Source organism: Camelina sativa, chromosome 7 (assembly GCF_030686135.1).
Source record: "Camelina sativa cultivar CO46 ecotype springtype chromosome 7, ASM3068613v1".
In the NCBI taxonomy this organism is placed as follows: domain Eukaryota; kingdom Viridiplantae; phylum Streptophyta; class Magnoliopsida; order Brassicales; family Brassicaceae; genus Camelina; species Camelina sativa.
In genome coordinates this window covers 29,812,438-30,758,038 of record NC_141886.1, presented here as the reverse complement: position 1 = coordinate 30,758,038, position 945,601 = coordinate 29,812,438, and the positions used below count along the sequence as shown (strand labels likewise).

General features: G+C 35.7%; 174 protein-coding genes, 4 long non-coding RNA genes, 2 other non-coding genes and 36 pseudogenes across 392 annotated transcripts; 121 read left to right on the top strand and 95 right to left on the bottom strand.

Moving 5' to 3' along the window:
• Positions 1–4,273: 4,273 nt before the first annotated feature.
• LOC147941885 (uncharacterized) lies at positions 4,274–6,113 on the top strand. Its single transcript, XM_087457431.1, has one exon. The coding sequence runs from the start codon at positions 4,816–4,818 to the stop codon at positions 5,833–5,835; it is 1,020 nt and encodes a 339-aa protein (XP_087313557.1). The 5' UTR covers positions 4,274–4,815; the 3' UTR covers positions 5,836–6,113.
• LOC147941884 (uncharacterized) lies at positions 5,901–9,056 on the top strand. The gene is made up of 2 exons (XM_087458674.1): positions 5,901–8,601; positions 8,662–9,056. Exons 1-2 carry the CDS (start codon positions 5,901–5,903, stop codon positions 9,054–9,056), a joined length of 3,096 nt encoding a protein of 1,031 aa, XP_087314800.1.
• Positions 9,057–9,362: 306 nt separating this feature from the next.
• Positions 9,363–9,809, top strand: LOC147941883 (uncharacterized). Its single transcript, XM_087458673.1, has one exon. The coding sequence runs from the start codon at positions 9,363–9,365 to the stop codon at positions 9,807–9,809; it is 447 nt and encodes a 148-aa protein (XP_087314799.1).
• A 259-nt stretch (positions 9,810–10,068) lies between these two features.
• Positions 10,069–15,019, bottom strand: LOC104703238 (beta-amyrin synthase 1). Of its 3 annotated transcripts, none has more exons than XM_010419209.2 (18): positions 14,899–15,019; positions 14,458–14,674; positions 13,586–13,771; positions 13,341–13,430; positions 13,038–13,235; positions 12,874–12,958; positions 12,576–12,742; positions 12,309–12,500; positions 12,109–12,222; positions 11,913–12,032; positions 11,703–11,825; positions 11,518–11,616; positions 11,378–11,434; positions 11,084–11,274; positions 10,825–11,002; positions 10,655–10,735; positions 10,493–10,576; positions 10,069–10,404 (listed from the first exon to the last, which is right to left on the bottom strand). In XM_010419209.2, exons 2-18 carry the CDS (start codon positions 14,659–14,661, stop codon positions 10,279–10,281), a joined length of 2,295 nt encoding a protein of 764 aa, XP_010417511.1. In that variant the 5' UTR covers positions 14,662–14,674; positions 14,899–15,019; the 3' UTR covers positions 10,069–10,278. The 3 variants fall into 3 exon arrangements, with proteins under 3 accessions (XP_010417511.1, XP_087313556.1, XP_087313555.1); XM_087457430.1 differs by having other exon boundaries at positions 13,038–13,255; positions 14,899–14,939; XM_087457429.1 differs by having other exon boundaries at positions 12,309–12,742; positions 14,899–14,996.
• Positions 15,020–20,369: 5,350 nt separating this feature from the next.
• LOC104703239 (beta-amyrin synthase 1-like) lies at positions 20,370–25,724 on the bottom strand (annotated as a pseudogene). The gene is made up of 17 exons (XR_015561365.1): positions 25,422–25,724; positions 24,058–24,243; positions 23,796–23,885; positions 23,511–23,685; positions 23,313–23,420; positions 23,017–23,183; positions 22,750–22,941; positions 22,545–22,658; positions 22,349–22,468; positions 22,135–22,257; positions 21,952–22,049; positions 21,816–21,872; positions 21,523–21,713; positions 21,266–21,443; positions 21,089–21,169; positions 20,923–21,006; positions 20,370–20,831 (listed from the first exon to the last, which is right to left on the bottom strand). The product of XR_015561365.1 is annotated as a beta-amyrin synthase 1-like (transcript).
• A 7,444-nt stretch (positions 25,725–33,168) lies between these two features.
• LOC104703236 (camelliol C synthase) lies at positions 33,169–38,333 on the top strand. Of its 6 annotated transcripts, none has more exons than XM_087457425.1 (17): positions 33,169–33,517; positions 34,340–34,525; positions 34,740–34,829; positions 34,920–35,117; positions 35,205–35,289; positions 35,441–35,607; positions 35,689–35,880; positions 35,970–36,083; positions 36,174–36,293; positions 36,379–36,501; positions 36,583–36,681; positions 36,764–36,820; positions 36,921–37,111; positions 37,192–37,369; positions 37,457–37,537; positions 37,633–37,716; positions 37,988–38,333. In XM_087457425.1, the coding sequence occupies exons 1-17, from the start codon at positions 33,314–33,316 to the stop codon at positions 38,126–38,128; spliced, it is 2,310 nt and encodes a 769-aa protein (XP_087313551.1). In that variant the 5' UTR covers positions 33,169–33,313; the 3' UTR covers positions 38,129–38,333. The 6 variants fall into 6 exon arrangements, 5 of the variants coding, with proteins under 5 accessions (XP_087313551.1, XP_087313552.1, XP_087313550.1 ...); XM_087457426.1 differs by having other exon boundaries at positions 33,189–33,517; positions 35,230–35,289; XM_087457424.1 differs by having other exon boundaries at positions 33,246–33,517; positions 34,734–34,829.
• A 230-nt stretch (positions 38,334–38,563) lies between these two features.
• On the top strand, positions 38,564–42,567 carry LOC104703235 (beta-amyrin synthase). The gene is made up of 17 exons (XM_019227979.2): positions 38,564–38,774; positions 38,902–39,087; positions 39,287–39,376; positions 39,453–39,650; positions 39,749–39,833; positions 39,927–40,093; positions 40,183–40,374; positions 40,443–40,556; positions 40,654–40,773; positions 40,869–40,991; positions 41,084–41,182; positions 41,263–41,319; positions 41,410–41,600; positions 41,688–41,865; positions 41,935–42,015; positions 42,096–42,179; positions 42,330–42,567. The coding sequence occupies exons 1-17, from the start codon at positions 38,571–38,573 to the stop codon at positions 42,438–42,440; spliced, it is 2,280 nt and encodes a 759-aa protein (XP_019083524.2). The 5' UTR covers positions 38,564–38,570; the 3' UTR covers positions 42,441–42,567.
• A 307-nt stretch (positions 42,568–42,874) lies between these two features.
• On the top strand, positions 42,875–46,419 carry LOC104714176 (U-box domain-containing protein 52-like; annotated as a pseudogene). Its single transcript, XR_015561363.1, has 10 exons — positions 42,875–43,276; positions 43,358–43,452; positions 43,551–43,672; positions 43,775–43,986; positions 44,088–44,136; positions 44,226–44,538; positions 44,621–44,722; positions 44,806–45,213; positions 45,314–46,078; positions 46,168–46,419. The product of XR_015561363.1 is annotated as a U-box domain-containing protein 52-like (transcript).
• A 75-nt stretch (positions 46,420–46,494) lies between these two features.
• Positions 46,495–49,235, top strand: LOC104703233 (uncharacterized). The gene is made up of 7 exons (XM_087457423.1): positions 46,495–47,154; positions 47,325–47,462; positions 47,552–47,797; positions 47,894–48,013; positions 48,150–48,332; positions 48,442–48,659; positions 48,742–49,235. The coding sequence occupies exons 1-7, from the start codon at positions 46,600–46,602 to the stop codon at positions 49,073–49,075; spliced, it is 1,794 nt and encodes a 597-aa protein (XP_087313549.1). The 5' UTR covers positions 46,495–46,599; the 3' UTR covers positions 49,076–49,235.
• A 231-nt stretch (positions 49,236–49,466) lies between these two features.
• Positions 49,467–50,701, top strand: LOC104703230 (uncharacterized). Its single transcript, XM_010419203.3, has 3 exons — positions 49,467–49,750; positions 49,876–49,976; positions 50,135–50,701. Exons 1-3 carry the CDS (start codon positions 49,653–49,655, stop codon positions 50,605–50,607), a joined length of 672 nt encoding a protein of 223 aa, XP_010417505.2. The 5' UTR covers positions 49,467–49,652; the 3' UTR covers positions 50,608–50,701.
• On the bottom strand, positions 50,580–56,130 carry LOC104703231 (pyrophosphate-energized membrane proton pump 2). The gene is made up of 15 exons (XM_010419204.3): positions 55,786–56,130; positions 55,043–55,373; positions 54,710–54,913; positions 54,448–54,599; positions 54,208–54,355; positions 53,998–54,130; positions 53,502–53,674; positions 53,208–53,328; positions 52,507–52,694; positions 51,984–52,421; positions 51,735–51,899; positions 51,503–51,658; positions 51,300–51,411; positions 50,982–51,201; positions 50,580–50,894 (listed from the first exon to the last, which is right to left on the bottom strand). Exons 2-15 carry the CDS (start codon positions 55,139–55,141, stop codon positions 50,795–50,797), a joined length of 2,409 nt encoding a protein of 802 aa, XP_010417506.1. The 5' UTR covers positions 55,142–55,373; positions 55,786–56,130; the 3' UTR covers positions 50,580–50,794.
• A 35-nt stretch (positions 56,131–56,165) lies between these two features.
• LOC104714172 (uncharacterized) lies at positions 56,166–59,994 on the top strand. The gene is made up of 16 exons (XM_010419199.3): positions 56,166–56,273; positions 56,371–56,497; positions 56,600–56,628; positions 56,723–56,760; positions 56,876–56,963; positions 57,219–57,324; positions 57,439–57,509; positions 57,753–57,822; positions 57,938–58,000; positions 58,408–58,479; positions 58,594–58,695; positions 58,933–59,007; positions 59,130–59,225; positions 59,456–59,572; positions 59,655–59,711; positions 59,811–59,994. Exons 2-16 carry the CDS (start codon positions 56,384–56,386, stop codon positions 59,868–59,870), a joined length of 1,158 nt encoding a protein of 385 aa, XP_010417501.1. The 5' UTR covers positions 56,166–56,273; positions 56,371–56,383; the 3' UTR covers positions 59,871–59,994.
• Positions 59,951–62,653, bottom strand: LOC104703229 (RNA pseudouridine synthase 3, mitochondrial). 2 transcript variants are annotated; one of them, XM_010419200.3, is made up of 9 exons: positions 62,142–62,653; positions 61,885–61,956; positions 61,627–61,785; positions 61,473–61,520; positions 61,280–61,360; positions 61,077–61,193; positions 60,870–60,971; positions 60,636–60,794; positions 59,951–60,543 (listed from the first exon to the last, which is right to left on the bottom strand). In XM_010419200.3, the coding sequence occupies exons 1-9, from the start codon at positions 62,460–62,462 to the stop codon at positions 60,166–60,168; spliced, it is 1,437 nt and encodes a 478-aa protein (XP_010417502.1). In that variant the 5' UTR covers positions 62,463–62,653; the 3' UTR covers positions 59,951–60,165. The 2 variants fall into 2 exon arrangements, with proteins under 2 accessions (XP_010417502.1, XP_010417504.1); XM_010419202.3 differs by having other exon boundaries at positions 62,129–62,617.
• A 172-nt stretch (positions 62,654–62,825) lies between these two features.
• LOC104703226 (V-type proton ATPase catalytic subunit A) lies at positions 62,826–67,848 on the bottom strand. Of its 2 annotated transcripts, none has more exons than XM_010419197.3 (21): positions 67,528–67,848; positions 67,220–67,300; positions 66,838–66,964; positions 66,677–66,732; positions 66,520–66,576; positions 66,292–66,403; positions 66,175–66,212; positions 65,944–66,045; positions 65,696–65,752; positions 65,531–65,602; positions 65,345–65,446; positions 65,200–65,262; positions 64,988–65,120; positions 64,765–64,871; positions 64,464–64,658; positions 64,210–64,296; positions 64,016–64,120; positions 63,735–63,832; positions 63,560–63,638; positions 63,362–63,450; positions 62,826–63,268 (listed from the first exon to the last, which is right to left on the bottom strand). In XM_010419197.3, exons 1-21 carry the CDS (start codon positions 67,663–67,665, stop codon positions 63,154–63,156), a joined length of 2,013 nt encoding a protein of 670 aa, XP_010417499.2. In that variant the 5' UTR covers positions 67,666–67,848; the 3' UTR covers positions 62,826–63,153. The 2 variants fall into 2 exon arrangements, with proteins under 2 accessions (XP_010417499.2, XP_010417500.1); XM_010419198.3 differs by having other exon boundaries at positions 67,220–67,361; positions 67,528–67,692.
• Positions 67,832–69,483, top strand: LOC104703225 (reticulon-like protein B22). The gene is made up of 4 exons (XM_010419196.2): positions 67,832–68,077; positions 68,575–68,716; positions 68,888–68,957; positions 69,164–69,483. The coding sequence occupies exons 1-4, from the start codon at positions 67,911–67,913 to the stop codon at positions 69,277–69,279; spliced, it is 495 nt and encodes a 164-aa protein (XP_010417498.1). The 5' UTR covers positions 67,832–67,910; the 3' UTR covers positions 69,280–69,483.
• A 51-nt stretch (positions 69,484–69,534) lies between these two features.
• On the bottom strand, positions 69,535–70,985 carry LOC104703224 (uncharacterized). Its single transcript, XM_010419195.3, has 2 exons — positions 70,458–70,985; positions 69,535–69,954 (listed from the first exon to the last, which is right to left on the bottom strand). The coding sequence occupies exons 1-2, from the start codon at positions 70,858–70,860 to the stop codon at positions 69,881–69,883; spliced, it is 477 nt and encodes a 158-aa protein (XP_010417497.2). The 5' UTR covers positions 70,861–70,985; the 3' UTR covers positions 69,535–69,880.
• A 157-nt stretch (positions 70,986–71,142) lies between these two features.
• LOC104703223 (protein SHOU4) lies at positions 71,143–74,496 on the top strand. The gene is made up of 5 exons (XM_010419194.3): positions 71,143–71,525; positions 72,226–73,156; positions 73,316–73,471; positions 73,582–73,793; positions 73,887–74,496. Exons 2-5 carry the CDS (start codon positions 72,311–72,313, stop codon positions 74,077–74,079), a joined length of 1,407 nt encoding a protein of 468 aa, XP_010417496.1. The 5' UTR covers positions 71,143–71,525; positions 72,226–72,310; the 3' UTR covers positions 74,080–74,496.
• A 259-nt stretch (positions 74,497–74,755) lies between these two features.
• On the bottom strand, positions 74,756–76,779 carry LOC104703222 (ubiquitin-conjugating enzyme E2 35). The gene is made up of 8 exons (XM_010419193.2): positions 76,461–76,779; positions 76,268–76,295; positions 76,047–76,133; positions 75,895–75,953; positions 75,521–75,562; positions 75,352–75,425; positions 75,149–75,246; positions 74,756–75,028 (listed from the first exon to the last, which is right to left on the bottom strand). The coding sequence occupies exons 1-8, from the start codon at positions 76,494–76,496 to the stop codon at positions 74,991–74,993; spliced, it is 462 nt and encodes a 153-aa protein (XP_010417495.1). The 5' UTR covers positions 76,497–76,779; the 3' UTR covers positions 74,756–74,990.
• Positions 76,780–78,377: 1,598 nt separating this feature from the next.
• Positions 78,378–79,891, top strand: LOC104703221 (EP1-like glycoprotein 4 pseudogene; annotated as a pseudogene). The gene has a single exon (XR_015561362.1). The product of XR_015561362.1 is annotated as an EP1-like glycoprotein 4 pseudogene (transcript).
• Positions 79,892–83,117: 3,226 nt separating this feature from the next.
• Positions 83,118–84,818, top strand: LOC104703220 (EP1-like glycoprotein 3). Its single transcript, XM_010419191.3, has one exon. It carries the CDS (start codon positions 83,363–83,365, stop codon positions 84,686–84,688), a length of 1,326 nt encoding a protein of 441 aa, XP_010417493.1. The 5' UTR covers positions 83,118–83,362; the 3' UTR covers positions 84,689–84,818.
• Positions 84,819–85,497: 679 nt separating this feature from the next.
• Positions 85,498–91,666, top strand: LOC104703219 (putative F-box/FBD/LRR-repeat protein At1g78840; annotated as a pseudogene). The gene is made up of 13 exons (XR_015561361.1): positions 85,498–85,567; positions 85,874–85,945; positions 86,029–86,134; positions 86,250–86,309; positions 86,390–86,470; positions 86,570–86,639; positions 86,923–86,993; positions 87,074–87,167; positions 87,293–87,358; positions 87,461–87,926; positions 88,143–90,804; positions 90,900–91,046; positions 91,152–91,666. The product of XR_015561361.1 is annotated as a putative F-box/FBD/LRR-repeat protein At1g78840 (transcript).
• Positions 91,667–92,146: 480 nt separating this feature from the next.
• On the top strand, positions 92,147–93,896 carry LOC104703218 (EP1-like glycoprotein 2). Its single transcript, XM_010419189.2, has one exon. The coding sequence runs from the start codon at positions 92,387–92,389 to the stop codon at positions 93,752–93,754; it is 1,368 nt and encodes a 455-aa protein (XP_010417491.1). The 5' UTR covers positions 92,147–92,386; the 3' UTR covers positions 93,755–93,896.
• An 856-nt stretch (positions 93,897–94,752) lies between these two features.
• On the top strand, positions 94,753–96,468 carry LOC104703217 (EP1-like glycoprotein 1). The gene has a single exon (XM_010419188.2). The coding sequence runs from the start codon at positions 94,909–94,911 to the stop codon at positions 96,274–96,276; it is 1,368 nt and encodes a 455-aa protein (XP_010417490.1). The 5' UTR covers positions 94,753–94,908; the 3' UTR covers positions 96,277–96,468.
• A 550-nt stretch (positions 96,469–97,018) lies between these two features.
• On the top strand, positions 97,019–98,378 carry LOC147941882 (EP1-like glycoprotein 1 pseudogene; annotated as a pseudogene).
• A 1,573-nt stretch (positions 98,379–99,951) lies between these two features.
• On the top strand, positions 99,952–101,008 carry LOC104703215 (protein LIGHT-DEPENDENT SHORT HYPOCOTYLS 7 pseudogene; annotated as a pseudogene). The gene has a single exon (XR_015560825.1). The product of XR_015560825.1 is annotated as a protein LIGHT-DEPENDENT SHORT HYPOCOTYLS 7 pseudogene (transcript).
• Positions 101,009–102,562: 1,554 nt separating this feature from the next.
• LOC104703212 (putative wall-associated receptor kinase-like 16) lies at positions 102,563–103,909 on the top strand (annotated as a pseudogene).
• Positions 103,872–105,875, top strand: LOC104703213 (uncharacterized; annotated as a pseudogene). Its single transcript, XR_015561358.1, has 3 exons — positions 103,872–104,893; positions 105,176–105,727; positions 105,806–105,875. The product of XR_015561358.1 is annotated as an uncharacterized LOC104703213 (transcript).
• A 126-nt stretch (positions 105,876–106,001) lies between these two features.
• LOC104703214 (uncharacterized) lies at positions 106,002–108,889 on the top strand. 5 transcript variants are annotated; one of them, XR_015561360.1, is made up of 9 exons: positions 106,002–106,099; positions 106,571–106,722; positions 106,973–107,089; positions 107,213–107,406; positions 107,490–107,595; positions 107,678–107,830; positions 107,933–108,054; positions 108,137–108,303; positions 108,391–108,889. XR_015561360.1 is itself a non-coding variant. In XM_010419186.3 (9 exons), exons 2-9 carry the CDS (start codon positions 106,662–106,664, stop codon positions 108,685–108,687), a joined length of 1,212 nt encoding a protein of 403 aa, XP_010417488.2. In that variant the 5' UTR covers positions 106,002–106,099; positions 106,571–106,661; the 3' UTR covers positions 108,688–108,889. The 5 variants fall into 5 exon arrangements, 3 of the variants coding, with proteins under 3 accessions (XP_010417488.2, XP_010417487.2, XP_087313547.1); XR_015561359.1 differs by having other exon boundaries at positions 107,930–108,054; XM_010419186.3 differs by having other exon boundaries at positions 107,678–107,825.
• A 2,195-nt stretch (positions 108,890–111,084) lies between these two features.
• LOC147941881 (uncharacterized) lies at positions 111,085–112,245 on the top strand. The gene has a single exon (XM_087457422.1). It carries the CDS (start codon positions 111,094–111,096, stop codon positions 112,147–112,149), a length of 1,056 nt encoding a protein of 351 aa, XP_087313548.1. The 5' UTR covers positions 111,085–111,093; the 3' UTR covers positions 112,150–112,245.
• Positions 112,246–112,781: 536 nt separating this feature from the next.
• LOC147941880 (uncharacterized) lies at positions 112,782–114,097 on the top strand. Its single transcript, XM_087458672.1, has 3 exons — positions 112,782–112,841; positions 112,946–113,695; positions 113,813–114,097. The coding sequence occupies exons 1-3, from the start codon at positions 112,782–112,784 to the stop codon at positions 114,095–114,097; spliced, it is 1,095 nt and encodes a 364-aa protein (XP_087314798.1).
• A 940-nt stretch (positions 114,098–115,037) lies between these two features.
• On the top strand, positions 115,038–116,406 carry LOC104703210 (protein MHF2 homolog). The gene is made up of 7 exons (XM_010419181.3): positions 115,038–115,173; positions 115,308–115,371; positions 115,465–115,513; positions 115,598–115,638; positions 115,780–115,819; positions 115,899–115,952; positions 116,041–116,406. The coding sequence occupies exons 2-7, from the start codon at positions 115,330–115,332 to the stop codon at positions 116,142–116,144; spliced, it is 330 nt and encodes a 109-aa protein (XP_010417483.1). The 5' UTR covers positions 115,038–115,173; positions 115,308–115,329; the 3' UTR covers positions 116,145–116,406.
• LOC104703211 (ubiquitin carboxyl-terminal hydrolase 21-like) lies at positions 116,288–119,524 on the bottom strand (annotated as a pseudogene). Its single transcript, XR_015561356.1, has 9 exons — positions 119,388–119,524; positions 118,839–118,987; positions 118,623–118,743; positions 118,399–118,512; positions 118,131–118,303; positions 117,715–118,044; positions 117,500–117,622; positions 116,819–117,395; positions 116,288–116,687 (listed from the first exon to the last, which is right to left on the bottom strand). The product of XR_015561356.1 is annotated as a ubiquitin carboxyl-terminal hydrolase 21-like (transcript).
• LOC104703205 (pathogen-related protein) lies at positions 119,346–121,279 on the top strand. Of its 2 annotated transcripts, none has more exons than XM_087457419.1 (4): positions 119,346–119,562; positions 120,359–120,491; positions 120,578–120,876; positions 120,974–121,279. In XM_087457419.1, the coding sequence occupies exons 1-4, from the start codon at positions 119,392–119,394 to the stop codon at positions 121,127–121,129; spliced, it is 759 nt and encodes a 252-aa protein (XP_087313545.1). In that variant the 5' UTR covers positions 119,346–119,391; the 3' UTR covers positions 121,130–121,279. The 2 variants fall into 2 exon arrangements, with proteins under 2 accessions (XP_087313545.1, XP_087313546.1); XM_087457420.1 differs by lacking the exon at positions 119,346–119,562 and adding an exon at positions 120,034–120,270.
• LOC104703207 (anaphase-promoting complex subunit 6-like) lies at positions 120,967–125,323 on the bottom strand. Of its 3 annotated transcripts, XM_087457418.1 has the most exons (18): positions 124,909–125,268; positions 124,640–124,774; positions 124,364–124,437; positions 124,072–124,111; positions 123,845–123,890; positions 123,649–123,728; positions 123,322–123,494; positions 123,103–123,228; positions 122,739–122,813; positions 122,526–122,651; positions 122,298–122,367; positions 122,122–122,204; positions 121,873–121,986; positions 121,690–121,789; positions 121,560–121,595; positions 121,367–121,456; position 121,213; positions 120,967–121,110 (listed from the first exon to the last, which is right to left on the bottom strand). In XM_087457418.1, the coding sequence occupies exons 1-18, from the start codon at positions 125,152–125,154 to the stop codon at positions 121,061–121,063; spliced, it is 1,665 nt and encodes a 554-aa protein (XP_087313544.1). In that variant the 5' UTR covers positions 125,155–125,268; the 3' UTR covers positions 120,967–121,060. The 3 variants fall into 3 exon arrangements, 2 of the variants coding, with proteins under 2 accessions (XP_087313544.1, XP_087313543.1); XR_015561357.1 differs by lacking the exon at positions 120,967–121,110 and having other exon boundaries at positions 121,189–121,456; positions 122,298–122,395; positions 124,909–125,284; XM_087457417.1 differs by lacking the exon at positions 120,967–121,110 and having other exon boundaries at positions 121,189–121,456; positions 124,909–125,323.
• Positions 125,324–125,511: 188 nt separating this feature from the next.
• Positions 125,512–128,802, top strand: LOC104703208 (F-box/FBD/LRR-repeat protein At1g78750-like). Its single transcript, XM_010419178.3, has 4 exons — positions 125,512–126,135; positions 127,694–128,062; positions 128,147–128,287; positions 128,390–128,802. The coding sequence occupies exons 1-4, from the start codon at positions 125,512–125,514 to the stop codon at positions 128,663–128,665; spliced, it is 1,410 nt and encodes a 469-aa protein (XP_010417480.2). The 3' UTR covers positions 128,666–128,802.
• A 364-nt stretch (positions 128,803–129,166) lies between these two features.
• On the top strand, positions 129,167–131,794 carry LOC147941879 (putative FBD-associated F-box protein At1g78730; annotated as a pseudogene). Its single transcript, XR_015561355.1, has 5 exons — positions 129,167–129,306; positions 129,429–130,188; positions 130,382–130,936; positions 131,039–131,179; positions 131,276–131,794. The product of XR_015561355.1 is annotated as a putative FBD-associated F-box protein At1g78730 (transcript).
• Positions 131,795–131,811: 17 nt separating this feature from the next.
• On the bottom strand, positions 131,812–134,102 carry LOC104714139 (uncharacterized; annotated as a pseudogene). The gene is made up of 6 exons (XR_015561354.1): positions 133,579–134,102; positions 133,264–133,490; positions 132,822–133,176; positions 132,605–132,729; positions 132,372–132,507; positions 131,812–132,263 (listed from the first exon to the last, which is right to left on the bottom strand). The product of XR_015561354.1 is annotated as an uncharacterized LOC104714139 (transcript).
• Positions 134,103–135,057: 955 nt separating this feature from the next.
• LOC104703203 (protein trichome birefringence-like 42) lies at positions 135,058–137,175 on the bottom strand. Its single transcript, XM_010419173.2, has 5 exons — positions 136,808–137,175; positions 136,148–136,322; positions 135,873–136,051; positions 135,617–135,775; positions 135,058–135,523 (listed from the first exon to the last, which is right to left on the bottom strand). Exons 1-5 carry the CDS (start codon positions 137,077–137,079, stop codon positions 135,226–135,228), a joined length of 1,083 nt encoding a protein of 360 aa, XP_010417475.2. The 5' UTR covers positions 137,080–137,175; the 3' UTR covers positions 135,058–135,225.
• Positions 137,176–137,653: 478 nt separating this feature from the next.
• LOC147941878 (uncharacterized) lies at positions 137,654–139,779 on the bottom strand. Its single transcript, XM_087457415.1, has 6 exons — positions 139,651–139,779; positions 139,319–139,570; positions 139,200–139,238; positions 138,812–139,111; positions 138,197–138,715; positions 137,654–138,119 (listed from the first exon to the last, which is right to left on the bottom strand). Exons 2-6 carry the CDS (start codon positions 139,457–139,459, stop codon positions 137,844–137,846), a joined length of 1,275 nt encoding a protein of 424 aa, XP_087313541.1. The 5' UTR covers positions 139,460–139,570; positions 139,651–139,779; the 3' UTR covers positions 137,654–137,843.
• Positions 139,759–142,033, bottom strand: LOC147941877 (uncharacterized). The gene is made up of 4 exons (XM_087457414.1): positions 141,974–142,033; positions 140,676–141,587; positions 140,482–140,587; positions 139,759–140,394 (listed from the first exon to the last, which is right to left on the bottom strand). Exons 2-4 carry the CDS (start codon positions 141,512–141,514, stop codon positions 139,789–139,791), a joined length of 1,551 nt encoding a protein of 516 aa, XP_087313540.1. The 5' UTR covers positions 141,515–141,587; positions 141,974–142,033; the 3' UTR covers positions 139,759–139,788.
• A 2,080-nt stretch (positions 142,034–144,113) lies between these two features.
• On the bottom strand, positions 144,114–147,001 carry LOC104703204 (BES1/BZR1 homolog protein 4). The gene is made up of 2 exons (XM_010419174.3): positions 145,750–147,001; positions 144,114–145,024 (listed from the first exon to the last, which is right to left on the bottom strand). The coding sequence occupies exons 1-2, from the start codon at positions 145,963–145,965 to the stop codon at positions 144,263–144,265; spliced, it is 978 nt and encodes a 325-aa protein (XP_010417476.1). The 5' UTR covers positions 145,966–147,001; the 3' UTR covers positions 144,114–144,262.
• Positions 147,002–147,216: 215 nt separating this feature from the next.
• On the bottom strand, positions 147,217–149,343 carry LOC104703202 (N-acylphosphatidylethanolamine synthase). 4 transcript variants are annotated; one of them, XR_015561353.1, is made up of 6 exons: positions 149,118–149,260; positions 148,593–148,900; positions 148,346–148,476; positions 148,114–148,199; positions 147,891–148,031; positions 147,217–147,703 (listed from the first exon to the last, which is right to left on the bottom strand). XR_015561353.1 is itself a non-coding variant. In XM_019227975.2 (6 exons), the coding sequence occupies exons 3-6, from the start codon at positions 148,458–148,460 to the stop codon at positions 147,413–147,415; spliced, it is 630 nt and encodes a 209-aa protein (XP_019083520.2). In that variant the 5' UTR covers positions 148,461–148,476; positions 148,613–148,900; positions 149,118–149,343; the 3' UTR covers positions 147,217–147,412. The 4 variants fall into 4 exon arrangements, 3 of the variants coding, with proteins under 3 accessions (XP_019083520.2, XP_010417474.2, XP_087313542.1); XM_019227975.2 differs by having other exon boundaries at positions 147,891–148,028; positions 148,613–148,900; positions 149,118–149,343; XM_010419172.3 differs by having other exon boundaries at positions 147,891–148,028; positions 149,118–149,300.
• Positions 149,344–149,479: 136 nt separating this feature from the next.
• On the bottom strand, positions 149,480–152,419 carry LOC104703201 (gamma-glutamyl hydrolase 2). 2 transcript variants are annotated; one of them, XM_010419171.3, is made up of 10 exons: positions 151,692–152,419; positions 151,429–151,515; positions 151,235–151,324; positions 150,921–151,015; positions 150,780–150,840; positions 150,439–150,528; positions 150,287–150,349; positions 150,070–150,158; positions 149,821–149,913; positions 149,480–149,726 (listed from the first exon to the last, which is right to left on the bottom strand). In XM_010419171.3, the coding sequence occupies exons 1-10, from the start codon at positions 152,076–152,078 to the stop codon at positions 149,675–149,677; spliced, it is 1,107 nt and encodes a 368-aa protein (XP_010417473.1). In that variant the 5' UTR covers positions 152,079–152,419; the 3' UTR covers positions 149,480–149,674. The 2 variants fall into 2 exon arrangements, 1 of the variants encoding a protein (XP_010417473.1); XR_015561352.1 differs by lacking the exon at positions 150,921–151,015 and having other exon boundaries at positions 151,692–152,186.
• LOC104703200 (gamma-glutamyl hydrolase 1-like) lies at positions 152,400–154,757 on the bottom strand. Its single transcript, XM_010419170.3, has 10 exons — positions 154,187–154,757; positions 154,015–154,101; positions 153,843–153,932; positions 153,656–153,750; positions 153,478–153,538; positions 153,251–153,340; positions 153,094–153,156; positions 152,896–152,984; positions 152,710–152,802; positions 152,400–152,621 (listed from the first exon to the last, which is right to left on the bottom strand). Exons 1-10 carry the CDS (start codon positions 154,508–154,510, stop codon positions 152,570–152,572), a joined length of 1,044 nt encoding a protein of 347 aa, XP_010417472.1. The 5' UTR covers positions 154,511–154,757; the 3' UTR covers positions 152,400–152,569.
• A 128-nt stretch (positions 154,758–154,885) lies between these two features.
• On the bottom strand, positions 154,886–157,693 carry LOC104703199 (uncharacterized). Of its 4 annotated transcripts, none has more exons than XM_010419167.2 (8): positions 157,473–157,693; positions 157,131–157,186; positions 156,899–157,023; positions 156,626–156,785; positions 156,128–156,543; positions 155,512–155,973; positions 155,251–155,347; positions 154,886–155,153 (listed from the first exon to the last, which is right to left on the bottom strand). In XM_010419167.2, exons 1-8 carry the CDS (start codon positions 157,626–157,628, stop codon positions 155,021–155,023), a joined length of 1,605 nt encoding a protein of 534 aa, XP_010417469.1. In that variant the 5' UTR covers positions 157,629–157,693; the 3' UTR covers positions 154,886–155,020. The 4 variants fall into 4 exon arrangements, with proteins under 4 accessions (XP_010417469.1, XP_010417471.1, XP_087312528.1 ...); XM_010419169.3 differs by having other exon boundaries at positions 155,512–155,970; XM_087456402.1 differs by having other exon boundaries at positions 156,899–157,041; positions 157,473–157,651.
• Positions 157,694–158,308: 615 nt separating this feature from the next.
• On the top strand, positions 158,309–159,177 carry LOC109124931 (putative B3 domain-containing protein At1g78640 pseudogene; annotated as a pseudogene).
• A 619-nt stretch (positions 159,178–159,796) lies between these two features.
• Positions 159,797–160,669, top strand: LOC147941876 (putative B3 domain-containing protein At1g78640; annotated as a pseudogene).
• A 285-nt stretch (positions 160,670–160,954) lies between these two features.
• LOC147941875 (large ribosomal subunit protein uL13c-like) lies at positions 160,955–162,753 on the bottom strand. Its single transcript, XM_087457413.1, has 4 exons — positions 162,260–162,753; positions 161,787–161,972; positions 161,437–161,607; positions 160,955–161,292 (listed from the first exon to the last, which is right to left on the bottom strand). The coding sequence occupies exons 1-4, from the start codon at positions 162,506–162,508 to the stop codon at positions 161,176–161,178; spliced, it is 723 nt and encodes a 240-aa protein (XP_087313539.1). The 5' UTR covers positions 162,509–162,753; the 3' UTR covers positions 160,955–161,175.
• On the top strand, positions 162,680–165,607 carry LOC104703196 (protein VTE6, chloroplastic). Of its 3 annotated transcripts, none has more exons than XM_010419165.3 (6): positions 162,680–163,214; positions 163,709–163,962; positions 164,117–164,240; positions 164,384–164,488; positions 164,774–164,903; positions 165,219–165,607. In XM_010419165.3, the coding sequence occupies exons 1-5, from the start codon at positions 162,795–162,797 to the stop codon at positions 164,864–164,866; spliced, it is 996 nt and encodes a 331-aa protein (XP_010417467.1). In that variant the 5' UTR covers positions 162,680–162,794; the 3' UTR covers positions 164,867–164,903; positions 165,219–165,607. The 3 variants fall into 3 exon arrangements, with proteins under 3 accessions (XP_010417467.1, XP_010417466.1, XP_010417465.1); XM_010419164.3 differs by lacking the exon at positions 165,219–165,607 and adding an exon at positions 164,983–165,058; XM_010419163.3 differs by lacking the exon at positions 165,219–165,607 and having other exon boundaries at positions 164,774–165,058.
• A 223-nt stretch (positions 165,608–165,830) lies between these two features.
• On the top strand, positions 165,831–169,429 carry LOC104703195 (mechanosensitive ion channel protein 6). Its single transcript, XM_010419162.3, has 5 exons — positions 165,831–167,969; positions 168,071–168,194; positions 168,269–168,562; positions 168,655–168,857; positions 168,948–169,429. Exons 1-5 carry the CDS (start codon positions 166,324–166,326, stop codon positions 169,255–169,257), a joined length of 2,577 nt encoding a protein of 858 aa, XP_010417464.2. The 5' UTR covers positions 165,831–166,323; the 3' UTR covers positions 169,258–169,429.
• A 139-nt stretch (positions 169,430–169,568) lies between these two features.
• On the bottom strand, positions 169,569–171,733 carry LOC104703194 (B-box zinc finger protein 22). The gene is made up of 3 exons (XM_010419161.3): positions 170,938–171,733; positions 170,295–170,729; positions 169,569–170,077 (listed from the first exon to the last, which is right to left on the bottom strand). Exons 1-3 carry the CDS (start codon positions 171,118–171,120, stop codon positions 169,814–169,816), a joined length of 882 nt encoding a protein of 293 aa, XP_010417463.2. The 5' UTR covers positions 171,121–171,733; the 3' UTR covers positions 169,569–169,813.
• A 612-nt stretch (positions 171,734–172,345) lies between these two features.
• LOC104703193 (NADH kinase-like) lies at positions 172,346–174,594 on the bottom strand. The gene is made up of 5 exons (XM_087456346.1): positions 174,359–174,594; positions 173,773–174,018; positions 173,593–173,673; positions 173,307–173,458; positions 172,346–172,978 (listed from the first exon to the last, which is right to left on the bottom strand). The coding sequence occupies exons 1-5, from the start codon at positions 174,449–174,451 to the stop codon at positions 172,594–172,596; spliced, it is 957 nt and encodes a 318-aa protein (XP_087312472.1). The 5' UTR covers positions 174,452–174,594; the 3' UTR covers positions 172,346–172,593.
• A 3,717-nt stretch (positions 174,595–178,311) lies between these two features.
• LOC104703192 (alpha,alpha-trehalose-phosphate synthase [UDP-forming] 1) lies at positions 178,312–187,656 on the top strand. 9 transcript variants are annotated; one of them, XM_087457392.1, is made up of 20 exons: positions 178,331–178,809; positions 182,131–182,170; positions 182,316–182,371; positions 182,520–182,972; positions 183,132–183,229; positions 183,338–183,726; positions 183,857–183,971; positions 184,098–184,199; positions 184,349–184,499; positions 184,692–184,780; positions 185,082–185,130; positions 185,246–185,346; positions 185,455–185,642; positions 185,738–185,855; positions 186,000–186,176; positions 186,270–186,392; positions 186,487–186,574; positions 186,657–186,787; positions 186,876–186,974; positions 187,081–187,656. In XM_087457392.1, exons 4-20 carry the CDS (start codon positions 182,588–182,590, stop codon positions 187,513–187,515), a joined length of 2,838 nt encoding a protein of 945 aa, XP_087313518.1. In that variant the 5' UTR covers positions 178,331–178,809; positions 182,131–182,170; positions 182,316–182,371; positions 182,520–182,587; the 3' UTR covers positions 187,516–187,656. The 9 variants fall into 9 exon arrangements, with proteins under 9 accessions (XP_087313516.1, XP_087313519.1, XP_087313518.1 ...); XM_087457393.1 differs by lacking the exon at positions 182,131–182,170 and having other exon boundaries at positions 178,328–178,809; XM_087457391.1 differs by lacking the exon at positions 178,331–178,809 and having other exon boundaries at positions 181,602–182,170.
• Positions 187,645–189,254, bottom strand: LOC147941874 (trifunctional UDP-glucose 4,6-dehydratase/UDP-4-keto-6-deoxy-D-glucose 3,5-epimerase/UDP-4-keto-L-rhamnose-reductase RHM1-like). The gene is made up of 2 exons (XM_087457407.1): positions 188,373–189,254; positions 187,645–188,292 (listed from the first exon to the last, which is right to left on the bottom strand). The coding sequence occupies exons 1-2, from the start codon at positions 189,132–189,134 to the stop codon at positions 187,849–187,851; spliced, it is 1,206 nt and encodes a 401-aa protein (XP_087313533.1). The 5' UTR covers positions 189,135–189,254; the 3' UTR covers positions 187,645–187,848.
• A 374-nt stretch (positions 189,255–189,628) lies between these two features.
• On the bottom strand, positions 189,629–192,784 carry LOC104704108 (E3 ubiquitin-protein ligase RSL1-like). Its single transcript, XM_087457408.1, has 6 exons — positions 192,568–192,784; positions 191,689–191,845; positions 191,169–191,548; positions 190,286–191,043; positions 190,098–190,197; positions 189,629–189,820 (listed from the first exon to the last, which is right to left on the bottom strand). Exons 3-5 carry the CDS (start codon positions 191,487–191,489, stop codon positions 190,107–190,109), a joined length of 1,170 nt encoding a protein of 389 aa, XP_087313534.1. The 5' UTR covers positions 191,490–191,548; positions 191,689–191,845; positions 192,568–192,784; the 3' UTR covers positions 189,629–189,820; positions 190,098–190,106.
• On the top strand, positions 191,492–193,473 carry LOC147941873 (alpha,alpha-trehalose-phosphate synthase [UDP-forming] 1 pseudogene; annotated as a pseudogene). Its single transcript, XR_015562025.1, has 3 exons — positions 191,492–191,550; positions 192,734–192,791; positions 192,898–193,473. The product of XR_015562025.1 is annotated as an alpha,alpha-trehalose-phosphate synthase [UDP-forming] 1 pseudogene (transcript).
• Positions 193,462–196,490, bottom strand: LOC104703191 (trifunctional UDP-glucose 4,6-dehydratase/UDP-4-keto-6-deoxy-D-glucose 3,5-epimerase/UDP-4-keto-L-rhamnose-reductase RHM1). The gene is made up of 3 exons (XM_087457406.1): positions 196,121–196,490; positions 194,190–195,785; positions 193,462–194,109 (listed from the first exon to the last, which is right to left on the bottom strand). The coding sequence occupies exons 2-3, from the start codon at positions 195,759–195,761 to the stop codon at positions 193,666–193,668; spliced, it is 2,016 nt and encodes a 671-aa protein (XP_087313532.1). The 5' UTR covers positions 195,762–195,785; positions 196,121–196,490; the 3' UTR covers positions 193,462–193,665.
• Positions 196,491–197,045: 555 nt separating this feature from the next.
• Positions 197,046–199,476, top strand: LOC104703188 (Sodium Bile acid symporter family). Its single transcript, XM_010419153.3, has 7 exons — positions 197,046–197,766; positions 198,076–198,169; positions 198,255–198,288; positions 198,392–198,446; positions 198,525–198,608; positions 198,702–198,989; positions 199,101–199,476. Exons 1-7 carry the CDS (start codon positions 197,266–197,268, stop codon positions 199,251–199,253), a joined length of 1,209 nt encoding a protein of 402 aa, XP_010417455.1. The 5' UTR covers positions 197,046–197,265; the 3' UTR covers positions 199,254–199,476.
• Position 199,477: 1 nt separating this feature from the next.
• On the top strand, positions 199,478–201,255 carry LOC104703187 (protein SRG1). 5 transcript variants are annotated; one of them, XM_010419151.2, is made up of 6 exons: positions 199,478–199,622; positions 199,761–199,863; positions 199,932–200,023; positions 200,122–200,372; positions 200,468–200,792; positions 200,889–201,255. In XM_010419151.2, exons 3-6 carry the CDS (start codon positions 199,940–199,942, stop codon positions 201,129–201,131), a joined length of 903 nt encoding a protein of 300 aa, XP_010417453.1. In that variant the 5' UTR covers positions 199,478–199,622; positions 199,761–199,863; positions 199,932–199,939; the 3' UTR covers positions 201,132–201,255. The 5 variants fall into 5 exon arrangements, with proteins under 5 accessions (XP_010417453.1, XP_010417451.1, XP_087313537.1 ...); XM_087457411.1 differs by having other exon boundaries at positions 199,487–199,622; positions 199,758–199,863; XM_010419149.2 differs by having other exon boundaries at positions 199,482–199,622; positions 199,758–200,023.
• Positions 201,256–201,285: 30 nt separating this feature from the next.
• LOC104703186 (SH2 domain-containing protein B-like) lies at positions 201,286–204,948 on the top strand. 9 transcript variants are annotated; one of them, XR_015561350.1, is made up of 10 exons: positions 201,323–201,746; positions 202,191–202,382; positions 202,461–202,658; positions 202,764–202,838; positions 202,930–203,007; positions 203,128–203,289; positions 203,419–203,721; positions 203,819–204,007; positions 204,142–204,642; positions 204,738–204,948. XR_015561350.1 is itself a non-coding variant. In XM_010419148.3 (10 exons), the coding sequence occupies exons 1-10, from the start codon at positions 201,588–201,590 to the stop codon at positions 204,817–204,819; spliced, it is 1,971 nt and encodes a 656-aa protein (XP_010417450.1). In that variant the 5' UTR covers positions 201,348–201,587; the 3' UTR covers positions 204,820–204,948. The 9 variants fall into 9 exon arrangements, 7 of the variants coding, with proteins under 7 accessions (XP_087313526.1, XP_010417450.1, XP_087313527.1 ...); XM_010419148.3 differs by having other exon boundaries at positions 201,348–201,746; positions 203,819–204,039; XM_087457400.1 differs by having other exon boundaries at positions 201,286–201,746; positions 202,930–203,289; positions 203,819–204,039.
• A 188-nt stretch (positions 204,949–205,136) lies between these two features.
• On the top strand, positions 205,137–208,856 carry LOC104703185 (uroporphyrinogen-III synthase, chloroplastic). 5 transcript variants are annotated; one of them, XR_015561346.1, is made up of 9 exons: positions 205,137–205,506; positions 205,731–205,818; positions 206,087–206,153; positions 206,556–206,674; positions 207,294–207,389; positions 207,814–207,869; positions 208,001–208,086; positions 208,160–208,366; positions 208,492–208,856. XR_015561346.1 is itself a non-coding variant. In XM_087457387.1 (9 exons), the coding sequence occupies exons 1-9, from the start codon at positions 205,285–205,287 to the stop codon at positions 208,547–208,549; spliced, it is 927 nt and encodes a 308-aa protein (XP_087313513.1). In that variant the 5' UTR covers positions 205,140–205,284; the 3' UTR covers positions 208,550–208,856. The 5 variants fall into 5 exon arrangements, 3 of the variants coding, with proteins under 3 accessions (XP_087313513.1, XP_087313514.1, XP_087313515.1); XM_087457387.1 differs by having other exon boundaries at positions 205,140–205,506; positions 208,232–208,366; XM_087457388.1 differs by lacking the exon at positions 208,492–208,856 and having other exon boundaries at positions 205,192–205,506; positions 208,232–208,458.
• A 995-nt stretch (positions 208,857–209,851) lies between these two features.
• Positions 209,852–211,196, top strand: LOC104703183 (uncharacterized). The gene has a single exon (XM_010419144.3). The coding sequence runs from the start codon at positions 210,045–210,047 to the stop codon at positions 211,014–211,016; it is 972 nt and encodes a 323-aa protein (XP_010417446.2). The 5' UTR covers positions 209,852–210,044; the 3' UTR covers positions 211,017–211,196.
• Positions 211,197–213,104: 1,908 nt separating this feature from the next.
• LOC104703182 (uncharacterized) lies at positions 213,105–214,012 on the bottom strand. The gene has a single exon (XM_010419143.2). The coding sequence runs from the start codon at positions 213,639–213,641 to the stop codon at positions 213,207–213,209; it is 435 nt and encodes a 144-aa protein (XP_010417445.1). The 5' UTR covers positions 213,642–214,012; the 3' UTR covers positions 213,105–213,206.
• A 1,304-nt stretch (positions 214,013–215,316) lies between these two features.
• On the bottom strand, positions 215,317–219,271 carry LOC104703181 (nucleobase-ascorbate transporter 3). Its single transcript, XM_087457386.1, has 14 exons — positions 218,831–219,271; positions 218,158–218,255; positions 217,895–218,071; positions 217,704–217,804; positions 217,537–217,612; positions 217,383–217,442; positions 217,106–217,290; positions 216,923–217,019; positions 216,759–216,845; positions 216,612–216,670; positions 216,447–216,538; positions 216,268–216,345; positions 216,015–216,175; positions 215,317–215,714 (listed from the first exon to the last, which is right to left on the bottom strand). The coding sequence occupies exons 1-14, from the start codon at positions 218,982–218,984 to the stop codon at positions 215,496–215,498; spliced, it is 1,644 nt and encodes a 547-aa protein (XP_087313512.1). The 5' UTR covers positions 218,985–219,271; the 3' UTR covers positions 215,317–215,495.
• Positions 219,272–222,564: 3,293 nt separating this feature from the next.
• Positions 222,565–223,201, bottom strand: LOC104703179 (uncharacterized). Its single transcript, XM_010419141.2, has 2 exons — positions 223,158–223,201; positions 222,565–223,078 (listed from the first exon to the last, which is right to left on the bottom strand). The coding sequence occupies exon 2, from the start codon at positions 223,068–223,070 to the stop codon at positions 222,684–222,686; it is 387 nt and encodes a 128-aa protein (XP_010417443.2). The 5' UTR covers positions 223,071–223,078; positions 223,158–223,201; the 3' UTR covers positions 222,565–222,683.
• Positions 223,202–224,723: 1,522 nt separating this feature from the next.
• On the bottom strand, positions 224,724–226,487 carry LOC104703178 (protein JINGUBANG). The gene has a single exon (XM_010419140.2). The coding sequence runs from the start codon at positions 226,361–226,363 to the stop codon at positions 224,975–224,977; it is 1,389 nt and encodes a 462-aa protein (XP_010417442.2). The 5' UTR covers positions 226,364–226,487; the 3' UTR covers positions 224,724–224,974.
• Positions 226,488–227,430: 943 nt separating this feature from the next.
• LOC104703177 (UDP-glycosyltransferase 76D1-like) lies at positions 227,431–229,789 on the bottom strand. The gene is made up of 2 exons (XM_010419139.2): positions 229,257–229,789; positions 227,431–228,490 (listed from the first exon to the last, which is right to left on the bottom strand). Exons 1-2 carry the CDS (start codon positions 229,711–229,713, stop codon positions 227,568–227,570), a joined length of 1,380 nt encoding a protein of 459 aa, XP_010417441.1. The 5' UTR covers positions 229,714–229,789; the 3' UTR covers positions 227,431–227,567.
• Positions 229,790–232,659: 2,870 nt separating this feature from the next.
• Positions 232,660–236,025, top strand: LOC147941872 (uncharacterized; annotated as a pseudogene).
• A 1,468-nt stretch (positions 236,026–237,493) lies between these two features.
• On the bottom strand, positions 237,494–238,932 carry LOC104705068 (uncharacterized; annotated as a pseudogene).
• A 1,515-nt stretch (positions 238,933–240,447) lies between these two features.
• LOC104703176 (uncharacterized) lies at positions 240,448–243,891 on the top strand. Of its 2 annotated transcripts, none has more exons than XM_087457385.1 (8): positions 240,448–240,811; positions 240,923–241,079; positions 241,251–241,336; positions 241,752–241,864; positions 242,118–242,183; positions 242,610–242,715; positions 242,791–242,856; positions 243,019–243,891. In XM_087457385.1, exons 6-8 carry the CDS (start codon positions 242,611–242,613, stop codon positions 243,739–243,741), a joined length of 894 nt encoding a protein of 297 aa, XP_087313511.1. In that variant the 5' UTR covers positions 240,448–240,811; positions 240,923–241,079; positions 241,251–241,336; positions 241,752–241,864; positions 242,118–242,183; position 242,610; the 3' UTR covers positions 243,742–243,891. The 2 variants fall into 2 exon arrangements, with proteins under 2 accessions (XP_087313511.1, XP_010417440.2); XM_010419138.3 differs by having other exon boundaries at positions 240,479–240,811; positions 242,606–242,715.
• Positions 243,892–246,349: 2,458 nt separating this feature from the next.
• On the top strand, positions 246,350–250,532 carry LOC104703175 (suppressor of mec-8 and unc-52 protein homolog 2). Its single transcript, XM_087457384.1, has 11 exons — positions 246,350–246,579; positions 246,670–246,810; positions 246,896–246,945; positions 247,040–247,151; positions 247,241–247,289; positions 247,389–247,478; positions 248,028–248,096; positions 248,496–248,619; positions 249,092–249,450; positions 249,610–249,993; positions 250,096–250,532. Exons 1-11 carry the CDS (start codon positions 246,533–246,535, stop codon positions 250,375–250,377), a joined length of 1,707 nt encoding a protein of 568 aa, XP_087313510.1. The 5' UTR covers positions 246,350–246,532; the 3' UTR covers positions 250,378–250,532.
• Positions 250,533–251,426: 894 nt separating this feature from the next.
• LOC104703174 (E3 ubiquitin-protein ligase RSL1) lies at positions 251,427–252,694 on the top strand. The gene is made up of 3 exons (XM_019227972.2): positions 251,427–251,843; positions 252,042–252,285; positions 252,364–252,694. The coding sequence occupies exons 1-3, from the start codon at positions 251,525–251,527 to the stop codon at positions 252,437–252,439; spliced, it is 639 nt and encodes a 212-aa protein (XP_019083517.1). The 5' UTR covers positions 251,427–251,524; the 3' UTR covers positions 252,440–252,694.
• A 3-nt stretch (positions 252,695–252,697) lies between these two features.
• Positions 252,698–255,244, bottom strand: LOC104703173 (putative pectinesterase/pectinesterase inhibitor 13). The gene is made up of 3 exons (XM_010419136.2): positions 254,032–255,244; positions 253,746–253,906; positions 252,698–253,602 (listed from the first exon to the last, which is right to left on the bottom strand). The coding sequence occupies exons 1-3, from the start codon at positions 254,997–254,999 to the stop codon at positions 252,905–252,907; spliced, it is 1,827 nt and encodes a 608-aa protein (XP_010417438.2). The 5' UTR covers positions 255,000–255,244; the 3' UTR covers positions 252,698–252,904.
• A 1,457-nt stretch (positions 255,245–256,701) lies between these two features.
• LOC104703172 (putative pectinesterase/pectinesterase inhibitor 12) lies at positions 256,702–259,893 on the bottom strand. Its single transcript, XM_087457383.1, has 2 exons — positions 258,715–259,893; positions 256,702–257,470 (listed from the first exon to the last, which is right to left on the bottom strand). The coding sequence occupies exons 1-2, from the start codon at positions 259,652–259,654 to the stop codon at positions 256,782–256,784; spliced, it is 1,629 nt and encodes a 542-aa protein (XP_087313509.1). The 5' UTR covers positions 259,655–259,893; the 3' UTR covers positions 256,702–256,781.
• Positions 259,894–263,940: 4,047 nt separating this feature from the next.
• LOC104752270 (cyclin-L1-1) lies at positions 263,941–266,811 on the top strand. The gene is made up of 7 exons (XM_010419133.3): positions 263,941–264,054; positions 264,543–264,720; positions 264,815–264,896; positions 265,023–265,163; positions 265,301–265,470; positions 265,723–265,996; positions 266,115–266,811. Exons 2-7 carry the CDS (start codon positions 264,569–264,571, stop codon positions 266,571–266,573), a joined length of 1,278 nt encoding a protein of 425 aa, XP_010417435.1. The 5' UTR covers positions 263,941–264,054; positions 264,543–264,568; the 3' UTR covers positions 266,574–266,811.
• A 344-nt stretch (positions 266,812–267,155) lies between these two features.
• On the top strand, positions 267,156–271,146 carry LOC104703169 (phosphatidylinositol 4-phosphate 5-kinase 3). Its single transcript, XM_087457382.1, has 7 exons — positions 267,156–267,370; positions 267,696–269,000; positions 269,085–269,250; positions 269,327–269,437; positions 269,526–269,835; positions 269,924–269,999; positions 270,307–271,146. The coding sequence occupies exons 2-7, from the start codon at positions 267,817–267,819 to the stop codon at positions 270,617–270,619; spliced, it is 2,160 nt and encodes a 719-aa protein (XP_087313508.1). The 5' UTR covers positions 267,156–267,370; positions 267,696–267,816; the 3' UTR covers positions 270,620–271,146.
• Positions 271,147–275,253: 4,107 nt separating this feature from the next.
• Positions 275,254–277,832, top strand: LOC104705066 (protein IQ-DOMAIN 4-like). Its single transcript, XM_010421059.2, has 6 exons — positions 275,254–275,466; positions 275,583–275,657; positions 275,769–276,182; positions 276,252–276,482; positions 276,560–276,682; positions 276,760–277,832. The coding sequence occupies exons 2-6, from the start codon at positions 275,589–275,591 to the stop codon at positions 277,516–277,518; spliced, it is 1,596 nt and encodes a 531-aa protein (XP_010419361.2). The 5' UTR covers positions 275,254–275,466; positions 275,583–275,588; the 3' UTR covers positions 277,519–277,832.
• An 871-nt stretch (positions 277,833–278,703) lies between these two features.
• LOC147941871 (uncharacterized) lies at positions 278,704–280,239 on the bottom strand (annotated as a pseudogene).
• Positions 280,240–283,759: 3,520 nt separating this feature from the next.
• LOC104703168 (serpin-Z3-like) lies at positions 283,760–285,588 on the top strand. Its single transcript, XM_010419129.3, has 2 exons — positions 283,760–284,188; positions 284,486–285,588. The coding sequence occupies exons 1-2, from the start codon at positions 283,994–283,996 to the stop codon at positions 285,272–285,274; spliced, it is 984 nt and encodes a 327-aa protein (XP_010417431.2). The 5' UTR covers positions 283,760–283,993; the 3' UTR covers positions 285,275–285,588.
• Positions 285,589–286,414: 826 nt separating this feature from the next.
• Positions 286,415–289,138, top strand: LOC147941870 (protein IQ-DOMAIN 4 pseudogene; annotated as a pseudogene). The gene has a single exon (XR_015562024.1). The product of XR_015562024.1 is annotated as a protein IQ-DOMAIN 4 pseudogene (transcript).
• An 844-nt stretch (positions 289,139–289,982) lies between these two features.
• Positions 289,983–295,510, bottom strand: LOC104703167 (uncharacterized). Of its 9 annotated transcripts, none has more exons than XM_010419127.3 (4): positions 294,964–295,510; positions 294,608–294,649; positions 292,472–292,512; positions 289,983–292,187 (listed from the first exon to the last, which is right to left on the bottom strand). In XM_010419127.3, exon 4 carries the CDS (start codon positions 291,463–291,465, stop codon positions 290,542–290,544), a length of 924 nt encoding a protein of 307 aa, XP_010417429.2. In that variant the 5' UTR covers positions 291,466–292,187; positions 292,472–292,512; positions 294,608–294,649; positions 294,964–295,510; the 3' UTR covers positions 289,983–290,541. The 9 variants fall into 9 exon arrangements, with proteins under 9 accessions (XP_010417429.2, XP_087313505.1, XP_087313504.1 ...); XM_087457379.1 differs by lacking the exon at positions 294,608–294,649 and having other exon boundaries at positions 289,983–291,807; positions 292,111–292,187; positions 294,964–295,393; XM_087457378.1 differs by lacking the exons at positions 294,608–294,649; positions 294,964–295,510 and adding an exon at positions 292,776–293,168 and having other exon boundaries at positions 289,983–291,807; positions 292,111–292,187.
• Positions 295,511–296,292: 782 nt separating this feature from the next.
• LOC104703166 (beta-glucosidase 30) lies at positions 296,293–302,505 on the top strand. Its single transcript, XM_010419124.3, has 12 exons — positions 296,293–296,564; positions 298,500–298,569; positions 298,705–298,760; positions 298,944–299,019; positions 299,493–299,570; positions 299,710–299,797; positions 299,897–300,271; positions 301,066–301,283; positions 301,389–301,423; positions 301,519–301,621; positions 301,895–302,003; positions 302,131–302,505. Exons 1-12 carry the CDS (start codon positions 296,397–296,399, stop codon positions 302,309–302,311), a joined length of 1,557 nt encoding a protein of 518 aa, XP_010417426.2. The 5' UTR covers positions 296,293–296,396; the 3' UTR covers positions 302,312–302,505.
• A 727-nt stretch (positions 302,506–303,232) lies between these two features.
• LOC104703165 (uncharacterized) lies at positions 303,233–305,305 on the top strand. Of its 2 annotated transcripts, XM_087459751.1 has the most exons (7): positions 303,327–303,579; positions 303,677–303,809; positions 303,907–304,039; positions 304,141–304,259; positions 304,338–304,416; positions 304,525–304,758; positions 304,838–305,305. In XM_087459751.1, exons 3-7 carry the CDS (start codon positions 304,016–304,018, stop codon positions 305,159–305,161), a joined length of 780 nt encoding a protein of 259 aa, XP_087315877.1. In that variant the 5' UTR covers positions 303,327–303,579; positions 303,677–303,809; positions 303,907–304,015; the 3' UTR covers positions 305,162–305,305. The 2 variants fall into 2 exon arrangements, with proteins under 2 accessions (XP_010417425.1, XP_087315877.1); XM_010419123.3 differs by having other exon boundaries at positions 303,233–303,809.
• Positions 305,306–306,498: 1,193 nt separating this feature from the next.
• Positions 306,499–309,777, top strand: LOC104703164 (peroxisome biogenesis factor 10-like). Of its 4 annotated transcripts, none has more exons than XM_010419121.3 (11): positions 306,499–306,909; positions 306,994–307,025; positions 307,102–307,191; positions 307,331–307,425; positions 307,528–307,735; positions 307,825–307,894; positions 307,988–308,066; positions 308,154–308,287; positions 308,536–308,633; positions 309,045–309,121; positions 309,294–309,777. In XM_010419121.3, exons 1-11 carry the CDS (start codon positions 306,738–306,740, stop codon positions 309,394–309,396), a joined length of 1,158 nt encoding a protein of 385 aa, XP_010417423.1. In that variant the 5' UTR covers positions 306,499–306,737; the 3' UTR covers positions 309,397–309,777. The 4 variants fall into 4 exon arrangements, 1 of the variants encoding a protein (XP_010417423.1); XR_015561341.1 differs by having other exon boundaries at positions 306,675–306,909; positions 308,141–308,287; XR_015561342.1 differs by having other exon boundaries at positions 306,675–306,909; positions 307,528–307,740.
• Positions 309,778–310,157: 380 nt separating this feature from the next.
• LOC104703163 (uncharacterized) lies at positions 310,158–311,610 on the bottom strand. Its single transcript, XM_010419120.3, has 7 exons — positions 311,388–311,610; positions 311,249–311,288; positions 311,096–311,166; positions 310,914–311,008; positions 310,758–310,825; positions 310,552–310,662; positions 310,158–310,475 (listed from the first exon to the last, which is right to left on the bottom strand). The coding sequence occupies exons 1-7, from the start codon at positions 311,557–311,559 to the stop codon at positions 310,343–310,345; spliced, it is 690 nt and encodes a 229-aa protein (XP_010417422.1). The 5' UTR covers positions 311,560–311,610; the 3' UTR covers positions 310,158–310,342.
• Positions 311,611–312,258: 648 nt separating this feature from the next.
• LOC104703162 (LRR receptor-like serine/threonine-protein kinase ERECTA) lies at positions 312,259–318,960 on the top strand. Its single transcript, XM_087457369.1, has 27 exons — positions 312,259–313,032; positions 313,445–313,583; positions 313,692–313,763; positions 313,871–313,942; positions 314,031–314,102; positions 314,191–314,262; positions 314,361–314,432; positions 314,511–314,582; positions 314,678–314,749; positions 314,886–314,954; positions 315,054–315,125; positions 315,211–315,282; positions 315,436–315,507; positions 315,600–315,671; positions 315,741–315,812; positions 315,901–315,972; positions 316,092–316,163; positions 316,245–316,316; positions 316,408–316,479; positions 316,562–316,633; positions 316,824–316,886; positions 316,980–317,051; positions 317,149–317,222; positions 317,310–317,438; positions 317,528–317,875; positions 317,953–318,323; positions 318,440–318,960. The coding sequence occupies exons 1-27, from the start codon at positions 312,951–312,953 to the stop codon at positions 318,794–318,796; spliced, it is 2,928 nt and encodes a 975-aa protein (XP_087313495.1). The 5' UTR covers positions 312,259–312,950; the 3' UTR covers positions 318,797–318,960.
• A 1,104-nt stretch (positions 318,961–320,064) lies between these two features.
• Positions 320,065–320,580, top strand: LOC147941869 (putative FBD-associated F-box protein At3g50710 pseudogene; annotated as a pseudogene).
• An 821-nt stretch (positions 320,581–321,401) lies between these two features.
• LOC104703160 (agamous-like MADS-box protein AGL65) lies at positions 321,402–323,547 on the top strand. Its single transcript, XM_010419118.3, has 8 exons — positions 321,402–321,668; positions 322,149–322,208; positions 322,339–322,357; positions 322,640–322,713; positions 322,803–322,818; positions 322,903–322,970; positions 323,078–323,177; positions 323,267–323,547. Exons 1-8 carry the CDS (start codon positions 321,484–321,486, stop codon positions 323,300–323,302), a joined length of 558 nt encoding a protein of 185 aa, XP_010417420.1. The 5' UTR covers positions 321,402–321,483; the 3' UTR covers positions 323,303–323,547.
• Positions 323,548–323,667: 120 nt separating this feature from the next.
• Positions 323,668–327,985, top strand: LOC104703159 (guanine nucleotide-binding protein alpha-1 subunit). 4 transcript variants are annotated; one of them, XM_087457370.1, is made up of 14 exons: positions 323,668–324,072; positions 324,583–324,774; positions 324,880–324,952; positions 325,188–325,225; positions 325,309–325,398; positions 325,568–325,645; positions 325,750–325,857; positions 325,979–326,080; positions 326,393–326,448; positions 326,946–327,080; positions 327,170–327,263; positions 327,341–327,400; positions 327,489–327,568; positions 327,677–327,985. In XM_087457370.1, the coding sequence occupies exons 2-14, from the start codon at positions 324,715–324,717 to the stop codon at positions 327,852–327,854; spliced, it is 1,152 nt and encodes a 383-aa protein (XP_087313496.1). In that variant the 5' UTR covers positions 323,668–324,072; positions 324,583–324,714; the 3' UTR covers positions 327,855–327,985. The 4 variants fall into 4 exon arrangements, with proteins under 4 accessions (XP_087313496.1, XP_087313498.1, XP_087313497.1 ...); XM_087457372.1 differs by having other exon boundaries at positions 323,837–324,072; positions 325,539–325,645; XM_087457371.1 differs by having other exon boundaries at positions 324,071–324,424.
• A 341-nt stretch (positions 327,986–328,326) lies between these two features.
• Positions 328,327–331,106, top strand: LOC104703158 (fatty-acid-binding protein 2-like). Of its 2 annotated transcripts, XM_010419116.3 has the most exons (11): positions 328,327–328,548; positions 328,726–329,123; positions 329,189–329,405; positions 329,551–329,626; positions 329,717–329,819; positions 329,943–330,011; positions 330,147–330,183; positions 330,282–330,356; positions 330,435–330,486; positions 330,607–330,651; positions 330,734–331,106. In XM_010419116.3, exons 2-11 carry the CDS (start codon positions 328,750–328,752, stop codon positions 330,829–330,831), a joined length of 1,146 nt encoding a protein of 381 aa, XP_010417418.2. In that variant the 5' UTR covers positions 328,327–328,548; positions 328,726–328,749; the 3' UTR covers positions 330,832–331,106. The 2 variants fall into 2 exon arrangements, with proteins under 2 accessions (XP_010417418.2, XP_087313500.1); XM_087457374.1 differs by lacking the exons at positions 329,551–329,626; positions 329,943–330,011; positions 330,147–330,183; ... (2 more) ...; positions 330,607–330,651; positions 330,734–331,106 and having other exon boundaries at positions 328,330–328,548; positions 329,717–329,820.
• A 3,136-nt stretch (positions 331,107–334,242) lies between these two features.
• On the top strand, positions 334,243–336,767 carry LOC104703157 (putative serine/threonine-protein kinase PBL12). The gene is made up of 5 exons (XM_010419115.2): positions 334,243–334,773; positions 335,092–335,227; positions 335,682–335,818; positions 335,906–336,029; positions 336,147–336,767. Exons 1-5 carry the CDS (start codon positions 334,363–334,365, stop codon positions 336,611–336,613), a joined length of 1,275 nt encoding a protein of 424 aa, XP_010417417.1. The 5' UTR covers positions 334,243–334,362; the 3' UTR covers positions 336,614–336,767.
• Positions 336,768–340,805: 4,038 nt separating this feature from the next.
• On the top strand, positions 340,806–345,157 carry LOC104703156 (polyadenylate-binding protein-interacting protein 7). 4 transcript variants are annotated; one of them, XM_010419113.3, is made up of 7 exons: positions 340,806–341,092; positions 341,654–341,716; positions 341,833–342,712; positions 343,150–343,600; positions 343,718–343,788; positions 344,185–344,309; positions 344,455–345,157. In XM_010419113.3, the coding sequence occupies exons 3-7, from the start codon at positions 341,927–341,929 to the stop codon at positions 344,747–344,749; spliced, it is 1,728 nt and encodes a 575-aa protein (XP_010417415.2). In that variant the 5' UTR covers positions 340,806–341,092; positions 341,654–341,716; positions 341,833–341,926; the 3' UTR covers positions 344,750–345,157. The 4 variants fall into 4 exon arrangements, with proteins under 4 accessions (XP_010417415.2, XP_010417414.2, XP_010417416.2 ...); XM_010419112.3 differs by having other exon boundaries at positions 340,840–341,269; XM_010419114.3 differs by having other exon boundaries at positions 340,976–341,289.
• A 3-nt stretch (positions 345,158–345,160) lies between these two features.
• Positions 345,161–349,001, bottom strand: LOC104703155 (uncharacterized). The gene is made up of 10 exons (XM_010419110.3): positions 348,451–349,001; positions 348,177–348,268; positions 347,927–348,029; positions 347,227–347,483; positions 347,007–347,138; positions 346,632–346,751; positions 346,398–346,523; positions 346,069–346,289; positions 345,753–345,906; positions 345,161–345,448 (listed from the first exon to the last, which is right to left on the bottom strand). The coding sequence occupies exons 1-10, from the start codon at positions 348,605–348,607 to the stop codon at positions 345,230–345,232; spliced, it is 1,581 nt and encodes a 526-aa protein (XP_010417412.1). The 5' UTR covers positions 348,608–349,001; the 3' UTR covers positions 345,161–345,229.
• A 2,145-nt stretch (positions 349,002–351,146) lies between these two features.
• Positions 351,147–356,331, bottom strand: LOC104703154 (3beta-hydroxysteroid-dehydrogenase/decarboxylase). 4 transcript variants are annotated; one of them, XR_015562573.1, is made up of 12 exons: positions 355,865–356,285; positions 355,682–355,771; positions 355,448–355,581; positions 355,116–355,286; positions 354,194–354,319; positions 353,612–353,702; positions 352,899–353,097; positions 352,652–352,757; positions 352,190–352,364; positions 351,733–351,889; positions 351,522–351,588; positions 351,147–351,403 (listed from the first exon to the last, which is right to left on the bottom strand). XR_015562573.1 is itself a non-coding variant. In XM_010419108.3 (12 exons), exons 1-12 carry the CDS (start codon positions 356,106–356,108, stop codon positions 351,258–351,260), a joined length of 1,695 nt encoding a protein of 564 aa, XP_010417410.2. In that variant the 5' UTR covers positions 356,109–356,331; the 3' UTR covers positions 351,147–351,257. The 4 variants fall into 4 exon arrangements, 3 of the variants coding, with proteins under 3 accessions (XP_010417410.2, XP_010417411.2, XP_087315876.1); XM_010419108.3 differs by having other exon boundaries at positions 353,612–353,691; positions 355,865–356,331; XM_010419109.2 differs by having other exon boundaries at positions 353,612–353,691; positions 355,682–355,763; positions 355,865–356,300.
• Positions 356,332–362,660: 6,329 nt separating this feature from the next.
• On the top strand, positions 362,661–365,283 carry LOC104752256 (3-ketoacyl-CoA synthase 10). Its single transcript, XM_010419107.3, has 3 exons — positions 362,661–363,348; positions 363,704–364,329; positions 364,418–365,283. Exons 1-3 carry the CDS (start codon positions 362,941–362,943, stop codon positions 365,034–365,036), a joined length of 1,653 nt encoding a protein of 550 aa, XP_010417409.1. The 5' UTR covers positions 362,661–362,940; the 3' UTR covers positions 365,037–365,283.
• A 529-nt stretch (positions 365,284–365,812) lies between these two features.
• On the top strand, positions 365,813–367,676 carry LOC104703151 (protein FATTY ACID EXPORT 7-like). Its single transcript, XM_010419104.2, has 3 exons — positions 365,813–365,986; positions 367,050–367,184; positions 367,328–367,676. The coding sequence occupies exons 1-3, from the start codon at positions 365,929–365,931 to the stop codon at positions 367,462–367,464; spliced, it is 330 nt and encodes a 109-aa protein (XP_010417406.1). The 5' UTR covers positions 365,813–365,928; the 3' UTR covers positions 367,465–367,676.
• Positions 367,677–367,824: 148 nt separating this feature from the next.
• LOC104703150 (uncharacterized) lies at positions 367,825–369,196 on the bottom strand. Of its 2 annotated transcripts, none has more exons than XR_754140.3 (2): positions 368,904–369,196; positions 367,825–368,453 (listed from the first exon to the last, which is right to left on the bottom strand). It is a non-coding gene; the product is annotated as an uncharacterized LOC104703150 (long non-coding RNA). The 2 variants fall into 2 exon arrangements; XR_015561336.1 differs by having other exon boundaries at positions 367,825–368,440; positions 368,904–369,168.
• Positions 369,197–369,567: 371 nt separating this feature from the next.
• LOC104703149 (uncharacterized) lies at positions 369,568–371,707 on the bottom strand. Its single transcript, XM_087457367.1, has 8 exons — positions 371,613–371,707; positions 371,006–371,139; positions 370,826–370,911; positions 370,488–370,545; positions 370,328–370,387; positions 370,204–370,254; positions 370,038–370,116; positions 369,568–369,869 (listed from the first exon to the last, which is right to left on the bottom strand). Exons 2-8 carry the CDS (start codon positions 371,078–371,080, stop codon positions 369,799–369,801), a joined length of 480 nt encoding a protein of 159 aa, XP_087313493.1. The 5' UTR covers positions 371,081–371,139; positions 371,613–371,707; the 3' UTR covers positions 369,568–369,798.
• A 522-nt stretch (positions 371,708–372,229) lies between these two features.
• LOC104703148 (tRNA N(3)-methylcytidine methyltransferase trm141-like) lies at positions 372,230–376,217 on the bottom strand. 4 transcript variants are annotated; one of them, XR_015561334.1, is made up of 12 exons: positions 375,843–376,134; positions 375,628–375,747; positions 375,486–375,547; positions 375,069–375,119; positions 374,954–374,980; positions 374,747–374,851; positions 374,301–374,408; positions 374,099–374,170; positions 373,947–373,997; positions 373,613–373,689; positions 373,203–373,526; positions 372,230–373,119 (listed from the first exon to the last, which is right to left on the bottom strand). XR_015561334.1 is itself a non-coding variant. In XM_010419100.3 (12 exons), exons 2-12 carry the CDS (start codon positions 375,719–375,721, stop codon positions 372,400–372,402), a joined length of 1,677 nt encoding a protein of 558 aa, XP_010417402.2. In that variant the 5' UTR covers positions 375,722–375,747; positions 375,843–376,217; the 3' UTR covers positions 372,230–372,399. The 4 variants fall into 4 exon arrangements, 2 of the variants coding, with proteins under 2 accessions (XP_010417402.2, XP_019083515.2); XR_015561335.1 differs by having other exon boundaries at positions 372,230–372,988; XM_010419100.3 differs by having other exon boundaries at positions 373,613–373,675; positions 375,843–376,217.
• A 7,515-nt stretch (positions 376,218–383,732) lies between these two features.
• Positions 383,733–387,113, top strand: LOC104703147 (IQ domain-containing protein IQM4). Its single transcript, XM_010419099.3, has 9 exons — positions 383,733–384,217; positions 384,491–385,064; positions 385,166–385,280; positions 385,388–385,453; positions 385,542–385,630; positions 385,711–385,798; positions 385,893–386,123; positions 386,206–386,307; positions 386,391–387,113. The coding sequence occupies exons 2-9, from the start codon at positions 384,562–384,564 to the stop codon at positions 386,796–386,798; spliced, it is 1,602 nt and encodes a 533-aa protein (XP_010417401.1). The 5' UTR covers positions 383,733–384,217; positions 384,491–384,561; the 3' UTR covers positions 386,799–387,113.
• A 4,413-nt stretch (positions 387,114–391,526) lies between these two features.
• LOC104703145 (protein IQ-DOMAIN 6-like) lies at positions 391,527–393,505 on the top strand. The gene is made up of 5 exons (XM_010419096.3): positions 391,527–391,816; positions 391,906–392,133; positions 392,229–392,456; positions 392,542–392,655; positions 392,729–393,505. The coding sequence occupies exons 1-5, from the start codon at positions 391,751–391,753 to the stop codon at positions 393,338–393,340; spliced, it is 1,248 nt and encodes a 415-aa protein (XP_010417398.1). The 5' UTR covers positions 391,527–391,750; the 3' UTR covers positions 393,341–393,505.
• LOC104703146 (cytochrome P450 711A1) lies at positions 393,471–395,932 on the bottom strand. The gene is made up of 5 exons (XM_010419097.3): positions 395,625–395,932; positions 394,968–395,120; positions 394,138–394,885; positions 393,950–394,045; positions 393,471–393,882 (listed from the first exon to the last, which is right to left on the bottom strand). Exons 1-5 carry the CDS (start codon positions 395,864–395,866, stop codon positions 393,553–393,555), a joined length of 1,569 nt encoding a protein of 522 aa, XP_010417399.1. The 5' UTR covers positions 395,867–395,932; the 3' UTR covers positions 393,471–393,552.
• Positions 395,933–400,758: 4,826 nt separating this feature from the next.
• LOC104703143 (heat stress transcription factor A-2) lies at positions 400,759–402,602 on the bottom strand. 2 transcript variants are annotated; one of them, XM_010419095.3, is made up of 3 exons: positions 402,037–402,599; positions 401,915–401,945; positions 400,759–401,668 (listed from the first exon to the last, which is right to left on the bottom strand). In XM_010419095.3, exons 1-3 carry the CDS (start codon positions 402,147–402,149, stop codon positions 400,928–400,930), a joined length of 885 nt encoding a protein of 294 aa, XP_010417397.1. In that variant the 5' UTR covers positions 402,150–402,599; the 3' UTR covers positions 400,759–400,927. The 2 variants fall into 2 exon arrangements, with proteins under 2 accessions (XP_010417397.1, XP_010417396.1); XM_010419094.3 differs by lacking the exon at positions 401,915–401,945 and having other exon boundaries at positions 402,037–402,602.
• Positions 402,603–402,766: 164 nt separating this feature from the next.
• Positions 402,767–406,961, top strand: LOC104703142 (ATP-dependent zinc metalloprotease FTSH 4, mitochondrial). Its single transcript, XM_087459747.1, has 7 exons — positions 402,767–403,129; positions 403,632–403,719; positions 403,817–404,077; positions 404,235–404,471; positions 404,556–404,680; positions 404,899–405,375; positions 405,676–406,961. Exons 1-7 carry the CDS (start codon positions 403,103–403,105, stop codon positions 406,603–406,605), a joined length of 2,145 nt encoding a protein of 714 aa, XP_087315873.1. The 5' UTR covers positions 402,767–403,102; the 3' UTR covers positions 406,606–406,961.
• Positions 406,962–407,159: 198 nt separating this feature from the next.
• Positions 407,160–408,102, bottom strand: LOC147941868 (E3 ubiquitin-protein ligase RSL1 pseudogene; annotated as a pseudogene).
• Positions 408,103–408,599: 497 nt separating this feature from the next.
• Positions 408,600–410,150, bottom strand: LOC104703141 (E3 ubiquitin-protein ligase RSL1-like). Its single transcript, XM_087459749.1, has 3 exons — positions 409,732–410,150; positions 408,907–409,649; positions 408,600–408,815 (listed from the first exon to the last, which is right to left on the bottom strand). The coding sequence occupies exons 1-3, from the start codon at positions 410,032–410,034 to the stop codon at positions 408,698–408,700; spliced, it is 1,164 nt and encodes a 387-aa protein (XP_087315875.1). The 5' UTR covers positions 410,035–410,150; the 3' UTR covers positions 408,600–408,697.
• A 635-nt stretch (positions 410,151–410,785) lies between these two features.
• LOC104703140 (E3 ubiquitin-protein ligase RSL1 pseudogene) lies at positions 410,786–412,214 on the bottom strand (annotated as a pseudogene). Its single transcript, XR_015562023.1, has 3 exons — positions 411,938–412,214; positions 411,120–411,860; positions 410,786–411,045 (listed from the first exon to the last, which is right to left on the bottom strand). The product of XR_015562023.1 is annotated as an E3 ubiquitin-protein ligase RSL1 pseudogene (transcript).
• Positions 412,215–414,662: 2,448 nt separating this feature from the next.
• LOC104703138 (thermospermine synthase ACL5-like) lies at positions 414,663–417,222 on the top strand. Its single transcript, XM_010419089.3, has 9 exons — positions 414,663–415,033; positions 415,146–415,212; positions 415,356–415,450; positions 415,795–415,897; positions 415,979–416,067; positions 416,176–416,332; positions 416,447–416,522; positions 416,601–416,796; positions 416,889–417,222. Exons 1-9 carry the CDS (start codon positions 414,906–414,908, stop codon positions 416,968–416,970), a joined length of 993 nt encoding a protein of 330 aa, XP_010417391.1. The 5' UTR covers positions 414,663–414,905; the 3' UTR covers positions 416,971–417,222.
• Positions 417,223–422,716: 5,494 nt separating this feature from the next.
• On the bottom strand, positions 422,717–423,547 carry LOC147941867 (uncharacterized). The gene has a single exon (XM_087458669.1). It carries the CDS (start codon positions 423,545–423,547, stop codon positions 422,717–422,719), a length of 831 nt encoding a protein of 276 aa, XP_087314795.1.
• A 4,408-nt stretch (positions 423,548–427,955) lies between these two features.
• On the bottom strand, positions 427,956–429,010 carry LOC104703137 (pathogen-associated molecular patterns-induced protein A70). Its single transcript, XM_010419088.3, has one exon. The coding sequence runs from the start codon at positions 428,990–428,992 to the stop codon at positions 428,165–428,167; it is 828 nt and encodes a 275-aa protein (XP_010417390.2). The 5' UTR covers positions 428,993–429,010; the 3' UTR covers positions 427,956–428,164.
• Positions 429,011–431,188: 2,178 nt separating this feature from the next.
• On the top strand, positions 431,189–433,458 carry LOC147941866 (agamous-like MADS-box protein AGL30). The gene is made up of 7 exons (XM_087458668.1): positions 431,189–431,442; positions 431,836–431,901; positions 432,017–432,035; positions 432,687–432,779; positions 432,924–432,991; positions 433,085–433,187; positions 433,274–433,458. Exons 1-7 carry the CDS (start codon positions 431,264–431,266, stop codon positions 433,307–433,309), a joined length of 564 nt encoding a protein of 187 aa, XP_087314794.1. The 5' UTR covers positions 431,189–431,263; the 3' UTR covers positions 433,310–433,458.
• A 3,822-nt stretch (positions 433,459–437,280) lies between these two features.
• On the top strand, positions 437,281–439,855 carry LOC104703136 (putative beta-1,3-galactosyltransferase 12). Its single transcript, XM_010419086.3, has 7 exons — positions 437,281–437,965; positions 438,448–438,600; positions 438,700–438,782; positions 438,868–438,967; positions 439,054–439,167; positions 439,247–439,389; positions 439,467–439,855. The coding sequence occupies exons 1-7, from the start codon at positions 437,523–437,525 to the stop codon at positions 439,559–439,561; spliced, it is 1,131 nt and encodes a 376-aa protein (XP_010417388.1). The 5' UTR covers positions 437,281–437,522; the 3' UTR covers positions 439,562–439,855.
• Positions 439,856–440,028: 173 nt separating this feature from the next.
• On the top strand, positions 440,029–440,109 carry TRNAL-AAG (transfer RNA leucine (anticodon AAG)). The gene has a single exon. It is a non-coding gene; the product is annotated as a tRNA-Leu (tRNA).
• Positions 440,110–440,616: 507 nt separating this feature from the next.
• On the top strand, positions 440,617–445,863 carry LOC104703135 (glycine dehydrogenase (decarboxylating) 2, mitochondrial). The gene is made up of 15 exons (XM_010419085.3): positions 440,617–442,264; positions 442,428–442,673; positions 442,749–442,826; positions 442,935–443,035; positions 443,129–443,324; positions 443,398–443,523; positions 443,607–443,792; positions 443,888–444,001; positions 444,087–444,239; positions 444,337–444,525; positions 444,628–444,705; positions 444,793–444,918; positions 445,012–445,110; positions 445,198–445,315; positions 445,513–445,863. Exons 1-15 carry the CDS (start codon positions 441,041–441,043, stop codon positions 445,602–445,604), a joined length of 3,126 nt encoding a protein of 1,041 aa, XP_010417387.2. The 5' UTR covers positions 440,617–441,040; the 3' UTR covers positions 445,605–445,863.
• Positions 445,864–448,347: 2,484 nt separating this feature from the next.
• Positions 448,348–449,925, top strand: LOC104703133 (protein REVERSION-TO-ETHYLENE SENSITIVITY1). 3 transcript variants are annotated; one of them, XM_087459746.1, is made up of 4 exons: positions 448,406–448,620; positions 448,725–448,824; positions 448,952–449,283; positions 449,424–449,925. In XM_087459746.1, exons 2-4 carry the CDS (start codon positions 448,809–448,811, stop codon positions 449,841–449,843), a joined length of 768 nt encoding a protein of 255 aa, XP_087315872.1. In that variant the 5' UTR covers positions 448,406–448,620; positions 448,725–448,808; the 3' UTR covers positions 449,844–449,925. The 3 variants fall into 3 exon arrangements, with proteins under 3 accessions (XP_010417386.2, XP_087315872.1, XP_010417385.2); XM_010419083.3 differs by having other exon boundaries at positions 448,432–448,620; positions 448,784–448,824; XM_010419084.3 differs by lacking the exon at positions 448,725–448,824 and having other exon boundaries at positions 448,348–448,620.
• An 859-nt stretch (positions 449,926–450,784) lies between these two features.
• On the bottom strand, positions 450,785–454,450 carry LOC104703131 (protein CIA1). Its single transcript, XM_087459745.1, has 10 exons — positions 453,811–454,450; positions 453,393–453,539; positions 452,766–452,984; positions 452,592–452,656; positions 452,426–452,491; positions 452,245–452,316; positions 452,040–452,102; positions 451,669–451,735; positions 451,357–451,440; positions 450,785–451,084 (listed from the first exon to the last, which is right to left on the bottom strand). The coding sequence occupies exons 1-10, from the start codon at positions 454,006–454,008 to the stop codon at positions 451,010–451,012; spliced, it is 1,056 nt and encodes a 351-aa protein (XP_087315871.1). The 5' UTR covers positions 454,009–454,450; the 3' UTR covers positions 450,785–451,009.
• Positions 454,451–455,001: 551 nt separating this feature from the next.
• LOC104703130 (uncharacterized) lies at positions 455,002–456,670 on the top strand. The gene is made up of 2 exons (XM_019227508.2): positions 455,002–455,132; positions 455,767–456,670. The coding sequence occupies exon 2, from the start codon at positions 455,783–455,785 to the stop codon at positions 456,533–456,535; it is 753 nt and encodes a 250-aa protein (XP_019083053.2). The 5' UTR covers positions 455,002–455,132; positions 455,767–455,782; the 3' UTR covers positions 456,536–456,670.
• A 3,563-nt stretch (positions 456,671–460,233) lies between these two features.
• On the top strand, positions 460,234–461,247 carry LOC104703129 (abscisic acid receptor PYL2). Its single transcript, XM_010419078.3, is given in 2 exon segments — positions 460,234–461,023; positions 461,025–461,247. Coding segments are annotated over 2 exon segments (570 nt in total). The 5' UTR covers positions 460,234–460,468; the 3' UTR covers positions 461,040–461,247.
• Positions 461,248–463,625: 2,378 nt separating this feature from the next.
• LOC104703128 (F-box/FBD/LRR-repeat protein At2g26030-like) lies at positions 463,626–465,969 on the top strand. 3 transcript variants are annotated; one of them, XM_087456629.1, is made up of 4 exons: positions 463,626–463,745; positions 464,408–464,733; positions 464,824–464,964; positions 465,046–465,525. In XM_087456629.1, the coding sequence occupies exons 2-4, from the start codon at positions 464,554–464,556 to the stop codon at positions 465,319–465,321; spliced, it is 597 nt and encodes a 198-aa protein (XP_087312755.1). In that variant the 5' UTR covers positions 463,626–463,745; positions 464,408–464,553; the 3' UTR covers positions 465,322–465,525. The 3 variants fall into 3 exon arrangements, with proteins under 3 accessions (XP_087312755.1, XP_087312754.1, XP_019083511.1); XM_087456628.1 differs by adding an exon at positions 465,563–465,969 and having other exon boundaries at positions 463,684–464,733; positions 465,046–465,370; XM_019227966.2 differs by having other exon boundaries at positions 463,684–464,733.
• An 83-nt stretch (positions 465,970–466,052) lies between these two features.
• Positions 466,053–467,759, bottom strand: LOC104705057 (putative F-box/FBD/LRR-repeat protein At5g56810; annotated as a pseudogene). The gene is made up of 3 exons (XR_015560852.1): positions 466,766–467,759; positions 466,536–466,673; positions 466,053–466,451 (listed from the first exon to the last, which is right to left on the bottom strand). The product of XR_015560852.1 is annotated as a putative F-box/FBD/LRR-repeat protein At5g56810 (transcript).
• Positions 467,760–472,964: 5,205 nt separating this feature from the next.
• On the top strand, positions 472,965–475,699 carry LOC104705056 (jacalin-related lectin 20-like). Its single transcript, XM_087458667.1, has 6 exons — positions 472,965–473,108; positions 473,403–473,606; positions 473,951–473,960; positions 474,253–474,575; positions 474,662–475,117; positions 475,199–475,699. The coding sequence occupies exons 2-6, from the start codon at positions 473,409–473,411 to the stop codon at positions 475,448–475,450; spliced, it is 1,239 nt and encodes a 412-aa protein (XP_087314793.1). The 5' UTR covers positions 472,965–473,108; positions 473,403–473,408; the 3' UTR covers positions 475,451–475,699.
• A 1,258-nt stretch (positions 475,700–476,957) lies between these two features.
• LOC104705055 (uncharacterized) lies at positions 476,958–481,015 on the top strand. Of its 2 annotated transcripts, XM_019227174.2 has the most exons (6): positions 476,958–477,394; positions 477,486–477,769; positions 477,876–477,974; positions 478,046–478,117; positions 478,231–478,350; positions 479,877–481,015. In XM_019227174.2, exons 1-6 carry the CDS (start codon positions 477,061–477,063, stop codon positions 480,870–480,872), a joined length of 1,905 nt encoding a protein of 634 aa, XP_019082719.2. In that variant the 5' UTR covers positions 476,958–477,060; the 3' UTR covers positions 480,873–481,015. The 2 variants fall into 2 exon arrangements, with proteins under 2 accessions (XP_019082719.2, XP_087315870.1); XM_087459744.1 differs by lacking the exon at positions 476,958–477,394 and having other exon boundaries at positions 477,501–477,769; positions 478,231–479,652.
• A 4,688-nt stretch (positions 481,016–485,703) lies between these two features.
• LOC104703126 (uncharacterized) lies at positions 485,704–488,040 on the bottom strand. The gene is made up of 9 exons (XM_010419072.3): positions 487,829–488,040; positions 487,471–487,551; positions 487,025–487,074; positions 486,727–486,804; positions 486,576–486,633; positions 486,443–486,492; positions 486,154–486,262; positions 486,017–486,078; positions 485,704–485,934 (listed from the first exon to the last, which is right to left on the bottom strand). The coding sequence occupies exons 1-9, from the start codon at positions 487,910–487,912 to the stop codon at positions 485,892–485,894; spliced, it is 615 nt and encodes a 204-aa protein (XP_010417374.1). The 5' UTR covers positions 487,913–488,040; the 3' UTR covers positions 485,704–485,891.
• A 2,222-nt stretch (positions 488,041–490,262) lies between these two features.
• LOC104703124 (vacuolar-processing enzyme alpha-isozyme) lies at positions 490,263–493,208 on the top strand. The gene is made up of 9 exons (XM_010419070.2): positions 490,263–490,608; positions 490,971–491,135; positions 491,236–491,392; positions 491,473–491,558; positions 491,640–491,839; positions 491,924–491,972; positions 492,080–492,292; positions 492,392–492,595; positions 492,808–493,208. Exons 1-9 carry the CDS (start codon positions 490,411–490,413, stop codon positions 492,988–492,990), a joined length of 1,455 nt encoding a protein of 484 aa, XP_010417372.2. The 5' UTR covers positions 490,263–490,410; the 3' UTR covers positions 492,991–493,208.
• A 26-nt stretch (positions 493,209–493,234) lies between these two features.
• LOC104703125 (protein EARLY FLOWERING 3-like) lies at positions 493,235–497,841 on the bottom strand. 12 transcript variants are annotated; one of them, XR_015562567.1, is made up of 6 exons: positions 497,533–497,797; positions 497,053–497,353; positions 495,744–496,540; positions 495,107–495,292; positions 494,544–494,595; positions 493,235–494,442 (listed from the first exon to the last, which is right to left on the bottom strand). XR_015562567.1 is itself a non-coding variant. In XM_087459740.1 (6 exons), the coding sequence occupies exons 2-5, from the start codon at positions 497,269–497,271 to the stop codon at positions 494,563–494,565; spliced, it is 1,167 nt and encodes a 388-aa protein (XP_087315866.1). In that variant the 5' UTR covers positions 497,272–497,353; positions 497,533–497,797; the 3' UTR covers positions 493,235–494,442; positions 494,544–494,562. The 12 variants fall into 12 exon arrangements, 6 of the variants coding, with proteins under 6 accessions (XP_087315866.1, XP_087315867.1, XP_087315868.1 ...); XR_015562570.1 differs by having other exon boundaries at positions 495,107–495,289; XR_015562569.1 differs by having other exon boundaries at positions 497,053–497,311; positions 497,414–497,688.
• A 2,073-nt stretch (positions 497,842–499,914) lies between these two features.
• On the top strand, positions 499,915–502,025 carry LOC104703123 (uncharacterized). Its single transcript, XM_010419069.3, has 4 exons — positions 499,915–500,179; positions 500,560–500,702; positions 500,927–501,024; positions 501,335–502,025. Exons 1-4 carry the CDS (start codon positions 500,116–500,118, stop codon positions 501,897–501,899), a joined length of 870 nt encoding a protein of 289 aa, XP_010417371.2. The 5' UTR covers positions 499,915–500,115; the 3' UTR covers positions 501,900–502,025.
• Positions 502,026–502,682: 657 nt separating this feature from the next.
• Positions 502,683–505,681, top strand: LOC104703122 (uncharacterized). 8 transcript variants are annotated; one of them, XR_015562565.1, is made up of 11 exons: positions 502,725–502,873; positions 503,555–503,730; positions 503,821–503,952; positions 504,044–504,094; positions 504,195–504,291; positions 504,390–504,455; positions 504,548–504,594; positions 504,697–504,916; positions 505,074–505,203; positions 505,300–505,342; positions 505,467–505,681. XR_015562565.1 is itself a non-coding variant. In XM_010419067.3 (10 exons), exons 1-10 carry the CDS (start codon positions 502,819–502,821, stop codon positions 505,539–505,541), a joined length of 1,029 nt encoding a protein of 342 aa, XP_010417369.2. In that variant the 5' UTR covers positions 502,683–502,818; the 3' UTR covers positions 505,542–505,681. The 8 variants fall into 8 exon arrangements, 4 of the variants coding, with proteins under 4 accessions (XP_010417369.2, XP_010417370.2, XP_087315861.1 ...); XR_015562566.1 differs by having other exon boundaries at positions 505,297–505,342; XR_015562563.1 differs by having other exon boundaries at positions 504,195–504,310; positions 504,411–504,455.
• Positions 505,682–506,894: 1,213 nt separating this feature from the next.
• LOC104703121 (zinc finger CCCH domain-containing protein 23) lies at positions 506,895–508,080 on the bottom strand. Its single transcript, XM_010419066.2, is given in 2 exon segments — positions 506,895–507,636; positions 507,638–508,080. Coding segments are annotated over 2 exon segments (903 nt in total). The 5' UTR covers positions 508,018–508,080; the 3' UTR covers positions 506,895–507,113.
• Positions 508,081–512,139: 4,059 nt separating this feature from the next.
• On the bottom strand, positions 512,140–512,804 carry LOC104703119 (oleosin Ara h 11.0101-like). Its single transcript, XM_010419065.3, has one exon. It carries the CDS (start codon positions 512,740–512,742, stop codon positions 512,296–512,298), a length of 447 nt encoding a protein of 148 aa, XP_010417367.1. The 5' UTR covers positions 512,743–512,804; the 3' UTR covers positions 512,140–512,295.
• Positions 512,805–514,022: 1,218 nt separating this feature from the next.
• On the top strand, positions 514,023–516,453 carry LOC104703117 (serine/threonine-protein kinase Aurora-2). The gene is made up of 9 exons (XM_010419063.3): positions 514,023–514,234; positions 514,724–514,831; positions 514,938–515,084; positions 515,187–515,282; positions 515,398–515,493; positions 515,588–515,684; positions 515,769–515,886; positions 515,983–516,055; positions 516,146–516,453. The coding sequence occupies exons 1-9, from the start codon at positions 514,205–514,207 to the stop codon at positions 516,245–516,247; spliced, it is 867 nt and encodes a 288-aa protein (XP_010417365.1). The 5' UTR covers positions 514,023–514,204; the 3' UTR covers positions 516,248–516,453.
• A 361-nt stretch (positions 516,454–516,814) lies between these two features.
• On the bottom strand, positions 516,815–520,334 carry LOC104752224 (endoribonuclease YBEY, chloroplastic). 3 transcript variants are annotated; one of them, XR_015562562.1, is made up of 12 exons: positions 519,883–520,312; positions 519,541–519,792; positions 519,365–519,460; positions 518,860–519,037; positions 518,679–518,743; positions 518,494–518,594; positions 518,248–518,340; positions 518,094–518,165; positions 517,723–517,842; positions 517,586–517,636; positions 517,309–517,497; positions 516,815–517,127 (listed from the first exon to the last, which is right to left on the bottom strand). XR_015562562.1 is itself a non-coding variant. In XM_087459732.1 (12 exons), the coding sequence occupies exons 1-12, from the start codon at positions 520,249–520,251 to the stop codon at positions 516,960–516,962; spliced, it is 1,758 nt and encodes a 585-aa protein (XP_087315858.1). In that variant the 5' UTR covers positions 520,252–520,334; the 3' UTR covers positions 516,815–516,959. The 3 variants fall into 3 exon arrangements, 2 of the variants coding, with proteins under 2 accessions (XP_087315858.1, XP_087315859.1); XM_087459732.1 differs by having other exon boundaries at positions 518,679–518,747; positions 519,883–520,334; XM_087459733.1 differs by lacking the exons at positions 519,365–519,460; positions 519,541–519,792; positions 519,883–520,312 and having other exon boundaries at positions 518,860–518,931.
• Positions 520,335–526,460: 6,126 nt separating this feature from the next.
• LOC104705051 (uncharacterized) lies at positions 526,461–527,254 on the top strand. Its single transcript, XM_087459731.1, has 2 exons — positions 526,461–526,553; positions 526,640–527,254. The coding sequence occupies exons 1-2, from the start codon at positions 526,476–526,478 to the stop codon at positions 527,252–527,254; spliced, it is 693 nt and encodes a 230-aa protein (XP_087315857.1). The 5' UTR covers positions 526,461–526,475.
• An 866-nt stretch (positions 527,255–528,120) lies between these two features.
• On the top strand, positions 528,121–532,926 carry LOC104703115 (nuclear poly(A) polymerase 2-like). Of its 5 annotated transcripts, none has more exons than XR_015562560.1 (12): positions 528,121–528,660; positions 528,773–528,850; positions 529,135–529,242; positions 529,336–529,398; positions 529,473–529,634; positions 529,962–530,075; positions 530,162–530,224; positions 530,308–530,637; positions 530,713–530,877; positions 531,009–531,967; positions 532,217–532,263; positions 532,371–532,926. XR_015562560.1 is itself a non-coding variant. In XM_019227960.2 (12 exons), exons 1-12 carry the CDS (start codon positions 528,511–528,513, stop codon positions 532,402–532,404), a joined length of 2,274 nt encoding a protein of 757 aa, XP_019083505.1. In that variant the 5' UTR covers positions 528,121–528,510; the 3' UTR covers positions 532,405–532,926. The 5 variants fall into 5 exon arrangements, 2 of the variants coding, with proteins under 2 accessions (XP_019083505.1, XP_010417364.1); XR_015562558.1 differs by having other exon boundaries at positions 530,713–530,915; positions 531,005–531,967; XR_015562559.1 differs by having other exon boundaries at positions 530,713–530,915; positions 531,005–531,967; positions 532,374–532,631.
• A 363-nt stretch (positions 532,927–533,289) lies between these two features.
• LOC104703114 (tryptophan--tRNA ligase, chloroplastic/mitochondrial-like) lies at positions 533,290–537,095 on the bottom strand. 2 transcript variants are annotated; one of them, XR_015562561.1, is made up of 13 exons: positions 536,736–537,075; positions 536,529–536,616; positions 536,264–536,305; positions 535,968–536,180; positions 535,611–535,682; positions 535,240–535,378; positions 535,119–535,140; positions 534,957–535,022; positions 534,488–534,544; positions 534,114–534,160; positions 533,949–534,030; positions 533,755–533,844; positions 533,290–533,601 (listed from the first exon to the last, which is right to left on the bottom strand). XR_015562561.1 is itself a non-coding variant. In XM_010419060.3 (13 exons), exons 1-13 carry the CDS (start codon positions 536,927–536,929, stop codon positions 533,461–533,463), a joined length of 1,227 nt encoding a protein of 408 aa, XP_010417362.2. In that variant the 5' UTR covers positions 536,930–537,095; the 3' UTR covers positions 533,290–533,460. The 2 variants fall into 2 exon arrangements, 1 of the variants encoding a protein (XP_010417362.2); XM_010419060.3 differs by having other exon boundaries at positions 535,266–535,378; positions 536,736–537,095.
• A 1,029-nt stretch (positions 537,096–538,124) lies between these two features.
• On the top strand, positions 538,125–541,026 carry LOC104752221 (putative transcriptional regulatory protein At2g25830). Its single transcript, XM_010419059.2, has 6 exons — positions 538,125–538,512; positions 539,015–539,076; positions 539,256–539,412; positions 539,702–539,979; positions 540,360–540,480; positions 540,727–541,026. Exons 1-6 carry the CDS (start codon positions 538,237–538,239, stop codon positions 540,817–540,819), a joined length of 987 nt encoding a protein of 328 aa, XP_010417361.1. The 5' UTR covers positions 538,125–538,236; the 3' UTR covers positions 540,820–541,026.
• A 10,874-nt stretch (positions 541,027–551,900) lies between these two features.
• On the top strand, positions 551,901–552,704 carry LOC104703112 (ethylene-responsive transcription factor ERF042 pseudogene; annotated as a pseudogene). The gene has a single exon (XR_015562576.1). The product of XR_015562576.1 is annotated as an ethylene-responsive transcription factor ERF042 pseudogene (transcript).
• A 5,183-nt stretch (positions 552,705–557,887) lies between these two features.
• LOC104703111 (aquaporin TIP4-1-like) lies at positions 557,888–559,571 on the bottom strand. Its single transcript, XM_019227959.2, has 3 exons — positions 559,263–559,571; positions 558,820–559,058; positions 557,888–558,429 (listed from the first exon to the last, which is right to left on the bottom strand). The coding sequence occupies exons 1-3, from the start codon at positions 559,387–559,389 to the stop codon at positions 558,043–558,045; spliced, it is 753 nt and encodes a 250-aa protein (XP_019083504.1). The 5' UTR covers positions 559,390–559,571; the 3' UTR covers positions 557,888–558,042.
• Positions 559,572–565,619: 6,048 nt separating this feature from the next.
• On the top strand, positions 565,620–567,641 carry LOC104703110 (patatin-like protein 2). The gene is made up of 6 exons (XM_010419055.2): positions 565,620–565,861; positions 565,948–566,316; positions 566,415–566,576; positions 566,751–567,053; positions 567,151–567,323; positions 567,422–567,641. Exons 1-6 carry the CDS (start codon positions 565,724–565,726, stop codon positions 567,498–567,500), a joined length of 1,224 nt encoding a protein of 407 aa, XP_010417357.1. The 5' UTR covers positions 565,620–565,723; the 3' UTR covers positions 567,501–567,641.
• A 568-nt stretch (positions 567,642–568,209) lies between these two features.
• Positions 568,210–570,992, top strand: LOC104703109 (biotin--protein ligase 1, chloroplastic). 3 transcript variants are annotated; one of them, XM_087459727.1, is made up of 11 exons: positions 568,210–568,303; positions 568,428–568,516; positions 568,646–568,928; positions 569,010–569,071; positions 569,170–569,318; positions 569,397–569,517; positions 569,654–569,809; positions 569,993–570,038; positions 570,250–570,316; positions 570,476–570,552; positions 570,662–570,992. In XM_087459727.1, the coding sequence occupies exons 1-11, from the start codon at positions 568,233–568,235 to the stop codon at positions 570,699–570,701; spliced, it is 1,161 nt and encodes a 386-aa protein (XP_087315853.1). In that variant the 5' UTR covers positions 568,210–568,232; the 3' UTR covers positions 570,702–570,992. The 3 variants fall into 3 exon arrangements, with proteins under 3 accessions (XP_087315853.1, XP_087315855.1, XP_087315854.1); XM_087459729.1 differs by having other exon boundaries at positions 568,223–568,303; positions 569,000–569,071; XM_087459728.1 differs by having other exon boundaries at positions 568,223–568,322.
• Positions 570,993–571,286: 294 nt separating this feature from the next.
• On the bottom strand, positions 571,287–589,339 carry LOC104705050 (uncharacterized). Of its 3 annotated transcripts, none has more exons than XM_087459725.1 (36): positions 588,218–589,339; positions 587,289–587,433; positions 586,630–586,908; positions 586,331–586,498; positions 586,028–586,237; positions 584,962–585,056; positions 584,513–584,687; positions 583,904–584,325; positions 583,290–583,413; positions 582,867–582,962; positions 582,664–582,735; positions 582,137–582,274; positions 581,660–581,813; positions 581,167–581,513; positions 580,379–580,839; positions 579,957–580,280; positions 579,622–579,837; positions 578,594–578,684; positions 578,403–578,480; positions 578,028–578,318; positions 577,739–577,936; positions 577,072–577,560; positions 576,838–576,999; positions 576,354–576,686; positions 576,179–576,261; positions 575,964–576,068; positions 575,418–575,646; positions 574,831–575,196; positions 574,175–574,276; positions 573,432–573,575; positions 573,252–573,340; positions 572,718–572,800; positions 572,525–572,640; positions 572,184–572,269; positions 571,769–571,979; positions 571,287–571,631 (listed from the first exon to the last, which is right to left on the bottom strand). In XM_087459725.1, the coding sequence occupies exons 1-35, from the start codon at positions 588,250–588,252 to the stop codon at positions 571,814–571,816; spliced, it is 6,672 nt and encodes a 2,223-aa protein (XP_087315851.1). In that variant the 5' UTR covers positions 588,253–589,339; the 3' UTR covers positions 571,287–571,631; positions 571,769–571,813. The 3 variants fall into 3 exon arrangements, with proteins under 3 accessions (XP_087315851.1, XP_087315850.1, XP_087315852.1); XM_087459724.1 differs by having other exon boundaries at positions 588,255–589,315; XM_087459726.1 differs by lacking the exons at positions 583,904–584,325; positions 584,513–584,687; positions 584,962–585,056; ... (3 more) ...; positions 587,289–587,433; positions 588,218–589,339 and adding an exon at positions 583,519–583,607.
• A 2,493-nt stretch (positions 589,340–591,832) lies between these two features.
• On the bottom strand, positions 591,833–592,385 carry LOC104703107 (uncharacterized). Its single transcript, XM_010419050.3, has one exon. It carries the CDS (start codon positions 592,317–592,319, stop codon positions 591,966–591,968), a length of 354 nt encoding a protein of 117 aa, XP_010417352.1. The 5' UTR covers positions 592,320–592,385; the 3' UTR covers positions 591,833–591,965.
• A 5,284-nt stretch (positions 592,386–597,669) lies between these two features.
• LOC104703106 (sulfite exporter TauE/SafE family protein 3) lies at positions 597,670–600,918 on the top strand. The gene is made up of 12 exons (XM_010419049.2): positions 597,670–598,282; positions 598,392–598,551; positions 598,659–598,859; positions 598,933–598,997; positions 599,111–599,138; positions 599,250–599,329; positions 599,411–599,497; positions 599,611–599,661; positions 599,749–599,970; positions 600,046–600,139; positions 600,225–600,365; positions 600,576–600,918. The coding sequence occupies exons 1-12, from the start codon at positions 598,052–598,054 to the stop codon at positions 600,659–600,661; spliced, it is 1,446 nt and encodes a 481-aa protein (XP_010417351.2). The 5' UTR covers positions 597,670–598,051; the 3' UTR covers positions 600,662–600,918.
• Positions 600,919–601,148: 230 nt separating this feature from the next.
• LOC104703105 (uncharacterized) lies at positions 601,149–605,425 on the top strand. Its single transcript, XM_010419048.3, has 10 exons — positions 601,149–601,564; positions 601,856–601,923; positions 602,005–602,082; positions 602,350–602,462; positions 602,566–602,625; positions 603,050–603,151; positions 603,270–603,816; positions 603,897–604,102; positions 604,189–604,352; positions 604,711–605,425. The coding sequence occupies exons 1-10, from the start codon at positions 601,398–601,400 to the stop codon at positions 604,844–604,846; spliced, it is 1,641 nt and encodes a 546-aa protein (XP_010417350.2). The 5' UTR covers positions 601,149–601,397; the 3' UTR covers positions 604,847–605,425.
• A 771-nt stretch (positions 605,426–606,196) lies between these two features.
• LOC104703104 (casein kinase 1-like protein HD16) lies at positions 606,197–610,492 on the bottom strand. Its single transcript, XM_087459723.1, has 16 exons — positions 609,805–610,492; positions 609,475–609,606; positions 609,316–609,389; positions 609,132–609,201; positions 608,984–609,039; positions 608,764–608,835; positions 608,575–608,669; positions 608,430–608,496; positions 608,213–608,342; positions 607,919–608,137; positions 607,681–607,820; positions 607,424–607,598; positions 607,215–607,305; positions 606,970–607,127; positions 606,678–606,866; positions 606,197–606,598 (listed from the first exon to the last, which is right to left on the bottom strand). Exons 1-16 carry the CDS (start codon positions 610,123–610,125, stop codon positions 606,539–606,541), a joined length of 2,049 nt encoding a protein of 682 aa, XP_087315849.1. The 5' UTR covers positions 610,126–610,492; the 3' UTR covers positions 606,197–606,538.
• A 2,353-nt stretch (positions 610,493–612,845) lies between these two features.
• LOC147941865 (lachrymatory-factor synthase-like) lies at positions 612,846–613,991 on the top strand (annotated as a pseudogene).
• A 5,242-nt stretch (positions 613,992–619,233) lies between these two features.
• Positions 619,234–623,034, top strand: LOC104703103 (leucine-rich repeat receptor-like serine/threonine-protein kinase SKM1). The gene is made up of 2 exons (XM_010419044.2): positions 619,234–621,896; positions 622,479–623,034. Exons 1-2 carry the CDS (start codon positions 619,388–619,390, stop codon positions 622,847–622,849), a joined length of 2,880 nt encoding a protein of 959 aa, XP_010417346.2. The 5' UTR covers positions 619,234–619,387; the 3' UTR covers positions 622,850–623,034.
• A 3,801-nt stretch (positions 623,035–626,835) lies between these two features.
• On the bottom strand, positions 626,836–630,950 carry LOC104714046 (protein unc-13 homolog). Its single transcript, XM_010419043.3, has 5 exons — positions 630,241–630,950; positions 629,038–629,901; positions 628,464–628,919; positions 628,148–628,340; positions 626,836–628,048 (listed from the first exon to the last, which is right to left on the bottom strand). Exons 1-5 carry the CDS (start codon positions 630,766–630,768, stop codon positions 627,120–627,122), a joined length of 2,970 nt encoding a protein of 989 aa, XP_010417345.2. The 5' UTR covers positions 630,769–630,950; the 3' UTR covers positions 626,836–627,119.
• Positions 630,951–634,100: 3,150 nt separating this feature from the next.
• Positions 634,101–635,953, bottom strand: LOC147941864 (biotin--protein ligase 1, chloroplastic-like). Its single transcript, XM_087456527.1, has 8 exons — positions 635,884–635,953; positions 635,691–635,779; positions 635,280–635,562; positions 635,137–635,198; positions 634,890–635,038; positions 634,691–634,811; positions 634,399–634,554; positions 634,101–634,215 (listed from the first exon to the last, which is right to left on the bottom strand). Exons 3-8 carry the CDS (start codon positions 635,558–635,560, stop codon positions 634,166–634,168), a joined length of 819 nt encoding a protein of 272 aa, XP_087312653.1. The 5' UTR covers positions 635,561–635,562; positions 635,691–635,779; positions 635,884–635,953; the 3' UTR covers positions 634,101–634,165.
• A 13,430-nt stretch (positions 635,954–649,383) lies between these two features.
• On the top strand, positions 649,384–651,931 carry LOC104703099 (FCS-Like Zinc finger 11). 4 transcript variants are annotated; one of them, XM_087459720.1, is made up of 3 exons: positions 649,384–649,569; positions 650,334–651,202; positions 651,351–651,931. In XM_087459720.1, the coding sequence occupies exons 2-3, from the start codon at positions 650,370–650,372 to the stop codon at positions 651,460–651,462; spliced, it is 945 nt and encodes a 314-aa protein (XP_087315846.1). In that variant the 5' UTR covers positions 649,384–649,569; positions 650,334–650,369; the 3' UTR covers positions 651,463–651,931. The 4 variants fall into 4 exon arrangements, with proteins under 4 accessions (XP_087315846.1, XP_010417343.1, XP_010417342.1 ...); XM_010419041.3 differs by having other exon boundaries at positions 649,390–649,569; positions 650,334–651,208; XM_010419040.3 differs by having other exon boundaries at positions 649,440–649,682; positions 650,334–651,208.
• Positions 651,932–656,316: 4,385 nt separating this feature from the next.
• LOC104703098 (molybdate transporter 1 pseudogene) lies at positions 656,317–657,935 on the top strand (annotated as a pseudogene). Its single transcript, XR_015560908.1, has one exon. The product of XR_015560908.1 is annotated as a molybdate transporter 1 pseudogene (transcript).
• A 1,834-nt stretch (positions 657,936–659,769) lies between these two features.
• On the top strand, positions 659,770–662,162 carry LOC104703097 (uncharacterized). 3 transcript variants are annotated; one of them, XM_010419037.3, is made up of 4 exons: positions 659,795–660,088; positions 660,203–660,627; positions 661,062–661,323; positions 661,537–662,162. In XM_010419037.3, the coding sequence occupies exons 2-4, from the start codon at positions 660,307–660,309 to the stop codon at positions 661,914–661,916; spliced, it is 963 nt and encodes a 320-aa protein (XP_010417339.1). In that variant the 5' UTR covers positions 659,795–660,088; positions 660,203–660,306; the 3' UTR covers positions 661,917–662,162. The 3 variants fall into 3 exon arrangements, with proteins under 3 accessions (XP_010417338.1, XP_010417339.1, XP_010417340.1); XM_010419038.3 differs by having other exon boundaries at positions 659,817–660,088; positions 660,247–660,627; XM_010419036.3 differs by having other exon boundaries at positions 659,770–660,627.
• A 1,722-nt stretch (positions 662,163–663,884) lies between these two features.
• On the top strand, positions 663,885–675,262 carry LOC104703096 (protein TIC236, chloroplastic). 3 transcript variants are annotated; one of them, XR_015562549.1, is made up of 23 exons: positions 663,885–666,120; positions 666,385–666,583; positions 666,664–666,723; positions 666,953–667,057; positions 667,301–667,441; positions 667,635–667,697; positions 667,847–668,077; positions 668,165–668,248; positions 668,908–669,065; positions 669,157–669,661; positions 669,943–670,113; positions 670,217–670,276; positions 670,553–670,675; positions 670,982–671,257; positions 671,451–671,516; positions 671,662–671,819; positions 672,041–672,847; positions 672,980–673,260; positions 673,525–673,781; positions 673,890–674,128; positions 674,243–674,434; positions 674,527–674,799; positions 674,886–675,262. XR_015562549.1 is itself a non-coding variant. In XM_087459718.1 (23 exons), the coding sequence occupies exons 1-23, from the start codon at positions 664,226–664,228 to the stop codon at positions 675,030–675,032; spliced, it is 6,465 nt and encodes a 2,154-aa protein (XP_087315844.1). In that variant the 5' UTR covers positions 663,885–664,225; the 3' UTR covers positions 675,033–675,262. The 3 variants fall into 3 exon arrangements, 2 of the variants coding, with proteins under 2 accessions (XP_087315844.1, XP_087315845.1); XM_087459718.1 differs by having other exon boundaries at positions 671,688–671,819; XM_087459719.1 differs by having other exon boundaries at positions 663,887–666,120; positions 666,664–666,718; positions 671,688–671,819.
• On the bottom strand, positions 675,224–676,792 carry LOC104703095 (GLABROUS1 enhancer-binding protein-like 1). The gene is made up of 2 exons (XM_019227954.2): positions 676,247–676,792; positions 675,224–676,161 (listed from the first exon to the last, which is right to left on the bottom strand). Exons 1-2 carry the CDS (start codon positions 676,496–676,498, stop codon positions 675,622–675,624), a joined length of 792 nt encoding a protein of 263 aa, XP_019083499.2. The 5' UTR covers positions 676,499–676,792; the 3' UTR covers positions 675,224–675,621.
• A 518-nt stretch (positions 676,793–677,310) lies between these two features.
• Positions 677,311–681,087, bottom strand: LOC104703094 (uncharacterized; annotated as a pseudogene). The gene is made up of 5 exons (XR_015562545.1): positions 680,883–681,087; positions 678,834–680,683; positions 678,503–678,623; positions 678,303–678,362; positions 677,311–678,098 (listed from the first exon to the last, which is right to left on the bottom strand). The product of XR_015562545.1 is annotated as an uncharacterized LOC104703094 (transcript).
• A 387-nt stretch (positions 681,088–681,474) lies between these two features.
• On the bottom strand, positions 681,475–682,279 carry LOC104703093 (protein CHLOROPLAST VESICULATION). The gene is made up of 2 exons (XM_010419032.3): positions 682,086–682,279; positions 681,475–681,987 (listed from the first exon to the last, which is right to left on the bottom strand). The coding sequence occupies exons 1-2, from the start codon at positions 682,184–682,186 to the stop codon at positions 681,621–681,623; spliced, it is 468 nt and encodes a 155-aa protein (XP_010417334.2). The 5' UTR covers positions 682,187–682,279; the 3' UTR covers positions 681,475–681,620.
• Positions 682,280–683,637: 1,358 nt separating this feature from the next.
• On the top strand, positions 683,638–686,218 carry LOC104703092 (putative protein phosphatase 2C 22). Its single transcript, XM_010419031.3, has 4 exons — positions 683,638–684,194; positions 684,444–684,650; positions 684,748–684,959; positions 685,428–686,218. The coding sequence occupies exons 1-4, from the start codon at positions 684,006–684,008 to the stop codon at positions 686,002–686,004; spliced, it is 1,185 nt and encodes a 394-aa protein (XP_010417333.2). The 5' UTR covers positions 683,638–684,005; the 3' UTR covers positions 686,005–686,218.
• A 1,170-nt stretch (positions 686,219–687,388) lies between these two features.
• LOC104703090 (V-type proton ATPase subunit c''2) lies at positions 687,389–688,730 on the top strand. The gene is made up of 4 exons (XM_010419030.3): positions 687,389–687,598; positions 687,726–687,803; positions 688,023–688,193; positions 688,285–688,730. Exons 1-4 carry the CDS (start codon positions 687,477–687,479, stop codon positions 688,448–688,450), a joined length of 537 nt encoding a protein of 178 aa, XP_010417332.1. The 5' UTR covers positions 687,389–687,476; the 3' UTR covers positions 688,451–688,730.
• Positions 688,731–688,931: 201 nt separating this feature from the next.
• Positions 688,932–690,643, bottom strand: LOC104703089 (uncharacterized). 4 transcript variants are annotated; one of them, XM_087459701.1, is made up of 7 exons: positions 690,232–690,643; positions 690,024–690,066; positions 689,825–689,917; positions 689,672–689,734; positions 689,482–689,577; positions 689,319–689,396; positions 688,932–689,209 (listed from the first exon to the last, which is right to left on the bottom strand). In XM_087459701.1, exons 1-7 carry the CDS (start codon positions 690,624–690,626, stop codon positions 689,123–689,125), a joined length of 855 nt encoding a protein of 284 aa, XP_087315827.1. In that variant the 5' UTR covers positions 690,627–690,643; the 3' UTR covers positions 688,932–689,122. The 4 variants fall into 4 exon arrangements, with proteins under 4 accessions (XP_087315827.1, XP_087315829.1, XP_087315830.1 ...); XM_087459703.1 differs by having other exon boundaries at positions 689,482–689,512; positions 690,232–690,611; XM_087459704.1 differs by having other exon boundaries at positions 689,482–689,512; positions 689,837–689,917; positions 690,232–690,503.
• A 102-nt stretch (positions 690,644–690,745) lies between these two features.
• LOC104708830 (potassium channel AKT6) lies at positions 690,746–695,160 on the bottom strand. Of its 2 annotated transcripts, none has more exons than XM_010425457.3 (12): positions 694,658–695,160; positions 694,147–694,512; positions 693,897–693,954; positions 693,487–693,804; positions 693,100–693,345; positions 692,924–693,022; positions 692,767–692,799; positions 692,498–692,683; positions 692,196–692,390; positions 692,014–692,089; positions 691,330–691,908; positions 690,746–691,148 (listed from the first exon to the last, which is right to left on the bottom strand). In XM_010425457.3, the coding sequence occupies exons 1-12, from the start codon at positions 694,885–694,887 to the stop codon at positions 690,871–690,873; spliced, it is 2,664 nt and encodes an 887-aa protein (XP_010423759.2). In that variant the 5' UTR covers positions 694,888–695,160; the 3' UTR covers positions 690,746–690,870. The 2 variants fall into 2 exon arrangements, with proteins under 2 accessions (XP_010423759.2, XP_087315826.1); XM_087459700.1 differs by having other exon boundaries at positions 692,498–692,679; positions 692,763–692,799; positions 694,658–695,094.
• Positions 695,161–697,021: 1,861 nt separating this feature from the next.
• Positions 697,022–697,904, bottom strand: LOC147941863 (uncharacterized). Its single transcript, XR_015562544.1, has 2 exons — positions 697,633–697,904; positions 697,022–697,415 (listed from the first exon to the last, which is right to left on the bottom strand). It is a non-coding gene; the product is annotated as an uncharacterized LOC147941863 (long non-coding RNA).
• Positions 697,905–698,149: 245 nt separating this feature from the next.
• LOC104703086 (uncharacterized) lies at positions 698,150–700,856 on the bottom strand. Of its 23 annotated transcripts, none has more exons than XR_015562536.1 (8): positions 700,701–700,856; positions 700,131–700,543; positions 699,716–700,039; positions 699,307–699,588; positions 699,139–699,240; positions 698,751–698,829; positions 698,565–698,662; positions 698,150–698,447 (listed from the first exon to the last, which is right to left on the bottom strand). XR_015562536.1 is itself a non-coding variant. In XM_010419024.3 (4 exons), the coding sequence occupies exons 2-4, from the start codon at positions 700,530–700,532 to the stop codon at positions 699,158–699,160; spliced, it is 1,218 nt and encodes a 405-aa protein (XP_010417326.2). In that variant the 5' UTR covers positions 700,533–700,543; positions 700,701–700,856; the 3' UTR covers positions 699,004–699,157. The 23 variants fall into 23 exon arrangements, 1 of the variants encoding a protein (XP_010417326.2); XR_015562534.1 differs by having other exon boundaries at positions 699,143–699,240; XR_015562535.1 differs by having other exon boundaries at positions 698,569–698,662; positions 699,143–699,240.
• Positions 700,857–701,491: 635 nt separating this feature from the next.
• On the bottom strand, positions 701,492–703,985 carry LOC104703085 (pentatricopeptide repeat-containing protein At2g25580 pseudogene; annotated as a pseudogene). Its single transcript, XR_015562522.1, has 2 exons — positions 702,003–703,985; positions 701,492–701,821 (listed from the first exon to the last, which is right to left on the bottom strand). The product of XR_015562522.1 is annotated as a pentatricopeptide repeat-containing protein At2g25580 pseudogene (transcript).
• A 118-nt stretch (positions 703,986–704,103) lies between these two features.
• On the top strand, positions 704,104–706,552 carry LOC104703083 (uncharacterized). Of its 2 annotated transcripts, none has more exons than XR_015562523.1 (8): positions 704,104–704,238; positions 704,326–704,454; positions 704,590–704,705; positions 705,020–705,172; positions 705,369–705,428; positions 705,520–705,627; positions 705,883–705,928; positions 706,113–706,552. XR_015562523.1 is itself a non-coding variant. In XM_087459699.1 (8 exons), exons 1-8 carry the CDS (start codon positions 704,149–704,151, stop codon positions 706,343–706,345), a joined length of 864 nt encoding a protein of 287 aa, XP_087315825.1. In that variant the 5' UTR covers positions 704,104–704,148; the 3' UTR covers positions 706,346–706,552. The 2 variants fall into 2 exon arrangements, 1 of the variants encoding a protein (XP_087315825.1); XM_087459699.1 differs by having other exon boundaries at positions 705,020–705,101.
• Positions 706,553–707,014: 462 nt separating this feature from the next.
• On the top strand, positions 707,015–707,641 carry LOC147941862 (uncharacterized). Its single transcript, XM_087458665.1, has one exon. The coding sequence runs from the start codon at positions 707,015–707,017 to the stop codon at positions 707,639–707,641; it is 627 nt and encodes a 208-aa protein (XP_087314791.1).
• A 327-nt stretch (positions 707,642–707,968) lies between these two features.
• On the bottom strand, positions 707,969–711,241 carry LOC104703082 (uncharacterized). Its single transcript, XM_087460233.1, has 2 exons — positions 710,887–711,241; positions 707,969–710,263 (listed from the first exon to the last, which is right to left on the bottom strand). The coding sequence occupies exon 2, from the start codon at positions 710,098–710,100 to the stop codon at positions 708,097–708,099; it is 2,004 nt and encodes a 667-aa protein (XP_087316359.1). The 5' UTR covers positions 710,101–710,263; positions 710,887–711,241; the 3' UTR covers positions 707,969–708,096.
• Positions 711,242–714,614: 3,373 nt separating this feature from the next.
• On the top strand, positions 714,615–719,870 carry LOC104703080 (putative cellulose synthase A catalytic subunit 10 [UDP-forming]; annotated as a pseudogene). The gene is made up of 14 exons (XR_015562546.1): positions 714,615–714,988; positions 715,443–715,641; positions 715,743–715,915; positions 715,995–716,046; positions 716,140–716,329; positions 716,427–716,693; positions 716,837–717,182; positions 717,289–717,426; positions 717,520–717,645; positions 717,756–717,966; positions 718,072–718,336; positions 718,421–718,620; positions 718,702–719,052; positions 719,141–719,870. The product of XR_015562546.1 is annotated as a putative cellulose synthase A catalytic subunit 10 [UDP-forming] (transcript).
• Positions 719,871–719,915: 45 nt separating this feature from the next.
• LOC104703081 (adenine nucleotide transporter BT1, chloroplastic/mitochondrial) lies at positions 719,916–722,234 on the bottom strand. Its single transcript, XM_087459717.1, has 3 exons — positions 721,296–722,234; positions 720,898–721,059; positions 719,916–720,685 (listed from the first exon to the last, which is right to left on the bottom strand). The coding sequence occupies exons 1-3, from the start codon at positions 721,893–721,895 to the stop codon at positions 720,209–720,211; spliced, it is 1,239 nt and encodes a 412-aa protein (XP_087315843.1). The 5' UTR covers positions 721,896–722,234; the 3' UTR covers positions 719,916–720,208.
• A 429-nt stretch (positions 722,235–722,663) lies between these two features.
• Positions 722,664–726,196, bottom strand: LOC104703079 (uncharacterized protein C115.02c). 3 transcript variants are annotated; one of them, XR_015562547.1, is made up of 13 exons: positions 725,727–726,196; positions 725,516–725,652; positions 725,270–725,412; positions 725,037–725,182; positions 724,856–724,935; positions 724,518–724,775; positions 724,142–724,252; positions 723,912–724,034; positions 723,709–723,830; positions 723,446–723,608; positions 723,252–723,379; positions 722,903–723,088; positions 722,664–722,816 (listed from the first exon to the last, which is right to left on the bottom strand). XR_015562547.1 is itself a non-coding variant. In XM_010419018.3 (13 exons), the coding sequence occupies exons 1-13, from the start codon at positions 725,848–725,850 to the stop codon at positions 722,733–722,735; spliced, it is 1,761 nt and encodes a 586-aa protein (XP_010417320.1). In that variant the 5' UTR covers positions 725,851–726,196; the 3' UTR covers positions 722,664–722,732. The 3 variants fall into 3 exon arrangements, 1 of the variants encoding a protein (XP_010417320.1); XR_015562548.1 differs by having other exon boundaries at positions 722,903–723,044; positions 724,142–724,205; XM_010419018.3 differs by having other exon boundaries at positions 722,903–723,044.
• Positions 726,197–726,817: 621 nt separating this feature from the next.
• On the bottom strand, positions 726,818–728,462 carry LOC104703078 (putative sugar phosphate/phosphate translocator At2g25520). Its single transcript, XM_010419017.3, has one exon. The coding sequence runs from the start codon at positions 728,196–728,198 to the stop codon at positions 727,155–727,157; it is 1,044 nt and encodes a 347-aa protein (XP_010417319.1). The 5' UTR covers positions 728,199–728,462; the 3' UTR covers positions 726,818–727,154.
• Positions 728,463–731,413: 2,951 nt separating this feature from the next.
• LOC104703077 (uncharacterized) lies at positions 731,414–733,803 on the top strand. Of its 3 annotated transcripts, XR_754129.2 has the most exons (8): positions 731,420–731,580; positions 731,648–731,778; positions 732,007–732,110; positions 732,208–732,286; positions 732,508–732,712; positions 732,991–733,104; positions 733,212–733,256; positions 733,395–733,803. It is a non-coding gene; the product is annotated as an uncharacterized LOC104703077 (long non-coding RNA). The 3 variants fall into 3 exon arrangements; XR_015562806.1 differs by having other exon boundaries at positions 731,414–731,580; positions 732,508–733,104; positions 733,358–733,803; XR_754128.2 differs by having other exon boundaries at positions 731,415–731,580; positions 732,508–733,104.
• A 2,499-nt stretch (positions 733,804–736,302) lies between these two features.
• LOC104703076 (uncharacterized) lies at positions 736,303–738,141 on the top strand. Of its 2 annotated transcripts, XM_087459716.1 has the most exons (3): positions 736,303–736,634; positions 736,743–736,849; positions 737,427–738,141. In XM_087459716.1, the coding sequence occupies exon 3, from the start codon at positions 737,440–737,442 to the stop codon at positions 738,058–738,060; it is 621 nt and encodes a 206-aa protein (XP_087315842.1). In that variant the 5' UTR covers positions 736,303–736,634; positions 736,743–736,849; positions 737,427–737,439; the 3' UTR covers positions 738,061–738,141. The 2 variants fall into 2 exon arrangements, with proteins under 2 accessions (XP_087315842.1, XP_010417317.2); XM_010419015.3 differs by lacking the exon at positions 736,303–736,634 and having other exon boundaries at positions 736,710–736,849.
• Positions 738,142–740,766: 2,625 nt separating this feature from the next.
• LOC104703075 (EIN3-binding F-box protein 1) lies at positions 740,767–744,082 on the top strand. Its single transcript, XM_010419014.2, has 2 exons — positions 740,767–741,244; positions 741,586–744,082. Exons 1-2 carry the CDS (start codon positions 741,220–741,222, stop codon positions 743,457–743,459), a joined length of 1,899 nt encoding a protein of 632 aa, XP_010417316.1. The 5' UTR covers positions 740,767–741,219; the 3' UTR covers positions 743,460–744,082.
• Positions 744,083–745,827: 1,745 nt separating this feature from the next.
• LOC104705045 (protein DOWN-REGULATED IN DIF1 11-like) lies at positions 745,828–746,432 on the top strand. Its single transcript, XM_010421038.2, has one exon. The coding sequence runs from the start codon at positions 745,863–745,865 to the stop codon at positions 746,328–746,330; it is 468 nt and encodes a 155-aa protein (XP_010419340.1). The 5' UTR covers positions 745,828–745,862; the 3' UTR covers positions 746,331–746,432.
• Positions 746,433–746,811: 379 nt separating this feature from the next.
• LOC104703074 (receptor-like protein 8) lies at positions 746,812–750,132 on the bottom strand. 2 transcript variants are annotated; one of them, XM_087459698.1, is made up of 5 exons: positions 749,912–750,132; positions 749,570–749,810; positions 749,361–749,429; positions 749,095–749,166; positions 746,812–748,996 (listed from the first exon to the last, which is right to left on the bottom strand). In XM_087459698.1, the coding sequence occupies exons 4-5, from the start codon at positions 749,159–749,161 to the stop codon at positions 746,832–746,834; spliced, it is 2,232 nt and encodes a 743-aa protein (XP_087315824.1). In that variant the 5' UTR covers positions 749,162–749,166; positions 749,361–749,429; positions 749,570–749,810; positions 749,912–750,132; the 3' UTR covers positions 746,812–746,831. The 2 variants fall into 2 exon arrangements, with proteins under 2 accessions (XP_087315824.1, XP_010417315.2); XM_010419013.3 differs by having other exon boundaries at positions 749,570–750,011.
• A 1,408-nt stretch (positions 750,133–751,540) lies between these two features.
• On the bottom strand, positions 751,541–756,000 carry LOC104703072 (receptor like protein 21). The gene is made up of 6 exons (XM_087459697.1): positions 755,058–756,000; positions 754,577–754,732; positions 754,420–754,488; positions 754,211–754,285; positions 754,009–754,083; positions 751,541–753,876 (listed from the first exon to the last, which is right to left on the bottom strand). Exons 1-6 carry the CDS (start codon positions 755,443–755,445, stop codon positions 751,715–751,717), a joined length of 2,925 nt encoding a protein of 974 aa, XP_087315823.1. The 5' UTR covers positions 755,446–756,000; the 3' UTR covers positions 751,541–751,714.
• Positions 756,001–757,060: 1,060 nt separating this feature from the next.
• On the bottom strand, positions 757,061–760,795 carry LOC104703071 (receptor like protein 21-like; annotated as a pseudogene). Its single transcript, XR_015562521.1, has 6 exons — positions 760,369–760,795; positions 760,054–760,209; positions 759,899–759,967; positions 759,662–759,733; positions 759,454–759,527; positions 757,061–759,350 (listed from the first exon to the last, which is right to left on the bottom strand). The product of XR_015562521.1 is annotated as a receptor like protein 21-like (transcript).
• A 1,892-nt stretch (positions 760,796–762,687) lies between these two features.
• On the top strand, positions 762,688–765,323 carry LOC104705044 (uncharacterized). The gene is made up of 4 exons (XM_087456650.1): positions 762,688–763,458; positions 763,549–763,701; positions 763,906–764,202; positions 764,281–765,323. The coding sequence occupies exons 1-4, from the start codon at positions 763,153–763,155 to the stop codon at positions 765,166–765,168; spliced, it is 1,644 nt and encodes a 547-aa protein (XP_087312776.1). The 5' UTR covers positions 762,688–763,152; the 3' UTR covers positions 765,169–765,323.
• Positions 765,324–769,380: 4,057 nt separating this feature from the next.
• On the top strand, positions 769,381–770,414 carry LOC147941861 (uncharacterized protein At4g02000-like; annotated as a pseudogene).
• A 36-nt stretch (positions 770,415–770,450) lies between these two features.
• On the top strand, positions 770,451–773,395 carry LOC147941860 (uncharacterized; annotated as a pseudogene).
• A 694-nt stretch (positions 773,396–774,089) lies between these two features.
• On the bottom strand, positions 774,090–776,803 carry LOC104703070 (putative clathrin assembly protein At2g25430). The gene is made up of 2 exons (XM_010419010.3): positions 776,417–776,803; positions 774,090–776,290 (listed from the first exon to the last, which is right to left on the bottom strand). The coding sequence occupies exon 2, from the start codon at positions 776,263–776,265 to the stop codon at positions 774,310–774,312; it is 1,956 nt and encodes a 651-aa protein (XP_010417312.2). The 5' UTR covers positions 776,266–776,290; positions 776,417–776,803; the 3' UTR covers positions 774,090–774,309.
• A 581-nt stretch (positions 776,804–777,384) lies between these two features.
• LOC104703069 (topless-related protein 4) lies at positions 777,385–782,234 on the bottom strand. Of its 13 annotated transcripts, none has more exons than XM_010419007.3 (15): positions 781,847–782,234; positions 781,551–781,730; positions 781,146–781,259; positions 780,869–781,061; positions 780,672–780,736; positions 780,415–780,594; positions 779,911–780,069; positions 779,614–779,827; positions 779,036–779,143; positions 778,746–778,916; positions 778,537–778,659; positions 778,349–778,444; positions 778,079–778,276; positions 777,811–777,986; positions 777,385–777,732 (listed from the first exon to the last, which is right to left on the bottom strand). In XM_010419007.3, the coding sequence occupies exons 1-15, from the start codon at positions 781,933–781,935 to the stop codon at positions 777,555–777,557; spliced, it is 2,244 nt and encodes a 747-aa protein (XP_010417309.2). In that variant the 5' UTR covers positions 781,936–782,234; the 3' UTR covers positions 777,385–777,554. The 13 variants fall into 13 exon arrangements, with proteins under 13 accessions (XP_010417309.2, XP_087315839.1, XP_010417308.2 ...); XM_087459713.1 differs by having other exon boundaries at positions 780,672–780,732; positions 781,847–782,225; XM_010419006.3 differs by having other exon boundaries at positions 778,746–778,937; positions 781,847–782,218.
• Positions 782,235–789,129: 6,895 nt separating this feature from the next.
• TRNAR-UCU (transfer RNA arginine (anticodon UCU)) lies at positions 789,130–789,202 on the bottom strand. The gene has a single exon. It is a non-coding gene; the product is annotated as a tRNA-Arg (tRNA).
• Positions 789,203–790,122: 920 nt separating this feature from the next.
• LOC104703068 (receptor like protein 21-like) lies at positions 790,123–793,239 on the top strand (annotated as a pseudogene). The gene is made up of 4 exons (XR_015560820.1): positions 790,123–790,496; positions 790,640–790,708; positions 790,906–790,977; positions 791,070–793,239. The product of XR_015560820.1 is annotated as a receptor like protein 21-like (transcript).
• Positions 793,240–793,747: 508 nt separating this feature from the next.
• Positions 793,748–795,146, top strand: LOC104705041 (F-box protein DOR-like). Its single transcript, XM_010421034.2, has one exon. It carries the CDS (start codon positions 793,844–793,846, stop codon positions 795,056–795,058), a length of 1,215 nt encoding a protein of 404 aa, XP_010419336.2. The 5' UTR covers positions 793,748–793,843; the 3' UTR covers positions 795,059–795,146.
• A 1,905-nt stretch (positions 795,147–797,051) lies between these two features.
• On the bottom strand, positions 797,052–799,050 carry LOC104705040 (E3 ubiquitin-protein ligase RSL1-like; annotated as a pseudogene).
• A 1,319-nt stretch (positions 799,051–800,369) lies between these two features.
• LOC104703067 (RING/U-box superfamily protein) lies at positions 800,370–802,553 on the bottom strand. Of its 2 annotated transcripts, XM_019227169.2 has the most exons (5): positions 802,139–802,492; positions 801,119–801,858; positions 800,978–801,031; positions 800,830–800,946; positions 800,439–800,711 (listed from the first exon to the last, which is right to left on the bottom strand). In XM_019227169.2, exons 1-5 carry the CDS (start codon positions 802,298–802,300, stop codon positions 800,513–800,515), a joined length of 1,272 nt encoding a protein of 423 aa, XP_019082714.2. In that variant the 5' UTR covers positions 802,301–802,492; the 3' UTR covers positions 800,439–800,512. The 2 variants fall into 2 exon arrangements, with proteins under 2 accessions (XP_087313471.1, XP_019082714.2); XM_087457345.1 differs by having other exon boundaries at positions 800,370–800,711; positions 800,810–801,031; positions 802,139–802,553.
• Positions 802,554–803,469: 916 nt separating this feature from the next.
• LOC104703065 (uncharacterized) lies at positions 803,470–805,786 on the bottom strand. Of its 2 annotated transcripts, none has more exons than XM_087457347.1 (9): positions 805,577–805,786; positions 805,399–805,473; positions 805,142–805,228; positions 804,921–804,977; positions 804,540–804,632; positions 804,212–804,284; positions 804,024–804,099; positions 803,861–803,951; positions 803,470–803,774 (listed from the first exon to the last, which is right to left on the bottom strand). In XM_087457347.1, exons 1-9 carry the CDS (start codon positions 805,625–805,627, stop codon positions 803,652–803,654), a joined length of 726 nt encoding a protein of 241 aa, XP_087313473.1. In that variant the 5' UTR covers positions 805,628–805,786; the 3' UTR covers positions 803,470–803,651. The 2 variants fall into 2 exon arrangements, with proteins under 2 accessions (XP_087313473.1, XP_087313472.1); XM_087457346.1 differs by having other exon boundaries at positions 804,212–804,280; positions 804,536–804,632; positions 805,577–805,746.
• Positions 805,787–809,527: 3,741 nt separating this feature from the next.
• LOC104705038 (uncharacterized) lies at positions 809,528–813,373 on the top strand (annotated as a pseudogene).
• Positions 813,374–814,655: 1,282 nt separating this feature from the next.
• Positions 814,656–816,557, top strand: LOC104705037 (WAT1-related protein At2g37450-like). The gene is made up of 6 exons (XM_019227167.2): positions 814,656–814,849; positions 815,183–815,245; positions 815,362–815,713; positions 815,789–815,950; positions 816,045–816,196; positions 816,280–816,557. Exons 1-6 carry the CDS (start codon positions 814,668–814,670, stop codon positions 816,491–816,493), a joined length of 1,125 nt encoding a protein of 374 aa, XP_019082712.2. The 5' UTR covers positions 814,656–814,667; the 3' UTR covers positions 816,494–816,557.
• A 975-nt stretch (positions 816,558–817,532) lies between these two features.
• On the top strand, positions 817,533–824,118 carry LOC104703064 (uncharacterized). The gene is made up of 10 exons (XM_087457344.1): positions 817,533–819,066; positions 819,244–819,708; positions 819,799–820,100; positions 820,266–820,979; positions 821,075–821,353; positions 821,503–821,664; positions 821,750–822,688; positions 822,793–823,008; positions 823,137–823,397; positions 823,495–824,118. Exons 1-10 carry the CDS (start codon positions 817,719–817,721, stop codon positions 823,831–823,833), a joined length of 5,025 nt encoding a protein of 1,674 aa, XP_087313470.1. The 5' UTR covers positions 817,533–817,718; the 3' UTR covers positions 823,834–824,118.
• A 3,305-nt stretch (positions 824,119–827,423) lies between these two features.
• On the bottom strand, positions 827,424–828,292 carry LOC147941859 (uncharacterized). Its single transcript, XR_015561293.1, has 2 exons — positions 828,147–828,292; positions 827,424–827,790 (listed from the first exon to the last, which is right to left on the bottom strand). It is a non-coding gene; the product is annotated as an uncharacterized LOC147941859 (long non-coding RNA).
• Positions 828,293–829,455: 1,163 nt separating this feature from the next.
• LOC104703063 (3-isopropylmalate dehydrogenase 2, chloroplastic) lies at positions 829,456–834,159 on the bottom strand. 2 transcript variants are annotated; one of them, XM_010418999.3, is made up of 12 exons: positions 834,075–834,159; positions 831,480–831,738; positions 831,268–831,397; positions 831,067–831,178; positions 830,909–830,984; positions 830,742–830,830; positions 830,576–830,662; positions 830,368–830,484; positions 830,173–830,280; positions 830,032–830,085; positions 829,788–829,940; positions 829,456–829,677 (listed from the first exon to the last, which is right to left on the bottom strand). In XM_010418999.3, exons 3-12 carry the CDS (start codon positions 831,372–831,374, stop codon positions 829,603–829,605), a joined length of 978 nt encoding a protein of 325 aa, XP_010417301.2. In that variant the 5' UTR covers positions 831,375–831,397; positions 831,480–831,738; positions 834,075–834,159; the 3' UTR covers positions 829,456–829,602. The 2 variants fall into 2 exon arrangements, with proteins under 2 accessions (XP_010417301.2, XP_087313468.1); XM_087457342.1 differs by lacking the exons at positions 831,268–831,397; positions 831,480–831,738; positions 834,075–834,159 and having other exon boundaries at positions 831,067–831,197.
• A 170-nt stretch (positions 834,160–834,329) lies between these two features.
• On the top strand, positions 834,330–836,474 carry LOC104703062 (ER membrane protein complex subunit 7 homolog). Its single transcript, XM_010418998.2, has 7 exons — positions 834,330–834,499; positions 834,677–834,723; positions 835,204–835,303; positions 835,443–835,506; positions 835,600–835,716; positions 835,805–835,913; positions 836,120–836,474. Exons 1-7 carry the CDS (start codon positions 834,405–834,407, stop codon positions 836,212–836,214), a joined length of 627 nt encoding a protein of 208 aa, XP_010417300.2. The 5' UTR covers positions 834,330–834,404; the 3' UTR covers positions 836,215–836,474.
• Positions 836,475–836,570: 96 nt separating this feature from the next.
• LOC104703061 (hydroxyproline O-galactosyltransferase HPGT3-like) lies at positions 836,571–839,218 on the top strand. 4 transcript variants are annotated; one of them, XM_087457343.1, is made up of 12 exons: positions 836,603–836,938; positions 837,073–837,136; positions 837,226–837,275; positions 837,369–837,544; positions 837,631–837,691; positions 837,769–837,841; positions 837,965–838,088; positions 838,214–838,301; positions 838,392–838,442; positions 838,535–838,606; positions 838,714–838,826; positions 838,907–839,218. In XM_087457343.1, the coding sequence occupies exons 1-12, from the start codon at positions 836,802–836,804 to the stop codon at positions 838,927–838,929; spliced, it is 1,032 nt and encodes a 343-aa protein (XP_087313469.1). In that variant the 5' UTR covers positions 836,603–836,801; the 3' UTR covers positions 838,930–839,218. The 4 variants fall into 4 exon arrangements, 1 of the variants encoding a protein (XP_087313469.1); XR_015561291.1 differs by lacking the exon at positions 837,769–837,841 and having other exon boundaries at positions 836,571–836,938; XR_015561290.1 differs by lacking the exon at positions 838,214–838,301.
• Positions 839,219–840,310: 1,092 nt separating this feature from the next.
• On the top strand, positions 840,311–840,796 carry LOC109125602 (uncharacterized). Its single transcript, XM_019227544.2, has 2 exons — positions 840,311–840,468; positions 840,558–840,796. The coding sequence occupies exons 1-2, from the start codon at positions 840,369–840,371 to the stop codon at positions 840,692–840,694; spliced, it is 237 nt and encodes a 78-aa protein (XP_019083089.1). The 5' UTR covers positions 840,311–840,368; the 3' UTR covers positions 840,695–840,796.
• A 3,311-nt stretch (positions 840,797–844,107) lies between these two features.
• LOC104703060 (uncharacterized) lies at positions 844,108–845,664 on the top strand. 2 transcript variants are annotated; one of them, XM_010418994.2, is made up of 3 exons: positions 844,108–844,241; positions 844,318–844,417; positions 845,302–845,664. In XM_010418994.2, the coding sequence occupies exons 1-2, from the start codon at positions 844,142–844,144 to the stop codon at positions 844,368–844,370; spliced, it is 153 nt and encodes a 50-aa protein (XP_010417296.2). In that variant the 5' UTR covers positions 844,108–844,141; the 3' UTR covers positions 844,371–844,417; positions 845,302–845,664. The 2 variants fall into 2 exon arrangements, with proteins under 2 accessions (XP_010417296.2, XP_010417295.2); XM_010418993.2 differs by lacking the exon at positions 845,302–845,664 and having other exon boundaries at positions 844,318–844,599.
• A 1,845-nt stretch (positions 845,665–847,509) lies between these two features.
• On the top strand, positions 847,510–850,536 carry LOC104703059 (protein PHOX1). 2 transcript variants are annotated; one of them, XR_002032845.2, is made up of 3 exons: positions 847,510–849,937; positions 850,016–850,246; positions 850,326–850,536. XR_002032845.2 is itself a non-coding variant. In XM_019227952.2 (2 exons), exons 1-2 carry the CDS (start codon positions 847,822–847,824, stop codon positions 850,177–850,179), a joined length of 2,280 nt encoding a protein of 759 aa, XP_019083497.2. In that variant the 5' UTR covers positions 847,510–847,821; the 3' UTR covers positions 850,180–850,394. The 2 variants fall into 2 exon arrangements, 1 of the variants encoding a protein (XP_019083497.2); XM_019227952.2 differs by having other exon boundaries at positions 850,016–850,394.
• Positions 850,450–853,113, top strand: LOC104703057 (uncharacterized). The gene is made up of 8 exons (XM_010418989.2): positions 850,450–851,061; positions 851,300–851,384; positions 851,469–851,537; positions 851,635–851,747; positions 851,834–851,945; positions 852,038–852,181; positions 852,379–852,553; positions 852,759–853,113. Exons 1-8 carry the CDS (start codon positions 851,010–851,012, stop codon positions 852,882–852,884), a joined length of 876 nt encoding a protein of 291 aa, XP_010417291.1. The 5' UTR covers positions 850,450–851,009; the 3' UTR covers positions 852,885–853,113.
• LOC104703058 (uncharacterized) lies at positions 853,081–856,058 on the bottom strand. Its single transcript, XM_010418990.3, has 9 exons — positions 855,752–856,058; positions 855,201–855,397; positions 854,923–855,104; positions 854,544–854,828; positions 854,414–854,472; positions 854,212–854,248; positions 854,062–854,133; positions 853,654–853,978; positions 853,081–853,567 (listed from the first exon to the last, which is right to left on the bottom strand). The coding sequence occupies exons 1-9, from the start codon at positions 855,855–855,857 to the stop codon at positions 853,196–853,198; spliced, it is 1,635 nt and encodes a 544-aa protein (XP_010417292.2). The 5' UTR covers positions 855,858–856,058; the 3' UTR covers positions 853,081–853,195.
• A 1,960-nt stretch (positions 856,059–858,018) lies between these two features.
• LOC104703055 (hydroxyproline O-arabinosyltransferase 2-like) lies at positions 858,019–860,420 on the top strand. Its single transcript, XM_010418988.3, has 8 exons — positions 858,019–858,551; positions 858,816–858,883; positions 859,061–859,262; positions 859,352–859,449; positions 859,548–859,617; positions 859,707–859,778; positions 859,878–859,991; positions 860,083–860,420. The coding sequence occupies exons 1-8, from the start codon at positions 858,156–858,158 to the stop codon at positions 860,140–860,142; spliced, it is 1,080 nt and encodes a 359-aa protein (XP_010417290.1). The 5' UTR covers positions 858,019–858,155; the 3' UTR covers positions 860,143–860,420.
• A 373-nt stretch (positions 860,421–860,793) lies between these two features.
• Positions 860,794–863,814, bottom strand: LOC104703054 (uncharacterized). Of its 2 annotated transcripts, none has more exons than XM_087457340.1 (5): positions 863,171–863,814; positions 861,653–861,706; positions 861,502–861,564; positions 861,346–861,414; positions 860,794–861,239 (listed from the first exon to the last, which is right to left on the bottom strand). In XM_087457340.1, the coding sequence occupies exons 1-5, from the start codon at positions 863,537–863,539 to the stop codon at positions 861,063–861,065; spliced, it is 732 nt and encodes a 243-aa protein (XP_087313466.1). In that variant the 5' UTR covers positions 863,540–863,814; the 3' UTR covers positions 860,794–861,062. The 2 variants fall into 2 exon arrangements, with proteins under 2 accessions (XP_087313466.1, XP_087313467.1); XM_087457341.1 differs by having other exon boundaries at positions 861,346–861,411.
• A 405-nt stretch (positions 863,815–864,219) lies between these two features.
• LOC104703052 (uncharacterized) lies at positions 864,220–865,272 on the bottom strand. The gene has a single exon (XM_010418985.3). It carries the CDS (start codon positions 865,096–865,098, stop codon positions 864,622–864,624), a length of 477 nt encoding a protein of 158 aa, XP_010417287.2. The 5' UTR covers positions 865,099–865,272; the 3' UTR covers positions 864,220–864,621.
• Positions 865,273–868,053: 2,781 nt separating this feature from the next.
• On the bottom strand, positions 868,054–868,825 carry LOC104705035 (putative BTB/POZ domain-containing protein At2g40440 pseudogene; annotated as a pseudogene).
• A 1,256-nt stretch (positions 868,826–870,081) lies between these two features.
• LOC104705034 (putative receptor-like protein kinase At1g80640) lies at positions 870,082–873,008 on the top strand (annotated as a pseudogene). The gene is made up of 10 exons (XR_015561289.1): positions 870,082–870,351; positions 870,648–870,809; positions 870,945–871,207; positions 871,288–871,420; positions 871,545–871,608; positions 871,706–871,802; positions 871,897–871,997; positions 872,200–872,318; positions 872,396–872,485; positions 872,654–873,008. The product of XR_015561289.1 is annotated as a putative receptor-like protein kinase At1g80640 (transcript).
• A 181-nt stretch (positions 873,009–873,189) lies between these two features.
• On the bottom strand, positions 873,190–873,562 carry LOC147941858 (uncharacterized). The gene has a single exon (XM_087457339.1). The coding sequence runs from the start codon at positions 873,560–873,562 to the stop codon at positions 873,338–873,340; it is 225 nt and encodes a 74-aa protein (XP_087313465.1). The 3' UTR covers positions 873,190–873,337.
• A 1,315-nt stretch (positions 873,563–874,877) lies between these two features.
• LOC104703051 (large ribosomal subunit protein eL39z/eL39x-like) lies at positions 874,878–875,597 on the bottom strand. The gene is made up of 3 exons (XM_010418984.3): positions 875,459–875,597; positions 875,246–875,349; positions 874,878–875,144 (listed from the first exon to the last, which is right to left on the bottom strand). Exons 1-3 carry the CDS (start codon positions 875,459–875,461, stop codon positions 875,096–875,098), a joined length of 156 nt encoding a protein of 51 aa, XP_010417286.1. The 5' UTR covers positions 875,462–875,597; the 3' UTR covers positions 874,878–875,095.
• A 1,127-nt stretch (positions 875,598–876,724) lies between these two features.
• LOC104703050 (uncharacterized) lies at positions 876,725–878,104 on the top strand. The gene has a single exon (XM_010418983.3). It carries the CDS (start codon positions 876,802–876,804, stop codon positions 877,921–877,923), a length of 1,122 nt encoding a protein of 373 aa, XP_010417285.2. The 5' UTR covers positions 876,725–876,801; the 3' UTR covers positions 877,924–878,104.
• A 2,303-nt stretch (positions 878,105–880,407) lies between these two features.
• On the bottom strand, positions 880,408–882,065 carry LOC104703049 (deSI-like protein At4g17486). Its single transcript, XM_010418982.2, has 3 exons — positions 881,643–882,065; positions 881,035–881,322; positions 880,408–880,955 (listed from the first exon to the last, which is right to left on the bottom strand). Exons 1-3 carry the CDS (start codon positions 881,779–881,781, stop codon positions 880,672–880,674), a joined length of 711 nt encoding a protein of 236 aa, XP_010417284.2. The 5' UTR covers positions 881,782–882,065; the 3' UTR covers positions 880,408–880,671.
• A 2,323-nt stretch (positions 882,066–884,388) lies between these two features.
• LOC104703048 (putative defensin-like protein 298) lies at positions 884,389–884,937 on the bottom strand. Its single transcript, XM_010418980.3, has 2 exons — positions 884,811–884,937; positions 884,389–884,723 (listed from the first exon to the last, which is right to left on the bottom strand). Exons 1-2 carry the CDS (start codon positions 884,857–884,859, stop codon positions 884,458–884,460), a joined length of 315 nt encoding a protein of 104 aa, XP_010417282.2. The 5' UTR covers positions 884,860–884,937; the 3' UTR covers positions 884,389–884,457.
• Positions 884,938–889,758: 4,821 nt separating this feature from the next.
• On the top strand, positions 889,759–893,094 carry LOC104703047 (two-component response regulator ARR12). 2 transcript variants are annotated; one of them, XM_010418979.3, is made up of 6 exons: positions 889,759–890,297; positions 890,769–890,921; positions 891,099–891,482; positions 891,560–891,636; positions 891,732–892,757; positions 892,851–893,094. In XM_010418979.3, the coding sequence occupies exons 1-6, from the start codon at positions 890,171–890,173 to the stop codon at positions 892,923–892,925; spliced, it is 1,842 nt and encodes a 613-aa protein (XP_010417281.2). In that variant the 5' UTR covers positions 889,759–890,170; the 3' UTR covers positions 892,926–893,094. The 2 variants fall into 2 exon arrangements, with proteins under 2 accessions (XP_010417281.2, XP_087313464.1); XM_087457338.1 differs by having other exon boundaries at positions 889,853–890,297; positions 892,857–893,094.
• A 684-nt stretch (positions 893,095–893,778) lies between these two features.
• LOC104703045 (CHD3-type chromatin-remodeling factor PICKLE) lies at positions 893,779–904,251 on the bottom strand. 2 transcript variants are annotated; one of them, XM_087457335.1, is made up of 31 exons: positions 904,104–904,251; positions 903,385–903,528; positions 903,145–903,282; positions 902,902–903,056; positions 902,631–902,792; positions 902,150–902,364; positions 901,963–902,058; positions 901,716–901,852; positions 901,411–901,623; positions 901,212–901,319; positions 900,999–901,049; positions 900,807–900,906; positions 900,535–900,677; positions 900,323–900,426; positions 900,086–900,224; positions 899,083–899,252; positions 898,643–898,709; positions 898,437–898,559; positions 898,123–898,232; positions 897,902–897,983; positions 897,149–897,343; positions 896,619–896,766; positions 896,422–896,524; positions 896,204–896,278; positions 896,004–896,068; positions 895,820–895,896; positions 895,232–895,362; positions 894,788–895,127; positions 894,573–894,705; positions 894,426–894,499; positions 893,779–894,345 (listed from the first exon to the last, which is right to left on the bottom strand). In XM_087457335.1, the coding sequence occupies exons 2-31, from the start codon at positions 903,523–903,525 to the stop codon at positions 893,989–893,991; spliced, it is 4,152 nt and encodes a 1,383-aa protein (XP_087313461.1). In that variant the 5' UTR covers positions 903,526–903,528; positions 904,104–904,251; the 3' UTR covers positions 893,779–893,988. The 2 variants fall into 2 exon arrangements, with proteins under 2 accessions (XP_087313461.1, XP_087313462.1); XM_087457336.1 differs by having other exon boundaries at positions 904,036–904,195.
• A 2,591-nt stretch (positions 904,252–906,842) lies between these two features.
• On the top strand, positions 906,843–911,540 carry LOC104703044 (chaperone protein ClpB4, mitochondrial). 3 transcript variants are annotated; one of them, XM_010418975.3, is made up of 10 exons: positions 906,845–907,376; positions 907,473–907,929; positions 908,117–908,312; positions 908,420–908,474; positions 908,552–908,702; positions 908,975–909,283; positions 909,377–909,642; positions 909,874–910,803; positions 911,056–911,356; positions 911,446–911,540. In XM_010418975.3, exons 1-9 carry the CDS (start codon positions 907,104–907,106, stop codon positions 911,341–911,343), a joined length of 2,925 nt encoding a protein of 974 aa, XP_010417277.2. In that variant the 5' UTR covers positions 906,845–907,103; the 3' UTR covers positions 911,344–911,356; positions 911,446–911,540. The 3 variants fall into 3 exon arrangements, with proteins under 3 accessions (XP_010417276.2, XP_010417277.2, XP_087313460.1); XM_010418974.3 differs by having other exon boundaries at positions 906,843–907,376; positions 911,056–911,540; XM_087457334.1 differs by lacking the exon at positions 908,552–908,702 and having other exon boundaries at positions 906,917–907,376; positions 911,056–911,540.
• Positions 911,541–913,124: 1,584 nt separating this feature from the next.
• Positions 913,125–915,125, top strand: LOC104703043 (U-box domain-containing protein 45-like). Its single transcript, XM_010418973.3, has 2 exons — positions 913,125–913,894; positions 914,181–915,125. The coding sequence occupies exons 1-2, from the start codon at positions 913,353–913,355 to the stop codon at positions 915,040–915,042; spliced, it is 1,404 nt and encodes a 467-aa protein (XP_010417275.2). The 5' UTR covers positions 913,125–913,352; the 3' UTR covers positions 915,043–915,125.
• Positions 915,126–920,012: 4,887 nt separating this feature from the next.
• LOC104703042 (ASI1-immunoprecipitated protein 3-like) lies at positions 920,013–925,765 on the bottom strand. Of its 2 annotated transcripts, XM_087460209.1 has the most exons (7): positions 925,590–925,740; positions 923,375–923,420; positions 922,743–922,992; positions 921,962–922,024; positions 921,148–921,876; positions 920,599–920,682; positions 920,026–920,361 (listed from the first exon to the last, which is right to left on the bottom strand). In XM_087460209.1, exons 3-7 carry the CDS (start codon positions 922,938–922,940, stop codon positions 920,320–920,322), a joined length of 1,116 nt encoding a protein of 371 aa, XP_087316335.1. In that variant the 5' UTR covers positions 922,941–922,992; positions 923,375–923,420; positions 925,590–925,740; the 3' UTR covers positions 920,026–920,319. The 2 variants fall into 2 exon arrangements, with proteins under 2 accessions (XP_087316336.1, XP_087316335.1); XM_087460210.1 differs by lacking the exon at positions 923,375–923,420 and having other exon boundaries at positions 920,013–920,361; positions 922,743–922,972; positions 925,590–925,765.
• A 4,748-nt stretch (positions 925,766–930,513) lies between these two features.
• Positions 930,514–932,915, bottom strand: LOC104703041 (stromal cell-derived factor 2-like protein). Its single transcript, XM_010418970.2, has 6 exons — positions 932,291–932,915; positions 932,057–932,197; positions 931,597–931,737; positions 931,131–931,180; positions 930,915–931,044; positions 930,514–930,777 (listed from the first exon to the last, which is right to left on the bottom strand). Exons 1-6 carry the CDS (start codon positions 932,396–932,398, stop codon positions 930,691–930,693), a joined length of 657 nt encoding a protein of 218 aa, XP_010417272.1. The 5' UTR covers positions 932,399–932,915; the 3' UTR covers positions 930,514–930,690.
• A 1,126-nt stretch (positions 932,916–934,041) lies between these two features.
• On the top strand, positions 934,042–938,008 carry LOC104703039 (ribonuclease H2 subunit A). Of its 15 annotated transcripts, XM_087457324.1 has the most exons (12): positions 934,245–934,413; positions 934,508–934,653; positions 935,327–935,478; positions 935,695–935,793; positions 935,890–935,961; positions 936,533–936,656; positions 936,753–936,840; positions 936,945–937,082; positions 937,172–937,259; positions 937,335–937,455; positions 937,591–937,770; positions 937,882–938,008. In XM_087457324.1, exons 4-11 carry the CDS (start codon positions 935,709–935,711, stop codon positions 937,763–937,765), a joined length of 891 nt encoding a protein of 296 aa, XP_087313450.1. In that variant the 5' UTR covers positions 934,245–934,413; positions 934,508–934,653; positions 935,327–935,478; positions 935,695–935,708; the 3' UTR covers positions 937,766–937,770; positions 937,882–938,008. The 15 variants fall into 15 exon arrangements, with proteins under 15 accessions (XP_010417269.1, XP_010417267.1, XP_087313448.1 ...); XM_010418967.3 differs by having other exon boundaries at positions 934,042–934,653; XM_087457321.1 differs by having other exon boundaries at positions 934,161–934,546; positions 935,464–935,478.
• Positions 938,009–945,601: the final 7,593 nt, after the last annotated feature.

The following is a 945,601-nucleotide window of genomic DNA, read 5'->3' as shown; positions in this document are numbered from 1 at the left end:
ACATGCTATTGCAAATTAGTTCAGTTGTATAATTAGAAATTTACGAATATACATATATGTATAGATATATTCGGATTGTTTCGGGTGTCTTCGGATATCGGGTAATACCCAAACCTGATCGGATATCCGATCATTAGGAGAACTAAACCCGATCAAGTATTATACACCATCCGTATCTGAATCGAACTGTTTACTTCAAATGGAATTCAGGTTTCGGATCCGGTTAGTTTGCCCACGGCTATGCACTAACTTCGTATTATTTGGTTTTTGGAGTAATTAATTAAACATAAGTGAACTCACAAGACTTCGACAATTCAAAAAAATTCTTATTATCTAAAACCTAGCTCGTAGGTTCCATATGACCATATATTTTAATGATCAGTTCCCATTAAAATATATATCAGAACTCAAATAGTACTCCCAAAATCAAACTAAAGTAATTAATGATCTGGTGGATGGGCCACACCTGTTTAGTTCACCACGCATTTCATTAATGAAAATATATAGACACTTTTCAATCACTTATGTTTTGATTAAGCGGGGGAGTCCTAGAGACCACACAACACACATATAAATATCGGAGTGTAGAGACTAGACCACTCAAATAAATGAAATTGTCGTTTTTTTTTTACATCAAATCACGACTATTCAAATTCGTTTTATTCGTGAAAACCAGTTAGCAACAACCCTGTTGTCATGTCGTATATTACAAAAAATATTATTAAAATAATATTAAAGAAAAAACAAAATAAAATCATATTAAAGATAGAACTATTTTTATTTTCTCTATAAAAATTATCAAAAAAAATATTAAAATTAGATTCCGCTTAAAATCATAACTGTTTTTTTAAAAACTATATTTGCACTACGTCTTCAAAGTTTTTCTATAAACAAAATCGAATTTCAAAATTTGCTCCTCACTTTCAATAATTATTAAGTCAAGAAATTAATAATATATTCACCATTTTATGTTTCCAGTTTTTAAATGGAAATATTTACTGTTTACAAATGTAATCTCTTATTTATTTTATTATAAGAAAGCATTTACTAATGACATTTAGTATTGCAAAAAAAATAAACGCATTAACCTACAAATAAACTCACAAAATAAAAATAAAATTATAATATAAAAACCTATTTTTATCTACAATAAACCAGATTTCATGATCTAGAATTCGAATATAATTTATTAATCTTCTTTATTTTGGAAAAAGTTTTTACTGAAATAAAGAAAAAATCTATATACAAAATTCATGATTTACATGTAAAAAACTATAATAACAGTTTTCTAGATCACAAATATGTACTAAGAAGATAATGGAAGATATGAAACATATATAATCTAAATTTCTAGTAAAGAGGATGATGTCTAACCTGTTGGGGGAAATCTCCATTTTCCATTTGCGAATTGATGATAAGTTTCGGAGCAGGGTGAAAGGGGTATTAGATCTTATCTAGGATGTTGCCATATATGATTAAAAACAAAGTTTGGAAGATGGAGTCAATCCGATTTGATTGATTTTTTAAAAAAAATTCCTGTAATGGAGTATTAGATTTCCAATAAAAAAGTAATTTCTGGCAAATCTTCAATCGAATAACCTTAGCTTTATGATGATTTTTTTTTGTTTGTCACTGGTGTACTATTATTATTAATTAAAGCCAAAGAAAACCATACAATGTTTGGTTATGAGTAATCCAAGACAAACATGGGCCATTATTTTTAATGGGACCTGAAAGTGAAAACCAAGTCCAACAAAGAAAACTCTTAAGCTAAGATACCTAAAACGCACATATCTCTAACTCTAAACGTGGAAGCTTGCCGTCATCATCGAACTTCATCGACATGTGTCCAGCTCTTCATCACCGTCTTGGTTACGCCGGTTTTCATCATTCGCCGGTAAAGAAGAAACAAGACAGAATGATATAGTAATCATATGAAAAAATTAATGATTCTCAAAACAGCAACTGATGACCTCTAATTCCTATTGAGGATAACCATTCAGTTCTTTTTTTTTGTAGAATCTTCTCCACATACCATAAAATCAGATTTTTTATTGAATTCAGATCTTCTTGGGCTGTTCTGAACTTCCAGGTCTTGATTGATTCTCTAGATCTTGAGACTTCTTCTACTTAGAAGTTGAATTCAAAGCTTGATACACCCCGGCAGAGGCTTTATTCTTGGAAATTGAGAAACTGTAAATAAAAGATAATTTAATATATTTAAGAATCTAAAATTATTAATAAATTTAATTATTATGTTATTGGTTCATAATTTTATTTTGTGAAAAATATATAAAATCATGAAAATATCAATAAAATACAGAAATTGTTTGAAAGAATTTACAAAATTTTAAAAAACTAATCAACAAAACTACATAAAACTTTCTACCAATCTTTAAAACTCTTTCACTTATTTATTTTTGATGATTTTGTTAAAATTTTCAAAAAAAAATATAAATTAGAATCTAATAACACAAATTTGTAAAATAGATTAACTCTTCTTTATTGATACTCACCTCACAGATATAAATCTCTTTTTGTAAAACGGGTGCAGTAAAGATTAATACATACAAGTACGAAGGTGTAAAGGGGAAATACTATTACTCACGGCGGATCTACAGTGTCATTGGGTGGGGCACATGCCCCACACTATTTTAAATTTTATTTATGTTACTATTGGTTATTGTTATTCTATAGTTCATTTGGTTACAAGGTGCCCCATGCTGAGTTTGGAGAGATTGGTTGGATGCCCCACATTTTAACATCCTTCTTTGATTTTCTTTACCTTTTTGTTTTCTTTTCATTGGTTCTTTTTTAGTGTTTTTCTCTTTCTTACATGTTTTTAAAAAAAATTCTTTGTTAATTGATGCATTTTTCTTATTCCATTTGATTGTCTATCAAATTATGTTCATTCAATTTTTATTTTCTCTTTCTAATTCCATTTTAACTTTCAAAAAAAAAATCATCATTTTAAACTGTAAAGATTACGTTAAATTAAAAATATTAATAAAATAAGTAACTTAGTAAACATTTTATTATTTTCGTTGTTTTTAATTTTATATAGAATTTAAATTTTTGTGATATTTTAGAAATGTAAATTCAAATCATACTTTTACGGATAAATAACATGAGATAACTGACTAAATTAATAATTTTATATGATATATGTTTTTTTGGTAGTTTTCTATGATATATGTAGTAGAGTATATTTAGAAACCAAATAAAAATTGGTGTCGTGTGAAAAAGGAAGAAAAAAATGATGTTTTCTTGAATTTCATATTTTAAAATATATTTAAAATTATTTTTATTTAATATTAATTATTCTTTAAAATTTAAATTATTAATTGTATAGAATATGTACGCCAGGCAGAATAATTTTCTGGATCCGGCACTGCTCAGTTACCAACGAACAAATCTCCAACGTATTATAATGTTGATCGACTTACAAAACCATGCATGCAGATCACTAGCTACCGTAAGCGCACCGCTTAAGCGTTACATATTTTTTTTGTTTTTTTTTTTGCTCTGGTCAGCGAAACGTGACACCGAGAAGACCATTGAACCGAAGTCATTTATATTGTTGTTGGGGTTCACATTTTTCTCTATTTATGATTAAAAAAAAGTTTGGAAGATGAAGTCAATCCATATCGATTGATTTTTAAAACTTTTCCTTTGATGAAGTCTTAGATTCCAAAAATATCAGACTTCTAATAAAAAAATCCTTCATTAATACAAAATAATTTTCCAACCAACATTCTATAAATAGTATAAATTTTATTTAGTTTAAAGTATTGTTTATATTTTCAACAAAATTGTAAAACGATTAATGGAGAAAATATACTTGATCACAAATATCCAAGAATTGCCTTTCGAACCGCTGGGACCGTCGAGTAATCTTAAAACCGACAGACACAGACATACCAACACAAGTGGTTTTCTTAAGTAGATACCTTACACGACGCATGTCAACCGTTTCTGATGCATACGAACATAAAGCCTTCTAACAATTTCCTATCAGATTATGGCCTCTCAAAATTCTTATCTTCAGAGAGGTGGAAAACTTGTTAATCTCATTATCTTATCTTTTGTGGTATTCACACACCGCGATATATGTAAACAACATTTTTAGTCCTTCCAGAATTATGTATAAATTGTTTATTAAGGAAGAGCGAGACCTAATAGAAATCTTGGAGTATTCCAAAAAGTTAGCTCTTTTGGGCTTAAGACACTCTTCTTCTGTTAGAGTATTCCAATCTTTAGAAGATAGAGTAAAACACGATTTCATCACTTAGATCTTACCTATTCAAACGCTTTTTCTGTTTTATCTGCTCGAATCAGAGATAAAATTAGGATTTCTATCTCATAATAAGCATTACTGTAGCAAAGGTTTCGATCTCGATCTTATCTCAAAGTCTCAGTATGTCGGCGTCTATGGACCGTGCCTTGATGGCCATGTCTCTTGAAGAAGATGATACACCATTCATAATGCCTGATCTACCATAGTATAGCAGCTGCGAAAAGAATGACACTTTAAGTGTCATTGGTCATCTTCTAAACCCTGCTCAACAAAGTATGTCACAAATGGTAATGAACATGCCAATGAAATGGCAAAAACCAGACCCCATAAGAGGAGTTACGCTCTCTAAGGAGAAATTTCAGTTCATCTTCAGAACATAGCACGGCCTAATAGAAATCTTGGAGAAACGAGTCCATTCTTTCAACGATTGGGCAATAGCAATAGAAAGATGGTCAGAATTTCCTCCCCCGGATTTCCTGAAATTCATACAGATCTCGGTCCAAATCAGAAACATCCCAATGAATTATTACATTAAGGAAGCGATTACGTTGTTGGGTGAGCTAGTTGGACAAGTTCTAGAAGTGGTGTTCGATCCATACAAGCCTCAAAGTCAAGGTTTTGTTCGGGTCAAAATCAAATTTGATGTCTCAAGGCCTCTCCGTAAATCGAAGGTTATCACTCTGAAGAATGGTCATTCCACTAGGGTTCAGAAACGATGCTTCCACTGTCAACGTCTAACTCATGAGTTGGAGGCGTGCCCAATCCTCTTAAAACAAAAAGAAGATAAACTCTATGAGGAAAAATCCGGGAAAAAAGTGGAGAAGGAACCACGTTTGACAGTCCTGAAAGAAGGAGACCCCTTGTTTGGAGTTCTCAGAGAAGATCAGGTAGGCATCAACCCACTTCTTGGTCGACCACGAATTGACCCGATTCTCTTGGAAGGCATGCGACAATATATTTTGGTTGGTAATGAGGGTGAAGACAAGAAATTCCGAATAGAGAGAGTTAAAAAAACTGTTGCAGAGGCGGAAAGCGATCCCATTACACAAAAAACTATTCTAAGAATGGAGCCTGCCCTTATCATTTCTACGGATTTTACCAAAGGTAAAGGTTTGGTTTTCGACTATGACTTCACCAACTCGCCAGTCATCTCAACGCAGAATGTAGTCACCTCTGATCAAGCCTCAATGCAAGAAAGGAGTGATATAGGAGAATTTTCTCGACCAGCATTGGTCAACTATTCAGACTCTTCTTCTTCTGCTATGTGTTGTATAACGAAATATGCACCAGGGTTCTTTGAACCAGGTACATCCGGGACAACATCTACGAAAGAAAAACCTAGAAGGAGACCCCATATCAGTAAAAGAGGACTACAAAAGGATGGTGTGAGTGTGACAAAGGCCTCTCTAAAGGCTAATAAGATGAAGGAGGTTACTGCAGTAAAGAGGAAAGGCACAGATAGCAAAGTTGGTTCAACAAAAGTCACAAAGCGCAAAAAACACGAGGTGATCCCAATTGAGGGACCGTCCAATATCTAATGAGCATGATAAGCTGGAACTGTCAAGGTTTGGGGCGGCCTCAAGACTTGACAGTTCAATGACTCATGGAAATGCGTAAGAAACATTTCCCCGAGGTCTTGTTCTTAATGGAGACAATGAACATCAGGAATGTGCTTGTAGATATTCAAGTTTGGTTAGGGTATGATTATGTACATACGGTTAAACCAGTGGGAAGATGTGGTGGCTTGGCATTATTTTGGAAAAAGAGCACCAACATCGAGTTTCTTTTTGTAAATAAGAATATCTTGGATTTGGAAGTGGTTTTCCAGAATTTTAAGTTTTATGTCTTATGTATATACGGGAACCCAAGAAATGACCTTAGACACCTAGTTTGGGAAAAGATCACGAGAATAGGTCTACAGAGGAAGGCAAACTGGTGTCTTATAGGTAATTTTAATGAGATTCTGCATAATGGGGAAAAGCTTGGAGGGCCTAGAAGAAGTGAAAGTTCCTTTGTAGACTTTTATACCATGCTACAGACGAGTAATATGACAGAACTGCCTAGCTTGGGTAATAGTTTCACATGGGGTGGAAGGAGAGGAAACCTCTGGATACAATGCAAACTCGATAGATGTTTCAGCAATAAGGAATGGCTTCAGACCTTCCCGGAAGCTAATCAGAAATTTCTGGAGAAAAAAGGTTCAGACCAAAGGCTAGTCTTACTAAACCTTTTCAATTCTCAAGACTCATATAGAGGATCTTTCAGGTTCGACAAGAGGATGCTACATCAACCATTGGTTTTGGAGTCTGTACAACAAGCTTGGTTTGCTTCCTATTCAGTTTTTGGTCAATCGATGTCGGAACGTCTAAGACGATGCAGAAAAGCCTTGAGTAATTGGAAAAGAGCCAACAATACGAATGCCAAAGAAAAAATAAACCTGATCCAAGGAAATGTTGAGATAGAACATGCAACCAGGTACCCTTCCTTCACGCTTATGACCTCTTTACAGAGAGAAATGGTGCTAGCTCATAGGGAGGAAGAGAACTTTTGGAAGCAAAAGTGTAGAAGAAAGTGGAATAACTCTGGGGACAAGAACACTAAATACTTTCACGCATTAGTAAAAGCTGCCAGAAACACGAATGAGGTGGAGAAACTCATGGATTCTAATGGAATAGTTCATTCAGCGGAAGCTTCAAAAGGAGACATTGCGACCTCGTATTTTCAAAATCTTTTCACCTCTTCTTATCCGATCAACCCCACAGAGCTCTTTGAGGATTTCATTCCCAGAGTAACTTCGCAAATGAATGAGATCCTATCAGCAAAAGTGACAAAAGAAGAGATCAAACTAACGGTATTTGCGATCAAGGCACATATTGCCCCTTGGGCTGATGGCATGACCTGTATTTTTTTTCAACAATATTGGGAAATAGTTAGGCCTCAGCTAACACTTGAGGTACTCAGTTTTTTTGAAGAGGGCAAATTTCAGAAAGAGTGGAACTTCACACATATTTGTCTAATCCCAAAGAAACTGAATTCAGTGCTCATATCAGACCTGAGACCTATCAGCCTTTGCTCAGTAATGTACAAGACTATCTCCAAGATTCTTTTGTCCATACTGAAACCTCTTTTCTCAACATTAGTCTCACCAAATCAATCAGCCTTTGTGGAAGATCGACTGATATCAGACAATATTCTGATTGCACACGAAATGGTGCATGCACTGAGAACACATAATACAGTTTCCAAGGAGTACATGGCAATCAAAACGGACATGTCCAAAGCTTTCGACAGAGTAGAATGGAGCTACCTTAAGTTTCTATTGCATGCTCTCGGGTTTAACACGGAATGGGTCGGTTTGATAATGAAATGTGTCACCACGGTCACATACTCTGTTCTCATCAATGGTCAACCACACGGACTAGTCACACCTCAACGTGGTTTGAGACAAGGAGACCCCCTCTCACCTTCCCTATTTGTGCTTTGCTCCGAAGGACTCACTCATCTCTTAAACCAAGCTGAAATCAAAGGTCAGATAAATGGTATGAGTTTGTCAGATGAGGGACCCTCCATCTATCATTTGCTTTTTGTAGATGATACACTCTTTGTTTGCAAAGCAATGGCTGAGCAATGTGGTGTAATAAAAGACATTTTGAGAATTTATGGAGAAGCCACAGGACAAGTCATTAACCTGGACAAATCCTCTATTACCTTTGGGAACAAGGTGGAAGAAGGTGTCAAGGGCATAGTCAAGGTTACTCTAGGGATCACAAAAGAAGGAGGTGCGGGTACATATCTTGGTCTCCCAGAATGCTTCAGTGGATCAAAAAAGGATATGTTAGAATATATTCACGAGAAGCTCAAAAATCGTCTCTCGGGCTGGTATGCAAGAACATTATCTTTAGGAGGTAAAGAGATCCTTCTGAAGACAGTAGCAATGGCAATGCCAGTTTTTGCCATGTCGTGTTTCAAGCTACCCAAAGCCACTTGCGAATCTCTATCAAGTGCTATGTCTTCCTTTTGGTCGAGTTCTGTAGAGAATAAAAAGAAAATACACTGGATTTCTTGGGAGAGAATGTGTTTGTATAAGAATCAAGGAGGACTGGGTTTTAAAGACATAGAATTGTTTAACCAAGCCTTGCTAGCTAAACAAGCATGGAGACTAATTCAATTCCCGGACTCTCTTTTCTCTCGTCTTATGAAAAGCAGGTATTACCTGGATAATGAGTTTTTATCAGCAATTTGTGGTAGTAGGCCTTCTTTTGCCTGGAGAAGTATCCTTTTTGGAAGAGAACTGTTAGAACAAGGTCTCAAGCAAAGAGTTGGAAACTGAGCCTCATTAAATGTCTGGACTACTTTATGGCTAGAGGATGATAGAATGAGAGCTCCACTCATGAAGAACATTTTCGTCGACCTTGAGCTTAAAGTAATTGAGCTAATTGACCCGGTAACAAAGGATTGGGATCTGGAATCTTTACAAGAACATTTTTTCTCCAGAGATGTGCAGCTGATTCGGGCTTGTAAATCGATAACATCCTCTTCAGACTTCATGGTCTGGAAACACAACAAGTCGGGAGACTATAGTGTCAGATCCGGTTATTGGTTGGCGTGTCAAGTGTATAAAAAAGATCAGATTCTCTTAGCCACGATGCTTCCCTCTCTAAATGGAATTAAGGACCGGATTTGGAAACTACTTGCACCACCCAAAATTAAAATCTTTTTGTGGAAGGTAGTTAGTGGTGCAGTTCCGGTGGCTGAATGACTCAACTCTAGAGGAATGAAAATGGACACACGGTGTCAGATTTGTGGGATGGAAGGTGAATCCATCAACCACCTCCTCTTTGTGTGTTCATTGGCCAGACATGTTTGGGCGATCTCAGGATTCCCGCTTCCAGAAAGTGGGTTCGATCAGAATTCTATCTATCAAAACGTTTAATTGGTCCTCGATCTCACCAAAAATCCCGCCATTCACATCTCGACAAGAAGAACCTTCCCCTGGATCATTTGGCTACTCTGGAAAAATCGTAATAACCTAGTGTTTGAGGGTAAAACATTCTTTGTCCCTGACATGGTAAAGAAGATCATAGACGATGCAGGTGATTGGTTCCTGGCGCAGGAAGTGGAAGCTAAAGAGGAATCTAGGTTTCAACAAGCGGACCAAGCCAAAACAAAACATTGGTGCCCACCAGAGAAACCGTGGCTCAAGTGCAATATAGGATCCTCATGGGACAGAGCAAAGTCAACTCCTGGTGCAGTATGGGTACTGAGAAACTCGGAAGGTAACACACTGCTACACAGTAGAAGCTCTTTTAGCGATATTAATTCAAAGGAAAAAGCAGAGATTAGAATTATCCTTTGGACTTTGGAAAGTATAAAGAGTTTAGGAGTGTGGAGAGTAGTTTTTGCGATGGAATCAAAAGCTTTAGTTGGTGCGGTTTTACGTCCCGCAGCTCGGCCAAACTTTAAAGCACAATCGGTTCTCATACGACAAGCTTTAAGCCTTATTCCAGACTGAAAGGTATTAATGGAAGAAAGGAAAACTAATTTTGGAGTTTCACTTATGGCAAAAAGTGTGACAAAGGATAATCGATCACAATTGTACGTAGCTCAGAGCTACTTTTTTTGGGTACAGGCGGTTTTTGAAGATGATAAAATCTCACTTTAATTGCCTTGTATGATGATTGTTTTCGATCATTTTATTTTCTGGTTGTTGTAGTAAACGTTGGTCATCAAAGTTATATAAAATATCATTCAAACGAAAAAAAAAAAAAAGCGAGACCGAAATATACATATATTAAGGAAAGTGCGTGCTACGTTCAGAAACGAATTGTGCAATGCCGTGGAGATGTGGTGTGAGAGACACGTGTCTTCATGTTGTTGGTTTCCACACATAGCACTATCTTCTTATTATTATTATTATTATAATAATAAAATATGATACAACTTTTTCTTGTCTTTTTATAAAAGACTAAGTGAGACAAACGCTATAGATGTTGATGAGTAGTAACGAACGCAGCCTTTCGGTACTCAGCAAGTGCCCACAATGGGAATGTGTTTCTGTAGGTAGCATAGTGTATCATGCAATTTTTCATGAACACTCCTACTATTTCCTGCAAATGCGATAATAACATTCTTTAAAACAAAATATGTAGTATGACAACATATATAATCTAAATTTCTAGCACGAGAATGTCTAACCTGTTGGGGGAAATCTCCATTTTCCATTTGCGAATTGATGATAAGCTTCGCAGCACGGTGAAGAGGTTTTGGATCTCTCTCGGCCTGTTTTTATAGACTTAATCAAATAAATTTCTTTGTATTTATCGAATAAGAAGTGTATGCAAAATGATATATTTGAACCTGTCCGGCGCTGATCAACCCCATTATTGCCCAAGAGGTCTGCACCAGGTTGGATCTTTTCCCTTCTGAAGGTATGTATCTCTACACATACATCATGTTAACAAGACAGACTTATTCGATAATTTTGGTGAAATTTATGTACTAATTAAGGTCTTGATCCCCGTAAATACCTGTTCAGGGCACGACAGATAGCTTTCTCCCCAACCTCCATCATCTTTTTGTATCGTGAGCAAAAATTCAACACCTTTACGAATAGCCTGGCTGTTCTGATACGTTTTACCAGCGGCTGCTAGGCCGCCAAGAGCAAACCATGTGGCGTAAATGAAACAAACACCCCAATTTCCATACCTATCATGACTCGAGCACACATTGTATTTTGTTAGGCTTCTTCTGAACCATATGTACGAGTTTGTGTTAAAAGTAATATACCATGAACCATCTGGCCTCTGTTCGTTTTCTAGGAATTGCACTGCTTTCTCGATGGACCTGCTGATCTCTTTCGTCTTGTGATCCGGATAGAGTTGCTTGAACAGAACCAGAGCTTGCATAACAGAGGAGGTACATTCCACATACTCACGCTCAGCCACTAGATTAGCCAGAAATTCCGTGGGATTGAGCAACTGAAACACCATTTTCAAAAGGTTTAACATCAGAGAATCTTTCCCTACTAACTTCTAATTTAGCAAAAAATATGCGAGCATCCTTATGTCTTTCAGCTCTTACTTCGATCCACTCATATGCACGGGCAGGCTCCCATGCAGTCATACCTCCATTATCACTCTACATTAGATGAATTCATGGGTTGTAAATTCTATTAAGAGCCAATCCTTTTTGGGACATTAATCTTATAGATTCAACCTTACCTGAAAAGACAGCATGAGATTAACAGAATCGAATAGTTGTTCGGGATCCATTTTCTGGCCAACAACCTCAGCTGGCATCATGGATAGCAGCAGACAACACTACAACACAGAAGAAGTACTTTTGAGGCATAACTCTCGAGGAACCTACGCCTAACTTGTTTTGCATCAGTGACTGGCTGGATTACCTTGAAAGCTTCAGCTGTACAATCTGAAACTTGCCATCCATGATCTCGATCAGATAAAGTCCATGCTCCTTTGGAAATGTGGCGGTACATGCTCTCATAGTCACCCGAAGGGTTTTCTCTAACCTGCAATGTTCTTTGATTTAATAAAACATATCCACCTGTTCTTTAGAGCAATTCACGGTACACTACTATTAACAGAACATATCAAACCTGAGATTTCTTAATGTAATCATGTCCTTTCTTGAGTACATCACCGGTTTCATCAGAGAGATCACTAGCAAGTATAGCTTGAACCGCAAACCCTGTATCCCATAGTTGACTTCCAAAGCTCTGCATAAAATTAGAGTTCATAAGAAATTCTCATTGCTAGACTACACCTAATATCTGGTTTTCAATCCTTTGGTACCTGCATTTTCATCCCATCTTCGGCGACCCACATGTAATCTGGAATTCTAGCAAGATGCTTCTTGAAGTAGTCCCCATTCGGGTTTTCAATCCAGCAAGCAAGCATGCACAATACCTAAAAGCCAAAAGTTTTAGAATTCAAGCATACGATAGTTAGAAAGAATATGCATAGTTTTGATAAAGGGTCGCTCAACGTTTTACCTTCTCAACACATCCGATGGTGATATAATGACTGTTCTCGTCTTCGTAATGTATGTGTTTCATTGCCCGCCGAAGAGCTCTTTCTCTGACAAGCTTGTTTAACGGCCAACGGGTAAGGAATGGCTCCACAAAGAGGTAAAGAGCGTCCCATACCAAATCTTGAACCAAAGGATGTGGAAAATACATGTCTTCCTGCGAGAAGAACGATGTACTGTTTATGTTATCGTGACATATAAATATCAAGATTAAAAAAGATGCCAACCATACCTTTGCGTATAGACGCCGTGTTTTATTCCAGTTGATAGATTCGTAAGGCTGCAAATGGAGTTCTTCACGCAGTTGCAGAATAAGAGGTGTTATTGGACCAACAAACCTCTTGCCATAGAGATATGACATGGGCATGTAAACCATCCGGCAATAGCACAAAACTTTGCCTATACATGTGTTATTGCGCAAGAGGAACCATCAAAAACCAAAAATATCAACAGATAGGAAATAACTATTTCAAAATGAGCCAATTCGTAAGATCTCAAACAAACAAAGAAAAAGGAAACAGACAACAAACCTAAGTGTATTGGAAGGAAAGAAGGCAGCAACCAGATCTCGGGAGGCATAGGGTTGGTTCCAGACCAATCATAGATTCCAATTATCTACATACAAAACAAATCAAAAGCTGATTGTAACCTTTCTATCAGTTGATATTAGGAGGATATGGTTCCAAAAGCGTACCGAGAGCCAAATTTTTCCCCAGGAGGGAATATAAGTCACACCACCACGGTCAAGAATCCAGTCCCTGGCCCGTTTGCAAGCGTTATCTCGTCCTCCATTGGGACCTTCTCCGAGGAGACGCAAGCAAATGTAATTCAACGCGGTGCAGAACATCATGCTCTTGCTCTCAATGTGTAATCCCCAACCACCATCTTCGTTCTGCAGATTACACAGTTACTCTGATCTCACTTGTCAAGGCTCTTCTTTAACAAAAAAAAAAAAAAAAAAAAAAAGAAAAACAGAGTCATCATCAATTGAGAGTACCTGGTGACAATAGATATGTCGAAGCATCTCCTTGCGATGCTCAGCATCGAATATCTCCTCAAGGTGTCCTGTGATATACAAACAAAATACCTGCAGCCAAAAAGTTTCATTGATTCCTCCTTCCTCCATTAATTTCTCTCTCAATTAGAAACCCTAAATCTCTAAATCTAACCCTAATTGAGTATTCTCCGATAGCCATAGAGTAAGAATTGAAAGAAAAAACGAGGAAGAAGAAGAAACATTACCAAAGGAGGAAGGAAGAAGAGAGGTCCGGTGATTTCTCCAGGCCAGTGACCATCGGAGGCCTGCAAAGCCGAGAAAAAAGAAACTCCTCTCCGTAACGCATCCGTCGCGTTTCCGTGGGTTATGCCTACGCCGTCGTCGATCTTCACCGGCGGGATGACTTGCTCGAACTTTGCCTCTTTCAGAAACTGTACAGTAGTCGCCAGTCAAAATCAACTCATATCAAAAATAGAAACTTCTCGTTGACAAAAAGGAAAGAAACAAACAAGGTATGAGTAATTGCACATGGCCCATTAACTTAACTTTTAGGGGCCCAAAAGTATTATAACTATATTTTATGATTTCGTCAATGGTTGTTCCATTTTTTCCGTTTTTTTTTTTTTTTTTTGGTCAACTAAGATTTGTTGTTCACTTGTTCTCTCTCTCGGTCAATTTTATTGATTTTCCGAGAGCCATTATAATTAGGTCTGAATTATCTGATTGTTTTTTTGTCCTTTTTGTCCTTCTGTTTCGAATGATTTGCCTAAAATCGAAGATTCTTTTAGAAAATGTTATATATATATATTTTTCTATATGAATTCGTAGCGCATCATGCTGAAATTGTCCTTCAATATAATGTTTCCTAAACGGCACTAACATACAGTTTACGATAAGTCTGATTGGTTTTAATAACAATTCTACTTCTAGCCAAAATCCATATTTTTCTTAATGTGGTTGTAGTTAACTACATGTGTATAAATTATGAATTATATGTAATAATAATAATTTATATATGTAGCCAATATCACAAACATCTAGCTGATTAGATTTTAGGGAATTTTGTCATGATAATAAACAAATAAATCTCATTGGTGAATAAATTAAAAAAACTCACTTGCATTCGCCACAAGAGGTCACTGCAGCCTTTGACACGAGAACGGTTGTCTACAAATTTCCGACGAGCTCCTTCTACGGCGGCTCGTTCCTCCGGCGTGCCGGTTTTGGGATCAAACTCCCATGTTTGACGTCCGACGAAGTTGTTGCTGCTGAACAAGTAAGGATCTTCTCCATTTCCCTCTCCTATCTTCAGCCTCCACATAACGAATGATCCTCTATATACACGTATATGATCCATATACCATATATATAGTTAGTGAGTTTAGAATTTCATACAAACGATGGTATATAATCCAGTACCTAGACATGCATACAATATATATATACTCTATATATATATTTTACATGCTTATATATGTCTTTATATATTAAAACTAAAGATACCCTATGTAATGAACATGTTATAGAGAGAGAGAATAGTAGAGAGATAAGAGAGTACTTGGCGACGTCGATGTTTAATTGCCTTTGCGATTGTTATGCTCTGAGAGTTTCATGTACGTATGTTTATATAGAGGTCGAGGACGAGGAGGAACTGGATAATAATAATAATTTGGGCGCTTATTTTATTAACTAAATTATTATCTCTAACGTTTATTTAGTTTTGGGTTAGACAAATGTATTTTTTCTTCTAAATTGTAAAAGGTGTACATGATACATCTTAAACATATATGTATAGTTTACAGCAGAATTAAAGACAAAGCCTCAAATTTACACTCTTCAACTTAAAGTAGATTACAGTTAATTACAAGTTTATAGTACTTCTTCTATTTATTTATTTTTTTCTCAGCGTGTTATTACGGTAACATCTTTATTTGGTTTTTGGAGTAATTAATTAAATATAAGTGAACTCATCACAAGACTTAGATAATTCAAAAAAGTTCTTATTATCTAAAACCTAGCTCGTAGATTCCATATATTTTAGTGATCAGTTCCCATAGCAAAATATATATATCAGAACTCGATCCAAAATCAGACTCAAGTAATTAATGATCTGGTGGATGGACCACACCTGTTTAGACGTTCATCATGCATTTCATTAATGAAAATATATATACACTTTTCAATCACTTATGTTTTCAACACACATATAAATATCGGAGTGTAGAGACTAAAGACCAGTCAAATAAACGAAATTGTCGTTTTTTTACATCAAATCACGATTACTCAAACTCTTTTTATTCGGTAGAACCAGTTAGCAACATTAACAGTTATTTATACCCAAGAACAAAAGGACACATGTATTTTGATTTTTAGTCTAAGTATTTAAACCGTATTTTATGTAATTTAGTTCCAACTGTTACTACACAAATGACCAAAATGGAACTTAGTTCGAACTTATTCAAAAAGAAAAAAACGAATACAAGTACATAGAAATTGGACTATTGGAGTTATATGTATCAATATAATCAACAATTAATCATGACCGACCTAACCATAAACGCCACACGTACCGTCGTCTTAGATGCAGTGTGGACAGATGTCCGTATATAAATGGAGGGCGCACATGATCGTTATGAGATAATAGCAATCTGACAAAAACAGACGTAACAAGAGTGAAACATATATTACTCACTTTGTCAATCGCAATAAGTGCCACCGTACTGGTTCCAACTTTTTATACGGCGTTTTTGTTTTTGTCATTAAGTGTTAAGAAAAACCTCTGCAATTTGGTCATGTACAATCCCTGCTAGAAAAATATACAAATGTTATAAAATTATATTACATAAAAATGTAATCTATTTCATATCGTGTTGTTCTAAAAATATGTTACGGTTTAATCAAAACATTAATATAAACTTAATGAGCTTAATACAGTATGTCTATATTTTTTGATACATCATGATCCTAAATTTAAACTTCATAATTGATTACTAGTGTTGGCGATAAAGATACAAAATATACTTTTAAGTATATCCAACGCTCATATTCACAACCGAACATTTGAAACCCAAAGCGTTTACAACCATACTTAATCGTAGGGCTTTAAATGCATTCATTGTTTCTAAGACCCAGGTTTCTAGCTTGTACACAACTCTCTAGATAATTTTTGTAAAATAGATTATTCTTCATATACTCATCACGAGTCACGTCGCGTATAAATCGCTTTCCGAAAAGAGGTGGGTGAGGTCAAAATAATAAAGGTATGGAAGTTTACAAAAGTAATACAGGTATGGGGGTTCAGTAACAGATCAATTTTTCTTATCGTTCAATATGTTGAACGAGATGATAGATTTAACTATATATCGATCGTCTATGGTATCTAGAGACGGTACGTGCTGGCGCAAGGCTGGACACACAAATTATACAAACACTTGCGAAACGTCTTTATGGGCTTTGGCTGATAAGTGAAAATGCTTCGCTTCTGTTCTATGAATTAAAAAAAAAAATATCACATGGAGAGATTAAGTTGCTTGACAAATCACCAACCATCTCCTACTTATTATAAGGTAAAGGTTGATCGACTTACAAAACAACACCATGCATGCAAACTAGCTACCGCTGAAACTGAAACGTTACATATACTGTATATTCTTTTTGTTTATTTTTGTTCTCAATTTCTCATGGTCAGCAAAACGTGACATTATATTCAAGAAGACCATTGAATCGAAGTCATTTATTTGTTTATTGGGGCTCACATTTTGTTACAGTAGTAGTATCCCTATATATTAAAAGAAAAACATTTTGGTAAACAAGCTGATTTGTCAAAATTACAAAGCTCAAGACATTTTTTATCAAATAACTTTCAAAACATCAACTTATTTACAAAAGATTGCCATTATTTATACTATTAATTAGTGAGTACACTTACAGCTAAAAAAAAACATAATATATATCCATGTTGCCAAACATACCCACTTACTTACATAATAAAAAAAAATCCCTATAACAATGGTAACAACTATTAAAGAAATAAATGATTAACTTTTTTATAATTGGTTCTAGATTTCGTATATATTATTTGATATTGATATAAAACATAAATAATTAATTTTGAATATATTAAGTTTTCCAAATATTTTTCTAAATTAAATATTAAACTAATGATTTTCTCCTTAAATTTAATTAGAACATACCGTCACTATAAAAAAAACTAAAGCCAACAAGATTATAAAATGAAATTTAAAATATTATAATAAAGACGAAATTATTTCTATTAATAATTCCTTGAATTTATGTAGTTATTAAATTTTTATAAAATAATAAGAGATTTCCGCAATTAATAACATACCAAAAATGTAACTTATTATTTAACAAGATTTCCATAACAAATGAATCTAATTAATTTCGAATAGTAGTTATGAAAATAACTTAACTTAAATTTAAATAGATGATATATTTTAAGAAATCTTGAAATAAAATCAGTATTTATTTACCATATTTCTAAAATTTAGGGATTATTTCTAAAACTAACCTTATATATTTACTCTCATTGGTTTAATAGGAAAATCTAGAATTACACATACTAAATAAATAATTCTAATTCTTGACATGTTCTATTAAAGATTAAAATACATTTAATTTTTTCAAATAAATCTTACTATTTTCAATTGAACTAGCTTAAGTTAAAAAAAAAAATAAAAAAATACATAAAATATGTTCTATAACAGTTAAAATAATAAAAAATTACATAATCTAATATAGGTGAAACATATATAAAATAGTAAGAACAAAGAAGTCAATTAATTTTGTAATATTTTTATTAAAATATATGATATATAGATATACTATGAATTATATTTATGTTTATTTCATACGGGAGTTCGAGAATTTATGATTTCGTCTGGTCCCCTCCCGTTTTCAATTGGAAATTTGTTCCATATCCGGAATGTCCCATATTGGGAATGCTTTCTGTTATTACAAAACGAAAAGAGAGTTACGGCCATCCCTAAATATTTGTATATGTTTCAAACGGGTTTTCATCTCTGTTAGCGGTTATATATCCAATTTGATAGTTCACAAATTCAATACAATTTAACCAATCCTTTATTTGATTTAGTTTGTTACCACTCCAACCGTTATGTTGTTCCAAATTTTAAGATACCGGTGAAATCATTATTATTTTATTTTTTCAAACATTAATAAACCAAACAAAATATCAAACTAGAATCTCAATTAGTATAAGTTTGATTATATTTACAAAATTAATTTTGTTTATAAACATAACCCCGCACGTACGTGCGGATCCGAACCTAGTATGATTTTAAACAAAGTTTGGAAGATGAGTCAATCCATATTGATTGATTTTTAACTTTTTTCCTTTAATATAGTAGATTCCAAAATATCAGATTTCCAAAAATGAGTAATTTCGGTAAATGTTCAATCGAATAATCTTTGATTTAGGATGATTTTAAGAAACGGTGGATTCAAGAATGATTTTAATATATTTAAGACAATCATCAATCCAGCTAATTAGGGGAAGTTGTAATTGTAATCTTCTTAAAAAGATCATCCCAAAATCAATGATTGGAAAATATAGTTCGGGTTTAGCTAGCTATAGTGTTTTCTGAAAATTCCAATATCCTGTCGAAATCGAATTACCGCACCTCGAGCCGTCGATGGCGTTCATGAGTGACTCATGACGAGGACGCGATGACTTGGACTTTGAACGCTAGCGATGGAGATGTGAAGTCGTCGGAGGCGAGGAGGATTCTAGCTAGGCTGCTGCAACGGCCAGCGGAGAAAACATCCTTATTCAAAGCGGAGGGCTTCCATGCGTTCAAAGCCGTGGCCAGCCATATCACATGCTCAGATCATTTGTAAAGACGAGGAGGAGATGATTCTCGCCCACGAGCAACTTATTCGCTTCTTGGACGAAATGGCTCGTGATAAGTCGACTTTGAACGTCAGCCATATGAGATGCCAAGGCGGAGGCAAAAAGGCAATGATTTTACAACAGCCACTAACGGCTAATTAAAGGAGGAGTCCAAATCAAATGACCTTGAGTAACTCATGATTTTGAACCCCATAATACATCTATGTATTGACTTCTCTTGACCCTATCTAGCTAGGGTTTACGCTTAACGTTGGCACGGCTCTTTTTGAGTAAGAAAAGTATTCTCGTTTGTTAACCAAGAAGCAAACTTTATACTAGATCCCAGTAAATAGAGCACTAAACATTATTTTATTTCCAAATCTAGCACAGCATTTTCTAAAATTCCAAAATATAGCACTATGTTTCAAAATTAAACCCAAAATTCAAAATATAAAATCATATTTTCTCAAAATTATATCCGAAATTTAAAATTAAAAACTAAATCTAAAAAAAAATTAATTTAAAATATTTTAATTGTGTTAAATAGTGATATTTTTGAAAATTTGTGGAATGTATATTATTTTTGTCTATAAAATATGTTTTAGTGCTATTTTAGAGTGCATTGTACTATAATTAAACAAGAACAAGAGAAATGTCTGGTAAAAAGAAATATGTGGCGGGACTTGATATGAAAGCTGAAGTCAATCCAAACCGATTGAATTCACTTATCTACAGACACTTCAAGTAAAGTCATCAAGGCTTCACACTTAAACACTAATCCGCTGCGGCTGAGCTAAGGCTTAGGCAAAAGTGACACGAGGGGCAGTAAACTTTAGAAATCGTAAAAACAAAAATATGAAATATAAAACCTTTCTTTTTCTGCATGCCTAAATATACAATTTGCTAAAGATTAATGATAACAATTTGCCTATATCATGTACACTATATAGAAGAAAATAATCGAAACTTCAAATGACAGAAAATATCCAAAAACTCAGCTCTAAATAAGACATTACAAGTATATTACGATTTAACCTTCAATTCCCAAAAAATTTCAAGTTTACCCTCGTCGTCTAAAGGAAATTATCCAAAAGTTAAATTATACTTTGATTTAAGCAATAAATAAAACTTCAAAACGAATTATGTATGCGTGGACGTGCTTGTAAATCATATTCAATTTTCTCATATTTCTCTTCTTTTTCCCACATTATTTATGCATACAATATGCCAAATTTTTAGATTAATAATTAAGATCTCTTGAGAATGTGGAAGTTGAAGATAGCAAATAGAAACAAAGAGCCCTACTTGTTCATCAGCAACTTCCTCGGACGGCAGACATGGGAGTTTGATTCGGACGCCGGCACAGAGGAGAGCTGCCGTCGAAGAAGCTCGATGGAAATATTTTGATGATCGTTTCGTGGTTAGAGCAAGCAGTGATCTCATTATACATTTTTTTCTTCTTCTTGTGTTCATATATAAACTAAATGAAACAAACTCTATAGATGCTGATGAGTAACGAACGCAGCCTTTCGGTACTCAGCAAGTGCCCACAATGGGAATGTGTTTCTGTAAGTAGCATAGTGTGTCAAGCAATTTTTCATGAACACTCCTACTATTTCCTGCAAATGCGATAATAACATTCTTTCAATCAAATATGTACTATGATAACATATATAATCTAAATTTCTAGCAAAGAGGATGATGTCAAACCTGTTGTGGGAAATCTCCATTTTCCATTTGCGAATTGATGATAAGTTTCGCAGCACGGTGAAGAGGTATTGGATCTCTCTCAGCCTGTTTTCTTTTATAGATTAAAACAAAGAAATTTCATTGAATTTATCGAAAAAGAAGTGGATGCAAAATGAAATATTTGAACCTGTCCAGCGTTGATCAAGCCCATCATTGCCCAAGCGGTTTGCACCAGGTTCGAACTTTTCCCTTCTGAAGGTATGTATCTCTACACATACATCATGTTAACAAGACAAACACTTGTCCGATAATTTTGGTGAAATTTACAGTATGTACTAATTAAAGTCTTGATCCCCGTAAATACCTGTTCAGGGCATGACAAATAGCTTTCCCCCCAACCTCCGTCATCTTTCTGTGTTGTGAGCAAAAATTCAACACCTTTACGAATAGCTTGGCTATTTTGATACGTTTTACCAGCGGCTGCTAGGCCGCCAAGACCAAACCATGTCGCGTAAATGAAACAAACACCCCAAAATCCGTACCTATACTCGAAAACACATTATTTTGTTAGGCTTCTTCTGAACCATATGCCTGAGCTGTGTTAAAAGTAATATACTGTACCATGAACCATCTGGCCTTTGTTCGTTTTCTAGGAATTGCACTGCTTTCTCTATGGACCTGCTGATCTCTTTTGTCTTGTGATCCGGATAGAGTTGCTTAAACAGAACCAGAGCTTTCATAACAGATGAGGTACATTCCACATACTCACGCTCAACCACAAGATTAGCCAGAAATTCTGTGGGATTGAGCAACTGAAACACCATTTACAAAGGTTCAACATCAGATCATCTTTTCCTACGAACTTCTAAACTTGCACAAAATATGCGAGCATCCTTGTGTCTTTCAGCACTTACTTCAATCCATTCATATGCACGGACAGGCTCCCATGCAGTCATACCTCCCTTATCACTCTACATTTAGATGAAGTCATGGGTTGTAAATTTTATCAAGAGCCAATACTTTTTTGGGACATTAGATAATCACCCTAACCTGAAAAGACAGCAAGAGATTAACAGAATCGTATAGTTGTTCCGGATCTATTTTCTGGCCAACAACCTCAGCTGGCATATGGATAGCAGCAGACAACACTACAACACAAAAGAAGTACTTTGAGGCATAACTCTCGAGGAACCTACGGCTAACTTGTTTTGCATCAGTGACTGGTTGGATTACCTTGAAAGCTTCAGCTGTACAATCTGAAACTTGCCATCCATGATCTCGATCAGATAAAGTCCATGCTCCTTTGGAAATGTGGCGGTACATGCTCTCATAGTCACCCGAAGGGTTTTCTCTAATCTGCAATGTTCTTTGATTTAAGAAAACACATCCACCTGTTCTTTAGAGCAATTCGAGAAAACACTACTATAATAAGAAAAGGATATCAAACCTGAGATTTCTTAATGTAATCATGTCCTTTCTTGAGTACATCACCGGTTTCATCAGAGAGATCACTAGCAAGTATAGCTTGAACCGCAAACCCTGTATCCCATAGTTGACTTCCAAAGCTCTGCATAAAGTTAGAGTTCATAAGAAATTCTCATTGCTAGACTACACCTAATATCTGGTTTTCAATCCTTTGGTACCTGCATTTTCATCCCATCTTCGGCGACCCACATGTAATCTGGAATTCGAGCAAGATGCTTCTTGAAGTAGTCGCCATTCGGGTTTTCAATCCAGCAAGCAAGCATGCACAATACCTAAAAAACAAAAGTTTTAGAATTCTAGCATACGATAGTGAGAAAGTTATGCATAATTTTATACAGGGCCACTCAACGACCAACGTTTTACCTTCTCAACACATCCGATGGTGATATAATGACTGTTCTCGTCTTCGTAATGTATGTGTTTCATTGCTCGCCGAAGAGCTCTTTCTCTGACAAGCTTGTTTAACGGCCAACGGGTAAGGAATGGCTCCACAAAGAGGTAAAGAGCGTCCCATACCAAATCTTGAACTAAAGGATGTGGGAAATACATGTCTTCCTGCGAGAAGAACGATGTAATGTTTATGTTATCGTGACATATAAATATCAAGATAAAAGAAATAGCCAACCATACCTTTGCGTATAGACGCCGCGTCTTATTCCAGTTGATAGATTCGTAAGGTTGTAAATGGAGTTCTTCACGCAGTTGCAGAATAAGAGGTGTTATTGGACCAACAAACCTCTTGCCATAGAGATATGACATGGGCATGTAAACCATCCGGCAATAGCACAAAACTTTGCCTATAGATGTGTTTTAGTGCAAGAGGAAACATCAAAAACCAAAATATCAGCAGATAGGAAATAACTACTTCAAAATGAGCCAATTCGTAAGATCTCGACAAACAAAGAAAAAGGAAACAGACAACGAACCTAAGTGTATTGGAAGGAAATAAGGTAGCAACCAGATCTCGGGAGGCATAGGATTGGTTCCAGACCAATCATAGATTCCGAGTATCTGCAAACAAAACAAATCAAAAGCTGATTGTAGCAGGTAATCTATTAGTTAAAACAAGGAGGATATGGTCACAAAAGCTGATTGTAGCAGGTAATCTATTAGTTAAAACAAGGAGGGAATATAAGTCACACCGCCACGGTCAAGAATCCATTCCCTGGCTCGTTTGCACGCGTTATCTTGTCCTCTGTCGGGACCTTCTCCGAGGAGACGCAAGCAAATGTAATTGAGTGCCGTGCAGAACATCATGCTCTTGCTCTCAATGTGTAATCCCCATCCACCTTCTTCGTTCTGAAAATTACACAGTTACTCCTGTGAGAATCTCACTTGTCAAGGCTCTTCTTTACAAAAAAAAAAAAAAAAAAAAAAAGAAAAACAGAGTCATCATCAACTGAGAGTACCTGGTGACAATAGATATGTCGAAGCATCTCTTTGCGATGTTCTGCATCAAATATCTCCTCAAGGTGTCCTGTGATATACAAACAAAATACCTGCAGCCAAAAAAGTTACTCAGTTTCATTGATTCCTCCTTGGTCGTTATCCCTTTAATTTCTCACGGAATAGAAACCCTAAATCTCTGAATCTAACCCTAATTGAGTATCCTCCGATAGACATAGAGTAATAATTGAAAGGGAAAACGAAGAAGAAGAAGAAGAAACATACCAAAGGAGGGAGGAAGAAGAGAGGTCCGGTGATTTCTCCAGGCCAGTGACCATCGGAAGCCTGCAAAGCCGAGAAGAAAGAGACTCCTCTCCGTAACGCATCCGTCGCTTTCTGATGAGTTATGCCTTCGCCGTCGTCAATCTTCACCGGCGGTATCACTTGCTCGAATTTCGCCTTTTTAAAAAACTGTGCGGTACAACAAAGTACAGTACCAGTCAAAATCAGCGTTGGAAAAAAGGAATAAAAAAAGCACGGTATGAGTAATGGCATATGGCCCATTAACGTTTAGGGCCCATTAACTCTTTTCGGTCGATTTGAATTAATTTGGTTTTCCTAGAGCCATAATAATCAATTATGAATTGTTTCTGTGTTTCTTTTATAAAGAGAGATCTGATTAGTTCTGTTCCGAATGATTTGCCTAAGATCGAAGATTTTATTAATTTTTAGAACAAAAAGAATGAACAGTTACATATTTTCTATAAGAAAACAAAGTTTTCGTGTTTTGTTCAATTGATCTTATAGCTTAATGTGGATTGTTGGTCTAAATTCACGAAGTCATGAAGAGACTCCAAGTGGTATAGAGGGTTCAAAAGAAAAGGGAAAATAAGAAGAGATAATAGTTTCTAGATAGAGTAGAAGGTTCACTTTATGAACAAGATCAGAGGAACGATTGATATCTCTTTGGGTCGTCTCTCTCAGTGACATCACATTGTCGAGCCCGTACGAGCTGCAGAAACAGAGCACGCGATGGGTTCACCAGTCAAGCTGCCTACAAGATTGCTTCAAATCAGGACCGTGATTGAAGCTGCTTCACCTGACTTGTGTAAGAGCCAAGCACAATTTGTCGGGTGAGTCTAGATCCTTCTCTTTGAGCCTATAAAAGAGTTGGACTGTATCTTGTAGATGAGGTGAGGTGAGGTGAATAAGTTTGTAAGAGAGAGAGAAAAGTTGTAAAGAACCCTAAAGGCTCAAGCTTGAGCAAAGTCTTAGTGGATTTCCGAGAACCTCTCGGCCAGACGTAGCGACCTATTCAGGGTCGTGAACTGGATAAATTTGCTGTGTGTTCTTTACTGTCTTTTTTTTTTAAGCTTTTACTTACAAACAAGAGAATAGAACAAGAGAGTTGAGAGAGCTAATCCTAAGTTACAAGATTTAAGATCTCACTAAGTGTTCTTAAATCCTCACGCTTAATTTTTTCTTTCATGCATAGAGAGCATCATACTGAAATTATCAACACGAATCATTTAATGTTTCCTAAACGACACTGTTAAATAACACTAGCTCAGTTTTCCTTTACGATTTTAGGGCATTTTGTAATGATAAAACAAATAAACCTCACTGGTGAATAAATAAATAAAACTCACTTGCATTCGCCACAAGAGGTCACTGCAACCTTTAACACGAGAACGGTTGTCTACAAATTTCCGACGAGCTTCTTCTACTGCTGTTCGTTCCTCCGGCGTGCCCGCTTTGGGATCAAACTCCCATGTTTGACGTCCGACGAAGTTGTTGCTGCTGAACAAGTAAGGATCTTCTCCATTTCCCTCTCCTATCTTCAGTCTCCACATAACGAAATAGCAGATCTCAATATACTCGCAAAAAAAACAAAAACTCAGCAAACACGTCGTGTAATAAATAATATGGCGGACCACTTGTCCAGTTATTGCAACTAGCTCACTATACGTGTCTATACCTTTCAATCACTTATTTTGTGATTTCGCGAGGGAGTCTAGAGACCACTCAAATGATGGCAACAAAAAAAAAAAAAAAAAAAAAAAAAAAAAAAGCCTAAAAAGAGAGACCACTCAAATAGATGAATCTTCGTTGTTTTTACAACAAATCACGATCATCGAAACTTTTTTTCTGTTTTGCTAGAATCAGTTTACAGATATTAGCAGATCTTTTATACAGAGACAAAGATGACACTGTAGTTTTGATTTTTGGTCTATGACTTTAAACTGTGTTCGACGTAGTGATTAAATCGTCACTTGTTTTAAACCGTATTTTATGTGAAATCGATCCCAAGCTAGTGTTGCAACACAAATGACCATTATTAAAAGGAACCTAATTTCAACTTTTTAAAAATATTGAATACAAGTAATTGAAGTTAAATCATTAAAAGATAACCATAAATTTTTTATGGTTAGGTCGGTCGTAAAATGATTAAAAGATAGACATTTAGTATTTACAAACAATTATTAAAAAAAATCGTAATATATATCATAACATGTTATTTAAAAGCAGCTCGCCCTAATTTTCTCCCACCTCTTTCCTCTCCAAAAAAAAACCCATCGCCATTTTTGTTTTCCGGCCAACGTCCGGTAGCTTTATAGCTCCGGCGTTGTGCTTCCTTTATCTTTTATTTGTGTTTTTTTTCTTGTGTATCTCTCTCTCTTGGTATCGATTGGTTTCTTTTGCTGTTTCGGAGGAGTCTCGCCTTTCCATTGAAGATCCAGATCTGGTTGTGGTGAAGCTCGGTGGTGTATATCCGAGGATTTTCTTCTTATGGAGAGGGTCGTTTGATTCTCTGACTGGTAATCGATGTCAATTTCATCAAGTTAAGTGTGTCTGGTATATCCCATGTTTGCTTGATGGTGGCTTTAGTTTTTAGCGGGTTAGTGTGGTGTGACTATGGTTTCATTTAGGATTGTTTGTTTTATGTGAGGCGTAAACCGATGGATATGGCTCTGTTGTTGAGTTTGAAATTGGATATTTGCTCTACCTCTCCTTCAAGTCCTCTTGCTGGTTGTTGTTGTGTGTTTGCTCTAGATTCGTTCTTGGTGTGAGCCATTTGGAGGGATTTTGTTGCTCAGTCACCTACTAGCCTCTCTTTGAGTTTTCTTTGGAATCTTTGGAGTCAGGTTTTAGTCAAAACAGCGGAATCGGTCTCTAGTTCTTCTCTTGCAAGGACGTCACCAGTTTTATGTCTGTAGGTGGCTGAAATTGTGGTCGACGAGTGTCCGCGTGTAAGAACAGTTGATCTTGCGTGGTTTGTCTCCGGTCAATATCAAAGTTTTTTCTTTGTCCCTAGGGTTTTATGCTCTTTCCATCTGGCTAGTGAGGTGCTATGGGAGTTGTATTTGTGTCTTTGGTCGCGTTGGTATCTTGCTTTCCTCCCTGTCGGTTTGCTTCTGGTTTGGCTTCGGTGTGAGGCTATCCGGCTTTATTGGTGCTTCCGACGTTTAATGGTTCTATAAGGAAGCTTTGTGAGAGTCTCTCATGCCATTGTTCAATTATAGGACTTAGTTTTCAGTTTTCCAAGACTTTGCTTGTTAGATTTGTGTTTTGCTTTTGCTTTTAGTATGTATCCTCGTTTCTTGGGGCTTGTTTCCCTCTTTTGGGCTAAAGACCGCGGGACATTCAGTAGTCCGTCGCCTTATGACTGCGAGGACATCTAGTTGTCCGTCGCCTCTTGTAATGTTAACTTGGGATCTCTCTTTGGATTAAATAATAAAATTAATTTGACAAAAAAAAAATCATAACATGTTATTTTAAAATGATATCTTACATCTCAACTTGATCGTATCGTACATTTAAACTTCATAATCTTATTACATAAAATTGAATTTTGAAAGTTAGTCATTAATAAGATTTTGACATGTGTCAAGTTATCAATTTTAGATTTTGACATGTGTAAAAGTTAATATATAATAGGAGGTTTTTGATTACAACAAAAATAAAATATTTTGTTTTAAAAAATATATTTAGTGTAAAAAAATAATTATCAAAAATTACAGAATTTATAAAAAAAATACAAAGTTTTTCTAAATAATTATAATGAGATTATATATATATATATTTCATAAAATTCAAAATTATAATATAATTTACTTATTTTTAATTTTAAGTTATTAATTCTACAAAAAATAGAAAAATGAATTAAGAAAAATATATAGTTAATTATTAATTCTAAATTTTGTAAATACTTCTATATAAACATAGATCGTCTCATATTTAAATAATTTATTAAAGAACACTGCTTTCAACTTTGTTTAATTGGGAAATTTTTTAAAATGGAAAGGTAAATTTTTCTTTTTTTTTTAACCAAAATTTTCTCGTACTCTCTCCTTTTCAGTTAGGAATAGGTAAGATTAATATGTTGACCAAAAAAAAGATAATCCTATTTTTCGGTCAAAAGTCCTAAGAGAACTTTATGATTAGGTCTCTCATGAAGAAAAAAGAAAAAAAAACAACTTCATGATTAGTGACTTTCCTGGAATTGATTGTCGGAACTGTGCAATTGAGGACAAAACACAAGAAAAAATCATTTGTTGATTTGTAGGATCGGTAAACAAGTTTTTAAAGCCTTCCAGATGGAAAATCGGCCATCGAATATGGGTGGGTCCACGGACCGGGGATAGATGTAGGGCCACTTAGGAAGGTGGGCCTATGGACTGAGAGTGGACATGGGCTCATTGGCGGTTGAAGCGTTACAGAGACAGGGCTATATCATGGTGTGTCAAAGACAGTTCCACGAATATATTGAGAAATTTAACATTTGTTACTATCAAAAGATTTTGTGATGCTAGAAAAAGGTTTTTACTTTCATTGGTTGTTGAAGCAAGCCATTTTGAGATAGCAAAAAGACGTGAACATGTTTCTCCACACAGGAGGAGAGCAGAGCCGAGGTTATCTCTCTAAGAGAGGAAGGTGGAGGAGGTTGGACGCAAGGTTCGGTCCATAAGGGATGATGGTGGAGCCGAGGTTTTCTCCATGGTGGTCATACATTATTGTGATGATACATCATTGATTAGTATATTATGTAATATTATTCAAAATATTTTTTGAGCCAACAATTTTAGTAATTAACGAACTATGCAGAAGTGAAAGTAAAATGGTTGGCTTAATGTGTTTATATAGACATTTTCTAGGTGGTGATAAATGAATATATTTGTAACATTGAATATATATAGGTGTAAAAAAATACACTTTTAATAGTAACATACATAAAATATTTGTAAATAGATATAAATCAGTGTATTATAACAAAAATAAAATTTATAAATAACATACAACAAATTTTAATATATTTTTGTTAAATTTAGTTTAATTTATAAAACTTTAAACCCGCACATCGGGCAGACCCTCATCTAGTTACTATATAAGTGTTGGCGATGAAAAAAGAAAAGATAAGATACAAAATACTATACAAAAGTCTACATATCCAACGGTCATATCCACAACCGAACATTTGAAATCCAAAGCGTTTATCATAGCTAGGGCTTTAAATGCATTCATTGTTTCTGATGACAATCTTAAAACCCATGTTTCTAGCTATTACACCACACTCTAAACAAATTTTGTAAAATAGATTATTCTTCATTGATACTAAAGTCACGGATAAATCTCCTTTTGTCGAACGGGTGCAGTAAAGATTAATACAGGTATGAAAGTGTAAAGGGGAAAAAAGAATAAGAGAAGATTCAAGAATTGCTGAGGCCATAAGGAATGGAAATTAGGTAATGCCTGCTGCAACGTCTGACAATGCACAATCCTTTTTGGCTGCCCTCACAGCTATATTTGTTCCTGATGACAGCAAAGGTAGCGACTCTTACCTTTGGAGAAACATTTCAAGTGTTTATGTTCCCTCTTTTTCATCCAAGGAAACGTGGGATCAAATTCGTGCTCACTCGCCTACAGTGTCTTGGTCGACTGTGGTTTGGTTCAAGGAATATGTGCCACGGTTCTCTTTTTGTTTCTTGAAGTTCAGTGACAGACAAATTATCTTTTTGATAGATTGATGAGAGTTAGAACACATAATGTGTTAAAAGGAAAAATTATATTAGACTCTCATATCTCATAGTTGTAATTGTACAAGATACATTTTCTTATATAGAGTTGAGTTTCCTAAACTAAGATAAGGATAAATGTAAATAATATATTTAGATAAATGTAGATATTCCTAAACTATATCTTCTAGATTCTTCTCAATCTTCATAATTTACATATTCTTGGGTTTGTCATCTCGACCGTCGATCTCGGTCGATCTCCGGTTCTCCATATCTCAATACCCCCCCGACAAGCTCAGACGTGGTAACACGGGTGAGATTGGACAAATCTTCAAAGTAATGGCTTTATACTCGACCATCGGGCCATCATCGACGTTTATACCCGGTCGTAGGGTTCAATGCAGCTACAATACCCAACCGTTAGGTCATCGATATTTATACCCGATCGTAGGGTCATCAACGGCGTTTATACTTGACCGTAGAGTCATCAACAGCGTTTATACTCGGCGGTAGAGTCATCAATAGCGTTTATACTCAGCCATAAAGTCAATTCCTTAGATTGTGCTCGATTAAGCAATAAACCCATAATTAGGATAAACTTGGTGAAACAGCATCACCATCAATCTTCAACACCATGGATACACGTGATGAGGCGTTATCGGCTTAACCATCATCATCAAAGAACAAATCTTATCGATTTATGTTCAATATCCAATGTTTTGTTTAAAAAAAAACTAGCAATTATGCTAGCCAAACTCACATCAACTTGGCCAATCAATGACCGAACCGATAAAACAAGCATACAACATGCTTAAGAATTATCATCACCGAACGAACCGATCATGGTTCATGTTCATATCCACCATCCACCAAAAGGAGAAGAACACGTCTCCCTCTTCTTCTTTTTTTTCTTTTTTTTTTACCAAGAGGCCCAACACCGCCGTACGTATTGGTTCATATTCAAAGTCACCATCAGCCAAATCATGGCCACGCATCAAAAGACAACACACTCACGTATGTGTGAAGACCAAATTCCAGATTTTTTTTTTTTTACAAAAATTAGAAGAAGCTTGCATAAGAAACAAACAATAATAGGTAAAAAAAATATGATTTTTTAAAAAAATAGAAAATAGATAGAACATCATAGAAGCAGAAGCAAACAAAACCCTAACTCATAAGAATAGAGATCCACATGATCTATTGCTTTGATACTATGAGATATTGGGATATGGAGAACCGGAGATCGACTAAGATCGACGGTCGAAATGACAAACCCAAGAATATGTAAATTATGAAGATTGAGAAGAATCTAGAAGATATAGTTTAGGAATATCAACATTTATCTAAATATATTATTTAAATATATCCTTATTTTAGTTTAAGAAACTCATCTCTACATAAGAGAATGTATCTTGTACAATTACAACTATGAGATATAAGAGTCTAATATAATTCTTCTTTTTAACACATTATGTGTTCTAACTCTCATCAATCTATATGGTATCAGAGCAGATTGTTTCTTGTGCCACCCCGTGGATGTTGTTCCCACATATGCCCATGCTTCAGATGGTCATGCCTGAGCATGATGGGGGTGTTAATGTAAAATATCCCACATTATAAAGATTTGAAAAGATTAACTAATATATAAAGGGTCAGGGCCTCTCCACTCATTGCCAATTGGTTTTGAGTTGGAAGCCCACAGTAAAACCCGAATTTAATACTTTTTCATTCGATTTTTAATTTTTATTATTAAATTATAAATCATTGAACGAGATGATTCAATTTATATATCGATCGAGTATGGTATTTAGTATTTACTATTAAGACACCGTGCTGAGCCTGTTGGCGCAAGGCTAAACTCAAATCATAAAAAGTAAAAAACACTTATAAAGTATCATAATCGACTTACAAAACCATGCAGGCAGATCGACTAGCTATCGCTGAAACGTTACATATTCTTTTTGTTTGTTTTTTTGGCTCTGGTCAGCGAAACATGGCATTCAAGAAGACAAGAAGTCCATTGAACCGAAGTCATTTATTTGTGCATTGGGGCTCGCATTTTTCTCCATATATGTTTAAAAACAAAGTTTGGAAGATGATGAAGTCAATCCATATTGATTGATTTTTAACTTTTTATTCAATATATTAGATGCCAAAATATCAGATTTCCTATATATCTAACGTTGGCACGGTTCCGGCTATGAATCCTATGATCATATGAATATTTTATTGAATAATTAAACTACTCATTTGTTATCTAAGATAGAGCCGGCCGACAGGCCAGGCTGATGAAGCATCAGATTGTGGGCCTCTAAAATATAAAAAAATGCGGCCCTTTTTTGTCAAATGTATCTTTGTTCTGGTGGTATAATAGTGTCGAGGAGTCATATGTCATGAGTTCGACCCATTTGTCTGTTCATTTTTCTTTTTCCGTTTGTTTCACAAAACATAACCAAAAAAAAACATTAACGCACTCAATAAGAAAATTCAGCCCATTTTTTTTCTTTGATTGTGGCCTCCGACAAGTTAGCGACGGCTCTGACTAAGATTTATGCTACCTGTAGCGATCAAAGAGTGTAATAACATTCTAATGATTATTCCTAACGTTGGCACGTTTTGCAAATGTACAATTAATAAAGCTACGACTACTGATTTCAATTTTTTTGATAAATTATTTAGCACAAGAATTTGTTGCGAATTACTTGCGAGTTGCATGCGAGTCGCGACTGTAGGTTGGAATTTAATTATAGTTTAGGTTTCGATTCCACAAATTATAAGAACATACAACTAATATATATATGGCGTAAAGTTGTTATTATGAGATATATATGAAGCAATAAGCATATGATCAATCGAATACCCTTTTTATGTTTATATTACGTACTTATACGTTAACACCTTAATGTTTATGTTTCAGAACAATAAAGTATATTTTGCATTTTGCTAGAGAATAATGATAACATTAACCAGTTAACTGTTTTAATTATGCAATTTTATTTAAAAGTCACTCATGGACTGTCCATGATGGACACTATTTTTATACGTAATTAACACGTAAGTACATGCAAACGGAAAAGACGAAAATAATCGAAACTTTTAAAGACAACAAAAATATCAAAAAACTCAGCTCTATGGTATAGCAAATATATTACGATTTACGATACAACCTTAAACTCCCAAACGTTTTCAAGTTTAACCTCGTCGTCTAAATTGTTTATAAATGCAAATTTTAATTACCAACTAGCTAGCTCACTCAAAATGAATATATCGGAAATTAGCAACGAGAGGAAACCATTTTTGTTTTGTTTTGTTTTGTGGTTTGAAGTTTTTTCTTCTTTCCAAAGTTATACTTAAATTAATAAAACTACAAAACGAATTACGTATGCGTGTGCGTGTGCTTGTAAATCAAATTCAATATTCTCCTTATACTTCTCTTCTTTTCTCCACATATATTACGTGCACTCAGTAGACGATGCATACGATATGCCATATTTTGAGGTGAATAATTAATTAAGATCTCTAAAGGAATGTGGAAGTTGAAGATAGCAAGTGGAAACAAAGAAGAGCCCTTCTTGTCCAGCACCAACAACTTCCTCGGACGGCAGACATGGGAGTTTGATCCCGACGCCGGCACAGAGGATGAACGAGCTGCCGTGGAAGAAGCTCGCCGGAAATATTTTGATGATCGTTTCCGGGTTAGAGCAAGCAGCGATCTCATATGGCGTCTTCAGGTATCTTTTTTTTCTTTCTTTCTTTGATAACATATTTTATAAATTAAAAGTAAGGATTGACAATCCAAACCACGAAGAAAACTTACAAATGAATATATATTTTTATTTTTACTAAGTGAATTGAATATATTGCTAAAATTCTTCTTTTCCTATCATTATCAAGAAGACTTAAACCAGTGAAACTAAAGTGTTGTAATAAATATATATATATATATATATATTTAAACAAGATTAATTAAAAAATGGCATAAATCTGTGAGAAAATATAGAAGCATGTAACAAATCTTTTACACAATTATATATGTTCCCATAGTTGTTGTCGTAATAAACATGGAACTGGATAAAGAACGTGATTATATATGGGTTAGGTACATATTTTGAGTTTTTTGCTAACCCTAATGAAAAGGCAAAAACAAATATTATAAAAGATATGACCTCAAATCGTAAAATGATTATAAACAGAAGGGCTTTAATGTAAATAAATAAACTAAAAAGATATCGCCGGGAAGAAAAGTCGCGAGACAGGTCAAAGCCGAAGTCAAAGGTTCAATTACAGTCCTTAACCTGCGACCGACGGTAAACTTACCGGGAATGATCACCGGCCTCTCGATTCATCTTGGCCACATGAAGCCTAATCGTGGTTTGTTTCTTCGACTGGGTTCAACCGGAGTTGAATATCAAACGGCGGTGATATAAGGCAAATTAAGAGTGGTTTGCCAGTAATCGAGATTGGCCGTTTTGTGCTGATTATAATATGGATTCAAGCCATCTTTAGTTGAAATCATGGCGTTTGGTAAATTTTCTGTCCAATGAATATTGCAGTTTCTGAAGGAGAAGAGTTTCGAGCAAGCTATACCGCCGGTGAAGGTTGAAGATGCCAATAAGATCACAAGCGAAATAGCTACAAATGCGTTAAGGAGAGGTGTCAATTTCTTATCGGCCTTGCAGGCAAGTGATGGACACTGGCCTGCTGAAAATGCTGGTCCTTTGTTCTTCCTTCCTCCTTTGGTATCTCTCTCTCTCTCTCTCTCTCTCTCTCAATTTCTGTTCAGTGCATATAAGAATTAGTCTTTAGGGAATGGTGCTACTACTACGAGTAACAAATTAGTGTTTTAGATTTGAAAAGAGTCATTTTTTTTTTTTTTTGGCTAAAAAACGAGACTTTATCCAAGTTCGGCTATGGAGAGAGAGGGATGATGTTTCTTATGTTTGTAAGATACAGGTATTTTGCTTATTCGTCACTGGACATCTCCATGAGATACTCACTACAGAGCATCGTCGAGAGATCCTCCGATATATCTACTGTCACCAGGTTTCTTATAGACGTTATAAACTCTTATGTTAACTTTATAGACTCTTTCCAATCACCCTTGACATGTGTTTTTTTTTTTCATTTTTGCAGAACGAAGATGGTGGCTGGGGATTACACATAGAAGGCCACAGCACGATGTTCTGCACCACACTTAACTACTTATGTATGCGCATTCTTGGAGAAGGTCCTAATGGAGGACCAGAAAACGCGTGCACACGTGCCAGGAAATGGATTCTTGGCCACGGTGGTGCAACTTACATACCCTCTTGGGGTAAAACTTGGCTTTCGGTAATATAGCCAAAGCTTGTTTGTTTTAGTCTGTTGAGTGAAAAATAGATGCGGAAGTTTGTTTTAATTTTCGTTGAATGTTTGTAGATTCTTGGTGTCTTTGATTGGTCAGGAAGCAACCCCATGCCTCCAGAGTTTTGGATCCTACCTTCGTTTCTTCCTATACATCCATGTTTGTTTCTTAACATCTCAAACATCTTAGCTTTACTTACAGTAAAATATGTGGTGACTAGGGTGTCATAATCAATCAAAACTTGAGCTCTTGAAATTGCGTCATCACTTCTGTACTTATTAGTCTGACACCGTTTAACGAAAATATGCAGCAAAAATGTGGTGTTACTGCCGGTTGGTTTACATGCCAATGTCTTATCTTTACGGGAAGAGATTTGTTGGTCCAATAAGTCCTCTTATTCTGCAACTACGCGAAGAAATTTACTTGCAGCCTTATGCGAAAATAAACTGGAATACAGCACGCCATCTATGTGCAAAGGTAAGATCGGTCGCTGTTCCTTGTTTATATAGATTTTTCAGGAAGAAAATTTTACAGAAAACCTTCCACTTTGTACCTTAGGAAGATGCATACTGTCCTCATCCGCAAATTCAAGATGTTATATGGGACTGCCTTTATATCTTCACTGAGCCGTTTCTTACAAGTTGGCCGTTTAACAAGCTTTTAAGGGAAAAATCTCTTGGGGTGGCAATGAAACACATACATTATGAAGACGAAAATAGCCGTTATATTACCATTGGATGTGTTGAAAAGGTAAAACAAATACAGTCCCTGTGTAGCAATGCTGGAGTACTCAGAATGTATCTTCGAATTAACTAAGAACTTCAGATTTCTTTTTGAAGGCATTGTGCATGCTTGCGTGTTGGGTTGAAGACCCCAACGGAATTCATTTCAAGAAGCATCTTTTAAGGATTTCTGATTACTTGTGGATTGCAGAAGACGGGATGAAAATGCAGGTGTCAATGAAAATTCGGAATCTTGTTGTTATGTCACCTTATGGAAAATTCGTTTTGACATAGAAAAATTATGAGTCACGTATTTTGCAGAGCTTTGGAAGTCAATTATGGGATTCGGGGTTTGCCCTCCAAGCGTTAGTTGCAAGTAATCTCGCGAACGAAGTCCCAGATGTACTGAGGAGAGGATATGACTTTTTAAAAATTTCTCAGGTTCGATATCCTCTACAGTATGATTTTTGTGACTTTGAATTATCAGAACAAGTGAAGTTGTCTTACAGAGCTGAGAATTCTTAAGGTTAGAGAGAACCCTTCGGGTGAATATACGAACATGTATCGTCACATCTCCAAAGGGTCGTGGACTTTCTCTGATCGAGATCATGGATGGCAAGCTTCCGACTGCACAGCGGAAGGGCTTAAGGTGATTAGTCAGAATTCGATTATGCTAACAAGTTGGTCAGCTTTCCACCTAATCTGCACACTTATCTTGGTTTTGCTGTAGTGTTGCCTGTTGCTTTCGATGATGCCACCTGACGTAGTTGGCCCGAAAATGGATCCTGAACAGTTACATGAGTCTGTTACTATCTTACTGTCTTTACAGGTGAGCTTTATACCATATATAGAACACACTAACTCAAATTTTTATGATAAGAAACTTTTCTGTTTCTGTGCTCTGGCTGCAGAGTAAAAATGGAGGTGTAACTGCTTGGGAGCCTGCCCGTGGACAAGAATGGTTGGAAGTAAGTACGAAATCACATCGAGATTTTGTATCACAATGTTTATGAATCCCAGGAAAGTAATTCTCATAAACATCTTTTCACTTTTTTTCTCGTGTTTCAGTTGCTAAATCCTACTGAAGTATTTGCTGACATTGTGATTGAGCACGAGTACAATGAGTGTACTTCATCAGCAATCCAAGCTTTGATCCTGTTCAAGCAACTATATCCGTATCACAGGACAGAAGAGATCAACACTTTCATCAAGAAAGCCGTACAATACATAGAGAGCATACAAATGCTTGATGGTTCATGGTATTATATAAATTAGCTTTTAGACACAGTGAAATTGTTCACAAAGATTTTGGTTTTACCAACAAATCTTGGCTTGATAGGTATGGAAGCTGGGGAGTTTGCTTCACATACAGTACATGGTTTGGTCTGGGAGGTCTTGCAGCTGCTGGAAAGACGTACAACAACTGTTTGGCTATGCGTAAAGGCGTTCATTTCCTTCTCACAACTCAAAAAGATAATGGAGGTTGGGGTGAAAGCTACTTGTCATGTCCTAAAAAGGTATAGTCACTTAATAATCATTGCAATGTAAGCGTCTTTTTCCCAGTTCACTGATTCAAGAAAAAATATACTTGGTTTGGTGTGCAGAGATACATTCCAAGTGAAGGGGAGAGATCAAACTTGGTGCAAACCTCTTGGGCAATGATGGGTCTACTTCATGCTGGACAGGTTCAGATTATGATATGCTGAGAACTTTTACTTCCTCGCCATAGAAAAGATCCATATGAAAGTCATTAATTGTTTCTTCTAATCTCACACTACAGGCTGAGCGAGATCCGGCTCCTCTTCACCGTGCTGCGAAGCTCTTAATCAACTCCCAACTGGAGAATGGCGATTTTCCTCAGCAGGTACGTTTGGAAACATTAAACAAAGCTAACACAAAAAGCTGCTCATTTAAAAGCATTAGACATGTCCTCATAAGATTTATGAAGAAATTGATGAGCTATAACCCCGCAGACTCTAAATTTTTGGCTGGTCTTTTTGCTGCCTAAGATTTTCTTCTGTTCTAAGACAAACAAGGGCACACCTACATTGCTAATTTGAAAGACGCTTTCTTGAATTGATGCTAACTAAATGCATAAATTTTGAAAAAGTCCAAAAATTGTATTTTTTTTGCAGGAGATAACTGGAGCTTTCATGAAGAACTGCTTGTTACACTACGCAGCATACAGAAACATATTCCCAGTTTGGGCACTGGCAGAGTATAGGAGACGAGTCCCATTGGCATATGAAAAACCTTCATCAGAGAGAAGAAGTTAGATCCATCATAACTTCATTGACTATGGTTTTGGGATCATATAAGTCATGACCTCTATTTTGCAATAAGCTATTATTTATATGAAGGTGGTTGAGTAATCTACTGAATAAGCAAACTATTGATCCACACTTATATGTATTATATTTTTGTATTGTATCATGACTATGTATGTTCTCAAGTTATCTAAATGTATTATAATTATATGTATGTAGTTATGTACGTATCCAAGATTAACCAAAATCTTTTCCACCAACAAGTAATCTCTTTTTGTGTCTCTTAAATTCTCTATCATCCCAGAAGTAACATGTTCTTGTCGGTGTTTTATTATCATAGATTTACCAAAATTCCACATACTTTATCTTAAACTAAAGTTACTTCCACTTATAAAAATATATGTGAACGTTTTACGAAACCATGTATTAGCTAGCTCTCACAGTTTTTGTAATGTGGAGGTTGAAGATAGGAGAAGGAAACGGAGATGATCCTTACTTATTCACTACAAACAACTTCGTCGGACGGCAAACATGGGAGTTTGATCCTGACGGAGGCTCACCGGAAGAACGAGACGCCGTCGTTGAGGCTCGCCGGAGTTTCTACGAGAATCGTTTTCATGTTAAAGCAAGCAGTGACCTCTTGTGGCGCATGCAGGTTTTGTAAAAACTACTATACTTGGAACGTTCTGTTAATTTTGTGAAATTAGGAAAAGCCCCACAAGAAAAGCTTATTTACGAAATGTATCTGTTATTTATAAAAAGTAACAAATTTTGGTCAACAGTTTCTGAAAGAGAAAAAGTTCGAGCAAGTGATACCGCCGGTGAAAGTTGAAGGCTCCGATAAGATAACATTCGAAACGGCGACGAATGCATTACGGAGAGGTGTTCGTTTCTTCTCGGCGTTGCAGGCCAGAGACGGTCACTGGCCGGCCGAAAACGCCGGCCCTTTGTTTTTCCTTCCGCCGTTGGTAAGTTTTTGTTCTTCGCCGTTTCAATTTGTAGGATCAGAGATTAGAGATTTCATCTTGCAGTAGGGAAAATCGATAATTTCAATGGGTCGGTGACAGAATTTGGATTTGGGATCAGTGTGATTTGGTTCTTCTCGTGTAAGTGGAATGTTAGAAATTGAAAGTCTGAAGCTTTGTTGCTCCGGTACACACTGTGTAGGTGTTTTGTCTATATATCACGGGAAATCTTGATGAAGTATTAACTTCAGAACATAGAAGAGAGATTCTACGATACATCTACTGTCATCAGGTATACAGTGTTACCTATAGCTCCCCAACGAGATGTATCTTGTTCAATGTGCTCATGTTGGACTTTCTGTCCATAGAAGGAAGATGGTGGGTGGGGATTACACATTGAAGGTCATAGCACAATGTTCTGTACTGCGCTAAATTACATATGCATGCGTATACTTGGAGAAAGTCCTGATGGAGGTCATGAAAATGCGTGTAGACGAGCCCGAGAATGGATTCTTTTCCACGGTGGTGTCACCTACATACCTTCTTGGGGTAAAACTTGGCTTTCGGTAAGTATTTCAGATCATCTGGTAATCTAATTATTTATGACTAATAATGTTTGTATTATAATCAGTCTTTTTTTATGTTTTGTTGTTGTTGTTTGCAGATACTTGGTGTATTTGACTGGTCTGGAAGCATCCCAATGCCTCCTGAGTTTTGGATCTTACCTTCCTTCTTTCCCGTGAATCCAGGTTTGTTTCTTGATATCTTGAAATACGATTTGTGTCCAACAGAACCTTGTTGTGTTTGAGCCAAAACCTAAATTTGGAAACTGATTCTTGCAGGGAAAATGTGGTGCTACTGCCGGATGGTTTATTTGCCAATGTCGTATCTCTATGGGAAGCGGTTTGTTGGACCAATAACGCCTCTGATTCTACAACTCCGCAAAGAATTGTACTTACAGCCTTATGAAGAAATCAACTGGAAGAAAGTCTGCCATCTTAGTGCAAAGGTAAGAATGTTAGGATGTATCATCATTTTTCTTAAGGATTTTATTTTCCCTGAAAAGAACACCGAGACATTTCCCTTACTTGACCTTAGGAAGATACATACTATCCCCGTCCGCTGGTTCAAGAGTTGATATGGGACAGTCTTTCTATCTTCGTGGAGCCTTTCCTTGCACGTTGGCCATTTATCAAGCTTCTTAGGCAAAAATCCCTTCAGGTGGCAATGAAACACATACACTATGAAGATGAAAATAGCCGTTATATCACCATTGGGTGTGTTGAAAAGGTAAGAACATTATACACTTAGACAGAAAGCATAGAGAAGCTGGAGTTGACTACTGTCTCTTTCTACAGGTACTATGCATGTTAGCTTGTTGGGTTGAAGATCCGGACGGGGATTATTTCAAGAAGCATCTTGCTAGAATCTCCGACTACTTGTGGGTGGCCGAAGATGGGATGAAAATGCAGGTATGACCTTGGAGATAAGAAATCCAATTTTGTTATGCTGTCTAAGTTTGAGTTGGTAAGAAATCGAAAAATAGTTGATCGGCACAGATTTATGCAGAGCTTTGGAAGTCAACTTTGGGATACAGGGTTCGCGATGCAAGCTTTACTTGCAAGTAATCTCTCCAGTGAAATCTCTGATGTACTCAGGAGAGGACATGAGTTCATAAAGAATTCACAGGTTCGACATCCCCTGCAGCATATACTGTAACACTACTACTAAGTGTTTCTTTTGAAGAATAGAAAATTGGCTTACAAATTGAAAAACAATTGAAGGTTAGAGAGAACCCTTCAGGTGATTTCAAAAGCATGTATCGTCATATATCTAAAGGAGCCTGGACCTTTTCCGACCGAGATCACGGATGGCAAGTTTCAGACTGCACAGCTGATGGCTTAAAGGTAATTCAGTCGGTGTAAACCGAACACATTGACATGTTCTTTACTGAGCATCCCAAGTAGTATATGCATCCTTACTGTTTTTGGTCTAGTAGTGCTGCCTACTGTTTTCGATGTTGGCACCGGATATTGTTGGCCCAAAACAAGACCCAGAGAGACTTTATGATTCTGTTAATATCCTGCTCACTTTACAGGTGAGCATTATCAGTCATAAAATTAATATCGTCTATAATAAATACCCGTGTGCAGGTCGTGACAGTTTCACTTGTTTCAGAGCAAAAACGGAGGTGTATCTGCCTGGGAGCCTGCTGGTGCTCCCAAATGGTTGGAAGTAAGAACCAAAAACCATAAATTGATTTCAAACAACCAACACATACTTTTTGAACGCGGTCACATAATCTTCTCTATACTTTTGTCTCAGTTGTTCAATCCCACAGAATTGTTCTCGGACATTGTGGTTGAGCATGAATATTGCGAGTGCACGTCATCTGCAATCCAAGCATTGAGTCTATTCAAGCAACTCTTCCCAGATCACAGGACAACGGAGATCACCACTTTCATCAGCAAAGCTGTGCATTACCTAGAAAACATGCAAACGCCTGATGGTTCATGGTACAGTAACAATTGCAACGATTCAGAATTTTGTTCACAGATATCTAAACAAACCAAATTAATAACAGTTGTTCTTTTAATTGACAGGTACGGGAACTGGGGTATTTGCTTCACGTACGGTACATGGTTTGCTCTTGCAGGCTTAGCAGCTGCTGGTAAAACTTACAATGACTGTGTGGCTATGCGCAAAGGCGTTCATTTTCTTCTTGCAACTCAGAAAGACAACGGAGGCTGGGGAGAAAGCTACCTCTCATGCTCCACAAAGGTATGCGCTTCAATGAAATCAATTTAATGTAGGATCATTCAGTCACTCTAAATTTCATGATCTATGCAGAGATACATAGAACAAGAAGGGGAGATATCAAACGTGGTGCAAACTGCTTGGGCTTTGATGGGTCTCATTCACGCCGGACAGGTTTTAAACATTCAAAAGTTATCGGCGAAATTAGTTGTTAGTGACACAGCTCTATATATGACGATTGTTTTAAACAACAGGCGGAGAGAGATCCGGTTCCTCTTCACTGTGCTGCAAAACTTATCATCAATTCACAACTGGTGAGTGGAGATTTTCCTCAACAGGTACATTTCTCTAAGACCAAAATGGTTCAAAATCCGACTTTGTGGTCTCATTAGATCTTAGACTGCTGGGGACACTATATTCTGTGATTTGTTTGCTGATGGAATTTGAAGAAAAAATGCTAATTGAAGTCTTTTTGATAACTTTTCCAGCAAGCAACCGGAGTATTTTTGAAGAACTGCACGTTACACTACGCTGCATATAGAAACATTCATCCGTTGTGGGCACTCGCAGAATATCGCTCACGAGTTTCTTTGCCATGACGACACTTTTCATAAATTTATTTTATATCAGGGAACATGTGAATTTATTAGTCTATTACAAGAATTTTATTATCCAATATGCCAAAGGTTGAACATACATCAATCCAGTTTCTGTTTTAGTCACAAATATCATCATTTACATTTTGAAAGTTCTAGAAAGTTTTTGCCTTTGTCTACCGTCTATTGGAAGGCAAGTTTCCAATGGTGATTAAAAGGCAAAGTTTGAAATGGTGATTAAAAGGCAAAGTTTCAAATGGTGATCGTTTAAATTTAGACCATTGTTACACTTTTTCCAATATTCAACATGTTGAACAAAAGAGTCCAAACCACACAAATGTGTTATATTTTTTTTTGTGTGTGATATAGAATCTGAAATTAGACTATCAGCCAAAAATAAAAAAACCCTTAAATAATAACCATCAGAAAAAAGAGGAAATTCTCTAACCCATTAAGCTTACAATCTACTTCATTTGTTTTCACCAAAAAGAATCTTTTGATCAATCAAACTCTTTCCTTTTTTTTTTCTTTTGTGAAAATCAAATTGAAGTATCCTCTTCTTTGTATCATAAAGACTCAAGAGGGAATAGACCATTTTCCTTCCTTTTGGTTTGGAATTTTTTAACTCATAATATATAGAAGAAGAAGAAGAAGAAAAAGAATGTGGCTACCAAAAGCAAACGGGACAAAGAAAGAAACAGGAAGTGGTTCGGTGGCAGTTGCAATAGACAAAGACAAAGGAAGCCAACATGCTCTCAAATGGACAATCGACAATCTTGCTTCTCGTGGCCAAACCATATCCCTTATCCATGTCCTCTCCAAATCCCATTCCTCTTCAGGTTTTCATATAAATTTTCAGCTTCAAAAAGTTTCTTCTCCTCGGTAAAGTTGGTAACTTTTTTTTGTTGTTGTTGTTGCAGATCTTGAAGACGGAACGCCACAGCAGAGACAACTATTGGAGAAGATAGCTAAAGATCTATTTGTATCCTTCCACTGCTATTGCTCCCGTAAAGAGGTATATTTTATCTTCACAATCACAAAACCCTTTGTTAAACAAAGGTCCTCACTTTGAATCATTTGGAGAAACACCCTTAATCGATTCTGTTTGAGCAGATAAACTGTCAAGACATTTTGCTGGAAGACGCAGACAAAGTCAGAGCCATTACCGAATATGTTTCATCTTCAGCAATCGAGAACTTAGTCGTTGGAGCCGCATCACGTAATGGCTTCATGAGGTAATTACTTTTATCTTCTTCTTTTCAGATTCTGTTACAAAAGTCTCTGTTTTTTTTTCCACAACGGATTATGTAAATTTGTGATATATTGACTCTGAGCAGAAGATTCAAGACGGATTTGCCAACAACTGTGTCAAAATCAGCTCCAGATTTCTGCAGCGTTTATGTAATTTCAAAAGGCAAAATTGCATCAGTACGAAATGCATCTCGTCCTGCTCCTTACCATAATTCCATGCAGCAATGTGAGATTGACAACCATTACCCTCATACTCCTGACAAAGCACCAAACCACCATGACCATTCCAATTCTGCAGGTTTATAATATAAAAACTTAAAACTTCTCTCTTTCAAAAAAAAGCAAGACAGAAGTTCTGAGTGATCCAATTTTGTGTCTTTCCATTGGTTTTGCAAACAGGTAATACACCTTCTAGACCGCGCAGATCAGTTGAATCAGATGCAACAAGGTATAGGGAACTTGATTGGTGTCTTTAACTTTAAAATGTCTTACATGAAGACTTAAAGATTCAACATATTTCTGTTTTTTTTTTGGTAGATCGCCGTTAGTGAGAAGGAAGCCATATGGGGACTTATATGATTCAGATAGCGACCTTTCGTTCATCAGTCCCTCTTCTCATCGGGAATCTGACATTTCATTCATCAGCTCTGGGAGACCGAGCGTTGAGCGCTCTTCCTTCAGCCTTGATTTTCCTGAATCTGCAAGGACTTCGAGAATGTCAACGAGCTCAGAGCAAAGCATTGGCTCACATCGCTTGGGACTCAAGTTCAGTGATCCTGGTTTCCCTAACGAATCCTCTACATTCTCTGAAGAGAGCGGTAGAACATCCTCGTATTCATCTCAGAGCTTGGTTAGTACTAACTCAAGATCCTTGTCTACTTTTTCTTCTTATAAAGGTTGATTTCATCTTAGATGGGATTGTGTTGTTGCAGGATGATGTTGAAGCTGAAATGAAGAGGCTGCGTTTAGAGCTTAAACAAACCATGGATATGTATAGCACAGCTTGCAAAGAAGCTTTAAGCGCTAGACAACAGGTAGTAAGAAGCTAACGTCTAAGTCAATGTAAAGGAAATGAGATTAGCACATTTGAATCAAATATCGTTTTCTGAACTTTTAGGCAACGGAGCTGCAAAAGCTGAGAACCGAAGAGGAGAGACGGTTGGAAGAAGCAAAGAGTTCAGAGGAAGCAGCAATGTCAATAGTGGAAAAAGAGAGAGCTAAAGCCAAAGCAGCTTTGGAAGCTGCTGAAGCTGCAAAGAGATTAGCAGAAGTGGAAGCTAAAAGAAGGTTGACTGCAGAGATGAAGACACTGAAGGAATCAGATTCATTCTCTCGCGGATTTGTGCGGTATAGGAAATACACGGTTGAAGAAATCGAAGAAGCTACTTCAAATTTTGCAGAGTCTCAAAAGGTTGGAGAAGGAGGCTATGGCCCTGTCTTTAGAGGCTATCTTGATCACACAAGTGTTGCTGTTAAAGTTCTACGCCCTGATGCAGCTCAAGGAAGATCACAGTTTCAGAAAGAAGTAACAAAACAATCTTTCTACCTTTTTTTTTTTTGATTTTATACAAGAAAGTTTTCATCTTTGAGAGAAAGACGTACGTATGCCTTATGTTTTTTCTCAGGTTGAAGTGTTAAGCTGCATAAGGCATCCAAACATGGTGCTTCTTCTTGGAGCTTGTCCAGAATTTGGGATTCTTGTTTATGAATACATGGCCAAAGGAAGTCTAGAAGACCGGCTTTTCAGGAGAGGAAACACACCTCCAATAACCTGGCAGCTACGTTTCAGAATCGCTGCTGAGATAGCCACAGGACTGCTCTTTCTCCACCAGACCAAACCTGAACCAATTGTCCACAGAGACCTTAAACCAGGAAACGTTTCTCCTCGATTACAACTACGTGAGCAAGATCAGCGATGTCGGGCTAGCAAGATTAGTCCCTGCAGTAGCTGAAAACGTTACACAGTACAGAGTCACTTCAGCTGCAGGAACATTCTGTTACATTGATCCTGAGTACCAACAAACCGGAATGTTGGGTGTGAAGTCAGATGTTTATTCACTCGGGATCATGCTTTTGCAGATCTTGACTGCGAAACAGCCAATGGGTTTGGCTTACTACGTTGAGCAAGCCATCGAAGAAGGCACTCTTAAAGATATGCTTGATCCAGAAGTACCTGATTGGCCTGTGGAAGAAGCTCTGTCTTTAGCAAAGCTATCGCTTCAATGCGCGGAACTAAGAAGAAAAGATAGACCGGATCTCGGGAAAGAGATATTGCCTGAGCTCAACCGGTTGAGAGAGATTGGTGAAGAGAGATTGGTGAAGAGAGTTTAGAGAGTGTGTTTTATGCAGGAAAGTCTCCACACACTAGCCAAGTCTCGATTTCAGCATCTGTGAGTGCTTCTTCTCTAATAAATCTTGTAAAGGTTTGATCTTTTTCTTTCTTGTGTGTAACGGTTTTTTCGTTTTGTTTTTCTCGCAGAGTGATCCTTGTACACCGAATCCGGAATCTCCAGCTGCAGAATCTCAATCCTAGTTTTGAGATGGCTGAAGAAAATTTGGTAACTAAATAGAATCAGATGATGATGTTTCAAGTGAAGCTGAAGATAAAGGAACTAGTGTAACCCAGCCTTGGGAGGAATATGGTATTCTGTTAAATAATCAGTTATGTAAACGGTCTATTATATGTAGGCCCATCACGGTATTTATTAAAGCATCGATCATGTAAAAAAAAGGCCCAATGGCTCAGACCGGTTTGACTTAACCGGGTTTGTTTTAATTGAATTGTTTTTGAAAAACGAGAAATGGTTTAAATTCATAAGCTACAGATAAACCCTGCAACAGCTTCTTCTCTTCTTGCTCTTGATGTGGGTAGAAGCAAAGTAGCGAACTTTGTCAATCTTTGTTTGCTTTTATGGAGCTTTTACATAGCTCTTGCAATTTCGAAACCCTAACCTTGATTTCTCCTCCTTTACAATCTTGTAAATTTGGTTCAAACTCTCTCTTATTCTTCTCTCCTCGTCGCGTGACCTTGTTCTCGGGGTACAACCACAGTGGCCGCGTAGCTGTTTCGGCCTCTTCGCAGCACGGTGATTCGAATTCTAGCAGCTCTAGTTCGTCTCAGACAAACCACGCCTCTCTCGCGCAGGAATCTATTGCTGGGTTTCTCCGACTAGAGATTGGAATCTCCGAGGTCGATTCAGATTTCATCTCTTCGAATTGTCCAAAGTACACGCGAATGATCGTTGATGGAGTTAGGGATTTGGAGGAATGGAATTCGTGGAAAGGGAGTAAAGAATCTGAGGGAATCGAGGGTTTAGGGTTTAAGGAGAAAGTGATTTATATGGTGAAACAGAAGGGTGATGGTGGCAAAGTTGCCTTTTTGGAGAGTCTTGGTTTGAGTTTGTCTTCTGCTATGTATTTGGCTCATTACGTCTCCTCTGAATCGCTTCCCATTCTTCTCCATAAGGTAATTATTCACTGATTGTTGTTCGATATCAATTTCAGAATATACGTTAAGAGATAGAGATGTTGATTGTGCATCAAAATCAAGAGTTGCTAGTGTTGTATGTTTTTGTTAGGTTGGGTTTGGATTTCGATTTTGGCATGGTACTTTAATCTTGGATTTGGATTTTTTAGGTTAAGTACCTCAAGGAAATATTCTTTTCTGGAAGTGATGAGAATGGTCTTGTTGGAAAGTACGCACGACGAATGATGCTCTACTTATCCATTCCTATTGATGAAGATGTGCAGCAAACTCTTTCCTTTTTCGAAAAGGTTTTTGTGTGTGTGTTCTCTCTCTCCTGTTAGCTTTCGCTATAAGCACTATATTGTTTAGTAAGATGAATGTTAAAAATGTATTTTAGATTGAAGCAAGGCGTGGAGGTTTGGACATGCTCGGTTCTGTAGATGCATCATTCAGATTTTTAATCGAGTCATTCCCTCGGCTTCTTCTACTTTCAGAAGAAAATGATATGAAGCCTATGGTAGAGTTTCTTGAAAGCATTGGTATTCCTAAAGGTTGCTCGGGCAAAGTACTTCTCTTGTACCCTCCTATCATGCTCAGCAAAACTGACGAGATCAAAAGAAGGGTAGCCGCAGCTCTGGAGAAGGTATGCCTGTTTGGTTGATTGTACATAATTTAGCATGGAGCTGCACTTTCTTTGTTTTCTTTTGGTTGCTGATTCTTGCAAATTTGGGTTGTATAGGTTCAGATTAGTGTAGTGAACAAGGATTCTGGAAAATTATTGCAGAAGTATCCGTGGATCCTCTCACCAAGCATACAAGAGAACTATTCCCATATCGTCTCATTTTTTAACAGTGAATCGGTAAGCACATAGAACTATTCCCACATCATGTCGATCAGATAAATTGGTGGTTTTGTGTTTGTTAAGTTGTCATTATCATTGCTGTTCCATGATTGGTCTTACTAAGACATGGTTTGTTATGATTTTGCTTTCTTAGGTGCTCAAAATGGATATTGACCACGGAATTAGGAGATGGCCTTTGCTTCTCGGTTGCTCAGCGAGCAATATGGAGATGATGGTGAAGGAATTTGATAAATTAGGTGTTAGAGATAAAAGAATGGGGAAGGTTATACCCAAGATGCCTCAGCTTTTGTTATGTAAACCCCAAGACTTTCTTAAGGTAAAGAAACCACTTTCCAAGATGTGTATTCTCTCATTCTATTGTGCAAGACTATTTCTTAAGGTAAAGAGCCCACTTTCCAAGATGTGTATTCACTCATTTGTAACAGGTTGTTTGCTTTTTGGAAGATTTGGGATTTCAAAAGGAAATCGTGGGTCAAATACTCTGTCGATGTCCTGAAATATTTGGCTGCAGCATTGACAATACCCTTCAGAAAAAACTCAGATTTCTCACTCGTTTTGGTGTTTCATCTACGCATTTTCCCCGAATCATAAAGAAATACCCGGAATTTCTCACATACGACGCAGACAAAACACTACTTCCACGGTATCTATCATAGCACATCATACTCAGTGAATCATTTTCTAGCTTATATGTCCCCTAATATAGTTATCATATGCCCTTACAGGCTAAAGTACCTAATGGAGACTGGGATATCAGAGAGAGAGCTTGCCTTCATGATTCGCAAGTTCTCACCGCTATTAGGATACAGCATGGACAAAGTGTTGAGACCGAAGTTAGAGTTTCTGTTGAACAGTATGGAGAAGCCGGTCAGAGAGGTAATAGAATACCCAAGGTACTTTAGTTACTCGCTGGAGAAAAGGATAAAACCGCGGTTTTGGGTACTCAAAGGGAGGAACATAGAATGTACATTACAGGAAATGTTAGGTAAAAATGATGAAGAGTTTGCTGCTGATTTCTTGGGTTTAGGAGAGCTTCGAACTCACCACGAAACGTCTTAGTTATTTTGTAGGCCAAAGTTTCTTTCAGAAGATCACTATGTTATGAAATTGGTGATATCTCTGAGAAGCATCTGCAGTTTTGTCTGTGTGCATTGTTCATAAATTCATATAGCCGCTAGTGTATGTACTTACTGTTCTTGTATACAAGAAAAAAGAAAAATGAATTAAAAAATTCAGTTTATGTGTGTCTGTACCGGTTAATTTTCAGTTTTGTGAACCCGGATCGGTTTTGGTTTGATGTATGTGGACTGGGCCCTTTTAGGATAACTGTATGGGCCTAAATCTGGAAATAGCCCATTGGGCAAATATTTATAACATTGCACAGCTTTTTCAAAAAACAAAAAAAAACACTCGACAAAAATAATTTCCCCAATTTTTTGTATCTCGAAGCGGTTTCTCGCTTACTCTAATACTGTATGCTAAGATGTAAAGTTTGTAAACTCAATCATTCATAATATTTTGAAAATTCTCAGAAAAAATTGATTCATCTCTTTACGTTTGATAAACATGATTGCTGAGAAAAGGAATTGAGGGAGTCACTAATTTACTGATTACAATCCTCACCGATTAAGCAAAAATGGGAAACGCTCTAGGCAAAGCATCAACGGACATCGGAGGTTTTATCGGCAACATTTTCACAGCACCGCTCAAAGCCACACTTGGAAGATCCTGTTTGTAAGATTTTCTTCTGATCCATTATCTGAATTTAGAGGAACCAACAACTGTCCTAAATCGTTGATTTGGTTCTTTTTTTTTATCACCATTTTTTTGATGATTTCTCTTTCTTCTATTGATTATAGAGATGTATGTTCGGGACCATGGGATCTTGCATGTTTCATAGAACATTCCTGTCTTACTGATATCGCCAAACTGGTGCTTATGTCAGCCCTCTGTTTCATAAGTAACCTTCTCTCCTTCTCTTTTCATAAGTAACCTTCTCTCGTTCTCTTTTCATAAGTAACCTTCTCTCGTTCTCTTTTCATAAGTAACCTTCTCTCCTTCTCATTATTAGATTCTATAAACTACTCTCCTTACTTTTCTTTATAATTTTTTCTTCAGTTTTGATGTTCATCACCCTCTTGTTCAAACTTGGAATCTGCCAGTGTGTTGTTAAAAGCATCTGCAAAATGTCATGCGCCGCTTGTGCAGCGTACTGGTTCGCCATTGGAGAGATGATTAGTTGCTTGTGGCACAGTTTGACTAACGTAAAGCGGGTCCGTCGTAATAGAAAACGACTCGGTGATATAGAAGCTGCCACCTACGATTACTCTAGTGATGACGAATCGAGTTCATCAGTCAGTCCCAGTCGAAGAAAGAACATTAGACCAAAGCCGAGAAGAAGAAACAGACTAGGAGGAAGCAAACACAACCATCGCCATCTTGGCAGCAATGGCAACAACCGCCGCCTCATAAGGCTACCGAGTAGACAGATGTCTGTACGAGTTGGAGGCAAATCAAGAAGAATAAAAGTGCCAGAACGAGAAAATCTAGGAGAGATAAGATCCTCAAAGTATAAAGATGTGGTTGATTAAAATGTCTCTATAGTTCCTTAAAAGAGTCTCTAAACTCAAAAACAGAATTATCTCATTTATTCAGATGAAAATGAAACACAAAACCATTAATCCATGTGAATAATTTTATAACCAACCTCTCTCCCTCTCTATTTGTATATGTGCAAGAGAGTAAACAAGCCGGGGATGGATAAGTAATGGTTCACTTTCAGAGGAAAACCGGAGCCATGACGAGAGTTATAGTCGCGAGCATTTTTATGAGGACGTGAATGGATGGACCGGCTGTGTCCTTGAATGGATCTCCCACGCTGCAATTGTCCAGATGAATTATAATGAGAAATCGCATCTAGGAATACAACTTTGAATTGTGTTTTGAAATAGAACGAAATACTTACGTATCACCAGTCACAGCTGCTTTGTGGGCTTCGCTTCCTTTACCCCCAAGTGCCCCCGTCTCTATGTATTTCTTTGCATTGTCCCAAGCACCTCCCGCGGTGTTTAGGAAAAGTGCCATTAAGATACCACAAACTGTTGCAAACATGAGCATAGAAGCTACAACCTTTGCTCCCAGTAGAGGTTGTCCTGTGTAGTAACCCAAGATCCGAAACACCAAACCTGAAAGAGAGAACAAGAGGTTTGTTTTCGTCACAATCTTGTGGTTTCAATACAGGAAGCAAAAAAAAAAAAGGGACAAAAGAACATTACTGACTTACCAACTACAATGGGTGATGCAATAGCTAAAACTCCTGGCTTGATCATTTCCCTTAAAGCTGCAGATGCGACAATGGCGACACATCGACTATAATCTGGCTTCTCCTTGTACGTCTGTTACAGGATATTGGTTTTGCTAGTCAACAGCAGTACAAGCCAAATAAATAAGAAATAGGGAAGCACTAGAAAGGAAAAATATGCTTACCATTATGCCAGGCCTCTCGATAAATTGTCTTCTTACTTCGTTGACAACCTCTTGAGCAGTTCGACCAACTGCCGCACATGCCCAAGCACTAAATAGAAAGATAAGCATGGAGCCCAATAATCCACCTACGAAGACTTCTGGGATAGCAATATCAACCTAATTTGAACCGAGGATGAGCATGAGAAACTGTTTCAATTTCGGGAATACAGCAAATTTGCATAATGACATTTACCTCTTTGAAAGACACATTAGCAAACGCTGAAACCTCGTCCATATACGCACTAAAGAGAAGGAATGACGCAAGTGCAGCAGATCCAATGGCAAACCCTTTCGTTGTTGCTTTTGTTGTGTTCCCAACAGCATCAAGAAGATCAGTGATCTCACGGACACTTTCTGGCTGCAGGAGACATTTATATTACTTCTACATTAGAATAAAGATGGAACATAAGAGCTTTTCAAGCCAATCATGTGAGATTTTTACCTGCTGGCTCATCTCGACAATCCCACCAGCGTTGTCAGCTATGGGGCCAAACATGTCCATAGTAAGAACATAAGCTGCAGTGCTTAGCATTCCCATGGTAGCAACGGCTGTTCCAAATAGACCTCCAGTGGGAATGCCATTTTCGTCCACTAACCCCGAGGTATTTCCCAGCCAATACGCAGAAATAATAGCTACACTTATAGTCAAAACTGGAAGAGCAGTCGATTCCAGGCCCAAGCTGACCCCAGCAATGATATTAGTCCCATGACCAGTCGAGCTAGCAAGAGCTAACGTCCGAACAGGCTCGTGCTTATAATCTGTATAATATTTGGATATCCAGACAAAGATATAGGCAGTGATGATGCCAACCAACCCACATAGGGCGAAATTGAACCATGCAGATGGAGCTTGTTCAGTGTAAAGCAGCCAGCGAGTCGACTGCGAAACATGAATAATGCTGTCAGAAGAATAAAGCGTATAATTTGTTCGCAATTACACAAGGATTTGTGTTTGGCAACATTACCGCGCCAAAGGTCAAAACAGCTAATATAATAGTCAGAGAATATCCTTTCTGAAGTACAGCCATTGGATCCTCTACCGGAGATTTCACACTAGCATCACGTGTTCCCTTGATTGATAGAATACCAATTGATGATATAATCAAGTCAAAAGAATGAACAACTAGAGGAAACAGGATAAAGCCCGATGGATCTGCGTAACAGAAAACGATTTGAGGTTTAATAGGATGTTTATCACCACATACTTTTACTATTCTATGTATTTCCTATCTTCCTAACATCAAATTGCAAAAAATTATGCTAGTTTAACAACCACGGCTATAAATGGTCAGGAATGTTACAGAAAAATTTGACTGCAGTCAAATGTAACTTGCTAAAGGAGTCATGAAAAGTAGTCTTCCTTCAATCTTCATATAATGCATACGCAGATTAATACAACTTATACCGATATTTCAAACCCTAATGAGTAACAATGTACCCTCACATCCTCAAGGAGTGACCAAAACATGCCATAAAGTGTAGATTATTCTCTATACAGAATGTAATTTCTGAGCTTGAACTCTCCACACAACTCTTCCTAACTTTGCATTTCAGATTATATAATCCTAGCAGTGCATTTAATTTTCTCAACATAAGTCAGGAACTCAAACATAGGTTATATATTGCATGAGCCAGAAGTAACTTTAAAGAGAGATGGCTCACAAACCTTCAATTTTGCACTTCTTAGCCATTGTTCCACCTAGTATCATTGCACTGATGATTTCTGCAGCTATACTTTCAAATAAATCAGCACCTCTAGCAGCACAGTCCCCCACATTGTCTCCAACCTACAAGAAAATGAAAATAACTTTAAAAGCCTAAATGGCGAAAACATAAGTAAACCCTTATTCAACTTGCTGGGTATATACTCTAGATTGATACATGCCCCAAACAAGGATGTCATGTTTGGACATCACAGATAATCAAGAAAGTAAAAATAAAAAGGACAAAGATCAAATACCAAATCAGCAATAACAGCAGGATTACGAGGATCATCCTCGGGTATACCCTGCTCGACTTTCCCAACAAGATCTGCCCCAACATCAGCTCCCTTAGTGTATATTCCACCACCCAACTGAGCAAATAAGGCAACAAACGAAGCACCGAAACCATATCCCACAAGAAGAAGAGGCACTGTAAGAGAAACAGAAAATTCAATCAATAAGTCTAACAAGTAAATACCACCACTATCGTCCATGCAAATGCAAATTGTGGTCAATACATCAAGAGACATACATATAGATTATAGGGTTGACTGAAAATCTTAGAATTCTTTAGATACCTCATCTCAATAACGATCAACACAATTCATGACATATTTAAGAAAATACTGCTCATGTCTGAAAATCATCCTTTGAAAAGATAAAAATAACATTTTGACATTCAGGACAATGATTACAAAATATGCACACAAGATGAAAATGGATTCTTCATAGACAGCAGAACAGGGGACTTACGGTCAGTAACATTCATTGAGCCTGGTGTATCCACACCCAACCAAACATAAAATGTAGAATAGAGGATGGCAATACCAATCACAGCCATACCAACAACAACTAGGGCTGAAAACCCACCAGCACGAACAGCTATCTGCATTTATATCTTCCACTTAGTATTTGGAAACATGTACACGTCAGGTAATGAAAATAGCTTAACTACAGAAGAACCTGCAATGCTTCTCTCGCAGAACGTCTGGCGGCACTGGAGACACGCACATTAGCACGAACTGATACCCACATTCCAACATATCCAGCAACACCTGAGCACAGAGCCCCCAAAAGAAATGCAGCAACAGTAATATAGGCAGACATCGCCCTACAGAAAAAAAAGTAATATGGCCAAGCATCATTCACAACAATTCAAAAGATAAAATAAATCTTATGAATGTAGTAATCATGTATCCGCACCTTCCTAAACCAGCAGCCTCTTGCTGGGGAGTTAAGTTACGGAATAGATATATGCAAAGAATCACAAAAGCTAGCAAGATGGCCATCTTTGATATAGTGCTATACTGTGTTCTGAAAAAACCTTCAGCTCCATCACGAATAGCATCTGATATCTATAAGTAAGAGAATTACCTCACAAATTAGAATTAAAGAAGTTTGATGAGAACAACGGAGAAAAGATGTCAACATCATGACTAACACCACAGAATTTGAGTGAGCTTACCTCAACCATCTCTGGCGGGCCTTCATCTTTCGCAAGAACCCACTTGGTTAGATATATTGACAAAAGGAAGCTGATGATGCATACTGTGAAGACGAACACGATGATGGGAGAAGTACTTGCTCCCATGTAAAAGATCGCTCCAAAGCAGAAAAGCAGAATTATAGAAAGGACACGAACATTTAATTTCCTAATAATCCGGAATATCTGCCAACAAAAACAATTGAAGGAAACCAGTTATAACATCACACCAGTTTTGTTTTTTAATACACATCTTAATGATCTGACGCAACCAATAAGAAAAGAAGTCAAGAAAGAGAGGAATTAGAGTAATACCAGTGGACTATAGGTTTTACTACGCATGCTGGGAAAAGCCCTAGGCCTGTCATTGAAAGACATCAAACTGGCCTGCTCAATATCTTCATCCATCATCATGTTTTCAGACTATGGGTAGAGTGGTAATAAAATCAGTGCTATGGGGCAACAACTCCGCCCCAGAACTCAGACGCTGAATTTAGATACACTACAACTTTTTTCTCCAGATGCTAACAGCACATCATAAAACAAGCACAAGTTAGTCTGAAACCTCTAACTCTAGATATATCTATCTTGATTCCAGCTTCTTCAAACTTTCTCAGTAGAGTTGCCACCACCATAAACAAAATTTCTGAAAAAAAAAATGGAAAAGTATTAAGTAACCATATAGCAATTTCAAATTAAATAAAAACAGACTCATCCGAGTAAGGTTCTAGAGTAAGGTTTAGCTATATCTTTCACCATATACCAAGACTGTAAACGCTTATACAATCAATTCCCCAGAAAGAAAGAAAAAAAAAACGCATGAGACCCCTAAGATCTAATCGACTAAGATTTCAGTGTAAGATACTACATAAACAAAATTATAAAAATAAAAAAACGCAAGGGACTGTGCATTCCGACTCTGCATTACTTCAATCGCGTTTAGATCTGACTTCACTACAAAGAGAAATTCACTTGATCTAGACAGGAAAGTGGATAGGCGAATCAACGAAATAAAAAAACAAAGAAGAAGCATACGAAGAGGTTCTCCGGAAACAAACCCTAAATCGGTAGAAACAGAGAAATAAAAAAGAAATCGCGGCTCCGGTGAGTGATCAGAAGGAAACCGCCATTAGCGAAAGCTTGTCCTAGCCGAAGAAGCGCTCTCCTCTTCCACCTCCTCAGTGTCTTTTTTTCTCCGTAAAAAATCCCAAAGACTTTTCAGAGAACTTTTCCTAATTTTTTTTTTTGTTTTTTTTTTACCACTTCACACAGTGGTACAAGTCTAATTTTATGAGTAAGTGACACATCCTATCCAATGACACGCTGCCACTTAATAGCTCGAATTATTTATAATTTATCTAAGAGACCCATCAGTTTTGATATATTTTACATATTAGGTCATCCTAGTATAATGGGCCAAGCCCAACATATGTTTTGCAATTCGGGGCCCATATAATCTGCAGAGTAAGAAAGAACACCACCACTAACGTTATCAGTCCGATCACAGAGCTCGCCTTTTCATCGTCGTCAATCTCCGGCGGACGCTGTACGTGATTTTACTTTGGAAAGCTTACGAATTGCTTAGCCGTTACTTTAACATTATATCTTACTAAGTTTCTTAACATATTCTCTGTTTTGGTTAGGAACAAGCAGAGGATGTTGATGACACTAGCCGCGGCGACGACCGCCGTTTCATTTAACTCAAAGCTTATCTTGTTTCGAATACGTTGCTCGGATTCTAACCCTAAGCGTGGCTTTGGCTCTAGAAAGGTTCTTACTTTGCTTTTGATGTTTCCTTTTGAGTCCTTCCTTTAAAACAACTTATTTTATTGATTCAAAGTACTGAGATAGAATTGTGAAATCTCATCACAGGAAGAGAAAGACTCGGCATTACAGCAAAGGTGTAGTTTTTTTTTTGGTTTGTTTGTTTGTTTAAGCATTCAGAATTCTCCAGTGCTGTCTGTTATATTTTCATATGGACTTGTGTGTCTGCAGGAAATCATCTTCGAAACAGTCTGTTTCTGTACCCAGAAGTAAGTTTAATTTGATTTTTAAGGCATACTGTAAGTAAAAGATGTTGCAGCTCTTCATTATTCTTGTCTGGCTTTTATTTTCGCTGAAGGAACTCCTGCATTTTTTTTTTTGCAGAGGCACCTGGTCTGAGTACTCAATTTGAAGGAAAATCTGGTAGATCTTTCGATATAGACTTCGAGGAACGGCTGGAAAACATCAGAAGGTACACATGTTTTTTTTTATTCTATTGGCTTTAGAAGAATATAAGTAAAAGGAACCTGAAACCTCAGACAATCACACTTGAATTTTAAAATTTACCCACAACGACATGATCTTCCTATTAAAGTTTGGTTCTTTTTTCTTTTCTTGATTTTTTCATCATGTGTCTTGCGTTCCGCTTCCCTAGACATAGTCAAGATCATTGTCATCCAACTGGTATGGAATGATTCTCTGTGACTCTGCTCTTTTGTTGAACTAGGTCAGCTCTTGAGCAGAAAAAGACGGAAGTAGTTAAAGAATTTGGTCCAATTGACTATGATGCTCCGGTCAAGTCTGACCAGAAAACAATTGGTTTTGGTACTAAGGTACACATACATAACATCTTGCAAGTGTTTATTTTGCTTTTGTTCTACAACCACTTGAAGCCTATAAGTAACATACATAACATCGTGACAAAACTTGGTCCCATGCCATGACAGGTTGGAGTTGGCATAGCTGTTGTTGTATTTGGTTTGGTTTTTGCTCTTGGTGACTTTCTTCCCACGGGAAGGTGCGTTATGACTCGTAAGATATTCTAATGTGATCACAGTTTTAAGTAGCTTTACTATAATGAAGGCAGCTTCAAGTCCAATGTCATAACTTTGTCATTTACACCATGTTACTGCTTGTCATTTTTCTTCCTTTTAGGATCAGCTAAGTTGGTTTCCGTGATTCACATTTTTGCCATACCAAGTCACATTGTCAGGTAATTTAGCCGGTCTCAGTTTTAACAAGTTTGTTTTTCACTTTTCAGTGAGAGTCCAACTAAGAACACAACAGTAGTTAAAAAACAGATCTCAGAAGAAGAGAAAGCCACGCTTCAGGTAAGATAAGGGGCTGATGTCTTTTTCATGAAGGCTTTGTTGTTCAAGAACTCTGATAAATTGAATAAAGCGAGAGACGGTGTAAACATTTTTATTATTATTTTTTTTTTTTCAGCAAAGGCTCAAAGATTTTGAAACAACTCTCAATGGCACTCCTAAGGATCAAGCTGCTCTGGAGGTGAGTGAAGACATGCTCTGTTGTGCATACTATTAAATATCTCCTTCATCGGCAATTTAGCCATTCATCTCCCTGTAGGCTGCCAATAATAGAGAACAACTTAAACTAATAACCAGCAGCTAAGGATTTGGAAAATTTTGAAATGCTTTGGTTCCAAAAACTCGTTATCTGTTTTTTCTCATTTTCACCTATTTAGACAATCCTTACTTCTATTTTAAGTTTTGCTTTTGTTCTTCGGGAATGAGTCTAATCTCCACATATCTTGATTTACATGAAACTTTTTCTGTTTGCTTCAACTGATTCACTGAAGTTGTTAATGCACACATAGAAGCTGAAAAAAAGTTACGCTTCCTCTTCTGACTTATTTATAATGCTAGAAAAATTCTTAAAGTTGGGGCACTATGCAGGGCGCAGCTGTGACACTGACTGAATTAGGAGAGTATCCACGGGCTGCTGCATTTCTTGAGAAACTGGCTAAGGTTTGTTTCTCTCATTCTTTTATATTTTGTCTTATGTCAAGTCATTCGTTTCACAAGAACATGCTGATAAGAGACTTAGCTAATAGTGCACAAAGTGGGATTCTTGTTCTGTAGGAGAGACCAACTGACCCTGACGTATTTCGACTGCTTGGAGAAGTAAATTATGAACTTAAGAACTATGAAGGTAGTATTGCTGCATACCGAATTTCAGAAAAGGTAAATACTCTCAAACTTCGTGGATCAAACTCTTTTCATAGCTTTTCTCACTTGCATTGAACTAATAGTTGATACAGATTAAGATGGCTGGAAGAATTTTTTCTTGGGGACATAAGATTTGAACTTATGCCCATTATAGCTGTTTTTACTACCATCTATATGTTGTTAACAAAGTTAGGACAGTCAGTTTTGCTATCTATAATAGTGATGTTCAACTTTTTGTTCTAATTACCCTAGGTTTCTAAAGGGATTGATCTTGAAGTCACACGAGGCCTCATGAACGCGTATTTAGCTGCTAATAAACCAGACGAGGTAAATCTGTTTCCATCAGATATGAATAGAAATTTGTTACCTTTTTGTCTAAGAAGCTTAATCTTAAATACTCTCAACATCTCCTTGGATCCATTTCTTTTCACTTTTGTTGTAATTCTCAGGCTGTCAAATTTCTTCTTGACACTCGTGAACTCCTGAATACAAAGAAAACAAGCACAGCAGACAGTGTTACAGATGAAACAAATCTCCCAATTCAGGTAACTTGGTTTCCTGGAAATGGACTCTTTTAACATTTTATTCTGGTACTGTCTTAGCATAATCAGTTCCTTGTTGAAATAGACATCTCTTCGTGTTCCTGATGGCATATCTGTTTCATATTTTACATCCGAAGAAACCAGATACGATAATGTAACATAGTATGAAGATCTATACTTTTGTGGCTTTTATCTCTAACTGATTTTAAACGTTGGGGAAAATATTTGCTCAGGTTGAGTTGCTTCTCGGGAAAGCTTATTCAGACTGGGGACATATCAGCGACGCCGTAGCTGTTTATGACCAGCTTATCACTGCTCATCCTGAAGACTTCCGAGGCTACTTGGCGAAGGTAATTTTCTCGTCCCGACCTCAAAAGAGTTGAGCTACTCAGATATACTTGCCGGTAAACTCCATGTGAAATGGTGTTGTAGGGAATCATATTGAGAGAAAATGGAAGCAGGGGAGATGCAGAAAGAATGTTCATCCAGGTGAATCATATGAACTCATTAAACCTTCTTCATTCCAATACGGTTCCAACTGAGTGAAAAAGATTTATGACACATAGCACCTTACTTATTAATGTGTAGGCACGCTTTTTTGCACCAGACAAAGCTAAGGCCCTTGTGGATAGATACTCCAAACTGTGATCACTCTCTGATTCTGTGTATATAGTGTACTGTATATGTTTTGTTTTTATGATTTTGTTTATCACTCTGTTTTACATATATTTCTAGAATTATAAATAATATATTTTGATTGGTTGGTTTTACATATATTGTGGATAATTCCAAACTGTGATCACATCGGCATGTGACTTACTAATATGAGTCAGATTGATCTGTGAGACTACTGTACAATACAAATATTGAGACTATTAAGCCGCAGGTAGAACCAAGAAGTTTAGGAACTGCTACCTATACAATACAAAGGTAGCAAAAAGAGCTACACCAAATATGAAGACATTAAGTTCCAACTGATCTTCATATGGCTAGGCATTGAAGCTACGAACCGCAAGAGATCTGGTTTGTCAATGATTCCTGTGCGAAGCGGCTCTGTTTCCTGTTGGTTCAAGACATGGAGGAACTTGGCAATGTTCGGAAGTACCATTTCCCGGCAATGGAGATGTAACAAAGGAACTTTTGACAAAACGCTTCCTTTTTGGATATCAAGACCTTCTGGTCTGCGCAGTTTATATGGTTTCCCAGTTGTTGGTTCAATATCAACCTGAGGCATCTGTTTCCATCTCTTGTGAACAAACCAACCGTACTTATAATCCCCTACTATTGGAGTACCAAGAGCTTCAGCGCAGTGTACACGTAGCTGTTTTTTAGAAAGTAAACTTGGTCAAGAGAGAAACAAAAACAAAATCTATCGCCAAACAGGTAAAGAGGACAGCAAAGTTTAATAAGTACCTGATGCTTTCTGCTAGTAATAGGACGAAGTTCTAACCACGAACACCCATTGATCATAGGTCCTAATACTCTATACTCTGTTATTGCTTCTTGCGAAGCTTCAAAGCCCGAACCTTGCGCCAAAACCACCCTGTCTGTTTTACCATCGTCCAAAAGCACCTGAACACAGGATTTTGAATTATTTTCAGACACAAGCAGTGTGTAAACGAGCAGAGATTATAATGAGATAAATACCTTTGAAAGAGGAGCTGAAATTAGTCCTTCTTTTTCCTTAGGAGAACCAATCACCAATGCCCAATATTGCTGATACATTGCTTCACAAGATTTGTTCCAAGCCTAGGATTGTGCAATATTTACGTGTCACTTAACAATTTTATGCTCAACCTTTCCTTCCTAGACCGTAGTGTGTTTGGTTCAGAATTTCAGATAAGTCCTTCTTACCTTACAGCTTAAGTTTCTCCCCTTGTAATCACTGAACACTGAGTGAAGATGATCAATACTTTCTTTGGTTCGACCCATAACTAAGAGGCCACTAGTTTCCCTATCAAGACGATGTACCTAACCAATGAAAGTCAAATACAAGTCAGAAACCAAAACGATCTATCAAAGATAACTGATAAACCCCCAAAATAAATCGAGTTTACCAATCTAGGACCTTCATCGTTGCCAAAAGACAAAGCTGCAGCTGCAAGTGCATCCATGCTGTTATGTATAGGAACATTTCCCTGAAACAAACAAAGATAACTGAGTATGCAGCTGCTGCTTAATCAACAAGAGAAATGTAACAGCTTCCTCCCATGAAGTCATTCTGCAGGAGCAAATAGAAAACTCTATTACCTTGACTGGAAGCTTAGGTGGCTTATTAAGAACTATAATAGCAGAGTCCTGCAGTAGATAGAAAAATAAGGTCAAAACTTGTATATAAGATCAACAAAAAGAGACCAGTGTAAAACATTAGCAAATCCAGAAGGGTTTCTCAAACTGGAGTTACCTTGAACCTGACAAGTCTTTGAAGATAAGCGATTTCGTCTGCGTTTGGATATAAGGTTCCACTTGGTATAGTGTCATATCTCTTAGAAATCCTCATCTCAGCGATTGACACTGGCAACCAGATTTTATCTCCTACTTGCATTACCTCGTTATGCTTAATCTGCAGATTAAAGTGTACAACGCTACCACTATTCTTAAACCCAATCCACGAGAATTATCACACCAACAACAACAAAAAAAGAACAGAGATCAATTGTACATTTCTCATGGGTCTAGCTCCATCTTCTTTCTCTCTTGAAGTATCCCTACGACCTCGAAACTCCATTTGAACCTACCACAAAGGTAAAACTCAATTACTGTGAATATAATTTAATGGAATTCATTTTAAAGGTCTCTTCATAAAAAGAGAAAACTGCACAAATGTTAAAAATATATTCGCGGAGTCTATCTGAATCTCTTTAAACAGTTCCAAAAAAATAGTTCAATTCAATCAAAAGTTTTACCAGAGGCACTCACAAGGCCCTTTGTGAAATGAGTTTGAATAGCCTTATCATGGATTTCCTCGAAATAGTACTTGACCCAGCTTATGGCTGTGACGTAGTCTTTGCTATCTCCGTCGTCTCCGTTATCAACGGCGTTTTTACCAGGTAATGGATGACCGGGAAATGGCGGCAGGGATATCAACTGACGTGGCAATGGTCCTTGCTTCGGTTGTCCCAGGTGTGCTACGTTGTTTGTCACGCGGATCACCGACGATGGCGGCGGAGCGACTCTCGAGTACCGCCGTGTAAATACGGCCAGGTATAACTGACGGAAGCTTTTCTTAGACTTCAACATGGGAGGTTTATCAGAAGACCGAAGGACTCTATGTCTAGGTCAGAATGCCGGCTAAACGGCGGATCTTCTTCGCGCGCTACGGCCGAAGAAGACGAAGAGAGAACGGAACTGTGAAAGCTAAAATGGGCCTGTTGGGCTTTCAATTCGTATCCAACTTCGGTCGTACAATTTCAGTTAAATAAAAAATCATTGTCTTACTCTACCATGTTCATTCAGTTAAAGCTTCAAGAAATTGTACAGTAAATTATTTTGTGATTTTGCATTCTCTCTTCCAATACCGATTTATTATGTTTACACCAAACCATAAATTGATAAAACAATTCAAAATGATGGTACTATGAGAAAACAACTACATCCAATATAGGTTTTGAACATTAATAACTTATTGAATGAATTGAAAGGGTATATCAAATCAAATATATGACTCATATTGGCTGTACCTTATTACCATCGAAATAACATAAAACAACAAATCAAACATATTACACAGCGCAGCACAAGCACAGCCGGAGAATCATGACGCTCACAGAGCTATAACTCAATCGACCGAACAAACCGATAAATAAAATATCGACCACTATGATAGTTGTTGGTTCAAAAACACAAGAAAGAGAACATGAATGAAACCTCTTTCTCCAAAAACAACCCAACTGGGAGTATTTTTTATACTCGCTGTGGAGACGGACACAGCTTACCGAGTTTCATCCTCCAAAGCACGGAATCCAGCACTGAGGTCGTCGTACAATTTCTTGAATTTTGCCACCAGTGTATCCTCCCCTTCTGCTGGGTCTTCGAACTTCTGCGACCTGTAATTTCCATATTCGATTTCAGACCATTTCATTAGAGAGCTATGTACCAAATTTATAGATAACTGAGGGTAAAACAAATAGTTTGCTTACACTAAACGGTAGAAAAGATCTCCCAAGCGATGCTTAATGAGAGTGTAAGTAATCTTTTGACCGTCCATTCCAGCAGCTCTCTCAACCGCCTGTGTATGACAACATTTAATGGAATTTTGTTTGAATATAGACAAACCAATTGACCTAAATCCCCACTTAGCCTAGTAGATCATTTATGAATCATCTCATCTTATTTACCTGGTTGGCTAGGTTGTAGAAATGGATAATGTTACGCATCATCCACACAGACTTGTAGAAAGGGCAGAATTTGTCATATCTGTCAAAGATTCATCCAAAAGATTCAAATGTGAATAACCGTTGAGAGAGAAAGATAAAGAACTAAACCAAAACGAAGGGATCCAACAAATCTTACGGTGTAAACGCGTTTTGAGCAAGGTAGTCTTCCCTCAATAGCTTAGCTGTTTCCAAGGTGATTTTGTCACCTTCTGCTAACGCATCTTTTCCTACAAGCTGCACGCAAAGCACAATGCGCGGGTCAAACAAGTTCCTTTCAGAAAGAATTATGTGCTAAGACTGACTTTCTTCTATAACTCGAGTCAAGTTTAGAAGCCAAAAGAATATTGTTCAAAACAATAAAATGTAAATCGCTGAGACAAGAGTTCATTAGTCACGACATTAGTAAGTGACCCGTACCTGGACAATTTCATTCAGATCGTCTTCTCTCTGCAACACCTCTCTGGCCTTTGTCCTGATGTTGATGAAATCTGGATCGAACTTCTCATAGAAAGATTCCAACGCCTGAAGAAAAGAAAAAGTAACTTTTTATGTAAACACGGATTCGAGATAGTAAACCAAGATAGGTTTAAACTGAGAATACATAAGCATACCGTTGAATACTTTGAGTAGGAAATCAACCAATTAACAGAGGGAAAATGTTTTCTCTGGGCAAGCTTTTTGTCCAAACCCCAGAAAACCTGCAGAAGAAAAGAAAACCAACCAATATGGAAGAGTAAGCACTAAACTTAAAAGTAGAGAAAAACCATGCTAATACGAGTCTGCTGCAGATCTAAAACCAAACATCATCTGGTTCATCTCAATCAACAATGGAAGATAGAGAAGCAGCCATGAACGAAATAATCACCTGCACAATACTAAGGGTTGCAGAAGTAACAGGATCTGAAAAGTCTCCTCCAGGAGGTGAAACTGCACCAACAATTGTAACACTTCCATCACGTTCTGGTCCACCAAGACATTTTACTTTACCAGCACGTTCATAGAAAGATGCTAGACGAGCTGCTAGATAGGCAGGATATCCACTGTCGGCAGGCATTTCAGCCTAGAAAACAAAGCAAAAATAGGTGTAAATAAATTGAAAAAAAAAAGTGAGATGAGGACAACAAAAACATCCATATAGGCAGCAACAGTGAAATGCAAAAGATTACCAGTCGTCCTGAAATTTCTCTCAATGCTTCTGCCCAACGGGAAGTTGAGTCTGCCATCATACTAACATTGTAGCCCATATCTCTAAAGTATTCAGCGATTGTGATTCCTGGAGTTCACATTAGAAATAATAAAAAAATGAGCATCGTAATTAAAAAAATTGTCATTGGAAGTTGGGAAATGGGCTTCATCAAAAACCATTAACTCTGTATTCCTGAACATTACCTGTGTAGATTGAGGCTTCACGAGCAGCCACAGGCATGTTAGAGGTGTTGGCAACAAGTGTGGTACGTTTCATGACAGATTCCTCACGGCCATCAGGCAACGTCATTGTCAATTGTGGGAAGTCCATAAGAACCTAACTTATGAGAAACCAATCAGATCAAATGTCTGATTTGTATGAACAATTTGCAGATTCAGAATGAGAAGAAACATACCTCAGCCATTTCATTTCCTCTCTCTCCACAACCAACATACACAACAGCATCGGAGTTGGAGTACTATGTATATAAGAACAAATTAGCTTTGGAAATTCAATATATCCAGTAATTAAGTGGAACAAACCAGAGTGTAACAACCTACCTTGGAAAGAGCCTGACTGATAACAGTTTTCCCACAGCCAAAAGCACCAGGAATGGCACAGGTTCCACCAAGAACTGAAGGGAAAAGGGCATCAAGGACACGCTGACAACAGGAAAAGAAATCAATCAACAACACACATCTTCAATTGGCTATCACCGTTGTAAGAAAAACTAATTGACCAATCACCTGCCCAGTAAGTAGAGGAGTATCGGCAGCAAGCTTTGATGCAACTGGCCTAGGGGTACGTACAGGCCAGCTCTGACATAATATCAACCAGACTAATTTAATAGGTGAACCAAATAGCTTAAAAATTTACGCTTGCAAGTAGGAAGATTAAAGATTCATGCAAACCTGAAGCATGGTGTAAGATTTCTTGATACCCTGGAATTCAAGCTCAATCACTGTATCCTGGGAAATGAAAATCACCGACAAACAACCATGAGCAACAAGCAAAACATAATCTACAACAGGAAGTGATTACCAATTGATCAAGTTAGGCATAAATTAACTCAAACGTTGCAGGTAAAGATATCCAGGAAGGTACACATTACAAAATGTATAAATTTATCATTGTTTGAGAGAGTAACTTAAACTCAAACCTTAAGAGAATATTGACCAGCTGGAGCAATGTAAGTAATCTTCCCCATGGCATCCGGAGGAAGGGCAACATGGTGATTCATCAAAGTGTTCTCAAAGACAGTCTGCAATCCAGAGTTATATTTGACTATCAGAAAAAACTATCCCCAGTGTAAACAAAGGAAACACCACAGTAACTGTGTAAAATATGTTCCCTTGCCAAAAGCAGATTTAGGAGAGACCAATAAACTTACAGCATACAAGTCACCACCAGTTATTGTGTCTCCCTCGACTGCAAACACGTTGAATTTAGTTGACCATCAAGATTAAGACCACTTCAATAGACAGAAGTATGCAGTAAAACACATTACCAAATTTATTGGGCTGGAACTCCCAAGGACAATCTTTGTCAAGAGCTGGGACAGACACACCCCGAGGAATGTACACATCACCGGAGATTCTCGCAATAGTCTTCAAAGGCCTCTGTGAGATATGAAACCAAAGAATCGTGAGAAGCCACAGTCTGTCGTTTGTAATGGTAAAACAAATAATAAACGTCAAACACTTGATGTCTGGCAATAATCTAAATCCAACTGAACCTGAATTCCATCGAAGATATTTCCCAAAATTCCTGGTCCAAGCTCCACAGAAAGTGGCTGTAATTAAAGGCCAAATTATATGTTAGCTACAGATGAATAACCCTATGGGAAAAGAGAAAAGAAAAAAAAGAAAGCCAAGATAAAGAGAACCACGAACCTTGTGTGTTCGAAGAACTGGATCATTAACTGTTAATCCCGCTGTTTCCTCGTAAACTGATAAAAAGGAAGTTGTCAAGTATCAACTAAAATATCTTACTTCTACAGAAGCCCATGTGCAAGTAAATTACACTAAAAAGAAGCAAAGGAGAAGAAACAAACCTTGGATAGTGGCAGAATCTCCTTCAAGACGAATGATTTCCCCAATCAAATTATCATGCCCAACACGAACTAACTCATACATAGCAGCACCGGCCATACCATCGGCAACAACAACAGGCCCTGAAACCTGCATCCCAATACTTGTATATTACCAATCTGATTACGAAAAAATGATTATGACAAAAGAAACATGAAATCTCTTAGAACTTATCAGATCAGATCATAAATTCATAGACGAGCTACTAAACCGAGGCGGAATCAACCGATTCAATCACTGAGAACTATTAGATCAAATCTAGTGATCCCACCAATCCCAAAAGCTAACATCGCAGAACAGGAAAAAACCAAATTGAAACAAGATCGAACGGAAATGGGATAATACCTTACGAACGTAACCATACTCGCTCTCCTTCTCATCGTCCTCGAAGGTCGTAAGCTTTCCTCCGTAAAACGCCGGCATTTTCTAAGCAATCAGAGATTCAAAAACTCAAAATCCGATCGACGAAATAATCGAAATTCACCTCCTACAAAATGCCGAGATCCGATCAAAACAAACAACAAATAAGAAATCGCCAACGCCTCGAAATAGAGATCAGAGATCGATGAATAAGAAAACAAAACTCCAGGTTTCGATTCAATAAATCAGAAAGAAACAAAAAGGATCATAGAGAGAGAGATAGAGATCCTAACCAGTGAACAGACAGGAAGAGTGGTCACAAGAAGAAGAGAGAGGTGGAGGCACGTAGATATTGAAAGAGTTGGAGAGAAGTTGATCTGATTGACAAATCGTGGAGCGATCCTGTACAGAACTCCACACGATACGCTCATAGATCTGACTTTGTCGTTAATAGCCACGTGACAATATTAATTTATTGGGCTTTATAATATCTAATTACGGCCCAATAAGTGAGTCCGTTTAGTCAACAAAAGACATACACACGCTTGAGAATATCTCTCTCTCTGATCAAGCCGGAAAAAATCACAGAAAGTGATCAGTTTTATTTTTTTCTCGGGAAAAGTTTTCTGAAAGGGAAAGCAAGTTTTATTATCAAGTCAAGTGGGTTGAGAGAGAGATGGGAGAAATGGGGAAGGCGATGGGATTACTGATTAGCGGGACGCTTGTGTATTATCACTGTGCATATCGCAACGCAACCCTTCTCTCCTTATTCGCCGATGTTTTCATTGTTCTATTATGCTCCCTCGCCATTCTCGGTCTCCTTTTTCGCCAACTCAATGTCTCGTAAGTTCTTTTAGACTAAATTTATCGATTCTCTCTGTTTACTGTGTTGGATTTTGTTCTTCGGTCTCTGATTTTAGTAACCGGGGAATATTATTTGGCTCGTTTGATCTGTGACAGAAAGTGTGATTGCTCTCTCCATATGTTTGTCGAATTAGGGTTTTTTGCAATTAGTGATGTAAGTTTGATTGTGAAATTGATCTGCTTTTAGATTTCATGTCTTCTCCCTGTGGATTTTGGTTTCTTTTGTTACAATGGTTTTTGATGCACATTCACAAACTATAAAGGCATGAACTGAAACTAAAGTCTCTTTACTTATTTTGGGTGAGAATCAGTGGTGCGTCGATTTACTTTAACATGTTTCATTTTCCTATCACTTTACTTTAAATCATCCTAGAATTGGCAATGGTTTCATGATCGTCTGTTCCGTAGTGTATAACCCGTTTCAAGACCCTTGCTTTTTCAACCACATGGTTTACAACTTTATAACTCTTCTCTAGGGTACCAGTGGATCCACTAGAGTGGCAAATATCACAGGACACAGCAAGTAACATTGTTGCTCGTTTAGCTAATACCGTTGGAGCAGCAGAGGGTGTTCTCAGGGTTGCAGCAACAGGACATGACAAGAGACTTTTTGTCAAGGCAAGTGTTTCTTTAGTTACTAACTTACCATGTACAAGATTAGCATCAATCTATTACCCACAGAGTTTCTCTAGAGCCCTACTGTCTGTTACCATATAAATGCATTGCTGATTGTTAACTAAGTAATTGTGTTCTATACTGAAGAGGTTTCTCTTTCGCTTTTCCCTTTAGGTCGTAATCTGCCTTTACTTCTTATCAGCTCTTGGGCGACTCATATCAGGTGTAACCGTTGCTTATGCAGGTAAAGCATTCACATTTCATCTCAAACTTATACAAAGTTTCACTTAAATGTGGAAGAGTGTGTAGTTATCTGATGAGTAGCATTACATACCAATATGTCTGATTTCATAGCATTTAACAGAAATTGGCCATTTGGGAAACCTTCTTCATGCCTGTGTCAAATATTGCAAACCAATGATCTCTGACTAGTTCTTCTCCCTGAAACAGGACTATGCTTGTTCTGTCTCTCCATGCTCTGTCAGAATTCTCAATCTCTTGGAAACTGTGTGCTAAAACGAGGAAATGCTGAGATTTTAGAACAAGAAGCAAATTCTGATAAATAAAGCTGTCGAGCATTCGTCTTTATTTGTTTTTTTACTCATGATCACATGTTCATAGCCTCAGAGTAGCTTCACCTTATGTACACTCGATTTGTATAATGTCTGGTGGAAATTGTAATGATAATGTTTCCCTTCCACCCCATATGTAATTACAGATCCTAAATTAACTGTATTATTCTCTTCACAGTATTTACGGATCTTTAGGCATACACTGCATCAAACAAAACAGTCTGCAAAAAGTGCTATGAGAAGTGAATCTGCAAGCTAATGCGCATATATACACATGAAAACTGTTATAAACATGATTCAACAAACTGTTATAAGGAAGATTACATGAAAACACAGGGCTAAGCCACAACACCTTTTCTTATTTGAATTTACATTTTCAGAATTGGATAGGATCTGATCAGTCTGTAAAAGGTTTGCTTACTCTACCCTATCAAAGAGTCTAAACTCTAAACCATGTCACGTCTTTGCAGTTGCTCTTGATGATTCGAATCTTCATTGATTCCTTTTCTTAAAATCTACAAATCTTGAAGAGCCCGCAAAGTTTTTATATTTGTTTCATCTCTTACCCAAACATTGGTTCGACGAGTTATGGGGTCTACCCTTGCTCGTCCTCAGAGTGAGATGCAGTATTTGAAGTCACCTCCGTCTCCATTGATTGAGGCTGTACACCTGTAATAAAAAACAGAGGCAGATCAGGTTTTAAGAGATGCTCAAAAGACCAAACATTGTACCCCAAAAAAAAAACATCTTTAAGACCACAAGATCGCCACTGAAGTAATGCAAATATCTTAAAGATCATTCTTTTATATAACTGGGTGGGTTATTCGACAATAAGCATCAGCAACGAGTTAACTAACACTACAATTCAACTTCTCAACCATAAAAGAAGAAACTTGTCCCATGATCACCACAATACCTATCGGAAAGACTCTCTATGTTATTATTGATGGTGGTAACCCATTTCCATCAGTGATATCGAAACCAGTCATAACTTTCAACAATAACGATAAGCCTAAATGCACCTAAGTGTTACAATGCCAATGCAGATCATAGATACCGCAAAACTTGGATTCTTGGTATGTAAAAACCAAAGCTTTTATAAAACTACGAATCAGATTCATCAACAACAAAGCACATACGATCAGACAAGAAATATAAAAAAATAAAAAAACCTTTGATGAAGTAATCAGAGGAAGGCCATCCCCGAACAGATGAGAGAGAAATAGATTCTTCATCAGAGATAGGATTGGCCAGCTTCTCAACGAGCTTAGCGATCCCATGAGTCTGGGATCTAGGAGGTGGAACCCAATAAGAAGCACCGGGAACAAAAGGGAGCCAATCCGGAGCGGATCGGCGTACCATTATCCGGTGGACAGCATCTTCCAACTTATGGAGAAGAGGATCCGATTGCGATTGCGATGCGGCGGTATCGATCTCGTAGAGCTCACCTCTACGGTTTGACCGGCGATTCGAGGATTGAGATCGGAAGAAGACGGTTTGAGATGAAGGGAGAAGAGAAGATGCGACGAAACGGCACCGAGAGAGAGAAAGTGAAGGAGAGAACGATCGAGCCATTGCAGAGATTAGGAGACAGAACAAAAAGATGGGTTTGGTTGGAATTAGTTTGGTTTGTTCCTTTAATCTAGTCTTTTTTTAACTAACGGATAAGGAGAAAAGAACATTCTATTTCATTTCTTTTTTCACTCGTTTATTTAATTAGGGGTCCTAATAAATAACATAATATCATATTTGGTAGCTAAGATCTGATAATTGATAAGAAAAGGCTCCAACTTGATAATAATTACAGTATACACCCTTACTTTTAAACACATTCTGATAGAACTACCGAAACTCTTTACCAATAAAATTTTGACAGAGAAGGAAAACAAAAAAAAAAGTGTGTTCTTCTCTTTTTCTTTTTCCTCGGTTGGTTGTCCCAAAAAAAAAATAAAAAATCTCCACCGCTTTGAGAGAAAAAAGTGGGAAGAGGAGAGAGAGAGAGAGAGAGTGAGATTGAGACAACGCACCAACTGTTGCGCGGCTCAAAGAGATCTCGATCGGGATCCACACGACGGAGATAGAGAGAGAGAGTGAGAGAGTGAGCTACGGATATGGGATCTCAGCTGCTACTTGAGTGTTGCTTCCGTTTCGTCTTCTACTGTCACTCCCACAGCTCCAACTATTTTCCTTGATAGTTTTCTTTCTCGCCGGAAAGCTTATTACAGTACACTCTCTCTCAGGTGCGAATCGACGCCGCCTTCGTTTCGTTTTCCTCAGATTGGTTTTTATTGTCTTTCTGTGATCATCTACTTCATTTTTGGGGGTTTAGGTATTGTTTTGGTACTTGTTCAATCTCTTTTGTGATTTGAGGATTTTGTTAGACGATCTGAGTTCGATTTCTGCTCAATCGTATATGAGATGGAAATTGCTTCTAAATCCCAGAGATCTCGCTGTGTTTCAGGGAATCAGGCTAATAGAACTTGAGATTAGGGTTTTGATTTTTTCCTGGTTTCTGGGACACTTATTTGGTTCCTTTTTGAAAGTTATGGGAAATAGTTGAGCAATTACTTTGTAGATCTCAAGTGATATTAGTGTATTACAAATTCTCAGAATACATATTTAGTAAGTCGCAGTGGTGCTGGATCTGTTGGAGATATGGGGAGGTTTTTGGAAAGGGAAAGTGTCCAATCTGAAGTGATAACTAAACCCATATATATATTTAGTTTTTGGGTCCCATTTTCTCAGCATTTAGGAGTCCTAGTCATTCTTGCAGCATACAAGTCCTAGTCATTCTTGGTAGTATAGGATGTTGAAGCTTTTTGGTCGATTTTAATTTGTGGTGTTAGCTAGTGTTTTCGCCTGTCACAGCTCTCTAAATATGCAAACCAAATATGTAAGTATCTTACCCATTTCTCATGGGTTCCTGTTTTGTTCTCGCAGGGATTTGATATCCTCACGTTTTACATTGTTTGTGGTGCTAATCTAGTCTCTAGCCAGTTTGAGGTTTCCTGAAGAAATTTTTTTAATGGGTTCAAGATACGCATCTCACCAGCTTAGCAATGGGCTCTTTGTGTCTGGTCGCCCAGAGCAACCCAAAGAAAAGCCTCCAACAATGAGCTCAGTAGCCATGCCATACACCGGGGGTGATATAAAAAAATCAGGAGAATTGGGAAAGATGTTTGACATTCCGACAGATGGGACTAAGTCAAGGAAGTCTGGCCCCATAACTGGAACTTCTTCAAGAAGTGGTGCGCAATCAGGTCCAGTTCCTAATGCAACCGGTCGTATGTCTGGCTCTTTAGCTTCTGCTGGCTCAAATTCAATGAAGAAAACAAATTCTGGGCCTTTGTCTAAGCACGGGGAGCCATTAAAGAAATCCTCTGGTCCGCAATCAGGTGGTGTAACAAGGCAAAATTCCGGCCCTATTCCTATACTCCCAACTACAGGTCTCATAACGTCTGGGCCAATTACCTCGGGCCCTTTAAATTCATCTGGGGCTCCCAGGAAAATTTCTGGTCCTCTAGACTATTCTGGTTCGATGAAGACAAATATGACTTCCGTTGTCCACAACCAGGCAGTAACTACCCTTGGTCCAGAAGATGACTTTTCCTGCATGAAGAGCTTCCCCAAGCCTGTGCTGTGGCTGGTGATACTTATATTTGTAATGGGATTCCTTGCTGGAGGCTTCATTCTTGGAGCAGTTCACAATGCAGTTCTCCTCATTGTTGTGGCGGTCTTGTTCACAGTTATTGCTGCACTTTTCATTTGGAATATTTCTTGTGAAAGACGTGGTATCATAGATTTTATCGCTCGTTATCCTGATGCTGATCTTAGAACTGCCAAAAATGGTCAATACGTGAAGGTCACTGGGGTAAGTCTCTAACCCAAAAATTACTGGTTTTGTGCATTTAGTCTTTGCTACTGCATTGTCATGGGAAATGATGAAATATTATTTGTTCTTCCTTCCATGGTTTTGCTATCCCTACTATGTTTATAACACTGGTTCTTTTATTTATTTTTAATTGAAAAGGTTGTCACCTGTGGTAATGTGCCTCTTGAATCATCCTTCCATAGAGTTCCCAGATGTGTTTACACGTCTACTTGTCTATATGAGTACCGTGGATGGGGTTCAAAGCCAGCCGGTGCTTCACATCGTCGTTTCACATGGGGTCTGAGATCAGCAGAGGTTAGTAGTGGCCTGATGATATTTCAATTCACGGAAAAAAGTTCTCTTTCAGCGTAAAATCACTGAACTGTCTCTAAATGCATAAACCTTGCACCTACAATACATTGCAGAGGCATGTGGTAGACTTCTACATTTCTGATTTCCAATCTGGGCTCAGAGCATTGGTCAAAACCGGAAACGGTGCAAAGGTAACACCTCTCGTCGATGATTCTGTTGTCATCGATTTTAAGCCAGGAAGCGAGCAAGCCTCTCCAGACTTTGTAAGGTGGTTGGGTAAAAGGAATCTAGCTAATGATGATCAAATAATGCGGCTTAAAGAAGGGTATGAAACCACAACTTGATGAAAAGAATGATAAAAGCTTGACAGAGTTGCTAAAAATTATGTTTGTCTCTGTGATGCTTCTTCCGCTTGCAGGTATATCAAAGAAGGAAGCACAGTAAGTGTGATTGGAGTGGTTCAGAGAAACGATAACGTGTTGATGATAGTTCCAACGACAGAACCATTAGCAGCTGGTTGGCAATGGAGTAAATGCACATTCCCTGCAAGTCTTGAAGGAATTGTATTGAGATGCGAAGATTCGTCCAACGTAGATGCAATTCCTGTCTGATCCGGTAGTAGAAAGTCTTTCTTTACAAACTTCCACGATTGGTAGACGAAAATCTCACTGTTCCACTTCGGCTTCATCAATATTTTTCATGAAATCTGAAATGTGTTCTTGGTTGGTGGCTTTTCGCTCTCTACTAATGATGATTCCTTTGGTTGGTGATTTACGGTAGTGTTTTCTTTTTCTTTTCCCTTTTCCTTTAATATTTCTTATTTTTTATATCAAGTTATTATTACACTAGGATGATAATGATGGATGTGGATTTCTTTTCTATGACTTAATTTGTGTTGTGGGCACTTTTCTTTGCCTGATGGTTTGTAATTGTAAAGCTCTGCTAGTTATTCTTTTTTCGACCGTATTTGTGATCTAATATAATTGGATGATCTTCGTTTGGAATGTAATGAGCCTGTTGCATGTGAATTGTGTTTCTTAATTCCTCATTATTATCCATCCTAAGATCGAGTCTCTCCAAAAATACTACAGAAACACCTCGTCGCTCAAATGAATAGCAAGCATATAACACACATCAAAGTTCAAACCACCGGAATGGCTAGTTACGAACACTTTTTCTTCACTTATTGTATACATTACTTACCTTCACTGCCAATTTGTACCAACAAAATCAACAACCTTTGGATTTCGGTGAAACCTGGAATTTAGGGAGCTTGAGAAAGAGTACTTTGGACTCGAAGAACCTTTGACAAACTTCAAATATGAAAAACGTGTCTCGATCCTATAAGTAATGATACAGTTATTCAGAGAGATACAACTTAATGGAGACGAAAACACGGTTTTGTAAGTACGCGGGGGAAGAGCCAGCAAGATATAAGCTTTCTTATAACTTTGATGTTGAGATAGATTTCATCAAATGTAATGTTATTTGGATGAAAGAGATCTTTTCACCCTCCAACCCATTACGCGCCGCTTGCGTAAAGACGGGTCCATTCTTTGGCTGCACAGATATAGTTCGCAAAGATGTGAGAGACGCCAACATAAGGTTTAGAAAGAAAACAAGAGCAAATGGAGTATCGTAACGAATTAAACTCAAAGTTCAGAGTTTAGATCACATCACCTGTCTCCACAGCTTCTGCCTCATTACTCTTCCAATGCTTAGCAATGTTCTCAGACAGCGGATCATCTGGGTTTGGTGCACTCAGAAGAGCTTGAATACTTTTTTAAGGATTGCACCCATCAATAGAATCAGAAAAGCAGTCAATGCCTAAGAAACCATTGGTTTTTTGGCAGGATAGAACCTAACGTAATCAGATCATATACCTTAAGAGCACTGTTCGTATTTGTAGTGCAGGGCTCCATTTGTCCTTCAGGATATCAAGACATATTCTTCCCAGCTGTACATGCAAATAGACAAGTTCAGGAGCATGTTGGTTGGTTGTGTGAATAATAAAGGGAAAAAGAAAAAAAAGAGGAAGGATTTCCAACAGACCTTGTCAATGTTAGGATGGTATATCTTTGTGAGAAACCTAACCTGTTACAAAAAAATATATCATTGAAAGAGCTAGCAAGTGTTAGAATATAGAGAAATGCTCTCTACACAAACCATTTCCAAAAACTAAAACGTTCAAGAACTGAATCCACTAAACCCATATGACAAGAAATGAGACATTATATTTTAAGTCAGTCATAATCCACCCAGAGTCACCGTCCTCAAAGATCATTTGGTATGTATACAAATTCCCAACCAATACTAAATAACTAGATTCTTATAGCTGACACTACCTATATTATAAATCACCACCGGATGCAAGGACTTCATAAACTAGAATGAAAATAAAGGGCCACATATCCAATGGAACTTACCTTGGGAGCAGCCATAGGGTATTCTTCAGGCAAAAAGAGCTCCAACTTGAAAACTCCTCCTAGAAAAGAATTGCGCTATTAGCAATCTTTGTTTGACATAAACATGTTATATGAACATCATATAAAAATTAGAAAGGAAAAAAAACAATTACCTTCATAAGGTGATTGTGAAGGACCAAGAATCATAACATTGAAATAGCGCATATTATCCTCAGAAGGAGAGGCACTTATACCGGGAGCTGCAGCAATCAATCCAACAAAAAAAAATCAGATTATATCTTAAGTCTACCAACCAAATTCAAACCATAGAAATCAACGCTATTGAACTCAAAAAAAAAAAAAAAAAAGGCAGGAAGAATCAAAGAGGTTTTACCCGGTTCACTGAGTAGACGTTGAGTCTCCTACCAGAGATCACCCACGGAAAAAGCATGAATCAGATAACAAAGTGACCAGAGATATCAAAAATTCGGTAATTACTCACTCAGCTGAAGTTGCTTCTCGTCACATCGAAAAAAACTCAAAAAAAAAAAAAAAAGAGATGAAAAGGAGATAGGAGAAGACAAAACCTTGATGATTCTTCGCGGCAAATTACTGTTGGCCATTATCGCTTGCCGCCGACTCCTCCGATCGATCTAAGAGAGAGAGAGAGAGAGAGAGAGAGTTAGGGCTTTTTTTTTAGGGGGAGCTGATTGATTTGATAATGGAGAACAACGAGTTTCGTCGTCGTCGTGTCTCGAATCTGACGACGTGATCCTCGATGATGATTTTTAATTCGATTTCCTAAATCTATCTCTAAATTTCCACCCACACTCAGACAAATGAAAATAAATAAATAAATGCAATTTTTGTTTATTGCAATTTTGACTTTTGTCAAAACTGTCTGGTGGGCTTTTCTGTCCATTAAATTCCTTTATATGAGGCCCATATTTATTAAAGGGCCTGTTATTAGTAATTTATTTCTATTTAGGATTTTTTCTTCTCCCTAAAATATTGATGTGGTAGATTAAAATAAGAAAATTTGTTAAAAATGCAACAATCGATTTGGGGAAAAAAGAAGAGGGTAACAATGTTTTTAGTTCTCTTCTAATTAACTACGTGAGGTTATAGTTTAACCTTAGTTAACATTTCATCATTAGAGTTAACAGTTGTTATATCGTAAGTATTGATCTACCATTATTGATAAAACGAAGGCTTTTAAAGAGAACGAAAATTAAACCAGATATGTTTTGGAAATTTAATAATTAGATTAATTAAACCGCAAAAAAAATATTAGATGACGTATTTTTTAGGTTTTTTCCCAAAAAAAATTGGAATGATTTTTTTACTTTAAATTTTCTTTACATAGCAAGCTATCTAAAGTCTATATTTTCTCTTTCAACCTAAAAGTAATTATAAATTAATTTACAAATAAAACTTTAATTTTTTTTTAATATATGTAAAATTGGCAAAGCATCAATTTATTAGAGACAGAAAGTATAAGTTTATTTATTTGTCTAGTAAAAGTATGAACACTGCATAATGAATACAGAGATGATGAATAGTATTAAAGTACTGTACTAGACGTATACTTATTTTTTTATGAATTCGAGTTTCTAAGCGTGATATTCTTTAATCATTTTACTATAATTTTATTTGTATATTAACAACTCAATAACTATCATATACGTATTCAGATAAAGTTTTTACTTTTCACTAAGTCGTACTATTCTTTTATATACTAAACACGAGTTGGCTGGCACATGGACCCTGAAAATAATCATTAACAATTGGAAAAAAAAAACGTTGCCAAAACTCAAAAGGAAAAATTTAATAAAGTTGAGCCGCCGGGTAAACCTCTTTGAAAAAGAACTCTCAATCCATTCATTGTCCGTTTATATTTTGTTGTAAAGCATCTTCAAATTTCTTTAGATATTTTCTTCATTTTGTTTATAGCTAGGAAGATATATTCTTCATTAACAGCCGTCTAACAATGAACGATGAGAAAATTTTGTGTTTTGTCAACATATATAACTATATAAGGATAGTTATCTCAAATTGCATGTGCTTGAATTATTTCGAATTATATCTCTCAATGCTAACATGAGTAGATAAATAATTAAAACAAATCCAACGGGACGACCAAGAGCATATTCCCGGTGGCTCGTAATCTAAAATGTGTACGTCGGCCCTATCTGAATGCGCGATATATTTGGGTTCAATACCCTTTCGACATACTCTAATATATATATATAATGCAAGTATAGTTAAAACTAAAACCCGACAAAACAAGTATAATAAATAATGACTCACTTTGTGTGAGTCATATGTTATATAACTTATAAAGTGGCTTTTAAATGAATATTTTCACTCTATACCCAAAAGAATCAATGGATTATTGTACAAGTTGTTTCAATTTTGTATACAAGTTTGTTTCACTTCACTTTACACCGAATAGAATCAATAATTTATCACACACCCACTAAAGTGACGAGGTTTTCCTTTGGCTCCTCCTATAAAAAGAAGCTCACTCTGTATACCCAAAACACACCAATATCCATCAAACACATATTACAAAAAATGGAATTCTCAGTCACATTAGCTCTCTGCTTCACTCTCTCCATCACTTTGATCGGAGCACAAGCCAAAGTTCCCGTCGACGATCAATTCCGAGTGGTCAACGAAGGAGGCTACACCGATTACAGTCCGATCGAATACAACCCCGACGTACGTGGCTTCGTCCCCTTCAGCGACAACTTCCGTCTCTGTTTCTACAACACAACCTCAAACGCATACACTCTCGCTCTTAGGATCGGAAACAGAGCCCAAGAATCCACTCTGAGATGGGTCTGGGAAGCAAACAGAGGCTCACCTGTCAAAGAAAACGCGACGTTGACATTCGGCGAAGATGGAAACCTTGTACTCGCCGAAGCCGATGGTCGTGTGGTATGGCAAACGAACACGGCTAACAAAGGCGTCGTGGGGATCAAAATTTTAGAGAATGGCAATATGGTAATATACGATTCCAATGGAAAGTTCGTATGGCAGAGCTTTGACTCTCCGACCGACACGCTTCTCGTCGGACAGTCTTTGAAACTCAACGGTCGGACCAAGCTCGTAAGCAGACTGTCTCCATCGGCCAACACAAACGGACCGTACAGTCTTGTCATGGAAGCCAAGAAGCTAGTCTTGTACTACACGACAAACAAAACCCCAAAACCAATCGCTTATTATGAATACGAATTCTTCACCAAGATTACACAATTACAGTCTATGACGTTCGGAGCCGTGGAGGATTCCGACACTACGTGGGGTCTACACATGGAGGGTGTGGACTCTGGTTCTCAATTCAACGTTTCGACGTTCCTCTCGCGGCCGAAACACAACGCGACGTTGAGTTTTCTTCGGTTAGAGTCAGACGGAAACATCAGAGTTTGGAGTTACAGCACGTTGGCAAGTTCCACAGCTTGGGACGTGACATACACGGCGTTTACTAACGTCGACACTGATGGTAACGACGAGTGTAGGATCCCTGAGCATTGTTTAGGGTTTGGTCTGTGTAAGAAAGGTCAGTGTAACGCTTGTCCTAGCGACATAGGTCTTCTTGGTTGGGACGAGACTTGTAAGACTCCGAGTCTTGCTAGTTGCGATCCCAAGACATTTCATTATTTCAAGATCGAAGGAGCTGATAGTTTTATGATGAAGTATAACGGTGGATCATCGACGACGGAGAATGCTTGTGGGGACAAGTGTACGAAAGATTGCAAATGTTTAGGGTTTTTCTACAATAGGAAGAGTTCGAGGTGTTGGTTGGGTTATGAGCTCAAGACATTGACCAAAACCGGAGATTCTTCGCTGGTTGCCTATGTCAAGGCTCCTAATGCTAGCAAGAAGTCAGCTCTTGCCATTTGAAGTCTAAATTAACTAATGTTTTTGTGAGTTGTTTTGACGAATAATAAGGCTACGTTTGTCGTTTGTTTCTTCTCTTTTTCTAATAAATTATTGCTACTGGTTTATCTTACTTTTTTTAATAGCCTGTGTCGATGCTTAAGCTACATCGTAATAAAATTAAGTGAAACTCATTATTATCTACAATTCAAATGTTTTCAGATTTAGTATCATCATAAAATATTATGCTTAGTCAGTGATGCAGTAGAACTTACGTGCACATAACACTTTGTTTCTCAGAACTATGATTACTTAATAAGATGCGTGCTACGACGCCTTGACGCGGCGTCACCTTAACAGAGACGGTCTTCTGTCTCGCTTTGCTTACCAGTTTATTACATATATAAAGTAGAGATATCTTTAAGTACATTTTTGTGTCATTCTCTATTCTTTTTTATCTTTGTATGTATCCAAACCAATCTTAACTAAATTTTCAAAAGTACTCATAACCAAACACAATCATTTTCTTATTTGATAATATTAATTTCCTAAAATCTATCTATCTAATTTAATTAAATATGTTAGATTAAAATATAATTCTCCTTTCACTTTTATTTAATCTTATATTTAATTATTTAAATTAATATTTAATACATAAAATTAATAAAATTTTAGATTTTTTTCAGCATATAATGTGATTTGAATTTTTATAAACAGATATTTATTAAAAATTGTCTTAGGATATTTGTAATCAAACAAGTATATCCACATATAGAGCTCGGAATACATTTTTGGAGTACAATAGGGTGCTATCATTTTTTGCCAACTTCGGGTCGGGTTTTTAACTAAAATTATAACCGATTCAATTATCCGAATCCTCCTTAAGATTGCCGAATATTTTGGGCCGGTTTTTAATCTATAACATACTTATTTACATCCAATTAATGTCAATTAATGCCCATTGTATCTTAGGAAATATCTAATTTGCATGACGACTTTTTAGGACCGAGTTTGACAAAGGAATTGATAACCCAATTTATGTAATCACATCCTCTTAATCACATCTCTATAATATAGCAACTAATTCAAGATGAATACATCTTAGGAAATATCTAATTTGCGTTTAATAAACGATTACATATTTGGTAAGATCTTATTAGCTTTAAATGTACACTATTAATCCAATAATATCAATTGAGAATCATAATAAGAATATGTCAGATCATTCATTACTAAATCATAACTAACAAATCGTAAAATGTATATTCTCAACTTGCGAATCAAAAGTTTCTACAAAGCTCTACCTACAACCGTTAACAGTATATATATCAACAAAATAATAAACCGTGGTGTATTACCCGTACACCACGGGTAAAACCTATTTACATATACATAATTATATAGTCTTTTAAATATCATGCAGAGTTTTAAAACTTTACATCGTTTTCATTGTTAGCTCTTTATTTTTAAAGTCAACTTGAAAATTTGCCAGGTGTTATTTGTAGTTTATCCATATCAACCAAACGCTTTCGATTGCATTACTTTTGAAAACGTAATCAATTATTGAACTTTTGAATCAAACAAAAAAAAGTTAACTATGGAACAAAAGGTACAGTATACTTAGCAGTTAGCGCTATTCTTCATTTTTCTTTCTTTTTGTCAATTGATTTAGTCTAATTAAATCGATGGTACAAATTAAAGCCCAAACCAGAGAAATAGTGTCTATCAATACAAAATTTTAGTACAAAAATCTAGCGTTTGGAACAAAAGAATCGGTTTTAATTAGTATGACGTGGATTCCAACATCTGGTTGTTGATGGGTTGGTACTGTGACAAATTGTTGTTCTATATATCGAGCATGCCCATAAACATTTGTTACTATGAAACATTGGTACAATTGGAGCTGAAGTAGATACACATGCATAGCTATGAGTTAATAAGTTTCTAGATCTCATCTCCAGACAATGCCTTTTTGGGGTGGTTTGGTTCTCAAGTGATGCCTCTCTAAAGAGGCGGCTTATCTCGTCCTCACGCTATAGTATGTGAATAATTATAGGCTTTTGTAATTGTTTTGTCGGTGGAAATGGTAAATAATATGGGTTGGTAATTGATTGGCATGTTAGTCTGGCTGGGCAATGAATATATATTTTTATTTTCTCATAACAGTTGGTCGATATTATTGTATCTCTGTCGTAATACTCGCATGTAAGCAGTCAACAAAAATTAGTATTTTTAACGGCTTTTTTGTTCCTATGATAATTTGCGTTATGTCTATGTTGATATGTTTTGTAGATAATTTCCTTTCTACGCTATCTATTCAATGCGATAATCTTAAGAGCTTTACGTACGTTGTGAGCTGTGATTAACTTGTCTTAGCTAATTTACAGCATCGTATAAATATTTAAAACAAAATCACATGTTAAAATTCATTTTCATGAGTCAAACTTTTTTTGGAATCCCCACAAATTTTCAGAACAAAAAAAAGAGAAACTCTTTTGGGAATATTGTTTTTCATCTAATAGCAACTTAAGCTTAACAAATTATCATCTACTTAAAAACTTATTGTTTTATTTACGACATTAATTATACTTTTATGGGATATGCTAAATACAAGTTGGCACATGGACCCAGAATAAAATGTTGCTAAAAATAATTTAAAACAAAAATATATATAGCCGTCGAGTAAGACCCTGTTACCCCACACACCTGGCAAGCCGCCGGGTATTGGGACACACATGTACACTAAAGCTCCGATCTGGACCACATATACAGTATTTAATTCTTTATCCATTGTCCGTTTATTTTTGTTAAACACCTTCAGATTTATTAATTAACCAAGTAAGTGGTCAGAATAGTACAGATTTATATCAGAAAGACAATTAACTATTAACCTTAGTTATCTTTAGATAAACTATATCAAGTTGCATTTATTTGAATTATATCGAATTCTATCTATAATCTATGTGAATGCGACGTGAGTCAATAAATAATTAGGATAAACCCAACGAGACGATATAATCGAGTATGAGCATCTTCGCGGTGGGGCTCATCATAAAAAGTGGTTGGTCGGGCGGTCCTAATCTAAACGCGTGATTCATTTTGTTCGATTCAATCCGCAGCTCTAGTTAGTACCATTTTCGTATTTATTTCACTAATGTTGATGTGCTGTGCAAGAAAGTATAATAAAATATAACTAAAAAGTATTAACTAGCTTTGAAGAAAAACATGTCATACTTCTGATAATAATAAATTGTGTAGAAGATCAAATTTGTATTACTATAGGAATAAATAACAAACTGTAATCGTTGACTGGGTTTTGCTTATCTAATCGTGCACGGTTTAGCATTGAGATTAAGATAAGCTCTTTCAAAAATGTTCGAAAACATTCAAAAAGAAGAAAAAAAAAAACTTCGAAACAAAACCAGCAAAACCAGTAGATTATAGGAAAACAAAGACCAAAAAAGTCGTTTAAAGTACTCTTTAACAAAAAAATACTCTCAAAAATATTATTAAAGCAAAGACTTCCTTGGCTCTCCTATATATAGAAGCTCTCTCTGGTTACCCAAAACACATCAATATCCATCAAACACACACATATAACAAAATGAATTTCTCAATCACATTAGCTCTCTGTTTCACTCTCTCCATCATCTTGATCGGAGCTCAAGCCAAAGTTCCCGTCGACGATCAATTCCGAGTGGTCAACGAAGGAGGCTATACCGATTACAGTCCGATCGAATACAACCCCGACGTGCGTGGCTTCGTCCCCTTCAGCGACAACTTCCGTCTCTGTTTCTACAACACAACCTCAAACGCATACACTCTCGCTCTTAGGATCGGAAACAGAGCCCAAGAATCCACTCTGAGATGGGTCTGGGAAGCAAACAGAGGCTCACCGGTCAAAGAAAACGCGACGTTGACTTTCGGAGAAGACGGAAACCTTGTACTTGCCGAAGCCGATGGTCGCGTGGTATGGCAAACGAACACAGCTAACAAAGGCGTCGTGGGGATTAAAATCTTGGAGAATGGCAATATGGTAATATACGACTCCAATGGAAAATTCGTATGGCAGAGCTTTGACTCTCCGACCGACACGCTTCTCGTCGGACAGTCTTTGAAACGCAACGGTCGGACCAAGCTCGTAAGCAGACTGTCTCCATCGGTCAACACAAACGGACCGTACAGTCTCGTCATGGAAGCCAAGAAGCTAGTCTTGTACTACACGACAAACAAAACTCCGAAACCAATCGCTTATTATGAATACGAATTCTTCACCAAGATAACACAATTACAGTCGATGACGTTCGGAGCCGTGGAGGATTCCGACACAACGTGGGGTCTACACATGGAAGGCGTCGATTCTGGTTCTAAGTTCAACGTTTCAACGTTCCTCTCGCGGCCAAAACACAATGCGACGTTGAGTTTTCTTCGGTTAGAATCGGACGGAAACATCAGGGTTTGGAGTTACAGCACCGCAGCGACTGCGACTGCTTGGGACGTGACATACACGGCGTTTACTAACGACAACACTGACGGTAACGACGAGTGTAGGATCCCTGAGCATTGTTTGGGGTTCGGGTTGTGTAAGAAAGGTCAGTGCAACGCTTGTCCTAGCGACAAAGGGCTTCTTGGTTGGGATGAGACTTGTAAAACTCCGAGTCTCGCCAGTTGTGATCCCAAGACATTTCACTACTTCAAGATCGAAGGAGCTGATAGTTTTATGACAAAATATAACGGTGGATCATCGGCAACGGAGAGTGCTTGTGGGGACAAGTGTACGAGAGATTGCAAGTGTTTAGGGTTTTTCTACAATAGGAAGAGTTCGAGGTGTTGGTTGGGCTATGAGCTCAAGACATTGACTAGAACCGGAGATTCTTCGTTGGTTGCCTATGTCAAAGCTCCTAATACTAACAAAAAGTCAACTCTTTGAGGTGTGAAAGTCATATGAAATTGTTGTGGTTTAGTAACGTCAAATTTCGTTTGTTTATCTTTTTTTAAAAAAATGGTGTACTGATTCTCAAGCTAAATCGTAATAAAGTGAAGTGAATCAATCTCTGATATACGTACGTATCTAGTATATTCATAAAACACGATGCTTTGTCAGTACCCCCACATGCACCCAATGTATCATTATTATTATTTATTTTCTATTTTTCTACGAAAATTGAAATACTATAATATTAAATAGTGTTTTATCTTATTTCTTTTTTTATTTTTCGATTTTTTCACATATTATATGAAATAAACTAGTAAACAATTTGTGTTTCTTATTTTTCTCAAAGTCAGTAATCAAATCCATTCTTTCACAAGTATTTCGGGCGCCATGAACAAAGAAGAAAAGATATACAGTAGGCAGTACTGACAGTAGGTTACATGAATCTCTGACTGTTGTGCCTTAAAAAAAATTACCAAATAAAGGAAAAGGAAATAATAAAACGCCAGGTAGACACCAGCGTCAAAGTTGTTTGACTACCGACATTGTAAATTTAATCTGGACCGTCTAAAATACGAGTGTGAAAAGATTCGGATAGAAGGCCCAAACATTTTTGAAATTATCTTCTAGTTGGGCCGGCCACTATAACAAAAAAGGAAATAGCAAAAAATCTAATAGATTAATAGGAAAAGAAAAATAGTGAAATAGATAGATGAATCTAACGGTTAAAAAAATAGGAAATAGGTAATCAAATCCTGACCGTCGTATACCTTATCTATATATAAATCGCTCCACTCAAACCACATGTACATCTTCATCTTCTTTTTTTTGTTTGCTGTTGTTGTTTCTCTCTGTTACTGCTGCGTCTGTAAGCAGGTGTGATATTCTTCTAAACCCGATGACGCGTCTCTGATTTTGCTTTCAAATCGAACATCTCCTTCGTTCCTACTTGTGAATTTTTCTAGGGTTTCGCCTTTCTCAATTGCATTGCATCGGTAGCTTTTTATTACGTTCATGCCTCGATTTTTCACCTCTTCGCTCTTCGCTCTTCTTCTTCTTCTTCTTCTTGTAACTCGTATTCTCTATTTCGTTATCGCTTCTGAATTTTCACTTTGGGTTTCTAAATTGGATCGATGCTTTTTCTCTAATTATATGTTTATTTACTTTGTCCCTTTTGTTTAGTTGATTTAGATTTGTGGTGGAGGATCCTACGACTGATCGGTGGTGGTTTTGACAGATCGTTTCTCTTCTAGGGTTTGGTTTCTAATTAAATTGTATTGTTCAAGGCTTCTTTTTAATGTTCATCTGGTTTACTTGTTGTCGTTCTATTATTTCAGGTTTTGGATGATGTCTTTTTCGAATTGTGATGGCTTTGATGGACGCGCTTGCTTCGCTTCTTCTCTGTGCCAACGTCTATAGGGGTTTTGGAGGATCTTTTGATCGGTAATGGCTTTTACTGATTCATGTTATTCTTCTAGGGTTTTGGTTTCTAAATTGAATCATTCAAGGCTTATTATTATGTTCATGCGATTTTTACCTCTTTGCTCTGTTATTTTAGATTGTGGAAGAGGATGCTTTGATCGGTCGCTGATTTGTCTTCTCTGCGCTACATCTTCAGGTAGTCTTCTTCCTCTTAACCAACTTTGTTTTTTCTTTCTATATAAGTGAAGGAAACATATCTAACTCTCTTTGATGTAGATCGTGGAATTACTAAGTGGGAGATTCGAAGAGAATGAAAACATTGCGGCAGTGCGTATGATTTCTCAGTTAAACTTTCAGGTTACTTCGCATATATATCTATACACCTTTTGGTCTACCGATTGTTTTATTTAATATTGGCTAATGTTGGTCCTCTGTTTCTTGTGTACACACATTCAGATGAGAGATGATATGAATGTGTGCTCCCCCGCTTCTGGATTTTTACTCCTCCTATATGTGGTTTATTCAGGTTTGCGTTCCTCTACCTAATTGTTTTCATTAACTGGACTTTGAATTATGGCTTCCTGAGTTTTGGACTGTGCCATCAGGGAGTTTTCAACATGATTTGATGTGATCTTTTTTTTTTTTTTAAATTGGATTTTTCAGGTTTCAAAGTAATGTAGCTGATCTTCCTAGTGACGCTTACATCGACATCTTTAGCCTAAGACCTTTTCTTTTGTTATAGATAGTCGAGGTTCTATAAGAGAAAAAGCAACAGGTTACTAACTGGTCTCTTGGATCTGTTACTTTAGATTGTGGAGGATGCTTTGCACGGTCAGTGATGGTTCTGATGGAATTTGTCTTCTCTGCGCTACATCTTCAGGTAGTCTTCTTCCTCTCTACCGATTTTTTCTTTTCTTTTCTGTATAAGTGGTAAAATATCTCTGTCTCTCTTTGATGCAGATCGTTGAGGCACCGAGATTACTGTGTGGGAGGTTCGAAGAGATAAAAGAAAGCATTGTGGGATTTGCGTATCAGTTCTGAATTTAACTTTCAGGTTAGCTCGCATTTTTACATCTTTTTTGCTCTAGACGCATATCGTTTTGCTTCTGAATTTTTACTTTGGTTCGGTTGTTTTTTCTTCCATGTTATTTACTTGTTGTTTTCGTTTTGTTGGTTTAGACTTGTGGTGGATCCTACGATTGATCGGTGATGGCTTTGACTGATTGTCTTCAGGCATTCTCATGGGTTCCTTGCTCTAAACACATCTCTATTATTTGTTTCTGAATTTTCACTTTGGTTTCGTGGTTTTTTCTTCATGTTATTTACTTGTCGTTTTTGTTATTTCAGCTTTTGAATAATGCTTTTATCGACCGGTGATGGCTTTGATGGACACGCTTTTCTCTGTGCTACATCTTCAGGGGGTTTTGTTCTTCCTCTTAACACGTCTTTTAACTTTTTTTAGTTTTGCTCTTTATGTTTCTTTCTTCGTCTTGCAGTTGTTTTGGAAGAATATTATTGATCTGAGCATCGCGTATTAGTTCTTCTCCATGCACGTATTCAGGCGTTCTCACATGTTCCTTGCTCAAAATCTCTAAATGCATCTCTATTTGCTTATTCGGTGGTTTTTTTCTTCTAACTACATATTATTTACTTGTGTTTTTTTGTTATTGATTTAGATTTGTAGAGGATCCTACGATTGATAGGTGATGGCTTCGACAGATTGTTGTCACTCTAAATCATTCTTCTAGAGTTTGGATTCTTAATTGAATCTGGGCTCCTCTGATTTACAAGGTTGGACATGTGGTTTATTCAGGTATTTCCTCCTCTTTCTCTTTGGAGGTTCCATCTCTGGAGTTTGATTCGTGGGTTTCTTTTGCTTGTGGTTGTTACCCTTCTGTGAATTACTTTTTCTTCTCTTCTGATTGCTCTCTGCTAATTTATTTATTTTTTTTTTTTCTAGCTTATGGTTTCTAAATTGCATTGTGGCATCTTTTGTTCATACAATATACTTCTCGTTCTGTTATTTCAGATTGTGCAATATGCTTTTATCGACCGTTGATGGATCTTTGTGACGCGTTTTCTCTATCCTAGGGTTTATTCAGGTCTTCAGGGGGTGTTCTTCTCTGAAATTTGTTTTCTTCCCTACGTTTCTAAATTGTATTGGTGCTCTTTCTCTATTTTGCGTCTCGTTTTGATTTTTTAGATTGTGGATGATGCGATGATCGAATGTGATGGCTTTTATTGATCTTTCTCTTCTGGCGGTTTTCTGTCCCTTTTGCCAACTTTTAATTTCTGAGCCAATATTCTCTCTTTGATGCATTGAGTCTGTTCTGGTAAATATCTCTTCTTGTCTATCATATTTTTAGGTTTCTTATCTGCTACATCTTTTTATCATCTTTTCGAATATATGTTCGTAGTACAACCACAAATTCCTCTGTCCTGTACTCCTGTTCTGTCTCAGTTTATCTTGAAGGATGTCTTTCTGTTGTCGCTTCCTGTCACCTCTTTGGCTGTTATTTCTTTTCCCTTTGATTAATCTTTGGTGTTCTAAAATTAGCTCATGTTTCTCTTTTGTTATTTTTTGGAGAAATTCTTGAAGGGATGGATTGATTGCATATAGTTTTGTGTTTCTGGTTACTTCGCATACACCTCTTTTACTACATACAGATTGTTTTATTTAAGATTGGCTATAGCTGGTGAGGTATGATTTGTCCTGTGTCTGAGTTTCCCTGATTTTCTTCACCACTCTGTTTCTGTGATGTGTACTCACTCTTAGATGAAAGATGATATTTGTCAGCGATCTGTTTGCTTTTTACATACTTCGTGCATTTCGAAGTTTTGCTTCCTGAGTTTTGGACTGTGCCACCGGGAAGTGTTCAAAAACCTGGACTTTCTGGTACTGGAACAGTAATGTTTCGCATCTTCCTAGTGATTATGGCTTTTCTGCTTATGCCTTATAGTCTGTTACTAAGTCTTTATCGTAGATATTTCAGGTTACTAGGTGTATTTCAAAAGCTACATCTATTCTTAGCGTTTGATCCCAATTACAGTAATGTTCTACATCTATTCTTTGTATATAAACTACTTCCTTTCATTATAGCCTTATAGGTCTGTTGACGCTGTAAAGGAGGCATATATGCTCCTTTTAAAAAATTGTTGGCATCCTGGGATGGATTTTTTTATATTTCTCTGACGTCTGTGGTGATTATTTTGTTTGTCTTTTTCTGTTTTGGTTACCTCTATATTTCGTGGAGATGTGATCAGCTTTCTTTCCCCTTGTCTGTTTTTGCCTTTTTCTATGGATTAAATAGTAATCACTTCTGCTTGAGATGAAGTAAGTATCTTTGCAAAGGAGTTTGGATGGTGCAAAGTGGAATTTATGTATCTGTACATCATGATACTAATGAAGTTGATCTGACTTGATTTTGTTCGGGTGATGCGTGATGTTGTCACTTCACTTGCTTAAGTTGATTTTTTTTTTGGTTCAACGCTTTTTAGTTGACTAGCTTTTGATTAAGGTGGAGCCCATCAATATTTGTTTGAGCCCATTGAGGTGAAGTGCATCGATATAAAACAAACCCCTAAGTTAGAAGCGTCGCCACGGGCCACGGACCACGGTCATCATTACTTTACCCCCGACAATCTCTGATCGGTTTCGTCTCCTTCGTCGCTATCTGTCATCGTATCGCGCCGCTGGTACTGTTCACATCGTTTCTCGTCTTAATCGTATTCTATTGTGTTGTCAATATATTGCTGAGATCTCTCGAAACAAAAGCGTCACGATCACAAAGGACTGAAATCACATGGATTTGATAAGTCAATTGCCTGAGGATTTGCTGCATCAGATACTCTTAAAACTTGCTACGAGGGATTCTGTTAGAACCAGTGTCTTGTCGACGAGATGGAGATTTCTTTGGCAACGTGTTCCTGGATTGGACCTCTACTTTGGTGACTTAAGAGACATTGGGTTAGAGGATTTCGTCAACAGGTTTCTAGATTTGGATAAGAAGAAACCACTCATAAACCAATTCAAGTTGGTATTTGGCGTCACGCAATATGAAACTGAAGGATCCAATTTCATCGACAAGTGTGTCAACTCAGTGGTTGCCCGTGGAGTTCAACATCTTGTGCTTATTGCTTATGTAGTGGACTCTTATAACAGCAATAATCGTTGTCCCATAATAAAGCTTCCGGGAAGCATTTCTATGTGTGAGACATTGGTACACTTGAAGCTGATCATTGTAGGCATCCATAGTTTTGACTCCGTTTCTCTACCTCGTCTCGAGACAATGCATTTAAAATCGGTTTGGTTTTCGAGTGATGCGGCTCTTGAAAGGCTTATCTCATCCTCCCCACTTCTTCAAGATTTGAACATTGACGAAATTTGGAATGTGGAATTTTTACGAGTGCGGTCTCAGACACTAAGTAGCTTGAGTATACGCATTTTTTAAACAAATTTGAACGTGTCTGGTCAAATAACTGGGGTAGCGATTGATGCTCCCACACTTAAGCGTCTGAGTCTCGAAATCGACCAGTTTATAGACCTTGTATGTTCTCCGATCAGAGTGTGTTTTTATATCGTTTCTTTCATCGAAAGCGATTTTAACTCATCAACGATGAAAACATTACGTACATTTCTGGCTTGTATATCGAAGGTCAAAAATCTTAGCCTCAGTTGCTCTACCCTTAAGGTATGTATATTTTGTAAATATATATTCATCTTGAAATACTTTGTCTCGAGAACTTATTACTAATGTTCTTTTTTTTTTTTCTTGGTTTTTGCTAGGCCATGTGTGCTTACTCGAAACTCCAACCACTGCCTCAGTTCTCTAACTTGACCCATTTGAAAGTTTCATTTCTTTTCTCTGTTTCAGTTATAGAGTTGTTGGCAACTTTGCTCGCAAGTTGTCCAAACCTAAAATCTTTACAGTTGGTAATTTATCTTTACAAGTAACTCTTGAGTTCTTTTTGCCCAATCACTTAACTAAACTATGCATTCTCATTACGTTTTTCCTTTCTTGTCGTTCACTATATGTAGTCGATTTGCGGTTACCTATATAAAATGGACACCTCAAGATCACATGATGTGCCTAAGTGTCTGCTAACATCGCTCGAGATTGTTGAGATATACAGCTCGGGTGGAGATGAGGTCGAAACTGAGCTTGTCAAATACATCTTGGGGAATGCAGCAGTTCTCAAGGAGCTTAATCTTAAATTTCCTTTTTGGGGAGAAGCCAAATACAGGCTGCTTGCGCTTCCAAAGCGTTCTTCGGTTTGCCAAGTCACATGTGCCTAAGTGTCTGCCTACATCACTCGATTCTGTTGAAACGGAACTTGTCGAATACGTCTTATGGAATGCACCAGGTCTCATGAAGCTTGATTTTTGTTCCCATTGTCGGGCATCTGAAGACATATACGAAGTTGTCAAGCAAATTAATACGTTTCCAACCGGGCTTGTTGAGTTTTACTTCATTAGTATTGAAGCTGTTTTCTTGAGCAAACCCAAGTGTAAACCTAATTATGCTTCTTATTAGATGTTTCGAGGTTCCATTACTTGTTCCGATTAGACTTCGTAGCATTTAAAATTATTTGTTATGTGATTGGTAAATCCAAGATGCCGTGATATTATTGATAACGTAGAAAACGATACATAGTATATGTGATTGGTTCTCAGCAATTATTGTTTGGTTTTTCATTTGGTGCACACGTAAGAATACAATACAGTACATGAATACGTGTACATAAATTTTAAAATGAAACGCCAAATCTTGACTAAACCCCCAAGTAATATCGCAATGGCATCAAAGAAAAATCACAACTTTGATGTTTTTCTTCAAAAACTAAACCCACAGTTTTTGATGTCATAAACATAACCCACAGTTTTTAATATGTACTACGATGATGCCGTGATGTTTACTAAAACGATAGTACAAAGAAAATTTCATAAGGTAAAAAGAAATAAGTTAATCATTCTACATAAGACAATATATATATATATACTATATAGTACTGTATATGACGAACGAATATGCGAAAATCTGCACTAGACAAAGCTTATCCAAATAATAATAAATCGCAATCAGCCCCCATTGTACAGCACCACCAATTTGTTTAATATGTAGTCAAGTCGCTGTTAACAACTTTGACTTTTCAAACAAATACAGCCAATCAATAACGCAACAAAACGAAAAACTTATAAATACCACCCACAAGATATAAATCTTCTAACAAATATCATCTGATCTAACTCCTTCGTACTCAAAAAACAAAATCATGTCACGATTCCATATCTTATTAACTTTAGCACTTGCCATTGCCACTGTTTCAGTGGTTATAGCTCAAGTCCCTCCAGAGAAACAATTCAGATTCGTCAACGATGGCGAGTTCGGCGAATACATCACCGAGTACGACGCCAGTTACCGCTTCATCGAATCATCAAACCAGAGCTTCTTCACGTCACCATTCCAGCTCTTGTTTTACAATACTACCCCTAGCGCCTATGTCTTAGCTCTCCGAGTCGGACTCAGGCGCGACGAGTCTCTCATGCGCTGGATCTGGGACGCCAACCGGAACAGTCCCGTCGGAGAAAACGCAACGCTCTCACTCGGTCGCAACGGAAACCTCGTCCTCGCTGAAGCAGACGGACGAGTCAAGTGGCAGACTAACACAGCTAACAAAGGCGTCACAGGGTTCCGAATCCTGCCCAACGGAAACATGGTGCTACACGACAAAAACGGCAAATTCGTCTGGCAGAGCTTCGATCACCCAACCGACACACTCCTCAACGGCCAGTCCCTAAAAGTCAACGCAGTCAACAAACTCGTCAGCCGAACATCTGACGTGGACGGCTCAGATGGTCCGTACAGCATGGTGCTTGATACCAAAGGTTTAACCATGTACGTTAACAAAACCGGTACGCCGTTGGTTTACGGCGGATGGCCAGATCACGATTTCCGCGGCACCGTCACTTTCGCCGTTACACGAGAGTTCGATAACTTAACGGAGCCGTCAGCTTACGAGCTTCTCCTCGAACCCGCACCGCAACCCGCTACCAACCCGGGTAATAACCGCCGGTTACTCCAAGTCAGACCAATCGGAAGCGGCGGAGGAACTTTGAACTTAAACAAAATCAATTACAACGGAACGATCTCGTATCTAAGACTCGGATCTGACGGGAGTCTCAAGGCTTACTCGTATTTCCCAGCCGCTACGTATCTCAAATGGGAAGAGAGTTTCTCGTTCTTCTCCACTTACTTCGTCCGTCAATGTGGCTTACCGTCGTTTTGCGGCGATTACGGTTACTGCGATCGTGGAATGTGCGTCGCGTGCCCTACACCCAACGGCTTACTCGGATGGAGTGACGAATGCGCACCACCCAAAACGACGCAGTTTTGCGGCGGAGGCAAGGGTAAAACCGTCAATTATTACAAGATTGTCGGTGTTGAGCATTTTACTGGGCCGTATGTAAATGACGGACACGGCCCAACTTCGGTAAATGATTGCAAGGCAAAGTGCGATGGTGATTGCAAGTGTTTGGGTTACTTCTACAAGGAGAAAGACAAGAAGTGTTTGCTTGCTCCTCTTCTTGGTACACTCATCAAAGACACCAACGCTTCTTCTGTTGCTTACATCAAATACTAGTGTTTTACCGCTATATTTATTTACTGAATTCAGTGTGAAATCTTAGAGATTTAAAGAATAATGGGTGAGCTTGTAAAGATTCACCGTGTTTAATAATTGTATCACCTTTCTATATACTGCAAGCAATTGGCTTTATATACCATCTGCATAATACCTTTGATCATCAAAATACTATCTGAAGCTTTAAGAACGAGAGTTTTGTAGTTTAGTGGTCCTCTTAGATAGCTAAATATATACTATCACATTGCTTCTCCAACTCAATAAATGTCCTATTATTTATTTTGTTGTTGGACAAGCCATCTGGGAAACGTCCATTGGTACTTGGTAGTAATTTTTTTGACAAGTTTTGTGGTCTTTTTTTCTTATCGAAATTACACTATTCATTAGCATTATTACATTAGAAGAAAACAAAGCTTACCCTACTGCAATACATAATATACATTCATCACGATCAAGACTAGTTTTTTTATATATATATTTTTCTGTAAACAAAAAAACCTTTTAGATTTTTCTAACTGCTAAGAGCTGGGGAAATTTGTGTTCTTATATATCTGCTAGCATTATTATCTCGGATGAAAAAGGATTTTATATCATACAGCACTACAATGCATTGAGGGTATCGAATAAAGGTTGGGAATGTGTAGTTTAGAACGATACATAAATTACTACATGACGTATATTGACTATATTCAATCAAATACAGGACGGAAAATTTGAGAAACGGATTCGAGAAGTTTTGCATGTAAAGTTAATATTCAAATATTGGATCATTCTATTATTATTATTTTTTTTGATATGCATATGAGACAAAACAATTTAACAACATATAATCAGTGATTTGTTTTAAAAACAAAAAAAAAAAAAAACAGAACAAAAATTCAATGATTTGCTCGAAACTTTATTGTATTAACGAGAATATTCGAATAATCTCAGTAGAGTAATCTTATCCAAATCAATAAATCATAAATGAGCAATTGGTCCTCTTGCAGAGCACTGATTAGTCTGATTTGGTTGACAAGTCACAGTTTGCAGCTTGGGACTTTTCAAACGAGTACAGCCCAAGATGTTATATATACAACCAAAAAATACAATTTTTAGACAATCATCTCCCTCCATTACTCAATCCTGGAGAAAAAAAGACATAATCATAAATCATGCTTCGGATTAATATCTTACTAATCACGGCACTTGCCATTTCCTCTGTTTCCGTGGTCATGGCCCAAGTCCCTCCCGAGAAACAATTCAGAGTCCTCAACGAACCAGCCTACGCTCCATATATAACCGAGTACGACGCGAGCTACCGATTCCTCGACTCACCGAATCAGAGCTTCTTCACATTTCCTTTCCAGCTCATGTTTTACAATACTACTCCTAGCGCCTACGTGTTAGCTCTCCGAGTCGGAACCAGGCGTGACATGAGTTTCACTCGTTGGATCTGGGACGCCAATCGCAACAACCCCGTCGGAGACAACTCCACGCTCTCACTCGGTCGCGACGGCAACCTCGTACTCGCTGAGTTAAACGGCCAAGTCAAGTGGCAGACTAACACAGCTAACAAAGGCGTCACCGGGTTCCGAATCTTGCCCAACGGAAACATGGTGCTACACGACAAAAACGGCAAATTCGTTTGGCAGAGCTTCGATCACCCAACCGACACACTCCTCGTCGGCCAATCTCTCAAAGTCAACGGAGTTAACAAACTCGTCAGCCGTACATCTGCCGCTAACGGCTCAGATGGTCCGTATAGTATGGTTCTTGATAACAAAGGTTTAACCATGTACGTTAACAAAACCGGTACGCCGTTAGTTTACGGCGGATGGCCGGATCACGATTTCCGCGGCACCGTCACTTTCGCCGTTACACGAGAGTTCGATAACTTAACGGAGCCGTCAGCTTACGAGCTTCTCCTCGAACCCGCACCGCAACCCGCTACCAACCCGGGTAATAACCGCCGGTTACTCCAAGTCAGACCAATCGGAAGCGGCGGAGGAACTTTAAACCTAAACAAAATCAACTACAACGGAACGATTTCGTATCTAAGACTTGGATACGACGGTAGCCTCAAGGCCTTCTCGTATTTCCCAGCCGCGACGTATCTTGAATGGGAAGAGTCATTTGCTTTCTTCTCCACCTACTTCGTCCGTCAATGTGGCTTGCCGACGTTTTGTGGCGATTTCGGATATTGCAATCGTGGAATGTGCGTCGGATGCCCTACACCGAAAGGTCTGTTAGCTTGGAGTGATAAATGCGCGGCACCTAAAACGACGCAATTTTGCAGCGGTGGTAAGGGTAAAACTGTAAACTACTACAAGATTGTTGGCGTTGAACATTTTACTGGGCCGTATGTTAACGGTGGACAAGGCCCGATTTCTGTAGGCGACTGCAAGGCCAAGTGTGATCGTGATTGCAAGTGTTTGGGTTACTTCTACAAGGAGAAGGACAAGAAATGTTTGATCGCTCCTCTTCTTGGTACACTTATCAAAGATTCCAACACTTCTTCTGTTGCTTACATCAAATATTAGCCCGATTTGATAACCGAAACCAACTTGAATTCTCAGAGATTTAGTAACGAATAATCGGTGTGTTTGTAATGATTCACTGTTTTTGTTTTAGTATACACAAAGCGTGATATGCCCGGTCCTTATTAAGTATGATATAGTAAATATACTACGTGAAGCACTCATTTAGATTATATAAAAGTTTGATGTTCTTCAGATTGGTGAGCCTTTTTTACGCTTTTGTTAAAGCCAACGTCAAAATCCCTTGTTTGTGCTTACTTTTGAACTTTGATCAAAATATATTTTCTTTGACATAGGGAAAGTAATTTTTTTATTTAAATAACTTTTGTTAATGTTGTCGTGGTAATTGATCTCAAGGTTGCAAATCTTACAATCTCTACATCTATTCTACGGTAAATATGTTCTACATGAATGCAATGCGCATATGTTGGTCAATAAATGATTTGTACGTCTCATCGAGATCTTGTTATCCATGATATTTTTTTCACCTATGATATTCCATCTTACTCAAAACTGGAACCACTACTTCAATCTATGGTCCTATATTTAGTCTCTAACCACGGGTATTTATGGATTAGTACAGTTTAGAAAACTTTTGAATATAGGATTGATTTTTTATTTATTTTCTTAACAATTTCTAAAAGTGTAATTATATTAGTGCAGGATAAAAGAGAATCATAGCATATCCGTTTTCTACAATGATGTTAGATACTCGTTCCCATTATAGATCATATCTTTCAAATCGATGATATTTAATGGTGGTAACCCATTGAATATTTTTGGTAATGTTGATATTTTTTCAGCATTTATACATGAAAGCACATGTAAGCTTATCAATCATACACACCTAGAGGCCAGAGGAATAGTATACAAACGCGTGTACGTAAACTGAAAAGTTTTTCAGTGAAAACTTGAGCCCCTACCTAGGACCCAAGAACGTTGCCTTGTCCGGTTGTCTCAACATCTATGCATAACGAACCTATAATTTGTATACCCAAATTCTTTTATTTTTTAAATACGTTGCCAGTTGCCTCATGCCTGAATGCCTGAAATATATCTTATTCAAATTTTAGCTAATACTAAAAGACCGCAGATTTCCTGAATTCTTTTGTATAGATTTTTGCATGTAAATCATGTAATTCACTTAATAGCAAAACTAAAACTAAAGAAAAATATCCGAAAAATCCAAACGCAAGTCACTATCACTCCCTCCCTCTCTAGATCGAGCGCCAATTTCTTTGAATAGAAGCCACGTTGCAAATTTAAACTTTTTGACTTTTCAAACGGAGACAGCCAACGTTAGAAATATAAAACTAGCGGAAACATTGTGGTCCACGACTGAAAACGCCCAGCTAGTCTGGCAGAACTTTGACCATCCCACCGACACACTCCTCATTGGCCAGCACCTAACACTCAGCGGATCTGACGGTCCGTACCGTACAGTATGGTTCTTGACAACAAAGGTTTGGTCATGTAGTACGTTAACAAAACTGGTCAGCCGTTACCATACGGTTGATGGAGAACACAGCGACTTTCGTGGCTCCGTTACGTTTACTGTTACCCTTAGACGTGAGTTCGAAAATCTTACAGAGCCGTCGTCTTATGAGCTCCGTTTGGCGTTTGGTACCAGTCCAGGCGCAGTATCACTGTATCAGGGGCTTACAACGCAATGGTGACGTACTATAAGACTTGGATCTCGTACTACGATCCCGCCACGTATGAAGTATCAAGTATGGGAAGAGTCTTTCTCGTTCTTCTCGCGATATTTCGTTCGTCAGTGCGGGTTTGCCGAGATTTCGGTTACTGCGACGAGGGGATGTGCACCACGTGTCCCAAATCCGAAATGTTTGCTCGCCGCGTAGCACGACGGTGTTTTGTGGACGTAATGGTAAACTATAAATTACTATGAGATTGTGGGCGTGGAGCATTTTACTGGGCCTTATGTAATAATGGTAAAGGCCCAATAACGGTAAGCGCTTCCAAGGCGAAATGAGATCGTGATTGGCAAGGTTTTGGGCCTTTTTCTATGAAGTATCAAGTATGGGAAGAGTCTTGCTCCTCTTCTCGGCACAGTCATAAAAGAAGTCAACACTTCAATTGGTTAATATCAAATAGTATTAGTCTTCTTTTCACGTAATTTATTATGTTATTTTACACTGTATAAATCTTACTTTCTTACTATAAAAGAGTTAAACGTCTCTTTGGTTTTTTGATTTATGTGTCGTGTTTGTATTACGACCAAATAAATAGGCCTAAGTTATGCCATTTTGAAGTGGATCATTATAAATATCCTTTAATAAATATGCAATTAATGCCTTTGTTTTTGTATAAATAGCATTGAGAGACAACTGGGGGAAAGTAATATCGAGACAACTCGATCGATATTGATGTACATTTCATAATTCTTCTGTTAGTCAATGATTTGAATTGAATGGCGTGGGACCATTTTCTCTACATACGACTGGATTGGCTTTACTCAGATTTCATTTTCTTGGTCGAATGAGTAATCTATAAGAAAGTGAAAACATAATGAAAATTAAATTATGAAGAATCAAAACCTAGGAGAGTAGGTAGGTAATGGGATTTCTATTATAAATAAGGAATACTTCCTTTAACCACAAAAGTTATGCTATCATTTGAAAAATAAAAACTATTCAAACAACCCTTGAATAATGGATATTCCCCTTAGTTTATTAGATGGGTTATCATCTTCTTATAAGTTATAAGTTATAACGATTGGTCAGTGCCTCAGTGGCAGCCAAAAAAAAGACTATTCTTAATCTTATTTAAGTAGACAACAAATTACTAATAGAGAAATATTAGCATAACAATTCTGTAGATGACAAATCTTTAAATAAGCATATGCAAGCGTCCATCGCAGATCTTTCCGATTGGGACCTCCATAGATTTTATCTGTCTGGTGAGAGAATCACATTTGTTTTAATAGAATTTTATAATCAGACGAGGTCCATTGGGCTTTATTTATGGGCCTATTTATTTAGGGAGATCAATCGATGTCTGTTTTTTTTTTTTTTTTTTACAATTTACATGCACAGAGAAAACGCTTGCCTACGTAAATATAAAATATTGTTTGATATTTCTAATGGATCATACTTAATACTTTTAGATAAACTTTATGCCTAACAAAGAAAAAAAACAGTGTTGAGCTATATTTCTACACGAATTAGCATTTATTTAAGTATTGTTTTTTTCTTTTGTTACACATAATATTAGGGTGGCAATATTCGATTGACAATGATTGCTAAGCTGAATGGAAACATGATTTTAATTTTTAATGGCAACAAATATTTAAATAAAGTAAATAGTAAACCATTCTTAAATGCTAATCGTACAAGATTAAAGGAAGAGAAAATTATTTGATAGGTCTACCGATGGAAAAAGAAAGAACTAAAGCACTCTTACGGGTCCCATCTCCTGTCTCCCTCATCTATCACTTAACTTGATATTACCAAAACTAATCATCTAATCAATTTGCATTTTACTTAATTTGTTAAATTTGTAATATATCTACGTTTTAAGTTTGTTTGGTTTGAAATAACTCTCAAAACTAGTCACTTTACTTTCGACTAAAAACGAACTTAGTTATAAAAAATCATTTATTCGAGGTTGATTAAATTATAGAACACTAGATTTTGCTGACAAGAAAAAAATAAAACAATAATAGAACACTAGCTTTTAGTTTTTTTTTTTTTTTACCCCTTATTGATTATTTGATTTGATGCTCCGTGTGTGTCTAAATATGTATATTCCCATCAAATAATTTACGCGAGAATATAATAAGATTATTTCCAATTAGTGTAGAAATTTTTCTAAAGTTTTCCTCCACCATCATTGACATAGTTTCTCTATATTCCCCCTCTTCTTCTCTTTCCAAGACCCATAAAAAAAAAATCAATTTTTTTTTTTTTATGAATAATCTCTAGTAGCTATGAGGTGATTATACCAACATAACCATCATCGATCGATCTACCATGGCTAGTAGTAGCAACAAAGGCAAAGGCATAGCAGATGGATCGTCGCAATCTCAATCGCAACCACAACCGCACCAACCGCAGTCACCTCCTAACCCACCAGCGTTAAGCAGGTACGAGTCACAGAAACGACGAGACTGGAACACGTTTTGTCAATACCTGCGTAACCAGCAGCCACCAGTTCACATCTCGCAGTGTGGCTCAAACCACATCCTCGATTTCCTCCAATACCTCGACCAATTCGGGAAGACGAAGGTTCATGTCCATGGATGCGTTTTCTTCGGACAGGTTGAGCCGGCCGGACAGTGTAACTGTCCTTTAAAACAGGCGTGGGGGAGTTTAGATGCGTTGATCGGACGGCTAAGAGCGGCTTTCGAGGAAAACGGAGGGTTGCCGGAGAGAAACCCTTTTGCCGGCGGCGGGATTAGGGTTTTTCTGAAGGAAGTGAGAGATTCGCAGGCAAAGGCAAGAGGAGTTCCGTACAAGAAAAGAAAGAAGAGGAAGAAGAGGAATCCTATGAAGAGTCATGATGGTGAAGATGGTACTACGGGAACTAGTAGTAGCTCCAACTTGCCTTCTTAGCAAGCAAACAAAAAAATTCTACTATAATAAAACAAAAGTGGGATTAGTTAATGGTAAGCATTTTATTAATATAATCATTCTCTATTTAATTACCACGTACTGATCTGCAGCAATTCCACACATGTATTAAATCGATCTTGATAGTAAGCTTTTATTGCACCCTTGAGTTTTTTACATGCGAAACCATAAGACATCCTAACCTATGATCTTTTCATATATATTATATATATACCATGTGAATCATGAGATTCATAATCACTTGCGTGACTCTATGTATGTGAGCTTAGAATGACGTATATTCTTTTCATTTTACGACACTGTAAACCCTAGAGAGCGTATATACATACTAATACGCACACACACACACGAGAAAACCCTAGTTTCGGCTTATCTAAGTGTTATTAGTGTATATATGAATGTATGTACAATCTTTGTTGCAATTAGCTGGTTATTGTTTGCTCTTTGTAAAGTAGTTTCTTGTCTTGTTGGATCTTAAATGTTTTGAGTTTTCTCCTCGAGGATTTGTAGATGCTAAAAATGGTGAAACTGCTTTTGTTTTCTCTTATATACCGTATGACAGTAAAATATAACACTTTCTTAAATTCTTAAATGATTATAATATTGTTCGGATTTGCAGACCTTGGTTTCAGTTATACTACTTAATCGTGTATTTAATTTAGACAGGAGTCTAGGCTTTCCTAAAGCTTGTTTGAACGCTAATTTTATGTTGTAGCTAGTACTGATAAAGGAAAAAGCTAGTCAGATGTGTATTACGCCCACTGTGATGGCATTCAGTTTCTCCTTGATTAATCCGGATACATTATATTTTACATTTACGTTTGCGTTTGAAATTTGCAAAGAATTCTTAGATTATAACATATAAATAATGTAAACACTAATGCGAAGTTAATTTTTACGTTTGAAACAAACGTGGTCTAGCTAGCTAATCACGGATTTATTTATATACAAGTTCTCAGTTTGCCAGATTTGGGAAATTATAATAGTACTGAATTTGATTCATATAATTACACTAATATAATGTTATTATATATCACTCTCACTCATATGACATGTGTTGTTTTTCTAGAGTAATTATAGATGCAAGTACTAAACTATATCCAAAAACATTTCACCTTCTTGGGCAGATATTGTTTTTCTCGAGTTAGAAAGTGTAAATGTCAAAACTAAGTAGAAGTTCCCAATAATTTGTTTAATCATGTGGTTAAAATGGACTTGACGGTAATATTGGTTTGCGGAGCCAGTTTGTCTCTAAAGCAAATAATGGAAGCGCTGCTAGATTTTGAGTTATGTATACCGAATTTTAATCCCACTGAGAGTAAAACTAAGTTTTGAAGCTGGATCATTAGATCATTAGATCGAAATATAGCTACTTATTACTAAAAAGAAAAACCTCAGCGGTTGAGAATTATTAACAACGTTTGTATTGTCCATGACAATAGTACAATAACGGGATTTTTTGTATTTAGTGACTAAATTTTGAAACACGACTACGTACGTCCAAGCAAACGCTATTCATTCAATCCCAGTTAAGGAAGTTGATAAATAATAATATTAATGGTAAACAAGTCATGTGTACAAACTTACGTCTATGAATTTTGCATCAGCGAGGGTATTGAGTAAACAGAGGGTACTTTAAAATATCTGATCTCGGCGTTTAAAAAAGTCAAATATAGGCTGGGAAAATTGTCAACTTTTTTGGAGTTTGTGAGAGAAAAGTCAATAGATAATGAAATGTCCGCGACGCTTCTCTTTCCTTTGGGTCAACTCCAACGCAGTCCTGCTAAATATCCCGATCTCGTCTGTCTGCTCCTTCAAATCAAAACCATGTTCTTCGGGAAACTAATGAATTCTTGTTTAAGAGGAGACAGGACGACAACAACATCGTACAAATCATCTTGTGGTGACCGTGAGATATCATCACTGAAGAACGGAGGATTACTGGTTGAAGAACTAATCCGTATTTCAAACGGTGACTACAATCCTTTCCGTGTATTCTCTGAAAACGATCTGAAGCAAGCAACCAAAGACTACGACCAAGATCATGTCTTACTTCTTGACGACAACTATAGATTGTTTCAGGGAGTTCTTGAGAACAGAGGAATTGTTCTAATCAAGAAAACGAATGATCATGATGAGCTTGTAGAATATTGCATAAGGGAAATCGCTATAGCTGCATACGTTAGTACGAACATGAATCTGGTGAAGCTTCTAGGTTGTTGTTTGGAGAGCAAGGTACCGATTATTGTCTTTGAATATGTACCAAACGGGAACCTATCAGCTTACTTGCAAGGAGAGAAAATGATTCTACCATGGAGATGCAGGATTCGTATCGCTGCTCAGGTCGCAGCTGCGATTGTTTATCTCCATGTTGGCAAATCAAGACCTCTGATCCATAGACATGTGAAGACAGGTAATGTTTTACTGGACGATAACTTAAACGCCAAGCTATTTGATTTCGGACTTTCCCTAGAAATTCCATTAGGTGAGACCTATGTACAAGCATTGGTTGAAGGAACAATAGGGTTTATAGCTCCAGAGTCAGTAGATACCGGCAAATTTAACGAGAAGACTGATGTTTTCGCATTTGGTGCTACGTTTATTGAGATCCTGACTGGAAGAGAGCCTCATGATGTGTTCAATGAAGCCTCTCGTGATCTGTTTCCAAGCCTCACTCCAGCTGCAGAGTCTTCTCTAAGGCCTGTTCCTTTACCCACAAGAAGAGATCTTTTGGTGTTATTGAACTAATAAAAGATGCTAAGCAAAACGCGTTAGAAGCTAGCGCAGAGCTAGCTGCAAGATGTGTTGACGTATCGCCAGAGAAGAGGCCAACGATTGAAGAAGTGGCTAAGGAGTTAAGGTATATTCAAAACATGCAATGACTTATCTTTGACCTTTTTTTTTTCCAGGAAAGTTTGGATTGATCTCCATCTCAATTCATTATCTAAAATGTGCTTTATTGTTGAGCTACTTCAAAGTTTATTATGACGAACCCAAAGTCAAAAGCAGAGAACTAGGGCGATAATATTACAAGTGTAGTGAAAGTTCATGGTTTAGCTTTTAAAAACAGAGACTTGTGGAGGAAAAATATGAAAAAGTAAACATATAGGGTTTTATATGTTAAAAACAGAGAAATTAGGTGAAAAATATAATAAAGTGAAAGCTCAGGGGTTAAGTTGCAGTAAATGATAAATAGTTATATAATGAATTAAAAAAAAGCGAACGTGACACAAAACGGAGCCTGAAGTTGTTCATCGCCGGGAAATATGAAACTGTACGACGATGAATCACTGAAGCAAGAAGTAATCTACCTTCACTCGCTCTGGCACCAAGGTCCTCCGACCCGAAACCCAATCCCTAGCCCCAATTTCAACCCGTTTCAACGACCCAGCAGGCCCAATTACCTCCCGCCGGCGGATTTGCAACTTCTCTCTCGCTATGGAGCTGTTACTCCACAGAAGATCATATCCAGAAACCCTATCAATCCTCCAATTCTCTACAATAACAAGCGTCCGAGGCCTGATTCGGGCCCAGAATGGCCTGTGAAGGAACCGCTTCAGTCTCCTTCTACGGGATCTGGATGGCCTGAACAAAGGCCGTGTAAGAAGGCGCGGCCTATTACGGAGGAGGAGAAATCGAAATTGGCTGCGAATTTGCTTCAGAGAGATATCCATCGAACCTGTCGCGAGTTCTTCGGTAACAAATCAGGGGAAGATGATAGTGATGAAGGAGATGAGGATCATCAGTCGTTTGAGTTTTTGACGAGAGTGTTTGAAGAGAATGATGGGAAGCTTAAGGAATACTATGAGAAGAACGCTGGGAATGGAGAATTTTGGTGTTTGGTTTGTGGTGGCACTGGAGAGAAGAGCTGTAGGAAGTTCAAGAGCTGTTTGGCTTTAATTCAGCATTCGCTTTCCATTAGTAAGACTGATTTGAAAACTCAGCATAGAGCTCTTGCGCAAGTTGTTTGCAATGTTCTTGGTTGGGACGTTAACAACCCTGTTGTTTCGAGCCAGAAGGACGCTCAGGTTAGATTCTTCTATACCTTGGAAGAAGTTAAGTTTGCAACTAATGTAGTCTGTGGCTTCAAAAAAGATGACTAATTTACTTGTGTGAATTATAGCTTGATAGTTCAGGTTACTATTTGGTTTTAATGATCGAAGACAAGCTTATCAGTTTATCAATATTGTTGTAGAAAAGATTTTGATCTTATCAGTTCATTATGATCCTTGTAGGTTTCTTGAATAGTTCTTCTGGTGATTCAGAGATACTTCAAAACACTTTTTTGGTTTTTTTTTTTTTTTTGACAGACCGTGAGCGTAGAGGTGGTTGTGGAAGGTGCATCTGAGCTGCCTTCAGACTTGAAGATTCCTCAGGAGAAACAGCGGGTCATGTCTGTTGAAGAACACGCAAAGGCTGCTTTGTTACAAATGCAACAGAATGCATCAGAAGCTTTCAAAGACATTTTTGCCAAGGATGGTACTGGTTCAGTTGAGGAGAACGGTGATGAAATTTTTTCTGAGGAGTTGGAGTTAATATCTAGAGTTTTCTCAGAGAATGTTGAGCTCAAGAGTCACTATGAGAAAAACTATGAAGGTGGAGTATTTATCTGTCTGGTGTGTTGTGCTGCGACTGATAAGAAATTGATCAAAAGATTTAAACACTGTTATGGGGTTGTTCACCATTGTACTAAAATACCGAAAATGAAAATACGAGCTCACAAGGCTTTTGCTCGGTTTGTCTGTGAACTACTTGGCTGGGATTTTGAGCTTCTGCCACGTAGAGTAATGAAAGGCGTTACCTCTCTTGTTATATCTAATGCTAACCAGAACAATGAGAACCCATCATCATCTGTGATCGAGGTAAGACACCGTATACAAAGAGAACAAGCACTCTCTCTTATCCTTTTGTTTCTTTAATTGAATTGTGAATCATTTCAGGAACATATGTGCGAAGATAAAGCTGATAAAACCACAGGCCAACAATAAGGCTGAGGCATGCGTTGGTTAGTATAGACAGTACCTGAGCACTTCTAATCACAGTTGATAATATAGAACCTTAGTTATTGCTTTCATACAGTTTTTGTTTAAGTTTGATGATGCAATGAACCAGTCTTTTTTATGTTTTGGCTACGCAGAGGCTTAATCATATGGTTTCTCTTCTGGGTAAATCAATTTAAGAGTCAAGATGCAACAAGTTATGTGTTATATGGAAGGCACTTAATCTTCTTTCAGGTACGATTAATTAGTTTCCGGCATCTTATCAAACTTTTTATGACTTGATATGATGGAGTCATCAAAGACAGTGTGTATGCGTTACCCAACTTTTGATACGAAATTTTGATTAACGAAAAAACATTCTCTTATTTTCTCACTGAGAATTTTGGAGTACTCTAACTAAAATTTAGGATAACTAATTCATTTATCTACATAATAATCTCATAATAATTTTAATAATTTCAACATTTCTTTTCAGAGATGTCGTAATAAAATATTCAATCATTCTTTTTTGCATCAAATACTGTTGTTACTGTATAAGAGTACAGCATAAATTAAAAAAAAAATAGTAATCAATTTCGTGATAATTAAATTTAATTATGTGTTGGGCTATCTGGGCCGAGCAGATATGGGCCTTAAGCATCCCTCATCTTACCCAAATTTATTAAATTTTTTTGTTTTTCACTTTTTTAATCCAATCGATCCAAGACGGGCGGGTCAAATATCTCTTGACAAAACCTCTCAGGAAACCCGCAAACAGAAAAACGAAACCAGTGGAGTCTGCAAAAGTCAGATCAAAATGGGGAAAAAAGAAGCTTCAAAGATGAACATCGCCATCATACATCCAGATCTTGGGATAGGTATACACGATCTTCATCCAGTGTTCGATTTTAATTTCCCCTGATTAATCTTCTTCCTCTCGTATAATTGGTCCTTCTTCTGGGATCTATCTTGCTTCCGCTTCCGAGGGAGTTATTATTATTCCCAAATTCTTCTAAGATTAAAGTAATGTAATTGAGAGATCACGAACGAGTTTATCAGACTTATTAGATTTGTTCGGGTCTCACAAATTTACACTAGTGCGTTGTTTGTTTCTGGTATATGCTGCAGGTGGAGCAGAGAGATTGATCGTCGATGCGGCGGTTGAGCTTGCGTCCCACGGTCATAAAGTTCATGTCTTCACCTCTCACCACGACAAATCCAGATGCTTCGAGGAAACTCTCTCTGGTGAGTGACGTTTTGCTTAGTTTCTCATTTGGTTTTGTTTTAGGATATCCTTCAAATTTGTAGGCATTATATAATCACAGTTTGAGATTTATTATGATTCAATGTCCTTAAACAACTATCCAGGTATCTTTCAAGTTACGGTGTATGGGTCTTTCCTGCCACGGCATATTTTCTACCGACTACACGCAGTGTGTGCATATTTGCGGTGCTTGTTTGTTGCTCTCTGTGTTCTTTCGGGTTGGTCTTCGTTCGATGTTATACTTGTAGACCAGGTGTCAGTCGTAGTCCCATTGCTCAAACTTAAAAGGTCATCAAAGGTAATTCAAACTTTGCTGCTTTACTCATTATATCTTGTGCTCACTTTTTACAATAGCTTTATCTTGAACATATGTTGATATAGGTTGTTTTCTACTGCCATTTCCCGGATCTCTTGCTAGCTAAGCATACAACAGCACTTAGACGGATGTATCGGAGACCCATTGATTTCATCGAAGAACAAACCACAGGTTTGGTTTTCCATTTCTAACCCCTTACTTACATCCATCTCTGACAGCAATTGTTCTTAGATTATTACTTGTGGGATTGTAGGGATGGCTGATATGATCCTTGTTAACAGTAACTTCACGGCATTAACATTTGCCAATACATTTAAAAGGCTAAATGCACAAGGAAGTCGCCCAGCTGTACTTTACCCAGCAGTCAATATTGATCAGTTCAATGAACCCCATACTTATAAGTATTGTATATCCCTGAACTCCAAATTTACAGGATACTAAAGCAAGCTTCCATATGGAAAAATTACTTCTCTACCGGTTTCTATAAGTTCTTCTTTATCTCTAGCAGGTTGAATTTCCTCTCTGTAAACCGCTTTGAGAGGAAAAAGAACATCGATCTAGCCGTTTCAGCTTTTGCTATGCTATGCAAACATAAGCAAAATCTGACTGATGTTACCCTTACCGTTGCAGGCAAGTTTATATTATAATTGACTTCCCCATCATTATCATATGTAACTGTTTGTATTCTAACAAACAAAGCTCTGTTATTCAGGTGGATATGACGAGCGATTGAAGGAGAATGTTGAGTACTTGGAGGAGCTCAGAAGTTTAGCCGAGAAAGAAGGAGTTTCTGATCGAGTTAACTTCATTACATCTTGTTCAACCGCTGAAAGAAATGAACTTCTCTCTGGTTGCTTGTGCGCTCTCTACACGCCCACGGTAAAAGTCACCATCATTTTTTTTTTTTGTTTGTCTTCCTCCAAGTTTCAATCTCATCTCATTCTCATGGTCCATTTCAAATGTTAGGATGAGCATTTTGGTATTGTTCCATTAGAAGCAATGGCTGCATACAAACCCGTAATTGCCTGCAACAGCGGTGGCCCTGTAGAGACAGTAAAGAATGGAGTAACAGGCTATCTTTGTGAACCGACTCCAGAAGATTTCAGTTCGGCAATGGCTAGATTCATCGAAGATCCTGAATTGGCGAAGAGAATGGGAGGTGAGGCCAGGAATCATGTCGTCGAATCATTCTCTTTGAAGACGTTTGGACAGAAGTTGAATCAGTATCTCGTTGATGTCGTATCAAGCCCTAAAGAAGATTGAGATTCCTTTGTTTAGTAATCATAGATTGCTCGTTAAACATTAGGCTTAGGTCTAAAAATACTGGAGCTTTATTGTCGGGTCAATCATCTTTAACTTGAAGATTGGTTGTTGACAGTTTTGTTTTGTTTTCGATTTTGGTTTGTGGATATAAATTTGACGGAATAAAATCGAAACAGTACTCTGTTTCATATAGATAGGCCAAGTCAATTGAGTCTCGGTCTTCTCAGCAGCGAGCTTCATCAGAGCCGTCGATTTGGTAGCTGAACCCAGCATCTTGAGAAAAGCTCGCTTGGCACGGTTAAGAATCGTCATGATTTTTTGTTTTTTTTCTCTGATTTTGGTGTTAGATATCTAAAGATGTTTATGAGTATTGCTGCTTATATAGATGATCACTGGAGTGACTGTATTTTTCATAATGCCAGATATTTTATTCGGTTGCAGAGGTTTCGTTACAGAGGAGGTCGTTAGAGAAACGACGAACCAACGATTCGACGGTTATTTCCCTTTTTTTTTTTCTTTAAAAAAAAATAATAATAAATCATTAAAATGTACGCTTTATTGTTTGACTCATCTCCATTGACTAACAAATCTAATTGGAAAATGATTATTTTTGACGGCTCTCTCTAATTATTTTTAACGTTTTCAGGATTACTATAAAATACTTGTTCAAAATATGAACACGACAAGAAGTTGATTAATTTTTATTTAAATTGGATATTTTCCAAAATTTGAATGGGAAAACTCTCCCTAGCTAGCGTTTGGGTCATGTATAAGTTGTTAAAAGCATTTTCCCATTCCATTGTTTTTCACACGACCCATTGAATTGTTGGGTCGCATAACTGAATTCTCATTATTATAAATATGCACATCGGACCCTAACATATGCATCTTAATTCTTACATAACATTTATAATCTTACCCCCACACGTTTACTATAAATATGACTTTTACGTACCACCACAAGTTTATTATAATTTATAAAAGTGGTATATTTTTGTCGACAAAAATAAATAAATGTTCATAAAAAGTACTATTAGAGAGATTATTTGCATAATTGTTTCTTTTGACCATAAACTGTATGGATTTAGAAACAATATATAACGTTATTGATGTATGTGGACAAATTATAACTGGCCAAAGTTATTAGGAGCTCGGATATTTTGATCAGTGATTCTTCACTTGGATTTGAAAAATGTTGCGTTGAATGAATCTGTAGTGTCTTTTAAGTGACAGATTTGCCCTCAAACTGTCTCGTTCTCTTTCATTCGCGGAATTGGGTTGTCGAGCGTTCTCTACGATAATAAAGCTCACCAAAGTGATATGTACATCAGTACATGCAATAGATTTACTCCGCGTGGTTTGTTTACAAACTCTGGGTATTTTTTAACGGTGATACGGATGAAAATAAAATTTGCCTTAGCGAATAATTTATTGTTTTACACGCGCGGAGCCTAGGTATCATTAAGCTACATTTAATTCGTTTATCATTTAAGCTAATGCATCGACCAATTTTTTTTTTTTTTTTTTTTTTTTACACCAAGCTTTCTTTGTTGAGCTGAAATCTGTTAAAAAAAAAAATCCAATTTACGTAATAACATTGTAGTGGTTTTAAAAAGTTTAATCCAATAATTTAGTTTACGTTTCCTCATAGATTATAAAGTACTTTATTTAACCCAGTAACAAAACAAGATGAATACTATGATTAAGCTTGACAGCTTTGTTCTTAAACTTTGTTCTTTTTAATGTTTTTTTTTTTTTACTTTGCACTCAGAAGATGTGTTGAGGTAAGAAAGGGACACCTGCGATTCGTTGACAAAAGACAAGTATCGTTTGTTATTTGACGAAACTGTATTTATTTGACACCGAAATGTAACCTGCACATGAGAAGATAAGAGTAGTAGTTTCTCGGTGGGTTGTTCATCAATCTTTTCCTTCCCTTGGAAACCAAGTAGCCACTTGTGTACCAAGATCCATTAAAGCACTTGTGCATCTAGTGACATGTGATGTATACAGTGTAATCTGTGCGTCTGTGTGAACGCTTGGATATTTGAATGTTTACTTACAATCTCAAACACTGGTATGATCGACTCCAGCGTTACAAATTATTTTTTCAAAGCAAATAAAAATATTTAAATAAGAAAAACTTATCTAGCAATGAATTCATAAATTTTAAATTATTGAAGGCGTACTCATACCTGAAATTGCATGGGCCGGCTCCGTTATTGGACGGGTTATCCCACAAGGGTAAACTTATCTAGGGTAAATTTCCTTTTAACGCTGATGGGAGCCGATTAGGGTTAAAACGGCGTGTGTCGTCCGCTTATAAATAGATCCACCGTAGATCAAAATTCAGGATTTGTAAAGACTTTTCTCACAGAAAAAGGATAAAAGAAAATCGTTTTCACAATGTCTATGCTTCTCAGACATCTCAGGAGAGAGGCGCTCGTACGCTGCTACCAGAGCCGTCGGTTCTCGACTTCTCTATCCCAAAATCAGCCTTATCTCATCGTCGGCGGCGATTTTTGTGGAGTTAGTTTGAAGGGTGAATGTGTCGGGCATCTCAAGTATTATGATCCTTGTAAAGGTGATGTTAAGGTTTCGGAAAAATTAGTAGCTATGGAGTTGCTGGAGGTAATGGGAAGAATTGGATCATCCCGTGGTTGGGTAGCTTCTCTGAACACCCGTGATGCTACCATGTCTCTCCAAGATGATCTTAACCCCACAACTGCATTGGATTCGTGCCCAAAACATATTTCACTGCCTCCTCTTGTCACTCTACCTGATTGCCAAACCCAACTTGTCACTAACGTGGTCATGTCCTCTTCTCCTGAACAAGATGACTGTGTTGTGGCTGTCAAGTTCTTGGGACCTCAACTCAGCTTATGTAGGCCCTGTAACGGTTCGAAATGGGTCAACATCAGAACCCCAATTGGCTTTTTCACCTCTCGTGTCATGTATTCCAGAAGAGATCAAATGTTCTGCATGCCCGCTTCTGGAGGCCATTACACGGGATCATGGGATCTCCACAAGCACAGGCATAACCCAAAACTGAACCAGTTGCGGTTTTGCAACCTTCCCAAGTTGATGCAATCCGAGTGGGAACTTTTGGATTCATGTGTTAGAAGGGAAGACTTGGTGGAGTCGCCCACAGGTGAATCCTTTCTGATTAAATGGTACACCGGAAGCAATAGCAATTTAGCCAAAGTGCAAACCAAGCGTTTTATGGTGTTCAAGATAGACCAGGAAGGAAATGCTTGTTACACTGAAGACATTGGGGATCTGTGCATTTTTTTGTCCAAGTCCGAGCCGTTATGTCTCCCTGCAAGCTTGTACTCTGGCCTCACCCCTAACTCTCTTTATTTCGTTGGCTTCGAGGATATGGGAGTTTGCAATCTTGCCACTTCCACCATCCATCCCGAAAATTTCCTATCCACCACCACCCCTTTCTGGCTCCAAAATTAGGCTAGTATATATTCTTTGTTTAGTTTTTATTCTTTTTTTTTTTGATAAAGAACTCCAGCTTCTGTTTAGTATTCTCCTCTTCGTGTTTTTAGCCATCTTTTGATATCCACAAAGCACACATGTTACCTTTGTTTAACGAACTCACAAGTCACAATGTAGCTAAGATTTTGAAACGAACGCACTAGTGAAATTCAGAATCTAATACTCTTTATGATTTCCTTTGGTTGTGGTTATTTTATCTTGGTTATTTGGTGTTGTATATCTGAATCTGTTAGATATTTTAATGACATTAACAAATTTGTTCCTTAGTTTCTCTTCTCTTATGGTATCTTTAAAGTAATTTTATCCACTTCTAGGTTAGATTCGAAAATATATTTCCAGATTATCAACATATAGGTGTTAATTTTTTTTTTTTTTTTTTAAATCATTAGTAGGATTTATGTACTTACATATGTCGTTTTCGATGAAATTATATTGCCAAAGAAAATGAAAAACATGAAATATCTAAGATTCGGATATGTTAGAATTATTCAGAAATATTTGATACGATATGTGCATATATATATATATATATATATAAGCTATTTACAGGCTTTAAATTAGGGTTCTTGTGAAAAAAATATAGCGCGACAATGTCTACGCTTCTTAGACATCTCTCGAAGCTCTATCTCAGGAAACCTAAAGATGCCCTCGTAAGCTACGTACTCATTTTGTCCTACTGTCATTGTCTTTCTTTGTCTTTATTTATTTTTGGATTCTGATCGTCTTTGACTAGTTCTTTATGCATGGTTTGTAGAAAAACCAGAGTGCTAGGTTGTCGCAAACCCCGCCTTATCTGACCCTCGGCGTTTGGGATAAAGAAGACGGTCCCAGTACTCCCAACAAGAATGTAGTTCTCGACTTGTACAACCCACTCAAGGAAGAGTCGGTCAAAATTTTAGATAAATCACTCCCGGAGGAGCTCTGGACGTTGGACTTGGTGGGAATATCCAATGGTTGGGGACTTTTCATGGACAAACACGACAGCTCTGTTGTACGCATGTCCAACTTTTTCTGCTCTTCATCATCCAAATCATCTCCTAAGATCACGACTCTGCCTCCCTTGTGTCCGCTACCCGATCTCAAATTGGAATCCGTGAAAAACGTGGCAATGTCCTGTTCTCCCGACCAAGAGGCGGAGGACTGTGTAGTTGCTGTCAAGTTTATGGGATTTCAGTTGAGTCTCTGTGTACCCACTAGGGATTCAGAGTGGACTAACATCATAACACCTTTCAACTACTTCCACAACTCGAGTCTCACGTACTCGAAGAAAGATCAAAGGTTCTACATGCTTGCTCCAGGAAGCCGATTCTTGGCTTCCTGGTATATCCATTCCAAAAACTGGGACTACCCAAAGTTCCACGAGTTGCGGTTTTACAACATTCCCAAGTTTGGGCAGTCCGAGTGGCAGCTACTGGAGTCGTGTGCCAAGACTGAACACTTAGTGGAGGCCCCCTCGGGCGAATGTTTCTTCGTGAAGTGGTATATAGAAAAATCTCTTAGAGAAGTATAAAAATTATAACTGTTCAATGCTGATGAAAACCTCCTGATTCCTGCTTACAGGTTTGGGGAGAGCTTTCCGTGTGTGTTCAATGAGAAAGAAACGATCTACTACAATACAAAGCGGTTCATGGTGTTCAGAGAGGAGGAGACAAGCAAAGGGGGAGGAGAACGACGCATGTGTTACACAGAGGACATTGGAGATCTTTGCATTTTCCTTGCAGAAAATGAACCTTTTTGTGTTCAGGCCAGCTCATGCCCTGGTCTCAAGCCTAATTCTATCTATTTCATGGGTTACGGCTTTGGTGTTTATGATCTCGCTGCAAAAACGGCCCATACCTTCAATGTTGAAGGTTTACCAGGACCAGTATTTACTTGCCCGTTCTGGATTCCTCCTGTTTCTCTCTAGCATTTTAATTTTTTATGTTAGTTTAATTGTGCAAAATAACACTTTTCCTAATTAGTTTTAATTCTTGGTTGTTGGATGTAAGACTATAGGTTCTTAACTGTTAGATGCATTCTACTTAATCATGGCTATTGGCTATACCTTAATCCAGCTTTCTTCGTCATCACAAAGTTTGAAACTTCCTTGTTGTCTATCTACCAACAGATCATCAGCTTCATTGTTTTTTTTTTTAAACCATCAGCGTCATTGTTATTAGCAATATCTACGATATAGTACTATAGTAGTGCCTGGAAACATTGCAAAGCTCTATTGACTGACTGGAAGTCATTGGTTTCCTGTCAAATGCAGATTTTGCTAGTTTAAAACTTAATTTATATTTTTTCATATTTTATAAAATGGCTTTTCAAATAATAGTATATATTTATCTTGAAAAAAGAAATATTGAATAAAATACTAATTATCATGATAAAAAAATTCTTTGATACCGTAAATAAAATTTAGAAAAGAAGTGAAAATTATTGGAAGGAGGGGGAAAACCCGGAAAATACTCTGTCTATTCTTTTTTTGGTTTTTTCAGTTGGAATGAAAATACCTAATAAAGTTATAAAAAGTACATTATCTTTTTAAATAATGGTAGATTTGTGTTTTAACAGCCGTTAATTACGTTACATAATCAGGAATTCAGGATTATCGCAATATATATTACAACTGACTAAAACGCGTCACACAACAGGCAAATAATTGAAGTCAACGCCCATAAACTATACACTAGACTACAAAAATCGAAGGATTGATGATGAGTATGAGAGCTAACCGACGCGTGTCTGACAAATTTAACCAAACACGGACAACCCTGCAATATATGGGCTGGGCCGGGATGGGCTTATTACTCCACCACATTGCGATTTTACTAAAACGTTGTCGTTTGGATTTAGTTTCTTTTTCCTTCTCCGTGCTTTTCTTTTTCGACTTCCAAATGCCAGTTTTCTTCCCTCCTTTAATCCTCCTCCACCATCGGAGCTCGTCGTCGTCGCCGCCTCACTGTTAATCGCTGCCTTCAGTTGTATCAACATCTCAAGGTATCAATATCTCTTGTAAAATTTTCGATTGCAGAAAAATTGGTTTTTATGATTTTGTATCCCATGATTCTAATTCTCCTTTTTTTTCAAATTAATGCCCCTCTCCGGTCGACGTTTTGGTGTTTGTGCCCCAGGAGGAAGCTTCCTTTTAAATACATGCGCAAAAACGTCATGGACGCCAACAGTACCTTCGATTCTGTAATCTTTGCTCGCGTCTTCCCTTTCTCATCCTCCGTTTTTTTTTATTATCGTCTCCATCTTTACCTCCTTGTGTGTTTTCGTTTCAATTAGGATCTGATTCACGCCATTTTCAAGCACATTTGGGCCCGAAGATTTCGCGGTACACCTCTATGTTCCGCTCAGAGTAGCTTTAATTCCTCTTATGTTGATCTTCTTTGTTTGATTTCTCTGCTCGATTATACAGAAAGGGAGAGGAGCGATGCCATTGATGCTACTGAAGCTGAGGTATTCTCTATTTCATGTCATAAGATTAGAATAATTATCGTAATTTCACTAGATTCTGTAACAGCTATGACCTTTGATACGTTCATCAAGTGATGAAGATATCATTTGTTGATGCTAAATTATGCATTACATTTACTTTAGGTTGCTCTGGGAACAACTAAGAAGAACAGGCTTGCTTCTGGTACCCCTTGTTTACTTTCTCATGTAAACTTGGAAATGAGACATGGATAATATTTTATACTTGGTTATTGTTTATGTAGCTAACGCGAATGCTTTAAAGCTCAGCTGTGAACTTCTCAAGAGTTTTGTCTCAGGTCAAGTATCCATATCCATGTTTGCATTTTCTAACAAGTACTCAATTTTCTCCTTAACTCATGTCGTTTAGCTAATGGGCATTGGCAGAGGCTGTGCAGCGCGCTGCTATAATCGCTGAAGCTGAGGGAATGGACAAGATTGAAGCTACTCATTTAGAGAGGATTCTTCCCCAGCTTCTTTTGGACTTTTAAGGTATGATTGCTAAACAGCACATGCTTGTCCCCTGCATCTTTTCGTTTTTTGTTGATCTTGATCAACTAATGAAAGTGAAGTCTAGTTTCTTTTGCTCCTTCATCTAAAAGTACACAACGCTCTTAGACCATGTCATGTGTTCTCGTAGTGTATATGTTCGTTCATTGATATTTTCCTTCGTTAGAAATATGTGAAGATATGAACAGAGATTATTCCACACAAGTTATTCTAAAGATCATACTAGTACTACTAGTTTGTTTATAGGCTAGGCTAATGTGGTATTACATGATCCATGAAGAACGAGATATATGCATTTGACTTGATTCTGGATATATTCACTATGCGCTTCAGAGCTGATTCCAATGCTACCACCCATAACACACCAAGATACTTTGAAATGTAAGAAGAAATCTTGCCCTTCATCGATCTTCTGCTGTTAGAGATTTTCCTTTTCTTGATCGTATAAGGTTGACCTAAAGCGGAAGAGCGAGATGTAGGAATCTTCTTACGGTATGAAAGAGCAATTTCTTTAGCCTTAGGATCTGCAGAAACCAGCAAGCACTATATTAGAGCTAGTCTTAACTGAGGATACATTATCTTTCTTAGTATCCTCCACAGGTTTACTGTAATTAAGACTAAAGCTATCAATGAACCAATAGTAAAGAGATAGTACCTTTGCGTTCTGGAGACAAATTAGGCTCTTCCTGGTCAGGTGAGGTCTCAGCAAATGATTTGTCAGCCTTAGGTGACTCGAAATTATCACTCATGTAAGAATTACTATCACTGTCTGCTGAATGAAACACTTGTTCCTGAGACTCATAACAACGTAGATCTAAACTATTTACATCCAGGATCGATACTCCCCCCGGGTAGTTACATGCTTTGTTGGAAGTACTGACATTCTCATAACTGTGATCAGATACACACTCGTCTCTCCAGCTAGTCTCAAGCACTGGCTTTGTTGAAAACTTGAAATTATCGCTATTCTCATACTTCTCTGTCGAGCTAGTCCCAAGCACTGGCTTTGTTGAAAACTTGAAATTATCGCCATTCTCATAATCGTGATCAAATGCATACTCTTCTCTCCAGCTACTCTCAAGCACTGACTTTGGTGAAGAATATAATGGACTAGCTTCATACCAAGGTTTCGACACTTCGAAAGCACTAGAAAACGAAGGAGTTCCATCTCTTACAAAAAATAACATATACGCATTTGTTGATAGAGCATCATCTTCGCTGATTCTTGTGACCTGCCAAGAAAAACTTGCATTTATTTAACACCCTTTAGAGAGGTCTGTTTATATAACTAACTAATTAAACCACAAATCAAATGAAAATTGTTATATCACAGTACCTTGGCGTCATCAAACTTATGCCATGTCTCAGGAGCTGATCTCACATAAGAGGAGTAATGACCAAAAGATGCTCTATACCCAAGATGCTCCACAATAGCATAGAGATGTTATTTAGTAGAAACCTGAAAGAAACAAAAGTATAACCTGTTAGGATGTTAAGACTTAAGACATGGAAATCTCAAGATTGATTTTATAGAACCAAAAGTTCGCTTACTTGGGAATCTTGGTTACCACTCATGTAAGGAAGCAAGTCCAACTCCAAAGGGAACTCGACATGTTTGGATATCTTCTTCATCATTAGTCCATCATTCTTGAATCTCTTCAGGTGGAATGTTGCAACCAGTGGCAATTTATCGAGCTGAAATTGCTTCTCCTTTGAAACTTTCTCCTTGAAGTTATCACAGGTTAACTGATCCTCGAGTTGTTCAACACGTGTAAAAGACTCTAGCGCGTTCAAAAGGTTATCAACATCTTCAATTTCCAGACTCCATCCAAGAGAGGTTTCTAATGTGTCAGAAAATGAATTGCAATTGCGGCAATGAAGCTGAAAAGGAAAAGATGAAACATAATCAGTATGAAAATTGCTACAACAGTAAGATAAATATACAGTATGGTAATAAATTGTCATACCCTACTCATGAGACGGCCACCGAAGACGTGATCAACAATGTTGACATCTTGAGAAGAGACAGAGCCAGGGCTATTATATCTCGGAATCAAACATCTCTCTAACTTATCCAAAAACGACTGTAGAAACTCATAGGCATCTTCTTGGTTGTTTATCTGAAAGTCAGGTGAAAAATCTGTGGTGGCTTAAGGTTAAACCATTCATACGGAGAAATCTCACCAAAAGACAAAGTATGAGCAGGGAGAAAAAATAAAGAAGAAGATAACATACGATTTAGATTATCACGAAACTGATTCGTCGTTATATAAGATCCTGAAGACTTGAGAGCAAGCTTAATATGATCTTGGAGAGCCTGCATAACACAGAATGTCTCGCTGCCACCACCTGAAAACCCAAAAGGAGCCGAGCCATAAGATTAAGACCATGAAGAAACAGGGGACTAAAATCAGAGAAGACAAAAAATAGGAATATTGAAAAGTACTCTGGAGTCTTACAGTTGCAAGGGTTTTGACTTTTGTATGAGCGAAGGCTCTCAAGAAGAGGCACGGTGTGAGTTAAGCATTGCAACACTGAAGCTATGAAACAACTGTTGCCTGAATTATAAAGCCCAGCACCCTAAAGAACGTTTCAAACATCAATATAATCAAATATTGGATGAAAATAAAAAGATAAAAACAAAAAAAAAAGATTTAGGTTGACAGGGAACATACAACACCGGTTGGTTCAATGCATGGGAATGCCAAGGGTTTGGTTAAATACGAGTCTCTCGTGACGTCTCGATAGAATGACAAACTATCATCGCTTCGGAGAAATTCCTTCTTGTTTGCAGACGGTGGCATGGTTTGAGAATTGAAAAACCCTGTAATCGTTTTCTGTTATTATCAAAGTGTAAACGGAGAAGGAGAGTTATATATGTATTATCTATATACATACATTAGGGTATCCATATATAACTTAACAGTTATAATAGAAAAAGGAATTGTTAACATTCTATTTTTCCTTTTTTGTTTTTTTTTTAATTTATTATTTTTGTTTTCTTAACGGAGTTTAGAGTTATGAAGTCGATCATGCCAGTAAAAACTTCTCCAAACCGACCGTCAGCAATGATGACTCCTCTGATCTTTCCGACTAAATCGTGACATCTGTCTTTTATGCTAACATCATCGTCGTATGCAAAAAAGGTTACTTTGCTAGGTGCTATATAAAATAGTAGAGAGTCTTTCTTTTATCTTTATAATCTCTACTCTATGCAAACTCACGAAAATGTCTTCTTCTGCGGATGCTCTAGAGGGTGGTCGTTCGTCTCTGAAGTTGGCCGCGGACAAGTACCGATCGATCTTGAACGATGAAAAAACGGGAAACATACGGTGGAGATATGGTGGTCCTCCGATATTTAACACCGTGAACAAGCTTTTCGAAGAAGAAAGAACCCATGTAAACTCTTTTCTCTTGCCTATCTTTATTTATCTTTATCAACAATATGCTTAGATTGTGAGTTTGTGACCAACACAAATCACCACGCTGTTGGACTATATCTCCTAACTATGTTCAGTATAACTATTTTTAAAAATCAAATGTTTACTAGTTTTTGCAATAATTTATATATTTTTATAAAGTCTAGAAGCTTTGATGATCATATAATAACCGATGTTGACATATACCAAACTTTATACTTGAAAAAAGTTACACAAGAATTTCTCGTAAAATTCCTTGGTTTGCTTTTTTATTTCCTACTGGGAAATGTCATTATGTCATTGGATACAAAAGAAGAAGCCAATTGGGACAAGACGAAGGAATTGTGGGTTATTGGTAGCAACTTATTCATGATGATGATATTTAGTATTGTGATTGAGACAATTAACAACTTCAAAATGTCAACTTTAGGTGGTGTTACAAAAACGGGGTTGATCACTTATCCATTTAACCTATATTGTTGAATATCAACATGTATTCTGAGATGATTATAAAAGAGACAAGCAAGCATTACTATCTGTACATCATCCTTATATGACCACTAGGAAAGAGAGAGATAAGTATAGATCTGTGTCTGTCCTTGAAGATGCAGGAAAGGTTCAGTGGAGGTACGGTCACCCTCCAGACTTCAGTAGTGTGAATCAGCTCTTTGAAGAAGGCCAGACCAAGGTCCTCGGGATTTATTGACAAAGACCATGATGATATTTGCTAAAATATGTTAATCTGATTCGTTGATCGTGTTTGATTGTGAGCGCAGGTGTGGCCAAAAGGGTCGTTAGAAGAGACTGTGCAAAACGCAATCAAGTCATGGGAGATGGAGTTCTCACACAAGATCCGTTTACAGGACTTCAAGACCACAAATCCCGAGAAATTTAAGCTCTTTGTTAATGGTAATTACCACATGCACATAATCGATATGATCTTAAACTGTATAGTTACCAAAAAAGAAAAGGATTAAAGTGATTATACTTATTAGGGAGGGAAGGTTTATCAGCTGAAGAGACGCTTAGGCTTGGGAGTTACAATGCTTTGCTCAAGAACTCTTTGCCTCAAGAGTTTCAGTACTACAAGCCAGAGGAAGAGAGCTTCGAGTCATCACATGACGCCTTTAGATCTGCTTTACCACGCGGGTTTGCATGGGAAATACTCTCTGTGTACTCAGGACCGCCTGTTATAGCCTTCAAGTTTAGACACTGGGGATACTTTGAAGGAACTTTTAAAGGTCATGCTCCTACTGGGGAAATGGTTCAGTTCCTGGGTCTAGGAGTTCTAAAGGTATGTCTGAAGCATGAATTTGTGTCCCTCCCTCCTAATCTTTAAATTGTTAAAACTCTAGCATCAGGATTCACTTACTTCTAAAGGTTCTCTACAGGTTGATGAATCGCTTAGAGCAGAGGAGATTGAGATTTACTATGATCCAGGAGAACTGTTCGGGGGACTACTCAAGGGACCTCCTATATCAGAGACCAAAACCACAGACAGCGGAGACAACACTGCAGAGAAACAAAGCTGCCCATTCACACACTAAGAAAAGTTAATTATCTATGAATGTCTACTGTCCGTATAACGTTGGTTTATACTAGAAAATTAAAAAGCAGAAGTATATTTGACCCTTTAAAGAATATATTGTAACAGTCTCTTGGTTATTGATGCATGGAATAAATCATAAGTTGTGTTAGGGGTCACAATGATAGGACAGATAAATTACAACAAGAACTAGAATAAGGCGGTTAATTTAACTGACCAACTTCTAGCAGAGCTCAACCTTTGCATCAACCCCAGTCTGACATTCATCCATGAGAGCTACGTTCAACATTTCGGTACAAAATTGATCATCAGGTTTCAACCACAAGGCCTGAAAATAGACAAAATAGTTGAATAATGTATAGCTCACCGACTGTCAGAGAAGAAAATTATGGAAATAAGTATAGTTCTCTCGTATTCAGTAGTGTGTTTACCTTGTGATAATATGAGATGGCAGCGGAAAATTTCCCCTAGACAAGAATGAGATGGAAATGGAAAAAATGTGATAATCATCGTAAGTATTGTTTCAAAGAAATGACTGGTGTTTAAAAGTACATTAAATACCTGCAAATGGTAAGTGTACGCCAAGCCAGAGTAAGTGCTTAAGCTTTTAGTTGATAGTGTAAGTGCTTTCTCATAATATGAGATAGCTTCATGGTAGTTTCTGTTTATAATAAGAATTCAAGAGTCAATAACTTCATTACATTCACAACAGAAGATGCTAGTTGTGTGTGCACCAAAATATACCTTTGCTTTCTATATGCATGAGCGAGATTGACCACAGTTGGTTCCCAGGTTTCAGTTAATGCAGATGGTATATGGGACAATGTCTTCTTAAACCACCGCACAGCTTCATCGTACCTGAAATATAGTTGATATTGTTGACTCAATTTACTGGATCGTTACCTTCACCCCATTTTGTAGTATAGCTTTGTCATTAATAGCATTTGGAAAATTCAGAGATAAGCAGAGACTGTAAAGAGAAGAGGAACGCACTCTTTCATATGATATGCAACAACTCCGAGTTCATTGTAAACAAGTGGATCCGAAGGGCATATCGCCTTAGCTTGCATGAAAAACTGGACAAAGACAAGGGAACAAAGTAAATACAATATTTGCACAAAGATAAGTCATATAAACTGAAGATATCAGACAGCATTTTCTAACTTTACCTGGTCCGCAAGCTTGTAGCTGTGAGTTCGCATATACTCCATTCCAATGTACAGAGTTGGCAAATGACACCTGGAACAAGATAATATCAAGATTCAACCTGTAAAAAACAATTTGTGACGTAATAAGAACACTTCTACATTGCTTGAGGGCTAAGAATGACTCATTTTAGACACAAGTTATACATTTACAGTCACTAGTTTTAAAGAAAACAAGAGTAACTTGATTACCCTGGAAATAGCCTAGCGGCAGTACGATAGGCAGACATGGCTTGGTCACCCTCCTCTTGGGAAGCAAAGGAATTACCAAAACCTATCCAAGCTGGTGAGAATGAGCCATCTATACTCGTAGCTTTACTGTAAAACCATATTAGAATAAATGGGGTTCAGGTTAGACACATGCACCTACCACTAGAGTTTGTCAAGACTGCATCATGGCATTACCTAAAGTACCGCCGAGCTTCAGCATACTTTTTGATACAATAGTAGTAACAACCCACCGCAAACCATGACAACGCCCTACAAAACCACGTATGAGTATTTATACCACAGAGCATCAAGCAAAGGAATTATGAAACTTTGACTCATACACAAAAATGTGAAATCAATTTCACATGTTCAACGAGACCAAGTACATAAAACATATTCCACCAAAAAAAACATGCTCTTGAAGTTGATTCATGGTCTTGACAAGCTGAACCATAAACAGGTTAACTATCCTAGCTAGGATTGGGATAAAATCATAAGAACTATATTGACATGCTCACCCACTGGCCATATAGCTTGAGAAAATAAATTTCATACTCACTTTGAAGGGTAGTCTTTTACCAAATTGCACGCCATTAGATAGAGCTCATTTGAATTACCAAGTTCCATGGCAGCGGCCAAATGTACCAAGGTACACTTCAAATGAAAAGGATCTTTTTCAAGGAGTCTGTCAAATAAGACCAAAAGCGAATCACATTGCTAGAATCATTCAAGTTTCATATTGCTCAAAATTTAGCATCAGCAGTAATATACAACTTACGCAGAGGTTAGTTCGAAACACTTCTGATATTCACAGCATTGATGGTAGTACTCAGCTTTACAGGCCAACAGATCAGTGTTATTAGCCAATGTGATCATCGATGATCCAGAGACACTACCACTTTCGTTTTCAAGCTTCTTGAACTTAGCATCTATCGTGCTCTGTTTGTCATACTGGACATGAAGAACTAGTAAGTATCAAGAAGAAAAAAAGATGCTACCAAAAGAAATTAGCAGAATAGATAATCAGCAAGCAAATTCCAAATATAAGTGCTACATATCTATTGACACATATCGGATCAACACCTTACAACATCGAAATGTTTACCTTCTTTATCAAGCATGAATAGAAAGAAGAGAGCCATCCGTCTTCTGGACTAAATTGCAGTGAAGAAAGCAGACTCGATTCTGAATTTCAAGTAATTAAAGTCTCAGTTAACTTCTAGTCATGTAAACGACAACGCCATGAAACAAACAAGACGATAAAATAAAGAAGAATGAAAAAGCTTAGAACTATAACTCACCTTCTTCAGATGTAAGCATATGGCTTTCAATAAGGCATTCCAAAGCCTGAAAGGATAGATTACAGAAATCACAACCATGTAACAGTTTTCTGATAACTACAGGAGCTAAATCAGGTTTTTTACTACTATATAGTGATGAAGAGAATTTTATCTTCCCACAGTAGCTCTGCAACTTCCCACAGAAACTAAAAATAACATGCAGCAATTGACTAGGGTGCTAGAAGTACCTCATAGCACAGAGGATCAGCCTTTATAGCAGCTTTGTACCTGCAAACCCAACCGAAACTAATGAGTTAAATGGATATGGAGTTCAAGATTCTCACACACCACTCAATCATGATAGATGGATCAGCCAGATTACACACAAGATCCTAATATTTCCTACTAGCAGTTCAGTGAAACTTATATACATGCTCAGATCATGTCACACCACTAGCTCAATAAGATCAGTTTCTCGAAATCATCAAAATGCAAATGATCCCCTAAACAAGAAAGATAAGTGAAAGAAGGCTCACTGACCATTGTCGAGCCTGAGAACGGTTTTGTAACGCTCCATATGCTTTCCCTCTTAAGAAGCATATTGCCGATGAAATCTGCAAAAGACAACCCCCAATGTATCAGTGCAGGTACTTGCAAAACCTTCAACCTCAAAATAGTATAGTGGAAACACAGTATATAGTAGTCAGACCAATTAATTTAATTCCAACAATTTCACTAACTAAGCCTTCTAGACTCATATACATACTATCTACATGACATCTGGAGTGAAGTATTTGAATAGAGTAAAAAACTCACATTAATCTCTCGGTCCTCTGCATCTTTATCAAAATCTATGACGCTACCATCTTTGGCATCATAGACAATTCCATCTTCATCAACCTTAGCATCACCAAGCATCAAGAGACACTGATCCCATTCCTTCAATTCCTCCTGAAACACACACAGAATTTACCCGATAAACCCTAAAACCACTCGATTCAAGCGAAACAATCTGAATTTCAAAATCCCATCCCACAGAGAAATAGATAATTAGATAGAAGAAGAAGGGAGAAATCGGAAATTACGAGGCACTTTGCGGCGAGGTAACGGAATCGAAGATCTCGGAGGACAATCTTAGAGGCGTTGAGAAGGTGAAAGGCGCGTCGGTAATGTCGACCGAGAAACAGAGCTTGAGCTTGCATATAAATGTCAGCTGGGTCATTAGTGAGTGCCGCTACTTTGTCGGCGAAGAAGATGGCCGACGAGTACAAATGCTTACTTACGCAGTCACGAACCACGCCGCGGATCTTCTCAATTTCTTCTTCCCTCATAGTTTCCTCGCCTCTCTACTTCTTCTAGACGAAATCCACAATCAGCAAAGATCTAAGCAAAAATCTCAACAAAACAAAATAATTGGGAAAGCACGACAGAGGCGGGACAATCGCAAGACCCTCCGGCGGGAGTGTAAAATATTTTATCCCCCTCACCTTCCATGACTATAGGCCCATTATGCTGCAACCTAAAGCCCATTAACATAGTTGTGAAACGCAACAAGCCCTGTAATTTAAAATATGGGACCCACAGCGCCGCGAGTCAGTTGTTCTATTAATTTAGCAACCCTCAATTAATCGATTCTCTCTACTGCAAGGTTTTGAGGATTGCGTTTCTATTTGATAATTGCGGTGGTTATGGAGGATGAAGACGGTGGGAAACGTGTTCGTGCCAAAGGCTACGGTGAAGTTGATTGGATAAGCAATTTGCCAGATTGTTTGATATGTGAGGTACTCTTGTGTCTCCCAACGAAAGATGTAGTTAAGACTAGTGTGTTATCCAGTAGATGGAGAAATCTCTGGAAGTATGTACCTGGATTGAACTTCGGTTATCGTGATTTCCAAACCCGCAACGCATTCCCGATTGACTACAGCGCATTCTTGAGTTTTGTCGACCGTTTTCTAGGTTTTAATAGTCAGTCGCGCTTACAAAGTTTTAGGTTAGAGTGCGAATTTTATGGTTATGATGAGCCAGAGCCTGGAGATGCTTTTGTTAGGCGGTGGATCAACAGTGTTGTTAGACGGAAAGTGAAATATCTCTATGTTTCGGACGATTCTTGTGATGTCGTGATGCCTCCAACCATTTACACTTGTGAGAGCTTAATAAGCTTGACGCTCTCTGGACTAACCTTGCCTAGTCCCAAGTTTGTTTCTTTACCTTCTCTCAAAGTTCTCAGTCTAGGAATTATGATGTTCGCTGATGACGACGATTTGGCTTTAGAAACGCTCATCTCACGTTGCCGAGTTCTTGAAAGCTTATATGTGAGACCCGTTTAGGCCCATTAAAGGCCCAGCCCCTTTGTTAAGCAAAAATCCTAAGCGAGTGTGTATATATGTGTACGTATTGTCTTCTTCATCATAGCCGCTTACAAAGTTTTCGTTCCAACTTCGATCACTCTCTTGTTTCCGTAAATCTGAATCTCAAGTCACCATCACCATTCTCGTTGAGATCAAGTTCCACGTTACGTCGATCCATAGTCACCGCCGCTTGAGTCACCGTTGTCTCCGTCGTTCACTTCTCTCACTGGAGTCGAGATCCATCACCGGTGGTTCGTTTGGGTAAGGAAATCCAAACATTAATCTGTTTCCCATCTTCTACAAGTCACTGTGTTAGCTTCTATAATCTGTTCCTTCTGTTACAAGTTATCTGAAAGTTTTGGTTGTTGTTTCTGGTTGCTTCTGTCACAAGTCGGTTCGTTGGCATCTGCAAGTTGGGTCGTCTGCTGTTGTTCTGTTTCCTCCGTCTGCAAGTTAGGTTGTCTGGTTCCTTGGGCAGTAAGTCTCTTGTTCCTTTGTTCTGGTTTTCTAGTTCTGCAAGTTCCGGATTAAGGTGTTGAACATTATTCTCCTTGTACAAGTTTCAGGCTAGCCGCTTTCAACTTCTCCATTCCTAGTTTCGTCATCTTCAATCAGGTGGGGGAGGGATTTGCGAATTCATAACACCTCATTTACACTTTTGTGCATCTGATAAGCGTTAGTTTGAAGTTAGACACTATTGATTGTTGATTGCTAGGTGGTTAGATTAGTAATATTTAAATGTTTTAATGCTTGCCTCATGGTAATATGAGGACGTGAGATGCATGTTGCTTGTTAATGTGTTACGTCATACTTTAGTCTTTGTGTTGAGAAAATTATTAAGAAAATAATTAAAAACGGGAATTGAGAATGTTGGACTGTAATGAACCGATGGGTTCATTATGGGTCATAAACCGCTGACGAGCAGTACGGGAAGAATCGAGCTACGGGCCGTGGTCTTCTAGGAATGAGGTTTGGGAGCCATATAAAGTGTTAATGGCCAAATCTATAATCAAAGTAAAATACTTAATATATTACGAAAAATAATTGTGGTGGTATGTCGTAGTCTTTCACGCAAGTGAAAGCTATATGCTTGTTGTCTGATTTTATGCTAGTGTTTGGAAGTTGCGTGAAAGTCTATTTGTGAGGTTATGTTTCGGTGGGCAGTGTTGACCACCTCACTGAGTAATTAATTACTCACTCCCTAATCTTTTCTCTTCAGGTCACGGTGAGAATCTCGAGTAGTTGCACAAGTAGTCTTGCTTTGTGGTGTGTTTTTGGGAACGTTGGGTTTATTATTTTTACCGGTTATTCTCTATCTTTCTTTTACGTTCGGATTTCTTTTTATTTATGACATTCTTTTATTTTCTTTTAACAAGACTATTGAAATATTGCATTAAGGTTTTTACTTTAATCAAGGAATGATTTTCTGGAAATATGAGTAACTTAGTATTTTTATTATATGGATGTGTTTAAAAATAACCTTTTAATAAGAAAACTAGTGTAGTCCCAAAGGGTTTGGGAGCGGGTCGTGACATTATATATAGAGAGGAATTATCTTTGTGATAATATTGAAGTTTTACGAGTGTGTTCACAATCCCTATTGAGCTTCACTCATGTTGCAGACGGTTTGGAGGAACTTGTTGAAGATTTATTATTAGTTATAGTTGATGCTCCTAGGCTTAAGTTTCTGAATCTCAGAGATGGTCGAATTGAAAATTTCATATTAAAAAATCCGAGTTCCCTTGTAAAGGCCGATATCGATACTGAGTTTAACCTGTCTTGTGGAAAGAAGTTCGATCCAAATGATCTGCAAAAAAGAAATATGATTCGTAATTTTCTCGTCGGGATCTCTAGCATAAAAAATTTGATCATCGCTTCCTCTACTCTTGAGGTAACCTATGTTGAATTCGCTATTTGAACGTTTAGACTTTTTGTTAGTATCAGTTTATCCTGATACGTTTCTTTTTCGTCGTAGGTCATTTATGATTACTCAAGATGTGAACCACTACCCTTATTCCGTAACCTATCTTCCTTGCGTGTTAAGTTCTACGGCTACACGTGGGAAATGTTGCCAATCTTTCTTGAGAGCTGCCCAAATCTACAATCTCTTGTCATGGTAAGGATTCTCTCTGCTGAACCATGAACTTGCTATCTTAAGATGCAAATGGTGAAGGTAATCAATCATATATTGAACTCGGTTAAATGGTGGTACTTGCAGGGATCTACTAATTATCAGGAGAAGGAGGGAATTAATATCTTGTCTGAACCTCGGCGTGTCCTATCATCATCTCTCAAGTATGTCAAGATAGAAAGGCCACTGAAAGGAGAGGCGATGGAGATGAAACTAGTGAGTTACATACTTGAGAATTCAACAGCCCTCAAGAAACTGACCCTATGCTTGGATGATTCCATTAAAAAAGAAGAATCTGTCATCTTCAGAGAACTCCTTACCATTCCAAGACTCTCTACATCATGCCAAGTTGTCGTTCTTTGATAGTCATAACTCATAACCAATGAACGTTCTAGGTTGTTTTTAATGTTATTTCTTAGCTTCTGATGACATTGAAGTGTTGTAGTTCATAAAAAGAATCATATTTATGGATCAAATCAGTATCACTCCGTCGTGGCTGGGACATTCTGATTGGTCAAGACTCGAGAGTTGGTGGTTTGTCTTGCAGAAAGCTAAAAAACTTAGGGAAAAAAAAAAGGGCGAGAGGTGAAGAAAACTGTAAATTTGGGGGTTAAAATGAAAGAAAAAAATACCCGAAGAAACTTGCACGACCAAAAACATGTACAGCCCAACAGTTAATATAGCCTTTTCTTACAACTACAATCCTACGTCGTTTGATCATTGATAACCGTAGATAACCGTGTTGATTGGGTGATAATTTGAACCGATTTAACCAAAAGTAAACCGAACAGGTTGAAGGCGAGACATACCTTTTTAACTTTTCCACCGACAGAAACTCTAAACGGCAAATTAGCCACTGGAGTGGCACCGCCGGGTTGAGACAACAGAGATACTTAGGCCGGAAATATTTTGACGGCGGTTTGGTTGTCCGGCTGTTTTCATTCTTCAGGTGCCGTTAACGAAGTATTTTATATTCCATTCTCACCTACTCTTTCGTGATTTTTGTAAGTACTAGCTCTTTCTGTCGTTCGATTTCTTTTGACTTTTCTACAGATTGTTTTAATTAGTCTCGATTCTTCGTCCGAGAAAAATGCTTTTTTAAGGATTTTTGTTGGACTCAATCCAGATATTACATGGATGAAGATGCAGAGAAACGTGTGCGTGCAAAACGCTCGGGTGATAGTATGTGTGATGTAGATAGGCTAAGCAAATTGCCAGATTCGTTGCTATGTCAAGTGCTCTTGAACATTCCTACCAAATATGTGGTTCGGAGTAGTGCTTTATCCACAAGATGGAGAAATCTTTGGAGATCTGCCCCTGGTTTGGAATTGGGGTATGGTGATTTGATTTCCCCGAGTACAACGCTTTTGTGAGTTTTGTCGATAGATTTCTGGGTTTTAACAGTGAATCATGCCTGCAAAAGTTTAAGTTAGAAGACCGCGATTTAGAGATGAAGTACGAATGGGAGTGGGATGAGCCTGATGCTGCTCATGTCACTCGGTGGATCAGTGCTGTACTTAAGCGAAGAACAAGTGAGGTTGATTTGATAAGCGATTTGCCAGATTCATTGCTATGTCAGGTATTCTTGAAACTTACCACTAAGAATGTCGTTAAGACTAGTATTTTATCTAGAAGATGGAGAGATCTCTGGAAATGCGTACCTCGATTGGACTTGGTTGGTGAGGATTTATGTGAAGAAGGCTGTTATACAGAAAGCGGCATGGAAAATTGCGAGATTTCTGGGTCTTCACAGAGAGTCGTGCTTGGAAAGTTTTAGGTTTAGCTGCTTTGGTGGTGTGGATTGTGAGCCTGATAATGCTCTTATCTGGCGGTGGATGAACACTGTCCTCGACCTGAAAGTTAAACATATGGACTATATGGAAGATGCAAGGGATAGTGATGGGCCTCAGATACCTCCAACCATTTACACTTGTCAGACTTTGGTATTCTTTCGGGACTGGACATAGTTACGCAAAAGAGCCGTAAGGATACCAAAGTCTGACAAGTGTAAATGGCTGGAGGTATCTGAGGCTCATCACTGGTTTGGACTTGGGATATGTACCTGGTCTGGATGGCAAGTGGTGCGAATATGAAGTGCAAATACCTCCTGCTGTTTACACATGTGACAGCTTGGTATCCCTAAAGCTCTCTGACGTTAGCTTTACTACTCCCAAGTCCGTTTCTTTACCTTCCCTCAAAGTTATGTTTCTTGATATGGTTAAGTTTGCCAACGATTGGGCTTTCGAGATGCTGATCTCAGGCTGTCCAGTTCTCGAAAGCTTAACTATAGAGAGGAGTGCTCGTGACAATGTAGATTATCTATGTCTTTGCTCTCAGTCTCTTCTGAGCTTCACCCTTATTGGCCACTGTAACGAGGATAAAGTTGAAAAACAAGTAGTTGCTATTGATGCTCCCAGGCTTGAGTATCTCAAGCTTGATTGTCATGAAACTGCAAGTTTTGTTATTAATAACTCGGCATCCCTCGTTAAGATGACCATCGACGTTTTGTTTATCTTGTCTTTCGAAAAGGGGAGGTTTGATCCGAATGATCTACCAAAGAGGAATATGATCCGTAACTTTCTCCTCGGGATCTCTAGTGTCAAAGAAATGGACATCTCTTCAGATACCCTTGAGGTAACCTCTGTTATATTCTCTATATACATGAGTTTTTCGTATAAGAAACTGTATTACCTATTCTCAAGTGCGTTAACTTGTGATACTCTTTTTCTTTTGCAGGTCATCTATAATTACTCAAGATGTGAACGATTACCTTTATTTCGTAACCTATCTTCCTTACATGCCGACTTCGACGACTACAGGTGGGAAATGTTGCCAGTCTTTCTGGAGAGCTGCCCGAATCTAAAATCTCTCTCACTGGTTAGGATTAATTACTGACACCATAAACTTACTTTCTTATTAATGCAAATACTGAAAGTGTGTCACATACTCAACTTGTTTTCTACCTACTTGCAGGGATTTAGTAAAACTCCAGGGGAGGAGCCAATTAGTATTTTGCCTGGACCGCATTGTAACCTACCATCTCTGGAGTTTGTTGACATAGGAAAGCCAATGGTAGAGGAGGCAGCAGAAATGAAACTAATGAGTTACTTTCTAGAGAACTCACCAATCCTCAAGAAACTCACACTACGCTTGGGTAATTTCAGAGGAAAACAAGAATCTGCTTTCCTCAGAAACTCCTTACCATTCCAAGACTCTCTAGCTCATGCCAAGTTGTCATTTGCTGATCCTCAATAGTCTTTGGCAATTAGCAGAAAAATAGTTGTCTATGTTTCTTTCTTCTTTTGTGATGGTTTTGAATCTTTTGATGTTCTCAGTCTCTGTTGAGGTTCACTCAATTTGTGAACTCTATATCGTAAGATTCTCAGTCTCTGTTGAGGTTCACTCAATTTGTGAACTCTATATCGTAAGATCATAGTTTTTGCATATTTGTGTAATTTAACTTCTTCATGCTCAAATCAATAATATTTACGACGTTTGAGTAGAAAAAATAACAATAACCAAAAATGTAATAAGATTTTCGTGTAAGAAGACCCAAGGAGTAAAGTTTCTGAAACTCTTTACCAATAAAGCTGAAAGATAGTTAGATGAAACTAAACTATAAACTCATGGCCAATTAAGAGTCTATCTCTATTTGTTTAGTAACTTTTAAGCTATACATGCATGAAAAGTGAGTGAAAACTTCTAGGCTCTACAAAGAGCTTTACAAACCGAAGACACCTAGCTCGCTTGCTTTTTCTTTCTCGAAGGTTTCAAAATATTGATATATGATTGTCACTGCAAGAAGGATTCCAGTGCCTGACCCAATAGCTCCCATTAAGTCAGCCAAGACAGTGAGTGCACCAATGCATAAACCGCCAAAAGCTGCAGCCGTGGGAATGTATCGATTCAGTTGCTTTTGAAGATTTGAGTCTCGGTGACCAGGCATTACCATTTGCTGTTCCTGAAACAAATCAACACAAATTTATGAGTTTGTAGTCATGCAAAAGACCAAAGATAAGAATTGGATCAGCAACTTTGCTTAGGACAAGGTATCAACAAATAAACATACTCTTAGTTGTCTGGCGACATCTTTAGCTGATGAACCGGAGACCTCAATCCAGGTTTTAGAGAACAATGCACACGCGCCTAACATGAACACAAGGTAGAACAGAGCGTGGAAAGGATGAGTTGCCATTTCAGCTAAGCTGCAATACAGAAACACACACAAAAATGCAGATGAAGTTAACCAAAAGGTGGACAACATGAACAGATCAAGAAACGAACCAAAGAACTAAAATTTACCTTGACGGGGCGGTTATGTAGTACGCAATACCACCAACGGGGATAGATTGCCCGCTGTATTCTGACTCCTTCCACATACCGATAACGTTCACCAAAACGTTTCCACCAAACTTTCTGTATAATAGCTACAGACAGAAACACATTCACAATGCTTTAAGTTAAGAACCTCAATATATATTTAGCTCAGAGTAAGGATTTTGTATAAACTGATTGATACCTGAGAGATGAAGTAGATGTTGGAGACAAGAGCTGACTGCAAGATGATAGGCATGTTCGAGGTGTAGAACAACTTGATAGGATAAGAGCCTTGCTGTCCACGATTATTCTTTGATCTCACAGGTAAAACAACACGAAAGCCTTGAAAGTAAACCACAATCAGAAAGATCAAGACTGTGGCAAGCAGATTAGTCACATTCGGGAGGTTCTGTCTGAAAAACGCTTCACGGAGTCCGCTGACTTTATCTGTTCGAGTGATGAGAAGGTGGAACAGAGCAATAGCAGCTCCTTCAAATTGAGCTCCACGTCCACTGTTGATGGTTGTAGGACTGAACGCTTTCCAGATAATGCTCTCACTACAAAAGTGTTTTCATCAACATTGAAATATGGAGATTAAGGTTTTAACCGAGAAAGCTTGAGCTAGACGTTAGAGTTAAACTCACCAGATATTAGTAGCAATGAAAAGGGAAATTCCAGAACCGAGGCCATAACCTTTCTGAAGAAGCTCATCTAAACAAAGGACGATAATGGAAGCAAAACAGAGCTGAACAATGATAAGCATAGCATTCCCAGCTCCTAGCTCCCCAACACTACATACATTCCAGAGAGAACATATGCAACTGCTTGGCCAACCGCGATGAGGAGTCCTAACAGCTTCTGTGCACCGTTCCTATAACCAAAAAAACATAACCCTATTGGTCTCTGAATCTTTAAAGACTTGATATGGAAACACATATATAAGGGTACAGTAGACTTACAAGAGTGCACGGTCTTCACGGACATTGTTGTCGATTTCAATGATCTTAGAACCAGAAAGAAGCTGTATAACCATTCCGGATGTGACGATTGGCGTGATACCAAGCTCCATAACCGTATCTCGGCTTGAAGCAAGAATGACACGCATCCAATAGAATGGATCCGCGCCTGTAGTGGAATGGATTCCATAAAGTGGCAATTGACTACAGACCAGGAAGATGAAGAGAGAGATGACAGTGTATATGACTTTCTCTCTAAAGGGGATCTTTCTTTCAGGAGATTGGACTTCTAGTAAGAATGCAAGGAATGGTCTCACAAGATGAATCACTCTGAAACCTCCTCCTGCCATCTTCTTGTCAAGTGATTTATCTTTTAGAAAACTCTGAAACAAAACGCAATTAACTAACATCAATAATAGAATAAAGGATTCACTATAACCTAATAATTCCTAAGCTTCAATCAAAGGAATTCAAAAAAGAAAAAAATAAGGCAAGATTCAACTTCAAAGAAAATATCACAACATGCACCCATATACGAAGTTAGGTATCGAAGTCTACTAGTACATAGGACAAGAATTAGACACCCTTATCTATCCATGCCCATTAAGACCATTTCCAAATGGTCATGACCATGGACAACCCATTTTTTTTTCAATTGTCATTCACTTATAAAATCTGAATTTTATTTTTGTTATTTTTTTTTGCTATTCACTTATAAAATTTGAGTTTTATTTTTGTTATTTTCTTTTATAAAATCTGAATTTATTTTTGTTGTTATTCACTTATAAAATCTGAGTATTATTTTTGTTATTTTTTTATAAAATCTGAATTTTATTTTGTTCTTTCTTTTATAAAATCTATTTTTTTTTTGTTATTTCTCTTCTAAAATTATGAGTTTGGTGGAAAATTACGTAATTACAATTTCTCCTCAAAACCAAAATTAGAGAATCCACATTTTTTGCCAAAACCGTAAAACTGTGTTTTCCCGCCAAAACCGTAACATTACGTTTTCCCGCCAAAATCGTAAAATTGTGTTTTCCCGCCAAAACCGTAAAGTTGTGTTTTCCCGCCAAAACCGTAAAATTACGTTTTCCCGCCACAACCGTAAAATTATGTTTTCCCGCCACAACCGTAAAATTACGTTTTCCCGCCAAAACCGTAAAATTACGTTTTCCCGCCAAAACCTTAAAATTACGTTTTCCCGCCAAAACCGTAAAATTACGTTTTCCCGCCAAAAAGAATCTTGCTGAGAGCTATTTGTTAAACAAAAAGATAGGGCTAGATATGATTGGGCTATTTATATAACAAACAGAGTTCGAAACCTGAACTGATTTGACATTCCTTTTCCTACTTCGAATTTGCTTGGATTTTTTTTCTCTTAAAAACATTTTTTCTATTACAAAATGTTTAATTTAATTTTGATTTTGTTTAATTTAATTATTATGTAACTAATTTAATTAGTAGGAAAAAAGGAAATTAATGTTTAAGAGAATTTATTATTTGGGTATGTTATTTTATTAAAAGCATTAAGATTATATATTTTAAAAGTTGCTTAATTATCTTCAGATTAATATAAATCCAAGCTTTTTTGGTAACAGAAACTTATGGATCCGTAATGCTATAATTTTAATTTTTGACGCCCAAGCAAAACTAGTGGCTGAGAAGAGCCGTATAAAGGAGCTGGTTCCATGCGTGGGGGACTCCGGGGAGGCACCAATGACTGCAGTCATTTAAGTGACTGCCTCCACCGGCGTAGATGGAAGGGTGAGCGTCCTTCCTCAGCTCTGTCATAGCCGTCAAATCAAGGAGCTCCACCGGTTTAGCCATCCCTCCGATCACTCTTCTCACTATAGCTTCACCAATGTTATGTCTGGGGTAATTACTTGATCCTTTCAGTGGTTCCGTCTCGCCCAAGCAAGTCTTCCCCGGTTTACCCCATTCACTCCCGCTTCAAAAAATTAACCAGAAACAAATAAGAAGAAGGTTACGTCTTGTTAAGTAATTAATTAGTTAATTACTAGAGGAAGAGATCGAGATTAACTTTAAATGAACTGGAGAGACGCCTTGATAGAAAACCCTAGTTTTTGAAGGATCAATGTTGTGATCAATCCACTTAGCCCAAGTTGTCAATTCAATCTTGAAAGCCTCCATTCTATTCATCTCTTTCACTATTTGGTCTCCCGTTTGAAAATAGTCCCATCTACATCACCATCATCATCATTATTGGATTATATAATACATATGATATGATGTGATTAAATTAAATAAGCTCAGAAGATCGTTGGATTAATATTTACGTTTTGGCACGCCCGGTGTGAGACCACCAGTGGAATGTGTTAAAGATGGCAACATCTGCTCCCAACCATTGATTCCCCGAACTGATCGAATCTAGTTTCAGAATCAGTCCCCTTGTTTTGTCCGCTACCAAATCTACTAGGAACCCATTTTTCAGGAAATTTACAGATATTCCATATTCCTGTAATTAATTGTAACATATCAAAAATATTATTGATCATAGTCTATTAACCGAAGCCGATAACCAGAAATAAACCATTTGAGGCTACGTACGTACCGGAATGGTGAAAGTAGAGAGGCGGCGCTGGCTATAGTCGAAGGTATACTTAGCGTTAGGAACGGCCGCGTGAAGCATGCAACTCATAGAGACCCACATATTGTTGCTTAGTGAATCTCCCACAAATAGTATTTTCTTTCCTTTGAATCTCGTTAAGAAATCTCGTCCGTCGAATCTGCCAAATCATATCCCCCACGTAAATCTCAGCCGTTATACTTTTATTCTTACAAAGGTGTAATTTTGATATATGCATGCATCTTTTTTAGTCAAACTCATAGTAGTAAGATATGCTAGCTAATCAATGTATAATGTAAATTCATAATTTTCTTAGAATATTAATATGCAACGATTAAAAGCGTCATAAATTGCTAAATGTATAGTCATAATTACAAAAAAAAAAAACTAGTTATTACATTAAATAAATGTAAGATTTAGCATCACATTTCATTAGTACTTGAGATTTTCCACAAATTAATTCCTAGATATGAAATGAATGCGAATCTCGAAGATCACAATTCTCCATAACTACAGTTATATGCTTCTTGACATTGAACGAGACAATGTAATCATTTAATCGTGATCAAGCGAAAGAAAAAGAAAATCTTTTAAACATTTTGAAATGTATTGACAGAAGTGAAACTGTGAAAGTTAATATATCACCTTGGGATATCGCATCCGGAGGGTTGCCATCGGTAATGGAGGTAGTTTCTGTCCGGCCGACCAAGCTTCTGGCAACCCAATCCGATGAATGGACATGTCGATGTTCCATAAAGAGGATTAGAGGCATAGTCATATATCCAACGTCCTTCGTAAATGTTACACTTTGATGCGTTACTGTAACCAGCATTGGTATTATATGCTAGGACATCATAATCTGATAAATCAACAAGAAAAATAAGAAGAATGAGAAAGAGGACCTGATGGAGATTCATTGTTTTTTTTTTTTTTTTTTTTTTTTTTTTTTTTTTTTTTTTTTTTAACTACAGCTAGCTAGCTTGAAGAGACGATGTAACATGATTTATATGGTCATCAAATTCTTGCATTTATAGGTATTAATTTATAATACACGTATTCGAATGCGTCACTACAACAAATATGCACATTGTTAACCAGAGAAAAACGCTATCATAGGTCTTTGATAGCGTTTTCATGAGCGCTGTTTTAGGGCACTGTTATTATATGTACCCCATATACAATAGCACTTATTACGTATGCTATGTTATAAAAATATAACATAGCTTTAAGAAATTGCTATATTATCAAGATCATAATTTTGAAAAAATTTATACAACATTTGTTTTTTCGTGCTATGTTATAGTTTTATAGCATAGCTCTAATAAACTGCTGTATTATCAAGATTATAATTTTGCAAAAATTTATACAATATTTAATTTTTCGTGCTATGTTATACATATCTAATATAGCTGTTGCGAAATGCTGTTTTATCTTGTTTACTGTGCTATGGTATATTCTTTTATCATAACGTTTACCTGTACTTTTATAGCATTTTCTGATATGTGATTATAGCACACATAACCTGTTTTATAAAATCTCATAAAATCTGATTAATAAACGTCTCAGATCCAAAATACATAACAAAAGTCTCAAGAACATCAGTTTACCATCAAAGTCTCAAGAACATCCAAAATAAACAAGCAATCTCAAGTACTTAACATTACACAATAAAACCATCAGTTTAAGACATAATGACCTTGTTCTCTGGCCAAGCAATGCAGGAGCTAAGTGCATCTTCAATAATCTCTATTTCATCGGATGGCCTCCAAACTTTTACATTTTTCACCTTCACAACATCTATCCACACTTTAACTGCATTAGAACCCAAGCGAGTAAAGTGAACCTTATGTTCTGGATCATTTGTTCCCCATCGTCCTTCAGCCACAACCCTATTCTTTTCAGTTAAATCCATCAACTTGCACTTCTTATTCTCCTTGGAAATAACTTTATTAATGCGCTGCCATGTTTACAATATAAACCATCAGTCATCATATAATTAACAAAAACAACTTCATAACATATGAAAACACTTACTGGAGACTTCCTGAGAGGAGACTGTGATGGTAAAGTATTCTTTATTGGTGATATTGGACCCGTTGCATCATCAACAGGAGACTCAGAACCAGATGCAGACTTAGAAGACATAGATGCAGATTTGGCCTGCGATGCAGCCTTTGAAGCTGTTGCTGAAGTTTTGGACTCTGTAGCAGACTTAGAAGTTGTGGCTGCAGACTTGGCCTTTGATGCAGACAAAGAAGCATGTGATGTAGCATTCTGACCAGTTGGAGTTGAGGGATTTTCAAAATCAACCTTACTCAGGGGCCAAGATACGTAAGCCATCAAACAGTCCTCAAGAAATGACATTTCAGCTGTAGGTCTCCATAGTGATGTATCAGGCTGCTTTACTGAATCCACAAATACTTTAACTGCTTTTGGTCCAAGAGGAATTCCGTTAACCAACGCACTTGGTTCTTGTGTCTCCCAACGCCCCTCAGCAACAATGACGTCACCCTTAGACAAATCCAATAGTTTACATTTGTTTCCTTGTATACCCTGTTAAACACAATCAGTAAACAAATCCAATATAATTAATTAGCATTATAGACAGGGGTAATACATTGCTAACACATTGCTAGAAATTATAAATACCATAGGGGCAATGTCTTCCATTTGGATGTTGTTGTCTACCAGTCTACACTTATCAGTTGGCCATGCGATTATATGTCCAACAGCTTCTTTCATATGAAAGATCTTTTGTGCAGGTCTCCATAGAAATGCATCTGGTTTATATGCAGCTTCAACTAACACTTTGAGATCATAAGGGCCAAGACGACAGTCATTCACTATGTCATCCGGATCAGAAGAAAGAATCCGACCCTCACCAACATTTTCATCAATGTCAGACCAATCAACAAACACACACTTAGGATGTGCTCTTTTGTTTACACTCTGCAACAATTTCATGAGCAACTAAGAATCATAAACGACACTAAGAAGAATCACTTAGCTGATATGAAAAGAAGTAAGAATATGTTACTCTTGCAGCTGAGTTTTCATCCATTTCAGCTTCTGGTCTCTGTAACATAAACAAAAATAACATCAATTTATATTACTCTAACTGGCTGATGAATAGTAGAGAACTCTTAAGTATCTAACCTGATTCTTGATTCTGCCAAGTTCACTTTCCAAGGCATTGACCTGTTTTACTAATTTTACTTGCCGCTCTTCCATTTCAGCCATACACTTGCTCTGCATTTGTAAACAAGCTAATTTGGTCTTACTCATGCCTCTACCCATTGCCCTCAGCCTACCAGAATTGTCAGGTCCTAAAAGCTTGGCGAGGTGATCTTCATCTGGATTTGTTAAAAATGCTGGAGCATCACTTCCACCAATTTCAGCTGCTTTTTGCTGAAAAACATAAAGACAGTTTCAGGTTTTACTAGTCGATAACACACTATTTACTGGTGTACAACTCTATTCAGACTTACAATCAAATCAGCTGCATTCGTATCTACTGGTGTACCATCCTTTTTGGTGCGAGACTTGATCCAAACATCTAGTCTTGTCACGCTGGAAGGATCTTCACTTTCAGCTTTCTGTTCCAGAAAACAAAATGAATCAAGAATCTACTCTTGCACATATATGCCTTCACAATCAGATCTAGCATATTCAGCTTCATCCATTTCAGTATCCATGTCAACATCTACTGGCAATGGACCAATTATATCTGCATTTCCAGACTGAACATCTTCTTTACTATATCTTCTTGAAGCACCTCTCATAACAACAGACCAACTTGATCCATCTTCACTTGAATAAAATACTTGCTTTGCTTGAGATGCTAGAATATACGGATCCTTCTGAAAGCTTACTTGGCTCTGATTTAAGTTAACAAGTGTGAACCCATCTTCCACTTTAACTCCATTACCTTTTACTGCCCAGTTACATCTAAATATCGGCACATAGAACACATGGTAGTCCAACAATATGATGTCAGTAATTCTCCCATAATATGACACCAAATCAACTACTTGTGAAGTATCCTTAGCACTAGATCTACACATAGCCGTTGCCTCATAATAAACACCACTGTTCTGACTCTGCCTTTCAAGTGAGTATGTGTGAAAACGTTGTCCATTAACTATATAACCAGTATAGGACCTTGCAGTACACCGTGGACCATATGCTAGCCATTTAACTATGTCTTCATGTCCATCAGAAGTAATAGATATCTACAAAATTAAACAGACTAATCAAAATTATGAATGAGTCTACTATAGATTTATAAACAGACTCATCAAATTCATAACTTTACTCACCTGTCCTTTTAACCAAGCAGCAAAATTCTTAGAATGCATAGACCATAAATATGTTGCATCACGTCTACACCTTGGATTTGAGTCTTGTAGATATTGCAAATGCATACTACCAAATCATAAATACGAAAAGAAACTATCAGCAGCATAATTTTGACCTTATAATTTATAAGGAATGAAATACACAAGTAACTTACTCCACATAATGATCAAAGGCAGCTGTATTTTGAATGACAGCAAGATGGGCTATATTCTTCTCCATTTCAGTAAGAGTGAATGACGTTCCTGCTGATATTGGACGACCTTCTAATATAGAGCTGTTCACATACTCTACATTCCTCTCAGGTTTTTCTTCTACATTGGTTGTCTTTTTCAGAAACTCATTACAAAACAGCATGCTTTCTTCTGCAAGATATGACTCTGCTATACAACCCTCTGGTCTTGCAGGATTTCTTACAAAATCTTTTAGAACTTTCATATACCTCTCAAATGGGTACATCCACCTAAAATGCACAGGTCCTCCTAGTCTAGCTTCTCTTCCTAGATGAACAGTCAAGTGTACCATGATATCAAAGAAGGTTGGAGGGAAAAACCTTTCAAACATACAAAGCGTTTCTACAATTTCAGCTTCCAATACTGTAATAACCTCAATATCAATAACTCTCTGACACAAATGATTGAAGAATGCGCATAGTGGGGTTTCAGCATCCCGGATCTTTGCAAGGAACTCATCCTCTTGTTGGTCCTCACCCTCTGCAATCTCACTTAAGTCGCCCACAGGTTGGTCAGCTAAGTCACCTCTAAAAGCCAACTCTTGATCAAAAAATTCAGCAGCTTTATATAACTCAAAAACTTCCTCATTCCACTGAGTTGGTTTACTTTGAAATTCATCTACTGACTTCACATCTCCATGATGATACCAATCACTATGCACCTTGTATGCCTCATCCATCCCTCTTATTACAAGATGCTCAACCACAACACTGTTTAACTGTCGTACTACATTACGACAGTCTTTACAAGGACATATTATCATTTCTATGTCACCTAAAGCCGCAGACACATCCCTTACAAATTTCCAAGCTCCACTTTTATAACCAGGATCAGCTCTTCAATGGATAATTAAAGAAAAAAATCATAACTAAAAGAACATCTTAAAGTATCCAAACCCAAAATAAAACCTAATTATGAAATATAATTCCTTACCTGCATAGATGCACCCATGCCTTGTCCAACATTATATGTTATAATATAAATTTTAACCTTTATAGATAAAATAGAGATACATATTATACAAAGCTCACATTAAGCAACAATTCAGACAATACTGCACTACTTCAGACACATACAGATGCTCTTAAACCAATATCTAACTGTGTAAAATCTCACTAATCTAATCACTATTTATACGAATCAGACTCAAAGGACAAAACATAGCAATCACCAATATTCGTGTGTAATAATAATGTTTAACTATTGGTTGAGTGATACTAACCTGTTGTGTGAGTACAGAGAAATGAGAAGCTTCAGTTCCCCAACATTTCAATCACCAACACTTGGGAAAAAAAAAAAATCGTTCAGTTTATGAAGGCGCAAATACTCAAATCCAAAAGCTATTTTTGAGTCAAATCTGTAAATAATCGAACCCTAACAAAACAGATGGATTCGAAACTCCACATTCTCAAAATCTGTAAATAATCGAACCCTAAAAAACAGATAACGAAATAAATCTAGATAAATCGAACCCTAACAAAACAGATAACTAAATCTGACCCTTATCGAAATCAAAAGCTGTTTGAAATCACAAATAATCGAAACAAATAACGAAATTAGGAGGAAGAAGAAAGACATGCCTCAAAAATGGATTCGAGCTATCAATTGCGATGGATATGGAGATTTAGGGCGAAATTGGGGCTTTTCACAAACGGCGAAATTGGGGCTTTTCACAAACGGCGATAAAACTGAAGAATTGATAAGAAATTTAGAAGAATTTGAGCACACACAGAGAATTTAGAAGAAGAAATCTTCTTAGGTTGAGCTTAGGTTGTAACGAGAGAGAGAGAGAGAGTGTGTCGAGTTTTTGGGTTTTTTTTTTATTTGGCGATTAAGTGAATAATTTCACTAAGTATTGGCGGACAAAAGTCACTTTTGTTTCCCGCTACATAATTTTCCTATCATAGCGTTAATAAGATGCTATTAAAAAGTAAGCGAAAAAAAATCTCATCTTTCATAGCAGTGACGGAAAATGAGCTATATCCGTCTGCTATCAATGTACATATTTGTTGTAGTGCGTGTATGATCTACGTACATAGTCAAATATCTACGATTTAGGGGAAAGTAATAAAAAACCTTTTATAGGATAGAATCACAGAATCTATATAGTCAAGCAAGAAATCTCTTCTTTTTTGGTTAATTCTGCTATAATATAACTCTGATCTAGAGAATAATTTTCAAATATAAAATCGACATTTGAAAAATGGGATAAGATAAATTGAAAATTTCTATAACTAAGAGAAGAAAATCAGTGTTGTCAAAACATATTGGGCCTTTATTTTTGTTTAGAGTCCACAAGTAAGATTATACTCCCTCCGTTTCAAAATATATAATGTTTTAACTAAAGCACGCAGATTAAGAAATTTTTATTTTTAACAAGTTCAACCAATCAGAAACAATATTGCATAATATAAAATACTAAAGTAATCTAAAAGTTACATAGAAATTTGAAAACATCATATATTATGAAACAAAAAACTTCTCTAAAACATCTTATATTTTGAAACGGAGAGAGTATTTCGTACACTTAATTTTTCACACATTTTGGAGTTTTCCAATTGTTGGTGACATCTTGCAATCTTGCATAACAATTAGACATCTTGCAATCTTGCATAAAAAAATGGGAAATCTAAAATAAAAATCAACAAAAATAATATTAATATCATCCAAATAGTATTAATTCACGATTTTGATCATCCAAATGGTAATTTTTTATTTTGATAAAAATAAGTTTTAAAATACAATTAAAAAGTAGGATAAATACTCATAAATAGAAAGTTTTCTGCCAATAATAAAACGAAATGAATAGGATGAAAGTTAGTAATTTTGATAATCACACGTGGCAAAATACTAGTGGATAGCATGTGGCCATCTATCAGTTATACGTACGTGCATTGACCACGACCTAAGATTTGTTTGTCTTCCATGTGATAATTATTATTAGCTCATATATGGATCATGGATGGATACACTTTCGTCATCCACCTTCCTCTGTGAATTACAACTGAAGAAGGGCGTAGACGAACAAAATCAAACCCATGTCAGAATATGAAATCTGTGTAGCCGTTATAAACAGAGGCACCAGCTCTGTCACCTGCAATGAAGCGCTCAATGTTGACTGATATCGATGATAAATAGCTATAAAACAATAACATAATTTGCTTCGTTGACTATGAGTTTCTGACAGTGTTAACATAAACCGTCTGATTGATTATAAACCACTCAAACCGGGGTTTACGTTTGCTATTAAACCGGGAATTAGGTTGGGAAACAAGCAACGCCAGTTAAAAAAAAAAGGCAGTGTGATCATATGATTGATGATTCAATCTCAAGAATACAATACTAGGACGAGAAGATCACGGTTGGGGACAGATAAACGAATATTATATAAGCTGTGTTTCAACTTTGAGCATTACATGGGAAGAGTACGATTGAAATAAAAACTGGAGCAACATATCATCAAGAACGGTTTTGGTTTCACCGGTTTTGAAAATGTACAGGTGGGTTGGAGTTACCTGGTGCTTGAGTTTCCAAGAGTGAGTTCGAGATCATCCGAACCACTCTCCTCGTGTATCCTCTCTCCTTCCCATGCTTTCACTAACCCGTTTGTGTTACTCCCGAACGCAAACTCTGGAGGAGCCACGGCTTCAGACATTGGAACATCAGCTGTGTGGTCAGCACCAGGAGGAATAGCAGGGGAGCAAGTCCCGCTTTGACCTGGTGTCCACATCCTTGACCCGCCTCCGCCTCCAGCAGCAGAGGCTGCTTCTTCTTTGAATCCAAACGGGTTCTGTGAGACGAGGCTAAACGTTGGCGAAGCTGGAACGCTTTGTGCTAGTTGAATTCCTGAGAACCATTCAGAGTCCGGGATGATTTGTCGGGTGGGACTTGGCGGTGTTGAAGAGACAAAGAAGGAGTTGTTGAGTTGTTGCCAATCGGGGTTCATTCTTGGAGTACGAGCAGTAGGAGAGCTTAAAGGAGGTGTAACAGGAGCGCTTATAGATCCCCCAGGGACGTAAAGGTAATTAGGGAGTCTTGATGACGAAGAAGCTGATGAGGATGATGTTGTTGAGAGGTGTTTCAGCCATGGGATGAGTGATTGGCCATCTCCAGAGGTAAGATTAGCAAATGAGGATGATGCTGGACTCATGAAGTTGGAAGAGGCTGGACTAGGATTATAAGAAGCACACGGACTTGGCTGATAAGAAGAGCAAGGACTAGCTGTTGCTGAACCGCCACCTATCTCCATACGCTCTACAGGTCTACTACATCCCTGAAACAAATAAAAAAAGATCACACAAACATGATCAGTGGCTGATAATGTTATCTTGAATGTGAAACCTAGCTGAAACAGCCGGTGAGCTTAGGTCTAAGTTTCAAATAAACAAATAGTAGTAAACACTCTGTTTCTAAGAATCAATCAGGTCAATGATTCCTGAACCGACAGATTATCATTGGACTCGATAATCGAAAATTAGAGTAAAAAAGACTGGAGACATAAAAGCAAAAGTGCCCACTTGCTTTCCCAAAAAAATCTACAGATCAAAACGTACACTTTGAACTCTGTGCAAAATTTTACTAATCAGTTTTATTGAGATCTATGCTATGCTACTTTGCTTTTCCCTTTTTTATTTTTGTTTGGTGGGGGATGGTATCATCTGAGAATAGACTGAACACACAAGTGAATCAGTTACACACACATCATGAAACAGAGAAAGAGAGAGAAAGAAAAGCATCTTCTTTTTTTAGAGAAACGCATAATAATAATAAAAAAGGTCACAGAGAAAGAATCCAACATTTGACTAAAACAAACGCTCCTCTATGAGGTATCATCATGAAACACGTTAGCATTCGGACCACCGGGAAAGACTCCGGCGCATGTTAGATGCGATCAGTATCTGCTGATCTCTTTTCTTGTGTATCCAAGAATTCAAAATTTTCAAGCTTCTTCAAAAGCATAAAAAGAAGAAGAAAAGGAAGAATGAGATCCGAACAAACCTTGCGGTAAGTGGTGCCGTCAGGCTCGACGATCCAACCAGCTTCGTTGCAGAGTGCTTTAAGAACTTCGTTGTTATCGCAATGCTTAGGAAGCTCGTAGTTACCGTACATTCTCAATCCGGTGAAGATCTTAGCTGCGATTGCTCTCCGTCTTCTCTCTCTCCTCTTGTTGTTTTCTCTCTCCCTCCATGTCGGCATTCTCGTCCCCGACGTCATCTTCCTTCCTCCTCTGTTTCTTTTTAACGTTACAGATCAAAGAGACAATTCGCAGCGAAACTCAAACTTATTCAACCTCAGAATCTTCGATGAAGCAATATATATATATAGCAGATCTGCGTGCACCAACAACACTTCCCAATCTCCGATCAGCTTAAGATTAGATATGCAACTTGGCTTCTCCGTCGGAGATAAAATGCTCTCACCGACGGCGAGAATCTTGAGGGAAGCAAAACTCTTGGAAATAGTTGCAGTAACTTTGTTAGCTTCACCTTCTTCAAATTGAGAGTAGTTGAGAGAAAAAAAAACACAGGTGATTTCAGATGAAAGCGGCGGATCAAGATGCTCGGAGAATTTGATAAAGGTGAGTTTTCAGGTGATCGGAGGAGGAAGATAAAAAAAACCCGGGAATAGAAGAAGAAGATGAAGGGAGCTTTAAGCTAATCATGAACTCTCTCTCTCTCTCTCTCGTGCCAGAGTCGAGAGAAGAGAAGAGGAGAGTTATTTACTTTCATAGTGAAAATTAAAAAACAAATAATTTTTTGAAAGTACCATATTTACCCAAGATTTGACCCTATATTTACGAAAATTACCACTACATGAGGTCACGCATGTCCTCCGGTCCTAGCACGTGGGAGATTCTACCTTTACCCCTCGATTCGGCCTTTATTTACCAGTTTTGCCACACATCCGAGCTCCATTACCACGTGCAAGAGGTAGCGTTTACCCTTAAAACGTGATCGGATTAACGAGAATGCCACGATACCGTTTTAGCTGACCTTTTTTGGGAAGTTTCGTTTTCACGTGATGGTGCGTCCCCGGCGTGACCCTGTAGGACCCATTAACTGTATTTTTTTCGCGTAGGCACCACTCGCCGCACCGGTGGCTCGATTTGGCTCACGTGGCCGCCGCGTCTGTTTTGCCACCCACGTTGTCTCTCTTCTTAATCAGAACCTTCTCTCTCTCTGTTCAAACTGGTCGTTTTAATGCTTGCTGTTTCTTTCCAACATCATTACCATTTTAGCAGAAGTGTGACAGAACAGAACTGGCCAGGTCATCGGCGTTACAGACATCACACTAATAACGGTCTTTTACATTATTATAAACAACAAATTATATATTTTAAATTAGTTCCGACCAAAAAAAATACTACATTTAGATATTCGATTATTGTAGCTTTTTTGATTTTTACTTAATTTTGATTATACTGATAAGACACATTTCAGCATACATTATTGCGGGGTTGCTATATATCCGAAACGGTAAAATATTTTAAAAGGCAAGTTCTCTAGTTTTCGTACTTGAATAATTTGTAGAATATTTCTCAGCTTCAGAAAATTAAATTAAGCTAATAAGTAACTAACTGATTACCACTGCGGTCTGCGGATCTAAACCGGAACTTAGAAAATTGTGAACCGGATTCTGAGATGAATTTTCCCGGCGGAAGTCACAACCGCTTAGCTAAGAGCCTCAAGGTTTCCAAGGAGGATTGAATCTTCTCGGAAAGAGCTACGTAGAGGCATCTCTGAGCAGTTTCGTCTAGCTCCTGGCCAGCAGAAATGAGGATAGGCCATTTTGATTCTTGAAGAGGAGCAGTTACATGGCGGGAGTCCAAGACAGCAGTCTCAACCATCATGGGAACATTAAACTCAATTGGTTTGCCAACCACAACTTTAAGTTCTTTGTTGCACAGCGGTACCAGCGGTCTTCTACCATTCAAGTAGTTTTCCGGCATCATCTAAGTGGATACAATAATGTGGGTAAGTACCATGGAGTGAAAACGTATTACTATCAGAAAAGCAAATTCGAATTTTGGAAAATGGATGCATAGTTCATGGTTTATTCTTGTTTCTGCAGGCATTTAGCTATACAAGTTTGAACGATTATCAAGTTAAGCAGACTAAGATGGAACATGGACGAGTTACCTCCTCAAAACCACGGTGAATTATTGGCAAGACGATTGGGGTAACTGGAGAGCGGGCGATGAGGCTTGCAGTTCCCCATTTTAGTCGTCTTATAGGAACATCTTCTTGAAACACCTTTCCCTCTGGGAAGGTATGCAGCTACTAGTCATGGTGAGTAGTACCAACGGTTAGAGGTCAGAAAAGCCCAGAAAGAAAGAATGTTTAAATGTGCAAGATAAACTACCCAAGATCCATCTTTTAATCGCTGGAGAGATTCATTCATGTGTTCTTGGTAGATTCCACCACCTCTAGTTATAGGTATACATTTTCCTGCTCATTAACATTCATCATAAGAAAATACTATTTTGGTAACCACCAAATCTACTAACAAAACTCCAAATCGGGAAATCATACAAAACACTGATTACACAGTTTATCACCTAAGAAGAAGCCAAGAAAGAAAATATATGACATACCACTGCGGAAAATGTAGGAGAAGATAGGGTTCCTGAAACATATGTCCTCTGCAGCAAGAACCCATCGAGCCAATTCTGGATCAAGGGAAAGGAGACCCTTGAACGCACCCCACATTACTGGATCATCCAAACTGATTTACCAAAAAAGAAGATAATAAATCAACACCAAAATACAAGTGAGTGTAAGTAAAGAGATTATGACAACAAGAAAAGATTATGTTTTTTGGAGGTTCTAAAATTAACTAACGTCGACATGTGATTACTAACAGTGATGAGAGGAACACCAGGTGGTCTTGAACGGACAAGATTCATAAGAGTCTCAGCATTGTGAACTGAGCTTTTGTTGCAAAGATTAGCTACTGCTCTTGCAAACGCACTAACAGCCATTATCACAGTTTTCCTTGGAAGTCCTCCCAAATGATCAGATCTTGCAGCCCATTCCATTATCCTCCCCATTTATGCCTCTTCCCACGAAATCAAGAAAGCTTCAAAGTTGTCTCTCTTCAACAGATCATAATAGAAGCTAAATCTACTTGCAATATACAGGGCCGGTTTCTGAAGTGCAAACCGGAAATTAGCATTACAACCGACAAAATTCGATGCAACGATTACATAACTAGAGTTCGTTTACTAAGCATAAGTCTCTAAATAAGTAATCTCGACTAATCTAGTAAAGTTTTAACAATCAAACGGAACAATTAGGATATTATCAATCTCCAAAGACGATCTACATTGAGACCCAAACAAAACTTAGAGAAGTAACAACACTTACGATTGTAATCGAGACCAGAAGATTAGCGTCAGAGGGAAATCGAAGAAGCTTGCTTGAGAGGATTCATCCAGAGAGAGAGAGAGAGAGCAAAGCGAGGACGAACAATTGAATGTGGTTGGTTTAACTCGGTACGGTTAGATAGGGACACCGATTTAAGGGATGAACCAGGATTATTGGCAGGTCAGAGTTCCCACTTCTCATTGTCGTCGGTTGGCGAACTGTAAACAGTCAAATTGTTATCAGCCCATTATGCTTAATTGGGCTTTTTATTTAGCCCAACTCATACTATTATTGAGGTTCTTCTTTCGTATAAAAGACTAATTTCTGTGTCTTCTATCTTTATTAACACTAAGTTAAAAACATAAATCGAAGACTTACATGTTCTATATACAAAAGCGTACATTGTTAGATTTTCTTTTGACAATCGAAGGGCAAGCGTATTGTTTGATGATTATATAGACATCAGAGTTACAACAAATACACATATACACAATAAGAGAGTTTAAAACACAAATTTCACTGGTTTTCCCTGAACAAACACACGAGAAGGCGACTTCTCAGAGAAGAGATCGTTCTTGTGTGAAAATGTAAACCTCGTCGTAACCTCTCCTGCATAATCCACCATATTAGATGATCCCAAATATCGTTGAACATACAGTAGAAGAGAAAATTATGTAAAGATATTGTCCGAGTGGCTTTTTACCCTTCATATCCACAGTAAGTAGGGGTGTGGTTATAAATGAGATTGCTCAGCACTTTCTCAGAAGATGGTCTGTTCTGTGACTTCCTTGCTTCACTGCACCACATTCAGCAAAACTAAATCCATCAGAGTCCATTACATGAATACTTATTTATATTGATTCTAATGCCAACTACTTTCCTAATGTAGCAATCAGAGTTGCTGCTGCACTCTCTTATCAGTTCTTAACAAACCTTGAAATAAAGAACAAACCTGACTAAATAATTTGCAACGTGCTGAGTCACCTGGATCGCATCCTCAGAGTGTGGAATGCCGGATAACCCCCACTCGAATGCATTTTTCTGCAAGAGTATTGTAGGGAACTTTTCTTTTATATAAGCTATAGAATAACGCAATGAACCACAGTGATAACTAAGCCTAGCCGCTGAAGGACTAAATGAGAGACGTAAGTTAACTAGTGAGTATGTACCTCCGGATGCCACTGGAATCCCGTCACTGGATATTGTTTTGATTTAATTGTTGAAACATATGTCTGGAAATATATAAAAAGTAGATTGATTTTATGAGGTTTAGACTCTAGAATATATTAAATCTGTATGGTTCTTAAGATCATAACAATACCTTGTTGTGGTTATCACTGCATGTTGTGACGATGTTAAAGAAATTAGACAGAGCAACAGTGCCTTCAAAGCTATCTGGTGATATACCATACTGGAAAATCATGATAATTTGTATTAGTATCAGTAAGCAGATAGAAGGAAGATATTAACAATTGAAGAACAAGAAAGTAGAAAATGGCAAGACGGACCTAGCGGTAAACAAAACTAATAAGTTGCTAACAATGATCAACTCATTTATTAATGTCAAACTGCTCTCTATAGAGAATGTATAAGCAACAAAAATAGTGACAACTATATTCCATAGTATAACTGTGATATAAATTAGAGGTTGCAAATACTAACCTGATGGTTCTGCATAACCAAACAGTCGGTACTAAGCTGTTTAAACAACTCTGGAGGAAATCTGCAATATGTGAAACATTAAAAATTATAAATACAATATTTTGCAAAACATATATACACATATCATGAAGCTGAATGCACCTTTGGAATACGGTTCCTTCGATATTAACATTTTTAATGAACTGAAGACTTGATGCACAATTTCTTGCATCAACTTTTTCAAAGATGTCTCTGTTCTGTTACAAAGGCGAGGATTATAGACTTTGAATGGAGTTTGCTGATTCTCAAACTGTACTACATACATACTATAGTATATACTCAGCTCAAAACTCATGATGGGAATAGCTAATAAAAGCTCTCTGCTTGCCTTAGACTGATTCCACATTCTAATATTCAGCTACATTCATTCAGTGACCGGAAAAAATTGCCAAAAGAAGCAAAAACAAAGGATTTACCTGACTAATGATCATTGTCAAGAGCTCAAAGCCAAGGCAAATAGCATATAATGGAAAGTGCTCACCAGCATCATTTCTTTCCAAAACTTTCTGAGAGGATCGATCATAGGGAGATATCAATAAAGATCATTTTTATTGGAATTCTATATGTCCAACACCCAAAATAAATTGAAACCAATGTAGAGCTTTTTTACATAGAAGATTTTCTTGACGATTTCAAAATACAATCCTTGTTTAGCCCAACCACCAGTGAGTATCACACCGTTGACCAACTCTAGCTTCTGCAGTGATCCAAGATAATTTTAGAAAATAATATCAGGAAGAAGCAATCCAATTCTTAAGCGATAACAACAACACCTTCAAACCTAATTGATGAAGAAAAAAAAAACTAAACGCAGCCAAAAGGAAACTTATAAAGATTATACAGAATCGGCTGAGCTAATAATATAAGAGTAACCTGAAAGAGAAGTTCTTCGGGCTCGTTATAGATGAGGGGGATAACGCGTGCACCACCAGTTTCAGCCAATTTCACATACGACGCCGCAATGTTCGACGCGTTCGTAGCATTGTTCAAACGACCCGACGCGCCGTCGCCAGGATGGCTCAGAATCCCGATAACCGGTCTGTAATTGAGGTTCAGATCAGGCGCGGAGCATACCACAAGAGGACCCCGAGGTGAATCATCGAGTCCGGTTTGACTAGGGAGGAAAATCGTCGCAGGCGACTCGTTGGCTTTGGCCATTACGGTGATATCTTTGAACACGGATAGTACCACCACCGGTACTAACCAGACGTAGCTCCACATCTCAGAGAGGATGATGAAACGCGAGATGTGAAATTTCATACCACAGGACAAAGAAGTATATCTTAAAAGAAAGGATCGTCTCTGCTCCTTTCTCTAGCTAGTCTCTCCTCTGCACAAGGCACTTTTTTTCAAATCGAGAAAACCAATATCCACCGTCCACGTGTTATGGATTCAACGATAAGCCACTCTCCCGTATCGTATTCGTCGTCACTATGGGGCCGGCCCATTTGTCCTAATGCGTGTCGTGTCCCATTTAAATTGCCCAATACCAAAGGTCGATTCTACGACATATAGTAAGTTTTGCTAGAATAATTTCTTCAAAAAAATATGATAATAATTTGCTCCTAAAACCTACCATAGTTTTTTTTTTTTTTTTTTTTTTTTTTTGAATTTAATGTTGAAAAAGCTAGCATAGTTGTTTCATTGACACAAATCATACGAACAGGGGAATAATGCAGGTGAGCGAAACAATTTTGCTCCCTATATTGAAATCAGAGTTACAATACAGTATACAGACAACGAGTAAGTTCTTAAAAACGGGATCTTGGTTGTGTGAAAATGTAAACCTCGTCATAACCCCTCCTGCAAGATCCAAAGAATCGTTAAAAGAAATCGACAACAATAGAAACAAGAGAATTCTGTAAAGATGGTGGTCCCCGAGTGGCTTTACCCTGCGTATCCACAGTATGTAGGCTTATAGTTGTATATGAGATTGCTCAGCACTTTCTTAGGTGGTGCTCTGTTCAGTGACTTCCTAGCTTCACTGCACCCCATTCAATTCAACCCCCCAATACATGAGAAACGAGTGCACAGAATGTTTTTGGTAAACTTTGAATACGCTGATGAGAGACCTTACCTGACTAAATAATTTGCAGCATGCTGTGTCACCTGGATTGCATCCTCAGAGTGAGGAATTGCGGATGATCCCCATTCAAATGCATTTTTCTACAGAGAATTTATGTTGCATTAAAGAGCTTTGTTTTTCTTTTCTAAAATCAAAGCTGTCCAAAGAGAAGAAAATTAGAAACATAAGTAGTTTAACTGGTCAGTATACCTCAGGATGCCACTGGAAACCAGTTATTGGGTATCTCTTTGCTTTAACAGTTGAAACATAAGTCTGCAGACGAAATATAATTAGATCCGTAAATAAAGTAAGGTCAGATTCTGGAATTCATAGAGTTCTCATGGTTTATAGAGGAACATGTTGTTACCTTGCTGTTTTCATCAATGCAGGTTGTGAGGATTTCAAAAAAACTAGACAAAGCAGGATTGCCTTGAAAGTTTGCTGGTGTGATACCATACTATAAAATAACAACAATTCGTATCAGCAACCATATAGAATGAGAATATAGTAGTCACCACAGAGGAAGATAGCAATAACCAAAGCAGAATGAGTTAACTTTGACAACTATGTTCCATGTCCTGCAACATTACTAACCTTGTGTTTCTGCATAACCAAACAATCTGAGCTGACTTTTTTCAACAACGGTGGAGGGAATCTGCAAGTATGAAAGACTACAATTATACATGGGAAAAAGTTGAGGTCTTAATATATATATATATATATATATATATAAACTGTGGAAAACTAAAAGGATCATGACAAAGCTACGCACCTTTGGAATAAAGTTCCTTCAAGATTAACGTTGTCAACAAATTGGAGACTGGATGCATTATCTTCTGCATCAAATCTTTCAAGAATGTCTCTGTTCTGTTACCAAATGACAAGGATTTGAGAGAAAACTTTAAGAATGGAGTCTGAAAACAAGAGTTTTGTAAAGAAAGAAAGAAGAAAGTAGTCACCTGACTTATGATGATTGACATAAGCTCGAATCCTAGGCAAATCCCATAAACAGGAAAATGCTCTCCAGCATCGTTTCTCTCCAAAGCTTTCTATGAGAAACATAAACTTTTATTAGATCTTTAGGAGTTTAAATATTTGCAACACAAGAATGTCCCAATGTTTTCAACTTACATTGAAGATTTTTTTGACGGTCTCGAAATATTCATATTTTTTAGCCCAACCACCAGTGAATATCACACCATTGACTAGTTCTAGCTTCTGCAGTAACATTCAAAAACCCTAATTGAAGTCTAGCCAAAGACAAGTAAGTAGTAATTTAAGTTTTTTAAGAGATGAGAATGACCTGAAAGAGCAATTCTTCAGGCTCGTTGTAGATAAGTGGGATAACACGAGCTCCACCTGCCTCAGCGAATTTCACATACGAGGCGGCGATGTACGTCGAGCTCGTATCATTGGTCAACCGACCCGACGCGCCGTCGCCAGGATGGCTCAGGATCCCGATGACCGGCCTGTAGTTAAGGTTCGGATCCTGCGCGGAGCAAACGGAACTCCGAGAACCGGTTTGACTAGGGAGAAAAATCGAATCTGACGAATCGGCAGCTTTCGCCGCCACACTGATATCTTTCCAAGCGAAGAGTAGCATCGACAAATAGATGCAACTCCACATTCTCCGAGCTAAGAAGATCGCCCAACAATGGAGGAGGATTCGCACCGTTGACGAATGCGAGAGAGAGAGAGAGAGAGAGAGAGAGAGAGAGAGAGAGAGTGTGATCTGAAATCAGAAATTAGGATTTGTTTTTATGTATTTTATAAACCCATCTGATTGTGCCACCTGGCCTCACTGATTCAAAATCCACGTACACACTTTTCGAAAACCAATCCACTTCCTTTCTTAAATTATTTAATTTGTAACCACCCGAGAAACGTGTTATACTTTAAATATTTATATTTTAATGCCACGCGACGTACCGACTTCTCCGCGTGTGGAACATTGCTTCCTTTTTTTTTTTTTACTTGTTGGCTTCAAAGCTCTATAACTCGATGGCTCAAGAGTACTTCTACTATAAGACATAACGGATTCAAACATACAATCAGATGAAAACCAAGTTCCTGATTTTGATATACTTAATCAAACTCGGCTGTAACCAAAAAAAAAAAAAAAAAAACAGAATGCTTTTTAAACTTTCTTGAAGAATGACATTATGTTCCCTTGCTTTGGATCTTTAACGTTTCCTCCTTTCTTGCTTCCTGCTTTTCCTCCAATGTTTGTGGCTGCCGCATTTCCAATGGCCGAGCTCTTCTTCTGTGCTCTGAAACAATAAACTCAGATGGATGCTTTAGAATTGTATTCGGGTTTTCACTAAGTTTCGATGCTCTTTGTAGATTAATCATCTCAAAACAACATACCTATTAGCGTTATTGCCATCATTTAACTTCTTACTTGTATCAGTCTCCACTTCCTTCTTCACCTTGGTTTCTGTCTCCTCCCACACTACCTCAGTTACTATATGCAGTCAAAAGAGGATTGCACAAGTAAGAGAGATCTTGACATTACCAAACAAGAGTTCGCATTTAGCCAACTCGTGGCTAAACCTATGCATATGTGTGTTTATTCTAGTTTATATATAAAACAGTATTGGCTGCCTAAGTGTGTGAGAGAGGCCATACCTTCTCTTCCACGTTCGTCAATACGTGTCTTCAACGTCTTTTTCCTTTTCGGTAAGCTAGGAGCTTCAGTAATTCTTCCCTTCGAGGGATTAACTTCAGCTTCAGAACCCACGGCCTGGATCTTCTCCATTGACGAAGTCGTAGAAGCATCAATAGAAGCAGTTTTTTCCCTGTCTTCTTTGCTGACCTCTGGTTCATCAGATTTTACCTCTCGAGAAACACCTGCGTCAGGCTTCTCTGGACCTGAATCCTCGGAATTGAGTTCACCATCTGGACGTGAATTAACCTTTGGACTGCTAGGAGATGCTAAGCTGATAACATCTTCATACTCTTCATCTGAAAAATCAAATATCGCCTTCCTTTTTCTGTTCTCACTCTTAGGCGCTCTCTTGAAATTGACATCTTCATTCTCATCGTCGCTGCCTCCCTTATTGTCAGCATCATCAGAAGGTTTTTGGTCTTCTGCACCAATTACAGAACATTTTATTGAGGAAAAAAGTAACTAAAACAAACACCAAGCCATTGATCAGTACCTAAAAGCAGGAATAAATGCCAACTCCACATAAATATTCAATATTCAAAAGAGAACTGAGAGTGGATAGATTAGATGACATACCCGAATGATCAGTAATGTGATTTTTAACCTCTATTTTCGCAGACTCATCTTCCGTTTTCACAGGCACACGGCCCCACATATTTTTCAATGAACCACCAGTTCCAGTCACGCTCTTTTCGCTCTGCCCATTCTTCTTATTAGGGGGTACAGGAAAATATTTTTCTTTATCCGAAGAGGACTTCACAGAATGGTTTTGAGCTGGAGCAGCATTAGTTTCACTCTTAGCCTGATGGCTAACGTTAGCGCTTGAGTGCTGAAATCTCTTTCCCTGGTTTGATAGAACTGTACCCTTTTGAAAATCTAAGCTACTTTTAGATTGTACTGTAGTTCTCACACTTTCAGTTCGTGGGGCTGTAACATTGCCAGTTGTTCCCTCTACGTTACGCTTTACGAAAGAATTGGAGATGCCACAAAACCTGGTAATACCTCTCTAGTTAGAATGGATAAGGCTGGTCAACAGTACTGAACATCTTTCATGCAACAAGAGAAAAGGTGTACCTGTTGCCTCTCAAGCAATTATCAGTGGCAGAAGGCTGCCTGGAGAGTTCTTCTGCTTGTACAAATTCAGCATTCCATATGGCTGCTGGATCAATTGGAATACTAGCTTGAACACTGTAGATATGTACTGAATATTTTCCATTGAACTCTTTCTCCACTTCTGCATAGAAGTAATGACAGGGAAGTGTCAAATCACTAGCAAAAGTACCCTAATAGAGAAGACGGTCATGAAGAATAACAAAGAGATAACAGGTCGTTGAATGAGAATGAGACCTGGAAGTTGGGTACTGGAAGCAAGCTTAACGGAGTAATCGGAAGGTCTGTTCTTTAGGCAACCGGACACAATATATACAACTTCAAAACCCTTGCCATGTTTCTCTACAAAATCCTTAAGCAACCTAATAACATATGAGTCCCTAAGTTTTAAAACAAAAAAAAAATCTGCAACAGCCCAAAATATAGTGACTCGGACTCCCAATTGGTGAGGGGGAACAATGTAATGTACCTCTTGGCAGTATTTGATGAAAGGGAATAATTTCGACTGAGCCATTTGTAAGATACCTGAATAACCAAATTTGATTGAGCGAATCAGTATTTGTAAACCCAAATGACTCAATTTTTACAAAACCCTTCCGAATCTCAGGACTGAATTTAAAAAGCCCACGGCGACGCTGATTACAACAACAAACTACAAACTAACCCTATTCCGATTAGGTTGCAGAAAGGAGCGATAACCAATTTTGGACAGATTGATTATATTCAGTGAAGTGGAAATCCGAACCCTAACCAGAAAAAAATCAAAGGAATCGAGAAATTAAGTGAGAAAAAAATAGGGAGTAATTATTACCACTTGAAGCTGATCGGAGACGAGAGACTCAATTTCATCGAGAACATTAAGGGTATGGGTGAGAGTCATCTTTCCCGACTTCTGAGATTTGGTTGGGAGTTTTTTTTTTTTTCCTTTCTTCGTCGAGAGAGGCAATGGCTGACACTTTCCCGCCATGAAACAAAGTCACGCGCCGCGGCACTCTTATTGTGGATCTGCTGTCGCTATTTGTTTGGGCCGCCAAACCCATCTTCTCTAATCTAAGGGCTATTATTTCATCTCTGTTTTGCTCTTTTTACTTTTTTACCCCTTAATTTCCGCATTCAGATTAATTGGTCCGGTTCGCTTTGGAATTTTTGGAACTTTGGTGTTTCGGTTTGGTAAATCCACATCGTAGTAGACCGGAATTGAAATTCGGTTCGATAACAATTTGTGTCGAATTGTAACTAAAAACCAAAATCTGTTCAATTTGTTGTAAGAAAGTTCAGTAATTGATACTAAATTTGGTATGTTTCTTTCGGTTACGGCTTGATAGTTCCGAATCGGACCGGACCGGTCACTGTTTTCTAACTTTCCTTTTTTGCCTGTCACGAGGAAAGATACTAAAGTGTAATTTGCCAACAAAAATATGATTCGAGTAATTTATTACGGTTTTATACATCCTATTTCTAACAGAATTTACATTCATTCTCCCATTCTTGATCAAATTAGGTATTAATAATCCAAAACAAAACCTACATATCCTTGATCGTTCTCTCTCTCTCTCTCTATATATATATATATACAACTCTCTTTGATCACCTTTACTCACAAACCCATTCTTTCGACTCGCTCTCCATATATAGTTCATTCGAGATTCCTAAGCCTCCATCGAAGAAGAAGAATGTTCAAACGAGTTATGGCCGAAGAACAGTGGGACATCCCTCAAGCGAACTACCTTTCCTTGGGAATCGGACCTATTGATACGACGGCGGCTATCTCTCCGACCAAGAAGAAAGCAGGAAAACCTCTACGCCTGTTTGGAAACTCGATATTTCCAGCAGAGTCCTCTTCCGATGACACGGACATGGCTCTCGTTGACGTTACAACATCTTCGGAGAAGGCCCTTTCCTCGTTCGAAGTCGAGCTCGAGTCCTCGGAGGAAACACATAACGAGGACTCTGTCTCGTTAGAACTCTCTTTGGGGATTTCAGGAAGCTGTAGTACTATTAACTCTAATGTTACTTGCGCAGGAATCAAGAAAAATATAACCAAAGATGCTAGAAAGTCTAAGAAGAGGAGATCACTTTCTAAAGAGGAGAAGCGAGCTGCAAGAGTCTTAGCGGAAGTACCACATCCCCATCCATGGACCATGGCCAAGACTCTGTCCGTCAGCGATGTCAATGGTCTAAGCCGACTTATGCTGAACACAGTGGACGCCGAAACCCACATCGTTAGTTATCTCCCTACAGATGTCCAAGAGAACATCCAACAAGGAATTGGAATCGAGATCACAGCTTACGACCAAGAAAAGGGAACTGAGCACAAGTTGGTTTTCAAGAGACACGTCAATACATCAAAAAGCTATGTTTTAAACGGTGGCTGGTCTGCAGTGTTTTCCAAGAAGAAAAAATTGGTGGAAGGAGACACGATTGGACTCTTCTGGAATAATACTAACTCTAGGCTCCACGTTGGTGTGCTTCAGAGAAAGAAAGATGAGAAAGATCTAGTTTGCTGAAGAGATCGTATTTCGAAGACGTTGTTATAGATAGATCATCCTAGATGATTTGGTTTTACTTGGTTATTTTGGTGTTGATCGTATTGCATGAGAAGGTTTTTTTTTTTTTTTTTTTTAATTAAGTGTGGTCAATGACATTGAAAAATATTTCTTTCTAAAATTGTGAAGGTTTATGGTGAATTTCAATGCAAAGGATGTTTAATCCAAATAAACCGATCCGGTTTAATCCAAACCGAATAAAATAACTTGGCAAAGAGACGAAATCAAATCTAGACTGAAACTGTATATATCACACACTCCCATATATATCAAACCGTATTCTCTCAAGAATTGTTTCAACGATAACTCTCCGAAGTGACTGTGTATCTCCGATAAAGAAGATTCCAAGAAGCGCGAGAGATCTCTAAATGGTGTTTCTTTCTTCGCACCCAAGGAAGCAGTGAGGTCGTCTCTCTCCGGCGAAGAAGATTCGAACGAATATAAAACAAGAACCGCAGGAGTACTCAATCATTCTTGATATCCAAGGAAACAGAGATCTCTATCTCCGACGTTCGTTCCTATATCTCCGGGAAAGAAGAACCGCGAAAAGACTAGTCAAGATCCTTTGTTGCCTTCAAATAAAACGAAGATGCCTCTCTTTGTTCACTCTACATCTCAGGCGAAGAAGAATCAGACGAGTATGAGCCAAGAACCACCTCCGATGAACACAGATGAAGCCTTGAAGAGTCATTGCTTCTCGCAAAATCCAAATTACTTCGAGTGTAATAACATCAAAGCTAGTAAATATAAGATATGGCTCGTGAGTTTTCTGGTTTGTATTATCTCTGAAAACGTACCTTCACTTCTTCTTGTGTTTGCAGGTACTCTGCCTAGAAGATACCATAGTAACTTTTCGCTTGGCTCACAAAGACTCTCTGGCCAGTTTCTTATGATCCCTAACCCTGGATTTGTGCCTACAACTAGCTCTTCTTCTCTGGTAAGTAATTAGTGAACTTTCATTTTGTAAGCAAACCAGTTGAACATCAATCAATTTGTCAATCTGAGCATACGGATTTGTGATTTCTTTCTGCGGTCCCATCAACAGCAGCAGCCTCCAAAGACTATCTCCAAAGAGCAAAATGAAAATGAGGAGCCACAATGGACCATCAGGAAGGAACTGACCAAGAGTGATGTTAACTGTGTTAATAACCAAAAACTTATTCTGGCAAAAAGCTTTGTTGAGGAGCACATTCTGAAACATCTCCCTCTAGAAGATTCCCAAAAGATAGACAGAGGTAAACCCGGAATCACGGTTAAGGTGTATGACCACGATACAGACAGTGAGCACGAGCTGTGTCTAGCACTCCGGAGTAGCTATGTTCTCAAGAATGGTTGGTTGAAAACATTTATTCAAAGAAGAGACTTGAAGAAAGGAGACGAAGTTGGTCTCTTCTGGGAGTGTTCTACTTCTAAGCTTCATTTTAGTGTGCTTTCTCGTGCAATCGCAAAAGCTCCTGCATAAGAAATGAAGCTATATTGATCCAGTAATCTCCCGGAGAGAGGCAAGTGAAGAGAAATTTTTGTTGTTGTTGTCAAACGGTGGTTAGTGTTGCTTATGATAAAGATGTTTTAAATAGTGAGCTTGAGAACTTGATGTTTTGTAAACAAAAAACTTGTTGACTTCAATAATGTTTACGTGTGCAGCTTTTGGTTCTGCTTATTTTCAAATTAAAATTCAGAAAACTACTTGATTCTCTATCTATGTAAAAGTTGGATAGTGAGTGAAGAAGATATTCAGTAGCAAAAATTGAATGAGAAATATTTCACATTAGAAAGCTTTATAGAGTTGATAGAAGCAAAATACAAGAATCTGCAAATATTTCACAGAGTTGATAGAAGCAAAATACAAGAATCTGCAAAGTCTCCTCTGGCTTTGAGATGAAGAAACTACAGAAACCTGAAAAGAAAAAACTATATGCGCTTAGTGATAATGGGACAGAGGAGCTTATGCAATGTTCCGCAGTGATTTTATTTTTGCAGCTGTATTCTCTTGTCCCTGATAGGCAGATCAAGCGGCTTCTGGGCCTCGTGGGGATGGTCCGGACCTTTGTACACCTTCAGGTGATTAAACAGAGCTCTCCCAAGCTGCCACAAAATGGTCAGACCAAAGTTAGAGATCGTTCGAAAACTAGTACGAATATCCACAAGTGTTTCACAAGTTCAATTTATAAACTAAAGAAAAACGTTTTGCTCAGTTCCAAAGAAACTAATAAAGAGCTAGAATCTAACCCGTCCTTTTGGAAGCATTCCACGAACAGCATGCTCAATGATTCTTTCAGGAATTCTCTGCTGCAATTGATCGAAAGTTTCAACTGTCATACCACCAGGTCGTCCTGAGTGCCTCCTGTATAGCTTTTGGTTCCTCTTCTTTCCAGATACAGCAACTTTCTCAGCGTTTACCTTTAAACAAAACAACCGAAAAAGCATTAGTCATCATATGAAGGAGAGCTCGTTGAAAACATATGCAAAGTTACAAGCATTGCCCAAACATCTACATAAAAGGCCTTATATCTCCTTGTGGTTGGTTAAGTAAAGCATATCACATATCTTAATCCACAGATAGCTGAAGAAACACATACCACGATAACAAAGGCTCCCATGTCAACACTAGGAGTGTAGGAGGCAAGATTCTTCCCGCGGATGTGATTAGCAATTGTTGATGCCAATCTACCAAGAATTTTGTCAGTTGCATCAACCACAAACCAGGGCTTATCCGTGTTCACATGGTCCGAAGCTTTTGGATACCAAGTCGTGTTCCAGATGTCCTGTAAACCACAGTATACACTCAATAAAGGTTTCAACTTTCAAGCTACTTATAACTTCCTCCCTATCCAAACATGAAAAAGTAAAACTGCTCAGTATGAGTCAAAGGCAAAATCCACTACCTAGTAAATCGCAATTGGGAGGGGAAAACAAACAAACTTTATACTTCAAATTCCATGAAAATTTCAGGGCAAGAGCTAAAGTTCGAAACTTTATGAAGACATGGTTAAGCACACAAGTTAGAGAGATGTGAACAGATGAAAAACAAAGCGGGAGATAATGTGGTTACAGGGCCATTAGCTTCTTCTTCGTCGAACATCCATCGCTGATTCGCCGGAACAAGAGAAGTCGTCGTCTGCTCAGCTTCACACTTCACTAGCAATCCTCTCTTCGCGTTGGCGTTAATGCCGACTCGTACCGATGGCTTCGAGAGAGCCGTCAGAGAGAACCCTAAAAACGGAGACCTTCTGTCACTTCCGGAGGGTTTCACCGAAGAAGAAGGGAGAATCACCGTCGTAGACGAGCAAAGAACCGCCATTTTTGTTTTTCTCTTCTTCTCCAAAACAATTCTTCTGCTCTTTTTTCTGATTTCTCGGATAAGATTGGGTTTCTTCAGTAAATAGTATTTAGTGGCACAACCGTAAATAAACCTTAATTCAATGACCGAGAATATAACATAAAACGGGTTAAAGATCCGGTTTTGTTCTGAGCTCCGGATCCAACCCAGAAACGCTGATTTTTTTTTTCTTTTTTCTTAATTGACTTTTTTTTTTTTCTTTCAATGGAAGAGAGAGAGAGAGAGGTCTTCGTAAGCAAGCTAAGTCATGGCAACGATATCGTCAACTCTACTACTCTTAAATCCTTGTAGATTAGTTTGTTCACCTCCTCTGAGAATCCCAAAACTCTCGGTATTTTCATACGCTAGATCCTGCGGATTCGGACGGCGTAATCTCGAACCCTTTTCAAACGGAATGCTATCGTCGGGAAGCAGAGCCGACGGTGTTACGGTGGCGGCTGCATCGGTGGAAGGAGTGATGACGGAGGCGATGAAGCTGATTCAATCGGCTTCACCTACTTGGAAATCCGCCTTGGCTAACAATTTGTTGATTTTTGTTCTCGGTTCACCGCTTCTCGTTACCGGATTGTCCGCTTCTGGGATCGCCGCCGCGTTTTTGCTCGGTACTCTAACTTGGCGGGCTTATGGCTCTGCTGGTTTCCTCTTAGTCGCTGCTTACTTCGTCATAGTAAGTGCAATTGTTATGAATTTGGTCCCTGACTCTGTTAAACATAGAAATCAAATTCACATTCTTCGTTTATCTGCTTGAATGATCTTTAAACAAAATTTACTGATCCAATGTTGAATTTGACTTTGAGCAGATGAATGAATAAGAATGTCGTAAAGATTATAGATGAGTTTTGTTGTTGCATTATCTGTTTTGGTGTAGGAATTGTGTATCTGTTGGAGATCCTGAATTAATCACATTTAAAAGACATAATTCGTTTGATCAATGAGCATGATCAGAGCTTTGTAAATAAGATAGCTTATTGTCTCTATAGATTGAGTTTTGATATTACGGAGCTAGTTTGAGATCTGATCATGTTCAACTTTGAGATACTTTTGTCTTTTACTATACATAAATACAAGTTTGCTTAAAGTTTTAGATTTTATTATCAGAGCTGGAAATAGTAGCACTAAATTTGGGATTGATTCTGGTTTAGACGATTTACAATATCATAGGGAACAGCGGCAACAAAGGTTAAAATGTCGGAAAAGGAAGCACAAGGCGTGGCCGAGAAGAGAAAGGGTAGAAGAGGACCCCGTAGTGTGATTGGTTCAAGTGCTGCTGGATGTGTCTGTGCTTTTCTTTCAATATATCAAGTGGGAGGACCAGCTTTTTCTCAGCTTTTCCGGCTTGGTTTTGTTTCCAGTTTTTGTACCAAAGTGTCTGACACTGTCTCTAGCGAGTTAGGCAAAGCTTATGGAAAAACAACGTGAGTAATGCTACTGTTATCCGCCTATCATCTCTTCTGTTATGGTTTGTGGCTGTTTCCTGTTTAAAGTGTTGTCATAACCTGAAACCAATTGACAACTGAAATGATCTGCATTCATTTTTTTCCCTCTTACTAACTGCTGCAAAATTTGCAGGTATTTAGCCACAACATTCAAGATTGTACCAAGAGGAACCGAGGGAGCTATGAGTGTTGAAGGAACATTGGCTGGACTTTTAGCATCATTTTTTCTTGCCTCTGTTGGTTGTTTCTTGGGTCAGGTAATAGAGGTTATCAAATATGTTGTTGAGGAATGGAGGCATCTATGTTATTTGCTCCAAAAAAAAAAAAAATCCCGTTTCACATCTTCTTCATTGTTAGAACATGATTTGAACTTCTTTTCTTTTTGATCTCTTGAGCACAGATAACTCCTCCAGAAGCAGCTGTATGTGTACTAGCTTCCCAGATTGCCAATCTTGGAGAGAGCATTATAGGTGCTTCGTTTCAAGACAAAGAAGGATTCAAATGGGTATGCTCACTTCAATGAACTCTTGTTATTGTTTGATTGCTCTCTCGCTCTGTCTGCTTAGTCAATGCAATAAGATGATAAGCAGACGAAAATACCGCCACTTCTGGCAGCAAGACCGATATATATAACTGGCTTGAGTGGATAATAGATTTCTGTTCCATACAAAAAATTTCAATTTGGTGCAGTTAGTTACCGGCAAAACAAGAATGCAATAGTTCCGTTGTTGTTCTCCGTTTGCAGTATGTTGTTGTCTTACGTTTGTCACCCCATTTTTGCAATGTGTAGCTAAACAATGATGTAGTCAACGTGATCAACATAAGCTTGGGAAGCATTGTGGCGATTTTGATGCAACAGTTTATACTCCAGAATTGGGCCTAAGTAAAAACGATGAGGAGGGCCATGTCTTCTCAGTGAGGTTAGATTTTAATCTATTGTTAAACAACAGTATGTATTCTATTATGTGTATAATACAATCTGTTGTGTGCAATTAGTAGTAGTCCAACATCACAATGAGGGAAATAAAACTTCTGGAACCTGTCTTGAAAATGTAAGGAAAAAGCTTGAGAAAAAGGCAAGGCAACAACAAAGCACCAAGTATTAGTGATTAGTTCGAATACATTCCTCTTTTTGTCATTATTACTATTATGTCGTGGTCCTATCATCTTCTTTTGCAAATATTCTCGACGTTACATAAGATAAAGTGCCTGATGGTCAGTTTATAATAATATAGAAGCCTCAAGAAAAAGATTGAGCATCCATCCATTGAGACTTAACAGGCCTGTTAACTTGAGTGTTTTGGAAACATGAAGACAACCTACTATGCGTTGTTTCTACGAGCCTGTGGTCCGGGCTATGATACGACAGTGGCCCATTAGCCGCGTCATTCATCCAATACACAGCTGACAACAAGTGACATACGCGCTTCTCAAACGCGTGAATCTCGGCTGATATTATCGCCGCAAATGTCGCTTTTTTCTTTCCAAAGTCAAATCTCCGCCTCACACAACAGAGAGACTTGTGAAGACTCTTTTTCTATGATACTTGGTGTTATAAAATATGTATTCAATAATAGATCAATTTACAGGTTCTATGACATGAATGGGTTTATTGGCTCCACAATTGTGAGTTTGTAACTTTCTCATCTCTAGAACTCTCTAGTAGTTTGAATTTAATAAACTACTAGTACTAAACACCACTAGAAGCCTTTTAACACTTAAAAAAAAGTATTAAACACGATGCATGTGACGAATGTCCCTTCCCCCACAAACCTAACCTATTAAACAATACCAAAAATGGAATAATCAGATATGGCTAGAGAATCAAACAAAATATGTAAAACGATATCCACAAAAGGAAAACATAAACAAAGATTAGTTTGCCAAAAAGTTTGACGAAAAGAAACAAACAAAAAAACCCTATATGGTTCACCCGCCGTGAGCATGTTCCCATCTTCTTCTCGAACTTTGCCAAAGTTTGGTATATCAAAAAAAAAACTACTAATATTAAGACAGATAGAGAGAGAACAAGAGAAGAAGATGTTTTAGAGTTGTGTTTCAGCGATTGGCTTACACGCGTCATAACTTAATTAGATAATTTTATTTCCTTACTCTCTCTCTCTCTTTCTCCTCTCACATACATTAGTCATAGAGAGTCATCACCAGCTCCTCTTGATCAAAATAAAAGAAAAAGCGTTTTCTCTTCTCTATAGCTTTTCTCACAGTTACCCAAAAGTGTTATAATTTTTTTTTTCTTTCTTTCTTTCTAAAATCGGGCGGTGTGTACGCGAAACCTAAATTTCGCTGGATTTTGTTCTTTTTTGGAAACGATAAGCTATAATGGCCGTTGATTCGGCTGACCGGCGTGAAGTAATCGTCAAAATCGACGGTGACAAAGGAAGCACCGGAGAGACCGTTGGAAGGATTTGGAGAGACGGTAGTTACGATTTCTGGACTGATGGAGAAGGTAACCTCAACAAAGGCCATAATGCTGCCGCCGCGAGTGGTTCCGATAGATCCGCCTCCACGACGGGGGAGCTACATGACGAAGGGTTTGAGTTTCGCCGCGGCGAAGATCCTCCGACGAAGCTAATTGGTCAGTTTCTCCATAAACAGCAAGCCTCTGGTGAGATTTGTCTTGATATGGACCTTAGTATGGACGAGCTTCAGTCCAGAGGTTTGACTCCGGTATCGGAATCTCCGACGTCGGCGAAAGTGCCTCCTCCTACTACTACTAAACCTGACGCCGAGGGAAGACGAGACAGCCGTAGCAATAATAACAACGATGGTGGAGAAGTTGTCAAGTGTAGTGGAACCGCTCCGATGCCGACGAGAAGCTCTAGCAATTTGCTTAAGATGCGAACTAAGTCACGGCTTTCGGATCCACCGACGCCTCAGCTGCCTCCTCAACCGGCGGATATGAAATCGGGTCGGATTCCGAAATCCGGGCAGATGAAATCAGGTTTTTTCGGTAAAAGCCCTAAAACTCAGGGGGAGGAAGAAGAGGATGATCCGTTTGCAGAGGAGGATCTGCCGGAAGAGTACAGGAAAGATAAGCTTAGTCTATGGATTGTATTGGAATGGTTGAGTTTGGTTTTGATCATTGCTGGGTTTGTTTGCACTCTTTCAATACCTTTCTTGCATGAGAAGAAACTCGCGGATCTTGATCTGTGGAAATGGGAATGTATGGTTTTAGTGTTGATCTGTGGTAGGTTAGTCTCTAGTTGGGTCGTTAAGATTGCCGTCTTCTTCATTGAAAGGAACTTTCTTCTCAGGAAAAGGGTTTTGTACTTCGTCTACGGTGTCCGGAAAGCTGTGCAGAATTGCTTATGGTTAGGACTTGTTTTACTCGCTTGGCATTTCTTGTTTGATGAGAAAGTGGCTAAAGCAACAAAGACCATGTCCCTGCGTGTTGTGACTAAGATCTTTGTGTGTTTGTTGGTTGGGTTTTTGTTGTGGCTCGTGAAGACACTGTTGGTCAAAGTTCTTGCTTCCTCGTTCCATATGAGCACTTACTTTGACAGGATTCAAGAGTCTTTGTTTACTCAGTACGTGATTGAGACGCTCTCGGGTCCTCCTTTGATTGAGATACAAAAAAACGAGGAAGAAGAAGAGAGAATCAGTGTTGAGGTTAAGAAGTTTCAGAATCCTGGAGGTGTTGAGATTCAGTCAGGGGCTCAGAAAAGTCCGATGAAGACCGGGAAGAGCCCGTTGATCTCTCGTATTCTATCTAATGGAGGAGGAGGAGGAGGAGACAACAAAGGGATTACGATCGATAGCCTTCATAAGCTGAATCCTAAGAATGTTTCCGCGTGGAAAATGAAGAGGCTGATGAATATAATCCGGAATGGATCACTTACCACCTTGGATGAACAGCTTCAAGATCCAAACTTGGATGATGAGAAAGGGAACCAAATCAGAAGTGAGTTTGAGGCAAAGCTCGCGGCAAGAAAGATCTTTCATAATGTTGCTAAGCCAGGATCAAAGTAAGTAAAATCACTTTTACATTTTGCATACAAAGCTTTTACCAATATCACAATAATATCTACTAACCATTAGCAATTTCATTGCACATTTTCGTATTTAGGTTCATCTACGTGAACGACATTATGCGGTTTCTGCCAGATAACGAAGCTTTGAAGACTTTAAGTCTCTTTGAAGGAGCAACTGAGACGAACAGGATCAGCAAATCATCTCTTAAAAACTGGGTGGTAAGCAATCTGGAACGAATGAGCTTACACTCTTTTTAACATTTTCGGGTATTAATAGATATGTGAAAATGTAGGTGAATGCTTTTAGAGAGAGAAGAGCTCTTGCATTGACCTTGAACGACACGAAAACAGCAGTAAACAGGCTTCACAAGATGGTGAATATCGTGGTTGGGATCATCATAATAGTTATTTGGCTTATTATACTTGGAATCACTTCCACCAAATTCCTCGTAGTCATGAGCTCGCAAGTCGTGGTTGTTGCATTCATATTTGGGAACATGTGCAAGATAGTGTTCGAATCCATCATCTACTTGTTTGTTATACACCCGTTTGATGTAGGCGATCGATGTGAAATCGATGGAGTCCAGGTAAATTCATACAACCAATAATAACCTGTGTAGTAAATAAAACTTCTCATTTTTATTTGTATCGTTTTGAATAAAACTCTCTTTTTGTCCAGATGGTTGTGGAAGAGATGAACATATTGACAACAGTTTTCTTGAGGTTTGATAACCAGAAAGTCGTGTACCCGAACAGTCTTCTGTGGACTAAATCTATTGGAAACTATTACCGTAGTCCTGATATGGGAGATGGAATCGAATTCTCCATCCACATTACTACTCCAGCTGAGAAAATCATCCTCATCAAACAGAGAATCACAAGGTACATTGCAAATTTGGAATTACAGTTTCAAAAATTTTAATACCTGAATCCTTATGTGTACTCATTACCTGTAAATTATTGTTGTGGTAGTTACATTGATGGGAAGAAGGATCACTGGTATCCGGCGCCGATGATAGTATTCAAAGACATGGAGTCATTGAACAGTGTGAGGATTGCAGTTTGGCCAACACATCGAATGAATCATCAAGACATGGGAGAGAGATGGGTTCGAAGATCTCAGCTTGTTGAAGAGATTGCCAAGATTTGCAGAGAGCTTGACATTGAGTATCGATTGTATCCTCTTGACATCAATGTCAAAAACATGCCCACTTCTACTGTTTTGCCAGTCTCAGACAGACTTCCACCTACATGGACTGCTCCTGCTTCTAGCAGCAACTGAAACTATAGATGAAACGTTTTACATGGTTTGGATCAAGAGGATGTGTTTTTTTCTCATGTGTCTTTTTGAACTCTACGAATTTAGAACTTAGGAAATGATACTTGATGAGATTACTCGACATCAGTGTACTGTGTAAATTTGGTTCCTTTAATCTGCATAGTTGTCTGGATCATGGCGTTTTGGATTTTATGGTTTATGAACCCAAAAACTAAAAATACAAATGGATGGATTAGTGTGAGTGTACCCAGGGATAGTGAACAAAATGATTAAGCATCAAGCAAATTATAACAGACACCTAATGAAAGAACACGTTTTCTGATAACTTAATTAGTTAAGCCAAAACGATAAATTCAACAATTTAATCTCCTTATATAACCTTTCAACCAAATAAACATGTTTCTGAAAACGACCTCTTCTCTGTTTTTTCCAGCTAATAAAGAACAAAGAACATCGACTCTCACAGACCAACTACAGTACAAGTTTCCAAATCATCCATGTGATCTACTGAGAAAGCTGCCGATCTCTTTCCTCAAAACGGCCAGAAGATAGTTGCTTTTCACCACCGCCGCCGTTTCCCAACCCTTTGTTTCGGGGATGAACCGGTGTAAAGATCTGAAGAAAATATGTCTGGAACAAACACTGAGTGGTGGTGAAATTGCTTATTAGGCCAGTTAAGACCAGAAGCTGTAGGTGGAGACTGAATCTGTGGAACAGCCCATGATGTCTCACCTCCCAAGCAGTTATTGTTATCTTCTGCATCTTCTTCTGCAGATCTCATCATCGAAGAGCTGTCTGAATCTCCTCGTCTACTAGTATCAGCCTGCAACAACAAGTATCAAGCTTTTAGCAATTTTCATATATGAGAATCCAAAAATAGATAAATCACAAAGGCCACAACAAGATCATACATTCTTTTCACTTACTTCGCAAGACTCACTATCTAAAGCTCCAAAGAGGTCTCAAGAACCAACAAAAAGGCCTAAAATCAATCTTGATTATATATATACAGTACTAATGGGATGTAACTAAAGTGCTACCTTAGAGGATCCATTGTTCTCCATGTATTCATAGCTCTGATCAAAGTCGGTAAGCCCAAAAATCTCCTCTATTTGCCACTGAGGAATGCTTCCAGTAGCTGATCCGCTGCTTGCAAAAGGAAGCTTTGTCGAAACTTGATCACTGACTTTACATTCCGGGAAAACTCCTTGCTGATGATGATGATGATGATGATGATCAATCTTTTGAGGCTCAGGAGGTAAAGACTGAACAAGTGGTTTTGTGTCCATGGTATCATTGGTAGGTGAGGATTTAACAGACGGACCAGATTCTATAGATTCAAGACCAACTTTGATTCCAGTGAGAAGAAATCTCTGGTGAGCTGAGACATGAGGATTCACAGTGTGGATTGCAACATCACATTTCCTACATAGTAAAGCTCTATCTTGCAGACAGAAGAAGAATCCAGAAGCTTCCTGTAAGGGATTTGCAGACAAACACAACACAGGAACAATATTAAAAAATCTTTTTATGAGCCTCCCTACACCTAAAACTAAAAAGATTCAAACTTAAACACAAAAAATTGAGGATCTAAAAAAAAACATGGGGTGATTTGAAAATCAGATCAAAGACTCAGATTTAATATGAAAGGATGAGAGAGACTGAGAGAGAGAGAGGTCAGACCTGACAAATGTCACATTTGGGTATGGAAGAGGAAGAGACAGAGAGAGGGACTCTCTGATGTTTTCCGGCGAGTTTATTAGCAGCGTGAATCTTCTCATCGCAAGCCCAACACAGAGCAGCCTCGTCGGCGCAACATAGAACCACCGCTTCCGCCGTTTCACAAACGTTGCACTGAATCTTCATCCTCTCTGATCTGATCTTTCTCCTTCCTTTATCTCCAAAATCCAAATCATCCAAAAAAAAATCTGTCACCTTTTTTTCTTTCTTTTTGGATTGGAAAGATTCAAATTTCCAGAAAACGAAACTCAAATCATAAACATGAAAAATTTTCAAGGAAAAGAGAGGTGGAGCCAACTAAGTTCTTCTGACTCTTGTTATTGTTGTTGCTTGAGGTTTATGGTTTAAGCAAATCTTACGTTTTCTCTCTTCTTCCTTCTGGATCTTTTTTTTTTTTTTTAAGTCCCCTAGAAAACATGTGATTATTTATAAATTTTCTGACTAAAACAAATTAATTCTAGATAAGTCGTTGTAGGAAAATATCAATTATATTAATAAAATAATACATAGTGGGCAAATAACATTATTTCTTTTCAGAAAAAAAAAAAAAAGAGGGGGGGCTTCTGTGCGCCATTTTAAAGTGGTGGGGTAAGAATTGGAAATATGGAGGTGTTCAAGGAAGATATTTATTTAGGCCAATTTAGTGAACAGTGCATAGACACGTGGCTGAAACAAGTGTCTTAATTGCAGGAGACCGTCTCTGCTGTGTCAAGGCTGTAATGTTTTTTATCAAAAGATCACATTTTTTAAGGTCCCCAACAACAACCAAAAAAAAAACAGATTTTTCTTTTACTTGTGGCTGCGCTCGTTTCTCTATGGGTTTAACTTAGAAATTTCTCAAACTCGTGATGAAAATATCTTTTCTTTTTTTTTAGTTGTGTGTGTAGATAAGATAAATGAAAGTGATATTGATATGTATGTTCCAAGTAGAATATCTAGTTTCAAACGACTGTGACATTGTCTACTATTCATTTTGACCACTTTTTAGAAAGAACCTATTTAAAACTTATCTAAGGGATTATATGTTATATAAAACTTTTGTCCTGGTTCATGCATCGTAATCTTGTATATGATACGATATAACACGATAGCGAAATGTTTATTTCAGAGGAAAAATATCACCATAGTATAATTTATAATATCAAGGTTATACTAGTCCACGTATGGTTATGGGTGGAAGAAGTGAAGGATTCGGACCTACATAAGACTAGATTTTTGTTTCCAACAACACAAGCCATAAACAAAAGTTATTAACATTAATCAATCAAATCATTAATAAGGTCCCATTTTGAAAAAGATATTTTCCCAAAATCAACAATTTGCACGAGAGATAGGGAGAGAATTCTAGATGTTTTTGATATTACAAAGATCCTTAAAATATAATTTTATTCAAGAGGTTGAGATACATCCACGTTCTTGGTAGGAGAAAGATTAGCTACTTGAATTAAACTTCTTCGAGCACCAAAGATTCAAGGAATCAACAAATCTTTCGGACCAAAGAATCTTTTTTACCATATGTATAGACAAGTGGGCTAAAAAGGGCTCTTTTAATGTCTACCAACTCTTAACTTTATGAACAAATCTACCATCGTACCAATTCTAGTACCTTGATCTGATCTGAGAAATGCCGTAAGCCAAGAAAACATTTAAGACCGGTGCATCTGATGATATCTCGATTGTATCTCCGATCTGCACGTTGTGTCGAACCTGACAACCATCAATGTAGATTGTCCCATGGTCTGAATACCAGTTAACGTCCATTAGTTGGTCCGGTTTGAAGGCCGAATGCATTAGAGAAGCGGTTGAACCTGGAGAGATTGGCTCTCTGACCATAAACTGTACATCACGAGACAATATTGGCATCACGAACCCACCTGCTGACTGCATTGCTGCAGTTGAGCCAGCAGCTGTGCAGACTCTTTGACCGCTTGAGCGGCAGTTCACTGTCTTATTATGACGGGTCTCACCATCTTTGTTCTTAATCCTGCACACATTGTAGAGAACAGAACACTGACTAATAAGTGTTGGATATCTTTGGATATCATATAGGGATGTCCAACAGTTAAAACCGAACCGAAGAAAAGATCAACCAATTCGGTTTTGTTTTTCAAGGTGTAACCCTATCAATCTGAAGAAGATTAAATCCTTTTCTTTGAAAAATCATTCAATTATAGGTTTAGTTTCTAAAACACCATATACCAAACCGATGATAGTTGGTATTCTGCAAATGAACAAACAAGGATCATGTCTACCCAAGCAATCAGGTCTAAAAGAATGCCTTTATTTTATTTTTTTTAAGTGGGAGCTCTTACTTGAATGAGAACCTTGAAACCGCGGCAGGGCATGGGTGTGCAATCAAAACGTCATTAAGTGCGTGTGAAAGAAGAGGTTCTGAATTTAACTTGAGTGATATTCTCGAGACTTTTGAAGGAATCACTCTGCCAGACAAAATGTCATCCAGCACCTGTGAAGAAATAATAGCTGAATGTTCAAACCAAAATATTGCCTAGTCACTGATTTTTCTAAGGAACAAATGAGGACCAGTGACAAGAGCATGAATGGGCTGCCTCACTTTCTATATCTCTGATTTACTTTTACCTGTTCAAAATTCTCAACTGTTGCAGCACAAAGATGACCTGTACTTCTACTAGCGTCAAACTGATCACTCAGTTCTTCTACCTATAACAACAAAACTTAGCTACTTTTTCACATTCTTTATAAAGATAGAAACATCGTAACAGAAAATATCAGAGAAGTTGGGTTGGGCTACAAAAAAACCTCGTGAGCTTGAGTTGGATCAGAATTGACTCCTAGAACCGGAACAGAATCATCGATGAAATGACTGGCATGCAAGAGGGTACCATCTCCACCCACGGTGATAACCATATCCACATCACGAATGGGATGCGCTAAGTCATTACGCGAAATAGGTTTCCATTCGACTGGCTTCTTACTTAGTATTTCCTGACAAAAATTTATAGCATTCTTGTGTACTTTGCACCTGCTTTCTAGATATTTAAGAACCTGTTCAACAAAACAAATAAAAATTCCATTTTTATTAGAAGGAAGCCATGAGAAACTAACTAGAGCAATAAACAACAATAGTTTTCGAAGTCCAAAGGCTAAAATGTTCAAATCCCAACATATATATTTGTGAGCTTTGTGTAGATGATAAAGAAGAAACTAAAATGTTCGCAGTTAACACATAGGTAACACCCAAAATTGGTTCCTTTTTTCACGTAAATGTCAAAGATTGCGCCTTTAACTCTTTTGGGAATTTTGTCGAACACCTTCAATACGTAACGAAATAAACATGATCGGGCTTTCAAAATTTTGAGATGAGACGCATTGGGGAATAAATTACCTGAGGGTTTTTGATGAGCGATGCACCTTCAGTTTGGAGGAATGGGTACGGATCAATCGGTTTCAATAGTAGCAGAAGCTTCCTGATCGCCATTCTCGTTGAATCAATCTCCCTCTCTCTCTCTCTCTCTCTCTTCCTCGGCGCCGCGCTCACCGGACGGACTGGATCAAACCACGTTTGGAAATATTCGCCAAGTCTCTCCCACGAACCCTCTGTATCGTTTAGAGGGTCCTTCCCCTGTGAAAATATAGTCAAAATGTCTCGGCCCCAACTAAAATCCTACCAAACTGGGCTTAGTTACAAAATAAGCCCAACTAACAACTATCCTATATTAACTGGCCTAAACTACATGGTTCCAATTCCAAAATTGGACTTATTAGTTCTGGATCTGTTTGTTAGTCTTGTTTCTGAACTTTATGCTGCTTTTACATGTATTTTGAACTTTTAACATCAAGTTAATTTTTAAAAACTATCGTAGTCGAATAATCAAGGGTTTTTTTTTTCTTTTGCAAGAAATACATTTTCTTTTTGCCACGTCAGACCATCCCCAAATCACTTTCGGACATTATGGGGTGTATTGAAACAATGATTTTGGAAGATTTTATGAAATTTAGGAAATTTGGAATTTTGATAGATTTTAGGGAAGTTGATATGATATATGGTAAAATTCTTTCAAATCCCACCTAAAACCATGAGATTTGGATTTCTGTATTTTTAACTAAACAAATCCTCTCAAATCCTCCAGAATCCCTAAAACTTATTAAAATCCAAATTCACAAACTGTTTTGAATAACAATGGATTTTAAAGTAGATTTTTAAATTATCAGTTCAATAACAGTGGATTTCAGGAGACTTTTTAAAATCCATGATTGAATAACATAAAATTTGTAATTTTTACACAAATCACCTAAAATTTATAAAATTTGTAACTTTTTATGTATTATGTAAATATATATTTTGTGAGTTTACATTAAATTTTAAAAAACATAATTTATATGGATATTGTTCTTTAGATCTTTTTTTTGTCTTTATATACATAATAACGATCCTAATAGTCTTTATTGGAGATCATGTTCTACATGCAACACATATTTCACTTTATATGGTAGACGGTCCTAACCGGTCCCATGTCCAACCCTAAGTGGAACTATTCCGATCGTACCACGGTCCTCAACGTCTCGCCTAATGGGAACAACGCTTAGTAGGATCAGATCCTCCGTATCGAGCGCAATCCTTTAAAGATTGTCCGGTCTAGAATCTAATCAGAAGTGGGATTAGCTTTTTGAGATCATACCGACCGGACCGGTTATGCTCCACGTGTGGGTAATAATTGTGGTACTGCGTATAATGTAGTGGCCAACAACAGAAGCTATGAAATTTGACCTCGAAATATCGGCATTCACGTGATTTTTTTTGTCTTTCATTTGGCCAAATTTAGTAACCTATTATATATTGTACGAGCTCTCTAATTGAAACAACCTAAGACATATCTTACAATTTTCTCCACATATTATTTTTTTTTGAATGGTGACAAAATGGGACGAAATTAAATAATGTTATATAACATAAGAAAGCCACCAAACATAATACAGACAAATTATGGTGGATTGTACAAGAATGCATTCCCTTAAAATATAAAAGGTAATTGTATATATATATGCTTCACATATCTTATTTTATTTAGCGATTATGGAATTCATTTACGCAATAGAAAAATGTTGTATCTTTTTACTGAATATTAGGTCTAACACTATTAATGAATCTCCACTGTCCGACTAAAAAAAAAAATCTCCAGAAGCTGGCAAGCAATATCATCTTTTCGTTTTTATCAAATAAAAGAAAAAAGGAGGGGAAAAAAGTTGCAGTTCTTAGAGTAATAATTTAAAGCTAAACACTACGTGCATGGAAAGATCAAACTACAAATAGTGACCATTCTCTAATCTTTATCTTTTAGCGAGTGGGGTACAATCTCGACATCGATTGGCCCATCAGTATTAGAATTTAGATTTTATACTAATCAAAGCATTTGCAATCACATGTTTTTCCATCACGTTGTTAAATCCAACCACAAAGCTCAATTTTAAATTAGTTGACCAACACCAAAAATAATTATATAGGCTCAAGTAAAACTCAAAACGGAGTTGAATTAATTGACCAGACTCATAATTGCATCTATAAAAATTACGAAACATTAGCGTTGTCAAATAGCAAATCTGGACAAAAAGTGAATTTAAACAAACCAAATCATTAGGTTTTTACTCCTGTCATTATTTATTTAGACCACACATTCTGCATAAGTAATTAAGAAAAAGTTTATATTTTATATAGATTGTTCAGACTTGGTAAAGTTAGTGTCTTCTCCTCAAGACTGGCCAGCTTTCAAGACATATTTCGACGATATCAGGATGGATAGGGAAGAGTTTTCACCTTTTCTTTATCTCTAATCTCAAGAAATGCTAATGTCAGTCCGGATTCTTTGGCACGCTAAGCGTTTACCTCTTCCCATTATGTTTTGTTTGTAAACGATTTTCCTTCACATTCGCTTGATGAACTGATTTTTTTTTGTTGTCAAAAAAAAAAATATATATTATTATTTACATGGCTATATTAATCTGTAACCCCACGAAAAAGGAAAATTAAATCTTAGATCTGCAAAGTACTACTAATATATGGAACTATGGACTCGCTACTACTATTAGTTACGTAGACTAAAATAGTGCTTGAATTTGAATATAATTTGAAGAGCTTAATATAAAAAAGAAAACACAAATTAGTGCACTGACAACTGCGAAACCACTGGTAATATCTTAACTCTCAAGTTAGAGAAATGTAGATCTTAAAGCAATAAAAGAAAAGGCCGTCGACAACAAAAGCCATAAAAAAATGTTAATTAAGAAAGGCAAATAAAAAGTTCAGCAAAAAGTTACCCATGCGACCACGAGAAGCATCTCTAATTTAGTATAGTATTTCGTAACTTAGTAGAATCCCATGGAAAAGAAGAGAGATTTCTAAGCACTTTACAAGTTGCAGCCTTTGTAAAAGATTCGATATATTCTTGTAAATTATTTTAATTGACGACGATCTAAATCTCAGTCATCTGAAATTGGAATTTTCAGTATACTTTCAAACACGTTGACGCAAACAGATTTTTAAAAAAATATTAATTAAACGAATATACAAACCGTATAACAGTAACAGTACGAGTTAGTACTTAGTAGTATAGAAAGAAAAAAACGATGAGTTGGTATAAAATTATACGCGATGAGTCAGATGATACCCATGAAGTAAAAAAGTTATACGCTGACGTAAAGGTCCTCGTCGTGGTCTCTCATGCTGCCAATCAAATTTATTCCATATACACTGCATATAATAAGTTTCCATTAGATTAATTAAGCGCTTTTGGACCATAAGAAAAGGTATTATGCTAACACTTGCAATATTTTTTAAAATAGTTTCTAAAGGATGTTTACAGTTTTTATAGTTCTAAATTATAACTAGAGTTCGATTAACGAAAAGATTAGAACTTTCAAATTTCAGTTAGGATATATATGTTTTACAAGAATAAAAACACTACTAATTTGGAAATTTGAATTTGAGAGAGTCTATGTTGTTGTGAGTGGTTAAAACTAACTGCATGAGCAGAGAGAGAGAGAGAGAAAGAGTTGATTAGCATGATGATGGTTCAATGTCCAATGTCCACTACTCACCACGAAGTCAGTCTCTGGTGAGCTCGAAGTCCCATGTTAAAAAAGTACGTAGTGTGTGTGATGTTTAGACTGATAACTAACTGCAACTGGAAGGATTTTACCAAATACAGTAGTAGTTTTTCTTTATAGTAAAATTATCTAGTGGTAAGAACCAACCGTGGTTGATGATATATCACAGAGAGAAGGAAGGAAGACTCGATGGAACCTTAACATATATATTGGTCTCGCTCTATATAAGCTATAGCTGCATGATAAATCTTTCAACGAGTAAACCAATAGTAGTTTTATAGAGAAAAAAAAAAGTCTTTATTAGTGTAAGAGTATAATTAAGGAACTGGGAGTCAGCAATAATACCAGTATTATTTTGGATTTGATACATTTATTGGTAACTTTTGGTGGTGAGTGGGGGATGATGAGAGAGATATATATACTATTATTGACTCCTTTTTAATTATGGAATTTTAAAAGGGGGGCAAGGCGGGGGTGAAAAAAAAAAGGGGGAACAAATTCCCTCCAAATGATTGGGCCATAAACCACACACAGACAGAGAGGCTAAAGGCTCTCTCTCTCTATTTCTTCTGCTACTCCATAAACCCTACTACTTACTTACTACTTCTACACTCTTCTTTCTTTCTTTGTTCATCGATCTCTCTGATCGCTCTCAAACGGCTTTTGTGTCATAGTTCGTTCGTTCGTTCGTTCGTTCGTCGATCTTCTCTGATCCCGCCGCCTCGTATATTTTAGGTTAGTATTCGTTTTCTCTCATCTCATCGTTTTCTCGTTAGATTCCCCCCCCCCCCCCCTCCTGATTTTTTTTTGAGAGCTCTTCGTGTTCTTCATTTTCATTTCGCCGCGATTTGATTTAGGTTTTTTTTTTTTTTTTGAGCGTCGATTTGATTTTTTTTTTCCACCCTCTGATATCAATCGTTTGATCTTCTTTCTGATTAGCCTATGTTTGAAACGGTTCTAGATTCGGAATTGTTATCTTAGGAGGTTTCCTCGTAGCTTTTTTATTTGTTTGATCTCTGATTCGAATCAAAATTATATATCTAGTTGATTTTATTAATTATTATATGATTCGATTGCTCTGTTTCAATAAGTTTCCGGATTTTTTTTTACTCTTTCCTCATTCAAAAAAACTTTCAATGGTTTGAAGTTTTAGGTTAGGAAATCAAATCACATCACCAACTTAGAAATCTCCTCTTTCTTGTTTGTTTGTTTGTTTGTTGCGATCCTACGGTATAAAATAAAATTATAGATCATTAAGTCATGATCTAACTAAGAAATTAGTTCTAGTACACGTTAACAGATCAAAAATTAAATTAGATTTGGTTTGCCACCAAGGTGATCTTGTTTCCTTGTTTACAAAATCTTTCGATGATTAATTTTTTATTTTATTTTAAGGATGCTTTCTGTTTCAAGATCCTAAAAAGGGTGACAATGATGATGATAATCAGTGTTGGTTGAGTTAATTGGATAATATCTCGTTTTTATAGAATTGATCAGCACTAACACAATAACAACTACTCATTTTGATTGTTAACTTTTCTCATTGATCTCCCAATTAATACTTCCTAATTAAACAAAATCACTATTCGTACTAGTATCTTTTTTTTTTTTAAGTGATTTATGCGTAGGTTTCATCTTTTTCAAAAGGATATTATTTTCTTTCTTTCTTTTTTGCTTCTCAATTTAGAAGAGATCTTTGGTGGGGTCCTAGTGATTGTGGATTCTGTGCCTACTTGAATGAGAGTCACTGCAGTCTTCACGGGAAAAAGCAATTCCCTATCTTAATAAGTATTTTCTCATTTCTCTAAAATTTTGAATTTGGTTGAAACTGTGCCACTTGGTTACATTATATAGCCTTTAGATGTTTACAACAGATGATCATGCAAGGTGTAATTTATATATATTATTGTTGACTTGCCTTGTCATGGGAGGAGTTTTCTTGTGTGTGTGTGTGTGTTTGTTTTATTTATTTCAGCTAACATATTTTGTGGGGTTTATAAAACTTAAAACTTATACTAATTAGAAATAACAGGACATAGGCAAAGCAAAAGTGAGAGAGAGCAAATCGTACACCTCTTTCTTTTTTTTTTCTTTGGGCATAAAATATATATGATGCTTAGATTTGCTGTCTTAACTAGGTGGACCACAAAGTTTTCTTATACTTTCCTTTTCATCGCCTTTTCTTTACCGACACATACAATTGGACGCATCATATGTTGTCCATGCATACATGATCCACTTCCACACAGTGTATCAAAACACCTTAAAGTCTTCTTCTTCTACCATATACAACTAATTATTATACAAAGGAACATCGTGTCCTGCTCATGCTTGTTGTTGTCTTGTCTTGGGAAATCATGTGTCTGTTTTAATATGTAAAAAAAGTCAACGCTCTAAAACAGTAAAACTCTTTCTTAGTTACAAGAAAGACATTGAATTGAGATGGTTGTTGAAGCCCTTTTCTTAGTGTACATTTTTTCTAACGTTCGTAATCATTCAAAAGTTTGAATTATATCTGCAAGAGAGTGTGTTTTAGAAAATCAGTTGTCTGTTTTACCCCATTTTTACTTATGAAAAAGTCACATATTATAGTAGGGGTCGTCACTACTACTGCTTGGAAAGAAAAGAAACACTTTCTGTCTTTCTGACTTAAAGCATCTGATTCTCTTTTTTTTTTTTTTTTTTTTTTTTTGGACAAAGCATCTGATTCTCTTTTTGTTACTAAACAAGAATTTTTTGCTTCACAATTTCTTCCGTGGAGAAAAAAGAAAAAGGTTAGTTGAATTGTATATTTTATACAGTGTCTTTGTGGCAACAGTATACAGCACACTAACTTTAATCTCTTCTTTCTTGCATAATTTGATTAGACTCTTTACTGTTTTAGTGGTTCAAACTTCAAAGCTAGAATGAGTGTTATATTGAGGGGGGTTTAACTGATCTTATTTTACACGTGCATATGACATTGTCGCTAGCAATTCTTGTTTTCCACCCCTCTGTTCAGAGTTCAGAGTTCAGACTTCAGAGCGAGCAAGTACCTTTCTTTGTTTTTTTTGGGGGGGGGGGGGTGTTAAAACTTCATTTACATCTTATAGCTGTCTAATTAGGGGGTTGAAAAATGTCCTTAGCTATTTTCTTGGTCTATAGAATAATTTCCCTTTCTAGTAAAAAGAAAGAAACAGAATTGCATCAAAATCAAATCTAACGTCAGCTTCGGGGGAGTGAGAGATGGGTCAATTTCAGCTTAAAAACTCTTATTTTAATGTCATAAACTAAAATTAGGTCTCTCTCTCTTTGGTTACAAAAAGAAAAAAAAGAAAAAAAAAGTTTGGGCAGGAAGAGAGGAGCGGCTCCAGGATCCGGATAGACGAGTTGACCCATATATGATATATGTAACAAGTTGGTCTATCTATATATAAAAGTAGGAGAAGACAGAACCCTTCAAGGATTACGTCATCTCGACTTTTTAGTAATCTTTTTTTTTTTGATAACAAACAATTATAATAATATCCCCCGTGATTGCGAAGTGTGTGTGTGTGGTGGTGGTCTCTCTCCGCCCCCAAAATCTCCGGGCGATTTTTATCATTGCGCCTAAATAATTTACACAGGCGCACGGCGGTGTTTATATAAAACTAACTCGAAACGAAACTGTAGGTTTTCGAGGATTTTTCTTTTCGAGTTAAGTAAAAAAAAAGTAATTGTCTCTGTTTTTAATTTGGATGTGTGAAAACTTGCATGGCTGAGAAAGCTCTGTGTAGTCTGTAAAGCTTACACGAGGATTTTGTGCTCCCCTCCTCCTTCCCTAATATCTCATTCATTCTCTCTCTCTCTATTGATAATAATAATGTTACTCACACACCCGTTTCCCTTTCGCCTTCTCTCTGTCTGTTTTCCATCTTTTTTTTTTTTTTTTTTTTTTGGCTCTATTTACTTGCCCATCATCATCTCGATGATTACGACATGAAACCCACCACCTCAATATTACTCAATTCTTCACATTTTTATTATTATCTCATCTTAATTTCTTCTTCTTGAATTCTGTCCCAACCCTGTCTTCAGGTGCCCTTTCCTCTTTTCTTTTTCTCTCTAGCTGCTTAAGGTATTTCTGCTTTGTTTTCTTGTAAATCCGTTTCTTGTGATTCATTCTTATGCTAATTCTTGGCCTGTTAATTATGACCTTAGGATCCTTTTTGACACTATCTTGTGTTTTTCTTTTCTCTTCCCTCTTTTTCAATAACCTTTAGATGATAATTCCTTGGCCTGATGGGGTTCTTTAACATTCGACTCAAGTGATTCCAGTGTATGGGTGATAGACAACGACATTTCAGTGTCTTCTCTTTTTTCTTTCTTTCCTTCTTTGTCTATTATGTTATATGTATATATCTGCTTTACTTGACACTTGGTTTCTTTATGTTGTCTGATTTGCTTTTACAACTAAATAAATGCAGGTTCCAGTCGTTTCTTGGAGTGTACATAACTTCAAACTGGTGTTTTTGTTCTGTTTTCTTGTAAGCGTATGCCTGGAAATAAGTACAACTGCAGTTCTTCTCATATCCCACTCTCTCGAACCGAACGGCTCTTGAGAGACAGAGAGCTCCGAGAGAAGAGGAAGAGCAACCGAGCTCGTAATCCTAATGATGTTGTTGGCAGTTCCGACAACTCTGAGAACGACCTGCGTTTAGAAGGCGACAGTTCTACCAGGCAATATGTTGAACAGTACTTGGAAGGTGCTGCTGCTGCAAGGGCACACGATGATGCTTGTGAGAGGCAAGAAGCAAGGCCTTATAACAGGCAACGCCTACTTGTTGTGGCTAACAGGCTCCCAGTTTCCGCGGTCAGAAGAGGTGAAGATTCATGGTCTCTCGAGATCAGTGCTGGTGGTCTAGTTAGTGCTCTCTTAGGTATATCTCTCTCTCTCTTTTTCCTTGACTTCTTTTTCATTTCTCATATCACTCGCTTAGTATCCAGTTCAATAAACAAAACATTGAAGGTGGTTTTAGTTGTTGAAGTCTTTGCACGATTTATTAGTAGGCTGACATAAAATTATTGACCTTGTGAAGGTGTAAAGGAATTTGAGGCCAGATGGATTGGATGGGCTGGAGTTAATGTGCCTGATGAGGTTGGGCAGAAGGCACTTACCAAAGCTTTGGCTGAAAAGGTACAGAGCATCTCTTCCTCCATGTTGCTGCCAATGATAATATATTCATTCTCCTCTTGATTATTATAGACTATGTCATTTGATATATTTTTTTTTTCTAACTTGCAGAGGTGTATACCTGTGTTTCTTGATGAAGAGATTGTTCATCAGTACTACAATGGTTATTGCAACAATATTCTGTGGCCTCTGTTTCACTACCTTGGACTTCCACAAGAAGATCGTCTTGCCACAACAAGAAGTTTCCAGTCTCAATTTGCTGCATACAAAAAGGCGAATCAAATGTTCGCTGATGTTGTCAATGAGCACTACGAAGAGGGAGATGTTGTCTGGTGCCATGATTACCATCTTATGTTCCTTCCTAAATGCCTTAAGGAATACAACAGTAAGATGAAAGTTGGATGGTTTCTCCATACACCATTCCCTTCTTCTGAGATACACAGGACACTTCCATCACGATCAGAGCTCCTTCGCTCAGTTCTTGCTGCTGATTTAGTTGGGTAAAATCTCAGTTTTGCTTCTATTTATTTTCAAGCACAACTGTGACAGGTTCAAATTCTATGTGTTATCGTTTCAACCAACCTTAGGTAACACAGCAGACTTACAGAACTCATATGGTTTACTTTTCAGCTTCCATACATATGACTATGCAAGACACTTTGTAAGTGCGTGCACTCGTATTCTTGGACTTGAAGGAACACCTGAGGGAGTTGAGGATCAAGGAAGGCTCACTCGAGTTGCTGCTGTATGAACATCTCATCACTTCAACCCTCACATATTATTCACACACAGTGACAAAACAACTCATAATACCAGTGTTGTGTTTTGAAAGCCTTGTAACATTATATTCTGTGTTTGCTTTGGATTTCAGTTTCCAATTGGCATAGACTCTGAGCGGTTTATACGAGCACTTGAGGTCACTGAAGTCATACAACACATGAAGGAACTGAAAGAAAGATTTGCTGGCAGAAAGGTACAGATTTTTCTATCTTTGATATCTTAAAGGTCTACAAAAGAGCCAGTTACCATGGGAAACCTCGCTGATCTATTCTAAAGCAAGTCAATGAAAGTATCACTTCGAATTAGTTATCCTTACTCTTCATAATGTTTTGTTCTTGATAGGTGATGTTAGGTGTTGATCGCCTTGATATGATCAAAGGGATTCCACAAAAGATTCTGGCATTTGAAAAATTTCTCGAGGAAAATGCAAGCTGGCGTGATAAAGTGGTGTTATTGCAAATTGCGGTGCCAACAAGAACAGACGTCCCTGAATGTAGGGTTTCTTACTTTTTGAGTTTATTTATAGCTTCTCTGATGTATATAGTTGCATACAAGGAATCATGTCACCAAAACTTCGGTAGGCTGTGGTAGTTGAACTAGGAACCTAATCTCTTTAAACCACAGAAATTTGAAACCATTATTAGCTAATGGATTATCTTCCGAATGTATATTTCTTCTCTTACAGATCAAAAACTCACAAGCCAAGTTCATGAAATTGTGGGACGCATTAATGGTCGTTTTGGGACACTGACTGCTGTTCCAATACATCACCTGGTCTGTTTTCTCCTGGTCTATGCTTCTTCAGCTAGTTTTGGATATTATGATTTCTCACTAGCTGTAGTTCCTTTTTCGTTTCATAAAAGATGATCTTGCGTTTCTACAATTGAATTTTAGACCTCTGCAGCCCTCAGCATTTTTGTGACTTGCATCCTTCTTATGTTAGGAATCGAAAATTGAATTAGCAATACATTCTTGCTGGTACCATGGATAGAGAACATATTATATATACCTGGATCTTATAGTTTGAAATTGCAACTCTGACTCTGATAAAATCCTCATTCCCTGTCACTGTCAGGATCGTTCTCTGGACTTTCATGCCTTATGTGCACTTTATGCTGTCACAGGTAAATTGTCTGGATACCTATGACGTGGTTACTTACCAAGTCTCAGGAATGTCATTTCCAGTTCAAGAGTGTTCCTTTCTGCCATCTGATATGTTTCTTTGATTTCTTTCTTCAGATGTTGCACTTGTCACATCTTTGAGAGATGGAATGAACCTTGTCAGTTACGAATTTGTTGCTTGCCAAGAGGCCAAAAAGGGAGTCCTCATTCTTAGTGAAGTAATAACTCCTACTTTGCATCTTGATATAGTTCTAATTTTAAAGTAATAAAATTCAGTCAGAGGTATGTGTTTCCATGTGTGGTTTTAAGTTGCATTTGTTTTACAGTTTGCAGGTGCTGCACAGTCTCTGGGTGCTGGAGCTATTCTTGTGAATCCTTGGAACATAACAGAAGTTGCTGCCTCCATTGGACAGGCTCTAAATATGACAGCTGAAGAAAGAGAGAAAAGACATCGGCATAATTTTCATCATGTCAAAACCCACACTGCTCAAGAGTGGGCTGAAACTTTCGTGAGGTATATATGCAAATCAATGAAGACATTACTATTCCATTTTACCAGCTTTTAATGTGTTCAAGCTATTAAAAATGCAACTCTTAACAAATCTACAGTGAACTAAATGACACCGTAATTGAGGCACAACTACGAATTAGTAAAGTCCCACCTGAGCTTCCACAGCATGATGCAATTCAACGGTATTCAAAGTCCAACAACAGGCTACTGATCCTTGTAAGTGGTTGTTGTCAACTTGTTTAGACATAAAAAAAAAGAGTTGTGAAGTACTTCATAGTTCTGTTTCTCATAGTCATCCCTTGGGAGATGCCTTTAACCTTGCTTCTGCTCACTATGTCTTGTGGCTGTAAATACATTCAGGGTTTCAATGCAACATTGACCGAACCAGTGGATAATCAAGGAAGAAGAGGCGATCAAATAAAGGAGATGGATCTTAATCTACACCCTGAGCTAAAAGGACCTTTAAAGGCATTATGCAGTGATCCAAGTACAACCATAGTTGTCCTGAGTGGAAGCAGCAGAAGCGTTTTGGATAAAGTACTTAATCTTATTTCTTTCTGTCAGTTTCCTTCTAATCTTTTCTTGTTATAGTAATTTCCCTGACTGGTCACTTAATATACTTAAAATCAGAACTTCGGAGAGTATGATATGTGGTTGGCCGCAGAAAATGGGATGTTCCTAAGGCTTACTAATGGAGAGTGGATGACTACAATGCCAGAACATTTGAACATGGAATGGGTTGATAGCGTTAAGGTAAAGTAGATTGATGGTTCACAAAAAACAGCATCTCAAACTTGGTAACTCTCTTTATGTCCCCTTGCTGAATTCTTGTTTTGCCTATTTGTAGCATGTTTTTAAGTACTTCACTGAGAGAACTCCTAGGTCACACTTTGAAACACGCGATACTTCACTTATATGGAACTACAAATATGCAGGTACTTACTTCTCTATTTTTACCTGATCTGATTTGCCTTTCAGTCACCCCTGATTCACTTATTATCTCATTCTTCCCTGTAGATATCGAATTTGGGAGACTTCAAGCAAGAGATTTGTTACAACACTTATGGACAGGTCCAATCTCTAATGCATCAGTTGATGTTGTCCAAGGAAGCCGCTCTGTAGAAGTCCGTGCGGTTGGTGTGACAAAGGTAAAAGCAAAATATCCATCAATAGCCTTTTCCTGTCTATTCTGTATCGCCTTAGATTCTCACATTTCAGAAATCGATCATTTCTCAGGGAGCCGCAATAGACCGCATTCTAGGAGAGATAGTGCATAGCAAGTCGATGACCACACCCATTGATTACGTCTTGTGCATTGGTCATTTCTTGGGGAAGGTGATTAAAGCTTTTCTTGTAATATATACCATATCCAGGTTCTAGACTCTCTGAGGGATCTTCTTGATACAAATGTCTCTTTGACACTATGTTTAATAACAAACAGGACGAAGATGTTTACACCTTCTTCGAACCAGAACTTCCATCCGACATACCAGCCATTGCACGAGTCAGACCATCATCTGATAGTGGAAGTAAGTCATCATCAGGAGACCGAAGACCGCCGTCAAAGTCGACACATAACAACAAAAGTGGACCAAAATCTTCATCATCCTCTAACTCTAACAACAACAACAACAAGTCCTCACAGAGATCTCTTCAGACAACAGAAAGAAAAAGCGGATCCAACCATAGCTTAGGAAACTCAAGACGGCCTTCACCAGAGAAGATCTCATGGAATGTTCTTGACCTCAAAGGAGAGAATTACTTCTCTTGCGCTGTGGGTCGTACTCGCACCAATGCCAGATATCTCCTTGGTTCACCTGACGACGTTGTTTGCTTCCTTGAGAAGCTCGCCGACACGACGACATCCTCACCTTAATATCCCGAGACGGTGTCAAGTGAGTTCATCATGTAACCCAATAAAAATTATTGTTTTGTAACAAAAAGCAGCCATTACCAGACTCTTTTGAGTGGTTTGATTCTAATATAATAAGAGTAGAGCAACTTGTGACAAAATAAAGAGAAACTTATGACAAAAATGAGAACAAAGAACACAATAGAGAAATATTACAACAAGCTCTTATTACATAAGCAAATCTAGTGAAGGAAGTGGAAGGATAAGGTAATTAAACAATAACACAAAGAGAACAAATATAATAGAAACTGATATTAGAGGTGATTAATCTAATGACGAATCACAATCCTTGACTCTTCAGGTTTTCTTGTTTGGCTCGAATGCATACTTAATCAGAGACTCCTTAATAGAGAGTAGCTCAGGGAACTCTTTCTTGAGCTTAGAAGCGTCCATCTCGTTGTTGCTTCTTGGAGCCACGATAACTTTAGCTTGCTCCTCTAGTGTGAAGTTTGCCCATTTGAATTCAGGGTTGATGTAGTCTCTGTACATCTCTAGGATCTCGTTGTGACTCACCACACCTGGGTTTGTGAAGTTCCAGATTCCTCTCAAGTTTCTTTTAGCCATCTCAATGGAGATTGGTAAAAGCTCGTCCAACACAGTCATGCTGTTTGGGATGTTCACTACTTTGTTGTACCTGGAGATCTTGGTGATGAAGTTCCGCGGGTTGTTAAGATCTGAGGATATCGGCATCCTTACTCTCAAAGTGCAAACGTTGTCAAACTCCTTTAGCAGTTCCTCAACCTGTAGACACATTCATAACAAAATTAGCATACATAGGAAGGCAAGACGTCAGAGATAAGAGTGTTGAATCTTTGAGTTACCATGGCTTTGGTTTTTGAGTAGAAAGAACCAGTGAAGTTGGGTGTGTCTTCCTCTTTGAAGCCAATTCCTGAACCTTCCGGATGCTTGTCATCATATTCGAATATACAACCAGTAGCGAAGTTCATCATGAGGAGTCCGTGCTCTCTGCAGACATCAGCTAGAGTCAACGTGCCAGCGACATTGGCACGGATAGTCTCGGTCTTGTGAGACTCACACCAGTCAACATTGGGTCTCCCAGTCACACCAGCGGAATTGAAAACATGGGTTGGCTTAACGGTCAGAATATCCTGCAAAAGGGATGATCGATCCTCCAACCGTCCTTTCCCATACTCGTAAGCAATTCCTTGCTTCTCACATATCTTTCCAAGCAGACCACCAATCCACCCGGTCCTTCCATATATCAAGAACTTGAGGGAAGGCTTTTGCGGTGTGCCGCTGCTGCTCCTTGGGCTTGGAACCACCACCATATGGGTTTGACTTGGCTTTTCAGATAAAGTAGCTGCCAAAGAATTGTCCTCGGAGCCATCAAAGTGTCTCCCACCAGGCATCATCAGCATCCTTGGATGAGGAAGCAACGCTCCAGAAACATCTCCCCACCATTCCGGGTTCTGTGTGTACCAATCCATAGTTTTCTTTAACCCTTCCTCCCACGTGGTCCTCTCAGACCATCCCAGCTTTTTGAGCTTCTCATCGTCAAGGAAGTACCTCTGGTCGTTGAAAGGTCTGTTGTCGACATACTTGATGTTAGCCTCAGGGTCCATGTTGAAGAGTTTGCAGATATCAGTGGCAACATCATTCACTCTCCTCTCCTTCTTGGTCCCGATATTGTAAACATGGCCAACTTCTCCCTTGTGAAGAACAACTTCAAAAGACGAACTGGTGGAAGAAGTGGAGAATTTCAACATCAGAAAATCCAACTTATGTAGAGGAGGAGATGGAAACGACGCGACCAATGCGGTTTTCCTCTGGCTCTGAAGCTGCAAGCAGAACTGAACAACCTCCGTTTCAGTATCTCAGCCACGTTAGGACATACCCAATGTTCATATTTGGTGGGTCTGTAGGATCGCGTGTGGCAACTGTCGCTTTCCTGTAACTCATTTTCAATCTTATAGACTCAACTGTGTGATGATAATCTTCTATAATTCGTATTCGTAACTTTTCCTACGAAATGATATTGCTCTTAAATGATGGTCAAGTGCAATACTGCGGCTGAGTCTCTTTTAATTACTCAATATAAACTAATTCAATTCAATAATTAGTAAGCAAAGCATAAAGTAATTCACTTCAAACTTTTGAGCTTCATTACATAAACTTATTAATATATCCATTAAATAAAAACATTAAACACAATAACTTGAGAATCCAAACAAGAGTATTTTCCAGAGTACTTAGGGCTAGACTGATGAGCTTCCTCCGAGTGAGTCTGACATCCAGGAGATGCATTCTCCTGCAGTTGATTAGAAGATTCAGCACAAGGTTCGAGAGTTCATGAATATGCATCACATACTTGTTCGGTTTTTCATTTAGCGTCTAAAGACTACATAAGCTCAAACTGTTATGTTTTCATTTCCTCTAAACTCATAGAGTGTTCGTACAAAATTCATAGTGGGCTCTCAGACAAACGGTAGCATATCATCACTAATATCTTCAACATCATCAAAACAAGTCATCTTTGTCTTATAAGTTATATAAGAAACTATTTGGAATGATCTATATAGTCAAACCTTGGATGTTTATTTCCCTGAGCGCGAGCATCCACATGTCAGTTTCTTCTTCTTTTTACACGCAGCCCCACATGTGTAACAGAACTCGTGTGCGCAGTGTCTGCCATGAACAAAAGACAGATAGTTAGAGTCAGATTTGAACAGATAAAATATATATAAAACCAGGCTCAGTAAAAAATGTCCGATACCTGCAAGTCATTTGTTTGCACCCGCCACCATGTTCAATGATAATCCCACACTTGGGACACTTTTTCAATCCCTCTGTCTTCACAAAAGACTCAAAAAGCGCCGCGTCAGATTTCACGTAAGACTCCGACTTCTTGAACTCATCGCAGGTCATCTTGTTGTGCCATGGAACATGGCATTTTTTGCAGAAAGACAAGCCGCACTCCGTGCACTTGCGTGCTTCTGACTGCCGAGGATTTTTATTGCGTACATGCTTAATGAGGTCGAGGTCCGACATCAGAAAGGAACAAGAAGGGTTGGGACAGTAGACTCTGTCTTTAACGGGGATGGCCTTCGCCTTTTTGCGCTGGATCATAAGAGTAATAGCATCAGCATCAGCAAAACCTCTACAATCCTCTGGCACAAGATCATTCTCGCAATCTGGGTAAGGGCAGATTGCTGTGTTGTTCCCTCGTAGAAGTTGTTCGGATGAGAAAGGCTTCCTCATGCACGTAACGCAGATGCGGTGGAAGCAGCCGCGCACCTCAAACTTATCATTAGGTGAAACGTAAGAGTAGCAGACCGGACAAGTCTCATACTCGGTGTCGCCCTCACACCATCTAGTGTGGGAAGCTATAGCATCTTTTGCTAGCTTAAAGACAGAATTGATGTCTCTGCTTACAGCAAGTGCCTGACAAGACTTGAATCTTGTCTGAAGAAGAAGCACTTGCTCCAAAAGTTTTGATATAATGGACTCGTTCGGTGTAGCTTTACGAGTAACCTGTAAAAACAAAACGAAAGAAAAAAAACATGAGTGAGTGAGAGGCGTGAATAACAACAACACACGTACGTACGTACATGAGGATATAATTGGATTCAGGGTAAAAGAAGAAGAGAGAAACTTACGTAGCCCAAGATATTGGAGTCGTCACAGAAGAATTGGATACTTTCCACACTGAGTTGCAAGGCCCATTTCAAGCCGTGAATGAGGGCAGCCAGTTCCGCAGCTTCTGGGTGTGCCAGCTTTTGGGTTATCAGAGCTTTATTAATCTCCAGTTTCGTGTCATCGTTAGAGTTACAGAGGGACAAACCTAAACCAACGACCAGCATTGTATCATCCTTAATAAGCTCTTCACTCACCAAACCCTTGGAGTGTAACCGATAGGTATGAATTGCGGTTAAGGAGGAGGATTCTCCGAGGATTCTCGGAGGAGGAGGATTCACCATGAATGGATAATGACTCGGAATTAGCGATAAAGGATGCGGATGATCTTAAACGTGTGTATCTGTACGTAGGAAAATAAAACCAAAGTGGTACGTAGGATTTATAATAAATTTTATATTCAAAATCTGAAACTTGGATGATACAAAAAATCTGAAACTTTCAACCCCAGAATTGAAACTTGATGATTTGACGCTCACATACCTCCAAAACCCCACTTGAAGCCAAGCTTGAATCAAAGCTCAGACACGTTGATCGAATCAAGCAAGAGAATCTCGTAGTAAAAACCAAAGCAGATATCTTGAAGATCAAGATGAGGCGAGATTGGATGAAATTGTTTTGCTGGTAGGGTTGATGGAACCTATATATATATATAAAGAAATGTTAAATTACTGTATAATGGAAATCATTAAATCAATATCTAAAAAAGTTAAATTAACATATATAAAAGGAAATTAATCTTTTAAGAAAAAAATCTTACCCCTACGGTTTATACATATGGCAAAACAATTAAATCTTCACTAATAATATTCATCATCGATTGGCATACTAAAATCCTAACTGTGATTATATTCAAATCACAAGATCGGTAATTTGATATCTAGAATCTGGACAAAGGAAACTGTTATCAAAAATTGATTTGCATAGATTTGATTATTATTCTACTAATAGATGCAAATGGTTGAAAGGGTTGGAATGACCATTAATTAATACAATTTTTTTTTTTTACCATTTTAAATGAATAAGTTGGAAAAATTATTCAACCACAAGTTATTCAAGCAATTTTGTTCAACTCATTCATGCCTATGCAACCATTTCCATCTAATATATGCTAATACTCAAAAAAAAAATGGGGCGACGACAATTGCGACAGCAAGATTTCTTATCTGCCCTCATCTAAAAAAATGAACAAAAGTTCAACCAATTATAAGGGGATTAAAATTTCAAAACCCAGATGAAGAAGAAGAATATCGATTAAGATTTATTTGAGTAATTTCGTCGAGCAATTGGTGAACAATCTAGGAAAGAGACCGGATATGGAATAAAAAATCTAACTTGACTCAAGATTAGTAAGAGATTCACCTGGTAGAGATGGTGCACCCGCAAATTAATGGTGGTGGTCTCTGTTTTGCACAAACGAGAACCTTTAATCACTAGTTCATCATTCTCTCTAAATTTCAAAGTTTTTTTTCCAAGGAGGAATCAAAGTAGAAGAATTGAAAAAGAAGAGTTAGGGATTTGGTTGAAGAAGAAAAAAAAAAAAACTCATTGATTACGTCTTGTGCATTGGTCATTTCTTGGGGAAGGTGATTAAAGCTTTTCTTGTAATATATACCATATCCAGGTTCTAGACTCTCTGAGGGATCTTCTTGATACAAATGTCTCTTTGACACTATGTTTAATAACAAACAGGACGAAGATGTTTACACCTTCTTCGAACCAGAACTTCCATCCGACATACCAGCCATTGCACGAGTCAGACCATCATCTGATAGTGGAAGTAAGTCATCATCAGGAGACCGAAGACCGCCGTCAAAGTCGACACATAACAACAAAAGTGGACCAAAATCTTCATCATCCTCTAACTCTAACAACAACAACAACAAGTCCTCACAGAGATCTCTTCAGACAACAGAAAGAAAAAGCGGATCCAACCATAGCTTAGGAAACTCAAGACGGCCTTCACCAGAGAAGATCTCATGGAATGTTCTTGACCTCAAAGGAGAGAATTACTTCTCTTGCGCTGTGGGTCGTACTCGCACCAATGCCAGATATCTCCTTGGTTCACCTGACGACGTTGTTTGCTTCCTTGAGAAGCTCGCCGACACGACGACATCCTCACCTTAATATCCCGAGACGGTGTCAAGTGAGTTCATCATGTAACCCAATAAAAATTATTGTTTTGTAACAAAAAGCAGCCATTACCAGACTCTTTTGAGTGGTTTGATTCTAATATAATAAGAGTAGAGCAACTTGTGACAAAATAAAGAGAAACTTATGACAAAAATGAGAACAAAGAACACAATAGAGAAATATTACAACAAGCTCTTATTACATAAGCAAATCTAGTGAAGGAAGTGGAAGGATAAGGTAATTAAACAATAACACAAAGAGAACAAATATAATAGAAACTGATATTAGAGGTGATTAATCTAATGACGAATCACAATCCTTGACTCTTCAGGTTTTCTTGTTTGGCTCGAATGCATACTTAATCAGAGACTCCTTAATAGAGAGTAGCTCAGGGAACTCTTTCTTGAGCTTAGAAGCGTCCATCTCGTTGTTGCTTCTTGGAGCCACGATAACTTTAGCTTGCTCCTCTAGTGTGAAGTTTGCCCATTTGAATTCAGGGTTGATGTAGTCTCTGTACATCTCTAGGATCTCGTTGTGACTCACCACACCTGGGTTTGTGAAGTTCCAGATTCCTCTCAAGTTTCTTTTAGCCATCTCAATGGAGATTGGTAAAAGCTCGTCCAACACAGTCATGCTGTTTGGGATGTTCACTACTTTGTTGTACCTGGAGATCTTGGTGATGAAGTTCCGCGGGTTGTTAAGATCTGAGGATATCGGCATCCTTACTCTCAAAGTGCAAACGTTGTCAAACTCCTTTAGCAGTTCCTCAACCTGTAGACACATTCATAACAAAATTAGCATACATAGGAAGGCAAGACGTCAGAGATAAGAGTGTTGAATCTTTGAGTTACCATGGCTTTGGTTTTTGAGTAGAAAGAACCAGTGAAGTTGGGTGTGTCTTCCTCTTTGAAGCCAATTCCTGAACCTTCCGGATGCTTGTCATCATATTCGAATATACAACCAGTAGCGAAGTTCATCATGAGGAGTCCGTGCTCTCTGCAGACATCAGCTAGAGTCAACGTGCCAGCGACATTGGCACGGATAGTCTCGGTCTTGTGAGACTCACACCAGTCAACATTGGGTCTCCCAGTCACACCAGCGGAATTGAAAACATGGGTTGGCTTAACGGTCAGAATATCCTGCAAAAGGGATGATCGATCCTCCAACCGTCCTTTCCCATACTCGTAAGCAATTCCTTGCTTCTCACATATCTTTCCAAGCAGACCACCAATCCACCCGGTCCTTCCATATATCAAGAACTTGAGGGAAGGCTTTTGCGGTGTGCCGCTGCTGCTCCTTGGGCTTGGAACCACCACCATATGGGTTTGACTTGGCTTTTCAGATAAAGTAGCTGCCAAAGAATTGTCCTCGGAGCCATCAAAGTGTCTCCCACCAGGCATCATCAGCATCCTTGGATGAGGAAGCAACGCTCCAGAAACATCTCCCCACCATTCCGGGTTCTGTGTGTACCAATCCATAGTTTTCTTTAACCCTTCCTCCCACGTGGTCCTCTCAGACCATCCCAGCTTTTTGAGCTTCTCATCGTCAAGGAAGTACCTCTGGTCGTTGAAAGGTCTGTTGTCGACATACTTGATGTTAGCCTCAGGGTCCATGTTGAAGAGTTTGCAGATATCAGTGGCAACATCATTCACTCTCCTCTCCTTCTTGGTCCCGATATTGTAAACATGGCCAACTTCTCCCTTGTGAAGAACAACTTCAAAAGCCTCAGCAACGTCTTCACAGTAAAGGTAGCTCCTAACATTGGACCCATCCCCATGAATGGGAAGAACTTGGCCTCTCATAGCCAGCAACATGAACTTGGGAATCAACTTCTCAGGAAACTGATTGGGTCCGTAGACGTTGTTCCCACGGGTGGTAATAACAGGCAAGCCATAAGATCTACCATAAGCCATAACAAGCATCTCGGCACCAGCTTTGGTAGCAGAGTAAGGGTTGGTGGGAAGAAGCTGAGAAGCCTCATGGTTACCAACAAGAGCATCCTCATCAGTCTCACCATAAACTTCATCAGTACTGACATGAATAAACCTCGTGATCTGACCAGTGACTTTACAAGCCTCAAGGAGGACATGAGTCCCGTAGATGTTGTTCTTAGTAAACTCGAAACTGTTGCCGAAGGAATTGTCGACATGGGTCTGGGCAGCGAAGTGCATGATGGTGTCGATACCTTCAGTGATGAGGAGATGATTGACCAGGTCAGCACTGGCGATGTCACCTTTGACAAACTTGAAATTGGGAGAGTGTCGAGATGGATTGAGGTTCTTGAGGTTTGAACAGTAATCGAGTTTGTCAAGGACAACGATTTTGTAATGAGGATAGGTCCGTATGAGTCTGTTGGCGACATGTGATGCGATGAAACCAGCTGCTCCGGTGATGAGAATGTTCTTTGGAGTATACGAAGACATGATGATTTTTGATTTTCAAAAACGCTGCGTTTTTTTTGCAAAGAATTGAATAGATCAGCGATGCATGTAATGTAGCAACAACAATATATATATATATAAAAAAACAGATCCTTAAGAGTTTAGAGAATGAATCAGCAGATCTAACGAAATAAAAAAAACGTAAACGCAATTGGGAAAAAAAAAAGCTCAGATCCAAAATCTAAATCAGAGAGCAGACAGAGTACAGAAACCACGATTCGGTAGCAAACATCAATTCGGATTAGAAAAAGAGAAGTGAGCTGTGATAAAAAAAAAAAAAAAAAAAAAAAAAAACTCGGCGAAGCATTATGTAAAATTCGAGATTCTCTAAAACAACATACCTTTGAATTCTCAGATCTTCAACGTTCAAAACAACCTTAGACCGGGGGCAATAGGAATTGGGAAATTTCGAGATAATGTGAAGATGAAGAAGGTGACGAAGAAGCGAAAGAAACGGAGGAGAAGAAGAAGAAGAAGAATCAAAATTCAAAAAAAAAAGAGTCTTCAAAATAGAGAGAAAGAGAGAAGAAACACAAAAGACTCTCCTGCTGATGAGGGAAGGAAGATGAGTCTACGAAAATTCTTTTTATATTACTGTGACTTACGAATTTACCCTTTCTGTTCTCACTTATTTACAATAGCGGGTAGGTACACGACTTGACTTGCGTGTTCAAATTGCGCGTTTTCTCAAACATACATTGACTCCCGCATGTTATTACTCCTTTTAATTACATGTTTTTTTGTCTATAATTTTTTACTTTTATATATATATATATATATATACTTTTCTTTTTGACAACAATTTTTGACTTATAGTAAGCCTCAATTTGGATACGAAATACTAATGAAGTAACGATTGTCAAAAAATAAAAAATAAAGATTTTGAATATGTTCAATGCTGTTTAAAAGTTAAAAAAATTAGGTAAGTAAAACAAATGATGGTGTGGGATATTATTACAGTACGTTTACGTTTGCGGTATTATAGTGGTTAGGTATCATGTGTGGCTCTCACGAGTTCTCAAAACTCTATTTCACAGATAGGGACTTTTTCGTAATTTAACCACATCAATTGAATTTTGTGATACTATAAATTGATATCGTTCCTTTTTTAATATGGGATATGCGCAATCATCTATTGCAGTTGCCCATATGCTTTGCCTTAATCAGATCACCGACACATTTTTTACAATTATTGTCACTTGTGGTTTGTGACTTGTGATTCTGAACTAATTAAATCTCTTTTGATCATTAGCAACACATAAAGACGCCTTTGTGGTGTTATTATAAAAAGGGGGACGATTTATGGAACAAATAGTTTCACTGGGGGTAAACGTAGAGAAACATGTTTTATTCAGGGACCATTTTAGCAAACAACGTGTTTAATTATAAAAAAGGCACGTGAGAAAGCACGTGAGTACATGTTTTGGTTTCTTCTTCATCAGTCCGATCAGAGAGAGAGTAGAGTCGCCGGTGAGAGAAAAAAAAAATGGCGTCTGCGATGTCTCTCTCTCTTTTGAACGGAGCAACGCCTTTGAAATCGAGTCCGCTGCTCAACAAATCTAAGCTCACTCCGCAGCGTCTTCGAACTATATCGTGTTCTAGGCTTTCTGACTCTTCCTTGAGTCGCGAAATTTCTCTGCAGAACCAATCTACTGTTCCGATTTCGTGTAGGCGTCGTGGGTTTGACTTTGTTCCTCGTTGCGGCATTTCGTCGAACGATTTGCCTACTGAGAAAAAGAAGAGCTTTGGTGAGTGGGTTGAGTATTTGGGAGAGGCGGTTTCGATAGCGTTTCCGGTATGGGTTTCTCTTGGATGCTTGTTGGGGCTTTTGAGACCAACTACTTTCAATTGGGTCACTCCCAATTGGACCACTGTAGGTCTTACGATCACTATGCTCGGAATGGGAATGACTTTGACCCTCGACGACCTTCGTGGCGCTTTATCCATGCCCAAGGAGCTCTTCGCTGGCTTTGTCTTGCAGTACTCGGTCCGTCTGCTTCTCTCATCATTGTCCCTTTATCCAAATATGAGACTATTTATTTCGTCTTATGTGAACCAATGTTGTGAAATTACAAGAGGACTAGGGAAAGATTAGATTTTTTAGGAACAATGTAGAGTTTTTTTAGAAGAGGACTAGGGAAAGATGAGATTTTGTAGGACCAATGTAGATTTTTTTTTTGTGTGGATTTGGTAACAGAAACTTGTGGATTAATATGTGTTCTTGCTTGAGCTCTTGATCTTGGTGGCTCCAGTGCATTGTTAAGTTCATAGCTTGCTGTGGAATCGTGTGTTGTAGGTGATGCCACTATCAGGATATTTTGTGAGTAAGCTCTTAAATTTGCCACCACATTACGCAGCCGGTCTCATATTGGTTGGTTGCTGTCCAGGCGGTAAATATACATTTCCTTACTTAAATTGAATTTTAGTAACATTCACGTGGTGCTCTTAATGCTTTTTTCATTTGTTTATTTGAAGGTACGGCTAGTAATATTGTCACGTACATTGCACGGTTTGTAATCAAATAAAAAGAAACGTTTTAGAGTTCCATATATTTCTTATAATTCATCTAGATGATCTAAGTTTCTATTCTGTTTTTTTTTTCAATTGTACAGAGGAAATGTTGCGCTATCAGTATTGATGACAGCAGCTAGCACTGTTTCAGCTGTGGTTAGTGACTTACTGTCATGGTTTTCCCAATTCTTCTTGTAGATAAGACACCCCATTTAATCCCATTCCGTTTTTTAGATTATGACACCGCTTCTTACGGCCAAGCTTGCCAAGCAGTATATCACAGTTGATGCTCTTGGATTACTAATGTCAACACTACAGGTTTGGATCGTTCTATCAGTTTCTTGTTCGAATTAGAACGAACGAGCGAGTTTTTTTTGTTCATTGAATTAACCCTTCTCAGCTCTTGTACAGGTGATTCTTCTCCCAGTGTTGGCTGGTGCATTTCTGAACCAATACTTTAAAAAGCTGGTGAAATTTGTTTCTCCAGTGATGCCTACAATTGCAGTTGGAACCGTTGCAATCCTATGTGGGTATGCTATCGGTCAGAATGCATCTGCAATACTCATGTCTGGGAGACAAGTAGTCCTGGCTTCATGCCTTCTTCACACCTCTGGATTTTTCTTTGGCTACCTGTTTTCAAGATTACTTGGAATTGATGTGGCATCGTCCAGAACTATATCTATCGAAGTCGGCATGCAGGTAACTAAACAGTTTCTTAGATAGTTAGATCAAAGAGTAAACATAACCTTTTTAAAACTCAATGTCAACTGAAGCTTTTTTTTTTTTTTTTTTCATTTTGTTTTGGTGAAGAACTCGGTGCTTGGAGTTGTTCTTGCGACACAGCATTTTGGGAATCCGCTCACTGCAGTACCGTGCGCTGTTTCTAGCGTCTGTCACTCAATCCTCGGTAGCGCGTTGGCTGGAATTTGGAGACGCAGTTCCTCAAAACAGCTTGAAGACTGAAAGGAAAAGTAAAGGAAAGTTCATGAAGTCTCTCACTGTTACATCAAATTCCGACATCTTTGAGGACCATTTAGTCAAGTTTGTTGGACGGATGAACAAAAGGGTTATGTGTCTTGTAAAGCTTTAGAAGAACATATCTTCGAATGTTTTTGTTTTAAGTCTGAGAATTCTCTTGTTATCATTTCATGCTTTCGAAACATTAAATCATATTTTGTTTGTTGTAGCCAACTTGTAGTAGAGCGCTGCTAGTGAGGAGGTTGGGTTATTCAACCTTTGTGGAGGGTATTTTTGGGATTTTTGAACTGGGAACAGCTAGTCTTGGTCGTCGCAGAGTATTAAAAAAACGTTTAAAGTCGTCTTCTCCAAATCGTATTTTTTTTAATTCCCCTGTCTCTCTCATTTGATTTTATTTCAGTTTCGTTTTCTTTTGTTCGGTTCTTGCGGAAAAAATTGGTTGTTGAGTGGATCAAAGCTTCCGACTCCTGTTCTTTGTTTTGGTGCTAGAAGAAAAGTCCATGGAGGGCGAAGGAGAAAGACAGTGGAGCTCTCTCATAGTACCTTCTGTTCTAGAGATGGTGAAAGATAAGAACTTCACTACTGTTCCTCCAAGGTATGTTCTGTCTGATCAAGATAAAACAGAGATTCTCGATGATTCTAGTCTGAATTCTGAGATTCCAGTCATCGACATGAAACGCTTGTGTTCTGTTTCCACCATGGATTCCGAGCTCAAGAAGCTCGATTTCGCTTGCCAAGAATGGGGATTTTTCCAAGTTCGTCTCTTTTTTTACACATTTGTATCTTTGTATATATTCTCTCATAAAGTATTGTTTGATGTTTAAAAGAAGCTTTCTTTCTTGGGGGTTTATAGCTGGTAAAGCATGGAATAGACTCATCTTTGTTGGAAAAACTAGAGACAGAGGTTCGAGATTTCTTCAATCTCCCCATGGAAGAGAAGAAGAAGAAGTTTTGGCAGACAAGTGGTGAATTTGAAGGATTCGGACAAGTGAATATTGTGTCAGAGGATCAGAAACTCGATTGGGGAGACATGTTCATCCTCACCACTGAACCAATTCGATCACGCAAATCTCACTTGTTCTCCAAATTACCTCCTTCTTTCAGGTGGAACTGACTGCTCACTGTTTGTTATCTGCTGTGTAAATTACACTCTCTCTCCCTAACAACTGTAAACTGAAAAATCCGTTTTCTCTTTTCAGAGAAGCTGTAGAGGCTTACTCCTCTGAAGTGAAGAGCATAGCTAAGATCCTATTTGGGAAAATGGCGAGTATTCTTGAGATCAAAAGCGGAGAAATGGAAGATTTGTTCGAAGATGTTTGGCAGTCTATCAAAATTAATTACTACCCGCCATGTCCACAGCCAGATCAAGTAATCGGTTTGACTCCACATTCAGACGCTGCAGGTCTCACAATACTGTTACAGGTGAATCAAGTGGAAGGACTCCAGATCAAGAAAGATGGCAAGTGGGTTGTTGTAAAACCTCTTCGAAACGCTTTAGTTGTCAATGTTGGGGAAATCTTAGAGGTAAGGAAAAGAGATAACTAAAAGAATAAATTCTCATTGTTACAAAAAGATGCTTTTGATGCTGATGTGAATGTGTTTTTGTTTAATTGTAAAAAGATCATAACAAACGGGAGATACCGAAGCATCGAGCATAGAACAATGGTGAATATAGAGAAAGAGAGGTTATCAGTTGCAATGTTTCATAGTCCGGGAAAGGAGACAGTGATTGGTCCGGCGAAAAGCCTTGTAGAAAGACAAAAGCAAAGGTTGTTCAAAAGTATGAGCACACAAGACTACTTTGATGCCTTCTTTGCTCAGAAACTCAATGGCAAATCCCATCTTGATCTTATGCGTATGTAATCAATCCCATAAGCTTGGTAATAGACCCTCGCAAAACATGTTGTATAACTAAAATAATTTTCTTCTTCTTGTTGTCATTAAAGACATGATATAATAATTAATACACACGCTCTAATTAAGGCTATATATATGCACAACTTAAAATTAGATATGTATCATTAAAAACTTTTTCTAAAGGAAGTAAGATTTAATTGGCTGACCATTGTAGTTTTCGGTGGACGCGAAAGCAGGAGATTATAGCATTCATCTCTCCCCACAAGTACACAAACCAGTAAACCACCGCAGTACGAGACCAACCGTTATATGTAACAGCACAGCCGTCGAAGTGCAAAGGATCAGTTTTTTGATGATCTTCACTTCTCTATTAAGCTAATCGACGAGTTTGTATTGGTGACGATCAACAAAAAGGGTTTTTTTTGTTAAGGGTTTCGTGTTTTTACAAGTTGAGGCTTTTGAATGGCGGGTGTTTCAGCAATCGAAACGGAGAAATACTCTTTGTTGGAGGATTTTAAGGTCGATGTCGAAGTAGATGATGAAGAATACAAAAGTTTCTCCCTTTGTTTCTGGGCTTATCTTGTTAATTCCACCACATTCCCATCTACCATCATTAGACAGGTTTGTCTTCTCCGCAGCTCAATTTTTAAAGCTTACTTCTTATTGTTTCTCTCGACTTTTTTTTTTTTTTTTTAGCTGAAATGTTTCTCCTTTACTCATCGGACTCGGTTTGTTTCTCTGTTGGTTTTTGTAACTTTGTTTGGTTTTTCGTGGTCCTGTCTGTGTACTGAATTTACAAACTTTCGTATTATTCCTTGGTGTGATCTAATCTGCCTTGATTTGTTGGTATGTGTGAAAAAGAAGTGATATTTTGAGTTGGGTTTTTTAGGTATTATTCGAGTAAAGATTTGGGAAGCTCAACTCTCTGTTTTATTGTTTATAATAATAATATAGAGATTTAGATGTCAATCATGGATTCAATATTTTGGCTGTAGGATTGATTTACTTTTGTTCTTCGTCTATTTTTAAGTTTATATATATGATCAAGTGGTTTTTCTTTGACAGGTTCACTCAGACATGAGTGTTAGTGCACCTTTCCTTGTCCTAGATGAAAACAAGAAGATGATGCTTTTGCCATTGACTCTCCTTCACAAGGAAGCTCCTGATCCTGTTGACACTTGTTCCAGGAAACAAGTTCCTAGCGTATCTACAAAATCCGAGTTTCCTTTCGATAAATGGGTTCATGTGGGATGTGAGGTAAGATTCTCTCAGCCAGGGAATGCAAGATCCTCTAGTTCTTGAGATGGCTGATTCTGTTGTTTTTTTTCTTCTTAGGTTTCTAGAAATTACATGAGGCTTGTTATTGATGGAAAGATTGAAGGAGAGCATTTCTTAACTTCTTTGCTGACGAAGAACAGCAACCGAAAGATATCACTATTTGGTGTTGGCGGAGATGGTTATAGTGTTCAAGGTTTCATCAAATGTGCACAAGTATTGCCTGCTTGTGATCATGTGGATCATCACTATATGAAGGTCTCTGCTTAACCCTCTCACCCTTCTCTTCCTTTAGAACAATTGTTCTGTGTTTGTTTATTTCCAATACTCTAATTAAGCTTACTTTTTTTCTATTTTTGCCAGGATCCACCTCTATTGTTATCTGTCAATAAATCCTCCTCATCGGGGATTAAACTAGATGATGATGGTGTTTGGAAGGTCAGACTTCATAAAAGCTCATTAGAAATTTTTTGTCGAGAATGATTTACATTTCCGTAGTTAAGTTAACACTTATTTTCTTGCTCTACAGGCATCTTGCGGGGAGGTTTTTTCCTTGGATATTGTTTTATCCAATGCCATTGGCCAGCCTGTGCACAAGGATGTGGAGGTTTACATCTCTTACGATTTCTCATTACTTTGGCACTTAGTTGCCTACTTATTTCTAGCTTTGGAAAATCATCAATATATATATATATATAGTACATGGTTGTTGGGTTTAAAATACAAGGTTGTTGCATCACTACTGTATGCCGATACCCGTCTGGAGGCCAAGATGAGTGAAGCTGAGGCTCCTCTTTTGATAAGGGACGAAGGAGTTGAATTCTCGTCTGATGATAGACCGATCAAATTATTGAATGGACGCTCATCCTTTAAGCTCAAGATCTCTCAGGTAAAAATACAAACAACAGTTTAGTTTGCATTTCTTCTTTTATCTTCTTTGTATTGCTTCTCTGCGACTTGTGTGAACTATTTATCGTGTTTTCTGAAATCATTAAAGAATTGTTGTTAATTTTTCCAGCTTTCCTCCAAGAATGATAACAGATTGTTCTGGATTAAATTTGGAATACGAAATGCCAAAGATTATCCTTTCCTTCAGGCAGTTTCCAATCCAATCCGCTGCATTTCGATCAGTCCTGATGTCCGGCCGCTTCCGAAGAGGTTGGCCAATATTGACCATCCATCAAGTACCGAATCACCAGACCTTCTACAGAACAACACTTGCTCAGTTAAACGAATCAGGTTGGGCAAAGAAAGTGACTCTGGGAGAGAGGAATCATATTCATATCAGCATTGCAACTCTTATCCCCAAACCTCAAGACAGGTATAAAGTGCGTCTCTCTTTTCATAATGTTTTTTTTGGTTGCATATCTTCTTATACTAACAACCTCTACCGTTTCTGCAATGTTTGTTGTGAGAAGTTTGAGGATAGAAATGGTCACGAAGAATATAACTCACCAAGTGGTTCAGAAAACGTGGAAATGAGACATACAATCTCTGATTCCACCATCTTTAGATACTGCCTTGGAAACTTAAAAGATAAAGCTCTACTTCTAAAGGAAATCACAAACAACTCATCAGACGAAGAAGTTTTGAAATTTGCAAATCAGGTTTCTCTCTACTCTGGATGTTCCCACCATAGGTAATTTACATTTTAACAGAGAAGAAACAAAGAATGAATCTTTATTGTGACCCTATTGTGAAATGGAGCTTTTTTTTTTCTTTTTTTTTCCCGAAATTTCAGCTATCAAATCAGCATGGCAAGAGAGCTAATAGCCCAAGGTACAAGTGCATGGATATCGATGTCTCGGAACAATCAACATGTTCATTGGGATAATGTGGTGTATGAGATTGAAGAACATTTCATGAGGATTTCAAAATGCAGCAGTAGATCTCTCACCCACCAGGATTTTGAGCTTCTAAGGAGAATATCAGGATGCTACCTCTACGACGAGTACATGACTCAGGAGAATTTTGAGAACATTTGGTGTTGGCTGTTCCCTGTTGCCTACACCATATCCCGTGGCTTGATAAGCGAAATGTGGTGTTCTTCGTCGCCTAAATGGGTCCAAGGATTCATCACTAAGGAAGAAGCAGAACATTCGCTTCAAGGCCAAGAACCGGGAACCTTCATACTCCGGTTCCCTGTTTCAAGAAGCTGGCCTCATCCTGATGCCGGTAGTTTGGTTGTCACTTATGTCGGTCATGATTTCGCTCTTCATCATAAGCAACTCAACATCTGCCAGTAGACCTCTCCCAATTTTTTTTTTATCTTCCCTAACGAAATCGTTTTACTTTTCTCATCACTTCTCTGATACATATCACATTTACTTTCTGCAGAAGTAGTGGAAGATACATGGATGCAAAACTGCTGCAAGATATGTTGTTGGCTGAACCTGAGCTCTCTCACTTAGGAAAGTGAGAGAGAGAGAGAAAAAGGTTCTTCATTGTCTTAGATTAAAAGATACTCCCTCTCTATCACAATAGATGATATTTAAGATTTTTACATGAATTAATAAAGCAATAAATGTATTATTTATTTATAATAAAATATTTTATAATTATTAACCAATAGTATTTCATTAAATTTTTAAATTCTCATTTAATGGTTCTTGAAATTTATAATTTTTTTTTAGCATTAATTGAGAAAAGTATACAGAAAATTATTCTTTGTAATACAAAAAAAAATACTAGAAAATCATTTTCTTTATTATACGGAGAGAGTAAAACTTTCAATAAGTTGATTGTTAATTTTAAAAATATTTATGATGATAAAAAAAAAAAAAAAAAAAAAGAAAATTGAAAACCAATTCGTCGATTGATACACTAAAATTTCCTAATGACACAGAAGACCTAAAAGACGAAATCAATATTATCTCCCTCTCCAATGGCGTTGCTCCTTCCTCACTCGTCACTCTTATCTCTTCAACCACCATTATCGTCTTCTTCGCACCTCTTCCACGCTCCTAAAAAAGGAGTTGTCGCTTCTCCTTCCCTAATTCGAAATGCATCTTCTTCCTCCGTTACATCGTCTAGTATCTCCAATTCGGTCCCGCAGGTGGTCGTAACCCGAGAACGAGGCAAGAACAAACAAATCATCAAAGCCTTGGTATGCACTTCATACCCTTCTCGCCCCAAACCCAACCAAACAAAAAAAGTTGCAATTTTGAACTACAGTTATTATTATATAATGCAGCTAGCTATAGGCTTAATTTCAACAATCTGGTTACTTTTTGTCAGTAATTTAGTTTCAGGATCATATAAAATGTAGTGAGGTTATGTTTAAAATTGTGCATTAATTTTAGCTAATAGAGTTTTATTCTCTTGATGCAGGAGAAACATGGGATATCATCTTTAGAGCTTCCCTTGATTCAACATGCGCAAGGACCTGATTTTCATCGGCTTGCTTCTGTATTAAGTGGTGATTTTTCTTATGTAGTTTGACTTTTAGTGACTTCTTTGCTCTAATACTTTGGCTGTTTTGTTTGGAAGCTATAAAGATTTTTCATTTGCTTTTGCATGCGGGTTTTGCTTCATCTTTATGGGCTATGTTATCCTTTATAGATGTTTCTGGATGCCTATGTTTATTTGGATTTCAAGATTGTTATTACTAAATTAAGAAAAAAGCTCCAGAGTTGTTTTGCGGTGCAGATTTTGGTATTCTGACGTGTTGCGTTTAATTTTGCTAGATGAGAGCTTTGATTGGATCATTATAACATCCCCAGAAGCAGGTTCTGTCTTTCTTGAGGCATGGAAGTAAGCCCTGGTTCTTTGACCGTTTCCCTCTCTTTTTTGTGAAATTTTGAAGAGCTGTTTCTGTTAGTAATGTGTTGTCAGAAGACAGAAACAATGGCTTTTCTCTAATCTTAAGAGTTTCTGAAATGTCTAAGCTACTCTGAGCAAACTTTGTTAATATGGAATCTGTTGCTAGTGAGTTTACTCTTCGAGTTGTCATTGTTATTGTTACTGTTATTCATAGGAAAAGGCAATTGGAGTAGTCTAGGTTTTTATTTAGGTATACAGATATATATGTGTAATCTTCAATTCTTCACACATATTTATTTATGATGCAACTCTGTAAATAAATAAGTTTTGAGCCTTTTTCTACTCAATACCCTTTTTCCCTTGAGTTAAACGTCGTTGGTCTCCATTCCTTAGGGCAGCTAGCTACCCAAAAGTGCAAATAGGTGTAGTAGGAGCCGGAACAGCCAGGGTATTTGAAGAGGCAAGACAGTCGACAGAAGGATTGCTTCACGTTGCCTTTACGCCATCAAAAGGTAACTTAACTTTTTATTTAGACACAATTTCTATACACTCCATTTTAGTCTTTATATCTGCAACCTGTCCATTTTTAAGCATTTTACTAGTGTATGAGTTTACAATATCATCGTTAGATATGCACCAATTGGTTGGATGACCCTCCAACTTGATTTGTGTGACTATGTCTATGAATGATGTGACCTATAATCCTTGTCATAGTTCCATAACTTTCAATTTCGACACAATATTACACTCCACTTTACTCTTTATATCTGCAACCTGTGCATCTTCAAACATTTACTTATGTAGGAATTTACGATATCATCGTTGTATATGCTTGGTTTATGAGACTATGGATCATGTGCCCTGTAAACCCTTGTCATAGTTTGTTTCCATAAATTATAGAGCATCTAAGATCATATATAGGTTTATGAGATGATGAATTATTATTGAGCCAAGCTAAAATTTGTTCTCCGTGGCATTCCCTTATCAATGTTCATGTATTTTTTAATGTGTTTGCATCCATCAAACCGATATATATATATATATATATATATATATAGGAAATGTATGAGTGGTCGTACATACAGTGTTACAGTCTTGGGTGGTTCATTCTCTTTGTTTTAATTATTTCAGCAACTGGTAAAGTCTTGGCTTCGGAGCTCCCAGATAAAGTTGGCAAAAGGTCCTCTGTCTTATACCCGGCTTCGCTAAAAGCAGGCAATGATATTGGTGTGTGTTGTTAGGTTTTCTCAATTCAGTTGAGCTTATTGTGTTGACCACATAGGAAAAAAAGATTAGGACTGAATAAACAAAATAGAATATAGGATTCATATCCTGTACAATTTTATTTATGCAGTTGCATAAGTATTGCATATCCTTGATGGAGATGTGCAGTAATGCTATACCGGGAGAAGTAGATTAGTAAATTACATTTATTACTTGGCTTTCATGTTCAAAGTGATAGTATTCCAAAGGTTGAAAAGCAATTGTACATTCTGCTCTTTCTCTTTCCATGTAGATGAACTAATGACTAAATCTATGTTGGCCAGAAACATAAGTGAAGATAGCTAACTGTAAAGTTATTTTATTTTAATATCATTCTAGATTGACTGACCATCTTTACTCTGCTTCATGTTTGACATATGAACCGTAGAGGAAGGGTTGTCCAATCGTGGGTTTGAAGTTACCAGGCTGAATACATACACAACAGTAAGCCGTCTTTAAACCTACTAGACAAGCCCTATAATTCATTGCATATATTATTTGTTTTAGCCATCAATTTCATATGGGTTTTCCGTCGTGGTTAACCGTTATATTTCTTTTTTTTCTTATCCTGATAGGTTCCTGTACATAATGTTGATACGGTGCTCCTGAAAGAGGCACTGTCTGCTCCTGTTCTTTCTGTAGCTTCACCTTCAGCAATTCGGTATGCGCCATCACTTATCATCCTATTGCAACTCATCATCTGTCTGTTTTTTGATCACCCGTTATTGGTGCAGCAAAACGTCTTTCATATAATCTCTTTAATATGGTCGAGTGGGTTTGGTCCATCGCGTACTTGATTTCGACAGGGCCTGGCTGAATCTGATTCAAAATGATGAGCAATGGAGTAATCACGTTGCCTGTATTGGAGAGACAACTGCTTCAGCTGCAAGACGACTAGGATTGAAAAACGTGTACTACCCAGAGGCACCGGGACTTGAAGGGTAATATCTTAATCTTTTTATATGTTTTTGAAAATGTCAACTAGAGTCCTCTTTTCACATAACTTAGCGATTGAGTATTATTGTCACCTGGATTTGCAATGGGTTTGAGTGTGTGTGTGTGGCAGGTGGGTCGAGAGCATCATGGAAGCTCTAGTTGCTCACAAAAATAAAAATAATAAGTAACTCTATTAGCAGCAATTGAATGTTCCACCTTCTCATAGTGGAGGACTCTGGATAGGGACAATGTCTGTAATTTAGAAGACAAGGTAAAAGAAACCGCATGATGGTGTTGATAAAAATCCTCGAGCCCTTTTAGATATCTTGTGTAGCTTACTACTAGCTTCTCTACCGACAAAGTATATAATGGTCTGAATACTAGCAACATCATAAGGTATCTAAAAACAATCGTAGTGTGTTTTTTCATCTGAAATTATTGTTCATTTTTTTTTTTTATAAATACTTTCAAATATCAAATTGAAGTTAAATTAAATTCTTGTTAGAATACTTTTATTAGTGTTTTTTATCCAATTGCAATCTTGTTTTTATTGTCGCATGCTAATAAAACGTATTGGTATAATATATATTTGCATGTTTAGCCACTATCAAGAGTATCTAGATGGATCGTGGGAAAACAAATTCTACGTAGAACACAAAAAGTCTTCTCGTTTGGTGACTGAATATTAATTTGAATCAATATTTATTTATTAGGACCACAGGTTAAAATTGGCCTCGTGATCTTAAAATATGCTTTCGAAAGGTCCAACAACAACCATGTGGTCAATGCCGACTACGAATTTGATTGAAAATTCAAAAGATGAAGTGGGTCATCACCATTCATCATTAATATTCCAATCTTTTATACTAAACAACTTTATTTCGACACATGCGGTCTGCAAAGGCGGCCTGTTACGTTATAATCGTTTACTATTGTTATCAATTCGGAATATTTCGAACAAAAACCAATCTATTTGGTTGAAACTCTCCTCAAAGATTTCAATTTTTAATAATTTTATGTCTTTTTAATTCAATAAGTCTTACTGTCTAACATACGACTTCGCACCGATTGATATAGACAACCCATCTATAATATTGTTATCTGCTAAGCTATGTTAAATAAAAGAACTACTTGGATAGTCTTAACTTGAATGCGTTATGCCTGCTAGACTAACTTGTTTTGTAATGTTAACAGGAAAAACAAATTATAAAATAGTATATTTTAACAACTTATGCAAAATATATCGTACCGAGTGTTTTTATAAATAATTGATTAAGTAACAAAAAAAAAAATACAAGCAGTAACTACACTCTTTTCTATTCCTTTGGTTCAAAATCTAAATTACTAATCCAACTTTCTTACGGGAAAGAGGTTAATTTTGAGGAGAAAACTTTCGTAGCTTTGGGATAAGGATAACTGTATTTGTCTTACTTCGAATAGAGGAGGTATACAAACAAAAACTATGAGTCCATTACCTAAAAGTCTAATAAAATATTGGGTTTCTATTGCAATTGCTTATGTCCTGCCAAAAGTTGTTTTTTTTTATATTATACTGTTTGGTCAGCGAAAACGGTCTAAGCTCTGTTTCTTTCTTTCCTCTCACCTTCCTTTAATGATCCTTTTTAGTTCCCTTCATCTCATTGTTCTTGAGACCATCTCCGAACTCATTGGAAATCAGAAACAATGGAAGTGATGAGTTTGACTGCTCCATCTTCACCAAGGCAATTCACTGGTTGCTTCTTAAGCGCACCAACAAGCCCTAGAAGAATCACAGAGTTTTATAGAGAGTTTGATGAGGCCGCAACAAGATTCAACTTCTCCGACCGTCTTACTGTTCCTTTTGATTGGGAAGACACTCCTGGAACTCCTAGGAAGATCATCGATGATGATGACGAAGATGATACTGTTGATGATTTCGCCTTCGAGATCGGTGAGAAGCTCGAGACGACGTCACTTTTTGCTGAAGAGCTTTTTGATGGAGGCAAAATCAAACCCTTGAAGCCTCCTCCGTATTTACAATTATACCATCATCATCATCATCATCATAAGCCTCAGATTTTATCTCCAAGGTCTCCAAGATCGCCTATTGCTCATGGTAAAAACATTATCCGCAAAGCTTTCTCCCCAAGAAAGAAACCGGTACAGCTGGTGGATCCTTTTGAGGTCGCCATGGATAAAGCTCGGAACGGCGTAGAAGAAGAGAGAGGGAGAGGGAGACGTAAAAACTCGAGCCGTAGAGTCGCCCGATCACTTTCTCCTTTCCGGGTTTCGGCTTATCCATGGGAAGAACAAGAACAAGAACAGAGAGAGGTGCAAGAACAGAGGAAAGGGTCTTTGACTTCTTCTAATCCGTCCACATCTTCATCAACTTGTGTGTCTTGCAAGTCATCTTCCTCAAGAAAGTGGAGGCTAAAAGACTTTCTTCTGTTCCGAAGCGCATCAGAGGGAAGATCAAGGCATAACAAAGACTCCGTAAAGACGTTTTCGGGTTTGTTTAGGAAGCAAGAAGACACCAAGAACTCGAGTTCACGAGGAAAAGGGTCATCATCTGTCTCCGCCCATGAGTTCCATTACATGGCTAAGAAAGCAGAAACAAAAGATTTGAAGAAGAAGACTTTCTTGCCTTACATGCAAATAGGAAGATTCGCCTTCTAAATTCATTATTCTAAAGCCAAAAGTAAAAAAGATTTTATTTTTTTGTTCAATTTAGTTATGTGAAGGACCAAGTCTCTTCTTCTCTCTTGTCTTGTGTGGTTGATTTGCGTTCAGAAGCTTGTAGAAATGAACATTTCTTGTTCACATTAATTTTGCTATATATATGCGTTAGTGTGACTATCCATCTTGTTACATCTACACAGAATTAAGTCTCGAACCACAGATGTTGATTTCGTTCTTCTTAGAAAACATTTTATTTTAGAAATGATGCAGACATTATAAAAGATATCCCGGTAATTCCATCTGTACTTCTCTATCAAGTGATCAAACTCTAACTGAAAATACTGTTATTAGGTTTTCATATAGATTCTAATTTAAACTTGTCCAAGCTCCAACTAAGAAAGCTGGCTTTCTTGTATGTCATTTTTTCTGTTGGTGTTTGATTCTAATTCATTTCTTTAAAAACTGCTCATCGCTTTACATACCTGATCATAATTAAAGATATTTAATATATAATTTGGTTTGATCTTGTAGTACGAATCTGAATAGCCTCATCTACTTAGCGTCTTCAGTCACCCTGTTGATATTGAAGGTGTTTCGGTTATCCAATCTTGAAGATGCTTGATTGGATCTTTCTGATTGCCTTCTACTGAATGATATGTGTTGGAAGATGGTAATGATCAATGGGTTGTTCTCAAAGAGTCAAAGTATGGATTATCCACTGATGGTGCATGGTGGGTATCTCATTCAGTTCACAATAGTCAAGTGGTGTGTCGAAGTCATATAGTTCTTCCGCTCATTTTTTTAGGTGTCTGCACTTGTGCCAATCCTAAAGGTTGCTTGGTCGTTAGATTGATGTTCTGAAATGTGGTTCTCTGAAAATTTTAGTAACTACTATTTTTAACTTCACGAGAACTTTAAGAAGAATTTGAAGCTATGTAATTCTTTATAAAGATGTAAGTGATCGCAAGAGCACAGCTATGCCAATGCAGTAAAATGCAAGTAGTTAAACAAGGGCAAATCATTAGATCATGTTCACTGCTATATGCTATGTGAAAGTTTAAAAACCCTAACTAAGCTGCAAGTGTATGGAGAAGTCGACGTAGCATTTAGGGACGAATCCATGGTAAAAAAAAAGTGAACAACAAACAAGTATGCAAGATACTATCTAATTAAGCTAAGAAGATGAGAGATTTTTGGTTCTTGAAAACAAACTAATTAAACTAGAAAATAAATGAAACAATATCAACCAGCAATTTTAAAGATAAACTATTCAAAAAGGTAGAAGGCATAGAGAGTAAGGTAACTGAACAAACCAATTTATTAAGATCAACTCGACAACATAACTTACACAGTAAATTAACTCATTAATTTCATAATTTTATAATTCCTCGGTGGAAAACGTAATTAGATCAACTTTCCGTTTGCATTTAGGCAACCAACATGCATGAATTACAAGTCCGTTAAATCCGTGATCAAGTTCCTGATTCTCCTAATCATCCATAATTTCATTGATTAGGTATGAAAAAAAAATCATATATTTTCTGGATGCAAAATGTTCATGGTCTACATTTTGTCTAGCACCAATCTACTACCAAATGAAGGGGAACATGTCAAGATTTTAAATTATTCATTTCTATAGATTTTAAATTGAACCGTCACCGTTATAAATATTTCTTAACACATCAAAGTTTGCAAGGAATATTGGCCTATAAAGATGGAGCAAAAATATCAGAAAAAAAAAGAACGTAAAAGAATCAAAGAAATCAACGGCTACAAATCAAAGTGTACACTACAAGCTTATTAAATTATGTATATTTCCTTGATTTATATACTGTATTTAACTATTTGGTCACAGCTATATCTTTCTTGTACATGTACATACGATCTTCTTAGTTTGGTGCATCAACGAATCAGAATCAATAAATTGATTAAAGCACTTTAGCAAGCTCTGTATTATTCTCTTTATATACGTCCCTTCGTTTCTTTAATCTTCGGTATAAACCACTTATTCACAAGAGAAACTAAACAGTAGTATACTAAAAGATAAAAAAGTGCAAAAAGAAAAAACAAAATCAGAGAGCGCCATTTTCAATAACTTTGACCGCTTTGGGATTGAACTCGTGAATTTTCAATAACATTCGCTAACGTTTAAACCAACACGAAAAAGAATCGAAAGAGAGAAACTAATCAAGAATGAGCTGATGATGGTGTCTGTGTTGGAGGCTCATGGTCTAAAGAGTCTTGTTTCTCTCCATCAGTTTCATCTAGATCTGCCACGTGTCCTTCAGATTCAGCTGAGACGCCCGAGGAAGTGTGGTGCAAAGGCTGACGAGGAGGAGGAGGAGGCGACGGAGACGGCCGGTGGGGAATGATGTGGCCGTCGATACAAGAACCACATCTACTCTCAGCCCATCTCTCCATATCGTAGTGTCCATACCCTAAGATGGTTTTGCCGGAGCAAAGCCGTCCAATAACGCTAGCAACAACACAGAGAACAGTGACGACGATAAAGACGGCGATAAAAGGACCAATGGTGGAGTTGCCGGAGGAGGAGACGGAGGATGAGTGTTGTGGATACTCCGTGGCTGGTGGTGGTTGCCAGTACAACGGCATTGACGCCATTGTTAATAGAAGAAGGAGAGACGACTCTAATGTTAATGGGAAGAAGAATTTGCCTTCTTAAATGGTGAACCTTTGAGAAAATATTTTAATATTTAATTTTATATTTTGTAAGAAAAGAAAAATGAAGTGAAATGGTGAAGACAGTGCATTAACCTGCAGGAGAGAGACCTTAAGGGTCTGTAAAAAAAGGACAAGAGCTAGAGAATCTATCGAGAAACAAGAGACTTCAGGTCAAATTTGGACCGAGAACGACGACAACACTAATAATTATATAAAAACAAAACTAATAGTAGTGAATAGTAATTAAGAATTCAGATTTTACTTTAATTTAATAAATAAAAATGATGGTAACTTTTGGTTAATTTTGGTCTTTGAGCGAACTCACTTTTTCAGGTTCTGTCTGAAGTTATAGCGTAAACATGGAAATTGGAAAACAACGTTGTCATTTGTGTGTTAAGTGGCATCCACTAAGCTACTTAGCTTCCTTCCGTACTCTCGCTTGTGGCGCGTGACTCCCAGTGTATCTTTGCTTTTCATAAAATATTTTCAAAATACATACAACCTTTTCAGACTACGACCCATGGATTAATCTAACAATATGATCAAAATCTAACTATAAAATTTCATAATAGCCATTGAATTAAAGATAACACAAGTAGTCGACTAATCTAAACTATATTTATATACTCTTTCGGTTTCATAAAAGTATCATTTTAAGATAAAATTTTTGTTTCATAAGCGTGTCATATTGTATTTACAAGAGAAAATTTATCAACAAAATATCAATTATAACCGTATTGTTTCAACTTATTAAATGTAAAGAGAATTTAATTTAGTGTATTATAGTAAGGCATAAGAAAAATTGATATATTTTTTTAAATATATGTGAAAATGCTAGAATGACAATTCTTTAGGAAACAAAGAAAATATAAAATTTTAAAACTAAATTAATATAAATATATTATTAAAATAGTTTTTGCAAAGTAGCGCGGATATACACCTATATATATATTTTTTTATCTCATCAGCATTCCATTCCAACTCTTCTAGAGTTGATACCACTATTAATTTGGAACTTCTTTTTGCTTCCCTTCTAACTCATTGTTGATTTCGAATTTTTTTTTTAAAAGAATCGATAATAATAAAGATTATTGTTTATAGTCTCCACCATATGCTCTTCGATGTAAAACGTAATATTAATATCCATAAGAAGTGAAGGAAAGAAGTGTTTACGATGAGTAGAAACTGAAAAAATCAGTTACATGAACTTGCATTTTGCATATTTTGCTAGTCCCCAAAACAAACATTCACAACAAAGACTAAAATTGGGAGGTGGGAGCTAAAAACCAAAAGAGCTAATAATGTCCTCATAAATGATTTGATATTGCACAAACATTATTCAATATCATATGTCCTAGGATCTGTTTATTTATTTATTTTTTTTGAACAAACTTTGGATCAAACTTACTATTGTAGACATTAAAATTGGCTTAATATATAAAACGAAAAATGCTCAAAAATGTATACTACTTTTAATGTTCAGTTAGGAAGTGCATCCCATAATTGTATCCTTTTAACTTCCCCTTCTTATATCCGCAAGTTAATATATGAAGGATGAACACCAAACTAAAGGGTAAGCTACTGTGTCGACAAAAAAAAAAAAAATAAGGGTAAGTTACTGACAAGAAAGATAGCATATAATTGGGTAACATGACAGTTAACAAAATAGCTTTCTCCATCGAAAGCCTTATGTTTCATTTGCATTCCTTGGATTAAATTTTGACCTTGTGAATCTACATGATCTGCACATATCATACATTTCCACATACAGAAGAAACCTTCACGGAGAAGCCTTTAGAGGAACCGTGTCGGCATGTACTCGTTGATTCTAAGGGGCATACTGTAGAACTCCTCGTTCCTGCTGTCGCCTTTCCTGTGCTGGAAAGGCTTCCACCATGGGATACCTCTTTCATTAATAGCATGGTCAGCTTCCAATGTGTTATCTAGTATGGTCGCCAGAATGATCGCCACCAATGGAGCCGAAGCAAAGAATGTGTTAAGTATATCGTTGAACTGCACCACAAGTTACCACAAAACTGTATTAGGAAATATACACATCATATAGTATAAGTATTGTAAACTTTACAGGACACAGTTAATGGAACTTTATACGATCAATAATTGTTTGTTAGTCACTGTGCTTTTGTGCTTAGTGTGATCTTTGCATTTACACGTTGCAAAAGTACTTCAAAAATACATTACCATCTTTTAACAATCTAAACTACTTTTTAAGAAAAAATCACACAGAATTGCAAAAACATACTGGTGTTTTAAACAATTGTCATTAGACCAATAGATCACTGAGAGGCTTACCCATCCACCGGCTGTTCGAACCGGTCCATATCCTGCTCTTGTCGTGTTGGAATTAAAGTACTGGGCGATCGAAAGACTTAAAAAGAGAGAGACACCGACGACATACATGTTTCTCATCGAATTGGTGTCAGTGAACTGTATAAAAGATATTCCAACCGCAACTGGACCAGTCACATAACAATAGTATTAGTAGTAGTAGCCCTCACTTTTGCTAGAAATTAGCAAGTGTAGATTCATATACAACATGACTCACCAACAATTCCAAGTAGTACACAGTATATGCCTCCAAAGATTGGAGGCGGTATAGAAGCAAAGAAGGCGCCAAATTTTCCTGACGATCATTGAAAACACACAAATCTTTATGTCCAAAATGGCTACTTTCTATAAAGAGAACCCTAGTCAAGATGACTGATTGGGGAGTGAAAGACAAACCAAATATGGAGAAAAATATCATGAAACCCGTTGAAACCTGCACCACTCTTCGACTCCCTATCCGTGTAAGGCCAAGAAGACCAACATTTTCCCTGTATATATGATCAAGATGAATCATACTTCCTTTGTACAACATATAGCGAGGAGATGTATTTTAGAACTTACACAGACGCAGTATTGCCAGTAATGGAACCAAATATTCCTTGAAGGAGCACACCGATACCCTATAAGGAAAAAATACTCAGAACAAGAAGAGACGATAGAAAATTGAAAGATTTAAGACTTTCTTATCTTAGTGTGTGAGAATAAAACCTGCAGCCCTACACTACGAGAGACGACATGTGCTGGAGGCGCTGTTGCTCCTGCTAGTCTAGATGCAGCGAAAAATACTCCGGTAGACTAAAAAGAAATTGGGATATACATAACTTAAAGCCTGTAACAAGATGAAATATATGTAACAATCTTTAAGAAACTACCTCCGCAGAAGCGACAATCGCAGAACCAAACATTCCAAAAACATGACTCGCTCTGAAGATGGGTGTCCCCCACTGGAACGGATATGGGACTCTGATCCTGCAAAATGAGTTACAGACAGATATTTAGACCTTAGACGAGAAGAGAAGAAGAATCAAGGATAAATAAATAGTAAATCAACCTACCAGGGAGCTGAGGAGATAAGAAAGGCACGGTCCGTGCGGCAACTTTGTTTTGTCGCAACCGGAACATTGTTATAAGCTCCAGAAACAGTAAGGATAGCAGCAAAAGCCCATATGATAGCCAAGCAAACAAGTAAAGCATATCTTTCAAGTATCATAGAAATCCTCGGGATGAAGTGTTTAACATACTGCAAGATGGACAACAAGATTCTCAATATCATATATCTTAAACAATCACAATCATATATATATATATATATATAAGCGCAAAGAGCCCGACTTGCTGCGAGATGATCAACAGAATCAGCATTGGTAGACCGATCTCCACACAGTTCGCAAGCTGTTAAAAAGTCCAAAAATATCACATTAATGATCTACTAGAAAGAAAAGAAAAAAAGATCTTTAAGTTGTTAAAGCTGAGCTGAAACTGTTACCAATGGGAAGCCTCTAAGAAACAGGCCAAGGCTCACAACAGAAACCACTGGCACAACAATGATGGGAGTAAAGATTCTGCATTGAATAAAACCAAGATCATTAGATTTTTTAAAAAAATTTCCATCATCTTGTGGACCAGCAATCTTGTATTGAATTTATATATAACCTTATCAAGTTCCCCCATGCCTGACCATATCCAATTATGATGTTTACGAATGAAGAAATGATTAAGGACCCTTGTACGGTTCTCATCGTATGCCGGAATCTCTGTTAGCAAAAACAGCATATATATCAAAGTAAATAAACAATAAAACGAAAAGCACAAGTAGCGTGGAAAGTATACACCGAGCTTTTTACCAGTTTCTCAGAATCGAATTGACCATTGTTGTAATCTCTGATGATAGACAATACAGGAAGAACGTATGCGAACGAAACTCCCATAACCGTTGGAAGCCTAGTCCCTATAAGCGTTTGTAGCAACGTGTTTATTCCAGACATAAACAATATAGTCTGAATAACCCGCGCTTTATCACCCTGACAAAACACCAAACAGTATGTTACAAAATAAATACCTTAGAACATTCCGATAAAGCGGATCAAAAACCAAAACCACAACATACAGGATCTCCACCCATTGGTGGCACAAGTGTGTTGGCAAGTAAGACAGTAGTCCCGAGCATAACGATGTATTGCTGGAAAGCTAGTACAACCGTCTCATCTGTAACAAAACCCTAATTGTTAATGGAAATGAAACCAAAAAGTAGTTCTTAAAAGGAAACAATAATAGAATCTCCATGTTATAAAATCCCTTAATATGGCATTTCTTGTAATGATTAAACACTAGTACCATTTCATTTTACATAACACCCCACACTAATAACTTCTAGGAGCTCAGCTCCTTGTAGCATTTTGGATTCACCAATAACTTCATAATAAAAAAAGGTAATAATAACCATACCGTTTCTTTAATCTTAATCAATTAGTATGTCTCATGAACAGTTATACAAGATTTTATAAATAGTTTAAAAGCTAATTAGTTAGCCCCAACACACAAGCTAAAATATAAGTCAAAACAGAGGAAATAAAAGCTTCGAATCAGATTCTGAGATCTAAAATATTCTTTTAGGAAACAAATTAAGACACAACAGAAAGCAGTTAAGGAGAGAGACAGAAGTGAACCTCTTATGTAACTTTTGACTTTGAAACAAATACTAATAAATTTTTTAATTTTTTTTTTTTTAACATCTGAATCCAAAAATAAAGTAACCAACAAAAAAGTAGTGAGAGACTAACGCCAAGCAGGATTAGAGTGGATGCAATATTGAAGATGATGAAGTTGCTCAGCCGGCGCCCAAGTTGGTCCTCTGTTAACCGCCATGGATGGAACCGGCAGATGACCGGCTGCAGCCGGTGCCGGTGGATGTTGATGGTGTCCAGTTTCAACCATTCTTTTATTGGTTTTTCTTTTTGAAAGGATCTTTGAGATGAAACTTTAGGATCTTTTAGTTGCAGAAAGTTTTCCAAATCAAACCGACAAAGAGAAGATGATAAAAAGAAGTTAGCAGGAGAAAAAGCGAATCTCGAGACTAGAGAGAACTAATAAGATAAATACTTGTACTCTATAAAATAAAAAAAAGTCACTTGTTTAATTTGTGCGAGAAGGAACAGAGTTTTTTATTTCTATTTTTTTGAGTAAATAAAGTATATTTATATTTGTTCAAACTTCGAAAGAATAAAGTATTAACTCTCCGTTAGGTGTAAGTTTTAATAGTTTATTTTTGAAATGTACTTTGTAATTATTAATAGGAATATTGAAGTTTCTTTTTGTCATCCTTTTGTTGTCTTTATTAGCATTTCTTGTTTTCTTGGTCTACTTCTTATTACTATTTTTATTGTCTTGTGATGTTATTATGACCTCATTTGAATTATTATCATTTTCCTTTCATTAAAATTAATTAGGTTTACGAATAATTGCTTTTAAAAAAATCAAAAGCTACTTTCAAACCAATCCATAAGATACTATAAAAAGCATCAACTAAAAAGAATTTTAGTAGGACACTTTAAATATTGCATAAACTATAAGAATTTTAATAAAATGTAGATATATAAATCATATTTAATTTTGGAGTAAAGATAGTCAATGAAAAAACATATCTTATGATAGATATTCGTTGTTGAACAAAGAACAGCATATTCGTTAACTAAAGCAATTTAGAATAGACCTTCAAAATCTTAAATAACCACCATTAAATTCATGTATTTTTCTACATATAAGAGAATATGGTGTTAGTTTAATACAATATCAGAAGTATGATGCAATCGATTGAGAATATGGAATAAACATAGGAAAAAACTAGGTAATCAAGAAAAGAAAAAAAAAGATATGTGCAAAGTAAACACATATTGAAGCAATCAGAATCCGTTGGGAAAAAAAAGAAAAAAAAATCAGAACCCACAATCGATCTACCTATTGTACCATGCTTCACAACAATGGTAATGATATGTTAGGATTCCCTTATTAAGGCAATTCATTCTCCAAGATCTTGGAAGATAACACGATTCTCTTCTTACCAATCACATGGGATAAAATCTTGTCTTTTGAAGTCTCTGGTAAGGGAGTCAACAAATCCTTAAACCTTTTTCTTTTTACTCAGGATATTTCTTTAAAGAATTTTGAAATTGGAATCTTTTAGTAAGTGTTGGTTTTGGCTTTTTGGATCGCAAGTGTTCTATCTGGGTACACTTGTGACTTCCCTTTTTAGGGCAGTGGGTGCTTCAGCATTTTAGAAGCAAGTTAAATTGTTAAAAATCCTCTGATCTTGGTATATTCGTGTTGCAATGTCTTTAAAACAAATTATATTTTCTCAAATTCAAGCATTTTATATTAAATTTGCCAAGTGTTGTTGTTCATTATGTAAGTTCTGTGGTTTCTGATTGGCTCTCCCTAGAAAAAAAATATCTTTGGTAGCCATAACTTAATAAAACTAGGGTTTAACCTGGAGGCATTGGGAGACCATCGACTATAATTGAATCTATATTCGATGATATTATTATACTCGAAATCAGTATGATCAACTACGTTCGAATAATATAATATTCACGTAGTCATGTTGTATTTTGTGTGCTTTCCCATGATTCCATCAATAGTTTATCCTCATTTCACGTTTGTTTAGTGCTTTGATGACAATATCTGACTACTTCAATGGCGAACTTGATTTTGAATCACCACCTACGAAGTGACTTAGCATCCTCTATTTATCTATTTAAGTTTAGGAGTTAGGACTCACCTATGTATATATAAGTCTAGGACTCGTGCGTTGATTTTTAGTTTTTACACAATATTTTGGGAGAAAGAAAAGAAAGAAATGCATTGACTTGGGCCTGCCGTTGGTGGGTTTTTTGTTTTTTGCCTTAGTCGTGAGCAAAGATAATTTAATTTGTAAAATCTAAGCAAAGTTGTATGTATGCGAAGTTTATATTTTTCATAAAACATCTAGTTCCATCAAATATATAACTAATGATATGCATATTCTTTTAAGGTGGTACTTAGATGTTATTGATGTAAATTTATGATTGTCTCTAGCCGATATGGCTGCACAATCTACCTAAGATCGTTTTTCGATTATCGGTTTTTGTGGAATAAACTACGGTGTGTGAGATGACAAACATCATATGTATATGACTAGCTAGGATATTGGTGTGGTGTTTATTCAGATGTTCAATTAAATAGACATAAAAGTAGGCCTTGGTTCAATAGTTATATGGACCCAGAGTAAAAAAAAAAAATTGGACCATTTTCCTAGGTAAAAGAAAAAATTAAAAAGATTTGGACTCTAAATTTAAAGGACCCTGTGCATATGCATGTCGGGCCTGCATGAGAGTATGATAAAAACATTAGAGTTTAAAAAAATTTAGAATAAGTTTACAATATTTAAGTTGTTTAAGTTTAACCAAACTGTTGGAGGATTGCTTAATCAAATATGGAGCCAAAGTGATCAAGACAACATGTATGGAGGTGAAGCTTGTCAAACCACTTTTGTTTTGATTCAAGCTAAGAGATTTCGATAAATGTGAAAAGTGTCATTTATTTATTTATTTTTTATTTATTTATTTTGTTTAAGTATAAACATGTGAAAAGTGTCATGGTTATACTTTTTTTCCCTTGTTAAGTTTTTGTCCCAATAGGTTTTCTTGACAAAGTTTTGAATGAGTTAACTGTTTCACTTCACCGATGCCCATTTGTTGAACCAAAAGCCTAAGACCCTTTTTCCAACATGAAGAGAAGGAGCACGATCAAGTTATCTTTTAATTTCAAATTTTATACTTAACGCGTTGTATTTTCAAGAACAACCTTCTAAGTTGTTTCAAGGTTTGTTCTTTTCTTTTTCCGTTCTTTATAAGTTCTTGTAATTTCTTTAGAGACTCATCTATCTATATTTTTAATTCTAAAACTCATTTTAGTCAGATCATCATCTCAGAGGCCTTTCCGCAACTTCTGTGTGACCTATAAATTTACATCCTTTGATCCTAGAATCCTCTTTGTTTCTTGGTTGCAAAGACTATCCTCAACACTATTTAGAGTGTTGATCATCTTAGGAGGAATGCATCAGTTACCACAGAGGGATTTTGTGGAGGGCTTTTGCGCTGAGGACTTAACATGGCAAGACCAATGGTGGTCCCAAACCCAAAGGGATGCCTTCATATTTTGGTTGCACGATGAGAAAGAGGCTGGCTATGTTTGAATAAGTATGGATCCCACGTTTGTTCTATATACTTCATCAATTGAGGGACACATGATGTTTCAATAACCCGAGCTCGATGGTTGATCCTCAATGCTCCTTCATATTGTTCAACTTTATCTATTGAGTTAAGATGATTTTGCTAGCTTGCGATTTGTATCCTCAATGCTCTCTTATGTAAACAATTAAAGTGCTGAAATGGCTACCTCACAAAGCAAGATTATATGAAGCAATGGATAAAACAGTAGATGCAGAGTTATTAATTAGTGAGGCTTCCCCAATAACATCTACCAAGAAAAGAGCTTCATTAACAAATGTAACATGCATGTATCCCATCAAGTTATACCGAAGCTTGACAACATCAATAACAAAAATTATATATATAAGAATGAGCAAATTGACTCTATTTACTCGGCTTCAGCTTCTTCAACAGAGGTCTCGATTCGAAGAAGAACGAATCCAACAGCAACACCGACAAGAGTAAGAGCATTCATGATTGCTGCAATCTTGAAAATCTCTCCCACGACGTTACATGTGGTGGATAAGGCTCCTCCACTGCCTCTTTTTCCCTTGAGAGACATCACAACATTAGCAAAGCACTGTTGTGTGCAGAGTGGTGATCCCATTGAGACAACCTTGTTGTTGTTGTTCTGTGCCTTGAGACCACCATATGAATTCAGTCCAGTTACGTAAGAAACTTTCATCTCAGTTTTCTTCTGGGTTTGTCCGGATTTGGACACAATGCCCGATCTTGTCCATGAGATCACTGCTGGTGCTGCTGCTGCTGTCGCCATTCCTTTTGCTAAAATAAAAAAGAAAGGGAAGATTCAAGAAATGGGTAATGATCGGAGTTGAGGAATAGAGAGAGAATATTGAAATACCTGTGGATGAGTTTGAAGGGATGCAAAGAGAAGTGAAGCGACTCAAAAGCAAAAGAGAAGCAAAAGAGGTGAAGCTTAGTTTTAAGGAAGGAGGAGATTTTGGATAAGGAGGGTGTGGCTGCCACAGCCAATTACGGCCAGAGATGGATTTACTTCTTCTTTATCAAAATATCTGTGAACACACGTTTCTCATCGCTTTACCTATTTGTTTTTTTTTTTTTTCTTCCTGGGCTCTTTTTTTTTTTAATAAGTATATAAACAAAAAGTTTAAACAATTTTATTTTTATTTTTAAAATATATTAAGATAATTCTAATTAGTATTTTCTCAGTAAAACTAGAAATTATAAAATATAAACTTATTCTAATTTTTAAGTTTCTAATTTTAAAATAAAAAGGATTTAAATAGAAAAAAATCAAGAAAATTATTCAATCAATTATATGATACCATAATTAAATAAAATATACGGTCAATTATTAATCCTACAATAAAAAGGATTGTAAATAGGGAAATTGGGTTGTATAACCAAAAAAAAACTATAATTTACAAATTAACTACACTCACAATGTATTAATTATATACCTTATACTATATGTATAATGCCAATTTTTACCCCTTCATCACCCTATCTTCAGCCCCCACCACCATCCTCTCACCACCACTCTCCAACCACCGGCCACCGCCATCACCGCTGGCAACCACCTCCGGCGACCACCTTCACCTCTTTATCACCATCACCATTTGAGTTCTCAATGTACAATCTTTTAGGGTATAGTTTTCTTTTTCCGGCGAACTTTTCCGGTGAACTCCGGCAACCACCACCGACCGCCACCTCCGACCAACTTCTCCGGCTACCTCCACTGGCCACCACTGCCGGCCACCGCCGCTGTCCGCCCACGCCAACCAACAACCGCTGCTGTCCGCCCACGCCAACCAACAACCACCATTGCCCTCCACCACCTAAAAACACTAAATTGGTAATTTTACACTACTCTTATTCTAATCTTCTAATTTTTTAAAATATAATGTTATTTTCTACTATAGTTTTTTTGTTTTGGTTATTGGACTAATTCACCCTTGTAAATATCCACCTCTATATAAACATATAATTGTCTCGGAACAATATAATTTCTTCAAAACACCACCATTGGTTCAACTTATTTTATTGTTAAAGTTTTTTATTGGTTTTTTCTTTTGTAAACAAATTAACTTTTATAAGATTGTTTCATATTTATGAAGATGTTTCATATTATAAAGTAAAGTTACACGAAAATTTTCTAAGCTATCACATATTTACTCTCTTCTTTTTTTCAAAATTTAGTTACGAGACTAAGCTTTTCTTAAAATAATTCATTTATTTACATAATTTAAAATGTATGTTTACATATTATGTATATACTATATTTTTTAGTTTCTTGGGATTATTAAATTTGTCTTTAATTTCAGTTTATTTTTCCTTCTAATTTTCAGGACAGCATAGTATTAGTGAATGTTGTTATGGGATTAACAACAATAAAATATGCAAGAAAGCACTTAATTATTACGAGATGCATGCACTACTATCTAAGTTTACAACAATCATAATTATTTTCAAGTTTGAAAAAGTTACAGGTTTTCATCACAAATATAAGAAAAGTACAACAAACCTTTATAATAAACAAAAAAATAAATTAGTAGTTCAAACTCAACTCCATATTGTACAATACTGCATCATAAAACTAGAATTTTCTTTTTATTTCTTTTTCATTCAAATTAACAGTAAAACAAATGAATAATTCAGACAGAGTTGGTAATTTGAAGGCCAAATCACAAACCATGATTAGGGTCGTCGATGACTGCTAGCTCCACCAGCTGATGAAGAGAAACTGCCATCAGACATGAAAGCCTCAGAATGCGATATAACATGTTGTTGTTGCATCATACCCATTTGGTTCATGTCAATGAAAGATTCTGAAACTCCCCATACTTTTACTGACTTATCCAAGCTTCCACTATATACAATCCATTTTTTGTCTGAACGTTCTGAAGCTTCGCGATCTGCTTCTACAGCCAAACATTTTACAGGACCTGTGTGACCTGTTAGTACAGAAAGGCATGTATGAATATTTCCATCTCTCTTCCACACACATATTGTCTTATCAGCTGATCCGCTAAAGACAAGACTCCCTGCCACTTCTAGGCAAAGGACAGCAAGCTTATGGCCCTTGAGAACACCACCGTAGTTCAATTGCTTCTCCCTCTCCCAAAAATTGACCAAACCATCACTCGAACCAAAGTACACAGCCGCACCATTCTTGCTTACAGCTAAAGCTGTGACTGCACTCTCTTGTTTTGTTAGTGTTTGCATTAATGTATGTTTTGTGTGTTTTCCTTGCTGGTCTCTCTTCCATGCCTTGACTGTCCCATCAGCTGATCCAGAGAAAACAATCGCCTCCGTTGTTGACACCACCGAGTTTACAGCATCATCGTGAGCTGGGATCGATTCTAGACATTTTGAATCAGAAATTCTCCACACCTTAATGGTCCGGTCCCAAGAAGCAGAATACAACAACCCTTGTTCAACGTTTAAGCTCAAACATGAAACAGCATCGGCGTGTTTGATCCAAAGAGCAGTGCGGTGTTTCTTCACCTCAACATAGTTTCTTGGTTTGAGAGATGCCTTGAATATATCTTTCAAAGTTGGTAACGTTCCAGAGCGTTTGTGCAAGCTCTGGTTCTTAGGGGAGACTTTCCAAACCCGAATCTTTCCGTCTTGGTGACCTGTGAAAATCTTCTCGCCTGAAATAACAATGGCCTTTACCAATCCACTGTTACATTTGAATGCACTAAACTCCTTAAGATTCTTCCACACACGTATGTTCTTGCTATCAGAACCAGTATAAAGAAGATCTTTGGTGGCAGCTAAAGAATAAATATGACCTTCTTCACGAACAAGGGAACCAATAAGGCCATTTTGGGGTAGATTTTCTTCAACACTAGACCATTGTGTTTGAGTAAATGGAGTTGCTTGGTTCCAAGGAGACATCATCATTGGTGAACCTTCACAACTCATTCTATCATACATGCCCGTGCCAACCGCAGATGCACTGCTGTTGCGTATGCCATACTCTTCCTCTGTTTGTTGGGTCATGGTGGAGGAAAGATTCGGATCAGAATGCATCATGTTGCCATATTTTGCCCTAGGAATGCTATCCGCCTCCGCGAACATTATGGAATATTGTACTACCACCTTCTCGTTCTCCTCAAAAAGATTACAATTTTAAATTGAGTAATTTGTGAGGAGAGGAAAAAAAAGGGGAAGGTTAAAAATTAGATTGAGATTGAAAGGGTTTGGTTTTTTTAGCTTAAGAACGATGGTGTGATGCAAATATAGCTGTGGCAGGAAGCGATAGAAGAATGATTGGTTAAACCTTTTTTAATTATTGATGTTACAATTCAGTGGTTCACCACCGTGTCCGTCAACTTAATCTATTTCAGGAAAACTCTTGTTACTTCATTTTACACGTTGCAAATTGATGTTCTAACTCCTAGTTTTTTTTTCCTATTTGTTTCTTCCCTTAAAATAGATTTGTAGTTCTGAAAGGAGCAGATGATATTTCCTGTCAAAATATGTATCAACAAAAATAGAATGAAATTAATAGAAAGTAGGCATAAGTCGTATCCCATGTCAAAACGACTAATAGGGTTCATAAACCATATTTCTAGGACTCGTCATTAGCTATTATTATTGAGTTTATCATTTTATGAATCTGATCATTTTAAAGTCGAGCTATCATTTTTTGGTTCCAGGGTTTACGGATCAGTAGTATACACATTTGATTGAGTTAATATATCTTTAAAAAATTAATTTAGTTTTTGTTATATAATTACTCGATTTTGTATTGAACATTATAGGATTTTTTTTTAATTCAACATTACAACAAAACAACTTGAATGGCACTATTATTTAATTAAGTCTATCTATCAATAATTTGTTCGTAATTTCTGTTTTCAAATTAATATATACATATATATATATATATATACATTATGTTTTACTATTATTTTATATATTAAAGGAGATATCGAGAAGGCTACGTTCACTTTCATATTGAATAATTATTCTTATACCTTCAATGAAATAACTTTGCCCTTTTAGTGAAATACCAACTTATTTTCTTGGCAAAATCACAAATCACAAATCTATTACAATTTTTTTTTTTTTTAATAGTTTCTATTTATGTCCTGCTGGTTTAGTTGAATTTTGACCTTGAATGGCTATGGATTTTAAAGCTGTTTTTGGTTTTAGATTTTTTTAAAAATCTACTTTAAAGCCAATCAAGATTGGTTTCATTCTAACGACAAGCACAATCAACTGTAATCTTCACAATCAACTACTTCGTTAATGATACAAATAATTGTGAGTCTTTTTCTCATTTTATGTTGTGGCTTGGAGGCGATCGTAATGATGTTAATGACATGATTCTGTCGACCAAACTGTTTAAAGAACTGCGAGAAGAGCCTCCTATCCTGACAGAAGCTTCAATCTCCTCCTTAAGTCTAATGGCTCTCATTCTCATTTCTACGCCTTCATGATCCACAGTGAGCCTCCTCACAGCTCTCTCTACAATTCCTCTTTCCAATTTACCTTCGATCTCAAACGCGGTTTGCCAAACATGTGACATAAGTCGAGCGTTCACTTTCTGATCACCAGAATATGGCATGCAAATCATTGGTACGCCACTACTTATGCTCTCCAGGCATGAGTTCCATCCACAATGGTTCCAAAACCCTCCCACTGCTCTATGCCTTAACACCTCTTTCTGTGGAGCCCATTGCACTACAAAACCTCTCCCGTCGGTTACCGTTTGCCTAAATTGTTCCGGTAAGAAGTCTAAGGATTCTTGTCCGATTATCGAGCCTGGTCGGATCACCCACAAGAAAGGTTGATTACTCTCAACAAATCCTATGGCCATCTCCAAAGCCTCTATCTCTTGTGTCATCGCCAAACTCCCCATGCTTATGTATATCACGGAGTTTGTTTCTTGCTTCTCAAGCCATTCGAGACAGTTTCTTTCTTCATCAAATAAACTCGGACATGACGTAGCGGGATTGGTCATATGGAGTGGACCAACCGGGTACACGGGAACTCTCCAGTTCTCTTGTGCAGTTGATATGAATGAGCTCTCTAAGCAATTTGAAGAATTGTGTATTATGCCAGAAGATGGAGATCTATTGCTTACATTCTCGTAAAGGATCATTAATCTCTCCATAGATCCATAAGCTGTCACAGGCAGATCTTTAAATCTAAAGGGATGAAACTCTGGCACCATTTCTTCAAGCTGAGATATTGCTTCTGTCGTAGAAATTGACTCAAATCATCATCATACGGTAAAAAGTTTTCAATATTAATATTCTTCACATTTTTATAAATACTATATACATTATAACTTTATATAAAACAACCATATATAAGATCCCGCGTAATGTATATGGTTCGTTGTGATCACATATATGAAAGATAAAAATGTCCAATTTGAGGACCGACCAGTACTGGTACTATTATCAGTTATAGGATTGTTCATATATATAATCTTGACCAAAAAAATATATTATGTAAATTAAATTAGTATGGAAACAGTAAAATGATAAAGAGATAAATATCTAAAATAAAAAAATAAACTTTATGAGAAAAATGAAAAATTCATTCATATCAGCATTTTTATATATATATAATCTCATTACTTTTGTGGGTTTTACTTACGAAAAACCATAGTACCATGATAAATATACATTTTATACAATTAAATGAAAATGTTTCAATGTTTAATTGTTAATATTCATACTAAATGAACTCAATTTATCGATATATTAGCATATCTAATTGACCAATAACACACGTAAAAATTAGCATATGTAAATTTTGTTTTTGATTATTTTATTTTTTGGTTAAGGAAATTTTAAAAAAAAAAATCGGATAAAGACATGTAAATTACTATGTACAAATGTATACAAATTATAATTTTTTAAACACATGTCAACATCGGATCGTGTCGCACTAATATATACAAAGTAGCAACACAAAAACAAAAAAATATAGGGGAAGGGGGGGGGGGGGGTACCTTGTGGAGGAAGTAACCCTTTTGATTGGTTATCCATAAGCACGCACCGGCTGATCGAAGTAGCCGCCGAAGAAGGACTAAAGATCATATTGGGAAGATGAAGATCTTCTGCAACACCTCGAGGGAAGTAGACAAATTCATCATATATGATAAAGTCAACATCATCATTGATGATTAGAAGCTCTTTCAAAATGGGTTCACATATAGAGTTGAGCCTTAGGATAAATTCAAGGAGCCCGAGAGACTTCATGTCGGATTCTGACATGCCGTCTTTTATGGTGAAGAAGTTGAGATCAGGGAAGCTAGCAGAGAGATCTTTGAAGTTGAATTGGGTTTGAACAACTGTGACTGAAATCCCTTGGGAAAAAAGGTAGGAGGCTAAGTTCATCATCGAAGGGAAATGGCCTTCGAACGGTGCTGGGACCATCAACAGTCTTCTCTGGCGAATCTCTTCCATGATATTTTAATTTTCTTCAACTAGTTCTTGAGTTTGATTGTTTGCTTATAAAGACAAATTTGATTGTTTCTTTATTAAGACAGAATCCTGGAGTTTGATTCTTTCGTTATAATAAAGACAAATTTGATGATCTGCTTGTTGATTTAGTAGATGGGGTAACTTCGTGGAAACAGGACCTTGTTTTTTCTTTAATAAATAAATGTGATATTACAAACTTACAAACGTTTTTTTTTTGTATTTGTTAACTAGTCTTTATACGGATTTAAAAATTGATTTAGCAACGTGGTTAGTACAAACCACTAGCAATTACATGGAAACGATGTTACGTTATGTGATATATTTAAACATACATTGTGATTTTGGGTCCGAACGGTGACTGCGGTTTTAGTTGTGCGGGAAAAGCAATTTTAAAGTGCGGTACGTATCAACTGCGATATATGCGGTTTGCGGGACAAGTGCGGTTTATACAAAATAAGCGGTACAAAATGATATTTGATTGGTGAAAAAAACTATTTGTGGTTCAGTATTAATTGTGTGAATGGTAAAAAAAGGAAAAGCGGTGCGGATTACATATATTATAAATAAATTTTTTTATAATTAATATGTTTGTATATTATTGTATGTTATGACTTGATAATAAAAATAATTGTATTTATAAACCTTAAATACTATAGTTGATCAAAAACTTCTCCATCTGCTATCTCTGTTGCATCCATGTCACCTATATCATGCTCAAAATTTTGGTTGTTGTTCGTCTCAGTCATTACATCTCTAAAATCTACATCCGAGAAATTTGATATCCTGATGAAAATTTATAATAATAGTAAATATTATAAAACTAATCTGAGAAACAATTGATTACTTTTTATAATATTAGAATCTTTAAAGCATATTTTATATATTTAATTATATATTCTTGATATAAAATTTATAAAGTACATACTTATTCTAATCTATTTACAAATTGCATAACTTTTTCTAATCTATATACAAATTGCATAAGTTATAACTTTAATAAATATGTAATACTGTTTATTTTATTATTGATATTTTATTATCATTTACTACATAATTATAATTTTATTAATTAAATAATTAGAAAAGCGGATTTTAAGAATTCCGCACCATAAATGGTAAGTATTTATTGGAGGGTGCGTTTTTAACGTATAGGAGAGAAAAAAAATAAAGTGGTTTTCCTTTTTTTGTTTCCATAAAAACGCAAATCAACAATTTAAGTGTGATTGGTGTAACTAATGCGGTTTTCTACTTTTTAGGAAAACGTCCCGCTTTTTAAGATCACCAATCACTGCCTTTAACTTGTAGGTTTGACTTAATCAAAGTTTCAAATAAAATATTGTTAAAAAATAAAATTTATCAGAACTATGTAATCATAAATTTAGATCTCAAGATATAAATCTTGTACATTTACTGTGATGCTATCAAGTTCAGCATCCCAACAAATACTCTCATTTTCCTTAATCACTTAGAGTGTGAATGGTTGCATCGGTTGGGGCGGACAAATCCATCTGCGGATTAAACCGCTTTTTATTTACCATTCATCAATCATAGTCCGTAGTGGTGCGGTCCAAAGGAAACAGAAACAAAACCGCAGCGGACCAACTGCGAATCATTTTTACACACAAATAGAATTAGACCGCTGCGATCTGTTGTCCACACTAAAAATACAGCGGTCTAGTCCGCAGACGAATTTGTCCACCCAACCGATGTTACTATTCACACCTTTAGTACTGTTGCTGGGATTGGAAGAAAGAGCACACTCACTAAAATATAAAAGATCGTTCTACTCATTGTTCCTTTTACAACGAAAATAAAAAGATAATTTGATTATTTTGTAAAAAAAATAGGTAGTTTTGAAAATAATTAATATGTAGAAGTATTTTTAAAAGGGCATAGTTATATTTCAGTTTTTTTTTTTGTTTTTTTGTTTTTCGAAAACTATTAGTTTTGCAAAACACCCTTCAAAATTCTAGGGGAAATTGGAAAAAAATGATGTTTTTTATCAAAAAATGTCCATATGTTCCTTTATATTTTAGGTTTGGTGAAATAGGTTTTATAATAATAAAAACTCAGTTTTACCCTCACTTTTTAAACCATCTAATTTTCGAAAATACAATAAATTTATTTTTAAATTATTCACAAAAAAAAAATAAAAAATAAAATAAAAATTGAGTATGTAGAAACCTCTTCTCTAACCAGAGTTTTCTACACCCAAAAGGAATGAAAACCCTTTTCACTCCCAATTCACGTTTTTACCAAATCGTATAGAATAAACAAATACAGCGACGACGGCTTTGACGGATAATTTCTTCGGCTTGTTCTTCCGATTAGTCGACGGCGGTGAGTTTCTTTTTATCATTCTTTTCTCGTCTGGGCGAAGCTTCTTCCTTGATTCGTCCTCCTTCTGATTTGTTTTCCTTTTATTCTTGCAACTCATGTTTTTATTTGCTCCCATGATTTTGTTTGCTCCCATCGTTCAATATCGTTTGCTTCTCTTCACATCATTTTAAATTCGGCTTCATATTACAGTGTAAATCACTCTAGATTTCTCATTGTGTATAGATTTAGGAGTTGCATGTTGATTTTCTTAATCGGTTTTGAATTCATATTACTAAATTGAGCTATGAGAGATGAGAGCATTGAAATTGTTGCAAGGCTTGTCTTGGTTCATCTAATTGTAGGTTAGTTTGTGTCAAGAATTTTTTCAATCCCGATAGCTTGAGTTGGTGATATGTTTTAAATTTTAAAAGTTTACATTCCTTTGGAGAAATCTCCATATCGTAAGTTTTAAAAGTCTGGATTTTATGTTGTGTGAATGATTACTAGACAAATCTGAATTTTATGTTTTAAAAGACTGAATTTTACATTTCTTCTTCATGTTCTTGTTTTCTTGTTGTGTTAACGATTACTAGACAATTGTATCCTATGATGAGGTTTCAGTTTTATCTTTAGTAGTTGATTCATCATCATGTTTGCTTTCATGGTTCTTTGATTGTGATATGTTTGTTTTTTCACATTTCAGGTGCATTTCGAAGACTAGCTTCTACATGTGTGAAAAATCAGGATCGATCAATATGATTAATGAAGGTACTTTTATATATTTTTAAAATTAATTAAAACATGAATAGTTGTGATTCTTGTCATGAAAGTTATTTCTATCAACTCATTTCGTTGTGTTTGATATAATTTTTCTTAATCTATTGTTCAGGCGTTGGCAAGGAGTACCCTAAACGCCTTTTCAAATACGGTGATGAACCACAAGTGAAGCAGATAAACAATAGCTGCAGAATGTCTATCATGACAAGAATCAAGGATGCTTTGCCAACCGAGTATGAGAAAGTGAAGAGTGATCCTTTGTTTGCCAATGTGTTTGCCATCTACGAGAATGGGTTAGGATACTCTGCGCGTTTGATACACAACATTATGTCTCGGCAGTTGCTCACAGATAAAAAACATGAGCTTTGGTTTGTGTTTGGAAAGAAGCCAATGAGATTTTCGATGCAAGAATATTATGCAGTCACTAGACTCAAATGCAATGATGATTTCAGCTTTGATTTGAAATCTTGGAAAGAAGAAAGTTGGAAGAAAGACAAAGGTTTTTGGGCTAGATTATTGAAGAGAGATGGGGAGATTACCATTAAGAGGCTGATGGATGTGCACCTAGTAGAAGCTCCCAAGTGGGAACCTGAAGACAAGCTAAGATTTGTATATGTGTGCGTCATAGCTGGTTTGGTAATGGCTAAGGACGAGAAGAAAAAGATCCCTCTCTCATACATCAAGTTGGTGATGGATCTTGATAAGTTGAGAGCTTATCCTTGGGGTTTACATTCTTTTGACTATCTTATGACCTCGATCATGGACACAAGAAAGGAGTTGAAGAAGACCAACAGTTCTATCTTTAATGGTTTCTCCTTTGCACTTCAAGTATGGGTTATGGAAGCAATTCCAGTGATTGGAGAATTGTTGGGAGAAAAGATCAATAAGTAATTCACAAACGGTGCTAGATGTTCTAACTGGAAGGGAGCTGCAAAAGTGTCTTATCAAGACATTATCTTCATAGAGCAATCGTTTGGACCAAATGTTAGTAATTTCTTTTCTCTATTCTTCTTTAATTGTCATTGTCTGAATATGATTCTGTTTTTACTATTGCTTAACCAAAATTTTTGTTAATGTATTTTTGGTAGGATATCGTTTATCCATACATCTCGAGGTCAGGAAATTGTGACATATACGATGATATAGAGTTTTTTAGGCCTGATGAGATCAATGATGTGGGAGTCAAAAACGTTAACGATTTGGTCCGATCTGGTTACGATTTTAGAGACCATGAGTGGGGTCATGTTGAAACTAATGATGTTGAAGAAGAGAAGATAGAGGAGGTTGTAAATGAAGATGATCATGTTGAAAAGGAAAGTGATGGAGATAATCAATTTTCTGGGTTGGAGAGTAGCGAGAAGAAGCAAGATGTAAATGTGGGAGCATCAAGCACAAAGAAGAGGAAGACAAAGCACATTGATCATGGTGCAGAGACTCGAAAAATGCAACTCTTATGTCAGCGAGCCGCAACCACTCATGGTTTTGATGAAGAAATGAAGTCATTCATTAAAAGTATGTTTGAAGCTTCTTTCAAACCTTTTAAGGAAGAAATAGGCCAGCGATTGAAGTAGATGGAGGATGATGTATCAGAAGTGAAGGAGATATTATCACTCTAGCATCAACTTCGACACAAGCCACACCACCATCATTTAAACCAAAAGATGTGGTAAGTCAAAAAAAATATATATATGCTTTGGTGTTGTATATGTAATGGTGCCTTACTAACTTATTGATTCTTATTTTTGACACAGGGGAAATCACCATCCGTTCAACCAAAAAGTTTGGTAAGTAAAAAGTAACTTGGTAAAACTTGTTTTAGAAATCGGCTATGTATTTTTTTTTGAAAACATTCGGCTATGTAATTTTTTTTGAAAATATTCGGCTAATTGTAAACTTATGTATTATAATTGTCCTGGTGAACGTATGTATTGTATTGTAAACATTAAACTTTGTTTGGATGTCTTTTTTTGTAAACATTAAACTTTGTTTGATCTTTCCATTGACAATTTTGTTTTCGATGATTTGTTCACCAAATCGGGTGCCATAGACCTTAATATTGACAGTCAAGATTTATTGAGCACTCGAGATTTCTTAGAGAAAAGTGTAGGACATCTTTCACAAAAACCATGTGTACCCGAAGTTGATCCTACAATAGATGCGGGAAAGTATGACGACGATGCTGATTTGGTTTTCGTATCCGATGTTAGATGGAATGCTTTGGAAGCATGGCAAAGGAATCTTGGGTACGTCTTCTAATTTTTATTCTAAATTAGACATATATTTACAATTGTCCAGATTTTAAATTTTTAACCTTACAAATTACTATTTGTTTCACAATCACGAGAAACTTCAGTTGGGTCCATCGGTAATTAATTTAGAATTACTTGATCATGTCATTTCTCACAACAAGTGGTTGCACAATCAAGTAAGTATAAACTTGATTTTTCTCAATACTTAAATTGTTCATTATTTTACCATGTTCAAATTTAAACTTAACTTTTATTTGTTTTGAAGGAAATTGATGCGATGATGTATTTATTCCGGGAGAAAACATCTTTAGGGCGAATGAAGTCAGACCGTGTGGGTTTCATGAATTGCATGTTCAGTGAGACAATCAAAGTGGAATACACCAAGTACTTGAAAACAAAGCGACAACACAAATGGGATAGTAGACTTCTCAATTATGCTAATGGTGAGTTTCTTTCTCACGGAAAGACAGGTAAACAATGGGGTACAGATGTTGACAGGATATACGCTCCGATTTTCGTCAACGGTAACCACTGGATTTCTGTTCGCGTTAACTTCATCTTAAGAACTGTTGAAGTCTTCGACTGTGCTAGACACAAGAATAGATGGTATGTCGAGTGTTTCGCAAACTGCATCCCAAGGATTTTGAAAGAAATTAATGCAAAGGTGAATGGAAAACCATCTCTTTTGACACAATATGAAATCATAGAAATGAAAGTATTGTCCGAGTTGAATAGGTCAAAGAGCGATTGCGGGGTCTATGCATTGAAATACATCGAGTTTCATATGAAATCTCTAAGTTTGGATTTGATGACCGATGAGAACATCAAACAAGCGCGTTTGAAGATTGCTGTCGATCTGTGGGAAGTTGCAAATGATCCACTATTACTTGAGCGTATGAAGAATTATGTCCCTCCAAAGTTGGAGTCTCATAGAGTCGAAATTGACTGATTTTTCATCTTTTTAGTATGTCTTTAGTTTGACATATTGTATGACTTTGGTTTCATTTTTAACTAAATATATGGTATGACTTTTGTTTCATTTTTAAGTTAATATATGGTATGACTTTTAATTTGGTTTAATATCAAACCGATTTTTTAATTTGGTTTTAAGAGCTAATACCAAATTAATAACTTAACCGATTCTGTATCTTGCACCAAACCCGATCCTTTACAGTGACACACATAAATCCCCAAATTTAAGAAACCTAAAGTCGACCTAGTTCTAGTTCGATTGTGAGAAGAAGATGAGCAATTTATCGACAAATTCGAATGGATCAACTAGTTCCCGTGCAAGAGGAAGAGTGGTTGGGGTCCCAAGGAGATGTTGATGCGGGGAAGGAATTGTAGCACTTATATCGAAGTCTGATCCCAATCCTTACCGGAGATATTATCGTTGTGGATTTGCTGCATCAAACAAGGTAAATTGGTATTATTACACGTTTGAATTTGTTTTTATTTTTGAATATAATAGATGGGCTTCTTGTAGCTTAGGAACGATGATCACACCTTCAAATGGGTTGATGAGGCTTTGGTCAACGAGATGGATACACTTACTGCAAAGAATGTTGAATTTGAGAAGCATCTGAAAGATTCGAGTTTGAGAAAATAGTTTACGAGAAGATGGAAAAAGAGATATTTGAGAAGATAGAGGATGCTTTGTCTGAAGCAAAAACCAGCAATAAGAAGATGATGGTGATCTTGGTGATATTGTGCATGATCATGATTGGATGCAGCAAATTACTAGGTTGATCATGTTGTTTTTTTTTTATTGGATTTTTCATCATATTTTTCCCTTTGGACAACCTTCAGCGTTTTACATGAGTTTCAGTGTTGTTGTTAACTAGGTTTGATAGTCTTAAGTAAGAAACCAGAAAAGGTGAAATATTGAAATTTCTTGATGGTGTTATCTTTGAAACAAACAAACAACAAAAATGGTCTTAAACAGTTCAGAAATTCATTGATGGTGAAGTCTGGAGAAGTCTGGTGAAGTCTGTAGACAAGTCTGGTGAAGTCTGGTGAAATTTATGCACTTGTCTATTGAAGTCTGGACAAGTCTGGTGAAGTCTGCAGACAAGTCTGGTGAAGTTTGGTGAAATTTATGCACTTGTCTATTGAAGTCTGGACAAGTCTGGTGAAGTCTGGTGAAATTTATGCACTTGTTTATTGAAGTATGAACAAGTCTGATGAAGTCTGTTTTGACTACAATCCTTACTGGATATGCAATATTTTCATCATATTTTTTCCTTTGATCAACCTTCACCATTTTACATGAGTTTCAGTGTTGTTGTTAACTTGGTTTGATAAAAAACCAGAAAAGGTGAAATATTGAAATGTTGTAACCAGACTTGACAACTCAAGAGTAAACCATAGACTGTGAATGTTTTAAAAACCTAACAAATAATAAAACATAACCATAACTATATTGGGACATCACATGTCGATCTATTGTGTTCTTCTTTACCACAACGGCTACACTTGTGTCTCTTTGCGGATTGTGATTGTTGAGACGCTCTTATCTTGTCTTCAACTTTTCATGCCTTCGTTTTCTTCGTCTACCAGGGTGTCTTCTTGTTTCAGGTGGTAAAACTTTTGCAGCCTCAACATGGTCAGGAAGACCCCATTCGTTCTCTGGAATACCTATTGGATTAACAGTCTCCTCATAGTACTCTCTCCAACTGGTAGTGCTATACATATCATCAGCATATTCATATAGATCATTGCCTATATCAAAAGCTCCTTTGATGGCGTGTCTGCAAGGGATTTTACCCATTTGGAACTTCCCACATGAACATGTCCTTCTTTCCAAGTCAACAACAAAGTCCAGCCCATTCGCTTTAACGTGTAATATGTTTCTTCCAATATGATAACTTTTAAAGAATTTACCTTTCACTATTCTTCTTGAAATCTTATTCTCCACCTTGACAGTTAAAGGATCTTTCTGCTTTACACTTAATTCTCTTCGCTCAAAAAACCAGCGTGTTAACATCTCTCTGATGCTATCTAATAAAGAGATGACTGGATACTCTCTAGGTGATCTCAAAGCTGAATTGATCGATTCTGCAGCATTGTTTGTGTTCAAGTCATATCTGTAACCAGGGAAATGGCATCGAGCCCATTTTTTAACCTGAGCATCTTCTAGGTACTCTCCAATCGCAGGACTGATGTTGCAAATTTCTCCAAAATGTTTTTCAAACTCAGCAACTCTATAAGCTTTAGATGCTCTTGAAACCAAATCAGCCACACTCCTTCCCTTGTGATATGTAATTACATTACCAATCAAGTGGTGGATGCAAATACCATGACTAGACAATGGATAGATTTTTTTAAGTGATTTGCTAATTGACAAATGCCTATATGATATGAAGGATAAATTTTTATCATCTCCAATAACAACCTTAAGTTGCTCAAAAAACCACTCCCATGAAGAATCATTCTTAGAATCAGCAATTCCAAATGCTATTGGATACAAATTATAGTTACCATCTACAACTGTAGCAACTAGCAAAACTCCTTTGTATTTGTTCTTCAGAAATATTCCATCAACCACAATAACTTTCCTCATTCCCTTATAAAATCCTCTTATTGACTGACCAAAAGAAATAAATAGATATTTGAATCTACTGTTGCAATCAACTTCATAATTTGTAAACGTACCCGGATTCGCTTCTTGTATCATGTACAAATATTTTGGTATTTTACCATAACTCTTCTCAGGAATTCCTCTAACTTCATTCACTGCATACTCGCGAGACTCCCATGCCTGAGAGTAAGTTAAATCACAACCATATTCTGTACGAATAATATTATTGATATCATTCGGTTTAGGCCCTTTCAATACACCCTCATAATTCTGCATAATGAGATGTCCAATTGTTTTAGTTGATGGTGTCCTACAAAATTTCTTCTTCTTTGAAGGAGCACAAGTATGGAGACCCACAAACTTGTTGATCTTGAAATACGTAGACCCATTTAAACACTCAGCACGAAGACTCCTTTTGCAAATATCCTCTATGCAGCGTATACACCAGAATTTTGTATCAGATTTTGTAACCCTGAAGTCACAGTTGTACCTCATCGCATACAATTCCATTGTTGCTTGTAACACTTCTTTGTTTTTGAAATATTGACCCTTCCTTACGCTCACACCTTTGAACGACGTTCCAACACCATAACCGGCGTTCTCGTCAGATGTTTTTTTCCCTAAAACATCATTCCGTTTGGCATCATTAGTACCCACAAATAAAGCTAGGTTTTCATTCGGTCTACCATCGTCATCTTCATCACTTGAAACCCCTGGTTCTTTATTCAAATCCAGTTTGAATTTGCTCCCAACATCCTCAACACCACCTTTGAATGTCACACACAAATTTACTGTTTTCTTCTTTTTATAGTATGAAAGAAAATTTGTGACCTGACTATTATTCATTATAACGACAGGAGGACAATCAGCAGTGAGATCTGTGAGTAAAAAAATTAGCTCCATATCAACCATACTAGGCTCTATTCCATAGGCTTCTGAAACCATAATCTTCAATTCTTCATTTGTTGTACTCGATTCCAAAGTTAGTAATCTTCCACGATTTTCTTCATCAATAATAAATCTCCACTCATGATTGTCAAACAATCTCCACACACCACTCTTAACATAGATGTACATTGCCATGGCTCGAAAATGGTGAAAAGAAATGGGAGAAAACGGTTTTACACACCATAAGGTAGTGCACTAAACGATTAGGGTTGTTTTAATAATTTCTAAAATCGTTAGACAACTATTTCTAAATTTCGTAGAACACAATCTTAACAAATAAATACGATCTTAGCTAATTATTAGATAAATAATGAGTTTCCTATTCTAAATATTCACTTTTTATATTTAGCAATCACTAAAAGTTTCAGAGTATACAATCTACTTTTTGGTAGTAGATATCAACTAATTTTCTTAGAGATAGAGTAAAAAGAATAACACATATTCTAACGATTTTAGAGCATAGAGTAAACCGTAGAAAGATTATACTAAAACGTTTAGAACATAGAGTAAACCGTAGAATACAAATTCTGAATTTTATAGAATTCAGAATTTCGGGCCCCTAAACTATTTAGAGCAGAAACTATTCCTGAATTTAGTATAACATGTACAAAATGTTAGAACACATCATCTTAAATTTTCAGGACAGCAGAAAATGTTTTTAAAATTTTTTATATCAAATTTTATCTATAAAAAAAACAACTTATATATTTTTTTTGTAAAAAATAATATTACCTTTATCATTATATGTCTACTTATTTTTCTATGTTCCACATTTCTAAACTTGTTAAATATGAATTTTTCAGTTTCTATGAGTATTTTAGGTAAAAATGACCATTACAAAAAGAGAAAAGGTGTAGATGGACAATTTTTTTTTAGCGATTCTCTTTTTCCAATTTTCCCAAAATTCTATATACCATTGGAATATGATTGTTTTTTTTTCTTTTGGTTTTTTCCAGACTTTTCCAGTCGCACCGGTAAGGCGGTAACCCATTTTGTGCTGTGAAAGACTTGTCTTCTCTCTCTAGTCTCTCCCGATCTGTTAAACAATTTCCTTCAGTTTCACTAAAGCGGTCTCATTAGGGTTTTACTTCTCCCGAGCAAAAGCACTAAAGATGTGCGGTAGGACTCGCTGTACTTTAAGACCAGACGATGTCCCCAGAGCTTCTCACCGCCACGGCGTTCCAACCCGATTCCTTCACCTCGACCGGTTCTTTTTCTCTTCTCTCAATTTCAAAGTTCCACTTTTTAACCCTCTGCACTGTCTAAAAATCGTTACTTTTTTTTTTTTTTTTTTTTTTTTCTGTTGTTGTCAAATCAGTTATCGTCCATCTTACAATGTTGCCCCTGGATCCTATATGCCTGTTCTACGGAGAGACAATGAAGTAGTTGGTGATGGAGTTGTTGTTCATTGTATGAAGTGGGGATTAGTCCCTGCTTTCACTAAGAAAACTGATAAACCTGACTTTTTCAAAATGGTAAAACTTTACTATTTCTTCTGATTTTGTAACTTCTTTGGTGGATTTTGTTTTGAGTTGGAAAGGTTATAATTTGATTTGTGAAAGAAGTTTATTATTACATCTGTTTGCTGACTTGAGGGCATTATATTTTATAGAGTGAAGATGTTTTTGTTTATATGAATTTTGTAGTTTAATGCTCGGTCTGAATCGGTAGCTGAGAAAGCGTCTTTTCGTCGATTGCTTCCCAAGAATAGGTGTCTTGTTGCAGTTGATGGGTATGTATCTCTTCTCTCCTCTTTCTTGAGCATTCTAATTTCTGTTCTGTCTTAATTTTTTTTCTTTAATTCTGACCAGCAATGTTAATCTTTCCACTCATTTCATGGTTAATAATCTCAAGGCTAATGATTTGTTAGTGAGTTCTGTTTCTGTGAACATTCTTAGAAAGCTCTTTTGTATGTAGGATCAGATTGTTTGTATCCATGTTATCTACTGTTATTTTGCTAACTGCTTTACTATCAATTATCAATGTATAGTGTTGGGCCAGTAAGTGTGGGATCAACACCTCATACAATCTTTCAACTAGGTTCTGATGTTTGTATATTTAGATAGTTTTTTTCTTCTTTATAATACATGTTTGTATTTATGGCATAAAAGTCTTTAAAAGAACTTACAGTCAGATTCCTTTTGAAGGTTCTATGAGTGGAAAAAGGAAGGGTCAAAAAAGCAACCCTACTACATCCATTTCGAGGATGGGAGGCCTCTCGTATTTGCTGCTCTTTTTGATTCTTGGCAGAACTCAGGAGGTGAACCGTTGATCATTTTTTTTTATTATAAACTCTGCTGATATTCTTTTTGAAGCTGATCTTAAAACATTTCTTAGACTTCCAATTTTGAGGTATGTGTATTGGAAAAGTGAAGCAGAACTTGAAAGACCTGCTCGAATTTTTTTTTTTAAATTGATGAATTTGATCTTCTTTGGTTTAGGTCCTTCTTGGTAGCTAGAATATCTCGCCTGTTTTAATTTTTAGTAACATTTACTTCTTTTTTTTCTTGCAGGTGAGACACTTTACACCTTCACGATTTTGACAACTAGTTCCTCTTCAGCCCTCCATTGGCTCCATGGTTAGTAATGAATACACTGACTATCTTGGGTGGCTTTCTTCTTCAATGAGATGTATTTCCTTCTTTTTCTTGTGCAAACTGAGATGTATTTCCTTATTCATAGATTAACAGAGATATGAACTTCCAAGTATCATACTAGTATTGAATTGTTTCTGTTTTCTTGTTACGTCTAATTTGATAAGCTTCTCTAAAAAAGATACATTTGTAATTACGAGTCTGCTGCATGAGAATCTTGAACTGCTGCTAAAGGGACTGGTATCAAAATAAAATAAATATCAAGGGAAGGCTGTTTATGCAATGTATTGTTTCTGTTTTCTTATTCAAAGCTGACATTATAAGATGCTGTTGGTGAAAGTTTTACTAATTTACGGCAGTCCTGAATTTTGCGCTAACAAGTGAGGTTTGTTTATTTTCCACATAAGACAGAATGCCAGTAATTCTTGGTGACAAGGATTCTGTGGACACATGGTTAGATGATCCATCGACGACGAAACTGCAGCCATTACTTTCACCATATGAAAAATCGGATTTGGTAAGCTAACTTTGTTTCTGGCTTCTATGTTGTAATGATCTTTCCTTTTTCACATACTTTAGATTGAACTTTCAGGTATGGTATCCAGTAACCGCTGCAATTGGTAAACCAACGTTTGATGGACCAGAGTGTATTCAACAGGTACGGTTAACCAGATTCCTTTCGTTAGTGTACATCTAAAAAGGTCGCATTAAACATATTAGCAGGATCATGTCTTTGAATACACTCTGGTCCATCAAGCTATGTATTTGTCCAATCTGTACGCTTATCGTCATTTAAAAATAAGGATTGTGCCACCTGCAGATACCGCTTAAGGCTTCACAAAATAGCTTGATCTCGAAGTTTTTCTCAACAAAGCAGCCCAAAACAGACAAAGAAACCAAGTCGACAGATATCACAGCTGATTTGAAAGAGGAACCTACGGTTGACAGCATTAAGAAAATGGAAGAACTAGACGAGGATATATCGAATGAAGCCAGTAATCTTGGTTTTCAAAAGATTGTGAAAGTAGAACCATTTGTTGAAGATAAATCAGCGGTTGTAAAGGATGAAGTTGAGGAGGGTACGAATGGAGAAGTGAAATCCATGAACACTGGTCTTACTAAAGAAACAGGTGAGAGCAATGCCAGCTTACCGGCTGGATCCTGCAACCTTGATTTCCCAATAATCTCTAAAGAGGAACCCGAGACCCAAGACCATCATCGGTATACTACACTTGAGGAATTGATTCAGCCGCATGAGGCTGTTGAAGATAAACCAGGAAACGAAAACCAGAAGACAGATTTAACTTACCAGACCTCGAAGGAAGGTGGCTTAGAGATTAGCGAGAAGTCTTCAGGAAAGACTGCGACAAAGCGAGACTACGAGGTATTCTCAGCTCAAGAAAAGCCACTGAAACATTGTGAGAGGTTGGAAGATGTTAAAAGCAGTGGGAGATGTGGAAGGAAGCAAGGAAAGGGAAAGTCTAACATCAAGAAATCTAAAGAGACGCAGTCTACACTACACTTCTTTTTCGATGAGAAATAGTTGGTCTCTAGGACACATCCATCTATGAGAATTAATGTGGGGCTAGTTTGGTTGTAGATAACGTTAGATATGTATCGTCGTTTTGGGGAATGTTGCTTGTATATATGTTGTATTTGATCTTTGATCTAAGTAACAGTAATAGGTTCATCATCGGTAATAGGTTCTTGTTAGTTTTGGGCGCTAATATATTTAATTTAGCAAAAAAAAAAAAAAAAACAGTAATAGGTTCTTGTTAGTTGTTTGCATGTGTTTTCAAAATTTACACAAGGTTCCAATTTTCTACTGCCGGGACTTGGCTTCGACGCTAAGCCGACTCTAGAAGGAGAAAAGCACAACAAAACAAATCCGAACTACACTGACATTTATTATCTAAACAACATTGAAAGATCCGATGATCCAGATCAGAAAACTATGAACTAGTCGGGCAAAGAAAAGTTTACCTCTCGTGAAGAGAAGAAAGAAAAACTTGTCGGATTTCAAATATAAAGTCAAACTAGATTAAGACCCGAGATTATGCATATAATACATATATTAATATATTATATAATACATATATTATACATATACTACAGCCCCAGCTAAGCACGAATTGATTTTTTTTTTTTTTTTTTGTCAACATGGGTTGAAATTCATTTTATTTATATTGTAATTTTTATATAAATATATAATTTATGTGATTGTTTTTAAAAGTTTTTTTGATAAAACAATATGCAATAAAATCATAAACTAAATATGATGGTTTGAAAAAAGACATCTATTTTGTAAGTTTTATATTATTAATAATTTTAGATAAGTACCCATACTATAACACTGGTCAAATTTTATTTTATACAAATTTTGTATATTTTATATTTTAAAATAAAAATTTAATATGTTGTATTAGGTTATATATGTGAAGTTATTTCAACAATGTATATTCTACATCATGACTTGAATGTCATTATAAGACATAATTTTGTAAATTTGGTTTATAAAAGCGAGTTATTATATTATGAGTAATTTAATATATTGTTATACTTTTTGTTTTAATATACATAGTTTCTTGAAATTCTTTCATATTATAGTGACATATTATTGACATGGCTATAACAAATCAATTTAAAGTGTTTATAGTTTCTAACTTTTATATCAATTTTCAATATATTAAAAAATTCAAAAAAAATTATTTAAAGTTTATTATATTATATAAAATTATAAAATTCAACAAAAAATATGAAATTGAATTTAAATATTCAAATTTTGACCTGTTACTAAGTAATTTTTTAATTCAATAAATATTATTTTTAAAGAATAATATTACTAAAGCTTGAATATGTTATAGATTGAACAATGTATATTTGTTTAAAAAAATTTAACTTATGGTATATCCGGAAATAAAACTATTTTTTAATTATAATAAATAATATGATAATTTATTTGTTTCACAAAATAGAATTATATATAAAAATGAGAGGTGAAGTATAATGATAATTAACAAATTAATATGTTAAGTTATATGTCAAAAGATTTTATTTGATGAATAATTTAATAAAAGAAATTAATATGTTGAGTTAGATGATATGATTATTTAGAATATTCTCCTTAAAATTTTCGGTATAACCTATTTTGTAACCAATTAATATATCATTAATGTATAACATATTTGTAATCAACTTATTAAAATTATATAGTCTACAAAACAACGTTGTATACTTCAGTTTTATTATAAAGGGGATGTTTACAATAATAACACATTTTCCCAATTTGAATGTTAGAATAATTTAAAAATGCTGAGTATGACTATGAATACCATTATAAATAAATAATTTTAATGCGGTAAACATACATATTACTAAAAAATAATATCACTGGGTTTTAGAAAATTAAAATAAATATGAACAAAACAATTATAAGGTCGAACATTACATATTAGCTTTGTAGTTAAACCCGTGGATTACCAAAAATCTAAAAAGTTTGGATGTCTTGGGTTCAACGTGTTAGATTACATGGTATTTTTATGATTTGGGATACGTGATTACGTGAACCATGAACCCTCTAATTATATTTCATTTCATTTGATATTTTTGGGTTGTCTAAGGTTAGACTAATCCATCTTCATATTGTATCAAAAATTAGGTAATGTCAAAATAGGCAATCCAATAGCAATCAATCTGTGTTTATGATTCCTATGGGCGGGTTTAATCTATTCATTTATTTCATGTGTTGAGATTTATATACCAATACACAAAACTGTTTAACTTGGCTAAATGAGTTACTTATATACATATATATATATATAATTAAAGTAAATAATATAAAATTCGAAACATACCACATAATAATAAATTTGATGAAAGTTTTAAATAACAATTTTATAAAATAAAATTTAATTTTTAAAATTGGTAATTCACGTGGATTAGAGTTTTGATTAGAAATTTTAAACAAGAACCTATATAAAATTAAACTTTCTTTAAAAAAAAATGGTAAGAGACTACTCACTAGTGTAAGGAAATTATTATTATCATTATTATTTTTGTTGATTAAATTAATATATTTTTTAACAGTTTTTACAAAATATATTGAAAACCTTTTTAATGTCTTTGTGTGGGTTAAAAAGTTGCTTAAAATTATCGTTAACCTTATTGGTAGTTTTTACTTTTTAATCGTCCCTGACCTCGACCAACAACGGCCTGATATCGAAGAACACTCTTAAATCCCTAAAAGAAAAAAAAAAAAAAAGAAAAAAAAAAACAGAGATTGAGAACAAAATCGAATTCCTCTGTTTCAGGATATCAAGTGATATAGCAATCTAATGACTTCCTCAAAATCTCATTACAAGGAGAAGATTGCTCGTCGGAGGTCAGTAATCTCGGCTGTTTTTTATTTTTTTTCAATCTAGGGTTTTGAACATGAGAGAAGATGTTAAATTTGTGACCTTTTTGTTCCAAGGGAGGAGAAATCAGAGGAAATCGATAACCCAAAGTACAGAGACCGTGCTAAAGAACGAAGAGAGAATCAAAATCCTGATTATGATCCTTCGGAGCTTGGTTCTTTCCATGCCGTTGCTCCTCCCGGAGCCGTCGATCTCCGGTAACTCTCAGTTTTTTTTTTCTTTTCTTTTTCTTCTGATTACTCTGTTATAATCGTATTTCTCTAATTTTCTGCTTTTGTGTAGTGCTGCTGATGCACTAAAGCTATCTATTGAGAACAGCAAGTATCTTGGAGGTTAGTGTTAGGTTTACAAGTCTGTTCAGAGATGGTTTTGTGATTTTGATTTGTTTTCTTGAGGTGCTTATGTTTGTGTGTTTGATATGGGTAGGTGATGTTGAGCATACCCATTTGGTTAAGGGATTGGATTATGCTCTGTTGAACAAAGTACGAAGCGAAATCGTCAAGAAACCTGATGGTGAAGATGATGATGGCAAGACTAGGTGGGTTTTTTTTTGTTATACTTTTGTTTATTGACTCATTTGGCTTGTTTGATTCAAGTGCACATTTTTTTTTTTTTTGTCTTTGACAGTGCGCCTAAAGAAGTTCAACGTGTTACTTTTCGTACCGCAGCTGCAAAGGTATGCAATTTTGTTTCGAATTTATGCAGATGTGGGGAAAGTTTGTGGATGTTGATAACGCTTGATGTTTGTTTCTCATGTCTTTTGATCTTTTTTCAGTCAGTTTACCAGTGGATTGTTAAGCCTCAAACTATCATCAAGTCTAATGAGATGTTCCTTCCTGGTAGAATGACATTTGTCTATGATATGGTACTGCTTTTTTACTTATTTATTTACAGGCAGATTCGATATTATTACATTTTTTTGTTTGTCGTACATGTGTGTTCTGCATGACAATTCTTCTTCGAATATTTGCTGGTTTAAAATCTTCTCTTTTGGTTTAAATACATGGGCCTCAGGAAAAAATTGAACAAGGTAGCTTAAGCTGCTTTGCATTACTCTGTTAATGATATGATATAATCATGATATGGTCTATTTGTTAGGAATCTTAGCAGAAGTGGTTTATATTTTATTTTTTTTAATTTGACTACTATCGTCTTTGGTTTTCTTGAAAAAGCATATTCTTTTTTGCAAATAGAGACACCATACTAGAAAAACGTCAGTTGAATTATCGTAATTTGGTAGTTTTATGAATGAAGCTTCCTTTGAGATATTTAGTCTCAGTTATGCTAGCTAATCTTACAGTATGATTTTAGTCTGCCCTCTGAAGGCCTCCCTGGTGATATCGAACAGCCACTATCTGATGTCAAATATCAATGTTATTCCCTTTTAATTCTTTCTATATATGTTGCTTTTCAGGAGGGTGGCTATACTCATGACATACCAACCACGTTATATAGGAGTAAAGCTGACTGCCCCGTGCCCGAGGTATGTAAGATCCTTGTTGTAATAGTCATCTTGATCCTGGAAATTTCTTAGGACAGTAGGCAGTGATAGATATGAAATGATCGTTGTAATTCAAATGACATAAGCATGCTGGTCACCGCAACCTCTTCTCTGACAGGGTTGATGTAATTAATACAGTTAATATTTTGATTATATGTCGTAGGATTTGGTAGAAGCATACATTTTTCTTCAGTAATCACAGGCATATTTTAAGATTAGATTCATCTTTTTTTTTCCTACTAATCTGGAACCAAAATTGGCATTGGTAAACATGTTTGTGTACTGAACATATTTTAAAGTTTTACTTTAAATCACTGCTGCAATAAATGCGAGAATTGTTTCATTAACAAGCATTATTGCTCTCTCTTATCTCTCCTACAGGAACTGGTCACAGTCAATGTTGATGGTTCTGTACTAGATCGAATTGCTAAAATCATGTCATACCTTCGCCTTGGATCATCAGGGAAAGTTCTCAAGAAGAAGAAGAAAGAAAAAGAAAGTAAAGGTATTTTGCATAATGTAAGAGCATACTTTTGGTGTATTTTCTAGCTGTACTTGCATTGTGACAATGATTTTAAGTATTAGCAGTTCCTCCTATTCACGTACACTGGTTAAATAATTTTCATGAAATTTTTGTTTATTTGTCAATTGTCTACGTTTTACGATTTGGAGCCAAGAATGTAAAGAGTATCTCTAGTCTTCAACAAACGTACTAGTAGTATACTAGTATCTAATGATGTCTTTTTATGTTCACTTAGTGGTTTTAATTTGCCGCAGTCTCTGGGTATATGTAGCCTCGGTTTTGTATCCTCTTTTTTTTTATTATGCCTATGTGGTGCCAGTACATGTTGTAGGTCGTGTTTCGCATCAGCACACATTTGGATTTAATCTAAGAAATTGGCTGCTTTCTGATTCTTTAGCAATATCATTTGCTATTTCTGTTCCATCTTAAGTTCACTGCAATTTTTCAAATGCAGGAAAGACTTCAACTATTGCTAATTATGATGAAGACAATAATCAATCTAAGATTGAGAATGGATCTTCTGTGAACATAAGTGAAAGGGAAGATTTACCTCCTCCTCCGCCATTACCGCCTGTGATCAACCATCTGGATTTGAGTAAGAAACAAGAAGAACCCCCTGTTGCAAGGACAGACGATGATGACATATTTGTTGGTGAAGGCATCGACTACACGGTTCCTGGTAAAGATGTGATGCAGAGTCCTATTTCTGAGGACATGGAAGAATCTCCCAGGGATAAGGAGAGAGTACCTTATTTCACTGAGCCTGCTTATGGTCCGGTGCAGCCATCTGCTGGTCAAGAATGGCAAGACATGGTCAGTTTACCGTAACAAACCCTTGGTTGGATTTATTCATGAATCTTGATTCCCGACTGCATATTTTGCATCGTAGTTTGCAGTTATTATCTGTCCATTTTTCTCATATTCAGGTTTCTTTCTTTTCCTGTCTTCCTTTGTTGTGTTTTTTTGTTCCAGAGCGTATATGGTCCAATGCAAACTCAGGGACTGGCTGCCGGGTATCCTGAAGAGTGGCAGGATTACCAATATGCAGAGCAAATTGGGTATCAAGAGCAGTACCTTCCGCCTGGAATGGAGGGTTACGATGTCCAACCAGAAACAGATATTTTACAAGATCCCCAACTCATGTCTCAGGAAGAGAAAGATAGGGGTTTGGGATCAGTGTTCAAGCGTGATGACCAAAGGCTTCAACAGTTGAGGGAGAGTGACGCACGGGAGAAAGATCCAACTTTTGTATCGGAGAATTATTCAGAGTGTTACCCAGGTTACCAAGAGTACAACCATGAGGTTGTCGGGAGCGATGAAGAAGCTGATTTGTCTAAAATGGACATGGGTGGAAAGGTATGCCCCTAGCTCAGTTACATTTTTTTTCTTCTTATTTTTTAAAACGTGGAAAGACCAAACTTACATTACAATTTCGGGGTGTTGATGAACACAAAACAGGCAAAGGGGGGTTTACATCGATGGGACTTTGAGACAGAAGAGGAATGGGAAAAATATAATGAGCAGAAGGAAGCGATGCCAAAAGCAGCGTTCCAATTTGGGGTAAAGATGCAAGATGGTCGTAAGACGAGGAAGCAGAACCGTGACCGTGACCAGAAGCTCAATAACGAACTTCACAAGATTAATAAGATACTTACGAGAAAGAAGATGGAGAAAGAGGGTGGGGATGTTGCTTCTTTGGATGCCGTCGATGTACAGACTCCCAAGAGATCCAAGCATTGATTCTGCCTTATCGCTTTGGCTTTCTTCTATTCTAGTCTTTCTCTCGGAATCTATTTTGTATCTCCAAGTCTATTTATTAGTTTAAAAGAATTTTACATCCAACTGTTTACTTCCCAACTCGTTTTACTAGATCAAATGAACTGTAGTTTCTAAAAGGAAATATGCAAAATAATCTTCAAAATGACAACTAAAGTCATCTTTATGTTATGATGTTGCTTCTTTGGATTCGTATTATATGGTCAATCACTATATTGAGGTTCTAGATGATTTGATCTCCAACCCTTCTCATGGCCGAAACTCATATCTCGTATTTTTTAGATAAATATGCTTTATAATTTACATGCACTAAATTCTAGGGTTTCCTCAATAAATATTAAGTAAATAGAATTCATTATCATATGAAAATAATAAACTATACCCACTACTAATATTATTTTTAAATTTACAACTTATTTAACAAAAATTATACTACAAAATTTAAAATATAACACTTAGGACAATATAAACCAGAATAAAATGTATAAAAATTTGTCTTGTAGTAAATTGGGGGTTCAATCCTAGTAGTTTTTACATTACATATACAATTCATATATATAGTTTAAAAAAACAATCACACAGAGAATAATATTTTTTACAAAAACTTTTCATAGTGTAACATGAATTTAAATCAATTTCTACAAAGATATTAAAATTAAAATCTATATACAAAAGTTACACATTTATTTATGTAGAAGTAGAAGAAGTTACAGAAGAAAGGAAAAAAAATTAGAAAAAAAAAGAGAGAATAGGGGAGTGGAGAAAAATCTAAAGAAAATATATACTCTGTTTTAAAATATATGATGTTATAACTAAAACACATAGATTAAGAAGTCTTTACTTTTAACAAGTTCAACCAATTATAAACAAAACTGCATAATATAAAATTAATCTAAAAGTTGCATAGAAACTTGAAAACATAATATATTATGAAACAAAAAAACTTATCTATAACATCTTATATTTTGAAACGGAAGGAGTATATTTTAGCCTTACAAATTAAAAAGGTTTATTAGAAAAATGAGACGCTTCAGAAACCAACTCAACAACGCAAGCAAGGGAAACATAAAACCCTAATCTTATCTTCCAATGACGACAAGACAGTCCATCAATGGCGACGGAGACAACAACTCCATCTTCTCTACACCTCTCTCCGCTCGTGGTTCAACCAAACGTAACGCCATCTCCAATCGAATCAGAGTTCTCAAACTACATAGATCTTGACAAATACAACGACGAAGATGAAGATCTCAAGATCCTCTGTTTCACACCAATCTCTTTAGAAAACGGACAGTCTTCGTCTTCCTCGTCCACTCGACGCACCTTCGACTGCGAGATATGTGTTGAACGCAAACCAAAGATTGAGTCTTTTCGAATCAATGGATGCTCTCACTCGTACTGTAACGATTGTGTCTCGAAATATATAGCTGGTAAGTTACAATTCAACATCCTCTAAATCAAATGCCCTGTTTCTGGTTGCTCCGGGCAGCTCGAGCCCGATCAATGCTGTCAAATCCTACCAAAAGATGTCTTTGATCGGTGGGGCGACGCTCTCTGCGAAGCTGTGATAATGCCTTACAAGAGATTCTACTGTCCCTATAAGGATTGTTCTGCTTTGGTCTTCTTAGATGAGAGTGGAGAGAAGATAAATGAATCGGAGTGCCCTCACTGCCATAGAATGATGTGTGTTGAGTGCGGGACTAAGTGGCATCCGGGGATAGCATGTGAGGAGTTTCAGAAGTTAGCCGAGAACGAAAGAGGTAGAGATGATATATTGTTGAAGAAGATGGCTGAGGATCAGAATTGGAGAAGATGTCCTTCTTGCAAATTCTACATTGAATTGATTGAAGGTTGCTCTACCATGATGTGCAGGTATCTTCTTTGTTCTTGTTTGCAATACAAAATCTTAAAACAAAACAAAACACTTATCTTTCAACACTTTTTTTGCAGATGTGGGTTGGAATTTTGCTACGAGTGTGGAACTCCAGCCGATGACCACTCTCATTATTGTGAAAATTTCCATTGATATTATTAGCATTGTGTGTCTAATTCTATCATTTGAACCAAGTTTTGTTCTTATGAATACATCTTTAATGATGTATGACACAACAAAACTCTCATGGTGAAAGATGTAACCCAATTCTCCCCTTGGAAAAACGCATATATCCTTTAAGATTTCATGCATTTATCAACATGTATAGGTTCTTTGGGTTGGGTGTATTTGGGTTCTTTCATCGCATTTGGGATCAATAGAGCAAGAGGAAAAGCATTTGGATCCTAAGTATTACTTATAATAATATGCTTCCTTCCAAAAATATTTTGAGCACAAATCGATGTAAGTTTGATAAACACATTCTCTTAGCACACTATGTTCTAGTACCACATTTTCCAAGTAAATTTTCATGGATAAAGTTTTAATTCCTCTCAGCGTTGCTTTTAATATAAAACAAGTCACCAGTACATGACCTTCTCTGGAAGCAACAAGTTGTCATCAAGCGTCATAAAAACCCAACTTAACGGGAGAACCTGAGGCATTGATCCAATCTCCTTGTAAGAAGGGTCCAACAGTATAGTTCAAAGCTTCCTCCTTGTTTATGACCTTAAATCCAGGCCACTTAACCCTTGAAGTTGTATCTCCACTTGGTCCTTTGTTCTTGTACTCCGCGTAGTAGAGCGTGTCTATCGCGAAATCCGTCTCTTGCCATCTCAACCATCCAACCGGGTCAATCACATCCTCGATTGTAGATTCCATTACGATCGTTCGAGAGTAGTTCTTCCACGGTCGCCCGAGATAACTCTTGTACTCTGCCTTTACGGGCTTAAGGTCTTCGTTTGCAGCGATTTTGCAGTTGTGGACCACGAAACCAGTTGTCTGAAATTTGTCAACACGTCCTTGAGCGGTCACTGTGTTCTTTTGTCCTGGTAAGCCTTTTCTGATGAAGATGTTACAGTTCTGGAAGATGGCGGCCGCATCCCCGAATATGAAGTCAACTGTTCCGACAATCACACAGCTTCTGTAGTACTGACGGTGCGTGTAAGCGTACAATGTGTCTTGGTAGCCTTCAAATCGGCAGTTGAGGAAAATTGATCTATCGGATTGGACACGTATTGCGACTGCTTGATGTCCCTCTGGCCCAGCCGTGTTTCGGAACCCCATTGATTGTGCCATGAACCCTTCTCCCTGTGCAACTATTAAGGAAACCAAACATTTTGAAAATAAGTTTTGGTTTTTTTTTTTAAACACTGACACTTAAAAAATTTAACGTTATGTTTGGTGATTAGTAGTCAAGATTTATAGTAGTGTAACATTAAGTTATATGTAGGGGTTTTACCAAACGTCGCAGTGAGAAAAGTGCGGATTTTTTTTGCGTGGCTTTTGTTTCCGGTCACAATTGTCTTCTGTGATCCATCTCCGACCATAGTAAGGTTCGCCTTCTTCTTATCAACAATCACAAATTCGTCATAAACGCCTTGTTTGATATAGATGATGTACCTATACGATTTACAATTCAACGAAAACTTAACTTAGTTTCAAAACCAAAACCTAAACCTAAACCTAAATTAAAGGTAAATAATTTGACGTAATGATCACGTTATGAAATGCTTTGGTATACGTACCTTCCCTCATATTTCTCAGGCATTGCGCTCAGAGCATCATTAATGGTCGTGAAATTTCCACTGCCATCTTTAGCTACAGTAGCGTTAGGCTTCAAAGCCTTCACATCAACAGCCCTTAACATTCTTCTATCTTCGTTGCTTACCCAAGACGGGATTTCATCAAGAAGATGCCGTGTTGCGAGCTTCATAACCGGAGAGAGATTTGCGTCAATGGACTTGATCATCGCGAGGGAGTTACTGGTCAGAATCTGAGAAGAGTTGACGCTCTTCTTCACTTCAGATTTTAGGCTACCTTCTTCAAACCCGTCAAGGCATGTCTCCTGATAAGAAATGACCGCGCTTAGCCAACTGTCCAAGTCAGGAACTACCTTTGCGAAGCTGTTGACTTCTGTGATGTTGATTTTTTCCAGTGATGCGGCAGTTTCCTCCTTTGCTTCTTCCACAAGTAACTTACATTGTGCAATCGCATCTTTATCGTCCTGGTTCTCAGTCTTGAGGCTCAGGACCTTCTCTAAAACTAGGTCAAGATCTTCATTGACAGCTTCAATGGCAGACTTCAAGAAAGTTGTCGGATTGGCTAAAGCAAAACCCTTCTCTGTTCTGTTTTTGAGCGTTTGCTCGCAGGTTTGCTTGTAAATCGTAGAACTGCAAAGAGTTTCGATGATCTTATCACCCTGGCCGGGTTTCACAGATTGCTCTGCAGAAACAGGAGCTTTTTGGGTTGGGCTTGGTGGGCTCTGGCTCTTCTTTTCGCCATCCTTGACGTTGTTGCCGCTACCGCTTTTGTTGTGGTTCTTTGCTTGTTGTTCATTTCTTTTCTCGTAAGCAACAAAAGCAAAAGTTCCTCCAACAATTGCAGCAACAGCCACAATCAAAGAGACCATTCCAACAATGATCCTCTTCCTGATTTTACGTTTCCTATTGGCGTTTACGCGTTCTTGGATCTTGTCGAAATCCTGAAACGCCATATCGGAATGACTATTATTTTTTTATTTTTTGTGAAATTGTTGTATGGGGAGAGAAAGAAATGAATCTCCTCCTCTGCCTTAGAAGGCGGCCAAGGCAGGGAGGTTAAAAGGAAAGATCAATCCTTTTTTACGTTTTATTTTTGGCTCTTTCTCGCCTTCTCTCCCCTCTCTTCAATCCTTGGTTTCAGTTTTATTTGTTACTGTCTTGTTTGCAATTTCTACAAATGAACAAATTTGCTCTGGACAGGAGAGTTTCGTGGGCTGATGTCAATTTTTTTCCTTTATCAAAATTGACGGATCTTTCACGCTTTCTAAATTTGGCATTCATTTTTTCGATTCATATATATTGTTGGACTAGAGTTGTTGGTCAAAATACATAACGAAGTCAATTGATTTAGAAGCTTAACTTGAAATTTTTGTTTCGGTTCTTTCCGAACCTTATAAGGACATAAAATCAATTAACTTAATTGGGAAAAGAGGTTACAACAATGATGTTAGGTAGATGTATGCAAACAAAATTATAAAGATACAAATTTTAGAGAGAACAGATGCCAATTTGTAATCACGAGATCACTATAGTACAGACGCACTCATGACTACGCGCAAACATATTTTTATTGGGATATCATGTCATATATCCCATTTGAGGTTGTCACGGGAATGAGAGATGAGAATTACCTAATTTCATATATATGTATTTCAAAAACCTCAACCAACACACTTCTGTCAAATCATAACCTAAGTAAGTTTAAGCATCTCAGACAAATAATGTTTGCACGATTCAGTAGCATGCTACATTTAAGGTAATTGACGCGTTAAGCACCTCAAAGTAGTAATCCCATGGTCAGACCGTCTCCATGCGAGGTGATAGTCGTCGTCTCTCACCATACCTCACGCTAAACAGATGTTCTAATCTTCTATTGGGTTTCACAGCTTTCTTTCATTCATCCCTTAACAAAACAAGCAGACCGAGTGGGGCTTATGTTTGTTTCTATAGCGGTCAAATTGCCTACTTTACACTCACCATCAACCAATGCAATAATAACAATGTTCTTTTCGACGGACAAATTTAAACTATCCAATACATTCTAAAATTCCGCAACAATATGCTTTTAAGTTTTCAAATATTCTACCCAAAATAATTTATCCCACCTTTTTTTTAACTCAAGTTTTGTAATGCCAAGAAGGTGCGACCGGCTCTTTACTCTTACCGTGTATACAAATTTGTTATTCAACCTTTCATAGGATTAAAGAAAAAATTAAAACGAAATTGCAATCATTATATATAATAATTAATATTATTTTGAGGTCACTGGGTCGTAAATTTGTTATTCAAATTATTATATTTTCTTTCAATTATTAAGAGGTTTTGGGCCTAGGCCTCAGTTGAGCTATCGACCGTGTATTCAAATTGAGGAAGAAATCGGATAATTATTTATTTTAAGCATTTGGATTTAGCAATACGTAACTTATTCATACAAATAAAATATGCCACTGACGGAACACAACTTGTCAAGTATGTTTTAATATAAAGTGTTGGAACTTTCAAAAAGACATGATCGCATGGGTTTCTCCTCCTACCACTCAGATAAAGCCAAGAAAGACACATCCTCAGACTTTTCAAGAAAGATACATCTTTTGCCAGCTTATATACAATTAATACAAGACAGCTTTGATCAGAAAGAACTCAAACCACAGATAATTATTTAGAACTTATTTTCTTTTTATTGTAATTAGAATTTTATATGAAGACCTATACACTTGTAGCGCAAAAAAGAAGTGTTAAATTCCATTATCATAAGGGAACGAAGTACTGCCTAACCAACCATCACCGGTGATAAACTCCGTTGCCGTGAAGTTAAAGGCATCTTCGTAACCCATAATGTGATAACCCGGCCAGTTGACCCGTTTCCCCGTTTCAGAACCCGGACCGTTATTATTATATTCGCCATAATAAAGTGTATCAACTTCATCCCCACCGTTCCATTTGCTCCAACCCGAACCGTCAATAAACTCATCAATGTAAGATTCCATTAGAACCGTTCTTGAATATTCTCTCCATGGACGACCCAAGTAGCTCTTTACTTTATTTGAGCTATTGTACAAATCATCGGATGCAAGGATGGAGCAGTTTTGCATCGAGATCCCGGTGTCTTCATCGGGACTATCACGTGACTGAGCCGTAACTACAGTGAATTGTCCTGGCATAGGCAACTTTGAAACGATGTTGCATCCTTGGAAGACCACGGCCGCATTCCCAAAGATATAATCAATGGTTCCATAAATATCGCATTCGCGATAAAATTGTCGGAATGAGTGGGTGTAAAGTGTGTCCTGGTAACCATCAATGACACATCGGTATAAGGCCACAAAATCCGCATTCACTCGTAATGCAACCGCCTGGTGCTTCTCGGGTCCTGCTGTGTTTGTTATCATCATATCCCTCGCCAAGAATCCTTCGCCCGAAACCGCTGTGACCAAACAAGTTTGAGAAACAATTACAATCTTGATTTAGTACCAACACAACTCAACTTGTCGATTTTCAACAGGCTTTTAATTTTTAAATTCCAATGAAATGGCTCCAAGAATCATATACGTTACTGATGTTATATAAAAAAAAAAGAACTATACAAAATTACTAATCTCTTAACTAATTAATCACATCTGAAACACTAGGAAAAAGAAAAATAAACACTGGAATAAAATTCTGAAACACTTTAAAAGTTTACAACTTCTTCTTTTTGTTTTGTTATATCAAGTTGTTCACCTTTTTTAAAAACCATGATTGTAAGATATAAAATTTTATTTTTTATTTTCATAGGACAAATAACATAATTATTGAAAAGTAAATTACAGTAAAACCTCTATAAATTAATAATGTCGGAACCATGAAATTTTATTAATTTATAGAGGTTTTAATTTATCGATAAATTAATATTTTATTAATTTATGAAGAGATTTTCTCATTTTCGTATTGAAAATTTTCTATTACAAAATAAGATACTTTTGTTATCATTTACATTTTTTAAAAATTTCTTAATTTATAATCTTGGTTATCGTAATAGGATGAATGTCAATTGTTTAATAGATTATCTAGGTAAAAATGAGAAATTTTAGAAGTTTAGAGTTTAGAAAAAATTGTTACTATTATCCTTCATGATAATGATGAAGTCGCAGAAGATATTGCGGTACATTTAAAACCAATTACTAAAGAATCAATTATCGAATCTATGACTCTTCACAATTTATGGATGCGATTTGAAAATACAACAATGAAAAAATTAGAGATGAGCTCCGATAAAAATGCAAATTCAAGAATATGCAAACAACAATAGAATCATATTTTACTAGAATTTCTTAGATATATATATATATCTATATATATATCAGTTTATATGATTATTAATTTATATTGATGGGACCATATTTTTACATAAGATTTCCAAAAAAAAACTATCTTATCATTTTATCGAAATATGTAATTTTTTACACCGGCCCAATTCAGGATCAGAAGAATTTATTAATTTATAGCGAGTACTAATTTAAAAAGTATTAATTTATGGAGGTTCTACTGTATATTGTATATGGTCCTAGTTGACAAAAAAGGCAAAAAAAAAAATAACATCCTAAGTCTACACTATGCTCCAAACGATATAGCACTTAAGTCTTGTTTGATAGAAAAAAAGATTTTTTAAAAGAGTCAAAGATGATATACCTAGAGTAGCAGATCGAAAAGTGGTCCATCCATCTCCGACACTTCGGTTGCCGGTAATAAAAGTAACATCAGATCCATCTCCGATCAGAACAATATTAGTCTTGTAGCTTGGGATCTCAATGTTCTCTTCATACACGCCTTCCCTTACATATATCAGCACTCGGTCGTTACTCATATTCGGAGCAAAGCTTATGGCCTCGTTAATGGTCGAAAAGTTCCCTGTTCCATCGGTAGCAACCACGAGGATCTCACTCGGGTCGTACTCATCGTACCCGTCACTAGAATCTTCTAAAAACCGACGATCTGTCTTAGAGACCCAGTCAGGAAATAACCCAAGTAAACGGCGGTTCTTAGTCTTGACGCCAGTTTTTGGATCCTTGGCTCTTCTCTGTTTTGGAAGAGCAGAGAGGGAGTTGCTTACGTGTTTGTAAGTGGTCGTGAAAGAGGTCACGAGCTTTGGCTTTAGCGGACCTGAGGCTGATTCAAGACCTTCCAAGCAAGTGTCCTTGTTGGTGAGAGCGGCGCTTAGGTATGCTCTAGCGTCAGCTAGCTTCCGTGAATCGTTAGCACCGTCTTGGATCTTGGAGATTGATCGTTTTAAGAAGGTTGAAGTGATATGGTGAAGATCTTTGCAATCTTGAAGAGAGCCACGTTGACCCTCGACTAGGTTGTTGGATGTTCCGGGGACAGAAAGAAGATTGGTGAGTTTTCCGGCCTCGGAAAGAGCTGTTTTGAGGGTTTCAAGAAGGAAAGAGAGAATGTTGGGGCTTATGTTGATGGAGATGGAGAATTTTAAGGAGTCCAAGCATGCATTTGGATATGGTGTGTTCTTGCAAAAACTTGCTACAGAGGTTTGATTAGGGTTTAGGGAACTCGAAAAAACGGAGGTAGTGAAGAGGAGGAAGAATAAAAAAGTGAAGTTGAGAGAGGAGAGAGCCATTGGAGAAGAAAATGTTTGAAGCAAATGGTGAAGCGAGTCCTGTGGTTTTTAAAATGTAGAGAGGAATGGGTTTACTTCATGTGTTTGTTCCATATAACGACAAATCAAATATCTATAATTTGGAATAATTTTGAACCGATCGAAAGATTCCATCGAAAGTCTTCTAACAATTGATTGAAGTATCCAGAGAAAACGATGTGCATGTTTTGCCGTTTAAATTGGGTTTAGATATTGTCACTTCTCATATCGTGTTGCTATTTTAATAAGATTTATAGTCGTGACAGATATAATCTGATCTCTATTATGTCATCGGTTACTATTTTACAATAAGATAACTACTATGAACCATAAACCATAAGCGATCTTTAACATTTTGTAGGCCACTGATATGGTCCAATTACGAAAGTAACGACAAAAAGCACTTTTGGGGAGTCACTAAAGTTGCATGTCTATTTTTTTTTTTTTTTTGACACTTTTGGTATCGGAGTTTTATGATATTCACAAATTCTCATATCTTGCTACTATTTTAATAAGATCTATAGTCGTGACAGACTTTCTATCATGTCATCGGTTACTATTTTACTATATGATAAGTACGATGAATACCATTAGCGATCTTTTAACATTTTGTAGGTCGCTCAGTTGATATGCGTCATTTTTTTGTCACTTTTGGTATCGGAGGTCTAATAATCATATTCACAAGTTGGGATATGTAGCTCGGATCATCTGATCCGCCAGGTTCATTAGATTAACTAGAAATTAACCTTCAGAATCACATAAATAGCCCCAAAATTAGATTCTTTGAACTCGTAGAAACATAAGAAAACATTCTTGTCGGTGTACGTCATTTCGTTTGTTTGACTCGGATTTGGAATCGAATAATCCGTATTATATAACAAAAGTGGTAACACTAGAAGTTGCGATTTTGTGTCTACTATTGTCAGAATTTGTTCACGGGATGGAGAGACGATTTCTACCGGATCAAGACAATCATAACATTATTTTATTCAGTATATATATGCATGAAAAGTTCTTTTTTTCTTTTTTTTTTTGCTAAGCATGTAAATATCATAAGAATGAATAGAGGTTTTACAATGATTGAAATACCTATGCGAAGAGCAATCTTGGCAAAAAAATAAAACAAGGTTACAATAGAGTTAGGGGGAAATGGGATCCGTATTAGTGGACCCAAAGAGGCAAAAGGTCCTGCCAGCGCTTCCTGTGACCTCTTGATGTGATGATGTCCTTCATTTCACGGTCCACGAACTTGAAGATGATGGATGGAGCAAGCCTGAAAGAATTGTGTAAGATGTTATTTCGTTGTCTCCATAAGTTGTAAACCACGACCTGAGCAGATAACTTCCTTATGAGCGAAGGGGCGGTTGGGGAAGCTTGTCGGGTCCAGGAGAGGAGTTCTGACCATGAACTAAATAGCCTTTGGCGGGGGCAAATCCTCGTGAAGGTTAACTTCCATACCTGAGCAGCAAACTCGCAGACCAGGAAGATGTGATCGCGAGTCTCAGAAGCGATGGAACAGAGACAACAGGCATCAAACTGAATTATCCCCCAAGAGGACAACCTTTGGCGAGTGGGGAGCCTATTCAGGTGGCTGACCCACATATGGAAAGCAAATTTAGGGACCGCACCTCTGAACCAGATAGACTTTGTCCAACTTTGCTTTGGTTTCCTTGGTCGCATGGCTTCCCAGGTCGCCGCTGTAGAGAAGCGGTGGTATGGTTTATTGTCCACACACCAAATATAAACATCTTGGTCTTGTTCAGGCGACGGGGGTTGCAGAGTGCGGAGGTGGTCATGGATTTCCCGCGCCGCAGGTGATCTAGAAAGAGGTAATCTCCATCCGGCGCCCTCAATAGCCTCCACCACCTTTGCAGAGATGGGAATGCGAAGGCTTCGGGCTCCATAGTCACCTAGACGATTTATAAGTGGACCAAGCAATGTCCAACTGTCAAACCAAAAGGAAGCAGTGAAGCCATTACCCACTCTGCATTTTATAAATTTTTCCGCTAGAGGTCTAAGGTTCAGCAGCGTTTTCCAAGCCCAAGAAGCGCCAGTTGGATAGTGTACATCCCAGAGAGAGTCGTTCCTGAGGTGGTGTAGATGGTGCCAAGCTGCCCACAACGAGTTGGAAGGCTCGAACAACCTCCACACTAGTTTCAAGAGCAACGTTCTGTTCCAATCTGAAAGCCTTCTGAGGCCAAGACCCCCTTCTGATTTTGGTAGACAGACCACTTCCCAAACAACTTTAGCTCCTTTTCCTTCGTCAATATTTCCCGACCAGAGGAATCTGGCACAAAGACTCTCAATCCTTTTGATACAGCCTTTAGGGAGGATGAATGTAGACATCCAGAAGTTTATAGAACCAAAGATGACTGAAGATATTAATTGCAGCCGCCCTGCGAAGGAAAGTGACTTTGTCACCCATGATCTGAACTTTGAGGAGATTTTTTCGAGGAGAGGTTCATATTCCGCTATACGCAGCCGTCTGTGCATAAGGGGAAGGCCCAAGTATCTGATTGGGAGGGCACCTAAAGGGAAACCATACGTTTCCAACATCAAGCTTCCATTGTTTTCTAGGCCTCCATGGAACAACTGACTCTTATCTTTGTTTACCTTGAGACCAGACCAAGATGCGAAGTCATCAAGTGTTTCGCAAATACCATGAAGTGACGAATGGCCCCCATCAAAGAAAATCATTACATCATCGGCAAACATTAGGTGGGAAATGGAGAGGTCTGAGGCCTTAGGATGATACTGAATGTATCCGGCGTCAAACCGAGTCTGTAGTAGCTTTGAAAACACTTCCATGGCTAGGACGAAGAGGTAGGGGGAGAGGGGATCCCCCTGTCTCAAGCCCTTGGAGCTTTTGAAAAAACCACCATGGCACCCATTAACGCAAACTGTGAAAGATGGTGTGGAGATGCATTGGTATACCCAGTTTATAAATCTCTCAGGAAGTTGAATGGCTCTTAACGCAGAAATAACAAAATCCCACCTAACTGAGTCAAACGCTTTGCGTAAATCCACCTTCAACATGCCTCTAGGTGAGATATTTCTCCAGTTGTAACCATGCACCATTTCAGTCGCCAACAAAACATTTTCTGCTAGAGAACGACCCGGGAGGAAAGCTGACTGAAAAGGGGAGACGACCGTTGATAGAAGACTCTGGAGCCTGTTTGTTAAGAGCTTGGCAATGACTTTATAAAGCGTGTTTAAACAAGATATAGGCCTGAAGTCTGCAGCAGTGGTCGCATTCACTGACTTGGGAATAAGTGTTAGAGTGGTAACATTCCATTGCTTTAGCAGGGAGCCAGAGCTGAAGAATTCTCTGATGGCAGCGGTGATATCTGGACCCACAATGGACCAAGAGTTCTTGAAGAACTCCACCGGGTAGCCGTCTGGACCACAAGCTTTATTTTGAGGGAGGGAGAAGAGTGCTTCTTTGATGTCCAAGTCCGAGAATTCCTTTCGAGGTCATCAATCTGCTGCTGAGTACATCTGTAGGATAACAGCAAATTCATATCGCTTTGCTCCATTGAGGTCGCCTCATCCTGATCATTGAACAGATTTTCAAAATAGTCAGCACAGTGGGCGCTTATCTCCTCTTGAGACTCATATCTGTTTCCGTTCTCGTCAGTCAGGTTGTGGATGGTGTTAATTGACTTTCTAGAATCTGCCATTATGTGAAAATATTTTGTGTTACCGTCTCCATCTGCAAACCATGTGACTCTAGATTTTTGGAGAAAGAAGCTTTCCTCTGCCTCCGATAAGTTCTTTAATTACTCTTAACAAGAACAAAAATATTTCGTTACTTAGCGAACTAAATATATATTTGAAGTTTGTCCTAACACTTTCTTGTTACTGGATATATATATTTCCCCCTAATATCAGTGATATCATATATCACTGTTCTACATAACATAATAATCAAATGGGGTTTTATAGTGTTTAGTTTACTCTTGTTTTTCTACATAACAAATACATCCATTTACGAAAACCATATAAATATACTTTATCATGTCAAATTTTCATTTTTTAAAAGTTTAGATTTACATGTTAAAATCAATAAATTGAACAAAGATATGTGTATGAGGAAGAAACATCCTAAGTGAAACCAAAGAAAAAATAATAAGTGAAACCAAGGAAAAAACAGAGCCCAGCTAAAATCGATTCAGCGTGGAATTGGGCCCACGTTAAAGGAGGCCCAATTAGTTTTTAATTTAATTTATTTTTCTCTTTTTTCTTTTTTTTCCTGAAGGGCAAAGATTATTTTAGTTCTCTTTTGTCGCCCTCCTCCTCCTCCTTCCTTGGCTTCTTCTACTTCGATTCCCGATTTGCCTCGCCGTGGTTCCGTCGCACCGCAGTGCCTCTCCGTTTTCCTGGTAATTCCGTTTTAACCCAACCTGTGCTGGTTTCTAATCGCTATTTCTTCCTTGGCTTAATCTCAGTTAGGTTTGGTTACCTCGAATTGCTTGATCTCAGATTAACCTAGTTGGAAACTAGGGCCATAATCTCAGAACTAATGTAGCAAACAGCTACAATCTAGTCTAGCCTCTCGGTTATAGTAATCAGTCTGTGATTCTGAATCAATGTCTCTCTGACCTCTGCATCAGAATAATTGCATCATGTATTGCTTACAATTGATATAGAACCTGTAACTGTTCTTGCCCGCTATGTGTTTTTCTTTTTCTTTTTCCATCTTAGTATCATCTAAGGGATGTTTCATTAAGGGTTTTATTTTATGTGTTTCTTACTTAAAGATTTGTTTGTTTGTTTGTTTCAATAAGTTTATCTTTTGTCTTGTGATTTTCTGCAGTAAAGCTTTTTAGTATGTGTCTTAATCTAATTTTACTTCTTTTGATGGAAACAGTGACCACCCCGGCATTTAGTGAACTGATGATTTACACTGCAATAGACAATTTCTACGTAACCGATGAGCAGCTTAAGGCTTCACCTTCCAGGAAAGATGGGATAGATGAAACAACTGAGATCTCTCTTAGAATCTATGGATGTGATCTCATCCAGGAGGGTGGAATATTGCTCAAACTGTATCCTTTCCTTGGTCTTATTATTTTGCTTATTTTGCAAAACTTAAAACGTCATATAGCTGTGACTTTCTTAACCTATATGGGTTGTCTTTAGCCCCCAGGCGGTTATGGCTACTGGCCAGGTTCTTTTCCACCGGTTCTACTGCAAGAAATCTTTGGCCAAATTTGACGTTAAGGTACTTATTCTGTCTCTTTCTTGTAGTAGTTATGTGCTTTGAGGCCTTTAGAATTAGAAATGTTGTTCTCTAGTAGTGTATACTGCCTGTCTACAACCGTAATGATCTGTAGTTTACCTTGTACAGATAGTTGCTGCGAGCTGTGTCTGGCTCGCATCAAAACTGGAAGAAAACCCTAAGAAAGCAAGACAGGTAATCATTGTATTCCACAGGATGGAGTGCCGCAGGGAGAACTTTCCACTAGATCATCTGGACATGTATTCCAAGGTTAGTTTCCTTGCTGCACCATTACTTGATTTTGTCATATTGAATGCTTTTCATGTCCATCTGTGTAGAAGTTGAGGTGCTGCCACCTTTTATATCTTTTCTTATATTTTTCTTCCTACTTGTTGACTTTTTTGCAGAAGTTCTCTGAGTTGAAAGTTGAATTAAGCAGAACTGAGAGGCACATACTGAAAGAGATGGGTTTTGTTTGTCATGTTGAACATCCTCACAAGTTCATATCAAACTACCTTGCCACACTTGAAACACCTCCAGAATTGAGGCAAGAAGCTTGGAATTTGGCAAATGATAGGTAAAACCCCTGTTTTCAAAATTTTGCTGTGGATATTATTTTATGTAATTACTTGATAGTTAGATGTACACCATACTGTCTGTTTTTAGGTTTATAGCTGACATTTAAGCTGAAGCTGGGTATATTAGTTGAGTCCTGACATATTCAGTGTGCTGTTTTGATTTAAATATGTTTGTCATGCTTTCTCAATATCTGATCATTCTTTTATGATTTTATCTGATTGAATCTCTCATTATATGTCTATAATTGCAGTCTGCGTACAACCCTCTGTGTGAGGTTCAGAAGTGAGGTTGTGGCATGTGGGGTTGTGTATGCTGCTGCCCGTAGGTTTCAAGTACCTCTCCCAGAGAATCCACCCTGGTGGAAAGCATTTGATGCAGATAAATCTAGTATTGACGAAGTGTGTAGAGTTCTTGCTCATCTATACAGCCTTCCAAAGGCTCAGTATCTTTCTGTTTGCAAGGACGGGAAGCCATTTACATTTTCCAGTAGATCTGGGAATCCTCAAGCTCAGTCAGCTACAAAGGTGAGTTGGATTGCTATCTAGATTTTGTGATTTTTTGTCCATATTCTGAAATTAATCTGATTGCGTTTTATTTCTGTAATCAGAGCTAGGATTAAAGTACTTGTCCTCTGTGTTACAGGATGTGTTGCCGGTGCCGGCAGTAGGCGAGGCTGTTGATACAATGTGTACTCCAGGATCAGCTAATAACGACACAAAGGATGGAATGGTTACTACGCCTCACGAAAAGGCTACAGATTCCAAAAAGAGCGATACTGAGTCGCTCAGTCAGCCAATTGTAGGAGACTCAAGGGAGGAAAAAAGTAAAGTTGGAGAAAGAGAAAGAGAAAGAGAAAGAGAGAGTGATAGAGAGAAGGAACGAGGTAGAGAGAGGGACAGGGGTAGGTCTCACAGAGGCAGAGATTCTGACAAGGAGAGTGATAGGGATAGAGACAAAGTCAAAGATAGAAGTCATCATCGGTCAAGAGATAGATTGAAGGATTCAGGTGGGCATTCGGATAAATCAAGACATCACTCTTCTCGGGACCGTGACTATCGCGATTCGTCACACTCGTCGAAAGACCGTCGGAGGCACCATTAAGCCAATCTTCTTGTAACCCAAATTGGAGGTACTACACTAAGCCAATTCTCTGGTCACCAAATCCCCTTGTCTTACTAGATGTTAAGACATGATAGTGTTTGTATTGTTTTAAGAGTCGAACCCATATGTTTCACTCTTGAGTGTACTCATCAATTAAACATCCAGTGAGGAGGAATCACATGTTAAGATCATGTTAATTCAGATCGAGGTAGTTAATAGTAATTTGGAAATTATGAAAGGGGCATTAAACTTTGGAATAGTAAAATGTAACTTTGACTTGTATGAGTTGTGTGACCCAGAGGAGAGGAGAGTCAGTATGGATTTCTGACTTGTGGGCACATGATTGTATCATTGAAGCACGTTCCCAAACATTGTTTATATCTTTCGGTACTTGTCTATTAGCTCCACCTAAGAGCAACGTATATTCTTATATGATATGGAACCATATACTAGATCTTCTGAAAGCCTAATAATTCTAATCAGAAACATAATTAATGAATTTATAAAAAAGATGATGATCGAGGCTAGCACGTAGTCTTGTTGCCGGCTGCATAAATAATCGAAAAAAACGAAAACGGCTACATTTTCATCGTTGAACCGATGATTTGATATCCTTTTGGAACAGAGTTTCATCACCATTCCGGACTTTCTGATAAGTCTGCCTTCAACCATTTTTTTTTCTCTGGTTTCAAGTATACGGATTCGGATCATCCAAAAATCCATCTCACTATCTTTATTTTCTGGACTACTTTGTCATGTTGGTTGACGATACATCAATCTCTCTTCTAACTAATCAGGTACATTTGTTTCTTTTCTGAGAATTTTGATGTGTTGTATATTTACCACTTGATATAGGTTCTTGAATAATCTGTTTGATCATTCCTTTTGTCAGTCAACGAATCCAATCTAAAAATGATATATATAAGAGTAAGTTTTTTTTTCATTTCAGATACCAATTTGAAGAATAATAATCAAATTACAGTAATGACATTAAACTCTTAAGAGATTTTTTGTTTTTCTTCTTTTTGTATATAAGATCTTGATTGTAATAAATCCATTAAGATTTTATCATTTCCATGGTCGTTGATCAAAGTTGCTTATTGTTTTAACAAACAATTACAGAACAGAAGAAATGTTTGAAGACTAAATGTTGTTATTGGAGGAGACAAACAAGCCAATAAAAAAAGTCAACGAGATATATCTGACTTTAGTGGGCTATGGAGTAGAGTAAGCAGACAGCAAAATGCAAGAGACTGTGTTCCTCTTCACTGAAGAGAATCTGAACAAAGGGCAATCCTCAGGGGGCAAATATAAACAAAGCTCTCGACGTGTTGTGCCCATGACAAGTTGTGAGGTGAGTGATTCGGCTGCGGAGATTAGAATAGTAGAAAAGGTGCTAAAGAACGGCGACCTTTACAATGGAGGCTTATCTGCCGGTGTTCCACATGGGACAGGGAAGTATCTGTGGTCGGACGGTTGTATGTACGAAGGGGAGTGGACACGCGGCAAAGCGAGCGGTAAAGGACGTTTTTCGTGGCCATCCGGAGCGACCTATGAGGGTCAGTTCAAGGACGGTCGAATGGATGGAGAAGGAACGTTCATTGGAATCGACGGTGACACTTATAGAGGGCATTGGCTGTGGGGAAGAAAGCATGGCTACGGAGAGAAGCGTTATGCAAACGGCGACGTTTACCAAGGAAACTGGAAGGCCAATCTACAAGATGGCAACGGACGTTACGTGTGGAGCGATGGGAATGAGTATGTAGGAGAGTGGAAGAATGGTGTTATCTCTGGGAAAGGAGCCATGACTTGGGCTAATGGAAACCGTTATGATGGTCTATGGGAAAATGGAGCCCCGGTTGGGAAAGGGGTGTTGAGTTGGGGAGAGGAGAAGACTAGTAATAGTGGATGGGGGAGAAAGAGCAAGAAGAAAGATGATGAGATTGTTCAACATCATAAGCTCTCTTCTGTGGAAGCTTTGTCAATGAATACCAATTTCCCGAGGATTTGTATATCGGAGTTGGAGGATACTAGCGTGTCTGATCATGTTGAGGCGAGTCCGTATACGAGCGAGTCAGATACAAGCGGATGCGGAGAGCATGAATGGGCAAGAAGTCCTTTGCTTTTAGAGAGTGGTGGTGCCATGAGTTTGCAACAAAGTCCAAGATGGTTGGATGAAGGAGATTGTAAGAAACCAGGGCATACGGTTACAGCCGGACATAAAAACTATGATTTAATGTTAAATCTACAACTTGGGATTAGGTACTCTGTCGGGAAACATGCTTCCCTTTTGAGGGAACTTAGGCATTGTGATTTTGATCCCAAGGATAAGCAATGGACCAGGTTTCCCCCGGAAGGCTCTAAATCTACGCCTCCCCATCTATCCGTTGAATTCAAATGGAAGGATTATTGCCCTATTGTGTTTAGGTAAGTAAATGTACTAAAGATTTTGGAGTTTGGAGACAAATGATCCAATTGTTCCTGATTGCACATTTTTGTGTGGTGGAACAGGCATTTGAGAGACTTATTTGCGATAGATCAAGCGGACTACATGCTCGCTATTTGCGGAAATGAATCTCTTCGAGAATTTTCTTCGCCTGGAAAGAGTGGTAGCTCCTTTTACTTGACTCAAGATGAACGCTTCATGATCAAAACCATGAAAAAATCCGAAATTAAGGTAAATTATATAATCTTTTGATTTCACATTGCTTTTAGATACATATTTTGAGATTTTCTTTTAAAACCATTCTTAGGTATTGCTTAAGATGCTTCCAAATTATTACGAGCATGTTTCCAAGTACAAGAACTCTTTGGTCACTAAGTTCTTTGGTGTGCATTGCGTCAAACCAGTAGGAGGACAAAAGGTATGAGAAATGGTCCTTCGTTACAAGTTTATGTACATAAATCAAATAAAAGCTTATTTATTGTTATCTTTTGTGACAAAAAAAAAAGACTCGGTTCATAGTGATGGGCAATCTGTTTTGTTCGGAGTATCGTATACACAAACGATTTGACTTGAAAGGTTCATCACACGGCCGTACCATTGACAAGGATGAAGGTGAAATCGACGAGACCACAACACTCAAAGACTTAGATCTCAAGTATGTGTTTCGACTCGAGACGTCATGGTTTCAAGCCTTCATCAACCAAATCGATATCGACTGTGAGTTCCTTGAAGCTGAAAGAATTATGGACTATAGCCTCTTGATTGGTCTCCATTTCCGTGAATCTGGCTTGCGTGATGACATTTCCTTGGGCATCGGTATCAATCATTCTTATGTTTCTGTCAACTTTAGTTTTTGGTATTTTTCTTCTTTTCTCTGAAAAAATCAGTTGCTTGCTTAATTCAGGTCGAAGAGATCAGGAGGACAAATTGATGAGAGGGTATAATTCACTTCCAAATATGGACTCTGTCATCCAAACTTGGTACCTTATACCTTACCATTTCTCGAGTTTTAAATACATAACCATATATTATACTCAAAAAAAGAGAAACAACCAAATTATCCTAACTCGGTCTTGGATTCTTTCATTCATTTGAGTGGTCAATTTAGATCAACAGAACTGTATTGAATTAACCATATTGTATAGAATCGTTAGTGTTTACTTGATTGAACAATTCTCACTAACTTCAAATGCACCTTTTACAATCGCATAAGCTTAACATATCAAATTCAAATTATTTTTCCTTTTTTATTTTGACACTATTTTGTTTTTGTCTTTGAAAATGTAGTAACGGACCCTTAATGAGACTAGGAGAAAGTACACCGGCAAAAGCAGAGCAGGTGAGAAAATTTGGGGAAGAGTCATGGGAAGAAGACGACATTGACAACTCAAATCCTAAGAGTACGAAGAAAGAGGTCATTGAGGTGATCCTTTATTTCGGTGTTATTGACATTCTTCAAGACTATGATATCACCAAAAAACTAGAGCACGCCTACAAGTCACTCCACGCAGATCCCACTTCCATTTCAGCTGTTGATCCTAAGCTTTATTCCCGAAGGTTTAGAGACTTCATAAACAAAATATTCATTGAAGACAAATGAAAATGGAACTAACATGCAACACCTACACAAGTTCAAAGAAGAAGAATTTTATTGTACATCAGAATCTAAGGCATGGGGTTTGGCATTTAATTTTTTGGGTTTTGAATGTCAAATTAAAACCTAGAGGCCCCCTAAATACGATTAGATCGCACGGCACCCCGCAATGTTGCTCGAATCCAAGATGTTGAAGAGGTTGCCGGCTGTTTTGAGATGAATTTTTGGGGTTTACTCATTTTGTAAAGAGGAAGAGAGTTTTGGTGCTTCCTCGAAAGCTAGAGTAGATATTAGGACAATGCTTCTTGATTTTATTGTTAATTATATGGTGAGCCGAGCTGACAAAATCTACATGGACAAAGAGTAAACTTTTTTTGCATTTTGTTTTTGCCTCTGACTCATTACTGTTAATCTTTATCTTTATCTTTCTCTGTATCTATAGGTTTTTTTGTAAAATAGTTTTCTTTCATGAATAGTTGTTCTTTTTGTAAAACCATGTTTTCTTGTAGTATTTCTAAAACCATGTTTTCTGGTAGTGTTTCAGTAATTGCTTCAAGCCATACCGAACATGAAATCAACAAGTGGAACTAAGTCCTCACACGAAAAATGTTGAGGTTAAGTTTGTCCATTGGCGGCTTGCACAAAACTTATAAGGGAAAATAACACCCACACCCATTTTCTCCTAAAGTATTGTCACAAAAACCCACTTTTCACTCATGGTATACTTTCCCAAGTTTTTTGCTTATGTGTCCACTTTCCTTTTACATTTTTGCTCTAATTAACAACTTACCTCTCTTTCTCTCCTTCTTTTCTCTCTTTTTCTCTTCTTTTTTGTTGTTAACACTTTAACAAAGTAAAATTTATTTATTTGTTATCATAAAACAAATTTTCTATTTATTTATATAAAATATGTTATGATTATATATTTTTCTACATTTTAAAATACATATTGCTATATTTTTTATGAATTTTTAGATTATACAGTATCCATCAGTCGTTGAACATTTGTTCAATTATAAGTGGATAATCAATTGCAGTATTGTTAATAGATAATTACTTGTGTTTATTCATACAAAATATACATACATAAATTTGGTTAGATCTTTATCCATAGCATATTATCCATAACACAACATAGACCAAATAAGTACAAAACCCTTTAATTCTAAATTTTAAATCCTAGAACATAAACCCTTGAACCTAAAACCAAAACTATTCATTTTAAAAAAAAAACAAAGTTTAGTGGATAGAAAAATTGTGGATAGGTCTCCATGAATTTACAAAGCATATCTAGACATTAAGCTGAAGAATAGCAGTTGAATGGTGGCTATGGATGTGATCATGTGGATATTTTTTTGTGGATACCAATGTAGACAGACCAAAGAATCATCATACAACATCCACACAATTAAATCCATAGACACCATGAGCTCCTTGCTTCATATTTTGTGTTGGTCCAGAAACATATACACTCATAAGTGGTTAATAAACAAAATAAAAATTAACAACATTGATTTATTTAGAACATTGAATATCAATCATGTGGATTAGTAGTTATGGATACTTATCTTATAATATCTTGCTCATTCTTTACATGAGCAGAAATTTGTCCAAGATAAATTAGCCACATAGATTTCTTTTAGCTAAATGTTTTTGTACTATTTTTCAGCTAGAAGTAGGTATATTAGAACTTAGAAGTGTCACTAGAAGCATACTACACAATAAACATGGTCATTATTAATCTCAAAGCCTATCCACCAAATTCTGACCACGTGGACAAGCAATCCAGATGAAATTTATTGACAAGTTTGTTGCATGTTCAAACATCACTATAGTTTAGCCACTTAGATGTCTTTTAGCCAAATGTTTTTGTACTATTTTTAAGCTAGAATTAGAGATATTAGAACTTAGAAGTGTCACTAGAAGCATACTACACAACAAACATGGTCATTATCAATCTCTAAGTCTATCCACCAAACTCTGACCACATGGACAAGCAATCCAGATGAAATTTATTGACAAGTTTGTTGCATGTTCAAACATCACCATAGTTTAGGGTTTAGACTTTAGATGGTATATAGATTCAATGTCTATGTTTTGAGTTCAAGTTGTATTGTCTAAGGTTCAAGGTGTAGGATTTAGGGGTTAAGGTTAAAAGTTTAGGTTTAGGTATGTGGATGATGTGTCTATATTTTTAATTCATGGTTTAGGATTTAGGGTTCAAGGTGTATGGTTTAGGGTTTAGGATTTAAGATTTAGGGTATAAGGTTTACGTTTTTGGGCTTATATGGATTTAGTGTCTATGTGGTGTTAGGATTTAATATTTAGGGTATAAACCCTAAACCCTAAACTCTAAACCCTAAACCCTAAACCCTAAACCCTAAACCCTAAACCCTAAACCCTAAACCCTAAACCCTAAAAGAAATCCTTGTAGCTGAAAAATAGTACAAAAATATTTAGCTAAAAGAAATCTATGTGGCTAATTTATCTTGGACAAATTTCTGCTCATGTAAAGAATGAGCAAGATATTATAAGATAAGTATCCATAACTACTAATCCACATGATTGATATTCAATGTTCTAAATAAATCAATGTTGTTAATTTTTATTTTGTTTATTAACCACTTATGAGTGTATATGTTTCTGGACCAACACAAAATATGAAGCAAGGAGCTCATGGTGTCTATGGATTTAATTGTGTGGATGTTGTATGGTGATTCTTTGGTCTGTCTACATTGGTATCCACAAAAAAATATCCACATGATCACATCCATAGCCACCATTCAACTGCTATTCTTCAGCTTAATGTCTAGATATGCTTTGTAAATCCATGGAGACCTATCCACAGTTTTTCTATCCACTAAACTTTGTTTTTTTTTTTTAAGTGAATAGTTTTGGTTTTAGGTTCAATGGTTTATGTTCTAGGATTTAAAATTTAGAATTAAAGGGTTTTGTACTTATTTGGTCTATGTTGTGTTATGGATAATATGCTATGGATAAAGATCTAACCAAATTTATGTATGTATATTTTGTATGAATAAACACAAGTAACTATCTATTAACAATACTGCAATTGATTATCCACTTATAATTGAACAAATGTTCAACGACTGATGGATACTGTATAATCTAAAAATTCATAAAAAATATAGCAATATGTATCTTAAAATGTAGAAAATATATAATCATAACATATTTTATATAAATAAATAGAAAATTTGTTTTATGATAACAAATAAATATATTTTACTTTGTTAAAGTGTTAACAACAAAAAAGAAGAGAAAAAGAGAAAAAAGAAGGAGAGAAAGAGAGGTAAGTTGTTAGTAAGGGCAAAAATGTAAAAGGAAAGTGGACACATAAGCAAAAAACTTGGGAAAGTATACGAAAGTGAGTTTTTGTGACAATACTTTAGAAGAAAGTGGGTGTGGGTGTCAATTACCCTTAATTTTTTTTAGCAAAAGGCATATTCCACCAATAGTAAAAAATTCTAGAGTGAAGCTACCGTGTACCTTCATCTACAACTGAAGAATAGCGGATGATTTTGACTGGGGATAAATTAGACACTTGAGGAACAAGAGTACATAAATTTAGCGTACGACAAAAACAGAATAAAACATGGTACTAGAATACGATAAAGAAAAAAACATGATCCTGTACTAATTCTTTGATACTCAATGTGAATAATATCTATGTCTCAGTAATTATTTTCACTATATATCATGACATTATCTTGATCAAGAACGCTCGACAAAGATTTATGTGCCGGAATCCGGATAGACCAATCCGGAGGGTAAACTATTTCGGCACCTAAAGAACATACAAGGGGAAAAGATGACCTTTTTGTAATCATGTGCATTTAGTGAGGTGACGATCATTATTGATCTTGGCTCAATCACAAACATTATTATAACATAAAATATTTTTAAAAAGAATTTAAAAAAAACACCATTAGTATACAAAACCTAGACATTAATTCATTAGAGAAGGGGAGTCCAAGCATTTTAATTAGCTATAAACAATCTGTCTCCAATTAAACTTTGGCCTTATGAGTTATGACCTGGTATTAGTGAGTTAGAAAGACCTCTTACTTCGTGTGAAGAGGAGAGAGACAGCAAGTATTAAGAGGTTTGCACGTACTCTCCCTGCCGACTTCCAAACAATTAAAATAGAATAAATAGGAAGCTACACAATGTTGTTATACGTTAAAATCTTCTCTCTTATTGTTTGTTAATAAAGGTGGATAATTGTTACACGTTCTAATCTTGGATTCATTATGGAACTGAAAAGTTTGATCATCCTCTTTACTATTTTGATTTTTTTTTTTTTTTTTCTGAATAAACCCTTTATCGTAATTATGTTTATAGTTTGACAATCAATTACACAATTCGACCTCTTCCTCTTAAATTTTGTTTTGGCTTTGCTCTTCTTTTACGATTTCGTTACTCATTTCTTGTTGGTAAAGAAAACTCTCGACCAAACAAACGAATTGAAGGTGAAAGTGAGAACTAAATCCAGAGTGGAATGGATAAAGAGCATTATAGCAACATCAAAAAAATTAAAACTCAGCTTTTCTAAATTTGTCAATCACTTTTAGATAATTTTTAAAACAGTAAGAAAAGCTGGTAATTCTAAAATCTACAACACCAGAAATAAACAAATAAATTGTAGATAAAAATAACATATAGAGAAACAAAAGCTAAGCAGAGAATTGAAAAAAAACAAAAAAAAAACAAAAAAGAAGTTATAACTTATAACGTATCTGTCGTTAAATCTGTTGAATCGTTCTTACAAAACACAATCGTAACAAAAGTCAATTGGGTTCCCACGAAACGGTGGGGCCCATCGCGACCAGGTCTCTACACATAATCTCATCTCTTTCACAAAAATTTTATTTTGTAAAAGAACTTTTTTTCTTTCTTTCAGTTTGTAAGAAAATGTTTCAATGAACGATTTGTCTGAAAATTTCAGGAGAAGATGGGTAAGAGCTGGTTAACATGTGTCTCCGCGGCTTGTTTATCTCCAGGAAAAGACAAAAAGCATCAAGTTGGTTTTCCGAATCTAATCTTGAATTATTTGTTATGAACATGTAACCTAGCTAATGATGCAATCAAGATTTGCTAATTTTTATTATTTGGTTTTGCCTTGTTTTCCAAGAAACCTGAGAAACCCAAGAGGAAATGGTCGTTTGGGAAACAAAAGAGTAGAGAATCATTTGAATTCCCTGTAGAGGAGACTCCACCGGTTGACCCTTCATCTTCTTCTGTTTATCAGCCGTCTTCTCCTCCTCCTCCGTTGCCGGATTTTGCTCCTCAGCCATCGTTGCCACCACCGTCTCCTCCACCTCCCCCTCCGGCATCTGCCAGCAATAGAGGTTATGGTGAGTCTAAAGAAGCAAAGACTAAACAAGCTCTGGCTCTTGCATCGGCTGTCGCAGCCGAAGCAGCTGTGGTGGCAGCACATGCTGCCGCGGAGGTTGTGCGTCTCACGACCCCGTCAACACATCAAATTGTGGAATCAAAGGAGGAAACTGCCGCAATCAAGATCCAAAATGCGTACAGATGTTACAAGGTATATATACAAATCAATTGATCCCTCTTATTATGAGGGACTTACTCTAATTTTTTCGGGTTTCAACAGGCGAGACGCACTCTTCGTGCGCTAAGAGGAATGGCCAGACTCAAAGCTTTGCTACAAGGAAGATACGTTAAAAGACAAATGAACGCGATGCTTAGCTCAATGCAAACTCTTACACGTTTACAAACACAGATCCAAGAGAGAAGGAATCGCTTATCTGCGGAGAACAAAACTCGTCACAGGCTGATTCAGCAAAAGGGTCACCAGAAAGAAAACCATCAGAATCAGAATTTGGTCATTAGTCTCCCATACCTTTTACTACACTGTATCTGCATGAACCAAGTTCTCAGATGGACTGAACTGTGTTACAGGTTATCGCGGGAGATTTTGATTCGAGCAATAAATCAAAGGAACAGCTCGCGGCAAAGTCCGTGAATCGAAAAGAAGCTTCTGTAAGACGAGAGAGGGCTTTGGCGTATGCTTATAGTCATCAGGTATATATAGATTAATAACAAATGATCACTATGAAATTCTTCGTATTCACAAATACTAATGTTGGAAAATAAAACAGCAAACGTGGAGAAACTCTTCAAAACTTCCACACCAGACAATGATGGACACAAACACAACAGAATGGGGTTGGAGTTGGCTTGAGCGATGGATGGCTTCTCGTCCATGGGATCCTGAATCTAATGATGATCAAGTCTCCCTCAAAAGCTCTCTCAAACGCGAAAACAGCATCAAGACTTCTCCTGCCAGATCTAAAACACAAAAGTCAGCCAGCCAAAGTTCTATTCAGTGGCCTGTAAACAATGGATCCAAGAGCAAAAAGAGCGAGTTAACTAACCGTAGACACAGCATCGGTGGTGCATCATCTGCAAATGCTAAAGATGACGAGAGCGTTGGAAGCTCGTCATCCCGTCGAAATTCCTTCGATAATACACAAACTGTTAAATCCAAGGTTACTATGGAAACAACAAGCAACGTGTGTAATGCGCAACCTGTGAAATCTAAGGCTAGTTTGGGAACAAAAAGAAACTTGGATAACAAGCAAGCTTTGAAATCAAAGGCTAGGGTGGGAACAACAGGAAGCTTGACTAACACGCAAACTGTGAAACCCAAGGTTAATGTCGAAACAACAGACAACTTGGGTTTGCAGAAGAAGAAGGTTGTGTCTGATAAGCAGAAACCTCCGCAGGTAGTACTGCCAAAGAAGAGGCTTTCATCTTCTACTTCTCTCGGGAAAACTAAGATATTGTCGGATTCGGACAAAGCAACAACAGGTGCTCCAAGTGGAGAGAAGAAGAAAAGAAATGGTGGTAGCAGTTAACCTAAAGTAATAGCCTTATGATGTTGCTTTGGTGGCGATTTGATAGAGTTAGCAACTCTAATTCGAGATTTGTTTTCTATCAACGCAAATAGAAAAGAGAGAGAAAAAAAAAAAAAAAAAACCTTATTTTGATATAAGGACTAAACGTGTTGAGACCTTATTTTGATTATATTGTTTTCGTTGAGTGAGTGAGTATATGTCTGTTTCACAGTTCAGTTTGGTTTTTCATTTTTTTTTAACTGCTTAAACCATTTACTTTGCATTAATGTTTGAAAATAGTAGTTGAAATCAAAATGAAGGTTCATTTATTTGTTCTCCTCGTGCCCAGACCGTCACCATCCATTAAGAACACTACAAAGAATGGACGATATAGCTTCGGAATTTATCACATGATTTTTTTGTAGCTAATTTTTGCGATGATTTGTTACTAATTAGTTACAAAAATTAAATTAAAAGTTTAGTAGCAAAATTTTAGTAATTTGTTATAATTAGTGACACCATTAGATACAAAAAAATAGTTTGTGAGAAATAGCACTGACAAGCAACTATACTTTTGTGACAATTGTAAACATATTTTACTAATTTATTTTGAGGTAATTAGTTACACTTAAGTAAGGACATTGTTGTAACAAATATACCTACTATTATGATTAGTAACTTAATTTGTAGTAACTAGTTACTAATTATTTTTGTAGTAAATAGCTACAGAGAAGTAACAATATAGGTATAACAAATATACTCACTATTTTGTATACTAACAAAATTGAAATAAATAGTTCCAATAATTCTCACAAATTATTGTCACAATTTAAAGGTGTAGATCATTTATAATGACGTTAACTTCAGTACACTAAAATAGATATGTGATTTTTAACATATTGTAACATTTTCGAATAATTTTACTGTAAAAGATAACAGTAATAATTAAAACAAAATAAGAAAATCATGAGGCATAAACAGAATAACAAAAATTGGCATTACATAATTGTTCACTGTTTTAGGGAAGCAAAAAAAAACTTAAAAAGACTAATAAAGCTTAAACAGAATAACAAAAACTATTTTGAAGCACCCGTTTTACTGAAACCATAGTACTTGAGTAAAGTAAACATAAGAAAAAATTCTATTAATGTCAAATTTGAGTATTGCAAAGCACATAAAAGAGAGAGTAATATATATAGGTGCAATTTACCTGCAAGTGCATTTGTTGGTGCTAGCAAGTTGGTAGATAACTTCATTCAACCTATCCACTTCATCTTCCAATTCACTCATCTTCAACAACTTAGCTTCTAAATCACGAACTCTGATCCTCAAGCCAATTACTTCTGTTTCATCATTGGATGTTGTTGTGGTGCGATTCTGAAAAAATGTTGACGGAGTGGGACCAAGTCCAACACAACGAACACGACCAGGCTGTTCAGTCCCAAATACTTGAGCGAATTCATCAATTGAATTTGAGGTAGTGCTGTTCCCATATGTGTTTCCAGCGTTTTGAGTTATCTTCTCTTCTAGTTGCTCCTGAAAGTAAAACAAATTACCAGAAAACTTAACTAACTGCTCGATGAAGATTCAGTAAAAGGAAAGCATAAATAAGAAGAGAAGATAAGATTATAGTAATTGGCTATAATAAGAAAACTCACCGATAGTTCTCTTGCTTGTTCATTAACAAAACTTCCATTAGCTTTTTGGCGTGTACACACAAACATCTCTCCACGGCTGGGTCGTTTACCCGTCTTGAGAGTCTAGACATTTATACAAGAGAAATCAAATAAGAAACAAATGAAATAATAAAGTACAAAGAGCACTTACAATTTCTTTAGCCTTCCGAGCAATACTTTTTTTCCCTAAAGTATGTGGAGTCTTGTAATGGCTCCTACTCTTCACATTTTGAGCTCTCAACTTCTGAAACTCGATGAAGATGTAAAAAACTTAAGGAACTCATAACATTATATTACAACACAGTAAGATGATTGGTATCTTACCTTAGCTTTTTCATCAAACTGCAATTTCACAAAATCTTGTCATTGCTCTTTTGGAATAGAATTTGGTCGAAGCTCTATAGCTTCCTCTGGAGTGTTATGGCGAAAAAATTTCCACAGACGAGTTTTATGACTTTTGCACTTTTGACTTAAACTTTTCAGCATAAACTTTTTGATCTTCTCATTAGAAGGATCAAAAAAAAACTTAGACTGCATATAAGTTTGAATAGAGATATATAGTTAAAAGTCATGTTGATAGTTGTACATTCTAGAAAATTTGACCATTATCATACCTGAATATACTCCCAAGCCTCATCCTTTTGCCATATTGGAACCTTTCTCCAATCCACATAATTTATAGGAAATTTTTTTGACATCAGTACTTAACATACCAAGCCAAGTACCAAATAAACCTCCACTTCCTCCTTCAGGTTGATTATGGGGACCAAACTCAAGGATGACTTTACGATTCTCCATTTCCCAAAAATTTTGTGCAGTAAGGTGTTCCTGAGTTACAATTCCATCTGAACCTGCAAGAAAAAAACATGGATGTAAATTTGATAATGACTATTATATTTAGAAGTTAAGACTGTGTTATTGTACCTATCACATTAACCACCCATTTTCCTTGCTCACGCCCTTGTGTATGCAGAGTATTGGAAGTATTCTGACGAAGTTCCTCATGAATATCATTTGTTTCATTATCTGTTCCATCTTGTGTTTCGTCGGAGTCATAGGTAGACATCTGTATATAACTTTTAAAAGACTCGATTATTTTTAATTAGAACAGGGAACGAAAATAAAACATAACCGAAGTGAACTTGAACAAAGACAACAAATAACATCCAACATACAAGTCCTCCAAGCAAATAACATCCGTTAACGTCTTCTATAATATTATGATTTAATCAACATCAAATTCTATCAGTATCAACAAAAGTTAGAAATTCCAAAACTCTGTTTTTTTAAAGCTATTCTTCCATGAAGGAAGTGGTAATTTCATCACTAGTTTTTCTTGTAGACAAGCGAGTGAGCATATATATGAACAATGAATACATGTACAAAACAATGAAACTCAAACAATCATATACTCACCAAAATTAGAGTCAAAACCGGAGACACTTTCAAAGACGGAGATGGAGACGGTGATGGTTGTGTTAAATCGGAGGCTGATACGTAATCGAAGGTTAATGTAAGTGAATCAAGAGAATGAAGGGATTGAGTGATATATGAATGAAGGTGCTAGATCTTTTGGCCAAGTCAGAGACCTAATCGTAAGTTTACTCTGTTTCTCATGTGATTCACTTTACGTTCAGTATAAGTCTTTTAAGTTATCCTTGTTTCAACACTATTATGTTTTGTTTGTTTGTAGAGACAAAGAGAAGGCATTGAGCCTTCCATGTTGCGTGTATTGAGGGAGACTCATCGAAGACGTGACGGGACTTATGTGGATGGACGTGCACAGTCAATTGACGAAGAACTTCAAAGACAAATGGAAGCCATCTCTCAAGCTTCTGTCTGCAGTCCCAATAATGGCTCAGAGATCACACAGCTTGATGAAGATGAATTGTACTTGAAGGTAACAGTTTCAATTCTTACTCAATCCTCATTGTTTTAAACGTTTAATTGCCTATTCCCTAACAGTTTCAACTAGCTAGATTCTTATACTACAAACATATAAAACATAATTACCTTGTTAGACACAGTAGTTAAAAATTTTTTGTAGAAAACACAATCCACAAAGATTCGTTCCTTTAATTGATTAAAATAGGGTGTAATTGTTCAATCTCATTTTTGAAAAAGAAAATAGATTCGTTAGTATACTAAATGTATTTGTCTCAAACTGTTATTATTATATTGCTGTTCTTTTGTTTTCTCTTTAGCTTGTTTAGCTTGTTAGTATTTGACTCAATCTCATTTTCTCTTTAGCGTCGTTAGTATTTACGTTCATACATAAGAAGAGCTTGGTTAGGAATGTTATCGAGTTATTCTCAGGGTCCAAAAGTTATGTTAAGTTACCAACTGTTTTAAATGCCATTGGTTTGTTGTTCTCTTCTAACAATGTTCTATCTTTGAAGTTTATGAAAGTGTTTTCTAACTTGTTTTTTTTTTTCAGTATGTACCATCTCATAATGGGAGGATATTTGGTCGTGGAGAACAGTTTTCTAATCTTGAGCGTGGGGAAAGCTCTGCTGGTGCAATAACCAGAATTTCACTTGAACGTCAACTCTTCACATTGCAACAGCAACTGGCTGCTGTGGTTGAGCACATGAAGAAGTACTTGCCTGAAAGAGCGACCATCAACTTCCCTTCTGCTCATCCCACAAAGCACCGGAGCTGGCCCATCTCGCTTCAACAATAATCATGATGCTGAACCTGGTAATCCACCAGAGGAAGATGCTGAAGGTACTCCCATAGTTTCAGATCCTAACCAAGTTCCTAATGAGGCAAACCAAGAAGATGAAAATGTTGATGAGGACAATGCTGGTGCAAGTTGGTGAAGGGAATGGTGAAGTTAGCCTCTATCTCTTTTGCTTATCAAGTTTTCATATGTTATCTCTCCCTCTGTTCTACTTTTGAAACTCTGTTTATGAATGCTTGTTTTTTGGAGGTGGGAATGTATGATCCAAGTGATTGTGTTCTACTTTTGAAACTTTTTTATGAATGCTTGTTTGTTGGGTTTTATGTTAATTTTGGTTTTTATGTTCTATATAACTGGTTTTAACAAACGATTATCTCAATTTCTGAATATTCTCTGTTTGGGAATATAGTCTGTTACCAAAAAAACACGTAACAAACATAATATACTGTGTTTGTGAAAATATTCTGTTACCAGAAACACGTATCATGTCCGTAATAAAATTTTGTATATGCGACGAGAATTTGTGACGAGTATCACGTCCGTAATCTGTTACCAAACATAATATACTCTGTTGGTATTTGCGACGAGAGTTTGTTACAATTAAATTTGTTGTTGATAAGAACAAAAAATATTGTATCAAGTTGTGGCTAATTTAGTTACGGATCTAGTGACAATTATTTGTGGCTATTTGTTACAATACCAAACATCTCTAGCTTGTAGCCCGTACGTTACAAGATAAACGTAGCTCAACGTAGCAAATTAGCAACCGGTAGTTTGTGAGGATTAATAACAAATTGTTACAAAAGTATTGAAACAAATTTGACACAAATTGACACAGTTTTATTAATAACAAATTGTAGCAAATTTATCACAACAAACTTGTAGTATTCGTAGCTATTAACGACAACTTAGTGTATGGGAAAGTCGTAACAATCTGTTACACTTTTTCTGAGACAACCTTGAAGCAAATGGACACAAGAACATTTGTAACAAATTTGTAGCTTAATTGCTACAATTTCTCACAAACGTTATTTAGCAACTAACCTATAGGCGCAAAACAAAATTCGAAACAATTTTGTAGCAACTTAGATTTTGTTACAAATATTAATGCATGGCTATTATATTCTTCGTAACTATACAACACAATCTTTGTTGTGGAACCACTCCCTATCGGTAGGTATTCTATTTCTAAACTGCTCCAGCCCAAAAATTTTCAACAAGTGAACATAAAAATAAATGACATATGTAGTCAAGTTAATTTTGTTATTGCCTCTCACCATGTATCATCGTAGTTACGAAATCAAGGTGTTACAAATTTCTTCTTGAAAGATGGCAACATTCTTGTTGCATATAAAAATTGTCACCCTAACGATTTGAGCCTATTTGATTCCACACTCCATCTGAGTTACTACTCTTTTGCTTTTCTAAACCAATTTATATGCCAAAAAAATCTAAAATATATTCAACTCCTTAATTAGTGAATCACTAGATTACATTCAACTTTTTGCTTAAGTACATATATGTACTTAATAACACATATAAGTACATATATGTACATGTTTAAGATAAAATAAAAGCTAAATACCTCACTAACCCGGTCGGACTATATATTTAACCGCAATCCATATGCTTCTCCTGTTTGGCTTCCGGTCCGATTTTGTAGTATTGGTCCACGATACAATTATCCGTGTTAGAGTAATAGAGTTTTATAGTATTGGTCCGCGGTAAGATTTTTTCGCAGACACCTAGCTAAAGTAGCTGTACTTTCTTATTTTTTAATCATTGTCGATTTAATAATCTCTATTATGTAGACATTAACGTTAAGAAAAAACAAGTTAAAACAAATGTTTATGTGCAAGTCAAATGTATTTGAAACAATCAACCATCACACATTCACATCTGCATATCTATATAATTTAGAAGTTAGAACCATTCTTCCCGACCTCTCCTGGAAAAAAGATGGAGTCAGGAAAATCAATTGAGAAACGACGTCGTGGTAAGACTAGCTAAGCAAGTTATCGATACCGTTGCCAATGGCTTCAATCTTGTCTTTTCACCCACGTCAATTAACGTTCTGCTCAGTCTCATCGCCGCCGGTTCTAACTCTGTCACCAAAGAACAAATCCTCTCATTCCTCATGTCACCGTCAACGGGTCACCTCAACTCAGCCTTAGCCAAGCTCACCGATGGGGGCACTGAGAGAAGTGATTTGCGCTTATCTGCGGCTAACGGTGTATGGATCGACAATTCTGTTTCTTTGAAGCCTTCCTTTAAAGAGCTTTTGGAGAACTCTTACAAGGCTACTTGTAGTCAAGTTGACTTTGCAACCAAGGTAATTTTTTCCGTTATGGGTAAACTTTGCTTTAATTTTTTTTTTGCTTTTGTTTTTATAACCGGGATACGGTATATTATGGGGCCAAAACTTAGACTTATCTCTAAAAATTATAAAAGCAGAGCATTCTTGTTATTTAAGATGTTCACAATGGTTTAAAGGGAGTTTTCTCGATCATCATAGATGTTCATGGCTTAATTAGACCCATATGGCGATTTCTTTAATTCCTTGAGTTTATATATGTTACATCCAATTTGTGGAATGATTAATCAAAAGTTTTATTGCTTTATCATGAAGCCTGGTGAAGTGATTGATGAGGTAAATACATGGGCTGAAGTCCACACCAATGGACTAATCAAAGATATTCTTTCACGCGATTGTATGGAGACTATTGAGACCATCCGTAGTAGCACACTTATTCTAGCAAATGCAGTCTACTTCAAAGCAGCATGGGGTAGAAAATTTAATGCAAATTTGACAAAAGATAATGATTTTCATCTTCTTGATGGTAACACGGTGAAAGTCCCATTCATGACCAGTTACAAGGACCAATACCTAAGAGGCTATGATGGTTTCCAAGTTTTACGCCTCCCTTATGTAGAGGATCAACGTCAATTCTCCATGTACATTTATCTTCCTAATGATAAAGATGGATTAGCTGCTTTGCTTGAGAACATAAGCTCGGAGCCAGGATTTCTTGATAACCATATTCCACTCCATCGTATATCAGTAGATGCTTTCAGAATTCCAAAGTTTAACTTCTCTTTTGAGTTTACAGCTTCAAAGGTTTTGAAAGATATGGGCCTGAATTCGCCTTTTAGTTCTGAAGGTAATTTAACTGAGATGGTTGATTCGTCTTGGAAAGGTGACAGCCTGTACGTTTCAAGCATACTTCATAAAGCTTGCATTGAGGTGGATGAGGAGGGAACCGAAGCTGCAGCCGTCTCTGTTGCCATCATGGTGCCCCAATGTTTGATGCGGAACCCGGATTTCATAGCTGACCATCCATTTCTATTCACGGTGAGAGAAGATAAGAGTGGAGTTATTTTGTTCATGGGTCAAGTTCTTGATCCTTCTAAACATTGATTGTATTTTGTGGTGTGATGACGACCAGACTAATTAAGTCTCTTTCTCATTTTACGTTTTGGATAATAACAACAGAGCCTTGTTCGGATTCCCATGATGTAGGAACCACTGCTCTTTGTGTGCTTTTTTCCATTGTGTGTCCTACTCCTACCTAGTGAAAGAACATAAGTAGTATGTTTGTTCTATTTTGTGTCTATTTCTGGTATGATGGAACTAAGTTTGGTGGTACTACTTATTGCTTTGTGTGTAAACAAGTAGAAGAGATTCTAGTCAAGAGATATGCAATTTTCATTATGATTTTATCTTATTCAGAAGCCAATGTGTATTGATCTTTTAAAATTTAACTCTGACATATGAAAAACAAATGAGATAATTCAGTTTTATTTTTGACGAAATGTATTCGAACACAAGAAGCTATTTAGTGTATTTATCACTATAGAACCTTTCTTCCCCACCTCTTTTGGAAACGAGAAAGGTCAATTGAGAAGCCAACGGTGTCGTGGTAGACTCAAACTCGACACCAACATGTGGCAAAAAAAGTAAACAAGATTTTACGATTTCAGATCACGATTAGTTTAAATTGGTTAATTGGGATTTTTTTTATAAATTGGGTGGAATTATAAAATTTGTAACTAGTATATGGTAAATTAGGTAGATGTAGAAAGTATAAAGTGATTCTCCTTGAACACCTAGCTATAGTACATAGGGATTATTACAAACAGCTTTAAAGCAAAAGTTCTTTTTTTGACATCTATGCAACAAACTTGGATTAAAGGCTATACATCAATTGTTTTTGAAAGAGATTGTGAAGTTCCTATTCACACCATCAACAAGCTAAGTCAGCAAAAGATGGGCTTCGATCATCAATGTACTTCAAGACTTGAAGTTTTGGTCTTTGAAATTTACTAATATTCGATTTGTTCATATTAGTAAATCAAAGGAACAGCTCGCGGCAAGGTTTGTGAATCGAAAAGAAGCTTCTGTAAGAAGAGAGAGGGCTTTGGCATATGCTTACAGCCATCATGTATATATAGATAAATAACAACTTCATTATGAACTTATTCGTATTCACAGTATTGATGCTGGAAAATATAACAGCAAACGTGGAGAAACTCTTCAAAACTTCCACAATAGAGAATGATGGACACAAACACAAGTAACGTGAATAATGCGCAACCTCTGAAATCTAAGGCTAGTTTGGAAACAAAGAGAAACTTGGATACAAACACAACAGACTGGGGTTGGAGTTGGCTTAAGTGGTGGATGGCTTCTCGTCCGTGGGATCCTGAATCTAACGACGATCAAGTCTCCTTCAAAAGCTCTCTCAAACGCGCGCGAAAACAACATCAAGACTTCTCCTGCCAGATCTAAAACACAAAAGTCAGCCAGCCAAAGTTCTATTCAGTGGCCTGTAAACAATGGATCCAAGAGCAAAAAGAGCGAGGTTACTAATCGTAGACACAGCATCGGTGGTGCATCATCGGTCGTCATCCCGCAGAAATTCCTTAGATAATACACAAACTGTTAAATCCAAGGTTACTATGGAAACAACAAGCAACGTGAGTAATGCGCAACCTGTGAAATTTAAGGCTAGTTTGGGAACAAAAAGAAACTTGGATAACAAGCAAGCTTTGAAATCAAAGGCTAGGGAGGGAACAACAGGAAACTTGACTAACACGCAAACTGTGAAACCCAAGGTTAATGTCGAAACAACAGACAACTTGGGTTCGCAGAAGAAGAAGGTTGTGTCTGATAAGCAGAAACCTCCGCTGGCAGTACTTCCAAAGAAGAGGCTTTCATCTTCTACTTCTCTCGGGAAAACTAAGATATTGTCGGATTCGGACAAAGCAACAACAGGTGCTCCAAATGGAGAGAAGAAGAAAAGAAATGGTGGTAGCAGTTAACCTAAACGCTTCGTTAACCCGATAGGACCATATTTAACTGTATCCGAATTTTATAGTATTGGTCCACAATACCATTATCCATGAGTGCAAAAATAACAATATCCATAGATTTTTATAGTATTAGTCTGCGGTAAGATTTCTTCGCAAAAATGACAATATCCATGCTGAACTCGCTGTACTTTCTTATTTTTCTAGTCATTTTCGGTTTAATAATCTCTATTACGTAGACATTTACAGAAAATAATTTAAAACACGACTTAATGCGTAAGTGTTTGTTGGGGTTATAAGTCAAATATATTTGAAACAATCAAATTCACGTCGGGGTGATTAGTCAAATATATTTGAAACAATCAACTATTCACATATGCATATCGATAAGTTAAGAGTTATCTCGAAAATTCCACACAAAACCCAAACTATTTAATATTCAGAGAAGACGATGTCCAATATTTTTTATTTTCTTAATTTGTGTAAAACAGTTTTAAAAGCTAACTAATTTGAAACAGATATAGTATGATTTAAAATTGTATTAGCAATAACCTTAGAGAAATTGTTAGAAATAACTTTTTGTATATACTCTTTTTTTAAAAAAAATATTTTTTACCATTTTCATTTTTACTATTTTTTACACAATTACAATATATTAAATTAATGTTTAGAATTTTTTTGTAGGTTTGGATTCTCTATTTTACATTTAAGTATATTTTTGAAGGGGTAAAATTTAGTATTTAGAGTGTACGGTTTAAAATTCAGTAATTTTGTATATAGACAAGTATTATTGAAAATGAACAAAAAAAATAGTTTTACAAAATGTTATATAAAATAATATTTTTCAAATGCCCCAAAATCATAAACATCACATAAATGGAATTTCGAGTCCAAAATGGTCTGTGTGGAAAAGTATTTTTGGTTAGTGTAAAGAAAAAGAAAGAAACTTTCTTCTACCAGAAAAAAGAAAAAAAATATGGTAATTTTTTTAAAAAAAATATTAATTAATTATCTCACTATCTACATATGTATGTGTGACTATGTCATCACACTAAAAATAAAAATAAAAGACTTCACCAAAAAAATAAAATAATTAAAATTTATGTCCAGATATTTCCAGGTAGATGGGGAACAGTCTCAAGGATAATCCTCTATATATATATGGTGGTAGTAAATCTCTTGTATGGATCACTTTGAAATCTCACAAAGACCAAAAAAAAAGAGAGCAAAAAATGGCAAATACGATTGATTCTCTAAAACTAGACAGACATAGTTTTCCAGATGGTTTCATTTTTGGAACGGCTGGTTCATCCTTTCAGGTAAAAAAGTTTGTATGGTTTTTGATAAGCAGGCAAACTATAATTTTGTGATTCTACCACTTTGATCAATGACAAACGCACAAAATCGGGGTTTAGATTTAAATATGATGTCCTCTTTATGATAAAACAAGTATTGAAACTCTATAATATTAAATTTAACTTAATTACCTTTTTAATTTAAGTTTTTCTTTACTTATCGTTTCCAATTTTAAAATACACCATTATAACTAGAAAAATAGTTTAAACGTTGATTGTTAGATTTCGCAACTGAAAATACCATTAAAATTATAAAAATGCTCGATTATGGACAGGTAAAATATAATTAGTCATTTATGTCAGCATAACTTTTGTATTATTATTGAGATTTAAATTCGTATATTTTCTATTATATTGAGAAAAGAAATTACAAAACATGCTCAAAGAAAGGTATATTGAAACTCAAATTCTTTTCTTTTTCTTTGTCTTTTATTCCATGTTGTTACAAATATTCATGCTGACTGTCTTGCTAAAAAGGCACGATCGTGAGGGTTTATCTTTTTCCATGTAAGCTCTTCTACATTGCCTTATTTTTTTCTAAAGAAAACCGCCTGTTTTAATTAGCTTGAATGGATGAATTATCTTTACTGTAACTTAAAAAAAAAAAAAAAAAAAAAAAAAAAGAGAAAGAAGATGGTCCGTAAAACTTATTAGGGACAGCTAGATTTGCTAATGAATGAAACGGTCGTTCGAGTTTTCAATTTAACTGCATGGAAAAGTCAAATATTTAATATGCTCACGATAAAGAAGTTTCAGTTTTTGTTCTTTTTATTTTAATATTTGTAATAAAGAAATCCACGCAAAACCGTTGCATCGGTCGATGCAATGAGTGCATCGATCGACGCATGTGTTCAGAGTTTTTTGGTTTGCTTGCTTTTGTGTGTTGTTTGTGTTTGTTTTTTCGCTTGTGTATATAGACCAGTAGATGGGAAGATCGCCTCACTGAATATTTATAATAATACTCACGCATCTCAATTGTTGTTTGTGGTGCAGATAAAAGCAAAGTGTGATCGTGGAATCAAGATGATGAAGAGGAAAATGTTCTAGAGGCTCAATTCTTTATTTTCTGATTCTGTTAGGTTTCTAGAGTTGGATCATTAGAACATTGTTAGGATGCTGGTTATTTGCTCATCGACATTGTTAGATTATTAACAGTTAGATTTGGTATTTGGTTATTTATTATTGGATTTATTCAATTGATTATTAATATTGTTTATGGCATCTGTTGTTGTTGATTGATGCTATGTTGTTAGTGAGTATAAGACCACTATAGAAAAAAAAACAGATCAGATTGTTTCAACATCAACATAGTTGTTGGCTAGGAAAGCTTTGTCCAGCGATTAACATCAACATCAAAATAGATCCAACGATTCCAACACCACTTTTGTTGGTTTAATGGAATCAACTGAAAGTAATATGTGAATCAGCCTAATTCATCTAAGCATGAAAAATAATCAAAAATGAAGAACAAGCAACAATCTCATCAGGAATAATAAAATTTAAGGCTATACATAAACAAACTCTATGAAGAAATAAAACTATTTGATTTAGACTACTCAAGCATCCCTAAGGATGAGATGCTTGTAGTTGAGAGGCAAAGAAACGAATAAAACCCCTAAAATTATTTACAACCCCAACTCCCACAATTTGTTCTCGGTCTTCCTTCAGAAGATGAGCCGAGATATGGTTTCGTGAGAAATAATGGACTTCTTATAAAACCTAATTGATCGGTGCAAAGCCACAAGGATCACTGCACAGTGACCAGTGTACCAGTCGGTCTTAATCCTCTACATATCTTCACTTGACCCATTATGATCCATTTCTCCTCTAAAATACCGTCTTTACATCTATCAAATCAAGCAGCCTGTAAAACTAAAACTACAGGGAATGGACAAGTTTTCGAGATAAATACTTTAAACAACATCAAAAATATATTTTTTAAAAACTATGAATAATATAATTTAATAGTGATCTGCAAAAAATGATTGTTGGTATTGTATGATCGAGAACAAAATATGCGCTAAGATACTGCACGCATACAAAATGTCTCTTTTAAAGAGGCATCAAATGTAGACACACCCTCATGCCATAATTCTTTCAGTTCTTGTATAAGTGGTTGAAGATAGATATCAATATCATTACTCGGCATGTGTTTCCCCGGAATTATCATTGAAAGAATCATTGATGTTTCCTTCATGGACATCCAAGGCGGAAAGTTAAAAGGAACTAAAATCACAGGCCATACACTGTAGTTTGTACTCATAGAACCAAATGGATTGAACCCATCAGTTGTCAATCCTAGTCTTACATTTCTTGGATCTGATGCAAAGTCTAGAAATTGTTGATTAAATGCTTTCCAAGCATTTCCATCTCTAGGATGCCTTAGCTTACCATCTTTATTCTCCGAATCAGCATGCCACCTCATAAATTCAGCAGTTTTGGATGACATGAAGAGACGCTGCAAGCGTGGTTTCAATGGAAAATATCTACGAACTTTAGCAGCTTGTTGCTTTTTCTTCTTCTTCTTTTCCTCCACTGAATCATCGACTATCCTAGTCTTCCATCTTGAACTTTTACAGACTTTGCAAGTGTCTCTAGATGCATCATCTCCCCAATATAGCATGCAATCATTAGGGCACACATGAATAGACTCATAGTTAAATCCGAACTTACGGATAATCTTTTTCATATCGTTAAATGAATCTGGTAGCTTTGCATGCTCAAAAGCTTCTTTCAAAAGGTCAATTATCAGTGACATTCCCTTGTCATTGATCCTAGACATACATTTGATGTGGTATAGCTTAAGAGTGAACGATAACTTGCTGAACGCTTGACAACCTTCATAGAGAGCTTGATTACCGTCTGCTAACAAATCATCAAATGCTTCCTTTTGCTTTGATTGATCAGTGGGCATACTAGCAGATTCATTAAAACTATTATCCATACTTGGAAAAGCATCTCCAAGTAGATTTATAGTTTGGTTTTCAACATGATCTACATTGGATTCAGATTCTAATCCAATGGTTTCTTCTTAGAAATCTAATTGTTCTCCATGTAGATACCAATTTGTATATGTTGGTAGAATACCATGACATATTAAATCATCATCAACCTTAACCTCAACCCTATGCTTGTATTTAACCAGGCAGCAACGCTGGCAAGGACATTTTATCATCTCTTTCTTAATATCACTAAATGCAAAATCCAAAAAATCTTTGACTCCAGTTCTGTAATCTTTAGATAAACGATGTTTTGTGATCCAAGACTTGTCCATTTTATAATCAATCTACGAATTAAGTAAACCAATTATCAATTTTGACCATATTTCACATCGAAACATTCAGTTAAGAGTTAAGAAGATTTAAACCAGTATAATAAGAATGTATTATATTAGACCAAAAGTAACAAAAATCTACTGATTCGTAAACTCTAACCTTAAAACAGAATGGATTTCATCAAATAAGTAAACTAACTATTTGTAAAATCAAATCATATAATTTTTGTATACTAAGCAAAAAACTTTGGACTGTACATTAAAAACAAGGAGTCATTTCATATAAAAAATGCGAGAAGATATGATGGCTGGTACCTTTGGAATGTATCTGTTTTGCCACTGGTTTCTAATGTGCCTGTGTCTTTTTGTTGAAAGTTGTAAGGCCTAAGTAACTGCAACAAAGCCACAAAGTAAGAACATTAGAGATAATCCAACCATAGAAGTTTTCACGAATAAGTCTCTTAAACAGTGGTAGACAAACATGTTTTCACGAATAAGTCTCTTAAACAATCCAACCATGATCCAAGTAATTGCTAACAATCAATATATGAGCTTATTTCATTCAAAACAGGTTACAAAGAGTGATAAAATCCAAAAAACTGTGGGAACATCAAACTACTAAACTGATGACTGGAACAGAGCGATATGGAACATAATGAAGTTAAAGGATTCACACCTGATAATTGGATATTATCTTGTGTGCCTGTGTCTCTGAGCCTGTAGCATCAGCAAAAAAAAACCTACTTAAGTAAAATTCATATGCTCAATTCAATCTACACTGCTAGTGTCTTCAATCATCATCAAACCAGATCGAACTTTCTATAACAACTTTACTAAAGTGAGGCCTATAGCAGCAAAAGCTAAATGAGATGTAAATCAAAACTAACCAAGTGGGTCGAACTAAAGGAACTTCACAAAGCAATTCCCAATCTCATCAACACACCAAATTCAGAAACTAAAGGTCCAAATCTAGAACTTACTCTGGAACGCTCTCCATGAGGAAGATGCCTAAGCATAATGTCAGTCATAAAATTCACAAAAAAAAAAAAAAAAAAAAAAAAAAAAAAAAAAAAGAGATCGAAAAAACTTAATTCAAGAGAAGATATACAGAGATTTGAAACAGCTTCATCACAAACACACCAAAAATATAAGAAATCTATCTTTCGAACTTTTCAAACTTTGAGAGCAGAGATGGTTTTATTCGTCAGAACTGAACTCCAATCGGGATTTGGAAAGTTCTGAAGTAATTGAAGAAGCAGAATAACGAAAAACCCTATGATTGATTTGAGTTTTCCGCTTTCGATTTCGACATCTGTGGAAAAAAAATTTATGTACTCGTTGAACTGTTGAAAGAAAGAGATGAAGCAAAGAAGGAGATGAAATATTATTTAGTCTAAAGATATATTCTTTTTAATTTTTTCTGGAACGATGTCGTGTTATTGAGTTGTTGAGTCTATTTGTTCGACCGAAGTCCAAATAGTAAAAAAAGACGTTTAATTAAGCCCAATACAAACCAATGCAGCATAGAAAATAATTAAATTATTCAATTGATCATTTAAATCCACTTACGTCAGTTTGATAACCGACGTTAATTTCCTTCCTATTTTTTCACTTTGCGTCGGTTCATGTACTAACGTAAATTAAGCGACGTGATATAGCGAATTTCTTGTAGTGTCACATATGTAGTGTCACATAATGATTTATGAAATTATATATATATATATATATATGTATAATTTATTAGATATCATATCAGTCATCGGTTAAAAATAGATATACGGGCCAAGAAAATATGTAGTAACCACTATAGTGGCAGTTTGGACGTAACAATATGAAGAAAAGAGAAGTAAATTTAGAAGGTTGATGAGACATACTAAAAGATCTTTTGTCGAATACAGAAATCTATTTTCTTGCAATAATTGGTGTAACTATAAAGAACCAAGTAGTGCTGTCGTTTTTTTTTCCCCTAATTATTATTTGTTTCTTTTAATGTTTTTTTCTTGCAGTTACGTTTATTATTTTGTTGTTTTCTTGATAATTGAGTAGCCACGTTTTTGTTGTTGTCGTCACCCAATTTCAAAGTAAATATGTACCCCCCACACACCTTTCGTGCCATTGACACCATACATATCTCACTCAATCATGTGAGAACTTATCAATATATGGGACCGACCATTTGGGGAAATAATAATTTCGCAATGGTCCAGCTGACTCATTCATATTTTGTAATAATTTTGGTTTTAAAATAATATTATTATATGCTTTAGTTTTAATTGTTTAAGTTATATTTTTTTTCTGTTTGACATAAAAGTGTCATTCTATCTTTATGATCTTTTAGAATAAATTTCCTAATACACCTGAACCAATTTTTCATTGAAATAAATTATTATTTACTTATTTAATAGGAATCTACACGTATAATTCAAAGTTTACTTAATTTAATTTAAAACATGTCACAATGACCCTATTTACAAAATGGAGGGAGTGTATTTGTTATTAAGCTGGGACATGTGTGATACACCGATTAAATCATTCCATACTTTTTACAAATTTAATAAAATCTACTGTAGTTACACGAAAAACTATATTGTATTTTAAAATCAAATCAACCATGAATATAAGAATAAAAAATTGGATTTAGAATCTCAAAATATGCATCTCAACAGTTTATGTAATATTATTATTATATTTATAATTCAAGAGTAATTCCAAAAGCTTTCTAGATCTAAGGACATATTTCTGGACAGGGAAAATCATGTTAAATTTTGAATCTAGTGGCCAATACTATTCGAACACAGGTGGCGAGATTTACCTCCTTTTATCACTGGATCAAAGCGACTTAGGTTTATGTATTCTGTTAACATATGTAGAGTCAGATAATCCAACATACTACATTACTAATCACTGATACAAAACTCTAAACACAAACAATAGTGAATATTTATGTTTTGTCACGCAACAGAAAATGAAAATAAGAAAATCAACAACTTCATTGCCCAAAATTAGATACTATAAAGAGACTTGTTTTCATGAAAAATCCTGTAAAATTACAATCATACCGAACAAATTATATAAGCACGACTTTTGAATAAAGGAGAGGCATAGTATACTTATTATCGAAACAAAAAAAATCTTCTATTTATTTTTTATTATCGAAATAAAACTTACGTTACACTTGTGAGAAGTGAGCTTGTTAATGGTAGCTCTTCCGGTATTATAAACTACTTCACACAATCACACCAGACCTGTGTGCATCTCCGGCACAGTTTTAGACGCTCCTCTCATCATCCGCAGCCCGCCGTGTTCCACTGTCCTCCATCCAAGTGAACTCCTGGCTTAGTTATTCTCATGCATGGTACTCCTCTTCGTGGGCAATTTTCTTATCATCAGTCCATTGATCTCTGGGCCTGGGAGAGTTCGAGAAGAATCGGTTGATTGTAGCGTTGATGTTGATAATCCGAAGATTTACTGCATCCTCGAATGTTTAGACTTACTTTGTTATTGTGTTTTGGTTGTTGTTAGGCATTTATATTGGTTATTAAGCTAATCAGGCGAGTGCTACAAGTGAGGAACTCACTTTTTTTGTCGAGAATCATGTGTTGGTAGTTTGCAGCAAGGTCGTCCGTAGATTAATTCAAAGCACAGATTTTGACAGTGACTTCTCAGTAGCGTAAAGATCTTTTGCAAAGATTCGAGTTGCAAAAGTGTGGAGACCAATTTCAAAAGTTGGATTTATCATGTATATTCGTAAATTAGTGATACAGAGCTTTTGTAAATTGACAGTATGTACTCTTTTGCCCCTAATGAATATTTCTAAAACATAAAATTCAAAGAAAAAAAAATTGTTTAGATGGTTTACTATACATCGTTTAAGTTACACATGTGATTCTTATTGTTCCACGAAGTAGTTTTACTTTTCGCACGATATGCTAATAGTGAATGTAGCGATCATGATGTTAAACCACACATTCCACGCCAACATTAATTTGCACACACATATGTATAGGCCTATATATATACAAGATAAATATTTTGACCTCGGTAAAAAAGATGTAACACATATATGTGAAAAAAAGAAAAAAATACATATATGTGAATCTGATCCGTACAAAAAAAAAAAAAAAACTCTTCAGCTTTATAACTGGTTATACTAATATTTAATGTACAACCCTAAGAGCCGGGAAATGGAATATCCAAACGAAATTAGTCTTTACGTGGAAAGATATATTTTGGTTGGTGTACAGAAAAAGAAAGAAATATTATAATTTATTTCAAAATGAGTTCTCTCCCTATCTAGATATGTTTCTATGTCATCACACCAAAAAAAGGACAAAAATGTTATATATGTCCAATATTTCCACGTAGATAACGTATAGTGATGAGTAGGGCTGGGCAAAATATCCGAATCCGAAAATTTAACCCGAACCCGATTAAAATATTCAATCTGAACTCGAATCCGAACTTAAAAAATATTCAATTGGGTGTTTACCTAAATCCGACCCAAAATATAAAAATATTCGAATAGATCTTCTGTTTCTAAACTCGAAAACCTGAAAATCCGAAATACCCGACCCGAAACTCGAAAGGGTAATCTTCTATATATGGTGGAGAAAATCTCTTCTGTCGATATCACTTCAAAACTCACAAAAAAAAAAAAAAAAAAAGAACGGAGAGAGCAAAAAATGGCAAAAACGATTGATTCCCCAACACTTGATAGACATAGTTTTCCAGATGGTTTCATTTTTGGAACGGCTGGTTCATCGTTTCAGGTAAAAAGAAATTGATAGTTTTGATAAGCAATCTATATACTAGCAAATGGCTATGTGTTTATACGACTTTGATCCATAACGCAGAAGAAACTCTGTAATTTCGCAGTTAACTTAACCTTTTTGCTAATTCATATCGTTTACATAAAACAGGCCGGTATAGTATAAACGTTATTTCATTTGTTGTTTGAGATTTCTGTTAAGCCAACTGAGAATAAATATTTTAGTTCTAAAAAATGCTCGATTATGGACCTGTAATTACTTAGTAACTTATGTGTGTGTTTTTAAGTGAATACTACTTAGTCATTTTTCTTAGTATAACTTTTGTGTTGTTACTCGGATTTAAATTCGTATGTTCTATAGTATTGACACAAGAAATTACAAAACATGCTCGTTTTAGTTTGAAAGGAAGGTGAACCATAAAAACTTAATCGGAACAGCTAGATTTTAATGTGAAACGGCCCTTCGAGTTTCAATCTAACTGCATGGAAAATAAAATATTTTATATATACTCAGTTGCTCACGACTGACGTCTATAAATCTCGACGTAAGTAGTTTCAGTTTTTGTTCTTTTCTAATAAAGGGAGTATCATCATTTCATTTATTATTTAAATATTATATTCGTATGTTCTATAGTAATGAAAATTTTAGAATGACAAACTTTTTGAATTCTCCAAATGATTGATTTCGTGGCTTGATTTTCTTACTAAATACACTATTTGGTGGGAGATTCACAAAAATATCGAATAGTGATTGATTTATATTTCAAAACCGTATGTACAGTATCATTTAACTGTTTTCGTGAGTTTTATGTCAACATAAAATTTTCTCTCCTTGATTATATCTATTAAAAGGGTTAATATGAGAATTTACTTTTGTTATTTTGTAAACATATTCACTCTAGTTTTATTAACACATAGTGTTCACAAAAATTTGATAAACAATGGAATTTGTGTTGATTTTAAGGAAAAAATATTATGCATGGAGAAAAATTAAAGAGATCGACGACAGTTAATAGTTAATTTGGAATTTGGTCTGGGTAATTTTAGATTAAAAAATAAGTATGAAAGTAATCCTAAGGCACAAATGACTTGTTAGATAAAGTATATATGAATGGCTTAAATAAGTATGTATAATATAATTTGTACATACACACAAAATATAAGAAATGAGATACTTATATTAATTAAGATATAAAATATAGCTACGCTAGTAATTCCCATATAGTACATCTATAATGTTTAGTTTAGGGACAAAAGACTGTCGCTTTACAAATTACATAGTTTTATTTCCTTGTTTTGTCAAAAACATTAGATTACATAATTTTACAAAAATCACAATTCATTTTTGATTATGTAATTAAGGTTTTTTGCATTTCCAAATTAGATATTCAATTACAAATAATCTCCTTTCATTGTCAAACTGTTCATGTTTTGTTATTTAAACCAACTTTGCGAAATGGTCATCAGATTCATTACTAACTCTCTCTCCTTAGTCTCCATCATAGTATACGTATTCTATTTCTACTCTATTGCTCTCTAAAAACTGTATGACCAAAAAGTATGTTAGTGTAATCGGTCCTTAGTGAAATTATCAAAAAATATATAAAGAGTTAGATTTTCTCCACTCATAATCGATTGATTTTGAATTAAAAACCAATAATAAATCTTAATTTAACAAATAGTATGTTAGTGTAATATGTGTCACATCGGTGAGTGGAGAAATGATCAAATGATATATAAAGAGTTAGAACTTTTTCGTTCATTATCGATCAATTTTGAATTGGAAACCCATAACAAACCCTAATTTAACAAGCTCATAATTTTTTTTTCTTAATCTATTTTTTTATCTAATGTGTTTTTAGTTATTAAAATTAAGAAAGAAAAATAAAATCCTAGCTATATAAGAGGAAAAATGTCAATATAAATTTGTATGCAGTACGAAGGTGCAACGAATGAAGGGGGCAAGTCTCCGAGTATATGGGACCATTTCAGCCACACTTATCCAGGTCTGTCGATCGAATTACAAAAAATCTATGTAGCCCCTATACCAACCAATACCACATTTTGACATTTCTACTGAATTATTACTTGCGAGTAGGGACGAAAAACTTATGACTATTTTATAAATTCATTGACTGCAGAAAGGACCAAAATGCATAATGGAGATGTAGCAATTGATTTTTATCATCGTTACAAGGTACACTTAGAATCATATATGCATGTATCAAACTATCCTATCAAACCATATATTTTCTTGAAAGTGTTGGTACACTCATACTCTACTTACGTTTGCACTCGTATGTACTAGGTATCATTTTTTTTTTTTTGGTTTGTGTTGGTTAGTCGATATTTTTTTACTAATACGACACATACAAAACAGGATGACATAAAATTGATGAAGGAGATAAACATGGACTCTTTCCGATTCTCAATCTCGTGGTCCAGATTAATTCCTAGTAAGTTTTACACCTTTTTTTTTTTGATGTCGGCAAACCTGTCTCAGTTGTTGATAAAATTGGAGTATCTCTTTAATTTTAATAGAACAATTAATTGTGAAGTTATTTGATGTGAATATTTATTTTGAATATGAGTATGTGTTACTCCAAAGTCAATATTATAATACTTGGACAGATTATATGATTATGTTATGATAGTTAATGCAATTTGACGTATATCTGTATATGTCAAAATAGACTATCCGGTCCACTGTTTAGCAAGCATCAGCCAAAATTTGGTGGACCAACTCGTAAAACTATCCGGTCTTTAAAACTATATATGACTATTAATTTCACCGTTAATGAGATAATAAGGTTTACTTATTTTACAATGGCATTCTAAGTGATACTGTATTAAACAAATTTAATGTTCGCTTAACTACCTTCCAGTGAATAGGTTAATTATTTTGTGGTGAATTGTAATTTGTCTATAGGTGGAAAGCTAAAAGATGGAGTAAACAAAGAAGGTGTACAATTCTACAAGGATCTCATAGACGAACTTCTTGCTAATGGTAAGATCATTACACCAGTAATTAAGTTAAAATTCTATAATTAAATAAAAGGTATGGTTTATAACTCAAGTAATGCAGTTAAATCATAATATAAAAGTAGTTGTCGCTTACCAAATTATATGATCTGATAAACATCAAGACATACAACCTTCAATGACGCTATATCATTGGGACCATCCACAATCTTTGGACGACGAATATGGTGGTTTTTTAAGCCCTAAAATTGTGTAAGCCTAATTAACGTATATTCTTAGACACCATATATATATATATATAATGTTATTCAATAAAAACAACTGATGTTATATTTTATTGAAAAAATATAGAGAAGATTTTCGAGATTTCGCAAGAATTTGTTTCGAAGAATTTGGAGAGAAAGTGAAATTATGGGCAACTATCAATGAACCATACATCATGGCTATTGCATGTTACGATAATGGTAACAAGGCGCCTGGACGATGCTCGAGTTGGGTAAATGAAAAAAGTCACGCCGGCGATTCGAGCACTGAGCCTTACATTGTTTCACATCACATTCTTCTTGCTCATGCTGTTGCAGTAGATGAATTCCGAAAATGCAAAAAAATTTCTCATGACAGTAAAATTGGTATAGTATTGGCACCAATATGGCATGAGCCTTATAATTCAGACTCTAGCGAAGATAAAGAAGCAGTTGAACGAGCTCTTGCCTTTGAAATTGGATGGTAATTTATCTAAGCTTTTTTTTTTTCTTTGATGATTTTCATCATTTCTATCTACAGTAAAACTTCTATAAATTAATAAAGTCGGGACCATGAAATTTTCTTAATTTATCGATAAATTAATAATTATGATTTTATTGATAAATTAATATTTTATTAATTTATGAAGAGATTTTCTCATTTTCATATTGAAAATTTTCTATGGCAAAATAAGATACTTTTGTTATCATTCACATATTTAAAAAATTTCTTAATTTATAATCTTGGCTATCGTAATAGGGTGAATGTCAATTGTTTAATAGATTATCTAGGTAAAAATGAGAAATGTTAGAAGTTTAGAGTTTAGAAAAAATTGTTACTACTATCCTAGATGAAGCCGCAGAAGATATTGTGGTACCTTTAAAACCAATAACTAAATAAGCAATTATCGCATCTATGACTCTTCACAATTTATGGATGCGATTTGAAAATATAACAATAAAAAAATTAGAGATGAACTTCAACAAAAATGCAAATTCAAGAATAGACAAACAACAAGAATCATATTTCACTATATATATATATATATATCTGAGTTTATATGATTATTAATTTATGATATTGATGGGACCATATTTTTATATAGGATTTCCAAAAAATTATTATCTTATTATTTTATCGAAATGTGTCACTTTTTACATCGGCCCAACTCGGGACCGAAAGAATTTATTAATTTATAGTGAGTATTAATTTAAAAAGTATTAATTTATGGAAGTTCTACTCTTGTAATATTAATTTTTGTTTTCTTATGAATGTAGGCATCTTGATCCACTCATTCACGGAGATTATCCGGAGATTGTTAAAAAATATGCAGGAGATAAATTACCTTCGTTTACTGCAGAACAATCAAAACTGTTAAAAAATTCAACGGATTATGTCGGAATAAATTACTATACAGCACGCTTCGCAACTCTTCTTCCTCACATCGACCCTGAAAAGCCTCGGTGCAGAACTGACAATCACGTCGAAAGAAAACGTACGTAATGCTAAGTAAATTACTAAAGACTGACCGTTCCATATTAACTTCAAATAAGGTTGGATATGGTAAACTAAACAAGGTTTATAATATGTTTTGAAACAGTGACTGACCACAGTGGTCACATCATTGGAAATGGGGTAAGAATTTACTTATTTTTCATAGCTATTAATTGCTAAGTGCCACATACGTATAATCATCTTAAGATATTTAATTTATTGAAAATTCTCCTCAGATTGGAAGTGGTTTAATATTGTCATATCCGGAAGGTTTGCGAAAAGTTCTTAACTACGTCAAGGAGAAATACAATAACATCCCTGTCTACATCAAAGAAAATGGTTAGAAAGCTTTTTCGTTTGGTACTCAAAACTTTAAACTAGGGATTCTTATTCTAAATACTACATCATATATACCTCTACAAAACATATATAATTTCTTAGCACTTATTTGGAACAGGAGTTCGACAGAAATATATAATTTTAGCCAATTATTAACCATAGTTATTTTATTAAAAATTGTTTTACTGAACAGATTTTAGAAAATTTAATTATTTTATTTGTTTCGATTTGATGCAACTATTTATTGTTCTCGTTTTGATAACTGGATTGTAGGAATCCATGAAAATGATGATGGTACAAAACCAAGAGAAGAGATACTTAATGACACAGTTAGGATTGAATACCATAAGGCACACTTCGAAGAACTTCACAAAGCTATAGTGTTCGTCCTTGATCTTTTTTTCTTTGGGTTTAATCTTTAATCTTTCAGACGATAACTATTTAAATATTATTTTTTATTGATCATTTTTGTTAATGAAAGTTATGAAACCTAATAATATGTTTCATAGGATGGATGGTTGTGATGTAAGAGGATACTACGCATGGTCGTTCATGGACAACTTTGAATGGGAAAGTGGATACACTGCTAGGTTTGGTCTTTACTATGTTGACTTTCTCGATGGGCTCAAACGTCATCCTAAAAATTCGGCCAAATGGTTCAAACAGTTCCTTAAGAGGTCGGTCGGATAGACCATAAAAGAGAGGAAAAATAGTTGGATATTTCACGGTGGAGAGAGGAGGGTGAAAATCGTTGATCTTTGGATTTTCGTTAAAAATTTGAGTGGCAAGATTTTATAATTTTTCTTGATTTCAATTTGTCTATATTGTAATGTCCTTGAATGCTCTAAACATTTTTATTATATATAAAAAAAAAGGTTGCAAGATTTCCAAGATGCATAAAGTTTGACATCTTATAAAATAAATTGAAATATGAGAAACAAAAACAATTAAAAACATTAGAAAAGAAGAAAGTCATGTGCTAATAACATTGTATTTTTTATCCATTTAAAACTATATTTTTTTAATATTTAATAAGTTTTTTGACATATTTTTCATACTTTCAAATCATCTTTACGGCTTTTTCTAGGACAAAGAGTCTTATCCTGAAACCTTAAATATAATCGTTTTAGATGAGGTTTCGAGAGAGATTGAGATAAGATAAATGCTCCAATTGGTAAAACGAGGCAGTTAAAAAAAATCCAGCGGTTATAAAGAATGTGGTTAGAAAAGATAGAAGAAAAAAAGTGATTAAATTAAAGCGAGTGATTAAGTAATAGTTTTGATTGGTAACCTGAATAGTAAACAAGTCATCATAGAAAATAATATAAAATAAATTAAAATATAAAAACATTTCAGAAAAAAAATTATTTCTATTTTTATAAATTCCTTTAGAAAATAATATATATGAATATTATTCACAAAAAAAAAAAAAAAAAATTTAAAAAAATCCAACCGCCTCGTTTGTAAACGAACCGCCTTGTTTTTGGGGCGGTTGGCAACCACCCGTTTTCTCTCTTCCAACCACTCTCTTCAACCATTTTCTCTAACCACCTACTCCATCCGCTTTTTCCAATCGCTATATTGATTGGTAATCTTCAAGACGGTTCGTTTGCAAACAAGGCGATTGAAAATTACCAATCAAACCCAAAGAGAATCATAATACTCAGAAGCTTATAGAGGCTGTAAAGCTGTAAATATACAATACAGCTTAAATTACTTTAATTCTTATGCTAGTTTAGTTTAGTCATTTCGTCGAACACCTCATAGGCAACGTTGTTTTATACTAACTAATAGGATAAAAACCCCACACTTTGGATGGATCAAACGTTGACCATATCTCACAATATTTCTCTTAAATCACACTTCTAATGACGAATGAAGAACAGATTAGGTTTCAAGGTTTATCGACAGATCCACTGAAATCAAGAATGGTGGATAAATCTCTAAGAAGAAAACATGTATCACCTGAATCTCTACTTGTCTCTATCCTCAATGATTTGTTTCTTAATTCTCAAAAGCTCGACCCTTGTTTGCGCAATACAACGAATGGACCAGATGTTTGTAGCTTCTTCACAGGCAGCTTAAATTTTGCCAAAGTTGGAAGCTTTACGTCAAGATCCAATATTGATATATCTCCTTTGATCAATGAAGCTGTAGGTAAAGCTAAAGACAATAACTTTGATACTGGGTGAGGACAATAACCTTGTTTTTTTTTTTTTTTTTTTTCCTAGTTTGGAAACATTTTGAGAGTTAAAAGTATATATGGTTAATGGGATATGTTGTAGGAGGAGTAAATCTGAAGTTGTTGTTAGGACAAGAGTGGGATTAGATGTTGGTCATCTTCTTAAATCCGCATTAGCTGGAGGAATTTCATGTGCTTTCTCTGCTTTTCTTATGCATCCAGTGGACACTGTCAAGGTATTATTATCATCTCTTGTTGACTCACTTCAGATTCTTGTTTAGTGTCTATATATGAGATTGATTGTTATCATTACTTATATTTGGTTTTGGATCATTAGACACAAGTTCAAGCATCAACCACATTGTCGTTTGTGGAGATACTGTCTAAGATTCCAGAGATTGGTGCTCGTGGTTTATACAAAGGCTCTGTTCCCGCTGTTGTTGGTCAATTTGCAAGGTTTCATCTCCTAATGCTCTCTGACTAGCTAGGCCTTTTTTGGTGATATTAATCTAATCTCTTATTTCAACATTTCAGCCATGGTTTACGAACAAGTATATATGAAGCAAGTAAATTGGCCTTACCGCTCGTTGCTCCTTCTCTGCTCGACATTCAAGTTAGTTATTAATATAGCTCATTGCTAACTTCATGCTACATCATGTTTCATTCTTGCTAACTTCATGCTACATCATGTTTCATTCTTTGACTTTTTTTTTTCTTGTAGGTTCAGTCAATCGCGTCTTTTCTTGGGACCGTTTTGGGGACTACACTGCGAATACCGTGTGAGGTATTGAAACAACGGTTACAAGCTAACCAGTTTGATAACATAGTGGAAGCTACAGTTTCGACTTGGCATCAAGATGGGCTCAAAGGACTCTTTCGTGGGACTGGTGTTACCCTTCTACGCGAGGTTCCGTTCTACGTTGCTGGCATGGGACTTTACAACCAATCAAAGAAGGTAATCATGATAGAACAGAACAATCACATGTCTTTGTGTAATTAAATCTGATGTGGTTGGGGGGGATTGAGTTTCACAGGTGGTGGAGAGACGATTAGGAAGAGAGTTGGAGCCGTGGGAGGCCATCGCGGTTGGAGCCTTGTCCGGTGGTTTCACTGCTGTCTTAACAACGCCATTCGATGTGATTAAAACTAGAATGATGACTGCTCCACAAGGCGTAGAACTGTCGATGTGGATGGCTGCTTATTCCATTCTCACACATGAGGGTCCTCTGGCTTTCTACAAAGGCGCTGTTCCAAGGTTCTTCTGGACTGCTCCTCTTGGAGCTTTAAACTTAGCTGGCTATGAACTTCTTCAAAAGGCTATGATCACACCTCTAAATCAGTCTCTACATATTGACTGAGTTTTCTTTTACTTAACATAGCTACTACATGAGTATCATTCTTTCTCATGTGTTGATTGTAACTCCAGCTATTCATTTTGCCTGTAAAACTCAAACCCTGTAATTAGTCAAAAATCAATAAAAAGATCACCAATTTAACTTCAAGAAGGAAATCATCCTTGCTACTTGCTAGGATTGTCTCTCTAAATAGTGTTTTTAGTATTTTATTTTATTTTTCAAATTTAAAGAGTTTATTTTTTTAAAAAAATTGTGTTACAATTTATTTAAAATAAATTCAATATTATATCTTAAAATTTATCATATTATTTTAATATTTTATTCTATATAGCATTGAAAAGGGTATGGATTCAAGTACTCAAGTATAAAATGGTAATGAACTTTGTAGTGGTAGGAGTGGAAAGGTTAATAAGAGTATAAAGGTGATGGTAATGTAGGTTACTAAGATTTTAAAATAATTTCAAATGGAGACATCTTAGTTGTTTTAATATCAAAAATTTTCAAAAATTTTAAATAACAAAAAAATAAAATTGTTGGGAGTGAGTACATGGACTAGGAGTGGACATGAGTCTACTGAGAGGTGGTTGTCGGGGTGTTACATTTGTTTATGCATGTTTTTAATTATAAGATAATGATGACATGTGTAGTTAATCCCCTGTATAATAAAATGGAAGTAGACAACTTTTTTTTAGACTATATAATATGGGTTATAAGATTAATTATTTGATTATTTGATCTGTTATAGGTTATATGGATTGTAACCATTAGTTAAAAATCTCGATTTTAGATCCTATTATAAAGGATATTCCAAAAAAATGAAATAAAATCTTCACAAAATATTTAATTAACCATATATAGGCAACAAAATCTCAAAAATTAACCACTCTTCTGCAGATTAAGAGTGATTTTTGATTATACTAGCAACTATATATCAAAATAACAGAAATAAAATTTGTTATGATTGATTTGATAAATTTCAAAAAAATTAGGCTAATCCGCGGAACAATCATAAAAAATCTCAAAAAAATTTAAGTCTTCATATTTAGCATATAATTTTATTGCATAATGTTTTATTCACAACAACTTTTAAAAACAATCACATAAATTATATTTTATATGAAAATTACAATATAAATAAAAGAAATTTTAACTTGTGCTCTAGTACGGATCTTAATCTAGTAAAATATTTAATTTGTTTGCATATCATGTGATGTGATGGTCACATGGTGTATATTTTATATAGCTCGAGATCATTTTCTCAGTATTATAAAATAAAAACGTTAATTTTAAATATTCAATTAAAAAGACTATAAATGACGTTTAGTTAATATTCCTATTGTGGTTGTTGGATTTTTTCTTGTTTTCATTCAAATTTATATTTATTGCAAAGTCAATTTTATTTCGGTTCAATTCGGAATCCTCTTACTTTAACCGAAAAACCCAAAATTCCGAACCGGATCGATTGGACCAGGATTTTTAATTTTTTTCCTCGGTTGAGTTGGAAATATCAAAAGCCGATAAACATCATTCTTTCGGCAATTAGTTAGTCCTATCGAAGCACGAAAAAAAAGAAGAAACGATGAGGCTTAGTGGGGATTCGGGTCCGGGTCAGGATGAACCCGGTTCGAGCGGCGGAATCAGGCAATTCCCGTTAGCAGCTCAGCCGGAGGTTATGAGAGCTGCTGAGAAAGACGATCAATACGCTTCTTTCATCCACGAAGCTTGCCGCGATGCCTTCCGTCACCTTTTCGGTACTAAAAACTGTTTCATCATCCTCTTCCAATTAATTGCATTGATTTTATCCCAAGTTTTGCACTAATTTCGATCACTGTTAGGTACAAGAATCGCTCTCGCTTACCAGAAAGAGGTAAAGAGCTTCCTATTACCAAGTTTTCTATGAGAATTGTGATTAGAGAGCTTCTGTTGTTGTTGTTGTTGTTCAGATGAAGCTTCTTGGGCAGATGCTTTACTATGTTCTAACCACAGGTTCAGGCCAGCAAACTTTAGGAGAAGAATACTGTGACATTATACAGGTTTTTTTTATATGCTTCTACTCTTATCTCATTCATTTTAAGGGAACCCATTTTGCTTTCTCAGGCTTTGTTCTCCCCTAGTTGGATGTTTGTTTTTTTGTTTTTTTTTTTTTTGCTGATGTTGAACATTCTAATTTAGGTTTCAGGACCTTATGGACTCTCACCTACACCAGCTAGACGTGCTTTGTTCATTTTGTACCAGACCGCAGTTCCATATATTGCAGACAGAATTAGGTTTCATCGCCTTTTTTTCTTTCTTATTGTTGTTTAGTTTACAATGGAAGGTTTGACTCTTGTGAGTGAAGTATCGCTGAAATGGAATATAATTGTTTGCAGTACTCGAGCTGCCACGCAAGCAGTCACCTTTGACGAGTCTGATGAGTTTTTTGGTGATAGTCCCCGGGAGAGTGGTAGTCATATCCAGTCACTAACAATGATAGATCTTCCATCTTCTTCTCAACTTCAAACTTCGGCTTCTGTAGTATCTAGATTAAAAGATAGACTCAAGAGATTGTGGCACCGATCTATTCAGAGATGGCCTGTGGTAATGTAAATCTCTTAGGTGTTAATAATCATGGTTCATTTTTTTCTTTTCTGGCTAGCAAGGATTTTTATCCAAGGTTGTGCTTTCAGGTTCTCCCTGTTGCTCGTGAAGTCTTACAACTGGTTTTGCGTGCCAATTTAATGCTCTTCTACTTTGAAGGTGAACTTTGTTAGAATTTTTTTTTCACACTTGTAGAGCCTCTGCAGACTGTTTTTGTAATGTTCTGAACTAGTAATCTTTGTTTCTTTTCAGGTTTGTATTACCATATATCGAAACGTGCATCCGGGGTTCGTTATGTTTTCATAGGAAAGCAACTGAATCAGAGACCTAGGTAATGATCTTTCTGTCTTCTTCCACCTACAGCTGTTGTTTTATACTATCACATAGTAACTGAAATCCCTTAAGTCTTGCTGAGCAGATACCAAATTCTTGGGGTTTTCCTTCTAGTCCAGTTGTGTATCCTTGCTGCTGAGGGATTGCGTCGGAGTAATCTATCATCTATCACAAGCTCAGTTCAGCAGGCATCTATAGGATCTTATCAAACTTCAGGAGGTTTGGCTTTTATGTCTTTGATCATCAATTTTAGTCATGTAGAAATTTCCAACATTAAGGATATTTGTGGAGGATGTATATCTGAGATTGTTAATATTAAAATTTCAATAAATTATTATCTGAATTGGCACCACAGCTCTCTAGAAAGGAATATGAGACAGGATGGTAACATAGGCTGAAATATTTTGCGTTTTATGCATCACCTTTTTTCACATTCCAACTATATAGTTTCGGTATTGCTCTTGCAGGAAGAGGGTTACCTGTTTTAAACGAAGAGGGAATTTTGATAACTTCAGAAGCTGAAAAGGGAAACTGGTCCACCTCCGATTCAGCTTCCACTATGGAGGTAAATTAGTTATAAACAAGTTAGAAACCTCTGTTACGTTGAAATGGCTAACATCCTGAATAGTGATCATTGTTGGAAAAGAACAAAAGGTATATACTTGAAATAGAGGCACATACTTCTTAGTAAAATCCATACCCTTAATCGAAGGTTATTTTGTATAGGTGTGATTAAGAAAAACAAATGGTAGTTTAGTCTTATGATATCTGATAAGAGTAGATGGTCACCCGACTGATCCCGCTCTACATTTAGTTTCTAGTGAGATGAGGTTATATGTTAATCCTACTTTGGGACTATTCTGTTGCTTATCTGTATTAAAAATCCAGATGGGGTTATTTTTCTCTCGTTTTGGTAAAATCAATATTTTATACTTATGATGTTAGATGTTTACCTTGTTATGTACTGTAAATGCAGGCAGTAGGGAAATGCACACTCTGCTTAAGCAACCGTCAGCATCCAACTGCCACACCTTGTGGTCATGTATTTTGTTGGTAATATACCTTTCGGAAGAATTTTAGTGTCTTGATGTCCAGTTGGTCCAGACTGCTTTGATAAGTTGAACCTTGTATCGACAACACATATTCACTCAAATTGCAGAATCAACAATCTAAATTGGACACTGAAACATTGTACTCATGTTCAAAAGTCATATATCATGTGCAGGAGCTGCATTATGGAGTGGTGCAATGAGAAGCAAGAATGTCCACTTTGTCGAACCCCCAATACCCATTCAAGTTTGGTTTGTTTGTATCATTCTGATTTTTAAGCACAATAGATCAACAACGAAAGCACACTGCAGAAAGGCAATGCAGCAAAGACGATGACAATCAAAGAACAAAACAAGCTCAAGAAGTTTCCATTTCTCCTTAGCCCACACAAGCTTCTTAGGTGACAACTTTGGGCAGTGCATCTGGTAAAGGAATGGACTCTGTTTTGGCTTTGGACTTAGAATCTCAGATCATCAAGTTATGGGAAGACATAGAATAAATGTATTTGAAACTTCATTCTCAATCCGATGCCTATCCCTTTATATATAATATTTAGTGCAGAAATCACAGAGGTTTGTTAGGTGGTTTTTAACATTCTATATTTACTTTTTTACATATAATTATCTCAATTAGAGATCTATTACAACAAGACAAGAAAATCACATTTTAGACAATACAATTTTAATGTTAACGACACAAACTCCTGTTTTGGAGAAATAGAATAACTCTTAACAGTGCCAGCAACAATATAAACCTGAAGAATGTTGCATATGGATCGATCCTCAACAGACACACGATGACACGAAGGATTTTGTGCTCCAGAATCGGTTCTATCTTACATCTTAGTTGTCTTAGCTTGTTGGTAGAGACAATGATGTTGGATGTTGCAGTTTCTTCTATAAAATGGTTATAAGTTGAAAGAGAAATATGAATGTGTCATCATCACATAACTGAATAGCTGTATATGTTTAGTATCTGCCGATATGTTTTTTTTTTTTTTTTTGACAATAACTGCCGATATGTTTTTATAGATGCTGAATTGGTAAAACCTGTCGTACTACTACTGAACTGGTGAGTGCCTGTAGATCATGTCATGTCGCTGACTTTACAGGTTTTTAATATATGCAAATGTTGAACACGGATACAGGATATACATAAAATCAGAAAATGTTGTAAGATGGACAACTACTTTGGGGTAGTAGAAAGTCTGTGTTGAGACGTCAATCACAGTATAGACTGGAGCTGCTGTATCTCAGGGGAGTCTGAAACATCGGCATCTTGTTCAGATGCTGATCTGTAGACTTCCACCATAGCTTTCCCTTTATCAAGTACTTGAGAAGGAACCGTTTGTAGAAGGCTGCAAAGTTCAGCTCGGTTAGAAAACATTCTCCTGTGGGTACGCTGTGTGTTACATGCTTGTATGTACTTATTACCTGTCCAGAGCGGTTAACGCTGTTCCAAGCTGAGACTTCATCAGTTCAACAGTTGCTTTTGAATCTTTCCTCGACGCTCGTAGAAACAACGAATCCAGTTCTTCCAATGCTCTTTACACCCCCAAAAAAAACAAAAAACAAAACCCGACATAGGGCATCATCATTCGCTGTGTAAACTTAAACCAAACAAAAGAAACATCAGTTACCTTAAACATCGATCAACATCATCAGTCGCAGTTTTGGAAAAACCATCATCTGAAGCATACTGAGCAACCTGAGAGAGTTTTTTTCAATTACACAATTTTAAATCATCAAACAGAAACAGAAAAACAAGAATTGTGAGTGAGCTTTGGAAAACTTACAGCTCGAATGTTAACACGAAGAGAACTAGCAGGACCAGAACGCAATTGGCGCCTACACGCCTCGAATTCAGGTTTCTCCACATTCAAAAATCCCTCTCCAACATCATTAAAATAGATTTAATGTGCTAGTTATATACAGTACAACAAAGAAGTTAAAGAACAGAACACATGAAATTTTTTACCAAGATCCTGAATCTGTAGCTGAGCTAGGAGCACTGGTGGTACATATGCTTCAAGTGGATCAAGTTTTTTCCTATTATTACGATATTTTTTTTATACACAGAAAGCATTTCGAAAATCTAAGTTGAGAGATATCAAAAGACTAAAAAAGTTACCTCTTGACATATTTATCAATTAAGGTACCAGCCATGGCATCTGATCATCAAAACCACATCCAAAACAAAAATCTGAGAAGAGTAAGACTCGAATCAATAATGATTTATTCAATCGAAATTGGTGGAAATTGAAGAGAACCGTTGTTAGTGGGGAGGAGGAGGAGACGAGAGAGGAAGAAGGAGACGGAGATAACTCGCCGGCTCTGTTTCCATGTCGGAGGTGGTGATAACGTAGCTGCGCAGGTTAGCTTCGTGCGGTTCGAATAGTGGCGAAGCGTGAGGCTCGTCGGTGTAGCGTGAAGTGATGTCATTGGGGATAAACAACAACACTGTGTAGAGGCATCTTATCACTATTAAACACTCTTTTGAAGAAGAAGAAGAAGCCACTTCCGATAAACGTGGCCGATGACGTGGCCGATGACGTGGCCGATGACGTGGCCGATGACGTGGCCGATGACGTGGAACAGAAGTGAAGGAAAGACTTGGAGAGTAACAGAAGGTTTGCCGTTGCGATTGCTTTTAGAAAGAGCCGTTGTTGCGAGTGAAACTTTTTTTGGCCAAACGATGTGCTTTAAAGGGGAGAGATTGATAAGGAAGAGAACAAATGTAACGAATTAAGAACTTGTTATTTCAACTAATTAAGGTATACTTAAGCTAAAAAGGAAGAAGAAGAAGGTCTACTTAAGCTTATACATACAAAGTAATCAAATTACATCACTAAACCAACATCTAGTTAACTTGCTCAAACGAAACAATGTATCATAGTAGTAATGAACTTTAGAAAAAATACAAAAAAAAAAAAAGGAACTTGAACAAACTTCTTTTGTGAACTATGTTTATAAACTGTAGTAATCGAATTACATACTATGTAATGTAAGAAGAACATGGTAGTAATAAATATTTACCAAAAATGTAAGCAATGTGACACTAAAGGGATTACACAAAAACACGAAATGACGAAAGTAGCCATCATAATGATTTTTATAGATATGGGGGTCATCTGTGAAAACAGGCACAGAGAGACAAAGACTCGCAAGTATTGGCAGCGAAAGCGACCTCCTTTATTCACTCCACTGCCATCAACATGTTCGTCCTTCATCAACATTTATGACCTTTTTACCCCTCCAAGAGAGAGAGAAAGAGAAATTGCAAGGACACCTCTCACTACTCTCTCTCTCTCTCTACTGCAAAGCTTCAGAACTCTGGCAGAGAGATAAAAAAAAGATGATGGGGTTTTTAACTTTATCCTCGCAAATAATTCTTCTTCCCTTCGTCTCTTCTCACACACACAGTCCCTACACTTGTACAATCTCCTCTCTTTAAACCCACATTTAAAGACTCTCTCTTTCTCTCTCTCTCTCTCTCCATCTCTATCTCAGTCTGTGTTTCTGTCGTCTGAGCACTCAATGAAACCACACTGTAAATTTTCGTCAGTAAGGATGTGATGGAACGATAAAAATCAACACTTTATATTTTTTTATTTCTCACGGTGAAAGCTGTAAAAAAAAAAAAAAAAAAAATCTAAAAACATCATATTTGAGTTGCTCAAACTAATGTCGGTACATAATACGGTTCTCTTCTTCTTCTCTGTCCTCTGTTTTTTCTCCTTCTTCTTCTTCTTCATGGAGACTTGAAAAGCTTTTAGACAGTGTAGCATAAAACGCAGTCGTTTTAAGGCTGTGGATAGTGAGTGGTGAGAAAAATGGCTCTGTTTGGAGATATTGCTCTTCTGGGTTTTCTCATCTGTTTGAGCTTTGGGAGTACTGCTGTGAATTCAGATGAGGGTATGTTTTTTCATACTGATGCATGTTTCTTTCTTAAAAGAGGCTCAAGATTTCTTCTTTAGTTTTTTGAGCTAGGCAATGAATTGTTTCTTTTTTTTTTTTTTAAGTTGAAGAAACTAAAAATGAGATTTTTATTTGATTTTGAAACTTCTGTGGTGAAAATGAGATCTGGGTACTTGTTATTTACTTCTGTTTTTTCTTTTCTTTTTGTAATGGTTTTTTTTTTTGACTTTGTGGGTCTAATTTAAAGAAATCTAAAGAAGCTTTGAATAAATTAGGGTTTTGAGTTTTTTTCTTTTGTTTTCTTGGAAGTTGAATTTTTAAGGCCTTTTTATAATTTTTTCTTCTCAAGAACTGACAAATATTTGTTTTTGTTGTTTATGTGCGTGTGTTAATAAAATATAAATTAAAGGAGCAACGTTGCTGGAGATTAAGAAGTCGTTCAAAGATGTGAACAATGTTCTTTATGACTGGACAGCTTCACCTTCTTCGGATTATTGTGTCTGGAGAGGTGTCTCTTGTGAAAATGTCACCTTCAATGTTGTTGCTCTGTAAGTTTCACCATCCCCCCTTTTTTTTTTTTAATAAAAGAGATTTTTTTTTTCGTGTTCTTGTGAGAAAAAAGTTGTAATTTGTTTTGTGTGTTGTATGTTTTTTAGTAATTTGTCAGATTTGAATCTTGATGGAGAAATCTCACCTGCTATTGGAGATCTTAAGAGCCTCTTATCCATGTAACAGTTTCAAAAAATTACTGTAGCATAACATTAAATTATCTACTTTTGTGTAACGCTGTGCTAATTAGTAATTACTTTGTCTTCTGTTTTTTTCTCTAAAGCAGTGATCTTAAAGGTAATCGCTTGTCCGGGCAAATCCCTGATGAGATTGGAGACTGTTCCTCTTTGCAAAACTTGTAAGAACAGTGATATAGGTGTTACTACCATTAATTTTGTTCTTGGAAGTACAGAGGATGAAGTGTGTTCATGTTGTTTTTTATTTAGGGACTTGTCTTTCAATGAATTAAGTGGAGACATACCGTTTTCGATTTCGAAGTTAAAGCAACTTGAGAAACTGTAAGTAGCTGTTTATTCTCCTACCAGTCTTCATATGTCATTGCTAAATATAACTCACCATGTGAATATAAATTCTACTTTTTGCCAGGATTCTGAAGAATAACCAATTGATAGGACCGATCCCTTCAACGCTTTCTCAGATTCCAAACCTGAAGATTCTGTATGTTGCCTCTGATGCTTACATGTGTAGTAGTAGTACTTTTAGCTATATTAGATGATCAAAATGTGAAATTTCGATTGTTTGTGAAAAAATTCCAGGGACCTGGCACAGAATAAACTCAGTGGTGAGATACCAAGACTTATATACTGGAATGAAGTTCTTCAGTATCTGTAAGTGTCAATGTTTTTGAAGTCTGTTAATGTCTCTCTTTCATTGCCTTGTATTGATTTTTGTAATATGATGAGCAGTGGGTTGCGAGGAAACAACTTGGTTGGTAACATTTCTCCAGATTTGTGTCAGCTGACTGGTCTTTGGTATTTGTGAGTCTATGAACATCTTCTTGCGCATCTGAATAGTATGATGAGTTCTTTTTTCAGTATGATTTCTCTGACTTTGTTTTTCTGTATTGAATCAGTGACGTGAGAAACAACAGTTTGACCGGTAGTATACCTGGGACAATAGGAAATTGCACTGCCTTCCAGGTTTTGTATGTGCCTCTCTCTCTCTCTCTCTCTCTCTCTCTCTCTCTCTCTCTCTCTCTCTCTTTCTGGTACTATACATCCTTACTGCAGTATAGCTAGTTGGGAAAAGCTACTGAATTGATTTGCTTATTATGAACCTAGGGACTTGTCCTACAACCAGCTTACTGGTGAGATCCCTTTCGACATCGGCTTTCTGCAAGTTGCAACATTGTTAGTCCTCGCCTCTCTACCGATCTGCACAAATATTTTGCTTTCAAATTATGGCTAGCCTTTTGTTTTGTTTTAATAAACATCACTTGATCATCTTAGATCATTGCAAGGCAATCAGCTTTCTGGGAAGATTCCATCAGTGATTGGTCTCATGCAAGCTCTTGCAGTGTTGTAAGTACTTTTCTTCTAATCAACCAAGCTACTTATAACATTTTCATGAACCTAAAAGGTTCCATTTTGGTTTTTTCTTTTACAGAGATTTAAGTGGCAACTTGTTGAGTGGACCTATTCCTCCGATTCTGGGAAATCTGACTTTCACTGAGAAATTGTAATTTTTACCGGCATACTCTCTTCATTAGTAGTAGAAGTTCAATTTTAGAAAATGAAAGTCTAATGACTCATTAGAGTTTAGTTTTCAATTTGAAGTCTGTGATTCATACCCTGTAAATGATAGTGATTATCATTTTGGCTTCATCTCTAGGTATTTGCACAGTAACAAGCTGACTGGTTCGATTCCACCTGAGCTTGGAAACATGTCAAAACTCCATTACCTGTACGACCAACCTTTTCCTTAAGTTATCTTTCCCACACATTATATTATGAACTTTTGTATAGTCATCAACAATTTGTACAATATTTTGTCAGGGAGCTCAACGATAATCATCTTACAGGTCATATACCACCGGAGCTTGGAAAGCTTACTGACTTGTTTGATCTGTAAGTAGTTCTCCTTATGCTTGACATGTTTTTGATGTTCTAATATTGATGTGAACTATATACATATAGGAATGTGGCCAACAATGATCTAGAAGGTCCTATACCTGATCATCTGAGCTCCTGTACAAACCTAAACAGCTTGTATGTATCTCTTTCTCTTAGAACTTTACACTGGAATGTTCAAGATTGTTGTTTTATATGATTTTGTGTCTCATTAATGTAACTGTAGAAATGTTCATGGGAACAAGTTTAGCGGCACCATACCACGAGCGTTTCAAAAGCTAGAAAGCATGACTTACCTGTAAGTATTGGCACTGAGAATCTTTCTGATATCTTATATCTGACATGGTTCCGCAGCTTTTGTTTTTTGATTTTTATGCCATTGACTACCAAGTTTTTGGTTGCCTTTGGTTCAACCAGGAATCTGTCCAACAATAATATCAAAGGTCCAATCCCAGTTGAGCTATCTCGTATCGGTAATTTAGATACATTGTAAGTGTTTCTTGTTTTATGTGAAGTATACATCTTCATATGTGCCGTGTGCCACTGTTATTTATTTTCTGACATTTGAAGGGATCTTTCCAACAACAAGATAAATGGTATCATTCCTTCTTCCCTTGGTGATCTGGAGCATCTTCTCAAGATGTGAGCATCCATGAGACCTCCAACTCCAATCTATTGTTTTCCTCTAGTAAAAGATGAAAATAGGTTGTGAAATCGTGCATTCTTGATATAGGAACTTGAGCAGAAATCATATAACCGGTGTAGTTCCAGGCGACTTTGGAAATCTAAGAAGCATCATGGAAATGTAAGAAGTATCTTATATTTGCTTAATTGGAGTTTTTCCATATATCACATTACTGTTCTGAATTTGTGTTTTGTGGTTGCAGAGATCTTTCTTATAATGATATCTCGGGCCCAATACCGGAAGAGCTTAACCAATTGCAGAACATAATTTTGCTGTGAGTAATCTTCCTCTTACCCTTTCCATGCTGTTGATGAGTTGTATCAGTGTTGGAATACACACTTCTGTTAAATGAGTTAAATCAAGATAAAATTTTGAACATAGTCGATGTGGTCACTATGTGCAATCCAGAAACAGATAATGGGTTGATGATTATCTAAAGTTGTGTTTCTTAAAACTGCTTGCAGGAGACTGGAAAATAATAACTTGACTGGTAATGTTGGTTCATTACCAGTTAGTTTGAATGTATTGTAAGTAGTCACATTGGTGCTGAATTTTTTTTGTCTCTCTGTAAGCATCTTGTGCTAAGAATGTAACCATGCAATCATGACTAACTCTTACAGGAATGTATCTCACAACAACCTGGAAGGCGATATCCCTAAGAACAATAACTTCTCAAGATTTTCACCAGACAGGTATGGGAATTTAGCAGGTTTTGCTATTGTGCATTTTTTTTTTGTTGGCTAATGTTTGACCATAGTTCATCTCTGTTGTTTTTGGTTTTGGATAAAGCTTCATTGGCAATCCTGGTCTTTGTGGTAGTTGGCTAAACTCACCCTGTCGTGATTCTCATCCAACTGTACGAGGTGATTACGTTCTTCTAAAAGCTTCCATTCACAAAACCTAAAGATAATAGAAGCTTATGTTTCCATCTTTTTTTTTTTTGTTTGCAGTGTCAATCTCTAGAGCAGCTATTCTTGGAATAGCTATTGGGGGACTTGTGATCCTTCTTATGGTCTTAATAGCAGCATGCCGGCCGCATAATCCTCCTCCTTTTCTTGATGGATCACTTGACAAACCAGGTATACTCTCCAAACCGCTTTACTAAATTTTCTTCACCTACCACTATTGTAATTCATTAGCTAATCCTTAAACTTCTTGGTGACATCAGTAACCTATTCAACCCCGAAGCTCGTCATCCTTCATATGAACATGGCACTCCACGTTTATGAGGATATCATGAGAATGACAGAGAATCTGAGTGAGAAATATATCATTGGGCATGGAGCATCAAGCACTGTATACAAATGTGTTTTGAAGAACTGCAAACCGGTTGCGATTAAGCGGCTCTACTCTCACAACCCACAGTCAATGAAACAGTTTGAGACCGAACTCGAGATGCTAAGTAACATCAAGCACAGAAATCTTGTGAGCCTACAAGCCTATTCCCTCTCACACTTGGGGAGTCTTCTGTTCTATGACTACATGGAAAATGGCAGCCTCTGGGATCTTCTTCATGGTAAGTCTCATCGCCCAAAACGAAAACCTTCATTTGTTTCTTCTGTTGCATAACATCTTTGCTTATGTTTTGTGAAGGCCCTACGAAGAAGAAAACTCTTGATTGGGACACAAGGCTTAAGATAGCATATGGTGCAGCACAAGGACTAGCGTATCTTCATCATGACTGTAGTCCAAGGATCATACACAGAGACGTGAAATCGTCCAATATTCTCTTGGACAAAGATTTAGAGGCTCGTTTGACAGATTTTGGAATTGCTAAAAGCCTGTGTTTGTCAAAGACACATACTTCAACTTACGTTATGGGCACGATTGGTTACATAGACCCCGAGTATGCTCGCACTTCACGTCTCACTGAGAAATCCGATGTCTACAGTTATGGAATAGTGCTGCTTGAGTTGTTAACCCGAAGGAAAGCCGTCGATGACGAATCTAATCTCCACCATCTGGTTTGTTCTTTCTTGCCTCTCTCTCTCTCTCTCTCTCAGCTGTTATGTTCTGTTTTCACATTGGCTATATTATGGTTCTAATTAATTTTGTTTTCATTGATTCACTTGCACATCAGATAATGTCAAAGACGGGGAACAATGAAGTAATGGAAATGGCAGATCCAGACATCACATCGACGTGTAAGGATCTCGGTGTGGTGAAGAAAGTTTTCCAACTGGCACTCCTATGCACCAAAAGACAGCCAAGCGATCGACCTACGATGCACCAGGTGACTCGTGTACTCGGCAGCTTCATGTTGTCAGAACAGCCACCTGCCGTGACAGACACGTCAGCAGCGCTGGCTGGTTCTTGCTACGTCGATGAGTATGCGAATCTCAAGACTCCTCACTCTGTCAATTGCTCTTCCATGAGTGCTTCTGATGCTCAGCTCTTTCTTCGGTTTGGACAAGTTATTTCTCAGAACAGTGAGTAGTGTGATTTACTTTTTTTCTTAGGAGAAAAATCTACAAAACGGTATTGCATTAAGCTGTTAGAAAATTATTGTTCTCATGTAAAAATTTATGCACTGCCTTATTATTATTAGACAAGTGTGTGAATATCCTCAGACTGGCACTCAAAGTTCCTATTTTTTGACAACGGTCAAGTTTCGTATTCGTAACGCTTCAGCCAGATCACATGATCTCCCAATAATTGCTTCCATGCCGATGTGGGTTATCATCAAAAATGTTCCCCACTCTATGCTTACTTGGAAGGGACTTAGCTATATTGCTTGCCCCGTAGGATTTTAAAAAGTCTAATAACATTCAGTGTTATTGCACTAATAATTTTAAAATCTACTGTATTATGGAAAATATTTTGAGGATTTGATTTTTAATTACTCTGCAAGATATGAAAGAGTTTGAGAGAGGTTTCATTAGTTAAATATACAGAAATCTAAGGGGGTGTATTGAATTGAAGATTTTAAGATATTTGCTGGGATTTTAATATTTCAGAATTTTGGGAGACTTGAGTGTAATTTTAAGAGATTTGATTAGAATTTATAGATTTTAAGATTTGGGTTTTGGGATTTGGTGAGATTTGATTATAGAATTTTAGGTGATTTGGGTTTTGAGAGGAACTTGATTCAACATCATGTGAAGAAGCTTGATCTCTTGGTTCAGTTGTCCGCACCTTCTACAAGCTCCTCCAACTGATTCTTCCGCAAGATGTGTAATTGTAAACAGAAACACTTTGCTTTGGACTCTGAATAACTTTTCTATAATTCATTACGAAAACAAGACCATGGCTTATATAGCTTTACAATAGCAGTTCCTAAGAAGACTCAATAAAAACAGAACAACTACTTCCTACATGACTCAATCAAACCACTAAGCACTACCATAAGACTCGGAATTACATTGACTCAACACCAACTAAGACACACGACTGCTTCAATACTCATCTCCTTTTGTTTTCGGTCTGATTTGCTCCAACAATATGATGATGAGAAAGCCATGTATGAGAACTTGGATTTTATAATAAAGTGTTTAGCCCTAAAAAGAAGAGTCTCGAAACCTATTGCTTATAGACGTCACGTTTCGACGCTCAAAGCAAGATCATAACTTGTATTCTAGTTCTCGTCGAGATCTTGAGTTCTCTCTGTTTGTTCATTTAGCTTCCGCTTTCCGTCACATCTTCGGGTAGATCTGAGAGGTCGTCGTCTTTGAGTTGAAAGATTTTGATTTAGGGTTCCATATGGACATGATTAGTAACCTGTCCCATGATTTGCTCTTGAAGATTTTGTCATCACTTCCTGCCAGAGATATGGTCGGAACAATGCTTTTGTCGAAGCGATGGAAGTTTATGTGGACTATGGTTCCAAAACTTCATTTTGATGATAGTTTTAAGGATTATTACTATGGTGAGGATGAGGATTATGTCACCGACGGTGAGAATCATCTTCCATACAGGAGTTTTCGGCAATATGTTGACAAGTTTATGATATTGCACAAGTCTTATGTTCTTGAAACTTTGACGTTTGAACTTGGTCTCGTATCCAGAACTGATGATTTGGCAACATGGATCAGGATTGCAATTGCTCGCCAAGTGCGTGAACTTGAAATTCACCGTTCTAATGCGGATAAAAATGATTACTCATTTACATTGCCATTGGATCTGTATACGTATGATAAGCTTGTGGTTTTAGAACTTTGTGGATCAATTGTTCTGGATGTCCCTTTGGTGGTTTCGTTTTCGTCCCTAAAACAGATATTTTAAAATTTCACATTTAAAGGTGTGATTTTGTAAGACATCATTTTTAACTAAAAATATTAGAAAAGTCTCTTAGAATCACATTATGGAGATTCTATTTTAAATTTTGTGATTTTTTTGAATAACAGTAGATTTGAGCTGAGATTTATAAATTATTGATTGAATAACAAGAGATTGTAAATGATTTTTAAAAATTTCACATTAAATAACATAGGATTTCAAATGATTTTAAAAAAATAACTAATTGAATAACAGGGGATTTAAGAATACCCCAAAATCTCTAAAAATCTTCGGTTCAATACACCCCCTAAATCTCATTGTTTTAATTAGGTGAAATTTGAATGAATTTTACAATAAATTATATCAACTTCCCTTAAAACAAAATAACTAGAATCAATACATCCCTCTTTAGTTTTAGAAAACCTTAGCTTTTTAAATTAGGGATATCATCTAACTTCTTTTAGATTACATGCTATTTTACTGTTTTTACAATCAACCATTAAAAATGAAAAGCAATCTGATTATTTTTTAGGAAAATGTATTTAATTATGATCATATAATTTTGTGTTACGTGCTAATATAATATTATGAATATTTAATTTTGTAATGTATTTGGATCCAACTAAATTTAAATAAATAATTAAAATGGAACATAGTAAAAAATTCACTTGTGTGTCAAAGAAAAAACATAGTTTATGTTTGTGTCATACTAAGGACATCAACTAAAATTTTGAAACTAAATCTAAAAGTATTAAAGATAATAATTAGTACTAAACAATGCATTAATCTAATGAAGATTCTATTTCAATTACATCTTTTATGATTCCAAGATCAACTTCCTCCAAACCCTTTTTTATATAAATTTGAGGAGAGCACTAAAAAACATGAGAGAATAGCTGAAGAAAAAAAATGGGGAGGAAGAAATTAGAACTAAAGAGAATAGAGTGCCCAAAAGAGAGAAGCAGCAAATACTCAAAACGTAAAAAAGGAATTCTAAAGAAGGCAGAGGAATTAGCGTTGTTGTGCAATATTGATATTATCATGATTCTCATTTCTCCCACTGAGAAACCTACCCTTTTCCATACTCCTTCTAGGTATAATATTTGTTTAATAAATTTATTTTGTTTTCAAAAGTGTAAAATATTTAAACAGAAGTTTTTTAAAATATGTATTTTGAACATAACATATGCATTATCATGTTTTAACTTAGACGAAATAATCTTTTGAAAAATAAAACTATACTATTGTTTTCTTTTGGGGATTCTAAAATATTTTCACCTTTTTTCTTTCTTTGTGTTTTCTTTCATAAAGTTGGTTTTGAAACGCTTACGATTTATGAACATACACAAAAGGAGTTGGTTCAATTTTTTTAAACTAGCTAGCAGTGACGATGTGAATTTATAAGAAATATAAAAATGCACCATTAAACGCATGTCGTATAGGAAGTGTTATCATATGATCTTTGTTTTTTTTTTTTCACAAAACAGCTTAAAATTTACATTTATTTTCATTTCTATAAAGATATGCATAAAAATTACATATATTTTCGTAAAAATATGCTTATAATATTGCAGATTTTTGAGTCAAAATTTGAAGGAGTTTCTCGGTACTTCAATACAAGAACGAGAAGAGAGGTTTGGACTTTATGATTTTTCTATTATTCGTATATTAAGTACATTTGCATGATTTCGTTGTTGTTTTTTAGTATTTATTTATAAAACAACTGATATTTGCTTATCTTTGGTGTTGTATGCACTCATTCAGACGAGCCTACACAACAAAGGTATGATTAACTCATCACATTATATTAAATTATAAAATAAAGTCTGACTTGCCAATTTCTTATATATTAAAGCTAAGGAAATTTACTACGATGTTCAATTATTTTTGCTTTTTTTGTTGGTTGTTTATTCATACATTTAAAAGTTTATCCATGTGATATCAGCTTAGTTGGTAAAAATAAAATCTGAATACAAAAAGATTAAGAGAAATTATGCTAGCAACAAACAACTAAGTCATATTCCTCTCTTTTTTATATGAAACTTTTTTTTTCTATATAATAAAGATGTTGAAAAAAGTACTGGTGGAAAACAACGATGAAGAAGTTCCCATAGTAATTGATTATCTTTCGCCTGACAGGTATGACACAGTTCATATAGATTATACTCACACATATGCAAATATATTATCCAGCAGACTAGATCTAATTTAGCTATTATTTCTTGCAGAGGTGAAGTGATCCAGGTACAAAAATATTTCTTGCGGAAAATTAATATTTGAAAGAAATGTTTTAATGTTGTTTTAACACAATAACTATTTATAATTTAGGATGATAAAAAGGTCACTGAACTAAGAGAAACCAGGAGATTGCTTGATGAGAAGACGTCAATTTTAGAGTAATGAAGAAAAAAAATTACTAACGAAATATCAATATATACTTTCTAAAATTAATTTCAACCATTAGTTAATTGTTAAAACAACTATCTATTGATATATATGTAAGGGGCTGGAAGAATGTAGCTGAAGTTAACGATTTAGGTCGACTGAATATCATGGAAAACTATTTAGCTTCTTCTATCAGCCATATCAGAAATATCCTAAAGGTTACTGCTTGTTAACATATTAATAAAGAATATTTATTCTAAATATTAAATATGATTGAAATTTAACACAAATCTATATCCTCTTTCAGGTTAAAATCCAAGAAGAGCAGCAAACAATGATATGATTTCAAAATGATAAACATATTTGTATCTAACCAGTTCAAGAGGATAAAAATATTATTTAATATCATATATATAATTCCTTTGTAGTATATATTATAAAGTAATATTTGTGATTAACCTAAGTGAAAATAACATGCATGCCTAATTTGAAGATGGATTGTCTTGAAGTCTCTTACTTCTGTAATTTATTTTGTAAATTTCTTTCTTCCAGTTTGGACAATTAATTTGAAAGTTATTTTTTAATTAATGTTTGGTTGCCATGCATTAATCTGTGTTCTCCAAAATAAAGATAAAAAATGAGAAAATTAGTCAAGAAATAGTTAATACAGTAGTATAAAAATGATTAAGGCTTGCCATAGGTTCCGACGTTCCGTAATTAATCTTCTTATCTTCACGAGAACACACATCTTTTTTTCAACATTTGACCACTCAGGACCTTTCGGCGTAATTTCGTCTTCTCCCCCTTTGCTTAACTTTGTTGTTATTCTTACTTTTTGACCAAATAAATAAACAAATTGAAATACATCCAAAAGAGTGAGTGAAGCAAAAACATTAAAGCGGAAAGAAAGGGGTAAAACAATAATAGAAACAGGAGAGAAGCAGAAGTAAGTAGTAGTAGAAGAAGAAACCAAAGTACTTCTTCTTCTGCTCTCTTCTCAGAACTTGTTTTGTACTTTCTTCCTTCTTCTCTTCTTCTTGTTGTGAGCTCCCTACCCCCCCCCCCCCCCCCCCCCCCCCCCCAGTCTTCACTTTCTTTTCACTCCTTCTTCAGGTGACTTCTTCTTTTCCTTTTTCCCCCAAATTTGCTCTTCTGGGTTTTGTAAAAGTTTGTTTTTTTTTTTTGGTTTTATTACTCAGATCTTATCCTCGTCCTCCTGGTTCTGTTTTTTTTATTTATTTATTTTGTATTTCGTTTCAAATTGGGTTTTTTTTTTGTTTCTTCCAAGATTAGGGTTTTGTTTGTAGATTAGTTCGTCGTTGCTGTAGATTAAAAGTGAGAAATTTTCTGTTTTTTTTTTGGATCTGATTATAGTAGTGGAAATGTGACTTGATTTGCTTTCTCACAGTTAGCTAGTTCGAATTTTGTTATTGGTGTATGCTACTGAACTTGTTTCATTTCAAAGGTACTAATCCAATAAATTGTAAAGTTTTTTGCTTTTTTTTTTTTTTTTTTGAGACTTGCATTCTTTGAACATTTTTGGTTTGTGAAACTTTATGTATGTATGATCATGAATTCATGAATGTTGAAGGATTTATAAGTGTATGGTTTCATTACTACTAGGTGTGAGCATTGTTCTGTTATGAGAGGCAACTGTAGCTGGAAAGCTCAAGATTTTTGTTGTTAGCTGTGGGCCTTTATATTTTTTTTTTCGACTTTCATGCGGCTTATACCTGTGGGGATATAGAAACAATCATGGGCTTACTCTGCAGCAGAAGTCGACATCATACTGAAGATACTGAAGAGGATACACAGGTTCACATCAGTAGCTCTTGGCTCTTGTAAACACTATTTGATTCTATGTATGTGAGCATTAGTTCTGATAATTCAAGTGTTCACATGGTTTGTTTAAATCTACAGGCTGCTGAGATCGAAAGACGGATACAGCAAGAAGCAAAGGCTGAAAAGCATATTCGGAAGCTTCTGCTACTTGGTATGTGATCTCTTGCTAATATACAATCACGGACAATCTATTAGCGCGGATAGAAGCAATGTTGATAGAGTAAAATTTTGTTAACTCCTTGGAGAGTGATCTGCTGTTGCATTAGACTTTCTTGCTTTGTGTAAACCTTTTTCTTTATATCTACTTCTCTGAAGTTTTGCGCCTTCTGTATTTTGTTAACTTGCGAGTTTACACTAACTTCTTGACCGATCTTCCTGTAAAAAAGGTGCTGGTGAATCTGGAAAATCTACAATTTTTAAGCAGGCAAGTCACAAGGAAAATTGGTTGTAGTCTATTGCTTGAAATCTATTTATGAATTGTGTTAATAGAACTTACTACATTTGCAGATAAAACTCCTCTTTCAAACGGGATTTGATGAAGGGGAACTAAAAAGCTATGTTCCAGTGATCCATGCCAATGTCTACCAAACTATAAAAGTATGCAGTATTTTGAAATGGCTTTGTTGGGTTTATACTTTTAATTGGTGGCGTTTTCGAGTTCTTTCGATTAACTTTTTTTTATATATTAATAATTCATTTTTTGGTCACATGTTGATCTTAGTATGTTGTACATGTAGCTTATCAGCTACTCTATATTGTTGAACAGTTATTGCATGATGGAACAAAGGAGTTTGCTCAAAATGAAACAGATTCTGCAAAATATATATTATCATCTGAAAGTATTGTAAGTGGTCAAATTCTTAGGTCACTTGAGCTATCTTTTGTTAGAGTTTTGAGTATTGTAAAGTACATTATCTTTTGGCTCTCGACTTATTATCCTAATATCAGGAAATTGGGGAGAAGCTATCTGAGATTGGTGGTAGGTTAGACTATCCACGTCTTACCAAGGACCTCGCTGAGGGAATAGAAACACTATGGAAGGATCCTGCAATCCAGGTTTGTTTGTGTGTGGTTGTACATTTTGTTTACTGCTGCACTCCCAAGTTGAATACATGATTTAAATTCTTCTATCTTGGTTTGCACTTTTATGTGAATGTCCGGATTTTTCATTTTGTAGGAAACATGTGCTCGTGGTAATGAACTTCAAGTTCCTGATTGTACGAAATATCTGATGGAGAACTTGAAGAGACTATCAGATATAAATTATATACCAACAAAGGTATAGCCCAAGTATCACTATTTGTTGAAAACATTGGGAGTAGTGACATAAGCTGGCTGAGTTGAATTCATTGGATCAGCCTCGCGGGATCAATTCATCAACAAACAGTAGCTTTTTGCTTTTCATAGCCTAGTTAATCCTATTCTGTATATATATATATATATATATATATATATATATATATATATATATATATTTAGTTTTAAGAGCTTCCAAACAACACATCTTCTAGGGTCAATCTGCATTTTCTGTGACCATGTGTCTTCCGTAATGTGTCCTCATTGGTGCAGTTTTTCTATGTTGGTGTTTCAGGAGGACATTCTCTATGCAAGAGTTCGTACAACTGGTGTCGTGGAAATACAGTTCAGGTGCCAACTACTCTGTATTTTACCTTTCTGCCTGTTTAATAGGGCATTTTTTATGCAAGTCAGGTCACAGGCTTTGTTAATAGGGTGAGAAACTGTTTGATATGTCCTAAGCTTTTAGTCTGGTGCACAAGCTTTATAATTAGCCTAGGCGGTTTGTTGTCAACTGTAGCTGTGTTGACAGCTTAGGAACAATCATCCGGCAATTAGCTAGAGAGCTAGCAGTGTAAAATCATGGTGGGATTCTAGAGTTTCTCGCATTGTAAATTGGAGTGTAGATTCTCTCGTTAATAAAGAGTCTTTGTGATGTGTAAATTGAATAAAACTGTTCACTAGTTTGGATCCTATGATTGTCATTTTTTTTAATGTACTAACAGAATCATACTGACTTCTAGACCAGTATCAAATTTGTTGTCGACGTGAATGTACTTTCAATAAGCCTTTATAGAAGACGGATTCAGCTATGGTATATATGAGTAGTAAACGCTTGATTTTTGCAGCCCTGTGGGAGAGAATAAGAAAAGTGGTGAAGTCTACCGGTTATTTGACGTGGGTGGACAGAGAAATGAGAGGAGGAAATGGATTCATCTGTTTGAAGGTGTAACTGCTGTGATATTTTGTGCTGCCATCAGCGAGTAAGCTCGCTCGTGTTATTATAAATTAGAAGGTATCTTTGCGCTGTTCACATATAATCATATATCACAACCGAGAGTTTTGATCATAGGTACGACCAAACGCTCTTTGAGGACGAGCAGAAAAACAGGATGATGGAGACCAAGGAATTATTCGACTGGGTTCTGAAACAGCCCTGTTTCGAGGTTTTTGTTGTTTTCTTTATATCCTTTGGGTTTTCTTGAGATGGGTGGTTTACAAAAAATTTGGTTCTCTTACGCAGAAAACATCCTTCATGCTGTTCTTGAACAAGTTTGACATATTTGAGAAGAAGGTTCTAGACGTAAGAACTGAAGCATAGGTTTATATGTTTAGATATAGGCAAGCAAGTCTTGTGGTTTAATAAAAAATTTCTTATTCGATGTGCATAGGTTCCGTTGAACGTCTGCGAGTGGTTCAGAGATTACCAACCAGTTTCAAGTGGGAAACAAGAGATCGAGCATGCATACGAGTAAGCTCGTCCCCCAAACTACTGATATACTAAATTGTTACTGTAATTTTGACCTTGTGATTTTTTATATTTCATCTGTTTTTTGGGACTTGGATGAAATAAAAAAAGGTTTGTAAAGAAGAAGTTTGAGGAATTATATTACCAGAACACGGCGCCGGATAGAGTGGACAGGGTATTCAAAATCTACAGGACGACGGCTTTGGACCAGAAGCTTGTAAAGAAAACGTTCAAGCTGGTAGATGAGACGCTAAGAAGGAGAAATCTATTGGAGGCTGGCCTTTTATGACCTTATTATTATTTATTACTATATAACTCTCAAGTAAATTTACCTCTCCTTTTTTATATAAGAAAAATTCAATGACGACCTGTGTAATTCATCTATCGGGACAAGAAAAAAAAAACTTGCCGATTCGAAAATTGGATTGTTTCTCGATGGCTCCAACTATTTCTTCTATATCCTCAATGTTTTTGGTTAACATTCTTGTTTCTCAATGTGGGTGCACAGCACAACCCATCTCCAACACAGTCAGTCATACGCAGTAAACTCCCATTAGTAGTTACCATTAGTGTCGGAACTTCTCAACATGAAAAAATTGGCACGTTAAAAACTGATAATACTCAATACTAAAAAGGTAGAGGGGTTGAAACTGAACATATATTATATACGATGACAAAACTGAAATATAGTTAAAACATATGGGCTCCACCGTGATTTCAGAACAGCGAACGTTTTTAATTAAAAAATTTTAAATAATTGCATTGAAGAACCCTGAAATTGAACTTTTTTTTCCCCAGAGGAAGCATCATTCATTCATTCATTCTTCGCCGTCGTTTGTGTTCTTAAGCCAAAGAATATTCCATTCCTTCTTCTTCGTCTCTTTCGTTTCGTCAATAGAGATCCCAAAAACAACACACAAACAAAGAAACCCACCCAAAAAAAAAACTTTATTGATTGATTCTTCGTTTCCGGTGCAATCTTGGTATGTTGTAATCACTCGCCTCTTTATTGTTGATATTGGCTACGTTACAGAAGAACCCATTACTTATATAGTTCATGATTGTTTGTTGTTGATTCGGCTTTTTAATTTTTTTTTTAAGTTTCGATTTGATCTTTTCTTGTTTAAGCAAAACCTTTGATTTTTATGGTCTTCTTGCAGAAGAAATCTTTGGAACGTTGATATATGGATCCAAATGCGGTTTTACCAAAGCCGCACGAGTTGTTTTCGCAATTACAAATGCCAGGAAGCTTTGCCTTTGAAGCTTTTAGTTGCATCTCCAAGTTTACAGGAGCTTTGCTTTGTTTGTTTTCCCATGGCAACTTGCAAAAGGAAGTACTATGTAACAACAACTTGAATCATCAATGTTGTAACAACAGCTTTGATTCTTCCAAGAATCTTATGAGCTATGGATCAAAAGCTGTTATAAACAGTACTGTCTTGTTTCGAAACATTTCTAAATTCACTATTGTTCACCACTTTGTTAATGAAGCTGAGAGGCTTCATTCTTGTTCTGTGCTCTCCTTGGCTGCTGCGTTGATACCTTCTTTCAATGTCATGTAAGTTTTTATCACTACTTAGACTATCTTTCGGGGCATTTTCTGATTGTGATTTTGTTTATTAGGTCTGCATATGGACTTGCTCTGCCACTAGGACTAGGGAGTGGTGATGGTGTTCAACCTCCGGAGAATACCAAAAATAGGACTTGTCAGGTTGGACATGAGGAATTTAGTGGTTTGAGTTTTCAAAAGTTGGACTGGACTAGAGAAACGATAGAGCCTCGTACAGGGATCGAATTCCCTATGCTGCTCAAGAAAAATGCTTCACGTTCTAATTCTGAGGTTCTTTTTAGCTTTTCTTCCTCAGTTACTTGTTACTCTTTGTTGTTACAACCTTTATGCTAGAGTATCTTATCACAGTTGTTACCAAAGAAGAGATTTTGAGTTTCGAAAATTTGATACATTTTGGAATTCATCACAATTTAAGGTGCTTGTTGCAACTGGATCTCGGACAATGAAAATTATCAGAATTAAATCTCTAAAAGTATATGCATTTGGTTTTTGTAAGTTCATTCTAGCTTTGTATCTTCTTTCTAATGTTTATTGAACCTTCTTTCATATTTTGCTTCTAACTACAACTTCTCTGAAATTAGATGTTCATCCTTCCTCGGTCTGCCAGAAGCTAGGGTCAAAGTACGCCTCGGTTCCAGCGAGCAAACTGGATAAATGCGACGAATTATACAAAGACCTTCTTAGGTATTATATAGCTTTGATTCATAGTAATCACTTCTTGACAGAAGTTTTATTGGTCTGAACTCTAATATGAGGTGTCTCTATTTCCACATTTCTTCTGAAAGTCTTTTTACTTGAGTTTTTCAGGGAGGATATTGTTATGAGTGTGAGGCTTGTGGTTAACTACAATGGCTTGAAGATCAATACTGTGAGAGAGTAAGTGGAAGTTCCATTATTGATTCTCAGATTTAAATTTTGTTTTATTTTAGTCTAGCGGATGATTTGAGGCGCATAACACTGACTGAGATAGATGGCAAAATAATATCTTCCCTTGTTTGTCTATTTTTCCAGTGTTTTTGAGAAATCTCTGCGTGCTCGTTTGGTGAAGGTAAATTATACACCGATAAGCAAAAGTATTGTATACTCTGATAAGCATTGTTGTGACTTACATTTTGCATATCGTAAGCTTCTCCATTTTTATTTCAGGCAAATCCAAAAACTGATTTCAATTGCTTGAATGATTTTGGTTCATTTTTCACACAAGACATTCCTATACCCGCGGTACCAATCGGCTTACACTTTACATTATACATACACGTAGAGGAATATGGCTCATTTTAGTGGCTCGCTCATTTGCAGGGAACAATAATAGACTTTCGACGAACAGCAGATGGACAACTAATCACAGAGAGTGAGTAATTATTACACTAGCTAGGGAAACTCTGATTGCGAGTTCTGTGTACAGTATGAAGCTTCCTTCTCTATGTACTTTATATTGTATACGTCACCTGAGTATGGTAAACATTTGCAGTTGGCGGTAACCTGATTGGAGCTGTCCGAAGCAAGGACCTTTGCAGTTAGTTCTTTTTTTTTTTTTTTTTTTTTCATGCTCTTGTTTGCATTCCAAGTCCAAGGGCTGAGATTTGCAAACATTGCAGGGGCATTTTTTGGTATGTACATTGGAGATGTTCCGGTGTCTGTGCAGACAAAGGAGGAGATTGGTAGGAAAGTGGTGGGAATCATAAAGAGATGTTGAAATCAGTTACCTGTTAGACATCCAACGGCCTCTGAGTTTTAGAAGAAGGCAATTGGGTAGATTTACTACGCCGGTAATGTTTAACTGTTGTGAATCAAAATACTTTCTAAGCATGCAGCTTTGAGGGAGGAGTAAAACACTAATGGCACAAGTTGTATTAGATTGATTGTCTTGATTTGTCTGAAAGTATGTTCTTGTTGTCCTGTCGTTTTGATGATGTAAAAGAAGAAAATTCGTATTTGGTAAAGGTCAATAGCGAATATCATTTTAATAAAGAATCGAGTAATTAACTCGGAGATGTGTAACAAGAGAGTTTGGTCTCTTCTAAAGCTATCCGTATAAATCTTAGTTTATGAGAACAAAGAAAATTGTATGCTTAGCATATACAATGTTCGATGTGATGGTATGATATAGCAGCATGCAAATCTCGTATCTTATATATGGTCTGAATTTCATATCTCCTATCTAATAAAATAGAATGGAAGTACACAACATTTTTTGTAGACTATATAATATGTTTTATAAGATTAATGATTTGATTATTTGATATGCTATAGGTTATATCGGTTGTAACTATTCGTTAAATCTCGATTTCAGATTTTCTTAAAAAAAATATTCCAAAAAAGTAAAATAAAATCTTCACAGAATATTTAATTAACCATATAGACAACAAAATCTCAAAAATTAATCACTCTTCCACAGATTAAGAGTGATTTTCGATTATACTAGCAACTATATATCAAAATAACATAAATAATGTTTATTATGATTGATTTGATAAATTTCAAAAAATTTAGGCTAATCAGCGGAACAATCATAAGAAATCTCAAAAAAAATTCAAGTATTCATATTTAGCATATGATTTTATTGCATAATATTTTATTCACAATAACTTTTAAAAACAATCACATACATTATATTTTATATAAAAATTACAATATAAATAAAAGAAATTTCAACTTGTGCTCTAGCACGGATCCTAATCTAGTATCTTATATATGGTCTCAGTTTAATACCATATATAAGATATATGAAAAAACTAGACAAGTAACTAGTTTAATACTGTGTGCTAATGAATTTTTTTATATTTAATATCTGATTATATATAACTTGATTTTAAAAGTTATTAATTCATATGACTGCGAACAACATATCACTTTTAGCTTAAATTAAGCATTTTTGTGTTTTTTTTTTGTGTTAAACAATGCGAATTAAGGTTCAATATAGTAATTGAGTGAAATATACTACATCATGGAACACCACTCAAAATTTCAACTGTGTTAATTTCAAAACATCTTATATTTTCTTGTTAAAATACATTAGACTCTTTTTTTCTCTCAATAACTACTGTATAAATTATACTGTATTTTGCAAATTTCAAAAGTTTTACTTTAATTTTATCGTTGAGTTTTTTTTAATTGTTTTTTTCGAGCTACTAAACAACAATACAAAATAGCGGAAGTCACCAACTAACTAATTTAGAAATGAAAAACAGTATCTTTATATGGACGATCTTGTCTACCATATTACAACGGCTACATTCACAGAATAAATATAAACAATAACTTATGTGTCAGGATTCTTATGTGTATCCTGACACATAAGTTATTGTTTATATTTATTTGGATTTTAAGACCTAACGGGCCAAACTCGAACTCAGCCCATATTGCAGCGGTTAATGAAGTGAGTAAATCGAAAGATTGGACCGAGAGAACCAGAATCAAAACACATCAGGATTCTTTCTTTTTTTTTAACACATCAGGATTCATGTGCCCTTTAATTTGTTTTACCATGAGATTGTCTCAAATTCCAGTAAAGCAATTTGGGTCCGAAGCTCCTGCAATGACTTATGGATCACTTCTCTTACGTGTAAAAAAAATAGTTTAACTAGAGCAAAGGTTACGAGTTTGCTTGCATTAAATCACATATTGTATTGCCATTTGTCAGTACACAATATGTAAAATACCTACGAGTGTGTTTTGTACATGTACACAATATGCATGCACATAAAACTGATAGTTTGATACTTGTTGGTGCGGGATTTAGCACCCCCAACATACCGATCTAAACCGGAAAGACAATTCAATTGATTAACTGGGAATCCGGTTAATATCCACTTAACGTTTATTTGAGGCATGTTCGGAAGAAGGCGGCCCAGCCTGAAGATAAGCCGACTTTCCAATTCGCCTGGTGGCCGATTTGAAGAGAAGAAACAACTTTCCTTATTTTAGTTCGAATTATAGGGAAAATTAATATTGTTTGTAATCTAGAGAAAGTATAAAGAGGGGAAAGCTCCTTCATTGTAAACATCCAGCAATTAATACTAAAACTCTAGTTCTTCATTGTTCTTGAGAAAAAACCCTAATTTCTTTTTCAAGAGATCAAAACCCCTCTTTATTTTCTAGTTTTAATCCAGTTTTTAGAGAAAGATCTTAAGTGAATTTGTTCCCCACTCAAACAAATTCATTGTGTGAATCCTAGATTTAACAATACTGATGAGTTCTATCGACTAGAACTATTATGTTACCTACCTGAAGACCAACCGACCATTAGTTATTGCATAAATTGATTAGTTAAGAGTAATAAAATCAATGTATGGTACAAATTTGTTTGTTTGCCTCTTTACTTCTATAAATTCTAATCATCGAAGAAATAAAGTCAACGGACATCCAATTATGTCCCTATCATCTCATTCTCCTTTCAACAAGGCGAATCATATATTCTTTGTGTATAATTTATATATTTGCCAGCCGAAAATATATACCAGCTATTTTTAAATTGCTTATATTCTCATAACAAAAAGAGAGAACTAAAAAAGCCTTTTGAGAGGAGAAATCGAATTAGTGGAATGTAGAGAGACACCTTTTTAATTCACCTAACCATTTTAAAAATTAACTAAATTATTAGAACAAAAACTATTAGACAAATATAATAAACCAAGTCTTTTGAAACGAGAGATCGTATTAGTGGAATGTAGAGATACACTTTTTTAATTCATTCAAAATATATGCAAAATTATTTAGTCGGATCCGTAGACTTTTGTAAGATGAAGTCTAGCTTATAAGTACAATTAAATGGATTTAAAACAAATATTATTGTGAAAACACGTTCACTCACTTGAAGATATTGATATTCTTAAAAATGTTATGATAAAAATATGCAATTTGCATTATTTCCCAAGAAAAAGTGATGGCAGGTTATGAGAACAATGAATCGTGTTTCTCCTGAGAAATATACCAGCCTTGAGCTTAGAACAAAATAAATAGAGTATATATTCCCCAAATATATTACAAACAGATATAAAAAGCAACTACTTATCATACATAAATAAATGGGAAAATTCAAAGGCTTGTCAGTACGAATAAGACACACCAACTACTATAAATACAGGACTTTGAAGACAAGTAGGTTAACTAAAACATCCTTAATTTCTAAACCTACGCACTCTACAAAAGGTACATCAAAAGGAGTAAAAGACCATCTTTCTCCATTTTTGCCAAAAAAAAAAAAAAAGCAAAAAGAAAGAAGAAAATGGCAGTGATCAAGAAGAAGAAGACATCATTGACATCTCTGTTCTTGGGGTGTTACAAGGCAAAGAACACAAGCAAATACGAAGGAGAGGAGAAACCTGTAATGAAAATAAGAACTTGTCCAGCGTTCAAGAGGCTGTCTTTATCAGACATAAGCGATCCAAGCTCGCCCATGTCGGTCATGGATGATCTATCTCACTCCTTTACATCTCAGAAGCTTCGCTTGTTCACGTTGTCTGAGCTGAGAATGATTACGCATAATTTCTCCAGAAGTAACATGTTAGGCGAAGGAGGGTTTGGGCCGGTTTACAAAGGGTTTATTGATGATAAGGTTAAACCTGGTTTAGAACCCCAACCGGTTGCTGTTAAGGCTCTTGATCTTCATGGCCATCAAGGCCATAGAGAATGGCTGGTAACATTTCTATCTCTTTTTTATGTGTTTGTCTAGGTTGAAGACTTTTTTTATCTATATTTTTTTTTTTGACATCACTTTTTTTTTATCTATTTAAAAGAACAATTAATTTACTTTTGTTGTTTAACTAATGCAATACAATTACAATAGAGGGAATTCAAGATTGCTCTTCTGTTTTTTTTTTCTCTTCTTAATAGCTTATGAATAGGATCATTTAATTTTACAATATTCCAAATTGATTTTTGTGGAAATTTCTTTCATATTTTTTTAGTGTATATATATATAATTAACGTTAAAGATTTTTTTTTATATTTGCAGGCGGAGATACTATTTTTAGGACAACTAAGTAATAAACATCTTGTTAAGCTGATTGGATTTTGTTATGAAGAGGAGCAAAGAGTGCTTGTTTATGAGTACATGCCTCGGGGTAGCTTGGAGAACCAGCTCTTTAGAAGTACGTCATCTACTTAATTAGTTAATTTATATATATATATATATATATCATCATACATACCAAAAAAACAAATATATATATATAAATATATATCATCATCATACATACCAAAAAAACAAAAACATCTGTTCTAACCCGGCCCCGATCGAGTTGCAAGTTTTTGTGTTGGTTTCTTTCTTTTTTGTACCTTTTATAGTTCTATTAATACTTTAATAGCATCTTGAAACTTAATAGAACAACTCCATAAAGACTTTATCAAAAAAAGAAGAAAAAAAACTCCATGAAGATTTTCACGTTTTAATTATCAAATAACAATAACTTTTTTGAAAAGACCTCATGCTTCACGTTAACTGTACTTCATCATTTTTTTTTTATAAGTATTGTCGCTTCTACACAACTTTAATTAATAATATGAGTAAAATAATTAAGTAAAAAAATGTTTGAATTTGGATAGGAAATAGCGTAGCAATGGCATGGGGAATAAGAATGAAGATAGCCCTTGGAGCCGCCAAAGGTTTAGCTTTTCTCCATGAAGCAGAGAAACCTGTCATCTACAGAGACTTCAAAACCTCTAATATATTGTTAGACTCCGTAAGTGTGTCTCTTTTTCATCTTTAAGTTTTATATCCACAAGTAATAAATCAAATTGCTAATTTCGAGTAATTTATGATTTTACAGAACTATAACGCCAAATTATCAGACTTTGGTCTAGCCAAAGATGGACCTGAAGGCGAACATACACATGTAACAACTCGAGTGATGGGAACACAAGGTTATGCCGCGCCCGAATATATCATGACTGGTAATCGATCTATCGCCCGACTATATAGAATTGATAATCCCTTTTACCATTTAACGGTATAACCGAAACTCTTTGAGATATGTTTTGATGGGTTTTTTTTGTGTGTGTGTGTGGTAGGTCACTTAACGACGATGAATGATGTATATAGTTTTGGAGTAGTTTTGTTAGAACTGATAACGGGGAAAAGGTCGATGGACAATACCCGGGCACGGAGGGAACAAAGCCTCGTGGAATGGATGCGGCCCATGTTAAGGGACCAACGAAAGCTAGAGCAGATAATCGACCCGAGGCTCGAGAGCCAGTACAAAACAGAAGCGGCACAGGTAGCTGCTTCCCTAGCATACAAATGTCTAAGCCAACAACCCAAGTATAGACCTACAATGTGTGAGGTGGTTAAGGTCTTAGAGTCTATCCAAGAAGTTGAGATTAGGGAGCGTGATGTTAACAACAAAGAAGCGAAGAAGCTTGTTGATATAAAAAAGTGTAGGCATCATCACCGTAGAGGCCAAAGACGTGTGAATATCGCTTATTCAGATTCTCTCCTCTACAAGGAATCCAGGGCAAAGCAAAACAATGACGTTTGAAACACATCATTTTCTCGTTTACAACATTGATACTCTATAAATGCACTTCCTATTATAAGTTTTAATTATAAGCCTTCTCCGTAAATTTAAAGGATAGAAAGGTGATGTTAAATATCCCAATTATATGGAATTTAATTTAGATTAGTTTCCTTTACGTATTTTTTTAAAAATTATATACAAGAAATCTAAAATAAATGTTTTTAAACTATAAATCAATATTCTAGAAATAAGAAAATCTTTTTTAGGCTATGTTGTACGAAAGTTTCGTTGGAGGTACAAATTCGGCTTCGGTGGAGGTCCACATTTTGCTTCAGAACCGAAAGTTCTCATAAGTTTTCAGTTCATTTTTTTAACACTTGCAAAAAATCTAGTTTGGAAGTGAAGATGCATCTACTAACATAGGTGATGTACTAAGACTGAAGTAGTTCAGGAGATGGTGCAACAGAACTGAATAGAAACAAAAAAAGAAGTATAGAAGGAAATCTCTTTACGCGGTTCAGGGAAGACATGAGCATAAAGAGAAGAGTCTGGAAGCATAAAAACTTTCCTTTTATGGGATAAAAGAAACATCACAAAGATTGTGATTTTCCTATCCCATAAGGAAAGAGGAAATTGACAATTTACTTAGAATAGGGAATTAGCATGTTGTATGGCTAAGACCTATTAGTATAAATAGGGGATTGGGGCTTAGGAGGAGCTCAACACTTCAAAGGTTGAGAATTTCTAACAATTTAATCTTAAGTTTAAAGAAATAAAAACTAGGAGATTCAAAGAGGGCTAAGGGGTTGGGAGAGAATCTTATATTTGGTTGTGATTTAAGATTAAGAGTACTTTTAGAGATTACAAAATAGTGTTAAGAAGAAACCTTGTAAACACATTTTCTAATAAATCAAAAGAGTGTTTTGAATCCCTTTGTGTCACTTTGTGTTATCGTCACAACCACATAGCTCTTGCATTTTCAATTAGTATAAGAGTAGTCACTGGTGAGGAACTATGGGGTTTGGAAGTCCAGGATGAAATCCATAATTGGAGGTATCGATAGTCTTGCTAGGAAAAATGTACTTGAAAAGTGGGAGGAACCGACTATCAAAGATGAAGCAGGTACAAGCGGTTTTATGTTTTGGAGGCAAGGAGTTGGTGTTGTAAGTGAAGGAGATAGTGTTTGTGAATCACGATGGTGAGAAGCCACTGTTGTCGTCAGAGATGAGGCGAGGGTTTTCATCAGCACAGGAGAAGGAAGATAATTAAGACCAAAATTGTCTTTCTGCTTTATCAAAAAATGTTAATTCTATACCATAAAAAAATACCCAATTACAAAAGTTTTAAGGGAAGAAAGACCCAATAAACAAGGGAGATTCTCAAAATAGCACCATTTTAACTTTTTGTTCCAAAATTAGCACACATTATCAAAAGTTCCAAAACTAGCACAAAATCTAATATGTGGATAATTATACTAAATGTTATTGTTATTTTTTTTTGGACTAAAAATACTACGAGGCCCATAACCTTTCATTCTTAACATTGTTCATTAACCCAATTGACAAAAATATCCCTTCAAAACATCTGTGTCATTCTCGTCTCTCACCAAAATATGATGACGATCTCTTGTTCTTGCCAGTAGCTTCTCCGGTTTCTCGTCGCTTTGTCGGTCTCTCATCGCTGTTACATCGTCACCGGTATATCTTCGTTGTTCTATCATCGGTAATATCTCGTTGCCGCTTTGGATTCACGATTCTTTTTCTTCCTCGATCAGATTCTTCGTCTTCGAGTCACATTTCATCATCGGTCTTCCTAAAGGTAAGCTTTACATCCATTTTCACTTGTTACTCTCCTTCTATTGTAGAAATTGTAAGCATTGTAACTTTTATATGTGTGTGAATTTGACTTCTTTAAATCAGTAGAAACCTAAATTGCCAGATTTTCAGTGTCGGTATATTTCAATCAATTAGTTAGGGCATAAACAAAGCAGATCTTGAGATGATTTAGTGTTGGTTTATGTGTGGGTGATTTGCATTTGTAAATTTTATGTTTGTTGTGATTAGTATTTTGGATTTTTCTAGTCTTGTCCCTTCTTAGTAATTGAATTTGTTACAGAAATAAAAGAAGAGTTACTGTTAGCTGCAAAAAAATATGTTAAAATTCGTTTAAGGACAAGTTTAGCATAAGTGTCTTTGTGAGTCTTGAAATTGTATGCTTTGTAGCTTATTGAGTTGGTTTTGGAGCTGAGATAGGCCTCCATTAGTTAAGCTTCTGTTTTGTGTTGTTAGATTTAGATGCTACCTAATGATAAATCTGAATCATGTTTGCCATATGATTTGAACCTTGCCCAAATACAATTTTTTTATAAGACAACTCGGTTTTCTTATTACTTATCCTATGTTGTCATCCTTATTGATTGTTGCTTCTGTATTGTTTATTCTTTGTTGCTCGTGTACTGATTTATTTCTTAGTCATATTTGGAAATTCTTGAAGCATTGTTAAGAATTCATGAACAATTTCCTAAAACATATTCACTGATTTTTTTTTATCGCAGAAAATGGTAACTGGAGCTTTTTCCAAGTTACATGATGTATGTGCAGTTCCTTGTAAGTCGGAGTTATACTTTTGGGGTTCGTGATGTGTGTAATCTGGATGAATTCATGCTGGATTAATAGATTATGGATTCTTTTATCTCTTTTGTTTATGTTTAGTGTGTAGAAAAGGTAAAGTACCCAAAGGATTAACAAGGTTGTTCGTGAGAGGCTTAAGCGTGAGCATTTGTGAAATAATTTGAATTTGATGTTCACTGTATCAAAATGTTTCTACCTTTCTTTCTCTCTCTCTCTCTCAAGCCTCTATTGTGGCCCTCTTTGATTTGCACTGGTGTTTGTTTCATAACATTTATTTTAGGAAGGACTCAATAATATTTAGGACGATTCCATAAAATTCAGGATAGCCTTCATAAATATTTAGGATGACACAATCAAATCATTACCCTTATATGTATAGATAAATATCAGGATGTACAGTAAAATAAAATCAATATCCCTCACTAAATAGAGTAATTTGTAATATATTAAGGCAAATCATAAATAAAAGATTCAAATACTCATTCTTTTAAATTTATGATGAATTTCAGGATGACCTTCATAAAAAATTTGAGTCTGTTTAGGAATGAGTCATTGAAGTTTAGAAAGGTCTTACTAAAACATTATGCTGGATATTCTTATTTGCTACGTTTATTGTAAAACATCTAAAATCAAATCATCATACATCACTAATGGAATAATATGTGATACAATAACACAAAACACATATAAAGAGATTTAAAAACATATTTTTAAAAAAATTAGGAAGGATTTCATAGCTTTTAGGAAGACATTTTTGAATTTTACGGTTCTGACAGTGAAAGCGAACTAAGAAGCAGATCCAATTTATGTTCCATCGCTGCGACTCTATTCGCCGTCACGTTCAGCTTCATTTCTGTACGACGCTTTCCGACTCTAAATTGACCCGTCAAAGTTTCGATCTTTTTCCTCCATCGTTATTGTAACCGCTTCCAATGAGAAAATGGTGGAAGACAATGATGATTCGAACATCCAAATAGTTCCGACAGAGAAGATTGAAGGGCGATTACGATGAAGAGGGAGATACTATGGAGTCCAGCCGGTGATGGAGTCAGGTGAAAGCAATGAGATAAGGTGAGTTTTTCTCGAAAGGTATTAAAAACGAAATCGGAGGTGAAGAAAAAAAAGCACAGAAATAATAATAAATATATAAAATAAATGCTACTTTTGGAACATTCAAGTGGATGTGCTAACTCTGGAAGAAAAAGTTCAATTGGTGCTAGTATAGAGTATTTCTTAATAAACAATAACCTCAAATTTTAATTCTAACATTTTGTTAAATTTGTTTTAGTGTAAAGTTTTCTTTAAAAACTCACAAATCTATCATAAACTAGTTATTAACATAATTTAAGTTTTTTTTTTTTTTCCTCATTCCTCTATGAGTTTAATTACTCAAAACCTTGAGTGATAAACTGATAAGGATCTATGTTAACAAACTCACACATTTCTAGCTAAATTTTGTGTCCCTTTCATCTTTATTGATTAGTGAAAAATAAATAAATACCCCTATTGTAGAGGGAAAAAATAGTTTAATAAAAGCAACTAATCAAAGCCTATAAAATACTTACAATTAGGCCCCTAATGATAAGGATTAATAAGTGTTTTATTAATTAGCTTAATAGATGGAGATAGATTGAGAGAGAGCATTAAACCAAAAAAAAAAGAAAAAAAAAAAAGGTCAAATCTCGAGAGAGAGAGAGAGGCGCAAGGTTTGGTGTCTTGTTTAATAAAAAATCTTGTGGTGCTCGCTCGTGTTACTGCTGCTTACTTTAGCCCTCTCCTTGGCCCAAACAAACAATACAACACCATAGAGAGAGAGAGAGAGAAGTAGAAGAAAGACGACGCTTACCACCAAACTCGAATCCCTAGGGAGGTAACCAAAACACTTAGCTCTCCGATTACCCCAAACTGCAAATTTCTCATCTCTTTCTCTCTCTTCTTCTTTATCTTGTTTTCAGCAGCCTTTTTTTACCTTTTTCTTTAACTCTGTCTCTCTCTGATCTTGTGTTATCTTCTTCTATGGATCCATTTCTATTTCTTCCCCCAAAAGGTTCGCTCTTCCTTAAAAGGGTATTCTTACCTCTGCAGATTTTTGCCAATTTCTTTTTGTGTGGTTGAATGAATCTCAAATCTTGGATTTGCTTAAAAATCTTGTTTTTTAAAAAAAAAAAAAAAAAAAGATTTGCTTTTTATGGGTGTATCAGTTATTATTTATCAGATATCTTCATTCAATTACTTTTTCAAGAATTTAGGAATTTTGTAGTTGAGTTTCAAATTTGGGGGTTTTTGTTTTCTTAAAATGTGTTTGGCTGCTAAGAATTGTGAGTAGGTTTTGTACATATCATAAATAAAAAGCTGCAATGCTTTTGACTTATGAATTTTGTAGCCACTGAAAATGTTATCTTTTTTTCTTCTTTTTGTTTTTCTTGTTTAGGTTGGTAATATGAATTGAGAGTCCACACTGCGCACACGTGTGTATCTAATCTATTGCCGTCAGGTGCTGCTTACTTACTTATCTGAGTAAATTTTGCTGATTAAAGCAAAACTATTTTGCAGGTTTCTTTTTCTGAGTAATTTGAGAGTTCTAAAAGCAAACTTCTTTCTTTTTCCCAGGGTTTTGGTTTTGTAGTCTTCCTTGTTCCCACAAAGTTATTTGCTTTCTTTGTCTTTGGCTGGATAGCATTTTTATTACCATTTTATTGAAATAATGAGCTTAACCAAGAAATCAAGTGATCCAAAGCTAAGTGGTACTAGTATCAAGCCAACAACTTTGAACCCTCATGCTGCTGAGTTTGTTCCCTTTACACTACGTTCTCCTTCATCTGGAGGTACAAGCTCTTTGGATGCTGCCTCGTCTAGACTTTTAGCTTCCTCTAGTTCTGTTGGGAAAGGTGTTCTTGACCGATCTGAATCATCTGCGTCGCATCACTCTGATGAAGAAGCACGTCAGTTCTGGAGTAACCAGCTTCCTGATGATTTAACTCCAGATTTCGGGTTAATGACTCATGATGAAAATGCTTATGGTTCTGGGAGTTTGTCACTAGCTAGCTTGTCCTTGTATGACAACGCTAATGAAGCTGAAAAGTTTCCTTCTGCTGCTGGAGGATACGGGTTTTCAGACCAAACTGGATTAGCTTCGCATACCGCTAATGGTAATAGCTTGGCTGAGAAGAGTAGATTTCCCATTTCTTCATTCGGGGAAGACCCTCTGCGACCGAATTTCATGCAACTCAGTCCAAAGCCTTGGGATAAGCAAATCATGAATGCCGAGCAGCTTCTTGGGAATGACAGGGAAAGAAACCCTTTCAGTGGGAACTCTCGTCATGGGTTCGTTAACGACTTGATTACTGAGACTCCAGGGGAAATGGAAGTGAACCCTGTGGATTTTCTTGCTTCTCAGTTCCCCGGTTTTGCCGCTGAAAGTCTAGCAGAAGTTTATTTTGCTAACGGGTGTGATTTGCAGTTGACAGTTGAGATGCTTACTCAGCTTGAGGTATCCATTCTCCTAATCAATATATGGCATAGCTTTCATTGATGTTTCAACTTCTTACAATGTTATAGGGAATATGCTACCCTCTGCCTTTCCAAAAAATTATCTTGTGAAACGTTAATCGTTTGCCAAAAATCTGTTTCCCTGGCTATGAAACCCATTATTCCTTGTGAACAAATGGTTCAGTAAGATTTAAATATATTGCAAACCTTATGCCTTCATTTGGCAGAGAGAAGGTAGCTGCCCATAATGTCTTGAAGGAGTAGGATCTGTGCCAAAACTATTTAAGAGTGGCTATGAGGGTACCAGATATATTTAATTTACTGGATGGTGTGATCCTTTTTATTAGCTGTTATGTGTAATCATGTTTTTTTTGCTATTTAATGTGTGTTTCTTTCATTCAAGTGATCTTGTTGTTAACTTCCATCTCTTAACTGTAGCTACAAGTGGATGGTGGCTTGAGTCAGACAATAAGCCCCAAGCCTTATGCTGCTCCTAGTCTAACTCCTATGGATTTTCCTGCTCTAAGCATCTCAAATAGCCATGGTATTCCTGCCCAGTTTGGTGGGGATGATTTGCAACAAACTGGAAATCACTACCAATCTCCTGAGAAGGATAACATGTTCTTCTTCAAGTCGGGACCATCAGTTTCTCAGCCTGGTTCAATCGATTATGTTTCCGCTGTCAGGAAGTTAGCATCTCAGGATTCTGGTATATGGAAATATGAACGAAACGATTCAGCAGACTCATCTATTGGCTCTAGCAGAAATTCTCAGGCTTCAGCTGGTGCTTACAAAAGTGGCCGTGGGAGGGGTATATATTCTGATAAACTGCAAAGTCGAGCCCAAACTCGACCTGCTCCTGTCTGGCTGGAAACCGGGGATGCAGTTGGTAAATGTCTACTTTTGATACAGATAACTATATCAGTCTTGTAATACATCTGCTTCGAACAGTTATCTTATTGGAAAATGTTGTGATTGTGGCTCTCTTCTTCATGTGAATGAACAGGGAATATGTATTCAGACTTACGCGAGGAAGCACGTGACTATGCACGTCTGCGCAATGTATACTTCGAACAGGTATAATATACTTAGAAATGACTTTTTTCCCATTTATGTCGCCTCTATTTTTTCTGCGGACTATCTAGCTATGTTGCTTTGTGCAACTGGGAAGTTCCATCTGGTTCTATACCTGTCTAAATGTTAAGGCCGTGTAATGGGGCCTAACCTTGAGGGTGATCTCTCTATTTTCCAGATTCTTTTTTGAAAAATACTTTGGGTGTATCACGCAGTGAATTATAAGTAGTTCCAGTCTTATATTCAAATTAAAATGATAGTTTATAAATCCTTTTCCAATTCCATCAATGATGGGGGTTTCATCGGTTTTATTACTTTCGACGTCATATTATTAACGTGTTATCTTTCTGTGTTAGTCATGTACGCTCAATATTCTATGTTGCTTCTGGTTGAGCGTAGGCACGGCAAGCATACCTTGTTGGCAATAAGGCATTAGCTAAAGAGCTAAGTGTCAAGGGACAGTTGCATAACATGCAAATGAAGGCTGCTCATGGAAAAGCACAAGAAGCCATTTACCGCCAGAGGTTTGACTTCTTTACCTTGCTGCATTGCATCTCCTTCTGACATAATCTTTTATCCCAAACACATACTGCTATTTCCATAAAGAAAAAAACAGCACTCTTGTTAGTATCTCTGTTCTAACCTGCCTATGAGCAATAAATGAAACAGGAACCCGGTGTGTCAAGGAAACAGTAGAGGAAATGAGAGAATGATAGACTTGCATGGGTTACATGTGAGTGAAGCTCTTCAGGTGTTGAAGCACGAACTGAGTGTATTGAGGAGCACAGCTCGAGCAACGCTAGAGAGGCTTCATGTTTACATATGTGTAGGTACCGGCCACCACACAAGGGGTTCCCGTACTCCGGCTAGACTCCCAGTTGCTGTACAGCGGTACCTACTCGAAGAAGAAGGGCTTGACTATTCTGAGCCTCAGGCCGGTCTCCTTAGAGTCATCATATACTGACAGACAAAAGCCAGGTACTTATATAGGATACACGACGGGAAAAGAAAAAAAAAAAAAAAAAAAAAGGAAAAGGTGACCACGCTATTCATTTGTTGTATCTGTTCTGTACATGGAGAGAGAGAAACTAGCTGAAAATGAAGAAGGAAAAAAAAGTGTTAGGAAAGAGATCTGCAAGAAGGAATGAAGGTGTATGCATAAAAATGTTTAGGTTTGTTCAGTTAATACTTTTTGTAGCATCAGAGGATCGATCGGACCTCTTTCTATCTTTTTTTGTCGGGATTTATACGATGTTTTGTTGATTCTCTGTGCTTTATAACAGTTTTACTCTATATGCTATACTCCTTTCTTCTGGAAATTCTCATATATTTGTAATTCTCTTAGTTTCAATGTGCATCACTAAGTTTTGAATTCCTGAGTCAAAACGTAAAAATTTTGTACTTTAATAGCTTGTTCTCATTTTGTATTGTCAAAGAAAAAAAATCAAGCTCTAATCATGAGCTCATAAACATTACTGTTGTTCTCTCCATTCACACGCTTAAGCATTTCGAAAATTTTCCTGCTTCCCAGTAACTCTATTCTTGCGAAAACCAATGCACCTTCATCTGATGTCTCTTTGCTGCAATATACTGTTCTGAGACGGTCAGCGTGCCTCGAGTCTGTGTGAATCGCAACCTCTATTTCATGATCCTGCAAGTTCTCCTGAAGAATCCAATACATACAAGGAAGAAGCATCTGGTTATTCTGAAACTAAACGGAACATGGGCCTAGAATCATAAACACATCTGATCAGACTGATTCAACAGAGAAAGTTTAAATAGTAATGCACTCATATATTCCTAACTAAGATGAAGAGATTGATTCTGGAGACTCCCCTTTTCAGCCATTTAGCTACCTAAATTTATAACAAAAAACTTACTCCACCACCACCTATATAGCAACTAAAAGGAACTGAAAACGAAGGAATTGACCATTTGAATTGCTGAAACATGAAAGATAGTTATACCTGATAAAATCTGTGGATATGGTCTAAGATTTGCAAGCACGTAAAACCATTATCACTGAAATAGGTCCGTGAAGAAGGTCCCATCTCCGAGAACCGATCAGTTGGAAATAGAATTGTCAGGAAGCTGTCTTTAAATATCACTTCCATCTTTTCACTTCAAAAGAACACCCAGAACAACAATAAAATATAGTTGACCACGGTGAGATATCTCCTCAAATGCAACAGTTGTAGCAATAGATAGCAGTAGGTTATCACTGGAATCATGAAACATGCAAAAACAAAAAAAATGAAGAAAAAGAGAAGAGCAAAACCGTACATCTCGGTGAGTGCTCTGGTTGAGTTTGAAAAAGAAGCCACTGGATCTAACCCATTGTCTTTCTCTTCTTGTAGAACAGAAGGCTGGGGTTCACTGATGTAACCACTGCTGCTGCAAGAATCAGTGAAAATAGTGGCAGTTGAAGCTGCTTCAGATATTGTCCAGCAAATATTCTCCAGCAGGCTGTTCTGTGTTATGCGTCTTATTGGGTTTTGACAAGTCTGAGACATTCAACAAGAGAAAAGGCATTAAAAATTTACATTATCAGCTGAAAGAAAATCGTCAAGGACAATTTCAGACTTAAGGAAGTAAACAAGATCATCAGTTACCTGCATGTGGCGAGTACGACGTCTCCTAACCCCGGTTTTAGCTATATTTACAGTCTCTTTCCTTTGTTGTTTTGATTTACTTTTGAATTTCGTAGCATCTTGAGGATTACCTTCCTCACAAGTTTTCTGTGACATTTTATACAGAATGGTGGCAATTACTCTCACTTAAGATAGATAATGGAGGATTACTTGGAAAGACAGTAATAAATTACACCACATGAAAAACTAAAGTACCTCCTTTGTAGCGCCATCTTCAAAGTTTTCAAGCATTAATCCTAACTGTCTGGCTAAATCAGGTGACATATGAACAAGTCTTTGTCGATTTTTTTCCACTGTTTTCAGAACCCATAGCGGCTGGTGCAAATAAACAAACGATAGCAAGCATGTTCAAGTCATCATGAAACAAAACTGTTAATCAATTCGAATTGATCTTTCTCATCTAGCTCTTTCTGCTCAACTGTATGACAAAGTAACAGAGCAATCAAGAAGCATTTACATGGGATTGAGTATAAAATTCGCCACATTTTCATAGAGAATCAAAAGAAACGGAAGTACACCTTCTGGTGAATGCTTTATAATTCTAGAACAATGACATAAAGAAGAACTCACTGAGACAATAGTTTTGGCATGGCCAAGATATCTCTGGATAGAAGCACCTTCACACACAACAAGACTTGCATTGCAAGCAATAAACCATGAATCAATGGCCTTTGCTCCTTGCTCTCCAGCAACCTTTAACACCTAAACAGACCACATTCTATTTAAAGAGGCTTACAGAAAAGACTGCAATCTGGCCAACAAGTTGAAAGCACACAATGAGATGAATTACCTTAAGCCGGAGTTCATCTGAAATGTCTGAATCAACATACATGCAGTGGTCAGCAAGAGTCATGTCTACACTAGTGCCAGACTCTGTTCCAGTAGAAGATACTTGGTAGTTCTTCGTTGATGTGCCAAAATGTACAGCTTGCTGAATTTGCCTAGGACGACAAATAGGTTCGAGATCAAATACCCGGCTCAGATCATCCACCTTTTCGCAATTTTGTCCAAGTTGTTTAACATTGTAAAGTGATTCGCTCATCCTGACTACAACATTACAAAATAACAAGGTCAGCTTCAACTTCAGACACACATAACCTTTTAACTTATTTAGAATATCCAAGAGCTCTCTTTTCCAAAGTAAATTTGTTCCAATTGAGTTTAATACACTAATAACAAAACTGAGGCTATTCAGATTTCAGACTATTTTAATATCATGTTGATGAAAGATCACAGAATATCTCTAGTAAACTAGGAGAAGGCGAATGTAGGACTGATGACTACAAGAAGGTTATTATTCCTCTAACATAAAAGTTGAAAGAGTCAATAGTCAAGGGTCCATGAATATGCTAGCAAAGCTTTCACAAATTTGTACTGCTTTTAAACTGAGGCAGTTACCAGCAAAACTGAATGGTCAAATATATGATACTAACTCACTGGCTAACCTATAAATCACTGAGGAAATAATTTAAAGATGGATAAAAACTTACGATTCCTCTTGACGCTATCTACAAACCAGCCAATTGTAACAACAAAGAGACCTTTTCTTGCCCCATGTTTCAAGGTGTGCTCAAACTTACGTCCACAAGAGCTGTAAGTTTTCGTTAAGCATCACATAAAGCACCATAAAAAATGTAACCAAATGATAAGAAACTATTATCTAAAGAAACGCTTTCGAAGTACAGAAATGAAAAGCAAAACACTACAAATTAGATCAACAGGAATGAGAAAAAAGGATATCTGGACTACTAAATGAGTGCATCGCAGGTGCAGGTGAGGACTGTACTCGCCTCCTAGTCTCTTTGCCGCTTCCTTCACTTGTTTTCTCGCATCTGCAAGAAAAAAAACCCAAAGCAAAAATGACATATCATCACATCAAAGCCCAATTTGTTAAACATAAAACCAAAGTTATGAATCACAGCAGCACCTAAGAGTAGCCAAGTTATGTAATTTGAAGATTGGTGAACATAAAAATTCAAACTTTCTGCCTGATCGAGATTGACAAAGTCGCTACCTTTGGATAAACCAGTGACACAAATGACAAGAGAAGAGAAAGGTCCATCGGAATGAGACATTGGAGGAGGGTAAGGAGGAGATTGTGAAACAGGGAACAACTTAGAACAACCCTTTGAATCAATCAGACCAACATTTCTTAATCTGAGAGCACCCATTGCGATAGTTTATGGACAAACCAAACTCTTCAATCTCTGCTTTCTTATAAACCCTTAATTCAAAATACGGAATCATTGCAGAAAGACTAAAAAGAAGAATCAAAATCAAAAGGAAGCCACTTTTCTCAGAGGGGAAAAAAGAAATCGGGGAATGTAAGAGGAAGCATGAAAAGGATTCAAAGACGGGTTTTTTTTTTTAGGGTATAGTGATTGTGGACAAAATGGTGCTTTTATGCTTTAGAATCCTCGGAGTGGGGGAAAAAAAGAAGAAGATGGGTTACTTTGGTGTTGTCGGAACTTTTCCGTGGGGTATTTTATTTTGGCTTTATCGGCGTGATTCCAAATTTGGAGGATGAGACCACTCTGCTCTACTCTTATTCAAACTCCCACCACAATGACCACTTCTTCTTGCAAATGACAACTCTTCTGTTGTGATTCAAAATAATAATAATTGGGACTGGACCCGACCCCTAAAATGCTTTCTCGTTATTTTTTTTTAAGTTATTTGTATTTTCACTCGCATAGTCGCATTGTTATTATTTCATCACACCAAAACTCTTATATGTAGGGCTTTTTCTAATTAAAATTATATAAATTAGAGTGGTCGACCAATTCTAAAAACATAATGGTTAGCTAAATATTTTTGAAAATAAAATTATGAAAATGGGTATTTTTTTAAGATACAATTTGTTGTAAAAATTACATTATATATATTTATATAAATGGGTAATTTTTAAAGATATAATTTTTGGTAAAATATAATATATATATATATATTTATGGGTATGTTATACGTTATACATGTTAAATGTCATACTTCGTCCAGTTTAAAAAATCTTTTTGGCGGATTTTATCTGGTTTGATAGTTTACAAGACAAGACGGGTTTTCTGTTCCGAAATAGACATATCACATTTCTCTTACTATTTTTTTTTGTGTTTTTGCTGATAACAAAAAAAATGATAATTCTTATTGTTTAAACCAAATAAAAACAAATTGAATACTTCATTGGTACAAGTTTGGATTATGAACGTTAATTCCACACATATTTAATATATTCCAAATTTAATAGCAAACTTAGTTTTTTAAATTAACCTCGTACATACATGCACATCCGAATCTAGTACATGTTAAAAAAGACACTTGATTCATCACTCATGACTTCTCCCATATCACATTGACAAGTCAATCCGTTCTTGTACCAGATTGTTTTAGCCTCCCATAAACTCAAAAACTATGTCGCTTGAATCAACGATAGAATTATGTTCAATGCTGATATTTATTACAAACTTCCTAGAGACAATTGCATTTTTTGTACCTTTATTTGCATTTGAATGAAATCGTAAACTCCATATTCGATATTCGAAAAACATAACCACTAAGGGTGGTGAAATTATAGTTGACTCCCTTACGGCCAAACAAAAAACAAAAGCCGAAATGACAGATTTAACCCAGAAGAAGTCTACTTAGATTTATTTAAAGTCAATTCCAATTGACGTCAACTAGAAGACATAAAAATATGTCTACTCCTTAATTATAGTTTAAATTTTAATTAAAAAATTATAAAAAATAATTTGATAATCCTATTGACCAAATAATAACCACATAGTCTTCCTGCAATGGAATAAAATAAATTTACATATAAACGAGTCAAATTAAGGGAAGAAAGGCTGATTAGGTTAAAATTATTTGATTTAGGGTTTGCTTAAGTAGACTTCATCGTAGACTATTGGTGGTTGACTTTGTTATGCCATCAACTATTAATAAGTCATGGGTGTTCGGTCAGAACCGAGAGAACCGAACCGATTAAACCGAGATGTTCGGTTTTCAGCAGCATCTGTGAGAGGATCAACAAACCGATCGGCGAAATTAATTTGGTAATTCGGTTTCCGGTTCGGTTCGGTTATATGTCAAAAAAAAAACTTTTTGATCAACTATAGTATTTAAGGTTTATAAATATAATTATTTTTATTATTAATTCATAACATACAATAATATACAAACATACTAATTATTAATAAATTTATTTATAATATATGTAATCCGCACCGCTTTTCTTTTTTTACCATTAATACTGAACTGCAAATAGTTTTTTCACCAATCAAATATCATTATGTACCGCTTATTTTGTATAAACCGCACTTGTCTCACAAACCGCTTGTACCGCAGTTGATACGTACCGCATTCTAAAGCCACTTTCCCCACACAATCAAAACCGCGGTCACCATTCTGACCCTTAATCTTCATAAAGTTGGTTTTTTCTACTCCTCTGCCATTTGGTTTTATGTTAAAGCTGTTTTTCACCTTAATATTCGGTCATTTGATTCTATATTTAAAGGCACTGATCGAAAACATTAGCTTTTAGCAGATAAGCAAGTACCCCTCGACCTCGAGCCACTAGACTTTATAGGCCTTGCCACTATCTTTTTTTCTCTCTTTATTTTCACAGATTCATTCGACTTTCAACAGCGAAAATGATACTTTCACGTTGAAGGACAAAGAGCGGGGCTTAATACGCATGTAAACAAAGACCACAGGATATGAGTGAAAGAAAGATTTGGCAATAATACCTGAAAAAATGCTCATACCAGAGTAACAGGTCGCTGGAAACAAAAGGAATATTACAAATGCTGCGCAGAGAGAACAGGATTCTTAGTCATGTTTCTTGCTTTCAAACAGTTTCTCATACACATCGGATTTCTGCTTGCATACGAACGATTTTAAACTCAAAAATATTGAGTCGATCTCTTGTTCCTTCTTTTCGTACACGACAAAAGCAATAAAGGCAATGGGAAGTCCTGAGCAGAACCACAACAACAACAAAAGAACTAGTTATTGTTGATGAATTATAATTCATACGTCAAGGGAAAACAATAGTTTTGGCATGTCGTAAAACTAGACAGAGAGATAGAGTACCTATAACAAATATGCTTTGAAGAGAAATGGCTCCAGCGAAACTCAATGCTAACAAAACGAAGACCACCTATGACATTAGAAACACCAAACCAGTGTTACAATATTACTAACAAGGATGAGTTTTGCGACTGATTATTGTCCTCATTTCTGCTTCAGGTTGGTATCGAGAATTCGTTAGACTGGGAGATAACGAGTTCTAGGGGTAAAATACCTTGAAAAATAAGCTCCAATCATTCCCCTGGCAAAGAGATCTTAAACCTTTTACAGTGGTGTTCCATGACGAGATCACTGACAATGAGAGGTCACGTGACGAGTCTTTCGAGAGGTGAAACTTTGAAGCAGGAATCTTTTCAACTGTATAACCAAATCTGCAAAATAAGCATCTATATTCAGTTGTTCATAAACTACATAGACAGCATATGCTTATTTTATTTGTTCCTGATTGAAATGCACAAGACACAGTGTTTCAAGAATGCTTGGCATGCATCTTTCCCTTCTACTGGGATTCACATGAACATGATGATAAAATTATGTGTTATGGAAACTGAAGATATTATAGTGAACATTATACCTTCTAGTTTCCACTATCAAAGAACTAGGTTCAGGTAGTTCATAGTACTGCACGTACAGTGAAACTTTATCAAAAGTTGGCATTTCAGGAATCTTACATTTTCTCTGGAAGCATGCCATGGAGGAACAAAAATACTGATGCTACCAGTAGAGCCTTTGAAAGAGCAGTCACGACGGTAGACCCAGTTGCAACAAAGTTATAATATATACTAATTAGAATGAATATGGCAGTGAGAGTTTGCTTTAAGTCCTTCCAGAGAAGTGTATCAGCAACTGCAAATCATGTTGTAACAAATGAATCAACACCACGGTAGATTTTTCAAAAATGGAAAATATATATCTTAGTCATACCAACATCCTAAGCATCTTCACAATAATATGGTAGCTAGCAACTTAAACACCATCATTTTCAGGAGAGCCGTGCAGATGTTGAAATTGTCTCAAGATTTTAATATAGAAGGAAATTATCCAGTAATTCATTTTAAAATGAAACACTGCCGGTCTTATCAAGTGAGAGACAATCAGCTGAGAGGACAAGCATACTAAATGAATGGCCATACCCTTTCCACGTCCAAGGATCCTAGAAGCCTTGGATGGACCTTCTCTTTTAGATTGACTTGCAGCTGTCAGGTGAGAGAATGAGTCTATTGTCCTCCGTATACCTTCCTGCAGGACCATCAAGGCATGCATTAAACAAAAATGATAAGGCTTCATATATAGCCATGCATCGTACGCTGCATCCAGACCCAGTAGGTATGAACTAGAGATGCAAAATACATTTCTGTTTCAAATCAAATAATGTCTAACCTGAAGTGGCACCACAGGAGCATAGCCTAGCCGGTCCTTTGCTTTCATAGAATCAAAAGTTCTGCTGCACGAGAGTAGCCGAACTCTTGAAGGTGTTAGTTGTGGTACTTTCATCCCATATGGTCCCAACATTTTATATGTCAGTTCAACCAGATGTGCAATCGGCATCATGACAAACGCAGGGATCTTTATGCTTGGCCTGCAAAATATAATAAATTAGAAGAGCAGTAAACGGTTTAGCTTTTGTACAGTGCATTCTTTCCTAGATAAGTAAGCCGCCAAAAGCTTTTGAAATGTCAGAAACTACTATCCCAAAGAAAATGGTTTACATGAAATCAGAAAAACTTGTCACGCACAAAAATGTAAGCAGAAAACATTAAATATACCCAATTCTTTTGAAATATCCGATATTGAAGGTCAGCAAAAAAAAATCAAGATCACACTGGACACTGTTTTATTGATTTATTCTATTGAACCGGAATAGCATTTCTGTAAACTATTGTTTTCTAAAAAAATTTATACCACCATTTTCTTACATCAAAAGTTACTCATAAGCACACTTAATTAGATACTACTTCAACCAGAAGGTCAAGTCAAGCTCCACTCAATATCCATGCCAGAACATATATAAAATGAAACTAGGATGTGTATGGAAAGATCTTCCAAATATAAAGCAGAAAAATGTGTCAGCTAAAAAAGGGAAAAAATATTACCTCTCATAGCCAAGTCCCTCAAGAAGCTGTGACATAAATTCCCAAAATTTAATTGGCTCCATGTTGGTGATGAAATATGCCTGTAAATCCACTATATGTCAGGTCAGCCTACAACTACAAAATTGTCCGACAACATCATAAATAGAATATCATTTGATTATACGGCTTAACTAATTTTATATACAAGGGATTTAATTTTAATTAAAATAGAAGAAGAAAATAAATAGATCATCTTCTTTGAAGAGGTTGGCAAACAACTCAAGCGGATCTATCACAGCTAAATACAACAGAAAAGAAAAATAATGTCAAGCGAAAACCAGCAAGTCTCTCTGAAAGTTCACATAATATTAGAGTGAACATAGTATCTGTCTCAGATTTCATGGTTTGTCTAAAACGTTTCTGATGCTTTAAACATGCCTAAACAGCATACATGAATATGTCTTCCTTAGTTCACTCCGGTTCACCAAATGACGACATTCATCTCAAACATTTAGAGCTAGAAAACTATTGATATCATAAATAAAATGAGATACAACTGACACCAAACTCCACCTTAGAAAACTGCAGCATGTAAAGAAATACCTGTCCTGCAGCTTTTGTAGAAACATCTCCTCCTGAAGCTAGAGCACGCTCAGCACAAACATGGGCATGAGCAACATTCTCAACGTAAGTGAAATCATAGAGATTATTCCCATCACCTATAATAAACTGGACATTAAAGAACCAAAAAAAATAGTTGTATTAAATATACAATCTATGAAAGATTTTATGCCAAAGAAAATCAAAGCCAACAATGCATCGTAACCTATTAAATTCATCTAGAGAGATCCCTGATCATATAAAGCAGATCTTATCTAGCAGCACACCATTCCAATGCACATGGATGGTAGAAACCTAAAAAAATAATGCCAGATAGAGATCTTTTTCTTAGCAAAGCCATATGACTTAAATAGGAAGGAATATCGCACTGCGCAACCGGGAACCCTCCCTGAAATCATATATCAAGTACTCATACGAACTTTGTTTTCCTAATCATTAATTGTATCTCGTGTTAGGCTACTTACCATTGCATCTATGCCACCTAGTTTAACTTTCCAAATAAAATCCCACATATTAATAATGTCCGGACATATAGAAAGTTCAGTCCTCTAGATTTGTAGCTTACAGCTTCAATTTAACAAACTTTGTGAATTCAAAACCCATAATTCTACGGAAAACAAACATAAATTATTCTCTTTCTATTGCTTTTACGGTATATTTTTTTTCTCTCTATTCTCTGTGAATCAACAAGTGTTTACCAGAGAGTCAATCATCCAACTTCTGAGAAAACTTCATCATATAGAGCTATCAACAAAATGTCTAGCATAGAGTAATATGTCAATAAAGGGCAGCTGCCTTCGTGAGAATAACAAAAGCATCACGAGAAGAGAGAAGAAGAAAGGTAAAAAAGAAGGTAGACAGCAGATAGAGGGGAAAATCAAAAGACAAAGAAAACCATGCCAACCTTAGATTTCCCAGCCCTAGCAGCAGCAACAAGTGAGGGAACCAATAATCTATCACCGGGACCAAAAATACTGCTTGGACGTATGCAACAAGTGAGTAGTCCATTTCTGCCATTCGCCTTCATGATCAATTCTTCTCCTTCAGCTTTAGTTGCCGAATATGAGTCATTGTGCTGAGAATACGAAGATTTATTAATAAGCATACTCCAAAAGAAGCATAGAATCATTTAGAATATCCAGTGCAAGTTACGAAAATAGAAAGAGAAAACATCAAGGGTCAAGGGCACCAGTAGAAGAAAACTTAAAGACATGCAATTAAGTTTAATTAAAATACCTTGGATGGGTAAGCCATTGATTCACTACCATTCAAAATACCATGAACACCATCAAACACAACACTAGGAGAGCTAGTGTAAATAAGCCTCTCTACTCCAACATCAACACAAGCATCAATTACATTTTGTGTCCCTGTAGATTAAAAACCCCAAACCAATGCAACATAATAAACACAAGAGCATTTGACAGAGAAAAAAAAAAAAAAAGTGCAAGATTGAAGTTTCTATTAAACCTTGAACATTCACGGAATACTGAAGCTGGTGATTGTTCATAGAAGAATCTGGAGCTGCCATGTGAAACACCACCTCAGCTCCCTGAAAAGCTAATGGGAACAGGTAATTACAAAAACAATTCATAGATCTCAAACTCGAATAACAATAATAATAATAATAATCCATGATTTGAGATGAAGAACCTTTGACGACTTGAGATTTATCTCGAAGATCAGCGGAGATATACTGAACACGACCAGATCTCAAACCTTCGTCGAGAACTCCGTGCTCTTCCTGAGGATCAAGCGTTATCGCCGGAGCCAAATCAGCGATACGGACGCTGAACATCTCGTAGCGTACGAGCATTTCAACGAGATGCCTCGCCGCGAATCCTCTACCACCGGTGACAACGCACCATCGCTCCGCGTCAGCAGCTGCCGGCGCCATGTCTTCTTCACACGGAAATAGCAATCAGTGGGTGTGGGTTACTCAGCTTTGAATTGATTAGCAAAAATGGCGGAATCAGAGAAGCATTGCCTTTATGAGAAAGAGAGAGAGCTTGAAAGAGACTCTCAGGAGAAAGAACACTGATTTGGTGTGTGATGGATGATGCGTCCCACACCTTTCTCCCTCAAATCTATTTTTCACTATTTTGTTATTGGGCTTTCGAATTTTTACAAGTTTCTGTTTAATTTTAAAATTTAAATCCATTACTCCCTCTATTTGTCATTAATAACTAATTCAACTTTTTAAAGATATAGTTTTTTTCAGTTTTCTATACATTTTTATTAGGTTTATTAATGGTAAATTATAAATTTCAAAAAAAAAAAAAAAGAATACTATTGGTTTAGAATTACAGAAAATGATAAATCACAAAAAAAAATGTGCAGTTATAATTAATTTTTAATATGCTTTTGTAATGTGTATAGAAAACCTAAGAATTGGATTAATAAGAAAAGAGGGGGTGTGATTTTGGGATTTGATTTAGTAGGTTAGTGTTTTGCGTTTAGTTAATCGAAAACCATTTAAATCTGACGGCTGAAAGATTAAGATTAATTTTTCAAAATGGTTAGATTAGTAATCTCGTTTAAGACATTTGAAATAAGTTAAAACAAAAAATTAATTATTGTTATAATTGGTAACAAGCGGTTAAATATTACAAACCTTCGAATCTAAAAGACCAAACAAAATATACACCAAAGATAAATAGAAAAATAAACAAAAACTCCAAACCACAAAAACAAACAGATCATAATAAAGCGATTAACCACCCCAAGTAAACTGAACTTGGAATAACAACTCGAGAGGCAATTAGAGTATCAATATGACAGGATCATGACGATACTAAAGGACTTGACAAAGAATTTGACGGACGAATATAGATGCACTTACTTACAACTATGAGTCCAACATACCATGACGATACTACTGAACTTGATACGAAGATGATCCAAATTAGTGGTTCAAAAACTCATTTTGTTTACGGTAACGAATGGCTAAGGTCACAAAATGTGTTTTTGAACCTCAGCCATTTGTTTAAATAATTTTGACATTCCTTCTGGCCTAGGATGGTTTGTTAATTGATATGACACTCCCCCCACCCCCCACCCCCTACATACACAATTTATTTTAAAACACTTTCAAATTTGTTAGATTCCGTTTATGAAACCTTCGGATATCAATTATTGTGTTTTGAAATCATATATATAAAAGTAAGGTTTTGGTCTCTCCTTATTGATTTATTGTCATTTAATGTTTTTTTATTTATTTATTTTTTATTTACTTCCTAATTATTTAATTGCTTTCAACAATATTTAAGATCCAATTAACACAAATATTTATAACTCACACATTAAAATAAAATTATAACTGAAATAAAATAAATTATGCATTAATCATATTCCACCACTCAATTTTATTCAAACATAATAAATTATAATTATGCAGTCACTTTTCTTTTGTAACTTGCATCAATTCTTATCATATAAATAACATTCTCTCATATTAGCATTCTTTTACTTTCACATTTTCATATTCTCTCATTCTCTTCCAATTCTCTCATTTTCTTCCATAATACCTCAAATCATTTTTTTTGTTTTTGATTTCTTATTTTTGTTGTATGGGTTACAAAAAACCAAATGAAATATCATTGTAAAATATTGATTTTAGAGACTGCATGATATATATGTTTTACATTGTTTTTATTTTTAACGATTCATCTACATTATCTAACTTGAATTATCATCTTATAAGTAATCATTCTCTCTTCATATCCCACCAATATCAAAATGTTGTTATATCTCATATGTGTTGTAAGAGTTTGATTCTATATTTTAATTCAGAAAGTATTATATATATTTAACATTTTTTTAATTTTTATTTTATTTATATAAAAATAAAATATTTCTTTTATATTTCTTGTCTATCTAATCTATTCATATTTATCATCATATACATAAAAGTAAGGTTTCACTCTCTCATTATTGGTCTACTTGGCAATTCAACTTTAACAAAAAAAAATATATTAAATCACAAATTAAAAAACATTTAATCTTCACATTTTACTCACATTTTTATACAAAATTGAAGTCACATAAATTATGCATTAACTTTATTTCTCCACTCAATTGTATTTAAACAAATAATAAATGAGAATTGTAACTCCTATTGTTCTAAATGTAATTTTCTATCACTTCTCTCCTTATAAATACTTATTTTCTTATTCTCTTAGTTTAACATTCTTTCATTCTCTCATCCTTTTCCACTATATATCTTTTTTTTTGTGTTTTTTGTTATTGTTGTTGTATGAGTTAAAAAAATCAATTCAAATATCATTGAGTTTGTATGATATGTAAATCTTACATTGTTTTCTTTAATGTTTTAAAAGGTTTATCTCCATTGCCTATATTAGATTAACATCTAATAAGTTATTATTTTTCATACTCTTCTACAATATTCACCACACAATAAGTCATGAAGTTGAAAAGATTCATCTCTAATTCTCTATTATGTACTCTGATGATTATCTCACATATTCATGTATCATTTTTAATAAGTTATAAAGATCAATATAATAATATTTAAAGATCAATACAATTATCTATTTATAAAGTCTATAAACTCTATTTATAAAGTCTATTTTGTTTTGTGATCCAATAGATAAATATGTAAAGATCAATATGATATTTATTTTATTTAAAATTTGAGGTTTTTGAAAACAAAAAGAACTTCAATTAAAAAAAAATTTGGTCTTTGTGATTTAAGAAAAATGAAAAAAAGATCTGAAAAAGAAATCATATTTAACTGGAAATGAAATATAGAAAACAATATAATTTAATACCATTTAACTAAATCCTCCAAAGATGAAACCAATAATATGAAATCTAGCACTATAAATTAAATTAATGAGTGAAAAACAAAAAACATAACCAAAAAGATAGAAGTTCTCCTTGGGGTTTTAAAAAATCTTTGGATTGAAGTTCATACAATTTTATAAGGAAAACTAATTTAGTTTGTCACTTCAAAAGTAATATTTTCAATTTGAAAAATTATGTGTGATTGTTGAGTTTATATCAACAAAACAACCAAATCATGTGTAAGTTAAAATTTTAAGCCCCTTGGTATTCCTTTTCCTTAAGTCAAAACAAATTAAAATATTTATTTATATTAAATCACAAATTTAAAAACATTTAATCTTGACATTTAACTCACATATTAATATAACATTGAAATCATATAAATTATGCATTAACTATATATTTCTCCACTCAATTGTATTAAAACAAATAATAAATTAGAATTGTAACTCTCATTTTTCTAAATATATTTTTTTATCATTTTTCTTCATATAAATACTCATTCTCTTATTCTCTCATTCTTTCATTCTCTCATCCTCTTCCACTATATCTCAAAAAAAAAATTTGTTATAATAAACTATTATAATAGAATTATTAAATCAAATTTGTTAACTCTCTTTTACCTCTAAAAAAAATTTGTAGTACATTTTTTGGTATACTCATCATTATATTTAATTTTTGTGACCCAAAATATACTTATGTAAAGATCATTCTAATGTTTATTTAATTCATAATTTTGTAATTTAATGATTTTCTATATATAAAAAATTTTGATATTCTATTTTCAAAATTTTACTACAAAGAGAAAATTATTAGAATTTAACCTAGCAATATAGCTTAAATTAAAAAGATATTAAAAGTTAATTTAATCTTTGGGATTTTTATTGCATTTCATATAATTTTATAGGAAATATATTTAATTGATACTTTAAAAAATAATTATGCAATTTAATTATTAAATTTTTTTAGGTAAATTTTGAATATCATAGTAAATTTCTATTTTTATCATTAACAGTATTTTTTAAATAGCTGGTATATCTTGATATTGTATGATTTGAATAAATAAAGTGTATTATTGACATTTATGAAATTTGTTTGTTATATATGTATTTTTAGGAAATATTTCAAAAAATACATCTTTTTGAATACCACTCTTCAGAAATAGCATTTGAAATTTTTTTATTAAAATAATATTCTCAGAAAATTCTCATAATTTTATAACTATTATAACCTAAAATGAATTTACATAACTCATACAAAATCCCGCGCATATGCGCGGGATATTACCTAGTTATTTAATAATAAATGATAAATGCTTTTTTATTAGACTTCCAAATCAATTTAAGTCGCTAACCAATAAACCTCACTTAATTTGGTGGCTCACTAAAGATTCTTATTTGTAACTTTTTCTTTGTATCATCCTCATCCAATTGTATTTTAGGTATATATATTTGATATAGAAGGGCCACAGTTTACTACATCTTTATTTTATGGGTTGACTCTGTTCATAAATGTATTGTAATAAAAGTCAAGGGAAGTTAGAACCTTGACTCGCTGATTAAGGTTGGATATGTACTTTTTCATCTTAAAGGGTTAATTTCATTAGAATACGGTTCAGGGCAAAGGTATAATGTATTTTGGATACACAAAGCCGGGTAGAACAAAATAACCCCGTTTTTATACACAAAGCCGGTTAGATAATCTTATCTTCAATTGTAAGTAAGAAAAACTATTGAGTTTGGTGTTGTATCTTAAAGATTGGTTGATTTGGTTCGATAATCTTCTCTGATATTTGCAACAAACAAACTAACCGGAGATTTAGTATATTCGTACCTCACCTGATCATCTTCTCTTGCACTATATATATATATATAGTATATATATAGACCCAGCTTCTTCTTGGAACGAACTCAAGCATGCACGTACGTGTTTCCACATTATTTTGGTAAAGTTTATTCACTGTGTCATTGTATTTGGGCTTATGACCCACGAAATTCATCGTCCAAAAAGACCTAACTGATCTAAAATTATAATTTCATTACAAAAAAAGACAAAAAAAAAAACGTCTAGAAATAGGAAATAATGTGCAATAATGATAAGAGTTGTTGCTTCAACTACTTCCCGTAAAATGCATCAGCCATTTGACTCATTAAAGAGGACAGCCATAAGTTAGATATCATCATAATTTACATCTCAACATCATCCTCAACTCTCTCGTCAACGTTATAAATTCCCATACGTCTTAGCAACTTCTTATGACAGCTACCCTTTTTTCCCTTTCAAGTTTAAACTAACAAATTTTTGATCACATATCAAATTTACATATTTAGAAAATATTTATGTTGTCGAACGTACCTCGTTTGTGGGGTTATATTATATAATAATTTTTGACAACCGATGTTTACCCGATAAGATCTATAAGAAATGTTTCGTGTTTTTAAGATGATACTATATAATAATAATAAATTTTTTATCTTATTTCTTTTGCAGTATATATTGGATGTCACCATTCAATTAATTTTTTCCCTTTTTTTTCGTTTGTAACGCAACCATATAGAACACACACACTTAAAGAACCTCATTTGGGCATGTGTTTGTCCTTGCTAAGTCACATGCATAATTCTGCTTTTTAATATAATGAAAATTGTATATATATATATAATGTTTTTGACGTCGTCTCATATACGACAAATTCAAACATATATATTTACAGAACAATTTAGTCAGTATAACGTTTTTATGCCACTCGTATGTAGTCATTTTCTTTTAAAGAGGTTAGTAGGTTACAAGTTGTTATCCACATATACGTGAGCTAACCCATCTCTCTATGAATACTGCAACATAATGTGGGAGACTGCCATCTAGACACTGAGCAGGCAGGAGAGTCACTTTAGTGTAAGTAATTTTATTCCTTATTTGGAATTGGTATTTATTGTGGAGTTGGAAACAAAAATTTGAATAGGTTCGAGAATTATTTACCCTTGAGACTTGGAAACATCATCTCACCTTGAGTTCTCCCACGGTGTTAGGGTTTGACTCATGGTGGGGGTTCCCATTTACTCTTTAATGCAACTGAACGGGCTTTACTCTTTGATCTAAAGACCATCCTGATGCAATGATACAATGAACCTTCAGATTTAAACCAAATCTACCATCCCAGCACAAGAGATCAATAGAGATTTATATATGTTACTAAGTACTAACCCTGCTGCAACAAACACCGCACCAAAGCTAGTTTGATGGAATGAAGTAAGAAAAATCGCAATTAGGACAACTCCATTTTATATATAGTTTATAGATATGGCAAAATTTAAGTGTCATTTGGACCAGTGATCATATTGTTTCCGATTGGTTGAACTTGTTAAAAGTAAAGACTTTTTAATTTGTGTGCTTTAGTTAAAACATTTTATATTTTGAAATGGAGGGAGTATATAACATATCAAGCAAACAGTTTAAGAGTTGAGAACAATCTTAGCTTCCGAATTTATTTCATTGTCTTGCTATCATGTTCTAAACAAAAACAAAACCAAAGTTTTCCACAAACCTGTCGGTTTTTAACCAAACCTACTTGCTTAATTCAATAAAATAGTGGTCAAAAAAAGTGGTCAGCATTTAGCTCCTTGTTAGTATAAAAAAATGTACTAAATGAAAACATAAGATCCAAACCTACACCTTATAGAACGGAGGAATTAAGAGTGACATAACTCACTCCAACTACGACCAGTACAAGTAGTTGGCGACATTAACTACCCTCTCACCAGCCACCAAACCCAATCCCCACAATATTACCATTACTCTCATATAACTACACAAATTCATATTTACTATTTTTGCCAACACAACTCCTTATAAGATATACACTTCATCAACCTATAGATCTCACTCACATAAACCAACCTAGGACAAAAAAAGAAGAAGAGGAAATGGGTAGATCCAACGAGCAAGATCTACTCTCGACCGAGATCGTCAACCGTGGGATCGAACCATCCGGTCCTAACGCTGGCTCACCAACGTTCTCTGTAAGGGTCCGGAGACGTCTACCGGATTTTCTTCAGTCCGTGAACTTGAAGTACGTGAAACTTGGTTACCACTACCTCATAAACCATGCGGTTTATTTGGCGACCATACCGGTTCTTGTGCTGGTTTTTAGCGCTGAGGTTGGGAGTTTAAGCAGAGAAGAGATTTGGAAGAAACTTTGGGACTATGATCTTGCAACTGTCATCGGGTTCATTGGTGTCTTTGTCTTAACCGCTTGTGTCTACTTCATGTCTCGTCCTCGCTCTGTTTACCTCATTGATTTTGCTTGTTACAAGCCCTCCGATGAACTCAAGGTACGTCAACGTCCCAATCTTTTTCAATAGAGGAAATTAATTAGTCCAAACTAGGTTCACTTAGAAATTATAACTTGATGGATTAGTTTATAGATAGATATAGGGATGCCTAACCAAGCCTCATTAATAAACCAAATTTGTGCCTTTGCATGGGTTGGGTCAGTAATTATTTTTCCGTTTATGAATGTTGCCAAATTCTGTAACTAAAGGTATAAATTTGGTTTATAAAATCTTATTTACAATATAATCAAAGGATATTGATAGGAACCGGACTGATAATTAAATGAAGCTGAACCAAACCAAACAAAAGTCCATTCAATTCCGGTTTACTTATTTTTGCTTTGGATTGGTTTAGGTGACAAAAGAAGAGTTCATAGAGCTGGCTAGAAAGTCTGGGAAATTCGACGAAGAGACACTCGGTTTCAAAAAGAGGATCTTGCAAGCCTCAGGCATAGGCGACGAAACGTACGTCCCAAGATCCATCTCTTCATCGGAGAACATAACAACGATGAAAGAGGGTCGTGAAGAAGCGTCTACAGTGATCTTCGGAGCACTAGACGAGCTCTTCGAGAAGACACGTGTCAAACCTAAAGACGTCGGAGTCCTTGTGGTTAACTGTAGCATTTTCAACCCGACACCGTCACTGTCTGCAATGGTGATCAACCATTACAAAATGAGAGGGAACATACTTAGTTACAACCTCGGAGGGATGGGATGTTCTGCTGGAATCATAGCTGTTGATCTTGCTCGTGACATGCTTCAGTCTAACCCTAACAGTTATGCTGTGGTGGTGAGCACTGAGATGGTTGGGTATAACTGGTACGTTGGAAGTGACAAGTCAATGGTTATACCTAATTGCTTCTTTAGGATGGGTTGCTCCGCTGTTATGCTCTCTAACCGTCGTCGTGACTTCCGCCATGCTAAGTACCGTCTCGAGCACATTGTCCGGACTCACAAGGCTGCCGACGACCGTAGCTTCAGGTTTCATTCTTATCGATTTTATTCGTTTTACAATCTTATGACCTAGCTAGTAACTAATTACTGTATATTGTTTGTGGATGGTTTTTAGGAGTGTGTACCAAGAAGAAGATGAACAAGGATTCAAGGGTTTGAAGATAAGTAGAGACCTAATGGAAGTAGGAGGTGAAGCTCTCAAGACCAACATCACTACCTTAGGCCCTCTCGTCCTCCCTTTCTCCGAGCAGCTTCTCTTCTTCGCCGCTTTGCTCCGCAGAACTTTCTCACCAGCCGCTAAAACCTCCACAACCACCTCCTTCTCATCTTCCGTCACCGCAAAAACCAATGGAACCAAGTCGTCCTCTTCGGATATCTCCAAGCCATACATCCCCGACTACAAGCTCGCCTTCGAGCACTTCTGCTTCCACGCGGCAAGCAAAGTAGTGCTTGAGGAGCTTCAAAAGAATCTAGGATTGAGTGAAGAGAACATGGAGGCTTCTAGGATGACACTTCACAGGTTTGGAAACACTTCCAGCAGCGGAATCTGGTACGAGCTGGCTTACTTGGAAGCCAAGGAAAGTGTTCGTAGAGGAGATAGGGTTTGGCAGATTGCATTCGGATCAGGTTTTAAGTGTAACAGTGTGGTGTGGAAGGCAATGAGAAAAGTGAAGAAACCGACAAGGAACAATCCCTGGGTGGATTGCGTCAACCGTTACCCTGTGCCTCTCTGAATTGTTATTCTTCTATATAAAACTATATATAAATCATGTAAGATCTCTAAATTACTCCAACCAAAAGAGACGATTTGGTTGGATGATAGGAGTTATTTACTGATCATTCGTATCTAAGTCATGCTGTAAGAATGGATGTGGTTAGAAACCTGTTCAGCTTCAACTTGTTTTAATATTTGTTTGTTCTATATTCGACCTTCATAAACTTTGAGAGTAAAGAAAAAAAAACCCGTTGGTTGATAGAACAGATGGTTATTGTAATTTCTTTAATGTTTCAAAGTAAAAAACAATCACTTTGTTACCAATCTAACATCTTTTAAGTGAAGACTTTAAGTTGTTAACAAGGCATTAAAAAGAGAAGAGACTAGAGAACCTCATAGAGATTGCTGCAAATAGATAAAAGATGGGTCTTACAAAAAAAGCCATGTCAAACTAAAAGAAAAAGAAAAAAAGCATTCACTTTCTCACCCTTGCTCTCTCTTATATATCATTCTACTAAGAAACCCTCAGAGAAACCACAGTCAACAAAGATATTGAACAATAAACTACAAACGTAAACTAGTCTTGTGTGTTGATAAACAAAAGAAATTCACAGAGAAACAAGACAGAGAGATTCTATTGGTATCACAATGAACAAAAAAACACAAAAATATAACAAAATTTCACCAAATTTGAGAGTGTTTGTATCAGAAACAAATAAACAATGCGAAGGATAAATAGACCCAGGCCCAGGCCCACTAAGGGTCATTTTCAAGTCAATGACGCCGTTCTTGATTGACGACTTGTTCATTTGACTACTGACTGACTGACTGACTTGCTTCGTCTCCAATTTTTTTTCCATAGAGAAAAGCAAAGATCATCGGCGTCGCTGAAGAAGAAGAAGAAGAAGAAGATGGAGTCATCATCTATGTCTCAGACGTTAACTATTGTTTATGCTTCTTTCCTCGGAGGTATCAATCCGATCGCTTCCTTCAAATCATCTCGTTGATTTGATCCTACTTATTATTTTTTCCGAATCCAGCAATACAAAATTAGGTTTTGAGTTTTGGTTACACTTGCTTCTTTCGCTTCTTGGTGGTATTACTTCTCGGAACTGTTCTGTTAAATTCTCCACTGACTAGGTCCATCGAACTTCAACTTCACTTCTTGCTTAAGACAAATCTAGTTTTGATCCTTAGTTTGTTGGATTGCCAAATATTTGTTTGTATTGCCCCATATGATATCGATCCGTTTCTTGTTTTGGTTTATCTCTATACTATGAATTGCGAGACAAGGGGTTGCAGTCAGGTCCCTCCCTGTCTCAAGATCAGCTCCTCTGTAATCTGCTCTAGAGTCTTTTTCACAGCCACTAGTATCTTCTACGAACTTTAGCATCTTTGAGATTGGAAAACAATGTATACTAAGGAACTAGAGCTCGCTTTAGTAACAAAGTAGAAACTAGGAACAATGATCAGGGAGAACAATAGTTATCCAATAATGATTAATGACCCTAGACTTTTTTTTTGTTCAGCAGTGATACCATCAAAATAAATTCAGATTCTGAAATGCGCATCTTGTTAACTAACTTTAAGGACAACTACAAAAATTAAATATACTTACTTCTAAATCCGAGGACTTCAGATAGCAAAAGGTAAGATAGTGTACGAAAGGAACCATTAGATAATTTTGTTCCCATGACTTCACGTTCACGAGATATTCACGTCTCTATCATTGTCACTGTCATCGAAACTATTTATCCTGGCTTTGTAATGCGTGGTTACCAGTCTGGTTGTTGTTTAGCATGTGTTGTTGTGTGACTGGATAAGTGTGTTAGCTGTTAACTTCAATCATAGAAACTGGTTATATTGTCTTGTTCTCATCTGAAATACGAGTGTTAGATCTGGAGTGTGGTAAATCGTGTTATTATTTGGTGGTGAGGTTTGGCACATCATTGGAGTTTATACTGTGACTGCTAGGTCATAATGTTGTGTATCTATACGATTCTTTGACTCATGGCAATTTTTGTGGTGGCAGCTGGTGGGTTGATTGGTTGCCTGAAAGGCGGAAGCAAAATATCACTAGTCGCAGGAGGAGGATCAGCTGCATTGTTCTATTATGTATCTACGGAGCTCCCTAGAAATCCTGTCTTAGCATCTTCCATTGGCATTGGTTAAAGACTCTTACTTCCTGTCCATTCTTGGCAAATCTTAAACCAGCTTATGATGAATCCAAAGTTCAAGTATGTTACAGTGGATGCAGTAACTTGGTTCTCCTGTCTGGTCTATCTAACTCTTTGGATGTTAATTATGCAGTGGGGTCGGTGGCACTGACAGGGATGATGGGATCGCGTTACTTAAGGACGAGGAAAGTGATCCCGGCTGGAGTTGTGTCGTTGGTGTCACTCGTCATGACTGGAGCTTACTTGCACGGCCTCATTCGCTCAAGTTGAAAGCCTCTCTGCCATCTTCCTTGTGGACCTATTTCCCAATGTTGTTAAAAGTTTTAGGTGGGCATTTCAAAGTTTCTGAGTATTGTATTGTTGTACAAATGCTTTGTGCCTTTGTGTGTGGTGTTGTTTCTTTTATCAAAAGTTGTTTTTGTCCCGTGTAGTTTTAAGAAAATATGCTGCTAAGTAAATGAAACAATGATATTGAAGAGTAAGAATTTCACTAAAGTGAGAACTTAAACATCTTATTGTGCAACACGACGAGGACTTCTAAAGCTCAGATAAAGAGAGCCACAGAATCCGAGACTTAAAAGTAAACGCGATGCGATGGAGTAGAAGATAAGGTCAACAACAACACAAAAGTTTATAGGATAATCTTCACTTTTATTAGCAAATTTCGACGTACAAATGCATTATTATTTTACATTTTCACATAAGAAAAGTTTTTACACACTGAAACATTAGATACTTTTATCTATTTTCGTTAGAAAACATCAAGGGATTTTGTCTATTTTGTCATAAAACCTATGCGTTTACGTTTTGTGATTTTTGGCTAATAGCTATTTTATGGTTACTCCTACAACAACTTTTACTGCACAAATACACATTGTTAAAAGAGAGTCACATATAAAGTTGAAAATCAAAGTTTAACCGGAGATGGAATTGAAAACCTTTTTGTGGTGAAATTAAAAAGAACATCAAAATGCATTTGTATGGCCAAAATATCTGTCGTTATTAGCCAAGATTCACAGAGTTGTGCTTAGTATGGAGACAGTCACGTTTCATCTATCCACTCCTAAAGCGAATAGAGTGGCTATGGATATAGCGTGCAGTGTCACTCGGGATGGTAGGTTCACCTCGTATTTAGCTCTGGGAGGGCCGGCGTGGCTTCATAATCGCTTAGAGTTAGATCGTCGAGCTTGAACTTTCCTTCGTCTCCATCTTTGTTTATTTACGCGTTTGTTTTGCTAGCTTTGCTCTGTCAAACATCTCTTTATATTTGAAGACGATCAAAAAAAAAATGCATTTGAATTTTACATTATACATTTTCACATAATTAGAAAGAAGAAAAAAAAAACTAAACTAAAACAAACAAGAATCCCACTTCTCAAGGCTTTTAAAACAATTGCTCTCATTAATACTTACTCTCACAACAACTCTAACTGCACAAATAACAGTGTTAAAAGTCATATAACGTGTGAAATCAAAAGTTAATCCACAAACTTACAGTTTCATCCCTAAACCATCCATTTAGTTTCTCTGGCTAAGATATTTAATAGCAATGGTAGTTTCATCATTAACTACTAACAACAATAGTATAATCAAATAAACAAGGAAGAAATTCAAAGAGTTCTTCTTGAATTAGATCAAACTGACATCATCACAGTGAGATTCGATTTTGTTCTTTACAGATCAAAATATGCATCAACTTGCTCACGCACCTTCTCGAGAAGCGTAGCTTTTTCAGATCCATGATTTCTTAAGATAAACTAGTTACGCTTCTTCGAGCTGGTGCTTGAACGAGTAGATGGAATCAGTGAATTGTGCCTAAAAAGTAACTAAAGAAAGAACAAGCAAAGAAACAAACATGGTTAGAGAACAAAACTTATAGTCTTGAACATAGCTTAGAACTACAAGTGTACAAGCAAACGAAAAGTTGAATATTTTCTATGGGTGAGGATGCTCATACACTAGCGAATAAGGAATGGATTTTATAGAAGGGAAGCTAGAAAATAAAAGTAGGAGATAGGGTTTGACACTGATTTTCTCTAGTCTACACCATTCACGTGTCACATGTCCCTAAACATGGGCTTTCATAGGATTTCGAGGCCCAGTATGAGCCACCGACACATATCTTCCATTCTCAAATGTATGTGTAAACATATAACGAAGACTGTTTCATCACATGTCTTGTCTACGGACTATAGTAGACAATCTTGAAGAGAAAGTTTGTGTTATTGTTCAGACAATGAGTCAAGGATTGTTGCCGAGTATCATGATTTTAACAATGGTGCTATTTTAGTTTTTGCATTTGGGAGTTCGATGTGCACATTACATGCTGTTTATTTGACCAAAACAACATAGTGTATTAGTTCAGACGCTGCATTTGGATGCAAAAGCAAGTGGATATTTTTAGCTGCAATAAAAGGTGAGTTTGTATGTCATAGTGGAAGTAGAAGATGGTTCAAAGATCACATAACAACATGAAAAAAATGCACACAGAATGCAACTAAAGTTACAAGTGAGCCCCTGATTTTTCCATTACAAATCTTCCCCTCATAGGTTTGAAAGCTTTGAGGAATGATGTATGTATGTACCTCTGTATGAGGCCTGCTGTTAAATGGACTTCATCTTTTCCCGCATCTTGTATTGCAGCGTTGCGGGAGCACAATCTAGCGGTGTTTCTCCTGATGGGCGATTAACAATTTATATACTTTAGGCGAAACCAGAGAAATTCCAACGATTAATAAAGAAATCACAAGTAGCACAAAACAAATGAATCACTAGTCAAACTTGTTCTACCTAAAATGATTGGACACATTATCAAGGCAAGATTTGCGTATCATGAGAATTACCTTGTGCATTTTTGTACTCGAGGCTTGCTCCATGATCCATCAAAATCAACGCAATATTAGTTTGGTTGAATAAGACAGCCTGTGGAACCAAAAGATGATCTAATTAGTATATTTGGACTTACCTAACCAAACCAATCACACATATGGCAGAGATAGAGAAGATTACCAGATGAAGCACTGACATTCCCTGCTTGTCACGGTAATTTGCATCTACGCCCTGCAACTCTTACAGATTTAGCCTTTCTGAACACTAAATTAAGCCCAGCTTCTTTAATGGAGATTAAGTATACCTCTTTTAGAATCTTTTTCACACCTGCAGTGTCACCATTCTTAATTGCTTCCCTTAATCCCTTTTTACATACAAACACATTTCATTAAATCTATGAATTTATCTGTCAGAAAAATAAGCTATGGTCTATCCATGTAATGAAATGTCAAAGAGTTAACTACCTCCCCACTGGCTTCATAGTCTCTTTGGGGGATGTCTTGTCCAGGATTCAGAGCTGACCTGAGATTTTCCCACAGCTAAGTTACATATCAAGATACACCAGAAAGACATAGAAACTTCACTCAGACAGCAAGTTCCACAAAGGTTTTCTACAGAAATGAACAAAAAGCAGATGAACCAATTACACATGAAACTAGATTTGATCTGTATAGTTGAAGTGCAAGTAAATCCAAAGGCACAAATGCCAAGACAGACAAGTTTCTCTCATATCTAAATCTCATGGGAGTAAAACTGTAGACGCAAGCTTTTGCCTTGATACTAGGACTAAATACTAACATACCTAGAATTGCTGCTGGAAGTGGAACCTTTACTTTTTGCTGAAGGCTCTGACTTTGACTGAGGAAGAGACACAGGAGCAATGGTAGCCTGTTCCAAAAGCGCATCTTCAGAAGATAACAACATAATATATTATGTAGGATAAGGAACACAAAGACTTAGAAAAAGAAAAAGAGATATATACCGGTGGGTTTGGTTTAATGGTTGGTTTGGAAGGAGCAACACAGATGCAAAGAGGCATACCACAGTTGCATTCCATGGTTTCACTGCCTCCTCCAAGGCCAATATCGTCGTCAATATCAAATCTCGAAACTTGTTCTGTTAGAGAATTAAGTTTACTGGAAAACAACAGCAGCAGCATACATACGAGTTTGACTTATTTTGCCTGTATTGTTTGCTGCCACAAATAGAAATAAGAAGAACATTGACAGGATAATTTCCAAGTAAGCCTAACTAACAATGATTTGTTCTTCTTATAGCATATATATTATTTTTTCTTTTCACATAGTCTTTTGTTTCAACATAGGTAGGTTCTTACCAAAATTGTGTAATAGTAATAAATCATTAATTTCCCAAATTGGATTCCAAGTAAATCAGACTAATTTCAGATTCCAAAATTGGATTTTTTTTTTTTTTTTTCTCGGAAACTAAACAAAAACCCAAATCAATCTAAGCATTTCCTTAGAAAAGAGTAAAAACCCAAACCAAGATCTAAACACACAACCAAAACTAATGTATGTGGGAAGAGCTATAATAATAAATCAGAAGAAGAAGAAGAAGAAGCAAGTCACCTGTCAAAGATGCCGTCGAAACAAAATCGCCCGAAAGCTTGAAGAAAACAGATATATATGCTTCTTTTGGTGGAGTTTCTAGGAATAATAATAAAAAAGATGATCCAACAAGTAATTGATTGATCGTTTTATTATTATTTTTTATTTTTTTTAAAAAAACTCATATTATTAATATTTAAGGACAAAAGACTAAAGAAAAATAAATTTTAAATTTTTCTTGATCGTTTTATTAATTTTTAATTTTATTCATGTTTCAAATTTATAATTGTGTTATTTATGTTTCAATTCTGTATTTATATTACTCATTTTCTATTCTGAATTGTAATTTTCTTACAGTAATTTTTTTTATTTGAATTGTTATTTTGGTTGTTAGAAACTTAGAATGATGAATGTGATTTTTTTTTTTTTTTTAAGTTTGGAAAATCTCTTTTAATGATTTCAAAAATCGGAAAACATAGTAACAATTAAAATGTTAATTTGGATTATACAATACTTTTAGGACTTCAAAAGTTGTAAATGTGATTGGAAACAATAGGCTTACAAAAAGCCCCCTCATCCCTTATTAATGCACTTTTTTTTTTGTTTTTGTATTCGTTTTTTATACCCAAACAAAAAAGTCACTGCTAATATCGGTCAGATTCTTACAGGATACCAAGAACAAGATCACACCCAACGCAGTCCACTGATTAAGAGTACATGTATAACATTCATTGATTGAGAAGCAAGCAATGAGAAAAAGAAAAAAAATCCATCTAATCAACATATGCTTCTCCACCCAACCCATAGCCTACTCCATTTGAAAGTAGAGAATATGCAACGCAGAAGTCGGGATTTCCGCGACCAAATCCTTTTCGGAAAACCAACTGTCAATGAAGTTGCCAATAGGAGGAGATTCCTTTGGATTTGCAGCAGCCCATCTGTCTGCAAGCTTAAACCCAAACTTAGATGCTGCTGACAGGAGAGAAGGTTCATCAACCCTTCTGAAAACATGGCATAGAATCAATGCCGGCTTTTCTTTCCCCTCCGTTTCCCGTAACATCAGCAGTTCTTTTGCGGTTTCAAACAGAGGAATAATGGCTTCAGCTACATAGGTAACATCTGTCCCGATTATAACTTCAAAGCCTCCACCACATGCCAAACCCTTGATGCCTTGTATATGCTCTTTGTTTCCCCATTCAAGTAGACCTGTTTTCAGTTTCCCAAGTAAACAAGACTGGAGGTTCATTGTGATGTTCTCCGTCAATAGCGTTAGTGCCTTTGTATCTGCATCGGTAGCTACCACAAGGCTAGCTGATCTGGCAGCTACCATCGAGCATATTCCTGTGCAGCCACAACCCAATTCCAACACCCGTTTTCCAGAAACAATGTTTTGGTTCCTGTCAAGAACAGAAGCCATAAGCCGAGCTGACTCCCATAGCATCAACCCCGTAGATTTGCATGTATGTTGATATTCTTTGGACAAATGTTTGATTTTAAATGCAGAATCCCTAAGCTTAACCACGCTCATCTATGAAAACAAACCAGAGATGAATTTGTAGACATAAAAGAAAGAATTAAAAAAGCAGTGAGATTACTCTCAAGTCTCTTTACCTCATGACTTGATGGAGAGGCTCCAAACATTTCCATAGCCAGCCCATCGGATATGTCAATGTCGGTATTATCAACAATCTCTTTTCTTTCTTGCTCCTCAGATTTAAGCTGATTGTTGTTACTTTGTTGTTCAGAGTTGTCTAGTTTGGTAGGGTTTTTCTTGTCGTTTGATAGACGAAATGTAGCTTGGACCCAGCGCCGATTCATGACCAGTTCACGTGAACGATTCTCGACTTGTTTGCAGCAAACATCAAGCTCCTCAACTTCAAATCCTTGTTCGGAAAACAAAGTTTCTAGGAATTCATTAGAAAAGTAGAATGCACGCTGCATAAATAATGTAAAATCATCACACTACTGCCAAAGTTAGGGAAGAGATAGCCTTCGAAAAGCGGAGGAAAGAAAGAACTTACAGTGCCATCACCTCTGACATAAAAGTTCTCGCTGATCTTCTGATCCTTCCCAGAAAACCTCTCCTGTTGATCAAATACTAAAGCACGCAGATCAGAGATAAATCATTTACAGAATACAAAAAAAAAATAACCTAAAACATGAGCAAAAAGGCACTTGAAAATATTGTCTTTTGAACATGAAGTTCAAGTGACTCGTTCAAGTGTATCATAATGGGGAATTCATATGACGTTTGATGCATTGATAGGTATTTTTAGTGAGATTTTACTTCCGCTAACATGGCAAAACAGAGAAGCAATAACTAAACTATGAAAGTAATAAAAAGGTGGATCAAACCTGAGCAAGATCACCAACAGCATAGTCACGGAAGAGAATACACCCATTCGGCTGAAAACAGAAGAATATGAAAGTAACTAAACATGAGAAATTCAGACTTGCAGAGGAAGATGGATGCCCAAAAAGTTCATTAGAAGAAATGTGGTTGATACCTTAAGTACTTTCCTAATATTCTGCAATACTAAGGGCATCTTCTCTGGTGATACCGCAGATAATACAAATATCTGTTCAACAAGTATTTGACATGAGATATATTTTAGAATGACAAAGGAAAAGGCTCAAACATGATATATTGATCAACACAAAAACCAGGGAGCAATTAAAAGGAAAACGTTAATTTTTTGCTAAAAATACCATGGTCACAATATCAACTGAAGATGGAGAAATATGATTGTCAAGACCATCCCCCGTCAAGTCACAAGCAAATGCACACACGCGCGTCTCTGTGTATTCATCATGAGCCTGAATGTCAAAACAAGTCAAATACACCCTGAACAAGTTCAACAGAAGCCAGTAACCTAAAGACTATGAAGCACATGACAATTCGTACACTATTCCATGTGGTGGACGCAACAAGCAACCATTCACAGGCATAAACTAAGGTACACAAACCAGTTAAATGTGCTTAAGAGACACAAAGGCGATTACTATAAATTGCCAGTTAATGAATTGACACTCCATCAGCAGGTACTCATGCATAATGCAGCGAACTTGCGTCATGGAGCTGAATAAATTGACTTCACTAGCAAAGAAAAATCAACCAGATAAAAGCAAACACTAGAGAAGAATAATGAACTGACCTTGACCAACTCGACAGCTCGTGGTGAAAAATCACATGCATAAACGAAAATGTCTGGATATGTGGCAATTAAAGGAAATATGGTGTTTCCAGCTCCACAGCCAACCTGCAAATGAAGACCAATAGCTCAGCATACAAAAGCTACTCATCTACCAAAGAACGAAATAGTTCGATTTAGATAAGTAACAGCTAGAGCATTTGTGATTACCTCAAGAATGACTCTTTTTCCACTGACCTGAAAAAAGAGAATAAAGAGAAACTCAGGTTGAATATTACAATAAGTAATGCAGCAGATACCATTATGAATTAGTTTTATAACTCACAGAAAAATAGCTGTTCCATTCCTTGTCCAGGTAGTGGCGGTCTTTGAAAAACTGATGAAGAACAAGTAAAAACATTATCATATAAAGTAGAGTAATACCATTTGCACAAAGCACGAATGGCAACATTGTAATATGAATAGAGATCAATTAGATCTGGTCAAAACTGAAATCAAGGGCTGAGGCAGTTGAAAACAGATCCCTTTACCAGAAACTCTGTACACAAGATCCGCTCAAGGACTCAGACCATAATTCGTTTCCTACTAAAGAACGGCCATACAAACACACCTGAGTTACTAAAAGTCTAATGGAGATAGCTCAGTATCACTAACTAACTTGAGTCCCCAAACCTACCAAACACCCTAAACAGTCGAGAGAGAGAGAGAGAAAGAGAGAGAGAGAGAAAAAAAAAAGGCTTACTCTGTCTCCATGATGCTTGTAAAATATATCCCAATACTTTTTAGCATCCCTTTCATACTTCTCTGAGAGATATAAAACAGTACGATTAAAGGAGCAAGCTTGCAAAAAATAATAAGCTAAAAGATGTGAACTTTGGACAAACCTCGCCAAAAAGGAGAAACACCAGAGTTAGCTGTCGGATAAATCTGCAGCTTCTCAATCGATTTCTGGTGCTGCTCTTCTATAACAGAAGACATTATTACCAGAAGCCGTCCGTGTGTGTCTTCATAAGAACAAAAACACGATAATGAGTAAATAAAACAATACCCCAAGTAAACAAACAAGCCGTGTCTCGGATCAAGAAACAAGAATACTAACCCGTGGTTCTCTGACGGCAAAACACTTGGGGTTCTTCTTTCTCTAAGAAATCTGAAGAAGAAGAAGAAGAAGAGAGGTTTATTGTTTTCTAGTGGAGCGATTGGGAGGAAGAATGACCATGAGCCAATTAAGCTGATTGATTGGGTATTATTATTATTACTAGGCCCAATCGTGGGTTGGGTCAATTATAGAAGAAGAGTAAGGAAACTGAGCATGTCTTGATAATTTGATGGCTGTGACCAGACTTCATTGGAGAAAACACATTTAGAAAAAAAGTAAAACAGATGGTTGCGAGGTTTTGATTGTAGACCGCTGAGGAGACATAACCGGTTGACATGTAAAACCCTAATTTCTCATTCGAGTAGGATTTCGATTAAGAACGAAAAAACCAGGTTAACCTTACTTTTTTTTTTTTTTTTTTTTTCTAACCGGGTTAATCATTGGCCAAGATTCATAATAATCTCTGAAATCTGTTAAAATATCGACTATGTTATGAAAGTAAAAAAAAATAGCTAGGAGGAGCTCCCAAAATCACAAAAAGATGCATGCATGTGATAAATGCTATGTAACTTTTGTGGAACTCATCATCACTATAGAACCCATCATATAACTTATCTTTTTACCTCTATAAATAGAACAATGGACATCCTCTTATCCAGGTATTTTGTTCTTAATAAAAAGACCTTACCATTTCAACAAATGGACATCCTCTCTTGAAAGATGGGAACTAAACTTTTAAGAAGACCCCCTGAACCGTGTAACCTTTTGCACTAAGATCAGAGGACTCTCCCTCCTGTGCTGGGTGGAAGAAGCCTTCAGAGGCATTGGAGTTGGTGATACTCTTGGTCAAGTCGCAGCAGTGGATGTCAACGATGCAAAAGTCTTAGTCTCAGTGGATGTCACAAAGCCCCTAAAATTCAAGAAAAAGTGTGTTAATTACTAACTTGATAATGGAGAAGAGGTACATACCTCTCTTACTTTTGGTACTGTTTTACTTGCTCTATGATCTCCCACGAAGAAAGAGAGTGTCCTCACCTCTCAGGGAACCAAATAATCCTCAACAAGGAAAGAAAAGCAGCTGAAGCTTCTTGTGGAGAACGCCGACTGATGAGAAATTTGGTAGGAATAATAAAATTTATTTTGTGATTCCGTTATCTCTTTGTTTTTTCCTTTGTTCTTCCACTTTTGGAAATCTCGGCTGATTGAAAACGTTTTACACAATAAAATGTTGTTTTGAACACATGCAAATATATTCTCAACGTTTAATTCCAACGCGTATGTTTAAAGCAAAAGCGAATTAGTTTAAAAAATTTGTACTAATTATCTTTGGTATTGTTTTTTTTTTCTTTTAACAACAATATTCTTCTTCATCTTCACTAGCAATGCTGATTTTTTTTGTTTCTCATACTGTCATACACAACCTTAAATCATAGTAAGTAAACACATGAATAACCGGTTTCTTAATTATATTAAGCCTCTTCTTTACGTTAGATTTTTGCTTTTTTGCTTTCTTTAGTGAACAATCTTTCGAATATTAAGATTAATGTTGAACATGTTCCTCTAAATTTAGATTTACTGATGTGTCACATTAATAACAAATATATGTTATATATAAGTTCAATAAAGAAATTAACGTATTATATTATTATAATTATTAATAATTTTTTTAATAGGAAAGTTATATGATTTTGCGTATGTTTTTTATTTTTACCTTTTGTTCGTTTTTAGTATAATGATTTAGCTTGGATAATCGTTTTAAAAAATGGTAAATGAAAAATATAGAATAGGATGAGCAGTGCACATATATAATAGTAGCAAGTAGTATTCGACAACGGTCAGTACCCAAACCACATCAATTATACAGCCACACGTCTAATGACAGAGATATCAGACCAAACTGTACTTAATTATATCCAAACGTTAATATAGAATTATTATGCTTATCAGCAAGAACCAGATCTGTACGGTTGAAGACACAGAAGAACAAACTAGAGAAACAAAAACTATTTCAAAAATATCCCAGCTAATCTTCGTTTGCTCATATGCAATTATGCACGTGTCTACTACACCTATGAATAATTTGTTTATATATTTAATTTTTGTCATCTACTCCTAAGTCCTAACTCCTAACACATGTGATATTGATCTCTTAAGGGGTGAATGAAATCGAAGAATGTGTCTACATATAGCTTAAATATGAGTGCTCTACTAATGCTAACTACTTCCTTTTTTTGAGATTTATTAATATTATTATTGTTACAACTGCAAACTAAACAACTGTCAATAAGTTATGTGTTTATTTGTGAGTGTATTCCTTTTTTTTTTTTAACCACACATTTAAAATTAAAAGAGAACTCCGAGATTAGTCGTCCAAACCGGAGGAAAAGAGTTTACAAAAGAAATTTCAGAAACTAAAGTCCTTGAAAACCGGACTAAACAATCTGCTCTTGCGTTAGACTCACGAAGGATCCTGTCCAGAGTGAAGAAAGGGAAAGAAGATCTGAGAATAGAGAAGTCCTCCAGTAAAATCGTAAAGGCTGGCCAATCGTCGGGCTTCTGCACCATCGCGATAAGCTCTGCACAATCCGTCTCAAAAGCTTGACAATCCACTCTTGCCTCCAAAATAGACTCCATGGCCCAGAGCAAGGCTTGTAGTTCCGCATGTAAGGGGGTAAGGCCACGTCGCTGACTCCGAGCTCCCAAAAGAATCGTTGAATCATCCCCATCACAAAACCACCACCCCAAACCCTGTAAAACATCCGAATTTTTCCATGAACCATCAAATTGACAACGGATATACGGCTCCCTAATTTCCAAAGAAGCCTGGGGATTTAAAAAACTATCAGTGAGAGATTTGGCCTCCGCCCACAATAATCTGTCATTTGTTGCCTGATCTAAAATCTTTGTCGGTTCTGCCTCTAAACCCTGAAAAACCTTTTTATTCCTATCTTTCCATATCGACCAAAGTATCCAAGGGAGATAAATAGAAATATCAGCAATCCCGGACTGCCCTACCGCCCGCCAATAAATAAAATCCAGATTCGCATAGATTGATGCATATGGAAAACCTTCGGCTTCTAGTGATAAAGGAGACAACTCCCAAATACTCATTGATCGCAGACATTTAAAAAGAGTGTGGTTAATGGTTTCTGATTCCAGACCACACCGCTTACACTGAATATCACATCGGACGCCACGGTGTGCAAGCCGTTCCAATACAGGAAGAGTTCCAGAAGCGACCTGCCAGAAAAAATGTTGAACCTTGGAGGGAACCTCAAGTTTCCACGCATGGGCGCGAAGAGCCATGCACGTAGGTCCAATTTCCACTTCCGAGATTAGTTTCCGTGCTAACCGATAACCAGACTTCACGGAGTACTTCCCTGATTTAGTAAAATGCCAAACTAAAGAGTCTGGTTTAAAAACTTTGCTGACCGCAATACTCCGAATAATCGGAATATCCTCCGGATCAAAAAACTCCTCCAGAATAGGTAAATGCCAATCCTTCGTAGATGGATTAATTAAATGATTAACCATCAAACTTGGAAGCAATAGTCGACCTCGACCATTAGCTGGTCTTGGACGAGTATCCGGTAACCATGGATCCCGCCACACTGAGATGGAGCAGCCAGAGCCTACCGCCCATCTCGCACCCTGCTCCACTAATACCTTAGTTGAGTAGATACTCCGCCAAGCAAAGGAAGGGTTATATGGTTTTTTAGCCGAAAGAGGGTGTTTGTTCCTGAAGTACCTACCACGCATTACTCGAGCCATTAGGGAATTCGGATAATGGATAAGACGCCAGTACTGTTTTGCCAGCATTGCATCATTAAATTGTTCAAGAGCTCGGAAACCTATACCCCCTTCACATTTATCTTTACACATTTTATCCCAAGCTACCCAGTGCATGCCACGAGCCTTATCATTTGACTTCCACCAGAAGGTAGATATAGCACTCGTCAATCAGGAAGTCAGCTCCTGCGGGAGCTTATAACATGACATAACATGGGTAGGAAGTGTTGTTGCCACCGATTTAATCATAATCTCCTTGCCCCCTTTCGAAAGAAGCTTTGCAGACCAACCGTTTACTCGGTCATCTAATCGATCCTTAACATAACTAAACACCTTGGTTTTCGAACCTTGAAGGCTCTCAGGGATACCCAAATACGAGCCCATGCCGCCTTCTTTAGAAATACCCATAATGGTTTTTAATTAAGGTCGTAAATCGGAAGGGACTTTTTTCCAAAAAATAATAGAAGATTTATCCAGATTGACCTCTTGTCCTGAGGCTTTCCCATAATCCCCTATTATTTCCATTACTTTACTACACTCGGTTGCCTCTGCTTTGCAGAAGAAAAGACTGTCATCAGCAAACAGCAAGTGCGAAATAGTAGGACTATCACGGGCAATTTTGATACCCGTTATTTTCTCTTCCCGTTCTGCCTTCTTGATAGTAGCTATCAAAACCTCAGTGCAAAGAATGAACAGATACGGCGACAGGGGATCCCCCTGACGAAGACCCCTATGAGGGAGGATGGAACCCCTGGGTTGACCATTCAATAAAACTTGGTATGACACAGAAGAGACACACCACATAATTCACGAGATCCATTTTTTGGTAAAACCGAATTTGACCAAAACCGCCTCCAAGAAATCCCATTCTACTCGATCATATGCCTTGCTCATATCCGTTTTGAGAGCTAGAAACTCCGTCTGACACCTCTGATTGGTGTTTAGTCCATGAAACATCTCCTGAGCGACCAGAACATTATCAGTTATTAAACGACCAGAAACAAAGGCCAACTGAGTTTCAGAGACCAAAAGAGGTAGAAACCGTTTTAACCGGAAACACAAGATTTTAGATATAATCTTATAACTGACATTACAAAGACTGATCGGTCGAAACTCCGTCATCCGCTGCGGTCTATCAACCTTGGGAATAAGACAAATATTTGTCTCATTTAAAAGAGGATCGAAACGATCCGTCCTAAAAAATCCCTGAACCAAAGACACCAAATCCCCTTTCAAAGAGGACCAAAACCGTTGAAAGAATAAGGCAGTCATGCCGTCAGGGCCTGGAGTTTTCTCCGGGTGCATTGCAAACAGAGCCTTACGGACTTCCGCCTCAGAAATATCCCGAGTAAGATCTCTATTCATACTCTCCGTGATTAGAGGATTAATTTCTCTAACCATTTCTGGAATGCCATTACCAGCCGACTTCTTAAAAAGATCCTCAAAGTACTTAGTAGCAATATGTTCCATACTCGACGGCGAATCGTTCTAGACATTATCTATGTCGAAAATACCAACAATCCTATTCCTGTATTCTTGTAACAAATAGATAACACTTTTTTGTTGTCTTTTGAACTTTTTCTTAATATAATCCTACGAAGATACACTCTATTCATATTGTATATCAAAGTTCTCTGAATTTTCTCTTTAATGAAATAGACCGACCTTTTTCAGTTGAATTCTAAATCTATTTTTCTAAAGTGTTTTTCTACTATTTTAATTTATTTCCCATGCCAATTGTGCATCCAAAATCAAGTTGAATGCTTTCTTAAAATTATAATATTTTTTCAAAGTTATAATATAATAGTGCTTTCGTTTTTTAATTTTAATATTTCATAGATTTATATTATGTATTTTTAACAAAATAAAAACAAAAAAAAAAACAAAAAACAAAAATTTTAAAAAAACAAAGAAAAGGAGAACAGAGCCATGGGTTTTTTTTCAAGGATTGAAGATGAAAGACGAGTTTGAAACCAATCGCATTTCTTTATCTCTCTTTGGTTCTGTTTTTGAGCCGTTGTTATGATTGTATTTCTTTAGTTCTGTTGGTTACTCGTACTCTATGTTTTAACATTTTAAATTATTTTAATGGAGAAAAAAAAGAGACAACAACAAAAATAAATTATAACAACTAACGAAGATGACTATTATGACAAAGAAGATTTTTTTTGATATCTTAAATTATAAGTTATCATCCGGATGAAATGAAATACTCCTTTTGTATTAGAATAGATGATTTTTTTAAAACTTTCACGTAAATTTTTAAAAATATTTAATGTTTACCAATAAATGCATTATTATTCATAATAACATATTTTCATAATTATTAACCAATAGTAATTCATCAAAGTTTTAAATTTTCAATTAATGATTTTTGAAATTTGTAATTTTCTAATATTAATTGATAAAAATATACAGAAAATCATCTACTGTAATACAAGAAAAAATTCAAAAAAACCATGTATTGTGATATAGAGGGAGTAGCAGATATTAAGATAGTTGTTTCAATTGGAAGACTAGAAGACAAAACAATTAATTTGATTGACCTTTAAGAGAGCGTTCCCTGTGACTGTCTCTTACGCATTTAGAGCTCTATAATTTCATTTGGACAATGTAATGTCTTATTCCCACAACTAGACTTATTGTGCCATATATTATTACGGATTTAAGGTTTGCTTTGGATTTAGAAGCCGTCTACAATATTATGTTGTTGGTCTTTCAACCATGCACTAATATTTTCATCCATTTTAATTTTTATTATAGGTATCGTTTAAAACTATCTTCCCACATTATTAAAAAAAAAAACAATTAGAAATTATTGTAAATAATACTCTACATATTGGTTTCATTGGTTAACACTTTAAAATAGCTTAGAGAAAACTCAAATTATTATTTTATCATAACATTTATATTAAAAACATAAACAGTACTTATTTTAAAAAGTTTTAGAACAACACTTAATATAAAAAGAATTTGGGGAGTAGTAGATATTTGTTGCTCATACTATATATATGTATATATTAAATAATAAATATTATATTTCTTAGCATTTATGTGCTAGCTACTTCTGTAGGTGATTTATTCGACATTTAATACTCCTTCTGTTTCAGTGTCGTTAAAAGATTTCTCACACATATTAAGAAAATCATTAAATTTTTATTTTACCCATTATTAATCTATTATACAATTTTTTCTATTGGTCAATACATTAAATTAGTAGGAATAAAATTAGAAAATTTACCAAACATCTACATTGAAAATACAAAATGACACTTATTTTGTAACAAAATTTTCAGTGTAAAATGACACAATATGAAACAGAGGGAGTAAAAAACTGCATTTGCTACAAAAATAAAAAAGTAAGAAAATCAAAAACTTAGTAGATTATTGTATTATTTAATTAAATGTGATGATGACTGATTAATTATTGAGAATTTTTGAGAAATATCCCTTTTGGTGTACCTTTTTTCAAAAATACATCTTTCATCTATCTATTTTCAAAATACCTCTTTTTAAATATGAAAATTTATAAAATTTTATATGGTTCACAAGGTATTTCTAGATAATAACTAGTACCTAGGCTCGATCCAAATATTTATGAAGTTTTAAAACATTTTGAAATGTTTTTGCAAAGTTTTTAATAAGTTTACAAAGTTTTTAGGAAATTTTAAACAGTTTTTAAAAGGTATTTATATTGTATTTATAAAATATATAAAAAAAAATTTACACGCATATAAAAGTAATTTGTGTATATATTTATAAAGTTACACACAAATTTTGAAAATTCGCAAATTTTTAATGACTTTTTTGTTAAAGTTTGAAAGAGGGAGTATTTTTAAAAATGGTATTGCAAAAATGATATTTTGAAATTCCCCCTTGATTATTTTAAAACACATTGAACCTGAATTAAAACTTTTTATATAAAGAGTTAGTTTAATAAATATTATGCTTCCTCAACACTTAAAGGTAATATACATATATATCATTAGTGTCCACAATTTCTGCATTAATATATTTTTCATCATTTCATTGTAGTTGTAGATAAGAATTGCTTGGAAAAACGTACGTACTTAATGACCCTACTGAAATAAAAAGCAAATTGTCCTTTACTGAATTAATAAGTTTCGGTGAAGCTACCTTCTTATTACCGAGCGTCTCCTCCTCTCCTGTGGGTTCCCTCCCTTCCACACTGTTGAGTTTTCTATTGCACAGTGCACACTAATGTATGTTGTTTACTTTGTCTGTATATATCATTTTAAAACTAATATATTTTTCTTTTTCAGACACACCATCTTTGAATCTTCACTATTACATTATGTATTACATTATGTTTATTGTTGTGTCATATTCAACGATTTTTGTTGAAAGAAGACTTCTTTTTACATATTTTTACCCCATTCAATACTCGTCAACTACACAGACACACACCACTATACATTTATTCAGCTGTGTATATATATATTGTGCTATCTCCCTCTTTGTTATTGTATTTCAGTTTCTAATTCCTCTTTCTAGACAAGAATAGATATAATAAAGACTTGACCTTTTTTAAGTCTTTCTTGGTGTTGCTACTCTGCAAACTTGAGGTATGTCTCTGATTCTTACATGGGTCGATCATAGAAGCTGGATAAAATCATAAAGTTTACACCTTTATTTGAATAATTTCAGATGCTGTCAATGTTTTTGTCGAAATGTCTGAATGAGAACGGTTTTATTTAGCGTCGGCCTACAGTAGTTGGGTTTGGTGATGATAGCAATGACTCAGTTAAAAAAAATGAATATATTAGTGATAGTTGTTTAGAGAAAAGATTCGTTTGTCAACGTTTTTGATATTGATCTGAATTTGATGTGTGTTGCAGGGGATTTGTATATTGGTATATTTTGGGAGCAAACAACTTGAAGAGATTATATATTCTTGTTTGTTTTTATCATGGGGCTTTCTCTTTCCTTGCTCTTGTCTGCTTGGAAAGAAGTCGTGACGACCCAGTTCCTCAGTTTCAAGAACCCTGTCGAGAGTTTTCTTGAAACCAGATCTTTTAGCTTCAAACTGAAAGAAGGAGTCTTGACATCAAGAACCAACAGTTTCAAGAGTGAGAAGCCGCCGGAAAAGTCAGCTAAGACCGGTATGGAGCGGTCTTTGAGCTTTAACAGCTGGGAGAATCCAACAGAAGTCACGGCTGAACCGATGAACAACAAGGCTGATGAGCAGATTGTCGAAACCAAGAAGCCTGCTCGTAACAGTTTGAACGGAAGAAATTGCGAGAGAATCCAAATAACAATACCCACGATTACTCCACCTAAGCCTTTTGTGTTCTTCTCCCCTAGACCTGTCACAGAGCTTGACGCAGCTGCAACTACGCTACAGAAGGTGTACAAGAGTTACCGGACAAGAAGGAACCTAGCAGATTGCGCTGTTGTGGTTGAGGAGCTCTGGTGAGTCACTTGATAATCCTCTATCTGTCTATCTGCTTTGCTAGTAATGGAGTTTCAACTTGTTGACACTAATCTGTTTTGTTTCTTCAAATGTTTCTTAGGTGGAAGACTCTGGATGCTGCAGCTCTGAACTTGAGCTCGGTTTCCTTCTTTGGAGAAGAGAAACATGAAACCGCTGTTTCGAAGTGGGCACGAGCTAGAACACGAGCTGCTAAGGTTTGACACCATTTCCACAAGTTATATTATCTATGTTTAGAGTCATAAACTTTTATCTCTCTTTGCAATGAAGACTGATGTGAATCCTACCTTTGTATGTCATTTAGGTTGGAAAAGGATTGTCAAAAGATGAAAAAGCTCAGAAGTTAGCTCTTCAGCATTGGCTCGAAGCTGTAAGTTCCCATATTTGCTTTGAGCATAGAAAAAAATCTTCCTGTTTTGTGGATTTAATCCAACTTTGAGTCTTTTCTGTATTTACAGATTGACCCACGACATCGTTATGGCCACAACTTGCACTTCTATTACGATGTCTGGTCAGCAAGCATGAGCGCACAACCATTCTTCTACTGGTCAGTCTGATGACCTTCTTTATTTATTTTTGACGAATGAATCTGTTCTAAACTTTGTTTCCACCTATTTATAACTGAAGGTTGGACATTGGCGATGGAAAAGATGTGAATCTTGAACACCACCCAAGAAGTGTTTTGCAAAAACAGTGCATTAAGTATCTTGGACCGGTGAGTCTTTTTTGGTTTCACCTGCAAAAAGTCCATGTCTAGCATTTACTTACCTTCTTCTTACTCATAAACGTTTGTGTTCTTCAACCTGCAGCTGGAGAGAGAAGCATACGAAGTGATAGTAGAAGATGGGAAACTAATGAATAAACAAAGCATGACTCTGATCAACTCAACAGAGGAATCGAAGTCGATTTTTGTACTTAGCACCACTAGAACCTTATACGTAGGGCAGAAGAAGAAAGGTCGTTTCCAACACTCCAGTTTCTTGTCTGGAGGTGCCACAACTGCTGCAGGAAGATTGGTCGCCCGCGATGGGATCCTAGAGGTGTGTTCCTATTCAGTTTGCTTCCTATCTTGAATCGCTTAGCCTTTATGTTGAGGAGCTAACAAAACACATTTTTGCTCAGGCTATATGGCCATACAGTGGACACTATCTCCCAACGGAAGACAACTTCAAGGAATTCATAAGTTTCCTGGAAGAGAACAATGTTGATCTCACCAATGTTAAGGTAAGGAAAATAATTATTTGTTGCATACATATGCTAAACATGAAAAAAATGGTGTGTACTCAATTATCTTAATCTGAATGCAGAGATGCTCTGTGAACGAGGAATACTCGTCATTCAATTCCAGTGGCTACGAAGAAGAAGAATCGAAAGAAAAGGAAGCAGAGAACAAACCAGCAGAAACCATCATTACAGAGGAACAAGAAGAAGAGAAAGAGAGAGAAAGACCGGTGTTTGAGCTTGCAAAGAGGTTGTCTTGCAAATGGAATAGTGGGGTTGGTCCAAGAATTGGGTGTGTCAGAGATTATCCAATGGAGCTTCAGTCACAAGCGTTCGAACAAGTCAGTTTGTCTCCTCGGATTTCGCCTGGTTCTGCACGTTTTCCATCACCCTACGGTCCAATTCCTTCTCCAAGGCCTAGTCCTAGAGTAAGAGTCTCTCCACGCTTAGCATACATGGGAATCCCAAGCCCTCGAGTTCAAGTAAACTGTTAGGCCTTTTGCTCTTAACTTAATTCACCAGGAAGTGAATGTTATGACCTGTAAGCTAGTAAGGTGTGAGAAAACGGTTCACCATTCTCTCATCTTTGTTCTTTAATTCATGTCATAGAAGGTTTTTTGTAAGTCCCTTTGGGTGTTTTGTCCCTTTTAGATGGGTGCATTGTAACTACTGGTTTAAGTGAATCCATAGGCTGTGTATTCATTAGGTGAATCATAAACAACTTTTTGTATTAGTAGTGTACAAGTGTTGGATTTGTAACCTCGAATAAATTTTGTTAAAAAATATTGAATAATTTTCCATCTGAAAAATTGATCATTTATTTTAAAAAGTTAAGAGAAACAAAAAAATGCGCGAGTTTTTGGTCAAGAAAAACGTGTAAGGGTTTCAACAACAAAATCCTCCTCTCATCTTTTAAGGGTTTTTTATAAACAAAAAAACAAAAATAAAAGAAAACATAATTGTTTTTCATTCAATAATGCATCCCCATCTAAGAGACTTGACTTGACTTTTCATGGGCTCGTGTGGTCTTTTAAACCACCTATTTGATTGTGAACAAAAACGTGGATAGGGATCCCTTTGAGATTTTATTATAAGCACGAATTGGGGAACAAGCTTGGCAGCAGCTCAAATATAAATATTGCGGATGTGTAAGTGTAATTTACATGAACCCTAACATCTTTTAAGTAATATAATTAAGTAGAGATTTTTTGATGAACGACTTCCTGAATTAGGTGATTAGAATTCTCTCCCCTAGCCTATGCATTTATTCTATATGTGTTATCATTCTGAAATTCATTTGGGATGTTTTTATGATAATATGATATGCCGGCTAAAAACATATATTTAGGGGGTGTTATTCAATCTTGTATGTTAATGGAGTTGAGTGTATTTCAAAATCCAGCGTTATTCAATTAGGTATTTAAAAAAATATAATAAAATCTGCTCTTATTGGATCAAAAATTTGTTGGATGATTTTAAAGCACTTGTAAAATCGTTGTTATTCAATTTCCAATGGATTTTGTTTCACTATAGATTTTGATGTATTTTAAATCCAAAACACAAACAAACACAATCTTAACAAATTTTGAAGTATTTCATCTCTCTCAGATTTTTCATAAAACTTCTCCGATGAAATCAATAACATCTGGTAATTTCGTCGTCGTCGACATCCTCGTGTTCACCGAATCGACTATCTCGCGATGCTTCCGAGACTTACCTTTTTCTAAAATCCAGTTCAGTTGCTGATTATTACAGCAAGTTCAAGCGCTGGAAATGGCACCAGCAAATTACAAACTACCAAGTGCATGTCTTTAGATGCAGAAGAAGTTGTGTTTCGAGTATCACTAGAAGCAGCACAGATTATGAGGAGAGAAAGAAGCTATGAGTTCTTCTTCTAGCTTGGTGAGCTTAGCCAATGCCGGTTAGAAATCGCAACGTCGGTCACACATGTCGATTGGTCTGAGGGAAAATGGCATCCGAAACTGTACAATGCAAGAGACATCACTCCTTACCTCATCAGGAAAATCAAGGTTCCTCTTGTTCTTCTCTTTCTCAATGCTCCGTTAGATTTTGTTAGAAGCAAAAGCTTCTTCCTCTTTCACAGAACAGAACAAGCGTTTACTTTGTTGTTCTGTTTTAGTGAGACACTCGGTTTGTAAATAACAAAATCAGAGTAACAGAAACTGACAAAATCAGAGTTACATAAACCAAATATTAATATCAGCCCTTGTAATTGTACTCTCATGTGGCTGGATTCATTGAGAAAGCAGAGAGGAGCTGAAGTCAAAGGGTGTTGAAGAGTCTTTTGCTTAAGCGTTGAGTATGATATCATACCATATGCTTGTCTTTCCTCTATACTCTGATTGGATTTGCAGGAAGGATATCAAATTTGTAATAGAAAGGAGTTACAAATCCCATCTATCAATTATCAGACTTTATTTCTTACAGATCCCATCTATCAATTTCTTTGGATGCAGGGATCAATGTTGTAGAGGAAAAGAGGCACAACAATGGCTTCAGAGCATCCTGAGATTAAAGTGAATCAAATGCAGTGCTTCTTAGAGCCATTGCAGGGTATGTCTTCTCCCTTGTCCCACGGTAAGTTGTTGGTTCTAAATATTTTGGGAAATACAGTTTCTCATATTTTCATGTTGGTATAATTTATGGTACAAATGAGATAACAATGAAAAGCATCTGAGGCCTGCAAATGGGTTACTTCAGTTCAGTTTCGTGCAGGGAATCTAATCGGTTAATTCAATTTATTTACCTTGGTGTTTCGATAACAACATAATTATGGGTAAATTTTTTTTTTTCTTTAACTTCAAAAATAATAAAGTCCACTAGAATGCCATTCAAATCCACTAAGAATGCCAACAAATCCACGTTAATGCATTAGAAATCTATTGAATTCTAAAATCCACTACTAAGTGAAATCCATTAAAATTCCTCATCCAATAACACCCCTTATAGTCCTATAGAGAATCTAATTCTTCTTTAGGGTTTTCTTAAGGTCTGAATAGAAAAACTCACTTATTACTATAATTTAATTGGTTACTAAATATATTAAAGAATAACATTATTCTGTAGAGAACAACGATAAGACCACGTAACAAAAACATAGATTTAAATAAGACCCATATTAGAGGGTATAAATGCTACTACAGTTACTAAGAAAAAGAAAAAAAGACAACACAAAAGTAGTTGCCCACTTAAAGACTGTTTTAGTTTTATATGTCTAGTAGCTTTATAGGCCTAATCATTGCACCAGGATGTGAAAGTACCTGTCGAACTGATGTAGTTAGGAAGACTAACTATTTGGTGAACAATTCTAGATTTTATAAATTAACATTAAACCAAAAATGAACGTTTAAAAAAACAAAACAAATTACCTTTTTCCAGTGATATAGTTTAAGAAAAACACACACAAATGAACAATAAAACCAAACACAACTCTCGAGTTTCGAGAATGAGGATCTACGGAATTGTGGATGGAGTATATTTCAAAATCGTACTATATTGCGGTACATAATTAATTAAATTAATTATGGTTTGCAGTTATAAAATACTACTCCCTCCGTTTCATAATATATAATGTTTAGAGAAGTATTTTTGTTTCATAATATAAGATGTTTTCAATTTTCTATGCAACTTTTAGATTAAATTTATATTTTATATTATCTAGACTTGTTTATGATTGATTAAACTTTTTTAAAGTAATTATTTTTTAACATGCGTGTTTTCACTAAAACATCCTATATTTTAAAACGGATGCAGTAATCTTCTATCTTTTGCACTTGCATTAAGTGAAGCATGCGTGCCTTTGACTCAAAACCAACCCAGTCTAGGAAGCCTGTCGAAGTTTTCAATTTCAAACTGCTTTTTAAATTAAAGTTCGAGAAGAAAAGATCTGACACATGGGCTATTTCTCTGAAGTCTGAACTGTGTTTTTATAATCTGGGCCAATAACCATTGATCAAAACTGTCCGACCGCGACAATGTTTGGAAATTAATTATGGTATATACTAGATTGAAAAACTAAGAATAAAAGTATTGTATGTAACTTACCAAAAACAGCAATATAAATTGTAAAATTAAAGAGCAACACATATTTTGGATGGGCTTAAGTTGGTCAAATGTCTAGCGACTTTGATCTTAAGATAAGATGTTCTATTCTCCCAAATATTTTTTTGTTATGACTTCTTATTCACTCGGGCTTCTTCTTTTAGAGTTGGTAAACAAAAAAATTTTATCAAAAGAATATCTGCATAATTCAAATGGTCATAAAAAAAAAAAAATTTGCGTAGAAAAATAAAAACATATTTAATCTGTAATTAAAAAATTTCGTTTAAATCATAACATAATATGGATGGAGTGGATATTAGGCATATAACTTAGTCGTAGGAAAAAATCTTAAACTTAATTATAATTACGATTCTGTTTTTTTCAAGAAAAGTTTAAATAATTTTTTTTTCTATATAATACTATAAGTTCTGTTAGAGAGGTTAATTTTTTTTTTGGTTAGAGAGGTTAATTAGACAAGTGATAGGTCTAATTAGTAGAAATCACAAAATCCAAAAGGGCATATATAGCTTTTGAAAGAGAGGATGAGTTTCGTAAATCTGATTGCAACATTTTGGGGAGTTTAAATTTCGAATCCAGTGATATAAGAATAATAAAACAAAACAAGGCATTACATTATTACATGAGTGAGTCCTGTAAAAAGATAAAAAGAACAAAAAGCCTAATCTCTATATAATAATAATAATAATAATAATATATATATATATATATACAGTTAATTTATTGTGCCTTTTCATGGTTTCTTTTACATGCCCGTAACTCTGAGAAGGACACAGACACAGTTGTTTGTGTATGTAAAATAAGGGTGTGAATGGTTGCAGCGGTTGGGGCGGACAAATCTATCTGCGGATCAGACCGCTTTTTATTTACCATTCATCATGTGTAGTCCACAATGGTGCGGTCTACAAAAAACAGAAACAAAACCGCAGCGGACTAACTGCGAACCGTTTTTTTTACAAATAGAGTTGGACCGCTGCGGTCTATTGTCCACACTTAAAACTGGGCGGTCTGGTCCGCAGACGGATTTGTCCGCCCCGACCACAGTTACCATTCAGACCCTAACTACGAAAACACAAACGAGAGACAAAAGCCTAAAGACTCGAGCAAACTTTATAATATTTTATTATTTGGTCCAAATATTTGGTTCTTTGCTTTGGTTTGTTCAAATTTCAAAAACGTCTCTTTAACCCTCCACTCCCTCCATTACCACCACATCTTCACGTTCTCCTATACACTCTCTCTTTCTCTCTCTCTCTCACTCTCAAGCTTTCTACATACCTGAAGAAAAGAAAAGAAAAACCTCAGATTTGTCTACGAATTCGAGCCATAAAGATCGAAACTTTAACTTTTTTTTTTCTATACATCAATGGGTGCTTCAGGGAGATGGGTTAAGTCTATTATTGGTCTCAAGAAGCCAGAGAAGGATGAAATCGTAAGTGGCTTACTTCAATTTCTTAGCTTTATTTTTTGTTTTGTCTCATTCAAAGGTTAAAGCTTAACAGAGAGTACTCTGTTTTGCAGGAAAAGGGTAATGGGAAGAACAAGAAATGGAAGCTATGGAGGACTACTTCAGTGGATTCATGGAAAGGTTTTAGAGGAAGACATCGGTCTGAATCAGAAGGTCTTGATTCTTCAACTGTTTACTCTGCAGCTGTTGCAACTGTTCTCAGAGCTCCTCCTAAAGATTTCAAAGCTGTCAGACAAGAATGGGCTGCTATCAGAATCCAAACCGCTTTCCGTGGATTCTTGGTGAGTTTTTTCATGAATTGAATTGAGCTGAGTAAACAAATCTGAGGGCTTTTTTTATTTTTCATACTTGATTTTGAATTTGGTTGTTAAATTAGGCGAGAAGAGCGTTGAGGGCATTGAAAGGGATAGTTAGGTTGCAAGCTTTAGTGAGAGGGAGACAAGTGAGGAAACAAGCAGCTGTAACATTAAGGTGCATGCAAGCTTTGGTGAGAGTTCAGGCTCGTGTTAGAGCTCGTCGTGTGAGGATGACTGTTGAAGGACAAGCTGTTCAAAAGCTTTTAGATGAACACAGGACCAAATCTGATCTTTTGAAAGAAGTCGAGGTTCTTGCCTTTTTTTTTTCTGTGGTCCACTGGTTTAATTCATGTCAAGATTGTTTCTTGTTTTGACATTTGTTAATACTCTCAGGAAGGGTGGTGTGATAGGAAAGGCACTGTAGATGATATAAAGACGAAGTTGCAACAGAGACAGGAAGGTGCCTTTAAGAGGGAGCGTGCATTGGCTTATGCTCTTGCTCAAAAGGTAAAACTAACTCTGTCCACACTAAGCATCTTGTGTAAGTTCATCTCTGAATCGAAATTCCTGTTTTGAGCAGCAATGGAGGGCAACTCCTAGTTCAAATCTTAAGTCAAACAGTTCAATCTCATATCTGAAAAGCCAAGAGTTTGATAAAAATAGTTGGGGATGGAGTTGGTTGGAGCGTTGGATGGCTGCTAGGCCATGGGAGACTAGACTTATGGACACTGCAGATGCCTCTGCCACGCCTCTTCCTAAGCATTTGAAATCACCTGAAACCGCGGATGTTGTTAAAGTCAGAAGAAACAATATGACCACTCGTGTGTCTGCAAAGCCTCCTCCTCATATGATGTCTTCAAGTCCTGGTTATGAGTTTAATGAGAGCTCTGGTTCATCATCGATCTGCACTTCAACCACACCTGTTTCTGGAACCACTGGCCTTGTTTCGGACAACTCTAGCAGTCAAGCAAACAACAAGAACAAGCCTAGTTACATGAGCTTGACTGAATCAACAAAGGCTAAGCGAAGAACTAACCGTGTTCTTAGGCAATCCATGGATGAGTTTCAGTTTATGAAGAACTCTGGATTGTTTACTGGTGAATTGAAGACTAGTCCTGCCTCAGATCCTTCCTACGTTAGTTTCTCCAAACCACTCGGTGTTCCTACTCGATTCGAGAAGCAGAGAGGGTGAAGTGACCTTCTTAGGTTCATGTCACTTGTTTGATGGAAGTTTCAACAGCTTGTTGTTGTCTTGTGTTGTGAGATATCTCTGTGTATGTTAATTGTTCTTTTTCCTAATGAAACTACATTGGAGTTTTGAATTTAAATATAAAAATTGCAGTTTCGCTTTATTTCATTATGAAACTTTTAAAGTTTATCATCATCACTTAAAAGTTTCAAGAATCAGAATCTTTTGATAGCTCTGAGCTTAACACCATTCTTGAAGCTGAGGATTATGCCATAATCAAGCTGCAGTGGTTTCTCCATTTCTGGTGAATGTCTGAAAATGTAATTACGGTAGAGATGAAGCAAGGTGAGTTTGATCTCCTGCAGTGCAAATCTCTGTCCAACACAGGCTCGTGGACCGATGCCAAATGGGATGAAAGCGTATGGATGCCTAAGTTTCTCCTCTTCCCCATTCGGATCAAATCTTTCCGGCCTGAACTTCTCCGGCTCTGGAAAGTTTTTGGGGTCCTTTGCTAGAACTCCTAGCGCCAACCAAACCCATGTACCCTAAGAAACAACAAGAAGGTAAGTAACAAAGTATAGGTGCTGACTATAAGTGGTTTGATGAATATACCTTAGGGAGTTGGTAACCTCCTATCTCAACTTCCCTTGCAGTTTCCCTTGCAACCAAAGGGGAAACCATGTAGAATCTCATAGCCTCTTTGATGACCTACAAAGGAGGGAAAAGTAAAACATCCATAAAGATTCTAATACCCTTTGAGAAACTCAACTTCTTGGTTTTGTTTGTTACTAATATAGCACCTGATCGAGGTATGGAAATTTGTATTGCAAGTCATGAGCAGTCGGGATCAGATCACGGTCTCCGAACCCGTCTATCTCTTGAAGCAGACGTTTCTCAACTTCAAGATGACCAGAGACTAAGTAGAGAACAGAGGACAATGTGAAAGCAGTGGTTGCAGAGCCAGCAAGAAGATGCTCATAAGTCACAGCACTAATATAATCTGGCGTGAAGATGTTTTTGGCGAAAGGATCGGACTCTCTAGCCTTCAAAATCAATGACAAGAAGTCTTTTGAGTCAGTTTCTGCATCCTTGGCTCGCTTTGACACAATCTCATTAAGCTGTCCACTCAGTCTTGCATTAGTCTTCTCGACTATCCAGTCCATTGTTCCTGGTATCCTCTTCAGTACCTGCCTGACTGGCTCTTGAAGAATCGGAATCAGTAAGCCTAAGATGATGGAGAGTGATCCAGATAGATCCATCTTAAGCTGTGTTGTAGAGTAGACATGCTGGTTTATAAAATCAGTCACCTCTACATCTTTGCTTGGTTTTTTCCCTGAGAGGCCAAAGTTAACTCCAAAAGCAGCTTGTCCGATGATATCCGTGGTTAGTTTGAGGAAAAGGTTGGAGAAAACGATATCTCGCGGTTTAGAATCAAGATTATGAGTAGCAGAAGTGATGAAATTGTGCATTGTGGGGATAAGACTGGTCAAATGTGAAGGCTGGTATAGAGATAGGATGGTGTTTCTCATCTTAGACCATCTCTTGTCCCTGTCAAAGATCCATGAATCATCATTAGTGGTTATAGAAACAGAAGCACACATAGTTTTAATAAAAGGATGTTTGTGCCTACCTAGTGAAGAAGAGGCCTTTCTTGTGAAGAGGAGAGGCTGAGATTGGAGAAGGAATGCTTCTGTTTGCAATATCTTTGAACTTCTTTATCCCAACTTCTCTGCAAAGCTCTGCTTCTGCTATTATTATCAGCGGTTGTCTCCCCATCTGAAATCTGCATTTTTTTTTTTGTTTTGTTAAGTTGAATTTTTAACTTTCTGTACTTTTAGTTTTCCCACATTTGATGTTGTGTTCATCAATCAGCCAATAGCAAGCATAAGAAATGACCATATAAACCAAACTGAACCAAGTATTAACCAAAATGTTCACCTAAAATCAAACAGAAATGACTGATTAATTTTAGTGTTTTTGAATCAATTCCAACTTGTAAATTAACCGAATATATTTATAATTATATATGTTTGAAAAGTACAAATGATTCAAAACTTTTTTATGGTAATTAAAAACTTTTTTGATACATATAATATGGTAATTAAAAACTTTTTTGAGATAGTTGTTTTCCTTGTTTTAAATCAAACTGAATCTAAACCAAAAACTACATCAAACCGAACAAACTAAATTACAAATGATTTTTTTCGATTACATAAAAACCGAAAACCTAAAAGGCTAAAACTCCAAACTCAATTGTACTCAAAACAGAATCAAGTGAGAGAGGTACCTGAAAATAGGGCCATACTGCTTAGCAAGAACAGAGAAGACGTCAGGACCATACTTAGCCATCAAGGGCAAGTGACCAATAAGAGGCATAGCGTTTGGACCGGGAACATTACGTACGGACCAGGATGGTCGGTACAAGTAAACCACAACCACAACCGCTGCAAAAGTCAAGAATGCAACAAGAGCTTCGTGTTGTATCAATAATGGATCAAGAGCTTCCCACCATAGATGTTGCGTCTTCATTTCTCTAACCTCTCTTAAAGTTCTCTCTCTTTTCTTATTTAATGTTGTGTGGGTTTGTTGGGTGATTCATTCACTTATAGAGGGATTTATATAGTATTTGATGTGCTTTTGAAAAGTGGGTTCTACATTCTTTCCACTAGCCCACTTTTAGAATAGCTTGGGACTATTTTGCAAGAAGACAAAATGCGTTGAAATTTTTTGTCATTCTCATCTCTCTCTACTAGAGTAATAAGTACTATGGAACGCACGGACATGGTTTTGATTTATACGTTTTTCTCATGTCATTTAGTTATATTTACATTTACAAAAGAGAAAAAAAACAATTTAAGTATGTTTAGTATTTCATTAGAAACTATATAACTAGATTTAGTATTTAACTGAAATGAGAAGAATACTCTTTTTTTTTTTTGTTAAATCAACCATCTTACTCTCACTGTAAAGAAAAATGGAATGTGGTTACTAGAAAGAGAGACTGTTCTTGATAACTGGAAATGTATGGACCAAAGAATTCAACTTTTACTTCTGTGTCGAAGGTTTCTGAAAATTTAATGACCTTACAAGTGGCATGGGGTTGGATCATTCAACTTCAAAGACATATCATATGGGTTTATCAATGGAGGATTTTTGTAACATTATATTCGAACTCTAGATAGGATAAGACTGTTTGAGCAGCCCCTTTGAGTGAAGATATGATTATGACCTAGTAATTCAGTCAAATAAGTACGATTTAAATAGAATGAATGAAAGTCGAGTCTGAACATCGTTTAAACTGTATAACAAAAAAAAATATGAAAAAACGATATTTGTAATAAAATGAAACCGAGCAAAAACCAAGTCTTAGAAAGATTTTTTTGTGTGGCTATGATGCACAAATTGGGATTCAAATTAGTCAGTAATTGGAACATCACGCACTAGTACAGAAATTTAAAGATACATTTAAAATTAAGTAAATAAATCAGTTTAACAACTTTTATGCATGATGTTTTAGAATCTTTATAATATTTGAATCAATTATACAGAATCTGAATGTTAAATTTTACGAAAATCATTTAATAAAACAGTAATTTGAGAATCCGGTCATTTTGACCAGTCTCCCACCCATCGATGTATTTTCGTTGTACTGGCAAGTGCTTGTAGGTGTCAAGTGTCAAGTGTCAAGTGTCAAGAGGGGTTTACCGTCAATTGGAGTAAACCACGCTTCTACTTTTGCTCTCCTTTCTCCACTTTTTTCTATCTTTTATTTTGGATCACCAATTTTTTCTTCTTTTTTTTTTAGTTGAAAATATTATTGATGGTTTTTTTGTACTTTAATGGGTTAGGGAAATAAATGGCTATATATGGAGGGAGATGGTTTCGAGTTTGGACTTTGGACTTTGGAATGTTATTATGTTAACCATAACTGATAAAGTGGACAAATTTGATCATTACATTACATGGCCATCTTTTTCGGTGTTCTTCTTTTCCTATCATGATATTAGATCATTATCTTAATTTTGATAGTAGAGTTACTAATTTTTGTAATCCTTTAAACTTCGGGGTGCTTATCCCCCTCTTTGTACTGATTTTATTTGAACCAATGAAATCATTTGTTTGTCCAAAAAAAAAAAGTTACTAATTTATGTTAATTTGTATATTTTTAAATTCACACACATATATACTGTATATATATATATATCTTTATTTTCGTTTTCAAAATATCTAATTTTGTTGTTTCTAACTATTTTGTACACTTTGTTAAATATATAGATTTTAGTAGGTCCGGCCCTCCACCCATTCTGATGAAACATTTGTATTGGACCTCAACATTTCGAAGCCCATTTTGCAGGATTTTTTTTTCAAAAAAATAATAATAAGGCCTCAAAACCCCCCAAAACTAGTAAAAAGGCCTTATCATTTTTTAAAATGTCTAATAATAAACTCCAAAAAAATCCAAAAATTAGTTAAAAGGCTACATAATTTGAAAAATATTACATAATTAATAAAATAGATTTTAAAATTAGAAAAAATTATCAAAATTAGCAAAAAAAGTCTCCATAATTAGCAAAAAAAGTCTCCATAATTAGCAAAAAAAGTCTCAAAATCAAAAAAGTTAATAAATAAAAATTTGTGAAGGTCCCATATAGTTAGCAAAACAAATATCAGCTAATATTATTTTTTAAAAAGAAAAAAACCTTAAACTTTTTTCTTTTTTCGTATTGGGCCTCGGATTTCACCGGACCGGCACTGGATTTTAGATTAGTAATTATATCACACTAAAATTTGGTCTGTGGTTCATTGCAGGAAATTTTTTAGTTTCTTCTTTTCTATTCAATGATTTACTCTTTATTAGGTTTTCAAATTATAATTATAATTTTGTTGTTCTACATTTAGCTACAAGCAATCAACATTGTTGAAAGTTATATATATCGTTACCTCTTAAATCAATACAATAAAACTTGAATGTTTCTCTCCAGAGCATGACACATCATCATTGTGAAGCATTCTGGAGATGACACATCAATTAAAACAGGTAACCAATGAAAACATTTTAATTAATACAGCTCATCATTCTATTCTAATAATAACTATTCACTAACCTATGAAATTAAAACATTAATACAAATAAGCTTTTTTGTCTAGGTGGACACATATTTGTTCTCCTGTGATGATTTGATTTCTTCTTCTTTATAATTAGCTTTCATCGGCGATTCTGATCCAATCGATAGAAAGAGAGTCATGGGGTCACCAACACTGCATATTCAATATTATTTTCATTGGTGTAACGAAAAGAGTTTGTGTGATCGTGTAAACACACTTGTATCGCCGACATCGTTCAACAAGGAGGGAGAGAGAGTGTTGGAATTGAACGCTAACATCGCCACAAGAAGGAGAGAGAAGAAGAGAGGTAGTTATGAGAGAGAGTATGGGAGAGCAAGAGAGATCATAAAAAAATAGATAAAAATTAAGAAGAAAAGATGGTGCCGAGAGATGGAGGTGGAAAGCGGCGAACATGATGACAATCAACGGAAAAGGAGACGTTGCGGAGGTGGTGGATCTGATAGTCATTACTATGACTGTGGCAGGCCACAGTGGTGGTGGAAGAACAAAGTCGGAGTAGATCGGAGCTGGAGAAGAGAAGAACGAGAAAGAGGAATAAAAAAATAAAGCAGTTTGGAAAGATGCCTTTGGAGGCTCGTCGGCGCCAGATATGACATCGGATTAGAAAGAAAAAAATACTTGCGTGATCACCATCAAGCCATGAGCTCGTACCAACTAACGGAAATCCGATCGGAGTTATATTCAAGAAGTTATGTGGGTTGCTTCCTACTTAAGAAGGTATTGGAACTGCCCAAACCAAAAAACCCTTCAGATTTGAGGTTGTCTCCTTGGAACAGTGTTTGGTAGTCCAAAATTTACCCGATCGAGCTGAGATTTGGTGAGGAGCTTCACGATACTATTGGTTACAATTTCAACGGTGGGATTGTGATTTTAACAGTTAGTTGTGGTTTTCCACTGGTGTGTTTTGAGACATTTGTATGGAGTAAATAGTAATATTTTAATGTTTGGTTTGACAAATGAGGTTGGATAGAGCTGCAACTTTGTATTAGTGTTCTTGAATATTGGGACTGACATGGGAAAGGAGAAATGAGTTTCAACATTTAAGTGGCAAAGGAGGAGGAGAATTCTCGAGATAACAAAACACAAGAAGTTACGAAAGATGATGATATGTCTTAACCAAAGAAAATGGAGATAAATGCTAAGATTAAAAAAAAACAAGATGATGAAAAAGCTGTGACGGAAGATAAAGAGTCAGAGGTTTAGACAAATGGAGACAATGCTGAGACTGAAAAAGCTGTGATGGAAGATAAAGAGTCAGAAGTTAACTTGGGATTGTAGACAAGACTCATCCTTTGGAAGAAAAGATGTTAGAGTTTTACAAATACTAAAATGCAGACTAAAAGACCACTAGAGTAAAATACATATCTTTGTTTTGGAAGAAGAGATGTTAGAGTTTTACAAATACTAAACTATAGACTAAAAAACCACAAGAGTAAAGAACATATCTTTGTTCGAAATGCTTTACGATGGAGTAAGAATAATGAAGATGTTTCTTTGATAAAGAGATTGAAACTAGGAACCGATAGGTTAACATGTTTCTTTATTTTTATTTACTCGTAGTTTTAATGCTACATAAGCATAACTATGATGTGATTTTGAATATGCGACAGAGGTAAATATTGAAATATTTTTTGGTTTGAGTTTGAGGCAGATTATGTTTTAGAGAATTTCATTATGAAATTTATATGGTATGGTTTTAATATTTTGCAATTAAAAATTTTTATTATTATTTAAATATTATATTTTCTTTTAATGTTGACAAATCATGCTTTTAAAGTTAATAAAAAATCAAAATTAATAATCAATCAACACATGCTTTGATTTTTTTATTATTATTGCAAACAATATATAAAAATTATCTTTTAAAATAATTAAAATAAAAACAAAATAAAAATAACCCTAAGGCGGATACTATCCTAGTAAAGTATTAAAAACTTAAGAATTTTACTAGTAAAGTATTAAAAACAAAATAAAAATAAAAGTATAACAGATTATTAATTTAAACAACCTAGAATGACAAAAAAAAACGAGAAAAAATAGTATTTTATTCATCAGATCATGAAAAATGTACAAGAACAATACTCTATGCCTTCCGTTGAGACAAAACTAGAAGTATTACATTGAAAGACACTTTACATATGTATATTGCTAAACAAAGCTTAAAGACCGCTACTAAATTCAGATATTTTCCTAAATGTTGAACGCAGTGAGTACTAATAGTTAGTACACACGGAGCTTGATACTCAAATCGCAGCTCGTCTCTCAAGAGGGAAGGACATACATAACAATTAAACTGTCAAAACCAAATCAGAGTGTTTTTATTCATTGAAAACAAATGTACAAAACAAACCACACTCAATGCCTTCATTGAGTAAAAACCAAGAAAACAAACAATCCAACCTGTAAATAAAAGTGGTAGCAATTTCCACAACTTAGACAAAGTAGACGTGTTAAGCCGTATAGTCAAGGTTCTGAACCAAGAAAACCCATTTGATCAACCATGTCATGTAGATCTTGACAGTCCCAATCCAAAGGTGAACCAACCAAATCTTCCACTTTAACATCCAAGTCTACCTCTAGATTACCATCTTCCATCATCACATTCATAGCCTCCAAACACTGTTCCTCCTTAGTAGGCATCAAGTTACACGACTCGTTGTCGATAGCTGCAGCGAGTAACGTCTCCATATCATCCTTCATTCTATCAAACCCCTGATCATGCAACAGACTCTCTTCCACAGTCCCCAAGCTTGGAGAAGAAGTAAGCCTCCGTTTCCTCCCGACATCCAAACCAAACATACTCTTCTTCTCTTTACTCATCAACGCAAACTGCTGAACAAAGTTCGGATTGTTCAATGCCTTGGCGAGGAAAGTCATCATTTGCTGCTGTCTCTTCTCTGTAACTAGCAAACGTTGTTCCATCGCTGCAACTTGAGTCTTGGAGCTGTGTTGCTGCTGTCTCAACCTAACAACCTCAGCTACAAGAACACTATGATCCCTCTTCAGCCTCTCTACCTCCCCGTCGAACCCGTATTGCCCAACCTCAACACATGACATCCCTGATCCAGATCCTGATCCTTGCTGGTTCACATTCTGCGACCCCATGTTTCTCCTTCGTTTGATGTTCTTTAAGAGATGCTTCTGTCCTGCTAAAAACCCTTCATTCGCAAATTCCCACCTATCTGGATCAATCTTTCTGAATCCCTGCAATCAACACAAGAAAGGAAAAGCTCCATCAGCTACTGAACTTGAAGCAATCTCTTTATTTCACATTTCAAGAAGATTCTATTTTTACTACCAGAACCAGAGGATCAAAGATCTCTAGATACAGTTTGAACTTCAAAAACAGAGGCTTGAACAGATTTATGTTAAATGATACAGCCACTAACTCATTAGTTCTACAGAGACCCATATGGAAATTTTAGTGGCTTAAAAGCTAAAAGAACTAACCTTTATAGCTGAAGACTCATAGTAAACCCATCTAAAGAAATCCAAAATCGAGATTAGAAACAACAAAAGAAGAAGAAGAAGAAGAAGAAAGATGATAAAACATAGCAAAGAGGTATACTTACATAAGTATTGAGCTGACGGATAAAACTTGAGAAATTGCTATGCTTGAAGTAACGAGGAAGGAGAGTGGTTGAGAACTTATGAGAATCCCACACCACAAAGCTGTTACGACCATTGCTCCAAGAAACCACCGTGTCCGTCGCCGGATCCTCCACCATTTCGTAAGTCTTGGTCAGAAACGGCGGTGGCCCTGTTTCGTTCAGCCCTTCCATTGGTCTCGGAGACGAAGATGATCCAACCGACGACGAAGCAGCCGCAGAACCGGCAAACGTCACCGTTTCCTCCTCCATTTCCAGTTTCGGTTGCTCCATTTTTCTCTCCCTTACTTATCTCGAATCCATACCACAGAGTTGCAAATTTGAAACCTTTAGAGTTTAGAGACACACACCAATGCAGATACTCAATATGGGTTGTGTTGCCAAAATTAGAAGCTGGGGTTTTTGGGTTAAGTTTGTGCTGATCTGATGAGAGATGAAGCGTGGAGGAGAGAGAAATGAGTTAATAAAAGGGGAGAGAGAAGAAGGTTCTAGAGACAAAGACAATATAGAGATCATTTACTTCTTTCACTGTATCAAAAAGCTTCTTCCTTGACATTTGTCTAAGCACGTGGCGACAAAGACAAGGGTTCCAGAAACTTCGTTACCTATCTAGAATTTCATTTTATCATATGGGCCTTTTTTAGTATCATGAGATTTATATAGGTCTTTAATTTCTTTTTAATCGTGGGCCTCCAGGAAAAGCCCAATAAAATGAAATAGCGAGTTTCGACCCAAGGGTGTTTATGTCATTTAGCTTCAAAGGCGACCTACATATCTCGTGCGTGTCTTCACCTGCTGCACAATTTTCTCTCTGACCCGAGAACCAAACAGGTCTCTCACGAACGCGTGTTTTTTTTTTTTTTTTTTTTTTAAAGACTTTAGGTAATAAGATTAGACGGTTCTTCTTCCCCAAACACGAAGAAGAAAGAGTCTTTTTTTTTATATATCCGATATATATAGATCGAGCAAGTTTCAGTTTCGGACATTCACACCAATTTTAAGACGCAACGAAAAGGGAGAGATTTGATTGATGGCTTGGAGGCGCATCATCACCAAGGTTTTTTTTTTTTTTTTTTTCTCTTTTTCTCTTCTTTTTTTCCTCTATTCGTATGCAATTTTAATACGGAAAGGCTTTTCGAATTTGGTTGCTACTCTAGTGGATTTGATCTAATTAGATACCATTTTCTGATTGGGTTTTATCAAAAGATCTTTGTGATTCAGAAGCTAAACATGATCTTTTGCAAACCCTAAGGCTCTAAATCTTCTCTGGCCTCCAAATGTTCAGTCTTTTGGGATTTTAGATGGTCTTTTGTAATTTCCCCTCTCTGGGATATTGCTATTTGATTGATTTGAATACCCAATTTACCCTAATTTTGAAATTGGCATTAGAAAGTTTCAAGTTTTGTGAATGTAATATTTCTAGTCTTGATTCAGAATTAAGTAAAAGATTTCACCTTTATTGAGTGATTTTGGTTTTCATGCGTTCTCTAGTGCTATTTTGAGTTTAGGGTTGAGTAATTTACTTTATTACCATTGATTCTATTCATCTATTATGACAGGTTTCGAGTCATGAACGTGAATTGAGCAGTTTAAGAAGCTTACTTGTCAGAGCTTACTCTTCACTGCCCAGAGTGGGAGTTACTAGAGGTACTTTTTTTTAATTGTATCTATGAGTACTTTTGTTGTTGATGGATTCTGTTTAGAAGCCTCTTTTATATGTAAATTGGTTGTTTTATCTATGTAGCTGGAGCTTCTTTACCGCAAACGAGATTTCAATCAAGTTATGTTGGTAGCTTTGCTCGGAGAGTGCGTGACAGAGAGGAAGTTAATGAGGTTGCACATCTGAGAGAACTTTATCGAAGAAATGACCCTGAGGCTGTTATCAGAATGTTTGAAAGCCAACCATCTTTGCATGCCAATGCCTCTGCGCTGTCTGAATACATTAAGGCATTGGTCAAAGTTGATAGGCTGGATCAAAGTGAGCTGGTACGAACATTGCAAAGAGGTGGGTAAGGAGGGAGATGCGTCTCTTCTGATTATGAATGGATATTATCCTTAGTTTTTATATTTGTATTTGCAGCTTGTGAGGCATTTCTCTATACAATTTTGGTAAAATGTTTGTATGCCGCTTTTATAATGCAATTTATATTGTTTACGTTTAGGTATTGTTGGTGCTTCAAGGGAGGAAGAAACTTTTGGAGGTCTGGGGGCTTTTAGAAACTTAGGGAAACCAACAAAAGATGGTGTCCTTGGGACTGCTGCTGCACCAATCCATACGATATCCACTGAAAGGACTCACTTTAAAGAACAGCTATGGAGTACAATCCGAACTGTTGCAGTTGGGTTTTTGCTCATTTCTGGTATTGGAGCACTTATCGAGGATAGAGGAATTGGCAAAGGTAATATGGTTGTATTATCTTCAGTGATGCAATAACACTATTGGATGACTTTGTTCTGATTAATGTATGCTCAATATATGTTAGGACTTGGTTTACACGAAGAAGTGCAACCTAGTATGGATTCGAGCACCAAATTTACTGATGTAAAGGGTGTTGATGAAGCAAAAGCTGAGTTAGAGGAAATTGTGCATTATCTGCGTGACCCCAAGGTAAAATTCACAGTGCTAGTGTGTTTGTCAAACTCGAATATAATTTTTTTCTAGTAATATAAATTCTAAAGCATGATTCATGTGAAGTTATGATATGGACCTTCAAATCCATCTGTTTGATCTGTATTCCCTAAAGTTTTTTCTTAGAGTTAGTACTGTTTTGTTCTTTGGCCTCACTCTGTCATCTTATTTTTTCTTTGTTTTGATCTTTATTACAGAGGTTCACTCGTCTGGGCGGAAAGCTTCCCAAGGGTGTGTTGCTTGTCGGTCCTCCTGGCACAGGGAAAACTATGCTTGCTAGAGCTATTGCCGGAGAAGCTGGAGTGCCTTTCTTCTCCTGCAGTGGTAGTGAATTTGAAGAGATGTTTGTTGGAGTTGGAGCCAGAAGAGTTAGGGATCTTTTTAGTGCTGCAAAGAAGTGCTCCCCTTGTATTATATTTATCGACGAAATAGATGCTATTGGTGGAAGTCGTAATCCCAAGGACCAGCAATACATGAAGATGACGTTGAACCAGATGCTTGTTGAGTTGGATGGGTTTAAACAGAATGAAGGTATTATTGTGGTCGCAGCTACAAATTTCCCAGAGTCATTGGATAAGGCCCTGGTTAGACCTGGGAGGTTTGATCGCCATATTGTTGTACCTAACCCAGACGTTGAAGGTCGACGCCAGATTTTGGAGTCTCACATGTCGAAGGTAACTTCACATTATGCATTAGACGAGCTCTGGTTTCTGGGTAATGGTGTAAGCTTGTGTACGGAAATTGTTCAGTAAATTAGGTAAAAGGTAGACCCTAGAGCATTAGTTATAAGTAACAGTTTGGTACTTTGGATATATAAGTGAGAAGTGTATAAATCCTGTTGGGAGAAAGTGTTATAATAACCACAAGAAGGATATCAATTATGTAAAGCCATCTCTGTTTGATTTCTTATAGCATCAATGGCAAGAAATCTGAACTGTTTGTTGCTTATGGCTGTCTTCATTGTGCGTTTTCAGGTACTTAAGGCTGATGATGTTGACTTGATGATCATCGCTAGAGGAACGCCTGGATTTTCTGGTGCTGATTTGGCGAATCTGGTCAACGTTGCTGCTCTTAAAGCTGCGATGGACGGTTCGAAAGACGTCACAATGTCTGATCTTGAGTTTGCCAAAGATAGAATCATGATGGGAAGTGAGCGTAAATCTGCAGTTATATCTGACGAGTCAAGAAAACTGACTGCTTTCCATGAAGGTGGTCATGCCCTTGTTGCCATCCACACAGATGGTGCTCTTCCAGTCCACAAAGCCACCATTGTGCCTCGTGGTATGGCTCTTGGCATGGTTTCTCAACTACCGGATAAAGATGAGACGAGTATTTCTAGGAAACAGATGCTTGCTCGGCTTGATGTTTGCATGGGAGGCCGGGTGGCTGAAGAGTTGATTTTTGGGGAAAGTGAGGTAACTTCAGGTGCTTCTTCTGATCTCGAGCAGGCTACTAAACTCGCGAGAGCCATGGTCACGAAATTCGGTATGAGCAAAGAGGTTGGTCTTGTGGCACATAACTACGACGACAATGGTAAAAGCATGAGCACTGAGACGAGGCTTCTCATTGAGAGAGAAGTGAAACTTCTTTTGGAAAAGGCTTACAACAATGCGAAAAACATCCTCACGGTTTACAACAAAGAGCTTCATGCCCTTGCGAATGCTTTGCTTCAGCATGAAACTCTGTCTGGTAAGCAGATTAAAGAAATGCTTACAGATCTCAACTCTCCACAGCTGCAAAAGCGTCAAGAAGTAGTTGCGAAGCAAAGCAACCCGGTTCCTCCATCAACCCCTAGCTCAGCATCATCAGCAGCTGCAGCAGCCGCCGCAGCCGCAGCTGCCGCCGCCGCAGCTGCTGCAACCGCCGCAACCAAAGGTAAAGACATGGCTCCTGTAGGGTCTTGAAAATAAAAAAAAGCCTTTAGTAGAGAAGGCGTTTTTCTTGTATTTGTGTACGTTGGGGTAATTTGAATGGGAATAACTCTATATTTTGAGAGTTTTAGAACCAGTGAGAGGCTAGTGAGAGTTAAGAGTATTAAGCTTAGGACAATGAGATTTACATCTCAGGTTTTTCAATGTCTCAAATCTCACAACACACGGAATCTCGCCGTGGAATGGTATGTTTCTCTTAAATTGTTACTTGGAATCTCGTGGGATGTTATTTTATAAGTTTGGCTCGTACAGTTTCAGGTTACATTAATGCTAAAAAGCCTGCTTGTAAGACTTAATGCAATAAATTTTATAACCCATCCCTACTTTAATAGTCTATTCTTAATTACTTCCTTCTCAAAGCCAGGCCCTTGATAGTGTTCTATTCTGTAAATTGGTTTTGCAAAAAAAAAATGAAAAATATGAGATAAACTGTTTTTATCCATAATCCTAGTACTGAATAGGAAGGAATGAAGGATAATTAATTGGTTTATCAAAAACCAAAAAGGCAAAAACAATGCTACAAACTGTTACCATGCATACATAAAGTGGAGTATCAACACAAAAATGGCAGCACTACCTATGCGAGCAATATGCATTTGATCTGGGCCTTGTGGGGCTTGTGGTTGATCCAAATGGTAAGTGCCATGACCATGAAAGCAATATCCAGCATCTGCTCCACATTTGTAGCAAAATTTATGCCCACATCTGCCACTCGTCAAGTAAACAAGTGTTGTTATATACATAATATCAAAATCAAAGAGCAAATTAGGACGAAGCATCCACTAGCAGTCTAGCAAGCTCAATCATTTGTTGGCACTTGCTGCATTGACGCCACAGTTTCTCATTGGATGTAACGTCTTGTACTCGCAGCATGATAAGTTATTATGCCATGGAACTTTACCGCATTTGACACAGCATCTCGTAACGCCAGTGCTTTGATCTAACTCGGATACTGACATCAAAGCTGAGCACGTCGGGATCGGGCAATAAACTCTATCCGTTACAGAAATCGATTCATCTCTCACCCTTTGTCGCCACATCTCTTTTAGTTTAGGTGTCAAAAAGTTGACACAATTTCCTAAAATCAGCTCAGATCTGCAGAGGTACTGAGGACATGTCATCCTATATCCCTCCGATAGTCTCACCTCTATATGTCGTTTCACACATTCGGAACAAAATATATGACGACATGGATGAACATAAAACATCTCATCATCATTGATATCGTCGAAACAGATACGGCAAGTCGTTTTCGGATGAATCCGAGTAGGCATATCTATCTTTATCGGGTGAAGAAATAGAACAGGCATAGCCATCTTGTTCTTATATGAGATTGCTTCAATTCCAAGTTTATAGGCAGACTCAACTTGATTTCGAGTCACTCGAACAGCTTTGCTAATGTTTTCTGATGCCTTGCACATCACGCAGTAGCAAGGCAATGTTTTCTTGCTCAGGTGCGGATCTCCCCATGACCTAACATTCATAGCAAACCATCGATTTTAAGATTGAAAAGTAGAGACGTCAGGTGGATAACCAGAGAACGTCAATTCGCCACAACAATTGGGGCCAATCCTTGATAACGATATTAAGAAAACATATTGGCTACTTCGATAAACATCGGCCGGGAAGGTCAATAGAAACAACTATTGAGAGACTTCGGATTGTGATTATAAAAGGGAAAGAGAATGAGAATAGATATATTGTACATGAAATAAGAGATTAGCTTAATAGTAATCGGTCTGAAGGGATTAGCTTAAGAATAATCCACCGCCTAGTGAATTGTCTAGCGACAATTTACAATACTGTTTATTACTCGATTGTGGTTAGTCTTTCAAAGTTTATTACTCGATTGTGTTAGGCGTTAGACGCTAGTCCAACTCATAATTGGCGGCTAGCGCAATTTACAACACTGTTTAATAGTCTCTACACTGTGGTTACTCTTTCAGGTTTTACTACTCGATTGTATATATCATCATATGAGAATTTGTAATTTTCTTCAGTTATTAGTTCTTGGAAACAAGCGACAAAACCGAATACTAGAAAATAAAAACAATAGCAATTATCACTAAAAGCAAACAAAACAGCAGCGCCAAAGTGTCAGCGTTCGTTGAGGAAAGTAATTATGACCATGAGGGCAAACACCAGCATCGGCTCCACACCGGTAGCAAAACTCATGTCCACATCTGCCATTATCAAGTAACTTGTGTTGATACATAAATAAATTTCGAAATCAACAAAATCGTAAACAAGATGTGATTAGTGATGATGATATACCTGCAGTGTACACTGACGCATCCATCAGAAAGTTCAATCATTTGTTGACACTTGTTGCACTGACGCCACAGTTTCTTATTAGCTAGTCTTTTGAGCTTTTCATCGTCTATGGTAGGATTTGGATGCAACTTTTTGTAACCGTTGCACGACAAGTTAGTATGCCACGGGACTTTGCAGCTGATGCAAAAAGGTTCACTGCATTTTACACAGCGTCTCCGAACTCCAATATGTGCATAGAGCTCGGTTTTGGACATTAAAGTCGAGCACCTAGGGTTTGGGCAGTAAACTCTATTCGTTACAGGAATCGAGTCGTCTTTGATCCTTTGTTGCCACATCTCTTTTAGTTTAGGTGTCAAGATGTTGACACAATTTCGAAAAGTCAGTAGAGAATAGCAACGATGATACTGAGGACATCTTATCAGACTTCTCTGACGTAGTTCCACCTCTATATGTCGTTTAAAACATTCGGAACAAAACATATGACCACATTTAGCAACAAGAAACATCTGATCAGCATTGATGTCATCGTTCAAACAGATAGTGCAAGTCTCTAATTTCTGAACAGCCCTATGAATGATGACATGAGAAGAACATATTGCTTCTATTGCAAGTTTGTAGGCAATATTAACTTGATCTTGAGTCAACAGAACAGGGATGCTAGACGTCAAATATTTTCTTATGCCTTGTATATCACGCAATAGCAAGGCAGTGCTTTCTCGCTCCGGCGTTGATCTCCCCATGACCTAAAAAAAACCATTCAAGGCAAAGAAAACATTAACTATGATATTGAAAGCAAAGGTGCGTATGAGCCAAGATAAAACGTACCAATTCGAAAATCTGATCATCATCACAGCAGATTGAGATATGTTTGATCTGCATAATCACAGCTTTTTCTAACCCGCCCTTCAATGCTATAAGCTCAGCCTCCAAAAGTGTAATGGAGCGGTCATGAATTGGTCTATCCATGTCAAACAACAGATCATCCTTGTCGCCGCAAATTGCAACCCCAAATCCTGCCGAAAACATTGTTGGTTCCCTGTTTACCAGACCCTTAAAGTAAAGCCTGTACAAAGGTTTTCCGGCGGGTTTTAGGTCATCTGCTCGTACTAGGGTGCCTTCTTCCTCCATGTCTTCTTGAAGATTCTTTTTCTAAAGAGACGGCATGATGATGAATCAATATAAAATATAGAGCTTGTACATATTATTTATTAAAAAAAAGGAAGATAAATACAAGTAGAAATCCTAGTAAAATAAGGAAATAACAAAAAATCATCTTTATAAGATTTTCCTTGTTGTTAGCAAAAAAAAAAAAAGAAAAAAAACAGATTTTACTTGTGCGTGATTTCTCTCTCTCTCTCTTTTTTTTTTTTTTTTGTAATCATCTCGGTTACCAAACCCTTGAAATAATAAGTACAAAGGTTTTCTGGCTCCATAAAAAAAAACATAAATTACAATTATTTTTTTATTAAAATTAGTAATTTATTATATTATTTTCTCTTTCGTTATCTAAAGAAATAGTAACAGTAAACCTTTTATTTTTAAGATTTTATACTTTATTATATATTTTTAATAAAAATTAAAATTTTCACAAATTTTAAAATCTTATCTATAGACTTAACCGTTTCGCAATCATATGAATTTTAAAAAGCAAGCTTTACATAATAAAAATAAAAACGTGATATTTTATAATTTTTTATATATTTTTTTTTGGTGAATTTTTATAATCTTTTATATTGAAAGACTTGAGATGACTCCCAACAGATTCTTATATGCATAGATGTATATTATTACGAACACCAATATATGTAAATATAAATAATATGTTGACAGCTACTTTAATTATTTTTTGTTATATACATATATAACAAAAAAGTATTAATAATATGTAAAAAAGATTAATATAAATGTGTAGCTATAACTGTAAGTTAGTAACTTTGAAAATCAACATTTATATAATAAGACATGCCGATCAAACATGTCTTGGTGTTAAAATAACAAACAATATCAATGATCACTTAACAGAAACCAAAACAGAAGTGCATCCGCGTTGGGTTCCTCAACCTGGGTCGAGGAAAGTTATGACCATGGTGGCAAAGTCCAGCATCGGCTCCACAATGATAGCAAAATTTATGTCCACATCTGCAATTTAGTAAGTAATTTGTGTTGATATATAAATGACATTCAAAAGGAGATGAGACTAGAGATGATGATACCTGCAAGTCATGCTGTGGCATCCATCAGAACGTTCAATCATGTGTTGACACTTTCGGCATTGACGCCAGCGCTCCTCATCTGCTAGATCCCTTAGCTTTCCATCGTTTTCTGTAGGATTTGGATGTAACCTCTTGTACTGGCGGCAAGATAAGTTAATATGCCAAGAAACTTTGCAGTTGATGCAAAATGGTTCACCGCATTTCACACAGGATCTCCTAACTCCCATAAGTCCAGAGAAGTCGGCTACCGACATTAAAGCCGAGCACCTAGGGTTTGGGCAATACACTCTATTCGTTACAGGAATCAAGTCATCTTTGATCATTTGTTCCCACTTCTCTTCCATAAGTCAGCAGAGATTTGCACCGATAACCAGGACACCTCATTTTATACCTCGTAGCTAGTCGCGCCTCTATATGACTTCTCATACAGTCGGAACAAAACATATGACCACATTTAGCAACATGAAACATCTGATCAGCATTGATGTCATCTTTCATACAGATACTGCAATTCTCTTTCTGAGCAGGCACAGGCACAGGCACAGGCACAGGCACAGGCACAGGCACAGGCACAGGCACAGGCATCTCTATGATTGCTTCTATTGCAAATTCGTAAGCAAAATTGGCGTGATTTCGAGTCAACATGACAGGGATGCTAGACCTTAAATATTTTCTGATGCCTTGCACATCACGCATTAGCAGGGCGATGCTTTCTTGCTCCGGCGTAGATCTCCCCATGACCTAAAAAAGCATTCAAGGTGGAAAAAAACATCAACTATGATATTGAAGCAAAGGCGTGTGAGTCAAGGACAACTTACCAGTTCGAAAATCTGATCATCATCACAGCAGATTGAGATATCTTTGATCTGCATACTCACAGCTTCTTTTAATCCGCACTTCAATGCTATAAGCTCAGCCTCCAAAACTGTACTCATGAATTGGTCCCTTCATGTCAAAAACCAGATCATCCTTGTCACCGCAAATTGCAACCCCAAATCCTGCCAATAATACCGTTGTTTCCTCGATTACCAAACCTTTGAAGTAAAGCCTGTATAAAGATTTTCTGGCTCGTAATAGAGCTCCTTGTTCCTCCATATTTACTTGAAGTTTCTCTTTTTTTTTGGGGTAAGAACTTATAGTTTCTCTGTCTAAACAGACTCTTTATCAGTCAATAATATATTTAAAAAAAAAAATAGATAAAAGAAAAGGAAAAAATAGATAAAATTAGAAAGCCTAGGAAAAAAGGGCAGAAAGAAAATAGAAAAAAATCAGATTTGACTTGTGCGTGAGTTTTGTTTCCATATATTTTAGGTCTTTGGCTCTTGGATCGGTAGAGCATCTCCAATGGTGAGATCCAATTTATGGAATCCAACTATAAATATAATTGGAAAAAAATGTAAATCACAAAAGTTAGAAACTTATACATGTTTATTAGTTTTGACACTCCAATAGTAGAACACAGGGTCTAAAATTTAAACTTTTAAAACTTGTGTACAAGTAACTTGACACACACTCTAAACAAAACACACTCTAAACAACTTAAAAGTGGTTTAGAAATTACCTTAATTACCTGACTAATTTTAATATTGTGAAACTCCATCATCTTTCTACGCCTAGATTTCTTCTCCTCGTGTGATTTCCCAGCCTTCTTTTCTTCATGAGAAGAGCAGCCAGAGTGAGCTTGTAGAGGAAGATGACACTGTGCAAGAGTGGGCCTGCAGAACGAGTTCATTAGCTATGGATTCTGCCACATTTTCTTCCCAGCTCCTATTGAAAGAAGATGTTCTTCTCAACTCCTGAGCTGAACCACCAGTGCTAGATCTGAGGCTTAGCTAGGATATTGGATTTCTACAAAGAGAATGCAAGTAAAATCAGAAAGAAAAAAAAAAGAAAAAAGAAAGAATAATAGAGAAGAAATTTAAAAATTTGAATTCAGACTAAGGTTATAAGCCTACTTGGACAGAGTCAGCATTGGTTTGTGACTGCACAATCGCAGAAGAAGAGAGAGAGAGAGAGAGAGAGAGAGAGAGAGAGAGAGAGAGATGCAGAACTAATTCGAGATGCTTCAAATGGCGTGGCTAGTTGTTCCAGAAGATTCATGACCTGCCAACCCTTTCTTTACACGTTTTGATCTAGCTGTTGTCGAAATTTTCCAAACTTCCTGCAGGACAAAAAAAATTAACCCAAAAAGCATTCATATAAACTTACCTGTCGCTCTTTCTCTGGGAAGAAATACTCCCACATCAATTACGTACATTGTCTCTGTCAAATGGATTCTGAGAGGATAAAATCTCCACCTAGAAGATTTGGCAGCGATTATCAGAAGACAGAGACAATGCTGATAAAAACCATATCTGACTTTTCGTTGGGTAGACAATAATTCCTAACAACAAAGTATCATATCACAGACACTAATAAAAACCAACCTACATAAGCCAATATTATTATTATGAACCCTAATTGGCAATTTTGGAGTGTATAATCAAATCATGAGTAATTTGGAATATTCTTACAATACCCAAAGCTAGTTTTGCTGACCAAAAAAATTGAGATTTCTAGCGTCTGAATAATCCCACTTTGATGCATCACTTGTGTTCTGAATCGACGCTTTCTTAATGTAAAAGAAATCACAGAGAGAGAGAGGCATATATGTATAAAATCAGAAACCTTCGTAGGTGAACACACTAAGACCTACAGACTTCTGCTCTCAGATCCAATTCGATCGCGTCGGTGGAGATGATGTTCACAGGCAGATAGAAGACTCGGACGACCGACCCCTAAGGAAACTCCCCCGTTTGCTTCCGATTGGATCAAAAGGATTAGAATCGTCGTTCGTCGTGGGCGGAACTTCCTTTTCTTTTTTTTTGGTCGCATACACTTACCCCAACCAAAGAGAAATTGACACGTATGGTCACTTAGGATATCCAAAAGCTCCAAAATTAAACCCGGTTCCATTGGATTTTTTCTCATTTTTTTTTTATTTGTTGGACACTTATTTCCAACTAAAAAAAAAAAAAAAAAATCAAAAGATATTAAAAAGCCAATCCAAGTTCCAAATTTTCTTTAAAAAGTATTAGATTGTAAAGCAGTGTTTAGCCCCCACATCACATTTCAATTCTTTTTCTTGGTACAATTTGTAATGTAGCTATATATATGTTAATTTATTAAATCTAAAACTTTTTATTTCATTAATACAAGTAGATTCTAATTTGAAATCAAAAATGACAAAACACATAACTAAACATTAAATGATGTATTATAATCATATTTATTGGTTTATATAGAGACATTTGTTTATAAGTTATTTTTTGCATACATGAAAGAGAAACAATATTTTTAAACCACATCATATTTTATTCAGGATTTCATATGTGAATGTAGAAATTATATATACCCAAAAAACAAACAAATTCTGTTAATTTTTAAAAAAGAACATTAATATTTAATGATGTCATTGTGTAAAGGGATATAAATCAACTAAACACCAATATGGCTATAATTAATGAGAGAATCTATAAGAGTAAAGCAAAGTAAAAAACAAATGTCCCTTTATTTACATATAAAATCAAAACTCTTTGTAGGAAATATAAAAAGATGAAGATTCTTGTTCTTACAAATTAAAAAGTCTTGAGTTTTGTAAGATTCTTTTTAGCTAGTTATCAAAAAGAGCTTGAGTTTTCAAGTCTATATATTAAAAGGACTGTGTCTCCCGGATATTCCATCATGAAACATTAGAACTATCACCAAACTATACCTCTCCATTGTGCTCTGTTTGTGAAGTTGAATATGGAAAAAACCGTAGATACTCACAAAAACACATCATCAAATCAAACTCTCCACCCTAACCAGAATGACTGCCATTGGTACGAGGAAATCATCGATGATGATATCAAGTGGTCTTTTGCCCTCAACAGGTTTTTTTTCTTGATTTTATTCGTCTCAACTTTGGGTTCCCTAAATTTTGATTTTTCTCAGATCTTTATCGTTTTTTTTTTTTTTTTTTTTTTTTTTTTTTGTTCTCGGCAGTGTTCTCCATCAAGGAACTAGTGAGTACCAAGACATTGCTCTCTTAGACACCAAACGGTTTGGAAAGGTACATTTTCTTCAACAAATTTATCATGAAAAAAAAATTTGAAGTTTCTTTTTCTTTTGTTGTCAAAAAGTATAATCATTCTGAAGTTGTTTATACTTTTGTGTAATTTTCATTAGTTAATGATATAGATAATTCTTAAGCAGGTTCTTGTGATTGATGGGAAAATGCAAAGTGCAGAGAGGGATGAGTTTATCTACCATGAATGCTTGATCCACCCGGCTCTCCTTTTCCACCCCAAGTATGTTTCACTTATATTTTTGTTTTTCTTTATGAAACGTACATTTTCTTGCACTTTAGTTTATATTTGTACACTGCACTATGCATAAAAACCTTAAGTGGGCTATAGTTTTACTTTAATTTACTTGTTCGTGTTCAAAATTACCACAAGTAATTATATCGACTTGCTTATAACACATGCTTAAGTACCACAATTCACAAATCAAGATTAGCATAAAGAAGTACCATATATCAAATACTATAGGAAACTTGAAACGTAAGAAGAATACAGATGTTGTTTTATTTTTATTATTTTTTTGCGAATTGAAAAGTTACTAAATTACTTGACCATTGCTCTATGATTAGCCCGGAGACAGTGTTTATTATGGGAGGAGGTGAAGGCTCTGCTGCAAGAGAAATACTAAAACATAAGACGATCGAGAAAGTTGTCATGTGTGATATTGATCAGGTTATAACATCATCTTATTTCTTGTTGTATTACACCGGAATTACACATTCATTCTTAAACAAACAAATGACTTATATGCAGGAAGTTGTTGATTTTTGCAAGAGATTTCTAACTATTAACACTGAAGCTTTCTGTGACAAGAAGCTTGAACTTGTGATCAAAGATGCAAAGTAAGGAAACGTCAACAAAATAAGCAAATGAAAAAAAGTGTTATACAATATATGACTTTAAATTCTCTCTGTTTAAAAATTGACTGTGAAACTGTTAAAATGGAAAAGGGTTGAATTGGAGAAACGAGAAGAGAAATTTGATATAATAGTGGGAGATTTAGCTGACCCGGTAGAAGGTGGACCATGTTATCAGCTCTACACCAAATCATTCTATCAAAATATCGTTAAACCTAAGCTTAGCCCCAATGGCATTTTTGTGACCCAGGTATTTGTATTTATTTTGTAAATATTTATAATTTCAGGAGAAAGATTATTGAAAACTCTATTTTGATATGTTAACGTTACCTAATTCTTGTTCTTTTTATAAAAAAAAAAATAGGCTGGACCAGCAGGAATATTCACTCATAAAGAGGTCTTCACATCAATCTACAACACCTTGAAACAAGTATTCAAGTGTAAGTCTTTTTTTTTTTTTGGTTTAATTTCGTGTAAAAATATTGGTTGGGTGGATTTTGATGATTTGAATGAAACAGACGTGAAGGCTTACACAGCACATGTACCATCATTTGCGGACACATGGGGATGGGTTATGGCATCAGACCAAGAGTTTGAGTTTGAAGTTAAGGAAATGGATCGAAAAATAGAAGAGAGAGTGAAAGGAGAGCTGTTGTATTTAGACGCTTCTTCTTTTCTCTCTGCTTCTACACTCAACAAGACCATCTCCCTCGCGTAATTTCCATTTTCTCTTTTTTTTTTTTTTACTAAACAAAACCAAACTAATTAATCGATTTATTAATTAATTTGAGATTAACATTGGGCAGACTTGAGAAGGAGACAGAAGTTTATAGTGAAAACAATGCGAAATTCATTCATGGGCAGGGTGTGGCGTACCGGCATACTTGAAGAAGACTTGGATTGGTTTCGTGTTTGCCTTCACTTTGTTTCATTGTTCGGTTTCTTATTTATAGTCACAAAACTGGTTTCTTTTCTTTTTATCATAATGGGACGTCGTCTGGATTACTTTGGTTGGGCTTTTGTTTCCTCTTCCTAGTAGTTGTTCCGGAATAGTTAAGTTAACAAAGCTATTTTGCTTACTACTAATTAAGAGCAATCAGTCAATCACCATCAATATATATATATATATTTAATGAGTAATATCTCCAACTTTTACATCTAACTGTTCATATGTAAGCTTTTGTGGAACATTGACTAGCAAATTACACTTCTATAGAAATTTCCTTTGCTTTTGTGCAAGCTACTTCTGTCGGCCTCAGTACGTATCCATTTTCTAAGGGCTGTAGTATGGACATAGTGAGGTTTTAGACATAGTTCATCTGATGATTCTCTATGTATACGCATTTTTTTCTTAGTAAATTATATTCTATAATTTAGTATCCCAGGAAAAAATATACCAATATCGACTTTGTAGGGTAAAGGTTTGCTCTCAGCCTCTCAGTATGGATTTGTTATGTAATAGATCCTTAATTCGTAATCATACATTCATACGCTAGTCTTATCTCTACGGAAAAAGAGATCACATTTTGGCTATAATTGTATTTTGAGATCTTAGTGGTAAGACGTACAAAATAAAGCCAAGAAAAGTTCAATTAATCTACGATGGTGAAGGGTCATTTTCATTGGAGGTAAAGTACCAAATTCCTTGTGTATAAAGAGTGGGTCATATTGTTGCAAAAACCGTATTCATATACTACTATTTATCAAAGCCCATGCATGGTATCCGAGTGTGTTTGTAAAACATCATATAAACAATACTATTATGTGGATATCCAACCGCATGATTCATGATTAATACTAATTTCCGTTTACTTCTTAATGCCATGATTACTTTTGTCGGGTAGTTCCTAATTCTTTATGAGCAGTCTGCAGTCCTGAGACTTAAAAAATAACAAATCCCAAATTAATCATCAAATTGGTAGTAGTATGGTATTATTTGTTGTAACGACCTCAGCATAAACTAAGCATTCACCTACGCAGAAACAAGCATGCATAAACCAAGAACCCTTAAGTGTAACTGGATAAAACTATGTTCTCATTTGAAATAACTCTCGTTAAACGACTGATAAATATAGGAAAATCTTACCCAAAAAAAAAAGCTTAATATATAATACGATAAAATAATGTATAAACGATAGAATTCTATGTTATTCATTTTAAACGCATGATATCGCATATATATATGCCATATATATTGGAAGTAGTAGAACTTATGTTATTTTGCTAAAGAAATAAAAAAAAAAGTTACTTTTTCAATTTTATATAAGATTGTTTGTTAATTTATTCTAAATTCTGTCATTTTCATTGATAGTAGTTAGATATATTTACAAATTGAAGAAAGCAAACATCTGAAGACGACAAACAATCATTCGTCGCCATTATGCCTTTGCGCCGCTGAAGAAAACCGAAAGTCCAAAAGCTTTCAATGATTGATTGGTCCATTATCCTCTCCCTAATGGCCGATCCCATTTAATGCTGAATGAAATAGTGAATATAAAGGCAGTGGGTTTAGTTTTTTTTTTTTTTAAGAAACTACATTGCATTTTCAAAAAAAATTCAAGATTGCGAGAATTAATCGGAATATATAGAATTCCAACTTATGCCATTTTTTTTTATCAAAAAGAAGAACTATTACCATTGTGAGGAGTTGTTTGATGGGTAGGTAGAGACAATCAATGTTAGAAAGAAAGAAAAACAAAGCATACAGATAAAACATATTACGATAAATAAATCTCTAAAAATCTAGTTATTGTGTGTTTTATTTTAAATGTAACCAAGCATAATTTCGGTGGAATGAACTCCGTAACTTGCTCATCAAGTTTCAATCTTCGGTGATACGACTGCGATTGTATATTAATTGTAATTAAATATTTTGAGATCTCCTTTTCCTATATAAAAGATTGGAATACAACATCGAATGGAAGGACACACAAACTTATTCTTTAACATGTTCACCAAAATTGTCATATATTTCTATCCATCAATTAGATCTATTTTAAATTACTTAAAATCAAAACTAATTATATTACATTATTCCCCCTTCCCCCCCCGCCCCGCAAGTTGGAGCGTGCAGGTCCTCTATGCCCATCTTGAAACGGAACTGCGTGAACTCATGTGTACCCAAAGGCTTGGTGAAGATATCGATCAGTAGCAAGTGACTAGATACGTGAAGCAGGCAAATGTTTCTCTGTACAACTTCATCTCTTACAAAATGACAGTCCACTTCCACATGTTTTGTGCGCTCATGGAAAACGGGATTGTGAGCGATGTGTATCGCGGCCTAACTATCACAATGGACTAGCATTGAAGCTTTGTGGGAGACCCCTACAGACTGCAGAATCCGCTTTAGCCAGATCAGTTCTTGAGTCAAGTGTGCCATCGCTCGGTACTCTGCCTCTACGGATGAGCGACTTACAGTCTTCTACTTCTTCGTTTTCCAGGAGATAGGAGACCCACCCAATTGTATGAAATACCCAGTAACCGAACGACGCGTGAGAGGGCAGCTGGAGTAGTCGCTGTCACACCATCAAGTGAGCTGAAATGGTGTGTCTGATCGTAAAAGGATGCCCTGACCTGGGTTATTCTTCAAGTAACAAACCACACGGAGTGCGGCTTCCCAATGATCTTTGCGTGGGTGTTGCATAAACTGTGCTAGGAAGTGGACACAATAAGCCAAATCAGGTCTATTGACAGCTAAGTAGATGAGGCGACCAATGAGATGGCGATATTGGGCCGGTTGTTGGAGAAGAGGGGAGGTCGAAATAGCAAGCTGATGAGTCGATTCAAGTGGAAACGCAACTGGCCTCGCACCAAGTAAGCCGACGTCAGAGATAATATCAAGAGCGTAGTTACGCTGACTAAGATACATGCCAGAGGAACTTCTGGCCACTTCAATACCCAGGAAGTACTTCAAGGGTCCCAAATCCTTCATATGGAAACAACAAGATAGATAGGCCTTCAACGTTTCCATAACTTGGCCAGTACTACCAGTAATAATCAGATCATCCACATAAATTAAAACATGAATCTGATTTCCCTTGGTATCGAGTGTAAACAGCAAGTAATCAGACAAACTCTGTTCAAAGCCATATTCTTTCAAAGAAGTGGTCAACTTGGCAAACCAACATCGGGAATTCTGTTTCAAACCGTAAATGGACTTTCGTAGACGACATACCTTTGTCAGACTTGAGGCTTTGAACCCCGGTGGCAACTGCATATAAATTTCCTCATCGAGATCTCCGTGAAGAAACGCATGATGAACATCCATTTGATGAATATCCCACTTACATTTGACAGTCGTGTCCAAGAACAATTGTACAGTCCCCATTTTTGCGACTGGTGCAAACGTTTTGTTATAGTCGATACCTTCAACTTGTTTGTTGCCAAGCGCGACTAATCTGGCTTTGTGTCGTTCTAGAGTTCCTTCCGACTGATATTTAAGCGTATAGACCCACTTACATCCAATTGCCTTCTTCCCTGTGGACAAATCTTCAATCGTGAAAGAGCGATTGCATTCGTGACCCTCAATCTCAGTTGACATGGCCTTGTTCCACCGTTCATCTTTAGAGGCTTGTTGGAATGATTTGGGCACGACATAAGACGTAATTGCAGCTAAAAATGCCTTATGTTGTGGAAAAAATCGTTCACAATCTACATAATTAGCCACCGGGTAGTGAAATGTCGAGGCATCGGTTGAAGGTGTGGAATTGGAACTTGTATTGACGATAAAATCTTTGAGTTTGACCGATCTTGTTTTCGGTCGTTGACCTCTACCCAGCCGTTCTGGCTCCACAGGAACCGAAGCCACAACCGATGGCTGTGTCGTCGGAGCTTGTACGTCGGTGTGCCGGCGTGTGTCCTGAGGTATCGTCAGTATCGTGTCGCAATGATCGTGAGAAAGGAAGGGCAAAGGGGATGGATTTGGTAAAGGTCCAATAAAAGGTGGGTTTGGCACGAGCCCAATAACAGGTGGGTCATAAGTGACAGGCCCAACTAAATTAGAAGCTTGTGAACGGCCCACCCGATTTGCATCCTCTTCCTTGTGAAACAAAGAGGTTAAGTACGGCGACATAGCCATTTCTTCCTCTGGTTCGTCGGCATGAACAAAGGCATATGGGAACTCTGTTTCACTGAACTCAACATCGAGTGAAACAAAGAACTGAGCTTTTTCAAGATCATATAGCCGCCAACCTTTTTCCCATATGGATAACCCATGAAAACACACCTACGGCTCTGAGACGCAAACTTGTCACCCTTGTGAGACTGATCATGAGCATAACACCAGACTGCCAAAGACTCGGAGATGTGCGTAGGAAGGTTTGGCATTGTACAAGCGCTCACAAGGAGTAGAACCCTGAAGAACTGAGCGTTGTGTCCTGTGTATTAAATAACCCGCCGTAAGAACACATTCGCCCCAAAACTCCATGGGTAAGTTAGCTTGAAACCGTAAGGCTCGAGCAATGTTCAGAATATGCCGATTCTTCCTCTTAGCTCACCCATTCTGTTGCGGAGTACCAACGCAAGACGTTTCATGTATTATGCCAAGAGATGTGAAGAAGTCACGCAAACAAACAAACTCAGACCCATTATCACTTCGTATCTTTTGAACCGGTATGTTGAAATGTCGTGTTGTCATCGCTAAGAAATTCTTTAGCTGAGTTGGAGCCTCTGATTTATCATTCAACAAATGTATCCACACACCTCTCGAGTAATCATCTACGATAGTGAGAAAGAACCGTGCACCAGAATAAGTGGGAGTCCTATACGGTCCCCATAAATCGTATTGAATCAATTCGAAAATCTTAGTCGTTTTATTCTCATTAATCGAAAAACTCAACAGTGTTTGTTTAGCAGCTGGATGACCCATGCGGTTGTGCCAGAGCTCAAAGGACTTCTCATCACTTATATCAACGGATGCAGCATACTCCAAGCTTCTAAAGTGAAAAGTCCTTCCCAAACGCTTACCAACTCCTGTCACCGTCCTCAAAGCACGGTCCTGAACAACAAGGAAGTGATCAGCAAACTGGACAACGCATTGGTTCTCATCCATCAACTGACTCTACGAAATCAACTCAGATTGAAATTCCTCAACATAATAAACAGATCGTAGGAGCAAGTTTGGACCAAGCCTAACAGAACCTTCTTTCATCGAAATACGTTCTCTACCATCCGCTAACACAACCCCAACCGGAGCCATATCTCTAACATCTGTTAAGATATCTAGACGGTCGGTTAAATGATGGGAGGCACCCATATCAAGAATCCAAAAAGGAAGAAAACACGTACCCGTTAATTTTTCAGAATCGTTGGGTTTGCCGGCATTGAGAAGGTTTTTAATGGCCCTCCACTGAGCATCGCTGACTTGCACTTTGTCACGATCATTATACGTAACAACATAGTTAGCATTCGCGGAGCTTGTAGGAGTGGCGACCTGAACAACATTGGCAAATGTCATAGCACGTCCACGTCCCATACTGCCATGGGAACCTCCACGTCCATGACCTTGACTTGGTGATGCTCGAGTACGTGGTCGATTTCCCCACCACTCCGGGTATCCAATGATGCCGTAGCAACTCTCGCTTGAGTGACCAGTACGGTTACAATGCGTACACATGACATGTTTGTCATGTTCTTCTCAACGAACACGTTGTACTGCTTGAACAGCAAAGGCACAGATCTCAGCTGTTTCCTCACGACTATTGGCACCGTTTCGTAACAGATCTTCCTCCTGATGAACAATATTGTAAACCTCCTCCAAAGGTTGGATCGGAATACGTGAGACTAAGCTCGAGCGTACCGTTCGGTAAAGAGTATCATCAAGTCCAAACAAAAATTGATGTACCTTATCTTCTTCACATTCTCTTTCCTGAAGCGTGCCAAGATCGTACTCACACTTCCCACACTTACAAAGGCGAAGAGGACGATAGCTTGCCATGCTGTCCCAAATACATGTTAATTTTCCAAAGTAAGCCTCAATAGTGAGACCCCTTTGTTTACAGCCGGCAAGATCCGCCTTGATTTGTTGAACCCTTAGTCCATTGGTCACCGAAAATCTCTTTTTCAAGTGGTCCCACAGGTCCTTCGCAACATCTCGATGAGAGATGTTAGAGCGCATAACTGGATTGATGGACATCTTGATCCATGACACAAGCAACGCTTGGATTGTCCACCAGTCCTCAAGGTCGGGAGAGCCTTCATCGGGTCGTGGGATAACATCGTTGAGAAACCCAAATTTCTTTCGTAAGCACAATGCTGTCTTCATACCGCAAGACCATTCATCGTAGTTCGTACCCGTGAGTAAGGGATGCGAAATCACCGCTTCAGGATTGTCAGCCGCCGTTAGATCGTACGGAGATATGGTACGTCGGACCTCCGTTGTTGTTATCGTCGAAATCGTTGTTGCTGTCGGGTTCGGGATCGGGGTCGGGTTCGTCGGTGGAGTTGATCCATCGTTGGTGGTGGTCATTGTCGAGATCGATTAGTTTCAGAAAAAGAAAAGAAAAGGCAATATTATCTTTTGCTCTGATACCATAAAGAATAAGTTTATGTGTCCTTCCATTCGATGTTGTATTCCAATCCTTTATACACGAGAAGGAGATCTCAAAATATCTAATTACAATTAATATACAATCGCAATCGTATCACGTTAAGTGATCACGGAGATTGAAACTTGATGCGCAAGTTACGAAGTTAATTCCACCGAATCCGCTAATACATGTGGCATTTTTAACAAGTCGAGAAAACGTCTGAAGTGTTGAAGTACAAATTTGTGTGATCGATTAATATAGCCCTCTATCACATATATGGTTTGTACACAGGTGCATGTTAGCACATATATATTGTTGTAGCTAACTTAAATAAGGCTTATGTTAGCATTTAGAAGTATCTTGTATATAAACAAACAATACTGTACACTTTACAGTTAATGAGAATGAATATGTTTTTGAGTCTTCTTCTTCCTTCTACCTCACCTTGTTGAGTTTGTTACGAGTTGGAGAAGAAGAACTTGTTATGGTATCAGAGCATTCACGATCTAACTCTCATGTTCCCAATTTATGTAACAAACCTACCAAATGATTGTTTTATCCTCTTAAAATGGGAGATATAGTTTATACTAGGAATCTAGGATATATCTATTTAACTAACGTAGTTGGACATAAAGTTCAGAATTCAAGAATATTGGTTTGTGATTGATACAAGAAAGTCACTATAAACCGTGTATTTGCGATGAAATGCAACTCAAAGCTCTCATGACTAATTTGATACTCTCTTGCGACGATGTGGCGACGGGTTTTTTGACGAGTTTGCTACTTATTTTACGACTACTTCGTTACTCCATCGAGTTTGCGACCACTTTGCTTCTGCTTACCAACTTATGGGGATTTCAGTATTGTAATTTGACATTATAGAATGTTAAACATGTTAAGTTATTCATTTTTTAACATAGATTCGAACTTTTACAAAAAATCATGCTTTCTAGATTTTCTAATTGTTTCAATGTTTTAGGAAAAAAATTATTAAAAGCCAAATCATCGTCAAATTGTTACATATGTGTTTAAATAAAGGTTTTCATAGTTTTAGTAAATTTGTTTTCAAACTTACCAATTGATTGTTTTAGCCTCTTAAAATGAAAAGTATAGTATATATTAGGACTTAAAAGTGTTGAATTCAAGGATATGAACGTTTCAGTACAAAACCGTGACTATTTGCGACCGATTGTAACTGGAAACTCTTACGACTATTTTGTTACTATCTTGCGACTAAGTTTCCGACGAGTTTGCTGATAAAAATTTGCAACTAGAGAGATTTAGGTTTTCATTTTTATCGAATGGGATCTGAAAAGTCTCGTTCTCTCAAACTCTCTCTTCGTTCCCTATGTCTTCCTTCTCCATCTTGTTTCATCTTCTTACCCTTCTCAATCATCCTAGTCTTTCCATCATCTAATCTAAATCTCTTGTTCTCTTCTCTGTAATGGCTGGAAAGGGGAAATCAACTAGACGCCGTGGTGGGAGATCATCCGGAGTATTCAATGGTCAAAAGTCAGTAAGTGTTGTCGTACCATCTTCTCACTCCTCTAACCCGTCATCGCAAGGCTCTCGACAAACGCCGCCACCGCCTCCGCCTCCTGTTCAGATGGAATGTCATCCCCAACGACCTGCTGCTCAAAATCCCGAGCATCAACGAAACCCTAATGATGACCAGGCACAACTACAAGACTACCAACAGCGCTTACATGATCTCTTATCTCTTCCTGGCCGAGAGCATCTAATAGTTCTGAGTCCGCATCGTATTCCTCGCCGAGAAACTTTATGGTAATCACTCCTTGTTTGAGTATGAGGATTAATCACACTACTTGTTTGAAATTTAATCTGTCTCCATTGTCTTTTTAACCTGTTTGAGTTTGAGTATGAGTTTAATCTGTTTTCAGTGCCTATATGATTGAGAGTATGAGCAGCATTGTGTTTGAGTTTAATACAAGAGTTTGCATTGTGTTTCTCTTGTTTGTGGTTGAAAGCTAGAATGAATATCAAATTGGAGGTTAATTTATCTTATTGTATTTTACATATCTGTTCACAACAAGTGCTTTCCTTAATGTAATTTTTTGTTTCTTGCTCTTATATCCTTACATTCTTTTTTTTTCTTTCTTAAACCTCTCTGGTATGATTTGGATGCAACAGGTTTGGCCGTGACAAAGGAAAATTTTCCAGAGTTATTGCTCGAATATTTCGGAGGAAGTTTAATGGTCCTTACTTTAGTTGGAAGGTTACTCCTTTAAAGATTAAACAGAGATACTTCAGGACATTTGCGGTAAATTTTGATTTAGCTTTTAATGTTTTAATTGAATTAGTAGGAGTAACATACTTAACACTTTTCTATTTGTGTAGCGGAAGTACAATTGGGATCTCGGGATTACGGAGCTTGTGAAAGAGGGATTCCTGAAGATTGGTAAGTAAAAGATGAAAGGGATTGTGAGTCAAGCTAAGAGGAGTGGCCAAAAACCCGATTGGATTGGAGACACCCTTTGGCGAGAGATGTGGGTTCATTGGAACACTCTGGACAGGAGCTCAAAGGCATCATACTCGCAAAACTCTGATCGTTGTAGTCTTGGAGTCCACAAACACTTAGCTGGACAAAACTCATTTGTGCAAGTTCTTACTTTCTGTCTTTATGACTTAAAGCATCTGATTTACTTTTTGATTTTGGATCACTGATTTGAACACGTTTTTGTATCATGAAAGGAGGATGATGCAGAAACTTCCGCAAATTCAACTCAACAATCATTTATCCATCGGACACTCACCCTTGAAGAACAGAATGAGATCTTTCTTAAGGTATAACTTCGATTAAGTCTTTTTTTTTTTTTTTGGCTGAGCATAGAATTATCTTTATTTGTTGAGCATGATTAATACTTTAAATCTGTTGTTGGCCTCTTCATTGTCTTGTTTGGTTTTGGTTCATTTCATTATTTGTTTCTCTTTTGTTCCTTATTAATAAGCAATGATTAGTACTGGTTGTTTTATTTTGGCTGATCATGACTAATACTTAAACTCTTGTTCTTGCATGTTGATTGTCTTGTTTGGTCTTGCTTCATTTTCAGTTTTTTTTTTTCTTTTGTTTAAGTGACTTTGTTTTTGTTTAACTGCGTCGTAAGATGGATGAACACGATGCTGAGAATGCTCGACGTGATGAGGAGCAACGACTTCTTGACACTCAGATGGCAGGGGTAGTCTCATACATGAAGGAAAAAGATCCCGCGTATGCAGCACTAGTCGCTACTCAACAACCGCCGCCAGCAACTACTACACCAAACACAGCACCAGCCAACGACACAACAGCTATTTCCCTAACCGTAACCTCACCAGAAACTGCACCACGAACCATACCAGCGACCTTTGAGATGTTACACTCATACATGAAGGAAAAAGATCCCGCGTTTGCAGCATTTCTCGCTACTCAACAACCTCCGCCAGCCACTACCACACCAAACACTGCACCAGCCAACGACAAAACAGCTATTCCCCTAACCGCACCAGGAACCTCACCAGAAACTGCACCACGAACCACACCAGCGACTGCATCAACCAATTTACCCTTATCAAACACTTCCTCATCTACTTCTCCAGCATCCTAATAACCTATAACTTTCTGTTTAGCTTCCTTTTTTTTTTTTTTTTTTTTTTTGTTTTGTTTAGCTTCCTATTTATGAACTGCTTTTGGATTTGTAAATTTTTTTAATGAACATGAGTATCATCTTTTGATGTTTAATGATATGGTTACCTAGTTCAGTTGCAGCATTTTATTTTAATTAGCATTTCAAAAAAAAATTATAAACGGTATTACAAATTTGGTTGCAAAGAACCTCACAGCTAAGCGGTTGCAAACTGGTATCTATTTTTGACTACATCAAAGATATGTCGCCAGACTATAGAGGTATATGTTTCTAATGACATAAATAATTTTTTTTTATAGGTAGACGATTTATATAAAATTCAATCAAAGCTCATCTAATTTTAAAAAAGAAACAGTATACCAAACATATCATCTTTATTGACAATAAAAAGACATGACACTTGAACTCCACGTGCTTCACAGCCAAGCATCCTGCAAATACGGATAAGCACAACGTACATACTAAATGCACCATCACGTTAAATTTACTCCACTACCCTCTCTTTCACAATCTCTGCATCACTTTGTTAAAAAGTTTTTATAAAAAAAAACATCTACAAGTAATTTCGTAACTATTACGCCACACAACAACACTCAGAGCTTACCACGGATCTAAGAACATCACCACCACGCAACAACCTTTAATCATGGACCATGGTTTCGAATTTATGAAATAACCCTTCAGCCATTTACAAAGACAAAGATTCTCGAACTCTCTTTTCTTGTTTTTTTTTTTTTTTTTCTTGTCATAAAGAAAAAGAGATACAGTTCCGGGCAACAAAAAGCCAGTGGGGGATAATAATAATCTACAGTGAAGATGAAATTAAAGAAAAGCTAAACAAAATTAAGAATTTTCAAAAAGGTCCACAAATTAATACGTAATTAAGAAACAACCCCAAGAGTTTTCTTTTGTTCACTTGTCGTTTCTTTTCTTCACCATCTCCTTATACTTGGTAATGGAATCAATCCTCTGCAACTTCAACTGATGCTTGAATCTGTTGATAAAGTCATCAGCTTTAGCATCTACTTCTTCATCAGCTTCTTCCACCGTCGTAACTCTCGGGACTTTAACCGTCGCTGGCCGACGAGCCTCGACGGAGATTTCATCTTCTTGAAAGTGAGAGAATGGAGATTTCGTGCTTGCTGATTTCTTCATCTTCTTTGGAAGTTTCGGAGGTATGATTCCAGCAGCTGGTTCAGTGTCAGATTTTGTCCTAGCGACATGGTTTAGATTGAGTTTACTATAAACCTCTTCAAGACTCGGACTTGTCTCTTCTTCTTCTTCTTCTTCTTCTTGTTCGTGTTCTTGTTCTTGTTTTGACTCAACGGTCACCGAAGGTTGTGGTGCTTCGACTATATTGGTGGGTTCTTGAGAAATGTAGTTGTAAAGATTGAAAGATTTGATTCTGTGAAGAACAGAAGGAGATCTAGACAAGAAAGGTTGATTCTGTTCGATTGAAGCTGGTTGGTGAGAGTTGTTGTTGTTGTCTTCAGGTGTTGAAGGAGGGAACTCGAGATGAGATTTGTCTGGAGAAGTGAAGGAAGAGAAGTTTATGGATTTGAGACGGTGAATCATGGAAGGAGAGCGTTGGATCTGAGTTTGATTTGGGTCGTTGGATTTGGAAGAGAAAGATGAGCTAATGGCGATGGTGCCTATCATTAAGTTGAGGAAGACAAAGAGTACGGTCGGTGTGAACCAACTGTACATCGCCGTTAGTACAGATTCAGACATGTCTAACATGGATTTGTTTGGTTCTTTGTTCGGAGCTAGAGAAAGGAGCATGAGGATGGGTGAGAGTTTGGTTTTTCTGGAAAGCAAATAGGAGTACTTGTGGGAACTATGGGTAGTTTTGGTAATTCACGTTTTCACTTATTTTTTCCAACTTTGTTGTGTGTGTGTGTGTGTGTGTTTTTTTCCGAATGAATAGTGAGATGGTGGAAGACAAAGGAGAGAAGTGGAACATGCTTCTAGAATGTCACATCCACTACAATTTTGTTTGGTCTAATATAGTTTTCATTTTTCTTGGATTTTTTAAGAAAGAATAGTTAGTGATTTTTATGGTAAAACTAAAAGATGTTGTCGTTCGTGATTTTTACGATCACCAGTTTTTAAACTCGAAGCTTGTTATTTGGGAGTTACTATATAGAGTGTCTCCTCGGTTCCGGCAATGGTGGAGTTAGGACTCGAAACGTGTCCTTTTATCTTTTATTATATGGGAGGACCAATTTGAGTGGATTGCGAGCTTTATTACACACGATTGACGATTTCAATTTACAATTGCAACAACTTGTTTGTGAATAATAATACAAATTCGGAAAAAAGTAAGAAAAAAAAAACAAAAATCTTTATGAGTACAATATTACAAGGTGAAAGTGACAACCATACAGTGAAAGTGTATGGACAAGTAAATAATATTCACTATATGGATAAGGAAAAAATAAATGATCACGGGATTCAGCCCTCACCCCACAAAACACACAAGGCTGCGTGCAAGCCCATGTCCTCATTCAAACTCCCGTAAAGAGTTTATCTTTAACTACAAGCCAATATATGAAGGAAAACCATGGTACCTGCTGCTGTAGGAACCAAATGAGTTGCCTCCAAACCACCTTGCCACGCCTTACTCAAGCCTGCTCCCATGTTTTTGCTGTGGAAAAAAAAAATTCTAGTCACCCGGCCCGTAGAATGCATCCACAAGACCAGGTCGAGATCTGCTGACGAGAGAGGGATTGACCGCTGTAGAATTTTTTTAATAAGGTTCTGAAATCGGTGTGTCTTGAAACTCGGAACAGATCATCCTTGGCTACTTGTTGCATCCTTTACTTTGGCATGTCGTAAAACACCAAGGTATGAGGGACCAATGTCGAGTCAAAGTGATCAACTTATTCGTGTTGCACCAGTTACCATGCCAACATACATCCCATCCCTTACTTCATATCTTAGAAAGTCAAATGCTATGTCACAGAACTTCCTCCAAATCCATGAACCTTTATTCTCATCCCTTACCTCCCAAAATGAGCCATGAGTCAGTAGGTAGTGCCTGGTCCATGTCATCCACAAAGAAGCCGATAAAGAGAACAAATGTCATATCAAACTCGATGCAAATACACGGGATGTGTCTCAAAGTCATCGAATACCTAGACCTGACCTCCTTCCTTTTTAGGATAACACACTTTGTCCCGGGAGACCTTAGCTTTGTGGGGATCATTAGGAGAGCCCGACCACAAAAATGCATTACATATTTCTTCAATATTAGCCAGATGGTGCCAGTAATTCGAGGCCTTTGTTGCGGCTATAAAGGAACTGGTATCAGGGGACAGTAGTGCATCATCCAGTATAGGTTAAAAAGTTTTTCATAGGATGATTTTTTCTTATTAGGGAGATCACCATATTGCGTTATGTTAAGTTGACGTAATAACAGTTTGTAACAATTTGTAGCCGAGACTGATAACAACAGTTTGTATGTAAAAATAAAAAGATAGTCACAGTGTCAAATGTATATTTTTAGAGTATTTAATTATCAATTAATAATAGAAGGTAATCTAATCATTATTTATGAAAATATAATTATAGAAAGTTAGTTAAAGTATAAGAAGATAGTCACAGTGTCAAATGTACCTTGTTTGTGCTACGTCATTTTACAATAACTGCTACATTTATATTAATCCAACTCAAATTAAATTAAAAGGAAAAATGAAATATAACTAAGATCATCCATTTGCATGTAATAATAATAATAAACATATTTTTGTTATGTAGGGTACTAATGGCATCAGTTAAATATGTAAAACTAAATCTGGAAGTGTTAAAGACAATAATAGCAATTAAATAACACATTAATCTAATGAAGATCCCCTAGCTATAATCACATCTTTAATTAGCCCAAGATAAACTTTTACCAAACTACCAAAAAAAAAAAAGAGAAACTTTCACCAAACAATAAATCTATATAATGAGAAGAAAACACTCTTAAAAAGAAAAACAAAAACAAGAATCCATAGTTGAAAACAAATGGGTAGGAAGAAGATAGAACTGAAAACAATAGAGTGTCCAAAAGAGAGAAGTAGCAAATACTCAAAACGTAAAAAAGGGATTTTAAAGAAGGCATATGAATTGGCAATGTTGTGTAATATTGATATTGTCATGATTATCGTTTCTCCCACCAATAAGCCAACCCTTTTCCATACTAGGTATAATCTTTGTTTAAGTATTTTATTCTGTAACCAAAATTATTAAATATTTGAACTAGCCATATATACCATCATTTTTCAACTTAGAACAAATAAATTAAACTTAACTATTGCTGTCTTTAGGGTTTTCTTTTTCTTTTTCGATTCTCTTTTTTTTTTTTTCTGTTAATTTTGAACCTATACCATACACCAAGTATTAATTAATCAATTTACAATAACACATGCTATTTAGGAATCACATGGTAGATCAACTGTTTTTATGACATATGAAAATGATGATTACATAAGAAATCCAGAATAGAGAGACTCTATATGTTTGTTGTTTATGATTTTTTTTTTTTTTGATCAAAGTTTGTTGTTTATGAATTAAAACTACATTATTGGCTTATTAAGCTCTAGGCCCGTCAATCAAATTTTGGATAAATTTTGCAAGATTTCATTACAAGAACGGGAAGAAAGGTATGATCTTTTAATATTTTTATTTTAGAAAACAAGTTACATGTATTTGTTTTGTTCTTTTTGTTTTACTAAAAAACTAATTATGCTATCTTTCGTGTTTTATGTACGCGTTTAGGAGAGCATACTCAGTAAAGGTTTGATTTACCCATCACTTTTCGTTTATCATTTAAAATATCATTTTCATTTGCACATATCTTTTTGACATTTAATTGGGCAAATCTTTTGTTATTAAATTAAGTTAATTGACTGATAGTTTTAATTCATAGATAACTCAAAATGTTATCAACCATGATTTAAACAATTTTTTAAAAAAATTAAGCAGATTAATAATTTTTAGTTATGCCCTTGTAAAAAAATTAACTCAAAAGATATTTACAACATCATGAAAAAATTATGTGATAAAGTTGAGTTATTATTTTTTAAATTTTTTTCTTTTCATGTTAATTTTTTTTAACTATTATTCTTTTATATTTGACTTTTACTTTTCTTTTGTTTTTATTTTTAATAATAATTCTAAGCATTCTAATTATTCAACAAATTGGTAAAAGTCTTTTGCATATTTTTTTTATTGAAACATACACAAATTCAGAGCTATATATGTGTGTGCCTAACACTCATTGCCAAATATAGGTACATTTTTATTGCTTTGTCAAAAAGAAAAGATCTCTTATCAAAGATAGTATCAATTTATTTAAAAAATTTTAAAAAATGTTCTTATCATTATTATTATTTTCCTCTTTTTTGTTTTGTGAAACCTTTCTCTTTTTTTTTTTTTTAATTTATAGACGGTGAAGAACTTGGTAAACTTGAATAATGATGACGTTTCCGTTGAAAATGATCATATTTTGTGTAAAAGGTACAAATATGGGTTTTCAGCATAATCAATCTAATATTGCTATATTTATTGCAGAGATGAAGTAATTCAGGTATGAAAATTTCTATTACATATAATATTTGAAAGAATATAATATATATTTTTTATAAATATTTTTTTTACTAAACATTATTATCATTAAACTAAGGATGATAATAAGGTCACTAAACTGAAAGAAATCAACGAGTTGATTGATGAGAAAGAATTAAGTTTGAGGTAATAATTTGAGAACACTAATAGAGATACAATAAAAATATGTTGTTCCTTAATTTTAACCGTTATTTGTTTACTAACTTATTAATTTATAAGGGACTGGAAAAATCCGGATGAAGTTAATGACTTGAACCGACTCAATATCATGGAAAACTATATAGTTTCATCTCTCTGCCAAATCAAAAATATCCTAAATAAGGTTTGTATGCTACCATATGATAAATAAGCTTTATTTTAAAATCAAACATGAATGTTATTTTACACAAATTCTAAATCATGTTTCAGATGAAAATCCAAGAAGATAACCAAAATCGTATATGATTTCATAACAGACACCTTATTTGTATTTAAGTGTTTGAAAAATGAAAATCATGTTATGTTTTATATTTATATTTCTTCAGAGACTCGTATGTGTGTATATATATATATTTTTACCATTTATGGTACTGTGATTATTTTCAGACATTGACTTGGAGTTGCATAATATGATTTGTCTATTATGTAATTCTATTGAATAATGGTAAAGCCTCCTTAAAAGTAAAATGGGATGTCTCTTACTAATGCTTGTTTTTTTTTAGACCTATAGCTATTCCTTTTTCAAAAAAAATGCTCGTGGTATTACCTTTTTTCTAACTCATTTCCATCTCAACTCAGCTGATTCCTTTTCATAAACCAAACTACCATATCTATTTACTAGAATTATTCACCTAAACGACATTATATTCGACAAATCCATTATCTTTGGATCTAGCATTACCAAGCTGTCACTTGAGTAATGGAGTATATAAATTTTAGATAGTTGATATTATGAATTGCATATTTTTTGTTCTTTCATGTTTCATACTTCAAGACTTAGAAGCAAACATACATTCACCTTAAATTTCTCTTAACATAAAGATTATTGAATCTCCTATGGTCCGTTGAATATACAACGCTTGTTTTCCTATTGATTTACCTTTAAGATTTACTTACTTTCATTTCTTGTTATTTAAAAAAGGTGACACAAAGTCACAAAATCCAAACCCCTTTTATTATAGTTGTAGCTTTACTCTCTTATGACAGATTTGTAACGCAATGTTTTCACTTTGTGAGATTTGATCTTAAAAGACTATAACTGATTTACTATGCGCTTGCAGTAATCGTGTTAATTTAAGGTAAAGATTTATATACATCAATTGATCATGCAAATATCAATATAATAGCAATATGTGATATGAATATGTTATTCAATGAAATATCAAATTTATGTTATGATATATCTATCCTTTCACTTGCTCAAAATAGTGATTCTGAATCATTCTTACCTCTACCTCTCAAGGTAAGTGTTAATTATGTAGTTGACCCTAGATAATAATCAAGGGTTTTTATCTTCTTATATGTCAACACGAAGTAGGGATGTAAGATACCATTTGTGGCAGTTCTGTATCCGTCATCTTCTGAGAAAAAAAGGAAGAACCGTTAAATATGTCTCATGCATCTTTGCGATATATTATTGAACACATTTTTTTAGAGTAGAAGAAGAAATGAAAAAATTTAACTGATTTCTCGATATATAAGATGGATATCTAAAAATATAATTATTGCAAAAATGGGTCTATGCATGTTTATAAGAGTTTCAAATTTTATAGACGCAAATTTTGTTGAAGATTTTACATAGACACAAACTTAAGATGATGAAGACATTATTAAGCATAATGAAGTAGATAATACCGACTAAAATACATGCCAGCATTCAAAAAACTATTGCTAATATATTATGGAAATTCAAAGTATTTGATTTTATGTTTAGGTTTGTAAGTTTCATCTTTTCATCATTTTAGCTATCGAAATACTTTAAAAGAAAAATTAGTCTGCTAGTTCAAAACTCTATCTATTTTGAATGTTTAAAGCTAAGGTTTAACATTAATCGGAACTTTTGTACTTTCGTTTTGCAATTTGATTTTCAAGGATATTTTCAGATAATTTGTTTTGGCCCTACATATAAATTTCGTAATGGATACAAAAAGTTGTAGCAATTTGTAATAAGTTTATGACAAATAATTTGTAGCTTGTTGTGAGTAAATTAGCGACGAAATTTTTTGGCTTTTTGAAATAGATGTTACTCATATTTCTGATGCAATTTGTAACAAATAGTAACATATACTTGTAATAATTAGTAGCAATTCACGATAGATTAATTAGTATCTAAATTGTAACACTTTGCGACAATTAGCTATGAAGGAGAAATAAGTGATGACAAAATAGTTATTAATTTAATTTATCACAAAACTGTAACAAATATGTTTTTGCTACGAAAAGCAATCACGTAATAGTTACAAAATATTTAGTAACTATACAAAACAATTTTACTAGTGGCTACTATTTGACATTCAACTGATATAACCGCTATGTTCCATCCAATTCGTAGCTTCATCTGCTTTTCTACATTGTTTCCGTTTTGTGTGCTTGCTCCATCTGTTATTATCATTTTAACCCTTAAATATGTGTTGACCATACCCAATATCATTTTTTCACCAATTTATCAGGTTTGTGAAATTTTGGCTTTGATCCAATTAAACATAAACTTATATCCAAAAATTAACATATCAACATGTTTATTTATGATAATTTAACTTAAGGGATACAATAACTTTTCAGTTTTTAATTGTTTAAAGAATAGTAAGAAACAAATCTAGAAAATATTTAATAGTAATAAGTTATATATATAGATGAAAAAAACCTCTACGATTAGGTAAGTGTAGTTTTCTAGTCTTAAGTTTTGGTGTGTTTTTAGTCAAATATTAGTTAATCATCAAAGTGAATTTATGTACATTATGTAAAAGGGAAAAAACCGAAAAGAAAAAAAAAATACTTAGTGAAATATTCTAACTCAAAACCATCTTTGAAGAAGTGGTTGGAGCATAGGGAATCCTTACTATCTAAGTGAGATCATCCAATTCCAAACCGAGTTTTTAGTTATTTTGTAAAGGAGGCTTGGCAGAAGAAGAAACTGTTAATGGTATCGTACATTACGCTTGCGCCATACATTGTAAATCGTGGCTTGTCTAATCGAAGCAAGATGAAGTCAAACTTGTCAACTGGCGAGTTGAAAGGTGGTGGAATGTGATGTCCTAGTCAGAATCAGCGTCAACGCTAAGAAGATCTCCCACTTTGTCCAACCAGATCGTATAGGTGTGTAAGGACTAAGGACAAGGGAAGAAGAGTCTCTCCACTCGTCAGCTTCTCTACAAAATAGATATGGCTGTACATATATTACCATTTGCTTGATCTCACTCATGTGGAAAGATTATCTTTGATTACGAGCCAAGTTATAAATCAAACTAGAGAACTCCGTGCAAGAAAACAAATAACAAGGCGGCTCCCTTTGGATACAAAATTGTTCTCGGGTACTTTGCGGCTGAAAACCATTTATATTATCTCTTTGGAGAGTGCTTCCACAACACAATACTACGTCACCACCTACATCCATCCAAGGACTAGAACTGCATGTATATGCTCCGATATAATCTTCAACTATAAATTTCTAACTTACCAAAACAGACACTCTCTTCTCATAGAAGTTATTACAACTATGACATCTCCAATCCACCTCTATTCTCACCTCTAAACTCCAAGTACTACATTCTCGTATTATTTCAATTTTTAGTCTTTTCATATGAACTACTTATCTATCCAAAACCGAGTGGAAAAGTTTATTATCGATTTTCATTTTAAATGACTTATAGTGGCGTTTATAATATTTCCTAAAAATCATTTTCTATCGAAAAACTGCATGTGAGTTTTGAATACCAAATTTTTCTTCACAAAAAAAAAGTGAATATATTTCCTTGTAAGACAGTTTAGCATATTAGTTTGGGAGGCTCGAACTTAGCCACCGAACCCGCCACAAATATCCCACACAAAGCTAGCCACTCTGACAAACCGGTTTCTCGAGAAACAACAAAACCCACCTAACTTCACCAACTTCCACCGTAGCCGAACACAAAAATACTAGAAAAAGCCATGGTGTTTTCAGTTTTGTCACATAAAAAAAATGACGAATCACATTTAAAAAGTGTGTTTCATAAACGTTATTGCAACCTACGGTATCTCTTCATCTTGCAAGTGAGACTTTTCTCTTTGCCTCGCATCATTGGTTAGATATTTATTGATTATTCGGATTTTAGGTGTTGGTTGATCTTATTTGCGTTACATACTCAAATTTAATTTTGTAGTACTTCTATAACGTTTCGGGGCAATTGAATCTCATAAATTGTCATGTGAATGCATTCATTGCTTCTCTTTCTTTTGTTATGTAATAAACCAAAAAAATGAAAAGTACTTATTATTGTTACATAATAACTAATAGATTTCGTGTAATAGGAGAATCTCAAAAAAGAAGAAAATAATTAGATTCGCCACAGTTTCACACACCACCACCGTCACTAAAGCAAATAGACAGATCTAAAGAAAAAACAAAAACCTTCAGAATCCAGAGTGACCAAACCATCACAAAACCCAAACTTACCCTTAGACAAACCTCAGAATTACGATAATGCCACTCTTCTCCCACCGCTTCTCCACCGCATCTTCCAACTCTCCGGCGTCTCCTTCGTACTATAGTAAACCTTCTTCGAAGACCCATAAGCCAAATTCTTCTTCTTCTTCTTATGCTTCGTCTCGTATTCATCTAGCTATCATACTCTTCTCCCTTGTCTCTTTTTTCATCGGAGTCGCCGGAACTATCTTCGCAATCTCCTCCGCCGGAGAAAGACTAGGAGGTCCTAATTCTGTTTATCGATGCGGCGGATCTAAGGACACTTCCCGGGTTGTGTCTGCTTCAAGAAAGCTTGGAGGAGATGGTGGTAATGGTGGTGTTGTTGTTGAAAGACGAAAGCTTTTAGGGTTTGTTGGGATCCAGACTGGTTTTGATTCTGGTGATCGCAGAGCTTCTTTGAGAAGTACTTGGTTCCCTTCTGATCCTGATGCTCTTCTAAGGTATCTAAACTCTCTTATCTTGTGTCTTAAAATAATATACATTGCTTTCAAAATCTGAAATGCTATGCTGGTTACTTCAATCAGTGAGATTCATTGGGTTCTAAATTTAAGTAAGTATCCGCAATTGTTGGAGAAACTCTTCTATTCTCTTGATCTTGTTCCTAGTAAAACATGGCATGATTAGATTTTGTCACCTACAAAGTCTTCACCTTTTGAATTTTGATGTCATAATGTTGTGTTTATGACTCTGATGTCATTAACTTTAGATGTTATACTGTGTTAGTATAGCATGATGGGATTTTCTCACCTTTTAAGTATTAACTTTGATGTCATGTGGAAAAATGCAGTCAGATAAGATAGTTTTGATGTTTTTGTTAGTTACTTGGAAAAGTGTATGTTCACCCGGATTTACTGGTTTAGAGTTTCAGCAAGGCCATCTTTTTATTAATGTGTTGTTGTTGTTGTTGTTGACTGGAACTCAGGTTGGAACAAGCGACTGGATTAGCTTTTAGATTCGTCATTGGACGGTCAAAGGATGCAAAGAAGATGGCTGACCTTGAGAAGGAAATAAAAGAGTACAGAGATTTTGTGCTTCTTGATGTTGAGGAAGAATATGTACGACTTCCCTATAAAACGTAAAAAACCTGTTTTTGGGCACTCATCTGCTTTTTTTTATGTACTTCTTGGTTGTCTTGCATTCTTATCAATGACTGATTCATGTCTCCTCCTTCTAGGTTGGCTTACTTTAAAGCAGCTTTTAAACTCTTTGAAGCTGATTATTATGTCAAAGCGGACGATGACATTTATTTGAGACCAGGTATATTGAGAGGGAATACTCCGTTCTGTGTTATCTTCTGCATCAACAATAGTATTCAAATCCTTTTTTTTTGGCTTTTGTTCAGATCGACTTGCGACGCTTCTTGCCAAGGAAAGACTTCATTCACAGACATACATTGGCTGCATGAAGAAAGGACCTGTTATAACTGACCCTAAACTAAAATGGTACTATTAGATAGCTTGCTCAACATCCGTGACTCTAATTCTTTGCAGAGCTTATCATTTTTGGTGACAGATGTATAATTTTTCAGGTACGAGAAACAGGGCCATTTGATTGGGAATGAATACTTCTTACATGCTTACGGACCGATTTACATTCTTTCAGCCGAGATAGTGGCTTCACTTGCAGCAGCTCGTAATGGCAGGTTTGAAATGCTTTTGATTTGCCCTACTTGCAGATTCTGATATTCAAATCTCATTAAGTTATCGGTGTTTTCATTTCAGCCTGAGGATGTTTAATAATGAAGATGTAACCATCGGATCTTGGATGCTTGCAATGGATGTACATCACGAGGACAATCGAGCTTTATGTGATCCTCATTGTTCCTCAAAATCCATAGCAGTTTGGGACATTCCCAAATGTTCAGGTAACATAAATATGGTTTCTACATAATAGCGGTTACAAGAATCAGTTCGTCAACCTTTTTCTTCTCAAATCTTTTAGGGCTTTGTAACCCGGAGAGTCGGTTAAAGGAGCTTCATAAGACAGATATGTGCTCCAAGAGTCCGACATTGCCTTCCGATGACGTCGATCAGTAGTTTGTTTCAAGAGTTGCGCTACTTGACACTTCTTGAGACAGTTCTACAGAATATATGATCTCACAAGCACTAGAGTTCCGACATCATTGGAGCTGTATAGGGGAAAAGATGACTTCATAGTTCTTACGTGATCTGATTCTATAGTTGTTGCTAGATGTACCACATATATATACTGAAACTATATATTATAGACAGATACCTCAATATCCCTTTTTTGTAAAATTAGATTTATGTGCCCAGTATTGGCGCTGGGTGATGATGATGATACAAGTGAATCTGGTTTGATTTGTAAAAGAGATCTCATTCAACCTATTATTTAATTTGTTCCAGATCATAATCATAGTACTGTATTGGTCCACTCCACCTGTTATTGCTTTGTCCAGGAGAGATATCACATAAAAGGAGTGAAAATATAATAACATTATTTTGAGTTTATCTATTGTTTCACATGATTTGATTTCAAAAATGTTGATATGGCCGAGTTGGTCTAAGGCGCCAGATTAAGGTTCTGGTCCGAAAGGGCGTGGGTTCAAATCCCACTGTCAACATTCCGACCTTTTTACTACTATGTTTTTTGTAGCTGACTTTTTTGCAAAGGGCAGAGATATGTAAAAACAAAATTTCGAAAACTCATACAAAACCAGAAATAGAATTTGAGGAAGAAGAAATATAATGATGATCAAACTGTGAAACGCTAACTATGTGATACGTATTACTAGGTTGATGGGAAATCTTAGCATAACTTTACGATATTTGATTTTTTTTAAAAAAAATTAGATAACCGTCTGAACCGAACCAACCTGATAATCCTACAATAAATCGACCCTTAACCAAAATGACCAAACAACATCGGTTGAGTAAGTTATAAAAGAAACATCGGTTGAGTAGGATTGATATTTCAGTACAGCATGAAGTATGGAGAGCTATACTAATGTACTATGACTACGATAGTGGCAATAAATGTACTGTACCGATCATTCTGACTGTTGTAACGATTTAAAAACCTGACCTTAATACTACTATATCAACAATTTACAAAATTTCAAGATTGTGATGTACTCAAAATTTATTTTAAATCATCAAAATGCCTGCAGCCGCAATTTTTTTTTTTTTTTTTTCTGAAAAGTGATAATGAACAAATATGTTCAAAGATATTGCTTCGATGCAAAACATACGTGGAATCTATTCAAAGAAATTTGTTCTTTTCTATATAGTTGCTTATTTAGTGGTTGTCACCAACCCCTTATTATATAGATCTCAAAACCATATAAATTGTCATGTTTTTATTTTTATTTTTATTATTTTCCCAGAAATCTATTTAATAAATAGTAACATTCTATAATCATTAAACAAATTAATCACCAACCTCGAAACTATAGTATTATATAAATATACACTATTATCAATCACTACCATTGCCATCAGTGTGTGTCTCTCTACTCGAATTCAGATTTGCATCTTTTTGTTTTTTTTTTGGTTATGGAGCGTGCAAGGAGACTTGCTTATAGAGGGATCGTGAAACGTCTCGTCAACGAGACGAAACGTCACCGTAACAACAACCCGTCGACGACGGTTACTCCCTCAAGGTATGTCTCCTCCTTTCTCCATCGCCGTCTTGATAATACCGTCTCCGTCGTTGGCGGCTCTGTATCCGGGACCGGGAGGAACCAGCACCAAACACGACCGATCTCCGTCGATGCGTTAAAGCCAAGCGACACTTTCCCACGGCGTCACAACTCCGCTACACCGGAGGAACAAACACAGATGGCCAAGTACTGCGGATTCGATGATCTCAGCAAGTTGATCGACTCGACAGTTCCGAAATCGATTCGGTTAGATTCGATGAAGTTTTCAGGTAAGTTCGACGAAGGGTTAACAGAGAGTCAGATGGTTAAGCATATGAGTGAATTAGCTTCGAAGAACAGAGTATTCAAATCGTTCATTGGTATGGGATACTACAACACTCATGTTCCTACTGTGATCTTGCGTAACATAATGGAGAATCCTGGTTGGTACACTCAGTATACTCCTTACCAAGCTGAGATTTCTCAAGGAAGACTTGAATCTTTGCTTAATTTCCAGACGGTTATCACTGATCTCACTGGTCTACCAATGTCCAACGCTTCGTTGCTCGACGAAGGTACCGCGGCTGCGGAAGCGATGGCTATGTGTAACAATATTTCGAAAGGGAAGAAGAAGAAGTTTCTGATTGCTAGTAACTGTCATCCTCAGACGATTGATGTTTGCAAGACTAGAGCGGACGGGTTTGATTTGAAAGTTGTGACTTGGGATCTTAAGGATGTTGATTACAGCTCAGGGGATGTGTGTGGTGTGCTGGTTCAGTACCCTGGGACTGAAGGTGAAGTGTTGGATTATGGTGAGTTTGTTAAGAATGCTCATGCTAATGGTGTTAAGGTTGTGATGGCTACGGATTTGTTGGCTTTGACAATGTTCAAACCGCCTGGGGAGTTTGGTGTGGATATCGTGGTTGGATCCGCTCAGAGGTTTGGTGTTCCGATGGGTTACGGTGGTCCTCACGCTGCTTTCTTGGCTACTTCACAAGAGTATAAGAGGATGATGCCTGGGAGGATTATTGGTGTTAGTGTTGATTCTTCCGGAAAGCAAGCTTTGCGTATGGCTATGCAGACTAGGGAACAACATATCCGTAGGGACAAAGCTACCAGCAACATCTGTACTGCTCAGGTATATAATGGATTCACACTCTACATGATTTGATTGGTATATATATAGCAGCATCGTATACTGCTTTGAATAATCGTCTTCTAGTCCGGTTACTAACTTTTTATAGATTGGACTTTTTCTACCTTGTAATTTCCTTAATATTTTCACCTCTTTTACCTTGTAGGCGTTACTTGCAAACATGACTGCCATGTATGCTGTTTACCATGGACCAGAAGGCTTAAAATCTATGGCACAACGTGTTCATGGTCTTGCTGGCGTATTTGCCTTAGGATTGAAGAAACTGGGAACTGTACAAGTCCAAGATCTTCCCTTCTTTGACACTGTCAAAATTACGTGTTCAAATGCACCTGCAATTTTTGATGCAGCAGCCAAAAAAGAGATCAATTTGCGTCTTGTGGACTCCAACACTGTGAGTATTTGTTTCTCTTTGAATATCTAGAAATGATTATTAACATTGATGGTTTTTGTTTTCTTGTCGTTGAAGATTACTGTTGCTTTTGATGAAACAACTACCTTGGATGATGTCGATAAACTTTTTGAAGTTTTTGCTTCCGGCAAGCCCGTGAGTTTACTTTTGACTAATACCCATTCCTTTCACTTGGTCACTTTTTTTTTTTTTTTTTTCCTGTTTGCTTGAAATACTGTTTTCTCCAACTCTTCAATGTACAAGGTTCAATTTACGGCTGAGTCTCTTGCACCGGAGTTTAACAATGCTATTCCTTCTAGCATAACAAGAGAGAGCCCATATCTTACCCACCCAATCTTCAACATGTATATATATATATTACCTTCTCTGAATCTTGGATCCTTTATTGCCTTAAAGTACCTCACATTCATTTCCTTTTTTTTCTTACATCTGATTAGGTACCACACGGAGCATGAGTTGCTTCGGTACATCCACAAGTTACAGTCTAAAGATCTATCATTGTGCCACAGCATGATTCCACTTGGATCTTGTACAATGAAATTGAACGCCACTACCGAAATGATGCCAGTCTCATGGCCAAGTTTCACCAACATGCACCCTTTTGCTCCTGTTGAACAAGCACAAGGTTATCAGGTGAGGCCACATATTTGACTTTTCTGTCTGTAAATTTGAAACATGAACTGATTTTTGTTTTGAGTGCTTGTAGGAAATGTTTACTAACTTGGGTGAGCTCTTGTGTACGATCACTGGGTTCGACTCTTTCTCACTACAACCTAATGCCGGTGCTGCTGGCGAGTATGCCGGGCTTATGGTTATCCGTGCATATCATATGGTAAAATCTGACTCCTGTTTCCCTGTTTCCAAAATATGAACTTACACTATCAAATTTGCTGAATGGATGAATGAATGATACAGTCAAGAGGAGATCATCACAGAAATGTATGCATTATACCTGCTTCTGCACACGGGACAAACCCTGCTAGTGCTGCCATGTGCGGAATGAAAATTGTTGCCGTTGGTACTGATGCTAAGGGAAACATTAACATTGAAGACTTGAGGAAAGCCGCCGAAGCCAACAAGGACAACTTAGCTGCCCTTATGGTATGTATTTTCTTCTGTCACGTTGTAGATATAACAATTTATTATCTTTGGGTCATTCCACTTTCTGATTATGCAACATCTGTTTGAATATCAAGGTTACATACCCTTCAACTCATGGAGTTTATGAAGAGGGTATCGACGAGATCTGCAATATAATTCATGAAAATGGAGGCCAAGTTTATATGGATGGTGCTAATCTGAATGCACAGGTATGGTTTCTCTGCTGGTATGTTTAAATGTTGACTGGAAGATTCCAAAAGTTGTTAAATCTGAGAATGTTTTTTGGGTTTCCAGGTGGGTTTAACTAGCCCTGGCTTTATTGGAGCGGATGTTTGCCATCTCAATCTCCACAAGACTTTCTGTATCCCTCACGGAGGTGGTGGTCCCGGTATGGGCCCTATCGGTGTGAAACAACATTTGGCTCCATTCCTACCTTCTCACCCTGTGGTTAGTGTTTCTTCTCGTCTGTTTTGACCGCTAATCTATCTTTCTCATTTATTCGATTATCTGCTTTCTTGTTCTCACTCTATTTACTCTGCTACAGATACCTACTGGTGGTATCCCTGAACCTGAGCATGCATCACCGCTGGGAACCATTGCTGCAGCACCATGGGGGTCTGCGCTTATCTTGCCAATCTCGTATTCTTACATTGCCATGATGGGGTCTGGGGGACTCACTGACGCCTCTAAGATTGCAATTCTGAACGCTAACTACATGGCAAAGCGTCTGGAGGTACCTTCTCCTGTTCTTGCAACTCTTTTAAAAAAGTGACTTCTTCCTCTCTCTCTCTCTCCCTCTCTTGTGCATTCTCACTTATGTTTTCTTATTTTTCAGAGCTACTACCCAGTTCTTTTCCGTGGTGTCAATGGAACAGTCGCTCACGAATTCATCATTGATTTGAGAGGATTCAAGGTATGTTTCTTTAACTCGTTTGAGTGGATGCTCTCTTTCTGTCTGGGGTTGTAGATGATGAATCAGTGTCTTGCTCAATGCCTTCAGAACACTGCTGGAATAGAAGCAGAGGATGTGGCTAAACGGCTGATGGATTATGGGTTCCATGCACCAACAATGTCTTTTCCTGTCCCCGGAACGCTTATGATCGAGCCAACCGAAAGCGAAAGCAAGGTAATAATGCATTGCACGGCAAATCTCTCAATCACTCAGCTCTAAGTATCTCTAATATATGGCTTCATAATTTGTATGTACATAATGTTCCAGGCTGAGTTAGATAGGTTCTGTGATGCTCTCATCTCGATCAGGGAAGAAATTTCACAGATTGAGAAAGGAAACGCTGATCCGCACAACAACGTTCTCAAGGTAAAGAAAAATTGAGACTGCAATTTCAGTTCAGACTTGCTCTCTTGTTTGATACTAATGAACTTTAAAAAAAACAAACACACACAGGGAGCTCCACATCCTCTTTCATCGCTGATGGCAGACACATGGAAAAAGCCGTATTCCCGTGAATACGCAGCCTTCCCCGCTCCATGGCTCCGCTCTTCCAAGTTCTGGCCCACTACAGGTACTTAAAAATTACGAGTGGCGTTCGTTTAATGTCTGTGTCCATTTCCATTGAATACAATTGGTTATTGATAAGTCATTTCAAAATGTGAAAATGTCTGTGAAACAGGGCGTTCGTTTAATGTATATGTCCATTTCCATTGAATACAATTGGTTATTTATAAGTCATTTCAAAATGTAAAAATGTCTGTGAAACAGGGCGTGTGGACAATGTGTATGGAGACCGTCATCTGGTGTGCACTCTCCAACCGGCAAACGAAGAACAGGCTGCAGCTGCAGTGTCTGCTTAAATGAAGCCACTATGAAACGATTCAGAAACAAATTTTTTACTTACGGCTTTTACTTCTCTTCCCAGCCTCATCATCATTTTCACTTTCACTTCATGTACAATGTACTGTGTACATACGTTAGTCTTAAGTTATCCTTCATTTTCACTTTCTTTTTGGTTCCACGTTCTTATTACAAATAACCTAGCCGACGTGATCACCATCGCGGTTATATTTATGACATGATTTCTTTGGAAAATAAATTCTTAGGCTACTTTAAAAATATGCTCATTAGTATGAATTCTTTCTATTGCAGTGTTTATATATGCTTAATTGTAAATTACTAAATTGTATGCTACTTACAATTTAGTTATTATTGTTTCTCATATTCTTTACCAGCTTCAAATTCAATTTACAATTGATTTATCGTATGTATTTTTAAAAAACAACATACTAATAAAGATATATATGAAATAGTAAAATAAAAAAAAAAGTAAAACTGATAATGAAAGTTATATTGATTAATTTTTTAAAAAATATTATTTATAATTTTTTTTAACAACGACGAGAATTTGGTTTTCCAAGTCGGACACAGGCGAATAATAGGTACCAAATACTTATGTCTCATCCATGTCATTTGTTGTTGCAGTTTATAATTAGAAATTTGGGTTAAATAACCATAATTTTAGGTTTTATGTACAAATGTTGACATGAAGTATGTAATTGGTTGCATGTAGAGTAAAAAGTGGAAAGCTAAGTGACAAAAAAACAAATAAAAGGAAAGGAATTTCTGGAGCAGTTACTTTTCTTTCTATTTTTTTTGTAGAGTTTAGTTTAAACATACGTTTCTATTTTATTTATAATTTTTAACCTTTGATTTAGATAATGTGATCACCATCGTGGTTGTATTATGACATGATTTCTCCAACCTCTCTATTAGTGATAGACAAAAGAGAGCTCTTTATCACATTTTCTTTGTTTTCTCGTACTTTTCATGATCCAAGTTGCAAGAGTTTTACTTCCCTTTTAGAAAGTAATTTTTGTTCTTCTTTGTCCCTTCCACTAAATAGTAGATTGGACATTATATGATCTAAAATAATTAGAGGGAGTTATTGGTTATATGATTTTAACTGATTTGGAAATCCAAATAAAAATTATGTGTTATTCAATCATTGATTTTTAAATACTTATCAAAATTATGTGTTATTGGTTCTATGATTTACAAATACTTGTTAAAATCTCATGTTATTCATTTAATGATTTGTTTTTGGATTTCAAAATCCATATTATGTTTTAAATGGATTTGAATGGATTTGAAAGTGTTAAATAGAAGGATTCAAATCCAAGGATAAAACATGTTATTTCAAAATACATGTGTTTTGATTTTTAGAATTTACAATTCCATATGGATTTAGAAATCACCTCTCCAATAACAGCCTCTCTCTATGACTCTATCTAGTCACGTTAACATATTGTGACTAACCGTCGAGGAGTTCTTATGGAGAAAAATTAGGTAGTCCTCCTTGTGATTGTCATAGCTACGACTACGATATTGACATAATTTTTTTTTTCTTTCGAAAGTCGATGGGAGGAGTGAATCTTCACAGAGCCTTGGTCTGTATTCCCTCCCACAAATAAACCACCCTACCTTATGATTTATCAATATTTTTAAGTTTCAACGTTATTCCAAAGTTTGAATTAGTCATGCATGCGAATGATCATGAATATATATGGCAAACAGTAAAATAGTTAAATAATTGTCTATATTTAGAAACACTTAAAAAAATTTTAAGTACATCTATTGTATAAGATGCATCTGAAAAAAAAATTATATTATTTGATTAAAGTCAAAAAGTTTTACTCACATGATAAATTTGATCTATGCATTTAAGTGTTTAGTATTTTGAGGGATATGATTTAGTATTTTGAATTTAGAGTTTAATTTTGCAAGATTAATTATAAAATATAATGTTATTTTTGGAATTTTAGAGATGTTGTGCTAAATTTGGAATTTTGGTGCTATTTATGAGAATCTCTTTAAAAATTAATATATGCTTTTATGGCACATTATAAATGGAATCGCATGTTAAAATGGTATCCAAGTACGATTAGCTAAAATAGAGGAATAATTTTCATTGGTTAACCATTACAAGATATGAGAACCCGTCGGCAGATGAACACGATTTTCCTCAAAAAACATTAGCACGAATGATAGATATGCAAAAACCATACATCAAGAAGATTCTCTAAATTCTTGAAACCGTTATGTCTGTCATAGAGATAGAATCAATTATCGAATTGTTAGAGATATGGTATCACTTTTTGTCGGTAATAAAGGATAACATTTATATATATCTTTACTTATCAAACCGTTATTTGTAACGAGAAAAAGTAATCAATACGATAAATAAAAAAAATGACAAAAAGGTTGAAATTTAAGAAATTGTTTTATCAAACCGTTATTTATAACGAGAAATCGTAATCAATAAGAGAAAAAAAAATCGACAAAAAGTTTGGAATTTTGAAATTTTTTCCAAACTTTAGGAAACTATATGATGTTCTTTAATATCAAATTTTAATATTTAAACTTATATTTTCGTCACAGCTACTCAGAATTCAAATCTTTTACTTCTTAGCTCCCGATTTGGATAGTAAAAAAAAAAAACTGCAAATCAGACAAATATTCTAAATTTTTTTAACTGTGTTTTTTTTTTTGGGTGTGTTCTTCTAGGTTTGTTAAAGCAAAAGTCCTTTTGTTTTTTTGCTTAAATATTTTAATTCAGATTTTTAATAATAAATTAGAAAAGTGCAGTAAATGATAAAACAACCAAAGGTTCATTGCATCTTCCTCGTTTCTCCAATGCATTTCTCCAACTGGAAGAAGAAGAAGCGTTACTTCAACAAAATTTCGTATATAAAAGTCTCCACCTTTGTCTTCACAATTCACAAGGCATCCGTTTCTCCTCCTTCTCCGAGCTCTCGCATCGCTTTAAGCGATTCTCTCTTTCTCTCCGCCCCTCGGCGTCGGAGTTTCCAACAGGTGAATCGAAAACACACACTCCACTCATCAGTTTCCTTAATTTTGAGCTTCTCTCTTGTGATCTTGTGCATTTTTAGATCTTGGGTTTTGTTTTGTTTCCGTAGATTTTGTGAAATTTTACTGAGATACCCACATTTCTGTTCATCCTGAAATTTTGATTTAGACTCAAATTGGGAGATTGTCACCGCATGGCCTCTTATAAAGGTTGAAACTTTAGTTTCATTTTGATCCAAAGATTTAAACTTTTTATTCTTTTTGAATGTTTTAAGTTCATGGGGGTCTTGTCTTTTCTTTGGACTAATGATGAGACCTGCTCCTGTGCTATTATTAGTAATATCTCGTGGAAGAGTTCCTATGATGATGATGGACCTGAAACGAAGTTATGATGTTGAAAAAATGGTGTTACCGTCCTTAATGGAAGATGATGATGATGATCATGATCTATGGCCGCTTAATGAGATTGACACAAGGAAGTCGAAATTCCCATGCTGTATTGTCTGGACTCCTCTCCCTGTTGTCTCTTGGTTGACTCCCTTCATTGGCCATATTGGACTTTGCAGAGAAGATGGAGTCATTTTGGACTTTGCTGGTTCTAACTTCATCAATGTTGATGATTTTGCATTTGGTCCTCCTGCTCGGTATCTCCAACTCGATAGAACCAAGGTATCAGTATATTTGCTTTATGTATTCAATGGTATCTGGTTTAAGCATGCATGGGTTTATGAAACTGTATCTAAGATAAAGACCTTTTTTTATTCTTATACTATCTTGACTGTATCAAATGTGTGTTGGGTTTGTTGCAGTGTTGTTTACCAAGAAACTTGGGTGGACACACTTGCAAGTATGGGTTCAGACACACTGAGTATGGGTCATCAGTTACATGGGATGACGCACTGAGCATGACCACTCGTAGCTTTGAGCATAAAACCTACAACCTTTTCACCTGTAACTGCCATTCGTATGTTGCACACTGTCTGAACCGTCTTTGCTATGGCGGCTCTATGGAGTGGAATATGGTGAATGTTTTTATCCTCTTAATGCTGAAAGGGAAATGGATTAGTCCTTCATCAGTTGTCCGGTCATTTCTGCCATGTGCTTTGGTCACATCTTTGGGCGTACCGTTCGTCGGCTGGCCATTCTTGATCGGCCTCTCCTCATTCTCGATACTACTCTTCGCCTGGTTCATAATTGCTACTTACTGTTTTAAGAACATCATTTGTTGAAGCAGTAAGAGAGAAATATAAAAATTAAAAAAAAATATGATGTACACCAAATAGTTATGTTAATCCTAAGTACTGTTCTCTTTTCCTTTCGGCACCATTAAGCTTTCAACTCCATTTGAGTAACCCTTATTTTCTTCTCCCTAGATTATTCAGAGCTGATGTCAAAAAAAAAAAAGAAAACAAAAAAAAATGATCATTCGGAGGTCGAGATGACAAGTTGAGTGGGTTCGACGACATAATGAATTGTTGTCACATGACTCACATCTATGTTAGAGTTAAGTTATTATAAAGAAATATCGGTTACAGGCAATCAAACCCGGGTCTCCTGGTCAGCATTTATACAAAACAAACGGAATACTTGGTGTGTTAGTGATCCAGATTCCAGAGTGTATATATAAAATACATACGTATGTAATAATCATACTCGAGTTGAGCTAATGAGGTATGTTTGTTTTGCATAAAGTGATATATAGTAACTGTTGGTTTAGGTTTATAGGTACCATATCGCTTCGGATGATTCAAAATCGAGGGTATGCAAGAAAATCTTCAGGGAGATTCGACCTCATGGGAATAAATATAATGGGTAACGTGACAAATGATCAAGAGTTAGACGTCTATCGATGCAAAATATTTTGAAAATGCATCGATAGATAATACATACAGATGTTAGTGAAACACAACAACATAAAATGTTAAGTTTCATTTAAAACAACCGAGTAGTAGAATATCCAGTTTCATGTTTATACATATCTTTTAATACTTCAATTGTAAGATTTTTCGCATTTTTTGTAAAAAATTTAAAACAGTTTCACAAAAGGTATTAACAATGAAGAATACAAAAGAAAATGTGAGATCTTTCAGGTTACGTTCTGCAACAAAGATTTTACAATTCAGTCACACAACTGTCGTCAGCTATGTATTTTTATTCGGTCAGAAAGTTGTTTGTTTTTATTTTTATTTCTCATAACCTTTCTTTTAATACCAACAGTGTTAAAACTTTTGGTATAAGTAAAACAGAAAAATCTTATGAAAACATCATAGAGTTAATATCATATGACAAAAGAGTATACTGTTCTCTACTACCTAAAATGTTATGTTGTTAGAGAGAGACCTCTGGAAAAGTAAAAACATCATAGGAATTTCAGAACCATCCAAATCAACACCAGTCACGGTTTGGTGGCAACCTGCCAAATCTTGACCATCCCATCATCACTGGCCGAGGCAAGCAACCGGTCGCCCTCCTGTTGCATGTTACAATCACAAGCTCAAACTCATAGCCAACATAAAGTTCTGGTAAAAACTTAGCCATAACTACATGTACTTGAGCCAATGTAAGTCGAGTAATAAATGACATCATCTCTCTGACCCTAAGACAGAGCATCAGTATTATGTTCTAATTTCTCAAGTTACATTTATAAGATGCCGTATAGACTACTTCATTATTTCAACCATGTATAACGTATGAAATAGTATGCAGTTGGGTCTATTACTTCATAAGAAACATGGAACTTACACCGCGTGACCATTGGACACAGTTTACATCATTGTCATGTGCTTTATTTTTCTTCAGCAAAAGATTATAGGAAGGTCCATCAACCTGGTACACAAACAAATGATTTTAAGTTCAAAGATGAAGAAGAAATGTTTAATTATATAGTGGTAAACCATTGGCAAGACTAGGAAAACTATAAGTACTGCCTGCATTTGGTTTCTTGTATTGTGCTATGTAAGTTGGAACGATACAGCCAAATTCTACTTAAGTACGCATTGAGATAAAAAGGATATCAGTTTTGAAGTGAAGTACTACAAGATGAAATTATCTTACAGAGTCATGGCTGTCCACAAACAACCGTATAGCATCATCGCCTGCTCCACTGGCAATAATGTCATCCCTGTCAAAATTTTGAAAGAAAAATATAAGAAAACAAAACTTAAGAAACCCCAAAAGATATATAGTAAACTTCAGGGAAATTTTACTCAGTGTGGTCTCACGAAAGAAAATTGGAGGAGGAGGCAATATAGCTTATTAAAATGGTATGAAAATCCCTAATCTGGATACATTTGATCAGATGACTGGGAGTGCAATTATCAGGCACAACAAAGTTTTTGCTTTTAGGCTAGCAGAGTTAGAAACTAGGATTGGAAACATGGTGACACCATGCTTTAAGAAACCAAACCCTTTAAAGGTGTCAATACCTTGACCAGTGAGCTGAGTATATGGTACGGTCATGATAACCAGAGAGTGTACAAAGATGAGTCCTGCAAAGTCCGAGCAAGTAAGGATTACATTAGTAAAAGTTGGAATATAAATTTCTTGGAATCTTGCAGGCTGTGTATTATGTCAACTCGAAACAGTAAGAAACGAACAAACTCAATTACATGTAAACCATTATATTCTCACCAAGGTACATATTCTTCACCAGACTGCATCCTGGCAATATCTGTCCCCCATATCTTCAAGGTTCGATCATCACTGCAAGTACACATTCAGGCAAGCCTGCTATGGTCAGAACAATAACCCAGAGACAGATTACATTGCTTCTATAATGCCTATGGGAGACAAGGGGAGAAGATTCACTAACCTACAAGTAACCATCTTGTCACCTGTAGCGTTAAACGAGATGGCCCAAACCGTAGAGGAGTGACCACTGTGTGAAGAATAAAGGCACATTAATCTACTATAACAAGTAAGAGCCTAGTAAGAACAAAATCGAATGCATATTATAAACACATGGGTAGAAGATATACTTGTTAGATTCACCTAACGTTTGGACACATTCAAACTCACCATCATCATCTTGAGACCACCAAACCTGTTAGTAGCACGCGACTAACGTTGTTAAAATATAATTTTTTTTTTCATTTTTTTGTGTAACAGCTTCAGGTTCTGCATCACTAAACCTAATATAGTATTCTCATTACCTTGATGGTGTCATCATAACTGCAAGAAAATAACACATCCATGGTGGGATGCCACTGAACCATCTTCACATCTTGTGTATGCTCACTTAATACTGCAGCGCACTCATATTCATTCCCTTCAAGCACTTCCCAAATCCAGACAGACTTATCTCTACTACATGTTGCTAGGTATGAACCAGATGCATTCCATGATACACTTTTGACTTCGTTTTCATGTCCCTGCATACAGTTATCTAATAAGATTCTACTAGCCAAAAAGTGTCCTTCAAAGCAAAAAAAACAGTACAAGAAAACCTCCAAAAACTTTGAGCATAATGAATTATGAAGTAAAGCTGAAAAATCCAGGAGACTAATAGTAGTAACTCTGATAAGCCAAGGAGGATCTAGATAATGGAACAAAGATTTACAAAGGAGATGGGTTGCTTCAGAGGAGCTCAGCATTACAGATCAAGTGACAAAGTCGAAAGAGCAAAAAGGAGCTGTGATAGTGATGCTTTCAGGTTATCAAACAAACTATAACTACAGATCAAGTAAGCAAAAGGTCAAAGGAGCAAAAAGGATAGATGAAGCAATTCATGTAATTGATGGAACAACAACTACAAGTCGAGGATTGGGCTAGAAAAGTACCTCCAAAGTGGCAATACACTCAAAATCAGATCCATAATTCTTCCAAATGCCAGTGGTACCATCGAAACTTGCAGTGGCCAATAACTCTCCTGAGGGTGACCAAGCACACGACCTCACAGTTCTTGTATGCGTTTCTTCCAAAGCAGTCTGAGCACTCACAATATACAATGACAAGTTCATTACAATCAACAAAGCTTTAACTAACACAACAGTGGTCAACAAAAACGTCCTAACGCACTGGTCTACTCCAAGTTCAAGGTCAAGTTAAACCCTTTATAGAATCGGAGCAAAACCCACAAATTATAATGTAAAACTGACCTAAAGAATCAATAGATTTCTGTAAATTGAAACTTTTCTCGGAGAAAAAAAAAGGTTTGAACTTTCTTGAAGAGAAAGAGAAGAGATAAGAGATAGAGACCTTGCAGGTCCAGGAGCGAGAGAGGGAGCTTTGTTCCCAGATACGAACGGTGTTGTCGCCACTGCAAGAAGCAAGAACCGGTGAAACACCGTCGGCGTGAGAGGAGACTGGGTTCCAAGCTACGCTCCAAACCCGATCGGTGTGGCCTTCGAGCTTCTGAATCTCCACTAACTCCAAGTTCTTCTCCATCAAATCCATCTATGATCTATCTCTAATCTACCGATTGAGGAGCAAAATCCAAGTTCCAGAATGGTTGGTTGGTTCGGTGGGAAGGAGTAAACTTTTAGGGCTAACCAGAAAACAAAATGACTCTCACGAATCTAAAAAGAGCTCGAGGGGGTATTTCACAATTTAAAGAGAATACTGCCCCTTTTTACTCTTTCTTTTTTTTTCTTTTTTCCAAGGCAATTTTTTATCAGTTGTTTAAAAAAAAATACACAAATTATAATGAAAAAATAAAAAATAAAACAGAATTTTTCCTATTTGTACAATATTTTCATCAAATCATTTGTGTTTTTTAAATAAATTATATAATTTTCTCCATATTATTTTCTATGCTAGCACAAAACATTTTCGTCTTTCCATTCCATTGGTCTCTTTGTTCACACAAATTATTGTCCCGGAAAACAACAGAAAGTGGTTTAAAAATTGGATGAAATCGTTGATATAAATATCACAAAATATTAATTTAGTAAACTTTTCGTGTGTTTTTTGATAGTTAATTATCTCAGTTTGACTAGTGACACATTTTCAATTTGTAATATTTAAATATAAATTTAGTAAACTTTTGTGTATTTAGTAAATAGTTATCTTAGTTTGACTAGTGGTGGTGATGTAATATTTCTATTTAAATTAAAAGTTGTGTGTTATTAATTAGTATGTTATCTATTCTTAAAATGGCCAGGTGTCGGCACCGTATTATATGAATTAAGGGAAACCAATTATATGTGTGATTTGTTAAAAATAAATTTTAAAATAAATGTTCTTTATAGATTTTTTTCTTTATTTCATATAAAGGTAATAAAAAGTGTCATTTATCTAGTTGACATAACATGTTAGGCACCAGACAACAATGATTTCTTTACTTTTCAAATCTTATTGATTTGTATTTACTTGTTAAATTTCACTCTTTTTTTGGCTAAGAAAATTATAAAAGTTGACTAAAGCAAAGAGGCTTTTTTGATCAAATGAGTAAAAGATATGCTCTAAGAGAAGCTTATAAAAAGCCATGGAAATAACACAACAATGCACTCAGAATCAAATTACAATTTCTACTGTTTGAGACAAAAATCCATTGTTTTCACTTTCCTTTGAAAATCCAAGTACTTTTCTCCCTTTTGTTAAATCTATGGCAGAGTTTTTTTCTATTGTTTACTATGATCATGATTTCTCATATCAATCTCAGATTAATCTCATTGATCTATTGAAAATTAGAGAAAAAATGTTTTTGCGGTGACCAGTATGTGAATACATGGTTCAAGAACTCTCTTATACATATACAATTCAAATTCTAGCGATTTTGTTGAATACTATTTTCTCATGTATTAGAGAAAATTGGTGTTCTACAACATGATTTAATGCACATTTAAGTACCACGTGACTTAGTTGCGTTTACTTTAAACCTGAAATATTTATTTTTAAGTATATGCATATCGTCTTGGTGATGATTGGGCTGAGATGTTTGTTGTTTAGCGCTTCTATATATATTGTATCTAAAATATATACTCATTTGATTACTATGTACACGAAATCAAACACTAATTGTTTTTGGTTTAAACTTTGAGTATGCATCAATTTTGATTCCACTAACCTCATTAATGAGATGATCAAAAATTCACAAAATTGTATGATAAATGAATAGTTCATTTATGATTTCTTGATCATCGTTATGTTTTTTTTTGGGTTTTAGTTATACTTTCGCTTAATTAAGATGAACGTTATTTTTGATTAATGTAGGAATCAAACAAGAGAGATGCCTAAAGAAAATCATGCAATGTCTCAGTCAAGCAACATGGTTAGAGTATCACCATACCCGCTTCGCTCTTCTAGGACTAACAAACACAAGGCATCTGAGTGGCCTATTAAGAGTCATGAATGGGAGGATGTGCGGTGTGTGATATGCATGGAACCGCCTCACAATGCTGTTCGTTTGACATGTTCTTCCTTTTCAAGTGGATGTCGTCCATACATGTGCGACACGAGTTTTCGTCACTCCAACTGTTTCAAATCGTTCCAAAAAACCATTAGAAAAGATCCCCTAATCCCCATCACCCTACACTGCCCTTTATGTAGAGGAGAAGTCTCTCAGACGACAAAAGTGATGAAAACTGCAAGAAGATTCATGAATGCTAAACCGAGGTCATGTCCTGTGGACAATTGTGAATTTTTGGGGACGTACACTCAACTGAATAAGCATTTGAAAACTGAGCATCGTGGTCTTATCCCACGAAAGGTCGATCCACAAAGGCAATCGAGGTGGGATATGTTTGAGAGACATACTGAAATCGTTGATCTCCTGACCGCAGCTGGGTTTCCGCAGACAACCGAGATGGCGCCTCAACAGCTTCCATACAATCATCATCATCCTCATGTGTTTCAGGTGATCGTTAATGGAACTGTGTGGAATATTGTTGACTCGGGTCAAGGGAGGACCGGATTTGGCCCCAACAACTATGTCGCAATGCAATTTCAACCATTGGGCGTGTATCCCGGTGGGAATCCGTGAAGAATTCTAATTTTGTTTAATGAAAACCCAAAAATAAAAGTTTGTGCAAAATGTTAATTTCTCAATATGTATTTAATTTTATTAAGTTGGATGTGTAATGTTTAATATTCTAGTTTATAAGTTTTATGCAAACAATATCATCCTTGTCAAGCTCATATATATCGTCCTGTTCCAAAGTAGGCATGGGCAAATTATACGTTTCTACCCAAATTACTCGAACTGAAAACCAAATATGCACCCAAATTATCCAAAATACGATTGTATAATAAAAACATTAATATTTGTAATTATAATTCTATACATAAAAAGGTAATTATATCAAAGTCAGATTATAACTATAAAGTGAATCACGCTCTTAGGTTTGGCGGAGGATCATCTCGCTGCATCATTACTCAAGTTACAGCCATATATGTGTTGATGAGTTCACTCATAAGTGAGATAAAGATAAATTAAAGAACCTTTTTCTTGTCCAATAGTTGTAGCCAGCTACCACTACAAGATCGACTGCTTGACATCGTAGGTGTATCAAGATTCACCAGCTGGGTTTTCCATGATTAGCCAAAGTGGACTCAAAAAATAGTGGTTGACAAGAGATTTTAACATTGGTTTGGTTGTTAGAGGAATTCAATGGTTAGTTGAGTACATTAGGTTCCTTCCAGTTTCAATCCCAACAATAGAGACATTCGCATATGGATATTTGTAACTGGCTCTCGGTTGAGAACTCGTAAGAGAAAGCAAAACTGGAGTTATTTTGTTTGGTTCATGCCACGAATTCCACATTTTGTTACAACATAGTTATTGACACAGCACGAGCCTGAATGAGTTTGTATCAACCTTGTATTTTGTGTGGGGAGATAATTTGGTTTTTTGCTTGCCACAAAACTACATAATTCTATGACTTCTGATTGAGTAAGTGGATCGACGATGTGATTGGCTAACATGTCGATCCGAAGAGACTGGGAACTCTGAACCAAATTACATTAAACTCATTTAACATTTCACCAAAAAAAAGAACAAATCGCCAAAACAAATAAAGATAAGAGAAATGGAAGACTCCCATGCCATCCAATCCTAGTGCCATCTTAGCTAAGAATGTGAATTTGGTTTGAAACCTTATTAAGTAAATGGGAATGTTATATGAAACTGCTATATCCATTTAAAACTATTTTGTCAAATAAAGTTAAATGAGTTTATCTTGTAATACCCAAATGAAAGTAGAAATAAATGGACAACTCAATAATATCCATTTACTAATAAAATATTAAATAATGATAAATGAAAAGGAGAATTTTGCTAACTAGCTAACCTATTTATTGTGTCCAACGGCTTCCAGAACTCAAACTCTCAAAGGGACTCTCGGTCAATGCATTTTACTATATCTATAAGCAACTTATCCTCTTCATCTTATTGGTTAGTATGACTTTGACTTGGTTGGTTGCCACTTGCCAGATTGATTACACGACGCTCCCTAACGGGTTGGCTAATCTAACTTGGGGGTGACTCCCCTTACACGAAATAATAAGATTATTTAAAACGACCTACTACAAATCATAATTATGGTTCAAGCTCGCTTAGATTCGCATGAATGGACTTTAATTTAATTATTGTTTCCTAGGCATTAGTAAAGTGATTATTGACTAATTGTTGCCATTTTAGGCAAACCTTTCCTTTAATAAATACTATATGATAAAATAATGCAAAACATGACCAATAATTGATCAAAGTTTATGGTTCTTTATTAAATACTTAGATTCAACAAGGCTAATACTTACTCTACTCATTGCTTCTCTAAAATTATTTAATGAGTTTTGCCCTTGTCTTTAACGAATTAAATGATATATTTTAATTGCACTTAGTTTTATGGAAAAATGCAGATGCAAACAATATTTCTAATACCTTAATGTCGGAAAAAAATTACTTTAACCTGTTTATAGTTATTATCAAGAATCTGCATGCAGATGCCAACAATATTTAATTGCAGGTTATTATCAAGTTTTTTTTATGAAGAGAAAACTATTTGGCTTTTTCTGTTTTCAATTTCAAAAACCTTTTTATGTGTTCATGTTTAGTTGTGAATTCTATATCTTGGTGAAAACGTTGTTTAGTTTTCTTTTAAATAACCATAGTGTGAATCAATACTTCATAAATTTTGTAGTACCCAAATAAATTTTTTCTTAAACTGCAGAGGACAGGTATGAGGTATGTTTTCTCATACTACAGAAATAACCATAACTGTAAGAGCATTTTGTATTTGGGTAATGCACTACGTTATCTCTGATTCGGCTAGTATTTTTTTTTTTTTTTTGGTGAATAGTGTTTTATTCAAAGACTAGAAAAACCAATTACATTCGGAGGTGTTTCAGGAGCACAGTCCCTCGAGCATCCTCACCAACATTCGGAGGTGTTTCGGGAGCCAAACATATACCAATATTCAAAGCAAACCCTCTACACCATTTCCCTGTATGGTCCTGCAAAACACCCTCGACTGTAGCCAAGCCCGGACAACCACACACTGCTCCATCCGTATTAATCTTCATTCATCCCTCCTCCGGAGCTTTCCATGCAATCATCTGCTCACCCTGACCATGTTACCATCCCTCCGCTGATGAACACTAGTTAGAATTAGAAACCATAACCTTTTCCTTTTAAAAAAAAAACATAACCTTTTTCCATAAACGTAAGTGAAGACAAATTCTTTTATGGATAATTAAATTAAGTGCTTTATTAAAAAGATCAAACATGGAACATCCATTATGGTAATACCTAATTATTAAATACATGTGCAGTACTACTAACCTTCCCACGAAATCAAGGAATAATACAGAGAATTTTGTTAACTACAAAGACAAATTATCCCAGCTCTGACCACCACTTTTCCTTTTGAAACCCAAAAGAGTGAATATGCGGATTTTATTTAAAATATTTTGTTTTTACTTATTAGAATTTTCAATTCCAACAAAATTTTAATTTAAATAGCATTTTCTAACATTTATTTATCTATGATAAACTGGAATATGTATGATATATGCACGTATGTTGATTACGAGGAGGTAGTTGGATCCAGTCTGAACGTGTAGTAACTCTGTTCACTGAAAATAATTAGTACTCCTATTTGCCAAAGCAAAGCAGTCAGTATTAGCTGTATTATCGTATTTAAACTTACTAAAGCTATATATAAAAAACAATTACATTTTACCCTGAGTTGTCAAAAAAAAAAAAAAAACCACATTTAGAAATATTATATTATTCTGCTTGAAGATTAAAGATATTGAGTTTAAACTAAATTTACAATTCTTTTTTAAATGTTATAAAAATAATGTTAGCACGAACTGCTCGTATTTTATCGCATTTCGTTTCGTATGTAAACAATGTTCTTTCGGTTTAATTAACTGATGATCCTTTTTAATAATTGAAGTTATTGAAAAGAAAAAGAAAGAAAAAAAAAAAAAGAAAAAAAAGTGAAGTCACGGTGTATGCCGGGGATACCGCCTGATCATGGGCAAGGTTGTAGCTCCAAGGATACAAATGATGTCTCACAATGTTTTTCATAATAAAAAATAATTTGATTGATATGTGGATGTCAAATTATTTTTGTTTAGAACATATATAGGTTATCCATAAATATGATCTTAAACTCTTTGATAAAGTGGGCTTATAAAATAAGAAATGATCGAGTATTGTTAGTAATGGACAATAAACACACACAAAAGGGATAAATCCATCCAAATTAAAGAACACCCAAAGATTTGTATGAATATAAAAACACACAGCTACCAAAAAAAGAACTTGTCTTTTATTCTCATCTCTTTCACAAATCCCCCAATCTCCAACAAGAAGAGACCTCTCTTTCTCTCTCTCTCTCTCTCGCTCTCTCTCGTATAACCCTAATTCTCTCCACCACAGAAGTCACACGTGTTATCTCTCTTCATCACCATGAGCTCCTCCCCGGTCGTGGAAGGCCTGACCGACGAGGAGCACAAAAATCTCGAACAGGTTATCAAAACTTACCATCGGTTCGAACCAGACCCAACTACTTGCACTTCTCTCATAACCCAACGCATCCACGCTCCCGCCTCCGTGGTTTGGCCTCTCATCCGCCGCTTCGACAACCCTGAACGCTACAAACACTTCGTCAAAAGCTGCCGTCTTATCTCCGGCGATGGAGGCATCGGAAGCGTCCGAGAAGTGACCGTAATCTCCGGCCTCCCAGCGTCCACCAGCACCGAGCGGCTAGAGTTCGTTGACGATGAGCACCGCGTTCTGAGCTTCAGGGTCGTCGGTGGTGAGCACCGGCTCAAGAACTACATATCAGTGACGTCGGTCAACGAGTTCTTGAATCAAGATTCAGGTAAGGTCTACACGGTGGTTCTTGAATCTTACACCGTTGACATACCCGATGGGAACACAGAGGAAGACACGAAAATGTTTGTGGACACTGTCGTCAAACTCAATCTTCAGAAACTCGGAGTTGTCGCCACAGCTGCACCTAATGCATGATGAATGATTTCAAGATTCTTTTCTACTCCTAATAATAATTATTCTTATATTTCCCTTCGGTGATTACTGATTATTTACATAATTTTTGAGATTTTTCATATGACTGTTGGAAGCAAATGTTTAATTTCGATTCCGTGAACGAAACTGTTGTTGCATAACGCATACCAGCTCTCTGTTTGTTTTCTTCAATAAATGGCAAATCAATATTTCTGTCATTTGATTCTGCTTTTTCATAAATCTCTATATATATATTAATATAAATATATATATATATATATTAAATTACTTTTGGACTAGTTTTAATGATGTATTGTATACTTCAAACAGGTATTTTATACTCTTAATACTGGTAAGTTGGTACAGTATATAGTTATCATTTCTTGTCGAAAATGTTGAAAGAAGTTGTTTATTTACCTTACCACAACCATTCTTCTTGTTTCTTATTAAGGTAAATGTTTCTATTTGTGCTAGTATTGTAATCATATCACCGTTCAAACATAGTCCACTATATTAAAGGTTGCTAAAAAACGGTAAGCATTGAATTGCAATTATTGTATTTTTCCAGTTAGTACAAAATAATATAATACTATATTTTTGTATTAGAAAAGGAATCTAAGGGCATCTTTAGTGGGGTTACTCATGGTGTTACTCTTGTTAAAAAAATAATAAAAATATGAGAGAGAAAAGTTAAGAGAGAGTAATCGTTACCTGCTGGAGAATTTTGAGAATTCTTTGAGAAACGGTTCTTTACAAATGTCGTTCATTTATTGGCACATATTTTTAAAAATAAATAATAAATAAAAATGTATAATAAAAATATTTTTTGTTTTGTTTTCTGAGCAATCTTTACCGGTTCTGGACTAAAGATGGTCTAATGGTCTAGATTCGTGTAGAAGTTCTTTTGCCTTTCATTTCTTTAAAGCGCTGGAAAAGAGAAGTGAGTCACATTATGCATGCAGCCATGTACTACTTCCAATAGTTGTGTCTCATCCACAAGTTGTTCTACCTTTTCTGATAGAAAGACAAATACTGTTTTTCTATATTTTCCCTTGATATTTATTTTTTTTGCTCCAAAATGCTTTAAAATAAAACGAAACTTGTTTACAGTAATCTTTATATTCATGTATAAAAATTTATTATATATTAAAGGGAAATATTGATCTAATCATAAGTACATACAATGTCACTGGAAAATTTATGATCTAACTATTTTTTGAGAATCAAATATGGATATTTTTACAACTTTATCCAAAATTTCTACCATCCATATATTATCGAACAGCCATTTCACTATACTAATTCAGTTTCCAAAGATCGCAAACATTTTCAGTCAAAAGAAAATGCTCTCTCACAATCTATTTTTAATTTATTAACGAACTAATTAATCAAAAACTGACAATATTGATTAGGGAAAAAACCCGAAAAATGCTTCATCTAATTTTTTTTGGCCGTTTAATTTCTCTAGTTATTAAATTTTCCAAAAAATACCTGATTTAATTTCAGTTGTCTTTAAAAACCTTCATGTTATTAATATTGGTAGATCCATACGTAAAGACATAACAACTCTTAACTAAATGTTAACCATGGTTAAAATTTAACCCCCACGTGTTTAATTAAAGAGATCTAATGACACTGTTACCCTTCTTCTTCTCTTCCACAAATCGATTTCAAGTTTGAGAGAGATAGAACCCTAAAATTTCAAGAAATCAAATTTGGTTTGAGAGAATGGTTAGCTAATAACACTCAGAGAAAATGTAATCTCCACACAAACACAAACACAGTGTGCATTAATCACACCTCGAGAAACCCAGATTTTTTTTTCTTTTTTGTTTAAAGTAAAGCCACGATCTTCAACCTGACTAAAACCCAGATCTTGCTCAATTAAATAAAAGAAGAAGAAACCTCAAGTTTTTTAATTAAAGGGACAACTTTAAAACTCTCTTTAGCAATAACCCAGAAGAAGATCTCAGTTGAACGAAGCTCACACTTCTTCAAGTTACAGGGAGGGATTAAATTAATAAAAAATAAAAAATGAGAGGTTTTGAAAATTCAGCAATGACGATCGAATCCTTTAATACACCACTCTATGGAAATTGCAGCACGAAAATAAAATACTTGTGGTGAACTTTGGCTAACCATTCTCTCAAACCAAATCTGATTTCTTGAAATTTTAGGGTTTTATCTCTCTCAAACTCGAAATCGATTTGTGGAAGAGAAGAAGAAGGGCAACAGTGTCATTAGATCTCTTTAATTAAACATGTGGGGGTTAAATTTTAATCCTGGTTAACATTTTGTTAAGAGTCGTTATGTCTTTACGTATGGATCTACCAATATTAATAAGATGAAGGTTTTTAAAGACAATGGAAATTAAACAGGTTTTTTTGGGAAATTTAATAACTAGAGAAATTAAATAGCAAAAAAAAATTAGATGACTTATTTTTCAGGTTTTTTCCCATATTGATTATAGTTTTTTTGGGTTAACCCAAAAAAAACTGAAAACTGTGAGTATCAAAATAAAAGTCAAAACTCAAAACTAAACCAAACCAAATTTGATATGGTTTTTTTAATATGATCAATAACATATATACAATCTGCTCATTCAAGCCCAATTAGGCCCAATCCCCAATCGTATCAGATCACCTGCGGCGGCAAATCAAATCGACGGCGACTTCCTTTACATTCACATTTCCTCTTCCGTCGCGTCAATTCGACGGTGAGCTCTTCAGACCCAGCTTGATTGCATGTTTATCTATGTGATTTTAGAATCAATTTCAGCTTACTTTAGGATTAGCGATGAGTTGCGATAGGATCAGCGAATACCAGGTTTTTTGCTAACACAAGTACTCTCATACCTTCCGACCAAAGATTCCGTCAAGACAAGTGTTTTATCCAAGAGATGGGAACTTCTCTGGCTTAGTGTTCATGTTCTTGACTTAAAGGTCAGCGATTTCCCTGACGAAGACTACGCGAGATTTGTCGACAAATTTACGGATTTTAGTCGGAATTCATGAATGCGAATGTTCAAGATTAAGTATGATGAATACACTTACGACGATGATCGGTTGGCCGGATGGGTTAGTACAGCGGTTAACCGTGGGATTAAGCATTTAGATGCTAAAGGGTTTGAGACTGATATGTGTATGAGAGAGTTTATGCCTCTGGACATTTATAAGAGCAATACGTTATTGTCTTTGGTGCTTGTAACGGTCGGAATCGTGAATCCCGAGTTCGTTGTTTCTCTACCTTGTCTTAAGATCTTACATTTAGAAGACGTTTGGTATTTTGATGATCCTTTGATCATGGAGAAGGTTATCTCAGGTTGTCCTGTTCTTGAAGATCTTGTTTTGATTAGGCCTTTTGATTTTTGTGATGTAGACGTTCTGCAGTTTCTTCGCGTGAGGTCTCGGAGTCTTAAGAGTTTTCGTCTCACGTTTGAGTATAGTAACGCTGGTGCATGTTATTCGGTTGAGATTGATGCTCCAAGACTCGAGTATTTGAATTTTAATGATGACAATTCTGATATGGTTATAGTCAAGAACCTGACTTCTTTGTTGATGATCGATATTGATACTGAATTTAATGTTAAGTTTGGCGGTAGTCCTTTGGAACCGGGGGATTTAAGCAAGAGAGATACTATCCGTGACTTTATCACTGGTGTATCTAGTGTTAGACATATGATCATCTCTCAGCGTACTTTAGAGGTGAAAATATGTACTTTGTGATGCATATATGTAACAAGAAATGTACTTTGATTACTTATGATGTATCCTTTTTTTTCATTCTTCTTGCAGGTCCTCTATAGATATTCCAAACTCGGACCAATTCCGAAATTCGATAACTTGTATCGCTTACAAGCTGCGATCTCTGGATCCTTGTTGCAGTTGTTGCTCGTCTTTCTTGAGAGCTGTCCAAATTTGGAAAACCTCATCTTGGTAATATGTTGTATGAATCTATGCTTTGGTTCGTTAATAACACCTCTGAATATATCGTAAACCCAGCTTGTGCCCTTGCAGGACTTTGTTGTTTCGACGGAGCCTGAGCAAGCTGGACTTGACTATGTCCCTCAATGTTTGTTATCAAGTCTGGAGAGTGTCGAGATTAGAGAATTGGTTATAGGAGAAGAAACCGGAATGAAATTAGTGAAGTATTTTCTCAAGAATTCAGTAGTTCTCCGGAAACTCACTCTGCATTTTAAAGATTCTTCGATGGCAAACCAAGATTCAGATATCTTTAAGGAGCTTCATACTTTCACAAAGCGTTCTCGGTGCTGTGAGGTCATCATACATTGACAAATGACAATGTTTATAGAAGACCAGTGTAGGAATTTTTTTTTTTTGGGTAAGGACCAGTGTAGGGATCCTTTGATATGAAAAAATTACACTAAATTGCTACCACATTACAATAACTCAGTTGAACTCGCAAACTAAACACATACCGTCCTCTTGTAGACAATTTTAACATGCAAGTTAGTCATGACTCTAATTACTTTTGGATTTGGATTTATGAATGTTTATATGTATTTGTGTGTAGGTGTAAAGGAACAAGCACAGGATCAAACTCTACTTATAGTGAACTGGTGAAGAGTTAGTCTTTTACGTGTGATCATTTCAACCCCACGTATGAAACATAGACAGTGAGTTCTAGTATGGTTGATGGCTGGTTTCTCCATTTTACATATGAAACGCTGCTTGATCTATCTAACATGTTACCTTAGCGGCCGGGGTGTTACATTGTTCGATATGTTACTTGGGCTATTGGTTTTTTTTTTTTTTTTTTTACGAAAAATGTAAATATCGGTAGTCAATTTAGGTTTTAAAGATTGGATAACCTGTTTAATTTGTCCAATAAAAATATGGAAATAAAAACAACTCAAACTTTAAAGTAACATACTTTGTATTGTTTTGCAGAAATTTTCCGACGTTCGTTGCATGAAAGTATATATAGAGCAAGAAGAGAAACTAGAACTTCAAGAGTACTTTGATTGCCCATATACTTGAGTCGCAAGAAAATATTTATGATACAATAATGATGTCAACAGTTTATAATCTTCTTTCTCAATCTAATCTAAAACTTCAGATTAGAAAATAACATCATATCTGGCTAAATTTCAAATACAAGATGACGTATTTCTAAAATTTAATTACAAGCTGACACATGGTTGAAGCTTTAGACATAGATTTCAACTCATTAATCATCATCAGATTATTCTCTGTGCCCATTGAATGTAAAGAGATCGTAGCATTCTTTAAACAACGAGCATAATTCAAATCGTATACCGCAAGTTCTCTGTCTTCATCTGTCCCTGAGTAGCCTATCCATTGAAAAGTCTCGAGATGGAAGCTTAGGCATTCAGGAACGGAGCTCGGTTCGGTTTAGAGAGTAAACACGGTTGATCCTCGATATCATAGTTGGGATGTGTCTGAGAAACGTAAAAGCATTGGATTAAATTAATTCAAAGCTTTCGAAAACATATTCTTAATTAGAAGGTAAATTGTGAGTTTACGTGGTTGAGCTTGAGAGCTTGTAAATTAGGAAAATCTTTCAGCAAACTCAGAAGTAGATTCGACTGAAAATTCTCATAAATGTTTAGCTCCAGATAAAGAAGCTGCTTGGAGATGAATCTATTTGTACGGTGAAAAACCTACACGCAAGAAAACAAAGCTAAAAGTATTTATCATGAAAACTTCAAAGAATTAACAAAACGCCTTGGTAGCGGGAAAAGAAAGATCTTACCATTGAAGGATATAAATCTAGCCAAAGATGCTTAGCTGAAGTAAGAGCTTTAAGAAACTTTCCAGTTTTTGACAAATTAACTGCCACATGTGCATCTACCAATTTTGGCATGTCCTCAACAGAATCAAAACTACCTCTGCGATCCTTGATCTCCAAGTACTTCAAAGAAGAAGCATTTATCTCAATTATTGAGTCATCTTTAAAATTATAAGCAGCCTCTTTGGTGATGAATAATCTTTCTAGAGAAGGGACTGATATGGAGAACAAAAAACGGCCGACAGTGCAAAGTCTTTGGAGGAAAAGACATTTAAGAACAGGACAAGACGATAACAGTCTACCGAAAGATTCTTCGCTGTTGAAGTTCACACATGTGAGATATAAAGTTTTCAAGGACATGAAGCAAACTGGAGAATCAGCAACATCAATAAGAATCTGGCCTTGGAGTTTCAAAACAACTACTGTGTGAAAGACTCTGAGGTTATTTGGGAAAGTGATAATACTATAATAACGAGGGTAAGACGTAGACGTAGAAGTGACTGTGACTTCGAGGAGAGTGGAACCAATTCTTGGAAACAGCAGTGAATTTAAGAAGTCAGAGGAGGGATTCTTAAGTTTGAGGTTTAGGGTTTTAAGAACCGGACCTTTATGTAATTCCAGTGACCTCTTGCAGAATTTGTGATATCTAAATGAACCAATGTTGGGACAAGAGTTCTCATCATACTCAAGTGTTGGCATCATCTTCCACAGAGATGTCCATCGTTTAGATAGCAAACTTGTGGCCATAGCATCACTTACATGAATGAATGAGAGTATTCGGAAAAGCAAATCGTCAGGTAAGTGAGTAATCCTATCTGAATATGTAGGTTCAGTTTCCAATCTTGCAGCTTTCATTGCTCAATGGTTTAATCTGAAGAAGGGGAAAGAAACCCTAATTTTTGGCGTAAGAGTAGAGCAACAGAATCGTCAGATATCTAATTTTGTTTTAAGTTTCTATCTTTTTAATCAAATGAGATTATTAAATAAGGGTTTTTAAAGAGGTAAAAGAAATAAAATTAGTTGAAAGATCTCACCTTAATTACTTCTGTTTGATTTGTGTTAAATAATATTAGTTAAATTAGATAAAATAAAATTAGTTGAAAGATCTTACATATTATAGCTTCCTATATGAATCCACCTTCAATTAATTTACTCGAATTTTCGACAGTTTTGAGGCGATTATTTTTAAGTTTGACAATACACTTACTTTTTTGGAAAATAATATCTAAAATCATGAATAAATAAAAACTAAACAGTATTGTTTGTTTTATTTTTTCTTTTTGTATAACTCAGACTAAATCCTCGAAACTTCTAATATTTTAATAACTCAAAGTAAGTTGATCCACCGAAACGTGTGAATCATGTGATGTGCGTCTAAAAGGATTTACAGATCTACGCTCAGAGCTTTTTAATTATTTAAATAAAATTAAAATCTAGATCAAATACCAAATTCACAAGTTAATAGTAAAAATTAGGACAATCACCTTCTTATAAGAAAACAAAAAATCTATATATATTATTGTAAAATTAAAAATCTAAACTGTTATTTGATAAACGAAAGGAAAAAAGATAACTAGCCAAACAAAGTATTGATGAATACATAGTCATACATGCCAAATATACTATTGTATATTCAACTACACAAAATATATGTATTACATGACCACATGCATGTATTATATGACGTTATGCGATCAACATCATAAACATATAATTCAGTACACCGGTTAATTGACTTCGGCGAAGACCGATGTTGACTATGGCGTTGACCAACACTTAAAAAAAAATTATTATAGTAAATTATTTATGAGTTTTCATGATTAAAAGAAATTTTCTATTCAATATCTAAATATTTTTTATATATCTCTAATATATTCATTCTTATAATTAATTACTTTTTATTTTTCAAATTAAAGTAAATAGTTAAATAAAAATCATTTATAATTATTTTCAAGATAAAAAAATTCATTTATAATAATCTTCAAGATATAAAATCATTATAAATGATCTTGAAGATATAAAAACAATTTATAATTATTTTCAATATATATATATATATATAAATCTCTCATAATCAGATTATTTAATTACTAGAAAATCAATAAAATCAAATTCAACTACTTTCATTAAAAAATAATATGCAAAATATTGAGTATATGACTCATTGCTCTAAATTTTGCATGGTAAATGTTATAAAAAAATGTATACACTCTTTACTTTAAAATTTACATACTCAAAATAACATATAAACAACAAAAAATTAACAATATTTACTTTTAACATATGAACATTTTCATTTTTACCCTCTTTTACATAATCACAATATGTTAAATTAATTTTTAGAAATTTTTTTTAAGGTTTGGGTTCTCTATATTACATTTAGGATATATTTAGGAAATAGATTCAATATATCTTTAGATATTGAATTAACATATAAACAACAACAAAAAAAAATTCAGAATATTTACTTTTAACATATGAGCATTTTCATTTTTACCTTTTTTTACACAATTACAATATGTTAAATTAATTTTTAGAAGTTTTTTTAAGGTTTGGGTTCTCTATTTTACATTTAAGATATATTTAGGAAATATATAAAAAATATTTAGATATTAAATAGAATATTTTTTAATTAATAAAAACCATAAATGATTTAATATAATAATTTCTTATTTTTAATTTTTAATTTTAGAAATTTTTTTTGGTCAACACCGGTCTTCACTGGAATTAATCAATCATTGTACCAGATTGTATGTCTATGGTGTTGAACACATGACGTCATATAGTTCATGCATGTGACCATGTAATACATATACTTCGTGTAGTTGAGTATACAATAATATAGTTGGTATGTGTGACCATGTATTCACCTATACTTCATGTAGCTAGCCATCTTTTTTCCTAAACCAAACCCAGAGATAATTTCATTTTAATTATAATATCTAAATCGTAATCAACTCATTTGTAAACTCAAATTGAAATATAATTTTGTTTTAATTGTAAAATTTAAACCCTAACCATCTCATTTGTAAACCCAAATCGATATATAATTTCGTTTTAATTGTAAAATCAAAACTCTGACCACTTCATTTTGTAAATCCAAACCGACATATAATTTTGTTTTAATTGTATAATCTAAACCTTGATCACCTCATTTGTAAACCCAAACTAATATACAATTTCGTTCTAATTGTAAAATCTAAAGTCTAATTCTCATTTATAAACTTAAACCGATATATAACCTTGTTTAATTGTAAAATCTGAACCAAGCCAATATGTAACTTTATTTAATTTAAAGTATACAGAAGTTGTTTTGTTTTTTAATTTAACTAGATGAGTACCCGTGCACTGCGCATGTTATCTTTTCGCGATATGAACAGTTACATTTTTACTGTAAATATCATATCGTGCATTGAGTAATAAAAAATGAAAACACAAACCATGGTGATCAATATCATATCATGTGACTTGAAAATTTGGAGTAGCCATCACACATGATTAAATCTTTTTTTCTTCTCTGGGACTATAAGAGTAAGGAAAAAAACTATGGTAAATTTGGCCAATTTCTTAAGTCTTATAATCTATTCTACCTCTTAAGAATCAAACACAAAATGACCAGTTTATGCTTATTCTATAGTAAGATTACATTTAACAACACACATACCGGTCCTAGATACATAAAACAAAAATTTAGAAATAACACTACTCAAATACAAAATCCTTAAGGTTCACCATAGTGAGAATGAACTTGCAATTCTGTGTATAGTTGAGCAGATAGAGTTATAAGAAAAAGTTTGTAGAGAAGAAAAACAACACAACAATGTAAACTTAAAGAGAGAATGTATGTATATAATCACTTACAAACTATAATTAGAAGACTAATTAAACATCTTTCTCTATATATTCACGACTCCTGCCATATAAAAGAGTATTCTTTGAATATGCTTGATCTTCAAGTTCTCTTTTCTCTGTAATTGACCTTCATCTTTCACATCTTCATTCACTACAAAAAAAACAGCAGGATGCGAGAGATATTATAAAGGAACAGTTACTAAAGCAAGGGAAAGTGAAAAGAGTCGAAGTTTCAGTTACTACGAAAATCAAGCAAAGGAAGACGAAGAGTATCAGTCAAACAACATAAAGAAGGATGAGCATGTGGCACTCTCTCTATTGCTGATGTGACAGAAGAATAGAGAGAGTTAGCCAACTTTCATAATATAGATTTAAATTTTTTTTTTAAATGAAATATTACTCTTTCTGTTTCACACAGAGTGTCACTTTGACACATTTCACACAAAATAAGAAAACATTAAAATATACATGTATATCCTTATTTAATAAGTGATTAATGGGTTAATTTAGTTATAGATTAAAGATAAAAGTAGGAAATCTAATGTAAAAGATACATTGAAAAATCTAAAATAATGCATTGGAATTGTAAAGTGACACTCTTTGTGAAACAAAAAAAGATCTCTAAAATGATACTTTTTGTGAAACAGGGAAGTATATAAAAGATTATGATCGATTGGAAAAAAAGAAGTTGAACAAAAGGATTTGCATCCTAAGGATCAACCTAAATATTTTTTCTAAGACCATCTCCAATGGTTTTGCCTATTTTTTCTTCTATAATAGAGAAATTCTATAATAGAGATGAGTTTTACTCTAATTGTCCTCTATTCTCACCTCTAAAATAGAGATTGCTATTTTTTTAGAGGAACCTTTGTAAAAAAAAAATATGGTTCCTCTATAAATAGAGGAAAAAATAGCAATCTCTATTTTAGAGGTGAGAATAGAGGACCATTGGAGTAAAACTCACTTCTATTATAGAGTTGCTCCAATAGTTTTCCCTATTTTTTTTTGCCTCTATAATAGAGATCTTTATAATAGATGTGAGTTTTACTCCAATCCACCTCTATTCTCACCTCTAAAATAGAGTTCTTCTATTTATAAAGGAACCCTTTGTAGAAAAAAATAGAGTTTCTCTGTAAATAGAAGAAAAAATAGCAATATCTATTTTAGAGATAAAAATAGAAGTGGATTGGAGCAAAATTCACCTCTATTATAGAGAATCTCTATCATAGAGGAAAAAATAAAAGACTATTGGAGATATTTTATAGAAGTAAAAATAGAAAATTATTGGAGATGCTCTAAAAATTAAAATACTAACTTATAAAAACTAAAATAAAAGTTAAATTTAGATCTTGGAAGGACGAGTCTCGATATTGTTGTCGCTGTATTTCGAGATAAAAGTTAAGTTGATACTTGAGTTGTGTGCCTCTGTAATTAAGTGATCTCTAGAGGATCTGAAGATCCATCCTCTCATTAAGACTTCCGGATCCTTCTACAGATTTATATATTTGGGAACATGGTTTATATGTAAAGATAATAAATTCAACCACTATCACTGCTTCTACGCATCAACATGCATGTGCTTCTGCATGATACCTTTCTTTAACTAGTTAATGTATTTCGTTTATACTGTATCGAGCATCTTAGTTACTTAAGATATATATACAGTATAAAATAGACATTTTCAAAGGCTAACGCTAAACACAAAGAAGTCAAGTATACAGTGCCCATACAGGTAGCTTTTTTTTTTTTTTTTTGTCAAACCCCCATACAGGTAGCTAAAAGTCTAAAATTCGGAAGTTGCATTTTTATACTTGAACTTAAGCAGAGATTTGTGAACAAAAACAAAAAAAAGCAAATGTATCTCTAAATATGTGTGTTTTTAATTTGAACGTCTTATATCTTAAAACCAGGAGAATAAAGCATTTTTAGTTTATTGAAAATTAGTTGGCCTCATCCACTTACAGCTTATTTGGGAATTGTTTGGAATGGATTCAGGATTTATTGGACAGATTCGGAATATCTATGAGTTTTATTAGGATTTATAGTTTTTCGAAAAATTCATAATTACTAGACGATTAGTTTGGGTAGTGCATGTTGGAGGTTGGCCACTGGAATAAATTTAAGTCACTAATAATGTTTAAATATTCTCTTATACTACTACTAGTGTGTAGTGTCTATCATGTACATTAAATCACGACTAATAACAAAGTCACATATCATATTTTAAAATAATAAATGCTGTCTTTTTTTTTATGCAGTACACATATAGTAAACCAAAATATGACCGCATTAATAAATTTGCTTCTAGATAATCAAAGAAAACGAAAACCAAAAACTGTGTATAAAAGGGGCACCTCCTCTGCTCTACCTACTTATTATACATCATTTCTCCACATTGTTCATCAGCTCTCTTTATCTTTATCTAGCTCTCTCTTTCTACCCTTACGCATAAGAGGTATGCAAAATCTCTCTTAATAGTATGAAACCACCATGTAAAACGTATTGTGACTCTTTTTAAACTGTAGAACGTGAGAAATATCTCCAAATGTCTTAAGGTTATATTTTAATCAAAACTGCTTATACTTTTTCACCCAAGAATTAGGGTTCGTCATTCTATTCCTGTCTTTAATTAGTTTGTTTCTGAAAATGATTTTGTGCATTTTCTCAAGTGGGTAATGTTTTAGAGATACCAATGACTAATTATGGAACAAAATAAAATCTTTTTTTATTGAATAATGTTTTGAATCAGTTCTCGATGGCCCGAAAGATGGAAGCTAAAGGCGGAAAGGGAGGGAATCAATGGGATGATGGAGGCGACCATGAAAATGTAACAAAGATACATGTACGAGGTGGTCTTCAAGGAATTCAATTCATCAAGTTTGATTATGTCAAGGCTGGACAAACAGTTGTTGGACCAATCCATGGTGTATCAGCTAAAGGTTTCACACAAACGGTAAGCATGTTAAATATAGAAATACCTAAACTTTTTTTATTTTAAGATATGAGGTTCTATCCCGTATTGTACATGGGGTAACTTTTTAAAGAAAACAATGTTTTGAAATTTGAGTACAAAAATAATCGGTTGTAAAGGTAATATGTATGATGTTATATATAGATGCACATGTATCCTTAGTATCAGACTTTTGATTACCTTACGCTTAAATTAGAACTAATTGAATCTCTCATCCATATAATATTATTATTTTTAGTGCATTATTAAATTTGGAACTTTTACATCATTTTATACCTCAATTGGTGAAAGACTCATTCAATATAATATACTTTTTTTTAATATAGATTAATATTTGTATGTAATATAGCTACTTATTTTAAATTAGAAGAGTTCCAGTTACTATCTTTTAAATAATGTCAAATTACATTTTAAATATCTTAAATTTATTAATTACTTCTATTTGTTTATATATTATATAATAGAGTACCAATAATAAAACTATAAATATATAGTAACTTGGTTCTGATCATAACACCCATATTATTATATTGGGTATTATATGAAATTTTGGTGAAGTCATTCAGTTTTAGGTTGAATTAAGAATAAAATGAATTGCAGTGTTTCCTTCTTGTTGAGTACTAAGAAGATCCATGGGACAAAATCATTGGGTTCACACTTGAAGTCCCTAGTGGAAACAAAATCATTGGGTTCCATGGATCTGCTGAGGCAAATCTAAAATCTCTTGGAGCTTATTTCACACCACTTGCTGCCATTAAATTGGAATACCAAGGCGGTTCTGGAGGCAGCCCATGGGACCAGGGTTATCACACCGGCGTAAGAAAAGTCTATGTTGCATATGACTCCACTGGGATATCGCATATCAGGGTCGACTACGACAAAGACGGCAAAGTGGAAACGCGTCAAAACGTGGATATGTTACATATGAATCCGCCAGGAAAACCAAACGAGGTTCTAGTTTGAACGTTTCTTACTTTTTAAAAATTTTTATTGGAAAGATATATAAATCTAAGAAACCCTTTATTTGTGTTTTGCAGTTTGCAGTGGACTATCCATATGAATATATTACATCAATGGAGGTGACCTGTGACATAGTCCGTGGCAGCACAGACCGAGTTAGGTCGTTAAGTTTCAAGACATCAAAAGACAGAACATCTCCTACATATGGACATAAGGGTGGGCGAACTATCGTGTTTGAGAGCAAAGGGAGGGCTCTTGTCGGGCTCCATGGAAGGAGTTGTTGGGCTATGGATGCTATAGGTGCATATTTTGGTACGATCCCTATTCCTCCTCCTCCTCCCACGGAGAAACTACAAGGAAAAGGTGGTGATGGAGGTGAATCATGGGATGATGGAGCTTTCGATGGTGTGAGAAAGATATATGTGGGACAAGGTGATAATGGTATTTCATCTGTCAAGTTTGTGTATGACAAGAACAACCAGTTAGTCCTAGGAGAAGAGCATGGAAAGAAGACTATGCTTGGATACGAAGAGGTGATTATACTACTTCATTGTTATTTCCTTAAACTAACTATAAAGTTGTATTATTGTTTTTTTAATGAACCACTTTCACAGTTCGAGTTGGAGTATCCGAGTGAATACATCACGGCAGTGGAGGGTTATTATGAAAAAACATTTGGAAGTGACTCTGCAGTAATAATCATGCTTAAGTTCAAGACCAATAAACGAACCTCTCCGCCTTTTGGAATGGAATCTGGCGTTAGCTTTACACTCGGGAAGGAAGGTCACAAAGTGGTCGGGTTCCATGGAAAAGCTAGCCACGAGCTTCATCAGATTGGGGTTAGTGTCGCACCAATCACCAAGTGACGTCCTTAAACTATATTCTCATATTGAATTTGACCATGCATGTTGGTTAAGGGCCTCTCTCGTATCTCCACCCCTTTACTACGTACGTGTGTAGTCTCCAATGGTTTTATTTTGAAATCTATTTCAATTAAGCAATCTCGTGTAATAACAGCAAGGTTTTCGAACCAGGTTGACTTTTAACTATTAAAGGATAATCTATTTTATTGTTGACAAAATAATAAAGAACAGCTACGTCAGTTTATCTCACAATTCTGAGTTAATAATTTCATTTTGATAGGATTTTGATCGCAAATTGACCCTCAGAAAACAGATTTAATTAGAAACAAATTAGTTAAAGACACATAAATTAAATTATTATGGATGCAAATATGCAATATACAAACAAGGATTCTCACAGTATATAAAAAATATGTATTGATCTATGTATTGTCGTTTTTCCAAAAAAAAAAAAAAACTATTTGTTGTTAATTGATATTAACTTTAGAAGTCGTAATCTAACGTAGTATCATAGTTCAATCCACGTCAGTCTGACCCAAATTTGATATATCAACCTTTACCTGAAAATATCAAATTCTATGATTAGAAAAGCCATTATCTCGAAACAACATATTATAAACACAATATACCGCAATAAGAGTAATTGGACAATAATTTGACAAAATATATAACATATATGGGTTTATTCTTCATTACCAATTGGTTTTGTATTAAAAATTCATATTCTAATATCAATTTATAGTGATTCACCTTTAATACGAAAATTATATATATTATCCATGTTTTCAAATTTTCTCAGTTTTCTTCTATCTCTCTATTTTTTCTATTTTATTACGTAAAAATTAATTTCTAGCATTAGTAACTCACATGATCCCAGAACACTTATCAAGTTCGTCGTTAACGACATGTGTATAAAAACACACACATACAATCGTCTCCCTACTAATTTAACTATTAACCATAATGCTTATAAATGCTCTTATATGGTCTACATCTCAATTATTTTCAATGAAGCATTTCTAAGCATAAGACTTCTAAAAAAGTCGTAAAAATACAATGGTCTCCCTACTAATTTAACTATTATTGTATAATAATATCTAATTTTATAATCTTATGTCTAAATGCTAACAGTTGTACCAATCACATGTCATCATATTAATACACAATAGCATACAATTTTTACAGCATATCGTTGTATTGCATATTACTATTGTTTTAATATTAGCAGTGCCAATCAATCCCTCAATATTTTGCATTTTTTATTTTATTTTTAATTATTCCGACATCAAAATGTAATTTTCCGATCGGTGTTTTAATAATAATGTAATTTCAAGAAAAAGAAAACTATTTTCTCTATTTTTTCCTTTTTTTCTCTCATTTTCTCTATTTTTTCCTATGTTTCTAAAATTGTGTAGAAAGAAAAATGTTAAAAGTTAGTAAAGGTAAAAAGGATAAGCGGTTAAAAAGTGGGAAAAATATCAAAATGATACAACAGCAAGGTTTTTGTCCGCATATATAAACAATCTTTTTACACCTCTCTCTCTCTCTCTCAGACTTTTGCTTCTCCTTATCTCCTCCGCCTCTTTCTAGGGTTTCTCTCAAATCATCAAACCATGGCGGACGAATCTCAATACTCATCCGACACTTACTCCAACAAACGCAAATACGAAGAACCAACCGCTCCTCCACCATCAACCCGCAGACCCACTGGCTTCTCTTCTGGTCCGATCCCATCTGCTTCACCTGATCCCATCGCAACCGCCGTTCCTCCGCCGTCTTCTTACAACAGCGTTCCTCCTCCCTTGGATGAAATCCAGATTGCTAAACAAAAGGCACAAGAAATCGCTGCTCGTCTTCTCAACAGCGCTGATGCTAAGCGTCCTCGTGTTGAGAACGGTGCTTCTTATGATTATGCTGACAAAGGGTTTAGCTCATATCCTTCTTCTGGTTCGTTCTTTAAATCTCTTTTTGTACTTGTGTTTATGGAATTAGGGTTGAGATTAAACCTAATTGATTCGTGATTTGGTCTTTGATGTAGAGGGTAAGCAGATGTCAGGGACGGTTCCATCTTCGATTCCGGTTTCGTATGGTAGCTTCCAGGGAACTACCAAGAAGATTGATATTCCGAATATGAGAGTTGGTGTTATCATTGGTAAAGGTGGAGAGACTATTAAGTATCTTCAACTTCAGTCTGGAGCCAAGATTCAGGTCACTAGAGATATGGATGCTGACCCTAATTGTCCTACAAGGACTGTTGACCTAACGGGGACGCCTGATCAGATTTCAAAGGCTGAGCAGTTGATCACTGATGTCCTTCAAGAGGTAGTACTCCTACTTCAAGTTGTTGCTAATGATAGTGACTAAGTTGGTGTGTGTTTCAGGTGATTGAAGTATATTACTAATGCTGTGTCTAATAATTTTGGTTTAGGCTGAGGCAGGTGGGTCTGCTGGTTCAGGTGGAGGCGGCCGTAGGATGGGTGGACAAGCAGGAGCTGATCAGTTTGTTATGAAAATTCCTAATAATAAGGTACTTGGTGTTCTAGAGATAGGCTGATTTCTGTAATCTGTGTCTTGTATGTAATACATAAACTGTTCTAGGTTGGTCTGATAATTGGTAAAGGAGGTGAAACTATCAAATCTATGCAAGCTAAGACTGGAGCTCGAATTCAGGTTTGTATTTTCTTTTAATTGTTCAGCTTCTTTGTGAAACAATATTATATACCAGGCTTCTTTTTGTCTCCAACTGGTGAAATGTTATTCATCCTGTAATAATTTGTCTGCAGGTTATTCCTTTGCATTTGCCCCCTGGAGACCCAACTCCAGAAAGAACTTTGCAGATTGATGGGATAACCGATCAGATTGAACATGCTAAACAATTAGTTAATGAAATCATCAGTGGCGAGGTATGTTTAATTGTTTTGTTTGTTATGGATTGTGGCAGGCTTCTGCAGTTTCTACTTTTCTACCTGAAATTGATATTGTGTTTTGATTACATTATATAGCTGTCATCAGCCTTAGGTTTTTCTAGCGTTTTCTTTAAAGCTGCTCTGTTATTCAGATAATAGGTTATGTAGGCTATACTAGTTTCACTTAGTTAATGTATCAAATCCTAGTACTCAGTTTTGCTTATGATGAGCTATAATTGTGCCTTCATTACCGTTGGTATTAGCTCCACTGTATATGCATCTACAATGTTGTGCATGGTTCTTCTATTCCACTTGTTTGCAGGGGTCGGTTCTTTTTGAGACTTTTTTGGATTTTCTTGACTAATTACAAAAGATATTTCTTTTTGATATTCGTTACCATCATCTTGTTAACGAGGTTGCAAGAGATTATATGTTGCTTCTTCCTTACCTTCATTTTCTTACTATCTTTTTATGGCAGAATTTTATTGACCCTTCCTTATATCTTACTCTCCATCTTTTTTAATAATCCAAATTTACTATGTACATAACATGGTTTCTCGTGACTCCTCCTATCAAGAGATATTCTTAGCACATTCACTTTTCAAATTGTATTTTTCTTAGTAGAAAAATTCTGTTGTCTATGTTTATGGAGTATATGCAGACATCTATGTTTCATCGCTTCTGGCCACAGACAAGGTGGTTGATCCTACACTGGTATGGGTAGCCTTTGTAAGGTTGCTGAATTGTTTTAGTCCAACCTGTGGTGATAGTTTTTCCAAACAGTGTTATACAATAATGTCACTTTTTGTTAAATTGTGCTTAATTATTTGTGTCAAATCACTTCCGTTCAGCTATTACTTCTAGTTTTAATCATCAGGGTATAACCAAAGGTGGGCGACTGACATATGAAGACCTATTAGCCATTTTTTCGTGCCAATATTTTGCTAACCTAGTAACTGTTTGTTTTTATTATGCCTTTTTTGCTTGCATCAATTTTTCCTGGATTCATATCTCGCTGAACCCTTCAACCATAATTTACTCCAGAGAGTTCATACCTCAGCTTGAATCTGATAATATGCATGAGTATTGATATTGTTGAAAACAGCACTCTTTAGTTGGTATTAGGTTACTTTGCTGCACAAACATTGCCTTTAGAACATAGGTTCCATGTAAATATATATGTTGCTTTTCTGCAAAAGCTTCTATAGTATTCGTGGTTTTTCTTGCACCCATTTATCTCGGATAGGGAAAGGGATGGGCTTCTGCAGGAGTAACCCAATAATTTCACCAATCAGTACGGTATGTAGGCATCACCATTACCCTTCTAGAATATGATATGATCTTGGTTGATCCTATATGGACAGATGTTGGTAAATTACGTAACCTTGTATTCCTCTCGATCTAGTCTTTGTTATCTGCTTTATATGTCTCTGCCTCTGTGTTCATGTGTTTATATGCTGTGTCATCCTTTTATTTCCCTGAGTAAGTTACCTTAGCTTATTATAATGGTTTGTTTTATGCAGAACCGTATGAGAAACTCCTCAATGGGTGGAGGGTATCCTCAACAGGGTGGTTATCAAGCCCGCCCGCCATCAAGCTGGGCACCACCTGGTGGTCCGCCTGCACAACCTGGTTATGGTGGTTACATGCAACCGGGAGCATATCCTGGTCCACCTCAGTATGGTCAATCACCTTACGGGAGTTACCCTCAACAAACTTCAGCTGGCTATTCCTCTACCTGGGATCAATCCTCTGTGCCACCATCTCAGCAGGGTGCGCAAGGTGAGTATGATTATTACGGTCAGCAACAGTCACAGCAACCAAGCACTGGTGGTAGCTCAGCCCCACCGACCGATACCACAGGCTACAATTACTACCAGCATGCTTCTGGTTATGGCCAAGTTGGTCAGGGATACCAGCAAGATGGGTATGGGGCTTACAATGCCTCGCAGCAATCAGGATATGGTCAAGCTGCTGGTTATGATCAGCAGCAGGCTGGTTACGGCAGCGCCGCTAATCCGAGTCAAGAGGAAGACACATCTCAAGCTGCTCCGCCATCGTCAGCTCAGTCTGGACAGGCTGGGTATGGTACAACTGGTCAACAGCCTCCTCAAGGAAGTACTGGTCAAGCAGGGTATGGAGCTGCTCCAACTTCTCAGGCTGGTTACAGCAGTCAGCCACCAGCGGCTTACAGTTCTGGATATGGAGCTCCACCACCGGCTGCAAAGCCACCTGCTTATGGTCAGAGCCAGCAGTCTCCAGGTGCTCCTGGCAGCTATGGTAGTCAGTCTGGGTATGCTCAACCAGCAGCGTCAGGGTATGGACAGCCTCCAGCATATGGGTATGGTCAAGCACCTCAGGCATATGGGTCTTATGGAGGATACCCACAAGCTGCTGCTGGTGGGGGCTACTCGTCGGATGGATCGACTGGAGCCGCTGCCGCTGGTGGTGGTGGTACACCAGCTGCACAGACTGCTGCTCCACCTGCTGGACCGCCCAAGGCATCCCCAAAAAGTTGATATGCCTAAGGATAATTTTCAGCTGTTATTACAATACAGGCTTCCTTGCTCTATCTTTTTCTTGAGGATATCTTAATGTTTGTGTTTGACGTTTTAGTTTCTACATTAAAAGATAATGGTTAATGTTATGTTTGGTCGGTCCACTGTGTGTTCTTATATCAACTCAAATTTACCCCAAATGTGAAAAAAGTAAGCTTTCCCACCGAAACTTATAGATTTGCCGCAACTCAGAAAAAATACATCATAAGTTATACAATATCTTTCCGCATAGGCCTAGGCATTTTAATCGAATCCGAAACCCGAACCCGACCCGAAGTAGGCAGTTCGGTTCGGGTACGGATAGTACTAAATACCCGATCGGGTGTAGTTCTCATAAGGTTCGGATATCCGAACCCGATCGGATATCCGAACCAATTTAACCTATCTTTACATATATACATTTATCTATACAATATACATCTATAATTATACAATCCCTAATTTTATTATTCCACTAACCTGCGATAGCCTGTTCGATTTCTCATTTTCAAAATCGAGGCAAAGTGAATCGTGATAAAGGTGTAAAATCCCCAATTGTTCAAACTGGAAACTCTACAGTTTGATAAACCATCATCTCCTCCCTCTGCGACTTCACGGAGGCCATCACAGGTACATCTTCTTCTCTTTTTAGTTGTGATTATGAAACTTCAACCTTAATCATACACAAGTATTAGACAGAGCAGTATTTTCGATATAATCAATTAGACCCTCTTAGTGTTTTTATATTCGATATCTCTGTTTTTGCTGATTTTTGATGATATTCGTTGATGATGTTCGTTGATGATGTTTAGGGTTTAGATATATCTGTTCATTGGTTCTGATATATCTGTTCTTTATTAACTTTTCGACTTATCATTGATTCAGTTTATAAGATTCATCATCTCTAACTTATAGTATTTTTTTTATTTACAGATGGATTCATCATCTCCAACTCATGATAACAGAGATAGAGAGAGGTACGAACATGAAGAGGAAGAAGACTATTTGACACCGGATTCTAATATAAGGGGTAAAAGAAAACAAACTCATGGTCAATCAGATGGTGGAGGAACTGCTGCTGAGCAAAATAAGACTCCAAGGAAACTTACGCCAAGATCCGGTGTATGGTGCCACTTCACAAGAGTACCTGGAAGCCGAGACAGATGTACCTGCAACTATTGTGGGAAGGAGTTAGGATGTGCTACAAAGTCAGGGACAAAAAACTTATGGAATCATAACAATATATGTAAGGCATTCAAGGCGTGGGAAGAAGGTCAAGATGCTACGCAAGGACAAAAGGTTATTAATCAAGAAGGAAACCTACATAGTGCAAGAGTGCCTGAGCATGTTTTCAGAGAAGCACTTAACCAGATGGTGGTGATAGGAGAGCTACCATTGTCGTTTGTAGAATCCATGGCATTAAGATTCTTTTGCATCAAGGTTAGTCTTCTCTTAACATGGTTAACATTCTCTTAGCAACTTCTTTATTATATATGTTTTTACTAATCAAAATTTATCTTGTATAATTTGTTTAGGTAAACTTGTATAAGCCTCACTCAAGAAGGACAACAACAAGAGACATAGTGAAAATGTATCATGAGAGGAAGGCCACACTTAGACAATGGTTTATTGAGAGTAAGCAAAGAGTGTCACTCACCACTGATATTTGGGTATCCTCGGTAACAGGTATGTTTTTTTCAAGTATATTATGATCATTCTTATTGTCGATCATGTTCTCTTCTCTAATATGAGCTCATTCTTTTCTTTTCTTTTTCTATCAACAGGTTCAAGTTATATGGTCATAACAGCACACTACGTTGATAAACATTGGCGGTTGAAGAAGTTAATAATTGGATTCAAGTATGTGCTGGATCACAAAGGTAAGACAATTGCTAGCACTCTTCTACAATGTCTTGCTGACTGGGGGATAGAGAAGGTGTTTACTGTGACTATGGATAATGCAACTGCTAATAGCAATGCTTTGGATGAGTTTCAGTCTACCTTCTCTCAAATTAGAACAGATTCTCTAGTGTTGAATGGAGATTACATGCATATGAGATGTGTTGGGCATATTATAAACTTGATAGTTAAGGATGGATTGACTGAAATGGATGTTAGTGTTAGTTCAGTCTGCAATGCCATATCTTATGTCAGATCAGGACCAAATAGGAGAAAGGCATTTGAGCTGCGAGTGGAAACTGGTAGATTTACGAAGGGTAGTTTGCCTTTAGATGTAACCACTAGATGGAATTCGACATATTTAATGTTGACAAGAGCAATTAAGTTCAAAGGAGCGTTTGATAGGATGGAGTGCGAAGATAAGCTCTACAATGATAATTTCCTTGAGTATGATAATGGAGAAAAAAGGCTAGGACCTCCTTTGACGAATGATTGGCGTAAAATAGAAAGGTTTGTGAAGTTTCTTAATGTTTTCTATCAGGGTACATTGGTAGTATCTGCCTCCACTACTTTGAATGCACATAAGTGCTATGGTGAGATAGTAAACATTGCAATGGAGCTTCAGTTACTCTGTCTTAATACCGATGCTGACGTGAAGGTTAATGCCGAGAAGATGTATAATTAATTTGACAAATATTGGGATGGCATCAAGAACATAAACAGTATGTTGGTAATTGCTAGTGTTTTTGATCCGAGAAAGAAGATGGAGTTTGCAAATTTGTGTTTTGCGGAGCTGTATGGAGAAGATAGTACAACGGCTTAGGGGTTGAATGATTCGATTTTGATTGTCATGCGTGCGATGTATGCGGAGTATAGTGAAAGATATGCTAATTCAACATCTCAAGCATCCGGTCAGTCTCAATCATCATCTCAGGCTACTGAAGTGAGGCAAATAGATGGGTTATTTGACTCAATGGAAGATGAATTTGATGGTTATAACCCAATGGAGCAGAAGTATGATACATTGCTTAGAAAGATAGGAGTTAGAGATACTAATGAATTGGAAACTTATTTGAGAGAAGAAGTAGAGAATCCTGAATTGATTATGGGCATTAAGTATGATATTCTCTCTTGGTGGAAAGTCAACAGTGCAAGGTATCCCATTTTATCCAAGATGGCTAGAGATTTATTTGCTATGCAGGTTTCTTCTGTTGCTTCTGAAAGTGCTTTTAGCACTAGTGGAAGGATAATAGAACCATATAAAAGCTGTCTTACACACTACATGGTGGAGGTTTTGATGTGTACTGAACAATGGTTAAAACAAGATATTCATTTTGAAGAAAAGGTTCTTACAAATGCACAGATTCTTGCAGAAGTTGAGTTTGAAGATGAGCTTGAAAGAGGTATTTTTTCTTTTGTCTATTTGTTTGATGTTGATTACTAAGATACAATCTCTAATACTTTTTTTGTTTGTCATTTTCTTTTCAGAGTTTGAAACTCTAACTCTCTAAGTGGTTAAAGAAGAAGAGGGGTTCGAATGAGATGATTGTTTTTGTAAGTCGGCAATTGGGATCGTTTGGATGAAGAAGATGAGATGATATGATTGTTTTTTACTTCTCTACTTACTCATCTCTAAGACTTTAAACTTAGTTTTGGTTTTACTTTTTTATCTCTTTAAAACTTTAACTCTCAGTTCAGTATTTCAATTCATATAAGACTTTTGATTTCGGGTTTTTCATTTAATTTCGATTAGTTTCAGGAATATCGGGTATTTTTATCAATTTCGGATAAAAATACCCGAACCATATCGGATATCTGTCGCCAAATTCGGATTTCGGGTAAATCCGAAAATACCCGGATCCGAATACATTCGACCCGAACCCGACCCGATTCTATAAAATACCCGATCGGGTTTTATATGTATACATCCGAAAATCCGAACATCCGGAGATCCGAACCTGAACCCGATCGAATACCCGAATGCCCAAGCCTATTTCCGCATTTCTCTATCGGTAACCCTTGCACTAATAAAAAAAGTTTATCGGTTTGGAAATCTTTAGAAAAAGTTTACATGTGAAAAGAAAGAGAGACTTGGGCACATCAAAGTTTATAAAAAGAGTTTAAGAATGTGGCTTCATTTGGAAATAGATGTGGAGAATGCTCACTAAGCCAGATTCATTTATTGGCTAGGGTGTTCAAATCAAAAGCAGATAGTTTAGTAAGCCTGGAGCATTATAGTTTAGTAAGCCTGAACCTCTAATGCTCCACTAGCTCTAGAGGTTAGATCTTCCTATGCTTGAAGAAGCATTCACGAAGCACAAAGTATGATCTAACAAGGAGCTCGAGCTGTGATAGGGAATTGGGAATCACTTGATATATGGAAACACCAATGGCTCTCAGCACCAAACCAGCTATTCAAGTAATAAACTTGCTTTCAAAGGAACACCACCAGGTCGATGAGAGTGGTGGAGACATGATTTATTATCGTTGCTGTTCTCTGATGAGGATAAAAAAAGATTTTGGAACTTAGACTGGGAGGTACGGCCGCAAAAGATAGATATGCCTGAGAGTATAGTAAATCAGGACATTATTCAGTTAAATCTGGGTGTTGGGTTATGTCGTCATGTGTGAGATCATCAATAAGAGAAAGATCCCCCAGGAAGTGCTCCATCCAAATCTGAAACCTCTCTATTAGCAACTGTGGAAAACAGACGCTCCACCTATAACCTTCTTCACTTTTTTTGGAGATGTTTGAGTAACTGTCTGTCAGTAGCTGGGAACCTCTCTTACAGACACTTGGCCAAAGACAACACCTGCATTAGATGTCCATCTTGTGTTGCGAACTCTTTCAATGTTCCTTTGCACACCTAACTTGGGCTGTCTCTTTCAATGTTGTTGAGCAAAAGAAAAAAAATGGTTCTGAAAGATCTCATGTAGGTTTTTAAGCACAGAAATGTTGGTCTGTCAATTTATTCGATACATATATGTTTGCTAATATAATAAGCCGAAGCTTTTTAGTTTTGACATCATGCCGAAGCTTGTTAAGGAGCAAAGATGAGTATGTGAGAAGGCTGAAGAGTAAAGTTGGAGCAGATGATGTCTTCACTCAACTTGTGAAAAACCTCCACCAGTCTCGGCCTTTGTCCTACCAAACGAACAGAGTTTGCAACTGAAGGATCTTCACATACGAAACAAAAAAGACTAATTTGGTTGAGATTCAGGCTTACTTGTGATCTGAAGGATTTGGTCTGATCTCATAAACAATTGTCGCAACAACATCCCTTTTCAACTGTTAAGACCAAAAGGTTCAACTTAACCAATTGCAATACCATATGATAGCAGCAGCATTCATATACAAACTTACCTGGGTTGCTTCACCTTTGAACCCAATATAACGAATCTGGGTTGTGTCACCTCCAAAACTCTCAGGGAAATGCAATGTGATGTTCCCAACACTCTGGAATTTTGAATACCTAATCACGGCGCAAATCACATTCTGATCAGACATCTCACTTATGACCAGTTGACGAAAAAGCATGTATAGTTCAGTGAAGGATTACGCTCGATTCATATAGAGTTATTAAGATTCATTACATAAAGTATGTAGAGATTATGTTACAACCCAGTGAAACGATATAAGTGTAGAGAAAAACCTGGTCTGGTATTCTAAGACTCCTTGCAAATTTTCAGCTAACTCCCATTCCTTCATAAAAAACTCACAAATGTTTCAGCATAAATGCATTTTTCTTTGGCATTTCAGTAAACAAAAAACTCACAACGGAATACCTGAACGGCTTGCATACTCTCAACATCTGAGAAGTCAATCCCTTCACGATTGATAAACCTAGTTTTGAGACAATAATCAGCATTTTTGTCTTTCTGTAATGAAGGAACCATATGCATACAGGAAAAGATTTATAGGGTAGTTTAAACATACACTCTCAACTTAGAAGGACTTGTTCCTTCAGGGCCACCAACGATTGATATGCTTTTGATCTTGACGTCTGATGTGAATCTACGAGAATCATGACAACATGGAAATAAATGAATGCCCATCCAAAAGTACTAATAATTTCCACAGTAGTAAGACTATATCTAGTTTCTCCCAAGCTTCAGTCAAGTTAACAATGATATGAAGTCACTATATTTCTAAACGCAAACCAACAATATCGGTAGAAAATTGAATTCACAGGTCGGAAAAAAAAAAAAAGGGAACAACAAAGAGCTGAACGTACGGTACAAAAACAAGCAATTCAGGGTCTCCCTCATTGCTCTCCAAGTGCTCCTGTACACAAAGAAAAAAACAACACCAGTTCTTTTAGACATAAATCATACACAGAGTATAATTTATGTGAGGTATAGAGTATAATTTATAAGTCACATTTTATAAGAAACATATAAAATGATATTGGTTAATGAATTATAAACACAAGTCACATAAAAGGCTTAATTTTGTATGTGAGGTACAGGAAAATATCGTAGGGGCTTAGTTCTTATCACATACAAGGAGGTTGCCTAGTGATTGAGGTTGCAAGAACAGTAGTGTATTCCCTAACAATGATCACATACTAGCTTGTGGTGGTACTCAACACAACTAGTTAAAAAAGGTTATCATTAACTAAAAAAGGTTATCATTTGTTTCTGCAAAACATAAAAAGATAGTGAAGAATATTAAGAGTACCCCAGAAGAGAGTAATCGCTGTTCCCAAGCTTTGAAGACTGATTTTGCACTTCCGGAAACAGATTCATTCAGAGCAGTAACCTGAGATCAAGTTTATACAACACAACTAGTTAAAAAAAACTACCTACTCTTGCTAAGGATACAAAACCAGAGACTGATTCATACATGAACTCAAAAATTCTTATAGTTTCTGTATCTGAAACCCCTAAAAATCAGAAACCTCACAAGTCCAGCATCAATCGGAATCTTTTAAATTGTTGGGATTCGTTAACCTAGAACTTAAACTGCCTAATTACAGATTCAATGTGATGATTGGAGATTTTAAAAACCATATGATTATAGAGAGAGGGAGGGAGACCTTGGAGAGATCAATGTGTTTGTAGAGAGACCAATCAGAGGAACACTCATGATCCTCGCAGTTGTGATCATGCGTACACGACATCTTTTTACCAAATCGGAACTCGTCTCGTCTCTTCGGCTAAAACAATCTCGCCATAGAAATTTCGAGAAATCTTTAGAGCAAGTGAGGAGAAAAGGTATCAAACTAAATAAATATCATCGGTTTCACTTAAAAAAAAAAAAAAAAAATCAGACTAAACGACATCGTATTAATAAGTTTGTTAAAACGCAGCGTTTTGTTTTTTGAGAAAAAAAAATCGTACAAACGCTAGATAAATAAGAGGAGATTCTCAAAAATAACACAAAAATAAGTTTTTTTCCAAACTTATCACAATATTTTTAAAATTCCAAAAATAGCATCAATTAATCTCTTAAATTAAATTATATATTCAAAATACTAAACTCTACCCCTCAAAACTATACCCTAAATGTGAAATTGAGAACCCAAATCTAAAAAACAAAATTCTAAAAATTAATTTTAAATATTTTAATGTGTTAAATTATGCTATTTTTGGAAATTTATAGAATGTGTGCTATAATTGTCCACAAAACTTTTTTAGTACTATTTTAGGGTATTTCTCGTAAAAATAAATCCTTTAAATTTATATATATATATATATATCTGTTTCAAGTTTTTTTTTTATTTATTTTATTTATTTATTTATTTTTTTAAATCTTTAGAGGTTTTTATTTAATAAAATATGTCTATTTAGGTTTAATAATTTTGGTCTTTATCTGTTTCAAGTTTCAACGAATTGTTGATACAACTTGTGCTTCCTGGTTCGGACTTTGGATTATCGAACCATTTTTGTTATAATCGGTATTAGTTAGAACAAATCATTCTTCATAGTAGATTATCTCAAACTTAACATAGTTCGTCTTTGGAACTTGATATCAAACTCTTCTCATAATCTTCAAAGGCACGGTCTAAAACAAGATGTAGCGTTGTCCAACAACAAAAAAGTAAATATTTTATCTCACAATTTTTGAGCCAGTTCGACACTTCAACATATTTTTCCAAAAACACTTGTTTCTTCTATTAATTAATCTGTGACAATGCTTTATTTACTAGCCCGATTTTGGGCATGTCCCTATGGTGCATCACGTGACCCTTTTAGTTATGTTACCAGAATTTTAGTTTTATTTTTAAGTCCTAAAATCTGAAATTGACAATAGTTTATGCCTGTAAAACTTGAACCCAAAATCAGAAACTTAAATAGTATTATTTTTTGCACACATGACAACAAATGCACAAGACCAAAATCTTATTTGAACATTATAGAATCTTTAGAAAACACAACATACTCATTCCGGCCAAAAAAATTATTAGATTAATTAAAAACAAATTTAACTTTGAGTTTTAATATGATATGATTAATAGACTTGAAAATTTCTATTGTGGCAATCAAAAATTTAAAATCTACATCGAAACTAATAAACCGACCGACTCATTTTCCACTACTAATAAACAAAGATATACATAGTTGTGACGATTTAGGGGAAAAGGATCATCGTGACCGAATTAAGTCTGATAGCTTCACGGTGACATTTACGCTATACTCAGGATTTAGTGCCCAAAAAGTAAATGTCACTGTGAAAAAAGGCAAAACTTATATGCATGATTTAGTGCCCAAAAGCCCAAACTAATGCCTTTTTCTTTACCCTTTTTTTTGGGCAATGAAACAAAACAACTTTCGTTTTTTCATCATTAAAAGGGGAAGGATCTTATGTTTCCCCAACCTTGAATGGTTCTAGTTCTAGCAATCAAATCGTAATTCAGAATCATAAGTGAAAATTTACCAAATGACAAAGATGAAACTTAATTTGGTAAATTAATTGCTAGTGTTAGGTTTTAATTAGAAGCAAACAAAAAGATAGAGTTGTCCAAAAATGATAAAAATGAGGATAATAATGTAACATCCTATTTCATTTAACTCAAACACATTGGACCATTTCTTTTCTTCAGATTTGGTGTTATTTAATAGTTAATTTTCATCGGATTTTCCGATTTAAAAGTCAGAAAATTCTCGTAACTCTTTCTCCTTCATTTATGTTTAACCCTAATAACTATATTCATATATGACAAAAATTTACCAAAACAAAATTTAAAAAGAATGATATACTAATCTTTGATTGATATATAATAAAACTTTGATTGATAACAACATTCCGCTGTCACACAACTGTGTATTTGGAAGTAAAGAAATGCCATGGTAGTACAAATTAGTGATATCTTCTTCTTTTTTTTTTTCTAATAATAATTATGATAATTTTTTTCACTGCTGTATTATTATAGAACTAAAAAAACATCACATCTTATTTATGGCTTCAACAAAACCAATCTATTTTTTTTTAATAATAAAAACAGAATAATCTGTACTTATCAAAACTCTAGTATTAAAAAAATTGTACTTGCGTGTATAGACAGAACAAGTAATGGGGCAGGCGTTAGGTTGGCATCAGATCAAAGATTCATTATTGTTTATAAATAGGAGGACCCGCCTCCCAAGATTCTTATCCACGTCACCTTCCTAACACACAATGACCCCCCTCGCCGTCTCCTTTCTCGTCCTCTCCCTGATCTCTCTAGTCGCCGCTGCCGCCTCCGATAACATCATCCGACTTCCTTCTCAAGCTTCTAAGTTCTTCCGCCCACCAACTCAAGAGAACGACGATGGTTCTACTAGGTGGGCTGTTCTCGTCGCCGGATCCAGCGGATACTGGAATTATAGACATCAGGTATCGATGTGATCCTCTCATTTCGAAATTTACGAAATTGCTGATGATCTTGTTGGCTAGTTGTTTTTAGTCAATGCTGGTTAAATCTTACGTTTCTGTTGATCATTAATCGAAATTTCGAAATTACGAAATCGCGGCGCCGGTTTTGGTATTTCTCGGATTTGATACGATCTTTGCTAGTTGGTTTAGTCTACAAGGTCCATTTCATTTTTTTTTTTCAATTTGAGCGACAAGTTCTTGTAATACTCGAATCTTAGGGTTGGTTACTGTTTTGTTTCTTTTTTTGAAACAATGAAGTTTTTGTCAGCCCCCCCAAGTTAGTTTGGTAAAGGCTAATTGATCATTTGGTAAAAATTTTGCAGGCGGATGTTTGTCATGCGTATCAGCTTCTAAAGAAAGGTGGAGTGAAAGAGGAGAATATTGTAGTGTTTATGTATGATGATATTGCAGAGCACGAAGAGAATCCAAGGCCTGGAGTTATTATTAACAGTCCTAATGGAGAGGATGTCTATAACGGAGTTCCCAAGGTTTTTAATCTTTGGATTTTGTTTTAGATTTTTAGCTACGGTTTATGGATCTTTTGAAACGGATTTGTGATTTGAATTGTTGGGGTTTTGCTTGTGGCAGGATTATACTGGAGATGAAGTCAATGTTGATAACTTATTTGCTGTGATCCTTGGAAATAAAAAAGCTCTTAAAGGAGGAAGTGGCAAAGTTGTAAATAGCGGTCCAAACGATCATATTTTCATATATTATAGCGATCACGGTGGCCCAGGAGTGCTTGGTAAGTTCAACCCTTTTTTTCTTCTTAAAGTAAGTTTTTGAGAAAAGTTTGATGACTTGAGTCTCTATGTTTATGTTCAGGGATGCCAACTTCTCCATATCTATATGCAAAAGATCTAAATGATGTCTTAAAGAAAAAACATGCTTCTGGAACATATAAGAGCTTGGTACATTGACAAGATTCTTCTGATAATGCTTTATTTGTGAGCTGCTTGTGATTTGGCTTGATCATATTCTCGTGGATGCAGGTGTTTTATTTAGAGGCTTGTGAGTCTGGAAGTATTTTTGAAGGCCTTTTACCAGAGGGTTTAAACATTTATGCCACAACCGCATCGAATGCAGTAGAAAGCAGCTGGGGTACTTATTGTCCTGGAGAGGATCCTAGTCCTCCTTCTGAGTATGAGACCTGTTTGGGTGACTTGTACAGTGTTGCTTGGATGGAAGACAGGTATTCTTAAGAACTTTTAAAATATGACAAGAATATTTAGTATTCTCTATGTGATCCTAATTCATTTGCTTTCAATTCACACAGTGATAAACACAATTTACAGACAGAGAGTTTGCACCAGCAATATGAACTGGTATATGCTTATGTTTTGTATATTTGTGATTTAAGTTTTGTCTGGAACTCTTTCGAGTGAGAACTGTTTGTGCATTGAGCATCAAAACGAATAATTTATTGTTTCAGGTGAAAAAAAGGACAGCAGGTACTGGTTCATCTTATGGTTCTCATGTTTTGGAATTTGGAGATATAGGACTCAGCAAGGAGAAGCTTGTTCTTTATATGGGCACAAACCCAGCCAATGAAAACTTCACCTTTGTGGATGAGAATGCATCACTAAGGCCACCTTCAAGAGTTACAAACCAGCGTGACGCTGACCTTGTCCATTTCTGGGATAAGGTTTATTATCCTACTCTCTTTGCTTTTCCGGTGATATCTACGGAAAAATATTGTATGTGGTTACTTAACCTATATCAAAGTGATTTTTTTTCCATGTAGTATCGAAAGGCACCGGAAGGTTCTGCAAGAAAAGTTGAAGCTCAGAAGCAAGTCATTGAAGCAATGTCTCACAGACTCCACGTCGACAATAGCGTTCTATTGATTGGGAAACTTTTGTTTGGTTTGGAAGGTCCTGAGATACTAAATAAAGTCCGGCCTTCTGGAAAACCACTTGTGGATGATTGGGACTGCCTTAAATCTATGGTACTCTTTTGCCTCTCATTAAAAACTTTGCTATTTAAGTTCTTCCATCAAGGTTTAAGTAAACTCTATATGGTTAGTATTAAACAATGTCTTTAGATGGTCAAAGAATCTTATCCTACCCAATAGAAAAGGAAACATCTTATTCTGATGCAAGACGCAAAATACCTTCAAGATATGTTAAGATAACATCATCTCCTTCATGTGGTTGTTAGGTGAGAGCGTTCGAGAGGCACTGCGGATCGTTGTCTCAGTACGGAATAAAGCACATGAGGTCGATCGCAAACATATGTAATGCAGGCATTCAGATGGCGCAGATGGAGGAGGCAGCGATGCAGGCCTGTCCGTCCATCCCTGCCGGTCCTTGGAGCTCTCTTCACCGAGGATTCAGTGCTTGATCCTCATCTCCCCATCAATGTTTGTTTATATCCATGTACGATGATAATAACATCTATGTATATCTTAATACCAGTTATAATCCTTCCTATGTACACAAGTTGATGTAAATATTGTATGCTTAAGTTATTGGTGTGAGTATCAAAGATAAAAGAGATAAAAGAAAAGTGATTGTAAGTATTTTCAGATAATTATAATATGCAGTAAAAGCAACGATAAACGTTTGTGTTATAGTGATTTCAAGACTTTTTAAGACAATTAACATACATAAATGAGGCTCACATAATACGTTTACATGGTACATATATTGAGAATAACATCTATCACAATTTTCTACTTTGGTAAAATACATATCTGAGTCGCAAACACAGTACAATACGGATAGAGGAAGCTTAAGAGTTCGAGGATGGGTCATAGCGTTTACGTTCTTCTTGTATTGACCGGAAAATCCTGGCAGCATTCTCACTTGCGAGCTTCGCATTGTGAGGTACAACCTTTATCACTCTCGTCACTCCTCCATCTCTTGTTGTCTGAGTAACAGTTGTTCTGGTTGTCGTTGTGGTTGTTGTCATCATATCCTCAGGTTCGTTGTTGATATTGTTGCTGTCATCAATGGTTGAGAATGGCCGAAAGGACTTGTTACCAGCGATACCCTCAACCCCACTTGGACTGCTTCCTGTGCTCCCTTGCCTGCTCTTTCTAGCCCGAGGGTAAGACTTTGTTGGCTGTTGCTGTTCCTGTGCAGCAGCTTCATTAACCGAGCTCTGTTGTTGGGTGTTCTGAAGATTTCCGGGACACACAAACTGATTCATATGCTCATTGGGTTGTTGTTGGTGTTGAAAATTTCCAGGATACCCAAACTGATTCATATGCTGCTCATTGGGTGGTTGTTGTTGTTGGCCTGAGCAATAAGGGTTCATCATGGTGGGCATTATTCCATATGGAGGGAAATAGCCATTACTAGGATGAGGTGGGAATCCAATGCCCGGGTGATACTGAGGCATTACCATGGGTGGAGGTATAAAATGACCATAATACCCTCCTGGATGCCCCATACCTGGGTGAGGCTTGTATATCAGCCCTTCAGAAGGAGACATTACAGGGATCAGCCATTGCTGATTTCCCGAGGGAGGAGGCTGAGGAGGAAAGCAATATCCATTTGCAGCTGGTGAAGCGGGTGGGTTGTTCGGGAAAGGCATATAGTTGGATTGTTGATGATGATGACCTTGGTTTGACAACCTCCCAACAACGTTCTCAGCTGAGCTTTCCATTTTATGTTGGTTAGTCTTCTCTGAGTCGCCCCTTTGTTTGACGACAACATGTGGTAGAGGAGGCTTTACCATAAATTCTGACGGAACGAGCTTCTTCACTGGATAGCTTTTAGCAGAAACTTTTCCAAGAAAGTTTATCTCATCGAGCAAAATATCCGGTGATGCAGCAATAAGTTTTTGAACCTGATTATTACAGAATTAAAGCACAGTTGAATACGTCTGTTTCAGCTATAAAATAAACAAATATTCACTGAAACATAAGAGAAGTTTTCGAACGACTTTACCTTAATCAGTCTGTGCAACTCAAATAGTTGAACCGCAAATACTCTTTGTTGACTGTAATGAGAAACAGAGTCACGTCAAGAAGATGAACCGTTAAAGGAAAGATATAGTTTCTGTTGAAGACGAGATAGGGAAAAAGAAACAAGCAATAATAGCTAATCAGCAATGATAGAAAAGCAAAGCAATACATCCACGGACACGTTAGGCATAGGTAACCAGAACACTTTCAACAAAAATATCTAAATTGAAGATACATGATGCAAGGGATGGGTTTATTGAAATCTAGCTTACCGTGCAGCTTAATGTGAATCTCAGATATTTAACAAAAAGCAAGAAAAAAGCTTGTTAACGTCCTTACCATAGCTAAGAGAACATTGAACCTTAAATCTGAGTTATGGTTATGGAGTCTAAAATCCATAGAAACTAGTTCACAACCACACTAAGGATCCTCTTAAGCAATAGCAAGAAGCAACTATAATTCTGCATCGTTGTAAGACTCAAAACTAGCTTTATGTATGGCTAACTAAAATTTAGATCCCGTAATTCTCAGAAAACATTCCCCTACCTGGTTCAACCCCTTAAATGACAAGTAGGGAAAATGTCCAAGATGACAGTGCAGAATTAAAGTAATACCAAACCGAGACAGGGACATGTTCCAACAACCAGATGCAAAGAAGACATAGTATAAAGCCATGAACTGTCTCGGCGGGCACCTTGCACAATGTATGTCAACAGAGAATGTCCCTCCCTGCTATAACATTATCCAACGTGTTAAATGCGTTAATATGCTACCAAGGGCTCTTCAACTAAACATATTATAGGACCGTTTTAGAAGCAATCAGTGGCCTCTCCACTATAGAACCATCACTTCTCAAGTAAAAACCCAAAATCTTTTCTCTCAAAATTAGACAGAGTAGATAACCGAGTTATAACTATACATGTAAACCAGCGATCGTTAATCATGAAAAAAAAAAACTGTTGGAAAGTGTTCTAGTAAATGTAGTGATAGTGAAATATGCCCTACCACAGTCCTCCATGAAAATAGCAAAAAAACAACAGAGGAAAGCTTCAGTAAAATTATGGAACAAAGCTTAAGTATTAACTTCTTGCTAGCAAAAAAAGTCGTTATCAAAGGAGATGGATAAAAAGACCAGAAAATAAATAATTTAGTCAACCAAAGTGTAAATTTCTGGTGAACTTACTTGGCAATAGCTTTCCTTGCTCTCCAGAAACGTTTTTGACCTAATACTCCCACAACATCATCGGGAGAGACATCTATGCTGGATATAGAATCCACCATCGAATCATCAGAAACATCATCACTTGCATCTTCATTTATCTGCTGCAGAGAGGCGCATCCTCTGTTTCTGCTGTATTCACGACCAGTATCAATGTCTTCAGGACTTCCATGACCCTCTTCTAAATGACTTTCCGTTGCCAAGTGAGATTCAGCTCCATTATCAGTGTCCATCACACGTGTTTCGCCACCATCTCGGTACAAACGATTTTTAGACTCTTGTCTTAAGGAAGCATTACCATCATTTACTCTGTCATAACTCGATGCTGATTTTTCGAGATTCATTCCCTCTGTGACTGATAAGTCTAAAGAGATTACAAAGCCACCTGACTTCGTATTCGCCTTGACCTGCTCCCTACCCTCAAGGTTTGAAAAAGTAGCCAAACATATGTTTTGCTTTGAGCCTGGGCGATTAACTTCTTGAAATTGAGTGGAGTGACGAGAGCTAGGTGCCACCAATGGGGTGTGTTTTTCCTTCTCAATACCACTCTTGGTTCTGCCATGACCCTGAGATCTTCTTGAGTTGATAAATACTGGAACTGCGAACTCTTCTTCCTCTCTCACCATTTTCCTCTGATCATGTTGTGCCAAAGATCTCACATTTTCCATAAAGGACATTTGGGATACACAGTTCTCAGTTGCTTCGTTTGCAGCTGAAGAATCAAGATGGCGGGAAGATAAGTTTCTTTCCACACCACAAGACTGCAGAAAGGAGGGTTAAAAAGGATTATTCCCCATGTCTTTATCAAGTAGAATACAATAACCAGAAGCAAGCATGAAACTTCAGTACATAAAAAATCTTTCACAAGAGAACAACTAAAAGTATAGTTAAATCATCAGATTTAATGATGGATGAGCTTAGTCATCAACACCCAGATCCAAACATACATTACAAAACAAATCAAATGAGCAAAGCCCGCTAAAGTCAAAAAACCTACATAAATGTCTTTGAAAACCATAATCTTCTACTGAAAATATTGGTAACAACAAGAATGTTAGATTAAAAAGATGAACCGTTCTGATCATCCACACCAGGATACACTAGATTCTGATTTGTGCAAGAAAATTTAATCCCAAAAGTTCAATCAATAAGCAAAAGGAGTTATTATGAGCTGAAAACACTTAGAAACATTGATCAATCAACCCCTACTCTTTCATTTAAGGAGTTACCACAACTGGAAACAACTATTGCTAAAAAAAAAACAAAGCAATACCTGACTACCAGGAGGATGAACCAAAGTGGTTGTGCTACTACGGGAATTATGAGATAACGAGGCATGATCACCAAACCTCTGAGAAGGGATACTAAGCTGCTCATAAAGAGCCATCTTGTTTCTAGGAGGAGCTCTAGGCCCTCCTTTATCAGCATCATTCACATGAAGCCGAGGAAACATAGGTTCCAATATCTTCTCCTCATCTTTCCCTCTCTTCATCACACGATTTCACAACCTTTGCTTCTCAAAAATAACCTAACTTCACACCGAATTTAGCAACAACAAGCTTCAATAATTGAACCTAAAAATCGAAAAAAGACACCAAATTTAGCAACAACAAGCTTCAATAAAACAAACTCACCAATCAAATGAAATAACTTAACCCACCGACTACGATAGAGATCTCTCTCTCTAACCAATCAGAAAAGAAAAAAAAACCCAAGTAAAGAGAAATCAAAGAAACACCCAAGTGAGTTCAACCTGCTAATCGAGTAATAGAGACGGTGAAGCGAATCAAGGTAGAGATGATAGTTAAGCAGCCAAAGGAACAAGATTCGGAAGGAGGCAGAAGAAGATGACTTGTGGAGATAGATAGAGAGAGAGAGAGAGAGAGAGAGAGAGAGAGAAAGTGGGGTCTAGAAGAAGAGAGAGAGAGGATCTCTTCGGAGAGATATCATTTCATAAAATCCCATTTGGACATTTTCACCACCGGAAAGTGCGTGACAACGTGGACTCCTTTTGTAATAGTGTAATCTTAAAAACTTCATCCAATACATCACTTTTTGTTGGATTCACTGCTTCATTCATCCTCTTATAAAATAAAAAAATAAAATTTATATATATTATAATAAAATTAAAAATTTAAATCATTCTTTAATAAATTCAAACCGATATAGAATTTAGTTTAATTTATAAAATCTACACCATAACCATCTCATTTGTGAACCCAAACCGACATATAATTTCGTTCTACTTATAAAATCTAAATTCTAACCATCTCATTTGTGAACCCAAACCGACATATAATTTCGTTCTAATTATAAAATCTAAACTCTAACATCTCATTTGTGAATTCAAACCGACATATAATTTCGTTCTAATTGTAAAATCTAAACTTTAACCACATCATTTGTAAACTCAAACCGACATATAATTTTGTTTGAATGTAAAATCTAAACCCTAACCACTTCATTTGTAAACTCAAACCGTCATATAAGTTTGTTCTAATTTTAAAAATCTAAACCAAGCCAATATTTAACTTTCTTTAATTAAAAATATACATAATTTGTTTATTTAATTTGTTTTGCTTTTTAATTTAATTTTGATTTATTTTTTAAATGAAATATTAGATGGAAGATTCTGATTGGCTGAGAGAAGAGGAGGTGAACATTTTGTTTTTCTTTGTAAAGTCTAAACCAAACCCCAGGGGGTGAACCTAAGTATTTTTCTTTTTTTATAAAGAATATGTAAGATGACCATATTTTCTACCTAGTTTATAAAGAATAAAATCAAAGATTTGCAATCTAGAATAAAGATTTGTTTTCAGCCTGTTTTTTCTCTGTTTTTGTTTCTAAACAAATGAGTAGAGTCATCAAGTATTACAAATTTACAAGATAAAGCTAATCTATGATTTGTATGAAAACTTGAAGACATCTATAATATAATTTTTTTTTTAAAAGACGTCTTCTAAAATGGAGAAAGTTTTATATATCTAATTAGTTAAAAAATATTACAAAACTAAATGTAGTTTAAATACTTACTTAGAAATCATATATAGATGTAGTGTTTGGACTATATTTTGTTAAAGATCTTGTTTTGTATTGATGCTGTTTAGTATACTTGCTTAGAAAAAACTTTTGGATTTTATCCTTGAGCTATAGCCAAAACTTCATATTCTTCTATTGTCAATAAATCTCCTTATCTCGGTATGTCTCTTTCAATTTATTTCCTATAATTCGATTTGCGCTTGAGAAATCGAATCATCCAATTTTGCATTTTGTAGGGCTGTCTTTGACGAGGAGATAAAGGGTGGACCATGTGGAATATTATTTTTTCGCCACCAAAAAATGGATTTTTTACAATTCTTAATCTTATCCACAAAAACCGGGACCCAAAATTTTTTTGTTCGATTTCACCCTTGATTTCACTGCTCCATTAAGCCCCTCTTAACCTAACCACCTCTTGTCAAATCAGAAAGTCTTAGCACGCCTCACATTAGATTTTCCACAACTTGCTAAAATGGAACAATGATCAGAACTAATCATATCTAAATAATCTATCTTTGAATGCGGAAAGAGACAATGCTAATCTTTATTACCTAACGTTCAATCTAACCGACATCTAACAATCTGATTATTTTGCCTATTACCACACCAAGACAATTGCTCGCCATAACAAAGAAACTCCAACATTTCACAGTAATGAAACATGGAAATAAAAAGCACAAAAGAAGAGATCGATCGCAATGCTCCACCTTTTTTCGTGATTTCTAATAAATTCGTTAAATTCTTCAATTATAAACCAAGGGTCCTTCTTAGAAATTCCTATTTGAATTAATTTATCCTAAATTCTTTCCTGAGGTTAGGAACATGATCACCGTAAACAAAAGTAAAAAATACCAATTGTTATCCAAAAAAACCTTGAACATCGATGAAACTATCACAATCATAAAAAATATCAAGTTTTATTTTATCATTGTAAAACAAAGTTAATCCTCCGCTAGATATATGTGGCTCAACAGTATACAAATTATTATAACCAAATTTATTCTGAAATTTTTTTAAATAATTTTTTTTTATTTTTTTTTTTGACTGGCTTATGTAAGTTATCAACTATAGTCCTTTTTTTTTTTTTTTTTTGGCCAAAATCAAACAGATGACCCAAAAATGAAAAATCAAACAGATGACCCAAAAATGAAAAATCAAATCAATCAAAAAAATAGACGACAAAGAAATAAAAAATAAAAGAAAAATCAATCTACCAGTTACCCTTTTTTTTTATCACAAAACTCAGGAATTCAAGTTGTGATTTTCTTCAACCCGTCCGTTGGCGAATCTGATCGAAATGGCTTCTTCTTCTCCAACTCAGCGTACTCACGTCCCAATTCCTCCCGACCCACCACCACCAGGTCCCCTTTTTTCTTTTTCAATTTTGCTTCTCCATACTCCAGTTTCCTGATTCTTAACTCGATTATACCAAGTTACGCTACTACTAATCATCTTCATTCTTTAACCGTAATCGATCTGCTTCATCCCTCAGATTCCCCTAATCTCATGATTTTGTGTCTAATATAAAACTTCATTTCTGATCGAAATATGCCTTTTTTTTTTTCTCCTTTAACTCTTGTTTTGATTTGAAATGTTTTATAGAAATGTTTGAGTATGGATTAGATTACATTCTGAAACTATACACTGTTTGTTAGTTTTTTTTTGGGTTAATGCAAGTAGTAAGTAGATTGTTGTTATAGATTTCTCTTGTCTCTCATGTCTGAGAGTTTTATTCTTGCAGGAGGAGGTAGGTCACTGACACAAGAAGCTAATGACCCACCAGTGCCTATATCAGTTTCCTCGCCGAGCGGGAAACGAACCAGAGATCCCGAAGACGAGGTCTACCTCGATAACCTTCGCTCCCAGAAACGTTATCTTAGCGAGGTTTGTTTTATTCTGGGCGGTTTTTTTGCTCCGTAACTCAGTTGTTTGATGATTCTTGTGGGTTCTGTAATCGCCATTTACAGCCCACTTTTTCATTTGTGGCTGTGGGATGGTTAAATCATATCTCTTTTAAGTCAGCGGGTTTGCTTTCTGAGAATTGCAATAGCTTCTGTAGTTTTCTCTATCTTAACAGTGTTTAAATTTCGCCAACATCTTTTTCGTAGATAATGGCTTGCAGTTTAAACGGACTAACAGTCGGGGACTCACTTCCTGTCAATATGTTAGAGTCTCCAGCTCGGTCTGAGAGCTTTCTTTATCACAGGTTTCAATATCTCTCACCCTGATTTTGTGTTTGATCATTTTGGTGTATGTATATGTGTTTATTTTGGGATTTTTTTTGTAAATGCCTAAAGACAAGGAAACAAGTATACAACTCTGAGTTGGAGAGATTGTTTTGTTTCTGTCTCTCGATCCTTTGTTTGAAGTTTGATACCAGGAGATTCAAGCGGGCTCTAGTAGTGTTTTTAGCTCATTAGAGACTCTGGATTGGAGCATTTGTTGTTGAATATGGTTTGTGAAGTTTCAAAATAACTATCTGATGAGCTTCATTATATGTGTCATACATAACATAGGGATGATTTACCATTGCAATACTCTCCCATGTCGGAAGACTCAGACGAAGCAAGATTCTGCGAGGACCCAACAACAACAACAAGCACTTGCTCATCGCAACCCGAGAGCCGCCCAACGAGTCCAGTTTCACCATATCGATACCAAAGACCTCTTTCTTCAACAAACTCACCACTCCTGTCATCGTCAACAATCCCACTCCATTCACATGCATGTCCTACCTCCGTGAGCTCCAATGCAACAACAACCACTACTACTACTACTACTCCACAGTCTCGCCATAGAGGATCAGACACAGAAGGAAGGTTTCCATCATCGCCCAGCGATATCTGCCATTCAGGTGACTTGAGGAGAACCGCTCTACTCAGGTCTGTTCAAATGAGGACACAACCATGTGGCTATACTTCAAGTTCAGGGACAAACAATATTGACGTTGAAGAGAGGATGTGTTCTAAGTCTACGGAAGAAGATAGAGGCTATAATAGAGGGGAAGATATATCTTACACTGAAGTCTCTAGTAAGAGCAAGTCTTGTAAAGCATTGGACATGAGACTTTGTGAAAAGTGATCAAAGAGGCTAACGAATAGCCAGCCCTTCCATTAACAATACTAAATTGTTGATTATTATTTTTGTATGCAACTAATTTTTAATTATTCAAAAGTAATTAATAGGAGTACTATGTTAGTGTCAAAATGGGTAACCCGACCCATACCCATGTGGGTTAGAGACTTTCGTGGGCGGGTTTAATCCGACCCATTTATTATAATGGGTTGAAATTATATATCCAAACTCAATAATATAAAATCTAATGGCTAAATGGGTTATATGGGTTACCCATATATAAATAAAATAAAATGAAATAAAATAATTAATATTAAATCCATAACATATTATATAAAATAGAATTATAAAACCAACCAAAGTTTTCAAGTTTAAGAAAATAATATCAGATATTAAAATAGAAAAAACATCCTAAAATCTTTAAGCCAAAAATCCATTAAACCAAAATAAAAAGTCATTATATTAGATATATATTATTTTTGTTTTTTTGATTAACTCATGGGTAACCCATAACCCTAATGGGTTTACCCCATTAAACTCATGAACCTATTGGACAAACCCATCAATACCCATTTATTTATATGGGTATAAAAACTTAACTCATATCCATTAAAATAATAGACAAACAGGGTAAAACTATGAGTTTCTACCCATTTTGACACCCTAACTATGTATTAATAAAAGTTTTGATCAAAACTACTATAGGTTTAAAATTGAAGTACAAAGTTTTTTAATAATACCAATAAAAAGTTTATATATATATTTTTGTTATTATTGTGAGTTTCTTCAAATATAGCCAAAAGCCCAAGCACAGGCCCAAATACCAACTAAACCCGATTCGGCTAGGGAACCCACCCGTCGGGTGAATCTGGACAGTCCCCTCAAATAAAAGTTGTGAGAGCGCTGCTTCGACGCTTTGATCGAAATGGCGTCGTCTTCTCCAACTCAGCGAGCTCACGTCCCGATTCCTCCAGAACCAGGTCCCTTCTTCTTCTTCAATTTGCTTCTCTATCCTTCAATTTGCTCTTTTATCGTTTCAATAAGCTTCGCTACTTGTAAATTATTATCTTCGTCCTTTCCATTGCGATCGATTAGCTTTGCTGTTCCTGGTTTCACCGTATTCGATCTGCTTTATCCCTCAGAATCCCCCAAATAATTTGTTTTTTTTTGTTTGCTTTCGCTTTTGAATCAATTGATTGAGAGAATAAACCGATTTGATGCTGACGTTACTTCGTTTCTAATCGAAAATGTGAGTTTTTGGCTTGTTTCTGGGAGAGTTTAGGTTCAAAGTTTGAAGGTGCTTCGTTATTGCTTTCTTGCAATGCATCATATGAGAGATTTTTGTTGATTTCATTTCTGATTTGAGAAATGTCTTATGAGTTGGATTTAGATCATCTACAGTATCTCTGTTTGCAGCTTAGATTTTGGGTTTAATTTTTTTTTTTAATCTAAAAATGTCTTATGGAACTGTGCAATATTCGTAAAGATGAATGCATGACTTGGATAGATCATTACAGTTTCTATGTTTGCAGCTTGGACTTTACTACAAACTAGACATGTTAGTTATGTTACATTTTTTTGCAATTTGTTTGTATTTTGATTATGCAAGTAGTGAAAATTGTCATAAACCTTTTGTCTCATCTCTGAGTTTCACTCTGTAGGGGGGAGGCCACTGACACAAGAAGCTAATGAGCCACAAGTTCCGATTCACATAGTGAAAGATCCTTTGCAACTTCCTGCTGATTTCCTAAACCCTTCTCCCGAAAAGAAATTGGTCATTGGTTTTGACTGTGAGGGTGTTGACCTCTGTCGACATGGAAAACTTTGTATCATGCAGGTATGACCCCTTTTAACTAGATTTTTAGATTATTTGTTCAATGATATTTTGGTAGTTTATAATTCTAACTGAAGATTCTTGTCTTGGCAGATTGCATTCTCTAATGCAATATACTTGGTTGATGTCATTGAGGGTGGCGAGGTGCTTATGAAAGCCTGTAAGCCTGCACTCGAGTCTAGTTACATCACAAAAGTTATTCATGATTGCAAACGTGACAGTGAGGTGTCTGAACTTTTTTTGTTTACTTGGTATTGTGTTCATGACATATTTATAATTCATGACAACGTCGCTTTAATTATTTTTCGTACTATAGGCCTTATACTTTCAGTTTGGGATAAGGTTGAACAATGTTGTGGACACTCAGGTACGCTTTTCTGTGTGATGCGAAAAAATCTCTTGCCTTAGACTATTTCCTGTCTAAGTAACCTGGTCTTGATTTTCTTATACTATTTTCTGGTTCATAGATTGCTTATTCGCTGATAGAAGAGCAAGAAGGCAGGAGAAGACCTCTAGATGATTACATATCGTTTGTTTCACTCCTTGCTGATCCACGTTACTGCGGTACATTTTATATTATCATGTTAGTTTTTATTTATGATTTACCTTAAATATTTAATCCTCGCGGCATCTTGTTCTGGGCGTGAATATACTGATTTCAGCTGTGCAAATGTTTATGCAAGTTCGACCTTATCTATAGAGCCTGCTTTTTGGAACTTCTTGTTCTGGTTCATATCTTGCACCTTGAAATAGTGATATTGACATTTTTCCTATCATGTGGTGGTGAATCAATCACTTTGCTTTTGTTTATTCGGTTTAGGCATATCTTATGAAGAGAAAGAAGAAGTTCGTGTGCTCATGCGCCAGGTTCATTACATTTCTACTACATCTTTGCTAGTGTTTAAACTGAAATTATGCTTCCACAATAGATAATAAGTTGTTTGTGTTGCCTTAATCTTTCAAATTTAGGACCCAAAGTTTTGGACATACAGGCCAATGACTGAGCTTATGATCCGCGCAGCTGCCGATGATGTCCGCTTCCTTCTGTATCTCTATCACAAAATGATGGGAAAACTAAATCAGCGGTCACTATGGCATCTAGCTGTTCGTGGTGCGTTGTACTGTCGGTGTCTCTGCTGCATGAACGATGCTGATTTTGCTGATTGGCCGGCTGTTCCTCCAATTCCAGGTTTGTGCGTACATTAAGAATGTAGTTCAGGACATAACTAGGTTACTCTCTGAAGTCAGTGAAGATATATAAAAATCTATAGACAGAAAGATAAATAGACTAGTGATGTTTGCTTCAATTGGTTTACTGATTGTAGTTGGACTTTTAAGTATTGCAGATAACCTGAAGTCAGAAGATGAATGTCTCGAAGAAGAGATCCTGTCAGTGCTTGATGTTCCACCAGGAAAGATGGGACGTGTGATTGGAAGGAAAGGATCATCAATTCTCGCCATTAAGGAAGCTTGCAAGTATATAAACCATTTCGTTTTCATGTAGTAGTAGTGCTAACAAGACATTTGATATCTGACTGTCATATAATACGAGTGATTTTTTTCGTCTAGCAGCGCGGAAATTCTAATTGGAGGGGCAAAGGGTCCACCTGACAAGGTTAGTCTTATTCCATTGGGGCACGCGATCTCAACATAGTTCCAATGTTTAGCTATAAATGAGAGATTGGTGGAACCCAAAGATGTACTAAGGTAAGTGTTTTATGGAAATGGGTTTGGTGCAGATATTTGTGATTGGACCGGTGAAAGAAGTGCGTAAGGCGGAGGCTATACTGAGAGGAAGAATGATAGACTATTGAAGGAAATGAGGGCCCTTTGTAATCTTTCTCATTGCCCCCTACCAAAAAAACATTAAACCCTCTTTAAACTTGGAAACTCCATGGTTCAGTACGGACCCGAGAGAGTCCCCTCTTCAATAAAAGTTACATCATTAACTTCTGTTGATACTGGAACTTACCATTCCATTTCCCAAAAGGGACTTTATAGTTTGATGAAACCAAAAAAGACCATATCAGCTGTGGTTTATTGGCAAATGCAAAAGTAATTTATCTGATGAGTAACGTTCAACCCTCAATTTGTTTCTACGCCCGCTCTGTTTCCTTTAGTGTTAGTGAAACTGATAGTTTAATTACGTTTTGTAGGGAAATGATGATTCGTAATCCTAAATTAGTGGGTTTTAGTACGAGTAAATTCAATTTTTTGTGCAAACAATTGATCTTTTAAAATCTAAACACTAAGGGGGTATATTGAAACAATGATTTTGGAGGATTTGATGGGATTTAGAAAATTTGGAAATTTTGATAGATTTTAGGGGAGTTGATATGATTTATGGTAAAAAAAATTCAAATCCCACCTAAAACCATGAGATTTGTATTTCTGTATTTTTAACTAAACAAATCCTCCAAAATCCTCCAAAATCCCTAAAACTTATTAAAATCCAAATCCACAAACTGTTTTGAATAACAGTGGATTTCAAAGTAGATTTTTAAATCATCAGTTGAATAATAGTGGATTTCATGAGACTTTTTAAAATCCATGATTGAATAACATAGGATTTGTAACTTTTACACAAATTACTTAAAATGTCAAGTTGAATATACCCCTCTAAATCTTAGTACATCTATTAGAGTTAGATATTGTGTAAAAGTCTTATATTTAACAATAAATCATGTACAAGTACAAGTGCTCAACTGACCTATTTTCTCTCATTCTTTGTTGAATATTTTTGTCTATTTGACTGTGTATATTATTAATCCACGCCTAAAACAATAATACTAATCCCCTTGAAACTCGAGCTATTTTAAAACTTTTTACTAATCTACTATTCTATTTTTACTAACACTAAAGGAAATAGCTTAGCTACTATTCTATTTTTACCCTAAAAATAGCTTAGCTATATTCAGAATAAGATTTAATATACCACTAGAATTAGGTTTTCAAAGTGTTTTTAATAATTTCTTGGTCTTATTTTCTCTCATTTGGTGTTGCATATTTTGGTCTACTTTACTATTTTGTACATAGACGAAATAAAACAAGTTTGCAAAAATCCAAATACATTTAGAACTAATTACAAAATGACAACTAATACACAACAAAATAAAGCCAATGGCAAAAGAAAACAAAATAAGTAAATTACGAAAATGCTAAACAAATTGCAGAAAGGCCTCCAAGTTTTTTTTTTTTTTTTTTCTTTTTTTTTTGTGCAAAAGGCCTCCCAAGTATCAGTTACAAAACGACGATAAGACTGATTTGCCACGTCATTTATCTACACAAATAAAAAATCTCCAAATATTCACAAAATTAAAATAGTCGAGTCAAACTGGATAGAACTGCCACATCATCATAGACTCGGTTAACAGAACCGGGTTAACTCAACCGAGTGAGTTTTCTCGACTGAGTTTCGCGTACATCTTGGCTCTCAGTTCTTTTCCAGATTCCACAAACTCCATCGCCGGAGCTTCTTCTTCACGTTCACTCTCCCAGATCTCAAACTCCCTAATTCTCGGCCAAGTCGGCGCCTGCATCGGACGCAAAGACGACGAAAAAGGTAACCTAACTCCAGATCTCATCGGCGAACCCCACGAACAACCTCCGTTCAACTGCATCTTCCTCATCGACGCAATGATTTCACCGGTGCTCGGAGAAAGCGGCGGAGATTCCGACTGTGGAGAAACGAGGATCGAAGTCGGAGAAGTAGCTGAGCCTGATTTCGAAGAGAAGAATCCAAGATCTGGATCTAAGGAACAAGGCAAAACGCGTAACTGCTCCGTCGTATGAGCGAAGAAACAGATCCTTCTCCGGCAACTCGTTCCGTCTTTACACGGCTGAGTACGGTAACGAGAAGGATGAAGCCAACACTCGAAAACGCCGTGAGCGAACTCACACGAGTCACCTCCCTTTACGAAACTCAGGACAAGCGGTGCCGGAGTAATGAAACTTCCTCGGATCTCGCCGTCGTGCTTTCTCTCCGGGATGAGCGAACGGACACTCGGTCCAGTCATGAGATCGGCCTCTCGCGCATCGCCGGATCTTGAACTCGTACATGCGAAACTCGTCGGTGAGTGATGACTCGTCGGAATCGTTCGTTAACTCGTTTGACGGGAGGTAACGGTAGAGAGAAGTGAAGGAGTCGAGATACGGTGACGGAGAGTGTGGGTGATCGTTAACGCCGTTAGAGAATGGTGAAGAGATTGTGCATGTTGGATCGTTGATTGAGTCCCATTGAGGGATATGGATGGTCGGATGTGGCCGCTTATTATTTTCTCCGATCATCATTTTTTTTTTTTTTTTTTTTTTTTGTTGTTTGTTGTTGTGAATTTGTTAGTGAGTCTAGAATATGGGAGAGGTTTGTCTTTGTGTTATATAAACTGCTTTGTTTTTTTAACTATGGTTGGGTCAATCTTAACCACAGTAAAGTTATGAAAATCTTGACCCTATCCACAAACCGTACGGTTACTATTAATAAACAACTCAATGGGAAGATTAGGACACGTGGAGAAATATGTGCTTATTATGTTCGTTTGTTACTTTATTTTTTGTTTACTCTTAAAATTAGTATTTGATATTTTTATAAGTCAGGTATCTACATTAATACCACCTCCAACGCTATAAACGGATGTGAGTTTCTGAACAAAAAAAAAAAAAAAAGAATCTTTTAGTTACAACATTTATTTTTTATTTTTTTATTAACTAAATTACTAAACATAGGATATATGTCCATTATTTTCTTATATACATTTCTGAAAACTCTTCGTTTTGATATTTTTTTCCTTTCTTTCTTCACTTTTTATATTTTTATTAATTTAGTTTTGTTTAGATACTTTTAAATATTTTTGCCTTGGAGATGTTTTAATAACTTTAAGCAATTGCAATAGAATGTGAAACATATTAACGTCGTAAAATTCATCTCCTCACCACTAGACACAAGGCTTCACACAAGTTATTATTTAAATTTTATTAAAGATTAAAAAATTTACGGCTAAATTTACTTGAAAATAAAACATGTGTGAAATTTTATAAGTTATCTACCAAAATAATTTGGAAGTTAAATGATACAAGCTTAAAATTATAAGTTATTAAAATTAACTATTAATTTATATAAAAAAACAATTCCTCATTTTTCCTTTTTATTGAATTTTTGTTCTCAAAGTATTTTTTTCATCTTTTTAACAACCTACATATGATGATAAATAATGAGCATTAGAAGAAAAATAAACAATGAAGGAAATATATAATAAGGAACAAATTTTGAGAAACAAAGCTGAAAATTTGTACATGAGACATTTTTTTTTCTTTGTTTTTACATAACCTAAAAATTTAGAACTTACATAAATTATTTTTCTGAACAAAAATAAAAATCGAAAAGAGAATATGATAATTTAGTTATTATATATGCCGTGTCCTGAATCTTTACAAACTTTTCATCATTTTCTTATTCATGAACACGTTGATGTGAGAATAGTCTACAGTGAGTGGAGTGTCTATCAAAAAATGCGATAACATTGTCAAAAATATCTACAGTAAAATTAAATTATGTAACGCATATATTTATTTAATTATCCACAATATTGTACGGTTAAACTATTAATAAATTGAAATGTGCCATGTGTCAGAAATAGCTACATATTATGTTTAAATGATACAACATTAATAAACAACAAAATAAACCAATAGCAAATAAAACACAATTAACATATTGGTTTAGGTCGAATCAGGTTTTTGTGGGTTTTTTTCTTGTAGTTTTTTTTCTTTTTCTTTTCTAAACTAATATTTCCGGCGTAGCTGGACTGAAACTCTATTTGGGACATTTTGTCTTGTCTGCAAATATTGTCCTTTTGTTACTGTAATCAGTCGTTGTGTTCTGTGTGGTTAGTTTTGTAACGAGTCACTTTCGTGTAGCATACTATTCATTTCCCCAAAATTAATCCTAAAAATATACAAATTAGACAATGATAATGACTTTGCTAGTTTGCTCGGATCGGAAAGGCAACAAGCAACTCGGACAACATTTGAATATTTTAATGTTTGGTCCATTTTACAATATCGAATTAAGGGTTCGCCACTGCTCCGAGATCCACTTGATTGTTTCTCTTCCATTTTTTTTTTTCAATTGTTTGAGCAAAGGTTATCCATTAAGCGGAACTTATCTATCCCACGTGGAATGCTTCACAAAATTAGGATACATAATTGTCACTAGTCAGACCATTAAACAAACGGCAATTTGATTATTCTGAATAATAAAAAAAACAATGTATGACCATAATCAGATAGGGTTCTGGGAACAAATCATCTAAATCTCACCAAACTTTTATTAAAGGATAACTTTTGGTTCGTGGCTATTAAATAATAATTAAGTCTGAATTTATCAACTTTTGCTTCACTCACAAGGGTCTGATCATGGATAAGCAATGATTATCACAAGCTATCATAATGACTAAAAGAAGAATCATATGATCGTTCTCGGTTCTTTTATCCATAAACTATTTATAAAACTAAAAAAAGTCACGAGATGATTGATCGATCACGAAAAAAAATATTTTAAACGATTCTGGAAGTTTAAAGGCTGCGGTATGATATATGGTCTAACCCAAAAATTAATAACTTGTAGAGATTCAAAGGATTTTAAAAGAAACATAAAATCTTTTTGATTTACACAAATTAAGGAATAATGATTATTAACTTTAAATTCATTTTTGTTTTTTTCTTTCTTTTTTTTGTAAAAAAGCATTATATAATTATATACCAATGACTATTCAGATTTTCAAAAATTTTAATGGTTATTTTTTGAAGTTTACAAAAATTTAATATTAATAAACTAAAAATGGTAGAAAATCAATCTTTTTGGAACATAAAAAAATCACAAAACATCAAATTTTAAGGGACAGAGTGAGTTAATTGGACTACATTATTATATCTTACATTGTATTCCCTAACTAACTTATATTGTATTATAATAATATTATATATTTCCAACAAGTAAGATTGTATATTTCCATTTATATTAGTATTAGATTTTATATGAAATTAAAATACGGTAAATGTAAAAAAGATAGCAAGAAACGAATGCAATGTTCAAGAATGAAAAAAATAAATAATAAGTGTTTAAATCGTTGTAGATAGTTGATTAGTATGCAACATGTGAAAATCGAGACCAATCACTATGCAACACAGATTAGAATCATATGCGAATGGTCACGTGGTTGGCACAACTACAAGAAGTAATGAATGTTTATACTCATCAGCCGAGGGATCTCCAAGATTAGATTGACAAAGCGGTAAAACCCAAAATTAAACATGAATAATCGTCAATATATGATTTGGTTCCAAAGTAGAACTGTTCTGAAATATACTGCATTGTACCCAAGACAAGCAGTGAATATTGTCCTCCTCCTGAGTCCTCAGCCTGGTGAGCAATTTTAATGCAAGCTTATTTATGCTCATAAAAGGTCCTTAATTACAAGATATGTAGTAATAATTCATTGGATATATGCAAAGAGAGAAAAAGCTTAAACGAAGAACCAAGAGCAAAAAAGTGTTTGATTGGCATTTCATAAAGAAGAGTATTTGTCCCAAAATAAAGATATATGTGTATATATATGTACGTACTTCACTTGTTAAAAGATCCTAAACATACAGGTTTCATTTTAGGCTTATCGCATACAGTGGACTTGTCTATAAGGATGGTCTATTGAACCCAAAAGCACCACGCCTTCTGGGAGCATGCATGTGCAAAGGTGTGGTGTGCGCATCTGAGTCCTGCAATGGTTCATGGACATATTAGAGGCAACATTCGTAATTTTGGAAAACATGCAGACGACCTCTAGGTAGCTGTCGTTTAAATGCCAATTAATGATTTACTGATGAGAAACTATTGAACCAAGAAAATGTGTCAACTACGACGAGTGAAGAAAATTACTTATATGAGCATATTGCATCATTGATGACCCGAGTACCTTCTCAGTTACGCAAAATAACACACAAGTCACAAACCGTACAATACAATATCCCTTTTAACTCCAATACTAGCGACACAAGTGTGGTTAGCATATACGATATACCCAATGAAAAGCGAGCGAGCGATCGAGGGGTCCGCAGTTTTTGCCATGTTTTTTGCCTTAGTTTGGTTCTAAATTTTTGCTAATTAATTTATCATCAATAGTGTAATCGAGCAGGCCAATTTTTTTCGAGTATTACATTATTTGATTTCAATAACATGTGAAATATTCAGTCTAAACACAAGTTACGTAAGGATAGAAACTTATTCTGTTAGATGAATTAAAAAAAATATATTGGAAGAGATGTAACCAAAATATACATGCTCAACAAAGAACCTCAAAACTGTAATATAATGAGAATAATTAAGAACTAATACCGATCAGCCAATTAAAGATAATTACGTCACAAAAATAAAATTAATTATATGGATTAGGGAAGAACATTTCACATTACATCTTTTCAAAAATAAAAGCCACGGAACAGTACAAAAAAAAACATACGTAGGGTAATCATAAAACATAATAAATATAACATAAAGATTCATATCATTATAAAACTCTAATGATTAGTTGTTGTGGTTTGGTGTGTTTGCGGATGCGCAAAATGTCCCAACTCTTTCGCTTTCTCCGTTATCCTCATTCTCGCATAATCCACTTTATCCGCTCCCATCGGGTGTTTTCCGGTAACGTACCTATAGATCCACGTCAAAGCCGTCGCTGCTGCCACCCCACAACCACCTGAGAATAAGAATCCCACCGTCAAAAGCCCCATCGTTATCACCGCGGGCACCAGCACCGGGCTGAACAGAACCATCAGTGGCGTCGCCACGATCAAACCGATCACGGTTCCGGTTAGTGTTAGTCCCGAGAGCACCAGGAGTGATAGTCCGATCGTTGATGCCGTTAAGAATCTCACTATTTGCCGTGTCGATGGTGATGAGTCGTGGAGACTCTTCATTATTGGTTGTTGTTGCTGCTGATGGTGATGTTGATGATGATCCGCCATTTTTCTTTTTTTTTTTGTTTTTGTTCTCCTGAGTCTTCTGAAGAAATTGTGAATTGTATAGAGTTATGTTTTGTGTTTGTATCTTTGTGATTTGTGGTGTAACGAATTATAAGGGAGAAGCGAAACAAGAAACGTGGCGAACGATGAGGCAATAGAGAAGAGTGCTACGCGGGCGTGTCAGCTCTGCATGGAGCTACTTCGGGGAGGTATTGACACGTGCTTGTTCATTTTCGAATTAAATCTCAATCGTCTATGATCTTGAAGCGTATTGGGCTACTTATCTGGGCTTCTGGTGATTGTATTATCATTGTGATTGTGAAGTTGGAATAGTTTATCCTGAAAGTGTCAAAATAGGGGTTGGATTTGAAAACAAAAGAATATAATAATAAAGGTGTTATCTTCGTGTTTGGTTTGTTTTGATCCGGTTAATTAATTTTTATAATTCTAGACTTATAGTCAAATTCAATTGAAATTAGTTTTGTTTGAGTTGTGTTTGGTTCTGTCTAACTTCGTTTGCTTAAAAAAGTTTGTTTGGATTGTAGTTCGGTTTATAAGAAAATGAAAAATAAAAAGTTTAGGAAGACACAAAACTAAACAATTAGAAAGTGAAAGGAGAATGTATGCAAATATTCTCCCAAATCTTCTTCTACCTTTGAAATTTAAAAACGTAGAAAAATCTAAATTCTAAAATCTTCACAAAATTTTATAAACATACAATATAACCCAAAATATAAAGAGAATTTTAGAAAATTGGAAATTAACTTGACAATTGGCAACGTAACAAACGCAGAAGAAGCAACAACAAAGATCTTTGTGTATATCATATTATTAATTATTTTTGGCTCAAACAAGCCAATATGAAAAAAACATTATTTACATAGATAATTAAGTGTGGAATTGTGCAAATACGTCGCGCCAAATTATTCGTTTTATTATTTTGAGAGCAAGGGATGTAGACCAATGAAAAGGAAGCAAACTCTTCTTTATCTGTCTGTATGTCCTCCAGATAAAGCGTAAAAGTTGGTTATTCGGAAGAAGAATATACCATCTTTAATAAGTCGGAGCAGTCGATAAGAAAAACGACAGATTGGTTATCCGCTCCAATCATATAACGCATGACCTAGATATAATTTTTTTTTTAATAATATAATTTAGCTGCAGGATGAGAAGGTCAGCCTGCTAAACCATGGGCTTAAAATATGGGCCTGTAGTAGAAATTCTGAAAATAAAAAAAACTTCGATGCAGCTATATCAACACGTGGCAGTCTCTGGATTCGACCGTTGCTGCTTTGCTGGTTTACGTTTTCTCTCTGGCCCCCCCCTCTCCTTTTTTTAAATTTCTCCATTGGATCCCAAATCTCTCCTTTGTATAATTGCTCTCTTCTCTCTCTCTCTCTCTCTCTCTCTCTTCCTCTTTCTTCTTCATTCTCTCTCGCTATCTTGGATCAATCGATCTCTTTCCATGGGGATTTCTACAGACACGCAGCAAAACGTAAGAAAATTTTACTTGTTCTTGATCTCATGATTCCTATTTATTTATTTTTTTTTTTGGTTCTTTTGCCGAATATGTTTCAATTTTAGGGTTTTGATATTTATCCATCTCTCGTGTTGCTTCCTTGTTCGTTTGTGTTTGGGATTCTCGATTGGGTTGTTTGATATTTCATAAATGTCAGGGAGATTTCGAGAAATTTCAATTTCACAGAGTTCACGTGTGAGATCTTAAATCCGAGGATTTAGGGGTTGGGGTTTTTAATTATTTTATCAACATATCTTTTTGATTTTTCTGATAATTATTGGATTTGAAAGGGTAGAGATCTTCGTTTCTGGAAATTTCAATTTCTAGTATTCAGTTTTAGGGTTAACAAAAGAATTGGGTTGTGAAAACTTTGGTTCTAATTTAATGACAGATTGGTTTCTTATGATTATTAAAGTGTTTTCTGAGACTGGGATTGGATTTGTATCTTTGTGATTATTGTGTCAGGAGGCATTAGAGGCTGCACAAAAGAGATGGACTACAAGCGATTTCGACGTTGGGAAGCCTCTTGGTAGAGGGAAGTTTGGCCATGTTTATATAGCAAGAGAGAAGCGGGTTAGTGTTTGTTGTTGCTTTTTTGAGTTATATTCACAGAAAGATTTGTTTGGTGATGATGTTTGATTTGATGTCTTTTCTTCTTTTATGCATATATTTGAAACAGAGCAATCACATTGTGGCTTTAAAGGTTCTTTTTAAGACGCAGCTTCAACAATCTCAAGTTGAGCACCAGCTTCGTAGGGAAGTTGAGATTCAGTCTCATCTTCGGCATCCCAATATTCTAAGGCTCTATGGCTACTTCTATGATCAGGTGTTGTGTTGTGTTTTGTGTGAATTTTAAGATTCTTACTTGTTGACATCACAATGTTTGTCTCTGTGATAATAACAGTTTCTGGAATATCTTTTGTTGCAGAAAAGAGTTTACTTGATTTTAGAGTATGCCGCTAGAGGTGAGCTTTACAAGGAGCTTCAAAAATGCAAGTACTTCAGCGAACGTCGAGCAGCAACTGTGAGTCCTAGTGATATTTTTACCTTACCCCTTGCCTCTGAATCTCTGTAGTCTTTTCTATTTACACTTCTTGTAGACTAGCGCGAGCTCATACCCTTTAATTTTGTTGTGGCAGTATGTTGCGTCATTGGCAAGAGCCCTCATCTATTGCCATGGAAAGCACGTAATACACAGAGATATAAAGCCAGAAAATCTATTGATTGGTGCTCAGGTAACAAATCCTAGCTACTTCTCATTTTCCATCAATGCCATGTGATTGAAGTTAGCTTAACTATTTATGTATTCATGGATATATATACTATCAGGGTGAGCTCAAGATTGCAGATTTTGGATGGTCAGTTCATACATTCAACCGTAGAAGGACTATGTGTGGGACTTTGGATTACCTTCCACCTGAGATGGGTACGTAAAACCTCTCCAGTGTGTTTTTAAATCAGAGACGTCTGCTCCCAGCTAACTGACTCTTTTTTGCTTTTGGAGTTACAGTGGAAAGTGTGGAACACGATGCAAGTGTCGATATATGGAGCCTAGGAATTCTCTGCTATGAATTTCTTTACGGTGTTCCTCCTTTTGAGGCCAGGGAACATTCAGAGACATACAAAAGGTAACAGTCTGTTCTTTAGAAGCTTAGGATAGGATTAGTATGATGTTGTGGTAACGTAGATTAAAAAAAAAAAATTTTGTTCTACAAATGCTGCAGGATTGTTCAAGTGGATCTCAAGTTCCCTTCCAAACCTATTGTGTCTTCATCTGCAAAAGACCTGATTAGCCAGGTTCCTACTCTCTCATACCTTGTAAATCTCTCTTAAGCTTTTGTGCATTTGAAGAGTGAATTCTGATTTTCGCACTTTCTGACCATACAGATGCTGGTTAAGGAGTCTACTCAACGTTTGGCCTTGCACAAGCTTCTTGAGCACCCATGGATTGTGCAAAACGCAGATCCGTCAGGCCTCTACAGAGGCTGAAGCTTCATGCTCTACCATGCAGCTAAAGAAAAGACTGCATTCTTGTCCCCTATTACTATAAATGATCTGACCAATTCATAGTCTATATATAGAATCTAGCTGTGTTGCAAAGTATTTGTACTATATTTGTCAACAAATTTTATAGCAACAAGATTCGTGTAACTTGACACCAATTAGGTTCGAATCTTACATCACTTTTAAAGAAATCGTTTGGAATGGTTTTAAACTTACACCAGTTTTTTGTGCATTGGTCGTGGCACTAATCTTAGTTTTAGAACTTGTTCACCAATTGGTCAGATTACACACTGTATATTTTAAGCCACTCCAAGAAAACAGCCATTTCTTCGAAAAAATTTTCGGAGCCTAGCAGCAAAAGCTACTTCTTGTTATCATGGACGCGAGGACAATGATGTCACTGCAGCTATATGAGGTCAAATTGTACAAATACATGATGAGTTGGATTTGTTCATATGAGACCCGGAACATTTTTTTGTGTTATTAGGCTACTAGCAAACGAATGAAAGAAATCAAGAATAACGAACTTGAACAGAACAACAAGAGACACTCTGCAATGAATCATTTTCCTTCAAAAGGTGGGTAAATGAGACAAGAATGAACATTTTCATCTATAAGACAAAGAAGAAGAATAATGCCTACTTAACCTCAAAAATTTAGTTTTGTGTATCTTGTAATTAAATATGGTGGTAAAATCTCAAAAGGCGTAGCGGTAGATGGCATCCGCAACACCGTCTTGGTCGTTGCTCACACCTATCACATCAGCCACGGCCTTTGTCTTTTCTGCACCATTGCTCATAGCAACTCCCAACGAGGCAAGTTCCAGCATCTCTATGTCATTTTCTCCATCCCCAATTGCCATTATCTGATTAAAAAAAGTCCGGTTTGCTTCATCAATTATCTTAGTTTTGAACAAATTAAACATGCAAATTAAGTTTTGGAGATTAAGTTCAGGGTGGACCATTCAATTTTATTTTATTTTTGACTTCCATACCTACGCCTACTTGAGTTTCTTTAAATGTCGTAAAAAGATGCTAGATTGTTACCTCATCCGGTGAAACACCCAAATGATTGAGTAACATTTTTACACCATTCCCTTTGGAGGTTCCTGGTGGGACGATTTCTAGCATGTCTGATTGAGCTTGAACAACATTAGCACGGTCTCCTGTAGCTTCTGACCAATACGGACGGATAACAGATGAGACTCCCTCGGTTGTGTCCATAAATATCACTTTCTTCGGATATACAAGAGAACCAAACATCAGTACTCTGGCTTATACAGCTGTAAGAAAGCAAAACCTAAGTTCTGACTCCGGGAATTACCTGAATGTCTGATTCAGCGATAAGTTGATCAACGGACGATATGATTTCAGCCTGTTAACACATGTTTAGATTTATGCAAGAAGCTGATAAAAATTATAACTATAAGGGGAGAGAGAGTAACAGTTTCATTAACCTACCTTTGGCTCATTGTAGATTGTGTGAAGAGAGTCGACAAGAGGGTGGTCAAACAATGTCAAGCAGCGATCCTGGCTGAATGCAATGAGAGGAATTCGATGCTCCAAAGAATAAAGACACGTCTGCATAATGCAGATCAAAATTAGTATGTATGAAATAGAATTCCTAGAACCCAGTTATTCAATCACGACGCACAGTGATAATAAATTCAAGACTATCATAGCTCGTTAACTAGTTTTTTTTGCTTTACATAGTAAAGAACTATGATGCAAAGAGACTGTGTTCCAGAATTATAATGCATGTTGTGAACTAAGCCGAAGGCATGTGATTTAAGTCTGTGCTGGTAGTTGTTGTCAAAATCTAAATGGATTACCTCTCTGCAGACATCTCGGTCTAAGTTTCCTCTATACACTTCTTTCCCCTGTCTACCATAGACAAGTAAACCCTGTAATTAAACAGATATTAGTGAAACTACATCGATATTGGTGCACCTCACTAGTTGACAGAAGTTAAAGAAAGTAGGAAACCTGAACGAAAACGCCTGGAGAGGACTCTGAGACAATGCCATCTGATCCAGTTAGATCAGCCGTCTTCAAGATTCTGATCGCACCTGGGCGGGACTGTGATATATAGATAAGTTTAGGAACAGATCCCATCTCCAGACCATCTCAACGAAAGACAAATAACAGAAAATAAGGGAAGATATTCATATAGTTGGACAGATCAAAGAACAGTCCAATCATGAAGTCATAGTAAAACTGCTGTCTTCTCACCTTCCCTGTAGCTATGACAACTTTAAGTCCCCTCCGCAAGGCTTCTTTTAAAGCTTCTGCATTTGCCTCCGAAATCTGACTTTTACTGTTAAGTAGTGTGCCTAGTAGCGTTCACATCAAAATCCCATTAGAAAGAATAGGAAACTGAAAGCAAAAACTATACATTGTTGAATATGTAAGCATACCATCCATATCACAGAATATATAGGAGAACTTTGGTTTGTACAATCTTAGGTCATCCCCTTCCTTCCTGTCTTTTAACAGTAGTCTGTAAGTTTATCTTAGAAGAACAAGAAGATAGTATATATCTAGTATCCCCATTGAAGGGGGGATAAGTGTTGATAACAGTAAACACAAGAATAATACCATCTGATTTCTCCGGCTGAGGTTTAGCTGTTTTTTCAATGTCATATGCACTCTGAATGAGTCCTTTTCCTTTCCAGCCAAGGCTCTTGAGCAACAACTCCTCCTCCTCCTCCATTTCTTTCTCAGCTTCGTCGCTGATCTCATGATCAAAGCCCAGTAGATGTAGCAACCCATGGATCTTAAAAAAAAAAACATTAAGGTATCAGCAAATAAAGGCTTGGACACGAATCAAACTAAACCATTGTCTCCTTAAAAACGGGCAAGACTGGTTACTGTCCTTTTAATATCTTCTAGAATTACATGGTTTAATGGAATAAAAAGATCAAGAACTATGATTCTAAGCACAAAAACACCAAGGTAACCAGACAAAACTCCTAGTAGTTCTAATCTACACAGGGAAAAATCCCAAAACCCACCAAAAAAAAAAATCAGCATTTTACTTATATGTTGTAGTTCAACAATAAGTCAGTAACAGGTTTTCTAACTCCACAACTAATTAACCTACCATAAGAATGCGTATCTCATCAAGAAGACTGTGCCCTCTCTCTGCAGCCTGCCTTGCAGCTGTCTCAACAGAAATGACGATATCTCCCATCATAAGCTACACGAAGAATGGCCATAATGAGTAACCATACTGTTAAAACCAAAGAGTGAATAAATAAATAAAAAAACAACTCTTACTACTGGAAGCTTCAACTCAGGGACATGTTGTGACATAGAAAGCACATCCGTGGCATGATCTTCACCCCTCCACTCTTTGTTAAGTTTACAAATGAAGTCATCATTGCAAAGCATGACAGATAAATCAACAGTTTCATACCCACCAAGATCTTCTATATCAGTTTCTCTTGTTTTATACTTGGAATCTTTCAAACCATTGAAAGCCAACTTCATTGCCATGGGTACATTGAGACGAAGCATTTCCGCAATATTCTACATTGATTAAAAATTGATAAAAAGGATCCAAAAGCTAATTTGAACAAAGCAGAGGCTTTATTATACTAAATCCAAAATTGAACAAACCTGAATCTCAATATCATCAGGAAGCTGTTCCTCGATGCAGATACTAACACTAAGCTCCAATTCCTGTTTCTTCTTAGGAGCTCTCCTCCTCATCTTCCTATACTCTCTCCTCTCCGCGAATACCCGACCTGCTGGCTTTGGAAGCTTTGTCCAGTCTCCTCCGGTGCTGCGTAAAGCGTGGAAACTCCGACGGAACATCCGGGAAATCTCCGAATAAGAAACATCGAGACGGTTCACAAGAGCAGTTCTCGGGGAGGAAGAGCGTAAGAAGATGGGTTGGAGGAGAAGGAGAGTGGCGCGTGACATTTCACGCGCTTCTGCGGAGCAGAGACGGTTATAGCGGAGGATTGGGCATACACGAGAGAGCATTGGAGACGAAAGGCGAAAAGGAAGAAGAAGGCGTTTTTGGAATTGTTCTGCTTAAAGTAGGTTTTTTTGGTGGGTTTGATGATACAAAACTAAATCGAACCGGGGATTATTCAAATCTAAACCGTACCAATATTTTGATGAGGAACAAACCATAATTACCGCTAATATAAGTGCAAAATCGATCCCAACCGGGTAAACTAAAATTCGATGAAACCCTTCTTATTTATAAGAGAAGTACGGATGACAAATTATTCAAAATTAGTGATTTAGTTAATCATATTACCAATCGATTAATGTTTTTAGATTTTTTTTTGAAAGTATAGTAAGAGTAATTTGATATTTGATAAAACTCCAGTTACATTATCTAATTAGTATCCAAGATCCGTATGTATATATATATATATAGCTCTAATATGATTTTACTAAAAACTATTAATAAAATCACTTAGATACGTTTTCTCCCATCCCCTTACCAAAAAAATAACTAAATAGGTGAGGTCTGATGATGTATCAAAATTATTAGTTTAAATGAAGTTATGACTCAAATCAACAAAATGGCCCTCGTCCCGTGGCGACGTGTAAGATGTTAAATTCTTGGTTTTAAACTTGATCTATGAGAAGCATGAAAGCAATAGTGCTGAATTGTTAAAGGCAGATAGATACTTTCCTAATGAGGTGGTGAAGCAGCATCATATCTATGGTTTTGAACGAGAGTCGAGATAAAGAAGCTCAACAATTTGGAATGAATCAATGAAACATCCGTACGTATTGTTTAGGCTGCAAATGTGATTTCCTTTGGCTCGGCCTTTTATGATGGTAGTGTGATGGGCATCCTCGCACTTGTTGAGCCACTTGTGATATTTTTTTTGATCATAATTGTTAATATCATTGTGGGGATCTAGCTAGAAACTAATACCAAAATAACTGATGCCATTGGAAGCTTTGAGTAAGCTTTGAAGGAGCTTGTTCCCTGGTGACGTTATATATGGAACTGAGGATTGCTTGGTGATATGCATGTACTGGGTTTGATGATCAGCTCAAAACCTAGCCACCAAACCTGTGAATGAGAATGCTGATATTCAAGGACAGAAATGCATGGTGTTTGCAGGAACCATCGTTATGATCAATAGGAATTACATTTTCTTAGTTATAGACCTCGGAATGAGTACTGAGATTGGAAGGGTACACTTACAGATTCAGGAAGCTGCACAACATGAGGGAAGATATATATATTTCTTGAAAGAAAACTCTAAGTTATCATTGGGTTAATTTGTGTCTTAATGTGAGCCCATCAATGTCAACTACTTTTTGTACTGACCCCAGAACCTTTAAGATCTCTTTGGAAAAGTGCACATACTAGTTCAAGATTTCTGTAGCATAATCATTACTGCAATTCAAGATGGTGTGATAGCAGGTATATTACAACATGTTTGGATCCTAGCTCAGAAGAATGTGATAACTCTTGGATGCACAACCGTAATATGCTCTCAGAAAACCAACTTTAGATGGATGTTTCAAAGATTGTAATATAATAGATGTTCACGTAAAGATCTGTGTTTATCATGAAGATTATATTTGTTCATGAACTACTTTACAAAGTAATGGAAACTTCCTGCTCCTTTCTATTCTCCATTCACATCATCCTTCAGTCTCCATGTCTCGCTCAGTCTTCTGCACCATTTCCTGCTCCATTGACCAGTTCTTCAATATGCTCTTCTACCCCATCAAAAAAATCATCTGGGGGAGGGTCATTATATATTGAGTTGAAGTTCCAAGTTCTGATACAAATTCTGTTCTCCATTGACCTCACCCCCATACAGTCCTAAAGCTTGATTTGGTAATGGCTGTGGAATTACTTCAACACCGTTAGCCTAGTCCCAACCTTCTAAACCACCAACAGGGCCTTGGTCAGCATTACCCACCAAATTTGCTATGTTTTGCCAATCCATATTTTGAATGTTATCCCATAACCCATCATCTTGGACATGTTGAATCTGCTGCAAACCAAGGTGATTACCATTATGCTGAATCTGCTGCAAACCAAGGTGGTTCCCATTCACTTGTATCTGGTGCAACCCAAGGTGATTCCCAATATGCTGAATCTGCTGCAAACCAAGGTGGTTCCCATTCACTTGTATCTGGTGCAAACCGCCATCTTGAACAACTACATTACCATTAAGAAGATTACCATTCTCTTGTATCTGGGGCATATCCTCTGCAATAGGATCTTGTCCTAAACCACCAACAACAGGTGCTTGTTCACCGATACCATCAAAATTAAATATATTTAACCATTCCAAGTCATCCAGCAGACCAAAATCTTCGACATGATGTATGGGATGAGGTTGGAAAGTAATATCATTACCATTATGTTGCAAAGCAAGAGGATTCATGTTCTCTTGTACCTGGGGGATCACTTCTTCAACATGATCATTATTGAGTTTTGAGTTGAAGAGCAATGTTCTGTTCGTCATTCATATTGAAAAGATTCCAATTCTCTTCTTCAATTACATCAGCATCCCACAGTTCTAAATCGTCTTGTGGTTCTGGATCGGCCATTATTTCATCGTAGTTCCCTTGTTCGACATCTGATTCTTCAAAACCATTAATTAGCGTTCTCCCAATCTCCATTTTCTTGATTATCCATGATCGATCGTCGAGATATGGAAGAAACGACGGGACTTACGCTTGGAGAGAGTAAGAGACTCAGGATCTTTGACTTCGTTTCGATGAGGAGGGCGAACGTAATGGCCGATGGAGTTCAACACTAACGGGCTTCGGTATTATCTCCCAAGTACGAGCTCTGTTGCAAGAAAGTGAGAAATCTTGGATTCTTCGGCTTCGTAGAAATATCGGACTCTGTTCTAAGTTTCCTCGACTTCGTTTCAGTGGAAGAGAGAGAAGAGAATGGCCGATGTAATTCAAGATGAACAGCTTTCTAGATCTCACCCGATGGAATTCAAGACGAACGGCTCTGTTCAACTGACTCGTTTTCGTTTTCTTTAAGTGCAAGTAACAAGATTTGTGTGCAGGGTTGCAATTTAAAAATAATACCTTTAAAAAAAATGTTCATACTTTTGTTAAAATTTTCTACGTACGTACGGGGTTTTATCAAACTATACAAACTTATATAATAAATAAAAAAATTATTGTCTGTTGTATTTTTGGGAAACCAACGATTTTATCAATAAAATAGAATGACGACGAACAATAATAAAATATTATTTAATTTGTTAAATATCAATAAAAACGTTATGAAATAGTGAAGTAATGATGTTCAATCCCGTTTTATATTCGATTTAGGTTCATGTTATTCTTTTTGCTTCTTTTTTTTTTTTTGTTTTGAAGGTTTTTCGGATTTTATGATTTTTAATTTATAATTATTTCAAACCAAAACAATTATAACAATCTAATAGTTATATTGTTTAGGTTTCAGTTTTTCAATTTACATTTTAATGAAATATACATTTTCTTTTGTTGTTGGATAAGATATGCGTATGCCGATACTTACCTAGTAGTAGATAACGTACGTACGTACGTAAAGCAGAGACACATGTGTTACAAGGTTTACCAATGAGGTTCACTGGCTATATCCACGGCCACAAGAGATAAACTTATTATTAGAAGTGTAAATTCGTAATACCAAGTTTTTGTTCTAAGTACAATTTATACAATAGAGAGATTAGGGTAAATAAGAGTTAATTATATAGAGAAATCTTAATCATAATCTCGCATTAAAAAGTACTCAAGCAAAACCAGACTTTGTATCATGATGTTTTGATTATTTTATTAAAAAATAGCTCTAAAATTAGTCTTTGATTAATTTCTATTTAATTTTCGATTTTTTCGTTAAGCGTTTAGGTTCACCCTAACCGCCCTACTAACGATTTCTAAAACCAGGATTTCAACTATAGACTACGTACAATCATTAACAGAAAAAAATGTAGTTACATAATAGAAGTCTCGGTAGTTCTATTATAAAAAATGTGAAACAATTGTGTGGTTAGGATCAAACTATAGTATTGTTTTTCAAAATTACGAGAAACACATAAAAACATATTTTAACAAAATTATATGATTTTTATTAAACATTTGTAGTTTAGTTATTGAAAACATCACAAACTGTCTATTTTCAAAATACTTCTCAAATTATTGATGGTATACCCTAAATCTTATTACAATTTTGAAAGAGCATTTTTGAGAAATATCCTTTTAGTATTGCATTTTTCAAAAATACTCTTTTAGCTGTCTATTTTCAAAATACTTCTCATTAAATCTGAAAAGCTTATAAAGTTTTATAAGATTTTAGTAGGTACTTCTTTATGGTAAATGCTATTTGGATACTCGATTCATATTTTTGTAAGGTTTAGAAGGTTTTCAAATGTTTTTATAGGTTATACAAGGTATTTTAAAAGGTTTTACAAGATCTTTAATTATAAATTTTAAAAAAGTATTTATACGGTATTTATATAATATTTATAAGATTTTTTACACGTTTAAAGGTAATTTGTGTATGTTTGTATAAGGTTACATACTTATCTGAGTATATCTCAAATTTTCGGGAGTATTTTGGATAAGGGTTTTGAAAAGGGGGTATTTTTGAAATCCACACTATAATTTTTAAGAATTTGAATATATACCTAACTTCTATTTTGTTCCAAAAAACAATTTAGTTTTTATTTAAAAACTATATAGTCATAAAAATGATTTAATTAATTGTTTTTACAAATATTATTGTACAATTAAAACGATCACGATTTTTTTTTGTCATGTTAATATTTTGAAAGAATTTCATAAACGTCCCTTTTCTATATCATTTTTCACGAGGATACTTCTAAAAGCATACGTAAACTACCTTTATACGTGTATTTTTTTTTTAAATTTCATATGAATACTGTAAAAATACCTTTTTGTCATCGTGGAATCGACAATGGTCGATCCGTAGTCCGTCCCTACTACGCTGGGTAACCTTTTAAAACCTTATAAAATTATTGTAAAACCTTTTAAAATACTTTTCAAAACCTTATAAAAATCTTTTAAAACCTTTTAAAACTTTACAAAAACTTCAAATCTCCAAGTAGCAATTATCATCGATAAGTACATTCTAAAAATATAACTCGATTTTTTTCAAAAATCAACTATTGGGAAAAGCTTATATTGTAACTAAAAAAACCAAACAAAATATAAGATCAATATGTTAATATAATTAACGGAGAACAAAGTTGAGTCGAGAAAAATAAAATTGAAGTTCACAGTTCAAAAATTAACTTTTACTAATGACTCAATGTAAAATGAAAATAAGTCTAGAAAAAAACTTATCGAGGGAAAAAATTATGAGTTTAGTTAATGACTAGTCTCTTCTTTTTTTTTTTTTTGTCAACAAAAGATTAGCTCAGACGAGCCAATGAGAAGGGACAATGTTTATATACAGAATATTATACGGAGATGTGCGCGCATAGCGTGCCAAGAGATCCGCTTTTACATTTGCATTTCTAGGAATTAAAGATAAGGAAAAAAAAGAGAACTCCTCCCTGTCCATCTTGATATCGGCGAGATATGTCGAGAACGCCGGCCAGTCGTGTGGCGAAGACACCATCTTCACCAAATCAGTGCAGTCTGAGTAGAACGCCATATTACGGTAATCATGTCCGATCATGCAACGCATATTCTTTAATTTTTCATTAATTACAAATTTAATTGATATTATTTTAAATTAATTTTAATTTAAAATAATGTTTAGATATATAAATAGATATACTCTAGCAATTTTTTATGATAAAATAGTTTTTAAATTCCTATAATATTCAGTTTTCAAGTTTCTTAAAAACTCCCTAAAAATTAAAAAAGATCAGATATTTTTAGGTCTACACTATACGATGATGAGGTGATGAGGTCAGTGCCTAGTTCTTCTCTTTCCATGATTTTTGTTTTTTTGTTTGGTTTTCTGAATTTGGATTTAAGCAGTTTCAAATTGAAGGCTAAAGTTACGATTTAGGGTTTTCTATCTTGTTTCAAATTGAAGGCTAAGGTTACCATCTAGGGTTCTTCTCTATGTTGCCCCCATACAAACAACTAAATGCGTTAAGCATATAATTTGCAACTGATCTTTTGACTATGAGTTGTTTCTTTATCTTTATGCATTGGCAAGCCCACAAAAATTGCATCAGGAGTCTTTTCCGATGAGTTCCTTTGACATGTCTGACATCACGAACCAATTGCAATCGATGTCCATGACTGACCGAGTTCTCCGTCACAACAAGAAATTACCAAAGTCTAGATATTCTCCGTACACAATAGGGTTAGTGATTTTCATTATTTCCTCTAGAAAAATATTTTCTTACTCGGGTACGGTTACAAAGTGAAAAACAAATTGTGCAGGACGAAAGAGAAGCAGAAGCAGGAGCAGAAAGAGGAGGCTGTACGACTAGGAGTTGAGCTCTCTCTCTTTCTGGCTGAAGCAATGTTCCTATTATCTGATGACATACGTTCTATGTTAGTCTTCTGTTATTGGCTATTCAAGTATGGTGGGAAGAGAAACTTTGACGGTCCGGTGGTAGGAAGAGTGTTCCGTGTTATTCAGTATGTGTTTGAAACATATATCAAACCCAAGAATGGAGTTTATCAGGATGGTGGCAAATCAATCCAATGGGACCAGTTCAAAATGTCCTCCTATTATTTTGCTTTTGGAGTCAGAGTTTTGGCTCGGATTGTTTCGGTTCTCAAAACTGGTGGTCTAGTGAAACCTTCTGGTGTTGAACGATACAAACAAGAGCTTAAGAAGCTAGAGGAGAATTTGAGTTATGTCAAGGATGTATCAAAGGCGAATGGGTTTGCGAGAGAAGCTATAGAGTCCAAGATTTTGCACTTTTGGAAGTCTCTCTTTGAAACAACACCGGAAATGATAAACCCTAATAAGACTATAGTTCTTGAGTTGTTTACGCCTCTTTTGAACGAAGCAAGTCGTGATGCTTGCTCTCGTCGCCTTACTTCTTTACGCATATGAATCAGAGTTTCTTAGATCGATTGATTTTATCGATATTAAGGGAAGAGTACCTATAGGTTATTGGCCTTAAAGTCATTTTTAAATTTCCTATTAAGAGTAAATTTCTTAGATCGATTGATTTTATTTTTACAAATTTTTTGGGTAAAAAATACATGAAATGTTATTGGCCTTAAAATCATTTTCAAATTATTCACTAAAAGAAAAAAATGTAAATTAATATTAGATTAATAAATTATTTTAAATAATTATTAGTTTCCAAAACAAATTAATTCACTTTTTCTCTCAAATTAATTATGGACTAAAACTAATAAGTATTTTTTGAGAATTTTGGCAATCTAGTATATTTTTGAAACATAGTTGGCAATTTAGTACATTTACTATTTATAATTTACAAAATAATCACTATTCACTATTATTTACATTAATTTCTGACCCTAAAAAATCCTTTTATTTACAAGTATGCTATTAAAATTAAATATTTTCATGATTTATTACATTATCCCTTGAATCTAATAAATAAATACTAATCAATATAAATTTATTTTAGGTATAAAAAATTATATATTTTTGCATATATTATTTGATATCCGGTTTGTTTGACAATTTGTTTTTATTATGTAAAATAAATTTCATAAATTTTTCTCTGTACAACTTATAAAATATACAAATGTAATTCATACAGTTTATTAAGTGTACAGAAAATAATACATATATTTTAAACTGTACAACTAATTTAATGTATTTATGTATATGAATATACATATTTTCATCCGTACATATAATAAAATACATTTAATATGATAGAACCGAAAGATTTTATGATAGAGATGAAAGATTTTATGTATTACATGAACTTACTTTTACATGAAATTTATAAAATCAGTTAAATTCCACTAACCAATACACGAATAAACTAGCTTCGTCCATCCATCTCCCTCCTTTGAACTGGTCAAATCGATTTTAATCCGTTTATTATTTAATTCCTCATTCTTTGACTCTCCTTTGAAATTTCTAGTCGAGGGCCTTTTCATATCCTTCGATTTAGGGTTTTCGATTTCTCGTTTTTGAGCTTTTCTCGCTCCCCTTTTTTTTTTTTTTCCTCTTTTGCCACCTTTCTTCTCCTTCCGCCATGATTCCTTGACTTCTTCCGTTAGATTCCGAAATGATCATGATCTGTGTGCTTAATCAGGTGCTGTTGTTGTTGTTGTGCTTGGTTAATAACGCTTAGGGTTTCCCTGGTGTTTACGCGTTTTGTCATGGTGAGTACTCAACAACGCACCGACGATGGTTCTGGTTCCTCTCCACCAGAGGTAAAAGCTATTCTTAAGAGCTATGGAATCACGAAACCACTTTCCGTTGCTGGTCCTTGTGCGGCTGATGTTAAGCGTAATTTCGAACTGGAGAAGGTAGCTTTTGTGTTTTTTTTTTTCTTTTGTTTTTCCGATGACAAACTGTTTCCAGGTAACATACGTTTTTGCTGATTTTTTTTTTTTTTTTTTTTGGGGTCTGTTTCGGAAGTTCCTGGTTGACGAGGGGCTCTATGAGAACAGAGAAGAAACTATGCGAAGAGAGGAAGTTCTGGTGCGCATTGATCAGGTGATTCAGCGCTTTGATAATGCTTAGAGTTCTATGTGGTTAATATTATATTAGCAGCTTTTCAAAATGATTGGTAATTGTGTAGTCTTAGCCTTCTATGTCTATTGGCTTTTATCTGAATGGCCATGCCAACTCATAATGACATATAGGCGGTTTGATGTTTTACTCTGTTTTAGCTGCTTTTGTTTTCGATGTTGTAATGGTGTTTCCATGATGGTCCAGTTTTGTTTACAATACTAGCTTTTTCCATCTAACATAACTTATTCCTTAAACGTCTTGTATAGATTGTAAAACACTGGGTGAAACAGTTAACTCGGCAGAGAGGCTATACAGATCAGATGGTGGAGGATGCTAATGCTGTCATTTTCACTTTTGGATCTTACCGACTTGGAGTAAGTGCTTTTTAAGTTTAACATAAAAAAAGTTCAATTGCATCTTATCTGTTTGTTGAAAGGTTATGGCTTATTTGAATTGTTGACTTGCAGGTACACGGACCTGGGTCTGATATTGATACTTTGTGTGTTGGCCCATCTTATGTTAACAGAGAGGTAACTACTGAATCACGTCTTACTGATGTAAACGTCTGGTATGTTGTTTAGTTGCCACCAGTTTAATTTTACAGGAGGATTTCTTCATTATCTTGCGTGGTATATTGGCTGAAATGGAAGAAGTGACTGAGCTTCAACCTGTTACTGATGCCCATGTCCCAGTTATGAAATTCAAGTTTCAAGGAATATCAATTGATCTTCTGTATGCTAGCATATCGCTTCTAGTTGTCCCACAGGTAACATCAGTATAGCCTTTTTCAGTTTCTGCTGAAACCTAGGGGGTTATGATACCTCTATTTTTTTTTGGACTTCGTTTGGTGGTTTTTAGTGCGTGTATTGCATCTTGTCACATTTAGTTTCATAGACGTCCTCCAATGGTGGTTGAGATCTGAAAGAAACTTCTTTTTAGATATTGTTAGCCTTAGTGAACATGGTGATGGGCGACTGCCATATTAGCACCACCAGGCTTGATTTATATATGAGTACTGAGCTGAGTTCTCGCCAAATTTTATAAGTTTTGCTGAATCAGGTCCCATGTTTTTCTGGATTCGATTTATTAACAGGATCTGGATATCTCCAACTCTTCTGTGCTGTGTGACGTGGATGAACAAACTGTCCGGAGTCTTAATGGTTGTAGGGTTGCTGATCAGATTCTTAAACTCGTTCCAAATTCTGAGGTAAAGTCGTTGTATGCCAGTTCTTTTTTTTTTGTTATAAACTAACAAATCATGTAAGTCATCTCTGATGTTATGTGCAAATGTAGCACTTCCGGACAACATTAAGATGCCTAAAGTACTGGGCTAAAAAGCGTGGGGTCTATTCAAATGTAAGGTGGTGTCTTTCTGAATATTACATCTGTTGAAAATATGTTTAGATAAAAGCTCTTATAATCTCTGTTATATTGAGCAGGTTACTGGATTTCTTGGTGGTGTAAACTGGGCACTTCTGGTTGCACGCCTGTGCCAACTTTATCCAAATGCTATTCCTAGTATGTTGGTTTCTCGATTTTTTAGAGTATATACACAATGGCGCTGGCCAAATCCAGTCATGCTTTGTACAATAGAAGAAGATGAGCTTGGCTTTCCTGTCTGGGACCCACGAAAAAATCATCGTGACCGTTATCATCTTATGCCAATAATAACTCCTGCGTACCCATGCATGAATTCTAGTTACAATGTATCTCAAAGCACTCTTCGTGTTATGACAGAGCAATTCCAGTTTGGTAACACGATCTGTCAGGTTAGGGAGCAAAACCCCTGATCTTGTTATGAACACTTTATCCAGAATCCTGTTGCTAAGTAATTTTATATGCAGGAGATTGAGTTAAATAAACAACACTGGAGGTCCTTATTTGAGCAATATATGTTCTTTGAGGCATATAAAAACTACCTTCAGGTTGATGTACTAGCTGCAGATGCCGAAGATTTACTGGCGTGGAAAGGTTGGGTGGAGTCACGGTTCAGGCAGCTGACCTTGAAGGTAGATAAATATCCTTATGTTAATTTGATGTTGAAGAGGTACCTTCCCTGTCTTCAGTGTGTTCTCCATTTTTTACGTAATATAAATAATTAAGGGTTCTTCTTCTCTTTTTTATCTATTAATACAGATAGAACGAGACACAAATGGGATGTTAATGTGCCACCCTCAACCAAATGAGTATGTGGACACTTCCAAGCAGTTTCGACATTGTGCCTTTTTCATGGGCTTGCAGAGGGCAGACGGATTTGGTGGCCAAGAATGTCAGCAGTTTGATATACGTGGAACAGTGGACGAGTTCAGGCAAGAGGTAAACATGTATATGTTTTGGAGACCTGGGATGGATGTGTATGTTTTTCATGTTCGAAGACGACAGCTTCCATCTTTTGTTTTCCCAAATGGATATAAAAGGCCTCGTCAACCAAGGCACCATAATCAACAATGCAGAGTACCTGGTGAGGAGGGCGTTGGTTCTTTGTCCAACTCTGTTGAGAGATATGCGAAGAGAAAGAACGATAATGAAACTATGGATACCAGGCCAGAGAAATATGAGAAGCGTGCATCTCGTAGTCCACATAGTGTGGGTGTAGTTTCTCCTGACAGCAGTGCTATCACTTCTGGTGGGACTCCTCAGATTGGCATTGTGCCAGGTTCTAGAGCTGAATGCTTAGTAACTGGAGATCTTGTTTGCAGTGTTAGAAGTCTTCCTATTGTGGAAGTTGAGACTGAAAAAATTATCAGTAAAACCACTGAACTTATAGAGTATTCTCAAAATGAGCATAACTCTGGTAGCGAGCAATTCTTGGAAGTAGATGATAAAACTCTAGTTCAAGGTTATCATGACCTGGCTAGGCCTGTAGGAAAACATGTAAGACCTGACCCTGGTGCTGTGCTAGCGTGTGAAGGTGGGCTGAATAAAGAAATAACTTGTGATATGGGCTCTGAATCAATCAATGACACTGACACTCAACATCTTCCAAGGCAACAAAATCTAGAAGAAGATGTTTATGAAGTTGAGATGGAAACCAAGTCGGGAGAAATTACTGATGGTGTTTTGCTGAATGGATACTGTGGGCGGAATTTTGATCATGAGGTTAGTTTTTCCTGTTCGATGATTATGGTATAAGAACCGTAACAAATTGGCAAATATGTCTTGATTGTGCTGGGCATAGTAATTATGGGTTGTTACAGCCTTACAGGGGTTTTTGTCTGTAGTTTTATTTTCTGCGTTTGGTGGCTGGTTTGTATTATTGCATACTTTTTATTGTCTTTTGAAACTAGGTTCTTTTCTCTTCCCAGATCACTTCTGACTTCTCTACTTGTAAATTTTATTGTGCCTTAGTCAAATCCTCTGTTCAGCGGGATGGGGAAGCTGGAAGCAAGAGCTAGGTCAGAATCTTTGCAGAATGCAATGATGAGGCATGTGTTTTTGCAACCCATTTCTGCCTTTTGCCAATCATGATCTCTTTTTACTCTTGTTTTGGTACTTTTTATAGCAGCAAGAGGTTGAGCTTGAAGTCCATAGTGTGAGAGAGGTCTCCGCAATTGCAACGACAACCGGAAGTCAAGAAAAAGTAAAAGAAAAAACACAAAAATAAATAACAAGAATCAGAGCAACCTAGTGTTTGCTTTGGACGACAGCTTCAGAACTCGACACTATTGGTAAGTGCACCTAATTATGAATACTAGACGCTTAGAAAGGAAAAGAAAAAAATAAAGAAGAAAGGAAAAGAAAAAATGGTAACAATTTTTTAAATGATGTGTTTGTTGAATATGGTGGTATTGTGAGTATCCAAAAACCAAACTCTGCGAAGAGTGAGCTTAAATAATGAGTGTGGGATGCAAAAGACAAGCATTGCTCGATACAATGCTCCAGGTAAGATGCGGAGCTGTGCTTTTGTCTGAAAGATGCAAGATTTCGAAGAAGCCAGTGAGATCACTATAGAATAGGGCAACTGAATTAATGTATCTGTCTGCCTATTCAGGTTACTTCACTCTTGTTTCTGTATTGACATTTGGGATCTTTCAATGTTATACGACTCTATGCATAAATTATCGCCTGCTTTCTAGTTGCTGCTCGTTAAGTAATTCAGTCTGGTGAGGTGATATATAGAAGAATGTTTTTTTATCTATGGATCTATAATGACTTTTAATGAAGGACGTGTTTGACCCAACCCTATTCACCAAATTGTATCTGAATATATGCCCTTTCTCTGGTTTATGCAAGTAACTGTGACTTTAGAAAATTGAACTGGTCACTCAACTGATGAACGAATTCTCTGGTATTGATTCTGTAACAAATTGTGGAAGTGTAACACAGTTAATTTTTATTGGTGGACGCTTTTTGTAAGCCTAAAAGCCAAAGTGGATACATACGAACTAAAGGAGGAAAATTATAGTGAGTGCAGCAATCTGTTTTGAGCAAAGGTTGATCAATAGGGTTATCACATAGTGTGATAAACTTTGACAGATCAAGGTAATTGCAAAAAGTAAAAATGATCAAAACTCAAGAATCAACAAATATTTCGCAAATGTAACTCTTTTCTTGTTACTTCAAAAACGGCCGACCACAAATATCAATTGGCACTATCTCCACCTCGGGTAGAAACCCATAGCTTGGTACACATTGCGCATTGTAACATCCCCTAACTCCGTCGCTCTGTCCGCACCTTCTGATAATACTTTGTCCAAATACTCTGGTTCAGCTGTTATCTCCTGATAACGGGCCTGACACGGAAACATATACAAAAGCAAATATTTCATAACTAATGCATATGACATGCCCTTCTAACATCTCCATTTTTCTTTCAACGATTTCATGAGATAAAATGGTACAAACTCGAAGGAAGACATTGGATTGGTTAAATTGGCTTCACAGACCTGGATTGGACTAAGATGTTCGATCAAAGCATCTGCAAGGAGAGGCTTAAATGTACCCCAGCTCAAATCTTTGCATTCCTCCTTCACTTCCTGCAACCGATTAAAAAAGTGTTCACTCCGTGAGTAAATGACATGTGAAATCATCTCTGTAACCAAAATCTTTAGAGTAAATGACATTATCTCTTTTTCCATACCTCTTTCGTCTTGCCCGAAACAATCTGATATACTGAAAGGAGATTGTTGCATTCAGGTCTCTCAGCATTGTCAAACTCAAGGCTGTTAACACAGCAAGAAACAGAAAGTTTTAATATAGATTTCTCAATTGCAAGGAAATTTTAAACGACATAACTAGCACTCACCCTGCAAATGAGTCTGTCTTGCACCGTTTTATTTTGCCTGCAATCAACTACACAGTTTTCAAAAGGAGGGATGAGAAATGGATTTAGTAGCAGAAGAACACATACAACAAACATGACACAGAATTCAACAAAGAATGCGTTGTGTTCATTATGAATCACCGGGCAAGTATAATTTTATGTGCTCTAAGAACATATGGCACATGAGTAATATGTTGTGAGTTGTATGGCATTGTAAATTGTTGCAGCGGCTGTCAAAAAGAAAAATTAAGACGCCTCAAACGTTCATGGAAATGGTGAACGGTGTACCATATTCATGCTCAATGAGAAACTGCTGTTTCAAAAGAATTACAGATCAGTGACTTCATTTTACTTACATCTTTTGAGTCAAGGAGATTGATCCGGGACTGATCAGAAGGTGCAGACTTGGACATCTACAAAATTACATGACAGTAAGACCTCAGAAACAAGTAGGAAATTCCTCTAAATCATTTGACTACAGCAATAAGCAAAGCCCAAAATTTGTATTGGTTCATATGATCCTCTGAAGTCGACAAAATCTATTCAGACCACTTAGGGATGCAAACCTCAGAACTCAGAAGTGTGTAAATCCTTTAACTTATCTAGAAACTTAAAAAGAAACAGGCTAGCTAGTAGTAAAAGTCTCTCAGATGTTAAAGAATATGAAGGGTTAACCTCAATATATTTTTTTCAGTAGAGTTTATGAATTATGTTCACCTTCTCCAATTTTTCATTTATTTTACCTATGGCGATGCAACTGCTGAATGCAGAAAGAAAAATCAATGACATGAAACCTTACAGTAGCTGTGAATGATAACATTTTACCTTGGAAAGACCATCAGTAAGAGACATTACACGGGCTCCAGCTTGTGGTATGAGTGGTTCTGGTATCTACAAACAAGATAAATTTGAATATGATTAACAACCAGAGATAAACCCACAAAGCCACACAAAGAGAATAGAAAAAAAGCCTTTGGAAAATTTCACCTTAAAGAGCGAGCCACCACGCCTGGAAATGAAATCCAACAATGTTATATGGATGAGGAAATACGAATGAAGGGGAAATTATAGATCATAAAGACTTGTTTAAATGGTATAGTCAACATACTAACTGCACAGAGTAAAATATAATACCCTCCGAGCTTCTTCCACTTCCTTCCACCATATAGATTATTCATACGCTGTGCAATTTCGCGGGCAAGTTCTAGGTGTTGCTTCTGGTCCTCACCAACAGGGACAAAATCGGACTACAGTGGGATGCGGCAGAGTATAAGAATTAAGCAAATCACAAATTGGTTATCTCACATGCAATAAACAAGCAGGTATTTACATGCTCTTTTTTACTGAACAACGAAACAATCCCAAAGACAGTTGGCCGAAAAACTCTGGCATGAGCTTAGCTATATAAGATCGTTATTTTACCAGTGTTTCTTCTTTATTTTAAAGTTGTAGATCACACTCATTATTTTAAAGCATCACCTGATACAATAGGATATCTGCAGCCATCAGATCAGGATAAATTAACAAAGCGGCACTGGCGTTCTCACCCCCCTGCCAAGAAAGGATGAAAATGAAATTAGTAAACAGAATCCTGTATGTATATTACTATCACATTAAAAGACACAGCTCTTTGCAGCAAAAAAGACTAAGTTGACTATGTTTTGCCTGTTCCTATGCCCAACATTAGAAGATTGCATATCTTTTATAACTAGTAACATTAAGAAATCAAAACAAACCTTTAAAAAGTTTTAGGCAGGTATCCCTTTTAGTTATTTGAAGCACATAATGATGCAAATAAAATAAATGTTATAGACCAAGAAGCAACCATATACGCACCTCTTTGCGTGATTTCTCTTTGAACTGAATCATTTTCTGTAGCCAACCAATAGGTGTGGATGCACATAAAAGCCACATTAACTCCTGATGAGAGCGGACGTGAGATTGCACAAATACAGAAGCCTTAGAAACGTCAATACCACATGCTAGATAAAGTGCTGCAGTATCCCTAGTTGCCTTTCCTAGTTGTTGTGTATCATATGGAAGTGTTATCTACATAGATTAAGAACGATATAAATAAAGGCTGCAAGAGAAATAATACCCAAACAAACTTTTGAAAGGTAGACAATTTATACCGCGTGAAGGTCTACGATGAAAAAGAGTGTCTCATACGTATCCTGCAAAAATATAAACACAAGACGCCTGAAACAAAGAGAGAAAGATAAATTTTGTAGCAACCAGAAAAGATAATAACTGAATCCTTTTCCTAAAGTCCTTAACTTTACAATAAACTGAATCCATTTGTTAAAAAAGCCTTCAACTTTACAACATAGTATCTAAATTTGATGAATGTTGCAAATGGTAATGCTTATCTGACTGACTAGAGAAAAGAGAAAGAACCTGAAGAGCGACCCAATTTTTGATAGCTCCGAGATAGTTTCCTAAGTGAATTGATCCCGTCGGCTGAACTCCAGAGACCACACGTTTCCTGCCATGAGGAGAATCAAAGTAGACAAAAACTGAATCAATAATTTCTAACAGAGAATGCAGACCTATAGCAATTGCAACTAGGAGCAAGCAGGTAAGGTAAAGGCAAGATTTTTATACTTGACAGAAGGAGAAGTGTCCTCTGTGGCGGCGGCAGAGCAACAGCATCGGAAACCTTGTCCGGTGACCTGAATGGGAGAGAAAGAGCCGGAGAGAGGGGTGGGTTTAGTGAGGAATCTAGTGCGAGACCCGAGACGAGAGAACCTTGAGGTAGAGAGGATGAGGAATTGAGAGAGAGTCGTGGCGTGCCCCATCCTCGTCCTTCTTCTCTCTCACTCACACTCTCGGAGAAGAAGATTGGGTTTTTTGTAAAGGGAAGGATGGGTTTTTGTGAGGGTCACACGGCTTTAACATCAAAGTCAAAACCACAATCTCAACCTTTCCAAGCAAAAATATTAACGCTTTACTCAATATTCACTTATCCTAAGATATAATCCAATAAATCATTTATTAAGCACTAATACAAATTTAGTGTGTAAATAGTTACGACGGTAGACGTGGACAAATCCGTTTAATCCCTAAATAGATTTGTCTGTCACAATTACTAATTTGTCTGCTTCAACAGCTGTAACAATATACATCTTTAATTTTAATTTTGATCTAAAATAAAAATTAATCGAAATTGAATGGTGACAACAGTCAGAACGGGTAAATTCATCAGTGATTTAGTAACATTCTATTTTTAATATGATAAGTAAAACCGTAAAAGCAATTCTATTTATAGGTAAAAGCAGTCCAGAATTAGTTTGTAGCATTTTCTTTTTATTTTTATTTTTACCACACCACTATAGAGTATATACTTAACGAATAATATATAAAAAACGATTTAATTCGCAGATGGATTCGTCCGTCCCAACTTCCGTAAATCTGTAAATCCTAATGCACCTTTTGTTTCAAAATAAATAAATAAAAATAGCTTAAAATAAAGTTACCATGATGAGAGCCCCTGTTTTAAAAATCCCCGCCTAGCACCGATTACGCCCCGCAAAATTCCTAGGCTCATCCTCTCTGCCTCGATTAATGACTAATCTCCGCCTAGCATCAATTATTCAATTATGTTCGTCTAATTTGATTATAACATGTCTAATCCGATTACTTCCCGCTTAGTTTTATATATACCGATTATTTTTGAAGTCAAATAAATCAAATATATATATTTTTGTTATTTAGACATTTAAATTAAGAGTTTATGAAGTTTTACAATAACTAATGTATAAAATTTTAATAAAAATCACAAAATTTTCTTTTTTAATTATGTTTTTATGTGTTTACCGTAATTTTAAAGACAATACTATAGTTTTATATTTTATTTGATATTTTTTTTAACATAAAATAAATTATTTATATATTTAATACTATATTTTTGTATTTAATTATTAATTTAATAAAATAATTCTAAAACTAGTAACCGATTAATTCTCGTTTAATTTCCAATTTTCTTACTAGGCGCTAGTCGATTTCTAAAACACGAATGAAAGCATAAAATAATAGGAAAAATTGCATCGGGCTGGATTACTCTAATTCCCTGTCTTCTAAGTCCATCCATCCACACTCAAAGACTATGGCCTCCCATTGCTCCATGAGAGCACTCCTACTCAGATTCTCCAATGGCCTCTCTTCTAGATCCATTCTCAACTCCACTAACCATCGTCTTCTTACCAAGACCAACTCTTTCTCCTCTCTTTCCTCAATCTCCCCTCACACCACAACTTCGCATTTCACAGCGCCGCGTCATCAATCAGATGACCAGAACTGTCGCAAGCTTCAACTCAGAAAGATTTCGATTTCAACTCCTCTATGTATGGGTCGTCGCTCTTCCAAAATCGCTGGCCGAAAGGTTCGTTATTTATGCCCTATTATGTGTTTGTAGGTTCTTTCTTAGCTTTGGTCATATGACAATTCAAGTTCCAATTTGAATGATTAGAGGTCCTGCTTCACTGTTATTACTAGGAGGAATTAACAATTGAGTTGTTTTGATGAGTCTAGAGCTCGTTATTGTTGATGCCAACCATGTGTTTGATGAAATGCCTCAGAGAATGAGTAGGTTTGATCATGGGTTTATACGGACAAGCAAAGAGTTTAATTTGCAGGTTTATGTCAATCTTGACATAAGATATCTAATTCATCATATGTTTATATTGTGAAGCCTTTAGTCAAAGTGTCTACTGCTAGTGTAGTATCAAAATCAGAGAGTAAATATCAATATGTTCATGAAACCTGTGGTTGCTTTTGTATATGAAAATCACATATTACACGGCACAACACAAAAAAAAATTACTTTTTTCTGGACAAATATTGTATTTTAAGAACTCTGAGATTGAAGTTATTGGTGTATACAGGGGGCTCAAGATTCAAAGAAGGCGAAGCTATACTGTAGAATTGGCAAGGAGGTTGTATCTGCGTAAGTCTTCGACATTATTACCAATGTTGTATCTTTTATGTTGTTGTTGTTTGTTAAGTAAAACTTGAACAGTAGTTGTGGATATAGAGGCTCTTGAGATTTTTGGATTCAACTTCTTACTTTGTTGTGGACTTATGCCTATGACAATAGGAATCATGTGTGGGTTTATCATCATGCAGTGTCAAGAAAGGGGGTCCAAACCCAGTTTCAAATACCACTCTAGCTACTATACTTGACAAAGCTAAGGAACTGGATGTACCGAAGGACATTGTGGAGCGTAATATTAAAAGGGCTTCTGAGAAAGGGCAAGAAGCTTTTATAGAGAAGATATACGAGGTTAGATCCTGAGCTTCAATTCTAGTTTTATGTTTGCAAGTGGGGCCATTATGGTGAATCATCCTAGTAAGGTTGAGATATGGCCTGGTAATTTAAAACGTATGAATTGGTTTTAGATCATTATTCTAATCTGGCCAAGTATGGTTACGGAACCTAGCACTACCTCAGTACCTAGTTCAGTTTAACGATTTCTTTTGCAATACTAAAATGTCAGTTCCTTGTCATTTCTTTTGGGTCCATTTGTAAGATATGATGAATGTGAATTTTTTTTTTTTGTCCTATGCTTTAGGTATATGGCTATGGTGGAGTTAGTATGGTAGTCGAGGTCTTAACAGACAAAATTAATCGATCAGTGGCAGCTATAAGATCGGTTGTTAAGGATTATGGGGGGAAAATGGCTGATTCAGGATCTGTCATGTTCAAGTTTAGACGAGTTAGGGTAGTGAATATTAAGGTCACTGAAGCTGACAAAGATCAGCTCCTTATGATTGCTATAGATGCTGGAGCAGAGGATGTTATTGAGCCCCCAATTTATGAAGATGATACTGATGAAGATAGGGAAGAAAGGTATACATAATATAATACATCCAAATCTCTTTAAAAACCCGAGTTTCTCCGCATTTCTTTTCTTCCTGTTGTCAGTATTATGTTTATTGTTTTTTGTTGATGATGAAACCTAAGTTGTGTTGAAGTTTGAAATAGACACTTCTTGAAACGTGTTAGCAGTTTCTTCCAAGATTGAATCTGAAAAGTAATTAAGTGACAGAGGGTAGACCTAGTGCATTTTCTTTTAATAAACAGCTAATTACAGTAAAAGTTTTTATACCATGCGGTTTGAAACAAGAAATCCTTCTTGCAACATTAAATGGGTGTGATTAGATGATCCCTAGATAACTCATAAGTATACTTTTGTTTCATATGTTTCTTTTCTCTCTCTATCTGTTCAGGTACTACAAAATTGTAACTTCATCTGAGAACTACTCAACGATACTATCAAAGCTACGTGATGAAGGAGTGAACTTCGAGCCTGACAATGGCTCTGAACTGCTTCCTCTGACAACAGTTGAGGTAGTGAATTTCCGCTCTGTACTGTAACTAACCTCTGTGCCATACCCTTTCCGTCATGTCTAATACTACTTGTCGATTCTAATCTTGTTGTTGTCAACATACAGTTATCCTCTTTTAACTTGTTAAATACGTTATAGATTGCATATGCAACATAACCAAAGTTGGAAGTGGCAATTGAGATATCTATCTCAAATGAAATACACTTACATAGAGATTACTTGGGATTGTTGTTTGTTGTTGCTGCAGGTCGATGATGAGGCCATGGAATTGAACAAAGAGCTTATGCAGAAACTACTAGAACTTGATGACGTTGATGCTGTTTATATCGACCAAAAATAAAAAAGAATATACGTCACAGGAAGCTCCATTTCAAGATCGGCAAATTTGAAGCTCACACAATCTCTGAACTGGTTTTGCTGAACATATATTCTGAAGTAGGAAATGATGGTTTTGGTACACACTTACATTTTACTTAAATACCTTACAAATACCTAATAAGTTTTTTTGTTCTCAACCAAGGACTGTTTAAATATTTTAATTATAATCCTTATGACGTAGCACTAACTAATTACTGGATGTACTTTTATGTATAAACTAACTAATTAGCCTATACATCCAAATTATAGGCTTATAGCCTAATGCAAGCTGTGGAGGAACTCAGAGAAAAAGTTCACGTAGCATCATCCCCTCTACTGACTCACTACAATTTGAGTTTCAATTTTGGGATTTCGGTTTATTGAAATAATATTTAACGTAAATCTAATCGAGTGTGTATGATTTGGTACAGCATCAGTTTGGATTGAGATTTTTGTCATATACAGTCTTAGTTTTCCAAAAAATCTTTCGTTTGATATTTGTTTTTTTTTTCTTTTTTACTTTTGATTTTGTATGGATTCCACATTCATTTTTTGGGAATATATAAAAAATGAATTCACTAAATCATTGTGACTTGTGAGATACTTTAAGAAAACAAATCAGTTCCCACATAAAAGCAGTTGGATGGAGATGTTTCCTACTGTTTTACCAGAAAAAAAAGATCATAATTTAATCGTGGAATACTGTTTTTGGTTGAAAGTGATATATGGTGGATTGGTGGGAAAATGGGCGAACCCTAATATATATCCCTATATATATATATATTATATCATATGGAACAGAAGAATAATACAAAAAAATAATTTCCTAAACTTTTATTTTTAATAACTCTAGCCATCTTAAACAAAAAGAAAAAAAAAAATCTATCAAACTCAAGCCGATGTGTTTGTTTCCGTTCTCCGATCACACCAAACATACGGTCTATTATAAAGATAAGTATTTTGTCATGATTCAATCTAGTTATGCTTAAATATTTAAGATCTTATGCTTTTGTCTTCTAGTATAATAGATCGATAAAATTATTGATTTGTTTACATAATTTTATTGCTTTGAATTTATCTATCATAATTTTATTGCTTTGTATTACCATCACCATATCTCCGTAGTAATTAAATATCGACATGTATAGTAGAGATTAGAGAAACACGTGTTCGTTATATAATTCATTCTCTCCTTATTTTATTTGCTTCAAATTCTATTGCTTTAAACCATAAACTTGGTTTCGTGAGGTTAATCTCTGTTTTCAATCGAGATAAGTAACCTCGTTCCTTAGAATCGATTGGCTCATATGTATCTTATTATTTGTTGAATCTAGAATTCACACAATAAATTTGTTTGAGTGGGGAACAAATTCACTTAAGAACTTTTTCTAAAATAATGGATTAAAGTTAGAAAACAAAGAGGGGTTATGATTTCTTGAAGAAGAAAATAGAGTTTTCTTAAAAAAGAACTTAAATTTTTTTGTATTAATTCCTGGATCCTTTACAATCAGAGGATATCTCTCTATTTATATGAATACATTGATTATAAAATAAGTCTATTTTCCTTAAATCTCTGATCTTCAAATATGGTAAATTTCCTCTTTTGATGATCAAGTTGGGCTTAGGGGGCAGTCTCGGAAGTCGGTCAAGTGACTTTGCCGGGCTTCTGCTTATAGGCCCGTTTAGCTAGCCCAAAAGGGGATCCCTCAGTTTAGTTAATGTGCAAAGTCTATTTGGTTTACCTTCGGTTTAGATCTGTATGTCGTGGGTGCTAAATCCCACACCAACATTATTGTATATTGTTTTCAATCGACACATGCTTATAATTAAGGTTCATGCTTAATTTCGTTTTAAGGTCATCTGCTTGTTAGTAGTTATTGATAGATGATCACTTCGTTTCGTAATTATGCCCTCTTGTTTGACTCAATTTGTTTAGTCAATATTGTCATGCTTCATCCTTTAGTTCGGTTAGTTCTCTTAAACCGAAGATTATTATGTGATTTGTAAACTCGTTGATGTTTTACTGCTTTACCAGGCGCCAGGCCATGTATAAATCGTTGCATCAATTATTAATTGATTATATATGTCATCGTTCCAATTACCAATGATTTTGATCTAGTATTTAATAAACATTTCCTATTATTTTGAAGCGAAGGACTTGGTATGGACTGAGCAAATTGTTCGACAAATAATTTTCTTCACGGACTTCATCCTCGTTTCAGATCTTCTTTGACAATCTTTGGGACTAAAAGATAAGTACTCTTTTATTTGGTATAAATAGAAGAACTTAGTATTTCTTTGGAATTACTTGGATTTGAAAAAAAAAATGATATATATAAAATTTATATTTTTTTGATAAAATATATTAGATTTTATAATAAAATCTTTAGAGAAAAAAAACGTTATAAAAGAAAAAAAAAGTATATATACATATATACTATTTTATAATAAAACGTTTTCAAAAAGAAATATATGTAGATATATATATATATATATAAAGAAATTATGCTTAATATGCATTTAACATTCATTTATATGATTGTTTATAATGTTTGTGATTTACTTTATTTGTCTAATCACAAATTTAAATCTAATTAAAATTAGATATAATATTATGCTGAAATATTTTAAATCATGCCTCCAACCTTCTTTGGTAAATACATTGGAAATTTAGTAACAAATTACTTAATAATAATTATTGATTATGTTTTCTTGGCATCACTTCTTTGAGAAGGTTTAAGTCTTAAGTATATGACCATAAAAATTCATTAGTTCTTTAGAATAATCTAAAGAAAGTAAATAACTAAAAGTGTATAAGAGAATATATACAAACAACTTAATTCCACTTATAACCAAGATTATAATAGAAGATAATATCATTGTTGGAAAGATATTAGAAAATACATAATTTACTTGTCAAAAAAAAAAAAATATATATATATATATATATATTGTTGTCCTGTAGACACAATATAGTGACAAATTTATTTTTAAAACATTATAATCTTATTTTTGGTGACTATGTAAAAATATGAGATGTCGATGTAAATCACATCCTATTGGCTTGGTCTACTCATTGAACTGAATATGACTTTATGCAAAGAAAAAGCAAAATGTCACATCAATGATAATCAAGTTGCTATAAAAGTAGTTATAATTGTGGATATGATATATATATATATAAGGTCGCGGTTAAGTCGACTATTATCTCCACTATAAGTGAATAATAAGTATATGAGGTACTTATCTCATCTATATATGATGATGATGAAAGAAGTTAGTGAGAGACAATTTCCACTATTCTACTACAATAATAAGTAGTAGAAAAAGTATTGAAAACTCTTGAAGAGTATATATACTATTGCATATGAGAACATAATTTGATAATTATGTGTTATAATCTCCCAATTAGTCTCAAAGTTAAAAGGGTTTAAGATATAATATATTACCTAATTTGAGAATGTTATTGATTACAAAGTGGAATTCAAATCGAGATTGATAGACATGAAGTATCATCATCTCGAGGGGGAGAATTCATGAATCCCACATACAGAGGTGATGGAACAAATATAAGATTATGTTCACACCCAAAATGAGTTTATTCACTCATATGACAAAGCAAATCTTGAGGATTTGAAAAGTAATCATGTTGAGACAATATGCGAAAAATACTTTGAAATCATAAGTATTACTATTACCCAAGGCAAGAAAAGTATTTTAGAGATTACATGCATTATCTAGAAGATAAAATGCTTATAATAAACTAGAAGGTTTAATGAAAATCTTATTGTTTGGCATGACCGGTTAAGCCATTCCGGTTCAGTAATGATGCGAAAGAATAATCAGAAATTTCTGAAAAGATTCATTAGAGAACCTAAAGAGTTTTCGTAGTGATTTCTTATGTGTGCTGCTTTACAAAGCAAGCCGATTATATGGCTTTCACCGACCCCATGAATTTGGATAATGTCAATTTTCTGGTACGTATACAAAGCGATATTGTGGACTGATCATCCACTATATATGTTTGTTATTAACTTGCAACATGGAGTTTGCGAGAGTATTTGGTTAATTGACAATGGTGGTGAAACCATACCAAGTAATTGACATAAATGACTCTATATGTCAAGTAATTTGCATCATGCCAACGAATAATCATGAGTACTCCCCACTATAATTGGTTTGGGTCAGAAACCAGATATATTCCATCTAAATCTGTTTATACATGTTAAGTTGCTCCACCACAATGATTAAGATGGAAGTTGAAAGAATGTTGGAAATATGTTGGATATGAATATCTTTCCAAGATTTAATATCTCGAGAATTTGAGGCTCGAGATGCAGAAACTGTTGTTTCAGTGAGTCAGTCTTTCCAACATCAGGGGGAGAAAATAAACAGCTGAAGAAATATATTGGAAGAAATTATCTTGATCTTCGTACTAAGAAATGTGCGCTAGAAGTTGAAAAGATATTTTATTGGCAAAGTTTGCAAAGATGCTAAAAGCATGCAAGAGCCATTTTCTGACCTTGAGTGAAAATTCACATATACCAGCTGTGCTCCAATTAATGTCCTAAAATGATAAGATCAACTGCTAGTAAGTATAAAGATCGCATGAAATGTGATAGACTTATGGTTCCAAATATAAGCATCCTCGGAAAAGAAAAGGAGCATAATTTAATATGGCACCGAGGAAGCAAATAGTTATGGCAAATCTCTCGAAAAGATGTAGACATGAATAAGAAAGAGATTCAGGTACCTGAGAATCATAATGAAAGGAAATCTCAACAAGTTGAGTCATGTCTAGAATGAAAAGGAACCAATAAGCAAATCGACGTCATAATATGTTTGCATGCAGTGTTGCAGTTGATAATTGTATTGATAAAAATCGAGGATCATAAACCGCGGTTAATAGAAAGTTTTATTGAAAAGTGTACACAGAATGATTGGTTAATCATTGAAAGAAGTAACTATAAAATAGTTCAAGTCTCTTAAAGAGATAATATTTGGACTTGTAGTTCTTACACTTGAAAGTGTAAAATGAGTGGGATATAAGGGGATCTTTATGAGAAAGTACATGTAGTAGGACAATGATTCTCATAAATATTTGATATTTATTATGAGAAATGCACTCTCATATGGTGGAAGCAACTTTATAGATCCCTTATGAATTTGAAAATAAGGCAAGACTTGATTAGTCTATTTATAAGGTTTTCAAACTATAAAAAAATATCCCTTAAAGTAATTATCTTGCTAATTATATTGCTAGAAGCAATACTTTATAGTTCTCGAGAATATTGTGAAAGCAAGAAAAAAGTCTTGATGCTTTTTGACACATTTGGAGAGAAAAAGGTGAGAGTTTATCTCTATGAGAGAATCTTGTGTGTAGATCATTGTTGTTGATCTTAGGGATCTCATAGTGGGTTGCAAATAAATCGGGAACAAGCTAAGAGAATAACTTAGGGTTGTGTAAATCCGAGATTGAACACTCATTGTGATTGTGTTCAAGAAGTATTTTCAAGAAAGTTTAAGGACGTAGGCCTTTACTGAACCTCGTTAAAAGAAAAATTATATGTGTTTCTTGTCTCTTCAGCACTTACAAGTGGTTCTTGTTAAAAGATTGGTAAAAAAACAAGTGCGAAATATGTTGATCATGAAAAGATTATCTGATCTCCAGTAGAGATTTCACATACCAATACCAAGGAATATATGGAGAAATAATCAGTAATGAAATATTACTCCTGAAAGATGGAGAAATCAGATTATGTAAGATCAAATATTTCATGAAATTTCTTGAGGTTACAGATTTGACATCTGATGAGAGAGATGTTATTTCAAGATGCTTACATTATCTTACATAGAAAATTGGTCTTGTAGTACCATACTAAGAAGAAGAGTTGAAAGAGAAAGTTTTACAAGGAGATTATAAATAACTCCTATGTATAAGATGATTGTTTGGAAGATTGTATGTAAAAGAATATTTGGGCTTAAGTTCAAATAAATCTTCTATATGAAAGGGGTGCAAATGACTTAAAGTTCAATGACCCGAGAAAATATATAATGATCATATGAGTTCTGTTTATAGCAGTTCAGTAAAGATGATATATATGATCATAATGCATAACCTGAAGATGATGCTTTCAGGGGGAGAAATATGCTCATGTGCGTGGTTGTACTCTTTTTCCCTTATCATGGTTTTTATCCCATTGGGGTTTTCCATGAAAGGTTTTTAATGAGACAACAAAAGAACACGCGAAAGATAAACACCTAAAGAGGAATATTATGATTCCAATGGTGAAAGACTATCATCTTCAAAGTCTTTGAAATACATTGATGAGATTGTGAGAAACAAAGATAATGATAAAGATGAGTCTTTGAAATACAATAGAAGAATGGTGATACACGTTTACTAGAGATTCGTTCAAGTGAAGATTTGGCGAACCATTAACCAAGGCGTTTCCAACAACTATTTTTAAAAAAGCTACTTCATCATATTGGATCGGTCATCTCGAAGATTTCAAGTGATGTACTCAAGAGGGGGAGTAAAAACGCGCTGCACTCTTTTTCCCTTAACCATGGTTTTTTCTATTGGGTTTTCCTGGTAAGATTTTTAATGAGGCAGCATCTCACATGCGCATTTGGAATTACATTTTTATAATGGTCATCCAAGGGAGAGTGTTATGAATATATCTATTATAGTATGAATGCCCATTATCGGCCCATTAGTCGACTTGTAAACCCTAATATGTATCCCTATAAATATGTTATATCATAAAGAACAGAAGAACAATACATGAGAACAATTCCCTAAACGTTTGTTCTTAACATCTATCAATTTCTGACCATTTTTGTCCTAGAAAATGTTTTTGATGGATTTTTCATGACTTGGAAAAAAAAACTGACATAAACAAAAATGATTTTTTATGTCCCTACCCAAAAAAAAAAAGATTTTTTTATGTCATTGCTTTTTGTCTTTTCTAGTTATTACTTATTAATAAATTCATTGTATTATAAAATTATACGATGTCATCAGATCAAATAATTTTTCGACCATTTTGGTGGGACAAAAATTCGATACTCATTATCGGAAAACAAAATCTAAATAGTTTTGTTTAAATGAAATTGTTAGCTCATATTAAATATGAAATCGACTTAACTAATGAAGATTTGAATGCGAATGAGAGAATGTGAGCCAACCAGTCAACCACGGTTAATGTGGTTATGTCGTATATGCTGAAAACAAAGGAAGAAGTAAAATAAAAATACAAAGACCGGTTCCACTATAATTGTGTACCACTAGCTATATAATGTGGTTGTGTCGTATACAACCATAATTTCTAATTTGTTAATTTGTTCCACTTTTCTTATCTTAAATCGAAATAATTAGAACCATGTATGAACTCTCTAACAAAAAAGAAAAAAAACACTAAATAAAAAGAAATAAATATTAACATTTAACCATCCTAATACTTCGAATAACCACGGAAGAGAAATTTGACCACCAGTCTTTCATGCAACCTTTACTGCATATATTTTGTTTATGCAGATTAACGACTATAAATGTAACGTATGTATGGTACATGAACGTTGGAAATTCATAAGTCGGCAATGCGCATTTCGTCATGAGTGGACATGCAAGAATAACGTACTGACAGTACTACATTTGGCGTTTAGTCCGAAACACGTTGATCCATTCCTTTTTTTTGTGTTACATTCATTGACAAGGAAATCGTAAGAGGAGAGTTTCACCATGTTTTGTATGTGCTTTTTTGTTTGGACAGTCGTGTCGGGGATAAATTTATATCATGTAATGTAATCTTTAGAATTTTCTTATATAGAGTTAGTTGGTCAACTAAACATAATTCTGTTTGTTGTCAAAAAAGAAAAACATAATTCTGTTTGTGTATATATATATATATATATATATATATATCTCAAACTGGTTTCACAAATCTGTTGGTCACAAACTTAATACCTATCTATTAATTTGAAAAACCTTTATGATAATATGAGAAGCATTTTTTTTTAAATTGATTTTGTTATTTATTTCATTGAAGAATTTTTGTAAAGTTATTTGTGAAGAGAAAATTTTAGAATTAAGTGTGATTGAGCATAAATTTTTTTTACGCAATATTTTGAGAATTGATTTTTATTGTTCTGTGAATTATCAGGAAAAAAACCACGGAAAATATCATATGATAATTTTAGGGTAGGTAATAAGTTTTGAATTTTATTCTCATCATCACAAGGTAACGAATCAGCTTGTCAAACAATCGTGGAGCCACGAACCAAGGGTGGGCGTGGAGGCCACGGACAATGACGGTCAGGTTAGATCATAATTATTAGGTTATACGTTTTGTAGTAATAATTAATGTCTAACATATCTTTTTGTTTATTGTGACAGAAATAATTTTCTAAATAGACTTAGATGATGGCATTCCTACAAATCTAACAATCGGAGAAACAAATGAAAAATCTCTGATCACTAAACAATTTGTATGTTGAAGTTTATGATTACATTTAATTTGTGACTCATACTTGCCATCTAATTTACACGTTAATTAGTTAATCAATAATTTTCGCTTTCGACATCTCAATGCACCACAACCATCTGTTTTGATGATTGATGTGGACGGACGAAAATTTCAATTTTAGTGGTTGAAACTTGACAGTTTAAGACTGCGCGTTTGATGGTGTGAAATTTATAAATTATAATTTCAAAATTTTCAGATACATTAAATGAATACTGATTTTATAATTTGTAAAGCGTTAAGATCATTTGAAAAATATTCAATTATTGTAATTTAATGTGAATAGCCAAAATTGAACAACAAGAAGAAGAAAAGAAAAATTAGTTTAGACCGGGAAATGAAAAAGATAAATGGATTGAAAATAGTGTTGAATAAACTAGTTAATGATGTATGGTTGCCCAAAAAAAAAAAAAACTAGTTAATGATGTATATAATTATAATGACAATGGGTTTGAAAACCCTATGATAAAAGATCGATACGGTACGAGCTTAAGGGTCTTGATAATTGTAAATTTGTAATGTGTCTAACCACATGATTGCAGGTGTGCGTCAGTGGCAGTGATAATGGCAACGTGTCGATCGAGACGTATACTCGAAAGCCTCAGTAATTTGGCGGCTAGTGATGAAGTAATAAGCGATCGATGGCTTTAGTGGAAGCAGCGATATTATATTAAAATTGTTATGAACCTAATGGTACGGATGAATATTTTCTAATGACCGGGACATGCCGAACAAGATGATAATCGAGGGGCCGAGGGCCTCATGGGTGTGTAGAGGTACACGAGCCGCTCTGACACAATTCAAGAGGAGAATGTGAACGAGGACATCGAGAACTATACATGCCGGCTTAGTCTCGGAAATAGTTAAGAAGGTAAAATATACACAAGCATAAAGTATATGCTTTATGTGATTACGCGAGTATAGATATGCGATTCATGTATCAGTTTATAATATACTGCCCACGCGTTCTTTTTCAATGCGAGACTACGAAGACCATTGATATTTGGGTATTTCAGATTATATTGGGTTGTCAAACAATGGCTTATAAATATAATTTCTTTTGTTTTTTGGATGTGTGTATTTCACCTGTCTGTCTAGCTATAGGCTTAGGCGGATATAAATACATGGATTCATGGCATAAAATGGTTATTTGTTAGGTGTTTCGTGCAAGTTCATTTCCTGATTAAATATTGTTCTTTAAATCCAAAATCGAGCCCAAACCCTAGTTAACTGCACATAATTTTCAAGTATCCAATTTGAATTTAACATATTTTATTTTATGATTGTTTTTCTTGTTATCTGTCAATTGTTATTGTTATGATGCATATTTTGTAGTATACTTTCTTTTTTTTTTCTTTTTTGAGGCGGAGGATTTAATTTGAGCCCCACTCGAAAGCCATTGACCACTTTGATAGATACGTACATACTTTTTTTTTATAATATGTTAGACCTCTCTGGGATATTGCATATTTTATTTTGGGGATTTTAATTTATTTATCATCATATACTACTCAGTTGTTAATGTTATGATGCATAATTTTTTTGAGAAATACTATCAAATTTATTTTAAGAACTTTAGAGATAATATGCTAAATTTGACAATAAATTTTATTTTTAGTGTTATTTGTGAGAATTGTCCAAAATGTTTTTAGTTTTTTTTTTTTTTTTAGTGTTACGCTCATGAGTAAGATAATCCGACCAATTACATTTTGAAATGCGCCTTAATTAGCAAGTCTTTATCTTCTCTTTTCTGTTATTTTCCAAACTTAGAAAAAAGCTTACAATAATAATAATGCACACGAATTAAAAACTTGATTCATGCATACGTACGTGAAGTTGCCTTTTACAAATTTAGCAAACCACTAATAAACCCAACGAGGCAACGACTATTCCTTTAACATTCAATTGACAACTTTTTTTGTTAAACTAGTAGTTTATTAATCATAGCAAAACGAAGTTATTTATACAGCTGTTCGGGAAGTAACACAATTGATACCTTTTCTTGAGGTCAGTTTCATGCCAATTATAACATTGATAGATAAGTTGCATAAATATCTCTCAAAACGTCGTGCTGAGCTTGAGGAGGAAACAAACACTAGCTAGCTAGCTATGGAGTACTTAAGAAAAAAGATTCCATTTTCCGGGGAAAGACAAAACAGATATCAAGTGACACTCGTTGTAAACAAATTGCATACATACAAATTAATCGACATTTAAGAAAAAAAGAAAAAAAAATCCGATTCTTAATATTTGTAGAGGGAAAAACCTTCGCTCGAAAATTATTTAGCATTTTATTTAAAAGTTTTTAAATTGATGGAACGAAAATTGAGGCTTTTCATCGTTAATTTCCCTTCTCGAACATTAAATCACAAAGTTCATTAGAATTTGACCTCTATGTCATTTAGTAAACAATACCCCACAGTGCCCACAATGCCCACAGTGCCCACAATGCCCACAGTGCCCACAGTATATAGTGTTGAAGTCATTGGAAAGAAGAAACATAAACATGACTCGTTTATATCAACCATTCAAACAAAAACTTTCCTATCTTAAACCGACACCCAAAATTGTCTCAATCCTTTTTGCCTAGCAACTAATTCTTATTCTACATTTTGGTACACAATTTTTCGAACATTTTTGACATCAAAACGAGAGAGAGATAGAGAGCAATGAGTGAGTCTCATGGTTCCGACACAGAATGGTCCTCCACCAAGAAGGGAAAAGAGAAATCCAAAGAAACAGTGGTATATCGTGGTGCCCGCATGAGAAGCTGGGGTAAATGGGTCTCGGAGATTCGTGAGCCTCGTAAGAAATCAAGAATCTGGCTCGGGACGTTCCCCACGGCGGAGATGGCAGCGCGTGCCCATGATGTTGCGGCATTAAGTATCAAAGGAACATCTGCAATCCTCAACTTCCCCGAGCTCGCGGAGTTTTTGCCACGACCCATCTCGCTCAGTCCACAGGACATTCAGGCCGCGGCCGCAGAAGCAGCTCTTATGGATTTCAAAACTGTACCATTCAATCTCGAAGATAAGACCACGTCGTCCCAAACTAGGTGTGAGACTGAGAACATTGAAAAGGGGCCGTCCTCATCCTCTTCCTCTTCCTCGTCTTCTATGCTCTCGGAAGAGCTAGGAGAAATAGTGGAGTTGCCAAGTCTTGACAACAATGTAAAAAACGATTTTGGGCTGTTCGACTCGTTGGAGGGGTTGGTGTCGATGCCCCCATGGTTAGATGCTACCAAAGATGATTTTACGTACGGAGATGATTCGGTACTGTTGGACCCACTTCTCCAAGAAAGCTATTTGTGGAATTACGAATAAAGGACTTTTTTGGAATTAAATGCATATTTTTGTTTTCTCCTTTCGTTTACAGTTCGTGATTTTATACCATATATATATATATATATATCTTTTATTTTTTTGTGCAAACTATATGTATATATTTTTTTTCGTTAATAAGCAATGATTTGGTTTTGGGTACATAGAGGAGTTATGTAAATAACAATGAGCGAGATATTTATTTTAAAATATCTTGCATTAACAAGAAAAACCTGTTATTATGCTAGTGTGTTCACTGAGTAATGTATAATACTAATAGAAAAAGAAAATTTGATTTATCTTTCTATTTTCCGATCATTCTTGTTGTGATTGTGAATAATTTGGTTTTTTCCTTTTTGTTAGTGATGTAATCATTTAAGAGTATTCTTATACGGGTATGAATAACTTTTTAGTAGTGTATAATCATTTAAGACTATTTGCATCAAGAAGTAATTGTTGTCAACATAGATGGAACAGTCATCATCGGAAATGGTATGCATAAATCATGTTCTAAATAAAACCCAATCACGTCGAAAAGGAAATGTACTTAAATGTTGGGCATGGACCGCATGGTATTAATAAATCTTTTAACAAAAAAATGGTAATATTGTAAATCTATTATATATACATTTTGGAGACATTTATAAAATAAATCCTGAAGTTGGTACTTATTTACAGGTATACCATTAGCATTAAATAGTTAATTTAATAAACAAATTAATTATATCTATATTTGATTTTTTTTTATAGAAACTAAGTGTTTTAAAAGGTAACAAACATAATTATAAATGTATACAGATTTTATTTCCTTTATTTTATAAGGAGGTGAGTGAAGAGGTATTGTTTTTTTTAAAATTTGAAAAACTGATTTGATTAAAAGTGACTTTTAGCCTCACATACTATATTTTACTTTCACGGGTTTCATATGATGATTTTTTGCCGATTAAAAATCTTTGAACATGTTGTGTGATCCGCCTATCATGGCGGGTTTGGACTATAGAACCAACACTAAAACTATTAGTTTATTTCATATATTATAGATTTGTAGTCATAGTTTGGAAAATTAACTTATAAATTATTTAGTATATGAACTATAAAATATTACACATACTAAAACATATTCTTAATATTCCAAAAAATGAAATAAAATTGTATACGCATAAAAATATACACTAACATACCATATAGGCATATATATATTTGTTTAATTATAGAAAACAAAACTAAGTGTTTTAAAATGTTATATTCTATATAATAACAAATTTAATGTAATTAGGTTATAAACTATATAAAACGTAAGAAAAAGAAAAAACAATCTAAACAAAATTATAAATTAATTAGATAAAATTTAATTAATTGAGAATATGAAAACTAAATAAATTAAAAATTATTATTTAAAATACATTTATTTATAATTTAGTTCCGCGGTATACCGCGAGTGAAAACCTAGTATTTCATCAAAAATGAAAACGGTTCGGTTTACAATTGAAAATTATAGGCCTAGATAAATATTCCCATGGCAAAAAAAAAAAAAAAACTAAAAACATTTACCCATATTTAGAAACGATCTTCAGTCCATCTGCTCAACAGAAGCACCAAATTAAAGCTAATGGAGATAGATGAAGTAATTACAAATTTGTTAGAAGGCAATATAAGATGTGTTAATTATAACGATGTTTTTATCGATATTTTACAACATCTATATAGTTCTCTATTTATTGTTTGCTAGATTTCTAATAATCGATGGATGGACCTACGTATAATACAACTAACCCCCCCCCCCCCCCCCCCCCCCCTTCCCTTCCTTTCTACGTATCCTATCCTTTTTTTTGTTTTCTGTTTTTCCTGTAAAAATGTTATATATATAGTGTATACACTTTACTTTTAATACTAAAGTAAATCGTTTTACCCATACGATCTAATTTTCATTTTTAATTTATAAAAAATTAGTATGAAACTTTCATTGAGTACAAAATCTAATCAAATTTAAATATTATTATTTCATTTCAAATGTTTTTAATTTTAGGATCAAACTTTTGTTTTTGTTATTATCTTAGAATGTTGGTATAAGTTATTTTCTTTGTAGATGTTATAAAATTCTTCTACGTACAATGTTATACCTTTAGTGTTTTTATACCAAAAAGCTAAAAAGAGAATGGATGATAAAAATCTAAAACTAATAAATAGGGGTGGGCAAAAAAACCGATATCTGAAAAACCGAACCGAACCAAACCAAAATAAATGGTTTGGTTTGGTTATGGTTAAATCTAAAAATCCGTTCAGTTTTCATTTTAATTAACATTTGATTTAGGTTTGGTCTGGTTAAAAACCGTAAAACCGAATGGTTTTTTTAGTTTCTTATAAAAATTTAGGATAATTATATATCATTACTAATTAGTTTCTCAAGCTTATAAATTTATATTGTATAACAATATCAATAAAATTTTTCTTTATTGGACTTTAGTTATTGATCTCCTATTAATCTATCGAATTACAAAACCTTAACCTAAGTCTCTATTCTCTAACTTATATATATATATATATATATATATTCATAATTACTTTTATGCTTATTTTTAGTTATGTATCAACTATTTATTTATTTTTTAAAAGCATGGAATAACCGTTAAAAACAGGAACCAAACCGATACCGAATCAAACTGTGATACATATGGTTTTTATATGATTTCATTTTGGATGAAACCGAAAAAACTATAAACCGAAAAAAAACGAACCGTAACCAAACCGAATTACATATGTTTTCTTTATGGTTCCATTTTTATAAAACCAAAAAAACTGAACCGAGACCAAACCGAAAAACCAAACGCCCACCCCTAACAAAGTATAATAAGACTGGATTTGTAAATTAGATAATAAAATAATTTAAAACATTTTTTATCATTTTTATGATTAATTTATTATTTATAGTATATATATTAGACTCCGTTAAAAATTTCTGGATAAGGAAGTGCAATACAGAGGAAACGTTTTTAACCAAATAAAACACATATCAACAAATCTATAACGAGTTGTCGCACAATTATATATATATATATATATATATCACCTATATAATAAAACGGAAGTACACAGACTATACAATAGATATATTTATGATTTTTTTGTTATAAACTTGTGACATAGGTGTATCATAATATACGGATTAGTCTGATTTTTGGTAAGTAAGGATAATATGGATTTAGTTAATTATAGTAACATATAAATCAGTTATAGGTAACATTTAAAAGATAAAGAAATCTCCCAACCTAATTAAAACAAAAATATGTGATTCTTCTTTCACATTTATTTTATTTTTTATTTTAATTATTTTAATTTTTTATCTAATATATTTAGTTAATAAAATTTATGATTTTTCTGCATATGATATAATTAAAATTTTTAAAAATAGACATATATTGCTCAACTGATGATTAAAAAAATATACAAAATGCCCTACATCACCTAAGAAAACTAGGCAAAGATTCAAAGTCATATTAATAAAAAGAAACAAAAATAATTCTGAATACGAATGAGCAGAAACCTTGATTTATCAGGCATTGAAATTAAAAAAATTATGCATTTTATTATGGTTCTTTATTTTAAAGAATTTCAACTTTTAATAACTTTAAAAATTCAAATGTATAACTTTTTTAAAATTTTAAAGATTATTAATATTTCAGTTATTAAAACATTTATCTTTTTATAAAATGTTTAAGATATGAATAATATTTAAAATTTATAAGAAGTTCAAATATTATAAGTATTTCAATTTCTAAAATAATAAAATTTATTCAAATATTTTAAATTTTAATAATATATACGAATTAAAATATCACATGACGGGTTATATGGCAGGACATGTTTGAGTTGATATTAATAGAAAATTAAAATGTCATTAATTCAGTGCTACACGGGTAAAATATCATCTCATTATTTTGTGAACATTTTAAAAACTTTAAAGATTATCAATATTTCAATTATTAAAACATTTAATTTTTATAAATGTTTAAGATATTAATAATATTTAAACTTTATAAGAAGTTCAAATATTATAAGTAGTTCAAATTCTATAAAAAAAAGAAACTTTACTAAAACATTTTAAATTTTAAAAATAAATTTAGACTTTTATGAAGTTTTTTCTGTGGTGTACAGCGAATTAACATATCACACGACAGCTTATATGGCTAGACATGTTTGAGTAGATATTAATAGTAACTTAAAATGTCATTAATTCGGTGCTACATGGATAAAATATTATCTCATTATTTTGTTAACAATATGAATATTAGATTAATAAACGTATCTAATTAAACCGATTAATTAATACTGTAACAAAATAATTAATATGCGGTATAGTGTAGGTTAAGTCATATAATTAACAATCAAAATACAATATATAATTTTAAAAACTAAACAAATCAAATAAAATTAACAAACAAAAATTAATATTTTTATCAAATAACTGAAACTGCAGTGTACCGCGGGTCAAAATCTAGATCTACTAGAATAAATCTTACAAAATAGATGTTATTTTCATAAGTTATATATTCAACATATGATTTCATGGCATAGTGTTTGATCAAAAAAAATTAAAACAAATAAAACAATCATATATATAACACTTTAAATAAAAATTACAAAATAAATAAAATAAATGTTAACCCATGTTCTAGCACGGATCCAATTTTAGTATATATATATATATATATATATATATCCATACAAGGTAGAGATAAAATGTGTTGGGCTATACTTATCGTAAGCGATAATCATATTTCCAAAAATTTATAGAATGATTTTTATTTTCAAAATATATATAATAAACCTTTGCAAATACATATTATTTATTGTTAATTCTTACGTAAACATGTACAATACATTCGGGAAGTCCATAACTTTCTGCATGGGTATAAGGCAGAGTGGCAGACATGACCCTTGTGTTATATTTGGCATAATTAAATGAAAAAGAGAAAGAGGATGAAATGTGTCTGCATAGCCAAAAGGCCGCGATTGCTTTTTGGTATGATGAGTTTGAAAGAAGATGTTCGGATTAGGATTATGGAGTACCTTCAGGTTTATGGAATGTCATGAATAGATGATCTTCTTTAAAGGTCATTGTGAGAGACAGAAATAGGTTCCACAATTACAAAGACGGTCACTGTGGTTGTAATGGCTTTTGGTAAATGATTTTATATGCTTACTTATCTTTATATAATCGGAAATACTCAATTATTTGAATAGATATATTAAGGTTAAAAACTTAATATAAATACGTCTAAAAGGACAAAAAGAAGAGGATTTGCGAGATCAAATAAAACATCTTAAGGTCTGTGACGTGCATAGCACAGATCCAAACACATTTTAATTATTCATCAATGGTTGCTCGTCGTCAGCAACTGGGACATGTGGACGGTCGATGAGGACATTCTCGTAGATGAAACCGGCGAGTCCACCACCAATCAATGGTCCAACCCAATATACCCAATGGTCAGTCCAGTTTCCAGAGACCAAAGCGGGACCAAAAGACCGGGCGGGGTTCATGGAAGCGCCAGAAAAGGCGCCGCCCGCAAGGATGTTGGCTCCGACGACAAAGCCTGTGAGAAGTGGACCCAACCCATCAAGAGATCCCTTCTTGGGATCCACCATAGTTGCGTAGACAGTGAAGAGAAGTGAAAATGTTAAGACGATCTCCCATATGATCCCTTGAGTGTAACTAACTCCACTTGCTAATGTGTGAACCGGAGTTGCCTAAACACAAAGCGTTATCGTATAATGTCAAACCACATGATAAATCGAACATGCCGGAATAAATCATTTTTGAAGTGTATATAATTAATCAAAAGTTTTAACAAATCTGATTAGATAAAGATATATATAGAATGTATTGCATTCTGAGCCAATAAAAAAAATCTGTAAAGATATATGTATATTAGAACTTGTGTATTATTGAATGAGAAAAAAATTATATAAGGAAAAATAAAACAAAGGTAAGCAATTGAAAGTTGACTAGATCACGAAAACAATAGAATCTTCTGAAAATTGTTATGGGATCATAATTTTTTGCTTTACTTTTAATAGCGTTAAAAGTTGTTGACTAACAAAAAAATTAAGTTTGGTACATTAAATTAGATACCGTACCATTCCTCCGGTGAGGTAACTGAGGAGGAAACATGCTGCAGAGGAGGCCAACAACTGATCAATCCAATAGAGGAATGCACGGAAGACGCTGATATGGCCACCCAACAGTAGGCCAAGGGTAACGGAAGGGTTGAGGTGGCCACCGGAGATATGACCCGCAGATATCATTACTCCTACAACCAATGCATGAGCCACCGCAACCGCGAAAAGTCCCACCAATGTGTTTCCGACTAAACTGTCTAAATGATGAATACAATAAAAATGTTGTAAATATATTGAAAGTGCATCACGGTTCCAAGAACCAATTTAAGGGACTTTTGGTTTGTTAATTAGAACTGTAGAAAACCAAAATATTTTTTTAAAAAAAAAAAAAAAAAAAAAAAAAACAAAATATTAGCATGGCAATATCAAACTGTAACAAAAGAGCATGGATGTTAATTTACCGGTGGTCATGGCGGATCCGACGCCAGCGAAGACAAAGAGAAAGGTGGTGATGAATTCAACAATGAGAGCTTTAATACAGTCCGGCTCAACCGCCTCGTTATGGCTCCCTAAATCGATCTTCTTCATGGCTTTGGAATGAGTTTAAAAGTTTTAAACCAAAGAAATATTGCTGGATGGTTTTTGCCTTTTTGGTGATGATGTGCGTAATATATAAGAGCTACTTATAATGATATTTTTTCATTAACAAATAAAAAAGAGAAAGAGAGAGAGAGTTAGGCTCCAAATGGTAAAAGCAGTACAAGAGTTGCAAATCGTGCAGATCATGCTGAACAAGTGTATATCATGCAGATTATGCTGGAAAAGTGCAGATTGTGCTGATTATGCAGTTCAAATTATATGTTTGAATGGTAAAAGCAGATCAAACAGTGTAAATCAAATATTAAACTGTAAATTATTTAAAAACACATCCAATTCAGCAAATTTATTTAAACAAATGATAAAATTCTTGTAAAATAAACATAACTTTTTTTTAATATAGAATATTTTCTAAACAATTTTACAGTTTGAAAACATTAAACACAAATTATCCAAATGCAACAAAAATAAAAATTAGAATAGTTTAATGGATATTATTTTGATTTTCCCATAACATATCTGCAATATTTTCTTTAATGTTTGCCATTTGATCTCCATCAGTTATAGCCGTAGTTTTCATGTCACCTTCATCATTCTCTAAATTTGTGTCGCTAATATCAGTATGCTCCATTACTTCAGCAAATCTTCATCAAAATAATTTGTAATTCCGATAAAGTTATGTAGTCTCATTGTAGCCATCACCACTCTTTTTTGAACATGAGTGTTATATCTAGGAAACTCACAAAGGATCCTCCATTTCTTCTTCCAAACTCCAAATGTCCTCTCAATGACAGAACGTAGTGATGCATGACAACGATTAAATAGTTCTTGTTTGTTTCTAGGAGGACCATTGTTGAACTGTGACATATGATACCTAACAACCCCATTCCGTGAAGATCTATAAAGAGCCAAAAAACCTTGTTTATTTGGATAGCCAGAATCAACGACATAATATTTGTCTGCAGGAGGCAAAGGAAATTCAGCATCACTATCTTGTGCCATCGTGAGAACTGATGTATCGTGACTTACAATAAATCTTATAGTAAATTTTACTTATGATTAAAATAAATGATTCCAAATTTTTTTAGAACAATATTTTACAAAACTAAGTGAGACTTATAAATAATCTACAAATTAAGTGAGATTTATAAATAATCTACAAAATTATGTGAGACATATGCATATATATTCAGTATAAAAGACTTATATATATGTGTGTGTGTACTAAAAAAATTTCATAAGCTTTAAAAGTTTCTGAGAAAATAGATTTAAAATATTCTAAATGATTATCTAATAGTAATTATTGAGTTCATAGCACATTTTTAAATCTATAATAAAAATAATTATCAATCTTTAAATCTGAGTAAATAAAGATTTATGTATATAAATTTTTCTAAACATGTAATCCTATACAATATATATTCATATTATATATATCTAATAACTAAGAAAATATTTTATCAAAAAAAACAAAGAAAAATATTAAGCACCACCATATATATATATATATACATATATACATATATACAAATATAAGATCAGCATTCTCATTACATAATTGGTTGAAAAATAAGACAGTTTACAGTAACTAATATATAACATAAATAGAACTAGTAACCTATTATATAGCATAAATATATTTATTTATGAAATAAAAATACACACCTTTCAACAAAAAAATGTGGAAACAAAATGTGATAGAATAGAAGCTTTGATTGTCCTTTAAATTCTGCACAAAAAATAGATGTTACAATAAATAAATAAAAATAAAAAATAAAAAATATGTTTATTTATAAAAAAATACTTTTGATGGAGAGAAGATGAATGGAAATAAAGTTGAGAGGAATTTGAAATATTTGTTTTGTGTTAGTTGTAAAAGGGAAGAAATGATGTGTTATAGAGGATAAATGTGTTGAATTTGTAGGCAAATTTTTTTATCTGCCGATGGACAACTTCAAAAAACCTATGGGTGAATTAACTGATGTTTCTCCTGCATTTATAGCTAAAAGACAAAAAAAAATAAACTGTCCACAGAAGAACTACGTAACTTTTGGAAAGAAGAAAAATGTTGAATGGTGTTTTTGAGATAGAGGAACCGTAAGTGCGGGTCCCATGCCTTTTATCAGCTACGTCTTTCAATGCATTACAGAGAGAGTTAGAGAGAGTGAAAAGAAAATGGTAAGGGGGTGCACATGGGATGAAATTATTGTATGATGATGATTGATTTGAGTTTAGAAGTTGACTTGTATTATGTTTTTTAGTGAGATCTGAGATTCATTGCTTTGTTAGACATATGATTTTGGAGATTGGGTAACAATCTGACATATGTTGTGTGCTCAGAATAATGTAGAACCAAATGAGGTGCAATTGGTTGTCTGGTTGGAATACGTGTAAATTATTTCCATTAGATTTTAAGTAGGTTATATTTTAATTCATTTTACAATCCAGTGCATGCATAGGAATCATCATAGGCTTGAACAATCCAAGATACATCGTAGAATCAGTAGGGGATATGAATAAAAATATTAAACGTAAAATAGAAGAAAATCAAGTAGCTGCATAAGAGAAATATATATAACCAGACTTTCTAGATATAAATAGAAGAAAATAACCGATGTGAATATATTTGGGTTTGGAGATATAGGGTCCGATTAGTAACGTATACACCGATGTGTATCTCGAATGAGTGCATCTCTCATGATGATGAACAATTTGAGATGTGTGAAATGGAGGTCTCAATTACAGAAAAGACAACACCTACGACTAAAGAAAGAATGAATCGAAAAAACCATGTCAAAACAGGTGATATGAGAGATTATTGATAATGCTAATAAATTGAGCTATTTAATATAATCCGATTAAATCAAATGGTTCATGTTTGCAGAATACTTAGATCATGGAGACTCATACTATATGTGTCAGTATTGTGGTGCATTGTTGTGGTACGATGAGAGGCTTAACAAAAGGAGGAATACCAATAATCCTATATTCTCTCTCTGTTGTCTACAAGGAACTGTTAAACTCCCCCTTTTCAAAAAATCTCCAGATATTATTAATAAACTTCTTGCTGGTACAGATAGAATAAGCAGGCATTTCCAAAACAATAGTAGAGGTTATGCAATGGTTTTTGCAATGACTTCTCTAGGAGGAAAAGTAGATAGAACTGTACATCAAGGAAAGGGACCAAACATGTTCCAACTTCAAGGAGCGAATTACCATCTTATTGGTAGTATGAAGGCAAAAGAAAATGATTATGGAGATATAGGATCCGATTGGTAACATATCCAAAGCTGTACAGAAAAGCTGTAAGCTGGAGCTGTAAGCTGTTACGGAATAGTGCAAAGCTATAAGAAAGAGTTGTACATGAAAGTTGTACCAAAAAGCTGAGAGTAAAGTTTTTAATAAAGTTTTTAGTAACGCTTTTGTGATTGGTAAAAAATCAAAGCTGTAAGTGGTACAACTTTAATTGTGTTCACCAATCAAGGCCATATATATGATTTTTGTATCATTTTATGGGATATATGCTGCGGTGATGGAAACATTGACAATGCAGATCCATGCTCGTTGCTAAGGACAGTTAAAGTACAAGATGCTTATCAATACTGTGTGATCACATGAAGCATTACTGAAATAGAAGAACACCAACATGTCAATTGTAGCTTTATTTTTTATTTGTAACGCTTTGACTGTTACCTTCCTGATGAATGGATTCACGTCTTTTCTCGGTCCGTAGATTAATCTTTATCTTACGGCCGGTTTGCTATGTTTTTGGGCTTTCAAGACTTGTTATCGACCCTGAGAATAATTACGTCACTTTTTCTCGTGTTTTGTCCTCGCTCAAAACACCACATTTGGCAGCAGACACCTCTTTCGTGATTCTACCATCATTCACAGTAGCACAAGGAATAGATGTGTCCCTACCTGGCCATTCTGACTGAGTAAACTCATGGACATTCTAGAGCATCGTCATCCCACTCAAAATCTATGTTTTCCACTTCCTCATTACCACTAGCGTGTAAGCAACCTCCAATTGTAAAAATAATATTTTTCAGAAAAGTGTCCAAAGAGTTGCTGTAAATTAGTGATGAATATACAATTGGTGTACATCATAATAGTAAACAAAGTGATACACCAAAGTTCTAACAAAGCGGTACACCATAGTTCCCAAAAATAATTGGGAGGTAGTACCCGTTCATTGGCTTCCACCTGCAAAATGTTCTTTTGATGTAGAATGATGCTTGAACCTAGTTATCAACTTTTTCTGCATATAACCACGCTTGTCACGTAACTTAGTGGCTATTAGTAAACACTTCAAATGCTCAGCGTTGCTTTCTTCAGCGGCAACGCTTCAAAAACTAGTTAAAACAAGGTTTAGAAGCGTTGAAAAGCTTTGTTAGTGTCTCTCGGACCAAAATGTGTCATAATACAGTGCATATGACTGATTATAGGAATTCGAGATGTAATCAAAATGTTTAGATATGTATAGAAAAACTTATTACCATTTCGTCTCAAAATTGGTTATAAACAAGTAAACATGGTTTAGAAGCAGTTAACTATTTTGTTAGAGGTGAATATTATATACAATCATATTTCTTTTAAGATTAATAATTAATTTTATACTTTTATTAATACTGAAGTTTAATGTTTTAAGAAAAAGTAGTCATTTTCTTTTAAAATTAGTAGTTTTATTTTTTTGTAATTACAATTTTACAGTATTATTTTAAATTGTAGAAACATAATTATATCAATATATCATTTTATCATTTTTTTTAGAATTGTATGATATCGTATAATTTACTTATTACATAATCTGCTTTTAAATTACAAAACAGATTATCTAGCTCATTCTTCCAGATCGCTTGATTCTAAAATTACTTTTGTAAACTCTATTCAAATAATAATTAGTTAATATGTGGTTGATAAAAAATTACGATTCATTAGAGTTGTATGTAATTTTGCAACCGACCAGAACATACTACACACCATTTAAGTTTTACCAAATGTTTTTTAATACCAAAACCTTACATAAACATAAATATATTTATGATTTCCAACCTATATGCAAAATTATTATTCACCGACCATAGATAGCGGGTCTGAAATTAGATGACTAAATCAAATTTTGTCGATGATACATACAAATTTTTATTAACAAAATACACTACTCAAATATTGACTAAATCAAATTTTAATACGAATAAAGTTTATAAATAAAAATATATTATGTATCTCGCTATTTAAATTTTATATAATACTAAGAAATGTAATATTACTAGAAAAGTAAAGTGTTCACTCGCGATGAATCACATTCACTGTATATCAACAAACAAAATGATTCCCTCCAGACAGCTTTACTCCGTCAAGCCTCTAGGGGTAGTGAAGAACATTCATCTGCGTTACAGCGAATGCTAGTTATTATTGTCTGTAAACTAAGGAAAACATAGAGTCGATGTACTAATTTTCTTATTTTGGTCAATGAAAGGTAGGTTGAATGATGGGATAAGTACTGACTGGCGGCTAAAACTCTAAATAAATTAATGTTGCCACAAAAGATAAATTTTGTAACTTTCTATTTGTCACGGCATTGATCTTTTCAAAACTCCAGCGACTCAGCTGTTGTCAACATAATAAATTGAATTGAATTAACTTCTATGACCGAATTGACTGTTGAATAAAAGATTCACTGTTGAAGTTTTTTTTTTTTTTTTGGTCAACTGTTGAAGTATATTTAGATAATATATAATAACATCAGGGGATATTATGTTTTCTCTAATTAACATCTCCGGGTGACTAGAAAGAACGCCCCAGGCGTGTTAACTCCCATGAACCTAAAATAGTTCACAAAAACAAAACTTAGATTTCCTTGAAGAAGTGACATGCATGTCAAGATACCCGATAATTGGGAAGTTATTAGTTTCGTTTGAACAAAAACTTTTTTTGTAGTTAGTATTGATAAATATTTGAAAATTTTCACTGATAAAAATTGGTTGACATGGTCATAATTAGGCGGAAGAAGAAAAAATGTCCATGCAAGAAAAGTCCATGCATGTTGTATACAAAGCAAGAAATAAACCAATCAGATCGTACTTCAAAACAAATGGGACGAAGCAATGCAAGGGTAATTTGACGAGTGAATATCGTAATTAAGAATGAAGACATAGTCTAACTTTGTAACAGCCGCCACTTATGTGCTATAAATGCGTCGAGTTTGTTAACCCCTCATAACATCTCAAAACCAAAGTTTTATCTCCTCAAGTACAATACATCGATATCTATCAACAAAAAGTGACAAATATTCAATATATTGCTTTGCTTTTTCTGTAAGATGCAAATGGATAGCCCGAAATCACCTCTTCAACCTCCGACCTATGGAAACTTAGTGACAATCCTCAGCATCGACGGTGGTGGCATTAGAGGGCTTATCCCTGCAGTAATCCTTGGTTTTCTCGAGTCCGAACTTCAGGTATATTTGTGCTAGCTACCTAACTATACATATGTATATATATATATATATCATTATTCTTATATTAGTTATACATGGATGCATAGAAATTGGATGGGGAAGACGCAAGGCTTGCAGACTACTTTGATGTAGTGGCAGGAACAAGCACTGGTGGTCTGGTGACAGCCATGCTCACCGCTCCTAACAAGGAAGGGCGGCCCTTGTTTGCAGCCTCTGAGATAAAAGAATTCTATCTTGAGCAGTGTCCAAAGATCTTCCCTCAAGATCATTTCCCATTTTCGGCCGCTAAAAACCTCGTAAAATCCTTGACTGGTCCTAAATATGACGGTGAATACCTTCATCAACTTATCCACGCTAAGTTGGGTGATACAAAGTTAAATCAAACGCTTACCAACGTTGTCATTCCAACTTTTGATATCAAGCATCTTCAACCTACTATCTTTAGTAGTTACGAGGTTTGTTTAGCTTGTTAGTAGTTGTGAAATTAAATTATGGTATATTAACTTAACAGAAACTCTGGTATAATATACCTGACTACGTACTCTTCTTATAGGTGAAAAACAATCCTCTCAAGAATGCAACCCTCGCTGACATTGCTATCTCAACTTCAGCAGCCCCTACTTACTTGCCTGCCCATTTCTTCAGAACTGAAGATTCAACCGGAAACGTTAAAGAATACAATCTTATTGATGGCGGAGTTGCAGCTAACAACCCGGTAAATTTCTAGGGATCGACGAATTTATGTCACAATAGGTTTCTATACGATGAATGATAACATTTATGGACTTATATAGTAAAAATAACTGAAATATTCTTTTAATAATACTGAAAATTTTCTATAGAGGTTTTGAATAATATATATTTATCATATAATTGTTATATGCTATAGGCTTTGGTGGCCATTGGGGAGGTAACAAATGAGATCACAAGAGGTAGCAGTGATTTTTTCCCGATCAGACCAAATGATTATGGAAGGTTTCTTGTTCTTTCGCTTGGAACCGGAAGCCATAAATGCGAAGAGAAATTCAATGCAAAAGAAGTAGCTGGCTGGGGGTTATTGAGTTGGTTAACACACGATAACTCTACACCTCTCATTGATGCTTTCACGCAAGCTAGCTCCGACATGGTTGATTTTCATCTATCTGCTGTTTTCCGAGCTCTTCATTCTGAACCCAACTATATTCGTATCCAGGTACGTATGAAAATCAGCTCACTAACCCGTATTTTTTTTTCTTCTTTATATTCACCATATATAACATTTAAGATATGTGTTTTAAACATATTTATAGGATGACACATTAAATGGAGATGCTGCTTCTGTGGATATCGCTACGGTCGAGAATCTTGACATTCTTGCCAAGACAGGAGAGGAACTACTCAAGAAACCTGTTTCTAGAGTCAACCTAGACTCCGGTTCTAACGAAAATGCTTATCAAACAACTAATGGAATGGCTCTTATAAAGTATGTGACATAAATTTGTATTATCTGATAGCTTTATTCATTCATATATATACGTGATTAAAAAATATGAACTAATATTAAAACTTTGGTTGTTGAAGGTTAGCAGGAATACTTTCAAAAGAGAAGAAGATCCGAGACGTGCGATCACCTCATGGAAAAGCTCCAATTAAGATGTAAAGAGATCATTATTTTATTATATTGTTCATGATTTGTTTGTTTCACTAATGCACGTCTGGGTTTTATATTAATAAAAGATTGTGGCTCATTATAGCCATTTTGTACAATTGAATAAAGTCAATGGGAAATGCTAATTATATTGTTTCGTCTTCTACATAAGATTTTTTTTTTTTATAAAGCCACAGCTAACAGGCCCATTAGCAAATCTCTATATTTATAAGGGGTGGGAATTCGATCCCGGATGTAATAGTACCTTGTGCATTAAACACTTACCATTGGCCAATGCACTAAGGTCACTTTACTCTACATAAGATTCTTATGTAATGAAAAATTTATATATGTTTCTTTCTCACACTTAAAAAAAACAATGATCATTTAGAAAAACTTTGGTTGTTTAGCATAAAAATAGTTAATTAGTTGTTTAGAAATGATAGTGTACATCCAAATAATTATAAAAATACATGAAAATTTAAATTATAACAAAAAAAAAAGAAAAAAAATCAGAAATAGCAACTGTCAAACGAACAACAGGGATTGGTTTTAGCGACTCACATCAATAGACGACCAACAAAACTAGTCACTGTAACTGGTTATCGGTCGCTGGTCGCTGGTCGAAAAGGCTCTTCCTTAATTGGGCCAACATCCTTTTATTCCACTGTTTTGGGCTTAAAGACTAAATCATTAAGGCCCATAACTAACAGTCTGCTCGATTCATTTTCTTCGATATCTCCGATGACAAAACAGATCACAATCCCGACGACGGCAACTCCGGCCTCGCTTTACCCGACGAAACCAGAATCGCCGTTGCTTCTCCCTCTCTTGGTTTTTTTTTTTTAAAGTTTGAGTTAGCGCAATGCTTGATTTGGTTAATGGAAGGAGTTCGTTCAACAACCTTATCTAATTTTTCATCTATTTGGATTGTTTTAGTCTTGCAATTTGTACGGTGTCGTACCTCTTGCGTTTCACTTCTCTTAAGACTCTTCTGCGTCCTCTATCTTTCTCCGTCGCTGCCTCAGGTCCGATCCCCTGATTTTATGGATACTGATTCATATGCTTTAGATTTAACACTATTTGATGCCTTTTTTTTTTAATTAATAAAGAGTATTGCTTTATAGAAACTGTCTTGGGTTTTTGTTTGATTTTAGCAATGGAGAGTCATCATGCTTCTTGTAGCTTGGTTCTATGTGGCAAGTCCTCTGTGGAAACTGAGATAGCAAAGCGTCTCAAGAACAACAACAACTCGCTTAAACTCCCAGACAATACCAAAGTTTCACTCTTTTTAGAATCCGAGGCTAAGCATTTGGTCAAAGATGATGATGGTGATTCCTTCAATCTCTCACTCTTTATGAACTCCATTCTAACTCATCAGTTTGGGCGGTTTCTTATTTGGTCTCCGCGTTTGTCGTCCACTCACGATGTTGTTTCTCAGTAAGTGGCTCTGTTTAGTTTCCTCCCTTGTAAGGTTATTTACCTTCCCTGTATTAAAATCTGCGTTTTAGTTTATTGCAGTAACTTCTCTGAGCTGCCAGTTGGTTCAGTTTGTGTCACTGATGTCCAGCTTAAAGGTCGAGGTAAGAGTTTTTGGATTATTAGATAGTATTTTACTAAGCAAGTAGAATTTAGATATGAAAACTTGAAACTGTGTGTGTGGTAACTGATGAATATGCAGGCAGAACAAAGAATGTATGGGAATCTCCAAAGGGTTGTCTTATGTATTCTTTTACTCTGGAAATGGAAGATGGTCGTGTCGTGCCTTTGGTACAGTATGTGGTATCTCTTGCTGTAACCGAAGCAGTGAAAGATGTCTGTGACAAGAAAGTATGTTCTCGTAAATGTTGTGTTCTTGATCCATTGCATCAGATTTTATTAGCTAATTTGAAGTTCATTAATATACAGGGTTTGTCGTACATTGATGTTAAAATTAAGTGGCCGAATGATCTCTACTTGAATGGCCTTAAGGTTGGAGGCATTTTGTGTACCTCGACTTATAGATCAAAGAAGTTTCATGTCAGTGTCGGTAATAAGCATTACTCTTTTTTGAAGTTTACTTTGACTACTACTATAACAGAGTCGAAGCGTGCAGCTCGTAGTCTTGTTGCTTTGATTTGTTCTCTACTTGTAGATTAAAAGAAAGTGACTGATCCTTCTCGCAGGTGTGGGATTGAATGTGGACAACGAGCAACCAACCACATGCTTAAATGCTGTACTAAAAGACATGTCTCCTGCGTCAAACTTACTTAAAAGAGAAGAAATCCTTGGAGCTTTTTTTCTTAAATTTGAAAAATTCTTTGATCTATTCATGGACCAAGGTAATGTTAAACCTCTGATCTCAGAGTCTGCTTAAAGAGTCAGTTAGCTGCTTGTTTCTTTACGAGCATCTTTGTCACTTTTTGAAGTATCCTCCATAAAGTTATTTGTAAATTAGTTATTTAGATGAGATGGGCGTCAGAGAAATAATAATATTTATCATATAATCAGTCTCCATTTTACAGGTTTTAAATCTCTCGAGGAACTTTACTACAGAACATGGTTACACAGGTGACTTTCGATTGCATTTTTATGTCTTCTTTTCATTGAAGGGTTTCTGTTGTCTGAATCTGAACTGACTTTGATTATATTCGTATCTCATTTTTGTCAGTATCTGACTTAAAAGGCTAATAAACTTGGTAAATTAGCATGTATTTGGAAATGCTTTTCAACTGAGGCTTAAAGGCTAAATTGGCTGAAACACTTTACCGTGTATGTGCAGTGAGCAAAGAGTAATTGTTGAAGAAAAAGTACAGGACCAAGTTGTTCAAAATGTTGTGACTATCCAGGTAGGATTCTCTTTTCTGCGTTGGTTATATACAACGCAAGTCCGATCGCATCATCTGGATGCTAATGCTACAATAACAATTTAATGCCAAAATTTGGGGAATTCAGTCATTGTAATATGGTGCTTCGATCCTCTTTGCATCACTTTCTAAAATTTTCAGGGTTTGACGTCTTCGGGATATTTGCTGGCTATTGGAGATGACAATCAAATGTATGAGCTTCACCCTGATGGCAATAGGTAAAATTTATTTATGCAATTGTACATGTTAAAGCTAATGTGGATTGTACGGATAACAACATCACGTTACATGTTAAAGCTAATGTGGATTGTATATTTTCAATTACAGTTTTGACTTTTTCAAAGGTCTGGTTCGAAGAAAAATATGATCCAAAGGTTTTTCTTGCTGCATCTTCTGGTGGAAGTAAATGTGTTGTGTTTTAGTTCAATGGTCGAACTGGTTTATCTTTCAGACAAGTCAATGCAACTATTGGGTAAAAAATGACAGAATACAGATTATGGGACCTGTTTCTTCAGAAAAACTCTGTTTTCTCTATTTTGTAATCCCAAGAGTTTGGTCATCTCTGATCTGGATTTCAGACAGTCAATGCAACTTTTGGGTAAAAAAATGACAGATTATGTATAGACTGGTTTCTTCAGAAAAGACTCTGTTTTGTCAATTTTTACACAATGGTCAGTTTTTTTTTGAATTTGTGAGGAGAAATTTAGGCACTAAGAGATTCTTGAGGCAACAAGAACAAGAGATTTAGAGGTTCAACATAGTTTAAACATTATTTGCTCTCACCTCTTGTGTTCATCTACCTGTTAAAAGTTAAATTTCGTTTGTAAGACATTAAAATTTAACAGAAAATAGCTAATTGTTTGTTAGAGTATACAATCGAATAGAAAAATATATAGAGGACTATGCATCTTTTTATTCTTATGATATGCCAAAGAAAAAATTAGATTGAGAATTTCTCAAATCTTACCAACAACACCTTTATAATATAACAATTACACTCTTTCTTTGTTGTATCTTCGTACTGAGTTGTTCTAATTAATTTTTTGACAACACAGGATTAATTTCGAACTGCAAAAAAGCCGCATAAAAATCACCCTCATACATTCAATATAGTAAATAAGCCAACCATTGATGAACCCAGAAATTTTTTACAAGTAGAGACATCTGCATTTTCACCATTTTGTGTCAACACACAAAACCCATAATAATCTCATACGTGAGTATCGTCAGTTAATGATTTCATGTGAGAGCTATGAGAGCCTAACCCATTTTCCACCAGGTTCTTCTTTTAAACAATCTGCTTAAAGCAAAAACCTCATCATCAGGCAGTCTGTTTTTCATTTTCATTTTTTTTTTTGCTAGAAAAACTAGCGCAGAACAAAAATATGAAGCAAGACTAATCGCTAATCAGCCCCAACAAAAAAAGATGATTACCTCAAGTTTTTAAGTTGGCTTCGATGTCATGGAGATTACAGGGCTTTACATGTATTTAGCTAGCCAATGCTTGCACATATCGAGTACAGTATGCGAATTAGCATGTAGGGCTTGATGAGCTACATATTGAACATCAGCCACGCTTCCGCTTTTAGACGCAATCTGGAATGCGCTTTTCAGGCGGCCACATACCACACAAGCTAGCACCTTTCTGCACTCGTTTACAATCAAACATGTATCAGCCTAACGATCCCGCATACTTGTACTATGCGATTCAATTTATTACATACATAAGCACATCTCTGTAACAGTGAATTTATGAATAAAGGAACCAAAATTCAAGGAGTGATACTCTTTTTCATGGGATGGAACATAGTGTAAAGATCTAAGCAATTATAACAGCAAAATATATTACCGATGGCTGCTTGTTAACATGTCAATGAGACGGTCAGGGCGCTCTTTGTGCTTGTTGGCATATACGTTAATGGCAGCACCCAGGACCTGCAGCATTTCAAAGAATATAAGGCTTAACGAACAAGCTTTCCCTATATCAGAAGAATGGCCTAATCGGAATGAAAGTATAGAAAGGTACATCCAGACACCCATATTTACCACCGGCTTTAAACAGATTGATGAGGAACAATTTAGCTTGAAAACATATTCTTTTGGCCAATAATTAAATAAGTTTTTGTGAAACTCCCGAAAAGAGTTTTATATTGGACTTTAATAGTCTTGAACACCTGCAATGTTCAGTACCTGATCCCAGTCATCTTCTTGGATTGTTCCCTTAATGTTTTTGAAAAGTTCCGTCAACTGACTGCCTTTCTTCCTTTCGGCTAGTGACGCAGCAACACCAGCATATATATCCACAGCTGCTTAGAATTAACGGAAAAGTCAGATACAACGTACAACAACAATACCCAGATACAAACATAAAACAAATAGGCACCTGAGAGGTTGAATTCATATATAACTTGATAAGCCAAGTCGAAATTTTTCTCAACAAGAGTCTCCACTATTTCACATCTTCGCCTGAAAGTATAAGCCAAGGAAAGACATCAGCTGAAGGTTTTTCCTTCAAACTTTTACCAAAGAAAAATAACTTTGCTTGGTCTTTCAGTTTCATTTGGAGTAGCACAACCTTTAAGGATAGGGAAAAAAACAGGTGTTGAATTATCTGGTCAAGGAAAAAATATCCCTATCTGTCATTTGATAGGCATTATGGGTATGTGAAGAGAAAGCTAGAAATGAATTAGAAATACTAGGTAAGTTTCTCTTTGGGTGTCAAAGAAAAGTGAGGTGAAATTATGAAGGCAGTGTGGAAAGGAATACAAGTCACTGCAGCACTGTTACTAGCCCTCTGTCTTTCTCCTTTACCAATATATTCTTTAAACTTATGTAAGGGTATAAGAAATTTGCTAAATGATAATGGGGGAACTAAGTTGTATCAATAAATGATGGCAGGAAATTTTTGAGGACAAACCTGGATGTCTCTGGATCATTTGGATTTCCAAACAAGGAATGCTTCCATGGTGCTCCTTCAGAGTCACTGAAGGACTTCACCACATCAATCTATAGGTATAAAAAACCCACAAAGGTGAAGCCATAAATCTATAAATCCCTACTTCAACAAAAGGATGACATAAACGGGTTCTAGAGTTACCTGCATTTTCACCCGTGAGGATAACTTAACAAGAGTTTCTTCACTCAGCTTCTCTGAGGCACTTTTTCCTCGAATACCCTTCGTAACAAGTTTTTTCGAGTCTGAACCTCTATGACGCACTGTCAAGGCTTCTTCAAAGTGTGCCTGTACCCAGAGGATAGTTAGAGACCGATATTCCAAACACACAAAAAGATTAACAAGCAACATGGACTTTATCATAGTTTTATGCAACACTGGTATCCTTATGATTGCAGGGCTGTTCTTCGTTTAGGCCCCAAGACAAGATATAATTCATACAAGTAGTAACCAGTAAGTATCTAAGAATAGATGATGTCCTGTAAGCAACAAAAATTTGTCTCAATGTCCCATGCAACTTATAGAAGTGCTCTTGGTCAAATCATTGCATAAAAATTAGCAAACAGAAAGAAAGAAAAAAGAGAGAGAGAGAAAAAAGCGTCCTGGTCCAAATTTGTGTGCCACCTACTGCCACGAACACATAGTCATCAAAGTGATGCCTAATTGTTTCAATCGACTCTAGACCACTTTATAATGCTAAAATTTTTACATTCCACACAAAAAATGCATTTAAAAACCCTGCAAATCAGCAAGACACATACTTTGGATTCACTTAGTTGATACGTGTTTTAAGATGAGTGTTGCATGTAAAGGCATTGCGGGAAATACAATTCAGAGTAGACACAGAGATGGAATGGGTAGTGAGCAAAGAGCTACCGACTCTATACCTTTGCATGCTCAAGATGCCTAACAGCATCCTCCTGAGTTGTAGAATTCATAAAAAGCTGAATACAGCAATACCCAGAGGTGACATAGTCCTTCTTGAGTACCTGAACAATTAAAAAGAAAAGTCAAGTCAATTAGCATTACGTTTCACAAGTATTCCTGAAAAAAGTTAGGCTCCCAGGATGTAGCATAGAGTTTCATGAGCCACTTGCCAGTCTTTCCAGAAAAGAAAAGAGCACTAATAGGTCATGATCAACAACAAATGATCACATAAACGTTTTTTGTTGCATCAGAGTAAAAACTTATACCAATACCATAAATGCACAGCCTTAGTCATAAAATTAAACTATAGGATCTGCACTTATAAGGACGCACTAAAAAAACTTATTTCAGCTTTGAATCAGGGTTTATGGTTCATATTGAGGAGAGGTGTAAATCCAAGATAATAAGACTAGCTGAAGAATCATAAGATGCACAGTTTTGTACTCTTATATTTGCAGCGATTATCTGTCTACATTGCTATATAACTGTGCAGATGAACCTATGTGCATGCAAGATCGTAGTAACTATTTATTATAACAAACAGTGAAAAATTCTACGTGAAACAACCCAACAATAAGTTGTACCCAAAGAACCATGACATCAAAGATGTTCTTACCAAAAACTTGTATAGGTAATTGAAATGCCGGTTGATCTCAAAGAAAGCACATATACGTGTAAGAGCTCCAGCTATGTACTGATTTATGACTTGATCTTGATGCTTTACAGATTCAAGTCTTTCTGTAATTACTTCCTCCAGGGATGAGATAGCTCCATAGCCGACACAAAACTCGCACAAACTTTCAATGGTCCCATATTCAGTTGCCAATGGATCTGTTCGTTGAGGTGATGAAGATGAGCTTACTGCGCCCACAGATGAAGTTTGCAAAGGAGGCGGAAGATCACTTAGCGGAAAGAATAACATGCATGCATCTTTAGAGTGACCATGGCGGAACATAAACCCAAGCAGGTTTTGGCGAGCATGCTGCAGAAACAGAAGAAACAAATTCAATGAACCAAAATAAAAAAGTAAAATGTAACCAGCTCATATGTTTGCAAATAATGCTAATGTCATATAAACTCAGAAACCACTCCTAAAAATCGGTTGCACAGGAAGATATGTTCAAGAAAGGTAGATATATTGTGAGCAATTCCAGGAGAGAAAACTTGCAAATTCCAGAATGCCATAGAATATTATTGCCTTACTTCCTGCAAGTAGTTGGTGCACTCAGAATATCGTGTACTATCCAAGTTGCTTCGGGGAGCATCTTCAAAGTCTGAACCGGGTACAGAATTATTTTTTTCTGATTCCAGAGATCTTCTCGACCTCTCTGAACGAGGGAAAGTTGATGGCATATGTAGAACGTTCAGGTATGAGTCTGCTGATAAAGAATCGTCCAAAATTGTTGGCGCGCTTTTCGCCAAATGGTCGTACCTGATATGTGTCAACATTCCCAAGAATAAGCTCAGGAGGTGGATTAGCAAAGCCTTTTACTTTTTTCCCCTTCGACTTACATATTAATCATGACTGTGTTCTCCATTCTCACAAATTTTATAATTCTTAACACCTTAGCTAATTAAGCCACTTTTTTGTACTTACGACACATTTAGTTCATCATGTGTTCAACTGAAGTTTATATTGATCAATGACTTTCCCGTCCCGTGACTGGATTACCAAGACATTTTACCAAGAAATAACTCTCGACTACCCCCATACTAGGCTAACAGTTTTAGTTAAACAGAGACACTTACATGGAACGGACAGTTGACACATCCACAGGCGGACCTCCTTCTATTGTATTTATTATCTCCTGAATAACATCAGGAATGTCTTCCCCCTTCAATTGAAAGGCTTGCCTATAGAGCACAAAACAAAAACTATATAACAGCACGCAACCTGAGGATGAAATATGCAAAAAGAAGGTTACAGTTCATGTGTTTGCTGCAGCTTTTAAACTATAGCGTACTTGAATTTAACTCGAGCTTGAGCATAGCGCTCCATCCGTAACAGAGCAAGACCCCATGCTTTCCACACAGGGAAAACATCAATCTGAAATTAATCAAGCACACAAGCAGAAGTTATTGTGAATTGTGATGAAGTGGCCTTACCATGGGGTAGAGAATCAAGCTATAAAACTTTACCTTGCATTTCTTGCACATATACACCGCCATACTATATCGTTCATCAGATATTAATCTGTCTCGTAGACATTCGGATGACAATTGATCAGCAATGTCATCAAGAGAAGCAGCAATTCCAGACCCTAGGAGGCTCTGCAGCAACTCTGCGCGCCCCAACCAGATTTCTGCAAGTGAGAGAACTTCGGATGGTTCATCCATTGACTGACTGCCAACACTGGAGCTGCCAGCATCAGAAGATATATCATCAACATCTCTACTTCTTTCACCATTGTTATTGGTCGGTTCAGTGGCACCTAGAAGCTTTCTCAGTAAAGATTTTGCATAAGACAAACCCTGCACAATCAGGCAAAGAAATAGTTGCCTTAGTCATTCACATCAGGTAATCGAGTTATAGGACATAGAAGATCGACCATGTATTTCCCTGATATAAAAGTCATCCTCCAAATATGATTCCGGCAGATGATTTAAATAAAATATGTCGTACCTGCACAAATGCCTCCGTTGCATGGTATGCTCGGCCAATTGTTTCAACAGACGCACCCTCTGACAAATGCTTGGAGCTCAATACGTTCTTCATTTGACTGATGCATAGGTCCATGGAACTTCTTGCCGATACTAACTCATCTGAACAAAGTGAGAGCAGAGCCTAGAAGAAGAGCAGTGTCAAAAAGTACGAAGCTTACAGTTATGCCACAAGTGTTAATAAGAATAACAATACCTTGAAGAGGATAATATCTGGGGTGCTTTCATATTTGTGAGATGCGCGAACAGCTTCATCTTTGGTTGTGTCGCCACTTAGCATCCATTCTTCAGCAATAGAAACAGAAGGTAGCCTATCTTGCCCATCTGCCGAATAAGATGATCCCTGGTCCTCTTGAATTCCTGTCATCGCCTCCCATGCAGCTCTCTCAGAAGCCCCCAGTCCGGAATTCTTTCTTTTACGATAAACATCCTTTGACGTTGTCCTGTTTTCAGCATTACGTGGAGCCCATGAAAATGCCCTTCGAGCCTCTCTCTGAAAATTGCTTAAGCTATTAGTGAAGGATGCTTTTGCTGTTGGCCCTGCTCTTGGCTTTTGTCTTAGCCTTGATGCAGACACAGTTATTCGAGGTTCTCTTGGTGGTGGGCTAATTGTAACAGACATAGCTTTTGCTGCATAGGCCATGATAACATTGTTATCCCTTAATGTTGGGAACTCTTTGAGTATCTGAAAGGAAACATAAAAGTAAGTCTCAGAAACTCTAGAGAGCAAACAGAGTAAGGAAATATAGAGAAAATCACTTCTTCAAAAGATATAAAGACATGGACAAGAGTTATAGAAGAGCCTTTCACAAAAATAGGGATGATATTCACGGAAAATTCAAAAGAAGATTGTCTCTAGGTACCAGTGAGGCATATTGTAATTGTTTTCTCATCAGCAGAGCTTCAAATATTAAATTGGGATGCTCATGAAGCGAAGAGCATCTCTGCTGCCAAGGAAGTGGCAGTGCAGCTAACACTTTCAGACCTAAAGCCCAAGAATTAAGCCGAGCGACTTCCAAATTCGACAGATTGCTATCTTTCCGCTTCAGGAAGAAATGGACCTACAGAGAAGATGAAACAAACATTTTTCAAAACCTAACAGAAATCTATGACCTCGTAGCACCATGAAAATAAAGCAGAAAAAGTTGTTACCAGGAGCTGTTTTGAACGAAGGTCAGATAATAATTGCATTGCACCCATAACCACTGGTAGAGCATCAGCCGAGTCTTGAAGTGAAGATAGAAATCGAGATGCTTCTGCAGGACCACCACCATTGAGTGGATCAGTGGTTAGAAGCTTTACAAGCTGTCGTCCTTGTAATTCTCTTCTAAGATCTATTGATAATCCTGCACACTCAGCCACTTCCAATGCAGCGGAAACAGCTCCTTTCCCAGCCAATCTTAGAGCCAAGCCTTCAGGGTCTTCTTTACATTCGGCTTCTACCTGTTTCCCTTTCAGATTTTTAGAGTGACACATCGAGTATACGAAGAGCCAAACATGATCTCAAACAAAAGGAAGAAACATAACCTCTTGCCAGCTGTTATGGCGATCATCTGCAGAAAGTAGGTGGCTGTACTTCTGCAGAGCTTTTCTCCTATGCAACACCTAGATGCACAAAGAAGAATCTGAAATTAGATCTCGATTGATTGATTACAGGGTGATTGAGCAACTAAAGTTGCATGCAGGAATCTAGAACTGAAAGCAAAACTCCCTTATACCTCGACACTAATTGGATCACTTTCTAAGAGATGACAACTACACATTGTAAGAACGTTTAAGGCTGCCTCAAGCTCCCACATATGCATATACCTGATCCAAGACATATCAGAGCTTCAAAACAGATCCATGACAGAACAAAACTGCGTGTAGCTGCTTGAAACAAGACAGCAATATAAAAATGTTTCCTGAATCTACTAACATAAGCGTAAATCCTACATTATGCATGTGTTAAGACCGTATCTCAAAACTAATATTTGGAGGACCTAAGTGTAGAAACAGAAAGAATGAATGTTTTGGCATGAAGCATTTACAAAGATCTACCAATGAATCATAGGTATGAAGTCAAATACACTGAACAAAAAAATGGTAAGGCAGTAAGCAAAAGAAACATGGGATAACATGATTCATAAACCCTAGAGGCGTCTATAACTTATAAATAAAAGCAATGTGAAATCTGCAAGACATTGGTTTTCATACATAAGATAACAACAAAGTCAAGACAATCAGTGTAGCAAATCGCTCTATCTTCTAGCACAGCCATCTTATTCTGACCCTACATCTCATATTAAATCACACCATCTCCCTTCTCTCTACGTGATTGCCTCAAACATACTGATTTAAGAAAAAGTGATACCATCAAAGTTGATTTGCTCATTACCTAGCTGTTCATATCAGGAGACATAAAGGAATTAATTCTTATGTTTCCGAAACTGACTATAGATGCTAATCTTATTTATCAATTATCACCTAGTGATGGGTCAGGTGAAAATACTGCACCGCGGGTTCGAAAGAGTTCAGGAAAATCCAATCAACATGAGATTTACCATCACTAAATCATTCTAGGAAAAAGAAAAAAAGTCCATACTAATGGTCACATCTAAACATTTGCTGAGTCGGCTTGGTCAAATTCATTTCCGGAGAACCAAAGCAAAATGCTTAAGCAAACTTTGGCTCAAGTAGCATGTATATATATATGATACTGCACTTCATGGTTGTTACTTGTTAAAGATATTATAAGTTTACTTACTTAAGAGCCAGTGTCGCTGCCAGCTGTTTGTCCTTTAGCCGCAGGCAGTACTGCCAACTGTTGTTCTGACCTCCATATTCCTGAGATGGTCCTAATGTTGAAGGATTTTCTTCTCTACTTTTGATTAGGAGTTGAAGTAACCAATCAGAAGCCCCATTCCGCAAGAAGCGGTCCGAAAGTGCTAAAGCATCCATTAGTTTTCCTTCATCAATTAATCTAGCATAAAATGAAACAAAACGAACACTATTAATCTCAAAACAACCAAATATAATAAAGATGATCCAGAAAGTATTAAAATACCAATCTGATAGACTTTTCACAAGCTAACGACATACCTATTTACAGCTTTCTCATACGGTACTTCATTCTCCCAATCAAAAGAAAGGAAAACTGTAGGATCAGTTCTACACATTCCAGTATCAAAGGATCCACCATCTCGAACACTGTCGTCAGTCAATGCTGGTTGAATGTTCTTTTTAGAAAAAAATTCTTCTGTATCCGACTCCGAGTCACTGTCGTGTTCAAGAAGTCTCTTGATCCCAGTTCTTTCATCAGGTTTAATCCGTGTGTCATCAGGTTTTTGTTTAGGTGTCACAACAAATTCCGAAACTCGATGAAGATTAGTCTGCATTTGTATCCATCGGTTCAGAGTGGGAAACCTGTGAAGAAAAAGTAAAATATCATAGAATATGTTGGAACATAGGCACTGAGTTATTTCAAATTGAAAGGAGAAGATAACACTTTGGCTTGACAGTACCTCTCAGACTGATCAAGAGAAAATTCATAGAACAATCTTTCTGCATCAGGAGAACTTAGAAACTCATCGTTCAAAGAGCTAGATATGACAGAATCACTGCCATTGTACAATATGCTCCCACCAAACACACAAGCTAAAACTGCTCGTACTGGGGATATTTTTACCAAATGCCTGATGATATCCAACTGAAGAGGATACAGAGGGACACCAGGTGTTGCCGAGGAACGAATATAGCAGTTGGGTTTGGCCTCTATTGAAGGAGAGAGCACTTTACCCTCTGACTGAGAACATGGAGTGGTTGGAATGACGGGAATACAAGCCCACCCATGACCAGCACGTGGAGGATAAACTGGGGGAACACAAGCTGATATCACTTCATGAACAAAATCAGCAGACATGACCTCAGCAACTTTTGCAGCTGCATCTGTGCTACTTCGATCAAACACCAGACGCGTCAATAGCTGCAACATGCACCAACAGTAAGAGGTTAGTTATAGATCTGTATAACGTTGTCGCACAGCAATTCATGTTAAGTAATTACCACACAGGCCAATAGTATACTATCAACCATAATATCAAAATCTTTAAAGGCCACTCATCCTGCTCGCTAGTTTATATTGTTTATGAATATAAATTGCTAGAGTTCACAGAATAGAGCAAAGCAAAACCCGGTAGTATTTCTCCAAATAAAAGCAGAATAAGAGGATCACACAAGCATTAATGACGAGGGCGATTATTTAAATGAAAAATATCCTGAGAACATAAGAATAAAAAACAAAAACACTTACGTCTTTAGGCCATTCATAAACAAGAGAGAAAAAGTTGAAATCATGGGTTGTATCAGTTCCGTCTACTATGTCACCAATAGCAGCAGTATAGAGTATAAACTGAGATAGATAAGTAGAGGTTTTGTTGCTTAATGGGCCAAATGACTTTTTTTCCTTGTCTTCTGTTTCATAGGAAACAGGATTTCCATCCACGCCTCTATTTGCTGAACCAGGACTTTGCTTAGTATATTTTAGCCCAAGACCAAGAACTCCTTCCTTCTCAATGGCCATGTCCGATCCGTCCCCTTTAAATACGTTAACTTCTGGTTTTTCATCAGCGAGTGCTCTCGCTAGGTTATGAAGCTTACCTGTTGTTTGTTGGAAAACATTTAGAACTACATGAAAGGTCTAATATACATAATCAAAGAGGAGATAAGTCAATTGCATACTGTAGCAGGAACAAATACTGTAGCAAGAACAAATAGAGTGTGTAGAGAAAGACAAAATAAAATACCACTCAGGAACTGTCTCTTGCCCCTATGAGCATCCTCAATCATTTGATGTAGCATTGCAAGAGCACGATCTTTTTGTCCCTGTCTATGGGATTCCGTACAAGATGAAATTATGGTATCCCCACTAAAACTGGCCTGAAGAATTTGAGGGTTATCCTGAAGCATGACAGATCAGGAGACTAGTAAGAAAGGGAAACGGGAATAAGAAAAGAAAAGAGAAGGATTTTAACATGTTTTTGTGCACCTTAGAAAGAGCATCGTAAAAAACAAAAGATCACTCACATACTGCTTCCTAAAGTAAAGTCATGTATCTCTTAAGCAGTCAAGCAACTTATAGAAAATCATCATAGATAAAACTGTTACCATACTAGGCAATAATATCTCATATGATCTCCACATATCGATCATTATAAAATTCAACAAAAACATATATATATATATATATATATATTAAACTAAATGAAAGTTATGCCACTGACCTGTTCAAGGAATTCCTGCAGACGCTTTAAGATCCTTCGCAATACAGAGATTATTGCAACTTCGTGGACCTGATCCCAGTAAGTAAACCCCACCTTCGGAGATCCTCCAGGGTAAATTTCTGATAACAAAACTTGAGACTGCGCACAAAAATAAAAACTACTTAGGAACAACAGTATGTATACTTTCTTGACCATTCTTGAACACTTTAATGTAATACAAACATTAACGGTACACTGTTTGGATATCATGCAAACAGTGCCTCAACTTTAACTGAAATTATTACCCCAAAGCTTGCTAGCTTAGTACAAAAAGCAATACAACAATGTAGAAGAATGTATGGTTAACCAGACTCCCAAGATGCTCTTCACCAAAATAATATTTGCGGAGTGCAAATAAATAGAAGATTACAAAAGAAAATATAGAAACTGGGGACAGAGACCTTGTACAAATAAGAAGCAAAAAGCAACCAAAAAATTACCATATATAGACCAAGTTAAAGTATAAGGAAATCAAGAACACTGCTTGCCTTATCCAAAAGTTGTTTGGAAATTGTTGGAGACTTGGCAGAAGAAGCAGCCGCATCTATGCATAGTAGAATCTGGCATCAGAAATAGGGAACTTAAAACTTGCTTAGAGGTAGGCAAGGCAATTGATTGCAGGATAATCCTGTCAGAATTTGCTAAAGCAATTGTATGGTTAGAGAAAATAATTATAACTACATGGGCTTACCACAGCTAAAGGACTCAATTGGGAACCTAAAGAATGAAAATCTAAATCCTGCACGGCAGATGCTCCTTCAGCAGTACGAGACATCACATCTTCTACCTGAGAATATTAAGAAATCAAGATATAGGTAGATACTATGTATTCAATGTTATCCACCGCATGCCTATTCCTTTGAAATAGAATCGCATAGAATTTAGACACAACAATAAATAGAAGTTCAATGACGTCAGGCAACATCTTATGAACAATATACAAACTGCATCCCTAACGACATATAGCAAGGAACGAGAGCAGTACAAATATACAATCCTCAAGGCAGGAAAAAGGGGTCTCATATCAGAATAGTCTAATCCCAGTATGCAAGATGTAGAAACATATAAGGTGGACATATATGCAAGCATTGTAATGTAATATTACGAAAGATACCAGTGTTCCTTTGAAGGCATTATCAACCCATTCAGCTAATTCGAGAGTGGCTTTGTCCTCTGCTGATAACGCAAACCGATGAACTGCCTGTTCTCCAATGTCATACTTAGCTCTTTGCATACAACTGCAGAATAAGAGTTAATTTCGTAAAGAAGTGGCACGAGTGAGCAAAGTATTACTCGAGACAATTCAATTTTGGGAACTCTAGCAGAGACAAATCGGGAACAACCTATAAAGCTTAATCCATAAACTACTTCATCAGCACAGCTAGAACTCCTGCTCTTTAGCAGATAGCAGCTCAGCTTCTTATTAAAAAGGTAACTTCACCACAGACCTTCAGTGAAAATCAAAGTTCAAACTTCTAAGTTTTCAAGGCCCTCATCATACAGGTTACACATACACACATAAATACCCACTGACTCTAGATAAAATACTTCAGACAACTTGATAATCATATAAAATTTTCCGTACAAACAGAGATCATTCTTCGTTTTCAACTTCAATTTGGTTCCCTTACATTTTAGACGTGAAAATGGGAAAAATAGTGAGATGGATAACAATTTTTCCCTGATAACTAATAAAGGAACCAATCATTAGAAGATAAATCTACTCACAGGTTAAGCAACTTTGCAGGGGCCGCCCTGAGAACACTCAAAACCTCCTTTAAGCTCCACTGGCGTTCAGAAAGTGGCAGAAGATGCTGCATAACAGATAACCGCCATTCACAATCTTCAATGAAACGCGTAGCCATAGATACTCTCCATTCTAAAGCCCGTCTTCCATCAGCACTGTGAGTACCATCCAGCTGACACTCTTGTTCAATCAGATGTGATGGAAGATTGCGGCGTAAAACATCGAGAAGCTGTTCTGTGAAGCATATAACAATTTCCTTTTCCCCTTCTGTAGCAAGATCGCCAAGATCCAAATCAGGCATACTACCTTTCTCAGAAACACTCTCCGACGAGACACATTGCGTAGAACTGAGACGGATATCATCAATATGTAAGAGTGAAATAACTATGTTCACCATCATAATCTGCAAACAGAAGAGGTCGCATGTTAAAAACATGTAAAGTGTAACATGTTGAAAAACATCAAAGAAATCACATGCGTGAAGATGAAGTATGAAACATTTCTATTTTCATAGGAAATAGTATTCAATTCTAATTTATTTTCAATATGGTGTTCTCAAAAAACTGACTTGTAAATTAGTCAATGTATACCTTGCGCGGAACATTTTTAATGGCCTCCAGATGGTTAGTGAGGTCTTTTAAATGGCAAAATACGATTCGACGACTAGCATCCGTCTCATTTTTCATGGCCTCTTCCATTGCACCTAGTGCCAAAACAATAGCCTCCAAAGCATAACGCATATGCATCAGTTCAATATCTTCTATCCTACAATATATGAAGACATCAAAAGTGAAATACTGACTACAAACGACTCACCCCCGATTAATAAAATTGGAAGAGCATTTAAGAATGCACAATCTACAAAACACGCATTGAAATTAACAACAAACAAAACAAGTTTGCTAATGCAATAATTATTGTTCAAAGGTCAGGTGCTAAAATCAAGACACGGATACATCTATCCAAGAAAATAAAAAAAGGCAGGAAATGATTGAAGTATTTGTATACGACAAGCTATATAAACTTTTATTGAACTGACCTCTTCCAGGCTTCTGCAGTTGAATCAATAGGTTGCATGCTAATCAGTGAAATAGCTTCTTGGAATTTTATACCAGGAACAACGTCAAACAATACCTACACAATTGTATGTCATTAATACTTGTCAGATTAAGAGCACAAAGAAAACGTGCAGATGATCAACCCATTGATAATAGTTCTGCTATAATTCAACCTAACAGAGTTGGAGACAATTTCACATGACCAGAGCAAGACAAAACACATCCCACTACAGCAGTGCACGATATACCAGCACCTAGTTGATAAAGTTTGACATAACTTGGAAAAAAAAAATGAAAGAATGAACAGAGAGGTGGAAGGGGAGAGCAAAGAGGCAAATATTTAAATCTTTCCTATGAAGATAATCTACAAGAACTTAGACATTATACATCTTCTCTTGATACATTATTGGTGATTTGACATACTAAGTGCCAAACTCATAAATTCAGTGGAAAGATCTCAAAACACATTTAAATTTATACTGTATGAAACTGATGACAATGTCAGTGTCCTTCAAAATACAGTACTAAAAGTCAATGGGGCAGAGTGAAAAATGATATATTATTCAGGAAAAAAAGATGTATATTCTTTAATTTCTCCAAGAGCTCACATAAAAAAAAAGTGGTAGTGTATTAGGAGCTATAAATTCATTTCTTTTGATCCAAGGAAGCCTGTTAACTATCCAGCTCCTTGCTTGGTAATAATATTAAAAACTCTTGCGAAATAGATATCTTAACCCTCATACAAAATTGAATATTTATCCAAAATGGACTTAAAATGCCACTGTGATTCAATTATTGATTAGTCTTGACTCCTGATAAACCATAGCAACATATGATGTAATCGTGTTATCTATATCTCTTCTTATTTAAGTTCATGTATTCCCTACGAGACACCAATTCTACTGTAAGGAAATGAATCTAGCCAGCATGATATGATATGTAATGAACTTTTCCACTAACAGTGCAAAAGTTAATTATAGCTTAGAGACGTCTATTCGGACAGCTAAACATAGTGTCTGTAGAAAGGATGGTTCAAGAGAGACCTACCCGAAGTGGACTTTGCGCTGAAAGCCTCTCCAACACTAGATTTTCAACAAAAGGATCCACCTCATCATCATCATGCTCAGATGACGCATTACCATGCATCAAGAAAGATGCCTTTGGCGTCCATGATTTACCAGAATTGACACAAGCAGCGAAAGATGCAAGGTCCAACTGATAGCATAATGTATCACAGAGATGTTCCACACAAGATTTCTGCGTAGATCATTGGATCTTGTTAGACTTTCGCTGTCACCTTCTAAAAACAATAGATACAAATAACAGACTATGCAAAAGAGAAAAAGTTACTTCATCTGTTTGGTTTCCATAAAGAGAAGATTCTTCTAACCGAATTGTTTGAGAGATACTAGTCCAAAGTAGCCGCATCAATTTTCTACGGGCTGCAGTTTTGCCTGGCAATAGATCCCAACCCATGGAAGCTACTAATGGGCGAAGTCGGGGAAACAAAGTAAGAACCTGTAACATATCAGCAGAAGAGACTTTCAGATCCCAATAGAAAAAGGGAAGTCTGAATGGGGCAGCAGCCAATCAATGATACTGCAGTAAGATCATGAGTAAAACATATGTAACTATTTTACACCACCTACATCATCAGCTTCCTGAAGCTTTTCTTTCTTTACAGAAGACAAAGCAGCACACATCACACACTCTAACACATGTGAACCAGAAAGACGAGCATAATGATACATATCTCTGAGACAAGAATTAATTGCCCTGCTCATAGGGGAACATTTTTCCTCTACATTTCTCTCAGCTTTCAAGTCCACAAGATATCGCCGGAAACACTCAAGAGGGAGTGGAATTTGTTCATTGTCGAGAGATAAATGTAGCTGGCTATCTGGTAGGAGCATATCATCTTGAATACCCTGCAGAGGGAAACATTGTAAGTACATAACAGCTTATAGTACACGATAACTTAATCAGAGCCACAGATATACATATTCCAATAGGCACATATAAGCAAACCCTTAAACTCAAACCGACCACTGAACTAAAATACCCACAGTTTACATATTCACAAAGTATATAGAAGAACAATGCCAACTGGATATACTTAAAATTCCAGCATGATCGAGATAAATATCAGTCCTAAGTTCCCAATCACAACGAATGTTAACTATAGTACATATTATCAGGATCTGTAACGCAATTTTTTTGTGTGTTCAGTTCAGCAATCTGTACATGTGAAACCTCTTTTTAAATGAGAATGATCCCCTAAATCAGCTTTTATGAAAATTATAATAACCTGGATCATCTGAACAAGATCTCCACAACTCGATGAAAGAGCTTCTTTATAAATAAACAGCAAGTTCTGGCGCACCATCTGCCAAGGGTCACCATATTCATCTTTTTTCTCCATAACTCTTGAAAGGAGAGCTTTTAGAACAGCACTGTCACAAAAGAAGAATAAAGAAAGATTGAAGTAAGTTCTCTATTCTTATATATATGCAAAAAGTAAATTCCCAGGAACAGGAAGGCAAATGCAAGGAATGGAATGGAATCTGCAAGGCCATGGATTCCTTCATCCGCTAGTATCACATGAACATTTTCCACTATTTATGATTTCCTATTGAAATAAATGAAAACTAAATAGCAATGTTTAAAAAGCTTCTCTCTTTTTTTTATGAACCTTAGACCTCAACTCCGACCCCAAGTCAAGGTTCTCAAGTTCTTCAAAGCAGAAAAGGCCAAATCCACTCAAACAGTGGATACAAAACCAATTTTTAGGGATGTCTAATAATAAAACACTATCCATGAAATTATTCAATAAAAAGGAATGTGCTTCATCATACTTACTTACACAAGAATTAGCATAGAAATGAATCAATGCTGGGAAGTATCATACATAAGACAGCTACACTTATCACAACTCTGAAAACTATTCTAATAGATCTTAATCCGAATCTTAGTCTAATTTTATAGCACAATTCCAACCAAACAACCAAGTAGCCTCCACCTGGAAAGAAAACCCAAAACGGGCATAGTAATTCTGCCAACATGTGTACTCCAACATTCAGAGTTTCGAAAGCTGATTATATAAACACTTCCTAACCAAGAAACGGTAAAATGAATGCCAAGGGAACAATCAGGACGAGGAAACAGTGGAATAATCCAAAACCCTCAGAATTATGTAAGCAATAAAAAAAACAAATGGCACAGTTATAATTTAAAAACCTCATGTATTTGCGGACTGTATAAATCAAGCACATACTGATAATTCTCTTTCTCTACTCCATAATCAAGGTGAAGATAACGAATGCGATCAGCTGCCCCACGCTCCTCCCCTTCATCTAACTTTGTTTTCATAGCATCCAACTGTGCTAACTGAACATTTCTCTGTATCAAAGCAAACACATTGATGTTATCCAGCTCCGGAGAACCAATGCATGTGGTGGCCTCATTTATCTCCCTTCCCTGTTCATCTCCCTGAACTTCCTCCACCAAACAAGTATCATAACTCTGGCAACCCATAAGTTGCCTCTGTATATTACAACACAAAGCATCGAAAACATCAGAGTAATCCAAGACTATACTCCTCAAAGACACAACTGCATCTTCCTCAATCTTATTACTTCCTTCACTAGTACTACTAGTTGTATCAACATCAAATTTCAACCTCTCAACACCCAACTCCAAAACACCTTGCAAAACCCTTAAACAATCTCCCAATCCACCATTTTCATCCCTCTTGTCTTCCTCACTCTCCAACTCGACTCTCTGATCTTCCTTAATCCTCTCTGAAACCCTATCGATCAAGACCTGGACCATCAACAAGAAATCCGCGCGCAAACTAAGAGTCTCGGAATCAAACCCCCAAGGCGAAGTAGGATTATCGAATCTCAGAAGCTCAATCGTGGAGAGGAAGGAGAGGAGAGACGGGGAAGGGCAAGAGCGTGACCAGAGGACATTCTCGAATCTACCGGCGTTAGAGACGATGGTATGGAGAATCGTGAGTGCGAGGTCAGGGTTACGAACCCTGAGAGCGAGTAGCGTAGCCTTCAACGGCTCGAATTGAGCCAGATGAAGGTGGTTCGCCGCGAGACGAGAGAGAATCTCCGTTTCCTTATCCATGGCCGCCGCGGACTCCGATCACTGATGAAATCTAATACATACCGATCAATCTCCGTAGAATCTGATAATATCTCTCACCACCGCGTTTGGATTTTCAGATATTTTGTTTTTGTGAAGAATTTTGGTCTGGAATCGTCAAACTTTTGCTAGTCGAGCAGACCCATTAAGGCTGGTGCAGCATAAACCGATTTATTAGATCCTAAGTTGTTAACCAATGGTTTTGTCTTCTATTTTTCACGGTTTTCATTAATTATTATAGGTACTATTATTAACACCCTCGAACGTCGTAGTGATATTGTATATTGTATATTGAAACAAAATTTTTACTATACTTACCATTTTAGATCGGTAAGCGGGAACAGAAAAAAAGAAGAATCTCTCTCTTCTCTCTTCTCTCTTCTCTCTTCTCTCTCCCAAATCCTTTAGAGAGAGAGAGTAGTTTTTTTCTTCTTTTTTAGCCGTCCGGTTTATTTTTCCGGCATCTGTACGTCAGCTATCGCGACGACGGCTAGCTTTAGTTTCTCTCCGGCACTGTCCGGTTTTTATCACGGTGACTTTGTTGCTGTTGATTGTTATCCTTCCCGATTTAGTCGGGCTTTTGGTATGGCATCTCCGGCTTCAGTAGCGGAGATTGTTGGCTATCCTTCCAGCAACTTCTGGTTCATTTAACAGAGTTTGGCTGGCTCTCCGTCCGGCAGTTTCTGGTTCTTTCAACAGGACTTCGCCGGCTCTCCGTCCGGCAGCTTCTGGTTCATTTAACAGAAGTTGGTCGGCTTACGTTACGGATACACCGTTGTCGTGTTTTAGTTTTTGTTATTCCGGCATGTCCATCTTTGGGTTTCTGATGTGGGCAAGGTGGTTATGGTGATATTTGGCATGAAGATAAAAAAGAAAAGTCTAGACTAATGAGAAAAGAAAAAAAAAAAAAAAAAAAAGATCGGTAAGCGGAGGATCCTGGCTGCAATTTGTATTATCATCGATGTTAATTGGGATGGTTTTCATGTTCTTTTAGTTGTCGCCGGATAAGTTCGAGCACACTAAAAATAGCCCATATTTTTTTTTCCTCAACCAAACATTAAATTAAAAAATGCTTCCAAAGGTTGGTTGTACAAACTGAAAGTAAAAGTTTACAAAAAAATATTTGAGAAACTAATAATCTCGAGGAACGAGCAAGATAATATGCCTCATATTTGACAAACGTGGTATTTTAGTAAAAGTGAATGAGAGAAAGGATAATCTGAGCAAAGTGAAATCTTTCAGAAAATTTCAAAAAACAGATCATTCGTCAGGAGATTGTACCATCGCAACTAAAACGTGTCACCGGAACGTGTTGTGCCACACTAATAATAACAATGCCTACACTAATTGTCATAGCTATAACAAGAAAAAGTATAGTTAATAAAGAATCCAGACGGTAATAAGATTGTTAAGAAATAAAGAGCTTTAACTATTGGTGTGTATGTTGTGCAACTGTTGCTATAATATTGTTGCAAGGTATAATATTGTTTTTTCCTAATTATAATGCAAATTACAATATATATGACTGAAAAGATAAATGCTCTTTGATAACATAGATAATCAAATCATGTCTGATAAGCTCTCCTCATCCACCAACATATTTTCGCGGGTGTTACAAAAGTCTTGGAACCAGTAGTAAATCCCTCCCTCCCTTCATATGCTGATGTGCTTTGTGCTTGAACGGTGCTTAATCTGTTTCTTACACTTTTAGTTTCTCATCTTGTTGTGAATTAGTACAACAACAAAAAAAATAGTGATTTCGTGTTTCTGAGTCTTCTCGGCAGAAAACACAACTCAAATTTGCTCACACATTACATTTGAGTATTCTATCCCGTGTTGCAAGTCTATTAATTATGAAGAGAAAACCAAGTTATGAAAGAGTATTTTGGTGTAGATTGAGGAAACCAAACACCTTCGTACCACTCACGGCTCGGGTTAATCACTAGATTCATCAATACATCTTTGATATACAGAGTTATATTGGGCGTTGCTTGTTTACATCTTCTGACCACTTTTCAGATTGTTGCTGCGTCTCTTGTATTTCCGTTAACTCTAAAGTGAATTACGGTGATCATTTGAATTTCCATCAAACACAAGTTTTTTACAAAAATAACCGAAAGACTCTCTACTTAATTCAGGTGGATTATCACATGCATAATCAGTGGGACGACTAAAACTTTGTCCATCATTTTCAGATTTTAATTCTTTAAACGCATACGATGACGATTGCAAAATAAAATAAAAATATGCAATTGAATGCATTATTTGGCTTTAACCAAATATGCTAGCTGTCTCAATAATAGTGAGAGCTCAGCCACTCGAGAGTAAATAGAGATGCGCTAAGGAAAGAACCCCCATGGTCCTGGAGAGCACTAGAGTGCGCTTCTTGAAAACTTTATGTAGCTCTAGTACTAAGAGAATATTATCCGAGAAAGAATTAAAAAGTATATCAGGCCTCTTAACGAGATTACGCTGATGCATTAATTTGTGCGGGGATCTTTTAAAGAGTGTTTTCTCTCATGCATGAATTATAGGTCTTTGACGAGTTGAGTGCGAAGGAGAGATTGTCGCAGCTAGCCCACATCATATTTTGATGATGGAAAGAAATTAATATTGAAGTTGGAACCAATAATATAATCTTCTGAGAGTAAATGAGAAGTAGTAATGTAACAAATTATTTATGACGACTAGCCTCCAAAATAAATAAACTAAACCGAGATTTTTTACCTTTTTTGTTTTTTTCTTCATTTTTACATTGCTAAACTACATGATCTCATCATTTAAAAAACAAAAGTTTTAGAAAAATAATGGAAAGAAGAAATGGAAAGTAAACTTAATACAAGAGCAAGCGTGTTGCTCGGATCCGAGTGGGATCAGCGAAGCGACAAGAGAAAGACCTAGAAAGATTCTCAGGTTCGTCGTGGTCGTGCCATCCTGGCCCTTGATCAAAATTCAAAGCGTAATCGTAAGGCTCATAAGCCACGACCTTAGTGGAAGAAGAATGAGACGGCAACAGCTTGAGCTTCATGAACAAAACCTTCCACTTGGGCACGGGTCTTTCTCTTCGCTGTTGTTGCTTCTGTTCTCTGCAACTCTTGCTGTATCTTCCAAGTACAATTGTCTCTCTGTAAGATGAAGCTGATGATGACACGTTCCATCTCTTCTTGCTTGGAGATTCAAACATCATTTTTTTCTTCTGTTCTTTCTTTTTTTTTGCTGCTCGAATATTTTGTCTTTCTGTCTTTGTGATTAGCTGTGTTATTTATATATTTGTAGTAGATTGATGGATAAGGGAGACGTAAAAGAGAGACTAGTTCAAAAGTCAGCTTTGAAAGGCTTATATGAAACTGCGTTAGCCAACTTGTATGAATAATTAATTAATGAAAAGGCAGCATTTTAAATGCCGGTTTCTGACTAATTTACAAACCCACAACAATATAATAGTCAAAAATAGACCTGTGTTGTTGGTTCTTGACATAAGATATACGATACATACACGAAGAAAATAAGCTAGGTATTTATTTGGAAAGGTCGTCTCTTATCTATAAAATTGAGTTCTAATTTAGAACAAAAAGAAAACCAAGTTCTAATTACCATTAGATGATATATTTTTACATAAGTTATAACCTCATACTAAAATATGTTATGTGTAGACAAAATATCATCAAGATCATGGATTCGTGGCCGAGAAAGAAGACATACTAATTTCTTAAAGGAATTTTTTTGATACTTTCGACAATTTCCTGACGAGTTTAGTTTGTATTTAAACAAAAATAACAAGACAAAAAAACTATTGGAAATTTTTCTGATGAACAGAAAAATTAGGTATAACATCATTGGTAACACATCACCTACATGTGTAAACTACACCAAAATTTAAAATAAAAGTAAGGATAGGGTAGTTTTTGTTTCTTTGACAATTAGTTGGCAGTATATCGAACAACTACTAATAAATACAATTCTCTATAAAATAATACTCTGTGAAACAATAAAATATTGGAATATTCTCAAAAATAACACAAAAAAGTTTTGTTTACAAATTTAGCACAACATCTCTAAAATTCCAAAAATAGCACTATATTTCAAAATTAAGTTTTTAAAATTAAATCCTAAATTCAAAAAGCTAAACTTTACCTCTCAAAACTCTACCCTAAATGTGAAATTGAGAACTCAAACCTAAAAAACAAAATTCTAAAAATTAATTTTAAATATTATAATGTGTTAAATAATGCTATTTTGGAAATTTATGGAATGTGTGCTATAAATGTTTATAAAACTTATTTTAGTGTTATATTAGGGTATTTCTCTAAAATATTTGGCACATGAGAAAGGCAGTATAGAAATATACAAATTCAATAAGTTAAATGATAAAAAAAAATCATGTGTAAATGAGTGGTTCATTAGTATTCTAAATTAATATAATATATTTCGACTCCTAAATATGATATCATTTTCATTTTGATAAACTTTTAGGTTATTAAAATGTGACAACTAAAGTTTTTTTTTATTTTTTTTACAACGTGACAACTAAAGTTATTACTCATAAATATGTATTTTTGTTATTTAATGTCAAAACAGGGGTTTTCTACATATTAAATGCTTAGATCAAATTTCGTAATTCATATTTTCCTAGAGCTTTAAGATACAATCTTAAATGATAAAATAATTAAGAAAATTGTCTACAAATTATTATATAATTTAAATGAATAAAATATTATATTTTGGATAGTATTACTTTATAGAGGTTTTATAGTCATTTGAGTTTGTTGGCTCCCTATTCTAATTCAATTTAATGCGGGTCGCAGCATATGGTTGCCTGGCTGGTTAAAATGACAGGCAAACACATATCGACATCATTTTTAGCTTTTGTAAGTTTTTTTTTTTTTTCCCCCAATTGAAGATTTTATTGATATAAACAGTACACAACAACCGAGGAAAAAAGCCCACAAAACATACGGCAGTTTACAGAGCTTTTGTAAGTTCTAAGTTCTAACCATTAAAAATATATCATTAAGAAAATATTATTTGGGTTCTCAATTGTCTCCTAGTAGTCCACGACTTTGACTGTCATATTTAAAAGGCTTTATCCAGTCAGTGTGATACTTGCGTACCAGTTCCAGATTAAAAATATAAACCAAGATCACACTCTTTTACTCTATAGTCTTATTTAAATTTAAATGTTATATGACTAATTATATGTATCATGGATCTACCACATGTTAAATATTTATAAATCATGGCAAGTATGTTTATTATAATAAAAAGTAGGGAAAACATCACGTTAGCACTTATAGCACCTGTGTTGGCTGTTGGCACCCATAGTCCATTAGAAAAAACATCCCGTTAGAAAAAATGAGTGTCATATAGCATGCAAAAAAAGAGAGTGAGGCCATTTTACATCTTAGATAGTGAATTTCACCTTTGTTGATGGGACACTTCATGTTATATTTTAGGATTTAGATTTCGATTTTGATATCTTGATATAGGAAATAATTTAAGAATCTGGGTATCAATCTGTCATGACACAAACAACATAAAAACCTCAACAAGCAAACCAAATTTATGACTTCAAGTGGGAAAAAAAAATCTGGAATGTCAATTGGTTACCAAAGATAAAGTTCTTTCTTTGGAAAGCTATGAGAAATGCTCTCCCCAAGGGAGAGAACTTGAAAAGAAGAGAAATAAACCCTGAGGCAGTCTACTCCTTCTCCAGTCATAAGGAAACAAGTGTCCACCTGTCTTTTCAATTCAATTTTGTCCAATAAGTGTGGGCTCTTGCACCATAGATCCAACCCAGATATCAAACCTATGGATAGGAATTGAAACAATTGGAAAGTATTAGTGCTTACCCCTAACATATATTATTGATGGATCTCTGGGCATATAGATTTTGTGGACCATTTGGAAGCATCAGAACAAACTAATATTGTTTCACAAAAAATGTCATTTTGACATAATGCACAGAAATTAAGAAAATTATCTAAATTTATATTTTATCTTTTATATATACACTAAATTTTTTCTCTTTCTAATTAATTAGCTCAAATTATAAGGATAAAAAAAGAAATTAATCTTTAAAACTGCATTGAAAACATAAAATGACATTATTTTTGTAACAAGGAAAAAATGTCAAAATGACACTCTTTATAAAAGAGAGATAGTATTTGAGAAGATGGCCGCCTCCGCCCCGGATGCGATAACCCAAGCGACATCCCAAGCTAGAGAATGGTATGCAGCCCAGATCTCAACCCCTAGTAGGACAAATCACCACATCAGGAAACAACAAAGACAAGTGAGGGCAGATACGATCCAATGCTTCATTGATGCCGCTTGGAAAGAGGACTCTCAGACAGCGGGTCTCGGCTAGATTTTCACTGATCCGATTACAAACTCGAAGATCAAAGGACATGAAACCGCTTTGCATGTAAGCTTTCCCCTCATAGTCGAAGCCTTAGCAATGAACCAAGCTATGCAACATGCCTCAGATTTGGGATACCAGAAACTTACCTTTGCTTCAGATTCGTAAACGCTGATCAAAGCAACAAAATCGGAGCTCTAACACAAGGAGATCCACAGGATTCTACACGATATCCTGTAAATGACTCATAAGTTTGAAAAGATTAGCTTCACGTTTGTTCTGCCAGAGAACAGTCAAAGAGCCGATGAAATCGCACAGAGCTGCTGATGAAATCGCAAAAGAAGCTTTAGCTTCTGTACCTTTGTGTTTGTATTCAATTACTCCTAAGTCCTATCTATCCCTCGTCACTAATTGATGTAACTACTGAAACGGCAACGACCATACCAGTCTGAAATTAAATGCAATCTATGGCACGTACAAATGAAGTGTGCTTATTTACATACAAATTATTTTCATTACATGAATCTATATTGTCTTTGACCAAAAAAATCTATTGTCCAGCGAAAATATATAATGACGTATAGCATCTTTTTAATTAACTCCTTTGCATTCTCTTCTTCGATCTTTCACGAATGAAAAAGTTAGTTGCGTACAAGTCTTAAATTATGATATTTTTCAAAAAATCGAATAAAGATTTAAATTAAGTTACCAATCAAATTAATCAAACTTTAATAACATATTTTCTCTCTTTCTTTCTATCTTTTCCCCCCGAATTTTAGAATGCCATATATCATGGCAGGTGATCTGAGTGACATATGCTTGTCCAGATAAATAAATAAACAAAAATACTAGTTGTGTTGTTTTAAAAATCCCTGTCTAATTCAGATTATTTTCCATCAATTTATGAATACTTTTTTTTAATAAATTAGTTTTAATCTAAATAGTTGAATACTCTTCACCTAATTGCTAAATCCACTCTATTCGCCTCGATTAATGATTAATCCTATGAAAAATCAGTCATTGTATTTCTTTCATCTATATGATTAGTCTTAATTTGGGTAATCATATTATTCTCCATCTAATGTTTACCTATTCTATTATTTTTAAATTGAAAGTATAAAATATATATTTTTTTGGTTATTTAGATATTTATATTAGGAATTTGCGATGTTTTATATTAACTTATGTTAATAGTTTTATTAAAATCACAAAATTTTATCTTAAAAGTACGTTTTCATATATTTACTGCAATTTGAAAATAGTATTATATAAAAATTTAATTATAATAACTTAATATGTTTTTTAAATATCAAAATAATATTAAGTTATTTTTCCGCCTCTAATTTAAATCCGATTATTTTTCCGGCTAATCTCTAATTTAATGGTCGGACTCTCTGCATCGCGGTGTCAATACAACAAAATACTTTGTTCCGACGACGGCTGGTTTTTTTATTTGCTTTTGTTTCTCGTCGTAAGTTTAGACCCGGTCCATTTAATAAAAAGAAGGCCTGTTAAAAAAAAAAAGAACATGGGTTGTTGTTGTATTACATCACTAGATTAAGACCCGTGCTAGAGCACGAGTTGAAATTCCTTTATATGATTGTTTTTTAAAAAAAATTTGGATAAAACATTATGCAATAAAATCATAGGCTAAATATGATGGTTTGAAAAAAATACCTATTTTGTAAGTTTTATATTGTTAATTTTGTAATTTTATATATGAGAAGTGGTTATGCTTGTTGTTTGTTTTTATTTTAATTTTTGAACATGTTTGGTAAAAGTTTTTTAATATGACTCGTGCTTAGGTAAAATTTTATTTTCAACTGCACAATAAGATCTCGGAAATCACGATTAAATGTGATAAATTGTCAAGATTTTATTCTTTTTATGCCTAATAGTAAAGATTTTATTTTGTAACAATATATAGAATACTAAAGATTTTATTTTGGAAATTGTATAAATCATTGGAATATTCTCTTTTCAAGAATTTTTTGGGATATTCTTTAATGTATTCATGTAGCCCACATATTGACCAATTAATCTATAACCTTCTTTGTAACCAACCTACATTTAATCTATAACATATTTTGTAATCAACTTATAAAAATTATATAGTCTAAAAAATAGTTGTATACTTTTGTTTTATTATATAAAGGATGACTGGATGTATTGTGTTCTTATTGAGCGTCATTAATGATAACATATGTATTATCTTGTTCTTAACCAAAGATAAATAAAAAACGTAAGATACACAATCGCTCGTCTATTTGGCATTCTTAAAAGAAAAGAACAAGAAAAAGTTCAGAGACCTCTCCAATTCGAATATTCATTTCTTTTTTTTTGCTCGAGAAAATATTAACTCTCCCATAGTCCGTCCCATGCACCAACATCTGTCGTCTGAATCCCTATTCCTGATCTCTCTTCTTTAGATCGTGGAAGCGACACCATTTCCTCCCCCCCCCCCCCCCACCCCCTTTTTTTTTCCTTAATTTTGTCTCCTTTTCGCTTTGTTTTCTCCATCATCATTATTTTTTTTTCTCTTTCTCTTCCGTAATACCAAAATGGCGGAACTGAAATCGAAGTGGTTGGGTTTGAGATCGGTAATCTTGGTTTTTCTCAGTTTCGCTTTAGCTTTCGCCTTCGTCTCCGCCGAAAGAAGCTTTATTAAAGGAAAAGATCTGAGATTTTATTCAGATGAAACGCGGGAAAACAATGAATCAAGTAGTTTCTTTCTCAAAGCCGTTAATTTTCTCTGGGAATCTGATCAAACTGGTTACCATCATGTTTGGCCTGTAAGTACCATCATCATTGTTCTCAAGTTTCTCTCATCTCTTGGTGAGATTGTAATTATTATGTTCATCAGTTCATGTGGGAGGTTTTTGTTTTGGTTGTATAAACCAGGAATTTGAGTTTAATTGGCAAATCGTTTTGGGAACACTTGTTGGATTCTTTGGTGCTGCGTTTGGTAGTGTAGGTGGTGTTGGTGGTGGTGGTATCTTCGTTCCTATGCTTAGTTTGATTATTGGCTTTGATCCTAAATCTGCTACTGCCATTTCTAAATGTAAAGATTCCTTTTTTTATATATATATATTGTGACAACTATTTTTCTCTTTGGTGTTTTTATTTATTTATTTTAAAAACTAGCTAATAGTGTCATGAGTTTTGTAGGTATGATTATGGGTGCTTCTGTGTCAACTGTGTATTACAATCTTAGACTGAGGCATCCTACACTTGATATGCCAATCATTGACTATGATCTCGCCTTGCTGATCCAGCCTATGCTTATGCTTGGTATTAGTATTGGGGTTGCTTTTAATGTGCTTTTTCCAGATTGGTTGGTCACTGTTCTACTCATTATCCTCTTTCTAGGTAAGGAGTGTTTCAGGCCTTTTCCCCAATCTGCGGTAGAGTCACCATTTTGATCAATGTATCATGTATGCAGGCACCTCCACAAAGGCGTTTTTGAAGGGTTCTGAGACTTGGAATAAGGAAACTATAGAGAAAAAGGTACATCACGAACCTCTTGGGCAAACTGGGGTTGGTTGTATCATTTATTGCTAGACTGTACTAATCTTCATGAATAATAACCCATCAAACTATATTTATTTATTGTGCTACAGGAAGCTGCTAAGCGTTTAGAGTCAAACGGTGAGTTGAATGTATTTGTTTGTTAAATAGTTTTGCAGGGCCTACCATTTAAAACCTCTGTTTTGCATTTATTGGAAAAAGCATTGCTCACATAATCAGCTTTTTCATTAGGTGTATCTGGCACTGAAGTGGAATACATACCACTTCCCGCAGCTCCGACCACGAACCCTGGAAACAAAAAGAAAGAAGAGGTATATGCTATTCTCTTTACATTACTGCTGGTTATGTGTTTGGAAGTTATGTCACAGTTAACCAACGCTAATGTACTGCAGGTAAGTATTCTTGAAAATGTATACTGGAAGGAACTGGGACTTCTCGTGTTTGTCTGGGTTGTATTCTTGGCACTGCAGATATCCAAGGTGAAGTATTTTTTTTCTTTATCTAGCAATACATATAGATATGTATCATTTGAAGATACTTGTTTTATGTTCAAGCTATATTGATACTTCTTCATGGTCTACTATTGAAACAGCAAAATCTGGCTACTTGTTCAGTAGCGTATTGGGTCATAAATTTGTTACAGGTACAAAGTCAATTAAGTTCTTTTGCAGAGAAATCCACATATACTGCTTATAGATAGATGCTTACAAATTATCCTACCGTCATACAGATTCCGGTTGCAGTTGGTGTATCAGGCTATGAGGCAGTAGCTTTGTACCGGGGTAGAAGAATCATTGCATCTAAGGGACAAGGAGACTCAAATTTCACCGTTGGCCAGCTAGTTCTTTACTGTACATTTGGCATATTGGCAGGCATAGTCGGTGGTTTACTTGGTTTAGGTGGAGGTTTCATCATGGGTCCATTGTTCTTGGAGCTCGGTGTACCGCCACAGGTGGTTCTTTAACAAGTTGAGTAAATATTTGTCTATAAAAACAACATTATAATCGAGAATGACTTGTTTTTGTAGGTTTCAAGTGCCACAGCCACTTTTGCAATGACTTTCTCATCATCCATGTCTGTTGTAGAATACTATCTTCTCAAACGATTCCCTGTTCCATATGGTGAGTTCTATATCTTTTTGTTCGATGAGGTCGCATAATCGATTAAATTTTCATGATATCCTTATATTTTTAACTTTTTATGCAGCTCTGTACCTTGTGGGAGTGGCAACAATTGCAGCTTTAGTTGGACAGCATGTAGTCAGAAGGCTAATTTCAGCCCTCGGTCGGGCATCTCTCATCATCTTCATCCTTGCATCCATGATTTTTATCAGTGCGATATCGCTTGGTATATACTATCTTCTTCTCACCCAAACCTTTTTTTATTTGTGTTGCTTCAAGCCTTCAACCATATATTAGTGTAAATATTTGCTTTGGTCTGTATATATGTGGTTATCTAGATTTTCGAATCATTTGATATGGATGTAACGCGGATTTTTTCACGGCATCACCTTTTAAATATATGTAAATTTTGTTAACTTTGTTTCTCTGTTCGTAGGTGGAGTGGGAATAGTGAACATGATCGGCAAAATACAACGGCACGAGTACATGGGTTTCGAGAACCTTTGCAAGTACGGTGGTTGACTTTTAGGAATTCTGGCTCAATGTTATGGTTTTTGGAATTCTTCTCTTTTAAGTGATGCCAAAATCGGCTGTATTTAGTGTGTAACTTGTTGGCTTATAAAAAGCTCCATTCTTGATGGCAAGATTTGTGGTCTTTTGATTGTATGTCTTGGTGGCGTTTACTTAGATTTGAAAATTGTATTATTAGCACTATTCGTTTCTTTTTTGGTTGAAAATGTAATTTATGGCAACATAAGGGATTTTGATCATTTTGTCAACAGTATTAGATGGAAATAACTTTATTCAGTATCATTATAATACTGAAAATGTAATTTTTATTATAATTTAATTTTCATGTGAATTAAGAAATTTATATGCCATCTTCATCTTTTTCTTATTTATATATATAAATTGTTATATAAAGTTTGGTTATAAGATATTAGTTACATTATCATAAATTCATCGGCTAGAGCAGTTTATAATAAGATAAGGTAAGTCTAAAATTTTCGGGTTCGAATTCAGGTACTCGGTTTTGGTTTTTATTCCCAGCCAACAAAACCTTGGAAAATTTGTTAATTTTGTTATAATTTACTAATGGTTTGAGTTGTTGGGCCGGGTATTGGATCCAGAAACCGGCCCGATAACTTAACCAGGACGGAGACAAACCTGGAAGACGCAGAGCCTCTGGTGGCGAACAAAGGACTAAGGAGAGACTCAACTCTGGTGGCGGGTAAACGAAACTCTGAGTCTGAGAGAAATGGACGAAGAGAGGATTCGAGAGAGAGAGAGGCTTCAGATCGAGCAGATTCGCGAGCTTGATTTCGAGGAACTACAGGTCGAAGAAGTCGATTACCTCCACGATTCCGATTCCGATGATGATGTTGATCTCTCTGCATTTCCCTTTTCTTCCCACGCCCAAGCTTCGTAAGCAATCAAATCTCTCCTCGTATACGATCGTTTTCTTACCTGCACACTCTATTCTTCGTTTCATTTGCTCTTTCTCAGTGTTGTTTCTTCAGTATTGAATCAGTTTCTCGACTAGTTTGATTTTCCAGTTTTTGCATTACTTAGGGTTTAGTGTTCCTATAGGTAACGGATCTACGAAACAGTGATTTGATTATTCTTTGGGGTGTGTGGGGAATCAAGCTGTTGCTTTCATCTTCGTTTAATACTCGTTGTATTTTCTGACTTTTGATTTGGGTGATCCTTGACCAGTGGTAACCTTGGTGATGATGAACTTATTTTCAACCCAGCTTTGTCTTCTTTACATACCTATCTTGGCGGTATGGATGGATTCTCTCGTCTTGTGTGTTTTCTTATATGTTTTCCCACATCTGAGCTTACGTTTTTGTATTGTTTAACAGAGGTTGAGGACACTCCAAACAGAATTGCTTATGCGGATGGAGGCACAGTATTGAAGATCCCTCTTTTCTATCTTGAAGGTATTTATAATAATAAATACGGAGTGGTTATAGTTTTCTTCTTTTAGTGGTTACATCTGTAGCATTAATCTAAGAATCATGTTCGCGGACATGAGGTGCTTACTTGAATTGAACAAGCACACTATGTTTCTTCTTCAGATTTACTTGAAGTACCTTTTCTATAAACCAATTCGTGTGTATGGTGTGAAGAGTCATCTGTCCCCTCCTAGTGTTTTGTACCCAGATATATGTGTAACAAATTGACCCTGCTGCTTTGCAATACTTCAGGAGTGGTTCTTTTTCCAGAGGCAACACTACCCCTTAGAATTATTCAGGCTAGTTTCTTGGCTGCTGTTGAGAAAGCTTTGAACCAAACTAATGCTCCATCTACGATAGGTGTGGTAGGTTACTTCGTCTTTTGCTTTGCTTGGTTTGGGTTCGAGATATCTTCTTCTTTTCTACAAGAAAAAATTACTCATCTAAAATTTATCCTGTTATATACAGATCCGTGTTTACAGAGAAGGTGCTCAGCTCAAGTATGCCAGTGTGGGGACAACAGCAGAGGTGATCATTCTAAATTTTCTCATTTCTTTTTTCTTTCTATTGATTGTTAGATGAAGTTACACCTGTCAGATTTCTGTTCTAAAACATATTTTGGTTTTTTCTCATCTTAAGACCTCCGCGGTTTTGTATTCGAAATTTTTGCAGTTTTTGTATGGGATTGTGGGATCTGATGTGATTGGTGTTAGCACGAACATCTTCTAAGATATAAATACATTTTAGAACTGGCATGATCAATTTCTTGCGTAAAATACTGTAGATTTTTATATTATTTGCGCAATGTTTCTGGAGCAATGCCTGAGAACAGGGTCTTGATGCAGACAGTTGGGAAATGCCGTGGTTGTTGTTTTATATATTTAATTGGTGGGAATAATTTGTATCTTCTAGTTCTCAATATGTAACATACTATTCTCGGTGATAATCGCAGATACGACAGTTCCGTCGACTTGGTGATGGTTCATTCAATGTTATTACTCGTGGGCAACAGCGGTTCCGTTTAATGCGTCGTTGGACTGACATTGAAGGATTTGTATGGACATTCTCTCATATATATACATAGGCATTCCACCTCTTTTATTAGTGAAAGAGGGGAATGCATCTTTGTTTATTCTGTAAGAAGCTTATATCTCATGAAATCCTTCTTGCAGCCTTGCGGAGAGGTACAAATTGTTGAGGAAGATGTACCCCTGAGGACTCCCAGGGATGCGTTTGGAAAACTGGTACCGTTAAGCAAGTTGCAAGGTCGCTCACCCTTGAGTGCAATGTCGTTATCTACACCTCTTAAAGATATGGACGCTCAGTCAGTAGCAAATTCTGAAGAAAGTTTCGAAAGTGCTCTTTCTCCTTCAGAAAAAAGACTTCATTATTCAGTAGTTGACTCAATATTTTATAACTCAGCAAGTAGTGAGGATGATCTAGTAGTCAACACATCAGATATGCAATCTAGTGGGTCTAACCCATACAGCTCTAGATCCATTGGATGTTTAGCTTCTGACCATGATGACGAAAAGGAAGATGGGCAATCGTCAATTAGTAAGACTCCTGTTTCACAAGAGATATGTCAGAAACAAAATAGGCTGGCAAATTTCCGGGGAAATACTGATCTAAGCCGATTCCGCATGGCCCCAAGAGCATTTTGGCCTTTCTGGCTGTATAGGATGTACGACTCATATTATCTTGCTCAAAGAGCAGCAGGTAAACATCTTGTTTATTTTGATCTTTTTCTAGAAGTAGCACACGTAGTTAGAGTCTGCTAATGTTAAGATAATATGCAGATCTGTGGAAGCAGATAGTTGGGGTTCCAAACATGGAGGCTTTTGTGAATAAACCAGATATTCTATCCTTTTCCATTGCTAGTAAAATCCCTGTGTCTGAGTCAATTAGACAAGAGCTCTTGGAGCTCAATGGAGTCTCCTACAGATTGCAGCGAGAAATTGAATTGCTTGAAAGTTTTGATCGTGTTCGATGTAAACACTGTCAGGTATTTTGTGGGAGCATGGTATATACCATTTATACTTCCTCTTTGTTGAATATTTGGTTTACTGATACGTTTGCATATTAATGCAGACTGTCATAGCAAGAAGAAAAGACATGTTGGTTATGTCTAATGAAGGTCCTCTTGGTGCATACGTAAACCCACATGGCTATGTGCACGAGATAATGACCTTTTACAAAGCAAATGACATAGGGCTCACGGGTAGACCTGTTAAAAAGGACAGCTGGTTTCCCGGGTAAGAGTTTTTTCATCAATGTTTGTCCTTAATCACGTTTATATTTGAACTAATTGACCTACTTCCTTCATCATACTTATAACTCATTTGGTACCTCAGTCATTTAGAAATAGAGCTCAATCACTATTATGTCCTAGGGAGCTTCCAAGTTGGATGATTTGGTTCAAAACAAGCTAATTTTTTTAAGCATTAGCATATAAAGCAGCTGGCGCAACTTGTTGCAAGTAAACCCTTTAGATCAATTGTTCATAAGCATAGGCTAACTTGTTTAGAGCATTGGTTCTTGTACTTTATAAAGCAGCCTAATCCGTAATCTTTCAAGTCTACCATAACTCTGATTTATGACTTAAATCCGCAGGTATGCATGGACAATTGCAAACTGTGCGACGTGTGAAACCCAACTGGGTTGGCTTTTCACAGCGACAAACAAGAAGTTGAAACCATCATCTTTCTGGGCAGTTCGGGGCTCACAGGTCGCAGATGACATGTGCTGAAACGGTATTAACACAAGGTCTTCCTCACGGATTCAATTTTCTTTCAATACCAAATTATCATTTATCCTGAATATTACAAGATAGCTTGTGAAAGCTAAAGCTGACGAAGAGTATAGTCTAAAGTAATAACAAAACAGCTAAAGGATTTTGATATCTTCATCAATATACATAACATTATATATATGTACTCGCATGCATGATGTGGTGGTGGGTCAATGAGTATGATATGCCAAGGTGTGTTCTTAATATGGGAATATCCGTTCAAGTTTCATTGCTGAGCGTTTTAGTTTTGTGAAGAAAGCGTCACTTTTGCGTATGGAATACGTATGCTAATTTTCTGAAGGAAATAAAGGTTAAGGGTGACTTGGCTTACTATATGGATGAATTTGAAGTATCAATTGGAATTTAGCCCTTTGATTGTGTACAAGATTTATAGTTCTCTTGGATCCAGTTTTGATCCATAGACTTTTGTCATATACCAATAGCAAACTGGTTATTGTTATATTTATGAATGCATAGAATGTACTGTCACTGACGCTTCAATTGCAATTGAGCAAATGATAATTAGTTTATAGTTAACTGGTTTCGTTCATAGATCAAGCTTTAGATACGAGAATATCAGAGATCAAGCTTTTCAGGTTTTTTTTTTTTTTTTTTTGATATCAATAGTTGTATCCGACTGCTTGACATCTATATTTCCTTAATTTACTGATGGTTTGTACTTCACTAAACAACAAAACCAGAGGAATAGAAAAACATGAGTAGTTGATGACAGTGAAGAAAATGCAAGATATTTTTTTTTTTCCTTTTCAACACAAGTGAGACTAGTTGATGACAGTGAACTTGTTTTGCATGCATTGCAACAAACAAAATACTTGGATCACCGCTGTACATGTTTACTTGGATCATCGCTGTACCTTTCATGCTTCAAACAAGTACTTTGTAATTTTGAACCATGAAAGAAATAATTACCATTCATCTCAGATACAAAGCAGCATACAGCAGTGATGACGAGATGTCCCCATATTCTGCTGCATTGACCTTATGATTCAGTTAGCAATAGTGAAGAACTACTGTAATAAAGCGAAAAGAAAGGTAAAGATAAATAACCCCCATACGACATCTTAGAACAGCTGAAGTGTGTGCGGCTGTCTCAGAAAGCTGATCGTTACAATTCCAGAGGAGTAGCCCAACACCACCTCATTTTCAGATGTCGAGAAGATAAAGATGACGATCACGATAGGTTTAAATCTCTGAACCAAAAGTGTCAAAGACCTCTTTATCGTTCAAATTCTTGGTTCCTACATTCACTGACAAAATGACAAGACAAAACTCTCAAGACAGGTATAATAAATATCAAAAACATCCATTTCCTTCTTCATTACAGCCACTGCCACATAATATCAACATGATCTTGCAAAACTATAAGACCAGACTACCCTTTTTTATCTAAGAAAGTTAAAACTTATTTCCTTAAACAGGTCATCCAAGTTGAAAAAGGGACAATTTTGCAGTTGATATACTACATTACAGCACTACTGAAGAAGAGTCTGGCGTCCATCGTTCATTCAATCTTCCTAAAAGATTTCCCTAAGCCACAGCATCACTGATCACAACAGATGTTTTTTTCTCACTGAGCGGATGTATGGTAAAAGCTAAATGAGTTGCATCCTAACAGAAATTAGAAGAACTTCATGAGACAGTTCGTCCATAACAAATAGATGCTATGTAAAGATTCTTGCCCCATTTTTCCTGCACAAAAAAGACTACAAGTTACACCCATGATGCCAAATAATAAAGGAGAAGGAAATAAAGAGACCAGCAAACAAACCTTGACATGATTACTAGGAAAAGCTGAGGTTCTAAGAGTCTCCTGTGTCTCATCAGTAAGCTTTCTTCTTGGCACACTAAGAACAAAGGCAGCCTGATCCCAAGTTGCAGCAACTGATGTAATTCGGTAGCCATTTTCCCACCGACGATGTATACCTTCGCTAGGGTATAGAAAATCTAGTTCCACAACCTGCATCACAGAACAATCCTCATATTATCATGATACAATTCCAACTGATGCATGCTTTTATTCAAGACAAGACCCAAAAGAAAATTAATTAACTTCATAAGACCTGGTCAGAAAAATAAGCTCCACGAGACATTACAATCCCCCATTTGCTTCCAGCAGTTGCCATAGATGTAACATAAAATCCTTCTCTCCACTTTTTATTTATCCACTTGAAGGGAAAAGAATCGCTGACTTTGTAGGATTGCTGTAAATACTGAGTCCCTGAATACAAAATATGAATGTTGTGAAACATAGATAAAACGGTAACAATTGTTACACCAGCAATCAAAAGGAATAAACCAACATTACCCTTCGACATAACCACAAATGAGCTCCCGTTACTTGCTCCTGCTACTGCTGTAATGTAGTAATTCTTTTCCCACTGTTCCATAATCCATTCCTAGAAGATATGGACCAAATGACAAAACAAACAAGTTGAAGAACATCATAAATGGAAGTGACAGCATGCAGACATGAGAAATTTGGAAAGATTACCCAAGAATATTGAATGAAGCTACCTTGTCGAGAAAGCTCGGTGATAGCTGGTAAACTTGATCCGTAAAGCCAGTTCCTGCATCCATGATTAAGGCCCAAAGATTTGCGCAAGAAGCTACACTGCTGATAAATAAACCATCCTCGTTTCCCTTTTCAATGTGTTGTGCAAGCCTTTCATCAGCGACATTATAATGATATCTGCACAAAGATAAAAGACAAGTTAGCAGCATGTTTATATACGTACGTACCAAGAACTCTCAAGTAAGATACAAGATGGCACCGTTGTTTCATAGGTCTGTGTGCACTGTAAATGCTGATCCATTGTGTTGCTGGCATTCCCAATCTGACCTTCTTTGTTGGTTGTTCGTCCTCCTCGTCCATTGTAAGCCTCCCCCTCTTTTGACCCACTTGATGTATGAGCTTCACATCAGACAAACACGAAAAAGCTTAAGGCATTCTAGACTAAACCTCAATAGTATAACCACAGTAACATGTCATAAAAAAGATCACCAAATCACCTTCTGTGCACCTTCAGTATTTATTGGCCTAATGTCTGGGTTTGGGCCAACTACTCCATCAAAAAGGGAGATATATTTTGCATAGTCAGGCTCCTCATCAAACTTCAAATTGACAACATGCTCAACAAATTGACGAAATGGTAGGGGGCAGAAGCAGCAAAGAGTTTCTGGGGAAGTAGCCATCTTCTTCTTGCAAACAAGGAAACCTTTGTTCTCTCCCTAAAAAAAAAAGTTCATGATTGGCAAGGAAAAATGCCAAAAAAATCGAATAATTTAACTTTCAGATCCCCCAACCTGGTAGCCTTGCCATGGAAGCCGGCCTCGGAGAAGGAAAACAAGAGTGTAAGCAAGAGATTCCAGGTCATCCCGCCGACTACAAGTTCTGCCAAGATGAGCATGTACACTAGCATAACGTACTGTTCCTCTGAGAACACAAAATGCAGAACATTAATAAGTAACACAATGATAAAAATCAATCTCACAAGATTTATGACTAGCTGAATCGAGTTACCTAAAAACATCAGGACGCTGGTCATATTCGACATGTAGTCCAGTTGCATTATCACGCCATTTGGTTGCTGCAAGACCAACAACTTGGATAAGCAGCACAAAGAAAGCAAAGTATGCTTCCTCCTACTACAAAATACAGTACATACCTAAGCCGAGGTCGACAAGAAAAAGTTTTTTCTCTTCCGGAGTCCCGGGAGGCCCAAGCAGAAAATTCTCTGGTTTGACATCACCATGCACATATCTGCCAGAGACAGGAGAATATAAGAAATCTAAAGTCATTTAAAGCAATAGAGTTGCAGTAGGCAGTACCGTCAGCAAGAATATAAGAAAATTACCCTCTCGAATGCATCTTTTCTAATATGGATATTGCCTCAATCGCAATACATGCAACCATCTCTGTTGACATCCTGCATCATATAAAAGAAACAAAGCATATGGTGAGTACGAATATAAACTGGCTCATCTCCGAAACATATCTGTACACGAGTGGTTTATATAACAAAATCTTTCAGATGCTACAGAATAACGTAAAGGTTTCTCAGGTGGGATGCTCACGCTTGAGTGGTACTATTCCAAACATCCCATAAGCTAGGCCCAAGAATATCCATAACCTGTATGAACGATTAAACAATATAATTAGTCATACTGCAAGTAGCCACAAACAGAAAGTGTTTTTGTTCAAATCTAGCTAATGTCAACATACCATCACATAAAAATCACCTTGCCGACCTTTAAAATGCACTCGCGGCACACCATGACTGCCACCAAGTGCACTGGACAAACAGAGGATAAAGCATACATTAATTATCTCATCCTTGTATAAACCAAATATATGGACAAGCAGAAGAAGATTCCTAGAGCCAAACACAAGAAACCATAGCGCTCACTTGTAAACTTGCCACTCATACGGTGGTCCATAGTTGCATCCTTTGCTGCTTCTATGCTCAAATTTCAAAGCCACCTGCAAAAGTGGACACATCAAAATTAAATATAGCTCAAACGAAATAAAAAGAAAGCAAGTAAATCTGCAAACACATATAGCATACCTCTATAGCTCCCGGCCCATATCTAGCATTAGGAGTGGCTGTGCCCATCTTTCGACCAACACAAACTTGTCCAAAACCTCCTTTGCCTAGTTTTCTATCTAACTTGTACATGGGTGAACCACCAACCTGAACCTGTGGAACCAAGGAGTCAATAACCAAATCATCTTAAATCTCAAAAAATTCAAACTTTTGCAGGAATGAGACATGCCAAGTTTGATAGCTTTCTCCTAATCAAGAATAACACCACAAACAATGCAAGAGACAATAGTCCAACCTCGTAAGAGCTAAATTGCGTAGAAATAACAAAATCCAAACAGATAAAGGTGACACCTTTTCAGGAAGTGGAGGAGTGTTTCCTTCATCATCAGGCACTGGTGCTGCTTGGCCGCCACTGTCGTGTTCATCCATCTTCTTATCTTCTCTCGAAACCCTAATCTGTTCTTCCTCCTTAACTGCAGTATTCACCAAAGGCGTCGTCTTCTCTGCTGCTACAATCGCCTCCTCCTTGGCCACCAGTTTCTTCAGCCGCCTCGGATTTCTCCTAACTGGTGATTGTGTCAAAGCAATTGGGTTCTGGTTCTGGTTCTGGTTCTGGTTCGGGTTCTTATTATTAGCCCGATCTCTGCGTGCGTTGCGACGCAGCTCAGGCATCGTACGCTTGGTGGTCGACGTCCATGGAACGATCCAACTCACTGAGAAAGAAAGAGTCTTCCAGAACCATCCGAGGGTTAGGTCAATCTGAAGCGAATAAGATAACGAAGAGATGAAAGAAACTGAGAGCTGCAAAATGCAAATGGGGTTTGAGAGATTTGGGGATTTTTTTTTTTTTTTTTTTTTTTTTTTTTTTTGTTGGGGACTTTGGCTATCGAATCTAAGAGGGACTCTGATCTTTTTTTACCTTCTTCTAGTGTTTTCTTTCTTTTTTACTTTTTTTTTATTTTTTTTTATTTTTTGGTTTCTTCACTTGACACCCTTGAATCTAATAAATTGGGTTTTTATTGTTTTTTCTTTGTCTTTCATCTACACTATAAACATAATTAATTTGTATATATATACAAATCTGCTATACGTAATTAACCAAATATGAGTGAATTGAAAGGGTTTTGTTGGAATGTTTCTCTTTCTAAATGCTTTCAAAATGCCGACCGGAATGTTGGCCGGGTCGGCAATTTCCAAATCGCCGGTTGAAAAGAGAAATGATATATCATAGTTTTTTTTTTTCTTTGAGTTTTCTGTGAACAGTTTCATTGATTGAATTCAATATGGTAAATATGGTAGGTTTTATTTCAAGTTTATCTCATGCATGATCTCTTCTTGGTTATGGAGAAAAGAAGACCATTTCATTTTGACTGATAACGATCACAACAAAATGTTGGGTTTCGCGAGTGTTCGCCTCGATTTCCACACCATGAAATCTCTTGGTGAACTCATCCAATGGGATGTTGAATCAACTTCAATTAGTGTTTGAAAGAGATGATGTTCAATATGTGTCTCATAGTATTTTTGTTTGATACGACAAGTTACATATTTTTGTTTCTCACCGTGATTCGACTTAATCCATGATGCAATTCTTTTCTATGATGGCAGAAATGTAGACGGTGTTAAGCCTGCTTGAAGACACTGAAATTTAATTGCTGAATACTTCAATGATGAATTGCAGAGCCAAATGCCATAAGCAAATTTGTTACATTTGGTGAGATATATGTGAACTACTTTTTAAGAATAATAGTTCAAACTTTAAAAAAAAATTGCATGTGAATGAACTAAAGAATGGATCGTAATATTTTTATTTAGGGATATAGAAGTCAACCATTCTTAAGGATATCTCGGACTAACATACAAATTTTTGCACCTTTAATCCGTAGATGGCAATCTCTTTTTATGTTACGCATGTTAAATGTGAGGTTGGTAATGTTTTAAGAGAGTGTATGAGAATTTCAAGAAATTTACAAACAAGTTAATTTCTGTAGCGAATAAAAGAATACTTTTAAAGCGTAGTAGGTATCTTGGCTGATAGAGAAATAAAGAAATATATGGAAACACTAGAACAACTACAAGGGTAGTCAAGTCTCACATTTTTTGTCATTATGCACATACCCACGGTTACCAATTACCATATTTCTTTGCACGATCCATTGGAAGCATCTTTAGGGAGCATAATCACCTTTTACTCACATTGTTACATTATTATAGGAATACAATACAAAATTATGTGTCCATCGTATGTGTTAGTTAAACCAATTATGAGATTGTGTGAAGATAGCTTTTCCTAGAAAACTTTTCAAAATATACCGGTACTGCCTTTAAATCATGATGTAGCATGTATCATGTATGATGAAAAAATGAAAAATTATACAGTAGCTATTGGTAAACTCGTCAAAGGCATTTGTATGGATGATTAATTCGTCGAATAATGCCAATCATTTTGTAGGGGAACATATGAGTAGAATCAATTTGGGCTCTTTTAATGCATGGCGTTGTGATAGGTGTTGTGTTCGTGTACTTCCTCCCACCATGTTTTACTCTCTCTGTATATATTCTGACAGTGACTCCAAGGATTGTTATTAATAAGTCTTAAGTCACTTTCACGTCCTTGTTCTCTTTCTTTTCTTTCTTATTTTTGCTTCGTTCTTTGTGAGATTGTATGTAACCCCGTCCTAAGAATTCTAGTAAATAAAAGTGATTTTATCTCTCTATCTTCTTGAGAATATTCCACACATCTTCTTGCTCGGCTGCCCATAATGTTTTAGTGAAATTTATGCATCTACAATATCGAAGAAGATCTGAGTTCCATTGGCTCCTCCTCATTGCATGATAAGGGTCCTTTTTGATTGCTCCAGGGAGGATTGGCTTCTTAAATATCCCTACAAGTTAGGTTCTCTAGTATGCGGATTTAGGTGGTCATTTTTGGTTAAACCATTATATATGGTTAAGTTATGTGCATCAATGTTAGGTGTTAAATTGTGATTAGTCTAATTTATTCCAAAACCGTGATATTTTAATTTAAAATGTTACATAATTACTTTGAAAACTTTTCTTTTGCTATATTATTATATTTTTGATATTAAAAATGTATATAAAACCATAAAGTGAAATATTTTCTATTATTATTTTAGTTTGATTTATAATTTTAGTAAATTAAAAGGCTTTTAGGATAAATGATTGTTTAAGTAGTAAATCACAAAATATTTCAACAGTACCTTTTAAATTTATTTACTAGTAAATTTGCATTTATTCTATATTCAGCAAACTTTTCAAAACTGCCAAAAACCATTAACACTTACCAATAAAAATAAAAATAAAAACTTTTAAAAAACACCATAACAGTACATGTTTCGCTGTTACCGCGGCCTATCTTTCATTTTCCCAAGAGGTGATAATAATAAAACACTTGCTAAACACATCTATATCAAGAACAACATTGGCATCACGCAACCTTTAAGGCTCTAAGTTTTTATTAAGATAATTAAATCCCATTCCAGATTAATTGTTAATACATATTTCCACTTAATTATGAGATTCGTACATAAATTGTCAGAAAAGTAACACTCTATCTTATTTTTCATATATCTAGATCTTCTTTCTTTGACATGGAAGAAGCTTCAAGGGCAGAGAAGTGGCAAGCCAAAGTGTCAGCTACCCTCAGAAAGACAAAGCCAGACCAAATCTGGCCTCTCTTCACCGATTTCTTCAATCTCAACAACTGGCTTCCGACGCTAGGCACGTGTCACGGCATCCACGGCAACAACGGTGAACTCGGCCGTGGGATGGTCGAAGGAGAAGCTGGTGGCCATTGATCCAGTGGAGCGTGTAATGAGATATGAGATAGTGGAGAGTAACATTGGATTCGAGTCCTACGTCTCCACGCTGAAGATATCTCCACGTGGCAAAGTTGAAGACGTTGATGGTTGTGTGATTGAGTGGAGTTTCACCGTTCATCCCGTGAGAGGATTGTCTCTAGATGATTTGGTGAAGAAATACGAGAAAGCACTTGGGGTAATCGCCAAGAACATGGAAGAGGCTTTGACAAGAGGAGAGTCTTCTTTCAAAAGTTGTTGATAAGTTGATAGTTATTAGTAAATATGGGATCTAACTCAAAACCAATTGGCAATGAGTGGAGAGACCCATATACTATATATATTGCCCTACAAATCTCTATTATCTTGATGTGGGATATATATCTCAATACACTATCCTTACGCTCAGGATTAGACATCTGAAGCGTGAAGTTTGTAGGACTGGACATCCACGGGTGAATCCACAATCGAGAGAAATTTACCATAGGCTATAATACCATATTAGTAAACATGGGGTCCAACTCAAAACCAATTGACAATGAATGAAGAGACCCATGTAGTATATATATTGTCCTACAAATCTCTATTCTCTGGATGTGGGATATATATCTCAATAATAGCAAATATGCTTTTAACAAAACCTATTTTAAGATTGTGGTGAATTTGTAAGATGGCCATTTTGGAGCTTAAATAAAAAATGTGGCACAAAAGTAAAACAAAGAGTAGCAATTTTTCTGTTCCGTGTAGTTTAAGCTAGTTAGACAATACTGTGTCTTTCTATCACACAACTTCACAATATTTTTTTTTTAGTCAACACACAACTTCACCTTCTCTCTTTCATTTCATTCTAATGGGTCTACTGGTAACATATGAAATGTGGAAAAAGCAACTAAAAAAAAATATTGGAAAAAATGTCAATACAGAACTCAATTGTCGAAAAATGCAAAACAATGTATAATGTTTATTGACTTTTTATTCTTATCAATTAACCAAATAAGTCACATCGTTTCAGTTGGATGAAAAGTTGTAGTCTGCAAACCTCTTAAAATTCTAGCATGAGTGATTGTACTATTGTAGAATCATATGTACATTTTCTTTTTTCATACCGAGGCTTTCAAATTCCTATGATTTGTCTCATAAAATATAAGAAATTAACAGGTTATTTTACAAAAACTCTCACACAAGAAGGAAAAAATATATATAAATGGAAACCTTCCAAAAATTAAAAAAATGAAAATCCACAAAACTAATATTTTAATAATAAAAAGGTTATTTTGCCAAATGTACTTCCAAATTAAAAATATAGGATTAAATGTTAACTTATTGTTTGTAAATTAAGACATTATGCAATAGAGTATAATGTCACATACATTTTTAATTAATAAGAATTAATAAATTAGATGTTCATACAACAAAACAATACAGTAAATCCTCTATAAATTAATACACGATAAATTAATAAACATAATAAAATATAGTAAATTTTCTATAAATTAATAAGCACCTTAAATTTTGCTGGTTCTGAGTTGGGACAGTATAAAAATTGACAAAATTCGATAATTTTTTTTTTAATTCCTATGTAAAACACATCCCAAAAATATTATAAATAATAATTATATAAATTTACATATATAGATATATATATATATATATATATTGATAATACTAATGTCTGTTTTTAATCTTTTTTTTAAAATAGATTTTGGCCTTGAATGGCTAGAGATTTTGCACCAGTTTTAGCTTTTGATTTTTCAAAAACTAGTTAATTAGCCATTCATGATTCTAATAAATATAGATTTCCTAAAAAACAGGAAATCAAATTTTAATAGATTTTGATTATTTTTTCATAAAATCCAAAAACCAACTTTTTGGGTTTCCTAAAAAGTTTACGTGACATCTTTTAAAAAAACTTCAAGCCCACAACAATAACTAGAAAAAAATTTAAAATATAATAACTTGAAATTTTTTAAAAAATATAAATATATAACCAAACAAGTTTCTTTTCAAGATTTTGGAAAAAATAAAATCTACACTAAAATTTAAAACTAAAAAAAATCAAAAACCAAAGGCAAAACTAGAAACCATTTAAAAACAGCAAAACATTCATGATCTTTGTTTGACCTCATTTCTATAAAACAATTGTTTGTGTTTTCTTAATAAATTGTTGTAGCATATTTTATAATTGAATCATAAAAATAGCAGAAATCCCTGTAAGTTTTAATTTTTAACTATGCATCCATTTTATTTTGATAGTATTATAGACTGTTAATTTAGGTAAGTAAGATCATTCATCATCAGTTTGAATTTATGTATATCATTATATAAGTGAATTCATCTATACTTTTGTAATTTATGTATGCTAAATTAATAAATATGATTTATAGATATATTAATATCACCATAATTATTAATTTATAATGGTTTTACTGTATTTTATGAAAAATATAAATTTTCAATTAACAATTAAATAGAAGAGGAAAATAATACGATTTGATAGCAATATGCCAATATATGTCGTACCATTGTCATTGTCTTACTTATCACTTTGGCAAATTAACTAAACAAACAAAAAATTCTAAACGAACAAGTCATTATCTTAGTGGACCATTCAAGGCCGACATGAGTAGATACCGGTACTGTTCAAAAGCAAAGCTTTAGACAACAAAAATACTAAAATGAAAACAAAAGAAGCAACACAACATTAGTTGGGAAGCCACTCGATACTCTTTCCCTCTAATCAATATCGGAAACTTAGATTTAATCTCTCACTCACTAATTTAATTTGATAAAGTGATTAGTAGTGACTACTTTGGACCACTAGTTAAGAACACAGTTAGACCTACAATCAATGTGTAAAGGAGAGATAGACAACTCTTCCAAAGGAAACGGGTCGGCTCTACGTCACTCGTGTCTCATCATTAGTCATAACAAGAATCTTTGTGTCTTGTTTTTATTGGTGTTAGTTCGAAGTATCATCGATTCATCATATGCTTCGAAGTATCATCATATGCACATTTCGACGACCTAAAACTTTTTTTCTCGAGAATCTAGCTCGATTTTCATTTTTTTTGCCTTCTTTACTGTCAAATGTAGAGGAAGTAATCTTTGAAGGTACGTTCATAGAAAAAATATATGCTTATGTTATCCCGTATATATGTAGATCAGTTATTAATATCTTCTCTATATGATATTATATAATTATTTGATATGGGATATATGTACCTTAATTTGGATATTCTTAGGAAGTTGGAATTATTTCATTAACTTAAGGAAGAAAACGAAAAGAAGAGAACAAGCGTGGGATGAGAGAAAGTGGGCGTGTGGGGAGCGAAGCATGCCCTTCCGCGACAATGACCATTCTCTGTATATATTCCTTCCACTATAATTTATTCTTTTTGTTTGATGGGTCCAATCCTTTTCAATTTTAGTTCTCGAGGTGCGTTTCGGTGGTACAAATCCATTCCAAGATTATACAAGTTCGATACGGATATATAACAACTTAAATGCATATGGGTTAGATCCATGTGCCACAATATAACATTTGGAATTAATTGCTCGAGTATATGAGTGGACACAAAGATAAAAAGTAAAATTGGCTATGTTAATTATGTATGAAAGAAATAGAGCACCAAGGAGAGGGTTTTACTGGGTGAGCGGACAAAAGGCAGCGTTTCACGTAGAAAAGCCCAAGGGTGGTGTCTTATCATTGTGCAGACTTAACCTTTTTCACTCGAGCTTATGTTTCTTTAAGATGAGATGGCGTCGTGGGATAAGTTCAACAATTGCGTACCTCAAGTTCATTGTTCGTTTTTGTAATGATTTTTTTTTTCCCTTTAGGATTCTGTTTGGAGCTTGATCGTGAATGAATGAGCTTGGGAAAAGGCGTATCAAACATGGTATTGTACAATCATCTGAAGAGATATAATATATCTTTTAAAGGAAATATATGATGTCAGTGATTATGCGATATGCAACTAGTTGCAGTTTGCAGTTCATATCCATGTCAACATACCAGCTGCACCACGACAATTATATCACAACGTCATAGGGTAACCAGATTTGTGATGAAATTAATTGCTTATATTCAAACGAAAACATTGTAGTCTTACTATGTATATACTCGTATGTTATCACATTTTATTAGTATACTTGTAAATTTTATTAATATGATATTATATATAGAAGATCTCAATTTAAGTAGGCATGATTAAGTACAAAAACGATAATGATTAAGTGTGGAGTGGGAAAATGCTTTTCAACGTTCACATAAGATGTTTTAGTCACAAGAAAAAGTGTTTTTATTTTCTTCAGTCAAAAGAACATTTCGATAGTAAGCCGACAAAAATCTCAGAGGCTTTTTGACGACATCAATCCCATCCTCATCTGTCCGTGTTCAAACGTCCAATTCGAAAAGTGAAAGAAAAAAACAAAAGTAATAGTGATGTTTCTATCATTTACTCGCGTTAGATTTATGATAACATTCATGTCCTTTATCTTTTACCCTAAACTAAGAAGTTTTTTTTCTAGCTAATATGTCCAATTTAAAGATAATTGTGAAATAATGTACGTGTGTTACTTTGAACGCTGGAATCAATATAACTTAAAAAGCAAGAGTTCAAACAATAATCAAAATAATATGTTTTATCCTGTTTTTTTTCTTAATGTTCATTTTAAATCGTTTTATTAGCTTTTTTAAAATAATGTAATACAATTAATTCGTTTCTTCAAGGTACTATCAGCTGTTAGTACTTTATAATATAAATAGATGCATAGTTCATTCTATTTATCAACGTATGTGTTTTATGTTGTATGAAATTTTTAAATGTCATTAATTTTTGTTTTTAAGTAAGATTTAGCTATATTTAATTTAGAGCATCGTTATTGATAGTCTCTCAAATAGATAAAAAATAATTAGAAAATACGGAAGAGGAAGAGGAAGAGGAGGAAAGTCTCTCAATTCAAATAACACTTGTTTTCACATGATTAGTTTAGTTCTTTTCTGATTAAGAATTTAATTATGCAACTAATCTATACTAAAAATATTAATTTTATATTTATAAAAGACTCGAGAGAGTATCTCAACAATAGAAATGCCCTTTGCCTCATTAAGCCGTCCAACTAGTTTTAGAGATGAGCTAATTTGGACAGAAAAAGTTTGAACGAACTGATATCTAGCTCAGCTTTGAAGTTATAATGGAATGTCTTGATTTAACTTGCTATGGTACCAACATAAACAGTTTCATCTACAGCTTCTTAGATGCAAATGTCATATACTCATGTGACGTGGTTCTTAGTTGAAACTTGAAAGTAATCGGAAGGGTGAGTTAGTTTACGCCATTAATCATTTTAGAACAATACTATACAAGGTATAGTACTTATGTATATCTATATTGGTTACATTGAATTTTAATATACTTTCTAATATAAAACGAAACATGTCCATAAAGCATTTTGGACAAAAAAAAATTACTTGTTTTATCAGCCTGTGTTTATTTATTTTATACAAATATAAATAAAATAATAATAATCATTATTAGATTTAACTAAGAAAATATTGACTTGAGAAATTGATAAAAAAAAAATTAAATTAAATTCAGAATAACGTAAACAGTATTCATACTTTGCGAGGGCAAAAAGAAAATTCTTGTTCTAGATCATCATCGAAAATGTATTTTGTTTATTTAAATATTTAATAATTAGTGTTCTTTATATTTTTTTAATGAATAATATTAATATTAAAAATAGCCATAATTTAAGGTGCCAATGTGCTTGCCACCTTTTTTTGTTTCTTTCTATTTTAAAATTTGAACTTTGGTAATATTCCCCTTTTTGTAGCCCATCCTAGCACTTTTTATCCCTTTTCCATCTAGTACAAAGAATGAAGGAAAAAAATGAGAAAATATAAAAGAAAATAGGACTATTCTAATATTTCTAATCGAAGGTCATCATTGATCCCTCTTTTAGATATATAAATATATATATATTTTCTTCTGTTTTACAGCTAAGGTTCAAAGCAAATCACAATCCTTAAGAGAAACACTCACATCACATGAGCATATATACATATGCAATAACCTCATGTTATAATAGACCAAAGCCAAAGAACAAAAGCAAAAATGTCTACTTCTCATCATCATCATCAACCTCCATATCTCATCACCACATTATTCTTCTTGTTTCTGAACTTCTCCTGCCTTCACGCAAATGAACTTGAGCTTCTATTATCATTCAAAGCCTCAATTCAAGACCCTCTAAGGCACCTATCTTCTTGGTCTAACTCTTCAACTAATGATGTGTGTCTTTGGAACGGCATCGTTTGCAACAACTTCTCTCGTGTTGTCTCTCTCGATCTCTCCACCAAGAACATCTCCGGCCAAATCCTTAACTCCACAGCTTTCCGGCTACCTTTTCTTCGAACTATCAACCTCTCAAACAACAACTTGTCCGGTCCAATCCCTCATGACATCTTTACCACTTCGTCTCCTTCTCTTCGTTACCTCAACCTAAGCAACAACAACTTCTCTGGCTCCATCCCTCGAGGCTTTCTTCCAAACCTCTACACGTTAGATCTTTCCAACAACATGCTCGCGGGTGAGATCTATGACGACATCGGGTTTTTCTCGAATCTTAGAGCCCTCGATCTCGGCGGAAACGTCTTAATGGGCCATGTACCGACCTATCTTGGGAACCTCTCGAGATTAGAGTTCTTAACATTGGCTTCAAACCAGTTAACCGGTGGCATACCGGCAGAGTTATGGAAGATGAACAACTTGAAATGGATATACCTGGGATACAACAATCTCTCCGGTGCAATCCCTTACCAAATCGGTGGCTTATCCTCTCTCAAACACCTTGATCTCGTCTACAACAATCTCTCTGGACCGATACCTCCTTCACTAGGAGACTTGAAGAAGCTTCAGTACATGTTTCTCTACCAAAACAAGCTCTCCGGTCAGATCCCACTGTCTATCTTCTCCCTCAAAAACCTCATCTCTCTAGACTTAAGCGATAACTTGCTCTCCGGGGAGATCCCTGAGCTTGTTGCTCAGATGAAAAGCTTGGAGATTCTCCATCTCTTCTCTAATAACTTAACCGGAACAATTCCAGAAGGTGTAACTTCTTTGCCACGTCTTAAAGTTCTTCAGCTTTGGTCCAACAACTTTTCTGGCGGGATCCCAGCGAATCTTGGGAAACATAGCAACCTCACTGTTCTTGATCTTTCTACCAACAATCTCACCGGAAAACTCCCTGACACCCTCTGTGAATCTGGCCATCTCACTAAGCTCATCCTCTTTTCCAACTCTCTAGACGGCCAAATTCCACCGAGTTTAGGCACGTGCCCGATCTTAGAACGCGTGAGGCTTCAAAACAATGGATTCTCAGGCGAGTTACCTCGAGGTTTCACCAAGTTACAACTTGTTAACTTCTTGGACTTATCAAACAACAACCTCCAAGGTAATATCAGCACATGGGACATGCCACAACTTGAGATGTTAAACCTCAGCAGGAACAACTTCTCCGGTGATTTACCTGATCTTTCTAGAAGCAAAAGACTCAAGAAGCTCGATTTATCAAGGAACAAGATCTCTGGAATGGTTCCGCTACGACTCATGAAGTTCCCTCAACTTATGGATATGGATTTAAGTGAGAACGAGATCTCTGGAATGATCCCAAGCGACTTGTCTTCTTGCAAGAATCTAGTGAATCTTGATTTGAGCCACAACAATCTTACCGGAGAGATCCCTTCTAGCTTCTCAGAATTCCCAGTTCTAGGCGATCTTGATCTGTCTTGCAACCGATTATCTGGCGAGATTCCGAAGAATCTAGGGAACATCGAGTCTCTTGTTCAAGTCAACATCTCTCATAATCTTCTTCACGGTAGCTTACCTTCAACCGGAGCTTTTCTTGCCATAAACGCAACAGCGGTCGCGGGTAATAGCGATCTCTGCGGCGAAAACACCGCTAGCGGATTACGTCCTTGCAAGATTGTTAGAAAGAGAAGCACAAAGAGTTGGTGGTTTGTCGTCACTTCAACTTTTGTAGCTTTCTTTGCCGTCATTGTCTGCGGTTTCTTTATCGTTCTCGTCTTTCAAAGGAAGCACAACGTTTTGGAGGTCAAGAAAGTGGAACAAGAAGATGGTACAAAGTGGGAAATTCAATTCTTCGATTCAAGATTCATGAAGTCCCACACAGTGAAGGCGATTCTATCATCTCTCAAGGACGAAAACGTTTTTGCGGATAAAAACGGCATGCAGTTCGTTGTTAAGGAGGTCAAGAAGTTTGATTCTCTTCCCGAGATAACGGAAATGAAGAAAATTTCTGAGCACAAAAACATACTTAAGTTAGTTGCTACGTGCCGGTCTGAAAAAGTGGCCTACTTGATACACGAAAACGTCGAAGGGGAACGACTGAGCCAGATTTTGAATGGTTTGAGTTGGGAAAGACGAAGGAATATTATGATAAGTATCGCAGAAGCTCTTCGGTTTTTACATTGCCGGTGTTCTACGGCGGTTGTTGCCGGTAATCTATCGCCGGAGAATATTGTCATCGACGTCAAGTATGAACCAAGGCTTTGTCTCGGTCTTCCGGGCCTACTTTGCATGGATGCTGCTTACATGGCCCCAGGTACACTTACATTTTTTTTTTTTTTGTTAAACATAGTTACATCTCTTCGAACCAAAAAAAAAAAATCATATATTTCATTGTCGCCAAAAAAAGACCCACAAAATTTGTTGAGGTTTTTGAGGTTAATCATAAGCGTCTCATTCCGTTTTTGAGGTTTCACGTTTTGGAAAATAGAAAACATAAATGAGCCAAAATTTATTAGTTTCGCTCAGTTTTTTTCTTTTTTCCCATGGCCATAGATTTGGATATGAATAAAATATTAACTTTAGAAATATAATATATTATTAAATATCATAGAGTTTTAGTGGAAGCCAATCTATAGTTACTATATATAAACAAAATTTATATATTAAAATTTTGTGTAACAAAATTGGGTTCGACTTCTGATCGATGAATTTCACATCGCGCGGTTCGGTTTTCAAGCCCACCACTATGTAATCCCAAAATAGTATGGATTTTTAAAAAATGATTGTTGTTTTCATTTGACATGAAAAAGGGATTTTATCTATATTTTCATTTTTTTTTTTTGTAATTTCTCTTTTCCTCTGATCAAAGTTTTTATTTTTCGATTTTGTATCGTAGAAACGAGGGAGCACAAGGAAATGACAAGTAAAAGTGAGATCTATGGTTTTGGAATCCTCCTCCTTCATCTCCTCACCGGTAAAAGTTTTTCCGGTGATGAGGACATAGAATCTAAAGTAAATGGAAGTTTGGTTAACTGGGCTAGATATTCATACTTGAATAGCAATACTGAGACGTGGATCGACTCATCTATCGACACAACGGTACATCAGCGCGACATTGTCCATGTCATGAGCTTAGCTTTGAACTGTACGGCCATTGATCCACAAGAGAGGCCCTGCATCAAGAAAGTTTTACAAGCATTAGAGTCTACCTCATCGTCAAGTTCTTTTTGCATTTCATATTTTCCAAAGATACGGTTGTTGGCCTGACAATTTTCGTTTCGTGATCTATTAAGTAATTTTGGTAGGGTTTTTTTTCTTCTTCTTCTTTGTCAGGTTTAATAACCCAAATAGATCGTCTATCAAGATGGTTTTGTTTATGTTATCTTGATTGTTTACTGATGGAATGTAAACGAGTATATATAATTTAAGTTGAATTAAGAATGGTCTAAAAATCTTTTATGTGAACAAGAAAAAAAGCATGGACTGATCGGACTGACGAATTTGTTCTAAAATGTTTAACTAGTCAAGTAAAAATATACGCATTGTAGTATCTCAATTCATTTTGACAAGTGATATGCATGTGACAATAAATTACATTTTAGGTCACTCTAATCAGACCTTTTACAAGTTTTCTACAAGGACATGTACCGTCCAATTATTTTTTTAGGAAACACCATACGCGGATAAAACCTTCTTTTTTTGCCTTTACAGCCTTATATTTGGGTAGACCAATTCACTACAAAAACAAAACACAAGCAAAATAAACAAAAATTCCAACGCAAACGATTCTATAAGAAAATTCAACAGATATTCAACCGATTAATGATGGGAAAATTTCAATATAATCAATAGGAAATAAGTCAAAAATTTTAAGAATTTTTGATGAAATTTGTCCGTTAGTGTAATCCGTTAATCTGATTAAGCTAATAAAGCAAATCAAACTCCAAAATAGGGGTAATTCCCAAATGTTTCATTAGTAATTAATCATGGCGGTAAATGATGTTTAAATGTATTTTATTATTTTTATTGGAGTAAAAATCTTTCTAAAAATCTTAGACTTAGTCGAAGGTGCATAGTGGAGTGTAGTTGTAAATTTCTAACAAGACCATATCTGATTTTTACTATTTAGTGTGGAAAAATCGAACAAAATTAGATTTATGGAAACGAGACTTTTGTTATAAAGTGAAAATGAGACTTGCGTGACGTGTTTATACCATAATGGAACCATTATACTTTGTGTTAAAGAATAAGTTACAATAGCACTACTGTCCTCGTCATCTTTATGAACCAACTATGACATAATGATAAAATAATTACAAGTGATAATTAAATGAGATGATTGAGTGGATAACTTTAATAAAATTGTACTTAAAAACATGAAATTTCGACAATGTGGTCAAAAGATATTAAGGAACAAAACGAATAGCCAATACGAAAAGGACCCAACACTTGCACCCACTGTGGTTTTTGAAATTAGTTATCATTGTTCCATGGTTTCTCTTCTTAATATTTTCTACTTTCTACAATTCTTTTATGTTTTGTATGTGCATGTTTGTCTATATATATATAAATTATTTTTGCTTGCAATGATGAGAATGAGAAGATCGAAAAACCTTTTCTTTTCTCTTTTTCTTCAAAGGAGAGATTTGTTCATATCCATTTGTATTAGAAAATTAATAAGAACAAAGCTAGAGAGTTTTCTTAATCAAATTAATAACACTAGTTAACTACGGTCTATAACTAATCTTAGAATTATACTCAAAATCATAAGAAATGTTTCTCTAGTTCAATATTTGGACTAAGCCACATAGAAGAACGGAAATCTAAAATAGCATGGTAATTAAATAGGAACAAAAGACGCCTTTAATGCAAGTAGAGCTAATTCTTGTCTTCCTTGAAACCGAAATGAAGATTTGAGGTGTCGACGTGTGGTGAGGTCAAAATATCCATCTTGAAGCTACTCAACCTCGGCCAGAAGCACCCGATGCCTGCACAAAAATTTGAGATCTCAGTCTTAAAGATAACTCTTGGACTTCTTGGTTATCAAAACATTAACCAAATATAAATATTATAGTCATATTTTAAAAATATTTTACACACTTGCCAACATGTAAAAAAATGCAATATATAAATGCATCGTTATAGATCTTTTTTATTGGATTAAATCTTACTCTTTTAAACAAATTATTTAAGAAAACAATGTATGTTAAAAAAAAATGAAAAGAAAAAATCATGTTTCCGGTGAACAAATTCAGATAGAAGATGAATTGCTACGAAATCACTATAATTAGACCCCTTTTTACACCACGGATCGACAACATAAATCAGCCTTTCTCATAAAGTTTATACTCATCATGCTTGTTGGGTTTCATTTGCTTTTTGTTTTGTCAAAGATGTTGTTTGCTTTGAGATTAAAACAATTGTGTAAATCATGAATAAGTGTAGAGAGGGACGTAACAACTAAGTGGAGCATGTTCTAATGTCAAAAGCCTCGAAGATACCAATGATACTCGTTTCTTGGAGACCATGCAAAAAGCCCTTTGGACCTTACTTCCTTTCCGGTAAAAAAAAGTTCCTTTTTATTTCCCTTTTCTCAATAGGTCCATTTCAAAATTACACTAATCATGGCTTTTTCATTTATATCAGATTCAATAGATATGAACAAACCATCCTTTTCATTTTCTCTCTTTACTCGGCAATGACAATGAATGAATGAATAAATGTACTCTCTAACATAATTTGTTTTTCTTTGTATAACATGATTTGAATTTTTAGAATTGGAGAAGAATTAGTTAAAATAGAGAATAGTGTTTGTTTACGACACTTAAACTATATATTATAAAATGAAACTAAATAGTATAGAATGAAATGAAAAATATGAAACAAATCGCTTACGAAGAAAGATACCACATATGAAACCTAACATGCTGAGTTTAACATTTGCGTCGTAAGAAAGAACACTATACCCTAAGGGATACAACATAAAGAACTCAAACGAGTCAAACACATATTGAATAAAAGATAATATACTCTAAGGGATACACAATATTTTCAACCTAAACAACCAAATTAAACGCTAAAAAAAATATACAATATAAGAATTTTTTACATACTTCTAATTATAATTTAATTTTTGTGAATATGCAAGATAAAGTACAACTCAAAATTTGATAATGATATTTTTTCTAAAAAAAACATGAAAGCAAATGTTGTTGTGTTCTATATATTACATACAATTTTAATATTTAGTTATATACTAAGTTAAAATTGTTTGTTATAAAAAGTGAAACAAAAATAAACTAAAAAGGTATTTTTTAAAGTGAGACTATGAAATCTAAAAATGAATAATTTTACTGCAAACTATAAATGGATGGAATAGGAAACTAAAAGGATGAAGAAAACAAACAAACAAAAAAAGGAGAGAAGAAGAAGAGAGAATATGTGTGTATGTAACTAGTGGTTATAGCCTTGGTGGAAGAGTCGCCCTGTTGGTCTAGGCGTAATTTAATAAAATTATGTCAATTATTATAATAATAAAATTTAATTAAATTACGTATTATAACTGAATACGTAATTTATATAACTGAATATGTAATTTATTAATTTATAGTATATATTATTTAGTTTTGATTTTAAATAATTTTGATTTTAAGTTATAATTTCGGATTAAATGATTAGAATCTCGATGAATATTAGGAGATTTATTAATTACCATATTTATTGTTAATGATAGAAATTAGAAATATTAAGATATCGATGAATGACCATATTCAGAAAACAACTATAATTAATGAGGATGTGAATCATTGAATCAGTTTATACAATTTAATTTTTGATCCAACCCGCAAAAATGACATAAAAATGTATTTCAAAAATGTTAATATAGATATAAAACAAAGAATGTTACATTTACGAAACCTCTGCGCATTATACAAAAATATGGCAAATGGATGAAGAAAGTTACACTGAGATTTTGTTGTTATGTCCAGCTAAACAAGTGAACGTGAAGTATAACGATTTGCTTGATATGCATTTTTATTTTAATTCAATGTTCAATTAATTAAGCAACAAAAAACCTCTTTACATGATTGATTTTTGGAATCCACACGGAAGTTTAAAAGAGAATATCAGAAAAATTAGGAAATCAAAATTCTATACTTTCATTAATTTGCACAACATTTCTATTATATGATATTATCTATATAGATTTTCTTTTCTTGACAGAAAACCACAATACCTAACAAAAGGACAAGAAAACAAAAATAAATGTTATTAGCAGAAGAAAACTAACACAAGTGAAGAATTAAACAACGGGAGCTACATTGAATAAGTTATTTGTATACTCTTCAAAAATAATAATAACATACGAATATAAATGAATAAATATATAATACGTATAAGAATGTATCAAAAAACCATTAAAAAAAGAAAAGAAATGAAACTCAATATACAAATCTCGGATGCTCCATCCTGCAAGTGGAACACACACTTCATCTTGTGAGGTTATTAAAACGTTGCAGTACTAGTCCCAAGTCCACTAGAGCTTTTTAGGCAGATTATATGTCTTTTTGAGAAACCTCGTGGCAGATTCATCATTACGATAACACAAAACACGTAAGAGTGTGTTTGGCTCCATGCCATTCCACTGGCCTGAAGTTGGAGGCAACGGAAGCCTCGACTTAGCTGAAGACCCGTAAGCTTCGAGGGTCGTTCCCTTGAACCTCTCTATTAAACTGTCCGTGTCTGTACTAAACAAAGGAAGCACGCCTCTGACCGTGGTCGAGAACTTATCAATCAGGTCCATGGCCAGACCATCTCCGTTTGCCCAGAACACATCTTTCATCGATTTGAAATCTTCTTCCATTATCTGGGAGTCTTGTCTTGTAAAAGCCCTAGAGGGTCCTCCAGCTAGTAGGACAAGTAAGAATCCATCGAACGAGGCTTTCATAATATCGGTGATGATGCGTGTTCGCACTCTTTCATGTACTGTCTCTACTATGACTGTCAAATTCTGTTCGAGCTCCTTGAGGAAAGGATCGATTCTAGAAGATGAAAGGTCACCGATGTATAACCCATCCCATAATGTGTGGCTTAGGTCATGGAAGACAACTTTGTAAGCTAGAGACTCAGAAAGCTGTTGAACGCCTTCGATGCAAGCCGCTGGTGTGAGCTCAAACTTTTTTTCTAAGCCATTGGAAAAGTCATCGGTGTGAGCTGACTCACAGTTTCTCAGATGTGTGATCACTCTCTTTTCCACAACGTCGAGCTCACTGCGAATTTTGTGCAAGCTGTTTATTCTAACACACAGCTGTGTGACCCCAAAGGAATTCTCACCGTTCATAACCGAAGCCTGAGAGTCTCTCTTCTGAGAGGTAGGTGTCTTTTCTTTCTTCTTCCATTGGAACTTCGACTCTGTTGTACATCGGGTGAGTGCAGGCATTGTGGGCATGTACGTAGTCCGAGAGCCTGAGCATCAGCATACATATGTTAAGTGTGAGAAATTAAGAGTTTTAGACTTCTTCCACTAAATAGGAAAAAAATATTCCAAATCATGTGCACACTTACCGCAGCCAGATTTCGCCTTTGAGACATGATACTGAAGATATTTATCTAAACCAATGATTAAATCAGGTAATACTGCAGGATGCATGGGTATGGGAAGCTGAAAAAATGCTTCCAAAGTTTCATCAGTAATTCGCAACACTTCGGCAGCAGATTGAGCATATCCTCCTTCCTGGTTCTCTAGCGGTTTCCAAACCTGAACAAAAAATTTGCGTTAATTTGGTTCAACCTTAAAACATTAATCACCCCCAAATAAAAGAAAACTTAAAAGTTGAAGATGACAAATTCTAAGACCAAACTTCCTGACAGATTTACTAACCTCTTGCTGCATATTCCTGTCAACCCATTCCTTAAGTCTGTCTATTCTTGCCTTGATCCAGTCTTTGACCAAATTAGCAATAACTGTCTCAGCCTCGAAGGGAGGCATTTCACGGATAATTGCTTTGCCACCATCATCACTGTCAACAGAATCCTCTACTGCTATTTGCACCAGATCCTTCTCTAGCTTATCTGCAGCTCTTAATATCTGGACAGCATCGGGTGTCAATTCAGATATTCCGGATATAAACTGTTTAATCTCATTCCCATAACAAACATGGAGGGTAGCCACAGCAACCCCTGCAGCAAATGGATGCCATCTCTTCAATATTGGACTGAACATTCGCTTTTCCTGAACAGCTAGCTCACCAATATCCTTCGCAAGAATGGCCAGAACAGGAAGAGGATTTTTCTGGTTCCTAGATGCTCTCCGGCTAGAATCAGCTTTCTCCATCCTCTATGGAAAGACACACATAAAGAGATAAGTTAGAATAATTGTTGGAGCAGTCGTAAGTAAAAATAAATAAAAATAAATAATGATGGTAAGAATCCCCTAAGAAACTGCAAATACTTGCCTGAGCAAAACAAGTGCGTAGTGATGACCTGATGTATGTCTCAATCCTGGTACGAGCTACATCAACTTCTCCTTTCCTTTTTCTACGGTACTCGTTAGATATATCTTCAACTAATATCCTGGCAGCTGATACACCCAAAGAAACAATTCCCTCCATGGAATTAACATTACCTCGGTCAAAGGTGTCATGGTATGCAAGAAGCCTTTTCTCTGCCCAACCTAATATAGCACTAAGTGTAGAACTCAAAACTTGAGAGTATTCAGGATCCTTTGTAGCCTTTGCATCTTTGGCAACTTCTGCCAGTTGAGAATCACAAGCATGAAGCAAGTCCATCTCAACTTGTCCAGTTACAACATAGCGACTAAACAAAAGCCACGTAAAACAGAGGTTATGAAGCATCTGGTTGATTCCAAGAATTACCCACGTCTTCTTAATATGTTCCATAAGGTCATCAACTTCCTCAACCATGGACGTCGCGTCATTAGAATCAAAGCAGGCTTCTAAAAGCAGTTCATAGAGCCTGAGATTAAATGGAGAACCATCAGCCCAGTGACAAGAGTCAGAGAAAGACCCATCAGATCTAGTGGCAAGAGACATGACCGCTGATCGAAGACTTTGCATTTGCTCATTGTTCCTTCCAGTCTCCAACGGCCGGTCTAAAGCACCATGAATTATCTGTCGCAAGCGTTGAGAAGAATTCGTCTTATCAAGTGGTACGCGAGGATGCAACAAAAGACCTGCCTCAAGAACCTTCAATGATCTCTTCAGCCAAGCATCGTATTCTTGCTGATCCGTAAAATCAGAAGACTTTAACTGCTGTAACAATTCTAATGGAAGAACTACCGACTCGATCTTCCTTCCAACCTGAAATCAAAAACAGACAAACAAACAAAAACATTAAAGCCGAGAACTTTTGCAGCCTCTTGCAATTATTACTAAGATGCAATTGTTACAACACACATTCTTCTTATCCACAATAGTACCAAAATTTAAGATCTATCCCAGATAAGTCAATGGCGTCATGTATATCACAAGATCATGAAATTAAACTAAAATCAAGCTCTAGATTTATTCTAATCAGAACTAATCCATCTGAACAGAAGATCCTCCTTCATGGTGTGAAGTAAGAATTTGACCAAGCCAAGACAAAATTAAGCTCAAGTAGGATCACAGAGATCCAGCGAGAAGTGAAATTGAGCTAACCTGACTAGCAGAAATCCTAAGAAAAGCTCTACGAACACGGGAATCAACAGCCTCCGATACTCGCATTTGGATCCGCATTAGCTCACCGACAGTAGTGGGACGCTTCGACTTACCATTGGAACCCGAAGCAGAACCAGAACCAGAGCCAGGACTCTTATTATTAGATCCAGGCGAAAGCGAAGACGAAGACCTCAACCCCAAAGCCTTCTTAACTTTACTAGCGGCGGCTGAGGTCAGAGACCTCTGAATCGCCGGCGAAGCAGGAGAGCCATTGGGAGAATCCTGATTCGAAACAGCGGATGAGAGAGGCTTCCCGGTGGCGCTACGACATGCGGCGACGAAGATCTCGTAAGCAGTGAAACGGAGATCGGAATCGGAGAGCTGAACAGCGAGTTGTCCGAGTGGTGAAGGAGGTAGATCGGAAGACATTGAAGAAGAGCGTGAAGTCGCCGATTGTGACGACGGCGGCGGTGGTGTAGACTCTCTCTTGGAGTGACCCAGAGACAGCTCTCTGAAGAGGTGAGCCATTATTTTTGCGTGTGAGAGCAGCGAAGCGAATCGAACGAGAGAGAGAGGTAGAGAACAAAAACAGCTTTTTTTGATACAGTTACTTCAAATAATTTTAAGTAGAAAATGGCATTATTGTTTCATTATTTGACTTTTTTAATCTCATTATTTTAAGGAATTTTCCAAGTGTTAGTTATTGGATTGATGTTTAGTTGTTTGTTTACCATATATAATTATCGATTAAGTCAAGGGAACGAGTGAATTAGGTAATTAAATAAGAATTAAAAAAAAAAAATAGACCGTAACAATTTCTATAATTTATTGCTATTGAATAGTGTATTTTTTATTATTATATAATTGATACGGTTAGGAATGAAAATGAGAATTTTGTCAATTCTACCACATTTGCTTAAAAACTTTCAGATTCTATCACAAATAAAAACATTTTTTTCGATCTACCACATGGGATAGATAAATTGACTAAAATTGACTGGAAATAACATGTGAATTATTTTTTATGTATTTAGATTTTTTAATTGATTTACCAAATAATTAACAATATATATAATAGACAAAATATAAGTTGTGGACAATATTTATCCTGCAAACAATAATTATATTTGACATAAGTTTGTCTACCACCACTAAATTAGTGTGTTGTAGACTAATAAACGATAGACATTACTTATAAGTTGTCCATTAAAAAATATTACAGTAGACAAATATTTCTCGTAGACAAGATTCTGGATAGTAGACAAAAATATTACAGTGGACAACAAATGTTGTAGACAAAAAAAAAATAATGTGAAACAATTAATATGATGGACAAAAAAACATCATAAATAATGTGAAACAATTAATATGATGGACAAAAAAACATCATGGCTTATTTTCAGAAAACCTAAACTCTTTTTGCAGCCATCCCATGGCATAGTGTGACGGCTACGCAGTAATGAGCGGATGATCAGAGTTGAGGCACTCATTACCGGAGAGGAAGGGGACAACATAGACATGTTGCAAAGAGACTTCAAGGAAGCTTCGGCAGAAATTTGAATTGATGCAGATCTGGTGGATCTAGGGGTAAAAGCTTCAGCATATGAGATGTGCATAGAACTTGGGTCTGTAATAGTGTCGCTGGACTACTACTCCGCCTCCTGCCACTGCCACTGTTGATTGAAAGGATTTTGAAGCTTGTCTGCTTAAAAAAAGGTTGAGAGGTTTGAAAGTTTTGAAAAGATTGAGATAGCTGAAAAAGAATTAAAACAGATAAGAGATTACAAAAAAAATCAACATGGAGAACGAGATTCCAAAGCTTCAACGGTGCCGGTGAGATAAGGTTTCTCGATATTGGACATGGGAGAGAATGGTACAAGACACATATAATATATATATATATATATATATATATATTTTCTTTAGTTTTGTAATAGTAAATTAGGTAATCATAGAGGGATAGTTTAGTTAATTTATATGATGTATGTGGTATTCTAGAAAATGAGTTATGTAAAGTGGTAGAAACTATAAGAAATGTTTTGTAATGTGGTAGATTTGTTAGAAATCTCAAAGAAAATCATAATTGTTTTGTAATATTTTTATATACTGATATCTAATATAATTGTTTAAAACAGTGCTGGTAAAATTTAGTTTAAAATTCGAAATATTTAATTTTTTGACGGAAAATTAACATGTGATGAACTTAAAATGTTCGTTTGGTAAGAACTAAAAAATGGTCAAATCATCTTAAAATATTTTAAGTATCATATTATGAATTCTTGTATTAGCAAAGTACTAATCCAAAATTTAATCCATATATCTCAATTTTTATGGAAGAGTATGACCAGTAGTAGTATTGGTAATATTTGTTGTATGAAATGTATGGATTAATTTAATTAGCTATAGAGTCTTATCGAGATTGGTAATTTTACAATAAGTCAATAACGGATGAATATAAATAAAAGTGGGAAAAGGAGCTGGAAGACGAAGAGCATCAGAGGCGAACAGCTTGGAGACGGTCTCACGCTCATGTCTCATGATCCTTCTTTAGTGGGCATCATATTGGACCATACATTTTTTTTTAAAAATAATTAAATTGTTTCAAACGAAATATATATACATATATATATATATATATTAAAAGTTTGTATGTCATTAGGAAGATATTTAGGATACTTAGGTTGTTTTGGTGAATATATATATATATATATATATATATTATATTGGGTTAAGTTAGAATCGTATATATTGGTTTAAGAAATCGAAAATGAATATGAATCATCTAATATTACTTTCTTCATAAAAAAATAAATATTTTTTTGTGTTTTTAGTTTTAACAACTTTTATAATGAAAATGGAAAGAGTAAAGAGATAGTTAGTGGAAAAAAAAAATTCTGGTGGAATCTCCTAAATAGCAAAAGAAAAAAAATGAATTATAGAGTCTTCTAAAATCTAAACTATACTTGGCGATTGGGAACATTATTCTTGACAGCTAACCAGAAAGAAGACAACATTTACACAAAATGCCAATTTACGGGTGTAAGTTTCGGAAGTTTCCTAATTATTTGACTGACATATAGAAGAATTTATAGATATCTATAACATGAGATAATAACATGTGCAAAAAAAGCATGTGGTATACTATACACAGTTTTTCTTTTTAATAATATTTTATATGAACTAAAAGGTTCGTCTTTTGAGATTGGCCATTTTTTTTTAATCAAATCCATTTGTTCAATTTTTGATATTATTAATACTGAAAACAAAGAAAAATAGAATCAGACGAAAAGCTTCCTTGTTTTCTCTAAATGCTAGCTATGTTTTTGGTGTAGATATTATATTCATCAGTTTAGAACAGTGAGTCTTTTAGTCAGCAATAATAAGGGATATTTATATGATAGAGAATAAAGAGATTATCTGGATACAGGGGGAATAAAGGGCAATACTGCAACTTCGTTGCTTTCGAAAATTGAAACTAGTATCAGTTGTGTCGATGGTTCTAAAACACTGTTATCTACTTCCACCAGAAGATGCAGCAAGATAATCTTTGGATCATATTTTTCTTCGAACCAGACCTTTGAAAAAGTCAAAACTGTAATTGAAAATACACAATCCACATTAGCTTTAACATGTACCGTGATGTTGTTATCCATTTATAGATTCAACTGCTTAAATAAAGTTTACCTGTTGCCGTCAGGGTGAAACTCATACATTTGATTGTCATCTCCAATAGCCAGCAAATATCCCGAAGAAGTCAAACCCTGATAATTTTAGAAACAGATGCAAAGAGAATCAAAAGCACCATATTACAATGACTGTATTCCAGATACTGACAAAAATGAGATACGAATATAATTAAAGTCAGTTCAGATTCAGACAACAGAAACCCTTCAATGAAAAGAAGACATAAAAATGCAATCGAAAGTCACCTGTGTAACCATGTTCTGTAGTAAAGTTCCTCGAGAGATTTAAAACCTGTAAAATGGAGACTGATTATATGATAAATATTATTATTTCTGTGACGCCCATCTCATCTAAATAACTAATTTACAAATAACTTTATGGAGGATACTTCAAAAAGTGACAAAGATGCTCGTAAAGAAACAAGCAGCTAACTGACTCTTTAAGCAGACTCTGAGATCAGAGGTTTAACATTACCTTGGTCCATGAATAGATCAAAGAAATTTTCAAATTTAAGAAAAAAAGCTCCAAGGATTTCTTCTCTTTTAAGTAAGTTTGACGCAGGAGACATGTCTTTTAGTAAAGCATTTAAGCATGTGGTTGGTTGCTCGTTGTCCACATTCAATCCCACACCTGCGAGAAGGATCAGTCACTTTCTTTTAATCTACAAGTAGAGAACAAATCAAAGCAACAAGACTACGAGCTGCACGCTTCGACTCTGTTATAGTAGTATTCAAAGTAAACTTCAAAAAAGAGTAATGCTTATTACCGACACTGACATGAAACTTCTTTGATCTATAAGTCGAGGTACACAAAATGCCTCCAACCTTAAGGCCATTCAAGTAGAGATCATTCGGCCACTTAATTTTAACATCAATGTACGACAAACCCTGTATATTAATGAACTTCAAATTAGCTAATAAAATCTGATGCAATGGATCAAGAACACAACATTTACGAGAACATACTTTCTTGTCACAGACATCTTTCACTGCTTCGGTTACAGCAAGAGATACCACATACTGTACCAAAGGCACGACACGACCATCTTCCATTTCCAGAGTAAAAGAATACATAAGACAACCCTTTGGAGATTCCCATACATTCTTTGTTCTGCCTGCATATTCATCAGTTACCACACACACAGTTTCAAGTTTTCATATCTAAATTCTACTTGCTTAGTAAAATACTATCTAATAATCCAAAAACTCTTACCTCGACCTTTAAGCTGGACATCAGTGACACAAACTGAACCAACTGGAAGCTCAGAGAAGTTACTGAAAGAAACTAAAACGCAGATTTTAATACAGGAAAGGTAAATAACCTTACAAGGGAGGAAACTAAACAGAGCCACTTACTGAGAAACAACATCGTGAGTGGACGACAAGCGCGGAGACCAAATGAGAAACCTCCCAAACTGATGAGTTAGAATGGAGTTCATAAAGAGTGAGAGATCGAAGGAATCACCATCATCATCTTTGACCAAATGCTTAGCCTCGGATTCTAAAAAGAGTGAAACTTTGGTATTGTCTGGGAGTTTAAGCGAGTTGTTGTTGTTCTTGAGACGCTTTGCTATCTCAGTTTCCACAGAGGACTTGCCACATAGAACCAAGCTACAAGAAGCATGATGACTCTCCATTGCTAAAATCAAACAAAAACCCAAGACAGTTTCTATAAAGCAATACTCTTTATTAATAAAAAAAAAAGGCATCAAATAGTGTTAAATCTAAAGCATATGAATCAGTATCCATAAAATCAGGGGCTCGGACCTGAGGCAGCGACGGAGAAAGATAGAGGACGCAGAAGAGTCTTAAGAGAAGTGAAACGCAAGAGGTACGACACCGTACAAATTGCAAGACTAAAACAATCCAATATATGAAAAATTAGATAAGGTTGTTGAACGAACTCCTTCCATTAACCAAATCAAGCATTGCGCTAACTCAAACTTTAAAAAAAAAAAACCAAGAGAGGGAGAAGCAACGGCGATTCTGGTTTCGTCGGGTAAAGCGAGGCCGGAGTTGCCGTCGTCGGGATTGTGTTCTGTTTTGTCATCGGAGATATCGAAGAAAATGAATCGAGCAGACTGTTAGTTATGGGCCTTAATGATTTAGTCTTTAAGCCCAAATCTTAAATCGGCACATATGCAAAACATTACGTTTGTTTAAAACTTTCTAAATATAATCCGTGCATAAAATATCATGAAGTTGTTTAAGATGATACAAAACCATACAAACAAGAAAACGATTACAAAGGAAAACGATGTTTGTATATTGTGTCTAGAGCCTAGAGGAAAACTAATTAATTAATTTTTGTTTGTATTTGGGGTTTAACTTTTTCACCGGATTTAATTAGAAAAGTAAACATTTTTTCATAAAATAATTCGTAGGCATTTTATAAAATATATATGGGCTTTTTCTCTCATCTCTAATACAACTAGACATTTTAATAAATGGCCCATTTAACTTTCTGTGCAAAGATAAATATCTCACGAAAAAAATATTTGTATAATCGTACTTTTTTTACTTTCTAACTTGATTTTATTATTAATTAATACTAAATAATTATATAGATTTTTCAAAATATCTTTACTACCAATCTCCTCTAAACTCGCAGTAAAATATCCTGAAAATCATAAAACCTATATTCTCTAGGAAAAGTCTATGATTGCACACGACATGTCTAGCTAGCACCTTAGCTCCACATCTTGCTATACTATTTGAATAGGGTGAGTGAAGTCACCGTCCCCAGTTATTAGTAGGATATTGCAGGGGCATCCAAAATTTTCCTTGCTGTGTACATTATCACTAGATATTATAATTTTCTATCATCCTAATTCATGTTTTTCAAATAGTGAATTATTGGAATACTATAAGAAAACACGCATTTTGCGATGGACGAATATGTAGCAAATCCCTTGTAAATCGATAAAAACGAGAGATTTGCGAGGAAAATCCGTTGTAAATCCCTCGCAACTTTTGCGAGGAAAAAAATTGTAAATCCCTCGCAGCTTTTGCGAGGAAAAAAATTCCCTCGCAAACTAATCGCAAATTGCGAGAACTTGTTTAAAAAGCAATTTCCTCGCAAATGTAATATCTAGTAACTCCCTCGCAAATTTGCGATGCATTTGCAATTATATTTTCTGTCGCAAATAATAATAACTAGGTAACAAATCAATTCAAATAAAATTATTATTTAGGATTTGATATATGTTTGTGTGAAATAAAATATGTAAATAATTCTTTTTTTGTTTTATTCAAATTTATGTTTATTTTCTATTAAAATATGTTTCACCCGTGAAATATTTGAAAGTAAATAATAATTTTAACGCGGTGAAAAAATTTGTATGAAATTTATTTTAATAAAACATGAATAATTATGAATTTTTAAAAGAAATTAATTTTTTGTTTTGAAAGAAATTATTTTTTTTTGTTTTAAAGAAGTATAATATAGTTTCAAAAATTAAATGACTACAAATAGTTTAATTTATATAATGAATTTTTATTTAAATTTGTAATGGCATAGATGTAATTAGGATTAATTAATAGGGTTTATTTGTTAAAATGTGCTTCGAGCTCTCTGGCGACGACACATCAGCATTTTTTCAAGAGTGCTTCTCTATTAATATATAGGAGATGGTATAAAAAAAATTAAAATTTTCATTTTGGTTAGCTTAATTAGAATTAAACCTGTAATTAGAATTAAACCTTATAACTTATGCAAATTAAAGCTGTAATTAGAAATACTAAGTTTTCAAATAAGAAAATAAGTTTACAAGGGAGATCAAGTTCTAAGCTAAACATTACACATTACACATTAAGAGAGAAAGAGAGTTCATCAGGTTGCTTGGCCGCCGGTTGCCTCTCCGTTGGTTGTGTCTCCGACAGCTGGATCTTCTCGGCGAAAACTTGCAGCAAACTCTGGATCTTTCTCTGCAAGATAATCAAAGTATGCATCATAACTATGCATCTTTTGTAACTGAGTTGCCTGAGTTGCAAGAGTTGCTCCCGCAGCAGCAAGCTTCACAGCTAGAACAAGTGGATCTTCAGAAGGAGGAGGCGGTTAACCAATCTGAGCTGAAGATGCTTCTGCTTACATGTTACCAACCCCATATATCCGGTTCTTTTTCTTCGGAGCAACCTCCCAACAAAACATATACACACCATAAGTGTTTACACAAACATAAGTGTTTACACAAACATAAACATAAACAATGAAGCATGTTTTACCTCGGCATAAATTTGGTTCTTCACAGTTACTGATAATCCGCCGGAAGCACTACTCTCCATGTTATCCGCTGATAATAGCTTAGACTCAGCTTCAGCTATCTTTGACGACACTTCATTGTACACCTTCTCAGACAGTCCATCAACAAACGACCCATCAGGTTTCCTATGAGTGTCTTCTAGGACTCGCAGGAAATCAGGTAGTGGCTCACCAGTCCTTTCAGACTAAAAACAGAGAAATGAAACAACTATATTACTATATTGTAGATATGATATGATTAATGAACTTGTGTTAAACAGAGATAATTACAAGCTTTCGTGCTCGGGCTTTAAAAGAGGTCTGACCAGAACGGTGCTTATGTATTCCGGTGCCATCATGATCACTATAGCGAGCATTACGGCTATTGATACTCTTTGCTTCTGATTTTGGTTTACACCAAAAGTTGACCAAGCCATCCCATACGGTAGGATCAAGCCACCGCGGCATTGCGTCATTACCTTTCTTCTTCCACTTACCCTTCCACCTAGACACTTGATCACTCATCCGGGTCTTCAATTTCTTTTTAAACTCAGCTCTAACTCTTCCATTGATGGACGAATCTCAGTTATATGTTTGCTTGTAAAGACAGAAAATGGATTAGAAACAGAATCAGAACCAGAATCAAGTGATAAACACACAAAATCTGTAATTTAAACACATCAACAAATCTGTAACTTACCGCAAAAGTTTCAAACCACCGATTTACAACCGGACCTGGTGTTTGAGTCCAATTGGCATGAGCTGATTTGAATTCTCTTTCAAAAATGGCCCGGACAGTAGCAGCAACCGAAGAATCCTGGTCAAACCTACAAAACATAAGATAAAATGAAAGAGGATCATTGAAAATACAAAACATAAAGATAAACTATATGTTAGATCAATAACTTTCTCACCAGATAGTACCCGGAGGTCGCTTAGGATCCAGTTTTGGTAAGCCAGCACGCCCGGGACTTGCAAGTAAATCTTCCAAAGAGAAAAAAGTTTGAGAGAAAAAAGTTTGAGAGACAGTTTGAAAGCGGGAGAAGGTAACCTTTGAGCAGGGCCAGTAGAGCGTATCCCTCGAGCAGCGATGGGAGGAGATAAGCCTTGAGATGATATGAACTGGCTGTAAACATTTTGGTTTACAGACCCGTTTTTGTCTCGAGAAGACATCTGAAACAAATAAAATTAATATTAAACCTAAACACTAAAACCAAATTTCAATAAAATTATACAAAAAACAAATTAAACTCGAATTCGAAATCTAAAATCAAAACCCTAAAATCAAAACACTAAAATTGAAACCCTAAAATCGAAACCCTAAAATCGAAATTGAACACGAAATAAGAACCCTAAACTCGAAATTAGAATTCTAAACTAAAAATTGACCCCCAAATCATAACCCTAAAATAGAAATCTAAACCCTAAACTAACAAGACTTTCAGATCGAGAGAATAGGAAGAGTAATCGGAGATAGAGAAGAGAGGAGGAGACTCACCAGAGATAGAGGGGAGAGGAGGAGACAGTCACCAGAGAAGAGAGGATATAGAGAGAAGAGAGGGACAGTAACCAGAGCCGAGGAGATAGAGAGATGCGTAGGACAGATCGGAGAAGAGAGGTGGAGATAGAGAGAAGCGGAGAAGAGAGAAGATACAGAGAGGTGGTTAATCGGAGAAGAGAGGTGGTTAATCGGAGATAGATCGGAGAAGAGAGGAATTAGGGATTTTGGTTTTTTTGCGGCTGCGGATTAGTTGAGGTTTGAGTTACGCTCAAACTAGGTTTTCTGTTTATATAGAAAAACGCTGCGTCGCAAATCCCTCGCAAAATTTGCTATGGATTAGCTAGGGTCCCTCGCAAATCTCTAGCAAACATATAAAAAATATGTAATTTATATTTTCAGAATTTGCGAGGGATTAGCTAGGGTCCCTCGCAAATCTCTAGCAAACATATAAAAATATTTCCATAATTTCCATACATAAAAAAAATATGTAATTTATATAAGAATTATAGGAGAATATTGAGAATTGCAAACATATAATGTCATTAGGGTTAAAGTTCAAGGGTTTAAAGTTGTCATTTGCGAGGGAATTGCTATGATTTGGGATATTTGCGATGGATTTGCGACAATTTAGGGTTTAGGTTTTGAAATTTTCATTAGTGCCCTAACTTTGAATATAAATCTTGGATTCATCTTTTTAATCATTAATAGTAATGTAATTAGTCTTTAGGGTTTAGGTTCAAGAGTTTAAAGTTGTCATTTGCGAGGAAATTGCTATGATATTAGAAATTTGCGATGGTATTGCGACTAATTTGCTATGCGACTAGCAAATCCATCGCAAATTTGTCACAAACCTTGAATATCTAATTTATAAAAACCATCAAAATAATTTTAAAAAGTTAGTCAAATAAACTTTCAAGTATATTATAAGGTCCTATAGGCTCATCATACTCTTTTCTATCATCAAACTTTCCAAAATTGTCCAATTTTGCATCTTCCTCTAATCATTAACTATCTTCTACACTATATCATATATATGTTCATTACATTGGGACAAATATTTGACAAATATACACAAATTGTCCAATTCTCCAACAATTTGTGTTGCACTGCCCTATCTTTGATTATAAGTCTTGGATTCATCTTTTTATCATTAATAGTAATGTAATTAGTCTTTAGGTTTTAGGGTTTAGGGTTTAGGGTTTGAAGTTGTCATTTGCGAGAGAATTGCTATGATTATTTTAATTTGCGATGGATTTGCGACTAATTTGCTATATATCTAGCGAATCAGTCGCAAATATGTCGCAAACCCTGTATATTTAATTTATAAAAACCATCAAAATAATTTTAAAAGTTAGTAAAATTAACTTTCAAGTATATTATAAAGTCCAATGTGTATCATACTCTTGTCTATCATTAATAGTAATGTGCTAGTAATGTATTTCAGAATAATTTACCTTATGAACACATTGAAATATATTTCAGAATAATTATATTAAGTTTTGTATTATTTATAAAAAATAATTTCCTAATTTTGCAATGGATTTGCTATGGCCACCGCAATTCACTCGCACGTCCATAGCAAAATTGCTATGGATTCTGTTTTCGCAAATGCGTCGCAATATTGCGATTGATTTGCGAGGAAGGTGACTTTCCCTGCGAATTTGTCGTAAATGCCTCGCAAATGAGCAGCGGATTTGCGACGACTGGCTTCCTCGCAATTTTGAGAGGGATTTGCTAGGGATTTTTTGTTTCTCGTAATATCCTCGCAAATCCAATGCAAATTTGCGAGAGCTGTATTCCGTCACAACTCGTCCTTGCAAAACGCATGTTTTCTTGTAGTGGAATACCCATTAAATGTCTTCAAAAAGATAGTTTATATTATATACAAATTGTTTTATTCGTTGTTCAAAATAAATTAATATAAATTTATTATAAAAATCTTGATTTTCAAATTTAATAATTCATGTGATCGCGGTACGTGTCAATATTAACAGAAATATGTTAATTCATAATGTTAATGGTAACATTTGAGGACATATCACATCATTTTGAGTTAGGGAATGAGCATCTAGATGATTTTAGTTGAATTCGTGCCGAATTCTTCACGGATTTAATTCTGGTGTGCCCCTATTCCAAATTTTTTTTCTACATTATCTACATTAATTTTACATACCTATTTACTTTCACAATAATTCTAATTCTCAGTTTTGCCCTTTCTTTAGTTTTGCATTATTTAAATAAAATAGAGATATTGAATATATTTAAAAAAATAAATAAATAAACCAATCACAATTCATCTCTTTCCCAACTCGACATCATCCCACGAAAAAATAATTTTTCCACCATTGAAGCTCCATTGAAACTCGTTTTAGGTAGTTTCTTGGTGTATTCAACTGTTTTTGTTCAATTTCAATATATTTGAAACTTGTTTATAGTGTAGGTATTGTTGATGTGTTAGGATTGTAATGTGTTCTAATTTGGGGATATTTGTAGATTTCTTATAAATTCGTTTTGTATGTATATCTTGTTAATTCTCATTTGTTCAAAGTCTATTAGAGTCAGAGTACGTTTATAATTTATGGAGCTAGTGGTTGAATCGAGCTAGATAGAAATTGGATTAGGTTTTCTCGTTTTTGCAGATGTAGGTACAACATATATTAACTGATACAACTGGTATAACTGAAAGAAAGCGAAAATTATTCTAATGTTAGTTTGTATTCTATTTGTAGGGAGTAATGAATAATAATCTTCGCACATTCTTTCATTTTGATTATGGGGGAAATTATTTAAACAATGGAGATGAAATACAATGGATTTCAAGAGAAGATGTTCGACATGCTCTTTTGATGAAAGCACCTATTGAGCAGGTTACTTATTCTGCATTGGTTGATAAAATATGCAAAAAGATGATGGTAGCTGCAGGGACGAAGATGAAGTTTAGCTACATTCCAATTTCATTGAATCCTAAAAACCCAATATATATCTTTTATGGTGATGGTATCATGACTCTTTATGTAGGTGAAAAATGTGAACATAATGAGCTGCTCTGAAAGCTTGTATGACATTTTCTGTGATTAGTTTCTATGTAGGTGATGTTTGTAACAGTTTTGTTTTGGTTGTAAGACTCGATTGTTCTGTTTTTGGTTGAAAGACTGGTTTCTGCAGTTACGGTGCAACTGACTGTAACATGTACAACTAGGGTACACCTACATTTAATTAAAAACTCGACAATTTTCATACTCTTGGTACAACTACAGTACAACTTTGAACTTTATAAGTACTAAAATTTAAAATTCAACTAAATCCATATATTTCTATGTTAGTGAATACAAACATACACAAAACAACTATAGAGCAAATTTTATGGTCACTTTGATGGTCCTAAATAAAACAAATATTCCTAATACTTTGATGGTCACTTTGTTATTTTCATCCAAGTAATTATGTCAAAACATGTAAATCAGTTATTTTAGACATATTGTCTTCTGAAATTGTATAAAATGTATTATAATTACCTAATACGAAAAGTACAACTATAAAAATTTAATTTATTGTAAGGTACTACTGGTAATAAGGTAAAAATAGTAATGTACAACTATGTTCATGCTTGTACAACTATAAGTTTGAAGTACAATTACATGAAAAATTTGGCAAAAATTTATTATTTTTCAAAACATGTGTAAAATGAGATTCATTTTATTATTTTTCACTTACCATTTTAAAACATGTGGTAAATGAGTTAAATGAGATTCATTTTCATCCATATTAAATTTATTAATTTCATTTTAATTCATTTTTTACACAATTTCTTTTTAATCCATTCAAAATTCACGTTAAATACACGTTTTAAATAAATTTCAGTAACTTATTTTTTTAAATGGTCTTAGTTGTACCTAAAATATCCCAGTTGTATCTAAAATATCTCAGTTGTACCTAAAAATCTCATTACCAAAAACATCTAAATAACATCCATACAATACATCTAAACTAACGTCAACCAAAAAAAATACCAACATTAATCCATTACAAAAAAATACCAACAATAATCTATCATGAGTTGCACACACAACTATGATTTACTTTGGAGGTTCACCTTTCTTCTTTCTCCTCTTTCCCTTTGTATACATACTCTTAAGGTTTGAAGGTTGTCATGTTTTTCATCTTCTTAGTACAAGTCTTCAGCTTCAGCAACATTCATCCACTGCTTATATTTTCAGTTTCCATCTCATAAGTTTCTTCTCCTGTTTCTGCTTCATCTTTTTCACTAGCCACCTCATCATTTCCTGCTACTGCATTTGTTGAAGCTTCATCAGCCTCTTCCCTAGTTGCTGCTTCATCTTCTTCACCAGCCACCTCGTGATGACTAGTTGTACCCATAGTTGTATCCATTGTTGTACAAGAAAACTTATTTGAACCATTACACAAAGGTTTCTATTCTGCTCTTACACAAAAACCAACCAAAAATTCATTCTATTTACATATTAGCCATTGAGGATTCAACTGTTCTTCGTTTGATGTTGGCCGAGGATGAGAGATTTCTAATGGTGAGTGAGGAGGAGTTGCTTCACCTGTTGCTATTGGCAGAGGAGATGTGATTGTTGCTAAAGGAGGAAAAGCGATTGAGGCTGGTGGAGGAGGAGTGGTTGAGGCTGCTGGAGGAGGAGCTATTGAGGCTGGCGAAGGAGGAGCTTTTTCTGTTGGAGGATTGTTCTTTCTCCTTTTCTGATAATTCACACTGTTTCTCGTTTTGGATGACATTGATATAGCTGAGATTAACAAAAGAAACACAGAACTTTTAGAGATTTTGACTCTAATTTTGAATTTAAATCCTAGTTTACAAACCCTAATTTCAGATGAGATTTACCTTTGAAAGAGAAGAAAATGAAGAAATAGATCAGATTTGATTAAGATTGTGAGAAAACATATGAGATTTTGACTTGAGAAGAAAGAAGAGATTGTTCAAAAAAAATTTGATTCACCGGAAAAGAAGAAAGAATCGAAAGAAAGAAAATTAAAAGATAAAATTCAGATCCGATTTCAATGGGTAACTGGTGGATAACCCGAATTAAACTTGATTGAGTCGGTAATTAAAGATATTTCTACAAGTTTTATAGTCTTTCACCAATTTTTTCATTAAAATAAAATAAAAAAAATAAATCAGTTATTATAGAAAGGAGAAACTAGAAAATAATTTTTGGGATAAGGACATACTAAAATTAAATCCAATTCTTCACTAAACCGGCCTAAATATATTTTTTGATTTAATGTTTCCACAAATAAGAATATCACTTCCCATAAAATAGCTGCTAAATAATCTACTGATATTCTATTGTGAACTGCTTATGTACTAATGATTCTAACACATTTGATATGGGGAAAATCACATAAAAGTCTCCAATCATTTTTATTTGGACGCTGATACCCAAAGTTTTTAGGCTGAAAGAAAAAAATACACATTAACTAAAGTATGTGATCTAATATCCAAAACATTAAATGTTGTTATTTTCATGCTTACAATCTCATAACAAAAATAAAATTTCAATATTCCAAGTTTATTTGTGTTAATTATAAGAACTGCGCCCTTGCCCCTAGGAAGACGATCTAAAATGAGTATTGTGCACATGCTGACACCTGAAATCACACGTGTGGAGATTATAGGGTCCATCAAAAGCACTATGACGTGGAAGAGCGTTTAGGAACGCATTACCAAATAAAACATGAAACAGTAACCGTTGATTATCGAGCTATCTTTTGTTTGTATACCGTTGGATTCTCTCAACCACCGAGAACAGTGAAACTGACTTGTGTCGGTGCATGGTTCTGCAAAAGTCTCAAACAGGGGCGGATCTAGAATTTTTTTTTGTATGGGGCACTTTTTATTTAAAAGATATTGCAAAACTAGTAAATCAGTAAAACATTATGAAAAAAAAAAAAAAAAACAGAAAACTAGAATGAAAGGCATCGAACACCGCACCTAACATGATGCATGGGGCACTTCTCTACCAAATATGCTACGAGAACTAATACAACTGCCATACATTAGATTATTTTTATCAATCACTGTGGGGCACGTGCCACACCCCAACACTACGTAGATCCGCCCCTGGTCTCAAATACACACAAGTTAAGGAAAGTGATTGTTACACCAAAAACGACAAATCTTTTCCTTAAAAGTTCACCAAAATCTATAGGGAAAATAATGTAAAGTGCAAGCGAGGAGAATGATGGCGTAATGCGTCAGCCGTCAGGGATAGTTTAATTTGCAAAAATTTTACACATGGTGTTTCAGAGAAGAGATTAATAGAAATAAGGATGATTCCTTTTTTTTTTTTTCCTTATCAGCCTTGGTATTAGATTATTTGATAGATTCGGCTAGCCAAACTGAAGAAACCAAAGGTTACAAAAACATAGTTATTTGAACTTCGTTTAGTTCCGAATTGGCATTTTGCATACTGAACATGACCAACATCACATCCAACACATTAACAAATGGACAATTCTTAGATTCATCTCTAGGGTGAACCATTCTTATTCAACCCTTTTAAATTAAAGAAACAAATCTTAATTAAGTAAATAAATTTTATAAATCAATCAATTTTAAAATTATAAATTTAAATATTATATTACAGTTTTTAATTATTACATCTAAACCCTGACCATTTTTTATAAACCCCAACCGACATATAATTTTGTTTAATTGTAAAATCTAAACCCTAAACATTCTTTTATAAACCCAAACCGACATATAATTTTGTTTAATTGTAAAATATAAACTCTAAACACTCTTTTGTAAACCCAAACTGACATATAATTTTGTTTAATTGTAAAATCTAAATCCTAAACATTCTTTTGTAAACTCAAACCGACATATAATTTCATTTAATTGTAAAATCTAAACCCTAACCACTCTTTTGTAAACCCAAACCGACATATAATTTTGTTTAATTATAAAATCTAAATCCTAACCATTCTTTATAAACCCAAACCGATATAAAAATTTTAAAATTACAAATTTAAACTATAATCCTCTTTTGTAACCCAAACTGACATAATTTCCTTAATAAAAGATCTACATAATTTGTTTTCTTAATTTATATTGTCTATTTATTTTAATTTTGATTTTTTTTAATATGATATGACATAACATATTGTTGTATTTTAATTGGTTAATTAAGAGGGGGTGAATGGGAATTGTTTACCCCTATAAGTGAACCCAAGAATGTTTCTTAACAAATTCACATTTCTTTCTATTTTGTATCAAGTTTTAGTCTCAAAACAAGAAAAACAAATAAATAACAGAAATAACGATCTCTTCTTTTTTCTCTCCTTATCAGCCTAGTCCTAATCATAAGAGATGTCTATTAATTGATATATTTGGTTAGCCAAGTTGAAGAAACCAAAGGTTACGTACAAAAACATTGTTATATTTCAACCTTGTTTAGTATTACGGGCTAAAGAGTCAGCTTTTCCATTTCAAAATATGTGGAACGAAAGATAATATAAATAGCAATAACAAAAACGATTTTTTTCGATGATCAATAAGGCACCACCATCACAAATTCAGGAAAAAAAACACAAAAACACAAAAACACAAATTCTATAAAAGAAGATAGCTATGGGAAAAGAAAAAAATGTCAAGAAATTAGTTAGGCATATATGATGTATCTATATCAGGGATATTGAATTTATTGATTCATCTGATTTTACAGCCTTAGGTGAGGATTTTAGTCTCCAAACAACAAAGATTATTTTAAAAAACTTCTATTAAAGATGCAAAGTAATATTTTTGTAATGAAAAACAAATCTATTCTTGATTTTGGTTTTCGTTTGGATAAGAAAATTGTGTAGACAAAGCCATTATCAACGCACTAGCAAAACAAAACAAAAAAGCTATGACACGTGAATTTTCTCTCCACTCGACGAAAAAAATAAAAGTTTGATGGCTTTGTCAAGACTATTGATAAATTTTGGGTGTGATATTTTATGTCCTACTGTTTTCATTATAACCTTTTAAAAAATATATATATATTAAAAATAGTATATAAATAAAAGTTTTTAATTTTTTATACTATTTTAAATCCACTACTTTATATTTCTTTTACTATCTACTTACTGTTGTTAAGAAAGTTAAGTATTTACGTAATGTTAACTATATCTTTCACCGAATAATTTTGTGTTAGTTTATATTACCAATCAAATTTTTTGTATTGTAGTTAATTACTAGTTACTATGATTTTCATTTACTATTTTCAATTCTCAGTTGCGTGTCTCTAAAATATACTATGGCTTTACCACAAATAAATACTATATATATCTTGAAAAAGAGAATCTATAAACATTATGAAAGAGATCCTGACAATGTCCGTCAACATTTCTCCGCGTATACGCGTCTTCCCCACAAATACAACAGTTTTGTGTTTTTCTTTTTTTCCTTCTCAATCTTTTTGACGTGTAATGTTCGAAGAAAGAATCACTACAAAGCTTAAACTCCTCTACTGAATATATTAAAAATATTAAAGGAGAAGATGGTGGACAGTCATAGTGAATTCATAAACAGTCTTTACTATTTTTATCAACACTTAGTGTTAAATTTTTCACCGAAATTAATTACAATTTGAAATTCGTAAGACATTACTATTCTTTTAATATACTCTGCATAATTATAGTTATCATAAATATGATCTACTATGTATACTATTATTATTGTTAAATATTATTTGTTTGTCTGCCAAAGGCGACGCCCTTGGTTAGTCACTTTTGTCATTCTCAAACAGTTAGAAAGAAGAGAAAAAATTATATAAAGTTTATGTGAGGTTATGAGGGTTTTGTTGACCCAAATTATATAACAAACCGACGATTTAAAACTAAACTGATTAATAAGAAATTGTTGATCTCAACAGACATTACTATGATATCGATGGATATCCACTCTAAAACATTCTTTTTTGATTTACGAGTGTTATACTTATTAACATATTTAATATATATCACGATCATGTTAATTAGTAATTTTGAAGAATCAAGATTTAGATATTAAAAAAAATGAAAAGTATATTTATTTACCTTTTTCAAAAAAAAATCTATATAGTTTTTCTTGCATTTGGAAATTTTCATAATTATGTTAACATGATGTATAGATTTAATAAATTAAAGTTTTGTTGCACGTATTAAAATCTCATTATTATAGTTGACACATATAATGATAAATTTAATTTAGTAATTTTGACAAACTAAACCTTACATAGTAAAATGAAATATTAAATGTTAATTGATTTTGCTTGTTAACAATGTTGATACGTGATTTAGCAAGAAATTGTTGACAAAACTAAACCTTATTATATGGTAAACTTAAAAAAAAAATTCAAAAATGAAATATTAAATATTGATTTTGCTTAAAGTTTACAAATTAATATAAAATTAAGTAATATACCCTTTAGTTTCCATGTAATCCTCAATTTTTAAAATTGATTCCAAAAGTGGGTAAAGACCCAAATTGTGACATACTCTTCTCACCGGCAAACATAACTCAGTATTATTTATCTTCCGAAATTTAGAAGAAAAAAAAAAGAAGAGAATATGCATTATTTTGTCTGGGTTAAAAATTTATGGTATTTAATTTGGCTCTTTGTAAAAAGAAGTGCGTATGAAACCGACACCTCTCTCTCAGACAAAAACAAACACATTAAAAAAAAAAAAAATTAAAAAGAGAGAGTGGGAGCAGTGCAAAAAAAGCCAAAAAAATTGGTATAGAGAAGAGTGTAAAGAGAGCCAAAGTATTTTGTTTTCAAAAAGTCTCTCTCTCTCTCTCTTTCTTTCTTCATTACCTCACTCTGATAACACCTCTTCACCTCACACACACACGCGCTTTCGGATCCGTCTCCTTGACCCGCCCATTATCATCCCGGGTCAGTCTCTTTTCTTAATTTCTCCTTCTTCCCAAAATTTTTCTCTTTCTCAAGCAAGTGTCTCTTCTTCTTCTTCTTCTTCTTGGTGAGAACTGAGAGATTACAAGATCCATGTAAGAAACCCCTTAAAAACCCCAGAAATCTAATTAGATAAAAAAAAAAATGGTTTTTGATTTGTAGATTGTTAAATCATAGTAGTTAAATGCCGTTTCTTATAAAATTTGCTTTTTTTTTGTAATAAAAATTTCTTGGTCTAATTTTTTTTTTTTATCAAAGTTATAATCTTTTTGCATGTCGTCTCTCCTCTTCAGAGTTCATATTTTTCTTTAATATTATATTTTAAGGCTTTATTTTATCATTTTCTTTTCTCCTCCGTTGCAAATATTGAAATCCGCTGATTAGAGGAATTTAATTAAAGAACTTTTTTTTTTTTTTTGGCATATTCTTTGAAAAATCTCATTTTAAAAGATTTAATTTTGTTGATTAGTATATTTAAAAAAAAAAGATTTAGAGGAATTTAATTTAAAGAATTCTTTCTTTTCTTTTTTGGCATATTCTTTGAAAAAACTCATTCTAGATTTAATTTTGTGGATTATATTTTTTTTTTTAAAAAGAGTAACTAGAATACCAAAAAGTACGGTACTTTTTTGATTTATATAACTTATCTGATTCTAATTTATCGGCATAATTTTTTTTAATATAATGTGTGTATGATGAATCTCTCTAGATGAGTTTTTTATTTTATTTGATATTTTATGAAACAGATTGAAGAAGAAGAAGAAGAAATCGTAACCGTAATAATGCTGAAAACAAGAGCAATGTTTCCTCTCAAGGATCATCAGTCTTTAGATCAACCACAATCTGATCTTGTCGGCCTCAAACCGATCACTAACCCACTGGCTCTGAGTCTTTTGATCGGTCTGAACAACAACAACAACAACAAGTGCATCTCAGATTCTGATTTCGTCAGGAGTCCCAAATCTCCTCTTGAATTCAGGATGTTGTCTACAATGGCTGCTGATCCTTTCCTCACATCATCATCACTCACTCCTCATCTTAACTGCTGTTGTCGCCCTTCTGCCAAAGTTGGCTTAAGCATTGTTGATGATCGGAGTTTGTTGCCTGATATTGTGTTTGGACCCGCGTTGAGGATCAAATGTTCCAAGGTTAGGGACAGGGACAACCACCGTCCCAAGTTGTTGTTCCCTGTAGCCAAGATTGAAAAGGAAAAAAGATCTGGTGTCGTTTTCGAAATCGGTGATAACTCATCTGAGTCTGAACAGATTTGGTTGAGAAACCGTTCCTTTTCCGCGAATGATTGTCTGAGGAAAACCAGAGTTCTGTCTGGATCCAAGTTGGGCGTTGAAGGGGAGAGTGGTGGTTCTGACAATGCATTCTCCTCTTGTCTGTCTGAGGATGACATGGAGGATTACACTTGCATCATTGCTCATGGTCCTAACCCGAAAACCACTCATATTTATGGTGACCGAGTTTTAGAGTGTCACAAGAATGAGTCCAAGGGAGATGAGAAGCATATCGGAACACAGTCCGATTCCATGCTTGCATCTGTTAACTTCCTCAGCGTTTGTAACTTCTGCAACAAGAAACTCGAAGGTGGCGAAGACATTTACATGTACGGGTGCGTGCTCCTTTTTCCAATACTCTGTAACACTCACTCACACACACAAATGTCTAGACTTAGGATGATTATGAGTTGCATAGTCTGAGGAAAATGGTTTAGTAGTTGTGAAAAAATCTAAACTTGTGGTTGTGAATTGCAGAGAGAAACCATTTTGCAGTGAAGAGTGTCGTTCAGAGGAGATGATGATAGATGAGGAGGACCTGGAAGATCCGTGCATTGTTATGCATGAATCTTTAAAGAAGCTCTTCTGAACAAGAAGCAGCTAAGATGGTGGCCAATGGGACGAGCTTTTATAGACCCGACCATCGTCTTTTAACTACTTAAAGACTTATTATTATGTATTGACTAGTGTCATGCCAATGTTAGGTAACATGTGGCATTAAAACCCGTTCATCCGTCTACAAAGAGCTGTGTTTATGCACATCTATTAGCCGCTGCAGCAGCCACGGATGGATTGGCCGGCCTTATTTTTGTATATTTTGTAATCATGTAATGGGTTTCGTTTTTTTTATTTTCTTTTGGATATCGAAGTTGAAGGATACTACCTACTAGTAAGATCTTAACTGAATAAGTTTAGAGTGTTGGTTACAAGAAAGGGATTGTGTGACCACTCCATTTGGTTTTCGAGTCTTGTTTTTGAGGATCTTCCTATGGCCTCTTAAGTTTGTATGAAGATTTTAATTAAATAGTAATATATATATCTATTATATGTTACAACTATATCTTTTGCAAACAGAATAGCTCGGATTCGATCTACGGAGAAGCTGGTTGTTGTTTAAAGAGGGTCTGAAGTTTTGGTGTCTTGATCACACCCAAGTTCGGCCATTTCCAAAAGCATGAGAATATTACTATTGAGAGAGGACAAACTCTCTGTAGGAGAAAAAGTAAAGCAACACAAGTAAATCTGTCAATGAAATCAACAACTGAGGTGACAGGATACGTTCATAGAGAGTATTACTATTGAGGGAGGAAGGACGTTCTTCACTTAAACTTAGAGACAAGTTCTTTGTTCGTTGATATCCTTAGTTTAGAAGACCAACTGAGATTGCACACAACCTCAGTTATTATGCGGCATGATTTTTGTCGGACTATAACTTTTCAGAATCTTCTTAAGCATCATCACTCCATCTTCCAGTCAGCCCTGATCTCATGAAGTGATTTTTTTGTTTTACTGCTCTCTTTAATCATAAGAGACGGCTACAAAAAGTACATATAGGCAAAACCTAGGATTCACAAGCATGAGACGAAAATACTCTTAATAAAACATTTTCATACTTTCACAAACTCGATTATACGTTCACAAGATTAACCATGCGTCCACGGCATTTAACATACGTTCACATAATAAAACACGTGATTCCATAACACTTTTGATTATGCTTGGATTTTCGATCAATTAAAATATACAAACTAATAATCCTCCTACGTTGGGCTGTATAAAATTATTAAATGTACGTTTTACTAACACTTTCAAACTGATATGGAATTCAAAACATATTTTACAATTCAAGTATGATTCATATTTTCAATTCGAGATTTTGTTTTTTTATAATGATTCTGGGCTACAAAATAAAAACTTGGGAAATTAAAATGGTGTTACAAAAGATTAGAAAACTTGTTTTTGCCTTTTCAAAGTGACACTATAAAATCCAGGATTTTGTTATGCGTTATTTATTATTTAATGTACATATTTTTTTTTGGAAAGAGATCATATACTATATATGTTTTCTTTCAACAAAACATTACACTAAAACTAGACACTTTGATTAGTTGCACAATTCATAGAAAATGAGTATACAAATAATACATTACCAAATCTTGTTCTAGAAGTTCAACTTAGACAATTTGCTTTACAATCGAAAGAAAGAAAAATTAAAGGGAAAAAAAAACAATATTAAAATTTGTGGAAGTTCCTTTGGTCTAGTGGTTTACTAAAAGCTTATTAATATTTTTATATTAAATATGGAGTTTGAGCACTAATAAACGCATTTTATTCAGATTAATGATGTAGAAGTCCACATAATCGCATGCAAAGTTGTTTGTCGTGGTCTCGTGTGTTGCGGAGAGTTTGTCTATCATAGAGATGTCGTACATGCAGAGCTGTCTGGCGTTACAATATAACATGTCCATCATAGAGATATCATACATGCATAATCGTCCATGTTGCAGAAAGAGCATGTCCATCATGAGAATGTCGTACATGCATAACATAGATATTAGATCCAAATGCTACAAAAGAGCTGTTCGTAGAATTATTGTTTGTTGGAGCTGTTTCATCAGAATCGCATGTGTTACAACTTACAGGTAATTGAATATCATCATAATAGAATTAGATAAAAAATTTAGTGTAACAGGTGTGAGATGACAAGAAAAAAAAAATCAAAGGAAACTAAAGTTGTTAAATTAAAGAGTGGAGAAATCGATCGATCATAAAAACTGTATAAATGTACACAAGCTTTTGTTAAAGACAAATAAATAATATGAATGTACATATATTACAAATAAGATTTTATCATTTAAAAATGTCCAAACTAACAATATCGTGAGTATTTTGAACAAGTATGAATGAAGCAGATTGAAAAGTAGGGAGAATACTACTGAGGAGAGGAAAGCCTCCAAACTCAACGGTCTAAATTCATCAACTTCAATTGACCTCACATCTCACAAGACAAGATCCTCCACTATTTCTCCATTATCTATCTTCTTTATAATATACTGATCGAGATCACTTCACAATGTAAGATGAGATCACTTAATTATTCCTGCATTATCTTCATCTTCGTCCTAATACTTACAAAACTGTATTAAAAGTCTATTTGATTAATTAAATGTTGGTTAATCAAAAAACTCATTATTCTTTGGTTACGAAGATGAGTAATCGAGTATGTTAGAGGGGGTATTGAACTTGTATTTTAAAGGATTTGGTAGGATTTGAATATTTTAGGATTTTACAAGATTTGATTGAGCTTTTAGAAGATTCTTGGTTATTTGTTAGAATTTTTACATATTTTTTAAAAGATACTTGTGATTTGGAGGGATTTTATTATTAGATTTTGGGAGATTTTAGGATACTTTATAAAAAAAAAAATGATGGAGGTGTTGTCCTTTGTACGCATTGCTCTAGTAGCAGACCGTTTGCTATCTTCTCTGCAACATTCTCTGTGACTCTGTCCCTCTCTCTTTCTATTTCATCTGTTCCATTTGTTTTATACTTGGGTTAGGCAAAGCTGGAGGAGAAACAGTTACAGAGATGTTAAAGCAGATAAAGAAAGACGAGATTTCTTGGTTAAAAGCTTAGGTGATGTCGAAGGTGTTAAGATCTTTGAACCTCACGTACTTCTCCTTCTATGTTCGAAGCTATTACTACCTCATTTATTCATTTTTTTTAATTGGCATTGTTTACTTGCACGGAGCTTTTTATATCTCTTTATTGACTTCAATGCTTACTATGGATCAGAAGCTGAAGGTTTTGGTTTGATCAGTGACTCGTCGTCTCTTGCATTATACTTTCTTGACAAGTTTCAGGTAAGCTCCTTATCCTCAAGAAGTACAAAACAGATCTTGAACTTTGGTCTTAAAGAAAGATTTTGATTTGATATGTTTTGTTTTGTTTTAACATGTTCGTTTTTGTGCTCTCTGTTTGTTTTCAAAGGTTGCAATGGTTCATGGTGGAGATGATAGTTGCATTCAAATATCCTATTCCACATCTCTCGACGTTCTACAAGCCGCTGTTGAGAAGATCACGAAAGCCCTTAAACCACTCTGTGCCACTATTTCTGTGTAAAGGTCGAGACACAAAACTGTGTTTTTTCGATTGTTTATGCTGAAACGGAACGACCCTGTTGTAAACTGTATACACAATTTGTCTTCAACCCAATAAAAAAAAAAGTCTCTTTGTATACGCTTTGTTTATACATAAACATTAAGACATACCAACAAATGTATCTATGATTCAAAAAAATTGTTTACCTGAAGTACAAGCTGCACAACTTTCTTCGGATTTACCACATCCCATAACCTATCACAACATTTTTTTTTTGGTTTAATGTTAAATCCACCACTACATATATTATTTTTAACGAGAGAGGAGGCAATCAAATTCGCCGGTGGTGGGATTGGAGCGGAGGAGTGGGGAAGAGCTTGAAGATGTGACAAGATGAGACTGTTTCTGTTTCAATTTTGATTTCCCAAGCAATACAATTTTCTTCTTTTTATGAAATCCTGTAAAATTCTACTTCAAAGGGTATGATTTTGAGGGAGAGTATTTTCAACTAAAAAACAAATCAAAATCTCCTAGAATCATTCAAAGTAGTAGTTTTTAAAAAAGTTATGATATTTTGAATAACAGTAGATTTCAAATAAGTTTTATAAATCATTGATTGGATAACAAGGGATTGTAAATTATTTCAAATGATTTTACATAAATCTAAGTTGAATAACAAAGGATTTTAAAAGATTTTTAAAAATCATCAATTGAATAACAAGTGATTTTAAGAATACTCTATAATCTTCTAAAATTCCAAGTTCAGTACCCCCTCTTAATGTTACCATAATTTTACAAAACCAAAAATTTCTACACAGAAACGTAGTATAAGATTCGATATCAATACGGAGTATTTTTCTAAAATCAGATTTTTATTTTATTTTTCAAATGTACAGTCTCATAAATTTAAAATAAAATAACCTATATATCATCATTGAATTCGCAACAACTAGTCACGTGATAGGAAAACGAACAATCTATAATGATAAGTCGTAGTAGTTGCAAAACGAACAATAGGTAACGACATTGCGTGTCACAGTCGCTAGCGATGGACGGACAGAGCCAGCGAGTTTCCATTGCCGGTTCGTTCATGTACTCAAGACAATAATAAATACACTGCTCTCTTTATATTGTATGTTGACTTTTGTTTTATATAAATATTTTGCCATAAAATCACCTGCAACTTCAGGAGGTGTTAACTGTTTACTGAAGATACAAAAATAACGTCTAATTAAACCGTAAACATATATTAAGGATAAGTTTGATAAATTAATTAAGGCAAATTTTATAGAACACACAATAAAGAATCAGATACTGTCGTCATCTGAGTTTTTTTTTTTTTTTTAATTGTCAACGCTAAGATATAAAGAGAGAGACGCTTCTTATAGCTCTGTTTCGATACAGAACACAAAACAATGGAGTCTCAGTCGCAGAGTGGTCAACCTGAAACCCCAAAACGTTCTCGGTTCACCGGTATGTTCCATAAGCTAAGGACTAATCTTGTTTTCAGGTCGAAGCTAGCCGAAATAAACGGTGCAATGGGTGACCTTGGTACTTACATACCAATCGTTCTTGCTTTAACTCTTGCCAAGGATTTGGATTTAGGCACGACGCTGATATTCACCGGCATATACAACGCAATAACCGGAGCGGTTTACGGTGTCCCCATGCCGGTTCAACCGATGAAATCGATAGCAGCCGTGGCGATTTCGTCTACCGCGGAAGATTTCGGTATACCGGAGATTATGGCTGCCGGAATTTGCACCGGAGGGATCTTGTTCGTGTTAGGGATCTCTGGTTTGATGCAGCTTGTGTTCAATATTATTCCTTTATCGGTTGTTAGAGGGATTCAATTGTCACAAGGCTTAGCCTTTGCGATGTCTGCGGTTAAGTATATAAGGAAAGAGCAGAACTTTACAAAGTCTAAGAGTGTTGGTGATAGGCCATGGTTAGGGCTTGATGGTTTGGTTTTGGCTTTGGTTTGTGTTCTGTTTATAGTTCTTGTGAATGGAGATGGGGAAGAAAAGGAGGAAGAAGAAGAAGAAGAAGAAGATGGTTCGAGAGGAAGAAGAAGAAGAAGACGGATAAGGAGTTTTGTAGCTAATGTGCCATCTGCTCTGTTGATATTCTTGCTAGGTGTTGTTTTGGCTTTTATAAGGAAGCCGAGTATTGTACATGATATCAGGTTTGGACCGTCGAAGATGAAGGTTGTGAGAATAACCAAAAAAGCATGGAAGAACGGGTTTTTGAAAGGGACGATTCCACAGTTACCTTTGTCTGTTCTTAATTCTGTTGTGGCTGTGTGTAAGCTGTCGTATGATCTGTTTCCGGAGAAGGAGTTCTCGGCTGCATCGGTTTCGATGACTGTTGGGCTGATGAATATGGTGGGATGTTGGTTTGGTGCAATGCCTACTTGTCATGGAGCCGGTGGGTTAGCCGGGCAGTACAAGTTTGGTGGGAGGAGTGGTGGGTGTGTGGCACTGTTGGGAGTAGCCAAAATGGTGCTAGGGTTGGTGTTAGGAGGTTCATTGGTGGGTATATTGGATAAGTTTCCCGTGGGTGTGCTTGGGGCTTTGCTACTATTTGCAGGGATAGAGCTTGCAATGGCTGCTAGAGATATGAATACAAAGGGAGATGCATTTGTGATGCTTATTTGCACAGCAGTCTCTTTGGGCTCAAATGCTGCCATTGGCTTTGTGGCTGGGATTCTTTTGTATGTGGTTTTGTGGATGAGGAACTACAAGCGGAGCACCCTTCCTCTGCGATCCGATGAACATCCTTGAAAGTCTGTTTTGTGTTTAGTGTTCACTTTTCTTCTCTTATTCTATGCTTTCTAATAATAAGTTCAAAACTTCATTGAACTGCATGTCACTACTCACTACTCTGATTGATTTCGAGTAAACTCAGTGTACCATGTTTGTGATTAAGATATAATTAAAGAAAGTGAAGAGATTCACCAAATTGCTCTGTAATCATTCGGTAGGCAACAGATTTTCAAAAGATATTTGGTGCCTAAGTAAAAACTCAGACATGATCTGAATAAGTTAGCTCTATGGTCTCATCTGAGTATTTGAAGGATAGTACCAAAAATCAGGAGGAAACTTGGTGGCTTGGTGCTGTGTTAGCTTCAAGATTTTCTCCATCACTTTCACCCGTTACTTGGGATATGAACGTACTATCACCTAAGGGCTTAACCCTCTTTTTCCATACTTTCTTAATCCAATCCTGACCTTCTTCATCTATTCCAATGTCCCTGTTTAAAAAACAAAAACTCACCATCTTTCACTGCTGTGACTAGAAGACTGTCCATTTTCCAAATTCAACTGAGATGCTAAATTAGATTCCTTGATATCTTTTTTTTTCTGACCCCTTTTATATATTTGGCTTGAGAAATCTGATAGTGGACATTCTTGTGATAAACCAGCAGCCCATCTTAAAGTTTTGCACAAAACTTTATTAAAACTCCTTTCATTCTACAATGCCGTCAGAACCCCTTAAGACTATTGTTAAATTGATTCTATTTATCATTTTTATTTGTTAGTAATGACTCACAGTGTAGTCAATCGAGTTTTTTAACGATCAATAAAATATAAATAAGATATCGACTTATACATTGACTAAAACAATGAAAATTAAATTTAACAAACTGACAAAGATTAAAAATTCAAACGTACCTCAAATATAAGAGAAGCACGAGGGCAAATAAAGGTTTACAAGATAGTTACGGGAAATGTTTGCGTAAACTGTACTGTAATTTGTTTGTCGTAAAATAATAGTAAAATTTTTATTTGATTTACTTTATACATTTTATAAGTCTATGTATGGTGTTCCAAAAAAAGAAGTTAATCTATAAGTCCATTGATGGTGCTAACCACAAATTAGTCCTACCATAAAATAAATAAAATCATTGTGATAGTAAAATTATTTTACAAAGCTGATTCATATCAATATTTCAAAAATTTGCGGAAAATAAGTTTAAGCTAAATCATTATGACAAATAAAATTGTTTAATTGAACTATGTACTTAATCAGATGTCATATCATTCATTTGAAAATTTGTGGAAAATAAGTGAAAGTCATTGTGATAAGTAAAACTATTTTTGTAAGATGTATATATATATATATATATGAGGTTTCATTTCAATAATTTAAAATTCACGATAAATAAGTTACAGCTGAAATGAAGTTGTTTTAGTTCGTAAATTATGTACAACATGAAATGTAGTATCTATGATTTCAAAATTCGCATAAAACAAATAATCAGTCTAATGGATGATTAAAATTTATGGTACATATTTTAGGTATGTAACGGAGAATATAGAAAATAAAATTACTAAAAAAATTATTTATGGAGGTAATAAGTGAACTTAATTAAATAAATCTGTTACAAACGTAATGACGTGTCATATCAGTTATTTAAATATTCGCGGGAAGTAAGTTGACAAAAATAGTATAACGAAAATTTTTCGGGAAAAAAATTAAGAAAAGTTTCCAAATTAATCTAAAAATACCGTTACAATCGTTTTTTTCTTCTAGCGATGTCGTTACAACCGTTTTGATTAGACAAATAAAAACAATATCATTTGAGACTTTTTGGACTTAATTATATAGATTTAAGCAAAATTATCTCAATTTATGTATGAATTTTACACAACCTGTTAAACAACATTGTAAACCTTTTCAAACTAGTTTATGTAAAATTCTAGCTATAATTTTTTTTGGGTCTAAGCTGTATATTCCTAAAAACAATTGAGCAAAAAAGACAAAACCACAAATTTATGAGGTACCAAAAGGTAAATTTACATAACCAATATAAATTCAGAGAGACACGAGCTTTTTAATGGCTTCTCCTCGCGTTATCTCCTTGTCCGATTTAGCCCTAACCTATACGGCTGCCACATCCAGATTTCCTCATCCTTATTAGGGAGGAACCAAAACCCTAATCCTATCTTGTTCTCTCCTATAAATCGCTTCAAAGACTGTTTCTTTTCTCTTCTTATATATCTCTCTCGTTTCCGTGTCCGTTTCATTTCTGATTGATTCATGATTTCTCATCTCGAGCCCTAAGTTATACATCCATCGGGTTGTGTTCTTCTTCTTTTGGGCAATCAGTGGTTAGTCAAAAGTCTAGGATTTTCATATAAAGATTTGATTTTGCTTTGAAATCGAACCTAGATTTCATATTGTTTTTGTTGTGTGTCTCTGTGTTCTTGCTTTTCATCTTTTAGGTTTTTTTTTTGGTCTCCTTTTGTTTATCCGTCGAGACTTCTAGGTGGAATCAAAGCTTGTTGCTTTATCTCGATCTTGGTTTTTAGCTGAATCGTGTGTTAAGATGGTTGGAGGTGGAAACAGGAGAGATGAAGGATCGATCACGATCCAGAGCACCAATTTGTTTGCAGCTTTGGACACTCGTAAGAAGAAGAAGAAGTCTGACAAGACAGGTAAGGGCAAAGGGTCCTCTAAGTCACGAGAGCCAGAGAAGGAGCCTGAGCCACCGGTCTTTTGGGCACCTACCCCTTTGAAAGTTAAGTCTTGGGGTGATATTGATGATGACGATGAAGATGATGACTACTACGCCACCGCTGCTCCTCCTCAGTCTGGCTGGAACGCTTCTGAGCCTTCCCATACTGATTCAAAAGACGTTCATGTCGAGGTTAGACGTCTAAACAGTTTATGTTTTATGTTGTGTGTCTATCTGGATACTGAATTGGTTGTGATTGTTTGTGTATATTGAGAGTAGACATAGACATGATGGTAGTAAATAAGAACTCTTTGTGTATATGGGTTAACAATTCTCTTTGTGACTTGGTAATTCTGAGAGTTTGGTTTCTGTTCTGCTTTTGATTTTTCCTATGCTTATGGCTCTGCTAAGTTATTAGAAAGCTAGTTTGTGTTTGGTGATTATAGTTGCACAAGTTGCTTGACCACTCTTGAATGTTTCACTTTTGTATTACTTATGTTGGGGCTGTATTGGAGCTTCTCTTTTTCTTGCTCAAAAAGTTGTTGTTTAAGTTGGCATGACTTTGGCGTGAGTTCTGGTGTGTGTGATTTCGATTTCTGATGGGATTATCTTGGTTTGATTGTCAGGAAAGTGAAAGTGAGGAAGATATTCTTGATGAAGGTGATGATGATGTGGAGGAGGAGCATGAACAGGAAACAGAGGTACAGGTTCATCCAGAGCCTGAGCCTGAGGTGAAGAAGGCTCCTGAAGTTCCTGCACCTCCTAAAGAGGCAGAGAGGCAACTTTCCAAGAAAGAGAGGAAAAAGAAGGAACTTGCTGAGCTTGAAGCTTTGTTGGCTGATTTTGGAGTTGCCCCCAAGGAGAATAATGGCCAAGAGGAATCTCAAGGTACCTTTTTCTGACATCTTTAATAGTACTGATCACATATCTTATTGGCACAGCCATTGCAACTGATTGTTCCAGGCATTTGTGCTCTAGTGTATTGCTGTATTCTCTTTTTAAAATGTTTTGTGTTGTGTCATTAATCTTGCTGAGAAAATCAGCATGTTTTGATCTGTCTAGCATTTTGCTAATTGGGATACATTGTTTGTTATTTCGCAGATGCTAAACAAGGAAAGAAAGAAGATGCCAATGGAGAGGGAGAGAAGAAGGAGAATGCAGCAGGTGGGGAGTCAAAGTCATCGAAAAAGAAGAAAAAGAAGGATAAGCAGAAGGAGGCAAAAGAATCTCAAGAGCAACAAGCAAACAACAACGCTGATGCTGTAGATGAAGCTACTGGGTCTGAACCGACGGAGGAAGAATCTCCAATTGATGTCAAAGAAAGGATAAAAAAGCTTGCATCCATGAAGAAGAAGAAGTCAGGCAAAGAGGTGGATGCTGCAGCGAAAGCTGTTGCGGAGGAGGCAGCTGCGAGACGTAAGAAGCTGGCCGCTGCAAAGAAGAAGGAGAAGAATCACTATAACCAACAGCCTGTGCGGTAAATCCTGAATCACCACCATTTTGATCTTGATGGAAATACAAATATGAACATGTATTCCGCCGTATATTGTTCATATGAGTCTCTGTCCTAATAAATCTTTTGAAGGGGTCTGGTTTTTAGGGTTAAAGACATTGAATCCTTTTTCTAGTCGTATTACATTGAACAGGCTAAAGTCAAAACTTATCTCTTTTGTTTCTTTTTGAACATTTTTGTTTTTTTTTTTATAATATCAAACCTTTTTTAGGTACATTCTTGTCTCCAATCATCTTCTTATGTATGGTTTGATGGTATTTATGTCTTCTGCTTTCATTTGATTTCCTGTGTTTGATTCATGTCGTGCTACTAAATCAGTTGCTTGTCCCTCGTCCATAAGGAATAATAGTGTTGCCCATTTGCAAGGTTTTTGACTAAAAACAGAAAAAGGTTAAAGAAGTGGGGTTGGGGTTTGTTTGATGATCGGTTCTAAATCATTTATCATCCAAAAGATGGACTAGATTACCGGATTTAGGATCATGTAAGAGGTAGGACCAGTGGAAAGAACATCTTGTGCCTTTAACCTACTTTTGGATGTCCTTAGAATGGTGTAAGTGAACCGATTTATTATGCGAGCTTTCATGTGATCATGATCCGAATATAGTTGTTTCACTCGTACCCATTTCTTTTTGTAGTGGTTGAGTAATCATTCCATTCTCAAACCATGCATATTATATAAACGCTCCTCGGATACTTACTTGATTGTGCTTGACTCTAAGTCTCCAATCAAAACTCTCGATTTTGAACCCCTAAATTATGTTCTCGTTGCTATGCCTTCTAATCCACTCTGCTTTAGTGCTTCCTTTTAACAATCATAACTCTGAACCAATCGTCAATGCTAGATCATGAATGCATGCACGATCATATCCATTATTGTGCCACTATCACCATCTCTTTTCCCTTGATCAAAACATCTCTTTATCACACCCATTCACAGACTTCCACATACTTAAATTTCTGTTCTCAGCCCCACACATCAATTCTACTCATTAATCACGAACTCATGTTGTGTTCCGAAATTGTAGTAAATCATCCATGTTTCATTTCGATTGTACAATTTACATAGATGCACTCACAAATCAGTTTATATTGACCACTTTCTGTTTTTAAAAGCTCAATCTTTTCTCTCAAGTCTCAACATCGTATTTATATAATAATCTCTCTGAACTGCTTTAAGTGTTTTTTTCTTTCAGAAAAAGAAAACAACAAACAACAAATGTTTAAATTTTAATGTTTTTACACAAATTCTCAAAAATACTTATTTTATTCTTAGGCTAGTGGTTTGAAAACATATTGTAGTTGGTTTCTAATTTTTTTTTTATAATAAAGTATAAAGTAAAAAAAATCACATATTCTAAATTAGGAATTTTTTTTTTATCTTCCTTATTTTCTATATTCAGTATCAAATTAAATTTATTCACATATTTCTAGTTACTTTATGTTTTCTTATTCTTAATTGCACGAAGTTTTGCATTTAATTATTATTTTTATCTATTTTCCAAAATTTTGACTAATTGATGAAACATTTTTATACATGAAGAAATCTCTGATCAATTGACTCACACATCTTATGATAATGTTTTTGACTAACTTTGAAAAACCAAATTTTATACAAGAAGATGTATTTATATACTTGCAAATGTAACTATCTAATGATAAATTTGGTCTTAGTTGTTTTTCTTAAAATTTGGCTTTCACATATAACAATCTAAAATTTTGCACGAAACGTAACCAGTAAATCTCACCAGATCACCAAAAATATTCGATAATTTTGTTACAAGAAAATATTGAAATAATCCACTAAAATCTCTTCAAATCTTGGACCGGGTTTAAAGATATTGGTACAGGCGTTATCAAAATTGCGAGTAGGTAAAAAAAAAAAAAAAAAAAAAAATTGCGAGTAGGTTATTGCGGTTGAACCGGACCACATTTATACGCACCTTTGCTTTGCTTGCTTTGTCCGGCTTCTTCTTCTTCTTCTTCTTCTTCTTCCCTTCCCCTATCACCTGCACACACACACGAACTCGTAAGCTTCTTAGATTCTCTTCTTAATCCACAGATAACCCGTATTTGTTCCCGTTTTCGAACAAAATTGGCCTAGATAAGTCGGAATTGGGTCGAGTTGGTCGCTCTAACGTAGAAGAAACCCTAGTTTCCACACCCTCAGAGACCTCAACAACCTATGCCAGGATTCTCGGAAGTGGGTTGTCTTAAAGTCTGAAGCTTTAGGGGGCTAAGAGCCACACTTCTTGGTCCCCAGCTGATGAGAGCGCGATAATGAGCTTGAGATTGCAAAGCCCTTTTCTTTCTACTCCTCTGCTTCATGGTTCTTTCAATCACAGAGACAAGAGAATCAATGTTGCTAGAAGGGCGTTTCGTAGCAGGCGTATATGTTCGGAGAAGAAGCAGAATGATTGGTTAGCCCAAGTTGCCAAATTTTCTCAGTTTTGTGGGAAAAATGTACAGTTGCTTAGGAAGTCTCTTGATTCTAGAAGTAGAATGGAGGTAAAATGTCTCAAAGAGCCTTTTGCACGAAGTAAGGGTTTGGTTAGGTCTTTGGCTCCTGTTTGGGAAGAGGGTTTGTTTTTCTTGAGGTGTTCTGTTTTCTTTGCTGTGATCTCTGGGGTTTGCTTCTTGGTGTGGTATGGACAGAACAAGGCTCGTGCTTTTGTGGAGACTAAGCTTTTGCCATCAGTTTGCTCTGTGCTTAGTGAGACTATTCAGCGTGAGGTTGATTTTGGAAAGGTTAGAAGAGTTTCACCATTGTCCATAACACTTGAAGCGAGCTCCATTGGTCCTCATGGTGAAGAATTCTCCTGTGGTGAGGTTCCGACTATGAAAATTTGTGTCCGTCCTTTTGCTAGTCTTAGGAGGGGAAAGATAGTAGTTGATGCGATTCTAAGTAATCCAACTGTTTTGGTTGCACAAAAGAAAGATTTTACATGGTTAGGGATACCTCTATCTGATGCTACTTTGCCAAGCCATTTGTCCTCTGAAGAAGGGATTGATTTTCGCACCAGAACTCGAAGAATTTCAAGGGAGGAAGCCGGGATCCGTTGGGATGAAGAAAGGGATAATAATGCAAGAAAAGCTGCAGAGATGGGCTATATTGTCCCTTGTAAAGATATCTCTCAAGCTAAAGATAATGCGGTGAGGCACGATAGGAATTTTACTGAAATAGCAAATCCCAACTCCTTTCTTTGCATGGATGGAAAGATGCATTCAGCAGACCAACATTGCATGGACCCAGGTGTTGATTATGACGTGAAACATGCTGAATTGGAGAAATCATTTGGCATAAAGATTCCTGGTTCAGGGCTCAAGTTCTTGTCCAAAGTGTTAAAGGTCCCAAGGAAGTACAAATTCAAGTGGAATTCAAAATCACATAATAATTCAAAGTCTAATATTAGTGCCAAGAAGAGAATTCTTGAGCGTAGTGCTTCAGCAGCTCTATGTTATTTCCATAGTCTATCACAACAGCCTTCAGTGATATCCACAAATTATGATGGGTTGAGTTTGGATATGCTACTAGTTAAAGGTGATAGAGAAATCAGTAATCAATATGATCGTGGTGTGCCGTATGGTGAGCAATCATTAGCTAATGATTTGGATGGGAAAGATTACCGAGGGAGGAGAAAAAGGCTCCTTGGTGTAAAAAAGGCTTCCACGTTAGACAAGTTCACTGTATCATGTGATCCATTCCTTATGACTGTTGAAAGACTCTGTGCACTCGTACAAACTAAGGGAAGCCCATCTGGTGAAGATGTGAATTCTACTGAATCTGAGACTTCAAGCAGTCAGAGAGGGTATATATCTATGAATGTTGTGGATCAGAATGCTGACAATGTTCCACATGGTAATCGAAGTGAAAATCAACGTCGTGACGTTACTTTCAAAAAGCATGAGCATCAACATGTAGCAAATCATCAGCGTCTTACTTGGCCATGGAGCAAAAAGTTGAAGGAAATGGTGTTTAATAGTCTAATTGGTTCCTCTAAGAAGTTAACAGGAGGGGCAGAGCCAAATGCTACTGACAACGCTCCTCACTTGAGTGATGGACTGGAGAAGCTGCCTACTGGTTATGCTGAGAAAACACTACCAGTTATGCTTGACTCTGTACAGTTTAAAGCTGGGACACTTATTCTATTAGCGTATGGTGATACAGAGCCCAGGTAAGGGTCATTTATTTTGTAAATGTAATGTTTAAGTCAACCATTTAGGCCTTTCTTTTACTCTCCACCGCCTCCTTTCGATAATCAAATTTGTAGCATAACATTTTTACTTTAGCGTCAGTTTAAGTGAATATCAAACCTTATACTATCCTCTGAGATGTGTATGGCCTTAATATCTCTATTTACTTGGTTCAAGCTGAGTGAGGATGAGGTCTTTTTAAGATTTAAAGTTGACTGATTTGGTAAGCAACATTTGTTATGTAGAGAAATGAGGAACGTCCATGGACATGTTAAGTTTCAGAATCACTATGGTCGTGTGTATGTGCAACTTGGTGGAAACTGTAGTATGTGGAGATCAGATGTAACATCTGAAGATGGTGGGCTTTTGTCCGTTGATGTTTTTGTTGATACTGTTGAGCAGAACTGGCATGCAAATTTAAATGTCACCAACTTCTTTGTCCCGGTAAGGTAGCAGATGAATAGATGACGTATGCTTGGTATCAGTTGCAATGGTTGGCTTATCATACTTCTACATGTCTGCAGATTTTTGAAAGAATTCTAGAAATTCCAATTGAGTGGTCTAAGGGAAGAGCTACTGGTGAGGTGCTTTTCTAATGTCCATTGTGTGTCCTCTTAGTGAATTGAAAATTTATTATTTTCGTTATCAGTCTACGTTTTATGGTTTTAACTTTTCCATTTTTTCTCTAGTAGTTTCTTTGTACAACATCTCCACGAGCTGTTAAATATACCCAATTAGACCACTGGCTAAGTTGAGGGGTCTGAGCAAACTTCCGAAATAATATTGGCTTGCCCTTGGTCTACTGCATTGCAGGTTCATCTGTGTATGTCTAGAGGGGAAATATTTCCAAACCTACATGGGCAACTTGATGTCACAGGACTAGGCTTTCATATAAATGATGCACCTTCATCGTTTTCTGTAAGTCTTGGGTTTTAATATATCCTGAATATGCTTTCTCATGTCTCTATACTATGTTTTTTGTGCGTTAGAAGATCTATATATATGTCTTTCTATAGGGATATACGCTTTCCATGTAATTGCTAAGACATAAATCTTCTCCTGTCGTTATCTTTAGCTAGTAAACGCAGGATGTCAGCTCAAGGTTATAGTTGTTGACTCAGGCTACCTTTTGCCTCATATAATCTTATTTCGTTTTTACAGGATGTCTCAGCTAGCCTATCTTTCCGGGGCCAGCGCATTTTCCTTCATAATGCTAATGGTTGGTTTGGAAAGATTCCTTTGGAGGCTTCTGGAGATTTCGGTATACATCCTGATGAGGGGGAGTTTCATCTCATGTGTCAGGTAACATTTGTTATGTGAACCCCTAATCTAGATAGCAATTTTTGTTATCTAGATTACCAGTCAAAGACTAAACGAAATGATTTGATGTGGGTCAATATTCTCGCGACATTGAATGACTATCCTCATCTTAATGCTTGATGTGTTTTCCTAATTTCCCCATCAAAGTTGTTAATTTGTCCCTATTTTGTTTTAGGTTCCTTATGTGGAAGTTAATGCTTTGATGAAAACGTTCAAGATGAAGCCCTTGGTTTTCCCGGTATAATTAATATTGCATTCTGCTTGTTCTGTTAAAATTTACCATTTATATAGCGCTATATGCATCTTCATTTCGTTTTTTCTTTTTTTTTTTGCTTCTGCGTGACTCCTTTGTCTAGTCCCAATCCCTTGTATTATCTTGGCCTGCAGCTAGCTGGTTCTGTTACAGCTGTATTCAACTGTCAAGGCCCGCTTGATGCTCCCGTTTTTGTGGGAAGCTGCATGGTCTCTAGGAAGATAGCTTATCTGTCTCCAGATCTCCCTACATCTTTGGCATATGAGGCAATGCTTAAAAACAAGGAAGCTGGTGCTGTTGCAGCATTTGACCGTGTTCCATTTTCCTATCTTTCTGCTAATTTCACATTTAACACTGACAACTGTGTAAGCAAATTTCTTTGTCTGTTCTATCTATGTGAAGTATGAATTACCGTTTCGGATATATTCAGATTAGCCTATTTTATGTAATAGGTTGCTGATTTATATGGTATTAGAGCTACCCTTGTTGATGGTGGGGAGATTCGTGGAGCAGGGAATGCTTGGATCTGTCCAGAGGTATGTTGTCTTGACTTAGGTACTTTTCCGTGTATAATCCTACGACAATTGACCTTGCAACATTAGTGTATCTGGGTTGGGTGAGTACTGGGTTGAGGGAAAACGAGACACCAAGCAGTGAGCTTGGCAATATGACCAAGATATGTGGCTCAATGTTGAGTTTCTCTTGAGGGATCTGCAGATGCATGCTTACTCTTTCCAGCTGATTTTATGAATAGACTGTTAGGTTTATCATTCAACTGCATCAAGTCCCATCTTTCATCCAAATAAATGGTTGTGATTGTGTGTTTCACCAGGCAGGTGTAATACCTGTGTAGGCATGAGTGGTAACTGTGTCTTAGATTTAGTTTTTTTTTTCCTTCTGAATGGAGCATATCGTATGCCTTTCATCATAATCAACTCGGTATGTTAACTGAAGGAAAATGGCTATGTTTCACAAAGACCAGCCTGTCTCCCTTGGTTTTGTTTACGATTTATATGGAAGTTTCAGTTTTATCGCCCCTAATTAATCTGAAGGAGAATATGTATGACATCTTATAATCTATAATCTAATGTCTTCGTTTCATCATCTTATATAGCATTTTGTTTGTTCTTGACTTCTGGTTATCATTTTGTTTCTGTTTTTCTATTTGATGCTGAAATGGTGTATATTTTTACAGGGGGAGGTAGATGATACCGCACTGGATGTGAACTTTTCAGGAAATATTTCTTTTGATAAGGTTTTGCATCGTTATATGCCTGGATATCTTAATCTCGAGCTGCTGAAATTGGGTGATTTAACTGGGGAAACAAAACTTTCTGGTGCCCTCTTGAAACCGTAAGATTCCCTTCCCATTCTCTTGGGCCATATTTAGTGTTTTTTAATGTGTGTGCTTGTCTTGTTGTCCTCATTTAAATTTTGAATGCAGGAGGTTTGACATTAAATGGGCAGCACCTAAAGCTGATGGCTCCTTAACTGATGCTCGGGGAGATATTGTGATATCACATGATAATATCATTGTCAATTCATCATCCATTGCTTTTGATCTATACACAAAATTAGATACCTCATACCAAGACCAGTGTTTGACTCACCAAGACTTCACCCAAGGGGCAGCCATGCCGTTTGTTGTTGAGGGGCTTGACTTGGATTTACGTATGCGTGGTTTTGAGTTTTTCAGCTTGGTATCATCCTATCCATTTGATTCGCCAAGACCTACACATTTAAAAGCAACAGGAAGGATCAAATTTCTGGGGAAGATAAAACAACACAGCACTACAAAAGATGGAGATGTTGAGTCAGGCAAATCTGAAGATGCAGATGCAATTTCTAGCCTTGATGGTGAGATTTCCATATCAAGTCTCAAGCTGAATCAGTTGGTTTTGGCCCCTCAATTAGCAGGGAATTTGAGCGTTTCACGTGATCATGTTAAGGTAATGTACTGAATTCTTGCTTCTGTGAACCATATCATCAGTATCGGTAAAGACGGAGCACTAGTAGCAGCTCCTTGTGACAAACCTTTAGTAAAAGATCTGTACTTGATATGAGATTTCTAACTGTTGAAGCTTAAACTTATATTTTTTTTTCTGTCAATTTATTAAAATTGTGTCAGTAGGTCTTATATATCTGATTCGAACAGCCACTAGACAATTGTAAGGTATTCGAAGGTTAACCCATGATTTTATACTAATTTTTTCTAGTTTTGCATATCTAGCTTGATGCCGTGGGCCGGCCTGATGAAAGTCTTACACTAGACTTTATAGGTCCACTGCAGCCTAATTCTGGCGAAAATGTTCAAAGTGGAAAGTTACTCTCCTTTTCTCTTCAAAAGGGACAACTAAGAGCTAATGCTTGTTTTCAACCACAACAGTCTGCTACTTTGGAGGTATTGCTTTCTCTTGTTTGAATATATGCTTCTCTTTGATATTTTCAAGAGAATGAGAATCGGCTACAGATGGTTTACATTTTGTCCCCATATCTGGTCCCAGATACGCAATTTTCCACTGGATGAGTTGGAGTTGGCCTCACTTAGAGGGGTGATTCAAAAGGTAAACACATTCATATGAGTTATTCATTCTGTGTTAGTGCTGGGGGCAGGTTCAGTCTAAATAGACTATTATCAGCTGTTATTTGTGGTATTATCAGTTTCAGTTTATTTAGGATATTTTCTTGCATGTTAAAACAGTGTCAAGGAAGATTAGGCTCACTTAATAAAACGTTTATAAAATGACGTCTTTCAATTATTATGAGTCAGTTTTAGCAGAATATGAAACGAAATCTTATTATAACTATCAATACTATCTTACTTTCCATTTTACTTGTAGGCAGAGATTCAACTAAATCTTCAGAAGCGAAGGGGACATGGCCTGTTGTCTGTAATTCGGCCAAAATTTAGTGGAGTTCTGGGTGAAGCTTTAGATGTTGCAATAAGATGGAGCGGTGATGTGGTATGTAGTATAACCGTAGATGCCACCATATAGATTAATCATTTTATTGTAGGCATTAAACATCGATGTTGTCTAGTTTACTCATTTCGTAGTACATCATTTGCCACCATATAAATGGCCATAAAAAAATCAAAGCCTGTCTCATTGTTATGTTTGATTATCTTGTTTAAAGTGTTTTATGTTGTCCAGAAGACTAAGGTTATTGTGAGATGAAATTGTGTATAAGTGACTAGTACTTTAAGCAAGGCAATGTGAGAATATGCATGATGATATTTCTGCTAATCCTTTTTATCTTTCTTCCTGAAGATCACTGTTGAGAAAACTATTCTGGAACAAAGCAATAGCCGGTATGAGCTTCAAGGTGAATATGTATTGCCGGGTTCCCGTGACCGAGACCTTGGTCAGAAGGAAGCTGGCAGTTTCTTAATGAGAGCCATGACGGGTCATCTCGGAAGTGTTATATCTTCCATGGGAAGATGGAGAATGAGACTTGAAGTGCCTAAGGCAGAGGTTGCTGAGATGCTTCCTCTCGCAAGGCTTCTTTCAAGAAGTACAGATCCAGCTGTTCACTCAAGATCAAAGGTTGGCTAATGTTGTTGGTAACTATTGCTAAATAATATGCTTATACTGTGAGTCGCCATATTCTTAAATGTTGGTTTAATAGAAATTCAACCTGCATGAGCATTTTTATGTTTGTGTACTCCAAAGGTATGTTCTCATCTACTCTATGAGTTGGTTGCCTCTGATTATGCGGGCTTCTTGGTTGGTATGGCAGGATCATTTTATGCGAAGTGTGCAAAATCTCTGTCTACAAGCTGAAAATCTTCGAGACTTGCTAGAGGTAATGTACCAAATATGATGTCTTTCTTCCATTCTAAAGAAACTAAAATGCTTCTAAAGTAGAAAGCAGATTCTATAATGTCAAAAAAGAACTGTGTAGACCATTAAGCTCATCTCTTTTTTTTTTCTTTTTTTTTTTCGTATAGTAAATTTCATTGTTCCTTGAAATCAGGAGATACGTGGGTATTACACTCCACCAAGTGAAGTCGTTCTTGAAGATCTAAGTCTTCCAGGTTTAGCTGAACTCAAAGGTCATTGGCATGGTTCGCTGGATGCTAGTGGTGGAGGCAATGGAGACACCTTGGTATAAAACATAACTTTTTCATCTCGTTTTTAAAATAGAAGGGTAAACATTGACATCATCTAAAGGAGACTCCAAATTGGTTGTCGTAAGCATTCTAGTCCAAGGGGGCGTATGCAATTGTCTTAAAATTGAAAACAGAAAACTTTTTATGACTGGAATAATTAAGTGGAAATTTCTAGTGATGCGCTTGTTTAAATATTTTCCTCTTGCATCTATATCAGGCCGAATTTGACTTCCATGGAGATGACTGGGAGTGGGGGACGTACAAAACACAGCGTGTTCTGGCCACTGGCTCATATAGCAATGATGATGGTTTACGTCTTAAGGAGATGCTTATTCAAAAAGGAAACGCTACACTGCATGCTGACGGGACCTTACTGGGGCCAAAGACAAATCTTCATTTTGCTGTTCTGAATTTCCCTGTCAGTTTGATACCTACGTTGGTTGAGGTTGTTGAGTCATCAGCTACTGATCTTGTTCACTCTTTGCGGAAACTCTTGTCACCAATCAAAGGCATTTTGCACATGGAAGGAGATCTTAGAGGGAGTCTTGAAAAACCAGAATGTGATGTACAAGTTAGATTATTGGATGGCGCGGTTGGTGGTATAGACCTTGGGCGAGCTGAAGTTTTTGCTTCTCTTACATCTAACAGTCGTTTTCTTTTCAACTCCAACTTTGAACCATTTGTCCAAAATGGTCATGTGCATATACAAGGGAGTGTTCCTGTTAGCTTTTCGCAGCAAACAAGCTCTGAGGGGGAAGTCAGAGAAAATGATAGAGGTGGTGCAGTCAAAATTCCCAGCTGGGCAAAAGAAAAGGAAGATGATGAGAAGAGAACCTCAAGGGATAGGAGCGAAGAGGGATGGGACAGCCAACTAGCTGAGAGTCTCAAGGGCTTATATTGGAATATTTTAGATGCAGGAGAAGTTAGATTGGAGGCAGACATCAAGGATGGGGGAATGACTTTGTTGACAGCCATTTCTCCTTATGCTAATTGGCTCCAAGGAAATGCTGATATCAGGCTTCAGGTTGGCCAAAAAAATATTAGCTTGCCATCTTGTTATGTTGTCTTTACATTGTAAGATAGTTAAATTGATCTATCCATGTCCTCAGTAGAAAGTCTGACCAAATTCATTTACGCAAAACTACTTGCTGAGCAGGTTGGAGGTACAGTAGAGAATCCAGTGCTTGATGGGTCTGCTTCATTCCACAGGGCGTCTATCTCCTCACCTGTACTCCGTAAACCTCTCACAAACTTTGGTGGAACCTTACATGTTAAATCAAACAGGTTGTGCATCACCTCGCTGGAAAGCAGGGTAAGTAGAAGGGGAAAGCTGGTTGTTAAAGGGAATCTCCCTCTTAGATTAAATGAAGCGTCTACTGGTGATGGAGTAGAGCTCAAATGTGAAGTTTTAGAAGTACGAGCAAAGAATTTTTTAAGGTACTCTACAATCACCGCTGCTGTCAATCTTTTCAAGCCTGTAGTTCATAATTTTGATTTATTTTTCTTACTTTAACTATTGATATATCTCGAGGGGTACATACTTATCACTTTTGGTTAATTTATATTATTTGCTCTTCTGGTAGACCGCATGTTGAGATACTGTATCGTCTAGGTTTCTTCCATTCTTCTCTTCGAGACTCATAATACTGAGCTTATTACAATTTCTAATTCCTTATGAGAGTTATCTTGTTGCCATATCAGTGGGCAGGTTGATACTCAGCTGCAAATTACTGGATCAATGTTGCAGCCAACTATATCAGGGAATATTAAATTAAGCCAAGGAGAAGCTTATCTGCCTCATGATAAGGGTGGTGGAGCTGCCCCTTTAAATAGATTGGCAGCCAATCAATATAGGATTCCAGGTGCTGCTATTAATCAAGCTGTTTCTTCAAGATATTTTGCTCGATTTTTTGGTACAGAGCGGGCGTCTTCAGGGATGAAATTCTCCCAGTCTGCTGGTAACTTATCTATATACTAGCAAAATTCTATGATTTTTATTTCTTTTTAGTATCTTGACTTTGTAGGTAAAACTTTGTAATGATCTCTGCTTGTTTTGCCCGCAACAGGTAAATCAAATTCTGTTGAAAAGGAGATTGAAGAAGTGAAAATGAAACCAAATATGGACATCCGTCTGAGTGATATGAAACTTGTTTTAGGACCAGAGCTGAGGATAGTATATCCTTTAATTCTTAATTTTGCTGTTAGTGGTGAGCTTGAACTTGATGGCATGGCTCATCCAAAATTTATCAAGCCAAAGGGTGTCCTGACATTCGAGAATGGAGATGTTAATCTTGTGGCTACTCAGGTTTTGTCTAAATCTCTCTTTTGATCTTATGTGGTGAATTCAATCATTCCATAATTTCTTGCAAAGCCAAGCTGTCTTCAAGTAATCAACATCTATTTTGTTTTCTAAACACAGGTTCGTTTGAAGAGGGAGCATCTCAACGTTGCAAAATTTGAGCCTGAACATGGACTAGATCCTCAACTAGATTTAGCCTTAGTTGGTTCAGAATGGCAATTTAGGATCCAAAGCCGTGCCAGCAATTGGCAGGACAAACTTGTGGTGACTTCAACTCGTTCTGTTGAACAGGATGTTCTCTCACCTTCCGAGGTAAGTTTGAAGTTAAAATGGAGCTGAAATTTGGAAATGTTGTTGCGTTTTTCTTCTTGATGAAATATCTGTTTATAATCTCACTCTCGCAGGCTGCAAAGGTGTTTGAGAGCCAATTAGCAGAATCTATATTAGAAGGAGATGGACAACTTGCTTTTAAAAAACTTGCAACCGCAACACTTGAAACCATAATGCCAAGGATAGAAGGAAAAGGAGAGTTTGGTCAGGCGAGATGGAGGTTGGTGTATGCCCCACAGATCCCAAGTTTACTCTCTGTTGATCCAACTGTGGATCCTCTCAAGTCTCTGGCAAGCAACATATCATTTGGAACAGAAGTTGAAGTGCAGCTTGGAAAACGTCTTCAGGTCAGGCATAAACATATAGATATTCTCTCTTCTCCATTTGCAACTTCATTTTAAAACTACAAAAGTACTGTCTTTTATCTCTACAGGCCTCTGTGGTAAGACAGATGAAGGATTCTGAAATGGCAATGCAATGGACACTTATCTATCAGCTCACGAGCCGCTTGCGTGTCCTCCTGCAATCGGCACCTTCAAAACGTTTGCTTTTTGAATACTCTGCAACATCACAAGACTAAAGCTTTTTTTTCTTCCTCTGTCGGATTCATCTGGATAAGCCGTTTGTTGCAAAGGAAGTGCCATTGTGAATTGCTGGGTTTGGTGACTACCGACAAGAAAAATTATTTTATTATTTGGTCAGGTGTTTCTTTGTTCACTTCTTTTGGCCCTTTTTTAGTGTTAAAAAATGTAAAATTACATTGTAAATACCTTTTGTTAGTGAATATAAAATGGTATGCCACTTCATTGACTGATTGGTGCCACTAGATGTTATGGAATATGTAACCAAACTATATCCAACAAAGGACATGACTCATGTGGATACTTCAGGAGAAACTAGATTATCTTACACAAAACTTTCTCAAGTAGATCAGCAAAAGAACAAAAGATAACTACACTGAAGAGTCGAAAACTTATGACTAGTAAGAAACAAAACACGACAGAATGCGAAAAGGGCTTCTTGGTTTCATTCATCTAACCATCATTTGCTGCTTCTGCAAGCTTGGCTGAAAATCTGAGCTTCTTGATATTCAATCTTCTTTCCTCAACACATAACGCTTTCCACTCATCGCTCAACTCTCTTCTTCTACCATTTCCAATGTTCATCAGCTACTCATGCTGCAGCTTCTTTTGATAACCACTTAAACCTTGCGACATAACAGTCTCAAATGCATCTCGCACAGCGCATAACTCATCATCATCATTGTCATGACTCTCTTTGCCAGCAGTAGTCCCGTTCTCCCTTATTTTGGCTGCCCCATTCTCATTTAAGCGTTCAGTATTAGCCACATCCTCGTGTTCCTTCAACATATCTTCCCCATTCAAGGGTTCCTCCTGGTCCTTCAACATCTCCTTATCCATTCCATAATCATCATCATCATCATGAACAACTTCTTCAGCTTCATTTTGTCCCCAAATCATCATGGAAAACCCAAAGGCTTCAGAATCACTAGACCTAGTAAACTTGGGATCACTACCTTGATTGATCTTCTCCAAGTGAACAAGGAATCTCTTTTTCAACTTCCTGACCTTACCCAAAACCTGCTCCTTGGAGTATTTCTCAGCGATTGAACTTCCGAGGAAACGATAAAAAGCATCCCAATCGATTTTGCTTTGGAACCCTGTCTTAGCTCTGTAATCAACTAATCCCTGAAGAACCAAAAAATTGAGGGTTTCAGGAATCATATAATACACAATCAAATCAATAAGTAAATGCAGTAAAAGGAGGAGGAACCTTTAAGACAGAGAGTTCATCTTCCTCGTTCCAGATCCGGATGAACAACGGCGAACCCAATTTTGTCGTCGTCTTCTTCTTCTTCTTCTTCTTCTTCTTCTTTTTCTTAGTCGCTTCTTCTTCTTCTGCTGCGTCGGAAGCAGCAGCACGCTTTGATGAAGGATTCCGCGGTGATTTTTGATGGGAGAAGGTATCGTCGGAGTCAGCAGCACCACCGGATGGAGAGAATTCTAGATGCTTCGGAGACACCATGATCCTAGTAAGGGGGTCATGCAGACAAAACCCTAACCCTAAATCACATTCGTCAAATCCACCACTGATCCCCAATTTTTGTGAAACCCCCCCCTTCAACAGAGGAATCCGAATCCGAGCCACTCGTTAAAAAAAAAAAGTAAAAATAATATTCAGACCGAGTTAAAAAAAAGAAAAATGTAAAAATATACATTGAGTGTTCAAAGTTATTTCAACTAATCTTCTTGGGATCACTTCTTAATTTCTAATGGATCTCTCATTTTGGAAACTAGTTAATTGGTCAAAAACAAAATTAAAATGGGTAATAAATTAGTAAAATAACATGTAAGACTAGATGTTTTTTTGAAACAATTATGAAAAAGCCACTTTTCTTAGTGGCATTTTGTGGATTTTGCCATTTTTGCTAATATCTTGTGAATTTGTCATTTTCCAAAATTTTAAAACATTACACATTATGTTTGAGTTTTTTTTTTTCCATTTTTCTTAGGGTTTAGTATTTATTGTGAAGTATGTATTTTAGAAAAAAACAAAAGAAAACAGTTACAAATGTATAGATTTTAAAGTCACCGAAAGTGGTAAATCTAGAACATTTTATAAAAATGACAGATTCAAATAATTGGAGTGAAAAATGACAAAAATCCATAATAATCCCACTTTTTGGCATGATTTATAAAGTGATCATATTTTTTTTTTTGCATATTTCTTCTGGTTTGCTACCGTTCGTTCCTCTTTCTCTGCATTTTATTGACTATAGTGACTAATAATTGACTTTACATATAGGAGTGATCAAAAGAAATTTATCGAACACTCCATTGCAAAAGAGCAATATATTAGCGGGCCATGAAGGCCCATCTTATGATCAATGCAAAATTCAGTGGCAGAAAACAAATTCAAAACTTTGAAGAGCATTTATGGTTTAAATCATGCTTTAGAGACAAAAACAAAACAAAATCAGTAAGGTGAAACAAAAATGCAACTAATATCCTCCGCCAGCATGATTCGGCCACCACTCATGACGTGGTCTAACCACTAAGCCACCATCAACATGATTAAGGCCAAGACTCTGGCTCTGTTGAGGCTGCCACTCTGGTAGTATGTCATTGTCATCATTAAAACTTTGGTTCCACAAAGGTTCTGATTTTCCATATTTTTGAATAAGCTCTCTTACAGATTCAGACCGGCGTGTCCGGTTCATGATTACATCTCCACCAGAAAAATAGTTAAATTCAGGCAAGTCATCGTCATCATCCCGAGCCATGGTCACTGGACCAAACCACGGTGGCACATCATCTATATCATCATGGTTGACCTGTCGCATGTTATTGTAACGAGGCATATTAAGTGTGGTTAATGAAGAATCCTTTCCACGGTGGTTCTTGTGAGAGTTATATAGTGGTGCTTTTTTAATTTGTGGTCTTCTCCATACAACAACACCTATAAGTCCATCATTTAAAGATTTCAAAAAATCAAGTTGGTTTCTCGGAACAATCTTGTTTAGAATCTCGGCAGTTCTGCCACCGGTTGGGCAAAGGTAAAGCTCAACTCCTGAAGCTGGTTCTGCGTAACCAACCCTCTCATCTTTAACGTACGAATCCACCACCTGTGAAATAACGAAATCACATTTCCCAAATTTTGTTACTTATCCAGACATCCACATAAACATAGTAAGTAAATAATAATAACCAAATTAAAACCTATCAATTTGTACAGGTTCAGTTTCATTATAGATTCAGTTTTGAATCGGTTATTTGGTTCGGATATATTTAGTTGGATAAAACACATCTACTCAGAATCTTGCTCATACCTCCGAAATGTTGTCTTGTTCTGTAATCGAGCACTCCCCTCTGCAGATGAAAGACATAACCTGAAGCACAAACCGACCTATATAAGTACCCATAAGACAATGTGTAATCTCTTAACATTATCAGACACAACAAGGACTTCTTGTTTTTGTGCACATTCATGCAAAGAGTCAGGATATAAGGTAAACGTGTTAAGTAATACCATAACAGCACGACTCCTGGAATTTGGGAGCTCTCGAACAAACTTCTCAAATGCGTCTAGTCTGACTCTGCCCTTGATCTCAAGCAACATAGGCCACTCTTTCGTAGTAGTCTTTTCGCCACTGTCAAGAGTAAAAAATCAGGTTAATAAACATGGTATCAATAAATATACGGACTTTGACATAAACCAACTGTTCTAACATGTTAAGGGTCTTTGACCAATCAGCAGAAAGAAAGCATTAAAAATATGCAAATCCAAATTTGCAAAAGTAGACAGAAAAATAAATATTGAGATAGGTTTGCTACCACTCATTGAACCATTGATTACAAACCTTCTTAGGATGCCTATGACAGAGCTCACAGAAGAAGTACCCAGCTGGAGTGCACCTTCCCATACGTGTTCACCATCAGGTATGAGAACCGAAGTAGTCAGATTTCAAATCAGAATTAGGCTTTGACGATACTATGTCACTATGCTCAGCTTTAATAGGTGATAATGCCTCAGCTTTAACTAATGATGATACATCAGCCTTAATTGGTGATATACCAAAATCAACATTAGCACTATCTTTGGGTGATGTACAAACTAAAACCGCCTCTGCATCATTCTTGTCTGAAACAGAAGTTTTTTCCTCAGTACCTGGAGACGAAAGGTAAGACGGGGCTTCTGAATCTATGGATGACATGAATTTATCAAGAGAGACGATTGGAGGAAGAGAACCAGTGGCAGCCTGCATCTCATCATCTATTGTGACTCCTTTTACTGGGCCAGTGCCCTCATCAGAGCCATTCAATTCCTTCTTGCTTCCATGTGTTTTAGTGATGATTGGGGTTTTCTTCTTAATATTCTTTGTCCGAGACCAGTTAAGCGAACTTAATCCAACAGAGACCTCCACTGAGCCATTATCCATTGGTTCAACTTCCACTTGGAACTCTCCTTTGTGTGTTTTCCTTACCAGGCTTCTAATATCTACCTCTGTGTCCTGCAAAACAACCATTTGAGCCATCTCCTCTGCTTTTGCTTGTCGCCACTCAGCTAGTTCCTTTGAAGCAAGTTCCTCTGCTGACATGGAACACAATCTCTCTGCTGCAATTTCTCCATACATAACTTTTTCCCTGAGCTTAGGATTACTTTTGTCTTTCAAATTGAATAAGAGTGACCTTCCTTTCTCTTTATATTTCTTATTCACACCACCAAATAACTTAAAGAGTTCTGCCTCTATTTTAAACGCCAAAACTTGTGGATCCAGTAACAGTTTCTCCTGGCACCTATCATTAGCTACTGCTCCAATCATATCATTTTGAAAATTTTCTGTAAACTCAATATCCGACTCAAGGTCCCAAGAGAGGTCATTCCCTTGCAAAAGATCATCTTTTGAAAACACATTGTCTACGGCAAAAGGTTTAACAGCCAGAGCTTCTTCTTTGGCATCACTCATCTTGGTAGTCAAAATCTCTGGCAAATCTGCCTGATCAGAGATACCTCCAACAGGAATAGGATCACTGAGGTTCAGCAATGCGGTGCTACCATCAGATACCATGACATCAACTCCAGAAGCAACTGGCAATGGCTCACTAACATGACCTTCGAGAGGATTAGATGCAGTCTCAATATCTAACCTTTTCGACTCCTTTGGAACTTCCATTTGGCACTGTACCATTGCCAAGGCACCTGCTAAAGAATCTCTCATTTTAGACCTCACAGTTCCAGATGATTCGTTCTGAGGTTTCAGCGGCAGCGGTTTCTGCGAACTCTGCTTTCTCCCCGCAGTTTGCTTCACAGGCTTATTAGTAACAAATGATGCAGGCAAATACTGTGTTCTGGGGGAAACAGAAGATGACTGCACAGACATTGGAGCAGACGCCCATGGTCGATGCTCCATAGGTAGTACCATACGTTTATTTTGCACAGAAGGATGCAACGGAGATTTGCGCTTACCAGGTAACATAGTTGTATCCATGTTAACTGATCCTAAACCAGCAGCAACACTAGGCACCATGACATGAAAATCCTGACTCCCACCAGAGATTGGACTACAAACTGGTTGTAACAATCTCATATCCGGATTACAAATCAGGTCTGGAGTAGTAGAGACATTGATGAATTGGCCCATTTGCATAAAAGGCTGAGGCAAGACATTGTTGGACATAACAGGCAAAGCAATGTAGCACAAAACAAAGGCTGCAATTAGGAAAAATGACAAAAAAACCAATTCAGTCAAGATTCAAGATTTCAATAAACATTTGATTTAGATGATACTTTTGAGAAAGAAAGGATTAATCTTGACCAAAAGGCAATGATATGAATACAAGCTTCTACTTCATCATCAATGTTTTAACAATGTGGAGGAAAAAAAAAACAAAAGAGTTAATGTGTATACCTAATCTGATAAGCAACTGGAAGAGAGATCTCAGAGGCGGCGATTGGAAGAGACCCTAACCATGAGTGGTCATGATATAGTGAAAAAGATTTTAAAAAAAAAAACCCTAAAGAGGCATGTGAGAGTGAGTGTCTGAGAGAGATATGTCCGAGGCATGTCAACTCTATTATTAACCTTTCTCTCTAATCTAGTATTAAACTACTGTAGTATCTACCGTGACATTAGTTTCTTTTGCAACTATGAGGCCGAAATAAAACTAATGGTTGGACTGACATATAACTCTGGATCGATAATGGGCCGACTCACTCATTGATTTCAGTGCGAAGTACGTTTCTTTTGTACTACACTACACGCATGTACTACTTTGTTTCATCATCTCACATCCAACAGAGTACTACTCCAACACTCAAAACTGCAAGCTCCCAAAATCTTGGTAAGAAAATAGGGGAACTACAAGATTTACAAAATAAAAGAAAAAGAAAGACGAACGAAAACGTGTCGTGCAAATAATAACAATCTCAATGGTTTTAAGTTTTTTTAAAAAAATAATTTTTTGGTTAAATAAATTTAAAACAAAAAATGTCAAGTTTAATTTGTTCAAATACTTCAGTTTTTATTTATGCAAGTATGTAAATAAAAATATTGAAATTTAATTTATTTACAATAGTATTTGTTTCTAATTGACTTTTTTTACACCTGCCTAACAACGTCCCTTACACGTGTAATGAACTTTCCAATTTACACGGAGAAGCAAGCAGTCCTATTGACACGTGTCACCACCGCACCGACCGGCGGCGCATCACCCTTAGCTAATCCAGCTAACTCCAAACGTCGATGAGCCGACGGACGGGGAAGATTCTCCGGTACGATGGTCTCTAGCGAGTTCTCAAGCCAAGGCGGACACGTCCTCTTGTCGCTCCACCTCCGTGGTGGCGGCACCACGCCGGCGACCATATCTTCCACAGGCAACGCAGCTGCAACCGATGCCACGTCACTGATTTGAATCGCGCCGATCAGGACAGTCGCCGCCACGCCAAAGACAAGAGAACACTTGTTGTTGTTCTTCCGTGGCTCAGTCAGATGCTCTGTTCTCCTACTAGTAGTACTATACAATAAAAGAGTAAAATGATAGTATTTGATATGTGAAAAATGATCAGGTGGAATAATGATTTTTTTTTCATGAATTGAATTGAATAGATATACCAAGAGATATGTGACGTTTTCTTGAGAAGTGGAGATAATGATTGTGCAGAGTTGGAATCTACGAGAGGAAGATTCAGACAGCAGCTTATTCTCCCTGCCATTTGTTGTTCCTCTGTTTTCGTTTTCCTTTGTTATCCACCAAAAGCATAATATTTAGTATTTTCTTCTCCAATATATATATAATTCGATTAGACAGAAAGACCTCTACAATATACGGCTTTAAAATAAAAAATAATATAATTTGAAGTTCTTCATTAACACAAAAACAACGAAATTATCATGAATATTGCATTTTAAATATAAAGCGAAGTTACTCTCAAATATTTTGATTTGTAAAAAAGTGTGTAACTTTTCTTCTTTGGATCACAAAAAATTGTATAACTAAGAACAATAGACTAGAAATACAAAACACTGAGTCAAATGTAAAAGGTAATTCATCCTCTCTCTCTTTTTTTTTTTTGGTAAAAGAAACTTAAAAAATTACAAAATTAATAGATCACCTTTAATTATAATTTTTGATTAATTTACGTAGTGCAAAAGTAAAAATATTTATCCAATATTCAAAATGTGATGGCGTAAGTGCGATTTTTGTATGGGTAAAAGAAATGACAATAGTTCCTACCAAAAAAAAGGAAAGGACAATAGTTCGTTTTGTATATATGAAATCACGTGGTTTACTGATTCAAAAAATTATCACGTGGTTTCTTTTGTGCTTTATCCTCATTTACATGTTTTTTGATATATAGTCCTTTCCGGAAAGTTATCCAGTTTTAAATTGTTTCAGTTCAAATATGTTTAGCTGTGTGGGTTTTAACTTTTTTGGAATAGTTGACCCAAAAAGTAAATATATATTAATTGATATATTTGATCAAATCAATTATTGTAAATTTTGTCTGCATGTACCAAAACTGAAACTGGAATGTACATATTCTTCTCTATACTTAAATTAAGCCCAAAGAATGGACTTGACCCATTAACATTGGAAATAGAAGGTCCATACGAAAGACAAATTGAACACAAAAAGCAGCCGTGAATATTTTTGCTACGTCTATAAATAAAACGTACACGTATTACACACAAACACATATACTGAAGAAAATTTTGTTTGATAATGATAGCCAAATTAGCATGTGTCATCACATGCTCCCACGTCAACAAGCTTCTTGTCGGTCCATTTAATTAGTAAAGAGATAAGTAACCATCGTTGTCAGGAAAAATCCGCACAAAAAGTTCCTAATGGCGAAACAATATTCGAATATTTCCCCAACATACAGTATCCTATTCGAGTGATTCTTTAATTTCTCAGAGTTAAAATTTGGTGACCACCAATGAATCTAAGAAAAAGTAATTAACGCAGTAAATCAAAATCATTTTGCTATTTTTCTTAAATGCCATGTTTCCTTTCTTGCTATTCATAAAATATTACGTTTATTCTTCTAGGTAGAAATGTAAATATTTTATTCCTTTTTATAAAGGAAGAAAGAAAAAAAAAAAAAAAAAAATGTCAATAATACGCCGACGTTTTGAATTTTCAATTTTCACGTTAAGCATCTTTTTTTTTTTTTTTTTTTTTTTTTAATTTGGGCCTTTTAATAACCGTCGGACTCGTATTTCTCGCCTCCGCTGGCGAACAGCTTTTACATCTCTCTTCTCTCTCTCTCTCGCTCTCGCTCTCTGCGTGCTTCTAATTTGTGACACAAAACCCTAATTTTCTTAAACCCTAAAAATTCGTGTAACTCTGGAACAATTGCTTCAATTTTGTCGCTGAATCTGTACCTATTGTCTAAGAATCTCTCATCTACAGCTACATTCCACGTGAAATCGTTTTAATCGACTCACTGACTCGTGAGTTGACTCGTCAGCTCTTTCGCTAATTTGCTTACTGAATTATTATTATTTTTTTTATAATGATGGTGCAATATGGAAGAAACTAGAGGAACCTCTGATCCGGAGAATGGGAGTTCGAGTTACGGCGGTAAACCGCCGAATCCTCTCTCCTTCTCTTCTTCTTCATCCGCCGCTGTCGCCGCCGTTTACAGGCAAAGCTTCGACGGTGAGCGATCGTTGGCTCCGTGTAATAAGAGGTCGCTTGTTCGACACCAATCTCTCGTAAGATTCCTTTCTCTTCAACTTGGGTTTCTTGGATAATTCTGGTTTTATTTAATGCGTTATCTTCTTTATTACATGTTTGTGTATTGAATGTTCAAATTTAAGTTGTAATTACTGCTCTGCTTTGGATTTGGATCATTAGTATTAGTTTCCTAAACTGCTTGTATCAATGATTAAGACTGCAATATCTGTTTTTTTAATGTGTGATTATGAGATGCTTGGGGGGTTTCTGACTGCTTCATTGTGTAGGTGAAGACGAAGGTGTCAGATATATCTGTTGAGAATGAGTTTACTTTAGAGAAGAATAAGTCTGAGTTTGTTCCTTCTATGCGTTCTGGAGCTTGGTCTGATATTGGCTCCAGGTCAAGCATGGAAGATGCTTATCTTTGCGTCGATAATTTCATGGATAGCTTTGGCCTTCAGAACTCTGAGGCCGGCCCGAGTGCCTTTTACGGGGTATGTTTGTTTGTCCTTCACTTTCCCTGATTTTTGTAAATGCATTTTATAGCATAAGAAGGTCTCTGGAATCTCTTATTCGATTTGTTTATATTAGGTATTTGATGGACATGGTGGGAAGCATGCTGCTGATTTTGCATGTCACCATATACCGAGGTACATTGTTGGGGATCAAGAGTTTCCTAGTGAAATCAATAAGGTGATGTCTTCAGCATTTCTTCAGACAGACACTGCCTTCTTAGAGGCTTGTTCATTGGATGGGAGCCTTGCTTCAGGAACTACTGCTTTAGCAGCTATTCTTTTTGGGAGGTTAGCTGATTCAACTCTTATTATCTTTTAAGTTACGTCTAACCTAAACTCTAAATGACTACTACCTAAGACTGCATAGGTAGGCTAGCAATTTGCAGGACATTCTATTTATTTTTGTCCAACTAGTTGTGTGGTCATCTTCTCCCATATTAGTTGTTCTCTCCTAAGCCTTTACATCTTGGTAAGGTTAGGTAAGAAAAAGTATTCGGGAATAGATGTATGTTATAAGTTACTCTCAGCCACTTATTTGCGTGTAGATGTACTCTCTGCCCGTATTTGCTGCTGCTATAATGTAGTTATTGCCTTAGGCCCTTAGCTTTACCTGTTGACTAATTTTGTAGTATATTGTCACACAAATACAAATTAGGTCTTCTAGTCTTGTATATTCTCTGTTTTGTTTCATACTCTATTATTATTCAGGTATGAAACCCTTTTGTACCATGTTAACATTTATTTTTGTGGTAACAGGTCGTTGGTGGTAGCAAACGCTGGAGATTGTAGAGCAGTCTTATCCCGTCAAGGGAAAGCCATTGAAATGTCAAGAGACCACAAACCCATGAGCAGTAAGGAGAGAAGACGCATTGAGGCATCGGGTGGATATGTATACGACGGCTATCTAAATGGACAACTTAATGTGGCTCGAGCGCTTGGGGATTTTCATATGGAAGGCATGAAAAAGAAGAAAGACGGTTCTGACGGTGGACCCCTCATTGCAGAGCCTGAGCTCATGACAACTAAACTAACCGAAGAGGACGAGTTCCTTATAATCGGGTGTGATGGGGTTTGGGATGTGTTCATGAGCCAGAATGCCATAGATTTTGCTAGAAGGAGACTGCAGGAGCACAATGACCCGCTCATGTGTAGTAAAGAGTTAGTCGAGGAAGCTATAAAGAGGAAGAGTGGGGATAATGTGACGGCGGTGGTTGTGTGTCTTCAGCCACAACCACCACCGAACTTGGTTGCACCGAGGTTGAGGGTTCAGCGGAGCTTCTCGGCGGAGGGTTTAAAAGATTTACAGAGCTTCTTGGATGGCTTGGGGGACTAATTGGGTGACCTGGGTTCCTGGGATGGTGACGAATGATTGATTCTCTTTTGTTTTGTCTTTTCTTACAATTTATAGTTTGGGCTTGGAGATTTTTTTTGGTTATAATTCTTGCAATTTGAGTAACTTATATAACATGAGGCGGCAGACAATAATTTATTGTTTGGTAGGATATATTTATTCTCACTTTTGCTTAATAATATTTTCTGCTTCAGTCTGGTTTGTTTTGTAACTAGATCGGAATCCTCATTCCTCCCTTTACCGAGTATGTTGTGTCCTTAATGAATGACATGTGTTAGATATATGCAGTTATCCCACTCTCTTTGTTCATTATAGAGTGGTCGCAACTCGCAAGTTTTTTTCCTTCTCGGCAGTCTCTATTATAAGAGAGTCGGATTCAATCGTAGTAAATTTTTGACTAGGCTGAAAGGAGAGGGCTCAATACACATCGCCAATAATTGGGTTGATCAGAAAGGGTGCAGGAAAAATGGCTTTTGAGAGTTTGTGCTTCGATACTGGAAAAGTCGGTTTACTGATGAGTGATGAGAATGTTTGCGACATCGCAACCTGAAGATCTGAAGAGAAAGATCAAATCATAATTTTGATATAGAAATCGTAGAGCTAAACACAAAAGTTAACAATTTGTGGCTTTGTGCCACCAACTAGTAAATTACTCCTCTAGAAAACTGCTTAAATTTCATGACGTATACAGTTTGATTGGTAACTCAATACCGTTTTGGTATGAGGTAAACCGATTTGACAGTTACCCATCACAAAAACGATAACAAAAAACATTGTTTTGCACTTTGATCAAAAAAAAAAAAAAAAAAAACATTGTTTTGCACTATTTTGTCGCTACCAATTGAACTCATAAATATTATAAAAATTGTTACAAAAGATGTATTGAGATGAAGATGAAGCCCATTGATATTTACTATCACAATAATGTTTGTCTATTTTTTTTGCTATAAATTATCTTTGTTCGATTGAAAACATATATTCAATCGCAAAAATTACATATTGAGATGAAGATGGAGCTCATTGATATTTATTATCACAGTAATATTTGTCTATTTTTTTCGCTATAAATTATTTTTGTGTTGACAAAAAAAAAATTATTTTTGTATGATTGAAAAATGAAAACACACATTCAATCGCAAGTAAAAGCCTAATAAATTTCTCAATTTATTATTCAACCTATGACATATTTAATATATATATATATATATATATTACAAAAATACATTATACATTTTATTATAATAAAACAAAAATACTACAGTGAAAATGAGTTTTTAGTGAAAATGGGCTATTGAAATGGCTTACAAGGCCTTTAAGATGGTAAGTAAACTCACGCGCGCTTGACATGTAGTTGCTCAATCTCAGATCGCAGGCTTTGTTGTTATTGTCTCCTCCTCCGAAAGAGAGAGAGAGAGAATAAGATCATATCGTAGAGAGAGATAAAAGAGCGAAAAATGTCCGGTGCGGCTATTCATGCGAGTTCATGGGCGGCGGCTCTGGTGAGAATCTCTCCGTACACTTTCTCCGCCATCGGAATCGCCATCTCCATCGGCGTCTCCGTTCTCGGTGCTGCCTGGTAAATATCCTCTTCTTCTTCTTCTTCTTCTTCTTCTTCTTCTTCTTCTTCTTCTTCTTCTTCTTCTTCTCTTCCCAAATTGATTTACGAACGCATCGTGTTTACGAAAGCTCTCTTTATGGTTTAGGGGAATTTACATTACCGGAAGTAGTTTGATCGGTGCCGCCATTGAAGCTCCTCGTATCACTTCCAAGAATCTCATCAGGTTTTTGCCCCACGATTCGATTTCAATTTCAGGAAATATTATTGTGTAAAATTCGTGTGAACCGATGCAAATGCCATAAGATTATATAACATACAATGGTTGACCTAGGCTAGGATTCGTGAAATTGGCTTTATATGATGTGATAGATCACATATTTGGGGCTGACCTAGAAGATGCTTGAACTATGTAATGATCAAGTGTTTGTTCATTCTCTTTCAGTGTAATTTTCTGTGAAGCCGTGGCTATATACGGCGTTATTGTTGCTATCATACTACAAACCAAGTTGGAGAGTGTGCCATCATCGAAGATGTATGACGCTGAGTCTCTTAGAGCTGGATATGCAATCTTTGCTTCTGGAATCATTGTTGGATTTGCTAACCTTGTATGCGGGTCTGTATCTTCTCTTATCCTCTCCTGTCCTCTTTTGAACCTTTGTAAAACATGGAAATCTCACTGTTTATGGGGATTTTGTTTGTTGCAGGTTGTGTGTAGGAATCATTGGAAGCAGTTGTGCGTTGTCTGATGCTCAGAACTCGACGCTCTTTGTTAAGATTCTTGTGATTGAGATCTTTGGGAGTGCTCTCGGGTTATTTGGAGTTATCGTTGGGATCATTATGTCAGCTCAAGCTACATGGCCTACAAAATAGGTATTTATGGACTTGTACTCTATACCTTTTACTATCTATCTTTCAAATCCTAGAAGAATTACACATCTTTGTTTATCTTCTTGGCTGTTATATCACTTGTGTAGAAGAAAATCATGTTTCTCTTTGAATCCCTATTTTTGGTATTGTTCGAACTTGGGAATAATAAGTCACTTGGAGAAACCTCTTCATGTTTTGTATTCTTTGGTTCTTTTGTGACAAATGATATGAGTTTGTATATGTTTTCATGTTAAGCATTGAATGAACTTAAACTCTTCAGGCTTCTACTGCTCTCAAACTCAACCTGTGTGTGTTTGAGTGTCCATATGTGAAAAGAAAAATACATAAGAAACAGTACATTTTTCCTACTTTACAGCATGGCCTTTGCCTTTTCAATCATTGATACATACACTAGATGGTATGGGTTCATTTAAAGATCCCATTAGCCATTACCGCTATATGCAACAATCAATAAAAAACTGGATTTCATAAATATACAACTTGCATTCATAAGAAGCTACTACATTCGTTTTGTTTACTACACACAGCATCATCTAATTCTAATCGTGTTTAAGATTAACATTAACTTACATGACAGTGTCACACATTACCACGCATATAATCAGACAGAACAAATCGATAACACAAGAAAAGAGATGAAGCTCAGCTTTTGAATCAGTAAGCCAACCCTCCTGAAAATACATCTCCGTCATGAAGCAAGCTTTCCGTCAACCAATAACCATCCCATGAACCGCCTATCCGCTGCCATTACACACAAATGATTTCATATCTAATCATCATCATCATCATCATTGTAGATGAAAAATCCACAGAATATTTAGGGTGTCTATTGAGTAACAAAGGAACCAACCTGGAACATTGTGAATTCAAATATCTCTTCTTCCTCAGGTCGATTTCCCTGAATCCATATCCTCTGCTTGAAACGATTCTGTATAATGGAAAAGAGGGTATCATGAGACAACAATGGATCTCTATGATGATAGTAACATCTTCAAAAAAAAAAGAGATGATACCTCTTCCACGAACAAACTGCTTAAGATTTTTCTGTCCTTGTGACCAAGCAACACACGGTAAGACGAGTGATGAAAAATACGCCTAAACCTCTCAAACTAAACCAACCAATAAAGACCAGGGGATAAGAACCTTAGCTAGTAGCTAAGGAACAATATGACCACCAGTGTAAAGAAATGATGAAAAAGTAACCTGTCCAAGATCAAAGAAAGGACCAAAATAGGTGGATCTCTCGAATGGATCGAATCCAGCAAACTGTTATATCAAAAAAAAAAAAGATAGTCAAAATCATCACAAAAAGTTATAAGAATCAGAAGAAGCATCAAGGACGTTAACATGATTTACCCGATACATGACCTCAATGCCATAATCATCACGAGGATGGACATTATACTTCAATGCATCAAGCTGGTGTCGAACAGCGTCTTCAGCACTAAACTATTACACCAAAAAAAATCTAAAACTGAGGGATCAATACACAACAACAGTAGAGACAAAGCAATGTAATGTTTCTAAGCTGATGCAGTAAATAGAGAGTCATTACATCAAGTCTCGGGCCAAACGGTCGTTTCCTACGGCTCTCCAACCTGTAAACATAAATATAGTGAAGAAACATAGAATTGATCTCTAATGCTATATAGCCTTTGCAAAATCAAATTTCTTCGGATCTGATCGTTTCTTTCCTAACTAAAACCAAGTAAGCTTGAAATTGACGAAATTTTAGTTAAGAAGGAGACTAAAGGTAGGTGTACCAATCAGCAGAGAGGAAATCGGGAACATCAGAAGAAGAAGCTCGGACGAGATGACGATGGAGCCTTCCGTAGCCATTGAAAGGCTTGAGCTTAGCAGAAAAGGATGAAGGTGGAGATGGAAGGACGAGAGACCCAAACGACATCGTTCGACTCGGGTTCTGATGATCTTGCTCTCGCCGGACTTGGCCTTTCAATTTTAATTTCGCCCGTCCGATACAACGACGCCGAGAGATAGACACGGAATCAAACCAGCAAACAGGTTTAAAAAAATAAAAGCTAACCGGAGCTAGATTTGAATTTGATTCCGGTTTAGATATTATCTGCAGTTCTGCACCACTAGTCACACTCGTTAGAAGTTGAACCACAACCGGTCGCACTCTTTTAACACCAATCATTTTTTTTTCTTTTTTCCTTTATTATTATTGTGAGGTTGTTAGAGAATATTTCTACAAAAGAAAAAAAAAATCTAAAAGATGTTTCAATGCGGAGTTGATTGGGGCTTAATTACGTACGATTTTACGCTAGAATAATGCTATCATATCACCACTATAAATTCAGCTTGACCATGGTTTGCGTTAAGATTGCCATTTTGCTTGTTTGTTTTAAATAGAACTAAAACGATAGAAAGTTGCGTGTGAATCAAGGATCTCTTGAAAGAATGAGAAAATCACCATCTCTAATAAGAGTGATGTCGTCAATTTCAGCTCCTTCTCTTGTAAGTACTTTAGTTGGCACGAAACCCATCTCTTTCTCACCAATTTCCAATAGCTCTTCCATTGAATTCGGCAACAATATCACTTTTCCACAGTTATTTTCCGGCGAACTAATGGTCACTCTAGCCGGATAAAACATACTTCCTCCTCCTCCTCCTCCTATAGGAACTGCTGGGCTTCTTGAAGGATCCCCTCCATCATCAGCTGTTAAAAATAAATAAACGCACTCAAGACCAAGTTTTGAGTTCTTCTAAATGCCTTGATACCATGTCGAAATAGAACAAGAGATGGCTCTAGTTGTGTGAAAAGTTCTGAAAATTATGGTTACTTGACGAGAAAGCAACGAGTATTAGGAGATCAAATGGAGAGGTGAGGCGGGTTTTACCGGTATTTGCAGCTGAAATGAATCCGAAGAGCGAGTTTCTGAAGTTATTAAGTTTGCGTCTCTGAGAAACCACAACCTGACCTCCTTCTCTGACAAGAGGCATTTCTCCTGAATGCATTGTAGGCTCACTACTATACTTCATCAATGGCTTTCCTGTCACAGGAACCTGAGGTATTCCAGGGACAGGTTTCGGTTTCTTCTCCACGGGCCTATGATCATGAAACAAGGTTTTGATATCTTCATGCCCTTGATGCTCGGCAAGACCACGAGGTGTCCACCCGTAAGAATCCGGCCTGTCCAAATCAGCACCTTGGTCTAGTAAGAACTTAACAATCTCCAAGTGTTCTTCTGAGACTGCTCTGTGTAAGGCTGTGGTTCCGTTTCCGTCAGGGAGTGTGACATCGCCGCCGTATTTGATGATGTCTTTGAGTATGTCTAAGCTGTTTCTTTCCACGGCTAAGCACGCGAAATAGCTCACTGAGTCTAAGCTTAACTTTGCTCCGTTCTCTGCAAGGAGTTTAGCAATTCCGCTATGTCTCCCTATGATTGCTTCCCACAAGGGTACATTACCTTCTGAATCTGTAAACAAATGTATATATACGAGCAACCGATAAATTAGTTGTCTTTCAATCCAACTACATGATCCTAGCTAATTTACCAAGTGAGACATTTTTTACTACTTACCGCTAATGTTAGGATCTGCTCCATTTTCAAGAAGTAAAACGACGCAATAATGGCTTCCTTTTGATGCTGCTATATGCTGAGATATACAGATAAGAAACATAGAGAGTAAAGCAATTTTTGTTTTGGCATTTAAATGAAAATGATGGTATATAGTATATACAGAGGAAGGTTGGGGCTTATACCAGCGCAGTTCGCCCGTCCTTATCCATTTCATTAGGGCTTGAGCCTCGTCTTAGTAACTGATGCAGCAATAAATCATCTCCTCTGGCTGCAGCAAAACACAAGCTGAGAGGTAAATCCATTTTCCCTTGAGCCAACATGTGTTCTGTATCAGCCAAAATTCCTTTCATCACTGGATCTTCTGAGTCTTTTAAACGCTGCATCAACCAGAATATATCTGTTATGGAGCTGGACTTGAGTGTCAACATCTTGAAACAACAATAGTTTTACAAACAGAAAGGAAAAGAGGATTGATCATACATACCTGAAGAAGATTATTCATGATTATTGCTCCATCTCCTACATTTGCCTGAACAAGATTTAAGAGTACTGTACGGTTCAGACGAAGCAACTGACTCAATCGCTTGGTACGAACAGTAAACAGCTGCGGTCTGTAACATAGTACCCCAACTTCACCAAATACACTTCCTCTCTGTGCTTCACTAACTACCTGTAAAAAACACATACAGACAAACATTACCACCAAATAAGAACGTAATCGTATCTCTAAAAGACTTTAAAAACTAGACTTGCCTGCTCCACTCCATTCACACGTGCAATTATGTCCTGAAGGATAAAGGAATGTGTCAGAAATAATACAAGATGTGACGCATATATATATATATATACATATATCGTAAAATTAGAAAGACTATTAAAGCTGTTCAACTGATTTACGCAAAACACTTACAACAGCTCCGGTGACCAATATGTAGAAGTCTGTTGGTGCTTCATTCTGCAAAATCACATCTTCTTTGGGAGGAAAATACTCTGCTTTCATTTCAGTGACCTAAAAAATTACCATAAGTTACGACTTGATGTGAATAAAATAACCACATTTTAGCACACGGGATGTGGGAAACATACCAACTGGAAAAGAAGATCATTGGAGATTCCATGGAACAAATAGATCTTGTCAACAACTTCATAGAACAGGTAATGCGATATGCTGGAGCGAATAGCTTTGGGAAGGGATTCGATTATTTCTTGCTGCTGTAATCCTTCTGAATCAGTTCTGTACCTCAAACACAAATGAGCTACCATCTGATCTTGCAAGCGCACTGGCAGATTGTTCCTCTGACCAAACCCCGAGGCCGCTTGGATGGTATCTCTCTGAAATAATCCAAAATGATGCATAAGACTCTTATGAAAAATGCATTTAACATCTCTTTTGTTTCTTTGACAAAAGTATCTGATTATTCCTTATGAGATGTGAAATTATAGGAAATAATTGTACCAGTAACTTGAACTTACAAATTTTCTGGTGCGGCCAGTTACGTGAACCACCAAGTTGGTCATATTACCAATTATATATGCTGATAATCCAAGATTAAAAACCATGTAGCAAATAATGAAAGTCATCTCTCTTGAGTTAACACCATGTATATCACCATAACCTGTTGTGGAGAAAGTAGTTATAGACCAATACATTGCCGTGTTATACCGCACCGCAATAGGAGACTGTTTCCAGTTTTCATCTGTTAATGCTATAAATGTCTTGGAAGGGTCTGGATAATGTGAAGCAATGGAATAAAGGAAGCAAGCACCACAATGAATCACAAATAGAGTAACCTGCATGCATTACCACCCAATCAATACTGTAAATTGACAACTAAAAAAATGGTCAGTGTGAAAACAAGTAGACATATATAGCCGCTACTAACAAGGAGAAGCTTCGTGCAGCGAACCCAAAAGTAGCTGTATTTCCTATCTTTCTCTAACCTGAAAAAAAGAAGAGTTCAATGTCACACTCACCATATATAGAGAATAATACATTCAAGAAACTGAAGTACACAATAATTCATCTACGTATATCAGCTGCAACTCAAACGTTTTAGCTGGAATAAGAGCGATCGAGCTTAAACCGGCGAAAGCCATAGATGATATATACTTATAACACTAGTACAAACTCACCTGGCAAAACAATTACTGACCCTCCGAAGACGCCATAGACGAAGCATACTAAAAATCCCATATCCCTGAATACTCTCATGAAGCAAACTCCCGAAACTTTCGTAAGGAAATGTGGAAACCACATCAAAAGCAAGCCAAGTCGACGTATATCTCCAAGCTATCTTCTTTGGATCATCGATAAGGAGATAAGTTACCTTGTCTAAAAAGGCAACAAAGAACGTCAAGATAATATCAACAGCGAAAAACCCGTTGACAATGTTATCGAGAATACTGAGAGGTGCTCTTGGCTTTTGCAGAAACCCAAATTCAAAAGGCGACGCCCAAGCTGTGTAGAGCACCAAAAACACCAAAAACGTCTCCCACGCTCTAAAAAAAAAAACATAGTTTACAGATTTAGCAATGCATAATATTCAGAATTTTCCAACATTATTATATAAGTGCAAAATCTTTAGCAATATGCATCAGATAGAATTAGAAACCCTAGTTTTTTTTTTTTTTGTAAAAAGCGGACCTGTAACGAGGATCGAAGGGAGAGACGATGAAGCGACGGAGGATGACATCACGAGAGGAACGAGCGCTGGCTCCCAGAGGAGGAAGAAGGCCTTTGCTAAGGCTATACTGACTCATGGTTCCATCTCGAGACAAATGGTCAGCTACTTCATCCTCTGCGTCCTTGGCTCTTCCTCCTCCATCTTCTTCGTCGTCCTTCACACCCCAAAACCATACCTTCTTCTTCTCCATTCTTTAGATCTTTCGATCTCTTCTTCTTCTTCCAAAATCCCTTGCGGAGACACACGCAAGGTTTGCGATCTCCTCCTCCGAAATCGCCGGTTTCTTATTTTCTTCTTATATCTTATTTATTATTTTTTGGTTACGTTTGCTTCTATCTTTTTGTTTTCTTGTGGGCTCTCAACACGGAACTGTTTTTCCCCCCCCCCCCCCCCCCCCCCTTTTTTCTCTTCTTTAGCCATAAAAATAGCAAGTAAATTTAGGTTAACTGGTCTAAAAATGATCGTAGAAAAATTCAAAATTAACATATTTATTACCATTTTGTTCTAGGCAACAGAATATTGTTACTTATTATCTATAGGTTTTGGTAATCTAAGATTGACACAGAAGAAATGTTAAATGTTATATTCGGTTTTTTCTCTGTAAAAAAAAACTAAATTATTTGTATAAAGTTGTGAAATTTTTATTTTTTTTTTAAAAAAAGAAAAAAGTTTAAAAAATTGCAAACTTAAAGTTATATTCACTTAGGTTTTAAACTATCTTAAACTAAAATAAAAATAATTAAGTTTTGTAATGTTCACTCCATAATCCATATATATTACCTCTCTTTACCACCATTTATGTAAAGTCTCACTAAATTGTTACATGGAAGGTGGCACAACATAACCTCTCTTTACGGCCATTATGACACGTTTCAGCTAAAATGTGTTGAGTTGAAATCCGTCATCAATTTTTTTTCTTTCTATATCACCTGCACGAGGACAATGCTTTACCCCCAAATATTGAGCTTACATGATTTCGCCAGTGATTTGCATATATAGTGTTCACTGGTTCCTTTTGTGTAGAAAATCCATCAACCTCCATAGTTTATATGTGTAAATGGAAAGCATCAGAATTTTCAACAACCATTGTGTACACACACATTATGTTGGGATACAATCCAAGTCTCACATCTGAAATTTGAAAAGATTATCATTAATATATAAAAGGTTAGAGCCAAATGCCAATATACTATTGCCAATTGGTTTTTATTTGGAAACTCAAGATAAACCCAAATTTTAGCATGGTATAGAATCCAATGTTTAAGTTTTGATGGACCTAGAAAATTGGATACAAACATGCCTCTTATTAACCTAAGTAATAGGACCCAAGAAAGGGTTTATTATCGATCCAAATGAGATCGGTTGCGTGTTAATATCCCACATGTGGTCCTTGATTTAATTGCCAATTGTTTTTCTTTGAAAGCCACGGATAAACCCAAATTTAACACATTACACATCTAAGATCCATTACCGGGTTGCCTTGTTTTAAAGTGAAGTTGATATTTATAGCATACAATGTCCCCATTCACAAAGTGCAATATTTGTCTCATCGTGATTTGCTGTATCTGCTAATGTTATTGCTATTTGAGTGCTAATGTGACACCCCACCCAATCCGTGTCCAAAATACCACATAGAAAAATCTCAGAGTTTTATTTAATGGATACTTATAAGGTATTTGAAAGCAACGATGTCAACAACAATACATGCGTTTTAAAACTCTTAGCTGAAATAACTGAAGTCCAATTGAAATCATAAACTTAAGGACAGAGAGTCTTAAACGAAACATTAAAATCTTCCTAAGGCACCCCATCGTCATGCATATTGTGTTTTGACCAGGCTACGGCTTGGTAACGGCTGATGAGCCATAGATGGAGACATATGCTTATCATATGTTTATTCACTTTTCAGTCATGCTTTGATTGTTGTTTGATGCTAAATGCTTTAATAGATTAATTGAAAGCAAATTATTTGACTATTATATGTCTATGTGATCTTTGTGTATGTCTTGTGATTATGTGGATCAATATACCTAACCCCATATTCACAGGCTACACCTCTCACATCTCATCTCATCTCATCACTTTCGCTATCATCGATCCTATCAGATCTTTAATTCTTTAACAACCTAGCTTATATCTATAATAAATGTAGCATATATCTTTAGCAACCTAATTCTTTAACATCCTAATTCTTTAACAACCTAATTCTTCCAAGCAAAAAAAAGGCCCATAAGCCCAATTTCCACAAAAATTCACTGTTTATCACGCTGTGGGATTCGAACCTTTTACCTAAGAAACATATTTTGCGGACCTATATATATATATTTTTTCATTAGAGTGTCTTTATTGATTAAGCCTAGTAAACATGCCAATATTACAAGCCAAAATAACCAAATATACAAAACAAACCAACTAAAACAAAATCCCACGGCCCAATCGTAATTTCTTCCTTGAGACTGAAGAGATTAGATGGAACACAAACCACATGGCAAAAGAGAGACATGATGGTTGACACGTGGGAAGTCGAAGAAATGGAGTCTCCGGTCACCGGCAGACGGAAGTAACACCGGAAAACTTTGATTCCGGTCAAAATCGCCGGAAAGTTATACCAGAATCTCGATCTACACCTAGAAAGTTACAGCGAATTCCAATTTTGCTGAGAAAATAACTCCAAAGCAGAGATTCATCATCTTCGTCTTCAGTAAAGAGCTTTCCAATCTTCAAAAAAGAAGATCTACATCATAAGCCTGTAAACCAAACAAACTCCATCTACCCATCAAACTTCGGCATAGACACATGCATCATCATCAATTACTTCAAATCAAACCAAATGAATGATAGAAAATCTCAAAATCGGATCCGAAGATTAACCGAATCAATTGAGTCAACAAAAAAATTAAAACCAAACACCACTGAGAGAAGGCAGCGGATCTACTAAAGAAAAGTCGGCCAAGCGATGCTAAAGTAGCCACCGCTGCTGGAGAAAGCGTCAGCCAAACCGGCGCTAAAGTAGCCACCGTTGCCGGAGAAAGAGCCGGCCAACTCCGTTGAAGAAACCGGAGATGCCAGAAGCGAACCCGATAGCCGGGAAACAAAGCTGGGACATACCAACCGGCGAACAAAAAGAAGATCGGAAAATTTCTCCCTCTCTCAAAAATCGCAGAGAGAGAAGAAAACCCAAACCTTCTTTGCATACGTATTCTATTTATATAGTTGCGGACCTATATAATTATATATAGTCACAAAGATAGTACTTGTAATTTTGGTTTATCGAGTGCACTATTTGTACCCTATTAATTTGAGTGGTCAGCCGTTGAAAATAAGTCAGACATTATTTAGTTGTGACTTCGATAATGTTGTTTATAAGTTTTGTAGCAACCATAAAATTGAGTTATTAGAGAATCACAAATACTATTTATTGTTAGTATTAAAAATGGGGTATTAGAGTAAGCTAGTACAAAACAGATATTATATAAAAAGTAGTCAAGGCATACGAACATCATTACATATGAGTCTATGACAGGTATAAAAACTAAAAAGTGAATGATACATCTTCACAAGGATTCTTCTTCTGTCTTCTTCCTCTTCCTCTTCCTCTTCTCAATTTCTTTAAGCTGAAGAGTGAAGTTACACTTGACAAACAAGTGAGTATGCCACAGCCCAATTAGAGGAATTAGTAGCTGGATAAATTTGATTTATGTTAACATATGAACCCCCGCACCTCTGTAAGTCAGGTTGAAATGTCACAACCTGAAAGAGCAAAGACTACTATCAAAATATTTGGCACAACTCAATACTCTCTCAGGTATAGACAGGGCATATGTTATCATGAAGATGAACTCTCTATTTAGTGCACTTAATACCTACCTACCAATCTTTCACAAACTTATTCAACCAAACTGTAGATGATTCTAATTAGGCTAGGACCAGTCCAAAGCCTGTGCACGTAGCTAGCCCAAGAAAACCTGAAACAAATCAATTATGTCTAGCCAAAAAACACCTAGCAAAATTCCAGTTATGTATTTGAGAAAGAAGGGGCATTGTGTTTTACACCATTCAAACCCCAAGCATCAGAGTAAGAGATCTCTAGAAGCAATCATATCTGCAGGCACCTGATATTGCTAAGCTGTTCCTGAAAAATGTAGGGGAAGTTCAATAATCCACCACTGAATATACAAGTAACTCATCTCATCAAGAAGCTTAAGCACAAGAAACTGAGGTATCTACATATCAGTAAAAGATAACTACATATATATGAATAAAAGACAGCTTCAGAACAACGGAATCCTCCAAAATATAACTCAACTTAAAGCTTGGATACTATAACTTTTCTTTAAATATAATTATCCAGAAATTACAACAAAGGAATTGGCCTGACTATAAGAAGAAAAAAAACACAATTGAGGATTGGAAATTTTCATTAAGGTCAGAGTTTCCGTACATACTTTCCCTTCTGCTGTCTATACAATCATTATAAGAATCCTCTGAAAAAAGAACAACATATAACAGTTGATTCCACATTGCAGGGAAGTATGTCCAACACCTGTACATAAGACTGTCAAGGATCAAAAAGAGAAGATTTTATACTAACAAAATTAACTATAAGTACCAGCCGACTTTAGATGTCTTAGCTCCATCAGATGTTCATCAACTGATATATTAAGAGAAAGTCGGAGATCGGTTAGTGATGCTTCCTGATCCCAATTTAGGGGGCCGGAAGCAAATAGTTTCCCCAGTGTTCTGCAGTAAGTGTATAGTTCAGGCCTAGAGGATCTCACTGCTCCACCACTTGCTAATGAATGTTTCCAACTAGCTTCCTCTCTGAGCCCAAATGCTTCTTCTGAAGATTCTGCATCACTACTAAAAGAGTCGGCACCTTGACTAGGACCATCTAGAAAACAAGTTGGTATGTCATTCTCATCATAACTAATAGGGCTACAACTACCAACCGAGCATGCATCAGTATCATAACAACCATTTCCAGTACCAACACATTCACTAAATCTTTTTGATCTTACCCTGACCATTTGTCGGAAACCAGTTATCTTCTTGTTAAACGAAGCTTGCACATTCAATTTACCACCCATACGTTCAGAAGCAGCCTTCTCCGCTGAAGAAGAAGCAAACCAGTGCTGATATCTCTCTTCCTCCAATGCTCTTACCTTCTTAGGACTTCTGGTACATGATTCAGCAGACTCAGACCAATCACAGGGTGACGATCTCTTCAACATTCTCAAAGAAGCAATACTAGTCTCCTGAGGCACCACACTGTTCAAAAGCGGCTTCAGATTCTGGTCTACATCTGATCCAGTCAGCGTAGAGGACTTGAGAGAACAAGATACCTGAAAAGATTATTAATAAGACAGTTAGTAATCGTGTAACTCCATTAACATCAAAGGATACAAAATAACATAAGTTAAGTTAAAGACTTACCTTTCCAACCACAACCCATCTTTCATCTTGCCAAGATTGCCGAGCCCTGAGGTTCACTTTGTGAACTGTGAGTTCGACCGCGGCATCAAGCAACCGAACCGCATAATATCTTCCAGACAACTCCTTCAGAACCGTAGCAGCTTTCCAGGAAATATTGTTATCAAGAACCTCAACCAAATCACCAGCTTCCCATCTATCTACATCTATTTGAGGTGGACACGGCCTGATCATCTTCCTTGGAACTCTCTCCTCAACAGCCTCATTGTTGGAAAGTTCGAAAGAGTAATATCTAATACCATAAGTATGACCATTACCCGATATAATCTCCGCTGATCGCCACGCACCATACGGTGCCTCTTTGTGGCTATACACCTCAATTCTACTTCCTTTTCTGAATCTCATGATCTTTATTCCTGCACACAAAAAAAACCAAACATACTTTAGAATCTGAGAAGAAGAAGAAGAAGAAGGGTACGGTGTAAAAAAATTAAAAAACCAATAAAGCAACTAAAAAGTATCGATCAAGGGGTGTAGAAGAAGAAGAAGAAGAAGAATTGGATTAGAACATACCTTGTAAGCAAGTTTGATGATCACTGCTAAGATTTTGAGAATTATGTCCTCTGTATTTTTAGGGGTTTTGTGAACGAACTAACGGAAGAGGAATTGGGGAATTAGGGCTTCAACTTGGCGTCACAGAGGCTAGCAAAATTATTTTTGGTTTTCGGTATTTTATTTGGATGAAAACATATAAATTTTATAAATTTGGTAAAATTCATAAAATAAAACAAAACCCGTATTGTTTAGAAATCTCAGATTTAACTTTTTAACTTTCTTTTAGTTGTATATATACTATATATTAAATGTAAGATAACATTTGCAATTTTTTAGGTTTTAATAAGGTTCCAATAAATAACCTGTATTGTTTAGATATATTTTATATTTTAAAATATATTTTATAAGCAATGCAAATAGTTAAGAGAAATACTCTAAAATAGTACTAAAATAAGTTTTATGGACAATTATAGCACACATTCCATAAATTTCCAAAAATAGCACTATTTTATACATTAAAATATTTAAAATTAACTTTTAGAATTTCTTTTAGATTCGAGTTCTTAATTTCATATTTAGGGTATAGTTTTGAGGGATATGATTTAGTATTTTGAATTTATGATTTAATTTTGAAAGATTAAACAGTGTTATTTTTAAAATTTTAGTGGTGTTGTACTAAGTTTGGAAAAAAAAATTATTTTGGTGCTATTTTTGAGAATCTACCAATATTTAATCTTAGTTTTTTAAATAAAATTAACTTTTATTTAGTATATTGTATATATCAGATTTAACACTGAAAGAATTAATTATTTTATATGAGGGACTAACAGTGCTAATTTTATATAAAGATATGGATGGTGCTAAGTTTACAAATATCAAGTTACCCACAACAGGAGATCAACAATACATATTACATAGCATTCATGAATCATGATATATTTTAGCATAACCTGGACACAGAAAAACTGCATCAAAGGGACAAGAGAATAAGATTGATCTATCATCTGTGACAACATATGGCAGCTCCACGATGAACTGCCTGAAAAAATGACGTGATAGCAAAGTCGCTGCTTATGATTTCAGTTTGTCTCTGTGATTCTGTTGCTTTATGTTTTTCCATCCTGCCAAAATTTCCAACACTGCCCAAGTTTCCAACAGACATAATGAGTCTGAGTTTCCAACATACATAATGAGTCTTGTGTGTTCTAAGGTATCGGACTCGGACAGAAAACACAAATTTGCTGCTCACGAAACTAAAATGATGATTTACGAGTAATAAGAGCCAAAAAAACTTTGCAACGCATATTCTATAGAACACACCTCAGTTTTGTCGTTAAATCACCAATAGTCATTACAGCTGCAAGCCCCGTTTTTAAGATGGTGGAATCTCTTTGCATCTCGCATGATCACTTCTCTACCAACTACATCTGCCATAACCTTCAATGCGTTATGACAATCAACACACACACGAAGGTTTTTCAAAATAGTAATTTGTTTGCGGGGTGCGGTGCTGAGAACAGCACGAGCAAAAGCTATTCTCTCGCTATGACCAAGAAGTGCTGTTTCTTTACTCTCTTGGTCAATATCATGCAAAGCAGGTTTCGTATCAGCGACATAGCCCACCTCTATCATATGCATCTTTAAATTTCTCAATAGCTCCAACAGTTCATCATTCTCAGGAAGATTGGTATCCCCTGCCTTAAATTCATTCGTCCTATTTGTGAGTCCGGGAAGGGCATGAACTCCCGACTTTTTCTTTAGTCTCTCTTTCTCAACATCTGATGCCTTGACCGGTAGAAATCCTTCCCGAGACTGTTTATTCAACCGTGTAGGATCTAACAATTCAACAAACTCAGCACACTGGTCTCCAAGTTCTAAATTCCCATGCACTCGAGAAAGATTCATCAATGTTTCCCACACATCAACGTTTGGCTCCATCGGCATTTTCTCTACAAATTCTACAGCCTCCTCTAAAAATCCGGGTAACGCATACATCTCAACGAGGCTAACATAGTCTTCAATGGAGGGGACGATGCCGTAGTCTTTGGACATTGACTCAAAGTGCAACAGTCCCTCATCAACATCACCTAGCATACCACATGAATAGAAAACTCCTCTAAATAGTTGAGCAGTGGGTTTGTTTCCTTCTTTTTTGAAGCGGCTAAACAGATCAATAGCCTCTTCTCCTCGACCATTCTTTGCAAAACATCTTATTGTAATGTACCAAGTCTCCAAATTCCTCTCAGGCATATTCTCAAAAACACTCACAGCTTCATTCACCAACCCACAGTTGGAGTACATTTCTAACAGTACATGGTAACTACTAACATCTAAATGGCTAGCCAAAGCAATAATCTTCCCATGAACAGCCTTGCCTTCTTCTAAAGCCTCTGCTTCCCCACACACCTTTGCTAACCGTAAAAGTCTAGTCAAATCCACAACATGATTCAGACTTGCCAATGTATCTATTGTACACAAGGCCTTTTTCACCTTACCTTGGTCGCAAATTTTATCAAGTTCATTAATCGCCCAATCAGTATAATGCTTCAAATCATCCGCAGCTGAATTGTAAACTTTAGCTCTGATCTTCCCCTGAACAGAAACCTTGGCTTCTTGCAAAATACTATCTTCTTGAAAAGCGTTTTCTTCCCCAAATAGCTGAGATAACCATATAAGTTCACGTAAATCCATAACATAACCCTTAAGCTCCAATTTTTCCATAGTAGTTAAGGCCATTCTTGGATTCTCTTGTTTGCAAAAATCTTCAAATTCCCTAATCATATCAGATACGTCGCGATCAACAGTCTTACCAGAATGCCAAGACGATCCTACACTAGTACTCTGATAATCAGAGTTTGTCCCATACCAACTGCCTTGACAATGAGATTGGACCTGCGAATTATTAGACATACCAGGACTCTGCTTCCACGGCTGCTCATGATTTGAACCCAAACTCTGAGTTTCACTAACTTTCCCATAGCTCCAAGTTGGGTTCTGGCTTTGCCCATTTCCACTGCTCCCATTAAACCCTTCTCTAGGGTTCATCATATGTGACGAATCCTCTACCTGGTATTCATTAGAGTTTCCAAAATCTAACCTTTCAACAGCTGTGGAGAGATTCCTCATAACTTGATGGATCCTTTTCTCGTTGGGTAAGGAGAGAACATGATTCGTTCTGGTAAACAATGCTATCTTCTTATACATCACAAGAGAAGAGAAGTGATAATAGTTTAATCTCAGTTTGGTCGGAAGCTTGGGGTTCGGCGTGAGTTTGGTTTGACGGCGATGAACTTCAAACGAAAATCCGATAGCATCGACGCTCGAGGGTAGAGTTGTAAATTGACAGATAGCGAGTGATGGGCCTAAATGGGCTTAAAATAATTTCAGTGGACTACTTTAGCTAAGCCTTGTTAAATTCCGCCAAATTCTCCGGCGGGTTAGGTTTCTCCTCCGGCCAATTCAAATCATGTTTCGTCGTCTAATTCTCCGCCAAGCAGCAGCCGTAGCCGCGGAATCGAAGATTGCTCGTCATCAACTCCATGGATTCGATCAGCGAGTATAGCATTTTTTTTTTTTACATTGGAAACTCTTTGTATCGGTTCTGTGTGATTTACGTTTGTGGTGTTTTATGGTATTGAATCAGAGAGGATTACACAGCAGGAACAAGAAGGCAATGGAGTATGTAGCCAAAGGATGGAGTGCGATTAAGGAAGTAGACAGAGTTATCGATTACTGTGAACTCAATGATCGACGCCTTATACCTCTCCTCAGGGTATGCTTAACTCTTTTTCTAATGTATGCCTATAAGTTCCAAATGCAATCTTGTGTTGTAGGATAAGTCGTTTTGTATGAATGTAGTGTGTTACTTTGTTGGTTATATTTCTAAGTAATGTTTCGTATGATTCAGGGAGCTAAAGAGAACTTTGAACTTGCTCTGGAAGCTGATAATTTGAACACTCATGCTAGATATTGGCTTTCCAAGTTGCACTTGAAGTACCATGTTCCTGGAGCGTGTAAAGCCGTGTAAGTAAATCATTAGTCAAATATAGTTTACTCGTGTGATTTTTTTCTTTCAAAATGCAATCATGATTCATGAATGTTTGTGCATCGGACAAACTTAGATGTTTTCAAAGAGTATGGTAGGTAAATTGGCTGTTGTTTTGCGCCTATGCCTAAGTTTTGACTAAAGTAAGAACAACCAAGGTTTTGTATTGCTGAGTTTGCCATGGGGTTTCATAAACTGGGAGTTTGCTTGTAATTCTTAGAAGAACATTTTCATGTATGCAAGGCGGTTTCTGGTCATCTTATCCATATGTTATTGTCTTTGATCATCACAGTGGAGCTGCTTTGTTAGTCGAAGCTGCAGACATGGGGAATGCAGATGCTCAATATGAGCTAGGGTGTCGTTTAAGAGTCGAGGTCAGGCTTACTTACAATTCGTCGTATAATATAAATTTTTCTCGATTGCTTTGAGATTGAGAACCTCAGATGTATATACTTAAGAGCTTCATCTTTATCTTTGTCAGTTTCATTTTTGCTTCAGTGGGATCCTCTTAGCTGAGAAATTCCTGCTTCTTGAGCAGCATTGTTTCCTCAGCTTTGAAAGTTTACCTAGTTAATATTTTTCTCTGATTCATCCCTAAAGTTCCCCAACATTACATACTAGTTGTATAATTTTTCTTTCAGAATGATCATGTTCAGTCGGATCAACAGGCGTTTCACTATATAGAGAATGCTGTTGATCAGGTATGAATGAATTCTTGCTGCTCAGAGAACTGTACGAATTTATCATTCTGCAATTTCATAGGAACCTCACCTGGGGGTTGGTAACTTGCAGCTGCATCCAGGTGCCCTCTATCTTTTAGGAACAGTGTATCTGACAGGAGACTGTGTGAAGCAAGATGTGGATTCAGCTATTTGGTGTTTCCATAGGGCTTCAGAGAAGGTAATAAACTTGCGAGATTACTCTTTCTTACTTTGTATATGTAAGCAGTGTTTAAAAAGAGTGAGCTTCTGTTTTCGTTTCATTATAACCTCAGAAGTGTAATTTCTGGGCTATAGTGATCATATCTTCTACTTGTGAATATTGACGAAACAAGCATTGTCTGATGTCAAAATGTTTTATAAATCTGAAAGAGCAAGTATGCAAAGTGTTAGACATCTTCTTGTAGTTTCCTTAGTTTGACTCACATCTGTTCAGGGACATGCCGGTGCTGCTATAGCGTATGGATCTCTATTACTTAGAGGTTAGTATTCTTCTTTCAGCACAGAGTACAGACCCATCTTGCTTCTTTTACAACAGATCTTCAACAATTACACAAAGTTCATTTGTTTTGGTCACTCCTTGCTCTTTAGATCATAGGAACGCACCAATATCGTTTCGTTTATTGCTTTTGTGGGTTAACTTGCTTAAAAATATCAACTGGACAGGTGTGCAAGTACCAGAATCTCTAACCAAAGTGAATGCTGTGGGAGTTTCACCGCCCAAGAGATCAAGAAAGAACTCAGAACATCCTGAGATAAATCCATTAGAGATGGCAAAAGAGCAGTTCCAAATCGCTGCAAGAGCAAGATGCGACCTGGGGCTGAAATGGCTGGAAAGGGTGGAGCAGGAAGAGAAACTTCTTACGAGCGAACAAGATAACGAATGTGCCTATGTATGATGCATTTGCACATGTAATACTACAGTCCCGTGGTGCGAATCATCAAGCAGTGTATTGTGGTGCAAATTTTGTTGTACCCGCTTAAAAGATCTGTCTATAGAAGAAGAAAATAAAGAGAGCATTTTCTTTTTCCTTTTTCAGCTTTCAAAACCTAAAATTTAATGGTTTTGAAAGGAGTTATCAAGCGATTTCGTATAAATTTTCAAATTTGAATTTGATCCAGCATAGCAGCAATTTCGTAATTTTTAAAAGGAGTTAACAATTTTGTATCTCTTAACCTTACCTTACGAGATTCACATCTATCTCACTAACAACTACCAATCACTGTTAACTTACTAATTCATTCCATAAAATCATCCAAATCTACAGGTTCTAATAGGAAAAGGAAATAAAGTAATAAACAATAACAAAAAGTCAAAAACAGAGTTCCCGTAAGAAAAAGGAAATAATAACAAGCAAAAAGTAAATAACACTGTAAAACGTTGATATAAGTTAGGAAAAGGGAAATAAGTAAGCATGACAAGAAAGGAAATTTACCTTTGAGCGCACGAATCTCTCCTCTCTCATAGAACTTATATAAACAACATCAGCAACCACTTCTCTGTTCTCCTCTCAACATCTTCTAACGATTTCATCTCTTATTGTATCTGCTTAATAAGTTTGTTGACAATGGATACCATGGAGTCAGGAGATGTGAAAATCAATTTCATTACGAAGACGTTCAGTACTGTAACCTCATCTTCACCCTTGAACCTCAACAATCTTTGCATCAACTTCTCTAAGCGATTCAAGAAGTCTCCTATTGGCAAATCCGATAGAAGCGTCGTCCCTTGGACTGGATTTGATCCAGCGTCTCCTCTCCCCGTCTCACAAATCTGTTTGAAACTCTCTTACAACGAGTTTACTCCGATTCATCTCTTTCCGCTCATCAATTCTCCTCTCCATAACCGTCCCTTGTCCAAATATATCGCTGAGGCAATCGCTGCTCGAGCCTATCTAAGCCTTGGGCTTCTACACTCGATGCTCATGTCCGTTGAAGTTGTTATTACCCAAAAGCTGTTTTCAGTGACTCCCGCCTCTTGTCTTGCGGAACAAGAAACCCGAGAAGAAGAGAACAAGACGACATGTCCCATCTGTTTGGAGAATTTGTTAAACGATGACGACAACATTGATGACAAAGTTAGAACATTGCCACTTTGTTTGCATCGATTTCATGAAGAATGTATCAGCGAGTGGTTAATTAGGTGTAAATGTTGCCCTCTCTGCCGTAAAATTGTGCTTCAGGAGAGTCAATAGTTATTTACTATTATTATTAGTCTATGGCTCTAATCTATGCTTTGTTATGTATTGCAATTGAAACTGTTTTTGCTGAATCAATACAAAAATAAAAGCTTTAGTTCTTACTTCTTAGTAAAAGTACAATGAAAAAACTCATTATATAATTTTTTCTTGTTTTGATTGTATGCATCAATTTCATCAAAGATGTCTAGTCGAGTGGTTAAGACATCAAAATTCTTGCACACTGCCGTCGGAGTAGTCTATGCCTATGTATTAAAACTGTTTTTTTTTTTTTTTTTTTTGCCGCGAATTTTATGAAAATATTTAGATTTGTTAAAACTCCTCTTTTTAGCAACGAAAACTTCATCGTAGGCTCTTCTAGATTATGTTACCATAATTGGAACAAAACATTTCAGTTCAAGTTTAGGCAAATTACATTACCAAGATACAAAAAAGTTTGAATCTTTTACACCTTACGGATGATCATCGATAACTTGAAGATGCTGTGACGGTGTTGCTGCCGGGTCAAGCTGTCTGCAACCTCTGAGAGCACCGGGTGCTTCTTGACTTGTGAGCAAATACGAAGGTATCTTGTGAGAGAATCTTGAAATTTCATCCCTACTGATCCTTCTGGTATCTTTGGGATCCACATGGTGGTGAAACACGGCTTTGAAACCAGCAACTTTAACCAGAGGAACCACTGACACACCGTATCCCTCTGTATATCCTTCAACTACTTCAACTATATCGTACTCAACTGTTTCAAATCCTGTAAGATAGTTCCAGTCAGGGGACCATTCCCGATACAGAGCCCATACTTCGCCTTTTCGAGGATATATAAGGAATTCTCCATTTTTCCCTTTGACCAGGTTTACTTTGTGTGAGAAAATGTAAGGTGACCTGCAGATTTGGGTTTTCCCAACTCTAAACTCTCCACAACTTTTTGGTATACCAAAACCAAGCCAATTCGTTGAGCTAAGCTCACCATTTGTTACTGAAGTAAGCCAACTCACACGGACCTTGAATGGATCTACGGATATAACCTTATGTATCATGACATATGATCGAGGCATCCCTTCAAGAGAATCGTAAGAAGCCCATATCTGGTCATCCCTAAATGACTTTTCAGTTCGATCCTTCTCAAAGCTACAGAAATCTGGATCAGGGACATCAACTGTCAAGGCTCTCAGGGATTTCAAATCCTTCTCGGTAGCAGAAGTATAGTCCATGCAGCATGATTCAATGGGATTTTTGTTTACTGAAGAACCTACTTTAAAACCATTGAGATCCTCAGTTTCTCCCCTTTCCTTTGCATCAGTTTCAGTATCAGTGTCAACAACAGTGGTGCATAATTCTTGCACGTTTGTGCTGATTACTGACTTTGCTTTCTTTTTCAAAAAATTCTTCAGCTCATCCTCTGATATTTTTTTTACAGCAGGTGACTTGGGAGGAAGACAACTAGCAATGTTGGTACCAGAAACTGCACTTTCCACAACCTTTCTTCTTTTTGGAGGAACTGTCGATGAGAGACCAGCAACCCTTTTGGTGTACTCTCTACGCACAACCTCATCTTTTCGTGACCCGGTCTGTGTAGCATGAGCAGCATTTTTGGTTCCATTGAAGACACCCCACTCAAAGGAATCATATTCACCATACACCCCATTGTTGTCTCTTCCAGATACATTTTTCTTTCTTCCGTCCGTTGTGTGACGGAGAGAGTCAAACTGGTGCTCGTGAAAGGTCTTGCGAATCGAACCTGAACCTGGAGGATCTGTTTCCACAGCTATAAACGGCTTACGACAGTTGGGACACAGGAGGTTTTGATTTAGATAAACACGATGATATTCATACTGTGTTCTGCAAGTACGGCATACAGTCCAAAAGGTCCCATCAGCAGCTGTTTTCTGGGCCGAAGTAGAAGTAGTAGTAGCAGCAGCAGCAGAGGCATCACTTGCTCGTTTTATACCTCTCTTTGAACTCTTTACCTTTGTTGCGGTTGCGTTACCGCTAGCTTTAGTAACTTTCTGAAATCCATTGGTTGCAGTCCTTGACGATGAAGCTCTCCCTTTCTCATACAATCCCAGATTCCTCTTGAGGTCATAGTCAGCTCTTTTTTCCTCGTTAGAGAACACACCCCAAGCCTGCGAAAGAAACTTAAAGGCTTCCTCTGCTCCAATCGACTTGTTTCTGTCAGGATGAAGCATTACAGCCAACTTTCTGTAGCGCTTTCTCACAGTTTCTTGATTAGCCTCAGGGTTCAGACCAAGTACACCATAGTAGTCAATCTCCCCAAATATGATATTCTGAGCAGATAAATGAACATCAAACGTGGCCACCATTTGGGCAATACCATCGAGTTCAGGATACAGAAACTGAGCCTTCAAGGCAAACTTCCGAGCGCCCGAAAAATCATTTGCTAAAAACTTTTTCTTTGCAATCTCTCTAGCCCTCGTAGCGTCTTCTTTATTACAGTCCATTAAGGGTCTCCTAATTGATTCTCTCCTCGGAAACCAAAGCGACTTCTCAGTAACGCTACTGGTATAAAGGTTGAACGATAGATGGGTTGGACACACTCCTCTAGATAAACTTCAGGCAGTTGGATAGGATACAAGGGGAATTGAGGACCAACACACTACAAATCTACACATGTGATGAGTTAATTAATTACAGCAAGCGGGGAATCTATAGACAGGACGGATAGGGTAAAATAATGATGAGAGCAATCCAAAGTAAAGTCTCATCCAAAAAAAATGCAAAATGATCCAACTCAAGAGCAAAGATTCCAAACATGTCAGAACAGCACTGCTTATGATAAAAAAAGAAAAATTCAAGATAAACTGGGCAAATTGAACATTAATTCCATGGACATATTTAATCTTTGACTAACAAACATATGCTGCATTGCATAATCCATTTGAAATACAAATAAAAACCCTAATAATTAAATCGCCAGATATGTGAAACCTCAGTCTGGATATCATGACAGGAACTCAGCAGTTATGTCTTAAAAAATACACATCCTAAACCTAAGTGTATCAGCCAGGGACAAGACTCGTAATTCTGAAGCAATTATTATAAATCGCTCAAAAAAAAAAAAAAAAAAGGATAATTGAAATTCACCAGATTTCCCAAAATTATAAGTATCGAATGTTAAAAACTCCCAAGTGGGTATTATTATTAACTTCACAGTAGTAACCTAAGGATCGCTGGGAGTATCCAGAAGTAATAAATACAGAAGCTAAGGAGATTGAATTGAATCTTACATGTAGAAGACACCAGACAAGAGAACGAAACGGGTAAAGGAAGGGACTTTTTAGGTTGTTGTGACGATACAGTTTCCGGGCTTTTTTTTTTGTTTCTCGAGTAAAAATGGAATCACACAAGCAGCGAAGCGATCCCAAACCAAAAAAAAAAAGAAAAGAAAAGAAAAAAAAGATAATTTTTGGAATTGAGAAGGGAGATTAGCGATATCGGAACTAGATCATCATCTTCTACAAAAATCGGCGGCGGTTCTCTCAATTCCTGAATTGATGTTTGTCACACTGCCGTGGATTGTTTTTTTTTTTTTTTTTTAATTAGTACGAAACTTTGTTTTATATCTTGGGACTGAAAAAGTATTTTAAAAAAAAAGCACCGGTTCGATTAATTAAGAAAAGGATTAAAAATATTAAATTAAAAAGGACTAAAAAATATTAAATTAAGAAAAGGGTTTAATTTCTCTACTTGACTATATGAGAGAAATTCGTTCAAAAAAAAAACTATATAAGAAATTATTTGGAGAATGTATTCAACCTCACATTTTAAATAATTTGTATAAAATTTACAAATTATATGTTATTCAATCATAAATTTAAAAAAATCTTCTCAAATTCATCGTATTGAACTAATGATTTAAAAATATATTTTAAAATTCACTGTTATTCAAAACAGTTTGTGAATTTAGATTTTAATGATTTGTTTGAGATTCTAGAATATTTGAGAGGATTTCTTTAGTTAAAAATATAGAAATCTAAATCTCATAGTTTTAGGTGGGATTTGAAAGAATTTTACAACAAATCATACTAACTTCCCTAAAATCATCAAAATCATTTAAAGTCTTATGAAAATTCAAATCAATTAGAATATTAGATTGAATACATTCCCTTAATTTGTTTCATTTATTAGTGAAGGAAAGAATGATTTGGTATTATATATATAATAAAAGAGAAAAATGTCATTAAAATCCTAAAGTTTACTTTTGTGTTGATTTAATGCATGAACTTTTCATCCGGTGAAAAAAATCACATTCTTTTGTTGACTTCTAAATAATTCACGAACTTTTATTTACATGGCCTAATGAGGCACAATGTTAAGTGGTCAAACAAAAAAACTATACAGTGTTAATTAATCGTTAACAAGAACTTGTCAATAATAAAACAACATCGTTTATCAAACCTAAAACTCCCCAAATCTAAAGTTTCTGATTTGGGAAAAATGGGAATCAAATTTCAATTTGGGGATTTGAGGTATGATTAAACGATATCATTTTGTTATTAACAGGATCTCGTTAACGGTTAATTAACTCCGTGTGATTTCTCCGTTTGGTCACTTAACATTATGCTTCATAAAGCCAAATCAACAAGAGTTCGTGAATTGTTTAGAAGTCAACAAAAAAAATAAGGTTTTCTCCACCAAATGAAGAGGTCATGTATTAAATCAACAAAAATGTAAACTTCAGGATTTTAATAATATTTTTCCCTATAATAAACTAGGAAAGTTATACGTACGCTTGTGGGGGCAAAATTTTATTTTAAAAATAGTTTAAGTAATTTAACAAATCAAAATGTTATTTAATTATAAGACTAAAAAAGATTCCAACAAAAATGTGAATGGAAAAGAATTAACCAAAAGAGATACCATAATTTAATTTTCCATGAATGGATGTATGTCACACTGTTGTGGATTGTTTTTTTATTTATTTAACTTTATTAGTACGAAACTTTGTTTTATATCTTGGAACTGAAAAAGTATTAAACCAGATGTTAGAAGACATTGTTGCAGATATCGCCCAATTCAAAGAAAGATACATTAAGAGCGACAAGAAAAAACATATTCCTTCAAGAGATCAAAGTAAAGATGATACTTCGAAGGGGAGAAATATAACGATTCACATGGCTGCACTATTTTTCTTTTATTATGGTTTTTATCCCATTTGATTTTTTTATGATAAGGTTTTTAACGAGACATCAAATAACACGCTATATAAATCTTAAAGAAGAATGACAATGGTGAAAGTTATCTTTCTTCCAAAATCTTTTATCATACATCGCGAAGATCAGAAAAGTGAAAAAAATATTCAATGTAGATCATCTACGGTCCGTATATGAAGAAAAGTATATTTCTTTGTTTAAGACAAAAAAAATTATCGATATAAGTCAATTACAAAGTTTATGAAGAAAATAAAACTCGTCTGTTCAAGAGAAAGATTATGTTATTATAATCTTTCCGCCTTATCGGTTTTTATCATACGATTTTTTCTTGGTAAAATTTTTAACTAAGTAGTACGTCGTATGTTAATAACAATGGATAATGAAAAGAGACCGTTATAAAATAGAGGATTACTTTTGTGATTATCCATCACATACTTCCCCTCTAAGTAACTTGGTCTCCAAGTAGTATTTTACTATTATCTTTTTATCCTTAACTTTCCTATATATACGTTCATTTGCTTCGATGTAACAACAACACAAGCATAAGCAGAGAGAAGAAGAAGTAATAACTTCCTTTGCTTACCTCTCGTCTCTCACCCTTTATTGTTATAGTGTATATAGTATACATACATATACACGCATATACATATATAATATTATATATTTGTGTTATTGTATATAACAGTAATGGATTTTTTTATATAAATAAAATGTATATTTACTCTGATTGATCATATCTTAACTATACCTTTCATCCAAGAATATATCCCTAGTAATTTTTTTTTAAACAGCTGCTTTCATTGATTAATTAGGAGTGTAATCCTCATGGAGGATATTTACAAGGAAATTTGGGACATAATCAAAAGAAACAAAAAATAGATTATTTTGAAAATGTATCTTCGCTAACTTATAAGCTCCTTTATTGTTTGTTCTTCTTGTCCATTGAAACTCCACATTATCAAACTTTTGTTTCTAGTAGTTGATTTCCCTTATCCAAGTGTGCCAACGAAAGCTTTATGTAGTTCCTTGTGCTAATTGCATGACCTTAATGTTGTCTCCTTCAAAGATTGTCTTGGGGTATCCTTTTACCCAAGCTTGCTTCATGGCTATGATCACGGCTTGTAATTCAGCCTCTATAGCTGTTGTGCATACTTCGCCAATACTAGTTCCGGCATTGAGAAAAAACCCTCTCGAATCTCGAAATAGCCACCCAAATTGTGATCGTTCTTCGTTCTGCAAAAATTTACAATCTAGATTGCATTTTATGAAACCTTTTTTTGGTTTTGACCACATGGACATTGTGGAATGTTGGCCTTCTCTTGGTGTATTCTCTGTCGTAAATTCTTCAGTCCATGCATCTACCCATTCCATTGCTTCTTGTATTGCATAATGGTGATATTCCTGCCAAGTGCGTACTATTTGCTGATAAATGAATAAGTTCCTGCTTTTCCAAATCCTTCATAGTAACCATAGTGGGAATTGATAAGAGTAGAACCTATATTGTTGTAGTTATCTAGGATGGCTTTATTAAAAGTTGTTTTGAACAATAAAAATGTACAAGTTTGAGATGCCGAATTTTCAAATTAACAAAAGAATAGAAAAAAATTAATAATAATAATAACAATAATAATAACAATAATAATAATAATAACAATAATAACGATGGTTTGGTGACCCATCGATATCATATATTCCTATTAAGGACTAATGTGACGTGTCTATCTTAATAAGTTCCATCTAATTTATAGTTTTCCTTTATTGGCATCTTGTATTAAATTATCGTTTTGTTTGATTTTAAGGTAGTGGGTGGGTAACCTTATGTTATGGCACTGACCGCGACTTAGAACGGTCGACGTCTGAAATATTTAATTTCCAAGTAAAATTTATTACAGAAACAGTATGGAAACGTAAACATAAAAATGGACACTACTAGAAGTGGAAGCCAGAGGTAATGAGGTGAAGAGACAAGTGTGAGAGAGCAGTGGACATATATAGATCGTAGTCACAAGAGCTCTTTAAATTCCGCATTGTATCTACTACGGCGATTTTCTAGGGTTCTCTGTGTTACTTCTCTCTTTTGCCGCTTAATTGATTGATGGTGCAAAACGCCGGCATGGTTGCCGGATCTTACCGGAGAAATGAGTTTGTTCGGAACAGAGACGATTCTGATGACGGGGTTGATTTCTTCTTCGTTCTCTCTTTTTTTTTTTTGCTTTAGGGTTTTAATTCAGATATCTCTGTTTCTTTGGTTGGTTTTTGAACCACAATTGACTAGTGGAAGCTCAAAGTTGTGAACTTTTTTTTTTCCTGGATAGACTTTACTCACTCTGATTTGCTCGATCGTTGATTCTAAAATTCTAAACCTTTACTTACTAACACTTTGTAATCTAGCTTAACCATGTTTCGTTAGTTCACAGATTGCGACCGTGACTAATTATTATCTTAAAGTTTCTGTAGATAACGTCTGCTTTGAGACAAAAATATCTATTAACTTTAATTGAAAGTTACCAAAATTTTGATATATCTAATAACTTGGAGATGGTTCTTGTGACATGATTTGGTTAAGATGCATAAATAATTTTGTTTCTGTTTTTCCTCCTTTCTAACATCGTTTTGTGCTCAAAGTGCAGCTGAAACCCCTGAAAAATCTGAATGGGCTGATTTGTCAGATCTGTGGTGATGATGTCGGACTCACTGAAACTGGCAATGTCTTTGTCTCTTGTAATGAATGTGGCTTCCCTTTGTGTCGATCTTGTTATGAGTATGAGAGGGAAGATGGAACTCAGTGCTGCCCGCAATGCAAGTCTAGATTGATCAGACGGCACAATGGTCAGTACTCAGTAGTATGCTTTGCTATTGTCTTCTGGCTGTCGTCTCTTTGAATTTTTAGTTCTTTGTTTATCAATTTCTGACACATTTTATTGGTATAGGGAGTCCTGGAGTTGAAAGAGATGGAAAAGAGGATGATGCTGATGATATCGAGAATGAGTTTGGTTATACCCAGGAAAACAACAAGGCAAGACTCCCAGATCGCGCTGGAGAGTTCTCTTCATCATCTCGACTTGAATCTCAACAAGTTTCTCTTCTTACTCATGGCCATCCCGTAGGGACTTGTCTTCTGACGTTGATATAATTAATGTTTCACAGCATCGATTTTTTTTACTGACATTTTCTATACTTAGGCTTCTGGAGAGATTCCTACTCTGTCTCCTTGTATTGACCCACAGATACCTGGTATGTATCAACTTTTTGCTTCTTGTGTTTGGTCCTCAACACTCAACAGATTTTATATTTTGTGTTTTCACATGTTTAATACAAATATGGCAGTGCCTGTAAGAATCCTGGACCCATCAAAAGACTTGAACTCTTATGGACTTGGGAATGTTGACTGGAAAGAAAGGATCGAAGGTTGGAAGATGAAGCAGGAGAAGAATATGTTACAGATGACTGGTAAGTACAATGAAGGGAAGGGAGGAGAACTTGAAGGGACACGGTCAAATGGTGAAGAACTCCAAATGTAAGTTTATAACTGCTGGATACAAGAACTTTGTTGGTTTAGTTTCAATCTGCATGAACTGTTTGTATCTGTTAATTGATGGATCTTTTACATACAGGGTTGATGATGTTCGGCTTCCTATGAGCCGTGTGGTTCATTTCCCATCCTCTCGCATGACACCTTATCGTATAGTGATAGTTCTCCGGCTCATCATTTTAGGAGTCTTCTTGCATTATCGTACGACTCATCCGGTGAAAGATGCATATCCCCTGTGGTTGACCTCAGTTATTTGTGAGATCTGGTTTGCCTTTTCTTGGCTTCTTGATCAGTTTCCAAAATGGTATCCCATTAACAGGGAGACTTTTCTTGACAGGCTTACTTTAAGGTTGGTCTTTATATGTTTATTATTGGTTGTTATTATCTGCAATGTCTGATTATGTATCAGTGCATTTGAGAATAAGAACTTCTATAGTGTTTTGTTTTTTGGCATTTGAATTTTTACTTCGTCTTTTTTTTTTTTAATTGTAGATACGATCGAGATGGTGAACCATCACAGCTAGCTCCTGTGGATGTGTTTGTTAGTACGGTGGACCCAATGAAAGAGCCTCCTCTTGTAACAGCAAACACGGTTCTCTCAATTCTTGCTGTGGACTACCCAGTGGATAAAGTTGCGTGTTATGTTTCAGTTGATGGTTCAGCTATGCTTACTTTTGAAGCCCTTTCTGAAACGGCCGAGTTTGCAAAGAAATGGGTACCTTTTTGCAAGAAATTCAACATTGAACCTACAGCTCCTGAATTCTATTTTTCCCAGAAGATAGATTACTTGAAGGACAAAATCCAACCTTCTTTTGTCAAAGAGAGACGTGCAATGAAGGTCACTTGGACTACTATAATTTCATAAAACTCGTTTTATCCATTGAACATATTTACAAGACTAAAGAGTAGATGTCATGTTTTTTTTTTTTATGTCATGCTGGCAGAGAGAGTATGAGGAGTTTAAAGTGAGGATCAATATCCTCGTCGCTAAAGCACAGAAGATGCCTGAAGATGGCTGGACAATGCAGGATGGAACGCCCTGGCCTGGTAACAACCCTAGAGACCATCCTGGAATGATTCACGTACACTAGTACAATGCCTTCCTTTATTCAACTTCTCGTTGATGGACTATTGTAGAATGTTTTCTTGATGCTAAGGATTTGATTTCAATTCAGGTTTTCTTAGGCCATAGCGGAGGTCTGGATACTGAAGGAAATGAGCTACCTAGGCTCATCTATGTGTCCCGTGAAAAGCGTCCTGGATTTCAGCACCACAAGAAGGCTGGAGCTATGAATGCCCTGGTTCGTTTTATCCATTACAATATGCTGATATGACTACATCTCTAGCTAGGGAATGCCTTTAGTCCATTACTTTTACTTTCTCCTAATCGAGCTTTTCATACATTCGGCAGATCCGTGTCTCTGCTGTTCTTACTAATGGGGCATATCTTTTGAACGTGGATTGTGATCATTACTTCAACAACAGCAAGGCTGTTAAGGAAGCCATGTGTTTCTTGATGGACCCTGCAATCGGAAAGAAGTGCTGCTATGTGCAGTTTCCACAACGTTTCGACGGCATTGACTTGAATGATCGATACGCCAACAGAAATATTCTTCTTTGACGTATGTTAGCTCTTCAATTCCAATCATTGTTTTTTTTTTTTCTTTTTCTTCTCGATTATTTCTTGTCCACTTGAGCTGACTCAAAATTTGTCTTATGTTGTGCAGATTAACTTAAAGGGGTTGGATGGTATCCAGGGTCCTGTGTATGTGGGTACTGGTTGTTGTTTCAACAGGCAGGCCCTGTACGGGTATGATCCTGTGCTAACAGAGGAAGATCTTGAACCTAATATTATTGTAAAAAGCTGTTTCGGCTCAAGGAAGAAAGGAAAGAGTAGCAAGAAATATCACTATGAACAAAATAGAAGCATCAAGAGAAGTGACTTTAGTACTCCACTTTTCAATATGGAAGACATTGACGAGGGTGTTGAAGGTCTGTCTGTGTCCCACGACTTCTACGTGAAAACATATTGCGCATGCTAAGGCAATTCATCACAAAACATTCTTGTTCTTGCAGGCTATGATGATGAGATATCTCTAGTCTCCCAAAAAAGTCTAGAGAAGCGTTTTGGTCAGTCGCCGGTATTTATTGCGGCCACCTTCATGGAAAAAGGAGGTCTTCCACCAACAACCAACCCAACAACTCTTCTGAAGGAGGCGATTCATGTCATAAGTTGTGGTTATGAGGCCAAGACTGCATGGGGAAAGAGGTCAGAGGTTATAGAAGACCGTCCAAACAACAAAGCCAGTATTTTGTTCTCTGTCCTGATATAACTTGGTTCATCTTTTGGGTTTCAGATAGGGTGGATCTACGGTTCTGTGACAGAAGATATTCTCACTGGGTTCAAGATGCATGCGAGGGGTTGGATATCAATCTACTGCGTGCCTCCACGCCCTGCGTTCAAGGGATCTGCACCCATCAATCTCTCTGATCGTTTGAACCAAGTTCTTCGATGGGCTTTGGGATCTATCGAGATTCTGCTGAGCAGACATTGCCCTACATGGTACGGCTATAATGGAAGGTTGAAACTCTTGGAAAGACTTGCTTATGTCAATACCATAGTCTATCCAATTACATCCATCCCGCTCCTTGCCTATTGTATGCTTCCAGCTTTTTGCCTCATCACCAACAAGTTCATCATACCTGAGGTAAGACCTGGTGTTCATCCATTTACTGCAATTCACTTTCCGAAATTGCATTGTTTTTTCATCACTACAGTTTGTTCTTAATTTGCAGATAAGCAACTCTGCAACCTGGTGTTTCATACTTCTTTTTATATCCATCTATGTATCAGCAGTCTTGGAGCTCAGATGGAGTGGTGTGGCCCTTGAAGACTGGTGGAGGAACGAGCAGTTTTGGGTAATTGGTGGAACTTCGGCTCATCTTTTCGCAGTGTTCCAAGGGCTACTCAAAGTGTTTGCAGGGATAGACACAAACTTCACGGTCACATCAAAAGCATCTGATGAAGATGGAGACTTTGCAGAGCTATACGTCTTCAAATGGACATCTCTTCTCATCCCACCAACCACTATCTTACTTGTCAACCTTGTCGGTATTGTGGCTGGTGTCTCTTATGCCATAAACAGCGGGTACCAATCATGGGGACCGCTCATGGGAAAGCTCTTTTTTGCTTTTTGGGTTGTTGCTCATCTTTACCCTTTCTTGAAGGGTCTTTTGGGAAGACAGAACCGAACTCCGACCATTGTCATTGTCTGGTCTGCGCTTCTTGCATCCGTCTTCTCATTACTTTGGGTCCGAATCAACCCCTTCATTTCCACTACTGGAGTTGGGAGCAACAATTTCATAGGTGAGTGACCTGCCCAGTGTCATGCTTTTCCCTTATCTATAAATGAGTATGTGTGAGTATAGTAAATCTATTGGTCTTGTGGGAAGTTACTATGTCAATGATATGATTACCTGTATTAATGCGTTTTTCTATGTCTTTAATCTTCTTCTTTTTCTAAAAGGTCCTGGTTGGTTACGGGTGTAAATACTGTAATTCAAACTCAACTGAGCCAACGAAAAGAATTAAAACAAAACTATGTCAGATCCATAACACAATACAGGAACCAAAACAAAACAAAAAAAATAATGAATCTTTTGGATGTTTAGTTCCAATTGAATCAATAATGTGCCCGCCCAAAATTTTAAAACTCAAATCTCCTCAACTGTGAATCTCAATTGGCACGACGCCATTCTCAGATGCTTGCAGAATCATCAACCAGGACCAAATTCGGTTCACCAGAGCCATCGTGTTAGTCTGATCAAACCCAAAAGTACTCATGTGAGTTGTAACAATAGAGCTCAGGCTTCTTCGTTGTTGTTCTCAACCAGTATCTTCTTGCACGCCTCATAACACATGAAGGAGATTCCAGCTGCAGGAACCAACTTCAAGCAACTCGGTCCAAGCCCTCTGTACCAACCTCCAATACCTTCTTGCTCGAGTATGCGTATCAAAGCATGCAACATGTTCTTGTAAACCACCCTCCCACCAACTGCTCCCACCTGCATATGCTTCCGAGCAACCTCCAAGGGGAAAGTTGCGGTACTTGATAATGCACCAGCTAAAGAACCAATCAAAAGAGTCTCAATGTTCCCAATGCTTTCTTGCTTCACCAGTTTACGGTATGCTTTTCTTAAGGAGTCATAGGCGAAGTAGTTTGTTGCTGCATATGGAACCACTCCTATAAGACTCGGGGCAAGACCCCTGTAAAGTTCTGTCGGGCCTTCCTCCCTTATTATTTTGACAAACGCATCCATTATTCCCTTGTATACACCTCTCTACAAAATTGTTTTGAAGACACATTAGTGGCCAATGTCAAAAACTCTATCCGCCCTTACAATATACCATCTGTTCTAAAACCCTAAAATACCTTCCACAGCGAGAGTTTGATTACATTTTGCCAAATTATCTCTCACGTTGACTGCAAATTACCTATTCTCAATACCATTTTTTTCGAAAAAATAAACTTTGGAAACTTTATGGAGCATACCTGAATTGTAAGGCGGGTCTTGACTAATTCGAGTGGATATGTCAAGAGTGTCTGGCTAACCCCAGCACAGGCACCAGCAAGTAATGAAGCTGGGATGGGTATTTTCGAGTCTTCTCCGAGCTTTGGAGTCAACTTCTTGTTAACAGTCTCGAATACAAAAAGCTGAACAGAGTTGAAAGAGAAGTTAAAAGTTCGAACAAATGGTTACCATACATCATCGGGTCATTAGTATTTACAAAAAAAACTGTTGAAACTAAACTAATCTCAAATACTGCTTATCCAAATTCTGACTTGTGAGCTTGAGCTCCTTATTAAGGATACAACACAAACTGTCAAGCCGAACCAATTCACAAATTATCTAAAGTTCCACAGCTATTCAACAATCAAATCATTGGTACCTCAACGGCACGAGCGGGTGCGACACGAATCACATTGACCAAATTGCCACGGAACAGACCTTTCCATCCTTCTTGCTTCATGATATCACGAAAGACTTCGGTGGTAGAGTCGCCACCACTTCCCACCATTAGATGAGTCCTAATGGTTTCCAAAGGAGCCACAGCAGTTCTCGAAATGGCTCCGGCCACAGCTCCACTCAACAGCCGCCGCAACGAAGGATTAGAGACCTTAAGCTTCAGGTTCAACCCTCCTTTCTTCTTCTTCTTCTTCATCATCTTACGCTTCTCACCAATGACTTCTTCTTCCTCCTCCTCATCTTCTTTAAAAGGCAAGTACTTTGTGCACAAATCATTAAGCTGGGCAGCGAAGCTACTGTTGTTGTTGTTGTTGCCTCTGTTTGGAGGATCCGGAGACGAAATAGATCCGGACCCGAGTCCTGAACCGAATCCAGCTCCTAGTTGATTAACACTCGCGAACAATCCACCAACAGGACGGTAGTTTGGGTTCTGTAGACTGCTGCTCCAATCAGATCCCAAATCGGATACGGAGAAAAACCCATTCCTCGTATCGTCGAACAACTGGATTCCAGTCTTGCCCATATGAACTACAGTTTCTCTCCGTATGAAGCTTAATAATGGTAAATGACACAGTCTTCGTTCCCAGAGGCTGATTCACGACATCCACATCTTCGTGAAGGATAAGAAAGTGAAAATTTGGGGCGAAAAGAGTACGAGAGTGTTTAGGGTTGAGACGAAATTGTTGTTGTTGTCACTTTCGTCGAGACCCTTGTTAGGGTTTTACTACAGCTGCTGGTTGCAGCCGATGTTTTCTTTTTTTTTTGGCCTTTTGAATGGGTGAGTGGTTGGGGGCGGAGGCTGCTAGGCGGCGGTTTAGGTATTTATATTTTTAATTTCTATGATTTATTATTCGTTTTAGGTACTTTCTTTTTTTTTTTATTCAGCTTTATCCATATTTTATTTTATTTTATTAGCGAAGATGGAAAAATTCGTCAAAATTGGTCAAACAGTGCCAGTATATATAAATATGTTACACATAGTGATGTCAACAAAAAGAAATTTCCAAATATCTATCAAAATTCCGATGGACTCGTTGGTAGGTGCATGCATATAACAGTCACGTGCGTTTATCATAACCTTAGATCATAAGATTCATAACTACTGTAATCTTAGCATGAAAAATTATTTTTTCTTGGTCCAAGGCAAGTGAATCTACTTGACAGATTAGTCTACTTGTAAGTTTTGATTTCCTTGGGTGGGGGGGGGGTACAACTCGACAGATTAGTCTAAACATAAGAAAACTAAAAGAGTTACTCCCAGAGTACAGACGTTTTGTGATGGAACGTCAAAAGTAAAAGAACATTTTTTTATTCATGAATCGCCTTAGTATATATAATAAACCATTTGTTTATTATTGATTTACTTCTGTTGATAGAAATAAGGATGCAAGAAACGAACTCCTTCGAGATACAATGGAGTCTGCATCTCAATCAACCGCGACGCCTGCACCGTTTAACATAATTTACCAAATACTCTAAACCACTTTTTTCAGATGAAAAAAGACTATTAGAAAGTGAGAAACGACTTACTGCTCGAGCAAACGCAAACATTTCCTCTTCGCCAGAAAGCATTGATACGATCGAAGAAGGCGATCCAGCTGCACTTATACTACCTTCTGCAAGCACATCTCGCCTTAATCTTGAATCTTCGGTCTCTGTCTCAAACTGGAAGCTGCATGTTTCCAATAAATTTATGGGATTGGCATATAAACCAAACTGATTAAGCCAGAACCAAATAAAAATGATCAACCAACCAAATCCAAACCAAAAACCAAATCGAATTAAAACCAAAACTTTCAATAAAGCTGGTAAAACCAAATAACCTGAACAGAATCAAACAGTAAACCAAATTGCCCACTCGTCAATTGTGTGTTCTTACCTTTCCAGGTCAAAAAGCGTTCCCTCTGCAGTTCCTTGAAACAACTCATCGATAGGTGTCTCCGCGGATGAGACAAGACAACAATGGTGGTTGTATAGCTCATCAACAAGAGTTATAAACCTACGTGCCTGAAAACATCAAAAGCCCCTTAGAGGAAGGAATCCACAGACCTCAAAAGCCAAAATCAAGTATACCTTGTCGCGTATTTCCATGCTCATTGCTGGAATATCAGAGATAAAGATTGTATGATAGTTTTTGGCCACTGCGATATAATCTGCTGCACCTACAGGTCGACCACATAGATACTCGAATGTGAATCTTGCCACTCCATTACAGCTTGCAGGAACCTCCACTGTTCTGATGGATACACCACATGATACTCGAATGTGAAAAACAAACCCATTGTGATTTAATTTGATCCATAACAAAAAAGAAAAACTACTACTCTTATTAGTACCTTCCAAACATCACTGGGAGAGTCGCAGAAGTTATTTCTCCACCGGACTCTTCAGTGACCTGACACCACATTTTCTCAAACTCTTCCAGAACAGCATTATTCAAAGGCCATAAGTAGTGAGCCTATAAATGAACATTTATAATTTTGTCACACAGAAGCGAAGAACTCAGCAATAAACAAAGTAAGGCGAATGTGATTCCCACGTTTTCAACTGAATTCTTGGCTGCAACTCGGCGGTAATCTACTTCACTTCCAATTGAGATTATCTCACAATGTTTCTCCAATTTAGAAATAAACTTATCAAATATCTCCTTCTGCATTCCGTCCTGTACCAACAACATCAGCGAGAGAATTAGTGACTTGGCGCAAAACACTGTGTTATCAAGATACATGTCTTCCATGAAATCAGTTAAAGAGAAGAATGAAAAGAAACCTGATTCAAATCCCGTGGTGCTCTGTTACTGGTGGCCACAAGAACAGTTCCAGTAGTCAACAATCTGCTCATAATTCCAGATAAGGCCACAATAGCAAATACATCAACTGTCTGTAACAGAAGATGGAAGAAAAGTCCAAGTTATGGGAAGAATGAACACTACAGTATTTGCAGTTTCAGTTGATGCCAAAAGATAGCAAGTACAGTCTCAACTAAGTTAGACACTGAATTGGCTTTATGACTTGAGAGTAACAAGTAATTAGCGAGCCAAGTTTTAAACACTTGCTTAATTTCTCATAGTCAAAAATCTATTCTTAGAAGAATGAATAAGGATATTGTAGTTTCTTTAATAGTTTCATGTATTCATTCAAAAGACCTGAATCTCATCGAAGCAGAGGATGCTGGCTCCTTTTTTACTCGATTGCTGATCAACGAGAAACTTATCAGCCACAGCTGGAAGAATGTGCTTCATTTGGAGTTGCTGCTTATAAAATTCTTCTCCAGCTAGCCATTCCTTAACTTTTTCATCCACAGGAAGATTCATAATCCATTTCGAAATGCTATATTGCGATGCCTTTTCGGCACCATTCTCCTTCCAATACTTGTGCATTTGTTCATTTATCTTCAGCATAGCCTACAGAAAAAATGAAATGGAAAAATATCAAAGTTTATAGTAAGTCACTTAGCCAGAAACCTCTCTAAAGGCTCACACACTTCATGAAAGTGAAACCGTTGCCTATGTCTGATAATCCCATCAGTAGCGCCATAAAACATATCCATCAGCATAGTCTTGCCTACATGAAAACACCAAACATAGTCTCAACTAGTTATACGGTAAATTAAAGACTTATATAAAGGAAACAGTAATATCATAATGTAGCATCCAGTAACATACCACATCCTACATTTCCATAGATATATAATCCTTTCGGAGCTGGTGGTACTGAGGGACGAGAACCGACAATTGAGTCCAGTTTCCTCTCTCGGTTGAGGTATGATACCCATTTACCAACTCCAGGTTCTACATTCATCTGTCTTCTCCTAAAACACTCCCCCAGAAAGACACAAAAACCATATTTGAAAAAGAAGAAACAAACAAAAGAAGATGCCATTGATCAAAAACCTCACCCTAACACCCATCTTCCCAAAAGCTTTTGTCCATGCTTATTCATAGAAGCCCACATTCCATCTTCTTCCTTCTTCTCAGCTTCTTCCACCATTAGCTTTCGCCGCTCTTCCTCTCTCTTCTTCTCCCACTCTGCTAATCTCACCTGAATAATTAAAAAAAACCAAATTTGTACACATAAAACGCAAACGAATTGAATTAAATTCCCACAAATCCTAACAAAAGAGCTTGAGCATAAATTTTTTTACATGATAATCTTCCATTTCCTTCTCAAAATGTTCCAATCTTCCAAACAAATTTTCGAATGCTGAAACGACCTTCTCTTGGTACGGATCATGTTGTAGCCTCCCTTGCTCCACTAACTTACTGTAACTCGTCAGTGGGCCTGATAAAGGAGCGAAAACATTATATCTCAATTGCATAATTCTCAACCGAATTGGAAGATTCAATTAAGTGTACCTGATGGTTTGGGAGGATCAGAGGTGGTATAAGAACGAGCAACGAAGTGTAAGCCATTAGAGAGTTGTCTTCTGGAGGAGAACCCTAGACGTAGGACATTTGAGATCTGAGAAACATTAGGCATACTTTGCTTCAGACTCCGATTTGTGGTTTCTTCTTAAGCTTCCGATCACGGTTAAGCTACTACTGTTTCCGAAGGATTAGAACGGTATTAATAGGTCGGTATCGACGTGGCGACTCATATGAGAGCCACGTAGTGCAATATGGACCGTTTGTTGGATTGCTGATTTGGCTTATTAATGTCCGTATAGATTTCTTTTCTGAGTTGGGTTATAAATGTCAAAACTCAAAACTAGGATATGCCAATCTGCCAAACTCGATGTGGTCCGGTCTGGTCCGTGAACTAGTATACCAGTTGAGCTAGTATAAGATCCCACTTGAAATCAAATAGAACTGCTTCGCAAAGTTTTGAAATCTATCGGATATGAAACCAACTAAAATAACATAACACGAAACATTAGTTATAGATATGTGGAAAATGTATATTCCTATCACGGGAGCTGAGTAGTAGAACCAGCGTGTCTATGCAATTCTCGTATAGGAAATTCTGCCTCGAGTCAGGACAGCTATTTAGAGTTACAAGAAGACGACAACCCAATGCATGCTTTAGGAATTCTGTTCTGGAACCAAACAGCTTTATATGCCAAACGAGAATAGATCCGAATGTGTTGGAAGTTCCCAAATATTCGTTGTTGAGCAAAGCCTAATCCGTGACTTGTTTGAATGTTTTTAGTTTAGCATGTAACACCTGCTTGGCCTGTTCCTCTATCTAGGACAGAGACTTGTTGAGGTGACAGTGCGAGACTCTATATAGTTAGGATCTTTGGAGAGGTTAAATGAGAGAGACCATTGTAATCATATGATGATGTAACATACATATTATTGATTTATTGTACCGTCGGTATGGCTATTTATCGCCTGAAATTGTGGATCCTGCTTCCTAAAGATCCCACATAACCCATAAAGTACTTTGTAACATTTTTTGCAATGACCATCCTTTGACTTCCAACATAGAACGGTTTCAGGAAATATAAAGGGAATTTCAATTTGACATTTAACAAAAGTTTACTACTACAACAATTGTTTACCCAAATAGATAGGTTCATAAGGTGGAAGTAAAAAAAAAAAACAAAAGAAGATACAATGAAGTTCAAAAGATTCATGAAACCTCTAAAACCCATCAATTGCTATGTAATGTAATTAGCCATAACTTAATAATATAATCCCAAAACTAAAAACGTAGACCAACAACACCGACAATGATAATGCATTACCTATGAAGAAGCAAAATCCAAAAATCTCTTCCAAAATGTAACCCTTGAAGCTCTTATTCTCTGAAATTGCATTCTTGAATCAGATCAGATCAGATCAATCCTGGGTCTCGCTTCGTTTAGCTTCAGCTTCCCTCTCTTCCAAAAGCTTCCCAGCTTCCTCATCACTTGCTTGAACCTTCTTCTGTGCATCCTTAGCCTTCAACGCCTGCAACTTGCAGTGATTGTAATATCCAACACCCAAGAAAGCAAGTCCATACCCAAACAGATTGATAGGTGTGACCGTGTCCTTGATCACAGACCAGGAGAAGGCAATCAAGAGCCAATCTTTAACCACACCAGCCACATTCATGGTCAAAGCAGAGGTTTTCCCAACGAGCAAGAACACAGCAAGATTCAAAGCAAAGGCACAAACCGAATTGGTTCCAAATATCACGAAATCGAAGTGGAAACTGGAAGTATCTCTAAGAACAGGGAACTCAACAAAGATCCAAGGAACAGAGAGGAAAACTAAGCAACAAGGAGCAACGTAATAGAGGGAAGTGATAGGGTTAAGGTTGATTCCTTTAGAAGTAAGCAAGATCTGAATCAAAACCAACCTCGTAGCTTCAAAAGCAACAGCACCAAGCTGAAGAAAAACACCCCAACCATCAAACTTGGCTTCACCGTAAGCAGCGATAGCAACACCAAACGAGATCGAGAGCATGTTAGTCATAGTCTGAGATTTGAAAGTCTCTTTCTTTAACAAGACCCCGATCGAGTAAACTGCTACAGGCATCAGGGCTTTGAGCATTTGAATGAAGGAGACGGAGAGGTAAATGTAAGCAGAGTTTGATAACCAGAGGGAGAGTGAGTACAACGCGCCGATTGGTACGACGGATCTGAGATAAGTCTCGCGAGACATTGAGACAGGCTCGACGACTTTGAAGACTTTGATGAGTATGACGGCTAAGGAAGAGCAAAAGCCCATGTGAATCATTGTGAGAGTGATTGGGAATGGCCAATTGTACATCTTCTTGTCGAGGATGTACTTGTTGTACACGATGACTGTGAAGCTGAGGAAGATCCAGATTGCGACATAGGTGTATGAGAGGATGATCTTCTTTATCACTCCGTCCGAAAGAGCACGGCCTTTCCCCATGGTGGTGGTGGTGGTGGTGGTTTTTTCTTTTTCTTTTTCCTGCCGGAGAAGAAGATGGTGGTGAGGCGTAGGATAAGATTTGGGAGAGAGAGCTGCGCACGTTAGAAGAGTCTCTCTCTGTGTAAAATGTGTTTTTTTGGGTTTGGTTGGGGGAAGAAGAGACTTTGAGTTTGGTCTAAATGTAGAGGAAGGGCTTACGTGACTTTGTTTGCTACGTGGCGAAAAGGTGCGCGGTTACTTGAGGAGTGGCATTTTTGTGGGATCCGGGGGTATTATTATTATTATTATTATTTTTTTTTTTTTTTTTTTAATTTTTGTATTTACCAATGAGAAGAGATATTGTTTATATACAGAACATCATGCGCAGATGTGTGCGCATAGCATGCCAAGAGATCCGCTTTTATATTTACATTTTTAGAAATTAAAGATAAGAAAAAAAAAGAGAACTCCTCCCTGTTTATCTTGATATCGGCGAGATATATCGAGAACGCCGACCATTCGTGTGGCGAAGACACCATCTTCACCAAATCAGCGCAGTCTGAGTAGAACGCCACATTATGGTAATCATGTCCGATCATGCAACGCATTGCCCAAATGAAAGCTTCGACTTCAGCATGTAAGGGGGAAAGACTCCATCGAAAGTTAGTAGCTCCCATACTTGGCGTTGGATCCTGAGATTGGGTAAAAAACCATCCGGCTCATGCGAATGGATCGCCGAACTTCCAAGAGCCATCAACGAAGCAGCGATAGCCTGAAAAGAACATGAGTAGGGAATTGATCCGGGGGTGTATTGAATTTGATATTTTAGGAGATTTGCTGGGATTTTAATATTTTAGAATTTTGAGAGATTTGAGTGTAATTTTAGGAGATTTGTTATTGAATTTGAGATTTTAGGATTTGGTGAGATTTGGGTTTTGAAATTTGTTAAGATTTGATTAATGAATTTTAGGTGATTTTGATTTTTTTTTTAAAGAGCAACTTCGAATGTTGTATTTGATGTTTTATGGAAAGAAGTAGATCTCTTGTTTCAGTTGCCATCACCTTCTACGAGCTCTTCCAAGTGATCATTTCAAAAGATGATAATGAGAAAGTTCATATGTCCATGACTATCTATATGGTAAACTGAAGGTTTTGATCGGCACCGTTGACGGAAGCTCCGCTGCGGAGGTGGCTGAGACATGGAGAGCGACGGTGGAGACGATCCGATCAGAGTTATAGCTCCGACGAGACTCTCCTCATGATCATAGATGGTTTCAGATCAATGTCTACGTCGAGAATCATTCCTAGGTTCACAAGACCCCTCACTAACATGGTCGATGGATTATGGTCAGCCTTAATTATGATCTAACAAAAGCGATCGTTTCGGTTTCTTTGTCAGGGTCTCTTGTGATCAGACGCTCATGAGACAACCTGCCTTACGGTTAGGAATCATGATTTACTTGGCGATATTGCATGCTCTATGTCGAAGAAATTTTGTTTTCAAAGTTTCACCCTTTAAGGTGGGATTTTGTAAGACATATTTTTTAACTAGAAATGTTAGAAAAATCTCCTAGAATATCATTCAGTAAAATCTCCTAGAATCTCATTCAATAAAATCTCCTAGAATCTCATTCAGTAAAATCTCCTAGAATCTCCTAAAAAAATGTGATTTTTTAAATAACAGTAGATTTGAGGTGAGATTTATAAATTATTGATTGAATAACAAGAGATTCTAAATGATTTTTATAAATTTCACATTCAATAACATAAGATTTCAGATGATTTTTTAAAATCATCAATTAGATAACACGGGATTTCAGAATACTCTAAAATCTCCAAGTTCAATACACCCTCTTTAAGTTTTTGTTTTCTAGTGTATTTTTTTTTTACTTTAATAATCTTTTTTAATTAAGAAATTATGTGAAAAAATGTTGTGTTTTTTTAGCTCTTTTTAGTTAATTACGTTTTGTAAATGTGATACAAAAATTGTTTAATTTCATGGTTTTCATAGTGTTGCGGAAAGCTCACAGAAAGGAACCTGATTATTCCTTAACTAATTTAGTCAAATTAACATTATTTGGGAATAAATTATTTATTGACTTACCATCAATTTTAAAATAACTTACAATTATTTTTTTTAATGATTGTAATTCAATAAATAAATTACTCCTTCCGGCTCAAATTAGTTGTTGTTAAAGGCTTTTTACACAAATTAAATAAAAATTATTATGATTTGTGTTTAACTTTTTGTTAATATATTTTTTAATTTTTTAATTGGTGAATACACTAAAATAGTTGGAGTTAAATTGAAACAATATCAAACATTCCTATTGAAAATCTAAAATGACAATGATGACTAAACAAAATATTAAGTCTGGAACAACAACTATTTTAAAACAAAAAGAATATTTACATAAAATTTATCAGTTATTTATGGATATACACGATATTTATGTATCTTTAATACCCGTTATTAATGTTGTTTTCCTGAAATGACTGTTTTTGCTAAACTCCTTTTAGTTTACGTTGCCTTAAATTAATTGCGAATCCCTAAAGCTATTAGTTAGAGTAATTAAATGGAAACTTGCAACGAAGAAATGAAAAGTGAATAAAGGGAATTTAAGAGTAACTATGAAACAAAGAGTCAACGTTTTCAGATCAGAGCGCGTGAATCTCACACATCTCGACAGTTTTTGCAATGCTGCGTCCCTCTTACGTTGTTGTATTATTATTATTGGTGGTGCTATTGTAGTTGTTGCAACATTCGTTTGTTGGGTTACTTCGACTCCAGACTGGGTTTGTTGACTGGGCCGGCTCATTTTGAAGTACCCTGAGTTTTTTTTTTTTTTTTAAATATACCCTTATTTTCATGTTAAAAATAAAAAATAAAAAAATGTAGACCCTACTTTTACTGTAAAAATGACAAAAATTACATTTATAGAGCCGGACTTGTTAAAATCTCGTCTTTTTGATAATATGCTATTTAGTTTTGATTTTGTTATTGTTTTGTTAATTAATGTTTTCTCTACAAATCCTTTATCCTATAAAGCACAAGTCAGCTGTCCAATGAGATTAAGCCAAATCAGATTTTAATTTATTTATAAATTTAAGAATTTCAAAAAAATTGTAAATACAATCGTGTGTTAAAAAAAAAAAGTTTAAAAACTATGTATACATGCAATTTCGTAAAACATTTCTTCGTGCCCATAACAATTTTTGTTAACAAAAAAAACCTGTAAAAAAATTAATCCCTAATTTTATTCCACTAACACCTCCACGTTCATAGTGGTTTACAACCGATCCATCTCCTATTTAAATCCAATTTCAGTTCTCCTGATTTTTCTCTGTATTTAACTCCTCTCCATTGTTTTTAATTTTCTCCAAAGTTACAATTATCGGCCAGGTAAATTCCTTTAACTTTTGTTCATAAATTTTCTCTTCAATTCATATTAATTATAATTTTTATTCAGTTGGAAAATGCAGATGCCTCTGCCAAAGAAAAGTTCACCCCTTATTCATCTTTGATCAAAAGTCTGGATCTACATAGACCAACTAAAAGGAAAGGTGCTAGGCTGTGATCAAAGAAATCCAAGGAATCCAAGTGAGTACTAACTGTTTTTGATAATAACCGCTCAATATGATTTCGTTTGCAATTTTGGCTTCAGTCCCGCATATTAATCTATTCCTCTGATTCAGGCTTACGTTTGTGTTTTCGAGATAACTTGAGTAGTATATTTATCTACTTCTACTGAACTTTTTACTCACGCATTAAAGCGTACTTTTTCTTTACTACTTACTGATTTTGGGAATTGGATTTTTGAATTTGCAGACCGAATGTGCCTTACATCAGGAAATTTGGTAAAAATCCAGTTACAAGAGCACCATTGAAAGGAGAAGATTTGATTCCTCTCATCTTTCACAAGTACATTGAAGGTTCCTTCTTTCTCTTGCTTTACCTACTTATATGATTCGTTGTGATTTTTTATCCTTGAGATGACCCTGAAACAAATCTGTGTTGTTGTCATTATAGGAGAGTATCATTGTCCTGTTCTGCAACAAAAGCAAGAGCAGTTGATGTGAAGACTACCGGAAATGTGTTATGCTACGAGGTTTATGTTTTTTGCACTTTTTATAGTCAGAAGTCATCTTGCTTTCTTTTATTTTTGGTTTAAGTGATTATTAGTTGTTGCCTATATAAATTTAGGCAATCAGAGAATTAAATATTAATATTAAGAATTGGAAAGAGCATTTAACAGAAGAACCGTTCACAAGAGCACACTTTATGACGATTCTAGGTATTTGACTCTTTTTTTTTTTTGTTAACTCAAAGAGTAAATCTCCAGATCTATGGAGGGGTCCGAGACTAATCTCTCTGGAGAGAGGGTATCTCACGGATAGGGTCCCTTCCAGGTATGCAAATGGATCGTAAGCAATGGGCACATACCCATGTGACCAAAGGGATAAAGCTGAGTAATTTTGCGTTTGGGTAGAATCGAACTCTGGCCTAGACCAACATGGCGACTCTTTCACCAAGGGTAGAACCACTAGCCCACCACCTCATGGTTTATTTGACTCCTTTCTCTTTCTTTGATACTTTGCAATGAGTATATTATGTGTGATCTTAAAAATGGCCTCTTCGATGATGAAAGTTTGATATCCCTATATTATGTGTGCTTTGAGTTTCTGTCTACTAACTATTTGTCAAATAGCCTGACAGCAAACTTTGTCCCGTTTCTAATTTAGAACCATTTAATTGATTGATGAACAATTTGTTTCTCTATTTTTGATAAGCTTTGTTTTTTTTGCGAGGAAGTTTTTTGCAGAGTGGAGTAAATGGGTGACATTGTAACCAACTAGAGTCTTAGCTTTCATGTATAAAGCCAGAGAAATTCTTCAAGTTGATTGCTGTAATGTATAAGTGTTTGTGGTATAACATCAAAAACTCATTCCTTTAAGTATTTCTTTTTTGTTCGGATTTTCTAATAAACTCTCCTTTGCATAAGTTAAGTTCTCATTAACCAATCATTTTTGCAGGTTGTAGCAAATTCAAGAGTAAAAAAGCATGCCAAATTCAACAAGGTTTGTTTTTATGAATAAATTTAAACAGATTTCATTTCACTTTATCTTTGACTTGCATCATATTGATATATCCATGTCTGTGAAGATTAATGTTTTTATAGACATTGTTCAATTGCTTGGTGTCTACGATCTTGACAGGATTCCAAGCAAAAAAAAACATTAAAAGAAACTAATCAAATCTTGGAAGAAGCATCTGTCTTTTAGAAATTACAAGAGACTTAATGAAGAAATTCGAATAAGCATTCACCTTTTACACCGGGCGTCGGGCGAGATATACAAGAGGCCACCAACTTTGTTGAGTTTGGGAATACATACATATATGTTTTTTATTTTTATGTTTTTGACCCGTTCTAGATTTTTACATACATACATATATTTGGCTGTATTTTAACTTTATAGACTTTGATCTAAGTTTATAATAGTAACTAGGTTTTACCCCGTGGTACACCATAGGTCTATTATTTTGTTGATATATATACTGTTAACGGTTGTAGGTAGAGTTTTGTAGAAACTCTTGATTTGCAAGTTGAGAATATACATTTTACGATTTGTTAGTTATAATTTAGGAATGAATGATCTGACATATTCTTATTATGATTCTCAATTGATATTATTGGATTAATAGTATACATTTAAAGCTAATAAGATCTTACCAAATATGTAATCGTTTATTAAACGCAAATTAGATATTTCCTAAGATGTATTCATCTTAAATTAGTTGCTATATTATAGGGATGTGATTAAGAGGATGTGATTACATAAATTGGGTTATCAATTCTTTTTGTCAAACTCGGTCCTAAAAATTCGGCATGCAAATTAGATATTTCCTAAGATACAATGAGCATTAATTGACATTAATTGGATGTAAATAAGTATGATATGGATTAAAAACCGGCCCAAAATATTTGACAATCTTAAGGAGGATCCGGATAATTGAATCAGTTATAATTTTAGTTAAAAGCCCGACCCGAAGTTGGCAAAAAGTGATGGCACCCTATTGTACTCCAAAAATGTATTCCGAGCTCTATATGTGGATATATTTGTTTGGTTACAAATATCCTAAGACAATTTTTAATATATATCCGTTTATAAAAATTCAAATCACATTATATGCTGAAAAAAAATCTAAAATTTTATTAACTTTATGTATTGAATAGTAATTAAAATAATTAAATATAAGATTAAATAAAAATGAAAGGAGAATTATTTTTTAATCTAACATATTTATTTAAATTAGATAGATATATTTTAGGAAATTAATATTATCGAATAAAGAAATGATTGTGTTTGATTGTAAGGATTGTAGAGAATTTAGTTGAGAATTGTTTGGATACAAAGATAAGAGAGGAAGACACAAAAATGTACTTCAAAAATGTTAAGATAGACTAGGTTTTACCCGTGGTACACCACGGGTCTATTATTTTGTTGATATATATACTGTTAACGGTTGTAGGTAGAGTTTTGTAGAAACTCTTGATTCGCAAGTTGAGAATATACATTTTATGATTTAGGAATGAATGATCTGACATATTCTTATTATGATTCTCAATTGATATTATTGGATTAATAGTGTACATTTAAAGCTAATAAGATCTTACCAAATATGTAATTATTTATTAAACACCCCCTAGATGTTTCCTAAGATGTATTCATCTTGAATTAGTTGTTATATTATAGGGATGTGATTAAGAGGATGTGATTACATAATTTGGGTTATCATTTCTTTTTGTCAAACTTGGGTCTAAAAATTCGGCATGCAAATTAGATCTTTCCTAAGATACAAATACATTGGGCATTAATTGGCATTAATTGTATGTAAATAAGTACGCTATGGATTAAAAACCGGCCCAAAATATTCGGCAATCTTAAGGAGGATCCGGATAATTGAATCGGTTATAATTTTAGTTAAAAACCCAACCCGAAGTTGGCAAAAAGTGATGACACCCTATTATACCCCAAAAATGTAATCCGAGCTCTATATGTGGATATACTTGTTTGCTTACAAATATCCTAAGACAATTTTTAATATATATCCGTTTATAAAAATTCAAGTCACATTATATGCTGGAAAAAATCTAAAATTTTATTAACTTTATGTATTAAATAGTAATTAAAATAATTAAATATAAGATTAAATAAAAATGAAAGGAGAATTAGATTTTAATCTAACATATTGATTTAAATTAGATAGATATATTTTAGGAAATTAATATTTTCAAATAAGGAAATGATTGTGTTTGGTTGTAAGGATTGTAGAGAATTTAGTTTAGACTTGTTTGGGTACAAAGATAAGAGAGGATGACACAAAAATGTACTTCAAAAATGTTAAGATAGATAATAATAATATAATATTTTAATAAAAGCCAACCATGCGTAGTAACAAAAACAAAAATTGATTAAAGTTTAACTAAATAATTTTGCTTGCTATGTCTGACATACTATGTCACAATTGTATCAAAAAAAATATTTAGTAGCACATAATTTAAGAATATATTATATGATTTCAGCAGTTTAAATTGATTTCAGCAGTTTAAGAATATATTATATGATTTCAGCAGTTTATCTGATTTCATAGTTATATAAGCCTTTAGATGGTTAAAGACTTACTACCATTTTGTCTGATTTGAGTTAGAAAATAACTTGTTGAACTGTATAATTTGAAAAAGAAAAACTAGTACAGTTATTTCGAACTAAACCAACCTCATCAAAACGTTTTTGGATGTAGAAGAAGATTCTAAAAATATTGTGCACTAGTTAAGAGTTTTCAAATCTTTGTACGTTAGGAGTGGAAACCAAACCTCGTTCTGGTATAATTATTGGAGTCCTCTCAGTTAGCCCTCGTTAGGAGTGGCACATGATTTATTGATATGGTCATATGGAAGTCAATGTTGGGATTACTATTGGAGAGGCTTTGGTTCGCAAGTATAGGCGTACGTCACCGTGTCCAACTTCTGAATCCAATTGAGATGGAACTCAAGAAGGTCAACGATTGAGGTTATATTCAGGAGACAGGAGATTAATGTGGTGTAAGAGTGACAATACGTTCAAATAAGCTTTCTCATCTAAGAAAACCTGACACATATGGGACAACAGCAATTGTGACTTATAAGACAGTTTGGTTCTCTGGGGCTAGACCTATATATAAGTTTTCTTTTCTTATGTGGGTTCTTTTCCAGGCTCTAGTCAGTAGCCTCTCTTCAGTCCAAACCGTTCTGTGGAAACGCTAGTCGGCTGCTTTTGTAGGGAAGAACTTTTAGTGTTGTTGCTTTGGAAGCTTTAACTATGATCCCTTTAGTTATCCTTGTGTCTTAATTATCTTCCAAAAGGCTTATTATGTTTGTCTGCTTTGTTTTGGCTTAAGTCTCTCGGGGTTTTTAGGTACCAGCCGATTTGATCCTTTCGGCTCTGTATATTATACATTCCTTCAATAAAATCTTTATAAAAAAATAAAATAAATAATAATAACTAATCCTGCCAAAATTACAGCCACCTGTTGTGTTTTTCTCTGAGTCTCTCACTCGCTATCTCCAGCTTTCATTCGAGCTTTCCTCTTCCCTCATCTGCAATCGAATTCGTATTACCTTCTCTTCTCGGTGAGTTTGGAATCTACTCAATCTCAAAACCCTAAAATTCTGTTCTTAGATTTTCTGTTCCGCAGATTTTTATTGGGTCATTGATAGTATATATAGCATATCGTCAATTGTAATAGAGATTGTGAGATTTCGTCTATCTGTCCACTGCCCGCGTCTATAACTGAATCGTCGTCACAGATTAATTTGGTAGAGTTATTTATCCTAAATGCTTTCAGTCAAGTGTGGTGGTTTCAACGCAGTTTAGCTTTTGCTTGTATTTTTATATGCTGTCCCATGGAAATTTTTTTACTTTACCTTGTCTGTGGCCTTAACGTTTATAATCTTTCTTGACTGACCAATGGAGAGGGCTTGTCCACTGTGTGCTTTGGTGTCATTAGCTAATGGGAAAAACAAAAACACAAAAACTATAATGTTACAGATAATAAGTCATAGAACTGATTACTAAGATACTATTCTGCTGACGAACAAAAAAAAAGTAATATAATAAGTGTTTTATGTGACATCTTGTGAAAAATCTTTGCTTGCTCTTCTTTTGATTTGTTTGTTAATTCTTCTTCTTTACTCTTTCTGCTAACAGTACAACACCGAGAATGGTGACGAAAACGATGGGGAAAGGATTTAAGCTGATTTTGGGCTCTCAGTCCATGGCGAGAAAGCGGATTCTAGCTGAAATGGGATATGATTTCACTATTGTGACTGCAGATATTGATGAGAAAGCTATTAGGAAAGACAAGCCTGAAGATTTGGTTGTAGCTGTTGCTGAAGCCAAAGCAAACGAGATTATATCGAAACTGGGAGGTGAAAGCCAGTTTGCACAAGATCATCAACCAACTCTATTGATTACTGCAGACACTGTTGTTGTGTACAAAGGTGTCATTAGAGAAAAACCAACCAGTAAAGAAGAAGCTCGCGAGTTTATCAAAGGCTATTCTGGTTCACACGGTGGCGTTGTGGGATCTGTTATTGTAAGAAACTTGCAAACTGGAGTTAAAAGAGGTGGGTGGGAAAAAGCAGAGGTTTATTTCCATGAGATACCAGAGCAAGTCATCGACGACCTTATTGATGATGCAATCACTTTCAAGGTTGCTGGAGGTTTGATGCTGGAGCATCCCCTCATTTCACCTTTTATCGATTCCGTGATGGGAGGAGTTGATACAGTTATGGGACTTCCTAAAGAACTCACTGAAAAATTCATCAACGATGTGTTGTAGCTCAAGCCACTTTTTGATTGTGTAGGAAGGTTTAGATATAAATACTTTCGTATATCTAATCAATCTTGAAATCATTTTAAATGTGTCCAAAGAAAAGTTATGATGGCAATCAAATATATTAAGACTACGAAAGAGATTCTCCCTGATTCAAAAGTGGGCAAAATATTTGTAACACAGAACTACAACAATTACATGTTCCGAGAACAATTCTCTAACGTTCTAGAGAGTGAATACATGCTTAAGACTTAAAGTACTCAAATCTAAAAGCATTTGCCTAACATCTCATGCGCATGCTCTATTGTTACATTATGTTCCGAGTCTCTCTTTGGCTTGAAGTATGTTCCATGGTCTTTGGAAAGCACATCCCTCGGGTGCAGTATTTTTACAATATATGTTACATTATCTTTGTCTTTCCTCTTGTGTTTTGGTTAGATACATGGTTTAGTATAAAACCAGATTATCACTATCGTTACAGTAAGACTATCATGCCTTTCAACACAATCACGATTAGTTCATCCCGATGAATCAGTACCTTCGGATCCAGCTTGGAATAGTTTTAATTCGTTAGCTAAATTGGGACATGAGAAAGGCCTTGCTCAATAGCCAAGTCACGAAAAGACACCGAATCGGACTTGGACTTTGTCAATATCTTAAAGTCCACACCTAGAATATAGTAATCCTCAGGCGTTGATCCAGTATCTTCTTATAAATTATGACCAAAACAAAACAAATTGTATAATTTCCCGTTAACTTTCTATGATTATATTATTTAACTACGTCTACAAATTGTCTATTAAACATACAATTTACATAATTGCAGCATGTTTTTGCGGAACCGGCCCACTACTCCATAATCAAGTACTAGACCAATAAAAATTTAGATTATTGTAATTTTTGTCGTAATATCTTTATCATATGGTGTCACTAACTTAAAATGCATGAACCTCGTCTTAGGGAGATTGTAGTCAGTTTTAAGTTTTTGCCTCTTTTATTATCAAGAATTTTATGGAATATTTATTGGCATGCTAGTGATGGGGAGGGTCCTAGGCAGTTGTTTCTTTGCTTTGTTTTCATAATGAAACTTTCATTGATGGTCTATAACTACAAATTTGAAACTAATTTGAATATTAACATAGGAAAATTGAAAATAAACGTATATAAGTAGAAGCCCGAACAATTTTAATGTGATTTTCGAACAATAAATAATGTCCAAGTTGATACCGAGACATGAAGAATTGCAATAATAAGAACATGGGCTGTTTATGCGATGAAAACTGAAAAGGATGGATAATGCTTCCACGACCACTTGGGTGTCTTTTGTTCACTTTCTCTTTTTATAACATATGTTTATAATGGGCAATGGGTCCTCTCTACAGATACATTCAGATTCCAATACTAATCATTTTACGATTTGACCTTTTCTTTTACAGAGAAGGTTGAATATATGGAATCCTGATATAGTGTGGTGATAGGTATTAGGGAACCTTCTGAGGATCTTGTTGGTGTAGGAGATTATTATATAGATGAATCAATCACAGTAAGGATTTCTACGTTCATCAAATCTGATTCTTTTTATCTCAATTTTTTTTCCCACATGGGATTCTGTAGGTACAGAAATAAGATGAATGAATCTATTATATTCACATTCAAAATACACATGTCAAAACTAGTCTTTTAACTCTTAAGTGTGATTTGTGGATAATAGTGTTCCATAGTCCTCTACTCATGCTCGTACAGTAGTCACGTCGTCGGACCCGTATGTATGTTGTATGCATGATTCATCTCTAGAAGTGCCTAACAAATCCCAAAAACTAGTTAAATTTTTTTTTTTTCTCATTTTTCCAAAAATCTTTACCCTATCTGATTTAAGACTTTTGGACTCTAATAGTCCCTCTCCGGTGAAACGATCCATCACAAAAACATCCAAATCCAACATCTTAGAATTACTACAACAAAACATGACAGTTATATAAGCCGTAAAAGTGTGAAACCATTTTCATAAAGAATTGTTTTTATCCCATCTAATGTAAGACTTTGGACTCTTAATATTGTTAGAGTCGTTTCGTAGATCCAACCAGTTTTGGAATAAGGAGCAAAACGATGATCAAACTAAACTTCGATATACACAAAACTTGGTGAGTTATATTAAGTACTCCGAAGAAGGGATTTACCTTCCCTTCAATAATTTAAAAGTTATATCCGTTTTCCTAATTCTGTTTTGTGTAATATTACGGATCTGAAATTGTTCAGCCTAGGTGTGTTGTTTGGATGACTAAACGAGGTCCACTTTTGTATATACTTTTCAAAAAGTGTTGTGAATTCATATTAGATCTAAGGCGCTTGTAAAAGGAAAACTATATATGTAGGAGAATCATAAAAAGGATTTGGAATCTTCAAAAGTTGTTGCATACAAATCTTCATCGACCCAATCTCTTCTCATAAACACATGCATACAATCAATCCAACTCAGTCATGCCCTCAACATCTAACAACATGATCCAATATTGAGTGAGTTCGTGTTAATTCTAAGAGTTGTTTTTGTTTGTCGTCTTTTTAAGAGTTGATTACTTGGGTAAAAACACGACATAAACGATTCTAAAGTCGGCCACAAACGTAAGCAAAAAAAGAAAAGAGTAGGTTTGTTCGAGGAAGCAAACAAAAATAATTGATTGATTATAAAAACTCCGTAACCAAACACCACCTCATTTGCTTGCTTGCCTTAACGCGCTCTGAAGAGTGAAAAAACAACAAAAAAATCTGGTCTATCTTAAGCAACTTTTGTAGGGAATAAAATAAAATAAAATAAAACAAAATTAATTACGATCCGAACTCTCTCAGCTCAGATACATTGCATGTGAAATTTCAACTTAAGTATATAAACTCATATCTTGACCTCATACTGACCGATCATTTCCTTTTTCCTTTTTTTTTTCCTCTTCTCTCTCTACTTTTTTTTTTTTTTTTGCCCTATCTATAGGGTTTTCTTCTCTCGTCTCGATCTTCGATCTTCATGTGCATCTCGTTCTTTGGTGTAATCGGAGCTGATTTCGTTGTTTTGTTCTTAATCGTCGTCAGATCTTTCGTTTTTGCTCTTTCCCACGGCTTTTCGCTTGAGGAATCAAGCGTTTTTGTTTTTCCTGGGAGTTTTGAGCTGGAATCATGTCTCAGATCTATAGTTTTGCTGGTATGTCCCCCCCCCCCCCCCCAACCAATCTTTGGTTGAATCAAATCGATTTCTTCATCTTGGAAATTTTGATTTAGGAAGATTGAATTTGATCCATTCCGTTCGATTTAGTCGTTTCTGTGTTGTTTAGATGTTTCAGTATGATGAGAATAAGATTTGACTTCTATAGATCTGAGTTTTAGTTTCTTAGGCTCCCTATAGATCCTATCAGCGAAATTAACATCCATTAGATACTTTCAGATTTCGAGTTAATTTAAAATTTTTCCTGTTGGATCTGGGAATTAATAGGTATAGTGATTAAGGAATTTTAGTTTGATTTGTATTCTTTTGTAATTTTACAGGTGAAAATGAATTTTACCGTCGTGGCGCAATATACCCAAATCCCAAGGATGCTAGCCTTTTGTTGTCGCTTGGTAGTTACGTCGATGTCTATTTCCCTCCTAGCAAGAGGTCACGTGTTGTTGCACCGACGACGGTCTTCAGTGCTTTCGAGAAAAAGCCGGTCTCTTTTGATGTGCTCCCAGATGAGTGCCTTTTCGAGATCTTTAGGCGTTTGCCTGGACCTCAAGAGAGGAGTGCTTGCGCTTTTGTCTCTAAACACTGGCTTACCCTTGTAAGTAGCATCCGTCAAAAGGAGCTAGATGTTGTTCCTTCCAACACATCTGAAGATGGTGGTGATGATTGTGAAGGATGTTTATCTAGGAGTTTAGATGGGAAGAAGGCAACTGATGTTAGATTGGCTGCTATTGCTGTTGGAACAGCTGGCCGTGGGGGACTTGGCAAGTTGTCTATTCGAGGAAGCACTTCTGTTAGCAAGGTTTCAGATGTTGGTCTTAGGTCAATTGGTCGTAGCTGCCCTTCTCTCGGGTCGCTTTCCCTGTGGAACCTTTCTACCGTTACTGACAATGGCCTCTTGGAGATTGCCGAGGGTTGTACTCAACTTGAGAAGCTTGACCTGAACCGCTGCTCTACAATCACTGACAAGGGTTTGGTAGCGATTGCTAGGAGCTGCCCTAACTTGAGTGAGCTTACATTGGAGGCTTGTTCAAGAATTGGAGATGAAGGTCTTCAAGCCATTGCACGATCCTGCTCCAAGCTGAAGTCAGTCTCGATCAAGAACTGTCCTCTTGTCAGGGATCAAGGAATCGCATCCTTGTTGTCAAACACCACCTTTTCCTTGGCAAAACTTAAGCTTCAGATGCTAAATGTCACTGATGTGTCTCTTGCTGTCGTGGGTCATTACGGCTTGTCAGTCACTGATCTTGTGCTCTCTGGATTGTCACACGTGAGTGAGAAGGGATTCTGGGTCATGGGAAATGGTGTCGGGCTACAAAAATTAAACTCTCTAACCATCACAGCCTGCCAGGGAGTGACTGACGCGGGCCTTGAATCTGTGGGAAAGGGCTGCCCGAACATGAAGAAAGCTATTATCAGTAGATCCCCCTTGTTATCTGACAATGGGTTGGTTTCTTTTGCAAAAGCATCTGTATCACTGGAGAGTGTTCAGCTTGAAGAGTGCCACAGGGTCACCCAATTTGGGTTTTTTGGTTCTCTTTTGAACTGTGGTGAAAAGTTGAAGGCTTTCTCTCTGGTGAACTGCTTGGGCATTAGAGATCTTGCAACAGGCTTGCCTGCTTCACCTCATTGCAGCGCTCTGCGTTCCCTGTCTATTCGTAACTGCCCTGGCTTTGGTGATGCAAATCTTGCAGCCCTCGGGAAGCTGTGCCCTCAGCTCGAGGAGATTGATCTATGCGGGCTCAAGGGGATAACAGAGTCTGGTTTTCTACATCTGACTCAGAACTCTCTTGTGAAGGTGAACTTCAGTGGCTGTTCCAGTTTGACAGACAAAGTGGTCTCTGCCATCACTGCCCGTAACGGTTGGACTCTTGAAGTCTTAAACATCGATGGATGTTCCAATATCTCTGACGCCAGCATGGTCTCCATTGCAGCAAACTGCCAGATTCTCAGTGATTTGGATCTTTCAAAATGCTCCATCTCCGATTCTGGGATCCAAGCATTGGCTTCCTCTGACAAACTCAAACTGCAGATCTTATCCATGGCAGGTTGCTCTATGGTCACAGACAAGAGCTTGGCAGCCATCGTGAGGTTGGGTTCCACTTTATTGGGATTAAATCTCCAACAGTGTCGATCCATCTCCAATTCCACTGTCGACTTCTTAGTCGAGCGCCTTTACAAATGCGACATCCTCTCCTGATCGATAATTCCACTGTCAACTTCTCCACCTATAATGAAAGGTATTTTAGTCCGTCCAAGTTTGTTTATCAAGTGTCAACCCTTTTTCAGGCTCTGTGATCTACGCGTCCTAGGCTCGGTACCCGGTTTTCCTTCTTTTTTTTCCAAGCAGTTCGCTTCCGGCTTCTTTTTTTCCAGTCAATGGTTTTTTTGCAGGGTTTCCTTTTTATTTAGGAAACTCTAGCTTACCTTGAAATCGGAAGGTCGTGTGTTGCTTGAGAATATATTTACCGGGTATACGAGATTTTAGGGTTTATCATCCTCCTGTTTCTTGTTTGGTGTCTTTTACGAGCCTATTTATCTTTTTTATTTGCGTCGTTTGTCTTTGTTGTGTATGGTTTTCCTCGAAAGGGTCTTGTATGATTTGTACGGGTTCAGGTTTTGGTTCATGCCTTGGTTCTCTCAGAGGTTGCTCTGGCTGTTGTTGCAACAACTCTATTAAAGAGTTTTTTTGTTGTTTTTTTGCCAGAGCCCTCATTTTTTTCCCAGGCTGTATTACACGATCTGTATGATCACTGTACTAAATTATGTAATGTCCTTTGGGATGGTTTAATGAGTATTGAATAAAATTCTCATTTCGTTGTATAGTTCAAAGTTTACATTTTTGTTTTTTTTCTTTTTCTAATATCCTTCGAAATCTGAGAAATTACACACACACACACTTTATCTCATGTGTGGGACAGAGAATCAGATTTTGTGTGAACCTGAGTTTTGACTTTAATTTACGTTTGTTTGTGTCCATTCAAAAGTGAATGTGGTGTTCAATGAATATTGTCGAGGGGATGAACCTGGCCAGCGATTACTTTTCTCGATACGATATGATTTGAGTGGAATTAAAATAAAGTGGGGAAAAGAGTCATTATTAGTAGTATTCATTGTCGCTATTATTGTTATTGTGGTCTAATCTAAATTAATACATTAAGATGGCCAGATTTCCAAAATTATGATCCTTAAAGTAGAGACAAAGAATCATAGTGAATTGCGCGTCTTGTTCACACAACATCCATTGACCACATATATATATATTCTTAAGCATCTAATGCATAATTTGAATAAATTTTACTTTAAACATTATTTACCGATCACACTGAAATGGTTATATGAAACAATTTTCAAGATTTACCGATCACACTGTAAACATAGCACCAAGGTTTTTGGTGATATAAAATATGTTTTCAATAAAAACAACATTTTTGAAAATGTTGACAGGTGTTTAGAATAATTTCACAAGCTGTTACGAAAAAAAAGATTTGGGACAATTTAACAAGTTTACGGAATCTTTGATGTATATATTCGGTTAGAACACATATTGATCTTCCCTATTCGAAATGTCAAAATTTGCATATCTAACAACTAGATAATGATCTAAACTCTAATCAAATCATACTAAACTCTGTCCATCATTTCAAATTCAAGAAGCTGAAATCTTAATAGGCACATAGGTTATTCACTTAAGTCGGCAAGAGAGTCTCACCCGTCGATAAATTTTGTTGAGAATCGACTCTTTGAATCGATCTTTAAGGGAGAACTGAATAACAAAACAAATAGAAGATAGAGAAGTTAATAGTTACACAAGTTTGTTGGAGTAAACCATCAGAAATCATCCTTTGTGACACCATGTTGTCTGAAGGAGATATATAATACAAAATGTCACTGTTTGCTTCTTCAAGTGTTAAACCGTGGGTCACTTCGATATTAAGATGCATGATTGATATGGACCATGGTTCGTGAATTTTTTTAATTCAACATGAGGTTTAGAATGGGTTTGATTTTAGGGGGATTAGGTGAGACAAGAACGAAATCTCTCATTTCTACACTTGAAATGGAAGCTTTAACATTATAAAGAGTTAAAGACTATCATTTCCTGAAGAACATAATTTACAAATAAACATAAAATTCAGACGGAAAACAAATTGTATTCCCTAAACTGAATTGCTAACTCCTAATCAGATTGGTTACTTTTTTTTCTCTCTTAATTTTCTTGCAAATTTCATTGACATTCTACCAGAAGATTTACTAATGAAGCGTGAAATGCACACAGTTAGGGTTTCATTGTCCAATATTGTTATATAATACGTTAACAAGTTTTCTTCAATTTATTTTACCAAAAACTGAAAAGTAATAAACTAACCATATTTATGAAAACATGAAACGTCAAAAGATAATATTTATGTTGATAGTTAAAGATATTATGTTGATGAGTAATAAACAAACAAAAATGTAATGTTCTTTATTGATAAAAAGTTACTACTAATAACATTAACGAACAATCGGGCACTATAAATACAATCATAAATCCTAATATATGGCATAAAACAAAAGAAAAACAACTAAAAAGAGCTCAAAACAATTTTTAAAATAAAAAATGGAAAAGAAAACCATTTTTATGGCATTTTTTGCAATCACGGTGTTGCTCTCATTTTCTTATTCAAGTTTGGCCATAGCAGACGATCTTAAGGAGATGCTATACAGCGAGTTTAAGGTTGGTACTGAAGTTTATTGGCCGAGTCCCGATCACTATAATTTCAAGGTTATCCGTAGACAATCAATAAAAGATCTCAAAAATCTTATTGACTGTGGGATTAAGATGGGATTTGATGGGCATTATTGTAACCATGACATTATGGACGAAGTTCTTCGGAACAAAAGTGCGTCGAGAAAATGTTGTCGGAGTATAGTGAAAGCTGGGAAGCAATGCCAAATAAGTTATATGAAACTGTTTTCTCAGTTCTATCAATTCAAAGGTGTTAGTTCTAAAGCTTTGGCCAAAACTGCCGAAATATGGAAAAAATGTTCTGCTCAAATGGGAGGCATTGCACCATTTTCTGGTTAAGAAATCGAAATTAATTATACTATTATTTAATAATGGTTTAAGTTGATTGTATTGTATTTGTTACAACGATTTATACAATAATATTATATCCGTTTTCTTTTATGTGATGTGTTCTCTTCTAGACCCCCATAATCCTTGATTCTATTCTTCACCATATTGTCCAATTTGCTTCCAAAACACATTTTCCGTCATGGTTGTGATCGCAACATGCAACTTTTTTCACGGCTGCACTAAAAATTGTATAGCTCGGAAGAGAATTTGTTGAATTAAAAGTAAACGATAGCACACAAATTAGGAAACAGAGAGAAATTGCGCCTAGAAGCAGAGAGATATACTTGTTTCCCCTAAACGATGCACAAAGAAGATCTCAACATTTCTACTCATTACGTAACGAAGAGAGATATGTTTTTTTGTGGAGACTCTTATTAATAACCATATCATGCAAAATCCAAAACTACAGAAACATAATGGGGGGAACAACTGAGCTGAAGTGAGTTTTATTTAAGGCAGCATACTTTTCGCCGAGGCGATGGAAGCGTCGACAATGCGTAGCCATGCCCGACGACAAGGAGAATCAAAACACATAACTACAAGAACACCTATCAATGCGGTCACACAAGTTGAAGCAGCACTATAATAGAATACCACCACATCAATAACAGCTTCATCGTCTTTTTCTTCTCCTCCATTATCTGCTTCGTTTGAGCTCTTAGTAGCCTCACAACTTTTCTTGGTCGTCGTAGGTCCACAAAGAAGAGGATTGCCTATGTAGCTTTTCTCGTTGAAGGTATTGAACTGCTTTCCTTGGGGAACGATCCCTGACAAATTGTTGTAAGACACGTCGAAGACAGCAAGAGAAGTAAGGCTGGTTAGTTGTTGAGGAATGCTTCCTTGCAACTTGTTATGTGAAAGATCAAGGCTCTCAATGTCCTTCAGATTGGAGAAGTTTGATGGTATTGAACTTGACAAGAAATTGTGAGATAAATTCATGACTCGAAGTTGTGAGAGATCTCCAAGCTCTGCTGGGATAACACCACTTAATTCATTGCTCGACAGATCCATTCCATACATACGATCAAGTATTGCACCAGTGAACTCAACTGCTGCTCCAAAATAAGATTCATACCTTTGCTTGGTTGAAAATTTGATTTCAATTTCTTCAAAATCATCGGATTCTACACAGAATTTCTCATTCACAAATGTGGATTTGTAAAATTTGAACTCACAGGCTGCCGACTCTGATACACCTACCTCCGTATTCTTATCTCCTCCTGGTCCAAATGATAAATTATAAAGGCATGAAGGTATGACACCGTTGAGATGGTTATCTGAAAGATCTAAAAGTCTAATGTTGCTCAAATCACACAACTGCCTTGGAATAGATCCTGTTAAGTTGTTACCCTTCAACAAAAGAATTCTTATGCTCTCGGTATTGACAAACTGTGGGATACTACCAGAGAATTTATTGTTCCGTAGATCAAGTATATTGACATGTTCCAAGAACGTGTCCGGAATCGGCCCGGTGAAGTTGTTGTCACTTAGGAACAACTGTATCCCAAAATCCCCACCGACATGTGAAGGTAAAACTCCAGATAATTGGTTTCCCGACAGGTCAAGAAGCGAAATAGAGGGCATGGTTAGCAAAGAGGGTGGTGTTATACCTTCTAAGAAATTGTTTGATATCAATAACCTACTCAAAGTAGATAAGTTAGTTATCCAACTTGGGATAGCACCCACGAGACGATTGTTGGACATGTCAAGAGTTGACAATGTTTTGTTGGAGCTAAGCAAACCAACTCCGATCTCCCCACTAAATAAGTTGTTATCCATTCTCAACTCTTTCAGTGAAGTGAAGCTTGTTTCTCTTGGAAGAAAAAGGCCACTGAATTTGTTGTGAGAGAGCTTCAGTTGTTTTAGTGAAAAACAACCCATGACAAAGCTTCTAGGTAGCTTCCCAGAGAAGTTATTATAAGATAGATCCAACAATGTTATGTTTACCATCTCACCCATAGACGATGGAAAACTCCCTTGAAACCCATTATTTGCCCCATTCATTCTTACCAGATTTGGAAGTGCACGACCAATATTATCGGGGAATAGTCCTGTAATATTATTCGCTGAAAAATCCAAGAACTGCAACTTATGCACTATTATTGTAGGCATCTGAAAGATTGTGAATACATTATTCTGCAACTGGAATACTTCAAGTTCAGGATTATTCGTCAACAGCCAGGTAGGAATGTGACCAGATATTCTGTTGTTGGATAAATCAACTAGACGCAGGTTCTTCTGGTACATAAGAAAGGAAGGGATTTTCTCCAAGCTGCAAACTCTTAGTACAACAACACTCAGTTGAAACTTTGGCTGCCAAGTAGCCTCTGTCTCGACTTGTACCATTTCAGATTTTGATGAAAGTTTAAACACCTTTAGCTTTGTGAGGTTTGCAAGTGGACTGAGCGAGAATAAGCCACTGAAGTTGTTATCTGACAATGATAGATATTCGAGGGACTCAAGGCTACTGAAACTAGATGGTAGATTCCCACTAAACTGGTTGGATGACAGATCAAGAACCCGTAGCTTGTTCAAACTACCTAAACAAAGAGGAAGCTCGCCTGCAAAATGATTTCTTCTAAGATCGAGCTCCTCTAGATTCTTCATTTTACAAACTATTACGAAAAAAAAAAAGACACAACAAGATAATGTGATTTCCTGTGTGATATGTAAAACTGTTATGTTGTTAAAATTGATAATCACACACACAAACCTGCATGTATAGCCCCACTAAAGGTATTCCCACGAAGACTCAAGCGTTTCAAGGTAGTCAAATTCATTAGTTCTGAAAGGAAGTAAAGGCCAAAATATTTTGTTTAGAAGAAATATTATTTCCAAATAAAAATAAGCTTACTTTAAGTTTTCCCAGCTGCAAAGAAGCATATTTTCTAATTAATATGGACATATATGTAAACTAAAGAGATGAAGAGTTGCTATGACATAAACCATTTCAATAATTATATAGAGAGTAGATGCTACCTAGTATTGTGCCGTTAAATCCGCTTCCACCCAGATTTAGCAGTTCCAAGTTTGTCAAGTTCTCTAGTCCTAAAAGGGAGTCAATGAGAATTAAAAACTGTAGTTTAAATTACAAAAATTAAAACAACTAACCAAAGATACAGCATAAATTAAGTAGGATCATGTGCATGATAGGCAGGCACCTCACTGTTAAAAATGGAATAACATACCGTTAATAGGAAAAGGGCCATCGATGTTATAAAAACCAATAGAAATCCCGATAATCCGGCCACTTATACGATTGCATTCAATGGACTCCCACTGACAGCAATCACTCTTTGTGTCATTAGTCCAACTAGGGAGAACATCGTCCCAACTTGTTGAGACATTGTGTTTCTTGAGCTCCAACAGTTTCTTGAGCTCTAGTAATGCTTTTCTTTCTTTCTCAACACAGCTTTTGCATCCATGAAGCTGCTCCAATACTAATATCACCCATATCAAGTATTGGCCCAAGAAAAGCTTCCTTCCCATTGCAAATAAGATTAAAAAAAAAAACAGAAAATGAAATAAACGCCAAAGCAATTTGGGACAGCGAGTTCAACAAAAATATCAACACGTTTATAGGAGTTCAACAAAATGAAAAAGATCGAAGTTTCCTTTTTCTTTTCTTTTTTTTTTTTTGTTAAAAAAGATCGAAGTTTCAGTGAATTGAAACACTTATTATAATTGTATGAGAGGAAGTCAAGGTCTTTGTAGAAAAAACACCCGTACTCGAATGATTATTTGTGTGGCTGAAAACTCATCTATACACTCTTTCCACGAAATAAGTTAAGTTAAAGTTAAAAAGTAATCAGAATATTCTTTTATTTGATCGTCCAAGCATTAGTTCTGCGCACGGGACGGGTATCCTTGAATTTTCTCATATCCTTTACCCGACCCGACCTGACCCTAACGGGTAATAGAAAAAAATTACTCGTATTCGACCCTTAAATAACGGATATCCAGAAAAACGGGTACCCGAAGAAAAATAGTTGATCCTTTAAATATCCGACTCTTTACTTTTACCCGGATAAATGAATATCCGATAAAAAAAATTGTCAATAATCGCAATAATAATTTCATATTCCAAAATCTGAAAAAGAAAAATTCATAAATGTATGCAACATATAAGTCCAAGAATTAGAAAATTACAAACTTAAAAAATAAAAATAAAATATTAATTCAATTGGGCGTCGTATATATCATTTCAGTTGGACTAAGTTGAACTTAGGCTTTAACTTTAACTCTATAATATATTTATAAATTAATAATAAATAATAATAATACAAAATATTAAAAAGTATTTACAGGTCGGGTAACAAAACGGGTAATGGGACAAGTAACGAGACGAGTATTAAAATTAAACTATTACCCTATACTCGTTCCTTACTCACCGATAATATAATTATAATACCCTTTACTCGACCTTAAAGCTGCGGATACCCTTTTTTCAGAATGGGTACGAACCAAAAGTAACGGATCGAAAAAGGGTAACGGGTATTAGTGCCCAGGCCTGCCAAGCATACCGAGGCGGAAGGTTCGGTTTTCATCTTTTACTTTCCGTGTAAACCAAAAGTAAAATTTCATCCCTCTGGTGCACCATGCCACAAATTTTATTTTTACATATAATGATATTAGATTTTTTATGATATTTTAATTTAGTATTAAAGTTATATAATATATATAAACTTTTAGTATTTTTCTAAATTTAATTCAAGTAACATATATAACTTAGTAATTAATAATATTAGGATTGCATATCTAGCGTTAGATGTGTAAAAAGAGATTAACCCTGTCTCACTCATTTTTTAAATGACTTATTAAAAAATCCAACACTAATAGGTGAGTTGTGCTCTATAGCCACCTCATTACCAATGGAGCAACACACCTCTTTCTGGGAAAGGGCCACCCTTATCGTTATTCCGGAGAAAAGAGTTTTAAGTGAGATAGCAGCATTAAGAAAATGAAAGATGCTAATGAGGTGATAAGTTATGAAAGTGATAATTAAATAATTAAATATATTTTAAATTTTAGTAATTGATTAAATCTTTTATTATTTTAAATAACTAATAGTAAAGAACTTCTTTCTTAATAGGCTCTCATGAGCTAATCTTTATCATTGTTGTCCAAAAAATAATAATAATAATAATAAAAAAATATTGTTTTTTGCACCAAAAAAAACATTGCCTGCATTTATTAAAAAAAGATATAGAAGCTTTGTGAAAATGTTCTCTATTAATATATATAGAGAGGATATACCACAAAATAAGATCAAGCTTTTGAACGAAACTCAAACACAATATATATTCAAGCTTTTGAACGGAACTGAAATGATTTTAAGGAAACACTTTTTTCGCAGAGGCAATGAAAGCATCGACGATGCGGAACCATGCTCGACGCCAAGGACAATCAAAGCACATAAGTGCAAATATGCTTATCAACGCTGTCACATAAATTGAAGCAGTACTATAATAGAAGACCATCATGTCAATAGCAGTTTCATCATCTTCGTCTTCTCTTCCAATCAGTGTTTCCTCTGAGCTCTTATTAGCCTCACAACTTCTATTGGTTGGTGGTCCACAAAGAAGATGATTGCCTATGTAGCTGTTCTCGTCAAAGGTGTTAAATTGCCTTCCTAAGGGAATGATTCCTGATAAGTTGTTGTAAGACACGTTGAACACAGCAAGAGAAGTAAGGCTAGTGAGTTGGTGAGGAATACTTCCCTGCAACCCGTTATGAGAAAGATCAAGGCTCTCAACATCCTTTAGGTTGGAGAAGGTGGACGGTATAGAACTCGACAATAGATTGTGAGATAGATTCAACACTCGTAGTTTCAAGAGATGTCCAATCTCTGTTGGGATAACACCACTTACTTCATTGTTTGACAGATCCATCCCATACATAAGACGAAGTATTCCTTCCCTGAACTCAGATCTTCCACTATAAGAATCATACCTTTGCTTGGCTGCAAATTTGATTTCAACTTCTTGATAGGTTGAGCGGTCTACTTCGATCTTATCTACCAAAAAAGTGGATTTGTATAATTCCAACTCAAGACTCATTTGATTAAAAGATGGCGGGATGTTGAGAGCCATTGTGTCCTCTTGTAAACGACCAAAAGACAAATTATATAGGCATGAAGGTATGAAGCCATTGAGCTTGTTGTCTGAGAGATCTAAAAGTCTGATGTTTCTCAAATAACAAAGCTGCCTTGGAATAGATCCTGTTAAATTGTTTCCCTTCAACAAAAGAATATTTATGCTTTGGGTATCGACAAACTGCGGGATACTCCCAGAGAGTTTATTGTTCCGCAGATCAAGTATCTGAACACTTTGCAACAACGTATTCGGAATTGACCCTGAGAAGTTGTTGTTATGTAGGAACATATATATCCCCCACACACCATCAACACGTGACGGTAAGGCTCCAGAAAGATTGTTTCCAGAAAGGTCCAGAAACGAGAGAAAGGGCATTCCCAACAAAGAAGGTGGTATCGTACCTTCCAAGGCATTGTTGGATATCAATAAGAAATCCAAATAATGAAATTCAAACAACCATCTTGGAATAGCGCCACCGAGACCATTATTGGACATGTCAAGGATTCGTAAAAAAGTAGAGTTACGCAAACCGCCTCCAATCTTCCCCGTAAATAAATTGTTATCCATTCTCAACACGTCAAGCGAAGGGAAGTTTGCTTCTCTCGGAAGAAAAGGGCCGCTAAATTTGTTGTGAGAGAGCTTCAGGGATATTAGTGAAACACAACCTGTGACAAAGCTTCTTGGTAGCTTCCCATAAAAGTTATTATAAGACAGGTCCAAGAATGAAATATTCTTCATCTCATCAATAGACGTTGGAAAATGCCCTTGGAACCCATTATTGGAGCCATTTAAACGTTCCAGATTCGGTAGCGTATGGTCCATACTATCAGGGAACTTCCTAATATTATTAGCTGAGAAATCCAAGACCAGCAAATTATGCACTATTGTAGGCATTTGAAATATAGTGAATGAATTATTCTGCAACTGTAAGACTTCAAGATCTGGATTATTCTCCAACAGCCAGCTAGGAATGTTTCCAGATAACTTGTTGTTGGATAGATCAACTAGACGCAAGTTTTTCTGGTACGCGAGAAAGGAAGGGATTTTCTCCAAGCTGCAAGATCGTAGCACAAGAACACTTAGTTGAAAATTTGGCCTCCAAGTACCCTCTGTCTCGACTTGTACCGTATGAGATCCTGATGATAGTTTGAACACCTTGAGCTTTGTTAGGTTGGTGAGTGGATTGAGAGAGAACGAGCCAGCGAAGTTGTTATCTAACAATGATAGATATTCGAGGGACTCAAGGCTACTGAAGCTAGAAGGTAGATTTCCACTAAACTGGTTGGATGAGAGGTCAAGAACCTTCAGCTTGTACAAGCTACCTAAACAGAGAGGAAGATGGCCTACAAAATGAGTTCCTCTGAGATCGAGCTCTCGCAGATTCTTCATTTTACAAAATACTGCAAAAAAAAAGATAATTTCGAAAACAAAAAGATAACGTGAATAATAAGAGTAGTTAATTATATTCCTCTCGAGAAGTCAGTAGACACTTCTCATACATAATCTTGAAGGTGAAGCAAACATAGGGGTACCTTCTATTGGGAGAGGCCCGTCTAAATGATTCTGAGCAAGACTCAAAACTTCCAAGTTAATCATATTCTTTAGTTCTGAAATAATCAAAGGCCAAAATATTGTATGTTGCAAAATGATCATTAACTATATTTAAATAAGCTATATTCATCTCCCTTCATATTATAAATATATAAAAACGTTAGAAAGAAGAAGCAAGCTTGCCTTTCAGTTCCATTGAGCTAGAAAATTTATTCGAACTCAGATCTAGAGCTCTCAGCTTTTTCAGATGAGTTAGCTCTGCCACAAGACAAGAAACACATAAAAAAACAAGAAAAGACACCTGTAAATAATTTAAGTTGATATGATGATGATAAGTGAGATGGCATAAACCAATTATACAATTAAGTAGTCACAATTGTTGTAGATGCTACCTTGCATGGAGCCTCTTAGTGTGTTTGCTCTCAAATCCAACAGTTCCAAGTTTTTCAAGTTTTTTAGTGCTGAAAGGGGAATCCAATAGAATAATTATAATTAGAACTAAAAATTGACTCTGCTCCATGGGCACCTCCTTAGAAATAGAAAACTCACCTTTACTAGGAAAAGGGGCAGCCATTTCGTTATACGGGAGAAAAAGAGTTGTAAGTGATGTAGTGGCATTAAGAAAAGGAAATATGCTGTTGTTGAAATTATTTGTTGAGAGATCCATGATCTGCAAGTTTCTTAATCTACTCAAGCTTCTATAACCTGCAAACGAAAAATCTTGTCAACAAAGTGTACATAAAAATAAGATTGCAATATACTAGTTCCTATTTCTCTACATGCAAATGGAACTAAGAGAGTTTAATTGTATGGACTCTCTAGGATAAAACGGGACTGGCCAGGGGATGTAACTAATTAGTACTATAAATTTTTGATGCATGGGAAAATCTAAGTAAACAGTTTGACTTTCAAGAATCAGAAGAGATACTGATATAGCCTATATAAAATTCTAAATTTTCAGTGTAAGGAAAAATATCTCCAAACAGAGACCACAAGGGTAAAACTAAATGCGGGAAAAAGTGTGGTATACCTTCTTCGTCATCAAAGAAGCCATTGAATTCGTTGTATCCATCCGTGGATAAGTTCAGACTTTGAACCTCTTCAAAGGGATGAAGCAAGGAAAGATTTAAAGGAGAGCTCTCTTTAAAGTACATATTACCAACAGAAAGCGCAATAACCCGCCCGCTTGTTCGATTGCATTTAATGCCCTCCCACTGGCAGCAATCACTCTTTGTGCCATCAATCCAAGTAGGGAGAACATAGTCGAGTCCTGATTCTCGACTCCTTGACATCAAGTAGTTCTTAAGCTCCAACAAAGCTTCCCTTTCTTTCGCAATGCAGCTTTTGCATCCATGTAGCTGCCCCAACAGTAACAACACACATATCAAGTATTGGCCCAAGAAAAGCTTCCCTTCCATTGAAAGTGAGATTAAAAAAAAAAAAAGCAAATGAAATAAACTCCAGGTAAAGCAATTTGGAAGTGTGATCGTTCACTCTTATACCTCCCCGGTCATAAAATTTCAACCAGAAATGATTGTTGAATTTATTAATTAAAAAAAAAAGAAAAGAAGTCAAAGTCTTTGTTAGAATAAACACTGAGAATTCATGTACATGCATAAGTGAGTGATCACAATCGTTTACTTTGAAATTGTATGATAAGACAAGTGAAGGTCGTCTTTGAAGAAGACAACCATGCTCGGATAATATATGTGTGGCTAATTTGTTATGTGAAGGATACGACTTTTGTATTCCAAGTGGCTGCCGCAATAGTCAGATGAATATTTAACACCTTTGTCACCTTCCCTTTCATTGGATTGGGTCGGCAAAAGAAAGAAGAATTCAAACTCTCCATTGAAAATGCTGTATGTACGCAGATGAATTCAAAACAAAAGCTGAATAACAAAATATATCTCTAACCAGCTCATGTGGAAAACATACTCGTTTTTCAGTTGCAATAACAAATGACGAGACTTGCAATTTCTTATTAATTAACTTCCACATAAGTTGAATAATGAATCCATCACCACTTCTTTTTACAATGTCAATGGAAATAAAAAATAAAAAAAGTCAAGAAGTGGTTTCCAGTACGTTCTACGATTTTCTTCTGTGGGATTTAAGATTTGGAAAATGATTAAAGGAATCTGGAAAGGATTGGAGCCAATGTGATCGAAGGAGCACATATTACACGAGATAAGTTAAAATCAAATTTAGTAAACGTTTGTAGAAAACAGAGTAGAAAACAGTTCTGTTGCATTGGGGAAGACTTCTCCCCATAATTCACTAAATAAAGTTTTAACCTTTAAATTCCTGATTTTAAGAGAGTGTTTAAAGTTCACTTGTTAGAGACTGGAACAAAGAGAAAGCAAATAGAAAGTGGTTATACCTTTTCGTTTACTCCTTTCGCTCTTCCATAGTACTGTAGAGACTTTATTAAAAACCATGTAAGGTAAAAATACATAGCACATACATATATATATATATATATAGTTATAGAAACAGAATGGTAACTGTTGGGCATAATTTCAATCATATAAATTATAATAGATAAATTCTATTATAATTGTGATATATTTTATAAATAATAGAGAATTATGCATTCTCTAGAATATTGAGTTAATACCGATCGTAACGGTAAACATTGAGTCAATACCGGCCGTAACGACAAGCATCAAGCCAATACGGACTGTAACGACAAGCATCGAGCCGATATGGGCCGACACAACAATTAACGAGCCAATACGGGTTGTAACAACAAACAACGAGTCAATACAAGCTGTAATTGGACTTTGCGACCGATTCTAATTTGCTACGACTTTATCAAGAAAATATTTGACTCAATCCCGTGGAGAGAATATTCAGAATGACCTTATCTCATGAAGAGGCGGTTACTCAAACCCAAATCCCATGAAGAGGCGGTAACGAGACTTCCCTATAAATAGTGAACGATTTCGACATGATATGGGAGGAAAATCGAAGCCAAAACAAGAGACCTAAAACATAGCCACACGACTCAATTCTGAAGCACAGCTTGGGTTCCTAAATTGACTCATTGTGCCTTAAAATCTTGTATTTGAGCTCGATACTTTGATTAATAAAAACGACTATTCAACATCTATATCTTGTTTACGTAGTCTTTAAACGAATCAATTATTTTTGCCCAAACAGTAACAGCTGATGAAATGACTTTAAAAGAACATACTTTTCGCTGAGGCAATGGACGCATCAACTATGCGGAGCCATGCTCGACGCCAAGGACAATCAAAGCACATAGGTGCAAGAATGCCTATCAACGCGGTCACATAAGTTGAAGCAGTACTATAATAGAACACCACCATGTCAATAGCAGCTTGATCGTCTTCATCTTCTCTTCCATTGCCTTCTTCCTCTGTACTCTTTTTAGTCTCACAACTTATCTCTGTTGGTGGTCCACAAAGAAAAGGATTGCCTAAGTAGCTGCTCTCGTCGAAAGTGTCAAAATGCCTTCCTTGGGGAATGATCCCTGACAAATTGTTATAAGATACATCCAAGACACCAAGGAAATCAAGGCTGGTAAGTTGTTGAGGAATGCTTCCTTGTAACATGTTATGAGAAAGATCAAGGCTCTCAATATCTTTCAGTTTGGAGAAGCTTGAAGGTATAGAACTCGACAAGAAATTGTGAGATAGATTCAACGCATGCAGTTCTTAGAGATCTCCAAGTTCTGATGGGATAACACCACTTAATTTATTGCTTGACAAATCCATCCCATTCAAATAATCAAGTATTCCTTTAGCGAAACCAGAACCGCCAAAATAAGAATCATACCTTTGCTTCATAGCAAATTTGATCTCAATAGCCTGAAAAGTAAAGTAGTATACCTCAAGCTCATCCACCATGAATGTGGATTTGTAAAATTCCAATTGAAGGACCTCCGTGGTTGCAGATAGATAGTTGTAACTAGATTCCTCTCTTCTTCCAAAAGATAAATTATTGAGGCATGAAGGTATGAAGCCTTTGAGCTTGTTATCTGAAAGATCTAAAATTTCAATGTTGCTCAAATCACACATCTGTCTTGGAATAGATCCTGTTAAATTGTTCCCACTCAACAAAAGAATTTTTATGCTCTGGGTATTGAAAAACTGCGGGATACTTCCAGAGATCTTGTTGTTCCGCAAATCAAGTATTTTGACACTATTCAAAAATGTGTCCGGAATTACCCCTGTGAAGTTGTTGTTGTGTAGGAACAATTTTGAACTAGGAGAATATGACGGTAAGGCTCCCGAAAATAGGTTTCCAGACATGTCCAGGAACGAAAGGTTCATCAAAGAAGGTGGTATTGTGCCTTGTAAGAAATTGTTTGATACCGATAATATTTCCAAATAAGATATTGCTGATATCCAACTTGGTATAATACCTGTGAGACGATTGTTAGACATGTCAAGAGCTTGCAATGTAGTATTGGAGCTAAGCAAACCAACTCCAATCTTTCCTGTAAATAAGTTGTTATCCATTCTCAATACCTCCATGGAAGTGAAGTTTGTTCCTTCGGGAAGAAATTGGCCACCAAATTTGTTGTGAGAGAGTTTCAAGTATGCAAGTGAAAAGCAACTCATAAGAAAGCTCCTCGGTAGCTTTCCAGAGAAGTTATTATAAGAAAGGTCTATGAGTTTAATCTTCTTCAAATCACCCAAAGACGATGGAAAATGCCCTCGAAACCCATTTTTTGAGCCATTCATATGTATCATATTCGGAAGCGCACAGCTGATATTATCAGGAAACAACCTTATATCATTTGCTGAGAAATCCAAGAGCTTCAAGCCATGCATTACTGTAGGCATATGTAAGATAGTGAACGAATTATCCTGCAACTGTAAGACTTTGAGTTTTGCATTATTCACAAACAGCCAAGCTGGAATGTCTCCGGATAATCTGTTGCTAGATAGATCAACTAGACGCAAGTGTTTCTGGTACACGAGAAAGGAAGGTATTTTCTCCAAGTTGCAAGATCGGAGTACAACAACACTTAGTTGGAATTTTGGCTTCCAACTACTCTTTGTCTTTACTTGTACCATATCAGATGTTGACGAAAGTTTCAGCACCTCTAGCTTTGTAAAATTGGCAAGTGGATTGAGTGAGAATAAGCCTGTAAAGTCGTTTTCTAGCAACGATAGATATTCCAGGACCTCAAGGCTACTAAAATTAGATGGTAGATTCCCACAAAAGTGGTTGGATGAGAGGTCAAGAACTTGTAGCTTGTTCAAGCTACCTAAACAAAGAGGAAGCTGGCCTACAAAATGATTTCCACTGAGATAGAGCTCCCGCAAATTCTTCATTTTACAAATCACTGGATTAAAATATAGAGAATAATAAGAATAGTTGTATTCCTCTAGAGAAGTCAATAGACACTTCTCGTACATAATCTTGAAGATAGGGTAAACAAATGTCACCTTCTATAGGCGTAGGTTCGTCCAAATCATTGTCGCAAGACCCAAGACTTCCAAGTTAGTCAAATTGCTTAGTTCTGAAATTATTAAAAGGCCAAAAAATTTTAATTACAAAAAATGATCATTGTCTAACTCAATATAAGATATATTCATCTCCATTCATTATAAACAATATAAAAAAAGTCCAAGAAAATAAATAAGCTTAGCTTGCCTTGCAATCCCGAGCTAGAAAACTTATTCCAACCTAGATCTAGAGCTTTCAACTTTTTCAGATGAGTTAAGTCTGCCCACAAAACAAAGAGATGTACGTAATATGGATAAGATGATCATTGACATTGCATAAATTAATTTAACAATTATTTACGGAGTTAAATAAGTTAAATTTATACTCATGGGATAAATGACAATAACAATTAAAGTTTAGAATAGTTTAGACTCAGATCGTTACCTGGAATGGAACCGTTAAAATAGTTTAGACTCAGATCCAACAGTTTCAAGTTTGTCAAGTCCTTTATTTCTGAAAGGGGAATCAAACAAAATATAAGGATAGTTAAAACAAATCTTTCCCAAAATAAAAACCAAACGACCTCACCAAACACACACCTTTATAAGGAAAAGGGCCTTCCATGATGTTTGAACGGAGAAAAAGAGCTGTAAGTAAGGTAGGAGCATTCAAAAATGGAAAGATGCTGTTGTTGAATCTATTTGAAGAGAGATCCAAAATTTCCAGGTTTTTTAGTGTCCTTAAGCTTTTATATCCTGCAATTGAAAAAAAAAAAAAAAAGATCTGGTTAACAAAGTATCCAAAAAAATTAGAGGGGAAATATTACAAAAAATGTTTCCAAATAGACACCAAAGATAACATCATAGGAAAAATGTTTCGAAAGGCTAAATAGAAACCATGATATACTGGTATACCTTGAACATCATCAAAGAAGCCATTAAATTGGGCTGTATTGGTTCCCTGATGATAAGTCCAGACTCCGAACCTCTTCAAATGGATGCAGCAAAGAAAGGTTTAGGAAGGAATACTCTTTAAAGAACATAAAACCCACGGAAAGGCCGATAACCCGAGTGCTTGTACGATTGCATTCAATACCCTCCCACTGGCAGCAATCGCTCTTTGTGTCATTAGTCCAAGTAGTGAGAACATAATCAGAGTACCCTTCTGCACTCCTCGAGACCAGAAATTTCTTGAGCTCCAATAAAGCACTCCTTTCTTTCTGAATACAAATTTTGCATCCACGTAGCTGCCCCAACAGTAATATCACCCATATTAAGGACTGGCCCAAGAAAAGCTTCCCATCCATTGCAAATAACTTTTTTTTTTTTTATTAAAAAACAAAAGAAGAAGAAACAAATGATATGAACTCCAAAGCAATTTAGGAGTGTGATATATATAATCGCATATTTAGAAAAGTTGAAGTCTCTCTGTTGTTAAAAAAACTTAAAAGTCATGGGTAATGCGTTAAGTGAGTGATCACTATCATTTACTTTGAATTGTATGATAGGCCAAAGTCAAAGTCTTTGTAGAAAATGCCCACAATCGGATGATGACATATGTGTGTAAGACCACGACATAAGTAAACACAAGTCAAGCAAAGAAGGTAAACTTATTCGTGGGTTTATTTAACTTAAATCAGAAACAGAGAGATCCATAAAGCAGAGGGTACAGATATTCTAGCCAATGCACGCACAGTGGATTTGCCTCTCTAAGAAGTTCCTGCAACAATATGTAAAGATGTTTGTTATCTGGCTCTTGGAAAATAAAATGTTACATTTAGTTGTTTTATCGTATTTATACATAAATTTTTTTGTCAAAACCTACAATTCTAAAAACGATGTTAAGTAAACCGTTAGTGTAGCTGAATGTGGAAAAATGACCATTTTCGACCCGTGCAATTTCAAAAATGTCTATTTATATCTGTACAAACTCACAATGACAATTTATATCTGTATCCAAATAAAATTCAAATTTCATATCCAGATGTTGTAAATTGTGCCGATTTCATAGTTCACATTAATGGATGTTAGTCAATTTTAACAGATGCTGACTCAAATCATCAACTCAAACAAAAAGAAGTTAACCTGAATAGAACAAAGTTGGCAATTTTTTCCAGTTCCACAATAGAATTCAGTGAAGATGTAGTATATGAAATTCGTTTCGGTAAATCTGGATAGGCACATAGACATGCCGGTTGTTCTAACTCAACTACGAAACCCTAGAAGATGATATTCTTCGCTTCTCTGCCGATTTTCGTGTAGGATCCCTTCATCTTTAGCAATTAGCACTCTTAAATCTGCCATCAATAGAAACCCTTTGATCTCTCTCCATCCAACGGAAATTTTAAAAACATAAAGCATATCATTTGGGGGAAACTGATGGCCATTTAAAAATAGGAAGAGTGAAAATTGTTATAAAAATGATTTAGTACAAAATAAAATAAAAATAAAAAAGGTGTTGTGTGTTTTTTATGCAACGCTCCCTTTTTTTTTTTGTACAACAATCACAACCTCTACATTGATGTTTGAAACAAGTAAGGAAAAGCATTTTACTCCAGAAAAGGAGAATCTTATAAAGAATAATTCGCGAGCAACATTTCAGATCAGTAAAAAAAGAACTACCTAAGCTTAAGCTCGAGAAAACTCAGTATGTATACAACCACATATCGTCAGAACAGAAAAAGAGTGAACTATAATACTCGGCGGATGCTTCCCCATGACTTGACTTGCTCCCCTTATTTATGCAACGCTCCCTTTAACTACAGAGGTAACAGTTTAGTCCAAAGAACGCCGTTATGGAGAAAAAAACGTGCTAGTGTAGAAAATAAAACGTCAGAAACACGTGACAGAAGAATCTTATGTTCTCTCGTCTTCGTCTACCACCATTAGGAAGGAAGGAAGCAAGTACATAACTTGCTGTGAGTAAACAAGTGTGCACGTGCGTTTTTTTGTTGCCTTTATCCGTGTTGACGTGACAACTTTCCAGTGGTCCTATCCTCATCATCCTCTATCGATAAAGCATTATGAGTTAGGAAAGAAAAGTAGATTACTTGAATTGATTTCTTAGCTTTTACTAATAAATAAATAAAAACACAAAACAGTTATTATTTCCACGAACTTTCATACATGTTTCCGATTATTTTTAGTGAAATAATAACAAACAACAACTTTATCCAAATATTTTAAGAAAATTTTAATATGATAAGACGAACCATTCCAAATATTTTAAAAAACACAAACATGGTTTTTTTTTAAACCATGTTTCTGTTGTTGTATTAACCAAAACAAACAAGGTAGCGGCGGAAGTCATCACTCCAATTAGAAATAGCCACGTAAGCATTAGCCCGCGGAAAACAGACCATGAGTCACACGTGAGGTTTTTCATTCCTTCTCTCAATTGCCTCGAACACGGATTTGCTGCGTTTGATGACCGAGTCGCTCTTTTTTTTTGTTTTCTTAATTAATTTGTGTGTTTTCTTGGAGGGTTTCTTTCTTTGCTGTCTTTGATTCTTTTTTAATGTTCTCTACGTTTCCGATGCCTTATTTAGAAGATATATACGCTTCTATCTACGTATATATATAAAAATAGCTAAAAGATATCATCACCTCCTTCATACATTTTTTTTATACCTAAAAGAAACAAAAAAAAAAGGAGAAAACCCCAAAATAAAAAGAAGAGGAATAAATTCTGAAACCTATATGGCAAAGAAGGTGAGGAAGCTTCACGTAACGGTGAAGCCGGTGAGGCTTGAAGGCTTACCGTCTATTCCCGGTGATCACGAAACGGCGGCAAAGAATCTTTCTACGATGGTGGAGGTGAAATGGAAAGGAACGGTCTCCGGTTTCGGATTAGGCCTCGTCCCTTTTTACCGGTCTAATCGACCTGTTAACCATACGAGCTCTAAGCCGATTGCTTTAGGCGTACGCCATGTAGAATGGGAGGAAGAGTTCGAACGCGTTTGTTGCATCGTCGGCCCATGGAACATTTCCTTCAATGTCTTCTACGTGAGTTTTTCTTAATTATCTCTCTTAATTGGATGATTAGTTTGATGTTTAAATTCAATTAGTTGAATTCATCTACTTTTTCGGTATTAGGGAGAGACAATGGATGCGAAAAACAAGAAGTCTTTGGTCGGAAAGGCGTCGCTGGATTTGTCGGCGTTAGCGTCGAAGCTTGAATCGACGGTGGAGAAAAAGCTTCTGGTTCGCTCAAAAGGTTCCGTGCTTTCGAAGGAAGCAACACTTGTGGTAATTAATCTGGTCAATTTTAATTTTAATCACATTTTTTTAATCCCAATTTGAATCACTCTTGTTCTCATTGGATGTTAAATTAATTTAGAAAATATCATGGAAAGGTTTTAAAGACTTTTTTTTAATGAAAAAAAAAAGTAAATTAATTATCTAATCCTAATCCTTAATTAATTAAGACACGCGGTTGTTTATTTAATTTAGGTCAACGTGACTTTTTCCGAGGTAAGAACCGAACCAGACGACTTTATACAACTTGGTCAGGTCTCCGTTGACTCAGCAATTCCGACAAAGATGTCAAGTCGTCGCGGCGGTGTAAGAGATTTTGATTCGTCTTCATCTCCAGCCACCGCGCCGAGTTCAGGTGGACGTAGTCCAATTGTGGAAATCGGATCATCTTCAAGCCCGGATGAGAACCAGTCTGAACCGGGTCAAAAAGCCGTGTTTAATTGGTGGAAGAGACGACGGTTAAGCTTTTCTGTGACATGGAGAAGAGAACCGGTAAGTATTTTTTGGTTTTCTGAATTTTCAAAACCTGGTTCGATATTGGCCCCTAACCGGGCCGGTTCATTTTTGCAGAGAGAGGATGAACTTACAAAGATATCAACGGCGGGACAAGAAAAGCCGGCGGCGACGGCAGAGACTGATTCATCAATCGAGGCAAACAAATGGGTGGTGAAGGATATAGTGAGCCGCGATGGTAAATCGAAGCTAAAATCGGAAGTTTACACTGCGTCGATTGATCAGAGAAGCGAACAAGCCGCCGGAGAAGCAGCTTGTGCGGCGGTGGCGGTGGTGGTGGCTCATTGGTTCCACGCGAATCCTAAACTTATCAAACCTTCAGGAACAGAGTTCGATTCGTTGATCAGGCAAGGCTCTTCTTTATGGCAATCTCTTTGCGACAAAGAATCGTATCTAAGATTGTTTCCGAACAAGCATTTCGATCTAGAGACCATCGTTTCCGCGAATTTACGACCGGTTAGGGTTTGTACTGATAAATCATTTACCGGGTTATTTAGCCGGGAGAGATTTGCCTCGTTGGATGGTCTGATGTCGTTTGATCAGATTTGGGATGAGGTGGAGAAAGAGGTTGCGTTAGCCTCAAGTAATGGTGAAACTAGGGTTTATATTGTTAGCTGGAACGATCATTTCTTCGTAGTGAAGGCAGATTTAGATGGTTATTGCGTAATCGATTCGTTAGGGGAGAGATTGTTCGAAGGTTGCAAGCAAGCTTACATTCTAAAGTTTGATGATTCGAGTTTGATGTATGAGAAAGAGGTGTCGTCGGAGAAGTTGGTTTGTGAGGGTAAAAAGTGTTGTAGAGAATATATAAAGAGGTTTCTTGCGGCGATCCCGGTGGCGGAGTTGGCGGCGAAAGAGGAGAAAGGGAATGTAGTGGATGTGTCTCTTCTTCATGAGAAACTTCAGATTGATTTGCATCATATTATGTTGACTAGTGCTGATTAGAGTTTTGTTTTCTGACTATTGATTGGTGACTCCTTAGTGTAGAGTTGTTAGGATTGTGAGATAGAGTGAGAGAGTTTATTTGTGCATATGGTTCGCTAAAATAGTTACCTTGATGAGACAATGTGTTGGGAAAAGTCAAGAAAAAGGTTTTTATTTGTCCTGGCTTTAGTACGTTGTTTAAGAAAGTGACAAATGGGTCTTTCACCAAATGACTATATATATACGTATAGTACACTAATCCGAGCGTACCGTAGAGATGGTGATTGGTGACACAGCTGCATCAGCTAAACTCATCAAAGAAATGAGGAGTTCTGGTTTCTTCGAAAATGCTTACACATTTGTTGGTTACTAATATGTTTATATGATGAAAAAGTGGACAAATGGTTTTTACATTTAGATATCATTTCTTGAACAGATTGACTTGGGAGGTAAATCAACTGTTTTGCTGTTATTCTAAAAATAGATTCATATTTGTTATTACGTCTGAGCTTCGTAGGAGTTAATTTGTGGTTTCTTCTGGACAAGAGTTGATCCACACATCTGTTGAGAGTTGAGACAAGATCAATGCTCAAATTCAGGGAAGGTCGTATCAGAAAGATTTTAGATAAAGACGTATTTGGGTTGTCCTTTTCCCTAGGTTTTACTCCGTGGTACACCACGGGTCTATTATTTTGTTGATATATATACCGTTAACGGTTGTAGGTAGAGTTTTGTAAAAACTCTTGATTCGCAAGTTGAGAATATACATTTTACGATTTGTTAGTTATGATTTAGGAATAAATGATCTGACATATTCTTATTATGATTCTCAATTGATATTATTGGATTAATAGTGTACATTTAAAGCTAATAAGATCTTACCAAATATGTAATCGTTTATTAAACACAAATTAGATATTTCCTAAGATGTATTTATCTTGAATTAGTTGCTATATTATATGGATGTGATTAAGAGGATGTGATTACATAAATTGGGTTATCAATTCTTTTTGTCAAACTCGGTCCTAAAAATTCGGCATACAAATTAGATATTTCCTAAGATACAATGGGCATTAATTGACATTAATTGGATGTAAATAAGTATGCTATGGATTAAAAACCGGCCCAAAATATTCGGCAATCTTAAGGAGGATCCAGATAATTGAATCGGTTATAATTTTAGTTAAAAACCCGACTCGAAGTTGGCAAAAAGTGATGGCACCCTATTGTACTCCAAAAATGTATTTTAAATATATCCTAAGACAATTTTAAATATATATCCGTTTATAAAAATTCAAATCACATTATATGCTGAAAAAAATCTAAAATTTTATTAACTTTACGTATTGAATAGTAATTAAAATAATTAAATATAAGATTAATAATAATGAAAGGAGAATTATATTTTAATCTAACATATTTATTTAAATTAGATATATATATATATATATATATATATATATATATTAGGAAATTAATATTATCAAATAAGGAAATGATTGTGTTTGGTTGTAAGGATTGTAGAGAATTTAGTTGAGACTTGTTTGGATACAAAGATAAGAGAGGATGACACAAAAATACACTTCAAAAATGTTAAGATAGACTAGGTTTTACCCCGTGGTACACCACAAGTCTATTATTTTTTTGATATATATACTGTTAATGGTTGTTGGTAGAGTTTTGTAGAAACTCTTGATTCGCAAGTTGAGAATATACATTTTATGATTTGTTAGTTATGATTTAGGAATGAATGATCTGACATAGTCTTATTATGATTCTCAATTGATATTATTGGATTAATAGTGTACATTTAAAGCTAATAAGATTTTACCAAATATGTAATCGTTTATTAAACACAAATTAGGGGGGGTGTATTGAAACAATGATTTTGGAGGATTTTATGGGATTTAAAATTTTTGGAATTTTGATAGATTTTAGGGAAGTTGATATGATATATGGTAAAATTCTTTCAAATCCCACCTAAAATCATGAGATTTGAATTTCTGTATTTTTAACTAAACAAATCCTCTCAAATCCTCTAGAATCCCTAAAACTTATTAAAATCCAAATCCACAAACTGTTTTGAATAACAGTGGATTTTAAAGTAGATTTTTAAATCATTAGTTCAATAACAATGGATGTCAGGAGACTTTTTATAATCCATGATTGAATAACATAGGATTTGTAACTTTTACACAAATCACCTAAAATGTCAGTTGAATACACCCCCTAGATGTTTCCTAAGATGTATTCATCTTGAATTAGTTGCTATATTATATGGATGTGATTAAGAGGATGTGATTACATAAATTGGGTTATCAATTCTTTTCGTCAAACTCGGTTCTAAAAATTCGGCATGCAAATTAGATATTTCCTAAGATACAATGAGCATTAATTGACATTAATTTAATGTAGATAAGTATGCTATGGATTAAAAACTGGCCCAAAATATTCGACAATCTTAAGGAGGATCAAGATAATTGAATCGGTTATAATTTTAGTTAAAAACCCGACTCGAAGTTGACAAAAAGTGATGACACCCTATTGTACTCCAAAAATGTATTCCGAGATCTATATGTGGATATACTTGTTTGGTTACAAATATCCTAAGACAATTTTTAATATATATCCGTTTATAAAAATTCAAATCACATTATATGCTGAAAAAATCTAAAATTTTATTAACTTTATGTATTGAATAGTAATTAAAATAATTAAATATAAAATTAATAAAAATGAAAGGAGAATTATATTTTAATCTAACATATTTATTTAAATGAAATATATATATTTTAGGAAATTAATATTATCAAATAGGGAAATGATTATGTTTGGTTGTAAGGATTGTAAAGAATTTAGTTGAGACTTGTTTGGATACAAATATAAGAGAGGATGACACAAAAATGTACTTCAAAAATGTTAAGATATATATTAGCAAAGCCACCCGTCTTTCCATTTTTTTATCTTTGGAAAGTAAATGACATTTCAAAATAGTATATTTTTAATTTCTTGAAGTTCATACAAATATAGTGAGTAGTGTTAAATGGTAATTGAAACTACATATACTTTTGGTGTGGGTTGAAATGGCTTTAAAAGCCAAGGAGCTAGCTCTGGCCATTTGAAACCACTAGCCCAACTCACCTTTGACTCCTTATCCGCTCCACAACGTGCATGGTTCACATATAGTGTCATGCTTTGTTCTTCTCTATTGGAGGTTTGATATGACCACTACTGTCATGCTTAGTACTAAGCTACGCGTAAGAACTTACCATATATATAATGCTTCATATTTTGGAGATTTTTCCACTTCCAAGAGTGGATATAGAGTAGCCGAAAATCTGGTTCATACAATTAGCAAAAAAATGCCCTGTCTCATATTCCGTATAGCCGTATATGATTTTGTAAAGTATCATCCTAATTCCTAACGTAACCTCGTTTGTATATTCTGCAAATCGAAATGCTTCGAATGATCAAAATAACTTCCAGAACAATGATTTTTTTAATGCAAATCTATGTTGCACAATCTAGTTGATGGATCACTTTATTGATCGACCGTCAAATTAGGGTAAAATTGTGTCCCTTGCAAGTTGTTGGTCTCGGGCAAATAAAAAATTATCCAAAGATCATTCAAAACATATATGAAGGATCAAGAACCAAGTCTTTAAATTTGTCATAATTTTGATTAGAAGTCTAGTCGTTTTCAGATAGTAACTTCCCTTGAAAACTTTGACAAAAAGAGATTCATGAAACACGAAAGTTGTTTCACTAACAAAACCAAACTGTATCCTAACCCAATACCCCCTTCCCATATACACTTTGCATATTCTCCAATCCATGTAGCTAGTGAAGAACTTATTGTTGACCATTTGAATTCCAGCAGTGCCTCGCCATTGCGCTAATTAATGTTATATATGTATATTGATTTTGGGAGTTTGTAACAAGTCATATGTTGGTCATTCTTCTCTCCATCCCTTCCAAACTATTCCGAAAATCTGAATAAAATTTTCATTTATAACAAAATTATATTTATATCAATGATTTAGCAATATTAGTTTGTTGGCTCATTCAATATCATTTTTCTTTCGAAAAAAAAAATATTATAATCATTTTTAGTACTCTCTTCTTTCTGGCAATTTCTTATGCGATCAAGAACTTTCTTCACCGCCTTTCCAAATCGGTGATTCAGCCTTCCGTCGACTACAGATTTTTATCGATTTCTGGTCTCCTTTATCCATGGCAGATCCAGATGTTTGACTTGCTTTTCAAAACTTAAATCTGGGTTTAGATCGAAGTCCTCTTCAACTCTCAAGTGAAGCTCGGAGGAAGCGGGATAAAGAGCATAAACTCAGTCTTGTAGTCAAAGGTATTCATCCTTCACAAAATCCAGCTGGAATCAAGTTTATGATGCCAAAAATTTGATTACAAGTCGAATCAATGAAGATGGTAGGTACTGTTCAGTTCTTCTTTAAGAATGAACATCATCTGAATATGGTGTATGAAGGTGGACCGTGGACCTACAAAGACTGGTTGGTTATAGTTGATAAATGGAATCGAAGGCAATACCCAGATTATCTGAGTACCATCAAATTTTGGGTCAAGATTCACAATATACCTGATGACTCCAAGAACAACAGAGCAATTACCGAAATTGGCGAACCTCTTGGTCATGTAGAGGAAATCTTCATCCAACAACCGAACATCAATCAAGCTGGAGAGTTAATGGCTCGTATTAACATCAAAGCAGATAGTAGGCTCATATTTGCCCGTTATTTTCATTTTGAAGACCATGGAGATCCTACCCTCATCCGTTACACGTTTGAGAAGCTAAGGAAGTTTTGCTCTACCTGTGGAAGTCTTGCCCATGTTGCTGCAGTATGTTCCTTTCAAACCCAAGCACTGGAGTATAATTCTCAAGAGCACCAACCTGCTCACCATTTGGGCAGCACTCAAAAAACTACTGATGAAGCAATCAATGATGACCTTATGGGAGAAACAGGTAGTTCTAATGTGGATGCAAACACCTTGGAGAAGCTCCAGCAATCTGATGAAGTAGAAGAGTTTATGGACTACACGCATCATGATGCTCCTCAAAGGCATCCTAATAAGGCTCTTACTATACGTGAAGTAGGTGCATCTTCGAGTGCAGATGTTGACTTGGGTGCTGCGATAGAGAGAGGAACTAAGCGTAAATTAGCTGCGGTGGATACAGAAGATAAAGCTTTAACATCAAGAAGAAGAACATCGGATATTTCTGAAGACAAGGCTAAAGGGGAGGTGGAAACCCCAAAGCCACCATCTCCAAGATGAGGCTTTTGCACTGGAATTATCAGGGTTTGAGGAACCCCCTGACAATTCCTTATCTGAAGGATATCCATTATAAGTATAAGATTGATATCATGTTCCTCGTAGGAACTAAGAATAAAGATCCTTTTGTGCAGCAACTAGGTAATGATCTCCACTTTACTCATCACTTTTTGGTATCTCTGGTTGGTCTTAGTGGAGGGCTGGCAATTTTTTGGAAAGATACAATACAGTGTGATTTTCTTTCGGCTCCAACACTCCACTACACGGATATGTGTATTAAGGACGGGCAGTCTACCTTCTGTTTATCATATGTTTATGGCAACCCTCAAAGAAAACCAAGACAACTCCTCTGGAATACTATGGAGAATCTAGCAAAACAGGGTGTCTATGATGATGAACCGAGAGTGGTGCTGGGAGATTTCAACGAAATTCAAAACAGTATGGAGAAGCTTGGAGGTTCTGTAAAGCATGAATGGCAATTTACAAATTTTAGAAGAATGTTAAACGCTTCAGGTCTTCATGAAGTTAAAACATATGGAGGTCCCTACACTTGGATTGGCAACAGAAGCACGGTACTATTAAATCTAAATTGGATAGAGTTGTGGCCACAGCAGAATGGCAGGAACAATTCCCCAGAGCCTCAGTGCGATTGCTTGAATGGGTGGGTTCAGATCATAAACCAGTGATGTGACAAACTAAAAATAACATATGGAGAGGAGTTAAACTTTTCTGATATGATAATCGATGGCGATTCAACCAAGATGTGTATCAAGTTATCCAAAACACATGGAACCAAAGTTGTAATCATCTACCACCACACCAGTTTAGAGAAGCTTTATTAAGATGTAGAAATAGCCTCTCTTGGTGGAAATCGGAGCAAGGCCATAACTCACAAAAAAAGATCCAGCAGCTTCAAGGTGATATTCAAAAAGTGTATGATTCCTACTCTCCTGATTTTAACTATATTGCAACACTTAAAATTCAGTTGCAACATGAATATAGGATGGAAGAGGAATATGTTAATTTCCAAAAGTCAGCCATACTATTTGGTAAGAGTGTCAATCCTATCGATCAGCAAAATATCATCAACATAATTGGAATTACCAGAATAGGAGGCTTTGGAAGATACTTAGGGTTACCAGAAGCCATTGGAAGAAACAAAACTGATGTTTTTGCGTATATTTCTCAGAGGATGCAGTCTAAACTGGAAAGCTAGTACTCTAAACTATTATCACCAGGAGGCAAAGAGGTGATGATCAAATTTGTTGCTATGGCCCTCCCAACCTATACAATGTCCTGTTTTTTGCTTCCAAAAAAAATAATTTCTCAACTCACTGGACAAATAAGAAAGTTCTGGTGGTCCACTGCAAAAGATAAGCAGAAGATCCCATGAGTTGCATGGAGGAAGATTACTAAGCTGAAGCAATATGGAGGTTTGGGCTTTAGAGATCTTCATCACTTTAACATTGCATTGTTAGCAAAACAGACTTGGCGTATGTTAAAGGAACCACATTCCCTTCTACGACGAGTCCTACAAGCTAAATATTTCTCAAAAACCGAAATGAAAGATGCAAAATTAGGTTCTCGTCCTAGTCATGCTTGGAGAAGCATATTCCAGGGTATAAATCTCATCAAGCAAGGGCTAAAATGGAGGATTGGTAATGGTGACATGGTTAGAGCTTGGAATGATCCTTGGATTGATAATCCTCCCAGACCAGCTAGATGTCATTCGCAGTACAAGTCTGAACATTTTAAAGTCTCAGGTCTCATGAAGCCAAATTCAACACAATGGTGCCCAGAGCAACTAACGAGGATGGTACACCTGGGAGATATCAGTCATATTCAAAAAATCAGACCTCGAATCACTAAGGCCCCTGCTATGCATGTGTGGATTTTTACAAGACATGGTCAATACACTGTCAAATCTGGGTATCATCAAATCACAAAGGTAAGTACAGAAAACTCACCTTTGATAAACAATATTGGGAAGTCAGTCTGGGCATTAAATGTACCGCCTAAGATAAAGCATTTTTGGTGGAAAGTCCTCCATAATGCTCTTCCAGTAGCTGAAAACATGGCTAAGAGGCGTATTAATATTGTGAAGGAATGCAGTTTTTGTGGTGAAGCACAAGAATCAATTGTTCATCTTCTTTTTCGCTGCAGAATAGCAAGAGAAATATGGGAATTGTCACCTATCCGCTTCCAACCAGGTCAGTTTGATCAAAAGCAATCCCTTGTTAAAATCATCCAAGTCTTGCTGTCTGATAAAAATACAGACTCTTCAAAAGATTATTTATTTCCATACATTGGTTGGCGGCTTTGGAAAGCTCGTAATGATCTTGTTTTTAATAACAAGAGATGGGCAATTCCAACCATTGTAAGTCAAGCTATGATAGATCATAGGATATGGAAAGAGGCTAATAATGCCAAAATGCCTTGGCATGTAGCCCATCTGGATAAAAGGAGTCTAGAAAAATCTGCAACAGAAACAATTCACAATCAGCCTTATTCGTTTTATTGTTGCACAGATGGATCCTGGGTTGATGCTGCAAGCAAAGCTGGAATTGGATGGTCTCTTCATAATGCACAGGGCAAATGCATCCTCAAAGGTTCTTCAGCCATAGAACCTACAGGCTCACCGCTTGAAACGGAGGCTATTGCGTTAAGGGAGGCTCTCATTCAGGTTAAGCGCTTAAACTATCAACCAGTAACTTTCTGTGGGGATTCAAGAATACTTTACAAGTATCTGGAGCAATATAAAAGAGAAAACCGGAAGCCAACAGACATTGCCGAGATTCAAACATACTTGGAGGATATATTGGCTTTCACTAATGTCTTTCATCGTTTTCTTTTCATTAATAGGAAAGATAATGATATAGCTGATAGATTAGCTAAGACTGCTAGAATAATGAGTTCTCCTCTTACTATCTTTTGGAAATGTTAACGTTTGCTGAAAACTCTTGTACAAAGTTTTTTTACTTAATGTTATGGCCGACAAAAAAAAATATAATAATTTTTAGTATATATATTCATAATAGTCTTATAAAAATGATGATCTTTTTTCCCCAAAAAAAAATGATTTTGATGATAATGATAAATTTATCCAGAAACGTTTACGTGACCTGGTTACGAAAATGAAACACCCTTACCTGAGTTGGTCATGAAGAGACTCCAGCTTAGCTTTTGCTTTTTAATATTCTCCACAGGCAAATAATATTAAGGAATGGTCATTTTGCTTACATATTCATTGTAGTGGACGCCTGGACGGTGGTCCATCTTAGCTGTCAATACCAAGTACCAACCCATTGGGTCACCTAACTCTTTTCGTCTAACAGAGACTTCCACATAACATACATCTCGTGCTTTCATTTTCCAATCTCAACTATAAAAACATGTTATTTTAATAATGGTAAACATCTCTTGGAATATTATAAGAATAATTAAGAAAGCGACAAATCTGTTTTACCAAATAATTTACAAATGAGCCAATGACTTCAAACTTCAAAGAGTGGCTTATGTTTCACCTGTCTTTCTTGGACAACACAACCCAACTATAATGTCCTTTGGAGACTTTCCAAGTCAAAACTACCCGACAAAAGTGTTCTCAAGTAACTTTAAAACAGTGGAACACAATGAAAGATATCAAAATGTTGTTATACATAATAAGGGAATCAAGATTCTCAAGAAAGTGTACATAAACTACAAATCAAACTCGAGCAGAGAGACGAGGAAGAAGATTGAATCGTTTTAACGACAATCCAGGAATACAATTAAAAAAAAAACACGAGATCAAAGGTGAAAGACGAGTCATCTACACATATGAGTGGGTGCAAAAAAAAAAAAAACAGAAAGAATGAATCAGTAAGGATTGTTGTAGTAATACCCCGTCGGTGGCGGTCCCATCCCGTTGACAGGTGGCATTCCGTAAGCTTGAACTGGACCGTTGTTCATCTTCGCCAAACTGGCTTGACCTCTCATGCCTTCACGCTGATATTGCTGCCATAGCTGCTGTTCTTGATTCAGAAGATATTGTTTCTTCTCCATCTCGGCCATTTGGACATAAGAAGGTGGTGGAATGATTAGCGAAGCTGCGAACGGGTCTTGGTTCACTTTCTCGACTGTACCATCTGGTGCAGGTAAGGCTAATACTTGAGTATTGGTTTTACCAGGTAATGGTAAAGCTACGCTGCTCGCACTTCCACCTGTCAACTGCGAGGTGCTCACATGTTGTCTGACCATTCCTTGATCGTACATACCGTTGAGCAACAAGTTATCGAACCCACCGCCCAAAGCAGCTGTCTGTTTTTCTAAATTGCTAGCTGTTTCAACCAATGCCAACTCCCAATCAGCTTTACCAGATTCAGCAGCAGGATTCTGCCAAGCCGAGGTCACTCCATTCGAGGAGAAAGCTTCCCATTTTCCGTTATTACCAGGTGGACCAGCAAAGAGAGCAAGCGCAAACTTGTTCCCTTGGTCATCAGCAGTGACTTCATCCTCCCTCAAGTTAACTAAATCCTCAGTAAACTGCGGTTTTTGAGGCAGAGGCTCTGGTTCAGGAGGAGGTGGAGGAGTGTAATTCTCAGGAGGAGGAAGAGCTTTGATCTCATTCATATCAGGTTCAGGCTCCTCTTCTTGAACAGGTGGAGGAGGAGCTTGATCAATCTCTTTCCGCTCAGGACTCTTCCCTCTCTTCGCTCTATCTCTCACAAACTCTTCCAACGTCTCCAACAACTTACCAGTAATCCTCTGAACTTCAGGATACTCAGACGACCTCGCCACACCAGTTTCTTTACACCAGTTATAAAACGCAATGACCTCATCAATCTGTTTCGCCGCGCTAGCATACGCATCGAAAGCCTTGACGCAATCCGTATACTCCATATCGAAAAACTTATCCAACAAAACAGCCAAAACCTCGCAGATATCAGCATAAAGCTTAAAACTCTCCCTCACAACAGGATACAACGCTATCAATATCATCCTACTGTTCTTAGCTAAACCAGTTGGTCTCAATGACAAAAACCGATCAAGCAACCTTTGCAAATGTCCCATCTTTCCAAAAATCCTTTCGGGCGTCATCTCCCTTAACGGCGTAACAGATTTCTTCTCATCTCTTCCTCCTCCTCCTCCCATCTCAGTCATATCCCCGTAAGACCGAGATCTCTTAGGTACACCACCATAACCATTATTATCTCCTCTGAAATCACCACCAGCACCACCGTTCTCATAATCATAAGACCGCGGCGGTGGTGATCTGAAATCATCTCTTCCTCTCCCGTACCTATCATCACCATTATTACTATGATGGCTACTGTTGCCACCACTATTCACCGACACACCACTCTTCCTCTCAAACAAAGCTAACTCAAGCCTCTGGTCCAAATAGCCAGCGTAAGTCCTAACGAAAGCAGAATGATCCCAAGAACTCGAATGCGCTTCGTCGCGAAAATCAGACATGTTTAACATCCTCGTACCTCGTCTTGTCGAGTAAAGAATCTCTTCTTGGAAAATCGGATCTCCTTCGTTTAGAAGTCGGTGAACGAGCATAAGAGCCTTGAGAGCAACGACCCAATCGCGAGTCTTGCTCAACCGCCGGGAGACGGAGGTAACGCAGGCGAGGATGTAGCCGCGGGAGAGAGAAGTCAGGTTTAAGATCTCGCGTATGTACTTCTCGCTGGCGGGATCGTCGTCGTGGCTTGTAGCTTTGACGATGGCTACTTCAAGATCTGGAGCCATGTTGCTTGCTACTTTAGCTATTCCTATGCTTGTTTGGTCCTTAACCGCACCGATCGCTTTTCGAATACTCGGCGCCATATCTCCGATTCACGATTTCGAATCTCTGAGGAAAAAAAAAAACAAGTTGACACAAACAATTCAAAGATTCGTGCGTTTTGATTGATAACGGGAAACACAATTTGAAAATTTGAAAGCACGATTTTTGTCTTGAGCTATATTTAGAAAATACCGTTTGGGATTGAGAGAGAGAGGTGTTCTTTGCCTAGATCTACGGAGGAAGATTCGTCGGAAGAACAAAACGGTGTCGGAGATCTTTTAGATCTGTGGAAACGCCAAATTTGGCGGTGTGAGATTCGGGCAAGGAGTAAAGGAGGAGGCTGGGAGAGAGAGAGAGAGAGATTTAAGAGGAGAGTTGGAGTCTGTGATGACGTGGCGGTTTTTAAGTCGTTGATCTTGGGGGAAGGAGATGCGAAGTTTTATTTTTATTTTTACAGGAACTGTCGGGAGCTGTGTGCTTGTCGGAAGGTTAAAGATGTGTGTAAATTTATTTGCTTAATAACAGATTAATTCTGGCTTATGATTGAAATTTAACAGAAAATAAATTTTTGTCTCGTACAAAAGGAGAAAATATTACTTCTTTTTTAAAGTGTGGAAAGAATTGAAGTTCGAAAGCGTTGAAAATATTATTTTTAAGATAAAATATGGTGGCACTTGAATGGGTATGAGCTAGAGCCACGGCCTTTTTGTATAAATTTATTTATGTCACATGTTTTATACATCTTTGTGGACTAATAAAAAATGAGGTTTATACACGAGAAATCAACTAAAAAACAAACCCTAAAAAGTAAAAATAGTTACATAAATCTCTAGACTCTAGAGGATGAGCAACCATCCATAAGAGGTCAACTCTCAGATTCATTAAAGGTTTTGGATCCATATGGTGCGTTGTGGTTGGTGGTTAACTACTAAACTAAATAGCTTAAAGTTATCCCAACACCAGGAACAAAATAATCATCTTCAGTCATAAAAATCATATAAAGTGAAAAAAAGGAACACTATGCAAAATGGCAGATATCCAATCTTATCTGAGAACGAAAAGAGAATGCATTAACTTTACCAAAGTCATAAAGATTACATTACAAGAAAAAGGTGCAGAGTAAGTTGGTAGCTTCTTAACAGTTGCTGTACGAATAATAATAATACACAAAAAGACATATACTATTAATTACGAATTACGTACATAGACAAAGAAAAAGGGCAGTAAGAACTAAGCACAATTGCATACAAAAAGAGCAGTAAGCTCAGTTACATCCAAAAAGATCAGTAAGCTCAGAGATAAATACATAGAACTAAGACAACTTTTGTGGTCAGTAACTATGATCTGAGTCATCAGGATAATCTCCATCGTCTTCAGGTGGAGCTGTTTCACCCCATCCTCTACTCCACAACGGCTGAAGGACGATGACCTTACCATTACTGAGCCCAGCAGAGATCTGACTTAGATGTGAAGGATGAGCAGCAATGACAGTTGGATAAACTTCGAGCCTGTGTCATCCCCAGTTTGGTAGCCAATTCAATTACAAAATTATTTGAATAACAGAAGTATGGGCAGGGAAACTGTACCTGATGTTGCTAGGGCTGGGTTGAGTAACAGAAGTCAGATCGATTCGACATATCGTCACCAAGGTCTTGGAGTCCAGAATTTTTATGAATCCACTTCCAAAGCCAACATAGATGATCTCACCATCGGACGAATATGTAGCAGAAGTTATTGAAGTATCAGATTCATCAGGTATCCACTGCGTAGCATTTTTTATTTAGCGTCGATACGATAACTAGAGGCAAAGGAATTTAATCAGAGAAGAGTGTCATCAAAGTCTTTGCCTTTTACCTGCACACGGCAATCAAGACATCGAGCATCGTGAACACCTATCCACCCCTCATGGACCACGAGTATCTCAATTTGATATGGGTCAAACTGGATGTGAGTTACTAAAGAAGTGGGCTCAAGGTTAGAACGGCTGCAAAATTTCTGCGTAGAGTTCTTACTTGTCAGCTTAACCCAGCTCTTTGTGCTCCAAAGACAGAGCTGGAGAAAACAAAAACAATTTAAAAATTCTGAAAACACAAATTTTGGTTATCTACAGATGTATGTACAAACCTTTCCATCAGAGTCAGATGAGACTAGGACATTAAAACAGCGAGAAAATGCTAGGCAGGTTATTTTCTGATCGTGGCCCTCCAGCTTTTCTTTGACCTAATACATTTACAGCTTTTTTAATATCTTTTAGCAGTAGACAAAGTCAGGCAAATGGTTTCAGGCGATTACCACGAAAACGAAAACTTTACCTTTCTCGAAGATAAACAATGGATAAAGATAGAACCATCATCTAGCCCAACGGCAAGCAAATCACCAGGAATAAATATAAAATAGGTAGCCATAGGTGTAGGACTTCCGAAAGCTCCTACTTTCTGGAGTATTTGTGAAAACAGTGTCATTTGATGATGCAGACACAAAGGCAGGACCAATAAGCTTATAACACTACAATGCTTATTACCTCGAAACTCTTAAGATCAAAAACTGCTATTTTTCCTCCTGAAGTAGAGAAAAGATAGGAACCCTTGATCGCAAAACATGACGTTGAATTCTGAACAGAAGCGGCCATCTCGTTTTTCATAGTTTTCCCACTTTGAGGTTGATGTAATCGTGGCTTCGGAAATATATTTTCCTTCAATATTCGAGGAGTATACTATAAGTAGAAATTTAAAGAAACAAATAGATAGGGTAAGTAGCCAAGACATCAGCGCTGAAACATAGCTAAGATAGTTTTGTCATATGAAACTAAACCTTGCAGAATTCATTTTGGCTACTCGACCAAGTCCAGAGTTTATGTGTGGCGTCTTCTGCCAAAGCCAGTATGTAATCTCCAGAAGGGGAATAGGTCAAACGTACAATCTAACAAAGTCAACAAAATCAATGAGATTCCAACAGTTGAAGATATAGAAGACAAGCCTGACTATATGCATCAACAAACAGCATTGTCCTTTCACTATATATCAATGACTACCAAGCGTAGGTGATATTTTCATTCCAAACAGTAGCTATCAAACAGAACAAGCAAAATAAAGTGTCAGAGAATATGGTTTCTCCATGATGCTACTACCGAGGATGTATACACAGGTGGCAGGAATTCTGTAGTCAAATAATAAATGCTAACATGAGACATTCCCCCTAAATGAACTGACAATATTTCTCTGCACAGAGTAACGTTCTTGGGAGCAACAAAGCACAATCCTCAATGGCTATTATTTCTCAAGAGCCATGTTCTTTTTTCCCTTCTAACGATCAACTAAATTTGCGAACGAATGCCTTGGATGACATGAAGTACATCAAATTTTAATAGATTCCGGAGAAAGTAACCTTACCCTTTCTTCTGAGCAATAATCAGGAAGAACGAGTGCATTGCACTGAGATATATCATTGATTTCGTTTGGTTTGCTGTTAATAACCTTCTTCCTTGGCCCTGTTTTCCTGAATTTATTTTTAAAATAGGATGGTGTGCCACAAAGGTATGACACTACTGGAATATTTTCCATAGAGCTAGAGTTGTTGCATGTACGAGAAGTCCACCAGGCCAAACTGCATGAGGTGAAGAAAAATCAGAGCTAGAAGAAAAAGCGAGAACACAATCAAGACTAGAAAACAACCTTTGGCAGCCTTACCTCTGCTTCATCAGTGTTAGAAGTCTTGACTTTTCCATGCTAGGAAACTTGAGTTTGTCTTTCAGTGCTGGATTCTTCTTAGCTAGCATGGCAACAGAGGCATGCAGCTTTACCTTCGGCGACATGTTATCAAGAGATCCAGATGGGTTTGCAACTTCCCTGCGGTAGAAAAACTTCATCAGAGTGAAAGCTGTGGCCTGTTGAATAAATAATTAACAGGATTTACTAAAGAACGCTAAAACTAGAATTACTCAATCATTTTTTACAAGGAGATAAACAGATCAATGCTCATCAGTATACAGTGGATGAGAAAATAGCTTTTTAAGAGGTGTTTTCTGTATTTAAAGTAGACAAGTCAAAGCTAATATCTGACCAGAAGAGAATTTGGGGATAATAACATTCCAATATGAGTACAGTATAACTACTTTATGTTTGCATCATATTAATTGGGATCTCATAATGAAATAATGATATGTAAATGTAGATAAATATATCTAAACCAACCATTCTGTAGATTCTAGGCATATCAGTTTCTGAATTTCAAGAAACATAGCCTTTGAGTACTTATTATCTGCTGAGTCTGTAAAAGCTCCAAGGTACTCTTCAGCTTTGCCCAATTCACCGAGCTTCATCACTTCCGCCAGATAATTTAAGTTGAAGAAGACTTTTGTTTCTTGCTCTAGTCTTCAGAAAGAAAAAGTTATAAGCAATAAGAAAACAACGAAATATCCAAAAATCACATTTATCCCAGCAAAACTTACTTATGCAGAGTGTTCTTGTACTTTGCTTCATAAAGAAATTGAAGGATTAAGCAAATGAGATCTTCCTACAAGAAACGCACTGATCAGAAACAAAAGAACTCGAGAAGCCAAAATCTTCATCCATTTCTTTATTAATTTCAACATAGGCTTTTTGGTACCTTTACAGTAAGCATATAAGAAAATATGTAAAATTTTACCTTCAAACCTCCCTTTCTCCCATGACAATTTGGACAAATGAGGGAGATCAGTGAGAGCAGTGCAGATGTATTCAACTTCGGAAAATCGAGTTTGTCACACAAAGAAGGATTGATTTTTGCTAGTTCATGGAGATCAACACACAATTTGGCTCTCCCCGGTGCTTTGTCCACGCAACAAGTTTGCTCAGGAAAACTATAAACAAAGCCACCACTAAAATATCGGTGAGATCTGCATTGGGGAAAAATTATTAATGTGCTAATATATCTAAATCCTTGCCTCATATCATCTACAGAAATCACCTCAACCAAATCGTCAAAGCTATCATCTTTTAAAACAGGAATCCGTCGCAAATCCTTGGAGAATATGTTCACAGATTCAGAGCCACCACCTCTGCAAAACATTACTTAAAAGGAATAAGAAAACATATACAAGAAACAAACATGACAAGAAATATGCTTCCCTTTCAATTCTATAGACAACCGTTAAGCTCTTCTGTCTCTATGCCCTCAAAGGAAGGAGAAACGAACACTATCAAACTTCAAAATCAGCATGCATCCCCAGCTAATGACACAACTAAACAAAAAATCAATCTCTTTCTAATGCCTTTCTACCAGAGATCCTAATAAAATGATTTCACTGTCGTAGAAAATGATATGCAATAAGAGTAGAGTTTGCGCTTGCCTATCAGTTGCTTCAGAAAATTTCCACTTGAACAAGTGAAAGAACATCTTCCTTGAAAAGGTATTAGCATCTGGACTAGTGAATGCTGAAAGATAGTCCTCAGCGTCTTTCCAGTTACCATTGAGTATAGCATTAGAGAAGTAGCTAAAATCAAAGTAAACCCCTGAATCCTGCTCCAATCTTCATTACCAAAACAAAAAAAACCACACATACATAAATTAAAAACTATTTTGATCTGCTTACACAGGCATTACAACTAAACACAGAAGGGGGGGGGGGGGGGGGGGTCACCGTACAAGTGTAAGCTTTCGTGGTAGCCCTCTTCATCAAAGAACTGTAAGATAAGGAATACGAGGTTTTTTCGATTCTTCTCGTCTAAGATCATCGTTGAACCATGGGTAAGAAGAAACAAACAAGCCTTTGAAAATTTTTCTGAAATCTTAGCTCCAGAGGAAATTTAGGGTTCCGAGAGAAATCAAAATTGTAGTAGCGGAGAAGATGAAATCACACGGAACGGCAAGTAGAATCCCGAAATTAGTATCGAGATTGGAGAAAGAAGACGAATGGGAAATTTGCAAATCAGCAAAAAGCTTCTATCGTCGTCTTCGTTTAATCCGCTAATGAACAGTCCAGTGAGGTGAAGCACCGAAGGATAGAGACAGGGAAGCGAAATATAAGGGGAGTGATCAGTGCACGTACTTATCATTACTTTAGAGGCACTCACTCATTTCTTTCCAAATTAGTTGTTGTTTATTTTTTTCACACAAATTAATAAAACAATTAAAATTTCTATTTTACAATTCATTAAAATATTTTTTTTATTTTTTATTTTGGTAAAAACAATAAAACATTTAATGAACTAAAAAGAAATTACAATACCCTACGTGGAGCATTGCCCGCTTCTGCAAGAAGCTCCATGACTTCTACAAGAAGTGTTTCAGTCTGTGCCACGACGTAGAGCATTGTCCGTTTTGGACTTCTTCTCGGATTACTCCGGCTTTACACAGTCCGATGGATGAGGACACGGTTCGTCCAATTCAGAGTTACAAGGGTGCTGTCACAAATGATAAAAGCAAAGGAAAGGGTAAGGAGGTATAGAGTAGGGGGTCAACACTATCTAAGGATACTCAGCGTCCACCTAAAAGGAAGCAGGATATGGGGGTAAAGAATCGGTCCACAAAGTCGGTTGGTGAGACTTCGTCTAAACCTCGACGTTTCACCAATTACGTCCAGTACAATGAATATCGCCATAGGGTTAAAGCTGTTGCGGCTGCCGCATCTACTTCTGGCCCAATACCGGTTGAAGACCTGGAACAAGGGCAAATCTCAGCCCCGGTTGATCAAGGAATGGTGCAGACTTCGCTCATTGGTATTCCACCACCAAAGCGGGTACAGAGACCTCTCTTCCAGGATCCTGATGCGGCTACACCCGCTGTTCAGGGGGAGGGAACTATCCCGGATGCGGAGGAGACACCAACAGATGTAGAGTCTGATCCGGTTGATGGGTTGGTTGGTGTAGGGGTCCATTTCTGATGCTATGCTGTCAGATTTGGAGGAGGTAGGCCTTGGTACGGTGTCGATGGTCGCTGATGTGACTGACCCGATCGAGGCCCAAAAGGATCCGCCTATGGCAGGAATATAACAAGAGGAAAACACTGACCAGCTGATGGAGGAGATGGGAACTGTGGGAGCTGGGGAAGTGGAACCAGAGGTTTTTGATCCCGACCAGCAAAAGGATGAAACAGTTGAGGTTTCAATGGATGATCTGACCTTGGATCCCGCTTTGATCACTGCACAACTCGAGAGGGAGGCAGCGGACTTGAAGGAGGATTCTCTAGTCATGAACAATGATGCAGGTACTGATTCTGACTTGGTGTTACCGGTAGACAAGGTCCGTAAGGCGAAGCCTTCTTTGGCCCTCAAAGGTGCAGCTTCCAAGAAGTTGAATGTGTATTTGCGCACAACCCCTAGGAAGCGCCCTGCACCTAAAGCTACTGAATCAGCTGGAGATGGAGCCAACCCGAGGAACCTGGTACAGGAGAAGGGCCCAACTGGTGGGACAAAACCACCTAAACCGCTGATGGATAAATGAAGATACTAAGCTGGAATTGTCAAGGGCTTGGAAACAAAGCAACTAGGGCTTGGATTTGTGGGGGAAGCATATGCCTGATATTTTATTTTTATCTGAAACTAGACAGCCTTTATCTTATTTGGAATCTTTTGTTGGTCATTTTGGTTATTCAACCTTAAAAATGGTTGATCCTATCGGTTGTAATGGCGGTTTAGCCTTATTTTATAATAATGATTATGATGGTTCGGTTTTATTTGAATCTAGTAGATTAATTGATGTGGAACTTACTTACAAAGGACAAATAATCTTTTTTACTTTTGTTTATGGCGATCCGGTTCCAGCAAACCGTGATTTAGTGTGGGAACGTTTAACGCGAATTGGTTTATCTAGAGATTCTCCTTGGTTCCTCATTGGAGATTTCAATGAATTAAAAGGCAATCATGAAAAGCGTGGAGGGAAACTCCCTCACACGTCCTCTTTTGTTGGTTTTAATACAATGACTCGACACTGTGGTTTATTAGAGTTTCCTGCGGTTGGGGATAGTATATCTTGGCGAGGCTGACGGGATAAGAAACCAATCTGTTGCCGCCTGGATAGAGCCTTGGCCAATGAGAAATTACATGATTTTTTAGTAATGCCTTTACGGAATATCTACCTATGGTTGCTTCAGATCACAAACCGGTTCTAGAACTTCTTGAGGACAAAATCCGGAGAGAGCGGAGCTGTTTTCGGTTTGACAGACGGTGGCTTGATAAAGAGGGTTTATTTGGTGTTATTTCAGAAGGTTGGAACTCTCAGACAACGCCCCAAACGTGCAATTTTATGGATAAGATCATTAACTGCCGTACGACAATTTCCTAGTGGCGGAAAGCACAAGTCCCTTATGGTCGGGAAACGATTGAGGATCTAAAGAACCAGTTGGCGAATGCCCAAGCAGATGATTTTGTCTCTGTTGAGGCCATTTCGGAACTAACCTGGAAGCTCCGCGAGGCTTATCGGGATGAAGAAATTTATTGGTATCAGAAGAGTAGAAGTCGTTGGATGCGTTTCGGAGACCAAAATACTAGTTATTTTTATGCCCAGACAAAACAGAGACGAGCTAAGAATCGTATTGTGGGGCTCCACGATGAGGCTGGATATTGGGTTACGGAAGAGATAAAGGTTCAGGGCATAGCTGCCTCCTACTTCCAGGAACTCTTCACATCCTCTGATCCTTCGGATTTTGAGGAAACTCTGAGTGAAGTGTGCTCGTCTATCACGGGTGAAATTAATGGTTCATTGACACGACCAGTTACAGAACAGGAAATCAAAGAGGCTTTGTTTATGATGCACCCTGATAAAGCTCCATGACCGGATGGTATGACGGCCCTCTTTTATCAGCGTGCATGGGATACAGTTAGGTCTGATTTAACGGTTCTGGTAAATTCTTTTTTCCAGGATGGTCTTTTCGAAAAAGACTTAATATGACAAACATTTGTCTTATTCCCAAAGTGGATAAGCCGACTCGGATGACTGAATGGAGACCCATTAGTCTCTGTAATGTTGGGTACAAGATTATCTCAAAGATACTTTGCCAGCGTTTGTGTTCTTTCTTACCGGCATTGATCTCTGAGACACAATCAGCCTTTGTAGAGGGGCGCATGATTACGGATAATATTTTGATTGCTCAAGAGATGTTTCATGGCCTCCGTACCAACCCTTCTTGTAAGGGTAAGTTCATGGCCATTAAAACAGACGTGAGCAAGGCCTATGATCGGGTAGAATGGTCTTTTCTTGAACACTTGTTACGGAAATTTGATTTTTGTGAAAAGTGGATTTCTTGGATTATGTGGTGTGTGACATTTGTTCAATATAAAGTTTTAATAAATGGTCAACCACATGGGTCCATACACCCCTCTAGAGGGCTTAGGCAGGGAGACCCCTTGTCACCATACCTCTTCATTCTTTGCACTAAGGTTCTCATTGCAAATCTCCGCAAGGCAGAGCGGTCCAAGCTTATCACGGGTATTAAGGTGTCGACTGCTTGTCCCGCAGTTTCTCCCTTGTTATTTGCAGACGATAGTCTTTTTTCTGTCGTGCTACGAAAGAGCAGTGCGAGGCTGTTTTAGGGATCCTCCGACAGTATGAACGGGTTTCTGGACAGCAAATAAACTTTCAGAAATCTTCGGTTCAATTTGGGCATACAGTTGCGGCGGACCTACGAGAGGAACTACAAGGTTTACTAGGGATCACTAATTTAGGTGGTATGAGCTCGTATTTGGGTATCCCTTAAAGTTTAGGAGGTTCAAAAACAAAGGTTTTTTCCTTTGTTCAGGACATATTACAAATGCGGACAGGTGGTTGGCCTACCCGGTTGCTGTCCAGGGGGGGAAAAAAGGTAATGATCAAATCAGTAGCGACTGTCGTCCCCACCTTTGTCATGTCTTGCTTTCGTCTTCTGAAAACGGTTACCCGAAAACTGACTAGCGCGGTTTCTAATTTCTGGTGGAGCGCTTCTGGAGACACACGAGGGCTACATTGGATAGCCTGGGACAAGTTATATGTTGATAAGCTTGATGGAGGTTTGGGCTTCCGGTGTCTGGATGATTTTAACACCGCGTTGTTGGCTAAACGACTCTGGCGGTTGATTACAGTTCCAGACTCATTATTTGCTAAGGTTTTTAAATGTAGGTACTATCGGCACTCAAATCCGTTGGACCTAATCAAATTTTATTCGTCATCTTATGGATGGCGAAGCATGGTGTCAGCTCGCTCTCTGGTAAACAAAGGACTCATTAAACGAGTAGGTTTCGGTGACTCCATTTTAGTATGGTCTGATCCATGGATCCCTACTCAACCCCAGAGACCAGCATTACGTTCGGGATCGCCCTTTGACCCCGCGCTTAGAGTTGAAACCTTTGTTGACAGGAGCTCGCACTCCTAGAATTTGGCTTTACTTTCGGCCACTTTTGAGCCGTAAGATGTTGTCATTATTTCTGCTTTAGCTATTGGTAAACTAGATTCACCGGATAGGTTGGGTTGGCATTTGACAAAGATTGGTCTCTACACAGTCAAATCTGGGTATAAAGCTTTGCGCCAGAATCAGGAGGTCTCAACACCTGTTTTTGACCCCAACATTATCCCTTTACAGGCGTTTTGTCTGGCAGATTTGGTGCCCACCAAAAATTAGACACTTTTTATGGCAAACAATTACGGGTTGTATGGCGACAACAGCTAATCTGCGCCGACGTGGCATGGCTTGTGACTTGGAATGTGGTAGTTGTGGTGGACCTGAGGAGACAACCAATCATGCTCTATTCATATGCCCCCCGGCTAGGCAGGTCTGGGCTTTGTCCTCATTCCCGACATCTCCGGGCTGTTTTCCTTCAGAATCTGTCTATACAAATATGGATTATTTATTTTGGAGATTTAAGCAGAATCCTGTAGTGGATTTTTTTCCATGGATTCTATGGTATATCTGGAAGGCTAGAAATGATAAAAATTTTAGTAACTTGGACTCCAATCCGTTAGCAATTCTACAGCTAGCGGAGGAAGAAGCTAAACTTTGGTTTTTGTCGCAAGTAGACACATTAGGATTTTCTCCCCCGGATGGGTCCCACCCCACTACTAGCCCTAGGCTGATGGAGATGGCTGCAACCAACAGATATGGGAACAGCTACCGATGTTTTGTGGACGGATCTTGGAAGGTGACTGATTAGTACACAGGCTGAGGATGGTATTGCATTTCTCCCGAGGGGGAATCTCCCATTATGGGTGCATCTAATCTTCGCCGGAGTTTGTCACCCCTCCATGCAGAAGTGGAAGCTCTAATCTTGGCAATGCGTTGTATGATTGGTGCGGATATTGAGAATGTTGTTTTTCTCACAGACTGTTCTGATTTGGTGAAGATGGTGTCTTCGTCGTCCGAGTGGCCTGCCTTCAAGATATATTTGGATGAGATCGAGGCGGATAAGGAGGAATTTCTATCCTTTGCACTAGTCCAAATCTCCTGAGCGCAGAATGGTAATGCTGACAAGCTGGCACGGCGTGCGAGAATCGAGTCACATCAAATTACCTTTGTAAACGTTTTCCCTACCAATTGGCTCATTTGAATTGATATTGTTCTATGTTGTCAAAAAAAAAAAAAAAATATTACAATACGTATTCAAAGTTGTTGACAAAAAAATTAAAGTTGATCAATTAAATCTGTTGACAAAATAAATAAAATTACAATACGTATTAATGATGTTTAGATGGTATTACGTAAAACATTTAATGATGGTTGTGTCTTTCTAAAGGTTGATGGTATTACGTTTGTTTTCTTTGGTAGAATGGTATTACGTTTGTTTGTGTCTTCTAAAGGATGATGGTTTGACCGTATTAGATTAATAGGTTGGTGATTTATCGTTTTATATAGTTACGTTGTACTAAAGTTTATATAAATATTTTTTTAAATGATTAAGAAAAAATAAATTTCGAAGAATAAATCTTAATCTCCAAGAGAGAGATGATTAAGAGGAAGCTAAGATTGGATATTTCCCTATTTTCATCTTAATCAACAGCTAAGATTACGAAATCGATCGACCTCTCAAGCTTTTGACTCATATCAACGTGGTATCATAGCTTCAACTCATGGTATCAGTTTTGGTGTGAGCCAAAGCTTAGACTTCGACCTCGTTTACAAATTACAATACGTTTCAATTAATTAGTTTTGGTGTTTCTTTTATTTGGAGGGTGTTATTAGAGCATGAAATTTAATAGATTTGGAAATTATTTGGGAGGATGGATTTTAATGAATTTCCAAATCCAAGGAAATTCATATATTATTTAATCATTGATTTTAAATTTTTTATCAAAATTATGTGTTATTGGGCTATATGATTTATAAATACTTGTTCGACCCTTAATTATTTAAGCAATTATGTATTTTAATTTCTTTTGACATTAGATAAAGGGTTGGTGTTTTTTTTTTATCTTTTCTTTAATTTAGTTGTAAAGACCTCTTACTATTAATAAAGAATCAACTTACAAGAACTAACCTTCATCTCCAAGAGAGACTAGGGTTCAAGGTAAGCTTAGCTTATATATTTCTCATGTTAAACAACGGTACGTATTACGAGATCGAAGTAACATGTTTGAACCACATCCCCAAGTACCAAACCACATGTGGACGGGAGTTCTGATTTGATGCCATGTTTATTGTTAGGAATTGCAACGCGTGGGACTGCTTATCACTAGTAGTTGTAATGATTCTGATCTTTGTCTACGAAACCTCCAACCTGATGTTATCGCTTCTGCAACTAACAGTTTTTGTGGTATCCCCAAATCACGAGGACTTCCTAAAACAAACAATAAGCCCCCTAGCTCTTGCAATGAGTGGTTAAGCTTGAAGAAGCAGAAGATCTATGTTAAAAAGAGCAATCTCGATGAGAGAAGTCCTTTCGTTAAATAGTTTGTATGTTCTCTCTATTTCCAATTTGCCAGCGATAAAAGGAAAAAAAAAGAGAAGCAAGCATTTATAAATTTTCTCACACCCAGTGGGATTTGAACCCACAATCGCTTGATTAGAAGTCAAGCGCCTTATCCATTAGGCCATGGGTGCTTGCTTGTTACTAAACTGACAAACTTTAATATTATAAATTCGATCATTAGTAGAACACTAATAAATCCTAACCCCTCTCAGGTTTATTGAATTGAAAGTATATAAACTTGCCCTGTGTGGCTGTGTTAAACTTAAAGCCCCAAACTCAAAATATTTTTCATTTAGGGTTTCTCGTGTCGGAGCCACATCCCATCTCCTCCACCGATGACAAAGAAGATTTGAAATATGAGGATTTGAGGAAGACTTAATGATTTCTTCATAACGATTATCTTTTGATCTTTTACGTTGAAGTTGATTGGTTTATCCGTACTTTTTATGTTTTTTTTTTATATATATTTAACGATGAATGTGGTAGGTATTATGAAATGCAGTTTGAGTTATCCAATTCCAAAGTGTTTCAATGATTTGCCATTAAGAAGTTGATTAACGCCATCAATGATTTTTTGTTCATGTTCTTTGGTTTGCTTAGTTAAAATTTAGTTGTGGCCTATTTGTAAAAACTGTGACCAGGAAAGTCTCAACGTTTTATATATGTTGGTCTTATATACGGTTTAACAAAGCGTTTCTTCGTTAATTCTTGAACTATGCAAAAAGAGTTGGCTAGTGTGTACATTTTATTCATCTTTGATTAGTATGATATTTGTATGCTTTGATAATTTCAACAAGCTCTGAGGTTTCACATTTAGTTAGCCTAATGCTTTTACTGGAATAATTCAGATGGTAAGTCAAAAATATTAATAACGTCGCGGTCACCTGTGGAGAGCCTATTTTTGACTACGGGTACGTGTTTTCTACGAAGGCCTTGCCTAGCACACAATTCAAAGTAAACGATAGAGATTAGTCACCTACGCACATGACTTTTAAAAAGATTAGTTGAAACTTTGATTTTTTCTTTCTTCAAAATACAGTAACATCTTGAGTTCTTACAAAACGTGGAGGTATTTGTGTTGAACTCACATTCCGAAAATGCTTTGGGGGACTATTTCATATACTTCTTCTTATAAAAATAACTTATTAGCAATGGGAAAATACTTGATATGGGTGATATTACTGTTGGGACACCTACATGGATGCAAAAGCTGCATTGAAAAAGAAAGGGAAATTTTGATGGACCTCAAGAAATTCATGGTCTCAAGGCTTAATGAATCAGACAATGAATTTTTGTCTACTTGGAGTAATAACACAAAGAGCGACGATTGCTGTCGGTGGGAGGGCATTGAATGCAACCCTACAAGTGGCCGGATCGTCGGGCTTTCCGTTAATGAATACATGGATGGCCCTTTTCCTGTCAACGGTATGTTACTGATCCATTTGTACAGCCTACTTGTTGATGGTGTAGTTTTGGTTTCGTCTTTTAACTTTTGTAATTTTTCTGTTTCCTCAATCAACTACAGTTTTTTCATTATCATTCTTATATTCACCTTGACTCCCTTTCAGGACTAGACAACTTGACAGACTTGGAACTGCTAAACCTGAGTGGAAATAGATTTATCGGCACAATACCAGGTAGTGTCTACGTTGATTGTAATTTACTCTGTACAGAAAATTTTGAATTGGTTTATATCATAGCTAGCAAACTACATCTTTACATATTAATTAGAATATCTTGCTTTGCACCTGGCAAAACTGAAAGCAAGCTTATTTTTTATTTGGAAATGACCCTTTTCTAAAGAAAATCTTTTGGGCTTTTTACTTCATTTCAGAACTAAAGAGTTTGACTAACTTGAAACTCTTGAGTCTTGCTGGGAATAGCTTCAGCGGGCCTATACATGCAGGTGTGTGTCTGGTTATCAATTTGAACAACATAACAGTTTTACGTGTGACTCACAAATTCTCATTAACTTGTGGTTTCTTTTTTTCGTAATAGTTTGTAAAATGAAGAATTTACGGGAGATCGATCTACGAAGAAATCATTTTGCAGGCGAGCTTCCTCTTTGTTTAGGTAGTTTGAAAAAGCTACAGGTTCTTGATCTATCATCCAACCAGTTCAGTGGTAATCTACCATCTAGTTTCAGTAGCCTTGATTCCCTCGAATATCTATCATTGTTAGATTACAACTTCACTGGCTCATTCGCGCTCGTTCCACTTGCAAACCTCACAAAACTCAAGGTTTTAAAACTTTCATCAACATCAGAAATGGTACAAGTCAAGACAGAGGATACTTGGCAGCCAAAGTTTCAATTGATTGTTCTTGTACTACGAGTTTGCAGCTTGGAGAAATTCCCTTCCTTTCTTATGTACCAGAAGAACCTGCGTCTGGTTGATTTATCTAGCAACAGATTAACCGGAGACATTCCTACCTGGCTGCTAGCAAATAATTCAAAGCTCGAAGTCTTACAGTTGCAGAATAACCTTTTCACTATCTTTCAGATGCCTACAATAATGCATAATTTGCAGGTTTTGGATTTTTCAGCAAATGATATTAGTGGACTGTTCCCTGATAATATCAGTAGTGCGCTTCCGAATCTGGTACATATGAATGGCTCGAACAATGGGTTCCAGGGGAAATTTCCATCTTCTATGGGTGAAATGAAGAATATTTCATTCTTGGACCTGTCTTATAATAACTTCTCAGGAGAGTTACCTAGAAGCTTTCTCATAGGATGCTTTTCACTAAACATTCTCAAGCTCTCTCACAACAAATTTAGCGGCCCTTTTCTTCCTAGAGGATCAAACTTCCCTAAGTTGTCAACTCTTGACATGTCCAATAATTTTTTCACAGGTGCTATTCTCATATTGCTGTGGAGGATTTGTTCCTACACGACAACAACTTCACAGGGCCAATTCCGGACACATTGTTGGAAGGTGTCCAGATACTTGATTTGCGGAACAATAAACTCTCTGGGAGTATTCCGCAGTTTCTCAATACTGAGAGCATAAGTATTCTTCTGTTGAGGGGAAATAACTTAACTGGAACAATACCAAGGCAACTGTGTGATTTGAGAGAAATCAAACTTTTAGATCTTTCGGATAACAAGCTCAATGGTTTCATACCTTCATGCCTCTACAATTTATCATTTGGACTGGATCAACATGACATGGGTATAAAGCTCATACCTCCAATTTCTCGTACTCAGAGCTTTGAGTCAGAATATTACAAATCCGCATTGCTGGTAGAAGATTTCACAATTTACTATGTTACCTTCCAGGAAACTGAAATCAAATTTGCAATGAAGCAAAGGTATGACTCCTATACTGGAGAATCTTGGTTCAGCGATTCTTATAGTGGAGAATCTAATCCCAAGAATGGAATACTTGATTATTTATATGGAATGGATCTATCAAGCAATGAATTAAGTGGTGTTATCCCAGTAGAGCTTGGAGATCTCTCACAACTTCGAGTCATGAATTTATCTCACAATTTCTTGTCAAGTTCAATACCATCAAACTTCTCCAATCTGAAGGATATTGAGAGCCTTGATCTTTTACATAACAAGCTGCAAGGAAGCATTCCTCAACAGCTAACCAGCCTTACTTCTCTTGCTGTCTTCGACGTGTCTTACAACAATTTATCAGGAATCGTTCCACAAGGAAAGCAGTTCAATACCTTCAACGAGAAAAGCTACATAGACAATCCTCTTCTTTGTGGACCACCAACTGATAGAAGTTGTGAGACTAAAAAGGAAGCAGGTAATGGAGGAGAAGAAGGAGACGGTGAAGCTGCTATTGACATGCTGGTCTTTTATTTTAGTACTGCTTCAACTTATGTGGCCGCGTTGATATGCATTCTAGTACTTATGTGCTTTGATTGTCCTTGGCGTCGGGCATGGCTCTGCATTGTCGACTCTTCCATCGCGTCAGCCAAAAGTATGTTTCCTTAAAGTAATTTCAGCTCAGTTGTTTCCATTGTGTGTGCGTTAGTGTGTATATGTAAGTATAATGTATATGTGCTTTGGAGTTTACCAGTACTTATGGTCAGAAGACACAATCTAGTTCTTCAAACATCTCTAAGTTGAATGGAAATGTGAGTATCCACGTTTTCTAGAATTAAAAATGTTCTAAAATTAATCAATAAATCAATTTTATGTTATTATAATTTTTTTTTTAATGTAATGTTAAATTATATTCAAAAGAGATTTTTAGTACAACTAGTGCAACAGTTTTTTATGTGTTCAAAAAGTGTATACAAAATCAAATTCTAAATACTAGCCATATGAGTAATCTGTCGTCGTAACGCCGATCCCTCATGAGACCTATCGCAAGAAGTTGATCTCTGATCGGCTTGTCAATTCGTTGAATAAGACGAGATGCAGGGTTTGGTGGTATGTTATTATAATTTTTACATGGAACTGATATAGGCATATTAGCTTGTGGTGATCGTGTGTGTATAAATTTTGTTAGTGTACACACAGTACACACTAATATATGTAACTTTTTTTGGAGAAACTAAAAGAAAAGAAAAAAAGTTAAATTAAAATGGTGTTCAACGAAATTAAATCAGTCAAAACCGTTTCTTTTTTTTTTCTGTCATCTCTATTGCGTGACAGGATTTTGGAAAAAAAAAAAAACAAAAACAAACAAATTGTGTGACAGGATTAGTAAAGCCTTAAAAATGTAAGTAATTAAACCCAATGGGTCACTCACTAAAAAAAACGGAATCATGTTTTAGGGATTAGGAGATCTCTCTTTTCTAAATCCGCCATGAAAAAGCTGAAGCTGAAGAAGCAGCTCGCTTCAGATGATGATGATGATCGTCTCACCATTTCAAAATGCAACACATGTACACCTTCTTCTTCTTCTTCTTCACTCCCCGATTCGATCCCGCCCGATGTCTTTACGGAAATCATCTCGAGACTGCCAGCAAAATCAATCCCCAACTGTCGCCGCGTGTCGAAATCGTGGGCGGCCACACTCCGCAGCTCCGATTTCGACGAGCTGTTCCTGACCAAGTCACCGAACCAGCCTCTGATTCTGTTCGCCTTCATGATTGAATCCCGGTTACCTTTCTTCACTTCACCTCAAGATCACGAGGACTCGTCTCTCGAAGCCACTCTTCACCGTACTTATCTACAAATCGATCGTTTCTCTAAGATCACTCCACCTGCTCGTGGATTGCTCTGTATCGAAGATAAGCGAAGGATGCTTGTGATTTGCAATCCAATCACAGGTGAATCTGTTATTTTACCTAAACCGGAATCGAATCTGATGTGGTCTAGAAGCGTTTTGGGATATGAGCCGGTTGAGAAACAGTTCAAGGTGTTTTGCACTACTTGGTCACCGCACCATCCGTTGAATACTACTCATGGAGAGCATTATGTTCTGACGTTAGGTAGTAAAACTAATTGGAGAATGGTCGAGTCTTGGAAACCTTTTCGTCCTGTGTTTGATGGTGGGATTTGTATCAATGGTGTTTTGTATTTTGTTGGTAAGCTTAATTGCTATCCAGAGGATGTTGTGATTGTTTGTTTCGATGTTAGGTTCGAGAAGTTGAGCTTTATCAACAAACCTAAAGGGATGAGACAGATTCAATTTGATTCGAGATTGGTTAACCACAAGGGTCGATTGGGTGTGATTCAGTGTTCCAACTCCCGGAAAATTACTGGAAGCACTACCAAAAGTTTTGATTTGTGGATTCTTGAGGATGCCAAGAAACATGGATGGACGAAGCGTATATACGTTTTGCCTATTCCGTGGAGGGACATGGTTGGAAACACCAAGCTGCGTGTTCTTGGAATGACTGGTACATGTGAGATTCTGTTGTCGCCGTATGAATTATGTGACCCTTATTATCTTGTATATTACAATATTGAGATGAACATTGTTAGAAAAGTTGAAATCCGAGGATTTGGATCGTTTAAGACTCGTACGATACCTCATTTATTCGTAGATTATGTGGAAGATGTGAAGTTTATATGAGGTGTGTAAGATTTTACTTAGCTTTGGATTGAGACTTTGTTGCACTGGTTGCAAGAGCTAGTTTGGAAATAAAGTTTTCATTTTAGAATTACAGTTTTTTTTTTTTTTTTTTATCATTTTTACATATGTTGGGTAATAATAATAAAACGATTTGTTGTTATAACAACTAGGACTCAGACCTTGTGTGGAAATTTATAATTTTAAAAATAAAGTATATTTAATCTTGTGTGGAAATTTATCAACAAAATTAAAATAAAAATAACAACTGTAAAAAAATAAAATATCAAATAGTTAAATTTTAAAATATATATATTTTACGAAGAGTTACGATAAACGGACGCTACAGTAAAATTACATAGTTGAAATTAATTAAATTTCTATATTACTATAATCATTTTTAAACTCTTTAGTTATATTATAAAATAACGTTAGATATTCTATAATATAATGCTTATATTAAAACTCCTATTATTGAATTATTAAGTGGAATAAAAATAACACGATGTGGAGTGTTAAAAGATTTTTGAAAAAATTGTTGAAAAATTTAATCATTGTACATTGTGTAAGTGCAAAGAAATTACCATCCAATAAACGAACAATCTTGGCTTGTTGTCCTTGTATCCCCTGGCACACTTAAATAGTTGAATAATCCAAATTATTTACTGTATTAGTCACATGTATATGATTTAAATTAACTGATTAGGAAAGGAATCACAAAGTATATTATTCCAAACCTGCTAGCCAACTTCTATCGTAGTAAGATCTTTTCGCTCATAGTTTCCTGAAGTTATTCAAACTTGTGAAATAGTCAATGACTGGTAGTCACTATAGACAGACTGCTTCATGGTCTATTTGAATTGTTTCGTGATCTACTTTGTTCATTTTTATAAATTATATATATTAAAAGATATCAGTTAGTTATTTTTTTGAAGTAAAATCATAGTTTGGTTATTTTTTACATTATGTGTTCAAATGGTTACAACAGTTGGAACAGAAAAATCTGTTTACAAAATATAAAATAAAAAACTAAGCAAAACATAAGTAAAGTATAAGCAAAGTATAAGCAAAAAATAAACAAATGTACTTTTTGGTTTAACGCTGTATAGTATTTTATCCACATTATGAATCAAACTTGTCTCCACTATATAAAACAAATCGAATTATATCATATTTCAAGGTTTTGGATTTTTTAATAAGAAATTTTAAAATATTCAACATCTAAGTTTGGTCCATCATGAACTATAGCATGCATATAATTAATAAATAGATTGGGTTTTTGAGCAAACCATACGTCGTTCTCTCTTGGAATAAATCATAGTTTCGGTTACCCTTTTATGCTTTAGTTTATCTTTGTCTAACACTCTCTTTAGGACTCTAACTTTTTAACTTTATCTCTGTGAAATAACAACAAAACTTGAACATTAGTTACCTTACATATCTTCATCAATTTTTTGTTGTGCTTGAATAGCCATTAATTTTTGCTAGCGAGAAGAGAAGATCAGAGTATATTGTTATCTTCCGCTTCTTCTCTATTGGTTTTGTTAATTTTTTGTGAACCTACACAACCAAATTAATGTTAGTTACGAACAAAATCTATATATGTATATTTCCATCTGGTGTCTATTTTGAAGGAGAGTTAATCTCCCTGTTTATTACCAAAAAAAAAGGGTATTTTCCAAATTTACTTCATTGATTTTCCCTATTAGTATAGTTATTTACACAGTGGATACTAATCGGAAAAAATGTGGAAAAAAACGAATATATCACAAATATCATAAAAATTGTGATATCCATTTTTTGATGAAAACATTGAAAATTGAGTTAGATGAAAATCTCTACAACCTGTCTTTTGTTACGTACAATATTAGAAAATTGGGTTTGATGAAAAATATCCAAAGATGATGTTACTAATAGAAGTATAGTGTAATGCCAAAAGAAAAGATGCAATATGTTCCAAAACAAACTCTAATTTATGTGTTGATCCAAACAGAGATTAATGAGAATAGTATCATCTGAAAACGTCCTCATTAAAGCCTCCTTCATCGCCAGAATCAGTTAAATTATCCATAGTTGTTGTAGTCGTCCAAATTGTCATCATTTCTATCACCATTGCCTTCATCAATAAAAAAAAACTGCTTAGGAGAAGGAAATTCAATAATCATCCATCCATCAGAGTCGCGTGGTTGCTGCAAGAACCAAATCATTAGCGAAATAACAAGAATGAGGGTTTAAAGGAATCAAAAGGGGAGTTAAATAAGAGAGTGAAACATTACTTTAGGATTTCGTTATCAATAAACTCTTCATAGTTACGCCAACAAACACCATCTTCATCGAAATAGTAATTACCCATACCTTCTTCATAATCATCATCATCATGATCATCATCATCATCTTCATCATCATCATAATCATCATCATGATCATCATTGCCAATACCTCGGCAACCAGAAGGGCAAGTATTTTGGTCCTTCTTCCATTCAATCCCACATTGGTAACAAAACTCATATCCACATCTACACAATGCACGCATAAAGAAAACATTATGAAATAGAAGTATACAAATGTAGTAGCTTAACCGAGTAATATATATATATATATATATATATATATATACCTGCAAGTCATGTGGTTGCAGCCATCAGAAAGTTCAATCAAGTGCCTACACTTGACACATTGACGCCACATATTGTCGTTTGCCAGAGACTTTAGCTTCAAGTCATCAACTAAAGGGTCAGGGTGAAGTTTCTTGTAATCAGCACACGACAAACCAGTATGCGATGGCACTTTGCAATCAACGCAGAAGAGTCCACAACATTTGACACATGACTTGACATTGGATTGATCGGCTTCACTGGAAAGCTCGGTTTTGGACATCAACATTGAGCAGCTTGGATATGGGCAATAGATTCTCTCTGCAGCGGGAATCGAATCCTCTTTCATCTTTTTTGTCCACATCTCAATCATCTTTGATGTTAAAACCTTGCTACAGCTTTCAAGGGTGAGCTCAGACTTGCATCCATAGTCAAGACATGTGGGCACAATTCCGCTAAGCAGCTTCACTTCCACATGCTTTTTCACACAAGAAAAACAATGACGGTGAAGGCATTTGTCGGTTAAGAACATGCGTTCTTCATTGGTTTCCTCATGACAAATATCACAATTTTCTCCGTGTTTTGCATTGACATCAACGCTTCTGCTACTGCTGCTTTGATAAGCTATAGCCTCTCTTGCAAGTCTAAAAGCAAATTTAACATCGTCCGGGGCAATCAACTCAGGGTCACTACATGACATGTTTTCTAGAATGCTTTGAGCTTCTTCCATAAGATGATCAATCTTATTAGGCTCCCCTCTACCAATTAACTGCAACGTAAATCAGATTCATCATTCTCCTTATACTAATTAAAACATTAATTAATTATATCATCATCTTCGTTACTCTTATGGGATTATACAATAATCAAGACTTTTGTATAAAAGCTTAATTACGTTATATATATATATATCATACATATAAACAACACAAACAAAACAATTTGATCACCCACAGAACTAGATATGTTACCATATAGATAATACATATTGTAACATGCCACCTATAGCTATAGGCAAAACAATATAGCCTAAGCCTATGCACATTCGACACAATTAACTAAAACAAAGCAATAACTAATCCCCAAGTCGAAGGATTCACTTAACCCACGAATCAGTGCCATGACCTCTACAGCTGTGCGGCTAATATCAGAGTCGCTAAGTGATTCCTTAATCTCATACAACAAATTATCCATCTCATCGCAAATCGCAACTCCAAATCCAGCAGCCTTCGTCTCATCACACACCAAACCCTTGATGTACAATCTGTAGGTGACATTGTCCAAAAAAATTGCCGCCGCAAAAGAACCCTCATCTTTAGGGTTTGGGAAATCTCCGGTTGTCGTGGAATCTAATCGCCGTCTTTTAGAAGAACTCAAGTCTTGATGATCGTGTCTCTCCATGTCTGTTTAGTTTTTTCAAGTTGATTTTTCGTGAATATATGAAAAACTTATCTATATGCATAGAGGAAGAATTAGAAGAGAGAGGGACTACTACTAAAGCTTGCTTGAGAAGTTGCCAATTAAACTTCTAATTAATTGCTTGTTATAATAAAAGCACCGGAGTATTTGTAACCGTTTTGGTTTAGTATCGATTGGTTTTTCAGTAAATTTTAAATTTCCATTATATATACATATGCATTTATGATGTTTTTAATGTAAACTTTTAGCATAAAAAAGAAAAAAGGTAAACATATGAATATCGTCAGATTCAAAAAGCTTGATTATAAATTGATATAATTATTGGCAACTAATGGGGTGATCGGATAGTGCTGGTTTTATAGTCGGTTTGCTTTGATTATTTGGTATATACTGAACCGGGTTTAGTTATTTCTCATGAAAAAAAAAACTAACATCATTCGTGTCTCTTCACAAAGTCACTTGCCTTTTGTCTACAAAAGGGACATTTGCGAAGAGAAGTATATTCTACTGTTGATACAAAAGTGAGAATCCTAGAGAGAGGAATAGCTTCTAGGAATCAACCTGAAGGCTACATGAACTGTAAAGCTGCTTTGGCTTCTGAAGATTTTAACTTTCAAGCTTGTGTTTTGACCAAAATAAGGAAACTGTGTGGCTAGTTGTGTTTGAAGATTTTAAGCTAGCGATTTAACAAAATATGACAAAAGTAATAACCGAATAATGTGGTATGCATCTGATTGTATTAATGGTTAATACTTCATACTTAAATAACTAAATCATGCATGTCACTTTTCTTTAATCTTGCTTTTGTTTTTATGTTAAAGAGAAAATTTATGAATATGATAACTGTGTAATGTATATGTTGTACGAGCCTAGCCTATCAGCCTACACACATGTCTATGCCTATATACTTCAAAACAGAGATGGGAATCAACATATTTTCATTTATAAAGAAGATATAATGTTAAGGAATAAGGATACAACACGCTTCAAGGGAAGTAGGGAGAATAGCACAAAACTAAAACTAAACTAATTTTAAACTTTTCAAAATTATTATTAGAATAAAAAGATTTGTAGTAGTATTTTTTTGCATTAAAAAGATTTGTATTGGTATTTTTGGTAAAATAAAAATAAAAAACCTAGCTAGTGATGTACTATCAGATTTAAAAAACCCAGCCATTGCGGTTGAGACATGGCTAATCCAAAGTCTTCAGTTTTGGCCTTTCGCTTTTTTTGTTAAGTACGATATTAGAAAATTGAGTTTGATAAAATTATACGTCATTATTGTAAATTAAGGAAAGAAAGCCCAAAGAACTAAAAGAAAATACACCACTACAGTGTCCTTAAAAATTTCTCAAAAGATCATAAAGAAAGAAGAGTGCCAAAGAAAATAATAAAAAGTGTTCCAAACAAAGTCTAATCTTTGTGTTGATGATCCAAACAGAAATTAAAGAGTATAATAATCTCTGTAAAAGTCCTCATCAAAGCCTCCTTCATCTCCAAAATCAGTTAAACCACCGTAGTTGTTGTAGTCGTCCCAATTGTCATCATTTCCATCACCATTGCCCTCTTCAATGGAAATCTCCTCAGGAGAAGGATACCCACATACCACATCCACATCAATCATCAGCTGCGGCGCGTCGTAGCTGCAAAACAACCAAAACATTAGTCAAATAACAACAATGCTGCAGTGAGGACTTAAGGAATATCGAAAGTGAGCTAAATAAGAGAGCAAAAACATCACTATTCGGTTTGGTGGTCCACAAAATCTTCCCAGTCACGCCAACGGACACCATCTTCATCGTAATAGCACTCACACATATCCTCTTCACAAGAATGTTCTGAGTCAGTATCATCATTGTCATCATCATCATCACCATGGCCAATACCTCGGCAACCAGAAGGGCAAGTATTTTGGTCCTTCTTCCATTCAATCCCACATTGGTAACAAAACTCATATCCACATCTACACAATGCACACACCAAGAAAACATTATGAAATAGAAGTATACAAATGAAGTAGCGTAACCGAGTAATATATAGATATATATACCTGCAAGTCATGTGGTTGCAGCCATCAGAAAGTTCAATCAAGTGCCTACACTTGACACATTGACGCCACATATTGTCGTTTGCCAGAGACTTTAGCTTCAAGTCATCAACTAAAGGGTCAGGGTGAAGTTTCTTGTAATCAGCACACGACAAACCAGTATGCGATGGCACTTTGCAATCAACGCAGAAGAGTCCACAACATTTGACACATGACTTAACATTTGATTGCTCAACTTCAATAGAAAGCTCGGTTCTGGACATCAGCATTGAGCAGCTCGGATATGGGCAATAGATTTTCTCGGCAGCGGGAATATAGTCCTCTTTCATCTTATGTTTCCACATGTCAATCAGCTTTGATGTCAAAACCTTGCTACAGCTTTCAAGGGTGAGCTCAAACTTGCATCCATAGTCAAGGCATGTAGGCACAATTCCGCTAAGCAGCTTCACTTCCACATGCTGTTTCACACAAGAAAAACAATGACGGTGAGAGCACTTGTCTGTAAAGAACATGCGCCCGTCATCGGTTTCTTCAAGACAAATGACACAAACTTCTCCTTGTTTTGCCCTTACATCAACGCTTCTGCTTTGAGCAACTATGGCCTCTCTTGCAAGTCTAAAGGCAAACTTCACATCGTTTCGAGCAACCAATACAGCGTCACTACAATCCATTTTTTCTAGACTGCTTTGAGCCTCTTCCACAAGATGGTCAATCTTCTTCTTAGACTTCGCTCTACCAATTATCTACAACGGATAACAAAATCAAACATCTCATACATATAATAACACAATCAAAATAATCATCGTATCAATTTGATCACTCACAGAACTAGATATGTCAACTCATGTTTCGAGTGAAACTTCAAAGTAACAACACTACCAAACAAAATAAATAAATAGTATTGTACCATGCAATAGCAACAACCAGTATATAGCCTATATATACCCATTCAACACTATTATAACCTAAATGATTCATATTAACTAAACCAATGCAATAATAACAAAGAAGAGAAACACTAACCGATTGGTAAATCCACTGGTCATCACAATAAACCACAACGTTTCTGATCCCCAAATCGTAGGATTCACTTAACCCACGGATCAGTCCCATGATCTCTACTCCTCTGCGGCTAATCTGAGAGTCGCTAAGTGATTCTTTAATCTCATACAGCAAATTATCCATCTCATCGCAAATCGCAACTCCAACTCCAGCCACATTCACGGTCTTTTCGTTACCATCCACCACGGTCTCATCATCACTCACCAAACCCTTGATGTACAATCGGTACGTGATATTGTCCAAAAATTTAGCCACCGTAGAAGAACCCTCGCCGTTAGGGTTTTGGAAATCTCCGGTTATCTCAGAATCTACACGCCTTTTTTAGAACTCGGGTCTTGTTGATCGTGTCTCTCCATGTCTGTTTGGTTTTCAAGTTATTTTCTCGTGAAAATGTGAAGACTAATATATAGAGGAAGTACTAGACTAGTATAGTACGAAAGCGTCCTTGAGAAGCTGCCAAATAAATTTCTAATTAATTGCTTGGTTATTAAAGCACCGTAATATATGTAACCGTTTTTGGTTTGTTATCGATTGATTTTCCTAAAAGATAAGTAATCCCCCCCCCCTTAATATACTTTTGACGTTGATTAGACGAATCCCGCCGCCTTGAACAAACACTAATGTTTTCTTTGATAGTATAACTATTGGCAACTAACCGGGTGATCGGTTTGTATCCATGATTTGGCACTTGGCAGCATATGGAATCGGTTTAGTCAACTGGTATGTAGTTTTAGGAAGTCAATTCTATGATGATCATCCGGTTTGGAAGTTAATTCGTGTCGCTTCATAGAGTCTCTTGCCTTTGTTGTAACATTTGTGTCTCTAAACAGTTGATATAAAGAGAGAATTTTAAAAAGTAAAAAAAGGCCTAGTTTTTATGACTTTCGTCCACATTGACTGCGGAGGAAGGCATGGGGTAGACTGGTAAGCCACTTAACTAGCTACAAGGGATCATGGTTCCACAATATGGACCCTGATTTCAGATACATAAAGGAGATATGGACCCTCTCACTTGAGTTGAAGTTGAGGCGAACCGATCTACGGACCTTTGTGTAAGAAACTTGGCTATTTGAAATAGAATTTTGAATCTGACTCGAAGGCGCTGATACATACTCTCTCTAACTCTATTAAGAGGTCTGCTCTTTAATCTCTTCTTTTCTTCTCAAAATTTGAGAAGCTAGATTGTGTTGCCTAGGGAACTTACCTTTCTGAATCATGATCTTATTTAAATGACAATAAAAAATGTTGTATCTATTTGGTTCGTTATGGACTTATGGTTTAATACTTGATACTTGAACGGCTAATCATGTCATTTTCTTTTAATCATGTTAAAGAGAAACATATGACTGTAATGTAAATGAAGCAGTACGAGCCTATATGTCTCTGCCTAAATACTAAAAAACAGAGATGGGAATCAAAATGTTATCTTTTTATACTGGAGAGATAAAATGTAAAAGCATACAACACGCTCTTTTCACTCTGAAATTTTCTCCAGCAATTTCTCTACCATGATTCTCTGCTGTGTCCCGCTTAAAGTTTCAGAATTCATCAACGCATTGGCGACGATAATCACTACACGAGGAGCAGCCGCATGCACCTGAAACCAGACAAAACGATATTAAACCATGCGGTTTCCAGTTACATTTGCTTGGAATCATAGGAAGCTATCACTGTTATTCTTACCCAGACTCTCCCATTTAAGCCAAATGCAGTCTCAAAAGAGAGTTTCTTCCCAAGAGCTTCGAGGACTGGGCAAGTTGGTGAACTCAATAACCTAATAAGCAAAACAAGCGATTCAAGAAGAGGTAGGATATAGAGATAGCTATATATAAGGGAAGAAACTCACATTCTTGATAGACCAATGGAAGTTTCAAACATGAAACCATCTTTTAAGGGACCAAATCCTGCAGCCTTTCCACTTGCTATTACATTTTCCAACAAGCAATTGCTTAGTCTAAACATTAATGCGGCGAACGAACAAAGTAAACGTTGAAGATTTAAAGATTCGTAAGAAAACAGAATGCATGGACTTACCGTCGGTACATGACAGCTCCGGGTTCATTCCTGTGTTTGTCTTCACAACTCGAACATAAAGCAGTGTGCCTACCTGTTTCAACAAGTTGTTAAAAAACTCCCCAAAAACACGCCAGACAAAGTTAAACTGCCTATTATGCCCACAAACAAACCAAATGAAGTACTGAATCCTTTCAATATCACACGCAAAAGCAAACGTATTTCCAGGGCATTTTCCAAGATATTGTAAAGGCCATTCTAGCATCTCAAGCAACTGAATGCAGCTACCAGCTAGAGACTATTCTGATGATGTTTCAGATTGAACAAACAGATTCAGAAGGGTACTTGCCTCAAACTTGGGTATATTTCTCCTTGTTCCTCCTTCAAATGCTAGCACGGGTAGAAGAGCCAATTGGGGTCCTTTAATATCTACCCAAAAATTCTGCAACAAAAAACAAGAGTCAAGAAGATGAACAAAACTTTGGTTGATAAAACTAGGGGCAACACCGTAGATAAACTTCTGATCTAAACTATATCGTCCATGGTCTCAACATTAACCCATCCAGGCTTAACTAACAAACACTTTTACCACCTACCCTTGGCACTGATGCTCTTAAGAGAAACAATGATTGAAGTCTTTGAAAAAAAAAAAAAATAGAGCGAAACAGAAATCAACATTCTCTGTAAATGATGTTTCCAAGATATAAACTGTATACAGAGTACTACTTACATCTGATTTAGAATCTACCACAATGCCAAGAACTGCATCCTCAGGGCGTGGTATATACTTCAAAAAAAAACATAATAGCTAAGTCAGAAAAGTAACAATGAATAATTGATTGAAAACAATCCAAATATCAATAACAAGTAGAACCAGTAGCTATCAAGAAGAAGCTCCACAAAAAGCAAGAAACTAGGTTCAGTATGGTTTTATAGCTCTGTTGTTCTCACCCTTTTATGAGAACTTTCAACCCAATACTTATTTGGCTTAGTGTACCTCAACTTCCCAGCTCTCATAGCAGATATCGCATCATTGTCCTGAAAAACAAAATCATATGTCAAATCTTTTATAGCCTCAACCAAGTAAACAAACAATGTTAGATCCAAAATTCAAACACAGAATTGGGAAAAACCAAATCTGTCAAACTCTAAAGCAAAAGTTTGAAGATTTGATTTGAGAAAAGACAAAAAAAAAAAAAAAAAAAAACCTGACGGAGACCACTGCCGAGCTTGATTGTTTGGTTGGTCATGTTTGACAAATCAAGAACAACATCACCTGGAACCTGAAACCCATCTCAAAAGAGTTAATCTTTTCTTTTCAATCTAAAAGGATAATTAAAGAAGCGGAGATTTTTTTTTTTTTTTTTTTTTGTAGAGAATACGCACGACGGTCTGATCAATTAGGCTTGTCGGCGAGGTGGAAACTTCAGTACCCATCTTTCGTCGCTAACAAATAACAAAAGCAATGGAGCAAAACTGAGAGAGATAGAGAGAAGAGTAGAAACCCTGGAAAAATCTAAAACCCTAGAGGGTTATTGCTTTGAGATGTTGTTGAAGAAGAAGACGATGAGAACCCCGAACCATATGGTTATGAGTGGTTTGTTTCGGTTTAAAGAACCGATGTGGTTATTTTGTTTTTCTCTCCCGGTTTAGTGACAAATTTCTTACCAACAAATGAGATCAAATAAGGCAGTAACACTTTTTTTCCTTTTTTTTTCGGCGACGCCGTTTAATTTTAAAAAATTTATAAGACAATCGTCCTAAAGTGTTATAATTTTATCTTTAGCTATTTTAGTTTGTAGATTTTTTTTGTTAGGATAAGTTCTTTCTTTTACTTTTGTTAATGACATTAGTTTGATGAGTTTCTGAATTGTAAATTTTGATGTCTATAATTATTTTAGATGTTATTTAAAAAGATATTCGTTATAAACTTCTATACAAAGGAGAGCGAACAAAAAAAAAGCGGTTTCAATTAAAAAACTTTATTAATTGTAAACTTTTTTTTTAGTCTAAATACTGATTTTGTATAGTAAAAAATTGATATGATTTTCACTTTTTGTTTTTTCTCCACATAGCATGTTATTTAATTTTTTTTTCTATCAACAAAAAGTAAAATTTAAGATCTTTTAATATGTGTAAAAATATCAAGACATCAGTAGAAACATACAAAAAAAAAAAAAATTAAGCTAGAAAATTACATCAATTATTATACCATTTTATCATAAGGTTCCCATCGTAAAATATGATTTGAGATTGTAATAAAATATTTTAACGGCAATTGTAACCGCATAAGCAATTAATTTTTCCTCCGAATGATTTAAGGCATGTACCATGTCCTGTGGGATTCTTTTTGAGACACATAGACTTACACTCCTCGTAAACACACTTTTTATCTTTTAAATCTAGAGTTGCCCAACATCTTTTTCCTCCAATACTCATGTCTCCCATCACTCCTGTCATATGTTTAAAACACAATATCTTAGCCTGTATGTATATAAATAGAAAAATCAAACTTTATCTATTTTTCAAGAAGATATTTAGTTTTATGGATATTGTTTATTTTAGATTTAAAACATAAATTATATATTTTCATTTTTTTCTTCAAAAGCATATGATTGTTACATAAATTATAATTTTTTTCTTCACCTAGGACCGGCCCTGGGTGAAATGCATCAGATTAATCGAAACGGATTTTGAATTTGGTATGGTTTGGTTATGAATAGTTGAGGGATGTCATGAGAGAGAACATTGAAAAAGTTCTTGATAGAGGCGAACGTCTTGAGCTTCTTGTCGATAAAGCCGAAAATATGCAAGGGAATACTTTCCGGTTTCAAAAGCAAGCTCGTCGTTTCAGCAACACGACGAGGTGGAGAAATTGCAAGCTCATGTATGTTTTCCTGATTTCCTCAACCATACTTCCTTACCATGTTTATTATTATATTATATACCTTGAGCATGAATGCATATGGTTTAAGCGAAGAAAATCACAGCTTGCAGTATAGCTACTTTTGGAATAATAACACATTATACTAAGCATATTATACTTTAACAACAAAAAAAAAAAAAACTAAGCATATTATATTAGCTCTGAGTCTCGAGAACATTGGAAGAATGCACCAAGAAAAGTCTAATCTTTTTGATGCACTCTCGTGTGTTCTGTTTCTTGCAGGCTACTTTTAATACTAGTATTGTTGGTGATCATATACACCATTGTGGCCTTCGCCTGCCATGGACCACCTCTACCCGCTTGCGTTTAACTGAGTCTGTCATATGCAATTTCGTTGTGTTCCCGGGATCCTTTGTGTATATTCGTTCGTGCAGCTAAGAGATCTCATCTTGTACATGTTTCTGCTTGCTGTATATGAAATGAGCTAATTTTTTAAAGAATCTATAGCATACGTGGAAGTGAAAATTTCATTGCTAAGCAAGTGTTTGAATTCTTGTTATGAGTTATGACCGTATTTATGAATGTTTGCATTGAGATTTTGTGCGTGCGAGGTCAGGTCATACAAGGGTTCACACCCACGCGCGTAAACCAGGCATGAGAAGCGCACCTCATGAAGAATAAGTACGAGAAACATAATTATCCAAACTAGTCACACAAATATGTTGATGACGTGTCATTCAAAGCTAACGCAACCGAACATGCTCAACACGTAAAATTTTCCCATAAACTAACTTACTAACATATGGACAGTTTCGAAATTTGAACCCATACAATTTGGAGTGATTGGAACCCAATAATATTGTTTCCTTATCAAACATACTCACTGATCACACTAGAGCAGCTCCGGGCCAATATATTTAGGGGCTTTAGGGAAATTAATATTTTTTATTTGGATATTATAAATTAAAAAATGAAAATTTTAAATACTTGAATCTGTTTTTAAAGGGTTAAAAATTGAATTCATTGTTATTTTGTGAAAATTTAAAAATATTTGGGTTTCATTATATATATATATATATATATATTTTGTGAACCATTATATAATTTGTTAAGATTGAAAAAATCTCCTTTATAATAAAACGGAAGTACACAACATTGTTTTGTAGACTATATAATTTTAATAAGTTGGTTACAAATAGGTTATACATTAATTGATAGATTAATTGGTTACAAATAGTTTATACCAAAAATCTTTAAAAGAATATTTTAAACAATCATATCATCTAACTTATCATATTAATTTCCTTTATTAAATTATTCATCAAATAAAATCTTTTGATATCTAACTTAACATATTAATTTGTTAATTATCATTATACTTCACCTCTCATTTTTACATATGAGTCTATTTTGTGAAACAAATAAATTATCATATTATTTATTATAATTAAAAAATAATTTTATTTTCGGATATACCATAAGTTGAATTTTTAAAAACAAATATAAAATGTTCAATCTATACAATATTCAAGCTTTAGTAATATTATTCTTTAAAAATAATATCTATTGAATTAAAAAATTTACATTTTTTTTGTTATTTAAATTTGAATATTTCAATTCAGTTTCATATTTTTTTGTTGAATTTTATAATTTTATATAATATTATAAACTTTAAATAATTTATTTTGAAATATTTTTAATATATTGAAACTTGATATAAAAGTTAGAAACTATAAACACTCTAAATTAATTTTTTATAGCAATGTCAATAATAGGTCACTATAATTGAAAGAATTTCAAGAAACCAAGTATATTAAAACAAAAAAATATAACAATATATTAAATTACTCATAATATAATAACTCGCTTTTTAAAAACCAAATTTACAAAATTATGTCTTATAATGACATTCAAGTCATGATGTAGAATATACATTGTTAAAATAATTTCACATATATAACTTAATACAACATATTAAAATTTTATTTTAAAATATATAATATACAAAATTTTGTATAAAATAAAATTTAAACAATGTTATAGTACGTGTACTAATCATTAACAATATAAAAATTACAAAATATGTATCTTTTTTCAAACCATCATATTTAGCATATGATTTTATTGCATAATATTTTATCCAAAAAACTTTTAAAAACAATCACATAAATTATATTTTATATAAAAATTACAATATAAATAAAATGAATTTCAACCCATGCTAGTAGCACGGGTCTTAATCTAGTGAATACATATAAATACATCACTTGTGTTAGTGAATTTTTTTTCATAACCGGTTCTTTTATAGAAAAAAATTAGGATTTAGTCATAGACTTTTCTTCTAAATAATTTATATTTATTATGTAAAGCCTTACATTACTAGACCCTAAACCCTAGATGTTCAGATGTTCATGACTTCATGTAATAAAGAAAAAAATACCGCCACAGAAATGATGAAGCAGAGCCCGTGCGAGGCAATGTTGTCGTTAGCCGCGGACCTTCCCATTTCGTCGGAGAAGTCTCTCACCTCGTGGAGTGACGGGAGCGGAAGAGAGCCAGAGATCATGACCGTCGATAAGCCAGGAGAGTATACAGGGCCGTCTCTACCCCATGGTAGAGTAGGCAAATGCCATGGTCCAATTTTTTCAAAAAAAAAAATTTATTAAAGGTTTTTAGGTTTTTTAAAAATTTGACAGAGGTCCCATGTTTGTTTAAGACGGGGCTGAGAGTATACAGGCATGTGCCGAGGGACGGTTGAGAGCTTCCCACGTGTTAAAGCTAGGGCACTGTGGAGCAAGTACTTCGATGTAGAAGGCTACGATTGTCGTCTCCTTGTTTACCCTAGAGGTGATTCTCAGGCTCTTCCTGGTTACATCAGCATCTATCTTCAGATCATGGACCCTCGTGGTACTACTTCATCTCTCTGGGACTGTTTCGCTAGCTATCGTCTCTCTATCGTTAACCATGTCGATGATTCTCTAACAATCCATAAGGATTCTTGGCATAGATTCTCCAGTAAGAAGAAATCACATGGATGGTGCGATTTCGCCTTAAACTCGAGTATTTTGGATCCTAAGATGGAGTTTTTGTTTAACAACGATTCCTTGCCTATCACGGCTGATATATTATTTCTTAATGAGTCTGTCAGCTTTAGTTTTGATAATAACAATGAGGAGAATTTCATAGCTGGACCAATGCCTGATGCGTTAAGTGGGGAGTTCACTTGGAAGGTACATAATTTTAGTTTGTTTAAGGAAATGTTAAAGTGGCAGAAGATAATGAGCCCTGCTTTCCCAGCTGGGGAGTGTAACTTTAGGATCAGTATTTACCAGAGTGAGATTAATTCACAAGAATACATATCAATGTGTCTCGAGAGTAAAGATGCCGAGAAGACTTTGGTATCTGACAGAAGTAGTTGGTGTTTGTTTAGGATGTCAGCTTTGAACCAGAAGACTGAGTGCACTCACATTCATAGAGATTCTTATGGGAGGTTTGCTGCTGATAATAAGAATGGGGACAATACAAGTCTCGGCTGGAACGATTACATGAAGATGTCTAAATTTGTGAACCCGGAAGCAGGGTTTTTACTCGATGACACGGCTGTCTTTAGAGCCTCATTTCATGTTATCAAAGAGTTCAGTAGCTTTACTACGAATGGGACTGGAAACATGGGAAAATTCACTTGGAGAGTTGAGAATTTCACAAGGTTTAATGATCTTCTAAAGAATAGGGAGATAACCGGTCTTTGCATCAAAAGTAAGAGGTTTCAAATTGGGAACCGGGATTGTCGGCTTATTGTTTATCCCCGAGGTATGTAAGCGCATCTACAATTAATGGAACTGTTTTATATGGTGGAGACAATATAATCACTGTTTTAAATTTCTGTTGTACCTTGTTCTTAATGGTCTCAGGGCAGTCCAAGCCACCATCCCATCTTTCAGTATTTCTTGAAGTAACAAATTCACGAAGCTCAAGTGATTGGAGCTGTTTTGTTAGCCACAAGCTATCAGTTGTGAACCAGAGGTTGGAGGAGAAGTCGGTGATAATGGAATCTCAGAATCGTTACTCGAAAGCTGTAAAGGATTGGGGTTGGCGTGAATTTGTGACACTTACTAGTTTGTTTGATCAAGAATCTGGATTTCTTGTTCAAGACTCTATTGTATTCTCCGCTGATGTTCTTTTGTTGAAAGAGACATCTTCAACAAGAGAGTACGTGGATGCTAATTCAGTTTCACAGAATGAGAAAAAAAATTCATTTACTTGGAAAGTGGAGAATTTCTTAGCCTTCAAGGAAATAATGGAAACAAGAAAGATTTTTAGCAAATTCTTTAAGGCTGGTGGATGTGACCTTCGAATTGGTGAGTCGTTAGATTTTTATTTCTTTTTTATTTATTGATGTTTATGAAGTCCAATTGGTTAATGTGTGCCTTGTATAATGCAGGTGTATACGAGTCCTTCGACACCATATGCATATACTTAGAGAGTGATAAATCTCCTGGTACAGATGTCGACAACAATTTCTTGGTTAAGTTCAAGATGGGTATCCTGAACCAAAGGGATCAGGATAAAAGTGTGTGGAAGGAGTCATCTATACGTACCAAGACGTGGAATGAGTCTGTTCTACATTTTATGAAGATGTCTGATATGTTGGAGCCTGATGCTGGGTTTCTTGTACGTGACGCTGTTGTTTTTGTGTGTGAAATATTGGATTTTTCAGACCTAAAGGTTAGTTATAATCTTAGTCCTTAGACAGTCTAATAATGTTATTAATCTTACATTATGATTCTAAGGCCATTTTTTATATTAGATGTTGACTTCAGATGGTGATCAAGATGCCTTAACCACCAATCCTGATGAAAGTGAGGAAGACACATTCCAAAATTTTCTTTCGAGAGCTGGAGTCCATCTCACGTTTGGAGAGAATTCGTCCCAACCACAAGTTACTCTCCAAGAGAAGCATATGATGGATGCGGATGCCATTGCTGGTTTGCTTAATGACTTGCGTGTTTATCTTGATGATCCAACTAAAGTAAAACGTTTGCTTCTTCCGACTAAAACATCATGTAATGATAGCCACTCACTCAGCCTGATGAGTTTGCTGATGGGTGTTAAAGTTCTACAGAATGCAATTATTAATATACTTCTAGATATAATGGTTGAGTGTTGCAAAACTTCGGAGGAAGGGTCTCATTGCGATGGTTGCGTGGCTGCAACTTCATCGGGGTCAAAGGTAAGGCTCTTATACTGCTGAAAGCTATCTAGCTACTTTTCTTTCTATTTGCTCAACTGTTTTTCTGACCAACTGTGAAATATTTTGGTCGTCAGACAAAGTGGTCAGAACAGTCAAAGGAGCTATTGGAACTAATTGTTAACTCACTAAAAACAATTGATGCGGCTGTACCACAAGGTTGTCCGGAAGCTACAAGACGACCAGACTCTGCTCAAAAGATTTCTCTTGTTTTAGACAGAGCCCCCAAACATTTGCAACAAGATTTAGTTAATCTGGTTCCCAAATTAGTTGAGAACTCATATCATCCACTGGCTGCCTATGCACTTATTGAATGGCTTCATAAGCCTAAAGTCGAACCAGCACTGCGTGAACCAGTAAGTGCAAGTTCATTTCATGAACCAAAAGTTTTATAAACATCTCCTTCATTATGATGTTTTTGTGTGGCACAGGTATACAATGCTCTTAGCCAGTTAGAATGCGCCAGTGAAGTGTGGGAGTGCATTCTACTTAAGTCATATGAGCTTCTAAGTAACTCAAATGAGGAGTCTCTTGTGGCGACCATTCCTTTCATACTTAAAACTGCTTCCAAGTGCCAACAACTACCTGAAGCCGTAAGAATTTCGTTTTGGTGTCTCAGTTGTGATGAAATATTTTTCCTAGTCATGGCTAACCTAAGAATTTTCCTTTGCAGGTAAGGTTAGTTAGTGAGCGACTTAAAAGTCTTGGTGCTGATATTGCCGAAATGATACTTAAGTACAAAAACTGTGACGACAGTCTAGGCAAGTTTTGATTCAGGCCATTTTCTTTGGGGTTTTGTTTTTGTATTTCTAGATTTGGAGTTTTGGTTTTAAGATTTACATATTATTCTATTTTATCAGTTTATCACTATGTTGAGATATGAAATCTGTTGTCAGGATTATCAGGTTTTGTTATGCCATGTGCAATTCAAAGGCTTAGCCAAAATCTTGAGAAATCTTCCATTATGTTTGGAAGAAAGTTTCGTCTCATATCAGTTAAAATCTGTATGCCTCAAAAGTTCACTTGTGTAGAATACATGTCGTCTTAATCAGTTTAGGTTTTCAGTACTATAAAACACCTCTATAGATATCGTTTCGGTTTTGTTCGGTTTAGAACCATATACTATTTAAATGAAATTTCATAGTGAACATTAAGGGGGTGTATTCAACTTGACATTTTAAGTGATTTGTGTGAAATTTACAAATTCTATGTTATTCAATCATGAATTTTAAAAAATCTATTAAAATTCACTGTTATTGAAATGATGATTTAAAAATCTACTTTAAAATCCATTAAAATCCCTTGTTATTGAACTGATGATTTAAAAATCTACTTTAAAATCTATTGTTATTCAAAACAGTTTTGTAGATTAGAATTTTAATAATTTTTAGGATTCTGGAGGATTCTGGAGGATTTGTTTAGTTAAAAATACAGAAATCCAAATCTCATGGTTTTAGGTGGGATTTGAAAGAATTTTACAGAAAATCATGTGAACTTCTCTAAAATCTATCAAAATTCTAAATTTCATAAATCCCATCAAATTCTCCAAAATCATGGTTTGAATACACCCTCCTAATATTATATGTATTAACTGGATTTGCACAGGTGAAAAATAAAATTGATCCACCTTAGTTGGTGTAACCAAGTTGGGGCACTAAAATCTAAAAAAACTAAATAACAAATTACATTTAAAACCAAGTGGTCTTGGTCTAGTGGTTTTCACTTGAAGAAAAGAGTTGTCCTATTTGTCTAGACCATTAAACAATTCTCCTCAAGCGTGAAACACTAGTTATTTTCATTTGGGCAGGAGCTTTCACCTGGTTTTCCTTGGATCTTAGGGGATTACGGGCCTCCACCCCAACCTCCTAGTTATTTTAAGAAAACAAAATCTCATGGGAAGCAAATTTAGGAATTGCAACTGCACATGAGGAAGCAAACTTAGACGTATATGCTTTGTTCTTTGTTAATTGAACAATTGGGACCTTGGAATAGATTCGTTGTGTCAATAAACAAACGTGTGCATTAATTTATGGATACTTGTACGTTGAATGGTCAGCCCAGTGCCCACAACTAGTGACTGATTTATTAACAGTCGTTTAACAATCATATCACACGTATGCGGAGAAAATAAATAACAAATAACATCTCTCTCAATCTTTAGAATACGATCGTTGAGAGAAACGAAACAGCTTTGAATGAGTAAAGTTCTCATTCCTTTTTTTTTTTTTGTTATGAACGTTTTTCTTCCTTGTTTTTTTTTGATTTGAATATGTTTACACAGCTCATTTCAGTTAAAATGATTTGTTGATCTTATGTAATTATTAGTGGAGGAAGTAAAGAAGATGGGATGTATGAAGAAGGCAATACCATTTTTGTTAATGGTGTTTTTGCAAGTAGGGCTTGCAGGAATGGACATTCTCACAAAGGATGTCCTGAACAAAGGCATGAGTATTTACGTACTTGCTGTCTACCGTCATGGCGTTGCTACCGTCGTTATGGCCCCGTTCGCCTTATATTTTGACAGGTATGCTCTATATTCACCTTCCTTATATCAACTTCTCTCACAAAACATACATAAGAAGTTTCAATATTGTAATCCAGTATTTTTTTTAGTTATTTTAAAACCAGTATTTTTGACACAAAATTAGGAACCAATTTGAAAGAATCAAAGGTCAGTTGAGTAGAGTACGTGTTTTACTCACTTTTGGATTTCTAATAAAATTTATTCTTAATTAGATGATTCCCAAGAAAGTTTTGTTTCCTCTCATATCATATCCATAAGCATAAGTCCTTAATAGGAATGGTAGAAGTGCAGTAAAATAGTTAATGTATATATTGGTGGTGATGTAAAAAACAGGACGGTGAGACCAAAGATGACGCTGATGATATTCTTCAAGATAACGCTACTTGGTTTATTAGAGTAATTACTTTTCTTCCATATCTTTCTGTTTTCTTAAGTAGACATCTTTTGTTTTTTTTTTCACCTGAATCTGATGTATTTTTCATTTCGTTCATGTCTTTTTGTGATTAAAATAGACCAGTGATAGATCAGAACTTATTTATCCTGGGGATGAAATACACGACTGCTACATTTGCAACTGCCTTATACAACACGCTACCGGCAATCACTTTCATCCTCGCTTTAATATTTAGACTCGAAAAGGTTAAGATTCGGAATATCAGAAGCGCGGCTAAAGTAGTTGGGACACTCACTACAGTTGGAGGAACAATGATGATGACACTTGTTAAAGGTCCAGCTCTCGACCTCTTTTGGACAAAAGGACCCTCTGCACAGAACACAACTGGGACCGATATTCATAGCTCCATCAAAGGAGCAATTTTGGTGACAATTGGTTGTTTCAGTTATGCATGCTTCATGATTCTCCAAGTAAGGCAATTTTTGTTTAAATAAAAGAAAATATACTTATAGATTGATACTGACGATGAATCAAATGTTTTTTAGGCAATTACGTTGAAAACATACCCGGCTGAGTTTTCTTTGGCAACATGGATATGCCTAATGGGGACAATTGAGGGAGCAGTTGTGGCATTAGTGATCGAGAAAGGGAATCCTGCCGCGTGGGCTATCGGTTGGGACAACAAACTTCTTACCGTCACTTACAGTGTAAGATTCACACCATGCATGTCAAGTAGTGACTACCTTGTAAGGTTTTTTCCTCATAAAAAGTTAAATCTATTGGAACATAAAATTCATGCAGGGGATAATGTGCTCAGCACTTGGTTACTACATTGGAGGAGTGGTGATGAAAAGTAGAGGTCCTGTGTTTGTAACAGCTTTCAAACCTCTTTGTATGATCGTTGTAGCGATTATGTCGAGCATCATCTTTGCTGAGCAGATGTACCTAGGAAGGTAAGTAAAGACATTAAAACACCAACATTAGACAAGAGTTAATTAAAACAAAAATAATGAAAAGATCTTGTTCTATGTGGCAGGGCTCTTGGTGCAGCAATTATATGTGCAGGACTATATCTTGTGATATGGGGCAAAGCCAAAGATTACAAACATCCTTTTACTCCACAAGTAGATGATGATGTAGCAAAGGAAAACACTATTGTGAGCGGAAATACGAAGGATAGTATTAATCTTGAAGTCATTACTATCAACAAGAAAGAAGAACAAAGACATATTGTTGTGGAAACAGTGTAAGTTAACTTATACGGGGTTCAGAGCAATTGTGGGATAAAATTGCTAACTATCATGGGGGAAACAAAAAAAGGAATTCTTAGAGGAAAAGAGATGCGAAAAAAGAAGTAAAATTTTGGATTCATGCAATACACAATAAAAATAATCATTACTATGTTTTGGATACACCAAAATGTTTTCATACCTATATTGTAGAGAATATATATATATATATATTAATCGAGAAGGAAGTTACCATTCTCTTGAAACGTGAAAACTAACCATTTTAACATCTTCCATATTATTTTATTGAAGAGATTACTGATGGAAAAATTCTACCATGTTAACGACATATAGTCATATTGTTACCACTATCTAGGACCTTGTACCAAATTTTTGAGGTGTTCTTTGTAGATTTCAGAGTTTGAGATTTTTTTTGGTCAAAATATCAAACAATGAGGACCTCAAAACCTTATAATTTTTTTTTAAAAGTAATGAAACCCAGTCTCTGCTTTTTTTTACAAGCTAGTCTTCTCGCCGATCTGCGACACATCTGGGGAAATCGAGCATTACTTCTGGATGGCTTAACGTATTCGCTTGATTCAAATAGGATATGAAATATGACTCTTCCAGCTTTCTATGGACACCAAAAACGCTCAATTAGGAGTTTGGGAAGGTCTTTAGAAGTTACCCGTAATCTGAACCTATGAAACTATCCTTAAAATGGATTTCTTTGTCTTTTTGTCCATTATACTCTAAAACCTGTAAAACTTTATTAAAACCTAAAATTATACAAAATTCTTCCTGAAAACATAAAAAAATTATAGTTAAAATTGTTAAAAATAGGATGTTGTGTGGTCACTACTAGAATAAAAAAAATGTTGTGAAAATGATGTGGTTTAACTGCAAATGTTATTTTGAATGTCCTATACAAAACAAAAGAACGTATTTTGCATTAATTATTTCATAATAAATTATGAAAAAATCGGAAATGTTACCCAAAAAGGAAAAAAAAAAATTGAAACAAAAGCATTTTGGACAACAAAAATCAAATTTTGAGTTTAAGGAAATTGAAACAAAAGGCATAGGGGAGGAGTCGAGGAGGCGCATGTTAACTCAACACGCGTATGTTAAATCCTGTCTTTGCCCTCTCTCTCTCTTTAACAAAAAAAAAAAAAAAAAAAATTGATCAACCTAGATAAAATAGCAGAAGAGAGCTGTGAGAGGAAAAAAAAAAACCGCCATTGAAATGATGAAGCAAAGCTCATCGGAGGCAGTGTCATCGTCTTCTTCATCAGCCGCCGCGGACCAATCTCATCCCTCCGTTTCTTCATCTTCATCGGAGAAGCCTCTCTCGTCGTCTTCGATTTCTCCAGCGGAAGACCTTCAGGTTGGATCGTCGAGAGATGGAAGCGGAGGTGCGCAAGAGATCGTAGCCGTCGATCGGCCAGGTGAGTACACGGCGTTGTGTAGATGGACGGTTGAGAGCTTCCCACGTGTTAAAGCTAAGGCACTGTGGAGCAAGTACTTCGATGTAGGAGGCTACGATTGTCGCCTCCTTGTTTACCCTAGAGGTGATTCTCAGGCTCTTCCTGGTTACATCAGCATCTATCTTCAGATCATGGACCCTCGTGGTACTACTTCTTCTCGTTGGGATTGTTTCGCTAGCTACCGTCTCTCTATCGTTAACCATGTCGATGATTCTTTAACAATCCACAAGGATTCTTGGCATAGGTTCTCTAGTAAGAAGAAATCTCATGGATGGTGTGATTTCACCTTAAACTCGAGTATTTTGGATCCTAAGATGGGTTTTTTGTTTAACAACGATTCGTTGCTTATCACTGCTGATATCTTGATTCTAAACGAGTCTGTGAGCTTTAGCCGTGATAGTAACAATGAGGGCCAGTCGTTGTATAAGGAAAATTCCATAGCTGGGCCAATGCCGGATGTGTTGAGTGGCAAGTTCACTTGGAAGGTAAATAATTTTAGTTTGTTTAAGGAAATGATTAAGACACAGAAGATAATGAGCCCTGTTTTCCCAGCTGGGGAGTGTAATTTAAGGATTAGTGTGTACCAGAGTGTGGTTAATTCGCAAGAATACATATCTATGTGTTTGGAGAGTAAAGAGACCGAGAAGACTTTGGTTTCAGATAGGAGCTGTTGGTGTTTGTTTAGGATGTCAGCTTTGAATCAGAAGCCTGGCTGCACTCACATGCATAGAGATTCTTATGGGAGGTTTGCTGCTGATAATAAGAGTGGGGACAATACGAGCTTGGGCTGGAATGATTACATGAAGATGTCTGACTTTATGAACCCGGAAGCAGGCTTTTTACTCGATGACATGGCTGTATTTAGCACCTCATTCCATGTTATCAAAGAGTTCAGTAGCTTTACTAAGAATGGAGGATTGGTTGGGGGAAGGAATGGGCCTGGAGCTAGGAAGTCAGATGGACACATGGGAAAATTCACTTGGAGAATTGAAAACTTCACAAGGTTAAAGGATCTTCTAAAGAAGAGGAAGATAACAGGTCTTTGCATAAAAAGTAAGAGGTTTCAAATTGGAAACCGGGATTGTCGACTTATTGTTTATCCCCGAGGTATGTTAGTGCTCTAGATTTGTCTACATTGGAATTGTAGTTTATTCACAAGATTTTTATGCTATGCTGTTTTAGCTCGGTTCCAAAAATTCTGCTTTTCCTTCTTAATGTGTTGTCTGATTGCTGCATTTGTAGAGTTCAATATCTGAACTGATGGTCTTACTCTTATGGCCTCAGGGCAGTCCCAGCCACCATGCCATCTTTCTGTATTTCTTGAAGTGACAGATTCACGAAGCTCAAGTGATTGGAGCTGTTTTGTTAGCCACCGACTATCAGTTGTGAACCAGAGATTGGAGGAGAAGTCGGTGACAAAGGAATCTCAGAATCGTTACTCGAAAGCTGCAAAGGATTGGGGTTGGCGTGAATTTGTGACACTTACTAGTTTGTTTGATCAAGACTCTGGATTTCTGGTTCAAGACACTGTTGTATTCTCCGCTGAGGTTCTTATATTAAAAGAGACATCTTTAACAAAAGAATACGTGGATGCGGAATCAGCTAATTCAGTTTCACAGAATGAGAACAACGTAAAAAAAAGTTCATTTACTTGGAAAGTGGAAAATTTCTTAGCCTTCAAGGAAATAATGGAAACACGAAAGATTTTTAGCAAATTCTTTCAGGCTGGTGGGTGTGAACTCCGGATTGGTGAGTGGTTAGATTTTTTCCTTATCTACCATCTTCGATTATTAATGTTTATGAACTACAATTGCTTAATGTGTGCTTTGTTTAATGCAGGTGTATACGAGTCCTTTGATACCATATGCATATATTTAGAGAGTGACCAATCTGCGGGTACAGATGTGGACAATAATTTTTGGGTTAAGTACAAGATGGGTATTCTGAACCAAAAGAATCCGGTCAAAAGTGTGTGGAAGGAGTCATCTATATGTACCAAGACATGGAATAATTCTGTTCTACAGTTTATGAAGGTGTCTGACATGTTGGAGGCTGATGCTGGGTTTCTTGTGCGTGACACTGTTGTTTTTGTGTGTGAAATATTGGATTGTTGTCCTTGGTTTGAGTTTTCGGACTTAGAGGTGAGTTTATGCTCCATTTATCTATAAACAAGTTAATACGAACTTCCTTTGTATATATATCTTCTGCATCATGGAGTTTTTTCCTTACTTTCTTGCACACTTGGAGACCTTTTATATTATTGATCTTACATTATGGATGCTATGTCTGGTCTATTCTTTTGCCAGGTACTGGCTTCAGATGATGACCAAGATGCCTTAACCACTGATCCTGATGATATTATTGATTCTGAGGAGAGTGAGGGCATAAGCGGAGATGAGGAAGATACATTCCGAGATTTTCTTTCCCGAGCTGGATTCCATCTCACGTTCGGGGAAAATCATTCACAACCACAAGTTACTCTCCGTGAGAAGCTTCTAATGGATGCGGGTGCAATTGCTGGGTTTCTTACTGGCTTGCGTGTATATCTTGATGATCCTACTAAAGTAAAGCGTTTACTTCTTCCAACTAAAATATCTTGTAATGATAGAAGCAAGTTAACAAAGAGTGAGGAATCTTCACCCAGCCTGATGAATTTGCTGATGGGTGTTAAAGTCCTACAGCAAGCAATTATTGATTTACTTCTAGATATTATGGTAGAGTGTTGCCAACCTTCAGAGGAAGGCTCTCACTCTGAGTCGTCTTTATTGCCCCCAAAGACAAATGGTTGCATGGCTGCAACTTCATCGGAGTCAACGAGGGAAAATGGAGCAGCAGAACCTTCACAACATCTTGTTGACGAGAGATTCAAGTCTGATACAAATGCTACTCTCAGTACCTCAGCTGTACCAAGCTCAGATATGAATGGAATCGATATGCTTGAGAAAGCCCTTGCAATAGAGCCTACTTCACCTCCTAACATATCTGCTGGGCAGTCTTCTGATGCTTCACTCCAATCAAAGGTGGGGCTCTCATACTGCTGAAATCTATCTAGCAGCTCTATTTTTTTTTTGCTCTATTGTTTTTCTGACCATCTGTAAATATTTTTGGTCTTTAGACAAAATGGCCGGAACAGTCTGAGGAGCTATTGGGATTGATTGTGAATTCACTTAAAACCCTTGATGCGGCTGTTCCACAAGGTTGTCCAGAGCCTAGACGACGACCAAACTCTGCTCAAAAGATTGCTCTTGTTTTAGACAGAGCGCCCAAACATTTGCAACCAGATTTAGTTAGTCTGGTTCCAAAATTGGTTGAGCATTCAGAGCACCCACTGGCTGCGTATGCACTTATTGAACGGCTTCAAAAGCCTGAAGCTGAACCAGCGTTGCGTGAACCAGTACGTAGTCTCTCTATAGCCTTTCTTTCCCTTGTTGTACTCTTTTTTTGTATGTTGGAGGCCTAGGGGAATGCATGAGAGAGTGTAAGTTCTTATCATGATCCAGATGTTTGAACATCTCCTCCATCTGATGCTTTTCTTTGGAACAGGTATACAATGCTCTTACCCAGTTAGAATGTGACAGTGAAGTGTGGGAGCACCTACTTATTCAGTCATTTGAGCTTCTGAATGACTCAAATGAGGAAACGCTTGTGGCGGGCATTCATTTTACATTTAAGACTGCCTCCCAGTGCCAACACCTACCTGAAGCCGTAAGCATTCATGTCTCAGTTTTTCTTCTTTGTTGTGAGTAAATATTTTCCTAATCTCGGCTAACCTTATATTTTCCTTAAACAGGTAAGTGCAGTGCGTGAACGGCTCAAAAATCTGGGTGCTGATGTGTCTCTTTGCGTCCTTGACTATTTAAGTAAAACTGTACACAGTTGGCCTGATATTGCTGAAATGATACTTCGGGACATCAATACTGACGACAGTCCAGTTGGCAATTTTGCAACATTACCCTGCGGGCCATTTCTGATTGGCGAAAATGAGTCTGCCTCCGAAATGGCGGATCTGATGGATGAACATGAATTCTATGCGAATAGGCAGTTTTTTGATGTCTACATTCTGCTGGAAATGTTGTCCATATCGAGCCTAGCTGAAGAGGCATCTCAAACGCTCGAAAGAGCTGTTGCTCGTGGAGCCATTGTTGCTCAGGCTGTTGCCATGGTCCTTGAAAAACAACGTGTTGAGGGCCCAGTTCAGAATGCTACAAGTGGGGAAGCTTCTTTTAAGCATCAAGATCCTGTATTGGAGGGAGAGGCTAGTGAGCAACCAGCCACTGGAGGGATTGATTTCAGGACAATCCTTAATCTTGCTGAGACCTTAACTCATTCTAGAGATCCTCAAGTGAGGGGATTTGTGAAAATGCTATACACAATATTATTCAAATGGTTTCCGGATCAGCCCTTTAGGGTTCAAATGCTAAGGAGACTTGTAGATAGATTCACCAGCCCTACGAGTAGCAGCCACGATTTAGACTTAGACTTGGAAATTCTAGCTATTCTGATTTTTCAAGAGCAAGAGGTTGCTAGACCCGTTTTAGCCATGCTGAAAAAGGCTGTGGAACATGCAAATATTGACAGGGCAGCCCTGTGGCATCAATTGCGTGCAAACAAGGAAGAGCTTGTCCGGTTGAAGGAAGAAAAGAAGACGGAGATTCAATCTATGATGAAGGAGAAATCTAGCATCACACAAAAATTAAGTGAATCTGAGGCTGCAAACACCCGTCTTAAGGTATGTGCTTACTTCATTTTGTCTGCTGTGAGAGTGTGATGATGCTGGAAGTGTTTGGCATTCTGTGATCATACCGCTTACTAATACTGTGTATCAAATGGCAGTCTGAAATGAAAGCTGAGATTGACCGCTTTGCTAGAGAAAAGAAGGATCTGGTAGAACAGTTTCGGGATGTAGAGAGTCAGCTGGAATGGATCCGATCAGAACGTCAAGATGAGATAGATAAGCTCTCGTCTGAGAAGAAAACTCTTTTGGATCGCCTTCACGAAGCAGAGACGCAACTTGCTTTGCTAAAAACTCGAAAGCGTGATGAACTTAAGGTACGGATTTGAAATAAAATGTGGAAAATATGGTTGCAGAAAATGAATAATGATCAGATATTTTATAATTACAGCAAATTGTATATCTCACTTAACAAGTGATGCCATTTTCTTTGTTAAAAATATAGAAGGTAGGAAAAGAGAAAAGTGCTCTAACTGAGAAGCTAAAGGTAACAGAGGCAGCTCGGAAAAGATTTGAAGAAGAGTTGAAACGGTATGCTACTGAAAATGTAACTCGGGAGGACTTACGCAAGTCACTTGAGGATCAAATCAGGCAACTGACACAGACAGTAGGGCAGACAAAAGAAGAGAAACGAGAGAAAGAAGATCAGATTGCTCGGTGTGAAGCTTACATTGATGGAATGGAATCCAAACTCCAAGCTTGCCAGGTTTGATAGAGACAGAACAGATATATGTTTTCTATTTCTGCGTTTCTCGTTTTAGAGCTCACTTAAACTCCTCTGATGTGATGATACTTTTCAACAGCAATACATCCACACACTAGAATCCTCACTTCGAGAAGAGATTTCAAGACATGCGCCACTGTACGGTGCCAATTTAGAGTCTCTATCGATGAAGGAACTGGACACAATAGCTCGGATCCATGAGGAAGGGCTAAGACAGATACATGCCCTTCAACAACGTAAGGGACACACTTTATCACATGGTCTCCCTCAGGGTCACACACTTTACCCGACTACACCGCCTCAGCTTCCTCCAATGGCGATCGGTTTGCCACCTCAGCTTATTCCTAATGGTTCAGGGGTTCACTCAAACGGCCATATCAACGGTTCCGTCAGGCCTTGGTTTAGCCACCACACTTAAAAAAAAAAAAACGTCTTTTTTCCATAGGAAGACTACGACAAAAGTATGATGGCCTCTTGAGTTTGTTTTTGAGGTAAAATCAATCAATCAATCAACATCATCAATGTTTAATTTTCCTTATATATTTATTTCTCTCTGAGATTTTCTGGGGGTCTTATTTTGGCTGTGGCTCAAAGTAGAAGATTAATAAAAAATAGAGGGATGGGATACGTATGCACAAATTTCACTGTGAAAGAAAAAAAAATGTTGTAAAAGCTGTTTTGCCGATGGAATCAACAGTTGCAAGGAGCCTTGTGCTTCTCTTTGTTTTTCTTTTTTTTTTGGCTCATGTCTCTCAGAACTCGGGTATAAGCTAAGCTTGGGAGGATTGCAGTGACAGGAAAGCTTTTTTATTTGGTAGATCACTAAACACTTTCTAAAGTTTGAATTTGCAGACTAGCATTTATTAAGATATGCTTAGTTAGAGAGAACTAACACCTTTTTATGAGAAAATGACTTATATACATAAAACCTCTATAAATTAATAAGGTTTATGAATTTTTTTTTAATTTATAGAGGTTTTAATTTATTGATAAATTAAGAATTATTAATTTATCGATAAATTAATAATTTTGAAGAGATTTTTTCATTTTCATAATTTTGAAAATTTTCTATTACAACATAAATTGTTATCATTTACATTTTTAAAGAATTTCAATTGTTTACGAAATTATCTAGGTAAAAACGATAAATGTTAGAAGTTTAGAGTTTAGAAAAAATTGCTACTACTATTCTTTATGGTAATGATGAAGTCCAATAAGATATTGCGATACATTTAGAACCAATAACTAAATAAGCAATTATAGCATCTATACTCTACATAATTTTTGGATGTTATTGAAAAGACAACAATAAAAAAGATTAGAGATGAATTCCAACAAGAATGCAAATTCAATAATAGGCAAACAACAATAGAATTATATTTTACTATTTTCTTAGATATATATATATATGTATATATATTTTTAGTTTATTTAATTATTAATTTAAGATATTGATGGGACCATATTTTTACATAAAATTTTTAAAAAGATTATTATTTTATTATTTTATTGAAATGTGTCATTTTTTACACCGACTCAACTTGAAACCGGAAAATTTTATTAATTTATAACGAATATTAATTTAAAGAGTATTAATTTATAGAGGTTCTATTATATCCAGAACTGGTAGATTTCGGTCAGGGTTTGCATGCTTATATATATCACAAAATATATTTGTTTGTGCCCATAAGAAATCACAAAGCCAATCATCATTAGTAGTATTTGGAACTCTAATTTTAATGTATTTTCTATTATAGGGTTACCGCACTACTACATGTACATATTGTTTTCTCAGTTTTTATATGTAAACTTTTTGCCTCTTTATATATCACCACAAAAAGTTTAATTCTTTAGAAAACTACACAAAATTTTCATTTTATCTAAAATCCTAATTTTCCAATTGAACCGTTTCATAACCGATAATCATTTAATTCGGTTTTATTTGATCTGGATTTAATTGATTTTTTACCAGATTTTAACTGGTTTGACCCAAAAATATTAAAATTAGAAAAATGAAAAAAAGTATTCATTCATTCTTCGAAGAAACAGTAATACTTTTTTTTTCTTCGAACAAGAAGGATGACTATTTGTTTTTTTTTTTTTTTCATTTTTAATTCTTTTGAGTCAAATTGGTTAAAATCTTGTAAAAAATTGGTTAAATTCAGATCAAATAAAACCGGATTAAATGAATATCGGTTATAGATCGGTTCAAAAGGGGAAAGTAGGATTTTAGGTAAAACGAAAAGCTTGTGTAGTTTTCTAAAGAATTAAACTTTTTGTATGCAAAGTTTTCTCCAACAATAAGTTACCAACCCTTTCACCTAAATTTTAAAAATGTCCCTTTATCCATACTATTTTTTTAAAATACTTCTTTTTAAAATTTTATCATAATGCTTTTAAAAATTTGAGATATACTCAAATAAGTGTTGTAACTTTAGAAAGCATACATAAACTACCTTAATTCGTAGAAAAGTTCTTATAAATATCTTATATATAATGTATAAATACTTTTTAAAAGCTTTATAAAAACCTTGTAAAACATTTTCAAATACGTTTTAAAACCTTATAAAACTTTACAAAAAGCTTGGATTGAGTTTCCAAATAGCGAAGTGTGACACTCCGGTTCTAGAGACTTAAGGAGAGATTTAAAAGAATTGATTTGGCCACCTATATATCACCAAAGTGTACTTATTTTTTCGGTCAAGAGTCATGAGAGAACTCCATCGTTAAGCGTGCTTATGCTGGAGTATTCTCAGAATGGATGACCTTCCCGAAAGTGACTGTCGGAACTGTGCGAGTGAGGACAAAACAAAGAAAAAGATCATGTGGTGATTTGTATAGACGGTAACAATTCTTTAAAATCTCTCAGACGTAGCAAACCGACCGTCGGATATATTGGGCTCACGGGCCTAGTGAGAGAACGTGAGACACACCTCGTGAGACCCACTAAGGAAGGTGTGTCCATGGACTGTGAGTGGACAGGGGATCCACTAAAAGGTGGCGGTCGGGGCGTTACATGAAGTACCTTCTAAAGCTAATAAAGCTTTAAACACTTTTAAATTTAATGAGGGATATTTTTGAAAATGAACAACTAGAAAGGATATTTTCCAAAATGGACACTACACATACATTTCTCAAAAAATGTCTTGTATTTTATTTTCCAACTGTAAATAGAATATTTTACTGTATTTTCCAATTATAGTGAAATGTTGTCTAGTTTGAGATTTGACTTTATAAATTGCGAAAGACAATTAGGTATCTTTAATTTGGGAAAAATATTTAGGTTCACCCCTAGGGGTGAACGCTTGTATTCACCTCCTCTCCTCTCAACCAATCAGATTCTTGTATATAATATTTTATTTTCAAAAATGAAAATTAAATTAAAATACAAGAAAAAGTAAGGTATCAAATTCTGTATACTTTTAATTAAGAAAAGTTAAATATTGGTTTGGTTTAGATTTTACAATTAAACAAGGTTATATATTGATTTGGATTTATAAATGAGAATTAGGATTTAGATTTAACAATTAGTACGAAATTATATGTCGGTTTAGATTTACAAATAATGTGATTAGGGTTTAGATTTTACAATTAAAACGAATTTATATGTCGGTTTGAGTTTACAAATGAGGTGGTTAGGGTTTATATTTTACCATTACAATAAAATTATATGTTGGTTTGGGTTTACAAATGAGGTGATTAGAGTTTAGATTTTACAATTCGAAGAAAATTATATGTCGCGTTGGGTTTACAAATGAGGTGATTAGAGTTTATATTTTATAATTAGAACGAAATTATATCTCGGTTTGAGTTTACAAATGAGATGGTTAAAATTTAGATTTTACAATTAGAATGAAATTACATATCAGTTTGTTTATAAAAAGAGCGGTTTAGATTTCTTTATTTTACCATAATGTATACAATTTTTTTTTCCATATTTTACAAGGAGGTGAATAAAGAAGTTCACCCACGTGAATACATAAGTCACCTCTAGGGGTGAACCCAAAATTTGTTTGCCTTAAAAAAGATTTATTTTTTTCTATTAGCAAAAAATGCAAAATTCCAAACAATACATGATTGTTGCTTAGTCAACATTTTTAGGAAAATAGATATACTTTCTATTAAATATATAAGTTGTTTTATATGAGAGCTAAAATTTTTGAATTATTTTTATGTGTTTATTCAGAAATATAAAATATCAATCATGGAGTAGGTAGGGATATTTGAGAATGTAGCTTGCAACAACATTGTATTCCTTTACAATAGCCCCCCGGATATCCGTAGCTAGTAGCGCACAATGTGTTGCAGTCTGGCTTAAGTCCATGTGAACATACCCCTGGACAAAATTCATCATTTACTGACCTTGCTTCTGATCCTGTAAATAAATTAGCATACACTCATTATAATGCAGTATTACTATATTTCTTAAAAGTAATTGTATACTATGAACCTAATAAATTTAAATTAATATATATATATATATATATTTCTTATTGCTTGAGCTACCAATCATGAAGTGATATTTTAATAATGTTTTAGTTAACAGAAAAAATATGAGCAAGAACTTTTGTGTCTTTGTGGGAAGAGAATAACATTCTTTATGTTCTTCAAAATTTTGAAACTTTAACTACTAATAATTATAGTATATTTAATTAACGTTTCATTGACAAAAAAAAAGAATAATAGTATATATATTATGATGCATTAGTCTTATTTATGTAGTTGACAAACCTGTGATCAAGAACATTAAAATGATAGAAATTGCAATGAAAGGATATTGAGATCTCTGAATATCCATCCCTCTATTTTTCGTTTTTTTAAATCTTGTTTATTTGGATGATTTTGGAATAGGTATAGAGATTTGAAGCTACTTATATAGTCAAATTCTGAAATTTTAGTCAAATATATAAAATTCTATTCAAACCTACCAAATTTATTTTTCTGAAATCTTAGTCAAATATAAAAAATTCTATTCAAACCTACCAAATTTATTGTTCTGAAATCTTAGTCAAATATAAAAAATTCTATTCAAACCTATCAAATTTATTGTAAAAATGAATTAGGATGTGGTTGTCTCTTGGAAATGAATTAAATTAGTATGCATTAACTTTGACTTTGTAGTATAAATCTTTATACATACTATAATAAACACAATATTTCAAAGATAAAAATTCTTTTATTTCAACTTATGATATATATTTTTTTGTCAAATTCAACTTATGATATATTATAAATATGATATCGTATGTTTAAAATATATGGAAAATGATACTTTCCAAATTATTTAAAGTTTTTGAAAAATATATAGTAATGTTCATATTGTAATCAAGAGGTAGGGGTACCTCAAGGAGTTTAAGATGTGAAATTGGACGAATTCATAGAAGGATTTGATGAACTTTACAAACACTCAAATGTATTTGAAAAAAAATTCGATTAAAAACTTATAAGCACTTTCTTTTTTTGATTTGCAATAAAGTTGTGATGGCTCTGTCATTCTATCGCAAATCCCTTGCAAATTTGCTCTTAGTTTGCGAGAAAAATAATTTATTTACCAATATCTAACCAATCCCTCATATATTAGTGATGTCGCACTCACTCGTAAATTTATTTACTAACATATGCATCTCTTGTAAATTTTCCTAACAAATTGATTATTTTCTTATGGTGTTGGAAGGTCTGGTGGAATGAAAGAACAACAAGATCCAAGTCCCACAACAACCTCACAATGTCACTCAAGCTCAGATCTCCTTCTCCACGAAAAGATCACATAAAAATTACAGACACAAAAACCTTTAGCAAAGCTTATAGGAACTCTCGGAAACTCTCTCTTCCTTTTTACACAAAATAAATAGGTAGTGTACTGAAATATTATTTTATATATCTATATGGATGATACCTTTGTTTTCAAATTTTATATATTTGTTTAATTTCACGGTTTAAAAGCATTACAGTATAATCTAGTATTATAGGAGTATCCAATGATACTGTGACACGTCACTAACTTCATTAGGATATATATTACCCGGAGAAAACACCAAAGTTTCAATGCGATCAAATAATTAAGTCCCTCTAATAAAATTCACATTTTAAACATGAAATTGGGCTGATGGTCTTTTTGCCTACAACATTTATTGTTGGAAATAAACAATCTCTCCAAAGATAATGAACTGTTTCTACAGATGATAGATTAAACAGAAGCTGGAACTTGGGAGTCTACTGACTTCAGAACCTCCTCTCCCATCTCCTTGCAGCCAACCAGTTTCTGATCACACATTCAAAAAGACAAAAAACATTAGTACTGTTTGTTGTTGCCTGCTAACATTAACTAGGGAAGTTTCTAAGGAAAAGTAACCATGTTATAAAGAGACATACAGTTCCTGCGGAGTAAATGTCTCCAGTTCTGAATCCGTTGTTCAGAGCAACCAAAACCGCGTCTTCAATTCTCTTGGCTGCCTTTTCTTCTCCAAGTCCGTATTTCAGAAGCATTGCAGCACTAAGAATCGTTGCCAATGGGTTTGCCTTATCCTGAAAATTCAAAGAATGGACAAATTGTGCTCTTTATTTTTGGCATACAAAGTAGTTTTGCCGAGTTTGTTAGTAAGTATAGAGTTAGAACCTGTACAGCAATATCAGGTGCAGAACCATGTATTGGTTCAAAGAGTCCAGGTCCCTGTATTAAACATGGCAGGTTTAATATGTTCAGACTAGATCATACTGCTGCATAATCAAAGATGAGATTATTTATTTTATATCATACAGAATCACTGAGACTAGCAGATGGCAGCATTCCAATGCTTCCTGTGATCATTGAAGCTTCATCGGATAATATATCACCAAAAATGTTGTTTGTGACGATGGTGTCAAACTGCATTTATGAAACGATCAAACCGTTGTAAGGATTTACACTCGTCCCACATCAAGGCTGACTAGTTAGTTTGGCAAATACGCGTACCTGTTTTGGGTCACGAACAAGCTGCATCGCGGCATTGTCAACATACATATGTGACAGCTCAACATCAGGATATTCAGATGCTAATGCTGTTACTCGTTTCCTCCATAAAATTGAGGCCTGCATAGAAGAAAATTTGCATTAGCTTCAGTGTTCAATGCGTTCCACATTAAAAAAAGAGAGATGAAAACAAGTCAAAGATCAACCGTACTTCCAAGACATTAGCTTTGTCGACTGAACAAAGCTTGCCACGCCGTTTCCGAGCAGTCTCAAAGGCAACACGAGCAATTCTATCAATCTGAGGACCATAATTAGATTTTTCTGTAGTACTTAACATTAACAACCAGTCCAGGGGAATCTTGATCTCAATAGAGTACCTCGTGAGCAGCATAAACCTCAGTATTAAACCCAACTTCCTCGCCATTTTCATTGGTCTTTATGCCCCTTGGCTCTCCAAAGTAAATACCTGTTACCATGAGGCAGCATATTTAGAGATATTGTCCACCACTAAAACAACCAGTTTTAACACACAAATTGGACTGACCTCCTGTAAGCTCCCTAACAACCATTAGATCAACACCTTCAGCTACCTCTCTCTTCAAGGTGGAAGCATCCACTAACTGTACAAAAAGCAATAAATTTGAGTGACTTTCACACACAAGAAACAAATTCAGGCAAACATTCTGAGGAGGATGGGGTTACCTGTGAAAGAACTGTAGCAGGTCTCAGATTTGCAAAGACTTTGAGAGCTGCACGAAGCTGAAGTAAACCCTTCTCAGGCCTCAGATGTTTTTCATTGTTATCCCATTTGTACCTTTTTACAAAATATACCAACACAAAAATTAAAAAAGAAAGAGGCAGCAAGAGTTAGTTAGTGGGACAAGAGAGAGAGAGAAGAGAGACCCTCCAATGGCTCCAAGAAGCACTGCATCTGATTCTTTAGCAGCTGAGATGGTCTCCTCCGGGAAGGGAACTCCGACCAAATCCAAAGCAGCTCCTCCAATGGGCATCTCCCGGAAGCTAAATTCAACTCCTGATACAGAGCACAAAAGTCAATCAATGTCGTTAGAAAGCACTCCCCTTTGATTACAAACACCAGAGTGAGAGAAGAGAACCTTCGAAAGATCCAGCTTGGCGAAGCACATTTTTGGCAATAGAGACAACCTCCGGACCGATGCCGTCACCGGGAAGGAGAGTTATTCCCAGGGGAACCAACAGCGCATCTTACTCTAAAGGGATATTGTTTGGAGACAGCTCTAAACGTAGCCGGAACCTTGACCGGTCTGATATTCGTCTGCAGAGCCGCCGCCGCCGCCGTCATTTTAGGGAGAAATGGATTGATCTTTTTCAGTGTTCAAGAAAGTGGTCATACCTCTAAATGACCACTTCAACGGCTTAAAATTACATAAACTTTATTTTAATATTTATTTTTGATTTTTAATTACATATAATAAAAATTATTAAGTTTTATATTGGTACTAGATTAGGACCGTCTGATGTGCGGATTTAGATTTTTAAAATAAAATTAAACTTAATAAAGAATATAAAGTAAATATTTTTAATAAGGTAAAAACTCTCTATAAAAGTAGATAGATATACCAAGGTGTCCAATGTGATATTTAGTGTAAAATGTGTGACTCTGTGGTTGAGATATTAATCATGTTTTCTTTGAATGCCCTCACTCGTGTGAAGTTTGGGATTTATTTCCGACTTTGGTCTCGTTAGAGAGTTTTCCTTATAAGTTAGTGTACTCGAATTTAGATTTTGTTTTCTTGAGGGATGCCTCTCAATAGGGTGATCCTGATTAACCTTTTCTACTACCATGGATTTTATGGGCAATTTGGAAGGGTATAAATAAAAAAAAATTCAAGGTTTAGAGATTGAGGCGAATGATATAATTGTTCAGACTTTAGGCAATAAGTTAGCCTGGGAAGAGGTGCTCTCTTTTACGGTGGTCATGTCAGCTCCATCTACGTCTTCAGATGTCTAGGTTTCTTCACCTCGTTGTCAGATTGATGGTTCTTGGAAAGGAACCAATGTGCATTTAGGATTGGGCTCGGGGTGTTGCGTTGGTGAGGAGCGAACCTTATTGTTGGGGACCAAGTGTCTAAGACAAAGCCCCTTCCACTGCATTCGGAGTTAGAAGTGTTGTTATGGGTCATGGAGCGGATACATGCTGCAGGAATCGCTTGTCAACATTTTGAGACTGATTGTGCTGAGTTACTCACTATGGTGCAGTCCTCTGAAGATTGGTTGTCCTTCTCTAACCTGCTCGATGAGTTTAACTCGCTGGAATCATTCCCACTATTCTCCCTCTCTTGGATCCCGCATGCGTCAAATACGAAGGCGAATTGTCTTGCCCATGCTTCACGTTCTCTTATCTCTGAAGTTTCTTTTGTAAACCCTTTCCCTCCGGCTTATGCAACCAACCGAATAATTTTCTTTTAATTTATTATTTGGTTGAAGAAAAAAGTAAATTGATACACTTTTAGTTAAATAAAATAGTTGTAGATAAGTTCAAAGTTATTAAAAAAAAATATTTAACAAAGAATATATATTTATTTTTTTCGTAAGTAAAAACAATGTAAGAGATAAACTTTTAGTTATAGGAGATAGTTGTTTTTTGTTTTGCTATAATACACTAATGTATATCTATTTACAAATCTACTATTTACATTACCACTAAAAGTGTATTTGTACACACAAATATATTTTACTGTTAAAATATATTCTTTAGTCTTTACTACTACCAACAATTTGTCTTTATAAACATATTATATGTCTCTTCACTTTAACATTTTTATAGTTACAAAAATGCATACATTAATCTTCCATACTCATATTTTATATATTACAATATCAGTCTTTTGAATAAATTATTTGATTGGTGAAAAAAATCTATTTTTATCTACTTATTTTACTTCAACAATCTCCTTCTTTATGTAAAGGTGAGTATTTACATTTTTTTAGAAACAGTAATTAATTGTATAATTTTCCCAATCATATTTTTTTTATCTTATATAAAAAGTAATCATTTTCTTATAAAATTAGCAACTTAAATTTAAAATAAATAAACAATATTATAGTTTCAAAATTTATGATATATATAATTTTCTTATAATGATCTTTTCTAAATTTTAAAGCTGTTATAATTTTACAATTTTCTTATAATTGCCTTTTAATATATTTAAAACTGTTAAAAACAAAATTTTTGTTTTACATTTGGAAGTTTAAAAATGTTTTTTTTAAGATTTTAAATAAAATTAGGTTTTTTTTTTCTCTATTTTACTTTTATATAAAACCTTTTCTGGTAGGTTTTGAATTTTTACATTTTTATTTTTTTTAAATTTCATAAATTTGGAATTGACATTTGTTAACATCTGAATGATACAACTGACACGTGTCACGATCTTGTTAATGAGTAATTTTGACATTAAACTTTATATAATAAGATTTGTAATTATAAACATTTATATATTGTTAATATAACTTAAATAAATGTATTTTTCTTACTTTTGTTTATAATTTATAATTTTTTTTTTATTTTCTAACATATATTTTTACATATTTTTATATATATTGTTTTATGTCGTAAACGCCTAAACCGCATAAAAACCGTCTAACCTCTAACTAAGCGTTTTAGATGTTAGGTGATGGATCACAGCCTAGATACCGCCTAGCACTTTCTTGAACACCGGTCTTTTTGGAGCGTATTGTTCTGTAATCGGAATCGTGGGTTGTGATCCGACGGCTAAGTTTAGAATATAAGCCCTAATGCTAAATAATGAAGAAGACGATCACTTGTGCACGTTTGGGAATTGTTTAAATGGGCATTTCTTAACTTAGTCCATTAAGTTTTAGTCATTTTATTTTTTTGCTGGCTATTGTTTTTTTACTTTTTTTCTCCGGTTTAACTCAATTTTTCCGCGGTAAAAAATAAAATAAAATGATAACCTTCTCAGTCATTCAAAAGGTCTCAGTTTGGATGACTAAAATATTAGACTTCATCGCTTAGGAGGACTTCACTGCGTACGACGGCGATGACGCAGATCATCAGATCCAGTCCCGTTCTCGCTTTCATCGGCTTACAGATATGCTTCATCTTCTTCGCTTCAACTCTCACATGCACTTCTGGGTAATGAATCCTTCTCTGGGAAAATCATCTCAATTCTATTCTCGTTTTAGCCTTAGTTCTTCTAGGGTTCTTCCTTCTATTGATGGATTTGTGCGGCGTCATTTGATGTTTTTCTCCAAGATCATTGGGTTACTTCCTTCTTATGTGCTCTTTGTATGGTTTATTATCGTTGTGCAGGTTTGAGGATAGTTATACCATTACTGGTAGAGTGAAGATTCCACCAAGTAGGTTTCTGATCACACCATTACTGCTTTTTTTTTTCTCCTAGCTTACTGGTTGGTTATGCGACTGCGTTTTGAGTTAATTACATCCTCTAGAGCTTATAATCAAATCTCTAGCTCCTTATAATATACCTTTTTCGTCGAGTTGATATCAGCTTTATCTTAAGCCGCTATGCGGTATTATTTTATTCACTTTTCCAATATGATCTTTTGATTGAAGCTTGAATTGTATCAGCATAGGTTAGGTAGGAGTAATTCTCTGAATGTTTTTCATATATTACCTTACTTTACATTGGTTTGTTCCTAGTATATGAAATGGTATGTAGTAAAAATCATCTCTTTAATACAACTGTGCCTGAAGTAAGCGTGTTTTGCTTAAGAATTCTTAGTAATTTGTTTTTAATGATACTGTTTCGTGTTTATCATTCTTAATCTATGATACATTAAACTCCATGGAACTGATCTATTTAAGTTATTCCCTAGGCAACGTTATTGGTCACACAGCAAAGTTCTCAAATGTCAAAGTTTTACTCAATGGAGGGCATAAGATTACGTTTCTCAGGCCTGATGGCTACTTTACTTTGTATCCTTTTGATCCCTTCAGCTACAACAGTTTCTTTTGAGTATACTGTGAGTAAATATTTACTGTATGGTGTCACCAAAAGAAGAGTAATGAATATGATTCTTAATTTTTGCTGTCCTTAACTAACCGGTTTGTAAAGTCACAAAGTTCCTGCTGGGACTCATTTGATTGAAGTGTCGGCAATGGGCTACTTCTTTTCTCCTGTAAGCTTTTTTGTTTTGTTATGTTTTATGGTTTCCAAAAGTGCAGCTTTGTAAGAACCTGGTTCTAATGTAACTATGGTTAACCAAAACTAGGTACGAGTAGATGTTAGTGCTCGGCATCGTGGCAAGGTTCAAGCAACACTAACAGAAACCAGGCGGAGTCTTACTGAGATGGTTTTGGAGCCATTGAAGGAAGAGCAATACTACGAGGTGATACTTGACATGAATCTTGTCATTATTGAATTTTGCCCCTAGCTTTTTGTTTTTCTTACTTGATTCTGTAAAAAAAAAACTACAGATTCGAGAGCCTTTCAATGTTATGAACATTGTGAAAAGTCCAATGGGTCTCATGGTGGGATTCATGGTCGTGGTTGTGTTCCTAATGCCCAAACTGATGGAAAACATAGGTACGCTTCTATTACCCTCAGACTACATAACTAGCACCTCACAATAAGCCAATACATTCATCTTCTGAGCTTTGCCTGTATAGAATACAAATGTGCACAATGGATGTTGTTGATCTCTTGTCACTGATTCTTGGAGCTTTTAACGCTCTTGAAATGGTTGTTACATTGTAAGTTAAGCACACCTAAATTGTGTCATAAAAAAACAGATCCAGAGGAGATGAAGCAAGCACAAGAGGAAATGAGGAGACAAGGTGTGCCTTCGCTAACGAGCTTGTTACCAGGCGCTGGGGCTAGCCGCTAAGAAGTTCCCTCGTTTGGGTAAATGGATGCATTATCACGAAAGGAGCAGAGAAAGAAATTGTCTCTTTGAATTTGGTTGCAAAATGATGATGAAGTTATAACTCTTTTGAGTATCTTTCTATCTGATATGTAAAAAAAGAAGAGGTCTTCTTATTCTTAAGGGCTTGTTGTATACTTAAAAATCACTCTCTAGCTGACTTATTTTTACTTGATGTAATGAGAGAATCTGTAACATGTTTCAAATATTCTGATTTTCCAAAATCTTTTGCGTTGGCTTCACCAATGTTTGGCAAGACTAGCCCGCCCAAAAACCTAACCCTCTGGGCTAAGCAGCGAGTCTCGTAAAAAGAAATTAATAAATATTTTTGGCCGAAAATTTTCAATTCCCCCTATGATGAACTCTGAAACCAAATAGTAACGGAGTAACCGATCTCTGAAGCAGAAAAGCAAACAACACGGAAACCGAAGAAGACGCATTCATAGCTCCTCCTTGTTGTTCCTCTTCTTCACTTCTCGATTCTCTGATTTTGAATCTCTATCTGACTCACTCTCTCTCTATCTCATTCCTCTCTCTGATCGTGGATTGAGATGGAGAGCTTACCAACGACGGCTCCGTCTAAATCAGAACGACGAGGGAGGTCCTCCAAGTCTTCTCAGAGTTCCTCCAAGCCTTCAGTTATCATGGCTTTCTTCTCTTGCCTCGCTTGGCTCTACGTCGCTGGCCGGTACCTTTGTTTTTTTTTTTTTTTCTCGTTGATTCGATGGATAAGAGAATCTCACTCTAGATTTGTTCTTCGGATTCGATTTCTCCTAGTTTTTGGTATCGTGAATGAACTGGTTTCTTCTTATGTGTGGTTAGGTTATGGCAAGATGCAGAGAATAGAGTGGTACTCAACAATATTCTTAAGACGAGTTATGATCAGGTTTGTGCTATTCTTAGTGCTCTCTTGAAATTTTTGTTTTGTTTCTGAAAATTAGATATTAAAGTGATAATCTTCTTTGGAGGCTGTAGAAGCCTAAGGTTCTTACGGTGGATAACAAGTTAGTGCTCCTAGGATGCAGGTAAGTTTGTTTTTTTTTTTGGTTGCAATGTGTTTTTCCCGTTGTGCTTGTGATAACATGATTGTTGTGTGTACTTGATGATGATTATATCAGAGATCTTGAGAGGAGAATTGTTGAAACTGAAATGGAGTTGGCTCTTGCAAAGAGTCAAGGCTATCTGCAAAACTCGAAAAGTTCAGGGAAGAAATTGCTTGCTGTGATTGGAGTGTATTCAGGCTTTGGAAGTCATCTGAGGCGTAATTCATTTAGAGGATCTTGGATGCCACAAGGTAGATTCATCCAGAAACTTTTTTTTGTCATTTTTTACCAATTTGGAATGATTACTGACTTTTTTTTTTTTTTTTTTGTTCTAAAGGTGATGCTTTGAGGAAACTTGAAGAAAGAGGAATTGTCGTTCGTTTTGCGATTGGTCGAAGGTTTCTTTCCACTAACTATATCTTTGTTTTATGTTTCATGTATCAAGTTTTTGATGTTAGTGTTTTAAGAATTCCAGTCCAAATCGAGGTGATAGCTTAGATCGAAAAATGGACGAGGAAAATCAAGCAAAAAAAGATTTTTTGATTCTTGTAAGTAGATGATATATGAAAAGCATTAAGCATCTTTTGCTTGCCTGCTTGGTTGTGTTATGTTAGTTTTTGCTTCTTCTGGTTTGGATTTTAATTGTGTTCTTGGCATTACTGGTATATTAGGATAATCATGAAGAGGCTCAAGAAGAGTTATCCAAGAAAGTAAAGTTCTTCTTCAGTGCTGCTGTTCAAAACTGGGATGCAGAGTTTTACATCAAAGTTGATGACAATATTGACCTAGATCTTGGTAAATTAATACTTGTGAAATGATGTTTTGTCTTATCCTGCTTTAGCAATTCATGCTGAATTATCTTGGTTACAATCCCATACCAACAATTTTACTTGTGTGATAATTGTTTTTACATATGGTAGAGGGGTTGATCAGCCTACTTGAAAGTCGACGTGGTCAAGATAATGGTTATATCGGGTGTATGAAGTCTGGGGAAGTGGTTTCTGAAGAGTTCGTATCATACTCATCTTTCTTATATTTTCCTTTCATTGACAATATATGCAAACTAAGTAATCCATCTACATGGGTCTTTGTGTTCAGGGGAGAGCAATGGTATGAGCCAGAATGGTGGAAATTTGGGGATCAAAAATCGTAAGTGATAGCATATGTTATCTTATGTGAAAGAAATCTAAATCTTCTTTGATATTGTGCTGTAACTCATATTATTACTTCATTACATCTAGGTACTTTCATCATGCAGCTGGTTCACTGTTAATACTATCTAAGAATTTGGCTCAATATATAAACATAAACAGGTTGGGCTCACAATCTTAAATTCCCTTGAAGAATGTCATTGGCATTGTTCCATGTTCGGTTCATTACTCATCACATGTTCTTTTCTTTCACATATACATAAATGCAGTGGATCATTGAAGACATATGCGTTTGACGATACCTCCATAGGGTCTTGGATGATTGGTGTTCAGGCAACGTATATAGACGACAATCGCCTTTGCTGCAGCAGCATCGTACAAGGTTTGTTTTTTAATATCTTTAATATGATTTGACTTCAGATATATATGGTGAAATCTGAGAATTACCGTTTACTTTTACAGACAAGGTGTGTTCTGTGGCTTGATCAAAGGAAGAGTGTCTTCCAGCAAAACCTCTGGTGTATCCATGGCGCTTCTGTGAGGTGGGCTCTTTGGAATGTTTACCCGAGTTAAGATTGATTCAGAATCAAATTATCATATAGGGTATACTCAGGAATTTTAGTTAGAAAAAAAAAAAAAAAAAAAACAAAAACATAATTTAAGTTACATAACTGACCACAAATAGTAGACTCAATCCCGGCTTCGAACTATAAGTTTGAGTGATGGAGTAATTTACTTTGGAACTTCTAAATGAAAAAAAATACTTTACTTCTTCTTCTTACTCTCTTGTTTTGACATTTCTGATGATTGATACGCTCATGGCTGTCCATGTGATGATGCACAGAGTGATTCAGTCTTATAGTTACATTTTTTTTTTTTTTTTGAAGTAGTCTTGGTTTTAAGATTTAATTATGTCTTTAGCTTTCAGCGGACCATAAGGTCTGTTTACTTTTACAAATGAGTCTGGACATCTTCTGCATAAGTGTAACCTGCAAATTACAAATTTTTATATTCTTTGATACAAGCGATTCTATGCTTCTTCTACGGTGATAACATCTATTATTACAAGTTTACGACGAGTATTTGAACAAAACATCTTATTATTTTGCAAACATGTGTTCTGTTTATTTCGGTAACCTCATAATTAACCCTGTACTGGAATAATCCAAACTATCATTGGCACAGATGGATTTGTGACCAAATTTTAAACGGATATATCTTAAATCACTCTATGAACATATTTGATATTTAAATAAGTTTTTTTTTTTTTATGTTTCCTCAATTAATATATGTAGGATATAAAAATATTTATATGTATCTCATGAAAGAAAATAGATTTCATATACTAGTGAAAGAAAATATATGTATATATACGAATAAGAATCGGACACTTAATCACTCATCCCATTGGAGTCATGATTCAATATTCAAATACTGATAACATGTTGCAATTGACTATTGTGAAGTTGTGTTTTGATAAATAATGAAAACAAAAGTTGGTGTCATATCGACTACATTTTCCACCTTCAGCAAAGGTAATATAAGAACAGGTTGCATTAGAATACACTATATGTATTTCTGAACTACTTATTATAAAATGTGTTATGTGTGGATAAGCTAATTTATTTGAAAAAGGAGTCACTATATATAAGAACGACCTGGTCTCCTCAAGTGATTTTTTTTTTTCAGATGTAACAAACTCCCAAAGTCAAAGGCATCTCAATTCTTGATAGAAATGATTAACAATTCAATCCTCACGTTTAAAATTCGAAATGATATATATTCATATCGGTCACATAATTTGAAGTGATATATATATATATATATTCGTTGGTCAAATTATATGAAGTGATATAAATACACATGTACATGCGTTGAAGTTTGTAACCTAACACCAACAAACACAAATTAGGGTAGAAGCACAATGAAGGGAAGCTTGTGGTTTATTGCCTTGTTGTTGATTCTCTCTTTGGTGATTTCATCTTGTGGAGCTTCAACTCAGTCATACAAAATCCGCAAACATTGTAAGTAGTCCGATGATTTTTAATTCGATTTTAAGTATATTTGTTTATTCTTGTATGACTAACGTAGATTTATCTAACAATGATGTCAGTGAATAGAAGAACACCACCTAGTGATTCAAAACCCGCACCCCAGTATCTTAGCAAGCAAGAAAGAAAACTAGAAAAGCATAGATCTGTTGTGTATGGGTTGTGGTGGTTAGACGAACTGATTTTTAAATATTACTAGATGGGTATCCGCGTTATATCGCAAGAATTTCTTTTTAACTTCCGGTTTAATGTAATTTTTGTCCAAATTCAAGTAATTTAAGTAAAAGTTTTTTTTTCCAAATTCTAGTAATTTACTTCCAAATCTAAATTTATTTTTCAATCATTTGGTTACTACAACTTGTTGAGACTTTTGATCGTGTGTTCATCTCATACCTCTTTTTTATGGATTATCCTTTTTCCAATGCATGAAAAACAATGATCTTACAAGAAATTTTGCATGAACCTTGAACAAAGGAGAAGCTGTGGGAAACTTTTACAAGTGAGAGTGTTCTATGAATTTAAACCATACCACAAAATAATTCTATGATTAGGCTTTTAAGATATTAAAAAATACGATCAAATAGGTTTATGATAATCATGTATTCATGAGTTGTTCGATATATCATCGATAATCATATATTCATATGAGTTGTTGGATAAATCATCGATAATTATATATTCATGAGTTGTTGGATATATCAATGATAATCATATATTCGAGTGGGTTGAGATCACGTGTAACATCGCCATCAATCACTAAATTTTGGTTTTTCATAGAAGACAAGACGCTTAATAACTTTCAAGCTGAATAATCCTCGAACTTTGTAAGTGGCATTGCGATCTTCAGTCTGAGACGACCAAAAAAAAGAAAATAAAAATCTCTATAATTTCTAATTAAAACCTATTTAGAACAGCTAATAATGTGTATTTATTTAAATTTGATTGTTTGTCTTTTGCAAGTGAGGTGTCAGCTAACAGTACCCAAAAAAAAAGAACTTTTAAAAACTGATATGGTAGGATGGAGAGACTTTGTTTTGCTTTTACTGTATTGATTCTATTTTGTAGTTTATGAAAGAAAGAAAAACACAGGAAATGAACCAAAAAAGTATTTTAATATGTTTCTTACATTAGCTAAAAACGTACCGACGTTATAGAAGTTTAGGTTATAAAGAAAATTAGATCCATATTTGCGCATGAGTCATGACCATATTTTTGTTTGACATTACGTTTATTTTGAATAAAGCAATTGTGAAGTTAGTCCAACATCGTTGTCATAATATTTAAACAAATTAAATAGTTTATAACTGCTTTTCGATTATTTTATAATAGTGTAATTGGATGTCTATATGGTTACGTTGGACAATTCGTCCATTTAGTCCACCATCAACCCTGACATTTCCCACCATATAATTAAATAATACAAAATTTATTACCTTAGATTTCTATTTTTTCTATATTATTTGTTATAATTGTACATTCAACTAAAAAACAAGTTGACCAAAAAAAACTTAAAAAAAAAAAGTAAATCGAATAAGAAGTTCGAAAATCGAAACTTAGATGTCAAGTAAGTCAGCTTGGTTGCAGGCGAGGGCACATTAATTCGAACCTCCTACAAGACCTTCTCCGACTCTTACTATCCAACCTGCGAGAACTTCCTACTTTAATTGTGACTAGGCATTGTTGTCTTTATAATCAGTGCCGGCTCAACTACAAGGGTGGGTAGTGGGACCGTCCCGTATGAAAGACCCAAAAAAAAAGTTTAGATTTAAAAACAGTAATTCAAAAAAATAATTTATATGAACAAAAGGAGTCCAAAAAAATAATTTATATGTATAAAAAGGATCCAATTTTTTTTTAATAAATAAAAAGGGTCAAAATAAATTTATATAAATATAAGGATTCATATAGAACTATTTTTTCTTTTTATCAAAATAAAGAAAATTTTTGTTAAAATTTTTAATATATTAAAAGGTCTATTTTAAAAAATTTGCCCAGGGGCCTAGAAAGTGTAAACACATGCTCAATTGTTCATAGGTTAACTAATTTATTTTTATTTTAAAAAGTTTGAACTATGATAATGAAGCTAATGTTTTATTTAGTTCTAATCCATTAAGATGAAGTGCCTAAAATTAAGATATAGTTCATTATGCTGGTATAGATTGTTAAATAGTATTCTAGTGAAGTGTCCGACCAAAACGATGTTTGTTTCTTTTGCAATGAACATTAGTTACATTTCGATGGAATGGGAAAATTGGGTTTACAAGGGTGTTAGCCTGTTAGGGATAGAAAAGGAATGAGATATTGGCGTTTCATATATACAATTGGAAGCATTGTGAATGTAGACGTGAATTTAGGTCAAGGGCTTGAGGGAATCAATTTTTTCCTTTCAGCTTTTTGCGAGATACGTTTGCACGCATAGATGCCAATGAATGCATGTGCGTGTACACTCACATACATGCAAATGCACACATGAATTTGGTTGGTTGTTTTTATCCATATTGTAGTAGTCAAATCCATACTAAACGGAGTAATGTGATTTAGTAATGTTCAATTCCGGTTGAGAATGTGGAGTTATGAATCTTCAAAAGTTCTTGTTAAGCTAAGAACAAAACTATATAGGAAACAAAAAAAAGAACACGTGAATCAACCTTTTAAACCAGAAAATCACACTAAACTCTATATATGTTTTTTTGTGTCAGGGACGCATTGTAGTTATGTTAATGAGAGGTGGTGCCCAAGATGAAAACTTTACATATTTATAACCTGTGCCATAATGATACTGATCACTGGTTTCAGGCGTCTTCTATTATGGACCGGTTATAAAGTGTACCGATTAATTTTCATCTTCCTTCATTTTTTCTTCTAAATGCATTTTGCTTCATTTTTCTTCAAAAACATCTCCTTTTACTTTAGCAGGTTCATAAATCTAAATATTCAGAAAATATCAAAATTGAATAAATTCTCAACAAAAATACTCAAGGCTCGACATTAAAATGGCTACCCGTTAAAATTATCACTTACCAAAGAGCAAGCAGAAAAATATACTCTGATTCTTGTAAGTAGAATGCTTGACCAAATTATGTTTCTATCGTCCTAGCTAGCTCTACAAGACTTTTAATTCTTCTTTCCATGTGTTCTCCAGTTCAAAGACTGATAACGTGTTGGTGACTTGGTGTTGCACTGACCAATGTAAGAGGCGAAATGTCAAGAATGTGCTTAAGGGTTTAGGGTTTCGATTATAAAAAAAAAGGTTGGTATCATTGGACTACAATTTCCACCGTTATCTAGATGCGTGTGGATGAGCTCATTTATTTGAACAGAAAGAGTCAGTAAACTCATAAGAACGACTTAGTCTCCTTAAGAGTTCTTTTCATTCTTCTTCTTTTGAGAGATGACTCAAATTCAAAGTCAAAGTCATCTCAAATATTTTCTTATATCTCTTAGAAAAGTCTTGATAGAAATGATAAACTTGGGTGAACCAAAAAAAAAATAATGATAAACTTCGTTTTCCCATGCTAGTCTACGTCGAAAACTCTTCTTAGTTATACTCAGTCAGACTATATGGTTTCTCTACGCTACCCCTCATGTTTAAAATTTCAATAAGTATATAAATACATGTCCATGCATAGAACTAAGATATAAGAAAATGAAGGGAAACTTGTGGTTGATTGCTTTGTTTTTGGTTCTCTTATTGGCAATTTTCTCGTGTGCAGCTTCAACTCCACCATACGAAATCCGCAAGCTTTGTAAGTAGTCTCAATATATATTTTTGTATATATTTTCGCCGTGTGTTTATATGATTTATGTTAATTTATCTAACAGTGAATATAAAAACACCACCTAGTGGTTCAAGGCCCGCACCCCAATTTCATTAGCAAGCGTGAAAGAAGAACACTAGAATTGCCGTCAATGGGTCGTGGTGGTTAGATGAACTGATTTTTCAATATTATTTTATTTTATAGTTCATGAAAGACATAAACAGGGTGCAAAGTTAAAATTTTGTATTATTATAGTTTTACATTTGTAAATAAAATTAGATTCATATATCCATGGAATTATAACTTTTGAAATAATATTACATATTTGCTTTGTGATGATAATATATATAATTTGAATTCAGGTTAATCATTATCCATTTCATCATAATTCAACAAATTATATGGTTTTATAACTAGATTTTCAATTAATTTTTATCTGAATGTAATTACATGTGCATTTTTTTTGTCAACCACACTTTAATTAAAATATTATTCCATGATTAGTAGCCCAAACAAGAGGAATATAGTTTACAAAAATAGTTTTCGAGCGATCTGGAATAAGACTAAACGCATATAGTTTGCATATGCATATTTATGAATGATAAAATAGGATATTTATCTATTTAACATGCCTTGAATAAGACTAAACGATTTTGTATGCTTTGGTGTATTATCCGGTAAAAGACCATAGGCGTAAAAACATCAACTCAAATCTTCCTCACCATGTAGTATCGAATAGTTAAAGAATTTACAAATTTTTAATAAATTTATTTTCGAGTTAATAGATTTATAATTATTATATTGCATACATACATGTATGTAACGATTTATGTCAATGTTTTAATACCAATCCAAATCGAAAAAAATGACGAAGAAGAACAAGCAAGGAAAATACTATATTTAATTCTTGGAAGTAGACAATATATCAAAAGCTTTAGCACTTCTTGGTCTACTTGATCGTAGTATGTTTGGTTTTGCTTTTTCTGTTTTTATTTGTACTCACTGATGTGGCTTCAAATATTTATCTGGCACTAATATACGTTATCAGGAGAATATCACGAGGAGCCCAAAGTGAAGTTCTTCCCGGTGCTGCTGTTCAAAACTGGGATGTTTTACGGTTGGTAATACTTCCTCTTTGGGCCGGGTCAAACGTATGTTGGATTGGAGACTGAATTCGGATTTAAAACCGGTTACCAGCTTACTAAACAAAAACCGACATTTCATTTTTGTTTTGTTTTTGTCCGACATTTCTCAGTTGACTAGTTTTCCAAAATTCTTGGTTTGTAGCAATGGAAAAAAAATTATCCGATAATTTTTAGGGTATAGATTATTAGATGGTGTGAAAAGACAATTAATTCGTAAATTAATGTGATAAAAAAATAATAAAGGGATGGTTGACAAAAAAAAAAAATATATATATATATATATATAATGATAAATTTTGATTATATATTACGATATATGTGGGCCTGTGACTTGTGAGATCTCCTTGTAATAGAACTTGTTAAATGCAAATATATATATATATATATATATATGGGAAAGATATAAGTATCTTACAAAAAGTTGTGTTATTAAATGAAAAAAAAAATTATATATCCTATTTCTAAAATAATACAAAAAAATCATATATTTTATATTGAAATTATTTTGGAATGATACTTTCTTTTCCCACACAAACAAACAAAAAATCATTCTTAAACCCACTTTTAAGGGTTATATAATGCCATTACATATACTAGTTAAATTATCATGATAATTTAACTATAAGCATATATATATATATATTATGTGTTATTGACTAACCTGTGTTTAGCATTGCAATGATAGAAACTGCAATGAAAACACATGGAGATCTTCGAAAAACCATTACTAATGTCTTGTGAATCCTTTTTGTTTGGATGTTTTGGAGTAATTGCCAAGATTTAAAGCTCTACATATACACAAATTCTGAAATCTTAGTCTTTTGGCAACAAATCAGTATGTTATTAATATATATCTTTAAAAGATATATCTATATTTGTCAAAAAAAAATATATATATATATATATATAAATGCCATGCTTTAAGAGATATATATCTATATCTATATATATATATATTAATATCTCTATATTATTATTTAAGCAATATTGTATAATAAAATAACTATAACAAAATATTAGTTAAAATGTCATTGCATAGTAATCTATTACAATAAATTCATTAATCAACAAAACCACATAATTCTTTTTTTTTTTTGACATGTTAAATTTATTGATCAACAAAAAAGAAAATTATATACAAAAAGTTTGGTAGAAGCTTGTAAAAAAACAGAGCAGAGCAGAGCTTTTTAAAAACAGAGTATGGGACTAACGGCCTAGGAGACTAGACCAGTGTTCCATTCCATAAGATGACTCACAACATTTTGCGGATGTTGGAGACTTGTTAACCGGAGAGTGACCTCATCGACAACCATATAAGTGAGGGCAAAGTAGCTACGGGGGGCGTATTGTGGATACGCCCATTACCGCATTACGTTCCCGCCATATAAAATATATCACCGTCTGGAAGAGGAGACGAAGGAGAGCTACGTCGATGGCTGGGGAGGTTTTACGGGTGAGAACCCGCGAAGTGATGGACCAGTCAGGGTTTGGACTGCGACGGAGTAGTGGAGTGCTCAAAGCTGACCAAATAGAGAACGTGTACGGGCAGGCAAAGAGAAGGTGGTCCCGAGACTCGTTCCACTCACCACACAGGGGATAGGACTAAGACTGACCCCACAAGCAAACCCGTCAGGACTAAGGTTTACATAGTTTTGACGGGTCATTACTTTAGTCGTTATAGGTAACCCAAGATAACGTATGGGGAGCGATTCTTTTGGAATGTGTAACCTCCCGGCCTCGGCCACAATACTCGCTGTGTTTGTTCCCCCAACAACGATTGATGATTTGGAAGCATTTATGGAAAGTCCCGACATCTTACCAAAATCATCTAGGACAACCATTATACTTTGGAGGGAAGCAGCTTCCCCATCCGTATCTATTTGGGTTCGGTAAAGATCCTCGGGTCTAAGTTCATGGATTCGTTTGGGTATTTATAGTATTTGAGTCGATGTCCGTTTGGAAGAGGTTCTACTGTTAGGATTTGTTCCGGATCCAAAACTAGTCGAGAAAAGCTACTCCAAGCCAGAGCTGTCTATCTTTTGCTCCTAGTATGTTTTGCTTTAGGAACAAAATATCAGAATTTTTCGGTTGGGTTCAGGTTCAGGTTCGGTATTCAGATTTAGATGTTTTTTTCTTCTATCCTCTTATTATTTATAAAGTTTGACTTTTCTGAAAATTAAAAAAAAATTGTCGGTATAAAATTGTTATACACACACTCTCGTATGTATATATTCCTTCTAATTTTATTTGTGGATTAGAGAGATCACTCAATCCAAAAATAAAAACAAATAACACATTCTTCTCCATCTGATCCCTTCCTCTCTCTCCGATCAAAATCTGAGGTACAACAGAACATTTCAAAATTCTCTGATTTGATTTGCGATTCGAAATTTTTCAAAAATTGATAACCTAACCGTCATCAAATGGGGAAACCGACGGGGAAAAAGAGGAACAACAACAATTCCGAAATGCCCCCGACGGAAGCTTCCGGCAGCGGCGGCGGAGGTAAGATCGGAAAAACCTTCGATCGTTCCGCCACGAAGTTATTCGACGACGATATGACGATCTTCATCAACCGAGCGTTGGAGCTCAAAGAAGAAGGCAACAAATTATTCCAGAAACGTGATCACGAAGGAGCGATGCTAAGGTACGATAAAGCCGTTAAGCTTCTACCTAGAGATCATGGGGACGTAGCTTATCTGAGAACGAGTATGGCTTCTTGTTATATGCAAATGGGGTTAGGTGAGTATCCTAACGCGATTAACGAATGTAACCTGGCTCTAGAGGCTTCTCCTAGGTATAGCAAAGCTTTGTTGAAACGAGCTAGGTGTTACGAGGCCTTGAATAAACTGGATTTCGCGTTTAGGGATTCTCGCGTTGTGTTGAATATGGAAGCAGAGAATGTTTCTGCTAATGAGATTTTCGAGAGGGTGAAGAAGGTTTTGGTTGGTAAAGGGATTGATGTTGTTGAAATGGAGAAGAATTTTGTTAATGTGCAGCCTGTTGGAGCGGCTCGGTTGCGTAAGATTGTTAAGGAGAAGTTGCGGAAGAAGAAGAAGAAAACGGCCATGAACGCTGAGAAAGATTGCGAACGGAAAAGTAATGAAGCTGTTGTGGAGGATGCGAAAGTTGAGAATGGAGAGGAAGCTGATAACGGGAAGAAAGAGAAAGGGAATATGGTGGCGAGAGAGGAGGATAAGGTTGTGGTTGAGGAGAAGAAAGTGAGTCCTGTTATGGACAAAGAGGTCATTGCTTCGGTGATTGTTGAAAGAGGAGGGAACGTTAAGGAGGACACAACAGTGACTAGGACAGTGAAGTTGGTTCATGGAGATGATATACGGTGGGCGCAACTGCCGTTGGATTCTAGTGTTTTACTTGTACGAGACGTGATCAGGGATCGGTTTCCTGCTCTGAAGGGTTTCCTAATCAAATATAGGGACTCAGAGGGTGATTTGGTTACCATTACTACGACAGATGAGCTGAGGCTTGCTGCATCTACGAGGGAGAAACTTGGCTCCTTTAGATTGTATATATCTGAAGTTAGCCCCAATCAAGAACCAACTTATGATGTCTTGAACAACGAGGAAACAGTTGATAAGTTTGCCAAGGGATCGAGTAGTGTTGCGGATAATGGAAGCGTCGGAGACTATGTGGAATCTGAGAAAGCGTCTACTGGTCTTGAGCATTGGATTTTCCAGTTTGCGCAACTGTTCAAGAATCACGTCGGGTTTGATTCGGATTCGTACTTGGACCTTCATAACCTTGGGATGAAACTGTATACAGAAGCAATGGAAGATATCGTCACTGGCGAAGATGCGCAAGAACTTTTTGATATTGCTGCTGATAAGTTCCAAGAAATGGCTGCACTTGCTATGTTTAACTGGGGAAATGTTCATATGTCCAAGGCAAGAAGGCAGATCTATTTTCCCGAGGATGGTTCAAAAGAAACTATACTAGAGAGAGTTGAGACCGGATTTGAATGGGCAAAGAATGAATACAACAAAGCTGCGGAAAAATATGAAGAAGCGATTAAAATTAAGTCTGATTTCTATGAAGCTTTTCTAGCTCTCGGGCAACAACAGTTTGAGCAGGCTAAGCTTTGCTGGTATCATGCACTCGGTGGCAATGTAGATATTGAAAGCGAGGCTTCCCAGGATGTTTTAAAGCTCTACAACAAAGCTGAGGAGAGCATGGAAAAGGGTATGCAAATATGGGAAGAGATGGAAGAACGTCGTCTAAATGGAATCTCCAATTTTGATAAACACAAAGAACTGCTGCAGAAGTTAGGCTTGGATGGAGTCTTTAGTGAGGCGTCTGATGAAGAAAGCGCAGAGCAAACAGCTAATATGACATCGCAGATTAATCTTTTGTGGGGTTCTTTACTGTATGAACGGTCTATGGTGGAGTATAAGATTGGCCTACCGACTTGGGATGAGTGCTTGGAAGTAGCAGTGGAGAAATTCGAATTAGCAGGAGCTTCTGCAACTGATATAGCTGTCATGGTCAAGAACCATAGCTCAAGCGACAATGCACTTGAAGGTAATCAAAGTTTGTACAGCGAAATTACTTGCAAATATGAGCCAGTTAAAATTCATAACAATCAAACAATAACTGTAGGTATGGGATTCAAGATCGATGAGATAGTACAGGCATGGAATGAGATGTATGATGCTAAAAGATGGCAGATCGGTGTCCCATCTTTCCGGCTAGAACCTTTGTTCCGGAGACGGTCACCCAAACTGCATGATATATTAGAGAATGTGTTTTCAGGGCCTCAGTGATGACACCATTCATCACATTATACAAACCTGAACATATCGGCTGGCTTCAGTTTTCACGTATCACTAGGTAAGTTCAAAAGTTTATCCGGGTTTGTGTCTGATGGGAAAACTAATCTATTGATATGTTCCAACAACTGTTATTGCAGGTATTGTATTCAGTGAGAGCTATACGCAATTTTTCTTCAAATTTTGGTTTGGTTTCTAAGCTTATGGAAGCATTGAAGCAATTCTTTTTTTCTTTTTGAATCTCTTGACGGGTATGGCCGTGAAGAAGATGTGCGTGATGAGTTTTTTTTTTTTGTTGTGCCGATGGGTTCATCATATTTTTTGATTCATTATTTCATTTTGGTGGGTTTGTAATTAAGTATATCATAGTTTTGTAAAATTTTTTATTTATTGATTGTTTGGATTAGTTTGTGTATCTATCTTATCTATGATTGTTACATTTTTATTGTTGTTGAACAAGATGGTGAATGGTTTTGGTTTGTAGCACTCAAAAAAAAACTGTTGATCAATAATAATCATCTCACGGTTTTAAACGGCACGCTGTTTTCTAAATTTGAAGTAGAAATGCATGTTATTCTTAAGTCCAGTACGAAAAAAGAGCACGAATGTTTAACAGAAATAGTAAAAACGGCACACATGTTTTCTCTGAGTTTTTTTTTTCCGGAGTTGGCGAAGAGAGACCCAGAAGAACCAGAAGAGTACTTAAAAACACACAGAAGTAGAGAATCTTCTCTAGTCATCATCTCTCGCAAGTTTAGAGAAAGCTCTGAAGAAATTAGGGGTTTGCGAATTCGATCACGATCCTTCAATTACTTGGCGAGATAATGGAGAAAGTGAGACAACCAACACATGCAGGCTCTTGGTATACCGATAATCGTAAGTTCTGAAAAAAATTAACTCTCGGTTGCTTACAATTTCTTAACTTGCTTGTTCAATTCATTCCTATTTTGGTTTCGATTTCATAAATTTGATCGGATGTTTAGTATTTTATCTAGGTTTTAGGATTTGATTTCGTTTATAACAAAAAAAAATCAAAAATTGTGAGATTGTTTTGGAAACAAATGTTTTAAGCTAAGTGAGGTTTGACTTTTTTTTTGTTTGTTTGTTTATTTAGCTACAAAGTTGTCATCTGATCTTGAAGAATGGCTAACTGCAACTGGTTTGGTTAAATCTCCTGATGTTCGAGGCGTGATTGCACCGTAAGTTTGTTTTTTTTTTTTTGCTGATCTTATTTCCTCTTAAAATGTGATTGCACTTCTCCTGACTTGTTGAAAGGATTCCAGACACGCAGGTTATTCGTACTCCGGTCGTGCAGCTGCCTATGCCTTTGCAAACATTGATCCTACCAACATGTAAGTAAGCTTTGATTGTAAGTTTCATTCAATCCTTGCTTCTAGAGCGGTATACTTTGCAATGAGTTAAGAGTGATCTATCTGACTATTGGTGCAGTTCACGGATATTTCTTCTTGGTCCATCTCACCACTTTTATACTCCAAAATGTGCCCTTTCGACTGCAACAGTTTACAAAACCCCCATAGGAGATCTACCCGTTGATGTGGATAGTAAGTTTGGCTAGCTTGTCTTATTCTTTACTTAAGAAAAATGTATTCACTTGATGAGGAAAGATGTTTTCTTATGAACTCACCAGTGATTAAGGAGATAAGAGCTATGGGAAAATTTGGAATGATGGATCTTCGGGTAGATGAGGCTGAGCACAGCATGGAAATGCACTTGCCATATTTGGCCAAAGTATTTGAAGGGTAATTACAGGAGTAGTACTGTTAATGCTCAGATATAACTTTAAATAGTGAAGGGGATATTCTGATACTGGCCCATTCTCGTATTTGATCAGGCACGATGTGAAAGTTGTACCCATCTTGGTTGGAGCAGTAAGTGCTGAACATGAAGCCATGTACGGTGAATTGCTTGCCAAATATGTGGATGATCCCAAGAATTTTTTCTCAGTTTCCTCTGACTTTTGCCACTGGGGCTCAAGGTTTGTCTTACTCTTACCTCTTTCATCTCCTTTCTCTCGTTGAATACCACATTCTGATGAAACTTTACTTTTGATGTAATGATATTTCGCTTATCTCTTTCTGAAATTTTCTTTACTTGCATAAATAGATTTTATGAAGCCTTTCCAGTGAGCTAATCGCCTCTGTTATGATTGCTTTTGTATGTTTTGGCTTCTAGGTTTAATTACATGCACTATGACAACACACATGGTGCCATACACAAATCTATTGAGGCTCTAGACAAGAAGGGAATGGATATTATAGAGACAGGAGATCCAGATGCCTTTAAGAAGTATCTTCTGGAATTTGACAACACAATTTGTGGGCGCCATCCGATCAGTATTTTTCTCCATGTAAGCCGTCCTAACCCGTTTCTTTGTGATGGTCTTAAGTTTCTAGATCTATGTACATTACTTTTAGATTTTTAGATGCAACCATTTTAATGGATGGATAAAAAGGTGAATCTAGTACTCAACTTGGCTACCTTTAGCCCATATCGGATGTGTAGATATTCCTCAAAACTGATTGCTTCTGTTTTATGTTTGTGATTACCTTCAGATGATAAAACATTCTTCAAGCAAGATTAAGATCAATTTCCTGCGGTACGAGCAGTCAAGCCAATGCCAGACAATGCGAGACAGCAGTGTCAGCTATGCATCTGCTGCAGCCAAGTTGGAAACTTGAACTAAAGAAAGATGAAAACTTGGTGTGCTAAAAATTCCCATTTGCTTTTTTACATTTTAGTTTCAAGGTCTTTTCAGGGTCGAAATGTATCTTCTAAACACATTTGACAATGCAAAGAACCTTAGAAAACCAAAGGTTTCGTGCTTACTATCCTCTGTAATAACAACAACAACAAAAAAAAACACTAGACTCTCTCTTCTATTAATATCTAGTTTTTCATTTTTCCTCAGTAGGCTATGTTCGTACATGAAAGAACAAATCAAGTGTCTTGACACTTAACACATTTTGCTTAAACTCTACACAAACATTCATCAAAAGTTAACTCTTACAATCTCCTTACTTTCTACAAACTCAGGCATAGCTTCCTTCCGATGCCTTCTCTCTCTACTGTAAATGATCCAGAACAGAAGTGAGAGCATCACAGCTGTCCCTAATATGGCCAGACCCACATATACCCAATAGCCATAATGCCGGAGTCCAGGACAGTGGTCACTGGTTATGTCTCTAAAGGTCTGCTTTGCGTATGAACAGTCCTGAAGCTGGACCAGGAATGGCGCGTCTCTTATCAATCCCGTGCTGATGTTAACACCTGATGCCATCTGACTGTACAGAGCCGGTGTGAGCCTCCCTGTTGTGGCGCAGGTCCCATTCGGGCTCACTTGGCACAGGAAACTGGTCCATGCCTGTGTGAGTGTTGTGACATCACTAAGATTTTTGTGTACAACTAGAGACAGTTTCAACTCTATAGAAACTGGACAGAGGGACTTACTTGAGTAGCATTGTTCAAATCGAGCTCACCAGGCGAACAAGAGCGATCGGTAAGGTCATGGTTAAAAGGATTGCAGAGCAATGGAAGCAACGGTCCAGACTGGTTATAATACATTGGGACAAAGACTGGAGAGAAGTTGATGTTGGAGACATTAGTGATGACTGTGTTGATTAGATCCACGAGCTGACCCGTCACCTCCCTGCTACGCATTAAAGTTTCCTGAGCTGTGGCATTATCTGTACAAGGCAAGATCTCGTCAAGAGCAGTGTTGCTTGATGGTCTCTCAACCCATTCGCTCATTGCCACACATGTGTCTGCTGTTGCACTGATGTTGAAAGAGAAACACATTCAGTTATGTTTGAACTCTAACTAACAAAGAACAAGTTGATGAAGAGACATGAGACATACTTGTGTAGCACAAGGAATGTTCCGCTCAAGATGAATGTACCTGTCACCAGAATCCATCCCAAAACCACAAGTCTGCACAAAGAGGAAAAGGATTCAGATAGTTTTTACTCATAAAAGTCATACAGTGAACATTTCAGGGTTTTTACTCACGTGTAAACGATGACCTGCATCCCGAATATTGAAGAAACTGCAAGAGAAGAAATGTAACAAGATCACTAGAGTTAATACATTAGTTGACAAGTTGAGAAACATGTAGTCAAGAATGTTGAACATTCAGGATTCATACAGAAGTACGTTTCCAAGAGTTTTGTAAGGATGAAAACATTACAAAAGATACGGATTCAAGATTTACCGAGACCAAGAAATGTCACGATAAGCATGACGATAGAAACTACAATAAGCGCCGCCTTCCTGCAAGAACAGATATCACCATTATACATAGTTTTCCAAGATCCAACAGACAGTATGTTAGGATTTCTTACACGGAATCAAGAAAATGTCTTATATTATTTGAGCTACTAGTCGATTTCTCGGTGATGGTGGCTACAGAAGAATCCAGTTTCGCTCCAATCTGATCGATTTCAGTTTGGACATTTGCAGGTAAAAGGACCTGAAGAACTGCAGCCTGCTTGGCTGAAGCAAGATAATCAGAGATAGCTCTAAGCTGGGAAATGGTGCTATCAGCTTGGCTCATGACATACTCTAATGTCTCCGTTGTGCTTTTGTTGTACCTGATCTGACCCGAGTATAGCAGAATACATCCGATTCTGTGACAACAAAAACGCAAATGGTAAGCAATTTAAAACAAGAAAGCACTCTACATAACAAACAAAGTGGTGTTCATCTTTTCTCTGAACTCACATTGCAATAACAGTGAAGATGAGGAGGAAGATGAGGGAGACAACATAAGCAAGTTTTGAGTATCCAATAGATTTGCTTCTATGGCAAATGTGACACATACAGATGACCAATAAACAGATGCCAAACCCAAGAAACCAGACAGTAGCAAGAACAAAGAGAGGAACAGCTGTATAGCTCACAGACTGCAATATCAAAAAACACAAACACATAATCTAAACCTTAGCACAACAAACAAAAGAATCAAGTAAAAGATAAACCCAAGAAGTGGAAGATCTTACGGCCCAGTAATGCTGGTTGCTTATGTTCCATCCTCCAATATACTTCTCGAAACCATTGAGAGGATCTTTTCTGAAAGTTCTTTGAGCAGCTAAAGCAACTGAAGCAACTTCATTCACTTGAGGGTTGTTGTAACCAGGTCCTAATAATGGCGCCTCTGCAACTATAAATTTCATTGCAGAACCTACTTTCTCGGAAGCTGAAAGAGACAAATCACATAAAGATTCAAGAAAAGAACTTTTTTTTTGTTTTTTCAACCCTAGAAATTGCACAGACAATGTCAAGAGTCATCAAGCCCTAAAAGCTACAGAGGCAGATTATAGAAAAAAAAACCCAGTACGAATTAGTCCAAAATCTGTGAAGGGTTTAGCAAAGTTTAGAACTTCTGAGGATAGTAAAGTGTGGCATTTTCATTGAAAACAAGAAACAGAGAATGTAGAAGAACACAAAATCTAAAACTGTAACTATTCCTCTATTACTTTCCCGGAAAAGAAAAAGCTTTCTCAAGAAAGTAAAAGAAAGAAAGAACTAATTAAGAGAAAGAAACACAAACCTGTGGGAGGCTGAGTAGGAGAAATGTGAATAGTTGAAGCTCCATGAAAAAGAGAAAGAGCAGTAAAGAAGCAACATAAGAAGAGAAGAAGAAGAAGAAGAGACATCACTAACTATACTGTGACGCAATCTTGAGAAGAGATTGAGAGAGTTGCAGTGGTGAAGCAGAGCAAAGATAGAGAGAGAGAAGAAGAAGAAGAAAGACAAATAATAAAAAACACAAAAATGCTTTTTCGAATATCTATGTGACCCACTAAAGACTTTTTTGCAGTTTTTTCTGTAATGAGTTTAGTAGATTGATGAGACACACAAAACCTGGTTTTCTTTAGAAGTGAATTATTGAACAATGGAATCTAGTAGTTTTAACTTTTACCGCGTGTGTTATCTATTACTTTATCTTATAAAAGAAAAATATTAGCAAAAGTATGTTTTAAGAAATTTTGAATATTTATCTTAGTCACAATAAACTTTCAAATTCTATGGTATTTACTATTAAGTATCGTATATTAGAATTTGAACATATGTTATTATTTAAATTAGGATTTTTTATATATTTAAAAGTAGATTGTTCCAAGTTATTATGGTAGTTTTAACTTTTACCGCGTGTGTGTTATTTATTACTTTATCTTATAAAAGAAAAATATTAGCAAAAGTATGATGTTTTAAGAAATTTTGAATATTTATCTTAGTCACAATAAATTTCAAATTCTATGGTATCTTATTACATAAAGTTGAGTTTTGAAATTTAGTCATTAATATTATTTTTGACATGTGTCAAGTTATTAATATGAGATTTTGACATGTGTAAAAGTTAATATTTAATAGGAGGGATATGAGATTATGACAAAAAAAACAAAAAAATTGTTTAAACAATATTCTTATTAAATAAAGCTACGTTTGAAAGTTAGTTATTCACAGGATTTTGACACGTGTCAAGTTATTAATTTGAAATTTTTATATGTGTAAAAATTAATATTTAATAAGAGGGATTTGAGATTATGACAAAAAACAAAAAAATTGTTTAAACAATATTCTTATTATATAAAGATTGGTTTTGAAAATTAGCAATTAACAGGATTTTGAGATGTGTAAAAGTTAATATTTAATAGGAGGGATTTGAGATTATGACAAAAAAACAAAAAAATTGTTTAAAAAATATTAATAATATAAAAAAATAATTATATTTTTTATATATAATAAAATTTACCAGATTTGTGCTAAACCAGGACATCCTGTTTCCAAGTGCTGGCATCGATTTGACAACAGCTATCAGTTTGATAATGTTCCACAAGCTCTAGCTGCTCTTCAGATCACTGATGTAACGAATCATAATGAATGGGATGCAACGACTCACATGACTAATTCTCCTCATCACCTGCACCAGTCACAAATTTATAAAGGTAATGAATCGGTAATGGTGGGATATGGGAGTTTTCTGCCAATTACTCACACCGGTTCAGCCAGTCTTCTTTCAATCTCTGGTAACTTACCTCTTAACGATGTTCTTATTTACTATAAAGTATTGTATATTAGTAAACATATGTTATTATTTAAATTAGGATTTTTTATATATTTAAAAGTAGATACTATTGTTTATCATGGTAGTTATGCATGGATACAAGTACATATAGAGGAGGTGTACGTATCATTTACATCCAACGAAAATATATGAGAAATTAAACGTTCAAATAAAAAGATAAATAAAGTATTTTTTTGGTTTTTTCCCGAATAAAAATGATATGTTCAAATATGATCGATTTACGTTATCTCAACTAAGCGCTGAGGTGATAAAATTGTTTATTTACAAATTACAATGTAAAACACAAGAAATATCACAAGAGATCATCAAAACGAAAAGGTATCATACATACCACTTAACTTTCCCAAAGTCTCACATACTTTTTGGGATTCAATTTCATCGCCTTCTTGTTGTCACCATTTTATTCGTTGTGAAATATTCAAAGAAAGTTTACTCATCTTTCACAACATGCACCCACACCTAGTTGGGCTTTTTTCTTTCCAACACCTAAGAACATTTGGCAATAGTAATACCCATCTTTTCTTCCAAAACCCAAACCCCTTATTGTGGTTTACGAAAAAGATGATTTCTCGACAAGGAGAAGAAAGTGGTAAAAAAAAACCAATAAAGTTGAATCATATGGAACAAACAACAAAACCATAATTAAATATAAAAATGAAACGAAGACCAGAACGTTGTGGGACCAGCCACCTTCTAACAACTACTCTTTTTCATTTCTCAATAACACAATACGAGCGACGACTTTTACAATTTTTATTACAACTTGAAACTGTGTCTTGTGTCTTCTTCCTTTCACAAAAGGTTCATACATATATACATATGAGCAAATGCACATGAATAAGTTGTTGTTACACAAGAAGATAAAATGGCTTTCCGTGGGAAGTACTTCTTCCCAATACTCATGACTCTATCGCTATTTCTAATAATCAGATACAACTACATAGTCTCCGATGATCCTCCTCTCCGGCAAGATCTCCCTGGTCGTGGATCATCTTCTTCCGGCGATGACGTCGTCGTAAATCCCGTCAAGACTCGGTCAAAGAAGTCAAAGAGACTGTTTCACACGGCGGTGACAGCCACGGACTCGGTGTACAGCACGTGGCAGTGTCGGATCATGTATTATTGGTATAACAGGTTCAGGGACGAACCAGGGTCGGATATGGGTGGGTATACCCGGATCTTGCATTCGGGTCGACCTGATGGGCTCATGGATGAGATCCCTACCTTTGTTGCTGACCCTCTTCCCTCCGGTGTTGACAAGGTTCTTTATCTTATTTAATTATCTTGTTACATTGGTGATTTATATAATATGCATTGGTTACTAGCTAGCTTAATTCTCGAATGATCATGATTTTACTTTTCGAGTTTGAGGTTTATAATTGACAATAGTTGCCTAATCAAAACAAATCTCATGGAATCTTGTATTATATGATTGAGCTATCGAAATTAAGTAATGGCTCATGTTGTAATTTTTTTTTTCTTCTTTATCAAAATAAAACGATGATGAGTTGTATATAATGTGCAGGGATATGTAGTTCTAAATAGGCCTTGGGCGTTTGTGCAATGGCTACAACAAGCACATATAGAGGAAGAGTACGTATCATTTACATTCTCATTCCCTTAATTATTTCCATCATACTCTTTAAAACTCTAAATTTATTTTTATTCGTAGTTTTGAGTTTATTGATGATATTCAACCCAAACATTTTGGTACGGAAATGCGACTTTTGATGCTCATATATATTCTTCTTCTATTGACCATCATGTCAGTTACATTCTCATGGCGGAACCTGATCATATCATTGTTAAACCCATACCAAACTTAGCTAGAGGCAACCTCGCGGCTGCGTTTCCCTTTTTTTACATTGAACCGAAGAAATATGAATCAGTTCTCCGCAAATTCTTCCCCAAAGAGAATGGATTGATATCAAGAATTGATCCCATTGGTAATTCACCAGTGATTGTCACTAAGGTATAATAATCACATCACGAAGAAAAAAAATGTACATTGCCCGGACCGCATATATGGTTCCAAGACTAATACTTTTCTTGGTTTTGTAGAAATCACTGATGAAAATTGCTCCAACATGGATGAACGTTTCTTTGGCTATGAAGAATGACCCACAAACAGATAAAGCTTTTGGTTGGGTCCTTGAAATGTATATTTTTTTTCTCTCGACCTTAATTAATATGACCCCTCTAGTTTTAGTTATATAATGTTTTTCTAATTGATCTATGTTTGATTTTATACTATAAGGTATGCATATGCTGTTTCTTCAGCGTTACACGGCGTGAGCAATATTCTACACAAAGACTTCATGATTCAGGTTTTGATCAATATATAAAACTTTATCTATTATATCAAAAGTTTCCGAATTTTGGAACATAACTAGTCATGTTTTGTCTGTTGGTATAGCCTCCTTGGGACCCTGAAACAAAGAATACGTACATAATACATTACACTTATGGGTGCGATTTCGATATGAAGGTACATAAATCATGAAACAAGTAGCAATAAAACTAGCAACAATGAATGTATTAGATACGCTTGGTTATATATTGTATCCATTGGTTATATAATTTACAGGGGAATATGATGATCGGGAAGATTGGAGAATGGAGATTCGATAAACGATCTTACGGGAGTAAACCGCCCCCAAGAAATCTTCCGTTGCCTCCTCGAGGAGTTCCCGAGAGTGTGGTATGTATAGAAACAATACTTCTCCTTTGTTTCTTTTTAATTTTTTCCTCTTGCACAGTCCTAATCATTAAGTGGACATAACACAATGCAGGTGACATTGGTGACAATGATGAACGAAGCTACGGCTAATATTCCCAACTGGGAATCTTGAAAATAAATTATTTTTCCTAAGCAAGATTCAATTCCTTTGACTCTGTTCCATAGTTTTCTTTACTCGTATATTCGATATCTAAGTCCAAGATTTATGAATTGGAAAGGAAAAAGAAAAAAAAAGAAAAAAAGAGAAAAGTTAGTAGTAGAAAACTTACGAAGACACTACCGGTTTAGACAGAAAGAAACAAAGTTCGAGTCATTATTAAAGAAACGATATGACCATGTAGAGGTATCCTGTTTGAAAACGAGAGTGATATTGACTGCTGTTATGTTTCAGTTTCACTCTCATTTTTGTTTTTGATATTGCCTGCTGATAAGTAAATGGTTTAGCTTACTTATTAACAAACATTTTGAACATGAGAACACAGTAAAGCTTTAACAAATGCACATATTATCTCTGTTAACAAAGAACACTTATCTTTAACATGGTCAAAGTTCAAAAGCTAGTATTTTCAAGGTTCGATCTGCAGAGCTTTCCTTCCCAGTACATCTCGTTTTCATGTAGCATGGTCGTGACGATAGAGACAATTTTGTAAGAAAATGAAAACAAATAAACTATCTTACCAAAATAAAACATAAAGTCCATGTAAGTTACCTATATTTTTCTTGAACTGCGTACTATAACTACAACGACCGAGGAAAAAAAATAGAGTGAAAAAGCCTAATTTAATTTCCGTTTACTTCTTAAAAACAAGAAGTAGAAACATCGTTCCACTAAAACAGAGAAGACAAGAACCAAAAAAAAAAAGAGAATATGAAATCTCTTATTACATTCTTCTTTCTTCCTTTTTTTTTCGACCCTTCTTGAGTGATAATAAAAACATGCAGGTGAACTCGCTTACTCGATCACCCCCGACCACTTGTACGGAAAAAAGAAGCAAATCACCATTCTTTTTATTATCTGCTATTCTGCTTTCTTTAGCTTGTACCGTACAGAGTCTCGTCTTCGTCAGTGGGTGCAGCCATATTCAGATCAGGGAGGAAGAAGAAACCTTTCTCTTCGTTTTTGATCGGTAAGTGCCTACGTTTACGAGACTCTTCTAGATTTGATTTACTACTAATCAGATCTGTCTTGCCTCGATCTGCGTATGCATGCTGACAAAAAAAAAAAACAGAACAGATTCTGAATCAGGTTTCGAGGATCAGTGGAAACGAACCAAGGTAGTTAGTAATTTAAGGTTTAAAGAGAGAAATGAAATACCTTAATTCTCTTCAAGCTTTGGTTCTTTGCATTTCGTTCAAAGTAGGTGGCTTGCACATTTGCAATCTTCTGATGATGATGACCACAAGAGAGTATTAGAACATAAAAAGATTTAGGAGACAAGAGCAGTAAAAAAAAAATAACATTATAATTTACCTTTTCAAGGTCAAGTCTTTCCTTCAAATGCAAGTGCTCTGCATCTTTAAGTTCGAAAGATGTCTGCAATAAGCCAAATGAGCATTAGAGAGATCGATCATACAGAAGAATGTTCTAAACATTTTGTTGAGATCTTTTCTTTATAATATACCTTCTTCTTCTTCTTTGATCTCCTAAAGCAAGAGCTGGTGAATTCATTTATTGCCTGCAAAAACCACACACACGCATTGATTAACAACAACAATATATAAGTAATTGCTTATAATAAACTGAAACTAAAGAGAATTCAGAATTAGATGCTAAAGAGAGACTCTTTAATTCGAACGAGGGATCTTTATTAAAAACCAAACAACAAAAAAGGAGCAAAAGTAAAAAAAAAAGTTAACCAATTTCAAAAAGGCCTTTCTTAAATAAATAAAAAAGTTGGTAATTTTCAAATAAAGAGAGATTTAATATCATGATAATTCCGTGGCGTGGCAACATCACATGACACCATCATGATTATCAAACACTTAAAAATCACGTGACGACAAATTCAATCCGACACCCTAAAACGACATCGTGTTTATTATTAATCAATAAAACGATATACTGAAGACGCGCTACTTGTATGAAACAACAAGTTTCTTATAAATCCACCCCCCCATAATTTGTGGGATATGAGATAATACAAACAAAACCAGACCGGTCCCCCAAACCGGTCAATTCTCACCGGTTCTCAATTAAAAATCTTAGATTTAACACTCTCTAAAGTGGGAAACTATCATATTATCAAGTCACACCCAAAGAATCTTGCAAATTACCTAAATCCAATTTAAAAAAACAATTCTGAACCCAAAATAAAAAATAAAGCTTTCACCGGTTCACAAAATTTACCCATTTAAGTTATTTTTTTTTATAATCAGACTGAATAGATTCAAGATTTTTTCACAGTTAAAATTGAGTAAATTCTAGATTTTTGTTAGTCAAGTCACACCCAAGAATCGTGCAAATTACCAAAAAGGAATTAAAAACAAAAACAAAAACAAATCTGAGCCAAAAAAAACATTAATTAAAAGAAAAAAAACCTTTTGACTCTGTAGGAGAGAGGATGGATCCGTAATTTACCCTAATCGAAGGCTACTCAACCTTTTTAACCACTAGGGCTAACAAAAAAAAAAGTTAATCGTCATCGGAGAATATTTTCCGACGATTGACAGGGGTAAAAAGGTCAGCAACAAAAAAATCTCAACTCAACAAAAAAGAAAAACTTTGACGTGAATGGATCTGTGATTTACTCTAAGAGAAGGTTTTTCATACGTTTGTACAGTAAGGGGTAAAAAGGTCAAAAAAACATTTCCACCGGAAACGAAGATAACTTTTTCCGACGAAGGTCAAACAAAATGTAACTGACAAAAAAAAACCCGATATGATTAAAAAAGCGATTTAGCCGAAGACGACGTACGTAAGAGTACGATAGATGACATCATCAGCCGAAGACTGAGTAAAAATCGTGTACGGAGGAAGAAAGGGTAATTTAGGGATTTCAAAAGAAAAAACGGCAAAATCGCCGTATTTGAGAGATCGGAAACACACAAAAAAACCCAGAGAAAACCGAAGATCCAGAAGAAGAAGAAGAAGAAGAAGAAGAAGAAGGATTTGGAGAATGGAGGAAGTAACAAACACATACCTTAGATCCGGATGTAGAGCAGCTAGCTAGACGACTAGTATCTTCAAAACCATCGGCGGTTGCGGTAGAAGGAGAAGTAGATCCGCCACTCCAGCATAAAGGAGTCATCGGACTAGCTCTAGCCGAATCAGTTTCCTTCTTCAGATAACCTCCGACGCCACCAACATTAACCCCTAACCTCGAAGGTCGTGACCGCCGTTGACGAATCCCCCACCGTAATTCAGGTAGATTAACCGCCTGATTATCGGATTTAACAGTTCCGGCGTGTTTGAGTCGGAGAAGAAGCTCCACCAACATAACGTCGTCTGTTAAAGCCGTCTCCACCCACTCATCCACCATCTTAGGCTTCTTCACAGACGTTATTCTCATCGAAATCGGCTCAAAGGTAACAGAAGCGGCGGCGATAAAGAGAAGAAACAAAAATAAAGAGAGAGAGAGATGGAAGAGATGAGAATGTGAGGAGAGTCTCTGATAAATGAATATATATGAGCCATCCTTCCTTCCCTTCCTTAATACTATTAATATTTTCTCTCATTCTCTCTTTTATTTTTTGTCATTAATTTTCTGATTTTATGTAAATCGTTTTTTTTTTTTTCCATTTTATATGTCAATTTGAGAATCTTTTTTGTATTTTTGTTCTCACTGCTGTGTCGACGATGTGAAAATGTTTTTAAGATCGGGTCTTTGGTTAAAGTGGGACCTACCACATTAGTGTTGCAGATGATGGTAACGAATCTTCTTTGCTTGTTATTAAGCCCAACTACGGCCCAATATTTAGAGTCCAACCGAATCTGCTCTTTGATGGAGCTTCTAGTGTTTGTCTCTTCCATCTCTATATGATCCGACTTAAAATGAGATGAGAATAGCCTCTTGTCACTCCAATTTGACATTCAAAAACCACCCATGGTCAACTATAATTAGAGATTGACAAAGGCTTAGTTACATTTACCAAAGTTTTCACTAATACTTCGCTTGCTATCTCTGGACCGTTTTGATAGGTTGTAAGGTCCAAAACCAGCACTAGAAACATAACAGAAAGATTTCGTGAATTGAACAAACTGCAAATCTATGAAGTCTGATATACCTTCTTCACTAACAAACGATTACATATAACATCGGATACCACTGGACAGTAAAAACCACATCTTTTCTTAAAACCTGAAATCACACTTAACAGATCATTATGAAACTCTGAAGACAACCCATTATTCAAAATAGACTTAAAAGAAATGCGAAAAGCCTATTCACATATACTACAATACTAAACCCTAGAAGTGAAACTTAAAGACTTGTTGAAGAAGAAGATAATTTCGATCTTTCCCCTTGAAAAAATAAGAGAAGAATTCGAAATTTTTTCCATTACGAAGATGTCTCTGCATCTTCTAACTTCCGGATGATGCGAGATCGGACCTGTTTATTTGAACGATCAGAGGGAAGAAATCAGAAATGAATCACGCGATATCTAGGCGTAGGATTCTGATGAGATCGTTGGTTGCATCGGTTGGTTTGAACACAGAGACGCTTTTCTTAGCGAAGAACGCCGGTAAAGGGACTTCACTCGGCGGCGGAGATGTCGATGTTACTGGACCAGCGTAAAACAAAGCCGGCGTCGAGTTCCGATTCGTAGAAACTCTGATCGGAGTCGATATCATAACCGGATCTGTCCCGGTCCGACGGTTAGATTTCAGATCTGGCTTTTCAACCGCTAGATCTGGTATCTTAACGTTGTTGCCGCGCTTCAAAATTCTCACAGGATTTGCGTGGTTCAGAGGACGAGAAGGAGGAGGGATCGTGGTTTGATGACGTGGCGGACTCCGGCGACGGCGATTTGTTACCGGTTTTTTATGACGGTGAGGAGTGGGAACGTTGTTGTTTGTGGAGAAGAGATCGTTTAGACAATCACGAGGATGAAGGACAGCGACTTCCATGGTGATTTCTGAGAAAATGAGAGAGTTGGGGAAGAAGAAGGGTATAACTGTAAAAAGAGAGATGATTTGAGATGGTGAAGATAGTTTTAGTTTTTTATATACTACAGAGAGGATTGTTAATTTGTTAGCGTGTGTGTGTGTCTTCTTCGATGGCAAAGATGTGGTTTGGTTTCTTTACCCAACCACAACTCACTCACTCGTTACCAGTTTTATTATCTGACGCGCTTTTGTTATTTTTTCTTTATTTTATTAGTTGATACGATTAAAAAAAAAAAAAAACAAACAAACACATTTTGTTTTTTTGTTGTCAACTGATGTTATTAATAAACTTGGTTCAACCAAAATAGGATACAAAGTAGAATACTATGCCCAAGAGAGGGGAGACTTAAGCCGACGGACTACAAGAATATCTTCTGAGATAAAGGCCGGAAGAAAACAAAATTTCCCTGAAAACGATGTAAAACTATACATAACGACAGCATTTAATAACAAAAACGAAAAGGGATAACAACCTTAATCTAAGAGCAAAAGCAACGGGCCAAAAAACCTTAAGGAAAACAATAAAACCAAGAGAGCAAAGAATATCTTCCTCTAACACACAAACGAATGAGATTTACCATGGATGCCCATAGCCAACTCAAGAATAACATCAACCATCTCCTAACACGATGAGAGCCAATCTCTCGTAACCAAGAACCAGGGACTTCATAACGGCAAGCAAGACCACTCACTTCCGGAAGTGACAATGACGTTGATACGCCCATGAACGTCAAACTAGAAGTCTTCAAAATGCGAGGAGCAAGGCTTAACTTCTCGAAGAAACACCAATCTCATAAACGAAACCGACGAAAAAAGGAGAGAGCTATCACCCACTAAGCACAACAACAAGAAGAAGAGACTCAACAAACTTAAGATTCTACCATCACATTCAAATAAAACGAAACCTCTGCCTAGAAAACGGAGCCAAGACATCCCAAACGAAGGCTACTAAATCTGCTCGATACTACTAAGGACCACCATAGATCTACCAATAACAACAACCAACTAAAGCGATTCCATCTATCTCTAGCAAAACGTCGAAGAAGAACGGCCAGAAGGCCCGCTTACCGGACGATAGAAACCGACGAGACCATGGCCATGGATTCACGAAAAAACCAAACCTCGAGATCCACCAACAAAAACAGAGCACCCGCTAGATCTACAGATCTAGGACACTCAACAACAACCCTCTCTGGAGAAGCTGACTACCGACAGAACCAAACACCTTCGCCGTGAAGATCTACCATTTCCACCAGGATAAATTTTTCTCCAAACGAAATACCAGAGAAAGCAGAATTGCGGAACCAAAAAAACTACAGCACAAAACGAGAGGGGAAGCCACTGACGGCGTCGACAAGAAGCGCCAACCACCGAAGTGACTTCCCAGTCACAGATCTGAGGAAAGCCTAGGGTTTTCCTATTTGGGAGAAGAGAGCGGCGCTCGAGAGAAAAAAAAAGGTTTTTTTATTCAATATAAGATGTTACTACTCAAACACATTTTGTTTTGTTTTAGGCTTTTAGCTATAATACATTTATGGGTCTAAAATAGTAACACTAGTTTGAGGAATTATTGTTAAGAAATTGTGGGGTTTTGTTTTTTTTTGTTACACTTAACATTATTTAAACAAATGAAAAGTTGAGGGAAGTTTGAAGAATGTTTGGTCACTTCATTTGGTTACATATATTTTTTGAGTTTTAAATGTTTTTATTATGTATTTAATAATTTATGAATACTTTACTATTATAAATAAAAAAAAGCATTATTAGTTTAGGAAATAATTATAAAAACCAACACTTTTTTGTAAATTTTGTTACAAAAAAAAAAAATTAAAAACATAAATGTTAATGAAATTGGTTAGGTTCTTAAAACAACTAGATGAGGTTCGCGTAGTTACATAAATAAATATATAAAAAAAATAAATATTCGATAATAAGTAAAATTTAAGTGATGAAAAATAAAAAATATCACATAAATAAATATATATAATGATAGTTTATATTTTCATCATAGAAAATAATTTCTAAAGGGTAGAGCTGACTTCACATTCAAAGAACAAATCATTTTGAGGCTCTTCTTTGTCATTGCATATCACGCCAATTTTAGGAATGTTGAGACCCTAACTCCTCAACCTGGCACTTTTATTCATCGAGATAACTGGATTCATGCTTCTTACTTGTGGTAATCCACCATGCTCTTCCACTTAGTACAACCCTTACCACTGCGTCAATTGGTAAGCCAACTACCTGAGGAGTAATAGACCCAGCCAAGTCTATAAGGAGTCATAGACATGCCCAGTTGTCATGCCAGAAGCTAGCAGTTTCCCAGACTCAATCTCACAAACAATGAAAGGTCTGGCCAGAACTCTATAAACATCTAAAACCACCATGTCTACCGCCACTATCACCGCCGGTGACAGTCTCTAAGAATCTAGACTTTATCTTTTGGAAACGCCAAGATTAACTAATCTTAAATATTTAGATGTGTCATTGGATGGATCTCGACACCACTCTAACTACTTGTCTTTCGTGCGATAGATGTTTATAGAATCAAGTCATCTAAGCTAACTAAATGTTTTGGTTTAAAGTATCATGAACTTATTAGAGCTAGCAATCGTACAAAAAACCAAATAAACAAAGTCCCAAGTTGTAATCAAGTTTGGAAAAGGGTTACAACTAAAGTCTCTATTGTCTTTAACCAAAAAAAAAACAAAAAGTCACTATTTCTACAAGAACGGTCTCATATTTTAATTATTTCAAATAAGTGCAAATAAATTTGACAAATATGTAAGAAAAAAAGATAGTATGGTTAAATTTTTTATTTATTTATTAGAATGATAAGAAAGCTACAATTTGGTACTTCTTGAGTTCTTGTAGCTAGTTGACATAACGAAAGCTACAATTTGGTACTTCTTGTAGCTAGTTGACATAACGACCATTCCACATCCGAGTGTAAGAAGCTTTCATTATTTCAACAGAAAGATCTGGATTCCTGCGGACGAAAGCCTTGAACTCAGCAGTTTCGCATATAGTCTCCAAATTCATTATGATAAAGCTGGCAGCAGAGTCATTCAATGCTTCGTCAAATGGAATCAAGGACAGCTCCAAGACGTTAAGAGCATTCGATGGGTCAAGAGATGCTATAAGCTCGTTTCTGCATAGTTCCCGTAAATGCAGAATCTCATATTTGTCGCCTGCTATATAAAGTGATTGAACATGTTTCTTCTCTTTTTCAGAAAGCACCGAGCTGTTGTCGTAAATGAACTCAACTAAACCCTCCAATGGTTCTTGTTTAAGTTCAAAGAGAGTTATTGTCTCGATCTTACCATCCGAAGCCTTGAACTTGTCTGATTCCAGTATCTTCTTAAACACCTCTGATGTTGCTGCCTATTAACATTTGAGGAAATTAAAAACATTTCAAGTATAAGTTAAGATCCAACTATTTCTAATAACCATTTTTTATTACTATTAATGCATTTCCAAATTTATTTTATTGAGTCGGAAGAATGATAAATAAAAGACACTAAATAAGAGAAGAAGAAAAAATAGAAACCATAACAAGTTTGTGGACAGAGATAGCTTCACCCTTTTTAGAGTCCCCTGCCTTGAGCCGTAGGTCGACTTGCCATTGTTCAATAAAGAGATTTGCAAATCCACCCAAGAAAATATCTCTGTTTCTCCGTGTTGCCATAGTTTGAACTTAATTTAGCAAGCCGTAGGTGAGTTGTTATATAGAGAAAACTCCACAAACGGCAGTCAAAATTAAAATGACTCTTATTTAATTTTCTTCGATTTCCAAGACTGGAGACAGTAATGATTAGTGAATGTCCCATGCAAGTCCCAACTTTTATTTGCCCTTCTCTCATGGGAGTAGAGTAATGTAAAAGTAGTAATATAACAAAACACTCTATTGCCCAAGCCACTTATATATACGGATATTTTAGAAGTATTTTCGAGAATATAAGTGGCTTGGGCAATAGAATGTTTTGTTATACTAGAGTAATATTACTACTTCCTCTCTATTAGAATAGATAATTTTTTTTGACACTTTCACATAAATTAAGAAAAATATTTAATGTTTAGCAATAAATATATTATTATTCACAATAATATATTTTTTAAATTATTAACTAATAGTAATTCATCAAAGTTTTAAATTTTCAATCAATTATTTTTGAAATTTGTAATTTTCTAGTATTAATTGATAAAAATATACAGAAAATCATCTATTATGATACAAAAAAAAATTCTATAAAATCATGTATTGTGATACAGAGCAAGTATTATTTACTCTTGTTTAGATTTTCTTTTCATTACATCTTTACTTACTTTACAGTTTCGTAGGAAACTAGTTTACTTTTCCAATAGAAAAAAAAAATTACAACTTTGATTTCCCTTTTCCCTAATTTAAATTTCTCTCTTTTTAATGTCTCTTTAGTCACTAGTAATGCTATTAAAGATTATTTATTAATTCTTAACATTTTTGTTTCAAATAAAAATGTATATATATATTTTTTCAACCTAACAAAAAAAATGTATATATATTTATGAAGTTAAAATGTTTAAAATTTTGCATACATATTAAGAGTTATTTTACGGCTCCTAATATACCATTGTCTGTAGTTATTTATTTATTTATTTTCTCTCTAATTTAGAAGCAATATAATAGAAACAAAAATATATTTTCTGAATTATGAATAGAGAGAGCCATATGGTACTAAAGCTCAAGCTCTAATTTCTCAAAAAAAAATCAATTAATAATCGAGTTAACTTATTAATAGCAAAGAAAATATGTGTGGTCTAATCCCAAAACTTTTCCTCCTTAGTTCATCACTTTCATTTCTTTGTAGAGAAAAAAAAAAATATCAACTCTTTTTTTTTTTTTTTTTTTTTTTTTCAAAAGACACCTTTCTATTTCCCTCCATAATTTGCAATAAAAGAGAGATTTCAAGAAGACAGCGAGAGAAGAAAGCGATAGTTCGTTCACTCTTCGCTTTCTCAAGAATCTCTTAAACCCCCCCCAAAAAAAAGTCTTTATAGTGAAACCCATCAGAAACTTTTCTTTTCTCAGCAAAAAAACAATAATGAGAGACCTTCTTCTTCTTCTTCTTCTTCTTCTTCTTCTTCTTAACATCTTCATTATTGTTTCTGCTTCTTCTTCTGCTTCAAACCCTTCTCTAGCTCCTGTTTACTCTTCCATGGCTACATTCTCTCCTGGTATTATTTTTCGTTGACTTCATTTCAGTTTTTTTTTAATAAAAATTTCTTGGTTTCTTGATTTGATCTATGCGTCCTCGAGTTTCGAAAAAAAAAAAAAGATAATTTTGTTTTTTTTTTTAAATTAAATGCTATTTATGAGCTACTCTCTTCTTGTCTTTTTGTTTTTATTTTAATTGGAAATGTAATTCTTATCTGAAATTCATTCTTGAATTTAGAAACTTGGGTTTGATTTAGAATTTCAAGAACCATACTTGAGAAACTTGACAATTGAAACCGAATCCTTGTGTTTTCAGGAATTCAAATGGGAAGTGGTGAAGAAGACATATTTGTTGCTCATAAGAAACTTCTGATTAGTCTCATAATCAGTTTCTCTTCTCTTGGCCTTGTAGTCTTGTTCTGTTTAGGCTTCTGGTTTTATCGCAAGAACCAATCTCCAAAATCCATCAATAATTCAGGTAATGAATCACTAATTAATATACCATTTAGAGTGTATACTGATGATTTCAAGTTTCTTTATTGATTTTTATTAATTTCAAGTTTGTTTGAGATTATGCGTATTGATCTTTTGTGCAATGTTTTTAAAAATGAAGATCCTGAGACTGGGAATTCATTTTCCTTGTTTATGAGACGACTCAGCTCGATTAAAACTCAGAGGAGAACATCTATCAACAAGGGTTATGTGCAGTGTTTCGATATCAAGACGCTTGAGAAAGCAACAGGCGGTTTTAAAGAGAGTAACGTAATCGGACAAGGCGGTTTCGGATGCGTTTACAAGGCTTGTCTGGACAACAACACAAAAGCAGCGGTCAAGAAGATCGAAAACGTTAGCCAAGAAGCGAAACGTGAATTTCAGGTAAAAATAACATAAACCTATATATTTGTCCTGTTTCAGCTTCTGATTTCTTGTAAATCCCTGATTCTTGGAGATCTCAGAATGAAGTTGACTTGTTAAGCAAGATCCAGCACGCGAACGTTATCTCATTGTTGGGCTCTGCAAGTGAAATCAACTCGAGTTTCCTCGTTTATGAGCTCATGGAGAAAGGATCCTTAGATGAGCAGTTACATGGTAAAAAACACATGTTCTCATATGTATAATCTTGTTTAACCCAATGTATTGTAAAAAAATAAAAATGATTATATGAATTAATAATCATGATTGATTAGTTTTATCTATATAATTAATGTCTTAGGGCCTTCTGGTGGATCAGCTCTAACATGGCACATGCGTATGAAGATTGCTCTTGATACAGCCAGGTAATAGCCGACACTTATCAACTCCTTGACCGGTTTTTTCGTCGGTTAATCTCGGTTTTGATTCTGAGGAACCGGTTTTTCATCTGTTTGATCGCAGAGGGCTAGAGTATCTCCATGAGCATTGTCGTCCACCAATTATCCACAGGGATTTGAAATCTTCGAATATTCTTCTTGATTCTTCCTTCAACGCCAAGGTTCGTACCGAGTCTTTTTTTCTTAAAATGTTGTTTAGAATAGATCTTGGTTCTTGTTTTAGTGTAAAACTACTGTTTGGTTACAAAAATGCAGATTTCAGATTTTGGTCTTGCTGTATCGCTTGATGAGCATGGCAAGGCCAACATTAAACTATCTGGGACACGGTTATGTTGCCCCGGAATATCTCCTAGACGGTAACTATGTTCACTCTTTATTCCCTGACTCAGTTCTCATATCTTAGTTTAGTTGTGCAACACATAATAATTCATAATAATTCATCATAATAATAGTTGTTTAACACACTAGTCTCACTCTCTCATGGATTCATTAACATTTTAGCTTAAATAATCGTTTTGTGATGAAAAGAACTGTGTGATTTTGGATATATGTGTGTAGGTAAACTGACAGATAAGAGTGATGTTTATGCATTTGGGGTGGTTCTGCTTGAACTCTTGTTGGGTAGACGGCCGGTTGAGAAACTGACTCCAGCTCAATGCCAGTCTCTTGGGACTTGGGTATGTTTTTATACGGTTTAACAGCGTTCTATTAAAATTAATTGGTTTGTGATGTATATAGTATGTTGATGGTGCAGGCAATGCCACAACTTACTGACAGATCCAAGCTTCCAAACATTGTGGATTCAGTTATAAAAGATACAATGGATCTCAAGCACTTATACCAGGTTCGGTCTTAAAATAGAACCGGTTTAAAGTCTATTTTGTTTGTGTGACTAAAACTCGAATGTTGCTTCAATAGTTAGGCTTTGAATTGATGGTTTTGTGATGTAAAACCGGTGAGATTGCAAATACTTAATAGATTATTGAATCAAGGCTGTTAAATATTTTCGCAGGTAGCAGCCATGGCGGTGCTATGCGTGCAGCCAGAACCGAGTTACCGGCCGTTGATAACTGATGTTCTTCATTCACTTGTTCCACTGGTTCCAGTTGAGCTAGGAGGGACTCTCCGGTTAACAAGATGATTGACATCGGACACCAAAAATCCAAATCCGTTTTGATGAGTGATCTTTTTTACCTCTTTTTTATTTTTGTATAGGGTTGTGATTCACTCATCTCAAAGTTTGGGGGTAAGAATACGAGAATAGAAGTTTTCCAGGGTTGTTTGGTTCTATAATTACATCTATATATTTTTATAAAATTTGTAAATTGTTTATATATCACATGTCTTAATTTTGTGGTTATGAAAAATGTGGAAACTTAACATGGTTTCATAAATTCATAATTCGAAAACAAATTACTACAATCTAGCATGATAAAAGTTTGATCGATCTGATTCGAATTCGAACTGACTTGAAATTGGTATCATCATCTAGATTCAAATCCAATACAATGCTTGTTGAAAAAAAAATGACTTCTATCGTATCATATGCCTCTAGATTCTGGATTAGTCGAACCAAAAGGTCATAGATTCATCATACATCAATGAATTATGTTTGAGCAAAGATAAAGAAAATAACAAATGGAATTTAATCATTGACTATCATTTGTCAATGATGTCAAGGATGGAATGAGCATGATCATGGGCAGAGAACGTAAGTTTGGGAAGAGTAAATATCTGGATGAGAAAGATGGTTTAGTTTGTTGTGGCATAGAGATGGTTCTGATGGAGGAACTGGACCTCGTTGTAGCTTGTTATGTAAACCGTACAATCGTCCCAAATCCTTCTCCCATATTGGCGGTCTCCCCGAGCTTCCCTTTCTGAGCAAAGCTAGAAGACACATCACCAAAATGAATCTCCACATTCTTTAGTTGAATAAGGAACGTTGAAATATGACACCAAGGCTATATAACAACAAATTGGGTAAGAAGGGAACGTATGAAAATGAAAGAAGAAAACGTTGATGGATCTAGCTATCAGTCTGTACTATATATAAGGAAATAGAGAGTGAATTGATTTGAATGATGCTAAACTGGTATGTTTTGTCAACTTAAAATGATGCTGTTTAGAATATTGACTTGTTCCTTGTTATACAACTGAGTGGTAATGTCTTGAGTTCAACTTTTGCGTATAAATTTTAAGAAACGTTTAATCAACGTTGTTGTATTTTTGTGGGTTGATCTGTTTTTTCAACTATAATTATATAAGCAACCAAACATTAGAAGAAACTACAATAACGTCATCCTTTTCTAAGAAATCCTTTTAGTCTTCATGAAGAATGTTGCATCAGAATAGCTAGGCCAACAGTCAATAGCGACGGTGGGAACAAAAAAGCAATGGAAACAAAAACACATATAGCCGACCTAAGCAAGAAATGGGGTACACTTGAATTAAAATATAGGTCAAACCTAACACTTGAACTCCAAAATACCTCGTCACTTTTTGTGTTTAACCATTGAGTCCTATATATTTATACAACAAAATGACAATTGTTACATTTGAACTCTCTAATGCCAACTGCTTTTTGGATTAACAATTGTGTTTTTCTTAACTGATACTTTTGATTTAGTGAGATCGCTCACTACCCACAAGAGTAAAGATCGCACAAAACCATAATAATGTTTTTTACAATATATCAGTTGTAAAAAAAAAATTGAAAATTTTTAAGAGTTATAAATAATATATAATCTTATGTAAATTATCGTTTTCAGTTACCAAAACAAGTAACTAAATTAGCCAGGTAATTCAAAACGTTTTGAGTAATCAAGGTCAAGTATCCAAGTAATTCTGATGGTTCGAGTAATTAAGGAGACATGATTCAATGCAAAATGCACAAGGCTACCTAAATCTATTTCCTTTGTGTTCACTTACGTTGATGTCTTATCGCAACCATAAGAGAAATGAACCTAGGAAATGAATCTATAATAGGTGTAGAATGTAGATAGATAGCACGATACTCAAATATTATGTCAAGCCTCAAAGAAACACCATTAGTTATCTAATTACCAAAATGATAAGATGGCATACACAATGATCATAAGCACCAAACACGTTCGTCTCACTTCATCTGCACTTCTGTAAACCTCAAAAGCTACACTAACTACACATCTTAAGTACCTAAGATAATCATATGAAGACAAACTTGATCCTACTGATTGAGAGTAGTGAATAAAACAAGATAACAAAAAAAGTAATTTCCAAATCTTCAAACTAGTGAAAACCACAATGTCACTACAACGAGTACTCTTAAACCAATGATTCGGAAACATAAAATGATTAAAGAAAGTCTTACACAAAATGTGAACAATGTAATACTGTCACACAATCAAAACTGAAAAAAAAAAAAAAAGTCTTTATAGGAAAGATCAAATCTTTCACAAAAAGCAACAGTACCCACTTAGAATCCAAGCTTGGTTCTGCGCCAATGCCTACGCTTAGCATTGTACCTACAAAAAACCAGACAAACAAACCCAAATAAGATTTCACTAATTCCACCCTAAACCAAACGATCAAAACATACAAAAGCTACAAAATTCGTTTACAAAACCTGATGGTGTTGTCGGTACGAAGACGAATCCAGTGAGGGATAGGCCTGTTTTGTCTCATCTTCTTTCCAAGCTTCTTCTTGATCATGAACGTCTTGTGCGACGGCTGTTTCACATAATGAAGAGATCATCAAAATGATTCAAAGTTTCGAACTTTTAGTAACATTTTGATACCAAAATTGACTAAGATTGAAGTAGATGAAAGAAGGACTTACCATCTTGAAGCTTCTGCGATCTAGCTTCTGGAACCGAGCCGAAACGAAAGTGAAACCCTAAATCTGGAGAAGAAGCTTGTACATGTGGTGGCGGTGAGAATTTATACGCCGACGAGATTTTAGGGTTAGAGAGTCTTTTTATTGGGCCACATTGGCCCATTTTTCTAGTCATCATTTGATTTTGGGCTCAAGTCCACATTTGCCCATTTTTCTAAGCACCCTTTGATTTTGAAATTGGACCGATTTGAGTATCGACCATTGGATGGTTTGGTTAGACCTTTTCAATAGGTTCGATCAGATTTTCGAATTTGTTAAAAGAATACGATAACCAAAATGGCATGTTTCTATACAAATGGTTAAGAGTTTTGATCTGATAATCAATTAATGGCTTTATGATCAATGTATATGTTTAAATTTTAATTAAAGATTCCGTCTAACCATTTTTGTATGAATATAACCTACAAAATGTTCAACTTCAATTCTCCTTACCATGCAATAATTATTAATTGCTTGGGATGTGAAAATAAAAATGTTTTAGTTAAAATGAAGTTAATAAATTATTTTTCAAATAGTCTTCTATTTTTTTCTTTTATAAATCAATGACTAATAAACAATTTTGTAGGTATTCTGTGAATGATTGGAGAATGAAAGCTCAGGAATCAATCACATTTTTTGGACTGCCTTGGCATAAAACAAAAAGCAGCGAGTAATGCACCAATCTCGCAATGAATTTGTGTACTTTTCTATATTTTAATTTGTCGTTGGGCATTTTCAAACCTTTTTCTTTTGTTAATTGGAACCCAAAAAGGAGCCATTAAAAATCAAACGAATCAAGGGTAAAATAACGAATTAAGCATGCACGACGATCAAATAATAAGTTTAACATATTTTATGTCGGTTCATATCTTAATTAAGATCAGTCCACAAATTATTCATGTGTCAAAAAAATTAAAGGTTTAACATACTGTCAGCGATTAAATATTGCATACTTTGATCCTAAAGCACATAACTAAGAGCTTTTCACTGTGGCCAAAAAACGTTAAAAAAAAAAAAACTAATAGAAAGGGAAGGAAAAGTCAAGTGACTTTCAAAGAATTGAACTTGAAGATATATAACCAGAATGTGAACCAGCACGAGATATCAATGAATGTCTGTTTTGGTCTACACCATTTATCCACAAAGTTGCTTTCAATTTGTCGATTTGACCCACTCTTTTGAATTTTACAACATGACAACTCATTTTCAGACACATAAGCCAAGCAACGATCAAGTATAGATATATACTATCAAATAGTCATATATGACATACCAATATAAAATAATAAGTGTTTTTTTTTTTTTTAATGTATGTGCGTAGTGCGTGTATAGATCAACCAAGTAGTTCAGATTTGAAGAGACCTAAAATGAAAATATCTGCTCTTGGTCGTGGTGGCTCCTCCCCTTTATCCGCTTGTTTCCATCCTTCCGCCACCGCGACAAACGATGATCTACCGTCGTCTGCTCCATCGCCGTCATATTTCTCCGGTGACCTTCCGAATCCTACCACCACCACTTGCCATTACCACACTAACGTCGGTGTTTTCTTCCTCACATGGTCTCAAGCCTTCCTCCGTCGCTCTCTCCACCTTCATTTCTACTCCTGCCACTCCGTAAATTGCTATCTTCACTCTCCGGATTGCTACCGCCACTCCGTTCCCTTCACTTTCCGGCTCGAAGTCAAGCCCTTGACCTTCTGGAGAAAACATGGATCCAAGAAGATATCTCGAAAACCCGATATTCGGATCGTATGGGACCTGACTCATGCAAGATTTGGATTAGGACCTGACCCTGAATCCGGGTTTTACGTAGCTGTTATCGTATCCGGCGAAGTGGGTCTTCTCGTTGGCGATGGAAACGTGAAAGAGAGGCCTAGGAGACAAGTCTTGGTGTCCAAGAGAGAGAATCTGTTTGGAAACAGAGTTTACTCTACGACAATCAAGATCCAAGGAAAACTAAGAGACATTAGCATAGACGTTAAGGTTGTTAACGACGATGCTAGTCTTCGGTTTAGCGTAGATGATAAGAGTGTTTTAAAGATTAATCAGCTTCAGTGGAAATTTAGAGGGAACACAAAGATAGTGATCGATGGTGTGACGATACAAATATCGTGGGATGTATACAACTGGCTTTTTGGTGACAAGGATAAGGTTAAACCGGATAAGACACCCGCGGTGTTCTTACTACGGTTTGAGAACCAAGAGGTTGAAGGAAACGACGCGTTGATGATGAACAAGCGAGTAAGAGACAACGTTGTTTTGCGGAAGGAGAACTCTCCAACACCGTCGTTTTGGGAGACTTCGTATGGTCATTGGTCTTCTTCTAGGATGTCTTCTGTGATAAAGTGGTCTAGTTGTAGAGAGGAAGATGAGAGGAGCTTTGGGTGTAAGAGTTGGTTCTCTTTGGTTATCTACGCTTGGAGAAAGTAACAAGATCAGTCTGATCAAATCATTTTTATCATTTTTTCTTTTGTATATAGATCAATCAACTGGATATGAGGGTACACGAAAGTGTGTAAGAATCAGAGTTTTATACTCTTTGACAAGAAAACTTTGATATTAGTTTGTAATGTCTACAAATTAAAGGGTTTATAGGTCAAACTTCGAAAAAGTTTTGATTGGTCTAATTTTGGGATGAGACCAATATTTGTCTTGTTTAATCGTTGATCAAATCTATCATTTGAAAAATGATTAATTATTTTATTTTAACCTCTTCCTATTTGACAATCCCCAAAATTCAATTTAAAAAAATGTAATTCTTGGTTGGACTTCCTTTAAATTCAATTTTAAAAAATGTAAACTTTATAATAGAGATGAATTTTACTCCAACACACCTCTATTTTCATTGCTATTTTTTTTTTATTTATAGAAAAACTCTATTTTTTTTTTACAAAGATTCATCGATAAATAGAAGAAAAAATAACAATCTCTATTTTAGAGGTGAAAATAAAGGTGGATTTGAGTAAAACTTACTTCTATTATAAAGTTACTCTATTATAGAGGAAAAATTGAGAAAACCATTAGAGAATGGTCTAACACCACCATAATATTCGATCGATTGAAAACGTAACCGTTTGCTACTTGTTTGTATGTCTTGTTCTGACTCTACCCAATTTGATAACGTGATGGATTATATTCTAAATAATAAAATATAACCGAATTTGAAAACGTGATAAAGTATTAAAGTGTACCTTTCATTACCTTAAATTTGTGTTCTCCTCTTATAAACAAGTTGTTCATGACTTTTGTGTTTTTTTATTAAAAGAGAAAAGTCCTTCATATGCTTCTTTCAAGTTTTTCACCATATAAACCTAGCTAGCTCTTAGTTTTGGTTATAAATGTGAATCATATTTGGGATATCATCATTGTAGGCCTTCTCTTATCCCTTGAGTTTTTTTTTTGTCAATCTCTAAACCATTAATGTGTAGATTCAGGATAATCCATCAAATATGGCCCAATTGCCCAAATTGGGTTAAAAAGTGAATCTTTATGGATCATAATATATACTCCCTCCGTTTCATAATATAGGATGTTTAGAGAAGTATTTTTGTTTTATAATATATGATGTTTTTAACTTTTTATGCAATTTTTAGATTAATTTTATATTTTATATTATGCAGTGTTGTTTATGATTAGTTAAACTTTTTAAAAGTAATTATTTATTAATATGTGTGTTTTAACTCAAACATCTTATATTTTGAAACGGAGGGAGTAGTATATAAGAGTATGTTAAACCTAAACAATATTGAAGAAATGAGAAATAAAATAAAATTCCAAAACCAAATCAAATTTGGAATGCTGCAGAATTGTCGATCTGATGAGAGGACCGATCGTCTGATGAGAGGACCGATCGGTCTGTATCCTATATATGAGATTCTAATAATAATTCTCAGTCTGCAGTCACTAATCTACCATATGTGGGAAAATAATAATTGTTTATTGTTTACTTCAATGAAAACTGAAAACCAAAGAAAGGACAACAACCTCCATAAAGACATCATTACAAACAAATCCATCATGATGATGCAGATTATATTGTTTGTTCTCATATAAACATCCTCGCTAATATCGATGTTAACCTTTAGTTTTTGTAGATTTGTGAGATAAATATCCTCGAGAATAACTTTTCTAAACCATTTTTTTTTCTTTCTTTTCGTTAAAAGGTTAGGGAAAATAATATTTTCAAGAATGAAAGAGATATAATTATAACATTATTTAGATGATTGGGTGTTTTAGTTTAAATCAAACAACTTAATTTGAGGAAAATTAAAGCCTAAGAAAGAACTAAGCAGAAGCTAATAAGCAACATCCAAATACAAGATACATCAAGGAATTTTTATAATCAGGCACCATTAACATTTCATTACTCTCTCCGTTTCATAATATAGGCACCATTAACATTTCATTACTCTCTCCGTTTCATAATATAAGATGTTTCGAGAATTATTTTTGTTTCATAATACTCCATCCGTTTCAAAATATAAGATGTTTTAGAGAAGTTTTTTGTTTCATAATATAGGATGTTTTCAAGTTTCTATGCAACTTTTAGATTACTTTAGTATTTTATATTATATAGTATTGTTTCTGACTGGTTGAACTTGTTAAAAGTAAAAACTTCTTAATCTGCGTGCTTTAGTTAAAACATCATATATTTTGAAACAGAGGGAGTATAAGATATTTCCAATTTTTTATGCAACTTTTTTGATTACTTTTATATTTTTTATTATGTAGTCTTGTTTTTTGATTGGTTAAACTTTTTAAAAATAAATATTTCTTAATATACTTGTTTTACCTAAAACAGCTAAAATATCCTATAGAAAGTATCATTTTTGACATCCATTGGGATACCACAAAAAAATGACCACAAAGAGAGTCAATGTGTTTAAAACTTTGGAATAAAGAAACTCCAATGAGTGATCAAACAGAGAAAAATATATGAATCATGTTCTTTTTGTACATACTTATAACCTCTCTGTCTCCTATAAGCAATTGTACCAAGAAAGAAACGATCTACACACCCAAAAAGGTTTTTAAAAACATGGTCTTGAGAACAAAAGCACGAGCATGCCCATGTATGATTGATACTTTGTTTGCACTTTCCTCTGTTTTTTCTTTCTTTTGTCTTTATACTTTTTTTCGTCCTTATCATAAACAATAATTAAATGTTAAAATAATGAATCAAGTCTTGACGCTTACGCTTGGCGACTTCTGGTCTTGAGCTCTAGGTCTTTGATTTTTCTTAGAACCCCATGATGAAGAAGGTTGGTTACCAGTTGATTTTGCTCGAATGTGTGAACGATGATTATCAGGTGTCGAAGAAGACGAAGAAGAAGAGAGCAATGGACCTGATCGTGTTCGGTTTCTTAGCTTCTTCTTCTCACTTTCCGAAAGCTCTCCTTTTCCTACCCGCCTCACTTTTGCCTCGTTTAAACGCGGTGGTAACACACAGTTGCAAAGAACCCCTACACAAAAAAACATAACCTTTTGCATTACTTGATGATCTTTCTTACACATTACAATACTCAGTATGATTTGGTTTACCTAATCGAGCGAGCCGGTTCACCCATCTAGGAATCGATTTCTGAGTAAGTTTAACACAAACTTCATTGCAAAAATGATTGCAGTTTCTTGTGATGAGATGGTACTTGTTTCCTTGATACTCTTGAGCTAGTTTCTCCATATAGACTCGGACTTCTTTGGCAACCAAATCTGTTTTCCCGACAAGAATCGATTTCCTAAACGTGAAACCAGGACACTTCTTTGGCTCCACTTCAAAAATACCTGTGTTTGAAGATTCATGTGCTCCAAAGGCATATTCAACTCCATGAACTACATTACAAAAACATTACATAACACATAAACTTAGCCCATTACAAACCTTTGGTTACTCTATTTTGATCATCTAAGCAACACAGCATCTACAATTCATAAAGCACAAGGAACAACAAATCAAGTCTTGTTCTGTAATCATAAAAATCAAAACTTTGAGATTTTGGTATACTCTTTTAGTCAATTCAGAGAAGAACCAAAGTCAATTCTCAACAAATCTAAAAGTTTCAAAAACCCAAAAAAGTATCATTCTTTAGCAACCAAACAAGTAGATTCGAAACAAAAAAAGGGCCAAACCCAGAAAACAAAATTGAACTAACCTTCAACACCAGAATGAAAGACACCAAGTCCAAGCCAATAACCGTAAGCATTCATAGGGGTTAGATCGTAGACATTCAGATAAACCGGAACAGAACCGGATTGCTTCTTCCGCCTAACCGAACCTTTCAAGCACAACATCTCTCTCTCTCTCTTTCTCCGGGTTCTTCAATACATCACAAGATCGGGAAGCTTTGAGAACCGGAGATAGAAAGGGCAGATCTTGGATTTTTTTTAAAGATTGATACTTTTTCTTTTTCTTTAAAGGGCTCTTCGTCGTTTCATCTTCTTCTTCTTCCTCTCAACTGTTTTATGAAGTTTCTGAGAAAGACAACAATATTTGGGGGCTTAAAGCAAAAAGGCGTATGTTGTGTTGTTCTTTTTAGCACTTGTTTGCTTTCTCTACTTTACCATACGTTTCTGTTAATTCACTGAATCTGGTATTTATATTAAATACAGTAAAGATATTTTTATCTATTTTTCAGTGCCACTGGTCCATTTGCATTTATTTTTTGGTTGTTTTTTGGGCTAAAAGGTAATAAATTTGAAAATTACAAGGTATTTTGTTTTTTTAGTATACAATCTTATAAAGAAGTTAAGAAAATATAAAAATAATATTAGATACATGGAAGAAATACAATTTAGAGAGATTTATGTGTATTTTAATTAACCAAAATAAAGTAATATTTATTTTAAATGCAGTAAGATATTTTTATCTATTTTTCAGTGCCACTTGTCCATTTGCATTTATTTTTTGGTTGTTTTGGGATATATAAGGTAATAAATTTGAAAATTACAAGGTATTTGGTATTTTTATAGTATATAATCTAATAAAGAAGTTAAGAAATAATTTTAGATACATAGAAGAAATACAAATTAGATATCTATGTGTATTTTATTTAACCTAAATAATATTTATTTTTATAAATAAGCTTCATTTGGTTGTGTAACTAGACCACTAGTATAGGGATAACCAAAATTAAACCGTAAATGTATTTCAGACTATAATCGGATCATATCCAAACCGTAATCGGTCTGTAACCGTTTAAACTGGTTAAAAACCATAACTATTAACCGTAAATATATAGTTAAATTATATCAACCATAACCATTAATTAGTAGTAACTGTATCAAAACCGTTGGTTAACCGCGTAGTTAAACCATAATTTGTTAATTATAACTGTTTTAAAAACATAATAAAATATACTAATAATTATTTATTTAATATGAATCATATGATATATAAGAGTACACTAAAAGAACAGATCAATTATAAATAAATAATATTAACTATATTATATCATTAAATAATATTAACTGTATCATAATATCAAATAATTTTAACCGTATATAGTCGTAACCGCCTCAATTGGAACCGTATTTAACCGTAACCACTAAACAAAATTTCTAACCGTAACAAACCGTGGTCAACTTCATTTTGTTGAAGTTTATAGTTTTATTGGAGGATTAATATTGTATTACAAGATGAAATATTGTGTTAGTAGTTATTAAATTATGTGCTAAAATTAGATGATATTGTGTGAGAGAAACTAATTAACATGATCAAGTTCTAAGAAAAAGGAACTATTTCTCCTTTAAGAATATGATCCCTCATAAGAAAAGAGGCAAGATAGATATTCAACAAGGAAGAAGAATATGCTTTTGCTGAAGTGTGTCAAAGACACCTGAAGGAGCCAAAAGGTTTGACTAAGAAAAATAGAGTACAAGACACAATATGCATCAGAGGGTCTCAACCTCTATTATAATTCGCCTAGGTTAGTATTCTTTTGCACTGGAAGGTAAACAAGACTTTGTATCTGGAAAGAAATTTAACTCATTTGTCTTTTCCAAAGTAGCACTACTTTTAGGCTTGTTGTTTCTTGTAATTTACTTGTTGGCTTGCAACCCCTTAAAACTGAAAATGAACCAGGTCATTGCTAACAAAACCGAGCGAAAAAAAGAAGGTAAAAAAATAACATGTTTGAGTGGCGCTTGGTACGAGACCATAAAACATGCTCTAGTTTCGGGTTTGAGGGGATGTATGGGTTTCGGCCATCTACCTCTTAGTTATTAAATATATATATATATATATATATATATAAAGTAAAAAAAATAACATAGATTCAAGCCAATGATTTCTTACCATTTTCTACAGATATTTACGAGAATGATCTTCAAAGGTGATTTTTATGTGGGTGGAGAATTGAAATGTTGGTCAAAGAATCTGAGTGTATAGAATCACAAATCCCAAGTTTCCAACGATGATTAAAGGTCTAGGACAAATATGAAAGATGTCCAAAACAAAACACGGTTGGACCTAATGATTATTATCACGTAAACAAGTGACTATATATAGAGCAAAACTTACACCATTGACAATGTAGGTGAATCCTTTCCCGTCTTCGCCTCCTCGTTTTTGTTTTCTGATGTCTACATGTTACCAACACAAGAAATTGAGAATAAACATAAAGAAATGCAACACTTGTTCTAAGAAAATAGAATATTCAACCACGGTGTATAGAGAAAAACAAGAGAAAATAGGTAACATGCATGAGAAGAAAACTTCTCACCAAAACATTAGCGTTTGCAGAATTTATTTCTATTGGTTTGATCCCAACATGAAGAATGGCTAGGAACTCCTCTTTATATATGTTTACCAGAGAGTTTCATCAGAGCTCTAGGTGCTATAATTTTTGTTTTTATTATCATTGTTAACTATGTATAGATATTAGTATTAGTAAGAAACGATTTTAATAGATCAAACTTAACTTTAAATAATTAAATTTTGGATATATTAAGATACGTAAGTTGAACATGCTAAGGCAAACAAATACATTTGCCTCCAATGCAAGCACGTAAACCGTCCGGGCATTGAGGAGACGCAAAACAATCAGAGACCATCTTACATGACTCAGCAGTCTTAACATTCATCGAATAAATCTGTTTGACGCTCGGACATTGGCATTGTTTGTTCACACATTGCGCGCTTCCGTTCGAACATCGAATTGATTTACACTGCTCTGATGCCTTGCATGGAACTATCAACTGAGCTTCAACACTTGGAATACTCGCCAATAAAGTATCTGTTCATTTATTACAATTTGATATAAATCAAGCTATGTTTCCAATCGATTTTATTTATATAAAACATGAAAGAAATCAAGACTTACATGAAAGAAAGAGAGCGAACAAAATGAGCAATGTTGCCTTTGATGCCATCTTAACTTGAAATCTTGTGTTTATTAATTTAAAGTTTAAGATTTTTTTTTTTAAATATTTGTTTGATAATGTTTGCTTAGGTTTATAAACTTGTAGTGGGTGACAATATTTTTATATTGTGTGTCTGAAGCATGAAAGGTAACTTAATTGGTGTGTTGACTAATTTTATTAGTGTTGAATATCAAAACATTGAATTCAATAATAATTTGGTACAATACCTTAAAAACCAAAAAAGAAAAAGACAAAATATCAATAGAAAAGATACCATTCCAAAATTTGTTCATAGATTGCATAGAAATATATAATGCATAAATAGACAAAATTTTAAATATTTATTTTTTATTTCCAATTTGCCTGTAAAATAATTATAAAAAACTTAATTTCTTAAACATTTAAAATCTATTTAAATATTTATTTATTTTATTTCCAATTTTCCTGTAAAACATTTAAAAAAAAAGACACTTATATATTACCGTTCCGACGTTTATAAACGCCCTCCTACTTAAGATAAGTTCCTCCCTCGCCTTTATAAAATGCTATTTGAATCATACATAGTTTCAACAATTTTTTATACAACTTAAAAGAAAACAAACAGTTCAAAAATACAAAATATAAGACATCAAAACAAACCAAAAACAAAACCAAGAGATAGAAGAGAGGACACATAAGTCTGAACCACGTGCTAAACAATTTGAAATAAAAACACTGAGTAGATATGGTCCTTCTTGCATTTTTGCGGTTCATCCATTTAAGTCACCTAGCCGATAAGCATTTCTCTCTCGATTGATAATATGGCTAACCCAATCAATCTATCTTGGACGACACAGTATAGCTCAAATAATTTTCTATCAACTTCAGCTTATAAAGATTCTCTAGGCAGAAGAAATTGACACTAGAATGATCAATAATAAGTTCTATTCAAAAACTTAATTAACCACTTCAATTCAGAAACCTTCCATTATTCCAAAAGATGTACCACTTCAATAGGTTTCTTAACTTCATTTGGTAATACTTCTCGTTAAACGTTTAGTTCATAATCGTATAGTTATATGTCAGAGTGTTAACCATGTTTAAGGGATGATTCAAAGTTCACATATGATGCCATCAAATTTTCATCACTTGCATATGTCAATTTCTTTAAATTAAAAATAAATCTTTTGGAAAAAAAAAACATAAATCCAAAAGTTTGTCCATGCCTTTGAAATTGCTTAAACCTTGACACAAAAGAAACTAGAGCTTCATCTATGAGTGTGAAGAAGTAATTAATTTTAAAACCTTCCTTCATCGATAATTTCATATCCTCAACTTTTCTGAAACTACATCCAAATACTTCGTTTTTCTATTGATCATCTTCTATTTCACAAGAAATTCAGCTTCTATATATCTATAGCCTCTACAATTTTTACAACCTCAGACTTTGCTGCTTTCTCGAATCATGTCACTATAATTTTGAAAACATGAAACGAGTCTTTTTAGCTTGATAAAGCAACACCAATAATATTTAACCGTGTGTACTAATATACTACTATTAACCTCACCTACTTATATCTCGTTTTTCTACTAATATACTACTATTATCTATTAACCTCCTAAATTATTTTAATTTTTTTTCTTTCTTCTCCGTACTTGACACAACATCAATCAAGAATTTACGCCATGAACAGAATTAACTGATCTAAGATATTCAACGCTAACTGATGATACACGTCTCAAAACCGAAACTGACGTACCTATTGACGGACATGTTGAACCATTCGTACTAGACCAGATTGCTTAGCAAGGTGTATTTCATCCCAACAACCAAGTTCATCCCAGGAGTAACCCAGCCCACGTCGTTGATCCATTAAGGTGCCCAAAAGGCCAAAACACTGAAGATCCACTTAACATATGGTCCGACCCGAAGTCACCCGAGGATCAGCACGAAGCCATTTAAGGACGGTTTCTATTTCTTTGATCATCTAGGTGCACCTCAATATCATATTTGGAAACCTGGAGATAATCTCTAGAGACTTATCTACACGTCTTAAGGTGTACCACACCTCGCTCGATCAGGCATATCAAGTTCGGACAAGAAGTGACTCAAGGCATATCACACTTGCCATTTTTTGAGTTGCGTTTAATCTCCAATGGTCATATTTTCTTCAGCTTGGCTCAAGTTTTGATTTGGAATTTAGATTTTAGATGACTAATACTAAAATAATAATAAAAACTATATAAAACACATGTATACACTCAAATCACAAGACTGTTTTCTCGATCTGAACGGCCCAACTTAAATTGTTGCCTAAAGCAAAAACCCTGACATATGTATAAATAAATAGATATATAAACACATACGCACACACAAACCCAATTTACAAACTTTTTCATCAATTCATTTCTGGAGCTAATAATTGATTGGGATCTTATTTTCATATTTTGCATCCACCAAACTTGAAGGCTGAAACATTGGGACCCAACACAAAGAATCATCGCTGGCCAACATCTAATAAACTTTGTTTTTTTTTTCTTGTAATATTTTACTTCTAAATCCACTTACTTTAGTGTATCATTGAATAGTATAAAAATATTACAATAATTGAATTAGCTTATGTTTATGGACTATAGGATTGATAAACAAGATGTTAATATAAAATTTATTTCAGTCCAAATAGATTTCCGGGTTTTATATTCAACAACCTATGAATAACATGCATACGTACATACATTGATGCATGCATATATGTATACATTCATGCATGCATATATGTATACATTCATGCATATACGAAGTATATTTGTATGATTGATAATAGTCAGGATTTTGCATAAGAGTTTTCTTTTGCTAGGAAAAGAGGAGAAAATTATAGTATTTTAATGACATGTAACTTTCATGTTTATTAATGGGAATTACCGAATTAGAGAGTGAAGTCGAACAACTTTGGAGAGCTGCGGGATACTTAAAAAGGTTACAATGATAGTGGGTGATGAATCATATGATGATTATGTTATCTAATGTTATTAAATATGCTAAATATTTTTTACATAATAGCTAAAATACAAAAATTATAACATATATTATTAATAATATTAAAATTTGGACATTTTGAGGAAATGGTTTGAATTTAACTAAAAACTTAACATCACTTCGAATTTTGGTACGAGAAATATTGATACTATCCCCTATAATATTAAAATTTGGACATTTTGAGGAAATGGTTTGAATGTGTCGTTGTTAGAGAGCTCATGACAAAAAGGAATTTATTGCCTGCATTTTTGTAGATATTTACACATAATTGCTCTTAGATTATTAAAAAATATTCCTTTACAATTAATTATAAATTTTCAAACATTTCAATTTTAAAATTTATTTTAATTACTTTATAACATATTTAATTATTAAAATATAAAATTTAAAACGTTTTCAAAACCGGAAATTATTCACCTATTAAAAAAAATTGATTACTATTCAGATATTTAAAGTTTCCAAAATAAAATTATCACAATAATCATTTTTATAGAGAATTAACTTATTTAATACCATTGGTATAATATTTCACGGGTGAAACATATACTTACACAAAATTAAAACAATTTCAAAAAAAAATAAAAAATCTTGCATAGATTAACAAAAGAGCAGGTTATACATATATTTAGTTGATACATAATAGTTTATTCTAAAAATATTTTCACGGTAGTTTATTCTAAAAATATTTTCACGGGTTATAGATATATATTTTAAAACAAATTTGAGATCCTAGAAAATAAATTTACAAATAACTCTAATTTTATCTGTATATATTTATTCCGCACAAGTGTGTGTTGATATCTAGTCAATTATTAAAAGTGATACTAAAAAGAATATTATTATTTTTCCTTTGATCAAACACCACAATATTTTTTAAAATCCAAAAGTATACAACACTCGTTTTAGTAATCGTACGAATCGGTATAAATTTGAAACAAATGCTACGACAAGTATTTTAACAGTGATTGCATTTTCGGAAAATAATTTAATTTCGTTCGTCCGTTTAACAGTTGGACAATCCTAGATTAACAAGAATCAAAATGTATCTCGAGAGTAATGATGCGATATAAATGAGATTAAACCAAATCTTCTTCTTAAAACACTTTCCCATCTTTACTGGTTTTTAATTTTAGCACAATTTAGCTGCAGAAAAGTTAAAAAAAATACTAATGTTTTATTTGTTAAGAGTTAAGACTAGAGGGAATGATACTGATTCCGGTTCAGTAACTAAACCCGAAGGGTGACATTAGTAACATTTTTGTGAAACAAAAAAGCAGTAGAAATACATGTACCAATGTTGAGGTTAACCGGGAGTTCTCCTAATTTAGTTTGTTTCATTTCAACTAGAGTCTCTTTGATTTGTTAATTGAATGAATATTCAAACCGAACCGATCCAAACTTTAGAGATATCGAATCCAAACCGGTTTATAAAAATATCTGAACAATCCTGAATTTATGTAAACCAAAAATCAGTACGGAACTCGACGTCCAAAAATATCCAGAATATAAATTACGAGAGGGTTATTGGTTATATGATTTTAATGGATTTGATAAAATAGAAGGATTCAAATCCAAGGATAAAACATGGTATTTCAAAATCCATGTGTTTTGATTTTTAGAATTTACAATTCCATATGATTTAGAAATCATCTCTCCAATAACAGTCTCTACATCTTTTAAAATATTTGTTATACTTGTAATAACTGAAATAAAAATTACATTTATAAACTCGAACATTCTATTTTTTTTTTTTTTGAGTAATTAGAAGATTTTTCAGATATATATAGGGTACATTTGAGTATTGTGTTTAACAAATACAAGAATACAACCAAAACATATTCATTTTCCGGTTTGGTTTATATATATATGGTTATGTTTCAACGATTCTTTCTGAGTTTCCCCATCAAATGTTTTTTTATTTGTAATAAAAGAACAAAAGATTAATACAAAATAATAAATAAATAAAAATTGCAGAAAAAGTGGATTGAGCTTAGTCTAAAGAAGATGATCACACACAGTCACACAGTTTTCTCATAGCCATTTATAGATAGCTTAATAAGATTCCTTTTTTTACTCTGCTGGAAAAAAAAAAATCTTCCTCTCTCTCTAAATCTAAATATTATATTCTACTCTCCCTCTCTCTCTCTCTCTCTAGACCTATTCATTTGAGAGTCATTGTTTCGTCGACGTTCTTGCACATCAAACCCAAAAAAAAAAAAAAAAATTCCCACTTTCTCTCTCTAACTCTTGAACACTTTGCAAAAAAAAAAGTAAAAAGATTTCGTTTGTGGGTGTGTTGAAAAGATGACAGTGGAACAAAATTTCGAAGCTTTGGATCAGTTTCCTGCAGGAATGAGAGTTCTTGCTGTTGATGATGACCAGACTTGTCTCAAAATCCTTGAAACTTTGCTTCGTCGCTGCCACTACCATGGTTCCTCTCTCTCTCTTTCTATTTCTTGATTTGACCCATTTTTGTTTTCTTTTTTTCTTGGATCTGTTCTTTATTTTTTTGTTAAGATTCAGTTTGGATTTTAATTGTTTTCTTGGATCTGTTCTTTTTTTTTTTTTGGATTTGTGTTTGTTTGACCGACCACACATATGTGGAGTCTTTGAAAGAAAAGGTGGTGATTCAAAATAGCTCTATGACTCTATCTACCTAACTACATGTATACACACACACACACAAAAACAAAATCTACATAATGATTCAATTTTTAGATTTTTGTAAGATTTTGGCATTTGTCAATCCCAATTTTTGTTATGTGTGTCTGATCTACTCAAATCTTAATTTTTGCTACATCCTGTGTGTGTCACAGAGAGAAAGAGAGAGAGAATTGAAAATTTTGTCTTCTTTAAACTTAAAAACTGAGACTTTATGTATGACTCTCTGCTGCTGCTGCAGTTACAACGACGAACCAAGCACAAAAGGCTTTAGAGTTATTGAGAGAGAACAAGAACAAGTTTGATCTGGTTATTAGTGATGTTGACATGCCTGACATGGATGGTTTCAAACTCCTTGAGCTTGTTGGTCTTGAAATGGACCTACCTGTCATAAGTAAGTCAATTATTATTTCTAATTTTTCTCTTATTTTTATTTCATCCTTTTTTATACTCCTTAATGACTACAGGAAAAAGTTTTGATTTTTGTACCTCATTTCTTGTAAAGCTTTGATCTTTAAGACTTGGTTTTGGTTTTTATGATGATGATGTCTTGTTGTTTTTAACTCTGCAGTGTTGTCTGCGCATAGCGATCCAAAGTATGTGATGAAAGGAGTTACTCATGGTGCTTGTGACTATCTACTGAAACCAGTTCGTATTGAGGAGCTGAAGAACATATGGCAACACGTGGTGAGAAGTAGATTTGATAAGAACCGTGGGAGTAATAATAATAATAATGTTGGTGAGAAGAGAGATGGATCAGGCAATGAAGGTGTTGGAAATTCTGATCAGAACAATGGGAGAGCCAATAAGAAACGTAAAGATCAGTATAATGAAGATGAGGATGAGGAAAGAGATGATAACGATGATTCGTCAACTCAAAAGAAGCAACGTGTTGTTTGGACGGTCGAGCTGCATAAGAAATTTGTTGCAGCTGTTAACCAATTGGGATATGAGAGTAAGCTTATTAATGTGATTTGATTGGTTTGTTACCCAACACTCTATTGCTGGTTTTAATGTTTTTTTTGATTGCAGAGGCTATGCCTAAAAAGATTTTGGACCTGATGAATGTTGAGAAGCTCACTAGAGAAAACGTGGCTAGTCATCTTCAGGTTACAATGAATCTTTCATGTTTCTTTAAGTGTTAACACTGAAGTTTTGCTTTTCAACCGCGAAAGCTTTATTCTTTTGTTTGCTGTGGCTGCAGAAATTTCGCCTTTACCTGAAGAGGATCAGTGGTGTGACTAATCAACAAGCTATTATGGCAAACTCTGACTTACATTTTTTGCAAATGACTTCTTCTCTCAATGGACTTGACGGTTTCCACCACCGCCCGACCACTGTTGGATCCGGTCAGTTCCATGGTGGGACTCCCGGAATGAGACCTTTCCCTTCAAATGGGATTCTTGGCCGACTCAATAGTCCTTCGGGTATCGGTGTCCGCAACCTTTCTTCTCCTCCTGCAGGAATGTTCTTGAAAAACCAAAATGATCTCGGAAAGTTTCACCATGTCTCATCACTTCCTCTTAATCACAGTGATGGAGGTAACATACTTCAAGGGTTGCCAATGCCTTTAGAGTTCGACCAGCTTCAGACAAACAACAGCAACAACATTAGAAACATGAACAATAATAACAAGAGCATTGCTGGGAGCTCCATGGCTTTTCCTAGCTTCTCTACACAACAAAACTCACTCATCCGTGCTCCTAATAACAATCTCGTGGTTCTAGAAGGTCACCCACAAGCATCTCCTTCAGGCTTCCCTGGACACCAGATCAATAAACGTGTGGAACATTGGTCAAACGCTGTATCCTCATCGACTCTTCCTCCTCCCCAGACCAGTAATAGCATTCATCATCAGTTTGATGTCTCTCCATTGCCGCATTCTAGACCTGACCCTTTGGAATGGAACAACGTGTCATCAAGCTACTCTATACCATTCTGTGACTCTGCTGCCAGTACATTGAGTCCTCCAGCCTTAGATACAACAAATCCGGGAGCTTTCAGCAGAAACACAGATTTCGATTCAAATGCAAATGTGAAACCTGGAGTCTTTTATGATTCATTGCAGATGAGACAATCAGGCAACTACGGTCCAACCACTGATGCTGCTATGTTGAGTAGTAACCCGAAGGAAGGGTTCGTCGTGGGGCAGCAGAAGTTACAGAGTGGTGGATTCATGGTTGCAGATGCTGGTTCCTTAGATGATATAGTCAACTCCACAATGAAGCAGGTGTGACATTAATTAAAGCTTTGTCCAAATAGAAAGCATTCTGATATGATCTCTGAGATTGTGTGAATACTTAACTTACATTGTGAATGACAGGAACAGAGCCAGGGAGAACTATCTGGAGGAGATATGGGATATGGTGGCTTTAGTTCACTCAGAACATGCATATGAGAGAACAAACATTTAGACATAAAACCAAATATCATCTTGTGATTGCTTTTGTCTCTTTCTTTTCTCATCTTTTTTGTGTATTGATACTGTAAACTATTTGTTTTCCCCACTGGTTCTAGCAATTAGGACTCCGACGAAGAAATAATAAAGAAAAGAATTCATAAATAAACTTTTTTCTTATTATAATATATAGTTTGTCTCTTTGTATAGCTCTGTAGTTTTTTGTATCTGTAATAATTAATAAAAATATCACCAGCCTATGAAGAAACAACTCATAGATCATCACCCCTATAAGAAAAAGTCTAAAAAGGTGAATGATTGTTATTCAAGATAAAGTGATGATGACGAATTTTAAAGCAATTGAGATTCCTTCGTACACTCAAAGCCATTATTTTTAAGGTCAACCCACGTTTGCACTATTATAACATTGCTAAGTTATGTATGTTAACAACTTAACATTATTTAGTTCTGTTTTGATGATTTGAGTTTGGTATGATTGAAAAAAAATCTAAATATGGGACGAACCAGAACACAGTGATTCGTTTTTTTTTTGTTTTTATGATAATTTGAACACACAGTAGTAATTCTTGAGAGTCCGGGTTTCATGTGTCACAAATTCAAACAAAACCAGTAACTAAAATATATGCATTTGTATCATTAAGCCAAAACCAAAACAGACAATGTTTACTGGAAAAGAAGCTTGAGATCCATACCAAAACTACTTTTGCGTAGACCTTCGTTGATATTTTAAATTAGATTAGAATTAGAGACAAAAATTAACAATTTGAATCCAAACTTAGTTCTAAAATGAGAAACTGCAGTTTCATGACGGAAACTTTGGAGCAGGAACAACTTTCTAAAAATAGATAAACATTAACAATATCAAAGTTAGCCTAAATGTTTCTCAAATATTGCATAAAAGCAGAAACTAGATTTGAGGATCTGAGTCTTACACAAGGAAGAATAAATCCATACATCATAACTTAAATAAAAGACAATAATAACAGTTCCTAATTCATGACCTCTTTGGTCTTTGACTCTTTAGATACTTTTACCAGTTGAGTCAATCCACGACCATGTTCTGTGGTTTCTCTTCTTCTTTTGAGTCTTCCATTTTCTCATCAACATTTCCACTAGCTTCTCCAATGATCTCCTCTCCCTCCACCACATTCAGGTCGACGCTGCCTCTCAACGGTTTTGTTTCTTCGGCCGTCTCCTTCATCTCAACATTGTTTAGGTCTGGCTTGGTGTCGCTTTCATGTGACTTCGATTGATCAGATGGAGCCGAAAGGATTGTGCTTATGTTACCACTGATAGATTCGAGTGAACGGAAGCTCTCACTTAGCTTGCTACTTGGTGGTTGGTTGTTTACATATGCTTGGACTGACTCACGAGCGTTCTCATCAAAATCTTTGCACATCTGGATAACCGCAGAGAGATTAGAGTAAAATATACCGGTTCAAGACATTAACCTTCCAACCAAAAATAAACACAGCTTACCTGGTTATAATGTTGAGCTATTTTAACCCGCGCCTGGTTGTTGTCAACAGCAGCCGCCATCATTTCTTCTGAAGCTGCAGCGAGATTTAGAGAGCTCACATTAGAACCAACAACTCGTTAAATAAAGAAACTTGTCATGGAACTTACTGATGGGATCAGTCTTAGGAAGTCCATCAAGCATTTCATCATCGACCTCAATAAAGCTAACTCCCACTGTGTCAGCGACCTTTGGTTCAGCTTCGGGCTCTTCAGCAGGAATAGATGATGAGCCACCAAGTCCCTGCGACCAGAGATTCAATCAAAGTTAAACAACTCAGTGCAAGACATGTGAATAACCAACACGGCAGATCAACACAACATACATAATACTCCTCTGCGTATTCATAATTCAATGCCTTCTCCAAAAGTAGGACTCGCTTTTTCACAAACTCAACAAGTCGCCTCTGCATGTCCCGATAGTAGAACATCGAGTTTACTTGGGCCCCATCAGCAGAAGCATTATTGTTCCCAGTATTACCGCTTCCAGGATTCTGGTTAGTCTGTGCTCCCGGATTGGTGTTTCCACTACCATTCTGCCCCTGCAAGCCAGCTTGTTCAGCAGCAGACAAACTTATGTGAGGGAAGTTCAATTCTTTGCAGATAAGCTCTTGGATCCCCAACTCTTTGTCATCAACAATAGCTTGCCATCGTCCGTACCCATGCCTAAAGATTCAAATTTCCAGTGAAGGAAAAGAACATGTAAGCACGTAATGGAATATCATGAGAAAAGAAAACTATTCGGTGAGAACAGTGGTGCAGGTGCATACTTTAAAACAGCACGTATCATTATCTTGTCATGTTCCTCCTTCCAAATTTTTCCACTTCTCAGTCCTGGGAATCTTTCAAGGATGCGGGAGGGGAAAAGAGGTTTCGTTGGATGGTCTTCTACAAATTTCACCTGTCAGGCAAGAGCACCAAAAAGAACATAAGCAACACAGGATCAAAACTTCGGGGCGATAAGCTTAAGAAACAAAACGACAACAAAAAGAAAATTTTACAATAGGTTCGAAAAGGCAGCTTCCTTTATTTCTAGACAAAGTGACGGAAAACAGAGAAAATGAAGCAGAACATAACCAAACGTTTTACCACAGTAATGCACACAAAACATCGTAGGTCTTAGATCTTAAGAGTGGTTTAAACATATAATTACTGTACTGAAAAATTGGTAGGGACCAAAACTATAGCCTAGAACCAACAAATACAAAAAAATAGTGCCATCATCTAACTCCAATAACAGTACAACATAGATACAGAAATTCCAATCATTAAGTGGCAACACTGTGCATTGGCTCTCATAAGACAACTCATAAAATTAAATAGAGAACTTATTAAAGGATTACAGTCGACAGAATCACCTTATCCTGTACTAGCATCAGAACAGCAATTCTGATTAGAACATCTTCTATTCTAAGCCCTTCCTTGGGCACGCCATCTGCAAACAAAGACCATTATAGTAATACATATAACAAGTTAACAGGAGAAGCAAAAATCACATTTAGAGAAAAGCAGTAAACATTAAGAAGATCAATTATCAGTCACCTGAAAAGGTTGGAGAATTCTCGTCTATGTCTTCAGCAATGTGCTTCAAGAAGATTACTCCATACCTGAGAAAAGTCATTAAACAATAAGTTGATGAAATAGGATTAAGTCTTTTCATATGAATAAACCAGAAAGTCTTCTAATTGTGATGCGCTTTTTTTTTTGTAAAGAAGCAAAAGAAAACATATTAAAGCCCATACTCTTTTATTTCGTCATAGGTCTTCTGCTTTAAGCGAGGAACAAACTCCTTCCAATCATAGTTGCCAACTCCATACCTGCAATTTTGGGCCATTCAGAAGAACTTGTAAATCATGTGCAGGGCGAGGCTGAGGATCATATTGATGCATCGGGAGACAAAAGTGTAAAATTTAGACAGAATAATTTATGGTGTCCAAATGCCTTATTGGAAAGAAGATACCTCATCAACGTCTGCACAAAAATGGCCCTTTGACTCTGGTTGAAACCCATTACTCTGAAAGATCTCCCCTCGCCTTCCATCAAAGGAGTTGGCTCCGAGTTATCTACAGAAAAACTCATTTAATAAACTGCACACACTTTTAATATCACTAGTTTCAGCTCCATTCGAATTAAAGAAATTCAGAGACGTGGTAATACCTCGACCCCTTCTTCTGTACGGTCGTCGACCCGTTTGAACTCCTTGTCCCGCTGCTTCACCATCTGTTGACTCGGCTTCATAACTTTCATCTCCATCAGAGCTCACATCTTCCAAACCAGCAAGATCATCTTCTTCAATGGATACCAACTATGAAAATATCGCATATAAGAATCAGAACAGCCTTTAATAGAAATGATATGAACTTATCAAAGTAAAATAGGGAGTGAAGCAAAACGTATTTCTTGCAGAAGAAATCAGAAGACTATAGTTACTTGAGCCTTTACCAACCCCAATTACTTGACCCAACATGAAAACCCCTAAGATCTGTCGAAAATATTGATAGGACAAGGGCATTTAGTGTTTACTGGATACAGTCAACTAAATTATTACTTCCTGAATTTAGCTACTTAAGGAATTCGAAAGGGAAAAAGTAGGAAACAGAATAAGAAAGATATAAATGGTGAATAATCAAATCCAGTTATTAATATGATGCCACAATTGTACAAGGGGGGTCAAAAAGAGACTAAACCTGCTTGCGACTTCTCTTCCTTTTCCCAAGAGCATTAAGCTCCTCAGCCTGATGCAGCTCAAATTTATCTTTTAACAACTCTTCCCAATAACTTGCTCTATCAGAATTGCCTGCTGAAGATTTGCTTTCAGCAGCGACTCTCTGTGCCTCTAATGCGGCGGCCTCATTTTCATCTATATACTCAAAATTTGCCACCTAATATACAGGAAGATCACAGGAAATCATCAGAGTTAATGACACTACAAAGATAGCGGACACCCTAATCGCATTCAAATAAAACAGCAACACTGGAAACAGCCTCATGTTCCAGCTAAGTTTAAAGATCAATCAAATAAAAAATCAGGCTTCAAAGAAATGTAACCAAATCAATAAATTGGCTCAATCAACATCATCACAAGTATAAATTTCTAACTTAAGTCATCATCACTAGTTTTCATTGTGTTTGCTTTCACTTTGAGCCAGAACGAAACAGTCAAGACACTTTCTAAAGACTGTCTATACGCATCAAAACGGAATGGATTTAATTGCATTGATCCTCCAAACTTAGCAAGTAATTAATAATTTGACAATGCATGGACTCTTAAAAGCTTTAAAGTTTTGCTAAGTTTGGAGGATTCATTCGGTAGCCACCCATAGTCTGAATATTAAGAAAATTTAAGAATACAATTATCATACACTCAAATGGAGCATTGAAAACCAGTGAATTCTGATCCAGGAAAACTAATAGAAGAGGAAGATAAGAGGCAAGAAAACCTTGAAAGCCTTTAAGAATCCATTCTCCTCTTCATCATCCACTGAGACCTCCTCCGCCTCCACGAGATCACGATCAAGCAATCTGCAGAACAGAAGATGGAGACAAATAATGAAATATCCATGCAATTGACCGCAAAGGCTTCCATAAGAAAGGAGCAATCGGAAAGATCAGATACCCTTGTTAGCCAAAAACAAGAGGGAAGGAGTAAGGAGTATATTACTTGTCTATAGCCGCATCATCATAGTGAATTTTTCCAGACTTTCCTGCTTCTTCGTCTTCACTAGCAAAAAGCTCCTTTGATCCATACCTGATGATGTCATCTAATTCTTCCTAAATTGTAGTCAGGAAAACAAAACAAACAAATACTACGTGAGAAACAATCAACAAATATGGACCCCTTCTCTCTAATGTTTTTCTTTTTAAGCTCCGTGCTTATACCGAATAGTGTTCTTAGTATTTCTACCTTCTAACTCCAATCTGTTGAGAAATCTCTAATAATGCGAATAGGTGTACCTTCAAGTAATAAAAGTATACCTGATTAATATTTTGTGTTTTGAGTTTCCCGACAACAAGATGCTCCAGAACCATTTTCTTTTTAGTCAACTGCATCATCCTTTCTTCAATGGTGCCTCGGTTTATGAGCCTGTAAATCATCACCTAAACGAAAATATAAGGATAAATTAGCGAAACTAAAGATAAGAAAAATGCAAGTTGACAGCAGTAAGAGATAATATTTAAACCTTATTTCTTTGGCCAAGTCGATGGGCTCTAGCCATTGCCTGAAGATCCGCATGGGGATTCCAGTCACTACAGAAACAGATAAAACAATTTCAGTCATAGGTATGAAAATGTGAGCTGGTGTAAACCAAAACAGACAGTCATCCCACATTGCATGCCCACGAAATTTTATTATTAGCAAGACAGCGGTTAATAATTTTCCTGATCTTCCCGCTACCTAACAAATTGCATCTCAAGAAATAGTTATTAGGAAAAATATTCCAAATGCCTTTCTATCACTCATCATCACCTATGAGACATCTACTTAAAGCATCCAACTCACTTGAAAATCAACATATGCTACCAAAATCTCATGCTATCAAGCCAAATAGCTCCTCTTACTTCTTGACACAATAACTATGGAAAACATACAGATGACACTAAGAGAACTGAAATTTCAAACCTGTCATAAATGATTACTGTATCTGCAGTTGCAAGATTTATTCCTAAGCCACCAGCTCTTGTGGAGAGCAAAAAACAGAACTTGTTAGAGTTTTTGGCATTGAACCGATCTATGCGTATTTGACGGTCAGCTCCGCCAACCTTTCCATCAATTCGCTCATAGCTCCAATTCTGACAAAGACAAGAAAATGAACAATTAAGTCATATGAAGGATTTTACATAACTGCATATTAGAAAGAAAAAAAAAAATGTGATAGAAAGAGATAAAAACAAGTAGTCTCAAGTGCATGCGTCAGCAATAGTCATGATAATGACATCTCAAGTAACAAAAGATGTAATCTTTGAGGGAAAAAAGAAGTTATATCGCCAACAGAGTAAGTTACACCATAAACTCTACCAAAGTAATTGCACCTACCTACAGAATCAACTCTACTACTTTTTTCTAGATAGAGTCCTCAGGCACAATTATGTATATAGAAGCATGTGCTGAAACTAAGTGTATATGTGAACAATGTATCAAACTCATAGAGTAAGAACACAGAGATCTCATATACACAGGACAGATACCTTATAAAAACACTAGTCTTCACGTAAACCCAGCATGTGAAACTGTGTGTATATGAGAACTCTGTACACAGTTTCAGCACATGGTAAACATATTTGAGGATTATTGTACTTAAGATATATAAACTTGTTATTTCTACTTGTATATGAGAACTCTCTACACAGTTTCAGCACATGGTAGACATATTTGAAGATTATTGTACTTATAAACTTGTTATTTCTACTGTATATGTGGAAATTGTGTCCTCATTCTTTCATTTTGACACAGAGTTCTTTAACTCTCAATTTCAGTACAGGCTTGGCTTACTTCCTTGTATTTCCATAACTTTGCCTAACGACTAGCTAGAAAAAGGTAGAGTTGATTCTATAAAATGGTGTTCTACAGAAAAACAAGAATGAAATCTATTGAAACAGAATATACATATAAGAAGCTCAGATACCTTATGGGAACAGTAGTCTTCAAGTAAGTCCAGCATGTGCTGAAACTGTGTGTATATAAGAACTCTGTGTCCTTGCTCTTTCAGCTTGACCATCATTTTATCTAGAAGTTGTAGCTTTCCACAAGATTCCAAAAGTTGTCTTTGATACATCATACATATACGAAAAAGTTAATGGAAAGTTTAACAGACGACTATAAACAAATTCAGATAATCACTTTTCGATAAATGAGATGTTACTTGAAAAATTCATTAGCATCGTGAATAGCTGGCTCAACGCCTTCCAGCATATAAGGATGGCAGCAAACTTTTCGTAATTCCATCATAATGTTATTAAGGGAAATCTGAAACAGAATCAGACCAACACAATCACCAGACGAATTACAGTGGACCTGTACCCCACTAATGAGGATATGGATTTGAAGAGTATACAAAAATTAATAAGAACTTACCTGAGCACCTCCCTTTTTTGTCAATATTTGATAATTACGGGTAAAAATGGCCTTGTAATATTTTTTCTGCAGGCTGCTCAAATCAACACGTAAAATGAGCTCCTTTTTTGGGGGCATGTCTTTCATTACATCTTTCTTTACCCCTATAAAATCAATCAAAATACGACACAACATAGTTAAGATCATAGATTCTTGCTTAGAAAAATTCCCTCTGAACGAACTTTTGAAACACATCTACACTAAAAAGATGAAGAAGAGGTTTTGGTTAATACTTCTGAGCAAATGTGGAGCCAACATTTTGTGCAGTCTTGAAATCTGCTCCTCTTGATTAATATCTTTGAACTCCTCCTGGAACTCCTCCAAACTTGCAAACTGCAAGTATTGTGCAATCAAATAAAATGTGTTAGCTATATAAAATTCTGTAAAGTATGCGAATTTATATATCTTTGCCATCCTTGGGATACCTTCCCCGCATCAAGAAAATGCATGAGCATGAAAAGTTCATCCAAGTTGTTCTGTAAAGGCACCACGTAATCATCAGTAACATATTGCAACTAATCAGGTAAGAAATTAGTGCAGGATCATATATAACAATTCTCATTGCAACTTGTCGCTACTAATGCTCAGATACAACTATTGAAAATATAAACTCCAGGAATAAAAATCAAATGACGAACCTGAAGTGGTGTTCCTGTCAGAAGAATACGATGGTTACTTGAATATTGTGTCAATGAAGAGAACAGCTTTGAATCCTTATTTTTCAGTCGATGGCCTTCATCAACAATCTGACCCAAAAAAAATGTTAGTAAGCTGCATAAAAGAGAGAAAGAGAGAAGAGTGCAAGAAATAATGTCTCATTAGGGAATAAAGAGTTACCATGCACTCCCACTTAATCGGCTTCAGAACTGCTGTATCTAGGTTGATCATCTCATACGATGTGAGGAGGACATCAAACTTGATTCTTTTTTGCTTGCTTTCGCTACTGATTTGTCCAGATTTCTTTTTCTTGATCTTTTTTTGATCTTTCGAAAAGTAAAACTCATGTTCTCTGATAACTGCTCGGGCTTGCGAAGTGCCAAAATACATAACCTACCCGTCAAGTGATCACGAAGACCATTTCATTAACAAACAACAAAAAACCACAAAGGCACAACTCATTGCGTGTATAACTGCATACATACCACATTCATCTGTGGGGCCCATGTGGCAAACTCTCTCTCCCAGTTCCGCAGAGTTGATAGTGGAGCAATTACCAAATGTGGAATGAGGTTCTCCTCAAAAAGTGAAGCTAAAAGGGCAATGCTTTGAATAGTTTTGCCTGTAAACAGGAAAAATCTCACAATATTACAAAAATGGAAAACAAAAGCCTCTGACATTATATGAAAAGATCTATTTGACCACAAGGGTGGAATAATTGAATATATATACCTAGCCCCATTTCATCAGCAAGAATTACGTGTGTCTGCTTTGACCACGAGAACCGCAAAAAATTGAGTCCCTCAAGCTGGTACGGATGCAACAAGCCTTCAATAACAGAAAACAAAATAATCATAGCATCTATAGATACCAAAGATGGGAAACATTTATAGTATATGAATTAGAGTGACCCAAATACCTTTGAGGAATTCAGGAGTACGATCACATTGTTGAAAGTCTCTAGGGTTTCTTTTGTGGTCAACATCTTTACCTCTGCGACTTCTAGAATTTATATCCTTGAACCTTTGGATTTCATTCTGAAAGGTTGAGATGTCTGATTCTGACTCCCAATAACATTCATCATAAGATAGCTCTTTATATTTCACAAGATATTCCAGCTCACCATCTTCCTCTCTATATCACAAATGAAACAATGCAAGTGTCACAAGAAAACAGCTAAGAATGTAGTAACTTCTGAAAAAAAAAGTAAGGAAAGCTTGATAAACTCTTCTTTCTTATAGAGAGTAGATTTGGTAGCGAAAAAGATCCAAATGTATTCTGATAAAGCAGCACTCTATCAAAGCTACGGATTTATTAGAGAACGGAATATGGTGAAAAAAGTATATATTAAAAATAAATTGGCAGATAAATAAATGAAGGAATTAATTCCATCACTAGACCTGCAGGCAAGAATCCGATCAACAGTGGTCCACTCAGGACGAATGGCAACAAAATCATCTTCGCTGTTATTGGCTGATTCCGCTTGACGGTGAAAGTTGTTCACCCTGGTTTTTAAACGATGATTTGACTTATAAGCCTTCTGGAATTCCTTCTCAGGCACCCTGCGATTGGTCAAAGGAAATAAAGATCATGTGTTATAATGTTCACAGACAAGAAACATTGATAATAAGCATCTTCAAACATAGAGACAGAAAAAAATGCAGTAACTACCAAGAGCAGTGAAGGTATGATAATCCCTTCCACTTCACGAGATACTGTTTGACATAACAAGGCTTTGGTGCCTCTTCCGAGGAACCTTGTTCATTAGATACTGTAGGACGTGATTCACAGTCCAATATCTTATCAATCTCATTTAGAGGGCTAACCTGAAAATGTAAAAACAGTTCTACCATGTAAGAAAATGAAAGATATGGCATCCCAAACACAACTATGGACGTTGATTAGAAATCTTACGCATTCAGGGCATCTCCAATTTTCCACAGAAGCATCTTTAAGAGGTGGAACTAGGCATTTAGCATGGAAAGCATATGTACATGTATTGCAGCTTACAAGATTTGCACTTTGCCCACAAGCCTGGCATGCATTTTCTTTCTGTACATTCAGAGTAACAACAACAACAACAACAAAAGGAATCAAAAAGACAGAATAAGCAGCAGTAAAAGCAGAACAATAAGCTCAAGATAAGAGACAAACCGCATCAGTTCTGACAATAGCCTCAACTTGCTCAAGGGTCCGATCCTTTTTAGGAACAAAGTCGTCATCATCAGAATCATCCAGATTATAAACCGGTTTCCTGTCTGATCGTATACGAAGCCTCTCCACCAGACTACTCATTTTCTGAACACAAAACATGTCACCCATCAGTAAGCTCAAACGCAAATAGACAACATAAGTAATCAGTTCAGTGCCAGTTCTGAGGCTAAAGCAAACTATGAGTTTCTACTGGATTCAAAATTCCATAATTAAGCTCTGATACCTAAAGTAAACATCACAGTCTAGGGATGGTTCGTAACAATAGCTACTAAAAACTCGATTCATAAAAACCACACGAGCAAGATCGAAGAAGCTTGTGAAAGAGAAAGAGAGAGAGAGTTAATGAAAAAAAAAAACCAAAATACTTAAGCAAATCAAACATACAAACAAATAAAAACCCAATTGAGTTTTCAAATGTGAGTACCCATAACTCGAATTAACAACCCATTTTAGCAATTTCATGAAAAGATTCAAAATTTTGCAAAAATCCAGAACCGACATTTTTGAAACCCTCAACTTTGTTGAACAAAGAAATTGAAAGAGACAGTAAACTTGATTCGACGGAAATTGAGAAGTTGAAAAGCAATTTACTTGTCGTAGAATGAGTAAAAAAACAAAGTGAAGCAGATGAGAGTGTGGAAGAGACGAAGAAGAAGAACCTTTGAATTTTGTTTGGGATCTGCTTGAAGGAGAAAAAGTAACTCCCCAAACCTGAATAATCAGACACGAATGATTCTTTACAATTTAGCTTACGATTTAACTTAGGGTTATTACACTTATTATACATTTTTTAATATTTCCTCCAATATTGTTAAAAATAATATCTGAATATTATATATATAGACATATATATATATATTTTAATACCTAATACAATTTAGGATTTTATTCTTTTCCAAATAAGATTTAGAAAATTTTCATTTTTATCCGTCTTATCACATGTCTAATCGGGATTCAAAACCTTATATAATGCATTTTTCATTAATTATACGAGTATTCAGATTAAAAATGAAATACGACATTAATTATGCTCACCCCTAATATGTTAAGTGTGAACAACTTGTTAAATGAATTAGATCTATGGTTGGATGATTGAATGATGCCTGGAATTTATGAATGATACTGGGGCTATGCATGGTTAAGGATTCATTAGTTCATCAATTAGATCTATAGTTAGATGCGATGCCAAGATACAAAAACTTCATCGCCCAAAAAATATTAAACATAAATTAAGAATCTATAAAAGGATACTTTGGTTTGGTGTTTTGCTTCAACCTGAAATCCAAAAACAGTGATCGGTATTCAGATTTTCGAGTTAGAACTTTTTGGTAAAAAGAAATACATGACCATGGCTTATTTGAACATGAGATCTTTGAATTTTCTGTGTTTTCCTGTGATATGGTTGATTGATTTCTTGTTTATTATATTTTTCGTGTTTTTTGTGTTTCTACGGCCTTGTTTGGCTGTTGTGATGTTCTTGGATGAGTGGTAGTCTTTGAAGACAAGTTGCGGTTGATGATGGTGTATGGAATCGACGCTAGGGCATCTGCATCGATCAACATCAGGAGGGTGTCGGTCGAGGCAAATCGCGATGGCACGCGAGTAGTCGATGCGAGTGCCGGCTAATGAAAAGAGTGCATCGGTCTATATAAGGTAGGCCCAACTTAAGGGTGGTGATGAAGGAGCAATAGGACTGGGTCATGTAATTTTTAAAGTTTTTCTATAACAATTTCAAATCCTAAATTTTGAGAATTTTGTAAAGTAAGGATCCTAAGTTTTTAAAATTTTGCAAGCAAGCCCTAATTTTCTATATTAAAAACATTTTTCAACAAAATAAAGTCAATTGGCCAAAATGTTCAATATATTTTTAAGCCAACCGTGATGCAAGTTGTGTATCGATCGACGTAAGGGCGTTGCATCAGTCGACATAAGGCGTGTGTCGGTCAACTGACATGTGTTCTTTTGTAGTTTGGCTTGACTATGACTTGCTTGTGATTGATGTTTGTTGTTTTGAGATTTTATTGCTTGGATTCGGAGAAAATAATAATATAATTATAAATAAATAAAAAAGCTGAAAATAAGTGTGGGTTGGCAAGTCAGCTTAAAGCTTTTTCAAGATTTTTTTTTAAAAATTTTCTGTAAGAGTTGGGTAAGTTAGATAATGGATATTCACAAGAGATGGACAGTATTCTGTTAAATCTGGCTATCACCAACTTACCAAACCAGGTTTACCCCTTGCAACTGCTCCTAATGTCTTGTGGAAATCTATTTGGGCTATGCAAATTCCGCCTAAGATAAAACATTTCTGGTGGAGAGTCTTACATAATGTTATCCCAGTTGCAGAGAATATGGCTCAAAGAAATATCAAGATGCCTTCTGATTGCATATTTTGTGGAGAAGCTAAGGAAACTACACTCCACTTACTTTTCCAATGCAAGTTTGCTAAAGAAGTCTGGGAGTTAGCGCCTGTCCCCATCCCAACAGGTCAGTTTGAGCAAAGTAGTTCCCTTATGAACAACGTCAAAGCTCTTCTCTCCGCTTGCAATAAAGAGAGTAATCATAATCATCTATTCTCATATGTTGGATGGCGTATATGAAAGGCTCGTAATGACCTGATCTTTAATAACAAAAAATGGGCTATTCCTGCTATTATAAACTATGCCATTTTGGATCTGCAATTGTGGCAAGATGCAAACGCAGCTTATAACAAGCCATCTCAAGGACGTGCAAATCCAAAACGGCACTCCCCCTCATCTTTTTAGGAACTCCTAACCCAAAACTCTGCATTATATTGTTTTACAGATGCGTCCTAGGTTAGTAAAGATGACAAGGCGGGGATAGCTTGGGCTTTGCATAATGCTCAAGGAAACACTCTTCTTAAAGGCAGCATGGCAATAGAACCAACAGACACTGCGCTGGAAGCTGAAGTCATTTGCACTAAGAGAAGCTATATTCCACATAAAACGCCTTAGATATGAAGATGTAACTTTTTGTGGTGACTCACAAATCATCTTTCATTATCTTGAGGATGCTATCAAAGATCGTCCAATCAAAGGAATATCAAAGATACAAGGCTATCTTGATGACATTATCTCTTGGGCTAAAAGAAGTTATCTTTTCAAACAACATTAAAAGGAATGCTAATGTTGTGGCTGATTCATTAGCAAAACAAGCTCGGATAAGCAATTCTCCTCTTGTAATCTCTTGGATTTGCTAAAGTATATGTCATGTTTGTATGTAAAAAAACATTCACTAGTTAATATAAAAAGTTGGCCGAAAAAAAAAAATAAAAAAAAAAAAATAATGGATATTCCAAAATAATTGGTTTACACTTGGTTAACTATAATAAACCAAAAGGAATTTCGAAATATTTAGATTTGAATAGATCATGTTAAACTAAACCGGAAAAAGCTACCAGTCTCTGAGAAACCCAGTTTATACTCTAAAAACTCCTAAAAACCCACACCGAATCGAAGAAGATTCGCGATGTAATAATAATAATAAATTCCTTTTCTTTCTTCTACAAACTTCCTTTTTGCCTCTTCTCCAAGCTTCTCCGATCCAAAGCTAAAACTCCCCCCTTCATTCAACTGCTTCCTCTCCTCTTTACAAAACCCTAAAACCAAAACATCAATCCCTTCTTCAATTTCACCTCAAACATGGCGTCAAGGAGATTGTCCAAGTCTCTTTCCTCAGCCATCAAGGCTCAATATACTCTCTCGAGACCATCTCTTCTCCTCCGTTCTCGCCCTCTCTCTTCCTCTGCTCACCATTACATCTCCCCTAATTCCTCTATCTTCCGACCAAATTCGTTCATCGGACTCACCGGAAACAACAACTCTTCCGTCACTCAATCGGCTTCTCACTCCCGACTCTTCCCTCTTTCTTTACAATTCCCTTCTCCTCGAAGCTTCGCCACCAGCACAGCTCAGGTTCGTGCTGCCGATTTCATTCTGTTTTAAGTATTAGCTCCTCAATCTTGGAACAAAGATTGTTAATTTTGTCGTTTTTTTTTTTTGTTGTTGTAGCCAAGTCAAAATGAGTATACGGAGATGGCATGGGAAGGGGTTATCAATGCCTTTGACGCAGCTCGTAATTCGAACCAACAGATTGTGGAATCAGAACATTTGATGAAAGCTCTTCTTGAGCAAAAAGATGGTATGGCTAGGAGGATATTTACCAAAGCCGGAATCGACAATTCCTCTGTTCTTCAGGCTACAGATGACTTCATATCTAAACAACCAAAGGTTACAGGTGATACCAGTGGTCAGATACTAGGTTCATCTCTTAGTGTTATATTAGAAAACGCAAAGAGCTATAAGAAAGAGATGTTAGATAGTTATGTATCCGTCGAGCACCTTCTGCTGGCTTATTATTCGGATATAAGATTTGGACAAGAGTTTTTCAAGAACATGAAACTTGGTAAACAAGCCCTCAAGGATGCTATTAAAGATGTCCGCGGTAGTCAACGAGTTACTGATCAAAGTAAGTTTTTTTTTGGGAATTCACTTTAAAATACTTCGGAAAAATGACGATGTAAGACGTGTGTTGGTACTCAAGCTAACAAAAGATAGTATTGAGATCTTGTTGAATGTTTTATTATTGTGTGTCCTTTTAGTTTTTTGTGTTAATGACTTTTGCTTACTCTGATCATGTTATGCTACAAATGTAGATCCTGAAAGCAAATATGACGCACTTGAAAAGTATGGAAATGATTTGACTGAGATGGCTAGACGAGGGAAGCTTGACCCTGTCATTGGACGGGATGATGAAATCCGGCGTTGTATCCAGATATTATGTAGGAGAACAAAAAACAATCCTGTTATTATTGGTGAACCTGGCGTTGGGAAAACTGCAATTGCAGAAGGGTAAGTCTTTAAATTATATTCCTTTCGTTTCTTTTCTTTTGTAAAATCTCTGAAAGTTATGATTTTACTTTCTTTAGACAAATTTATTAAGAGATTTACCTTTACAGGCTAGCTCAACGAATTGTGCGAGGAGACGTCCCTGAACCTCTCATGAATCGAAAGGTTAGTGGTTTACTCTTTTATGTAAGAAAGCCTGAAGAAAGATTTTAGCATTTTTGATTTGGTTTCGTTTTCATTAGTTGATTTCTCTCGATATGGGTTCACTCCTTGCCGGTGCCAAATATCGAGGAGATTTTGAAGAAAGGTTGAAAGCAGTATTGAAGGAAGTAACTGCTTCCAATGGGCAAACAATCTTGTTCATTGATGAGATCCACACTGTTGTTGGTGCAGGTGCCATTTTTCATTCTATCAACATGCTATAAATATATTGATGTTTTTTTTATACACAAAACGTATGCATATATTGTGCTGTCCATGTAGACATTGTTGGGTGGATCTCTATCTAAAGGCATTTATATCCTTTGAGATGGAAAGTTATGGTTAGGATTTTGAAAGATCTGCTAATATTATTACTCTTGTTTGCCATATCTGTTAAATCACTTTTGTACATTGTTACTGGTAAGATGAAACTAACGAATTAGCTAATATTATCTCTTGTTTAGGAGCTATGGGGGGAGCAATGGATGCGAGCAACCTCTTGAAACCAATGCTTGGCCGAGGTGAACTGAGATGCATTGGTGCAACTACATTGACCGAATACCGCAAATACATAGAGAAAGATCCAGCTCTAGAGCGTAGGTTTCAACAAGTGTTATGTGTTCAGCCCACTGTTGAAGATACAATCTCGATTCTTCGTGGGTTAAGAGAGCGTTACGAGTTACATCATGGTGTTACTATATCAGATAGTTCACTTGTATCAGCGGCAGTTCTGGCTGACCGCTACATCACTGAACGCTTTTTACCAGACAAAGGTATAGACATTCACTTTCCCTGAATTTTTATTAGTTTTCTTGGGAAAATTTGACCATAGCATTGTTTTCTAAGATGAACGTTCTTTGTTTCAGCTATTGATCTTGTTGACGAAGCTGCTGCAAAGCTGAAGATGGAGATCACTTCTAAACCAACTGAACTAGATGAAATAGACAGAGCTGTGATCAAGTTGGAGATGGAAAAGCTTTCTCTTAAAAATGATACCGACAAAGCTTCTAAAGAACGGCTACAGAAGATTGAGAATGATTTGTCCATGCTCAAACAGAAACAGAATGAACTTAGTGACCAATGGGAGAAAGAAAAGTCTCTCATGACTAAAATACGTTCGTTTAAAGAAGAGGTAAATATTTTCTTTCTCACTGTTTTCTTTGAAGTATAGTTCATTCTTGAAATCTAAGAACATATGTATGCCTTTTCGGCTTAACGTCTAATATAATTAATATCATGCAAGACACTCCCAGTTTCTTGTTCTGTATAGTACTTTTGGTGGTTGTAGTACTTATGGTGGTTGCTAATCATGTTGGTATATATCGACCCTGATGTCCTTCATAACATGTTTTATGTTTTACAGATTGATCGAGTTAACCTGGAAATTGAATCTGCTGAACGTGAATATGATCTAAACCGAGCTGCTGAGCTTAAGTATGGAACACTTATGTCCCTCCAACGCCAGTTAGAAGAAGCTGAGAAGAATCTCACGAATTTCCGACAGTCTGGAGAGTCACTACTCCGAGAAGAGGTTACTGATCTTGACATAGCAGAGATTGTGAGCAAGTGGACCGGTATTCCACTATCTAATCTCCAGCAATCAGAGAGAGAAAAGCTGGTCGTGTTGGAACAAGTACTCCACAAGAGAGTTGTTGGTCAAGACATGGCTGTAAAATCAGTAGCAGATGCTATCCGACGTTCAAGGGCTGGTCTTTCTGATCCTAACCGCCCAATAGCCAGTTTCATGTTCATGGGTCCAACAGGAGTTGGTAAAACTGAGCTTGCCAAGGCTCTAGCCGGATACCTTTTCAACACGGAAAATGCAATAGTGAGGATCGATATGAGTGAGTATATGGAAAAATTCTCAGTCTCGCGGCTAGTTGGTGCACCACCTGGCTATGTTGGTTATGAAGAAGGTGGGCAGTTAACTGAAGTTGTTCGCAGGAGACCTTACTCGGTGGTTCTGTTTGATGAGATTGAGAAAGCTCACCCTGATGTCTTCAATATCTTGCTACAACTGCTAGACGATGGAAGAATAACTGATTCTCAAGGGAGGACCGTAAGTTTCAAAAACTGTGTTGTAATTATGACGTCGAATATAGGGTCTCATCACATACTTGATACCCTCCGCAACAATGAAGACAGCAAAGAAGCAGTTTATGAGATAATGAAGCGACAAGTTGTGGAGTTAGCAAGACAGAATTTTAGGCCCGAGTTCATGAACAGAATTGACGAATACATAGTTTTCCAGCCGCTGGATTCAAATGAAATCTCCAAAATCGTAGAGTTGCAGGTAACAAACCCGTTTACAGTCACTTTGTTTTGCATATTTAGTTTTCAGAATCTTTACTCTTCCATTTATTAAGAGCTTGTGCACATATACTTCATACCAATTATTTTACAACATCCACTTCTCTTACTAGTTTGACTTTTGATAAAAACAAAAAAAAAATGGAAGTATCACTTTGTGTTATACTAACCAGTTTATTTTTTCCAATAACGTTAGCTTGTGTAACGTATCTTATAACATTTGTGTAACGTGCAGATGAGACGGGTGAAGGATAGGTTGGAACAGAAGAAAATTATTCTTCAGTATACACAAGAGGCAGTGGATCTCCTGGCTCAGCTTGGCTTTGACCCCAACTATGGCGCGAGGCCTGTCAAGAGAATGATTCAACAGATGGTAGAGAATGAGATTGCCGTTGGGGTTTTAAAAGGAGATTTCGCGGAAGAAGACACAGTTCTTGTCGATGTTGACCTCGTGGCTAGTAACAACAAATTGGTTATCAAGAAGGTCGAGAGTAATGATTCCACTGAAGAAATGGCCGCTTAATTAGACTGTTCGGGTTAGCGTTTCAAACTCTTTTTGTTCTATCCTTTGTAGATTTTTTACTTTAGTGTCTTCTCTAACAGGTTCGGATTGTTATGTTTTTAGTATCTTCTTGCCGACAAAAGTAAATGGGAACACACACCGACATTAGCATTTGAAATTATTAACTTGGAGCGGTGAATAATGGGGTGTTAAGATCATTTATGAAGCGTTTAATAGGACGTACGTACCAATGTGGTACGTGTATTATAGAGTTTGTTCCAGATCTGTTTTTTCAATTAAGGAGATTAAACTTACAAATCTGACCAAATCAAACGCTGTGATTTAGAATAATTAAAAAAAAATTAACCACGTTCTCTTGTCGCCAGAATTGAATCGGATCCTTCTCTTAATTAGCTTCCGACAATGAAGTATTTGTTTATCTCTATAGTTTTTCTTATCAATTCCTTTGTCTCATGTTAGTCGAGTACTTAGTATTCTCAGTAATGACGCATTAGCATATTTATTAGTTAGTTACTTTGAAATGTCAGTCATGTCTTGTAATGAGGGGAAACAACCTGGTGCATGCACTGTAAACAATAACAATTGAATTTTAGTTATCATTTTTTTTTCTTTTTTTCAAAACTATACTCTCAAAATTGTGAAATGAGCCAACAATTTCGAAATTTTAGAAGTATATATATAATTTCCTCCTATATTTCTTTTTTGTATAGGTTTTGGTTATACACACGTATCTACTATCTATCTTTTATGATCCTTTTTGTTTTTTTGGAACAAAGTCTTTTATGACCCTTAATCCTTATGTGGGAGTAGTACTTCTCCAAAACCAAAAGATGCAAAAATACCTCAACTTTTGAGCACATGAATATTCTTGTGCTCAAAAGCGAGATGACTGATAATTTCTCGCTTTTGAGCACAAGAATATTTGCCTCAACTTCAGCAACTTTGTCTCGAGAGGCTGCATGGAACTCCGACTAAAATATTAGACTTAACACTTACTCAGCTTGCCAAGCAGTCTTTAAAGCACAACATCTCTCCTAGAAAGGTGAAAGGTTACTTGGTCAAGGGCTTCCTTAATCCTTACATTCGGAGTCATCATCTCTTTGTACTTGCCACATTTTTTTTTTCAGCTCTATTTTACCTTCTTAGCCCTGTGAAGGTTACTCAAACCACTTTTTTAATATGACCCTCAAATTTTATCTTTTGAGCAACTAATTATAACTTATGCCTAATTTTGGATTGGTCGTTTTAAAAAAAATTGCAATTTTCAAGTCTTGGAACAAAATTCATGGTTGGTAAATAGATATGAGTGAAAATCATATGATTTAAAGAAACAGACGAAACATGTATGTGAAAACGAAGCATTTGGAAATTTGAAAACTGTTTTTATAAAAAGTTTAGAAAAAGGATACATGTTGGAAACATATATAATACATCATTAAATCATATATTATTTTGAAAAATTTATAATTAACAATACAAATCTAATAATAATAAAATGAATAATTTCAACTCGAAGAAAGCAAATAGTCTTCATTTACAATACATAAAATATATTAATAGCTCAAAGTAAAAGAAAATAGTCACTATTTTCATTTTCATTTTTATTGATTTATTAATATTATCAAACAAATTCTGAAACGATTTTGTGTTGGGGTCAAAACATAATCAAACTCAAGTCCCTCCCAATTAATGTAATTTAATTAATAACTTTCAACGTCTCTCATAATAATATAACTAATATATGCATTATACCGTTGTCATATATCATTTTCTAAAAATAAAATACAAACTTGAGTGTGCAAAAATTCTAAATCGCAAAATAATCTGTTACAACTACTAAGATCTCATATCGAAGAAGAATTTAATAATATTCCTAGAAAGAAAAAGAAAAAAACTACCAAATCTCTCTAATATCATATACATTTCCTCTGTTTTCGCCTCCAAATAAAACAAACAAATAAAAACAGAGCAAACTCTCTCTCTTCCTCAAGCTCTACTGATCGGCGATAATGGCGAAGTGTCACCGGAACAATGTCAATCCTCTCATCCTCCACCGCATTCCCTCCGCTTCTTCTTCCTCCTCCTCATCCGTTAACACTTTCTCCGGATCGTCATTCCGTAGAATCATCTTCGACGCCCTTAGCTGCGGCTGTAGCTCTCGTTACCAACGTGAACTCCGAGAAGAAGAAGACGGTTCGAAATCTACAACGATCGGAGAAGATTTAGCAAAGAAAACAGAGAAGCTCTGCGATCTGTTGAACTTAGAAGTGATTGAGAGTGGTGTCGAGACGAAGAAGAAAGAAGAAACGTTAGAGGTTCTGAAACGTGTTGTTAAAGATTTACAAGCTGCGGAGGCAGAGGCGGAGAAGAAAGTAGCGGCGGCGAGTGAGGTTAGGTTGTTAGCAAAAGATGATAGTGAAGTGAGAGTGACACTTGCTATGCTCGGTGTGATTCCTCCGTTGGTTAGTATGATCGACGATGATTCACTAATCGAAGATGCTCAAGTGGCTTCGCTTTACTCTCTTCTAAATCTTGGAATCGGCAATGATGCGTGAGTCTTCTCATTGCATTGCATGTTTCTAATTCTTTAATTTTCAGACCATTTCTCCGATTTTTAGATTTTTTTATGAATGATTTTTGGTTGTTGTTGACTAGTTGTTGTTGTTGTTGGTTTGCTTCTTTTAGGTGAAAATTTAATTGTTTTTATTTAGAGAGATGTCACTTTCTTTGCTTTTAGGAGTTTGATCTGTTTTTGTTATATGTTTTTTTTTTTTTTTCTTAAGCCAAGAATAATTTGGAAGCATTTAATTCAATCATTTCTTCAATGACATATGCAGGAACAAAGCAGCCATTGTTAAAGCAGGTGCTGTTCACAAAATGTTGAAGATAATCGAGTCGTCTAAGCCACGGAATCAAGCGGTTTTCGAGGCTATTGTCGCTAATTTTCTAGGGTTAAGCGCGTTGGATTCAAACAAACCGATCATTGGTTCCTCGGGTGCAACTGTTTTCCTAGTGAAAACATTGAAAAACTTTGAGGAAACAAGTAGCTCAAGACAAGCTAGAGAAGATGCTCTTCGAGCGCTTTACAACCTCTCAATCCATCACCAAAACGTTCCGTTCATCCTCGAGACCGATCTGATTACTTTTCTTTTGAACACGTTGGGAGATATGGAAGTTAGTGAGAGGATTCTGGCAATCTTGACCAATGTGGTATCAGTACCTGAAGGAAGGAAAGCGATAGGGGATGTGGTTGAAGCGTTTCCAATATTGGTCGATGTATTGAACTGGAATGATTCAGTAAAATGTCAAGAGAAAGCGATTTATATCCTCATGTTAATGGCTCACAAGGGGTATGGAGATCGGAGAGCGATGATCGAAGCGGGTATTGAATCTTCATTGCTTGAATTAACACTTGTGGGAAGCCCATTGGCGCAAAAGCGAGCCTCGAGGGTACTAGAGTGTTTGAGAGTGGTGGACAAAGGGAAGCAAGTCTCAGCTCCAATCTATGGAATATCTTCTTCTTCTTCTTCATTGGGTAGAGAGAGAGGTCATGAGATTAGGATGAGTGATGAGAGAAAAGCAGTGAAGCAGTTGGTGCAACAGAGTTTACAGAGCAACATGATGAGGATTGTGAAGAGAGCTCGTTTACCTCATGACTTTGTTACTTCACAACATTTCTCAAAGAGTTTAACTTTTTGAATCCAAAAACAAAAAGAAAAATGTGTAATCTATTAACCGAATCATCGTTAATCATTGTCCAATAAAAGTTTCTATTAGAAAAAGCGAATTATTATCACCATTTTTGAATTGAAAATGTTATCATTTATAAGTTCTTAATATTCTGGAATTAGGATAGAGCCATAGATAGTAGCTAACTTTTATAACTCAGTGACAATACGGTAGCATCGATTGTAATTCTGAGGAAGGTGAGGGGTAATGGTACAGTGTGATTGGGATCTTCACATTCACCAAGTAAGTTTTTTGTATTTTCTTACTGTCATTTTAAGAACCCCAATTTAACGCAAGTTACAATATTGTCCACCAAAGATAGTATATAGTTTCTTATTGTATTAAGCATGCATTGGTCCACTCGTGGATCGTGCTGATAATAGTGTCCTTTCAAATATTAAGACTTTCTGATACCAATGTTCGTTGCACACTCGTGGGATTTGCGAAGAACCGACAACCATTTTCGTACGTTGTTTAACGTAAAAGACAAATTTTGGAAAACTCCAAAAGTTGTACGTTGATTCAAATGTAGTATTTTTGTTTTTTGTTTTGTTTTGGATAAAGATTTAAAGGGGTTTTATTGAATGTTGTTATTGCGATCCTAACACTGGTTTATTATTGTAAGTAGAGTTTGGAATTGAATACTTCGACTGTACTTATTTGTGGTAAGAAGGAAGCCACGTGACGTACATCTCAATTGTTTACATCACTTTCAATTTTATTTATGCTGTGGTAGTATGAAACCTAATACGAGTTATATACTATACAGTTATATAATAAACTTTGAAGTTTCCTTCCTTAATGTGTAAAAATCATAGTATCTTCTTAGATCACATGCACAACTTTGTGTGTGTGTGTGTGTGTGATGGAGACAGTGTTAGTAATATGGAATATTTTGAAGGAGACGTGCATATTTATCAACTTAATAATTTAAGTGTATACGACAAAGACAAACGATAGAAATATATATATATATATACTATTTGGACACGACTGTTACTTGAGTAAGTGTATAAGCATGGACATTATATGGTTATGTACTTATTTTACTATGGATTCGATCGGTAAAGAGAAGTTTTAGACGGTGCGATTCAAAATTTGATGGCACTCAAATATAAGATGGTTCACCATTCTCATTTGGCTCCCAACCTTATTTTTCGAGAGCTCTTCATATAACTTTAACATGGCAAGTGGAATCTATGACCGTTGGCTCAATTTATGAGCAAAAAACTCTCAATTTATTTTTGAATCAAAGTTGACTGAATCGTTTTAGATTTTTTCAAAATTTTAAACTTAATTTGTTAGATAATGTTAAATCAGTTGATGTGGCAAAATAAAAGTGTATAGTTTCGTAATTGATGTAGCAAAATAAAAGTGTATAGTTTCGTAATTGATGTAGCAAATCAGTTGAGTTGACCCCGTCCAGGTAAGTCACATAGTATAAAATTGGTAACATCAAACCAATAGAAAACAATATAAGTTCTCTATCAAAAAAAAAAAATGTGGCAATTTAAAAGGGTAATTTCCTATTCAGTATTTGGCATACCTGATACGGCCTTTATGATTCTTGTAGGTTATATATTATTGATGGATGATCAATATAAACGAGACAAGGACGATGTGAACCAAGTGTAAGGACGATTACGTGTAAGTATGTAAATACATCTCTCAATTATATTGTTACTTTTTTTAATGTTGTTAAAAATTAAATCCCACTGATGAAATAATAGAAGAGGATACATCTGATCAGGTCGGTGCGGATCAGCCAACAATCTGGTTGTTGCATTAAATCATTCCTATTTTACGTAACAATATTGTTATGGTCATGGACCGGCCTACATAATGGTAAGGGAAGGGGGCCCCACGTGAAAGATTTATTCTTAAGAATGAAATTCTATAAAATAGCAAAACTGACAATTTATATTAAATAATCAAATTACATAACTGGTAAAACAAATTATACAACAAACAATACAGAAACAAATCCTACTAATTTTGATAAGAGAATATGTTTTAAAAATTAATTTTTATAAAGTGCAATACGAAATATATTTTTTTTAATAGTTAAGATGTTCTGGTCTAGGTTCATACATCATCTTAGATTGGAGAGAAGAACATTATTGTGGTTCTCTTTTAAACATTACTCGAACCGACAGCCTGATCTATACTTTTAATTTGCCTAAAATTTTTGTACTAATACTGATCTTAACATACAAAATTGATGGAAACTAAGAAATTTCCGAAAAATATAATTGAATTCACGGGAAACACATGATGAATTACTAAAGCCGAAAATATAAATATATTGAAACCACACCAGGAGAACAATGCTCGCAGAATTATATAAGTGTTCCACTAGAGGAAATACAACAGAAAACATATGAGATCAATGATATAGGAAACCACGAAGAAATAACCCAACTAAAATGATCACGTCGAACTTAGAAAACAACAAACGATGATAGTCTAAATTACGGAGTTTAGTTACATCCCCACAGGTTAGCTTTATTAGAAAAGAAATCTTCGGGAGAAAACCTATTATTCTTCTAAACTTAAAAAGTCAAAAATTGAACCGGCAAAAGTGGAGGTTAATCGAATACAATCCTAAATCAGACAACACGTCAAAATAAACACTTCCTTGAGATAAAAGAGCATGACCCCAACTAACCCATATATAGCCAGAAGCAACTAACGCACGAGAAACAAGTAAAGCCCAAGACCAAGCAAACCTGGGGATGATCAACCAAACAAGCTTGGCTTTAGGTGATTGAAATCGATTACCAGACAGGAGACCTATCGTGTACTCTAAAATAAAAGAAAAAAACAAGCAGTGTCTCCCTAACAATGAAATGGACTTAGAAAACTTGGAGAGAAGCTTTGTGGAAAAGATATATATTTTTTTATTTGGATAATTAGGGTTTTTTACATCTTTGACATATATACATCAATTACAAAACAATCTAGAATCCTAAATCAACCTTATCCTTAAACGACAGCTGTGCTTTGTGAGTTATTGGATGAAGATTCCAAAAGCTTGAGATTCTTTCCATGGGAGAAGGGTGTGTCTTCTCCATACACACGCTCCTCTATTTCGACCGTTTCTCAATTGTCGTCTTGAGTTGTTGTTGGGCTTGGGCCTTGTAATTTTTAGTCTTGGGTTTGGGCTTTGGGGATTGTCCTCTACACTTTTTTTTAAACTTGGCATGGGTGTGACAGGTGAAGCAGACACACTAAGCTCGCCGCGAAGATAAAAAAAAAGGTTGAGGTAACGATTTTGTGAAAATATCAGCTAGTTGGAGTGTAGTTGGGATGTGATAAGTTTCAATTAATCCCAGAGCCACACATTCTCTTATGTAGTGAAAGTCTTTATCAAAGTGTTTAGTTCGATTGTGAAGATTTGGACTAGCTGATCGATAGGAAGACAGCAGACATGTTGTCACAGAACACTCAAGTAGGCTGATGTTGAGAAATGCCAATGTCACGAAGGAGAGATGAGATCCAGGTTAGTTCTTTAACCACAATAGACAAAGCTCAATATTCTGATTTTGTTGATGAGTTGGATATTGTGGATTGCCTTTTTGCATACCAAGAAATTAAAGTTGATCCAAGTAAGATAAAGAAACCAGTAATAGAACGTTTTGTATATTTGCAACCCGCATAATCACTATCACAAAAAGCACAAAGAGCTGGATTTTTGTGTGTTTTTATTGGTAAACCAAAGTTGAGGGTTCCTTTGATATACCTGAGAATCCGTTTGAGGAGAGTGAAATCAGAGTTTGTTGGGGCGTGCATTCTCTAAAAAATAAAGTTCACTACATACTGAAGGTCTGGTCTTGTGATTGTCAGGTATTGGAGCTTGCCGGCTAGACTTCTGAAATATGTTGGCTCAACAAACGGTGTGTTATCTAGCTTCTCAAGGTATTTTAGCAGAGGGTTTGGCATGGGTTGCATTCTGACATGCCTGCTTGATGAAGAATTTTTGATGCGTATGCCGCTTGATGTAGAACTGCCCATTCTTGTAAGACTCAAATTGTATTCCAAGAAAGTAACTTGGAGGACCAAGATCTTTCATAGAGAAGTGGCTGTTTAATGCTTGAAGAAGTTGATCCACTAAGGAACTATCACTTCTAATGAGTAATATGTCGTCGACATAGAGGAGTAGAACAAGGGTCTCTTGATTGTGATGGCAGACAAACATTGAGGGATTAGATGTGTTGCACTCAAAGCCAAAATCAATCAGAAAGTTGCTGAAAATGTCAAACCTGGCTCTTGGCGCTTGTTTCAATCCGTAGAGAGCTTTAGTGAGACAACACACATGGTCTGGTTTTTATGGGTCAACAAAGCCTGAGGGTTGATACATAAACATTGGTTCTTGAAGTTCACCATGAAAGAAAGCATTGGATACGTCAAGTTGTTTAACAGGCCATCCACAGTTAGTAGCCATATCAAGAACTAGACGTATTGTTGCTGTTCGAACCACTGCGCTTAATGTTTCCAAGTAGGCAATTCCTTCTTCTTGATCAAATCCTTTGGCTACAAGACATGCTTTTAGTTTGTCCACTGTGCCGTCTGGCTTGAGTTTAGTCTTGAAGATCCATTTGGAAAACAAAATGTTCATATCTGCAGTTGATTCAATAGATGAATTCTTCCGGTCTCATCCATGACTGCTTCGTTCCACCCTGAATGCTTTATAGGAGAGATGATACTTTTTGGTTCATCAATAGTGGTTTTGGTGGTCAAAAGAACATACCGTGAGTTTGAATCACGTACTTTTTTAATGTTATTTCCACAATACTACACTCGTTACATCCTCCCAATATTTAATTGCTTCTTTACCAAACTTAAATTTTGTCACCCATTTGGTTTATGATCCTCTCTCCTCTCGTATCCTTCGTAAAGGCATCAAAGGTTAAAAAAATTATCAGAAAAAAAAATGGCAGATATGACTTTTGATTCATAGTTCAACTAAATACATGTCACACATGTAAAATGTATGACTAGAAAATATTAAACATAGTTCAACTTAAGTTTTACATAATAAGTCATGAAATAAAAATTTATGGTCTTGAAAAAAAAAACAAAATTTAGGAAAGAAACTCTCTAGCAGTTAAATTTGTTTTTTTCCTTTTTAAGGAGAGAAAGATATCATTAAATATATTATTTAAGGTTTAGTTTCTTCTTTAATCTTTGAGAAACCCTTTGTGCCCAACACTTTTGGAGGTAGACTGGAGCATCTTTCTTCAATTTTTACTCAAGGTCGGCCGTTATTTCATCAAAAGTGAAACCACGCTAGTCCCGGAAAAACAAGCAAAAAAGAAAGCTAATCAGAATCACTTTACAATGTCAAAATATATCACTTAAGAAGTGACTAATAATGAACCAGTTTATGAGCTAGTAAACATATTCAGCATTTCAGCCTCAGTGTTGCTGGTTCAACATAAACATGATAATGTCGACCACAAACTAATAAAACATTAATGGGTGTTGTGAAGAACCGTGAAGAAATTTGTGAATGAAGGAGATTACCTTTAGCTCATACTGCGTCATCTTTATAACTTGTTCAAGTTTTAATTCGCCATCTAAAATTCGCCAAGCTAGCACTCGAGATTCCTGCAGACAAACAATAAGAATTACACAGTTATAGTTAACTGAAAAGTGAAATAAACAAATAAAATAAAAGTTAACTTAAAATACTAATCTCAACTAAGTGAGAACACCTCTACACTAATTTTTAATAATCTTCAATAAACTCTTGCGATTATATATGCATATATTATAACACCCAGTTTTAGGAAATGTGGTGGTGTATGTAGAAAAATTTATAAAAATTGATTTGACCACATATATCACCAAAATGCACTATATTTTTGTCAAAGTTTGGAAACAACTCCACAATTAAGTGTGTTTATGTTGGACTAATTTCAGGATAGGTGATCTATGAGGAAGTGATTGTCGGAATCGTGCGAGTGAGGATAAACACGGAGAAAGATCACGCGATGATTTGTATGATTAGTAAACAAGTATGTAAAACATAGAACACTCAAAAAAATGGAGGAGATATTGAATGAAACTAACCTTGAGTTCATCGGTCAGAATCTCCAACTTTTGTTTATAGTTTGACATATCTTCTCCAAAAGAATCATACAAAACCTGCTCAAGAGCTCGAACAACCGGAACAACATCATCTGGCCAGTAATAATCAGATTTACCATCATGTTTCTTCTTTCTTGTATGACACTCGTGCTTAACTGCTTTCAGAAGCTCATCTAATGTCTTGTCGCGATCCAAATTACCAGTTAACAATTCAAAATCCTCCAAGATCGACTTAGATTTCAGTCTGGTTTTATGACTTGTTCTCTCAGCTTTTCTGATATACTTTTTTCGGACAGATCCTTTACAACTTGAAGTCTTAGTAGTTTGGTTTTCCTCCCCAATGTCAGGAACAGCACCAACTCTTAAAACCGTCTCTGCCACAAGATGATCAATTTCTTGCTTTTGATGCACGTCAAAGTCATCATCACTAAGCTTCCTTAGCTTTTTTTTGACAATATCATAAACCTCCTGCACGATGAAGCCAGGATGCTCTCTACGGTTTGGAATTTGCTTATTCTCTGGCACGAAATACACAATACACTTGTGTTCCACAGATTCAGCAAATACTTCATCGCGATGAAAACTGTAGAATATGCTTCTTGTACCTTTGGATTCCCAATTTCCAATAGATTTTTTATCTACATCTTCTGGACGATAAAACCACTGTACCTCAAGCTTCACATATTTTTCTTTGTTTGGTATATAAATATCCTGTCCAACAAACAATTTTATTAAATAACAAGATAAAAACTGAAAAACATATATATATATATATATATATATATATATTACTAACCTTTATGATGGCAATATAGGGCTTGCGGTCTGGGTCCTCTGAAACCAATAGCACTGAATCCTCCTATAAGGGAAAGAATATATAATCTAAATGGTAATGCAGTTGAAAAGGTTTCACAAACGAAACAAACAAAAAATTTGTCTCATATGACTCTTTACTAATACACCTATATTTATAATTTTTAATCAATTTATTTATATTGATTTAGAGAACTAGGGGGTGTATTCAAACCATGATTTTGGAGAATTTGATGGGATTTAGGAAATTTAGAATTTTGATAGATTTTAGAGAAGTTGATATGATTTTCTGTAAAATTCTTTCAAATCCCACCTAAAAACATGAGATTTAGATTTCTGTATGTTTAACTAAACAAATCCTCTCAAATCCTCCAGAATCCTAAAAATCATTAAAATCCAAATCCACAAAATTGTTTTGAAGAACAGTGGATTTTAAAGTAGATTTTTAAATCATCAGTTCAATAACAGTGGATTTTAAAGTAGATTTTTAAATCATCAGTTCAATAACAGTGAATTTTAATAGACTTTTTAAAATCCATGATTGAATAACATAGGATTTGTAAATTTCACACAAATCACTTAAAATGTCAAGTTGAATACACCCCCCTAATATCATTAATTAGAAATTTAATTTAATAATAATATTTTTTAAATTCGCTTAAAATATCTTTATATTTCAAATTTTTGGCAAACAAATATCTTTATGTTGTAATAAGTCGTCAAAGACTTTGAATTTATAAATCAAAACGCAAAACAAAACTCACCAGCTTATAATTTTTGTCATGAAACTTGAATGCCTTGAAATGATTTTTTTTCTTTTGTCTCTCGCCAGTAATCTTACTCACATCGCCGAGTGGCTGCGCACAGTCGTCAAGTTTCCACTCTAGCTCTGTTTTCCTTTTCTCATGCATTTCCTCGCAATCATTCTTCTGCTTCCCCTGATCCTTTTCCTTGCGCGTCATGTTGAAATTTGAGCTTAACTTTGATTTATAACCTACAAATTCTCTTTTCACCCTACAATTGAAGATAACAAGAAAAGAAAAAAAAAGAGTTGACATCAAAATGATTGGATAGTATATAAGAGACACTATACGAATGGTAGAGTAACTTGAGATATCAACATAACACAATCTTTATAGATATATGATTAATTAGAATAGTAAGAAAATAAATAGAGGAACTAGAGTTCTAACAATCTAAATACCATTATATATATCTAAGGTATTTTTATAATCAAGTATGCAACCTAAACTTGAATGGCCCAGAAAACTTCAAAAGAACCCAATCATACTTTATATACACATTAAACTAATAATAATGTTACAACTTACAACCTGAATTAGACTTCAAACGTATAACAAGCGAATCAATTAATTCAAAAGTAACTTGTAAATACCTTGTTAGTTGGCCACTTTAGCGGGTACTGGGACGAGGCAAGTAATCTCGCACAAGTAAATAAAATTTTAACGAATATTTGGTATTTCATAATGGTTTTTTTTCAATTATAAAAACTATGTGTACAAAACTAGTTGTTAGTATGTGATATGTATAGTAACAAATATATATATATATATATAAATACGTTTCATATCATTGGAAAAAATGAAAAACATCTTTCATATCTCAGGTATTTCTAAACAGTAATAAAAAAATCAAACCTAAAATTGAATAGCCCAGACAAATAAAAAAGGACTCACTCAAACTTCTATGTATATATATATATATATATATAAACTTCTATCTCTTTGTATGATACACTAATAATAAGGTTATAACTGAAACAAAAAATAAGGTTATAATTTGAATTAACAATTAAGAGTTCAAGCTAGCGTAAAACAAGAGTGAACCAAACACTCAAACATAACTCGTCGCTAGCTTGCTACTTTATAACGAGTAACGGGACGAGACAAGTAAGCTTATTTTTAACAAATATGAAATTTAGTTATCCATGATGTGTGGCGGGTATCTATATTATTATTTTCACAGCATTTTTGAGAAGAAGATTTAGAGTTCAGACTTATTTACAGACAATGCCATTGTAATTAAAAATTAAAAAAAAATTAAAATAGTTAAGCAATCGGGTATACATAATTTCTTACCTTTTTCAATGTCGATTTTCTATAATTTGTTTGGCAAATTTATTTCCAAAGATTTTGCAAAATACTAAATGATTTTCCATCATACATGTTTTGTTTTTATAAGTTGTTTAAAATAGATTGAGCCATTGATGTCATGGATAAAAACAGAAAAATAAACTAACAATGTATGATTTTATTTGTATTTTGTTTTAACCTCCACAAATGAAGTATGTTTTTTTGACTAAACAAGATAATTTTGAGCAGAGAATTCATACACTGTAGGAACAAGTCAAAGTAATAAAAGTCTTAAACTTGCATTGTACAAAAAACAGCAAATTTGAGCACTACAAGAGCAATTTGGATCGAAAACTGAACCAAAAAAAAGCAAGATACTTCTCGATTCTAGATGGATAAAAAATTATTACAAGACGATATCACATGGCGGGTATGGATTTTGGCCAGTAGTAATATAAATTTAAAATCTCACTAATTCCGTGTTACAACACAACAAATCATCATTTATTGGCAAATCAAAATTTAATTAAATTGATAAATTTACAATAATGTGAAAAATAATTTATCTTGCAATATATCACGGGTTAAATATTAAATTAACAATCAAATACAATTATACAATTTTAAATATTAAACAAAATAAACAAAATTAACACATAAATATAACTTTTTCTTGTGCAAAGCACAAAGATAAAACTGAAAATTTATTTTTTAAAATTAGAAAAATTCATCCCGTGGTGTACCGCGGGTTAAAATCTAGTTTTTAAGTATAACCAAAACACTCAAACTAAATTGCATACTTTTAAGTTGATACATAACTTAAATACTTCATAATTAGAATTTATATCATAGTTTGTGTTTATGGTTCTAACTACGAATGATACATTTTTGCATATTTTTTCCATTTGAAATTTTAATTATCTACATGTTAAAATTATTTGTTCAGAAGAAAAATAAACCTATAAAAATTTATTCTACTATTTTGTTTTTAAGAAAAAGGAAGTAAAGAAAAAATCTCATTTTTTGAGAAAAATAAATAAAGGGCAAAGAAAATCTCCCAAATTAAAAAAAAAAAAAAGAAACTCTAATTTTTAATGTTAATTGGACGGCCCATATCTAAATGAGTTCGCCCAATTGTTTGCCGACTAAATTTGTTTTTAAGCCTATATAATTTGTTTCGATTTTGGGTGTGACTATAAACGAACCATTATAATTTGGACTGGTCTAGTCCATAGTCATTAGACCATTTGACATCCATATAGTGACAAGTATATCTAAATTTTTTTTTATCATTAGGAACACGAAAAACACACTTCATATCACATCAAATAAATATATAAACAATTCATACAGCCTAAGATGTAATCCCCAGAAAAAAATCAATCATACTTACCCAAAAGATATATTGAATCTTCAAATTAGCAAAAACACAAAATTTACCAACAAGAAAATTAGACTAAAACTTTGTACAAAGAAAAGAAAAAAAAAAGAACAGTTCAATTGTTCATATTATTGTACCTGATCCTCCTGATCCTTATCCCACCAGACCAATGCTTGAGTATGTGTTTCGGCTTCGTATTACAAAATCAAACTACTCATATCACAAAAAGAGAGCTTCTCAAGTATATATTTTTCTTAATGTTTTTGTGTGCCTCTCTTCTTTAAACTGGTTTTATCAATCCTCACTGTGCTTTATTATATATAAAATACTAGATTTTTACATATATAGAATACTAGATTTTATCCACAAATGAATACTAGATATCTATGTTTAATCATTTCACTTTTAGATATAGACTTAAAGAAAGAAAGAAAAAGAGGTTTAAAAGGAAGAATTTGAAATTAATAAATAATATTTAGAGGAAAGTATAATTAATTCCTAAATAGCAATAAAAGCAAAATAAATTAATAGGAAACATTTAGTGTTATTACAATGTATTTGGTGGAGAGGTGAGCTGTACAAAAATAACGTAAAAATTGAGTGGTGAAGAATTAGTTGTGTATGGACTAATTCATATTTAAGTTATCTTCAGCTTATGTAGACATGTCTCTATATCAACTATACATTCAATAAAACAGTTCAGTAAAAAAATATACAAATGAGTAGTTTTAATTGTTTTAATTAGCTGTCACCAAAAAAAAAGAAAGTAGCTTTAGCTTTGAGGAAAAAAAAAACAATGTAAGACAGGTGTTATATTGGTAGAGTTAATTACGAGATAAGCATTTATTTGGAAGAGTATTATTCAGTTAGGATTTTTTGTCCATAATTATAGATTTAGGTTCTTTTAAAACTGAAATGACGAAACTACCCTGTTCACAAAAAACAAATCATGTTTCTCTTTCGATTCATCTCGTCTCTCTCGCCCCACCCAACATCAAACAAAAAAATTCAGATCTTGAGCTAATACAGAAAGAAGATCATCTTTTGTAACTTTGCCCACACCAAAAAATCTTTAGAGAATATAGTTTTTTCTCAGTCTTTGTTCTATTCTATCTATATCTTGTTTATACTGCAATTCTCTCTCTCTCAGTTTCTTCAATGAGGAGATGACAAATCTCGATTCCCTCCGTAAATACACTTCAAATGAAATAGTGATGATGAGATCCGGTGATAATGATTATTTTTACGGTGGTGAGATCTCTACATATGAGCGACGACTATGATGGTGATGAATTGTCAATCACAAACATTGTAGTTTTCACATTTGGTTTAGATTTGAAGATGAATTTGAGATTTTGATTTACTTTGTAAACAATAACATCAAAAATTTGAGCTTGTGTAAAAAATTTGAGATACAAAATAGTTCTTAATTGATTCAATCAATGTCTAAAATTAGAGTACTTGGGTTCACTATACATACACTATCTCCTTAAGGTTTAGATTCTTTTATTAAAAAAAAAATCAATTGAATCTGATGGATTTATGAGAGGAGATCGATGTTGGTGGTGGAGATGTTTATTGAGTCGACGGAGGGGAAGGAGAGGGTGGTGATCAAGTTTTCAGAGGAATGAGGGTTTACTCGTCATTTTACCAAACGAAAAAGCTTAATTCTAGAAGGACGAACAAAAATGCCCAATTTAAAATTTCTGGTGGCACAAAGGCCCAAATAGACAAACGCCCCAATATTATTAACTTAAAATTAATCCAATAACACCCATCTTTATATACGTACTAAATAAGGACCTACCCATTATGCGGGTTTAAATTTTGTAAATTAAATTAAATTTTGCAAATTAAATTAAATTTTGTTTTATAAATTTTATGTTTGCTATAATATACAGATTTCTATCTATTTATGAATCTTTTATGTATGTTACCATTAAAAGCATATTTTTTACGCCTAAATATATTGTATTCAATATTCTAAATATATTCTTTACCACCACCTAGAAAATGTTTGTATGAACACATTAAGACAATTATTATATGTCTTTTTCTCACTTTTGCATAGTGTTTTTAATTGATAAAATTATTGGCATAAAAAATATTTCGAATAAAAAATATATTTCATAGTATACTAATCAATGATGTATCATCACAATAGTGTATAACCAACCGTGGAGAGAACCTCGGCTCCACCCTCCTCCCTATGGAGAGAACCTTGCGTCCAGCCTCCTCCACCATGAAGAGAATATTGGCTCCACCTTCCTCCCTCGGGTAGATAACCTTGCGTCCAATCTTCTGCACATTCCTCCCTTGAGGAGATAACCTTGCGTCTAACCTCCTCCACCATAGAGAGAACCTCGGCTCTTCCTCATGTGTGGAGAGAACATGTTCACGTCTTGTAGCTATCTCAAAATGGCTTGCTCCGACAACCGATGAAACTAAAGATCCTTTTCTAATGTCACAAAATCTTTAGATAGTAACTAATGTTAAATTTTCCAATGTATTCGTGGAAGTGTTTTTCACACCATGATGTAGCTTTTGTCTCTGGAACGCCCCGACTGTCACATTTCTTAGTGAGCCCATGTCCACGGACCCACATCTACTCATGGCCCATCCATATCCGACGGTCAGTCTGTTAAGTCCTGAAGGCTTTAAATACTTGTTTACCGATCCTATAAATCACCATATGATCTTTCCCTGTGTTTTGTCCTCACTCGCTCAGTTCCGACAATCACTTCCCGAAAGTTCACCCATCCCAAAACTACTCCAGCTCAAGCACGCTTAACTCTGGAGTTCTCTCAGGGATCTTGATCGAAAAGATAAATGCACTTTGATGACATAGGTGGCCAAATCAATTGTTTTTAACCTATCCGCAAACCAGGGTGTCACAGTGTCCGAACTCCTATAGATCTATCAACAACAATTTATGTTTTTCCAATCTATCTATCTATGTTTGTTGTAAGCTTGTGTTTGATTAACCTATTTTATCTAACCATTAGGTTGATAAGCTTCTACTCCTTATCTCTCTTTGAGATTGAATGAATGGTCACAATTATGTTTGCACAAAAAAGATCTATGACCAACCAATCAAAGTTGAGAAATTAGGAGAAAATTAATTTGACATAAATATAGAAATAATAGAAAATTATAAGCAAGATAATATATAAATCTCAAATAATTCAAAGGTGAAAAGATAAATTAAATAAAACAATCTAAAAATACTACATTAAATTTGAAAAAACAGTATTTGAAAAAAAAGATGCATATATTAATCTTATTTTAGGTCAACATATTAATCTTCCCTATTCCAAAATGAAAAGGGAGAAAGAAAGAAAAAGAAAATTTGTTTAAAAAATTAGAAAAATTTACCTTTCCATTAAAAAGTTTTACTAATAGAAAAAAATTGAAAGCAATATTTTTGAGTAAATTATTTTGTTAGATGAAAAATATGAGACAATCTATGTTTATATAGAAGTGAGTATTTACAAAATTTAGAATTAATAATTAATTGTATATTCTCCTTAATTCCATTTCTATTTTTTTTGTAGAATTAATAACTTAAAATTCAAAATAAATGTTATCATTTCGAATTAAAAAAAAAATTAGTAGTTTTAGTAATTTTTTTGATAATTATCTTTTTATATTGTTAATATTGTTTAAAACAAAATATTTTGTTTTTTTTTTTTGTAATTTCAAATTCTTCTTATTAGATATTAACTTTTACACATATTAAAATCTCAAATTGATATAAATGTGACACATGTCAAAATTTTATTAATGGCTAACTTTCAAAACCCAACTTTATATAATAAGATTTATTTAATAGATATACTATACACAATTACACGTAGTTTTATTTATTTATTTGGTAATTTTTTTCTATTTAAAAAGATAGAGACTGCGCGAACCCACAAATCACGAAGTTGACTCTTCCTCTTGGGAAGACCATGAGCATAGCAACCATCCTTAATGTGCAATAGAAGTCACACTAGCCTAGGCCACTCGTCTTCTAATCACGAGTTGATCCCGTCCAGGTAAGTCACATAATATAAAATTGGTAACATCAAACCAATAGAAAACAATGCAAGTTCTAACAATAGGTAAAATATTTCTTTAAGAGTCGAGCTTAGTAAATTTGTTGAACATGTAACAAATAAAAGCAGTACCGATGCTCCTTTAATTTTGTTTAAGCTTGATATAACCCAAATTAGGATATGTCATATGAAGGGAGGAAAGACCTCTACGGTTGTATCATAGATTCATAGACCTATATATTGGTTGTTTCATTCGAAAGTTGAAGAATCCAAGCAACAGTAGACGTTTGGTCCTCTTGTTTCCAAAGAGGCAAGGATCATCAATATAAAACAATCGGCTTTAGAATTCAATAAGCAAGATTTACAAGAATGTGAAAAAGATTCAAACAACTCTGGACAAAAACCAGCCAATATGAGATAAGCTTCATTGTAGACTCTTCGGCTCCCCATCCTCCTTATCCAAATCCAACCTAGCCTAGTAAAAGAGATAAAATCCTTCTAAGATCCGACTGAGAGACATCTCACTCCCAGGATTGTCGTAGTTACAGCCTCACTCTTGAATACTACAGTATCCCTCAAAACTGAACACTTTACATATATGGCTTTATCATAATAAACTCGTAGTAAAAATTGTAGTAACAGATGTTCTAAGTGAGGATGAGAAGAAGAAACGTTATTATCCTAGCGTTTCAAACATTGGCTCTTTGACAAATTTTATCAGTAGAAAGGTTTACAGATGGTGAATCCATAATTCGAGTTGAGCTTTCTTTGGATCATTTAGTATCTTTTTTTTAATGAAAAGTTAGTAACAATAATTAGATTCCCGATAGGTTAAAAGATTGTAGAAAGTCTTTAACGTGGAAAAAAGCGTTGGCTATTGATCATCCAAGGGATATAGATCCTATTCCACCAGCTGCGTAGCAACTGGGTTTCAAATGTAATGCTGATGGCTTCTTACTTCTTAAGATAAGAATATGTTTAACAGATTCTGTTGGACATAGTGAGATGGTTTCTCTCTGGGTGATAGAACAAAAGCGAGTTAAATGCAAAATATCTACCAAAACAATATATATCCATGCGACTAAAAGTAAGCTCAATCGAAAATTAGCAAATATATCTCTATTTTCTTGTTTATGAGTTTAGATAGTAAAAAGATGAGATTCAAAGTCCTCGAGAGAAGTTATTGCTCTCTTCACCTTTACTTGCTGCTCTCGTTAACAGGAAGGTAGACTCCTTCTGCTGCCAACCACACGTTATCCGCCCGCTTCTCCCGAATTCCGCAGACCTGTACCCGAAGAACCGAATCAGATATGTTAAAGCTTGTTGAATATCTATCTAATCATGAGTTTTAAAGATATTGCCAATAATCTTTGAATACTAAACCAGAAGAGATCACGGGGTTAGATAAGATATTTAGTTTACCTCTTGCTGACCACCGGCTATACGTTGGTACTTCTTGTCATGGCTATGAAGGTAGCCACTAGTGTCTATGTGTTGAAGACGGACTCTTTGGTCCTGTTTCCATGTCTTCCCGTTTCCTTCGATTATAAGCCTACAAGCAGATGGTTAAGTGCGTGAGTTTCTGCGGTGGATGTGGATTAGACTAAACATTAGTAAAGTTGCTTTTAGGATTATTACTTCCAGTGATCCCCTGTATCGGAATTTGTATCATCTCCAAAACAGCTAACCTGCACCATCAAAATGGGTTAGCAAGAACGAAAACGGACCTCGCAATTGAAATCAGACTTCACAATTGACATAGACACACAACAAGTAAACATCCTCATACTAATAGCTCGATTTCCTAGACCTAGCTGTCTCTCGAGTCTAAATGCTTTAAAAACTCCAGATAGTTCTTTTACATCTAAGCTTAGCAAGAAGGGAAATGCAACTACAAATTGAAATCAGTATAGTTCTTCACAATTGATAAAGACAATACACACGCAAGTAAACACCCTCTTACTACTAACTAGCTCTCTATATTGATTTCCTGAACCTACCTGTCTCTCGAGTCTAAATGCTTTAACAACACCAGATAGTTCTTTTACATCTAAGCTTAGCGGATCAGGGAGTACAAAAACTTTAAACGGAAGACAATACTAACCTCTAAGTTCCCTGAGATTGGGGATGCATGGAGGTGACTGTGGAGCCATTTTCTGGTCTTCATGTGCTGCAATCTAATGGTTGCCCCAGTCTTGACAGCATCACCTTGTTTTTCTGTAGTCCCAGGCACTGGTTTAACAATCTGTAAAACAAATAATCCATAACAAGATGATTCATCAAATCAATTACTCCACCATAGCTTCAAACTAAACAGATGGGATTTAAAGTGTGAGATGAACATCATAATGCAACAGTTTCTTTGGTTCAGAAAAAAAACCATCCAATCCATTGGCTAATCTTTCTAGATAAGAAAGTGACATCAATACTTTGAAATATACCCATTGCTAGTGAATGTTCTGTTCTAACATCTGTAAGTTGCTTCAATCTAAGTTACACATGATACACTATATGAACAGGATGGTCTGCACACGAGCAACAAAGATAAAAAGAAGCAATTATACCCAATAGCTGTTGGAATCAACAACGCCAGGAAAACCAGTAACTGATTGCTGACCACTTCCAGATCCATACGGCACATCGTGAGAATGCAGTCTAAATTTAGTCTTCTCGTGCATCAGTTTGATCGCACTTCCATAAGTAATCTATTCATACGATCAAACACAATTCGAATTTAAAGCCAAAATACAACAATTGCAGTTACCACAATCGAAACAGATTAGGGATCTAAAACACACCTCAACACCTTCTTTACCAGAAGCGGCGGCAGAAGCAGACGTGTAACCAGAATCAGGATCGAGACTTAGGTAAAGGAAGATAGCGAGGCAGAAGAATCCTAAAGCCATGAAAAATAGCAAACCAATAAACCAGTTCTGCTGCCAAAACGGATACTCAGGAGGACTACTCGGTTTCCTCGCCGGAGGAGCTCGAACAGCCGAAGCTGCTGCTGATGGCGAAGGAAGAGATGATGAAGATGATGATAATGGCTTTCTTCTCGAGAGAGCTTGTTGTTGCCCTGACGTCGACGCCACCGTGAAGGATCAGACTGAGATCTCGCCGGAGACAAAAAAGAATCTGTGTAATTTTCTCGTCGCCGTGGCTTATGAGAGGGTCGTCGTCGTCTTCGTCTAATAGTAACTTCTCTAATTTTTTTTTTGGTTGACACGGAGGTGTACGTTTAGATGACGAATGATAATTTAACACGTGTCGTTTTGATGAGATGGCGTTTTATGAATGGTGGCATCATGTTGCAAAAGAGGCATAGTTTTATGTTTTTTTTTTTTCTTCTTCTTTCTGAATTCACACAATTTAGTCAATCCCATGAATTTGATGGGTGTATTCAATTACTTATTTGAAGACATCAACTAAATTGAATGAATCTTGTCATTTATAGTTTATGGTCGTCCATGTTCATCAAATTCATATGTTTAATGAATTAGAAAAATTAAATTAAGTAAGGTATGTTTTATATATTCTTTTAAAAATGTGTTTTTATGTATTAAAAGGTATGTAAGGAATTAATATATAAAAACTAGTAAATTAATATATAAGTAATAAGTTATATGTTTCTGATGAAAATTATGTGTTCATTGTTCATGTAACGCCAGCAAACTGGGCTATCGGTTTGGATGTTGATCGACACTAATGATGGATTAGTGTTTGGGTTATTTTTAAAATTTTTGGTTTAGCATGGTTTAATGGGATAAGCTTTAGGGTTCATATTTAAGATTGAAGTTGACGCCTTAGAGCCTTACTTGGCCCTGACAGCTATATCTAGTTCTAGATGGTCTCATGTCCATTTATGACTAATGGGCTCACCTGTCTTAGTGGACTCTACGTCCACTATCGGCTCGTGGGTCCATCCTTATCTGACGATCTGTTTGCTACGTCCGAAAAGCTTTAAAGAGTTATTTACTGATCCTACAAATCACAACATGATCTTTCCGTGTGTTTTGTCCTCATTTTCACAATTCCAAAAATTATTTTCCCGAAGGTCATCCTTCTTGAAACTATTCGAGCATAAGCACGCTTAATTGTGGAATTCTCTTAGGATCTTTGACCGAAAAGATAAATGCACTTTGGTTATTTAGGTGACCAAATCAATTATTTAAACTTCTCCTCATGTCCTTGAAATCAAGTTGTTACAAGAACAAGAACAGAGCTGCCTCTTAGGGAAATATGGTGAAACAACAGCTTATGACCACTTTTTACAATTTTTTTTCATAGTGTACTAGTAAAATCAATGAGATTTTTAGGACATTGGCTAAAAAGATTAAGATGTTTATGAAGCTAAGTGAAAAGAGCATATCGATGACCAAAGCAAATTGTTGTAGGAGAAGTTGGCCAACTACTTATTTGGAAATTGATTGCAAGTCAAGTGTATGTTTGTATTTTCATTATTTCCACTTTAATAATATTTGTTTTGTCACTTTCTGCTTTAATTATGTATGTTTGTCTTTAATAATGTTGTTTGTCTTTCTTCTTTAGTAATGTGTGTTTGACTTTAATAATATTTGTTTGTTGTTTTTGCTTTAATTATTTCAATGTAATCCATGATTTTTTGCTTTTAACGTGAGAATCCAATCCATATCTAATCCATTCGATTTCAACCACTCAATTTTTTTCTAAGCCTCCAACCACTTGAGATGTTGGTTCCATTATCTTATAAATGGGGACTCATTCTTCTCCATTAATGTACCAACATCACAACTCTCATCTTTCTAAAAAATATTTCATGGATCCATCAGAATTTTTTTTTGATATCAAAGCTTACAAAAGACAGTCTGAAATTGAAGAGAGGTATATCATCAACCGGTTTAAGGAGCGTCGAAACAAAATAGAGGAAGACTATCCACCTACGGTAAAAAGAAAGATTGTCTCTCGAATTAGTGAAAGAGCCCACAACAGTGATGCTAGTTATTCCAACTCTAAAGGATCTAATGCTCATTTAATAGGGAGGGATGCACCTACAAAAAATGCAAAAAAAAAAAAAGGTAAGAGCGTATTATTGAAAGTGGTCAATGAAAAATGGAATGAAGTTAAACAATTGAAGAAGCAAGAGTTGGAACAATTGGAAAAAATAAACATGAGACAAGAGGAGGTAAACCAATTGATGAAAAATAGGATTATGGCTAACAATATGAATATGTTTATGCAGCTAAGTGAAAAGGAGCATCTAAATGATAATAGCAAATTGTTATTGCAGAAGTTGAGCTACGATTTATTTAGAAATTAATTATAATTCAAGCGTGTATTTTTATTTTCATTTTTTTCGTTTAAATAGTGTTTGTTTGTCACTTTCAGCTTTAATAATGTGTGTGTCGTTAACAATGTTGTTTGTCTTTCTGCTATAATATGTCAATTTAATCTATGACTTTCACTTTTCAATGGGAGAAACCAATCTTTTCAGTTTCAATTACTCAATTTCAATCCAAACCTTGAACCACTTAATATATTTGTTCTATTATCTTATAAATGAAGATTCATTCTTGATATATACGATAAATCTATCACACCAATACATATATCATACATTGGATATGTAAATTACGTAGTACAGACTGTAACGTTAATTCATTATAAATAAAATTATTCATGTGTATGGGTATTTTATGAATTTTTATGAGTTTTAAAAAATTTATTTGTGTATAGCATAAAATAGAAGAATTTTTATTTTTTTCTTTTTGAATTAGTGAAAATTTATGAATATATATCTATTTTTTTATTTTTGTGCACCCAAATTTTTGTTTTCTTTTTTTGATTGAAAATTACAGTTATAGCACCACGTTCAACATTGTATTTTTACCAACATTGCTACGGCGAAACGGCAAGCAGTGTAATTTAGAGAACCGTGAAGCGACCGTCGATACTCTCTATTCGCCACTAATAATATCTTCGCTGATTTGCTTAGGTCTCTTGATTTCTGGTGAGTTTCCCCTCCCCACTATCATCTCACACAACATTGCTTGTCTCGTTCAATATCCCTTGTAACCCAAACCTGCACAAGCGATTCACTATTTCATGTAAAGTTGGAATTTTTCTGGATCTAGTCTTTCATAAAGTCCAATGCTTTGTTTTTTTTTTTTTTTGAAATCTGCCCAAAACTGCGGCTAAACCCCAATTCACATATGTTTTTTGAAAGGATTTAAAAAAGGAATGGGATCGGATTGTTTGACACCAGAATGGGCTTCTCAGCCTTGTCTCATTGGGATTGACGAAGCCGGAAGGGGTCCTGTTCTAGGTTAATTTCTTTCTTCTCTTATCTATCTATCTATCTTGTCAAAATTTGTAGTGAGTGAGAGAAGAATAATCTGATTAATTTGTGTTGACGAAATAGGTCCCATGGTGTATGGGTGTATGTATTGTCCTGTTTCCTACCAGTCTTCTCTGGCTTCTCTCCATTTTGCAGGTAAAAATAACACTCACATTGTATTCCTTTGTGTTGAAGAATTGAGATGTGCTTTTTTGGGTTTATGATGCAATTAGTAGATTCTTCTTCTGCTAGTGAAACGTTTTGGAATTCTTTAGAAGCAACCGGTAGTTAGTATTAGCATATCTTACTGCGACGTTCCAATTTGGGAGGGTGTCATAAAGCATGAGACTTTTGCTCACGTTTATAAAAGTTCTTTGCTGTTATGCCTTTGTGTTGAAGAATTGAGAGGTTTGAGATGCATTGAGTAGGTTCTTCTTCTGCTATTGGATTACATTTGTGTTTCTATATGGTTTAACCCTTCAGTTGTTAGTGTAATCTTATGGTTATAAGTAAAAAGCATGACACTTTTGATCGCATTTATAACCTCTTGGCACTTTTTGTTTCCCTTAAGGTTTTTGCTGCACAATGCTTGTATATTTTGTGTATAAGCCTGTACTGTGACGTTCCACTTTGGGAGGGGATAAGTAAAGCATGAAACTTTTCATCACATTTACAGTCTCTTGCCTCGTTTTGTTTTTCCTCAAGCCTTTGGTCGATATGCTTGCAGATTCAAAGACTCTGAAAGAGGAGAAAAGAGAAGAATTATATGAAAACTTAAAGCTTGACAATTCTCTTGGATGGGCTGTTGATGTCATTGATCCCAGGGAACTCTCAGCTAAGATGCTCGCAAAGTTAGTACTAGTGTAATGTTTTTGAAGCTGGTAGATTGAGAGGCTCATATGGTTCTTATATCTTATATCTTATAGCTTTGGTTTATTTTTCAACAGAAATAAGACTAATTTAAATGAGATTTCACATAACTCTGCGATGGGTCTTATCAAAAGGGTACTGGACATGGGAGTTTTTCTAACAGAGGTGATTAGCTTTTGATGGAAACAAATGCATCATCTTTTGAGCGATCAAGTCATGTACCATATATGCATATCCTCAAGCTTTATAACCCTTAACTACCTTTGCAGGCATATCTGGATACTGTGGGAGATCCCGAGAAATACAGAATAAAATTGTCGGAGAGATTTCCGTCAATCAAGTTTGTCGTTTCAAAGAAAGCTGACAGTCTATTCCCTATCGTTAGTGGGGCAAGTATTGTGGCTAAGGTGATATGTTATGGCTTCTCACTAGTCACTATCTATCTCTCACAGCTTTCCACTAGCTAAAGGTCACTAAATTTCTATTACTTACTCAGGTGACAAGAGACAGAGCGTTGAGAGAATGGTTGGTAGAGGAAACCGGAGAAAATATTAACAGAAACTTTGGTTCTGGATATCCTGGAGGTACAAAATTCTTTCCTCAAATCGTTTATGTTTTAAGCAATACTTACACTCTGATATGTTTGTAATGCAATTCAGATCCTGAGACAAAGGCATGGTTAGTGCAACACAAACATTCTGTGTTTGGATTCCCATCGCTGGTCCGCTTCAGTTGGGGAACTTGCACTGCACATTTGAAGGGCGAGGTTGAAGTTGCATGGTTAGTTTTTTTTTTTTGTCTGTTTGTTTCTATGTTCTATTAGCTATGATCAAGCATTTGGAGATCTGCTAAAACACTTCATTTATCTCAATCTGTTGTAAGAATCTGAATGTAATGTTTTGTGCACTTGAGCAGGGAAGCAGATGAAACTGAAGAGAGTGGTAATGGAAGTAGCAGCAAACGACAAGCGAAACTAAGCAGTTTTGGGTTCAAAACATGCGAGAGTAGGAGCGAAGAAATCGAGTCGAGTGGAAAAGGGCGCTGCAAATTTTTCCAAGCTCGCAAAATCCAACAACTCACTCAGTTTTAATCTCAGTACAAGACTGAATCAGTTTTAATATCTTAGCTTATTCACTTGGTGATTGTTGTTTCGTTATCTTTCTTAGCTTTTTTGTCCATTTTCTGAACCTCTGTAATTGTTTGTAGGGGTAATAGGGGAATCGTCAAGCCGATTAATACTCTGGCATGTTTTACTAATCAGCTAGCTGGACTGCCTCCTCAGGTGTAATTGTTTTTTTTTTTTTTTAATGAAAACCAGTTGGTTGCGGGATAACCAAATTGACCAGATGCTCCAAGGAGACAGCGGACCATCCAAGAACTCTCTACCCCCCCCCCCCCCCCCCCCCGCCCCCCCCCCGCTTACAATCCAATTTACAGTTCATTCCAACCTACAATGAAAAAGGCTAAGAACATTTCGTCTTCCCTTGCTAAGTCCAGTTTGAAAACTGACTTCCTCGTTCACTGTAGGTAGAAGACTCCTTTATAGAACAGTAGAGATGGTTTTAGATTGAATACGGCATTATTTTTCTCAAAACTTGGTGGATAAACTTGTTCGATTAATCCTGAAGCGACTCAGCACTTTGTGAAAATGCATCCCAATTCTTTCAAACCTTGTTGAAGAAGAACGACACTATGATCCTGTCTCCAAGGAGCAGCGATTACCGAAACTCCTTCAACCTCTCATCCCTGCTCTGTCTGAATACCGAGTCCGCTCATACATGCCCCAACTTTTAAACGTCATATGAATCATCTTTGATTGACTATTTTCAAAACCCTTTTGAAGTTTATTGTAATCTTTTTATGCTTCAAAACTTTGTTAACTTTACCCTTGAGGAGTTTGATTGAATGATGAGGTACAAGTCTTGTTTCACAAAAAAACAAAAAACAAAATTATTATTCAATCACTAATTTTGTTTGATCTCTGTTTTTAATTCAAAGTTATTGGCTACTATGAAATGTCTGAGAAAACAAGGAAAGGTGTCTTGTAAAAGTGACAGATCCAATCCAACGGTAGGGAATAAATGTCTCAAATCAACGGTCAGACTGTTTCATGCGACTCTCTGGTTTATTGTGACACCACGTCACTTTAATATGCCTCCATCCAATGCATGCCAACGATTTTTTTCTTATTCTTTTTTTTTTCGATAAAGTGATTTATCTTTGTTTACTTTGGTATTCTTTTGGTGTATTCGAGACATATTCCATTGAATCTATTCGTTACCTATTCGGCTATTCCTTTTATAGTTTTCTTTGGCATTTTTTTACTTATATATATTTGACCTTAGATTGAGTCGATAGAAGTTTATGCGACCACGATTCCAAAATGTGTAACTAAAATTTTCAATATTCTGCAAAGATAATATTCGATGTTCTATATGTCTTTAGTTCACCTAGATTATAAATATATATAGTAATTGAGAAGCAAATGCTTTGCATGCAATTATAGAGACAAGATGTTGGCATGCATGTTGCCAACGTTTTGAAGAAGATACTGTAGCCGCAATCATTCTCCTTGGCATAATAACTAAGTTTAGATTATGTATCCAAAATTATTCATAATTTATGAAATTGTTCCAAAATAATATGAAAACATTGAACTTTTTTAATATAGATAATTATATGTACTTATTCTGTTTTACAAAAAAATGTCATTTTAGAGATTTTTCCTTATTTCACAAAGATTGTCACTTTACAATTTCAATATATTTTTTACATTAAATGTTTTAACTTACCCTAAACACAATTTTCATTTTATTGAATTTAAACCATTACTCACTTATTAAATAAGAACAAACATTTATAATTATATTTTTTCTTAATTTGTGTTAATTGTATCAAAATGACATTTTTTGTAAAACAGACAGAGTATTTCATTGTTGCATTTCTTGAAAGATATAATATATATTGCTGAATATATTATTTTTGGCCAACTAAATGTTAATTGATTTTTTTAAAATAAAAACCGATACAATGCGATCTATATCTTGTGATGGTTATAGATCAATCATATAATATCAAAGCAAAAAAATATTTCTTTTACGTCAAATTGTTTTCTTTACTTTGTGAAGAAAACAAATATAAAGGTTGATACCTAATATAAAGTTTTAATTGCTACAAAGAAATAATCAATTTAGTGGCAGAAAATGAAAAAAACAGTTGAAGGAAAATGGTAATTAGTGGATTTCTAATTAGGTAAATCGCAATGGAATAAAGTGATCAGTATTTTGTTAGATATAATTTTACTTTAATTTTAACTAGGTACGATGAATGATGTTTTCATAATTTTAAAATTTTTACTTTTAAGAGCTTCTTATTGTTACTCTTCTACCAACAAAGGAAATATTTTTTTTTAAAAAAACAAAGAAATAATAATCAATTATAAATTAATTGGAAATTAATATATATTTACTCATCCATTCCACGAATAGTATACTTTTAAGGTTTATTTTGTTTTACAAATAGTGTTGTTTTACATTTCTAATGTAAATTGAAAACTTAATCTCCTTTTATATCAATTTATTAATTAGAAGATAAAACTTTTAATTGTAAATCTATTTATAGAAGGTATGTACACTACAAGAAAACAAACCTTTTGCGATGGAAGAATTCATAGCAAATTCCTCGTAAATAGGCAAAAACGATGGAATTGCGAGGAACACACTTCCCTCGCAAATCTCTTCTCGCAAATTGGTTAACATCGCAAATCCCTCGCAAATTTTGCGAGGAAAAAAATGCCGTCGCAAAATCAACGCAAATTGCGAGGGACAATATCAATAGCAGATTCCTCGCAATTTGGTTCAAGCTAATCCCTCGCAAATTTGCGATGGATTTGCAACATTTATGTCTGTCGCAACAGCTGAGATTTGAATTAGGAATTATTCATTTTGTAATTATGTTTATTTTTAATTATGCAAATTAATTATGATTAATTTCTAATTAGGCAAACTAAAATTCATAATTAGCCCAAAAAACTTTGAATGAAAACTGAAATTAAACTTGTAATACAAAATGTTGTTAAACTTACATAAACATAATAATATAAGTTCAAAACAAAAATCAAACACATCTTCTGAATATACAAACACAAGTTCTCGGATACAAACACATAAACACATAAACACAAGAGATCCTAAGTTGGTCTGGTGATACCTCCTTCTCCGATCTCAGGTCCGGTATCTCCTGCTCCGGTCTCATTGGTGGCAGCAGTCTCAGGTCGGGGAAATCTTGCAGCAAATTCAGGGTCCTTCTCAGATAGATAATCGAAGTAGGCATCATAGCAATGCATCTTCTGAGTATTTTGTTGCAACTTCAATGCATAATCTTCTAGCTGAGTAGACTGACTCGCAAGAACAGCTTCGGCCTGAGAAAGCTTCTCAGCTAGAATGACTGGATCTTCAGTCGGAGTAGGCGTCAGAACAACTTGAGCTGAAGATGCTTCAGTTTGCATAGTACCGACTCCATATATCCTATTTTTCTTCTTCGGAGCAACCTGCAAACAACAAAAAACAGAGACACAATGTAAAGTTCAAAGAGATAAAACAAAACAGTATTTAAAGTTCAAGAATTTACCTCAGCAAAAATTCGGTTCTTCATACTAACTGACAATCCGCCAGAAGCACTACTCTCTATGTTGTCCCCTGAGCATAGCCCAGTTTCAGCCTCAGTTATCCTCGATGACACTTCATGGTATACTTTCTCAGATAATCCATCCACAAACGACCCATCAGGTTTCCTATGAGTATCTTCTAGGACTTTCAAGAAATCAGGAAGTGCCTCACCATTAATCTCCGACTTAACAAAGATATGAAACAACAAAGTATTAGACTAAAGCAAGAATTTATAGGTAATTGTACTAAATAACTAACTAAACATACTTACATGTTTTCGTGCACGAGCTTTAAAGGAGGTCTGACCAGACCGGTGTTTATGCATTCCAGTGCCATCAGGATCACTGTATCGAGCATTTCGACTATTGATGCTCTTTTCCTCAGATTTTGGTTCACACCAAAACTTGACCAAGCCGTCCCATACTGTCGGATCAAGCCACCGCGGCTTTGCATCATCACCTTTTACTCTCCACTTAGACTTCTACCGAGACACTTGATCAGTCATCCGGGTCTTCAACTTGCTTTCAAACTCGGCTCGAACTCTCCCATTGATGGACTGGTCCCAGTTATATGTTTGCTTGTAAAAACATAACATGAATCAAAATCAGAATCAAGTAAGTAAAAACAAAATCTTTAATTTAAACACATCAACAAACACTTAACTTACTGCAAACGTTTCAAACCACCGGTTTACAACCGCAGCTAGTGTTTGGGTCCAATTGGCATGGGCTCCTTTGAAATCTCTTTCAAAGATGGCCCGAACAGTAGCAGCAACTGAAGGATCCTCGTCAAACCTACAAAACACAAGAAAAAAAGGAATGAGGATCAATGAAAATATATCTAAAAAATTAGACAACCCTAACTACATTCTTACCATAGAGTACCCGAAGGGCGTTTAGGGTCCAATTTCTTTAAGCTAGCACGACCGGGACTTGCAAGTAGACTCATCGTTGACACGCGAAGTCGATTGCTGTGGTGGAAGATGATCTTCCACCGCCGGTGAGGTTCCTTGACGATTCTCTTGGATCACCGGTGAGGTGCCTTGCGAGGAGGCGGGAGAAGCTACCCTTGGAGCAGAGGCAGAAGAAGGTAACCTTCGAGAAGGGATGGGAGGAGATAACCCTTGAGAAGATATAAATCTTCTGTAAACGTTTTGGCTCCCAGAATGATTTTGGTTCTCTTGTGAAGACATCTAAAAAACAAGTCCAAAAAAAAGATATAATTAGAACCCAAAATCGAAAAACCCTAAATCGATATAACCCTAAATCGGAAAACCCTAAATCGATATAATTAGAACCCTAAATCGATATAACCCTAAATCGATATAACCCTAAATCGAAAACCCCTAATCCCAATCGAAACCCTAATCCCAATCGAAACCCTAATCCCAATCGAATCGAAAAACCCCTAAAATCGAATCGAAACCCTAATCGAAACCCTAATCGAAACCCTAATTGAAACCCTAATCGAAACCCTAATCAAAACCCTAATCAAAACCCTATTCAAATCGAATCGAAACCCTAATCGAAAACCTAATCGAAACCCCTAAATCGACAAACCCTAAATTGAAACCCTAATCGAAACCCCTAAATCGACAAACCCTAAATCAAATCGAAACCCCTAAATCGACAAACCCTAAATCGAAACCCATCTAAAAAACAACAGAAGAAGAGAGAGGAGGAGGAGATTAGTCGGAGAAGGGATGAGAGGAGGACAAGACTAACCTGAGAAGGGATGGGAGGAGGAGTAGACACCGGAGAAGAGATGAGAGGAGGAGTAGACAACCGGAGAAAGGAGTAGACAACCGGAGAAGACAACCGGAGAAGAATGAAATCGGAAGAAGAAGAGAAGTTTTTAGGGTTTGTCGGCTGCGGGTGTTGGTTTGAGCTTCGCTCAAACTAGGTTTCTTACTTATATAGGAAATTAAGGGCATCGCAATTCCAACGCAAAATTTGCGAGGGATTTACTAGAGTCCCTCGCAAAAGCATCGCAAACAATAATTAATATAAATTTTCTTATTTAGAGTTTTTTGCGACCAATTTGCGAGGGAACGTAGCAAATCCCTCGCAAAATCTTTAGGGTTTAGGATTTGCAATTGTCCTTAGTGCCCTATCTTATAATATAAATATTAAATTATATCAATTTAATAATTATTAGTAATGTAATTAGTCTTAAAGGTTAAGGTTCAAGGGTTTAGGGTTGTTATTTGCGAGGGAATTGCTATGTATTGAGTCTTTTGCAATGGATTTGCGACGAACTTGCTATGGCTCTAGCAAATCAGTCGCAAATTTGTCGCAAACCTTCAATATCTAATTTGCAAAAACCATCAAAATAATTGTAACAAATTAGTCAAATTAACTTTCAAGTATATTATAAGGTCCAATGGTGTCATCATACTCTTTTCTATCATCAAACTTTCCAAAATTGTCCAATTTTGCATCTTACTCTAAACATGATGATGTCCTACACTATATCACATATATGTTCAATACATTGAGACAAATTTTTGCCAAATTGTCCAATTCTCTAACAATTTTGTGTTGCACTGCTATCTTTGATTAATAGTTTTGGATTCATCTTTTTTAATCAACAATAGTAATGTAATAAGTCTTTAGGGTTTAGGGTTTAGGGTTAAGGGTTTAAAGTTTTTTTTGCGAGGGAATTGCTATATTTTGAGTCCTTTACAATGGATTTGCGACGCATTTGCTATGGCTCTAGCAAATCAGTCGCAAATTTGTCGCAAACCTTAAATATCTAATTTGTAAAAACTATCAAAATAATGTTAAAAATTAGTAAATTCACCTTATGAACACATTCAAATGTATTTCAGAATAATTCTATTAAGTTTTGTAATATTTATAAAAACTTATTATCCTAACTTTGCAATGGATTTGCTATGGCTTTCGCAAATCACTCGCAACTCCATAGCAAATTTGCTATGGAGTTTGTTCTCGCAAAATCGTCGCAATGTTGCGATGGATTTGCGAGGAAATGGACCTTCCCAGCGAATTTGTCGTAAATGCGTCGCAAATGAGCAGCGGATTTGCGACGACTGAATTCCTCGCAAATTTGCGAGGGATGTGCTATGGTTTTTTATTTCCTAGTAAATTCCTCGCAAATCCATCGCAAATTTGCGAGAGCTGTACTCCGTCGCAATGTGTCCTCGCAAAAGGCTTGTTTTCTTGTAGTTGTACATATTTGTCAAAATGACACTTTTTGTTAATCATTATTTGAGACTGTTATAAGAAAATTTGTTGGCAAAACAATAACAAAAAGGGAAACTTGTCCCCAAAACATTAATGGAAACCAATATTTGATAAATGAACATTAATAGAAAGTCATGTAAACAATAAATGAACATTTTGTTAAGAATATAGCATAATGGAAAAGGTAAAAGAAACAGTACATTTCATACTTTCATTTGAAATATATAATATTTCACATAATTTTTGTTTTTATATGTGGATGTCTAATTTATCAAATTACACTACAAAACTAACCCCTAAATCTAGAATGCTAACCTCCATAATTAATTATATCTCTACCTAAAAATAACTGTTAATAAATATTTTAACTATAATAGTTAAATAAATTATATAATCGTTTAAATCTGCGCACAAATACTCGATCTATTCCTTTTTTTTCTTAATAGTAGGGCATAAAGTCTTGTCTGTTTGTTGACCAAAAAAAAAAGTCTTGTCTGTTCTTTCTTGACAAAAGAAAAAAAAACATAATTTAATTGGCTCATATATACGCATCTATTATTATAACTTTTTATATACATTACAAAACATTTAAAAATTGATTAGAAATACATTATTTTCTATGATTTATGGTTTTTATCTCTAAAACAGTAACACTAATTTATTATTTTTCTAAGTTTACAATTCATAAGAATGCATGCATGCATAAAAAGTTTAAAGATCTATATTTTCTTAAACCAATTTCTTTTCTAAACTTGGACTAATTAGAAACGAGGGGTGCTAGTATTTTGAAGGGAAAAGTTCAATAGTTGAAACAAAATTCTCATTTAGTAACTATTATCAACTCGTACACTTTGTTTAATTTACCTTCTATAAATTTCCATTTTTAGGGCTTGTTGGTGCTGGTCTTCCGCCAACAAAGGAAATAGGAGACATTAAAAGGAAAATAATACTACTAATAATCAAATTAAGGGCAACGAGGAAGTAAATGCCCATTAATAAATACTCTCTCTGTTTTTTTTTACTTGTCATTCCAGACTAAAAATTTTGTTTTCC

What these genes read in the sequence shown, in the direction of transcription:
- LOC147941885 (XM_087457431.1), top strand. Translation starts at nt 4,816, where the DNA reads ATGAATTATTACATTAAGGAAGCGATTACGTTGTTGGGTGAGCTAGTT.
- LOC147941884 (XM_087458674.1), top strand. Translation starts at nt 5,901, where the DNA reads ATGGAAATGCGTAAGAAACATTTCCCCGAGGTCTTGTTCTTAATGGAG. An exon ending in AAGAGAACTGTTAGAACAAG is followed by an intron (nt 8,602 to 8,661) that starts GTCTCAAGCAAA and finishes CTTTATGGCTAG; the next exon opens with AGGATGATAGAATGAGAGCT.
- LOC147941883 (XM_087458673.1), top strand. Translation starts at nt 9,363, where the DNA reads ATGGTAAAGAAGATCATAGACGATGCAGGTGATTGGTTCCTGGCGCAG.
- LOC104703238 (XM_087457429.1), bottom strand. Translation starts at nt 14,661, where the DNA reads ATGTGGAGGCTGAAGATAGGAGAGGGAAATGGAGAAGATCCTTACTTG. An exon ending in ACCTCTTGTGGCGAATGCAA is followed by an intron (nt 13,772 to 14,457) that starts GTGAGTTTTTTT and finishes ACTACTGTACAG; the next exon opens with TTTCTGAAAGAGGCAAAGTT. An exon ending in ATTACATTAAGAAATCTCAG is followed by an intron (nt 11,826 to 11,912) that starts GTTTGATATGTT and finishes AGAACATTGCAG; the next exon opens with GTTAGAGAAAACCCTTCGGG.
- LOC104703236 (XM_087457424.1), top strand. Translation starts at nt 33,314, where the DNA reads ATGTGGAAGTTGAAGATAGCAAGTGGAAACAAAGAAGAGCCCTTCTTG. An exon ending in CACGCCATCTATGTGCAAAG is followed by an intron (nt 35,608 to 35,688) that starts GTAAGATCGGTC and finishes TTTGTACCTTAG; the next exon opens with GAAGATGCATACTGTCCTCA. An exon ending in GCACAGCGGAAGGGCTTAAG is followed by an intron (nt 36,502 to 36,582) that starts GTGATTAGTCAG and finishes GTTTTGCTGTAG; the next exon opens with TGTTGCCTGTTGCTTTCGAT.
- LOC104703235 (XM_019227979.2), top strand. Translation starts at nt 38,571, where the DNA reads ATGTGGAGGTTGAAGATAGGAGAAGGAAACGGAGATGATCCTTACTTA. An exon ending in ACCTCTTGTGGCGCATGCAG is followed by an intron (nt 38,775 to 38,901) that starts GTTTTGTAAAAA and finishes TTTGGTCAACAG; the next exon opens with TTTCTGAAAGAGAAAAAGTT. An exon ending in CAAACGCCTGATGGTTCATG is followed by an intron (nt 41,601 to 41,687) that starts GTACAGTAACAA and finishes TTTAATTGACAG; the next exon opens with GTACGGGAACTGGGGTATTT.
- LOC104703233 (XM_087457423.1), top strand. Translation starts at nt 46,600, where the DNA reads ATGGAGCTTTTACATAGCTCTTGCAATTTCGAAACCCTAACCTTGATT. An exon ending in TAGCCGCAGCTCTGGAGAAG is followed by an intron (nt 47,798 to 47,893) that starts GTATGCCTGTTT and finishes TGGGTTGTATAG; the next exon opens with GTTCAGATTAGTGTAGTGAA. An exon ending in AACCCCAAGACTTTCTTAAG is followed by an intron (nt 48,333 to 48,441) that starts GTAAAGAAACCA and finishes CATTTGTAACAG; the next exon opens with GTTGTTTGCTTTTTGGAAGA.
- LOC104703230 (XM_010419203.3), top strand. Translation starts at nt 49,653, where the DNA reads ATGGGAAACGCTCTAGGCAAAGCATCAACGGACATCGGAGGTTTTATC. An exon ending in ACACTTGGAAGATCCTGTTT is followed by an intron (nt 49,751 to 49,875) that starts GTAAGATTTTCT and finishes TATTGATTATAG; the next exon opens with AGATGTATGTTCGGGACCAT. An exon ending in GTCAGCCCTCTGTTTCATAA is followed by an intron (nt 49,977 to 50,134) that starts GTAACCTTCTCT and finishes TTTTTTCTTCAG; the next exon opens with TTTTGATGTTCATCACCCTC.
- LOC104703231 (XM_010419204.3), bottom strand. Translation starts at nt 55,141, where the DNA reads ATGATGATGGATGAAGATATTGAGCAGGCCAGTTTGATGTCTTTCAAT. An exon ending in CTGCGAGAGAAGCATTGCAG is followed by an intron (nt 54,131 to 54,207) that starts GTTCTTCTGTAG and finishes ATATAAATGCAG; the next exon opens with ATAGCTGTTCGTGCTGGTGG. An exon ending in CTGTTTTGACCTTTGGCGCG is followed by an intron (nt 52,422 to 52,506) that starts GTAATGTTGCCA and finishes CATGTTTCGCAG; the next exon opens with TCGACTCGCTGGCTGCTTTA.
- LOC104714172 (XM_010419199.3), top strand. Translation starts at nt 56,384, where the DNA reads ATGTTGATGACACTAGCCGCGGCGACGACCGCCGTTTCATTTAACTCA. An exon ending in CGGCTGGAAAACATCAGAAG is followed by an intron (nt 56,964 to 57,218) that starts GTACACATGTTT and finishes TTGTTGAACTAG; the next exon opens with GTCAGCTCTTGAGCAGAAAA. An exon ending in GACTTTCTTCCCACGGGAAG is followed by an intron (nt 57,510 to 57,752) that starts GTGCGTTATGAC and finishes TTCACTTTTCAG; the next exon opens with TGAGAGTCCAACTAAGAACA.
- LOC104703229 (XM_010419200.3), bottom strand. Translation starts at nt 62,462, where the DNA reads ATGTTGAAGTCTAAGAAAAGCTTCCGTCAGTTATACCTGGCCGTATTT. An exon ending in CACCTAAGCTTCCAGTCAAG is followed by an intron (nt 61,361 to 61,472) that starts GTAATAGAGTTT and finishes TGTTTGTTTCAG; the next exon opens with GGAAATGTTCCTATACATAA. An exon ending in TTACTAGCAGAAAGCATCAG is followed by an intron (nt 60,544 to 60,635) that starts GTACTTATTAAA and finishes TCTAAAAAACAG; the next exon opens with CTACGTGTACACTGCGCTGA.
- LOC104703226 (XM_010419197.3), bottom strand. Translation starts at nt 67,665, where the DNA reads ATGAGCGTATCGTGTGGAGTTCTGTACAGGATCGCTCCACGATTTGTC. An exon ending in AGTATGGTTACGTTCGTAAG is followed by an intron (nt 66,965 to 67,219) that starts GTATTATCCCAT and finishes ATTGGGATGCAG; the next exon opens with GTTTCAGGGCCTGTTGTTGT. An exon ending in CTCCTCTACTTACTGGGCAG is followed by an intron (nt 65,447 to 65,530) that starts GTGATTGGTCAA and finishes TCCTGTTGTCAG; the next exon opens with CGTGTCCTTGATGCCCTTTT.
- LOC104703225 (XM_010419196.2), top strand. Translation starts at nt 67,911, where the DNA reads ATGGGAGAAATGGGGAAGGCGATGGGATTACTGATTAGCGGGACGCTT. An exon ending in ACAAGAGACTTTTTGTCAAG is followed by an intron (nt 68,717 to 68,887) that starts GCAAGTGTTTCT and finishes TTTTCCCTTTAG; the next exon opens with GTCGTAATCTGCCTTTACTT. An exon ending in TGTAACCGTTGCTTATGCAG is followed by an intron (nt 68,958 to 69,163) that starts GTAAAGCATTCA and finishes TCCCTGAAACAG; the next exon opens with GACTATGCTTGTTCTGTCTC.
- LOC104703224 (XM_010419195.3), bottom strand. Translation starts at nt 70,860, where the DNA reads ATGGCTCGATCGTTCTCTCCTTCACTTTCTCTCTCTCGGTGCCGTTTC. An exon ending in CTCTGATTACTTCATCAAAG is followed by an intron (nt 69,955 to 70,457) that starts GTTTTTTTATTT and finishes TTTTTATTACAG; the next exon opens with GTGTACAGCCTCAATCAATG.
- LOC104703223 (XM_010419194.3), top strand. Translation starts at nt 72,311, where the DNA reads ATGGGTTCAAGATACGCATCTCACCAGCTTAGCAATGGGCTCTTTGTG. An exon ending in GGGGTCTGAGATCAGCAGAG is followed by an intron (nt 73,472 to 73,581) that starts GTTAGTAGTGGC and finishes AATACATTGCAG; the next exon opens with AGGCATGTGGTAGACTTCTA. An exon ending in ATAATGCGGCTTAAAGAAGG is followed by an intron (nt 73,794 to 73,886) that starts GTATGAAACCAC and finishes TTCCGCTTGCAG; the next exon opens with GTATATCAAAGAAGGAAGCA.
- LOC104703222 (XM_010419193.2), bottom strand. Translation starts at nt 76,496, where the DNA reads ATGGCCAACAGTAATTTGCCGCGAAGAATCATCAAG. An exon ending in ACCATCCTAACATTGACAAG is followed by an intron (nt 75,426 to 75,520) that starts GTCTGTTGGAAA and finishes TTGCATGTACAG; the next exon opens with CTGGGAAGAATATGTCTTGA. An exon ending in GGCAGAAGCTGTGGAGACAG is followed by an intron (nt 75,029 to 75,148) that starts GTGATGTGATCT and finishes ATATCTGTGCAG; the next exon opens with CCAAAGAATGGACCCGTCTT.
- LOC104703220 (XM_010419191.3), top strand. Translation starts at nt 83,363, where the DNA reads ATGAATTTCTCAATCACATTAGCTCTCTGTTTCACTCTCTCCATCATC.
- LOC104703218 (XM_010419189.2), top strand. Translation starts at nt 92,387, where the DNA reads ATGTCACGATTCCATATCTTATTAACTTTAGCACTTGCCATTGCCACT.
- LOC104703217 (XM_010419188.2), top strand. Translation starts at nt 94,909, where the DNA reads ATGCTTCGGATTAATATCTTACTAATCACGGCACTTGCCATTTCCTCT.
- LOC104703214 (XM_010419185.3), top strand. Translation starts at nt 106,662, where the DNA reads ATGGGGAAAAAAGAAGCTTCAAAGATGAACATCGCCATCATACATCCA. An exon ending in ACATCCAGATCTTGGGATAG is followed by an intron (nt 106,723 to 106,972) that starts GTATACACGATC and finishes TATATGCTGCAG; the next exon opens with GTGGAGCAGAGAGATTGATC. An exon ending in CATCGAAGAACAAACCACAG is followed by an intron (nt 107,596 to 107,677) that starts GTTTGGTTTTCC and finishes GTGGGATTGTAG; the next exon opens with GGATGGCTGATATGATCCTT.
- LOC147941881 (XM_087457422.1), top strand. Translation starts at nt 111,094, where the DNA reads ATGTCTATGCTTCTCAGACATCTCAGGAGAGAGGCGCTCGTACGCTGC.
- LOC147941880 (XM_087458672.1), top strand. Translation starts at nt 112,782, where the DNA reads ATGTCTACGCTTCTTAGACATCTCTCGAAGCTCTATCTCAGGAAACCT. An exon ending in GGAAACCTAAAGATGCCCTC is followed by an intron (nt 112,842 to 112,945) that starts GTAAGCTACGTA and finishes CATGGTTTGTAG; the next exon opens with AAAAACCAGAGTGCTAGGTT. An exon ending in TAGAAAAATCTCTTAGAGAA is followed by an intron (nt 113,696 to 113,812) that starts GTATAAAAATTA and finishes TACAATACAAAG; the next exon opens with CGGTTCATGGTGTTCAGAGA.
- LOC104703210 (XM_010419181.3), top strand. Translation starts at nt 115,330, where the DNA reads ATGCGCAAAAACGTCATGGACGCCAACAGTACCTTCGATTCT. An exon ending in TTGGGCCCGAAGATTTCGCG is followed by an intron (nt 115,514 to 115,597) that starts GTACACCTCTAT and finishes TCGATTATACAG; the next exon opens with AAAGGGAGAGGAGCGATGCC. An exon ending in TTGATGCTACTGAAGCTGAG is followed by an intron (nt 115,639 to 115,779) that starts GTATTCTCTATT and finishes CATTTACTTTAG; the next exon opens with GTTGCTCTGGGAACAACTAA.
- LOC104703205 (XM_087457419.1), top strand. Translation starts at nt 119,392, where the DNA reads ATGTCTTCTTCTGCGGATGCTCTAGAGGGTGGTCGTTCGTCTCTGAAG. An exon ending in TCGAAGAAGAAAGAACCCAT is followed by an intron (nt 119,563 to 120,358) that starts GTAAACTCTTTT and finishes TTGTGAGCGCAG; the next exon opens with GTGTGGCCAAAAGGGTCGTT. An exon ending in ATTTAAGCTCTTTGTTAATG is followed by an intron (nt 120,492 to 120,577) that starts GTAATTACCACA and finishes TATACTTATTAG; the next exon opens with GGAGGGAAGGTTTATCAGCT.
- LOC104703207 (XM_087457418.1), bottom strand. Translation starts at nt 125,154, where the DNA reads ATGAGGGAAGAAGAAATTGAGAAGATCCGCGGCGTGGTTCGTGACTGC. An exon ending in CAGAGGACCGAGAGATTAAT is followed by an intron (nt 124,438 to 124,639) that starts GTGAGTTTTTTA and finishes TGTCTTTTGCAG; the next exon opens with ATTTCATCGGCAATATGCTT. An exon ending in GCTACAAGCTTGCGGACCAG is followed by an intron (nt 122,205 to 122,297) that starts GTAAAGTTAGAA and finishes GTCTTTGTCCAG; the next exon opens with TTTTTCATGCAAGCTAAGGC.
- LOC104703208 (XM_010419178.3), top strand. Translation starts at nt 125,512, where the DNA reads ATGGAGGATGAAGACGGTGGGAAACGTGTTCGTGCCAAAGGCTACGGT. An exon ending in TCGCTTCCTCTACTCTTGAG is followed by an intron (nt 128,063 to 128,146) that starts GTAACCTATGTT and finishes TTTTCGTCGTAG; the next exon opens with GTCATTTATGATTACTCAAG. An exon ending in ATCTACAATCTCTTGTCATG is followed by an intron (nt 128,288 to 128,389) that starts GTAAGGATTCTC and finishes TGGTACTTGCAG; the next exon opens with GGATCTACTAATTATCAGGA.
- LOC104703203 (XM_010419173.2), bottom strand. Translation starts at nt 137,079, where the DNA reads ATGAATCTCCATCAGGTCCTCTTTCTCATTCTTCTTATTTTTCTTGTT. An exon ending in TCTCTACTTTCACCATTCCG is followed by an intron (nt 136,052 to 136,147) that starts GTACGTACGTAG and finishes AATTAATTACAG; the next exon opens with GAATATGGAATATCTGTAAA. An exon ending in GTCTCTCCAGTTCATTTAAA is followed by an intron (nt 135,524 to 135,616) that starts GTTAATCTCGAT and finishes AATTTTTTGAAG; the next exon opens with CGGGAGTGAATGGGGTAAAC.
- LOC147941878 (XM_087457415.1), bottom strand. Translation starts at nt 139,459, where the DNA reads ATGGGTAGAGGCATGAGTAAGACCAAATTAGCTTGTTTACAAATGCAG. An exon ending in TTGGCAGAATCAAGAATCAG is followed by an intron (nt 139,239 to 139,318) that starts GTTAGATACTTA and finishes TTTATGTTACAG; the next exon opens with AGACCAGAAGCTGAAATGGA. An exon ending in ATGAAAACTCAGCTGCAAGA is followed by an intron (nt 139,112 to 139,199) that starts GTAACATATTCT and finishes AAATTGTTGCAG; the next exon opens with AGTGTAAACAAAAGAGCACA.
- LOC147941877 (XM_087457414.1), bottom strand. Translation starts at nt 141,514, where the DNA reads ATGATAATATGTCCTTGTAAAGACTGTCGTAATGTAGTACGACAGTTA. An exon ending in GCCTTTGATCATTATGTGGA is followed by an intron (nt 140,588 to 140,675) that starts GTAAGTTACTTG and finishes ATGATTTGGTAG; the next exon opens with TATGCATTTGCAATATCTAC. An exon ending in CTGCTTGGTTAAAAGGACAG is followed by an intron (nt 140,395 to 140,481) that starts GTGAGTAAAGTT and finishes TTAATTTTGTAG; the next exon opens with ATATCTATTACTTCTGATGG.
- LOC104703204 (XM_010419174.3), bottom strand. Translation starts at nt 145,965, where the DNA reads ATGACGTCGGGGACGAGAATGCCGACATGGAGGGAGAGAGAAAACAAC. An exon ending in ACGGCACCACTTACCGCAAG is followed by an intron (nt 145,025 to 145,749) that starts GTTTGTTCGGAT and finishes TATTTGTTTCAG; the next exon opens with GGATGTAGTAGACCTGTAGA.
- LOC104703202 (XM_010419172.3), bottom strand. Translation starts at nt 148,801, where the DNA reads ATGGGGAGGATAATGGAATGGGCTGCAAGATCTGATCATTTGGGAGGA. An exon ending in GTTAGTAATCACATGTCGAC is followed by an intron (nt 148,477 to 148,592) that starts GTTAGTTAATTT and finishes TTGGTAAATCAG; the next exon opens with TTTGGATGATCCAGTAATGT. An exon ending in GATTAAAAGATGGATCTTGG is followed by an intron (nt 148,029 to 148,113) that starts GTAGTTTATCTT and finishes CATGACTAGTAG; the next exon opens with CTGCATACCTTCCCAGAGGG.
- LOC104703201 (XM_010419171.3), bottom strand. Translation starts at nt 152,078, where the DNA reads ATGAAATTTCACATCTCGCGTTTCATCATCCTCTCTGAGATGTGGAGC. An exon ending in TCGTCAAGAAAATCTTCTAT is followed by an intron (nt 151,325 to 151,428) that starts GTAAAAAAGCTC and finishes CGATCCTCTCAG; the next exon opens with AAAGTTTTGGAAAGAAATGA. An exon ending in GAAGGAACCGTATTCCAAAG is followed by an intron (nt 150,841 to 150,920) that starts GTGCATTCAGCT and finishes CACATATTGCAG; the next exon opens with ATTTCCTCCAGAGTTGTTTA.
- LOC104703200 (XM_010419170.3), bottom strand. Translation starts at nt 154,510, where the DNA reads ATGTGGAGTTGCATCTATTTGTCGATGCTACTCTTCGCTTGGAAAGAT. An exon ending in CTGAAGAATTGCTCTTTCAG is followed by an intron (nt 154,102 to 154,186) that starts GTCATTCTCATC and finishes ATGTTACTGCAG; the next exon opens with AAGCTAGAACTAGTCAATGG. An exon ending in TGGTTATGCAGAAACACAAG is followed by an intron (nt 153,341 to 153,477) that starts GTTAGTAATGTT and finishes GTTATTTTATAG; the next exon opens with TATGGTATCACACCAGCAAA.
- LOC104703199 (XM_087456402.1), bottom strand. Translation starts at nt 157,628, where the DNA reads ATGGCGGGAAAGTGTCAGCCATTGCCTCTCTCGACGAAGAAAGGAAAA. An exon ending in TCATCAAATACTGCCAAGAG is followed by an intron (nt 157,042 to 157,130) that starts GTACATTACATT and finishes TTTAAAACTTAG; the next exon opens with GGACTCATATGTTATTAGGT. An exon ending in TTCCAGTACCCAACTTCCAG is followed by an intron (nt 156,786 to 156,898) that starts GTCTCATTCTCA and finishes ACTTCTATGCAG; the next exon opens with AAGTGGAGAAAGAGTTCAAT.
- LOC147941875 (XM_087457413.1), bottom strand. Translation starts at nt 162,508, where the DNA reads ATGGCGGTTCTTTGCTCGTCTACGACGGTGATTCTCCCTTCTTCTTCG. An exon ending in TGGGAGCCTTTGTTATCGTG is followed by an intron (nt 161,608 to 161,786) that starts GTATGTGTTTCT and finishes TTTTGTTTAAAG; the next exon opens with GTAAACGCTGAGAAAGTTGC. An exon ending in GAATGCTTCCAAAAGGACGG is followed by an intron (nt 161,293 to 161,436) that starts GTTAGATTCTAG and finishes ATTTTGTGGCAG; the next exon opens with CTTGGGAGAGCTCTGTTTAA.
- LOC104703196 (XM_010419165.3), top strand. Translation starts at nt 162,795, where the DNA reads ATGGCAACGATATCGTCAACTCTACTACTCTTAAATCCTTGTAGATTA. An exon ending in TTGGTTGTTTCTTGGGTCAG is followed by an intron (nt 164,241 to 164,383) that starts GTAATAGAGGTT and finishes TCTTGAGCACAG; the next exon opens with ATAACTCCTCCAGAAGCAGC. An exon ending in ACAAAGAAGGATTCAAATGG is followed by an intron (nt 164,489 to 164,773) that starts GTATGCTCACTT and finishes TGCAATGTGTAG; the next exon opens with CTAAACAATGATGTAGTCAA.
- LOC104703195 (XM_010419162.3), top strand. Translation starts at nt 166,324, where the DNA reads ATGGCCGTTGATTCGGCTGACCGGCGTGAAGTAATCGTCAAAATCGAC. An exon ending in CATCTCTTAAAAACTGGGTG is followed by an intron (nt 168,195 to 168,268) that starts GTAAGCAATCTG and finishes GTGAAAATGTAG; the next exon opens with GTGAATGCTTTTAGAGAGAG. An exon ending in ATCAAACAGAGAATCACAAG is followed by an intron (nt 168,858 to 168,947) that starts GTACATTGCAAA and finishes TTGTTGTGGTAG; the next exon opens with TTACATTGATGGGAAGAAGG.
- LOC104703194 (XM_010419161.3), bottom strand. Translation starts at nt 171,120, where the DNA reads ATGAAGATTCAGTGCAACGTTTGTGAAACGGCGGAAGCGGTGGTTCTA. An exon ending in CCAAATGTGACATTTGTCAG is followed by an intron (nt 170,730 to 170,937) that starts GTCTGACCTCTC and finishes AATCCCTTACAG; the next exon opens with GAAGCTTCTGGATTCTTCTT. An exon ending in AGAACAATGGATCCTCTAAG is followed by an intron (nt 170,078 to 170,294) that starts GTAGCACTTTAG and finishes TTGTTGTTGCAG; the next exon opens with GCTGATACTAGTAGACGAGG.
- LOC104703193 (XM_087456346.1), bottom strand. Translation starts at nt 174,451, where the DNA reads ATGGCGATCAGGAAGCTTCTGCTACTATTGAAACCGATTGATCCGTAC. An exon ending in CGCTCATCAAAAACCCTCAG is followed by an intron (nt 174,019 to 174,358) that starts GTAATTTATTCC and finishes TTTGTTGAACAG; the next exon opens with GTTCTTAAATATCTAGAAAG. An exon ending in ATCCAACTCAAGCTCACGAG is followed by an intron (nt 173,674 to 173,772) that starts GTTTTTTTGTAG and finishes TTGTTGTTATAG; the next exon opens with GTAGAAGAACTGAGTGATCA.
- LOC104703192 (XM_087457390.1), top strand. Translation starts at nt 182,588, where the DNA reads ATGCCTGGAAATAAGTACAACTGCAGTTCTTCTCATATCCCACTCTCT. An exon ending in GCAGAAGCGTTTTGGATAAA is followed by an intron (nt 186,177 to 186,269) that starts GTACTTAATCTT and finishes ACTTAAAATCAG; the next exon opens with AACTTCGGAGAGTATGATAT. An exon ending in GTGCGGTTGGTGTGACAAAG is followed by an intron (nt 186,788 to 186,875) that starts GTAAAAGCAAAA and finishes ATCATTTCTCAG; the next exon opens with GGAGCCGCAATAGACCGCAT.
- LOC147941874 (XM_087457407.1), bottom strand. Translation starts at nt 189,134, where the DNA reads ATGGACCCTGAGGCTAACATCAAGTATGTCGACAACAGACCTTTCAAC. An exon ending in ACTCAAAAACCAAAGCCATG is followed by an intron (nt 188,293 to 188,372) that starts GTAACTCAAAGA and finishes ATGTGTCTACAG; the next exon opens with GTTGAGGAACTGCTAAAGGA.
- LOC104704108 (XM_087457408.1), bottom strand. Translation starts at nt 191,489, where the DNA reads ATGGTGAATCCTCCTCCTCCGAGAATCCTCGGAGAATCCTCCTCCTTA. An exon ending in ACTCCAATATCTTGGGCTAC is followed by an intron (nt 191,044 to 191,168) that starts GTAAGTTTCTCT and finishes TTGTTTTTACAG; the next exon opens with GTTACTCGTAAAGCTACACC. An exon ending in TGCAAACAAATGACTTGCAG is followed by an intron (nt 190,198 to 190,285) that starts GTATCGGACATT and finishes TGTTCATGGCAG; the next exon opens with ACACTGCGCACACGAGTTCT.
- LOC104703191 (XM_087457406.1), bottom strand. Translation starts at nt 195,761, where the DNA reads ATGTCTTCGTATACTCCAAAGAACATTCTCATCACCGGAGCAGCTGGT. An exon ending in ACTCAAAAACCAAAGCCATG is followed by an intron (nt 194,110 to 194,189) that starts GTAACTCAAAGA and finishes ATGTGTCTACAG; the next exon opens with GTTGAGGAACTGCTAAAGGA.
- LOC104703188 (XM_010419153.3), top strand. Translation starts at nt 197,266, where the DNA reads ATGGCGTCTGCGATGTCTCTCTCTCTTTTGAACGGAGCAACGCCTTTG. An exon ending in TACTAATGTCAACACTACAG is followed by an intron (nt 198,609 to 198,701) that starts GTTTGGATCGTT and finishes GCTCTTGTACAG; the next exon opens with GTGATTCTTCTCCCAGTGTT. An exon ending in CTATCGAAGTCGGCATGCAG is followed by an intron (nt 198,990 to 199,100) that starts GTAACTAAACAG and finishes GTTTTGGTGAAG; the next exon opens with AACTCGGTGCTTGGAGTTGT.
- LOC104703187 (XM_010419149.2), top strand. Translation starts at nt 199,769, where the DNA reads ATGGAGGGCGAAGGAGAAAGACAGTGGAGCTCTCTCATAGTACCTTCT. An exon ending in AAATTACCTCCTTCTTTCAG is followed by an intron (nt 200,373 to 200,467) that starts GTGGAACTGACT and finishes TTCTCTTTTCAG; the next exon opens with AGAAGCTGTAGAGGCTTACT. An exon ending in ATGTTGGGGAAATCTTAGAG is followed by an intron (nt 200,793 to 200,888) that starts GTAAGGAAAAGA and finishes AATTGTAAAAAG; the next exon opens with ATCATAACAAACGGGAGATA.
- LOC104703186 (XM_087457400.1), top strand. Translation starts at nt 201,588, where the DNA reads ATGGCGGGTGTTTCAGCAATCGAAACGGAGAAATACTCTTTGTTGGAG. An exon ending in GGGTTCATGTGGGATGTGAG is followed by an intron (nt 202,383 to 202,460) that starts GTAAGATTCTCT and finishes TTTTCTTCTTAG; the next exon opens with GTTTCTAGAAATTACATGAG. An exon ending in AAGCAACTCAACATCTGCCA is followed by an intron (nt 204,643 to 204,737) that starts GTAGACCTCTCC and finishes TACTTTCTGCAG; the next exon opens with AAGTAGTGGAAGATACATGG.
- LOC104703185 (XM_087457387.1), top strand. Translation starts at nt 205,285, where the DNA reads ATGGCGTTGCTCCTTCCTCACTCGTCACTCTTATCTCTTCAACCACCA. An exon ending in AACAAATCATCAAAGCCTTG is followed by an intron (nt 205,507 to 205,730) that starts GTATGCACTTCA and finishes CTCTTGATGCAG; the next exon opens with GAGAAACATGGGATATCATC. An exon ending in GAGGCACCGGGACTTGAAGG is followed by an intron (nt 208,367 to 208,491) that starts GTAATATCTTAA and finishes TGTGTGTGGCAG; the next exon opens with GTGGGTCGAGAGCATCATGG.
- LOC104703183 (XM_010419144.3), top strand. Translation starts at nt 210,045, where the DNA reads ATGGAAGTGATGAGTTTGACTGCTCCATCTTCACCAAGGCAATTCACT.
- LOC104703182 (XM_010419143.2), bottom strand. Translation starts at nt 213,641, where the DNA reads ATGGCGTCAATGCCGTTGTACTGGCAACCACCACCAGCCACGGAGTAT.
- LOC104703181 (XM_087457386.1), bottom strand. Translation starts at nt 218,984, where the DNA reads ATGGTTGAAACTGGACACCATCAACATCCACCGGCACCGGCTGCAGCC. An exon ending in AATTCGATTCTGAGAAACTG is followed by an intron (nt 217,805 to 217,894) that starts GTAAAAAGCTCG and finishes TTTTGCTAACAG; the next exon opens with AGATTCCGGCATACGATGAG. An exon ending in ACTGGCAATACTGCGTCTGT is followed by an intron (nt 216,539 to 216,611) that starts GTAAGTTCTAAA and finishes TCATATATACAG; the next exon opens with GGAAAATGTTGGTCTTCTTG.
- LOC104703179 (XM_010419141.2), bottom strand. Translation starts at nt 223,070, where the DNA reads ATGGCGACAGCAGCAGCAGCACCAGCAGTGATCTCATGGACAAGATCG.
- LOC104703178 (XM_010419140.2), bottom strand. Translation starts at nt 226,363, where the DNA reads ATGTTCGCGGAGGCGGATAGCATTCCTAGGGCAAAATATGGCAACATG.
- LOC104703177 (XM_010419139.2), bottom strand. Translation starts at nt 229,713, where the DNA reads ATGGAAGAGATTCGCCAGAGAAGACTGTTGATGGTCCCAGCACCGTTC. An exon ending in AGGGTTACTTCCTCCACAAG is followed by an intron (nt 228,491 to 229,256) that starts GTACCCCCCCCC and finishes TTTCTACGACAG; the next exon opens with AAGCAATATCTCAGCTTGAA.
- LOC104703176 (XM_010419138.3), top strand. Translation starts at nt 240,717, where the DNA reads ATGTGCGGTAGGACTCGCTGTACTTTAAGACCAGACGATGTCCCCAGA. An exon ending in TTCTTGGCAGAACTCAGGAG is followed by an intron (nt 241,865 to 242,117) that starts GTGAACCGTTGA and finishes TTTTTCTTGCAG; the next exon opens with GTGAGACACTTTACACCTTC. An exon ending in AGCCCTCCATTGGCTCCATG is followed by an intron (nt 242,184 to 242,605) that starts GTTAGTAATGAA and finishes TTTCCACATAAG; the next exon opens with ACAGAATGCCAGTAATTCTT.
- LOC104703175 (XM_087457384.1), top strand. Translation starts at nt 246,533, where the DNA reads ATGACTTCCTCAAAATCTCATTACAAGGAGAAGATTGCTCGTCGGAG. An exon ending in GAGAAGATTGCTCGTCGGAG is followed by an intron (nt 246,580 to 246,669) that starts GTCAGTAATCTC and finishes TTTTGTTCCAAG; the next exon opens with GGAGGAGAAATCAGAGGAAA. An exon ending in TTCGTACCGCAGCTGCAAAG is followed by an intron (nt 247,290 to 247,388) that starts GTATGCAATTTT and finishes ATCTTTTTTCAG; the next exon opens with TCAGTTTACCAGTGGATTGT.
- LOC104703174 (XM_019227972.2), top strand. Translation starts at nt 251,525, where the DNA reads ATGGCGACGGAGACAACAACTCCATCTTCTCTACACCTCTCTCCGCTC. An exon ending in TGTCTCGAAATATATAGCTG is followed by an intron (nt 251,844 to 252,041) that starts GTAAGTTACAAT and finishes TGGTCTTCTTAG; the next exon opens with ATGAGAGTGGAGAGAAGATA. An exon ending in TGCTCTACCATGATGTGCAG is followed by an intron (nt 252,286 to 252,363) that starts GTATCTTCTTTG and finishes CTTTTTTTGCAG; the next exon opens with ATGTGGGTTGGAATTTTGCT.
- LOC104703173 (XM_010419136.2), bottom strand. Translation starts at nt 254,999, where the DNA reads ATGGCGTTTCAGGATTTCGACAAGATCCAAGAACGCGTAAACGCCAAT. An exon ending in CCTGAGAAATATGAGGGAAG is followed by an intron (nt 253,907 to 254,031) that starts GTACGTATACCA and finishes TAAATCGTATAG; the next exon opens with GTACATCATCTATATCAAAC. An exon ending in TTTTCTCACTGCGACGTTTG is followed by an intron (nt 253,603 to 253,745) that starts GTAAAACCCCTA and finishes TTTCCTTAATAG; the next exon opens with TTGCACAGGGAGAAGGGTTC.
- LOC104703172 (XM_087457383.1), bottom strand. Translation starts at nt 259,654, where the DNA reads ATGGCTCTCTCCTCTCTCAACTTCACTTTTTTATTCTTCCTCCTCTTC. An exon ending in TTTTCGATCTGCTACTCTAG is followed by an intron (nt 257,471 to 258,714) that starts GTATATCATCTT and finishes GTTTGGTCACAG; the next exon opens with CGGTTTCGGGCGAAGGATTC.
- LOC104752270 (XM_010419133.3), top strand. Translation starts at nt 264,569, where the DNA reads ATGATTTACACTGCAATAGACAATTTCTACGTAACCGATGAGCAGCTT. An exon ending in GGTGGAATATTGCTCAAACT is followed by an intron (nt 264,721 to 264,814) that starts GTATCCTTTCCT and finishes GGTTGTCTTTAG; the next exon opens with CCCCCAGGCGGTTATGGCTA. An exon ending in ATCTGGACATGTATTCCAAG is followed by an intron (nt 265,164 to 265,300) that starts GTTAGTTTCCTT and finishes ACTTTTTTGCAG; the next exon opens with AAGTTCTCTGAGTTGAAAGT.
- LOC104703169 (XM_087457382.1), top strand. Translation starts at nt 267,817, where the DNA reads ATGCAAGAGACTGTGTTCCTCTTCACTGAAGAGAATCTGAACAAAGGG. An exon ending in TATTGCCCTATTGTGTTTAG is followed by an intron (nt 269,001 to 269,084) that starts GTAAGTAAATGT and finishes GTGGTGGAACAG; the next exon opens with GCATTTGAGAGACTTATTTG. An exon ending in GACTCTGTCATCCAAACTTG is followed by an intron (nt 270,000 to 270,306) that starts GTACCTTATACC and finishes TTGAAAATGTAG; the next exon opens with TAACGGACCCTTAATGAGAC.
- LOC104705066 (XM_010421059.2), top strand. Translation starts at nt 275,589, where the DNA reads ATGGGTAAGAGCTGGTTAACATGTGTCTCCGCGGCTTGTTTATCTCCA. An exon ending in GAAAAGACAAAAAGCATCAA is followed by an intron (nt 275,658 to 275,768) that starts GTTGGTTTTCCG and finishes TTGTTTTCCAAG; the next exon opens with AAACCTGAGAAACCCAAGAG. An exon ending in CGTATGCTTATAGTCATCAG is followed by an intron (nt 276,683 to 276,759) that starts GTATATATAGAT and finishes AAAATAAAACAG; the next exon opens with CAAACGTGGAGAAACTCTTC.
- LOC104703168 (XM_010419129.3), top strand. Translation starts at nt 283,994, where the DNA reads ATGTCACCGTCAACGGGTCACCTCAACTCAGCCTTAGCCAAGCTCACC. An exon ending in AAGTTGACTTTGCAACCAAG is followed by an intron (nt 284,189 to 284,485) that starts GTAATTTTTTCC and finishes TTTATCATGAAG; the next exon opens with CCTGGTGAAGTGATTGATGA.
- LOC104703167 (XM_010419127.3), bottom strand. Translation starts at nt 291,465, where the DNA reads ATGGATAATAGTTTTAATGAATCTGCTAGTATGCCCACTGATCAATCA.
- LOC104703166 (XM_010419124.3), top strand. Translation starts at nt 296,397, where the DNA reads ATGGTGGAGAAAATCTCTTCTGTCGATATCACTTCAAAACTCACAAAA. An exon ending in AGACGAACTTCTTGCTAATG is followed by an intron (nt 299,571 to 299,709) that starts GTAAGATCATTA and finishes ATAAACATCAAG; the next exon opens with ACATACAACCTTCAATGACG. An exon ending in TGTCTACATCAAAGAAAATG is followed by an intron (nt 301,622 to 301,894) that starts GTTAGAAAGCTT and finishes ACTGGATTGTAG; the next exon opens with GAATCCATGAAAATGATGAT.
- LOC104703165 (XM_010419123.3), top strand. Translation starts at nt 303,490, where the DNA reads ATGACGAATGAAGAACAGATTAGGTTTCAAGGTTTATCGACAGATCCA. An exon ending in ATCCAGTGGACACTGTCAAG is followed by an intron (nt 304,040 to 304,140) that starts GTATTATTATCA and finishes TTGGATCATTAG; the next exon opens with ACACAAGTTCAAGCATCAAC. An exon ending in GTTGTTGGTCAATTTGCAAG is followed by an intron (nt 304,260 to 304,337) that starts GTTTCATCTCCT and finishes TCAACATTTCAG; the next exon opens with CCATGGTTTACGAACAAGTA.
- LOC104703164 (XM_010419121.3), top strand. Translation starts at nt 306,738, where the DNA reads ATGAGGCTTAGTGGGGATTCGGGTCCGGGTCAGGATGAACCCGGTTCG. An exon ending in TATATTGCAGACAGAATTAG is followed by an intron (nt 307,426 to 307,527) that starts GTTTCATCGCCT and finishes AATTGTTTGCAG; the next exon opens with TACTCGAGCTGCCACGCAAG. An exon ending in ATTCAGCTTCCACTATGGAG is followed by an intron (nt 308,634 to 309,044) that starts GTAAATTAGTTA and finishes CTGTAAATGCAG; the next exon opens with GCAGTAGGGAAATGCACACT.
- LOC104703163 (XM_010419120.3), bottom strand. Translation starts at nt 311,559, where the DNA reads ATGACATCACTTCACGCTACACCGACGAGCCTCACGCTTCGCCACTAT. An exon ending in CCTCCTCCCCACTAACAACG is followed by an intron (nt 311,289 to 311,387) that starts GTTCTCTTCAAT and finishes TTTGATGATCAG; the next exon opens with ATGCCATGGCTGGTACCTTA. An exon ending in GATGTTGATCGATGTTTAAG is followed by an intron (nt 310,663 to 310,757) that starts GTAACTGATGTT and finishes GGGGGTGTAAAG; the next exon opens with AGCATTGGAAGAACTGGATT.
- LOC104703162 (XM_087457369.1), top strand. Translation starts at nt 312,951, where the DNA reads ATGGCTCTGTTTGGAGATATTGCTCTTCTGGGTTTTCTCATCTGTTTG. An exon ending in TGTACAAACCTAAACAGCTT is followed by an intron (nt 315,813 to 315,900) that starts GTATGTATCTCT and finishes ATGTAACTGTAG; the next exon opens with AAATGTTCATGGGAACAAGT. An exon ending in CCAGTTAGTTTGAATGTATT is followed by an intron (nt 316,887 to 316,979) that starts GTAAGTAGTCAC and finishes TAACTCTTACAG; the next exon opens with GAATGTATCTCACAACAACC.
- LOC104703160 (XM_010419118.3), top strand. Translation starts at nt 321,484, where the DNA reads ATGGGGAGGAAGAAATTAGAACTAAAGAGAATAGAGTGCCCAAAAGAG. An exon ending in CTTTTCCATACTCCTTCTAG is followed by an intron (nt 321,669 to 322,148) that starts GTATAATATTTG and finishes ATAATATTGCAG; the next exon opens with ATTTTTGAGTCAAAATTTGA. An exon ending in GAGAAGACGTCAATTTTAGA is followed by an intron (nt 322,971 to 323,077) that starts GTAATGAAGAAA and finishes TATATATGTAAG; the next exon opens with GGGCTGGAAGAATGTAGCTG.
- LOC104703159 (XM_087457370.1), top strand. Translation starts at nt 324,715, where the DNA reads ATGGGCTTACTCTGCAGCAGAAGTCGACATCATACTGAAGATACTGAA. An exon ending in GTCGTGGAAATACAGTTCAG is followed by an intron (nt 326,449 to 326,945) that starts GTGCCAACTACT and finishes TGATTTTTGCAG; the next exon opens with CCCTGTGGGAGAGAATAAGA. An exon ending in TTTTGTGCTGCCATCAGCGA is followed by an intron (nt 327,081 to 327,169) that starts GTAAGCTCGCTC and finishes TTTTGATCATAG; the next exon opens with GTACGACCAAACGCTCTTTG.
- LOC104703158 (XM_010419116.3), top strand. Translation starts at nt 328,750, where the DNA reads ATGGATCCAAATGCGGTTTTACCAAAGCCGCACGAGTTGTTTTCGCAA. An exon ending in AGTATATGCATTTGGTTTTT is followed by an intron (nt 329,627 to 329,716) that starts GTAAGTTCATTC and finishes CTCTGAAATTAG; the next exon opens with ATGTTCATCCTTCCTCGGTC. An exon ending in TGGACAACTAATCACAGAGA is followed by an intron (nt 330,487 to 330,606) that starts GTGAGTAATTAT and finishes AAACATTTGCAG; the next exon opens with TTGGCGGTAACCTGATTGGA.
- LOC104703157 (XM_010419115.2), top strand. Translation starts at nt 334,363, where the DNA reads ATGGCAGTGATCAAGAAGAAGAAGACATCATTGACATCTCTGTTCTTG. An exon ending in AAGGCCATAGAGAATGGCTG is followed by an intron (nt 334,774 to 335,091) that starts GTAACATTTCTA and finishes TTATATTTGCAG; the next exon opens with GCGGAGATACTATTTTTAGG. An exon ending in GCCCGAATATATCATGACTG is followed by an intron (nt 336,030 to 336,146) that starts GTAATCGATCTA and finishes TGTGTGTGGTAG; the next exon opens with GTCACTTAACGACGATGAAT.
- LOC104703156 (XM_010419113.3), top strand. Translation starts at nt 341,927, where the DNA reads ATGAGCTTAACCAAGAAATCAAGTGATCCAAAGCTAAGTGGTACTAGT. An exon ending in AGATGCTTACTCAGCTTGAG is followed by an intron (nt 342,713 to 343,149) that starts GTATCCATTCTC and finishes TCTTAACTGTAG; the next exon opens with CTACAAGTGGATGGTGGCTT. An exon ending in GGAAACCGGGGATGCAGTTG is followed by an intron (nt 343,601 to 343,717) that starts GTAAATGTCTAC and finishes GTGAATGAACAG; the next exon opens with GGAATATGTATTCAGACTTA.
- LOC104703155 (XM_010419110.3), bottom strand. Translation starts at nt 348,607, where the DNA reads ATGGGTGCTCTCAGATTAAGAAATGTTGGTCTGATTGATTCAAAGGGT. An exon ending in GCACTCATTTAGTAGTCCAG is followed by an intron (nt 348,030 to 348,176) that starts ATATCCTTTTTT and finishes ACGAAAACTTAC; the next exon opens with AGCTCTTGTGGACGTAAGTT. An exon ending in ATGCCAAAACTATTGTCTCA is followed by an intron (nt 346,752 to 347,006) that starts GTGAGTTCTTCT and finishes TATTTGCACCAG; the next exon opens with CCGCTATGGGTTCTGAAAAC.
- LOC104703154 (XM_010419108.3), bottom strand. Translation starts at nt 356,108, where the DNA reads ATGGCGCCGGCAGCTGCTGACGCGGAGCGATGGTGCGTTGTCACCGGT. An exon ending in CTACAAAAGCTGCAGGACAG is followed by an intron (nt 353,692 to 354,193) that starts GTATTTCTTTAC and finishes GTGGATTTACAG; the next exon opens with GCATATTTCATCACCAACAT. An exon ending in CTCCTGTGGTGCCACTTCAG is followed by an intron (nt 352,758 to 352,898) that starts GTTAGACATTAT and finishes ATGGTCCTGCAG; the next exon opens with GAAGGTATACGGAGGACAAT.
- LOC104752256 (XM_010419107.3), top strand. Translation starts at nt 362,941, where the DNA reads ATGGGTAGATCCAACGAGCAAGATCTACTCTCGACCGAGATCGTCAAC. An exon ending in AGCCCTCCGATGAACTCAAG is followed by an intron (nt 363,349 to 363,703) that starts GTACGTCAACGT and finishes GGATTGGTTTAG; the next exon opens with GTGACAAAAGAAGAGTTCAT. An exon ending in GCCGACGACCGTAGCTTCAG is followed by an intron (nt 364,330 to 364,417) that starts GTTTCATTCTTA and finishes GATGGTTTTTAG; the next exon opens with GAGTGTGTACCAAGAAGAAG.
- LOC104703151 (XM_010419104.2), top strand. Translation starts at nt 365,929, where the DNA reads ATGGAGTCATCATCTATGTCTCAGACGTTAACTATTGTTTATGCTTCT. An exon ending in TTATGCTTCTTTCCTCGGAG is followed by an intron (nt 365,987 to 367,049) that starts GTATCAATCCGA and finishes TTGTGGTGGCAG; the next exon opens with CTGGTGGGTTGATTGGTTGC. An exon ending in AGCATCTTCCATTGGCATTG is followed by an intron (nt 367,185 to 367,327) that starts GTTAAAGACTCT and finishes TTAATTATGCAG; the next exon opens with TGGGGTCGGTGGCACTGACA.
- LOC104703149 (XM_087457367.1), bottom strand. Translation starts at nt 371,080, where the DNA reads ATGGAATGCAACTGTGGTATGCCTCTTTGCATCTGTGTTGCTCCTTCC. An exon ending in CCATTAAACCAAACCCACCG is followed by an intron (nt 370,912 to 371,005) that starts GTATATATCTCT and finishes CTTTTGGAACAG; the next exon opens with GCTACCATTGCTCCTGTGTC. An exon ending in ACTTCCAGCAGCAATTCTAG is followed by an intron (nt 370,546 to 370,825) that starts GTATGTTAGTAT and finishes GGAAAATCTCAG; the next exon opens with GTCAGCTCTGAATCCTGGAC.
- LOC104703148 (XM_010419100.3), bottom strand. Translation starts at nt 375,721, where the DNA reads ATGTCTTCTGTTATAGAAGAGCAGCACCAGAAATCGATTGAGAAGCTG. An exon ending in AATGGAACAGCTATTTTTCT is followed by an intron (nt 374,981 to 375,068) that starts GTGAGTTATAAA and finishes CTCTTTTTTCAG; the next exon opens with GTCAGTGGAAAAAGAGTCAT. An exon ending in CCTCTCCATCAAGTCATGAG is followed by an intron (nt 373,120 to 373,202) that starts GTAAAGAGACTT and finishes TTGTTTTCATAG; the next exon opens with ATGAGCGTGGTTAAGCTTAG.
- LOC104703147 (XM_010419099.3), top strand. Translation starts at nt 384,562, where the DNA reads ATGGGGCTTTCTCTTTCCTTGCTCTTGTCTGCTTGGAAAGAAGTCGTG. An exon ending in GTTGTGGTTGAGGAGCTCTG is followed by an intron (nt 385,065 to 385,165) that starts GTGAGTCACTTG and finishes AATGTTTCTTAG; the next exon opens with GTGGAAGACTCTGGATGCTG. An exon ending in GCATTAAGTATCTTGGACCG is followed by an intron (nt 385,799 to 385,892) that starts GTGAGTCTTTTT and finishes TTCAACCTGCAG; the next exon opens with CTGGAGAGAGAAGCATACGA.
- LOC104703145 (XM_010419096.3), top strand. Translation starts at nt 391,751, where the DNA reads ATGGGTGCTTCAGGGAGATGGGTTAAGTCTATTATTGGTCTCAAGAAG. An exon ending in AGCCAGAGAAGGATGAAATC is followed by an intron (nt 391,817 to 391,905) that starts GTAAGTGGCTTA and finishes TCTGTTTTGCAG; the next exon opens with GAAAAGGGTAATGGGAAGAA. An exon ending in CTTATGCTCTTGCTCAAAAG is followed by an intron (nt 392,656 to 392,728) that starts GTAAAACTAACT and finishes TGTTTTGAGCAG; the next exon opens with CAATGGAGGGCAACTCCTAG.
- LOC104703146 (XM_010419097.3), bottom strand. Translation starts at nt 395,866, where the DNA reads ATGAAGACGCAACATCTATGGTGGGAAGCTCTTGATCCATTATTGATA. An exon ending in CAGTATGGCCCTATTTTCAG is followed by an intron (nt 395,121 to 395,624) that starts GTACCTCTCTCA and finishes AAAAAAATGCAG; the next exon opens with ATTTCAGATGGGGAGACAAC. An exon ending in GAGGTTACCAACTCCCTAAG is followed by an intron (nt 393,883 to 393,949) that starts GTATATTCATCA and finishes GTTGTTTCTTAG; the next exon opens with GGTACATGGGTTTGGTTGGC.
- LOC104703143 (XM_010419094.3), bottom strand. Translation starts at nt 402,345, where the DNA reads ATGGAGCAACCGAAACTGGAAATGGAGGAGGAAACGGTGACGTTTGCC. An exon ending in TCCGTCAGCTCAATACTTAT is followed by an intron (nt 401,669 to 402,036) that starts GTAAGTATACCT and finishes TGTTGATTGCAG; the next exon opens with GGATTCAGAAAGATTGATCC.
- LOC104703142 (XM_087459747.1), top strand. Translation starts at nt 403,103, where the DNA reads ATGGCTTGGAGGCGCATCATCACCAAG. An exon ending in GGAGGCGCATCATCACCAAG is followed by an intron (nt 403,130 to 403,631) that starts GTTTTTTTTTTT and finishes CTATTATGACAG; the next exon opens with GTTTCGAGTCATGAACGTGA. An exon ending in CAGAGTGGGAGTTACTAGAG is followed by an intron (nt 403,720 to 403,816) that starts GTACTTTTTTTT and finishes TTATCTATGTAG; the next exon opens with CTGGAGCTTCTTTACCGCAA.
- LOC104703141 (XM_087459749.1), bottom strand. Translation starts at nt 410,034, where the DNA reads ATGGAGGAAGAAGGCACCCTAGTACGAGCAGATGACCTAAAACCCGCC. An exon ending in ATGATCAGATTTTCGAATTG is followed by an intron (nt 409,650 to 409,731) that starts GTACGTTTTATC and finishes GGTTTTTTTTAG; the next exon opens with GTCATGGGGAGATCAACGCC. An exon ending in TGCGTCAGTGTACACTGCAG is followed by an intron (nt 408,816 to 408,906) that starts GTATATCATCAT and finishes TGATAATGGCAG; the next exon opens with ATGTGGACATGAGTTTTGCT.
- LOC104703138 (XM_010419089.3), top strand. Translation starts at nt 414,906, where the DNA reads ATGGAAAAAACCGTAGATACTCACAAAAACACATCATCAAATCAAACT. An exon ending in GCTCTCCTTTTCCACCCCAA is followed by an intron (nt 415,451 to 415,794) that starts GTATGTTTCACT and finishes CTCTATGATTAG; the next exon opens with CCCGGAGACAGTGTTTATTA. An exon ending in AACAAGACCATCTCCCTCGC is followed by an intron (nt 416,797 to 416,888) that starts GTAATTTCCATT and finishes AACATTGGGCAG; the next exon opens with ACTTGAGAAGGAGACAGAAG.
- LOC147941867 (XM_087458669.1), bottom strand. Translation starts at nt 423,547, where the DNA reads ATGACCACCACCAACGATGGATCAACTCCACCGACGAACCCGACCCCG.
- LOC104703137 (XM_010419088.3), bottom strand. Translation starts at nt 428,992, where the DNA reads ATGTTAGACATGTCTGAATCTGTACTAACGGCGATGTACAGTTGGTTC.
- LOC147941866 (XM_087458668.1), top strand. Translation starts at nt 431,264, where the DNA reads ATGGGTAGGAAGAAGATAGAACTGAAAACAATAGAGTGTCCAAAAGAG. An exon ending in ACAAATATGGGTTTTCAGCA is followed by an intron (nt 432,780 to 432,923) that starts TAATCAATCTAA and finishes CATTAAACTAAG; the next exon opens with GATGATAATAAGGTCACTAA. An exon ending in TCAAAAATATCCTAAATAAG is followed by an intron (nt 433,188 to 433,273) that starts GTTTGTATGCTA and finishes ATCATGTTTCAG; the next exon opens with ATGAAAATCCAAGAAGATAA.
- LOC104703136 (XM_010419086.3), top strand. Translation starts at nt 437,523, where the DNA reads ATGCCACTCTTCTCCCACCGCTTCTCCACCGCATCTTCCAACTCTCCG. An exon ending in TGACATTTATTTGAGACCAG is followed by an intron (nt 438,783 to 438,867) that starts GTATATTGAGAG and finishes GCTTTTGTTCAG; the next exon opens with ATCGACTTGCGACGCTTCTT. An exon ending in GGACATTCCCAAATGTTCAG is followed by an intron (nt 439,390 to 439,466) that starts GTAACATAAATA and finishes CAAATCTTTTAG; the next exon opens with GGCTTTGTAACCCGGAGAGT.
- LOC104703135 (XM_010419085.3), top strand. Translation starts at nt 441,041, where the DNA reads ATGGAGCGTGCAAGGAGACTTGCTTATAGAGGGATCGTGAAACGTCTC. An exon ending in AACAAGCACAAGGTTATCAG is followed by an intron (nt 443,325 to 443,397) that starts GTGAGGCCACAT and finishes GAGTGCTTGTAG; the next exon opens with GAAATGTTTACTAACTTGGG. An exon ending in TTATCCGTGCATATCATATG is followed by an intron (nt 443,524 to 443,606) that starts GTAAAATCTGAC and finishes TGAATGATACAG; the next exon opens with TCAAGAGGAGATCATCACAG.
- LOC104703133 (XM_087459746.1), top strand. An exon ending in TCCAACTCGATAGAACCAAG is followed by an intron (nt 449,284 to 449,423) that starts GTATCAGTATAT and finishes GGTTTGTTGCAG; the next exon opens with TGTTGTTTACCAAGAAACTT.
- LOC104703131 (XM_087459745.1), bottom strand. Translation starts at nt 454,008, where the DNA reads ATGGATTTGATGGAGAAGAACTTGGAGTTAGTGGAGATTCAGAAGCTC. An exon ending in CTCGCTCCTGGACCTGCAAG is followed by an intron (nt 453,540 to 453,810) that starts GTCTCTATCTCT and finishes GTGAGTGCTCAG; the next exon opens with ACTGCTTTGGAAGAAACGCA. An exon ending in TTGTGGACAGCCATGACTCT is followed by an intron (nt 451,441 to 451,668) that starts GTAAGATAATTT and finishes TTTGTGTACCAG; the next exon opens with GTTGATGGACCTTCCTATAA.
- LOC104703130 (XM_019227508.2), top strand. Translation starts at nt 455,783, where the DNA reads ATGCCTAAAGAAAATCATGCAATGTCTCAGTCAAGCAACATGGTTAGA.
- LOC104703128 (XM_087456628.1), top strand. Translation starts at nt 464,044, where the DNA reads ATGCGAATGTTCAAGATTAAGTATGATGAATACACTTACGACGATGAT. An exon ending in TCTCTCAGCGTACTTTAGAG is followed by an intron (nt 464,734 to 464,823) that starts GTGAAAATATGT and finishes TTCTTCTTGCAG; the next exon opens with GTCCTCTATAGATATTCCAA. An exon ending in ATTTGGAAAACCTCATCTTG is followed by an intron (nt 464,965 to 465,045) that starts GTAATATGTTGT and finishes GTGCCCTTGCAG; the next exon opens with GACTTTGTTGTTTCGACGGA.
- LOC104705056 (XM_087458667.1), top strand. Translation starts at nt 473,409, where the DNA reads ATGGCCCGAAAGATGGAAGCTAAAGGCGGAAAGGGAGGGAATCAATGG. An exon ending in CGCCAGGAAAACCAAACGAG is followed by an intron (nt 474,576 to 474,661) that starts GTTCTAGTTTGA and finishes TGTGTTTTGCAG; the next exon opens with TTTGCAGTGGACTATCCATA. An exon ending in CTATGCTTGGATACGAAGAG is followed by an intron (nt 475,118 to 475,198) that starts GTGATTATACTA and finishes CCACTTTCACAG; the next exon opens with TTCGAGTTGGAGTATCCGAG.
- LOC104705055 (XM_019227174.2), top strand. Translation starts at nt 477,061, where the DNA reads ATGGCGGACGAATCTCAATACTCATCCGACACTTACTCCAACAAACGC. An exon ending in AGACTGGAGCTCGAATTCAG is followed by an intron (nt 478,118 to 478,230) that starts GTTTGTATTTTC and finishes ATTTGTCTGCAG; the next exon opens with GTTATTCCTTTGCATTTGCC. An exon ending in ATGAAATCATCAGTGGCGAG is followed by an intron (nt 478,351 to 479,876) that starts GTATGTTTAATT and finishes TGTTTTATGCAG; the next exon opens with AACCGTATGAGAAACTCCTC.
- LOC104703126 (XM_010419072.3), bottom strand. Translation starts at nt 487,912, where the DNA reads ATGTCGTGTACGCATGATCACAACTGCGAGGATCATGAGTGTTCCTCT. An exon ending in AACACATTGATCTCTCCAAG is followed by an intron (nt 487,552 to 487,828) that starts GTCTCCCTCCCT and finishes ACTTGATCTCAG; the next exon opens with GTTACTGCTCTGAATGAATC. An exon ending in AGCGATTACTCTCTTCTGGG is followed by an intron (nt 487,075 to 487,470) that starts GTACTCTTAATA and finishes CTTTGTGTACAG; the next exon opens with GAGCACTTGGAGAGCAATGA.
- LOC104703124 (XM_010419070.2), top strand. Translation starts at nt 490,411, where the DNA reads ATGACCCCCCTCGCCGTCTCCTTTCTCGTCCTCTCCCTGATCTCTCTA. An exon ending in CGGTGGCCCAGGAGTGCTTG is followed by an intron (nt 491,393 to 491,472) that starts GTAAGTTCAACC and finishes GTTTATGTTCAG; the next exon opens with GGATGCCAACTTCTCCATAT. An exon ending in GTTGCTTGGATGGAAGACAG is followed by an intron (nt 491,840 to 491,923) that starts GTATTCTTAAGA and finishes CAATTCACACAG; the next exon opens with TGATAAACACAATTTACAGA.
- LOC104703125 (XM_087459737.1), bottom strand. Translation starts at nt 497,271, where the DNA reads ATGAAGAGAGGGAAAGATGAGGAGAAGATATTGGAACCTATGTTTCCT. An exon ending in TTCATCCTCCTGGTAGTCAG is followed by an intron (nt 496,541 to 497,052) that starts GTATTGCTTTGT and finishes TCCTTTCTGCAG; the next exon opens with TCTTGTGGTGTGGAAAGAAA. An exon ending in AGTTGCACAGACTGATTAAG is followed by an intron (nt 494,443 to 494,543) that starts GTAAAGTCGTTC and finishes TGTAATAATCAG; the next exon opens with GTTCAAAAACTTATTGCTGC.
- LOC104703123 (XM_010419069.3), top strand. Translation starts at nt 500,116, where the DNA reads ATGGCTTCTTCTTCTCCAACTCAGCGTACTCACGTCCCAATTCCTCCC. An exon ending in AGAAACGTTATCTTAGCGAG is followed by an intron (nt 500,703 to 500,926) that starts GTTTGTTTTATT and finishes TCTTTTTCGTAG; the next exon opens with ATAATGGCTTGCAGTTTAAA. An exon ending in GAGAGCTTTCTTTATCACAG is followed by an intron (nt 501,025 to 501,334) that starts GTTTCAATATCT and finishes TACATAACATAG; the next exon opens with GGATGATTTACCATTGCAAT.
- LOC104703122 (XM_010419067.3), top strand. Translation starts at nt 502,819, where the DNA reads ATGGCGTCGTCTTCTCCAACTCAGCGAGCTCACGTCCCGATTCCTCCA. An exon ending in ATTGCAAACGTGACAGTGAG is followed by an intron (nt 503,953 to 504,043) that starts GTGTCTGAACTT and finishes TTCGTACTATAG; the next exon opens with GCCTTATACTTTCAGTTTGG. An exon ending in CAAAGGGTCCACCTGACAAG is followed by an intron (nt 505,343 to 505,466) that starts GTTAGTCTTATT and finishes GGTTTGGTGCAG; the next exon opens with ATATTTGTGATTGGACCGGT.
- LOC104703119 (XM_010419065.3), bottom strand. Translation starts at nt 512,742, where the DNA reads ATGGCGGATCATCATCAACATCACCATCAGCAGCAACAACAACCAATA.
- LOC104703117 (XM_010419063.3), top strand. Translation starts at nt 514,205, where the DNA reads ATGGGGATTTCTACAGACACGCAGCAAAAC. An exon ending in CTACAGACACGCAGCAAAAC is followed by an intron (nt 514,235 to 514,723) that starts GTAAGAAAATTT and finishes TTATTGTGTCAG; the next exon opens with GAGGCATTAGAGGCTGCACA. An exon ending in ATGGCTACTTCTATGATCAG is followed by an intron (nt 515,085 to 515,186) that starts GTGTTGTGTTGT and finishes CTTTTGTTGCAG; the next exon opens with AAAAGAGTTTACTTGATTTT.
- LOC104752224 (XM_087459732.1), bottom strand. Translation starts at nt 520,251, where the DNA reads ATGCTCTCTCGTGTATGCCCAATCCTCCGCTATAACCGTCTCTGCTCC. An exon ending in CTGATGATATTGAGATTCAG is followed by an intron (nt 519,793 to 519,882) that starts GTTTGTTCAATT and finishes TAATCAATGTAG; the next exon opens with AATATTGCGGAAATGCTTCG. An exon ending in TCGCTGAATCAGACATTCAG is followed by an intron (nt 517,498 to 517,585) that starts GTAATTCCCGGA and finishes GTATATCCGAAG; the next exon opens with AAAGTGATATTTATGGACAC.
- LOC104705051 (XM_087459731.1), top strand. Translation starts at nt 526,476, where the DNA reads ATGTCCATGACTGACCGAGTTCTCCGTCACAACAAGAAATTACCAAAG. An exon ending in CTCCGTACACAATAGGGTTA is followed by an intron (nt 526,554 to 526,639) that starts GTGATTTTCATT and finishes AGGACGAAAGAG; the next exon opens with AAGCAGAAGCAGGAGCAGAA.
- LOC104703115 (XM_010419062.3), top strand. Translation starts at nt 528,511, where the DNA reads ATGGTGAGTACTCAACAACGCACCGACGATGGTTCTGGTTCCTCTCCA. An exon ending in AACTCGTTCCAAATTCTGAG is followed by an intron (nt 530,076 to 530,161) that starts GTAAAGTCGTTG and finishes GTGCAAATGTAG; the next exon opens with CACTTCCGGACAACATTAAG. An exon ending in TTGGTAACACGATCTGTCAG is followed by an intron (nt 530,638 to 530,712) that starts GTTAGGGAGCAA and finishes TTTTATATGCAG; the next exon opens with GAGATTGAGTTAAATAAACA.
- LOC104703114 (XM_010419060.3), bottom strand. Translation starts at nt 536,929, where the DNA reads ATGGGGCACGCCACGACTCTCTCTCAATTCCTCATCCTCTCTACCTCA. An exon ending in GACACTTCTCCTTCTGTCAA is followed by an intron (nt 536,617 to 536,735) that starts GTATAAAAATCT and finishes TCCTCATGGCAG; the next exon opens with GAAACGTGTGGTCTCTGGAG. An exon ending in GTGGTGGCTCGCTCTTTAAG is followed by an intron (nt 535,023 to 535,118) that starts GTGAAATTTTCC and finishes TCTTGTTTGTAG; the next exon opens with ATACCAGAACCACTCATACC.
- LOC104752221 (XM_010419059.2), top strand. Translation starts at nt 538,237, where the DNA reads ATGGCCTCCCATTGCTCCATGAGAGCACTCCTACTCAGATTCTCCAAT. An exon ending in CCAAAATCGCTGGCCGAAAG is followed by an intron (nt 538,513 to 539,014) that starts GTTCGTTATTTA and finishes TGGTGTATACAG; the next exon opens with GGGGCTCAAGATTCAAAGAA. An exon ending in GATGAAGATAGGGAAGAAAG is followed by an intron (nt 539,980 to 540,359) that starts GTATACATAATA and finishes CTATCTGTTCAG; the next exon opens with GTACTACAAAATTGTAACTT.
- LOC104703111 (XM_019227959.2), bottom strand. Translation starts at nt 559,389, where the DNA reads ATGAAGAAGATCGATTTAGGGAGCCATAACGAGGCGGTTGAGCCGGAC. An exon ending in CGGATCCGCCATGACCACCG is followed by an intron (nt 559,059 to 559,262) that starts GTAAATTAACAT and finishes TTCATCATTTAG; the next exon opens with ACAGTTTAGTCGGAAACACA. An exon ending in GTTACCTCACCGGAGGAATG is followed by an intron (nt 558,430 to 558,819) that starts GTACGGTATCTA and finishes CTTTGTGTTTAG; the next exon opens with GCAACTCCGGTTCACACATT.
- LOC104703110 (XM_010419055.2), top strand. Translation starts at nt 565,724, where the DNA reads ATGCAAATGGATAGCCCGAAATCACCTCTTCAACCTCCGACCTATGGA. An exon ending in GAGTTGCAGCTAACAACCCG is followed by an intron (nt 566,577 to 566,750) that starts GTAAATTTCTAG and finishes TATATGCTATAG; the next exon opens with GCTTTGGTGGCCATTGGGGA. An exon ending in CCAACTATATTCGTATCCAG is followed by an intron (nt 567,054 to 567,150) that starts GTACGTATGAAA and finishes ACATATTTATAG; the next exon opens with GATGACACATTAAATGGAGA.
- LOC104703109 (XM_087459727.1), top strand. Translation starts at nt 568,233, where the DNA reads ATGACAAAACAGATCACAATCCCGACGACGGCAACTCCGGCCTCGCTT. An exon ending in TGTCCAGCTTAAAGGTCGAG is followed by an intron (nt 569,072 to 569,169) that starts GTAAGAGTTTTT and finishes ATGAATATGCAG; the next exon opens with GCAGAACAAAGAATGTATGG. An exon ending in GAAGTTTCATGTCAGTGTCG is followed by an intron (nt 569,518 to 569,653) that starts GTAATAAGCATT and finishes TCCTTCTCGCAG; the next exon opens with GTGTGGGATTGAATGTGGAC.
- LOC104705050 (XM_087459724.1), bottom strand. Translation starts at nt 589,114, where the DNA reads ATGGATAAGGAAACGGAGATTCTCTCTCGTCTCGCGGCGAACCACCTT. An exon ending in GCCATAACAGCTGGCAAGAG is followed by an intron (nt 578,319 to 578,402) that starts GTTATGTTTCTT and finishes AAAGGGAAACAG; the next exon opens with GTAGAAGCCGAATGTAAAGA. An exon ending in GGCATCTTGAGCATGCAAAG is followed by an intron (nt 573,576 to 574,174) that starts GTATAGAGTCGG and finishes CTCTGGGTACAG; the next exon opens with GCACACTTTGAAGAAGCCTT.
- LOC104703107 (XM_010419050.3), bottom strand. Translation starts at nt 592,319, where the DNA reads ATGATGTTTGAATCTCCAAGCAAGAAGAGATGGAACGTGTCATCATCA.
- LOC104703106 (XM_010419049.2), top strand. Translation starts at nt 598,052, where the DNA reads ATGGCGGAACTGAAATCGAAGTGGTTGGGTTTGAGATCGGTAATCTTG. An exon ending in GAAACAAAAAGAAAGAAGAG is followed by an intron (nt 599,330 to 599,410) that starts GTATATGCTATT and finishes AATGTACTGCAG; the next exon opens with GTAAGTATTCTTGAAAATGT. An exon ending in TATCAGTGCGATATCGCTTG is followed by an intron (nt 600,366 to 600,575) that starts GTATATACTATC and finishes CTCTGTTCGTAG; the next exon opens with GTGGAGTGGGAATAGTGAAC.
- LOC104703105 (XM_010419048.3), top strand. Translation starts at nt 601,398, where the DNA reads ATGGACGAAGAGAGGATTCGAGAGAGAGAGAGGCTTCAGATCGAGCAG. An exon ending in CCCTCTTTTCTATCTTGAAG is followed by an intron (nt 602,083 to 602,349) that starts GTATTTATAATA and finishes GCAATACTTCAG; the next exon opens with GAGTGGTTCTTTTTCCAGAG. An exon ending in CTCCATCTACGATAGGTGTG is followed by an intron (nt 602,463 to 602,565) that starts GTAGGTTACTTC and finishes TGTTATATACAG; the next exon opens with ATCCGTGTTTACAGAGAAGG.
- LOC104703104 (XM_087459723.1), bottom strand. Translation starts at nt 610,125, where the DNA reads ATGCCTGAGCTGCGTCGCAACGCACGCAGAGATCGGGCTAATAATAAG. An exon ending in ATACTGAAGGTGCACAGAAG is followed by an intron (nt 607,821 to 607,918) that starts GTGATTTGGTGA and finishes TCTGATGTGAAG; the next exon opens with CTCATACATCAAGTGGGTCA. An exon ending in GAGCTTATTTTTCTGACCAG is followed by an intron (nt 606,867 to 606,969) that starts GTCTTATGAAGT and finishes TCTGTGATGCAG; the next exon opens with GTTGTGGAACTAGATTTTCT.
- LOC104703103 (XM_010419044.2), top strand. Translation starts at nt 619,388, where the DNA reads ATGTCTACTTCTCATCATCATCATCAACCTCCATATCTCATCACCACA. An exon ending in TGCTGCTTACATGGCCCCAG is followed by an intron (nt 621,897 to 622,478) that starts GTACACTTACAT and finishes TTTGTATCGTAG; the next exon opens with AAACGAGGGAGCACAAGGAA.
- LOC104714046 (XM_010419043.3), bottom strand. Translation starts at nt 630,768, where the DNA reads ATGGCTCACCTCTTCAGAGAGCTGTCTCTGGGTCACTCCAAGAGAGAG. An exon ending in TACGCACTTGTTTTGCTCAG is followed by an intron (nt 628,920 to 629,037) that starts GCAAGTATTTGC and finishes GTCTTTCCATAG; the next exon opens with AGGATGGAGAAAGCTGATTC. An exon ending in ACAGGAATATGCAGCAAGAG is followed by an intron (nt 628,341 to 628,463) that starts GTTAGTAAATCT and finishes TTTTTTGTTCAG; the next exon opens with GTTTGGAAACCGCTAGAGAA.
- LOC147941864 (XM_087456527.1), bottom strand. Translation starts at nt 635,560, where the DNA reads ATGGAGAGTCATCATGCTTCTTGTAGCTTGGTTCTATGTGGCAAGTCC. An exon ending in TGTCCAGCTTAAAGGTCGAG is followed by an intron (nt 635,039 to 635,136) that starts GTAAGAGTTTTT and finishes ATGAATATGCAG; the next exon opens with GCAGAACAAAGAATGTATGG. An exon ending in GAAGTTTCATGTCAGTGTCG is followed by an intron (nt 634,555 to 634,690) that starts GTAATAAGCATT and finishes TCCTTCTCGCAG; the next exon opens with GTGTGGGATTGAATGTGGAC.
- LOC104703099 (XM_010419041.3), top strand. Translation starts at nt 650,370, where the DNA reads ATGCTGAAAACAAGAGCAATGTTTCCTCTCAAGGATCATCAGTCTTTA. An exon ending in GAAGACATTTACATGTACGG is followed by an intron (nt 651,209 to 651,350) that starts GTGCGTGCTCCT and finishes TGTGAATTGCAG; the next exon opens with AGAGAAACCATTTTGCAGTG.
- LOC104703097 (XM_010419036.3), top strand. Translation starts at nt 660,307, where the DNA reads ATGGTTGGAGGTGGAAACAGGAGAGATGAAGGATCGATCACGATCCAG. An exon ending in CAAAAGACGTTCATGTCGAG is followed by an intron (nt 660,628 to 661,061) that starts GTTAGACGTCTA and finishes TTTGATTGTCAG; the next exon opens with GAAAGTGAAAGTGAGGAAGA. An exon ending in TGGCCAAGAGGAATCTCAAG is followed by an intron (nt 661,324 to 661,536) that starts GTACCTTTTTCT and finishes GTTATTTCGCAG; the next exon opens with ATGCTAAACAAGGAAAGAAA.
- LOC104703096 (XM_087459718.1), top strand. Translation starts at nt 664,226, where the DNA reads ATGAGCTTGAGATTGCAAAGCCCTTTTCTTTCTACTCCTCTGCTTCAT. An exon ending in TTAGAGGGGTGATTCAAAAG is followed by an intron (nt 670,277 to 670,552) that starts GTAAACACATTC and finishes TTTTACTTGTAG; the next exon opens with GCAGAGATTCAACTAAATCT. An exon ending in AGCTTGGAAAACGTCTTCAG is followed by an intron (nt 674,800 to 674,885) that starts GTCAGGCATAAA and finishes TTATCTCTACAG; the next exon opens with GCCTCTGTGGTAAGACAGAT.
- LOC104703095 (XM_019227954.2), bottom strand. Translation starts at nt 676,498, where the DNA reads ATGGTGTCTCCGAAGCATCTAGAATTCTCTCCATCCGGTGGTGCTGCT. An exon ending in ATGAACTCTCTGTCTTAAAG is followed by an intron (nt 676,162 to 676,246) that starts GTTCCTCCTCCT and finishes TTGGTTCTTCAG; the next exon opens with GGATTAGTTGATTACAGAGC.
- LOC104703093 (XM_010419032.3), bottom strand. Translation starts at nt 682,186, where the DNA reads ATGGCAGGGAGAATAAGCTGCTGTCTGAATCTTCCTCTCGTAGATTCC. An exon ending in AAAACGTCACATATCTCTTG is followed by an intron (nt 681,988 to 682,085) that starts GTATATCTATTC and finishes TTTATTGTATAG; the next exon opens with TACTACTAGTAGGAGAACAG.
- LOC104703092 (XM_010419031.3), top strand. Translation starts at nt 684,006, where the DNA reads ATGGAAGAAACTAGAGGAACCTCTGATCCGGAGAATGGGAGTTCGAGT. An exon ending in TTGTTCGACACCAATCTCTC is followed by an intron (nt 684,195 to 684,443) that starts GTAAGATTCCTT and finishes TTCATTGTGTAG; the next exon opens with GTGAAGACGAAGGTGTCAGA. An exon ending in GCCCGAGTGCCTTTTACGGG is followed by an intron (nt 684,651 to 684,747) that starts GTATGTTTGTTT and finishes TGTTTATATTAG; the next exon opens with GTATTTGATGGACATGGTGG.
- LOC104703090 (XM_010419030.3), top strand. Translation starts at nt 687,477, where the DNA reads ATGTCCGGTGCGGCTATTCATGCGAGTTCATGGGCGGCGGCTCTGGTG. An exon ending in TCCGTTCTCGGTGCTGCCTG is followed by an intron (nt 687,599 to 687,725) that starts GTAAATATCCTC and finishes TTTATGGTTTAG; the next exon opens with GGGAATTTACATTACCGGAA. An exon ending in TTTGCTAACCTTGTATGCGG is followed by an intron (nt 688,194 to 688,284) that starts GTCTGTATCTTC and finishes TGTTTGTTGCAG; the next exon opens with GTTGTGTGTAGGAATCATTG.
- LOC104703089 (XM_087459701.1), bottom strand. Translation starts at nt 690,626, where the DNA reads ATGATTGGTGTTAAAAGAGTGCGACCGGTTGTGGTTCAACTTCTAACG. An exon ending in GATTTCCTCTCTGCTGATTG is followed by an intron (nt 690,067 to 690,231) that starts GTACACCTACCT and finishes TTATGTTTACAG; the next exon opens with GTTGGAGAGCCGTAGGAAAC. An exon ending in CGTTTGGCCCGAGACTTGAT is followed by an intron (nt 689,918 to 690,023) that starts GTAATGACTCTC and finishes TTGGTGTAATAG; the next exon opens with TTTAGTGCTGAAGACGCTGT.
- LOC104708830 (XM_010425457.3), bottom strand. Translation starts at nt 694,887, where the DNA reads ATGGAGAAGAAGAAGGTATGGTTTTGGGGTGTGAAGGACGACGAAGAA. An exon ending in GCTGCACGAAGCTTCTCCTT is followed by an intron (nt 693,805 to 693,896) that starts GTTAGTAGCGGC and finishes TAATGCATGCAG; the next exon opens with GTTACTCTATTTGTGATTCA. An exon ending in GTGTGAATGGAGTGGAGCAG is followed by an intron (nt 692,684 to 692,766) that starts GCAAGTCTAGTT and finishes TGTTTTTTACAG; the next exon opens with GTAGTTAGTGAAGCACAGAG.
- LOC104703086 (XM_010419024.3), bottom strand. Translation starts at nt 700,532, where the DNA reads ATGAGATTCAGAAAAGGAAGTAGAATTGAGGTGTATAGCCACAAAGAG. An exon ending in GATGGGTTGTGGTTGGAAAG is followed by an intron (nt 700,040 to 700,130) that starts GTAAGTCTTTAA and finishes TAATCTTTTCAG; the next exon opens with GTATCTTGTTCTCTCAAGTC. An exon ending in AAGACATCTAAAGTCGGCTG is followed by an intron (nt 699,241 to 699,306) that starts GTACTTATAGTT and finishes TCTTATGTACAG; the next exon opens with GTGTTGGACATACTTCCCTG.
- LOC104703083 (XM_087459699.1), top strand. Translation starts at nt 704,149, where the DNA reads ATGTTTCGTCGTCTAATTCTCCGCCAAGCAGCAGCCGTAGCCGCGGAA. An exon ending in GGTGTCGTTTAAGAGTCGAG is followed by an intron (nt 705,102 to 705,368) that starts GTCAGGCTTACT and finishes TTTTTCTTTCAG; the next exon opens with AATGATCATGTTCAGTCGGA. An exon ending in TGGATCTCTATTACTTAGAG is followed by an intron (nt 705,929 to 706,112) that starts GTTAGTATTCTT and finishes TCAACTGGACAG; the next exon opens with GTGTGCAAGTACCAGAATCT.
- LOC147941862 (XM_087458665.1), top strand. Translation starts at nt 707,015, where the DNA reads ATGGATACCATGGAGTCAGGAGATGTGAAAATCAATTTCATTACGAAG.
- LOC104703082 (XM_087460233.1), bottom strand. Translation starts at nt 710,100, where the DNA reads ATGGACTGTAATAAAGAAGACGCTACGAGGGCTAGAGAGATTGCAAAG.
- LOC104703081 (XM_087459717.1), bottom strand. Translation starts at nt 721,895, where the DNA reads ATGGGCAAGACTGGAATCCAGTTGTTCGACGATACGAGGAATGGGTTT. An exon ending in CACCCGCTCGTGCCGTTGAG is followed by an intron (nt 721,060 to 721,295) that starts GTACCAATGATT and finishes AACTCTGTTCAG; the next exon opens with CTTTTTGTATTCGAGACTGT. An exon ending in AGACCCGCCTTACAATTCAG is followed by an intron (nt 720,686 to 720,897) that starts GTATGCTCCATA and finishes ACAATTTTGTAG; the next exon opens with AGAGGTGTATACAAGGGAAT.
- LOC104703079 (XM_010419018.3), bottom strand. Translation starts at nt 725,850, where the DNA reads ATGCCTAATGTTTCTCAGATCTCAAATGTCCTACGTCTAGGGTTCTCC. An exon ending in CTCCCAGTGATGTTTGGAAG is followed by an intron (nt 723,609 to 723,708) that starts GTACTAATAAGA and finishes TGTATCCATCAG; the next exon opens with AACAGTGGAGGTTCCTGCAA. An exon ending in TGTTTGCGTTTGCTCGAGCA is followed by an intron (nt 722,817 to 722,902) that starts GTAAGTCGTTTC and finishes TAAACGGTGCAG; the next exon opens with GCGTCGCGGTTGATTGAGAT.
- LOC104703078 (XM_010419017.3), bottom strand. Translation starts at nt 728,198, where the DNA reads ATGGGGAAAGGCCGTGCTCTTTCGGACGGAGTGATAAAGAAGATCATC.
- LOC104703076 (XM_087459716.1), top strand. Translation starts at nt 737,440, where the DNA reads ATGGTGACGAAAACGATGGGGAAAGGATTTAAGCTGATTTTGGGCTCT.
- LOC104703075 (XM_010419014.2), top strand. Translation starts at nt 741,220, where the DNA reads ATGTCTCAGATCTATAGTTTTGCTG. An exon ending in TCAGATCTATAGTTTTGCTG is followed by an intron (nt 741,245 to 741,585) that starts GTATGTCCCCCC and finishes GTAATTTTACAG; the next exon opens with GTGAAAATGAATTTTACCGT.
- LOC104705045 (XM_010421038.2), top strand. Translation starts at nt 745,863, where the DNA reads ATGGAAAAGAAAACCATTTTTATGGCATTTTTTGCAATCACGGTGTTG.
- LOC104703074 (XM_010419013.3), bottom strand. Translation starts at nt 749,870, where the DNA reads ATGGGAAGGAAGCTTTTCTTGGGCCAATACTTGATATGGGTGATATTA. An exon ending in TGGCCCTTTTCCTATTAACG is followed by an intron (nt 749,430 to 749,569) that starts GTATGTTATTCC and finishes ACTCCCTTTTAG; the next exon opens with GACTAGAGAACTTGACAAAC. An exon ending in ATTTAACGGCACAATACTAG is followed by an intron (nt 749,167 to 749,360) that starts GTAGCATCTACT and finishes ACTTCCTTTCAG; the next exon opens with AACTAATGAATTTGACTACC.
- LOC104703072 (XM_087459697.1), bottom strand. Translation starts at nt 755,445, where the DNA reads ATGGAAGGGAAGCTTTTCTTGGGCCAATACTTGATATGTGTGTTGTTA. An exon ending in CTTCTTTGATGACGAAGAAG is followed by an intron (nt 754,733 to 755,057) that starts GTATACCACACT and finishes TTTCGTTTGCAG; the next exon opens with GTTATAGAAGCTTGAGTAGA. An exon ending in TGCCCCTTTTCCTAGTAAAG is followed by an intron (nt 754,489 to 754,576) that starts GTGAGTTTTCTA and finishes TTCCCCTTTCAG; the next exon opens with CACTAAAAAACTTGAAAAAC.
- LOC104705044 (XM_087456650.1), top strand. Translation starts at nt 763,153, where the DNA reads ATGGCAAAGAAGGTGAGGAAGCTTCACGTAACGGTGAAGCCGGTGAGG. An exon ending in CGAAGGAAGCAACACTTGTG is followed by an intron (nt 763,702 to 763,905) that starts GTAATTAATCTG and finishes TATTTAATTTAG; the next exon opens with GTCAACGTGACTTTTTCCGA. An exon ending in TGACATGGAGAAGAGAACCG is followed by an intron (nt 764,203 to 764,280) that starts GTAAGTATTTTT and finishes TCATTTTTGCAG; the next exon opens with AGAGAGGATGAACTTACAAA.
- LOC104703070 (XM_010419010.3), bottom strand. Translation starts at nt 776,265, where the DNA reads ATGGCGCCGAGTATTCGAAAAGCGATCGGTGCGGTTAAGGACCAAACA.
- LOC104703069 (XM_010419006.3), bottom strand. Translation starts at nt 781,935, where the DNA reads ATGATCTTAGACGAGAAGAATCGAAAAAACCTCGTATTCCTTATCTTA. An exon ending in GGAGAAAGGGAGGTTTGAAG is followed by an intron (nt 780,737 to 780,868) that starts GTAAAATTTTAC and finishes CGTTTCTTGTAG; the next exon opens with GAAGATCTCATTTGCTTAAT. An exon ending in CATCTGACTCTGATGGAAAG is followed by an intron (nt 778,277 to 778,348) that starts GTTTGTACATAC and finishes TGTTTTCTCCAG; the next exon opens with CTCTGTCTTTGGAGCACAAA.
- LOC104705041 (XM_010421034.2), top strand. Translation starts at nt 793,844, where the DNA reads ATGAAAAAGCTGAAGCTGAAGAAGCAGCTCGCTTCAGATGATGATGAT.
- LOC104703067 (XM_087457345.1), bottom strand. Translation starts at nt 802,300, where the DNA reads ATGGATAATTTGCTGTATGAGATTAAAGAATCACTTAGCGACTCTCAG. An exon ending in ACCAGTGGATTTACCAATCG is followed by an intron (nt 801,859 to 802,138) that starts GTTAGTGTTTCT and finishes TATCCGTTGTAG; the next exon opens with ATAATTGGTAGAGCGAAGTC. An exon ending in GTGGACCACCAAACCGAATA is followed by an intron (nt 800,712 to 800,809) that starts GTGATGTTTTTG and finishes GTTGTTTTGCAG; the next exon opens with CTACGACGCGCCGCAGCTGA.
- LOC104703065 (XM_087457347.1), bottom strand. Translation starts at nt 805,627, where the DNA reads ATGGGTACTGAAGTTTCCACCTCGCCGACAAGCCTAATTGATCAGACC. An exon ending in GAAATATACCCAAGTTTGAG is followed by an intron (nt 804,285 to 804,539) that starts GCAAGTACCCTT and finishes TTGTTGAAACAG; the next exon opens with GTAGGCACACTGCTTTATGT. An exon ending in TCCATTGGTCTATCAAGAAT is followed by an intron (nt 803,952 to 804,023) that starts GTGAGTTTCTTC and finishes TTTGCTTATTAG; the next exon opens with GTTATTGAGTTCACCAACTT.
- LOC104705037 (XM_019227167.2), top strand. Translation starts at nt 814,668, where the DNA reads ATGGGATGTATGAAGAAGGCAATACCATTTTTGTTAATGGTGTTTTTG. An exon ending in TTCTTACCGTCACTTACAGT is followed by an intron (nt 815,951 to 816,044) that starts GTAAGATTCACA and finishes AAATTCATGCAG; the next exon opens with GGGATAATGTGCTCAGCACT. An exon ending in GAGCAGATGTACCTAGGAAG is followed by an intron (nt 816,197 to 816,279) that starts GTAAGTAAAGAC and finishes TCTATGTGGCAG; the next exon opens with GGCTCTTGGTGCAGCAATTA.
- LOC104703064 (XM_087457344.1), top strand. Translation starts at nt 817,719, where the DNA reads ATGATGAAGCAAAGCTCATCGGAGGCAGTGTCATCGTCTTCTTCATCA. An exon ending in ATGCTTCACTCCAATCAAAG is followed by an intron (nt 820,980 to 821,074) that starts GTGGGGCTCTCA and finishes TTTGGTCTTTAG; the next exon opens with ACAAAATGGCCGGAACAGTC. An exon ending in AACCAGCGTTGCGTGAACCA is followed by an intron (nt 821,354 to 821,502) that starts GTACGTAGTCTC and finishes TCTTTGGAACAG; the next exon opens with GTATACAATGCTCTTACCCA.
- LOC104703063 (XM_010418999.3), bottom strand. Translation starts at nt 831,374, where the DNA reads ATGCCCATTGGAGGAGCTGCTTTGGATTTGGTCGGAGTTCCCTTCCCG. An exon ending in CTTCTTGGAGCCATTGGAGG is followed by an intron (nt 831,179 to 831,267) that starts GTCTCTCTTCTC and finishes TTTTGTAAAAAG; the next exon opens with GTACAAATGGGATAACAATG. An exon ending in TTGTTCGTGACCCAAAACAG is followed by an intron (nt 830,281 to 830,367) that starts GTACGCGTATTT and finishes TCATAAATGCAG; the next exon opens with TTTGACACCATCGTCACAAA.
- LOC104703062 (XM_010418998.2), top strand. Translation starts at nt 834,405, where the DNA reads ATGACGCAGATCATCAGATCCAGTCCCGTTCTCGCTTTCATCGGCTTA. An exon ending in ACTCTCACATGCACTTCTGG is followed by an intron (nt 834,500 to 834,676) that starts GTAATGAATCCT and finishes ATCGTTGTGCAG; the next exon opens with GTTTGAGGATAGTTATACCA. An exon ending in AGGAAGAGCAATACTACGAG is followed by an intron (nt 835,717 to 835,804) that starts GTGATACTTGAC and finishes AAAAAACTACAG; the next exon opens with ATTCGAGAGCCTTTCAATGT.
- LOC104703061 (XM_087457343.1), top strand. Translation starts at nt 836,802, where the DNA reads ATGGAGAGCTTACCAACGACGGCTCCGTCTAAATCAGAACGACGAGGG. An exon ending in TGGCTCTACGTCGCTGGCCG is followed by an intron (nt 836,939 to 837,072) that starts GTACCTTTGTTT and finishes ATGTGTGGTTAG; the next exon opens with GTTATGGCAAGATGCAGAGA. An exon ending in CGTTTTGCGATTGGTCGAAG is followed by an intron (nt 837,692 to 837,768) that starts GTTTCTTTCCAC and finishes TAAGAATTCCAG; the next exon opens with TCCAAATCGAGGTGATAGCT.
- LOC109125602 (XM_019227544.2), top strand. Translation starts at nt 840,369, where the DNA reads ATGAAGGGAAGCTTGTGGTTTATTGCCTTGTTGTTGATTCTCTCTTTG. An exon ending in ATACAAAATCCGCAAACATT is followed by an intron (nt 840,469 to 840,557) that starts GTAAGTAGTCCG and finishes CAATGATGTCAG; the next exon opens with TGAATAGAAGAACACCACCT.
- LOC104703060 (XM_010418994.2), top strand. Translation starts at nt 844,142, where the DNA reads ATGAAGGGAAACTTGTGGTTGATTGCTTTGTTTTTGGTTCTCTTATTG. An exon ending in ATACGAAATCCGCAAGCTTT is followed by an intron (nt 844,242 to 844,317) that starts GTAAGTAGTCTC and finishes TTTATCTAACAG; the next exon opens with TGAATATAAAAACACCACCT.
- LOC104703059 (XM_019227952.2), top strand. Translation starts at nt 847,822, where the DNA reads ATGGGGAAACCGACGGGGAAAAAGAGGAACAACAACAATTCCGAAATG. An exon ending in AAGCGACAATGCACTTGAAG is followed by an intron (nt 849,938 to 850,015) that starts GTAATCAAAGTT and finishes CAATAACTGTAG; the next exon opens with GTATGGGATTCAAGATCGAT.
- LOC104703057 (XM_010418989.2), top strand. Translation starts at nt 851,010, where the DNA reads ATGGAGAAAGTGAGACAACCAACACATGCAGGCTCTTGGTATACCGAT. An exon ending in GTTCGAGGCGTGATTGCACC is followed by an intron (nt 851,385 to 851,468) that starts GTAAGTTTGTTT and finishes AAAGGATTCCAG; the next exon opens with ACACGCAGGTTATTCGTACT. An exon ending in TCTACCCGTTGATGTGGATA is followed by an intron (nt 851,748 to 851,833) that starts GTAAGTTTGGCT and finishes TGAACTCACCAG; the next exon opens with TGATTAAGGAGATAAGAGCT.
- LOC104703058 (XM_010418990.3), bottom strand. Translation starts at nt 855,857, where the DNA reads ATGTCTCTTCTTCTTCTTCTTCTCTTCTTATGTTGCTTCTTTACTGCT. An exon ending in CGTGACATTTCTTGGTCTCG is followed by an intron (nt 854,249 to 854,413) that starts GTAAATCTTGAA and finishes CTTCTCTTGCAG; the next exon opens with TTTCTTCAATATTCGGGATG. An exon ending in ATTTGAACAATGCTACTCAA is followed by an intron (nt 853,568 to 853,653) that starts GTAAGTCCCTCT and finishes ACACTCACACAG; the next exon opens with GCATGGACCAGTTTCCTGTG.
- LOC104703055 (XM_010418988.3), top strand. Translation starts at nt 858,156, where the DNA reads ATGGCTTTCCGTGGGAAGTACTTCTTCCCAATACTCATGACTCTATCG. An exon ending in TTCCCTCCGGTGTTGACAAG is followed by an intron (nt 858,552 to 858,815) that starts GTTCTTTATCTT and finishes TATAATGTGCAG; the next exon opens with GGATATGTAGTTCTAAATAG. An exon ending in ACAAAGACTTCATGATTCAG is followed by an intron (nt 859,618 to 859,706) that starts GTTTTGATCAAT and finishes CTGTTGGTATAG; the next exon opens with CCTCCTTGGGACCCTGAAAC.
- LOC104703054 (XM_087457340.1), bottom strand. Translation starts at nt 863,539, where the DNA reads ATGAGAATAACGTCTGTGAAGAAGCCTAAGATGGTGGATGAGTGGGTG. An exon ending in GCTCTACATCCGGATCTAAG is followed by an intron (nt 861,707 to 863,170) that starts GTATGTGTTTGT and finishes TGGTTTTTGCAG; the next exon opens with GCAATAAATGAATTCACCAG. An exon ending in AAAGACTTGACCTTGAAAAG is followed by an intron (nt 861,415 to 861,501) that starts GTAAATTATAAT and finishes CATCATCATCAG; the next exon opens with AAGATTGCAAATGTGCAAGC.
- LOC104703052 (XM_010418985.3), bottom strand. Translation starts at nt 865,098, where the DNA reads ATGGAAGTCGCTGTCCTTCATCCTCGTGATTGTCTAAACGATCTCTTC.
- LOC147941858 (XM_087457339.1), bottom strand. Translation starts at nt 873,562, where the DNA reads ATGTGGAGATTCATTTTGGTGATGTGTCTTCTAGCTTTGCTCAGAAAG.
- LOC104703051 (XM_010418984.3), bottom strand. An exon ending in CGTACCGACAACACCATCAG is followed by an intron (nt 875,145 to 875,245) that starts GTTTTGTAAACG and finishes GGTTTTTTGTAG; the next exon opens with GTACAATGCTAAGCGTAGGC.
- LOC104703050 (XM_010418983.3), top strand. Translation starts at nt 876,802, where the DNA reads ATGTATGTGCGTAGTGCGTGTATAGATCAACCAAGTAGTTCAGATTTG.
- LOC104703049 (XM_010418982.2), bottom strand. Translation starts at nt 881,781, where the DNA reads ATGTTGTGCTTGAAAGGTTCGGTTAGGCGGAAGAAGCAATCCGGTTCT. An exon ending in CTTTCATTCTGGTGTTGAAG is followed by an intron (nt 881,323 to 881,642) that starts GTTAGTTCAATT and finishes TTTGTAATGTAG; the next exon opens with TTCATGGAGTTGAATATGCC. An exon ending in GAACCGGCTCGCTCGATTAG is followed by an intron (nt 880,956 to 881,034) that starts GTAAACCAAATC and finishes TTTTTTGTGTAG; the next exon opens with GGGTTCTTTGCAACTGTGTG.
- LOC104703048 (XM_010418980.3), bottom strand. Translation starts at nt 884,859, where the DNA reads ATGGCATCAAAGGCAACATTGCTCATTTTGTTCGCTCTCTTTCTTTCA. An exon ending in GTTCGCTCTCTTTCTTTCAT is followed by an intron (nt 884,724 to 884,810) that starts GTAAGTCTTGAT and finishes ATAAATGAACAG; the next exon opens with ATACTTTATTGGCGAGTATT.
- LOC104703047 (XM_010418979.3), top strand. Translation starts at nt 890,171, where the DNA reads ATGACAGTGGAACAAAATTTCGAAGCTTTGGATCAGTTTCCTGCAGGA. An exon ending in AATGGACCTACCTGTCATAA is followed by an intron (nt 890,922 to 891,098) that starts GTAAGTCAATTA and finishes TTAACTCTGCAG; the next exon opens with TGTTGTCTGCGCATAGCGAT. An exon ending in TCAACTCCACAATGAAGCAG is followed by an intron (nt 892,758 to 892,850) that starts GTGTGACATTAA and finishes TGTGAATGACAG; the next exon opens with GAACAGAGCCAGGGAGAACT.
- LOC104703045 (XM_087457335.1), bottom strand. Translation starts at nt 903,525, where the DNA reads ATGAGTAGTCTGGTGGAGAGGCTTCGTATACGATCAGACAGGAAACCG. An exon ending in TACTCCTGAATTCCTCAAAG is followed by an intron (nt 902,059 to 902,149) that starts GTATTTGGGTCA and finishes CTGTTATTGAAG; the next exon opens with GCTTGTTGCATCCGTACCAG. An exon ending in TGCTGATGAAATGGGGCTAG is followed by an intron (nt 901,853 to 901,962) that starts GTATATATATTC and finishes TCCTGTTTACAG; the next exon opens with GCAAAACTATTCAAAGCATT.
- LOC104703044 (XM_010418974.3), top strand. Translation starts at nt 907,104, where the DNA reads ATGGCGTCAAGGAGATTGTCCAAGTCTCTTTCCTCAGCCATCAAGGCT. An exon ending in TACGTTCGTTTAAAGAAGAG is followed by an intron (nt 909,643 to 909,873) that starts GTAAATATTTTC and finishes TATGTTTTACAG; the next exon opens with ATTGATCGAGTTAACCTGGA. An exon ending in CCAAAATCGTAGAGTTGCAG is followed by an intron (nt 910,804 to 911,055) that starts GTAACAAACCCG and finishes TGTAACGTGCAG; the next exon opens with ATGAGACGGGTGAAGGATAG.
- LOC104703043 (XM_010418973.3), top strand. Translation starts at nt 913,353, where the DNA reads ATGGCGAAGTGTCACCGGAACAATGTCAATCCTCTCATCCTCCACCGC. An exon ending in CTTGGAATCGGCAATGATGC is followed by an intron (nt 913,895 to 914,180) that starts GTGAGTCTTCTC and finishes TGACATATGCAG; the next exon opens with GAACAAAGCAGCCATTGTTA.
- LOC104703042 (XM_087460210.1), bottom strand. Translation starts at nt 922,940, where the DNA reads ATGACGCGCAAGGAAAAGGATCAGGGGAAGCAGAAGAATGATTGCGAG. An exon ending in TTCTGACCGATGAACTCAAG is followed by an intron (nt 920,683 to 921,147) that starts GTTAGTTTCATT and finishes GTTTGTCTGCAG; the next exon opens with GAATCTCGAGTGCTAGCTTG. An exon ending in TGACGCAGTATGAGCTAAAG is followed by an intron (nt 920,362 to 920,598) that starts GTAATCTCCTTC and finishes TTCCGGGACTAG; the next exon opens with CGTGGTTTCACTTTTGATGA.
- LOC104703041 (XM_010418970.2), bottom strand. Translation starts at nt 932,398, where the DNA reads ATGGCTTTAGGATTCTTCTGCCTCGCTATCTTCCTTTACCTAAGTCTC. An exon ending in CTGGTAAAGAAGGTGTTGAG is followed by an intron (nt 932,198 to 932,290) that starts GTGTGTTTTAGA and finishes TCGTATGAATAG; the next exon opens with ATTACTTATGGAAGTGCGAT. An exon ending in TTGATTCCAACAGCTATTGG is followed by an intron (nt 931,738 to 932,056) that starts GTATAATTGCTT and finishes TTTGTTTTACAG; the next exon opens with ATTGTTAAACCAGTGCCTGG.
- LOC104703039 (XM_087457321.1), top strand. Translation starts at nt 934,222, where the DNA reads ATGGGGACTCATTCTTCTCCATTAATGTACCAACATCACAACTCTCAT. An exon ending in TGGTTCTGGATATCCTGGAG is followed by an intron (nt 937,260 to 937,334) that starts GTACAAAATTCT and finishes AATGCAATTCAG; the next exon opens with ATCCTGAGACAAAGGCATGG. An exon ending in GGCGAGGTTGAAGTTGCATG is followed by an intron (nt 937,456 to 937,590) that starts GTTAGTTTTTTT and finishes GCACTTGAGCAG; the next exon opens with GGAAGCAGATGAAACTGAAG.